Here is a 1118732-nt window from a genome sequence, read left to right on the forward strand (position 1 = left end):
GAACACAAGTTGAGAGGTGCAAAAAATGTAGGCAGAGAGGGAGAAGAAAAAGATAAAGGATGAAAAAGACTCTTACCCCAGGCACTGCATGTGATTTTTATGAAAAAAAAGCTCATCACATTCACAGATGGCTACACAATCCAAGGCAAATGTCAAAAGACTCACATGACAGCCAGAGCACCTGTGAAAAAGAGCACAGAGGATTTACAGATGGTGGAGATGATGGAGAACCCATCACAAAAGTCTCATTGCTTTAAGGCCAACAATCCCCACAAATGTGTTAATGAAATTTAAGCAGCAACCCTCATATTCTTACTGTTTCAGTAAAGGTCACTTTTAAGCAAATATTAATTAGCAACTATTTATTCTTCCATTTCCAGTCTATTTCACATTTTTCTCCCTCTGGAATATTTTAAATGACAAAGCCGTGCAGAGCTTTGAGGCAAAGCTAAAGGAATAAGAGTCCGCACAAAGCTGCATTCTCTCCCAGGCCTTTTCCCAACCAATACATATGCTAATAGTGTAAGTCACAGTAGGTGGAAGAATTTACAGTATGAATCGTTGGCAATTCACAAATGTCTGGATGGTATTGTTGGGCCGAATAGAATACATTTCCAACAAAGATGGGTTTTTTTGTGAATCAAACAGAGAAATAAAGTGAAAACCAAGGCACATTCTTATGTATTTTTCTTCTTGTGTGCCCATTTTTCCACCATATACGTATATACTGATGAAATGATGTGAGTTTTTTCTTTAAAAAATGATAGAAATGTTTTTCATTCGGGTAGCTTCAACCATATGGATATTTCCACACATCCTCAGAGAAACCTAGATGCAGTTCCTGCAGGATAGCTCCATGTAGAAAAAGGGTTCTGGCTGTGGTGGATGTACTTTTCAAAGCTCAGCAACTTTAGGGCTAGAGTTTGTGGGACTGACTGGTCAATCAAAGACACTGAGGCTGCAACTCAGGCACCATTTCAGTTTCAAAATTACAATGAGGGTTGGATATTTCCTGCTGTTTTATTATAATAAGTAAGGCTTTGCTTGAAATGAGATTGAGAATGAACGATAGGAAGTATTGGCTCCAGCTCCCTCTGCGACCCTCAAGGATAAGCCTTATAGATGGTCAGATGGATTTTTTTGGTTGTCTTTTTAAAGATGAAACAAATAGCCATCAAATACTCAACAGATTCCATCTCTGCATTACTGCTTCTGATTCATTCATCACCTCCAACTGAAAACAGTCCTGCCACAGTACAAATACAAAGATGCAACAGAATGACTGTGCTGTTTACTGTGAGAAATTAGTTTCAAACAAATTGTCAGTGCCAAAATTCACATCACAGTAATAGAACAATTCATTCAGTCATCAACATTACATTTACACTTGCTGCTCCAAGTGTCTTTTGTGCAGCTAAAATCTAGATGAGATTTAAGACACTGTCATTTACAGCATGCATCCACATGCATCTCTGTCGGCTGGACAGGCTATAGGCAAATCAGGATTGGCCCTCCTCCAGTCCAAAACAACGTGTTGAAGTACCTGAATGTGTTTAGTGACTGCCAAGCACTTCAGAACAACAACAACTGCAAAACATTGCAATGGACGATAACATTGTCGCAGGAGACAATCATATACATTTAGCAATTTTCAAACAAATGGTCAAAAACGATGCAGACCATTTTCCATTCCTTTCACAAGTCAAAGTCATGTCGTGTCACATGACCTGTATACTGAGAGTTTTTTTGGGCTTGGAAGGGGATCATGAAGACGATAGTATTTTCCATCTACTTCCTGTAGTCTCTGTATGTGTGATGCAGATCAGTAGCGTTCAGAGCCAGAAGCAGCTCAGGCTGAACTACTGAAAAGTGTGCCCTATTTGAAACTGAAATTCTCCCTCTGTACTTCATGTGTGCTTTAGCATTTTTGATGCAACAATAGAAATTTAGCTAACAACTATCCACAGCCCAACATGACAGCCAAAAGCTCCAGGGTCTTTGTGCCTTTAGCTCACACCTCATCCTCACCCACACAGAATAATGTTGTCACCCATCATCAGTGGTTGAAATAATCACGTAAGATGAATGCTACAGCAGATTGATGTGCAGAAATGCCTGCGGCCATGTTTCCTCATTGCTTTAATAAGACAGAGAACAATGGCTGATCTCAGTGTAATTTAAGTGTAACTTTACCTGCAGTAATCGAAAAGACAGAGGAGACAGACCATGGATGTATTAGAAAATCAGACACAGAGTGGTTATTTCCACACACTGATTATTGACATAATTACATCAGAGGAGCAGTCAGGTTTCAATCCATCTGGAATTATTCTTAGATGTATTACAGTTACAGTAGTAAAGCTTGAATTGACAGTAAACGGGCAAACAATAATCTAGATAACTGCAGTTTAATCTGTTTTTCATCCAATGATGCCACATCAAATGTCAACACACAAAGGAAATTGTGTGTGTGTGTGTGTGCATGCTTTAAAAATGGAGCAATAAAAATGAAGGATGTTCAGAGGGTGTCAGAGGTGATTTCTAATTCAAATCATTTATATATCTTAGAGATAACTCGCATATTTGATTTGATTACTCAATTCAGCAAACACCTTTTTGTGTAATGATGTCGATATGGTACCATAGGTTAACAAGCAGATAATATACAATTAGATCTCGGTCGATAGTGAAGTTCTAAGCATCAGATGTCAAAAAAATGCTTTGATGAATTTATGTTACTTCCTCTGTTTCTTCTTTACCATCTGTTTCCCCTCCTGCTACAGAAAAGGCATATTGTGTTTGCTACCATGTAGGTTATTCCACCCTGCTTACTTATATCACATTCACTTAATAATGTGCCTGTTACATTTGATGCGCAGACAGTGATTTAATTATGACTTAATATCTCGATATGTATCTTTAATATCTTATAAAACAACAGCATACCCCGAGGGTGTAACAATAATCTGGATCAAATAGAGGAGAGCGGAACTGCAGTGCAAGACGGGGCTGCATCAATTCAAACATATGGGAAAGGAAAAGGTGACAGATTGGAGTCTTAATTACACAAACATTTTATAGAGGCAGAGCCGCTCTGCAAGGAAAAAACAACATCATTGGTGCAATTACACCTCAGCAGACAGATCGAAGGAGCGTTTCAATTATTTATTCATAAGACGAGGCAGTGAGAGAAGAAAATAACGATTCAATACAGTTAGAGAATCTACAGTGCATTCAAAAATTTACACAGCATTCAATATAAATGTGGTTTACAGCATTTGGGCATTGTTGGGCCTGGGCGTCTGATGCTACAGTCCCAAATATACATTTGTACTTGTATTGACGATAATATAAGATTAGCATGTGATTGGAACTACAGTTTTTAAATCTTATGCGATGGAAGAGATAAACCAACAATATTTACTCACACAACAGAGAGAAAGAAGTTGAAGGAGCAACGACAGAGGAATGAATGAGGGTTAGGTCGTGCTATGTCAGTAAATAACTGCTGAATATTGGCTTGTAGCTGCATCCGATAGTGTTGCTGTGTTGTGTGACTGTCACCCCACATGGAACAATGAGCATTGATGACCATTTAAGCACCAATGGGAGAGAATAGTGTATCAATGGTTTGCAGCAGTGGCCCTGAGAGCTTAATGCACTGCAACTTAAGAAAACACATGCACATGGGCAACAAACATTTCCCAAAGAGTGTTCATCTCTTTTTAGTGTCTCCTGTAGACATTTCTGTTGTTATTGAGTATTTGGTTGTGTTTTGAGTATTTGATAGTACTGCCAGTGTTTTGTTGTGTTGTAAGTATTTGGTTGTGTTGCAAGTATGTGGTTGCGGTAAGAGTATTTTGTCATGTGGCTAGCATTTGATGTTGCTGTGAGTATTTGGTTGTTTTGGAAGTATTTGGTTGTGTTGTGAGTATTTGATTGTGTTGTAAGTTTTTGGTTGTGTTGTGAGCATTTGATTGTGTTGTAAGTTTTTGGTTGTGAATATTTGGTTGTGTTGTGAGTATTTGGTTGTGTTGTGAGTATTTGGTTGTGTTGTAAGTTTTTGGTTGTGTTGTGAGTATTTGATTGTGTTGTGAGTATTTGATTGTGTTGTAAGTTTTTGGTTGTGAGTATTTGGTTGTGTTGTAAGTGTTCGGTTGTGTTGTAAGTGTTCGGTTGTGAGTATTTGGTTGTGTTGTAAGTATTCAGTTGTGAGTATTTGGTTGTGTTGTAAGTATTCAGTTGTGAGTATTTGGTTGAGTTGTATTTGGTTGTGAATATTTGGTTTTAATAGTTTGATTGTTGTGAGTATTTGCAGCGTATGTGTTGTCAAATTTATGAAGCTATTTTCTCTATTCGCATGTGTTTAGTCAAATTTCTTTGTTGTGGTACACTGAGCCTTCAGGGCCACCATCGTTTGCATATACATTTGCAAAATAACTCTAAAGTCTAAATAAACATCTTGAGGATCCAATCATCACATCAGAAAATTGCAGCATTAGAGTTTTGATTTTGGTTGGCATATACTGACTGCATGTTTAATATGAGCAGGACACCAGAGAGCTGAAGAGAAGTGGAGGAGAGAGCAGAGCAGATGAGGAGCGACAGACGGATAAGACACCAAACGAGAGAGAAAGCTACTGGGGAGGTGAAGGAGAGTCAAGCATCAGACAAACAGAACAGACACAGAGTTAACACAGTTTGTCACAGTACAAAAGGAGATCCTGTTTGCAATGAAAGCAGAACCTAAGAGACCAGAGTTGGTCAATTTTCAAAGATGAACAGAACAGAACAAAAGCATTGGCAACACACAGTCTAGGATGTGACGGCTTCATCACTGTCAAAGCTCTGATTGTTCTGAGGGTGTTAGTCCTTGTTATGGCCCAGCTCGTAAGAGGGGTAAGGAATCATGGAATCAACCAGATGTCATTGGTTAAAGTTAGTTAATTATTATGGAGGTGAAAATAATTTAGTTCAAAATCATTTACTTAAGGCTGCATCGATACTACATTTTCTAATGAATGCAATATTCGATTTTCAGACTAAAACAAGCCTTTTGGCTCTGAGTCAGTTTTATTGCATAGCACGCCTTAAAATGCATATCACATGACTACTCACGAACACTATGCACGTGCCAAATGAAGCATTTGGTTTTTAGGTGCAGAAAGAGCAAGGTTAAAACGTGAAGCAGCAATGGCTAACATTAAAAGCAGAATTTTAAACGTTCAACAGTTGTACAGTCATGATTGTCATGATTTAACCATTTATTACACAAATGGGAAAAAGGTTACGCTTGACTGGGATGGCTCCATTCTTGGATGTTCTCACACAGCAGGCTGAGATGAGACAGGGGACACATGCAGTTTTAGCCTGAGTTCTCAGTTTCCTGTTTTATTTTGAAGTTTTTACACCATGTGTGTCTCTGGCTTAACTTCCTGTCTTTGTCCTGTGATTGCACATGTTCCTCATGTGTTTCACCTGTGCTCAATCAACCCTGCCTCCCCTGTGTATACACGTCTGTGTGTCCACTTGTCTTTGTCAGTTTGTTGTTGTCTTTCACCTGTCCTCGACGTGGTTTTCCTCTGTGTTGTTGCCAGTGTCTGCTTCATGTTTCCAGTGTCCTAGTGTTTTCAAATGTTTTTTTCAGTTTAGCCTTTTTTGCAGTCGTTTCTAGTTTCCAGTGCCTTTTTAGATTCCATTTCATTTAGCTGACGCTTTTATCCAAAGCAACTTTCAATAAGTGCATCAACCATGAGGGAACAAACCCAGAACAACAAGAATCAAGTAAGTACAATTTGCTTCAAAATAGCTAAACTAAGTGCTACATGTAAGTGCAACCAATTTATTTACTATTTATTTTTAGTTTTTTTGTCTTAGTACCTTAATGCCTTAATTAAAGGACACTTTTTGTTATTTTACTTTGCTTCTGTATTTTTGGGTCCACCCGCACCCCACAATTCTGACACTAGCAACTGTATTCCAACCGTAAACCTATCAGTGACTGAAATTCTACATTGGTAGCAGGGGCTGATGCTATTTTATTTTTTTCTTCCAGAGGGAGTCATGTGATAGGAACCCGATGGATCTGAGAAGGATGCATCTGGACCAATAAGACTCAATCAGCAGGCAGATGTAAGTGTCTTTATCATCGTGTCCAAATATCTTCTGCTTGTCCAGACTTAAACACAGCTCAGAAGTTTTCAAACTAAAAGAGCCAGCAGCATTTCCAAACTTCTATTTTCTAAAGCCCCCAGTGCTTTAAATATAATGCAAACAATCCCAGTGGTTTAAAGTGTGTTCATGATCTTAGAAAATGATTCAGGAGTTAATCTGGAGCTTTCATTCAATACTGCATGATCTTCATCAGCAGATGTTAGACTCTGATGGAGTTTAGAGGAATCCTCCAGTGATTTAATATTTACCCTCCATAAAGTTTGTTTATTTGCAGGGAGCGGGATTTGTGAAAATAATCAAAGTAGTTGAGGTCATGATGATATTCTGAATTTTACTTCCTGTAACCTGAGAGCAGAGTTAAATAACTCCATTTGTAAAATTGTGTCTCCAGGCCCAAGCTGAAATCACACGAAACACATAATACAAATGTTTTCAAAGAGTAACTACGAGTCAAGTGACCCTGTGTAAAATCCGTGGACTATTATCTACTTGACATCAGACAGTCGTGCTGCATGTGTTCAACAGATTTCATATGATCATTTGTCCAGCACTTTATTTTCCTGGTCACGTGTTTTAAAATGAAAGTGCTGTCATTGTCTTTTAGATCCTCTGTGATACCAGCAGCTCTAGACCTCCTCTGTAGATTAGCTGCACACTCACACAACTACACAGCTCTTCAACAGTCACTGTTTTTTCCCCTTTGAGCCACTTCACTTTGTTACTGCGGCTTTGTCATCTTCCTCTCCTCCAAAAATCAGACCTGATTTTGAGGGGTCTGTGATATCAGCGACATTAAGGCAGCCGTGCACGAGCTGTTTGCAGATGTGGCGCTGAACTGCACAGAGACGCCAGAGGGGGGAGCTGAGTGCAGATGGTATCACATTGGATCAAATAAAAAATGACAGCAGTTTTATTGAAGCACTTGATTGCTTGATTAAGTGCTTTCTGTGGCTAATCTCTCACCGACAATATAGATGTTAATCAGTGTAAACACCTGGAGAGTGCAATGTTACGTCATTTCCCATCTAGCACATGCAGAAAGTGTGGTTGCTAACTAGAAGGTTGGTAGCACGATCTCTTGCAGAAGTGTCCTTTGGCAAGAAACAATAATCTGCATTGAAGTGTGTGTGTGTGTGTGTGTGTGTGTGTGTGTGTGTCTGAATGATTAGTGATATGAAAAGTGGAGTATATACTAGTGCTGTGTGCATGTGGGGGTTTGAAGAAAATAAATAAATTCTTCCTTTGGAGAAATGTTGAGATTTATTCATCAAAAAATGTTTTTGATGTTTGTGAAAATGGAAACTCAGTTGACAGACAACAAAGCACAAGCACTTAGGCGGCATGTTTCTTGGTTAGCTTTAATTTCTCATCCAATTATTTCTCATCTCTTTCAGTTTGCCCTAAGTGAGTTGACTTGTCAGCACAGAGCTTACTTAAGACTCCGCCATTTAAACAGCTGTAAAATCCTGATTTCACAGCCACGTTAAGAAACTGTTTAACTTGGGGTTTTTTTAAGAGCTGGTACGAAGACAACCATATGAATCATAACATTGGTCGCTATCACCACAGATGTACAACGACAGAACCACTGAGTCTAACCGATTTAGCTGTTTCCAGACATGAACTCCACGGGGTCCAGGAATTTCCCAGACTGCGTCTTTCATATAGGACATTGTCCAAATCAGATGTGTTTCCAACAACGGGAAATTGTCTGTGGCATCGGTGAGGGGTGGCATTTAGGTTGAGCATGCAGGAGGCATAATGTATAAATTCCACTGCAGAAATCGCATGTCTTTGTTTGCAGCACATCATCTTTTACGGGTATGGCTCCTCTTTTTCATCCAGTGATATGTACTCTTTATTTTTTTTCCCTATTTATTATTTATTCATTGGGTGTTGGAAATGTGATCAAAAAGCCCATTCGCTCACTGGAGTCTCTGAACATCACCCTGCTGTATTCTCACATCGGTTCACTCGGACATTCTCCCGACATTTCACCAGGGGCCTGGCTGGAGGAACTCTGGAGAATGTCTGCAGCAATGGACTCAGACATTTTTCAAAAACAGCCCCTTTGAGGAATTTTCAGGAGAATATCTGGACTTCAGTGCACGTTTCAAAGCAGCCATTTGTTTCATAATGGACCATTATACTAACCAGTATTCAGATGCTGAGCAGATAACCTATACTTTCAGTGGGTAGGGTAGATTTATGGGATTGAATAAGGATGTGCTGTATTTCAGCAGAAATTTGAGTGGTTGCCATGGAGAGCGCTGATGGCCTTGGTTATTCCCACCTTAGCTCTGTCACAGTGGCTAGCTGAGGCCAGAGGAGGAAAGGGGTTATCTCCCTCGTTTTCAGCTTTATCTCCTCAACCATATTGTGCCTCCAATTCAATCCCCTGCCTTTTCAAGTCTGTGGCCTCACTTTTTCTTCCTTTTTATGACAGATAGAGAGAGATAGTACCCTCTGTTCTCCACCGGGGCGAATTCTGAAGAGGAGTCATCCCATTTTTTTTATCAGGTGATTCTGCATCTGCCTTACTTTTGCAAATTGAACACCAAGATCTGACATCAGACAATGAATTAAGGGAGAAGGGAATGTAAACATAATTAAACTTGCCCTGCGGACAACAAAGCCTCATGCGCACAAGCTTTGGGCATTAATGCTGCTTTATTCTTGGTTTGGACCCAAATTTATCACTTTATGTACAAACGTGTGGTATTACACCCTCCCCTGCAGGAGAGAGCTGTCACTGAAGGTCCACGTTGCATTCGCATCCAACTGCAGGCAAAAACTTCGAAACCAGGGCTGCTTTCAAAGGAAGAAGAGGAGGTGGAAGAAAAATGAAAGAGGAAGACAGTGGGGTTGTTAATAATTAATTCGACAGAGTTGTGGTCCTGGGAGGCTGGGAGAAAATATATTGATGTTTGAAAAATGCTAATTAAAGAGGAGCACACTTTGATTTGGAAGGCATCTATCTGCCCAGGCAGTTTGAAATCTCACTGCTGCCTGGGCTAATGGTGCTAGTAATGCCTTTGGGGAAACACGGCATGAAACAAAGAGGCGGGCGCTAATGAGTCTCGCGGACCTCTCTGGCTCACAGGATGAATGAGCAAGATGGAGAAGAAGATGCTAAAAGGGAAGAAGAAGCCACACTTGGTGGAGGGTGCCTCATAGTCTTCTTAAATTTCATGGCAAATGAAGGGAAGAGGAACTCCACAGTGGGTGAAACTGGATTCACGTACCATCCACAGATCCACCCACAGGCAGCCAGTGTTGAGTCAAACTGCAAACAGGATCAACATAGAACCGACAGTGAGCAACAAATGAATACTATTGTTTTCGCACGGCACCCAGGATGTGACTAAAACACAGCAACAGAGAAATAGTCTTCTCTGCACACAGGCTTTCTGCTGCTGTGTTTCAAAGAGTTTGCTCTAATTGAACCATATGATTTGCATGTTCCATAAGACTATCCTTTATCTCACACAAGCGAGAAAGACCGAGGCAGCAGAGTGAAAACAAGAGCCCACAGCCATCTTCCTCAGATCTGTGAGGCACTATATGAGTGCAATGATGCTAACATGACCATGACAACATGCTTTCAGGCGATATGCATGTAGGCATGCTAACGTTATGTTAATTAGCACTAAACACAAAGCAATACAAAGGTAAAGAATATCATTATTGTTCATAAACCAAATCACTGGACAAACTGGAAGTGTGATGAGATTGTGCCAAACAAAAGGTGAAGGGATCATAGTTCATCCTGAGGGGAATCATATTGGGAGCAGCTGTGGCCAGGAGCGTTTCAAGGGACTTTGGGGGCCCCAGGCAAACGGGATTCCCATGAAACCCATGATAAATGATAGACTTTCTAGTCTACAAACAAACTTCTAAAATCCCAAAGCTTTTGGCAGAAAGCAATTGGCATGGGGCCTTGTTAGTGCATCTCTATGATGTTGTTGCACTTTACTGTACATCTGCAAACATAGAATTTTAAGGGGGTTCTCACAAAATGATTGAGGATCAGCTGTTCACGTGGGTCCCCTGCCAGCTTGGGGCCCCAGGAAAGTGACTGCTTTAGCTAGTCTGTTGAAACACAAACATTTAGGGCAGCTGTGGCTCAGGAGGTAAAATGGGTTGTCCACTAACCAGATGGTAAGTGGTTTGATCCCCTGCTTTTCCAGTCCACATGCCAAAGTTTCCATGGGCAATGTCATGAACCCTAAATTACAAGGGGTTGATTAAAATGGAAAAGTGTTACATAATAAATTGGACTATTTCATGGCAGTTCATCCAGTAGTTGTAGAAATATTTCATTCAGCATTTTGAGTAATGTTAGAGGAAAAACTGGGACACTGGAGCCGTTTTCTGACATGAACTCAAGAAAATATTGGCACAATAAGGTCCAGACTCAAATTTTGTGGAGCCTTCAGCTGATGGGTAACTCTCGCAGATCTCCTGCTGTATTGGCTCAATTGGTCGTTTGCGTTTTCACATACAGCCCCTCCAGATTCAGGAGAGTAAAACATTTTAGGATTCATTCTCTGTGCACCATGAATTCCTTTTTAATCAATCTAATAACTTGATCACAGTTACACAGAAACGACGTCAACTCCCTGCCCGTTTGTCATAAGTTAAAAATCAAATCTCCAAATTAAACACTGCACCTTCCCCCCTGACAGAGGAATACCTAATGAATGACAGTCATTGAGTATTAATTTTCCAGACTCTTTGCATTAGCCTCCAGCCAATAAGGTGCAGTGAACAAGGTAAACCAATAAACCCTCTCTGTGGGTGTTTGTCCCCTATGTCCTATTTCATGTAGGCAACATGAATATAATTTATTCCTGAAGGTTGTTTACCCTGAGCTCCCCTGAGGAATGATATTCATTTGTTGCTTTGTTTAACCTATTGAAGTTGAGTGGATTTTGTTGCCCCGCAAATCATATAAAGTAGATTTACATCGATCTCATTAGAAAATCAAATGGTGAAAAAGATTATAATTGCTTATTGCCATAATAGCAGCCTTTCACATGCACAATATGAGCTGAACACAATCAAAGATTTGGGGGGTAGTGACATTTACACTGATGATTCTCATATTTAATGGGGAAATTAGTGTTTAATGTGTTTCAAGAGCGTCTTTTCTGCTGGAACAATCATTACTGCACGCTGCTTCGTTAGATGTCCCCCACAGCTTGATGAAAGTATCTCGTACAGTATTCTATTTCTGTCCCATACGAGATAGCATCTGAGGACGGAGGAGAGATACCGCCTTTGTAGTGGCAGATCTTCAAAAAAAGGAGATCCAATCTTTCTCTTTCTCTTTCCCTCTCTTTCTCAGCTGGGGACAGATAGGCCTGATATATTGCACATGCAAGGTCTCACCGAGCTCCTTTTCAGAATATGCGATGCACGTAGATGATAAAGTTGAAAGTGAGCATATCACAGCAGATATCTCATAACCAGCACATAACTCACATAACTTGTGACAAAGATTGGAGTCTGATTAGAGACAGAGATTGTTTTATTGATCTCCGTGCTCCCGTACGATCTGATAAGATCATTAATTCAGAGTGTCCCATTAAACAACGTAACCTTGGCGCCTAACTTGAAAACCTGCGTTAATGGTTCAGTACGTAACCACACGAGCACAGTCCATTAAACTAGACTACCTTTTGCAAATGTAACTAAGTGAATTAAATCCAGTGTTATCCTCAAGTAGCCTACAGTTCTACTTAGTTACAATTATTCTCTTCTTTTTTTTTTTAAATCTGTGACAAAGATAAGCACACCTTGTCCTCAATTGTTATTTCACTGATTTTAAAATTTAGCATCTAAAATTGATATCTACATAAACAAATTTAAAAACATTTCAGTTTTACTCTAATGCTTCCGACTAGATTTTGTTTACCAGTCGATCTTCTGAATTTTGTACAGTATCAGTGCTGTAAATAGTATGCATGAGACACACAATTTTCCTGTGTGTACACATGATGATGAGATGGCCTTTTTAGAGACTACACTCGACTGTACTTGTGGAGCCGCTGTATTAATGCGAAACTGAAAAGGCTTCAGGTGGCAGATAATGATGGACAAGTGCAAATCACATTTCTGTGGTTCTCAATGTCCCCACCTTTCATGCTCTGTATAGGAAATGTATGTGCCGATCAATTGACTCAAAAAATGTGATGATTAGGGCCTTAACTGAGACAACATTATGTCTTGTGTGTTGGTTCGCATGATTATGCAAAAACAACTGGACGGATTATAACAAAACTTGTTGGAAGGATGCAGTGTTGGTCGGGAAAGAACCCATTCAATTCAAGTGCGGATCCAAATTATTTTTTTCACTTTAACGTTTTTCAACATTTTCATTATTTTGACAGAGAATAGTCCAAAAGATCAGACATGTTTTAGAGGATTGATATTTATAAGTTTGTGCAGTTTAAAGTAAATATGTGGATCAAGTGAATTTGAAACTGGATTCATTAGGGATCTTTTGACGAAGGTACTCGCTCTACTGAGTGAAATTCAAGTTTATTGAATTTTTGCTGATATCTTGTTAGCGGCAACTTGCCTCGTGACGTATGCTCCAGTCTCTAACATACTGTTCAGCACACTATTTAAGTGACTAGCAATGTTTGAGATGCCACCAGCCTCTTTGTGTGTGGAACTGAAAAAAATGTGCTTGTACAGTAAAAATATTTTGACCTTCAAACTAAAATTCTTCTTCTTCCATGTTTAGCCTTAGTCTTTCATGCTTTAAATATACAGACACTCATCTGTGGAACCTTTTGTTACACCTCCCATTTAAATGAAAAACAAGCTGAAAGATGCATTTATGAAGGTTTTGGGACTCAAGTCTTTTGTAAACCCCCAACTACATAAACATCAGTGATAATATTCCTCAATACTACTTTATACTTGAAGTGTATTTTGCTATTTCTAGTCATAACTTGAGCAAGATTGTGAATGTGGGGCTTTCACTTGTAATGGGGCATTTTAGGATTGTTGCATTACTGCTTTTACTTGAGGTAAGGGTTTGGGTTCTTGTTCCATCCCTGGGTATTACGGGGGAAACTCTGGAGCGTGAAATGCTGTGTGATCATACACATCACACTTAAAGATCACTTCAAACTGGGGAGGCAGGGAGTTAATGTTCCCCGCAGCTCACCGAACAGTCAACGCCACAGGTCATTAGCATTCACAGCAACTCTTGCCCCCCCCCCCGCCATCAGTCCCACTTCATCAGTTAAACAGCGAGCTTCTAACCCTAGCTTTGTTTGGTGGGAGCGTCCATGTCTGATAAGGGCCCCCCTGATATGGCTGACACCATTAATCACCAGCACCGTGGGAGGACACGGTGGGCAGGTTGAGAGAGCAGCGAGCACCACTGGCTCTCCCTGCGGATCCTTTTTAAGGGTGCCATGCTCCTAATTAATCGAGCTGGCCCTCTCTCTTTGCAGATACACATCAAAAGTGCATGTTGGGAGACGAGTAAATAATGGTTTCAGATTACTGTTCCCTGTCAGAGACGTACACAAAGCAAGAGAGATGGAGTGAATCAGAGTGGAGGCTGTATGCTTATATATATATACTGTATGTGTGACAGAGAGGGAGGAGAGGATCAGCGGACAGAAAACTGATATCCCCTGAGTACTTGAAAGGTGTAACCACAAATGTCAGCTCTATTGATAACACCACCTTGTCTCTGACTATTTTTCCTCCTCAATGTATGCGCCTAGGAGGTCAGGGAGCTGGGTGCTCACACACCCCTCTGGAACAACTTTAATAGACACGATGGGTTAAAAAAAACATGGGGTATATATTTTACTGGGTTGGTTCTGTAGTAAAATACAAAAAAAAAACATACATCCAACTTTTTCAGAATATGTAACAATCTCACATGTCTGTAGTAGAATGTTGCATTAGATAGAAAACCAATCTAACAGGTCAATCAGGGTAACAACATGAATAATGTGCAAATTACAGCAATATTCAACTGTATTTAAAGCGAACAGCTTCCTCTGTGACTCCGACTTAGACCCTTAATTTAAACATAACCTTCACTCAAAGAGAAATACAACATTTAAGTGCAAAACCATCAGGGTTTAACAAAAGAATAAAAAAGCTTTTCACGGTTGTATACACCAAATAAGTGCAGCTCTGTAACTTTTAACTCTCACTTGATATACAACATTTACTTCAGCTGTTATATGTGCAGGAGCCCAAATAAAGCTCTGTGCAAAGTTAACAAACTTAAAACTTTAGTAAGCTCCCTGAGAGACAAAACAAGAATCTCAAACCTGTGAGTGCCAGCCCATCCCACAGTTTACTGCCAAGTAGGTCTACGCATACAAGGAAATTGCTGAGGTGTGTGTTATGCGCAAGCATAAATTTAAAAAATAGCCAACAATACAAAATATCAAAATATTATAAACACTAGACCAAGGATTGTGCAATAAATGAAATTTGCAAATGAAGTGTGAAGCCTAAACAGTGGCCACTTGTATTAAATCTTTGACAGAAATGCCCAAAGAGGGTGAGAAGGGAACGACTCCTCATCTGCAAAATACAGTTCAGCAGCAGCGAAGACAGTTTTACAGTTCGACATACAGGTCGTGGCTGAGGTGTGGGCGGAAGTTTCCCCCAGAGACCACACAGGTCTGACTGTTCCACCTGAGTGCTGCTACCGTGTTACTTCATAACTCATGAAAAATTGAATAATTCAGCAGTCACCTACATTTATAGATAGATAGATATATAGACTACTAAAAAGCTGTCGCGAGAATGCGCTGATGGGGATATTGAAGATACAGATATAAGATGAGTAAGTATAGACGATGGAAAATTTGAGATTAGAGAGGTAGAACACAGTAAAACATAACTGAGACTGAGTACTGGGAAATATTATATGGGGCCTGGAAATCAAAGAAAACTAGTGTCAGTTCATAAAGTTAAATTAACACACTTTTGGGGGCGGGGGTATACCACATATATCAATACAAAGGTTTGTCAGTCAACTGTTTGCTGTCTCAGTGACTCCAGAGACTAGCCTCCAAAAAAACCAATGTACAGTTGTAAAAATAGTGGTTATGTTTCAGGGTCTTTTTTTCCCCCCTGCTCTTCATTGCAATCGTAATTGGATTCTCTTTTCTTGGTTTGAATCTGTGTATTTGCATAGTGACAAAACACAGGAGAGGAGATAAAATACCCAAAAGATAAAGATGCAAATTGCTTGCGTGTGCAGGTTAGATCTAAAAAAAGGTTTTACACACAACTCGCCACAGAGCAGACACACAAGAAGCAGCCAGAACAAATTGTGACCATGAACGCAGGAGGCAGTTATGCTCTTGAGTGTTAAGGCTTCTTATCTCAATACTAATGTCCCTACTACACTCATGACCACTGCTGTCACTGCTCAAATTAAGGCCACTTAGTCATTACACCACACCTGAGGAAAAAAAAAAATATATAAAAAGCCTTTGTTCTAAAAAGATGTTCCAGACAGAACGAAGTGAACCTCCTCATTAATTACCTCAAGCTGCCGGGCCCCCGCAGAGACTCTGGGTGTAAGATAACTGTGTCCAGCTTCCTCTGTTTTGGCCTCTCCAACTCTCTGTTTCTCTAATCGTCAGCACTGTCGATGAACTCAATCCAACAATTGCTTTGTTTACTGAGGTTTTTTTTTTGTTTTAATTGTTGGTGTAACCAGGTCTTTGTAAAGTTTATTTTGTTGTTAAAATACACTTAAAGGCATTGCAGAATGTATCTTGTCAGTGTAGACATGTTTCTGCTTTAGGGTTCGTTAAATATTCTATAGATTTCTTATCAGCACATATGACGACATTTATTCCAACGCCAATACACCTGTGATGTGCCAATATTGGCCGAACAAACTATAGTTGGCCTTCACTAAAATTTAATTGTAGATTGAATATTTGCCATATCTACATTTAAAAAGATTTCATTTTCTTTTTTAAAGCATTTGGGGCAGTGCTGCTCAAAATGAGCAAAACTTAATTTTTATACTTTCTAACCCAACCCTACACACACAAAGCCTTTTTCTTTCTTTTTTTTTTTAAACTATTCCTAACTGCCTTAATTAGCTGCTGTGGAAAGTTCACCTTCCATCACCTCTCTCTTAAAAGGAACCTGCACTCCTGAGTGTTAGAAAAGAGGACTGCTGAGTGAAGTGGTCAACCCCTGTGTGTGTGTGTGCGTGTGTGTGTGTGTGAGATTAACGAGGACAGTGATGAAACGATTCCTTTCTGTTGGTAAGCACGCAGAGAGAAAACAGGCAGCAGGATGCTTGACACCCAAAACCCCTGCGCTGGGTCTCGCCATGGGAGGGCCCTGCGTCTAGGATGAGTAATTACATGTGTGAGCACTTTCCTTTGCCCTGTAGCTTCTAAGAACCCCCTCCATAATGATCTCTCCACACAAAGTCACACACATAGTCAGACACTTGCCAAAACCACATTCATATTGTTACAATCAGTCTCTCAGGCGCGCTAATTATGGTGAATCAGGAATCGATTTTCGTCTGTTGTAACGTCCATGTTGGTCGGTCTCATGTTTTAACAAACGGGATGAGTTTCTGTGGGTTTCATGGCGACGATAGTCACAATATACACAGTGACATTATTAGGTCATTAATCTTCTGTAATCCTGAATCTCACATACATAACGTTCTATTTCCGACTCATCTGCAAATGAGGACAGGATGTAGCGTGAGTCCCTTTCCTCTTATTGGCCGATAAGTGATCCCTGCTTATTCGATTACAGTACGAACACATTCCTGGTTAAAGCGTGCGCCTTGGTTACATTTAAAAACAATTTAAATGAACTATACCTCCTAATCCATAAAAGGATTCCTGGCAGTTTTACAGTTGATGCTCCATGGTGAACTTTAATGATGAGAGCACTTTTGCTTGGATTAAAGGAGAAGGGGAGGGGGAAAAAAATCTTTTGCCAAGTGAGGGGAAAGCAGTATCGATCCATATGCATTGTCTCGTTAATTTTGCTAGAGGTGTGGATTGCTCCTGATCAATACCCAGCGACTGCATCTTTATTCTTCAGTGTAACCTATTACTGTCGGTGAAATGCAAGCCTGCACCACAATTAGAGCTGTGGGGCAGGCAAGGCCAATCAATAGCATAGATGTATGATCTGTATAGCAGGAAGCAATAACTAGTCAAAGGTACAGGATGTATTCTTCCAAGGCTAAAGGCTAATCTGGATGAGTGACTCCACCTCAGTCAATGGCCACCATAGTCCCCAGCTTTAATAAGGAGAGCTGGCCTCAAGGCTTTTCATCGCACCCCTTCAGTCTCCAGGGTGATTTCCATCTATCTGCTGCTCTTATGAAAGCAATGATCTGCTTTGCCTTCGCAAGAGGCACTGTGCTACAGGAGATGTTGTGTAAACTGTGGAAATGAATACAGAGGCCTTGAAGGACAATTAAGGAAAACACTTCAAATATAGAAGGAGCAAAAAGAAGAGAAAATGTTAAGATGAAGTGGTAGAAACTGAAAGTATTGGTGCACAAGCATATTATTGTGTAGGCTAGTGCAGGTTAAAAGATCAGCTAGCCAAAAGATTGTATTAGGGTTAGCTTTATTCTCCTTAAAGCTATTTACAGACCAAAAATTATGAAAGGACTGATTATCGGGAAAATTAACATTTTTATTTTTTTTTAATTGATACACGTGTCACAGCAATCCAAAGCTGAGCTAATGTGTAGCCTCATTGTGATCTCAACAATTCATACATCACTGTGATGACCTTTGTCCTTAAAAGCTGCAATATTGATCAATATCTTAAAACTTACATTGACTGAAAACTGGTTCCACAAATATTGATAACTAGCAAATAATTGCATGAAAAACAAGGTCTTAAATGACAGATTGATAGATAGATAAATGTTTTTGTATTACAAGCTTTCGTATGTTTTTTATAACTGATGAATATATGATAAATAATAATTCACATACATTTCCAGAAAATAAATCTTCCACTTTGCTGATATACCAGTGTCAAATGTATTTTATGTGCTTATCTTGTCCTATCGACCACTTAAAGTGCTTTACACTACAGGCCATATACAGCACTTGTGCTATACATGCAGCAGTTCACAGACACTCACACATAATCACACAGCGGTGACACATCAGTGGCAATTTGGGATTCAACAGAGCAGCCAACATACTGAAGAACACATCCCATCACAGAGCTGTTCAGTCTGCAACTGTAACTATATGTGTTTAATGAATGTTTTCATTTAAACAAACTGTAAACCTGTAAATACAGTTAGAATCTTCCGTGCTGCTGACTGGACCAGACAAAAACACAACTGTTAATATATATTTTCATTTAATAGTTAAAACACCAACTGTAAACCTGTAAATGCAGTTAAGACTGTTAATGCATATTTGTATTTTATATGGTCAAACATCTTATTTTACAAAGGTAAAACTGTAAATATATAAATTTTATTGTATACAGTTAAAACCCTAACTGTAAATATTTGTTTGTTTTTTATACAGTGCATTTTGAATTATTTTCAAGAAAGAATCTGAATATTGAATAGCTAGTAGAGGATGTTTAATTGTCTGGCAAACCTTACTGGACTAGCATAGCTAATATAATTTTGCTATTATTTTAGCTACAATCACTGAGGTTTTCAACATCCCACCGTGGTCTTTGTGATTGAGACGCAACCCAGGACCTGAGTTGAATTAAGTTCCATTTATATTCTGTCTAATTGTGTATTATAACATCCAAGGAGGCTCATTATTTGCCTACATGTGTTTCTCATCTTTTCGACCGCATCTGCTAGTCAGTCTGTCATTCGTTATTCTTCTCTTGATATGAGGGTCAGTTCTGGTTGACTGCGTTTTTGTTAAATTCTTACTATCCTGTACTTTACTGTGCTCGGGTTCCTCTCAGATTGGACCTCTTCTGTGTAGGAATGGATGTATATTTGGTCAATTTTCCACAGGTCGTGTAAGTCCTGATGATGATGTTGGTATAAGTTTGAAAGAGCAAACTAATTAAACTTAAAAAAAAAAATGCTAATGGTGATATGAATGATGACATGAGAGGGGTGATTAAGTCAGTGGCATCATCATCACGGTTTTCTATGGGATGATGTAAATGTTTCCATGTAATCAGCGTCGTCAAGCTCATGGCTGATGACAGGGCCTGCAGCTGCAGGCTGAGATGACATCGCTGCAGAGCTCACAGCCTCCTCACCCAGCTGTATTTTCATATCAGCACTACTATGGCTGTTAGCATATTACGCTGTCCTTTTCTGCCAGTCCCTGCCGAGGCTTACAAGTAAATGCAATGACAATAAATCACGACTAAATCACGCAGCAGAACTAAGATTATGTTTAGAATAATGACTTAGCTATAAATCTTCCGTGCTGCTGACTGGACCAGACAAAAACACAAGTTTATTCTGGGGTTTGTAATATAATTTCCAATGGAGATTAGCCTGACATTGATGGATTGTATCATCATTCTGAAAATGCAAACTGACTGTTTTTTTTTTTTTTTGTTGACAGGCTGACAATGTCGCATTAGTTTATTGTGTGGGTGGGCTGCCCCGTCAATAGTTTGGGGAAAATACAAATCAAATCACATAGATTTGTTGAATTTAGAAGTTTTCTGCAACTTTGGGGGGAAGTTTGAGTGAACAAATGTTTGAGGCTTGTCATTTACAACATTAACATACTGTAAAGCCTCCCGTCACCTGTGTGTAGTAACAAAGAAGCAGATATTGGTGAATTGAGTGTCTAACAGCCCCCTGGCTTTCTTGGAGACTGCACAGGCACTTACCGGAGAGCGGTGATGGCTGCTGGTCATTTGTATATAGATTTCAATGCCACGTTTGAGAAGTGGCGGCTCTCAGGTATTCACTGCAGCATGAAAAGCAATAAATAGCAGAGCTATCTCACTGTTAAAGTCCACTTACCTCCTGAGAGCCCAGTGTTTTATATGTAAATGAGAGTGCCTTGTAACAAGTATGGACACACACACAGATATTCTCCATCTCACACACACATGCACGTACACTCACATTCGCCAAGTGATTCTTATGGTGTTCTGCCTTAGATGAAAACAAAATACTCAATGAAGTCCTTTCCTCCGGCAGGTTGGACATGAGGTGACTGCGTCCTCCACTGTTCAAATGTGATGCCTCTGTTTCCCTCTTATTTCCCTTTTCTTTTCCCTCCACTTCACACTGGCTCAGAAACAATTGAATCAGACAATGTTTGCCAAGCTGTTAATATCCTGAAAATCACTGGCTGGTGTTTGTGCGAGGCCTTTCTTTGTGTTCGAGTTCAGTGTGCTCTTTTCAAAGCACACTGAACTCGCAACATTCGGACCGCAAACGAAGGCCAGGACTTTGATTTGGGCCTCTCCTCTCTGTGAGCATAGCACTGACTGAAATTCTGAAAGTGAAGCCAGCTAATCACGCTCATCAGTGAAACTAAAGAGAAAGGCAGCTGCATGTCCTGTGCTCATTTGCATGGCGTCTTCATGACGAGAGGGTCGGACACGGAGCAGCGAGGAAAAACAAATATGAAGTGGGTTTTTAATTAACCATGACAACATAGTTCAGCGGAATGAGCATTTCTTCTCTGGCTTCATTCTGCCAGCTATTTTCCACAGCTTCTCACAGTTGCTCGGGGCAACCCGACATCTTCACCAGTTAGCCAGAGAAATGAGTGGGACGCTTGCCAACGCTTTGTAAACATACGACTATGAAACAGCTCTGCCAACCTCCTCCTGGTACACTGGGAATGAAGCTTTAATGAGGAATGTTTCATGCTAACTATTTTTTATAGGCCTTGGTTTGAATGACAATGTGCAGCTGCCCAACACATGTTCTGCTTAGATCTCCTTCTCATTCGGGCTAGGGCTCAGAAAATGCCTCACTTCTCCAAATAATGATGTCGTCCTCTGTTACGGGCTTGGAATGAATGGACTGGCGCTGCACATTGAATAGCAGGAGTTACCAGTGCACAACATGTTAATGACAATGTTCAGCAGCACGATTTACCAAATTTAGCTTTATTATGCATCACCCCCCCCCAGGGCTGTAGAGAGCTGCTGTAAATCTTCTCATAAGAAGTCACTTATCTTTTTTCATTTATCAGAAAAAAATACTATACTCTATAATACTTATCCTTTAAAGGTCACATGGGGCTGGAGCCAATCCCAGGGCAAGAGGTGGGTTACACCCTGGAAAGGTCCACAGCCCATCACAGGACCAGCTAAGAAAACAACCACATTCACACACATGGTCCATTCAACCCAACCCTGATCTGTAAGTCTTTAGATCCCCATCACACACACACACACACACACACACACACACACACACACACACACACAGATTGACCTGGCTAACCTATAATCTATCTGGGTCTGCTAAATGCTCATTTCTACTGTCTGATATTATCACTTAGCCCAACACTTCAGCCTAACTCCTTCCAGACCAACAGGCCTAACCCTAACCATTCCTATCTATTTCAATCCAAATACATTAGCAGCACCTTTTGGGGGGCACTTTGGGGTTCAGCATCTTGCCCAAGGACACTTTGGCATGTAGACAGGAAGATTGGGGATTGAACTGCTGACCTTCTGGTTGGAGGACGACCGCACTACCCCTCAGCCACAGCCGCCAAGTAACATGTCATACTTTCATAATCAACACTGTCCATGTTATTGTTTTATAACTCAGCTAATACCCAAGGCCAATTGAAATCACTCTGGCACAAAGAATACAGTAAATCTACAAACAGCAATGTAAGCTGTCAAAATGAAAGCCCACACTCTCGGTTAGAAACTCCATAGGGCAGCTGTTTGGCACCGACAATAATCAAGAATCAACAGCAATTATTTCATTACCATTTCCCTTTACAATTCTAACTTGCAAACATCTCCTCATATGTCCACAGCTATTAACATATCTTTAAATACTCTTAGTAAAAACTGCCCTTAGCACTACAGCAAGTGGCTCTGACTCACTCCGGTGCTAACTTATATCCCTTAGCTGTTAAATTACTTTTTCATGTTACAGTTGATGTACTCAGGGAAGTGGTCTGGTCGAGGCCCTTTTCATAAACTCAAATTCACTGCAGAGTAACTTTTAAGAAAGGGAGGAATTGAGCACATTGAGATTGAACCCAACTATCTCACACAGACAAAACAGGATTTCACCTTTTTGTCAAGACGAAAATGTGCAGAAATAGCTTCACATAAGAGGAATATCCAATATGACAGGCTTTAGTGTGGCTGAGCAATTTTAGAGCAAGCTAACCACCCCTGTCTGTCCGTCTGTCTGTCTGTCCCTGCACAGTACGGCTTCGCATGCAATTGTAGCCCCGCTCGATCATAAATGAAAGTGACTTTGAGAGCAAACAAACAAACAGAGCTTAAGTGAATCAGTTAGGCAGAAAGAGGCATGTGGCAGGCAGGCAGGTGATGGATGATGGCGCTTAAGAGCCGTGACTTTTGGGTAAGTGACAATGACACACATAAAGGCCACCATTACCCATTTTAAGATGCGGTTAAAATCCTTATCGACCCACCCGCCTCACTTGCCAATATGCCAGAGCATCACGCCAGCTGGAGCTAGATGGCAGGCAGGGAGTGATTTGCATTGACGAGAACCGCCTTGCCCCTCCATATAACACTCTCTCTCGCACACACATGCACACCCACACACACACTATCCACAGACAAGTTTCCCCTATGTGAGCAGGGTTTAAACCAAAAGGAGAAAAGCACCTATAGTAGCAGATCATTGATGGATTCCAAATGCTGCACTCTGCAATTCGTCACAAATGCACTTCAGAGTAAAGTGTGCTGCAGAGTCAAATTAAAACCTGACACCAATTTGGTCAAGGGCACTTTCTTCCACCTCTCCTAATGCTGCTGGAGACACTCACCTGTGCCGAATAATTGCATGAAATTACAGCTTCTTCCACACCTTTCGAATCTGCACCCCCACAAAAGTTCAAACTATCTTTTCTACGTTTATCTATTCACATAGGTTGCATCCATCAGACATTTAATGCTGGGAAGGGGCTATTATAACCAGTCAACAGGCACACCTATTCAATATGATGGAACAAACTCTGACTGTTTACTTCTGAGTAAAAGCATTATCAGGTAGAGGATGACTAATTCTGTCATTTCTAAAGTTTAAGAGATTCTGGAGGAAAATAACTGCAAAATGAACCTGGACTGCGTTTCCCCGTTCCTGCTTTATTATATGCTCTTTACACTTATGACCTAAAAACAGTTTGAATGAACTGTCTACCACCATGTAATATCTTGTTACTACTTTGACAACTGCTTGTTTTGAAGTGCTGCCGAGGTGAAGGATGAGTGATAAGTAGCTCAACAGAGAAAATATGACATTCACCCAGTGTTACAGATGTTCCTCTAGAGGATGATGTTTTTGATGTTACATTTCCTTAAGTTATTTCTTGGTCTAATACTTTAAAACCAAGTGCACATATCCTGAGTAGGTAGAGTTTTATTGCATTTTATTGCAACTTTTAGGAATATTTGATCTGCTTATTCAATGCCATCTCATTTTAAACCCCTTTACTTCAATAAATAGTTCAGTTTTCAACTTCTCTAAAGTTTGTAATGACTGTTTTAACTTAACCTATTTTTAGTCATTTTATGTGAACTCTTACTGAATAACATTAAATTTAAGTAAGTTCAATTTTCAGTTCTTTGTGGTTACATGAGCAACCCTAGTTCCAAAGCTCTTAGGCCAAGACTCAATGTTTTGATCTGTTATCCGTGCCCACAGTTTAATAACAGTGTGATAAAATAAGTTCATTCTGTATTTTTATACTTATCATACAGTGAAATAATTAGTATGTCAGTACTGCATCATCCTACCCAGCTGTCAGGCAGCTTTACAGCCGAAAAAATGTTTTAATCATCGTATTGATATAATATTTAAATTGATATTCGGAGTCAGTCGCACTTCACAGTAAATTAATGTAAAGTTACCTTTATAGAATCTAAACGTTTTGCATTTTTGCTGGGACTGTGTCAGAGATGTATTGATTTAGGTCTTTGGTAATTTCAGAGACTGAATTTTCAATAGTGTTGTATTGGATTGCATTACCTGCCCCCCACCATTATCACCTCTTGAATTCATTGTGTCCGCAAAGTCATGAACAAGTGCCTGCGTGCCCTGTCCCGATCTGACAGTCTTGCCTACTCATACTCAATCGCTCCTGTGTGAGTGGGACCCTTTCCAAAGGCCCTCGGTCAAGGCTGGTGGAGGTGAAATGGATAAAGACTATGAATAGAGATCCCATTTCCCCCTAGCAAAAGCATGACACACAGATACACGGTGCTGGGAGAAAATCCATAAATGCAAATAGTGTCTTGGATGTACTCTAGTGGCTGCAGGACACAGGGAACTTCATATTATAGCTCGACGAGCTCATTGGTTCGCCAGCAGCCGAGTGGGTGCCGCATTGATTTCTTGCAAATGCCTTGATGTTGATTTGCTTATTCTAGGGATTTTTTTCCCTTTTTTGTCATGTCTCTTTGCTGATGCAAATCCTCCTATTATTCTACACAATAACCTAGCAGGAGTTTATATTCTGCAGAGAAACAGACTTGAGTTGATAATCTGATCAAACATACAGCATAACAGTTACCGCCCACTTTTAGAACGTCTCTGGTTCCGGAAGTAAATTTCTCATTTATTTTCTGCATTGACGTTTCTCAAAATCCTTATAAAAAAAGTTTTAAGCCTGAAACCAGATCAACCAGCTACGAGATGAAACATGACCATCAAATATTTGATCCAGAGCAAAGAATTACATTGGAAAAAGTGAAGGTACAAGAATAATGATTTTATAAATAAAGAAACTGTGTGTCCTTGTTGTGAGTTTCACCTTCGGACTGTTTTCCTCATCTCTAAAAATCGCAGCATGTCAAAAAGAGTAGCCATGGTTCCATTGTCGTAGCCGACATGATTGTTTTGGTTGTGGCAATCATTTTCAGTGAGCTCCACTAATCAGAGATGAAGCTGTTACACCTAAGGATTGTGGGTAGTCTAGTTTTGCTCCTTGACATTGTAAATTAAACAGGTTTTTCTTAAAACACAGTTGATATCAAACAGACCTGTGGCTTCTACAGGAGCATATAACAATGTTTTACAATCTCCTCACTTAAAATACAGTATTATGGCTGATAATCAAAATCTCTATTTAGAAACTGAAATGGGTTAGGCCAACTTGCTGCATTTGAACCAGTAGGAAGAAAATACAGTATTACAAAGTTACACATTATCTTTCATAGTGTGAGGCTGGGGTTTTGAGCATCTACCTGCATCTAACATGATATATCATCTCGTGAAGATGTACAACAATGTTGTACATTTTTTATTATCAGCTCCTGTAAACCTAAATGTCTGTATATGGCTTCCAAAGTGTTTTATACTTTGATGGTGGAGAAACATTGAGACTATTTTTGGTTTCTTTGTTTCTAAGCCCAGTGAGAACACAACAGACTGTTACACAGTGGCAGGAGAAAATCTATGAATAATGCAAATAATGCTGTGTTTATTGTGCTAGCTAGTGGACAAGGGGATCTTCATATTGAAGTGCAATAAGCCAAGTGGTTGATCCATGGTCCGGTGGGTTTTATATTGATTTCTGAAAGATATCCTTGTAGATGTTCATGTTCCAGACAGTTGTTTATTGTCCTATTGCTTTCCTGACTTAAAGCAAAACCACTAATATTCTTCACAATACTTGACTTAAATATGTAAATATATCTGATAGGGGCACTTTTAGAGAACAGCTTTAAGAGAACTCAGGCCAAATAGATTCAATGCCTTACAAGTACACAGGACGGACTTTTTTTTCTGGCAATTTCCAGATCAGCAACAACTTTCAGAGACGCCATTGCTACACACTATCATGTCATGCTATATATTACATTTACATTGTTTCTATGACAATTGTAGCCTGCCCTCTAGAAAAACTATATAACCCTTTTGTTTTGTAATAATATGAACATGTAGTGAGAGCTTATTGGCTTTATTGGTTTTGTAAAAAAATATTGTCAACCAAACGGCCCAGTCTCAAGTTATTGTTGTTTTCACTACATTATTAGATAACATTAAGAGAGCTGACTCTTATTCTTTAATATCACAGGGGTGTACTACATACAAACTACAGGATGTGGAATGTTTTTTTACACTTTGGTATGTAGTTTAATTTTACTGGGAGAGTGAAGTCGAGTATTACACAACTCTATATACCAGAGAGTGGTTTTGTAACATGTGTTACTGCCTCGTTGGACCAGGTGATGAATGAAGGAGGGACATTTGACTCATAGCTGTCTGTGTATTAACTCATACACTCAGTCAAGTGGAGGCAGCTTGTATTGGCGTAAGCTTTGTACCATAAAAGAAACAAAAGAGAAATGTGCACCACCCTGGACGTGTGTATGTAACATAGCGCATCTAGAAGGGTGGATGACATGACAGCTCAATCGCCTCCTGGTGGCCAGCTGCAGTGTAGGTCATAAACCTTGCCTCCTCCATTTTAGTAGATGGGACACGTACAAAAGTAAAAAGTCAAATACACGTCACATACATTTTTCTCAGTTAACGTAGTTCTTGTTGGGTTTTAATACTCTTTTGATATAAAAACTTATACTAAAACTTTCCTTACTCTTGTTGAGTGTTAAGGACAGAGGATGTCACACCTTGTTAAGACATATGAGACAAATTGTTATTATATGAGCTGTACAAATAACACTTTCATTGTTTGATTGATTGACAACTGAGATTGAATTGTGATTAATACCTTAATACCACGGCTTAATACCACGGCTTAACCCCACTATCATGACGTCATCGATGCAAGATGGCAGCATTTGTATCTGGGATATTTTGGCTCTATTTTAGATAGTGGGAGGAAGTGGAAATGTGTCATCCATCTTTATATTCACTCTGAGTGTTTAGCTAGTACACTCAGTCAGGTGAAGGCAGCCATGATTTTATTAAGCATAATGGCATACCTGCAAGAAACTAGAAATGAAAAAGAGACAACTCAGGGTAAAGAGGCAGACAGAAATTGGACTGGTGTGGGTTTGAGGTGAACGCTAACACTCTCTTACCCCAACACCTCTCACATAACAGTATTGTTGGCAGCCTGTTAAGTGTTGTGTTTAAGTCCGTTATTTCAGAGTTTGTCTTGGGTGAGAATAAACAAGTTTGTCTGACTTGGCCGGCAGCCAACCTCCGTATCAATGTCTGTTGTCCTGAGGTCTCTGTTTGAGATACCTGCCTCACTCAATCACCGGTGATCCTGGATAACCAGAGTCATGAAGCTGCTGGCGATGGACGAGGCTGCTAACCGCTACATTACAAGCCACATAATCAGACCCATGGATGAAGTGCAGAGATGAAATCAAACGGTATTTAGTAGTGATAAAATATCAACATTTGGTATTCAGTTGCAGATGTGACTCCTATTATTATGGCAATGACTCGCATCCATACACAACGGAATGCATAAACTTCACCTCATCATCCCTATGCGCACGTACACACACACACACACACACACTCTCCTCTCTCATTCACTCCCAACATGCCTCCACACGAGAGTGAGAATTTCACCCTGATGATTTATTTTTTCATTTGCAAAAAGCTAACTTTAGGGAATAATACATTACAAAATATAAATATAATCAACATTAATTCACTGTACTTGTTATAGTATGTATACTATGTTTAGTTATATCTTGAGTTTTTTTTCTACACGTTATTAACTAATTGATAAATATTAGCACAGGTCCAATTTTGGCTGCTGTGCTGCCCATCGAGGCTTAAGGGTTTCTTTACTAATACACACTCCCTTGCTATACACTTGTATGTTTGACTACCATTTAATACCAGGATCGTTTAAGGGATAAATACAGAATAAAATCGATGCTCTTTCCGGCCCTGAGCAATATCTGCAGGCAATGTCTCCACTCTCCACAAAGCCCCAACAACCTCCAACAGCAAGGTGTAGTGGCTTGTTTTCAGCCTGTGGCAACACCCAGGGTGTAGGGAACTCACCGTGCCTCTCGTTCCTGGTGGTTAAGCTCAGCTAGTGTGGATTTAATACATGAGTAACCACTGGCAAATAAAAAGCACCACATTTGCATGATGTTGGTCCAAATATTATACTGACCTAAAATGTTCAAGCATAAAAAGTGGCACGTAGAAACATTTAGAAAAAAGAGAAAGTAATTTATTTACTCTCCCTAGGACGACTTTACCAACAGATGCAATTATCAGTGGACTCTGCAGCCTAAATGAAGTTTACAATTATGCATCAATTTTGCAAGCGCAGAGGAATAATGACTACATGTGTAGCATCTCTGCAATTAAAAAATGTTTTCAAAAAAACATTCACTGAAGACAATGATTAAAAGCAGATTGAGTTGCACTCTGTGATGTGTATGTGATGGAATTAGTGTGAAATGCAAACAGAAGTACTGATTGCTGGAAATGGGCTGATTCAGCAGCTGAACAGGTGCTGCTGGAATTATATCAGACAGAATCTGTTCATTTTAAGTATCATTGCTTTGCATTAGAGAAGCGGGGAAATATGGCTAATTATCATCCCGACTGCAGGAGAACACGAGAGCCAGATCTCATCTCTTGACCCTGATAAAACAGGTAACATTACCATCACAAACACAGGCTCACAACGCTCCTGAGGGAGAAAATGCAAATCACTTTTAACGTTAGTTTAAGATGGCATATTCAGGAATAAATTGCACTCCTATAAAGTCTCTGAAAAGTTGGTTTGAAAACCAAAATATTTTTCTGTTGAAGTCAAAATCAAAGAAAGGTGTTGGAGAGAAAACATCCTTTTTATTAAGATTAAAAAACAGTGTGGGTGTGGTTTGATCACATTTGACAGTCATCTGCCAATGTACAAAAAGCCCCATATACAGTACACTATAAGGTTGTGGGAGTAATAAAAGGTGCATTTAAAGAAAGGATGCTTCTTATTAGGAGGCTGCAGAGGCTTCAGTTTTCTTAACGTTTGGTCATAGACTGGGTCAAGCTTCAAAAACACTGGATCAAAGCATTACCCATAATTCAGTTCAATTGAACAGAGTACGTTTATTTATTCATGCACTCTGCCTTCACAGACTAACTCTAGAGAGCAGTATCAACAAACTATGGTCTTTCACTTTCTGATCTTTTCTCACAAGTGTGTTCAAGAAAATTAACTTAAGATCATTTGGTTACCATACAAATACCATATATTAATTTGAAATCATGTATATATAATAACAATAATAATATTCTTTTTACTTGTGTCCTTAGTGACACATTTAAAGCATCTCTGGGTTAGTTATTTTCATTTTACATTTATATATGCTTTAAAAGTAGCTTGCACTCATTTACATAAATTTCATTAGAAAAATAAAAAGAGGTGGCTGCTTCTTAGATATGCTAAGCTAACTAGAGCAATAACTATAGCCTGAGCAGCAATACAAAATGCAACGACTGCATTTATTGCTCAGTTAGAACGTCTGTTTTGTAGTATTTTTTTTCCTTTCATTAAAACAGATAAAGGTTATCTCTTAGTCCTGACCCAATATGTATGTAATTTGTACAAAGTAGAATTTTATGCTGCAGCTCAACACCCGGATCAGTAATTACACACAACATGAATAGGAGGGAAACAAGTTGACGAAAACAATCAAAGATTATAAGATATTATATATTGAATGAGTAATTAATATATTCATATTTGTAAAAATAAACAGAACCCAACTGTCGCCTTTTAAAAGCACATGTAAATTCATTACATTCATATTTATTTGAATCTGCACTAAATTGCACATACTCATAAAAACCAGTCATGAATTATTCTCTAAGATATTAACCTACGCCCTATCTAACAATGTCAAAGTGAGAAAACAAGATCTGCCCTCTGATTCTGATCAACACTAAAATGTGATGAGCTCTTCTCAAGGTCATGTCCCACCCCTCCACAACATGTGATGGAAACCGGTTCAGTAGTTTTGCATGAATGCTGCCGATAAGCCAACAAACAAACAGATGAAAACACAACCTCCTCCTGATGTTATTTTAAAGACTCATTCTGCTTGGTAAACACAATTCATAGTTATCACAAATATACCATCATAATAAAGAACTGTCATATGTTAGAAATAAAGCAGAAGTGACTTTTTGTTGCTACTTCACACATTGGAAGCAAATTATTTTACATCCATGGATATAATATGAAAGATTTGATGAAATCACAATTTTCAGACTGAAGAATCAGACACAGGTGTTACTGCAGATCAGTTGAAAAGGACTTGGTTTGCATATTTCTGGGTTATGTGGGAGAACATTGTGTGACTCCAAACTAAATTCTCATAAAATTGACCTTAAAATAAAAACATACTTTGAAAATAGCCGTTATTATCCTTTAAGAGCAGTTTCAAAGGGTTTGTTGAAGTTGGAGGACGAAAAACAGATTTTTGCCAAAACCTCAAACCAAAAAGAACCTTCATCAGATTCCTTCACACACCGAATGCCTGCAGGAAAACACATCCGAGCTGCAGCTTTGAACAAAGGTGGCAAAGTGAATGTTGTAGCTAGGCCATCAGGTGACCCATGTAGATGCTGCCCTTTATTTACAACCAGTGTACTGGGGGAGATGTTCGTTTTCTCCCACACATGCAGCTCGGAGCAGGGCCGCAGTCACCTGCGAACTCAATTCACCTGATGTCCCCGCTCGTGATTTATTGGGGCTCTCTGCAAGGTTAAAAAGTTATGGCTGACTTACCACTCGTCTTCCATATTAATTACATAAACAGAGCGCTGTGCGAGGCAGAGATGGGCACTGATATTCCCTCAAGTTGTGCAGATCAATCAATATTGATCAGCAATACCTTGATGTATGGCAACATCTCACGGCCGAGACCTTGGGCCGCTTGAGTGATGATGGCATCCAGAAATGGCACTGTCTCAAAGACAATTCCCCCCCAAAATAGATAGGAGGGAATTGAGATCTAAGGTGCACACACACGCACTCACACACACGCACTTGCTTTCTTTCTCTTTCTCTCATGAAAAGCCTAATTTGTCTCACTGCCACACAAAGACACGGTCTCGCGGATCCTTTTTCTCTGATGAATATGAAATTAAATCCATATGGTTCTGTCAATAACATAGCTGCCAACACAGCTCCACAACCATTATAAGTGGCTACACCTCGGGCAATACACAGGCTAATGAATAGTGCAAGCAACCAAAACGAAACATTACTTCATCGCTGCGTCATAAATGAATAAACATGAGTGAGAATGTGCAGGAATTAAATGTTTACTCATAAAAAAATCCTGTTTCACTTAAACACATTTTGGATTCGCACCCTGACACTTCAATTTAACAGGGTGGCTTTTATTTAGATCGAATCAGGAGAGAGGGAGGGGAAAGAAAAAATGGATGCTGGAGCGGTTGTGGGAGGGTAAACACACACACACACACACACACACAAACACCTATTTCTATACACTCTCACATGACCGCACACACATTCAAGGACAGAGGGGAATTAACAGCAGGCGGAGGCAGGTCTCTTTCCCTGGATGCTCCAGGCTATTTCAGGAGGCTATTTCAGGTCCTCTGACTTCTTCCTGTGTCTCCTCTCTCCAGATCTCCATCTGACTGCAGCTGAGCGAGGGCACGGGAGTATTTTTAACACTCTGTCTCAACACTGGTTGTTTTCCACTTTCTTTTTCTTTTTCAGATGTTTACTGCTTTCTGCGGAGCGAGAATAAACTTTTTGTTTAACATTTAGCTGTGAAGAGAACACAAACATTAAACCGGCGTTGACACAGATACTGGATCAGATGAGCTGTTTTCTTTGTCTCATGTCTGGTCATGACTGGCAGGGAGGTGTAACACGCGCTGCCACCAGCATTTATACTGAATTAAACAGTAGGCCTACAAACACCAGCTTTAATCAAAATAATCATTAATCATCAAAATCACTATTTATCAATAATAGTGATGGACTGACTCATTTAGGACCCCTTAACGTAATCACATGTTTTTCTGTAAGATAATTCGATTTTAGGACTCGGCTAGATTAATATGACAGCAGCACGTTGTGATTAGGACCAGGCTTCTAAAAGATTTGCTTTAGTTTAGAAAGTTGTAAAGGTTAAGCAATTCAAACACGTCTTCAAAGTTGGGGAAGGATCTAGGTTACACTACATAAGGCGAATATTAATTGCAGATCACAATCTGCTTTGGTACATATAGGGCTTAACTCTGCATTGGCACTGAAAGTAAATTGAAACATGAGGAAACATAATTCTTTGGGAATTAACGTAATTCTTTGGGAATCTTCCTCCTAAATCTCATTTCAGGTGAGAAGAAGAGAAAATGGGCATGAAATACTAATGAGCCGCTGATTGCTTATATGTGCTGAGAAAGTCAAATTGCATGCCAACACAATGCCAAATGCTAAAGGTGACCCGATTGCCAATAAAGACACGTCCACATGAAGTGAGTGTCTGATCTTGAGGGGGAGACGTGTGCATGTCCTGGGGCTTCATGAGTCTGCTTCATAAACATGCAGGGACGGGAGGAGAGACTCCAAGGAAATAACAAACTGAAACGAATTTAGAATTCAACGTGAGCTGAACACAAACGGAAATCTTAGCATGGAAAACTGTAGTACATAGTATACCGTAGGCATTGCATACCATAGTAATACCACGGTTCCTCACGATACGAGATCATCTACATGATGACAGTATGTCGCCATAGCCAACGTGTGTTCTCTGATTGTTTGGGGCCAATAAATAAGGTCTCAGTCAAATTTGTGCAAATAACAGACGTCAAAAATTCTCCTTTTTGTCTGAACACACTTTCACGGTGTAAATCAACAGTAGCTGCTCTAACAGACTGTACTTATTTACATATTTACCATGTTTAGCATCTTAGCAGAGTTTGTTAGTATGATAACATTCTGATATCCCCCCTCTAAAGAGAGACATAGCCAGAATAAAGTCGGAATGTTACAAAAATAAAATCCTAGTTTTCGATGACTTTATTCCCATAATATTCCGACTTATTCCTATAACATTATAATTTTATTTTCGTAATCTTAGTACTTTATTCTTGGAATATTACAACTTTATTTTCATAATTCTATTACTTTATTCTAGTAACATTGGGACTTTATTCTCGAAATCTCAAATTTTCATCCCTTTAAATGACCCTAATACACTGTTGTAATATATATCTATATAAAAGGATAAAATAGAACCAAGCCTGATGCTGAAGATGATGATATGCATGTTCTTAACACCACACTTGGATCCTTCACTGGTTTACAGGTCTTCAGTCACTGCTCCTCATGGGCAGTATCAGCTCGCACAAAAACAGATGTCGGGTAGTACTGCCTGGCAGCTGATGGGGCGGGGGGGGGTGCACAGCTACTTTTATGGAACTCTGCCATTTCTTCACATTTCCCCGCGGGCTCAGTGACAAGCTGACCAGAGAAGAGTAGAACAGGACGTATTGATCAGTGGCTAAGAGTAGAACAGAGCCACTCAGAGAATCAAACCCAGAGGGGGAGGACAGAAGAATTGGCACTCACCCCCGTGAGTGTGAAGGACTCCATTGGGGTCTTTTGTCTCGTCTCTGACAGGGCCCCTCGGTGCCTCATTACAGTCAGCCCTGTCTGTCCCCAAACTGACGTTTTTAGCTCAAGTTTTTCACTGAAAGCTTCTGTCTTTCCTGCAGCCCTTAAACCAAATATACTGCCTGAGCGAGAGATTTGGAGTGAGTAAATGTTAAACACTGAGGCACAACACAAAGCGGCTCTTTCTCTGTGTGTCTGTCTGTTGAATCTGCTTTATATTTCCCAGTGGATTAGGAAGAAAGGGAACCGCACCCACGTTTGAAAGGTAATCAACATTTCTGTATTGAATGTAACGAAGGAGGAGAAAACTCATTTCATTTCATTTTCAAAGCGGTGGCTCTACAGCACCTTGCTTCGGTAATTGTTACCCTCAGAGAGCTGCCAAGAGGTTTGATGGCAAGCCAGATTAGCTGTGTGTGGTTTGTCTCTCACTCGGGCCCGCCATGTACCCGGCCTCTCGCCCAGGCCTACGCTGGCATTGGCCCCTACCATCTGTCAGAAACTTCGGCTTTGAAACCCCCACACACGCTCCCAGAACAGATTACAGCTCAGAGAAACGCTAAGGTAACAGGTGATGAGGCCAAAGGAGACCACCAAGCTGACCACACACTCGTTTTGTTGACTTGGAAAATCAGAGAATTAATGGATCGCGACATCCAATTTTAAGATATAAACACCACTCAGACTGTTGTTGAGTGAAATACATCCAATCACATGGCTGTTGTTGTATCATAGCATCATCAACGGCATGTCAATAGTTTCTCAACTGTAGCAGTTGAGTGTTGCTGACCAAGGAAAAGAAGTTACGCAGATGCAAATGGAAGTGAAGTATCCCTTTGTCACCTTACATGTGTACATCTTCAATTTCTCTTAAAGATCCTATTTTTACACTTGAAGTCTTTTGTCTTAAGTTTCAATATATCTACTAAAATATATTTGTGGTTTTTAAGTAACAAAAACAGTAGTAGAGTGTTTGTTGAATGACACATGATCAGGCTAATCAGGGCTCACACAGATAAACTAATTCTACAAGGTAAGAGAGTGGGTCCGAGTGGGTTGTTACAGGAGCATTAATGGTCAATTTTGAAGTATTTTCTGAACGTCCCAGACCTGCTTTATGATCAAAATGTACATGGAGCTTTGATACTGCTTCCATTTTAATGTGCTTAGTTAATTATTGGTTACTATTATGTGTTTGGTGTTGTAGTTGACAGTATTATTTGAAAAGGTGTCTTAATATTTCATTCTCCTCACAAATTCCCAAACTGCAGATATAAACTCTGATCACTGAACATATTAGATAAATTGGTTCTTCTTGAGCATATTGCCTTTGACAAAATTTGAGTTTTAAGTTTGTTAAAGGAATTGATTTTCTACTTTATTTTTGTTGGTGAAGGTAGATGGAATTACCCAGTCTAAGGTTAGAAAGTAATGAAAAAAGAAAACAAATCACAGTTGCTGTGATTTATCAAGAGTAACTCCCTTGTTTCCAAAACTAATTTTCCAATGCAGTGAGCAGCACAAACAAAATTCTTCTCCCTTCCAAATTCAAAAACAGATCTTAAAGGTCCAGTGTGTAAGATTTAGGTGAAAGGGAACTATTGGCAGAAATTTAATGTAGAATAATCATCATGATGTTTTCACTAGTTCATTTCATCTAAATTGTATGAATTGTAGTTTTCTTTACCCCAGAAAAGGCCCTTTATATTTAAATACTTTATATTTACACTGAGGGGACCCTCTCTATGGAGGCCGCCATGTTTTTTACATTAGTCCAGACTGGACAAACTAAACACCTTTTAAGTTTTCATGACAATTAAAGGCTACCGCAGGTTCTTTTACATGTTTGGAAGGAGAGGGTGAGGGGTGTTCAGCTGCAACATGCAATTTCAACATTATCTAACACAAAATTCTACACACTGTACCTTTAAAACCTGGACAAGTAAAAGGTCGAGGTACTAGAAGTTGTTTTCTTGGTCAGATTAACCCTTCAAGAGCTGCTGTACCTTCATACAAAAATCTATTTTGTTTTGGAATTCAGCCCTTTAGCTCAGTGGTATAATCTTTAATCATTGATCTATGGTCAAGGTTACACACAAGCAATAATTAAAGTGACATGAAGAAATGTGTAGTTGGCAGCTTGTCATTTCTAATCACTCTGTACAGGAGGGTCAGAACATGTGACCTCACGAGCTGCAACTGGCAGACGCCAAACACACTTGAAAGACAACAGACAGTCTGGACCCAAAGCACCCCAGGGAAGGACAAACGAGGCAATAGTATACTCTTGTACACACACACACACACACACACACACACACACACACACACAAACACACACACAGTCATGTCCGCATGGCTTCAGAGGACATTGCATTGACTTATTTTCCAGGAGACTTGGTTTAACCTTAACCCTAACTACTGCTCGCCTCATCGAAACCTTTATCTTAACCATAAAGCATATCTTATCATTTATATTACCGGGACTTGGTTTCTGTCAGCATAATGAGAGTTGAAATACATTTAGGTCCCCACAACACAAGTAATACCTGGACCTCTCACACACACATAAACACACACATCTATAGACACTCTCCTCTCAACCTCTCATCCCCATCTCCCACATTACACCAAAAAGCACCTTTCAGAGGAGCCACACCTGCTTGTCAAAGGCATTGTTTGAAACCACCTGATCACTGGTGCAGATGGATGGTCATGAACAACCAGCAAGCCTCAGGAGAGAGAGAGATAGAGCAGGCAGAGGAGTGTCAGGAGAGGGGGGGCAGCAATGAGTAGGGAGTGTCACTGTGATGTACTCGCTGCGGCTCTGCCACTCAGAGGAACACGTAACACCTTCAATTTCACAGATAATGAGATCAAACAAGGTCTGGTGGATTTGCAAAGGCCTCATCAACACATTCTCACATCTGGACGCCTGGCCAGGGCCCCTTCGGCATCACTTTTTAACACGTCGGGTGCCCCTTTAGCATCTTTTTGCAACATTCAGGCTGCAGCACGAATGAAACGCTACATTTATTAACAGCAGCTGAGTTGCTAGGAGGTGGTTGGTGTGAACAGCGGGTGTACAAAGCTCACCACTGTCAAACCAGAGGCTGTAGTTTGCACCCAGTGTTCTTTCTGTGGTTAAGGCACAAAAACAAAAGCACTGTTTTTTTTTTTTTTTTTGCTTTTTGGTTAAATACAATTAAACCAGAGTGTTTTCCAAAGCTTAACCATGTGTTGTGACAGTCCAAGTATAACTATTAAAAACATTTAACCAATGAATACATTTTATTTATATAGTCCCAAAATGGATTACATAAAGACAAAGATGGTGGTGAGAGTGGTGAATGCCAAAAAGTATTTGCTTTTGATAGCTGCAAGCTATATGTCGTCTCCTGCAACAGCACAGTTGCTGCAACAGTTAATACTTTTCCAAGGACACATATCAACCAAGGGAGAACCAAAGATGTGACCACAATCAGAGGGAAAACCGACAGCTCTACTACTAGACTGCCCTGCACTTTGAGATGATGCCAATGGGGTACCCATTGCCAAAGGGCCCAGACCATTCATCTGTGATGACTTGGTAGTGAGAACGCGTTGATCTCGTTTGTCTTTTGTGCACGCTGTCAGCTGTGGCAGCTTGTAATTATACACATCCAAGAGCAGAGTATCATTTGTAACTCCAGCTCTTTCATTTTGCTATCTCAAAAACATACGCCCTCTTTTCTCTTTCCCCTGTGTGGAAGAGAGAGGATGCAAATACCATGGCATCCTCCCACTAGAGCCCTTTAAATAATAATTATAAAGTTGATGCATGCTTCAGAAAGGGCACCTGCTGAGGTTATACAACATTCTTCGATTGACCAGAAAGATCAACCCACTATTCGCTATCAAATATGGCAAACATTAACTGGTATATGAAGTTGGAATATACTACAGGATACCAACCCTGATGCCCGTCAACATATTGATGTTCTGACCCATGAGTCATTACCAACTCTGTATGGACGTAGCCTCTGTGGTGTCACCCATAGGTTTCTGAGGATTGTTTTTTAAGTGTTGCCATTTTGTCACTGCCCGTCTCCCCCTAGTTCCTGGCTAATCCAAAAACTGGACTGTGGGTGGAGCTGAGGTGGGCCGAATGAAGACTGGTTCCTGAACCACGCCCACATTGCTTGATGATACTTGGCTTTCTAAGCTAAGGAGATAGGCTAGATGCTATCCTGTATCGCTAACTGGCTAGTGCTGCAGTGGCAGTCAACACCGTCCTTCAACCATCAAGTTTCATGATTGGATCTTGCATCAAAGATTGGACAAAATGGTCAAAGCATCTCAATCGCCCCCTAGTGGCAGCTTATAATATAGGTCATAAAACCCACGCCCTCTATGTTTGTGGATGGTACTTTGCCAACTCTGGCTCCAAACATCATCACTAGTGGCATCCAGGATGTTTTGGCTTCGTTTCTGGATAGTGGGAGAAAGTGGAGAGGCGTCATCCATCTTTATTTACAGTCTATGGTTGTGACACTATCGTGATGGCACCTGCCAATCAACTGAAACCACCTTTGTAGCTCACACTGCAGTTGTTGTCTCCAGCATCACACTGAAAACATCTTTTGGCATGGTTTTGTTTTGATTATGAATAATGATAAAATACTAAATTGAATTACTGAGTTGGAATTTCTGTGTAACGGAAGTTAGTTCTCTGAGCCGAAACTATTTCTTATTTGTCTATTTGCCAAACATGAGCATCAGCCTTAAGTTTGAATGTGTCTCTGTTTTGCATTTTGTTGTGCATGGACAGTCTATTGACTCTTACTTGTTTTCTTTGGCATTTGAAAGATATTGACGTCCTGTGTATGTTCATGGCGGCTGAAACAACTACAGATCCAGATCCAGTTTTTTTGGCATGTTGTGTTTGTGTGTGTGTGTGAGAGGTGAGGGGGAAAAAAGACACACCCCACACACATAGATGAGCTGCGGGGTATTTGCTCTTCTCATCTTTTACCACCAGCTCATAAAATAAGTTTACTGGGAGTACTCCCTTCTGCTTTCATCAGCGTATCACTTTGAGCCCCTATTATGCAAATGAATTCACAGCTCTATAAACCATATGTAAATGGAAAAAACAAGCATGTCCAGATGAGATTACGCTCATAAATTTGATCACCAGCGCTTTAATAATCAGAACAGTAACTGAAGCTCTCCTGCTCTTGTTTGGTGAGATTCTTTCAATTCAGCAGAGTGAGACTTGTCAACATCTGCCTGAATTTGAAAGATATTTGTCTGGGAACTTGTTTGTAGCTTCAGTAATTGTAGTGCTGCATTTCCAAAAACCTTTTTAGTCCAATTATTTGGTGCAAATCAAAGAAGTGAATCACAAAATATCAACAAATAACCAATAAACTGCAATTAAGATAACATAACAGCAAATCAGTCAGCCCGACAGCAAATCACAAAATGCTTTGATTCGAATTTAAAAAAGAATATGGAATGGAAATCCCAACAGCAAATCACAAAATGCTTTGATTTCAATTTAAAATTTAAAAAAACATATGGAATGCAAATCACAACAACAAATCACATAAAACAACAAATCAAAAAACACACCAACAGATAAATTGCTGGGGTTTGTGATTCAGGGCCACTGTATTTTCAATAATCAATCCATAACACATGATTCATGTTTTCACTAATTCTTTATCGGTTCCATTTAATCTAAATGCGTTAATGCCAACTGGTCTCAATCTGTAAAGTTTAGTGCTGTTATCCTTAAATATTCTACATTCCGGAACGATCAACTTAGTTGCGTGTCAGGACAGATGAGCGTGGTCTCAATCTGTTCAATTATTTTTTTATTCGGATTAGTTTGTCACCTTTTCTAACAAAAGGAGAAAACATATAATACAATATAATATTAAATCCATCCTCCATGAAATGAACAACCAAACAAAGACAGCCTGAATATTAAGTTAAATGTTAACTTCACTCAAACATCAGCACAACTATTAAAAACAAGTCAAATCTTGTTTTTTTTTCACACAATCGACATGAACGATCGATCAGGTGTTTGCAAAATCTACTTCAGCTCACATTTAGCATATTCATACTTGGAAGAAAGCGGTGAGAGTTAAAAGGGGCCGACGCATCAAGCGGAGAACAGAGTGAGATGTGGAGTCAGATTTAAAGGCCATGTGAACTGAAAGGATCCCATGAATGTCTGATGCTCCAACAACATTAATAACTAAATACAGCCACACGCAGCCATAAGTAGGGTCCAAGCATGTGAAGCAAATGCTTTCACAGTGGGAATATGAAGCTGATTTATCATTTTGGGTTAATGCTGCAGAAAGTGGAACCGAGAAGCGACCTTACAAATCTCCATTTGAAAAATTATCAATTTTGGTGAAGCGACTGGGTGCAGCCAAATGTGCTCTTCCAGACTTTTTAAGGCTTTCTCATAATGATGAAGTTGTATTAAGCATTAATGAATTATGAATCATTTCCTGTTTTCTTTTCTGTGTTTTAAACCATTTCTTCAGCATCATTGTGAGGCGTTAACATTCTGTCAAACAAAGACGATGTAAACAGTTGAAATGACAATACAACAAGAATTTAAAATAATACCCACATCATAGCTCATACTCATGAGCTCATTTGACAGTGAAAACAGAAATTCTTTATTTTGACTAAATGTCACATTGTAAATATTGATACATGATGTTTAAACCTATTTATTTATTCATTTAAAACTCTATGAGGCAGCACAACCAGCCAAACAGAATAGCTTATAATAAATAACAGTAATATATTTTCAGTAAAATGTGTTGCCCCCCTGAAGAATCTCACTCAAATATTCTCTCTCCCTTTAGCTCTAACTCAATTTACACCTTCTATTGCAATTCATCTCATATCCAGATATGGTTTTAACCTGTTTACACTTACACCTGGAACTAATGTGTCTCCAGTGTCAACATTGAGATCAGATTGAGCTGTAAGTACTTCACTTTATGTTACCTGCCAGAGTTTTTAAAAAAACAACAAACAAAGAGAATGGAAGATTATAGCCATCTGTGAAACTGCTTTATTGTGTTTGCTTGCTTTTCCATTGGTCTGGTCTTCACTCTATCCTCGAGCGTCTTGAGAAATGTTATCACTGTGGACAGGACTACTTTTTGTGCATGGCTGCTCACTGCTGCTATATAACTGGCTGGGTTGGAACAGTCACTTGCAATCATTTTGATCATATGATAAAAAGGCATTTCAATGGCAGGTGTAAATGGGACTTCTGGTTTTGCCTCCACTGACACCTGAGTAAAATATATGGCTCTTAAGCTACAGCTATGACACCAGTTTAGTTTAAAAACTGCATTTTCATAGTAAAACAGCCTCTGTCCACATGGGCGTTTTGGCTCTGAGTCAGTTTTAATCCCTGTCATGGACTAACTCACCTAAATAAGGTATAACATGACCACTCATGCACACTGGGCATGATAATGCTGGTATAATCTGTAAGGTATGGTTGTGAGTGTCTACATCATTGTTTCCAAAGTTCTCTGTTCCTACCCGTCCAGACTAAAACAACACCCAGCAGTTAAAAACTAAAACAGGGCCAGTTGCATTTCCAAATTACAAAAATGTAGCAGTATGGATGTAGCCTGAGGCCACTTAAAGCCTTACTTTGATCACTAGCTAGTGGCTATCTGTGCCTGCCTACACGTTGGTGTTGGGCAGGTATATGGGACCATACTTGTTGCAGAGCTATTTACAGATATAAGTGGAGTCAATGTGTTAATGTAGGAGGTGGGGTTTATTAACCATAGTGCAGCTGGCCACCAGAGGGCAATTGAGACTCTTTGGCTCCATCTTTATACAGATTCTATGGCTTAGACCACAACCACACTCCTTTGCAGAACTAGGTAAAGCAACAAAAGTCATGAGTCAGTCCGCAGCCATTTAAGAGAAGTTGTAACTGATGAGTCATCTGTGTTTTCATCTCTTGTAGTAAATGACTTTTCATCTATTAATATCTACCAGGTTATAGAGCTGAACCCTATAGATGAATTAAAGTAAAGGATATGACTAAATCATGAGAAGCTTGGGAAGCTGTAACATCGGTTGTCTCCAGAGACGTTGCTGTTTTCTCCTTATACATTTAAAGTGGATGAAAAAAATGTAAAAACTTCAACACCACATTGAAAAGTTGACACATTACTTCTTTAAAGGGCTTGATGTCTCTAATCTAAAGTCAGTCTGTATCTTTTGTATTTAAGTGGGCCTCCGTTATTCTGTTGATGCTCTGACCCTGTCGTCCTGCGCAGACAGGACTACACTCAGCCTGCATCCTGAAAAGCAAACACACTAATGATGTAGACTGGAGATGTAATAAGTTCAGAGGTTCAGCGCTACATAGACGAAGCAAATCACCAGGCGGCCTGATGACAGCCACAGAGATATACGGAGAGTCATTAAATTTTAAAGACTTCAGCACAAAAAAACGGATTAATGCGGTTACAATGTAACTTATATCAAAGTGAATGTGATCAGTCCTCATCAGAGTTGAATTAAGTTAAATTATTTTATTATCCTACGGGGAAATAGCTTTGCGTTGCAGAAAGTTGGCAGACAAACGCAGTCGCATTAAAAGGGACTTTGATAAATTAATGGTAACAGTTATGATTAATTAAAAATTATGGTCAAAGATCTGAAAATCATTACCCTTTAAGTTTTTGTAGCATATCTTTTTATATCAACTATTTTCCCGTTTATTACTGTGATGGCCATTTCACTATTTCACACATATAAAACATCTTCATCCCTGCATTAATTAATATAAATCTGAAATCTGACACTGGCTACTTTCAAAGGGACACCAATATTCCATCTATTGCCTTTTTTTCTCATCCAAAATAAAAAAAAACATTTATTTATGGAAAGTAAAGGACAGTGCAGTAAAGCACTGGTTACGTGTCATATGTAGATGTTGTGGTTCTTCTACTGCTCAAAATTCTTAATACAAGATCCAGGTGAGGCTTTAGATAAAAAGAGTGAAATGTACCAGAATTCCATTCCATTAAAGAAAGTAATAAAATCACAGCTGCCAATGACAAATGTATTAAGGTTTCACAGATTTCGACAGACAAATGTAAAACCACAGAGGGAACATTGATAAGGGAGAAAGAAGTGCTTTTGTGTCTGCTGAGCTGGATCTGATCTTGTATTTGAATAATAATAGAATGAATACACAATAGAAAGCAAAATATGACAATGACATACTCTGCCCCCACTGTAGCTATCCAATAAAGACATAAATGCTAAATAGAATAATATATAATAACAATAATATAAGATTGCCAGCTAGAAGAGCATTCGGGGTGGGGTTGGTAATATTTTTTGAAACATATCTTTTTTGTCATAATCTTCTCCTCCTGCCTCCTGACAGCCATCAATAGAATAAAGGGAAAAAAGAAAAAGCGGTGTCTGTGGCCGTCACCAGGACTGAAAGTAGTGACTGGCATACCTGTCTGTCACTAACTAACCTGCCTGCTTGCCTGCGAGCCCCTGGCCCCTGCCCTCACTGCACACGACTGGATTCTTCAACCAGAGAGACTCACAAGAGTCGTCATTTAGCAGTGGTCAGTCAATGCACATTCATGTGTTTTGGAGGCGTAGCTTTGACGAGAGGGCTGATGGGAGGAGGTTGTATGTATCAGTTGCAAATTTTCAACGTGTAGCCTGCTGTTGCTTTTCCAGGATCCAGGGTCCACTCCACAGTTAAAGCATTACAATATTAAGCAGTTATTTACTGTGTTTGTGTAAAGATCTGAAAAATAGTAATTGTAGGCGTGAAGCCTTGACAATAAAATAAAATCCTACATTTTAAGTCATATACAAAAAGCATGGAGGAGCAGAAAGTGTCTCGTCTGAGGCAGAGAATTAGCCAGGAAATTTCCAACTGGTGTCCAGGCTCTCAGCTCGGCTCCTACTGTGTTAATGGGCTCTGGTCCATAAACAGACTACGACCTGCGCAGCACGATGTTGGTTATCTAAGCAATCGCACAGACCACGACCCGACGACCTTTACACCAGCTTCACAAGTGACCGACCACCGTGTTTGTTTGTTTCCCACACAAAAGATGAGACGCCTCTGTCTGTTCTCTGTAATGATGGTGGCCTGCTGCATGAGGTTTTATAATGTTTGCATTGGAAAAAAAGGTGCTCAGTTTGTACTGTGAACTTAAACTGTGCAAGAATTCTTTCATACATCCATTAATAATGATTTAACTGAGGAGTTATTGATGAATTCTTTAAGATCTTATTGTACCTTTGATTCCTTAAAATAGAAGAAAGAAATACAGCAAGTAAATAAACTATATATATCAAAATTAAATTAATTTATTCATTACTGATAATTCATTTCAAAACATATGACAAGATTGGGGAATATCCCTTACAGTTGAAGGTCTTTTGGAATAGTTTAATAAATTGCCAACCACCATTTTTGATAGATAATAAGTTAGTATTTAGTCATTTTCAACTTTAAAATTATAATAATGAAACCCCATCAAAGTACATGAATTTATCCATGTATACATTTATTTGAAATGTTTTGCTCTATGAATAGCTGCTGTGAAAATAAAGCTGTTTTATACTGTCTATTAAATTAACGCGCAAATGATCCCTGGGTACCATCTGGCAAACTTTGATGTAGATTGAGGTGTGTGTTCTATGAAGGGTGAAGCAAGGTTATCCTAGGGTGTTTATTTTATCTCGAGCTTTATCCTGGTTCCTTGCAGGAAATCTGCATTTTAAAAAACGATAAACAAAGTCAATGTTGAAAATAAAGAAAAGAAAACTGCTCTGCCAGAAGAGTTTCACCTACGAGTGGGCAGCTATTCAGCTATTTAATAAGGTCTTTGCATCCTATAACATTAGGAGCTCATTCACTCAAGGGAAAAACAGATGGAGATGAAATATAAGAAAAATGTTTCCCTTGGGCCACAAGCTGGCCATCGCTGTTATAATATCCAATAAATAGACTTTGCATGTAACTGTGTTCATAAAGCGCAGCAACACTTTATAGATGCATCAAAAGCAATTTTGTTCCACCCCTCTCGGTCTTTCTTCTGCTTTCTAAATTGACTTGTTGGCTCTGAGCAGCGAATGGGCCGATCTGAATCTTTGAACCTGATGTGTGAATGTGCTTGTGTCTGTAACCGGAGTGTGACCTAGTTGTGCCGAGGCAGCAGGAACATGGTCCTTCCACCTCTCTCGCAGACTGTCACCTTCAAGTAAGTGCTCGCACTGGCATTAACAATAACAGCATCGACCCCACACACACAGGTGAATTTAAACATGGGGGGAAATGCAACTGCCCACTCCTTGCACATCCCTTTAAAAATCACAGGCACACATGCCCACACACACATCTTAGGCCCTGACTAGCCTGAGGGGCTGATCAAAACCACGGTATGCATCCCAGAGCTCTCTCTCCATCTCTCTCCCTCCCCTGAGGCTCCTGAACCATCCTGCCCCTCAATCCTCCACATCTGCGGCAGCCCAGAGATGAGACAATAATTACCCACATATTGGTGTTACATGTCACATATCAAACAATATGGATTTGGCTGGTGGGCTTTGATCAGATATTGGCATCATAATAAAGCGCTCCTTTCTACATCGCGTCAAGTTGCTCAGCACAGAAAACAATTCCAATTACACGCAGTCCCATCACCATGGTGGAAAATTGAAGTTTTCAAGCTTAAATCACATTTTATCAAAACATATTTTTGCAAACATTTCATATTTTCTGTAATGCTACAACCCAGTACGGAATGCAGGCCCATTTTTTTTCATCATAAGGATTTTTGAAATTTCATCTAATCTTTTGCAAATGCAATCTCTGTTTGGAGGAAGTACATTTTATCATCAACCAGTAATGGAACTAAAAGCACAGTGGGCCCCCCCCCCCCCCCGGTCAAGGTTATTTTGCTGCCATCTTCGTGCAATTTCACCACATCAAAGTCTGTACATAGAGAAACATTTTGTGCTCTTTTTGGGTGGGAGGAACACACCACAAAATTTGAAATACTGAACACACCAGAAGTAAAGACGCGGAAGACAAATATGACTTTATGAGTGAACATAAAATCCAACGAGTGATTAAAGACAAATGTCAACAAGTTTCATCAGATTGACTGAAACCTACTCAGCAGGGAGTGAAAGTCAAAACCCATCTTGCATATTTCACTTTCACCATACAGTGCTTTGAAGCCTGACGTATTTATACTACAGACTTTTAAATGAATATTCATTTTCTTTTTCTTTCATTAAATAGCTGACCAATTTTGATCCATATTTTAAAGCCCAAACAAATACACATCATTAAACAGTGTCAGCCAATGTAGCTTTATCAAAGTATAAACTAAGAGTGGCAAATAGAAAACTGTTTGTACCGAGTATATTGTTTTAACATCAACATCTGTCATATCAGTGAATGTTAATATACATTTGCTAAAGATAAATATTGTCAGTTAATTTTATATTTAAATATGAGGCCAAAGTTGTGAGTTCATTTGTGGTTATTGCTCCCATTCTAAAATAAACTTTGAGACAACAGGCAAACATTGTGTTGATAAAAAGACATTGTAAACAGTTCTAATCTTTGATAGCACCACTGTTTAGCATCATGTGTTTTCACTGCATCTTTATAACACAGACAATATGCATGAGAATTAGGCAAAACATGCAGAACTGATTTAAGAATGTCATGCAAAACGCATATATAACATAGGTCTAGTAGTTTTTAGACATTTTAATAAAGAACTGGTCCAAATTATATCTTTTAAAATCGGTGCATATAAGATAGAAAAAGAAAGTGAGTATATATGCACACAAATGTGCCCAATCAGCCATAGTAGTGAATGCCCTTACCACAATATAAACTGAACATCGCCCTTGTATTTCATTCAAGCACGTGCAAATCCATTATGCATTAGCACACTGCTTCATAAGGTGTATTGGACATACCATAGGTCTATTTAAAAAGGATTAGATTTATGTTGAGAGGTAATTCTTGCAGACTGCACATTCCCCCTGCCAGTAAAAGTTTCAACCTCTTGTACCTTTTGTATAATGTCCAGTAAAAATAACCTCAGGTAAAAGCAGTCTGATTAGAGCTGACAGCCTTGAAATTGCTGGCAAAGTTCTGCATGTATTACTGAACGGTTGTGAACCATCTGTTCAAATTGTATTTGAAAGCAGCATTTGGCCCCAACTGAGATCAGACCCAACTTAAGTCGACATACGATCTCTTTTCACCCTCACAACCCGGCTGTAGTGTTTGCGCATGTTAACACCAGCTGCTGAAACTGTGTATTATGCCTCCAACATTTTTGGTGCACTGATAATTTAAGTGAAGTAGACACATCTGCGAATTTGGAGAGTGACAGCTGAGTTCTTTCATCCTCTGCAGTTTGGCATTCACAATTCAGATGTCCTGTGTTAACTGATACTTCATGTAGAAGGAACCTGTTCATAAATCATCAATTTACCCACAGATTTGTTCATAAATCCTTCACAGCCGTATTTACCTGGTGACATGAGGACTGAAATGTTTCTTGTGTTTTGAATTAAGTCCTGAGACCTTAAGTTGACCGCGAGTACAGACACTGGCCCCTAAAAGGTTGTGCTAACACACAGATCTGGGAAAGGGTTCAAAATGTCCTGCTGCGTTGAAGGCTCCCAAATGTCCTCAGTGGCCTCTATAATTCTTAGTTGCATGAAGTTTGGAATGACCAGGACTCCTCCTAGAGTTGGCTGACCTGCCAATGTGGGCTATCCGAGGAGACGGGCCTTGGTTAGAGAGGTGACCGAGAACCTAATGGTCACTGAGCTCTAGAGATCCTGTATGGAGATAGTAGAGACTTTCAGAAGACTCTCAGCAGCACTGGGCTTTATGGCAGAATGGCCAGATGGAAGCTTGTCCTCGCTGAAAGACGTGAACACACCTAAAGGACTCAGACTGTGAGAAACAAGACAACAATTCTTGTCTGATGAAACCAGGATTGAAGTGTTTGGCCTCAGTTCTAAGCATCATGTTTGGTTTAAATCATATATCACTCAACAAATGCCTGAAACCATTCCAGCAGTGAGGCACGGTGGTGGCAGCATCAGACACAGGGAGATGGGTCAGGGTTGAGAGAAAAACTGAACAGAGCAAAGCACAGAGACATCTTCAATAAGAATGACATCGATGGCAGTCAGGACCTCAAACCGGGCCAAAGGTTCAACTTCCAGCTGGACAATGACCCTGCCAAGGAAAAGCAAGAGTGGCTTAGGGAAAACTCTGTGAATGTCCCTGAGTGGCCCTGCCAGAACCCAGACTTAAAACCACATCGAACAAAATTGACCATCTTTAAAGAGAATCTGACTTTCCTCCAACCTGACAGAGCTTCAGTTGATGAGAAGAATGGCAGAAAATTGTTTCCTATTTAAATAAAAATTATCATCATCAGATACTATTATTTTTGGGGCAACAGCAGTACCATTATATCTTGTACAGTGAACTGTGCAATGATTGCAAGATAGGTGTGAATTGTCACATGGTCTCTTTCCTTACCTTCAGGGGACTCTGTAGGATTCTATTTATCTGAGTTAATAAATGTCCTAAATCTTTAGAAGAGGAATTTTTTAAAGGGCAAGATTCCAATTAATCTGCAGTGATGAAAAAAGTGATAACCACAGGGAAGAGAAAGTTTCAAACAATCAACTGGTCCGATTTGTTTTCTTGATGCTGTGGAAAAGTACATTTTACAAAAACCATGATAACGCTGATCCCATCTAGAACATTGTCAGAATACGATATAATCCCGCCAAGGCCACGGTGTGATGCCGAGATTGAAAAAGTTTTGTCTCCTCCTATGCTTTAAATTAGCTGTGACCAATTTTCAAATCTACTTCAACGACTATAACCACTATTTGTGCTTCCTTCTCTGTCATTCAGTAACCAATGGCAGATTTATTTGGAGCTTTAAAGCAACTTCTTCTGGCTTGTTTTTTCCCACCAGAACTGAGCAATACTGCTGATTTTCAGTTGCTTCCATTAACTTGTGTATATTGTCTACCATATTAATTCATGCTAATCAAGGTCCCATGAAATTTCCTGCCGTTTAATTTGGATTCATCAACAAACAGATCAACAGAAGACAAATCTACAAAATAAACAAAACAAATATTTGCTCTCTTGCATAAAGTATGACGACAAGATTGAAATCGCTCTCGTATCTGTACATCAATCTGAATGAAGCTGGAGCCAGGAGACCATTAGCTTGGATTAGCATACAGAGCTGAAGCAGAGGGAAACAGTTAGTCTGCCTGTGTCTGCAAGCAATACAATTTAAATACCAGCACAAATAAAGCTGGGCAACACGCAAAAATGTATCTACCACAGATAATGAATTGTTTCTTTATCTTTTCCGTCTTCAGAGCAACACTACAGCTGCTTTCAGACATGCAGCAAAATCCAAACCCGCAGAGAAGGATTTAAATAAGAGCGGGAATGTCCAAATCAGCTACTCCTTGCTGCAAGTTAGTGGGCGTGTTGATGATGTTTCAAACACGTGACTGACACAAGTATCTCAGCATAAGAAAAAAAGGAGTTTTCCTGGACAGTCTCCTGCTGTGTTTTTCATATGTGAAATGTCAGGAACCAATTTTCCAAACTTTTGTTTAAAATTGAAACTAATGTTCCTTTTGCTGAGTAACAGTGGTAATGAATTCTGAAGGGGTCCAAGACCAAGCAGTTGGGTTGTTTTCATGTCCAGTGGCTTGACTTGAGTTGTACAGAAGAATGGGATATATTCCTCATGATCCTGGAATATTATATGATGAAGATTTAAGATTTAAGGTTTAAGATGAAGGTTGTTGCATAATTTAGCTGAAGCTACTGTAAACTAAGCTAATGATCTCCAAAGCCACAAAATGGTTTGCAAATAAGTGTATTTCCTAAATAGTCTAACTTGTTTTTCTTTTTCCTTTTAGACAGGGACCCATTATCACAATTATCTTGTGTAAGTAAGGAAATAGTGTGAAATGTTCTGTATAGACAGGGGTATAAATAACAGCTCTTTCAGCTGAGATCCTAATGGTCAGACTCAGCGACTAAGTATGTTCCTCTGGCTGCTGTTCACATCAGCCTCTGACAGCAGTTCTTAGAGATAATCATAGCCCGTGAAGATCAGATGGTGAGGCATCAATGTTTGACTGTCCTGTTTGGTGTAAAAGTAATGAAATCTTGATGAGGCAGCAACAAACTAAGAACAAACCCCTGCTGGAAAGACAGAATCAGATAAGTGCATTTTGATGACTACACTACCAAAGCAGAAAATTTAAATATCACCACTTTGAAAATCAAACCCTGGTGTTTAATTTTGATTTTGTGGTGTCTTTATCTCAAGTTCTTTGGGTTGCTAAGGTCTGTGGCTGAAATATTGACCTCACAGCATTTCTAATTCAAAACCTCAGGATAGATTGATTGGGTTTTCCACGTGAGCCCCCACCCTTCCTACTACTCCACCCCTTCAATTTGCTTTGTTCTACTGAAGTGCACCTTCATGCTTGCCTTTGCAAATTGCAGTTTTTACTTAACACAACGCTTAATTGCAGGCACATGCTTGAGTGGTCACGATGCCCATCAGAGGCGAAATGAGTCACAACAGCACAGCGTAGATTATTCTGGAATCAGCAGCCGCGGTACCAGGCTCCCACTCTAAGCCCCCAAACCGGAGCCGAGTCCATCTCTTGGGCTCCGGCACCAGATGGCAGAGCCAGAGCTGGGAGAGGAAGAAAAAACACAGAGGAGGAATGAGGAATGGAGAGAGGAAATGAGAGAAAAGTCAGAGATTGGGGGGAAAAAAAGAGAGGATGGAAAACGCTTGGGTTTGGTCTGATCATTAGATTTCTAAACTCAGACGGCTGCGGGTGGATTTGCATAGCCTAGGGTTGGCAGTGGCCCACTTTCCCCTCGCTGTCTTTCTGAAAGACTGCCAGTGCATTCCATTATTTGTGTCAAGGCGGGTTCTGTGATGAGGAAAATAACAGTGCTGGCACACAGAGTTTAGGGTCTCTCCCCTCCCCTCCCCTCCTGGTGTTCACTGGGACTGGCTGGTTCCTCAATTCAACCCAGATATCTGCTGGCCACCACCGGAGAGAGGCAGAAAAAGCAGAAGGTAAAAGGGAAGCGTGAGGCGAGATGAAGGGGAGACAACGCGTTAAAGAATGAAAGAGATAGAGAAATCAGTGCGGTACACACATTTTCTGTAGGCAGAGCGCGAGACCTGGCTCTTTCTCTGAAGATTGAGAACCCAGCCAGAGACCAGCCCCCACTGTTCACATGCCTTTCAGACACCACTTTCCTATCCAGCTCTTGTGCTGAACACAACAGCAAGGACAACAAGACATGCACGCTGGCTGGGGTTGAATGATCTCGCGATTCCACTGAGCAATCAAAGAAACTGATTGTACTGTATATCATGCCACTAAACATGTGGACATATTCAAGACCTGGAATAAAAACATGACACGCAGTTATATTACCACACAAATCCAAACATTTCTGTACTGCATGGTCTGGTACAGACTGGTTCTGTATCAGCCCTGATGGCTGATGACCTGTCCAGGATGTAGCCCACTTCTCGCTCAATGTTTGCTGGGATTGGCTACCAGCTACCCTGCGACCCTCAAAAGATAAGCAGGGATGGATGTTTTAATATTGTGTGTTGAAAAGCAAAACAAATCTCCTTTTTTATCATTGTTTACTCTGTTTACTGTTATAGGATTTTACAGTTAGACTTGTAGTCCACTCATATGTTTTTCAATGTTGAGCACTCATTTTCATTTCATTTTGTGACACATTTTAAGCAAAAATAATATAATTAAAAACTAGCAATTATGAATGTGATCACTATAAAATAGCAGCATTGTGATTTATCCTTCAGTGCATCTTTGTTCTGCAGTAGGTTGACTCAAGAAAGCTTTGGAATACAAACCCCTCCGAGCACCTTTACACTAGTACAAGCTCAGATTCAAGTACACATAGAGGGTGCTATAGAATACTTGAAAACTAATCATCATGAGCATGAGTATAGTATCATTGTGACTTATTTTTCTTTGCACACAAAATACATCTGCAATAGAAAACTTTCACTGTTTTGAAAGTTGGTTGTCAGTATACTCCGTAATATAAACAGAACTAGTTTGATAGTGTTGGAATCTTATCTCTTTAGCCTGATATTGTATATGGACATTTTCTTATGTCTGTTTTAAATTGTATTCAATTTTAATTGTCCATAAATATTATCAGTATGTTTTTATGCCCTTTTTTAAAAAAGCATTTCCTCTATTTACCCTCTTTTTTATTATTATTATAATTTTAGATTTTAAGATCCATTTCGCTGAATTTCTTTGTTCTATTCTTGGCTCATCAGTAATCATTACACTCATCATTACATATCGACCATCAACAGTGAGTACTGTGGGTTTTTAAAGATAAATATTTAATGGATTACTATTACTTTAAAAGTATAATTTTTTTCTAAAAGTATGCATGTGTGTGAGCTGCATACACACATGACTGGCATGTAATGCTTTGTTCTTATGCCCATAATTTTATGTATGATCTCGTCTTACAGTAAATCAAAGCGCCCTCTCCGCAGCGTCTCCTATATTCTGTTTATCACAGTGGCTGAATTCCACACAGGACGCACTTGCAGCACGAGGCCATTGTTATTCATGGACAAGGTGTTTTCACTGTCTCTGCATATTTTGAGGGATTTGAATAACTATCCCCCTGTGGCTCAGAATCTGCTGACCTAATGAGCCAACCTGACTGATTGACACAGGAGACCATCGGAGCAGCCATTCATCATCTCCTGCAGTGAATAAACATTGGATCTTTCATCCTGCCAATGGATGCTTGATAATGCATCATTTTAATCCAGTCAGAAAAAAGAATTTAAAAATCAGCAACACATCCCTGAAAATGCTCCGATCACGATCCCTACGTCTCAAACCCACATGAGAAAGGTGTGCGGGCTGCCAGGAATTTCAAAAATATGAAGTAATGATTGCTTTTTAGGTTCATCAAAGAGCTCATTCTACTATAAAATTGCTTGTGGCAACACAAATTGAAGTAGGAAAATGTTTTTTGTAGAAAAAAAAAAAGGCAACTTCAGTTGACAAATTTGAGAAGGCGTCTTAAGGAGAGCGATGAATCGCAGAGCATCAATGACAGTGGTTTAAATGAAATGCACCAGATGCGTCTTTTTATCGTTTCTGTCACTGTCGTATTCCGAGGCTCACATCCAGCTGTCATTTCACAAGACTCGTGTTGGAAGTCACTGCTGTTCTGGTTCTGCCTTTAAGAACCAAAACTTCCTAAATCTGGCATCATCCTGTCAAAATGAAGATTAGTGGATAATGTGCATAAGCCTGGCGTGTTTCCTTTTAACATTTTTTGCAAGTGTTAAATGGGAAGAAAACCTGGAATTTATGGTTCTTAAAATAGAGGCAGTCTTTCAAACGTATGAGGGAAAATAGCAGCGCAATTATACAAGCAATTAATCAAATCCTTCCGTGCTGAAGCAGCTTTTTAGGATTCAAGGAGGCTGTTCAAATTGCTGCAAGGTCAAGCGACTCAACCCGCTTCAATTACACAAACGATTCCACTTGAGGATTCTGTTCTCGGTTCCTTCAGGCTGCTGTTACTTCAGGCTGCTGTTACTTCACTGTCACTTGAACAGAGACGAGAGGCTTCACGCTGTGTAGCTAATGCCAAAGTTTAAACAAAAATATGTCGGAGCCTCATAATGTATGGGTATGTTGTTGATGTTTAAAAGAGAAATGATTCGATTGAGGAGTCTGTCCAAATGTAATAAGATCTGTCTACCAGCACCTCTCAGGCTCAGTGATTGAATACTATGACTGTTTCCCCCCATTTCCAGTCTTTGAAAAGATGAGTTAACTAGCTGCTGGAACGGCTTCACAACACACACAGATATGTAAGTGGTATCATTCATTCTAACTCTTGGCAAGAAAGATAAGCACATTTTGAAAAATGTCAAACTATTCACATAAAGTAGAATTGTGTCTGTGTGTAACGCTGGATGTTCTGTTTCTACTATTTCATTAAATCTAAATATTATCATATTTTATATCACCACTGAAATGCCCGTTGTAAACATGTCAGATTGGAATGGGTTGTTTGCTTTGCCTGTGGTAATGCTTGTGGCTGACCTAAAAAGTCCAGCTGCAGGACTGCGTCCACAGAACCCTGAACTGAAGAATCACTTGTAGTGAATGTGCCTGTGGGCCTGAACACTCTGTATCAAGATCATCACTTACGTTGATAAGTCCTCCCCTCGCAAATCATGACAAATTCAAAAAACCACATGCCAAGTGTGACGCCCATTAGATAAACACTTCTCAAGATATGTCAGCCAGATATATGTATGTATATGAAATTGGTTGTGACTGCTGAACAAAGCTTAATGCTGGACAAAGCAGAGGAGACGCACACACATGAGTTGTAACTAAAAATAAGTCGACTTTACAGAGCTGGAAGGAAAATCAGCGAGTAAACAAACCAAATCCAACAAAACCAAATGGGTTGGGAGCCAGGGGAGAGAGATGCACTGGCTGACTGCCACCAGTGTATATAGTGCAGCCAGATCAATGTGAGCTGAATCTCCCTGATGACCGCAGCCCGTCCTCCAGTGCTCCTGCAGGGAGAGGCCTGCCCAGAGAGGGTCGTCCCAAAGGCATTTCTGATTTCCCTCAAGTGTTTAGCACACAGGCTGTGGATTTCATAATTTACATGTAATGGCTGCTTGATGAAGCGGAATCACAAATCCTCCTTCACATCCCTCTCATCATTTACACGTGTCATGTCATTCGCAGCGTTTATAGAGTCATTCTGGTTCTCAGGGAGGAGTGTCTGTCAGCTGTCAGCAGAGGGATTGTAGTTTGAATAGTTGCTGTCATCCATTCTGCACCACGGCCTGTTTGCTGTATCTATTTAGCAATCTTATGATGACCGTGTAGGGGTTTCTTGAAACATTTATGCACACCGTCAGTCGTCCTCATCTAAATGCTGAGTGTGAGCTGAGCACAGAGTTACTCTAGAAACTGCTTAGACTGGAAAACATACAGTAGGCTTGCCCTTTAAATCCTTTGCAGTTCAATCCTAAAATCCCTTAGGGAGGCGCACACCCATTTAAAGGGCGTCAAATGATGATTGATGAGGCATCCTCACAACAAGCCTGCCCCCTTCCACTACTTTGGAAACAATCTGTTATCCCCAAAACACCAAAAGCCAAGCCACAATGTTGTATTAGGCCCCCTAATTTCCTTGCATCGGGGGAATGGGAGCCATTAGCCATTTAAGTGACAGCAGAGTGCTCTGAAGGGCAAGTTGTCCAGAGATGGAAAGTCCTCACTCTAAGCGGAGGTCAAAGGGCCACTAGTTTGTTCTACCCCTCGAGGGGCCTCACACAGCTCCCTCACATGCTCCCTGTTAAAGATAGCTCTGTGTAACATATGGTCAGGGGAAAATAACAGGGAAAAGAAAACAGCATTCGAACAAGAAGGGCCATGTTGTTTACTTTGCAGTTCACTGAATCTATTAGAGAAAGTGTGTTCAACTATATTAAAAACCATTAGTCAGGATGTCTGCTTTTCTCTTTTGGTCCCTATAGCTTTTTCTTTGTTTTGGCCCTTTATATGTATACTGAATACTACATACTGAAGGTGTATTCGTGTTCCCATTCCCATTTAATCTCCCATTCCATTTCTATTGAAATTTGAATTTACCAACTTGTACACCCACTTTTATTGTTTAAATACTAGTTAAAATGGTTATTTGTTTCACTAATGCTAACTAGCAAACTTCTCTTGTGGTAACTACTGGTTAACATCACTGAATCCTGAGCTGGGCACCTTAATGCTGACATATTATCAAACTTTTATTTAAACTACTAATATAAATGGTCATGTTATGTTTTCAGGGAATCTAACAGTAAATTTGGACATTTTGACTTTATCATAATTGATATAAATGATGATTTATTGATTTATTCCATGGACAGTTACGTCCTAAGTCGGGCGCTGTGGATGCTGTGGGTTCAGCAGATGAGGAGGAGCGGGGCGATGTGGGAACCTTGGAGTTCTGCTGAGGCTGTAATATATTGTGTTCACAAACATCTTGAAATTTTGCTCATTTTTACAGGTTATAGTTCAGTGTTCAGAATATTACTACATTTAAATAGATATGCAGAAAACAATATTAGGAACATTTTGATGTTTAAATGTATCCAACTGGGAAAGTACCATCTCCTTACAGAAGGGGAAATGTGTGGATATCCCTGCACAGCCACACTTGGAGGCCTTGATGTGTCACTGGGGGAGGTTAGCTGGGGACAATGGGAGGGACATGGCATCAGATAGCAGGTTTAGGAACAGCGCAGAGGGTTAAGATGCTGGCTGTCGCAGCCCTGAGGGAAACTCTTTTTCTTTGGCTGTGGTGGGCAGCACAAGGCATTGTAAATAAAGTGACTGCTGGACCGGTGTCTTTGGCCCGACCCGACTGCCTGACTCCTGGCCAGAGTTTGGGCCTCAAGCCATTCAACACAATTGTCCACCTCCTCTTTTATCCTCAGACTCTTGAGCAGTCAGAAGTGGCTCTGCTGGTTGTCGTCCTGACACTGCAGGGGTTGCCAGTGATATTGATCTCGGCCAGGAGGTGAGCCAGGTCTGCTGTTATGCAGCCTGATGGTAGGAAGGGACAGATCTCCCGTAGTACCGGAGAAATCTGCCTTCAAAGGTCCCATATCCAGAGGCTACAGGATGTGCAGTGTGTGTGTGTGGTGGCAGCAAACTGTCCGAATATCTTCCTGCCTCTATGTTGCCTGTATTGGCAGGTAGCTCTCCATGACAAGCATCGACCCCACACCTGTGCAGCAGAATTCAGGAAGTTAACAACCCCCCTGTTCATAGGTCACCAAGCATCCTCCCAGAGAATGATCCCCTCCATGTTTCAGAGGCCACCTGGATCTGATTCATTGAACATAGGCTCCTCTGAGGTAGCAGTAAGCAGCCTGAAATACCCCTTGATGGCCCCCTTGAGGTAATCGTTGCATATGTTCTATATCTATCAAAGACGATGCAACCTTGAGACAGAAAATTGCTTGGCTTAGATTTGATTGTAAAGAGATACAAACACAGGGAACTACAGCTTTTCATTGAAACCGTAATGTTGCAAGCACACAGCGTGTTTCAGAGTGGAACATCTAGGATTTTTTTTAATCCAATCATATGTCCAACAACCATGCAAATCATTAAGGTGCACATTGAAATCATTCTTTGTTTACTATAGCTTTGATCCACACATTACATTATATAGATATATAAAATATTCAGAATATATTTTAGAAAATTGTTCCTTGTTCTTCTAAGTACATTATATACTTCAAAAAAGCTTTAAAAAATAAAACATTCTAGCAAGTTCTCCTATTTATTGTTGTTAAGTGACTAGTGGTTCTACAAATCCCTCCACGGCCAGGATTGCTGTGTTTAGAAAGTATCTACAACATGTTTCAAGGTTTAGTCTGTCTCTCTCCTCCTTTCAACCAATCTGAATTTAATGATGAACTTCTCATTTGGTCGTTAAATCTTTTGTTTTACTAATTAAGTGCAACAAAATAAATATAAATATCTTATCGCTAATTGCACAACTGTCTTCTAGTTTTTACAACATATTGCCTTTTGTAGAGTTTATTTTTCATTTATTTTTTGTTTTTTGCACCAAACACACCACAGCAACACCTTTAATCATAATTGGCAATTAACCCAGATTCTGACATATTAAAGGTTCAGTGTGTAAGATTTAGGTGAAAGGGATTTTTGGCAGAAATTGAATATAAAATAATCCTAGTGATGTTTTCACTAGTGTGTTTCATCTAAATTTTAGGAATTGTTCTTGTCTTTACCATAGAATGGGTGCTTTATATTTAAAAACTTTATATTTACATTGAGGGGGGGGGGGTCCTCTTTGTGGAGCCCGCCATGTTTTTTACTGTCGTCCAAACTGGACAAACTAAAACCTTTTGAGTTTTCATGACAACTAAATCTCACCACAGGTTCTCTTTAATGTTATGAGGAGTATTCAGCTGCAACATGACACTTCACCTCTAGATGTCACTAAATTCGGCACACTGAACCTTTAAACAAATATCTTATAAACACTTGTATTATTTGGTCATCCACCATGTGCATTGCTTCACTTGAGTCCATTTTAAAGCTGAAATATTCAACTGGGTTTTAAAGGTGAACAAAGATGAGATAGAAGGAATGTGACTCATTGATTGAGACAAGCCCAGACTGGCTGGTGAAGAACAACACCTGCAAATAGGAGATGAAATCAACAAGGGAGATAAATTGCGATTCGGGACACAGTTGAGAAGCTAAATGTTAATGTCATAATAAATTGTCCACTCCGGACTAGTATTGATGCGCCACAGCAAATGTATAGTATGCGAAAACAAGGGAGGAAATAGAAATAACCCAAACGAGACACAGACAGATAGAAAGATACAGAGGCAGAGAGAGGACGAAACTCCCAGGGAGGAAGAATTACCAAGAGAGAAACCAAGACAGATAGAAAAACAGAAAAAGAGAAAGTGAGAGAGATGAGACACTGCCTGCACCCAATGGAAAATCTGTATTGACTTCTGCAGTGTGAAAACTTAAACCCTTTAAATGATTTTTTTTCATCAATGCAACTAACACAAAATGGCTTGACTTATCAGACAAGAGCCCACTGAGGCCTTTGCCCTCTCATTACAGATTTCCTACTGAGAGCAAATGGGAAAATTCGATCCTTTGTTCTCTCTGGGCCTTCAAATCTTTTCCTGATCACGAGATGTTTGTGGGGATTCCACTATTTATTGGGATATTGTATTTCCCTTTACCAGAATTGCTGGATGCATTTGATCAAACAAAGACACAACAGAACACAAGTAGAGAGCTGGGAAATGATTCAACAAAGGAGCAAGACTAATAATGAAATTATCATTTACTATTCTTCTTAAAACTAAGGCTCATTGGATTGAACTAAATATTGAACAACTGGACCTGTCAAATTCAAGGCTGCAAAGTCAGCAGCTGCCCTGAGCTCCCTGGGTTTCACGTTTCAGTTTCTCTAGTAATCTGATTTATTAAATGCTAATTTGGTTTTTATTTGCAAAACATTATCAACTGAAATCTTTATTTTTCATGTTATTAAAAAAACTAATCCTGAGCAGTCTGTGTAAACACACTGATGGTGAAATAGTCAGGCATTTCAGTGCACTAGCTTACTTATTGGCACACAATATAATACTGTGTGAATCAGCCTGTCTGGTACCGACAGTCAAAGTCACAGAGATCACATTTTTTCCATTCTTCTAATGTTTTGTGAAAACTAACTGAAGCTCCTGATCTCCGCATGATGTTTTTTTGCAGTGCACTGCCGCCACATGATTGACTGATGGGATAATTGCATCAATAAGCTGGTGAGCAGGCATTCTTAAGCGTGTATTGAATGTACATTTACATCCTGAATTGTGATTTTTTTTTTTTTTAATTTAGGCAGGTGTATTCACAACTACACAGATTTTTTTAAGTCAGAAGTCTTTTTTTAATTGTTTGTTTATCTCATGTTTAAAATAAAGCTTTCGGACACAGTCACAGTCCAACAGAACCCTACCACAGGAAGTACATCTAAATGTAATCAGTTACAGAGAAAGAGAGATAGATAGATAGATAGATAGATAGATAGATAGATAGATAGATAGATAGATAGATAGATCCCAAGGGAAATTTAGGATTAATTGAAATAATCAAAACTTAGGCAAGTCAGTCATTCTAGATTTGGTGAGATATGGGGGCAGCAGATAGCTCATGTAGCTCCATATATTGAGGTTGCAGTCCTCTGCATTGGCAGCACGTTTGATTCTGACTTGTGTTCCTTTGCTGTGTGTCTACCCATATCTTTTAAAAGAGCGGGAGATCGCTCCTGAATCGTGCTAGATGGATGTTGAGAGAGGCTTCGCTCGCAAGCTCATGCTCAATTCAGCAGCCACCCACTCCTAGCTTCACTACTCTCTTGGCTTTCTCCCTCTGTTCTGTTGCCACCTCTACCCTTTTCCTGACCCCGTTCCCCATCTTCCACCTCACCTCCCACCTCCCTAGACTTCGCACATCCTGAAACGGCGGCCTTCATCCTCATGCAGCTCACATGAGGCTGTTTCTTACTGCCAGTCCGATTATGTTAGATTAGCAGCTCCTTGTCATTTGACTCTCTGTCTCTCACACTCTTTTTCCGTCTATTTGCTTTGTTAAGAGAGAGCAGATTGCACGGGAGAGAGGAATCAAGGGGATGAGGGGGGAGAAGAGTCAGCCCGTTGTGAAGGGCCGACATGACTGCCATTATTGTTGCATAATGGCCAATTATAGAATCTTTTTCACCATTTGTGTTGGTGCAGTAGACAGGATTTCAAAGTGTAAGAAAAGTGCTGCCTCTTTAAAGACAGTTTACAGTGAATCTCAATTTAGCTCAGCAGTTTTCAGCCACAGCCAGTCGGACACTACACGCCAGAAATGAGTTTCATTGTCTCTGTGGAGCTGCCTTAGTGACAGTTCAAAGTAAAAGTTAAAATGGAAGCAAAACTGGTGTGAAGTTGTTTGACATGACTTCAACAGTTTTTAGAGGATAAAGTAGAAATGTTTCTGCCCAAATTTTTTTTTAACAGTTTGCTGTTATTTTTAGGTGTAAATCACCATATACCACTGCTCAACCTGGGAGTGAATCACATCCCCCTGACGGATTCACATTAGAAACAGAACAACCTTTGTTCCATCTTTCAGGACTCAAGTTGAATAAGAGCACCTTCACTATGTCAGGTCAAAATATCCCAGAGCATCGTGACCCTGAATCTTTCCACAGGGATATCTTGACATTTAAATACAAAATGTAATCAGGGGATAAAATCCATGCAACCTTCTTCCGACAACCCACTTTTTCCTTTTTGCACTGCAACGTGCTCTGTTCTTCTCAGCTTGTCACTGGTGCCTGCTGACGCACCTAATAGTAGGTTCATATTCTGCCACTAAGGCATTGTGCAAAGACTGTTGGGGTGGAAAGTGGTTCTGAATCTTATATTTCATTTTCTTGAATGCAAGACCCACTAATAATGTTTTCATTGAATCCTCACCTCAACTTAAAAACAAACTGGAGCTTTCTATTTTATAATTATACAGTGATGGAGGACACAGCAGCACCAAAGCGTTTTTCTTGTAATGATCACGTCATGTTACCATGGTTGATGACAATGTTAATATGCTAATATTTAGGAAGTATAATCTTTACCATGTTCACCTAATTCACAATAAATAGAAAGTAAAGCTGAGATTATTTTTTCTTTTTGCAGGTATTTGGTTGTAGACGAAAGTGTTGCACATATTTTAATTTGTAATTGATGATATGTGATGCTGACGTCATGGTGGCCCCCCTAAAGTGAAGCCAAAGTTTCTGGATTGCCACCTGGTGGCTGGCTGCAGTATAGGTCATAAAGTTTACCTCCTCCATGTTAGTGGGACATGAACATGAGACATGAACCAAACTAAAAAGAGCATGTACACATCTATTAAATTGTTCCTGGAGATGGTTTCTATACATTTTGTTTGTTGTTCATGTTTCTGCTAAGTTAGAATTTTACAGTAAATAAGTAAAATCAAATCAGTAACTTGTTTGACGCAACAAGAACGAGATCAGAACATCTCAGCTGTGCCTGACTCACATATCATATCATATCACATATCATACTGAATGCTACTGTGTGCATTCTGGCCCTTACTGAGGTCATCGGAGCATGATGGCATTGTTCATATATCTGATATTTGTGTCAGAGAGGAGTGGAGATGTGTCCCCCATGTTGATATAAAGCCTATGATTGGTACAGATAACAGTCACCTGTTGTCTGTACCAATAGAGCACACTTGAACCATCTGTTGTTGCCATGTTTTTTAAATAAATCACATAAGGAGAGAAGAGGAAGAATAGAACAAAGTGGAAACTGGGTCAATAAAAAGTTCAAAGGCCCTCTCCTGCTCCCAAAAAGATTTTAGAGTACCCTCCTCTTAGCAAAACAGGAGGGTAATCATTTTCATAAAGTCCCAAACCTGCTGGTGATTAAGTGTTTGTGTTTGTGTGTGTGTGTGTGTGTGTGTGTGTGTGTGTGTGTGTGTGTGTGTGTGTGTGTGTGTGTGTGTGTGTGTGTGTGTGTGTGTGTGTGTGTGTGTGTGTGTGTGAGAGAGACACTGAAAATGCAAAACTTGAATCAGTGACAAATTTTCCTAAAAATGCAAAAAACCTTTTAGTTTCACAAACACCGAGCTTGCACCAAATCAGGTGGACTCTGCGTCTCATAATTGTGATTGCAAAAGTGTCATAATATAATATCAAATTGCCTTTTCTGATTAATTGCCCTCCAGATGCATACTGCATATAGCCCGGCACTCGACTCAAGGACAGCCACCTGGCGTCTGCAGTGTGCCGTGAAGAGAGCTGCCTGCTCATCACTGTTTGATCCTGCAAGCGCCAGCAAACTGGTGTTTTATCAGGACGGCTAATTATAGGCAGAGAAGGATGTGGAAACGGCATCCTGCCTCCAGAGGAACGCAGCGTGCCCACACATTCATTTGCACACACACACACACACACACGGGCTGACACAGGCGTCCGTGTTATTGAGAACTGCGCGCACATACACACATACACGTCCCGATTGCCTCTGAGGTTTACCACGATCCATCTATCACAGAGGGGGCAGGACAGGAAAATGACACGGCTAACTGCGCTGCTGTGGTTGGTCAGTGACAGAAGCGTTCCTCTGGCCCCAATTTGGGGCCCTTGAACTCTGCGGTCGTTATTTGTATCCTCCCATAACCCCAGGTTTCTCTATTGTAAGGAGATCTGTCAACGCTGGCTCTAGTTTGCAGAGGTAAACATCTCACTGGGCGTCAGGGGAAGTCGCTCTTGCATGTAGAGGTTACAAGAGTTCACTTGAGGTCTGTGTTGTTTTCTTACAGAAATCGTTCGATGGAAGTGCGGCTTTAGCTACGACACAGGGACAGTGATAAAGTTTTAGGGATATGAGTTACCAAACTTTTGGTGCAGTTAAGAGACAAATAAAATAATTTTCTAATTCATCAGTTATTAATAACAGCCTAATTATTCCACTCTATTATTATTATTTCACTCATTAGAGCAAACTGAAATAAATATGATAAAAAAACTAAAGATTTAAACCAATCAGAAGAGTTAAAAGGACATTTTTCTTTCAGCTTTAGGACTTAATGTCAGTGAAAGTGAGGCTGCACTCTAATCACAGTCCAACAAACAAATCCTTGGCATAATAACAGAAATATGGCAGCTGGTTTATCAGCTCCTGAATCAGAGCTCAGCATCAGTTCATCTAAACCGAAAAGTGTGTCGGCCTTCAAACCGTCATCCCGTCCGTCTTTTCAGGCCTCTTTTACTTGCCAATCATTCAGTGTACGATCATTAGTAATAAAGTCTGTGAAGAGTTTAAGTGAAAATAATCCTCAGATTTTGTGTGTGTATATATATATATATATATGTGTGTGTATGTGTGTATGTGTGTGTGTGTTTTGTGTTGTGTTTTACCTTCTTCCCAGACACACTCACAGCATTTCAAGGATGTCAGCAGACATCTCCCCCGCCCTTGGATGCCAACTTTGTGGCACGAGTCATAAAGCGGCTGCTTCTGCAGTAAAGCTGCTCTTCACCTGCTTTGAGTTTCCTTCTGCTTTTTCTCGTGTCCTTTCTGATGCCAAATTTCCAGCATGTTGCATATCATCCTCCTTTAAGCGAAGTCACGTCATATAAATTATTATAAGTAATTTTCATGGTCATGACAGAGCGGTGTGAGGGGATCTTGGCTCCTCTTTGCAGCAGAGGCCCGTCTGTAGGGCCCCGCAGTGAGCAGGAGATGGAAACATTGATGTGTGCCATTCATCTTAATGTCAGAGGTGTGTATGTCTGTGTTTGCGTTCATGTGTGAGTGTTGTGCTCCATGAACGCAAGTGTGTGTGTATGTGGTGTGTGTGTGATGTATTTTATTGATAGATGTTCTGACAGCGCAGTCGTCTCCCAGCCTGTCTGAGGAAGAAGAAGCAGCCTGTTCTGATTTGTGAGGAGCTCAGAAGCTGCACATGTCAGAAAACAGAACAATGAATAGTTTGTGAATCTCTCTGTCTCGTCTTTCTCTCCTCTCTGTTTTATGCATTAGCATGCAAACGCAGCACGGTAATGCAAAATGCAAATATTGTCACAGTGGGTAATTGAGGCAAATTTTGGATTTCCATACCCAAACAAATATCCTCTATAATATATATGCATATGAGAGAGCCTTAAAGTCACAAACAATGAAGCCCCAAAAAAGATTATATAAAGTAAACATAGTAAAGCTAAATGGTAAACTTGATGTTTTAATTGGCCACTTGAATGATAAACAGCTGGTTAGAGTGAAAGCATCTGGTTGGGATTTGTAATCCCAGATGGAGCAGTTCTTCGGGATGGTGAAAAATATATAAGTGATGGGGTAAATGAAATGTTGTTTCAAGACGAGGAAAAATATTTACTTTAAAAGGTTGAGTGTGTAAGATTTAGGTGAAAGGGATATATTGGCAGACACTGAATATAAAACAATCCTGCTGATGTTTTCACCACTGGGGTTTCATCTAAATCATAAGGAGTTGTTGTTTTCTTTATACTTTATATTTACATCAGGAGCACTTCCTCTCCATGGAGGCCATGTTTTTTACATTAGTCCAAACTGGAGTTTTTATGACAACTGAAGCTACCACAGGTTCTCTTTAATGTTTGGAAGGGGAGGGTGAGGTGAGGTGTGTTCAGCTGCAACATGCAACTTCACCACTAGATGTCATTAAATTCTACACACTGAACCTTTAATACATATCCACCCACCCTCCAGTGGGTTCCTGGTTTGGTCATCCTTGTGAGCAGCAGGACACTGATAGATCGATAGGTCTAGTCCTGCTTCAAGCAGCAACCTCACCCCACAGTGCTCCCAGCCCCGCCACCTGCTGCGGGCATTTCTGCTGAAGTAAACAGGATGGCAGCAGTTGAGCTAATCACCCTGCACACAAGACTTAAAATCTGAGTAAAAACAAAAAACATGAATTGTTAAAGGGATAGTTAACCGGGAAATATTCAATTCACTCTGGACCGAGAAATGACTATAAATACAAGCGATTTACTGTTTACCATTTACGATGTGCCCCAAGTGTTATACCACATTGATATTAAGCCGCCATCAGTGTCGACGATGTTTCCTCCTTTCTTGGCCTCTGTGTCCACGAATTTGATTTATATATTAGTGTGAATGTATTTTGTAGTTTGAGTGTGGAAGTCAACAAACTGAGACACAGCAAGGGTGTTCGACCATTGAAATTTCAAACATAGGTATGATTCAAATTGCACAGTAATGAGCGCCAGAAGTCACAAATAAGTTTTCCTGGATCACGGTACATGACTTTCTCTGCTTGGAGTGAATATTATTATATCTGTGCCCTTTTGCTCTGTTTATTCAGTTGTAATGAGCTGCTTTAATATGACCATACAAACACAGAGGCCCTAAGTTAACTGGATGTTTTGATGTCTGGACTCGGAATGCAAACATGGGAAAATGAATTTCTGTGATAGGCAGTTTGCTTTGGAGCATGAATTGATAACAGCAGATAAACACCTTCAGGAGTCAGGGGTGGTGATTAGGATACACAGAGGATGAGGCTCAGATTGTTTTTGTCTGCTTAAAACTCAGCCTTAATGAATACAAATACACATACACCTGCGCACGTGCACACTCGGCGAGGTGTGCTTAATGCGTCTGAAATAGGCTCTAGGTATAACACCACATACACATGCCCTGTGGTTGGCTGTTTATTTTCTTTGTATTATGATTTGTGTGCTATTAACAATTCAAATGCATCTGTTGTCACCAAACTGCAAAAGGCGTATAAACCTCTGATACTCTTGTGCCCTTTTCTAGCCTTTCATTCTGCTGTGGTTACACTGCTTGCAAAATCCACCCAAAAGCAGAGTAAGCAATGAAAGTCTTTTATCAGCACAGCTGGAGCCCAAATACCCCGTGAAATAGTATTTAATATTCGCTCCCTCTCTCGTGCTGAAGAGATGCCTCCTCATTCCCTTTGTGTTGCTGTAATACATAAAGTCAGGCCTGCCTGTGCTTACCATCAAGGTTCCTGCTGCTTGTCACATTCTGCTCTGGTGTGAGGTTTTAAAGCCTCATTCAATTCCTATGGGCAGCATGTTGAAGTGTCCGTTTTTTAAACCCCTGAGCTATGACTGTGCTCTTGTATCCAAGCATACAGTTTGATTGTTCCATGTAAGAGCAAGATGATGTAATAATAGAGATACTCTGCATTTAAAGAGTTTGGAGCTATATTGCACCTCAGGGCAAAATGTTTCCTGAACCTGTCCGTGCAAAAACTATCCGAGCTGTTCGTGTGTCCGAACTGGACAAAATGCAATTAATGTAAGGTACTCTGAATTTCCCTAGCCGTGACATGAATGCTTCTTGCTTGTTTTTCCGTATTACAGTGTAAAAAGTTCCATTTCCTAAATACAGGTAGCAGACTGCCATCTCTGTTTGGATTCACAATGAGAGATGCAATTGGTTGGAAACATGTTAGTGGATGAAACGTTGACCAAAATTTGGAGGATATTTTGGCTTCATTTTGGATGTGGGAGGAAGTTGAGCCATCGTTATATACAGTCCTTGGTTGAAAACATCTACATTGTGTAGTGAATTCAATATCAGTATCATCAATAATATCAATATGGTTAGAACTGGCGAAAGTAACTCAACAGTATAGATGACATGCAAAAAAACAGGTTAGTTATGTATGTATCCATCAAGGACAGATTTGAGACAAAATTAAACTAGTGAAAAATAAAACATCATCTCTGGCTGATGTTTAGTCAATTTATGGGGCTAATGCTAGTTTGATTAGCTAGCTAGCTGTAGCTGATCACATCTGCCCAAAAATGTTATAATTTCACCTGTAATCTCACCAGAATTTGGCTAAAAATGAGAAGCCTGCTCTTGTCTGTCTGAAGTAAAGGAGAAATGTTTTAAAAGTTAATTTAAAAGTTAATTAAATATTTAAATCAACTGTCAGTGTATACTGTGCAAGAATTTAAAAATAAAGCATGGCAAAAATTATCTTAAATTTAGATAGGGGCACCATTTTTGGACTGCCTCACTCTTGCACAAGTTTCAAGTGTGTCTTCTAACTTTTTATTTCAAAAGGCAGAGTTATCTGAAATATAACTCATGTGCCTGATTAGTGTTATATTCAGTGGGCGAGAGGAATTCAACTGTGTGATTACTAACCTTGAGGCAAAGCACAGAGACAGAGAGCACAATAACTGCTGGGCATGTACTGTGAGTGCTACGACATTTTGAAAGTGAAAGTGTGACTCTGTATGAGGGGTTGAGGCAAGATGAAGTAACTGATTCATACTGTGTCTGACTAATGTGACTTTCTTTAGTGACAGAAAGTGGAGGGTCAAAAGAGAGAAAGAAAAATGTATATTTCATTTTAAAGTTGGATGTATGCCTGCTGTGGTGGCTATATGAAAACTGGGTATTTATTACATGGGTAGGCAATTTTTAAGGGGATGAGGGCAGGGGGGTACCATCCCCTTTAAACTAAAATTAATAACCTGTCAAATCTGTCATCCCCTCTTAGCCATCCCCCCATCTCCTAAGAGAGAGAGGGCTGAGTGTGCAGGTAGAGAATATCTGTATGCAAGTGAACATCCTATTGTTAATGCTGAGCTCTTTGGCTCATTTTCCCTCTGTCTCCCACACAAACACACTGACTATCAGTTTCAGTCAGACTGACCTTCAGCAGCACCCGGAGAAATCCTACCCTGGTCTGTGGTCGGTGGCCCCCTGGCCATCCGTAAAAATTTAACTGTCTTCTGCAGGCAGGATTCAACACAAGCTCAGTATATACTGCTTTCTGTGTGCCCATTCAAGAGACAAGCATAGTTCTCTATAACTCCTTTTCTATTGGTCAATCCACTTACACCCACTGACATTTGGATTTTGTGTGCATTTGGCATTCATTGTCGGGTCAAATATGCTGCAGCTCTGATCGGCAGCAATGCAAACGTGACACCCAGGTGAACACGCTTATTTGGCAAGACAGCGATGAGAGAGGTTTTGATGCATTTGTGGAATCGAATATGACGCACCGGAGAAACAAAACAGAAGGCAAATCTCTCTACTGGCAATGGGAAAGCTTTTCAATAACCTGTGTTCAGCTGATAATTTTGCTGTAAAAAAGATGTATGTGTCGTCCCCCTCACCTTCGGCCAATCATGTTAATCAAGTAAATATTCACAACATGTTTGGTGACCATCCCCTCTGGTTAAAAATGAACAAATCACCCACTGCCTGGATGTAACCAGAACTGTTTGTATTTCTGTTGTTTTTGTTGATTCCCCTCTTCTCAAAATGCCTCTGTTTCTGTTCTCATGTTCTGCAGAGCAGTTAACAACACTCCTACAGTCTCAGTGAAAGCATGTTTGAGGCTATATAGACCTTTAACTATCTGGAAGCAATGGGCCAGTGAGAGGGATGAATCATGTCGACAGCAGAGCTCGTATCACCCATGGTGTAAAAGGGACATTGCTGGAAGGGAACGTATCATAATATGGATGCCATCATTAGAAGCAGGGAGAGTGTTCGGCTTCGTATGAAAAACAGACACACACATCGTGCAAAACCACACATGTATTCACCAAATACAGACACAAAGAGTGCACAGAACTCCATATCTCTCTTACACACACACACTTTTTATTGGGAATAAAAGCACCATGCAATCCTAATATCATCTACACTGTCTGAAAGTCTTTATATTATGACATATAAAACTTTTTATATTTTATTTGGTACAACTGAATTAAGTCTCCTCCTTGTTTTTGCCTCCCCTCAGCACTGAAGAATGCTCCAATCAAGTAAGATGTGCATGAAACAACAGCTCCCCGTCCAGAAACACAGGTGATTTCACATACTGTTATGTGAAGGAAGACACTCACAGCATAGCAGAATTTGTGGCCTAGATTTGACACACATGCCACCCATCCTACATCCAGTCCAAAAGGCTGCGTGGAATGATAGCACTTGGGCGGTCCGCTCCTTGTTTGCCAGATCTGGGCCACAAGTAAGCCATATCATTACCTTCTGTAAACTAGAAAAGATACCAAAGCCCAAATTAGTTTCATGCTATTCGAGCAGTATTCACCATTTACCACATGGGCTATTTAAGGTTCACATCCACATTTGCCAGAAGAGGCCCACATTTATCTTGAGATATTTGGGCCACATTTGCTGTTTTGCAAGTGGGCAACTTTAGGCTGAAATCCATTTTGTTCAGGCCACATGAAGGCCAGAAGTGCTGCATCATTGCCTGAAGTGGCCCACGTGTGTATGCTATCTGAGTTTGAGGTGAGGAGCCAATCAAAAAAATCCACTCTTACAAAAACCATTGTAAACTTGATTGACCAAATCTTTTTTTGGCTGCTAGAATTTTCCTACATCTATCAACGTCCCAAAGCATCACTTTGTAATTTAAAAGTTCATGTGAAATTAATAACAGCTTCCAGATATTAACTGTTAACATATCCTTCCTTTATTCAAATATCTTGGGGGGAAGGCTTCAAATCGGGTGTGAACAAGTTTATGATACAAGCATCCACTTATTCATATAATTCCTCTAATCTAGTTACAAAGTTTGGGACCTGCAGTTTCTCAAAGTTCAATGACTTGCAACATCATATAACAGTAACCTTTTTCAAAGAGACAACAGATACATCCCAGTGGTGGTGATTTTACCCTTTAGAGAAATCCATAATTTCTGGCAGCTCAAGATTAATAATGTTTTGTCTGATAAACAGCTGACCTGAGCAATCGTGTGACTGATTATAAATAGCCTGTTTAAATGTTGCTGTCACTCACTAATAGGAAACAAGACTAAGCGAAGGTAACACCGCAACACAATTTCTGATCTGAACTAATCCAAACAAGGTGAAGCTGTAAATCAGCTGAAAATCAGCACAAATGTAATATTCATAGAAATGGAAAATGTTGCTACGAGTAAGTATGAGGGATGAGATCTTCTGGAGCAGAGGATGCATATTTGACTCGTAACTAATAAACCCTTTAAAAAATTAAGCTGATTTCCTTATGCACCTCCAGCAAGCACTTGTGTGAAAGCCACAAAATGAGGCTGACATGCATTTTTCATGTGGAAACTCTAGCTTTTACATGTAATGACATCATAGGTCTGAGGGCTAGCGCTGTGGTTTTGTGACTTCCAGTAAATTCTTCCTGTTGAAGTTGTGTTGCAGCTCTCCGGGGTGAGAGGAGGTATCTAAACAGGGTGATTGAATGTGCAGATGTCCAGGTTCCTGCTGGTGATTTGTACAAATCAGACCCAAATAATTCACTGTCCATTCAGAGAAGTCAGCTGTCACCGTTGGATGGGCCTCTACTGACATCTAGTGGTGCTAAAAAGTAACTTTAGGTCTTGCCAAGTTGAGTCAAAGATGCTGGAGGGGGGAACGAAATTCAGCTTCTTTACTGTGGCAATACCTGAACTTAAAAGTGAAATTATAAGCGAATGTGTTGGAATCAAAACCTATATGAGTAATTTAGAAAATGTAGAAAATAAAAGAAACAAGTCAATTAAAAGTCATTGTCATGTGAGGTTATTGTCAAGTAGTTGTTGCCAAGTGAGACTTTCCAAAGTTTTTACAGATTGTAGGATTGTTGTCACTGGAGCATTAACACGTGAGCAGCATTTTTGTAGAAGATGGAGGTGATTTTACTTATTCTTAAAAAGTTTTAATCTGCAACAACCTGCTGGAGTCCCACAGCACCCTGTGTATTTTTGTTTACCTATTTGTGTATTTTTACCTTGTATTTTATTGTATTTTGATATACAAGGCTGCTGCTGTGACAATTTAATGTCCCTCTGGAGATCAATAATCTATCTATCCATCTATCTATCATCTATCTATCTATCTATCTATCTATCTATCTATCTATCCATCTATCCATCTATCCATCCATCTATCTATCTATCTATCTATCCATCTATCCATCTATCTATCCATCTATCCATCCATCTATCCCTCTATCCGTCTGTAGATCATTTAGTTTTTTATTGCAGTGTAGTGATAATATTTCAGCCTGTAATTCAAAAACGATTGTTTTTAAATGCTTTTCGAAGGTAGCGTCTGTATCTTCAAACAACAACACATTGATTGAAACTGTGACAGAAAACTCTCTTTTTCCTGAAAAGAACAAAACCTAAAGGACATAAGTCAGAAAAACCTAACAGAGCAGAAGTCGAGGTATAAAGTAGCATTAAATGGAATTTGTAAGTTAATAACAAGTACTTGAAAAAAGCACTTGAGTACAGTCGTCAGTGAACTTGGCCAGGTTTCACACAGTAAAGCTAAAACCATGACACCATATAAATGAATATCAGACCAGACTTCCTATCAGCAGATACTTGATATTCATGGATGGAGATTGAAACAGATCCAATGGGAATATCCCTACTTTTAACTGAGTTCTGAACTTCAGATAAGAAATGTTAATAGTATTCACTTCAAAAAAAGAGACAGACACTCTGGGGTCTCCTGAGCCACTGGCCCCCTGAGCCTGTTCTCAGAAAGCCCATTAAGTATTCCATCCACATCAGAAATCTTAATGTACATCCAGTTACTGTAAACCCTTTCTTAAGTATAAAGTTTCATAGCTTTGATCAGGTTTATCATGGTAGTTTACTGCCATACTTTATGCTTTTGTACAACATTAACTGAGATTAATCATTCGGAATAGACCTTAGCCTTTTTCACAGCCGGTATTTACACTTTTCAGAGAAGGAAATATACAGATTTTACAACTAATTATAACAAAGACTGTTTGATACCAGGAAACTAAAACTGAAGCAACTAAATGTGCTTCGTCTATCTTTTTAGACCTGCTCACAGCAGCCATTTTGACTTATCCTATTAGGTAACCCAGATTTTGCAACATATAATAATCATGACTCTGAATTCAGTGTAGTGTTTTTAACCATTTGACATGTAACCAAAGCACATCATCATGGGTCCCTCTCTGTGACATCTTTTCTGTGACACGTTCTTTCGGCGCAATTCAGTAAAATGGCTCCTTGAATGATGGTTATGCCATCTTGACAATCTACTGACATGATTCCCCAAATTTAATGATAGTATTTAGAACAATTTGTTTTATTTAAATTCATCAAATCAAATGTAAGATAATAACTAGTAATAAGGTGTTTTATTTTTTAAGCCAGTTTAATTATATGGTACAAATTTTTTTTGGTCCACCACATTGACATTTTTCCCATCATCACTTGAATATTCTCTCATAACTGGCTGAATCTAAACATTTAAACAAAATATTTTATTATTTTATTATAATAAAATTCATGTAGACGAAGTGAAATGATATAATAACACTGAAAAAACATAAAGCACTATGTGTAACTGTGACATTTATATTAACACCTCTTGTGTTTTATAGTCTCTATACTGTATATTGGGCTTCTAGTGTCTACCTTTTTGTTTTTTACCTTAAAAATGTGTGTGTGTGTGTGTGTGTGTGTGTGTGTGTGTGTGTGTGTATGTACAAACATTGCAGATATGTGCTAAACAAAGAAAATAACCAGCTTAAGTGATAGTTTAGTTAAATAAACAGTAATGTGGATAAATACAAATTAGTAAAAACAATTGCATACGTTATGTTAAAAAAAAAATAACATTAATATAAAGGAGAAATTATTTGTTGCAGAGTCTTAAAATATTCACATTTAAATTCACACCCTGTGATATTGGAGGTATTATTTACCTTAACCGTCAAATACCACATTAGGATTATCATTTATACAATATATAATCATGTGATCGAGTCTATACAATAACTGAATGGATACAATGATCAAAAAATGGACAGATATAGATTGGTTGGATACATATTGTGTAAAATTCCTTCTCCGCTGCGTCTCCAGTACGTAACGTACGTACGGAGCGATTCACGACACTTCCGGTCGCGTGCGGTGCGTGCGGTGACGTTGCTGAGGGCGCAGCCTCCACAGACGCGGAGCAGGACGGTGACAATGGCCGATATTTCTCTGTATCTCACTAACGTGAACGTGTCGATAGGACAGAACATGGCTGTGGAGCAGGTCAGTGCAAATATTCTCCTCATGTTGACTCACGTCACTGTTTGGTTTGCGGGGGCGGGGGGGGGTGATGTCAGAGCCTGCAGCCTGATGTCACTGTCACAGCTCTGCCTGGTGATGATATGACACTAGAAACGTTGTTTGTTTATTTGTATCCCACACCCTGCATCAGTGTTCCAATCCTACCTGACTGAGCCCCTTCATAGAAAAATAGTCCCATAATAATCCTAATATTTGCCTCCATCATTGTCTCCATCACAAAGAGCCCTAAGGACTTTGAGTGTGTGGAGCTGGGGGAGCAGGACAAGAGAGAGGAGCAGCAGCAGAGGGAGAAGGTTCCTCGCAGGATCATCCACTTCTCCAGCGGGGAGACCATGGAGGAGTACAGCACCGACGAGGAGGACGCAGAGGACGAGGAGCCCGAGAGGAAGGACCTGCTGTCCTCCCCGGTCGATGCGGTGAGGGTGAGGAACAGAGGAGGGCTGGGGAATTTGTGCGTGTGGGCAGAGGGAGATAATTGAGGACAAAGGGGATGATGGGGGGAAGGACTGTGTGTCAGAGTGTGTGTGAGAGGGACAAAGAATTAGTTTTGTGAGTAAATAATTCAAATGAGAAGCAGCATCAGTGACTTTATTTTGTTGTGTTGCAGTCCAAGATGACCTGGGGTCCATACTTCTGGTTCCACATGTGGAGAGCGGCCACATCCACTATCTCAGGTTTGTTCCTCCGGGTTGTATTATTTACAACACGGAGGCCGTACAGCGTCTCTACAGTGATGCAGGATTAGTGTGTTAGTCAGCTGTCTTTGGGCTGAACTCAGGGTTTCTGATGTCATGGTGCTGCCTTTTTATTCACATCTCCTCATGCTGCATGGTCAACCACATGGGTGTGTAATAATACATCCATGTGGTTAACCTGCTGGTTGATGTCACAGGTCAACATCGCTACATGAACCTGACAAATGATTGTGTTTACAGGAGAGTAACAAGTACGAAAAAGTAATGAACAGGTCATTTTGCTTACCAATAGAATTGTGTGAGAACAAGGAGCCAAAAGTTTAACTTGAACACAATCCATACATCACAATGCACGAGGCTGAGATACAGTGAGCTGTGGCCGTCACATGTGTGGCCAGCGATGACCACCCATTAGCAGTAAGAGAAACTTTCTTACTCTTTACTAAAGTGTTTATATATTCCTGTGCTCACGCCCACATATAGCAGCACCATGTCTGTTGACAACACATTCAAATGATCACTTCGCTTGTCTCCCTTGTGTAGAAAACCAGCAGATGTGTTTTTAACAAAGTTGACACAGCAATGTATTTGTTGGTAGTTTTGTGAGCTATGATGTTAGGGACCAAAGTACTTCCACACACTTTGGTGCTTCTTCCTCCATTTTTATTCATTCGTTTGATTCCACTGAGAGAAGGTCAGTGAAAAGGTCAAAGTGATAGTTATCTCACATAGTCAGATAGTCTCGACTTTGTTGTGTCAGTGCAGAGAAATTGTCTGGTCTCATTATCCTTCCTTTATGGGGTAAAAATGCTCTGGCTTCTTTGTATTTCTATAACCAATCTCGGTTGTTGTGGCAGCACTAAGCCGAGGATATAACTATGGTGCCGCTGCAAAATATTGTCAGGGGAAACTTGTTTTGAACGTCTTGAACGCTGCTGACATCAGGTAGCAGTATTTGTGCAGATAAAAGATAATAAGAAGAGGAGTATGTTTAACAAAGATGAAAAAGAACTATACTTTACTTGAACTGTACCAAAGTGGAATGAGTTTTTCCCAAAATGGGCACTGCATCATTTCGTTAGTGTGTTTGTATTATTTCCAATTTCCTACTATTATTATTTTCCAGCATGTGACTACCTTGGCGAGAGGATGGCCTCCCTCTTTGGCATAACCTCAGCCAAATATCAGTACGCCATCGACGAATACTACAGGATGAAGAAAGAGGTGTGTTACAGTTCTTGGAGCGCTTTAATGTGTTTTTGTATTTGTCAATCAGCTGATTTAATCTTGCGTCCCTACATTAGAGGGAAGAAGAGAAAGAGGAAAACCGCTTGTCAGAAGAAGCAGAACGAACCTTCAACCATCTACAATCTCAGGATGACGAGGACGAGCCCATCGCCGTGTCGGAGCGAGCTGGAGCGTCTGCCAATCAACTCGACGTGACCTATCGGATCGAGGATGAAATTCAGGTACCGCCAAGCACCATCAGAGTCCCAGCTCTTGTCACGGCGACCTAACCATCCCGGGAGAAAGGACGTTTGAGCTTTAATGTCTGTCTTTGTGTTAAAGAAGGACCACTGTCTTGTTTCACCGAGCACCGTTTGGTTTGTGTGTTGACGCAGCTTTAGATGGGCAGTGCTGCTGTATGGTGGTTGATTGGCAAGGACAGCAGAGGTGGTGAAAGTGTCCCTATGCAACAGCGTAGCAACTGATAAAGTAACTGGTGGGTAACTACCAAGAGGTGTGATATTAAAAACAAACAGTACGAGCCGGGAAATGTAACAACATGTTCCAGTTTATCTGCTCGAGCAAGCGTTTTCCATTTCGGCTCATCGCAACATTATTCAACACCTTATTAGTTGCAGCAACGTCCCAGATTTGAACGCTCGCTGTGGAGTGAAGGTTATACGTTGCTCCCCTGTGCCTCAGATGGACCGGACACTGTGCCTAAATCACCAATACAGCCAAGTCAGTGCCAGATCTAGACTAAACATATATTTTAAGATCATTTGAAGTGATTAAATATGTAAAATAGCCTTCGATTTAGCGCGTAGACTCAGATTTGGATAACGTTTTTCAAATATCTGAGGCTATTTTGTCCATATCTGTTCAAAACAGTGTGGTCTTGATCCACCTGGCTGCGCTAAAGAGCTGGCTACTTTAACACGCCCTCACCTGTTTGATTGTAGTCTGTATTAATGTTTATGAAGCTTTTATTGCACTCAATGCCTGTGGAAGCACTGAGCAGATTTAGCCTTGGTTACTACTGACATTTTGTTAAAAAACAATGAAAACAGGTTTAAATGTCCTGTTCTTTGTTGCTCCTACTGTCTGCCTCATCTGCTACACATACACAACATATGATAGCAGATGAGGTGTGAAGATCTTTGGACAGGGAGCATTATTAAACTGAGTCTGCATACAGACATGCAAAATTACATTTTTAACAGTTTTTAGTAAGATTTTTGATATTTATGTATTTATTTTACCAAACTGACAGCACTTAATTTATGCATTTTTTCTATTGTTTTAATAACACTGTAATGAGCTGTTAATAAAACCATTGTCTGACTTTTACACGTGTCTCTGTGTGGCAGGTTTTCATTTCAACATATCAAGTCAAAGAAGTGCAAGTGGAAAAATCTGTATAAATCTCCGAAGTCAGTGCCTGTGACTCTGTGCTGCAGTGTGAGTGATGTGACGGATGGTTGTCGGCGGTAACAAAGGAGCCTGTGTTGTTGTGTGTGCAGACCGCTCTGAGGTCAGAGACTCTGTCCACTCGCTGCACAATGTCCCCATTCTCAGGTCAGAGTGGGTTTCTGTGGTCCCGAACGACCTCCGCAGCAGCCACGCCCCCACCGCCAACTGTCAATATGACGCACTCAGCTTCACAAATCAACAACATGCTGAGTGAACGCTGGTGGGCTTGATGGTGGAGTGCGTACAAAGTGCTCTCAGATGTGCACTGAACTTCGGACATTTTCAGGAGATTTGACAGAGGGGCTGCATGTGAGAAAGCAAATGTCAGAGTCAGTTGTTTCAGACATTTTCTGAAACTTTCTGCCAGGAGTAAAATGTCTAGAAAATGTGGGTGTTGATGATTTCTAACATGACGTGGCGGTGGGAAACAAAAAAAAGAGAGAATACAAATATCTCAGGATGGTTTTGCAACACCAGCGTCTCAACAAAATCACAAGACACACACACTTCACGTCCTGCGTCCTGCATGTTCTGGACATTTTCCTGTTGTAACCTCCACCAAGAAGGTTGTGTTTTCATCTGCGTTGGTTTTTTTGTACCTTTAGCACGATTATGTCAAAAGTACCAGACAGATTATCACAATACTTTTTGTGTAAATCCAGTATTTTATTTTATTTTTTCACTTACTTTAACATTTTGAGGTCGTGCCTTTTTTCAATGTTTTCTTTGGGAATAATTGATGGGAAAAAAATCAGGCACATTCAGGAACCTGTAATCTATGAGTGTGTGAAATTTGAATTTAAGGAGACCGTTGGGCCTCCTGCTGTGTTTTTCATTTGTGAAAGGCAGAAGTTCAATGACTTTAGAGTCAATAAGAAACTGGCAGGGTCATGAACTATTGTTACAGAGTTGGATTAACAACAGTTGTGAACGTTTGTGAGTGTGGGTGTGTGTCGGCCGACATACAGAGCCAGCATTGCAATCATTTTGATGTCGTCATTCATCAACTGTTGGTTACACTGTAAAAACCTCTATCTCATCAAGTAATTTTGACAATAATCTAGTTTTCTCTCAGTGCAGTGAGTTTGTTTCAGTCAGTTTCCAAAACAAACCACTCTTCAAGAAATGAAAGAAGTAAAAGGAATAATTTGATATTGTGGAAGCATAATACTGGTACATTTCTCATTGGCTTTCTTACATTAAGTTAGATGAGAGGATCGATACCGCTCACATCTCTGTGCCATGAACCATGTGCGTTACCTTAAATTTCCAAAAATTCTCAGAATGTCTCAATCAGAAAGTAATTCAAAAATGGTTTTGCTCATTTTCATGACATTTCCCGAGAGGGGGAGTTTGAAACTGGGCGCGTCGCCAGTACTTAAAGACTTAATGAGAGACAAAACAACTTATGATGGAAATGTTTGGCAGTGGCCATGACAGGAAAACTAAGCTTTTCTTTCTGCATAATAGCTGTTTCGTGGAAAAACAGAAAAAAGCTGTGTTCTACTGGTCATTTAGACAGGATGTGAAATTACACATTCAGACATTTGGCGTCCTTCAAAGTGAGTCGACTCACAAACAAGATATAAAAGCAAAGCCTGTTGGTGGATGAATACATGTTGCACCACGTCATTATGTGGTGGTGCCGTGATGACACAGCTCATCTGTGAGAGTCACGTTGTGAAGTGGGTCCGTGCCACAGCCGGGCCTCACAGAAAACTGACAGACAATACCACCCACTGATAGCCCTGCACAGCCAAGTTCACAGAGTCATGTCACACTGCTGGCGGCTCGTTGTGCTGTTATACATCATTCAAAAACACAGTGACAGGGCAGGGTGTTTCTTAAATCATGTTTACGATCTGATAGAGATGTTTTTGTTAAGAGCGTAAATGGAAATGTGTGTCAAAGGCTGAGGCCAAGTTCCTCTTCTGCAACTGAATTAAACTCAAACTACTAAAAAACAGCTCCTGGCTGTTTTATCTTTATCATTTATTTATATGTTTTGGAGTCAGTTATGTACATACATTAAGATTTTTATTTCCCTTTGCACACACTGTGCAAAATGAGCCTTCAAGGGAATCTCACTAATTTAAAGGGCCAGTTTCCACATGCAAATGGGATTTAGTCCGGTCGATTCGAGGAGCAACAGTAATAATAATCACTCATTATTATTATCAAAAGTATAATAACAGATGAATATGTCACGATAGGTCCTGTCAGTCAAGGAGTGTAACAAGGACGACCAATGATTGGCTGGTGTACCTGTCTGTCACTAATTGACCAGCCTGACATTGCACACTGTGCCTGGAGTTAGTTGTGGAAAAGTCGACTTCCAGCAGTTTACAGGCAGTGCATGCTCATGTGTTTTGGGGGCAGTAGCTTTTATGGGAGTGGGTGGGATGTAACTGTTGCATTTTATTTTATTTTTACCAATCCAAGCTTTAACCTCACAGATAATTACAGCAGGCAACGTTAGAATGTGAACAATCACCAGCACCAGACTCCATTTGAGCAGCTCTTTTAGGTTAATATCAGCTGCGTGAGGTCCAAACTGATTTTCTGTTTCTGAGTTCAACCGATTGTTACATACATTAAATGGGATTAATCATTTACAAAGGTAGAAAGACTGAAACTAAGTTAAATACTATAATTTTAGAATTTAAAGGCCACTGCAGGCACTGCTCATGTGTGAACATTTCCGTATGATGCTGGTTTATTCATTTCTCTCATATTCCCCGTACACATTACTGCTTAGTCCATGAAGGCAGATATGTTTTTAGACTGTGTAGAACTGTATGAATGTATATATTAATATTTTTTTCCAGAAGTTACTCACTAGTGTCAGGTTGATCTGACTGGTTGAGGAAACAAAAGTATATATTTACTGTCTTTATAATGCATTTCCTATTCAGTCCACTAGGGGGTGGTACTGTCTTTAATAGAAGAGGATACCTGGGGTTACTGTGGTGCATAATAACAGTCATTGTTGAACTAATTTTAGAATTAACTTTTTTTTTTTAAGATGTGAGGAAATGTTTTGCATGAAAAAAGCGCATCATCCAGAAAAAATTGAAAATGAATGATGGATGTGAAACATTATCTAATGAAAGCTTCTTGTCTTTTTAAATTAGGACTCAAAGCAAGTTAGATAAAGCACCGTACCAGCATGTCCACCACAGGCAAGAGTCTGTGCGCTGGTGCAGCAGAGAGGAAACTGATCCATCTCAGTGTCTTCCTTCTAGAAGACGTGAGGCACGCATCAGTCATCGGGCACACAGTGATTAAGTGGGAAAATCCAGAGCTGAGAATTCACAATGCCATTCCTTGTGACTAAGTGTTTACTGGTGCAGCCATGAATGTGTGTGTGTACACTTGAGTTCCCCCCAAACGTTGTTTCAAATTTCTTGCGCCAATCCCCCACCTGTGTGTCCACGCGCCAGCCTCGAGTCGTCCGAAACTTGGGGCATACCTGACATTTTTGTGGCCTTTTAGTGGTGGGGGTGGGGGCTGGAGGTGTTTACTGCTCTGGGGAGACCAGTTCAGCGAGCTTTCTCACTTCCAACTTACTCAAAGCCGGTGTACACTAGTTTAACCACACATCCTAAAATAATGTATCAGACCACACCTGAGTGCCATATGAGAGACACCCAGACTGTGATTAATCAGCGTGCACATGCAGATTAATCACTCACAGAGCACTGTTAGAAATACTTAACAAAAGTGAGGTATGTGCATCACATCCAGTAGAGAGATCTGGTACTTGACACAAAACTACAGAGGTAGGTTTGTGGCTTGTTACTTTCCTCGAGATGCAGAAAAAAACTACTGCACCCCACCCCTAAAAGCCACATGTGTATTAATGGAAACAGAGGCAGAGGTGAGACAGACGCGGGGGGACAGGGAGACATATAGAAAGACAGAAGGAGGGAGGATGATGAGAACAGCAGCAGCCCCTTTGATGTGGGCCTCAGCTGGGCCCTGTGTGTGTGTATGTGTGTGTGTGTGTGTGTGTGTGTGTGTGTGTGTGTCTCTGAGTGTGTGTGTGTGTGTGTGTGAGTGCGCTTGTGTGTGTCTATTCGGCAAAGCAGGCCTGCTGAGGGAAGGGGATTTCCAGCGCCGCTTGGTCTCCTGTCTCACCCCCTTTAGCCTTTGCTTCCTCCGTGGGCTACAGCTTAAAAACACAGAGAGCCTGTCTCCTGTGAGACAGAGCCCCTGCAGCTAACTGACACTGGAACAGCAGGAATTGTCAGTTTAATGATGAGAAACTATTTTAAAACAACATCCATTCGAGGAGTAAAGAGGGGTAGAATATGCAAGGTGAAGGAGAGTGGGTTCTCTTGCTTTGGGATATCAAGTTCCTTCTCTTTAGGTTTGCATGCTACATGAAAACACTGCAATCTTCAGCTTTGCATCAAAGTGTTATACACGGTATCTCTTCATTAAAACATCACTTGTTAGAAAGATATTGCACCCAAAATATCAACATTTAGAAAATGAATAATTACCTCCCTGCACTTTTAATTTCTCTCAAACACACAAATGTCTATTTATTTTAGCATTGCATGCTCTGAAAACACCACTGTATGATAGTCATCTTCACCACATAAATGCAAAAGCTCTTCTGCATGTTTTCTGATTTCTGCACATTACACTTCTTTCACTCACTCACTGCCTGTCTGTACACAGCGCCCTTTACACACCCAAGCACACATGCACACACCCAAATGCAGAAACATGTGCTTGTCTAAAAAGCACTTCACACACTCATGTAGCACACGCACACAAGGTTGTGGAAAGTCCCTGGCACAAGCTGTCTTCTATCTCAATTCTAGTTGTTTGCTAGTACAGGTGGCTGCCTCAATGACAAGGGAAATACAATATGGCCTGTGATCATACATTGTACTTTACCAGCTGCTTGTGCATTCATTGACTTGTTTGCTTTGGGAAAAACTGCAAATAAGCTCAATAAAATACATGAAAAACAGATCCACGACTGCTGCCTGATAGATGTTCCTCGCAAGCTTCCAGTTCATGTGACAACTACATTTAACAAGGTTTTAAAGTGTGAATTCAATAATCCTTTAACCCAAATGTAGGGAAAAAGCAACTTTATCCCCACATTCAAGAACATTCACACCTGTTTCTGAACCCAAGTAACAGTGTTCAGAACCAGTGTCTGCACAAAGCACCATGCAGATAAATGAGGAAACAAACATAAAGAACAATTTAACTTTTTTTAAATCTATAAAAATACAGATGCAATTTACTACAACAGAAATAATTTATCAGTTCAAAATTATTCAAATCTGGTCTGAACTCAAAATTATGAGAGACAACACATTTAGAATGTGGTAACAATATTATTTCTATTTTTTATTCCATATGTGAACGTGTGAGATGCAATGATCCTGTGCAATGTGAAGTTGCACATTCTATTCTGGACTTATTAACTATGAAAAATATGTTCTTTAAAAAAACTGATTTAAGAATTGTTAAATGTGCCGTTCTAAATTTACATTGGGGAGCTTGACACAGTTAAACTTACTAAATAATAAATACTAATACTACACTAAACTACTATTACAATTGACTTTACTATTAAAACAGGCCAGCATCACTACAATTTACAGATTGATATATGCTTTAATTTATTATGCATTTCTTCGATATTCTTTCTTTATGTATGTATCTATCTATCTTTCTATTTATATGTGACTTAAAATCTGTTCTCTTATAAGAATTACATTTGGAAACATTTAACTTGTATCTATATTGTATGTAAAGCACCTTGAGCTGCATTTCTTGAAAGGTGCTATACAATAAAGTTTATCATTATATTATTATTTTTATTATTCAGAATCAAAACTTTTACCATGAACAGATTCTTTAAACAACCCTGGAAATTCTGTGCAACTACCGTCTGTATCCAATGTTTGTTTTCTGTCAAACGCTGAGTCTTTAATCCATTTATTACATGAAAACGTTTTTGTCAAACTTCCATTGCTCTCTGTTGTTTTGCAGTTATTTGCCTTTTTATTATTCTTTGGCCACACTGGGTGAGACAGCAGGAAACCGAGTCTGGGCCATAGCTTAAAATTACACTGTCTCCATGATAGATGAAACTGTGTATGGTCTTTTTGTAGTTTAATTGTATTGAATTTTTACCTGATATTTTAGAGTAAAAGTGCATCTATCTGCAGAAAAAGCACACGTCCAGAAGGACAGTGCATAGTATGAGTCAGTTCCTTGATCAGTAGATGCACATGACAGTATTTAGTCTTTATCATGATTTTCTCCATAATTGGCAAACACATTATGACTCAAGCTCCTGTTAACCATCAACCAGTGTACACAGTTCAGCTTTAATCACAATTTTATAACTTTCTCCTCATCTGGACATTAGTCACGACTGACGGATGTTTGCAGTTTGTAAAAAGTCCCAGTGTGAAATTGATTATTTGTTTAGATTTACTCATAAATGAGTGATATTCAAAACCAAGAGGATAGAGCATATATTGATTTTAAATTTTGGGTACTTCCCTCAGTCAAACCTGATCAAAATAGAATCAGCTTAAATCAGGGTTGGGACCAACAACAAAATTAAATATTATTACACCACAAAGTGATGCAAAACAAATACAAGCAGGCATAAAATGACAAAGAGACCAAAATGACAACAAAGAGATGCAAAACAACCAAAGAGACGTAAAAAGACTCACAAAACAACCACAAAGACAAACATGAAGAACTATCATGGGATGTAAAAAAAAGGATGACGCAAAATAAGAAATACTCAAGGACTATGACCATGTGAATGTGTTCTATCAGTGTGTGCCCCACCCAGCCCCAAAGTGTCTCAACCCGCTGTTTTTTAGATTTAAATAATTAAAACTGCATTTTAAAAGAATAGTATGTAATGTAGAGTCATGTAATGTAAATGACACTAAATGTTCAATGTCACAAACTCTTCATGTTCCAGTTGGAACAAGTAGCAATGAGTGTGATTATTTGGCTTTGACTTGGTTTGAGAAACACTGTCAGGTCAGTGGGTGTTTTGTTCTGCAGGGTGGAGGCCCGCTCCCTTTTTTCAGAATGACCTTATGTAACTGCTGGTCAGGGCAAAGTGGTAGTGAAACATCCTCTGCACAATAATGACCCTGCATGGGTGGAGTGTGTTGCTTGCAAAGGCCAATGAGGTCCAAATGTACAACTTTAGGTACTTTCCTCTGCCTCTGTCAGTCATGTTCTCACATCATGCCGACAGCATGAACTGTGGTTTGAAACCAGGAAGCAGTACATGTCAGCCCACCTATAAGCCAGTGACAAATAGCTTAGCCCGTAGTTTTCTGTGCCAGGAGTAAAAATAAGAACAGTGACACCAATTCTGAGAATTTTATTTTGTCATTCACAGACATTGAGGCCATAAAAGTGTATTTCTGTTGTCATTGACTACATTTGAACATGAGAACCAAGGTGAAGGTCCTTTAAATTTGGTTTAGTTGTTGCTTCTCCCCAGGCAAATCTGAAATCTTTGAAAGGCTGGATTGTAATGGAATTTTTAAAGAGTTATTTTAGGCCAGTCTGGAGTTGTACTGCGACTGGCAATTTAACATGAAAAAGAATGTAGATACCTGTGTGATGAACAGTGGCTTTAAGCAACTTTAGGCTTAGCTGTCAGGCATTGAAATAGAAAGTCAGGTGTTGTAAATGCAAGTACAGTTAAATCAGTCAGGTGGAGCTTTGCATCATACAAAATGAGTAAAACAAAGTTTTGTATTGTCTTGCTTTGGTATGGCAAGGTGTGTCTATGGATGTGCCTACGTGAGTAATGACTATAAATATGTATCTAATCTATAAATACAAACAAGTTACGCCCGGTATGCAATATACAGGACTATGACTGTGGTAAAGCAAACATGCGACATGTTGTTTTACTTTGTTAAGCTCAAGTCAAGAATAACAAGCCATTTAAAAGAGTAAGGCTAAAAATATCTGTCATTTATTTGTTGCACTTACTATAAGTAATTACACAGCTCCCTTTTAGTACACAACACATTTTCTTTCTTTTATGCTGTAGATGTAGCAGAACTATAATTATCTGTTTGTAGCTCTGTTTTGGACTCTACCAACTGCTGAAGGAAATATCTGGCTGTTTAGCCGTCCAGATGCGCCACTATGCTAGCTTCTACTTTTCTCTCTGCTGCTTGTGCTCTAGAGCATACAGATCTACTATTTGTATAAAAATATCACTTATTTCAGCTGAAAATACAACAATACAAAATAGTGCTGTTACCAGGACCAATTCATTTTACAATATAGCTCCGTGCAGACAAGAACACAAAAACGGCAAATGCCCAAACAGGCATACTAGGCCAGTAGGTGGCGATAAAGTCTACATCAACGGTCTATAAAATACCAGAGAACTCTTCGGGTAATGAAGTGCATAAATGTTAAATTTAACTGCAATCTTGTAATAAGACGTCGCAGTGCTAACCAAACATAGAGAAAGCAGCCATTGTTGTTATTGTTGCTGGCACATGCTCATTTCACAAAGCAACAGTGGGAATATGCATGAAGTAAAGTTGAACGTCATTGTTTGTTTTTCTTACTTTTTTGGTATTTGCTCTTTGGAAGGTGTGAGGAAAAATTTCTGTTATCCTGACTTAAAAAAATGCTGTTTGTCCGCAGTGTACAGCGTAAGTTACTGGACTGAGCTTCTACTAATGTACCAAGAAGTAGTAGTATAGCTGGACATTTAGATTCATCTTGAAAAGGGAAACACAAACCCTGTTATTTATTTTGTAACACTCTGTTTGTTATCTACATGTTAATCAAGGCATTACTTTGATTCACATCATCCGCTATACATTTGCAGTATTAAACACCTGGATGTGCCCGGTCACCTGCAAGATCCACAAGGAGTGAATGGCGAGCATGTGAATCTTCAGGGAGTGGTTATGTCATACAGTACAGCTTGAGGGACAATTGGAAGGTAATGGCCGCATAAACACACACACAGAAACAGACCTAGATTTCATCCCGTGCTTGTTACTTGGCGCTTCTGCGACTTCACAACCCAAAACTGCGCCAATCCCAAGAGAAACGGGGGAATGTGAAGAACGCTGTGTCCCTGCAGGAGGTCAAGCACTGAAGTGCATCTCAGCAAAGTTCAATTGTCAATCAGGACAGCTTGTCCCCAAATCTCGAAATCCTAACACACACAAGGAAATCTCCCAACATCCTTGAGGACAGGAAACTCCCTACTTTTGTTTTGCTGTGGCCAACCCACGCAGCAGCCAAACAATGGATATTTTTAGCCCTTTTGTTAAATTTATCCCACTTACCAGCGCAGTTAAGATGAAATTGCTATTTAGGTTGTTTGGCTTTTGAGGCAAGCAGAGGCCTGTCTCACGTTAGCTGCTTTGATAAAACACTTGTGGCTGAAATCTTTGCATTTTCCTTCATCATAGTCAGGACATGTGTGGTGAGGTGCATTCAAAGCCCACGGAAACCAAACGAAGGCTCACACTGCTTGTTATGTCTGTGCCTCATACACGGTACTGTATATTTAGGTGAAAGACTTGGCTCTTTTATCTTCCCTTTAAATTCACTCAACACAAAAGGATCCCACGCCTTCTGATGTAGCTACCAGACCAGCCTGTTTGTCTGTCTGTGGGGGGAAACAGCTCATGACACACGGAGGGAAATATGAGAGGAAGAACAACTCATTGTCCAGAGTTGAGGATTTAGCAGCGCAAAATACATGGAGACGCACAGTGAGAGAGGAATTCCCCCAGTAGGTTCAAACGATTGCAGATGTGTGCCTGGCCGACTGCTACTGCACACATCTGGGCCAGAAAGCTTTCCCGCACGCCTCCTCCTCCTCCATCCTCCGAGCCCTCCATGTCTCGTCTTCATAACACTGCCCTCTGCTCTACCCTGGAAAAGCAATTAGGTAGAACACATGGCCGGGTGTAAACTACCACTCACCAGGCTGCCAGTCCAGCGGCTGTGGCGGTCCACAGCAGCGTGTATCATGGGAGGCCTGAAAAGACCATTATCTTGGCAACTGGGAGGGAGAGATTTGGCGGAGGGAAAGTTTTGGGGGATTTCAGAAGGGAAAGATGTAGCATCTAAGTAACAGTGCTACTGGAGGTCAGCAGTAGTCCGCCACTCGTGCAAAACTGCACGTTAACAGTCAGACTGTTTTGTAAGATTTTCACGTTGTTAAAGTTTGATTGCAGAGCAGCCTATTACCATGTTTTATTTTGAAATGCAGAGTCCCATCTTGAAACTAACTCCAAGAATTTTAAAATAAGTGTAAATGAGTAACCATGCATGCATGACTAGATTAGAGTAGAGTACAGCATGTCCCTCTTTGCAAGGGACATTTCCTTGTACTATTAATAATCTATAATTGATATCAAGTAGGACGCACATGCTTATTGTTTACTTCCTTGTTCGAAAGGAGACATGCACCTGAGTCAGTCAAACTTGTTTATGTTCATTCAGAGACAAAAGGCTCCCTGCACAGGCTCACAGACACTGTTGCGCATGTGCAAACACATACTAGTGGGAAATTCCCAGCAAAAATTCCACTCCAGCAGTCCTCTGTGAGCACATTCCTGGGTTTTTCACAGCATCTTGCTGCTGAAATGAAAGTCAAATTATCGTTGCAGGGCAGATTTGAAGATTCAGCATAGCCTCAAGCTAGTAATAAATCTTTCTTGGCTGAGGATATTTTATGTAAGCTTATATCCCTGCTCGATTTCCTGGATGGAGATCTCTTTGGGAATGTGAGAGAGCGTGAAAGAACAAGCAGAGAACAGGGAAGGAGGAAGAGACTTTGAGAGAAAGGGATTTCTTAAGTGCTCAACGTGTAAAAACAGCAATTTGTTGTCTAATACTTTGTAAGAGCTCTACATATATACTTCATGTTTGGCCAGAACACAGAATTGCTCAATGCCATAAGTCATGTCATTGTATAATTTTGGAAATACACAAAAAAATGTCTCATTCCAAATTCCCCTAGAATTCCCTGCAATGATTTCAGAGGTGAATGTGGTTATTTATGTTTAATCCTCTTTAACTATCTATCATAACTAAATAAGATGGATGAGGGCATGTTTTCCATTTGCAGATAACGTGGACACCCAATTAATGAATGTATAAGTGTCTGAAAGGGGGATTTTTATAGGCGTACAATAATGTGCAAAAAATGAGTCATGCTAGTTGGTGATTTGGATGTTTTACTGTCTCCCGACACCACAATTGTATCTATTAGGCTGTGGGCTTGCTCCAGGATTGCTCAATATTTGGTAACACAACCGTATAATTGAATCAGTTTGATGTATCTCTTTCATCGTCATATATGTAATGGTCCAAAACACAGTTGGTTTGGGTGCTGCTGCATGGTACAGTTGGCATTGCTGCATCACAGTAGGGTGTTTCCTCTCTTCCTTAACCATCCGGAGATGACTTACTTCAGTCTGGAACCAATGTGTTTATGCACTATGCTACTGGCCGCTGAAATTAATCTGTAGATGGGATTTCCAGGTTTTATACCAGCCAACCATGGAAAATCCCCCTTCTCCAATTAAGAATACTTTAGTTTTATTTGATTGATGAGAAGTACCACATTTGTGCATTTTGCTTCTCAAAGCTACAGTATTTTTGTATTAGCAGTAGAAAAAAAAACAATACTTATGTGAATAATACACACTTGGGCCTCCATACTGTGCACACTATGCTATTGGGGACTAGCTGGTGGACAAAACAGAGCATTTATCAAAATGCGAAAGATCTTAATAATACCCTATGAAACCATAGAAGAGTGAATATCAGACTTTTATTTATTTGGTGGTCAGAGATACATCTGCAGTTAAAACTGCTAGCTTTTAATTGCATGTTTTGCTAACAAATCATTGATATTCCAACTTGTTCCACTGAAACCAAGGGGTCAAAAAGTCAGGTGCTCTAAACAGCAGTGTACAGTTAGATTAATGTGCTGAGAACTAAATGAAAAAATATGTCATTTATCAATGGAATAAATTAGTAGCAAATAAATTAAAAGTTTTAGCCTCATGGGAGTAGCTATGTTCTGGTTCTAGCTGAACAGAGTGAAAAATACAACTTCAGAGCCTGAGGGTAGCAATTGCTGTCATGTGATGAGTAAAAATGTCAGGTTTACCGCAGATGATGGGCATTAAAGGTAAATATAATAAGATAGCTCAGTATGAGGCAGAGGATCAAGGTATGAGGCACAGCAGACAAAGCTTACCAGCGGAACCTGATAGTTAAGGCTTGTCTGAATATGCCTGCTGGTGTGTACTGAGAAACACTGTGAGGTTCTCAAGACTCAAAATACAGAGAAATACTTAGAAAAAAGAAGAAGAGGTTTTGGGTTTCCTGTGGTACAGCAGAGTGAGGCATGTTTACAGTTGTTTTTGTTGTTTGGCAACTATTTGGATTTTATTTCTCAAGTCAGATTAGATTAAAAATCTATTTTATTTCTATGCACTAGGCCCAGTTCTGCTGTGGCAATGTGCGAACAGTTAGTTATAGACTCTATCTATCCTGCAGGTTAAATTCAGGGAGAAGAGGAAGCATGTGGGAGTCTAAAAAAGCTATTGAATTCACCCACCACTCTGACATCCAGCCATGTGGCTTCCTTTTTCGTACTTGTATTATTATATGATATTACAAGCTGCACACAGACAGGAAGGGCAACTTTTTTAAATCAAAAGCCCCCAGTCTCTGTGAATATCATTTGTTTTTATTAGTCTCTGTGATTTGATGCACAGGGTATTTCAGAATTTATTTCATGGGATACTTAGATACATAGATACACAGACCATGTTCTTATAGGGAAAAAAGGGGAGACAATTGTTTTCAATGGTCAATGTACTTACTTGGAATTATTGCTCATAATCAGCAGGTGGAACTTGGATAAGCCAGCTGGTTTATATGGTATTGCATCAAAATAGGCTGCAGTAGTTGAACTTCAAACTACATAACATACAGTTGAATATTACCAGGGCATCGCAACAAGTATACATATGAAGTCCAGTTTACTTCTGTAATAGTATTTTTCAATCTGTGAAAATATGTGCATATTTATATATTTTCAAAAGCCTTTGTCACAAACAGGAGGAGTTGAATATGTTTTAGGAGGCAGAAGGGTTCTTGTGAAAGATGTTACATAGTTACATTATGGGAAGTGTAGGTACAAGAGTTTAGTTTTACACTTGATTCAACACTTAACATTAGTCCTGTTTACGCCTTGGTAACATGTGTTCTGTTTAAGGATACCATCTATCCAAAGGCTTCGACGTTCATTCCTGGTTTCAATAAAACTTCTGCCGTGATCAGATCTCAATATGTAAGTTAATTAGGTGGGATGAACAGGCGTAATTTATTTTTAAACCACTTTTTGCAAGGTGACTATGTCTAGATGTGGTCTAGACGTCTAAATCGTGGCCTGGTCTCGCTGCGGTCTGCGTGCATTAACACTTTGCATTAATGTGGGGTTTCTTTTTTTCCATTTTCCAGAGAGGATATCCAGATGTGGGCTGATGTTAATACCAGGTTTAAATGGGGCCATGATACCCGCTGTAGACTCAAGTGTGGTATCAATTATCCGATTTAATTCATTTTCTTATTATTTCCTTCTTTTTCGCTCAATTTCTGTGTGATTTTTATTTTTGTTTTGCACATTTTGAGGCAGACACTGTAGCAGTTGTGCAAGAGCTGAACTGAGTTCTCTTCCTTTTGTGTCGGGCTTAATGCAATGTTTATCTGGAAGATCATCAGAGCAGCACTCAAGGGAATTGGGTCATGAAAGCAATGTCAGTACATAAGTGAAAGACAAACATTTGCCAAAAAATAAAGGCCAAGAGGAAGATCAATTAAATGAATCAATTAGATGAAGAGAAGACAGAGAAACAAATATTGTATGAAAAGAAATAACTGGCAGTGTTTTCCAGGTTGTGTGCCAACAGTTGTATTTGTTCACACCAATAATTTATGACATTATGATCATAATATTATTTATTAAGGAGTAAAACATCTCTAGACTTTCTACACTCTCTTCAAACCTCACTTATTGTATGCATGTACCTGGGTGGATTGGTTAAACTCCGGTGTCACTGCACCCTGTAGTTATTTGCAGTCTGCTGTCAAACTGTTATTTCAGTCCAAGACCACAAAACTCTGGATTATTCATTTCGAAATTCCATTGAAATAGATTTCTCTCTAATGCCTTGGGCAACAACACAAATTGCAACGCACCTTGAGGATACTGTGCAATCACTGGCATGTTTGCAACATGACAAAGCAGTGGATTACATCTAAGAAACAACAAACTAATTCTAAAGAAGATGTCAGAAGTAAGAGGAAGTGCGACTGCTGCATTTTTATCACACGCATGTTGTGTGGACTCACTTTTTGCACTGTTGCATTTTGTATTGTTTCACCACAGATAAGCTGTTCATAGAAGCTGCACACTGGATTCAGCTTCAGCTTTCTTTAATAAATATAATGAGTATGTTGTGTTTGATTACAGTATAATACCGCATCAAAGAAATTTATTTGGACATTTCTTAGTAGCAAATCAAAATGTTATCAGATATGAAATGAAAAGCTTTTAAAATATACTGTACACAATGAGTCAATGTCACATTTTCTGTTTTGAGGCTTTTCAGAGAAAGCAAGCTCTATAATGTTTCCCTTATTGCCTAACATCTAAACTTCTGGGCTTGGAAAACATTAGCAGCCTGTGGGTTTTCAAAGTTGAAAAAAATAGTATTTTCATAGATGGTGGAGATCCCCCCCCCCCCATAATCCAGAGAGCAGACTTGAGGGCGGGGGTCTTTCTGGTTTCAAATGTGAGCTGCACTATAGTATGAAAGAGCTGTGCTTTCATATAGCATAAGAGCCGGATGCTGGAGGAGAGAATGAGCAGAGAGATGTGGCGAAGGGGACAGGAAAGGGGGTGGAAAGTGAGAGGTGTAAGGATGGAGGGGCATCGTCGTGGGTGGGGGGTGGTTTGCATTGTTTTAAAATATCAAAGAAACGATGGTGCAGATGCTCTGGGGACATAACCAAGAAGAATTCTGAGGTTTGATTTAACTCAACCAGCAGTCCAATTAGGTCTTAAAAATACATTTGATAGATCATGGTTTCATAAAAACGGAATGTCGCCATTTACTGGTGTGTGGATTTCTAAAATAATCCTAAAGTGCACATTTTGAAGTTGCAAAACGCATTTTGGAAACTCCGTTAGTGTGGAGGAGTCTGGTTGTGCAGGAGCGGACAAGCTTTTTGATGATTAACGGCTGTTAAAGTACCTTGGCGCATAATTGGGTCATATGAGGTTGAGCAATTAAATACAAATACTCCCACATATGTCACCTACAATTATACACTATCACAGACTGTGCTGTTAAAACAGGATAAATAAAGTTTCTAAGATTACCCTTTGGTGGCATCGCACACTGAGGAGTGGACTTTCTGCTTATCTCTGATCATGATGAATGATCATGAGTAGCTGTGTACGTCATCATCTGAATATGTTGGTGACTTATAAAGAGGAAGCACACATCCTCTCTACAGCTGCATGAGCTACCTGGGGACGCAGGGAAAATCCCCACACGCCGTGTGCACATTTAAAGTTTTTTGTTGTCAGGAACAAGGAAATGGGAATTGAGTAAAAAAAATCTGTCACTGATTTTGTTCCACAAAGTGTTTTAGAAAAGCAGCGCTTGTTCCTTATAAAGGTGGCATTACTTTCACATGGCTTGTTATATGATGAGGAAAAGAAAATCTGATGGTTTCACCTCTGTTTTCACTTTGTCACAGTAATACAATTACAATTTTAGCTTGTAAATGCAGGTTAAGTAGAAATGTTGATGCCTAAACCAGGCAAAATGAAAGTAATATAATAGCTAATATATCAGTAAATGCAAATGAAAAATTAGGCACTCAGGGCTGACATGGACAAAAAAATATATGTTATTAAACAGATTTACATTTACACTGTGTAAATGATAGCATTTAATAAATCCACATTACACATATTCAAGAGCCTATACTTACTGTGAATAAGTGTTGCAATGCTGAATACTCCAATACAAGACTGTCCTGCCTTTGATAATGTTAATAAGTAGGTGAATATCACAAGTAATGATTACGAAAACATTATTGTCCCTGTCAGTGTGTTTTATCAAATATTGTGATATTGAATTACTGCTGTTTTTTACTACTTCAGTTTTTTTACTGTTTGTCGGTAACTTTAGCGATGTGTTTCAATATTTGCATAATGCCGAAGAGAAAAGGAAAATGTCAGCTCCGACAGGTTTATACATAATTCAAAACATATGCACGTTCAACAGGTGACAAAAGTTTACCATTTGACAAGTTCACATTAAAAGCCTCCATTAAGAGCTGTAAAATCATGTTAATTAGTTCATAAGAGATGACGTCAGGAACTCTGTGACCCATGTGATAGTAAGTTTTTCTGCTTATTCCAACACCACGTGAACACACTCATCTAATCGTCACTACGCTGAGGGACGGGAGGTGAAGTGTTTGAACGTTAATGTGACTCTGAAGAATGATAACAGACATTTAGACTAAAAACACGGTGTTGATGACGTTTTGAGTCGAATTTGACTGTCAGGACTTATGGACACAGCATGGAGGTAGTTCATGTTCGTTTTTTTCTGTTGTTTTATTACGTTTGAAGAATTGGTCACCAGGTACTTCAGTTGTTTCGTATTTGGCTGCAATTTTCATTTTTGGGTGAACTATCCCTGTTAGACTTTACAATGTATTTTTAAAGTAAGTAATTTCATATAAATGGAAAATATCAGTCTTATGAAATAGCAAATTATTGTTGTGTGACTGTCGAATAAAAATGTATCCGCTGGTGTCAAAAGTAAGACTTTTTCATTTTTTAAATTTAGTGGAAGTATTCAAATACTTTATATATTCCCCTTAAAACTGACTTGTAGTACTTTAGAGTACTTACATGACGTAAGTACTTCTGAAGACACAGTTGTAGTATTATATCACCATGGAAACAACGCAGGCCTCTCACACCGGATGAAGTTCTGGTCCCTTCAATTAAACTTCCGGGTGGAAACTGTGTGCATGAAGTAGAATCTGCCTGTAACATTCATCTGGACGAACTTTGTCGGCCACGCTAACCTGTGTAAAATGTCCCGAGGCTCGAGTGCGGGGTTCGACCGGCACATCACCATCTTCTCCCCCGAGGGAAGACTCTACCAAGTCGGTCAGTGCGCGGATGTGTCCAGACAAAAGCCGGCTCCGAGGCTCACCTGTTTGCTAGCTAGCTAAATGCTCTGTCATGGTTCGCTTAGCTTAGCGTGGCTTGGCTTCTAGCTGGTAAAGAGAAACGCCGCGCCGAAGCGAAAGAAGCGTCAGATGCGACCACTAAAGGCATATTAATGTCGTGCGAGTTGTCACTGAACGTCTAGTTCTCTGATAAAAGCTGGAAACGAGACGCGATCAAAACAGCTAGCTGGCTAGTAGGGTCGTTAGCACGGTTAGCATTGCAGACAAGCAAGCTGATTCATTGCTTTCAGTCACAACTTACTGTTTATGCAAATGTTGCGCGATGTAAATGTTAGTGATATTATTTTATTTTACAAAAGGTTCTTTATAATGATCACACATTGCCTCCATTACGTCATTTTTACGTAACCCTGAATACGAAACATACGCCGGGTCGATGTGCTGCAGGTCGGTTCTAGTTGATCCAGTCTGTTCTGAGCTGGACACAGAGTTTGGTTGATGACATCTTATCACCATCAGCTACTACACAGATCCTGAAGTTGCACCACAGGCTATTTACTGGAGTGAAGTGAACAATTGCACATAAACGGCCTCAAACTGAACATGCAACATCAGCTGATCCATGTTTCCTGCTGAGGGAGACACCAGTGTGTGTTTGTACATGTTCACCACACTGTGTGGGTTTTAGTATCACTTATAAAACGTCCATTATTGTTGTCTGATCAACTTACATGTGCACTCGTCTCGTGCTTGTTTGCAGAATATGCTTTCAAGGCCATAAACCAAGGTGGACTCACATCAGTAGCAGTCAGGGGGAAGGACTGTGCGGTTGTTGTAACACAGAAAAAAGTTCCGGTGAGTTTACATCATGTTGTTTTCATATGGTTCACGTCACTCACATCCTCCTGCAACCACAACAGCAGGTTCTTTCTCATTGTAGCGTCCATCGTGACAATGAATTTCAAATGTACAATACGTTTTCTTATGTTCATGGCAGCTTAAAGCTGGTCAGTCAACAGTGCGATTGACTGTACATCTTGTGTTCGTATTCGTCAGTTTCATTATATTCATCTTCCCTCTGTTAAACACTCATAATTCACAATTGAAAACTTTTTTGCATTAAGATTTTATGTTTTCAATGACATTAATAAGAGCGGAAATAGTTAAGGATGTACATCATATTTTAGAGCCTAAATTGGGTTTAAAATGTACAATGAGTATTTTATATTATATGAAAGTTATATTGGATAATATATTCTCGTTCCTTAAAATATCAGTCTTTAAACCAGCAAGTGTACAAAGTAAACAATTTATTTTGATCATGTTTATATTATATTATTTTGTATGTGAGTCAGCTTTTATTATATTTATACTCATGATCACTTCTATCTTTTAATGCTGTCAGAGGGGCAGTTTGATATTTACACATGTGGGGTGTATATTTAAAAAAATGATTTTCATAGGAATACCCATGCAAACATAGCAATGACGTCAAACAATGAAGCAACGTTCGCCTTCTCATGAACTTTTCTTGTTTTAAACAGGACAAGCTCCTGGATTCCAACACAATGACTCACCTTTTCAGAATAACAGATAATATTGGATGCGTAATGTCTGGAATGACAGGTAAGGAAAAGATGTTTCTACAACGAAGGAAATTAGTTATGGATCCTAAGGTTTCACTATTTTGTGTGGGGAAAATCCTGTAATTTTAAGGTTCAGTGTGTAGAATTTAATGATATATACATGTTGCAGCTAAACAAAAGGTGTTTAGTTTGTCCAGTTTGGAGGACCTGCTCCTGATTTAAATATAAAGGGCCCATTCTAGGGTAAAGAAAACAACCTTTCATTACACACTAGTGAAAGCATCACTAGGTTTATTCTATTTCCAATAGATCCCTTTCACCTTAATCTTACACACTGGACCTTTAATGTCATATAAAATGCACAAATTTAAAACAACCTGAAATACAAAAATGTGGGTCAAATTTTGACATTACTACAGTTTTCAGCAGAGACAATTACTTAGTTACTCACAGTTACTTGTGGCTTCTTTGCATTTTCTGCTTCTCTTTACTTTCTCTTATGAAACTGTTGTCTGAGAGTGGCTTATTTAGAAGAAACAGTAACATTTATATCACTCGGATTAAAAATCCAGATGAAATCCAATTCAAACCTATCTACGTAGTTCTTAAAATTTGGGATTTTAAATGATAAAAATTGAAAGTAATGAGCCCTACTCACCATTTGACATTTCTGTTACTCATCTAGGTTTTTAACCATGAGGTCTGACTTTCTATGAACATCATTGCTTGAAAGATTTAAAGCACCATAGTTACTGTATGACAGTTTAATGGACGCTCTAAAACAAATCAGCCTCTCTTCTCTCCCCCTCTTCAACGTGCTCTGACATCCAACAGCTGACAGCCGGTCCCAAGTGCAGCGAGCTCGCTATGAGGCGGCCAACTGGCAGTACAAGTACGGTTATGAGATTCCAGTGGACATGCTGTGTAAGAGAATTGCTGACATCTCACAAGTCTACACGCAGAATGCTGAAATGCGACCACTGGGCTGCTGTACGTATAGATGTGTTTTTATTTGCTATTGTTTATTTTCGGTGAACGCTTGTTAACAGCAGCTCTCCTCTTAAACACAGGTATGATCGTGATCGGCATAGACGAGGAGTACGGCCCCCAGGTGTACAAGTGCGACCCAGCAGGCTACTACTGCGGCTTCAAGGCCACCGCTGCTGGAGTCAAGCAGACAGAAGCCACCAGCTTCCTGGAGAAGAAAGTGAAAAAGAAACTGGACTGGACCTTTGAACAAACTATTGAGGTGTGTCAGGACAATGTTTCGCTGATTGCACAGGTTGATTAATGAGGAATGTGAATGTAACTTTAAAGGTGCTTTCCAGGTGTGTGGTGTCAATTAAAGCAATCAATTTTCACATCAAGTCATGCGATCTAATAAAAACATAATCCTGATCTTGTCTTCCTCCTAACATATCTATTCTTTCTCTTTCTCTGCTTTTAGACGGCAATTTCTTGTTTGTCAACTGTTCTTTCCATTGACTTCAAGCCCTCTGAGCTCGAGGTGGGCGTCATCACAACACAGGACCCCAAGTTCAGGTAAAAGACAGTCAATACATAATAATAATAATGTATATTTATACAGCAACTTTCGTACAAAAAATGCAGTTTAAAGTGCTTTAAAATCAAATCAAAGACATTTAACAGATATCCATGTGGTGGGGATCAGGTTTATTATAGTTAACGAAAACTAAGACTAAAACTAGCAATAAAAAAATACAAATGAAAACTAAATAAAAACTAGAATGATCAATGCAAAACTAACTAAAACTAAACTGAATTGCAGATAAATTCAGCTTCGTTTTCGTTTCGTTTTCTCCCTCGATTACTGAAATCGACTAAAACTAAATAAAAACTAGACTGAAAATAGTCGATTCCTCAAAAAAAAAAACTAAACTAAAACTTCAAAATCACTTGTTGAACTAACTAATACTAAACTGAAATAAAAAAGCAAACTGAAAAACTAAATGAAAAGTAAAACGAATGAAAATTTCAAAACTATAATAACCTCGGTAGGGATGAGTCTTTTCTAGTACCTTTTTTAAAGTTACTTTCCAAAGGGGTTCTAAGAATATAATTACTGTCAGTGGGTCATTTGTCACAAAAACACCCTGTTTTATTTATGTATAATGTTTTATCATATCTTGTTTTTACACTTCTCATCTGCAACATTTTCATTTTTGTATATATGCTCTAATGTTGTGTGATCTTCAAATTGCTTCTGTTTCCTATTGTAGCAGCTTCAAAATGTATTTCAACTAATCAACAACTAAAATAATCGACTACTTGTCACACCTTTAAAGTAAAAATAGATTTTGGACTTAAAATGTATGATTAAATAATTGTATTAATTTGTTGATCTTTTCCCTCCAGGATTCTGACAGAGACTGAAGTGGACACCCACCTGATGGCCCTGGCAGAGCGCGACTGAGCGAGCAGACAAGCGTCACCTGTTGGATTAAAGTTAGAGCATGATGGGATATGCAGTTCCCAGATGGAGGCCGGTGTTATCTTTGTTTGCTGTACATTTACCCCACTGTTTCATTCAACAATAAAAAAAAACAAGTTTTTGGAGTAAAAAAACGTTTTTCCTTGATATGTTTTTATTGTGGAACTTTTGCATCGTTAGTTTTTTTTCCTAACACACACACGCACACAGAACAGACGTTTGAACCCCTGGCCATGTAAACTAATTCCTTTGTTTCAGCAGCTGTGTTTTCATCGGTCGATTGAATTTAGCTGCAGAGGGAAATGGAACATGAGCGGGTGCAGAGCTTTACCTCTGAGTTTCCTGTTGTGGCACAAAGAAATCACATGACATACACTAAAGTTGTGTGGAGAGGTTATTCTAGTACACAAACCGCTATAGACGACATCTGACCTCATTTTCTCTCCATTTTTGTCTTTTCCACGCACCTTTATCATGTCAGAAATATGAATTCAGCTCAGAGGATATATTTCACAATAGTGACTTTCAACACAATTTGATCAGAAATTATTTTAACAGGTCGTCACTGAGTCATTCTTAGTTGCTTCCTACCAATCTCGTCACATCAGCACTTGTCCCCCTAACTTCTCAGAAGCGAATCCAGCTAAAATTGTAAAATGCTCTTAAAGTTCCGAATGCAATCATCATTTTCGGGACTTTTTACTAATGTTTACATTATTGTGTAATTTCCAATCTTCCTAAGTAGCTGGTCCTTGGTCCACAGAAAATCCCCCCACACAATTAAAAGTTTACAGCCCTGAGGATAATTACAGCTATTAAACCTTATCACTGAGTTAAATGTTACTTCAAGTCGAGCTTGTTCCTCCTGACTTGAAAAATTCCACTCCAAGTGTCACCTTGACACAGGGTTAAGAGTAATTTTGTGGCACACACTTCCTTCTTTGTAAATAATATTTCCTCCTTCCAAAATTTCCTTGGCATTTCTACCCGGTGCCTGTTCCCAGCTGCTATTCAGCAGTAGTTCCAGGGTGGGGCGGAATATTTAAGTACATTGTGCTTCTCTTGTTCTGCCCAGGGACTTTCAGCGCAGTGACTCAGAGACCTGGTGACCTCGCCCCAACAAGGAAATCCCAGACTGTTCCAAGTGGTCTGTCTGTCTTCACAAGTCTGGGTGACTCTCTTCTGCGTCACTTTGTGTAAGTGAGAAATGTTTCTTATTTTAAAGTGTGGAAAGGCCGACTGGTCACATGGAAGGAAATAATACTCATGCTGTCCAAGCTCTTTATATTCATAGACTTCTTTTTATTCTGAGCATTTTTGTTAATAGTGCTTAAATTCACACAACATATATAATGTACAGGTACAAAAATAATATCTCTGCATTTACAATATATTACACGTCTGGTATGTACACATCAATATATATTTTTACAGTATAGAGAAAGACTACATGGAGGTCATGGTCTTGCTGGTGTGTTCAGTCCTGTGACCCGGACTGGCTTGGCCCAGTCTGGAACGCCATCTTCATTCATGTTTGGGATCCCGGGCCGGCACCAGTGGACGTGGACCTGGACGGGGGGGACAGACACTGACTTGTCCCTCATCTTTGGGCCGCAGGCAACCCAGTAGCAGCTTCACTGTCGTTGATAACATCAGCGGAGAGATGGTTTTGTTTACTTTCCAAACTTTATGTCATCGTACAACTGTAGGAAAGAGATAAAAAAATGTCAGGGACCTGTATCCTACTAGCATGACTATATGTAACATTTGCTCATGAGATGCCTCATGGTTCTGTTGTTCCAAATCGGATGCTGACCTCGTCTTCCGACAGGTCCAGTTCCTCCATGTCGCTCTCATCCGATTCGCTCTCAGGCAGCTCCCTCAGCTCCTGTGCTGTCCTTTCAAACAGCTGGCAACGTATTTCTTCGTTCTGGCGCCCGTAGGTGAGGTGGTACGCCGTGAAGCCGCCATAGTTCATGCAGTTGACGTCAGCACCAAGGTCAAGGAGGCAGTGAACCAACGTGGGGTTCTGGAGATCCACGGCCAAGTGGAGGGCCGTTCGTCCAGAGCATTGTTCCTACAGGAAACAATTTAGAAAAAGTAACGTTAGCTTCTTGCTTTTTAATTCAGATTTTTGCAAACAATTACGCAGGTTTGTTTTCATTTAGGAGGTTGTGACGCCTACCTGTGTGTTGATGTCTGCACCCAGCCTAACAAGGTTTTCCACCAATGAAATGTAGCCGTTAATGGATGCCAAGTGGAGACAGTTGTGACCTGAGGGGGAAAAAATGAGGAAAGTTCAGTCAACAACCCAAGTCAATAAGCAGAAAGACGAAATCTGCATGTATGTAAAACGTCTATTTTTCAATATGTACCATTGTAGTTGGGGAAGGACACCATGGAGGTGAGGTGCTGCTGGCAGTTTTGTGTGATGAGGCCGAAGCAGGCGAGGGAGCCTCTCTTGCAGGCGATGTGGAGGGCCGTGTTGCCGCAGTTATCTGCCAACCTTGGGTCACAGCCGGCCTTCAGGAGCTTCTCCACCAACAGGGGCTGCTCTGTGATCACTGCTAGATGGAGGGCCGTCTGAGGGGGAGGGCATTCAAATGAAGATTTAATTATTATACAGATTTTTTTAATACCACTTTCTGTTTGAGCTGAAGAAGACAATTATTTGTGTTCGTTTAATCTTGATCTTTGATTATTACCTGTCTCTGGTGGTTCTGGATGTTGAGGAAGGGGTGATTGTGTGACAGCTTGATCATCTGGAGAGCATGTTCAGTAGCTTCGTGAATGATGGCCAAGTGGAGAGGCCTGTGGGGAAGGGGAAAGAGGAGGGGGAGTTTAGTTAAAATAGTGCTTTTCCCCCCATATAAAGAAAAAACATAGGCACTGAGGAAGTGGTTCCAGCCGAATAGGAAAGAACAAAGGCTGAGTAGCAGTGGAGCGTTTCGCAAGAATGGAGTTTTGTCGGGTTATTTCCACCAGTTGTGGCTTGACACATCTGATGCTTTATCAGTTACTGGCAGAAGGCCAGGGACTTTCCTGAACGCGCAACACGGAGTTAAGCACCGCCCCAGCTGCGCACTGAGCCAAAGTCCACACACTGCTGAGTACACACTGTGCTGCCCACATACACGCACGCGCGCGCACACACACTGTAAAATACCTCTCGTCTTCGTGCAACCTTCATGCGTAATGGTGCAAACCACTTCAATGCGCCCCAGTGCACAACTTTCACAGATTTTACGCACAACCATAACATTATGCATATGCACAGTTGCAGTATTAGTGATCCACTAAAGTCTCCACTTACGTGTCACCATCCTCAGTCACCGCACTCCTCCACGGCTCGCATTCCTGCGAGTGATCCCGCGAGTCCACTCTCATGTCCTCAAACTCGCTCACCAGCTCGTCCTCCTTCAGGGAGTCCAGGCCGCTGTCGAAGCGGTCGTCTTGGCACGGCAGCCCCTTCCCCTGCTTAGGGCCCATGTTGTCGAAGTTATAATCCATTTGACCGTGGTTAGACACTCTGTGTACGTCCATGTCTCAGTGGGAGCAGGCTGTGCGTGTGTGTGTGAGTCTCAATCCAGAAGTCAGGGTAGAATGGTGCAGCTGGAGGAGGCGCACTGGGTTTTGTGCCGTCGCTGGGCGGAGCCTTGGCGGGGATTTCCACTTGACTTATCTTAGAAAAAGCAGAGGGAAATCACACGGAGCTGTGCTTTTGTGACAAAAATCCCCCCTCACACAGACTCAGAACGAAAACTTGTAGTTTCCTATTCAACACTTATTTGACCTGTGATGTAGGTTAACTAAGACACTATTTATTTCAGTGAATGGGGCACGGTGTGCATGAATGAGAGAAAGAAGAATTCCCTTCTGCACTGGGGAAAAAGTTTTTTTTAAAGTGGCTAACCAAAGTAGGACTGCATATTTTCCATCTCATACCCCTGGCCCGATTTGGCCAAATTTAAATTTGTCAAAATAAATAAGAATCAGTGTTTTAAATATGGTTCAGTTCAAGGTTAGCCCACACCTACATAATTAACCACATTGTGTTATCATACATGAATCTCTTGGTCATCTTAATCAGACAAGAGATGCAAAGCTCATTCATACTTGTCTTGTTCTACATGTAAATACCACAAAATACAAGGAATCTGTTTTATTCCCCCCAAATAAACAGATTTTTATTTGATTGTACATGTTTTCTTATTTATGTTTATCTACCTATGATTTCCACAAATGTCTTGTCTGTCTGTATGTCGAATGCAAATCTCAAGAGAAGTTCTTCTAACTGGCAGTGTCAAATTTAGCATGATTTGAACATTGTGACATTAAGTATTATTAAGAATTAAATAAATGACCAGCTCTCTTTAGAAGTCTTCATTTCAGATAAACCAACTAGGAACTAGGTTTTCTAATTTCACTCTGCACCATAGACTGTTCATAAAAGATACAGTTTATCTTGTCTTATCTTACTTTAACAGCCTCATAAGATTCCTAAAACATAATCGGATGGGCAGGAATGCCAAATGTGTCCCTTTGCCCCAAAAGCATAAAATAAGGTCGTATTTAAATTAAATGCAGGTGACAACAGCTCATGTGGTGTAAAAACAACAAAATCTCCAGCTTGGTAATTCAGGGGACAGACAGACGAAGGTGGCAGGATTTCCACAATAGTTGCTGCACATTGTTACGCTACTGAGGGAGTTTGACAAAAGCAGAGGAAGAAGGGAAGATTCTGAAGTTTCCTCATGGAGACTCCCTGATGAAAACAGCCCTGCATGTTCCACAACACTATGCTCTGGACTTACCAGTACATGGTGTAACACACTTCTGGAGTAAAAGTCCTACATAAGTCAGCTCTAATCCAGGGAAACACTGTGTTGAGTCATGCACAAATGCACATTACTGTAACTATGTTATGTAATAACAATGCATATCACATGGCTTTTGACATTTGGCTGGAATTCTCAATATTTTATATTTTTCTTTTTCACATCCACTGTTGTGACTTTCCTTTTTATTGTCCTTTCAATCTCTTTGTTGCTTTGAGGTAAAATTCTTAAAAAGGAAACCCCTCTGTCTTTCACAACAAAGTGGTGGCAGAGTGCGTGACAGGACTTCCTGCGTGTGCTCCCCCAGCATTTAAGATAAAATTCCCAGGATCAAGTCTGTTTACACCTTGAATGGGAGGCTTGGTGAAAACATAGCAACAGTATCCAGGAGCAGTGAAGCTATCACACCTCTCTCGGGGTGATACTCAGTTGTGATTACACAATGAAAACCAGACACACAAACACACACATATACACACCCAGCAGGTCTGTGATGTCACCGTGTCTCACACAAACATTACGCGCAGGCTCATACCATCTCCTGCCTTGAATTCCACACATACTTTCACATCTGTCAAGTATCACAATGAGACATCTGGGGACAGACTGTTCTTGCAGCCCTGTGTTTTCTCTCCTTTTGCCAAGATGCTCGTGTCTATATATGGTCACATGAAAGGGAAATACTGGGACTTCCACTTTACATCCTTAAGATTTCCTTTTTTTGTAAAAGCCTGCATGTGCACTTGTCTACACTTGCCTTGTGTATTTATTTGTGGTCGCTATGGCAACCAACACAGAACACTGACGCCAGCTCGCAGTCAAGTGATGTACATTGCCCTCTGTCTGCGTGTGAGTAAACCACCACTGATAGAAGTCAGTGAGGTGCCTGATGGGGCGTTGCACAATGTCAGTGAAATGCTGAGGTCATGAAACTTAAAATTTTTTGACCAACCTCACCCTGGATTTCATATTATAACTTAGCTGCCGGTTTATTTGCTACTACAAATTAAAACTAATGCAATGAAGTTATGCCTTATACAACCGCCTTAAAATAAATTCTGCTCAGGTTATAATTTTCATTAGTACCATGAGCTACAGCCTGGCCTGAAGGTTAAATCGGGGTTTCAACAACGGATCCTTCCTCAAATTCAAAATTGATCAGGAAGGCAGGATTTACACCAGGGCTGTTGGAGTTTTAAGGGGAACCTCATAAAACTAACAACTGCAGATACAATATCTAGTGTGCAATATATTTCCAAAAAGCTCAAGGTTAGCAGGAGGTAAAATACTGTTGAAAAGTGAGGGGAAAAAGAGGGGGTGACGTCAAATAGACTACTAATTCTGAAATAACATCATGCATTCCTAATTTGTGAAAGTGAGACGTAAATGTAATTTCTGGACAGAATGTTTACACTTAAAGGAATAGTTTGACATTTTTGGAAACTGCTCTTTTTCAGTTTCATGCTGAGACATGGGGGCGGGGGGGAGCAGCTGACTAGCACTCTTAAAGCTTTGTAATAAAAAATGGTCATGTATTTTGTACAAAACTAAGATAGATGATTATTTTGGAGCTATAGAGGTGTAGGTACACATACTTTTTAATATTGGATGCAGTCAGGTTAGCTGTTTCTGCTCACTTCCTGTTTATGTTAAGTTACAGTAATAACCGTGTGACTGTGGTTCCATAACCAGGGCACATACCACATACATGATGACAAAAGTGAAGTGTTTCAAATGTTAAATCTTGTTTTTCCAGAGATACGCAAGATGGCAGCGTTTGTAGGAGGAAACGGAGAAGGTCGTCCATATTTATTTACACTCTATGATACAGGCATGTGTGTAACACATGCGTATTTGTTTGTGTACTAATTTATCAAAAGAAATGTTTCGTGTTTATACTGAAATTTTAAGGATTATAGGTAGAAATTTACTTTGCATGGAGCTAGACTGGTTGTTTCCACTAGCCTTTCATCTTCATGCTAAATAAGCAAATAGCCTCTGAGCTCTGGCTCCATACTTAACATACAAACATAATGCAATCATCGTCCTATCCACTTCCTGGTAGGTAATCAAATGTATTTCTCAGAATTTCCATAAATGCTGCATGTGACCAAGCACATATTAGGAAAAATAAATGATACATAAAATAGGGAATTTTGTTAAAACTTTCCATGAACTGTCACTGGCTGAGCATAGACCACAATTCAATGATGAACATCTCATGTATTTTCTGTACCTAGCTCAGCAGTCTAAAATTAACTTCAGCTTCCCAGATATGTGTATGTCACCTGTGACAGTTTCTTCCTGTTTCAGGAGGAAGCTGTCGCTCCATTATTACAGTAATCACTCAGTGGACCTTTACCCTGCTCGTCAACTCATCCATCTCCCGTGTGGGCCCAGTGACACAGCACTTCAAGGCCCACAGTTAACACAAACTACACCCACGGCATGTTTTCACAGTGCGTGGCTTTATATAAAGAGGAGTATTTGAGTATGACAACCTCACACATGGCTGTTCTCCACAGCTTGTATTGAATGATGGGTAGGCCTGTTTGCTCTTTAATGAGTCAGGCTGATTCTTTGTCAGAGACACCTCATCAAAACGGTGCTTCGTGAAAAACTCTTATGTAACCTTAATGTACTATGATGCGATTTTCATAGAGACATAACTGAAGATAGTCCAAGATTATTAATATCGAAAAACCGCTGGGGAACCAGGTTTTATGGTTTGAATGGTGGAAAAGCAGAGTTTCTACCTGTTTTAGTGAAAACATCAGAGACTCACTGATTGAAACTTTCAAACTGAGGTGAACATCTCCGAGATCCTCCCCTCTGTCGACTCGGTTTCGCGCTGAATGCGCAAATGCATATTTTTCGGGGAAGTGTGGGTGTATTTCGCAGAAGGGGTAATACCTTTATTTCCCTCCCCAGGGATTCCCACGGTGATATGCACACACACACACACACACACACACTCATAGACACAGACAAACACATACAAAGGAATTAATATGATCTTCTGTCCTACTGCCCTACTGCTAGCAGCCATCTCCCAAGACCTTAATGCCCCTATCAGGTTCAGAATTGTTCTTACAGCAGCATAATAACACATTAAAGGTTCAGTGGTGTCTATGCAGATATTTGCAAGTTTTATTAGATTTTTGATATTAGATTTATGTGAAATTTAGTTTAGGAGATGAAATCCACTCTTGTCTTGAGCCAGCAGCTGAGCTCAGTTCAGCATAAATGATAAATGGTCTGTATTTATATCGTGGGTTTTTTTCATCTTAATGACCACTCATGCCATTCACACACACTTAAGCTGCTTTCAGACATGCGCCTGTCAGAGTTTGCCCTGCCAGTCCCCTAGTAAAACACACACACACACACCTGAACACTGCAGAGATTTTGTTGTTGTGAACGCATCTGAGCAAAGAATCTCCTGAATCTCCTTTGCTGTTCAACTGTTTCTAGTCTTAAATTTCAAGCTAATTATTAGATCCATTGGCTCTATAGCTTTACATTTACTGTACAGACATGGGAGTGGAATCAGTCTTCCCACTTAACCTGCACTAAGAAGGCAAACAAGAGCATTCCTCAATCTGGAATTTCCTTTCAAGGTAACCTTAAAGCACTTATGAGCAACTGAGGACATCACTTTAAAGACGATTATGTATTGATGAGCCTTAAAAGCTGGGAGATGTCAGGCTGTGCATACCTGCATGTGAAATCAAGGGCTCTGTGGTGCAAAAGTGAAATCAGTTTAAACACGATCATGAAAGTTTCAGTGTGATTTTAGAGTGGTAAGCAGAATGCTAATGATGGGGATTTACAAAACGCTATGCTTGGTTCAAATTCAAATACTTGCTGCTGCATATTGAACAAGCAGAAGATGTAGGAGTGATTTTCTGAACTTCAAATGAAGAAAGATAAAAGTATTATAGAGACACACTTCAAGTTGTTGATTGATATTTATTTATATATGTGGACGACAAGCCTTAACCTGTATCTTCAAGTGTTATTGTAAAGTTTAGTCAGTAATCTGTCCATCAGGTTTCATAGGGAATGATAGATCATCTCAATTCTTAGAACTTTCAAACGTACTAACAAGATGAGCCTGAAAGCACAGGCCTGAAATCTTATCAGAGGGGAAAACGTTGGAGACTCAGCTTGTGTAAGCAAGTGTGGTTTGAGGTCATAGATTTACATTGATTACATGTCACAGCACTGACTGGCTTGCGAGTGTTCATGCAGTTAAAGTAAGGCAAATGATAATGCACAAAGAAGTGTATCCAGGCTGCAGAGACTTCAGCTACAAGTAATGAGAGAATGTGCAGCCATAACCATAAACTGTGGTTCTCTGTTTGGATTTCTTCTCATTCCTCAGTCTCTCCATCATTCTTTCGTGTGCAGCTTTATTGATTGTCCATTGTGTCAGCCTGTCTCCGCTCTGGACCGTTTGAGACAAAGAGAAAAAGTTCAGTATTATGAAATAAACCACAAAAAAAAAAAAAAAGCAGCTCAGATTTTCTGCTGTAGCTCAACGTACTGCACCCTGAACTGAAATTAGACTGGCAAAGTTTCCTGACATACTTACAGCAGCGTGCTACACACCACGGAAACAGTGAGCGTACAAGACAAACCACAAATCAACTGAGCACAATCTCTCAGTTTAATATCCTCATGTATAGTTTTGCATTTTTGTAAGGTTGGAGGGTCCCTCTGTTCTGTCAACTTACGTGTCACAAATAAGAATAAAAAAACGAGTTAATGCTTTATGCGCATCTTATCTTTTACAGATATGTAACTCAAATAGTGCAATATATTAATTTTTAAATTCATGCTCATTATTTATGTTCTTATCCTTTTTTAAATCATGTTCCTTTGATTACTAAAATCTCTATTTTATTTAATAATTACTTTTTTAAATTACGTTTGAGTCTCACCAATAAGATGATGTATTTTCAGTATTATTAGTTTATTTGACATCACCCCCTCCTTTTCCCCTCACTTCTAAATCAACAGTATTTTACCTCTTGCTAACCTTAAGCACCAAATGTAAGCATCCATTACTCTTCCATAAAATGTTTGTGGCAGTTATTGTTTCATTAAAATGAATTTTCTACTCTTCAATAGCAGCACAGTTCATACTCTTCAGGAATTTTTTACTTTTTCAGACATGGGGAGCTACTCTTTGCCCTCCCGTTAAATGTCTTTATCGCCATCCTGAGGTCAAAGCCTGAATTGCAGATCCTAGGATAGAAGGTCCCTCTCCTTGTCAGTGTGGGATATAATAAACTAGAGCATGTACACTGCTGCCAACCACAACACAATGATTTTGCACCATATCACGTTTTGTTTTTCAAAGTCAACACCACAGCTCTCACCTCCACCCACTGCTCAGTCTGTCCATCACTGTCACCCAGGTGAGTGAGAGATGAGCAGCGAGCTGTCACAGCTCTGGCCCCCCAGGGTGCTTGAATGATCTTCCAGTCAGGTATCAGAGGCCCTCCAGCACCTCTGTACCAGATCCCCTGCAGCTGTGCTTGGTAGACTCTCTCAGAGGGCCTCCTGTCTGCCTCCAAGTACCCTCACTGAGACTGATGATGGTGACACTGACAACATGCAATGAAAATGTTTGAGTCCCACAGGAATGACAGTTTCTCACAAACAATGGCTGTCAATATTAGATTATAGCAAACAACCAAGAGGGTGAAAAGCATGGAACATAACTAGACTGGCTGTGGACTGCATAATTCCCCGAAACATATTTGATTTTATTATCAAAATCCATAAATTATTCCCTGAGGAATTAATGAAAGTGTTGAGAAATGCCCAATCTCAGAAAATGGATTTGATCCGCTCCCTGATCCAGATTTGCAACAAAACTGAATGGAAATCAGTTGAGTAGTTTTTGCATAATCCTGCTAACCCATAAACAAACAAACACAGATGACAACAGAAACACCTTGGCCTACTTAATGATAAAATTTTTTTTACAATTAGGTCGATATTATTTAATCACAATCACAATTCACTTTTCACTTTGTTATTACTTACAATGACATGTATTTCTTTATTTATTGAGAGGGGGGGATCTTTTAACTGTATTTCAGTGGGTTTTGTTATTATTATTTAATACATTATTTATAATAATCATAATAATACATTATTTGATATATTGACTTAAAATGAAATGTATTAAAAATGTAATAAAAAACTTTTTCATTTTTTTCTGTGGGTTTATTTCAATTATTCAAATTAATTTCAGTGGGTTTATTATTATTGACAATAACAATTTCTTTTTTTTTTGGTTTTATTTAGAGTGAAATAAAAGTACATTATTATAATTATATAAATACCTGCTCATACAGTAGCTATCCGCTCTCGTGAAAAGTTTAACAAACTACAAATCCCTAAAACCCTGCAGGGACCCGTACCAACATCTGATTGGTCAGACTGAGTAAGGCCTCCTCTCATTGGTCGGCGGTGGCCATGTTTGCACTTCCAGCTGGTGTAGATGCAGGCTAGCTAACCGGTTAGCTGTCTGGGCCATATTTCTGCTTTTCACCGTGGGCTAACACAACTAACACCGGCTCTTCTGTCCGCCGCCATGCCGGTTCACTCCCGGGAGAAGAAAGAAAGTAACCACGAGGAGATGGAGGTGGACTACCCGGAGCAGGACGGCAGCAGCACGGACGAGGAGGACACAGTGAGCTCCTCCGTGTCTGAAGATGGAGACAGCTCCGGTAGGAAAACAATAACAACAGGCCTCAGTAAACACCAACACACAGTTCAGATGTCTCACTGGGTGTGCTGTTGAAAATGAGCTGACATGTTGCCCAGGGAGGTGCAGGGGGTTCAGTGTTGTTGACGGGGAGCTGTCATGTCGTCCTGTAAACAGAGATGGATGATGAGGACTGTGAGAGGAGGAGGATGGAGTGTCTGGATGAGATGACCACGCTGGAGAAGCAGTTCACTGACCTGAAGGAGCAGTAAGTTCCTCCACAGACATTCCTCCTCATGATGTTTCCATTAACACCTGAAGCTGCCCCAAACTAACAACATACCCAAACATGACTCCTGCTGTGGTTTGGACCAGACTCTGAGACGACCATCTTGTGTACGGTGGCAGAGAGAGATCCACACGCTTGCAGATAGACTAAACAGGTGGAAATGTTTCCAGGGGACCCAACAAAGTGATGAACCTGGCTGTAGTTCAATGCTTTGTGAAGTTATTGAAGTCTGCTTCTCGTCACTGGTGATGGAACTTCTCAAAGCATTGAACTTCAGCCAGGTTCATCACTTTTTTTGGGTCCCCTGGAAACACTTCCGTTCCAGATTCCGTATCTGCTCGTGTTGTGCCTTTTTGCGGCACGGGTTCTCAAATTGATGACGTTTTCTTAATTTGCAGTGCGTTCTGTTCCCTCTGCCACTGTACATCTGACCACTTTAGGTCCTCTCCCACAAGTATTCTTCACATCAATCCTCATCATCATTACGATGACTACAAAATCAAATATTTCTGTAACTTGGAAGTGATATCTGAAATAGAGTTTTGCTTTTAAAATGTCAAACTTGCCTGTTACTTGAGAACACTTGATGTCACAGTGTCCCGTTCCTCAGAAGTGAGGTAATCTCAATCTTTACTGAGGTATAAGTACAGATACTTGTCTTAAAAAGTATTGATTCAACCCTCTTTTCTCAAGGTAAAGTATAAAAGTACAGGCTCTGAAATGTACTTAAGTATGTATGTATAAAGCAAAGCAAAACTGAGACTCAATCTTCTAAAAACAAAGGTTTAAAGCAAAAAAAGATTTGTGAGCGTGAAACATTTTCCAGGAAGAAATGTGTACTTTATTTTGAAATGGATATTTTTCAGCTAAATAATGTGTTCTTGCTCGGCTTCTACTTCATCGTTGTCACCATCATCAATGATGTTATATTATATTATATATATATATATATATATATTCTTTACTTTCTTCTGTGTTGTTACTCTTTGTCATGGACATATGTGGCATGATTCCTCTTTTACACTCTAATGTATGTTGTGCTTGATAGATACACAACAGTCAAACATTTCTCTGTTATTGTTCATTTATGTTGAAATCTGTCTTGATTTTGGGAAGAGGACACAATGATGCAAAATAAAAATGAAAAACATTCCACCTTAAATCCACTTATTCAAAAGTAATGAGCCTGATTTGTAAATGTGAGGATTTGAAAGTACAGATATTTGTTAAACTGTTGGGGATAAAAGTAAAAATAAATACTCCAGTAAAATGCAGATACTTGGAAAAAGGTTTTTTTACTTGGTTACTTCTCACCTCTGGAAGCGAGGACATGATTTGGCTTCTCTGCTCAAACCAGTTAAAACGGAGTAATGTCATTTCTCCAAGCTTGGACAAACTGCTAGCTCCACACTCCTGCTGGACTCACAGTAATGTCACAATGATAACAATCAAGTTCAAGCTCCTGGATCGCTGTGTGTGTTGCAGTTGTGTTATTATTATAATTTATTTTGCTGCTTAGGTTGTACAAGGAGCGCCTGAGCCAGGTGGACATCAAGCTACAGGAGGTAATGGCTGGCTGTGCCCAAGAGTACCTGGAGCCTTTAGCCAACCTGCAGGAGAACATGCAGATCAGGACTAAAGTGGCTGGTGAGTCCAAACCCCTTCTCAGACATGAACTTAAGAAAATGTCTGGAAAATTAGGTCCAGACGTTGAAGAACGCAGGAGGACATTGTCCGGGTCAGACACGTTCACAACAACAGGAAAATGTCCAGAACATACAGGCAATGAATGGAGCAGGCAAGAGGCAAGACGTGACGTATAAAGTCCCCCTATGGAAAACACATGTATTTGTTTACTGCACATCAACGCTGGCGTAGACCCGATCACCAAAAGCTCTCCAATCTCATTGCCTTTGCAAGTGGACGTCTTCATCTGTGTCTTCTATGTGAATGACACCTTTTTTTAATGCTGAGATATTTGTATTCTTCCTGTTTCATGTCTGCCAAATGTTTGAAATGTCATCAACACGTCCCCTCGCTTGCTGCAAATTCTCCGGAAATTCTCACATGAGCTAACTTTACTCTGGCAGGAAAAGTTAACAAAAATATCTTGAGAAACCGACTGCACATTTGCCTGCTCACATACAGCCCCTCTGTAGAGATTTCTGGAAAATGTCTGGACCTAGGAAGCAAAACCTGATTTACCACCTAATTAAATGTCAGTGTTTGATTTAAATATTTAATTACGTTCGTCTTTGTGCAAATTAAAGACTATAGTTGCTTGAATTAAACCAAATTTTCGTTTTTCTTGTCGGTTGCCCCGGATGGATTTCCTCTCATTGTGTGTTGCAGGGATCTACAGGGAGCTGTGTTTGGATTCGGTGAAGAATAAGTACGAGTGTGAGATCCAGGCAGCCTGCCAACACTGGGAGGTGAGAGGCCAACATTAGAGCCAGTGAGGCACGGCTTTTAAAATAGATTTTATTCAACAGACGATTACCTGAACAAAGCAGGAAATCCATTGTAGTCTGGGATGTTTGGGTTTTTGCCTCATCTGGGGTCTGTACTATTGCAGTTATCAGGGTAAGGTTTCAGGTTTCCCTCGGGTTTTCAGTCGAAGCTCGTTCACTTCTTATTGGGGTAAATCACCATGGTAACCTGCTCCAGAGCAGGTTAAGTTGGAGATAAAAGATCAACCAGTATAAAATATCCACCCATTGACATATCAATTCCATTGTAACATGACCTGAGTGTTTGTAGAGGATCCTGTGGAGCTGGGTGTGGATTGTTAGTACAGGCCCCTGCACTGCTTGGATTAGATTCAACCCCGGTCCTGCTTCTGGAGTGATGCAATGACCTCTCTGTCTTTGCTGACTTTCTTTCTGTCTTCCAGAGTGAGAAGTTGCTGCTGTTTGACACTGTGCAAAGTGAACTGGAGGAAAAGATAAGAAGATTGGAAGAGGACAGACACAGTATTGATATTACCTCAGGTACCAGCCAACACAAACCATTGTTGTTTTGATCCATATAAGTCACTAACATGCCAAAATCTATCAGAAAGTGAGCTCACTTTCTGATAGATTTTGGCATGTTTTGGCAACCTCATAAATTCAATCAAAAAACATGTCAGATCATGAAACCATTATCTCCATTGCAAATTTAGTTTTAGCCTTTTACCCTTTGAAACCACAATTAAATCCGATAACGCTGGATTTTTATTTTTATAAAATCCTGAATGTGCTTGATTTATAAGTTTAAAAAAAATCAAGATCCATTAATTAGTAATTTCTTATCACGTGTTAAAGGAAGTTATAAAGAACTAGATCCAACCCAAAAGTTAATTGTGTTTTTCTTGGCCCATTTCTCATCCTTCCATCAAGTTTCATGGAAATCCTGCTGATAAGCAAACTGACAGGGGTGAAAACACAACCCCCGCAGGGGAGATAATTAAACAGAAGTAATGATGAGGAGTCAGTGAATAAACATTGTGAATTTGTTAAATGACAACAAGTGAAGTTTGCACTTAATATCAATAAAACTGATAAAAAAAAATATTGCAGCAAATAACCAGAGAGAGGAAGTGACACAGAGACATAATCTGCTCCCTTTGTTTTCCAGAGTTGTGGAACGATGGATTGCACTCACGGAAAAACAAGAAGAAAGACCCGTTCTGCCCTGTCAAGAAGAAGAAGCCTGTTGTAGTCTCTGATATCCTTTTCCAATTTGTCCTGTCCTTGTCTTATTCCTCTTACATTTTACTGCAGCAGTTCACTCTCACGCTTGTTAGAGACAGATGTTTTCTGCCACTCCTCCGAGTTTCCCTTAACCTCTCCTTTACGACCTTATATTGTTTACATGCTGCAAGATCTGGATATTCTTGAAGACTGGACTGCAATAAGAAAGGTACTGTTATGAAAATGGACACATTAGTCAGCTGGTGAATGCATCTGTGTTGATGTTAAGAGTTAGTGTCCTCCACCCGCAGGCGATGGCATCACTGGGGCCACACAGGGTGAAGGTGGATGGTAAGAGTTTCTCTTCTTCCTTGGTTACAGTCAATATGTGGCTGAGTGCAGCGATCGATGAGGAGATGAATTTTGCCTTGTCCCTCTCCTTGTCCTGTATTTCTTTTAACCTTAACCTTAGTCGCTTCTTCCCTGCCTTGTCTCATCCTCATCAAATTTTATCTGTCTCTTTTTCCTCCTTAAGTTCCTGCAGTCAAGCCTGACAGGCATCACCATGTAGCGCGCTCGGAGGACGGTCGACTTTTCTATGACAACCAGTGGTACTGCAGGGGACAGGCCATCTGTATCAACAGGAAGGACGAGTACCCGACAAGGTGTGTGTGTGTGAGGAGGGTTTATTTAGGAATAGATTGCTCTTTGTAAAACTGAGAGGGAGTGAGGATTTTGGTTACAGCATGAGAAAGTTATAAAGTAGAGTATCATCTGCAAAAACACTAATGCAGTTATTCTGCAAAACAAACTATTTCCTCTGCATTTCAGCCTCTCGTCCACACAAACAGCATTTTAAGTAGCAGGTTTCTTTTATAAACGGAGGGACAGATATTCATTTAAATCAATATATACAGTTGTTTTCAAAGGCCTGCGGAGCAGTTGTGGCCACATGGTGCATTTGTTTAGCAATGGAGATGATCATGGATGATTTAACCAAACGCCATGTGAGCGTTCACAGGAAGGATTGTGATTCCCCCCGCTGCTCTGTGCATCCTGTCCTGTGCGTAGTCAAGACAGGATGTACAGTGAATAGATGGGAAAGCATTGACGTCACATTTTTCACAGCACAACTCCGACATCCCTCCATACCACTGAGTGGCAGAACAAATGCAACAGGAGGCTGTTATGTGTCAGAGGTCTGAGAGTAAAACTCAAAACCCGACACATAAACATATACTGTATTCCTGAAACATACTGATTTGTGACAAGTACCTTAATAACCTTAATGAACCTTTCTGAACTCCTATGGGAGATTATAACTTGAACTCTTAGCATACATTAATTAATATGAGCTCAATGGTTCATATAAATGTACCAGTTAGTTGATGTTAAATAGAGAACAGACAAACGGACAACTTACTTGAATAGAAGGAATCTAACTGTACAGTGCACTAAAGCTGTTCTGCAGGCTCACCTCACTAAAACACTTTATGTGGTTTTCTACTTCGTCTTAGTTTTCATAAATGTCAGTCCCCTACACGTCTGATTTTGTTTTTTCATCAGGATCCATGAATGCTCTGAGAAATGAATGAAAATGTCTAAACTGCCCTTTCTCATAATGTTGATGAAAATTAGAAAAGAAATACCTGGATCCAGACTGGTAAAAATATAACATCCTGTAGATTTTGTTCTGTTTCATTTTGAAATCCATATGCTTCGTTAGGTCACTGCAGCAACAGTCTGCTTAAAAAAAAAAAAGGTGTTGAAACACTGTGAGAACCGGCCATCAACTTCTGCTTACAAAGACAGTCTCATGCAAACAGTTAGGGGTTGTGGTTTGGTTTGTCGCCCTAACGTTGTGCTGTTCTGTGTGTCACGCAGCGCCATCATCACCACAATCAACAATGACGAGGTGTGGTTCAAACGACTAGACGGCACCAAGTCAAAGCTGTACATCTCCCAGCTGCAGAAAGGCAAATACACTATCAAGCACTCATAAAACCACAGTGACACACACACACAGTACAAAGACCATCATCTCTGCCAAGTCTCCATGTTGTACCTTTCTACATGCTTGCCATATGTACAGTGCACACATACATCCCGAAACAGTTTTAACTCAAAGCCTGAAAAGTTCACACAGACCCATTCAAGAAAAAAAGAAACAAACCAATATCGACTGACCCTTTTCAGAAAGTGGTCTTCTCTGTAAATATGTATATGTATGTTGATATTATCGACAAGGCCACAAAGTGTCATTCTCTCTTGATCGGAGATCAATGCAAAGTGCTGCTAAAAAAATAAATTAAAAAAATACTGAAGGGAGGAGAAACCGGAGCAGTAGCGAACTGTGAAGCTCAGTCGCGTGCCTTTCTGAGACGAGACGATGCCTCGGTTGATTTAAAGAGAAAAAAGAAGAAGTCCTGAACTATCAATGCAGTGAAGCCTTACTCTGTAGTGTGTTAGCACCAGGGGGACTGAAGCGGGTCAATGACTGAGTGAGTGAGGGACCCTGATCCAAGTGTGGATGCTGTTAGACTTGAATTTCATGCGCCACAGAGCCTAATAAATCTGTATTAAGATCCCCAGGGATGACAGTGTGAGAAAATGTTTGATTTAGTAAAGGAAAGAAAATGTGTCCGTATGGAGATGGATTTACGGATTAATCAGTTTTGAGTAGATGATTATATTGTGAACATAATGAGATGAAACTATTCTTCAAGAACACCCTCTGGGGTTTGTTGAAACCCACTTGGGGAGCCTCTGTACTAAATGATCTCTTGATGTGTTGAGGATTCAGTGTAATTTTAACAGCACCACATTTTTTAAAATTTCAAATCAAGGTCAGCCGATGAACTAAGTAAAACCTGACAGTTTGAAAAGAAGCCTGAACATGCAGGAATGGGAAGTTCCCTGTATATAGAGACGACAGTATTTTATGTTTACTCTATTGACTATTTTCTTTCCATGTGTCTAATGGTGCCTAGAAAATAACATTTCAAAGACACTTTTTCATACTGGAAAATGCGGCTATTGTGGCTCCTATCAAAGGACAATGGCTACATTGATGGGAAATGTGACAGAATTTTCTCATATTCATGTTCATAATTTTAATTTGTGTTATTACTTGACATGCTCAAATGGTCAGAAAACAAATCGCCTCCCTCATAATTTCTGCAGCTCCTCTTATCAGCCTCTGTCTGAAGCACTTGGTTTTAGCACACGTCTCTGTAAGGACCCCTCCCAGTGTGCTCCGATTGGCCCGCTGGTCCACTCTGTTGTAACTGGTCCACCACTAATAGAGCATGTGGACCTCTGCTCTTACTTTACCTTGTTTCGTAAGGCGGCGTGCCAGACCAACAGCTCGCTGCGTATTATGCAAATTCTTCAGAAGTATCGGCCGGGCCACTGACAGGGTGTTAAAGAATTATCAGGAGCACTGTTTTCTGTGGTGGTACTGCAGACTTTGGGCCTTTTAACTTTCCAGATCCTTTACGTTCATGAAATCCACTAGAGGAAAGTAAAACTGAGCACGATATGGAGGACTAAAAAAGTTAAACTCAAAAGGCTTGGGTTGAATTTTTCTGGCCCAGAACATAATCAGATTTGTAATCATGGTACCATTATTCATATTCTTTGTCTTTACCTAGTCTGTTCGTTTCCTCTATGAATAAAACAGAGAGGATCTAGGATTTATTAAGCACTGCAGCGTAAATGTTACATCTGTAAAACATCGAAAAAAGTATTTCCTGTTCCCTGCCCTATCCTCTTGTCTTTGTTCCCTCCTCTGTTATCACTTCTCCTTCCCTATTCCCCTTTTTTCTTCCTTTGTGTTGTAAGTATAAATGTTCCTCAGCCCTGAAAGAAGGTGAAAGGATTTTATTTTTGTGCGTACAGTCCGTCCAATGTAAATTACATTGGGTTAAATGATGGGGATGTTGCGTTGTGTCCTCTATGTTGTGCTTTATACTTTCAGCATAGCATACAATACATAATTCAAAGTATTAGCTGGGAACAGTATTGTACAGAGGTGCTTGCAGTAAACTATAAACAAAGAAAAATATTTGTGAAAACGTAATGTGGAATCCACTCTGTAGACTTTTTGTTGTTTTATTTCTTCTTTGTTTTTATGCATCATGTTTCTTTTTCAACAGTAGAGGTAAAAAGAAAACTTTGACATTGTGCCAATGCATCTACAGCTGATTAAAGATTTTGTTTGTAATATATTTTTGAAGAGTCCTACCTGCACACAAACATTTCACAAGAGTTCATTTGAGTAGAGTTGTTATTCCACTGTTCTTTTAAGACTTCCTGTCTGCTTTTCCAGCAAGAAAAGAGACTGCATTTAGGTGATTACAGTATCAACCTGCACGGCTCAGCTTGAGTCACGCTAATATCCTTCTCTTAGACTTAAGAGCCTATTGGATTCGGCCTCGCATGCACAAAAAAGCCCAGATAAAATCTTATATAATACTCCAGTGTACAAAGGCAGAAAAGTCCCTGACAGTGCTCAACCCAAAGTCACCCCAGCGGTTTTGTGGACCCTGGCTACACTCCTCGGTGACGAAAAAAAGTGGCTTATTTGGGAGAAAAATGCTGAGCTTGTTCTATTTGATAATGGCTCTTTGGTCTGCTGCGCTGTTCAACTCTTGAGTCACTTATTTCTGCCAGAGGGCCACTCACTAGATTAACACCACACTCTAATATCGATCCAGGATCTGAGCTGATGTACCATTTTCTTGTCTCCCCAACTGTCCGCCTGCCCTCGGGCCTGTGCTGACGCCTCATGCAGAAAGATTGCGACCTTTGATTGATCTATTGGGAATTTTCAGAAGGAATCAATTGAAAGACTAATTAGTCACATTTCTCCTTTAGATAGAGCTTTGCTTTAACCAAACTGGTGTTTGAAATACATATAGTTTACTATAATATAACACATTGACACTAGGTCAAAACCTCGATGTTTATTAAAGTGTGAATCATAAACTCCACCAATATGAATGGCCCAACAAGCCCTCCCTTCACTTCCCTGCTGCACTACCTCTTTTCTGTCCACAAGGTGTCAGTGGAGCTCCACAGTGGAGCCTCTGCACTAGATGGGAGGAGGGGGGTGGTCTATGAATCTGGGGCACCCTGCTATTGAAGCCTTCCAGCTGATGAGAGCGAGAGAGAGAGGATGAAGGCACAGTTTGATCACAGCTTGCTGGCCACGTCTGCTACCGCAACAGAGAGGGAGAGAGAGGAGGAGGAAAATCCCCATCACCGCAAAGGCGACAGCAGTAGCGAGCTAGCAACAGGGCTGTCTCTGTACGTGCCATGCAGCATCCCTCCAGAGCTTTCCTTGATTTGGCTTCTTATGCTCCTGTGAGCGTGCACATGAATACATGTACGAACAGAAGTGGACATAACATGTAGATGCAGACTTATAGCAGCAAAGGGGGGGGGGGTTCCTTGTTTGTTTTCTCTCTGTCTGTATTTGCGATGATGCTGGTTGAATGTGGTGCTCACCCTGAGGTTCTAGAGGCTTCTGGGGAGCTGCTACTGCGACGAGTCAGGTCCTGATGGATGAGAGAAACTAGCCATCTTCAGCCCCATCTATACTTAATGAGTAACCAGAACTGGAGGGTCATTGGGACGTGTTTACTGCAACACTGGGGCTAATTAGACCGTGAAAGTGTCACACTGTGCTAAATTACTTATATCCCTGCCCCTCTGTGTGATGTACATGTGTGTACATTGCTGACATGCAGAGTGAGGCTGTGTGTAGATCTCTCTGTGCATGCGTGCATGTGCTGTGGGCCAGGGCTGTGCGTGGGTGTGCACCTCTGCTGATTGTGTAAGAGAATGTTAAATGTATAAATCCATAAGTTAACATCAAAGGGATGAGGCACGCTGCTCATCATCACGATCTATGAGAAGAGAGGGACGTACAGAGAGCGAGTTTGATTCAGATGGACAGTGCTGTCTGGTGACACCTCTCTAAGTGTGTCAGTGACGATGGCCTAGAATTCACCATCAGCACTCAGGGTATAGCTGCTTCCTCATCTTATCCTATCTACACTCTTCTTTCATCAAGTTTCTGCTTCTCTAAAGATAAGCTCAAATTGTCTTGCACCCTGGAAACTAGCCTGTTTCCAGGGTGCAAGACAAACTAAGCACTGGAAGTAAGTTTAGATTTGCTCTGTTTTATAAGTAACATTTTGAAAACCTTTTTAAATACCATTAGACTCATTTGAAAAGATGGATCTCTGATTAAATGGTTTCACATTGACCAAAGCAGTGGAAAAACAACCTCAACTAATAAAATGCTTACCAATAAAAAAAATTCCCCGCAAGATGACGAATGGCTTGTAATGGAAAATGGAAAATTCAAGTTGAATACAGCAATGCAATAACATATAATAATTAATAAAATGAATGAAACAATTATAGTGCATCTAAGTGAATAAGTGTTTTAATAAGATGGTTCTCATGCTTGAGAAAACAATCTAAATCAACTCCAGATTACCAAAAGGTCTGTCTTATCAGGCATTGTTATTTGTAAAATATACGATTTACAGTGGGTTTTTTATGATTTCCTTTCTTTAATGAAACACAGATTCAGTATTTATTAGAGGTCCAATAGATCTTATCTGATAATTATTAAACCTTTTTTCAGAAATGGCCAGTATTTGACGATTGAACTGGATTTGCAGTAGGAACATATTTGAGGACAGTTTTTAGTGTTCCCGGAGTTGTGTGCTCCTGTGGATGAATCAGACCTTTTCCTGGTTTTATTGCTCCCCTGTGAGTCTGTCACAGTACATAAAAATCATGGTATCCAACTGCAGCTTACTAGACTTAACACGAGTTAACTTGTGGACTGATGCCATGGCACAGCATGATGATGCATTGCCACTGGGTCTTGGCATCTGCGTCTTACTTCTGATCCCCGACCTGTGACATGATATAAAAAGCTACTTTCTGCAAGGTGATGAAGGACAAGAAGACGAAACAGCATCTGACAGTATCTTTTTTGTAATCAATTGATCCCTGGCAGATATCAACCTGGCATATTTGATCATTCTTGAAACAGAAGGGCAGATATTTGTCTCAGCCAAGAAACTGCTTGTTATTCGATAGAAGCTGGGTGAGATGAATGGCCTCAAAGAAAGGGGCTGCTACAAGCATGTCAGGTCTGGTGGGTCATGCTTCACTACAGCCGTGGAACAGTGAGGTCCTCATACATGTCCTTTCAATGACCAAAAGACCCTCACAGCCACGAAGATGGCTACTGTGGTCTCATTCCAAAGAACTCAGCATATCAGCAGTGACAGCCTTTATTGCCATTACCTTAAACACCCACTCCCTATCTATCCACTCTTTATCTGTCAGAGCATCAGAAAGACCTACCTGTCAACTTCTTAGAGTGCACCACAGTCTTCTGATATGCTGAGGTGTCCGCGCTAATGTGCGTTTAAATGCTCAACGCTTGTGTAAGCCTCTTAAGGATTGGATCTTCAGACAAAGAGGGTAGATCTCTTCATTTCTGTCTTAAATGCAGAATAACTGGGCTTCCAGCACGATGTTTGGAGATGGAGTTGACCCAGAGACCCATTCTGTTCTGTTCCCTATTTCCTGTCTACCACATTCTTCTGTCCAGGTGTACGCATCACTGATCTCCTCTTGTCATTTGGGATTTGGAGAGAGTCTATTTTTAACCACCCTCTGCTGAATTTGACTGAGTTCATTCTATGCTACACTCCTCTCCCCCTCAGTGAAAATTGCTAGTTTATACCCATTGGGCAGGCTCAGCTAAAGCTTTTATCCATAACGACATCATTGCTGCATACTCTGACAACAGCTGAAAGGGTGAATAAGCCATACAACCCAAACTACATGCTGAGCTGAGGGGACTTGAGAGATACAGTTTTTAGACAGAACCTTCTGCTTTAGCCAACGAATATTAAAAGTTTGTCACGGTGCAGGAGGCTCAGTTTCAGTGCTTTGTACCCTCAAGGGACAGAGACATGGGAAAAGTGCATCATCCGTGCCCTGTGTGAGTTTTGGCATGATATGCACTCTGCAGCATGTTTTCTACTCTGTGGACAGTGTTGTTGGTAAACCCCCTGAGGCTCAGCCATTGGTTGTGCAAGAGTATCTTTGAAGGATCCCCTTGGCTGTCTGTGCACACTCAAGAAGTAAGATGGCAGCTTTGCTAAGAGGAACATCTATTGATGTCTCCATGCAACGTTGAGGTCCTGCATATTTTAGTCATTAGCGTTTGTAATAAAACAGGCTAAGGATTGTGTTATGAAAACATGAAACTGCAAAGGGTTTGAGAAGTAGCTGCAAGCTGTTGCACTGCTATTGATGACAAATGTTGTCTCTTTTAACTCCAACCTTTTCCTTCATATAAAACTTTAAAAAAAAGACCTGCACCTACTTTGAGATGTTTTTCCTGTCCTGACAATTGATTTCAGGTGTTATAAATCTTTTTGACTTGATAGCTTGAAACTAAGCAGCTCCAACAGGCTGGCGGGCCTGTATCTGTCAGGTTTATTTAGCCGACCGCGGTGGTATCACCTTCCACCTCCACACCCACTGTCCCCAGACACCATACAGTGTCTCCTCATTATGTCAGGTCTGATATGCAAAGTAGTCCTAGGGATGACTGTTGCATTAGTAGAGAGACAGGGGCGATGTTTTTGTGTATGTGCATAAGAGGATGTGTGTTTGTGTCTGGATGGGTTCCCTAGCCAGTGGCAAGACAGTTGCTATGATTTGAGAGAGAGAATATCACGTTCAGCGTCATCTTCCCAAACAGATAAACACACACATCTTATCCGCCTCCTGCAGGCGCAGCCTCAGAGCAGGCCCAATATGGAAATGTAGTCAAATGGCCAACTGGCATCAGCAACAGGATAAGAGACTATAGACTTTGTTGTCAGGGTGATTCTCCTGCCTCAGGATTTAATCATAGGTTTCCTGTCTTTCAGGATGGATGTCTGTTTTTGTTTACTCTAAAAGCGTGTGTAACAAAAGCAGCCGTATTTACACATTTTACTTGGGCGTACACTGGAATGTGTGTGTGTGCGTGCGTGTGTGTTGGCTGGATGCAGAATCAGTGGACTGAGAAACAGAAAGCTCACCCAGCCATTTGGCTGCAGTCCTAATTGGCTGTGCGCTGTTGACAGGATGCTGACAGAGCACATCGCACAGACAGGTACTCTGTTTCTCTCTGTTTTCATCTTCTGGGTTTGTGAAATTATTTCCTCAGAGGAATTCCCTGCTCTACTCATTTTCAGGCACAAAAAAATGTGAGTGGTGCCCTCTGACAAGTTACAAAGCTTGTTGTTTTTCCAGTGTTTGGATAGAGAAAAAAAGGGAACGTGGAGTCTGGAGATACGCCAGCTTTAATGAGACTGCTCTGTGCTGCTTATCGGGCATTGGTGGTTCACTGTTCAGTGACCTGCCTGGCCTCAGAATGTGTGCCTGTGTGGACACATGCACTCGCACCTATAGCTATAAATGAGCATTCACACATACATGCTGGGATTCTTGTCATGTTTAAGCAAGTAAAGGTGTATGCATGCATTCATGCACCACTGCAAAACACTCTGCAGCTTTGCACTTAAAAAACGGAAAGAGTGCAGTTCATCATAATGGCAAACGTGACTCTGCAGGGGACACAAACAGGGCTTTTGATAGACAGCAGAAAGCAGTGGGGTGTAAATAAAAGAGGGGGAGGGGACGTTAGCAGCATTTGAAACGAACAATGTCTAAAGGAAAGGAAAGATTGCTGCCTCTGGGTGCTTTTACCCAACACTTTACTTTGATGGATCACAATGATATCACTTAATGCACTTCTTTCTCTCGCTGCCGCTCATTCACAAACACATTTACTCAATCTGGCGTCCCTTCAGGTGTCTTTTCACATTGTTTACACTTTGGGGAAGTTATGTCACAAACTGTATGCCTTCCAGAGGTGCAGCTCTGCTCTACTCAGTCAGCCATGTTGTCAAAGAATAACAGAATCATCCTGGCCATCAGTCTAGACTCAAGGATAAAGGAGATGTCATTTTTTAGCCATCAAGGCCCCTGGGTTATGAAAAACCTTGGCTGACAACTCTAAGTCAGCTTAATTTATGTATTTGTTGTATTTTGCCCACATTTCCTCTTCCTCCCTCCCTGTGTAATTTTTTTAGATTGTGAGATTTTGGGTAATACATTAATACACTCTCTGGTGGCAAGTTAGATTAGACGATTGACACCATACTCATGTCTGTCCATTTTGATATAAAGCTACAGGTACAATATCATTCTACAGCCAGTTAGTTTAGCAAAGCAATATCTCTGGAAACCAGAAATATTTCCACAAATGCTGTATCCACGCTGTCAGCAGAAAGGTAGTTCATGCATTATTCTAAGATGGTCACCCCTGCCAGCCTTATAGTTGGATCATTTCAATTAGCCTGAATTGGCTACTAACAAGTGACAGCAGATATGGACAAAGTATAAGCTCGTTTAAATGGACTCTATTTCTGACATTTTTTAATTCGGAGAACAACTAAGAGGCACCAAAGTGTCATTTTTCACTTTAGTTTTGTAATTTCGATGGCTTAACAATAGAAAATACTAAAATAATGGAAAATATGCAACACTCTAAACTAAGGTGGTCGTTACTTCATAAACTGTATCAACATGATGGCCCCCCCAAAAGTGAGGCCAAACTGTCTTGACAACCCCCTGGTGGCTGCGCTATAGGTCATAAACCCCACCTCCTCCTTGTTATTGGATTAGGCATGTACATGCCAAATAATATTTTCTCAAACATGGTTTCTGTCATTTTAGGTTCATATCTCACTGTACAAATTTTCAGCATCAAATTTTGAATTTAGTCAATTCAGTGCTATAAACACGGTATGAATGATATCGATTGATTGCTCAGACTGACTTGTGATTGGTCAAGCATGTGTATTGGTGGGACCTCAATACCACAGCTCCACTCCACAACCATGACTGCACAGACTCTGGCTCCAAATAATGTCTTCGGGGCAAGATGGCAGCGTTTGTTTATGGGATGTTTTGGCTTCATTGCTAGATAGTGGGAGGAGTGGAGGCACATTGTCCAACTTTATATACTGTGCATAGTTAGCATGCTGATGTTAGCACTTAGCTCAAAGCACTGCTGTGCCTAAGTACAGCTTCACAGAGCTGCTAGTATGGGTGTAGACATTTATTCATTAATAATTTATTTACAACAGGATCAATTAATAATTTAAAAAATATCTAATGGTTTATTAACGTAGCTTTTTATTTTGGCCCTTAAGACCAAGTTTATCATGCCTATTACCTGCAGTATATGTGTCCTTAAACCAAAGGGAGAGTTTAAAAGGTGATGATGGGCTGAGCGCAAAAAGACAAGAATCCAGTGAGTCTCGCTCTTTAATGTTGCCTCTCTTTCTCCATGATGTAGCATCTCTCTTTCTTTCATTCTTTAACTCTTAAATCATGATCTCTCTTTCTATTACATTTTTATGACTGAGAAATCAACAGCCATAATGAGGGGCAGCTCAATGATTAAGATATTTTCACTGTTTCTTTCTGTCTTTCTGAGACCTTGAGGGCACAGGGTCTCCCAAGTTAAATGTGCTCCAAGTGCTGAGAGTTCCCCTTATGTATTTTAAAATATTCAGCTGATGATCCAATTTTAATGAAGCTCTTCCACTGGAACTGTTAATAGCATCTGATCATGACGTCCACGATCCTTTGCTTATTCTTCTTTTTAAAGATGGTTGGTGTTTGAGTTTTTCACTGGTATGTGCAGCAACCTTCAGTGTGGCATCTGCCCTTTTTATCCATCCTTTGGGGGGTGTAATGGCATGAAAGAAAATATAAAGTAAAGCCAGTGACATTAAATGTGTGTTATTGTGCAAGTGCGTTGTTGTTGTCAGTCAGCAGGGTTTTATATTCCCTCCACACTGAAATCCCAGGAAAACATCTGGGGCTAAACAGCAGTTTGCTATGTAGGGCTCATTACAGTGAATTTCTTCCCTCTGAGAATTTATAATCCCCCCCGGCATATAAGACAGTGGGATGTAGGGATCAGTACGTCCGTTCCTGCTTCCATCGTTCATGCAATAATTGGTTTCAGTGGCAGAATCTTTCAATGAAACCTCACAATTTTGTTAATCAGGTAGTGAAATGTTGCCTTCTGAGATTTTGGGGTTGCCCGTCATTTCCTGGTAACGCTTGTTTTAGCAGTCGCCCATTTGGAATACAGTTGCTCATCCACTATCTTGCAAGTTTTCCATTGGTATTGACCACAGTCTGGTCACATCAGCTGCCTTAGATGTGACAATGCTTCTGTCTGAAGAATGCTCACCACTGTTTCCTGTTATAAAGGTGGGTGTTCTGCTTGACTTTACCTTCTGGTAAGAGGAAGGAAATGTGAGACACAGATGAGGAATATTTGGTGTTGTTGATTTAAAAATGATTTTGCAATTAATCTAATATCAAAGTAGATGACAATTATTTATAAATTGTCACCATGATCACCACTTTGGTCCAGACTGAATCGTCTCAAAAATGAATGAATAGATTGACACTAAACTTGGTAGAATGACAACTTTAAGAACTAGTGCCCCCATCAGCTTTTACATTTGTTATGAAAGATACCTGAAAATACAATGACTTTTGCATCAAGCTCATTAGCAACTGTTAGCAAGCGAAAGTACATCTTCACAAACTATCTTGCATGGCTCAGAATGAGTCTAAGCCAGGCCTGTTCAGACAATAACAAGTGGATAAGGTGAAGTTATTCCTTGTTCACCTGGCATTAAAATGTGTCCTGAGTGTGTCTCCTGTGACCTCTTGTCAGATGTTTCTTCCCCGCTCCGTATGCAAATAAACAAGTACATCATTTGTATTTGCAAAGACAAAACAATGTTGTTTTTAGCCAGTCTGAGTGTACAGATATGTCCAATGGTGCCAGTATTGATATTGTGGCTGTGGCCCCCAACAGATCAATGTATGGACACTGAGACATGTACAAGTGCTTTCAGTTCATACTAAAACTGTTGCAGATCAGAGGACGACAGATGAGTAGGCTCTACTTCATATGTGGCCCAGGACGTGTTTGTGCTTGAAATGAAACTTACCTAGTGCTCTAGGGAATTTCAAAGGTGATCGTTTGCTTGTGTCACACACATTCCACTCATAACACTGCATCAGTAGCTCAGCTGTGAGCTGAGCAACGCTGCCAGGGGATCATAGAGCACAGCAGTAATACCAGGGTACTTGTCAATGTCTGGGCCCATAGGCTTGGCCTCGTCACCGCTCTCCAAAGCTGACATCAGATTGGCTGTCACCTCCTTTTATTATCAAGAGTCCGCCTCTGTAGTGTCAAGCCACTGTAGCAACTCACAACTGGAGAGTTGAGAGGCAGGTGTTGCACACGTGGTGCGGAGCCATCTGAGGACAGGATGAGAGGCACTGACTCATAAACACAAGAGAGAACACGGTGTATAATTGCCCAAGTTCTGCCGTGCCTTCCCAAATCAATTCGGTAGGTTGTGCAGGGGTCAAGCTCATTACAGTTCTTGCATATGTGTGGTTGATTGGCTAATAGCGTGAAAAAGAAGCAGTTGTCAACATCATCCAGACTCACTGCCTGTGCTGAACATTTGCACATTTGAATAAGTTCTGAGGAGAGACGCTGAATTTGATGAAAAAATATTTGTTGGACCCTCATGAAGGGAAAGTGAAGATGTGGAACTCAATATCCTCCAGCCAGATCACGTTAACATGAAAGAGTGTAGTTTCAGCTTTAGGTTCATGTGTGTGTGTGTGTGCTCAACATTTGGATGTGCGTGGGATGGCCGGATGTCAGAGAAAGAATGAGAAATGGAGAGAGAGTTAGAGAGAGCAGCTCCGTCATGCATGTATACTGTACAGGACGAGTGTACTTGCGTGTTTTCGCACAATGGGAATTTCTCGGTGCTGAACTCAGCAAATTCTGTTGCGTCTCCAGCGGTGTTGCTAACATGAATATTCATGAGGTCCTCTCGTCTTCGGTAAAAGCCTCATGGCGTTCCACTGAGGCCGTTGGGGGGGCGCTTTGTGCACTTTGTGTGCACTGTTGAGGTGAATCAGTGTTTCATCGCAGCTGTGTTTTCCAAATTTCAAGTTTTAGACATAAGATATAATTAACATCTTACCTGGTATATCTCACGTACCTGCCTGTATGAGTCATTTTCATTGCTTTATATTAAACACACACACACACACACTGTGAATGTGGTGAAAAACAGCCCCTAAAGCTCTCTGTTTATGAATAAGTAAATAGAATTTCCTGTCCAGCAGTAGCTTTCCCCCCCCCTCAGCCCAGCCTATCCCTTCTAGCTATTTTTTCCCCTCACATGGTCCTTTCTAACAACCACAGATACTCAAACCTATCACCCCTTTGGCCTAACAGGCCTACTTTCACCTCCAGCTGCAACAGCGCCAGTACGCCTGCATCTTCCATTCTTATGTAACCCTCAGAAGGAGGGCGAGCAGTGGAGCAGGCTCGCTCTGTCTTTATGTTCTGGCTTCAATGAGCCTCAGTGATGCCCAGGGATGCGTGTTAAACCCCGCAGACTGCGCACTGGAACGTACATAAAGACACAGCGCCCCCAGCGCAGAAGCACAGCCCCTTCTACCTGACCCATCCATCCACATGCATGTTTAAAGCGGAAATGAATGGGCTGATTTGTCTGCGTCTCTTCATAAGGAAACATTCTGTTCCTTTTATCTGTCAGCGAACTAATGCAGTGGGCTGGGGGAAGGCTGGAGAAAAAGGGCTTTTATTGTGAAATGGATGCACCCTTTAATGGATTAGAAGGAGTGAGAGAGAGACGACATGTTGAGAAGAGAAAAGGGAGAGGACGCACTAATGGAATCCACCATCATCCAATCATTTTCAAGTCAAAATAATTCCCATAGGCTTTTTATAGTGACACATTATTTTCGCTTCTGAGGTGATTATAACTGTTCACAGTCTGATGCAACCATGCTTAATTGAGGTATGATAATAATGTGAGTGGGCGCTTCCAAAAAGGTTGAGAATCGGCTTTTCCAGTGATGTTATTAAGAGTACATCTGCCCTCATTAATGTTTCATTGGGTCAGAGCTAACAGTAGCGTCACCAGAAAAGTCTTACCCACCTAAATGAATACCTGCCACACTGCATTAGCTCTGTATTACAGGCACGCCCCATGGCACGAAGACACCTTGGCAATCCTGTGTCGAGCATGCTTGCATATAATTTGCATGTTCTTCCCTTGTGTTTCCTCTGGGCGTCACGTGTTCTTCCTTAACATACAGAGGAGCAGGTTTGGCTGAATTGGAAACTAATCTTCCAGTGAGTGTGAGTGTGAAGGTGTTCAGGTAGAGCTGAGATGAGGACTTTTAACAGAAAATATATATATTTAGTTTTTTTGCTTAATAATAACTTTAGTTGTCATTCATGGTCAAAAATGTGGTCTTGGACCCTGTATCTTAAGGGTCTGTGCAGAGACATGTACTGCATCTCTCTCTCTCATTTCCTGTCATTAAGGTTCACCAATACACATGCACCTATACAAAAACTACTAATACTTAATTGATTATTCTTTGAGCTGGGACATATCTGAAAGAAGCTTTTACCATTGTCTTCTCATTATTCTATTGGGTCTCATTATCGCTCTTCTGTGTCACTGACCCAGGTCGGGCTCTGTGCCCAGCTTGCCCAGGCTCTGTGCCCGCTGGCCTTTATTTGCCCCCTTCACTTGTTGCCCCTCTCACGAGGTTAATTGTGGGCCTGTGGCTGCTTCAGCCCCAAGCAGAGCTCTGGTGAGTTCATCTGCCCTCACCAGGCTACAGCCCCTGTATTATTTATCAGCTATCTCAGGTGACCTCTCATAAACACCCCATTATCATTTCGGATCCAATGTCTCATTAGTGGCCCATTCAGCTTCCTCAAATATTGCTTTTGTGACTCCAGTGGACTGCCATCCAGCTGCCCTCATCCGACCAATTGATCCTTGACTGTCTGTCATTCGCCAGCCGGTGAACGTGATTGTGATTGGCCCTCGACGGAGAGTTCAGGTGTTCCAGCGGAAACCGAAGATGTCTCGGCCTGTGTTGCTGTCACTGCCCTTGTCTCAGGTTTTCAACCATAAGGTCCCCCCCACAAGTCCTCCAAGTAACTGCAGGTGAAGTGCACTGCCCCCCCCCAGACTGACCCCCCACTCCCCTTGGCCCGTATGCCAGGCACTTTGTAGCATTCAACAAACAGAATGTGTGTGTGGGTGGGTGGGTGGGGGTTTATTTACAATGCAACTCTCCGTATCCCAGAGGAACATGGAATAAAAGGATATTTTTAGTTCAACAAGCAATGCCTCTGTGTATTTAGCCTTTGACCCTCCATTAACACTGGACTGCCTTCGCTGGGCCAGACCTTTGTCCGCTTAGATTGGGCTCTCGACACTCAAAATACTGCCGCTCCATTACTAGCCCGGTTGCCTTGAGCACTTACATAAAGTATGCTCTGTTGCTTTTGTATAGCCTGTGTGTATGTATCTGTGTGTGTGTGTGTGTGTGTGCGTGTGTGTGTGTTAAACCCATGCCGGGAATTGCTTTTTGAGGGTCAAGGCTTAGTTTTAGGGTTAGTCATTTAGCTGGTGTTTATATTAGATAGTAAACATAAAAGGGAGAGAGGTGAGGAAATGTGAGTAGTGTCAGGGTTATGTGAGTGAAATAGTGGAACAAGTTTGTTTGTGTGAGCGTTGTTTCCTGGTGTTTGTCACGTCATTAGGACCGTTTCTACGATAAACACAGACCTTGTCAGGACCAGTGTACCTCGTGGGGACCAAAGCCCAGTCCTGATGAGGCAACACGACTATGACTTTCTTATGGTTAGAGGTAAGAGGGTTAGGCATGAATTGAACATTTTTTGTTCCACCTCCAAGGCATCCCAAAAATTAACCAAAAATGACCCCAAAAAAAATCAATTATGATTTTGATGTTTTGATTAATTATTTAAAGACAGTTGAAAGCATTAACTTTGTCTCTTGTATTTAAGGTATTTCTTCGCAGAATGATTACTCCCTTTCTAGCCATGAAGATGTATTGTTCAGACAACAGAGAAAAAGGACGACACATACAAGAATGTATACACATAAACTGACCGCATGCACGCCCAATCCCCCCTGACTGTGCTCGTCAGCACAGCCTTTATTTGTCTCAGTGTCAGCCAGGGCTTAGCCTTTATTTGATGCTCCACTCTCTCACAGTGTTTTCAAAAAACAAACCAGAGAGGCTGCTAATTAAGGGCCAGGCTGCTGTTTGACTTTAACCAAAGAATCCTTATTAGTTTGCCAGGCAGTAATTAGAGAGAGGGAGAGAGAGAGGCTGCTTACTGTGCTGTACATCAGTGAGGATTTAATGACTCTTCAGCCAGTTGTATGGTGGTTAATGGTTTATATCAGTAGATTAAATACATTATTTCCCTCTGACAGAGAATGATGAAATAATCATCTCAGCTGATTAAAATAACAACAGGGCATATGTTAAATAATTCACTAATAAATAGAAAAGAATAAATCATCCTCCTGTACCAAGACCCTTTGAGGAGGTGGTTTAAGTTCGGTCCTATTCGCAAACTCTGGTGCAGTTTGTTTGTGGGAACACGATCTGTCCTCGATCCGACCCAGCTACCCGGAGCTAAGCCACTCCATGTGCTTTGCATTCTGGGAAGTAGCAGAGCACGCAAACTGTAACAGTTTGTGCACAAGCAGCAGCAGCAGTTAGCCAGAGAGTGAACACAACTGAAAGAAACAAGGTACCTTCTTCCTGTATTTACTTTCTTGCTCTCGCCGCAGACAAACATCTGAACAATAAATGAACGTTCTCATGTGGACTGTAGTGATGCACTTTGGTTTACATGGATTTTTCTCTGTTTGAAAGGAAACCGAACCAGGGTGTCATGTTCCCATCACTGTCAATCGGAGCCAGAGTCGATTAAAACCTGTCTACTTTAGTCATTTGACCTGGAAGTGAATGCCAATTTGATCTATTCCCATTGCAGACAAAAGCAAAAAGATAGTGGGTGTTTGTGTTTTTTGGAGGGTTTTGGAGTGTGCCCCCTGACAGGCCACCCAAGTCACAATAAGCCACTTACAGTTCTTTAAAATTCTCACCATCACCTTGAATCCTCAGCGAAGGCTCATCAAAGCAGGGTGATGATGATGGCCTCACTATTTATATCAAAGGTAATTCTGTGTTCTGAATCAGCTCGTGCTCGTCACTGCAGTTTGTGTGGGGAGATGAGGAGATGGAAATCATCTCTTGGCTGGGAAAAGCCAGCGGACCTCAGCTGGCCAATGAGAGTGGACTGCCAGTTGCCCACCTGGTGACTAGGCCTCTGTGTGGGCGGACACGGCGTAAAGGACACTGCTGCTCTCCAGCCCTGTCTCTGTGGTAGCATGCACAGATACATATTCACTTTCATATGCATGAGGCCACAGTTCTGTGCCATGTAAGGCAAATAAATGCACGGCTTCCTTTGTTTGACATATTTCCTCTGCAGAGCTATTTTAATAAAGCAATAAAAAGGTGTTTCATATAGATATGTTTTAATATATATATTTCAGTAACATAGTATCAACATTGTAACAACCATATGATTCTTTTATTTTGCAATCATAAAATCTGAGATCTTGGACACACTTTCTATGATATATTTTTATTTTGACGACAAAATCTCCTCTCCTGTACAAAAAGATATAATATCCAGAACCAAACACTTAAAGTCAATTAATTTGATGTGTGATTTGACTTTTTCATTTTGTTAATGTCCCATCCACAAACATGGAGGAGGTGGGGCCTATGACCTATGCTGCAATCAGCCACCAGGGGGCAGTCTAGATGTTGAACATTTTAATACAGTTTAGTGTGTTATCCCTCTAAATCGGGTAATTTTAGATTTTATGAATTAACTTAATAACTTCCCTGCTGTCATATATTATACATTCTTTTTTCTTTATTAGTCTTTATCTTCTTTGTGTGTAATAGCAGAGAGTGACCACTTAATTAGCCACACGTGCACATTCAAGGATTGGTTCATAATTCTCAAGTCTATCTTTTAGCACTAGTCAGGAGCCTGTACGAGCACTGACACAGATTTTTTTCTTTCCTGTCAAATAATTTATTTTAGTCGTTAAAACAAATCTCTTCCTAATAGTCTTTGAATTTGAAATATATGAAGATGGTGGTGTATGTGTATAAAGGAATTCAAAAGTTTATCTGAGGCTTATTTGAGATTTCTGCCGTCTGAGCTGATCAAATCAAGTGAGTGGCTTCCAAAGTCAATGTAGTAGTTTTAGTGTAAAACTCCATCCATTCATTTTCCATGTGGAGCTACAGCATAAGAATAGTGACAGGGAGAATGAATTTCAAACCAATAAAAACTGTGAATATGGCACGTGCTCATTTGATTTTGTGTTAGCATGCTGACACTGAAAAACATTATAAAGATAGGATTTAATGTTGTTTTACATTCTATTACAATGTACAGCTAATGGCTATAACTGAAAATACAGTTGAGTGCAAATACTAATCTTGAGGTCTTCTGAGCTTGTTTTTTGTCTGCGATTAGTTCCATATTATTTCTAACTTCATCTCTGGAATGAGTCTTGAGTATTGATTTACTGTTCGGGATCATTCGAGGTCTTGGCCCACCTCCCATCTCTGCTCCACGTGTTCATGTGGGCCGATGGCATTGTGCAGAAAAGCCTCGGAGTGGCGTTGAGAACAAGGCCTTTTCATTCGCTGACAGTTGGCCCTCTGTCAGTCAACACAACTCCGGATTAGCCAGTGCTGACGGGTTGGCCGACCGACCCATCCTGGGAACGAACACTGTGCCCTTCCCACACTGTCGCCTGTCAGCACCTTTCACATACAATATACAAATGCAGAGGCTCTCCATTCCCAGCTCCCTGCTGTCTCCTCCAACTACTACCCCTTGACAGCAGGATTTTTTTTTTTTTTACCCCCACAGCACAAAATGTGGCCCGCGGCCCGTCACAGCAGGACGGAAAAGGTCTGAGTCGGCTTGTTGCCTCAGCTTTCTTGGCACTCGAATGTACTGTCGATGCAGGATGAACTGACAGAAAGAGAGAGGGAGAGGAAGACAGAGAGGTGGTTGAGGCTGAGGGGGTCACACAGACGCAATGAACAAATAAAGGACCTAAGCATAAACCAGGCTGTCACAAGATGTCTGCCTAATTGAATTGTTCCTGGCAGTGCTGAGAGAGCGCAGACCATTTTAAGTTTAGCTTTATTGAATTATTAATCCAGAAAAGCAGGACGGTATAACATTTAAGGGGACATTCTCCAGACTTGCCCGCTGAGGGAGGAGGGAATGGTGCGACTGTCCAACTGTATGCAGTGTAACAAGACGTGAAACAAAATGACGTATTACTGAAAATTGTATGTCACAGAACTGCGTCAGTATAAATCGTCACGTCCGCAGCACCTAAACCCCGAGCCTATTTGCCGTAATTGCTCCTTTTGTGTCAAGGTACATTTGAGCCAATTGTATTTTGTTTAGGCGTTGTGTATATTGGCAATGAATAGTTAAATAGTCGGGCACGTGTGTAGATTGTTATGAGCATGTGTGCACGAGCTGTTGAGTGTGTGTGTGTGTGTGTTTAGACGAGGGAGGGGTAGAAGTTGGATTTGATGCTAACAAATCTGTCGTCTGGAGATGACAATCTCTGGCCAGTCTCACTTTCATGTGCAGCTTGTGTTGCACATTTCCATCACACACTAATATGTAATTCATAGAATACGTCCATCAAGGCCAAGGGTGCATTACAAGCATCAACCTCTCTGCTCATGGGGCCTCAGAGTAGCTGCTGACGTCCTTACCCCATCTCATCTGCAATGCCTCCCCCAGCACCACTGCATTATGTTGCATTTGCATCATCTTGCCTCTGCATTGCCTCTGCAAGACTGCCCCCCCCGCCCCCCCATTTCACTCCCTCTCCTATTCCCTCTCTCTTCTCTTGCCTTTTTTTTTTATATATATCTGCCCCCCACTCCTTCCTCATCAACCCACTCTCTAGTGTCACGCTGGTGCCAATCTACAGGGGCTTGGTAGTGAGCTGCTGTGTAGACAGGGCAGTACAGGGCAGGGCATGGCTCGGTCGATCTGCAGCAGCAGCAGCAGCAGCAGCATTCGTGTTTGAAATGAAGGTGGTGTGTAGTGTTCGTGTATTGGCAGGGAATATGCAATGAGCCCAGAAAAGATTACGTTGCGGTAAAAAAAAAAAAACAAGGGGGGGAAATGCATCAGAGGGAGGAAATCCCTAGCAGGAGGATCCCAGCTCAGGGCTTTCTCCCTGGCACCACCCTCCGCCTCCCTCTCCTCTTTCCATCTCTCTGCCTGGTTTTTCCCTCCCTTCCCCCTTTTTCCCTCATTCCCATCCCGTCTCTTTGAATTGGTCTCTGTGCATTGATCTTTCTTGCGATTTTTTTCTCTCTGTTTTTTCAATCCGAGGGGTTTTTATCCCTGTTGGAGGAGTGGGTGATGCAATCCACTGCCACTCCAGTCCCCTGCCTCCTCTGCACGTGTGTGCATACATGTGAGTGGGCGTATTTGCCTTTTGTATGTACATGCATTTGTTCTGCCTCTACATGTGTTGTGTGTGCATCATGAGGACGTGGATATCCACAGCAAAAGCTCTTCTGGCCCTTTGACTATCACTGTGTCTCTTAACCCTGCCTGAACACACTGTATCACAAAGGGAGGGTTTGCACAACAGGTGGATTTCCATGTTAGCGATTGTGCCAACGATGCTGATAATGGTGGCTTTTATGTAGATAAGCCTCTTGGTGCAAGTGGGCCCCATGTAGCTAACAGGTTAATGGGTGCTGGTGTCTTCACCCCGGGGGCCCAGCATTGACGTACAGGGTCTTTCTGCCCTTGGCCACAACAAGTGGACTGCGCTCCTGGAGCTCAATAGAAGGCAGGCTGTTCTGCCAGGCCTTTATTAAAGGGCTGTTTGTATTGCCTGCTGTTTTTTTCATTAGGTGGAATCTTATATCATCGCCTCTGAATATTGCATGAGGTTCAGCGAGGCTTGGTTGTCGTGACACCGCCGTAATATTTCACAACAATCAAAGATGGATGAGCCTATTCTTCTAGGTAAATAGAGAGAGGCCTGGCACAGCAGAGGAAAAGCCCAAAGATGGTGACGGCGACACTAAGGCACCGTAAAGGAGGCTGGAGGAGGAAGGGATGAAAAAAAGAAAAAGCCCAGAAGAGTGATTGGAGTCCATAAAAACAAAAACGCAGTGTCAGACAAATGGAGCAGGCAAGAGATGAGAGAGAAAGGTAAATGAGGGAGAAAGGAGAGGGAGAGGACAAGAGAGGGAGATGGAGTGGGAAATCTTAGACAGAGTGAGGAAGCTAAAAAAGAGAGAGATGGGGCTATTAGAGTGTAGGGAGGAAGAGAGAGACCCATGCTGCTCCTGGTAATTGAAAAGGCACCGGGACTGATTTAGAGAGGAGCTTAGTTGGGGTTTGTTGGGATGGGGAGGGGGGAGGGCGCTGCATTGCAGAGTGTAAGGACCCAGGAACCGCCAACCCCCTGCAGTTCTTTGCTCTACCACCTCTACAGTCGTCATTAGCTCAACACGGAGAAAATGACCCTCCAAGGCCCATAAGAAGCAGTGAGGCTGCAAAAACATTATGGCTCGATCCATATGAGACAATTACAGGTGTGTGTGCTTTTCTGCCATGAACAACACAGCAAGATAAAGAATTAGAGAGGAGAGGGCTTCACGGGGCGCAGATAGAATACAGGAATGAAGTGGGAGGAAAGTGTTGCCACAGGTGAGGTCATACGTGCAGGAAATGTTTAAGTATTCCAGTTCTGATGTTCTTTATTACAGCGCTTCTGATTCTCTACCTTTAGCTTCAACAAGGATCGTTCTATCCCTTTAATTTCAGTGTGTGTGAGAGAGAGAGAGAGAGAGAATGTTAGAAAGTGCCAGAAGCCTCCCCATATTGATGTTGTGCCTGGCTCACTTCACCTCATCCACTTCCTTAACTTGCTAATACAGCTGGACACTACACCAATAAACAGGGCTCCATGTCATCAAACAAATGCCTGGTCTGCACCATAGACTGTACGGTCTGCACCCGCCTACACACACACGTTCATACACACACACATACATGTATATAAATATATATATACATGCAGCCTACCGACCCTCTCATAGACACACACACTCCTGCTGTATGTCATGGGCTTGTCTCATAAGTGCCTGTTCTTTCCAGGGGCGCTGATACGTGATACCTCTGCCCGGTCAATCCTTCTCGCATTACTGCCTCCGCAGTGTGCTGCTTCATTTACACGTGAAATATTGATGTTCTTAATTTAACCCCCAGGGTGCTCAGGTGTCGTCCCCCCCCCTCCCCCCCCCCCTGAAAGGAGGGTAAGCCTTTTCTAGAGAACCGCGCAACAGCCCCAATGCAGAAACAGAAACCCTTTCCAGCTTGGGATTGGTTGACAGGATGAGTTTAGCTGAGCCTCATTGGCTGGCTGGCACATAGAGCGGTAGCACAAACCCACTAGCGGAGTCGTATCCCAGTGGGTTTGTCTTCTTTTTTTTTTATGTCCCACCTGTTCTGCGTATGTGCTTGTGTTTTGCAGGGTTGATACCTGTGTGCCTGTTTGCATTGAGACGCCATGCTTGTCAACTTTGACCCCTTTTTTTCCAACCATCGGTTGCAGCTATTGGTCCAGTTCAAGATAATTTGGTGTTTTCACTGGTTTTTGCAAGACAGTGTGGAACCCTTAACATATTAAATATGAAAAACATCAACAAAACAACATGAACTTTAATGAAGCAAAATCTATAAGTTTACAAATGAATTTTGAAATTATTCTATTGAAATGAATCAAAACTCAACTTTACGTTTTGATATTTTATTTCATTATCAACATTTTTATTTAAAAATGCTTCCTTTTTGAAAAGAGTAATGGTATAATTCACTGACAGTTCTAATTCATGATGCGTTTTCTGTCACCAGTTCTGTCACCAGTCCCCCCACCACCTTTAAGCCAATCACAGCTTTGAATAATGAGGCTCAACAACTACCTACTTTTAACTTGAGCAGCAACCGTACTGCTGTGATTAAACATTTTACCACTCAGTCATAGACTTTATATAAAGATGGATAACGCATCTCCACTCCCCACACCCCTCCCACTTAACAGAAATGAAGCCAAAGAAATCCTGAAATATGAAGGTTGCCATCTTGTGCCGATGACATCATTTGGAGTCAGAGCAGTAGCTATAGGGGATGAAGCCGTGGGCTCAGTATTGAACCTCAGCTTTTATGTGGTTTAACAAGGCTACATGCTTTCTACCTAGCCTGCCAGCTACAGTGAGGATGGGTTTAAAAAGGCAGCTTGTTGTCAGACTGAGGATCAGCTTTAAGTCAGGAGTCATTCTAAAGACAGAGGGTCCCAAATCTAGAAAACTGTCCAGGCTGTTCCACTGTGAGAAAAACATGTCTGTGAAAATACCAATAGTAAAAAAAAAAAAAAAAAAAAAAGGGAAAAAGATTTGAAATGGGAAATACATTTTTATAATAATAATAAGGTTTTACTTTTAGTAATTTATCAAATAATCTCATAATCTGTTACTTAATTTATGAAGTCCTCTTCATTCACTTTCATTTTTATACATATATTTAACATTGGACATTAAAAAGAGCTCTGTTACTTTCCTTGAAATGTAAATTTTATGGTTTGAGCACTGGACCAGTTGAGGTAACCAAGTGCAGCGGTGCTTCACTCCCAGCTGTCAATCATATGTAAGGCTCTTCTTACTGGCTGGTGGGGTGCTGCAGGGAGGGGCCTGTCAGGAGGGCTCTGTAACTAGTTTGTCTGGATTTCTTTCAGAATAAAACCCCAGAGCTATAATCAGGACAGGGTTCCTTCTGAGTCACTCTCTCCTCCTCAAATGATATGATTAATGCAGGACAGGCTCGATCCACAGCAGCTAAATGGCACCTAACATGAGAGAATGTGTGAGGAATGCAAAGAATGCAGTGTCCCTTATCTGTGTAAAAAGAATGAGGTGTGTGTATGCTTGCATGTAAGGGCAGGGCTCTCCATGATTTATCTTGCCTAGTTTATGTGTAGGCTGGTGGAGCTGTCTCAGTCTATATTTGCTCCTTTCCAAACATGGTCAAATTACACTCCAAATATAGTAAAACCATTTTGTTCTGACTTGCCCTTTTGAGCATTTGCCTCACCTCTAGCATCATGGAGGTGAGGAAGACACGTTCCTGCCTTCGGTACTCTGTGTGTGTGTCATTTAAAAAGTGCACACAGCAGTAGTGTGTGGCCTGGTTTGCCTTACTAGGACAAGCCAACATCGGCAGATGCAAGAGGGTTTATTCAAACTCCCACTTGCCTTTTCAAAAACCCCCAACATCCCAGTTACAGCATGCTGCTGTTGCCTAGCAACCAGCTGTGTCTTGAGAGAGAAGAGAGCCGTCATAGATGTGTATGTATATCCTCGGCTGAGCAAGAGCAAACACTCTGCTGCCTCTCTCTCCCCTGTGGGCAGCTCACTCACTCTCTCCACAACCTCACTGTCATTTAATGGGGGACAGTATGAATCCTGCCTCTGCTCAGCCTCACCCAGTGACAGTGCACATGAGCAGAACCGTGCTCGGTAAATGACCTAGAGATTTGTAATTCTGTCTTTGAAGAACATTTTCACGTTCAGGCTTATAAAAAATGACATTAGACGCGATAAAGTTCATGGTCTTTTATTTGAAAAAAAAAAATAAAGACTAGCATGTACAACTTGGAATGAATGTAAACTGAACTCAGATGAACAGCTGCGAAGACTGGTGCACTGACACTCCTAACAGCATGCGCTGCAAACACAGTACACCCCTCACTACGCTTTTGTCTGAGTCGAGAAACAGAAGAAGAAAAAAAGTGAAGGCCAGTGATTCTCTCTTGCAAGAAAAGAGGACAGACACTCCATCTCAGCAAAAAAATAAAAGAAAAAATAAAAGAAAGCTCACCGTAAGACTCTTTAAGTCCCCCTCCTTTTAAAAGGGCAGGACGCACAACTACTAAGATGGCCGTCCAAATAACATAACAAAAACAAAAGAACATGCCAAACATTTGAAAATGTATTTTTTGTACATTGTTTTTTTCTCTTTTTATCTAGCATACAATTAAGTCCCATTCCACTTTAACGCTTGAGTTAGAACCTGGTAAATTCTCTCATCTTAACAGTACAGGGTTCCTCTCCAAATACAAAAAAACTGTACCAAACCAACAAGAGGACAGCTTATAGTGGAATCAGCACGCTCTGGTAGCCCGGAGGAGGGATGGGGGGGCATGGGGGTTAGTGCTCCGGTCTCAAGCTGCATGCATGAAGAACAGAAAACAGAGAGAGAGAAAGAAGAGATGGCCAGCCCAGACATTTACCATTAGCAAATGGAACTGGAAGGAGTTCGCCAAATGCTTTAGCTTTAGTCTGAAGGTAGTAGATACAGGGTTTGTTGTTATTATTTTTACTTGTTAAGTACTGATGCTAAACTGATCTCCGGGGGGAGGGGACAGGATCACTAACCATCATTTTCATGCAGATATTTTTTGTATATTTTCTTTATATTTTTTCCTGTGTGGACAGAAGGATAGATTAATTCAACATTCAATTATTTTCTATACAGAAACAGTATGAATAAATGAACATTTTTCCAAGAGGTAAGTAAAACATTTTGACTTTTTTTTTTCTTGTTTTTTCCTTTTTTTCTTCTAAGAGGGGACAGGGCGGGGCGGGCAAGCTTCACTTTGCGGTCATCATCTGTACAAACTCTGCAGAGAGAGAGAGAGAGAGAGAGGGAGAGGAGAAGAGACAATGAGGTCATCAGGTTTAAGGCTTTGGTACAGCCTGTTGCCAGTGAGAGCAAATCACCTGCTAAACTGTTAAACGTTTTATTGTTTTTTTTTAATCAACTTGAGCAGGTTGAGAACATCTTAATTGGTGTCCCCTTTCCAAACGGCTTTCGTGTTCATCTCATTAAACCCATTTGATTAAAAAGCTTCTACGTTGTGCTTACAGTTTTGCAGACACACACACAAAAAATAACTAAATAAGAGGCTTTCATTGTCCGTAGAGTACACATTCTGTCTGTGGTATAATGAGAATGTGAAAGTAGGGCACTTTTCAGCCAAGACTTATGGACTTTTCATAATATATCAACAGCCTTCTAGAAAATGAGCGCAGTCTGTCGTGTAATGTTGCCGAGGGACTGAAGAGGGGGGGATGGGAGAAAGAGAGAAAGGCTCCTGGCACACTGATGATAATTCAGAGGGATAACTTTCACTCATCTCTGTTTCACCACGCTCCATGTATAGCCCCTATCTAATAACTAATATTACGTGTGACTGGCTTATCTTGCAGCCGCCCTCAGAGAAATACAAAGCTTGGAAAGTGAAGTGTTCTGGTCCCCCTGTTTAATAAAAGCTTACACCGTGGCCTAGAAACTAAAGCTATTTGTGCACTGTTACATTTTTGTTTTTAATTTATTTTTTACCTTCATAGTTGACCTGTCCGTCTCCGTCAATGTCTGCTTCTCTGATCATCTCGTCCACCTCCTCATCTGTTAGCTTCTCTCCCAGGTTCGTCATAACGTGACGGAGCTCTGCAGCGCTGATGTAGCCATTTCCGTCCTGGAAACATGCAGCATGGGAGCAAATGTGTAAAAAACATGTAAAACAATTCCCCACAGGTGGGGCAAAAGATTCCCAGCAGATCAATTAATGAGCTGAGAAGGTGGTGGGTGTTTAACAAGCAGCAAGTTAGACACCCATAACTCTCCACCATCAGAATAATCTTGCTTGCTTTATGTACTAAATAGCTGCAACCACATTTTCTTGGGCTCCACAGAAAAATTTGAATTAAATTTAACTCTGCTTACCAAGTGTACAAACAGTTATATACCCTCATTATGCGGTTTAAACTTTATTTACCTTGTCAAATACCCGGAAAGCCTCACGAATCTCCTCCTCGCTGTCTGTGTCCTTCATTTTTCTGGCCATCATGGTCAGGAACTCCGGAAAGTCGATGGTTCCATTACCTGGAATGTGTGATCAATGAAGCACATTTAATTAGCAAAAATTGCAATTACTTAAAAAGCAAACTCAGATAAGTAGAGATAATATAACCCAGCATTTAGCTGATGAAAATCACTCGGCTCGAAAATATTTGTGTAGTGCTCCTGTCCTCCTTTTTCCCCTCCTGTGTGTGACAGTGGCTCTTACATTAGTGTATGGGCCACAACCTCTTCTCTCCAGAGGTGACTGTGGCAGTGACATGAGTAATCGCAGTGAGGGCAGCCGCCCTCACATCATTTTAGTGAGCACCTCCCTTCCTGTGATAAACACGGCTACTGCTGTGTGTAATTCCCTTTACTTTCTTTAGGGAAGCCCTGGGAGGAGGTTACGTATGTTACATGGCACAGCGGCACTGCGGGGGGAGGGGCCATGGCTATTCATCCATAATGTAGGTGTAGCGTATACTGTGCAGCTTGGTCTTCGAGGAGCCTGGATAAATCAAAAGCTTATCTCTCCTGGTGCCCCCGTCAGAAACTGAAGCTGGAGGGGAAGTGAGAAGGACATGGAGTGGGGGGAAGGGGGGGCTTCAGTCCAGATGCTACATCCCTCTATCCCACTTTTATCCACTCTTTCTTTCTCCCTTTCTGGGCAGTGTTTGCATGTATTTTTTGGGTCGTCTCAAAGTGTGACCATTAGGACGGTTCTGTCAGTGTTGCTGGTGTTTTTGATTTTGCTAATTGGTGGTGGTGCATGAATGTGTGCAGTAGGATCAATATCCATGTTGCTGTTGTCAAGACAGGATTACTAGGGGATCAGACCCTCTTGACAGGGGAAGGATCTATGAGGAGCTCAGCGGTTCACAAACTGCAACCACAGACGACGGGAGGGTGGATGGTTTTTTCTGTACATGTTATAGATATATACGTATGCAGGAGTGTGGAGGTGAATTTACAGAACAATTAATACAAATAAAAAACAGAGAATTTTGTGGGGGAATAAAGTGAAGGGCAGGGACAGTGAAGGGAAAAGAACTGAGGAGGATTAGCCCAGGGGTGAGGGGGTTTACAGAGCATGCCTCAGAGAGCGAGATATAGAGAGAATGGATGTATGTGTGTTTGTGTGGAACAAAAAGGGATGCAGTAATATGATGGGGCAGATGGTGATCTCATGACCCGGGGTAACAATCTAAGGACCTGTTATCTAACACACAGAGACAGCCAAGAGCACCAAGGGAAAACATGCTGTCGCCCAAGGGTGGGTGACTAAAGAGGGGGGGTGTCCCAGTCTTCCAGAGGGGCAAGACTGGAAAACTATTATATAAAAGGCACAACGACTAGAGAAGAAGCAAGGTAGCCCTTGAGTGATATCTGCTCAACTGCACCTCGGGCCAGCTGCTGCAGTGGAAGGAGGGAGGGAGATAGGGAGGATGGCAGGCGGGAAGAGAGAAAATGGTGGGAGGGAAAGAGAGAGAGAGAAAAAAGAAGAGGGAGGGAGTGGGCGGTAGAGAGGGAGATGGAGATGAGGGAGATGTGAAGAGTAGAGAATATAAGGAGTGAACCGAGTGGGAGATGGTGCGATTACACATAAGAGGTGCTGACGCAAACTATAGAAGGCTGAGGCATCGCAGTGCACTGGTGTGTGTGGTCATTGTTTTCCTTGAATCACAAAGCCAAGTTCCATCCCTGAGATAAGAAAGAGGGGTGGGATTGAGTAATGACAATGAGTGATTTGCCGGCACTAATGCTAGTATTTTTGTCCTGCAGTTATTTAATCCTAAATTGAATTGGTTTATCTTGTCTCAAACGTCTCTATTACATATTTTACCTTAATGTGCGCATGCGACATATTCAGCATCCCTGCATCGTTTTAAGAAGGCATGGTTAGTTAGGCAGCAATGCCATTTCAAGCTGCAATCGTTTTTACAATCAAATAGCCAAGAGACTATTTCTTTTACCAGCTCTCCGTCTACATAAAGCCCTCCGTCCCTGCTTCCATTTACTGTCATTCTTTACCACAGCATCCTTGTTTGGTAAATAAGGCTGATTTTCAATGGGCCAGCTGACATCCCATGGCTGTCGATGTGGGTACGGGATGTGCAAAGCGCAGAGAGGCCTTATGCAACCACTTTTATTTTCCATTACTAGCTTCATTGCTGTCTGACCTAGATTGCATCAGCCAAGGGAGGCAGAGGCAGAACAAGGGGATGTTAGTGATGGTGTGTATGTTTGTGTGCTTGCTCTTTAGTGTAACTGAGGGGGAGGGTGCTGAGGAAGGTGGGAGGATGTTTCAATAAAGGGGCAGCCAAACTGCGGAGCAATTGATTTCTCCTGATCAATGCAGTCCCATTTACAAAATCCTATAAGCTGACAGAGCACCACTGGGGTGCAGGCCCCACTGACAGCTAACATCCTCGACTCTACCACCCAAGGACGGTCAGCTTGAAGGCGATGAGCCTAATTCTCAGACTCCTTTCCCCTCTCTCCTTTTCTGTCTCTCTTTGTATCACTCTCTTTCAATCACTGTGCCTCTGTGAGATGCTGCAGTGCAGGATAAAGAGGAGGTGAACAGAAGAATCTGTCTCAATTATGGCACTCAGCATGGGGCAGCAACACTGACAGTCTTTTGACACGTAGCCTGCTCTTCTCACCAGCTCTGTGAGCACCTCCTGCACATCCATATCTCAGACAGTGAGTGGCAGTGACTAAAGTGCTGACACAGAGGGACACGTCATCTGAAAATAAAGCTGGCCGGACAGTTGGCTTGGACAGTTGGTTGACAGTTGGCAGTAAAGGGAGGGAGGTGGGCAGCAACAGGACTGATGTGTTTTCAAAATGGGTAATGGATGCTCCATCTAATCCCTTATCCATTTGTAACAGAGGTTTTATCACTGCAGTCATGCAATGTAGTGATAATGGTTTTATTCTACCAGAAGAGCTGAAATGAATTGATAAATCTCTGTAGCTAGGACTGAGGTAAAATCAGGAGCTGTAAGAAATGATGCAGTTGTAATGTGTGTGTCTGCAGTTAGCAGTGACAGTTGCTTGATGTTTTGTTGATTTAAAAGTAAGTTCACAGTAAATAACTACTGTCTAACACTCAGAGTCCAGTGACATATGGAATCCTGGTTGAAACTTTTTCTATAAAATAGATGTATTTCGTGTTTTTTTATTTGTGATTCAAGACATTTATAGCATCCTATGTTGATTTAGTCCACTCTTCTGCTTATTATTTAGCAGAAATCAGCTGACTCGTAGCATTTTATCTGTGGCCTCAATTCAAGATTGAACACATTAGATAAAGATTATTGTGAAAAGCACCGTATAAACTGTTTCCATTACATAATGTGGGACCGATCAAATAGGTTATGTTGCTATATTTCCCTAATTTGGCATCTTATATGACCTATTTAACAGAGAGCTTAATTTATTCTTACATATCAGAAATTAGTCATTCTCACCTGTTCATGATATGGGTAAATTGAATACAAGTATACTGACCGTCAGCGTCCACTTCATTGATCATGTCCTGCAGTTCAGCCTCTGTGGGGTTCTGGCCCAGCGACCTCATGACAGTGCCGAGCTCTTTGGTGGTAATGGTGCCGTCACCATCCTTGTCGAATAAGGAGAAAGCCTCCTTGAACTCTGCAGGGGTGGAGGTAAAAGTGAGAGGTTACATTAGTGTTGTGGTGCAGTTACAAATCGTGGGTTATGTTAGGACGCTGAAATCAGGGCCAAAAGGTTGATTCTTGAGAGTGATAAGACTTGAGTTAACAGTTAATTCTTGTCTCTAAATTTGCCCACATGAGTGTGAACACAACTCAGGCTGGAAATGTGCTGAGTTCTGAAAACTCAAGAGATCTTATCTCATTCTGTGAAAAAAAAAAGAAAGCGAAGCAGAAGATTTCAGTGTGAGAAGTTCTCTGTTTTTTCTTTATACAAGCAGGCCTCTGAACTACTAGGCCATAGAAACCCGTCCAGGGAAGTGCAGGCGATAGTGAGCATTAGCACAAGCTAATTAACCACAGAGGCGGTTTGGCTGATAGGAAACTGTGCAGCCTCCAGTTTTAGTACAGAGCCCCTATCTTTTATTCATCAGGAATATCAAGGTGCCTGAGAAAGAGAAACTACTTATAAGGCTGGCCTGGAAAACTGTCTATTCACTGGAGCTTCGTGGCTTTCGATCCTGACTCATGACATGCTGTAAATACTTGTTCCTCTTACTTCTGTTCAATTTAAAAAGCTAATGATCTACCGAGGGAGGGTAGGTGCCTCATCATTCAATTTTCCATGTCATGACACATTCTCTGAAAGTGTGTTAGAAGCAAACAGAACAGCTAATGAGAACGAGGAGGAGGAACTTTATTGAATATATTTCAAAGGGTGGAATTGATCCGCCAGAAGCCAGTAAATATGTGAAGAAAGGACTTGGGTGAAAGAAGAGAAAATCTCTGTTCCTACCTGCAATCTGCTCCTCTGTTAGTTGGTCAGCCTGTGGGGGGGGGGGGAGAAGGAGAGAGAGAATAACAAACAAGTTATTCAACAAGGCAATTATTCCAAACCTCAAACTTTCGTCATTACATTCCTCATCTCCCCCACCCACCAACCACACAGCTTAACACTGTCCACAGTGTTCAGGGGTCTGATGGCCTCAGTGCAAAGAAATCCCCAGAGGCCGTAACTGGAATCTACTCATGGGGCTGCCAAGATTTAACAATAAAAATAACAATTGCCCCAATTAACCAAGAGCCACCGTTTGCAAACTTGTTTTAAAATCTGCAACTTAATATTTCATTTAAATGACAGAATTACAGTACCTACAGAGTTGGGCCCTTTAATGACTTAAAGCCAATTGTGGTCCATCTTGAATTCAGATAATTATGAACTCAGTTAGACATCTTTCCTTGATAGCGGATGCTGATCAGGTGTTAAAAGGTTATGTTTGTTTGACATTGTCTTATAACGCTAACATATTGCAAGCTTTACAAAAAGGTACTGCATGAGGTTAAACTTTGAGCTAATGTGTGGCTCCCTGGGATTGTAAAAAATAAAAAAGCAAGCAACGCCATGGTGGTCCTCCACAAAAAGGGACTGCTGGGAAACAAATTGTAATAAAATGGATGAAGTGCTGTCTCCAGACCAGCAGAAAATGTTTAGGCGGGGTTGTTTTAGGACATATCAGAATGGGAGTGTTTTCCATGGTCCTACCAACAGGAAAAAAAAGAGGCCTGCTGGGTTGGCACTGTTTGGTTCCCCTCCCAGCCTGTTCCCTGCACGAGCTGGGGATCTTTCATGGCTGATAGTGACTCACACATGCTGTAACTGGCTTGGAAGCGCGCATCCACTGCCGGGCCTTTTACATAGATGGATTCAGGCTTCTTTGTAAAGGCAGCCACTGATTTCAAACAAACACCCACAGCAATAAAAGTGTGAATACAGAGCTTGTGGTGCAAAACACTCCCACGTGTAGCCCCCCCATCAATGTCTCAGGAAAAAGGGGAGTTTGTTTTATTACTATTTAGTATCAACCCACTGACATCATTGTGCCTGGATACAAAGAAAGAACACACACAGACAAACATGAGTGCTCACAGATGTGCACATGCATTCACACACTAATGTTCATGCATGTTTACACATTGTCTCTTTTTGGTAGCTGCATTCATTTCCTTGAGACTTACTCTAACCATAACATAAACTCGCCTAACCTTCATCGCTGACCCAAAAAACTGTTTTTCTCCAACTGATTACACAACTTTGGTCCCAAATTGGACAAGCCACCCTCAATGTATTGGTTTTCAGACCAATATCTGTCCCCAACGATAGCCTATGCTAGAAACAAGCAAACACCTCTAAATGGAACTCTTCCACACCACCAATACTTTCCACCCCCATGTTTCCTGTGAATTAGTCAGAGTTGTCAGCTGTGCCTCAAAGCGAATTCCTCCAGCCCATCGGTGTGTTTATGTGTTTGTGCGAGGAATCCAGCTTTGGATACAGCCGAGCACACACACCAATAACAAAGTTGTCCTTCCTCACAGCCAACACAAACTTGTCACATTAAAAATGCCAGTGTGAGTAACAAAATGATTTAGTGGGACTCATGACCAGAACAGCAACACCTGTTTTTCCTGCAGTGACCTTCCAAAATGGCTGCCATGAAAGAAGCCTATCCCATGACCGAAAACCTAGACCTTATTAAGTCCGTGTTTGGAGGTTATGATATTTTATTTGAAAATCAAGCTAGCAAATTTAATTTGCTGCATTATGACTAGATTTGGTTAGAAGGGATGAGATTTAGCAGATCACCGCATGACACAGCGCAAGCTGACCTTTAACTGTTAAAAAAACAAAAAGGCCTCACTGCTCCTGGCCTGAGCAGCAGTGTCCAGGGGATTGGATCGATCTGGTCAGCGAGGGGTTCATGGATAACTTCAGCGCTGCTCATACAATTAGCTGACATGATTCAATAACCTGTTCCGCACACAACAGGCACTCGCCTGTCTTCTGCCCCCCGCACCCTCTTCCTGTCTCTATTTCCATCTGTGAGAAAAGGGAAATGTCAAGAGACACCACCAGCCTCGCCAGCACTAATATGCCACCCAGCTCGACCCACGTTTTCAGTCTCGTCTGTTTTATTCTTCGCCGCCATCTTCCACACTGTCCCTCTCACCTCGTACATTTTCTGCCTTTGTGTTAATTTCTCACTCTTTCTCTGTCAATGATGGTGGTGACGAGGCCTCCTTCCTTTTTTTCCTTAGTCACCCTCTTTGTCATGCTGCATCGCCACTGTTGTATGGTAGCTGTCTCTTTCTGTCCCCTGCTGTCTCCCTAAGTGTACTGGGTGTGGAGTTTGGTGACTCAGTGCTATGGATCCTCCCCTGGCTCAGACCCAAGCTGCTGGGGCCTCACAGTGCTGCTGTACTGCCCACTACCGGCCCATCCCTTCCTTTTCTCCATTTTCTTCCTTTTTCCCCCCAAGCACTTGGACTTGGGCCAATCCAAACTCCTCCTTCTGAAGACATTTCCCGTCTATGTGTATGTTGTCGCTTTCTTTACGTGACATAGGAAACTCCCTGTGAATCACCATCCATGGTGTCTTATGGAGATGGTAATTCACGGCCAGACTTGCAGAGGGTTGGGAGTGCATGTGTTTTTGGGGATGGGTGGTGCTCTGCTGGCAGTGGTCTGTTGGCATGAGGCGGTCAACCACTCCCACTGTTGCCTGGGCAGCCGGCCTCAGCATTGCGATCCAAACTGGGCTGTGGGAGGCAGAGGGCAGTTCACTGGCCAGCAAGGAATATCTTTTACTCCCACTTGATGCCATATCACCTTTGCATCCTTCTCTGTTCACTCTGTTTGACAGGGGGGATGCAAAATGGTGTAAGAGGACACTGATTATCATCTTCTTCATTAGCAGCCCTTTATCATCACTTTCCAGGTTTTTTGAGTTGCCAGTCTGTTACTGTGAGGTGCCAACAGTTCCTTAAGTATCTTCTCAATATTCACCCAGTGAAAGGTGAAAACACCAGCAGATGGGTGTGACACACACACACACACACACACACACACTCACACACTCTCATACACAGTTCCATTCATCATGATACAAGCACAAACACAAAGAGTCAGTGTGACACACACTCCCACTCTATCGAAGCACTGGGCTCCACTGAGCGGTGAACGCCTTGTCTCTTTGAGACTGGACAAAAGACAGTGAGGCCTCTGGGCCCTGGCTGTGTCAGGGGGGAAGGAGGGCGAGTGGATGGGGTGTAAACAACGGCAGCCTCCCAACATCCTGCAGACAAGGCCAGTCCACCATATGGCCTGGGTGGTGGTGGGTGGCTGGGTACTCCACCCCACCACAGACAGCACTGCATCGTTCCGAGACACAAGGGACATGGAACATGGCTAGGTGTTGCCGTCAAGCATATAAATTATTCACTGCAGCGGATCAGATGTCCTTCAAGTTACTAAACATGCATCAGCAAACAAGAGCGTAACAGGAATATGATAGGGCCTTAGCATGGTCCAACTACTTATTCGATACTTCCACCTCAATGGGGGAGGCTGTTTCCACTTCAGTGGGCGTATTGATGCAGACAAGGGGCTTACGCCTGTGGATTAAACTTTTCAGAGACGCTGATACGCAAGCTAACTCCATAACAATTACACTTTACACTCCAATTACTGCGGCGCATTGCAACGTGAAACTGCATCGCAGCTCGATACCATATATGGGATATTTGATCACAGCGGAGGGAGGGTGGGTTGTGTAGGGGGGTGGCCTACAGCTTCTCGACTCCCTCGGGCCATTAATGATCTATTAAGCTTGATAATCAATGGATTAGCCCGAAAGGCCTCTTTTCCACATCCACTCTTGATAACGTCTCCTTATGTGACGTTGCCGGTGGAGGGGCTCCATTTCATTAGCCGGCTGCATGTGACTGCAACATCTGGTTCTGCAGACATTAATTCGCTACAGAATACTACTTAACCGAGACACATATACGTGATAGATAATCCCGTGATTATATTTCACATTATGTGGTTGGAGGCTGGTTTGGCAATAGTCAAAGCTGTTGATGTTTTGCAGTGGCCAGGGGCAGAAAGAGCTTCTTGGACAACTCAGACTGGCAACACGTTTGCATAGCATCGAGAGAAAAAAAAATTTGCAAAGAGGCAACCAAATCAGCTGACATTAAACAGACGGATAACACAGCCCGAGATAAACCCTGACAGGCGGAGCTGCATCTCTCCCTTACGAACCAGGGGGGGTGCTGCACACGTTTAGCTACAACCTTGTCGTTGACAGAATATGGACAGTTTCCGTTGCGGAACACTGACGGGATACAGTTCTCCCTACATCATGACAGGGCACGGCTCGGCTCGGGCAGCAAAGATGGTGCAATCTAGAAAAGAAAGAAGGAACCGAAGCAAACGCAGCAGGCGGCTCCTTCTCAGAGGAGCGTGTTGAACAGGGGGATCAGATAAGAGGACACGGGCAGCTCTGTGACATGTGTAGCTGTGTGGTAAGACCCACACACGGGCTGTGCGCTGAATAAGAACATGGTAATAACAACGGTATTATCTTGCGGGTCATCCCCGCAGCAGTTAATCTCGAGCTGGGGCAGAATCGGAGCCGTGCACCATGACAGCAGCCGCGGAGCCGCTACGTGAGCCGACATGGCCCAATACTGCCGCGCGAGTTGCGCAGTTTTGAGGAAATAACGCTCCGGCTGCGAAGGTGTCCACCATTTTTTTTAGTGAAAAGGCAGAACGCGCACATCGGCCCCAGCTCGAGAGGACTTCGTGTGACTCCACACGCAAGCTAACACGTTGAAGTAATGCGGACTGCGGGCGTTTTCCGTCCACGCACACGCGCATGAATCAATGACCGAGCGGCGGATAGAAGAGAAAAGCGTGGAACAGACGCGGTTTACACGCGGAGACGAGTTCTTTACACGCATTTCCCGTGTTCGCAGAATGAATGGCGATACTCACCATGTCGATGGGTTGTGTGCTTGTTGGTCTGTGGAGGCAGAGTGTGCTCGTTCCTTAGATGGAGTTCCACTGGCGGGTTGGCACTGTGTATATTGGCCGTGGCCAGAATGGGGAGGGGGGAGGGGGGGTTGCCTTGTGTATCCCTCCGCCGCACTAGCACCCACTTCCTTATTTCAAACCAGGGCTGTTGCAGCAGAGGAGAAGCAGGCCTCCTCCTTCTCCTCCTCCTCCTCCTCCTCCTCCTCCAGCAGGAGACATGCCAATCACCGGGGCTCGAACTCCTGCAGTGCACGGAGAGCATCCTCACACTCACGTTCCACTGCACGATGAAGAGGATGCAGTGCACGTTCAGTTGATTATTAGGACCAGGGTTCATTTGTGAGATGCTGATGCACATGCAGATCTATGGAGCATCACTACATCAGTGGATGTAAATAAACACAGTGTGATACATGTGTCACATGTATGTTTCCAGATGAACCATTATTCCCTATTGGTGCTTTTTGGACGACATGTTCTGTTTTGATGTAGTTTATCGTGCGCAAAACATCGCAGGCCGACATAACTGGTTTGGTAGGTAGAGCTTTTAGGTCCAAAGTTAATGTATTATGGTTTGCATTTTCACTATAATTAACTTTAAGTGTGCAAAAACCCCTGAAATGATCATCAACTTTGTCATAACGTTTCTTGCCAAGAAGATAATCCCATGTGTCAATGACCAGGGTACTGTTTGTCTGGATTTGATCTTTTTTTATTATTTTAGAAATCAATCTGTACAACTGGAAATATTTAAAGTATTTTTTCCTCCATTTGTGCTATTATACTATAGTATATCAAGTTTTTATCATTATAATACAAGGATCAAATCTATTGTGGCAAATTTAATCAATAACTTACAAAGTTATCCGGGTTCACAATTGTGGACATTAGACAAATATTGTTATTACTAATATAAAGACAACATTAGGACATAGGTCCAAAATAAAGTTGCAATTTGTTGCCATATTAGTGAGTCTAACATTACACTCAGTCATTGTCATGTTACTGATTTATTTGTAATTATTTCGCTTTGTGAAGCAGTTTTGAGTGATCCAACTTACAGGCTTGAATGAAACTTATCTTCTAAAGGAGGCAGACGATTGTGTGAACTTCAGTAATATAAAGATTAGAAACATCTTCAGTCTCCAGTGGTGCATTCTGCAGCTGTCTCCTATCTGCCTGATTTATTATGAGTCCAGAGAGACAGTCAGCTTCTCCCAGTACAGAGAACTAGTTTTCGGCCGCGGAAGGATATCTCTAGTATAGGAAGCAGCCTGGTTGACACTGGAGAGTTTGCGGTGCCGGTGTGTGAGCTCGTCTCTGATTGGTCGCTGCAGACCTGCAATATTATCCTCCATGTGTCGGCCGCGCTGATTGGCTACACGGGACCTGCATTGCACCAGGCAGTGGCACTTGATGGGAATATAATAAATATAAATACGGTCATGTTCAAACCAGCGTCGCTTTAAACGCCGCGTGTTTTGTGCGGTGTGCGTGTTTGTGTTTATTTGCATGTGTTTGATGGAGACGGAGGGGAAAAGGCCACACGTTCTCATTGGTGCGGGGAAATGTTTGATAGGCTCTGCATGGGAAGTGCGCAGATTTACGATTGGCTGCTGTGAAGTGTGGTCGGCCTGCGTCAAATCAAGTGTGGAGCACAGCGGTGTTACTGTACGTTCATACAGACACACAGCTGCAGCCCTATATATGTTCTATATCACACCGTTATATGAATCTATACAACACTGAGCTGAGGGAGGGACAGTGACGACGCAGGAAATACATATATAAGTATATATATATATATTCATGTAGATATTAGAGATTAATTACATGCACAATATACTGTGTAGTAAATGTATATACACATATACATCAATACTAAATTGTATGTGTCCATATGAATATATATGTATCAGCTCCAAACAAAAAGTATTCATACATGTATATGTATACATACGTATATAGAAACGTGTGTGTGTGTGTGTGTGTGTGTGTGTATTATATGTATGTATGTCTATATGTATCTAAAACAGATATACATGCACATATATTTAACATATATATGTGCATGTATAATATAATGTATGTATGTATATAAGTATAGATATATAAATGTAAAAAAACATATATCCACATATATACATACATATATATATGCCTACTATATACTCTATATACACTACACTATTAACACAACTGTGTGTGTGTGTGTGTGTGTGTGTGTGTGTGTGTGTGTGTGTGTGTGTGTGTGTGTGAGATAAAGGCACCTCTCAGTGGACATAGTGTTGAAATCATGAAGAGTAGTTTACAGCAGGTGGAGTAAAAAGATGACACAGTAAAACTATGTACATGTTTCATATACAGTGAATCAAGACTATATATTTAAATCAGTGGTATGTGCTAGTGCTGTCTCTAGTTTGAGAAATATAGATGGTTTTTGTTAACGTATGAACAGAGTGAAGAAAGGCCTCACAAAGCGATAGTGTGTTATGTGCAGAGTGGAGTCTGTGAAATGTATCACTGTTCTCTAACAGTATATATAAGACTATACATGTGGCAATGGATATTAAAGTAAATATTCAATAACGCAAACCCAGTGCTTCAGTGAATCTGGTCTGTACAGCCACTGGATTCATTATCAACATGTATTGATTAGCCTGCTGATTACATTACATACTAATAGCAGACTGTTATTTTATTCACTTACCTGTTTTATTTATATACATTTACTGCATGTGCTGATATACCAATCCTGAATATACTCACTTTGTTTCAATTACATAACCACATGATCATAGTTTACTGGTGAACCCAATAGCACCTGGCTAGGGCCCGAACACAAAGAAAAACATGAATTGATCATTTTAATATTTTAACTCTTTAAAGATCTTCCTGATGTTTATTCAAGCACAATATGAAAAAAAAAAAAACACTTGCCGTTCATAGACCAGGCTGTTTGCCGTCCTCTCGTCAGGTCAACTAACTCTAACTCAAGCTGAGCTGTTTCATTTGTTAATCTACCGGAACTAATCGGAGCTTCTTCCTGAATTTGTTCGGTGCTTTTGCCCTGTTTAACAGGAGGAACAGCTCTTACATAAGCAGATATACGTTTCACTCGCTTTTCCTAAACCTCCTGCTGTCTTTAAGAAGGATGAGGGAAGTAGACGGAGGTATCTGATAAGCTCATAATGCAGGTACAGAATTGATCCGTTATCCATTCACGACAAGGCTTTTCATTTGCTTTTATTCAGAGCTACATCTATTAGAACACAACCCGTGCACTCACTGACTGACCGATAATGTGAATGTGGCATTTAAGAGAATGCCAGCACCGTGGTCAGCCTCGTCGTATCATCCTCCATCAGTGTCTGAGCGCTCATGGGGGCGTTTTAGAAATACCCAACCCAGAGTTTGCCTTAAGCTGACAGGGCAAATGCCTCATTAGAACGCACACTCCTCTTCTTCTAACCCTCCCAGCCTCTCTGGCCCAACACGCCACGCTTGATTTAAATGTTTTTTTTTTTTCTCTCTCTTTCATTTGCTGAATGCGCTGTGATGTATGAGCTGCATCTGAAATGCGTGACTGATTTAATAAGGAGTGTTTGTGAGGAGGGGGCTGCAGCACAGCAGCAGCAGCAGCTCAGTTCTCACTCGAGCCCAAAGACGGCCCTGCAAAGTGGTTGGATGCCTGCTGCATGGGGCCACTTTCTGCTGAGCACTGAGTTACACATGGCTCCACATCAAGAGGAATTAAATCAGCGCCGCTGTTCCCCACATGTCAGACTGCAGCAGAGGCAGCTTAGCTGGATTTACTTAACCAGGCTGTAATGACTTACAAGGCTGATTTGAATAGAAGACGGTGAAATCAAATCGCACTCGGCCCCTTTCTGCAGATGTGTATTTACATGTGCAGAAACACAAACATTCACTAAAACTCACTCTGATGTATCCGCACTGCTGAGGAACATTTCCCTTTACTCACATAAGAGTGAAACATTAGTGCATTGACATTATGCAACTCCTGGAGGAAATGTCAGAGTAAAATGCTACAGTCAGGGCGTTACATCTCATTGTGCAACCCTGAGATTTAATTATGTGTATCTGTGCTTTGTGTGGGAGTCATACGGATTATTACAGTAATCAGTGAATTTCTTTTAAAAGGAGGCAACTGGCGATTCCTTCAGGCCTTCATCTCGCCTGTGGCCTGAGACGACGACGAACATGACTTTGCATATTGATATGATTGATTTTGTTTGTGACACTGAGGGCGACAACACAGAGACCGAACTAATTGAATAATTCATGTGATTAATTATCTCAAGATATTACAGCGCGGAGATGAAGTCAATATACTAGAATCTAATATAGAGCTGCCGTCGACAGATGCTGCTTCTGAACAAACAAGGTTTTAGAGGGCGCTGCCAGCCAAGACGCTTGTGTAAATGAAAAAAGGGCAAAAGTGATGACAAACCTGCCATCGTCTGACACTTTCTTTTTCGCTTGTCATTTTATTTATTGTCTTAACAAATAACGGTAACAGGAGAGTGGGATAAAGCAGACACAACATGCACAAAATATATCAAAACTCTCTCTGGGGAAGACAAACAGCTCAACAGCCGTCTGCTCTCTTTCACACAGCGATAGAGGTGGGGTGAGGTGAGAGAAACATAAAAGTTTGAAAGTTAGAGGTAAAGCCCCTCTGGTGTTCCCTCCTGCTTCTTGTACAGGACGTTCTCCTTGGATTTCTTGAAGTCCTCGTTGGTGACTTTCATGCGGCGCTCTCGCAAAGCCATGAGGCCGGCTTCTGTGCAGATGGCCTTGGGGAAGCACAGAGGGGAGAGGACTAAGTGTCACGATCAAACAATAAGAAACAGCAATAGTAATGCTTCTGTTTGTGTCATTAAGTCTTCTAACTTTTTTTGCGAGCTAAACATAAAAAAAACTATAATTTGATTTGTAGGAACATTGATTTAATTAACAATGTTGTATTTGAACAGTGTAGAGTATACTCTTTATTTTCACTTAAATGTTTTAGACTTAATACTCCTACTTTTATTCTCTGTAGTTCATTATATTTGTGTTACTCTAATCTGAAGCAACCTGGCACAAGAATTTCCTTCAGGGTTAATCAAATCAGCCTGTGTGGTTTTCACTTTATTAATATAAGTGTAAGCTTTCAAGTTCTTTAACACTGAGAATCCTGCTCAAAGCCTTCATCATTTATGTTTAACAAACTACATCCGAGTTTCCATTTAAGCATCAGGAAACACTCAGAGCTCACTTAAAGTGTAGTTCTACAACATTCCACATGAGGGCGGCAGAGGTAAGTCAGTGAGAGGTGAAGATCTATTTTCCCTCTATGAATGGACACTTGAAGTTAAGAGTAGTCGCTCACTGAAAACACTTTAAACCCACTGTCACAGAAGCACAACAGAGGAAAAGTAAGGAAACAGAAAGCATCTCCAGCTAAAACACCGACCATACTGATTAATGCACTTTGATATAAAGACAATATACCTCATAGAACACTGGGAAAATACTCTGATTGGAAAATATCTTTCTTTTGGTCTAACTAGTATGTGTAGGCTCCTTTCTACTATTTCTGTGGTCAATAAGTGGGAGGGGCTTGTAGCTTTGGGATTATGGCTATGAAGAGTGGATGAAAAATCAATTTTTGCAGTTAAGAATCGGCATTCTTGTGCTCACCTTGATGTCTGCTCCTGATAGGTCATCCTTAGCCAGGATGAGGTCATCAAGGGTGACATCATCTGCGACTGTCATGCGGCTGGTGTGGATCTGGAAGATCCTCCTCTTGGTCTTCTCGTCCGGCAGTGGAAACTCGATCTTACGGTCGATTCTCCCTGAGGAGGAGGAGAGAGGGAACAACGATGTGACTTGACCCTGTGCAAACCGGTTCTATGAAGAGGTTTGGACAATTCTAATTTTTACTCTGGACATTTTCACCCATCAGTGGGAGTCGATGAATGAATTAATATTAATATGTAGTGAGGAGGGTTTTCAAATTGGCAAAATCAGAGAAAAAATGTGAATTCTTCAGGAATAATAAGGAAGACTTTTGCACTATTGTGTAAATTAATTTCTTGTATTGAAATAACCTCTCTACCCCAATACCATTTCTACTTCCTACCATGACTCAGCAATTCCAAAATGCCAGTCAGTGATACTGTAGATGCGTGAGCCGAAAGCCCTCAGGGACGAATAATAGGCAGAGTCAAGGGACGGTCACACATAATCGAATGCAGCAGAGGTGAACCTTCACCTCCTGTTCTCTTCCACTCGGTGCAAGCGAGGGGGCAAATAAAACATTCACGTCCTATGACAAAGCTAATCTTCAGAATGGCTTCACATGGAGTTAAAGTTTGGTGAGCTTTGACTTGTGATCATTTGCCTGCATTCGTTTATGTGTGACTGGGCCCACACAACCGATCAGTGTTCTACTGACCAGGTCTGATGAGTGCTGGATCCAGGGTCTCTATCCGGTTGGTGGCCATGATAACTTTCACGTCTCCACGCGAGTCGAAGCCGTCAAGCTGGTTGAGCAGCTCGAGCATGGTCCTCTGGATCTCCCGCTCGCCTCCAGAGTTGGAGTCGTACCTGCACAACACACAGTCATGCTTAAACATTCATGGAATCCACTGACTCGGCCTTGGTCTTCTGACTCCAAAGACATCGAGCTTGTCCGTCATGCGGTCTTGTTATCACAGACTCTCTTAACTGAGTCTACTCCATGTGAGCCACAAGCTCATTTATTATTTAAGTCAGTCAATATCCAACCAAAGACATGGACAGGCTCATTCATTTACACCAGCCAATATGCTGTCTAACAACGCTACTGTCTTACACTTCTGACAAAGAAAAACAGACAAATGAAGCTTTGAATTTGTAAACTGACACCATCTGTTCCAACAACTCATATTTTCCTATGAAAAAGTAGAAAATAGGTACAGCTTCTGTATAACATCACCTGCACCTGTAAAACAAACTGCCTGAATATTGATGTGCATATGGAAATTTGATGAATAATACCAGTAAACGGTGCAGTTTAATAAGCCTGCATCACTTCAAAATCAGAAAAAGAAAAACACAATTTCAGTTAGATGAGGAAGAAAAACCTGCGATGGTTAATCAACCATAACTATTACAGGTGCTCAAAAAATAACATTGTAATATTTCCTCAAACTGTCATGAGGCAGATATTAGAAAAAAACAGTCACGTTTTTCTACTGGAACAATGCAGTCTAGCTTATTTCTGGTGAAGGCTACTGGTTAGCATTGCTTTATTTAAAAGTCATGAAGTACCCAGACAGTCATGTTGGCTGTTTGTCTGATATTTTTTTAAGTCTGTGCTAGCACAGGTGTGTTGTTGTTGTCATGTTCTACTGTCTAGCATGAGTTAGCCACTTGTCTGCATCACAGAGAAGTAGCCCAGCCAGCTGCAGCTGTCATAGTACTGTGATGAAGCAGCTTGGCTAACATAAGCTTGTTTTTGCTGGTGGTTAGTGTCATGTTTTTGCAATTGCAAAGTTGCTGAAAATCATTAATAAATCCCCAGCCAGTGTCTGCGCTTTCTTATCTGACACAGGAAGTGCTCAGATGACAGCGGGAGAAGGGGTCTCAGTTTTTTTGTTGAAATTCCCATATTCTCTTACAACTGCAAATTTGTATTATATTCAGACAGCCAATTGTCACACTCCCTAATCCTGCATAGCACATCTCAGTTTTTTTAATAAGTATCCTTCTGTGTACCTCTTGGTGCCGATGGCGTCGATCTCGTCGATGAAGACGATGGAGGGGGCATGTTCCTCTGCCACCCTGAAGAGCTCTCGGACCAGCTTGGGTCCATCTCCCAGGTACTTCTGGATCAGCTCTGAGCCCACCACGCGCAGAAACGTGGCTGATGTCTGATTAGCCACGGCCTTGGCGAGCAGTGTTTTACCTAGCAGACACATGACAGAAGCAAACTCAGTCAACACATGTCCACATTTCTAAGTAGGAACACTTAATTCCCACAGACAACTTCCACATCCTTGACACTCTGCTGTTTATTATTCTATCAGTCTGATGCCTGTGTGAACGTCTATGATTTTTAGTAGGAAACCGTAACAATTCAGTGACTAGATTTAAGTTTTTTTTAAATGGAATCAATTTGTGACCAGAGAGATTTCAATAGGGACATCTTCAATTCAGGGCTACAGTGAAGAGCTGCTGAACAAAATGTAATTTCTTGAAACTTTTGAAAAGACAGACCTGTACTCTGGCTGTTTTCCATGATAATTTCTTTCATGCACAGTGGAATAACAGAAAGCACCCCCTTTGATTTATAGGGTCATAAAATGTGATCTGATCTTTATGTACGGACACAATGTGCTTGAGATAATAACACAAATGATTCTAATCTTTTATGTCTGAATTGACTCTCACTTGATGGAAACCTGAAATTTAATAACTGCTGAAATCACTCCCAAGTCTCTTTGGTGGCATTACTTTTTGTCTATAACTCTGATGTTAATAAGCTGCTTGGTTTTTGTTAATGTCAGGGATGCTCCCTGTGTGCAGAGTGGATGAAGTGTTTGAATTGGAAGTGGGTAGTGAGAGGGTACAAGGGTGGTTTGAGAAAGGCAACTTTGTCAACAGTCTAACTGACGTTAGCCGATATTTACTCCAGTAGTATCTGTTCTTCACTTTATTCCTGCACCAAGCCACTGGCTGCTCAGCACCAGGAAAGTTGCTCTTTTCATTAAATGTTGCATCTTTATTTTCTGTACACATCTTTGGTGGGTGTGGTCAGAGATCTCAGTTTGGACTTCATCTGTCCACAACACTTGTTTCCAAACATTCTCTGGGTTAAGCTACAGTTATGCTTGACCGATAGGTAACTAGGTAACTAAGTAACTTAGGCTTCATCCAGATGTTGCTTTCCAAACTGCTAATGTTGACTTTTGAGACAGGTCACTGGTACGATTTCCTTTTAATGACTCTTTCAGAAAGTCCCTCTTTGTGCACAACCCTCCCACAGCTTTGCATTGATGTGTTTGCTGCTTTGCTACAACTACCCACACAAGAATGACCATATTTATTTATTTTAACAATAGCTGAAATTATTTTCTATCATTTCAACTGCAAACAAAGACTGTGGAGCACTGAGAGGCTGCAGGAGGCTTGTGATAGTCTCTAACCTGTTGTGCTGGTGCCCTTTAAAAAGGTCCCTAATGGCCCGATTTCAGTGATGGCCATTGTGCGTAACAGCAGCCTGGATTGCACTTGAAATTATACCAATGTCACGGACTGAAAATTTAGTTAGGCAACATATGTACATTTGTATCAGTGTGGTACCATGTTGTTTGTAGCACAGTGCTTCATAGTAACAGGTGTAAAACTAGTATCTATGATGAGTTGATGTTTTTCAAATGAATTGTTGGAATTTGACTTAAAATGGCTTGAAACCATTATTTTGCTGGTGTACAAGATGGTGTAAGGCAGAGTTGGTGATGAAGGTTGGAAGGATATTAGCTTCTTACCTGTGCCAGGTGGTCCATATAGGATGACGCCTTTGGGAGGCTTAATGCCCATCTCTTCATAATACTCTGGATGTGTAAGAGGCAGCTCCACTGACTCCTATAAGAAACAACAGAAAACTACACAGTCAGCCTCAGCATTTAGTTATCATGTTCAACTAATATCAGCCAGCAATTATGTTAACTTGAATAGCTGTCCGTCCAGTCCACATGATTCAAACTTAATTTCGTAACCACGTTTATTAGATGTCACACTGTGGGCACGTAATAAATTTAAAAGGATGCTAAAAACTCACATTCCATAGGCTCCTTAAACTACAAACACAAACCATAGTTTTAAATCAAATTCTAAGTGGTCTGTTAATAACTTTATAAGTCATATATCAAATATATATTAAATAATTGAAAATACATTTGAAAAATATATGGTAGCGTTTTCTGGCTTCAAATCATCTACTCTTGGTTTCCTTGGTTTCATATCATATTGAACTGAAGTCATAAAGGCTCAAACTTGTAAGACCTATTAGTCTCTTTAAGCAAACTGAGGTCTATGTGTGATAAACTGTACCTTGATCTCCTGGATCTGATTGTCCAGTCCTCCAATGTCAGCATACGTTTCTTGTGGGGCCTTCTCCACCTTCATGACTGTTACCAGGGGATCGGTGTCGTCCATCAGCACCCCAATCACAGCATGAACCTAAACATATACAGGATACACAATGACAATCAAATAAAATTATTTTACATTAATTAGAAAGGTGCTGGTTAGTCTGATAGATTTTAAGTTTAAGTACAGCTGGTAGTTAAATGAAAAATACCAAATATCAAGAAGCCAGAAAAAGATTTATGCATAATATCTTGAATTATAAGTAGATAGAGTTGATCCCAAAAAAAGCATTACGATTGACTGACCTTGTGGTTGAGCAGGACAGAGCAGCCCGGCTCCAACAAATCTTTATCCACAAAAGACAGGATACTGACGTAATGCTCTGATCCTACTGAGGTGGAAACAATTGCGTGGTTGTCATCGATGATTTCCTCCAGGGTGCCGACAGACATGGGTGTCCCTCTCAGGTCATCCACCTTTGACCTCTCCTCCTGTAAGAAAAAAGAAAAAACGCAAGAAGTTAATAAATACTTTCCCTGTGTTTGACCCAAAATAGGTAGCACCAAATAATATGCAGTACTGAGGCCACAAAGGCTAACCTCCTGCTTCTCTTCCAGGGGTTTCATCTGCTCCTGGTTCCTGATGAACTCCTCCTCCATCAGTAGGTAGTCTTTGATACGCTCCTGTTTCAGCAGCTTCAGGCGGCATTGAGTGTGAGGGGTGACTAAAAGACAGCATATGTAAACCTTACATTAAGAAAATATTTCAACACCAATTTGATACTGCAACAACAACTTTGTTCTTTTTCGGCTTGAATTTGAGGGTTAATGTCATCAATTCTTCTTAGTTTCTCTGTCATGTAAGGAGTTTCCTCTGTTGTATCCACTATTCTTATAAATATTATATCATCACTGTTGACTGCAGATGTCTAAAGAACCATAGTGACAGTAAATAAAATAGCATGTTACAGATTTGTGATCCAGGGAAAACAAGTGTATGAGCAGTATAACTGAGAATTCAACACTTCCCATAAATGGACCAAAGAAAACAGACGCTAAACCAGAGACAGATAAAATATTTGTGTTTTCAGTTTCTTACCCAGTGGTAGTTTGCTGGCAGCATCTGGTCCCTTGGTCTTCTTCTTTCTCTTACCAACTCTGGTGGGAATTGGAGGCTCATACTTCTTTTTCTTATCCTTCAGTTGGCACACAGTGCAATGAAACATGTGAGAGTCAGTAACACGTCCACTAACATGTTTACACTTAACAAAAATTCAACAAAAAACGTAATTTAGAAAGTACTATGTTACCTTTACACAAACAACCACACAAGATCTCACATTTGCTTGCACATGCCACGGTCACCTTTGTTATGCTTTATGTATAGAGGCATAAAACATTGAAGAAATGATTTGGATAAATATGATGGATTTACTACGAGGTGCATCAAACAAGGCTGCTTCGTTGCTACATAAATGTATCTGAATTATAAGTGATACTTGATAATATCAGTGTTAGGCTAGCAGGTTCAGACATCAGCTAGCAGAAGCTATGTCATTCTCACCTTGTCATCCTTCTTGCCTCCTCCTGGACCGTGGCCTCCACTCTGGCTTTGACCCTAGGAGAGTTCCGGACATGTTATGAAAAGTGAGTAGATAAAGAACCGAGCAGATTATTTTAATCGGTACAGACTGTGGATTCGTGTCCGGCAACTCATTGGCTACGATGTTTACAACAGAGTTAGCTGACGTCGTCGTGCCTGCCGGCTCGTACTTCAACGCGTCATCTTGTTTGAATTGAAAGACTAATCGTAACAAACACACCGCCCTCCAGTTATATATGTTGTATATTAACAATAAGTGTGTAAGCCATATCTACACAATGAATGACTTCGCTATAAGCAGCCAGGTTAACGACTGCTGCTAACCGTGAAAAGCTAATGTCGTTAGCATTCAGCTAGTGGAAACTTTCTTTCTTTTAATTCAGTTTTTAAAACAGAAATAAAAAATGAGATCATCTGAAACGGCTCAGCAGCACTTGAGTTAACATGTAAAGCTCTGTGTAATGTTACCTTAGCGAATAATAGCGTTTTACTTTCATAAATAGGAACCGCAGGGAAAATTGCTTGCTCACTTACCATAGTGACTTGTCGTTCCTGTGTGACGTCAGAGGGTACGGCAACACTGGGGGACAAAATCTCTCAGACGCTGACTGTATAAGAAAGCGTTTCTGTCATTGGAACAATTCACCACTAGGACACGCCTGAAAGTGGTATTTTATACAATGCTGTGAAAAACAGTGCTCACAATCAAATACTTTAGTAAGCATATTTAAATTATCATTCTGTAATTCTGAGATTTTAATGCAAACATTAGACACTATCTTGAATTAAAATTTAAATAGTTGTATAGTTGTAATAAATGTAATATTTGGACCATACATTGTTGAAAGAAACAGTATAGACACAAACGTTTATGCTCATTAAAATAAAACTTAATCAAATTGCAATATTTCAAACAGAGCATCTCTATTCTCTTCTAAACTGTAATTTAGTGGATTGATGTATAATGTGATCATATCATACCTTCATGCCCTGATCTGCAGTTGATCTTCTACAGTTGTCTCTATATGTACAGACGTCACCGTATTTTGAGATGGTCAAAGTTTTCCTTCAAGTTTATTGAACACATTTCATTGAGCATCACATGTCGTGTGTTGTCATGGGTAACTGTGCTTTATTGCACAGTGATACAGGTCATCAGAGCAGGTAGAAAGACAGACTGTATTTTAAATAAGAGTTTATTGTCATAGACAGACAACAGAGGAGTTTTCTGAATGACACAAACGTAAGACAAAAGGTCAACTTTGACGGATGACTTTAAGGACAGCTTTCTCAGCACTGCAAAAGGTCGTGATGTGGGTGCGCAACAGTGAAAACGATGCAATAAAGCTGCAGACATGATACTGTTTTTCTTAATGCATTCATTGCTCTACATATGGTTGACTAGCACTACGTGCCATCTGGGTTTCACAGCCTTGGTGATCACACAGACTGTTTAATTGGCTCACTTGCTTATTTAACCTCGCTTGTCAAACTCTTGCATGTGATAAATCAATAATTATGCACACAACACTGACAACGCATTCCTCCCATGCTAATTAAGTCATTAAGGTAATTAGCTATTGTGATGGGGTGCCACAGTTTGTGTAGCTATTCCCTCTGGTGGAGCATGATGACATATGGAAGTAGTTTGACAACCACTGATCTTAACAGAATTAAAACATGCATAGTGTCTAATGTAAGTATAGTATTGCATTAATATTTGTAATTTAATGTATATAATATTAATAGAACATAAATCAATCCCACCCCCCCAATAAGGAAAAGAAATTCACTTTACTTTATTTTCAAGATCCCACACGATTGTTCCATTAGAGTAAATTTCAAATCATTTCCAGTCCAGTAGATACGACAGCGGCATCAATAATTGTCTGAGTCGTCGTGACTCACAACAAATCTTCTTTGTATTTGTGCATCCGTGCAAGTCTCACTTCTAAAACACACACGTACTGTATTTGTCCACACATGGAAATGCAAACAGATTGGAACACACAATCATTTGTTCAAAGCTATTATTATCTGTGTAGGCTCAACTTCTCTGACATGGTGTCTGATTCTCTATTTAGCTATCTTTTGTGTGTACACTTCAGTGTGTGTGTGTGTGTGTGTGTGTGTGTGTGTGTGTGTGTGTGTGTGCGTTTGTGTGTGTCTCTGTGTGTGTGTGTGCAGCATGCATTGGCAATGGCAAGACAACATGTCTCTAGTTTGTGTGTCATATAATGTGTGAGAGAGTGAGATTGTCTCCATAGCAAAGAGTGAAGGCTTTTGGATTCAATGTATTTCTGTCTCTGTCAATATTCTGTGTGTGATATTGGATATTGGTATTCAGGGATTTGTTCATGTCCACGTTTTCTTCTCCTTCTAAACTGTTAATGAGCCGACCTGCTGAAAATGTGGGTGGCTCCTCAGTGTTGTTATTGACTGATGAGAGTACCAAGAAGGTCAAATACATCAAGTCAAGTAAGCTCGCACATAAAATGTAATAAAATACATGATAAACTTAAAAGATTATTGCAAATACACACACTGCAGAGTTTTTTTTATTTGAAATTCAATTTTCTAATACACCAAAGCTGCTGAACTGATCACTCTCCCAGCCCTGCTCTCTTTAGTAATTTTGAGTACATATTTTTGTCAAGCTTTCTGTTCTTACCCTGCTCATTTACAGTTTTTTGATCATAATGGTTATTTGATTCCTCAAAATTCTTAGCCATTGTTGAAGTAATGGGTCCTTGACGTCCGACAAACAGGCTTCACATTTCTACCCGGTGAGCTTCTTTCTGATTAAAATCACTTTTGCCGGCAGATATTATATTTCATCAGTTGCAATAAACTGGCTAACTAAAGTCAAGTTCAGACTACACCACTTTCGAAGTTATGAGATCCCCATGCAGGTGACACTACACAACTCGCTGTTATGTGATCGGGAGTCTTGCAGTCGTTGTAAGTTCATACTACAAGAAGGATTGGCAACGGGGTTATAAACTGCACAGTCTTTCACCAGGAGAACCCCCTGACTTGTAAGTCTGGTCTCTAAACTAATTTTGCCAAATTTCTTGCAAGGATGCATGGACGTATTGGTGCTGAAGGGGCTGCAGCACCCCCTATTGGCAAAGGGCTACAACTGCAAGGAAAAAAGTCGACCAAACATATCAATTAAAAAAAACTGTCATGTCATTTTTTAGAGTAACATTTGGAGTAAAATAGCAGTAGGCCTACTTTTCTATATAAAATTTGATTTGATTTCAGAATATTCAGTGTAGACAATCTGATGCACAAATGTGATAACGTAAGGCACAAACTGAAAAGATTTCAGTGGTGGGAAAAGTGGGTCAGATTCTTAAAAACAAATTTCTTCATTTCTTTAATAGCTCTAGGGCCATATATTTGTTCTTTTATATATTGTCAAATGTTTTTAACTGGTATTAAAATATATCTCAACCATTTAAATTAATGCAAAAATCATAACTCAGTTGCATTGTATTCAATATAATGTTATTGTATAGATATTCTCTTGTAGCCCCCCCATCTTTGACTGACTGTCTGGTTTCAGCATCCCTGGTTTCTTGATTTCTCTTGAAGCATTGCTATCCATGCTCTCATGTTTGTTGATGTGTATTCCTCCTCCGGGTTTCCATTATACCACTGTCACCCCCATCCTGCTCTCTGATTGGCTGTCACTGTTTCATTCAGCCTGCTAGGAATCTTTAAATCAAGGCTTTAAATCATGTAATGTGATCAAGGGAGCATTTAACCTTAGATCCAATAGATTATTGAAAACACCACCTCCAGCTGACATTTTTACATTTCCAGCACAGAATTTCTTAAAGTGATGATTGATAATGATACTAAGCTACAAATCTGATGCTACTGCTGCATGCATGGCTTGGTTTGCTGGTGTTAAATCCCCCTAATGCATTAAAAGCAGGACTGCTACTGGTATCCTCTCTCTGACAGCATACAGGAAAGGGTCAGGCCTACTACAGGGTTCAGACTGTCACTTCTTTATTTTGAATAAATAAAATGCATTACTCATTAAACTGAAAAGAATGCAGATTTGTCCTGTGAGTACAGCCCCATGCAACACACTTCAACATGCAGAGAAATCCAAGGCTTGACCAGTTTGTCTTGCTAGTTACTGTTGCTACGATATGATTGGATAGCTGCTGTGTGTGTGTGTGTGTTGGGGGAGGGGGGGGGGCAATTATGACTTGTTTCTTATTTCTTGACTCAGCTTATATTTAATTAATGCTGCGTACCATCTGGATCTTCTTCTCATTTTCAGCTGTGAACTGATTTTGCAGCCGATAACTTACAGAAATCTTTTTTTCTGCTACTACAGAAATAGCTGCTTTGCCAAGTTGTAATTTTGTTGAGACGTCTCACAGAGAGACTCTGTAGCTCAGCTGATGACATGTGAGGAGGGACAACCTGGAGGATTCTCAGGCTGTAATTTCAGCAACCTCTCACATATGTTCACAAGGAGCTTGACTAGAACATCTCCTTAAATCAAGCATAGTGTAGTGTCTGCAAATCAAACCTTTTTATTGTTCTTGTGCGCACATGATAATAACTTGTTTGCATGCAATGAATCTTTGTGTTCAAACAATATCAACTTGTTCACACTCAATAAAAATCTTGTTCACAGTAAATAATTACCTTATAGGATAAAGTTCAGTCAATGATTCCTGCTACTGACAATCATTCGTCTCCATACAGGGGCTCCATATATCTGCTCGTAGCTGGGTACCGCTCAATTCACTAACTCCATAGGCTTTTTATTAACATTCATCTTTCTGTCTCTTGTCCTTTGTCTTTACTGTGTTTACTGTGGATCCAGACCATGTTAAATACATTCACCTTACAGTTCTGAGCTCAAATCAAATAAGGAGACCTGGAGCTATTTGTTTCACTGTATTAATATCAATACCAGCCACCTCAAGGCCTACACAGCATCAGGGCATTTTCCTTGCTTCCACAGCTGTGCTATGATGCAGCAAGTAAACAGCAGTCTCACATAATAGGTTTCAGATCATGCCGTTCATTCAGCTTCAGATAGGTCTGTATGGATTGTAAAGATATTCACTCTGGAGGTTTTGGTCTCTGCTTGTAGCGATAAGGAAAGCAGCGCCTAAGTCAGTGTCTATGGAGCGAGATATAATGTGGCTGGGAAGCATTTGTGTGAATCGCGAATGATGTGAATGAGTTTCTGAAATTAGCCATGAATTGTGTTTCTTCACACCGTGCTTATGTGTAACACTGTGGACACAGTACTGCAGATGACTGGAAGTTGTGGTTCTATGTGAAGTAGCATGTAGGGTCTTTGAAGCGTGGATACACAGGATCTGGACAGGTTTTTTTTTTTTATCACCATGGAAACTAAATTCCTCACAGGGGAACGTTCCGGCACTCTAAGCCTGATCCAGATGTGAGACTTCAGCAAACCTATCATGCATCATTCATAGAGTCATGTTCTTGAATGAGGGGGAGTGGGTCTGAGATGATTTCATACTAAGCTGGAGCTGCTGGGGGTCGGCCTACTCGACGGATATAATTTGTCGTAATAAATTCTGTCTTCAACTCAACTCTTTTTTTCTTCTTCAGGAAGGCAGTCCTTGGTGCGAATTTGTGCTTCCTTATTCCCCCAGCTTTTTGTATCTTATGAAAAGAAAAGATGAGTTCTGTTTCTTCTATCTGTCCACACTGGTCTCTGCCAGCCGGTTGTTCATGATGCCAAGGGCGCCCACCCCTCCTGAGAATCCATTCTGACGTGAACTGGAGCTGGACTGGCGGGGGTGCCCGATGGCCATCTCCGAGAGCTGCTTCTGCATAATGGCCAGGTTCACCTGCAGCGAGAGGGGGGGGAGGATCAACAGATGAGGAAATATTTGCTGTCTGTGCTTGTGATGCCTTTGTGAAACAGGACTGAAGACAATGTGTTGGTGGCTGGTACATCTGATTTTACAGGTGTGACATAAAGGCAGCAGATGGTGTTTTTTCTCTCCTCTTGCTGCGTCGCTTTTAATGAACAAAGACGAAACAAATACTGACACAAACCACATACTGGTTTACTCAGCAACCTTCCCTTTTCATTTTCACTCCTCATAGCAAAGAGACAGACCACCGCTTTGGTACATATGGTTTGTTTTCTATGAATAGAGGGATAGATCCTACGGACTTTGGTGATCCACTGTCTTTTACGCCCTGTGCACCCTAATGTGCAAAACAAACTTTTTCCTTAGTGTTTGAACCTAAACAGGGATTTTTACAAACCCCTTCCAAAGTGCAGACTTTTATCATGTACATGTAAAATGTTGCGTTTGGGTAATTATGCTCTCACAGCTTACATCATGCATGCCTACTGTTGCTGAGGATTATGAGGATGCACCAAACTACAGCAACAATGGCAGCTATATACTGGTTTCTCTATATTTGGTTAGCACCGTTCTCATCTCGGTGGAGATATTTTGTAAGATGGAAGTTGACTTCTGTCGACAGAGAATTTTTTTCCATGGCGTGGAATTGATTTGTTCAAATAAATATCTGTATTAATGTAGACTTTAGTCTGGCACCACCATGGAGTTGCCTTTGTTATTTTTGAGTGGAGGATCTCAACAATTACTAGATGAAATTAGGTTCAGTCCTTTAGTATGTTGCATAATATTTTTATATAACACTCTCACCAGCATGAGCAGTACTTTGTCTTTAAAGCCAATTAGCAAACGTTTGCAGTCCCCTCTACGGAGGCTGCCGTGTTTATTACCTTGTCCAGACTGGACGAACTAAACACTTATTGAGTTTTTATGACAACGGAAGCTTGTTCATGTTTGGAAGGAGAGGGTGAGGTGAGGGGTGTTCAGCTGTAACATGCAATTTCAACACTAGATATCACTAAATTCTACACACTGTCCCTTTAAGTCATCAGGTTGACAGTTAGTTTAGTTACTTATAAAAAGCAAGTCAAAGTCACACTGATATCAATGTGTCTTCGATGTTTTGGGTTTGTGAACTGTCTGTGTTAAGGGTTTGTCATCAGTTTTATCACATCCTTGCTATATGGCATCGCACCATTCAGTCTGTTCTCACTCAAAACTCTTAGGACCAGAATGGTCATCAGGTGTGAAAATACATCTCAAACCCTGTGTGAGCTCTCGACTCAACATAGGGGGAGCAGTTATGGAAATGTTCAGACATCTGACGCCTCAGAATGTCTATCAGGGCTGTTGAAGAGGAGGTAGCAACAGACTAAGGTTATTGGTATTCAGAGAAATTTACTCTATAGCTTTAGAATTCCAATGTAGATTTAATATCAGTTTAAATGATAATAATAGGCACAACGTATGTTCATGTTGTTATATGATATGTCACATGCATGTCATAACTCATGAGGAATCTGCCACAGAGAATAAAAAAATTAATTAAAGCGTATGATGACATGGATGAATAAGAGCGGGCTGAAAGTGGTGGTCATAATTGCAGTGGGTATGACTACAGGGAACAAGGTTATTGGACTAAATGATGTGTCAGCTACTCAATTTAAAATCAAATTACTCTTGGTATTTATCTGATTATCCTGCGTGTAATAACACGTGTGATTATATTAATCATGTGAAATATTCAGCCACATCCTTCTGTAGCCCTGCAGCTCTCACCTTGTTGGCTGCTAAGAAATCCCTCATGGAGATCATCTCCCCGGACATCCTGCGCCCAGTGTCAGTCTCACTTTCATTCATAGCGTCTGTCTCAATGGATGGGTCTCTGCGGGAGCGCAGGTGACCTGGGGCCACCACATTCCTTCTGGGGTGTCGGTGCGGGTGGTGACCCCTCCTGGGGAAGCAGCAGCGGCAGGGGGCTTCCAGTCTCCTCAGCAACCAGTTGAGGACCTGCTTGATGACGATGGAGATGACGTTAAAGAGAGAGTAGATGCAGCAGACGCCAGTCAGGATGAAGAAGAAGTTGCCCAGCCGATACGCCACTGTTGCATGGCCCTCGTAGACGACCCGCTGGCTGCTCACCATGTCTCCAAACCCGATGGTGCTGAAGGCCACAAAACAGAAGTATAGCGAGTCCAGGTAGCCCCAGCCCTCGGCTGCTGAGTACATGAAGGAAGCGCAGCAGGACACCAAGATGGCTGCCACTCCTAGAATGAGCATGACGCAGTAGACTGAAGGCTTCCAGCCAGCCAGATCCTCACCTTTTCCTCTTCCACCACCTGCGGTTCCGGCTGCCCTGTGTTCGTCCGAGACTTGCCGGCCGTTTTGCGGAAGTATAGCCTTGTTATGGCGTCGTTCGTGACAGGACTTCAGGACAACAGCAATGACAGTGATGACTCGTTCCAGAAAGAGGTTGAAGAAGAGGATGGTGGCGGCGCAGCCGAGCAGGCCGTAGAACATCAGGAAAACTTTTCCTCCAATGGTAGCAGGAGTGGTCATTCCAAACCCTGGGTGAACACAAAAAATATTCTCTGATAAGTGGAAAACTACAAGATAGAATGACAGTGAAAAGCAGCAAGAGTAAATGATGTCTCAGTAATGTGCTTCTGAATGAGAGGAGAGAATAAAATAATTCAGCTGTGGTTCAAGAGGTAGAGTTGGTTTTCCACTAACCAGAAGGTTGGTGGTTCGATCCCATTTCACATGCTGAAGTGTCCTTGGGCAAGATATTGAACCCTACATTGCCTCTGATGGCTGTGCTGGCAGAGTGATGTGAGATAGAAAAAGTGCTGCACATAGACGCATGTATGAATGTGTGTGAATGGTAAAACTCTACTGTAAAGTGCTTTGAGTGATCATCAAGACTAGAAAACACTATATAAATACAATCCATTTACCATTTTAAATAACAGTACATTATCTTCACTTTCTCTCTCCATGGCTTCAGGGGACATTATATTGACTTACGTTGATTTACCAGAGATTTATTCCTTAACCATAATCACCACTCTCCATAAAAGTCTCCATAATGTGTGAAAAGATTTGGTGTTACATGGGTAACACCCAGACCATACACACACACACACACACACAAAGGTTTGCACCGCTATCATTGTTAGAACACTGCTTGACTTCCATTCATAGTAGACAGCCCAACCAAAAACCTTATACCTAACCTTAAGTCATACCTAAGCCAAACCTTAATCAGATCCCAGTCCACTTCTTACACCTGACTTTAACCAGGATCTCATAAATTACATGTCCTCATTAGAACTGGACTTTAGTCCCCATGAGTCTTACTGGTCATTACAAGAAAACGAGTACACAGACACACTTCATGATGGATTCTTGTTATGGAGATGAGGTTGGTCATTTGCCTGCAGCTGCTTTAAGTCACCTTCAAAACAGACCTCACACAGCTCTGTCTTTAATGAAGATGGAGAATAGTGATCTGTTCTGCTTCTAATTGAAAAGTATATCCACAGAACAAGTTCAGTCCTCGGGTGTGGCCAATTCGTGATGCACTGTCCCTCTCTCCTCTCTGTCTTTCACTCACACTCCACACACTTTAAGAGCTGAGGTGTTTTCAGTCTGAGCACATCACTGCCTCAGTCCCAGTGTGTGGGTTACACTGTTATTTGGAAACTGAGAGACTCCCGTTGCATGTGTTGTCTATTTGATCATTTTATTTTATTTTTAAGAAATGTCTTAAACATTTAACTGTTTTTTAGACACTGTTGTTTGTGCATGAATTCTTTGTCTCATTAAAAAACAGACAGCTGAACGAAAAGGTCTTCATAGTGAGAAGTCTTTCTATTGATAGCGCCTTTCTCCTCTTCATCCCCCATTTAACAATTAAAGCTCAGTGAAGCTCCATCTGTCTGTCTGTCTCTCCCTATTCCATTTATTACATTATTAACAGTGTTGAAATCTTTTTTGGCCGGGGCTGACTAATTGATTATTTACAGGTATAGCAGCTGTAAACTCTTATGACATGAGAGCCCTTTTCTTTAGCAAAACAAAGACCAACATTTCTGTATCTCATGTCATCAAGAACATACTCCGCAGCCTGACTAATTGCCGCTGTGCCACATGTAGACGTCTTGCAGAGGGTATGATTACCTCCACATTCAGATCAGTTCTCAAGGTGCAAATTGAGCTGGAGTTTTCTCTAAGAAATGGCGATAAAGCCAAATGAGCAGGATTTTTATAGGTGTGTTTATCTCCCCTTCTTGTTTCAAGAGGCCGGTTGAATGCGATGATGATGAGTCATTAAAGCTATTTAATAAAATAAACAGTTCATGAAAGAAAGGAGAGGAAATAGTGTGCTGTGCCAGGATGACTGCGTGGAGCAAAGAACAAAGACTGCGAAGAAACAATAATTCTTTTTTTTCGTGACCCTGAAAGCAGCTTAACTTAAAGCAGTAAATGTCTCTTTTTGGAAGTATGCTTATTCACTTTCTTCTGGGGAGTTAGGTAAGAAGACTGATACCACTTCACACAGTATGACCGTGGATTTTTATTTAATGACCGATGCAATGATGGCTCCCAAAAGTGAAGCCAAAGTGACCTGATCGCCCCTTGGTGGCTGGCTGCAGTATAGGTCTATTCCATGTTAGCAGAGGGGACATGACGAAACGGTATCTGGATACCACAGCTCCATCCCCAAATCGCTTCTTTGCATACTCTTGCTCCAACCGACATCCTTGGTGCAAGATGGCAGGATTTATGTCTTAAATATTTAAGCTTGGTTTTGGATAGTGGGGGGAAGTGTAGAAATGTCATCCATCTTCATATGCAGTCTATGAGTTAGACCTGAAACTAGCGGCCTTTTAGCTCATCTTAGCACAAATATTTGAGACAGGTAAACAGCTAGCTTGGCTCTGTCTGAAAGGGAGATAATCCGCCTAACACCACATTTAAAGCCCATTCCAAGCACAACCTGTTATGGTTACTTAGTTGTGGTCAGTTTTTTTGTGTGGATGAAACAAACTGTATATACTGTGTTAAATGGTGGCTTTGTTATTTTTTACAGAGGCAGGCTGTTCCCCCATTTCCAGCCTTGGTTTTTATACTAAGCGATCTGCCGGCTGGCTGTAGCACTGTTTCAATGGAAAAATGTAACTGGGGGGCCCAACATTGAACCAAACCAGCCCTCAACCTCAGCTGGTAAGTCTGACCTGATCACCTCATGTGTTTCCAATCCATAGACTGAATATGAAGATGGACGATGCTTCTCTACTTCCTCCCACTATCCAGAGATTAAGCCAAAATATACCAGATACAAATCCTGCCACACATTTAAACCTTCTAGTCTTCAACCAAACCTTTAAAATGATGATGCTCTTCGAGAGAGAGGTTTCCAATCATGGCATCATTGCAGTCTCCTGTAGCCAATCATAGAATTACAAGGGGCCCCTCACAAAATTGTATTTGCTATGGACTAACGTAATCAGTCGTTCATGGGTCTAAGGTCAGAGCACCAGGAAATGTCTTGCTTTGCCTACCCTGTTTCAGTGAGCCTGTTCAGAAGTTTTCTTCTTCTGTTTTGTTTTCTAATTTCAGCTTTTTTCCTTTTACAGTATCCTCTGTGTTATATCACATAGAAACAGTGAACTCTCCAGAATAATGGAAAAACAGCATTATACCACAACCCACAGAGGAAAATTATTTCTCTGTTCCTGGGAAATCATGTTTTTTTCCAATACCAATGACACCACTGTTATAGAAGATGTAATTTAGAGGCAAACAATTTTGCCTTGAGAAAACCAAAACACATCACCATGGTTGCACAACTGACCCAAAATCTAAATGAAAGTTGATTTAATAAACAGCATATCGTTTTTTCAGTTTTCTCAGCACAACTGTCTTTTTCTTTCATCAGCCATGCACAGTGTAAGAAAGAGGAGCAATTTCAGGTTCTGTGATTGAATGTCTATCCCAAAATACAACCCCTGGAGACACAGCTACAATACCTTCCTCTCTGAAGTGTTTTAAGTGCAAATGCTTGTATTTTCGACTGTGGTTCAGTTTAATGAAAAAAACCTTTATCCTCCTGGACTGGTGATTCAATCGGGGCAATTACATGCCCTTCCAAGCAGCAGGAGTGTTCAGACTGTGAGTTCCCAACATACACTAGACTGCTGTGTCAATCTTACAAACCAATTTGACAGTAAACCAATTTATGCACAACACTGATATATCTTAATCAGGCCAGTTAGCTGAGCGGAGTGTTAACATAGCAATCGTATATAATGAAGCTTGTCTTTTATTGTTCCCTTACATCAGGGAAGTTCTAGACATGTGTCTGTGTTCTGACTGTGCACACACTTGTTGAGATACTTATCCAATCACTGGTTCACTCAGTTCTCTCCGATGGGGGGTGCAGTGATGGGTTTTTAAGGACACAAAAATGGAGAGATGAGTGTTGGATAAGACGGAGACAAAAAAGATGCCTGAAGAAGACTGCTTAAATTGATGACACTAAATAAATGATCAGAATCAGCTGAATTCATAATAGCAAGCTGGTATATTATACATTTTCTGTGCAGGAGGCTACATCAATGATGACTTCATCTAATGACGCTATGATGAATCTAGCTCTCATATGTAATATTCGCTGATGCAGTTATATATTTGTGGTGTTACGCGCCAAAGAATTCTGGGATCATTTGAATTAATAAGCAGACATATGATGCTTCTTATAAATGTGACAAAGTTTGAGTTTAGAAATCATTGATTCGAAGGATGAAGCTCATGTCAGTCATCCAATCAGAAGGCCAGGTAAATAAACTCAGTTATCAGAAAGGAATCCACTTCATTTAGGATAAATATATATTTTGGCTCATTAGAGTCATTGTTTAGAGTTTGCTCTGCATTTGTAATAGATGGAACATTATGAAGACTGTGACGCTGTGATTGGAGGAGAAACAAAGAAGCTGTGTGCACGCAACAGGCATAACATGCACACAACGATTGATCTTCAAAGATATAGAAGTCAAATCGATTTTAAAATGAAAATATTTTGTGGGACGATATCTGCCTGAGATGTTGTAGTTTTTGGGCAATTTTTAAAAGCCAAAGTCCTCATCTCACCGATGGTTGACACCACAGTCCCCACGAAGTAAAACGCGCCGGTGAAGTCCCATCGAGGTCTGATCGTGTCCACACGGATCCCGGCTACGTTCGCCTCCTCGTAGTTCCTGAGGAAGTTGTTGAGGTCCTTCTTGCTCAGGTTGTACTTCTGGCTGAAAAGCTCGAACCTCTGCACCCAACGCTCCTTCGCCTCTCGCTCCTTCGGCTGCTCCAGCGCGGAGAACACCGCGGCGCCACAGAAGAGATAGATGATGATGAATAACGCCAGCAGCAGGAACCTCGCGTTATCCTCGTTTATCGGACCCGAACCGCAGCAGCAGCCGTTCCGACATGCCATTATGTCGCTGTTGTCACCGCGGCGCAGTTGCAGCAAGGGACCTGTGGCATGGTGGTCTCGAATAAAACACAGTCCTCAGAAGAAACGTTGAGATGTGTATTTTTACGACAGAAAAGTCCTGTGCAATGCAATTAGAATTGGCCAGGATGTGTAAAGTGGACTCCTTAAAGGCTGTGGATTTGGCATTCTGCTCCTGAGCGTCTGCGCAATCCAAACCGCTCAGCAAAAGGCAGTTCTCAGTTCATCTCCACCTGGTGTCTACTCTTCAGTCTGGGCTGCCAAGATGCTCAGAGAGGTGCAGAGATCCGCGCAGCAACCTGTGGATGCAGGGAGTCGAGCTGTTGCGCTCTGTGCTGCTGCCTCTCCAAAGAAGTCTCCACCCCAGTGCGCGCATTTTACGCACCGTGGATTGACCACCCACAGAAGTGTGAATTCACACTCTCTGCCCATCCATCACCACTTGTTTGGTGTTTCTCGACTAATCTGCCAATTCCACACGTGGTTCACCTGTTGCAGATGGTAAAAAGGCATCACACCAGACTGTATCTAACGACGAGCCCCGAACTGACCTGGAAAATGTTCGACCTGACACTTTCAAAGGTTTGATTCCGACAACACAGCGAGTGTTTGCATTTTGAGATCAATAACACTTGACCTTTTCCGTGCTCTGATGAGGGATTCATTCTCCGGGCCCCGCACATACCCGGGGACGATGTGAGCAAATGTCACAACGCAGCGACTGCTCAGTATAAATTATTCAGGATCAGAGGGACAACAGAAAAGCTATTTCTGTAAAAGTTGGGATTCAACAAAACTCATGACGCATTCACGGACATTTCAGCACCATGGACAGAGCGTTGTCTCGGTCTTTACATACAGCATGTTAACATCATTTTAACATCTATCTGGTGAATATCACGTTTTAAGAGTTAATTCATAGTTTTCTTCTTTTTGAAAATAATACAGTTCTTAGTTTTCCCGAAACAACAACAAAAAAGCATTTTAATAGTAATTTTAATAATTATTCTTGTAAATAAAAACATACACACGCCATTGTTAATATGGAATTCATTGTTTCCACTGTCCAACGGAATTAAATACAAATAATGACAGATACAGTATCAATATGTCTAGTAATGTGATTACAGTGATTGATTGTGCCCTGGGTTTTTGCTAAATCAACAGTGTTGAAGACTTTAAAGACTCCAGGTTGATTCCTAAGTCGCACAACTGGGAATATTGTTGCCTAGCACAACTACCTTCCTTTGAATAGCAGCTTGGACTGTTCCCACTAATTGTTCCTCATTGTTTTGACATTCTAATACATATTGTGGATACAAGTTGTTATTATTGGAGTTATTAAAGTGATTAAAGAGGGAACAACTGATAAATGCAGAAAACATCAGAGAAGTCAACAGTATACATGTATAGTATGTGTGTTCATGACTCACAGCCTGATTGTAGCATTGTGTCTGATTCAATAGACCGGTCCAGAGCCATACCACACAACAAACTATTAATATTCACTGGCAATTATTTGGAGCTTAATGTTGACTCAGGGTCTCTAGAGGCTGTTTAAGGCCATCAACAAGTGATCTATGAACTGTAGAGTGCATGGCATTGAAACACTGGCTCAAACAACACTGATAATCTACTGAAACTGATTTCTACTTACAAGTAAGTCTGTAAATTATACTTATACATTGTAAGCATGCCATGGTTGTACTAAAGCCCTCAATACCATGCAATACTATGCTATATTATATGATGCTGTGCTACACAATGGTATGCAATGCTATACTGGGCTATGCTATACAATGGTATACTATACTATGCTATGCTATACTATTGACTAAAGTCAATGACTATGTAGTGTGTTTCGTTCAGATTTCTGGAGCTAGCCTTTGTCTGCTCTTCCTCACAGGCTCAAAGTGAAGGTGTATTGATTTTGTGTATCAAATGGTGACAGGTTCTATATACAGAACCGGACACTGGTGTCCATCTTTTCAAGGATCCATAGAAGTGAGAAGGGGAAAATAGAAGATTTATTATTATATAAATCACAGCAGACAGGAAGATATTGAGCTCCTCATTCGTTCTGTGTTCCCTGCAGGTATGGGGTCAGTTCATTTAAGTTCATGTAGTAGTCTCTGAACCCCACTTTTGTTCCGACTGGTTGAAGTGATTGTAGTCAGATAAACAAGCATAAACAATGTGGGGCTCTGCATACACACACTATACACATGCATGTTTATGCATATGTGGCCTTGATGTCATTAATTGTGACAGAGTCAGGACATTCACAAGCATGATCGTGCATACATGTTATTTTTTTATTTATGCGTAGACACAGACACAATTACACATCAGCCTCACCTGTATATGTGGCTGTGATGCTGTCGCCTACAGTAGATGTCTCTTACTTTGCAGAGCTTTCAATCTGTTGGCAAAGATTTTCAATTGCAATGGAAAATAACCATTTTCCAACCAACCATAATCCATTTTCTTTTCTTTTAACTGTGGGGTCTGCTCTCTACCTTTTGTAATAATGCTCATTCTATACTCACAGACTCACTGGATACTGTGTGGTAAGGAGGCTTTATTCTATATTCGGGGGATCGCATGTGGTTCAGTTTAATGAGTGAGTTTGTGCAGGCACTCTTCCAAAGTCTGCTGCGTTTTTAGGAAATATGCTTACTGAAGAATGACACCCCTCTCAGACAATCTGCTCATTTAACTCTGGAAGAAAGAAAATAAATCACCTTAAAGCAACACTGTGTAACTTTGACTGAGCAACAGCGCCCTCTGCAGCAGCATGTGGTGATTAATTATGTCAGGCTTCAATTAAGCTAAGAACTATTAATGTGTGGAACGGAGCTCTGACTTTGTAGTCGTATCACTGAACTGAAACTCAACTGAACAGTGGATATTACCCAAGATCCTTTGCTTCCTGAACCAGAAGAGCTGCCACTATAACAAATATGCCAAACTGTGTTTAGAATTCTTCATATTTTCACAGTTTAATCACTTAATATTGGAGATTAACGCTCGTTTTAAAGGACTTTTGAGTCTTTTAAACTGATCTACAGTTCAGCATTACACTTGAACATGCTGGACCAGATTCTGGGCATTTAAGCAGCAACTATAGTCAGAGCCACACTTTTCTCACAGGAGATTGTACCCACTCACCAAAGTGTCATAGAGAAAGAACAGACCTTCAGGGTGAGGAGTGATAATGAAAGCTGCACCATTCTTCTTATTCCAAGTCAGTGAACCATCAAACACATTTAAAGCTCCTATTTTAGGACGCAAAAAGTTCCATAGAGTTGCTTTAAAACCAATCTGTGCTACAATAGAACAAAAACCTCTGCCCTGTCCTGTAAGCTCTAATGCATGTCAAATTCTGTTTCAAGGTTTTGAGTTGTACCGAACCAATGTGTAGAAAGAATTTATAAAAACCCTTGGGGGCTGCAGTGAGAGATGCACAAAATATACTAGGTGTCAGTTGGGTCTCTATCATTCATGTTTGGCATGTCTCAGAAATTACATAATTTCAGCTGGTGTACGCATAATTTTGGCTGGTCGCGCATTCCCAACGTTTTTGGTGCTTGTGGATCGAGCTGAAGGCTGAGATAGTCTCTAGAGACTCACTATGACCCCTCGTTAATGTCATTAATTAATGAAGGAGCATTCCCAGATGGCTCCTGGAGGGAGTTTGCGGATACTGGTGACAAAGACAAAGAATTCTAAAGGATTCTATGTGCAAAGCTCAGTGAATGGTTTGCCAAGCCCAAGTATATAAGTAGTCATGATGACCTCACAGGTGGCGTTTAAAAAAAGAATAGAGCTCAGTCCTCTGGAACTCAATCTCCATGTCTGCTTGAGGCTACAGCAGAATCTCCAGTGGATGTGTTTTAAATTGTGGGTAGATGCCAAGCTTTGATAAGGAGTACGGCTTAATATGTGAAGTAGAAATAAAAGGGAAACATCCTCATTCATTTTCTCTTTGTCACATATCCTGTCTGATTATGTGACTCAATTTATACTAAATAATACTAAACACTAAAATGTTTATTTGAAGTTTTTCATAACTTTTCATAACTTGATTAATGAGGTAAATCAAACCAAGAACTAAATATATGAGTAATTTGTGGAATATATTAATATATATATAGGTATTAGATCTGTTTCCATGGTAATACATTGGGAATATTTAAATAGCCTGAGGTTTATTCATGAGCTGAGCATCATTATATTTGGTGAACACAAATACAGACTTGCAGTAACCTTATAACGATCCATCTCTTTTATTCGGAGTGAGTGTGCATATTAAAACCTGGATGTGCCTGATCTCTGCCTTGTCTGATGTCGTGATGCAGCTTCAACTACTGGGCGACTGTGACTCCACCGTGTAGTCTGCCAAGGTCACAGCCATTTGTCATCAGCCTCTACATCTGTTAAGTGGCCACTTCACCTCATTTAGTCCTGGGTTATAAAGCAGCATCATTAGAGCCAGCGCTGTAATCATTTAAACACAATGTGCACATACACATCATGCACAATTTTCCAAAGCTCTCTGCCACAACACAAGCTCTTGGGTTTACAAGCGTCCACAAGGCGGAATTGTCCCCAAGCAAGATGTCTGATCTCAGCAATATCTCCAGCAGCTCCGGGGTTGTTGTTCGGTGGCTGACCCTGATCTTTGACCGCCTTGTGGAGGGTGCAAGAAAAATGTTATTTGCTAATATAGTCATAGCAGCAGGCATATCCAGGTCCAGGCTTTTTTAATTAGGATACTGTTGCGCCTATCTATCTATCTATCTATCTATCTATCTATCTATCTATCTATCTATCTATCTATCTATCTATCTATCTATCTATCTATCTATCTATCTCTCTCTCTCTCTCTCTCTCTCTCTCTCTCTCTCTCTCTCTCTCTCTCTCTCTATCTATCTATATGAATGAATATAAATAATACACATATATAATAAATAAATATATCTACTCATCTCTCTATCTCTCGTATCACTCTCTTTCCATTTCCATTCTGTCTCTCCTTCTCTCTCTGGTTCATTATAACTGAATATCAACCACACTGTTAAAAAAACACACACACATAACAACAGCCATACTCTGAGATAAGAGGATGATGTGAAGGATCCTGTGTGATGAGGGTTAGTTGAGTTAAAGTTTTATTAGGACGTGATATTGAAAGTGACGCCATGTGATTTGGGCTGGGCTCACAGACTGACAAATCCAGTCTCAGTGTGGTAGAGTTCAGTGAAATATGTGTGAAAAACTGTGTATTACTGTTAAACCTACTTTTGTTTTTACATCACATTACATTCCATTTCATTTAACTGATGCTTTTATCTAAAGTGACTTAAAGTAAGTGCATTAACCATAAGGGAACAAACCCAGAACAACAAGAATCATGTAAGTACATTTTGCTTCAAAAAGCCAAACTACAAATTTCTACATTATAAGTGCAACAAAATATATATATATATATATATATATATATATAAATAGTTTTATGTGTATATACTGTTTGTCTACCTGCCACCCAGTGTTAGTCTGTTTATTTTATTGAAGATTTGTCCTTGCTGCTAAGTCCCTCATCTGCATTTGGGCCACACAAACATTTGTCTGACATCAGCAAAGTCAGTTTTCTGGGTCCAGAATAAATGCCATAATTCATGCCAATGCAGGATGACCAGAGAATTATTATTATTAACCAACGTGCAGTGTTTGGACATTTAATTAAGCTTCAGATTCTTGGATCTTACTTTATGTCTCACCAGAATTTAAAACTCTGCATTTTAATGCAGGGTTGTTTTTGGATATGTCCATTAATCAGTCTAAGTTATGTTGTTTGTGTTGATGGAAAGAATACTGCATATAGGATAGAGTGCTGTGGGAGCTGTGACATTGTTAGTTTTTCTGAAATCTTAACAGCTTGTTATTCATGAAGCCAATAAGAAACAGTTCTCTAGAAATGCGAGCCACACACTGTATCGCAGGACCAGCATTGCCAGATGAAAAATGTTGATGTATTGGACCAGAAGCTTGAAAAATCGTATTTGGAGGAAAATCATTGATCCTTTTCAAGGTACAAGGCTCTTATTTTTAAACATGAGTGCAGGAATGACTTGTGTTAAACTCACGAGATCACGTTCATCATCACAAGCATGATTGGACGATCGTTCAAATGCAATGATTGTCATACATCTGGCAACACTGCACACGAGCAACCGTATAAGGACAGACACACTCACCTTCACACCTACGGTCAATTCAGAGTTTGCATGTGTTTGGACTGTGGTAGACAGTAGTGAAAACCCACACACATGAAAATGCACAGTCCACACAGAAAGAGGCCGGACAAACTTGGATCTGAACCAAGAACCTACTGTAAGGCAACAGTGTCACCCCTTAGTATAGACATTCTATGACTTTGAGTTGTGTCAGTGTATCTGTGTGCTGGACAATAATGAAGCAAATGAAATCTTATTCCATCTGAACTAAATGATAAGATTCTTTACGTACACAGTGCATCTCTCTCTCTCTCTCTGGCAGGGAGAAGTTTATTTGCTGAGCATGGGGTAGCCATAGTAACAACAAGAGAACTAGGTTATAAAACACTGTATATAAACAACAGTAAAATGCACAAGAGCATACAGTACGGCATCTCAGACAGTCTGTCAAATATTGGATCAACAAGATTTTCTTTTGCCTGTCACGACATATGTGTTTTTGTGTGAGTGTTGCCTTTGTCACTGATGCTTTGTCTGTGTTTCTATGTTCCCCTGTACACAGTCTCAGATTCATTCCACAGGATTAACAGTCAGTCAAGACAAAAGGGCTTTGGCCATTATGTGATAACGTGTGAATAAGAAAGCACGCATTCCTGGCTCTGACCTGACTGACTGTAGAATCATTTCATGAAAGACCTCCACTGTTGCCCAAACCCCATTAAAACTAATCAGTGATTGACTCTATTGGGTGACATGTTCTTTTATAACCATGACGCCTAACTGCTGTAAATACTGTCATAAATAAGAGATATTAATCTGCATTGGAAAATGGTTCCCTTTAAACTATGATGAAAGTTACGCAGTCTGCCAGTGTGAAACTTTAAATCTGTGACACATTTTGGACTTGGACTGTATATAAAGATGGACAACATGACTTTTCCTCATAAGTGAAGCCAAACCATCTTAATCACCCTCTGTTGTCTGGCTGTACAGGTCTCCTCCTCCAAGCTTGTGGATGAGACTTAACATGATCAGGTCATTTTTGACTAAAATTAGTTGATGTTATATCGTGAAAAATGATTGACAGCAGACACTGTCTCGGGCATCTGTATTATTACAATTGTTTTTATTACATATAATTTAGCTGACACTTTTATCCAAAGCAACTCTCAATAAGTGCATTCAACCATGAGGCTACAAACCCAGAACAGCAACAATCATGTAAGTACACTAGCTTCAAAAAAGCAAAACTACAAAGTGCTACATGTAAGTGCATCGTGTAGTGTCTTGACTGGACATTGAAGTCAAAAGTGGAAGATGGCAGCATCCCCATCCAGAATATTTTAACTTTATTTACAGTCTATGATTTTTATTTATTTTTGTCAAATGGTGGACTTAAGGCACAAGGCTGTCAAGGGTTAAGCAGTGTCACAGATTGGAAATGTATTGTTATTTTGGTGTTTTAATAGGATTTGTTGACAATAAGAAAAACACAGAATAATAATTGTACTTATGTAATATGAATATATCTTGATGTTTGCTGTGGCTTCACGTGATGGCTTTAATTTTCTCTGAGACAAACTCTCCTTCGTTTTTTCACCTTTTGTCGTCTAAATATGTTCTGAGAAATGACTCAGACCTTGTTACCTCGTCCACTGAGTCGCACTGAAAGCAGCGAGCATCGTATCAGCAGACCCGCAGAGCTGTGATTACTTCTGAGCCAATTAGAAGCTTTAGGCACCATAGCAGCTTTGTATGTCTCTATGGGGGAATCCATATATACACGTGTTTTTCGGTGCATATCTTTACATATTTATGCGTGTTTGTGTACATGAGATATGTTCTTTGAAGGACTCTATGTACTGTATGTGTGTCACATACGAATCACAGCTTTTTCCTGTTCTATGTGGGGCTAGCAATAAGGCACTTTAGTGACTGCAGCATGACAATACCAATGTAATTGGTCAGGCAGGGATAATGAACTTGTTCCATTTGAGGAGTGATCAGCCGCAGAAACAGAAGAGTAATTCTGTTTCTGCTTCGTAACAAAGCTCAATTAAAGAAACCTGTTGTTTCATTCTACTGTCAACAAATTATTCTTAATCCCCGAGGATGATGATAGTTGATAAGTGTTCGATCAATTGTGCCGTAATTGCAAATACACATTAGACAAGATCATCATGTTTGTATTGTCAGTGTTAGCATGTTAATGTTAGCATTGAGTTCCAAAGCACAGCTGAAATACAGCGTGCTGACATGGCTGAAGACTCATGAACTGGATTGACACTTTTTCATTGATGGGTTACACCATAATGTATGACTGCTACCAGCGACCTGGCTCTATCCTAGCTGACTTTCCCCTGCTCCAAACAAAGCTATGACAGCAGTGGAGATTAGAGTAAAGCTGGTCCATCATTTTCTGTTCAAACCCATTTGAGCCCTGAAACTAACCAAGCCAGACCCTACATTACAGGCATGTTCAGTGTAAAAAACCAAGTAGATGGCCCAGCCAATGTGATCAATACAACAAAAAGGAAGGTGAAAAATGATACTCAATTGGGCCATAAACTATACAAAGAGGGACAACTCATCTTTATTTCCTCCCATTATCCAGAAATGAAGCCAAAACTGAGCCAGAGTCTGCACAGCAGCAATCGAGGAATGGAGCCGCGGTATAAAGGTCTTGCAAATAAACACACTCAATGTTTAACCTAGTTTTTATAGCATTGGACTAATAGACAGAACCAATTAAACTACTTTAACTTAAAATCAAACTGACTGGGAAGTGATAAGAACAACCTAAAATGACGTAAACCATCTTTTCGAAAAAATTATCTGATGTATAGTTTGACCTTTCAATTTGATCCATGTGTCATCCACTAATATGTAGGAAGCAGGAGTTATGACTAAAACTGCAGCCAGCCACCAGACTTCACTTCTGGGGCACCTGTCTTCCATCATATACCATCTGTGGCTAACACACACACCTCTATTAGTTATTGGTTATTATTAATTGATCATGAAGTCCTCCTTCGAGTTTCATCTACCCTCAGATCCTGTTTTGATACATGGATTAGTAAAGTAGCTCTGCCAAACTGACATTTGCTCCCTATAGCTGCAGTAAAGAGATTTCATCCAAGATTCTCATCCATGAACATGTCTAGAGCATTACCCTGACCACCTCTATTATGTTGCCTCCATCTCAGTGAAGTGATTGTGTACCAGAGTGCACAAAGTCTTCTTTACACAAACCTTTGCATCTTTGTTGCATTTCATTCTTTAGATACTTGAGCACGGCAGATGTTTGCAGACTCAAGGTGTATTTGATGGATTGCTCTAGTTTTAAGAAGGTTGTTCTCCTAGTATGTTCTTTTTGTCTGCTCAGTCATCAGGATCAGGACAAAGAAACTGCAAAATTCTGAGGAGCTATCTCAAATGTATTGATTCGTTTTGAGGACTGATTTGCTATCTTTCAAGTGTCATTGAAAGCACCAGAAAAAGCTATGTTGTTGTATTGCATTATTAACGTGCATTTTACATGAGATCAAACTATTGGAAAAAAATCTAAGGTCACGTGGTTTTTGTGCCCTCTGTGGTGATGTCACGGTGAGGCAGACTGGTTGCCATGGCTGTTTCCAGTGGCTGCCCCTTTGATGTGTCAGAGCAGATTTTCCCCCAGTCCACGTAAATACCACTCAGATCGGGGCAGTCAGTGATAAATGTAGCCAGGATCCCCCGCTCTGGAAAGCAGGTTATCAACATGGGTCAGGCAATTGCTTTTCAATCACTCTGTAAACACAATTTAGTTTGGTTGAGCAAAGTGAATGATGATGGCTGTGAGAACACCTCGGCTTTTTACCCCTTTGCGACTGGTCAAGCTTCTACAGACAAAAACACATTGAAGTAAATACATGTGGCTGTCGTTGGTTTTTGTTTGACAAGAGTCATAAACTCTTGATTGCTGATGATGTGTACACACCATGCTTTACTTCCACTGTTGACAGGTGGGCTGTGTGTGGACCTGGTTGTCAAAGTGCACCATGAGGCATGAGTGGCAGCAAGAGCTGTTGTAACATGATGTAAAGTGGAGATTAATGACCTGAGGTATGGATGAACGATAACCAGAGAGGTGGAGGGTAACTGGCCTTTAAAAGAAAGTGCAAAGCCTCAGTTTTGAATCCAGAAATACATTATCATCCGTTATGCTGAAGGCTATCTAACATCTGACAAAAGATCCCTATAATAAATACTATCACCATGGTTTCACAGTGAAGCTCATGCACAGTAGGAGGTGTTGAAAAGTTGTTGTTTTTTCAGGAGGAGTGTTAAAAACTTATGCTGTTTGTTTTCTTATCATTTAATGGTAGCAGATTGTTTCTTTTTTACAATAAGCATCACAATATGGACACTTTATAGGCAGCCACTAGTGTGTGTGAGTGTGTGCATGTGTGGGTCTCTATACATGTGTTTATAGGTGCGTGATATGTATCAATGAAACTTTATTTTTGTGTTTATTTTTCATGTATTTTCATGAGTGTGTGTTTATATGTATTAAAGGTAGTTGCTTGAATTGTCAGCTATAAAACAAATGTGTTAGCATTGCCATTGTGAGAATGTTATCATTTAGCATTTGGCTCAAGCACCACTGTAACCTATAAGTCCCAAAAATGACACGTCTCCACTTCCCCTCACAATCCAGAAATGAAGCCAAAATATCAACGCAGCCGTCTTGCACATTTAGAATCATAGTTAATGGTAAACTCAAAAATGTAAACAATTGATGGGAAAGTGAACATTACAGAATACAGGTAATTCTTTAAACACAGCGCCAGTTGTGCAGAAAGTACTGTATATCCATCACAGCTCTGAGAATCACTTTGAAGAGACACAAAACTATTTCTCTTTGTTCTCAAAGTGCAGCAATAAAAATGTTGGTGAGGCTTCCTCTGTTAGTTTTTCTGACAGTATCATTCTGTGAAAGGGAGGCTTGTGCAGCAATCTGGTTGGGTCAGCAACAAGACTTGCAGCTACCTCCGACAGATTGGATGAGGTGAAAGGAAGAGGACGAGTCCCCAAAGATCCCCTTTGATGTCATACACAAAAAGCTTGTTGTTGGAACGGAGGACTGGAAGGACAACTGAACAAGTGTTGTTTAGCAGGAATGTGCAAATGTTGAGTGGGTCATAAAGACACAATGTGATGTCTTTCAATAATGGCATGCAATATACCAGACACTGCACCACACCTTCGATCAACAGTATGTGGCATGTATAGAATGTGCAGCATGTCATAAGCCACATTGAAAACAATAGCACAGAAACATCAAATCTTCCTGTTTGAAAGAGAACATCTATGCATTTTAAATGACAGTTCGATTAGCTAAACAGCAGTTCCACAAAACAACCGTATCCTGAATGATAAACAACTAATTAAAACAAAGCCATTACAGCACGGACTTGTATTATTAATTGTACACATGCTAACTAACCAACCAAGCTTAATGATCACCACCAGCACCACGTTCAGCTGGAATGAAAGCAATTCATGTCCCCCTCCCAGCCTCAGTGATTGTGCTGTCACTGCAACAGCTGTAAATTAACATGGCTCTCATCCTCATCCGGCCTCTCAGCAGTTAGCCACCACACGCAGCTGTAATAAACCTTCCGAGGGACTAAGGGATTGAAAGCAATTTGACTAATAATGCAGAAGAGGACAGAGCTCTCGCTGTCTGTGTCATCTCTCTACTGCAGAATTGTGTTTGTGCAGCGGAATTGAACAGAGAGGTTTAAGAAATGTTTGTTGGTACAGCCCCCCCCCCCCCCCCCACACACACACACACACACACATATACACACATAAATGAGCATAAATGGGCCTCGGAACAGGAGACTCTGTTCAAAGTAAAAAAAAAAAATTGTCTTGAACTTTCTCTAAACACATTGTATCTTTGATTTACCCATCTACTGGACTGTTATGTAAAAAAAACCCAACCCAGTTTTGTTTTGAAGTTATTAGCTATAGCCATTGAGACTTCCTGGAGTCTGTAGTTTTGGAAGCCTGGTAACCAGCAGAGTCTTTGGTTTGTGTACTGATTAAACAAACAAGATATAATATAATAATTAGTGAGCCTCAGAAGTTCTGTTGAGCTTTGGACAGCGCCAGAGCAACTGTTTTCCTGTTTCCAGTCTTTATATTAAGATAAGCTCATTGCCTGCTGGGTTTAGCTTCATAGAAACCGACATGAGAGTGGTACTGATCTTCTCAGCTAGAAAGCATGAGCAGATTCCCCAGGGGAATTATTTCTTTAACAACTCTACCAAAGATTTTATAATCAAAATAATGTCTGACAATTATGAGCTTTCATGAATTGCATTTCACTCATTCAAGATGAGGGGAATTTCAAAAAGAGGGATGTGGATTGTGCTGTCTACTTTTTTAATCTTTTGGGTGTAGCTAAAAAAATTAAAAACCTGGTTACAAAATGCATCTGTGAAATTGCAGAGGATGTGCAACAGCAAACCATCACCCTGAATGAGTATTACTCCACTTGAACAGAATTCATGATTTCTACATTTTGAATGTCATTACTTACTGAAACTCCAGTAAATAACAGGCATCGACAATAGGGAACTAGCACTACTTGGTTGTGTCGTGATTCTGCCCTTTTATCGAAAGACTGTTTTGGACCTTTTCTTTAAAGGATTTTACAATTCTCCCTCGTGTATATGTTTTTTTTTTGTGGGGTTTTGGATTTTCAGGTTTTTTTGCCTCGTAGTGGCTGCACGTCTGTACATTTAATCAAACATTTGTCTTGCTGCGAAGTCCAGTGTCTGCATTTGGGTCCCACAATCTTTAAATCGGTTGGTTGATTGACAGTGGGGTACACAGGATGGTTTATGTGTAAGCTTTAAGGGTCCAGTGTGTAAGATTTGGGAAATTCTCATGATGTTTTCACTAGTTCATTTAATCTAAATTGTATGAATTGTAGTTTTCTTTACCCCAGAAAAGACCCTTTATTATCAAATACTTTATATTTACATCGAGGGGACTCTCTCTACGGAGGCCACCATGTCTTTTACATTAGTCCAGACTGGACAAACTAAACACCTTTTGAGTTTTTTTTGACAACTGAAGCTACCACAGGTTCTTTTTCATGTTTGGAAGGAGAGGGTGAGGTGAGGAGTGTTCAGCTGCAACATGAAACTTCAACACTAGCTATCACACAATTATACACACTGTACCTTTAACTGATGGGATCCATGTGCATTTTTTTTTTATTTAGTAGATATTTGCTTAAATCTAAATTGATCAGTGTGTTGGCCACTCAGGAGCAATAAAAATACTGCAAAACGAAATGACATATTATCTTTTGGTTAATAAGTCCAAACATTTCCCCATTTATTCATCCTTCAAACCTATAGCAGTGCTGGCATTTTTTTAGAGTTTTGTTTCTGTCCACCTGAATGTGAATTGACTATAGCCTGACCATTGAGCTCTGTTTTGATCACCACCAGCTATAGTCACAAACTGACTGTCTGCTATTTGATTAATGTGCAGCTGGTCTTGAGAACTTTTTAACTGAAAACTGCTTTTTCTACTCTTTGACAAAAACCAGCCCTGATGAGCAGTGAGACTGAAGCACGCCGGTAAAGTTGTGGGCTGAAAATCCAAAACACCTCAACGAAAGATGCAAGAATACTTGGCAGAGCTGAGCTGTACTACAGGTGGGTGAAAATCCTCTGTAGATTTATCACTATGAGCAACCATTTTCACTCAGTCATTGTAACCATATACAATCTTTATTACTGCAGCTTTAAATAAAATGTTCAACATCTTAAAAGATGGGAGCAGATTCATGTCAGTCATTATGTTTAGAGATCTTTTGTACCTGGTTTTCAAACTTAATAAAGGTGTTGTAGTGAACACATAAAAAGGAAAAGGTTGGCACAACAGTAATCTAATTTAAAACTTTATCTAAATGGCGTACAGTTTGTTTCTATTTCTTTGTACAATGCCAGTCCATTCTTGGGGACTGATCCTGTATCTCCATCACTGTTGGCGGTTTTAAATAGAAAGGGATACTTGGTTTCATAAAGCAAAAAAACTTTTGTTGATGAAAAAACATGAACCCAATGAATATACACTAAGTGACTCATTAGCTAGATTCTGAACCCCCCACACTGTATGAACATGTTCAAAGAACAATTCTATATTCTGCACCAGCTAAAAAAATGGCTACAAAGACATCAGTTCTTAAGGAGAAAGGTCTAAGCCTAATTGGGCTCACGCAGCGTCTGAGCGTCTCGCTGCCAATAGAGACTGTTAGAAGATTAAAAACAAAGGCAGACTAAATAGGCGAGTGCTAGAGACTCTACGTCTGCCCCCACCTCGCTCGTCCATCTCCATCCACCCCTCCACTTACCCAGCTGTCCGCCCCCTCCCAGTTTCAAGGAGTCACCGTAACCTAGCAACCCCGGGCGGGAAGTGTGTCAGGGATACGGGGCCGAAGGTGAGGATGGGCGAAGGTGGAGACGCATCTGTGTTAAGAAGAGGGGGAGGGGTGAGGAGCCTTGTCAAAGACCCCTAAAGATCAAATCAAGCTCTGATTGTTTTTTTCAAGATTGCCATGGTTACCCCCCAGCAACATTACGGTCAGCAGGTTTAAAGATGAGGCTCTGTCAGGAGAAATTGAATATTGAATTCACTCTACCACAATCATGACTCCTCAATCAAGTCAGGGCAGCAGTTCAATGAAAAGAGAACGACGGAGGATCCCTGCTCATGTGCAACACTTCTACTGTTTACCCGCACTGAAACATAAATTGGCAGTTTGGCAATCAATGTCGGTCGGCTGGTTACCGCAGGCCATGTGTAGGTCTAAGAGATGGCAGCGGAGAGGCGAGGAACTGAAAGTGGACGTCTAACAAAGAACTCGAGTGAAATGAAGCAGATGAGAGATGAGCAGAAGCTGCGCTGAACAAGATAAGAAGTGATTATGATGAGAAAGAACTCACAGGCAGACATAAATGACTCTTGAGCCAAAGAAACAAAGGACTAAAATTTGATATTATTGCTGAGAGAAGTGTGTGTGTGTGTGTGTGTGTGTGTGTGATTGCACGCTCTAACGCTGTTCACGTTCAAGCCTCTAGTGCTATTTTGATTCTCTAAAGCCTCTTTTACTGAAAAAGCCCAGATGTACAGTCGGTCCAATTCATTTTAGCTATACTGTTACCGTGTCACTGCTAGTACCCATCTCGGCTGCCCGCCTAATTAACATCTTATTGTGACATTGTGCGAGAAAACGAAGCTTGTGATTGGCTCACAGAGTCTGAAGTGTCTCAAAAGAGCTTTTGAGCTTCTCAAGTAACAGGCAGCAGGGACTGATTATATCCTGATTTAATCATTGTTACCTCTTTTTGTGTGACAGTTTTTAGATTAAATGAGACAAGCAGGTCGGCAGATTTAATCTCACACATAATTGTGACTAGATATGAAAAGTAAAATACAGACACAGCTGCACCTGCCGTCACGTTGCTAAGTCCTCCTCTCTGATTATTTAGCTGCGTGTGATTCAGTATGCGAGCCAAGAAAAAAGGGGACACAGGGAAAAATGTCAAAGGTTTGATTGGCTGCACAAGGGAATAACAAAGGGTCACCGAAAATGATAGGGATGAAAAAGAAAGAATAATTGATAAAGCAGTTTTGTGAGTGTGGAGAGAGGTGTTGTGTTATTTTATAATAGCTGGTAAATACATATAGAGTAGAAAAGGCTTTCTGGTACACTGGCATCAGACAAACTATACACTAAACACTAGGGGAGCGTGAGTTGAGGGGTATTCAGCTGCAGTATGCAACTTCACCACTAGATGTCGCTCAATTCTATACACTGAAACCTTTAATACAGAAAAGTGCTGAATACAAACTGATCATTGCTCTAGATCATTTGTACAGCACATTTAACAAAGTCAGTTCTAGGTGCTTTTTCATACTTTAGCAACTGCAGCACATAACATCATGAATGAAAATATATAAATGAATAAATTAAATATAGGTGAACGATGTTAAGTGTTAAGTTCAAATTTGGCTGTATTGGATTCCATCAAGGAGACAATAGAAAACAGTTAAAGACTTTTACTGGAGTTTAAAACTACTCAAGTTCTTTCCTCTTTCCAATTCTGCTTCTCCGTTCTCAATACTGACTCTCAATTCAAGTAAGGAATAACAAGTTAATAGAGCAGGTAGTTGCAGACTCATATGACTGATCACTTTATTGGTCATGATTTTAAACAGTTAAGACATAAAAGTTTTTAATAGTTTCACTCTAATAGTAGCTACAAGCCGTTGGTTAAGACCTGTGAGTCAGGGTAAGGTTTGCACCAATCAGAGAGCCAAAGTGCGTGGATCATGATGTCATCAACTCATCCTCGCTGAGGACCTGGGGACATCATGTGATCTTGAGGGACCCTCTTTAGAGACTGTTGTAATTACACATGCAGCCTGGATGTATTCAGATGAGTATCTGCGGAGATGGAGGGAAAGATAAGCTGCAGGCTTTTAGAGAGATTCCTCAACAAGCACTGATTTCAGGAGCATTAGAGGGTCAGTATCCTGACTGACTGTGATGACAATGACAGTGTCCACACTTATGAAATACCTCCACAACCATCTCAATGTCCTTCATGCAAGGACACACTGTGGATCAGCCTGTCTGTCCTTCAAATCTGATATTTTAGATACGGTTGCCCTTGTATGTATCAAAACGGTGTGTCCTAGACACTGTGCTCCAGGATTTAGCCATAAAATGTCACTGCATCCTTATTAAAGGTCAGAATTTCTATCTTTGAAAGGTGCTGTTTTGTACTATACCCTATACCCAGTGATGACAGTGCAATTTAATGTCAAAATTATAAAGTCAAATGTGACACCACTGTTCCAATTCTGATGAAATCTGACGAGATGATGTGTTTTGGCAAAGATCTACTTGAGAAATCTAGTCTGGTCGGGGTAACACTGGCAGAGAGGGTGGTGGCTATTGGTCCATGGGATCATTCGTGGTTAAGCTTGAATCACATGCCTACAACAGAAGCCAGCACCTGCTTTAATCTTGGTGTAAATTAATAATCACAGACAGCTATGACTGCTGATTGCCTTATCTGTCGGCCCTCCACCAGCAGCTTATTTTAAGTCCTTGAACTACAGGAACAATGTAGAGGGCCCATCCTGCCATGTAACTAGTAATCCTGTATTAGTCAGATAATGAGTCTGCTTCTGTGACAAAGACAAATGATGATAGCATCGAGCAGCTAAGTGGTACACACCACTCCAAATGATCATCAGCTACTTTGTTCTCAGTGTGGCAGGCCTGCTGAGTAGAGCCTTTACTAATGGCTGCTGATTTCACTCTGATGTTTTGTAGGCACGGACTGATTGGATGGTATTCCATTACTTAAATCTGTGGAGCGAGCCTCCAGGCACTGGGCACAGGGGAATGAATCCTCTTTGCCTTGAATTCTTATTGACACTCACAAAAATGTTGATCTACAGATTCAGGCTCCACAAAATACCAATTGACTCTTCTCTGGAAAGCTGCTGCAGCAAATTGTTTTATTATCTTGAAATAATCGCATATGATATATTGTGAAGGAAGTGGCTCGTACTGCAGCTCCCACGAGTTCTGAAGAACTAACTTTCAGTGTAGTGCAAAAAAAATAAAAGGTGCGAAAGGTGCCTTTGACCACAATCCTGATCAACAGACTAAAATGTAGTCTAACTAAAAGAGGTGATCTCAGTGAAGCATGGTTCGTTTTGTTTGCAGCGTAAAAAAAAACACTGCTTTAGATAGTTTGGCCTTTCGGACCAAGTGCAGGAGGTTTAGAGAGCATTAAACAGAAGTGTGCTTATCTTCTCCAATGCTACCACTTCTGACAATATAAAGTTTGAAAGAAAAGGACGAGGTGCATTCTAATGAGTGTTGACTACTGCGCCCGAAGTTTGATGCTGTTAGTAAACCATGATAATACAGTGAAAAGAGTTCAGTTATTGGCTCCATTCAAACAGAAAGATAAATAACTGCCTGTCATGACACCATGCCAACATAAGAAGTACACCTGTCTACATACCATTCAAGTATAGTCAGACACAGCCCAGATAAGTGACAATAGGAAGATGTGCTCCTTATATTGCATGTGGAACTCAAACTCATTGCACTAAACTTAAAACTTAAAACACAGATATTTCTGACTTCCACATATGTATATGGCTAACATATGTTAGATCTGCTTTGTGTCAACAATTAGTGTCTATTGCCATCAACTTGCAATCCCCCCCCACCGACACGTATGAGTGGTTTCATGATAATACAATTTTTAGACCAAGTTATTAAAGTATGAGACAGTGAGCAGAAGGTTTAGTGGCCTCACCTGTGTGGACCAACTGTAAAAGCACAGAGGCCACAGTTAGTGTGACAGAGTGTATGTTACTATTTCCATCTAGTGGATAACAGCACACAGTACACCCTCATTGATAATGGAAGTTTTTTTCTCTCTGCTTGAATGTCACTGTTAAATATGATCTCACTCTCAGAGCTTATCTCTGTATTATTGTTTATTATTATATCTACAGATATAGTGATCTCAATCACTATTGCATCAGAGTACCAATTCTGCCAATTCAACCCTAATTCAGAAATGATGAGCAAACCATTGCCAACGATTTAATTAAATACATACTAAATACTATACTGAGTAAATCTTAGGCATTATTTTGAAAAGGAATTGATTAGAAAGTGTATACAACAGATTCCCTAAAAAAAAACAGTTTTTTAAATGTTCTTTAACCAATGAAACTTTTAAAGTTTTCATATTTTTTGCTTACAAAACAGTTCATATTAACATAAATTACTCAAAAAAGTCTCCAAATATCAATCAATCAAATCAAATCAAATCAAATCAAATTTCATTTGATTAGCCCATATTCACAAATCACAATTTGTCTCCTATGGCTTAATAAGGTGCGACATCCTCTGTTCTTCACCCTCAACAAGAGTAACGACAAATACCAAAAAACTCTTTTAACTTGGGAAAAAGAAAGTAGAAACCTCAGGAAGAGCCACATATGAGGATCGCTCTCCCAGGATGGACAGAAGTGCAATAGATGTTTAACTGAGAAATCAGCCAAACAACAGTGTTTACAACATTTTAAAAGATTAGAAAGTCTTTAATTTGTTTTGGGAAAATTAGAAAGCAAATAATAAAACCAGGAAATCTGCATTGATGTAGAGTGAAAAGCTCTGGTTGTACAGTCTAACTTTAAATTATGTCAGGTAATGTAGAAACATTTACAGACAGAATCATTTCAAGCACAGTCCGAAGCTGTTTTATCAGAGTGTCAACATCAAAGTTTGACAGGAAAAGGACAGAGTCATCACACACACACACACACAGGCACACACACACACACACACATATGCCCTTGTCTGTCAGGTGAAATGACTCTGGTCGTCTCCTCTGTTGCCCCCTGCTGGGCTCTTGACCTATGGGTGGACGAGTCCCAGCCACTTTGCTGTGACAGTCCAAACGGATTGACTCGAGTGAACGACCTTGTCCGTCCCCTCTGGACATCTGTACGCTCACTCAGCGTGGACAATCAATCTAGTGTTTTAAGTGCAGGCCTTGTCCTCAGCCACCAAGAGAGGGCGCTGATACCCTTGAATATGTTGGAACAAACTAATGTTTGCTCCTGCTCTTGGATTTTGTCTGAGCTCGTCTCTTTTCTTGTTCTGTCTTTGTCTTTCTCTCCCTCCCTCAGTCCCTCTCATAAGTAAAACTTTCCCTGTATCTTTGTGTGAGTGTGTGTCCTTTGCATGCTTGCTTCAGTGTGTGTGTGTGTGTATATATATACTGTATGTGTGTCTGCACGTGCCTGTTCCGCTCTCTGTTGTGGAACAAATTACACAGCGGCTGGGGAGCCAAATGACTAATCAGTGGTACACAGATTAAAATCCAATTGCTGCAATTTGAAGCCACACAGGAGTAGTATGGCAAATTATCTACTACAGTGTCTGTGCTGCTGTCTGCACCGGGCATACCTGTTAGATGTTGATCTTTTAATTAGTGAGGCCCGTACACACTGTAGATCAAGAGTTTTAAAATCCAAGATTTTGCTTTCAGACTCGACGAGGGATGTTGAAAAAGACAAAGCTCACGAACGACACGCTGTGTGTTGCTGTCCACGTGCTTTGTGGATGTCTCCTCGTGCAGCACTTGATGCATCTCAAGAGTTAAATTGCAGATTGTCTGAGATGTAATCTGTGCATGAAAGACAATAAATATGGTGAACAAAGTGAGAGCGAACCACAGTCGGTGGTTAATTAGTTCATATTCACCAGGAGGGACGTTAGGAAGATGAAGTGTTGTGCTTACGATCGGGCTGGGAGGATGGGATGTTGTCTGTAGTCACTCATTCACCATCACTGTATCATCCCCTGCCCACAATAACCACCTATCAACCACAGGATAATGTGGCCAATGCCAGGGCTTCCCATCTCCGACTTAAATGGTTTGCAAATGCTGTGTGTGTGTGTGTGTGTGTGTGTGTGTGTGTGTGTGTGTGTGTGTGTGTGTTTTATTTTAATGCAGCCCAGCAGACAATTTATTTGTCCTCGCACAAAAAATATATATTCAGAGGGAGAATGAATGATAAGAATAATGAGCAAAGCGCTGGCCAAACCCTGTAGGTGAACCCCGACTCCCTGTCTTCTTATATTATCCTTCATTTGTTCTTGGATGTACAGAGGTGCAATATGCACTCGAGCAGGGCTTAGACACAACATGAATGCTTGCCTGGAATGCTCTGAATGGCAAAAAATAATCTCATTTTGTCTGGGAGTGTAGAAATCCTGTTTGCATGGCTGTGGCGTGTGTCTTTGTGCCCGAGTGTCTTATGGCAGGCTGGAGACACGAGCGCAGGCTGTCGCTGAAACCATAACAAATGGCTATGGAACACTTCATTGGGGAAGAATTGAAACTTGCCATGTTTACCTTTACTTTTCGTTTCCCCTCTACAGATGTGACATTTGATTTTTGCATCATGCACACAAAGGATGGCCCTGTTTTTGTAGATTTCTGAACCATGTCTAACGCCAAAATTGCACTTTTTACACAGTTTATTAACCAGCAATGGTTTGATGAAACACACCTGCTTGTTTTCAGCAGTGTCCTGCATATCCTCATTTAGTGGAGGAGCAGAGCTCACCTGGGAGCCATTACAGCCCCTGCGGACGTTGAGCAACTCCAGTGGAGCGGCTTCTTGCACAGATGCTTCGTTCAAGGGTTGTGTGGTGCAGGAGGAGAGAATGTGATTGGTTATTTTTCCAACCAGTCAACACCTGCACTTTATCTTCATAAGCCCACTTATTCAAAGTTTGGACTGCTGGAATGCAGCACCTGAAGTTCTCTAGCACTCACCCAGGACCTGCTTAAAGCAACATTATGCAACTTTTACTGAGTAACAGCGCCCTCTGCAGCCACAGGTGCTGATTGATTCGGATTTCTGTGTCTGAGCATTTAGTAATGTCATGTTGAGGAAAAACAAGTCAATCAATATGTCCAGAGCTGTGACTGTGTAGCCCACTTACTTGATGGAAAGACTGAAAGGTGGATATTACCCATGATCGTCATTTTCCTGATTCAGCGGAGCTGCTGCTGCAACAAATGAACCAAACTCTGTTCAGATTTTTTCATATTTCAAAAGTTTCCACGTTGAACACTGGATATAAACGTCGGTTTGTAGCTGTATATTTACTGGAGAGACAAGTATTACAGTAACCCTCTGCAAGAAACTAAATAAGTGTACTTCTGTGCTGTGATCTCGGTGAGTTACATTGTGAGTGTGATGGTGTCTGGTCACACTTTTTGCCCTTTATCAATCATGGTTTTGATGCTTCTAATGGACACTTCGAGCAGGATAAGGCTCCATGTTGCATCTCAAACTGGTCTCATGTACATGAGAGTTCAGTGAACTTGTGTCCTCACCAGTCATTCTGACTGATGTGATACAATCATGTCGTCATGGAGCAGAAAGGGGACGTTGGGAAACCATGTCACAAAGAACTGAAGCTGTATTAGTATGGTGTTCCTAATAAAGTGCTCAGTGAGTGCATGTGCATGACATAATGATTTCACAGTGGCATGATTATAAGCTTTTATTTTGTCGTATGGCCGTAAGGCATGCCACTGTCAATAAATCATTAAATCACTGTAGCTCGGGGCTCGGTCAAAGGACCGTCCAAAAGCCATTACTCCAGATGGTGCATTAGGATGAATATCATTATGATGATGTCATCCCCCGCAGGTCCGTTCTTTCTTCAGTCATATTCTTCCAGTCATATTTTAAGGCAAACCATAATGCCACCATTTCGCCATGTGGCATATAACTTATTACAGGTGTGACGACAGGGGACCCAGTGTTAAGGAAAATTGTGTATTTATTTTTTTGCTTCAGATTAAAACACTTTGAGCAGGTTGTTCCTTTTAAACTCCTTTTGATCGTATTAAGAAAAGCTCTTCTCTGTCCTCAACCAAAAAAAAGGAAGAGGATTCCTCAGGCTGAAACAATTTCCTCCCCTCTCGTCTCCTCTCTTTTGACTATATTTCTAAATTTACCCATCCATTAGCGAGAGACACAGAAGAAGACAGAGCTGCTGGAGCTTTTAACAAGGCTTCTCCTTCACTCCAGTGTCATGCTCTACTGGGCTTCAAAACACGCAGCCCTCTTTTGTGTCTTTATTATGGCGGGTGCTTTATAAGAGATGAGATTGAGGTTGTTGAGCTTCTGTGTGTGTGTTTGTGTGTGTGTGTGTGTGTGTGTGTGTGTGTGTGTGTGTGTAGCTGCGAGGGAACCTGACATCAATGAAATTTTAGGAAAGCTGCAGCACTCGGAGGTATTTGGCGTGGGAAAGAGGTGATGGTAGGTGTAGAGGTGTAGATGTGTGTGTGTGTGTGTGTGTGTGTGTGTGTGTGTGTGTGTGTGTGTGTGTCTACCAGTTATCTGCCACAGCTAATTGATGCGGACAAGCTCGACTGAAATCTCTGTGACATGCTCGCTGTTGATGGATGCCCATGTCAATCTTTCTGACCCTCCCTCCCTTCCTCCCTTCCTCCCTCCCTCCTTACTCCCCCGTCTTCTTCATTCATACACAGTGTTTCTCTCTCACACACACACACACACACACACACACACACAGACTATGAGTCCTTTTCAGCAGGGCACAAAAGGAGCAGTCTCCTGGCACGCCGTCACCAGCTGAGCTGTAACAGAGCGGTGCTCAGAGGGTGCAGAGGGGGGGAGGACTAAGGAAGGGGATAGGAGGGAGAGGTGGAGGATAGAAAATAATGGGTTGGAGGGGAGATCTGAGATGATATTACAGAGCAACAGGCGGGATTTGAGGAGGAGGACAGAGGAGTGACGAAGGAATGTATAAAGTTGGTGTGACGAGGAGGCGAGACAAGTGGAGACTGAGAGAGGAGGTGGCTGGCTCAAAGAGGAGGTGAAAAAAGACGGCGACTACAAGGAGAGAGGGTTTGTTAGCTGAGCTGAGCTGCTCTTGTGATGCTGAGGAGCTGCTTAGCATTCTTCCGTTCTTACACTCACTCCAACTTTAGAGCTGGCTCAGCAGAGAACACATAGAGTGGCGTGATTAATTTAGGATGCAGCGAGCTGTTTGAGCCAACACACACACACACTCTCACACACACACACACACACACACACACACACACACACACACACACACACACACACACACACACACACACACACACACCAGTGTTTCAACGGAGGTAGTGGTTGCAGATTAAGGCCTTTACACTGGATTTCATCCTTTTGCAACATCCTTCAGCTCTCAGCCAGCGTCATCATGACATAATGTAAACTTCAGATCAGGGCACAGGAGTGAGTGTAAGTAAAGATCCTATTTATACCCAAGTAGAACAAGCATAATCAGTTTAAAGGAACAGTTGAACACATTGGAAAAGAAGGTTGTTTTCTTTCTTACATGAGAAAAAAAACACTTTGAACTTATATTTGGTGTTGATAAAATGTCAGGGGATCATCATCCTCTGGGGCCCATGAATGTCTGCACCAAATGTCACAACAATCCATACAATAGCTGTGAGGCTATATAAAGATAAAACCTCATGGTGGCACGGAAAGTCCAGGGATCACCGGTGTCATTAGGATTGATCATCTCTGGATCATAATATCTGCAGTGAATTTCAACACATTGTCTCGTTATTTCATTCTGAACCATAAATGTCAACCTCATGGTGGAACTATTTAAAAGGTTTGGAAATTACCAGTAGTCACTAGTGCTGCGTTACCTCACTATGGGGGTTGGGCCACAGGGTCATTAGTGTTAACTGTTAGGGACCAAGCAGAAAAGTGAAGTGCCAAGGTGTGGAAAGTAATTGTACCTTTTTAATAAAATTGGAGTAATTCTTAAAACAATTAAATATCCATACAATTTACAAAAAATAGATAAAAACTACAAAATCAGGGCCCAAACTTAAAGCGGTCAACTAAGCAATAAAACACATACAGTTCCAACATAACTAACAAACCCCAAAATACATACATACACAAACGAATATGATTAACTTGAAACAAATGACAATAAAGTCAAACAGAAAAGTTTCAACCCATTCTAAATCTAATACCCCCCTCTTCAATCATGCTTTGGCCTCCTCCACTTCCTGTGGGCTGGGCTTAAATTGTCACTTCCTGCAGGCTTCAGGCCTTTTGCCAAAGGATCTCGGTGTAAACAAAGGGTAAGTGTTATTGCAAATTAAAGAGAAATACAGTACAACTGAAGAAGAAGACAAAGGACTATGTGTAATGTTTTTACTGAAATGAAATATAGAAAGTCACAATATTATACTAACACCGAGCTGAAGATGTGTTGTCTGGATGACAAGCACTACCTGAACAGTTTATGACCTGTTAGCTCAGATTAGTGCCAGGATCTGACTTCAAATTCGTTTCTATTTGTGTCTGCATTCATTTTGCATGAAATGTCGAACATTGTTATTGTAATTTATCCAATACTTTATATCATAGGCTGTATATAAAGATGGATGAAAAGTGTAGCCAAACCATCTTGATTTCCCTCTTCTGACTGGTTACGATGAACCTGCCTCCTCTATGTTAGCAGATGGGATATGAACTAAAAAACGAAGTTCACGTCAAATACAAATATTTCTCATAGACGGTTTCTGTCAGATTTTTTCAGTAAGCTTGGTTTCAAGTTGGATATTTAATACTATGAAATGAGGTGAAACGAAACGATTGACGACTAATACTGACTTGTGATTGGTCAAGTATATTTATTGGCAGGACCTTGATACCATGGCTCCACAAATCACTATTGTGCAGAGTGTGGTTTCACGTGATGGCAAAACCCACATCATGGATATTTAACTTCATTTTTGAACAGTGGGACGAAGTTCAGATTTCCGTTTCCTTTGGACAGAACCAGGCTCTTTGCTTCCCCTCTGTTTCCAGTCTTTGTGCTGAGCTGAGTCTTCCATTTTATTTTGGTTTTCTGAGCTGCTCTTTTTGTATTTATGAATCGTCTCGTGGGCTGAAGACGGCCCTGAGGCTGGAGGTTCACCAGCCCTGTGCCAAGCTGAGTCATATGCCCCCTAACCCCAGCTTCATATTTAATGGCATGGGAGTGGTATCAATCTTCTCATATAACTCTGGATAAGAGACATGTAACTCTGAACTCTGTAACTATTCCTTTAACATCCTGTCATCTCCTCTGATGAATATGTATCTCTGTGTGTCCTTATTATCTCCTTCCTAATGGCATCAGTGAAGACAGATTGGAGCTCAGCTGATTGGATAAACCCGAAGGGACAGATGAATTAAGCAGCACTCCAGACGCAGGTACCTGCTTTCATACATTACCGACTGAATCTTTGCTTTATGTCACTCTCTTGCTTTTTTCTACTCTGTGCTGCCTACCTGTCGCTGCCACACTGACCACTCCACAGGGAGCAAAACAAACACACATGCATTAACACCTCAGCCTGGAACAAGGGGCGCAGGAAGTGAAAACAAACACCTACTGGTATTTCCGGAAAGAAATCTAGTTGCCGGTGGAGTGGCGTGTGCGGCGGTGGCAGTAATGATGGTGGGCACTGAGATGAGAATTGGACCACTCTCCTGGCGTGGGTAGCTTTCATATTTTCGCTGCCACGAGTGCCCGCGGTGCTGTGCGGGGCTGGCTGGCAGGCTCGGGGAAAAAGACCCATCTGTTGTATGAGATTATTTCAAACCAGAAACAACACCGGATGTCACCTGTTTGGAGACGCTCAGGGGAGGTGGGATTATTGGGAGGAGGATATATATTTGTGTGTGTGTGGGAGAGAGGGGTATGAGGGTGAATTTCTCGAGACAACATGTGTCCTCTAGTCGTATAGTCACAGTTTTATGTTTTTCTTTATGTGTGCTAAATGTGGTTGTGTATGGTCCTCCATCATATAAACGTGTTTATAGTCAGCATGAAGAGACGCTCTAAGGAGAGAAGATGCAGCCTCCCATCATATTGTATCAGCTGCCATATATTTTTATTTCAGTACTTTCATATATTATCATATATAATCTGTATTTCTTCTATTTTTAAACAATACAATATCCTAAAAACAATATCTCTGCAGCAGCAACATCTCAATTCCCCAAACACATCATCAACTGTATACAGACAACAGTGCGGGGGGGGGGGACTCAAGATACTACAAGCAACTATGTACTGGTGACAGCTATGTATCAATCACGAACATGACATTAGGTTGTGTTTGAATAGTAATCTTCTGGAGAATCAGAGGCTCTATCACCATAGACATGTGTCGAGATCAGAGACATATACGTATCTTAGTACATGCATGATATGCGATTCCTCAAAGCTCAGAGCCAGAAGAGTAAAAGTGTATAATGTTTCAAGTTCTTACAGTCTGGGCTCTACTTAAAGCCCTTACAAGTAATTTTTCCTTTTGGTCATTTTCAAACGCCTCCTGTCTTGAAAACCTCTGTCTGGCTAGCATGTGCATTTGTTGAAGGAGGACCTGTGGTAGTCTTCAGTTGCCATGAGAACTCAGAGTGAGCCTTTTATATTTAAATACTTTATATTTACATCAGTTGTCCAAACTGGACAAACTAAAAAGCTTTTGAGCAACTGATGTAAATATAAAGTATTTAAATATAAAAGGCTCACTCTAAGGTAAAGAAAACAACAATTTGTACAATTTAGACGAAACACACTAGTGAAAACATCATAAGCATTATTTTATATTCAATTACTGCCAATAGATCCCTTACAACTAAATCTTACACACCGGACCTTTAAGTAACAACTTCAAGTTCAACTTTCAAAGTACAACACATGGAAAGGTGCATAATGATACACATAAAGTCACAATATCATCATTTTGATTTTCTTGTAAGGTGACAGTAGCCAGTGAAGTGGCAGTTTAAATGACTCATACTGACATCAGAAGTGAATGTGATCACAAGAGCTGTACAACTTCCTTACTACAACAAGTCATGTAAGTTGAATTATTGCCAATGCAAACAGAGGCTCTTGCTTGGGTAACCTCTAAACCCTTAGTTCCTGGCCATGTGCCCAGTAGGCCCAGGCACTAATACTCCCATTTGTTTGGATTATCTGGCTAATTTGCTAATTTCTTAATGACCTGTCTGATCATCTGACTGGTCTGTTTTGTTTGGCCTTAAGCTTCACTCTAGCAATGACTCAATGTTCAGATCTGAGTAATTAGCTTGGTGAGTTATCAGAAGTCTCTCTTTTACCTAAATGAAAGGTAACAACAGGTGAATGTCTGCAAAGATGGGGCACACGTTGCCACTTCACAACCTCAGACCCTCGGCCAAGGTTAGACTGAAGCACCACCTGCATCCTAATGGCTGTAAAGCAGAATCCCTGCCTGCAGGTGATGAATGAGTGTCATGTCAGGTGGGAAGGAGAACAGGAGGAGGAGGAGAAAGATAAAATTTGGCTCTAGAGATGTTGCCCACAGGATACTTGGGCACAGACCTCAGGAAGCCCTAACCCCTTCACTCTACCATCTGTGGCTAGGTGTGTGTGTGTGTGTGTATGTGTGTGTGTGTGTGTGTGTGTGTGTGTGTGTGTGTGTGTGTGTGTGTGTGTGTGTGTGTGTGTGTGTGTGTGTGTGTGTGTGTGTGTGTGTGTGGATATGAATGTATAAGGAACTGTGTGTGTATTATTATACGTTTTAAATGCACCTCTATCACCTCTTGCACCTCCATCAAGCAGAACAGATGGGAGAACAGGAGAGACGGTTCCCACGTCCGCTCCTCCTCCAAACTCAACCCGTCTCAGCCCAGCCTGCCTCGACCCTGCCAGTACGACCATGACTCAGCCAAAATACACACACACACACACACACACACACACACTTACAAACCTTTGCTGGAACCGATACTCTCCAAAAATATCATGCCAAACTCATATGCAAACAAACACAGTTAAATACACATTTATTCTCAAAGCCACAAATTCACATGCAAACACACACACACACACACACACACACACACACACACACACACACACACACACCAAGTACTTTGTCTGTCTGGTCACCCAGCGTGACACCAGTGAGCCAAATTATGATGAGGCAATCACACTGCAGTTAGTGGTGAACTATTTCCCATCTATCCTGTTAAGTTAAAACATTAAGTCAAGGACTGTGCTGATGAAATGCAGTTGTGAGCTACAGTGAGTCTGAAGACGTGGTCACAGCAGAGGAATGGTGAGAAAGAGAGATTGTTTTTTTGTTTTTTTCCATGTTTAACTAGGACTCTCTTGTCTCAGTTGTAACATTTGAAGACCTGCCAGTGTCTGTAGCACCTCTAACAGTAAACTGACCTGCTTTCATGTCACTGAACCTTCCTGAGATTTGTCAGGGAGGGCTTCAGAGGGGATGTAAATGTCTGAGAGGACATTTTCCAGATCTTTTCCTGATAGCCCCGTAGTAAAATGTGAGAAAACAACAGGAAAATGTAAAGTAATAAAAAGAATGCAAATACAAATAGCCATACATGTACAAGATGGTGGCGAATATGTCTACTTGGAAAGACGACAAGATTCAAGAGCTTTTGTCTGCAACGGAATATAACTGTCGTGTCCTGCATCCTCTACCCAGGTGCCACCTCTTTTCCCGTTGTTGCCAGTCCGACCCAAACTATCTCCTGCTACGTTGTTCATATGTGAAAGGCAACCTCCTGTGAAATGTCCCCGACCAATTTTCGAAATTCTTCCCCAATTTCTAGAGTTCATGTCTGAAAACAGCTCTGGTGAGATGCTGTGGTGACTTCTTGTTTAGTGATAAAACCACTGAAATTAGTATGTGTGTCATGCTGAGACATAGAGACTCTTGAGGGACATTTACAGGTAACATCAGACATGTGATTGATGGGGCTAGCAGTAGTGCTATCAAGCTTGTTCTTTTTCTAAGTAAAAGTAATGTTAGTCTTGTTAACAAAAAGTAGTAGTTGTCTGTATTTCATGCTATCCTCTTCATGCACATTGCGGTCTTCAATCAATTCCTCTGACTGAATGGGTGAAATCAAAGAGTTGATGGAATTTAGAGGGAAGGACGCCTCATTGCTTCAGGACGCTGATGTGCTTCACCTCAAATTTAACAGCCATCACTGGAAAACTGAACTATTTGAGCAGTGAGCTGAAAGGAAAAGGTAGAACTGTCTTTGACATGATCAGTGCTGTAACAATAGTAGTAGTGTAAAAAACAGGATGAACATCTTCACTGCATTAACAGCTCTGTTTCTGTCAGTGCTGAATGATGTTGCCTCTCCATCCAAGGTCTGGGACGGCTGCTCGTCACCAAGCAGCAGATGAATACATTAAGCAACTGCTGAATATATTCAAACATGTAGCAGCTAGAAGAGCCAGATATCCCTCATGGGCTGATGGAGACCAAAAACAGAGCTAAAAGACAGAGAACATTGGTTTCACATGTACCTGTTGGATAGAAACACTACTCCAAACAGACAACAGTGGTGCCCCATGACTGATGAGTGAACACATTTGCTTTTGCTGCTCTGAGGTGGAGAAAATAAGTTATTGCAGTTTTACTTGATTGCACGAAAGTATTTTCCTGCAAAATGGAGCTAAATTAATAAACCAATTGCAGTTCAGAAAAAGAAGCTTTTTACTGATGGATTTGGTCAAAGTGGGACTAATGTTAGCTGCTTCATATCCAGTTAGTATTTCATTTATAATAATGTATGGTAATTTGTATTGGTAATTGTTTTGTTGTATGTTAAATCTGCCACTGTAGCTGTAGTGGGATGAAGAGCATAGTTATAAAAGAGTATAAATACAAAGGAGTTGAAAATGCAGAAACATTTAGACTTGTTAAAGTGAAACTGATGCAGCACTCATCACAGTTACCAGTATTTTTCCTGTTGTGACTTCTCATTTTAACAGTTATATACTTTACTCTGTTCCTCCAGACTGAATAAAAAGAACTGAGCACATTGGACCTTCCTGGCTGTGAACCAATCACCTGCGCTTCACCCCATTTATTCACAGTTTTACATAAACACCAATGCAGCTCTGTAAAGACCAGATAATTCTCTTACTCTCTCTGCTGACAGAGAAAGAGATGGCATCAGCGTGTCACAAAATCAATGGCAGTTTCATGAGGAAATCATCACTCTTCTGCCTGAGCCTCCTCCAACTGCGTCTCTGCCGCCAGGCGAAGAGAGAGCGAGAGGGGCAGCGGGCGGAGGGACACAGATAGCAACAGATCGTGGTACAGGGCTAAAGCTTGGTAGTGATCGATACAGAGTTGGCAAAGGGCCGGGGCCAGATATAAACATTAGAGACTGCTCCGAGGGGCATGCACTGATGTGTGATTAAAGTTGGAGAATCCCCCAGCTGTCCGAAATTTGTGAGTGAGATCTGTGACGCCAGGGTAATTGGTCTTGGGAAAATCAATAGATTTGGCGAGTGAGCCAGTCACACCTGTCAAGGCTGCAGGACGGCACAGGGTAGGCATGGATAATCTCACCTGAGGCTGAACTTGACATTTATATTTTTTTTACTTGACACACTTGACATTACTTTACCTCATCCAACAGTTTGCAAAAACCTTGTAATAAAGTGTGAGCAGGGCTGTAGCTACCAACGTACACACTGAGGTCATGTCCTCGTGCTTTTCTGAGAAATCAAGAGGATTTGAGTTATACCCGTGTGTGTGTGTGTGTGTGTGTGTGTGTGTGTGTGTGTGTGTGTGTGTGTGTGTGTGTGTGTGTGTGTGTGTGTGTGTGTGTGTGTGTGTGTGTGTGTGTGTGTGTGTGTGTGTGAGCGATCCAGCTATTTCTCATGTTGTGGGAAGTCTGGGGACCTAGATCTATTTTCTCAGTCACATGATTGGGACTTGTCTTCCTCATGTGGACAAAAAATAACAGTAACAGAATTTTTCATGTGAAGACATGTTAGGTGAGGTAAGGTTTAGGTTGAGGTTAAGGTTAGTACAGGTTAGGGGTTAGCAGTTAGGGTTACTCTAACCTTAACTAACCTTAGAATGGAAATCAATGTGTGTGTGTGTGTGTGTGTGTGTGTGTGTGTGTGTGTGTGTGTGTGTGTGTGTGTGTATTTATTTTGGATTATGTTGGTATCCCACCTTATTTAAATTTGGTGTATTTTAATTTATAAATCGGTGTGATTTGCCCTCAGTTATTCTAACATCCTGACCTATCCGAACATGGTTATTGCAAAATTAGCATTATTACATTTTTATTTGCACATTAGCATTTTCTTCACAGCAGATACATTTGGATCAACATGACAAAGACCAAATTAACTGCATCCAGCACATGCTTCACTGGCCTCAACGTCATTGACAATGACCTTGGTGAGACAGATACAACATTCAGTGCTGATTGGATGGAGCAAGACATACCCCACCCTCCGGTAGGAAACCTCCAACATGAACGTTCAATAATGAAGAGAAAACAGAGAAAAAATACCCTCACCTTACATGTTACTGGCAATAAAATCATGGTAAAGTTAATATTTGTAATTATTGTGACTGTGTTGTGAGCGGTCGTTTTCCTTTGTGGTGTCTTTTAATAAAGAACCGATTTGTCGCGGAAAATAAATTGTGACATGTGAAATTAGATCGGTAACCTGATTTCTGTAACCCAACTGTCATCCCTCGCTGTGTTCAACATGACAGCTTCGCACAGCCCGGGCCTTCACTTTCAAAAAGGTCATTGATGAAGCAGGGGCACATCAGCATACATCTGATCCAGTGACAGCTGTGCCTGGGAGCCATCGCTCTCACAGCACAGACCAATTAGAGAGGGTCTTGTATCAATCAGAAATCAAATAACATCTCATCAAAACGTCCGTCTGTTTTTGATTCCCGCTCTCTCCCAAGAGAACCACCCATCTCCCCAGATCCCCTCTTCATCACCCTGCACCTCCTTTGGCTTCTCCTTTTATATATTTTATGTTTTTCAAACATCCAACCAAACCATACAAGTACATACACTTAACACGCGCTCACATGCACACACACAAGCACACACTGCCCACAGCAGTGAGGGGCAGTGCAGGTATAACCAACCCAATTAACACCTTAATGAGGCGGTCCCCAGTCTCAGCCTGACGTACTCTACATGCACAGCTGAACACAGCGCTCTCCTTCCTGGATACAGAGCGACGCTTTCAGATCCACTGATGGATCAGCTGTAGCTTCAGCTGTTTTAGAGAAAAATCACTCTTGGATATATTTGTCAGACAGGTAGTTTTAGTAGTAGTAAATGGAATGTGTATCAATAATGTACTACAGAGCTACCCACCTACTACCTGCACTGCCCACATTCAGCAAGCGATGATCATTCCTCTCAGTTGCCGATTATCATATCCCTGTATTTGCATCTGAGGTTAACGTTAGTCTGTATGCCATCATATAAAAGAAAAACTTTGCTTTTATCTCGTAGTAAATGTTGAATGAAGTGTTACTGTTTTCAAACAGAATAGACAGTTCTCTGAAGGACATGAATAATCCTCGAGCACATGACACATCACATCAATGTGTCATGGACTGAGCTGAAATGAGCCTTGAAATTATTCTCAAATATTAAGCAAAGATTAACCAGAGCATTTTGGAGCCGAGTCACACACAGTGCATGAAGCTTTGATTAAATTTGTGTTCAATTTATTTTCAGCCAGTTTAATAAACATTTCCGAGCACATGTTGCCATCAGATTAATAAATATAAAGACGGCGCTGTAATCACGGTGGTATCAGATGTGGTGGTGAAGAAGATGAAATTGACAGAAGATGGAGGGTGAACGTTGGACTTGGAAAGTTTTAGATGTTGGGGGAAACTTTGAATCCCTCGCTCGTGATCAAAGAGGCAGAATGACAACCTGAGCTTTTGTTTAGCCACTTGTTCTCTCCCCAGAGCTGGAATTCAAGTTTGCCCGGAATAATAACAGCACCTTGATGAGGCGCTGTGCCGCACACACACAGACAAATGCGGCCATGTAAGGGAAGGAAGTTTGATTCAGGGCTCTGACAAATTTCCTCTTGTTTACAATCACACATCTGTTGACGGTGAATCACTTGCTGTAATCAGTGCTCTGCCGCCATTTGATCATTTTATCAGTCACAGTTTTGTGTGACTGTTTGAATGTGTGCTCCAGTGCTTTGTAACACAACACAGCACAGGAGGATCTATAGTACAATGTATCCTGCAGACCTCCGTCATTTTCTACTGTGTGTGTGTGTTGGCATTAGATGAATAAAGCTATAATCAGGGCTCATGATGGTGGCAGTTTTCTCTCATCAAAACCGATAAACATCAATGAGCTGCTCAAACATCCTCCGCTGCCATTAATTGGAATGAACCAAATACCAAAGGGGGAATTTGTAAGAGCCCGAGCAAATAAAGCAGAAGTCTGACCCTGAAAATCAGAAAACCTGAGTGTTGGCACATTTGGTTTTGAAGCGAGAGCTCGTGCTGCTGCCACTCGTAACTCCAAACAATAATTCAAAGAGGATTCGTAGACATTTTTTCTAGGTCAAACATCACATCTTTGAACAGCTCCTTTTTTTGCCCTCCTTTTCTGGCTGTTATTATTTTGTTCTGGGATCTTTGCTTTACCAAATAGCAATTCTCTAAAAGGAAAGAGGGAGGGAGAGGAGGAGGCTGTACAGGTTACAAAGTGGAGCTGAAACTAACGATGCATAAAGCTCACATGAGTCGGCCGTCTTATTACCCCGAGAGGCTTGCTTCTTCTATGTCTATTGGTTTTTTGTGTTTGCCCACATAGATGTCTCACTCTAAATCTTGTCCTGCTCCCTGTAGAGTCACAAGACATAAACCAAAAGCAAAGTGAGGCTGTGGGATCAAATACAAGGGACCTTGATGCAGACAGGCTGAAACATCACAAGGCTGTGAGACTTGTTTCAAGTCTCCAACCACCATGTGTTGATGTGCTAATCTGTGAGTTGGTATTTTTTTATTTTGGCAGAAAGGGTTGGTGCACAAAAGATTTTCTCTGTGCTGGTTTTTCAGTTGTCCACCTTACTTTGACATTACTGGACCAGAAGCTGTGTCTCAATTTAGGGGCTCCATCCTTTGGAGGACTTGGTCTACCCGGTCGAGGAAATAGGTGGTCTTCATGGGCCGCTTAGACCACATAGACCAAACCAAAAAGAGATTGTCTGGTCTAGAGAGGCTGTTGCCCAGCAACAGATCTGAAGCTGGACATGATGAGAAAGTTTTAATGCCCCTTGTTTTTTTTAACATGTAATGTGAGCCAGTCAGCTGATTTGAAATGTGTTACTCAATCATTGGAAGTCTTGAAGGTGCCATTACCTCTTTGAAAAACGGTTTGTCACCAAAGCACAATGAATCCTGGGATACGTTGAGCCAGGAAAGATCCAGCTACTGGAGCCTTTGTTTCATAGGGATGAAACAATGCATTTGTCTGCCCCATTTGAAGGAGCCTTCGGAACAGTCTAGTCACTTCTGTCTTTAAATGCAGCCTCTGAAGGACGCAGATGCCAAATGGTTGGAACTGGTTTTTCGTGGGGTTTTGCCACATGTGCCCAGTTCTGCTGTTTACTGTACTCTAATCAAACCCCTCTTGTTGTATCCTGAGAAACATTAACTCCATTACTGCCTGTGTCAGGGGAATCTCCCTGCTTAACGCTGAAGAAATGGTAGCCTACTTATCAGCATTTACGACAGTAAATACTTGTACAAAAGAAGAGGTAAAAATGGCTTTTATTCATAAAAATTACATATTATTACATGTATTGTTGCTTTTATGCACGGCCAGGCTCACAGGCGATAAATTTATAGTAATAAATAAGTAGAAGTGAAGCACTGCCCTGGGAACCCTGCAGACGATCAGAACGATCCCCTGAGGTCTGTGTTTAGGCATGAGAGACCCCCGAGGTGGAGGAGGTTTGTTTTGTTCACAGTTAAACTACACTATGATGAAAGTGTGTCACGCAGCGTGGCACCCGCGGTGATAAAAGATCATAACTGACTATACACCGCTTCTGAAGAAAAACAGCACGCTGACAACACTGGCTGTAAAATACTATTAACAAACATAGAAATACGAGCGTTTGTAATTTCCCTTTAATGCCTTTGCCAGGTATTACAGACTATATGTTAATGAGCACGTTCTTGGCAAACAAATGCTTTGATCAACCCAAGTTCATCTCTGTTGAACCACCAAACACTTTGCAACGGTACAAATTTTCTGCAGTGAAACAAAACAGTTCTGGTACATTTTGGACATGTCACATAAACAGACAGACAACAAAACAGGCTTCACCATGCAAAACTGCTCATTGTCCTGTTCCTGCTCGGTGTCACGGTGGTTTACTGGTGAGCTGATGTCTTTCCAAGGTTAACTAACTACTACTTACTGTGGAGTGTAGGCTGAGAGGAGCCGCACACTCTCGCTACCACATGATGCTTTTTCACTTTCAATGTTCACTAAAAGCTTGAATCAATTATTGTTGTTATTATCCTACAAAATGACTAAATCATCATAGTTTTCTCTCTCATAGTGCTGCAACACTATAATATTGTAAATTCTCTTGTATGATTTTTTACTATTTTTACACACAGAACAACTCTGAGTTATTTATTGGGAGTTGTAGTTTTGAAGGTTATTTGAAAAAATAACTTTTCCAAGATGTTTAAAAGTGCAGTGTGTATTGCACGCATGATTTGTATATATTCTATGGCTTGGATGAATTTTATATAGAGTAGTTCATATAAGTTATTGCACTGGTTTCCTGTGTGTTGTCTCCTCCAGTCTGAATGCCGAAGTGTCCTTGGGCAACACACTGAACCCAAGATTGCTACTGAGAGTTGACGTGTGAATGTGACTTCTAGGATAAAAATGTCACAAAATATGAAAAGTATGATAGCAAATATGGATGAATGACATGAAAAGTCAACTCGAACTCGATCATAACCATGATTTGTCCACCACACACAAAGTCTTATCATCTCCATTGTATCAGGAAGACAGCACAAGACATACATGCAGACTAGAGTGAGATCTGAAGGTGTAAAGCCATTCTCAATGTAAGACACATTTTGATCTCTCTTTTTTTCTGTCTGTCTGTCACAGGAGAAGATTAATTGCTTTGCACATCATGAGCAGCAATGATGCATATGAACTTAATTTACATAGAAAACATCAGATGAGTGTCTTGACGTCATACATCCCTTGGTAAACTAACAGTGCTCGTCCCTGCTGACTCAATATTGTGTTGTTCCATTTCCTGTTGCCTCCACCTCCTCCTCCCATGGGTTGCATCCATCCTAACATTTATTGTCACTGTGTGAAACATCGGCAGCTGCTGTCTGTCTCCCAACTATCTGTGTTGGTAATTTTGACGTCTGTGGTATAGATCCGAAAATACAATCACACTCTGCTTCTCAGATGCTTCGATGATAATCTTATCACCATCAATCTGTGTCCCCCCAATTTTCATTTATTAGCTTAGTTTACTTTTAGGTCAGTATTGACTGTGGAAGGTCAATCTGATAAGGAATTTTAGAGGGTTTTCCGCTGAACCACAAATGACCTCAAACGGTCTCTTGCACTTACATGATAGACTGTAAAAATTGAAATTACACAAGTCATGACAGTTATATTTAAGTATATCAGTTCAAACAGAAGTTAGATTTTTTTAATAAAAGTGGCAGCCCTAAGGATGGATTGGATATTTCTGTATTAACATTTGCTGGCAGAGGGTTTAAAAACTAAAGAAAGAATCAGGCACAGCTTTACTTCCTGCACTTGCCCAGTCTGCTATTTTCTGCTTGTGTTGTACTGGCATGAAAACGAGCACCTCTTAGCTTGACAGCTCACAACAAACCCACTGTTGGGAAATGACGACAGTGGCAAAAGAACAGTGAAGCTGCGTGTTTTCGGTCGACGTGAGCCATTCAAACACAACATTTTCAGCATCTGTTGTGAGCTTCACCGACGCCGGACGCCTCAGCCCGAGGCTAGGTGCTGTACAAAGCTGACAGCTCGTCAAAATGAGTGACAGGTGTTTGGGTGTGAACTTGACCAATGGAGTAGGAAGAGGAGGGTGGCGCTGATGATACAATCTCTGTCTCGAGGCATGAAGTGTAATCATTTTCATTGAAGATGTTTTATTCCTCTGAGGGCTCAAAAGGGAAGTTTTCAGAATTATAACTATCTCATAAAACAATAGGCAGGATCGCTATAACTCCTAATTCTGTTGTGTTTCTTTTTAGTGGGTCTCCCATAAAGGCAGAGGACTTCATCCCAAGGGCAGTGCAGTATGGAAATGGTTCCACTCTTGTAATGAGGTAAAAATTACAAAGCGTCTTTGACCCTGTTCAGATGCCAAGGGCTTTGTGGCTTTATGTGCCTATTTATGACCACTTCCTGGGTGTAGCTGAGAGGAGGGGTGGCAAGCGCAGGGTGCCACTGTGGCTCTATCACTCTATTAACAAAGGGAGGACACACAGTGGAGCAGCACATTCATCATCTAGCCAGCAGCCGGCCCTGTGGAAAAGACAATGCACATTGCTCTGAGCTCACATTTGTTTGTGCGTGTGTGAGCGTGTGTGTGAGCGTGTGTGAGCGTGTGTGTGTGTGTGTGTGTGTGTGTGTGTGTGTGTGTGTGTGTGTGTGAGAGTGTGAGAGAGACGGCGTTAGATCCCTATGTAGTTGAGGTAAGTGATGGCGACGTCCCACAGATCCTCTTCAGACAGCTGGGAAAACTCTAATGAGCCTGTGAACCTGCTGAGAAATGTATGTGGATGTGCGAGGAAGTGTTGTGTGTGTGTGTGTGTGTGTGTGTGTGTGTGTGTGTGTGTGTGTGTGTGTGTGTGTGTGTGTGTGTGTGTGTGTGTGTGTGTGTGTGTGTGTGTGTGTGTGTGTGTGTGTGTGTGTGTGTGTGTGTGTGTGTTAATCTTGATATGTACACAGTCGTGTGCTTTCAAATCTGTGATTCTTATCCCATGACTCGATAAAAGTAGAGCACTTTCAGAGTGATACATCTCTCATGGTTAGAAAAAGCCGCTCATCTTACTGCAGAAATATAAACACAAAATTAAATCAACTTTGTCTGAACTTCAACAATACGTGTCTCCGTGGAAACGCAGGATCCCAACTGCATCCCAGCAAACCATAAAAACAAACAAAAAAACAGTTGATAAATAATATTCTGTGCTTTAAACAGATTGAATTTGTGTGAGTGTGTGTGTCATTCATGACAGCCGCCCAGCAGGAGGCGAACACACATTCCATCTTGTGACCTTCGCGGGTGCTAACATCGTTGCCATGGCAGCACGGCTTGATGCTTTCTGACAGGTCTGATTTGCCCTTGACAGAAATAAGGCTGCAGGCCCTGCATCTCCCGTTGTCCTTGTCTTATATACAGTACAGTGTCACATTAACACACACACACATGCTGTCTCAGATATCCATATGCACACACACATGCTCTCATGCAGTTAAATTACATTTTAACTGTATGAGCTCATGGCGGGCTTCCCGGCTGTGAGGCCCCCTGCTGGTCCGTTACAGCGCAAGACTAAAGTGAGATGAAGCCGTTTGAAGAACAGAGAGTTTGCGCTTTCACAGAGAGAGCGCAACACTCTGCAGCTATTCCCCCCTCCTTTTCTCTCTTCCCCTGACCTCCCCTGACCTCCCCTTGTGACTCTTTATCTTGGGCCGGTTCACAGGCTAAAGGTTCAATAAGGGTTGGATGGAAACACTGGATGGGGGGGGAGTGACTACACATCCTAGCTGCTCGTGTAGTGAGTCATGTGGAGATATTTCACTTTATAATAGATGGTGGTGTAGTGAGATAACCTGATATATCTGATGATGGTGCAAGCACACACGCATACGTAAACACACACACGCACGACTTCCACTATCCTCCCTGCTCTTAATCTCTGTCTGGGCTGCATGGGGACCTGAGTGCACCTCCCTGACATTGACAAAGCGCTATGGGTGTTTTTGGCAGTCGTCCTCCGCTCACCTCCCCCCTCAGCTACCTGCTCGCCACTTCATCAAAACCACGGGCACCAAAATGGCGAGGGATCCATCAACTTCCCACGCTGAGAGATGATGTCATCAGCGAGGGACGTCTCCTGGGGGATTGTTGCTGATGGCTGACATGGATCAGAACCACAGAGAAGGTATGTAGCCTGCGGTACTGCAGAGGAAAACAAGAATAACACTGCGTCAACTGCATGTGCTCCTTTAAACACTTAACTATATATCCTTGACTCATCCCTGTTAACTGGTGTAACTGAACAGCAGAAACATGCAACGATGTAAGAGAATGACAGTGGTGTGTTACCACTTTTACACATTTCTATGGTGGACGTGTGCACAAGTTTTCACGACCCAGGGAATAAGCCAAAGATTAACACAAATACAATAAGGGTGCAACAAGAGATACCACAGAAGTCTTACACTTGAAAAATGCAGGAAATCTGGTACAACTCTAATGCAAATAAAGAAGAAATTACCAAGTGGCACACAAAAGAACATTTTGTGCTTGGATGACATTAATAAATGCGTTTATTTAAAAATTGTAGTCAGCAGTCATGTAATAATACAACAACGTGCTTTGAGGTATGGTTTATTTGCAGTTTAGGGCACCTTACCTGAAATATGCAATCAATTATTCATTGCTAATTAGTCACCAGCAGAAGTAATTAGTCACATTACTTTCTGTTAAAGGCCCTGCACACCCTTTGTACACCCACACAGATGATTTCACTTGTTGTGAATGGTTAGAACAGCATGTGGGAGTGTGAAGACTGTTTGATTGACATCCCCCTCACTCTCCTGTTAGCTTTGTATTCCAGACTGTAAACTTTTATCACTCATATTTGGTGCATTGAAGTCTGATCTTCATTTCAAACGATCTTCAGGGAAAGGGTTTGCCGGTCTCTCAAGAATCTTGCCCTCGAAAAAGGCCATGTCATGATCTCCCCACCGAGCTCCAGATGCAATCGTCTCAGAATGATGAAGCCAAGAGCATTGATTGCTTGTATACACGCTGATCTGATTCCTCACACAGATCCAGTCCTGTAGTATACTGGCCTCAGCTCCTGTGTTGTCGTGCTGTCATGTTAGTGGCCGTCCATCATCATGTCCACTAGTTAGCTTCACTGAGTAATCAACTAACTAACTAGTTGGCTGGCTAACAAGGTCAGCATGTTCAAATCTTCAGGAGAAAAAACTGTGTAACTGTCCAAATACAGTCAGCAGAGCTTAGCTAGTTGACATCTGGACAAAAAGAAATTTCATTCCAAACTCAACTCAAGCCATGACAGCTCTGTTGTAGCTCTGCCCACCTTCAAGCTGTTGTGATCTGTCCCACTAAAGGACTTCAGAATAACTGGACTTTTCCAAACATTCTGCTTGTATTTGTTTTTGGATTTGCTTCCTGTTTTCTTATGTTACCTTATTTTACTTCCTGTCTTTGTCTGGTTTCAGACTTTAGTCTCCTTGCCATTAGGCCTAATTTCACCCGTACCCAATTACCCCTACGTCCCTTGTGTAGCCTATTTAGTCTTTGTGCTCCCTCTTCTTCTTTGTCAGAGTGTTCATTCAGTTTGCCTCACCTCATGTCAGTCCTCTTTTGTTCCTGCTTGTTTACTCGTGTTCCTGAGTTTTAGATTCCCTGAGTTTCTTCGGTCCTGTGTAACTGTTATTCTGCCTTTTTGAACTTCATTCCTGCACGAACCGCCTTGTCCAGGATCGGACATTTTATGTCATACGTCATATATTAAAAAACAAGGTCAGTTGAGGTCTTATCAGACATTGTTTAGCTACTAGCACATTTTCTTGGTCTTACAAGTGTTTCTACGCCCCCTATTTAGTATTTGTTTGGTGGTTTTTCTAGTATGTTTTCTACTGTACTTGGGATTTTATATTTTCAGTGTTTTCATATTTCCAAGGCCAGTGTTTGTGCTCTCACCCTTGTGTTTTGGTAAAAGCCAGTATGCAGCAAGTTTGTGGTTTTAGTCTTTTCTGTGTTTTCCTTAGGGACTACCATAATAACCATATCAGTCTTAGGAATCTTGCACTCCCAGTGATTACAGTAAACTTTGGTAAAGCCTACACTTCAGTTCAACATGACTATTTTTTTTTTCAACTTTTTCATCAGACGGACTGGGATATGTATTTCTACAAGAAATTTGGACTTGATGTTTCTCCTTGACCAAGACTCAGCACCCTCCTTGGTTGCTGCAGCATGTTTCAGTGAGTGTTTCACCAGTCATCAAGGCTGACTATCTGTAAAACACCTAACAAAGAGCGGTCGCACCGGACTACGACGTATAAGATTATAACTGTATACTCTATGTTTCTGTGTAATCTCTCAATATAGCTGCTCTAAATCCTATGTGATGTAATGTACAACACTCTTCCCTCAGACCTTTTGCCTGATACTCATCCTGAATTTGCATTTCGCACTTTTCCAGCTATATCTGTCTTTCTTTAAGCCGTTTTCAAGGAATGTTATCAACAATGATTGGACCTTGTTTGACCAATTAAAAACATCTTAACTCATTAGAGCTCAATAACAGAGAGTAAATCCTCTTTTTCAACATCACCTCCTGGTGTAATGGGTTTGTTTGTTTCCCGGAGTATGTGATATTACTTTCCCCTCTTTACAACATTTCCGCTCCTCACATCCATTCTTCAGCCCCTTAATTGACATAATTACAGGATTACAGTGTAAAGCTGCTACTCTGTCACTCCTGGGCTGCAACCAGCAAGGTGACAGTGCCGAAGCAGGATCCTCACACTGCCTCTCGGTTTGACACTAACATCCAGGAGGACAACAAAGATAAGGGCGGCTAGAGGGAAAGCCCTCGTTCTTACAAGAGCAAATTAACCTGCTGCGCTCAACAGAGAGCTGCCGTTTTCTCCTCCCTTAGCCCCATTCATACTCATGTCTCTCGTTTCCTTGTCTCCTCTGGGCCTCCCTTTGAAACGATGCTTTGTGTTTGCTGTCTGTTTTGAATCATTACAACTTCAAAAGCTGAAGTGTTTTCTTCAACTATGGTAACGCTGGGCCAAACTGAGCCACCAAATAGCTTCTACAGTGAGTTTGACATGATTTTATACTTATACGTATACTGCATCCAGGAAAAAGCCATGTATCTTTGACCTGCTCTCCTTAACTGTCAGCCATTTTAAATGAAGGATTACAACTTCAGACAGGGTTCAAATGTCACATCAGTGCCTTGTGAAAAAATTGAGCTTTTATAGTGCTATATATAAATACATATATACATACAGACCATTTATATGAAACATTTTGAGACAATTTACATGAAAATCACTGTTTTGTGCGATCAGACTGTAACATAAACTAAATGACTACAGACAAACTTTCCAGTAAAATCCTGATGATTGATGTTTATGCTTTCACCTGAGTGTCTTCCCACAATGCCTCTCCTCCATTTCCCTACAGCACCAACAGTGTGCAACACTTTCTAACATTAGCTTAGAAATGAAGTCCACTTACATCAACAAATGACTGACTCCCAGCACAATGCAGTTTCCAACACAAACTCCACATGAGAACAAAACTAGTGTCACCAGTGTTAGAACTGTTGATTCATGAAGGGACTTCACAAATGAGCGTTTCACAAAGCCAGACCAGAACGCAACACTTGGTTTTAACTCTGTTCCTGTACTGGTGAGCCAAATATATGATCTAATATCAAATATAGTTCAAATTCAAACTATAATTACTGCAACTTGTTTCCTGGCGGTGTTGTTTCGAAGCCTGTTTCCTCATTAGTGTGTTTCTCTTTTGTTAAACTGAACCTAAACTAACTCTAACCTTCAGAGGGTGGTTGCTCTAGAGGAAACTGTAACTCGGGTTTTCTGAATGTTACATATGGTACCTTTAAGCGGCACAGCTGTAGTGACTGACTGACATGTTCCCTCCCGGGGACTTTCCGAAACTGTATGAATTCACAACTGAGACGCTCCGTACTCCAAACCTCTACAAACTTTACTCAAGCAGCTGATGCTGAAACAATCTCTTGTACAGACTTGCTTTACTCGACACTTCCTGTACACGCTGAACTCAGCTCAGTTCAGCTTGTTAGCTGAAAAATACTGAAGGACCAGTTTGGAGCTGTGGAGCTCACTGGGCCTCCTCATATACCAGAGTCAACAGTGGACTTGGTGCTTGTTAGGTTGTGGGTATGATTCCTGCTGCTTACAGATGATAGATAGACTTGTTGCTGCACTTTGGTTAAATCTCACAACTTTTAGTGCCTGTCATCATTCTTGTTTTGCTATTAGTTTGCATTTTGATTGTATATCGTTGTGGTTATCTGTTTTTCTTGGTAGCAGCATAGTACAACATAAAAACAACTAGTTTATATCCTTTATCAGAATCAACACAAGCTAGTAGGTTCAGTTGATACATTCATTAATGTGATTAATTATCAGCTTCGAGTCTGCTGTTTAATGTTTCAGGAGGATCATGAACCATATTGTTTAATTTTCACATCATGTTAGTGTGCCCTGCTCTCTTGTGGCCTGAAAGGTGTGCAACACCCAGTACTTTAAAACTCGAAACTTTAAAAACATCCCAGCAGCATACTGTGGGTGTGCATCTTATATCCCTGTTTGTAAACTGTTATCATTGTACCTGTCAGAAATAATTTGAAATCTGCTCCTAATTGACTCTTCACTCTTGATTATTTCCATTCACCAAATTAGCCATTTAATTCCTGTGATCTTTAAAGATGTATCTAATTCCCCCACAAGATGACCAGTCACTCTTTTAAAGATTTGCTCGCTCTCCTTCCATCCATTTATCTCTCCCTCTCTCTGTCCTCTCTCATTATTGGCGTAGCGGCGCCGTAGCCTCAGGCCTCTCACCTGGTGTGGGTCGTTACTAATCATATCCTGGAGCTAAATTGACTAAAATGGCATCTTTATCAGGCCTTTGTTGTTCATAATACCTCTGCAGCACCCGGGGCACGGATTAAATCCATACATATCTAAAGTCATCTGCTGCTGCAAAAGAGTGTGTGTGTGTGCGTGATTGTGTGTGTGCGTGTATGTGTGCATGCGTGTGCGTGCATGCGTGTGCGTGCGTGGGTTTGTGTGGTCATATGCACCATGCACCTGGCAGGAAGTTATACTGAGCAGCAGGTTGGCAAAGAGAACCTATAGCTGCTGCATGCATGCGACGTATATAGGGATTGCCTATGTATGTGTGTTTGCTTGTTCATGTGCACAGGGAGGACCCACAGACTCACATCTAATTAGGAACAAAGGCCTTGGTAAATAGAGGAGCTTGCTGGTGTGTATGTTAACATGTTACACGACCCTCCTTACTATCTTAGCCCCTGACGACCTTGACTTTGCCCCCCTTGTGCTGGAGCTGGAGGTGACCTCTAATGTCAATACAAAGCCAGCCTGAGTGACATGTTGTTCATTTCCACCTCTGCAGCGTCTGTCCCCCCGTGTTGTCACTCTCTATAGCCAAAGCTTTCACTCATCTCCTGTTAATCACAAAGTCACACATTAGTTGCATGTGTCTGGCATACAGTGGACTATGCAGTTTACCCAGTATACACGTGGCACATGTACACAAGGCGTGCTCGCAGTAATTACAGACTGATGAAATTCAACAGGTGAAGTCTGGACAATAGTCAAACAAAGCCTTCGTGTTCCTGTTTAAATATGATGTTGGTGTTGGGCAAAAAATACAGTGCAGCTGTTTTAAATTGAGTCTGAATGCAGTTTGCAGAAAAAACCTTTACACCTATTTGGAATAAATATAACTATGGATATTAGGTGTTATTGTTAACCAGACTTAAATTGTTCAGGCCATTCAGTTCACAGTTTGTGCCATATTTATTCACCTTTTACCCTCTTTGTTGTCATCCATCTCCAGCCACCAGTAATCCCATCATGCTCCTCACAAGAGCTTCATTTAGCCAGGTTAAATCAGTACGATATTACTTCCAACATACTACCACTCACATCACTGAATGGATTAATATCACTTCCTCAAAAGATTCAATTTTTATAAAAATAATAATAAAAGGTGCAGCAAATATATATACTTTATATACACACATAGCAGACACTACAGACAAAACCTTGGATTACATTGTTGCCTCAAACGTCAAAAAATTACAGACAGTGACAGATTATCTCTTTTCCAGTGTTTTCAGGCTCTCGTGTATTCGGCCTGGGAAAGGGAGGCCAGTGTTCCCTCGATCCAGGGGGCTGCCAACCATCAGTCAGCTTTGTAATGATCCAAAAAGTGTCTTTTTGAATTTTTGTAGATGGAATGTTGACTTTTAATATTATTTAACAATTGGTAAAATCCAAATGAACTCTCTCTCTCTCTGATTGGTGGCCAGAAGTAAAGCTAACCTAACATTGCTGCCAGTCTTTATTTGGGACTTTCAAAACAAAGAGTGTGTTTCCCTTCAAGTCAAATCTTGATTTGAAATAGGTTCAACAAAGTATGTTATAAACAATGACACAAAAACTCTCATTTTCATTATGTCTTTAAATCGTGGATTGTTCAGTTTATCGAACTGGAAAGACTTTGTGTCCCTACTCTCGCCAACATCAGATCACTTAGTCATGATATACATTTTCTGACCATTTTAACCTGAATTATTATCCATTACTGTCACACTGAAGACGAGGACCTTTCTTTAAAATATATCAGATTCACTGACTGTTTGCCAAAACATTTTGGGATTAAATATGAATCTTTGGATTAATAATTGATTCTCTTGATCTAATATCTACATATCACAGTCTATCACTTCAGTCTCTTACTGAATATACCAGTGTCTGCAATTGCAGTACAGCTGCATCCATCAGGGTCAGCTCTTAATTAACCACTGGAGAACATATCACACAATTTTAAAAGTTTTAAAAACAAATTGAGGTTATGACATTATTAGCCAAGAGCTAATATCCAACAAAAAACATGCAGATTCGAGGTCACTGGCAACTTGACAAAAACAGGATGTGCAAATCCATTCCTCTCTATTTTTCTCTTTGCTGGTTTTGGACCAGCTCTTGTAACACACCCTGCAAATGTTTAAATAAAATGCCTTTGCATGAGCCACATACAACACGTATACTTAAGCGTGCTCAACAAGGAGGTCAAAATTGTCTTGACACAGCCTCTTTGGGCTCTTACATTTTCACAGTTTGTCAGCAAGAAATCTGCTGTTCTGAGAAACCTCATTCTGCCTCCTTTTAATACTCACTTTGTCCTTTAAATCGCTCACAGTTCTTTCTTTCTTTCGTTTTTGCTCTAATTTTTCATTCTCCATTTACACATTTCCTTCATCCCACTTTCTCTCTTGTCTTTTGCTCTTTTCATATTGACTCTAGATAGTCTGGATTCCACAGCCTACTATTACTGATCTGAATTTATTCATTACAATCCGACAGTCTGCTTATTTGACCTACATTTTCAATCGACTGACAGCTGTAAACCAAAGCTGGAGTTAATTAGACGTGTGTGTGTGTGTGTGTGTGTGTTTGCGTGTTTGTTTGTCACGTGTTAACATACATTTATCTTTACATTTGCAGCCAGGAATAGCATGCATATAACCTCGCTGCGCTCACGTGTGGAAGCTGCCATGACAAGTTAACACCACACTACATCATTCCAGTTTACTCAACATGGGCATCTCAGCTGTGAGGTGTTATAGATGGCCACTATTTCGGGGTGGAACCATCCAGTTGTGCCCTGTCTTTGTCTGTTCTTGTCTTTGCTTTTGTCCCGTTTAATCTAGTTTCTAGCAGACTTTCAACCCCCTGCTAAATGCTCATCATTATTCTTCCATTCTCTCTCGCTCTCCGTGTCCCCTGTCTGTGCGAGTCATCCCGACAGAAGGACGGCGAAGGTTCAAAGTGACGGAGCGCGCTGGAGGTCAGTGCACATTGTGTCAACGGTGACAAATGGTCATGTTTGATGATGAAAATAAAGTCAAACAAAAGCACGAGGGAGGCAGAGAGAGAGAGACAGGACAAAAAGAAGGCTGAAAGAATGAAAGAATTAAAAGAGACAGAAAGAGAGAGTGGGAGTGAAAGAGAGTGAGATAGTGAGTGACAGTCAAAGAAAGTGAAGCGGAGAGAAACGGGCAGATAGACATTATCAGGATGCATGCAGGGACTTGTTTTCTGCCTGGACGGAGGCTGGCTGTGTTAGTGAGTCCATCCTGCTACGAGAATGAAAGCATCTGTATCAGCCCACAGGCATCTGGTTGACATCACAAAAAGCAGCGAGACCACTTGGGACCTGTCTTAACAATGTCGGACTCTTTTCCTTGTTGTTCTCAATGGTAAGAACATGTTTTTGCACATTCCCCAAAGTATGGGAAAGAACATATTTTTGGTGTTCAGTATACAAGGTTCTTAAAGTTGCAAACATTTCATCTTTCCCAAAAGCCACATCACTTTAAAACATGTTTACAGCGGTCTAAACTGGCACAGTCATCTGCTGAATGCACCTCGCCAAACTGGACAATAATACGTTGAATCCAGAAGCCTGAAGAGGTCAGGCCTCAGCTGTAATTTATTTTCCTCACTGTATTGAATTAATGAGTAGATGGCCGAATGATTGTTTGATCTGTACACTCAAATTGCAACCAGTCGGAACAGTTTCTTGATTCTTCATCTTTTTTTTTTCGTTGCCAGGATACTCAAGCAGAATAAGAAAAAAAAAATGATGCATGACAAGTTGATGGATGGTGATAATAACAGGTTTGTAAAGGCCACTGCAGCATTCAAATGATCTCCAGCAGCCTACATACTAGCGTGCCATATAAATATATGTCTCAGCTTTGCTTTGTATGCGTAGTTCCACAGCCATACGGCTGCGCGTAGCATGATCCTGGTTGCTCACGTTTAGTGCTGAACAATAGAGGCCTTCAACCATATTGAAGCCAGTTGCTTGTTATTTATTCTTCTGATTATTCTTCTGATTTTTTTATGTTTTTCATTTACGTGGTTTTACATGTTTCCAGGCTTTAAAAAGTTAAGTTTTTTCACCAATAAACACCACTGAAACCAAATGTAATTTTAGATTCTGCAGATTGGCTTCACATGATGACCCTGTCATTAAGTATTTGAACCTGCTGCATAAGTCAGTTGCCTTTCTTCATGCACATTATTCTTAGGCATGTTTCTGTCCATACGCCTGCAGATACAGTCGTTCTATACATACCTATAAATGTTGAAAGCTGCACCTCTTAACCTAGTAACTTTATCGGATTCTACATATATGGTCCTGCTTTGAACTCTTACTTCACTGCAACATCTGTAGGAAAATAGACTCTTTAGAGCTCATTAGCATGGCCAGGATGTTTCCTCAATCAGCTGTATTGCTATATATATAACAATGACCCATATACAATGTTATTGACTTTTGGATTCATCACAGACATTGCCTTTTGTTCCTTGATGTACTTGTCATCTGATCTGTGTGCGTTTATTTTCTAAGACACTGTGATTTATTACAGTTCATTACATTACAGTTGCTGTATTCTCTTCACTCATGATGCATTTCTTTTCCGAGCCCTGGATCTTTTGGCTGCAAAAAGTAAAGAAATCTGTGCATGCAGGGAGTGCTGGTGAAGGCCATTGGAAAAGGGATAAGTGATTCAGCAGGCGGATCAATAGAGAAAGATCCATGCCTCCCAGCCGGCTCAATCAGACCCCCTAGGGGGCTGAGAGAAACATTAGGAGACGGAAAGATGGACAGAGGATGTGTGTGAGAGAGAGAGCGAGAGAGTATGCTTTCATTTAAGACCTGATTAGGCCATCAGAGAGACAGAGAAAGAGAAAATGTGGATCTTTTGTCTTGGTGCTTTGGCATTTCATTCCCAACTGCCATGCCAATAAACCACATTGTGCTGAAATGAATTACAATAAATTGCACTGAAGTGAAAGGAATTGGGAAATAGAGAGAAATGGAGATGGAGGCTTCTTCCATGACTTTATGAGAAATTAACATGTCTTTGACTTTTCAAGACACAAATATACATATAATACACTGCAATGTTTGTGAAATGACACCGTGTCCTTGACCCAATGCTGAACTCAAAAGCTGGCTTCCATTTAGGTTCATTGAAGCTTGTTCTTCCTCCATAAGATGATTCACTTGCCACAGCAGTCCATCCACTAACCATTTGATTTGTGATTGATTAGAGTGGAAGCTGATGCACCAGCGGGTAGGAAGCCTCGTCACACCACCGCACTGATGTTCACATCTCTGGCTGCTGGTGTGGATTTCAGCACTGACCTCTGCTGAGACGTGTAAGTCAACCCCATAGCACCCCTTTGTCCTTGTTTGACCGTCACAGTAATGCCCCCAAGACGGTTCAGTTAAGTCCTGACAAGCGAGCACACACAGCACAGCCCACCTCCCATCCGCCAGCACTCACTCTGAGATGTTTTCCTTACTTAAATAATGTATCAGTTTCTACAGAAATGGCAATGTTTGCATTTCTCTCTCCCTCGCTCTCTTCCGCTCTTTCTGGATGGTTCTCCCTTTTCAGTCTGAAAATAGAGTGCAGAAGAAGGCTGTTGCTATGGTGATACATCCACTGGCGTTGCCCGGGACATTTTTAGCCACGCGATGCGCGAGGGGATTTAGCTCGCCTGTAACTTTCTGTAATTTCCATTCTAATTATATCACTCCTGCCAGCGCTGTGTGTCACCGCATGGGGTAAAACAGCAGAGCACGGCTGGGTGAGGATCCTAGTCACTGCTCTCTCCGCTGCCCTCACACCACATTATACCACACTGTTGTATAATATCACCTTTCAAACACAGAAAAGGCAGGGACAGGGAATTTGTTCATGCATGCTTGTCGTACCAGTATGTGAATGAAAGAGAGATCTGCCAGAGCAAGGACAGTTATGCTGATGCTGTACATGACATAAATGGTGATGTTACAACGTGATATAAGTCTCAGTGTGCAAATCAAATGAGAGAAAAGCTGAGATTACTTGCGAGCGCTGTTGACGCTCACTGGACTTAACATTGTGGGCCAGCAGGGGGTCTCAGCTATCACTAATCACCAGGCCGATTAACTGTGCACATAATATTACGGTTTTCTAATAGATGATGCTGAGCACACCAGTGAGGGTTAAATAGAGATACAAAAAATTCATATTTAAACTATTCGTTTTCTATGTGCACTTAACCAATATCTTTCACCTTTCAAAAAACCTCTATGTGTAGAAATGTAAATTTAAACCAGCTTTAATGTCCTGATACAAATAAGACAGTTAAAGGAAACAAATAAAACAAATGACTGCAAATATCAGTGTGAAAAATTGTTTGTAGAGTAGCACTACACTTACAGACATAGGACAGTAATGGTGCAAACATATTTTATAGAACATTAAAGAAATTATATGAAATATGGTGAGCTACAAAAACACTAGAGGCTACAATCAAGATGAAAAAAGGGAAAACTAGAGTGGCACCCAGGAGAGCACAAACCTCCACCAAGTCCCAACCGTCCCCTTGAATTCCATCTAGCTGCTTCAAATCCACACACTCATGGATTTCAGTTCCCCAATTTAATCATTATTTAATCAATTTTATCATGAATATCCTATTCATACTTTCCTGGGAATATTAAAGAAAGTGATGGAAAATTACTGCATCCGCCCGCTGATTCTGATCCACGTCAAACTGTATTGGGTTCTTTCCTCACCGATGAGCCATCCTTCCACCAAGTTTCATGGTAATCCGTCCAGTAGTTTGTGGAATCGTGCAACAAATCCACATAAGCACCTTTGGCGGAAATAGCAAGTGTTCAACAATGCCGACATATGGTTGTCGCATGAAAACCTTCGATAAACATGGATGAACATCAATTTTCGATTGATATTGAAGAAAGAATTACAGCTTTGTTCAGAATTCAAGCTGTTGTCATATCTCAGTTCATTCATTTGTATTTTACATCACTGATCACACGGTTCGGGTGATATTAACAACATATGTTTCTGTGGCTGTGGTCCGCTGCATTAATACATTTTCACTCATGCAGAAATTGAATTACCATTCGGCTCAGGTAAAGCAACGTGTATAAAACACAATAGAATGTACACAATACATTTATATTTATAGTTGTGGGGTCAACTGACATCAGATAAAGATATTCATTCATTCATTGGTCATATCATTTATTCTGTGAGGGTCAGAGGGGGCTGGAGCCAATCCCAGCTGACATTGGGGGAGAGGAAGGTACGCCCACCTGTCCATCACAGGGCTGACAAATACTCACATACATATCTGGTTATATGATGGATGAAGATATCTCAATGAGAAAAGATCTGTACTGAATCTCAGTAATGTGAGTAAGCACTGAGTCAGACGCAGCGGAAGCAGACTCTTAGGTGTCAGTGGACTCCCCCACACTGTTCTGACAACAAAATTGGGGAAGGCTGCATCCAGTTTTTCTGTCTCTAACGAGTTATTTTTAAGTATACCTCTGTCTTAACCCTGCTCAGACCCAGCACAGCAGTCCACACCGTCTCATGTTCGATAAGGTCTTAACCACTCAACTTTTTTCCACTGCCTTTAAACTAGAAAAACTTCCTCCAGTCAGGCAGCGTCAAATTCAGCTTGTGTCGTTTTCTGTATCTGGTCTTCATATTTCCTAATGTTCCTCTTTCTTCAAGATAGAAATAAACACATTATCTGTTATCTAATAACAGCAAGAACCGACTGTGTTGTTCAGAGATGACACATTTATTTCCATTTGGAAATTAAAGGAGAAACCAACTCATAAGAGCATTTGAAGCACAGCATGAAGGGATCTTTATCTTTCCTGAGGAGGTTATATTTTCATCCCTGTCCTTTTGTTTGTTAGTTTGTTTATTATTTAGCAGGATTATGCAAAACCTATCGGATGGATTACCACAAAACTTGGTGGAAGGCTGCAGTATCAGTCATGAAAGAACACATGAAACTCTGGAGCGGATCTGTATCAGGGGGCGGATAAAGGAATTTCTTTTTATCACTTTCCTCGCAAAGGCATTTAAAACATTTTTATCATTTCCCAGGGAATCATTTATGAATGTTGATGAAAAAAATCACATGATATCTATGAATTTTCTGCAATTTGGTGCAGCTTGATTGAATTTAAGGAGACTATTGGGCCTTGACGGAGGTATGCACCCTACTAAGTGCTTTTGTCGTACCCTCTTAAAATCTTAGGCACTGTTTCCATCGGAAGAGAAGGAAGGAAGCCCCTAAAACGCATTAGTTCATTCTCTGTCTCTTGGAGAGCTATGAGGACACTGATAGAGTCCAGCTGGCCTTGTCCCCAATCACAGTTGCCATAGCAACCAAGGTCACGGCACAGACCCTACTCGTAGGAGATATGATAAACGGAGCTCCCTAGTTGAGGGAGTAAACAGTCATTACACCGATTCCCCCTCAGGTTCAAAAGGAGACACAGTCTTTCCACAGGGAATGAAAGTTTTCCAGGAACTATACAACGTGTTTTAAGATAACGTAGTTTAATGTTTATGATTTGGTTCCAGATCAGAATTTCCCATTTGTGTGGATAGGTGCTTCTATGGAAAATATCCTTATTAGGAAATGTTTTAAATTTAGTTTGAGTTTTGCATGGGTTTAACTGCCCTGCTATACGAAGAGGACCTACAGAATTTGGTAGCATTACACAGTGTGACCTTGAATTGAAATGTCTTTTCTCCTTGAGGCATCGAGCCTCAGTAAATGCTCACAAGAAAAGATTTGTTTTTATTTTGCCTTCCTATGTCTGTGTTTGACAGCATCATAGATCTGGTGAGGGTTAACCAACAGACCTCACGGCTTTGAGCTGGAGTACACAGGAAAGAGAGAGAGGTCAAGTGAGGTCTACCTTGTTGTATCTTTCTATTAAACAGCACGGGGGGGGGCTTTTTTATTCCAAGGGATAATTCAATACATTTTGAGGGACATACTTTATCAATGAACACATATATCACACTAACCTCTCTAATGTGATGGCAAAAACTGCTTGTATTTGTTGAGATGTCAGATGGTAGTGATGCTGATGCTTTGAAGAAACTGCTCACAGCAGTAATCATCCCAAACACTGGTGTAAATTCAGTCTTTCATCTAATGGCATATCAGTGATCGGCTCTGTGATGGCTCTTCATGACAGACTTACAAAAAAAATAATAATTTGTCTTCTTTTCTCGAGTCACCATGATGCTTGTCAGTAATGTCACATACTGTACATGTCACCTGCATGGCAGTGACCTAAACAGTTTGAAGGGACCAATCTGAAAGGCAAGTTATTCCACAATTTTTATGTTATGGGGCATTTTTTATCGCAGAAAAAAGTAATTGCTGTCATTAAAATTCGATTTTTTTGTTAATTTGTGAACAACCTCATCAACCAGAAACAACAATGTTGTGCATCAAGGTTAATGCTGAGTTTAGGTGTTGGTCAGTAGATTTGAGGTGGTGCTGACTGCTGTGGTGTAAATTTTTCACCTCAACACCACCACAGAGGGGTTTTTTTTAGATAATATATAACCCATGCTGAGATAAAACACATGGGAAGATGTTCTGTGATAGTTGAAGAGACAGAACATCCTGCAACCTTTTACTGGTTGAGAAAATGTGCAAGACACCAAGGGACTGATCTACTAAGATCCCAAATAAAAAGTGCTAAATTGCGCGATCTACCAAAAATAACAGCGTAAATGGTAACAGCTGCATGCGTGCATTACTGGTTTCCGCCATGGAGCATTACTGAGAGCAGAGTGACCACAAGTGCAAAGTGAAATTTAATGCCATGAAATTGGAGGTGTTAGTGGAAGAGGCAAACAAACATGTTGTAGAGCTACAGCAAAGAAATATTAATATAACTCAAAGAAACGCGATGAGGGAGAGTATGTGCGAGAAAGTAAATACTGTGGGTAAAACCAAAACCGATGAAATTAAAAGAAGATGGCAGGACATAAGAAGAAGAACAAAAGAGAAGATAGCTCATAATAAAAGCTGGGCAAATAAACAGGTGGGGGGGGGGCATTGGAAGATGTGTCTCTCACCAATTTTAAGCAGCAGGTGCAGTTCACTTGCAGCCAACTGTGTGCAAACGCTGTGCCAATTAGCACCTAACTTTCAAACGTAATAAATATAGACACATTTACAATCAACGCAAATATTATGATGCTCCGTAAATCACAATGCGTGTGTTAAATTAAAGTATTTGCATCTACTCCAAATATTTTCCACACTCGGGTAGAAACGCCTGATATTGCATATTCATTAAGGCAAACTTACTAAATGGACAGCGCGTGTTATTCTGCATGCAATCCTCAGCACAAACCGTTAGGAGATCAGCTCGCATGTTTTTTGTTGGTGAAATCAAGTTTGCACACGTTTTTACACGTGCAAACCTTTAGTAGATCAGGCCCCAAATGCCTTATTGATTTGTGTCTTCTGTTACTTTTGTCTCCCATCTGTCTCAGGTATCATCATCTCTCTAACCACTCAAATGAAAAAGACTTAGTGGGGCAGCACAGGGAAGTATTTACCAAAGTGAGGGATTATTCAAAAAAGTGTTGCCTTTAAATAATTCATGGACATCAAAGACCTTCCTCATTGAACCTCATGAATAAACCAAAGCCTCGGTCAAGCTCAGTGTTCCACAGCACAAGTTCACAACAGGGAAAACCTGGGGAAAAATATTTAAAGTTATTAAAATAAAAGAGGAGTAGACCGGGGGAGAAGAGTAAAGGGAGCACAATAAATAGGACATCTCAGATCTCAGCAGCTCTCACTGAAATAGAAGTTATGGGAACAGTTTAAGTCCAAAAAAGTTAAATGAAGCATGCTTGGATTGTATAATGTAGAAATATATACCCTGCCGCATCAATATGAATTTAGTTGTAGACTAAATAGACAGATATCCCCATTATTGAGTCATCTTTCTAAACTGTAAGAGAATGAAGGGCCTGACTGATGGAGCCGTTCGCTTGTTGACCCCGACATCTTGTATTTCCTAGTGTCATTTTACGCTCCATTAGGGCTGCTGATGTTCATTAAAGATGACTGCCCTTCAGCAGATGCGGCACCACAAAATAATTACAACTTTTAGCTGACAACTCTAATTCACTGTCATTTTTGCCCTGAAAGAGAAAAACAAAAAGTGGCCCAGGATAGCCTCTGGGATTATGTCACATGTGTAGAAATAGTCATAACACCTGCGTTCCAGTTAAAAGTGACTTCACCAAGCGACAACTGCAGGGAACATTTCACTTAAGCAATCGTCCTCAGTAATACTGCATCTTTTATTCCAGCGTATCATCCTGCAGGTAAAAGGTCTTTTTAATTATTCATTATTAATTGCATCAAAGTAGCTTTCCCGCTATAGCTAATCCATTATGTAATTTCCTGTATTATCTCAAAGCCTCTCATGGATTCTGACTGAACAATTATTGAAAGCCAAACTACTTATATTAGTATTTCTGTAAATTGTCCAGTCTTCTCATCATATTAATGCTTTTAGTTTTGTGACCGATACTGTAGTCAGCCATCAGGGGATAATCAAGATACAGTTGTGTCATCCGTCTTTACATACAGTCTATGTTTCAAGCAGTAAGATGAAGTGAGTCCAACAACACATACACAACATTGTCACAAGTAATCTGTTCCTCCTTCTGCTAAAAATAGTGGATTAATCCTGGAAGACTTTTAATATAGTGTTCTTTTTAGTGGGAATCTAACCAGCGATTGTCCGACCGATGAGTTACAGGTAAGCATATGGTCCAACTGAACAAAAAGGAGACTACAACCCTAATGATAATATGATTAATAACCATTTTATTGAGAAACACTGAATTGGATCAGTTTGCATATTATAACATGACTAAGAGTTTGCAGGCCTGTGAGGCTGTAGTGCATATAAAGATGGTTGATGCGTCTCCACTTCCTCCCACTATCCAGAAATTAAGCCAAAATATCCCAGGTATAAATGCTGCTTTTTTTAGTTTGGTCCATGTCCTATCAACTACCATGAAGGAGTCAGGCTTTATGACCTATACTGCAGCGAGCCACCAGGGGGCTTTAAAGACGCTTTGGCTTCACTTTTGGGAGCTGACATGCCGTCATCTTTATATACAGTCTATGGGCTGTAGTTAATCACGGCAATGCTTTAAGCTAAACGCTAACATCAGCATGCTAATAAGCTCTAAATTAAAATGCTAACAGGCTGATATTTAACAGGAATAAAGTTCACTACATTAACCATTATAGTTTAGCTGATGTTTTAATTAGCACAAAACAAAACGTACAGCTGAAGCCAGTGAAGGCACTGAACAAATTAAAATTTTGAGCTAAGCAAAGTCAGAGAGGACAGAGTGAAACATATGAATGTCCGCAACCAATTTCCATGCCAATCCATCCAAAAGTTATTTTAGCTTCACACAAAACCACAGACCTCATGGACGCGCTAGAGTCATCTGAGGACTTTGAATGTGTGTAACAAATATCATGTAAAACCATTAAAAAGTTGTTGAGTTATTTCAGGAACCAAAATCAAAAAACAGACAAAACTGATCATACAGTGGAAAATGGATGTTCCAACTGATTCTCATTATTCTGTTGTTGAAAACCAAACATCTGTTCCAGGAAACTTCAGCTGCTCACGTACCGTATCACTTATGACACACTGTGACCACACTCTAACTAACTCTCTGACAAAGAGGAAACAGTTGAACCCTCCTCCCTCTGTCTCTCTGCTGTTAGCCCTGTACACATTTGTTGTCCTATGTCTGACCCACTTTTTCCAGCCATCAAAAAAAATGGTTAACATGTGCAACAGCTTGTGCAAAGAAGTTCCTGTATCTTCAAATACTGTGTTCCCTTCGAGAATGAATATCATTGTTTGCTTTGGGTGAGGTTTGATTTCAAAGTTGCTTGTGACAAAAGTTCTGTAGTCATTAAATGAAATATCCTACTTCGGCTTAGTCATCTGGTTATTTGAGTTTAGGACTGGCTCGAGCCATTTCGTTACCTTTCATTAAAAGACTGGTTTTATGATGATTGATAAAATTATGTTGGTGGCATTCTTGCCCCCTCATCCTCTGAGCCCTTTACAAACACTTATGTTGCTTCTGCCACGAGCAGGCCCAGCTATCAGTGTTATATTTCTCTACTTTCTGCTTCCGCATTAATCTAATGCAGATTTTATTCTTGGATTTTTATTCTATTTGGGGTTTTGGCAAAGAGTCTTGAATCTTTCTGTGTGAGTTAACATTAGCAGTGATAAACAGGACAAGCCAAGCCAAGCCTTATTATTAGCATGACTAAAATAAGTGCTTGTGCAGGAGTGAAGTGATGCATTTTGATTGTTTTATCATCAAATAAAGTGTTTAGGACATTTGACCTAAATAGTCTCTGCCATATATAGCAAGGTGGGTATAATCATCAACTATTTCCAGTGGGCTCTGGTGATGATCAGCCTCACTCGGCTTCTGGCAGCGTTAAGCTGGATATGATAGATACAAATGTCCTTTATAAGAGGCTGCACACACTTGCATGTATAGAAAACTGCAGTATTTGGATTTTGAAATCAATAGGATTCTGGACCCCCCCCCCCCCCCCCCCCCCCCCCCACTCACCCTCCTGATTGGAAGCAAAGCGGGCAGGCCGGCTCAGTTCCATGGGAGGCCCTCTCCACAGCAGATAATGGTCCATTCCACTCATTTTGGCTTCCTTTTATTTGTTCACATCAACATCAAAGCCTGTCCGCTTCCTCCGTTGGGGAGCAGGGCTTTAAGTCTTTGACTGATCTGCCTCATTCACTCGTACCGCTGCCCTGGTGATGTCCATCCCTCATCGCATGTGAAGCAAAACACACGTGCCATACAAAGGCCTTCACACATACATACATACATACATGCACTCGACACAGGGGACACGGATCTGCATAGACGCCCATAGTGCATATACTGTGAACAAAGCCATATATTCCAAACCCTTATATGAGGTTAGGGCACAGATACAGCAGTGCTATCCAGACTTTTTGAAACCACAGCACTCTGTGATCATTTCTGAATTTTAACTGAAACAATATGCATGTTCTCTCTATCTAAAATGTATTTTTCAGGTCTTCAGGGACACCATTGATTATTTCTCTCTTTCATTTGTTGCTTAAAGGATACCAAAAATCTTTGCTGGCTATAAAAGGATGTTTTGTCTTGAACCATTTTTTATTTGGATTGTATTCCATATGATTATTTGGCTCCATTGCTGCCAGTTTTTCATGCAGATGAGACATTCAGTCCAGTGTGGGACAGCCAGCTTTTCCTGGCCACCAAATACTGCAAGATTAATGGTGTTAGTGTCCACTGTACAGTCTCATTTTAGCTCTAAAATATTTATATATACTATTTTCTGACTGATGTTCACATAGAAAATGTCATGCATTACTATTTTGTTCTGTAAGTAAATGTCCTGTTCATTTTCCCCATAGAATATGGGTTGAGAACATCTTACATCAGAGTTGTTACAGCCCGCCATACAATTTGAAAATATAGAAAAGGCAAAAAAAAGTTGAGAAAAAAGCATCTCATGAAAGCAATTGACTTTTTCTGCACATGTGTTGTTCCCTTCTGGCTGTATCCCTGCCAGGTTCTGGCTAAGAGCTCAAAAGGTGAAGCCTGAGTCAGAAGTTTGATTTGGGAAAGAGCCTTGTTGTCGCTGTGGAGCTGGAAGAACAAAAAAGTATGATTGTTCCAATCTGTTGCAGAACCGATTTCTTTGCACAAGATATCAGAAAAAACTGAAGAAAAAGTCAAGAAATGTTTTTGTTTTTCTCTCTTTCTCTATGTAGCATCAGACATGACAAACATCTCCCTGGTAATTGTTGTGTGTGGGATCACTGCCATGTTTCATACAAGGGAGGCATTATGTCTTTGCAGTTTATTCTTGGCATTACCAAACTTGAAGGTTTGTTTGGAAAATATGTTTTGGGCTTAAACCAGCTGTGAGAAGCATCATCCTCATCATTATCATCTGACAGCACATCTTGCCAAACAGAAGCAGATCCTGCCATTACACTGGTGAGGCTAGTGTTACGTGTTCAATAATTTAGTATGGCTTGCAAAGGATGTTTTAAAAACTGTAATGGCCCCTCAAGAAATAAGTTCCTGACCCCTGCCATAGAGTTGTTCTACTCAAAGTCAAGGGTACTTACCTGTGTGTGTGTGTGTGTGTGTGTGTGTGTGTGTCTGTGTGTCTGTGTGTGTGTGTGTGTGTGTGTGTGTGTGTGTGTGTGTGTGAGAGTGTGTGTGTAAGAAATAAACTGTGATCTCAAGAAACACCAAATAGCATCTAGTCTCTGAGCTGATGATGAAGTGCACATCACTTAATTTGAATTAACAGTTTTTGTAATCATAGAAATAAACAAAAATTTAAGCTAACAAAATCCCCTCTTGTGTTAATGTTCTGAATATGAAACAGCTGGATTTCCTGGAGACGGTGGCCATGGTAAAATAATTTGACTTAAAATTTCACAGAAAGCTTGATAAGCCTGAAAAGCAGATAAAGACATGTGCTCCGCTCATCATCATTATCCTTGTGGTTGTTGAGTTCCTGTCCGAGGGTTTAATGAGAGGTCCACTGTTGAACTGCAACACCTCCTCCACACACACACACACTTATAGATACAGAAGGTGCAACGGCACAAGATCAATTACTGATCAGAGGATGGGCGTTCTGTCTCCTGGCTTTCTTTAGAAGTTGGCCTCTTCAGTTCTCTCTTAATTGGCCCCTAATCCCTTCTTTCCTCAATTCTCTTTCTTCCTTTCTCTTACTCTGGCTGTATTCTGTCCATCTGGATATCTGTCCTCCCTCCGTCGTCCTTCCTCCCTCGACCTGTTTCTTTTTGCCTGTTGTCCAACCACCCCCACTCCTTCGCCTGCGTCTCTTGACACTGCTCCTAATTACAAAACACACAGGGGCCATTAGCGCCGACCTCTAGCCGATGCCTGTCCCTTTATCCATTCGCCCCCTCCCTTCTGTCACTATCTCTCCATCGCTGCCCTCCTTTTTTTTCTGTGCTTGGTCAAAAGTTGCTTTGTGTGGGATCCGTTAGGCGAACAAAGGCAGTGGGTTGCAGCGGTGCTCTGAAAGGTCACAGTGATGTACGGCCCTCGGCGGTGCCACCGGGGTCAGGCCTGTCTCAATGGGGAAGCACTTAACGCTCACACAGCCAAAAATATTACGGCATTTTGAAGTAAATGCATTTTGTCTCAGCTCTGCATACAGAGGAATACCACTGAAAGTAAGAGGTTTTCATTCAGTCAAGAAAACTTAATTGGTTGTCAAAAATCATGGACATTTTTCTTATCTATATATATTTATATATATTATATATACACAACTAATGTTCTACTAAATACACTTTGAAGGAATTGCTGACATCAATATGTTCACTGATAATGAATATTTCCTCGGACATCATAACTGACTGAACAGCAAATGATATTACTCGTCAGTGGTTTTTCAAACTATTACAACTGATCCTTGATACATGGATTTAAATGCAGTATGGATTTATTTTAGCCCCAAAAACTGCCTCGCTAATGTTAAGGAGTCTTTGGTGTCTTTATTTAAGGGAAAGAAATATTAATGGTGACTGACAGAATGCCCCCAGCACCCTCCCATGTTAAAGTTACGCACTTCTTTGACTCATCCATCCACCCTGACCTTACATGAGTGTCTGTGTCTTAAATGTGGTTGGAGAAGGATCTTGATTTTTAGATGGATATTGAAAAGCGAACACGTTCCATCCCATGTTTCTTTTATTTCTCTAATGACGTGCTTTGAGTTGCCTTAACAAAACATATATTCTTTTATCATTATATGTCAGCTTAAAAGGCCCCCCACACCAAATTTTAAGTTAACATTGAACTTTTGTTACATTTCTTTTTTAACGTAATGTCTCTTTTCATCCATTTTCTCTTCTTTTAAACGGCTGAAGCACTACATTTATTAACAGCAGCAGAGTTGCTAGGAGGTGGTTTGGGTGGAGAGCACACAAAGTGCAAGACTGTCACACCACAGACCAGAGTGCACATCCACCCTCGCGTCTGTGGTTAAGTTCATGCAACAAAAGCATGTCGGTTGAGGACAGGAAAAGATTGTGGTTTGGGTTAAATGTAAATAAACACCGACTTGAACTTTTCTGTATTAAACTAGATCACAATCTTCCCCAAACCAAGTCTAAACATTGTTGTTGTGCGGCCACTACAGGTGGATATCATACAGAAGATCAGATATTATGACATGCTGACATGCATCAGTATCAATGTTTTTGTAACTTGCCAAACAACTAATTGGAATCATAATCTGTTCACAATTACATTTCATTCAAAAACATATTTGCTGTTGCAAATTAGTTGTGTATAAACTGAATTTCTCGGAGACGTTGCCAAAATGGACACTGATGCATGACAGCGACTGTGGCTGTTTTACAAGGCCACATTCATCTGCTACTGGATGCCAGGACAAAAATCTGACTGTGAGCTTCTGTTGAGCCTCCTATGATCCCTATAATACTGGTTAGAAACTGATTAAATGCAAATTTATTTAGGATTATAGAGTGTAAACGTAGCATAAAATAGGTATTTTGACACAAAGCCCCTCTATAAGTCAGTGTTATAAGATTAGATAAGAATGCAGCAGTTGCATTATGGGCCTTTACGACTCAGTTTGACTTAATCAGTTCATCATATTATTGTCAGCTACAATGAGGTCAAAAGATATTAAGTTTATACAGTGAATTTCACAAATAATTTTAAAGTTTTTAGTTGTTTATCAGCCTGGGAAAAACTGGGAAATAAAGCAATGTATGTTTTAAGAAATGTTCGTGTTTATACAAGGAATATTTTGTATTTGTAAAAAAAAAAAAGTATGAGAGATAGTGTAAATGAAGTCTGAGATGAGTGGTGATGTTACACAAAGACACAGGAGAAAAAAAGAAATGATTATGATCCATTTAGGTTCATGTTGATGCAGAATATAATGAAACAAAACATTTACTCGCTTATTATGTCGACTGTGACTTTTTCCAAAACAGTTGCATGGTAAGACGACAAACAGCCTTAACTTGGTTTGTTTAATTTGTTTATTTCGTAGCAAGACAGCGTAACGTTATTGGCTGACTTAGGTCAAGCTGATGGTGAGCACACTCTGATGGCACAAAACAGAAGGTCTGATGACATTCTCGACTGTATTTTGAATTCGAACTGGTCATTACAGTTCATATATGAACTTTTCCATCCAGGTTTAAATAAATGTTTGAGTAAAAAGTGACAGACCTATTAATAAATTAAAGTACATCCAAAAATGTTTCCAAAGTCCTGACTTTCCCAGTGACACTGCTGGTGCTTTGTGTTTCTCTGGCAGCGTGTAGGAAGGCAAGCTCTTTAAAGTGCCCACATTCATTGTCCTTCGTCCTGTGAATGGCTCTCTGTGTACTCATGTTCGGCCGTACAGCTTATATCGGGGCTCTGGAGGACCAAGAAAATGAAATCCCATTAGTGTTCTTTTCAGCCTGTGTCTCTGGATGAGAATTCAGCGCTACCCGAGCTATGAGATGCACCGTGGCACGACTTGTACTCTGTACGCCTGTGCTTGAACAGCACGTCCAAGTAGCCAGGTGTGTTGAAGGGAGTTCAGTCAAACGATTGCACATTTTGTGCAAAGCGATGTGGTGCTGATACTGCAGCCTTGACCCCACGTTCGTTGTGTGAGTCGCACAACGGTCAGGATCCTGTTGGTGTCTATTTGTATTCGATTTATGCCGCTGCCTGATGTTTCATGGCTTTATGAAAGTGGGTCTCAATGGCTGGAAAGACAGAGAGAAGTGGGGAGTGAGAGAAGGAAAAAGAAGAAAATAAGAGAGAATAAAAGAGAGAGAGAGAGCAAATTCAACATCATGATGCCTCTTCGTTAAAGGCTTTCCATCGGTCACTAATGAAAATGGACAATTACTTTATGCAGCTAAATCGTTGTAAAACGGAAACATAAGCAAATGTTTAAAATTGGCATCAGGAATAGTTAGGGACTAAACCAGGATTGACCCCTCCCCACCCCCCTTCCACACACACACACACACACACACACACACACACACACACACACACACACACACACACACACACACACACACACACACAACCCCCACTCTGGCTTGGCTGGCTCGGCAGATGGAAGGCTTCATTACTGCTGCAGCTCTGAGAATGACACACACACAAACACACACACACACACTCAGATGTTTCTAAAAATAAATTTGAAAAAGAAATCAAATAAAACCTTTGGTCATTCCATGAACTGTGTTGCCACCATGTGTCATTACACACACCTGTGCAGTAGATGGAGAAATAAAAACTGTGAGTCATAAAGGGAGAGCACATACAGTCCTCCACCACACACACACACACACACACACACACACACACACATTTGTAACTCTTGCAAGACAGCCATCATGCCATGTCTCTGAAATACCATAAGCTTGTTGGTTTTGTTTATTGTTTGTCTCCGGGCACTAGAGGGCCTTTTTACACACACACAAACACACGCACACGCACTCACACTCACACACACACAGACGCAGGCGCTCCAAATTGTTCGATTAAGTGGGTCATCCTCTCCTACAGTCTCTTGAAAGAGAAAGAGCTTTTTTGTGCGCTTCTAGCCGAGAGGCAATCGCACCCTTCCATGGTTTTGGCTGCACCTTTTAAGAGTATTTATGGAAATGACAGTACAGCACTCTGGAGGGCTGCATGCTGCTTAGTTGCTTAATGTGTGTGAGTGTGTGTGTGTGTGTTGCAAGTGTATCCATGTGCCTACATATGCACAGGGAGGATGCTAAAACTGCTTTGAGTGAATATCTGCCGGTGTTTACGCGTCTATGCACAAGCACAACAAATGATATGTGTGTCAGTGTTTAGTTTGTCATAATGGGTGTTTTTTTTATTTTTATTATTATTTATTTATGTGTGATGAGCTGGGTCTGTGTCACATGCATTAGACTGAGCCGTGAGTCCACTGCACATTTGGTAAGACAGGGCACAGGCCGACCTTTCCCTGCGAAGAGAAGCTAAATATCTTAGAGCCAATCCACTTTGGTTGTCTGAGCGAGAGACACTAGGAAGGAAGAAAAAAAGAGAGAGAGCTGAAGTGCATACATCACATCTCTCTCTCTCCATCTGTCTGTCCGTCCATCCCTGAGGACGGCTCAGTGACAGGCCTGTCGCATCAGACTCCCTATATTATTGAGTATTTGCACTGATTTGCCTCCAGAAGCGACAGCAGCGGAGGACTCGTTGACGCTGTGTGAAATCATCAGACAGCATTCGAGGTTCTTAGTTAATGGTGTGCGTTAAATCTCTCATGTTTGGTGAGTAGCTGAGGCACCTGAGATAGTCTCGGTGTTCAGTGTATAGCCAATAGATTACCATAGCAACACAGCAGGCCGTGTTGAAGTGTGTTTCATTATCGTCTCCTAGAATAAACACTGGATAAAATAACATTATGACATCAATCTTCAATATGTTGTAATAACCATATGATATATTATATTATTTTCATATGTTATATTATCATGATTATATACTTTTGACTTTTCTCTATATCAGGGTTTGCTGAACGTCATCTCGAGGCCCCCCACACCAAGAATTGTACATTTGCAGGAATATATCACAACATTGAATTGAAGGCAGTATTTTGCTATTAAGATGTGGTGTAAATTCTTTCTGTCCTTAAAACAAATGAATAATTGATTATCATCATTTATCAAAATAACCAGGATTTTAATTTTGGCCATAATTGTGCAGCACTACTTTCTGTTCACAAATAAATTATATATTAGAATATTGGAAATCATACTTTAGTAGCTATGTTTTAATTATTTAATTATATATTTTTTTATCAGAACAAAGAATATATGATGGATGATGAATTCACTAAATGGATGAATTTTTTTTCAAGCCTAGAGACACATGGATATGTTGGATATTTGTTCTGCAACAGTCACAGAAGTTGATCTAGTTTTTACAGTGAGACACATGTTAACTGAAAAGTTCTGATTTTGCCCTTTTAAGCTTTTTTTTAAATAAATCACATAAACACATAACAACTTGTTGCATAACCATCAGGACGTAATATGCATATTAGCTGTGTTCAATTAGCTACTTCAAATGATGTGTTCTATTTTCAGTATTTTTTCCTTCATTAAAAATGTAATTAACTTAAACTGGGTTCTCTTCTGACATATTCTGCATGTAGATTGAGTCCATACGGCACCATTAATTAGACTCATTGTAAAAATGCACTCCTATCTTGTACGTATAACAATGATACATGTGAAGCATGAATCAAACCATTTAAAATGTGATAATGTCACAGAAAAATATCAACTTTATATTTTTGGTCTTTTGCTGCAAAGCTGTCCCATTCGCGTTTTTCAATTAAAATAAATAGCCCCTTCATTTCATTTATTTACATTTTGGAGCATTAGTGTCCTTCAACAACTCTGTTTTCATAGTGCACCTTATATGATCATTTTTCTTTTGTAAGGGTTCGACATACTCACACACTCGCTCACAGCCAGCCCACACATCATTACCATCAAATGTATTATAGTTCTAGCATGTGTTGTGGACCTTTGTTATTTTGAAAACATCAGTACTAATCCATCACTTGCCACAGTGACAGGACAGATAAATTTCATTTCGGCTAGTTTGTCAAAATTGAAAACAATACAGGTGGTAAAGTGACAGAGATGTATTGGCCATCTTGAGAAGACTGATGCATATTTTAGGTGTTTATTCCAGTGTATCCCCTACAGGTGTTAAAATCATTTCCCATTAGTCTTTCACGAAACATAACAAGTATATTAAGACTAAAAGAAAGCTTCTATTGGGTCTGGGACATTCGGTCATAAACCCAGCCTCCTCTATGTTAGCAGAGGAGACATGCTTCAAAATAAAAGTCAAAATACAGGTCAAATAAATTAGTTTCAAAGATGGTTTCTGTCACTTTAAATAGTTCTCGTCACACTGATGTCTGTTCATGTGTTCACTTTGACTTTAATTAATATGAAAACTGAAACATCATAATTGACAGCTGATACTGACTTGCAATTGGTCAAGCACGTGTATCGAGAGGACCTCGATACTACGGCTCCGTCCCCTTTCGCTCCTGCACAGACTCTGCATCCTCACTACACCTTTGGCACAAGATGACAGCGTTCACATCTAGAATCTTTTAGCTTTATATCTGGATAGAGGGAGGAAGTGGAGACACGTCATCCATCTTTATAAACAGCCTATGTTTAATCACTAATCATATAAGGAACAGCGTTTTGTTTTTAGGCCATGCATTGCGCACATGGACGCACAAGTATGATAAGAAAAATGGTGATGAGACATTTACTCCGAATACCATATACCATAAATCAACAGCCGGCAATGGAAATGTTCCAATAAAATATAGCAAAAGGAGGTTAACAGACTGTTAACAGAGGTTGCAAACACAGATGTTATAGGACAACATATATTTCATATTCATGGGCTTTGAAACAAGTGTAAATTGCCTCCAAACAAAGTAAGTGATATGGAAAGATGTCACACTATTTAACATATTGAAGGTGGAAAAGTGGAGCAGTGGAAAGTGGTAACAAAAGGCATTTCTACTGTGGTGTGTGTGTTTGTTGAGGATAGCCATTGTAAAATCCTTGTGGGTGACTATAGTGTTTTCTTGGAACAAAAGTAGGTGGTCACAATGTAGGTGGTTTCATCCTATCATCTGAGGAACATTCACACAAAGTCCAGTTTAACGCCACCAAAATACATGTATCTTTGAACAACAGACTGTTTTTCCCAACCACCAGCAGTATGTTTGTGGGGTAAGATGGTAATGTATATCATGGCATATGGAGATATCAGAGTAACTGTGTTTGCGTGTGTGCGTGCACGTGTGCGTGCATGCGTGCGTACCTTTGGAGCTTATGTCTGGACTCAAACAGCAAGGTTGACATGAAGCTGAAAAGGAGTGTGAAGGGCACTGCACCTCGGGAGGAATGACACAACACATGCACACACACAAACACACACACACACACACATGCTGATACAGTGCACACACAAATACACCTCCTCTCCTTTCTTTTCTTCTCTCTCTTCGATGACTCATCCCACCCAGGGACAGCGAGTGAGGGAGAGGGAGAGTGAGGGTGGAGAAAGACAGAGGAGAAAGATGGAGAATGTGAGAGGTGACACAAAAGTAAAGAGGCAGACGCGAGTTTATAGATTCACAGAGAAGACATACAGCACAAAGCATTTTCTTATTGACCTTTTATCTCAATGCTATGCTAATCCGATTGTGTGTATCATTTTCAAAGTTATCCACACGGCCATTTATTCCCAGCAAACCCGGCTGTACCTTGGCACCGTTGAAAGTGAGCGTTCTCCCTTAGTGCATCTTCCAAGGTTTTAAATAGATGAATGAAATAAATGAATTATGACTCTCTTCTCACAGAAGAGAAGGAGTGTCGCAGATGATTCCTCACTGCTCCCTTCTTGTTTTAAAATGTTTGTCCCTTTTCTTCATTGGGGCCACTCCACGACCAACCCTCCTGTCTGCCACTCGGCTGGGCTCATTTGATAGTATCTGTGAGAGAGATCCCAAACTCAACTATGCATTCCAAGCCTGTATCAGTGTGCATCACAGGCTGTAGACCCAATGCTTAGCTCTTCCCAAATCCCACAGTCTCTAATGTCTTTATCTTATGGTGCGAGGGTATTTGAGGAGCCAGGGATGTTGTCAGAAGAGGTGATTATGCTGTATAGACTATTGAGTCTGCTGTATTGCTGAGGAAATGTCTGTATTGCTGACTACTGCAAAGCCAAGAGATAGTTGAGTGGTCAGGTCCCATGTGACTGTAGATCAACATACAGCATATACCCCCACTGCACCATCATTCTATCCTTACTGAACTTTTTAAGGGTACTGGGGTTGTAATGTGGATAGATACATCATCAGACAATAAAAGGGTCCTTGGTTAGAATGACTGGGTTTAAAGTGACCTTGTATTTAAAAGTGGATATGGCTAGACAGTGTTATGTCGCTCATGCAATAACACAAGGTTTAAAATTAGCTTCAAACAATATCTAAAATGAACCTCAATTTAAACCCTGAACAGCATCAACATCATTCACTGTAAAAGAATTAACTGAATGGATTTCATGTTAGCAAAGATCAATTTTCTCATCAGTGTGTAGAGCATTATGTCATTTCATTCAGTGCAATTTTATGTTGAAAATGACAGATTTTCAACTTTATGCTCCGTCACCTGCTTTTGGTCATTTTTACTGCTCTCACTATGCCCCGCAGGAATGGCAGAAGGATCTGTGGTGCTTCTAGATTGCCTCAGATAATGCAATGCTCTCAGGCGAAGCACAGGTGTGCATGCGCGTGTGTGTGCGTATGGGTGTTTGTGTGTGTCTGTGTGTGCGTCCCTGTGCATGTGTGTGTGTGTGTGTGTGTGTGTGTGTGCATGGGCCTGCCTGGATCCTCTGAGAGGAACGTCTCTGCCCGGAGATCCAAACTGATCCCCAAAAAAGTCCAACAGCAAGCACAGACAAGCCCTCACAGCATGCAGCCAAATAAACCCTCAAGAGATTGGACCCCGTACAAATTATTCCCAGCAACCTTTCTGAAAATGTAAAAGCCCATTTGCAATGATTTCTGAAATTAAATATTTAAAAAAAGGTGTTAATTGGTAAAAGTGCCAAAGCAGCAACCTGGTCGAAAAACAAAGTTCTGAATTTTTCAATAACTTGTCACTGCTGTCACACCAGGAATTGCTGGAAGATGACTAACCCCTGGTGCTGGAAGTAAAAGTTCTATACATTTTTCCACAAACAACATCAGGTATTCACAGTTGAATAATCAGGCCAAGTATAGAAAATCATCAATCAGCAATTGGAATGTATACAATCAGCATTCACTTCCGGGTCAAATGACTCAGCAGTTAACATGAGTTTTTTATTGGTTTTAGCTCCAATCAGCAGTGATGGAAACATGATGCTTGTGTGAACACATTGCCGGACAGGAAGGTGAGAGAGCGCCTCCGTTTTCAGTGCATTTGTGACATTGAACGTGATTCCCATATGGAAAAAACATAGAAAATTTAACTCTGCAATGAAAGGGGGGTTACCTGCGTTAAATAACCTGTGTATAAAAAAAAATTTGGGTACAAAAGAAGCATCAGTAATCCCAATCCCTGAACTGGATATGAAGATAAACAATTTGACAGCAATACAAAATTGAATCCTGATCATCTTGATCTTCTCCTTGTGGCCAGTATAGGTCATATACCCCGCCTCCTCCATGTGAGCAGAAAGGACATAGTCTTAACTCAAAAGTCATAGTACACGTTATGATTGGTAGCTGAGATTGAATCACGATTAGATAAGAGCTTGTATCGGTAGGACCTTGATTTGGCGCCACCTCACAACCACAACTACTGCGCCGACTCCAAATGATGTCAGCAGTGTAAGATGGTGGTCCCCCACCAAGATATTCATGTTTGTACATACGGGAGGAAGTGGAAACCTGTTGTCCATCTTTATATACAGTCTATGGTCCAATCACAGAGCTTCATTCTGTTGTCTGCACCAGAAGCAACGGCAGCAGTGGCTCATGGGTTTGCAGTATTAAGAGCAGTCCACCATGGCAAACTTGTACAAGTCATGTCTGGTTTCCTGTTCCTGTCTTTTTTTGCTTACTTGCCTCTTGTGTTATTTCAGTTCCTGTCCTTGCACGTCCTCCACCCACTTACCTGCCCCTGCTGTTCCTGTCAGTTCAACCTGTTAGTAGTGCACCTGCTCCCCTTAGCCAGATTGTGTTGGTTACTCCCATAATGCCCAGCTCTCCAGAGTTCTTCCTCTAGAAGTAATTCATTTTGCCTCTCTATCTGGTTTTTGGAATTGTTTTCTGCTTCTCTCCTGCATTTGTTGGCACAGGGGCTGAGGTAAAATCTGCTCCCTCCTCAACTACATCTACAACTAATACCAGTCTCTAGTGAGTTTGTCTGTGTGAATCATAAAGTTGAACTTGGAGCAGGGGTTGAAGTTAAAGTTGGAGTTGGAGCTGGCATTGGCATTGTACTTGAAGCTGGTCCGTGCCACTTCTGAATTGGTGAATGATTCAAATTCCCATATGAAAGTTCATCAAACTTGAGCTTAACATGGAATTTTGGTGTTAATTCACTTTGACCCTCACAATCCAATGTAAATGTGATTCCACTGAACCAGTTTTTCTGAAAATGTGCTGCTTTATTCAATTTGGAGAAAAATCACAAACAGGTTTTGTTCTGTGTCTGAAAAATAATAAAATATGTTTTGCTTATACTGTTGAGGGAAAAAGTTCCTCTGTGATCGTTGAATTATAAATTCCTGGCAGGAGCAGACAGCCAGCGGCTTGGAGTCAGCATACAGAGAGCTCCAGCCTAGCCAGCTGCTGAGAGCTGCCATCCCCAGAAAAGGAGACCTTGGCAGGGGACAGTGTTGAGACACACTGGGTCCCCTCCTCCAGCCTCGAGCCCTGTGAGTTCTGCTCAGTGGAGGAGGGAAGCGAGCCCAGCCCAACAGGAGGCTTTGCTTGTCAGGCCCTGAGCATGATGAGTGTGTACTTGTCAGTTTGTGTGTCAGTTTGCCTGCACCAGTGCGTACAGTGTTGCGCTTATATGTGTGCAGGCTCAACACCTACTCCAGCTGCAGCGAGACTTATACTGTTGCATGCATGTGTGAGTGTGAATGTGGATTCTGTCACCCACTGGGCCTCACACACAATCTAAAAGAAACGATCGATCTGTGTGGAACACTCGTCTGCATTTGGAAAGAGAATCTGTAGGACTTCCTCCCCCCCCCCCCCCCTCGCTCTGTCTCTCTCTCTCTCTCTCTCAGCTCGACATGTCCTCTGAGGAAATGTTATGTGTCTGCCTGTCTGCAGAAAAAAGTGTAAGGGATGATCTGGAAACACAGTCCACTTTGGTGTTACAATGACAAACCACTGCTAGTTGTCTTCCGGACATGTGAGACAAAGACAGTGTGTGTACATGGGTGTGCAGAAGAGAGAAAGAGGGAGAGAGACTGAGTGGTAAAAAAAAAGGGAGACACGGAGACTCATGCTCTTATGCTCACTTATTTTCCGTCTCTGAAGTAAGTCTTGTCAGACATGAGGGAGAAAAAAAAAGACGAGACAGTGAAAAGTGGAGAAACACACGTGGAGAGACACAACGAAGAAGGGAAATAAAGAGGCTGCGTGATTGACAGCCAATACGCCTGCCTGTTTCCTGTCACACTCATGATTGCTTACCCACCCCTCTGCCCGACTGACGCCACGGGGTAGTCAGGCCAAGATGGCAGCCTCATTTGAAGAATGAGGGATCTTGAATGGATGGACGCCTCCCAGGCCGCTCACTGTCTGAGAGCTGCATGTGTGTCCCTGTGTGTGAGCGTGTGTTTGTGCTAAGTGCATATGCGAATGGCTGATTCAGAGTTTTAGCCCATCATCATTAGCCTCTGCAGTTTATTTGTTGAAGCATGTTATGACCAGCTGGGTCCTTCTGTCCTAACTGGAAGACGACATTTATGTCATTTTAATCAAGTAGTACTTTATTGGTTGGACAACAGTGTCATACATTCCGGGGCTTTGTCTCAAATCACTCACTAATCCATATATAGTGAATTTGACATTTTATACAACTTTCCGGATGTTTTGTTAAATTTTTATACCCTATATAGTGGCGTCATTGTATCCCTCAATTCAGACCTTTCCTATGAGTCTGTTGGACATTTTCACTGTGTGTTGCTGGGACAGCTCCCTATTAGCAGTTTAATCATAAACTCTGTATGACCTCATTATTGATTCCAGGTCATCACAACATGACTTATTTTGCATAGTTTTGTAAAATAAGTTGTTAAATCATAAGAAATAGTTGCAGGAATTTGGGAGCAACATAAGTGGTCAGAAGATGAGACAAGTTGTACGCAAGGGGACAATGGTGGCAGATTAAACTACTTTGACATAGAGCTTACAGCGAGGGAACCATAATGTAATAAATTCTTAATTACACAAGAAACCTGTGCACATAACAACTGCAAGTACAGTAGGTCAAAGCTGAATTAGCAGCCGGGCTTCCAGCTTCATGCAACACTTGTGATAAAGTGTCTCAAGTAAAACTGGGACGTGGAATCAGTGCATATCAGGCCAGAGCCACAAAGTCATTTAGATGGTTACCTGTGTAACCTGCTACAAATGAAGTTGAATCGTTGCTGTGATGTATGAATCATCGACTGTATTTAAAGATGGACGACAAGAGGGAAGCCAAAGTGTCTCAATTTCCCCCTGGTGGCTGGCTGCAGTATAGGTCATAAATATTGCTTCCTCCATGTCAGTGGATGGGGCATGTACCAAACTTAAAAGTCAAGGAACACGTCAGATAAGTTTTTCAAAGAATGTTTCTGTCATTTCAGGAAGTTCTTATCACATTGAGGTATGTTCAGGTGTTGTGTGTCGGATAATTTTTGTTTTAATTTGCTATTTGATGCTATAAAAATGGGGCAAAACATCGTAATTGACAGCTGAGACTATCCTGCGATTGGTAGCGTGCATGTATCAATGGATCGTCAATGCCGCTGCTCCATGCCCTGATTGCTACTGCGCAGCCCGGCTCCAGATTTTGTCATCAGTGCAACAGGCAGCATTAGGATACAGGGTATTTTGGCTTTTAGGAGGAGGAAGTGGAGATGCTTTATCCATTTTTATATACAGTCCATGGCATGAAGAAATGCTGGGATGTCAACAGTAATATGTGCAAATTACTTTAGTAAACCTATGGCAAGCCTGTTGTTGCCATAGGAACCTGCAGTGCACCCTTTCAAATTAAAGGTGAGGAGTATCAGTTTAGCGTCATCATCATCATCAGCAGCAGCAGCAGCAGCAGCAATAGCAGCAGCGTGTTAAAGGAGTAATATTAATGTGTAATTAATGTTTACAGTGGTTTTCATCTTTATCTATAACTACCTCAAACGCACTGGTTTATATACAGGATTTGTGATTATATTCACTATCATCAATGGGAATTAATTTCACAGTTAATGATTTCACACCATTTTCACACTCTAGGAATATCACATTTCCTTAAGAGGTCCCTTTCCCATAAATATGTGAATTGATTAACAGCTGTGCCTTTTTTAATTTGTTGACCGTAAAAATCAACATCATGCTAAGTGAACTCTGTCTTGCTCTTTGTTGCAACTATGTCCTCTTACTCAACTTTATTGATCTTCAATATATTACAAAAATATCACAGTGTAAATACAATAATAGGGGGATATAAATATCCTTGTCTCCTCTCTTTTCTCCTTGTCTCCCCCCCCACCCCCTCTCAGTTGTTACTCGGTCTCAGAGATAGGATCTCCCTCAATAGCAAACTTTGGAAGACATCTTAAAGATCCCCACTGTCACTTCAGCTTAATGCAGCCCTCTGGGCTCGCAATACACACACACACACACACACACACACAGTAATAACAGGGGCAGGGAGAAGCAGCCTGGATTCGAGGACTCGTAAACACACTTCATTCTCCCAACAAGTCTCTTTGATCTTTATCAAACAAAACAGTTTCCTTTGGTGTATTTTGTGCTTCGATCTCTCAACCCGAGCACACTGCACTGCACTTTTCCCGCTTCAGTTTCCCCACACATAAATAAAATCAGAGCACATTTGGATTTCCTGACTGTGGGCTTTCAGTGGGCCGATCACTGCCACGTCTGTCAGATTCATTAATTCAGAAGCTTGCAAGCAAGTTCTGCCAAACTGTTTCTCGAGGCTACATGTTTACATCTCAGCACAGTCCATACATATCTACTCAGATTTGGCTTATCTTTAATATCACTCATGTGTTTATGAAGGGCTTAAATGGATCAGCACTGCTTCCTGTTCAAAAACCTCAACCAGCATTCAGCAAGAAACGTCCTCGTGCAGAACCAGGCAGTGCTGCACAGGCTGTTTCACCAAGTTCAAGCTTTCCTGTTAAGGTCTCCCACTTCCTGTGTTCAAAGAAAAAAAATCCTGTCCTTCAGATTTTGGATCCCATGGTCCATAATGAACTGATCTCTGTCTCCCATAGGCAGGCCGTTGCTATGGCAACCTGATGACGCTCTGAGGGAGGACGGGAGGGGGGGAGGAGATGAGGAAGAAGGTAGCTGCACCAAAGATTGATTGTGTTCGGGAAGATGACTCACTCGCTTACTTTAAAAAAAAAGCTTGTTAAATTCTTTCACATTTTCCGGTTTTGCTAGTGTCTCCCTCTGTGACGTAGTCTAGGTATTTGACTTTGCAAGTGGATTTTTGGAGGGGGTGGGGGGGTGCTGTGGGTGTAGATATGGCAGGGACTAGTCTGAGAGGGATTTTCACACACATGATGATCACATGTAAAAGGAGGAAGAGGAGATCAGAGTCAGACTTCACCTCAAACAACATGAAATTGTGATTCACGGTCTGAACAAACAGGTCAGACAGAGCTCAGACTCATCATGTGCAGAGGACACGTACACTCCATCCTCCATCTATAATGATTTCTATACACCCTCTCAGCCTCCGCTTCTGCCCTGCTGTTGCCATAGCGACCACTGGGGTACAGACTCAAAACAACTTAGTGACTAGAAAAAAGAAAAGCCAGCACCTTTGGATGTTAAAGGCTCTAAATGATTCTCCTAAAGAGCAGCTGTCTTTGGTGCTGGGGACGAAATACAAATACACAGCAGATAGATTTGTTTGCACTGCAAATTTCTGAACTCTGCTACTAATTTATAATTTTCCAGCACTGAAAACTCACAAATTACATGTAAGGCTTACGTATTTTTTATGCTATTTTAAAAAATGGATTTCCTTTTTTGTGTGTGTGTGTATGTGTGTGCATACGACACATTGCTGAACACTTTGCTCGAGACAATAGGATATAATTTGTGATTAGACATTTTTATAGTGAATATTCCACTTTCCTAAATGCATTATTCAGTTTGATATATTATTATATTATATATGATGTATTATTTTTTATTGTCCATGGTGATAGACAAGACAGTCTTTATTTGTCCCACAATGAGGAGATGTGCTGTTGCACCAGCAAAGAGGACAGTCAAAAAATAGATATCACTTAAACACACACACACACAAACATACAAAAACATATATGTAGGTGTATTATTTTGTTTATGGTTAATTAGCACACATTTTGTCTATATATTTGTTTTGTTAATTGTTGTGTTTATAGTTTATAGTATTTTAACCGTAACCCTCAAACCAATATTTCAAATATGCAATATAAACACATGGAAATACAAACATATGAATTTATATATAAATAATATATAGGCTGTCCCTCTGTCAGCAGAATATATACAGTGTAAAAAGAATATATTTACAGTATAAACATAATAAATACAGTATAAACAGAATAAATAAAGTATAAACATAATAAATACAGTTTGAGCAGAATATATACAGTGTAAAAACAATATAGATACAGTATAAAGTAGAATGTACCCAGTGTAACAGGGTTGCACAAACAGAGATTGCAAAGTATTACACAGTGAGTTCAACCTGAGTGAGTTCATGGTGCAAGGCCAGAACTGGCGCGTGCGGTCAAACGTGCACGAAAGCAGAAGAGTGGAACCTGTCTGTGCCAACTGACGGAGTGAGTCATCCCGTCAGAAACCCCAGACGATCTTTGTCGGTACCTTCCGTACACAATAGCATTCTTTCAGTGAACGCGGCTCGCGCTAGGACCGGGGTCGTGCACCGGGGGAAGTCCTCTGCTGCTGGCGGAGAAACACACGCACACACACTCTCTCACACACACACACACACGCACACACTCTGAGTGCTTCTCCGACAGAGAGAGGGAGAGAGGGAGGGATAAACAGAGAGAGAGAGAGACACTATAGGAACGTAGCGGCTTGCGTGCGCGTGTGTGTGCGTGTAGGTGCGCTCGCTCGCTCGCTCGGTGCTACAAGCGACTGGCGGGGCGGATATGGAGGGGCTCGGGAAAAACGCTGGGAACTGACCGAGCACCGACACGAAGAGAGGGGGAGAGAGAGAGGAGACGGACGGACGGACAGCACGGAAGGAAGGAAGGAAGGACGGAAAGGAAAGGAGGAGAGGAGGAGAGAGAGAAGTCAGACAGAGGAGAGGAAGAGAGTGAGGAAGGGGCTCGCCTGGAACACAGAAGGACCCTAAGGTGACTTTATGGGGCTTTCATTGCTGTATGCAGGTGTGTGTGTGCGCGCGTGTGTGCATGCGTGCGTGTGTGTGTGTGTGTGTTGGGGGGGCTGTTGACATATGCTGCCTGGGCTCTGCACTTAAAGGGAAGTGTGTGTGTGTGTGTGTGTGTGTGTGAGAGAGAGAGAGAGAGAGAGGTGGGGGCACATGTGTGTGTGACTGTATCCTATATATACATTGGTGTGTGTGTGTGTGTGTGTGTGTGTGTGTGTGTGTAAGAGAGAGAGAGAGTTTTAAGGGTTGTTTTTCCACAAGCTAAAAAGGGGCCAAAGTGTGTAAGCGAGCTGAGCTGACCGCTGTAAACTGGAGTGAAGGGATCAAAAGGAGTGGATACTTTTTAGGGAACAGCGTGATCCCATTCCAACACACACACACACACTTAGACACACACAATCACAATCACACACTTATCCAGTAGGCTACTTTAAGTTGAGCTGGAGCAAAGGGAGGGTTAACAGTCCCTTTAAAGAAGGTAGAGTCAGGGAGAAGTGTGTGTGTGTGTGTGTGTGTGTGTGTGTGTGTTTAGGAGTTTTTAGTGCATCACACACACACACTCAGTCATTTGGTTTTGTGAAAGCAGCACTGAATGAATTTTCTGTTCTGTACCAGAGCTGCTCTGATACTGAATGAGGCTTGAGGAGTAGTAGCAGCTTCTATGTGCGTGTGCGTGTGCGTGTGTGTGTGTGTGTGTGTGTGTGTGTGCGCGCCATAGACGGCAAACAGGTTGAGGGAGGCAGATCTGATCAGACGCACAGCAACAGAGGAGAGAGCGTGGCACAGGCTGAGCAGCAGCACATTGGATTACACACAGATGAATGCACATACACACACACATATGCATACACATTCACACACACTCAGATACACACACGCATAGGCAAGTTCTGTGGCCAGGAGAACAGCTGGGAGAAGTGTGTGTGTGTGTGTCTGTGTGTCTGTGTGTCTGTGTGTGTGTCAGTGCCTGTGAGCATTTCACTTAATGCATGCGTCTGCCTTTGCACGTGCAGGGCTGGTTGCTTTAGTATTATCTTTTGCTACTGTGTGTGTGTGAGGCTGTGTAAATACATGTGTGTGCAGGGCAAGTGTGTTGTGTCGTCTCTTCAGAAAGGCGGCGTGTGCGTCTACCTCCATCTCCCCCTGGTCTGGAGACAGGAGGTGGAGGATGGATGGAGGAGGTGGGGTGGAGGGGGGCAAAGCGATCAGATGACCGAGACTAAGGCCGATGAGAAGATTAATCCGGTAGTGAGAGATAGATGAAACAGAGACAGGGAGGAAGGAAAAGGATGATGGAGTTTTGAGGACAAGAGGAGGAGGAGGAGGAGGAGAGATAGAAAGAAAGAAAGCAGAGGAGACAGAGTGAAGGAGACGGAGGCTGACATGCTCGCTCCAGGAGTGCACAGAGTGCTGCTCATTCATAATTCACCTCCATGGCAAACGTTCATTCACATATTGACCCCCCATGGCCGCGCTCAATGGAGTTCTCGCCCTTCTACCTCTGCCTGTCTCTCAATGGACACCCCTGTGGTGCGCCGCTGAGTCTACGTTCTCTCTGGAGACAGCTGAAGCTCTCGCAGAAAGCTTATACTGTTGTCGTCCGTTACGGCTCTTTTGACACCAGCACTTTTTCACTTGGAAGCTCTGATGTGAGATTGAACTGTGCAAATTGAATATTGAATTCAGGCTCCACCCCAGACACAGATAATTGGTATGGATGGCTCAGTGGGTTAGTGCTCTCTATACAACTGTTGTTAGTCTTATTCCCTCAACACAGCTCAAACAGCTCGTAATGGATCTATAATTCATGTGTGAATTAATTGAATAGTCTGGGTTTTGAATAAAAGCATTAGACAGATTTCTTCATGATTTATTCAGTGTAAATACTCAAAAATTGCCATTTTAATATTTCTGATTATATTAGCCGTGCCTGGAGCTACATTAAAACGCCCTCCTGTGCTGTGGTCAGCTGTGGACCATGAGCCATATGGCAGTGTCTAAAATGCACAGTCAGAAAAAAGTGCACTGCAGAGGTACCACAGAACAGTCAGTTCTAAACACTCCAGAAGTTCACCTTATCAGCAGAAACATCCCGACTTCTTTAATTCTATAGGTATAATGAATCTGTAGCGTGTTTACTCAGTGGAAAGAGGGAACGCAAACAACAGGGATGACACTGAATCCTGGTATGTCACTGTAAAAATGTCTGTGACCTTTACTGTGCTCTCTGAGTTGTGTTTTCCAGGGATGCAGTAATGTAAAGACATGGCCGATGTGTATTCATGGCAAGAGTGAGACACTCTCCACAGGAAATCGTGGCACTGCAACTTCCATTGTCAAGGGTTTGATTCCCACTAGATACAAGAAGACTAAAAATAGTTAAACTAATTAAAGTCATCGTTCACACCCACAAAAAAAAAGATTAAAGTACCCTCAGTCATTAACCGCTCATCTCTGGCTCAGTGAAAACCTGACTAAAAAATAACACACAGGAAATAACCTTGTGCTTTCATCACTGCCTTTCCTAAACTATCATTAACACAGAAACCTTCTTCAACAACACACAGAGACAATTCTTGGACTGCTAAGACCTTAAACGAATGCATTATTAGACTTCTTTTCATTAGTCTTTCCTTTCATTAGCCCTGATAACTTGCTGTAAGAAGGTGATCAGTGGAAAAGTGCAAAACTTTTACCTCTGTCAAACACAAGCAAAAAAACTTGTGGCCTGGCAAAAACTTTCTTTTACTCTGTTCAAAGTGATTGGCTGGAAAAATATCAGATCATGTTTGCGTTGGAAAACTGTCATAGACCCAGATGTCTAAATCAGAAGCATCTATTGTCGGTCGATTAATGATACTAGAGAAACCTTCAGTGCAGTTGAAGGAACAATGTTGAGAGGGATCCACTGGCAGAAATTTAATATAATATTCATAATGATCTTTTTTGTTGGTGTATAATCATCTGACACCTAGAGCGGTTGTTCCTGTAAGCTTAGAGTAAGCCCTTCATGTCTACATAGGTAGCAGGTCCTCATCCATGCAGTTGTTAGTCAGTTAGAGTTGTCTGCTCTGGGCTACGGACAATCAGTGAGAGCTTTTTGTGTTATAATGTTGAAGCAGTGTTTTCCATAGAATTAATTAATATATGGTGGTAATGGGGGTCCATGTGCACGCAAACAAAGGTCACTCTCATGTGCAACAGATTCTGGGTGACAGTTACTCAGACTAATGAGTGAAAGATCATTTCTTGTATGATAGAACTTGAAGAACTCCATTGCATGCAAAAACTGCAGCTGAAACTAAGAGGTCTGCATGGATTGTAAAAACATTACAGACCATAGCATGCAGTAGCCGGGTATATCAGTATATCAGGGTGTATGCCCAAACTAAACATGAACAACATTTGCATCTCATCACAGTCGCCCAAGTCACTTGCATAAGGAAGACTTTCTCATGAGAAGACAACCTTTCCCTGAGCTGAAGGACTCCTGTGTTATGACTAGACAGGACAGGAGGCTTGGCCTATGATATCTTAAGGAGTCTGTTCCAACCTTGGTTGCCATGATATTCAGTAAGTGTCCTCAAAGAAGTCTATGTTGTATTGCTTTTATGTTCTATGTGTAAGTGGCCCATGAAACATTGTCTAATCACCCAAAAGGCCAATAAAGGAAAATTATTTCACACAACTCAATTGGTAGTGGCACCTAAAACCTGTTACTACCAAAAATAATCAATTGTTCAATTTCTATAAATAAAAACTCAAGAAACAACATAGTTTGTTCCATAGCCAGTGTGGTTGATAACACCATCATCCACTCAACTCGACTTCGTATTCAGCTTAACAATTAAGAATTGTAAGAATGAAAGTGCTAGCTTGGCTGCTTTATGTGACCTGAACTTTTTTGGTTTCGTTGTCCTGTGTGAATCTTGACCACAAGGCTAGCAGGGCTGCTCCCAAATAGGATTTTCTAACCATTGATAAACAGCCATTGCAGCATAACCCAAGTGTTTTGTAGTTTACCAGTTTCACTACATGGTGCAAAAGTCTTATTCTTTACTCCTTACTGAGCAATGTTTTTTATTGAAGCCCAACTGCAACCTGAAACACTACAATGTTTCCCCAGTAAACTTTACGCAGTTTTAAACAGTGCTATGAACTTTGTTGACATTCCAAACATTGACACTGAGCTGACAGGACATTTTAGGATGATGCGATATAACAAATCAAGTGTATCATTTATACTGTTGCTCTACTATTAATTGTGATGGAAAGTGACATTTGATTCGCTCTAGAATAAAGTATCCCCAGTGAGGCAAGTTGTGACGGTGTTATGAATTGCTGGTATTTAGAAAAGAAAAAGGGTGGGTTAGGTTTACATACCTGTTATTTTTCAGTCACTCATTGAATTTCTGCAATGTTTGGTGGGTGAACTGTTAATTTCATGCACTGCCTCATGTGTTAAAACAACTAGAGAGTAAAAAGCAGTGTTTAAAAACTGCACTGGAACCACGGCTGGCCTAAGTGGACAAGATGGCTTAGAAGAATAATGCTCCTCTGTATCCCCCAGGTTATAATTGTCTTCAATAGGCCTCCTGCTGATTTGAAATGGACTCATTGTCCACAGTGCTGGGCACCTCAGCTCAATTAGGCTCCCTCTACTTAGCCGTGCTGAGCTATAGCTGGTCGCTTGCATCCTCACACAGGGGCACACAAGTGCATGCACACAAATGCAAGCTGATACATAACAGTGCAGTCACACACATGCACGCGCACTGTCACGCATTAGAGAGACGTCAGCGGGTGTAAAAATAGAGCTTATGGATGAGGGAAAAAGTTTTTTATCATTACAAGGGCTGATGTCATGTTTGGTTTAGATCCATAGCTGACGAACTGGAGGGCAGCTGCGGCGAGTATCAGCCTGCTCAGCCCTGACTCACTTCAGTGCTGTTTTTCTTTGTGCTGCTTTTGAAGGAGCGAAGTTTAAGGAGTTCCAGTTTGTATATGTGTGTCTCTGTCTTCATGTTTGTGTGTATGTGGTGTTTGCAGCGGCAGAGGCATGCACGCGGTGACGCTGATCTGGTTGCCAAGCAACACAGGAACGTGGGTGGAAGGATTTCCTGTCCTTAGGAAGCTTTGTTTATAAGAGGGGGTAGAGTGAGTGTGTATGTGTATATGCGCCTAAGTGTGTGTGTTTGTGTGTGTAGGTAGGTTTCAGTGTGCATTTCAGCAGCATGCTTGAGTGCTTGTGTGTTTTTAATGTATTCTTTGCCTCAATTTAGAAGTGCTACAGAAAAGTCACTTAAGACAAACACACATTGTGTACACACTGTACACAACCAGAGAAAAGGCCCAAAAAATCCCTTTCTAGTCTGTTGGGTTTGATTTGCGTTGCATAACTCCTCTTGCCGGGTCTGTTTGCAGTGAACTGTCTCCTCCTGTTCTACCCAAACACTCTCGCCATGTCACACTAAAACACCAGGCTGCCAACACTCATGCCAGGCCACCTCCCACTTATGATGTCATAAGCATGCCTCATTTTATGTCTCCTCTCTCACATGAGATTGCAATTATGTGTTCTTGCACTGCATGCGATCACAAAAAAATAAAACACACACACACACACACACACACACACACACACACACACACACACACAGCATGTCTGTCCTGCAGGCGTTGGACACCATGATTACGTAATTGACACTGAGTGAATAGGATGACGTCAGCTTGGCTCACTCTGACTCTCCTATCTTTCTGGCCAGCTACAGTGATGTCATGAGTGGATGCAGCCATACACTGTGTATGTGTGAATGTGTGTGTGTGTATTTGCATGCATAAACATGTGTGGAGACAAAAATTACCTCAGGAACAAAAAGATTTATATAATGTGTTTGCTCCTCCCGTATTTCCCCTTATTCCTTCCCCTTAAAGTGGAACAGCTAATAGATACTTTATTGTTCTGTACGTGTTGTTCCCGGCAACATGAGGTACTTAAAGATGCTGATGCAACACAGACACGCATTGTTGCAGCCCCCGAGAGTTGTTTCTATTTGAAATGGATACCCCAGTGTCTCGCAACTGGTAACTCCATCTCCTCGTTGCCCTCCGTCTGTGACTGTCTGACCTATTGTTGATGCTCATCCCAGAGAAGCTGCAGCAGTCACAGGCAGGCAGTGAATGAAAGGAGAGGAGCGATGACGCTGGGTTGTCTCCACAGATACTGTACGTGCCAGTTCTTATTTTTAGCAAAAGCAAACAGCGTCATTTTGGTGGTCGGGCTTGCTCAGCTCTCGACAAAAATATCTGTTTTTAGCTTGCTTTTTGAGCTATGGGGTTTTAAGCACGTAGGAAGAGTGCTCTATTTGTGTCTTGGGTTGAATAGGCCGCCTGTTGTGTTCTCCAAGCGTTGTGGTTGAGGCTCTGAACATCAGCCATCAGCCAGCTTTTGGATGGGAGAACTGGGAGCTTTTAACAGACATAAAGACACACACAAACACACTTTGTCTTTCTGCCGTCCTCTCCCACATTTTCTCTCTCAAACCTCAGACCTCAAACCGAAGGGAAATTACACCACACGGTGACTTAACAGTTTATGAACTTGGTCACAACACATGCAGTCGCACAAAAGGAGTTTAAGAATACGCATTATGCCTCTGCACCAACACAAAATATGCAGATTTTCCTTATAAACTGATTAGCATTAGCTCTGCTGCTCTAATGCCACAAACACTCTACTGTACTTTCCACAAACCACACAAGTACTTGACTCTAAACAGAATGATTTCATACCACAGAACACAAACATTCACACACAAGCATAAAAAAACACAAACATGAAACCTGCACACATAGCCTATAACATAGCAGCAAAAATAAGATCCCATCCGCAGTCCAAATGATGTCGTAACCTCACTTTATTAGCTTGAAAATGATACACAACTAGAGTAATTATACACACATGTATACACCAACCCCCCTGCCCCTCACCCCCCTTGACTTTTAGGGCCTTAGTCAGCGTCTGTGTGTCCATGCGTGGGCCTGTTCCCTGGCAGTGTGAGGGGGGAAAAATACCTTCCAATATGATGTAAACACTAAAGTCCCTGTCGGTGCATGTGTGTGTGTGCATGCTTGTCAGCTTGAGTGTGTGTTTGTGCTTGTATGTGTGTGTGTGTCCGTGTCCGAGACAGGCATCCTGATTTGCTCTCGCTGACAGTTTTCCAAATTATTCCACAACACAGTGCACTTTCTTTTTAAAGATAAGTTTCTTTGCCATCTTTGCTTTGTTCCACTGCACACAGTGGAAAGAGATGGGGGAGACGGTGGGGGCTGACATGTGACACAAAGTAGGGAGGTAAGAACAGGCTGCGGCTTTTAACTCAAATTTGACAAAAATCTTTTATTGATTTTATGATGGTTTTTGTGCATGGAGCACTTTATTTTAACTAATGCTGAACAAGTGAGCATCATCACTTTTACTGCTGTGTGAAAAGTATAATTATAGTCTTCTGGAGGCCCCTTATTTGTTTCTTTAATATGGTACCTGATTCACATATTAATTATGTGTGTGTCTATGATTGTGTGTTTGGCCTTATGAGAACATTTCAAACTGACTGCGATTACAATGTCACAGATAGAAATTCACTAAGCCAAAGTACAGTGTATCCCCTGAATAAAAAGTATTTAACTCATTACTACATGAACAGATATATATACTTAAATTACATTATTTTAGCTGTATGATCCTGGCAATTTGATGGCTTCATTTATATGGGTACTCCAGTGACTTAGTAGTGTACCTCCATAAAGTTTGAGAGAGACAGATTAAAAACAGGCAAAACCATTGAAGCAAAAAATATCATGACTTTCAATGTAAAGTACAGCTCAAGCTTCAAAAACTCTGGTTCCCCCGGCTCCCCATAATGCACCACAAATAGACTCTTCCTTTGAGCCTCTCTACCTGGAAAATGCTCATATGTTTCTACTGTCATGATACAAAAATTATAACATTGATATGATAGCTGTCTAAATGTCTCAATACTGATTCTGAAACATTAACTCAGCAAAAAACCGAAGATGTCAGTGTCAGGTTTTTTCGGCTCCTGTGTTTTGAATTCCAATGCTATTGTTTCCTTTATGCAGTTGACACAAATCTGGTGCAGGCCTAAAGAACTTCAGATATCCTCCCCAGCTCACAGTTTTATGTTTTGAAATACCACTGTGCACAAAGGGATAGAGGTAGAGAGGACAGCTGCCTTGTTCCTGTGATAACCTATAAAGAATTCAGTACACAGATGGGCTGAGCTACCTGCAGTCCTGATGAAACACATTTTGCTAAGTTGTTGTCAGTGTCATTCTCCTGTTAGTGCACTCTGTGTTTGTTAGTGCTGTCTGCAGCGGCTTGCCATACAGCAGTATGGCAAGCCTGGAGGGACAACAATAGAAATGAATGGCACTTGGTTAAGCACATACGTTCACCAAGGCCCAACAGTCCCATTGAAATTAATCAAGCTGCACCAAGCTGCACAAACTCAAAAATATCAGTTCCCTAAATGATGCATGTTTTTTCACCAAGATCCATAAATTGTTTCCTGGGAAGTTGGTGAAATGCTAAAAAACAAACACTCTTTCTCTCAATGTTAAAGTAAGTGAAAACTTTGTATCTGCATACAATTTTATGAGTTCTTTCCTGGCCCATGTCACACCCATCCACCAAGTTTCATGGAAATCTGTGAAGTAGTGTTGGTAATCTGTAATCTTGCTGACCAACAAATAAATAGACAGGAAACTATAACCTCCTTGGTGGAGTTAATATTACACTTAAGTTATAACCAAAATGTGAATCTTTAGTGAATGAATGTGACTTGGAATGAGTAAGGGTTAAGGGAACACAGAAGATCAAATATGTTCAAAGCTAAAACCCAAGTTTCCTCTTTAACCAGCTGCAAACTTACAAAGGGGGTTTTCTGCTAACTTTACTCATTGGTTTCACTGTGGTGGATGGGGCTAGATTTAATGAGGTCTGTTATGAAGCAGCAGCACATTCAACACACTTGCTCTCAAACATGAAGAGCCAGGTGCAAAGCAGCCACCCTCTGTCAACATATTCATCATACATACATTCAGATGTGGTCAGGGGCACACAGGAGATCACAGTGGAAATTATATGTGCCGTGTGGTTGTTGCTAGGCAACTTTGTCACAATACCCCTGTGACCTTCCGACCCTGCCAAAGTCTGGTGTTGCTGTCCCTGTCTCACACTCGTATGTGTGTGTGTGCGTATGTGTGTGTTATCTGAGACGATGGTGCGACTGCCGCATAGCAACTGAGGACAGCTGTGATTTTGCCGTATGCACACAGTTTTGTGTGTGTTTTTTGGTCGCGTGAAGCCGCCATCACTGTTCATCTGTGCACACACCCACAATAACATAATATGGCACACTGTCACTTCCACAGCGTGATAGCGGCATAGACTCAATCAGCCAAAAGCACACCCCCTCTCCTTCCCACACGCACACACGCACACATGCACACACACTCAAGTCTGTTGTCAAATCCCAGCCGAAAATACAGAGCAGAGGGAGCGGCGGAGCAGTCATTTCCCTGAAGATCCATTCATGTAAAATACTGTTATTCAAACCTCTCTCCCCCTTATTCAATAGTCTTATTCATCTCTCTGACTGCAAAACCAAACACGCCTTGTCTTCTACTTCCCGGCAAGAGGCTTTGTGTCCGTGGACACGCGAGCGAGTACTTGTGTGTGGGTTTTCTCCGCTCCTCTCCATAAGAGGAATGTCCTTGGCCTGTCCGACCTGCATGCTCCCACTGAGCCCTCCGTCAAACACCTGGGGCGGGCTCTCCCGTGCCGCTCCAGCCAGTCAGGAGCCCCGGCAGTTAATGACATCAGTTAGCGGAGGATCTTTAGGACCGGCCCCTTGAGGTGATTCGTTGGAAAGAGAGTGCTCTTATTGTTATGATGATTAAGTGTTATATGAAGGGCTATCAGAGGAGAGCCCCTTAATGAAAGTGGAGCACAGAGAGCAGAGGCAGCAGCGGCGGTGGAGCGGTAGAGATTGAGTTGGTAGGAGAGAACGACTGGAGGGAGAGAGAGGGAGAAATGAGGGTTTAGGGTGGGAGAGGACAGAGATGGTGAGAGAAAAGAGGGAACGCAGGGCTGAATATTCAGCAGCTGTGTCCAGACTTGCTGACTCTGGGTGTTCATGCTCTGAATCTACCATGAGAGGTAGACTGTGTGCACAGGAAATTGCTGTAAAAGAACAAAAGGGGAAGAGACGTATATGTAAACACATACAAATGCGAATGGTTTTGTCTCACACTCAGCTTTCATGTGTGTCTGTGTGGGAATGCAAGCTTGTGTGTGTGTGTATGTTCATTTGAGTGTGTGTGCATGCGCGCAAGTGTGAACATTGGAGTTTCCCTTGCTGTTTGGTGAAAGAGTGGAACGCCCTGCCTCAGAGGAAAATTCCATCCTCAGCTGCTCCTACACTGTTATAAATCATCAGGCTGCGATGTCCAACGCATGTTTTTGTGAATACGCTCTTGTCATTTGCCTTTCTTGTTGTTTCCACTTTCCCTCAGCCTCCCGTATCATCTTCACTTAGTGCTTTCCTACATTTCCCAGAATGCAATTTGACACCCCATCCTCATCCTCTCCCCCTGCACAAAGAATTAGATTTTCAGTTTCTGGTGTAATATATCCATGGATAAAGTTACAGCAGTAATATAACTGGATTTTTGTTTTCAATCAAGAAAAAGTGAGTTGCAGCCCTTGAAATGCAATTGGTCTTGTGACCAAGTTGCATTATGGTCTGCTGTCAGTGAAGATATTTTTTGATTAGAACTTCTCTTTATGTTACGCTTGCTGTCTGAAATCCATCCCCAAACAGCAAAGTGGCTCACGATTTTTTTTTCAGCTGTCCAAGAATTTAAGGGTGAATTTTTCATCCGAGGCAGCTTCTAGCAAACCTTAAATATATTTCATTAGTATGGGTTCCACTGGAGAGCTGTATTGTCTGATACGGTTTCACAGGGTAGCCTTACAAGAATACAATAATGGGAAAACACTAGAGAGCAAAGTTTTTATTTGACTGTCTAGCTGATGGTTTTTCTCCACGCTGTGATATTTCTCAGGAGCAATGGCTGAAATTAACTTTGTGGCTCACCTGCCAACAGTTGTTAAACTAAAGGTATGAACCCACCAGGAATCAATTTTACCAGCTGGACTACAAATATGAAGGCAACTGGTTCATAAGTAATATGCATTTTTTTAACCTACTTTAAACTTTCTAGTTGAGACAGTGGAAGAGGGCTGGATGAAACGGGGATAATATATAACTGAAGCATTTGAATGTTATCAGCTAGTGACCCTTAATGAGTAGATCTTATCTGATTCTTGCACATTATGGAATATGACTGCTTGGAGACACGTGCCCTTTAGAGACCGCTATGGATAGGGCAAACTAAAGGCTTTCCACTCATCAGCTGCACTCACCACTGACTCAGTGTTGAGTTCAGTTCGGCTCAAAGTTGATTCATCATAAATGCTCTTGCTTAAAAGAACGGTTACATTTATTTTCAAGAAAAAAAGACTAAACAAATTTACTTTAGATTGGACATGTTCGGACCAAATGTACTTGATCAGTCTGCGGGGATGCCAAAGCAGAGGGCTATGAGTTCAACCTGGTTCAACTTTTGCTGCAACACAACACAGTGTTATCTAACAATATTATGTAGTTGCCAAATAAATCTGTGTCATGTATTCTACCTTTCGGCTGTTGACGTTGCAAAAATCTTAACAAAAGATAGCTGCTTCTATAACCTCCCAGGGTTGTATCGTTTTCCTCAGCATATTGTAGACCTTTGTGCAGTGTTTTGGTGTCTGATGAGCCTTTACACTCATGGATTAATCTCATACTTAAGTTCCTGGATTGTTATTCTCACAGGTGCCTGTGCCAACATGTCCCACTACATCTGTCAGGTCTCCTTTAGTACAAAAATACTTTATGCTCAAGCTTCCTCAGTCAGCTGTTATCAGATTGTATATTTGACAGGTCAGTTATGACCAGGGTTGAAATTCTATCAAACTCATTTAAATGTTAAGTTGAATGAGGTGTAAAACCTTCTCTTGTTTTTTCTTCACTGAAACAATAGCTGAAATGTTGACTCGGAACACTTCTGCTTATGATGATGTGTAGAAGGGATTCTGCTATGTTCAGCTCAACTATATAAAGCACCTTCAGACATCCTTCAAATCCTTCTAATTTTACATTTTGCTGCAGCTTTGTGCCAGAATTGCACATCTTATGTTTCACCTTGATTGAAGTCCACCTGTGGTAAACTCAACTGACTGAACATGACTTGTTAAGATGCACACACAGCAAAGGTCAAAGTAGCGACAATGACCTTAAGTGCCGGGCTAAGACGATGCAGGAGCAGCTAAGGGACAATTCTGTGTGTCCTTGAGTGGCTCAGCTGGAGCCCTGTCTTGAACCCAATCTAATATCTCATGGCTGTCCACTGACAGTCCTCACCAGGCAGAGATCTGCAGAGTAGAATCTCCAAAATTCAGTTAGTGAAAATATTGATAAAGTGCAAATTAATTGCACGATAAAAAAACACACATGTAGTCTGCAAAGTCCTTAAGGCTGCAGCAACAGAAATGAAATACATGCCACATCACTTTTATGATAGATAAGTTTTCATTATTAGTGGCATGGTTCTACTCTTAAGATTAAAATCCTATAAAATGCTGCCTCAAAGTTTTGGCATCTGAAGAGCCATTAGCTTCATGGGACCACTGCTCCTCGATCATATCTTCTTTTCACAGCAGTACCTGTGGCAGCAAGCCGACAACCACTCAGCCCCTTGTGTTGATTTTAAGGCGTGCTTAAAGGTTCAGTGTATAAGATTAAGATGGAAGGGCTCTATTGGCAGAAATTGAATATAAAATAAACTTAGTGATGTTTTCACTGGTGTGTTTCATCTAAATTGTATGAATTGTTGTTTTGTTTACCATAGAATGGGCCCTTTATTAAAAACGTTATATTTACATGGAGGGAGGTCCTCTCTGTGGAGGTCGCCATGTTTTTTACTGTCGTCCAAACTGGACAAACTAAAACCTTTTGAGTTTTCATGATAACTAAAGTTCACCACAGGTTCTCTTTAATGTTTGGAAGGGGAGGGTGAGATGAGGAGCATTCAGCTGCAACATGAAACTTCACCTCTCATGTCACTAAATTCTACACACTGAACCTTTAAGGCTTATCCTGTCCTTGAGTTGGTGTTGGTTGTGTTTACTTTTAATGTAATAGCGAGTGAGTATGCAACAGATGGACCCTTCAACAAAGGCTACTATCATTGGTATTAATTTGGCACTGGGCTGATGGAATCTTCAGACTTCGCTCCACAGTTGATGTTAGAGATTTCAGGGAGGTACGAAAGAAGAAGCTGTAAGATGAACTGAAAGTTTGCAACAGGCGGTCTGAAGTTACCTCCTTGAGGTATGCAGAGAAAGGCACAGGGATAGACCATTGTTGCAAGGGCACTCAAGCAAAGCTAGATCATGTTATGCTGTAATAAAAGGCCAAAGAAATAGAAGAGGCAGACGAAGCATCATTTGCCCCCCACTTTCTTCTAGAAATCCTCAGACCCTCCCGTCTCTTCCCACACATCACCCCTGGCTAAAGGAATGTAGCGGAAAACGAGGGACTCGAGATAGAAGATCAGAGGCCCTTAATATGAACCACATTGTGTGTTGTTCTCCTGTTTCCCATCTCTTGTGTTCTCCGCATCAGGAGTGAAACAGCCTTTGATGAATATCTACAAAGAGATTTGAGATTTATAAAGCGTGGCAATTTATCCAGGTATGTTATCTTAAGCCTGGTAATTTGGGAATTCAATTCATTCGTAGGGGGAGCGAGGAGAGTGCATAGTGTTTATCAGGCTGACTTGCATCAGGTCTGCGCATTGAAATAGAGGGTCCCGGGCTATCTAATCAATGCTGCCCACATCTTAAGACTCAGGTTATCATATCTCTCATCCAATTCGCTATTCTTCATACTCCTTTTCTTTCTACACCCTGCTTGTGAGTGTGTGTGTATTGTAACCATGGATCAGACCCTGTCTTTCCCCTGAGTTACACATCTAATCACGGCAACATCATCTTTCATCCCTAATTCTGTTGGCAGTGCCTGTCAAACAGCATACGCTGAAAGAAAGGGTGACTTTGAAATGCTGCTAATGACCCTAGGATATAACTACCCTCTTTCTCTTACTCCCCCCACTCTTACTTTCTTGTCCACTCCTGTCAGTTGCAGTCGCGGTCATCCTCTTTCTTGTCCACTGCTATGCTCTGGATCTGCTGATTAGAAAATACAAGGGAGAGGGTGTGAAATACCAGTCATGTTTTTAAAGATGAATCAAAGTGGAAGTCTATAGATTTGGAAGTGAAGTCATTGAGGGTTAATGTTGAGATGTCAAAATGTCGTTCAACCGTTATTTAAACTGAGTAGCCCCACAGATTAAAAATCTCCTCCATCTAGGGAGACCGACCAAGTCACAGCATACACACAAGCAGAAAAGCCTGAAACAGAAAAACACAAAAAAGAAAATACAATCAAAGCCACATAGCCGAGAGACTACTTTATAAGTCCTCCAATAGGCAACACTTCAGCATCAAACCAGCAGGCTCATTGCCAAACCTATTTAAATCTCAACTAAACTAAGCAAAGACAGCTCCTTATTGAGTCTGCCACAAGAACCTTCATTAACCGTGTAAATTCACCGAGAGAGCTTTCAGCTTTAAATAATTTTGCAGCTAGTACCTTGTAAGAAAGGAGCAGAGGACATAAAGGCACTTTTACCTAATTCATCTCTGACCTCAGGGACAGATAACAAAAAACAAATCCTGGGACTGCAAACAGTAATTTTCTATCTACTTTATTTTTCTTAAAGAAATGTAAGAAAATTGTAAATTAGTGGACCCAGAATGGCCATATTCTGTGTTTTTATGGTAATCTGTTGTGGGGAATAAACGAGAGTGGAAGGTGAATTTAGAGAGAGCTGGAAGTACTGTCAGTGACACAGCTCAGTGCGACAGAGGCAAGGACAGAAAAGGGACGATGCATGTGACAACAACATAATCAAGTGCTAGCATGGCCACAGGTGCAAACAAAACCTTTACAGACACATCACAGCGACAATTTTAAAGAATGATCAAACATGTTACATATTTAAGAGTTAAAATCTAGATGATTTCGATTGTTACCAACCAATATATAAAAAAATGTAGGCTCTTGAAGCTAATGTTAGCTGGCGTACGGCTCTGGACAACAGCAGGTGAACTATTTAACCTCCACCCGTCGCTGAAGACAGACAACTTGCGCTGGTCTTGTCTCTTCAACCATTTTATCTTCCAGACTTGTGTTAATCGTACAGGCCGATACCAATAATAGGATGCAAAAAATTCAGATATCGATATATCGGCCAATACATTAAAAATGTCAATGGTCCATAAGATGTCATTATCAAACCCTTATGACAAAGTTATGTCATGATTATGTTACTATGTTATTAAGTTGTTATTGAAGCTTATTATTTGACATTTTAACCATAAACTTAAACACATGAATAACTATGAATAAAAACAAAACACTTATACGTTCAAATACTATATATAAACACTTGCAATAGGAGAAAAGACTGAATTACTTTGATGTTGACGCATTTCATTAAACTGTTGCACCACACTCCATTTTCTGCCTCCCCACGAGATCACGCAAGGTGAAGCATTGCTTTTGGATTGTTCCCTTTGGCTTGATAATTAATAATTTCCTTTAGTGTGTGATGTGCCATTATTTTCTGTCTATCTTGCGTTGCAGAGAAAAAAGCCCTTGAAACTCCCATATTAGTGTGATTCGTCATATCGTTTTTCCCTTTTTTTTAGCCCGTTTGTGAGTTTGTAAACAGCCTGAATTTTGTTTTGTCAGCATTCAGAACACTTTTCAGTTGACATAAGGTATCTTGAGCAGTGTTAAAAACAGCTTGTAGGAGTGGGAGGGAGGAGTGAAGGATGTAAGCAGAGTTGTATCATCAGCAGAAGCGGTGTAAGTATCGTCAGCAAAGGCAGGCCGGAGAGGAAAGTACAGGCTACTGACAAGCTGCTGCCTCTCTCCCTTGTCCTTGTCTTCTCACTTTTTATTTTCAAATTTCACTTTCTCATCTCAACCTGAACACATTGCCCCCCTCAGCCAAAGGTGACTTCCCAAACTATCCAGTATGAAACTGCTTTCTCAACCAAACAAGAGACTGTGCTGTTTCTTGATCGCGACCTTATATCACCAAATTTGAGGTCATCCGCTTATTGATTGCAGTTCTCTCATTTTGGCAAAATTTGCCAAAGACTCAAAGAGCAGAGGGAGTTAGAGAAGCCAGAGAGGGCGGACCTTTGGAACTGGACAGTCTCTTCCAGTGGTTGTTGCCATGGTTTTTTGTTGTCGGGACAAACTGTCGGCCAGTGGCTGAGAGCCTGAGCTGCTGTTTGTTAAAGATAAGTGGAAAAGCCAGAGGGGGGAAGAGAAAGAGGAAAGAGAAGGACAGACACAGTGAGGGAGCCCTGCTTAATTTTTCTTTGACTGCAGGACATCCAGCTGAAAAACACTCACTACCTCAAAGCTTCATCCACTGCACTCTCCGCTCAATGTAGGCATCCCGATAGATCATCCTCCCCTCTTTAAACAGTTCACCGAGCCTTTCTCCGAGCCTTTCTCTGACCTGGACCCCTCCCTGCCTGCTATCAAAGCTCTGCTGGCTGTGCACTGGCTGCTTTGATACTGTATAGTGTTTCTGGCAAGTCTTGCTCTCTTTCTTTTTCCGACTCTCTCTCTCTCTGTCTCTCTCTCTCTCTTTCCTTTTCCACAATATTGTAAAAGAGCAAAGAGTGCCAACAGGGACCTGCTCACTGTCAAAGAGAAAAGACAGGGAGGCCTTAGAGGGAGTGAGGGAGCGACTGGGTGAGGGAGGGAAGGGTTGAAGGAGGAGAGGAATAAAAGGTGGCAAAAGTGAGATAGGGAGACTTATCCATTTATCATTATTACTGTTATTCTTGGCATCCAGGTTTTAATAGTGTTTTCTTTTAATCAAAATCCAGTATGATAATTCTTTTAGGAACCACTTTTAATATTTATAAAACTTAGAAATAAAATAGTCTTCTCACTTTTGCACATGTATTGCTGGTCCCACTTCACACACCACATGTCTTTTTACCTGGCCCAAGCCCAAGTTTTTACCGGCCAGTCTAAGCTTAACAACAATTTTTAAGAATTGTGCATAACCCCACCTTTAATCAAGCTGCACCAAATTGAATAGATACTTAGATATCAGTCCCTTAAATATGCCTGATGTTTTTCATCAAGGTTCAATGAATTATTTCCTGGGAAATCTGTAAAAGTGTGTTGTCCAAAAGCCACACAAAAATTTAAGGGGCTCCCTCCTTACTTATGTACATATCCTTCAACTAAATTTTATGGAAATCCATTTAATAGTTTTTGCGTAATATTAAGATGATAATTTCATAATATAAGTCTCACCGCGGAGTACATTAAAGGAAAAGTGAATTTTAGGAAATGTGCTTTAATCACCCGCTTTCCAAGCGTTGGATAAAAAGATCGTTACCACACTCATGACTGTATGTAGAGCTATAGACTGGGGTGTGATTAGCATAGCTTAGCATCAAGACTGGATGAAGGGGAAGCCTGGCTCCCTACAGAGTTTAAAAGTGATCAACCACCTCTTTAAAACTCATTAAATATCATGTTGTTTTTTTAAATTATTGCTTAAAACATATTTTTTAAAGGAAAACTTTTGAATGTCTTCTTTTTTACTGGTTTTGTTCGCTTTTCCTTTTATGATATCGTTCTTCTTTTTGTTTTCTCTTCTTTTGATCTGTGTTGTTTTGTTCAAAACAATGAATGACAGAGTTGAAATATTCTTAAGCTTTTATTAGTTTAATCATGTCCTAGCTGCATAAAAAGTTAACTTAACTCAAAAGATTTACTCTCTAAGCTCATCCAATATGTTTTTTTTTAGTTTGGAACCTGATCCAATTAAAAGCCTGACCCTATTTGCATCTAGTAGTACATGCCAAGTTCTGTACCAGAAGAGTGCACTGGCATGAACTTGACTTGAAATGAATGAGAGAGAACAGAGTGGACGGAGCGAATGAGCAACCAAACATGCGACTGAACAAGTGAGTGTGTACAATCGTGTGATTGCATGGGGGCCCGTGGTGTGTCATGGACATTACCATGGAAGGCTGGAGCCCTGGGCCTGAACTTTTTTTAAGCTTGACCTGACTGCCACAGTGAGTCCACCACAAAAAAAAAACGCAGACACTCACACACCCTAACACATATACACACACATTCCAACCCCACACTCCACCAAGGGACCTCGAGGCTGCACACACACACACAAGTCACGTTCAAGCACAGACATTCACAACCTCAGTTCGCTCCTCTGTGTCTTTTTTTGTGTGAGTGCATTTCTGTGCATATGCTTCTGTGTGTTTATGAGTCTGATTGTTCGCCATCCTCGGAGAGCGAGGTAGAGCGTGACTTCATGATCACTGGCTTCTGATGAATCATACCAAACTTACTCTCTGTTTGCCGGATGCAAATGTCTGTTTGCTTTGTTGGTTAGCCTACTTTGGAGGACTGAGGCAGCGTGTGTCCGCGTGTGTGTGCCGTCTTGAATTATTCACTGGAAATGTTTGATTTTCTTGCACCATACATCACATGTGTCCTCTCTGAGCTTTTGCCTCTTAGTTACTGTACGTTTTCTCAGTAAAACAGTGTGGTGTAAGCAGTGGCCCCATTGATGTGTTATGTGCCATCATTTTTCAATTTGAAAGTTCTGGGGCTCAGCTCCTCTAAATATACTGTATATTATGTGCTTATTATCTGCTTAGTTGCTTGCCAATAGACAGAGGGGGTAATGTTTACTCCTCTGGCAGAACAGGCTCTGGATTTAAAGTTACAATATTGAGTTTGCACACAAATGGCCTTGACCTCTTTCACCATAAAACAAAATGGTGAAGTTTCTTACACCGTACATCATCATGCTGTGCCTGATTTTGTATCTTGGCCAGTTTCTAACAGCACTGCAACTAATGGCTCTTTTCATTAATATTTAATCTCACATTATTTCCAGTTTGATGCATGAATTACTTAGACTTTAAATTGTTAGAAAATAGAAGAAAAAAAAGTAATTTTTCCTGAGCCTTAGGGAATACCTTTTTCTAATCAACTGTCCAAAGGCTAAAGATTTTAAATTAAACTAGATAAAATAAGCCGCAAAGTTTCATATTTGAGAATCTGGAGCCATCAGTCTGATAGTTTGTCCACCACTTTGGTCCAGACTTACATTTTCTACAGACATTCATGTAATGGACATGTGTTAAGGTGACAAACGATAGATGGTACTTTCAGTTAAATGTAGATAAACACATAATTGTAAATACTGTACTTTAAAGGTTTAATCACACCGTCCAGGTTCTGATTCCACTGAGAGTTGCATACCCATTCCAGTCACATGTACATGCCCACGGTTCCATTCATACTAAAATGAGTCAGTGTCAGTCTGCCATTCCACACATGTGTACCTGATCCCACATTCCATCCCATTCACTTCCAATAGGTGGGTATATTGAACCTGGAGCTGACATTGGGCGCGAGGCAGCATACACCTTGGTCAGGTCGCCAGCGCATCAGAGGGCTCACATACAGAGACAATTCCCACTCAGATTCACACCTTCAGTAAATTTCCAAGTCTCCAGATAACCTAACCCCAAACTACATGTCTTTGGATTGTTGGAGGAATACTGAGAAAACCCACGCAAATTTGTATTTGAACGTCATTTCCAGGTGTGTGTGTGTGTGTGTGTGTGTGTGTGTGTGTGTGTGTGTGTGTGTGTGTGTGTGTGTGTGTGTGTGTGTGTGTGTGTTCGTGTGTGTGTTCGTGTGTTCGTGTGTGTGTGTTCGTGTGCAGACACGCTGTGCAGGTTGCCAGGCAGCAGAGAGCAGGAGCCAGGGGTCAGGAGCTGTCCACTGGGACACCCTGACCCCTGACCTCTATTCCATAACTCTGCTGCTGCGGATGACATAAAAGGAAGACACAGTCAGACCTTATAGGATGTGATTGGTCCTGCTCCACTTCCTTAAAGCCCTGTGGAACCCTAATATTTGTCGTCTGGGGACGAAATACAGAGGGTGGTGGGGGGTAACGATTTCATGGGCTGAAAGTGGAGAACATCACTAGGCTCCCTACAACCGCTGTTGACATATATGTAGCAGAAGTTATTATTTTCCAGCCTCTGAGAGAGTTCTCATTTTCTCCTTTTCTCTGTTGGTCCTCCTCTCCCCTTCAATCCATCCTGTGTATGTGTAGGAGGGATAAAGGTCGTCCTTTTGTCATCAAAACTCCAGATTAGTTTTGCCTCGGTGCATCTGACTCTCTGCTTTATCACTGTGGCCAGAGGAGCCACAAGGTTCAGCTCACCCCTCTGCAAAGTAATAACTCCTACCAGCTACTATTCCATTCTTCGCTGCTATCTCCTACACTACTATTACTACTCCATTCTGCGGTAGGGGGGATTATTTTCATGGCACTGGCTTTATTGGGCTGTATAGTAAAGACTGGCAGGAAACCGGGGAGCAGACGGATGTGACATGCAACACATGCCACGAGCTGCGATCAAACTGACAAAGTTGTAATTGTTGCTCCAGTCCGCCGAGGCCCAGAGCAGAGCATAAATGCGCTGCTGACAGCATGTCATAAGCCTATCTTGGTTTTATTTTAATATTTCTGCACTGATGTGGTTTTTGGGGTTCTGTAACTTGATGACTTGAGGATTCCGTTGAAAGTCAGTCTGGCTAATACTGCAGCAGACTCGAGGAAAAGGCAGGGAATTGAAGTGCATTATTGAAATGTTGCTGCTGGCGTCGGCACACAAAACGCCTGCGAGTCAGACAGAAAGAGCTGCCAACAGGGAACGGAGATCTTCTGAGGATTACGTAAATGTGGCATGTGATTTAGACAAGTATCAGCGAGAGCATGAATGCAGTGTAAGATGATTACGCTGTCAATTAGAGCACATGATTTAGCCTACACCCTCTCCACTATCGGAGGAGTTTGTTAACCTTTCTCCACTCTGTGTAAACACTGATGGCCTCTGCCTCCAGTTTCAAAGACTGCGGAAAGCTGGAGCTGGCCAGAGGTTGGGAGGTACTCACCAAGGTCTATGACATTCTTCAAAATGAACACACTTTTATTTTTTTAAATATTTTATAAATATATATATATTTTTATAACATATTTAAAACCAAAAAGTCAAAGTCCTCATCTCAGTTCATTGACAGTTAATTGTTAATTGCCAAATAAATATCTGTGAGAACTTCTTATCTGTGATTGAATCATTTTTGGGACAATTAGCTCTTAAAATCCAAAATACCTCTGAGCCCTGTCCCTTTGTATTTGCAGACATGACAACAACAGCGTATTGACTCTAAAAAATGTTTTTTGCACGACATTGTTAGCTGAGGTTTTGATGCGGCTGGAGTGGAGCAGAAGATTTATGACGTGGACCTTTGAGTTTGTCAATAATCCATTAGACATCTGTGACAACTTTGTCCTGGGAAAAGCATAAATTATCTGAATGGCAGTTTCTTCAGAGGGCTGGTGGTGAAAATCTGGTTTCATATTGGCCAAATTATAAGCTTGGTGCTTGTAACTAAAAGTTGAATATGCTGTTTTGCGTTCATGTTAAGAGGGATATGAGAAGATCACTACCACGCTCATGTCTGTGTGCTAAATATGAGGCGACCCCCAACAGCCAGTTAGCTTAGCTTAGTATAGAGCCTGGCTTTGTCCAGAGGTATTACAGTACAATCGGCACTCAAGCTCACACCAGTGGACGTGTTGTATTTTGCTTCTTTAATCCGCTGCAGTTTTATATAGGGTGATGTCCCAGACTGTTATGTACCAGTCTCTCCCCGGATGGATTGTGAGGTTGCCAGGCAACCAGCGGAGACTCCACTAGGCTAACTGGCTGCTGACGGTAACCTGATGCAGTATGTGCCATACACAGACACGAGAATGAGCATTTCCAAAAATGTTGAACCACCCCTAAGCCATCACTATGTGCAATGAATGAAATCATAAGAGCTCACATGTCAGCAGATTTGTCTCCGTGGCAACTCAGCAAACTCAATTTGCTCATAAAAACCATGTGATACGGTTGAAAGATTTAATAAGTGGACCTTGGATTCCCATGGACCAAACTTAGTTCTACAAAAAAATAAAATGACCAAAATACAATTTCACCATAATTGAAAAATAGGATTTACCTATTTTAACAATTTGTTTCAATAATTTTTTCTTGATAAATTTCTGTTTTCAATAAATCTAAAGATCAACTGTTAGTTACAATAACATCCCTGAATTGACGTTCGTGTCACTTGTGGAGTTTGTAGGAGTTTGAATGTCTAACACAGTTGCCACAGTCATTTTCTGCTTTTGTATGCTGTCAGAGACTTGTGACAGCTACATTCATGGGAGCGTAATCATAGGAATCATCTGACTTAAGTGTACCACCAATCACCCACTGCTCGAGACTGGCGTTTTGAATGGAAAAAGACATTTACTCCAATTGAACAGCATTATTCAAAATCCCCGTTATCGAGCTGCAGAGTGTTAATGGAACCAGTGTGGTTCAAGGGTTACAGTGAGGACAGAGACACAGAGACACACCTCATGGTATGCAGAGACATTTGGATGAAGAGTGTACTTAAAAGACAGATTGTCCGACTTTACTTGTACTCCGATGCACACTCACACCCAAATGCAAGGAAAAAAGAAACATGCACACGCTAAGCCAACTGTGGACATGCCAAACAGAGACGAACACAAATGAAAACAAAGCATGCAAACACAAAGAGATCCAGGGAATGAAGAAGACAGAGAGAATAGCACAGTCCCATCTGTCAAACAAATGTGAGGATGCTTCTCACACACACACACGCTGAAAACACATTCCCCACACACATTTACACACAGCAGCCGTCATTTAGTCTGAACTTGAGCGATATCTGCCTTTGTCCTTTAGCAGTTGGTCCTGAGGGGCCGCTGTAGTAGTTGCATGAAAGTTTGTTTAGAGCTGAGCAAGTGTGTTAAGCTTTATGAGAGCCCATGGGAGACATGGTGGCACACACAAAATCACACATAGACACAAACTCAAATTCATCCTCTCATACACACACCCAGGCACGAGGCTTGGGTGGCAGCTCGTGCTGGCCCCAACCAACAGTGAGGAGTTTGTTGTCATAGCAACAGTAAAATGAGATGACTTTACTGTCAGCCGTAATGTTTCATGGCCCCCTTGCCGCTATGGCAACATAACAAGGAGGAGGAAGAGGGAGATTGAGAGAAAGAGAGCATCAGAGCCATCGCTGCATTCCAGTAGACTCCTACCAGGAACAATGTCACTACGATGGCCTCACTTTCTTCCCAAGACAAACACACGCATCGTGACAAGCTTGTCAAATGCTTGCATAAATACACTCACACACACACACCTTGAAAAGCCTGTCAAATCCCCCTTTCCACCTCGCCCATCCCTTTGATTGTGCGTTCACTATTTTCAGCTGCAGCTCTATCGTCACTGGGACAATTTGAATTCATTACGCTCAATGTCAATACTGGTGCAACAATGCTGTTTCTCCAGACAGGTACAGCTTGTTGAATGAGCACGTGTGCTGTCAGGAAGTGTGAGGACCAGGATGAGAGAGGAGGGAAGAAGTGGAGAGGGTGATCAAAGAGATTCAGCTCCATCGAGCTTTTCCCTGCGCTGTGGAGAGAGTCGGATGGAGCAGCGGGGTGACTATAGGCTGGCCGACGATACGTGGAGCAACAGTGCAGCAGCTATACATCACAATCCTATATTTAGCTCAGTCCTTCCACTACAGCCTATCAACACTGTTAAGCATAGTTATCTGCGATGGTAGAAAAGTGAGGAAAAAAAGAGAGGAGACAGGGAGATAGGTGGAAGAGCGACAGACACAGAGGATTGAGGAAAAAAGATCGAGAAAGAAGCTGGGTTGTTATGCTCTGTTTCCATGGTGACATGGCGGCCGGATCTGTAGCGAACTGACAGTTGTCACGGCACAGCGGGTCGCCGCGGGTGACAGCTGTCAGTCAATCGCGCAGAGTGAGGGGACAGATCGGCCGATGATCACCTTGGATTAGAGAGCAATCGCACCACACAGGGACCAGACAGAATATATCTGGACTTAATTCAATGTTCTAATGTTGCATGTGTGCGTGTGCTGTGTCATATGTGTGTGTATTCATCCATGTTTGCATGTGTGTGTACATGCTTTTAGTCATGCAACCTTTTTTCGTATTTGTTTGGGGGGCTATCTGTGCTGTTCTGTGAGAATTTATGGTGTGTTTAAAGATATAGGTCCATACCTACATTTGCATGTGAGAGAGAGAGAGAGAGAGAAAAAGAAAAAGAGAGAGCACCTGTGCATCTGAGGTTGTGTATGTGTGTTCAAACTGTGAAAAATGTTCACAGGGTGTGTGGAGCAGATTACATTTTGCTGTGGGTTCTGCCTCGGTCCTTCTCACAGCTGTCTGTGCTAGAGGACAATCAAAGGCCTGGTTGTGAGGCTTCTGATTGTGGTGTGATACTCTCGGCCGTTCCCCTTCAATTACCACACTCTGCCTGTATCTAACGAGCACAGCAATGCTCTTATGTTAAAAAATAATGGTCTGATTAGACTGGGGCTGGATTTGAACTTGCACTCCCAATTTGTTTCGTTCTTTTCTTGGCAAAGCTCCCGATCACAATGATCTCTGGTCACACCTCTCCTGCTGTGGTGCCAAGTTTATTCAGTCAAGGCTTTAACCTTGACAATTCATTTTTTCTCCTGCTGTTGAAATGTTGAAGTGACAGAATCCCTTCTGTAACCCTGCAACTGTAAGACCTTTAACAGCATTCATACGTTTTGCTGGTACACTAGTAATTAGAGGGTTGTTGTACAAGGCAAGATTTCCTCAACCAATGAAGCAGTTAATTTGCAGTCCCAGTCAGAATTGGGAAGAAACCCCAAAGTGAAATGATGATGTATACTTTACGCCACTGATTTGATACAACATTATCCAGAATGTGGTCAAACTCTTGTTGCATGTCTCCCTTTGGCCTTTAACAAGGTAAAGAGCCAAATGAATTTCACACACTGACCTTCTTTCTTTTCTCTCTCCCTGCTCCTTCTTCAACCCTTTTCCCCTCTGCCTCTCTCTGGCATCCCCTTTCTCTTGTCTCTCCAGGAGTGAGCCCTGGGCTGGATGGGACCCACCATGCCCCCCAGTAAGAAGGCCCAGAGCCCCAGTAGTGGAGCCAGTGCCTCACAGGGCATGAGCCCACCGTACCGGCAGGGGGACGCTGCCACAGCAGCATCTGAGGCGGAGGCAGCCGACCTCTCCCTGTCCCTGTCCGCCTCTTTCTCCAAGGCTGAGGACGAGGAACTCACTAGCCTTTCCTGGCTCCATGAGAGCACAGACCTCCTCAACAGCTTCAGCCACTCAGGGCTGCGTAGCGTCTCCCCTCTACAGGACCCCGACGGTCAGCACCCCCGCTCACCTTCCTCATCTCCGTGCCCAGACGACGCCCTGCTCGGCGATGCACACTCAGCGTACGATTTGGCAGCGGGGGCAAACCGAAAACCACCGTATTCTTTTAGCTGCCTGATCTTCATGGCCATTGAGGATGCGCCAAACAAACGGCTGCCCGTTAAGGATATCTACGGCTGGATCCTGGAGCACTTCCCATACTTTGCAAACGCCCCCACAGGCTGGAAGAACTCGGTGCGCCACAATCTGTCACTGAACAAGTGCTTCAAGAAAGTGGATAAAGACCGGAGCCAGGTAAAGACGTCAGCAGTTGTTTTGAGAAATGCTGGATCATAATGAATTTCCTTTGATTGAAATGCTTCGTGTCAGACTGTCCTCAAACATAGTATCTAAAGTCGACATAATTATTTAGAGAAATTCTAGCATCACTGCTTTTGTTAAGTCAATGTGAAACAATGATGTATTTAGAGTTGGGGCTTGTTGAATGAAAAAAGGCACAAAAGATGTTTATTATGCTCAAATTAAGTCAATAGAAAAAAGCATCACTCAAGAATCAGCAGATCCAGAGCAACTGTCACTGCAGCCTCCCTTTGCCCAGTTGTCCCCATGAAACCGAAGGCATATGCTCAGTGATGGACTGTAATTAAAGGACATGCACATTGTGTTGTTTTCACATTATTACAAGAGATATCACATATTGTTCATTTGTAATAAGAAACCACATACCAATCAAGCACTAACCAACAGCTAATGCTAGCAGGCTGGAAACTACTGCTCAAATCTCTCTATCATACTTTTATACATGTCCATGAACTCTGGAACATTCAGGCCTGAACAGCTACTTGCTCTGTTGGTTCATTAAAGTAGTTAGCATTAATCAACATCAGCAGCCAAACTGTATCTAGCAATAACTATAGAATAGATATTAGGCTGTGTTAGGTGTTCCGATGATGAAGCTTTTATTTCATAGTATATGAGCTATAAATTGTATATAAAAATGCACGGCATGACAAGTGCAGCCAAAGCGCCTCGATCTGATATCACCTTTTTGTATTGTTTTACTTATACAAAAGAAAACTAATTTGTGTTCACAGAAGTGTTTTTATGTTATGTCCTGCAGCAGTTAGTCTCAAGAACTGGCCTGGGAGATAATCACCACCTCTGTTTGTAATTTCAAGTCTTTTACAATCATTGTCTGAATTCTTACTGGTAAAATTACACTTTCACCATGTGGTAAATACAGACCCATTATTCACTCAATCATGTGGGGCTATAACTTATTTCACAGCCAGACTGTTCTCAGCTGTTCTTAGGCATATCTAACTTGAAGTCAAACGTATTTCCGTATTTTGTCTACAGCTGTACCAGATTCGGCCTTATCAATAGTTGATGATCTCTGCTTTCATAGTTCTCTTTTGCTATGACGTTCTGTGCTCCCCCACTGGGAACAGCGTTTCGCTTTTGATTTAAGTCTTGATGCAGTCTTTTATACCGGCTTTCCCATCCAGATTTCACTCCATTAAAGACTCAGGGTAAACGGGGAATGAATCCCTCACTCAATTAGTGTTAAATTAATACTGGAGGATTTAATAACACAGATGCCAGCAGACTTTAGATTTCATCTTGCCTGAGGGCTGCAGGGGGTTGGGGGTTGGTGGGTGGGGGACAAACAGTGAGGACCAGTGCTCGCTTTGCGTGTTTAGCTGATTGAGATTGTACCAGAGGATATGGAAGCTCTTTATGCTTTCCTTGACCGGCATGTGAATCCTTTCCTTTCATGTGAGCTGTGTGTGTCTGTAAGAACAAAATGGATAAAGGATGAAGACGACGTGTGTGTGTGTGTGTGTGTGTGTGTGTGTGTGTGTGTGTGTGTGTGTGTGTGTGTGTGTGTGTGTGTGTGTGTGTGTGTGTGTGTGTGTGTGTGTGTGTGTGTGTCAGGCCCTCACGCTATGCTGTCATCTGGCCCTTGACTACAACAGCAGAGTTTCTCTTGTATACATATCTCCATAGTAACTAGGTTGCAGTTGACATAAAAGTATGCTGTTGCTGTAGCAACAGGAAAACTGATTTGGCTTTGCTGACTTTGGTGTGTGTGTGTGTGTGAGCACGCATGTATGTGTGTCCATGCGCATGCTTGTGTGCATGTATGTGTGTGTGCATGCATTTGTGTGTGTGTAGGTCTTGTATCATTGTGAGGACACTCATTTATACCCTTTACTGTAAATGTAATTTTTACGTTAAAACCCAGTCTTTACACTAAAACTGGTCCTCGCAAAGATAGAAGGACAAAGGCATGTGTGTATGAGTGTGTATGTGTGTGGAGCAGCATGTGTAGAGGTGATTTTGGCAAGGACAGCCTGTCTTGTCTTCCTGTCACTGCACACCGTTTAAGACAGCACGCTAATTAACCCTTCAAACCTATTCTCCCCTCTCGCACACACACACACACATCCCAACACACACAGTGCATGTCTGACACACAAACAAACAAGTGCACACACATAACGCTCACTCGCAAGCACGCATGAATGCTTAAAAAGGACTCACACACACACACACGAGAGCTGTGTCGGTGTAGAAATGAGGGCACATCTCTGCAGACTCCTACTCTACCTGCCAAGTGCCGCGCTTTATCTGAAGCTGCAATTACAGAATCTCTGTAATTTTAGTCCGACTCACATTCAAAGCTTTACACTGAGAATATCTGCATGTGAATGCTCCTTCATTCTCCCTGATTTGCTTTTTTCCCATACCTGTTTATGTCTTTTCGGATTGAGCGCACAATTACAGGGTCTCAGATATTTGTCTTTATGCTGCATTATGTAATACTCATTGTTCGCTGTGGTTGAGAGGAAAGATTGAGGACTTGGTTAAGGGGAGGTTAAGATATCGTTGTGAGGGAGAGACATAGGGACACAGAGAGAGAGAGAGAGAGGGGGAAGCGGGTAGACATGGCTTACTGTGAATGCACCAAATCATATTTCTATCAATTTACAGAGGTGGAGATTAATATGACAGTGGCCTATTTGTTCCAGTGACTGTATTTCTGGGTCATATCCAGGCAGATGACAAGATGGGGATTAGTTTAGAAAAAGCTTGGTGTTCCATCTATGTGTGTGTTGGCGCGTGTCAGTCTTGCATGTGGGAGTGCAAACTTGCGAGCGAGAGCGTGAGAGAGTGCGAGTCCCACGGTTGCCATGGCTTTGTTTACTAACAGGATTCTTGACTGTACTGAATGACATACCTTAATGACAAGTGTTGTAGCCCTCAGACTCCTGGATCAGTGCTGAACATCAGCGTCGTAAAAGCACACACACACACACACACACACTCGCAGTCATATATCTCTCAAAGCCTCTTATGAAATCACAGCAGAGAGAACAGGCAGTTTTGTAATCTAAGACTCACTATGAAGTCTCTCCATGTTGCACTTGAGCGTCACCTCTAACTTAACCTTTCCTTGTTCAGATGAGAGGCGTCTTACTCTTACGTTATAGCGCAGACCTTTATGAACCACAGCATCTGGGGGGAGCCTTTGGTCTGGTGATCTGTTGACGTTCATTCGTCAGCAGGTTGCTTCAGGCACAAAATCATCACGGCTGTATACAAAATCATGCATGTGATTTTTTTGCATTTTGACTTTTGTTAGGTGTTGGTCATTTATGCTCAAAATTACTTACATATATGGAAATAGAGCCTCCTGTCAGCGTCCTCCTTAAACTTTGTGCACGTCTTCTAAAAGCTTAAGAATACAGACGAAACATAGAAAATATTGAAATTCCCAGAGAAAAGAAACCTATGCAGAAAGAACCTTGACAAAAGCAGGAGTCAAACCAACAACCTTCTTGCTGTGAGGTGCTATCCACTGTACTACTGTGCTGCTAACAGTAAACCACCCTCTATCGTCCTCTCAGCACCTAACAAAAGTTAGCAACTAGTTGGTAAACTTTCTTAAGCATTTGGAAGCTAATGAGCCAGGTACTTCCCTCATGGCGATCAGACCACAATAGAGCTAAAAGGAGGGAAGCACAACTTTAATTGATGCTAATGTTGTTGCATGTCCGCTTGATTTGAAAACTGCTAGTAGTTTGCAGACATTTTAGAAAGGCAAACTCCTTTTGTCTCCCCCTGTAAGATCGATGCTGGGTCTTATTCGTGGAGAGTTTTAACAAATGTAAAAACGATATAATTGTGACGAAAGCCATAGAATCCAAGCTCAAATGGCCGCAACTCGTTGAGTTGGACGAGGATTTGACCCATTTTGTGCCTCTTACGTCTCAGGTACAATTGCAGACTTTTGCTTTCGAGTCTCAGATAGAAGTTGCCATTTGGTTGAAGGAATAGACTTGTTGACCTGCCAAGTCTTGAAAAGTTCACCTTGTATTAATCTAAGAGGAAAACTGAACCTTATCTGTGACTTGACTGTGGAAAAACCTGAAATGTAAAAGTGAATTCTATATTAGAAGCAAAAAAAAACTGGGGCAAGACTAAAATTAAAACCACATGGAAAACAGGTTTGTGGAAGAAAAGTCAATTCATAACACCTGTAGAAGAAATTTCCACATTTTATCCTGCTCACTTTATTTTCCTTTGCACCGACAAAAATGAGTTGTCAAAGCAGCGTGTCATTTTTACAGCCGACAGATCCTCTCTGTCCTTGAGACTCTTTCTTGTCAAATGGTCTTCGACAAGAATAAAAATAAAGTTCATCAGGAGAAATATCCCTCCTCTCCCCGTACGTCTGCCTCTCGCCTCTTCAAAAACTCTGCACTTGGCTCGCTGTTACAACATTTGCATCCTCTGCTGTAATTCATGTTTCTGTGTGTTAAAAGTTCTACTTCATTTTGAACGATGGTTATATTTCATCTTTACTTTACCGGGTATATGAAATGTCGATGTCATCAATCTGATCCGCACAGTACTAGACCCACATTATAATACGTGTGTAATCCTGTGTTTATCTGTATACAGTATGTAGCCTGCAGTAAGTGATGATGGATCCTGGCATTACAGTGGCTTAATCGGGCTTAAACACAGCTACACTAGATGCTGTTACTCTGAATGTAGGTGTCCATTATAAAACAGTGTGACATCACAGTAGTGTAGATTGGTCATACGGGATGTTACAATGTAGATTAGAATATATCTGCATAATCTCAGCTGTTATGAACAAGTGGTGCATTGAGCAGTTAAAGGATGATTAATTTCACGGGATAACAGTTTTTATCTTTTGGCTGGTCCACCACTTCAGTTCAGCTATCAACTATCAGATGGACTGCTGTAAACTTTGATACACGCTTTCATCGCTCCCAGAGGATGAACCAGACGGTCTCTCTGTGGTGATGCACTGATTTTTCATCTATCGCTACCATGAAGTTAAAAGCATCGCCAGAATATGTGGCAGGATGAACTATCTTGCACCATCAGGAAACAATAAGAAAAACATAGAATGATGCCATCCCTATTCTTTTTAAATTATATGAGTTAAATAAATTAAACTTATTCATGAAGGTTAACCCCCTTCAAGGGGGTCATCACATAGAAACAATACAAACAACTACAAAAAACTTAAGAAAAGACAAAAATAGCAATCAACATTTCAAAACACAAAGACTTCACACAAACATCACAAGCCTGCTCTATGGACAGGCTCGGAACAAATTCTTGCCCAGCAAAAATTTAATAACTACATAATAAATAATCTACCTACTAATTCAAATGTCTGCCTGTCTTTGTGAATGTGGAATGCATATCTTGTAAACTAATAAATGTTATCGGCCTCACACTATATGTGTATTCTTAGTGGTCATGGGAAGTGCGGTGTTGATTTTGGTGGAAAAAAGACTGATTAAAAAGGTAGCAGTCAGTGGGGGCAGGTCAGTGTGCCGTCAGTCTGTCTTCTCCTACATCCTCTGATAATCTACAGCCGTCGCTGCTGCCAGATTATTTTGACACTATGATTATTTTTGTTTCACCGAGTCGGACTGACACGCAGATTTACGGGTGTCACAGGTAATGATCTCCGTCATGGCAACAACATCTAATAGACTTGCTGCAGACGATCTCAGTGTTCCAGAGGGGGCAATAATTAAATACAAATGACCTCTTTGCTTTTCTGTCTATAAGTATAAGGATGGATGAGCAATAGTTATACTTAAAAAAGTAGATTGGTAAATATTATCAATCTAAACCCAAGCCTTCTAAGTACTTTTGTGTATAGTCCAGATTTTTTTAGTCATGAGATACTGCAGCCGTATGATGAGGGGTCACTGTATATGCTTTCTTTTAGTTGATGGTTAATGTATGTGTGAAAAGAAAACATTGCAGTCAGTTAGGCAGTAGCAGTAACATGGTGCTACTAGCAGGGTCAGTGGCAGCAGGACTTTTTAATATCTCCCATTTCCAAGGGAGACCAGCCCCCACAGCTTATATAACACAGGAAACAGATGTTGGCAACACACAATCATCTCTCCCTCCCTCTCTTTCTCCCTCTCTCTCTCTCCCTCTCTGCTTTTGTCCTCTTTCTTACCCCTTTTGTCCTTTACTCACCACGATATGTCCCTAAGCAAGTTACACTATATAGCTATATGTTTTCTCCATCACGACGACACCTGTACACTGCTCGCTGTTTGGTATCAGAGACTTTTAAAGAGACAGCCTGCGTTTTCCATCAAAATTACTACGGACTAGTGTAGTGACACAGATACATATAATTAAATCCAGTTCTTTTGAGCATGGTAAACCTGCAATTTAAAGTGTAATGCAGTACAGAGTCACTTTTAGTTTCACAGTGTACGAGATATTTCTTAAAGTAGGGGTTACTGTTTCCAGTTGTGGATTATTTGTTGTGTAATCTGTCTCTTCGGCTGCACACACCACAGTGATGATGTGATTCACTTTTCCAGTACATGAAACTGCAAACTTGTGTTTTTGAGCTGTAGAAGAAATCATACGACTGTTTTTTGATGAAATACATTATTGCTAGTTTTACATTCACATTTATTAACATATTAATACAAAAAATCTGCATGCATGGGTTGAACATCATAACGCCACCTAGTGTTTCAAACCATCTTGGACCTTGTAAGGCCAATGCCTGCGTCGAGTCAACCATTTTAAACGTCTCTACATCATGACATATATATATATATATATTTAAAAGGTTAACACCCTCTAATCAAAGGTGGGCACCCCCCCCCCGCCACCAGCGACCACTCCTGAGTGTGAATCTAGAAAGCCGTGCTCATTTTCAAATCTATATTGAAGCTAAATCCCTAAACCACCACACCGTCTACCATTCAGAGACGTCCCCCATCCTCTCCTGCCCCCCAGCTTTCTCTCACACACACCATTTGAAGTACTGGCTGAGAGAAGGATTCTCCAGAGGGGAGAAGCCTCTACTGCATTTAATGTTTCTGTTGCAAAAGTGTCTGGTTGCTACTGGAGTGGTTGATAATAGCTGAGCAACCTAAATAACTTGTTATGTTATATGTTCTTATGTGCGTAGGGGGGTAGGTTTGTCTAGGCTCCGCCTCCCAGCGTTGCTTTCCAGATTTCAGGCAAAGCTTTGGGGTGAAGTTAAAGTTTTAGTACATGGAGCACAAACGAGCACAGAAAACAGTGCTCATCTCAGAGGAGTGAGACCTAATGGGATCACACAATAATGAAAAATAATACCAAAGAAGATCACAAGCATGGTGTGAGGTTAACTCCTGGACTCTTCCTTGTGTTCCACCTGTTTTAAGATTCCCTCTTGTGTTAGTTTTAAAATCAGTATCAAACTTCAACACCTCAGAGAACTTAAAACACATCTCTGACCTCGAATCCTTTTTGTGCCAATCGATTTTCAGACATGCTGCCTTTTTCTCAACTTTGTGAATTTGTCAGAAAATGAAAAGTCCATTTCAGCTCCTCTTGCTTCTAAGCCCAGATGATGCCTGTTGCCTAGGCGACTGCTATAACCCAGGTGACAGACCCTTCCTGTGAGCAGCGCCCTGTGATTGGCCTATAGCTATGTGTATGCATGTGTGTGTGTGCATGTGTGTGTGCGTTTTGGGGGGTTGGGGGGTTGTCCACAGATTGAGTGTTTTGATTGGCTGGCTTGGTTGGCAGAGGCAGGGGCCCCAGCAGACAGAGATTCTGAACAGAGCATTGATTTAATCGGCTGGCAAGCAGGCAGACAGTGGGCGCACGCATGCACACACACACGCACACATTTATAGAAACTGGCTGGCGGGCTGGAGGTGCAAGGGGAAATTTGGCCCAGTGGGGGTCACCTCTGTGGGAGCGATTGTATGTGTGTGTAATATCATGCTCTCCAGGAGAGGCGTTGCTGGCAGTAATAGAAGCACTCCCAGGAGCAGACCACGCTGGGTAATATCACACTCCCTAGGGAACTCGCCACACCCCCCTCACACACACACACACACACACACACACACACTCATATGGCCTGTGTTCTTACTAAGATCCAGACAGGGGGGGCACAAATCAACTTCTTGCATGCTTATAAGGTCAGGTGATGGGCTGGAGCACTTCATGACTGGACATCCTGGACATCAGGGGACACACTTATAGTCCTATTCAGAGAGACTCTTAATGGTTATCTTCATGAGAAATTATACAAACTGAATTGTTATTTTTATACTAAGGAAACTATATACTGTAAATGAATTAAGTTCATTTAATCAGATTCTTGAAGCATTTAATAGTTTGTCTTGGAGCAGATCAGACGTCAATGCTATTTAATATTCCTTCTTTGACAGTTTATAAAACTTATTAAAATATATTCATCACTTTCTTCTAACCCTCTTGAATTCTGTGTCTCAATTTGGGTCAGTGTCTTAAATTGCAACAAAGACAATTTCAGCACACTGGTTCATATGAGCCACTGCTGCTGCTTTCTTGTAATGTAGTTTCAATGGTGTTTCTTTTGGTACTGCGGTTTAAATTCCTCAGGGTTCCCAGTAAGTCATCCCTATTTATTTACACTAACCATCAAACGTTCTAGAACACCGTCATTTCCATTTGTTACTGAAATTACATAATAAAATGTATCACTGTTTGCAAAATTGCAGCAGAGAACAAATCAATTATAGAGATTTCCTGAATTTAATCAAAAAAATGTTTTAATTCAGATGTAAAACATACTTTCCCACAAATGTGTTGCACTTTTAGTTTGCTTTGAGGCTATATGGTGGAGATTGAGCTGCTCTTCATAATGTGAAGAGACCTTTTTCTCATTTTTTCTCTTACTTGGCTTTTTCTTGGTGCTCTGATTACAATACACTACTTCCTGTCATGCAGTTCTGACTTAAAATCTCAGAGAGAGCAGCGACAGTTTGTCCCTGTCCTGTCTTTGTACAGAGGGTTTTTAAGTCATCAACAAAAGTTTCGATGCTCGTAGGAACAATTTTAAACATTTTAAAGGCTTAATTTGCTGCAGGTTAACCAATTAGTTCATCACTGGAAAAGGCCTGTTTATATCTAAAGTTTTGAGTGACATAAACCTTTTTTTGACCTGTTTTTGCTGCTGACCTTTGTATCATCTAAGTGGATTAACATGTATGATATGGATATTAGCTCATTATAGGCTTTTGTAGAAGAATTGATCAGATTTAGGATAAATCCCTGATTGGCTGTCTCCTCATAACACACACAATCAATCATGTGTTAACTTTCTTACTGTTGCACTGTGCTGTAAGTTGGATAAAGTTGCTTTTCATATCTTAATTTTCACTTTTTATGATGAGGTTGGCACTTTCACACACTCTTTACTGTTTTCAGGCATGCACTGAAGTCTGGACATTTTGCACGTGAGAACACAAATGTCTTAGTTTCCAGATATTTTGCAAAACTTTTTATTTGCCAGGCCCAGAAAAGAATACAAATATATCAGGATGAAAAAGAGGTGACATGCACATAGAACAAGGGCAGGGCTGATGCAAAAATTCCCAAATTATATGCAGGGACGGCAACAGTCAGATAATCTCCTGCTGTGTTCCTCGTATGTGAAAGGTAAAGTCTAGAAGATGTAATGATGAACAAGATAGGAAGGCAAAGAAACACATAGAAAAATGTTTTAGGTAGAAAGTTCCTTCAGAGAACACAGCACACAGTAAAGTCTGTTTTATGTTATTTTTAAAAACCTGTAGTTATATGTATTTTTGGGTGAAATGACCCTTTAAGCCAAAATATTGATAACACTGCAGCGTGCTTCTCTCACCCACTTTAACACGAAGGGCTCCTCAGGTTTGAGAATTTGTCTCCAATTAATGCTCACATTCACGTCACTGGCACATCTGACATTTCCCTCTTAATGGATTCCTTGCAGTATTTGCAGAAATCACACGCCTGCAGTCCTGACATCTCCCCACCCTGTAGTCTGTACCTGGAACGTATCACAGAGTACTACAAAGTGAGCTGAACACGAGGCAGAGCGGCTTTAATTTTATATTTACTTCTTTCTCTCTCTTTCCCCTCTCTCCCTGCCATTCTCCGCTCTCTGCCGTACGCAAACTCCACACATTTTACCACATTCAGATGACAAGGCAGATGAAAGAGTGGAGAGGGCTGTGAGAGATAGAGGCAATGAGTGTATTTTCGTGGCGGCCCGTCTGAGATCCCTCCCCTCTCTCTGTAATCTATACGCTGGTTTCGCTCAGATTGGGAGCCGACAGCTTCATTAGGTGAGGAGGAAGCTGCTTTGATCTAAAAATACACGCCGTCGACGCCTCTGGAGTGGAAAAAGTTAAAGAGTTTCCCTGTGTCTTAATCCAAAAAAAAGATGATTTTTTTCTGGGGAAAGGAGGAGGATTGGAAAATATTGAGTGAAGTGGCGTTGAGGATTGAAGATGCATTAATTCTCAGATTCTCGTTATCTTCCTAGGGAATAAATGTTTGTGTGGATGATGTTTTTATTTTTGGAGGAGGGTTGTTTTTCTTTTACTTGTGAAGGAGGCAGAAACCCATCAGTGCCCAAAATGTCATTTTTTCTTCAGGTCTTTATCTCAGTGGGAATGTGGCGTTGCTGTGTGTACAGGTGGTTTGGTAAATAAGAGTACGGCTCATGGTCTGTACTTTGAGCTCGTGTTCAGGGCTTTGGACTTGTTGGCTCAGGTCAGTGTGCTGTGCTGTGTTTGTGATGTGCTTTGAGCGGCCCGATAGCACTTTCAATAACATTTCTCTCATCTGTCTCGCTGTGCCCTCTTCACCCCCTCCCTTGCTTTCTACCTCCTTTCTTCCGTCCTTTCTTTCTTCCTTGCAGAGCATAGGCAAAGGCTCCCTGTGGTCCATAGATCCGGAGTATAGGCACAACCTGATCCAGGCGCTGAAGAAGACACCGTACCATCCCTACTCGCCCGGCCTGGCCACCCCCTCCACCTCTCCACCCACCCTGCCTCCTACATTTCACCACAGGTAAGAGGGATGATCCGATTGGTTGATTGATTGATGGGTTTATGCGACATATGTGACTAAGCTAATTTATTGCTTAATCACCTTTGCTTCAGTGGACTGGATAATTTAGCCTTGTTAATTAATAAACCCATTCACTGATAGAGACGCGGGGTAAAGATTTACTCCCACGACCATATACGCGAAGTTATGCGCTCTCCAAGTGTCGTAGTTGCATTCTGTTAAACTGACGTCTGAAAGCAGGGGATGAAGTTTCTTTAACTCTTATTTATTTTTTAAAACTAAACTTTCCCACAAGCTGAGCAGAACAGTGAACGTTATGTGGCAGTTTTAAGATATTGATTATGCTAATGGTCAAACCTCACAGTCACCCCCTGATGAACAGGTGACAGGTTGAAACGAGCAATTTCCAACAAGTTTTTGCAGTCGGGGGAGTTTGATGAATATATATATATATATATATATATTGTTTTATGTTGATGTGTTCAACGTAATCAAATCAAATTCATTCAGGACTTAACTTCCTGATTTCCCTGCCAATTAACCATTTCCTCATGTTTTGTACACAACAGTCAATCAAATACAAAGTACATATCAGTGTGTACATATTGGTTGCTTTTGGCTCTGAGGCAGGAATAAAACTTATACACGCCTCCGCCTCTCTCTCTCTCCACCCACCTGCCCACAGCGTTATGAAGCTGACCCGCCCCATCCTTCCCTCAAATCTTCTTTCTTTCATGCAACAACATACTCCCGTCCCTCCTCCTATCTTCCTCCCCCTCGGGCGCATCACATGTAAAAAGCGCTCGTTGCCTTTCTTCTTTTTTTTTCCTCCACATGTTCGCTCCCTCACCTTCTCCCCAGCCTATCTTGTCCACCCCCCTGTTTTGCCTTTCCTCCTGCTCCTCTCACTCTCTTGTCTCCTCTTTTAATATCTCACACACCCTCTCGCTCGTTCTCGGGCATACATTACAATTGGTGGTGCACCCACCTCTCCGTCATCTTTATTTACCCCCGCTGTGATTTATTCCCACTCTCTCTCTTTCTGCTCTCTTCTCACTCTCTCTCCACCACTTTATCATTCAATTAGATCCTCTTTTGTCTACGTTCTCTTCTTTCTCCGCTCTGCACTCACACATTCTCTCACACACACAAGCCCCTGCACACCACAGCAGCATCCACCTGTGTTGTTTCCCCCACACACTCCTCTCCTGACCTCTCCTCCACCCTGCAGCCTCTTCCTTTTTCTAACTTCTTGCTTTCCGACTCTTTTGCACATCCCTGTGGATAAGTTAGCGAGAGGTACCATTAGTCGTCTTTTTTTTCCTGCCCTTTCTTCTGCTCAGTCTCTTTCTCTCACGTGGGCCCTCTCTCTCTCTCTCCTCTCTCCATCTCTATGAATACCCCAAGACCACCACCTCCCCCTCCACCCTGTTCCCCAGTTGATCTGGGCAGGCTGGCTTGCAGAGCCAGCGGACTGTGTAAGACAGAATAATTGGTTCACCATAAAATGTAAAAGTGTCATTTTGAACAATGAGGTATGGGGAAGTGGAACAAATTGGGGGGATGTGGGGGGCGGCGGGGAGGCGGGGTGTGGTGAGGAGAGTGTGTGGTGGGTGAGGAGCGAGGGGGGTAGAAGAGGTTGTTCATTTGCATTGTGACACAGTGGGCAAACGAGAGAGTGGGTGAGGAATTCTTGGTGAGAGCGGAGCTGAGGGCCACCTGAAGAACGTGTCGGGGTGTTCTTACCTTCCCAGCAGCCATTCATTTCCCATATTAGAGTAACTAACAATTATTTTCTTTGTCAGCTGACCAATGATTTCTTTTTTGTTTTATCGATTAATTATTTGGTCGAGAAAAAAAGTGCATCAAAGTGTCCTGAGAGTCTCAGGGTGACATCTTCAAATTTCTTAAAAAAGGGAAAATCAGCAAAGCCTCACAGTGAAGAAGCTTCAGCCTGAGAATGGTGGCCATTATTTGTTTATCAGAATCAGGGCAGTTGGAATGGAAAATTTGATGTCAGATGTCAGGGCTCCCTTAAATCTTTGAAAGCTAAATCGTTCAGTAACAGCTTAATTTTTTCTACACATAAAAACACCGATGAGCGAATAGCAAGCATCTTTGATGTCTCAGCGGGTAGACCTTTTTATATCGTATTTAAATGAATGGAAACCAGTGGCTGCATGGAAGGGAGAAAATCAATGTAAGAATTTATGATGTGCTTCAGAAACTGGCCAGCATCGATGTAAAGCACATGCACTGCATTTACAGTATGCACAATTTGTTGCTAATGGGCTTGAACATGAAACCACTTGTATGGTCCTTGCTGCTGGATCCAGCTCCTAGACTTTCCAGAGATGTCAGATATGTTTGTTTATATCAGTAAAATTGGTTTAAGTTCATCCACAAAATATCTGTCATTCATTGACAACACCAGTGATAATACATTAATGCTGGAACAGGCTGGCACAGATCGTGATATGATCCTATTGAGAGAATGTGACTTCTAATCCCACATCCATACTGCTAAGTTTTTGTTTGAAAATTGTGCTGTCGCTGTTTTAGTTTGTAACTCTGGGTCAGCATTTTGGTCTGAACGGGCAGCTGATGAAGACAGGTTGAAAGGTTCAGGGATTATGTATTTGTTTCTTTCAATTATTTCTTTATTAATTTTCATTTTACATTTCAGACTGCATTTCAGTGGTCTGGGCAGGTGGTGGTTCATAAAAGGTTTTCCTCTGAAAAGCCTCCTTATTTTTTAGGGTGTACAGGTGCACTGTTCCAGTTGTAATTTTTGTTCAGGATTAGTTGGAATAGGTTGAATGTTGGGGGTCTTTGTTGGGTCCAGTTTCCTTTCAACGTGTCTTGAAACTCACTAAGTCCAATCAATACAGCACAATATCTCTTTCAAGAGCTCTCACTCTCAAGAATATTATGGTACCAAGTGTAATGACTGCAAATGGTTGCACAGTGTGTCTATTATGATAAGGTCAAGGACTGTCTCAAGCAGTTCTACACAACTGAGAAGTGGAGGATGAACAAAGAGAAGATACAGAGAGAGGAAGTGGCAGAATGAAGAGATGGGGAAAATAAGATGGAGAGAAAGGGAGGAGGGGTGCAGAGCAATGATGCTTCTTTGTCCTCTACTCTTTGTCGCTTACACCTCTTGGTTTTTCATGGACCATAATAACTCACGCCGCACCAGCCGACCCCCACCTGCAGCTCGCTCCAGTGTGTGCGTCCGTATGTGCGTCTTTATCTGCACGTGCAACTCAGCAGTTAACATGTTTCAATCCAACTCTGTGTGTGGATGTATGTGTCTTATGCATGGCAAGTGTGTGTGTGTGTTTGTGTGCGTGCATGCGTGCATGTTTCTGTGTGCGAGTGTGCCTGTGCGTGTGCCTGTGTAAGGGAGAGCGAGAGAGGGAGCACGCCTGGTAGGAGGTCAGCTCCATGGTGCATTCCTTCACACCCCATCAGCATCTGGATGGGAGGAGTAAGGGAGGGAAGAATGGATGGAAGGAGGAAAGGGTGTCTCAATGGGGTTTGGGAGAAGCTCTCTCACTCTCTATTCCTCTCTTTCTTTCTTTCTTTCTTTCCCTTTCACCCTCCCTCTCCTCTCCCTTGGAGAGAAAAAGATGAGTAGAGATGCTGAGGGGGGCGTCTGCCTCGGGTTTAGCCCCTCGCCCACTACATTAAATGTACAGGGTTGCCTTGGCAACGGGAACGCCGCCATGGCAACACATGTAGTATAAGGCAGGTGCTGTCGCACTGTGAAGCCATTTGTTGCAAGAGAGAGAGAGAGAGAGGGAGAGAGAGAGAGAGTGCAGAGATGGGTAGAGAGACAGAAAGAAAGAGTGAGGAAAGGGAGAGGGAGTGAGATGGGGGGAGTGAATGAGATGGGTGGGGGTGGGGTGGTAGGGAAAACAGACAGGCTGTTAGCGCAGGAAAAATATGTTATCGCCGTGGCAACGTAATGTGGCAACTCTCCATGGCAACAGCAGGTGGCTCAGGGCTGAAATTTGTGTTTTGCTTTTGCTTTTTCGTGCTGCAGCTGTGTGTGTGTGTGTGTGTGTGTGTGTGTGTGTGTGTGTGTGTGTGTGTGTGTGTGTGTGTGTGTGTGTGTGTGTGTGTGTGTGTGTGTGTCCATCTTCTTTCTGCATCTGGTGAGGTGAGAGCCACATCACAAGTGCACACGTCCAAATCCTCTCATTCAGCAGATTAGCAGAACATAAAACACGACTCACATTACAAAGGAAACTCTCCTGATGAGTGGAGACCGCTGGAAACGAATGGGTCGCTCTTTCAGAGTTCACACAGCGTAGCCAGGTGTTTTCTCTCCTGTGTGTGTTTGAGTATTTTTACATATGACCAAGATGCCCGTTGTCAGCTAACATGCTCCCTGTGTTTGAGAACAGCCTGTCTTAACACAGGGAGAAAAAGAAAGGAGCAGTCAGACGTGATGTCTAATGGGGAGCTAAAGACCACTCAACCTGGGAAAGCTCTTACATCCTCTCTCGCTCTCTCTCTCTCTCTCTCTCCATCCCCATCCTCATCCCTCCATCCCTCTCCCTTTGTCTTAAAATTATGGCTTCACCAGCAAAAGTGCGTCTCTTGTCTTCTTTTGTGTGTATGTGTGTGTGTGTGTGTGTGTATGTGTGAGTGAAAGTGTCTGTCTATGTGAGAAATGCCGTCATTACCTCCCTCATTAGTGGTGCAATGATCGCGTAAACTGAGTCCCTGGCTCTGGGCGCGTGCATGCGTGTGTGTGTGCAGCATGAGTGTGAGTGTGCACGTCTGTCTTAAACCTGCCCGGGTGAGATGAGCGTGTGTTAAATGTACGAGCGCTGATGATTTTTTTTTATGAATGTGTATGAATGGAACAGTGGCGGACAGTGGGAGGTTGTCATGAGAAATTACCCCCATGGACTACAGCAGCGAGGCTGTAATTCTCTGAGGTAATCACAGGGAATAATGGCAACAGTGGGACACCCGGGAATCTAATCACTATAATCAGAAGCACTGGCTTATGGGCTCAAATTCCTGCCTTTGCTATCTGCCTCGTGATGAAGCCCGCTGGGCCGGACGGCTGCTGCAACATGATCAAATGATTGACCAGTTTTCTGTCTCTCTTTCTCACCCCCCTCTCCTCCATCCCTTCTTCCCCCTTCTAGTCCTCCATTGTGGTCGGGGAGTCCCCTCTTCAGAAAGAACGGAGGAGTTCTCCTACAAGGTACAGTCTCACCTCTGAACATCTTTAACTGTGTGATTGTGTGTGTGTGCGTGTGTGTGTGTGTGTGATCTCCCACCTGTTTTCTCTATGTCTCTCCCCCTCTTGCTCACTGTCCCCCCATCCCACCACTTCCTCCCTCCCTCCCTCTATGGATGTGCCAACTCCAATCATCTCAATTCCAAATCCCTCTTTTTAGAAGCGCACCTTAAGAATACCAAGCACTGAGTTCTGACACTTGGCTCTGCGCCAGAGGAGGGATGCTTTTTCTATGGAGGCGTATTTGGAAGTTTAAAGAAAAAAAAAAGGAGTGATGGAGACATAGCAAGTGAGAGAGGAATAAAGAGGGGGAGAAAAATCCCAGTTTCAACTCAGACTCTTGAGGAGCAATCCCCTTGCCTCGATCCCCATTACACAACATACAGTTTCTCCCTTTTACTCTTATACACCTTCTCCCTGTATTTCCCATTGTTCCTCTCCTCCAGTCCTCCTCTTCTTCTCCCCCCGACCTCCTCCCTGGTGGCTGGACGGCAGTTTAAATGGACATTCAATCCCAATCAGGGAGCACTCCGGGAGCTCGCTGGGCTGCCGAGTCCTAAATGGAGGGGGAAATGGATACATTAGGCGTCTGCGGCGCGCCCTCCATTGCCACTGATAATGGAGTAGTAATGGTCAAGGAGCCGAGGTTGGAGAGAGTGTCTGAAAACCTGGTCTCCCTCTAGACGCACACAGTCTGAGAGTGATGCTTCTGAGAGGGTGGACAGATAGATGGACAGAGAGGGAGGCAGTCTGGAAGGCCAGCTTGGAGTGCACATGTGACAGGCCGAGATGGGAAAAGAGGAACTTTTTAAATGTGTAATGTGTTTGAAGGGAGAGAATGGCTGTGCGCGATATATTCGTCGGCAGTGGGGAGAAAGAAAGTTGTGGCAGACAGCCAGAGGCAAAGAGAAGACATAGAAGGGTGAGGGGGAGACTCCAGAGTGAGTGAGTTTGGGGCTGTTGGTGCCCTCTGTTATTACTTCCATCTCCCATTCCCTGAGCTTTCAGAGCTGCCCGCTCTGAGTTGATGTGGGCTGAAATCTGCCTCTCCCTGTGGCCCAGTACCAGCTCAGGACGAACGCAAGGCCAATGGCTGTTAGCCATTTCCTCATCCCAACCCATCACCGCACACCCACAACCCCCAAAGTTCATCATTCAGCGGCTCTAAATTATGGAGGATCTCTTCAGCCAAAGTGTTCCTGTTTTATTTAAGTTCATACCTGCCATCATATAAAGATGAACCTAATTTTAGTTGGATTAATTTAGAGCCAGTTGTACAACTTTATTAAGTCAGCAGCTGAGAAAGTGTATTCAAGCCAATTTCATTTCATTTTTTAAATTCATTATTGTACTGCTATGCTCTCCTTAATCAACCACTCTGTTATGATTGTGTCACTGCTCAAATAAAGCAAGCTTATTTTAAACCACTTCTCAAAAAGTTCAACCTTGGTCCAGCTCTGCTCCAAAAATTACTATCTCCAAGCTACCCTTTGTAACCAGACATTTAGGAAAACCCTCTCTGAATGGAGCCTCATTGTTTCTGTCGGCAGTTTCCTCATCTAAAACGCTTCTTTGTGACGCCCCAAGGTTCAGTCCTTGGTCCTATTCTGTTGGACTTGTACATGCTTGTGTGCACAGTTAATAGGGCACTTTAAAGGTATCTGCTATCACTGTTCGGTGGATGATATTCAATTATATGTCTCATTCAAACCTCAAAACACAGCCAAATTGTCAGTTTTAATTAACTGCAATAAAGACTGAATGGCAGCTAATTTCTTTCAGCTAAATGCTGAAAAAGACAGAGATCTCCTAATATCTGCCGCTCTTGGTGCTGTCACTAAAATAATGGATGGTCTCGGGTCCCTCAAACATAAGAAATCTAGGTGTTAATATGGATCAGTAAAGTCATAGAAAATGTGGCAAAATGTATGCAAACTCCATAAAAGAAGAGAAATTTCAGAATGTAATTTATATCCAACCACCAAGGAGAATAGAGCATAACAGCGACCATCCACTTTATGAAAAACATTTCTCATTCATTTCTCTCTCTCGAAAATCATTCTACAAAGAGTTTCAAACTGGAACCAGAAGGTAAATTAAGAGTGTACGTTATTATTTCAAGAGTGAAGAGACTATGCATCCCATAAACCATTGCAAATGATCACTTTTCCACAGCTTCTTGAATTTTAAATTGATGAAAATAAAGTCTCTGAAGTGTGTTCAGTGTGTGTTGTTACACTGAACGATCGGATTGTAGCTGATAGTAGCCGTCATGATTTTTACAATTGTGGTTGACATTTTTGTGGTAACGAGCTCCACCAGTCGGCGATGTCACTATTAGGGGATTGTGGGTAGTTTAGAACTTCTCCTTGATATCGTGCATTAAACACTTTTTTCTCAAAACATATCATGATTAATATACAGGCTTGTGGCTTCTATAGAAGCATTTAACATTGTTTCACAATCATTTGTGGGAAGTCTACATTGGATGGTTACATCATTATGGCTGATAATCAAAATCTCACGTCAGAAAATGAAATAGGATTTTTACTTCCAGAACGACGCTGTTGAGCTCAATAGCTGCTGGTGGGCATTTAGTCTGATAGGATCCATATAGCAATGTTTAGAAGTCTTATTTTGTTACAGTCTTTCGGTGTTGCTTTTATTTTGTGTTCTCCCTCCTGGAAGTCAGAGCACATGTCAGCCAGCCAACCACTTAAACACTCAGGCTAGAGTGTCAGATCGACAAGCCAGTTAGACGTCCAGTTCAACTGCCAGCAACTTCAGCCCACCAGCAATCCAGTCAGTCAGCCAGTCAGACAACATTAGCATGCGTCCTGCCCTCAGACTCTGTGCTCACTTTAAAACACGGCAGCACAAGCAGCCCGATAGACAGGAGGAGGAGAGGAGGGGGGGTGTTTTGTCAGAGCAAGAGGCCATTTTCAAACAGTTGCATTCTCAGGGTTTGCTGGAAGTGACCTTTGAACCCTAGGACTCCTCGTGCGAGTTCAGCGAGCATGTGCGTCTTTGTGTGCACTCGGTGTCTGTCTGCTCTGCTGCGGAGAGCGCAGCCTGCAGGGGCCATGTGGAACTCATTTAACGGGATGAGACAGAGGAGGCTGAGTGCGTCTACAGCGCAACGAGAGCGGGAGAAGGGAGGGAGGCTGAGGGCTGCACTCGCCCTGGAAAACAGGCAGGCAGGCGAAGAAGTAGGAAGCAGACAGAAAAGGCAGAGCAGCTGACCAGACGTAGGAAAAAAGACAAACTAGAGGATATTTTCTCTCCAGGAAAAAAGGCAGAGGTGCAGAAAGACACTTCTTTTTTGTTTTTACATTTGTCTTCCTCAGCACAACCTTCTGTCTGCCAACAAGCCAAGTGTGTTTGTGTTTTTTTTATATTTAGCTTTGAGCTTGTAAAATGTTTCTCTCAATCCATATCACAGTTTCGTCAGGACAGGCTCTGGGAGCGCTGCCTGCTCTTTCCCAGCTTAGTTCGTCACTTCGTCTCTCCAGCATATGTCGCTGCTTTTTACCTGCAGAGACAGCGTGCATGCTCAGCTGGAGATATGAGTCACCACTATACATAGAATGACAGTGAGATTGATAGAGAGGGAAAGAAATCAACAGGAGGGGACGGAATTAGAAAGACAAAGAGAGGCGTTTGCTGAGGATTTCAAACGGCAAAGCGAGGAGGTGAAGATACAGAACACACACACTAATGCGTGAGAAGAGAGTCGTCTGTGCTCGTGCTTGGGAGGTGTGTGTATGTGTGTATCTAGGGTAAACACTGGTGGTCAGGAGTGTGTGGTTGAGCTATGAGAGGCCATGTCAAACAGAGCTTGGTATTTCCTTTCCCCCCTTCTTTCTCTCTCTCCTTCTCTCTATCACTTTCTCTGCTGATGCATGATCTACCACTCTGTGGCATGTGGAAGGGGAGCCGTTGCTATGGCAACCCGAAGCCTGACTGGAGCGAGAGGTGGGGAAGGAGGGGTGGGTGCGTGTCAACCCGGGGAGACCTAATGCACTGCCCACACAGACACACACACACACACACAGACAGACACGCGCACACAACTACGCAACGAGTGATCAAGATTACAAAAGAGAGTCTGTGCGGCGACTTACTTATAAGGTTATGGAGAGCAGAGCTGGAGATATCAGGGGCAGAGCCACACTAACTGGAGTCAATAAGATTACACTGCTGGCCGCGGGAAAAAAAGAGAAACACACCAACAATGACGAACGATGAACACGACCTATCATAAGTCATTTCTGTGTGTTACTGCGAGAACCAAACATACATGTGGGATTGTTTTCTGGAGCATCTCGTCATGACAACATGTATGTTTTAATGAGCCTATGGTTCTTAGGGAGAATTGAATTTCTCCTCAAAGCATCGGTCATAGATTTATGACAATGGGGGGGGCTTGGTCTACATTATATTGATGCTGCGGCAAAGATTTTTAGCGTTTGCACCTTAACTAACAAACGCTCCTGCAGCAGACAAAGCAAACAGCAGGTCATCATTTGTGAAATGCAAACTGACCCTGGAGATGAAAATGACAGCTGTTTTAGTGAGCTGGGATGGCTGTGGTGAGCAGCCAGCCCTGAGTAATGAGAGCTGTGTTGGCTGACACACAGTACACACAGACTCTTCTTCTCTTTTCCTTCTCTTTTCTTCTCCTCTATTCTCTTCTCTTCTTCTCTCAGAGGCAGGAGTTTGACCTTGCTGAGTCTGAGGCTGCATAAGACAGATTTTTTTAGAGGTTTTGGATGTTTGTTTTCATTCTTAAGTATTTTTTCTTCTCAACCTGTTCAGAAAAAAAAATGTTTTTGGGAAATGTGCTTGTCCCCTTTCTTGTTGAGAAGTAGACATCTGTTCTGTAAAAGTCTGGGTGGCTGTGGCTAAGGAGTTTGAGAGGGTCGTCAATGGACCTGAAGGTCAGTGGTTCGAACAGTAGCACCTCCAGTCTGCAATCTGAAGTGTCCTTGGACAAGATACTAAACCTCAAATTACCACCTAGTGTGTGAGTGATGCCTGACAGAAAGAGTGCTGTATGAGGTGGGAAGTTAGTCACTGAGACCTGCTTTTAGGACCGTGCTGTAAAAGTTTGATTCTGCTGTAAAGTTGGACATTTTAACATATGCACCTATGGAGATTGACTCGTTTTGGGGTTAGGGATTTGGAGTCAGCTTCAAGTGGCCATTTAGTGAACTGCAGCTTTAGGCACTTAGGCGTCAGCTCCATCCCTTTCTTGCTGAAAACGAGGGAAACATTTACATCAGCAGCGTTTAGAAACTTCTCTGTTGCAGCGTCTCTAAAACTCCAGCTTCATATTTGGTATACATGTAAAAGGAGGGCAATCATTCTTATCATTATTGTATTTCTCAAGATGTATTGCAAATGTATTAATATTCAAAACCTGAATACCAGTACAGTTTATAGAACCTGCACTGACAGTGACAGCAGCTTTAAGCCTAGCGTCCAGCAGGGATCAGGGGCGTTTGTAACCTGTGATCTTTGGCTCTCCCCGCAGATTCTGAAATGTCCTCCAGTGCCAGCTTTAGGTGGTACACTCGAGGACGTTCAAGGATTTGTTGCAAAGCCAGTCTGTTATCCTGGTAGTGTGGTACAGGCCGTTGTGTTGACAGGAGGTAGATTTTTGCCTCCATTCTGTAGTGTTTTCTTCGAGGACTCTTCTTTTTGGCTCTGTTTGTATGACGGTGCCAACATCGTGCTGCAGTACGGTGACTCCAGGTGATAGCCTGGTAATAAGCAGCACCTGGTTCTTGCAAGTTGATTCGCCCGCATGGCTTTCAGGGCTGAGAATTCAATTTTTGTCTCGTTAGGTCGGAGAAAGCACTATTTGGTAAACTCCAGGTGGGCTGGCCATATGCTTGTTTATTCAGAGGAGTAAAATGGCACTTAGATGGAGTGCTGTAGAGACGGCTGTCCTTCTGGCAGGTTTTTAACTTTTTTCTTTTTTTTTTTTATTGAATGGCCATGTCCTCCTCCCTGAACTAGGTCTTTCCTGTCTGGTTTCTGTTGACCAAAGCCTCGGGTACTTCCAAAAACTTCTTCCACTTAATTTTTGACTCTGTGCTCTTGGAAACTTTGAATCTAACTAGTTTTCGCAAACCTATGTCTGCATCTACATCTCAGCACAGACCTCGACTGAGGTTCTGTTGAACTTTTTTCTTCACAACAAACTGGGGATGGAGGCAGATAACTATCTATAGTTCAGCTTGAACTCAAAGGGGCACTAAAAGGGAAATTATGCATCTAGGCAGAATTGAACAAATATAATTAATTGTCAGAAGCAAATTTCATAATTGATTAAAACATTGAGCAAAATGCCACAAGTTCTACAGTTCCAGCGATGGAAATATTTATATTCCTATGATGTGAATATTATAGATTTCTTAGTTCTCTATTAAACCAAATACTTTTGGAGACTCTTTGTTGAAGAAAAAAAACAAGAGGACCAATTTATAAGAGCGTTTGTAAATTGTGATGGGAAATTCTGAATGTTTTCTGTCACTTTATGGCCGAAGTGTCACCATCCGACATCCAGCAAATGGACTGCACTGCCTTTTAAGTTTATAAATATAAAAACCTTTCCAAAGCCTTATTTTCTCTGTGAATTTGAATTTATGTATCTGGATTGCCTTAAAAGTACCTTTAATTTGTATTTAACACGACAAATGTGTCACTGATGGTGAATCTAATAGTCTGTGTGGTGTCCACCTCTGAGCTCCAGCTGCCTGCTGCTCAGTCCACAGCATCAGAGACGTTGGATTTAGCCGAGCCCAGCGGTCGTTGGTAATTGAATGACTCGCAGCGGCCTTAACTCATTTATGACGCTTTGTTGCTCAATTTAACCTTGCCTTGCTCATCAATATTGCCCTGTTGGCCTCCTCAGACGGTCAGTGAATGCTCACCGAGCTGCTGCCGAGTCCCTTTCAGGTCCAAAAAGATTTAGGAGGTGCTCCCTCTGTACTTTTCCCTCAGTCCTTACGATAAACTTTGGATCAATCTGTTTTAATATTTCTCATAAGTAACTTTATCTTCTGCTCTCACTTATAGTTCCTCGTGGTGTGATCCAAAATGGCGCCCGCGTCAGGAGCCAGGCCCTCTTCCCTGTGATCAGACCCCTACCTTTAAGCCCTGTGGGGAGCAGAACCTCGGCCATAAGGTGGGTAAACATTGCTGCTGTTACCTTCAACCATGTAATTAATGTCAGTCAGGTCTTTCCCTGCTCAAACACATTCCCTTGCAGACACACACAGACACGCCCTCACACACATGCACAAATACAGTAGCCTCCAAACAAATACAACACCACCACACCTACAAAAACCAGACCTCGTGCTGAAATTTTCCACTGATAGTTTACATAATTACAACTTTATTGTGCTCAAACGTCAGAGACGTTCACTTACTCCCCGCTGGGCAGAACATTTCGTCCAGGTGTGTTTATATAACGGTCTCAGACACACACACACACAGGTTTATCAGTGGGAGAGGCCTTGCGATTCAAAAGACATTCGGGAACATGCATGGACATGCACATCCATCATAGGAGCATAAGAGTATGATGGTCTGCACCACAGAATTAATGAATTAAACATACCCAAAGGCTCACTAAAGGTATGCAGTGAATATTTGATCACTGTAAGGGGTGCATGTTTTTCTTATAAGATATTAATATGCTAACCCTCTCATTCTGTAGGGAGAAAATGTCCAGGGGACAGGGCACGCTGCTGAAGCTGCTTTTGATTTATTGGTTGTCTGAATACACCCCTGTCCTTTAATGCCGTACAGAGAGGGTGTCTCCTGAATCACAGAGCAAAATATGTGTTGCAACATAATGTATGAGGTGGACAGTGGTCCAATGGCTTTGCTGCAGGATCGTCACTCTGCGGTGATCTGACTTTAGAGCTTGCAAGGTCCTTTATTTGCTGAGCAAATTCCACAACCTCAGGGAGCAGGAGAGCTGTTCAAAATGCTCTGTATGGTTTGAAAAATGCAAAGGTGGCAACCTGAAAATGAGTCTGCTCGTTTCTAAAGGGAAGGCTGACTCTTTGTGGAGATACAAGGTTTTAATCTGACCTGAGAAATATGCACAGCACATTAGGCCCAAGGGTGCTATTTGAGGGTGATGGATTATCAGCAGATTTTTTTTCTTGCTTTGCAGAGCAAAGTGGGGCAGCGTCATTGGAGTGAGGAGTATACAGGCAGGCAGGCCACCTGCCTACAGTGTGACAGCAGGAGTAACAATATTCTCTCCCGCTCTGTCTCCTTGCTTCATACAGATCATCCCTTGGAGATTATCTAAGCCGAGGACAGGACAGCCCATCCTGCTACTCTCCTCCGCCCTGCAGTGAGGACCTCCAGGATGACCACACTTACAGCACCGCAAAATCCCCCAGCAGGCTGTGCTCCTCCCAGGTCGCGGACCCTTGCTGCCCTCTGGACGACGACGACATCATCGCCGTGGAGATCCAATCGGACGTCAAAACCGAGCCCCGGGAGATCCCACTGGATTCTCACGTCACCACTGCCGCCGCTGCCTACATTTCCCAGCAGCCCCTGCGCGGACAGAGACGTAGCTCGGGGTCGGGAGCTGGGACTCTGGCAGGGAGCAGTTTGCCCTGGACCAAAAACCGAGCGCGGGGCATTAGCGACACACTGCCGCTGAAAAAACGGCGCGCGGCGGCGGTGGAGAAGCCACCGGAGAGCGACGACGAGGAGATGAAGGAGGCGGCAGGGTCGCTGCTTCACCTGGCGGGGGTCAGAGCCTGCCTCAACAACATCACAAATCGCACCGCTAAGGGCCAGAAGGAGCAGAAAGAGGCCCTGAGAAACTAAGACACACACATAGAACAAATACATAGTCATGCAAACACACAGACGCTATACAGCTCAGAGCACGCACACACATTAACACACACACACACACACACATACAACAATAGGTCAACAGGTAAAGTTACTACAGCATTAGTCTCAATGGACACTTCTCATCTCCCTCTATCTATCTGCAGGGCATTAGGTGAATCCTACTTATTTGTGGCAATATCAAAAATCTATGTTTTCCTACATGTTCAGCAACACTAACATCGATGGGTATTTCTCATGTGTCTTTGTTGTTTTGTTGTTTAAAAAGGGGATGAAAGCCATAAAAAAAGCATGTGTTGTCACTAATTTGGAAAAGTCGAACCCGACTCAACTGAATCACATTGAGGGAGCGTACAAGCACGCGAGCGGAAGATGGCTGTTTGTCTTACCTGTTTGTTTCTATGTGAATCTGTAGCAATCTTGCAGTGATGCCGGCGAGGACGGCAGGGCCCACGAGACGAGCCTGTTTAAGGAGATGCGGAGCCCTCGCTCTCTCTGGGCGGCCCGCCGGCATCACTCTCCTACATCCACGAGCACAAATGTGAGACTGTGCCAAAGATAAGCGACCAGGTTGCTTCATGTAGCCGCTACGACAGCTGACAAAAAAAAAAGAAGAAGGCATAGTAGTAAATAAGAGCTAAAGAGAATGACCTTAAGTGTCAAAATAATTGTAAAACCCAATGTGATATATATTCATGCACTTAAGATTATTTTACGCCACTTATAATAAAAGCATCATGGGTTAAGACATGGTTTATTTCAAGAGCACTCATAGTATTTAAGAATAGATATATTAAAATAAAAAAATGGTCATGTTTATCACCATAGAGATGGATAGTGTGCCGGGTCTGAGGCAATATCTCCTTCATTTTGTTGTTGTTGTTGCATAATGTAAACGTCCCTGAAACCTCCCCAGTACTTCTGTCCATAGACGTAGACACCTGGTATAGATATCATAGCTACCAGTAGCTGCCACACCTTCCTCTTCATTTGACAATGTCAAAGAACTATATACATGAACTGTGGGTTATAGATTTCTGTTTGTGTCTGTTTACCCTCACTCTACCCTCATAAAGATATAAGCAATTTGTCCCGCGCGGACAACTCTGTAAAAAGGTTAGAAAATATTTTATTTTTTTCCTTTCTTAATTGAAGCAATTTGACCTGCAGGACTTTCTCAGTTATATTGCATGGGTGCTTGTAAATAAGATAAAAAGCAAATCTTTTTTATTCAAAGAACATGTAAGATAAACGATGTATTTAGCATGAAGCATGACTTATTTTCATATAAACCTTGATCCTAGAGGAAAGAAAAAAAGTTTTGCCGCCAATTCTTATACCCGTGGTTATATTGGAGTTTTTTTTGTTTGTTTTGTTTTTTTCTTTTTAATCGTTTGGGTTCTTTTTGTTTTTTCTGAGCAGGCTTTCAAAGACACATCTTCAGGGAGGGATGTGGGAGATCACCTTGCAATTAGAGGCCCATGGGTGCCACCTCTGGGCCTTGGGTTCAGGCTCTGTAGGCCAGCTGTATCACCTCTTATGGGTGGGCTTCCATCTTCTTCTGCCTGTACAGTGACTTTTTTTTTGTAGGTGTTCATTGTTAACCCCAGTGTTATTTCAGAACACGTCTGTAGAGTGTGTGAGTTTGTGTGCCCAGGAACACACACCCTTTAACATTGTGCCTGCCTGCCTGCCTGCCCTCAGTCCCGCGGTTGTCATATCTCGGACATGTTTTGACAGAACGTTACTTGTCTTTATTTATAACATTATTGTTGGGTTTATTTTCCCCTGTGTGTAAATGTACACGTGTCCTTCTTTCCCATCAGCTTTGTTCAGTGTAAATGTTTGGACCAGATGGGCAAAGGAAACTTTGTAGGTTTCCAGAAAGAACCATGTCTCCATAAAGGCTACCTGAGAGTAGAGAAGAAAAGGAAGAGGAATGTAGGAGAGGGCAGACACAGTTAAGGTTGTTTTATCATTTACCTACAGTATTTTTGACCCTTTGATTAAAGGTATTACTTGTGGATGTGAAGCTTGCAAACAGTCCATTGCATATTTACCTCCAGAGCCCAGTCTGGAGATTTGAGTTTTTCTTTTTAACATTTTTCCACTCTACAACCTGTGCAGTAGTGAGCTTTGACATCTGTTGCATCAGAAGTGTCGCTGCCATTGTTGGATGCTCTCTCCCTAAATCTGCAAAGCATTAAAGTATTAATCTTCCCTCACTTGCAGAGATGCATATAAAAAAAAGCAGCTTTGTCTGAGTTTGGAGTGTAGCAGCAGAGTCACACAAGGTTTCGTTTAAGCTGAACAGACGCTCAGAGATCGTCAGTGAGCCGAGCAGGCAAAGAAATGCATGTCCCATCCACTGGTACAGTCCTCCGCCACCTGTAGCATGCATCACTGGCTTTGTATTTTGTATGGTGTCCATGCCGGCATATAAAAAAATAGGCTAAAAGGAGACACTGTCAGTGTTCTTGTTGTGTGCCATCCGTCTCTCGTCTCATATCTGTCTGAGTGCTCCCGCGACCCAGGTCAAGCACTCTGCTATATTTGCAGTAATAATCCACTATTGTGGTGACTAATAACGTGTTCAGTTGGCAAGAGGCATGTCGAGGGGAGAATGTGTTGCTTTAGCAACAACATTTTTTTGCCCCTCTGACTCACTCTGTGACATGCAGGAAAGATGAACCCCTGACCTGCACGTCCCGGAAAAACAAGGCATGAAATAAACCTGAGACATTTTAAAGCAAAAGGAAATACACTTCACTGCCTGAAAAGCCCCGGAAACAAGTGTTTCTTTCAAACCTGCCAAACATATAGTGAGACACTCTCAAACACGGAGCTGCCATTTATTATTTGTTAATGTTTTATGCACATTCTCATGTTCTGTTGTGTTTCCTCTCTGACAAAATGATCTACAATACTGCCATTATTTTCTGTGACTGTCTGAGCTGAATATTGGAAAGCCATAGGTTAGGGATGTCAAAATGCAAAACTGTTATTGATCTGTGAGATGTGATGCAGAGTACGCCCAGGTGTTTTTTTTTTATTTTGTTTATTTTATTTTATCAGTAAATGTTCAATTCTCTCCTTATTGTGCAATCATATTGCCAAAGAATGATTTCAAGACCTATTTCATCACTACATGTAAATATCAACGTTGTCCAATACCGTGGCAAAAAATATATAAATGTTGTTTTATTTTGTTTTCCATTTTCTGAAAAACTACAATGATGTTTATGTGATGTATTGTCTTCCAGTTGGTTGCAATAATAAAAAAATACAAGTTGCAGAAGATTAGTTTGGCTGTTCTGTTCTGAAGATCAAAGAAAGATCAGAGGCAAACATTTTAAATCAAAAAAAGTATTTGATATGACCTCACAAATGCAGCATATTATTGTATTATACATTAAATACAGCAAAGCCCCCTCTGCCTTTGAGCACTTCATTGTGCAGCACTAACACACTAACTGCCAGCGTTGTGAGACTGGAGACTGTGATTTGCTCTCGAGACTGACCCCAATAATTAACCTCACACATTCCCATCAACATGGGTCTTATCATAACCATGCCTCTTCCGCCAGTTAATTATTCATTTACTTCCTCTAATCATTTAAGTTCAATACTTCTGATTAAAGTCAAACTCTGCACCCCTCCTTCTCCCCTTCAGGGAAAGAAGTAGAAGAGTTAAGTGCACCAAAGAGTTCCTCAATGTCTTATCAATCCGAGCTGTGCCATTTTGGAGCCGTGTGGCAGTGGAAGCCCATTCATAATTGAAGCTGAGACAGGCTTAATCTCGAGCCAGTGCCTCCCTGTGCAGCGCGCTCCCACCACCAACACAACTGGAGCCGTGGCAGCTCCTCTGTTGCTATGCAACTACAGCAAAGAAAGAAGGGGGGTGAGAAAAAAGTGTGCCTTCTCTAGATCTTTAGAGGGCATCACACTACTCAGTAACACAGAGACAGTCTCAAAGGTAAAAGGCAACATGCTGGGGATAACACTGCTGCACGTTTCATCTCATAGTTTGATAGACACAATCATCTTCTCCACTTTTTCACACAAATCGATTAAGGGGAAAAAAGAAAAGCATATTCCCATCAGTCTCAGGTACAGGCCTCTAACTTCAGCCCAGTGAAAAAAATCTATTGAAACCAATGGTTGTGACATTCCACTGTAAAGGAGCCGCACCAATGTGCTAAGTGGATTGATGCACACAGCGCTGTGTGTTCCCCGGTCTATATCATCCATATCCACAGAATGACCAGCGAGGCAAGTTTCCATGGAGACAGAAGTGGAGGTAACATCCTCTTGTCAGTTCTCATTTGTTGCAAAGCTTTATTGTTTTTTTGGAAACGTTTCCCCTGGTAGTCGGGGCTGGTGTGTTTCTGATGAGGCAGACAAGACCTATAGATACAGCTTGTCCAAAGATTCACTCCAATCCACCCCTATTGAATTACATGTGGAATAGTTGCACACTGCACAAAGTGAGTGGTGTGTGCATGTGCATGTGTGTGTGTGTGTGTGTGTGTGTGTGTGTGAGGTGTGAGCTCATGCCTGGAATGTAGTGTGATCACACTCTAGTGGCAGCATGATGGTGCTACATTAAACGTGCATTAAAAATCAAAGGTACCTGTTATATTGGAGAAATTTCATATAAATAAGAATAAAATTATTGTCATAAAAATCAATCGCTCCACCTTTGGATCCTGTTTGTAGCTCCAAGTTTCATCAAAATCAGACAACTCATCTGGTTGAAATGAAACTTTTTTTATAGCGAAAACTCCCATCAGGCCATTGATCCAATCAATACTTATCCTGTGAGGGCCGCAGGAGCCCAGCTGACATGACAAACAACGCTCACACACTCTGATCCTTTACCTTTCCACTCATACAATCACAGAGGTCCAAAGGTCCAGATTGAAGCATGAAGGAGATTAGGCCTGTGCTGTAGTTTGCCTCTTAACTGTGGAAAAGTCAAGTTAGAACTTGATTTAAAACTTTCGTGTTACCCCATTAGTATTCTCTGGAATATAAATCAGGTTGAGAGTTTTATTTGTGAGTTTTTCTTATTTTACTCTATTGTTCTTTGTGTTGCTGTCTTGGTTGTGTGTTATGTGTAATAATGTAATATTTGTATTTATCCCCCCCCCCCCTCATTTACAGCCCTGTCGTCAATACCTTGCTTTTAAAAATGCTTTATAAATGAACTGACTTTTTAATTTAATGTTTGATCAAGCTTACTTCAATCTGTGTGCCTTTGAACTGTAGCAGGAAGCTGGAGTAGCTGGAGCAATCCCACTCAGACATGGGGATAGATGCAAAGTCCACACAGAAAGACCCGGGCCGAACTGGGATTTGAAATCAAGAGCTGACACTGTGAACCACTGCTCCACTGTGCCACTGTGCTGATAGGGCCAATCAATGTAAAACAGATGTAAAACAAGTTGCTCGAAGCATTGTTCAAATCCATGGTGTATCGTGCAGCCCCATTGGGGAAATAATTGTTCAGACCCTAGATTTACTACATTGCTAGAAAGAATTCTGCATTCAAAGCTTGAATAAGGTAGAGAAATATCTGCTACTGACTACTGTCACTATTATATATCATATACTTGAATTATCAGTATTGATGCCTACATTTACACTCGCTGAGCACTTTATTAGGAGCAACATATTGGGTAGTTATTTTCCTGTGATTGATGCTTTGGACGCTAAATTCTGACCCAACCATCTGCAGCCTCAGCAGGAATCAAGACTCATCAGACCATGATACATATTTCCACTCTTTAGCTGTCCAGATTCGGTGAGTCTGTTCATGGCTGACAGGAAGGAAACTGGAAGTTGTCTTCTTTCCGCTATCTTCAACAAGGTGTTTCCATCCACAGAACATCCCGAGTAAACACCTATCAAGGGCATTTCCATTTTTGGGTCATACTAAGTTATTGAACCAGTGGCAGGGGCCATAAAAGGGCCACAATACAATATATATGTCCCACATCCTTGTCCTACACACAGAAAAAGTCTAGTTGGGTGGTATTTTGCTATGTCTGTTATTCCAATGCAGGCCAGATTTAAAACCTGGACATTTCGAGTGATTTTTCTTTTAGTGTGTTTTCAGTATCTTGTGTCATATTAGTAATCTGCTCTGCAATGGTAATTTAAAACAAAACTGACACTTTGGAAAGAATTTAAGCTTTTCTGGTTCAAGCAGCTCATCTCTGCCAACAAGGCTCCTTCACTTATTCTCCTTCTGAATTAGGTTTTAACTTCTTAGCCATTAGCTCGCTCGCCACAAAACATGCCTGCTTAACATTTCTCCGTCCGAATGTGGTGTAAAGAAAACTGCTTGTTGGGAACACACACTCTGTTGGAGAAAGTTTACTTTAATTATGACCTCTTGTCCTTGTAAGTCATCCAGTTAATACTAAGATTTCCAGCTGTGATGACGTCTGACATTGTTTGTGTGACACCTACCTAAGAACCATAGGTACGCTGGGTTGTCTTTAAAATTTTAAATTGTTTATCTGTTTCTCTTGCAATGACACGTGTTTGTACGCGATGACATATGAGCTACACGTGTTTTCTTCACCATGACTGTGACCACTCAGGAAGTCAGTCAGAAGGGACCACCCTGAAGGACTGTTATGTTTTCACTGTAGAAAAAAATAATGGCTTTCTTGGGATTGTTTTTGTATTTCAGTTTTGCTTTTTGGATTTATGAATTGTCTCCTGGGCTCTCATGCCCCTGTCACAGTCCCTGGGATCATATTTTTCTCATTTTGATGTTTGATGTTACCTGATGCTCCTGACCTGTGTTTACATGACACAACACGTGACTGGGTAACTGGATAACTGTATGAATATGATACACAGGGAAGGGCTGTACCATGTAATTACTATTTAAATATTGTACAGTTCAATTTAACAACTTATTAAACTGAGGTTCAATCTATAAAAATATAGCAAGTTTTTCTTGCACTGGTCAGGCCTCTGGAGTAACAATACCATTTCCTGATAATAGTAATACATTACTATTGTTATTCATTCATTCATTTCATTTATTTCAACACTTAACTTAAACTTAGTTTAATCTACATATTCAAAAGGGAGTGAGATGAAGTACAAACTGATTTAATCTGAGCCCTTCTCCATAAGACATGAATTAATAATTATCTTATACTTAACCAGCTTCCTATACATCTATAAATATGTTGCTTACCTGTGCTCTATATTGTATATAATGTACAAAAAATATATTTAATGATATAATATAAATAATAAGTTATATCTATCTATTTATACATATATAGAAACTCAATTATTATTATATTGCTATAATAGTAATACATAATAATAATACACATTATAATAGTATAAATAATTGCTTTTTGATTCTTTAATTACTTTTGTATAATACGTTAAAATATTAATAATGATAATAACAACACTAGGAATAATATGTTCTTGTTCATTTTAACAATTCATTACTAATAACCAACTCATTAATATCTGTGCACATCTATTTACGACGGATTTAGACGACATTTCCCAGCCTCCCCTGCGCTGATGAGTCACCGCTCTCCTCCAGAAGTCTCGCGGTACTTGCAGTGTGACCCTGCCCTATGTCTCGCGCACTCGCAGCTCCATCGCTCAGTATATAAAGCGGGACATCGACGGAAGGAGGACGGCTGGGGAGTCGCAGCCCGGGACTGTAAATAAGACCGAGAAAACTGTGTGTTATTTACAAAAGTGATGCCGGCTGTTTGAAAACTCCGCTCCCAGTTGTTTTAACCCGTTTTTGGTCATTTTTGGCTCTAAATCTCGCCAAGCTCCGTGTGGTCTTTACACTACGCGTATAATGGCGAGCTCGGCTAACTCGAACCCAGTGGTAAGGACCAATCTCTCAGGATTGTCAGCGGGGGGAAACGGGGTAAAGTTAACGGAGCAGCTGTCCACCGACTGCTGTTTATGTATAAAAACTGAGATCTGCTTTAACAAACACTTCACCGTGGCGCCAAATAAAACCAAAGACTTATCGTGCAGTCATTCGGCCATTTTAATCAGTTTTTAGAGACAGCTTTTTAGATTAAAACGAGCTAGTAGAGGCTAGTAACCTTAAAAAAGAGAGAAATAACGATTATGGTCTGTTAGATAGAACGCGAGGGAAATGGTGGATTAGTACAAGAAGTCATTTATTGTTTGAGTTGTACTATTTGGGCTGTTTTGTCAGGTTCGATCTCTCAGGAGTTGTTTGAATTAACTGTAAGAGTAAACATGGGGGTGTCCGTTCATTTATTGTTTGTGCTGTTACTTCACTCGATCCGTGCTCGTGTCGATGAGGAGCACGGATGGCGACGGGACGGCTTGTAGACGTGAGCTAAGCTGGTTAAACTGTGCATATTCTTTAAAATACAAAATGTACGCAAAGCACCATGTCATCATCCACCGCGAATGAATGAATGAATGAAGCTTGTGATTGGGAGACAAAAATTAAAAATGTCCTTTAGTCGAAAGTCGTCAGTTCATTGTCCACCATTCCACGGCTAGAAGGCAGAGGCTAGCCGCCCAGAACCTCCACTTTTACCCGTCTCATGCCAGAGATGATCCCGCTCCGGCCGACAGGGCCAAAAATGCTTTAACCCATGAGATAAAACACCCAGGATCAAGTCCTCATGACTCGGTCACAGAACGAGCGCGCTGCCTCGCCGCTCCGTAAAATGGCTTCCTCGTCTCCCCTTCTCTCCGGCTCTGGCCCTCCTCCTTTCCGCCGCCTGGTTTTTATACGGCCATCTTGGCTCTCTAATATAGACTGCCCGGGATGGGAAGGCGCTCCTCGACGCTACGTCACCGGCTTCCACATATAAACACCAGACCGTGCTTTAAATAGTGGAGAACAGCCGGGGCCGAGGGGGAGGGAGGGAGTCAGAGACCGAGGGGCCGTGCTGCGGACACCGGGGGACACGCACTGCGGTGCGGGGAACGCAGCCTGGTGGCCTGCCTTTAGCTTTTTGTGCTGGTGCTGAAATACGCCTGACGTGGGCCTTTACATGTGCTATATTTGTTGTTGAATGCTCCCTCGCATCTCCCTGTATCTCCACATTCACCTGGTTCATATGGATTACAACAGGAAAACATTTAATCTCGTGCTAAAGCTAAATCCCAGGGATTATATTACAGTGGACTGGTTTTACAGTTACACCCTTTTGTTACACAAAATATTGTTGTGAATGTAGTGACGCCTGTCATCTGCTGTCATACGTGTTTTTTTGTGTGAAATGTTTCTATGTAACATGTTTTTTAACATCATTATATGTTAAAAAAAACATGTTAAACATTGATCATGCATGCATTGATTGTGCAAAGTTTCCATTTTGCTGTAAATGTGGTAACGACAGTGTCTTCTCTCCTGTTCCTCTCAGCCTAAATTATACAAGTCTGTGATTGAGGATGTGATCAACGAGGTGCGAGAGCTGTTCCTGGACGAGGGAGTGGACGAGCAAGTGCTTCTGGAGCTGAAAACGGTAACTGCCCTCATCACGCATCGCTGTTTCTGCATATAAGCAATACAGAAGAAATGTGGCTTGTGCAGAGGTGTGTCAAAATCAGAGTGTGGTTTCCCGAATGCGTCCTGAGATCCAATCACTCAAACCACATTTGCGCGTGCACTGAGACGCATGTGGCCACATTCTCTTCACCGTGTGGAAGTACATCCGCCCTGGGCCACATATGAAGCACTGCTCACCCTGTGGACGTCCTCTGTCCCATTACAGCTTTATATTAAATCATACGGAATTGTATGCTTGTCAGTGACCATACGTTGATTTGTTTGTGGTCACCGCCACTATATCAACATTGATCACCACAGATGATTTATAATTTACTTAGATTGCTAAAATCTTACCTTTATTCATTCAGCCCCTCTTGATTCCTCATTTCTGGTTCACTCTCATCCACAGACACAATAACATCAGACACATCTGTGAACTCATACTGGATTAAGAACACATTTGGTCTTAGCAAACATAAATGATTTGCTCTATAGATTAAGTTATTAGGTATATTTAAGAGTAGCCTTGATGCTTTTTTGTTTTTATTTTTACTTGGCATCGCAAAGTTAGGGAAGATTGAGTTTGATGAATAATATTCAACCAGTTCAGAAAAATCAACAGCAACAACTTATTGATCCTTTTCCCAAAAATTCATTAAGTTGTTCTCACAACACTGAGTCAAAGACAGCTTCTTGACAAGTGACGACCTTCTGCTCCATGCTTCAGCTATGGGAGAACAAACTGTTGCAGTCCAAGGCAGTGGAGGGCTTCCATACCGAGGAGCAGGCAGCCTTACAGGCAGCGCAGCAGCAGCAACAGCAGCATCATCAGGTTCAGCAGGTCCAACAGGTGCAACAAGTCCAGCAGGTGGCACAGCCTGCACAGGCCCAGCAAGTCATCCTGCCGCCGCAGCAGCAGCAAGGTTGGTCCACACCACCACTCAAGTTTATATACAAACAACCTCTGCCAATGTCATTTCAGAATCAGAATCGCTTTTATTGCCAGGTATGTGAACACACACGAGGAATTTGACTCCGGTTTTTCTTTGTTCTCTTAGTACAACAGTTTAAAAAAACAACAAACAAACTGAGATGAACAAGGAAATCCCTTTGACAGAATTTGATACTCAATAAGTGAATTTATCATGTATACCATAGATTATTAGTTTTGGTTGTGTGTTATGGTTTAAGTCAAATCTGTTTGTCTTCACAGCTCCCCAGCAGCAAGTCATTGTTCAGGATCCCAAGATTCTGCAGCATATGAGTGCAACAGGGATGGTAAGTAGATAATGTGCATTTAAACTGAACATTAAATATCAGTTTTTAGCTTAACGCACACAAGATAAACTGTGGGAGTAATTACAGTTTGTCCTTCAAAACAGTGTGTCAGAGTAGTGTAAAAACAAGAAGTAAACCAAACACTGTAACTTATAAACAAACATACGACCTTGTTGACAGTTGTAGGTAGCTGTTTTTGATCAGCAGTCTTATGTTTTTGTCTCAAAAAACCTATAAATACCTATCTTTTGTTTTATATGGTTTCGTTTGAGAGAATTGTGAAATTCCTCAGTCAGTTAGTCAATAGCCTTCCAAAAAGAAGAAGGTAAAGCATCTCAATGCTTCTCTCCAGTTCTTTAAGAGCAGAATGACTGGTGGAGTAACAGAGAAGTCAAAACGAGAGGAAGGACTTTCAGAGAGTTGCTAAGTACCTGGGATTACAGTTAAGACAGTAATACATCCACTTACACGCTCCTGTTGTGTCTGAGACAAACACACCTTTATCACTTTGAATGCCTTCCCTCTGTGATGGTTAACAAATGGTTCAGCAAACCATCTGTTAAAGTCAAGACTTGCATCTGTGCTCTTAATTATTTGTTTTCTCTCGATCCTTAAAAAAAACAACACATTTTTTAAATTGATATGCATCATTTTAAACTTTCACTATCAAACAAAGAAAACGAATGAATATAAATATGTCATTGTTGCTTTTATCACATTAGACAAGGCAACATGAATAGTGGAATTGTGAAGTGGTTTTACTGTATTTAATTAATATTAAAACTTCTTCAGCGAAGCAATAAGGTAAAGACCTCTGTGTATTTTTAATAGATCTATAGAGCATTTACACCTTGACAACCATTAAACTTAAACAATCTTAATTGCCACAAACCTGTAAGCCATAGTTATGTATATTGTTTTGCCCAAGGACAAAATGCTGCATGTGTGTTCCTCACTGCCTCAATGTCAGCACTCCTGCATGCATATTCTCTTTTTCTCCACTAGAGTGCAGCAGCTACTGCAGCAACGCTTGCTTTGCCTACAGGGGTCACCCCATACCAACAGCTCATCACCAGCCAAGGTAACACTCTCACACTGGCATTTCTGCTCATCATGTTGTGTCTCAGGTTCTTCCCCTCTACCTACCCACTTCCTTCATCTCTTTCTGCCCACATACATGGTAAACAAACAAACACACACACACACACACCAATTAGCACCGATCGATCTGCAGGTACAGGCCACATTCTCCGCCAGTGTTTCAAATTGTCTGTGTCTGTGAGAGAGGGAGCTGAGGGACATGGGGGGGTGTCTCTGATTTTCAGATGATGTGGTGGTTTAGTTTCAATATAGATCTTAAATGAGCACCACTTTTCAGATCCCCACTCATAAGCAGTCCCCGGTGTCAGGGGCCACCCACCTTGTATTAAAGGGTGTTTTTCAAACATATGTAAATGTCATGATGTAGAGAAGCCCCATGGTTTGAAGGACTAGTTATGGGCTGTGGTCAATCCATCCATGTTTCGATGTCTCTTAGGTCAGATCCTGCAGGTGGTCCGCGCTCCCAATGGGGCTCAGTACCTCATCCAGCAACCCCAGCAGCAGATCCTCCTGCAGCAGCAGATGCAGCCTGGTGGTGTGCAGGCACCGGTCATACAACAGGTACGTCCTATCACACACAAAAGGACATCTAGCTCTAGTAAAAGGAGTTAAACCCTTAAAACTAAACTCAGATAGTAAAGTGTGCTTGAAGTGCCACACAACTGCGTGTACCATGTTTGTTTCAGGTTACTGTCAACTTAAAGTATACTCAGATCAGCCACAGCATTAGGAGTGACTGGTTTTGAAAGTTGTGGTGGATCCATGTATGTCTGTGGCCTGTTTTGAAAGCATTTATTCTGATGTGATTTTGTAGTCTCAGTCATTTTCCATGGCTTCATGGCTCAACTTAGTCCAAAAGAATACACCATCAGCCACAACATTAAAAGAAGTTACATGTTTTAATGCTGATCAGTGTATAATAATTGTCATTCTGCATCTAATCAGTCCATAACTCTGTCCATGACACATGAGGTTAGATGAAGCCAGCAGCAGCATAGCTGTGGCTCCTCTGGCAATCAAGCAGTAGGAGAAATGTGGAAATATGGTAAAAGAAATGCCAAGAAAATATGAAATAATTCTGGGAAATCAGTCGGCTCACATCTTTTCTCTGAAGTACCCTAGTGTACACTCCAGAAATGGCTAAATTAAGTTAAATACATCAATTACTACTGTGCTTTTCTACAACTAGTGCTACCAATTGGAATTAAGCGTTGCTTGTATTTTATTTATGAATGTTGATGTAAAAGCTTCTATAAAATGTGGACTCCTCTCATGAACTTTGTGTCCAGGTCCTGACTCCTCTGCAGGGAGGCCTGCCCCAGCAAACAGGAGTCATCATCCAGCCTCAGCAGATTGTGTTGGCTTCAAACAAAGTCCAAGGCAACACACAGGTCAGCACCTCTCCAGTTCCTTCATCACTTATATTGCTCTCATCTGGATTATTGGATCATTTATTTCTTTTCTCTAGTACACTTGGTATTGGCAAGGAGCTCACAATACATGGGTGACGATATATATACATTATTATTGTGATAATCATTTGTATCTATATATTTGCACAGCCCTGTAATACATTGTGCTGCTTTTTCACCAAGTTTTTCATCGTTATAAACTTTTAATCTTATGGATGGAATTATTGAAGTGTATTCTAATTCCAAAGTATGATGAAGCTTGTTAAACACTTACAGGAAACCTGCTGTAAATTTGAGTTTTTTTGTTTCCTTTCGCCATTCCCTCTTTCCCGTTAGGTGATGCAAGCGACAGCTATGGCACCGCAGCCCGGTCAGGCAGCAGCTCAGGTTCAGCAGGTCCAGGGTGCAGCTGCACCACAGGCCACACTACAGCCCCAGGCCCAGCAGCAGGCCCAGGCTCAACCCCAGGCACAGCCTCCCATGATGCTACAGGTGGACGGAGCCGGAGACACCTCCTCAGAGGAGGATGAAGATGAGGAGGAGGAGTATGATGAAGACGAGGAGGAGGAGAAGGACAAGGATGGAGGAGAGGACGGGCAGGTTGAAGAGGTGGGCCCAAGAGGAAATCTTTTTTTTTTTTTAAATGAAAAAAACACATTGATGCGTCTGTCATCAGCAGCACTGGAAGCTTTACCATACTTAGCAGGAAGGCAGAACTCTGCTTAACATTGGTAGATTGTTTGCTGTTAGGTTCAGTAGAGTCATGTTTTAATATGCAGTGGACCAGATTCCATTTAAAAGTTGTGTGATTCTCATGTTGAACCCAAAACATTGTTCATCTTGTTGGTTTTGTTTATTTGTCAGGAGCCGCTGAACAGTGAGGATGATGTCAGTGATGAGGAGGACCAGGAATTGTTTGATACAGAGAATGTAGTTGTGTGCCAATATGACAAGGTAAGAAATATAAAACCCCCATCAGCCTGTGTGTGTAAAGATTTACAGAGATGCATTGTTTCTAAATTCTTTCTCATGATATATCCTTGTATTGTGTCATAACAACCTGAGAACAGAATTTCTATATGTTTTATCATTTTCTACTTGATGACAGCTTTGGAAACAAACTTAATTAAATTAAGTCATGATCAGTGTAGGTTTACTACACAAAAAGACAGTTAAATCATGAATTTAAACTTAATAAAACATTGTCAGATATTGTTGCAAGAGAAGTTATGACGCTTTGCATACATTAGAAAATGTTTCCCAAGAGTCTCTTTTCTATCTTATTTTCTGTCCTGAGTCACAATCCATACGATTTAGGTAAAAGGGATCAATTGGAAGAAATTAAATATAAAATAATCCTAGTCATGTTTTCACCAGTGTGTAATAATCATCTGAATTTGTACGAATTGTTGTTTTCTTTACCCTAGAATGGGTCCTTTATATTTAAATACTTTATATTTATATCGAGAGCTTGCCTCTCTACAGAGGTAGCCATGTTTTTTATTACAGTAGTCTACACTGGACAAACTAAACGCCTTTTGAGTTTTTATGACAACTGAACGCTTCTACAGGTTCTCGTTCATGTTTGGAGGTGAGAGGGTGAGGGCTTTTCAGCTGCAACATGCAGCTCCACCACTAGATGTCACTACATTCTACACACTGAACCTTTATTTGAGTCAGTCTGCTGTTTGAAATGCGATCTTTTCTTTGCTCGCTGCACTTGTCACCCGCTGTGCGTTCTGTGCGCATGGGCTAAAGACATTAAAGCCTGTGTCCACTGTAAACTGAAACAGTGTCCATCTGTCCTCGACGCCCACGACATTAATGCCTTTAACCTCTGCTCCCCAGATTCACAGAAGTAAGAACAAATGGAAATTCCACCTGAAGGACGGGATCATGAATCTGAACGGGAGAGACTATGTCTTCTCCAAAGCCATTGGGGATGCTGAATGGTGAAGTAGAAAAACAAAGCTACAGGAGCAGGAACTCTGTAACTATCCAGTTAACAGACACTTCAGTATCCTTCCATATCCTGTGACTGGATTCATTTCAGGAAACTTTGTCTGAGTCTTTGAGAACTCTGACAAACCCAAAGGACTGTGAGGGTACTGTAAAAAAAGGGTGTAGTTCAAAAGCACCCGACAAGCTTCGCCGTATGAGAAACCTACAGGGGAAGGAAAAGCCTGTGAGCAGAGCGTTGTTTCTCCGTTTTTTTTTTCTTCCTCTTCCAGGCTTCTCTACCTTTTTGCTGAGAGAATTCACATAACTTTGGAAAGCAAGCATTTCACAGCGTACAGGTGTAGTGGACCAGGGTGATGTGACCTGCCCTGTCACAGAAGGTCAGAGGTCATTCATTATCACCCCGTAGATGAGAAACACCTTCATAATGCACTGTAGTCGGTTGACTGGATTGACTCGTGTCTACTTTTAAGTCCAAACTTAGTGCCACCAGTCAAGATCGCTGCCTTTAGAACGACCAGAATCAACCTTTTGGCTTCGAAAATCTTTTGTTCTTTCTATTCTGTCACAATTCATGTTTTTGAAAATGGTGCTCCAGAGTGTTTTTATGTAGTTTAACCACCTCTTATTGTTTTTAACATTTTTTTTTAAATATGTTCGATAAAGTGTTCAGACAATGAAAATACATTAATCCCCAAGTAACTAAATAATTGTGTGAAGGCATTTTTAAAAAATCTTAAGGAGTGCAGAATCCCCCAAAAGTTTTTTTTTGTTGTCTGCTTCTCTGGAGCTTCATTCCATCTTTATCTCAAAACAAAAAAAGACCAGGAGGAAGAACAGATCAGACACCAAGTTCATTTAAGAATTGTACAAAAAGTTTGTCCCGTTGGTGTATCTTCTTTGCTCTTATTTTAGTTTTCTGCAGCTGTCTGAAGATTTGCACTGTCGGTTTATCAATGTGTAGTGAAATCAGTCGAGTTAATCAATAACCACAGCGTGCTCTGTTCTGTCCAGTTGTCTGTGTGAGAGACGGTGAGCATCTTCACAGGCGTGTGTTGAGTGTTCATGTGTGTATGAAGATTCGTGTGCGTTGTCACTGCTTTTCTCTGGAATGGTGTTTTTTCTTGCACACCCCATAATCCCAATTCTTTTGCCTACCTGTTGTTTCTGGTGGGGCAGGGGGTGGTCCTGTTGTGTTTTTCTCTATTTATTCCTGAAAGTTCATGAAATGTTCTATTTTTTGAAAAAGGTTGGAAAGCCGCACCAAACTGTGCTCTTATAATCTAATAAGTGTTCCTTTTTTTTTTCTGTTACGCAACGCTGTGTTCCAAATTTCTTCGTCCACCATATGTTCTCCTGTGCTTTCATTTTATTCATGATTTTTAAAATGAGAATATTTTCTATCAAAGTAAGTTTAACGCGGGGCCTGTGTGTTTCTCTGCAGTTTGTTTTTAGTGCCCCTGTTGCAGCAATTTGAAATAAAGTATGTGTTTTTTGAATGTTGCGTGGATTTGGTCGTTGGATTTTAAAGAAACCACCTTGTCACTAAGGAAACACTAATGAGGTAAATGATGTAGAACCAAAACATTCATAATATTTTTGACAAACTGGGCTTAATTGGAACAGAATATTTATTTTATTTGTCTACTATTTTTCCTTAATTGCATCTATTTTCTTTGATGGACAAAAAAAGACTCTTAAACAGACGTTAATGGCCCATTACCATCTGCAAATAACAAATAAGAATGTTCCAGAGGTTTCCCACACATTTCAAGTAGAGTGCTGTTTGAAGAAACATCATCCCAAGAGATCCTGAGCTTTCAGAGCACAGCATCCAGCAGCTCTCCTCGCTTCTTAATTAAAAAAAACTCAGTAGCTTAATAATTATTCATTTCATGTTAATCGCTGTATTGTTGGATGTCGTGCCTACAGACTGAACTTTATTTCACTTCAGGTATTCATAAAAGATGAGTTTACGAAACGAATGTCTATTAAAAGTAAATCAGCTGCTGTGTTTTTTTTGGGGTGAGTTGTAATTAGTAAGGAAATGTATTGTTTAATTTTTTACATCTCAGATGGTTGTACTTTGAATGCATTAAGTTGTCTTTGGCAAAGTAAATGTCTCTCCTGTATATTTCAACCATGAGTTTAATCAGGTCAGTGAATCAGTGTTGGCCTCTCTTCTTCAAGGCTAAGGCTGTGACGTTGGTGAACTACAGTGCTTGTTTTTTAACAGCGGTGGACAGCGACTAAGTACATTTACTCAAGTACTGTGTAACTACTCATCTGAGGTAATTGTACTTTATATTGTATTGACATTTTTGCAACCATCTACTCTGTCCTCACTGCATTTGTCTGTCAGCTTTAGTTACTATTCAGACGACAGTATCTCCAGATGTGTTCATGTGGAATGTAATAGACTTAACGCGTTGATACAATTTTAAATCAGCCCTTTAAAAGCCCCTTGCATTAGCTGCAAAATGTATAATCACAAGTCTGAAAACAAAGAACGGTTGACTTTAAAGAGGACAAGAACATAGTTCTCACAGACAAGTGCTGATCTTATGATGCACCACTGTAGATTAAACTGCCCAACAATGTGTAAAGTAGTTTAAATGAGCTCAACCTTAAATATCTACACTAGTAAAATGCATCATACACTTAAAGATTCAGTGTTTGGGATTTACTGAAATCTAGTGGTTAGGTTGCACATTGCAGTTGAGTATCCCTCACCTTGTCCTCCCCTTTAAAGCACTTGGGACAATCTATGGCCCTGTACACCTGGTATTAACATACATCCTGGGATATCCGGTCACAAGTGGCCAGCGTGAGTTCACACCTGGCACTGAAATGCGTTGTGAACCTGAACGTGGCTCAGGGCAGGAGGATCACAGCAGACATTTAGGCTAAAAACTTGGTGGAAATGATGTAGTTTCAAGTGATATTTGAGTGTTGGAACTTGCAGACATTTGGATGTCACCACAGGAGCAGTATGGAGGCATTTCATGTTATTTTTCTGTCTTTTTTTTTTTTTTTTTTTTACATCTGAAGAAGTGGTTATCATTAACTGTGATTGAATTGGATTTGGCTGCAACACTGTTTGTCCCTGAAACTCCAGAAGGGTTTTGGTTACTCAAACACTTCACCCACCCACCATCAGCATAGAGGTGAGTAGATCATGAGTGAATTTCTTTTTTTGGTGAACTATCCCATTAAGGTATCACAAACACATTTAAAAGGCCACTATAGAAACATGGCAGGCTCAGTAGAAGATGGAAATATAAAAGGCTCGTTCTTAGGGAATGTAAACATAACACTTTGTAAATGCAGGTGATTATTCATTAATGAAAACATCTTGATAGGATTATTTCAGACTCCATTTCTGCTAATAGTAAAACATTTTACATTTTCTTCACACAATTAGCTTTTGTCACTGTTTTGCCTAAGTTTATATTTCTACCACTGTAAGGTCATTAATTACATTTATTTCTATTCATTTCACTTAATTTTAAACATTTCTGCTAAGAATTTCTTACATTATAAATCTTAAAAATCTTAAGCTTTTACAGCTTATTCTTTTTGTAATTTCCATTTACCAAACAATTTCAACTACTCTTTGCAACCGCTTTAATAACCAACCATTACATTTATCTATTTGAACCATTTCTGTATCTCCTGTGTTAACTATTCACTCCTCAGGGGTTTGCATTGTTCAATGTTTGCATGTTCTCGCTGAGTCTGTGGTTTTTCTCTGGGTACGTCAGCTTCCACTCAAAGTCCAAAGAAACGCGGTTGATTGGAGACTGCGTAGGTGTGAGTGTGATTGGTTGTTTGTCCCGGTATGCATGTCCCTGTGATATATACCGGTGTGAACCACATATCTCGCCCAATCTTAGTTGGGATTTGCTCCAGGCCCCCACCCATCATGTTCAGGTGTTACATGAGACTGGAATTGTTAATATCAAATCTTTATACCTATTTTTGTCTTATTAGTTGAGCTCATCACGTCCTAACATCATCTGACTTGACATGTGAGTGAAACCCAGAAATTCACCCCAGCCCCAGTCGTCAGCTCCACTTGCCTAGCTCCGTAATCCAGCGCCTGGATGGCGGTCGGTGTTTACACAGTATGGGCGTTTTCCCTGCCTTTTCCCTAATTCCTACCCAAACTGATACAATCCCTGTGTATTTCCTTGAGGGTAATTATGAGATAAAAGTTCTGTCTGGGATTAGAGCCGAATCAGTAAAATACATGGAGATTTCTGCCCTTGATTGTAAATGGATTTGAGGCAGGCTGTCACTTCAACAGTGTATCACACTTCACAAAGACTTATTCAGCCCTGAACAGACCTAGTGGAGAAAGAATGCATCCCTGGCTGCCTCTGATGAAGTGGGCCCTCATGCTTCTTTTGGGCACTCAGACATGAGAGTCTGAGCTGCTGGGGAATGAGACTTATAATGAGGCCCAAGAGATGTCGAGCTTAAACCCTCTAGCTTTCTCTGCTTTACCAGCTAACTGACGATGACTGCCAATCAGACGCATGGCGAAATAGAGTTTGTTGGCTTTAGTGCGATGTAGTAGCCGGCCCTGTGGGCCATGGCATGTTGAGTTTACTGCTGTCTCAGACAATCTGAAGCTCTCCGGGACAAAAAGCCTCTATCCATTTCTAATGGAGATTCCTCCTTTGCTGCTTTTTCTCCACTGCCTCACGTCTTTGACAGTGTCCCATAGTGAATCTAGTGTTTCCCAAAGCCAGAGCTGGGGTGGGACACGGTCCTTTTACAAGTCATAAATAAAATTCAAGTCTTGGCCCTGGAGTCTCTTATATACAGAGGTATTTATAAGACCTTTTGTTCCAGCTCCTGAAACATGACAAGACTTTGTCAGGAGAAGTATTTTGACAAAACGCAGTAGTAAAAGCATAGTTGTAAATAATGACACAATTATAACGATCGTGTTTTAATGTAAAAAATATCTGCTTTGAAAAAAAACAATATTTTTCTGATTAAATTATTTCCCTTGTCAAGAAAAATGAGGTTTAATGTTCGGACTCTAAATCGCCGTAGGTGTGAATGGTTCTTTGTCTCTGTACATTGGCCCTGTGACACACTGGCAACCTGTCCAGGGCGAACCCCGGCCCTCGCCCAATGTAAATTGGGATTGGCTGCATCCCCCCACGCACCCCTCAGAGGATGATAGGTTTAGATAATATATGGATGGATGGATTTGCTGTTCACTGTCTTATGAGACTGTCGTCTTTGGGTGATTTCAACTCACAGGTAAAAAAGTCCAAGTGATGCTGCATGTTGTATTAAAGTTGCATGTCTTGATTTTGTCAAACAAAGTTTAAAAGGCTCAGTATACTTCAGCCAAAACGCCAGTGAAACTGCATCTGAAACCTCCTTCCACTGCTTTTTCTCGCAGCATTGTCTCTGTCCAGTGAGCGACTGAGCTGGTGAGAAAGTAAGTAGGGCTTGAACTTTTAGCTCCTAGCAGTAACAGCAGTTTTCTTTTCAATCTCGTAGTTAAACGCTGCAAGTTCATCAAACTTCAACCCTTTATTCGCAGAGAGCTGTCTCCAGCAGTGGAAATCAACATGCATGGTAAGTCTTGCTTTGCTTCTATTTCGATCCCTATAATTTGTTTGCTAACCCAGAACAAAGTGGTCCATCGCGTCAGTTACCTGGGTGGCTGTGGCTGAGGGGTAGAGTGGTCGTCCTCCAACCAGAAGGTCAGTAGTTTGATCCCAGTCTTATCCATCTGCATGCCGAAGTGTCCTTGGGCAACATGCTTAACTGCCCCTCTTAGAAAAAATAAGTGCTCCTCGTACATGCACTTTATGAATGTCTGTGAATGGCAAACTACTGTAAAGCGCTTTGAGTGGTCATCAAGACATAGACAATGTGTTGTATAAATACAAATCATTTACCATCTTATTAGTGACTGTAGTACTGCCTGAAAGAAACAGTGATGGAAACGTGAAACCCGGATGAACTTGCTGCTCCGTCTTTATTTTGGCAGTCTAGACGCTGAGGCTGCACTTTTAACAATATGCAAAAACACTTTTTTCTTTGTGTCATGCAAGATAGCGTGGTGAAAGAGCTCCCCCCAAGTTTCCGGCACATTTGTGACATTGAGCATTAATCTCTGAGGAAAAACCCCAGATACTCCTCTCTTGGCAATGGGAAAGGATGCAAATAGCCTTTATTTAGTGGGTTTATCTGCTTATAAGACACCTGCATACACCCACTAATTTTTTAAAAGAGGTAAGTAATACATAAGCCGTAAAGTCTCAGGACTCCGAATAGCTCTGCTGATACGTCACAGGCTCTTCAGGAAAAAAGAAAGCTGGATGTGGATGTGACCAATCGTTTTTGACATCAGCAAAAAATTCAAATATTATGTTTCAAAGTGTGGGCTCTCGTCTTTTGGTATTTGAGAGTCTTCATTTGTGGTGAGGGAAACTGCTTGCAAAACAACACAGAGACAAATGTTTTCACTCACTCCAACTTCATGATTCACTTCAGTTGTCATTCAAGGGTTTTCTGTGAGAGACAGAGCAACTTGAGTCTACAAGTGGACGTCCATGTCTACTGGGCCACGGAATAACATGAGGAATGACATCATGAAAGCAGGGATTTGATGTTCCCAGGAACAAGAGCTAGATGGATATTTGAGGACTTTGACCCGGCCCGTGTGACTGAGGCCATTCTAAATTTCCTGACTGCAACCTCAGGTTCTCTGTCCACTTCTTCTCAGGACTCTGTTCCCACTGTATTTGAGTTTAGCAACCTAATCTGGTGTTAGTGAGGCGCATCGTCGGGCCCTGCCCTGCTCAGGAGAGAGATGAGTTTATTTGAAATACCGGGAGAGGAATGATCAGGCAGGCCTGAGAACCAGCTAGCAGAAGAATGTCAAAATAAATTCAGTCCATGTCTCGATCGCTTCGTTCGACCTTCTCTGTCTGCCGGTTGGGCTGTAAACCGACTCACAAATCTCTGTAAGAAAACACTTAATAACTGGTTGAAAGTGGATGTGCAGATTTGAAGAGTTCTACGGGTACACATCGCCCAGACACACACACACACGATTCCTGCAGCGACTTTGATTTTTATCAACCTTGACGAGCACACACAAAACAAGTATGAACTGTGAGTTAACGCTAACTGGCAGAGGAAGGGAGGAGGCCCTCACAAACTCAGCCAGGCACATGAAGCTTAGCGTTTGAAGAGTCCACACTGGATTGTTGTTAATGGGGGACTGGAAGAGATGGACACAGAGCTGTGGAAAACATTCATCTGAAAATGATGTCCTGTTAGTCCTGTAGGAATTTACAGCGTGAGTCGAGTCTGGAACACAGTCAGCAGATGCCACTCTTAATATTTTCAACTTAAAAAGTAGAAATCCTTCCAGTTTTGAGGTTGCGACTGATTCAAACTCACGGATGCTTTGAGAATACAGTAGGGTTGTATAGATTTGGTAGCGCTGTGCTATATTTTCCATACTGAAACAAACTGTCCAGCAGTCTGGTCAAATATCTTCAAGTCAACTTTGAAAGCAAACCTTAAAAAAAAAGTCTGAAATTATCCCTTTTTCCTGGAAACACCCCCCGTTCATCTGTATATTTCCTTTAAAAAATGTCACCCAGCAAATGAAATGCTAACCAGATGTTAAGCTGCCATTGTCAAAGGGTGTCCTTTAACTCATAATAGCTCAATATCGCACAAGTTACAGCGCCGCAGCTCACATATGTCTCAGCTGTATTTGCTTTAGGCTCTCCCGGCAAAGGCAAAGCTATCTCCACTGATTGTATAAGTCAGTTGTTTCCGCAGGAGGATGGAAAGATATCACGTTCATGCTAGAAAAACAACCAGGACATTCCAAAGGAGAGACACGGCTTTAACAGTATATATTTGTGATTATCATACCTCTGTGTAATTTGTAGAAAATGGCTAATAATTAAAATGGGTCTCGTGTTTACTTTTGTAATTGGATCACATGCTTTTGGGAGATGAAGAGGTACCTGTGCAAATAGTGGTTAGAGGAATGCGTGAACATAACAATATTTTATAACATGAAAAAATCATAACAACATAGAGAAAAACAGTAGGCAAATATTCATGAATCTCAAAATAGGGATATATCAATTTGATACAGGTATAAGCCACATTAAAGTACAAGTTAAGAGTCCACTTTCACTGTTAAAACACTCGTGTCTGCTGTCCAACATTACAGTCAAGCACAAGTCCTTTCAGTTTAAGGTAAACACCCTTCACAAATGCATAGAAATTACAGACACTGTCATATTTCATCCATAAATCACCAAAACCAGAATGTATTTAGATCATATACAGAGGCACAGGTATTGATGAGATGCTAATAAATGCAGTGTATTTGTATTTTCATCAACCATATGTACATTCCTCTGTGAATGGCTGAGTGTCCTTAGTATAAATATTACACCCGAGAATAGTTCTTCTTATCACTGGAAACTGAAATGCTTGAGACAACTTGACATATATACTTGTGCCTTAATGCCACTCTGCGAGCAGATAATGAACTTGAATTAAACTCAAGACAATAATAAAATGCTGGAAAAATAAAACATATGTTTGAGTTTTATATCTATTTTCCTTACAATAAACTCTGTTCTGTTCTATCCAGTCAGAATAGAAGGGACTATAAATGAGATGAAGTCGAGCTCATTTTTCACTGACACTTGATATTTTCCATCAACTGGAACCATAAAATCATCACAGCTGAAATTGTGAAAACAGCTGAACTTGGCCTGAAAGTTGAAGCAGATACAGAATACTGGAGCTTTCTGTTAAATATCCAAACAGATCTGTCGACAAACACTTCAAGGCCTCTCCTGTCCCACCTGAACCTGTCTTACTTCTCTTTTTACAACCTCAAGCAGTGTTTGGCTCACGTGTTCAGGCTCTGGCTCTCTTCAGGGCTTGCCTGCTGGCTGACTGCTTGATGGTATGTATGTCCAGAGCATTTCCTCAGGTGTATGGGCACCTCATCCTGCCCTCCACTTCCTCCTTTCCTGACCTTACACTTGTCTCTACGGACCTGAGATGTCCCACTGCTGCCTTTTGAGGACACCGTCTGGCCTCTGAACAGCTGTGCTTGCTGCTGACATAGCCCCACCTTACTGAGGAGGATGAACACATCCCCCCTGAATGCTTTAGTGAAGATGGCATAGAGGAACGGGTTGGCACAAGAATTGAGTGGGTAAAATAGCACCAATAAAATCTTGGAGTTTGAAACAGTGATGAGCGGCCGGTCCAGCACGGCGGACATGGCATAGAAGGAAATGGGCGCCATGCACAGGAAGTCAGTAAAAATGAGGACAGCCATTCGCTTGGCGATGTTTGTGTCCTTGGATCCAGAATGATAGTGAGGGTTGTGCACTGCGCAGTAGATCTTAAAGTAGCAAGCGCAGATGACAAGAAAGGCCAGAATGTTGAGGACCAGCACTGATAAGATGTAGACCTGAGCCACTGTGGACTGGGTGTCCATCGGGAGACAGATGCTGACCTTTTGATAACTGCTGACCCCAACGAGAGGAAGCAGCGCCAGGACAAGGCAGAAAAACCAGCCACCTAGCATCACAGCTGCTGCATGGTGCAGACGCAGCTTGCGATCCAGCCTCATGGCAAAGGTGATGGCGTACCATCTCTCCAGAGTGATCACTGTCAAGGTGTAGACAGACAGTTCACTGGCAAAGACCGTGAAAAACCCTGCAAGTCCACAACCAGGACCTGTCTGCCAGTCTATGGCATGGTTGAAGTACTCAGCCTGTGTGTGGAGGTCTACTGAGGCAATGAGCAGAAGATAAATCCCCATGCACAGATCTGCAAAGGCCAGGTGACACATGAGGAAGCGGGAGACAGAAAGCTTGTAATGGCTGGTGAGCAGCACCAGGAGCACTATCACGTTTCCCAGTATGGCCAGCAGACTTACAAACCACACAGACACTCGCAGGAAGCCAAAACCCATTATGTCCTCACAAGGATTGAACTCATCGGGTACTGGCGAACACGCCACCTCCTCTCCCTCCTCACACACCACATAATCATAACGACTGTCAAAATCTTGGCTGGTATCCTCTTGGGGGTTCTTTAGGGTCTCTCCAAAACCCACATCCTCATCTGGCTGGCCCCCAAAATAGGCGTGGTAGTGGAGGCTGCCATGGAAGTCACCTCTCCACCAGTCTTGCTGGGACTCTCTCTGACCTCCATCACTTGGCTCCAGGTCGGGGACTGTTTCGACCATGCTGTCCCCTTTGAGGGAAGGCATGCGGAGGGGCCCCACAGAGCGCTTGTGATGCTGGTCTTGAAGAACAGTCAGGTTACAGATGATGTACTCCAAAAAGCTGAAAAACACATGCACACAAATAGACATAAGACGAACACTTAACTCAGCCCTGGAAGGAATCCTTGCTAGCACTTACTGTACCATCAAATCATTTATATATCAAGTTGAAGAAAAGGGAATTCTGTTTTGAGAGTCATTATTGGTCTGGGTCAACCTTCTTCCTACAATAACAGTAATGAGTGACACTAATTATGGCAGCACTGTAAAAGTTATAGGTAAACACATCATAGAGTTGCTTCAGTCCCTGCCAAGATCCACACTATGCAAGTGCAGCTGCCTGACTCACTGTGGTAGGCCATTCAAATACAAGAAATGCACTACAAGAGTATTCCATTGGATACAGTTTGTCTTTTTCAGCTGTGGACACACTTCCTCCACTTCTGACTGTCATATTTAGTATGTGCGACGAATACAAAAATGAAGAATTAAGATGATAGTTCACCCTCGTTTCTTTTTGAGGTTTTTAAACCCGCAGCAGTGGCTGGGGTACGTGAGGTTGGCAATGGTGAGGTGCTTGAAGGTTTTGATAGGCGGAAGTTTCTTGAGGGCCCAGGCATTGCGCGCCTTCAGCTCTCTGAGCGAATCCATACCTGTGGTCGGCAGCGAGCTGATCCCTGTTAGGGACACATCTCTTTAAGACAGAAAGAGAATGAAAGATTATACATAATAAATACTTTTCAGTGGTGATGAGTTGGTCCCATACCCAAAACACCACAGAAACATTTTCCAACATTTTTATATGGTGTCATACTCTTCGTCAATCAAACATACATTACGTCCATGGTAATTAGATCCTAAAAAATGTTTGCCATAGAAATTGCTTCATTGGGAGACAGAAGACAAGAAGGGCCATGACACCATTGGAGTTACAACAAGCTGCTGAATAACAGTTTGAAAAAAGAATATTTTGAATTTTCCACAAAGGATTAAGTATGGAAAGCTATGTCACGGAATCATGGATTAACACACAAAGTGTTGAGGTCACTGATGCTAAGCTACGCCCTGATACAGATGATAATATAGAACTTTCTGCATACCCCAATTTTCTGCATATGCAAATCCCGTTGTATTGGATATTTCATGCCAATACATAACACTGAGAGCAATACTTTCATGTGGCAGTGAGAGTAAAATAAAAATCGCACAGTAACCACTCAGTACCTTTCAGCCATAGTATCAGCAGATCTACAGAGATATGAGACTGAAGCGTTCACAGATGGATTAAACAACATCCTCCATCTGTTTCCTTCACTGAGCTCCTCACTACTTCATCATCTTTAAGCAATTACATGTGGTATTGCTTGCGCTCGGTTGTCATGCCAAAGCCAGCTCAACTTCATCGCGACAAAGACATTCAGGGGATTGACAATCTCACCAACATCCTGTGTGATCCCATTATCAGGACATTCCGCTGTACAGCGCTGTCCGCCCCCCCCTACTAAGGGCCAAGTAGAGGCCAAGTTCTCTCTTGCTTTCTTTAGTTTCCTCACCCATTATACCACTAAGTCAATGAATAATTGCATTAAATAAAATAAACACAATCCCAGCAATTTCAAATCTGCAAAGAGCTCAATTGTTCTTTTTTAGTCCCATTTGCACTCCCCACTTCTCTGTCCTCTTCTCTCTTTTCCTCTCATGGGACACATTGTGTAACACTATACAAAAGAAAAAAAAAATCTGCACCGACCCAAAGAGTGTCATGTCTGATTTTGTCATTCCCAGATGTTTAGCTCATGACCTCAAGGAGGTGACCTCACTCAGGACATTTTCCTCAGTGGAACAGAGGAAGACCTGCGCACGAACCCCATTTACCTACTCAGACTCCTAATGGCAAGATCAGAACCACAACAGGAACTAGATAGCCGTGGTTAAGGGGTTTGGTATCAAACAGGGTCTCGGATTTAGAAAACATTAAAAATGGCAGAAAGACAACAGGATCAGACAGACAATGGACGTTTCTCACACTCTTGCATGCGCATCAAATTTCCTGGTCAAAAACACAGTCATGGAGCAAGGATCATTCACACTTTATCTGCACATTGTGATTGTTGAAAGTATTATTTATTGATAAATACACTTAAAAATGTCTTTTAATACTGTATGTGAATTTAAAATATACCACTGAAGTGGTACTTTACAGGGAACTAGATTAGGCGATCATGCCACTTTCAGGTCCATCAGAAAAACTTCACATAAATGGATGTAATTGACTCATCTTTCTGGATTGTGCGTAATTATAAGCAGTCAATAAGAGAGGCTCAGAGTTCTCAAGTAGTTCAGCTACTCACAGAAGCATTGGGCCGCTAATGGTGCCAGCAAAAGCCCTTTCATCCATCTTGGTCAAATACTTGTTCCTGTGCAGGTCGCTGAGACAGGAAAGCACAAATTTAAGTTTATAAAGAGAGAAGTAATCCTTCACATCTCAATCAGACCGACAGATGCGAGGCATGGCATAATATTTTCCCATGCCTCATCACTGAACATTTGTGTTTATTTTCGCTCACTTCAGGGGTGAAATATGACAGAAAGAAGGTCTCACTCACGATGTTGTGATGGCATACTCCTTAAACATACTGCACCCTCACTACACCTCCCTGACTCCTAAATCTAATAAGCATAATAGAGTTGTGAGGGATTTGTTTGTCTTGGTCAGGCTGCGCTGGGATCAGTTCTCCCCTCAGAGCGGATCACGAGCCAACACAAACATCCATGTGGTAAGACTCACCATAGTCACAGACCAATGGCTTAATTAGGCTCTTAGAAGGACCTCGACTTTGTGTAGGTGTAGTAAAAGGCGAAAGACTCTTTAAATTAATATCATTAATACCTCATATCCTGAATATGCAAGGTTCTGGACAAGGGGGTGAGAAGAAAAATTTGTTGAGACAAATGAGTAAAAAGGAAGCTATTCTTACTTATTCTCTTCTCACTGACTCATTATTTTTCCAAGTGTGAAATGATTCTCTACTAGTCACAAATCTTAGACTCCAGTGTCACCGAGCGTATGGGAGAGGGGGACTCTTAATGCAGACTTCCTGAACCCCACTTTTGGAAACATATTTTCCCATGAGAACTCCAGCTCGCTAATCAAGAGCTGGGCTTAAGCCCTTTTTCGGTACATATGAGAAGGCCCATAGAGACACAGCTGTGATCCTGCTGCTTTTGTAGTTTAATTCTGGGTAAGGAAATACACCTGCCAGATGTCAGCAATGGTTTAATCCAGGCAAAACACTGAGCCACCTAATTTTTTTTGAGAACTGCAAGGCTTCTTACTTGACATAGACAGAAAAATAGTGTCTCCAGAAATGTTGTATAAAAATGAAACTGTGAACGCTCAAGATGGAAGTAATAGAACACGCGTACAATTAATAAGATACACATGTTTAAGGAATAGAATCAGAAAAGTTGGGAGAATTTCAAGATTGATAACACTCATGTTGCAAATACAGCCAAAAAGTAATCTCAGAGCTGGTCGGCCAACTTCGAGGAATTGCCCTCTGAACTAAAACGGATTAGCCTCTAGGAGCAACAATCAATATTTAGAGGCTTCCAGTGTAGACAGCCCCAGACTCAGTCTTCCGTTAACCACACAGTGTTTACAGTCCAAGTGGTTTCTGTTAACGCACAAGTTGAGTGTTTCTCAACACATAACACAAACAACAATATGATTTGTTGGTGTTTTAGATCAAGACAACATTCTGGTGAATTGCTATCATGTGAATACATTTAAATTAAAAAGCCAATCAATTTCAGTCAATGTGTTCTGCCTCTTTTGCTCTCTATCTGGACTGTTTACCCATGTGATTGGTCAAACTAGAAACAGAAACCATAAAACTTCAAGCCCCCAAATCTTGTCTGTCGCCTACAGATTCATTCTAATCACATTCAGAATCCATTTATATGTGATTTGCCAAACAACAGCCATTTAGTTTAGCCCAGCAAAACTGGAAACAGGTGGAAAGAGCAAAGACATAGTTCTGAACAAACCCTTTACAAAGCAACCACCATAGTTTTTAACACTGCAGATTTTCTTTGGATTAAACAAACAAGCTATGACATGTTAGTGAGCTTTAGTTATGTTTGGACTGAACCACACTGGTTGTGTCCCAGTCTTCGCTCTTTAAGCGGGGCTAGCTAACCAGCTGCAGGCTGTATATTTATGAGTGGTATCAGTGTTCTCATCTGACTTGCTGAAAGAAAGCAGCATTTCCCAAAATGTAAAACTGTGAAAATAAGGTTTCACATAACAGAAATACCATTTAACCTACACTTGATCCAGCTTGGTCCCATTGAAGGCATGATGTTGAATTTCTCTGAAGCCATTTCCATACAGCATCCTGGAACAAAAAAAAAAAAGACAAGAAAATAGCACAGATTTGAATTTCCTTCTCGAGGTTAAACAAGTGCAGTGTGTGTTCTAGACCTGCCAGTGTGGAATGGGCTGTTCTCTTGGCCTTTGTTGATGCTCTGGAGCTACCGCAGAATTATTCCTTGTCATTAGTGACTCCTGAAACAGGCCTACAATATACTGTACTTTTTAATTGTTTGTGTGCTGGACATTATGTGCAGAAAGTGATTATGTGAATGCCCATGACAGAGGGCAGCACCCGCTACATCTGTGAATGTTTGTGTCAGTCCGATAAAAATAATAAAATGATCAAAATAAGACATGTTCAACTCGGTCCATAAACTGAGGGAACGCTGCAAAGCCCCCAACGACTGCTGCACAGCACTGGTCACCTGTGTATTATATTTGTATTAATATTAAACGTATGGCACCAAACTTTTACTGTTCTTAAGATATGCTTTCTAAAGTTAAATTACAGACACGTCTTATCCATTTGTATGCAGCAGTGACAGATACAGTATAAGTGAGACTTTCTAATTTCATATTCTATCATGAGGTTTTGTTTCTGTGCAGTTTTTTAGCACAACATTTTCTATAAGACACAGCACTGTGTATTAAAATTGGGCTCCTCCTTCACTCCCAAACTTAACCTCGTATGTGACTGCCTGTTCTCTGTGCATCTCTGTGTGTGCTTGCTTTTACTATCCAAGTGAGATTCAAGTTAGTTCAGAGTGAGAACATGTTTCCAAAGTGAGGTAATTTTGCCTGCGTCTCCTAGAAGCTACTTTGGGGATTTTGTTGGATTTAGGGATAAACAGTCACTATACTACAGTTAATCTACACTTTGCACTCACTTCAGGCATTTTGTATACAGCAGGAGAGCGTTTTCTATTGATGTGTAGTATATTTATGGTATTTGTCTTATCTTACACTGTCAGCACATCGCTGGTGATGCCATGGAATGAGTTGGCTGGGATCTCAGTGATGTAGGGATGATCAACAATTTCCCTGCAATCGAAGGCACAGATGAGACAGGAAATGAAGAGGTGTTGTGATTATATACTTTCATTGGAAAATGGCACGGAGAGAAAAGTATTGTTGATGAATGTATTCTCAAATATATATGTATCACTAGATATAGCATCTGTCGGAGAAGGTGATGACAGAGAGGTGACTACGGATGTACCTCATTTCATAGAAACATGCAGAAGCAGACATGGTGCGCACACACACACGCTTTTTGCTGCTGTAGCATTTTGTACAGTAATAACACCCTGGTTAATGGTAACCATTTCCCAAAATTGAGACCACACATCCCATAATCTGATGCGTTGTGTTCCAAACAAAATGTTGCTACTTGCCCGTCCTTCTTCCATGGAATACAAAGGAGAATGACGTGATTTTTCTTTCATTTGCTGTTCATTCCCTTTACTTAATCATGAACACTTAACCACTAAGTGGAGCAACACAATCATCTTCATCTTCCCTACAGTGAAGCACAGGAGAGGGCTGTTAACGGCTGATTATTTTCCTAAAACTGTCTTTTTTGATTGTTGTATCATTGACAGCAAACATTAAAAAGCAGGAAATACAAGTGTGAGCTAACATACAGGTTGAATCGTGTGCCTGATTTAACAACTATGAGGATGCAGTAACTTACAATATGAAGTTCATTTCATTAGAGTGGATGTTGTTCAAGTCAGGGAAGAAAGTGAGGCCAGTGTTGAAAATCCCCCTGAGAAGAACAGATATACAAACAGTCAGAAGATGCAACTAAGACACACAGGTATTAATCCTCTACAGAATTATATCACACAACAAGTGAAATGCAAAATGATTATGAGCACTGCTACTTGTGTAGAGTAAACTGCATCAATTAATATTAACCAGCCCAATCCATTTAAATTGAATAATCACTGTCAGTTTGTTTTGGCTTTGTTTTTTGAAATGCTAACATCACACTACGCTCTCACGCTACATCAATGAACTTTAGTCCTCTGGAAGGAAACTGAAACCTCTAATTGTCGGCCAGACTCAAAAATTCACATTTTAGCCAGTCGTCTCCAAGATTGACAAGTTTCTTTCTCATTCCAAGTGGTTTGATTCCATCTATTCTTAGTTTGTGCAGTAACGTTTCTAAACACAGCCTGTACCACTACATTAGATTCAAATGAAGCATGACTCAGTCTTGCCCACACTGACACACACAATCCTATGAATAGATCACAATGTCTAAATTATTGCCAGACTCAAGTATTTTAAATCTACACCGCTCATCTTTTTTGGGTTGCCACGATGTTGTTAGTGTTTGGTATCAAATGCAAAAGAAAGAGAAAACAAAAGAAGACAAACACTCACAGATATTTGAGGTTTGGGAGGTTCTTAAAGGCTTCTGGGTCAACATAGGTCAGACTCTTCGCATTTCGTATCTCTCTGGAAGAATAAACAGACAAGACAGAGATGTACTGAAAATGTTTTACACATAAATACAAACCAATTCAACAAAAGTGTTGTGGCCTCTAAAAAATTATTCACAAACATTGAGAAACCACGGCTGAGTATTAAGGCTATGTTGAAGAAATGACGTCGTAGTTTTACGAGACTAAAGTACCTAATAACTAAAGTAACAAGCTAAAGTAACTAAATGAGCAGCTCACCAGAATTTCACCCCCTCTGAATCCAAAATCTTGAACCGATCTCATTGTGAAACTTTGAAACCTCTTTGAATGCCACACAGATGAAACCAGCGATTACCTCACAGTCAACCGATACCACAACATGTCATCCCCCCCGCGAAGAGTCACTTTCCTGTCTGGTTCTTTCTTCAGATTAAAATTTTCTTATGCAATCTTTTGAAAGCCCTGATACTTATGATAATGTGGTGCTCTTGTGCCAAAATGCTTAGTATTATGTTTTATGTGAGAACTTTACTAAAGTATAACTTCACAAGACGCTCCACATTCCTATTTTTAATGGAGGCGACAAGCTGATCTTCTGATATTCCACCTCTAAAATGACACATAGCCTAAAATTACAACTCTATTCTCATATTATTACACATTTATTCTCGAAATCTCAGATTGTTCTTTTTCAACGTGGCCCTAATACACCATTGTAAGAAACACACACTGTGTAGTCTTGAAACTTGCTGACAGAACATAGCAAGGTGCACGCCAGTGTGCAGGAGACAGGAGGCTCAGTGCAGACAGCCATGGCCGGAAGTGGAGTCCAATTAGTGTTTCATTAGTGTGTTTATTCTGGTGCGCCCCGTGCTGGACTGAACACCTCTCTCTGCAGCCTGAAGCCATGTGGTGATCTTGAACATGTGTCCTGGCTCCTTCTTCACACACCAGGCAAACCACACTGATCTCAGCAGAAAGACGTGGTCAGGGCGGTGGAGGTCCCTGAGCGAGAGAGGTTCATCTTCCCAGTGCTGCTTTTTAAGAACTAGGGCTTAAACCAAAGGTCAATTATGTAGTATTAATGAGAATTTGATATTATTTTTACTTGGATTTTCTGTTGATAAAATGTTTTTAGTGTGTGTGGTCCTCTTTTCTTTGCCATGGTGACTTTGGCTGGTCATATAAACTAAACAATATGAAAAGGTTTGCATTGATGAATCCAACCTCAATAAAAGGTAGAATCGGGTTAGTGTGGCAAAGGAAATAGTATCGCTGACACGTAGGAAAATGGCCTATGTGATGATGATGATGATGATGATGATGATGATGATGTTGTTGTTGTTGTTGTTGATGACAAAAATGAGAGGCTGTTCTCGTGGAAAAAACATTTTTTTGGTTCATGGCTACTGTCTTTTTAACTCTGCTTTGGTCCCCTCCTACTTGCTGTATTGCTCCACTATGTTCACCAACCATTCGCTAAGTCCTTCTGCCTCTTGGTGCTGGGCAGGTGGCTGGAAATTGGGTTGATGAGAAGTTAAAAACCAAAACAGTGAGCTTAAAGACTCCAAAACAATGGGGAGCTATGGGGAATTGCATTGAGTTGGATGAAAGGCTACTTCTAGGTGGGTTTGTCACTCCTTATTTGATATAAATACATATTTATTAATGCAGCTTAAACCCAATTTATTTCCTCTATGTAATTCAAACAAACTGCCATTGCTGCTGTTATGAAGATAAAACACTTTCCCTTGTGCCAGAGTTTTTTCCCCCCCGACAAATTTCCAAGAATGTCGAGGTTTTCATGAGCTGTGTGTGTGTTGTGAGTTTAAATCATTGTTGCAATTTATTATTTGCCAACAGAGATTTATCTCCACCACACGATATTAAATATGTGTATTTTTAACTTCTGTATAAACCTAACAATTGGTTGAAATAGGTGGTTTCACTGATGGTGGCTCAACACAAACTTTACCCAGGCCCCTCTGAGTTTTCAGCCCCGACTGCACTCCTCCATCCACAGCTGCTGTCGGCCTCAAGCAGCCAACAGGAAGCAGAGCATTAATTTGTGTCTGACCCTGAAGGAAACCTGAGAGAGATGCCATTATCTGATTCATGGCACGACACCACACCAATCAGCGGCAAATAGGCCCCAGAGATCCAAAATACAACCCCAGAACACAGATTCAACCCTGAGCTAGTGGTTTGAATTATCGTTCTTGTCTGTATTTTGATACCTGGGATCAGGGAGCCAATGAGGGAAGACAAAAAGGGGGGATAATTAAGATGAAAATGACAGCCAAATATGCATCAAGCTGTGCCATTCGAGCCTGTCTGTAGCTGTTAATCATAGTTACTCTTTCAAACAGCCCACATTTTATACAGTAATTGAGGAGCGGGAACAAATTGCGCACACACAAACTGCTGTGTTACAAGATGCTATAACTTGGAACAAATCTTTCACGCGGGCAGGAAGTCTCGCAGTAATATATGAAGTGCTAGGAGGTGTTCTGCTGGAAAGTATGTGGTCCACCCAGAGACTCAGCAATAAATCTCTATCCTATAATTGAGAATGGAGTGCACCTTGCTAGACTTTTTTCCCCTGAGCTGCATCAACAGGAGCTGGAGCGTGATGAAGATGAAGTACTGGAAGCCACATACTGAATGCTGTTTAGCGTCTCTGCTCTAACGTGGCTATTAGGCACCAAATGAATCCAGATAATGGGTTCCTTCATTGAATTGAATAGATTCTTATCTAAACTGCATTTGGTAACCCCCATACAACAGGGTTATTTTTTCCAACCCCTGCAAAACTGCTCCGTACGTACCACCCTGATGAGGAGAAGTAAATGATGTGCAGGAGAGAGCTCATAATCAGTTTCCTCCACACTTCCATTTGCTGCCGGCAAGTTTCAAAGTTAAGCATTTTTCTCTCTGCAGAGCAAATGGAACAGCTTAATCAATGACGATCGATAAAGAGCGTGCCCTTTCCCTTAGTTACTCACATGTGGGTGATTTTCCTCAGGCTGTAGAATGAGTGCCTCTCCAGCCTCTGCAGCTTCACGTCCACTGATATATATCTGATGGGAATAAGCAAAGGTTACACCAAATCTAATGAGCAAATCATCTATGTAATGTCAAAATAATTTGTTTTCTTAACCGTCTGTCTGATTTTTAAGAATGAAGGTTCTGTGCAAGGCGAAATGTGAGACCTGCTTTCATAAAAGACTTTAAACGTGCGGTTCTAAAAATGATCCTGAAGCCTGTAACTCTTTCCTGGATTTATAAGCCCCCCAAGTCAGGAGCAATTTTAAAGGTATGCACTTCATATATACATTACCCAGTCATCAGTCATTCTGCTCTCATTTGTTATTACTTATTAACATGTTTGCTCTTGGAATAAACCATGAATCTTAGCACTGGATGAAAAATCACACACATTCTATTTAATTAGGCCTTAAAGGCATTTAATAAAACACAATGTAGTATCAACAAACTAAACATTTGCTTGAATTTGATAATCTTTTCACATTTTATTGGTTTTCTGTCATTTTTATCTAGAAAGTGAACATAGAGTTAATGGAAACACTGGCCAATCGTCTCTCTCACACCTCTGTCTCCCTTCATGCATGACTCGAACGCAGATGTTGAACTCGGCTGCTGAGGATCAAGGCTCGAGTGTATTTTACCTCCACACAGACTCCACCTCTACAAGGAGTCTACACACTCGCATCGCTCTGCTGGAATACCTATAGCCAGTGTTCAAGCCTAACTGCGGTCGAAGGACCAACATTCCTGATGAAGGAACGCATTAGCGTTTCCAGCTGCGATTAGGAGCCATGCAGCGGTGATACTAAACAGAGAGCATATCTGCTTGTGTGGCAGGCAGAAGGAAAAGGGAGAATAGTTTGGAACTGGGAAATAGTCCCACTTTTAGGGGAAATAAGTCGAGAGACAACAGGTGGATGAGAGTAACTTTAAAAGGTGTTGTACAAACCTTGAGTAGAATAATTCTACTAGATCGCCACTTACATCCATGAGATGTTGACCAAGTTGGAAAAGACATCTGCTGGTATGGATGACAGTTGGGTCTCGAAAAACCATCTGTTAAAAAATTAAACATTAGACATTTTAGTTGACTTATATATTCAACGTTATTTTTTTTTTAACATCCTCTGTTGGACAGGTCATTTTTTTATCAAAGTATTCTTGACATCTTTTGGAGCGATAGTTTGAAATTTAATAATATAACTCGATAGTACAACTAGGAACAAACCTAATTCCTAAAATTAGCTCGAAATCTTGCACTTGGATATATTGACTATAATTCCAGACAACAAGGGCACTAAAGTAAAAGAGATAGAGTGTGTGCAGCGTGCAGGATAGAGAAAAGAGATGGGGAATCACAGATAAAGGCAGGAACATGGGAAATAACAAAGTCTTGGAACTGAATGGAATTGACATGGCAGCCAAGTCAACCAACGTCTGTGTCTGTTTAGGACACTGTTTCAGAAAGTAAGGTTAAGACCTAAGTTAGTGATACACACCTCTATGTTGATCTTATAAATTAGTACCCAATGTTACTGTTGCACTGTGAAACCAAGGAATATTATGAGACATAAATACTTAGATTTATATTTCTGTAGTTTGCCAAATCAAACTATTAATCTTGCTGAAAGTTGTTGCATGAAAGGGGGGGTACAATGATTCACTTTCTTGCTGAGAGTTAAATGAGTACATCAATACCATGTCTTTAAATATAAATCTATGGCCATGATTAGCTTAGCATAGCAAAAAAGCTTGGAAGTAGACGGACAGCGGTGTCTGGCTCTGTTCAAGGGTAAAATAAAATAAACCAAACAGCAAATCTAAAGCTTGGAAAAGTAGATGTTATATCTCTTGTTTAATCCAAATAAAAACTAGAGTGTAAAAATTATATGTTGGAGTTTTACAAAGTTATTATGTGCCAAATATGTATTGGCAGGAGTCTCTTCTGGCTGCCTGGCAAGAATACATTTAAATATTTTCACTGCAGCTTTTGTACTACACACATGTGCTATAGGTGGAACTTGTTGCCTTTGGTCAGTACCTGGTCAGTTCTTTATGCCAATTAAGCTACCTGCTCCTATTGGACATTATAGACATGAGATTTTTTTCTTCTCATGTAACCTTTTACCCCAAAAACCAGGAAATTAACAATTTTTCCAGAATGTCAACAAGTGAAAATATGTAGTTTCCTCCCTGTGATCTTGCGGAGTATTTTGTTGTGGTGGATTTGTGAATCACAACATGACAATAGAAAAAAGAGATGAAGATGGTCTCCACATGTGTACTTGTCATGTTGTATTCCATGGCCCTCTCAGTAGTGAAGGATGCACTTTCAGATTTTGTTCCACCGCATCCTGTCTCAACTAACAACAGCGTACATGTGTCCATTTGGAAGCGGGTATAAAAAGTGACTCAGCCAAAGCCACCATCTTCGTGCACCTTTGCTCCATCAGAGGAACAATAGACTAATTCACAAGTTGCAGATCTGGCCCAGGAGCCTGAATCACGCTCACATGCATGGGGGGGAGGGGGTTGAGTCACTAAGTAGACTCCGGAGTGCAGCACCCTGAGCACACTCTGACAAACTCAAACAAACAGCGGGACACAGAGCAGACCCTGACACCAAACACCCCCGTCAGAACCATGCTGTTTTGCCGCCGCGCTCAGACCCAAATACCAACGTGCATTTTCCCTCAGGAGTTCGAGGAGAAGACCAATGAGGCCATCGCAGAGGCTTAAGGAGAAAATTACTCCCTCAATTTATAATTCTGGATAGGAACCCGAGAAAACAAACAGGCTGGGAATTGAGTTTGAAGTGGGGAGAAGCCACATAATTTATAATAGTGTCAACATTGGATTGACAACATGGCTGTGTTTACAGGCTCTGTCTCATATTGATGTGTAGTAGTCTGTGGTGACTATTGTGGTAGGGTTAGTCAACCTGCACTTTCTCTTGTGTGATTCAGTGTGAACGTAAAATGGTGTCGCTACAAAAATCCTTAATTTCTTCTGATGTACACTTAATGAGTTAAAGGAAGAAGTATATGTCGCCTAGTTAGGGCAGGTTCATTTTTCAACAATTTGTATTTTAAGTGATACGCAAAACTTCACTCCTGTTTGTTTTCTCATAAACACGGGGATATTATTGCCGAATGTGAAATACTAGTAACCATTTCCATTACATGACCCATCGGTACAAATTAATAGCTGCGAGGCTGTCAGTATTTCCAGTAATCGCAGCTATACGGCTCATCATGTTGAATGTCCCTGCACTTCTTATTTTACAATTAAGAGCCCAGAGCTCATCTGTAACCATTCAGGAAACAGCATTAGATTTTTATTCTCCAGTCAGTTTAGATGAGAGGTTTGAGGGACAATGAGTTATCACGTTTAAACTCCAATCCAAAAATGTCTGAGTAGAACTGCTGCGTTCCCCTTCTTTCCCTTGAAGTCTTTCCCCCCTCTTAATTATTCTCAAATGGAACTCTCTGGGTGTTTGAGAAATGTGCTGTAAAAAGTAAATATTGTATTTGAATGCATCGTCCAGACGCAGCCGGGAGTCACGCTACGCAGACTTTTTAAGCATGTCTGTGCTTTCCTTTCCACCTCTCTGACTCCCAGCGGCACATAGAGTAACTTCTACAAGTACAAACACACACACACACACAAAGGCTCCAAACAAAGCATCCACGCACACTCTCACACAGAAGTCTGCTTTGCATTCACCTTTTGTCTTCTGAAAAGAATTATTACACATGTTCCTCCACACCATAAATTTAAACCAAACGCCTACGTTAAAAACAGAATTAGTGCAGTCGCAAACTTCTTGCTCAAAATTGGACATATTCAAAATTATTGTAATGATGAAGAAGGGCAACTTAAGAGAACAACTCTCCATCAATGTTGAAAAAGAGAGTTTTCAGAAATACACCTATTTGATTTCTAATGGAGGTTAAGAGGAAAACAGTGATGCCACTCTCAAATCTTTAGGTTAAGCATAGTTTATGCTGACGGCAGCAGCCAACTCTAAACTATCATATCACACAGACTGCAAAGACGGTCTAAATAAAAAAGTTCACCTGGCTTTGGGGAAATGTAGTCTACTAGCACATCTAAAACTCACTTATTAATATCTTTAATTATTAATCTCCACAAAAACAAAAAGTGTAAAAACAAAACTGTGACCCCTTCCATACTCTGTGCGAGGCGACCCTGACGCTAGCTTCGGCCTAACTGAGATTCTAGATGCTATTTATCTAAAATGTTATTTGACATACAGAAAACTAGTGTAGTTGAATTCGAACAGTGCCGACACAAAGTATCTACCTTTGACAGCAAAGTGTCCCGAATAGATTTGTCCACTATCATCATGTAATGTGATCTCTCTATGGTCCAATTCATGGAACTTAACGAATGAAGAATTTGAAATTGTTTGCTGAAAGACAAACTAATTGATCAAGTCCTTGACAGAGCAAATAAGTTGCAAGTCTAAAGGCCATTAGGAAAAATAAACTGACGGGCTTGTCGGGCTTGTCCAGAATCAGTAGATCTGGTCCCCATTGGCCTGACCAGGGCAGCAGGGTCATTCATTCCTCAGTGTGTGTGCAACAAAATCAAAATTTCTTACGCCTCATCTGCTAGAACATCCCCTTCCACACACCGTCTATTTTGGGCTTATTTGGCAGATATTTTTTTCATCAGGGTGATGACAGGGCAGCGCTTGGTGGCATGCTTTCACGTCTTTCTATCCTCCTGGAGGTCTCTGGGTAAACTTTGGGCAGGAATGTGAGGAAATCGTGGGGGACATCTGTGCACTTGGACACGTGAATTGGAGCAGTGATTGGGAGATAATTTCTTGTGATGGCTGCGGTTGGAGTTGATGCAAAGCGGCGTTTGGGACTGAAGGACGGAGTGATGTTCCAATAAACTGTAGGACAGGAATGAGGATTATCACAACACACAGCAGAACCTTCTCCTTGAGTTAGTGAGCCCTACATCAGTGCTCCTGAGGAATTTTGTAAAGGGGTAACAAGTGTTACTTAAAAGGACAATAGTAATGTGCTGATCTGTTGCAGGAATAATGTTGATCCTGTTCACACAAAGTGCTACTGAGGCTGATGGGAACTTCATTATATTTGCAGGTATTTGGCCATACACCAATGTATTAACCAACAATCTGACTTGGCCTATGAGGGCCAAGACCCAGAAAAATCCAGTATTTCACCATTCTTCTGTGGTAAAACTACAAAACCTCTATTCATACAGCATATTTAAAATAACATTTGAAATATTAGGAAATGTATCAACTTGGTTACTTCCACAACATCATTACAGGTTGGATAATGCAATACTGTCTGAGAGCATTGCTCAAGAATGCTGATTTAAATGGAAATACCACTTCTCACTCTTCCATGTTTCCACATCTGCCATGGAGTCCCTCTGAAGGGCATGTGTTTCCATCACTCTGCGGAGCTGTGGCAAACTATAGTCGCTCTCTATTGCGTAATTTTTCGCCGTGCACTTAAGCAATTTAGGAAGTGTAAAAGCCCTGCCACATTTTTCAGAGGCGACCCTGACATATTACATCACGTCGGCTCACAGGATTCTTCACAGAGTCCTTGGGGTCCGATAACAAGACAACAGATGGAACGTAGATCATGTTGGCTAGGTTTTTTTTTAAGAAATCAAAAGTTTTAATTGCCCACTACTTACAGGAAATAGCCCTTTCTTTTCTCCACTGTGATTGTATTGACAATGCTTTGAATTCCTTTTGTTGGATTTTGAGTGGAAGAAGATTTGATGCCTTAAGTATAACTTTGCTTTTCTGCTTTTATCTCCTTTATGTCTAACTTTAAATGTAATATTTGGGGTACTTGGGGCATTTTGTCAGACAGTCTTAAGATATCACCCTGGGCTCTCTGAAATTTACATGAACACGTCACCTTTTTCTTGCCTTATATTAAACCAAACAATTATTTGAAAGGAATAGGCTAGTCAAGAGAAAATGACTAATAGAAAACAATCATTAGTTGCAGTAGCTGTAATTAGCTGAAAGTAATACTGTATAATTGTGTAGTCATATTGCTAATGGAAAAATACTTTGTTCTTTGGAAAAGGAGAAGTTGGTGTATTATTTGAGACCATCATCGAAATAGTTATCAGACGTACTTTCAGTGCTAATTAATTGCAAGCAGAGAATGTCAGTATTCAATGGTCATAGATGAAACTGAGCTCCTCTGTATGAGAAGGTTGTTGTGTTTCTATATTTTCCTTGATAAATTCCGAAGTAATAACATTTAGTAATGAAAAGTTTCCCCACTCACTAAACTGCAACTGACTCAAATGACAAACCATGTTGACAGGAGCAGTTTGAAGTGCTGTGGGATAGTGTTGTGAATTTGTCACTAGTCTGAGGAAAATGACAGCACATATTAAACAAATCATCCATAAATTCTGGTATTTATATATTTTCAGCTGCCCTGTCATATCAGTGCTTTGCAATATGATAATTTCAAGTTAATATTGGGGTTTAAATTAATCTTTTTATGACCATAAAATAAATACATTTCTTACAGTCATTGCACTCACTTTACCCCAACTAGTTGTAAGTTCATCTTCATGACAATTATTGTAAAAACTCTTCCCAGACATTTTAACATTGGACACACTTAAAACCGAATCAAGAATAAAAGTCAAACTTGAACATCGCTTGTTAGCGATCCTATAATAGGGAAAAAATACCTCAAAATGAAAGAGCTGCTTAACATCACAGACGGCCTCAAAGTCCCCGTGGGAACACTTTGGAGGAATATTCATGATATTATAATGATTTTTCCTCGGGGTTAAGAGCACTTTCAATTCTTAAGGCACGGGGGGACAGAGGGAAACAGCAGAATCACTTTTACAGATGCGTCTTGAACGCCTACTTACAGCGCCTCGGTGCTCGCTGGGAACCTGGGGAGAATATCAATGTCAACGCAGGAGATGGTGCGCGTCCCCCACTCGGAGCAGTCGCACTCTGCGGGGCAGGAGTCAGCAGCCTCCATCACGGTGCTCCCACACACAGCAGCCCCACACAGCAGCGTCAACACGGAGCATGTCACCACCTGCAGCCGGTCACACAGCATGTCTGTGTCGGTGTCCTGCAGGATGACCGCTGCCTGTCCTCCACCTGGAAGTCCCCCACAGAACAAATGGTGTGCAGCGGACTGTGGCGTGTGTTGCTGCTGCTGCAGGCTGAAGTAATCCTCAGATAAAGCTGTGGGGAGAAGTGCAGTTTTGCGTTCCAGGGCCACAGCAGCTTGTGTGAGGTGGAGAAGGTGGAGATGCTGCAGCTCAGTGCTGGGTTTGGAGGTGGTCTCCCAGCATGAGGGGTGGGAGGACTTCTGAGGCACTCTTGTGTTGGACTTGAGAAGTAATGTTTCTGGTAGCTGTGTCAATGCTATCTTGTAAAACAATAATTATGATACAACTGGGACCATTTTAATGCAACAACAAATATCAAGACAATCAAGTTAATCTTCAAGTTATATATTTTACTTTAATTATTCTTACTTATTGAATTTGCTGAAGGTATAGGTTAATGCTTGTTTGATGTATAAGGTTTTGCTTAGAGGTTACTTTAAGTGTTTTGGATACAGGGAATTGCTGCCTCAACGCAAAACACACACAATAAAAACATTAAATAGGGCACATGTGCAAAACATTAGCTTGTGCAAATACAAGTTGCCTGGTAATCCCTGAGAGCCTGCTCAATTCAGCTGCTGCAACCGTGTTTCTGTCTGTCCATATTCACATCGATGAGTTTAACTGGCAGAGGGATGAATGAGTGTTTTTACCGGTTGTGTTTGCACAGAGGGATTCTGCACCTCTATCTAAGTGTAAGGTTTTATGTTGACTTCCCTCCCTTTTAATAATTGTATTGAAAAAATGGCACTGGCAACAATACTAATACTAAAGAGGACTACTAAACCAGAAGTGTGAACACCTTTAATTGTGTGTTTTGTCTCTTTCTCTATTCTTGTATGTGTATATCTATCTGTATATATTATTTGCTGTGTATCAGTCTCACATTCTTTATCATTATCTTTTCTTTCTTACCTGCCTGGGGACAACAGATGTAAATGAGCATCTTTACTAACTCTGGCATATTTACATCTTCTACGTTTTACTAATGTTCACCAATATGCTTCGTCCCAATCAAATGAATAAAGATATTATTTTCTTTTCAACTCTTGAGCCATGTGTTTTATCCTAACCCTTTATTCTTCGTATTAAAATAAACTCTGTCATGTACATTGATTGTACGGTTCACTATATTTCATGAACGTATTTCTATATGATCACTATGATTTTCTTTACTCCTATATATTTATTTATTCTGTATTATCCTGGCCTGTAAAATGCACACTATTAGTAAACTATAAAGTGAATAGTCACAAGACTTATAATTGATATACTTGACTTTTCTTTTCTTTCTTTTTATTGTGACTTTTCTTTTCTTTCTTTTTAGTGTGACTTTTCTTTCCTTTCTTTTTAGTGTGACTTTTCTTTCCTTTCTTTTTAGTGTGACTTTTCTTTCCTTTCTTTTTAGTATGACTTTCCTTTCCTTTTTTCGAACAGAAGCGGCAGCAGTGGCGCAAACACACAACTTTGGACAATGTAGTTCGGAGGTAATCAATTCCTCCACTGCTCCACTGTGAGCGTCCTACAGTTCCCGGCATCCTTCGCGGTCCCCGGGCTGTGTTGTGTTCCTGCTCAGACGCGGCTAGTTCAAGTTGCCATAGCGCAGTGAAGCTGCTCTTCTGTTAGCTCACAGGCAACACGCGACAAAAACAAACGTCCTCTTTGGAAATTATCGATACGACAGCAAGTCTCTCCTCTGTTTCTTTGAGCTGTGGACACGAGCAGTGCTCTGTAGCTTCGCTGTTTGCTTTCCGAGCTAAATAAGTGAGCTAACGTGGGTTAGCTAGCTAGCGCTCCAGCAGTGGATGCCACTTGTTGCTAACCAGGAGGAGCATCAGTCACAACAATGGCTGGGATTGATTGGGAGGGGACCGTTGTGAGCTGCAGGGTTGTTTTAGTCACATAGTTTCATTCTTGTCTTCCTCTGGTTGTTCAATTGACGATGACTGAGCTACCGGGTCTGTTTGCTGTGATAAAGATTCATATCTTACAGAAAGTTCACAACCGTCCCACCGTGGTCGTTAATCTGATTAACGTCACTGTAAACAATTGGCGTTTTGCGCTGACGAAGCTAGTGGTAGATCACAAATAGACCCATTATCCCAGTCAGGCGTTTTTGTTTTGTCGCCACTCCTGCAAAATTGCCAAACCCAAACTATGGACACCTCCAGCAGTTCGGATTCGTACGACAGGACGCGGGGGCACAGGCCTCGGGGTCGTGACGCCCACCGCAGACCCGGCCGGGACAGGGGCAGTGCCAGTGGTGATCGGGCAACAGACATATGCGAGAAGATCGACACCCTGGCCAACACGTTACAGGTGCTGCATCTGCATGTCCACATTTCATTCTTCTAAATCTAACACAGAGCATGTGCGGATTTGTAATCTTACCACAAAGTCAAGTGGTTGTGCTCAAACTTTCAGTGGCAGTACAATAGCTTCCTCCTGCACATAACTCATTCATATGTTTATTTATCTGGCAGGGCACCAGTAGAAACCTGACCAAAGTTGACCGGATGCTGGGCCAGTACAGGGATCATACAGACGATCATGCTGAAGCCATGGCACTGGTGAGATACCTGTTATATTATCTATGTATTTATACGTGTTCTTTTATGTGTGTACTTACATATGTTCTATTATTTATGTATTTACACGTGTTCTTTTATGTGTGTATTTACATCCTAAAGGTGCAGTTTGTTTGATATTGGTTTTTCCACAGCACACATGGCCATTCTCCAATTTCATTTGCATGTTGCTGAACCAATAGAAGTCTTATATTAATACCAATTTAACATATTTTGAACAAAATGGAATAAGCTTAAGGAAACTTAAGTTAAAATGTCACTTTCTCCAGCAGAGGAGTCTGGCTGCAATGCTGGAAAACGGATAGATGTGTCAGTGTGATGTGTTTGGCAGTTTCATAAATCCACATCTTCAGTGCATTGCAATAACACTTCTGGGATATTCTATTCCAATCTGAATACCTAGTAGTAAGTCTTTTTCCTGGCTCAAAATGAGGCAGAGGTGGTAGCATCCTGATCATGTGTGTGCACGTGTATGTGCACCGTGCCTTCAACCGACTCAACACAATCAAATACAGTCAAACTAGGATATTTAAATATTCTGCCTCTTAATGTGTTGATAAAATCTTCAGTGACAGCGTTCAACCATATGTAACAGTCACATTTTACGGGTTTTCCAGTTTGTAAATGAAAGCAAAGGCTTTTATGTTATATTCATCTTCACCTACACTGCAAGAGGGTCCCTGTGAATAGTAAAACAGTTTAAAATAAGAAAACATTACATTTTATATGAATTGATTGAAAACAACTTTGTTATTAGCTAACTCTGTAAATTGGTACATTAGCCTTTATGATGTATTTTAATGTTGAACCTTTATTTCCAAAAAATAAATTATGCTGTTAAATAGTGGCATTATCATCACTCTAACATTGGCTTTGTGTTAATAAACTCTTTATGACTTGGTGACTTAAACCTCATCCTGTCTTGACCTTTGTAACCCTCTCCATCACCGGCAACCTCTACGTCTTGTGGTTGTGCACTACTTTATTCCTGATCAATTTCCAGCAACTCATCAACTTGCCTGTAGTAAATGCTTATTGTATGAGTAATTTCTGCAAAGTTGAAAGCATTTTAATTGTGGGATGCAGTGCCAATTTATACCCCCGAAAATATTAAGAAAGTATTTGAGAAACAACAATATTAAAATGTCACAAAATATCAGGGCAACTGACACATTCCTGCTGTTGTTAAAAAAACAGCTCTTGATACATCACCACCACATCAACATAATGCTGCAAGAAATTTACAAGTGGAAAATCCAAGGGCAACGCTTATAAGAAAATGATATTTTCCATGAAGGCACCCGTCAAAGGGTTTTGCCAAGAGCTGGAGGTGGCATGAAATTTGCTGGAGGTGGCAGCCTCATGATTCTTCGCAGGAAAAACCCTGCTTGTTATATTACTGAGATTATCTCTGTCAGTAATCAAATTTTATATTCAGTTCTCCGTATTCAGTTTTCATTTTCTCTCACTTTTTAATTTCTTTTACACGCTCTCCTCTACCTCTCCTCCTCCATTACCATCTGCAGGGCTGTGATTTTATTTAGGAGCTGTTCTCTCTGTCTTCTTGGTTTGTTAATGATGTGTCCCTGTTTTTCATGCAAAAGCTCAGGGAAAACCTGGAGGAGTCGATCAGTCAGCTGCAGACACAGAGGCTGAGTAGAACCAATGGTGCTCGGAGTGTTTCGGCTTCGGCCTCTACCCTGCATACCAGTGACCTGGAGGCTTGTTCAGGGTCAGGTATGGAGCAATGGAAAGGCTTTTGCTGACTTTTGTTTGTGGGGTTTTGTTTGGTTACCAATTTTTGAAATTGACTAGCCTGTGAAAGGTGTTACACCTGTTTTATCATATTGTTCCCCAAAATAAACACTTTATAATACCTGTATGTCTGTGATATCCTGCAAATATGTTTATTTTATTGTTATATTTTATTAGTTAAATGCACCTTTCAGTGGTAGCTGCTGTAATTTCGCCATGCTTCATTGTGTGATGACATTAAAGGCATTCTATTCTATTCTATATCAGAAGGCCAGCGTTTCTACCCTACCTCTCCACTGAGAGCCCACTACACAGGCCCTGCAGCAAGCAGGAAGAGGTCTCAGTCTGCCGGTGTTCGCTTCAAGGATGCCAGTCGGACAGGAGATGATGTAAGCAACGCCGACAGACCAACCACTAATCCCTGCTGCTTGTTACCTCACATCTTTTCAGAAAGTTGACACAAGAGGAAAAGCTGAAAATATTAGCTATACTAATCTTCACAAGGAAAAGGGAGCTTAATAACACCTCAAATCAGATGTTGTTTATTTTGTTATAAATGTGTATCTCTGTAAATGCAGTCATATCTGTCTCTGCTCTGCTTTACTCGTGTTTTGAGTTGTTTATACAATGTGTATGTGTCTGTCTCTCACACAGATTCATACTTTACACAAATCCCTGAGGGATCTACATAGTGACCAGCAGAGACTGTCTGATGACCTGGATAGAGAAATCCTCAGGAGGAACAGGTATCTGTGATGAAGGAGAAAGCCTGAACATTAAAAACTGTAGAATATATATTTTTTGTTTCCACACAGCAAAGTGGGTAATACACAAGTGAATTCGCCAGTTGTTTTTATTTTATCAGACTAGGTGGTTATGGCTGAATACAGCATCAAAAAAGTGGTTTCAAGTAGAATAAACAGTCTAGATGTTAGTCACAGGAAAAATAAATGTCCCAATATTTTTGCCAATTTGTCACAGTCATATTTAAAAAGCTTCATCGCAGACATCTAATGGAAATGCACTGTAAAAATGTTTTCTCTTGACTTTTTTTGTTTAATGTCTTCACAATGACATTTCAAAAGAGGCTCATTTTTACAGAGGAAACTGATAAATCAGTGTTCAAATGCTATGTATCTCTTAAAGTTTAGTTCCTCTCAGTGTAGTACTAAAACAAAACAATTCACTTATACATTTACACATTCCAACATTACCTGCCATTTTCATATAAATTACATAACATGAATACCGATGGCCATCCCTTTTTTGATTTTACAAATCAGTAGCCATCATCATCCAATAATATAACTCATTAGTTTTATACAGTTTCATTAGTTGTTCTTCATAAATGTTCTTAAATTCAATACCATTTGAGCCACATTTAGTATTATTGTTCTAAGTTTATAAAAATAAATAGTGCAACATCATTGTTCTACAGTCTTACGTTGACATTTAAGAATAAGACTTTACTCATTTAATTCATGCTGATTTTATTCTAACACACAAAGTGTCAGTGGACTGATACGCAGTCTCTTCTTTACACCTGCTCACAGATTTACCACAATATTTTCTTTGCTCACTCGTGGTTTTGCTTCCGTCTGCACTGTTGCAGGTCATTGATCTTATACTTTTCTTATTCACTGTACATGAATAGTTTTCACTTGAGATTTGAAAAGAAATACATTGACTTTGGTTCTTTGAAATCTCCTTCATGAGAAAATGATGAAAGGATTGTGGGAAACCTAAAGAGATACAACTGCAAAAGTCAAAGGCGGCAGATCTTTCTTTGAACATGTATTGAAATATATCAAAAACCCCTTTCCAGGGCATTTGACAAGACCAAATTGATCCACCGCTTTATTTCATCATCTGAAGCTGTATATTAACTTTTATTCACGGCACATGTTGATCAATGATGTTCTGGAATAGGATTTTTCAAAACGGCTGAGAACTCTCCTGTGTAAATATCTTCAGTCTCTTTATTGTTTGTTTATTGTATTTTTCCGAGGTCTGATATTGACACCAGGCGGGCGATGGAGAGCCTCACAGGGCACATGACAACATCCCAGAGACAAGACTCAGTGAGTTGTGGCTTTTTATTTCATTACCAGTACTTCAAGTTTGTCTTCCAGCTCTCACAAGAGAAGTGGATGCATCATGAATTTAAGGAGAGTTCATCACAGTTATTAATGGATGAAAGCTGCCATACAAAATGTGAAGTATGCATGTGTTTTTCCTTTTCTGAATACAAGACAGCTAAGGACAAATGGCTCTCTTTATTTAACTCTAACTTCATAAAATCTATCAGTATAATTTCCAGTCACATGGCTCCTTACTGCACCATCACTGCTGCGACAAATCAAATGACAGCCAGCATGTTTAATATGTTTTATCTTGTTGTGTATTTGGATGTGACAAGATAAAGTTATTAACTGTTATACAGGAAGATGTGATGCTTCCTGATTAGACAGCACATTTTTGCATGTCAAATAAAATACTTTGAGTCACTTCTAAAAGATATTTTTGTCACCCACCCTTTTAATTTCCTGTTCTCTCATTTTTCACATCATACTGCCATTCCCTGATGTTTCTGTGACCCGAGGCTTCCTCCATCTGACTGTCTACAGGTATCGTCTCGCGTGGAGCGGCGTCTGCAGGAACTGGAGAGAGAGATACACAGCGAGGAGAGGAGCGCGGAAAGTGAAAGGCGGCCCGAGCAGCGGGTGGGCATATCCGATGAGCTGCAGGAGGTGACACTCCACCTTCACTCATCTGCTGAGATCCCTCCATCCCTCACCTCCCTGTTGACACTCATGTTCTTTCGTATCGAAAAGTGAAGCCAAAAACAAAACAAAAAAAGAGAACTTGCAGACATCAAAAGACACAAAGAAGCATAAAGGACAAGTTTACAACAAATTAGGCTAAACATCACTAAGTAGTGCAAAGCTTTAGTTTGATAAGAACACACGAGTCATCCCTCCCACTGTCCAGAAATAAATCCAAAATATCCCAGATGCAAACTCTGCCATCTGGCGCCAAATAATTTGGAGTTAGAGTCTGCTAGGTAGCGAGCAGGGATGGAGGTTATCTATCTACATTTTCCCTTTTTAGTTTGGTCTATGTCCTATCATGGAGCAGGTGGGGTTTATTACTTATACTGCAGCCGGCCATGAGCAGGAGATCACAGAATTTTAGCTTTACTTGTGGGGAGCAGTCATGTTGTGCATCTTTATATACAGTCCATGGCATACACACATACCCTCATAAAAAGAGAAATACAACAGGCATGCTTGTCAAGCAAACATCCCACACCACATATGGAATTCAGTCTTTAATACACTTAAGAAAAGACAGAATAATTCAGTTATCATCTTGGAACTGTTGTCCATCCAAAAGCCACATCTCCAACTTTCTACAGAAAGTATGTTCGGTTGTTAGGTTTCTCAAATTAGTTGAAGAATTCAAGCCAAGTGATGCCTGCGAAGTATGATTTTACCAACTGCTCTGCTTGGAGTGTGGTTATCTTTAAAAGTTCAGTGAAAGTGGAAGCAGACTTTTGTTTAGGACCTTCAAAGCTGAACGCATTTTGTGTTTTAAGGGTCATTCCACAGGTCTGAGACGACCCGTCAAGAAATACGTAATATGAAGGAGAATCATTGCATTCATAAATAATCTTACTCTTAGTCGCTCATACTAAACACCTTCAATGAAATTGAAATTTAGCCTTCATATCAGCATTGTAAGGTTGTTGTTCTATTCATGGAGTTCCCCAGAGGCCGATTTTAGATGATCCTCCGATTTTTTTGTTTCATATCATCACAGTGTCAAAATACATTTTCTAATACTAATACTCATACTAATACTAATACGTCACTCTGTTGTCTTACATGGGAATTATGCTAGTTAAATGGTGAAAGCTCAAAATCAAAATCTGGCCATAGACACGATAGTAACAGTGAACTGCACCACTGGCTTCAGACCAGGTTTTTGTTGGTCAAAAGTACAGTCGCTATCCACTGCCTCGTCATAGCTTGGTGCCAACAGTGCACCTGACAACACTTACTTTTCAGCCACACATGCCCATCGAAGCTCAGATGCAAGCACACTTTCTCTTGAAGCAAAATGGACGCTCAACAGGAAAGTGACAACAGTGTGGATCTGACACTTAGGTCTTGCTCCTGCCACATTGTGTAAGATATGGGTCCTGAGTTGTTTTTCACCATGATGATAAATTAAACATACAGTAAAGGGAAAGAGAGTCACACAGTACTAATAAAATGAATAAATTCCTGTTGGTTGTTCTTGAGTAATAATACAGACCATTGACCTTTGCACAATTTATGAAACTTCAGTTGGCTGCCAAGTCAAGTAAAGAAGGGTTAAAATGCATGTTTGATGGTGCTAAAAAAATGATTACGTAACATTTCCAAGAGATCTCTGTTACTCTTCACTTCAGAGAAGATGCCGACTAAAACCGCTAACTTGTTGTGATTAATAATCTTCCACACAATTAAGAATCGTGCTACTTGTATTGTAGAAGTGTAATGCACTGTCTTACTGACGGGTTTCCTCTTAATGTACCTCCGTCTGCTGTTGTTTGTTCCCGCTGTGTCGCTGAGCCCTCCTGCTCCTATAAAACTCACCGAGGGAATCATTTTTAAGCAGTGCAATTGTAACTTCTCTGTATTTCATGTGAGTCGTGTTTTTTTTGTCACGTATTAGTCTAAAAGCAGTAATAGCTGAGAGAGCTCTGTCATTACGTGCACTTTAGTGGAGTAGACTCACAGCTAGGTGCACTCACTGGATGTGCACATTCAGTAAAGAACACATAGTCTTGTTTTTTATTTTCTTCTTTCTATTTCTCATATCATACATCATCAACGTGATGTTATTTCACTAAAATAATCAAACCATCCATATGTTGGTTACTGGTGTGGACAGTGTTTTTATAAAAACTAATCAATGTGTTGACATCACTCTTAATTTTTCATGTCTGCTGCAGTTCATTATTCGACCACAGAGGGGCACTGTGTAGCTTCATTCAGACTGATACTCTTGTTGAGCGAGACTTTTTTCACGCACGCGTACACACACACACACACACTGTGTAATGATAGTAGCTACCAATTCATTTGCATCCCTCTCCTCTGTAGTGCCCTAATGGGACACCAGCAGGGCCTGGGGCGATGGGAAATAATGCATTTGTCCAAAAATTAAGGGTAAATAAACAAGCATGAGGAAATGAAGAGGAAAATAATCTCTTTTACTACTAAAGAGCAGGAGAGGAGGGAGAGCAGAGGGCACATTTATTCCCCACCGATGGGCCCCGCTGTGATGTGAATCAAATAGATGATGAGTCACTTGGGTAGCGGTTATTGCTAGCAGCCGGCAATTCATCACCACAGCCTGCTCAGAAGAGTTGGATCGAGTGGGAGCTAAGCTCTTGTACACATCCACCATGATGCCAGTCTCTTGTTCCAAGAAGACGAGATACTATGATGCAACTGTACCTCTCACGTTGTTTTTACAGTACTCATACATGCTTTTATAATAACTCACTGTGCCCTGGTTGTGATGTGGCTTGTCTTTTGTAGACAATAGGAAGACGACAAGTTCAAGCCCACGAGAGAGACGAGGCCATGACAGCCAGGTTATTGAAAGCAGAGAAGGAAAAGGTGAATGAATGAATTTTGTCGTTAAGGAATGTTTGTATATGAAAGTAGAAATCCTCTGATTTATATTCAACTGAATGTATATAGAGACACCACACCTCCTGCTTACTCCCCATGAGTTAAACACCTGTTATTTGTGTATTGTTCTCACATGCTTGTTACCTCAGATGGAGCAGGATCTGGAGAGAGCTAGAAGACTATTAGAACAGTCCGAGGACAGCAGAGAGTCACTCGTTCAACAGGTTTGTTTGTTGATACTGTACCTATATGTAGATGTACAGTAAACCCCTGTAAGACAATTAAATTAGTCACAAAGACTTTTAAGACACTGTCTGTGTTGTGGTTCCAGTCAGGTGTGTTTTTCTGTGTGGTCTCCAGGTGGAGGACATGCGAGATGAGCTGCTGAGGATAAGTAAGGAGAAGACTGAGCTTCAGAGGGCGCGGCTGGATACTCCTCAGCCCACTGCTCAAACACATGGCAACCACACTGACAGGGAGGAGGGAAGAGGTGGACAGCGAGGGCCAGGTACTGAAATTATGTCTGAGCTCTGGAGTTTAGCAAAGGAGCATAAACAGGACAGCGTGGAATGGGATGTGTAGGTGAGATCGACAATTGGAAATATATATATGGCAACTCTGTATCCAATAGGATTTTTTTTTTTTTTATCAATTTCCCCTTCAAAAATGTACAGACAGTGCACACACATTGCCAAAAGCTGGATCAATATACCTCTCATAAGAGTGGATGAGTGACAGTCGGAAGGGAGAGACCTGAGATCAGAAACAGGGCCAGCAAAGGTACAGACAGTAGAAGGACATGTGGAGTGTTGGTAAGAGGACAGAAAATTGATTGAAATATGTCACAAAAAGATACGCGAAAAACAGTGTCAATCTTATGACCCTATTGGGGGAGAAAATTGAGATTGTTTTGATGTATTCAAGAAAAATTTGTTTTTATGTGTTTTTGCAATGATATGACCTAAGGGCATTAAATGACCTGAAAAGGAAGAAATGTAACTGAGGCTTGATATTTTATTTTACAGTTTAACTATAAACTTTATTATATTTAACTAAAAATGATAAGAAGACACAAATACAACCAAATATATAGACCTAAATCATTTTATTTCAAGTAGAATTAAAATATAAATGCACACTTTTCTGCAATGTCTATTGTGTAAAAAATATTTTAGCCTATTATATATTTATATAGCCTATGACAGACATATCTGCATTAATATTTGCAGATATGTCTGTCATAGGCTCATTTCAGCCGGATTTTATCGACAAACAGATAAATTGGTTGGGCTCTAATCACCATTTTTGCTTGTTATCGCTTCATTTATTTATTCTGTTTACATCTATCAACTCTTGGTCTGCCCTTGGTGAAGTGATCGTGCATATCAGTTAGTTAGATAATTCAGTGAAGTTAATAAATGGTTCAATTTTAAAATCCAAAATCTTTCTTACTCAAAAAATGGTGTTTTTACTTTATTTCTTTTGAAGAATACTATATATTTCATCCTCTTGCTCCCTTATCCATCACTTTCCTCCAGGTTGTTGTTCTATTGTGCTCTTTTCTCAACCTGCTGTAATCAGTTTGATTATGTATCTGGGTTTGTGTGTGTGTCTGTGTTGTTTACACGTATGTATGTGTTTCATTATTTAGACTTAGAAAAAGAAGTTGCAGAGTTGCGGGTTCAGCTGTGCAAGGCCTCTGTTCTCCGTGAGGTCGAGGAACTGAAGAGGGCTTTGGACCATAAGGAGAAGGAGAGGGTCCAACTCAGCTTACAAATTGAGGTGTGTGTTTTCGTTTGTGTCAGAGAAATTGTGTGGTAATCATAAAATGACAAGAGCTCGCAACACCAGTGGTTCAGAGAAGGCTTTGCATGTGTTTCCTCACTCATTCATTTCGCTGTTGTTCCACTGTACTCCAAAGAATAAAGGGAAACATTTAGGATCTCTCAGCTGGAGTGCGAATGAACACGACACGGAATGCGTTTGACTTTTGCCATGACGGTGGCCCCACCCTGAGCAGGGTTGTTTCAGTTTGTAGGTTGCCTCTCATCCGTGGTTGTATCCTCCGCCAACTCCATGCCACTTGATCCTCTTAAAATCGTCAGATGAAGTGACAGTTGGAATATGAGATCAGAAGTCAACCGACAGTCATTTATCCTCCTCAAACTGGTACAATGTGTCACTTCCATCACTGTAATGAGACAAAGAAAAAAAATCTAGAAAATCACGTCCCCTTGCTTAGCAGGGCTATTTGAGGCCATGGGGTATCGATAAAATGTTAGTGGGAATCGCTGCACTTTAAGCTCTGGCACATTCCTCTAATCTCTGATGTTTCTTCTCTGAAAATGTGTTTCAACTCCCACACTTCCCCTATTGCCGAGTAGGTGTTGAAAGATGAGGTGGGTGTTTGCGTGTATCACCTGGGGCATCTCTTATGGTTTTTATGTCGAGATCAAAATAGGTGTCGGAAATCTCTCATTTTAACGGTAAATGAGCAAAATTGAAGTATAATGAGGGGAATGGGCTAGAAGATTAAATTTCTCAGTGACTGAATTTATATACAGTTTAATAGGTCTATGACTAATCAGGCTATGACTAATTATTCCTAACAGACAGACCTGTTCAGTATAAGCACCTAAACGATACTGCGGTAACCTTATTTGCCCTCAACTGCAATCTAACTGGAAACTTCGAAGTGATTGTGACTTTCTTGTGGATATGACGGTAATCCAGTGCAGCTCTCGTCTCAGACTACTTTTCAGACCAGCATGGCAGATAATCCAATTGTAAGAATGTAAACACAGTCTCAACCTTCTTTTGCCCTCACCATCTTTTTTTTCCTGCTGTGCTCCTCTTCGCCTGCTACATCCACCTTTAACTGTTGCTTCCTTTCTTTCACATCAAATGCCTTTTTCTTAATTTTTCTAACTTCCTTTCCCTTAAACACACTCCTGCATTGTCTCCCTTTCTATTGCTTTTCTGTCTTTTTTTCTTCCATTAGCCGCAGCACAATTACAAGGACACGCACACATCCTTGACCTTCCTCTTTTCTCTATTCCAGGAACTGTCATCAGAACTGGCGCGGCGGGAGCAGCAGCAGCTACGAATGCTGGAACAGTTGAGGCAGATGCAGGTATTTTGTTTGGTTACTGTTTCACTTTGCAATTCATCTGCCGCTGGTAATTTTTATCTAGGACTCCAAACAAGTGGTGCTTTTTCTAATGGTAATTTAAATTCGAAGCATGCTGCGTTCAGTGGCTTACTTGGGTCACAACTTCACAAAATTACACATTAAAGAATCGAAAAACTAAAGTTGCAATTAATTAGATCCCGCAGAGTTAGGCCCATGAGACATTTTAGGATCCACCCCATGGTTAGAAACCCTGATTCAGATTATAAAGAGTGAATATACACTTTATTCAAAAATTCATCCCTTTCAGAGCCGAGAGCAGACAGAGAGGAGGGAGATGGAGGCATTACTCCAGGAGAGCACAAGGAGCAGAGATGAATTGAAGACCAGGGCCCAGGAGGCTGTGCGCCAGTGGAGGGCAAAGTGCAAGAGAATGCAGAAGGAGCTGGAGGAGGCAAAGGCCCAGGTGCAATTCCATACTGACAAGGCCTCGCAGGTTGGTTGTGAAGCATTCATTACCCACATTTTGACACCACAGCCTGCTGAAGCAGCTGTGACTGAGTACCTGCTGATCTTTATAATGTTAGCGGTCTGTCCACAGTGAAAATATCCATTCTGGGATAAATATACTGGTAACTTCTTGTGACCTACTCTGTTTCTCATCTGTTAATTTAGCTCCAGTTTGTGTAGGAAACAGAAAGCCTGCGTTATAGAGGTATGACGTTTGATAGCAGTCAGGGTGTTAGGAATATAATAAATTATGCTACTGAGTTGGAAAATGCAGGAGCCAGTGTTTTTTGAGCTTGACCCATACAAGACATGAAAATTCAGGATGTCTCAGTCACTGCTGCTGCTTCTTCTGTTTGACTCTTTCTTTGTCTAGTCTCCTTGATTTTTGTGCCTTTTTAAAGCATTTTTTAGCATCTATGAATGTCCCTCACATATTTATGTCTTCTTTTAAAACTAAATTCACTGCGACAGTGAGATGGACAAAGAAACTGACATTATTCTGGTTATAAGGCATCAATATTCATGATGTATGAGGAAGTTGATGGTGAAACCTCTAAACAGCCTGCATGAAAAATTTCCCAACACACCGGACATCACACAATAAAAAAACAATGCATATGATAACAGACATTCAGAACTGTGATTAGGATTGTACATTAGCTACAGTTGAACTATGTTTCCAGTACTTCCCATTTATTAACTAGACTGTGGCAGCCCTCCATTTTCTAATTTGTCCAGCCACAGTTTCATAATGAACCAAAACATTTTTAAACTTCTCAAAATGCCATGAGATATCTCAACTTGTTAAATAGCAATGGCATTTGCAGTGCTATTAGCAGTGCTGTTTGCCACCTGCTTATTCTACCATTTTGGCTGCAGTTGTGGCAACAATGCATTTTTTTCTCTCACACAAACTCATCTTTCACTCTTTAGTCTGTCTACCTGTCACTTAGATTCTGATGCACTGCAGTGTGTCCTTCATGCACTTGCCTGTGAACCCTTATTACTGCCATAGATTAAATACATTTCATCATAACCAATCTCTTAGCAGTCAGCTCTCTGTTTTACAAAATACAGCAAAATATATTGGGTTGACACTGTTGAGTTCCTGCAGCACAAATACGGGTCATCTCGTCTCATCAGCATCAGGCAGCTCTGTCTCAAACATTCCGGCTGCTGCTGCCGCTGGCTGGACCTGCAGCGAACCTTCTGGCTGCACAGCGAGCAACTACTGTGGCTCTGACTCCCTGTGTTGCATTTTCTTAGCAGCGGACTCTGGCCTATTCGTGCTTGACTGCTTTGACTTTGACAGCACGTTCTGAAAAGTGAGGTGATCGATATTGTCTGTACTGAAATGCATTTCTCATCTCCAGTACTGGACTGATGTCGAGTGCCACCTCGGGCAGTGAAGAGAAAGTAAAATTTATCTTAGCCAAACTCACCCTGTAGTTCTGTACCATACTAATGTCAGAATACATTGGTGGATGATGGAAGGTCACGACAACTATATAAGTGATGGACAGAATTTTGAGAAATTATAGACACTACACCACAGAAACCACTCTGTTGCTCAGCTGTCACATTTCAAACTCTTTTCGCAGCTCTGTGTTTCTAAGCTGTTGCTTTCCTTACAATATGGAGATACCATACAAGATTACTATGGCTCTCTAGTCAGTCATGATATAAATACATATCCTTTGCAGTCTATATTTAACGTCACATTCAGCTTTCTAACGATGAAGAGAAAGTAGCAGGTTTTTAAGGAAATAATGGCACTTAGAGCTACTGAACACTCTTTAATACCCGTTAAATAACACACTATGTATTAAAAATGTGAGCCACGTTATGGAGGTTTGTATTAAAGTTGTTATTCAACCTAAACAAAGCAAACAGGCTGGATATTTGTGCATGCCTTTCTCTGTTCATTTTAATTCAGACTTTGTTTTGTTTGTCTTTATAGCGCAGAGGGCTTTGTATCAAAGTCAGATTAAAACTCTTGAATAATGTATTTGTACAAACATGAAGTGGAGTAGTCAGAGTACCTTCGCCTGCTATGTTACAGCGGTTGTGCATGGTTGAATAATTAATAGCTGACTATTATTGTTAGCTTGAAAGTCACCTCCCAGTGATTTCCATCCCATTTGAACTGAGTGAGTCACCTCTAAACTTGTAGTCAGCAGCCTCACGCCTCGCAGACAGACAGACAGACAGAATCCCACCTGGCACACTCAACGTGACGTGAATTCATTACAAAATCATTTCTGCCCCCTTAATGAATTAGGGGAGAGAATCAAGTGCTCAATTAAATGATTAGGTTCTGAGCTACAGCAAAGTCTTTGCAAATTCCAGTCAAAGCCAGAGTATTAGAAGCAATCTGCTTTGAACAGACCTGACCATTGTCCCTTATCAGGGAGCTGAGTGCTAGCGTTTTCCTATCAGTGCAAGAGCTGGTTCTGCATATGTTTCTCTCCCTCTCTCTCCCTCTGTCACTCTTTCTCTTGCTCTCATCATTATTGTTAGAGCTCCTCTTTGTACACCATCTTCCTCCTCCTCTTCATTTGTCATTTTTCATTTCCCTTCTATCCCTCTCACACACCCCCTCTCCCCCGCTCTTGTACTCTCTCTTTTTCTCCCTCCAGGCAGCCAGGGAAAAGGAGAGCTCTCAGGCCCAGCTAAAGGCGCTGAGCCAGCATACTGAGGCAGCCCGCAGGGAGCTCGCTGAAATTCTAGGCCGCTTGGCTCAGCGAGAGGAAGAACTCCACCGCAAGGACGTGGAGCTGTCCGAGACCCGCCAGCGGCAGTTGTCACTGGAGCAGGAAATGCGGGAGGTGTGGGGTTGAATATCCAGAAATAGACATTTCTCTTGCAGATCACCAGGGACACAAAAAACTGCTTTATTTCACTCATAGGTTCATAGACAGTGTGTCAGGTTTTTACTGCATAATTTGTTTCTTCTTATTTTTACTTTTGAATCCATCAGAGCATCTGCAAGACCAGTATACCATTGAATCAAACGCAATCACTATAGTCAGCAAGCACTGAAGTTACATTTCGCCAAGATATATATTAACTTCACAATGCTTGTTTTATGGCTACAGTTACATTAGCATTCTTGTACAAATCCCTGTCTAAACAGTCTAAAACTGTTTGTAATCCTAGGTAAGGGAGGCCTCAGCTGCCCTGGAAGAAGAGACTCGGCGTCAGTCTGCCATCCAAACAAGACTAAAGGAAGAGAACCAGAGGCTGGAGGAACGAGCCGACACCCAAGCACGCCGCTTTCAAAGAGACCAGGACAAGCAGGAAGAGCTCCAGGCCGCCCTCAAGCACATGACCTCCGCTCATGCCCAGCAAGCTCAGCGGTTAGCTGAGGATGAGAGGACCAGGAAGGAACTCCAGAAGGGAGCATCAGAACTACAGGCTAAGCTGACAGCAATGCAGGAGGAGCGGGCGGCACTGGTGCAACAGCTGCAGCTCGAGAGAGAGGTGCATCAGAAGGAAGTGGACAACATGAAGGCAATGATGGAAGACGGCAGGATAAAGAAGCATCGTGAAATGCAGGCACACCTGAAGGAGGTTAAGGTCGGTGCCTTTAATCAATGAAATGTACAGTTGAAGAAGCAGTTTATTATTTCAATACAAGTCTCTTGCTCTGTACAGTAATGTGTAGCTGTAAGTAGGTATTGTTACATTGGACAAAGCCATTTAAGCATTTTCCCCGGATTCCAGTTTTTATGTTAAGCCAAGCTTACTGGCTTCAGACTACATTTTTAGCATACAGATTTAAGACTGCTATCAATCTTTAAATCAAAAAAATATAAAAGCGTATGTTCAAAAATATTGATCAATACTTTAAAACTTGTAAAAAGTCCTGCTGATCTTTGGATATTGTATCAGATGCATTATACATTCTTAGTTTTTCAAATCTCTGGAGATTTCAAGGTCATAAGCCAACCAGAGATTTATTTTCTTCACACCTTGGCATGGATCACAGAGTGTCACACTCTAATTGACATTTAGAGGATATCACCAGCACGTGCCTCAAATTCAGCACAGGGTTACATGCCTCAGCCACTAAACATCTGGCATATTTCCGACTCAGCGAGACAGACAAAATTCTCATTTAGAGCAATTTTCCTCATTGGCCAGGGCTCTGTCCTCTGAGTGCGGGTGAATCAAGGATAGCTGAGCTCTTAATAGTGTGTGGTGCCCCGTGGATCCTCGCGGCCGTTCCAAAGCTCCAAGCGTGAATATTAAAGAATCCCGATATCAGGCCTCAGAAGTCTCATCGAGGCAGCGCGGGAGATCAGGGAGTCCTCTTGATTTACTCCCACACCACCCTACCCCCATGATGAGTCCTCATGGGTACATTGTTTCTTAAGGGGCATGGTCTTCTCTGATATGGTTGAGTTTAGCCCATTAGCTGCGCTGAATGGCATTAATATCTGACATAGCTCAGAGTAATGGTTTCATATGCGAGTGCAGTGAGGACAAGGGCGTTTGCTAGAGTGTTTTTAAGTACTAGCCCACAGGTGCAGCAGATGTCTCTAAGAAGCCCGCCTGGTATTCATTGAGCACAGCCAGAAGCTTATATTACAATTTTGATACTGTCGACTGTCAGAAAAAGCTTAAAATAGTCTTATTTTGTCGTCCTTGTCTTCTCACTCTTGATTTCTCCTCCATTTTATCTTCCCTCTCTCTGTCTTAAGCCCTCTCTTACTTCCTCCTTTGAGTTCTAATTTTCCATTTTCCATTCGTTTTTCTTTCCCCACTCCAAACAGTTCTGATTTTACTTTTTTTTCTTTGTTTATGTCACTCCTGATACTCCTGATACTCTGTCATTATTGTTCATTCCAACCTTACTGTATTTTGAGTTGTGTAATAATGCACATAAAATAAAACTCTAATGTCTGAAGTGGGTTTGTCCTTGTAAGCTGGAGACATGCATTAAGGACAATGGCATTTAACCACCTTCTAATGCCATATACATGATGTTCTCTATTTGTGCAGCACAGGATGTTATGTGTCAGACGTGAATTAAGGTTAGAGCCTGCTGGGTAATTTATTGTATTTATGACTCACAGACCAGCACTAATGCCTTCTTTGAAAACTTCTTTGCACCATTTCCTCGCATTTTCTGTTTATTTCCGTGCCTGAAAATCACAAAGATACAAACTGCATTCTGCTTAAAGTTAAAAATTTTGGAGCAGATAGGCCACATTATTATCTAAAGTTATTGCCTGTGTATCGTGGCCTTTGACACATCTGCTCTCTATCTAGGCAGATGCAGCGTCAGACAAGGAGCTGTGTGGGGCGCTACGCATCAAGTTGGACAGGATGAAGGATGAGTGTGATAAGCTGGCAGCGCAACTTTACACAAAAGACGAGGCACACGTACTTCTCCTCAGAAAGTACCAACTACTCAAAGAGGAACTGGATGATAGAGTAAGGCCTGACTCCTTCACTGTGTTTTCAAACATAAAAGTAAAACTTGTATCATATCCATTGTTATGTCAGTGGAATATGTAGCCCATTAGGTTATGAAATATGTGTTCCATTTGTATTTGTGACACAAAGTCTTTGAAACAAAAGAAAGTTTTAATGTGTCATCAGCAGCTACATGTACAGGTTTCACATTTTAAGTGTTAAAGTCCTTGGAAATTCTTTAGAATGCTGTTCTGGGAAAAAAGCTAAGTTATCTTTGTTATCTAGCTACGAGCAGTGACTCCAGTTGCAGCACACACACATTTGTGACAGAAATGAGGTACGAAGTAAAGGGCTGCTCGCCTCCAGAGTTTCCTGACGGCATAGACCATAGTCGTCCCAAGCCGTTTGAACCGCTGGGACAGGCGGTTGTCTCAGCCAGTGCTTCAAAGAGTGTGTATGTGAGAGAGGCAGCCAAGGGGCGGGAGAGGATGGAGGAAGTCTCTAAAACATAGACAGTGCGGTGGCTCAGGGGTTTAGTGTCAGCATTTGAAAGTGAGCACGGCTTTCCAGATTCCTACTCAAGAGTAGACGCTGCGAGCCTGCCTTTTCAAATATATATAAATGTCATGAGGTAGAGACGTCCCGAATGGTTTACTTTATGTAAACTTTGGCCCTGCAAGTTCCAAGACAGTTTGATACATTAGGTGTAAGAGCTCTGTTTAACCCAAACATTTACAATTTACAACCAGCATATATGTATTTAATCACAGAACAGTCTTACAATTTAGTTTCCAGTTTATAAAAATCACTTATGCAGTATAATTTTTAACATAATGCATCTCGAAGGCAGACATTTATTTTCTTTCTTTTTTCTTTTTAAACAAATCACCAGAACAAAATGACTCTCTCATCCGTAATAGGAAGCAAACAAACATCACAAAGACATTGCTTCCCTTCCATTCTTACATCGACATCTTGGATATCTGTTTGGGACACGTGATCATATAAACCCAAGAATGACTCGAAAGGTTAAGTGGTGCCAAATCAGCACTATTTTTAAAGGGACTTCATCAATACTTCCCCAGGTGTTTTACACCAGCAGATGAAGTACCTCTCTGACAGGTCCCTGATAAGTCGTATGGGGCATTTGGAGGGTGATCAATGTATTGATTTGAAATTGGTTGAATGGAGCATAAGGGACTCTTATTAATGTAACGTGGGTGGTTTATTATCCCAGGGACAGGATAACGATCCACGGTCACTGGGCAGCACTGATCAGTTGCCTGTGCCTCCGACTTATCGATTGACTGTGTCCTGGTCGAGATCCTGAAACTATCGACAGTGCCGGCCAGAGGAAACTGAACTAGATATGTTTGTGTGAGAGGAAACTGAATTGACTCTCCAATGCCTGAAGTTGTCTGTCTGTCTTTCTGCATCTGTATTATTGAGTAAGCAGTAATAACTAGCAATGGATTTTGTAATTAGCAAACCTGGGTGTGCTTACTCTAGACACCCACAGGAAATCTACTGTAAATAAATGTTGTTATTCTGTCTAGTCATTCTGTCTAGTCATTCTAAAAGTCAAGTAATATAACTAAATATACTGGTTTAATTTGCATCCACTCAGCTCTCTGCCATCGTCCACAGGTCCGGTCAGGTGACCAGAGACAAGCTTCAGAACTGGAGGAGAAGTTGCTGCGGATGGAAGCGGAACAAGAAACAATCCTTACCTCAATGGGAGAGGAACTAGACACAGCCTGCCGCAGCCTAGCGAGGAATGGTGAAGACAAACTACAGGTATTTCATTTCATTACATACAATTTTATTCTATTTAATTTTGTGGTTGATGGTTTTTTTGGCCACTGTGGAGAAGAAGGCTGGAAAATAAGTTCACAGAAACCCAACACTGATACCATTGACTTGTTAATGAACTTATTCAAACTTCTTACACCTCCAGCAAATACACAGCAACATGAACATCCATCGGAGTTGTGAGATAGTGGTCTATTGTTGACTTGCTATTAAGCTGTAGTGTTCCATCAACTCAACAGAAATCTAGCTGCATCATTAACTAACTTAGTCCCAAATCAGACCTGTTGTTTTAACATCCAATGTGAGTGATCCGATCACAAGTGGTGAGCTTTAAGTACATGTCTGAACACCCAAATGTACTCTCAATACGACTTAAGATCAGATCTCTCAGACCACATTTAGAGTTTGTCTGGGACACGTGGTCACATTCTTTAAGATGTTTGGATGCAAATCTGTCCTGGGACACATATGAAGGACTGCCTACTCAGCTGATGTCCTCTGACCCACTACAGTTTTAGGGTTAGGACATTTTTACGAATCTCAGTGTCCATCCATCGTTTTGTTTGTTGCCAGTGCCACCGACAAAAAATCAGCGTAACGACTGTTATTTTTCCAGCTCGTGGTGACACACACACACACACACACACACACACACACACACACACACACACACACACACACACACAGGTCTGAACAGGGCCGTAGATGGTCACTTGTTTACTTGATAGTTCATTCTGGGCGAGTAGTGTGCACTTATACTTTTCAGCTGGAAAAAATGTGGATTCCTACGATTCCAGTATAGTAAGGGTTAATGAGAATATGTTTGGGCCAGAGAGCCAAAGCTAATAGCTGCATTAAGCTTCAGTTTGGTGTTAAATCTGAGTGGGTATTTAATTTTAATTTGTCATTTCCATAATTAAACTCTTAAGTGGGCAATCTTTTGAGACAGTGAAGTGAAGCCATAGTAGAGGAGAAGCAGCAGAAACTAACCGGGAACTACTTTGTCTGGTGTTGAGTGTCCAACATGTTAAGTGTCTGTAAGCCCCTCTGCTCACCCAGCCAGTCCTGGCCAAATAATATGCAAACATTCCTTCTATGTAGGCCTGGTCCGATAATCAATTAATCAATTAATCGCACGATAAATTAAAATGAACTCGATAATTTTGCCGGCCTCGATATATCGCCATGTGCATGCTTGTTTGTTTTCTTCGTCTCTCGCCTCCAAGCAGGCTGGATGACAAGAGGGTTCACTCTGTGCTCGGTCGCAGCACCTGGGGGCGTTGGTTGCGGAATGAACGGAGTGAACCCTCCTGTCAGTCATCCAGCCTGTTTGTCTCTTTGGGGGGAGGCGGGGCCGCTAGCATTAGCCACACATGCTACACACACAGAGTGCAGTGAGTGAGCGTCGTGCGGAGCAACGCGAGGAGAAAAGATGATTGCAAAGCCAAACGCCACAGCCCCGGTGTGGGAAGGTTTCGGCTCCAAACCGAATGAGCAAGGTGAGCCCGTCAACACGGTCGAGCCAGTTCAAAAGTGGTGGCAACAAAAAAAAAGGCAACACAACAAAGTTGCATGCCCACCTGAAGCATCACCAGCCGACCCAGTTTAACCAGCTGGGGAAACAAAGTGCAGCTCGATGCAGAGCCTTCGTCCCGACAGTCAACACTCACTGAGGCGTTTGGTCGACAAAGTCAATATAAACGGAACAGCGCAAAATGGTGTGCGCTCACAGAAAGTGAAGTTCGCTACATCGCTAAAGGTAAAAAACACAGAGAAATAAAAGTTTATTGTATTTGAAAGGGTGTGCATTATTATTATATATTATCATGTTGACAATAATATCGTTTATCGGAAATAATTCGTGTGACAATATATCGTCCAGCAAAATTAGTTCCATCATCCCAGGCCTACTTCTATGTAACACACACACATGCATGCACCCTCCTGAAGGAATACTTATCTCACACACTGTACTGTGTGTATGTGGTGGGATGAAGGCTGCATAATGGACACCTGTACTGACGATTGAAAATATTTTCATCTCAGTGGGAGAATATTGTTGGTTCTTTTTATGCGGTGAAGATGAAATTGCAGAACAAAAATCAGGATATGATTTTCCCAATCTGCAGAGACATGTTTCTGCAGGAAGATTAGTTTAAATAGATGTTTCTGTTTGCACAGTCGGACAGAATTAGAAGTGCTTTGTCCCCTGGTAGTAGAATGTTTTTGCTATTTTGTTTTGTTCCTGTAATTGCAAATCTTTGAGTATAGTACATTATAATGTAAAATCATGCTTCAGTTGACTTTAGGTAACTGTGCTGCTGTACATTCAAATAAATAATGTGTCCTTGTTTTGACCATGACTTTGAATCATGGCAAAACATCCCCTGGAATTACCTTTCTAATCTCAGTGTGCCCTGTTCTCCTCTTGTCCTCGCCTGGGGCTAATTAATGGGTCAAAGTTTACTATTCCAACGATTACTATTCTTATTTGTGTTGTTTTTGTATTCTGGGTATGTGGTTGTGTCGTTACGAATATTTCTTGTGTCTTTTGGATCATAGACCTGTGATTAAATAAGGTCTATGATAAAATACTTATTATGCACAGTAAAGTTTCTACACTTTATGCATGTTGCCTTCTGAAAATACCCACTTCTTTACACACTAATAAATGCACATTTACTCCCCCAACTTTGCTTGAAACTTGTTTTCCTCTGCTGCTCCAGGCTAATGAACCCAGGCAGCTCTTATCTGCTCTTATAGATTTCCCAATCTGGTCCAGCAGTGCAACAGCCAGACATGCGAGCCAACGCCTCGCCTGATCTGTAATCTGTCATGTTGAAAAGAAGTCAAACTTGCTAGCGATTGGCCTAATGGGTGGAATCATTAACAGTTAACGGGGGTATTAGGTTTCATTTACCTTGTGATGCTCTTCTTCCTTATTTCTCTTTAGAGGCATCAATGCAAGAAGTTGCAAAGCAGTGCAGCACCAGTTCAAAGTAAAAAATTATTAAGATCAGTGCTCTGTCATACGAGATATTAAGACAGGGAATTTACTGCATGTTGGTAAATCAGATTGAAAGACTTCTTTCCAGCAAGTCAAAGAAGATGAGTGCGGTTCCATAACGAATAGAATGGGCTGTTTACTTGGCCTGCGATAATGCTGGCTGTAGCCTTCTTTCGGAAAGTGTTGAAGTGACATGCAGTAATTATAAAAGTAAAGACCAGCTTCTAGACTTGCAGAACCCTGAACTTGCACCACCGCAGCTTTAGTCCAAGTTCAGTGAAGCTCGACTCAATATGCAGAAGCCCAAACTGGGGAATCAGTTGTCATTGCCATTGTTGTGAACACGCTTACAGCAACAACCACATACAGACAGACAGAGATTTCTAGAATTATTAGATAGATAATATACATCCATCTATCCACCCATACATAAATACATACACTCACACACTTATCCTTTGAGTTTTCGAAGGGGGACCGGGAGCCAATCCCAGCTGACATTGGGCAAGAGGTGCCATACACTCTGGACAGGTCACAAGTTTTATCACAGACTCCAATTAACAGAACCCCAAACCGCATGTCTTTGGACTGTGGGAGGAAGCCAGAGTAACCTGAAGAAAACTCAGGCGAACCCTGGGGGAACATGCAAACCCCACACAGAAAGACCCAGGCAGGTCTGGGTTTTCAAGAGTGCCCTCTGAAAGTGAGCAGAGGACTGCAAATAGTTAACCTAGATAGATAATACAAATGACTTTATTGAAGAAACAAATATTTTCTTTGACATGTATTTTTAATGTAAGTGCTTAGCCTTTTTGCACCTTCTCTTAGGATACCTTGCTGTACCCGTCTATCGTATCTCAGTTGTGACCTACTTCTGTTGCACAACTGTTTCTCCTGGGCATGGCTGGCTCTAACAAGTGCACACAATGTAATGGCAGAGATCTGTCTTTGAATCCAGCCTGGGACATTTGTCATTTTATATTGTTTCTCTTTGGATCGTTTCTGTCTCTGTTCTCTTTAAGCTGTTTGATGAAGTGAAATGCCTCAGTGAAAATATCTATCTCCTGTGTCCTCTCCACCTGCTGTTAGTTGTAACATCTCTGCTTTTTGCTTCTCTCTAAACTCTGCTATCTTCAACATTTTCACAGCGTGAGGTGAAGCAAACAAACTGTAACCAAAGACACACAGTCACAGATTTACTCTAATTCTGAAAGAGACACATGAACCACGCAGGCACACATTTAAATTAGCAGTGGCATTTCGGAAAATCGGATTTCTCGGCATTGCTGCTGAGAAAATAGTGGCATTTCCTTCACTTCAACCTCACAGACAACACTTTTAACTCGCAGCCTACTTGCTTTTTTTCAGCAGTTTCACCTCCTTTTTGTCTGCTACCACACCGAGCCACCTTTGAAGGCTCTGGAAAGAATAAAGGGAGAGTGAGCAAGAGGCATAGAGGCAGGTTTTATCCTCCCACACCGCTGCACACTCTGCCATGCGGTTGCACACTCCCAGACACGGGAACTTCAGCACAGCAGTACTCCATTGCTGCCGTACTTTGAGCTGCCTCTGCAACAACTTGGGAAATTTGTTTTTGCTTGGATCTGGATTTGAGTGACGGGTTTAAAATTTTGCTTGACACCAGAGCAGTGATGATGTTGTTTACCATGGCACAGGACAGAAAGGGTTGGTGGGGGGGGGGATCCTGCTGTCTGCTCTCAGTGTCGGCTGATCATGTATAAACACCTTGCCACAAAGGTGTACTTGAAAAACAGATGCACTTTTTCGTAAACTTTGTACATGGCTGTGTGCGAGTTTGTGCACATGGACTGTGTGCGTCTGATGATCCCTTGACTTTTCCTGTAGTGCCACCTGCAAGGCAGAATTATCACTTAGTCTGTGAAATACCTCAACATCTACCAGATGGATTGGTACAACATTTTTTCAGACATTTCCAGATGATGAGTCGTAAATAGTTTTGGTTGTCCCCTAACTTTTCCTCCCGTGCTGGTATGAGGCTCACATTTGTAATTTTGACTGAAATGTCTAGAATGATTGGATTGTTAGAACATTTGGTGCAGACGTTTATGTTTCCATCAGGATGAATTGGAATAATTGATGATCTGTTTATTTTAATTTCAAGTCACTATTAGGTCACCATTTATTGTCTGTCAATTTTAATACGTTTTATGATAGTAGGTTAAACTAAAATGAACAAGGTAAACATCTGCTTATCTTCAGTATGTTAACATTATCTTGATGTGAGTGCTAATGTGCCTTGACACTGTTTCCTAAACGAGATATATTGTGCTTTTCCCCTTTCTTTTAGTGTATTGTATAGATTATAACCTCCCAACAAAGGTTATGTTTTTATTGGTTTGTTTGTCACATGACATGTGACATCACCAGTATTTGCATATTGCACACCTAGCGGCTGGTTCTGGCCGCCCCCTGACAAAGACATTTCCTGAATGCGGTTAACCAGTCATAACAGAATGGACCAGCTGGCCAATCAAAGCAGATTGGGCTTAAAGGGATAGTTCAATGAAAAATGAAGTGTGAGTCCAAAAAACACTTTTGGAGTTTCAGGGGTAAAGAGCATTACAGCCAACTCGATGCAATTAAAGTAAATGGTGACAGATTCTTCAAATGTAAAAAAACAACAGAAAAGAAACCTGACATGCCTCTATAAAAAATATGTGTGCAAGTGCACAATTTGAGCATAAACAGAGAAAATCCAAGCACAAGCAGGGGCTATTTGATTGCGAGGGTTTTGATTTAAATCATTAAAAAAATCGGAATTTTAAATCCGTAAGTCCTGCTCTCAAACTGAAAGACAACGCTCTTGCATAATGATGGAGTAAATAACACCCTAATGGCCATAGAACAGTCAAGAGCACAGATATATGGCTACATGAAGTTATGATCATCAGTTAAAATACTATGAATATGCACGTGTTCACCTTCTTATTTAAAACAAGCAGGCATCATGTCTGGAAGAGATTATTAACCTTAGGTTAAAAATAATTCTTGTTTGTAGTTGGCACATCTTAACATTTTCGTCTTTGGCAGAGATGTGCTCCCAACTGAGTGACAACTAGTTGGGCGTCTGTTTATCTGTGTATCTGTCTTGTGTCTAAAGAGTGTGTTTTTTTAATATGTGGGTGTGTGTGTGAGTGTCAGCAGTCATTAGGAGTCAGCTTCTTTTGCTGATACTGACAAGCCAGTCTGGGAGGGATGGATCCTTCTCCCCAAGCTCATTTTTATGACACACATACGCTTGCACAAACACACACACACACACACACACACACACACACACACACACACAACCTCCAGTGTTTAGTGTCATAGGGTGTTTGACACATACGCACACCAATTTAAATTGGCAGAAGTCGTTCTTCACAAACGTTTGGGGTTTGACAGGAGGCTGTATTTCTGATTGTTATCCTGTTGTTTGTCCATCCGTTCTTTCCATTAATTTTTTTCCTACTTCCATAAAATCAGGACTTAAAAGTACAGGATTGTGCGAAGCTTACTAACAAAGGCAGATGAGCTCACATTTGCATTGATATATCTTTCCTGTATTTACAGGCAATCTCACAGAAACCTGGATTAGTGAAAGACCCCCATCACTGGCTTGCTGAGTCAAAGGTATGATCAGTACATGCAGCAATACTGAATTCTTCACACAGGATTTCTCTTAATAATAAGTGGTATAATGGAGAAAATAATTAGTTACACTATTACCATGGACACCATAGAGAATAATAATGAAAGACAAAAGCAGGAAATTTATTCGATCAAGGTTTTTGTCTTTGTAAACTTAAAATGTTCCTACTAACTACATATTATTGCATTTCTGCCTGTACAACATTGTAGTATGTGCTCTCAGAAAAAGATGATTTATTGTTGAGGAGACCTCTTTCACTTGCTGATTACGATGAAACTCTGATGTCCAGGGTTTAAAGAGTAAGGACGACTGTAACTTTACCCTAAGGTTCAGTCATACATTATTTCACAAGTTTTCCTCTGAGCCAACATCATAGTTAGCTGAGGCTCTTTGAATTGATGAAATTATGACATGTAGTTTTATTTCAATGCCTTCCTGTCACTGGCCTCTTTCCAGCAGAAACCAGGCCCCCTGTTGGCATTGCAATAATGCTGTGTACAAAAGAAACATGTAATTACGCCTGTGGCTGTGATGCACGATGCTGTGTTAAAATGTGTTTGCACAATTCATAGTGTTTATCACCATAATGTATATCTCCTGTCAGACGTTCTTTCATAAGACTGCACATTTACAAAACTAAAACAGCAGAGAACAAGAGAGATAATTAGTTCCCTGGGTCAGGAGTTTTTATGTTGGTCAAATCTAGGTATGATTTACAGGTTTACAGAGCACAGTTAGAATCCACATTTAAACACCTATTTTTCTCGGCTGTAGCAACTTGTTGAAAGAAACATTGGCACAGCATTAAAACAGATGAAAGCTGTGTTTTTCATCAGGTAAAAGCTCATTTATGGGTCAGAAGTTAAGGTTAGAGTGAGTTATTAAGTCTCCAGGACGTGAATGCAGGTTTATGTAATCTATGGTATGTCCCTAAAATTGAGCTATGACTGTGTGTATGTGCGTGTGTGTGTGTGTGTGTGTGTGTGTGTGTGTGTGTTTCTATACTTAAATAGAAAGACAATTAAAATGTGATTATTTTTTATGAAGCAGTTTAACTTTAAAGGGAAAACAGAATTCCCTCATGAATTTCTTCTATCTGACCTTTATGGGGCTAAATTAAGTTCCTATGTGAGGTCTTTTGCATTGATTAGTGTGCAGACTTCAACTTGACAAAAATAATGGGAGCTTTATATATAAAGAAAATCATTTTTATTATCAGATGGGCAAGGAATGTAGACTCTCAAGGTGGAACCTCTGGACTTAAATAATACTACTAATTAGTGACTTCTCATTTCCAGTGTCCTCAATCTCTTAACATGTTCAGCGAGCTCTTTGAATGTAACAACCCCTCCAAACTCTTTCTACTCCATCTTTTATTAAATATGATCTTTGCTGAGCGTGTATTTACTTTAACCAACCAGACAAAGCTACGCTGGCTATGTGAAGAGGTGCGGGAACGCGTCACAAGAGAACAACGCCTGAGGAAGCAGCATCAGCAGACCCAGGATCAGTTGAAGGCCCTCAGGCAGAGCCGGGACTCAGAGCACGATGCTCTCTTGCAGCGACTGGGCCAACAAGAGAAGCTGCTTTACTCCCTGTCCACTGAAAAGAAAGGTAAACAAATGGTATTTAATTCAAAAAATACCTTTACACTGATTTCATGCACTCTTAGCACCTGTTAACAGCTGGTATTATCTTTCATCCTGAGAGATCCGATCCCAAGTGGTCAGCACTATATTCATCTGTTCACACGTGTTATTAAAATGCATTTTAATGCATTCTCCTGTGACGTATTGTTATTGGATCTCACTTCCGCTCTATATATTCAAATAAACATGTACCTCAGTTGTGTTTGTGTAGATCATTTTGTCACTGTGTTGAAAGTGCTGATGATGAAGAGAGAAAGAATCCAAGACCACCTCTAAAGTGATCGGATCCTAGGACGCATTCAGAGACGCATTTGGGTGCATTCACACATGTACTTAGCGCAGACCAGTTGTGATCAGATTGCTCAGGACAGATGGTAATACCTGTTCTGACTCTGAACTGGGTCATAGCTAGAGAGGGAGAACACTGGGTGTGATTTGGGTGTGTGTATGTGCCAGGGGGCTTTTTTTCGTGGTACTATCGTCATCAGAGCATGTCAGTGAGTCACATTCCCACGCTAATCACAATCTGTCACACAGCAGCATCAGATGAGACTAATCAGGCACTGGCCTTAAATAGGCAGCTAATATCAAATACCGAATACCAAACAAAACTTTGGATAAGAAATCCTTTGGCTGTCACTGTCTGTTGAATGTATGATGGTTAAATATGATATGACTATTCACCATAGCAAGCTCCTAATGAAAATGTTGTTTCCTCACTATTTCCTAGGCCGATACACTTAATCCACAGTTAGGTTAGGACCTTGGTTTGTGTGTGTTTCCCACAGTCTCAACGTCCAGAGTTCAATCCGTATATATACAAAGTTTGTTTTGGTCTCCCCCACAAGCCCAACACAGTTCAGTTCAATCCAGTTCAAACAATGAAAAACAGATGCAACAAAATAATCTGTTCTGTTTTACTGTGTATCTTCTTTAACCAACATCTCAGTAAAGTGAACAGTAGGAGATACTGTGGAATGTACCTGTGCGTCGTCTGTTTACGATTACAAATGTGTGAGAAAGCATCTTATGTTTCATGTGCATGAACTTTAAAACTTCTTTGGGAAATGGGCTTGTTTTTCCTGTTCAGAGTCCAATTTCTGACTGAAACTCTTCTCATGGGCTGGAAGCTGTTTTTAGCACGTCGTCTGAACATTTTATAGAAATAGGCCTAATTTTTGCTCCATTAACAGAGAGAAAGAAAGTTACAAGTAACACAATAGAGGGAGTCATAGTCTGAGGGGAGACGAGAGAAGGAAGACCTCTGCAGCAAAACAAGCAGCTGCTCATTATTTCACTGTATGTGAGACATTGCAATGCAAGCAATCTAATGATACAGCCTCATCTCCAGACACTTTCTGGATACAACAGTTTACAGTTTGTCCGTGGAGCCAGTTTACCATTTGACAGAAGTTGCCTTGTCTGTCTTCAGTGCAGGCAGCACTGATATGGTTCGGTAATTAGACCTATGAGTAATCTGTGTGTCACAGCAGCTGCGAGATCTGGAGATCTGAATTAAAGGCGTGGGAATTAAGATTTTATCGCCGTTTTTAATATGGCTTCCCCGCAGTGTTGCTGCTCAGTGATTCTCTTGTTGTATTACTGCAGAGCAACACAAGACTTCCCAATCCCTGCCGTGCATGAATAGTTGCAGTATGAGGAGCAGTAATGACTCTATGCATTTGCAACAAGGCAGTGTGGCAAATTTACCCATCACAGCTGATTGGTTTGTTCTCAGTTCTACATTTTTTAATAATATTTGCATGGGAAGTGTTTCCTTATAAAATGTATAGAGCTCCAAAATAAATCCCATTCATTTAATGAAAAGAGATTTTCATTATCAGCCATAATATTGTAACGATCCATGTAGACTTACCACAAGCTATGAGATTGTTCTATGCTTTATGTAGAAGCCATGTCTGAATGAAACCAACGATGTATTGAGAAAAAGAAGCAGCACTTGATACAATAGAATTGTTGAACAATACTACACTAGGTTACTATACTACTCTTAAGATGAAAAGTTATTCATACATACAAGATACAAAGTACAATATATTGCCAAACTCTATTAACATCAAGCAGAATCTCTGTATGATCATTCATCATTGGGATGTGTAGTGTCTTCCCTCGTTATATAACCATGTAGTAGTAGACAGTCTTGTGCATTTACCTTTTTTCCACTTTCCAATATAATTTTTTGCCCTGAATCAAATGTTTTATGGTCAAGATTCGTCTTGTAGTTGGTCGGTCTGGCTCCAGGTTTAATATATTTTTGTAAGGATTTTCTGAAAGGTCAATGCAGTCTGCCGAGCCATTGTATGACCTACTGTAATTGGCTCACATTTAAGTATGTGTATTTTCCCCACAGACCTCTGACTTGTGTTCTTTTTAGCCCTTATTAAACAGCTCCACTCTGCAGGTGTATCTAACAGCAGTTTTTATTGTCATAGGACCAACTTCAGGTTTTTCAGTAGGCTAGTTCTGACTGGGTTTAAGTCTGAGGTTAGCACTTAAGCAGCACCTCTCTTCTGCTGACTTCAGGTTGTGTTTTCACAGCTACAAGCAACGGTTTGAGACACTGGAGGTTTTTTCAAGTGTTTCTATCAAGAAGGTTTGCCAGTATAGTGAGATGTATATGTGTTTACATGAACACATGCTTGATGAGGAGGAGATTCAGTCGTCCTCAGGTAATTGGATATTGAACTCGAGAATACATTACGAGACAGAGGGCGAGGCAGTCAGAAGTGCAATTCTAGCAATACCTTTGCTGGAGGTTTATAGACTGTTTGGCATTATGCTTTCAAATTAGATCATTTTATTGCTGTGTACAGGTATGTGTCAGTGGAGAGCTTCTTACATTATGATAGAGATATGTTTGATGTTCAGTTCTCAAGGCTGAGAACTGTTTGAAATCGTTATAAATGGTGCAGCAGTTTGTTGCAGTTTGCAATTATTTACAGTAGATATTGGTTACCAGAAGAGGTAAACTTCATGAATAGACTTCGCAAACCAGTAATTGTAAATAAAACATTTTGTTGCTGCAATCAACAAAAATCATCCTCTAGCAGAGGGGTATTCAATTAAAACTCAGAGAGGTCCAGTTCCTCAAGCAAAGGGCATGATAATGCCTAACATTATGATTCAGTGCAATATATATTGAAGTATTAGATGCATCAACAACTAACTGAGAAATCAAAGAAAGTATACTGCAGCAATATTTTACAATTCAGATTGTGTGTTTTCACATTGACCTAAGGGATTATAAGTAAGACATTTAATAAAGATAAAGAAGCTATTTTCATATCAATGACAAAATGAAATGCAAAAATAATTTTTTTTAATGCACATTTAAAAAAACATTTAATAAAAAGCGTGAGCTTTTTGTTCTTTTGTTTGCTAATTTTAACCAACAGTCTCAAGCAAATTTCTAACAATTTATGCTCGTCTTGACAGTTGAATCTCTTTATCACCTGCTTTTCTCTTCTCTTCCCTTTTTTATTCCACCCCCACTCTTCTTGTTCAGTGGGAGAAGTGAGCTCTAGCTTGTCTTGTCAAGACTCGCACTGGTGTAGCGTTGTATCACATTGCTGCTTTTAACAATCACATACGGCATCTTACAAATGAGACATAAATGGACTGTAGCTAGATAAAGCTTCTCCAGTCTTGTCGACGACTCAAAGGGCTTTAGAAGTCATAGTCAAAGGCATACATTAATACAGTTTTTCTATCACATACCATTAACACACTGCCAGCACAGCCGTCAGGGGCAATTTACTTGGTGTCTTGCTTGGAATGCAGCCTTTGATCAAACCACCTTATGGTTTAGTGGATGACCCTCCTTCCTCCTGAGTCACAGCCGCCCCCACTGATTTGATTGGCTGAGTGGCATCATGTGAGATGATTCACAATGCATGCAATTGGTCTGTGAGTTTCTGGGGCCGCTAAACCACTGCTGTAAAACAAGGCAGACCAGATCCGTCAAAATTGGACCATTCTTGATGATTTATAGTTTATAGGTCCAGATAGGACGGAGTCTTCACCCGGATCTGTGCCACAGTCTGCCTATTATTGACTTCTGCTCTATAATATCGAATCACTATGCCTCAAAGCCCAAGGTGAGGTGGATGAGGTGAAATAACTGTTTAAAGAACATCTGTAAGGTGTTCAATATGTGACTGACTGTTTGAATAGTTGTGCTGCTTTTGCATATGTTACATATTACACACATTTAAATATTAAAAGTATACATGACACCTGCCATAGATGGAACACATTCCCGAAAAGGTTAAATATAGCCAGCAGTGCATTCAGATCATTTAACATATGCATTTTTTTATTAACATATCACTTACCCTATTTTTAGATTGGAGAAGGAATTTTCTTGTGTTATCCCAAATCACTTCATCATCAGCAACCTCTTTTCTTACACAGTTACTCTCATTTCAGAGCTGTTGGAGAGGAGTCGCCGGAAGGAGGAAGAAATGAGGAGCCTTCAGGTCAGACTAATTTGTCTTAACTAATCCATTTGTCAGCATTTGTTAACCTTCACTTTAGGTCGTAGATTTTTATTATGTGGCCTAATTTCACTGGCACGACAGCTGGTACTCTTTTTGTTGATACACCATTTTGGCTCCAAATTCTTTTTCTTCTTTGCATATCCATTTAGTTTTTGTTTTTGAGTAAGTGCTGGCCTTCAGTCATCTGAGTTCTGTGATACGGTGTTACAAACAGCAGTACACAGCCGTGGGCCTGACAGACTCCCTGCAGCCTTGCTTGAACAAGTAGCTAATTACTGCAGACATGAGGCCTTGGAGTTTAAAAGCCACCAGAGGCCTCGTCTCTGTCTTTCAGAACTGCAGCATCTACGCTTGGCAGGCCACCAATTCACCTAGTCTGGAGCGGACTGGCCCCCAGCGTCTCACTGGCCCTTTACTCAACATTAAACAGCAAAACACATGCGCACACACACAGACACACACTGAAATGTCTGCTAAGCAATCGCAGTTTCCAATTGGGCTTCTCTGCCTGCTTGAGCGTGCACGTGTGTGTGTGTTGGTTTGCAGGGTCCCATCTGTGGCTGCACAATGGCACCTGCCAGAGCTTGTGTGTAATTAATCAGCCCTCTTAGACCCAGCCGAGCTTTTAATTATGAAGGATGAGGAGAGAGAGATGTAGCGAGGGAAGACAGATAGTGAGGGATGCAGACGAAAAAAGAACAGTTGGGGGGGTGGGCAGAAGAAAAGAAAGTACCCTCGTTACAAACCATCAACACATTACAGGCAGAGGAGGTTGAGGCAGCCGGTTGGGGGACGGAGCGCAGGTGTGTGTTTGAGTGGCAGATAAGAGGCATAGCATCACTTATGTATCGTTAGAGAGAGAACATCAGTCAGGAGCTGGAGGAGCGACGAGAGCAGTTTGTCTTTGTGTGTGCGTGTGTCAGTAATTGTGATAAGAAGCCTGTTGTGTGCTCCAGACTCTCACAAGCTCCTGCATTTTCCTTCCTTGTTACCCATTTGTTGGTACACTATTCCTCTCCTCTGTCACTTGTCTCCCACACACACATACGCTTGCTTTCTCTTTGCTAATCCACCATTTTGAGCAGTTACCTGGACTCATTGTCTTGCAACTACTACCAGCTCATTTTGTTAGCATTGCGTCTTTCTTTGTTTGTTTATGCATACAAAGTAATATCAATGTGTTTGTGCCTTTTTACAGGACCGCATTCTGGATGTAGAGATGGTAAGATTTGAAACTGCTGTATATTCCAGTTAATTTATGAGGTGACCTGAAATTCCACCTCTGGTGATAATCAAGTTTTAAAACATGGTTAAACATGTCTCCCTGTGTGCCTTCTCGTATGATAAAAGACATCATTTGAGGGAAATAATCAGTTAGCTTCGTGGCAGAGTATTTCCCCCTTAATCTTAATGAACAATTCCTGTCAGCTTGTGGGTGGAGCTCAGTAGCAGGTAAAGGCTCCTGAACTGCAGGTGAGCTGTGAGGGTGGAGAAACAAGGAGCAGGAGTGGGGCCATATTGGCATATTTATAGATCCCAGATCTCGGTTGGGGTGAACAGAGAAAAATCGGGAAGAGAGGAGAGATGGGTGGAAAACAAGTGTTATTGTTTTCATTATAACTAGGCATAGTTACAATGAAAACAATACCAGTCATAATTATGAACGTAAAGATGGTATTGATGTTCACAGCAACAATTCATATAATAATAATAGTTGTTGTCTGAATCATCAGATACAGAGTGACAGGTACACAGACTAAAGAGTGAAGGATAAGTTGGCTGGGAGAGAGAACTACATTGTATGCCACAAGTGGAGCTGACACTATGACGTTTGACCGTCTGCGTGGACGGTAAAAACAGATTCACAAAATATTAAGAGTTTTCTGCTCAGACTTGTTCACTTTAGTTTGAATGTTTACAAGCAAATAAATGTCTGTACAAGAAGCTTTTATCATACACGTGTGCGCCCACTTCACAAATCACTCTCTTTAACCGAACATTAATCTTAGGATGTCCAAACATCCTAAGATCCACAGTGTGCTCTGTGAAGTGCAGTACTAAAATAACATCTCTGATACACATAGAGCTGTCCACACCTGGGGATACAGTGTGGAACAGTTACTGAACTCTTTATCTCACTTTACCTGCATCTCCACCTGTGTTTTGACCAATTTACGCTAGCACAAGCATGCGGTTGTGCGACAGTGCAAGCAAGTGTGTGGCAAAAAAAACGCTGCATACACCAAGTTAGAGATCTCTCATGGTATTATGAGAAACGTAAGAATGCTTTTGGTTCATTATGAAGTGGGGTGGGCTGCCACAGTCTAGATAATCAATTGGAAATACTGGGGAGTGTCCTAAACTACTAAAGCGGGACTGAATAGTCTAAGTCATGTTGGCTATCATTCTGATTTAATGAAGCTGTTTTAGCAGGTTGACCTGAGGCTGTTTGTTAAGCAGCAAACACAGGACGATACACAGCACAGGGTTGGAAATGATTGCTTTAGTCAAGACCTCTGTTAATCATCATAACTCTTACTGACAGAGTTAAAAGGGAGCTGTACTGATAATACAGTATTGACCACACCATCCGAACAGTTAATGTCCACCACTAACATCCTTAATCAGCTATTACATGTCAGCCCAAAATCACTCAGCACTGCTGAAAGGTAATATTGATCCAGGTGCTTTTTATTCTCTTGAAAATAAATAAATAAATGAAGCTGTCTAACGCATGCTGTCTATCCATCACAATTATATGTTGCGCTTGACCACTTCAACCCTTAATTAGCCATTGTGAGAAAGAGGAGGAAATAGCTCAGACCGCCATCAAGTCAAATCATTTCTGCTTACCACAACAACACAGCGACAGGACGCATCGACCCATCCTCCACTCAGGCTGGGAGGTGGGGATCATCCAGTATGTATGTATGTCAGTGTGCCATTCAGTGCAGCAATCAGCATTACGCCTCGTAACAACTAGGTTCTTTGATGCTTATATGCTCTACCTGAATGAGATGTGTGGGCTTTTGAAACTTCATTGTTAATCAAACATCATGAATGTGTTTTAACAAGATAAACAAGGCACTATGACATCATGTCGGTTACTGAGAGGCCTTCAGCACACCACTGAGTAGCAGATGAGAATGAAAATTGAAACCTCTAATGGTTAAAGTGTGGCTGTCTCTGTCCTCAGTATAGCCTGACAGATTCAGCATTTTTTTGTATTTTATATTTCTTGTGCAGTTCCTGTTCTAAATTTGCCTGTTGTAATGAGCTGTTTACTTGTCCTGTGCAAATGTTGGTTGCAGTTTTCTCTCTGAAACTGTAAAAGTGACCTTCAGCGACTAAGCTGCGACAAGTAAAGACCTGCTGCTCTGCATTTGATTGTTCACGTTAACCTGCCTAGTAACATTTGGTACAAATTTTTTAAAAAAAATTTTATGTGCTTATTTTAACTTTAAAAAAAAAAAAATTCTAAATCACAGCATGCATCTTTTGCCACATTATAGTCTATCGATAAACAAAATTCTTTCCAAATATATATACGCCAATGCTAATGTACCCGTCATCAACGTACCAATATATCAGCCAGGCTCTCATTATCAGTTATCATTGCTCCATCAATTCTTCACTTCTATATTCCCTCATTACTTCTTGAATTTTCTTTCTTTTCTTTACTTTCATCTCAACTTTGAGGTGTTAAAGAAGAAAGAAAGGAACACAGAGAGATGTTTAAGGGAATTAAGAGAATGCTCCGGTATTTATCTATGTATCATCCTCCATTTACCCTTGTAGTGTCTCGTGCCTTCTGCTTCTTTTTTTTTTTTTTAAAGATAATTGAGGGCATTTATATATAAAAACATAACATTAAAACTGTGGCTTATGATCCACAATGTTATGCTTTAAATATGTTTTTTTTTCAAGAATAATTTCAATTGATTTCTCTGTTAGATATATTTACAGTTGCTCATGTTAGTATTTCTTTTTACAAATTTAAATGACTGGAGACAAACAAATCAAGACCTAATATTGTGTGAAATAACAGATTTTTTGTGGGTCGTTTCCAGAACACAAGAATAGCCCTCGACCACCTGGAGTCAATTCCTGAAAAACAATGTCTGATGGACAACTTCAAAGATTTAGAGGTGGGTTCACTGGTAACATCTATTATTGATTTTCTATGCTTTTACATCAACTCTATTTTTTTTCTGTTCAAATCACCAACCTCAGGTAGAATAAAACATGAAATCAGTGAGAGATCTAATAAACATGATGAAGAAAACCAGAGGAACAGACTTTAAATGCATTCTCTGCCACATATTCCTGTAATTTGTGTATTGTTCAGTTATGATGACACAGTCTCCATTTGTGCCTTCAGGAGTCACAGCGGCAGAGGGAGATGGTCGATCAGCGTTACACCAAATACAAAGAGATCGTCTGGGACCTGCAGCACCAGCTGGACGAGTCCAAACGCCAAATCCAAGAGTACAGAGTATGACACACACACACACACACACACACACACACACACACACACACACACACACACACACACACACACACCCATGCAGACAACAAGCTTTATATTGCCTTACAAGAGCTCTTACTCCCAAACAACAACCTACACCTTTTTCCATTTCAGTCACTAATTGCACAGCTTTTCTCGAACAGCAGCCATTTGAATGAGGACATCCTGGCATCGAGAGCCATTTGTTAGTCTAGCTCGCCCACACTGATGCCAATGTGTGTAGCGCACCTATTATACAACTATATGAATAAATGACTGACTTCACTCGCTGGCATCCTGGATGGACAGAGTGAGACAAGCCAGAGCAGTGACACAAACGTAGAGTCAAACAACAGATGAATTTCACCAGTCACTCTTAATTGCCACAGTCATCTTCTGTGCTATAGAGCAGTCAAGGGAGGCATCAAGACATCATTGCTGACAGCTGCCATTAGCAGTATGCAGCCTCCCCAAAACAGCCATACACTCACTTTTTAAATGGTTTTAATCTGCCAGATTACCCTGCTGGTTTGCCAAATGACTCCCGTATCGAATGGTAAGTGAAGATTGCATTAGCTTAATAGCTGTTGCCCACCCGGGGTTTGTTTAAGGAAAAACGATGGATGGAATGTCTTTACAAGACTTCCATCTTGATGAGACTAAGCAATGCAAACAACAACAAACAGCCCTGCACATACAATAATGGTTCTCTGTTTGAATTTCTAAAGCTCTATTCAAGCAGGGGTTTGTCTGTTTTTTGGTTGATGCTTTTACCGGAAATCACAGGACATCTGTAATGTTTAGGATCTAAATACACAAGATAAAAACATCTGTCACATGTGTCAAAACTTCAGCAGTGACTTGGCAAGGCTTGCAACAGATTCACAAAATATTTAGAGTTTTCTGCTCAGACTTGGACACTTTAGTCTGAATGTTTACAAGCAAATAAATGTCTGTACAAGAAGCGTTTATCATACACGTGTGCGCACACTTCACAAATCACTCTCTTTAACCGAACATTAATCTTAGGATGTCCAAACAGCCTTTTTGAGAACAACAAGATTTGCCTCACAACTCAGATTTTACAGTACATTAAATGTGTGAAGTGTGTGCTCTGGAAAGTGCAGTACTATAAAAACATCTCTGTCCACACCTGGGGATACAGTGTGAAACAGTTACTGAACTCCACCAAAGTGGTTGTTTATCTCGGTTTACCTGCATCTCCACCTGCTTGTGTTTTGACCAAGATATGTGTGTGTGCGTGTGTAAAGTAGCTGGGCTATCTGGACGCATTCATGCAAGCGCTGGTCAAAGCTTTATCTGGATATGCAGGAGGAAGCTGTCTTTGGACCTGAGGCCACAAACAGCTCATGTTTTTTGATTCTTGTGAATATCTAACAGGAGAAGCCAGTAAAGAGTATTGATCTGGTGTTGCCCCCCCGACATTAGAACTCCAACGCACAATCTAGAGAAACGCACATATAAACACCAGTGACAAATATACAATGGATATTTTACACTGTGAAATTAAGCCATCCAAAATGATTTTTTACTTTATGTACATGGACATGAATATTCAAACTATTGATAACTATAACTAACTATTATTTTGATTATGATGTTTCCAATAATAGAATATTTAATTCACATTTCTGTTTGCATGTTACAAAACATACAGCCCGATTATGACTCACGTCGTTATGTCCGATGTTATTCTACAAGTTTAAAGGTAACTGCTGTTTGTCGATTGATTGAGTGAGACTTTATTCAAGTGTCCATGTAAACATAGTCATTATCAGTCTTTTGTCACCAGCTCCCCAGTTATTGGATGGATTGTTCATAGATTTCCACAAAAACCTTTTGTTCATCATCACATCATGATGTGTAAGTAATCAGACAACTCAAAATGGCAACAGCCAGCAGGTATGCTGGTACTGGTACCATCCCCAGGCCACACCCGCGACTGGTAAAGATCTCAAACTAATAAGCATATCTGTGAGTACGGCCTGGTTTTATCAGAGAGCATCTCCAGATGATTAACATTTGGAGCTGATCAGTCAGTGAAGTTCAACAAAAAAATGATCCAACACACATCTCTGCAAATAATAGGGCTGAGGACACAATCTTATCATGTATCATGCGACACGGGATTTCATGAAGAAGTCAGAAAATTTGTAAAAAAATAAAAGTTCAGGTCATCTCTGCATCCTATAGGACTTCACAGATCACCTGAAACTTTTATAAATCAAAAGAATACTTTATACAATGACATGATAGGAATTATATCTATATATATATCAGGACGTAAACATGAAGTCAGACAATGGCATAATGAAGTGCAGTTCTGCATTTAGATTAACCAGTCATTTGTCATCATATGGTATAAATGTGATAGAAAGGTTAGTCCTGATTGAGGTATATATATACTGCACAAATGCAGGATACACATCCCTGCTCCGATATTTTATATTCAGCTGTTTTATTTCTGGTGTTTAATGTGCATCACAGCCTCGCTTTGCTATGGTGTGGCTGTCTGTTGTTGTTGTTAAGTCTTGTCACTGTGTCCCCTTGTCTCCCAGGACGAGAAGCTGGACGCCACGTCCAGGAGCCTGAGACTTGCTGCTCTTTCTTCCTCCATCAAAGGCCCCGGCACATTCCTCAGCAGCTCGCTGAAGTGTGACACACTGTGTGAGTACTTATGTATTGAAGCTGCTAAACCTGTGTTCTGACAGCTTGTCTACCAGGTGGTTTGATGGCAGTCATGAATTTGTGCATTGCTTGATCATGTGAAAATGAATTTTTATATGGTTTGTACTGGAGATGGTAATGAGCTGTGATCTGTACATAATAATACAAGATATATTTCACCATGGTATGCACAACTCAACGTATTACACTTTCCATTGTGTGTGTGCGTCTGTGTGTGTCTGTGTGTGTCTGTGTGTGTCTGTGTCACTGTCACAGACTTGTAGTTCTTCACTAAGCTGCTGACAGATATTTGAGCAGTGTTCTAACAGTCCACTGATGATTTTGTCCCAACATATTGATGACTGTTTGATACCAGTGTTAACAGACAATACAGTTATCATACATATTCATGACGACTGTAGCAGTAACATTTAGAGGTTCTGCTTAACATTGAGGCAAAGATTTATAACAAGGAATGTTTTATTTAAGTCTGAGACTGGGTGATTGACACACTGGGGATGTAACGTTTTTTTCGGTCTTTTCTTTCGGCTTCCCTCCACCGTCTCTCTCTGCCGCAGCACCTCAAAAACGCCTGAGCAGTTCGGACTTGGACGACTCTGTAGTCAACGGGGCCAAACCACTCACAGATTAGCTCAACCCCGATCTATATCCCTTCGAACATGGACACACAGCGACGCACACAGCTGATTGTACCTGCCCAGTGCTCATCCAGAAAAAAACTTGACTGTACTCGAAGGCCTCGCACTCAACACTAATCCTCCTCGACTACCTCAAGCAGGCAAACACTGAAGGTGCTCGAGAGCAGGGGAGTGATTTCAAACACACTTTAAAGGAGGTGATATGTTTGCACACTGTAAAAGAGGAACTACTATCAAGTGTTTTTATTTATAAGAGCCTGAAGGGAATTTATTTCAAGGGTTTCAACCAAAATCGTTTCACTGTTTTTTCCCATTTTAACAACATTTTAACTCAACAGCTATTTTAAATCTTGTAAACCAAACTGTGCTCCTCTTATTATGTGTTTATGCTAAATGATTTTGACACAGTTAAGGCCTTTGCACACATAACGCATATTTTTCTTAGGATTCATTTATTACTAATACTTTTTTACTTTTTTCGAAAGATTTCACATTTCAGTTTCTCTGAGGATTTGCTTCTCTCATTTAACCAATCAGAATCCATTTTGTTGATAGTGTCACACTTTGAAGCAACAACAACCTCCTCATTCTGAACATTTGTCGATTTCTTTAATATATTTGACTTGAGCCACTGCTTACAGTTATTTTTGTCTTTAAAAGGAGCTGTACAGTGGCCGTTCTAAACCTGCCTTTCTAGAATGCGCTGTTTGCTTGGTCTGTGGTGATGCTGGTTGCGGTTTTCTTAAGTAATTGAGTAATTGAGCTGCAGCGAGTAAAGACTGACTGCAGGACTCAGTCCACAGAACCCTGAAGTCACAGCTGCTGCACAAACAACTGTTCACCTGTTTATTCAAAGTTCAGTGAAGTTTGACTCAGAACCCTGAACTGGATAATCAGTTGTTTTGTTGACGTGAACGTGCTATTGTCATGATCAACAACACAGTTCCACCCAATGCTGCTACAGGTCATCTTTTTGTTCAAAGTCTATTAAAGTAGAATTTATCACGTGTGTCCAAATAGCACCATATTCGACACTGCCCTTTCTTTGGGCCTTAAGGACACACTTTCCAAGTGTAAAGGCGATGAGATGAACAGCCGCGAGATATGTGAGCCACAGACAGAGATTTCTGGAGTTAGACAGATATGAGGATGTAGCTGACTTGAAACCAAGATCAAGACACATGTGACCCAACTGGAAGAAAAAGAATGGACCAAACGTGCACAGCAGGGACAATTTACAAATAAACGTCCAATTAAAAAGAAAAAAACAAACAGCCCAGCATCAGCTTTTCTTCAAACTGTGCAATGGGCGTCCGATAATAATTCCAGCTGTGGTACAGTTTAAGCTCCTGATTCAGGTGAAATCAGCACCTGATCCTCATCGCTTGATATTGATCCCATCTGGGTTTTCCAGTGGTGAGTTTTTTCTCCATAATTCATTTTCTACATCACACCTCGCTGAATAATCTGAATAATTAGACACAATCTCAATATTATTTGCAGTTATTTGAGTCGCAGTTGATGTGCAAAGGCCTTAACTCTGCACAAACAGAAGTCTGGTGCCTTTTAAAGAATATGCAGTGTTTTTTAACGCTAAAATTCTGGGTTGTCTCTTACATGAAAATGTGACAAATCTTGTTTTTTTACCACATTTTTTAATGTATTGATGAGTTTTGTTACACGCAGTATATACACATGGATGTCTATTTTTTATGAAATGCAAAATAAGTATATGCACTATGAATAAATCCCCATGCAACTAACTGTCTGTTTATAAGCACACTTGATGTCCCCTCTATTTCAGACTGAAGTGTCTGCTTTGAAACAGCAGAGAAACTCCAGCTATTCCCACTGGTACATCTTTTGCATTTTTTCTAAAATCCCTCATCAGAGAAAACAACCTTAAGCCACACCAGAGAGAAACGTCCTCTTTTAATTTGCTGCCTGACTTCAGTGGCGTAAACACAGCACCTGCTCTGTAAACATTTCTTTAACTTGAACATAATCTTGAGCCAAATGTTTCCAGACTTTGTTCAGCTCTTCAGACAGGCTGCACATTGTTAAAGTGACAAATCAAAAATCTTAACATCACAGACAGAACGTACAACTGAAGTAAATAACATTTGATGCTGCTGCCGTCATGCTTCAAATTTCAGAGAATAGTTGTGGCGGCCTGCAGAGTTTGCAAGATCTCTGTGTGTTGTCGTCCTCAATCATTGATACAGATTTTAGTAAACTGTTATAAAACTACAAAAAACAGACAAACATGGAACTGATAACAGAATTGATGGCGTTTCACTATTTTACTTGGCTTGGTTGTGGGACAGACCATTCCTGTCTCTGTAGTCTGAGAGATAACGTGACATAAGGTCGTACCCCCCTCACCAAATAACGCAAGAGCCAATGAGTCGGAATGAAAGTGGCACAGTTCGCCCTTTTCCAAGTTAGTGTCTCATTTTGAAGCTGCTATAAAAAGTTGCACAATTGCTTTAATGCACTCATGCTTCTTATTGTACTTAAAATAAACATGTAACTTCCCAAACTAAAGAGGAAATATATTAAGCTGGAACTTTGATTGTCATGAGCAGCACAAATTCTCTTCTTTTTAAAAACATATTTTTTGTGTGTCTTTGTACAGCAGCCTGTAAAATTCAAAGAGAAGAAGGAGAAACAAGCTAGGTACTCTTCTTCCTTCATAAAATAAAAAATATCAAAATATCAAAAAATAAAAGCTTACGAGAGTTTTGGCGTTTTTGCTCGTACTTCAGCTCAGCGCTCATCCTCTGAAGAAACAGCACTGTTATCTTTCCAACGTCCCTTTCAAAAAGGAGACTCGTTTTAAAAGCAGACTTTTTTGTCAGACGCAGAAATTGTTGTCCAGGTGATTTGCTGTCCAGTCCGACAAAATGTGTCGGTGTTTTAATGAAACTGCAGCCGGAGGAAACAAAGCTCCACTAAGCTGAGCTGTGACAATGATTTAAGTCTTTGCTCACTCCCTGTTTCTCCTTTAAGAACTACATTAGTTCTAAGTTTGGTCGTCCGATGAGAATACTGAAGATCACAGATTGACTGTACTTCTTACGCATACTTAAGGTTTTATATGTATTCTTTACCTGTAGCCAACGTTACAGGAGACTGTAAATGGAACTCTTAGGGGTGTTTCAACTTGGTGTCTCTTATTTCATACGTCAGACGAGAGCTGAGCGAAATTCAGCAATAAGATTTGCTCAGACGTAAATTTTCAGATCATGTTCTGGCACAAAGTTTTTGCTATTCCCCGCTCTCATTCATCATAGTTTTCATATATTCTCATTTGTGTAAATAAATCACATTTGGCAGGCTCGGTGTCTCACACACACACACACACACACACACACAGAGGGGTAGAGACAACCCTGGATTCCTAATGCTCTTCTTTATCCTGTAACTACGTCCCTAGGAAAATGTCTGCTTATCTAAGCTATATTAGGTTGCAAAACACATGCAAACTCATAGATCAGTCCTGCTGCTCCCAGCAGACTAGTTCCCCCATTTACATTCTGCCCCATCATTTGTCCAGCTTTCCTCCACTTTGTCAGCCTGAGAGATGGTAATGAATAAATTCAGAGCTTTCCACCGCTGCGTGTTTGTTTTCTAGCAAAGGAAAATACAAGCCTCTGTGCGGAGAGAAAAAAAAGAGGGGGTTTGTAATCTGCATTTACACAAGCACGAGAAACCTGACACACATCTGTCTGAGCCTGTCAGGATGAATTGCAGCATGACAGTCAAAGTTGTTAAAAATGTGTCAGTGGAGCTCAGATCGATACTCGAGGACTCAGAGTGAAGCTCTGTCCGTGCGGATGCAGAGAGGCTGAGGTCATTAGGAGGGTGATGCACGCTCGGAGCTGACAATCAACACAGAACATATTCAGACACGCAAACACCCTTTCACATGACACAAATACAAGTGTTAATACATGACTGACGTAGAGTCCCTGCAAATGTGAATGTATCACCTGCCCTCAGCTCAGCTCCTCAGATCATCTCTGCACTGTGTCAGTACTGGTGTTTGACTAATCAGCTTCATGATCAGCATTTATACAGAACTTTTCTAATCCTATCCATCACTCAAAGCTTTAACCGTACAAGCTTCTATACACAACACTTCTTCCATCACACACCATTCACACTCGGTTATCAGGGGCAAGTTAAGGTTCAGTGTCTTGCTCAAGGACACTTCAGTTCAGAGTGTAGGAGCTGCTCTACCTCCTGAGGGACACAATAGAGAGTTGGTTGCGCGCGTCGTATTTCTGCCTCCATGTCACTGCAACGGAAGGTAGTGCAGCTAAGTCTGTGGTGTGTTCAATGGATTATTCATCATAACAACATGCTTGAAGGATGAGCTTGGCATAAAAGATGTTCAACAAAAGGTTGATGTCCTTCGTGTTTCTGAAGCTGTCGGCCACATCATCTTCAGCAGATGGTGTTTGCTTAGTTTTCATGGACTTGCTCCAGTTGTTATCCAGTGACCTAAGTATGAGAACAGGTAATTCACTGCTTTCAGAAAGTATTCAGGTGCCCTCACTTTTTTTTACATTTTTTTACGTTGCAACCTTGAGCAAAGAATTTTTTTTTCTTTATCAGAACTGATAAAGACTCTTTGTTATGACACTTCCCCTATTTCTCTAGTTCGTTTTTGCATCTGTATTCCTACACCTGAAGTCTACATGTGGTAAATTCAACTCATTGATGTGAATTGAAAAGTATTGTGTCTATTCACACATAGACCCAGAACTTGGTGGAGGGACCTCAAATCCCACCTGGCCTGGGAACGTCTCTGGATCCCCCAGGAAGAGCTGGAAAGCGTGGCTATAGAAAGAAGGATGGATGGGTGGGTGGATGGATGGGTGGATGGGTGGATGGGTGGATGGATGGATGGATGGATGGTCTATATTCATTCTCACAGTTGACAATATCTACTCCAGCACAAAAACCAAGTCATGAGGTGAAAGACAGCGTCTGCAGAATTAATATATAAATCATAAAGACAGATTGAAAGTTAGAAACCAAACATGGACTCTATCCCAGGCTTCTCATGCCGTGATTGTACCATATCACGGCATGAGATCTGAGGTTATGAAAGACATTTATTCTGTAACATTGCGGTGGGCCCATGTGTAAGGGTGAAAGTTATTCTTGTTTACCAAAGAACTGTACTTGTGATGAGAACCAGTTACAGTGTGTGCATGGCTGTCGTTGTGGCTGCTCTTTGGATATTCTTGATTTAAATTCTGATTCTGTGGTTAGCCTTTTTTTCCCCTGAACCAATATTAAAATGTGCACAGTTGTGTTGTTAAGCATATGGAATAACTGCACTTCTTTTTATTCTGCTCTTCGATGTGTGTGTTATGAAGTGTAGCTGCGTGGGCGCTGTCCAGTGCTGAAAGATGTTTATTAACATTTCCTTTTGGTTACTATAGCTTGTTGAATATTCAATATACATATCTGAATCTATATCAAATGTTCTGAGTGCAATATGTGCTTTCATAGGGAAAACTGGAACTTGGTTGACTCTTTTCTTAGCCCCTCCATGTGTTGGTCCAGCTGGCACCGGACACGGCTTTCATAATTCTTAAATGGAAGATTTGGAACGACAGGGACTCATCCTAGAACTAGACTCTGCTGAAATGGCCAAAGAGGAGAAGGGCCTTGGTAGAATCGGATGGTCACTGTGGCTGAGCTCTAGAGATCCTGGTGATTATGGCCAGATGGAAATTTCTACTCAGTGAAAGACTCATGAAAACACCTGAAGGATTCTGAGACTGTGAGAAACTTGATCCTCTGGTCTGATGAAACCAGATTCGATTCAGTTCTACGGGTCATGTTTGGATAAAACCAGGACTCTCTCTTCACCTGTCTTATAACAAAGCACAGTGACATCCTGATTGAAAAACCTCATCCAGGGCCCTCAGGACCTATACTGAGCTAAAGGTTCAATGACTCTAAGTACAGGACAAGGCTGAGTGATGCTCCCAGAGCCCCGACTCAAACCTAATCGAACATCTCTAAGGAGAAAATGGCTGTTCGCTGACCGTCCAACCTGACAGAGCTGGAGAGGATCTGCAGAGAGGGACGGCAGAAAATCCCTAAATCCAGGTATGTGAAGCTTGTCGTGTTTTACCCAAGAAGACTTGAGGGTTTTGTGGGGTATAAACTACCTCCACCAACAAGGTTGTGTGTGTGTTTACCCCTGTCCGTTTGTCTGGTGGTGATTTGTTTGTTTCTTTGTTTTTAAACAGGATTACACAATAACAACTGAGCGGATTTCCACCCAACTTAGAAGGATGCGACATGACCCAAGTAAGAACTCATTAAATAAGATCGGATGTTTTAAAGCATGTCCATTGATTTCTCAGAGAATAATTCAAAAACATATTTAGGGGACTGATATTTATGAATGTGTGATATCTGTGCAAAAATCTGGATCTAGTGAATTTAAATGTATTTTCACTAAAGGATGTTGGACCTTGGCAGAGGTTTCTAGTTGTAGATTGAATTGTGTGTATTAGTTTTAAGAATTTCAGTAGAAAGTTTCGTTTTATGTTGATTTAAGTCTGCAACATAACATGTGAGGGGGTCTGGATACTCTCTGAAACCACAGTAGATGGGAGCGGTTGTTACTCCTCTCTGTGTCTCTGTTGTATTCAGGTATATTCAGGTCAGTGTTTAGCTCGAGGGCACAATGGTAGAACTTCTAATTTTAAAAGCACTGTCACAGTGGAGACACTTGAGACTTTTATGACATAGTAAAAGCACCTGAACGGGCACAGTCGGTCACACACTGCACACACACACTCTCTCAGAAACACTGTGATTTCTAAAGATAAGGCTCATTGAATATTACCCCAGTAAAACGACTATTAGTAAACACAGCAACCCCTTAGTGTTGCTGGTGCTTCTCACAGCCAATCAAACAGGGATGGGGTGTTTGCCACCGCTGCTCGCTGCTGTTATACTGCTGCTGTAAGCCTCTGCAGCCGTCACGAGGCTGATTCCCATTAGAACAAACCTATTTGGCTTGCATTACAAACCCATTCAATCAAGCAACCGTGCTCTGCTTTTTCGTTTAAGCCCGCAGGCTGAGAGTGTATCCAGCTGCTGTGGTTCAATAAGTGAATGGGTTATTGCAGCGGAGTCTCCGTATCAACCTCATTTTCTCCTGGGATTAGAGTTAAGATAAAAAAATAGTTTTTTTGTGCGATTGTTGTGCAACAATTTGTATTTATAACCCACTTTACAACGCGATGAAGTGCAGCACACTGTTTTCTCATGGAATATGCAATAGTCACGGCTAAGCGGGGAGATTTCCATGTTTGATGGCAGACAGGTGTGGAGGAGCAGCCAGGATGACCTCTCCTGGCGCGGCGAGCGGGAGCCTCTTCACGTCCTTTATCCCACGCTCAAGTGTCATCTGCACTTGTGAGGCTCTGAGCTAAATCACACGCAGCAGCTCGAGCAGACGGGGACAGTTACAATGTGAACTGACCTGAGTGACGCGGCTGTCACAGCTTCGGTGCTGTTAGTTCATCACTTACCACTCGCTGCATCGTATGAATATGCGATCAGCCTGTAGAGCGGAATGTGGGCTCTGACTCAGGCCTCCAGGCCGAGTCTGCTCTAAATATCTCCTCTTAATTCTCCTGTGTACTTTTCTAATTAGCTTATAATACTTTTATTTCATACTGCACTGATTTTGAAACAGGGTTTTGGATGAAATCTACTAAAATAAATCAAAACGAATAAATCGAAACGAAACCTGCTCGGTGCAACCGTCTGTGACTGACTGCAGCAGTAGGAATAAAACGTGGTTAGCAGAGCTAGATTAGAAAAGCTATGGGGAAATAAATGATGGTAAAAACTGGTGCATTAAAAAGTTTTACAGTAAAACTTTAATTAGACTAGGTAAGAACATAATCATAGTCAATACATCCTGCTTGTTAGCCTCACAATGCTATTTGATAGTAAAGGTGTGAACAGATCTGGCTATTATACCATGAACTCACACAACCTTTCCTTAAAGTGCATCACAACATTCAAGTGAGTAAAATTTAATATTTCTTACTCGGATCAACATTTTTTTATATATATATATATATATATATATATATGTGTACACATATATACATGTATTAACTTTAATGTTTCTTTGCACAACTCACAACACTCAGAGCCAGTTGACATGTACATATTCACGTACATGTTTCAACCCAACCTGTTTTTGTTCACCTCACATGAATCCCAGAAATCCAAGACAAGCAAATGGATGTTTTTAAAGTTTTATATAACCTGGCAACTCAGGTTGTTGTTTGCTATGACTGGCTGGTGAGAGGCAGGAGGCCTCATGTGGAATTCAGCATTGGACTCGGAGTGTTTGTGTTATCAGGAGGAAAGTCACCTTTGCAAGCAACTGCTCAAGTCTTTTTTTTGACCATTTTGATGAAAATATCTCACTGATTAGGGGATTGTTTCCTTTGTTGCTGTCAATTATCATCATATTTCAAACCTGAGATGTGACTTCATGAATTCAAACAGCTCATGTGATTGAAGCTGCACGGAGCTCCCTCTACGCGGCCTCTACAATTATCTGCCTCCGTCACTTACCATCAAATCATATTTACTGCTGCTTCTGCCGCAGTCACCTTCACAGTAGTTGAAACATTTTGAAGTTCACTCGCCTGCTCCCATCTCGCCCACCTCACTTTCCATCTGGTCTAAATGGGTTGGGGCCGGGGGCCGGCCTGCGTCCGGGGGCCCCAGGGAGCGGAGCCGCCGCTGAGATGCTCAGTGCTTCATTGGGATTCTCTCTGGATCCAATCACACTGTCAAGCTCAGATTGGAGGCCTGTCTCCTTGGTAAGTGGATAAAGCACACACACACACACACACACTTTCTGACATACAGACGGAGACAGAACACATACAGTATAAATGTGCACCCACGTACTCGTGCACTTTCATAGATGCTCTGTCTTGATCCTCGCAGCCTTGTTGATGCTCTCGACTGCAGGGCATCAGTGAAGCAGCTCAGTCTCATCTGAAAAAACAAACCTGCTCTTCTTTTCTTGTTGTTGCACTCCAGTGATAAACTATTTCAAAGACATGGTCACACTGCCACTCTGCAGTCGGTCAGTAAACACCTTGTAGCATCTTAAATTGCCCAAAAATACCTGTAGATTTTAATGCATGTGGAGGTTTTCTACAAAAACACGACTCTCAATGCTCCGTCCATGCTCTGTGTGAAAGCCTGTTGAGCTGCCAGCCGTTGTCCCTAGATGGCACTGTGTCCTCTAGGCGAGCGAGCGGGCCTGCTGTTCATCATGCAGCCGTGACAGCCTGTAAAAGCTTTTGTCAGTGGAACTGAAGATTTAGAGCCCAGATTAGCACATTCATATTTTGGCAGTTAATTAGAGCTGAGGAGCTAACTGAAAGCTCTGGCTGCTGAGTGATGGAGCGGAGGAGAGAGGGGAGGTGTGCTCCTCATGCACAGAGACACAAAGTGAATTAAGTGCACATATATGCACTGCACCTGCTATTAGTGTGTCACTGAGACGACTGTGAAAGCTTAACCCACACAAGCACTGAACCATTTCCTATTTTTTCCCCCCTGTGAACTTTGAGGTCGCTTCAGCATGCCCAGTGCGTACACACGCCTGCACACACACACACGCTTCTTTTTGAGGTTTACACGTGTGCGTGTCTCTGTGTGTGTGTGTGTGTGTGTGTGTGTGTGTGTGTGTGTGTGTGTGTGTGTGTGTCCTTCATAAGGCCAGTGTGCTCATATTTTACCTGTCAGGACTGATCACCATCGCCTCCACAGCTGCTTCGCCTGCGTCCGCGGAGGATCTAACATCTCTCCTGAATCTTTACAGAGTGAAAAGCAAGATGTCTACAGGAGCCATTACATGCTGCAGCTGCACACAGTGATTTACAGCATCCTGCAGGAGAAAGGCAAGTAACCTGATTTCATGTGTAATCATTGACAGAGCTGATGCATTGTATTGCCACTGGGGAAAAAAAGAAGCCGTAAATGTGTTTAAGTGGAATTAACCAGTTCATTAGTTGAAGTAAAATTTCATGACAGGTCAACTGTCAGCGTTTAAATGCACGTAGGGGAGCCGGGCCAATCCCTCGTTGGTGTTTCAGGGGCCGTATACGTGGCGAAGGCAGAGCTAATGCTGTCAAACGCACACAGAAATCCATTTGGAGAAGCCATTAGCAAATGTAAATTGTTTTTCTGTCAATTAAGATATGAATTATCCGGCCGACATCGGCGGGATTGATGTAATCGAGTTCTGCTAATTTGACTAAAAGGAAAAGTGGTTGCTACACATAAAATCCAATCAATAAACTTTGTCAGCCAACAACTGTGTAGGCAAATGGGTTGTGAATATCAAATGGATATGTTTCCTCCGCTGGCACCCTGCTGGTGTAAATTTGAAAGTGACTAATAGCTGTGAATGCAGCAATACCTCAATGTTTCAGGGTTTGTGCCAGGAAGCTTTTTTTGCATTAACGGGTTCCTATTCACTGACCTGAATTCATTATGATTATGATATTAATTGCAAACAAATATTTATTTGCCGTTTGGAGAAATATTTGGCTCGACAGTAATGCTTCTTATATATTCTCTTTTTCTGTAGTGCTTTATGCTGCAATTACTTTCCCCTGTGCTTGTTTTTGTTTCTCTCTTCTCTTGATGTGATTGTCTCGCTAAGTGCCTCATAAAATGTGCCTTTTATTTAAATCTCTGCCCTCTGCACTGTGGAAAGAGCAATTTACTTTTTACCAGATTCTGCACAGAAGACAGTTCAGAATTTTTTTTTATTACCTGCCATCTAACCAGCTTTCTTTGTGTACAAGTACACAATAAGACTGCGATTCATATTGAGTGTTGTAAATGAGAGGAGTGTCTCTGACAGATGCTCCTGATCCTGAATCAGCTCTGATAGTCGAGGCATGAAGGTAGAGAAGTTGTGACCTGGTGCTCAGCGTCTGGCTCAGTTTACACAAGAACAAATAAATGTTGAGTGATTTCAAACAGGGCAGTTTGTTTAGGAAGGAACTAATCAGAGACAACAAACAGCTTCACGTTGTCTGTATAAACTCTAACAAACCTTCAAATGACAAAATGTCACATGAACGACAGCTCCACACTGCAGCTTCACAAAAAACACACAAATACACACAACACAGGAACATTATTAACATCAGTTTAACTATGCATTGTCTATTTGGTTGTATTGTGTGTATTTACAGTGCATGTGTTGTCTGGAGAGTTTTCTTAGTATTTCTGCCTCTGCAAGGAAATTAAGGCTTTGTGAGTTCGTAGTTTGCCTGGATATTAGCCACTGGAGGGCAGCATAAACGAGCTGTAATCAAAACACTGACCACTGCATCGCGTTAAAAAGATAGAGATAAAGATAGAAGACACGTCGGCTCCACAAAAGTGAAGCCAAAACATTTTGATTGCCACCTAGTGGCTGGCTACAGTATAGGTGATAAATCCTTCCTCCTACATATTATGTGGCATGTACCAAATGAGAAAGTACACGTTAAATACATATTTCTAGGTGTTTCTTATCTCACCGATGTTTGTCCAAGTCTTCACCTTTGATTTTAATTTGTTATCTGATGCTATCAAAACGAGATGAAATGTGAGACTGACCCCTGATTGGTTAATTGTTATAGTGCAGACTGGTGCAAAATGAGTGAGATCACAGCTTTGGTGTAATGGATATTGTAGCTTTATTTCCTGATAGTGGGATGAAGTGGAGACGCTTTATATACAGTCTATGGACTAAATGCACTATACTCGTCCACTAGTTGTCAGGCCTGTGTGCAGTTTGGTGCAGGTTAAGCAAATAACATTTTATTTCATTTTTTTTTTCCTAAACTGCAATAGGAGCAAGTTGAGTCCACAACAGTGAGCTGAAAGACGCACCACCACTCTGAGAACTACCAAGCTGGGTGATGTATTCTGTGTTTTTATATGAGAGACCCTTTCCAGTCATGATGTGAACCATTGTCATTCCACAAATACCAACTAAAGCCACTTCAAAGCCTTTTTGCTGAATTCCACTGCTCCTGAGGTTAATCTCTGCCGTTGTAGGGCACTGTGGCGGTTCGATGAAGTGTCATTGCTGAAAGGAATGTTGTTTTCTCGCACATTAACTTTTTATTTTGTTGACTTATGCAGAACAAATTTCCACACATTTTTCTGGAGTGAAGAAAATGTGGGTCTGTCTGGGAATGTGAAAAACAGTCCCTGAGTGGAACGAATCCCTGCTGGCCTCCATGTACCCGTTGCCTGTGGCAGGATGAATGGGTGAGTTAATATGTAGTCATTGTGCGCGCTGGATATACTCACACATGCTACTGTGATATCTTACATCAATGGGCTATTGCAAGTTAATGACCAGCTCTGTGAAGGCCCATTTGCACGAAATATGGACAATGTAAAAATGAGCTTGGAAAGCAGGTGCTGCTGCCATTGAGGAGCTCATAACCCACACATATGGTTGAGGAGAATCTCATTTAACTGAGCACTCTCACAAAGACCTGGCTCTAAAGAAACCTAAATCTATTCCGCCGCCGTGGTGAAGACTCTGGACCCCCCCGATAACCGTTTTCTCCCCTCGTTTCTTTTCTCTCTTGTTGCATCAACGATCAGTGAATGAATTTGCATAATCATCTATAGTTAAATGATAGCGTTGAGCTACTCAGCTCCGGACTTCATTTGAATAGAAATGATACCACTTTTTGGTTTAAAAGGAAATCACTGAAGTGATCGCGAATGGATGAAAAATTTTGGTTTCGGTGAATAACCTTCAGTATAGATGGTATCTACCTCCATCTCCTCGCAGCTTCACCACCTGATCACACACCACGACAATAGATTAGTGACAGCCAGCCGCACTCCAACATCCAAAACGTTTTTTGGGAACAACATTTTTTTTTATTTCGGGGAATCGTTTGGAGTCAAAGGAGCATAAGACAATAATAAATAACTGGTCAAAATGTCAAGTACCAACACAAAAACTCAAAGTGAACACTGACTGATTTTGCTTGAAGATAAATGAGAACAATTAACTTCAGCAAAAAATAATGAAATTTGAAAAGAACAAAAAACAACATATTGCCAGAGGGTCATAAAAATGAGACATAAAATTAAGCTACGTAATATCAGAAAAAAAAAATTAATGCAAAAAGACAAGTTGAGCAGACGAGAACATTGACACAGTTTAAAAAAAGGAAGAATAGAAACAAACATAAACACCTGTTAAGTCAGTAAGGTGCTAGCAACAGATCCAAATCCATCATAATCTGTCTTTATTTTCTTGTTCTGATGTTTTTAAATTTCCAATAAAAAAAGAAATAACATGATGAAAGTAACTGGAGAATAAGAGGAGTCCCTAATACAAGATCTGAGGGAGGTGTTTTCTGTTGGTCAAATATTCATGCGACTGAAGAGAAACACCATCCAGAGACTAGACTTCTAATCTAACAACATTTGCTCTGGCCTAAACAAATGTTGCTGTGCACATCATTTTTTTTATCCCCAGGTGTTCCTGGTGAAAGAATAAAAATCCTTTTTTGTCATGTTGCTACAGCAGAAAAATCAAATGGTCTGTCTGTACAAGAAGTGGGTTTTTAAAAAAACTGAACAGAATCTTGAATTTTCTGTACAATATTGACCTGCAAAGCACAACGGCTATGATGTAATAAAATATGTAAACATATTTGCTGTTTTTTGACACAGTCGTCTGTGACAACACATAGAATCACGCTTGTTCACACTGGAGTCTTTAGCCTGGACGTTTCTCTTTTGTAAGATTGTAAAAATTAAATCTCGGCCAGACAAATTATGAGAACGAATTTTGTCAGAAAACTGGACCCAAACAAATAAAATGAAAGCAAAGGGAGAATGCTATCAGAGATTCAAAATTCAGAGAAGTAACAATGTGCAATTTGCCTGGCGGTTCCACTTTTGCACGCTTGAACACCATCTAGTATTTGGATGCCATGCACAGCAGTCCAATCCTTAGCCGAGACGTGAGGGAGGGAGAGGAAAATATTGAGATACATGACTGTATCACATCCTGCTGAGCAGTCACTGAGCATTGCCTAGTCAACCCTGACTGCACGTCATCCTTCAAAACAATACAGACCTAAACTCAATAGCTAAATAAATTACTAAACAAATAAATAAAAAACAAACCAAAGAAATAAAAAGAAAAAAAGACAGCTTTAAGTACATATACTTTACCTCATATCGCATCCATGACAGCTACATTTAATGAAACCATTTGTAATGTGAAATCACGTTTTGACTTCCAACTTTCCCGACAATCATTGTTTCTTGAGGTCCCTCACTTACACAGATGCCAGCACCACGTCACATACACCTCACATGCATGCTCAGAATGGCTGAAATGACAGTGATCGTATTTTACAGGGTTACAATGGACAAGGTTGTCAGATCTCCAAGGGTCACACACCTCTTTGACAGTCACCTGGGGTCGTGTGGATGTTAAAGAGTGATACTTATTCACACTGCCAAATGTCTGCAGCAGGGACTCCTTGAAAGGTTTGTGTTGAATCCCAGTGAAGTTGTACTGCATTGTCTCTCCATAATGCTTACAATAGTAAGTGTGCTTCCAGAAGCCAAAGTTCTTTAGTAAATGTCTCAGTGACTCAGCAAGTCTTGAGTTCTCAGGAGATTTGATCCTTTTTAAATCACAGTTGCCAATATGGTACTGTCAAAATGTTTATAACTTTGTTCCAAACAGTTTGTACTTTTATGTGTTGGGAAATGATTTGATTTCTATACATAATATTCCTTGTCCTTGTCTTTCGGTCTCTTGCTACTGGCGCTGCCTTTGGCACTGCCGCTGGGTGCTTTATCCTTCACCACAGCGCCATTGGTTTGTGCCGAGTTGCTGATGTAGTTGCGCGTCTCGTCCACCTGGTAGGAACCCTCGTCCCTGTTCCTGTACTTGTACATGGCGTAGAGGAGGATGAGGATGCAGAGGGCAGCGGCTGAGACAATGCCCACCACCATGCCCGTGGTACTGCTGGATTCTCGGATCACCTCAGAGGCCCCCGGGGGCACCCGCCGCACCACGCCGGGCACTGTGGGCAAGGCTGCGGGCACTGTGCGCAGCATGGGCGAGGTGATGAAGGGACCCCGTGGCTTGGTGCCATCCCCATCAAAGGAGGTGGGCAGGGGCAGCAGGACTATGTCCGGCTGTGGGGGTTTTACCTCGCGGTTGTTCATTTTCCCAGCGGGCAGCTTGGGTGGCGTGTCCGAGGGGACTGCCGCCGGTGGTGTGCCCCGGAGGTCGGGTAGAGGCGAGGTGGGTATAGTCCTACCTGCCTCAGAGGCTTTGCTAGGCCTCAAGTCCTTGGCCTCCCACTTGGGCGCGAGGGCTTTGTAGCCACCTTCATAGGCCGATGTGGTCAAGATCTTATCTGTTACCAGGGAGAAGGTGGTGTAAAAATCTTCATCGTCAGTCGGGGGCAGGCTAGAGTCGAAAGCTTCGCCAGAGCCAAACCCCGAAATCACCATTCCATCATCATCATCATCATCATCATCATCATCACCATCATCACAATCATCGCTGCCTCGGTCCGACAAGCAAGGTACCCCCGCCTCAGTGGCCATGGCCAAGGATTCTTTGGTGGTCTCAATAATGGTGAGGACGGGGCGGAGGGTTGGGGGGAGGGGGATGAAGGGAGAACGGGTGGATACAGAAGGGATGTCTATGGGGTCCTCGACTAGCACGGGGATGACTAGCTCCCCTCCTGGAAAGTGAGAACAGAGAAACAAACATAAGTCAGGAGGTGGAAAGTCTTTGCTCGGCAAAGCAAGAAGCAAACACCAAAAGAAACGGTAACTGAAGAACGTAAAAAGCAAAGCTCAACATAGGGAAGAAAACAAAACTGAAGATAAACAAAGAAAGAAAGAACAGAAAATATTGTACCAGTGCAAAAACAAAGAAACTCAGAACCAAACAAGACCCAAACTGAAAGAAAACAACAGCCATAAATAAAGAATACATTGCATCAAAAGGCTTTGAGGGATGCACAAGGGTGAGCCACAATAAACTGACTCCTCACACATAGCCTACATCTGCTCACCTAACAGAGCTACATTAACACTGAACTTTCAACAACTTATATATTTTCTATGAGCTGCATGTAGATTGAGCGTTGCTCTGTGTATATGTCACAAAGTTTAATATTTAGTTCTATCTGCTAACGGCTGCTTAAATTATTTTAAGGCTCGTTTCATGTATCTTTAAGTGTAAATCCCCTTTTCAGTCCATTCAAACACTTAGAGCACCAAAAGATGTGCTCTGTGGACAAACAGAAGCAGAGGGCATTAGCATTTGTTTGCTACTCGAGTGCAAGCCAGTGGGCCTGAAAGGAAGTTAACTAAGTCTGAAATGAGAAAGTGTTTGTAAGGTGTTTTCATAAAGCTGCTCAGAGAGGCGCTTTTTAACCCCACTGACCTACATCAGCGAACAAACACCGACAGCTCCTGCATCATAAAGCTGAGAAATTATAGTAAACTAACACAGAAGAGGTGATGTTTATGGACTGGAGCTGCTCCACAGTCCCAAAAAAAAAGAAGACTGGTACTTTAATGCTCACACCGAATGCAAAGCGAGTTTTCACATTGCATTATTCACCAGAGTTTGGCTGCAGGATCATTTGTGTTGACCTGCAGTACTTGCGTTGTACCTGTTGTGGAAACGCAGGACAAGCCAGTGCCGACATGTTTGGGACCACATTTCCTAGGAGCTGTGCTTGGATGTCTGTCATTTCCAGCGCTACCTGAGGCTGAACAGTGGCCATTTCAATTTGCCTGCTTGCTTGGATCATTGCCAGGGCTCGTTTCCTGAGTTTCATTCTATAACTCTCTAGCGAGTGAAGCAGGGCAAGCGACATGAACTTTGCGGCCATTTGTGTCTATTCACAAATGTCCATTGAGTTTGCATGTAAACATCTTGCACGAAACACTCGCTTTGCGTTTGGTGTGAATAAATCATTAATCTAACCGAGGGCCCCTCGCTGATCTAAAACTCCACCATTAAAAAGTCACCACTAACCAGTCGGCTCCCCAACTTGCCCTAGCCTCGTGCCTTTTGACCCCTACAGTTACCACAATGGCACAAAGTCACCAGGCAGTTCAGTGACACCTGAATGTTTGCGGATTTATTTGATGGTAGAATCTCATTTGTCAGATGTTATAATACAAGATTATTCATCAGAGAGTCTAAGGAACCTAAAGTATGTCTACAATTAACCATTAATGACAAATCCATATTGGAACACTTGATACCAGCTCTGGCTAAAACTGTTGAAACATTCAGATGTCGACTGAAGCTGCGTCTCCTCTTGCCAAAGTGGCTTGTTTGTACATCGCAAAGGCTCACAAACAGGGCACTATAAAGAGATGCAAACCTTTTGGAACAGTAAAGACAAAAAGAACACAACAGAAAACGAAGGAAACCGAAAATCATAATTAAGGCATTGCAAAGGTTCAGAGTTAGAGCAAACATCGTAAAAACATTCACAAAGTAAAGCCACAGATAGAGCTATCCAGAAAGGGATTAGTAATAAGTAAGTAGAAAAAACAGGTAAAATCAAAGTCAGCTCGGAAAATCATAAAAGCCTACAAAAAGAAAAAAAAACAGTTTTCAAAGGAAGAAAGCATACCATCAGTTTTGTCAACTTACATCAACAAATTGCCCGCATGATTTTGGCAGGAAGAAAAAAAAATTTACAAAAGAAAGTTGTGTAAGAATGCCTTTGGACAAGTTAGGTTAGTTTCGTTTTTAACAGTTTCTGATTAAGTAGTATATATTTCTCTTTTGAGACAGGATGGTACAGGGAGGCAACAACACATACATCCACACATCATGACATGAAAAATAATCTTCACCATTCTGTTCAGGATATCTCTTTTTTGTTCTTTTGATAATCATTTAGCTTTATATAAAAAAGAAAACTGTATCTCTATAATTCTTGCTTTGATAGATAATTCTCTCCATAAATATCTACAGCCTGATCAGATTACTTTTTTTTCTTTTTTCTTTTATCTCTGTCGACTTTAACATGTTCATCGGTAATGAACAAACGGATGACTGTACATATCTTAGAATCTCTACGTAAAGGGTTCAGGAGCAGGGAGTGTGAAACGGGGTGGGACCTATGAACATACTAGGAAGGAAATGACATAGATGGGGGTGAACGTGTACATCAGTTGCCATGTCCATGTAAAGGCGGCACGAAGCGGTCGAGCGGCATTAGAGCTTTTGGCTGTAAGGAAGGGATGGGGATATACAAACAATGAGCATATACATGCCCATCTACAAAAGAGAACAGCACTCTCAACAATGACAGTTTTACAGACCCTAAGCTGCAACTTCTTTGCCATGCACAAAAATTAATCGACTTATTCATTGATTAAATCCAAATTCAATCAGAGGTAGAGCTATTCAATAACAGGAGAATATTAGAGAGCAGCATACAAACAGTTTTTCCACTTTGAAGGTAGCTTCTCTTTTTTCTCTATGAGGACATGAATTTGAACCTTCCAATGCTGCTGCGTCGTTTTGAAACCCAATCTCCAAAACCTTCTGTCGTTATTAATAAGAGAAATTCATTCATAGAGAAAAGAGGAAGCCTTATTCTGATTAGGGAAAAATAAATCATCAAAACATTAGAAAAATAGTGATTCTTAGCAAATTAGCAGATTAAAATTTGAACATTTTCAGAAAAGAAACATAGAATTAGACATATATGTGTATTAACATATATGTACAAACAAGACAAAAAAAATATAAACAGACTAGCAAGCAAGAAAGAAAGGCATTAAATTTCTCACACTATCAAAGATGAACAACCAGAAAGCACACACTGAGGCAGACAAAGAGAGGGGGACAGTTTAAAGGCAAAGTGTCACCACCTTCACTTAACTAATAATAAACTGCTTATTATTAGTTACTTCAATACATTTCTCTTGTTAGTATTTTTAAAACACGGGACAGGGCGTGCAATCTGGATGTACGTCAGAGAGAGAGAGGTATATCAGACAAGGTCTTATTTTGGATTTTAGTTTCACTATAAGAAGTTGGGTAATGCATGCTTAAGTAAGTTGCATTTAGGGAGAGTAATATACAATAACAATACAGCAAGCCAGGGGTCGGGGGGGGGGGGCTTTAGAGGGGGTCAAAGATCAGTGTAAGGTCACTGCCATCAAAGGGCTGTGGGATATTATCTCAGGCAAGGAAACCATTCATCAGCAGTTAACAGGGGGAGAAGGTGCACCATGGGTGATGTATAACCAATATTAAATGGTATTTAGCCGCACCACATTTGCTACTTAATCAAGAGGGGGAGTAAAGTGATAATTAATGAGCCACTTTTTTATGAAATGTTTAGATGCTTTGTGTTCTGTGCATAACCAACAGCCTTTGTTTGGCAGGTAAACACTGTGCTGGGAGCGAGTTCCACAAGAGGGCACAGGGGGGCGGGTTTTTATCTGTGCCTCTGGTGAGTTTAAGGAGAAGTGAAAGGCACATTTGTCTTCAGACGTCAGGTGTTTGGTTCCTCCTCTGCAGGCTGGTTTACAGAAAAAAACTCTTTCATTTAGCTTAAAATTGGCCCCTGAGTCAAGCTTTATTGGAAATATGGCATGTGTCAGGCTGTGTATTATCAACTGGCGTCTTTAATGTGAATCTTCCCGACTGTCCAACCATGCTCCAGAGAACAGAGTAATGTCTGACGCGATAACAGAGTGGCTTTTCACTGTAAGAACGTGGTGTTTCATCTTCGCTATGACTAACATCTAATGCTGGTGTTGCACGGCTGTGATAACATTCCAACTACAGAACTCTTTGCCTTGTTTAATGCACAAAGGCAGCACAGCATAAGCGATTTCGCCGAGGCTTTATTTATCCAACTCTGCCCTTGTTGTCTCGGCCTTGTTTGCAACCTTTCACTCCATTCTCGGCTAACAGCTTTCGGCGACTGTTAGCTTTGCGCTGTATCAACAAAACACTTGGATGTGAGGGAAACCACTGCAGTTAAGGGTCTCCATTAAAGTCAGTGCAGAGGACCTTGATGTTTTGGTAAACACTTTAATCCTACGTAAGCTCTTGCACAAGCATTGCACATCTTCCTGCATTTCTGAAGCAGACAAACACTGCGGTTTCTAATGGGTTTGCTTAACCAGATTGCATTTGTTTTTCCAACACTGTCAAGATGGAAAGGGATTTTATTCTAAGCCTCTGCCTCCATGGCAAATAATCCTACACTCTGCTAGACCCACAGCCAGCTACACCCTCTTTTTTAGGCAAGAGTGCTTTTTGTGCCTTCTAGTCTTTGCTTCAATAAGAAACTCATCTAGAAAGATGAGAGTATGAAAGAAACTGAATTTTACAGCCAATACTCTTTTCATCCCATGATGTAAGAAAGATATTATCTGCTTCATGTCCATGTTGGCTTTTAAAGAGGAATTGAAGAAAATACAGTTACTACTAAATGGCTGATTGGGCGACTACCTCAGCAACTTAGAGGCTACAAATGCAGAAGTCTCAGAACAGCACTTTCTCTTCACTTATCCTCCTCTCCCTCTGTCTTTTCTCTCTCTTCCCTTTCCTGGCCTGATCCCCATGTCCATCCAGCGTTTGCTGAGGCTTCCGAATGGAGATGAATCCCGACGGTGTGTCAGGGATTTGACGGCGCTACACCACAAAAGCGGAAAGCCTGTGCACCAGCACCAACCGTGGATGAACTGAGTCAATGAGATTTCAACGTTGCAAATTGTGGGTGAGTCAGTGGTTTGAGGCCCTGAAATCCTATTGTAGCAGCTTGCATTGTGCCAGGAGACCTGCTGTAGCAGATTCATTCACCTCTACCCACTACAGGTAGGGAGCTGATTACTAGAGAGCCAGCAGCACGCAGATTCTCACTGTGGACACAGTTAAAGGGACATGCCAGGGATTATATTGGTGCACTCCGCAAAGGCTGAGCATTCTAGAAACATGCACCTTAAAAAGCTGAGCACTTTACCTGGCACTTAAATTATCTTATCTTGCCTGTGCACACAACTGCCAACAGAGGAGAATTTCTCACTGATGGACAGTAGCATCCCGTCCCATTTTCAACTCCAGGGAGCAAAGAGGTCTTTCCTGTAAGGACACATAAACCACCTCTGGCTGGAAAAAGAGCCCTCTTCCGGGGTGTCCTGAAGCCACAGCACACTGCATATAGCTCTTAATCCGTCATCATGTGGCTGGGGGCAGTCTGGCGCATGAAATTGGCATCTCCGGCAGGCGTGGCGACTTGCCCCTGTCAGCTGGTCGATTTGCTGTACAGCCATTAGGCTGCACCTCTGCATCCAGCGGACATGTGTCAGCTGAATAACCTTTAAACTGATCTGAGGCCTTTGCTGAACTGACAGCTGGCCCAATGGGGCTTGACGGAAGCCATCGCTGATGCCACAAGGATCAGTGATCCATTCCAAAACTTGATTCTCCACCCTACACGTGGCTCTTCTTCTATACAGCAATGAAGAAGTTCAACAATATCACATCCCTGCTCCTCGCCTAAGATTATTTGAGCTTCTGACTCTCCTCTGTATCCACCAAGGCCAATAAGATGACAAGACAACTGTAAATATGTTTCAGATGTGTTCCACGTCACCAAAGGATGTTCAGGTAAGGACTTTTTTTTTTTTCTATATGCAATCATGCTACAATCTATGACCATGACAAGTGCAACAGTTACCCTGTTTGGTTTGTTTCCTCTACAACAATGACAGTGTTTGTTGTTTGTTCAAACCCACTGAAACATCCCACCTGTGTGTTTATGCTCAGTGGCAATACAGGAAGATGTCTGACGTTTTTTATCAAATGGCAAAAAGTACTGTGTCCCAACAGTCAGCGTTTATTCCCTTTATCGATGACTTCAACCTTCACTCATCTTTCAACCTGATACTGTGCAGTTTATAATGGAGCCACTGCAATAAACCTTTCCAAGTGTGAGTAATAACAGTTATGGCTCCATTCCATTTATGTGTTTTAAATCTTAGGGATTGTGCGAGTGCCTCTCTGACACAATTTACTGGCACCACAATAGTAAGTGGGACAAAGTCATCAATAATGTTATTAATAACTTCTGTGCTTTTCTTTGCCAACAGGTCAACATGTCTGCTGTGACAAAGCTCTATCACTCTGCATCTGTGCATTTTAAACGTTGGTTTGTCCTATTTTACGTTTGTACGCGTGCTTGAAATGAACTTGAAGCTAATTATTTTCATTTGGTCTAACTAATGTTGATGTCTTATGGGGATTTTAGTAATTCGTAGAAGCTGTATGTACAAATCAAACAGTCTCATTTGTACTTGTGGATTTATCAAAATCATTTGCATCAATTACAGCAACATAATTACAAATCAATCGCAAAATGTCTCTGATTACATGGTAATGACAAGCTGCATCACTGTTAATCACCATTAAATTAAATCAGAAATCGACTTGGTATTTGCCGTTCTCTCTAAATCTCTAATGTTTCATCACTCCCTTCCAGGTTGTAGTTTTTAGAAGCTGGTGCAATTTGGTGTATAGTTTGTTCTTATTCAGGGGCTTGAACAATGAGTCACTGCATGCTGTTTATTTGCTCTCTTGTGGAACTCACATGGGATAAAGGGAAAAGGTAAGGTTTAACAGTGTTATTAAACATACAGACAACACAAACACGAGACGACCACGCACAGCGGACAAGACAGGCAGACGCAGACGGAGCACAGACAGAGACAGCAGGCACGAGCACAAACACAAGACGCCTCTGAGAGAAGAGGAGCTGCTGCGCGGCTACTGCGGCGGTGCAGGCCCGCCGCAGTAGCCCCGTACACACACAGACATGTAGTAGAAGCCAGCTGGGGGTTAGCCTGACACTTATGGGTGGAGAAGATGCAGCACACAAAATGGATGCCAATCATATCCATGCAGAAGCAGGGGGGTGGGGGGAGAGGACACTTATAGTCTATAGCTACGGTACAGTCCAGTACAGTGTGCATGCCACAAATGCCTTCTACTTGGAGCAACAGATAGAATAGAAAAACAGATATACTTTGTGGCAATAAAAGTCTTTTTATGCCATCTGCATTCAAACAGACATGTATATGCAGAAAGGCTAAAAGAAAGAAGGTGGGTGAGTCAGGATGGAGGGAGGAGGGGAGGGGATTAACGCTTGGGAGGGGGAGACAGGGAGTCATTCTTTCACACACAACTTTCTTGAGACAGAATGGGGTTGCCTGCACAAGGCCAAAAAAAGGGTGATGGCAAGAAAAGATTTTGTTGCCGTTCATTTCCCTATGTTGTATCGAAAATGGGGGGAGGATGTTTCTTTAGAAGCCATAAGGCACGAAATAATAAAAATAAACACAAACTTAGATGAGGAGGAGAACTTTGAATTTTCCAACCACCAAAAGTTCATGCGGCACAAGATGAGGCAAAAAACGGGAGGAGCGGCTCTATCCTTGCTTGGAGGATGGACGACGGATGATGAGGAGGACGCCAAAGAAAAAAACGAAACAAAAAACAACCACAACAAAACTGGAAAATAAAATCACCCCCACTAAACCCCTCAACCCTCCCCAGCCCCAAAACGTAAAGCAAAATAAAATAAAAAGCTCAAATCGTAAGTGACCCAGCAGCTGGGTCCAAATCGATACAGAAGAGAGATGTTCACATGTGCATCACAGGAGAAAAAAAACAAACAAAATGCAACAGAAATGAAATCAACACCATGTCATGCAACTGTTCATACAAGTGGAAGCGGGGCAAGGAATGAGGATATGAATTTCTGTGTCAACATGGTGAAATGTACAGTATGTATGAGTGTGTATGACTACATATGTTGCCACTATATGAGGGGAGGGTACCATGTTCTCTCAGTAAAAAAACTTTTTGCATTACACCTTTACTTTTGAGAACACTTGGGTTTGAGCTTTCAACAGTCGGGACACGTAAAAACAAAACACATGAGCTGTAAGAAATTTGTCCATTTAATTTCAATAATCTCTGACTTAAAGAAGCAACTCGTGTTTACTAGATAAAGCACCTAAATACAGCACAAGGCCGCCGAGAAAATGGGTTTCTCCTCACATCAAAAAGCCATAAGCACGAGGGCCTGACTGTGTGGTCATGATTTCAAAGAAACAAATGCTATAACAGTATGCTAAGGACTCAAGGTAAATGAGTTCCTTTCACAGATTGTAGGAAAATTGTAAAATTACGAGCAGAGTATCTCAATTACACGGAAAGACCTCATTTCTGAGATAAATAAATAAGCGCTTGATTATCTGTTATGTTCCCTGAGCACACGTACCAAAGTGAAAGAGCAACGCATTGTTCTTACTTCTTATTAGTTTGGTCCAGCGCGGAGCCATATTTAGCCAGATTAACACAGCGTCAATTAGTCTGCTGTGATGGCATTTTGAAGGACAGTGGAGCAATCAAATAGCCTGAGCTGTTAATGATTTCCAGAGCGCCTTAGGGGAGACGCTTCTCACATACTGAGCCAGTGTCAGCGGAGCACACGCTCCTGGTTCCCTCCATTAGGATCCATGCCAACTCCTCCAGGGTAGAGGGGTGATTGACAGATGCTTGTTCGCAAGTCGTCCAAACCCAAGTTGCCTCAAAACATCCACTCGTTTTAAATCTGCGGCTTAATTTACAGCTCTGTTTTTATTTTCAAACTCCACTGAGTGGATGTCCTATCACTTTGATTTAAATCCAAAGTGATGTGTGTGTCTGTGTATGTGTGTGTGTGTGTAGAGGGAGGAGGGAAGAGAGACGATGCGCACAGAAATTCGAGGATATCTGTTCTCTATTAGAATGTTTCAGGTAAGGCAAGCCTCCGACGAAGGAAACAGAGGTACAAACAAGAGAAGAAGAAGAAGGGAGGAAGAGGCTCTGTTGCAGTTAGTCTGCTACATATCACAGTATCTATGCTGAAAGCATCTTTGTTCTCGAAAGAATCTCAAAATGTATCCTCTGTCAAGAGAGACGCACACACACGCACAGCAAGAGGAAATCAACCATGTACAGAGCAGATACATTTTGAAGCATCAGTTCGGGCGACATGCGGATTGATACTAATTTCGTACTTTGTTGAGGAAAGTTTTGCTCTCGACCGAATGCTGAGAGAACAAAATTAGTATCAATGCTGCGTCATGTCTGCAACCAGTGGCCCCATAGCTAAGTGTAACTTGATTTACAGATGAAAGGTGTTTGAAGCTTTTACAGTGGCTGACGATTAGATGTATGCATTTACTTATTTACAGCTAAAGTTGTGACTTCGGGTAGAGGGCATGCTGAGCATATAGACACTCAATTCTTAAAGAGTCCTTTAAGCTTTAGATTTACAGTGAGAACCCTTTGCACTAGTGAATATTACTCATTACTTGTGGGCTTTTTTTTTTGAAGTTACACTTGAAGCTCCCATGGGACATGATGCTAAGAGGAGACTCTCCTCGGTAGCAAATCAAAGAAAGATAAGGAGAAATAGACCAGGTTCAGAGCAAGCACAACACACCCATCCCACCTGCATGTCCGGAGTCACACTCCTCCAGGTCCTCGTCATCGCTGGAGCACTCCGCTGACGAAACAATGTCATCTGTCGTCTGCGGAGAAAGAGACACATCCACACATACACATCCACACATACACACACACACACACACACACACACACACAGGAAAATTGGGTTAGGTCCTGGGCAGTATAGTCAGTCCTCAACTTGCACACAGCCATTCCAGTCAAGGATATCTCTCCACACACAGACCTCTCCGCCTGTCCTTCGGCTTCCATATATCACTTGGAGTCAATCATATTTCACAGTGTTTATCATTCTTCACTTTATGTGCTTTCCACCTCCACAGATAATTGTTTTCCTTCACCCTCCGCACTCTGCCTCCGATTATTTATCGCCCGTCTCCTCCTCCGTCGTCCACAATCAATGGCCCCACCAAGCCCTCGCAGATCAACACCGTCCCGGCTTCTGATTTGTGCTAAAGGGTGCAGAGGGAGGGTGGGATGGGGTGGCAGACTTGCTAGCTACAGCCGAACCAGCGATGGATTATCTGCACCCTCCAGTTCCCACTGTTCTGATTTATCCGGCCCACCTCCCCCTTCCCCCCTTTTTTCGGGTCGACCCATGGAGGACAGAAGGTGGGGGGAGGTTGTATTTCAGCAGGGGTGCGCCGGGCAGCCGGCGTTTATTAGAATGAATCAGCGGGGCGATAAAATAAGCCCTGTCACCAAGCAGGGTTATGAAATCAGAGTGCTGATTGAGTTTTCCAGTCCTGGCCGAGGGTGTGGGGCTCTAAATATCATTGAGTTTGACAGACTAATGAAACGCGCCCCCATGCTTGTGGTGCTGTTCTCAACAGGGCCCAGAGAAAGCTGTCCACCAATACTGCTTGCACACACACACACACACACACACACAGAAACACACATGGGCTTGCTGATGTTCATTTCTACGAATCGTCACAGTGAAAGTTGATTTTCCAAAGCATCCTCTTAATGCATCCTATGACTATGCATAAGCTGTGCTACATTCTGCATCAGATCATCTGATGTGTTGATGTGTGATGTTGCTGGTGTCTGTAATGCACCACATTATGTACTGTACTTCAGCATGAGGAGGCAAAACCAGAGCAGGAGGGGAGGCTGTGAACTAAATTGCTGTAAAATACAGCCCCTTGGTGAAAATGACATTATTTATTGAAGCCACATTACGGGCGTAAAAGTCTTGGTTATTGCTGAAAGAGGGTTATTGCTTGTTACTATGATAGCGGCAAATGTGGGAGGCAGGGAAACAGAGAGAAAGAGAGAAATGAGAAGCCCAAAGCCACACGTCTGTTCCAGCAATTCCATCGTGACACCATCGTGCCATAACCCAGGACCAAACACCGCCTTTCTCTGCAGCTGATGCCGACTTCATCTCGACACAAAGGAAATGTTGTCACTGCGGCGGCTTCACGAAGCCTCACACACTGATCTACATGTGTATGTCTCTGATTATCTGCGTAGCCCGGTTTCTTTTCTTGACATTAAGGCTGCAACAACACGAGGTTACACCAAGTGTGAAGAGAGAGAGATATCAGACGGCGTCTTGTTCTATCATCTAAGGGGCACTGTGATGAATTTGCAATTTCATTTATTTTTTATGCATAAAAAGAAAATAAAATCCCTTCAATAAACCATGAAATGCTGTAATGAGTTGTGTTTATTTCATGGAGGAAATTTTGCTCATGTCGAATCAGACACTTAAAATTAGCTTCTTTTTTTTTTACACGTATTCCCTTTGCGGTGCCGTGTAAGAGGAGAAAACACTTTTCATCACCAGACTGTCAGTCTTACTAAATTTTCAGATGCTTGCAGCAGCACTGCAGCAATTTGCGATTATGAGAACTTTTATTGGGGTAGTTGTCACTAAGCTACACAGCCTCATCAAATGAGCTCAGATAATTCTACTACAACACCCATCGTATTTCCATGTGTGAATCTAGAGCTGTAAATGAATGCACCTGCTATTATATTGATTATAAAGGGAGTAGAAACGTGGCAGTGCAACGTGGCGGCCACCGTGGAAGTGGACTCACTTCATTACACTTAACTCACACATATGTGTTGCATTAGCACAGTATCGTGGATGTGTCCGACGCTTGGTGCCAGCCAATCGTCACAACAACGACAATCACAGTTTCATGCTTGGGACTCACAACGTAGCTGGTGTTCATACAAGTTCACAGGAAATACAATCCACGACCAGATGAACCCACATTAGGTTCACCTGCTGTCTCTTTCGTAATTGGATTGGCTAACGTCTGCATTTTTGGCCCAATTGGCTGGTGCTACCGTTGCTGAATGAAAAGTTATGCAATGCAACAGAACCACGATGCAGTTCAGCAATGCATGACGTCACCCCATTCAAAGTGAATGGGAAGCTTTTCGGTTGAAGCCTCTGACGAGTGCTTGTGAGACAGGATCATTCAAAGGTAATGGAAACACAATAGATACATTTGATTACACACTAATACAAACATAATTAAGAATATTATATTCCATTTTAGACAATCCATGACCCTAAAGTCTGAACACACAAATTCCAAGTTTTCAAATTACTTAATTACATGATTTTCTTTTCATGTACCCAATAAGACCTTGCAGAACTCCAAATTTTCCCATCTGAAAAATTGCTTTAATAGTTGTACGAGGATTGACATTACTGTAACTAGGCCATAGAAACTAATCAAACAACCTGGCATTTCTGCCATGAGATGAGCCTGAAATGTTTATCATCTCTGCGCTCTCTTGAATTGTATGTGCACCAAGGCCACAGCCGTGCGCGGCACTGCAGAGCTCTTGCAACAAGAGTCATCGAACATTTCATCTTGGAGTCTATCCACATTAAATGGGAATACTGACAGCCTCAGCTCGGGTATTGTAACGGTTGCATTTCAATGGTAAGAGGACCATCCTTTCAATATATTCACTTTATCATTTCATTGACAATCATCTACAGACAGTAAGAGACCCACTCTCATCTCAAGCAACTTTGATTCCACTCAGAGAAATTGAAGTGAGCTTTTTGAAGTGTGATGTTTGACATTTGTAGATTCACAAGACACACGCCTGATTCATTTTCATAAACACATGATGCATCTCTGCGCCCTCGCAATGCTTTAGACTGAAGTGCTTCTCACAAGGGGGCTTAGGGTGCCATTTTTCCGCATTCGGGCTAATGCAGAAGCAATGAAGTGACACGCACGGCTCACAGTCTTCTCTCAGTCGACCAGAGACGTCGATAATAACATATGGCATGAGGCTAGATGTTGTAAATGCAAAGGGAGCTCATGGAGCGGAAAAGGCATAGGCTGCATTTGTGCAGTGATGGGAGCCTGCAGCGGGGTATAGCATAATGATGCGGTTGGCCAGCGGGACTACAAAAACTGATTTCACAGCTGGGGAAATCCAATTCTCTGTCTAAATCTCCATAACATAGAGTGGGATATATTTTGGCAGCAAAGTGATTTCTTCTTTAGTGTAATTATTCTCAACAAACATTCCCATCCCATCATTTTAAGAGTCTGGGTGGTGGGATTTACAGGCCAGTTTGTTGTGTATGTGTGTTTCAGAACTTTTGATATGTGGTCATGCATTTTCCACTTTCTGTGTGTGAGGAATGTGCATCATACAGAATGATTTCATTCCATTAAAACTCACAGGCTATGTGCATCATGCCCGATTATCCTGATTACCCTGCGTTCAAGAGATGCTCAAATTCCTATCTCCACAAACAAACAGCACGACCAGATCAATAGCAAAGCTTCATTAAAACAGCATTTACTTCTGACCGCTTCAACTGAAAGGATCACACTGGCGATCGATAAGGATAGACAGCTTCCTTGAGAGACAAGTTTCAAAAACACACAGCTTTATTTCTGTGCCGCCACTGATGGCGTCAGCACAGAGAAAAACGTCTGAAGATGCCCGGCTGCCTCTGTCTCGACAAAGCTTCTGCTCTCTTGTATTAATCAGGGGATTGTGTGCTGACGACTGGGAATCAGCCAGCAGCGACACAGAGAGTGTTCACAGGCAAAGCTGCAATTATCTCAACACGTGAATGAATGCTACATCACTGCTCGGTCCTGACCTCAGAGAGAAGAAGCTGCAGGACTGATTAACAATAAACTGGACACAGCAGAAACAATATTTGTTTCATTTAAAAACTATTTCACCTGTCCACAGGAGATTTTTTATTTTGCTGATGCAGCAGCGTGGAATGAAAGCTTTGCCAATAAATGTGAGAGCTGAATTAAGTGTGTATTTCTATTTTAGACTTATAGTTTGTGTACTTTTCAGTACATGTAGTTTTACTTGAGTAAAGAAGTTCAGTCAGTACTTATACTTTTACTTGAGTCGTGTTTTAACACATGTATCTGTACTTCTGCTTGAGTAAAGAATGTGTGGACCTTTGCCACCTCTGTTCCTTAGCCAAGTCGGACTGAGACAAATCAAGTGTTTATCTCACAAAATTACAGTTTTTCAGTAGGAAAGTCTTTGTGTCATCCTCCCTTCACTACAACTCAGTAAGGAAACACTGTTTATCAGTTTATCAGCAGCAGCACAGGCTGCCACACTCTGCTGCATCAAGCAGATAAACACACCCGCATTTAGACAGATAACTTCCACAGCCAAATGGAATCCACTATTCAGAACAGCCGAACCACAGCACAGTCCACCTGACTCAACCAGGAAGTAGAACAAAAAATCCAGACATTTATAATTATTTTTACATGGCCTCGATTTGATAAGCAAGATTAGATAAAAAGTACTGGACGGATCAGCATGAAACTTGGCAGAAGGGTGGGTTATGGGTCATGAAAGAACCCATTAACTGTGGTGTGGATCTGGACGACAAATGTTTTTTTCACTCTCTTCGATATCGGGAATAATTCAGGCATATTTAAGAGAGCCCTGTGATACACTAGCTACCTGTCATGTACCCTGCCTCTTGCCCAATGTCAACTGGAATTGGTTGTAGCTCCCTATGGGCCCCTTAAAGAGGATTAGTGGTATAAATAATGACTGAATGGATGGATGATTAGAGGACTGATATTTATCTTTGCAATTTGGTCCAGATCCAAAGAAAAATCTGGATCTAGTAAATATAAATGTGGTTTCAAAAAAGGGAAAGTATGTGTTCTACTGCAATTCGAGTACTAATAATCTTAGTAACAACAATTATTAAAGAGGATCGTAATGTAATTGTGTGCTGATGGCCATCGTCTAAAGATCATACAGATGAAACAGTGAATGTTTCAACTCGGAGTAGCCCTCTTCAAATACATGGTTGATAACAGGAGCAGCTGCTACACTGACGGCTCTGGCTGCGGCTGAATATTCAGCCGAGCCTGACAGTGATTTGATCGGTCACATCAAAGCAACAGCTTGTGCTTGGCAGGCGAAAAGAAAAGACATAATGTACTCGACCACTGTCTACTTTTCCCCTGGGTCAGTGAGTAAAGGCTAAAACACAGACATGGACCCCCGGGTTAAAAACATGACATGAAATATGAGCACCAACAGTGCTGCGTCTTCCAGAGGCGAGGGGGGAATCACATGCTTAAGTACAGTACAGTGAGTCAAATCATCGGGGAGGGCACGGGAGGTTGGTCTGAACACACCACGGTCTTATCATAACAAATGACCTTCACATGTTTCTGTGCCCTGAGGGTGAAGGAAACACTGACGCCTGTTGAGAATAAGGGAAGAGACACGGCACTATAGATCCACATTAAAGCCCTGCTATCAAACCCAATTTGGTTTATTTATAACGTCAGAGTGCCCAATGCCTAAAGCTGCTTTTTCTCAAACTGATGGCAATAAACCCTTAACAAATCAATTTTCCTCAAGCGCCTCATCCTGGCACTCGGTTGCTATGGATATCCAACGTGACTGTATGTTCAGAGATCAAAGTGACGACGTGCGAGTAAGGGCAAATCAAAAAAACACAATTCAAAGCAAACTCTTCCTCCCCAAGGCGCTCCTTGGTCACCTTGGAAATGTTCTTACATGTTCAAACAGGGATACGTGTGGGAGACTATTTGTCAGGTTGAGGAAACGACAGATATCAGAGGTCAGATCGACTCCCACTCCCATTTCCTCTCTCTCGCTATCTAACTAGTTCCCACTCCTCCACTCCGACGGGCCCTCGTACCAAAATAAGATAGTCATCTCCAATGGCGGAAGCTTCAGATTTCTATTGAAAGCTGTCTGATGTGCGTGTTATCATGTCTGATCTGGGCTTTGACAGGCCGACAAGGGAGAGGCTTGTATTACAAGGGGAATCAATGGCGCTCGGCCATATCCCTATCAATACTCTGCCACAACTCTTTTCACTCATGCTCCGAGCTCTGTGAAAGATAAGTAGCTTCATCAGAAAAAGAAAATATAGGGGTGGGGGTTGGTGGCAGGGAGCTCATGTTAAAAATAAAACACACAGAGGTGAGTCTAATAAAACATTTGATCACAATGTTTAATTTCCAATGGTAATGACAGTGTTTAAAGCAAACATGAGCAGTGCAAAGAGGCTGTTAACCTTCCCCTTCAATAAAGTGGGTAATTTACAATGAAATGAGCACCAGAATCAACTTGTAGGGCCTAAGCCACACGCTAAATGATTTCCAAGATCAAATATTGATATTTCAAATGAGCACCCTCGGTGGGCCTTTCTTAGTGGCCTGCTGTAGTCAGCACTTTTTGTCCTTCTCAGGTTTATGGAGAAATTAGAAAAGGGCGGGAGAAGTGGGTGTGGAGAGTGAGAAGGAAAACAGCTGGAAAAGGGGAAAAAAAAAAAAAAAATGCATTCAATTTGTTCACCATCACCGCGTGTTGGTTTCAGCAGAATGGGTTGTGTGCCAGTATTTCTCTTTTTCTCAAGGACCTGCCTTTGCACAGAGAGCACTGAGGGTTGCTGGCTCACAGCAAACTCTAATTGCCCTGAGGCCATAGGCAGCCACTTTCAAACAGGGTCATTCATCTTCCCATGGAAAAGGAAATGGTCTTTGGCCCTGATCCTTAATCACCCCCCTGCCGCAGAGTACAAGGTCATCAGGGAAGCTCTGTGACAAACACACACACTCGTACTGTACACGTATGTACACACATAAAGACGGAATAGCCGAAAGATTGAGGGAGTTTATGGTGTGAGCAAATGGGGAGAGGCAGGAAAAGGGGGACATGCGAGGTGAGCGGACGAGAGAGGGAAGGAAATTTCTGCTCTCTATGCAAACCCATGACGTCCTCAGGTGAAATTGGAGCAGCGATTGCAGCTCTGAGTTATGGTTTGTGTTACCGTTTGCGGTTCTCCCTTCCAGAGGAAGTGAGGAATTTGTGTGGATGTGGTCGTGAGCATTGCTGAGAGCTGTGACCAAAGCGGATGCAGACAGAAGATGAAAGCACCAGGGGAGGCAGAGGAGGGTGGGAAGTCGGGACAGGACATGATTGGAAAGGGCTCCATTTTAGTGAGGATGACAAGACACTGGCTGAGACTTGTCCTCTACGTGAAAAAAAAAGGCATAGGTGTTGGTTTATGTTATTGCCAGTGGGAATACCCGACTCCTACACCAAAAATAAACCTTGTGCAAAAACCAGAGCCTACAAGAACGTATGATTTAGGATGTTAGAGGTTCAAAATGTTTTTATTTTATTTTAACCACAACCTAATCTGGATCCTCCAGAGTGACCCTAATGAGTAGTTAGACTTTGGAGCAGGTGGCTGAAAGAGAAAGATGCATCGTCGCTCCAGTTGATCTGATCTAACACTAACCACACCCAGTTTGATAGCAAATCAATGTACATTTAGCCCGGACTGTGTGCTGGTGCACATGAGTGCTTGAGCCCTGGAGCAGGATCGGGGTCTAAGAAATCAGGTAACTGTATTCATGCTAAACGTCCAGCATGAAGCAAAATTATTATACTGTGATTACTTGAGTAAATGAGGATTCTTTTTCTAAATTTACTTTTATAAACCAGGTGAGAATGGTTTCTGTCAGGCTAATTTTCAGCTAAGTGTCACAATGTACTTGCCAGACAACCTTTTAGTCTTTCATTTCTGTTCAGAACACTTTTAGCAGCGATCACAATGTGACTTATGATGGACTTATTGCATTTTAGATAGTAGATTCTTCTAAATTCTTCACTGTAAGCAAACTACTTAATTTTAAACCTATTTAATACTTAATACATCATGCATGTCTCTTCCTTACCTAAACCAGTTTTTCATTACCACTCCGATTAATCTGAAAATTAACATTTTGATTATTTATTTAACTGTTAAAAACGTCTTAATTTTTGATACAATTAAATACATTGTTTTATCCAACAAATTATCCAAACTTAGATATTCACTCTGCTGTCACAGGCAACTGAAAAGAAAATGCATAACAAAATATATACAAATGTATTCTTAGATGCCAGAACAAGTGCATTTTCTAATTATAAAACTAAATCCCGAAATTGTTGCCAATTAATTTTCTGGATTTTAGGTCCACATTTCTCTCACTGGGCCAACATCCAAGCTGTTATGATCACACAGAGAGCTCTGCACCGAGCTGAGTTATCAGAGCAGCAAGGAGTGACACATCTGGACCTGAATCTGATTCTCACCTTTTGATTTAATAAGGTGCTGCCACATGTTCTCTCTTTTTAAAATGAGTTTCTCAGAGTGTTTAATATATTCTGCTCTGTGGTGGAGAACCCCATCCGTCTTGTTTAACATCTCTGTCTTCATTGTGAATGTGAATCTGGATGTCATGTTATCTTGGTGTTAGAGTCATGATACATATTTTAACGAGGCTGAAGTTTTATTTGTTGAACGGTTAAAATCTGGATCTGTTTGTAAAACTCACCTAATCCAGGCTTTTCACAATAAAGTGCACTTTTCTTTGCCTCCAAACCAAAACCCAAATTAATTCAATAGCCTCATGCAAATGAAACAATGTTGTTCTAATTGTATCTTGTTATAACAAAGCATCATCCACAGTCTGAATGGAGGCTGATTCACTACATTTAAGAAGGCTTGTGTCTGTGCTGTTGTTTGTGACGTGCTTTTGAGACCATGGATTTTATAAATACACCTCAGTTGACCTCACTAATTGGGGCAATTAAATCAATAAGTAAGACGATATGTTCAATTGGAGAGTGATTGGCTTTATGTTGAGATTGTGTGAAGTCTGAAACAAGTAGCTGAAACTGGACCCTGTACCCATTCAATCCATTTCAACATTGCTGTAGTTCTCACAGTCAAAGGCTATTATGACTTCAAGGCTGTAATACCAAATCAATGTAGGCATTATGTAATGGCCGATGCTGGCAGCTTTACGTCTCCCAAATTAGACAGAGGTCCCGTTTGGGTTCCATTCCTTAATGAGCACAATCCAAATTAAGCATTCGATTTAGTCTCTTTCTAGAAGATGAAAGTTGAAACGTAATCACCAACCAACAGAGAAATTATTTAACATACACCATACGTCTGAGCCCTCCCACAGTACTGTGCGTGCATACACATGTAAGGATGACTACCTGTGGATGCACACAGACTCACGGCCCGTTGCAATTATTCCTCACTCGTTGCTATTAAGAGCAACAGGCTTCATTGTAGTTTGCACCAACTCTCTGTGGACACAAAGGAGAAACATCACTTGGCCTTGCTAACAGCTCAGCTGAGCAATGAAACAGAAGACATTATTGCTGTGGAACATCAAAGGCTGCGTCTGTGTGATTTATATTTAATTAAATCCTATTGACTCTGAAAGACACATGGTGAAATCTGTGCACACAGATACAGTAATGCACATATGGATCCACGAATATCCTCACACAGTCTCTCTCTGTTTCTCCTCCAAGCACAGACATAAATTCACACACTCAGACTGCATATCATAGGCTGGCAGCAAATATATTCACACTATAGCAGTGCATGGAGATACATTGCTGCCACTGTAGAATAAGTCACCAGCTGTGAGCCCAGCCTCAAATGTTTATTATCATAGACCACGCACAGCTTGGGGGGGTCTTGTTGGTGTGTCAGTGTGCAAATAGAGATTTGTTGTGTAGACAGTTGGATGAATATCAATGCTATGTCTGTGCTGGGTTCAATATCTCTGTGATGCAAGCTAGCATCTCTCAGAAGTAAATGGATAAAATAAAGTAAAAATAGAAATATATCTATCCCCATCTCAAAAAAAAGCGAATTCGCATGTTCTTAGCTATTGAGCGAGTGACCACCACATGCAATAATGAGATATCTTCAAGTCTTATTTATCAGATCAATTCCAATTTATACAAATTATTGATGGGTCATCTGTGTACACCAAAGTTAATCACTGGGTTCCTCTGGGTTCTGTGCTTGGCCTAATTCAATTTAACTTATATATGATTCTATAAGGAAACATTATCAGGAAACATTGTTAATCGCTTGATACCCAGTTATATATATGTAAATATATATATCTTCATAGAACCATGCAAAATAATCAGCTAACTAAACTTCAAGTGTGTTTTAGGAACATAAAACCTGGATGACCCACAATGTTCTAGTAGTTGGTCCTAAACACTTCAGAGGTACATTATCTAATGATATATCGACTCTGTATGTATTTGTGTTAGACACTGTCTTTTCTCATGAATCATTGATTTATCGATTGAACCTCTACAATGTTATTAGGACCATTATGCAAATGAAGTCTGCTTTATTAAATCACAGTGTCTATCAAACTATGTCTGTCTGACACAGAGGCAAAATTTTCATATTAATATTAATGTTCTCATGCAACCTTAATAAGAACATTCCCCAAAACGTTGGAATATTCATGTTAAAGCATAAGAAGTAAACCAACCGATGAACAAGAAGAAACAACTGCTGATCCAGAAGTAAAAAAAGGTTTTCAACAAGAAGAAGAGTAACTTTGAGTGTTAAAGAAAAAGAAATGCTGGTAATAGAAGTTTAACTTTGGTAATAGTTTTGTTCCCAGAACCGTTGTGCTGGAAAAAAAGTTAATTAAACACCATCAAGAGTGTGGGATCTCACAGCAGCCCTAAATTGGCTTGGCAAAGGATTAAATAGCGACTGTTCCACTTTGATAATCCATGTAAGTCTACTGGCATGTGCTGGGGGATAGATGACATCTGTACAGAGAGGGGGGGAATATGCATTTGATATGTAAGGCCTGGAATAACATTTGAGATGTTTTTTTTAATCCAAAATTGCTCTGTTAAACTCAACGATATGCTGTATAATTAGAGGGCATTTTAATTCTCTTTAAAGCGATCTGTGGAAGTTATTTGCATTTAATAGTTTGCTGGGCTCTGGCTTTTCTTGAACACTTTCAGAGTTTCAGAGCTGGTGGTGTCACTTTGTTGCTTTCCTTGTAAGCTTTAGATTTTAGTTGTGTATCGTCTTGTAACCAGTCAGCCATCTCTGGAGGCAGCGCAGCATGAGGTGAGTCTGTGGACCACCCAGAGCATGTACTGATGTCCTGCCGATCGGCTCAGACACAGACTGAGCTGTGCGTGTGTGTGTGTGAGACTGATGTGTACTGTTTGCTTGCCCCTTTTGTGTGTGAGTGCCCCGTCGTGACAGTGGCGGCTGACAAGACAGCTGGTTTACGCACATGCACACGCACACACACACAGACACACACGAACACTCATTCCCAGAGGATCTATATAAGCTGTGTTGCGAGGCATGGGGGACATCCATTACAAAAACCCCCATGGTCCAAAAGCCCTGTAGCTAGCTGCTGGTTCTCACACACTGAGAGACAAACTGCCCCTGAGCATTCACATACACACACACACACGATGACAATCACAAACATGTTCACACAGAGAAGTATAATGGAAATAGCTTTATGTACATATTCTCTTGCACATGAAGTGACATGAAAAATTCATAAATAGAGTCACAATGTTGCACACACACTCCGGCGACAGAGAAGACGGATAATGCATGACAGTGCTGTAATGAGTTTGTCATGTCAATAGAAGGGGGAACTCTTTGGCAACAGTCACAGAATACTGATATAGTTCCTCTGTTCTGTTCTGACAGCGTGAGTGGATGTGGCTGCACCAGGGTTGACTGGTTTTTGATTGTGCATTTAAGCATGTGTGTGTGCAAATATATGCACTTTACGGTGGCTTGAATTGGTTGTCCACGTATGCAGATGTGGGAGACAAAGATTAAGAGATCCTGCTACCAACTGTGTGCATGGAAATGTGTGTGTGTCTGTGTATCCTCCTAATGAGCTACGCACAACAGCAGAGTTCCCATCAGTCTTTCGTCTGCTAATTGGTCGTACTGAGCAACTCGCGCACCTCCAGCATTCATCTCCCACAATTCACCGGGAGCTTGGGTGCCTAGCAGGGCAGCCAGAAAAAACAGGTAGGAGGAGGTAGAGTGATGAAGAAAGAAGCAGAGGGAAAGAATGAATAAAGAAAACATCCCATGGAATACCTGTCTACTAGTTTGACCTTTACATAATTACTGCCAGGTCTGGGCGCTGGTTGTGAGGGAAGGTGATCACAGAGACTAACTAACTGAAAAGAAAGAAACGACTGACAGCAGGAGGAGAAGAGGACCACATCTGCCTCTACACACACACACACACACACACACACACACACACACACACACACCTGTGCGCTCATGAACACACTCATCAAACATCATCGAGCAGACTACCACGTGGAGACACGCAGTGTGCTGCACAGCACCTACCTCGCTACAAGAGAGAATAAATCAGTGATTATCATATTTCCCCAGGCGTTAAGCAACATCCCTGACATGCTTTAGACAGGAAAAAACGAAAAGACAAGGCGAGGAAACAGTGAGAGAGAAAAAGAAGAGTGGGCATCATGGTATCTTAGTGTGCAAATCAATGTGTAGCAACTGTGTGAGAGGATCCTGGTTTATGACAAGATGCTGCATGCTGCTACGTCTCTTTTCTTTCCTTTAAAAGTCCTTCTTTTTTGTCAGAAATTGTTGCACGTTTAAAAATAAATACAGCCTTACAGTGTCACGTTTACACACCGAGTTTTCGGAACACGTTCGAATTGCTGTGTTTTTTGCATCCGTCAAAGTAGAGCTGTTAGAGCAGAAAATGAAACTCTCTTTGTTACTGATGGCTTCTCAGGTTTGGATGGACCCAGTGTTTTCTTTTTCAGGAAGTAAAAGGACCACAAAGTCCTCCTCACTGCTTGACTCCACTTTATCTCCTACTACAAATTTTCCAAACAAATAGAATAATAAAACGCATTGCACGCAGTGTGCAAAGTTTCTGTGTGTGACGATTTTTATTGGATCACACACACAAACACCTTAACTCTCCACTTCATGAAAAAATCATCGGAAATCACACTTTGCCCAAGAAGAATCTCTGTCGATTCAATGTAATATTATTGTCATCATGGAAAGTGTATCCAAGTGCGTATAGATAGCCATAATTTCCCGCCTCTCAGCAGAAAAAAAGGCCAATTAAACTACAAACAATTTACCTCTCATTTTCTTGTCTCCTGAGCACCAGGCCAGTTGAAAATGATGGACGCGTGCAATTTCTTTAACACGGCAGCCATGCAAATCACTTTCAGTGTCTCTCCCCCAGCTGTTTTTCCCAACGGTACTCTAGATTGCAGCCTCCCGTCCTAATTGTTCCCAAACATCTCAGGCCAGCAGCGCAAGTTAATTGAGAACGAGAGACGCTGATCTCCCATGAGAGCCTTGCATAAATGAGCATTCCCAAAATGACACATCAAGCCAGCGAGCTTTAAAATATGTTCTTTGGTTCAACCATAACACTGCAGAGCTGACGGGCTCAGATAGCCACTTAACAAGAGATACCTGTTTTGGTTTATTGTGATTTATTTCTCCCTGTGTCTAAATGAAGTCTGTGCTGTTACCATGAGTTAAATCCTTCAGACCTTTCAGTTTCGTCTGAACTAAAACAACAGGTGGGAAAGGTGCCTCCGACCATGGTCAGGATCAACAGACCAAAATTTTGTCTTACCAAAAGAGGTGCTCAGTGCAAATCAAACTCTTCCATGCTTTAGTTTGTTTGCAGTGTGAAAACACTTTATGACCTATTGCAGGAAGTTGAGACAACATTAAACAATAGAAGAAGAAAAAAAAGCGGAAGCCTTACTTGTCACTTAGAATTGCTTTCAGTCTTTACCTTTGAGGATAAAACATTTGAACGACCAGGACGTTACTTTGGCTCATTGAAACTGGTGTTGAGTGCTATGCCTGAACCACAATGCTTTTACAGTGGCAATTAATTCAAATAAATGAACCGGTGCTCTAATTTTCTTAATTTAAATGGATAGACTACAACACGCTAAATTGACAATACGCCAGACACTCGCCCATCTAGAAACCAATCAATGTTAAGTATAGGTAGACTCAGCCCACACGTGTTGACAACAGCTTGTTAGAATGTCAAAACGCTCCCTAAACTGCAATGTGAAACAACATCTTACAAAAATGTTACAAAGAAATGAACCTTTGTTTGGACTTTCAGGTGGGAAAACACCCCTATATAAAAACCTTGACTTGTTTAAATCTGTGGTTCCGACACAGTGTGGGGGTGTTCGGAGCTTGAAGGAGTCAGGAGATAAATCATATGTGAGAGCTGAAACTGAAAAACATAAATCTGCTGTTTATTCTCCATTGATTGAGCACCACCCTACTTTAACATAGTCAAATTCACGACGGACGCTAAGTGTCAACATTGATGCAGCAGAGCTCAACACTGCACACATTCTTCCTCCTCCTGTCAAATCAGGTTTTGACAAGGTTATGACAGGCTGACACCAGCATTACCCAAAATGCAACTTGACAGCTGAGGGTTCTGTGGAGGATTCAGGTATGTTGTGCTCGGAGCCGTCTGAAGTCTAGAAACCTCTATTCTCTCCAGCTCAATACCCCCCCTTTTATCTTTTAAAATCTTAGACTTGTTATATTCAGACCCAATGGACACTGACTCAAGTGACATCATTTTATGCAATTTATCCAATATTCAGCTACCTCTGGAGCCACAAAATGATTTATATAAGTTGATTTTATAGCAGTACTCCATGCGACTTATAAGTAAACCTTGATGTGTAAAATCTGTGGAGTTCCCCCTTAATAAGGAATCATCTCTCATCCTCCTTACTGGCCTTTCATGCTGCAAGACTACTAGTAGAATTTTAATGGGGTGTTGCATAACTTCCAAAATAATTATTTATCCATTTAAATTTCAACACAAACCACTTAACCAAAAACTGCAGCTCAAACAGCCAGCAGAGATCTGGTGGGGGTCCGTATGAGACTAAATGCCTTGATAAGTAAAGTTTATAGAATAATATTTATTCCATTGCTTTTTTTTATATACTGTTTATTGAGTGTGACATTAGTTTTGTGTATTTATTTGCCTAAGGAACTATTTAATACAGTATTGATAATGATGGGTTCAAATAACGTAATAACTTGTAACTACTTTTGTTCTGTATGACATTTTCAGTTTAGCTTCTCATGATAAAGAAAGTATCAAAAACAATCAGGGGCAGATCCAGAGGTGGCTCCAGGGGGCATTGGCTCCAGTTAAAATCTGATCGGCTCATGAGTTGCCCCTGTTTTGTCCTTTTTTTTTTATAAATAAACACTTGCTCTCAATATCAAAAATAAATATGACAATCTGCCCTCAAAAAATGACTTAAATGTACACCTTCAGGGATGGTGCATCAATGTTGGACATATAAAGGCTCCTTTATGGTCCCTGATTTGAATAAATCCAAGAGCCAGCACTGCATACAATAGTATAATATAATAAATCTTGCCATTACATTAGCAGTTCAGTGTGTACTAATTATCATGGCTATATACAGTGCATGGAGAAGGATTGATGGCTGGCTACTTAGCATTCGTCACCCCCCTCTGTGACACATGATCAAAGAAACGTCCCTGCTGCTAACTGGATGAAACACAGACCTGTGACTCGGCGGTGGGTGTGATCTTCATAAGGAGGCAGCTTGTTGACATGTCTCACACCAGGTCTCAGACCATTTATAATATTCATAAAGAAAAGGATATGATGAGCCAACTCATTACAGCTGCTGTCACAGTGGGTTTGAAAATCACCAGCACTGTCAGACAGCAGCAGACTTCATTTAATGGAAAAAGCAGATGACAAAATGCTCTGTGTGGCTGATGAACCTTCTGTGACTGAAAACCTCTCAATACTTCCCGAGTAAACACCGACACATTCGACTGATTCTGTCTGAGCTGATATAGACAACCATCGTAATTACTTTTCATTGTTATGACTTTTCTCTTTAAGCAGAATTTTTTAAGATAAATAATCTAAAAACTTGGCTGAAGTATAATATTGACGAGAAAACAATGAAAGTTGAAAAACACATCTAGTTATCAGATATTAACAGTTTATCTACTAATTAACAATGCGTGGATGTAGCTCAGTTATGTCCTTACAAGGACCTGGACCTGTTTTAAAAAAAAACAAAAGCCAATTAACCTGTGTTTTTCAAAAGCCATAAAATAATCTAAAAGCTCATCAAAGTCTGGTTTAGGAACTTTCAGAAAAAATCTATCCAGATCTTTAAAAGGATTGATGCCGCACAAAGTTAAAAATTGTATTATTTTGTAATGCAAAAAGGAAACTTACAATACAGTGCTTTGAGTAAATACTAAATATACTCTATGTAGAGTCCTGAGTCAATTACTACTTAAAAAAACAAACAAACAATATTTTAACTAGTATATATAAATTTAGTTTAAGCTTGTTTTTTCACTTGGATATTTCTGTTACATGTGTTCAAATTAAATCAAGTCTCACAAGTTTTTAACATTTAAAATGTAAAAACATTAAATCCCAACTTATCTTCAATATAATCACCAAAAATATACACAAACATCATTAATTAGTCTGTGATCTGAGCCGAAATCTAATCTCGAAAACATTGAAACCCCTTTTTTCTTGTCAAGGCTAATCTTGATTCCCTCGGCTGACTGCATGACCCACAGACGTGCTAAGTAACACGGTGACGGAGAGCGAAAGGGAGAGTGAAAGAAAAGGAAACATGTCTATCGTGTTGGCTCGTCCCTGTGGAGCTATCATTAATTAAGCGTGAGATTGGTTCTCTCCACTTCCCAGCCCTGCCTCTCTTTCCGTTGATCCTGAGAGGGTGAGGGATTCACCACTTCTCACCTCGAAAAAAGAAACAGCTAGTGTTGCAAAAGTGGACGAAAAATAGATGTGTGAGAAGAGACCAAAACAGACACCGTTTTGGTCAACGCATCCACACATCCTACCCACCACAGAGCTGCACGTGTGCTCAAACCTAGCACCGTGTCAGATGCCTATAGCTCTCTTTCAGTGGTGCAATACATCACTAATGATAGCTCGACTCCCTTTACTCCCTTTACTCCCCTACCCAGAGGGGTGGAGAAATCTGACAAACCGGTACGGGCCCTCTCCTTACCTCTCACACCACAGCATTTGACAGCCAACCAGGGAACTGTAAAATTAAAGGCCTTGGCAAATGAAATTCTGTGACACCGCGGTGTGAATCAAGGCAGACGCTGCCATGGGAGCTTGTGGAAGAAGAATGAACAAGGCGTGCTCTCAGAAGGAACACAAAAGTAAAGTGAAAAGTTGAAAGCTAAAGTGACGGCAAGAAAAAAAAAAACCCTACATTTTATTGGTAAGTTAGGAAAGTGCACAATCTTGCATCTAACAGCCGCATCCTGGGTATTGACAAAAGAGGTATCACTTCATCATTTCACCTTGGAAAAAGGAGAGTGCTTCATATAAAAGCTCTTCATCGCACACAGAACTTTATTGACTTCCTTTGATATTAATAGCCTATGACACTAAATGCCATTTTCCCAGAGATGCTATGTTTTTTCTTATCTATTGTGACCTTGTTGATGGTGGCGGAGATGGCGGTGTAACGTATCCCAGCTCAGTCATCATTATCCCAGATTACTCATCTCTTAGCATAGACGGAGTGGATATGAAGCGCTTTACTTTAGCTCCAGACCTTCAAACCCCACATATGAAGGCTTGACACCAGGTCTTAAGTGGCTTTCTAACAGCTTCAACTCTGGCCTCCCCACATCTGCTCTTACAGTAAAGAGACATTTAAGTGTCAGCACTGACATGAGGGGCCATCATCACTGCATGCCAGGCAATATGTTGTTGGGGTGAAGAGGCTTATTTGAGTTCCCCCTTTGTTGTCCACTGACCAACCTCTCCTCCGCCCAGACTCACCCCTGAGGGAGAGTTACTGCTTTAATATGAACAACCAATGGTTCAATTTGTCCTCTGAGTGTCAAAGGACTGCTCGGCGTGATTACTTTCTTGGCACAGCAATGACATTCATTGGCTTGGACTCAGTACATATTAGAGGAAGGCCTCTGTTAGGCCAGATTGGGAGAGTGACAGATCAAGACAGACAGAGACAGAAACAGAGAGACGGACAATCAGAGAGAAAGCAAGAGAGAGAGCGAGAGAGAGAGAAGCAGCAAGGTCAGCTTTGTACACCTCAATGAACGGCAGCCGTTCAATCCTCAATAGAATGAGAAATACAGTATCCTGACCTTGAGTGAGTTAGTAGTGGAAAAAGCAGCGCAGCTCCAATCCGCCCACACTCAATCACAAAAACACATAAAAGACTGGCTTTTGTTTCCTTTTGACATTTCACTTTAAACCTGATTATCAAGGAAACGAAACATTCAGAGCACAGATAGCCATGCTTCACACAACTCCAAGGCTGCAGCTAGAGTATCCAAATCTCCTGCGAGGGAAAAATCACCTTAATGCCACACACTGTGGTGAACAGTGGATGTGACTGTGCATTCATGTGTTCATCGAAAGATCCCATCACCTGAGTTTTGAAGTTATTACAACTTTGGAAAAACATGGGCGCTGTTTATATTAAATAGGAGATATGATATGATATGATATGATATACGTTTCTTCCCTGTTTGAATGTTTTTTTTTAAGTATTGGAACACTGAAAGGGTCAAATACTTCAACTGTTAACTTCAGACTTTGAGTTGAATAACACAGCAATGAACAATACAAACACAAACACACTTGAACTTGTGCTCTTTGCGATTTGATATTTTCACCCATTACCCCTCTTCCAATCATACACAAACTTCCTTTGTATCCATTCACGTAAATTGCTGCTGTACCTGAATGGTGGGTGGTGAGCGCTGTTTCCTGGTGGTCGTGGTGGACAGGGTGGTGGTGGTCTCAATGAAGGTGGTGGACATCTCCGGCGGCACTGAGGTGGTGGTGCGAGCCGCGCCCCGGCTGGTCGGCACGTCGCCTACCAGCCGCACGCTGCCGTTCACCTTGATGTTGACGTGGCCCTCTGCAGCCATGTTGAGCACTTTGAGGCCATTGTAGTACAGGCCAGAGAGCTGACCCTGGTAGGGCCGCTTGCGGTCGTTTCCGCCGATAGAGATAGTGGCCTGGGTGTTGAAGATCGTCAGCTGCCGGCCTGATGTGGGACGGAGGAGAGAGTATTAATATGTGTATGAGGCAGGATGAAGGGATCATGTGATGTGAGAGATGAAGCTGCCACTATGTAACTTGTACCACTTTTATAAGGGACTACACTTTGCAATATTAATGCAGTATAAACATTAAACTATCAATTCCCACCAACCAAAAACTCTCTGTTCTTTTAAATGACTGCAGCTACTGTATATGCACTGTTATCTACAGCAGGAAGGCTTTTTCTCTTGATATACAAGGAAAAGCAGCACTGACAGAGACTACTAATGCTGAAAACAACAGCAGCATTATCAGAGGGGAGCGAACACATGCAGGTGTGAAAAAAACTATTTGAAAAATGAGCTGGAACATGTTGCGCAGAAACTCCTAATATTCTGTGGACAAAACAGTGGACGCATGCGGTAAAATGATTAACAAATATGTATCCAGGCTTTGGCATATTATGATAAAGTACGAGCAATACACACTCACTACCTGTCGTGATGAATTTCATTAGGAGAAGCCTAAATATTGTTGTCAGAACACACTGCTCATGCATTAATTATGAAATGAAAATACGGGAAACTTTCACAATACAGGAATCATAATTAAAAATCTCATTGTATAATTTACGGACATGTAGCTCTGCAACCCTGCTACATTGGCGGCTTCCGCACAATTATAATACATAATACATCAGGCATGGAATGACAGGGACAGGAAGCTCATATCACAGAAGTGAAAAATGAAATAGCATGTGTGGAGTCATGCATGCAGCAGTAATGGGATTCTTCAGACCTGTCTGTGTTTAAACGGTTGTTAAAGGGACTTTATAATCAGGTTAAGATGTTTATGTGCAATAAACTTTAAATGCAGTTTATAATGGTATTATGTTGAATAAGAAAATTTTAATACAAACAGAAAAAAAGACAGAAGAGGGAGAGCAGACTTTTAAAACCCCGCAAATGTTTTAAACACAAACGAGGTGCTGACTCGATAATCTCAGTGATGGAAACGCACATCTCTCTCAGGGCGCAGTGCACTCTGGCACGGCTCACTGTGACGCTTTGCCGTCAAAAAGGCTCCAATTAGCTCTCCATCAGCAAACAAGTGAGGGTTTTATAGAGTGTGATGTGTATAACTGCAGTCAGGTAAATTACAACAGGGAAAAGTACCTGCTGTTTGGAAAGTTTTCAGGGGGATATGCCCGCTGATTAGTTTGTTCTCAAACATTGCAGAGGATTTGAGCCAAGGGAGTTAATTCTCCTCTCAAAACATTTGGCCTACTGTTGCAGCATAGATAATGACTTCTCCTCGACAATTTTGCACAAAAGATTAGCAGCACTTGATACGTAAAAATCTCATTGCTGCGCTGTTTATAAAAATCTCTTCCCAGTCCCTTTAACTGGACACAATGAGTTAACAAAAAATAAAGAACCATGATGAAGACCAAAAGGGGGAAGAAGTAGAGAGAAAACAAAGGAAAGTACAAAAAGAAAAAAAGCGGTTTTCTGTTTTACTTGTTTTTTAAATGGTTTAAGGGATGGTTATTCATTCTCAGAGGTTGAAAAGGGAACAAGCCGATGAGATGACAGAAATTGAAAAAGAAAAACATTCTAGAAGTGCGATAAAGATTTACCTTTCTCCTGAAGCCAATCTTCTACTGGCCGGGTATATTTGAACGGGATTTTCTTATTTGCCATTTGATAGCGCTCAATGTCGCTGTTGCCTTTAAAGTTTGAGAATTTAACAAACAGCTTGAAACAGTTGGCAACAGCAACAGACATCACACATTTATACAGTAGGTTTATGATGAGTTTTATCTTTGTTTAGAAATATTTATAGAAGCTTTATGATGATTATTTTTTAGTTTAAATTGTTTAAAATTCACATTTATAAAGCACACTCCACACGAATATGTAAGAGAATATCTATGGATTAAAAGCACAGCACATTTCCATAGAAGTCAAGGAAACAACACACTGCATAAGTAACCTGCAACAATAGTTAAAAACACAGGAAATACATCAGAGTCTACACATATTACTGCTCATATTTCATTGTAAAGACAAGAGAAGGGCAATCAAGTGGTTAAAAAGTTAGACATGTATTAAGTGCCTTTCTCTGAAGCACATTGGAGGTAATTTATGTGTGCTAATTCTTCCCACTGGACACCACCCGCTTTTACATTTCAAGGGCCAAGGGATGATTTGGTTTAGTAGCTCATTTGGCGGAAAGGAGCCGTGCAGCCAGTTTGCAGGGAAAGGACGGCAATGTGAAAGGAGGAAGTGGTAATTTGAGGTACTGCGGACCTACTGGGAGAGGAGTCCCATAGTGACACAGATTTGAAGAAGACAATGCATACAAATGAGATCATTACTGACGTGGTGGGAGGCCTTTCGGGTAAAGAAGTGCTTAGCCCCAGACACTTTCCCTCTTCCGAGAATACAGCTAACGTATTCCAGGTATATTGGAATTAAAGATAATAGAGCAGCTTTTACAGGAAAAGGTTGTGTGTGTATCATTTCTAGCATGATAGAATTTTTCGTTGCATACGTGCCAGGATGACAATCACAGGAGCATTTCCTCTGAAAGCCACCGTATGTCTGTCAATGCTGAGAATTGAGAAGTGCAGCTGTGCCTTGAAACACTGAGGTACAACAAAAGAGTGAAGCCTGTATAGAATTATGAATGACACCATGATGTCGCTCAGTACCCTGGTGGGGAGACATTTGGAAGGAAAAAAGAAGGCATCGGTATGTCAACATTTATAACACAACTGAAAGGGCAAGGCTTCTTAATTGTGAGAAAGGGCCTCCTGGAAAAGTGTCTGTGCTTTGATATCACCAGCTCATTGCTACACCCAGAAGCATTGTATTCATGCCTGGTACCATTGCTCAGTTTTTTGCCAAGTTTTAAGTTCACAGTTTTTACCTGCTTATAAAAAAAAAACAATTTTATGAATCCATAAATTCAGCCACTTACGCTACAAAGTAATTAGACAAATCATAAGCTTGTCTCAATATCCTCCGCTTTTCGGATCCTGTTGTTCCTTTATACCTCGTCGTATTTAGGGAGAAACCAGCCAAGTGCTCAATTTGCATCCAGCTGAGAAGGAGCGTGGCTGAAGCTGCAAGGGAGCCCAAGGAGCTAAAGGACCTTGTCTGCAGTGGGCCAGCAGGTTAATCAGCAACTAGCAGGACTCCCTCCCCATTCCTCTGATCTCAAGCAGGTTTTAGGGGGATGCCAAATATACTCTGCTCTGGACAAGGGCCACAGAGGGAGGTGTGATGGTTGTATGTGAAACCAGAGAACAGACAGAAAGGTTAGGAGTTTGGCGAGAGTGGATCAAGGACTGGGGCGGGGATAAGAGAGGTGGGAGGACAAGCAGCATCTTCAAAACATCACAGGACAGTTTTCACTTTCTGACCAATTGCAGGAAGTTGAGACTGCATTAAACAATAGAAGGAGAAAAGGAACCTTAATGGTATGTCAAAATACTGCCCAGGTTCTCAGGATTTCCTATAGTCTTCGCCCCTGACAATATAATGTAATGTTTGAACTGGATGACAAGGACTTTTACTCAAAATGTTCTTTTTTTAAAATATTTATGTACTCTTTAAAAATACCCTTTGTTCACAAAAGTTAGCAAATACAATAGCCAAGCCAATCAGACAGCCACGCAGGTTTGTCTACAAACAAATCAATGCCAGGTATAAGTAGATGCAATCCACTGATGACAACAACAAGTATATGTATAATAAAATTCTTGAGTGCGCACCCTAAATTGCAATGTGATACCAAAACTAACTGCATCAAATATAAACAAATACTGTACATGACACTTGGTTTGAACTTACAGGTGTGAGAACGCCCTTTAATGTCCCAACTTTAGGTCTCAGGTTGTTATCTAGCTGGAGTGAAGTCATATCTGACACTGAGAGAAGGAGGTATAGTCTTGCTGGGCATTACTAATGGCGTGGTCTCAGGTATAGGTCTTACATTGTTCTGGGTGATTAATGAGGTGACAGTCCCCCTGTAATGAATACACCACAAGCTAATTGTTCAACTAATGAGAAAAATCTCTCTAGTTTGTCAATTTGATATTACATTTCTCCAGGTGACTTAGGAATGGATGACCTTGCCAATGAAAGCACTATTGTTTATTATGAAATCCCTCTGCCTTCAAGGTTTTTTTTTTTTAAAGCAGAGTGGACAAACGTTTTTTCAAAGATTTTTCATCAACCGTTCAGTTTACTGGAGAAAAGAGGAAAGGGTACTTTAGTGCCATTATGGGCTTGCTGTTTTGTCACCATCACAGAGCCCGTGTTACTGGAACTAAAACTCGTATTTCAGTTTTTATGCCTTGATTTCACTAGTGCACAAAATAGTTGGTGCTTTATATGTAAAAATTGGCTTTCTGTTTTACTTTTAACGTATGTCTATTTTTATTAATCACAGACAATCTAATTTCTCTTTTCTTAATATTTTGCCAAACAAAAATGTTCATTCATCAATTATCCACATACAAAAGTCTTAAACGTCCATGAAATGCTTTTTTAATTCACTTATAGCAATTAAATGGATTTTGAAACAACATTTGCTTCTTTAACGATAAAACAAACCATTGCTCATTCCAATACACCCAAGGCTTTGGCAGCCACAGACTTATTTGCTCTCTTGTGACCATAGGCCGCTTACAATAATGGATGACACGTCTGCACAACCTCCAACTATCCAGAAATGAAGCCAAAATATCCTGGATATGAACAATGTCATCCTACGCTTTTGGAGTCAGAGTCTGCGGAAATTTCCATTTTTGCCTGCAGTCTTTTCACTCGTCATGTAGCTTTGTCCAACAATCAGAATTCAGCAATATTTAAATGAAAATTTGTGTCAGAAAAATCTGATAAAACCTCACTGAAGCATGTCCTGATAAAGCTGGACTGGCTGAGTGTTTTCGTTTTGTAACAAACTTTATCGAATGTACAAATCTTTGCTGAACTCTACAATTAATCTTCTCTGAGAATTTTAGTCAAGTGATTTACTGCAAACCTGTTTAACACTTTAAAAAAAGGGCTGTATGTTTCTGACTGATGCAGCCTCTTTTTGACAGGTCTTTGTGTTTGTATACAATTTTCATTCTTTAAGCCCAAATGCATAGCTCCTCCATTTTTGTCCCACAGCCAAAACAACGTCTAAATGTGTCCCCTTTGGTGGCAGCCATTCAGACAACACACTGGCACGGCCACAGTCATCTGCTGGTTGGTCGCTTCATTTCATTTTAGTTTACTTGCCAGACTTATCTCACTGGGGCTCCATCACAGGGCCGGTGCTGAGAGTGCATCAAAACTGTGAAAATGGCCACCGTGACACACTCCTGGCATTCTCTCCATTTGGGGATAAGTATATTTCACATAACACGGGCCTGTCCAAAAATCATCATCCCACAGCCCAGCTCCATAGCTAGCAGTTGCATTCTCTGGTTATGAGTATCCTGCACCACCCACCTCCTCTCCAATCTACACCTGACTTTCATCCCTGACTCCCCTCTTCCCTGTCTCTCTCTGGCTTTTCTTCCCATCTCCTCAGGTTTCTCTCTCTTCTCCCTTTTTCTGAAGCCCACCATCCATCTAACTGCTCCGCTACTACATCTGCTGCAGGCTATTCTCTTTTTCTCTTGTCTCCCTCCAGTGCAATCAGCTCGCAACTCTTCTTGGTTAAATCAAGCTTCTTCAGCTACAATCACAATTCTGGTATGATTTATGTACTTCCCCATTCTCTTCTATCCCTTCCTCTGCTTTTACCCATCTGTCGGTTTATATGTCAGCTTTTTCTCCCTTTTGTCTACTTATTCCAGTCATCTACTCCATTAAATGCTTTTGTATTCCCTGGGTGGCTGCATTTCTATTCTATTCACCCATGTCCCTCTGTTTCTCCTCCGTACTTTTCCTCTATCCTACTTCTATTCTCCCTCAGACGTCAGACAAAGCCAGAGAGTAAATTCATCATTTATCAGGTCGCTCTGAAATTTATGGTGTTGAAAGAATGAATTAGACTCGCGGCTTCTACTCTCAGTTTAGTCTGAGTTCTGAGAGGGACACAGATTGTGTCTTAGATAGGGCTAATCATGTTTGGCCCCGGGGACGCGTGGGGATTTATCTCGCTCCCGAGGAATTGTTTTGTCTGTATTTCAAAACAAAGATTGGCAGATATTTCAGCACTCCCGTTTCAGGTTGTGGAAATCGTATATCAGTGTGCGCGTGGATGAAAGTCTTTGTATGTTTGAGAGCATGTGTGAGTCAGAAAATGAACACAGGCCCTTTCTCCTTATGACCAACCCTCTTTTATCCACCGCAAAGGATGGAACACGCACATAAACACATTTTCCCCGAGGCACAAGCAGAGTAGTTAGGCTAATGGTCATTCATCTGAGACAGCGCCTGAACCTCAGCCAGCTCTGGCAAAGTGTGATGCACAATTTCTGCCCGGCTCGGTCCAGTAATTCTTTAATTCAAAGATTCAAACTCACTCAAAAAGATCATGTAATCCAAAATCAAAGAGTACAGGGATTCGGGTGTTATATAAGGAAACTGGAACCCTCTCACTAAACAAAGACAAGCCCCTGCAGTAATGTGGGTTGTCACAAAAGTACACAGGATTGTAGAAGAGATGCACAGTCCTGATGAGCACTGACTGGAAAAGGATGAGAACCGCGGATGAAAAAGGAATTTGGGGACAAAAAAAGAATGGAGATCTGAGAGGGCAATGTTGGAGGAAGATAATAATTAGAGAGGGAAAGACAAAGCCGTGAACACACATACACACACTCAACACGTGTAAGCTGCAGGAGCCTGATGGAAACACTGCTTTATGGGATCAGTGTGGGTACATTGTTGTCTAGAAGAATGGGGCTGTGAGGCACAAAGATCCTCTACGGTCTTATTTCTCGATATTTCCAGCAAGAAAATGCACAATTTGTATTTTTGTTAAAAATCACTCTGAATAGTTAAATTACCAAACAATAAAAATACATAAACATTTAAAGTATTGTGGGCTGGTTGGCATCGTTGGTTCTTGGATCTTAATCACTTGTCATCCTTAGTTGTAAAAAAGATCATTTCGATGACCTAACAGTATTTTTTGTAGCTTTGGTATCATTTTGTCCGCTATGATTCTACAGTTTAGTGCAAACCAGTAGAGCTCTGTTCCACATATTCCACTACAGATGCATGTGTGTCCAGTTTTCGTTGATACTTTGACTGTGTGGTGGTGTTGTACTGCACTACATGATATCAAAATGTCTCCCTGATACCTTTCCCCTCCTCATGGTTGTAAATGAGGTGGCACATAAAACATAAAATCGTGGTATGATGCAAACTACAACCCCTTTTGATTTATGCCTGTATTGTTGTATTTTCTTGCATTAGATGTTACAGATGTACCTAATAAAGTGGCTGGTTGTATGGGTACAACAGGTGTACCTTTGCTGAAGTGCAATCTTTAAAAGTTTCTCAAAAGCCTGCTGCTGAGACATCCTGCACAACTCTGACCCAGAATGTGCAGGCTGCTCTGCACCAAGAAATGTGGCTCAAGGAGATGTTGCTCATTGTACAAACTGAAAGAAAACATCTGCTCAATCCCAACTCAAAGAATGGATTCTAAATAACATAGCAGGTTCTTTTCTTAGGCTCAGTGTGATGCACATTCTTAATGGCCAAACCCTTGCTGGCATTAGTGCCTGAGACCTGTCTGGCTAAGTGTCTGTGTTCTTCACAATGACCGACTTGCTCTTGTCACTTTCCTTTGTTCCTAACACGACAGCAGGTACTGTTAAATGACAAGTTAGTTTTCAGTTGTCTGCCAGCCCTTCTGTTAAGTTTAATTTCCTTTTCCCTTGTCTCAGATATATTTTATTTTGAAATTATTACATTAGAAACTGATATCATGTAAAATATGAAAGAAACAAGAAAGGGATTTAGTGAGATTATCTATTACATCATTTTAAACCCCTGAAATGTTGGTGATAATCTCTTAATGCAAAAAGAGGAAACGTTACACAACTAAGGCAAGTATATTACCTAGATAGTAGGTCTGTAAAATGCAATGATGCTTATATGGACAGTTTTAAAAATAGCTTTACTGATGACCTCTTCCTTATTATTGTGGTTTATTTTGAATATACAATATCATCTGACAGCTCATGTGTCTTCACTTTCTTGATATTTCTTCTGAACATAGATGTCAGCAAATTACCAGCAATCACATTGCTTTCATAATTGTTAATAGTGAAATAAATTAGATATGGCCCAAAGTTGTAATATTACAATTATCCTTTAAGAAGTCATTTATGGATATTCATCAATCCATTATCTATACTGCTTATCCTTTGAGAGGAAGCTGGAGCCAATCCTAGTAGTTAGCCTATCGCAGGGATGACATATAGAGACAAACCATTCACACTCACATTCATACCTACGGGCAATTTTGAGTTTTAAATTAAGCTAAGCTGCATGTCTTTGGACTGTGGGAAGAGTATCCAGAGAAACCCACACTGATATGGCGTGAACGTGCAAACGACACACAGAAAGACCCTTGCTGCTAAAGAATCTTCCCAAAAGTTGCTCAAAACCCTCCTGCTGCCTCTTAAAGCAGCTCCTCACCACACACATCTATCCATCGTGCGCCAACTTTGCAAACACTACAGTTAAGGCGTCCAATTTACACTCCACGGGCTATTTTGCAAGCAGCTCTGACTGACAAGCAATCCAGCAACACCTTTGTCTTCACCTATTCCCTTCCACAGAAAGGGGGCATGCCCAGATCCGGTAACTGTTTATTGAACGACCTGAGAGCTTTGTGGCAGCTGCTGCCTTCAAGTTAAAGCGTTAGGAGTGTGAGAAAGAAGTCAATGAGTCTGCACCCTGACATGTAATTACTCATGAGATGACAACGCCTTTACAAGGGAGGGAGGGCATAAAGAGAAAAAAAAAAATCAATCATCGTTGAATTACTATCACTGAGTGTCCTGCAAATTACCTGTGCAGAAGAGAAAAAGAAATTACCGCGCATTCGATCCCCTGACCTCAACTGCTTTCCAAGACAATGGCAGTCAGACAGAAAAGGGAAAAAACCTCAAAGGGATCACTTTGAAAGAATCCAAATAAAAAAAGCAGGAGCCCTCACTGTTGCGCATTGCTTAGACTGAGACGCAAACTGAATGGCCATTTAGCAATGATTTCTAAATGGACGCGGGCATTCGATTCTAGATATTTAGTGGCTTATTGATAGGAGGTTGAGAAAACAACCATTCAATGCTGATGGTAGAAGGTAATGACAGAGCAAAATTACCAGCCATTAAAGATGGAGAATACCTCAATTCTTGGCTGAGAGCTTGAGGAAGATGAAAAAAGTGTTTCTGTGACTGATCACAGTCACGGTTGTCTGAAGTGAGTTCAAATCTGTGCGTGACGGAGACGTCGCTCGCGTAAATGCGTGTGCCACATGTTATGAAGTTCCTCAGTATTTTCCAGCATTACCGTGGCAGAAACGCAGTTATGAAACCTGTCTGACTTTATCTGGTCAAAGAAAAGCGAAAGACCGCCAACGGCAAAAGAAAGCCAGAGACAGAAGAGATTAGCATCACCTGTGCTGGCACTGAACCAAACCAAGACAGCGTGCCAGGTCACGCCAGGAGAGGATGCTGTCCTGTCCTCATCGAAGGCATGCAACTAGGGGCTGTAGGGCTGCTGAGACATAGGGCTCAGAAGTGAAAGAGATCAAATCCTATTTGTTTGCTCCTTACCATTGGGCAGCATCAGCAGTTTTTCTTCTTTTTTTTAGCTAGAGATGCAGAGTTGTATTTCCAGACCTGACATGTTTCCGTTCACGTTAGCTCCACATCTGGTAACTTAACACTACTTAATCTTCAACACTGACTATTTGTTATACATGTGTTTCTGTCCAATTATGTCCTGCTGCTATGCTGCAATTGTACCTTGGAGATCAATGAAGTCTCATATTATCTTTTGTCACCCGAACTTCTCCTTGCCTCAACAGCCACTTTGTGCCAATGTTGCTTCCCTGTGCATCTGCTGTGTTAGACTAAGTGAAATTGAAAAGTAGTTAATAACAAACAAGGAAACAAAGGTGGTCTCTCCTCAGCTGCCTGACGAGGAGGCACAGATATCAAAGAGCAAGGACAGCCAACTCAATTTAATGGACTGTTAAATAAAGGTAGGGAAGATTTCTTTTTCCTTTTAAGTTCCTTCTCTCTCTTACTCTTTGTTCACTCTCTCACTCAGCTCGCTGAGTGGCACATCTCTGTTCCAAACAAGGCGACTGCCTGAGTCTCCAAATGGAGCAGGTTCTGTTTGATGACCCCATTTGTATTCTGCTGCTGTGCTGCTTCTGCTGACCTGGGGATGAGAGATACAGGCAGGCAGCAGCTTTATCTGGCCAACAGGCCACCCTTGGTTCCTGCCTCTGTCCTCCTCTTGCTCGCCCACTGACCGAATGCCTCTTGGTGCCTTTCAATCCCCTTTCTGCAACGAACTGGCCAGATGTTGCACAGTTAATGCCTCTTGCAAGACAAAAGATTCGTGCTTGGTGTGCTCCCACTCCTGTGGAGTCAGGTTTGAGGGCATGAGAGAACTGTTTTTGTGGAATAATTTGCAACGGGAGCATAGCGAACACATGCCTCTTAGAAAGGGAACGTTTTAGCAAGTTTGTCTTCTTGGACCTTGATTCAAGATAAAACCAGGTGGTGTCCAGTGTTTTTAAGACTGTGATTCTATTCAAACTATTGAATTTCAACAGACAAAGGATAGAGAAGGACAGTACCTGAGGGAAAGTGCTCATTGATGGGCCAGTTATCCACCTGCAAGGTGGCATTGCCCCCATTCCTGGTGAATCGCACCAAGTGATATTTGCCATCATTTACCGCCGTGGTTGTCTCCTTCACACTGATGTCCGACGTCCCGATGTTGAAAGTTACACTTACTTTGCCTTGCTCCTGGAAAAAAGACAAAAAGAAGAAGAGCAAATTAAATTTTATGACCTTTTACTATGCAAAAACTCCACCTTCATGTATTACTGTGCAGTAGTGAAATAATTACACTATTCTATCTGTAAAAACTTCAATAAAGCTGCTTGGATGAATGCCCTCTGCTTGTACTGATGGTGAACTACTCTGAGAACCTGAGGATGCTAGCATGCTACACTTCATTATACCACTGTAATGTGATGAAAATAGGCTGCCACAAGAGATTGTAATGATGAGTAATGCTCCCTGCTGCCTGTCACTGCAAAACTGGCAGGACGGATCCTGATTCCGCTGCGGTCCTTACCATCCATATGAACACCAGTTTTGTTTAGCTCCCGCAGCTAAACCAGTTATACCATGTCCATAAATTATGATGACTCCCCATCATTTCCTGACTCCTCTCCCATCGACCCCACTAATTTTCATGAGCTGCCAGCGTGTTTTATTGTGACTGTTTGCGTATTCATGGGCGTGTAGGCGTTAAAAGCAAGAGGTTTTAGAGCAGAGGCAGGGCTTGGGTGAGTGGCGAGCTGTGTTTTCTGTGTCATTTGTTTTAATCCCCCACAGGGAATCTCTCTGTGTAATTACCTACTTTAGAAGCTCGGAGGAGAGGGACGTTTCTCATAACAAAACCAAAATTAGGAAGTCTTGCACAGGGGGCAGAAACATATTGTTAATTGATCAGCTGAAACACTGGCCCTGTATGGCTGACTGTTTGAACGTAGACCTTGACAAAGTCAAGCTAAATTCAATGGTGCTCGCCGGCACAAAAGGCAAAGAAAGAGTGCAACACTCAAACCTGCTGACCTCTACTGAATGTTACAGCCTCTTAATACTGTGGAGGAGCACTTAATAAGGCCAACCTATACTTAACTCAGCCCCTCGTTCTTTTACAATCTCAAATGTACTCCAAGTTGAAGAATATAATATTATAGTATACCACTAGATTATTAAAGAAAGCTGCAGCCTACAGTAATAAATGAAATGTGTCATTTTACTTGTACCTGCATGTTCTTGCACTTTTAGTTTTGATCTGCAGCACCACATTTGCTGAGTAAGTTTATTCTGCATTTTTGCTGTATTCATAAAAGTAAAAAAAATCAAATCACATCAACGAGGGACAAATATTATCTTTTAAATCAGGTTTGTTCCTGCATTTTTACCTTTTAAGGAGGGCACCTAGAAAAGAAAAAGCACAGGTCTCTTTCCAGTCCTCTAAATAAGGAACCTTTTTTGTTTCTTAGCATTTCGAGCACTGCATTCCTCTCTTGATTTAAACAAGTGTGACCCCACCACAGGAAATATTTTTTGCAGTTTTTAAGGAAAGTAGAAAGTTGGCCAAAGAATGCTGTGGAACGACTTTGTGTGAAACATTTCAACGACTATGCATGCTGCAGTTACCTCAACAAATCCTTTTAACTGCCAATGCGATCAGAGAACTTGCACCGTATTCAACACCTGAGTCACGCTTTTAGTTAAAAACATCCCTTTGTCTCATAAAAACACATATAGGCACCGCATCCATCGCATTACAGTGTGCACACACTGTAATGTGATGGACGACAGAGTGCCTCTCCCTAATAATAAAAAAAGAAAAATGAAAATAGAGTGTCACCATAGACATGAGAAAGCCATCTCCTAAAAGCCCGAGGTAGAGCTTGGAGTGGGAGTCTGACGAGCAGAATATCTGTATGCACACTTACCATCCCTGTCTGAGATGCTGTAAATGGTCTCTTAATTTAAGTAGCTGTCATTAAAACTAAGAGCAACATACAAACACGTAAAAAAAGAGTGTGTGCACAAGCGAAGAGATGCACATACTGTTTATCTTGCAGCAAATACACATGATCCACACACCTAGTCAGGCTAAGGTAAGCGTACGTATGAATATGCTGATGATTTAATGTGACAAGGTGATGTTCAGTGTGTGTGTTGTACCGTGAAAAATACTACTAAAGCATCCTGGCCCTTCTGACTAATGACAGGACCTTTCCATGGTATGAAAAAAAAACATGTCTGAGGGGCCGAGCGCGTACAAAACACAGAGACACATCAGCTGTAGTACATCCACTGTGACCTTCAGAGGCTCTGGCAGCCCCGGCTCTCCAGTGTAGTCGCATCAAAGCCACATCACCGACCCACTAATACCTACAAACAAAGACAGATCATCACCCGCTGGCCCAGGTACAAAACAAACAGCAAAACACAACAATTGTACACCTCTGTAACCGTCGCCTCCGGGCAGTGTGCAGAGAGGAAACTGTGTGCAGTACCGCTCCGCAACGGCAAACCTCTCCCTCTCTCTCCCCTCCTTCCTCTGCACTACTCCTGTTGTCCAGCTACCCTCCTGCCTCCACCACCACCCGCACGTCCACACACCCCCCACCACGGCAATGTTTGATTGACAGATCCAATTACGTTTTTTATTGGCCTGTCGCTCGCGAGGCGGGAAGGCACTTCATTGTCTCCTGAGCAAAGGGGGAAAAATGGCTATTGTTCTCTTAGTGGAAAAGATGATGGCCACAATTCCGGGCGTAAACAAATGATGCGCGGAGAATCACTTCCAAGCTTACACACACTCGAGTACAAACAGACGTCGAAACACACACACACACGCAACAAAGTCACAGAGTGTAACCTTGCACTAAAGAACGTCTGTTTTAAAGTGTCACACGGCAAAAAACAAAACAACCAGTTGCTCAAAATAACTCTCAACAAACCAGAAAGAAAAACTATAGATCATAAAGCGTTAATTTGTTGATATGCTAAAGCCCTTTCATCATCTAGCATCCACCCACACTCTCTATTTAACGCCAATAACGAGCAGCCACTGCTTTACGGCTCCAGGAATAGAATGAGATTAGTTTGTTTGTGTGTCACTTAAGTGTACAGTATGTGTGGGCATGTTGTGTTCACGCTCTGTGCAACTAAGACTAATAAATGTAATTCCAGCAAGCAGCGCACACACACCCCTTCCCCCCGCCCTGCTGCGAGGTGGCCTGGGCTTGGCACGAGTTCCTCCGGCGGGCCCACGTGACTCAGCACACACTGACATCAGTAATCAGGCCCACCGCAATCCAATTCAGGGGCCGATCAATGCCTCCAACACACAGCGCACCCCAGGCAGAGTGAAAGAAAGAGAATCACTCAAAGCTGTGGTGGGCGATCCTGCAGACAGCCATCACAGCCCTTGGCAGGCAGCTGCTGTAAAGGGCATGAGCCGCTCACTATGGACCCCATCCCCAGCTCACTGAACGGTCATTCTGTTGAGCCACAGGCCCCAGACAGATATGTAAATTTGGGAGCCATTTTATGAAGGTGAAATGGGTAGAATTAGCACATTTAGCTCTGCTGGGGAGAAGAAAAAAAAGAGAACAGAAGAGGTATGGAGACAGAGAATAATGAACCGATGTATGTAGACATGTGCCAGATATCCTCTTTAAGAAGATGTGCATCAAAAGCACTTTAAGGTCAAAGAACGATATTAAAGTGGGAGTTTTTCCCCCTCAAAAGGTATTGCATTGCAATCAAACCTTGATTGAAATCTGGTCCGGGCAAAGAGCAGTTGTAGTGGGATGACTCCAGTGGGTCTATATTAAGTCTCAGTTGGGAGGGAGGAGGATCTGATATCAAGAATGTGAACATGTCCCAGGGTGGGAGTTTAGGTTACATATCCACCCTTTCATCTGTGCTCAAGTTAGCTGTTGCGGTCAGGGGGCATCAAAACTGGATCATGGAGGCAGTAGCAGTAGAATCAATACAGTGGAGAAGCTAGGACAATGTAAGACGCGCTGGATTGATGCACCTGGCCTTCACACTGCCAAAACCATTCATCGTCAGTAATTGACAGAGATAAGTCATAGACGACGCAGTGATTTGTAGCTGTCTGTTCTTGTGCGTATCAGACTCCAGAGTCAGAAATTTGCTAAAGGTTAGAAAGTGTTCAGGAGAGGTCTCTCTCTTTGTGTGTGTGTGTGTGTGTGTGTGTGTGTGTGTGTGTGTGTGTGTGTGTGTGCTGGCCCTAGTGAAAGTCATTTCTTCATGTATAGAATGTACTGACAACTCGACAGGCCCTGGGCATGGCAGGGACTTGACATATTTTTTTGTGGCCTTGAAATTGAAACTGAAAACATGATCGGTGATACTGAAGGCCTTAAAAACTGAGAGAATAAATTACTAAGTGATGGTAGTAGTACTTCAGCTTTTTCAGGAAATAACCTTTTCCAAAATATGAAACTACAAAGTTAAGACCGGTTTTAAAGAGGACTTTACCACAGGGCAGGTTGTTGTTTTCATGGGATTTGTTGACCATAAGAAGAACATACATCACAAGCAGCATCCTTTAATTTGTGGTCTTTCACTGAATTACGGACACTGTCAGGAAGTTTAGTTTTGTTAATAATTCTACTACTACTACTACAAATTAAAAATAACAATTGTTTGATTTTATAATTTATTCACAAACACAGGTTATTTGCCTGTTTTTATTGGATGTAATGTTTAGTAATGTTATGGTATGTATAATTTTCACATTGTTAATTATATAAGTTGACAGCAGATACATGTTAGCTTATATAGCTAACTCAGGCTCAGTATTTTGTCTGTTGATTAATGAGCAATGAAATAATGATAACAAATAAAAAAAATAAAAAATCATATATCTCATAACCTGGGCCAATAAATGAAAACCCTCTGTATGGTTGATATCACATCCTTGAATACACTGATTAAATTATGTGTACTGTATCTCATGGACTTTAAAAATTAAAGTCATTTAATTCTTTAAAAAAGGGGATTAAAGTCTTAAAAAGGAGGCTGCTATTTTAATGTCATGAATAAAGCACAATTTGATATACACGCAGCTGCTCGTCTGCAGTGCTGCTGACAGATCACAAAAAGAGTCTCATTATGTAAAGATATACTCTAGTGGGACTGAATAAAACACAGTTTTATGTTCTCATATTAGAAGCAGAGGTGGCAGAGTTCAGGGTTCTCGGCTTTGCACAGTGACAGCCTTAATGCACTATTAAAATAAACATTCGACTGAAAGCTGTGAAACTCCATCAATCATTAATTTGCTCAAACGTTCATTCAGACATTCATAATCGGCTGCGGAGATGTTGTGAGAGGTGATGTGGGAGGATACATGGCGCAGAGGCCTGGTGCCTCTGAAATATTGATCACACCTAAAAGAACCCAGAGGTCTAACTCATACTATACTTCACACCTGAGAGAGCCAGGAACAGCTTCATCGAGTCGACAGGAACAAAATGGCTTCCACCTTGCTCTACTTAGTGCTACTGTAGGTAATTGCCGTGTTAATACCATTGAGTCCATTAGCCAGTTGGTTAATGCCCAGGAGTGGTAGCTGGTGTTAGCACAGACAGAAGAGGAAGAGTCATTGCATTTTTAATATAAACACAAGCAGCAGCGTTTGCCGGGGAGGGTAATGGCTTTGACTCCTGCGCTCGGGCTCAATGTCAAACTCTGAGCCCCGCTCTTTGATCCTCTGCCGCAGAATATGAATCGCACAGGGTCGGCCTTATCAATTATTTACACCCACTCTTTCTCTATTTCCTGTTTGTCCGCTCTTGTGGCTGTAACTTGCTCTGACACTAATGGCGGACGGCCTGGTGAAAACATTTATCAATGTTACCGCAGAGTCCTCTCCAGTTCTGTATTATCACTTTCAACCTTTTGGAACTTGGAGTACTGACACTGCACTGATCCTAATCATCACTACTTTAGTACTTCGGTTACTTTACTGCATGTGTCTCGGCTGCACTGTCTCAGTAAAGTCACTGTCCCTGAAATTACCTTTGGCTGCTGCGCTGCTGTCAAACCTCTATCTAATTCTGAGCATTAAAGACAGTGATAAACATCTTTGTAACATTTTGCACGAAAATGTTTGAAAACGCTATCAGGTCATCAGGACGGTGAAGTCATCCTCTTTGAATTTGTTTGATGTATTATTTAATATATCGACAAAAATGAAAATCTATCAGGCCGATATAGTCTCAATCATTTAAATACTTAAAAAAACATTTTTTTACTTTCTTATTAATCGTAGATATTTTTAATATTTACATTTCTCTTTAGGCCTGTTTTTATATCTCACTCTCATAATTTCACTCTACTCTTCAAAAGTATGCACCCTCCCTGTTATCTCACATACATATTATATGAGCATGCAGCAAATAAAACCCTTGAATCTCAAATTTATTTACTTAGTTTTTTGCTCAGAGGGAATAATTGTGCATTTGAGTGCAGATGTTTAAGCTATTCATTCACATTACTGTAAAAAGTATGGCTGCTACTACAAGCAGTATCCATTTCTCACCTTCTATATAATTACGCCCCCTCCTTACATAAAAAAATATAAAACCACAGATCACTCTGTGATTTATATTCCCCCATAAAAAATACCATTTAGAGATAGTGTTGACCCATCTCTATTTGTGGTCAGAGTACAACACCACTGAAGTAATTATTATGTGCACTCCGTAACGACATGCTTGCTAAACCACAGTAGCGTGGTAAAAACGTCAGCCATGAATTTTCATCTGCCTGACCTGCTGTTCCACTCCTTCATCTGCACCCTCACAAAGGGTGCACTGGCCATGGAATCAGGCCGTATGCAAAAGTATCAGGCTTCAGTCGCCTGTACAGTCACAGTCACACCCACACACCCACCCACCCACACACCCACACACACACACACACACACACACACACACACGCTCTCAACATTGCCATGACCTTACTCATGCTCTGCCTGGACTGATGTTGTGCAACAGCTGTTAAGATGGTGCTGGGCATAAATCTTAAGTTTGACTTCATTTACTCGCTGCGGTTACAGATTTGATTCCATTAATTCAGTGTAGCTTCGCTCCAGCGTCCATTAAAGGAAAAGCAGGTTTTGTGTGACCTCACACTGCGCCGCGTGGCACCACATGGTCCTCACGTGCCAGGGGGCTCATTTGGGGGAAAAAAAGAGCCAATGAATGGGATTTGTGCTAGATGGAATAATATGCTGCGAAAGTCCATTAGGGACCAGGCTAATGAAATTGAAACAGCTTGGTGATCAAATTAGAATCTGTTCGGCAGATATTTAATTTAATGTGCTGCTGAATTTGATCACTTTCTATTTGGTAGCCCAAGAATGAAACAGCAGCCAATAAATCAAGTGGGGACACATTTCATCCTACAACCTCACCTTTCCAATGTCTGCATGGGCAATAAAAGGTCTATACCTATGTGCAACATTTCCAGAAACTCAACAGAATAAAACAAGAAAAGAGATATATGTCACAAAAAAAATCACAAAGAGACTTTATCTTTGACCTTTCAGTTTTGTCATAGAGAATACCTTCAGTCACAACCGCTCACATCACTGCAGCTGCTCGGTGAAGAGTCACGGGGTGAAATTATTTGAATAGACACAAAGAAGATTTCAGTTTGTTTGAAGAGCTGCCCTTTGTATTGTGCACGCTCCCCTTACTATGCCTGGGCTAATATGCAAAGCAAAACCACACTGGGAGACAGGGAACGAGAGAGGGTAAAAATACAGGAGAAAAAAAAAAGAGAGGTAGCTATCACAGGTAGCTGCACATCAAACCAATTAACAAAGCAGACAGTAAATATGCAGGTGATACAAATTCATCTAGGTGAGGAAAGCTGCACAGAGACTGGATAGACCTCGTTGTTTTCTTGTGCGTGGCAGCCAAAAACACGTCTCTGAATGCTGAGCAAAGCTCCAACCACAGTTCATTGAGTGAGGGGAAAAAAGGAGACAGACAAAGACGTGGAGGAAGAGAGAGAGACAGCTTCTCATCCATCTGTTTATATAAACATACTTTTCTGGGCAAGCACTTCCAGGCCCTACCAGACGGATGAATGTAAACACACAAATGTGCACATGCACACGCACAAGTAGACACAGGTTGTTGTTCTTTTTTTAAAATTCTGTCACAGTCCTAGTTTGTCCAATGTTGTATATGCACGCAGCATTAAAATTAGGAGGTCTAACTCCCACTTGCTCTGGAACAGGTGTTAAAATGCAAATGCTAATGGCTGGCGTCTACAAGAGACAGTGCTCTGACGCCTCTGCAGCTATGTCAGGTGTAGATTGCGGAGGGCGAGGCAAAGGGAAAGAGGGGGAGGGTGGCTTGTTCCCCCAGTCACAGGAGATGATGAGGCAGAAAAAAGGGCCTCCTCTGTTCTCCGTGACGGAGGCCAATAGTTGCCAATTTTGGTGCCAAAACTAGCATGACTGGCCCGAAACAAGTTGGCAGAAGAGAGGTGGGTGGTCTGTTGCCAAGGGTTACCTGCCTGGGATCAAGAGTCTCCTCTCCACCTTGCCAGCCGAGGTGTCAGGGATGAAGACAGAGGGGGAAGGAATAAGGGGAGAGAGACAAAAGATGCAGGAAGAATGGGAAAAAAACATGAAAAGAGAGCGAGAGAGGCTGTAAGGGGAGGAGGGGAGAGCTGCAGAAAAATAATTAACTGAGAATAGAGTGCATTAGGTGTCTCGCTCCCGACCGCTCTCCTTTTACCTTCTCTACGTTCCATGTCTCCTACTCTGATCGTCCACTGAAGAGGGGATTCATTTAGTCTCAAATCCACCAAGTCTCTATGATAATATCAATTCGAGGGTCACTCCCTCACACTAAGCAGCAAAGACTCTGCTTGCTGCTGTTTGAATTTGCACCATTTGCAGGGTAATTGCTTGAACTTGCTGGGGAGATTATGATTTGGTGAGAGGATAGCGTGGCTCCAGTTGCTATAAACACTGCTGCAATGGATTATTATTAGGGGAGCTTGAGGAATGTGCACAAAACAGTTCCTGCACTTTGGAAACCAAACAGATCATGTTGGCGTCACAACAATGAGTCACCTTCTAGCAAAGAATGGAAAGAAACTAAGTACGTTTACTCAAGTACTGTGCTTGAGTGGAATTTTGAGGTGTTCTTTTCTTTAGTGTATCCATTTTATGATACCGTAATAAGTACTGCTACTTATAAGATGATGAATTAGTCTTGACAATCTCATGTCCTACATAATTACATCTCTATAGGGACCTTTGTTACAGAGCCAGTACATTTTCATCATCATACTTACATACTATTTAATTTTTAATGCAGGACTTTTACTTGAAACAGTTTTTAAGGGGAAATATTTAACTAATGTACTAGTGCTTAACATTTCATTTTCAGTGGGATTCATATATATCTACCTAGAGGCCTCTTGTCGTGAACTGCAGCGTAACCTCAGACCAGTGGTGGAGGAAGTACCCAAATATTTGACATAAATCAAAAGTACAAATAAATGTAAAAGTACCTCATTAACATTACTAAATAGATAAAATGTAGTACAGTAGAAAGCACAGATATTTGCTGATATATGTAGTGGAGTAAAAGTGAGGAGTACCTGAAAATAAATCAACTTAAGCACAGTAAATAAGCACATGTACTTGCTACATCCGGATCTCATCTAATGTATGAATGAATACCTGAATGAACGTAATGCGGCAGCAGAGTGAAGACTCTCCCGCAGTGACGGCTCAGGAGCCACACTGGGCAGCATATGCCATCTCTGTGTGCATGGCTGTCATGTCAGCTTGATACTGGTCAACAGTCCAAGTCTCACTTTGCATTCATTCATTTCCAATTCATGGCCACATCCGGTGCATTAGAGCTGTGTTAAACCAACCAGAACCAAACCAAAGTCCACAGAATGCATAATGAGACGATTGATTAAAGATGTTTCTGAAGCCTTTGTTTGACCACTTGTCAGACTTTATCCTAGTTTATGGAGGGATATTGCATTGAAGGTGTCAGTGTGCGATAAATACAGTGATATATAAATGAGATAAGACTATTGTTTTGAGCCAAATCTAAAAATTGGGTTGATAAATCAAGCCATCACTCCCCTTGCTGCAAGGCATCGTGGGGTATCTTGGCACCAGCATCTGTCAGACCGTGTCAAAACCATTTAAAGTGGCCTTCATATAGTTTTGTGACTGAGAGGGGATGTGGAGAGAGGGAACAGGGAAGAAAGACAGACAAACAATAAACAAACAAAAGTAAAAAACATTCAGGAATAGAAAATGTGGAAACAAAAAAAGGAGAGCACTGAAATGGAGACATGAATAGCCAGTACCTAAAATGGTTGAATAAACAGGAGGAAATCTAGGCCGGTTTGTCTCTCCCACTTCACGGAACATTGAGGCAAGTGCCCTACTTCTTTAATGCTTTGGACACTTTCAGGGCAAGCTGTCGTCAAACTGAGGTATGAGTCTTCTCTGAAAAAGATCATGCAGTAGTATTAAGTAATAGTACATTTGCTTTCACGTCTCCTTACATTCTCCCCGCCTTTTTGTCCTTCCTTGTCAATTATTCTTCATAATTATTTTCTTTCCTTGCTATTTTGAAAAAAGGCATTATTTTTTCATGAAATTAATTGGCCCAAAAGTAATAAGGCACCCGTCATTTTAAAGGCAATTTTCTTTCCCATAATATGAAACTGTGGAAAGATAAGTGTGTATCAAAGGCGCAGTAGATAGCACTCATTGCTGCTCTCCTCTTTCACAATTAATGGCGCTGCCCGCAGAGAGGAGGCATAAAATCTAGGTGATTGGAATGCACGAAGATGCCAATGTAATTCTGAAAAATGCCATTAACGTTAATCAGGGGCTCCAAATGATTGATTATAGCGATGCCTTTTTGCATGTTGGGAGCCGCGCATGCATGCTGATGCGTGTCGCCTGTTGTACGCATGTCAGCCTGCGTGATCAAAGAAGCTGATGCGGTTATCTAAACGGAGATTATGGGATTCTAAACGCGTGGGTGTGAAAATTGTGATGGTTACTGATAAATGCAACAGCAGTGTGTGACTGTGTGCAAACATGATTGATGTGATACCAAATCCTGTGAGTGCTTGCGTGCATTTTCCCACGTACTAAAAGAATGAATGTGTCAGAGGGAGACATATAGACATAGATAGGTATGTTGGCACACATATATCTTTATCTTTTTCTGCTCAGAGATAACTGCATAGAGTTTCAAAGAGGGCAGGGAATGTTGAGCCAGAGGAAGTGACAAATATATTGTCTATCTTGGTGAGATGGTGGGAGGTTGTTTTTAAATGTCACAGCGACTCTCAAGGTCTGTCCCAGGTCGGCTCATGTCTCAGCTGCCAAACAGGACTGCACAAGACTCGCTGCTGCACCACACAGACAGAAAAGTACACGCACGCAGGCCACATGACACCTAGACTGCTCAGAAGTATTCACAACTTCCTAGGCTGAAAGAGGCACGCACAGTCTCATGTAAATTCTGAACCGTGTGAGAGAAGGTAAAGTCAAACAAAAGGACCAGTATGGCGTTTGTTTAGTCAAAAAATGTGTGCATGTAAAGACCACACCCAAGCATATATGATATGAGAGCATAGAGCATAGAAGTGCATAGTCACAAACATTTTCTGCAAATGTTCCGTGAGCACGTGTCTGAGGCGAGAACTAACTCTCCCTTCCCAGGGCCCTTACAATTTCTCAAGATCGCCCGACTCTATCACCTATCTCTTATCATGTGCACATTTTGAGGCTAAATAAATTGCCCCATATTGAAGTCTTCTTTTAAAATACAAACTCAACTTTTCCTCTGTGGCCGTCCCTTGAGCACTCTTCACAATTTGACCAATGTTTACTTTTTTTCTTACAGACTAAGCTGCAGAAAGAAAGAGAACAAGCGGTGCAGCCTGACAAAAACACATATAAATGCAGAGTCTTTCAAAGGCAATTTTCCCTTCGCTAATGTTGAGTGAGCATGCCATACTCCAAGGGAATTAGCGGAGATAGAAAGCTTGTTCGTGCATGGGCTCCGTTGTACATAATCTGTATCTCAAAAAACAAACTGAATCATATGGCTGGTCTCACCTTCTCTTTAAAGCTAAACACTCAAACAAATTGAAATAAGGAGAGACAAAGAGAAAGAGACAAAAAACAATAACACCTCCTGCTGCTTTCTTCCCAATCTGTCTTTGCCACAGTGGAGCAAACATTACTCACTCTCTTTTTTCACCTCCCTTGCCCCACTAGCAAAACCGCCCACCCGCCAAATCTCCTTCTTCCCCTTCTTCTTCTCCTTCTTCTTCAGCTCTATGAAAACTAGGTGCTGCCTCCCTCCCTGTGCCAGATGCTGTGCAGACGCTGGGCTGAATCGGGCTCAGTGGGTGTCTGTCACTTTGGGCTTGCTGTCGGGCGAGTTTATCTGTCATAGAAGGCGTCCTTACACCGTCGTCCCTGAAGGGAGATTAGACACACTGCACTGACTCTCTCTACCACTATCTGCTTTCCCTCTCTCTCCATATCTCTAGCCCTTGTCTGTTGCTCTCTCTCCCCATCAACATTCCCCCTCTCTAGCTGTCACTGTCTCTGTCCTCTATCTCCTTCTCTCTACCTCCTCCCGCCCCTCTCCCTCCTGCTATTTGTCAGCTTGTGCTCCACTGAGCCAGGACCGGAACAGGTTACAGTAGTCGAGAGGGAAGGTCCACCAGAATCAGCCATGCGAGGCACAGATGGGCCTCCTTGTCCATTCAGCAAGACTGTTGCCACAGGTTATAGCATAAAAATGCGTATGATGTTTTTCAATCCCTCCTTTCTGATGGAGCTGACAGCTAAGCTAGTGTAATAATGTCAGATAAAGCTTTGTATCATGTCAAAAATACATGGCTCCCGCTGTCAACATGCATCATTTTTCTCCTTCTTCACTTGCCAGTGAGCTGCGTGACAAATATCTACAAGACATTTGGAAACTTTCACCATTCAGAAATGTAAAACTTGACAACAAAAACTTATACTGCAGGGAGAGAAAATAATTGCACAAATGGTAGAAGCCCAAAGAATCCATACAGTAGCTATAGAGTCTGGGGGCACAAGAAGCTCAAATTAAATGAAGCCAAAACAAGGTTTAATCTCCTCCCTGCCAGCATTGCAGTAGACATTTTTCATAGTGAATTTTATAATTAGAGTGTTATCCAACTTGTGCCAACCCCCGAGTGGCAGCATTGGCACACAAGAGGAGAGGCCCCCTGGAGGCTTTACCGAGCAAAAGGCATATGTAATGAGTCACAAGGTCCCTCTTCGCTCCAAATGACATTAATTGCTGTCCAGGCAGAGGTCTGCTGGAAAACAGCCAATGCGTGTGCAGGTTGGGGCAAATCAGCACCAGGAACACTGAGAAACAGCCAAATCTAGCTTCTTCTAAAACTTATGCACAATTGCATCATGTGACGCCATATGTGAAGAACATACTTCTTATATCAGAGAGAGAGAGAGAACACATGGTGAATACTGTATTTTTAAGTGAATCTGCCAAGTGAATGAAAACAATCAAAGAAGTCAGGGCAAGCTTTTCTCTCCTTTCTCGTCTTTGGCCAAGCTGGCATGTTCCAGCAAGATGTGAATGAATTAAAGATAATGTGGGAAGAATGAATTAACTATGTGCTCTGCAGACTTCAAACAGGCTTAATCAAAGGGGTCTTGTGAAATACATGGAGCATGGTGGGGTTTCACCCATGTCCATTGTCTTGACATGCCATCTTTGTGCTGACTCATACTGTCATGGCCATAGTCTTAGATCTTCCAGAGGGAAGGACAGCGGGGGTTTATGAGACATGATCGATTCCACACACACTCACGTGTCTGAAATTTATACTGAATGTGCACATACTACATAAGACATTATACATTATCATAATTCATTAATAATCTCTGGTATGTTTAATTTTTTTTAAAAGGCTGATATATTGGTGCTTTTACTTATTGTATGGCTCACAAAGCTTTACTGGTGTAGATGAGTTCAAAATGAAACTGAGTTCAAGGTAAGGTCTGACCCATAAGTAATAATGTAGTAATACGTACTCGCTACTAATCCCATTGCAATAAACTGCCTTCCCTAAAAACCTGGATGACTGTAAAACTAGCAGAGATGCAATAAAACCAGGGTAGTACTCGTGTATTTGTTCATCCTCTACATTTGTTGCTGCCTGAAAATTGGAACTAAACACATGTTTAGCTGAGCTAAAATGTGTCCTGTCCAAACACTGGGTCCATTCACTCTATATGTCATTCTCTAAATACGCCTTGCCAACACACTCCTATGAATAATAATTATTTTCTAATTAAAATAAAGTATTACCTCTCTTTCATCAGTGTCGAATTAATTTAATTTCTTTTGCTTATATTTTACTGTGACATAATTCAAACGCAGGTACACTGGAGTTAAATAGCAGAACATTTTTAACGAACACATCATAAGAAAATAATTAGCAGAATGCAGAGAGAATCACGTATTGATTAAATGTGATAATTCAAAGCAGTGGGAAGGTTTTTTCCTTCATTTCCTTATGATTTAACCCCTGATCCTTAACCTTAAATAGAAACTATAAACCAGACAGAAGAACCTCGAACCAAATGACACATGCATACACATAGTATGTCAGAACGAAAAGGTCGTAACCTTATTGGTCGACTCGGGCGCCCAATCAGACTGGAACCTATTGGGGTCTGTGGCCTCTTTGGAGCCACCGTTGACCTGACAGGAAATGTGGTGCATCTGTGTGTGCGTGTGTTCCTGCTGGGCCATAAAAGAAGTGCTTTGCAGAACTGGAGCTCACACTAAAAATAGCTAATATGTTGTTTTTTTTTCCTTCTTCTCCACAATAGAGAGAGAGGAAATGGCTGAGGGCAGTGGAGGAGCAGAACAAGATATGTGGAGATGGAAGACCTGGCTGTCACGTCCTTGGCCATCTGCCCCGCTGCCTGCCCAGAACGTTTGAGGATCAATAAAAACTCAGAGATACTCTATAACCTTCAGTGATTCAGTGCTTATAATAATTCTATAAAAGAGCCATCCAGTAGGAAATATCTCTTATCCTTATAGATTGGTTTTGTGATGATCCCAGCTTCATAAAAAAGTGATATAGTCTTTTTTTGTCTCCTTGTCAATAGAGCTTTGTCAGGGTGAAAGTCAATAATGGGAGGATTAAATAAGTACAAACTGCACTCGGTAAAATGCACAGGTACTCATTTTCACATTTTCACTCCATCTGTGCTGGAGCCTCGCACTCAAATTTGATCCCCTTTTATCAGTGAGAGAGAGAGAGAGAGAGAGAGAAAAGAAACAACTTATTGCTGCTCTTTTTATTTATTTATTTATTTTTAACCAGCAGGCACTTAATCCGCCATGAATGCATTTGCAGTGTGCACATGTGCCTGTGCGTGTGTGTCTGTGAGCGAGCCGATCTGCCACACTGTCGAAGATACTGAAAGCAGAAGATTTTTTTCCTTGCCTCCTTTCCGCTAGATTTATTTTCTAATGTTGACGTTTATCACTTCAGCGGGCCAGCAATTCATCACCCCCCCCCCCCCCCCCCCCCCTGTCGATAATCCGAAAGGGAGTTAATTTGCTAAAATGTGAATTTCTTTCTTTTATTAGGTTTCACCCCCTGCTCCCTCTCTCTCCTCCTCTACACCTTGCTATCTTTCTCTCTGTCTCTCTCACCTGAGCCGCCCGAGGAGCAGAGAGTGGCTGTAGTGGGGTAACGTCGAGCCTTGCGGGAGGATTTAGGAGTGTCTTTGGAGCTGAGATGGCACCTAGCCCTCTGTGTGAGATACACCTCAATCGATTCCAAATCCCTCTGATCTTTCATTAAATGCTCGTCACAAGCTGTCCTGCTCATCACTCAAGCACACATAGCATAGGGCCGTCTGCAGCCAGGTAAAGAGAAGGAAAATATAAAACGGTGCGGCTGCTAACTGAAGTGAGGCGCTTTGATCTCACAGAGCATCTATCTCCATCCAAGAGAGTGCAGTTGAATTAAGGCAGGTGTATGTGGGCCAGTGTTGGCCAGATACTAAAGTGGATATTGTGAACATGTTAGAAAGCAGTCCAACATTTACTCATTTTGCTCTGTTTTTGGTCTCTACCAATTCCTGAGGGAAACACCTGATGTTTTAGCAGCTGGTCAACAAGTTGTTAGCTGTGCTGTCTGGTCCTGCGCAGGTAGTATCACTCAAAAACAATGACCTAAAGATAACACTCTGCATTGGTCAGAAAGAGTGGAAATATTTCTTATTTGAAACTCCAGCACAGAATTGGCCACATTTGGTCAACACCTCTGTGAGTATAACCTCAATGTCAACCTCAACCTGTAGCTTTGGCTTTAGGGTTAGAGTCAATTTTCGCACTGCAGCTGAATTCAGACCAACTGACTGACCAGCCATCGACCAATCTAATCCTTAGTTTGAGAACAATAGCACTGTGGCACTGTAGCAGAAGGAAGGGGGATAGAAATGAAAGAAGGGGGATATAAGAGGGAGAAAGAGGGTGGCGATTGAGGTGAGGGGTGGTGGTGTGTGCTGTTGATGTCAAAGTGAGACAGAAAGGCAACACATAATTTGGAATTCACAGCCAATGTGCTTGTGTGCTGAGACCTATCTGAGCCAAGTTTGTCTCTGATCCTGCTCTGAATTCTAAAATACACACATCTCTCCATCTCCCTCCTCAACTCCTTTCCTCCCACCTCCTCTACCTAGTCTTTTCCATTCAGCCTGTTGTATTTATTCTACTTTTGGATGTGCACGATGCTCTATACCCTGTCTCTTTCATCTTCTCCCTCTGTCTCTTCATCACTCTGAAAATGGGATCCATGTCCTATCACGAAGCTGTGAAAACATGAGCATCCCCTACGGGAGTGGCTGTCAGGGAGCAAAGTGAGAGAGGGAGGCAAACTGTTTGTTGTTTCTCATTGAATTTTTCATCTTAATCCATGAAATATACATGGCTGAGGCCAGGGCTAAGGCCATCAACCACATGGGTACATTGTAATAATGTAGCTCTGTTTGTCCAGCTTGAGCGGTTATTACTTTGCTGTTGCTCCTGCAATATGGGTGGGAGAATGTAAGAGGTGTGTGTGCGTGTGTGTGTGCTACAAACCACCCCCACCTCCCCCCTGGCGAGCGTTTGGTTGACATGACTGACTGACAGGCAGATTGTCCCAGAAGTATCATGTATATTGAAGAATCAGTGCCAATGTACAGTGGTGAGAATATGATGAAGTAGCCTGGGTGTGTGTGTGTGTGTGTGTGTATGTACAGGGTCATAGTGAGAGAATAAGTCAGAGCGAGTGTGTGGGTGTGAGGGTGTGTGAGAGCCACAGAGGGATGAATAAAGAGTGCTTGTGTTACATATGTTTGTGTGTATCCATGCATGTGCTGTGTTGAGAAAATACAAGGTGCAAAAAGGCTTTTGGTGTAATGTGCATTTAATGGTGTCTTCGCATCTTTTCCTGTGTTTTCAGTCAAACTGAAGGGGCATGCTGCAGTTTTGAATTATTAATAACAACAGGCACCAAACCTCTGCCTTGCTTATTCTGCGTCATCTCACGAATGCCAGTGACATTACTAAACCAGGGAGCAAATAAGTTTAAATCAACACTCCGATAACTTGTATTTGTTTCTGGAGCATTTCATACCCTTTGGGGTTTTATATATTTTTGAGAGCAAATATTTTACTGAGTTTATGATTAATAAGTGTAAAGATTATATTAAACAAAAAATTTACAGCACTGTCAAAATGAGTGAAAGGGTTGTAATTGATACATATAAAAAGATAAACTCATCTCCCGTTACAATTCATTAACATTCAACTGCACTCTCACTGGAGAAGCTCCACGTTTGCAAAATTAGAGAAGAGAAAGACAAGTTCTCATTTTAAAAAACAAGTAAAACTTAATTGCACGCTCCCAGGGGATCTTTAACTCCAATGTTCACTGCATGTCAGTTTGTGGTAAGTAATTAATTGCAAATTTCTTTTGCAATTTTGCTCCACTAAAGTAGAATATTAACGAAGACGGGCTCTGCATTATTAGCTTATCTTGCTGCCCTGTCTGCTTGAGGCCCACAGTCGGAATTTAGTTTTCTGATATTTCAGTTAATTCTGTGTAATAGATGGATGGAACTGAAAATGTTCACCCAACTACAGATAATCCTTTATTGGTCCCCACTGGGAAAATTCAGGAAAGTTAAGTAGATTTAGTAAATACATAAAACAGATCTGAATGACCAAGTCACTCTGTCAGTGTCATTAATAAATTCAGCCATCAGTTACAGTAATCCACTGATTCAAACCAGTGCTTTAGAGGTCTTAGTTTCATAGAAATTCCTGGGCACTTGTGCTCTCGCTAAACAGTCAAATTTTACATCCAACTTGCTGCAGTTCACATCCATATGTTCCGAATAATATATGTAGTGTGGACGTCAATAAAATACTACGTGTATTTTTTCAAAAAAGCATATCAATTCTTGAGTTATGGCCTAAATCATGGTGAGGACATTGTGACCTTGACTTCTGAACATCAAAATCAAATCAATTTTTCCTCAAAAACATTTCCTCTAGGCATTCTGGAGATTTCACATTCATGAGAGATGCATGGATAACCTGAAAACATAACGCCACCGGCTACAAATGAAACTAACATGAAGGCATGAAAACTCTTACAGAGACTCTTCTCCAAAGAAGAACAAAAGTATCAGTTATTTTAGGACATATGCCAAAATCCCATGTGCTTATATTCAGGTGCAAGAGCACTGAGGTGGTCGCTCACTGTATTTTTTACACCTGCGCTTCTCCCACTGCGATGCGTCAAACATCTACCATTAAAAAGACCTGTCGCAATTAGCTTTGCATATCTTACATTCAGGAAACAAATCCTGCTATTGGCTGATACCCTGAGAAAAGCTAATGAAGTCTGTACTGAGAGAGAAAAAGCTAGATTAATTATTATTAAAGCACTGTTTGGTTTTCTGCACGTGAATGAAGCTGCCAAGTATTGTCTACTGTGTGAACTGTAAATAATCCAAACGTGGAGGCGACAGGGTAAATAGAAAATGCACAGTTGTTGTGGGTTGGTTATGAGTTTCAAACTGCCTATTTTTTTTTTCCCTGAGGCCCCTAACACAATAATGCAGCCATGGCTGCACCAGCATCAGCAACACTTGCCGGTTGTCCAAATTAAAATGACATCTATTAACGGCTAAGCTCATTTTTGTATCATCTGACAAACCAAACACAACATTAACATCTTAATGATCATATAGTGTTCCCCAGCTTCTAATGAACGTAGCTACTGTAGCATGTAAAGGTTTACCTTCCGCACATATGTGCACTCACCATCTGGTGCCAGTTCGGCTCAGCCTGCTGTGAAAATCACCACCGGGGGAATCTGGTTAATATATATTGACCTCATAAGAGGCAATCTGTCCTAGTGCAAATTATTTTTCTTGCAATGATAACTTTTAGTTGTTTTTAAGTTTGAATAACAGTCTGTTGTTTTACCCGGAAGATAAAGAACAATAAAGAGGCGGAGATAAAAATGGCTCTGCTGCACAGCTTCAGAGAAATACTTATTTATCAACAAAGTTACAGTAATGCTGACTGCATGTACTGCATGCAACTAGTTGTGAAAACAGCTGCAGGCATATTTTCCCAGCTTTTTATTTCCGTGGGGGGAATCAAATGTGGGAGGTAAGGAAATACAAAGTCAAATAAGACGCTGTAATGTTATCAGAGGCCATGAGCCACAACCGCGATAATATCTATCTTTCCCTGCCGATGTAGGGTAACTTGATAGAGGCAATACTTTGCCGGCCATATATGCGCTCATGCACACAGGTACACATCAAGCATCTTATATTAGGTCTGTCAGGAGGAGAGGGAGTGAGAACAGGCGGGTAAATGGGGGAACAGATACTGGTGGAGAGAGGAAGGATGGAGAGAGGCAGAAGAGTGAAGAAGTGAATGAATAATGCATCTGTACTGCATCAATACATTAAAATATACAGGCATTAGTGTATGTATGAAGGTGACGTATGTGATGGAATAAATGGATACAGCATCGTCCATGTAATGCAACATTTACCATCCACAGCCACTCATTTCATTCCAATTCCCCGTCTGCGTTAATGTTTTCAATTATCCAACAGCTGCACCTTTTCACTCTGCGAATGAGCAAGACGAGGGGGGGGAACTGAAGTGGTTGATGGAAGTTCATGTGCAGTCGCTCTGTATGAAAACATGAGTCTGATTGGCCGTCAATATATGTTTTGGCGAGAGAGCTAGGATTTGAGATATCTCCGGGGATCGGAGATGAGAGTGTAAAAACGTGTTTTGTACATGTGCCGGGTGAGATAACACAAGACATAAGACATCTGGAGCATCTGTCCATCCAGCCGGAAGACGCTTTATGAAGACTGTTAACATTACAACCAAGAAGTGTGCTTTTATTTCCATATAAAACACGAGTGTGAACCATAAAAAATGTGAGTGCTAATGTGGTTTAGGAGTGAAATGTAATGCCTTTAAACAGCTTTCGACATAACTTTAAATTAAAATCAAACAATTCCAGTTACACTTGAAATGTTAAAAGCAACAAAGCAGCTTTATAGTTCAAACAACAGCAGCCCGGGTTTTTAAAGCTTTGATTCTTTTTTATTTAAGTCATATTTATCTCCTTTCTGAAAATTGGAGTTTTCATTTTTATGACGTTGTGTGGAAAGCAGCACATTTTCAAGTTACCTGTTGTAGAGAATGTGTTGCAATACTTGCAGTCTTTTTCATGTCAGGTTTCTCACTGTGATTTTTCTATCCTAAATGGAAGACAAGAAAAGAGCTGCCAGACACGAAACTCGACGAAACATTCGCGAATTTCTGCTTCACCTGACTCCAAGCGAGTTTGCCCGGACCCACAGGAGCCGTGAACTGAGCTCCCCTTCATTTACTCTCACTCTGTATTGTCGTGTTCAAACAATGTAGAGGAGAAAAGCTGAGGTCTGGTGGCTGAGGCATGCTGATGTGATTTGATCAAACAGAGCTCAGGACATCTTCCTTTCTTAGTCTCCAGTCTGACTTTCACCTCTTAGATAGTGGACTGTAGCACTGACTTGACTTTTCCCAGAGTCCTTGTGCTTTATCGTTGCAGATCCAGGAGTGTAGCTGCAGCTACATCTTGGATCGTGGCGATCAGTGAATGATGTGTGATGGATGAGATGTGTGATATGTCAGAGGCGGTTTGGGTTTCAATATCTTGGACACTTTGGCATGCTGAATGGGGGAAATCAGGGTCGAACAGCCAGCCTTCTTGTAACAGGGCATAAGTATTACTAACCATACCTCTATCATTACGATTATCCATGCTGCTCTGCCTTTCTTATTCTCTGTACATTTTCTTTTGTATAAATACTTTAAACATTAATAAACCTCTCCATTTAGCTGACTGTCTTTTCCCTTAAATGTTTTAAATATGTTTTATTTTTTTTTGTATGTGGTCTGTTTTACCCAACATCTACTGCACTACTGTCAACATCTACTGCACTACTGTCACAACTGTGATTTGTGAATACAGGCTATATAAATAAAATAAGATTGATTGAGTTTACACATTGGCTTATGCTGTGTATATACAGTATAGCTGTATCCACACTTTCTGTCTTGTTAACCTTCAGATTCTCTCAGCTACCAGTGACTTAAATTAATGATATCCCAGGCACAAGGTTGTATCTTCAAAGAAGTACACAATGCTGCTTCTTTTTTAATATCCAGACAACATTTTGACAGTTTTGAAACTTCAGCTTTTAACAAAAATTTACCACCAGCAGCTTATTTATCACCGTGATAAGATGTTGAAACAGTTGCTTTGTGTGTTTATCATTATTTGTCCTGTCCTTGTCTTTTTGTGGCAACTGATCTTGTTATTGTAATTGAGCAAAAAAAATCTACTTGAATGATGTAGTGAAGATAAAATTCGAAAGTATTTCTCTCTCCCCATGCCTGAGTGTGCGTGTGTGTGTGTGTGTGTGTGTGTGTGTGTGTGTCTGTGTGCATGTTAAATCTTTGGTAATCTTCACCTGCATTCAAATACAGTCCCTGGCGAGATACTGTGTGAGTCACGACCGGCACATCTAGCCCACGGCTTTTTTCTGTCATGGATTTGAGCTTACACACACATAAACACACACAAACACACACAAACACACTACTAATCCCTGCGGTACTGCCACGACCCCTTCCCTGTTTGACTCATCTTGCACTAAAACGTCACTTGTAATAGAAACGTCTTTGATATTTGTTAAAATGTCTTTGATATTTGTTTTCCATGCAGCTTTAGCTCCGTATCTTAGCATTGCAATTTTTTGCACCCATGCACCGGGAAGCTCATTGTCTGATTTTCAATCCGCATTCAGAAACCTAATGAACTCCTAAATGAAATGACAGCAACAGTGAAATGTCACACTTACCTCCGCAAATTACCTCAAATTGCCCCTCAGTTTTCAAACCAAGCATGCAGTTGTTCTTAGCAGTTAAAATGTAAACACCACAATCAGCATTTTAATTCATGATTGCCAAACAAGCCATAAGCTAGTCACACAGAGGAAGGAGAGCAGATAATGAAAAATGCAAAAGAGAGACTGAGGAGGGAGTTCAGCGATTAGGTCTGGGCTCTTTCTGTTTTTGTCTGTGTTCTTTACGCAACAAATAACTACTTGATTCTCAAGTAGTGACCTAATAATTCCAACGGCCAAGATAATGGCCCATTGCCCGATAAAACCTTTTGGTTGGTTGGACGTATGCCAATAATCGACAGGCATAACTCATTTAACCTTTTCCTCCAGATTCATCACTATATGCAAAATACAGACTGAAGCCAAGACCTGACATGTGGCATTAGGAGTTATTATGTGATGACATTTCAGTGAAGTCTGGAGTATCTGCTAATTTGCACACAGAAAACTAGTAGAGGCAACAAGCTGAAAATTAGATGAAACCTTTTTTCTACTACACAACCTGCACAAGAAGTATTCCCCAAACTGTAAAGCGGGTGAGTAAGAAAGTCTAATGTGGGGGAAAATGATGATATTTTATCCAGATAACGACAACAATATTTAAAAGTGAGGCTGAGCAGTGGTATATTTGCCTCAAGTTGGAACCAAATCCACTGCTCTCACAGCTGAATATTCACTCAAGGTCTTATTAATTATTTACTCTTTACCTGTGGCAAAAAGTCTGGCTTTTTTCATTTGGTTTCTAGTCAACAACAGTGTAATTGTGGGAGAAATAAACACAAACCTTGTAGTGCCATGACTTTTGCAGCATTTTATAGTTTAGGCCCTTGGCTGTCACTACACTATTAGAAATATTTACAGTGCAATGTTACCCATGCAGCATAAAATGAAGATTTAAAAAATACATACAAAAAAAAATCTCCAGTTGCTTTTTTCTATTAATAAATTCATTAGTGCCATGAGGCTGGAGGAATGAAGATGTTCGCCGCCCAACGAGTCGCAGTCAAATTATAAGAGATATCCTGCTTGGCTAGCTTTGCAGTGATATGTAAAAAGCAGAATAAAAAATGGATTTCTATTCCCCTCTCCTTAAGAGGATCCCACAATTACTCAGTCAGTTAGAAACATGCAGGGAAGCTTCTCCACATGCCGTGCTCACCACCGTACATCTTCATCCTTCCTCCACTCAGTTCTCTCACCTACACACACACATACACATATACTTCACTTCATCTCTCTTTAATGTAAAGGCAGCTCAAAAACTGCTTGCTGTTGGCCCTCATCTTTGCAGAGCAGATGGCTGAATTTCTGCACCACATGGCCCGCGCTCAGGAGATGAGGGGAGCTCTTTAAGAAGAAAAAGACTTTCAATCTGCTTTAGCAACTGTGGCTCCTCCTCCTCATCATCGCAGCTTTTTTTCGCATGGCGTCAGCAGCAACCAACCCGCACCACCACCCTCACTAACACCTCTACGTGCCTCCACCGCAGCGAATATAACGCCCTACATTCATCTGGTTGCTGCTGATGATAACGTTAATACTTAATGCTTATGTAAACAAGTCCAACACAAGGTCGCACGAGTGAAATTATTAAAGAAGCTGCTCGGATACACAGTCAACTGGTCGAGAATTCCAAATCCCGGCACCAATCCCACCTGCTTTCTCTCATGTGGGAATATGCTGCATATGTATGGAGAGCCACATTCAATTATTCATGCTGGGAGTCAGTTTGAACATGGTGGAGAAGTAGGGTTTGTCTGGAAGAGAACAGTCAGGGAGGCTAGTCTGGGGTTATCTTTTTTTTATTTTTTTATATATAGATCTGCACTATTTGTATAATTCAGTTTGAGCATGATGGGCAAGATTTTCCCAGAAGACTGCAATAAGTAAACCTTAAGGGTTGAGTCAGGTTTTTTTTTTGTTTGTGGTCATCATCTTGGCCAAGCTAGAAACATATGATTACTCATGGACAGCAGCAAACAAGCTCTGATTAATAGAATGCATAAACTATTGTAAAACAGATTGAACCAGATGTTAAGCCTCAGATTAATTGCATGAGTGACCTCATAATTGCAAGTGATATTAAACCGTTGAATATTAATTAAGAGTCACAACTTACAATGTGGAGCATGATGTAGTCGCCCAGACGCGGGGCACTGTCAATGCGCACGAGGATCCCGTCTTTGATGGTGGTGCTGAAGCCCACCGCCAGCCGGTCTGTCCGCGTGCTCGGCCGCTCATTGTTGGGCCACGTGTACGTGATCAGACCCCCTCCTTTACCGAAGATGTAGGTGGTACCAGCTGTGGAAACACAAGCATGAGAAAAAGGGAATAAATTTGATTTCTTGTAGGAAAAACATGAGCAGATACAAAGAGATAAGGTTAAATTCAATTTTGTGATATACAAAAACAGTCTAACTAGTCACCAGGGAGCAACAGTGTTGTCACAAGAAACCTTCCTGACAAAACTAAGTACAAGCTACCTTTATTAGGTGCAAGGTCTGCTGTCCCTTACAGCTACCTCTCCACTGCTCCAGTGTAATTGTGTTGAGTTCTATTTTAGGTTTTTAATGGTATTCAGCCGCTGCCACCTTTTGGGTAGAAGTCAGTGGCTCCCCTGATGCCATCTATGACTTATCCAGCTCTTAAATATAGCCCCTTCCCTGGGAATAACAGCCACTATGACCAGAACCGGATAAGTCTCCCAATCCTCATGTATTATATATGAGACCTGCAACCAAAGAACAAAGGCTGGCACAAGAAAGGAGAGAAGAGGGTGAAAAAAAAAATCGAAGAACTTTCGTCGGGGTTTAATTTGACAAATGCAGTGCAGGGGGAAAAAAGGGGCATCAGTACCGCCTGGGAAAGATTTTACCAGACTGAAAGTTTCTATTATTAATAAAGAAGCACTATGTAGATTTTTGTCAGATTAGAAGCTCTGATTGGATCAGGATTGGCCCTGGGCCACAGAATATGTTGAAGTTGTTTGTGGATTTCGTTTTTCATCATCACGTGGGGCAGAAAAATAAGAGAGAAAAGTTGTATTATTTGGTTTTAGGGTCAGATTCAATTCTAATGTCTAAATGTTCCCCAAGGTGCATCAGAATTAAAGCATAGAATCCTTGAGCTGCTTAGTCGTCTTGTCCACATTCAGGCAAAGATAATCAAGAGATCAAAAGCATTAGACCTACGGCAGATAGACTTGTGGGTGAATCAATATGGGAGACGAAACAGACTCCTGTGGCCTAAGAAGAGTGGAAGGAATTTGGCTGTTAATGAAGTCTCTGACTTCTTGCATCAATGTTTTCATTTATTTTTTTCTGCCTCCACCACCCATCCACATCCCTTTCTTGCACATTTTCCATTCACCTCCTCTCAGTCACCTGAACATCTGTTTGGCCTTGTGATAGGTGCCCAGCTGTCTCAGTGTTTCCCCTATGAAGTGGCCAACAATCTGCTCTGTGGTCCATAATACCCTGGGGACTGCAGGAACATATGGAAGAGAGGGAGGAAGATGGTGGGAGAGACTATCGACCAGTGTGTCTCTATTTGCCTTCAAGCAACACTGACGTCTGCATTTCACACTACTCAGGTGTTAGCTTTGCAAACAACCAAGGAAGGTCGTCTGTGTGGCATAAAAAATTATCTGCATCCAGAGCCTCAAAAAAAGGCTTCGCTTTTTACAACTATTAACCAAACATGGCTGGTTTATCACAGACACCTCCTCATATGTTTCTTTATTTCCTGTCTGGAAACAAAGAATAAAATATCTTTATTGCTCTCAATGACATTGCAACAACTAAAGATGTTGTTTGGATCACCTGCCTCAAATATCTTATTTCCTCCATGGCACTGCGTCTGTCTGAAAACCCTGATGCCATAGCAGCAGATAGCCTGCAGCCAGGTTGCACCGGATCTGGCCCCGGCTGTCTCATCGCCTCAACATTTCTTCTTGTCAAAAGAGTTCAGGCAGACTTGGGATCAGTTTCCCCAGCAAACGAGCAACCTTCGCCTATCTCATCTAACACACAAGCACACTTTTTTTTTCTTTCTGGAGGGGATGACGATGATGAGCCGCAAAGACACAACCACCCTGGGGAGCCAATTATCACATTGAGGAGATTTGCTTAGTATTTCAAGAAAGCAATGTTCGGAATGAAACACACAGGAAGCCACACACACACACACACACACACACACACACACACACACACACAGTGACACACATTGACAGACACACACACACACACACACACACACACACACACACACACAGATTGACAAGGCACAAATACACAATATATCATATTCAACTATATGAAAGTGTGCAAACACGTGTGCATACACAAAAACACTAAGAAGATGATGGCTTCTCACATACAATCACACAAGTGGGTGATTATCTGCACAAGTCGAGCACAGAGTAGAGAGAGAACCCGAGATGTAGCACATTTCCCTAACAACCTGCTGGGCCCAGACTGCACTGGCTATATTTGCACTCAGAGAGGAAGTCCACTGCATACCAACTCATACACTGTCTGGCATCATTTCTGATGCTCATCTGAAGATCTTATCTACATAACGCTTCCTCTTCTCCAGGTGACAAAGCTGTTTCACTCGAGTGTCCTTGTAAACAATTGAATTGCAGCCATTTCGCAAGGAGACAAATTACATGAAAGTGAGGGTAGAGCAATGGCATTTTTAAACACTCCTTGCATTATTTAGCATGCACATTCCCAATTACTTCAACTGACACCTCCTGGGACGATCAGCCAGCCCCAAAACTGTTAATGAACAATAAACTTCTCAAGGTTTTTTAACCACTATTAAAAATAAGCCACACTGAAAGTCCAATGCCAAAATGGGGAATAAAAAGTTTTCTACTTTATCAAAATTAAAGAAATCAACAGGTACTTGGTGCTGTCAGTGTGTTCCATCAATGTGTAGTCTACATTAGCACAAATAAATTTGTGCTTTAAAATATGCATCTAATTAAAAGTGCAGGAGTGCAACAAAAGAGGATGGCACTGTTTGCAAAGTAACTTGGTGCATTAATGGGACACCCTATTAAAAGGGATCTCTGTAACCACGGTGATGAGCTTGTACACCTTTTCTTTTGCCTTGATTTGCTTGGTAACAGAGCAATAAAGACTTTGATCCTGCAAAACACATTTAAGCACAAATGTAAAAAGCAGCACAATTGGTTCTTTGCTTGGAAAATGGCTGTGAACGTCCTCTTCAAAGTTTGCTCTGTTTTGTAACCATTCCCGTGTCCCTTTCTCTCTTCTCTTGTAATTACTGCAGACATTTCATCTGCTCCCATGGTCATTCTTGATGTTCGGGCGCTCACATTTTAGAAGCATTGTTGCTTACAAGGTTGAAGCCTATAACTCCAGTAAATGGGGGGAATAATCGGCTCAACGTACAAACAGCGTTTACAGCTATGAGGACCTGGTGAAAAGCCAACTGCAGGGGATATATCATCAAAGGAATCAAATCTACAAACAGATCACTGCACAAGATGTTATTTTGGTGGATCAGAGGGGACTTTCATCTCCATCTTTGAATAATGCAATCTTGCGATGGCCAGTGGGTATTGGAGAGAGGCCATTTGAAATCTAATTGTAGCATATGGGTGCTCCATTGATTTGTGAGTGAAGGGAGATTGGAAGCCCTCTGAAGAGAAGAATGACCATCACTGGTTTTCCTTTTATTATTCTTTGATAGTTCAAATTAAAAAATACAATTCTCTGAAATAAAAGGGATTGTACAGACACATTTTACCCCAGTGTTTTGATTCATTGCATCTGCAGTGGGCCTCCATTTAAAGACAAACTGTAGATGAGAGACTAGGTCAAAGCCTTGGCCTCTATTTCGCAGAGGTCCCCTGAGGCGTGGGAGAGCAGACAGAAGGTCAGGACACCTGTCTGCAGAACAGAACTATGTCCTGTCCTTCAGGCCCCCACGTGACATTACACAACTATTGAAAAGACAGGGAGGTAAAAAAGGAGGAGAAAACAGCTTTTTTACACACGGACAGAGGCGGTGGAAGGTCACTGTTTTCAATCCGCCTAACCAGCAGGGGAAAAACTGGGTGGATCGCATTTTGCCCATCAAGCCACTGTCTGTGAATTGAGATTAAAGAATGGAAAACCTTGTGCCTGTGCACACTCTCCTCCCTCTATATCCTCCGCTTACACATAACATACCATGCCAGGCAACAACGCTATCTATAAAGGAGCAAAAAAGAAGAGAGCAGCTGCCATGGCACACGTCTATCATAACTGGGTAATTGGTTGTATTCAGGCTTCACACCATGCTGTGATAAAACCCTATGTTTAGAGGCAGCTGGAAGAAGACCTACAGCAAAAGACTGGTCCTCTCTGTCCAAATGCAGAGGATGCAGGGAGGTGGTGGTCAAGATTTGTGTGTATGTTTGTATCCCAGCGACAAAGAAAAAAAAGGGACACTACCAGCTACCCACAACTGCAGCGGGGAAACTAAACTTTTATTCTCGATCACAATCATCTGCATAGACACAAATGAGACTGAACTTTTGTACATACTTCCACAAGCACACACCCTCACACTCCTTTCTCCTTGCTGTGTGTGCGCCTGTGTGTGTGTTGTTTATGTGCTTTTATGTCTTTCCCCTTGTTATCTCTTGGGCTTTCTGCAGCGCTGGCACCCCAGGGGTTGGAAAGAGAAGACAAACACAGTTTGATGTGGTCGATTTTCTGCCATTGGAGAATGAGCAAAAGAAAGAGGAGCATTAAAATAAAAACCTGAAAGTGAGATGCAAAATGTAATTGCCTCCTCAATCACGTTCAAAAGAACTCTATCATCACAGTGCTTTCCTTCGCCATGCTTCATACATGGGGGATTATTAGGCCTGCTGTCCTTCACACAACTACAATAAAGAATCATCGGCGGAGGAATCGAATTGTGAGATACTGAGCTGTGTAATCACCAGGATTTATCTCCATTTTACAACCTCTTATCATTTCATAATTCATATTTCCAACTGTTGCCTCTCCCCTCTGGGATAGAACGAGGGATGAGGCAGATGATTGAACGCTCCCTCTCTCAGCCTCTCTCTCTCCTTTTCTCTATCCTCAATCAGTTGACAGAAGCAAGTTTACAGCGACTGGCTAAAATACTCTAGATGTCTATATGTGTGTGCATGTGTGGACCTTTACTGTTTTTTTTCATTATGGCAAATAAACTCAGAATGCAGCATCTCCACACTGTCACCATACATGGTAGCCAAGTGTCCCATCTTTCATCAGCGACCCTGAACAAAATGCAGAATGGGATTTATGAAGGGCAGTGCGTGGTGAAGAATGGCTATGTAAAGAAAACGGCCAGCCTTGAATGACTTACACAGTCTCTTTCCATGCTATAATAAGTGGTAGCATTACTACAACACTGTATGGATTCGCACACCAAAAGCCCATGGTAATAGAGGTGGGAAAAAAATAGAAACAAGAAAGAAAATGGACTGACTGTATGTACTGATACGTGGGCGGCTGTTTTCAGACGGCAGATGGGCAGACACAGACTGCAAAATACATACATTATTGTGTTTGTTTATGGTTTCTCACCAAGATTTGTGCAAGACTGCTATTTAAAATAGTCATGTTTTCAGCCTAATTAAACATTGTATGTGTCAGGTATTCTTACGCAAGGGAACATTCACGTGAATGAAAGTGAAAGGGATGTTAGAAGTTGGCAGAAAAACTGCCGGGCAATAAAACGACGCAGTCTGCAATTATGGCTTAGGAAGTTATTTCCCACAGTGCATATGGAGGATTGTACAGATTACTCTACATTGTCTAACATTTTATCAGAGTCATATTCTAACTTCATGAGCCACAGCCCCCTTGCAAAGTGAGGCAGAAGCTCAGGCTGCTGTTGATGCTTCGGCTGAAAATCAGCACAGGTAGCCAGCAGGATCAAATGTGAGCTGCTGGGCAGCAGCTTGACTTGCCAGGATTGAGCAGTCAAACACTGCACGGGCTGCACATGTGCAACAATGCCAACAGAAACTAAGGCCCTCCTGCAGCAGTGAGATTCAGTGCTGACAGTGCAGTTTGAATCAGTTCTGTTGGTGCAAGTGTTCAGGAAGAGCAGGTGTTGTTGTGCCACCTGTAGTAGTCCCTGTAATGGGCTGATGGTCTTAATTTCTGACAGCTCCGTCGAAAACAGAAATATAATTAGAAAGGAAAATCCTGGTTTGGTTCCGAGTTTGGTCGGTTTGGAGTTTGCATGTTCTCCCAGTGTCTGTGTGGGTTTTCTTCATGTACTCTGGCTTCCTCCCACTGACCAAAGATTGCAGTTGGGCCTTGATTGGAGACTACATTGACATGTGAGTGTGAATGGTTGTTGTGTCTCTGTATGTGGGCCCTAATACACTGTTGACCTGTCCAGGGTGTGCTCCGCCTCGTGACCAATGTCAACTAGCATTGGTTCCAGGCCCCTGTGTTAAGTGGTGTAGATAATAAATGGATAATACAAGACAAAATCCTTGAATTTAAGAAGCTGGAGCCAGCAAATAACTATAGTAATTACTTGATTATCAAAATAGTTTCTAATTAAAATGTAGTTGAAGTTACAAAATGAATGTTATGTTTTAGCAAGTGATGTGTAATATTTTGTTCAGTTGCCCAAAGAGTATTAATATATAATACTCTCTCTCTATATATATATTGTATAACATTTTGAAGACCCTGTATACCCACACAGGTGCTTTAATTCATTGTGATTAATTAGACCTCTGCTCAGGTTGAAGTCTGTCGGGCTGCGCTGGGAGTTAGTTAGTGGATCATCAGACTCAGTGCGCTCTCGTTGGCTCATTGGGAGGGCAGATCTAACCACAAGATGCTGTTTTCCAGCCTTTTTCACTTTGAAATGAGCCATGGGACTAACCCGGCTAGCAGAATGAGCATGTTGATTGTCAGAGGATTATTGTAGTGTATGAACAACTTTGACTTCTTGCCTGTAAATTCAGATTAATGTGTAACCCATGTATTTGATTTGTGCTCATAAAGTCTTGAGGTGAAATGATTTGGCTCAGTCCAACGGTTCTCATCGTTCTCTTCATTCATAGGCATCGTACTCGACATATTTACATGAAGATCAGCTTTATTTAACCATCGGAATCATGCTGCAGAAGTGGGTAAATGTGGAAAGGGTAGAACAGGGGAGACTGGAGAAAGAGTCTTAAAGACAGTTTTAAGGAAAAAAGAGGGGAGACAGATGAGCTGCTTTCAAACATACACTAAACTCCAGATAATTTAAGGAGATCCGGGCTGTACATGAGAACAAAGTCAGATGCTGTGGACATTCTCTAGAGTTTCTCGTGCCCATTTAAAAATAAAAAACAGATTATCTAGCGAGTGGGCACATTGATGAGGGTTCTAACGTGACAGATTCAAAACTGGGGAGAAGACACCAACTTCAACTTCATCGGTGTTGATATGCTGTAACAAAAAACATGTGATCCTGCCCTCTGCATGCTGTGCCAGCCCTCGCCTTGACATGCCTGAGATTTCTTATTTGTTGTGAATGTGTCTAACTGCTCAGTCTCCAGCTGCGATGATCATGTATGAAAGGCAATCTCAAGAGAAAGTCCACAACCAATCGTATGGACATTCTTTGGCGTTCCTGTCTGAAGATGGCTATTGAGAGCCAAGCGGCACAGAGTTCGCACTGCCACCCTCCCCTTCTCAGAGCACCAGGAAAATACTTTGTAAAATTCTTTCCTTACTCACAGCTATGCCAGATCACCCAGCGATTGCTAGAGAGCAACAAAGATTGAATCACAGACACCCATTGATGAAACAGTCATGTAACGCTGCAAAGGCACAAGTGTGAGTGAGTACAAATTAGTACACTGACGTGGAAATAACAAGACACACACACACACACACACACACACACACACACACACACACACACACACAGACACAGACACACAGAGAAGGTGATCCATAACAACTCCCTCCTCATTACTGCAAAAGTCGGATAGCCAGTCTCACCCTCACGCCTTCTCTCCTCCCCCCTCCGCTATTCCTCCCCCCTTCCTGCTGCATTACTGGCACTCGTCTCTGTTGTAGCGGCGAGTGGACAGGGAGGAAGAGCTTTAAATGATTTTTTTTTTCGGTTCTCTGGAGATGTCAGCTCCTATTCTCTCTGGTTGGAAAAGGAAGAGGGTGAGGACTGAGGGGAGGGCGTCTGAAGAGAATTTCAGAGACTAGGGGGAGTAAGGGGGAGAGAGAGAGGTTGCAGCTGAGATCGACGCAGCACTCTAGGCTACAAAGAAGACCTGTCTGCTGACTTTAATGCTGCACGCTGCCACCAGCAGAATTTTTTGAAAGAGGAGAGAGACGTTGTGGAAAGATGAAAGAGAGTTGCGGTGAGGTGTTGGGTAAAAGAGACAGAGCATAGATGGGCAGCAAAGGTGGAACAACATCAGTTTGGGATGGTGTAAACACACAGGTGTTCAAATAATCACCTGCAGCACTGACACACTAAAGCTGTGAGGATCTTCCTATGGTGAAAATTAGCATTCTGTCAGCACTGGTGTTGATGTTCACTCTGCTCTCAACAAAATTAGGACATGAGTGTCTCCTACCCATCATTCATAATGCATGGCACAGTGTCTGTGAGGGATATCACTTCAGACGCAGGCCACACCAAACCCTGCTGAGGATTAGGTGAAGAAGATCTCCTAAAGAATAAGGGATTCCAAGATGGCTCAGAGTGGAAGCATCATTTATAATTGAATCTTCCCCAGAGGATAGTGCAGCCTGTCTGCCTTTGCCAAGTCTTCACGGAGAGCCCACAACTCCTCTCTCCCAGTCTGTCTCTGTCTGCCCCCTCCCCCTTCTCTCTGCAATAACTGAAAGGATCTCATACACAAATACAACACTGCAACCTCAGCCACTGATCTTATCCCAGGGCCTTTATGACTCAAACCCCAGTTGGACACGTTTACCCATTCTGAACTTTTTACAAACTTGCCTGTTATGGTACAAGGAGAAAAGGGAAAAAGTTTTTACAGACACTACATTAGGAAATTGCACGTGTATTGTCCGTCATGATCAACATGTGGATTAAGTGCAGAGTCACATGACCTTCAGATTCTTTCACAGTATAAGAAGTTTTAAAGAAAAATACCTGGTGGAGTTCATGCATGGTCACACATACATGAATGCAGCAGTGGTGAACCTTCGATCCCAAACAATTTGCCTGCATTCGTGTATGTGTGGACGTGCCTATGGATTGCACACACGTTTTGTTTTAAGAGAGCAAGGCCACACGAGACTGATTCCTGCTGCTGGTATCACACTATTCTGTTCATTGACATTAGACAGTTGCACTTTGTTAAGTCACCTGTGCCACATATTCAAAAATGTTTGCACATGTTTTAGTGGGAGGTTTGTGGTGTGTAAAAAATTCTCTGCAAGAAAACTCCATAGGGCACCTTGAATATTTTTGTAGAAGTGAAGTAAGATCCTCTTTTCAATTACAGTATCTTGTGACTGTGTGGAAGTTTATACTGTTTATGTAAGAGGTTTTTGTTTAACCTTTTTTAGATAGTGACAGTGAATGTAGACAGGAAATGTGGTAAAGGGGAATGCAGTAAATGGTCTGGCCAGGCGGGAGTCGAAGAATTAATTGATCACCCCATGTAACATTTTTTACTAAATCTGTAGTTTTATTCTGAAATGACTCTGCCTGTTCAGCCATGGTGTAGCGTACAGATGTTTTTTAGTGATAAAAGCACTGTGTGCACAACATGTTGAAGCTATTTTTCACATGATGTCAACAAACCACAGCAGCAAATGGATTTTGCTAGCTCTGTTTGTTTGCCTCTGACTAGCTGTGTACAGAAGGTAATAAGTCAGGACTGATTGACTATCTGTCAAGCTGGCTGCCACCTTTGCCACAGCGAGCAACCAGCTCCGTGTTTGCTGGATGGTCGGCAGCCGGTGTTAATTTTAAGCACATAACTCCTTCGCCTCCCTCCTTCTCAACTGGCTTCAGCATAAAATCTGGAAAGGTAGGAGATGACAAGAAATGTGGCCCCTCTGCATAATACATTGTCTCCCAGTACATACAATAATTGCAATTAGCTGAGGCAGACAATTGCAAACCAAGTGTTGTAACCTTGTCTCCGTCAGCCCTGTCAAATCCATTCAAATCCATTCTTCTGAAGTGCAGGCTGTGTATTTTAATCATACATCCTACATATAAAACAACTTGGGAAAATACTCAGATGCCCACCTGCCTTTGAAGAATATGGATTTGAGAGCTGAATGGACGGACGCTAAAAGGATTAAACTTCTCGTAAAGAGCAGGGCAAATCTTCCCTTTGATAAAGACAACATCAAATAGAAGTACTTGAACCTAAAATGAAACTGATGGCCCTTTTGCAGGGGAAAACAAACAATGTGAGCAAGCTGACAATTCAGATCTCTGTTTTTGAGACAAAAATCTAACTGTGAATAAAATTGCCCGATAACCTTTTTGTTGTTTGCTCGGCATCCCCCTTTTGTCTGATTTTGATGATTGCCCACTGAAACACAGCATCATTGTCTTTTCTAAAGCTAGACCAGCTGCACCTGCTGTTGGCATAGCAACCCCACATCCTAGCCGCCTCTGTCTGTGGCAAACCTGATATCGCCTCCAACCCTACCTACATCAAACACCTTTACATCTCACTGATTATCTCACAAGCAGTACTGCCACAGTAATGATGAACAGAAATACTTGAATGTGCAATGCAATGCACCTCCCACACCTTCTGTGCTTTCTCCATCGCACACACACAGGGACAAAAAAACAGACACAGAGTGTAAGATGGGAAAAAGGAAATTTGTACTTTTCAGAAGTTTCCTCAGACACCTCCCTCTGAGCCAAGGACTTCATTTCCACAGCAACATTTAATGTGACACTCACTGTGGCCATGCTTTTCCAGCAAAATTTAAGCTGAGAAATGCCATCAATGGCAACCTTGATGAAGTGATTGGTTTTGACAGGTAGCTCTTATTTCAGTCTGACAAAAGGTCCACAGCAAAGTCCACCAGTCTATTATGGTAGCAATCAGTACATGAAATTGATCATTCATAATGTAAATCTCTCTGTGGGGCCTCACATGTGTGCACACCCGAGGGTTTCACAAACCTTGATGGTGTTCTTGTGGTGTTATTTCATGCAACAAGAGGTGCCAGTTTCCATATAAAGGTCTGTGATAAGTTGCCAATGAGTACTTTGAGTTTTTATTGGGTGTTGGTAACAATAGGTAATCACTGAGGTGAAAGTTAACATTTGTGAAAGTCGGATAAATTCTTTAAAGATTTAGCTTAGGTTAGGTAATTTAGTAATTTAGTAGTAGTTTAGTATTATCAGTATAATAGACAGATTGGTGACGCATAAGATAAAAACAGTATAATGTGTGGAGAAACATAATGAATTCAAATGTGAGCCCAACTGCAGAACAATGGCAGGTTTTGGATTGAGGCATTCAACAGCGCTCCAAGTGATCATTCCGTATAGAATCTCTGCTATGCATGTGATGTTATATACAATTTAGTTTGTCAACCGTCTGTACATAAGAATACATTCTGTTTAGCACACATGCACAGTTATTTCGTTCTTTTACTTCTCTTGGCCTTTGCACACTCTACCTCAGACAGTCTTTATCACTGCTTCTGGGTTCCAATATTGGTATGGTACTCTGTAGTTGCTGATTTCCAATTCCCCCTGGAAGGTGGTTTGACTCCAGCCCTTTATTGAATGTGTCTACTTTATAATTAATGCCCTCCCCTTTCCCCAATTCACCTCCACTCTCTCCTCTACATTCTTGTGATTCCTTTTCCTCCACCATTGACCAGCTACCTTGACCATGTCTTGCCATTAGTTCTATCCCTGCTCCAAGGACATTGAGCCCGAGATAAAACAGCAGTGACTCAAGCCATGGAGAGGAAAATCTGGTGGTGGCAGAGACACAATCCATCTCCTTTCAGTGATTTAGCCACAAAACCATGAAGAGGTCGACCCTGCACCACCTCCTCTGATATCTGTTTCCAATCCTTTATCAAAAGGAAGAGAATGGGTTTCGAAGAGGAGGGAAGGGGTAGGGTGTAGATATATGCTTAAAAGGCCGCTGCCACACAGCCTATCTACACATAAACAAGAGGAGCTGCGATCGATGAGAAGGGGATGGAAGGGAAAGACATGGGGTAAAGGGTGCTTCTTGAAAGCTGTAATTAACAGAATCCTTAAAGAAATATGGATTGGTAATAGGCAGGAGGCTGCATGCCAGCTCCACTGAGGACAAGACAAAGACACAAGTAAGGATGTGTTTTAAGAGACTGCGCACATCGGCACGTGCATGTGAGCCTGAGAATATGAAGTGAGTTTGTGTGGAAGTGTGCACAGATGTGTATTCTGATCAGCAACTGAGGCTTAGCTGAATTTTCATGGGATTGAGGTTGAGAGGGCCCAGGGGAGTTTAGAGGCAGTGGGATGGAACACCCTGGCCTCTCAGTGTGTCTTAGTGTTGGCCTAATTAAAGGCCAGGCCAAAAGCTCTCCATGTTGTTATTACTGCTGTTGTGATGTGGTGTGTGCGTGCATGTGGAATGTGCTTGCAATTGAAAGTATGTGGAAGACCTGTGCATGCATTTTTGAGTGCTCCTAAATATCCTGACAAGTTTTCTCAACTTTCTTTGCCCTGTGACCCCAATTACATGTCATAAAACTCTTATGAAGCCATTCACAACAGTTATTAAGTTGTGATTTGAATCGTTGTCAAGAACAGCTTAAAGCTGATTAAATACATATCATGCCCTGAGGAAGAAGATAGTTGCCTAGAGCATGTTAACACAACAAAATGTATTGAGGGTTGTAAAGTTGAATGTCTTCCCACGCTTTCTGTAACCGAAATTTCATATTTCTACATATTACTTGTGATCATATACTGTAGGCCAACTAGGTGATCACGATTGAGGATATGACCCTAAAGCAGAGAAACTCCTTTATGTATGTGTGTGATGTCCGTCCATCCTTCCTTTCATCCATCCATCCCATGTGTATGCTTTTCATCATAAGTGCAGACTTAGATTGAAGTAAGTAGATGTATACATACAGCCAAGCCAAGTTAAGCTCAGTGTTTCTCTCTTCTTCTACACTCCTTCTTTCTTCCACTCTTCCTTCTGTCTTTCATTTATATACCTCAACCCCACCCAAACCAGTGGGCCCCCAGTTGCTTTCTTTGAAGATGTACTTAGTTGAACTGACGAGAAATTTAAAGCGAGTGACAGCGGCTTTCAACAGCTCATGAAAGGCAAAAGAAATCTGCCACTCTGTGTGAGTCAAATGGATGGGGGAATTGTTGCAGTGGCATGGGTAGCAGGGACGGGGACTGTAGGCAAAACCTCTGTACAAAGCTTTCTTCAATCCCTCAGCCCAGGCTTGTACACATCTTGGCTCATATGGCATGCATGAAAATGAGCAACTGCGCAGGAAAGACAAAGAAAGCCTCAGCCAGCAGAACCCCAGAGCTACCTTTGACAAAACAGGAACCAAAAACTGCATCATTCAAATATATTTTGGCATGTCTTCATTCAGCAGGTCCCCCCCCTTGCCCTGGGACAATACAATGGCACAAAGCATGGGCTCTCAAAAATGTTCCCTCCGATGCCAAGTTGAGAAATTTATTCCACTGCCCTGGGGAGTCAAGCTCATTAAAACATATTACTACTCCTGTCATATGGAGACTTACCTATAGGCACAAAATCAATTTCTGTTGAAGAGACAGAAACTGTCGATGCTCAGTAACCTATAGGCTTTAAATATGTTGAATAGAAAGGCAAGGTGACAGGGCCCATTCTATAGTCTAGACATGAGCTCTTGTTTCATTAAAGGGAAAACATTATGCTGTCCTATTGGCTGAGCCAACAGGTGCCACAGTCACACACAGCCTATCAGGTTTGGACTTCATTTTTACTGCGGCCTAAAATAGGAATACTGATAAGGATGTGTTTGACTGTGCCATGGGAGGCATAAATAGCACCACAAATGATGCAAGGGGAGCAGTTAATACCTTTAAACTTTCTCACTCCAGCTTTATGGATATGGCATATTTTGTATTCATTTTCAATGTAGGTGACTGAGGCATCTAAACAGGGGGCTCAAGATTACAGCAATAGTTTCCTGTCGGATGTTATAGGCATATGTTCTATACTACATACAGTAGTGGACTACTCACCTTGAAGTAACACAGCAGGCTGGTGAAGAATAATAATACAGACTACAAACTACACTGCAGCTCTTTCATGTCCATCATTTGTGCCTACTGGAAACAACAGTACTGCGAACACAGTATATGAAAAATGAAGCCCCATTTCTTTAAGGTATCTCACTACAGCTGTACCACCTGTATTCTGGTTCGCTTTTCAACATCACCAAAGCATGTCGTGCAAAACCTGGCTTTTGCCTGGTCCCATCTTTGCACTTGACTACAAGGTTTATCAAGGAGGCTCAGAGAAAGGTGATGGGTATGAAGGAGGAAGAGGCAGAAAAGCAGCCTGAGGTGTGTGACGTGTAGTTCAGATGTGTAATGTGGTCAAGTCAACAGTATAAAGGCCAAGGAGGTCACCAGGACAGCTATAGTAGTGTAATGGTAGTAAACTAGCTACGACATGCTTTTGTTAAATGTTTTTTTTCCCATAGAGGTAGTAATAAGGGACAGAATGAACTAATGAGGCACTGAGCAGATTTGCAAATATAGTCTAGATGCAGCATTTATTGTAACATAGATGTGATACAATGCAAAACACTCTAAACTCTTCTCATTATTTCAGTACATGGGATTACATACTCTGCTGAAAAAACCCAGGATATGACAATAATGGAATTTTAAATGAAAGAGATGTCAAGGAAGTGAAGCGGGATGAAAGACAAGACTGGAAGGCATCTTTCTGCCATAAGAGAGCATGTATACATCTGCTCAACAAGCAACCCTGACATCAAACATTGAAACAAAGTGAAAACTTCAAAGATGTCTTGGGGAGAACATTTTGCTCTGTCAAATTTCACATTACCTTGATCGATTTAAAATTTTATTTTGTTCCATCAAGTGCACCACAAGCACACTGCCAGCAACTGCAATAGAACTTCTTCAGACTGATGGCATTTCTATCGAGGCATAGTCATTGAAAATAGAAACTGGTGTTGAGATAGAGAAAGGAAAGGTTTGTGTGAGTGAGTGCCACTGCCTAAGCACTGTGTCACTATGTCTATGCACAGATATACATGCATGTACACAGGTGCATGTTTGCATTTGCAGCCCGCAAGTATCAATTTTATCTGGGGACTGTTACTTATTCACTTGGACGTGGATCCTTTAAAACAGCCCAGGGCAAATATTTACATGATATATGCCGAGTGCTTCGTTAATAGCTGAGTGTGGAGTGCTCTATTGTGGCGCGTGAAGCGAGATATGTGGCTCTAGCATGGTAACTAAGGACGGCAGGAGTGAGAGGCGAAACAAGGAGTGAGAGGGAAACAAACTGTCAATGTGTCTGGCTGACAGGGGGGGAAACACAGAAAAATGTATGAAACCTCACATCTCATTACCCACAGCAATATTCTCACACACAAATGTTCTCTACACGGGCCTCCCATGACTAACTGTCCTGATCATTCCGGCCAGCTGCATCTGTATGTAAAAATGGGCGAAAATAAACTATTACTCACACAGAGTAACTTGCGTCGGTATTACTGGTACAAAAAAAGTGTTTAGTTGAATGCTAAATATCCCCATTTTATCTCATCGAGACAGCGGTTGTTCGAGCCTCCTCAGAATCTAATAAAAGACGTAGACAAGAGGGAGAAATTAGATGAACAAACAAACTCCAAAGAAATTCTGCTCACTCTTTATTTCAGTTTGTTTTTCAGCATCTTTGCACAAAACATGATGGTAATCAGGCTTCATCGAAAATGAGGGACGCTGCAACGCTTCTAAATATTTCTCTTTCACTCCGAGACATGCTGATTGGGCTTTTAGGTTGCACAACAAGAGTGTGTGTCTGGTTTCTTTGTATTTGGAAGGAGGGTAGGACAGGCAGAGGTGGGTCAGTGGCAGGAACCATAGTTAGTAACTGGCCCAGGTTAGCACTAAGGGTCCTTTCTCATTATATGATATCTGCACTATCAGGTTTAGCTGCAAGGTATTTCACTTATCAGAGAGGAAACCCAACAGACTCTGGAGCTCTACTCTCACCAAACACTTTAATTGGATCTTTTAAGCACTAATCTGCTGCCCCCAAAACAGTGCCTTGGTTTTAATTTAACAAATGCCGTATTAGATTTCACTTAGGCTCCTTGAAATGCCACATTTAACTCATACTCAACAGCACACAGCTCCACATAAAGATGGCTATACCCAACCCCAAAATAATAATTTCATATTGCAAATGACATAGACAAATTCCTTTGCAGCAACGTAATCCTTTAGAGTTCATGTTTAGAGGTTACTTAGTGATGATTTTACTCTTTGCTGGGACTGCCCCAGTATGATGCATCAGGGCTTCTGTGCTAAGCTTTCATCCCAATCCCTGTACCAAAGTGCTTCAGTCGGACGGCACTTTTACTACAGACATCAAACAGCCCGATAGCCTCATCTTGACACTCCTTGGCTTCGATTAATACTAGGATTATTCAGTCAAAACGCATCAACAACACTCATATTTCTCTCTGAGATGGGGATAAATGGACCGTTCTCACAGTGCCAATAAATCAATAAAACATTACGCTGATGCAAAAAGAGTTCCCAAAAGAAATGTGACAAGCACAGAATGACTGTAAATTGTTTGCCTATTCGTCTTTTTCATCTCTCTCAGTCTCAACAGGAGAAGAAGCATCTGACAGAGGACGGGACAGAATGGAGACATGAAAGGAGGGGAGACGTTGTCAATTTTATCTTTGTTCAGTCTGTGTGATGGACGATTTCTCAACAAAAACATAAAATTGTTTGTTACACATCAGTGAATCATCCTAAGGACCAATTAAAACTCTCAGCAGTTGATCGAATGCTGCACAATGAATGAAGAGTTGTCAGACTTGGAGGAAAAAAAAGATCAGTATGTGACGCTGACGCTATTATCCAGACAACACCACACTGGGAAGAAGGAAGGACCCGCTAATGCACCTTTGTGCAAGCCTAAGAGAGCGATCTCCAAATGTCCTGGCCAATGAGAGTTTGACTATTTCCCTCACTTACAACCACTTACAGCAGTCACATTGAATAAATGCCTGTGGATAGTTTGATTGGGCCAACCTCCCCACCCCCCCTCAAAGCAAAGCCTGTCTCCCACTATATATTCTGAGCACACTCATTTCGTTTGCATTGCCTTCCACCCAACCACTCCTACTCTTCACTGCCCAAGGGTGCTTTTTACCTCTATTACAAGATTTTAATTCTCTTTGATGATAGGCATCTAACGCGGTGCCCTTAACCCTAATCTCAGTCTCTCTCAGCCTCCTCCTTTCCTCTTTGCTGCAGCATCGAGACGATCTTTATTATGCATGACATGATCATGAATTAGGTGGTGGGGGGCTGTAGTAGAGTGTCTTACTGTGAAAGCATATGAGTGTACTTGTAAGGGAGAGATATAAAGGTATGTCCATGTCCCTGAGGCTATGAAAGCCATTACACACACCTGCAACAGGAATGAATTGGTGGAAGTGGTAGTCATGGCTTTGGTTGCATAGCTCCTTGTCCAGCTTTGATTACTGCTAATTGTTAATTCAAGTGAGCCCCCGCTTATGCTATCAATGCCACCTACGCATTGCCAGAAGTGACACGTTTCTGCAAGTCTTTGATAAAAAAAGAATGTTTAACGTATAAAAAGAATATCTCCATAAGTGATGAATTACCCCCTTTTTGGAGTACTCTATGATTCTATCACAAAGTGTACGCACTCTGCATATTTGGGTTTCGCTTGGTGGTTATTGCACCATTTGAGAAGGGCATTGGTATTCTGTTGGAACCATAACTTTCTGGATGTCTGCAGCCACTCCAGGGAAGAGGAGGAGCAAGAGAGAAAAAAACAAAGGGAGGAGAGAGTCCACTGCATTAAAGTTTGGATTACGACAGCGAAATATTGCTTAAAGACGAACCTCAAAAATATCTGGGTATGAAAAGCAACAGAGAGTGCTGACGGAAGGGGGTGTGTGACAACAGCGACACAAAAAAAAAGAAAAAGGAATACCAAATGGCTTGCAGTCGGGATCTCCAGGTTTTACAGAGGAGTAAAAAACACGGGTGACATATAAAGAGCCAAACAATCTTTGTCAAGACTTTTACACATTTCTCTCCAGTGGTTCCAATTCCCTCAGTAGGCTCCAAGTCTCCCTCTAGCCACACGGGCCACTATCCCCTACCTCTATATATGTGTGTGTGTGTTGAACTGGCTCTCTGCCTAGCCAATTATGTCTTTGTGCTAGAGCCATCTCCCTGTCCCTGACCTTTACCGCCCAGCTCCCAACAGACCGCCCTCCACTCCACCACTTTGTCTGAATGTCTGTCCCACTATCGCTCTTCGCTGGCCCACTAAAAAGAAAGAGAGGGGAAATGTGCTTTCCTTTTTCCTCATTTCACATGGAAGCATTCAATCCATCCTCCTAAGACTCTCCCCTTTCTTTCCGGTCTTAGAGCGCTTGCAAAGTTTTAGAATTATGTTCTGTTTCTCTATGCAACTGTTCATACATGCTTTGTCTGTGCTACGGTCTGCCACTTGCCTGCTGTGATCAAAGCTATCAGTAGCTGTGAATATATTCCAGTTTTGCCGTCAAATTCCCATCTACGTCTGAGACCAAATGAAAATAAAATAATAATGCAACTAGATTTGCCCATTACTTCCTGATGGCATACCTCAGCAGGGCTCCACAATCCAATCAAATGGCAGATAATGAAAGCACGGAAGCAATTTAATCCTTGAGAGTCCTTCAAAAGCAAAAAGGCAGCGAATCAAGCAGATCAGCCAATATCATGGCGAATAATCTTTACACCTTGCACCTTTTCTATCCCTTGGTCCTAGCCTTTCTTTCTCCATCTCTCTTGCTGTACCTTGCTTTTTTTCTGCCTCCATTCTATCACTTTGTCTCCCATTGCAGGGCAGGATAATTAAAGTTCTTTGATGCTCTACCTCTCCAACTACTTCACAGGGACAGAGTTAATGGAAGTCACTGGCTTCTACCAGATCTTAGACTTTAAATTGAATGTCTCCACTCCATTTGAGAGCTGCAGCCAGATAAAAGAGCAAAGCTCTTTACTTCCCGGTCATAGAGCTCTAACTAGATGACTGGATGCTTTAATGGTCAATGCTGTGCATCATATACAGTACGAATGAAAACCTGTTAAATATGAGTGCCAGTATAATGGGGGATTTTCTGGTGTGCAGCAACATATGTGCACATTGATGTTTGGGCACCGGTACATGAAAAAGCACAGAGAATTAAATGGCTCCTTTGAGAATTGAGTCTGATGGTTTTGGCTGTAAGATCGTCTCACCATTTCCCTTCTTCTCTTCATTCTGGCATCCAAATATTTCTGAAGATGCTGGGCTGCCAACAAAAAAACACAACTGAAAACTAAGGAGATAGCGTTAAGGCAACAAATTGTCAGAAGCTTTGTTTTCGTCTACTACAGTACACTAAAAGCCCATTCCTATTAAGAAGCAGGCGTAAATATTGGGCACAATCAATTTGGGGGTATCTTTACTGTGAGTACTTTACATAAACTACCCTTTTATTTGTGCACTTCGAAAAGCTTGTTTGTGCCACAAATGGAAACCGAAGGGTCACCCCTGTGGTTAAGTGTGTGTGTGACTTTAATGTACCTTTCAGCTTGAGCTGAAAACACAGACACAAAGTGCGTTTACACACAAACACACAAATATACATCCATCTATTTATACACCCACACACTTTAGTTGTGAAGCCATCGTAGTATCAAAGCATCAGGCTGCTCGGCATTGATGCCACTTGACTGATTGATCTAAACCAGTGAATGCATGGAAGTTTAGTTACATGTGAAAAGTGTTGAATAAGTTGTGTAGTGTCAGAGAACGTGCATATAGACATGTCTGTGGGTGTAAAACACTCTCTGAAGGTGCATCCATACTGAGCCTGTGTGCGTCTGGGTGAATGTGCATGTGTTCAGGCTTTGAAGTCGATTCACACTAGGGCGCATTTCACATGGCAGGAGGCTGCCCCCGGCTATACCACGGTTACGCAGAACAGTGCAAACACGCAGGAAGCACACATACAGTATACATGTGGACACACACAGTTGGAGGCACTTCTAGACAGAGGAGCGACAGTATTCCATGAGACAGGAGAGGGGGCTGCGAAGCACCATACCTGCCAGCTCCTATCTAGTCGACAGCCTTCTAGAAACCAGACCTAACCAGATACACTGAGTTTGGTTGCTTAAAAAAGCATAGGACTTTAAATTCAGCACACATACACACATTTCTCCGGTCTGACTTCCTTCTAAATTTTGAAATATTATGGCCATCAGTACTGACATTATGGGTATGTTTCATCATCTGCAGCAAAGGTGCCACAGGAAATCAAGTGCTTTCAATTTGTAAGAAGCTGCTGCTGCAACAGCTACGTGTAAACATCTCCGAGTGTGTCATAAGATTTAAACAGGCCTTGCAAGAACAATAGTCATACAACAAAAAGTCCTAACGAGTGAGACATACATGCACACATAATTACAGAAAGGTCAATACAGTAATTCCAGGGCCACGATGTTAAGCCAAACCAACACCGAAGGTCTGAATGTCAGCAAAGCCCGCCGGACAACAGACTTAACCCCTCAATAAAAACCCATCAGCTCACTGAATCCTCCTCCTTGCACTCATCTCCCAATGAGCCTCTTCACTTCATCAACAACTGCCATAAGGATCAATACGGCACTTCAGTATCGATTCTGCATTCTGTGGTCAACGCCAACTCCAATAATCACCTGTGTTCACTCATCAATTACATCAGTTCCAGTGCTAAAGGTTAGATAAGATGTAGGATTTCCACTGAGAATCCCTGAACCTGAACCAGTAACAATAACTAAATGGATTTCTAGGAAGGAGAATAATGGAGTCAGACTATGTTGACATGCAGTTTTCAAAAAAAAATCCTTATCTGTGAGAGTGAACTTCTTAAATTGATGGATGGTAAGTTAAAGTTGAAGTTAAGTAAAATGTGAAAAAGGTGAAAATATTCTGTCTCTTTTAGGAGAGCGTTATACTGAGCCATACATCACAATCAGTAGTTGAGCTTGAAGGCAAGAAAGCTTATCCAGGGATTACGGAGGACATATTTTACCTTCTGTCTGTTGGTGAAGCAGAGCAGCCATCTGAACTGGGAACATTAAGGTCAGCTGAAATATAAATTCACTTAACTGTATAAGTTATTCGAGCCCTAAACACACACACACACACACTAACTTTTGACATTTGAAAACTGCGACTATGTTGCCTGGACTGCCACTGATATGTACACTATGGCATTGCAGTGGGGGTGAATATCCGCTCCTCTTTCCTAGTAGAGCCTGATAAGCTCTGCTCCAGCTTGGCCAGATAGATAGACAGAACGGGGGCTGTGCTTTTTTTTTTCTTCAATTTTTTTTCCTCTGCTGTGTGTCCTAGATGTCTGCACACAGTGGCAGCACTGCGTTAATTCGCTCAGACGCTGTCACGAATGCGGCTCAACGTAGCCTGAGCCTGCAACTTGGCATGAGGGCAAAAAGTGGAGGGAGGGGGATAGAGAGAGACAGAGGGAGAGAGGGGGGAGGCAGCTTGGACATAGGGGCCGGATAGAAAGAAAAGCAGCGATAAAACAGAATTATCCAAGAGATAAAGAAGAAAAGACAACACAATGGATAGAGATAAAAATGGAACATGCGCTTTTTATGAAAAGCTCGGGATGTTGGTTTGTGGAATTAACGCTGGTGACAAACCATGCGTGGGCATCGCAGTTGAATTCCATTCAGGCAGCACACGGCCGCACGCTCACACCTATGGATCTGAGCGAGTGATACTGTATCAGGATAAGCCTGTCGCTCTCTGCTGCATTCAAATAAGTAATCTGTACTGTATGCTGCCTGTTCTGAGGACAGGTCCTTTCAGTGGGGAGAAAGGAGCTGCAATGAACAGTGCTCGAAATACAGAACCACAGTGGTGGTTTTATCTGGCGGTAGCTGGTGAAATCCCTGGACATCCAGGCAGCAGATTGTGAGGTAGCTAAAAAGCTTGTTAGATACCACAAATTTTCAATCAGACTGTATTATTATCTCCTAACCTTTGAGTATTTGGACTTGGTTAGCATACATTCTGTGCCTGTGTGAATTTGAACCCAGCTCATATTAGAGCCAAGCCAGAATTTCAAAATTTACCCTCTTTGCTCTCTAAGTATATTTCATCAGATTATCGTAGAATATGGCTCAGTTTTCTGATAAGCTTCTGTTTTAGAATTCAATCATTTTAAATATTTAATAACACATTTGGTGCAATGTACATCACCACAGCCCTGATTAGTAAAAAAGCGGATAACAGTCACGCTATCCTCATCCTTCTGCTGCTGACTATAATTGGTCTAAGAGAATAATATTTTCCTCTCATAAATGTTCAAGTGTTTAGCATCGTATTTTCAATATCAAGTGCACCATTACTTCCATAATACTTACTCCTATTAACATTGTCATTACTTCTTTCTGTTTCCACTTTATTTGAAAAATTTTGATTATAATTTATATTTCTAGTTGGTACTTGTTCTGAATCTACTCCCTACAAATTTTTTTATATTCCTTTTTTTTTTACACGATACTCCATTATTGTATTCTATTGAACTCTTTTATATTGTGCTATGGTTTGTTAATATTAAAGCAAACTGGCACAAGAATTTCTACAGGATTAGTAAAGTCTATCTCATCTTATCTCATCTTATACATTTTTTAAATCATTTCCACTTTTGAAATCAGTTGATGAAACTTTTTTAATAAATATTTCCTGCAGAGATTTATTTTTATATAAAGTGCACAATCACTACCTCTCCAGGTGGCATTTCATGTTAAAGCAAGTATTTCTGTTAAATGCCACAACCTTGTTTTTGCACCCTGAAATTAGTGTTTAAATCTCGATAAATTTGCCACATTCTTTCACACAACATGCCTCTATTTTTGACATTTTAATTACATAATTTGTTTGTTTGTGCCACCAACTATTATTTGGGACCTGGGTATTATCTGAAGCTTAAGCTTTTAGCTGAGAAAAAAATGACTGCGGCAAGATAGACGGCAGAATAGCTTGATGGAGGAAGATAAATGGATTGATTTTGCAATGCTGTAAAAAAATAGAAAAGCGGCCTTTTGTTGGATAAATCTGCTTAGTTTACAGTCAGCACTGATAAGGGCAGGCAGAGGTAAGGGTGAAATAAGGATCAAATTTGGTGGCTAGAGGACAGCCATAGAGAGGAGAAAATCAATTAGAGGGAGAGAGGGAGTGAGACAGAGTGCGTACAGTCTTTGCATGTATGTGTGTATGTGTGTGTATCTGTGTGTGTAATAGTATCATCAGGTTCACAGCACAGAGCATCGAGTTGAGTGATTTTATGCGAGTGATGGACAAGAGAGGAGGAAGAGGGGTGACTCATATTCTAGTGCGGATACAGAAGAACCAGCAGCAGCGATGTGTTTGTTTGCATCAGATGGGGAGCCCTGACAAAAGACCTCTCTCTTCACAGGTGCACACACTTTAACCTGCCTCACATAAACAGATTACAAGCACAAATATATACTGTATTAGATTAAAAAGAAAAAAACTCTCTCCTCTGTCTACAATTTAATCTGCCTTTTCGTAAGAAAGCGGAACTAGCGTATTACAAACAAGAGAAAAGTCATCTAGACAGAGACGTACATAATCTCTGCTTCTCATAAACAGAGGCACAGTCTCTCTCACATACACACACTATACACAGTCAGTATCAAGCCGGAGTCAGCATCTTCAGATACAGCAATGTAGATAATAGCTTGGCATGCTATCATCGCCGTGATTAATCTTTCGGCCTGCTTTTGAGCACTTGATAAATCAAATCAAGGAAACGCCCACTCCCACCCACGCACACTGAAGGAGGTATGCATGGAGTAATGAGCCTCTAATCAATCTAACGCAGACGGAGCAGTTGCAGTTTCGTCCTGCGGGTGAGGCTGAATTGCTCCTTGCACTCTTCATTCTGACAAATATGGAACATATATTGTTTACATCTACAGTGCCCTGGGGGGCTTTTGGGATCCATATGAATTATCCATATCCACTAAGTGCCCTGTAAAACAGGATGAATCACAGGTTAACGCTCGCTAAGTCTCAGTCGGTTATGTAAGACTTGAGTAAAGAGGCTGCTGCTTTTTATCTATCTCGCTCTCAGCCTCTGGATTTCTTTTTAAGTAAATTTTGCCTGTTATTTTAAACTCAGGATTGTTGCAAAACAGAAACATGTACTGTTTACTATCTACATACAAAGCGTTATTTCTCTAATCTATTACGTATAGTTAGAGAGAGGCAGTTGCACTGAGGCAGTTCTCTGTACGATAAACAAGAGGTGTAGGAGTGTGGAGGAAAACACTTGTGCCCTTTGACCTTCTCTTAAACTTGTGACCGTCCCTGGCACAGTGTTGCCCTCAGAGGCTGCTAATGATTCCCGAGGGATGCGTGTGCAGTGTGGAGGAAGAGCAGCTGGGTGGCAAAGATTTGCAGCATGTGTCTGTGCATGTGCATGCCCTCCTAGAAGCTGTCAGTGTACGACTTTAGACACACGCTGGGTTTGTTTGCAAAATGTGCAACTTGTAAGAAAGATTTCCTGAATTTTGGCAGAATGAAATGTAAATCAGCATGCGATATGAACAATTAGGAGGATGTGACAAGATTACATAAATAATTAAGCCCTGGAAAGTGGTGTTTTTAATCAGCCAGTGTGGCGATTAAAGAGGGGGGACTTCCAACAAGGGTCCCCATCTGGACTCAAAACTGGTAGAGGCAGTGTTGTTTTTTTTAAATTCCTGCATTACCCATTTACAACAATTTGTAATACGTACAAACAGCTGAATGGAAACACTGAATGGTTTGGGCTTCACTGATGCCTATGTGGGCACAAACATAATTACTTCTGCCAGGGAGGTTATGTTTTCACCTCTGATATACAGAGTGACCACAAGTTAATATGATTCATGGAGGATGACGCTCTCATGCTTACCTCACTACAAATCTATTATTTATCAATTGCTTCCCCTATCATTGTTAATGATTTATATAGAATTATAGGTCTGGGGTTTTTATAATGTCTGCGGCTTCTGAAGGGAGCTACTATCTCTTTATTTAACATTGTGAGATAGGACCTTTATTGAAATATTCATAGATTTGATAGGAAATATAAGTATTGTCTTAATAAAAGAAACAAAACATAATTAGGGAACTGATAACTATGAGTGGGTGAAATGTGGTGCTTGTTTATTGAAATTAAGAGGACTGTTGGGCCTTGGTGGGACTATGTGCTTGAGTGCCATTCTAAAGGAACAGATTTGATGGAGGATGTCAGAAAAGGAAACAGCATGTTCCTCATTTTTGTTTCCTGTGTGATGTGCAGATGCATAAAAACTATAAATACTGTCTGTTGTGCAGCTTCGTTTCTCATTCTTCAGGTAAATGCTCAAGTACAAGCTATTACACAAGCTGTTCAAGTCAGGACACGACACATGCATGCTGGAACACCTGACCCATCAGCCAGCCCAATCAATTCTCCCTACGGGTGTTCCTTCATCGGCTCGGTCAAAATTGGGTTCACGCCGGCTCGCCATGCCTGCCTGCCCGTCTCTCCTCCTGGCTGGCGGTGTGTCCATATTAGCGGTGCTAGTAAGATGATATCATGTTTCGGGGTGGCCAGCAAGCCTCTTTGCCAACCCTGACTGTCTGTTTGCTGAGGGACTGCAGGAAGTCCCAATGCAATATCCACTCAGTGCGTCTGGGCAAGCCCATTAGCTACTTTAGCCTGGACTGGAGTGGGCTGGAGAGGCTACCCCCAATCTCTCTTTCACTGTGTGCCTCAGTGCTGCACCTCTTTTTCTTCCATGTGTACACTCTCTCCATCTTCCTCTCAATTTATCTGCCACCTCTCGGCCACCTCTCTCTTTCACTCCAAATAGTTCTATATCTCTCCATTGCTTATTCAATCCCTTCCGCCATGACAAACCACAATAAAAGAGAAATACTACATTGCAAACCTGGCAGGGCAAGAGTTATTTATCGGGTCCTTGCTGGGAAAGATGGAGGGGATTAAAAATATTATATTTACTCGGCTGTAAACATATTTATCAGGGCATGAATTATCCGTTGGTTGTGCATGTGTCTGTAAAAGCATGTTGGTCTAGATGCTCACTCTAAGCTCTGGTGTGTACAGCAATAGCAATAGCAATGATCACTTATGACATGGTGCTAATGTCTATATATCTGAGCCTGACAAAAAAAAGTTATCATATGATGCTTTACCAATGCAAATATAGGCTAATTAGGTAACCTAATATAGAAAGAAACACCTCCTTTCTACTATGGCAAATTACACCAATAATCTATTAAGACACCCCATTAACCCTAAGGAGGATATTCAATAGCAGACATTACGAATCATTGTCTATAACAGTGCTCTATCTTGCTGCCAATAACTCCAACATCCTTTTTCAAAAAATCCAAAATCAATCATTGAGGTGCTAATTACTGCCAAGAGACAGATCCTGGAGAGAGGTGCAAGAGTGAGGGAAGGGGAGGGGGTCTTTTCTATATAATCTATAGAAATCATTATACCCTCTCTGTGACACCTCAAGGTCACAATCTTCAGTGCAAAAGTCATGGACTGCTTTAATGCAAGTGGTTGCTTGCACCCCACTCTCTTTAATATTATCCTTTCCACAAGGCGAGTCAGCCCTCATGACTGACTCAATCAAATGGTGTCACAAGGCGAGCGGCGGATCTGACAGGGAGAATTGAGTATCTGAAAGGTGTTCTCACGTCCTGCTTGATGGAGACCATAATGAGCTCTGAGTGAAGTCACTAAAGGCTGCAAGGGCTGGCGAGCAACCTATTAGTTAACCATATGATGCCACTCTGGATCACATCTAACTTCATGACCTCTGCAGCAAATCTCCGTTTCTGTCTAATCTCCGGAGGTTTCTGTTACCGTTTCCATGGAGACTGACGTGACACGAGGGGCACAGCCATTTAAGTGAAGTCACTTTGGAACTGAAACTGGAACTATTCTAGAGAACTAGAGAAAGAAGTTAATTAAAAAAATGGCTGAATATTAAGAAATATAAAAAGGACTTAACTATTAAATATCCATAGGCTTGCTTCAATTTGCACTCATCTGATTATTCATTTGCATTAAGGATGGAGCTACAATCAGTAGGGGTTTGTTCAAATGAATAATCATTTGATGGATAATTATGAAATGTGTTCAGCTACTTCCTATCGGAGCCATAATTAGAAGAGCTAGAGAGCATAAATATAATGAATAATCCACGGCTGGAGTGACCGAGCGTGGGGGGGTAAAAGAGTGAGCACTGAGTTTCTGGAAGATGAGCTTGAGAGGACAGATTTTTCCTGGTTAATTTGCAGAGCAAGCACATTTAGGGAAAAAATAATGCAGTGAAGCAAAGAGTTTTGGAACGAGAGAGTATAAAAAAGGATGTGTATCTCTGTGTTGTGAAAGAAAAGAACTATCAGCAAAGACAGAGAGAACGTCGCAGAGAGAAAAGAGGGGAAGGTAAAGAGGGAGGCTGTGAGCTGAGGCGGCATAAAAGTGAGATAAAGGTCAGGATGAGAGGGAAATGCGGTGGGAGCCATGGCAATGTCACTGTCACCTCATTAATGTGTCCAACTTTGTTTTTCCATGTTTGTTTCATTCTACTCTCTCTGTTCTGCTTCCTCTCTCCATTCCTTTCTTTCGCCCTCTTCCCTCATCATCTTTCACTCCTCCTGTCTTGAAAAACAACACCGTCTTTGCCGAGATAAAATGCACAAGAGTGGAGGGCAATAAGAGGAGTAAAAAACAAAAGTAAACACATAATGAAACCCCTCGAACAGCTTTTCTTATTGATCTGTTGTCCCGAGCATAAACAGGCAGCAGGAGAAAAGAGGGAAAGAAGTTGAGTGAAGAGGAGCAGAAAGTGTAAGGAAGAAAGGCGATGGAGGAAATTCGAATGAGAAAGTGGCTCGTTGTGTCTTTCAGACATGAATCTTTACCTCTTCTCCTCCATCCTTTAACAATCCATACTCTCTTGTTCCTCACTGTTTCTTTCCATCTCATTGTGCTCCCATCATGAATAGCCAGAGGCCAATATCATTCAAGTCCATCAATGTGCTGCAGAACGGCTACAAGCGCACACACACACACACGCTGCATTCACCTAAACATGGCAAGACAGCAACAAAAAGGCATGCAATGCTCCCAGTTCATTGGAATCATTTTATACATGCTACATGTTATTATGCAACTACTGTACCTGGACCAAAAGATTTTACAGGAGACTGAGGGGTTAAATAAATGTTTCATAACCTCAGCTGTGACATCACAAACCGTTCTAGTGTGTTGCCATGCTATCTCCCAAAGCTACTGAGAAGGACTAATCCTCTGCAGTTATTTCTATGCCCTTGTTACATTATGAATTTGTTTTTCATCTGTTGCCATGTGTATACTTTGAGGTAATAACAGTGATAGTGACACAGGTCGCATTCATCGCTGGAAACATGTTTCAAAGATTGCCAGAGAGCTGTAGTGCAGCCACTTGTGGCTCAGGTTTACATTTATTCACTGCTGTCACTTCAGAGGTGGAATTAGGAGAAAGAAATACAAGGATATGAAACTAAAGCAGCTTTCTGACATGCAGAAAGCTGTATGTGAGAATGCAAATGTTAGAGTCATATTTTCTGCTCTCTCCTCTCTCTACCCCTCCCCTCTCTATTATCTTCCCTCTTTTCCACCCATATCTTCTCTTATCCCCATTTCTCTCCGCTCACCGTTGAGGCAGATGGCCGCCAAAAGTGTGTCTAGTTCTGCTACAGGTTTCTTCAAGTTAATAAGGGAGGTTTTTTCTCTCCACAAAGTGCTTGCTTGTGGTAAGAACTTTTGAGTTACTCTGCAATTTTTAAGGTCTTGACCTTACTCTGTAAAGTGCCTTGAGATAATGTATATTATGATTTGGCGATATGCAAATACAATTGGATTGAATTGAACATTTCTCTTGGGCAGCCCTCCAGATAAAATGTCCAAGTGAGCCCATGAGAGAATTAAGGGTCTGCGCCACTGTAACCACCTAATCATCCATAGAGCTGTGGTTCCTGATATTGATGTACTGCTCTGATTCTTCATCGGTCAATTGAAGTAAGCACACAATATATTTATAGAAATATTTATCACACCACAGTCTTGAATACACTTTGATCCAAAGTTTCAATAGAATCTTTTTTTTCCCCATTACAATTTGTTCACCTTCTATTCAATTATTCTTCCCGCGGCGAGGAGAAAACCATTTTTCAGTTAAGACTAAGTGCCGGTGCTGCCACTTTTCCTTAACAGTGTCAAGGGCCCGAGGAAGAAAAACAGCAGACTCAGACTAAAAATGTCAATCCTTTGATAATTTGTGAGAGAAAAGAAGAATTTGATGCAGCCTGTATTCAAATTACAGAGCTGAAGCTTAGCTCAGAGAGAGAGAGAGAGAAAAGATGAATCTCAGCCTTCTCAAGACTTTTAGTACGGCACAGGTCCAGTCTATGAGGAAGATTTTGTATCCAAATGATCCTGCATCAAACGACTGCTACACACACACAATCACACACAAGTCAACTGCACATACTCCCTCTCTCTTTTATTCTCTTTAAGTGCTGAGGGCAAAGCTTCAAAGCAGGTTAAACCACCCTCAGAGCTGTGACTCACTTACTTTTAAACAATATCTGCTCAATATACAGCAAAGCAGTGATGCTTTTACTACGGAGCAACCTATATCTTTATATCCAAAGCATGGTGAGACTTGAAGCATGATCTAGATTTGACTTTGCTCTGGTGGGTTTTACGTTTATTCATATACATTAACACTTCTAAGTTCTTTCCAATATATAATCTAATATGGAAATAGCATCTATAGAAATGAAGCATGTTTTCTTAGCATCTAACTCCTTTCTGCATCTTCTTGATGAAATACAACCCATTGAGAATGTGTTTTTTTCCAGTGGTGAAACATAAATAAAAAAACAGCAAAAATAATTTGTTATTGGATATTCATGCCGATGGGACCCTGAGCACATTCCCTTATTTATACATTTATACATTCCTCCCGCTCTGCCTTGCCCTCACAGAGGGGATCACTCTGAGTCACTGGCTCTAATTAAGAGTTTACATACGAAGAGGGCGCAAGTCCCTGGGGCGTGTTGTGTTTGTGTGTCTGTTAAATTGTGTGAATGTATACATAAAATATGTAGACATGTATCAGGCACCTTTGTGCTGAAGTGTGTGCGCAAACCAAAAAGTGAGAGTAGGCCACACATTTGCAAGTCATTAGCAAGTCTCAAGCTTTAACCTTTAAGCCCCAAGTTCAAGTCAAGTTGAGTTCTTGCTATAAGTCAAGAAATGCACAACTCAAGTGATTTGAAACTCTGATAATGAACCTCAGTGTCCACATTTGAATCAGTTGTCATGAAAAGTTGATGAACTGAACCTTGTACAGCCAAGTTTACACCATAGAAACATTTTGAGGCAGGCAAAAACAAGCCAATGTGTTGAAATGTCAATGTCAAATGGCTGCATGTGAAACTAGAGTGCAACCGACTAATTTTTAGTGTGTGCAACTCTTTTCGAGTTGTTTTTTACGGGTCTTTCTAAACCTAGTTAATCCCGCTGTATTCTTCATTACAGTGGCTGAACACAATTATCTGCAATACATTTAAACTTATAATAGTTCTATTAGATAACCACACAGTCTTCAGGTCTGCTGGTGAGTTAAACTGAGCAGGTTACATAGACTGTACATTACATAAAGATGGACGATATGGCTCCACTTCCTCCCTCTGTCCCGAATGATAGTCTGTCCCATCTTAGCTGTCAATCATGACAATTAACCCTGTATTACAGCAACTTACCAGAAAAATTTGCACTTGGACAAACAACAGTGTGATAAAAAAATGATTTGACATTTACTTTGACCCAACCGTCAAAATGTAGAGGGTAGGCTTTATGACCTGTACAGCATGTCGTTCATCGTTATATACAGTCTATGGCAAGTAGCGATGGCCTCTTACTCTTTTGCTATTTGTGTAACTACTCCCCCGGTTCCTTTAGCAATACAATTATAATAACATGAATTGGATGTCCAATTGCACAACATAGAAACCAAATTGTTAGCCTATCTACTTGAATAAGCAGATAACTGTAGCAAATAGAAATGCCCTGGGATAAATTTTGTTATTGTTAATTTGCTAAATCAGTCAATTATATTTGAATAACAGCATGTAACTTCTCAATATCTAAAAAATAAGATGCAAGTATTACATAAAATAAGTCAAAACCCAACTGAGTCATCAATTTCATTCACGCCAGTATCAAGTCGTCAAATATGCGACTCAAGTCGGACTCTGAGTCTTAGTCTGAGTTTCCCTCCTGCACTTACATTGCAGTATATGTACATAAAGAACTGAGCAATGGCATTTATCTGTTGTATCTGTATGTTTTCTTTCAAGGTCTCAGCTGAATCTTTAATTACAATCCCCCCAAAAGCAGGGTCAGTCTGTCGCTGCTGAATTGTAAGTAGGCAATTCACAAACAGGCGCTCACACACCCACACACACACACATGCACACACACACACACTCAGTCACGCACACATATGCACAGTAACAAGCTTCCTAATCTCCAGATTTTTTTCTCCTCTCTCTTATCTCGCTCTGTACTGAGTCACCACATTCTGCATGCAAATTTACACAGAAGTCAACCAGAACCAATACAGCTATAAAACTCTGTCTTCTGATGCAAACAGTAATGTGGCTAATAACAAGAGTTTCCATTGCTTATTGCATGTGGATACTATATAGTCTGGGAAGCAATTTTATCTCAAACCACAATTAATACGTTAATACAAAATATATCAAATGCTTCAAATATATATAAACATTGTTATTTGTGTGGGAAATGGAATGTACAGTTACTTCATCCATATGTAAATGAAATGAGAATGTGTCTGTCATAGCAAATGTGCACAATTAGAAGGATAAAGTGAAGACATTTCAAAGAGAACAAATCAATTAGTGTTTTCCTTCTGTTGCACAGGATCGGGAATTGCACCTATACGGCTTCTTAAATGGCTGCCACCCCAGTCCCTGCCCAGACCCTCGTACTTTGTATGGTTTGCACATTCCACATTAGTGATGCAGATCCTCTCTCTCCCTCCTTCTCACTGCCTGTCAGGCTCATCTGCTCCAATAGCCCTCAACATGCTAAAAAATGAGCCCTCAATGTGCTAAAAGGAGTCAAGCATAGACCTGGCTCGAATTTATTTTTCAAATAGATTTGATCCCCTCACAGGGAGAGGCAGACAGACTGGCACAGGCTGGATCGTCCCAAATGCTATGAATTCAGAATTTAAGCAAAGGCCCTTAGAATCTGGCCCTTTTGTTCAGGCTTTCTTTGTGTTATTACAAAAAAATATTCATATCTAAAACATCATAACCCAGCAGTGTTGCAACAGTACAACAAGCCAACTTCTTGAAATGTAACTATGCTTAATCCTGGTTTACATATACTTTTCTATTTATAATAATTTTTTTTTAATTATTTTTCGGTCACTTTTTATTTTAATAATTTCTAATCTCATGTTATTTGAACAAGGTAATAAAATCCAATATAAAATGGATATATAAATGTTTTTCATCAAAGTCAAAATAATTGACATTTCTTTTATTATTTAGATGCTTCAACACATAGAAACTGCCTAGTCTACATTACTGTGTAACTGTATTATATATACTAATTGCAGCAAAACACAGTAAAAGATAAAAGATAAATCAATCAAAAATTTGATAAAAATAACTGAGCCACCTAATGATACCACAGTAATAGAGTCAAACCGTAAAGGCATGTACTTTATACAGTTGGAGAAACTAAAGATTGCTAATGCTGCTAATAGATCACATTAAGTACCTATAAAACAAAAGTCAATAATGAAAAGGCATGTGAACAGCGGTGCTAATTCTCCCTCCTGGGTGAGCACAGAGAAGAAACCGATGCATGAAGTCCTACATGGACATTTTAATAAGAGGGTTCTTAATTTCTAAGTAAACTTCAAAATGCCAGATTTGATTTTGTCAAACAGAGACCTACATCTAAGAGGACAAATCCATAGACTAAAGAGGTGAGTAACAGCAGCACTGTTTCTTAAGATGAGGAAAACCATTGTCCAGTCCTTCAATCTATCAATCATCAGTTTCAAGGTGGGATTATGGTGATTCAGAGTTGCTGCTTGCTCCTCAGTTGATAGAGTCACCGTGGGTGTTGTGCTTGTCAGTGCCTTTCACTGACAATTAAACCTATAATCTCATAAACCAGATACAGATCCATGATGCAGAGCTGCTGTCAACTATCATTAGCTCCTTGTGCGGTGGTGGTAGGAAGAGTGAGAGGGTGAGTGAGACAGAAAGACAAAGACAGAGCGACAGAAGGGGGGGAGGAAGTGAGTGAGTCAGTTGTAGGAGAGAAAATGATAGAGAGGTTGCTACAGATGGCTCCGTTTGACTCTGATCGGTTATGATGATAAATTGACAGAAACAAGTGAAGCCAGAGAGAAGGGGGAGAAAGAAGACGGAGAGGAAGGGTAGGGACGGGACTCACCGTGGCCAGCTCGTAGCGAGGCCGGGGAGCGGTATATGGACACAGGTGGCTGGTGGTGCCGGGGCCCCTGAGGGCCCTGCGGATGATCAGGCCGGGGTAGGGCAGGGGGCAGGGGGGCTCCGGAGGTAGGGGACAGGAGATGGAGGTCTGAAGATGAGGAGGAAGAGGAGCCCCAGGCAGAGCCCAGCACCATCCATCCCGCTGCCAGAGGCAACATCCACAACAGCTTTCCTTTGGGGAGCATGGTTCACGCCCCCCCTCCCTTCTGGATATTTAAAATTGAGTAAAGCAGATGCACACCGATCTCAGAAAAAGTGACCTTCCTTTGGCCAGGATACAGCAGGAAACTCCATGACAGAGAGAAATCAACACAAGCTCCTTGTTGATGTAAGATCCAGCAGTTCCCTCCAAACAAAATGCAGCTCAGGCTTGTCTCTTGGACTCTTCTCTTTGGAAGGCAGCAGATCTCCTGCTGTTCTTCGTTTGCTTGCTGGCTCTTTGAACCAGAATCCAATATGTCTTTACTTTCTGCTCTTGGCAGGATCACCCTGTGGCTTTTCCTTTGATGACCATGTAGCCAAGCTTGCGTGTGCGCGCGTGTGTGTGCAAGCAACTAACGCAATTGTGCATGCACGCTTTTGCGGGCGACACCTGTGTCCCTGTGCGCCCTTCTTCACCTGCAGGCGCAGAGTGAGTGACAGCGGAGAGAACAACCTGCGCAGCAGCCTTCTGTCCGCTCGCTCTGCTTCGTTCTGCACAGCTCCGCTCTGTCAAGCCACAGATAATACACAGCCTCGGCTATGAGACCGAGGAGGAGGAAGGGATGGAGGGAGGGAACAAGAGAGACGAGGAGCTCCACACACTCCGGCACGGATGAACTGTCAGCTTTCTGTCTCTCTATCGTCTCGGTGGTAACACACTCCCCGCTCCCTCACAGTTCGGCTACAGAATATCAACGTGAGGTGAAGATCCCAGCTTGTGCTTTATCTCCGTCTTTAAGTTTGGATCCAATATTTGTCCGACTTTTTTCTCACCCCCACTTCTTTCTCCAGCTCCTTCTTCTTTCCTTTCTTTTAGTTTCCCTTGAGAAAAGAAGTGGTCTGGCTTGTTAACCCAGGGAGACCCAGACTGATAGCTCTTTGTATTACTCCACAGTGGAGAGAGACAGATTCGCAGACAGATAAAGAAAGAGAAAAGCCAGAGAGAAAGAATCGGACGAGAAAATGAGAAACTGCTGGGAGCGAGTGAGATGGAGAGGTGGTGGTGGCAGTGGGGGGTGTGAGTGAGCGAGCAAGCCAGGAGGGGAGGGTGGAAGAAAGAGAGGATGGAGGAGAGAGAGAGAAAGAGAGGATGAGGGCTCAGGTGAAACTAAGTGAAGATGATGGGGCAGAGGCAGGGAGAGGAGAGGAGGGGATGGGGGAGGGGAGGGAGCAGCAAGTGGGCCAGCCTATGTAAATCCTCCCTGAGCAGCGAGCAAATCAGGGAGGCAGGCAGCCACTGCAGAGGAGTGGGCTGCCTTTTAGTCACAGAGAGAATAAGGGATGTGAGGGAGGGAAGAGAGGAGAGAGTGAGGGAACGTGCAGCGGACGAGAGAAATTAGAGAGTGAGGGGGGAAAAGTGAAATGGATGTATAATAGTATTTGCGACCTGGTATTTCTGGCATTGAATTTTTCGAACTCAGCTCCGGGGTAACGTGGTGTCACTTTCCCTGCAACAGCATGTGACCTGCTCTCCCTGTGTTTTGATGATTCTGAAAGCCTATTGGAGCCAAGCCACTGAAGTAAAAAAAATAAAAATAGATCCATGCATTATGCACACTGCAACAGATTTAGTGAATTTCAAAGGGGTGGAATCTCTCTACGCTCAAACAAAAATGACAGAAAGAAAGTCCCTGTTCTGTCAATCTTGAGTTTCCGGTCGCATGGAACTGTCTCTAGGCATCGGGAGAGATACAAACTCAAAAGTCCAATCGCAGTTGAATCTCGCTGAATTTCAAAGAATAATTTGTTTTGACACGAGAGTTCAGTATTTTGCTCTTGACCTTCTGAATTACACAGAGATATTTCAAAAACCACAAAAGGGAAAGCATGTGCATGCAGTGGTGGCCATGACACTGACATGCTGCAAACTTTCCAAATGCACGACTGATTATTAGCTTTGAGGAGGCACTGTGTAACCCCCCCCTTCACAGCTTCAGCTGTACTCTTTGTATTTGTCGAGATGTCCCTTCATATTTTCTGTCCTTTTTTTTCATTTAAAAGGAGTCCTTATCTGAGACACCCGGGGGCGCAATTATTGCTCTGCTTGTTGTGAGCACAGAACACAGAGATAATGTTTCATGGGCAAATGCACAACAGAGGAGAGGGGACATTCTGACATCCATTGATCTGTGTCAAAGGGAGGGGGCAGCTGACATCAGAGGATTTCTACAGAGCAAATTCCTATGTGAAGGAATGAGAGGCAAATATGTCAGAAGTTATATTGCACATCAATGTTTTTGTGTGTACAAGTAATGTTTGATTTGAGTAGTTTCAGTATCTGCAAGCTACAGGCAAATTAAATTAAAAAAAATATTTTAATTTGAAAGATGCTTTGAATTTGTGGAGTAGTTTTAGTAGCAGCCCCTTTTTTTGGAGAGCATGCTTTTTCTAAATCCTCTAAATCTTTAATTTTTTTATTTGAAAATATTTCAAAAGAAAAAATGTTTTTTGTGAACATATTCATGTTTGTATTCTTGGAGATTTTAATTTTACAGTTCATATATATATATATATATATGCCCCTTAAAAATTATTTATCTATAACATATAATTATGACTTTAAGCAACAATAAAATTGTGACAAAATTGTGACAAAACCTCCTTAATTATTATGAATTGAGAGTTTAACATGCTAAAGCTCAGCCATTCTGTCTATCATTTAGAAACTGAAGCCTGATCTTATGAGCCTGGGGGTGTTGCCAAGATGATATTTGCCTATAAGGAAGCTTAGAAAAAAACAATCTTCAAATCTTGTGAAACAAAACCTGTTCTTCCTTTGGCAGAAAATGTAGCTTTCATGTACTGTGGCACATTATCACTCATAGTAAGAAGCTCACTAAGGTTCTGTTACGTTACGGTTGATGTTTGACATGGCAGATGAACTGCATACACAAACGTCTTTTACAAAAGACTATAGGATTTCATTTTTTCTTTCTGTTACCATCTTTACTTTTCACAGCTACATTTTTCCTGAGCAGGGCTCTGTTGTTTTTTTTCCATTTTAAATAATTGGTGACTCGGTAAAACCTGTGAATATGAACCAGTGGTTCAGAGCAGATTGGGATTCGAGAGCACAGCCTGGGCTAAATATATCATCACGATGAAATTTGAATCTGCATGTGATTTTGACTGAGATTCGTCATCTTGCTACTTTTTGGTGAGGAGACTCTGAAAAACGCTGCTCGGGTTAGCAGGCTGCTGTATTTCTGTTTGCATGTCTGCTCTCAGGGTAGCTGACTGTCCCTCTCATGCTGAGAGTCAGATCTATGAAGAAAGCATAACAGAAGCTGACATGCCAACAAAGAAATACGTCATCTCCGAAAATTGCATCCAAATCATCCATTCGTGTCAATCTTTTTTTAGACGTGTGACTGAAGATGGGAAAGTTCCACCATCTATTAAAGTTGAAATTATTATTTTCTTTGACATCATGCACACCATGTTTCTTACATGTTAATGAAAAAACTGATCATATTGTATGCATCCTCTCCCAGTTCCAATTAATATCTAAAACTGACTTGCTTCTCTAATGAAGTGATTCAGAATGACAGAAAAATAAACTGCTGATATAAAGATACAAATACAATTGCGACGAGTTTGACTGCAACTTGATCTAATGCATCTAACGTCTTTGCATGGTACATTCGGAAGACTCAGAAACCCCCTCAAGGCTTCATGCTGGGTTATGACTTGCATGTTTAACAGAATTGGATTTCTCACTTGGCTTAGAGAGCATTCCAAAATAGAAAATGACCAGTTGTGCCACAATAAATAAGCGAAAATAACCCTCAATCCTCTCAATTACATGGCAGGTTTAGGAATTCCAATACAACTGGCTGAGGACAACTTTTGGAAAAGTTCACATTTACCTTTTCTTTCTGCCCTTTAAAGACACGTGTGTTGTGAAGAAGAGAAGAAAGCAATATGTCACCTTGATCATTACCCTCCCTGCCCTGCAGCTAAAGTGGACCATCCAAAGAAACATTGTCTTTATAGCGCAGTACAAGAGAGCGAGCAGTTGATCCGCAATCTTGTTCAAACGACACATCAGGGTGCCCGGCCTTTCACCTGGGAATTCTTGGACGTTTGACGCTACAAATGGAGCCTCTCACTTCTTCTGCGTGCCAGCCACAACCGCGGCTCGGCAACTGGGCTCCTACATTTGCATGCATACTCTTGTGCATAAGCAAACAAGCCACCTGTAAGTGCATGCAATCAGAAGCAACTGCACAACCTGATATCTCAACTGCTGAGCAACACCCGGCGCTAGAGTGTAAAATGCTGCGTCTTCTACTCCGAACTAGTCAACCAATAAGAACCTTGGGAGCGTGGAGTCTCACGCTGGCTCAGTAATGAACCCTCGTCAGGATCAGGGCTAATTAGTGTTTTACATTCTGATTTCTCTGTGGTGTCTCTCTGTGACAGATGAAGTCTGTTCTGCCTGCCCTGCACACAGGCAAATGGAGCGCAAAACATCTGAATGTCACAGGAGAGCAGGGGAAACAGAGAGGAGGATGGAAATTTCTTTACTCTATTAACCTCAACCACTTATTCACAACTGAAAGTTACCAGTTCAAAACAGGACGCCGTAATGGAAACCTTAACTGACCCAAACATAACAGTGCAACCACTGAATGTGAAACTTAGTCATTAGCTGAGGTCATGTTTGGTGTTTGTAAAGGCTTATTATGTTCCCATGACTACATAAAGAGATATGTCCATTTCACATGATGAAACTGTCACTGCCCGCATTATTTCAAGCGTCCTTTACGTTGGAATTTTCGCTAAGCAATATATGGACAAGAGGGCAGTGGAGAGTCGAGAGTTTTGGACAACAACGAACATGGTGATGAGCTTGTGATAAAATCTTAAGGAAAAGGCAAAAAAAGGCCTTTTTGTCTATGGCTGTTGTTTGTTACCCTTTTTTTGCACAAAAACTACAGAACCAATTTCCATGAAATTTTGTGGAGGGGTAGGGAATGACACAAGAAAGAACCCATATCAATTCTGAGTACATATAGATTAGTCGGTGGATCCAGGGAATCTTTTATCACTTTCTTTAACATTATGACAAAGGGTGTTAGCCTTGGCAGATGTATGTGCTCGCCAAACACCCTTCTGGTTGTCATGATGAATGAATAAGTTGACTTTTAATTTAACCATTAATCAGTTTATAGTTATCAAATGTGAAAACGGATTAGAGAGCCCATGGTGTCGTGCTTAAAAAGAATGTTCTGTCGGCCCAACAGTCTAAAATCCAATGATATTAAATCTACAATGATAAAATAGAGAGTAAATCCTCGTATTTAAATGGCTATAGAGATTTGACTTTCTGTTTACAATATGATTAACCAGCTGGAAAATATTAAAATATGTATAATTAAGATGGAAACATCATTTTCAAATTACACTCAATAGCTTAACTCAAAAGCTAGTTATTTTGTTGTGCTACCTAAATTTTTATTGTTGTGACGAAGGCAAATCCATTGGGCTTCTTCCGAGATTAATACAATGTTCTCCAGGATTGTTCTTCTGTTTCCTAATATTTGATTGTGATGCTTCAACATTCATGCACATGCATGGAAGCTCCAAACTCCTGCCTGTTTGAAGTGAGTGGCTTTAAAAGAGGATTGGCAGAGGACGAAGAGCGTTGCTGGGTATATGGAGCTTCACAGCCCAGCACAGGAGACACATGACGCACTCCCATGTGAATGCCGGCAACAATATAGACAGCAATACAGTAAACAGTGTTTGAAGCCTTCTTTCAAGTCAGCTTCGCTTTTCCTCACCAAACTGTGCATGCATGCATTTGTGTGTGTGTGTGTGTGTTGGGGTGGGTGTATTTGGAGAGCAGTTGTTTTATCTGCTACTCAGCAGTTCATATGCATCGCTGAAGTTAATCCTTTGTACTTTAAGTCAGAGATATTGAGCTTCTTCATTTCTAACACAGGGACCAAATCTTTTTTACAGAACATGCCAAACATACAACCACATTTTTAAACTGACCATAGGTAAAAAAAACATTACACATCTAAAGCCCCACTGGAAAGCTCCTTGGAAATATAATTTGGAAAGCCTCATCCTAGTTATCTAATAAGATATCTGGAATGCAAAGTTGATCAAACTTAGAGAAGCTATAATCAATATATTTTGTAATAGCAATCTATCAAATGACAACAAGAACGGATATTGATGATGTGAAAGGCTGTGGTTGAGAGCTGTTTTCATCCAAACTAGATTAACAGCATTGTTGTTGTATGTAACTGCAAAGTATGTCATGGAAATATGATCACGATATCCCATTTAAAGACACTTCAGTCTCCAAAATAGGTGTCCAGATACAGAAACATTCAGCAGACAAATTTAAAGAATATATTTTGTGGCATAACCTGTACCATATGACTTATTATTTGTTTAATTGTCTTACATTTTGTCTCAATATTATTTGAATATAGTTATTAATTTCATTTGTTTGTTACCATGAGAGGATATCAGGGAAGATGGTTGTGGGTGGGGATTTGTTGTCTTGTGTACTTGTTACAATTAAAAGCATACATCCAAAAATGCATTTAAACACAGTTTTTTAAATATATACAAATGGTCAATATATGTTTTTGTTCAACTCCTGTGCTCTGACATGACTAACACACACACACACACACACACACACACACAGACTCATACCCCCGCCTATGGCTAAAGTCCAGTAATCCGTCCGTTGCACTGCACTGTAGGCTAACACACTTAATAATGAATGAATCATAAAATCAAAACTGACAAGTAGCAATTGAAACGTGGCCATTTGTTTGAGAGATTAAAAATGCAGTAACACCCATATAATTTATGAATGAAGCCTGAAACCTCGATTGGACGACAACAGCTCAGGTCGAGCTCAGCTAAAGTGAATGAAACCATGCCTACAAATACAAAGAATACACACACACTCAGGACTGGAACATTTATACAACATATTCACAGATCAAGTTGTCAACTCAACCAACATCCAATTGAAAGGGAAATGAAAAGGAAATGAATATATTTCACAAATGCTGGTAGGAGGTATTAAAAATGAATGACTACTGCACACATTTATTTTTGTTTTCATATGAAATGTGAATCAAGATAAGACCCAGATCACGCCATGTTCCCTTGGGTTTGGCACTGGGAACAATACAATCCCTGTGGACCTAATTTTTACAGAACAGCCAGTAATTCAGCACATTGAGAGTTCTGTCTCACTTTTTATTTGTCACAAATAAAGTTCTGTGTAAGGGATTAGGCTTTTATTGCAAATGAGCTCAATGCAGGAACATTCATTAGATACTGAAGTTACAGCATACATGTGCCTTTGGAGAGGCGATTCAGATTCAGTTTACTATGCCACCTGTAGTCTTGAAAAAGAAATAAAGGCAAGGATAAAATACTAACAAAAATACTATCTGAAGACAAAAAGCAGTTATATGAACAGAGCCATGTTTCCAGCCTTAACAGAGGTCTATGTAAATCCATCTAAAGTATGACTAAATTAGAGCAACCTGCTCTATTAAAGAGGCAGAACACAAGCCAAAAACAGAATTATTAAGAAAATATGTCCGCCTTGTAGTCGAAGCAATCATTCAACTGGATAACCTGGATTCAACTCGTGTTGGCAAGCACTATCACTGCTTAAGTGTCCCTGAGTAATTAAGACTGTGAATATATACCAGCTCTGGGAGAGCTTCCCTCACTGGATGGGAGAAAGTGAAAAGTACATTTCTCCACAGGGACCAATGAAGTTACCACACACACAAATAATCCTTTCTTTGACATTAGCTTTCATAATGGCTGCTTTTTGGGCCCAAGTTTCTACACAGTCAACTTGCACTAGAACGGAGGAACGGCATTGGATATATAAGTTCAGCTAAGGGACTTGCTTATAGACACTATATGTAAAATTGCCCTGGCAGAAAAAAGCAATAAAATACTCCAAAAGTGAAGCCATCTCCATTTTTATGCATCAAAGCTATTGAATAGAGGTACCCTTGTTAAAATAAAGCCCCCCAAAGATAAGGGCACCTCCAAAGATTTTACTTTGGAGCCACTGCTACAACACAATCTCTCACCCAGGACTCCACTGTAAATTTGTTTCCCTCATCTTTTACTGTAACATTTAATGAAACCGTATATAACAGTTTTTTATCGTGTACTGGGTTTAGAGCAGGCAAACTCCTCTTGATAAAAAAAGTATTCTTAGCATAAAATCCCACTGCTGGTTTTGTATCTATTTTACTGCCAAACTGAGACCTCAGATTGAAAATGGCTTTCCACCAATAGTCCCCACATGACCTGACAGAGCTCGAGAGGATCTGCAGAGAAAAACTGATGAAAATCTCCATTCTCATGTCAAGGTGGTGTTATAATTTTTCTCTTTTGATACATTTGCATTAGAAATCTCAAGGAGATCGGAATACCTTCTGAATGCACCATGCATGCCCTTTGAATATCATTTACTTACATTTTTTAATAGCTCTATTCTTCAGAATCAATAAAGTTTCATCTTGGTTAGACATTTTGAGAATGCACTTTTTCACTTTCTTCAGAAAGTACTATGGGAACATCGATACCACTCTCATGAGTAGTGCTTGCGCAAATGACTTTTTAATCGTTTCATACAAATGGACTTGACAATGGTACATACTGCCTCCAGGGAATAGCCATGTACACACTTGGAAGTCCAACACAGAAAAATCTGGTGTTTTTTCCTACAATTTAAAAATATTCAATTGACTTTGTCCATCTATTGAATTCAAATAAAAAAAAAGTGACCTTCACCGGCGAGAAATTGCTTTAGTCCCACATGCAAAGGTACACACAGATACAAACGGAGACACACAACAAAACCCCTCGCCCACATGTTCTTGTCTGTCTCCTGCTCCCTTGACATTAACCTTCTGCAGACATTGCAGGGATGGGTACACACATCCATTTTGTCTCCCGCATGGAATTGCCTGAGCGACTGTCCTCAAGGTGATCTAGGATCAGAGGATCAGCTCGTAGAAACACACAGGCGCACATATATACGCTCACACATACACCAACACACTGCTGAGTGCCTCCGTCTAAGGAGAAGGAGCGATAAACTTTGACACCGAGGGGTCAAACTAAGACATTCAGAAACTTCACATAGTAGTTCTGCATTTTAAAAATCCAGTAGAGCGCACAAACCCTGTTAGGCTCTCGTTATAAATGCTTACTGTACAGAGGATGTGCTAGCTGATGAAATACAGATGGAGGAGCAGGGCTTGTGGAATTGGCATTACTTTACAGCAGAATGGGAGTTTGATTGCTCTATTTCACGAAGCCCGATGATGCCTTTTCCCATTTCTCAACATTTAATCCCTGTCTTAATGCACTCTAGCAAAGTGGTTCCAATGAATACACACACTGGTTTGCCAGTATGATGATAAACTGGTGCAACACCCTAGATTGCTAAGAAACGGTGATAGAAAGCATTTCAACCTTGAAAACCGACACTAAAAATACCCATATACAGCATTTTACAGTTTGTGTGAAACGCTTGTTTGTATTCTGGGTACAGTAAGAGTCAGGCACAGAGCCAATCTGCCCCCTGCCACTTCCACGGCTTCGTCAAAACAGTTCTGGCCAAGCGATTTACAGGCAATATATGAAATATGGATCATACCTCGTTGAGGGAGAAAGTGCCCAGGGATTTTTTTTGCTGTGTGTGTGTGATACATGTGATGGCTGAGTGGGTGAGAGATGGAGATGATTGCTTATGGGATGGTGTAGGAATGAGAAACCATCACAAAAGTAATACGTCCATGTTGCCTGTGCTCATCTACACACTTACATGCTTGAGTATGGCTGTGCACATACTGATGCACATACTGATGCACATACTGATGCTTACACAGGCACATGTTCTCTTCCATGTGCATGAACAAGTGCATAGCTTTGATATTTTGAACTGGTTGACAAAAGAACTTCATCCAAAGAATGAAAAACTCCTCATTATCAAAATCAACTGCAAAAAACTCAGCTCTAATATCTTAAGTTGTGGCAACTTAAACTACTTGGAGATGGTTCAGGTGAAAGCTTCCATCTCAGTCTTCTAACAAGGCAACCCTGTCTCCTAGAAATTACATTAATAAACTGCTTTCCCAATTATGTTGTGGTGGCATTGTAATCGTGTTTGTAATTATGTTCAGATGCAATTTTCTAAAATAAGTTAAGCGCTACAGTTATTTATAACAGCAAAGCCACCAGTAGGTTTTTTGGCAGCATTACAAAATGCATGGCTATGAGACTAGAGACAGAAATTCTGATTCATAGACCAGCCAGTCCAACCACAAGACGGAGTCAAGAAAAGTTACATTCCCAAAGTCTACTAGATGCTGGGCAGCAGTTAATCTTCCCTGTAGCAGGAGTTAAAACTCTGAGGCTCAGAGCAGCAATAACGTTCTGTTGCATGCATATTATGAGGGAAGCAATAGAATTAGCAGCTAGCTACCACCTATAACTGTATTACTACTACTACTGAAACTGTGCTACAGCAAATATTGATCGAGTTTTTTGCTGAGGACAACTGTTTTGTGTTGAAGGCCTCTCAGTGAACCTGCTGCAGTGCCCTCAGTTTTTCGGCACACAACTGTTATTGGATGAAACGCAGCTTAATAGTTGATTTTGTGAGAGAAATATCCTTAAGAGGGAGTGAGAACAAAGAAACACTAATGGAAAAAGAACACTCGACAAGGAAGAGTCAGAGATTCAATTCAACACCTCCTCTAAATGCCATCAAGATGTTGTCCAAGATTCCACGTGCTCAACTCCACTTGTGAGCGAACAACAATAGAGACGAGTCTAGTTTGAAAACGGCATCATTGTGCGTTCAAGTGTGGTGCAGAGTGACTACTCAAAAGCAACCCCACGCCTCCTCTATCGTTCAAAACCTCAATTTTGCTTGTTTTGACAAAAGCAACATGGAGGAGCTACAGAGCTCTTGAATCGCTCGCACCTGCCACTCAGCCCACGTGTGTCACCCACAGGCCAGCTGGAGGTTGACTGGCAGCTAATTTGTAGAACAATAGACAATCACCTTTTACCCTCCACTCCTACATACTGTATACCCTACATAAACACACAAACACACTTGCGTGCACACACATCACACATACAGTACCTCAGCCCTGCCCCCTCTCTCTTTCAGCGCTTCCCCGCATCACCTAACTCCACTTCACAGGGACGTCGATGCTCAGCTGCCGTCGCGTCTCTGCGTTCAGTTAGTGTATAGATGCACGTGCTGGCATTGGTGCTTTTGCATCAAAACACATTTAATCGGGCCTGTATAACAGATGCTAGTGTGCAGCAGGTATGCAAAGCTCTCCGCCAGGTGTGCCTGCGCAACACTGCTTTCACTGCAAAATTGTCAGCGCCCTGGAACTCATGATGTGTAGAGATGTTTTGGGTCACATCCCAGGGGCAGTGAACAGGATGACATAATGCACAGAGGACTATACTGCACCTTCTTCTTCGGCTGGAATAAACCGGTGTTTGGTATCATAGCTCTGTCACAGATTTCGACCGTCTTACGATTGCCTGCTCTAAAACACAGCAGACCCATAATAACCTTGAATTGTAATGGATTCCAATAATGATATCATGCTTCACCAGCCGGGTGTAAATTAAATGGAAGACATTTTTAATTACCCCAGGGTTGCTGAATGTTGGCTATCCTGCCCTGCTGAGACTCTGTGCTAATACTGCGGTGGGGTGATAAAATTCAACCACAGGCCCCTTTGACCACAACCCAAGCTGGCTTCTATCTTCTCCTTCGCTTAGGCTACCTGTGCTTGTCCAATTAGTATTGGCTAAAGACAGCACAAAGCATGGTGGGAAACACTGACATTTCACACAGGGTGCTCTCTCATGAATATGGAGCAGGGTAATTATGGCTGTAAAGCAGTTTATCCTTTCCTCACATGTGGATGCACAGATTTTAGGTCACTTTGAGAAGAGGTGAATGAAATGACGCCAGGCAGCAGCGACAATGGGAGTGACTTATAATGGCTGGCCAGTTATTAATGGATAAACAATCAGCTAAATGTAGAAGTCAACACAGAAAATAGGCATCATCTTCCATATCTATGCTGGATTTCAAACCACTTTTAGTGTCAACAACACAATAGATCAACAATCTTATATTTCCAGGTGCTCAGCTGGCAAAAAAAAATCTGGTCAATTAAAAACCCCTCCGCCTGAAAGATTATAAATTCAATACAATAAAACAACATTTTACCAGCATTTTCTGTCATCATCCCAGCATACTCATGCCATTGTCCTCCCCACTTCCTTGGTTTAACATTTGCTGATTTACACTCACTTATTAATTTCAGATTAGATCGAGTGTTTGTCTTTCTCTCAGTTAGAGAACAGCTATTGTCACGCTCATCACTTTCTGCAGATATATTTTCCATTGAAAGCATATTAGGATCAGTGAGGATTATGCAGTTTTAATGCGGTTGCATAGATTTTTAACGTGTAGGGAGTGTAGCGTTTCATTAAAAGTAACCGCATTGATTCCCATTGATCGGAGAAACAGCTAAGTAGAAATGATTAGCAGGTGAGTTATCTAATTCAGTACATTATCCTACAGTTCTGAAAACAACACATAAACACATACAGCAGTTCTTTAACAGGAATCAGGCCATAAGTGTTGCGTGTATGATACAAATAGGATAACATTGTTCTCTCTGTCTGACAACTGCTGTGTAGCACATGATGAATTTCTGAAAGGACAAATAAATGTATCTATCAATCCATCTATTCATCTAAACCAGTGAGGATTACAAAAAAAGGCCTGGCTCTATACACATACAGTATATGTTTTATATAAAGGCCTAATAGAAAGAAAAGGTAAAAGGAAGCATGATTGCACAACAGTGGGTGTTTTTGCATGTAATACTATCAAGTGCTGTTAAATGTTGACATTTATCATTATTACATTGACCTTTAACCCTTAACCTTTACGACAAGTTAGCCTCCCAGAAGACAAGTGACTATCGGCATGCAATATGAGCAGATAAAAAGACGTGTCCCCTGGCTGGTTAAACACAATATGAGTTGTACACACGCACACGCACACACACGCACGCACACACACACACACACACACACACACACACACACACACATAAACAAACCTCAGGCAGAATCATCTGAGGTAGTTAAACTTCTAATGAAGTTCAAGCCACTTGTTTGTCCCTCTCAGGAGATCACAAGATAAACAGGCTCTAATTATCAGGGTAGCTTCTTCCCATATGCTGCTGCTTCATAAAACATATGTTTTCTGTTGATTTTCTTATCCTCATCAGAGAGCTGGTAATCCGCAGATTCTACATAATGATTTGTCAAGTTTGTTCAAACACCTTATCGAAGAAAAACAAGAAGTATGAGGATTATGGAACAACTCACATGAAGCAGGTGTGTTGATGGTGTTTTTGTTTTAATCCTCTGATATTTAAATATTAATACACAGAAAATACCACAACACAAGTTCAATCTTCCCAAACTACAGACTCTGTAATATATCTCTTTTTATTATGGCCATGCAGGGTGTGTATCTAATGGCTGAGTCTCGGCTGTGGCCTCTTGGCTGTGTTTTTTCACTAGTGATGCTGCTGTAAGTGAGCTTTACTCTCCTTGAAGGAGACGGGGTCTAATGTTACCTGCTCGCTCTGATTGGATCAGTGAACTAATCCCCCTTTGCTGTTGATTACTTTAAAAAATACAAAAGAATAATTTGAATGTAAAGTATGAAAAGGAAGAGTACCTGTCAGTACATATATGACAAATGTACTGAGGCAGAGCAACAAAGTTAATGTACTTTGTTGCATCCTACCACTGATAAAATATAAAAGATCAGCCAAACTATAATATTCAAGAAGTTAAACTCAGCGCAAACCTCAGAGAAGACAGCTGAAGAAATGAACATAAATATATTTTGGGAGAGGAGCATCGCAGCAGAAACTGTTTGCTCAAACAAGAATCAGGCAATGCTAGATGGGTGACTGAGAGCAGCTAGAAGAAAGACAAAAGCTCTTAACTAACACAGAAATCTAGTCCAACTGACTCCTGACCTTTGCTATGCAAGATACATGGAGGAAAGCAGTGAAAAGAGCGTGTGGCGTCAATATTTCAGCTGCACCTAATGGAGGAACTGAGCGTAGCTAAAATAACTCGGGACTCTGTGTCTTTTTTTGCCAGCTCGAGCTAGGCTAAGTGCAATCCCTGATGGGCCTCGGCAAAGGCAATCAAGCCTGAGCAGGAACATCTGCCTGAATGTCTCTGAACATTGTGCATGCTGACGACAGCTTTAGGCTTTTAAAAAAACACAGCCTTCCATATACTTGCATGTTACTGTGTCTCACGCCTAGTTTGCGCCGCGGCCTGCTGTTCTCTTTTGCCTTTCAGAGGAAAAAAGAAACAACCGCCTGCCTGCCTTTATGTCAGCATAGATACATTTTTTGGGTAAAACCTGTGAGGGGAACAAGCAAAGTCTCTCTGCTGTATCCGTGAACTGAAAAGTTTCAAAGGGTTTCTTTTAAATGGGGACTTTACCTTCTTTTTTATTTCATTAAAGGTTCCAAATTGTGAAGTTTAACTATAGCAAATTAGCACAGCTTGTACTTATCAGAACGCTGAGCATTTAATGAAACGTAACAAAAAGATCTAGTTAGTCGAAGACAAAACGACATGAATTATTTAAAATGAAACTAAGTCAATGAAAGAACACATTAAAAGATGTCCTGCATGAAAAGTAGTCTCACACCATGAAGTCCTTTCATTAACCTAAATTCTAAATTTGGCTGTGAAAAAGATGAAAAGTGTTCGGGTTCGTGTGGATGAATGTTCACAGAATGTTTATCTACGAAAATGGTATCACTTGATCTCATCTCATCTCTACCTTCATGCTTCTTTAGATCGCTAACTGGATTCTACTGGATGTTCAGACGCTACATTCACTATCTTCCTAATCTCCAATAATCCCTGATGGAACTGCAGCCTTGTACTAAAATAAGAGGGTTTATTTGGATTTCACACAAATTGTGGTTCCTCTGTATTATTTGCATTTTTTCCTCCACTGACTCCGAACTCCCTGACAACCATCTGCAAAAACGTCACTGATGTGTGATCAACTGTGAATTCTGACTATCGTCCATTCAAGACAAGCGTGCAGTAACATCTGGAACTCTTTACATGTGATGCTAGAATCAAGTGTTTTATCTGTTGATCTCGTTTGTTCAAAAGCAAAGAGAGATGGAAGCAGAGCTGATGATTACAGATGAAACTAAAGGGAAATGGACAAAAGCAGCACAAATCTGAATGATCGAGGTGAAGAAATAAGATGCCTCCACTAATCAGGAGATTTCCAGTCAAGGTAGCATCTATTTTACCCAACACCCCAACCCCCATTCACTTCTGTGTAAGAGAGCAATGAGACGAGCGCCGGTTTCCTACTTAATTATCTCTCTAATGGAGGAAGAGAATGGCATTTAATTACTCGGCCCCAGATTTAGACTCGTGGCATGCGAGAGGTAAATGGATTTAATGTTGCGAGGATAAATGGTGCTACGGCGATGATATGCAGATGTTTGCACATGTGCAGCAGGCGTAACAAACTACCACACAGCACTTGATGTGCTGTTAAAGCCTCTTGTCTAAATCTGCTCTGCACTATAACGGCCTTAAGGAGTGATCACATGGCATTCAAAGCCTGAACACACACGGTAAAGGATGATGCCTATGTGTATTATCTATTTGAAAGTCTGCTAAAAAAAATGCAGTATATCCAGAAGTAGTAGCAGAGAGTTCAGAATATTTAGAACATGGAGATGAACAGCTGCCAATCAAATTTCAAAGTCGCATGAGGGTGAGGGCACAAAATACAGCAAATGTTTTCCATGAAGTTACACACACTCCTCTGAGTCATGCCTCTCATTAACATGATTACAGCTCCAGTGGATATACTTTTAGATCAGAAAATACGTGTCAAAGCTTCATGATTGCAAATTGCAACACAACATCCTTCCAGTGTTTCCCTTCATTCAGACCATTCCGTGGGACAAATGAGCCTTTTTGTCCTCCGTTATATATAAAAAAAAGTAGTCACATCACTGTCATCTCTCAAAATAGTGAACTTTTCTTATTTTTGACAACTCCTCTCTGCTGCCAGAGGAATGCCATGGTTGGCTGTGTTATCTTGTGTTATCTACATAAATCCACCCTACTGGGCAGAACCGGAGGAGCCTGACAGACGAATAACAGCGCCGCTTTACGTGTCTATAATGGGCGCTCCCAGGCTCCACAACACGTGGCTCACATTGGGGTGCGAAATTGGAATAAATGAATTCAGAAGACCACCAGATTGAACGACAGTTGGATGCTAAGTCAGAAATGCCCCCAGTAATGGAAACCATCACTCTAAGTCTGACAAGTAAATCTGTGTGGGTAACAAAAATACACCAGATTACCATGAGATTTTTACTTATTGACACATTCATAACAAAAAAAAACTGCCGATACATTTATATCATCACCACCATCTAATGTTGGAGGCATTGATGGATCTAGGATTTTTCTAAATCAGGCGTTATATAGGGGCCACAATTGTCCAACATCCATATAAAGTTCCCGATTCAGTTCCTTGTTTACTGTTAGCTCTATAGCAAAGCCATGCATCATTGAACATATTTTAAAAATTGCCCTTAATGTTCATCAAAAAAGCTCATCAGGGGCCACTTAGATTTGAGCTAGGCAAGTGGCCCCCCTGGCCCTGCCCCTGGATCTGCCCCTGACATAATTTCTTATTTTATTTGTTTTAATATCTTTGCCTTTATAATACTATTGTTTATTTAACATGTATTGTGTCTTCCTACAGACTGTATACACACACGTTTATCGTATTTTAAATGATCTTATTTACTATTTTATATTTCCTTTTTGTATTTCAAATGCTAATATTTTAATGACTCATAATTCCATATAGCCTCTACAATAACAAAGTTACTACATCAAACCATTTTAGCTTGACCATATCCACATTGATTTCTAAGTCCGATATTAATTTATTTCAGATATCATCATTTAAATAGTGACATGTTCATTATAATCATTGTGACTTAACGTAAAGCCCCTTTACCTCAAGTGCATTTTGTCCTGTTTAAAGGGAATGGTTGTAGACTATGTTTTTCACTGCATAAATCCACAGTAATCTGTCTTCAAAGTGAGGCTGCAAAACTATGGGGAACACAGCTCTGTCAAAAAGAGTTAGCCACCTTGTCACCACTGCCAGTTCCTCTACTTAAATTATCTTCCAGTGTTCCCTCTCAAACTAAATGAGAGGTAAAGCTGTTTGTGCTTTAGCTCTGATGTCTTCTGGATTAGAATGAGCTGTTTATAATGTAGCTGCATACAGAACATGTACTGTATGTGCAGGCACACACATAGAGCATATGATTGTTGTTGCAGTAAGTGAAGACATCCACAAAGGCACATCTTCAATAGCAAGTGGTTAGTGCACATCAGCAGAAGGAGAGACCGAGCACCCCTAAATAGCCCACACTATACCTTCAAGCAGATGTAGCATCAGGCTACTGAAGTGTAATCAAAAGCGTCGCTCTGCCTCAAGGTCAATTCATCAGAGAAGTTATCACGCCTGAATTATACATGACAGCTTCTGTAAACCATAAATGTTGAATATGCAGTTTGCACACAAGAAATGACATTCAGAAACGATGGAAAATAAGAGAGGAGGAGAAACGGAGAGAGGGAGAGAGAGATGGAGAGAGATTACAAAGAAAAGTGGCAGAGCAGCCCGTCGCTTACAATAAAATGTCAGTGGGGTGAAACAGGGTGTACGCCATGGGAGATGGATTTGAGACAAATATAAATAAAAGCACAATTCATGCTCAAATGCACTGCAGGCATCCACATCCAGAGATAGAGCAAATTCACAGCAAACATAAATTATGTACAGTATCAACAGACAATCAGATCGAGGTATGGCAGTAACAAGTGTCTCTCCTACATGCTAACAGCTCCACAACATGTGAGGAGCTCTGTGTTCCTTTTCCTTTCTCGTTTTTTCTCGTTTCGGGGACATGACAGAGAAAATAAGGTGATTGGAGGTGATCTCATTCACATCTGCTCCTCAAGATGGAGCCTTCAGCTGTTAAGTTCCAATGTCAGACTCTGGCTGTGAACCCAAACGAGCAAATCAATAGCGTATCGAGTGAGGTCAGCCTCCTTGAACTCTCGCTCTCTGCTTCACTCGCTCGCCGTGTCTCTCTCGCCGCACATCTCTGCCTCTCGCCCGCTCACGAGCACTTTTAATCTCGCCAGAGAAAGACGGAAAAATGCGAGGGGATGAACTAGTTGAGCAAAGAGCACCCCAGGAATGTGTTGGAGGCTGTAAACACACACCACCTACTGTATGGTGATATATTAAGCACACTTTCCATTAATTATAGATGATGTTATTAACAGTGGCTGGGCTTTGATTATTAATCTGTCAGTGGATTATCATACTAAAATGTAATAGGTTCCGTTTACTCAAATTACAAAACAACACATTTTCTCACTTACCCTCAAATTAGTTTTTGCTCTATGTGTCCTGATTTTAAGAGGTTAAAGATTTTTAGAACTAAAATTATTATTAGATTAACTGAATGGTGAAAGAGCTCAAAATTAATCGACTATTCTAATAATCTATCAATTACAAAATACCCGACACGTGATGGTTCTTAAATCTGAGGACTTTAGGTGTATTTCCTTCAGCTTGACATCACTGCACATTCAATATATTATTTCACTTTATCTCTTTTGTCTTGGGTTCTGCCAAACTGTAATTTTCCTTATTTCATTTACATTTATTCAGCAAATAAGTATATACATAACAGGAAATAATAGTCAGGTCAATTGAGCTCATTAATAATAATTGTTAGCTCGTTGCTCAAGTTAATTCACAGACTTCTCTGGGAACAGTTTTTATCAGAACTAACTTGCGTAGAAGAAATCCCCATAACTGTGTGAAATGCACTTACGGCAAGTGACCTAAAGCCAGGAATTTACCCACAGCTGAGTCAGTAATATAAGTGCATGGAGGGTCCATCAAATACTCATTTAAGTGGGGGTGGGGTTGAGAAGCTGTGCAGAGCTAAGCGATGGCCAAGTGGACACTGGGCGTCAGCGAGCGAGGCTCAAATTAAAGATTTCCCGTCCTTGAAATGAAAAAAAGCCCAACAGAGCAAATAAATCAGCTCCTGTTGAGTGGAAACATGCAAACCTCACTCTATGTTGCATTCTTTAACTCCTCTTATGCGAGAGTAAATGCACAAACACTCAAATCCCTATCTACGCGCACACACCTCTGCATCTGTGCAGGGTATATCCTTGTGCGGTTGACAGGAGGAGTTATGGCACTCTGCACGTGGGGGAGGGTAATGCTGACAGTGATGACATTATCGAGGCCCCTCTTTTGTTAGGAAACCACAGCGTCTTGTCTCATAAATAAAGGCGAGGCTCCATTAAGACCAATGACTGTATCCATCCTCCTCTGTCTCTCATTAAAGGCCATCTGCATCCATCGACACTCGCATCCGTCCTGGCAAGGCCACTCAGGGCTCATCAGAAACAGGAGAGGCCGGCAACGCTTCACTGCCGGAGCCCACCGATAGCCTGTCTCACTTTGATGAGGTCGTAAAGATAGCAATAGCATGTGCGTCGAGATTCACAGGCTGATGGAGGCAGATAAGCACCTCTGGGATTCTTTAGTATTTTGTACTGGATAAACAGCTGAGGAGCATGCACGCACACACACACACACACACACACACACACACACACACACACACACACACACACACACACACACACACAAACCTTCTGTTTACCTGCTTTAGCCAGCTTTTCTCTGTCTCTCTGGTCAAAAAGTAAACCAGTGTCTCCTCAGCTGGAAAATGGCCTCTGTTTCGCCCACACACACACACACACAGAGAGCATCGCTGAGAATAAAACCAGCCTCTCCAGCCTGGCTCCCCCGCCTGTCAGCTCGCTGCTCGTCTTTCTGTTCGAGCCCGCGCTCAATCATTGATGAGGCCAGGTCCTCTGGTACGAATGAAAGGACTGGGCAAGGGAGTGCAATCACCATTAGACTGCAAAAGAAGCATTAGTGGGAACCACATATTAAAAACTCCCCTTCCCTCCGCCTCCATCCTCAGATAGAAGCTAATGGTGCAGAGAACACACACACACACACAAACAAACATACACACAGCAGGGGCACAAAAGAGACATCACGTGAAACACTGATAGAGGGGAGGTGACACGAGAGGCTTGTGCGGAGGGTTTGTGTTTGAAAGTTCAAGCCAGGAACATGTTTGTTCTGCAATTACAATCAGAGCGTTTGTGTGAGAGCCAACACACAGACACACAAGTGACATGGTTGTAGCTGAGCGTGTCACCGTCCCACCCTCCACAGCTCTGTCTGCTTCTCCTGTCTGCCATTACCACTTATTAATATTATCTTTCTGCACGATGTGTTCCCTCTTGCTTACTCTCAGTCTCCCTGTCTGTCTCCCCCCCGCCCCCGACAGCCGCCTGACAGTTTTCCGTGCAGTCAGATCGCTGACTATCCTGCATGTTCCTTCTCATTCACACTAGGCTCTGGGCACTTTGGGACAATGATGCCAAAGCACTGCCAGAGGCGACCAGAGACCGAGAGACAACGAGGGCTCATTTTTCCTCCATTTCAGCAAGAGTCTCTCTAACGGCTACATCACTGGCAAGAAAAATCTGTACAGGAGAACAACAGAGAAAGAAAAAGACATGAATATCTTTAGTTCTCCTGCTGATACGTTACGTTGGCTGCAGAGACTGTCTCGATGTGAAAACATTCAAAAAAGACTAGAGCCGCATAAATCTGCAAGGACGTAAGCGCACATCAAGTTATACTTAAAATGTCTGAACAAGTGCGACGAATTAACACCCAGCCACACTTCCAGCCCTCGTTCTTCTCCGCTGATTTCATGGCTCAACATTTTTCACCTTGGACGCTCAGAGTGACGGAGTAAACAGCATGCTGGACATCTTTATTAAAGATGTGTGTTTATGTGTGGCAGGGAGCGGGTGAGGTGACGGGGAGGAGAGCTTTGCACTGGGAGCTATGCTCAGCACTGTTGGTTGGTGAGCTCTCGGTAGGCCTGCCTGGGGATGACTCCCCGTATTACTGGATCAGAAGCAACTCTCAGCCCCGCCGGGTGAACTCTTCAACTCCGTGCTGAGTGAGCGTGTGAGCAGGGCAGGAAGGCGTAGCCCTCCTGAGCTCAAGCTGCAGCCCTGAGATAGCCCCTTCTTTTCTGTACATAAACACAGAAGGCCAATCTGGTACAGTGAGGTTGCTTTCTGCTGATAAAGTGCTGCCCTGAGCGAAACTCGAACCACTACATCTTCACACTCTTGTTTCTCGCTCTCTTTCTCCCACTTGTGCTCTCTTTAGCCTATTTGGCCCATTCTTCACCTCGTGGTTATTTGAAGTGCTAAGAGGTGGGTGCCGTGTATAGAGTTTAACAAAGTCGAGGTTTAGAAAGCACAGCCGGTAAGTGCACGTGTAAATGGGAATGGGAGGGGACAGACTCAAAACAACATTTTTCCACATCTCAACTGAAGCTTGTCGAGAGAAAATATATTTTTTTCTTTTCCAATCAACCATTTAGCAGCTCAAATTGATGTCAGCTCCCCCTCCAGTTAGCCTCAGTTTTTCCATTGTTATCATCTGCAGGTTGCATTTAAGCAGGGCTTTGTGGAGGCTCATTAGCCTGTGATGGAACAGACACATCTGGATGCAGGAGAATCACAACGTCATGAGAGCACCCAGATGGATTGAAATGCAATTATATGTGCAGGATTAATTATGAGCTCTCTCTCTGTTGTTATATTATTGCAGAGTAGGAACACAAGTGATAGGAGGAAAAAAAAAACACAAACACAAACACAGACAGAAACACACAATCACACATACACACAAAGTTTAAATGTAGAAACAGATGTCCCTGGCATATTGATAACAGTTATTTCACCACCAACGCTGGCTTGCTTTGAAGACTAAATAACAGGGCTCTGGCAGAAGGCTGTGGAGATACATGTTATTGGAGAGTGAGAAGGGACGGTGTGTAATAGTGCCACAGTAGGCAGAGATGTGAGACTTGCACTGCCCCAGAAATGACAAAACACCTTAGCATCAAAGGACAGTTTTTCTTTCCATTAATATGGAAATCATACGCCTATACCTTCAAAAAGATTAAGTGATAGCCAGTCACACTGTAGGAGCGATATCATGAAGTCGAATATCCAGACGCATGTTCTCCAGCCAGATCTCCAGAAAGAAATGAAGACCGAGTGAACGAGGCCCCTGTGGGCATGGTGCCTCTCAGGTGGCAGGGTGGAAAGCCTTTTCTTCTGGCCTGAAAGCAGCCAGGGGTTTTGAAGTGGAAACAGAAGGAAAAATGCAGGCTGGGCTGCAAGATCCAAATAAATTCAAAATCAGCCAAAACATCCACTTTAAACAAAGATGGACGATGGACCTAACCTATTGCTATCACCAAAACATATCAGATATTAATGCTGACAATATAAATAATTAAACAATGAAATATTCATCATCTGAAAATGTTTCCTCATGCTCAGTCTTGCCAATTGTAGTGTATACCATGACTCAGTCTAAAGCCATGTTAGCAGCTCCGTGAGGCTTAACCTTGGCACAGTAATGCTTTGAGCTAAATGCTAAAATCAACATGCAACCTCACTGACATGTACAATGCTAGCATGTCGATATTTCCAAGGTACTGTACGCTTACCACGAAGGACAATGCATTGTACTTTCTCCCACTATCCAGAGTGAGGATAAAATATTTCAACACTGACATCTTACGCATTTTCGGCACAGTAGTGATCCTGTTTTTCCCACTTTGCCTGTTTTTGGGAGCGGGCACGTTGTACATCTTGATGTACAGTTTGGTCAAAACGAAAAACATAATCATTTACATGAAGACTTAAAGGCATAAATTTACTGCTCCCTGATAGATGTTCTCAGGCAAATAGAGGTCAAATATGTCATGTCATTTTTTGTGGGTTTTTTTCTTTCTCAAGGCAGGTTTGTTCATGACAATATTCCCCGGGAGAGAAAAACAACATTTTGCTATTCTTATTTAACAGAAAAACAAGATAGGCGACTTGTGTTTCTCTCCAGGGAGTTGTCATTGACCAGCACCTCCTCCTATAGTGCAAATTACAAGCTCTATCTGCTGTGAATGTCATTAAATGAACAGATATCTTGCATACTGACATTTGCTTGCAGAGCAGTATATTAGACAGCAGTTCGACAGCCTTTGAGCGGATGCCAAATTTTGCTAGAGGGGCAACCCCATAAACAGCACATATTTATTTTTCTTGTGTGAATGTATGTTTCATGTTTTGATAAGTACAAAGATGTGCAGGATACTATTAGAAAAATTACAATATATACTGACTTCCAAAGACATTGACACAAAATACACCTTAGTCCTTAATCTGCAAATCGAGATCCCACCACAGGGCAATAAGGCAAACAAGACACACACAATAGCTCAGCCTAAAATAGTCGCAGCTCTTCAGCCATAATTTAAAAAAGCCTGAAAAGTAGAGATTCTGCCTCTCAAGCATTTTTCTTGCGGCAGGAAAAAGAACTTGTTTATTTTTGGAGAATTAAAAATGTTTATTTAGGGTAGGGGAGGGAGGAAGGACAACAGAGCGGAGTAGAGGAGACTTTGGAAATTGTTAAAGTTTGGCTGAAGCATGCATTGTAATCACAGCCCTCCTTTTTCAGCAAAATCAATCCCTGCGATTTTCTGTGCCCGGCAGACTTCTAACAAGAGCAGCCAGCTGGAAAATAGCTCCACCGTCACCCCACAACACCTGGCCGGCCCAGACACTGCTTGGGTGCTTCCTTTGGAAAGCCACATGTGCACACACACACACACACAAACACTAACACGCAGGCAAACACACATTTAAGCCAGAAAGGGCAGCGTTGGGGTTTTGTAATCTGAATGCCATTGATGTGGCGGCTGAAAGGCATGATTGTCACCGACAACACAAAGCAGACCGGGGCAGGTTTTGCTGTGACTGTGATCTCCATAGAAGTGGAGACAAATAAGACATACATATCAGCGTGTTGAATCTTTCAACATTTTCCCTTCGCTGTGACTTTGAGCAGAATTCCAATGTAATATTGCTGCCCGGTGAGAAGGAGGGTAATGTAACACCTTAAAGAATTTATAATCTGCATTTTATATGACATGTCAGTGATGAACACTCTTCAGGAACAGTGCAGGTCTGGGAGTAGCAGCATTGCAAGAAGAGTTTTAAGGATTTTTTTCCTCCTAAAAATATATCATTAATCATTAACTATAGGTCTGCAAACTCTTGTCGGGCATTGGGCGAAAATCTTGGGCTGCAAAATCATCCAATACAAAGATACTTTCCAGCAAACTGGGCTTGACTTGATAAATAAGAAGAAAGGGTCTTTGGTATATTCTTAATACATTAATAGACAGGAGTTTAAGGACTTCTTTACCGTGCTGGCCTGAAACATGCTTTGGTGATTTCAGAGCCAGGAGTATCGCTCTTGGATTCAATCACTGGATACGTCTTACTAATCGAACCTCTGTTGAGTGTAGCTCTTCCCTCTGATTGTGAGATGGGGGGCTGCATGTTTGATGAAGCACCCTCCTGATACACATGTATATCACTTTCTACTTTTGTTTACACTTTTGAATTCCAAGCTGTCAGCTGTCAATTTAGCATTGACAAATATAATTGGGTGATGCTGCTACTGCTCGAATGTTTCTAACAGCATTCCAAGGTCAAATGCATGTATTCATGAGTTCCTGAGTATTTGCCCAAGTGAGAGATAATTATTGGCTTAAGAAATACCAGTATCTCAAAACTCAACACATTTATCCCTTGATGTAGCACATACTGTACAAGTCCAGTTTCTAACTTCCAGCTATCTGCTCAATTTCATCCTGGATAAAACTGACAGTGTCACACTGTAGCACTTGGCTTTAACATTATTCAGCCATAGTGTGTCTACCACTGCGTCTCCTCTGTCACTTTCGCAGCACTTGTTAATCTAACCTCAAAAGGAGAAAATGTGTGCGCTCAGCTGACTACACTGTTCTTTGTGCATGTGACCTAAATATGCATGATGTGTTAAATTAACAAAAACAAACAGCGCTACCCTGCCACCACACTGGCTGGCTCTTGTCCATCCAAATGAAATTGTTAGTGCCAATGAAGGCAGACCTGCCATCCACACTGTGAGACGGCCGCAATGGCTCTTTGTAATGGAAACAAATGCCACTGATCAACCTCACGATCTACTTTAAAACGCGTCTAAGAGGCCGCCTTAGTCAAACAGCACATTAAATGACTGGTTATAGCACAGACTGATGTGTGCAAACACGTCTTTTCAACATCACAATGAGTGCTTGTGTTTGATTTTGCAGCTGTTTGTCTGCTGATGTCTTTTCTTTCACTCAGAATATATTTTTCGATGATGATAATGATGATTATTATGTTGTTTTTACACCACATGTGGAAGGTTAGATGGTTTCAGGGGTTTCAGTTTCAGGCACAATCACAACACAGCGGCTGATCCCTCAACTCTTTATCCCTGAGTAGGGTGCACAGGCAGTATTCATTTGCCCGTCCGACTGCAGCCAAAGGATGGGAATATCTGGCTCACGATGGAATGCATCACCAGTCCCATCAAAGCCCACAATGCAGAACGCTAACCATAACCCGAGCACCTGCCTCCCAGGATGGAGCCGTGTGAGGAGGGGAGAAGGGTAGAGGCAGACACAGAGAGGGAGCAGCAGGGAAGGAGAAACAAACAATTATAAATCATGAATCAAGTGCTCGTCATCCCCGCGTGCAGCTCGAGGTGATTTTAGCTTCAAATTGTTAAAGCGAGATAGATAACAAATGAAAGAATTTACCAAGAAACTGTGGAATCCTGCCTCTTCCGGGCACATCAAAGAGCACATTTCTCTTGAGCAGCAGGGGGGTGAAATCACAAGGCAGCCTCAGCTCTCTGGTTCCCTTTCATGAGTTCTCCCCTAACATTACAGATTTAATGAAATCAAATTACACTGGGGAATCCAAGAGAAGACTGTGAGTGACACGTCATTTATAAGCAAAATAATAGAAGCCAGTGATTGAGTGATATGTTTATCACTAATGGCCGTTATTCAATAGGAAAGCTCCAAATACCACATCACAAGATTACGATGATAGACCAAATACTACTTTTACTGCTTCTTCACGACTTTTTTTTACTCGTTTTTCAGAAATCAAGTCAAATAGTTTCACTATGAAGAATATTCAATATTCACTAAATGAAGATTTGTTCTAATTCTATCGATTTGAGTTAAAAGTATAGTTTGGCATGCTGCAAATTATTTGTTTTCTTGTTTCTCACGTGTGGTAAAGCCAGCAAATGGTTAACTTAGCGTAGCTCAAAGACCGGGGAAAGAGTTCAACTAGCTTTGCTTAAAGGTAAAAAAGAAATCTGTCTCTTCAACCTTGTCTTCAGACAACAAATAAGGTGAAATTAGCAGTGTGATTTCATACGAAGTCAATAGAAAGATGCGATTAGAATCCACTCAGGGCGATGAGACTGGCACAAATATGCATTAAATTTATAATATTTTGAATTTAAAGAAAATGTTGTATCTTATGCGAGAGACAAATAACAGAAACCATAAGATTCTGCTGAGTTCATTCACAGAAGCTGCCACACAAACACAAACGAAGGCAGACTCCCACACACACAGTCAGTACATCTGGTGCTAGCCAGCTGCAGTTAATGTCTGTATAATCTGTATTTTTGCTGTTTATGCTGGACTGTTTTCTTCCACACCAGTTGCTAGGTGATAACAGAGGCTCTAGTAGCAGGTTCCTGCCAAGAAATAGTCCCAAAATAGAAAATAGTCCCACGCATGCCCCCTCCTCAAAAAGAAAAAGAAATTTGTAGTTTTTAGACTTTTCGTATGGATTAAAGAAACTCTATACAATGTGTTACATGTAGAGCTTGAGAGGTGGTGGAGTTCATAACCTTTTGTTCAATCCAAGCTTCAAGTCTAAGTTAAAGGTCCAGTGTGTACTATTTAGGTGAAAGGGATCTTTGGGCAGAATTTGATTATAAAATAATCCTAGTGATGTTTTCACTAGTGCGTATTAATTATCGAAATTGCACAAATTGTTGTTTTCTTCACACTAGAATAAGCCACTTTATATCTGCAGCAGGTCTATGGAGGCCGCTGTGTTTTTTACAGTAGCCCAGACTGGACAAACTAAACACCTTTTGAGTTTTTAAGACAAAAGGCTGCCACAGGTTCTCTTTCATGTTTGGAAGGGAAGGGTGAGTTGAGCAACAGCTGCAACATGTAACTCCACCACTAAATATGACTACATTCTACAAACTGAACCTTCAAGATAAGTTACCATATCTGGCTGCTGGCTCCAGCTACATCTTTACAAAAACAGAAAGCTATATTCATTTTTTAGCTCTTAGCAAAGAAACTAAATGAGCATATTTCCCAAAATGCCAAACTCTTCCTTTAAAGTTGCATGAGAACAGTTATGTCTCTGTGTGGATTTACAGCAGTGTTTCCCATGAATTATCTAGACTGTGGCAACATGCCATATTCTAATTAGTCCCGCACAGTTTCATGATGAACCAAATTTTTGATGTGCTTTTTGTAATAGCATAGGATTTGTAGTGTGCAGTGTGCTGGTGCTCCCCCGAGACTTCATAGTTTCAGCTGCAGTTGTGGCCTGCAATGCAGTTCTGTCTCTCACATAAGAGAATATCTTTCACTATTTAGTCTGTGTAGCTGTCATTTAGAATCTGTCGCGCTTTACAGTGAACTTTGTGCGTGTACACCCCCCTTACCGCCATATTTCACTGGAAAAAGCTGTACAGTCATTGTTATAGCTTGTGGTTTTTTTCTCAACAAAAATGATTAATAATAAATTATCCATTTATTCAAATACATAATATTCCAGGCTGTGATGGGGAGCAATCTTTGAATAAAAGCACAGCATACCTATGCAAATTCAAGCCGACCCGTCAGGATATATGTTCTGACATCTCCAGGGAGCATGTGTAGCCTAGTTGGCGACACGGTGAGGTGACACATGGATGTGAGTGGGGAGGGAGAGCCATTGTGGCCTGTGGCATTGCTCACCCCCTCCTCCTCCCTCCCTCAGTCTCTCCCTCCGCTTCTGTCTCTCGTGATCTCTCTCAAGCTCCTTCGCTGCTCCCCCATCCCCTTTAACTTTTCTCCACCCTTCTCTCTGCCTCGACCACACCACCACCCCCCGTCATACCTCCTCCAACGAGAGAGCAGGGGACGCTGTGAGTCGCAAGGTCGATGACGAGCTGTTGATATGAACTGTTTGAGGCAATGATGAACCCTCATGAGGATAGAAGCAACTCCAGTTACTACAGTTATCTGCCATATGGTTTATTTTTCTAACAATTCATTCATTAATGCAGGGGACTGAGATTTTATGCTACAGTGAATTGAGAATCATATGATGTCTCCTTGTTGAACAACATGAGAAACATAATAAAACCACCAGTGACATATTGCTTTTGGCTACACAATTCTAGCACTTGCATGAAAAAGTGTCTTTAAATAAAACAAGCATAAAAAAATCATAATTACTGTCCATGACTTCCTCTCAGCCATTTGATGTAATTTACCACTTTTGATACGCTTTCAATTTGAGCTTTTTTCCCCACACGTTTTTAACATGGCCTCAAAACATGAACTTGAAATGAAAACAAAGCTGCCTCCTGCACAACCTACATTGCATCTCCCACCTCTTTTGCGGTTTTTATCCTGTTCCAAATATGGCTTGGAGAGGGCAGCATTCATCACTTGCCAGTGGCACATCCTAATGAAGCCATCGTTTGTCTGCCTAATGGCACCTGAGCTCCATCTGTCATTGGCAAGCCGATGCACAGACACACAGGATTCACCTTGCCAGCTCGCGTCAGCCGACAGAGAGGGGATCACGTTCGACCTTACACCGAGTGCGTGTGTCTGTTTTTGCATGCTGTGAAACCCCAGCGACAACGCTACTGTGCAACATGGCCCCTTGCACTCGGCCCGGCTGAGTGTATTCGGCCAAGAGAACGCGTGCCACTGCCTCCACGCCACAGCTCCCCAATGTGGCTCGGACAGGGAGTGTGACATATGTCTGTGTTATCGGCTATGTGGGGTGGGTGGGTGCGTCTTTGCAGCTCGACAGCTGGAGCTGTGCTCAGCAGCCTCTCTTACGGGAGCACTTCATGGCTCTTGCATCAACTACATTGCCATGGCCCGAAGGCTGGTTTGACAACATTTAACCTTGGAGTTATCTAGCCCACTGCCTCACTCCCAAGCACACACACACACACACACACACACACACACACACACACACACACACACACACACTCAAATACATACATACAAACAAGTGTATACAGAGCAGTATATAAACTGAAACGGCACACTTCAAAGCTCCACTGTAAGGTTTTCATACCTTCATTGGGAAACACACTTCAAAGGGTTACACTCCTCTATGTTATGCACGGATGTGTCATGCATACATGCACCACATACAAACACATATGAACTATTCTAACCACAGTGAAGGCTGCTAATCATCACTCCTGGTATTTATCAACTGACTCATCCAAAAAGTAAAAAAGTAATGCTACTTAGGTATTTTTAGAATAAAAATCCTCTCGCCTTTTCATTCTCACAGTTTGCCATCACTTAAGCTGGCCTTATTTGTGTGCCTTCACGCCGGAGGGTGGTGGGGAAATCCATTACATTACTTTATGATGCTACATCTGTTTAGCCACCCCTGCAAATTAAAGCACCTTGAAGCAGGCTCATCGCTCAGCACACTCAATTAAAATGACTCTGCCTTGTGCACAGATATGCTTTCTAGCCAACATTATTATTTTGTGCTTTTAGTAAGCTGCTGGGGTGCATCAGAGAAAGGCCTGAGATGAAGTAAAACAGATAAGTGTGGAGAAGAGGGCATTTATCATGGAAGTAAGTAAATAATTATCCTGGTTCTTTTTTGGTTTTTTTGCATGATCGCCTTGCATGTGCTAAAGCACTGAGAGTGCAGACGTGCAGCAGGCACCAGGCAGGCCAGTCTTACATATAATGTATATGCATCTCATGAATGCTGCACTCCTGAATGTATTACATATTTATGCATTGATGTATGCTAGTGGGTGTATTTGTGTATGCGCTCCTGTGTATGATCACCTTGGAATGACGCATTAAAGCACAGTTCTATTGCCCAGATAATGTGGTAAACCTGATGCTTCAGTATGCATGAAGCTCTACGCAGATGTTTCAATTGATTCCATTTTATTTGCTAAAAAGGGAAAATCAAGTAAGAATTTAGATGAGTTCTTAACAGTGGGCTTCTTGGAGCATCCTAATCCTGATATTTAGACTGTGCTGGCTTAATTAGTGCAGTAAACCTGAACTGGTTTAATTAGTTCCATAAATCTCTCACAGCATCGAGCCTCAGTGGTTATAACCACTGGACATATCACTGGGTCCCACGGTGGCCCAAGGATTTGCAGCTGAGAATCGGAAAAAAACACAGTGAGATATTTTTTAAGGAAGAGGAGTGTGTTTGAATGTTCAGGGCCTTAGAAAGAGCCGTGCTCCATAGCCTACATATCTCTGCCTCTCTGTCTCGCTTGTGCTCTCTTTCTTCTCCAGACCTCTGCCTTATTGAGGCTGACAATGGACAAGAGCGGCATGGCGAAAAGTAATTATGAGCAAAAACTGCATAGCTGCCCACGCAATCATCTGTGTCAGAGGCCACACAACGAAACACAGGGCTTGCTTAAATGAGCCTGACAAGCCCAGAGAATATTAATTTTCTCTCCCCTGATTTTATCTCCTTGCACATGTATTATTCAACCCTTTCTCATCAAGGCCACAATATGGAAATGATGAATGGCCGTCCAGATTGGCATTGTTGTTCCTAGAGGTGTGCGTGATACTGAAGGGGGGTTGAGCTAGAGGTCACACACACATACACAAGAAACAAATACAGTGAGAGCACAAAGTCATGCACACAACATAGACGCGCCTCCCTGGGTGGCCAACCCTGCGGGAGATGGCCTCAGCAGTCTGATTGGGGTGCTGACCAAAATGAGAGGGTAGACGCCCCTCATGCCCTAATGGTGAATGGTAGGGGACACAGTCTGTAACAACCACCACTTAGGTGCCCTCACACAAACACACAAATACACAGAATTGGCTGCACTGCGTTCTAAAAAAAGTCACAAGTTGGAATTACAGGTTTGCCCTCCTGATTGCAGACCCCTCGGTGTGTGCAGGCCCTGGCAGCTCTCTCAGGTGCACCCTGACTCGTTACACCACGTTCAGGCCCAATCAATACAAATCTGGGTTTGGAAAAGGATTACAGATAGGTGTACTATGTCTGCAGAGGCAAATAGATTCTTTGAAAGAGCCACTCACCTTGATTCTCTCCTTGAATAGAAAGCTGGAATATGATCCCCCACTCCAACATGAGCAGGTTTGTGTAGTTTTCTGCTCTGCGAAATGTTCTGTGGATTAACTCAACCATGTTGTCACAGAAAGTGCCAAATCCCGATGGGTAAGAAGTTTCAAACAGAGTTAAAATGCAAGGTTGTGAAAATCCATATTCGACTTTGTGCGGTTCAATTTTTTGGGGGTGGAAGGTTGCTTGTATCAATCTGAGAGTTTTTCCCCAGACAGCCTGATGTGCCACTCAGTGAGACGACACTCATATGATCGGGTAGTACATTTTTACACAACATAAATTATTATTGTGAAAATGTCAGAGAATGTCACGTCGTAGCCTACAGTTAGCCATTCAAGCAAACACTCAGCGACTAATATGATGGTACATCGTGTTAATGTCAGGATGATCCATATGAATTACGCAAAAAACTGCAGCTGCACTGTGTGACATCATAAAGTATTCTGCTGGCATCATTATGCAGGGAGATGGAGAGTGTAAATAATGTGCCTCCACGTTTCAATCTGTCACATCTCCATGTATTAAACATATCATTTCACTCCTTATGGCCTCACTCGTACTTGCATCACAGTGCGATTATGTATCTCAGCTGTCAATCCTCGCTGCTGGAGCTCACATGAACATCACTGGAATGTTGAACGCAACGTGCACAAGTATCCACACACACACAAATAAGCAGATATAGTTTCACCAGAAAATTACATGACGATAAGAGGGAAAATAGATAGAATTGTTTCTCTCATCTGATATCAGCACACAGCCCAGTGAGGGGGAATGTGCTGCAGTGGATGTGGGAAGGCTGAAAAGATAGGGCAGGAACATCATGTAGCTAAAATTAATACCAAGGCTGCCGTCTGAAAGGCTTCCTTGAGTTTCTCTTTGCTGAATCCATACTGACATCGCTATAGTAACTTCAGAGTTAACATTGAAAATTGATAAAAAATCCAGACTAATCAGTTATCCTTGACCCGATCAATCGTCAAAAAATGAAATTTTCCCCATCTGAAAATGGTATTTCTAACGTGCTGTGTGTTTTCCATGTTCAAGCAAAGACTTTATATAAAGATGGACCACATGTCTCCACTTCCTCCCATTATCCAGAAATGAAGCCAACATATCTTAGAAATCAAAGCTGCCATCTTGCACATTTGGAGCCAGAGTCCTTGCAGTTGCGATCGGGAGATAGAGCAGCAGTTGCGAGATCCTGCCAATACATGCATCAAATAACTTACCGAACCAAACCAAACCAAACAATACAATGACAGAAACAACCTGCAATCTATTTGATGTGTGCTGCAACGTTATTGCAATTCGTCCTGAGAAGAACATGAATGTGTGGACCAAATCTTACAGTAGTGCAGTAGCTGTGGATATATTTCACTTAAAAGTAAAAATGTGAAGTAAATGTTGTTGCCAGAAGGAAGAGTCAGCAGAGCCCCTAAGCCAGTAATATTTATCATTTGGGAACCAGGTATGTCTGCACCAATTTTTGTGCTTTTCCATCCAGCAGGTGTGGATGTGTTGTGCTGCCAAAGGGATCATTTTGACTTCTGTTGCTATACTAAATGTAAAGTACATCATTTCCCAGCAAACCCTTCAATACCTGGTCATGTATTTCAGATTGGACTTAAGTGGTGGACCAACCCAAAATAAACATCTTCAGGGCCACAGCCCTGGCATAAGCAAAGGTACTGCATGTAACATCTGTGACAGGTGTGTCAGGAGAGGATTTGAAGCCTGGATCTGTTATCTGCCACATGCTGCCTCCTTGACACCAGAAAATTAAGCTTGGTAAATAAGTGGGGGGGTCCCTGGATGTATTTCACTGCACTGAAAAAGCAGAGTCCTAACTGCATACATAAAAGTTGAGTAGACTTTGTGGCACTCCAAGATTATCTTGATTGTTTAGCTAAGACACTGACCATATTACGAAACGCAATAAAAGCATGCTTTGGAAAATTAAGGCAATCAGTGTCGTAAAATTGAAACCGTTATTTTTATGTGTCACAGTACATGTGGTAAACAATTAATTGTGTAATGTCGAAATGTTCCACACTATAAAACAGGCTCATCAGATTTTCATGTCCAAGTATGATTATGTATTTCTCACTACAAACACAAAGGAAATTGTGATACAGTGTAAAAGTGCATTTTTTAATTGTTATTATTTAAACACCCCATGTTCACACACTTAATGTGACGCATCACTCTCTATCACAGACTAATGTCTCCCCTGACCTCCCCACAGTCAATAAACCCCCCCACATGAGTCTCAGAACACTGGAGTAACTTATATCATATTTTAATTTCAGCAAGTTACAAGTGACTCATGATTGTGACTCATGACATGTTTTCAGCCAAAGGGAATATGAGCGATTCTATTTATGGTTTGTACAAATCTGGAAAACTAAGCAAACAGACATTTTAAAATGCACTTAGAAATTTAAATTATGATTATTACGGTAAAACATAATCCATTCAGCATTTTTATCTGCAGGAACAATATCATGAAAACTCTCTAGCTTTATTGCCAAGAAAGAAGAGCTGAACTTTTACACCCAAGCAGTTTGACTTGATCCATTTATATCATCCATGAAATCCCCACAAGGGGTTGCACCTTTCCACTTTTTAAAATTCTCTCCTAACAAAGCTGCACATCAGAATTTATTTCTGGGTAAAGAGGCTGGGACTGTTCACTAATACAAATTGAAGAATTCTTAAGTAGTAGAATAGACTTAACCTTTAGGTACTGAAACTCACAGCAAATATCACACACACACACACACACACACACACACACACACACACACACACACACACATCACGTGCAGAGCTATCGTATCCTCAGGATACAGTACATCCGCAGGATAGCGACACTGCTGAGCCTAAACAAAATCAGCCAGCCCATTAAATGAGGCGTGACTCAGGAGTCGTGTGTAATTTCTCTTGATGGTATCTCAACGTGTTTTAAAGTCATTTATATAACGACGCCGATGATTCACAGAGGGGTCGAGCAGAAATGGAGCAGAAAAAAGAGCATATTGACTGTGCTGAGTGTCCCATGAATTATGTCCCCAAATGTACAGTCAGGCAGTTAGCAGAAGGTCGCCATCATGATGTAAGCACTGGAGGTCAGCGCTGCAACACCAACAAAAAATAAATGTGTTGCTCTTCTATTCAATTAGCCATCAGCACACGTCTGTAAAAATGTAATTATAATATTTATCTCTGTGCTTCTGACCCTCACCACCAACATTCACGCTGCATGTTACAGACTAGAGCTTTTGAAAAACACCTTCTGTAAAATGTGGAAACGATGAATCATAAATTAAGGCGATATAATTCTCCAACAGTTGTGCACATGCTAGCAGGTGCATTCACAAATAAAGCAGACTCTTATCCTTGTGTGAATCCACCTTCCTGACTGTGAAGTGGGGCTCTCTGGTATCTATCGAAGTGGAACTAAAGAAGCGAAACCAACAGTGAAAGATGAAATGAAAGTGAAAGTTCTGACAATGAAAGACTCTACACGGCTTTACGCCACTTCTCAAGCAGCAGCTGAGCACGTGCCTGGAGAAGCCAGGTGGCTTTGCTCAAACCGTAGGATCACTGAGATGGAGATTAAGGAATCGCTGGAATGCTCCGACAGCTAGGGATGTCCTCTGTGATTAGAGAGGCTTTGGTGGCAGCAGTGCCACTGGAGACACCAAATCATCACTTTTTATGCTATTCACTGGGTGATTCCCTTATAAGTGACTTAAAGCACTGTGCAGGAATATGATTTCATTGCTGGTTGTCCAATCCGGAATCAAACTCCTTACTACAAAAATATTGGTGCCAGTCTCTGCATGGCACTATCCAGAAATCTGACAGATATTTGTGGATTTTCAGTCAGCAATTTAACACTGAATTATGTGAACATATTGAAAAAGTGTCAGATGAAATGAAGGTGAGGGATAGAGAAGATGAGAAATTCATTAATTTACATGGTAGAGGGCCAAAGTGCTTTAGCTGTGGAGGTTATTTTTACATGATTGCAGGGGTGTGTAATTGCGATGCCAATCTTCAGGATTTAGCAGGAACTTAAAACCAAATCTCTCAGCACTCTTGGAACTTTAAATGTAGTGCTTTACATAAATGTGATAGAGAGGTGCAGACGTGTGACCTGAGGTGGCATTGTTGGCAAAAATAACTTGCTTTAAAATATCCAACCGCCACCATACAAGGAGGAGATTTATCCATTGTGCCACATTAATCCATCTGGAGAGAGTTTAACTGCGCTCAGGCTGTGTGTACTGAAGCATATAGACCAAACAAAAATCAGAGACAATAGTGGTTCTCACAGAATCTGTGGCGTTAGCTCTGGGGAATGGGGCGTCAGGTTGATTATTGATTGCCTAGTGTAGAGGATGATAAAAACTTAATGGATGTTTTGACAGTCCTTCAGCCCACTGACGCGGCGGGATTTTTCCCAGTGCTGCTGATGGACAGTCCAACTCTGACAGAGAGAGAGCGGGAGAGAGCGCGAGAGAGAGAGCCAGAGAGAGAGAGAGAGAGAGAGAGAGAGAGAGCGAGAGAGAGAGCAACAGCTGGTCAAAGAACACTGCCTACAGCTCTACAATGAATCAACAGTGTAAAACACTGAATTACAGATCTTTCACAATAACATTACAAGTATAAAAAATGTGGGTCATTAGGAAACCTTGGCAGACAAATTAGACGATGATGGGCTGCCACAGTCCAGGTAATGAAAGCCAGGGTTGGTAATCCTGGCAAAACTAGCAGGCGCAGGCTATAATATGAAAAAAATTGCAATAATACAGCCCACCCCCTCCCACTGGCCGTCTCCTCGAGGCCAAAACACATGAACACTCACTGCCTGACAACTGCAACAAGCTTTTTCTGTGACTCGCTTTCTAACTTCTTCGTCTCTGCTTCAGTTTTGTATGTCTCTCTGGCTGACGACTCCTGTCATGTGCAGGAAGAGCACAGGCAGGGTGCGGCAGGCAGGCGGTTCAGATTGTGACAGACAGGTACGCCAACCAATCACCTTCATTTGGTCCGACTGAAATGATTGGTTGCGTTTACAGTCCTGCGAGGGCCTGTTTTATCTTATTTTTTCTGGCAAATGTATTTCAAAATGTAACGATGGCTAGCAGGACATGAAGAGGATTTCAACAAACAAGACAAAAAGTGTTTCACAACTTCAATGGGAAACTTTCAACATAGTAACTATAAAAATGATAAAGGAAGGATATATAACTCTAACATGTTTCTGTCACCAAAGATAATAAAATAAAACTAATAGGTCAATTATCAAAACTTTAATAGTCCATGTTTTATATATTTCACAGTTACACACACTGATGGTGAATTTTGTCATAACGTTGAATCTCAACATACCCTTTAAGCTGTAGTGGAATGTGCTAATTGGATACTGTACAGTCTGACTGAGTGCTAATTAGCTGTGATTTAACAAAAAAAAAAATCAAACACAATACCCAAACCACCCAACCAACCACCACCTCCTCAATTAGTCCTTTTCAGATTTGGAGGGCGGGTGTGGATGCAGCGAAAAGTGGGAGTTAAAAATACAAGCAAAACAAGCTGGAGGGATTGTATCTTTTCCAATGAAACAAGGAAAAAAAAAATTTGAGAAGTCTCCGGGGAAGCCAAATCACATCTCTGAAGAATTAGACCAAGTTAAACAGAGTAACACCAACATGGCAGCAGAAAGTGAGGCCTAGCCAGAGATATGATAATGGAGCGCTTACACCTCGAGGTCATTAAATAATTTTTAATGACCCCGAATCTTGTCGTAGGTTTAAGAGCTCATGTTTAAAATAGGACAATCCATCACTCTGGTCTACAGCTGCTCATATGGAGAGAACTATTGTCTTAAAATATGTACAATGTGGGATCTCTACGTGTGAACAAACACTATGATAGATGTATAATTCAGAAGTTGTTTGTGTCTGGGAATTTAAAAGTGGGCTTATCTATATGCTACTTTCAGCATGCGTGTCTTGAAAGATTACAGGGATTTACAGATATTATACAAACAATAATTTAAGATATTTAACTGATATCATTTTTTAAATGTGTAATCTATAGTTGATCTAAAACGTGTATTACTAATCCTCACCATGGATCCATAGGCCTTCAAGCCAGTAAGTGTCAACAAAACCCATCCTTCCAAAAGTTTGCTTGTCTCTGTAATCCCTAATAAGAGAGACCAAACAGAAAGAGCCATGGTTCCAATTTGTGCTGTGTGAAAAGTCTTCTCTTCCATCCTCTTCTTCATTTTCCGTCTCCTGTGCCCTTTCCTGTTTTTCCCTCTCACTGGGCTTTACTGGAACAAATCATTAGTAACACATACTGCTGTTTTTCTCTGGGTGAGCTGGGCTAATTTTGACACACTCATTATGTCTTCTCTCTCTGTCTCCCTGTCCCCTCTCTCTCTCTCTCACCCCTGACCTTCCTCCTTCCCCAGGCGCTGCACACTGGGCCGTGCAATACATTCCTGTAAAAGCTGCCCCTCTCTCTCGCTCAGGGTTGCCCGGGGGGAAGGGGTCAAACCAGGACAACAGTTTCCAAAGATGGCTAAATCTGTGCCTGATCTCTGCCTTCCCGGCAAGACCTGAAATTGGCAGATTGTACATGCTATGTTCCCACCCTACATGTTCTCAAATTTGTGTTCTCCTCACTGGATACCTTGTCTCCTTTTGTTTTCCTGTCTTTTCCACGCTCCAAGTCAGACCAGTGCAGGGCACACTTGGAGCCAACTGCAGCGCATGCCAGGAAGAGAAGAAGAGGGAGGGAGGGAAGCAGATGCTTGTGACAGTGTGGAGGCAGTAATGAGGGTCCGTCTGACGGAGAAACAATCAGTAAGGCCTGAACACACTGCTCACTCACACACACACAGAACAGCAAGGGAGTAATGGGCTGGCAAAGGCCCAGGGCCAGCCTCACTAGCACACGCTTTCACCACACACTACATGGTGAATAATGAAGAGGAAAACCACCACCATTGCTGTAGACCACTCACCGAGCAGAATAAAACCAGCCAAAAGTATATTATCCGTACCATTTTGGTAATATATTCATTTAGAGCAAACAAATACCCAGCCTGGCTCAGGTGAATCAACCCAGAATGCAGCTACAGTAAGGGGGGGGCCTCTCTCTGGCACTCTCGGTCGTTCTGTCTCATGCCAGGACGACACATATGACATCCCAGTATGTTCCCCAAGCCTGCCTCTAATATGCACGCAAAGCCTTTCAAAAGCATTACCCCACCAACGGGAGATACTTTTATTGTGGGAGACGTTTCAGTGAGAAGGGGGTTCGATTCACCAAAGCGAGGGCGTAGAGGAGGGAAGACACAACGGTACTTGCAGAGCACGGGGTTCACGTTGCCGCAGAGACATTTCAAGAAGTGGGGCAGGGGAGAGAGAAAGAGAGAGGGAGAGCGAGCACGCTGAAGTGAACAAGGTTTGAAAATAGCCTGGGATAAAACAGGGGCAGCACGGCTGCTAATGTGCGCACGCACAGAACGCTGCAAAAATGCAAACAGCAACGGAAAATAAAATGAGAAAAAGCAAACACGCATAAGCAGAAACGCATGCATAAATATACGCTCGACACGCTTGCTTGCCCAAACAGAATGCAATCTAGAGTCTAAATCAGCCGTTTGCTGGACAGTTTCAGCCGAGGAAGATAGATTACAATCGATTATGTCACCACAGGAAGTGGTAAGTCTTTATCTGTCTCCCCTTTTAAAGCCTACAGATCAATCCACGGAGCTTGATTTGGTTAAGATGGCTGCCAGGCCGAGGAGAAGACTTACAGCATGGGAGACGTTTATTAAATGATGTATACATAAAAGACCTCTGCCCTGTAAAGTCGTGATGCTCACTACACTGCATCACCCTGACCTTTGGCAACTGCTGATTATACTGACACAGTTTTTTTAAAGGATTAGCATTTAAACCAATAGTGCACATTTGTAGTTTGCGAGGTTCAGCTGACACCCAAATGCTCTTTAAGTTAGTAGCATGCTTCTTTTTCATTGTGGTAAACTGGAAGCAGGACAAGGATTTGAACCCTTGTATTTTTTCAAGGTGCCAACACGCTCACCGAGGCTGAACGGGCACACTGGCTCCACAGTCCCGCCTAAAGTCTGGGTATTTGTGTGTGCGTGAGTCAGCTCATAACTCGTACCAGGCCTCTCACGACTGACAGCAGTCACTTTGCATTACTCTTACAGTTACCGTGATGTATTTGACCCCGGTGTTTATCCTAGCCTCTCCCCTCGCAGATGTAAACAGACACTGACACAATTACAGTTCCATACGCAGACTCACAGCCACAGACTCACACACTCACCACTACACATTTTCCTGTTCCCCGTTTGACGCTCGGGAGGCAATTTGAAACGGTGGGTCCGTGGACAACTAGCCCTCCGCTGTAATTGGGTCCCTTGTCACCCAGCAAATTCATGTCAGCATTGGTCACATGGGATACTAATCTAAATGGCATCAGTGTCCTACTTAGTGTGTGTGTGAGACAGAGGTATGGTAAGCAGATTTAAAAAAAAAGGTGAGGAAACTTTGATAAGCAAAGTAAGAGGCTGCAGACCTGACTGCAACAGAGGTGTGAATATAACAAGTGGAGAGTCTGATTCAGTTCGTTTCCTCGAGTTTCTAAGAAGTAAATAGAGAGGAGCATCAATGGTCTGGACATTCACAAACAATTTCCCCGTATTGATTTTGTTCACTGTTTTCACACAGTTCAACAACTAGGCAACATTTGAAACTTCTAATCAATCAGGGTTTTTAAAAAATGGGAACTCTACCCAGCCAAGAAGGAAAACAGGCGACATTTTAATTCCAAATCAATGTGTGTGAGCAAGGACAGTTTAATGTAACGTGTGGTCGCCATGGACTGATGACAAGTCAAAGAGGAAAAGGAAAAGCGAACAGTCTTATTTTAAACTCAGTGTTAGTGATAAAATGTCAGAGTGCTGTAATGTGAAATGAATCAACAGCCCTTTTGCTAATCAGAATTACACATTCATCCAGGCCTTTGTATAATGAATATGAACGACCTTTTGAGAGTTGGCTATTTTCATTTCATGTTTCCTCAAGTGGACTGAGGGTGAACCACTTTGGCAGAAATACTACTGAAATATGTAAGTACTGAATTGTATTTTTACAAGGTCATGTGCATGTACATTGTAAGAAAGATAACGAAAGAGAGAAGTAAAGAGGCAGAAGCCTTAAAGCAACATCAAGCAATTTTTAACCTTATAGAGCAGCTTCAAAATGAGTTGGAATAGGGAGAAGGGTGCTGCGTTCACACTCACTCCTCACCCTCAACACCTGTTCTTGCTCTATGTATCTTTGGCAGGTGTCATTTCCTGCAAGAAGTGTGGAAATAACTGACAGTCACAGCATCAAGTAACAGAATCCGGTCCAGCACCTTTAAGAATAATGCTGAAAAGCAGATCAATTAAAATGACTAAATAGTCGTACATTTGAAGAAATGGTCGCCAGTTACTTCAATTGTACTTAATTTGGCTGCAATGCTGTTTCCACCTGGAAGTGATTTATGGACTCAAATACTTACTTTTTCTGTAAACTATCCCTTTCAAATATGAGGATTTTTGAGTTTGGTGTATTTGTTACAGCTGCATAGGCTCAGTTTTCTCTCCAGGAAAACCACTTAATCGCTCAGAGCCAAACAGAATAATGGACACATGTGGCTGCAGAGGGCGCTGTTGCTTAATAAAAGTTACAAAGTGTTGCTTTAAATGCACAGTGAAGGTCATACAAGACACTGCAACACTCATGTTTTCACTGTTAATTTGATATGATCAGCCTAATTTCATTCAATGTAAAGCCGACAATAAGGCATATATACAGGGTTTCAATTACACTGCACCACTGCCATCTACGGGTGCTAAGGAGTGAGAGTTTTGCTTTAAGGCAGCTAATAATCTACCAATTCTAAAAACATATATAAATAATATGTATAATCACATCTTCAGCACTAAAATTGTCATTTAGTGTAACCTCCCACCAACAGCCAAAACACATCAAGCAATCTGGATGGTTTATGATGGGTTGCACCTGTCTACACTTCAGGCAACACTCCGCTGATCAGAGATGTTGTTAGAGACGATGGCAGGAGGAGAGTCTGTGGGCTATGACTGCAAACTGAGAGCAGGTTACTACAATCTACTGCACAAGTCTGCCGGTACCATCTGTGGGGGATAAGTGATGTACCAGGAAGCAGCACACAAAAAGTTGCAGGCTGTAATGAGGCTAAGAGAAGGAGAATAAAAAAGGGATGGGAAAGAAAGAGCTTAAAACACCAGACAGACAGAGAAAGAGACCTTGAGTGAGAGGTTGATAATTATTAGGAGGTGACCACGAAGCACAGAGAATGGCCTCCTAACGCTGTACTTACACAGTGTTAAGTTCAGGTGACGTCATCCACGGCTTCTGTAAGTATTCCCGCTACTGAGACGGGAAATACACCCTCAGTAAAGTAAATAACTTCCTAACAAACACAGTGAGATGTAAGTGAAAATTTCCATTAATAAGCATTACTAGAAGTATTTTGTGACAGTATGATGCTGCTTGTCTGAGAACATCAAAGACTCAACGGAAGCTTGAAAAAGATATGATCAGCTCCTGTTTCCAAGGTCAATGAAGAACCTTCAAACTTGTTTTTAAGTGTTAAAAGATTTTGTGTTTGGAGGATATTTTGCATGTTGTTGAGCTAGCAGACACCACAGTCTTTGTGATGTCAGGGGTACAAAACAGAAGAAGGACCCTGAAATGGTCAGATGGATGGGACCAGACGTGCAACTCTGCCCACCTGAGATCAAATTGAGGTGCATGTCAGTGTAATGAGTGAGAGAGGCCAGTCTGTTCTTTTGGAAATATAAATGTCAGAGGTAATGGCCTTTAAAACGCCTTCACCTGATGAAAACCTTCAGTTTCATCTGACGGAGACTGAACGTCTTGTCTTGCCCCTCACAGGAGCTTATTCCCAATATGAGTGCCCTTCAGATGCACCCCAGGGTTCTTCTGCTGAGAGCCCTTTAATGGTTCAAATTAATGGCTGTAAGCTATCAAATGGCACAATTTAATTTTTTTCCCCCACATCTCTGAGGGCTGAGCTGCTTCCTCCCACAACCTTCCGATGACTGGACGCGCTGGCAACTGAACTGAATGACAGGTCTGCCCTGTGGGTAATCTTATACCTTCTAACTGTGAGACCAAATGCTGGCAATAAACCTGTCGGGGACAGTGTGACCCATGGAAAAGCTGGAGCTGGAACCAAATATGATATAAAACTATTCTGTTGGTTCATTGTGTAGATTCTTTCTTTTGTGTAAGGATTGTTAAAATATGTCTGTCAGTGCACATCAAAACATATAAACCATTTCAGCCTTTAATTTTGGAGAATGTCCAGAGCTTGCCTTTCACATATGAAGAACGCAGCAGGACCTTGTCTGGTCAGACGTGTACACAACAATGCAGAAATCTCCACAGCCTGTGAGGGCTGGCGCAGCATCCAAGACCTAACATTTCAATTCCGCTGTTGAGATTACTTTTTTTTGTTTACAGCACATTGACATAAGCATCAGCTCCTATCAAAGGTTCTCCAATGTTGTTGTCTTTCCAAGCTGGCATCTTCATTAGCGTCTTCTACATATATGGCACCTCTTTTTCTTTCTGAGGTATTTCCAATCTTTTGGGGGTTTTTTGTTTTCAGTTTTGCATCTGTCGTGTGTCTGAAACATCATAAACGCTCCCTCACACACGGTGAATACTCCAGATAATCTGCTGCTGTATTCTCACATTAGCTCACTATGACATTATCTGGAGATTTTTACAAAGAGACCTTAAGTAGACACTCGAACAAATGTCCACAGCAACTGACTCAAACATTTGTGTTCTCACATGCAGCTCCTCTTAATAATTTTAGCAGATTATCCAGTGGGGGTTTGGTGCATGTCTGAGGGCAGATATAGGAAGTGTGGGGTTTTAATCCAACAGTGAGGCCTAACCAAAGGCCTCTGATGTGAGATGAAAACATTGGCTACTACATCCAGTGCTCCTTTGATTCCCATGATGTACCCTCCTGTAAGTGTGGAGCAAACAACAGTTTTTTTCTTTGTAGTGTGCTACGTGTGATTCAGCTCCCTACAGGTGACAACCACCTATCAGCTTCACTGCTAAGAGACAGAGGATTGCAACAAGACCAACCCACCTTCCTTTTTTATACATGCACATATAAATTGGTCTTGTGAAGCTGCATTTGAGGAGGAAGGTAGGGGGGAGGGGGGGGGGGGGCAAACCGCACTGCAATTGAGTGCAGTGTGGGAGTGCTGTCTACCAATGACAAATTACTCATGTTTGTGTGGCCTTTCAAAACCATCTACCGCACTGCACAAGTACGGCAATTCAGAGTAGCCATGAGAGATGGTGGGAAGCTGCCTATTGATTCCACCCATTGTTTGGACCAGGTAAGCAAATACATCACAAAGTGCGATTCTGTTTGTGTGTGTTTGCGTCACATAGCTAAAATTCCCTGGCAATTTGTACATGAGTACACAGAACAGAGAAAAACACTTGAGAGCACAAGCAAAGCCAGCTTACCTTTAGATTCACAAATGCAACAAAGAGGAAAATAATGTATTCACTCCATCGGCACAAAGGTCAAACACACTAGAGCCTGAATAGTGAATACTGGAGCCAATTAAGAAAGGTAATAGCCATTTATGCAAGAACATTTCCTACAGGCTCTTTATGTTATGTGGAATTTAGATTGGAATCAAGCAAGCACTGTATGTTGCTGTAAAAATAAAGAAATAATAAAAGCATATTTTAATAAATACACATGTGTAACATGGAATAAATGACAACACAAATAAGTAAAGGTTTTCCCACTGATCAGTGATCCTGAAGTAGAAAGGGTTAAAAGGATAGATCACCTGATCTTTAGTAAAAAACACTGAGAGGTAAATAATATGATAAAACAGAGATGAAGTAAAGAAAAACAAATATCTTTGCTGCTAAAGAAAACACACGTGAGCTGCACTCACTCAAAGCATGGTTCTGCCCAAAACCCTCAAGTTCATGGCGAGGCGTTGGAAGTATTGATCTGGTGATTTGTATGTGGTGCCGGCGCTCCTGAGATGTGTCTGGGAACACATGTTGATGGATGTGTCTGCGGCCGCGGCTCTCTGCCTGCGAGGGCCAGAGTGGGTGCTGCGAAGGCTCCGACAGCCTCAAGGTTAGCCGGCTGACACCAAAACAGATGGATGCTCCTCATCGTAACTGTCTGTAATGTGTTCAACTCAATCACCCCACCCCCCTCCCCTTCCCCTCTCTTTCCATACAATATTGCTCTGCTTAGCGAGGATGCAGCTTGCTGCAGGTCTGAGAGGAGTTGTACTGTATGTGCTCAGAGACGGCAGCAGAAGTCATGATTTTATGCATCACACCTCTGCATCTTCTCCTGGGTGCAACAACTATGCTGGAAGGTTGTTAACTATGATGTGCTTGGTCTTCTTCTCCACTGTCTTAAAAGAATAACTCAACATCTGTGAGTCAGTCAGGATGTATCTGGCCTGGCTTAGTATAAATACTTGAGTAACAGGGAAAAAGACACTAGCATCGCTGCATTATGAGTGAAAAATGGACCTAATGCTCACTAAAAAAAATGTAATACAAAGGGAAATTTCTAGCAGTTGCAGTGAAGCTTAGCTGTCACAGTTTTCAGGTAATTTGCCCAACTCATTTGGCATATCTGGCACTCGACTTTTGGAGGGGGTCACCAGTTTTGGAAGTAATTCCAGACTGACATGGGGTCATGTGTCTTTGCCCCATGTAGTGCTGGTAACGCATCACTAAAAAATGTCCTAGTCTTAGAATAACTAATAATAGTATTTCAACATTCATGCACAATTCATAATGTTGGATTAGTATTATTGATTTCTTGGGTTATTTTGAATCTTTGTGGTAATGCATAATAACAATGATACAAAAAATATTTGAACTTGTAAACTCTTATTTGGATATTGACAACCATGGCAACAGCAAAGGCTTTGAAGCATTTAGCTCGGTCCTACTGCACTTTAGCTTTTTGCTTCACTATACAGCTGCAAATGCTGTCTCTGTGCTATTGTAGCAAACAATGAGGTTATAAGAGCTCTTTATTGAAAATCGCAACCCACTGCAGCTGGATAGAAAGTGGGAAAAGAGCTATGGAGTTTGTTACAACTAATAAAAGTGGGTCTCCATCATGTTTCTATTGTGCAGATGGGCACATATATATATATATATATATATATACACACATATACAGGGGGCGCCATTCAAAATTCTGCTGTTGGCAAGTAAAAGTAAAAACACGTAAAAAAAAAAACGCTATAAAACACTTTTATGATAAAGGAAGTGCACTTTATGTTTGATAAATCTCAGGGATGTACTCAGTGAATATTGATGAGTATTAACATTAACTTAAAACCAAAACAATGAGCTCAGACTGTGAAAAGGCAGAAGTGACCAAACGTGCAGTCAGGTGACGGTATGTACACCTTTCACATTACACTGCTGCAATAAGAGTAATGGCTCAGAAAGCAATATACTCACATAAGAAAATAAAAGTGAATGATCTGAAAATGTGGCGACACATCCATGTGTTGACACCACCCACCTTTCTCCTCCATCTTTTTTTCTACCCATTTTACAGTCTCTTTCTTCAGGCCCTTGGGCATTTAGGCTCCACAGGGGCGTGTATATACAATTATACCACTTCTCTGAGCACAGCAGTGACACATCGATTGACACAAGCGACAAGCGCTCTTATCACACTGACATGATGCAGTGCTAGGCGAGCATCATTAGACTGATCAGCCAATGGCAGCGGCTCGTTAGACACCCCCCCCTCCCCCCCGGGGGACTGGACATGCAGCTCTGGCTCTATTGCAGATATCATAAGAGGAGAGCAGTGATGAAGTGACGGAGAGCGGAAGAGAGATTATAAACCTTGGAGGGTTTATGTTATGTATTAGACTTTACGTTTGCATGCTCTCGTGTATGTACAGAATGTGTGTGTGTATGATGTTGGTCACGGTTCCTTCAGAGCAACAAAACTCCTTCATCCACGTCATGTTCACGTGGATTTTACTGCAGACGGTTGTCAAATCTGTAAGCGGCTGTTGAAGCGTTCAAGCTTCCAGATCATGTGATCCCTCAGTCATGTGGAAATTTTGACCGCCTCAAACAGCACAACAAAGAGAGTGAGATCATTTTCAAAGTCTGCGTTGGGGATAGGTTGTGCCCTGAGGACAAATCCTTCTCTGTGGGAATGATTTGGCCCATTTCTGATCTACCTGTGGTATTTATAGGCAAATGTTCTCATATTTCTATGCTCCACTTATAAGCCCTCAAAAAGGTACCTTCACACACGTATATGAAAAAAATGTATTAGCATAGGCAAGAAGAAAATTCAGATTTTCTTTTTCTCTATTTACTGCTCTTCTTTCCGGGATTAATTTGTATATTGATTACTGTCCCTGGCTGAATGAGCTGCCCATGTATCAGGGTAAAACACTGGCACATCTGTGTGTGTTTTAGAGCCAACTAACCTCACCTTCACACCTGTTCGCCAGCTCCAGCTACTTAATCCCATTTACAGAGACAACAGGTTAAATTATTCTCGGTTTAAATGAAAGCTCCTCCAGTTTCCATGAGGAGGTGTAGAGACACTGTTTCATAGATAAGGGCAGTGTGGGCATGTGTGTGCTTCTCGTTTACTTGTTTATTCTGAAACCCTGACTCATCACTGACAACACGTCAAAAGCCTTTTTGTCCTCTCACATGTTAAGCAGATGCATCAGTCAATAGAAAGAAAATGCTGTTATTAGCAGAACATCATGGACCAGATGAAACAGCCTGTGCCTCGACTCCCACCTCTTTTGTCCGTTGTCTTCTTTTACTTAATCCTCACTCCTCCCTCCAACGAGCAGAGTGACTTCTCAGATGACTTCGAGGCGGATGTCACGATTATTTTCTTTTAAATAGTGGAGCAAGCGATGCAGCTCGCTGTGTTGTCATTTGCGTAAGCAGTTAGCCAGATATGGTTACAGCCTTCTGAACACGCCTCGGAAAGTAAATTAAGAACATTGTGTTAAGCGCGAGCAGAGGGTTCGCCAAGATCATCGCACTGACAGAGAAATTCATCACTAAATCTATCTAAGCAATTACTGATGTCAGCATCAAACTGACGAACAGTTCTCTGCTGCCTGTCTCCAGCCTCGCTCTCCCCTTCAACCACTCTTCTCTCTATTTGTTTACCATGCTCCTGACTGTGGAACAATGCAGCGACCTTTGCAGAAATAATTCTATTACGTAAGTTGAGTAATTGCTCTGGATGTGGAAGAGGAGTGTCCACTGCTCCTCTTGCTTGGCCCACAGCTCCTATGTCCTTGGATTTAAAGGAAAGTCTGCAGTATTAATAGAACCTGACAAGGAGAGGCCCACTCAGAAAACAGAGGAGAGGAGAGGAGAAGGAGAAGGAGAGGAGGTGGAGAATGGAGGAGAGGAGAGAAGTAAAAAAGACCAAAACAAAAAGGGATAAGATGTGAGACGACAGCGAGATGGAGATGAGCATGACAAAAGCAGTGAGCCAGAACCAAGCAGGATGAAAATACTAAAAAAAGATTCCATCCTGATTTTTCTAAGTTGCACTGGGTATGACATGTACCTCCAGATTGTCCACGCGGGCATGACAATGGCCTGTGCGGCGCAAAGAGCTCGGCAAATTCCTTCTTTGTGTCTTGTTCCCATAAGTAATGGTGCACAGTCACAAGGTGCAGGCTGCAGGGGTGCACAAGAATAAATGGAAGGAGAGTAACTAGTTCTCGCCTGCTAAGGTTCTTTTTCTTTTTTTCCCCTTCTCTGCCACGTAGAGCCCTGTTGGCTACAATGGGGAAGTGCAGCGAGGTCACAGAGGCTTGACGCTAACAACTGGCTTTACAGGCAGAAATGTTCACTTTACTTTGTTCAAGTTTCTTCATTTGGACAATGGGTAGAGAGCGAGTCAGAGAGGGAAGACAATTACTGATATTTGCTGCCAGCTATCAGATAGAGGCCTCCCTCTATCTGATAGCTGGCAGCAAATATCAGTAATGGGGGGGTGCAGAGAGAAACAGAGGAAGAAGCTCCACTCTCACATTGTTAATTAGAATCTCTCTCTCAGCCCTGGGCTCAGTGAATAAGAGGCAGTCACAGAACACACGCAAGCACATGCAGGGCAGAACCAGTCTTCACCGATTTCATTTTGATCAAGCTACTCCAATCGAGGAATAAAACTGTTGGTAATGTGATTGTGCTGCACTACACTGGATTTTGCATCATTTAGGAGATCTCTCAGTATCGTCTCTGTGATCCATAAGTACAGAAATTGGCCTTTGTTTTTTTTTTTAAGGGGGGGGGGTAAAGATAAAGAAAGAGAGAGACATACAACAGGAAAGCTGATTTCTTGCTCAGGGGAATGCATCTCATTTTCTCCCAGCACGGAGGGACAGTGTGCGGTCTTGATTGTGGATTTACTGCCCCCTGGTGCTGTGAGACTGCACTGCTGAGCTCACCAAGCCCCCCCCCACAGGGCCACAGGCTGCCATCAGAGTCAACATCAGAAGATTGGGTCAATCCATGAGAAATTAACTATATTTCTAGTGCTGTGCACTTTCTGATGTGTAAACTCCAGTGAAGTTACCAAACTGCCTGTTTGCTTTGACTTTGCCTCTTTATCCTTTTTCCATTTCGCTTCCGTTATTTATTTTCCTGCTACTCGCACAGGAAATGAAAAGAAATTGCTTGAAAGTGCACAGAAAGAAAGAGAAAATAAAGTACAAAATTCCCATTTAGGGAAATACCGCTGCTATTATAAGCTGGGACAGTCCAGTCAATATTAATGAACATCTATCTCCAAAACAAGAAGAGCTAAGACTTAAATCCTCAGTGTCATGAAGATGTGAAATAAGTTACCGAGCTCTTGTGTTTCAAGAAGAAATATGTCTATGTCAATATGAAATCAATGAAACGTCACTCTAACTCATCCCATGCTGCAGCAGGAGGTGAATTAATGAGTGCTCCCAATCACTAATAAACATAAACACACAGCTCCCATCACTGATTGAGAACTGGAGTCGATCATTCGCTCTGCACAGAAACCACTGCGCCAGCTGATCTTTTGCAGAGAGAGAGAAATATAAGAGTGAGAAGGAAAAGCACCAAAAAAAAAAGGGACGTGAGAAAAAATAGAAAATTGGGTGAGATATGAAGTCGTACACAGCGGCCAGGTCTAATGTCAGAAAGGTCTGCGTGATTAGGGGATGCCAGCGCTCACAGAGAGCAGCTATTCTAACAGCCTCCACCACCTCATTAGTCTGGCCCAGCAGCAGCATGCCCCCGCTATTAACCGCTAAATGAAAGACCGCCAACCGTGATTACTGAGGGGAAGTCCCCCTGTCGTCATGGGGATAACAGATCTCTACACACACACACTCACACAAAGTCACTCTTCAACTTCTACAATAGCCATTTGAAGGGCGTTCATGAAGGGACGACTGAGGCAGAAGTAGATATTTTACACATCATCAGTCACAGTCGTTCACTGCAAAGCTCAAAATGTGAACGCTCAGAACATCAAGCAAACCTGTTAGCGACAATTGGCGGCATCTCTCAGTGGCTTCATTTAAAGATCACATGAAGCTTTCAGCACCACTTTCATGCAGCAAATCTGGCAAAGGCTTAACGGACACACGAGTCGAACGGGCGCGGAGTCCTTGAGTCAAGGATACGGGACTCAGTGTTGATGGGTAAATCCAATTTAGGTGGGCATGGATTTGAATTTGTATGTAAATGGGTGTGTGTGTCATTTTCATGCATATTATTTGAATGATATATATAGATGCACTTCTTTACGCAGGATATTGTTATGTAATGTGAGTGTAATGCAACTGTGTGTGTTGACGGATTGCACACGTTAAAGAAGCCAATTTTATACTGAATATTCATAAAGGGAACATTTGCAACAGAGGTCAAGATATCTTGTTTTGCCCCTCCTTTGGGCAAGCTGCAAAAACACATCCAACATTTCCCTTAATGCACCTCAGCTATTGTGAGCAACTTTCTCAGTTTTCCCAAAACTCCATCCAAAAATGGTGGATCTTAAGGTTCAGCAGTACTCACGGTCATTGCAGTGAGTCCCGGTGTAAGACGTCATGGAGCAGTCACAAGTGAAGTTCTCCCACTGCTGGATACACACACCCATGTTGGCGCACGAGTCCTCCTGGCAGGTCGTACTTGGGCCTGGGAAAAGGTGGGACGGAGAGAGAGACAGAGAGAGAGGGGAAAGGAAGGAAGAAAGAGATACCACAGGGAGCACAGTCAAGCAACAATAAGAGACACTTCTGAGCCTTAACAATGCAGGACCCATGCAGAAGATATGCACTGGAGGGATAGATATACAGCATGTGGGCCTAGAAGAAAGAACAAGGAGCAAACTGTGCCACCACAGGGAGCCTGACATGGAGTACAACACACTTCAAAACAGTCTGGGGAATCCTGTTTCATGCTGGGTAAAGCATGGCGCTTCCAAGACGAAGAGGAGGCACCAGGCTTTTGCAGGATCAACCGCACTCAAGCGGTGGGAACGTCGGCATGTGCCCTGAATTAATTACTGCGAAACTTCAGCGCAGGGATGGCAGCTGGCCTCTGATGTGCGTTTAAGATCACATCACTGCAGCTGAATTGGGCCCCAGCCTGGCTGATGTGATGACACCGTCAACATCCCTTCAGTTTGTTCTTTTTTGAGAGTGCGTGGAGGTGGACTCGCATGCAATATTTCATCATTCCAACATGTTTAAGATAAAGTTTTAACAGAGTAAAACTTAGAACGCTGCATTCCCTCTATGAACAAGCAAGACAAGACATAGAACATTTTAACAAATGACTCATGGATAAATAAAAACATCTTCAAAATAACCCTTTTTAAAAAAAAAGACGTTAAAGTGGCCTTGGCAATAATAAGCTTCCCAAACATTGACTTCACTGTGAAGACGGTAAACACTAGACACACTCGAAAGACAGAATTCATGAGCGGAGGTGAAGAGAAAAACAAAGAGCACTTGAGAACATGTAGTGCATATCCTAATGGGTAGGAGTGTATTCAAAGTCAAACTGGATGTGTGTTTGCTGTTCCTCGGCACCACACATAGCTCTTCCTTTTGAATACTTTTACCAAGAGGCAATGCAGAGAAGGACAAGTGCACAGCATAGATAACAAGATAAACATTCCCCCCGTCTAGACAGACATGAGGGTTGTCAACCCTCGACAGAAATCCTTCTGATCACCACGTAAGAAACAAACGAAATGAAAGAAGGTGAAATTAAATTAACAGTCCAAATAAATGGCAGACAAGTGCAAGTAAACTGTGTTTAAGAGCAATTGTCTTGTGCAAGACAACATGAAGGGGAGACACTAGAAGTTTGCCAGCTGAAAGTGCATTTACTGTGTAATGTATAGTAATGGTGGTCGACCAGGCACCCCCCCCATGAAGTGATCATACATGTTTCCCTATATGGTAAAGGTGTGAATCTCATGTCTGTATGCACACACATGGTCACTCGTTTTTTTATGCAGGCAACGGAGCATTTCACCGTATTTTTTAGTGTTGCAGCAGGAGGCAGCTCGCTCTCTGAAAAACCCTCATTTGTGAAGAGTAGCAAACATGATGGGTTGTTGAGAGAAGATGAAAAAAGAGAGAGAGACAGAGGTCTGACAGGGTTTGGATGTGCAGTGACAGCTTCTTTCTGTCACCTCGACTGACATTTTTATACAGAGAACACAGAACTCTTCTTGTCCGCCTCTGCTTTTAGATGATCTGCATGACTGCCACATATCTCTATGTGAATGTCACTTATCTGACCTGATCTGTTCACTGTCATTAATCATACTGTGTAAAAGTATTTGCAACTAGTGTGTAAGTATGGCCCATTGCCTAGGCTGGTAGTTAGACTTAGAACTTAAGGACAGAATTAAAATGTGTTGTAAATTCCATTAATGTAACCGGCTAACACATACAAATCAATGTTCTCTGTGTTAATGGTCATATCTATGTCAATGTATATATATGTCTGTATCTACATCTATGTATATGCATATGTTTTTGTCTATATCCATGTCTATGTCGACGTATACATTTATGACTTGGAATATGTCTATTTATGTGTGGGTGTGTGAGTGTGTCTATAAAAATACACTAACATCTCCTTTTGTTGCTTGATCACTTGTTATTCCTGCCTGTCCTCTCTGTCTCGCTCTCTTTTTGTTCTTCCCCGCATTCGTTTTTCTTTTCAGAGAGCAAGTCCCCTCTGCAGGCACCAGCGGGACAACATTTCCATGGCGACACCCACGATGCATTGCACACAGCAGACTTTCAGGCAGGCAGGCCTCCGAGAGAGGTGGAGTTAACCCTCTACCTTGCAGGTCGGCTTTGGTGAAACCAACTTTGTTAGCGCAGAAAGAAAAAAGTAACAAACAGAACAGAGCAGAGAGCGGAAAACGAGGAAAGGTTAGTGAGGGACCAGCATTGTTAGACGTCTGAACACCTACACAGAGTGTAATATAGGCTGCTGATTTGTTAGTGGGGGGTCAGCTGATGTGTCAGCTCATATATAGTGGCATCTTCTTCATATACAGATGTGTTTGGCTTTAAATATGAAGCGTGTTCTTCATGAAAGCTTCTTATCTTAATCTTCTACTGCCCCCTACAGGAGGGCATGCACCATACATAGGGACCATCATATTTTTGGAAACATAATTAACATTTAAATGGGCAAAATAATAATCTACTAAGCCCTAAATTGGTCCAAAGAGTTTTGGTGTGAGAATATAGCAGAATATCTAACATGGATGGAACCAACTTCAAGGTAAATGTGATGTGTCATTAAAAAACAATAATAAAGAGGCTAAATAAATGATATCGCTGCACAAATGCCACGTGAGCAAAGTTTTTATATTCTGATCTGGAAACTAGGTTGTTTGTCTTGAGAAGGTAATTTCAAAGTATGTAGAGGGGAAAACATCTCGAGGAGCAACCCAGCATCATTGAGAGGTTGAATAAAAAATATCATACATTTTTAAATAATGGTCTTAGGCCTGAACGTATATGTGTAAGTATTTTTAACACTTGTATTTGTTTTAATTTTTAGGTTTTAATAAATTCCGCTAATTGATAATATGTTTATGCAACATAAAAAGTTAACAAGCCCTTATTAGAGAAACTAAAGACAAATTTAAACCTATCCTGAGACAAATGGCCGGTGAAGAAAGAGAAAATAGGATTAGGATTAACAATGCCAGCGGATGGCTTTAAGGGCCACTGAAGAGAATCTAATTAGACTAATAAATCTCATGAGGCAGGTCATGATTCTTCTATGCTACAGGCCATCTGTACCTTCACAGCCACGCTCAATCTGCCCGCTGCGGAAAAGGGCGTCATTGATGAGGTCTGGCAGGCGGCCGTTCAGGTCGACTGAGGCCAAGCAGCCCTGGAAGCCCTCACGGGAAACCACCAGCTTCGGGAGGTTCTGGTACATGTTGGGTCCCAGACCTCCGATGAACAGGTCACCTGAAGGAAGACGAGGGGGGAGGGAGGGGGCACATTAGTGATAAAATGAAGATATCAGGCTTATTCAGAGAGGATCCTATGAAAGTCACTCAATGAAATACGACTATGAAATCTGATGAATTATGTCTAATGAACAATTTCTTTCAAACGGAGCACATTTGTTGATTTTGAAACAAACCTCAGTTCAAAGTAACTATTTAATCATAACTTCTTTTCTTAGAGAGCATCTGGGCCACGGTGAAGAAATTCTGATATTTGTGAGTCGTAAATTTAAAGGAATAAAGTTGGAATATTACCACAGTAAAGTTGTGGTAACTTTATAAAAACATTTTAGGCTAGACGTGTTACAGGGGAATATCAGATGATCAGTATTTTGCCTGTGTTCAAATATTCTTAAATATTACAAGTTTACCAACGTTTTTCTTGTAAACTTACAACTTTCTTTTCATAATAGTACTTCTGTCTTGAAATCAGACATTTATTTCTCATTTAATGGGCCCTAATACTTGTACACTGTACTGTTCCTCCATTTCTTCATTTACCTAAACTCCACCTCTAAATCATTGTACGATGACTGATAGTAGTACTATGGGAATCATATTGTGAGTACCATCTGAACTGTGACCTCATGTAATGTTCGAATGTGGCTTTTATTTAAATATGTATGTACCTCTAAAAGTATAAGAGATTATTTATTACAGTGCTTTTTGTAACATAGGATATGAGGGTATTTCATAACGGAAAATGTTAAAATCTCTGAAGCAAAACAAAACAAAGGGGTGAGCATGAAGTATTGTGTGTGTATGTCGAGATGCTGAGCGGGCTGCATGATATTTTTTCGCCTCAATCATGAAGATGGTGGTACCTTTGAGGTCGAGGTTCTTGGCTCCGTTGACATTCTGGGTAACTGACTTTGAGTCCACCTTCAGAGTGTGTGTGTTGGCGACATCGCGCGTGATGACAACGTTGTGCCACTGGTTGTCGTTCAGCGGGTTGTCACTGTTCCCCTTCAATAGACTCGGCCCATTCCCCAGGTCGAACACGTAGTGGATAAACCTGGCATGAACGAAGCAGGAGATGAACACATCAGGGTTTGTTTGTTTGTTCGTGTTTGTTTGTGTGTGTTCGTGTGTGTGTGTGTGTGTGTGTGTGTGTGTGTGTGTGCACTTGTAATTCATGTCTTATTTTATTCTCCCAGACTGACTGATTTCATCAGAAGACTCTCACATGGACACTTATAATAGCACCAAACAACAACAAACTACTGGTACTAGTAGCTAGTTACGATACTGTCGAGATTCTTCATTAATCCAAATCTTCAAAAATGAATTGTCAGATAACTGGAGAAAAGTGGGGAGATAAAAGCAAACCACTCACACTTTTCCTTCTTGCGACCCGTTTTACAAATCATTTTGGGCATTCAGTCAGTGAGTACTTTAATATGTTTGATGTATTTTTAATATGGGGAAAAAGTGAATCCTGAATATGTCATTATTGGAAAGCACCAGCAGATCTCAGGCAGAAATGAATCAGTGTCTATGTAGGATCTCAGCCCTGAAGCAAATAACTGGTTAAGAAACGGCAATGCAATTAATTTAGAAAACACAAGAAATCTGAGGAAAGTAGAGAAGAGTTAGAAATGAAGAGACAGAGTATATGTTGGTTTAAATGGAAGAGATAATCTAGGATAGAATCTGCAGAGAAGCAAAGAATCCTTTCATTCATTTCCTGGAGGCACAGTTACACATACACGAAGCAAAGAACGTTCAACAAAGTTAAACTCAGCACAAAGCCGCGCAGTGCTCACACACATTGGAAGATAACAGGAGGCACAGAGTCGCCACTGCTACATTTGTGTATGAGTGACTGTTAACCATAGTTGCTACTTAACTAACCCTACTCCTTACCATGACCTAAACTTAAACCATGTCTTCACCTTAAACTTTAATGATTCACTTTATTGAGGCTTTTTGTCCCCATGTGGAAAACAAGTTCCCTCAATGTGACTGTCCAAACAGATTTAAGTCCCCACAACATGAATACTACATGAATACTACTTGTAGGAGGAACAGGCATGAACTATGTATATACTGGTGCATACATGTGTGTAAAAGTACCATATGGACGATTAACTCTTTATCCTTTCTGTTTACATTCTTCTGATAATGTCACAGGATGTATGAAAAATCTAACAATCACTCTGAACTGAAAGAAAACAATCTTTACTTCAACAAGTTTTAATTTTTACAAGCTCACAAAAGGTGAAACACATTTTGGGATCAACAGTTGGCCAGGATTGATTACGCCTTTAGAAACCAACTATCGGAGCTGCTATATTAAATGCATCATAACATAATAGTCTCTGTACACAACCAAGGACTAAAACATCAACAAGTCACCTTCAGCGTCTCACTCACCCTTTGACCAATTCCACGGCGATGAAGTCATTCCCATCTCCGCTGTTAAAGACGATGAAACCGTCAGGTGACGTGGTTTTGAACTGAAAGAAGAGGTGCATTGTGGTATAGGCCTGCAGCGTAGCCAAGCCCAGGTAACTGCCCTTGGTCTTGAAGGTCACGGGGTCAGCGATGATGAAGCGCATGCCAAAACGGGCGTTGAGCTCGCAGAAGTCGATGTCCCCGTTCTTGCACATGTCGATGTACTGCATGCCGTTAAACTTCAGGCTCTGTGGGGAGAGTTGGTGACAGATGGTGTTAAAAAAACTGTGAAGCATAATTTACTTGATTAGACTTAATAGGATTTTGTGTTTTGAGTCGTATCCAATCATAGAATTCACACATAATGAACACAGAGTTAGATGATAATCTGTACCTTTAATGTTAAAATTAGATGCATCCTCACAAACATACACCTGTTGACACTTTAGCCGACATACAGTAACCATGCATCTGTTGCTTCATGAATATATTACACCTCATACCTGAAGATGCCCAATGAAGGAGGAGGGAGCAGATGAAACGAAGCGCCTCTCAGTCAAAATACCCGTCTCCACGTTGTTGAACTCCAGACGGGTGTGGTCGCCCGCCATCTGGCCTGAGGTGCAGGAGGGAAGAGAGAAAGAGAAGAAGCCAGGGGGTGAGGGGGATACAGAGGAGGGAGGAGAAGCAACCTGGCCTTCATCTAACATTATGCAATAACCCCACCCAAGCTTACAGTCAAGTAAAAAGTGACATACTGTGTAAAGACTCATTAGCTTATTATGAAATGGTGACATTATAGACCAGAACATGTATTGTTTCATCAGGCCAGTATTTCTATTCTCTCTAAAGGCCAGTGTGTAGGATTTAGAGGCATCTAGTGGTGAGGTTGCACACTGCAAACCAACTGAATATTCCCTCCCCCTTGTGTCTCCAAGTGAGTAGGAAAAGTGTAGACAAATTTAAACACACACAATCTCACACTACAGCTAGTGTTTGGTTTGTCTTCTCTGGGCTACTGTAGAAAGATGGAGGACTGTGAAAGAGGACCCAGTTCCTATGTAAATATTTACGGTTGTTTCTAAGGTAATGAAAAAACATGTTGATCCTTAGTTTTAGGTTATTATATACTATTTAGGACGTAATCACAGATATTATATTCCATTGCTGTTCATAGGTCAGGTTCTAAACAATGGACCTTTAATTATCTGTCAGCATGGAGACAGTTTACATTTTTATATCCACCAAAGTAGTTGTTTTCTTTGCTTCTTTGACACTATCAGGATCTATCAAAGAATAATGCAATGAACTTTATGAAAATAATCAGGCACATGTAGAGGACTATCATCTATGAATCAGTGTATCTCAACTTATGCATGTACATGCAATATGGTGATTAAGTGGCCAATCATCCTTTGTGTATGTATGTGCTCCATTAGTGCCCTTTTAGTTATGAGAAGGTTTTATGTAAAATTTACTTTACTGAATCACTGTCAAAAGAAGAGAAAAGAATCAAGCATGCATATCATGTATATAGTAAAACAGCCAGTGAGCAGTTCATGGGTAAAATACCTTCGGCCATGTCGTCATCCACAGTGAGTTTGAAGGTTTTACCGCGGCGGACTACTCGTACAGAGTGCCACTCATTGTCGTTGAGCTTTTGTCCAGCAAAAAGAACCTCAGGGCCTTTGCCTGAAGAGGAGGGTTAGTTAGTGAAGGGATGGGGAAGCACACACACACACAAACCAAATCCATGTTTTCACAGCAAAAAGGTAACTGATCAGAAAATACTTAACAATATGTGTCGTCCAAAAAATATTATCTCAAATTGAAATGTTCTTATTTGGATATAGTTGGATTAAACAAAAATTTGGTTTGGATCAGACAGCAGAGGAAAACAATACAAATCACAACTGACGGCAAAAATATAAATAGATATAAACACTTGCTGTGACTCATACAAGGACTCAACCAATGACTCAGCCCAAACAATCCAGAAAAAATCTGTAACATTTATGATAGCGTGTCTCTGCCTTGCTCGTTATTTTTGAATGATCCTTCCAAGTTAAACCTTTACTCCATTCCGACTGATTAAAATATATTTACAAATGATAGATTACCACAAAATGTAGTTTTATTGCAGCTTTTAATGCAGTTGATGGTGCTTGTAGAGATTGGTTAGAGTTGAGTAATTCAGACAACTAACCACTAGGGGGCAGTCTAGCCCCACCATGTTAACCAAAAGGCAAGAGTCCTGCATCTGCTTAATAATATTAAACCGAGGTTTTAAACTCAGAAAACATTGTTTAGTTACTGATTTTCTGACCAGAAATATGATTTTACTAAACTTATATTGAATAATTCTAGTGAACAGTGTGATCTTGAAAAAAGCAACATAAAGACAGCAATTCACATGTGTAGATTCTTTAAACAGATCAAATTGTTTTGTTTTTTGAGAATATAAAAAGCACTTTATAACCGTGTTTTACAGGTTGCAGTCGCTGCATTGTGACTTCAATCCAAATGTGCAAATTTGACTTAACTTGATGAATTAATCATTCACTGAAGAATGAGATTTAAGTGACAAAAAATTGATTTCCATTGACGCTATATAAATCAATTCAATCTTAGTTGAATTATCATTATCTCTATTTGAATTTTAACTTAATTACCTAATGACAACTATCAATATTAACAGGCCTCTACAGTTTCTATCTTCAGTGAATTAAATAAGATGGGGTGAACTGAAACCCCTTAACTCTTTTTACTCCCTTTTTCTTGAGATGGTAAAAAAGAACTGAGTCATTTTTCCTGAGTAAGAGCATGGCTGCTAACACCATCTGTTTATCACATTACGGGTCTCTATACTGCATTATGTGTTTAATCAAGGAAGGCAAGAACACAAAGCAAGTGAGACACACGGCAATATATTACAGTATAATTTGGAAAAACAATATAGCCAATGGAGTCGCTACAGGCGCACAGAGGGAAAGATTAAGAACTAGTTGCCTGAATTAATTTAAAAATTGGGCCATTTGATATATACATGAAGTCAGATTTGCATAACTTTGATCTCTGGCTATGACGTCTTATCTGAGAAATCCTCTTATCAGTCCCCTGCATTCACACACCCCTGCCCCTTACATCTAGCACACAGGCTACAATCAAACATTGACTGAAGGAAGAAGGCTGCAGAAGAAGAATGTTGACTTACTGGTGTTACAGTTTATCCTGACACAGTCTAGATGGGGAGGGGAGAATAAGTGACAGATGAAATCGCATCCTTCAAGGTTACAGCTGCAGACATCCAAGAGCAAGAAAAGCCACCTTCCGGGGACGGTCACATGATGCCGGCGGCCATTTTTAGCTTGGTTGGCGACTGATGGTCAATGTTACCATGATGATGTTGTGCCAATATTGGTCAATATCACTGTATAGATGTCCGGTTGAATTTGATCGGACATGCATGTCAATAGAGGTCTGGGTACTATTATTCTATAGTTTGCATGTTGAAATTAATTTCAAAAAGGTCTTTTGCAATTCAATGGTCACATCGATTTTGCTACCCAGCAACTGGAGCTGAAAATATTATACTGCATTAATGTGAAACTGAGACATTTTAAATCATACGTCATTAAAAACTGAGGTCTGTATAAAAATCTCCACTCATACCCTTACACGGAACCTGTGTTTGGCAGGTGCAGGTTGAAATGTGACCAGGCTGCTCATGTGCCGTCAACCGCAACAGAAAAGTGGGAGCAAACTGCCTCGAGCCACGCAGCACCAACACCGTACAGAGGCCTGAAGACCCCCCTCTGAGGGGTCCTGCGCAAGGAACATAAGGCTCCGAGAATTCAATCGATTATGTTAGAATTGGAAATTTATTTAGAATTTCAAGTGGAACTGTTTGAAAAAAAGACCACATTGCACATTAAGAAACATGAAATGTGGACTCGACTTGGTCCATGTTTTTATCAGCTTTGGGAGCCTGGTATAATGGTTTGATAATATGCAAATTACAGATGTTTTATGTGTACCCACAGACTTTGAAAAAAAGAGTATCTACTCTTGGCTCACTGGTATAAAGGCCTGCACTCTACTTAAATGCACCACCCATGTCACCATCTGCAGGCGCGCTGGGTGCTGTGGCATCGGGCTGTTTGCCAGATGGGCCGCAGGCTCGGGGCCTTTGAAGGGGTGAGTGCCATCTTTGAACACGGCATGGTAGATGCCAGCTAGACCAAGGGTTACTAATGTACGGAGAGAAACATGAACCTGCTACCATGAGAAAAACAATCAAATAATAAGAGCACAGGAACAGACCCATGTGAGAAGAATGCAAACACTGAAATGTACGATCGCTTCTTACCTGCAGTTCTGAGTAGATGGCTGAGTATAATTTGGAATGTTGCTATCTGAATTGAGGTATGTGTGAGGACTATGCAATCTATTAAACGCTGTGTCTTTAGAGAAATCTATTTCTACAAAATAATGGGCATTACTAAAATGATCAATGATTTGTTCAAAAGATGCACAGCAGAGCATGATAACTTTGTTAAGTGTTAGATCGATGGATGCAAAAATCTACAAAGACAATTAAGCATCAAGGCAGAAAATCCAGGCAAGTCAAAAACAGTGCATGCAACTACAAAGACAAACTAGAAAAAAAATAGATTTAGTATGTGTTAGGTCTGATATCAAGTCTGGACCTTAAATAAAAAAGAATGAAAGCACAAAAACATTCCTCTTAAATACGAGGTGAGGAAAAGCCGACGGGGACGGTTTATACGATACCTAGGTTGACAGTCAGTTTCACCCTCCCGCTGTCCAGCTCGAGCCTCAGCGTGTCAGCTGACTCGCGGGATGTGGCGGCCATGAGCAGGCCAAAAGCCCGCTGGGACATGAAACGCAGGGAGACGTCCTCGGCCTCGGTGTGCATGACATTCGGCATCACCACCTTCATGTACATGCTGCCGTCGTAAGACAGGATCGAAGACTCTGATGAGAAGAGACAGAGGAGTTTAACTAGTGATGGTGATTTAAACACAGATAATGGGCCTATTATGTGTGTGTGTGCGAATATGCGTGTGTGTGTGTGTGTATGCAAATATGTGTATGTGTGCATTTGTTTTTCTGTGTGTGAAAAATATCAGATACCATCATACCAGCATAAAGACAAAGCTCTTTAATGCATATGCTTCACCTCCTTCTGATTGTGTTAATGCTACCGAAGCCTCCAATAAGATAAGATAAAAGAGAGCATGTGCTATGGAAGCACACACACACACACACACACAGTGAACTGAATATAAAGTTGGAACCTGCTGCATGTGTGCATGTCACCTGTATATTTTATCAACACACACACACACACACACGTCCCACATGCCCAGTTGCAGCTGTATTCATCATCCATCGACTGACAGCCGAGTGTCTGGGAGCTCAAGCTGCTGTAGTGCACACACGCTGCTCAGTGTGCAGAAAATTAAATCATCATGCCACTTCCTCCCTTTCCACTCCCCCCTCTGAAGCTGTTGGTTGGTGTCTTTACTCTAATTGTTTTGGAAATGTCAAATCACTTTGGCTCTCACGCCATACACAAAGAATTGTCTTTACACACTAGAGCAAGACAAGCAGTTTTGCAGTTAGATAGAGACAATAAGAAAACGTGGATCGTGCAGGTTTCAAGGCTGCCGAGCTGGACTGGACTGGATCCTGCACCTTTCTTAGTGGAAAAGGGAGGAGGGAGCCGGAGCTCATGAGGGCAAAGAAAGAGAGTAGGGCTGTCAGCAGACTGGAAGCCTCATGGGGAGAGAGAGACAGATTAAAAGGGTATCCAACCATGAAATACCTGTTTTGACACATCAGCTTTTAAAGAAAAAATAGCCCTCCGGCCTCTGAAATGCACCACCATTTGGCTGCATCCAGGGAAATGCTGAGGCTGTAGGTGAGCGTGACCCCAGAGACGGGTTGTACCTGTAAACGATGCAATGTCACATGTCACGTACTGCTCGCTCCTGCCTCTGCCTCTTTACATGAGGTTTACTGAATAAAAACTTTTTTCAGGTTGTTTGCAAATCTCTCTACTTTGCAGTGTGCTGCAGAGCAGAAACTGATGCCTGTGGTGACAATCCCGTCAACAACCAAGTTTGCCGGAATGGAAGAAAGGAAGAAACCAAGGCAGAAAACCTACGAGGAATCTGACGAAAGTGCGCGATGCTCCAGATGATAAAGACACTTAGCGTAAAGAGGAAGGATTACAGTTGAAAACGGAAGAGGATCAACAGTGAGGACAAACATGGATTACCACTGGTGTGGAGAGCATCTGAAAGAAGAGAAGGGACTGGTTGGCATTTGTAAAATATTTGGTATGGGTGTAGCATTTCATTTATCTAATTAATAAGCTAGAGTGACACTGAGTGGAGTTCATATTCTCTGTCTTGCAAGGTTAAAGACTGTGAAAAAAGAAAATGTATATCCTGTATCTGCACCAAAATGTAAAGGCTTTTTCTTTGGGTCATGCCCCACCCGTCCACAAGATGTAATGGAAATCGGTTGAGTAGTTTTTGCGTAATCCTGCTTACTTACAAATAAATAAACGCAGACACAAACACATCCTCTGTGGTGGAGGTGATTATTGTTTAGGGGCTGTGGGAATTTCTCTGTATTTGACAATGTTATTACTCTCCCTGTCAGTAGGGGGAGACAAATGCTATACGTCGCTGGCTCAAATGTCAAATCCGTAATGTGAGATCACTGAACCATTCACCTCACCAAAACGTGCCCTGCTTAAAAAAAAGAAAATCCCTTATTTGTCTGTGTGGCTTTACAGGCTAAAATCCATTCTACGAACAAGCTGTCGACTGTAGCCTGGAGGAAAATGAAACCTTGGCTCACTATTGTTCTAGTCAATTTTAAATTGCGCTGGCTATGTCCCTCTTCATGTCTCCTTTGCTCTGTCTCTCACTCACACATAAAACAAACAAGAAAGAAAACATGGGCGGTTCACAGATGGATCCCCAAACTGTCAGAGGCATATATTGATTTGTGAGCCCGGTCAGGTCCCAGGCTCGCACTACAAGAAGAACGAAAACGTGGGGAGAGTCAATCTGCAGCTAAGAAAAACTCAGAGACAAGAGGAGGAGGCGAAAAGCATGCCGTGATACAAAGTGTAATTTCCACTCTGGAGTTTAAGAGGACTTGGCACACACTTGGAAGTAAGTGTGTGGGACCTGCCCCACAGGTTAGAATAATAAACATCTGGAGCCAACAAGTGGCAGAAATACACAACAATGTGAATCCTACTTAGCATGTTAGCATTTCATCCATTATCTATAGGCCTAAACTTTGAGGGTTGCATGGGCCAACCCCAGTGAGCACTGCTCATTGTACATGCTCATAGTTTTGGTGAGGGTGAACTCAACAGATTTCTTTGCAACCGGTGAATGTTTACTGGTAATGTAAACTGAAAGACTTAATTTCAAACTAAATATTACATTTTAAGAGTGACTATCCCCTATGAAATCATGCAGCTGTAGTCCAAAACATCTTGCAATCCATAGTGTGTTATCTGTTCCACATTATATGCTAATAAAGTGAGGCAGAGCAAAGTTAGAGAAGTTTTAGTAGGGACCTCTAGTAAACACCTTAGAGTTGTTTCCCAGAGTTATGGACTAAAACAAAACTTATCGTGTCAAAACATCAGAGGTAAGAAATAAACTCAAACTTGTCTTTGATGTGAAGTATAATCTTTATCTTATTCGGCTGCTTCGGTGAGTGTTGGTCGCAGAAAGATAAGAAAGATATTATTGGAATCTGTGGAGTCTGGGCTTGTGTTGTTTGCTTGAAGAAGCATGATTGTCGGTAGCGGCCCTGTGGACCGTGTGGCTCGGGAACCTTCTTTCTGTGAGTGCCAACTACTGCACCATTGCTCCGCCCTGAAATGTCATTCATCTCCCAAAAACAAATCAATCACATTAGGACTGATTTGCAGGTTTTATTGGTTTTAGCTGTTTAAGGTTATGAAAAAGCCTCAAGAATCGGTTTAATTTCATTGTTTGATGTTCCACCGTCAACACTGCTGTTGCTTTTCAAGTAAGCCACAGAATAGTAGCAGCCAGTTTCAGAGATCTGTTTTGGTGCACATCATCCTTTTGGGAGGCAAAGTGGTCCCCATCACGTCTGACTGTCATTGATCACTCTCAGCAGGGATCGGCTGTGTCATAGTCAAATGGATTTTTATTGTGTTAGAAAGGAGAGGGGCTTTTTGGGTTGACTTCAGTTCGATGTATTTGATTCGCACCGCATGACTCTCTCGGCTTTTCGTGGCTGTAAACCAAAACAGACAGAGGGCTTAGTTTATTCTGAAAACAGCCAACCACAGTCTATTTAGAACAACTGAGGGTTAGGGCAGATACTTCTCTAGAAATGTCACGATTGACGGGACAGAATCACTTCTCTGCTTCAAACACTTGTCGCTGTGTCAAATGTGCAGTATTTCTGCCCAAATAAATTAGACGAGTAGTCCATTAACAATAATAAAACTCTACAACAACAAGAATAGCAGACACAAGATGGAAATGTCAACATCTTGCTACCCAAACCAAAAATGTTAATTTACTGGTAGTGACTCAATCAAAAGTCTTAATGCAACAGTAAGATCAAAAAATCACATAAACTTAAGGGATTTTGTCAAAGGAGGCAAATCCAAAATCTCAATCTATTTCTTTAACCCAGTTTTATTTCTTCTCATCCAATATAGTCGGTTACTAGATCTCGCTAACTAACTTTGTATTTACAATGCTATTATTACCAACAGCAGTGATGGCAAAAACTACAAAATGTAGAATGGCACTCGGTAGATTATATATACCTCTGCCAAGGCCCAAAAGTCCCCTTAAAATGAATTAAGCCACATACGAATGTTACGCTGAATACACTCAAAGATATCAGTTCCCTAAATGTGCTTCTTTTTATCCCTGTTGAGTTCCATTAATTATTCCCTGGGAAATCTGGGATATGTCAAAAACATCCTGTATTACAATGTTAAAGAAAGTGAGGAAACAAATTCCTGGCTCTGCCACAATGTAATGGGTTCCTTCTTGGCCCATGTCCCATCCTTTCATCACTGAACATGGTTGTTGAGGTGAAGAGATTGTATAAACTTGTGTTGTATGACCTCTAAATTTCATTTTAGGTATCTCAGACCTAACAGTCATAGTCACAGTATTATGCAAAACTTCACTAGTCAGAGGTGTGAAGATGTAGAAGCAGCTGAGCGAGACATCACTTCATATTTCTGTAAAATTAAACATCAATCTCTGGAAATGGTGAAGGCTGCTGGTCTGATTATAGCGATTCATAGCTAATGAAAAGCTAATAATGAGCCTCAGCAAGATACTGCATGAGATTGCACTCCATGTAATCACAGTGTAAGTGCCTTCACAATTATATGGACGCAACATTACATCCATGAAACACACATATGGACACACACAGAGTGGCATGTACAGCAGCCGCTGCAACTTGATAATTCTTAAGTGAGAGATCAGCAGCAGTGAGGATGTCATTTCAGATGGTAATTACGCTGCTACTTGTCAGTCTATGCATGTGAGTGCATGCGTGTATTTGTGTGTTTTTCAGCAAGCGCCGCACTTTACATAATTAGTAGTCCAATTGAAGCAGAAGATGGAGGAGGAGGGAAGCTATTAAGGGAGAAGCTTCACAAATGTTTAGGGTATAAAAAGGGGGTGTAGACCAGTGAAAGCTCTGACTGTGGATGCACACACACACGCACACACAGGCACACACACTTTAGTCCTGTTCAAACTCGGTAATCTGTTTTCTCTCTCTCCATTTTTCCTCTCTCAGTGCTCCCATTATTTACTTGCCTTGGCTGTGCTGAGCAGGATTATCTAATCTCTTTCTCCCCCTAACAGAGTGACAAGTCTTTGTTTTGATAAACAAACCAACAAGGGCCTTGACTGTCATTGTGGTGTTTTGTGTGAATGCCTGTCAGCCACACACACGCACGCACATACACACTGCTGTCAGCCTTTAAAGTTCAAAAATCATATCCTCATCCTGACAGCAAGGATAAGGACATTGATAAAGACTTTTACAAGTTTTAGGTGTGTCTCTCTCTCTCCTTTTTTGTGTATATATATATATATGTATATATAGGTGTCTGAGCACACAAAAACAAACACCCAGCAGCAGTAGGAAATGCCTGCAATCAATGAGACTACTGGCTGTGTACATTATATGCAGTAATCATTAGCACAATACTCTCTGGAGACGCATGCACACACATCCACACACAAAAATATATATCAATGCTGCCATTTTGTGCAAAGCCAGAGACCAAGTCGTAATAATCGTGGTGATGGAGCAGTAGTGTCAACTTCCTGTTTATACATGCAATAGACCCATGAGTCAGTCTCAACTATCAATCATGACTTTGGTTGAGGTAATTAAAACTGATGTGTGATAAGACTGAACTAAAATGACAGAAATGATCTTTGAGAAAAACATGTAATTTGACTTTTGAGCTTGGTCAATGTCACGTCCACTAACATACAGGACACAGGGTTTGAGACTTAAATTACAGACAGCCACCAGGGGGCGAAAGAGACTTTTGCTATACTTTAGGGGAGCTGTCGCGTTTAGTCTACACAGAAGCATTAGTGGGCAGCTGTGGCTGAGGGGTAGAGCGGTCATCCTCCAAACAAAGGTCGGCAGTTTGATCTCAGTCTTCCCCATCTGCATGCCGAAGTGTCCTTGGGCAAAATGCTGACCCTGAATTGCCCCACATAGAACAAAAAGTGCTGCTAATAGATGCACTGTGTGAATGGATGAATGGCAAACTACTGTGAAGCTCTTTGAATGGTCATCAAGACTAGAATATAAATACAAACCATTTACTAGTATCCATAGACATGTGGTTTACTAACAAGGTCAAACACCAAATATTCTTAATCTCCTCTTCCAGATTTAAGAACTGGTGCTAAGCACTTTGAAGAATGACATCCCTTGCAGACAGTGAAACTCAAGAGGAGGTCAGTGTGTTCACAGGGATTACCAGATATTCTGCAGTGCTCAATAAGCGGGCTGAAATGAATTTATCAGGACATCAAAAATCACAAGGGGTGGTGCAGCGTCAGTATGAAACAGTAAGCGGTTTTGTGCATAAGACATATTGAATAGGCTTTACACACGGATAAGGTAAATCCCTAGAGCTTTATCAACATGTGACAGATACAATCGGTATCCGAAACAAGCCCCTGCACATTCAATTTGAGGATGATTTTGCAATGGACATCATACTATACTATCTACTTTTGGTGTATTCTAGGCCAGGAACAGCACAGTGACTGCATCATTCCCACGGTGTTGTTGGCTTAACCCCACCGACGGTAAAAGTCATAGAGCGGCATTCCTCGTCAGTCGCTCCACGAGCTTACGCTACCTTAAAATGGATTACTCGAAGCCAAGCGGCTGGATTTGACCCGACGGATGTTGAATTTATAATAAGTGACAGTTTGTGATGATTTATGGGTGTAATGCTCCTGCTTAGTGGGGAGCTACACACACGGGCACACATGGGTCACTGTGTGCAAAAATAAACACACACATACACAACAATTTGCAAACTATAAATACCCGCACATTAACCTTAACCAGTGGTGTGAACAGACTCAGAGGTGAAAAAATAAAAGGGTGACACCTCTGCAGTGCACAGTTACTTTTAGTGCTGGATTTATGTGAAGGTTTAGAGCACCCAGAGCAGCGCTTGAGACAAGTAGAAGGTCACATGTGTCAAACAAAAGGGCACTTTGGAGACACATGGCCGCCTGGCCAGAGACTCACTTAGGCCAGAAAGTATAATTCAGGGCACAGCCAGGTGGTGACTTGAGGGCAAAGGTGAAGAGTGTTTCCCATCAGAACAGTGGAGGGAACATTTTTCCTGTCAAGGGCCATTTACATGTTTCTAACATCATTCATTCTAAATTATTGCCTCTCTAATGTGATCAATGGAACTGTTTCTCGTTAGTCTGTCTGATGTCAGATGGTAGTGATGATAATGTTGATGATAATGCTGCTTTTTGCAGGTGGTTTATGCCAAAACATCCTGCTCAAATAAATCTTTCACTTTTGGTAGAGCCACAAGTGACCTGCAGGCAGTGATTCCTCCCTTAGATCAAACTTACGTCTGTTGATTCAGCTCATGCGAGAGCAAAAACCTTCAAATCTTGTAAGTAAAGTAAACTGAACTGTGACTGTTCTTCAAGATAAACTGTCACTTTGGAACAATGTTGCTTTGTCACATGCAAGCAGTTCTGCACCATCCAGCTTCTTAGCTATTGACTCATGCATCACAAAACTCAGTGAAAGCTACTTGTTGGGCACACAGAACTCCATCAAAGTGAATTCACTCCATCCAAGCCCCTTTGTGTTTGTAAATCATCCAACCCTGAGCAGCAATGACGAATGAGTTTTGCCTTTTTTGTCAATGTAACCACATTCCTTAAGGTATAGTAACACTGGGTTGCCTTTTACTTTACCAAATAAATAATCATACATCCGATTCTTTTGGAAATGCAACATTCCACATCTCCTTTTCTTTTCTTGACAGTCCCCCTAACCATGTGTCAACAATGAAATGTCACTGCTATTTACTGTATGTGTTGCACTCATCCTGACCATGAGATAACAGCCAGAAAGCCAGAAAAGAATAAAACTGACATGAGAATATTATTTGAGCCACTTCTTTTATGATTATAAACAGCCTCCAGGACTGGGACATAGGCTCAAAGGCCTTAGAAAATGGTGTAATACAGAACTTCAGGTAGGAGAGCAAAAAAACAGTGGGGTGGCTATTCCTTCAGACTTTTTTGTCTAGAGCCGATGACTCCAAACTTTGTGAAAATAAGCAGATGCTTTCAGCAACTTCTTTAACCCCTGGGATTTTCCAGTGGGAGAATGTGTTGATAAAGTAGATTTGATTTATGGTTTTGCCCTTGGTGAGTTTTTCACAACTTGACCGTGCATTCTGTTGTTGCATCTGCCAATGGCTGATAAGGATACATCAGTAAATACATTTAATGTTAGTGTTTAGTAATGTGTTTTTTTCAGAATAAGGAAAAAGAAGTACCACAATACAAACTCTGAGATTGTGGGCGGAGTGAGTATGTGTGGGGCCAGTACATTCACTACTGGCTGAATCTGTAAAACCAACAGTATCATTTGAGAGGTTTAGAAGTTACTGTATCTGGATTTTGAAACGGTGTTGGAGAAGAGCAGTCAGTTTCACTGCAGATTTAATTTTCATCCAGCTTTTCTAAATATCAGGGAACCTGTAACTTTGATCTGCCTCATGTGCAGCAATGTGTTCGACAAACGCTCAAACTGCTGTAAAACTCCTCCACATCTGGTATCCTGAGCCGTGCCTACTGCATCGTGTTTAAACCACAGAGTATGCAAATGAAATGTACAGCAGCTATAATTATAAGAGTCCATAGGGGGAAAGCTCTCCTGTTATTCCCTGATGGTCCATCTGAAACAATGTGTGTGCACCAGAATACGTTTCAGCCTTGCAAATATATTCTAACTAACTTTTTTTATAAAGCCAGCGTTATCCTGGACACATCACTACAAAGAAAAAACTCTGATACGCAAAGAAACACGCAGTGCGTGACATACAGCCAGTGAACCACAGCTCCATCAGGGGGCAGCAAAGTCACAGACAGGCAGCTGCTGTTCTCAACTGCACTTTCATTGAGTTGTTATGAGATGAATAGGGTGGAGATGAGATGGAAGCACGAGCAGGAAAGAGGGAGGAGGGCGACAAAATGAAATTGGAAAATAATCAGGAAAGACAAAAAGAGATGATTTGATTGAATACGAGAACTTAAAAGAAGGTGAATTTATGAAACTGCAACTTCAGATGGACTGATGAGAAAAGCAAAGAGAATCAAGCTGACTGACATGGCAGACATAGTCACAGATTATCATGTTGCAAAACAAATAAATCAAGTTACCAGAGTCAGGCAATCATGCAATCATGAATATATCTGTTAACCCCAGAGAGGGTGAGGTGCTATATGCAGTAAAGTCATATTGAGTCATTTTCCCCTTTTTTTTTTTAAATCATAAAAATCAGTTAGTCTCACTGGGAAACCTCCTTCTGCTGCCATGAGAGCTTTGGAGACTTGTCAATTTCTCAGATGGCCGAGCACTGAAGGCTTGATTTCCTCTGTGTGTGTTCACTCTCTCTCTTTATCTCTCTCTTGCTTGTGTGTATGTAATAGAGAGAGAGAGAGAGAGAGAGAGAGAGAGCGAGAGGGAGAAAACCACATAGAAGGAAGGGGACAGTGTGTGAGTGTGGGTTCGACAGAAAGAGTGGAAAAAGGACGAAGAATGAAATGAGACACAAGGCACAGAAAGCAGGGAAAGATGGATGCAGCACACTCCTATGCGTCTTCCCTATTCAGCTTAGTGTGCCACAATGAGAGTCATGGTTTACATAACCCAGCACAGCTCCTAAGCACGCATTTAATTACAAATGGGGATTAGGGAGCAACAGCATAATGTTCCAAGCAGCGAAAAAACGGAAACAAACAGATCGTTTTTAAAGTGCAGGAAGATCTGTTCCTCTCCTGCGTTAACATTGTCACACAAATCTCTCCACCAGTGCCCCTCTGGCATTTTCAACAATTCAGTCTGCACGTCTCTCTTGCCCGCCATTTCCATCCATCTACTACCCCAGACTTTTCTTGTTCCTTCCAATTCCACGATATGAATCAGAAGGTCAGAGTTACGTCAGGCACTACTGGCATAGTGTTCCAGCACAGGACGACTGTCAGCTCGCCACGAGTCTGTCTCGCTGCGTCAGAGGCAGGAAACACCATCTTTAATGGCAGGCAACTGAAATCTCCTTGGCAGGGGAGCAGAGGTCATTTCAACCTGTTTTTTTTATGCCATCCACGAGAATTAGAAATCAATCGACATGAACTCCGATCAATTAGGGTTAATCTTTCTGCAAAACCATCATCTCAGCAAATGGGAGGAGAAAATTGAAGTGAAACTAGTATGAATCCAATTCAGCGAGAGAAAAAACTTTCGTGCTCATGCTTGATTATGCAGAAGATACCAAATTCATTATTCTGCTCAATGGAATGATTGTTCTACACTAAGAGGAGCAAAGCTGAAGCTTCATTGATCTGACTGGGAAATATTAACGTTTTTTTAATGCAGGCCAGAGCATTTTCAACAGACAGCTTCAAATGGAGTAAGATTTATTAAGCATTATTCACACACATATGCAAGCAAACAAAGTCTCGACACTCAGGCTTTGATATGTGCCGCTGTGTATAATAAGATTGAGGGGGGAAAAAACACATTACAGTCATGTAGGAAAATATGTATTCACTAATATGTATGTATTCAGGGCTTCAATTTGAAAAAGAGCAATTTTCTATTCAAACATAAGGTAGAATCCATGGGAAGAATCTGTTTTATTGACAATAAATGCTTTGAATCTTGACATGACCATATTGTTTTCAATGCCTCAGTCTGCACCTTGATGCATTCACACCAAATTTAGTCAGGTTCTGGCATCACTGACACTTTTCACAAGGTAAGGATTTAAAAATATAAATCTGTTATTTTTACGCCCCAATAAGGAAACACACAACGTTTATCATTCAGCTTGATATAAATGGCGACATATCCTCGTGCATTCCTTTCTTTGAGGTGTATGCCTGTCAATCACGCTGCACGCTTGTTAGCTGCACCCCAGAGGAGAAACAAATATTTCCAGTGTTCAGGAAGAATAAGAGAGAATGAGTGATTTAAAATGTGGCATCTCAGACAGGTTGAATGAATAATATAACACTCTCTGGTCACTAACAGCACCAGACGGATCATCATCACTATAGAGCGAATGTGATATTGTAGCATTAGTTGTAATGAGGAGCTGCAGGTGTAGCTGCTGCTGATGCTTCAAATCTACCACCTGCAGTGCACCACAGAGGCATCATGTGCTAACTGATGCGAATCAGTTAGCACATCCAGCGCCAGTGAGCCTGTACTGTCAGACTCTATGTGTGTCAAAATCTCTGACTATGGATTAATTAAAGCAAAAAAATATTACAAATCAAAGAAAGTTTGACATGATCTATTAGAAAAAACAGTACAAGGGATGTGTCTAAATCCTGGATAAAACGATGCTTAAAACCGCCATCATGGCTTGGGTTGAAAATCTATACATCACACGTTTTGAAGTCCAACATCCAGCTTTTAAAAGCCTAATTGCTTCACTATTCTTCTCCAGCTAATTTGTTGCCGTCATCTGTCTCCAGCCGTCCCTTTCTATAACCGTCCTTCCTTTGTGTTTTCAACCTCATTCGCCTTTCTTCCATTTTCCTCGTCTTTGCTATCCTCCATTTTACACCCTTCCCCCATTTGTCCTGTGTATGTATGTGAGAGCCGGCCTGTTAGTCAGGGCAGACCTTGAAGTGTCATTTTCTCTGTACGCGGAGATAAATGTCCCGGCAAAGGTGCTTATTGCCCCGTTAACGCGGAGAAGTGGGGCTGGGGAAAAGGCGAGGGCAAGGGAAAGGCACTGGTTTAGAGAGGGAGTTACAGTAAAGTGGGCTGGGAGAGAAATGGAGGGAAGTTTATGCTATTAAATAATTTGGATGAAAAAATAAAGACAACCCAAAACGAGAGACACAAGACGAATCAGTTGTTTTCTACAAATCAACATGAAAGATTCACGAAACCGAGATTTGAACCAGGAACATACTTGACCCCGTGACAAGTGCTAAACACTGCACCAAAATGATTCTAAAGGCTTCTTCACCCCTCCTTCTCAGCCACATGATAAAAGTGTCTGGAAGGTTCCTGTTGTACATCTCATTCTATCACACTCAGCGATAATGGCTTTCTCCAAATGCCAACAGCTTGGAAAAAGAAATGGAAAAAGTGCTGAAAGGTGAGTGGCTGCACAGAGATCCTTCATCAGCATCCCTCTATTCAAAACCAAATCGTCAAGCATTAGAGGGAAGCTCACACCACACAAATGTATAATATCTGTTGAATGTCAGCTATTTCATTTCAGGTTAATTAAAGCAGATCCACAAAAAAAACCAAGGTAGACTACAAAGTGAAAAACTGTTGAAAACTGCTCAAAAACGTTGAAGGGCCATTTCGCTGATTGTTATTCATTTGGCTCAGTTTAGTTTAGTTCAGGGAGTGCGACTTGTAAAAACCAAATCATGTGGCATCTGAGGAGCTTACTTTATGTTTAATCCTTTTGTGGTTTAAACAAAACTTCAATGGCCAATCTGTATAAGTTAATGGTAATACAAGAGCTATTTAAAACAGATGGGAGAGAGCTATTTGGTTCCACAAATTTGTGTCTGATAAAAACACAAACCTGTGAGGGGAATTGTCAGTATTGATTGGCATTTACAGCAGCCAATAGCGCTGAATGTGCGTCTCGCCCCCTGTGGTAGAGTTGACAGCGACTAGTAGCATCCTCTCCCCTGAGAGCAGGATGAGTCATCAAAACAGTCATCAAACTGTTGAAACTGTGTCACAGGAAGAGAAAAAACAGGGATCTAAATGTAAAAATACTAAGATTTTGTCATTTCGGCTTATAGTTGATATATTGTTTGAGATAAATGTTGACACACGGACACAGGATGGTGTATTTTAACAATATGAAAGGTATCTTAGAAAAAACTAATAAAACCAGACAAAGCAGAACCAATGAAACAAGACAAACACCATGAGCACAGAAAAGTAAAAAACTATGAAACAGATTAGATCAAATAAATGGGAATAGTCAGTACAAGCAAACATTTCCAAGCTCTCAAAACAGAAACTAAAGGTCGAGTCCTTCTAAGTTCATTGCGCAGAGACTTCCAAAGTCTCGAATAGCAAAAGCCCGGTCACCCTTTGTCATGAGCTGTGACTTGAGAGTAACCAGCAGGGCTCCATCTGCGGATCGAGAGGGCACACACAGGTCAATAAATCTGAGATGTATTTAGGAGCGGGGCCATTTAGGGCTTAAAAGAGAGCAATAAAATTTGAAAATCAATATGAAATCTAACAAGGAGCCGGTGTCGGGAGGTGAGCACCGGGTGATGTAGTCATGCAATAAGACGAGCCGCAGCAGCGTAAATGGAGACGGTGCAGGGAGCCAGCCGAGAAGCCTAGAGGACATGGTAAGTATGTACAGCTAAGCATGTCAATCAGCGGCCGTTAACATTCTTGACTCGGTCGTCAAATACGAGGTTAGTGTCTAATATGACTCCTGGTGTTCTAGCAGTGTATTATTCAACAGAGCGAGGAGATTAGCAGCAACAGAGCAGGTGGAATTAGAAAAACCAAACAGCACGACCTCAGACAGATGACCTCCGTTAAATTTGTGACATCATGAAAACTGCTGATAATCTTGAGGAAACCAAACGTGGGGATAACAACAATACACAGCAAAGATAAAACATGGCAATTAAATACAAAAACATCCAACACAGAGGTGAGATTGAAGTAAATTAAAGGGTCACTATGTTTCATATTTTGACAGGTTGTTTATATGTTAAAATAAAATACAATATATGTTTGTATGTATGTGTAAACAGAATCTAATTAAATCTTTTTTAACAGTGGATTGACAGAGTGTTATTATGAAAATCTAATGGGTTTGCAATAGACGTGCACTGAATGAGACGTGGACAGAAAAAGAACATGTACACAGTCTAGTTTGACATGTGCTCAAAATCCTATATGGTGGTAATTGGTACCTGACCTTAAGACATTATTCACTCAAAGGCAGCCTGGCAATTATGCAAGGGCTATTAGAGGAATCGGGGATTAAGGGAGACTTTGAGAAAAATGAAGTTTCTGTTGTTTTTTTCCCCTCCACTCCCTCAGTCTGTGGGTGGGAAAGACATTTAGACAAGCATTTGAATCACGCCACTCTAACACAGTCGGAACTTAGCATATCTGAGCAACTGACCCCATGTGAACACAAATGGGTTTGGAAAAGGCTTTTAAAAAGGATCAAAAGGTTAAATCAGAGATTGCAATGGGAGAACCCAATATTTCTGCCCTTGTTTGGATGATGCCCCAATAACTTTCTGTTCATTTTAAGAACAGACTGATCGTTGAAGCCGACACACTCCTCAATTATCATGGCCCCCAAAAGAGTCAACTAGAAACATTTTATGTGAACAAAATATCGCAGCATACAAAGGGTTCCTGATCACCCTGTATTGAAATGCATCATCACCATGTGGTGAAGTTACGGGGTCGGCTCCATGGATAAATAAACCTTTATAGCCGTTCACATGAAGACATGAGGGAGAATATCCGCTCAGATGCGTTAACAGCAACACAGAAATCTCAAGAGCGTTAGGGTGAGGGGTGGTGCAGCAGACAGGGGCTGGACATAATGTAATAATTCTGCTGTGGGGATCCATTTCTGTTGTTGACGTTCCCCTCACCAAAAGCTCTCTTGACATCTTCATCTACGTGTGTGGCACTGCTTCTAAATCCAGAGATATTTGTATTTGGTTAGTTTCTTAAAGGTACAGTGTGTAGAATTTTGTGATATCTAGTGTTGTAGCTGAACACCCCTCACCTCACCCTCCCCTTCCAAATATGAAAAAGAACCTGTGGTAGCTTCAGTTGTCATAAAAACTCAAAGGTATTTAGTTTGTCCAGTCTGGACTAGTCTCCTCCGTAGAGAGGACCCCCTCGATGTAAATATAAAGTATTTCAATATAAAGGGCCTTTTCAGACTACAATTCATACAATTCAGATGAAACAATCTAGTGAAAACATCATGAGGATTATTCTACATTAAATTTCTGCCAATAGATCCCTTTCACCTAAATCTTACACACTGGAGCTTTACATTTTTTGTGTCTATTATGTTTTAGAAACGTCATCAATGTGCCAACTCGCTCTTGAATCCTGCAGTGCATCTCTGCTTGTCAGATTCAGCCCCTGTATTCAGTGCACGTCTGAAAGCAGCTAAAGTTCAACTGTATGACTCATCCCTCTCATCATCAGCAAATCTGCCACAAACGATAATTAGTAAGTCGTCTGCAAAATAAAGCATTAAATTAAAAAAGTAAACCCTCGCTCATTCTTTAAGCTAAATCTTTAAAGTACAGCAGTATAATGTTCTGCCCAAGACTCTTTGCAGGAAGGTGACAAGCATCAATGTCCCTCATTCTCTGTTCTGCAGTTGCTACCTATGATTAAACTGTAAAAGCCATGTGGCAGCCTATTATTTCACTGCCACTGTAAATGAGCATCAGGCAAAATGAGCAGGTAATTGCATGGTGAGTGTGCAGGGGAGTTCCTATCCTTACGAGAACCTATGTGACTGATGCGATTAAGACGTGTATGAATTTAAGCAGAAATGTAATGATATGCTAAGAAGTAGTCTAAATGCTAACAAGAGGAGCTTGACCAATTACAAATCCGAAATTCTCATAATTAATCAATCGTATCAATGTGACTTAAAATCAAATTGAATATAATAATTGAATGAATTAAACAATGTGTCAATGAGTGGTAGTTTCAACAGTGTACCGCCTCCGGCACAAACATTAAGGAAGAGGAAGCCCGCGTTATAATGAGTGATGTCACCACTGATCTGCATTGGACACACTTCCAGCCATCAGCTCAGGCTCGGAGCCATCACTGTTCCTCTCTACTGACAGTAGTGGAAACACAGGCACTTACTGTACGTGGGCGGTGGCATCTTGTCAGGGAAAATACAATATGCATTAGACACAATCCAATCTGTCTCCAGTGGATTTGGTGTGTTTGTGTGTGTGTGTGTGTGTGTGTGTCTGGCGTGCACGTGTAGATGCAGCGGACAGACAGAAAGAGGAGAGTCTCAGCGGGATTGCTTGGCGCTGGTTCTGGCACACCGTGAGACAAACACACTTCATTACAGGCCTATTTACCTGATTAACGGAGCTACTTTATCAACTGCACAGCGCTCTGCAACAAACGTCTGTCAGCGACGCCCCGGCTTCCAAAAAACTACCCTGTCACACCCACAAAAACAGACCGACACACACAAAGCTTCACCCGCCGTCTGGCTGTCTGAGTGACTGACGAGCTCGCTGAGTCCCTGGATGACATCAAATACACTCCTGTAGTCTTGAATTAATGTCACCTCTTACGAGTCCGACTCAAATACAACCTGAGTAATCTGCCTTACTTGAGTTTCCCTTGCAGGGGACTAACATTTGGGTAACCTTTGCTTGTAATGGAATGTCACAATCAAAAAAGGAACAGGGCCTCCAGCTGCCTCCCGAAGACAAGGGATAGAGGAGAAATCCCACCGAGATACATTATCGTTACAGCAGCGTAATGATTTCCTTTCTCTTTGCTTTCTGTGGATCTGACCGCCAGCTATTTGAGGAGAAAATCATTTCTCAGCATCAATTTTTAAAGTACTCCACTGAAGTGCAGCCGCTCGCCTGATTCATCCAAATTAGACACATGCAGATGAAGCAAGTAACAAAAAAGCATTTTCGCACTTTAGGAAATGGCATATAAGAAAACAACAAAAACAGGTTACAGGAATTCAATAGCTCTTCCACAAGCACCATTGTTCTAACAGCAACAGTGTGCGCAGTGTTGGATCTTGAACAAGCGGCTCCTCTTTTCTCCTCGCCATGTGTGCCTGTTGGTGCCGCACCGAGCCAAGCTGCCCGATTTGAATGCAGATCACAGACAGATGGGGTTTTGGCAGGGCCACGCTTCCAGTCACAACCCAGACGAGAGGGGTCTATCAGAGCCAGGGCCCCGGTATCACACTCCTGCATGGAGCGATGAAACTGTCTGGCTGGTACACACACACACACACACACACACTCACAAGCATTGGCGGCAGTAAAAAAGGCATTCCTAATCATGTGGATGGATGCAGACGTATACAGAGCACAGACGCAGACACATATGGTGCCACAGAAACAGCGAATTGTGATATGCATTGCTTTTTACACATCGTATTCAGTACGTTAAGATATTCATATCACACACACACGCAGACACACACACTGCCTGGCTCCCATGCTGACACTACATCTGTTTCTGTGATACCGCGGAAGACCTCTGATCACAGGTGCTGTCATGTCTCATGGGCTGGGTTAAAGAAGACAAGCCAAACAGAGTGAGCCCCAGTGTGTGTGTGTGTGAGTGTGTGTGAGTGTGTGTGAGTGTGTGTGTGTGTGTGTGTGTGTGTGTGTGTGTGTGTGTGTGTGTGTGTGTGTGTGTGTGTGTGTGTGTGTGTGTGTGTGGTGTGAAAGAGGAGGGGAGGGAGTAACAGGGAATCACAGACAGCAAAAGAGAGGGAAAGACTTGAAGACAGAGAATGAAAAAGAGATGCAGAGAAAAACAAAAAACAAGAGGTAATGGACAGAAATTATTAATATACTAAAACAGAGGACAGTCAGGAGCACTTCTGTGTCTCAGTTATCGCCTGGTGCAATCTCAGCGCTCCTCAAACAGACTAAAATATCTGTCACTTTACAATTTCCTTCAGGTAAATAGAGTATAAAATCTTGGAGCTTTTTAGTCCCCAGTGGAGGAGAAGAACTTACACAGAGCAATATGCTCTGTTTAATACAAATATGATGAGATTATCTTGACACTTTCATTTCTGGTGATCCCATTTTTTGGAGTTCCAAAAATATCAGAAGAGCAAAATGTGCTGAAATTACATTCACAAGTTTTCTATAGTGGTTTACTGGGAGAAGTTTTTGCACCAAGAACCAGATTTATAGGCTGTTAATTCATAAACTACAAACAAACAAAAGTAACTTGGATGCCTTTAAAATACACATAGAACAAATACATCCTTTTTATACTCAGTTGAGCAGATACTAAAATATTCCTCTTTACACAAAACTAATCTGGCCAATCTAGAACTATAGAAAAATGCTAAAGTCATGATTAAGTCTTCCCCATGCTGACATTTGACCTGACACCAAAATTTAAGTTGCTTTTTTTTTTGGAATAACCTAGGTGTTCCCACATTTTATTTATTTGTACATTTCCCATACTTTTTTCCCAAAGCACAGATCTAACTTTAGTTTCAAATTCCACAACAATAGTAACATTTCGAAATAGAAACTGTGAATCCCTATCTAATTTATTGTTATGTTACATGTTACTGACTTCACTCTAAAACTATTGTAAACACAGCAGGGGATCCTGTGGAGCGTCTCACTCGGACATTTACATTCACACGTGCACCTCCTCCAGAGAAAATACAGAGGGTCTGTGGAGTTCAGTGCATGTCTGAAAGCTGCTTAAGATACTAATATTTTATTTCAGAACACAAACTAGGGTGAGGTTGCTAAAACTCACTGGAACAACAATGCTAACTCTAATAAGAAGTTTTAAATCAAACTTTGAGAGCTCACCAGAGTTGCCCATCAGAGAACATTCCACATTATTTTCCATTTTCTCCAAATTACAGCCACAGTTAAGACATTTCTTTGGCACACAAACAGTGAAAAAAAACAAACAAAAACTTCAGAGCAAGAAATAAAACTTTCTCCTGGCTTCCCTCAAGGAGAAATGTGGTCAGGAGGAGCCAAGAAATTAAGTTTAATGGATTCAAATGAAGTCAGATTAAGTGATTTCTACTGTACTTGCATTCTGATTTTGCTGTAGTATTAGTTTTAGTTTTAGAAGCAGTTCATACCAGGAGTGTAGATGCACAAAAGAATAGTTGGTCAAACTTATTGAAAGAGAAACTTACATATATTTACCATATTGACTTTGGTTTTTGCTGATGTAAGAGGTCTTTGACTTCAGGAGTTTATAAATGAAAATACTAATACAGTGTGACAAATACTTCCTGTGCCTGCCTCAGAAATCCATTTGAATTAAATAATATCACAAAAAAGGTGTAGGCTGATCTCAGCAAACTGTTTTGAATGAAACAGACAAAAGGAGCGTATTTGCATTCCAGCAGAAAGTCACCAGCAGAGGCCAAATCATTGTAATGTAAATGTCTAACCTTTGTTAGACGCCACGGGAGAGCACTGATCTCATCATCATTTCAACACTTGTCTCATCATACAAGAGCAATTCTCTGTTGCAGCATATAGCGTGCTTGATATCAATAGCAAGCGCCATGTGTGAACACATCTCAGTGGCTGTTTGATTTAGTCACCAGGGAGCTTCAGGAGCTGGGAGGAGAAGGAAAATAAACTTGTCTACCAGCACGACTGATACAATTCCATTTCAAATCCAACATTTCAAATTTGAGTGGTTCTCAATATCGAGGGCTGATGTTTTCAGAAATATTCTACTGTAAACTGCAAAACACGCAGCGGCTGGAGAATGTAGAAGCTAATGAGATCAGACGTTTGCCAACATCCAGACATTTGGTCTATTTCCAGATGATGCTGTCTTCCCAGTTTCATCAGACAGCAAACTTTCATGTGCAGATATCAACTTAGGGTCAAACAGTCAGGATGAAGCCCAGAATCAGAGTGTGACAGCAGAAAGAAGCGTGGATTGCTCAGGAATAGGTGAACTCTTATTCACAAGAGAGAGTGAAGACAGTGGAAGCGACTGCTGGAACAAAGCAAGCTTTTTATTACGCCACAGGGGGAATGTTACCGTCTTCACTGTGGCCGGTGCCGAAGAGGGAGCTGCAAATCAAAGCTCTCAATTTATAGCTCAGTCTTCTTTCCAACTCCTTACCTGTGGTCACAGGCTTTGGGTAGTGACTGAAAAAGAAATAAGATCGCTGACACAAGCATCCCGAGATGAGATTCCTCCACAGGGCGGCCTGGCCTCGCTGTGCGTGAGAAAGTGAGCAGTTCAGCAAACTGAGAGGGCTTCGGTATCAAGCTGCTACTCTTTTGCACTGACAGGAGCTCTGGCTGTGGTGATTCGGGCGGGTCGGGCCTGACGACAGAGCGGACCCACAACACACCACTTCTGAGGGATGTCTGATCCCCCAGGAAGAGAAGTTAAAGAAGAGAAGAAAATCAAGGCTGCATTGTGCAAACACTGACCCTGACCTTCAGTAGTGTCTGGAAACGCAAGAGAACGACTGAAGGAAGGACGGAAGGATAAAAGATAAGCCACAAAGGATAACTCTCTGTTATGTCTCTATTATCCTCTGCAGTCAAAAATCTCCATGGTTAAATGTGTGGTTGATACAATATCACCATTTATGCTGGTATTTCTCCAAAACAGTATATTATGCCCCAACATATATTAATTAATTAATGTTTGACTTCATTTTTAATCTATGACTGTAAGAAATTCAACAATTCCTTTTTTTTAATTAAATATTTCTGCAGTGATATACTGGAGTATTTGATATATACAATTATCAGGCTGTAGTTGTTGATTCAATGCTTCACAGTGTATTCAAAATATACTTCATAAGTGGGGAGGGGGGACTCACAAGAGACAGATTATATAAAGAGGAATAAAGACAAAGATTTTGGCAGGAATGGAAGCAGCAGGGGCTGACATATCTATTATTATTTTAGTAGGGATAACTTAACATCAATAATTTATCAATGACGTAATTTGTTGCGATTGTCTCCAGCTGCCACTGAGACCCGAGAGTGCAGTAGACGGACGGGTGGATCAGTTGTTGCCAAGTGGGAACTAACTTATGTATTGTATTAAACTGTAAAGCCTTCTCACTCTGTGTACCACCAACTATTTGTTAAAAAACATATCATCGTCCAGGGCATTTCCGCTGACTCTGAAAAGCTCCTCCAGAGCCACAAGATGTTATTCACCTGTTTTCACTGGCTGCCTCGTAAAATGAACTTTAAGTGTAAAATTGACGCCACTACAATACGTTGTAATCCTGGTCCGTCTGTGTTGGGATGTTGGTCAGTTAGATTACGGAAACACTACAGGACAGATCACCACCAAACTAGGTGGAAGAATGTGGTATAGGTCATGAAAGAACCCATTCAATTTTGGAAGGGACCCGGAATCCAGAATCCAGATCCTCAGAGAGTAATCCAGGGATCTTGATGAAAAGAAAATCAGACATGTTTTTGGGGCTGATATGAGGTGTGCAATGGTGTGCAGATTCAAATAAAAATCTCCATCCAGTGAATTTTAATGTGGTTTCATAAAGGAACAGTTGGGCCCTAGCTGAGGTATGCACTCTATTTAGTGCCATTCTAGTTGACATTGATTATTGACTACACTGGAGTACTGGAACAAGATCTAACAATTACCAACTTTAGAAAATTCAACCACATCTCCTGTCTCATTGTGCGAAGTATATAATCAACTCAAGCTTTTTTCTAGAGCTCTAGAAGTGGAGGGCTGACCTACAGTCCCACAGGTTATCACCCAGCGGCAAAAGCACTCACTGAAAGCAGAGATACGACCATTCAGAGAGCGCTGTGTGGGAGGGAACGGAACAGGATGGAAGAAGAAGTGAGCAGGGACTGTATGAAGAGTGAGGGACATGTTACTTTATGTTTTCTTTCTGTGGGTGGAAGATCAGCAAGGCACACTGGCTCTGCGTTTGAGTGTTTCCTCGCCAATGCACTCCAGCCTTCACAGCTGCCTTTTTTCTTCTCTTTTGTGCGAATACAACATCATGGGATTGATACATAAATAGACACAACAGTCAGGCCAAGACGAGGTTAACTCCATCTGACAGCTCAGGCTCCCAACTTCAACTCTCAGTGGAAGTTTCACAGAAGAGAACGACATGCACTTTGCATTATTGCAGTATAACATTAACTTTTCTTTGTATTATTTACGACTGTATATTTTGAACATGAGTGCATATGTCCTACTTTCTGTCCTTTATTTTTATCTGCTTAAGAGAAAAGCTACCTCATGATGATTCCTTCCCAAACTTTTACTGGAGGTTGCTAAGTTACAGTATAAACAATGTAACGGGAACATGTTCACATACAATATCGACCTACGACCAACATTCGCAGGTATCACAGGCACTGACCTTCATTACGGTAGCAACATTCATTTAATCACTTCCTGTTTGGCACTTTGTCTACAAAGTAAAAGGTTCATTAAGATGCTGAAATGCTTCAAACTGAGCTGAATTACAGAGATCTTTTTGAACAGTTGTGAACTAGTGACCTGTGCAGTAGCCAGCATGCAATTTATTGAAAAACAACACCAGTTAAGTTAATCATTCAAACTTATATTCAAGACACACAAATGAACAGCAATAAAGAAAATTCTGTTTCATTTCATGAAATACATTGACTACAAGAACGTACCTGCAGATAACCCTGGTAGGACAAACGCAAGGTTTTCTAACTTCCCTCTGCACCATAGAGTTTATAAAAAGCTCTGCACACACTAAAAAATGACAGTATATTATAGAAGTGTTTAAGAAGGATTCACTAATGACAAGGAATAATTCTTAAGTAGCTCCGGAGCATTAACACACACAAGAGAACAGCCCATTCTAAACAGGCAGGTTTAGAACAGACACAACACTAGTTCCATAAAACAGGTTGTCTTCAGTACATGTTGATCCTTATTCTCATTTGGTTTTCTTTAATCATGAACAGCACATTATCATGTAGCCGCCCCCATATAGTCAGACATGCAGCAGCTTTCTCTCCTGACTCTCATTATTTCTTTACATACCTCAAGGTCTGAGAAAACAACTTAAAGCTCACTTGTGAACGCTGCAATTACAATAAAATAAGAGCCATGAACAATCTGAACAACAGTCAGATAATACACTGTCCCACAGCTCGGAGAGTCCCCATCTCTGCTGTCTCATGAAAACTTAATGCGTCCGAGCTCTTAAAACCCAGACAAGAAGAGCCCATTCCACCACCAGAGAAGTTCAATTTCACCCCAGGACCTTCGCGAGAGAAAAAAAGACGTCGCCTTTCCAAAGCCACTTGGCAGAAAAATCCCATTAAATCTTTTTAGCAAAGCTTTCATAAATATTGTGAGGCAAGTGTCCCAAGTCACACTTCTGCCTGTCAGCTGAAACAGAGCACTGTCCACTAGGCGGTGGCTACATCACTGCCACCTTTAGGAAACACAGCTTCCAATCCGAAGTAGTCTTAAAATCAGTTTTGTAATTTAAACAAACCCATTATACACATATATTCATATATAAAACTGAATTTTAACACGTAAAAAGGGTTCAGTTGCTGTAGCCTCCTTAAGAAGGCCTTCTGTAGAAAATGCTGTGTTTACATAACACTTTCTATTCTCGATGACCACTCAAAGTTCTTTACAGTTCAGTTTTACATTCATTCACACATTCATACAGTGGATCTGTGTGCAGCACTTTCTCTATGAGAAGGGGCAATTTGGGGTTCAGTATCTTGCCCGAGGACACTTGGCATGTGGACTATAGCACCCTGGCAGACGTGTCACTATGACAAAGAAGTAAACACGATCAGCACAAAGAGGAAAATGATGTAAAGGTGTCTTACCTCTCTCGCAGGTACTATCCCAGAAGCCACTCCCGGTGCAGTCACAGACGAAGCGGTTCCACCCTTCCTTACAAGCCCCGTTGTTCTTGCAGGGGTTGCTGTCGCACTGTTTCCCCGTCACCTTGTTACAGGAGGATTTGATGCCGGTCATATTCTGGGACTGAGCAATCTGCCTGATGTCCTTGCTGCGTCCGTCGATGAACAGATCCCGCACGCAGCCCACATAGCCGTAGTTGAGCATGGCGGTCCAGAGCTCGGTGGGGAGCACCAAGCCAGCCCGGTTGTCAGGGAGACCACCCAGATAAAGGTCCCCCTCCAGGTCCAAGATCTCGTTTTCCCCACTGGCTGTGAAAGGGGTCCGGCGGCTGTTTACTGAGATGATGCCTGAGGGGCAGAAAAACCCATTATTAAACACCATGAAAATGCTGCGTACATTTCATCAACTCCTGAGTTCAAAAAACAGCAGGAGTGAGATAATGACATTGGTTTCCTGTTGGAGTTTTAGAAATGAAGTGTCATGTTCTATTAGTGTAGGAGTATTTAGCTCACTGCCAGAAAATAGTTCCTCAAGCAGCAGGAACTCCATTGAAAACAAGTCACATTTACTTCTTTCAATTTATAGTATTTGGCAATTCCACAAAACTGACTATAAATTGTATTTTTAAACAAAATCTTTAATTCAAGGCCCCGTTTTTACTCATCATCGTGAAAACTATTGGTGGCAGCAAGAGTTTTAGTAATTTCTTTAACAAAACAGAGATCTACATATATGGAGCCGAAACGCCCCGGCAGCAAAGCTGTTAAAAGAGGCGTACAAAAATAGCTCAAGACTCCTGTGTGTGCGCTAAGATGAGGTCTGCGTAGGTGGAGGTTTAAAATGTTTGGCAGATAAAATTGCACCGATTACTGACTTTCTCAAGTCTCTCTTCAGGGGAACTCTATTTTAGTCTCAAAAGATCAGAATAGGTAGCAGAGAAAAAAAAAGTTTGCACCCAACAGAATATCCAGTCCACTGCCACAAGGTCGTGGTGAACACTTGACACCAGCACAAAGAGACAAATAAGCCAACAGAATATGTTTCCTGGGACAGATTTATATCTAGATATATATACGTAGAAACCACTTTTTCACAACAATGAATGTATTTGTAAAGCAAAGGTGCTGACTCCAAAAAAGGTACAAATACATCATAGAAAAATTATTTTGTTGAATCTCAACTGAACTCAATCAATATTTCTGCACTGTGCATTTTTTATTTCCCATATTTACATTCATCACTTTTCCCAAAGAGACTAAAAACTAGGATCCAAATTTAAACAAAGTAATTCCAAACCCTGTGAGTCCCAAGCTGGTCTTTGAGTAAGGTACTTTAAGTCTTTGTTAAAATCTATGAGCATAGTATGGAAACAGGTATAATCAAACGATGACAACTTAAACAAAAAAAGAAATATTTTCTTTTCAAATCCATTTGCACCTGGAATATAGCTGAGCTTTAAAATCTGAATAGATTATTAAAGAAATAAGAAAAAGAAAGCTTAACTTTTATTATCTCTCCTTGTAATACATCACCTCTCAATCAGACCTCACCTAGTTCAAGTATGACAACATCACTTTTTCCATCGCAAGCACCAATGACTGAATTCCCAAAGAGAGATCTCGGCTGTTTGCAGACAAGAAATTTAATTCACTCGCACCTCTTATTAACATTTCACTCAAGCCACAAGTGTGATTATGCTTGTTCTTAACCATCCCTCAGTCTGGTATCCATATATCTGTCTAGTTTCTCTTTTTCCCTGTGAAAATCCCACTTTCTCCTCCGCTATCGCACCAGGGGCTGCGCCGGTGATTAATCAAAGCAGCGAGCTCTGACACACGGCCAAATTGGCTGCTCTAACCTGATATATAACACGGGCTGTAGTGCCGACTAACACATCCGAGTCCTCTGGAGGATCCCACCTAATGCAGAGATTGCGTACGGTTTTGGAGCTCGGGGCAACACAAGTTTCTTACACTTTTTCTCTTATATAATCTTCTTCTAATGCTTTCTGTGTATCCGGCCATGCTTAGAGGTCATAGGACGTAAAAATGGAGGAAAGCGAGGGGAAGCAGACGCAGTAGTTATATCTAGAGAGAGGTAGGACTTTATCCAGGCAATAAATCATCGCTGGAATTAATATATTGAGGAGATTTACATCATTCTGCAGATGTGAAGCAGGAGAAAGGGAAGGAAATAAGCCGTGACATGATTACAACTTTGATTCTTTCTGCTGCTGCAGTTCTATTGTCGCAGCTACTGTGAGGAGTCTGCACTAGAGTAATTGCTGAAGTGTAATTTCCTTAAATCACTTGCATCGTGAATATCAATATGGTAGAATAACCTTAATAATAAAGAATATGGTCTTACATGCAAGTCACAGGGAATGATGAATTAAGATTATTTTTGTTCAATCTTTGACAACAATTAGTCAATTTATTAGTCAGTAATCTATCATCTATATTCATTGTTCTTATAATAAAAACAATTGCATATTGTTGTAATTAACTCCCAAAATGTAGATTTCCGATTTAAAAGGGATAACTGATAACACACAGTCCCCACAAGCTAAGTCCTGACAGAAATACTAAATTTCTCCAGACTTGATTGCTCTCTTCTCTTGCAGTTGGTTAGTCGCCTCGTCAACTCTCTGCCTATAAATTCATACTCGGCCAGAGGCAACATTTTTTTACCTGAGCCACGATTTCAGTTCTCAGGTTGAAGTCATTCACGGTTTGTTTGTGATTGTGTGGAAGAGAGTGAGAAATGAAAAACATCTACATAATGAGCCCCCAGTGCCAAAGTTTCCACAGTTCAGAGCTGATCACAGTACTTCAACAACTTAAACAGGCTGTGATCAGGGATGTTAAACACACATCATGTTTCTATTATTAGTCAACCATGGAGCTGTAATTGTGATTGCAAAACAAAGGTGAAGTTTCAGGTACAGCTAGTTCAAAATGGACTTAACTTTATAACTTATTTGCTTAAAACTGTGCCAGAGGGGGCCACAATTACCTGGGGCCCATTATATTTCTGACATTCATGCACAATTCCTGATTCAGTCACATCTAAGTTGTTCCTTGTTTGCTGTTCTACAGATTTGAGCAAATGGATTATATTTTGAAAAATTGTCCTTTTTCAAGCACATTGAGCTCTTAAAAAAAGCTTGGAAAGATTATTAAAAATGTCACATGTATTGTTAGTAAGTGACCTTTAGAGGCTAATCAGATTTCAGATGGACCCCCCGTGACTCCACCACTAGCTCCACCCCTGCTTACAATCATTTTGTCTCTTCCTTCCCTCTCCCCTCCATCCTTACCTGAGCGACCATCTCTCTGGATGTCCACATGATGCCAGACGCCGTCATTGACCTTAGCCTGTGTGGCCTTGACCTTGATGGTCCCAGAACCCATATCCAGCAGGAGGTACAGCCCTCCGTCCAGCAGCTCCACCGCGAAGAAGTCCACCTTGTTGTTCTTCTGGCCCTTGGCGTCCCGTCGGTCCTGAGCCTTACCGTGGGTGAAGAGTATCAGCCCGTTGGGCTCAGATGTGCGAAAGTCAAAAGAGATGGAGCCCACGCGTTTGGTGTTCCACTTGGGCAAGGCCAGGTAGGAGTCCGGGGTCTCGAAGTTGATGGGGTCGAGGGTGGGGACATTTTCGCACTTGAAGACGATGTCGCCTTGAAGCTTCATCTTGGGGTCCACGATGCGAGCGAGGCGGGACAGTTCCAAGCGGATATCATTGTTCTTATACACCACCTGAGGAAAAAATACACGAGTTAGGGGCTACTTGTAAATGCAACAAATACGTGACATGCAAGAGTAAAGAGTTTGAGAGTTTTTTTTTTTTTAAGGCTGCTCACAATATGTCCCTGTTTGGGATAATTTGCCCAAACAGTATGGATGAAAAATATTTATTTCTATGTGAATGAATTGTACTTCATTTCAAAACTGTCATACTATTATAGCATCATTCTCTGGTAATATTACACATTGCTGTTTCGAGGACGGCAGGATCAATAAAACTAATATCTTAAGGCGTGTGTGGCCCAATTTGTTTCTCAGTCATTTTCTATTTCAACTTCAATCAATCCACAGTGAAACGGAGACTGTACACAAATCCATGACTGTATTTTCATTTCGTTGAACACCTGCCGACTGGGTGAAGTGTGAGGAGCGATGGCGAGATTATTAGATAGCACCCCCCCCCCCCCCCCCCCCCCCCGCTTGCTGCTGGACCCCCACAGGAGTGTCTGTGACCCTGGAAGAATCTGTCCCAATATCATCCCTATTTACCCACAATAATTCAGCTCAACCACTCTAATCCATGTAGAAAGCAGTCCCACTTTACAGTCCAACACAGCAAAATACCACAGAAAAGGAGAGTAGAGTATTAGCAATTGGAATCCACTGAGGTGGAAAATTAATGTTTTTCTTTTTGTTTTTTTCCCCCCTTTCCTTCCTGGTGAGGAAGACGGGCCTCTTATGGTATATAGGGCAGTGTGTGTGCAGGAAAGGCAACACTGTGAGAGGGAGCACAGCTGTCAGCAAACAGATTTCGCTGCTGTGGGATTACTGATAATCCTGGAAGATTTGACAGTAAATCAACACAGGTGACCCGAACGCCGAGGAGGACTGACGGGAAGGGGGGGAAAAAAAAAAAAATATTGGGGAGAGAGCGACGAGCTGGTGGGAATCAGAGGAAGAGAGGAAAGAAAACTGCGTGAGAAAGAAAATATTTCAGGAGGCAAATAGAGCGAAAAAGAGGGAGAGATGTTGATTAAATGTGCCACTGGCTTTTATATGAAACTCGTGTGTTTGTTTGTGTGTGTGTGTGTGTGTGTACATCTGTGTACACTACAAACATAGCGATGAAGCCGTCAACGTGATTAACAAACACGCTTAATCTCCTGAACATGACACACATTAAATGCTTACCACACACCTTGTCGAGCACTTAATCTACTGGCAACACAACACACAATACTAATGAAATTATTGTTTCGGTTTTTTTAAATAAGATAAAGCAACATTAGCTACAACACATGAGTGTGTGAACAGAAAGCTACATGAGACAGTACATGCCGGGGGTTCCGACTACTGATCATTTCCATTATTGATAAATCTGTGTATTATTTTCTCGACTAATTGTCTCCTCCGACAGATGAAGGTGGTTTGTTTGAATTTGAATATTATTCAGTCTCAGAGCCCCTATCTAATGTTAATTATGAAACAGCCTTTGGATGAGAAATATTATTAATGTAGCACATTTGTTCGACCCAGTAATTATTATTAATTAATGATCATATGATTAAAATCCTAATTACGAGAAATGCATCATTTAATAAACCGCTGCGCTCTTCCAGGGCACTCGCATGAGACTTTCTCACAAACACATGTCCATGTCCTTTGCCAGCGCGCCGGTCAGAAAACAATTCGAAGCGTTACGAATAATTAGGGATTTATAAAAATAGAATTGATTTCATGGAGCAGAGGTTCAAGGCTTTTGTTTTCAGTTTTCTTCCACAGTTGAGAAAAGCTGATAGAAGCACAGACTGGAGGAGATGGTGAGCCACCGGCTAAAACTGGACTCAACTTAAGTAAAAAACAATTATTTATCTAAACACCTTTTTAATTACTTTGACTATATTTTTATCCTGTATAGGGGATCTAAAAAATCTGGTAGATGTAAAAGATGGGTATATATGTTGTCTGAGAGGGAATTCTTGCATAGCTGTGGCTTTAAAGATGGATGATTTTGACAAAACTGAAGGTACAGTGACGTTATTACCTTCAGGACGTGAAAAGAAAAAGAGAAGCTCAAATGTGTTTATGCTGCATAGCTAAAGAAGAACGTTCCCTTCACTGATCCCAACTAACAAAGAAAAAGTTTCTGTACAGTTTCAGGAAGTTCAGATAAAACAAGTGTTTCATTCCACAGGGGATCAAGTAAAACAGGATGCCGCTTCCTTGTCTTTTAGTGATTTATGTCCATAGATGCTTTAGGTTTTCAGTCTGTTAAGAAAACATCACATCACTATCACAACCTCCTCCCCCTTTTGACAATGTCATCATCCGCTGCAACGTTTCTCTATAGAAGTTGTCATAAATGCAAATTCTCAATACATCGCTCGACCCTGTGATCTGCACAAACCACTGTCAAAGTCAATGTATTTCTGAAATTTTACAGCTGCCCGTTAGCTCAAACTTCCTCCAGCTTTAACTCTGTCTAGTCTCTGTAACTGCAATGTTTTTATATTTTCTTCTGAAGCCAAATACCTTGCATTCCACTTGCAGCAAGCTTTAAGACTACTGGGCACGAGAACAAACTGAATATTACATAAAAAGAGACTTTAATGTTTTTGCTTTTGCATTTGCAATGCAGAGCTTTTTTAAATAGTGCTGTGATGACCACTGTGCACTTCTTAGATGTAAATTGCTTCAACTTGCCCAAGTTCCAAGACACTCAGTCTGTCTCTGTCTTTAAAACATATTTGATAAGACTTTTCTAGATATGGTCAGAATAATTATGCTCAGTGGTTTTCTTAAAACACAAGGTCTCCATCAGAGCTACAGCATGCTGTTCTCATACTCTGAAAACCACTAGTTTCTGTGCCTGACTTGAGAAAAGCTTTGGTCGCTCTCTATCTTACTTTTCTTGACAGTGGAAGGTCTTTACAAACTCTCCCAGGCACTGAATGTTATTGTCGGACGTACTAATCTTACAATCAACTACCTCCGATCTGTTTTGGGATTATGATTTTGTCTGCTCTGCTGCAGGCTGATCAATAAGGTAATCGAAATGATGTTATAAAAGAGGAACTGACTACTGCGGCTATGTGTACCTCATCTTTCCATTGTTATGGCTGTGCTTTGCCACGCCATCCCTCAGTCTATCAACGGCCTTATGGGGCCCATTCATAGTGCATGCACAAGGGACTGTAACGACTCCATAAAGCCAAAATCTTTCATCTCTGCTCCAGGATGGGGTATTGATCGAGCTGTGGTAAGGCTACATGGAGCGGGGCGGGGAAAGGGCAGGTGGGTAGATGTACAGAGTGTGCATGCACGCACACACACAAGCACAATCTCCTCCCTAATCTACTTCAGATCAGTGCTCATGTCCTCTTGGCCCCAGCTGCTGTCAGCTGCTGATTTAGCCCCAGTGTTAATGAAGAAGCAGGGTAATTCCACTGAAGTGGAGTGAACACACACACACACACACACACACACACACACACACACACACACACACACACAGCTCATGAAGCTTTGCAGAGGAGATTTCTGTTCAAACACACACATGCACAGAGAAATGCAAATACATTCAGACTGCACAGACAGAAAAATAGATACAATACATACAATATACAATACACACTTGACTTGCGGGCAGATCAATATTAAGTAAATATTATAACAATATCTGTCCACCATCGTCTGGATCAGCTGAATCGGAACTAAAATCGACTGGATTAACCTGCAGTGTGCAGCAGGCATATGTGACGTAAACACAAGCACGATTAAGACTTAACATTAGCATTACTTTCTACTTACTTTCTTCTCTAAGAGAGCTCTTTATGTTAATGTTGGCTATTTCCTATAGGTCTTAAACCTTGCACCCATTTCCTATTATCAAACACATGCATGTGCAGTTATCGTCAGTGTACCACAACACATCGTACGGTTACAACATCACCAACAACAACCGTCCTGAGCCATTGCTCAAACAAGAAATCCAAAACATAAAAGGCAGTGTCATAGTTTGCATCAAAACTTAAAAATCAATATGAATCTATTGTAGGTCCTGTCTAAAATGCAGTGGGCCAACAAGAAGGATTCTAAACTGATGAAGATGGCAAGGTTTTCAGTAGCAGCAAGACATGTCATTGATTTATTTTCATCACTTCTAGAGCATTCACAGGCAACTACTACTGTTTCCGTGCGCAGCTTTCATTTGGTTGGGTAGTCTTTTATCTTCCAACTGATTAAAACATAAGAGAAGAAACAGTGTTTGTTTGATCTTAGATCGTCAATTTTAAAAGAAGACCTTGAGAGATAATCCAGAGTGGGAACACTGCTCAGGTGTTAAAGTGCCTTGTAGACTTCAGGCTTTGTATGTTTTCTTTGTCTTATTATGTACTTTATGAGTATATTTTGAAATAGATTTGGTATCCATTAAAAACAAAACTAGTTTTCTATGATTAAAACTTTAATAGAAACTTTCAGAAGAGCTGAAAAGTGAGTATTATTATAAAAATATATATTTTGTCATCAGTAAAAACAAAATTAATCTCCAGGTACAGGTGTATTTGTGCTCCCTGGGATGGCGACTATAAAATTTTAAAATACCTTTAAGCAAATTTATTTTTGTACTGTCACATCATGCACAGTTTTGAATTTGGGATAGCAAAGTATGCATTGGGTGCAAAATCCTGTGTTTACCTGTGTCACAGTTTAGCCGAAGGGGTGAAAGGTGATGACCTTCCATTAAAAACTCAGGTTTAAAGTCATCCATCACTGTTCAGTCCTCTAAGGGGACATTAAAAAAACAGTAAGATAATTAAAAGGACAGGGTGACATTTGGGTTTGTATTGGAGGGGAAAACAAGCGCTGTCTGAATATACTGTGGTGACTAACACAAAATTGATGACGACAATGTTCCTCTCAAATGCCAGAGATGGGTCTCTTGTCCTCTCTCTGCATCTTCTCACTTACTCATCGTTCCCTTTATCTGCTTCTATATCAGTGTTTCTCTGTTTCTGTCCCTCACCCACTGACTCTCACTTCACCTGCACTCGTCTTCTCTGCTCCGTCACTCCCCACTTCACTCACACCTTCCATCCTCCCCTGCTTGCTTCCATGCTTGTTACTCATCATCATCTCCCCCATTCCTCCACCTCCTGCATGCAGCCCCTCCTCTCCCGGCAGAGATGACGGTGCGTGCCCCAGCCTCCCCCAAAGTCTGACACGAGTTGCCACAACACAGCTCCAGCGCTGCCACGAGTGCCCTGTGACGCTAGAAGGAGGAGCTGCGAGTCGTGAGACCCGGTGATGGAGGGGGCACTGGCTGCATGGCCCTGCAGAAATCAGGGCTGACCGGAGAGCGAGCCAGGCGGCTGCTGACTGGCTCATGCGGTTTTGTAACACACTCCAGTCCACATGGCTAAACACGAGCGTGGGCGGGACGTGTGTGTTGAGCATGGATGACATCCCATGTAGCCTAAAGGGGCAGAGAGTGCAGTGAAGACTGAATGAGAGAAGGGCCGTGATGGCAGCGCACTGCAACTCTTTTGTTGTCAAGAAAGGGAGGTATTCTCTCACTGTAGATAAATATCCATCAGCTTATTCAACTTTTTTTTTTTTTATCTCATACAAAACCAACATGCGTCAACGTTTCAGCTTCCGTAACGTTTGAAGCGCCTAAGCCAGACATAAACACACAGTCAAATAGAACTACTGACGCACTCTGATCCAAGCAATGGGCCAAGCTCAACTGAATCATTCCCTCATTACCTGGTGATATTGAATCCAAAGAGAGAGGTGGAGGGGGCATGAAAGAATAAATGTGTTGCAGGAGAGCAACCAATGTATATGTAGATTAGAGCTTGCAGGCACATACACAAGTGCACTCCATAGAAAGACACAATTTGCACTTAATGGATTGATCAAAGAGATATTATGATTGAAGAGGCCAGTGGTTTCCAAGGTACTGGGTAGCAGATGGCGTCACAGAGGACAGCACAATACTAGCACTACCCAAAGCACATGGTGAATCACCTCCAAGATTCTATCAAGCCAGTGCACTCTCACAAGGCCCAACTCATGCTGAGTCACGCTCATTTGGATAATAATGGAAACACAGAAATACGACAGCATCACGGCCCTTGATGAAAAATGCAGTCTGCATAGATGCACTTGCCTCTTTATAACTGGACTCTATATAATCAATAAATTAAATGTAAGATAGATACAACAGGAAAAAATAACCTTTAATGCTTAATCTTTAGTGTGAGGACTATGACAAGGTGTTAATGGAAGTCCTTATTTTTATATATTTAATTTTTCTTACTACTGTGCAACTGGAGCATGGAGGTTTGGTTTAGGTTATAAAGAACTGGCTCTATAGACGAGTTTAGCACGCTTTCATTAAACTTACAATATAGAACTTCAGCTATAGGGGTCTCTCAATCAAATTTGTTTGTTATATGGAATAGAAGATATATTTATGTTCAACACTTCACCCATAGCTTGGTATATTGACAAAGAAGGAGAATCAAGTATAAACAATTAGGCAAAACATATATAGTAAAGTAATTCTGCTTTCATAGATTAATTATTCAATATTAAAATAAATGATAATACCACTACTGGCTTGAGGGAAAAGCTTTTAACAACAGAAAAGTCTCCACCACACTTGGTGGATGCAGGAACGTTTCCCTGACAACCAGGGTTCAGGTGAAGTAACAATGGTGAGATGCCTTGCTACTCTGCTGCTGCAGCTGTGTTAGCAGTGTTTGAGTGCATATAAATCTATATACACTTGGCAGGGTGACGCACTGAACTGACCCAACTGCTCATTTATGTTTCATGCTTTGCCTTGGACTCACTACCACGGCTGTCAAGAAGTGCAAAACAACAAATCCTGCTGTATCCAAAAAGCACAATCCTAAATACACAAAAAGCATGAAATACAATACCAGGAAAAAGGACCATTTTTATCACAGAGAGTGTGCTATTATATATATATATCTATATATCTATATTTAGAGCCCTTTTGCTAAATGCCAGGAGGACTATTAATGCATTTGTTCAACCATAAGACTTTGATGATACATACAAGGTGTGGAGATGGTTCTTATTCTTCTTTCAAAAGGAGCATCTCCTTGTGTATTATTTGTGCTGAAGTGTAAACCACCTAAATGAGACAATATACCTAAAGCAGAACACAGGCTGTTAAATAGGCTGCATTCATACATCTCGTTTGTCTAGTTTTAACAACCACTATAAGCACTTTACACTACAAGCCCCATTCACCCCTTCACACACATGCAGACTGGAGGAACCACAGATGACCCTGCCCTACCTCCTGAGCCATGGCCCATAACAATCACATGTGAAATCACAGCTCACATTTACTCACAGATGTAAAAGCACTGGAATGACTGGGTCAGTGTTAAAAATGTACATCTCTATATAACAATTGAGTCTGTGTGTGTGAGAGAGACATAGTGTCGTTGAGGGTGGATGAAGGAGGAATGCATTAGCCAATGTGGTAATGATGGAGGAACAAGATCCTGAGCCACTCAGCCGAAACATAAAACAATGCAGACAAGGTGACTTTCTCCAAGCCATTGCCCAAATGTGCTCGACCACGTGTGTGTCTGTGTGTGTGTGTGTGTGTGTGTGTGTGTGTGTGTGTGTGTGTGTGTGTGTGTGTGTGTGTGTGTGTGTGTGAGCACAGCAGTCTGAAAACAGGATGAAGAAAGAGCATTTTGTAGTTTGATGGAAGCTAGCTTAGCTAAGTGGAGGGAGTGTTGCAAGGTGCTGGACTGAGGTTGGCAGCGTATCACTACACATTACTGGCTCTTGTCAAAAGTGAGAGGGTTGTGATGGAAGCTAAAAACACACAGGATGAGAGGGTGGAGTGTGGCCAGCCTTAGAAGAGATGGCACAGTTATGATGTACTCAAAATATTATGAGGCTTTAAAAGTAACACAAAAATAAAATATGAATTCCTTCACTGGGGTTGAAATAAACTTTCCTAGTATACAAACTTGTTTTGATTGTAGAATCATTTATATATGAATCTACCTTCAAGGCAGGGTGCAACGTCTGCACGCTTTGAAGATCTCATTTTTAAGACACGTTGATGAAACACATTGGAATTAGCTAAAAGTCAGCAGGGGAAGGTGAAATGCATTATTGGAAATGTATTTTGTATGTTTTTTTCATCAGTCTCAGCTCGCCGAAAACATTTTAACACACGGAAAACATGCTTTCAGTGAAGCAGTTTTCAGACATGAACTATAGGTAAAATCCAAAGAATTGACTATGGGTAAATGTTTACCCGTAGTCTGCCTCTCACACATGCACAACTCCGTAGCCAATTCTGCGGATTTAACCAGGAGGTCATGAAAACGGCTTATTTCTGATCTTCTAACCCTTCAGAGGATCCTAATGAACTTAACCAAACATATGATTCAAGCTAGAAACGTGTGTGAAAAACATGGAGGATCTTTCAATCATCAAAGCATCAAATTTGATCACTTTATATGATGTCTGTTGTTGAGTAAGGAGCTGCATGGACAGCAGTAGACAGATACAAGTTTTCACCTCTGTTTTAGATGCCGGTCTAAATTTAACTCGTACATTTCCCTGCTATAACTGTTGTGACAACATATCATGGCCGCTGTTAACTCCAATTCATATTTTCAGCTTGCAGAGCTGCAGCAGCCACTGCCAGGTCTGTTTGCCTGTGTTTGCTGGCTAGGGTTGCCAGGGCTGTTTATCCTGGCCCAATGTGAGATCCCTCTCTGTTAGAGCAGAAGAACTGCTTCGTCCTTTCACTAAAGATAACTGGATCTGCCACAACAGCAACCCATGGCACCAATTTTGCAGCGGCACTGCAATCGTCTAAGGTCGACTAGTCCTGTCATTTTATGGGAACAGACTTTCTTTTTTGTCTGAGCTGTCTAAGGGCAGGTGTAGCCAGATACATAGGATCAGATAAATTCCCAGATAATGTGAATCTATTGTAAAGTTTAAAATAAAAGCTGTGTTTCACACTGTAGTCTCTGTGCAACAACGTAATTTCTTAGACTGCTGCTTAACTAAAAACATTGATTCAGACTTGTATCTTTTTTACTGCTCTGAAGAGCCATGGCTCTTCCCTTTAGTATCATTACTTACTGCAGAATAAGTGATGGTTAGCAAAATGTAAATAACAGGGAACTTAATATATTTTTTGGGCTTTACTCACGAGCTCAAAGAGCCAGCTGATGCATTATAAACATCCCGAAACAACAGCGCTTTTTGCCATTTCATCACAGTCAAATATTTCTTTCAGATTACTGCCCATTGAGAGGCGTTATAGCGGCATTCTCCTGCTGAAGCTGCAAATTACATGTGACAGAAGCAATTTTGGGATCTTTTCTCACACAAACTGGAGTAAGTGTTACGAATTAAATCAAGCAAAGGAATATTGAAAGTCTGATACTTCCTCTGCCAGCTCAGCAGCTTTAATTAATGCAATTTTATTTTCTGCCCCCTTTCCCTCTCCTTCCTGGGGAAGGTGTGCTGATTATTATTTTTCACCTAATCTAAAAACAGCTGCTCTGGCTGAATAATTACTAATAAAGCAGTTGTGTGTATGACAACTAGTCCCACAACAGAAATTGAAACTTGATGCAAATTAAGATACAGTATTGGGAATGAACAACACACATTGTGGTGCGCCTGCTCTCTGTCTGTATTCATTTGTATTCAGTCCCTCCTACCTCTCTGAGGCAGCCCATGAAATTGTTGCTAACTGGAGATCCAGGCAGGTCCGCCGTGCTGGGGCTCCCACCCACGTAGAAGAAATCATCGGAGCCCAGCATGGTGTAGTCCTCCTGGGTGTAGCCAGTGGTGGTGAGGATTCCATCCACAGAGATAGTCACCTGTTGAGGGGTAACACATAGCCAAAGCCCAGCCATTACACTCTGGTATTAGATTGCATGCTGTGTATGAAACACACTTCCTTCCTTGGTCTGCATTTGAAACTTTTCTTTAGGCTCCACACTGTAGGTTGGTCTCTCATTTAACCTTTTTTTAAAGAATCTTTTAGAACCGTGAAGCGATTATTTTGGACCAGACAGTGTTTGGATTTTGTTAATGGAATTTTTGCCATAGGATTCACAGGACAGGTAAAGAAAATATGGCCCAGGCATATTTTCTTTATCTTTGATGGGGGTAAGAGAATGGATCCTGGGTTTGGTTCTGAAACTTCAGGTTGGGGGAGGGTTAGTACAATGCTCAAACCAAGGACAAATTGATTGCACTTGTCTTAGGTTTCGGGATTTATCTGGTAACTGCAGACACACACATATACAGTACACACATATGTGAACGCAAAACAAGCACACGGGCGTGTGTACGCACACGCCTCCACTCGCGCACACATTCGTTCTCACACCATCAGTCTCACACTCTCCCCTCTCTTTCACACGTCCACATCTATATATCCACACACATGCAAAACAAAGGGAGGCTTTTCACACCACATCAATGTGCAAACCAAGGTCACCACTGTTAGAAGGCAAATTAAACACACTTAACTGGACATGTAAGGGAATAAGTGGATCAATGGTGCCATACAAAGCTGGAGCAGGCCACACAGGGTTCAGAGGCTCATGCACAATCAAGACCCGAGCCCATATTCAAACACACTCTCAGAATAGCTCATGCTGATCTCTGATCAGGTTTAGCTCAGGTGTCATGGCTACATTCTCAATGTCACTGGAGAAACAGATAATCCTTGATCAGTTTGCTTATTCTTAGAAATGTTCTGCATATGGGCCCAGGTGTGAGGGTTGATCAAGGTGAGCCAACACATACACACACACACACCACTGTCACCAGCATGCTACAAAAACACACACAAGGGGGGCAGGGTGAGTGAGACAGTGACAGGTGGAAGGTGAGTGAATTAGAGTGTTAGTGGTTATTTTAGTTAACAGGGTGGAGGTTGTATGAGTTTGGGAGGTGAGAATTCAATGAGTGGTGGGCATGCCATGCGCCATAGTGAGTTGGAAACAACTGTCAGAGCTCCCGCAATGGTGGTCAAGGGTTGCCATTTTTTGGTAGTTCCTCTTTTCGGCTCGGTGTCGAGGTCACCATCTTTGGGATTGTGGTAAGCTTCTGTCAGTTCTGGATGACAGTCCTCACAAAAAATGGGGACTTTTTGTGCCAAAAAATTGAAATAAAAAGTAAGTCGCCCTGACAAAGGCAAAGAAGTCAATTTTCTTTTTACTTGTTGGCAATCTGCAGTAATGTGGAAGAAACAAAGAGAAAAAAGTAAAAGCCAAAGTGAAAAAAAAACAGGATGGGGGATTGTGGGGTAAAGAAGGAGGTTGTTGGCAGGTCAGGGAGGAAATTGAGAAGAAGCGAAGAAACAATTGCCTGGTAATACAAACCCATCTCCTCATTTTTTGATAAGAGTGTCTAGGATGGAACTCAAAAAGAACGAATAAAAGAAGAGAGGGGGAGGGGACACACGGCAAACCCAAAAAAAAGACAATAAGAATGATATCTACCAGACAATGTAGTTTGTTTACCATAGCGTGTCCAATGCCTGATTGCTTTCCAGAAAAAGGGGAAGAAAGGAAATCAAAAGAATAGTGAACAAAAAAGGTTGTTAATAAGGATGGACAGAAAACAAAAACCAAAAGCAATGATGAAGAAGTAGGATGTTAGTACATTAGTTGGTTAGATATAGGTTAGTAGTAAAAAATGACTTTTATCATGGATGAGTTAGTGTTGGGGTGAAGAAAAACACTACAGGATTTGTCAGAGATTTGCTGCAGTAAAAAATGCGCCTTCTTGCCATCCTAGACAAATATTCTACATCAGTCTGCTGCAAGAAAAACAAAAAAGAAGAAGACAAAGTACTGTAAGACGTGGCACTTTCTGATACAAATTTGTATAGGATGGCTTAAAAATCCCAACAAAACTTGTAGGGTTTTTTTCACCCCGAGTCTATCGAAGTTTGTCCTTCATATAGAGGAAAGAAAATGATAGTGAAAGAAAGACAGATCTGGAGAAGGAAAGAAAGAAAGGAGAGAGCCGACAAACCCTCGGCTCTTAGATTCTAACCCCCTAAACTGTGTTCATCCTGTTGGGATTTTCGGCTACAGCTGTTTACTAACCTGTGGGACAAAAGCTCACTGTCAGAGAAGGTCAGGAAAATCGACACTTACTTGTTGTGCAGCTCTGAAAGCAACACTAAAGTGCTGTCTCACCTTGAAGACAAACTAAAGGTCGATCCAGACAAAGAACAAGCCCTACCTCAACAAAGCACTGTGCGGCTTAGTCTCTCTTAACAGCCTAGATCACACTAGAATGGCTGTCACTTTTTATTTCATTCAAACATGACGAAATTCCATCATATTTAAATCTACTATCTGCTTGACCTATCGCATGTCCTCTTGACCGAGGACGCCAGTAATGTTAGGTTGTTTGTCTTTGAAAATGGAGAACACTAGCAAGCAAAGCTGTCCTGAGCAGACAATCACAACAACAGAGCATCTGATAAGTGACGTTGGGCAGAGATTTGGGTTCTACACCGTAGACGGCTGTTTATCAACTTTGTACCGTGAGATCTTTGGGTTCCAATGTTAGTGAGACACCAAAGGAGGCACCACAGTTGAGCTTGTTTGACTAATGCGGGCGGAGTAATCGAAAATACTTGAACGAACTGCGTGTCATGTCAAATTCCTTTGAACTTGATTTTTAGAAAAAGTGACAGCCCTATTACATAGAAGCTCTACCCAACAGCAACACAAGCTAATTTAAGTTACATTTAGAAAACAGTAAAAAAAAAAAGCATCTGTCCAATAACAAACTGCCTTTAAAAAGCATCACGATCGTCTGAGCTATAAATACCACATTAATACACAGCTCAAAGGCAAAAGCTCTCTGCCTGGCTTTAAATGTATTCTACACAAACATATAAAACTGTTTAAAAAACCAAGAAGCACCTGATAGATGTGTTACCTTAGGCAGGAGTGATAAAAGTAGCATCAAATAACCTTAATTTGAGGACACAGGGAACTCGAGTTCAATATGTGGAGAAACAGCAGAGAAGGATATACCTAACATAATGTACCTTTACTAGGCCATGCTAAAGGACTGCTATGCCCAGTTTTTCATATTTATTTAGAAGAACAAAAGTTAAACCATGAGATTAAATGAAACAGAATTCCATGTAAGAATAAAGACAACTGAAAAATCATGACATCTATTTCAATAATGTTTCTGAACTGTGGTGATGGAATGACAACCAATCAGAACATGACATTGTTGATGCCAGCTCTCTCTCCAAAGCTCTTGGAAGCAGCTAATCTAAAGCAAAAAAAAAAGGAAATAATAATCCACCTGTCTCCAAACTCCGTCCATCACTGCTACCCCCGATTACCTGTCTCAGGTTGCGTGTCACTTTGATGTCGTGCCAGGCGTTGTCATTGAATTTTCCATTGACTGGCTCGACAATGGCCTCGAAGGCCCCGGAGCCCAGATTGATGACGAGCGACACAGCCCCGTCTTTGAGCGCCAGGTTGACATAGTCGGCGGACTTCCCAGTGTGTAGGAGGAGGCCGTTGCGTTGCCAGGTTTTGAAGGACAGTGTGATCTCGTCGCTGCTGCTCTGGATGGGGTTCTGCGACAGGTCGTAGCAAAAGTACTCCGAGCCACGGAAGGTGGCCACGTTCTCCTCCCTCGCTGAAATGACAAAAGAGAAGACGAATCGTCACTTTATGGTGTAAATAAAGCTATTTTCAACATTTACATGCGGCACATTTAGAGAGTTGCCATTGCAGTGTTGCTCTAAATAGCTGCAATTTTCCAACTTCATCATGATGATTCTTATTCTTACTTTGAAATAGTTCAAACAAGCTGTATAGCCACGTTGGTGTCTGCATAAATCAGGAGGCAGCTTCGGTATATATGAGAACTGCTGTGTGTTGCAGAGAAGGTTACATCAAGCCAACACACACACACACACACACACACACACACACACACACACACACACACACACACACACACACACACACACACACACACACACACACACACACACACTCCACCGCCTGCCATAATTACGGCAATGATAATCCCATCATTCAGTTCAGATCATAAAATCCTATCTGTATGACTGTGGGTTCAGGTTTCCCATATAGCCTCTCGACAGACACACAGACGACTTATGATGGAACACTATTCCCTGCTAATGGTGCGCATAAATCAAACTTAGCCTGATTTTACAGGTTTACATCACTCCACTGCTGCAAAGTGACTTCCTGAGACCATTTTTTACAACAAAGCAGAGAAAGGTGAGACCAGACAGCTCGAGACAGGGAGTGAGAGCAGGGGAGGGGGGAGACTCAGACTCGTACAGACTCAGCCCTGAAACAAACAACATGCAACACAATGGGGAAAGTGTAATTTAAAATAAATCAAATTACAGGGATTAAAAGAAAACCTAATTTGTTAATATTGTTGAAATTAGTAAACGTGTGAAAGAAACCAGTGAAACAAGTGCAAAGGAGTAATAGGGCCATATTAAGAAAAAAAATTATACGATTTCAAGAATTATTGTTGTTATATTATAGAAATAAAGTCGCAATTTAATTAAAAATTATGAGATAATAGAGTTCCACTCCTTCTGGATAACAATAACCTCACAGTCGACCAATACAAAACATTTCCTCCTCCACAAAGAGGCCACTTCCTCCAACTCTCTGTGTTGTTCTTTCTTCGGAATAGAGACAGATTCTTACATAATCTTTTCAAAGTCCTGACTCTTATGATTATGTGGCGCTGATGTGACAAAACATGAAGTATTAGGTTATTTAATGAAACCTTTACTAAAGTCTAAATATAAAAGATGCTTCATATTCTAACAAGTTGTACTGATGTGCCCACTCTAAAATGACATGTAGCCTGAAATTATTACTATGAACGAAATATTACCACTTTCCTAATATTACATTAGTCTTGTTAAAACATTTCTTGTAATAATCTGATTTTATTCTTGCAGTATTTTGTCTTTATTCTGAAACAAATTTTAACTTTATTCTCAAAATCACCACTTTATTTTCCCCTTGAACTGGCCCAAATACTCATATGTCACACTAACATATACATCACACTAACATAACAACCTGGTAAGAAGACATATCTTGTCAGACAAAAAAGCCTATTTTTTGATTTGAAATAATTCATGTGATGCAGGGTTGAATGAAAGGGAAATTAAAATTGATGGGCTGAGGGAAATCAAAGACTCTACAAGAAAGAAGTGGATGAGAGGAGTTGTGTTTCCTTATGATCAGTGATGAAATAAATGACACTTTTCCTGCTCCTCTTAAAAGGTGATTTGACACTCTGGTTAGCTCGGCTCTGGGTGAATCCATTAGAGACGAGGTCAGACCCGCTGTCAATTATGTGTCAAGTTGGACTCGGCACCGCTGACTCAAGGTTGCGACTCGAAGATTCATCGCCGGAGAAAACACTGTTCAAGGCAGCGGCTTTTGGAAATTGCAACCTTCAGAAATAAAAAATAAAAAAGCGCTGTCGACATAGCGAACAAGCGAACCGCTGTAACAGTAACTATGTCATTACCTGCCAACAATACCATTTTCGCCATGTGTGCCATTTCATTTCCTCTGTATTCTTTTGTGGACTCACAGAGTAGCCAATGTGAGCCACGAGTGAAAGGAGGAAAAGAACAGTCGAGAAGACGGAAGCAAGAGAAAGAGAGGGAGAGAGAGAGTACAAGGGCTGCAGGCTGTAAAGCGTCAGACTGTTGTTTTGGATCAGGCTATATGTAAACATGAGGGAGCAGTGTTGTGGAGCTGGCGGAGAGCTGCAGGAGGAGGAAGAAATGAGAGAGAGACAAAGGGAAAGCTGAGTGGGGCTGTGGGATGATGGGGTGCTGATTCCGGTCATGGAGAAATTCTCCCCTCGGCATCAAACTCATGTCTTTGCGCAACACGAAGACAAGAGGAAATAGTATGGGAGGCAACAAAAGGCCCCATGAAAGCCCCTCATCCCTGTGCCAGGGGAATAAATAGAAACCCATTATTACCACTGAGACAGCACAACACAGAGAGAGGCAGCAGAATATACTTAGGAGAATCAAAAAAACACTTTCCATCTCCACTGATTTCATGCATCTAATCTAAGAAATGACACAGACATTCGCTGCACAGAGAATCCTGTAGATTGTATACCCATATAATATTGTCTCAGACATCAAGCACAAAATGATAGTTCTCCAAGTACTGGAGAAAAACAATAAGCGCCATGGCAGCTCCATCAATTGTGTCAATGTTTTTTTTTTTTTCATACAAAACTCTGAGATGATTAAATAAATATTGATTCATGTATCCACACTGGGTCGACATGGTGGTACAGTGGTTAGCACGGCTGCCTCACAGCAAGATCATTCCCAGTTGGACACCTGGGTCTTTCTGTGTGGAGTTCCATCTTCCTCCCCGTCCAGATGTATATTGGGGTTAGGTCAACTGAGACTCTAAATTGACAGTAGGTGTGAATGTGAGTATGAATGGTTCTTTGTCTCTGTATGTTGACCTTGCGATACACTGAAGACATGTCAAGGGTGAACCCCACCTCTCTCGCCCATGTCAGCTGGGATTGGCTTCAGCCCCATGTCGGCCCACAAAGGATAACCCTTCGTGGGTTTGGTTTTATTGTTCATCTGGACGAGTGTAGCTCCTGGAGCCAAAGACACTTCTTGAAGCAGTCGGCTCTGAACCATGTTCAGTAGAAATTGTAGATGCATTACAAACACTGGCTGTCACATTTTGCCTAGAGGCCCCTTGCAAATGCCTGATGGCAAATTACACAAGCAATGTGTAATGTGGGTAAAAAGATTCATGCTTTTGCAAAACTGATTTTCTTTGCCTATAAAAGTCATTTATAAAAGATTTTCCAAGCAAAGATTCACCTTGTAAAAAAAAATGTACTTGCTAATTATTAAGAACACCTAAGCAAATTTAATTATACAAACATATATATATATATATATATATATATATATACACAGTATATGATGATGTATCAGTTCTCTTTTTAGGCTTGGAGCAATCCTTCAGATCCACCTCAGACACCTGATCTTGTCTGCTCTCACCTGTCCCATAGCAGAAAGGCTATTGTCATGGCAACTCCCCCTCATCTCACCAACACATTCTAATTAGGTCAGAGGACCGCAGCTCAAATTGCGAGACGAGCTCACTGGATTCGATTCAAAGGGATTCCCGTTCGCATTATTATTCAAGGTGCAAAGAGCCAACATCCCTATAAGTGGCCATTTACTGTTAGTGCTGGGTGATGTGTGAAATAATAGAGTTAAAGAGCAGTGGCCAGAGTGATAGACATTTTGTTTGTGCAATATCCTAGAGTTTCTCTAGAACCACAGTTCTACAGATGACAACACATAGTCTACAATGAAATATCTCAACAGCTACTTGCTATGAAAACTATCTAGACAGATTCAGTGTTCCCAGAGGATGACTCATACTGGCGTTAGTCACATTGACTAATAAGCATTGCAGCTTCATAGCTGAAAACCATTTGGTCTTGTTGCAGATCAATAAATCCTTTTAATACCATATGTTGAGGAAAGTCGGTTTACCTCTTTCCTGCTTAATGTCCATTATTACCAGTTTTATATTTTACCTATACAAGTTTACCTGTCTGTGGTATGTTTGACTCTCCATATGTGTTTTAATTACAATAAGCTAATTATAAAAGTGCCGTGGAGCTGTAAAGACTATCAATATCACATTGTCGCTATGAATAATAGAGAGAGCAAATTGATATAATGTAATATTTCTGCACCTCAGCAATATTGAACCCGTGGTAAGTGTATACGGATCCATAAAAGCCAGGGGAAATGTACTGCCTGTTGAGACATGTTCTGCACAGATGTGTGGCTTTCATATCGATCATATAGGCGGGTCATTTTCCTTTATTTTCGCCATAGTCATCAATATTCCATTTGTGTGTTGCCTGGCCCATGCACTGGGGGCTCGGGTTCGATTTCAAAATCCACTGGAAGCAATTAGCTCCTTCATTACCATCTCCATTTCCCTTCCGTTCCCACTCCCACCTCGCCTCCACACACACAGGCACACACACATTAATACCAATGCTGCCTGGGATCACTCTCCAGGCTCACCCCATGGGAGCAAGGGTGTTGTCACTTCTAAGAGCCCCAGTCCTCAACATTAACCTCCCTGAGATCATGGCAGTTCATCAAACTGACCGCTAATCAGACTTAAAACATGTAACAGGAAATCAGTCTAATGATAAGATCAGAGACAGGAGGCCTCGTGACTATGGTGGAAAAAGACTGACGCCAGTTAGAGATGCTACAGCCGTAAGGCCGTGCAGCCGATAACGGTCACCGCACAACCGAGGCTGCAGTCCCAGTGAAACTTTTTGGTGACGTAAACTCAATCTGTGCTGACATCCAACACGTCAAATCCATGTTTGCACTCAGTTTGCAGAAAAACAAGCCCCAAGTTCCAGACCTAAACATAGAAAGTTCAGTTGTGCTTTTAGCGTTTGATGTTTGTGCGACACCCCTGGGAACCGGAGTCTTTGAAAGTTGTGTTGTCATCCCACACACAATGCGTTTAACAAAGACCATGCTTCATCACACCCTCAATCTATCACTTTCTGACTGTTCCATCTCCTCTCTTCCTGCAAGTGAGAAATCAGCATCACTCGCTAATAACAGACGCATCCATGCACATGAACAATGAGCTTAACTGCTTCCCCACATGTGGCAAATGCTAACGTGCTACTGCGTGGCTTAAAGCTCAATGGTGAGACATTACATGTCAAGCGAATGTGGAGCATCATGGGTGATGTCTCTCTTCAAAGGCAGGCTGCGCTGTCAGACAGGCTTATGTTTGAGGGAGATTTGGTAGAATGTGTTGCCAGGTAATATTTAACTGGCTCTTTCCTGTCAATGAGCTGTAGCCACAATTAAAAGTGCTCATAAGAGTAAGCAGTGAGAAAGATGTGTAAATATGGCTCCTCTGGGTTTTATTTTCCAGTCACTAAATATATACAAACTGCACTGAATTTGTCCTCTTCATGGCTACTTTCAAGATGTCACACGACACGGAGGTTGAAGCGAACTGTCACCCCTGACACTTCTTTTTCTCATCTAGTGTTTCGCGAAACCCCACGAGAAGCAACGACGGACGACCTGTCTCAGGCTGCCTTAGATGTCTGTGCGCACACAGAGTGAGGAGAGGAGAACGACAAAGACAAGAGCGAGAGAGAGAGAGAGAAAGAGAGAGTAGCATAAACAGAAGTGATACGCAGGAAGCAAAAGAGTCTGGAACAAAAGGAAGACAGAGATGGAAGTAGAGACAGCGAGTGGGGGAAAAAAAAGAGAAAGGGAAAAGCGACAGGCAAAAAGCCGAGAGAGTTTGGGAGACAGAGAGGCGGCGAGAGCCAGAGCTGGAGAGTGAGAGTGGCAGATGGAGGGAAAGAGAGACAGAGGCCTTTCCAGTGACTCTCCAGAGAAACAAAGTGACACTGTATGTTAAGACCAGCAGTGAAGAGCCGTCCCTGTCGCTTGTGGCATTAGCAAACCTTATTATTGCAATTGATAACACAGCACACCCACCAAATCACACTCCCAGCTACTCCCCTTCCCTCAAAGCACACAGCACTGCATACCCAACATCGTGTTTGCACATGATCAACATCATTTCTGCATCGTTAACTTCCCAGTGAAAGACTTTTTGAATTATGTGTCTAAGAATTGTGATTTCAAAGATTCTTGAAAGACCTCCTGCTGAAAAACACATCGCATCGAGATGTTCGTATTTTAACATTACTTAACGCACTGGCTCATTTTACTGCAATATTCACAAAGTGCATGAATAAAATAAACCCTTCTAAACTTCAAAATGTTTGAGCGGTAGAAGCTGCTGCAGGGAGAAATGAAGCAGACTTAGATGACTGCGACACATTAGAGTAGAATGGCTTGTAGTGTAAATGGAGGGGAAAGAGGGTGCTCAGCTTCTATAATATAAGAGATAATTAGTCTACTATATTTGATTGTCTTCAACGGATCGTGATTTAATTAATAGACCTGCACAGAGAGCTGGTCAGTGGTTGACAAGTCCTCTTACTGGCTGATGACGTGCAACAGCAAAACCGTGTGACCTTGCTGGAGGAGACTCAGGGACGAATGGTAATGTCCATGTTTTTAGCCACTAAGCTTGTTAAGGTATACATATATATGGTACTGCTCTCTGGAAGTCCAACACTTTGTTTTTCTTTAGATATTCATAGTCCTCAGAAGATGAAATGAAGGATTTTGAAGATTGCCTGAACTTGCCTTTAGCTGTTTCTTCTGACCAGAACATGTTAGACTAACCATTTTCACCAGTGCTTTTAAAATGTTCAAGCTGCAATATTCCACATTTTTATCAAACGAGTATGACTATGTTTCTGGTTGAGTATGCAATAATTACTCTGCGCTGTTCCTGTTATACTTAGCATTAATGGATTGTAATTTACAGTTTTGGTTCAGTCACCTCTCTCATCTACCTCTTTTGCAGCTGCAGAATCTGTTTATTCATTTATTCGCAAAAAATGACAAAAAGCAGCAATCGCACAATGTTAAAGAAAGATCCAGATTTGAAATGACATGTGAAGCCCGGTAGATGGAAAGGAGGTCATTTTCCTCTATTTGATTATTTCAATGTTAACAGTGAAGTTCTGGCTACAAGCGGCAGTGTGTCACCTTCATCTTCACTGTGTTTTTCAGCTTCTTTGCATGTATGTGTGTGTGTGTGTGTGTGTGTGTGTGTGTGTGCGTGTGTGTGTGCGTGTGCGTGCGTGCGTGTCACTGATGCTCGTTATTGGCTGCTGATGGTGGAGTCTCCATGGAGTGAGTGATGAGGTTTGGAGTGACAGTGTGGAGGGAGGTGGGGGTGAATGGTGGGAGTGAATGATGGAGGGATGGAGGGGGTCTGAAGAATGGGGGCAGGTGCCTGAGGGCCAATCCCATCAACTGAGGCAATTGTGCGGAGCGAATACTGGTGTGTGTGGAGGTGTAGGGGGGGTTGAGGATGAGTTTGCAAAAGGGAGAGACGGAGTAAGACAGAGATGTGGTGGCTGCACTCCCATTACTAATACTGGACAATTAAGTCGAGTGATGTTGAAAACACAGAGGGGAGCAGGAGGCTGATGCAGGACATCGCAGACTCGTCTCTTACTGAACCCCTCGGAGCTCTTGCTTTGAGGGACAGCCCTTAGAGACCTGAAACTGTCTTGAAATACTGTGTACATTAAAGGCCAAATTTGTCCATGAAAAACTTTCTATTGGCTCCCACAATCTGATAATTAGCATGTGAGTTACAGAAGCAGCAGACAATTATGCAATCAGAGACTGGAGCTGCAGTCTACACATATTCTGCGAGTGAAGGAGAGCTCAAAAGGTTCCTTGATGGGAAATGTGACAAGCGGCCCAGCCCGGAGAAGAACCAGAAGTGAAGTGATATCTAAAGAGGAAATGCTTAAGACATTCCAAAGCATGCAGTAAGGATACAGTTAAAATATTCACAAGATTTCAAAGATTCACTTGTTTACTTAGAACATGCTGAATCCGTTTGTGCAGTGAAATGCAGGGTGGCATAAAGCGGGAGTGCAACAAAGAATATTCAATTAAAAGAGGGAAAAGAAGTTAGAAATGCACTGTATGTAATATAGTATCAAACTGAGTGTCATGAAAACTCAGTATACTACAAATTTGGAATGTTGCAAATAGGAAAATAGTGAATCTAAAAGATTTTGAAACAAATGTAGGTGTAAATGATCTCCAGTGAATACAATCTCTGAACTGTATTCATTCTCCATTCATGTATTTCATTCACATTTTCTGCTCGCACATAAAGAACCTTGAGTGGAAGCAAAATCAATAAAGCATAAAGGTTGGTGCATTGATGATAGCAAAATGTGGCTAACACAAACATAGTTGTTACTCCATCAGCAGATAAGCACACTCTCAAATACACAAATGAAACACACATCAAATATACTATCTACATAGTTTTTTTTTTTACAATGTTTTTCATTGATGTCACCGTGTTACGCCCTCTTCTGCTGTGGTTTAATGAAACCCCACTGGACAGCTTAACAGTTTTTGTTGTGTATAATAAATAATACTAAAGTAATAATGTAGTGGATGGATCCTTTTGCAGAATCTCTCAATATTCCGTTTAAATTTGCACTGAATTTGAATGTTTAACTTGAAATTTGCAATTAAACCTTTGCAGCCTTTCCTGTTTAAATGCTTTTAGGTAAAAAAAATAGATATTGAGCGGAAATGTTTTGTTGACAGTAGCTGAAGAATGATAAGCAAAGCAAAGAAGAAATGAATGGAATTGAAATAGAAACTGTTAATTAACTACTGTTAAAGAAGAGACACTCAAAATAATGAGAATGATGAATAGAATATTAATCTGCTGTTATTAGTGATTTATATGATGATTTATTTGTGCTTTTCCATGAGAGTCTATGGAATAAAGAAACGATTGTTAAACTGTAGGTGCAAAACTGCAATGCAATTACTTACTGAGAGTGCAATTGAATTATTGAACTCTGTAAGCCTTCCCTGTTTAATTAGTACAAACATGTATTGTGCTAATTTATTGTTGTCTCATGCTCTGCTTTTTTTCTCTACTTTCGTTCTTTTCTGCAGCAGCAGCCATCCTGGTCTGCTGTCAACGAGAACACAAAACATTCTAGGTTAATCCTCCATCCTACCCAATAAACTAATGCAGCAGGTTTGTATCTGCTGTTTAGGTAGAAAACCTTTCACGCAAAAAATCGATCATTGCAAAATGTGGGAACCTGCGTAAAAACCAGCAGCTGGCTGCGGCTCGCTTAGGGTCGGCTTTCGCCTGCACTATCTTGAGATGGCAGAGTAGACAAGAGATAATGAAGGCCGTTTTCTTCATTCACTTTGCTTTGCAGCAGGGAGGAGACGGTCAAGCATAATAATTAAAATTTAAAACACTAGAAGAAAAAATGTGTTTCATAGATGTTTACGGGGGGAAGCCAAAGACGAGAGATCTGAGGCATGTCCATGGGCAAATGTGCGATATGCATTAAACATAAGAATGCTGCTCAGCTGGAGAAAACATCCGAGACGCAGCCTCAGATGTTAAGTCCTGATGACAGCGTTGCTTCTTTAGTTATGTGGTTTTTAGCTTTTAGTGCGTTTGTTCCGTCACATTCTGACTGAATGACTGTACACTGCAGGGACAGCAGTCATAAATCCTTGAGTGGGTTCCTTTCCAAAAAGGATGTACTGTAACTACGGATTACAATATCATGGAGTCATCCACGTTCTACATTACTTACATCAACAATCAAACCCTCTTTGACAGTGTGTCTCCTGGATGCTGGCTGTTGCATCAGCCTGTCAGCAGCCTTCCTGAGTCAAAATGGAAGCGACGGTGGTGAGCGCTGTATCAGTTTCACATCCACCTTTCAGCAGAGCGGTGTCTTGATAGACTTGCATCACTCAGCATCTGTGTGAGGTTTGTGACATTTGTTTTCATCCGTCTGTCAAGCACATGATACTTCATGAAACTATCTGCTGTTAGTTCGCCATATCATTTAATTGCTTTAAGCGACTGGATGTGTTTGTACATAGTACTGGACGTGCTAGGATTTGCTGCGAGCATTCAGTGAACAGTAAATCACCTGTCAGCGACGTGAATTGTTTGCATGCTCGCGTGTGCAAGCATCATAAATGAGCATTTTTGTGCATTTGTGTAAACAAGTCAGCTACAGTGTTTGTATTTGAGCTGAGGACTGATTCATGGGGGAAGAAGAGGCGAGCTCATTCCCAGGAGCCTGTCACTCAGAGTGGCTTTTTCTTATTGGCTACAACTACGTGTCCTGTCAGAAGCCTGGCCGAGCCTCCACCCCACCACATCACTCTCTGCAAGTTCACACCCGGTCTGCGGAGATATGAAGCTGGATGCTACTCTCATTATTACCCTTACTGTCTAAAATGTTCCCTCTTATTTTGTGACTGTAGCAAAAAGAAGATGTCAATTTGAGGAAAACTTAAGTTGAAGAATAATTCATGTTATTTTCAATTCCTGCTTTAGTGATGTGTCCAGAACTTTATCACCAACTAACTGTTGAGCTTCATGTAGCTTCAGGATGTTATTGTCACTCTCCACCCCCACATGCCAGAGGAGCTCCACATCCTTTTTGAGGAAAATCACTGCTGTTACAGATATGTATAGAATAATTTGCACTTTTCTATGTGATAGTGAAAACCAACATTTTTATCATTATGATTCATTCATATTCACTTTTTCTCAGTGAGATACATTTGCCTGAAACACATGTGTTATCATCACTATGAAGTTTATGTGAAGGGTTTTCACTTCCTATTTACATCTGATATGTAATTAAGTTAACGTGCAACAACATACGCAAGATTCGATTGATTTTATTAGATTTATTTGCATTATGTAAAAATATATGAATTAAATACTATAAGACCGTTGGTAAACTAAAGCTACATCAAACTCCACAGTGAGTTTGTACTGTTTTAAACCTTTTATTGTGATGACAGTAAAAATCTGTCAAATCTAAAAAACTGAAATAATATGTCTAAAATATATGTTGGGGTTAGAGATATGAGATGTTTTTCTCAACATGTTTGAAGAAAATACTTTTTCTATTCATAGATATAACCTTTAATCAAAATGACAAGCTGCAAAGGTCTCAGGCTGCATTTGGAAACAGATTCCAGCAGCTACATTTCGTGGGTTTCAGCCGACTCAGCTTCCACATGACAAGCTTCTCTCTCTTTTATCAACTTGTTATGATATTAACATTATACCATTAACATTATTTGACTGTCATTAAAATAAACCAACACAATCGCAGGCAGGACTCACAAACTAATGAGAGCAGGCGCAAAGGCAAAGTCCCTCTCCAGCAATTGAAACAGATTAGCACACATTCCAAGTCGAAGCTGAGGCCATCTAATATTTATCACCTCTATAACTTACTCTCCTGTGTACTGGCGGAACATTTAGCAGCGTGCAGGGAGGCAAGGGGTTAAAAGGGGAACAGCGGTGCCATAAAAGGGACAATGAAATAAACATGACTCACAGTGAAAGAGCCCTTAAAGCCAATATAATCTAGATGGCAGGGAGGGGGGGGGGCTGCCAAAGGCTGTAAAGGACAAGCAAGCAGCCCCCTCAGGTTTGAACTGTGACCTCATGTGAACAGCCAATCACATGGAGTGCTGTTTTAAGATGGAGGTGAACAGCCGTTTGGTTGCATTATCCTCTTCTTAGACACGGAGTAAATCAGTTCATGGGGGTGCAGCGAGAGACAGGGGATAAAAGATGACTAAGAAGACAGAGTGTCCCTTCTCTTACGCCAATGTATGCCGGAGCCGTGCACAATAATTATTTCTTGGATAGCACGAGAGAGTCGGGGATAAAGCTGCAGACGACTCAGGGAGACATTTTCAACACTGAGCTTAGCAAAATGAAAAAGAAAAAAAAACACACTGCTGTAGCTTTAAATCCAGCTAGAACCAGTTGTAGCCTGTAGCCAAAACAATATGTGACTCTGACTCTGTGCACGTGCGTGTGTGTGTGTGCAGGCATTTGCAATGATGTGCTCCTTCAAAAGATAAGAGCAAAGATGGATTACTCTCACCTTTCTCTCGCTTTCTCCTTTTAAGCTTTAACTGCGGGGCTGATTGCAAACTTTACGCATGCAAATAAACAAGGTACGATACTGTGATAATAAAGGGGTATCTGCACAGTGTGTGCCTCGCTGCGCAAACACATAAATAAGAGGATACGCGCAAACACAAACATCAGTGGGTGAACGGTAATCTTAGCTTATGCTGGTGACAAACAGCCACATTAATCACACAATTCAAACAGGCACACACTCACATGCACATCCTCCAGCACGTGGTACAAACGCTGATTCTAGAGGCCGGGCCAGCGAGTGCCTGAGTGCATTTAGTTTACTATTTTTTTTTATTTATTATTAAGGATTCTGCTCTCTTATTGTATTTCCTGCGCTACTAACGTTCTCTGAAAAGTAAAGTGTGCACAGCTTGAGGCAACAGGGAACATGTGTTTAAGCCTCCTTGCCTACCAAGTCTGGTTTGGTTAAACCAAACTCAGCAGCTCCAGCGTGCACCAGCCTCCTCGCAGCTGTCTAAAATTAGCTCAGAGGATCCACAGTCTCTCCAGGGAGAGGCAGCGACTCACTGACACGTCTGCAGCCTCATGGAATCATCTGAAACATCATGTGTCCTCGTGCCAGGGTTACATTTGTGGTACATGTGTTATCTGTGAATGCTTTTCTGAGCCACGATGTGCATCATGCAGGGATCATGCATGTGCACATTCAAAGTAAGTGAATGTGAATGTGTGGGTGGGTTATGAAAAACAAATGCCAGCTGCTTTTCCAAATCCTGTTTTCTGCAATCAAATCCACTGATCCTAACATGCTGAGGTAAATACAGAATTAATGTCATTGAGGAAAGTGGTGTTTACTATTTGTGGAGCAGGGTCGGCCCACAGTTCTTATAACTATGCTAATCCAAGCCTGGTAAAGCGGCACCACTGTTTGACCGTCTGGTGACTGGGAATCCCAGGGTTTTTCCTTGCAGCATGTATGTGCACACACCTAAAAGATAAATGGTCTGTATTTACAGAGCGCTTTTCTAGTCTCGATGACTACACAAAACACTTAACAATACAGCTCTGCCACTCACACACATTCATACAGTGCATCTAGGTGCAGCACTTTGTCAATCACACACTATCCGGCACAGACATCAGAGGCAATTTGGGTTTCGGTATGTTGCCCAAGGACACTTTGGCAAGCGGAGTGGATTGTTTGGGATCAAACCGCCGACGACCCGCTCTACCTCCTGAGGCACAGCTGCCCTGACACACAACTTATGGAAAGACAAATACCATGACTGTAAAACCTCCTGTCTTCAAACTTGAGAAATAAGTGACCTAATAAATAAGCAAATTAGACCTTCTACCTCCCTAACTGATTGAAGAGCATTGTTAAGTGTACATTGAATGTGGATGCACATAATGTGAGAATTGGAAAACTGAAAACCAGCATGTTACACAGGTTTATGGAAGGATTACTGTACATTCATGGGAAATAACACACACACAAAGCAGCAGGCTGGTGTCTCGCTTGGAAGTCAATAACATTATCCCCTCTCTATCTCTGCGACGCTTATTAGTCTGGAGAGCCAAACGGCTCTCTTCAATGACACTCTGGAGATGAAGGGATAAATCACCACTCTGAAAGGATGAGTATGTGTGGGAAAGTGAGAGCGAACAGGAATGAGAGAAAGGCTCACAAAGAGAGAGGAGGAAGTTAAAACATTCTCTCACACAGGCTCAGACCCACAGACAATTAAGTCAGGTTGGTATGACTTTTCATTTTATGGTAAAGTGCAGATAATGTGAGGACAGGTTTTTGTGAACCCAAGGATGTTCAGCCTCTCAAATCTCCCTCTTCCTCGTGAGGGCTGTGCTTCGGAGCCTCCCTCTTTCTCTCTGTTTGTCTCTCTCTTTTCTTATTCGCTCTGTTTCCATCTGTCTCATTTTGCTTCATCAAATAGAGAAAAGGTGCTTTATTAGGTCTGGTAGTCTAAAAGCATCCCCTTTGTGTGTATGTTCTCCCACAACGTCACCAACTACGCTCTCCATTTCACCCTGCTCTCCGTCCCTCGGGACACTTCAAAATACAAGGAGAGAGGAACAAACGCCATGAGGCTCCCTGCTCGTTGGATAACACACAAGTGAACACCTCACGGACTCGTGTGCCCTATTTTCCATTGTGCTGTGGGCACTGCGTCAACAAATTTAGGCTGGTTCCCGAAATTTGACTTAATTTGTGTCAGAATGTATTACAATCCATCGCTTTTGTAATTTGAATTACATCAAAGTTTTATGAATTATGACGTCAAAATTGGTTTAGGATGAAAGTAACTACAGTATGACTTAAATCAATGGTGATATATATATATTTTTTTTAATACAAAAAAAGAATCTGGTTTTTATTCATAATAAATCCTTAATTCATAAAACTGAGAACTGATAGAAAGGTGCTCACTATTTCTAGGCTCTCATCCCATTTCAGGGTTTTAGGGTTTTTCCATTAAAGTGATATTAATATGAAACATAACTAGCAGTTAAACAACTTGACAATTTACAATAAGCAATTAACTTTTTTCTGACTTTATTCGACTGAAAGTGTAATTCTGTGTCAAACATAACTGAATAAATATCTTCAATCAGCCACAAGTTGCAAAGTGTGTTCTGGAATAAAAAAAAGGATAGACTGTTTTTCTACTGTTACTGAGATATCTCTGGCAGCGAAGAACTCCCATCTGCCACGATACTATTACCGCCTCATCATTATCTACAGTGCCGTATATGGGCACAGGATTTCTGGCATGGAACAGACTATGGACTGAATCATTTTCTCTACCCGGCCATATTTCATATTTCTGTATTGCAGGACAGAGCAGTGAATGTGGGGAAGCTGCCAGCAACTAAGCAGGTGCTAAAATAAAACCAGTCTCTAAGTGGAAGCTAGTTAGCCTCTACCGACGCATGACACATGGAAGTATGTGGGCAGTGACGTTGACACTGAAATGGACAGATCTCTCTTGGTATGTAACAGAAACATAAATGACCTTTATTTTTTTTTAAATTGTTGATAACTAAATGTATTGAGGGTTGGAAGGGCTGAAATAAGCTACAACGAGAGGCTTGAAAGTAATTTGGAAAACAGAAAATCATGCACAATAGCTGCATTGTTGTTTCTATTTCCTTTCACATAATGTGAGAACTCAACCGTCTGACTCAAATTTAAAAGAAATATGCTCGCTCCTATTGTTCTAGTCAAAATCTAGCATAAAGGGAGGAAGCACATCAACCAGATGAAAAGGTAGAACTCATGCAGTCATCATATGCGGTGAGCATGGACCAGCCTAAGTAAATGCCGATTCCTGTGGGACAGCTGGCTGTATGGTCGAGTGGTCAGCTCCGCCCTGCAGGCTATCACTCCACATTTATTTCTGGAGCTCGTGTGTGTCTGTGCATATGTGTTTGACCAGCTAGAGCTGGTGAGAGTGTGACTGTTGCACTGCACCAGAGGCTGCTCCAGATGGATGAGGGGCTGAGGCCCAGGTGGGTTTGAGTACAACGGGTTAGGGGGTTGTGTGTGTCGTGCCTGAAAATGATGCTGAACAAAAAGTGAAGACTGTACTTAATCCTGTTTTTTAAAAGGTGTCATTGTATGAACTACTTTTGGTGCCATTTTTACCTAATGGTGAGTTTTGTTGCATTATTCCTGACTGCCTCGCCCACTTCACTGATTTTTTAAGTGGTTGTCGTGCTGCAAAGGCCATGAGGTGGGAGAACTGAGTATATAACCACACACACACCCTCCCCACACACACGCATCCATCATTTTATTATCTGGGTGAATGGATAATGATGGAGATGATGATGACGATGATTATGATGATGGTTTATTTAAGTGTTCAGGATACAGGCCAAGGAGGAGAAGGACAAAAATGCAAAGAGGAGGAACAAAGACACACAACTTAACTGCTGTTGCTAAACCTCAGAGGGAGGCATTTAGAGCTGTAGAATTTGTAGCTTTGGAAGACTGAGCTTAGTGACACATGTTTATTCCACAATTGCGTGTCTGTGTGTTCTTAGGTATTTAGGCAAACACTTTGTCCACAGTGTGCGACATCTGAAACATTAATGAGCAGTGGTGAGATGAGAAGAGGGGGAATTTGCTGAATTGCCCCGATGAACATGCTTGATTTGTAATTATTCATGGCGACACATTTAATCTGATGTGGTTGAGGAAATAGGAGGCTGTAGCTCCACAATGTAAGCTACTGTTATTCTAGTCAGGCTATCTCTCCTTCAGCTTTAATTTTCTCCAGAACTGCGCTGAGATAAACAATCTGCTAACTCACATTGCTGAAATATTGTACCATGATGAAATAATCAAATCCAAACGATAAAAACAATGAGGAAAAAAACAGAATGAAAAAGACGAGAGAGCCAAGTAGTGTGTGTTCAAACTTCATGCTCTCAACTATCTCCAGAGGTTTGGGTACCAAAAGGCTGAATGCGTCACTCAAACACACATTAGAACACACTAAAACACTCTCACAAACCACAGCAAGGATGACCTCACCAGCAGAAAGTGTAACTGGTATAAAGCAGTGGTCCATTAAGTAAAAACTCTAGAGGTTGACTCCTATTTTTGCACTTCACAGTGGAGGACATGCCGGGCAGAACACCACATAAACGCTCAAAAACTTATTAGACCGTAAATTTAGACCAGTAATTCATAAAAGATGACCTCAAACCAGGCGAAGGCTAGGCATAGCGAATGAGGAGTGTCGAGGTCGGAGGCTTCGGAAGAAATCTCTGTGTGAGCAGCGTGCATGTGTGTGTGTGTGTGTGTGTGTGTGTGTATTTACAAGCGCATGTGCATATGAATGGAGCTCCTTTATAGAACTTTCAGTTTCAATTTATGATCCATTAACTTGTAATAACTGCCATAGGTACCCTCTTGTCCTGAGAATCAACAGCGAGGGGAAGGAGAAGGAGAAGGGCGTTTAGAAGACGACCACACAGGCTACACAATGCGGAGGATTAGCTCGGGTTTTAGTCTATGATATGGCATTTAACAGAAGCCCTCATAGGTGTAGAGCAAGGGAGGTTCATCCAGCAGTCACAACATGTAGGATGCATGCACCCAAACAGAATGAGACTCTTCAAACTGGGGAGGGTTGAGATGTAGCATAAGGCGTTAAGAGACGCAGCTGCACGGAGGGTGGGGTTAACCCTGAGACACCCAAGGAGTGCAATGTTAGCAAACTGTGGGGGGTGAGCTATAAGACCTCCCCATAAGACAGACCTCTGGACACAGTAGCCCACAGCATGGACTCTATTTGCTACATTATTATGCACAGGGATACTCAATTCTGAACTCAAACCACAACGGGGTCCAATGTCCAAGTTCTAGGACAAGCCTGCAGTCAAACCTGAGCCTTGAGGCAAAGGGCTTTAAGGAAATCATCAAATAAACGTATTTAAGTCTTGTACATGGGGCACGAGCAGAGAGCTGGTAAGGATATTATACCCTGACCCCGTTTTTTTTGGCTACATTTACAGATTTATGAAGAGTCATGCCAGATCAACTATTAGTTATAACCTGTTTGCAGTTTAACCATGGATGTATCATGAACTATCACTGCACTGTGGCTGATATTAAGAAAACTCATGATTACGAGGAAAGATGCAAAGCATCTTGGACATACTGATATTCTTGTAAAGAGCAAGTCATCTGTACATCTATGTGTTCAGTGTCTGCGATATTTGATGTGACTTGCACCATTAAGGTTAAAGGGTTAATGTGCCTAGATCGGCAGAGGTGCTAAAGAACATTTGGGTTAACTGTCTTTTATATGCGTAGGCTTATCATGACCATGAGGTGATGAGAAGCTGAGCCAAAGAAAAACTGTTGGAGGGTTAAGTCTGTGTGAATATAAACTTGAACCTATTCTCCCCCCAGAGGAGAACTTTTTAAATGCACTTTTTTATTCTCCTTGAATTTGAGTGCAGGTAATGGTTGTGAGAGCAGCAAACCAAAGTAAAGCAGCCAACATGTAATGGATGTACATCAAGTTGAAATCCCAGAGCACATGAATATTTACAGTGCATCAGAATCAGATGATTTCTGCTTATCTCTCTGTTACAGTGGAATATTTCAGACACGAGAATTGTGGAGGGCATTGTCAGGATATGCATGCATATGGAGCAGAAGCACACAATCTGGAGATAGGATTACTGTATATGTTTAAAGATGTATGTGAACGTGTGTGTGTGTGTGTGTGTGTGTGTACTAGTCTTTTGTGTATCAGTCTCTGTCTTTTATTGCCATCATGCATCATTTTTGTATGTCACAGAAAAGAAAATCAACAGGTCGCTGCTCTTTCTCTCCATCTCAAAAAAAAAGCCTTTGTCTAATACTTTAACTCCAATAGGAAACAATTGCCTGGCAACAGCATGATTCAGAAGTAAAATGGCTGCTGCTGAAAATGTCAAAGACAAAAAAACTGTGTTATAATTTGCAGAGATACTTGCACAGGAATGAAAATTAAGATGAGGGTCATATTGGGGGCTAAAAAGGCAATCACAGCGTTTTCTTCTGCATATAAAATCAGTGCAACAACATCGGCAAACAAGGAAAAGCAAAGACGAAAAATCAAATACAGGCTAAATCAACAAACTTGAAACAAGTGGTTGCATGAATATTCCCGAATGTCCTGAGGGCAACGCCGCATTCTGCATGTGGTAAGTCTTTTTCTCTTGTACTCATCTTTTCTTTTCCACAGCTTGACTTCAAAGGCTAACTCTCTTGCGGAATCCGAGTCAGGTGGCTGGGGTGGGGGTGGTGGGGGATAAAGCACACAATATGCTGAGTGCACGCCATATCACACATCTCTCACTCTTTTATGTGTTAATCACCACCAGTCCAACAGTGGATGGGAGACGGATGAGAAAGTAATGAAGATTTAGTACGTGGGAAGTGACTGGCACACACCCACCACCCCTTCACCGCCACGAGCAACCCCCCACCACCCCTTCACCACCAACCATCACACTCCCTGACACTCTCTGACATCTGCTTGCTCCATAATTTGTATTAACATCTGTTACTGTTGCCGAGTGTTGTGGGCATATGCCACATGAAAAGAAAACATCCTGACCTTTCAAGTTCGATCATAAAATGTGACGACTGCGGCGAACTGCAGCACCTCCCCGCAAACTCAACGGGTGATTCTTTTAAACATCTAAGAGGAAGAGCTTAAGTTAGATAAGTGAGTTCATTAGCCCTCATGGACGTGACCCCATCTAAATCATAAAGCAAAGCAGTTACTATATAATTTTTGATGCCTATAAAGCTTCACCTGGGAGAAAGGAGGAAGATGGGGGGAAAGGAACTGAGGCAGCGCCTAGATTAGACATACAGCAGCAGGAAGGACCTTGCTCTTTTTAAAAAATAAATAAATAAAAGGAAGAAAAAGGCAGGCTTGAGTCTGGCAGGCAGAGAGCTCTATCAGGGCCAAGCCACACATCTATCAGGGAAAGGCACTACGGCTTTTGAGGATAAGGCATGGAAGCATGAGGAGAGACTATTTCCATGGGGAGTCCTTGGAGAGGCCAGGCCCAGCCTGCCAGTGAAGCCCCGCAATGAGAGGTCTCTCTGGGGGACTGCAGAGGATAAGAGGCCCCGGCGGAAGAACTCACACGTCAGCACTTCAGTCACGCCTAATCCCTGCTTAGTACACCCACTGCTATGGCACGGAGAGAAAGGGAGGGAACGGGGGAGCGGGAGGAGGGGGAGTGCTGAGAGTGAAAATTGTTAAGAAGGGAGACAGAGAGAGAGAGAGAGAGAAAGACAAAGAGAAACAGAGGTAAGATAAAAGCAAGAAGAAAGGGAAAGATTAAGAAAAGGAAAGAGATGAGAGACAAAGAGAGAAAATTGCCAAAGGAACCATCAGAGGTGATCAAGTGGAGGCAGTTTGTGAAAATGAGAGGGGATGCAAACTCCAGGATGTACAGAGAGAAGAAATAACTTCTGCCAACACATACATATTTTTCTCATTTCAAATCCTATCCGGGTCAGAAGAAATCAGAGCAAACAGAGGTAATGCATGGAAAATTAATTATGATGAATGTACATGTGTTTGTACAAATCTCCAGAGTGTTTGCAAAAATTACAACTTCAAAGAAGCATTTATAGAAACTGCCATTCAGCTAAAAGAAATCTTAATTGTGGAGCTGGATATGTGGAAATGTGGCACTCGCTTTATATATTCATTCACACATTAGCACGTCAAATTACAGCGAGACACTCTGGATCCTACTTAAGCAGGGTGAAAGAGGATATGCTCGGCTGTCTTATGGGAAGAAAAGAAGTCCCTGCTGCACCACTAGAATGTGACCAGAAAACCGTGCGTCCCACTTGTCAAACAAATTACATGTTGTCTCTGTACGGGTGTTCATCTGAGAAGCCAGATAACCCTGCTTGTGTTGTTTAGCAGGAGAAAGGGTTATTCTAAAAAAAGGTGAAGTGATACAAAAGGACAATGTTAAAAAACACAACTAAGGACACAGTCAATCTATTAAATACTAGCTCCTTGTTTTATTTCACAGAGGTGTGGAAATTTGGTCTGTTGACCTGCCATCATGTTCCAGAGGCACCACAGGACAGCTGAGAACATCAACCTAATCTGATGAATATTGTGCATATGTACAGTAGATGTGTATCTTTGTGCTCATATTTTTTCTATTGTGTGTGTGCGTGTGTGTGTGTCTGGATGGAGAGACAGAGGGGTGAGAGAGGGATGGAGATGGAGCAGATGGACGAGGGGAGATCAGCGAAAGAGGATTACGCCACGTCAAACCATCATCGTACTCATAGAATCAGTCCACCCACATTGCTTCGGAGCCAATGCAGAGCAGGGATGATTTAAGGCCCCACAATCTATCTCTTTCTCTCTCTCTCTCTCTCTCTCTTACTCCAGATAGTAAACTACTGCTGAGAGGGAATGGACAGAAGAGGCAGTTTAAATTAAGTGAGGGGGGATTCTACAAGAAAGGGTGATTGAGAGTATGTTCAGATAAATTGTAAAGGGTGATTGTGCAGGAAAGCTGTGAGGGGATTTCTAAGCAATAGGGCAAAAGCTGTGTATGTATTACTAAGTCGCAACAATGAGGACCAGGATGACATAAATGCGCTGTTCTTGCTGATGAGTGGGGGAGGGACGGTCTGGATGTGATAAAAATGTTTCATTAAACCTGGAAAAAGCAACCTAGACAGTGCTTTCAGCGCTTATCTGACATTTGATTTTCACCGAGGACTGCAGCACGATTGTTAGCCCCCCCAGGGAAGCTGTGACTCGCGTGTGTGGCTTTACATTAAAATCAAAAGAATAAAAGCCACTTTACAGTTTTTAGTTCATAATTTGTAACTTCTGTGTGGCTGCTTGCTGCTTGTGACAGAGGCTGACAACTCTTCCAAAGAGAATTCCCTGGGGTTAGCTTCCCTGTAGCAGCCACATAAGCAAATGCATCCTCTGAACTGCTCTGTGACTGAGAGAGAGAACAATGATGTGAAATAGGCCACTTTTAAACCAATATTTCAACATGCTCTCAGGAACATTTACTACAAAAAGTCCATAAGGAACACGGCCAACGCTAAATGTTTACAGAGCGACGTTGTTGACGAATCCTCTCTGCTATAGGTAAATAACAAAAGGCCTCTGGCAAAGCTTGCTCGCACAGTTGCACTTGTTATTCAATAAACATACTGAGCTTACTCTTAATTTCAGTTTATCTACTTTGTTAAATAAAACCATGTAGATTATTTTGTCTTGTGTGACTTTGGCTGTTTAAACTCATTTTCTTTAAATGACTGTTTAATGTATGACTTCAGCACCATGGACAGCACCAACTTACAGCAGTCAGCACTCTGTAAGAACTAAACATTTCAGCACCATGGACAAGGCCTCACTCAGCCTGTTTTTCTGTAGCTTCAAAAACCTTAAAAAGTCCAAATTGAAATAGATTAATTTAGTTTCATGCAATGTGTTGAAACGTCTGCACAGACAATGTGATGCATTCTGATGCAAATTGCAAAGCTGCTAGGCTAACACATCTGAGGTTAACATATTCGGCACAGGCTAAAATGCAGCCAGCGCCCAGGAAGTTGAACCGTCCATTGATGATGAAATGATAAATGAAGCCTTAATTATTTCATCGGCATCTTTGGTAAATTAGTTATCTGGTTGGATTAAAGATGTTGTTGAGATAAATGTGCTTTTGTCAATGTCTTATTTGATCTTAGCAATTTCTCCAGCACCAGCCACTGGCTGCAACAACATTCTGTTTGAACAGTATATGAGATGCTTGAATATTAAACTTTAGTCTGAAAGCAAGAGTCAAGAATTGACAGTGTAACATTACAATATGCATGGTGCACACACTTATAGTGACAACATCAGCAGCATAACAAAACCGGTACAGCCTATAGTACCAGCTTGGTTCAAATGTGAATGATACCCAACCCTACCTGTGTTCCCTAACCTTAACTGAGAGCTGCTCATCAGACTTTAATAGCTATGGGTATATTGTTATTCTCAAAATATAAGACATGCTTAGCTGAGACATGTAGTGATTCACCTACTGTAATTGAAGAGCATGCAAAAGAAACACAAAGGTCTGGAAACACATGTACTGCATGTGTGTATATAGGCCTACCTATGTCATATACACATAGCACAATAAAGACTAAGGCTTTCCCTGGCAGCCGACGTGGCCTTGAGGATTGAGGGCTGGCAGACTGGCTCTCCTCATAGAGAGCATGATAGAGACCGTCTCATCTTCTCTTTGAAGGCTTGCCAACAAGAAAGGCTCACCGGTCAGTTATGTAAACGCTCTCATCCCATCCCACTGCCCAACCTAGCAACTCCCCCTGGAGGGGAAATTACATCTTTAACAGGGCGGGCGGAGGAAGGACAAATCTGTTTTCTCTCGACCTCCTTAAGATGTGTCACGTGCATCTATGCAATTCCCATCATTGGTGCTGTCCCACGTGTCCACCCTCCACTCGTTCACTGATTTCCCATGTACCTACAGTTGCAGCACTACATCACTGATAATTAACGCCATCTGCAGTGGGCCGGTGCCATGCTATGATGATGAGATGCATTCCAGGTCCGTCTGTGCATGTACATATATGTGTACAATGGATATGTACTGTATGTACATAAAAATAAAACTGCAACAAATGACAGAACATGAAAAGAAAATCTGAGAGATGAGAAAAGAAACACCAAAGAGAATTGGACTCTCCCTTTTTTCAATAAACTCATGTCTCTGGCGCTTCTTCTCAGCAGCCACATTCTGCAGCATATCCAAAACAGCGAGAGAGCAGGTGGCTATTAATTAGCGCAGCGTGAGATCCTTCGAGTCCGTTTAAAGAGGCACAGTTTTTTTGCCCGGTTTTTGATGGGTTGTCATCAGGTCAGTGAAAATAAACACATTACGCAGCCTGTGAGAAGTCAAATTGCTTCACCAGAGCAGAAGAGAGTAAACACGAAGCGCTGGAGTACATGCCGCAGTTAATATGTCAAAGGGTTTCTTTTCAAATGCCATTATGGGTTTTGTGATGGTGACTCACTCAACTGATTTGAGTCACAAATACATGACCTTGAGGCAAACGTGTTGTCTTCAAAGATGCACGGTTCATCTCGGACAAATTAGCTAATGACCATCATGTATTACAAGCTTGGACAGAAAAGCAGGTAATACACGCAGAGGTGCTCACACCTCTTCTACTCCAGGCCATTATTTACGTGACGTCTTTATGCACATGGGTCAAAGTGTTGGAAGGTGTTTTACTTGAGTGGCATAACAGCTCCAATGCTGCCTGGCAAAGAGGAACAGGAGAATTGTGCTGCTTTCAGAAAAGCCATTTGTCACCATCCTCTTTCTTTTTTTTTCTTTTTTTGTTGGCCTACTCTGCTGCGTCTGTCAGTTTGTTTGTTTATTTATTTTTTCTCTCTCCTGTGCTAAAAGAAGATGAATCCATTTTGTGTTTTGGCGTGTGGGAAAAATTCCAACAACAATCATTTTATAGGCCCCCCACCACCACCACCACCACCTTTGTGGGAGCTAAGAGGAGCTCAGCTATTTTTGCTGCGGGGGAGACGAGGTGAGGTGAGGGAAGTGGAAGCGCATACTCTCTTGATGTTGGCTGCTGGTGGAGATGGGGTAGATGTGAAGATAAATTGCTTTGTTCTTCACACACTTGCGGCAGTACATGTTAATATTTACTTATGCCCTTAAAATACAAATCAGGGAAACAGTTTCCATTACAATATGCATGCCATATACGCATGTATGAATTAATACAGAAAAATGCTTTGATTATTTTCTGACATCCCCTCTCTAGACTTGACAAGAAGAAAGAGGAATGTTCATGGGAAAATAGTGCAAAGGGAAAGAGGGAAACGGGTAATGGAACTCATTTATAATCAAAATGACAAGCAGCTCCAGTGGAGACAGGGAGAGAGAAACGCTGGAAGACAGCTCGAGACGGGAGGACTGGGAGGTGAGTCTGAGATTGGAGAGGGACTGTGGGCTACTGGGAGGCTGCGGCTCCCCTCAGCATCTGGGTGAAGTTCATTAAGCAGCGGGTTTGCTGCAGAGGGACTTCGTTGCGAACCAGACCCAGAGTGAATAGAGACGACTGAGGCTGTCGCTCCAAGGTCACAGCTTGTCCCAGGAGTCAGCGACTTTAAAAGCAGGGAATTTTGTTGATGATAATGACAAAGCTGATGGTGACAATGATGATAGATGATGCAGATATTCTTTTTTCTGCCCCAAAACTGTGTTTCCCATTTTAACCAAATACCAAAACACGAGCGTGGGGGAGTCAATGACCCGCAACCAGAATGAAAATCAAGCGTTCACTGCGACAGGGAGCCTATATAGAAAGATGTTTCATATCTCATTACCCGCACACACTATTATTTAACACAGCACCCAGGTGTGACATTAAATCTCACTGTATTTATCATATATATTGTATTAGTGACAGGCGAGGGGTGGGAATAAGCCTGTGTGTCTGTGAACAACCTCTGACGCCCGGAAATTAGGTTTCTGCAAACACATAAGACTGAAACGTAAACCCTGAATGATTTTTTTTTTCAATAATGACAAAACTGTATGTTCTGTTCTTGTATTACATTTGCCCACTCAAACATTATATTGGCACACGACAAAGTAGTCCACTGCCTGCCTTCAGTCTGCACGCACAGCTTTTAAGAACTGGTTGGTCGGAAGCCATTGACTGCAACCATCTGCTTTCCATACATTTGTCTGAGGTGTTTTTAAGGAGATGAGTTGGATTAGACAACAGCTGCACTTCCTTCCCTCAGAGGAATAAAAGCAGGCTCAAGTGGCTTGTCTCCAAGTTGTCACTCCCACACTTCTACAGGAAATTAACTTATTCTCCACTTGTTCTCACTTCATCTGGTGACTTTCGAGACTCGGATTGCAGTTTGCGACATCAGGATTTTATTTGAATCTGTTGTGTTGCCCGTCAAAATGCTACTGAGTCTGTATGTGTTAACAGGGTGTTGACAAGCATATCTGCCATGTCACAAAAAGTTCACACTATACATATGTGTGAGCGCTTAGTTACGGTTATGGACAAGTGAAGGACTGTGGTCTTCGTCTGGACAAGTGAACACAAAAATGTTTTGGCTGAACTTTCAGAAACCAAATAAAAAAATTATATATCTATTGAACTCTAGAGGAAAAAGTGAGGAGCTCAATATCTTCAAAGGAGAGATTGTGCAGCCTGTTCTTGTAATTAAGACATTTAGTAATTCAGCACATTAGTCATCAAAGAGCAAATTCCTCCCGCGTTAAACATTTAAGATTATTGTGTAAAGTAAAATGCGATGCCACGTTCTCCAAGGATTCTTTGTGATCTAATAACGTGTGCTCTCATCAAATCTCTGCTTTCATTTGGTCCCTCAGTCCCATTTGCTCTCCATCAACTCCATTTTTCCCCTCCTGATCCTAATCTCTCCATGTGATCTATATGTGTCAAAGATGATTCTTACAATATTATAGAGATACAATGTTCCTCCAAATCATTAATCTTTGCTTTTTAATAACCTGTGACGTGCGGGGTGTGCAAGAGAGTTAGTGAGTATGATACAGTGTGGAGCGGGCTCTACATGAATGAGGGTATCCATAAAGGCCTGTCAGATTAGGTGTGCCAATTCCTCAGTCTGGATTTATCATTATTACTGGCTGTGGAATGCTGGTGAACACCGACTGCATGCAGATGAGGGGCCCCGACGCAGAGACGTCAGACCAGATCACACTCCATTAAGTTCCACCCCGGAGTGTGAGTGTGTGTCTCTGTGTGTGACTGAGTGTGTGGGGAAACGGTAATTTTATGTGTTCGTGTTATATGTGGAGCGTGGTGGGTGAGATGGGTAGACTGAAACATGCTACAGGGAGCGGTGGGCGGAAAAGTGCAGTGAGTGTGTCAGAAAAACAACTGTATCACAGATGTTTTACTCACAAAATGAAGAGAACTCTGAGACCCTTCAGTCTAGATAACTCCACATCAGTGTCTTTTACACAGAGGGACACATGGCAGGACAGCAACAATCATTTTCACTGAGATCCAAGTGGAAAGAATGAACTAAATCTTGTGTTTCTGTTCTCTCACTGTGTCACCCTTTCATACACTCTATTAGGATGCCTTTGAGCATCTCAATAGCAAACAAAGCCCAGGAGCTGCTAAAATGCAACTCATACCTTCTCTCAGGTTCCCCACTGCTGCTGCTTCCCATTATTATTTTTTTTTCCTGTGGTCGCTCCTCTCAATCTTGCTCTTCCTGCCTCGCTGTTTCTTTCCCTCTCTGCTGCTGTGTTTGTCCTTCTCACTTTCTTCCTCTACATCTCAATTCCTGTTTTATGTCGGTTTGGAGAGACGCCTGTGGTGACTGTCACCAGTTTGTTCTTTAAGTTTAAGTCCAGTGAATAAACTTGGACGGTACAAGCAGTTAACTGCCCTACGTCTGTGCTGCACTGGGTGCATGTGCATTGTGATCTGCTGCATCTCACCAGAGTCTGTTCACACAGGGAGCTCGGCTCCGCCTCTATTTCTTCAAATAAAAGTAGGGGTCAGGAGCTTTAGTGGAGCCTCTTCCATTTCTACACATATTTCACCATGAGAACCTTGTTTAAACCAATGAATAGATTCAATCAACAGAAATGCTAGAGTGCTTTTACTTTGAACCCAGTACAGGAAGTGTTATTTATGCTTCTAACATATTCAACAGAGACATTGACTTTCTGGTGAATGATTATTTTCACAGTCAACAGTATTTTGAAGAAATTAGACCCAGCCTCTCTAGAAGAACAGTAGCTCGCTCATGATAAAATGGTGTTGCTTTGCACATGCACTGCTCACCAATCCAGTGCAGCCAGGGCGTTATTACTGCTGAATGAATCAAAATATTTGATTAAATTTGGTCAAACAAGAAGATTTCCTATTGTAAAAAGCAATTTGTTTATCTCCATATTTTTTATGCATTGATTTGATGAACACTGAGACATTAAACTTATAAAAAAGCAGGAGAAATTGAGGTGTTCTGAAACATTTGACCGATGGTGTAAGAAAAAAGTTAAGCCACAGTCGTGTTTTTAAAAAACAGAAGAGACAGAGGGATGGACAGACAGATGGGAGGGGAAGGAAAGGGTGAAGACGGAAGAGGGGTGAAAGAAATATTGACTTTAACTGTTCAATGCTGAGTCAGTGTTTGAAGTTTGAAAGAAGTTTTGCCTTGAGAGCTGAGATGTTCAGTGGTATTGACTGCAGACTAAAACGGCTGAGGACTACAAATGAGGGATAGAATGGACATTGATGGACTCCTGCTTTAGTGTTTGAGTATGTGATATTTCAGATGAACACACTAAATGTAAAATGTCAATAGCTCGCTGTTGACAGAAAATGAGATGTTAATTGTTTGTCATTTATTGCTGTGTAACAGTCTGGTAATGGTTGGTATTTGCTCTAAACAATGATGACTGTATACAAAAGAATTAGATGCAGTATATTTGCAGCTGCTGTGGTTTTCTTGCACCTTATCTGCTGCCTCTGCTCAAGTATGTTAAAAAGGTATCTTAGCTTTGCAGTTAAAAATCTTGGATTTTGCTTTGACCGCAGCGTGCACACTCTCGCATCCAATATAAACAAAGCATCCAGCCAGACACGGAAAGCTTATATTGTGTGTGTTTACAGCTCAGACTGCAGTTTTCTGTCTGAACCTGTCCGAGCCGCGGAAATAACTAACCAAACCCAACAGGCACTCTGTTTTTTTGTAGGCTGCACTGTATTTGTGTTGCCCTTTTCTTGACAAGCAGTGGTCGTTTTGTTTGGGTTAATGTCTAAACCAAAGCTGAAACCCACAGAAAGCACAGCGCAAACTGCACTCTGAAATCTGAAAAGGCCTTGAGAGCCACAAGTTTGTTTGCAGAGTTGGTTAAAAGAACTGTGCATACCTATTAATACAAGCACTTCCCCATGTGAAGGCTTGTATCTCTACATAAACAGATGTCTTATATTTCCAGTGCAAGTAAACAACACCAAAACAAACAGATAGAAACTGACGTGTTGTCTGACAAAACAAGTCGATACAGTTGTTGATTTTAATCCATTTTTAAATGTTATGCAGAAATACTGGGAGCAGCTAGATCATTGTATAACTATGACAACCGATGCTACCTGAAGGGAAGGAAAGCTTCAGCGGCAGTAATGATTGAAGACCCACATATGAAAGTGTTAGTGTTGCCACCTGCAGGCAAAGAAAGTAACAGCTGCTGTCAGGTTTTAAAGCCACAAACAGCATGTTTTTCTCTTTTACTTGCTGCCACTTCATTTTGGAACTCACCTGCTTCTGGCTCAGGCTGAGCACACACGAAATAAGCACTAAGCCCTCTGTCGCAGCTAGTGTTTCAAACCAAATCAACTCCGACTGAACGTATGGCTGTCAACATCACTTGCTCTTGAAGTACAAACAATTTTAAGGGCAGCAGAGCTTATCGCTTAGGGATATTAGCATGCTGAGTCATGTTAACTGCAACACTCGATAGAACCCTGACCTCAAACGTCAACTCTCTCCAAGGTGTGGCAGAACCAATATGGCCACGTATATGTTGAGCCGAACAACAGACATGAATAAATAAAAGTAACACAACACAAAGACAAAGCAGAAAACACAGACTGGCAAAAAGAACTTTAACATCAAAACAAAAGGGAATAAAAAAAGGTGTCAACAACACAAGAGTCCGTATCCCATCTGGAAAAGGAAAGATGAATGATGGAAGTTAAATTAAATGCCACTCTGGGTAATGGGAAAGAGCCTGCATCGAGAAAGCAGGTCACTTGAATTGCAGGGGATGTTCTTGAGTGGCTTTGCCCTCAGGCCCTGTGCATTCAAGCCTCCTTCTCAAGAGTCAATAATATTAGCTCTAACACACACACACACACGCACGCACGCACGCACACACACACATGCGCACTTGCTTCGGGGTCACGGCAGACACACGATATAGACCTGGTATCCTGGTACTGAGCTGTATTACCCTGCCGCATGTTTTTCCTCCTCACTCTCCTGACCTGTGTTCACTTTACACGTTAATAATAAACACCATCACTAAAGTACCTACAGTACTTGAAGTTTATTTTGTGTTGGTTTGATTTTCGCACAAGAGTTTATGAGAAAAGTATTTAAACACATAGGAAACACGGACCACCCCGGCTGATAAGAAAAATTCTAGGCTGCTTATGTAAAAATCGGATCGCAGTTTTGTGCAGGTGACAAAAAACCACCAGCACAAATATAATATCATATCATATGAATATCCAATTTTTTCTCCTTTCTACTTTATTGAATATTTTAATTACAGAGCAAAGAGCAGAAAGTGGCAATATCCTTTATTATGGAGGTGATAACATTCTCTCCCTTCCCTGCGTTCTTGGCTCTTAATGCTTCAATCTCTGACCTCTTCTCTTTTTTTGTGCTCTGTCCTCATCCCCTTCCCCCTCTCCCTCCCTCTCCCGTCTCTATCCCTCTGACCTGGATTATAATTTTTTTTCATGCTCCCTGAGCTGAACAATACGTTCTGGAGTTATTAGCATGCAGCCCAGCCAAAAACCAGAAATCTGCTCAGACCCATCCTCTCTGCATGCATCCCCCTCTCTTCTTTCCTCACCGTGGCCTCGGCCCTCCATCTTACACTCTGCGAATCTCCATGTCTGCTTTCGGGTCATGCTCCATTTCTTCTGCTCTCTCTTTATCCACAAGGCCTCCATCTATCTCTGCACTAATTCCCTGTGTCCTCTCTCCCTTCTCTCTCCTCCCTCCTTTAACGTCTTGTGGTTTTGTTTAGCACCACCTCCCTCCATTTCTTTCCCCCCAGTGTCTCTACCCTTCCTTTCCTCATTCCCTCACCGCCGTCCACACTTCGCTACCCCGCTGCTCAAACGCTCGAGAGAGGGGGAGAAGTATGCCTCATTTAATGACAATAAGTAATTCTCCCTCTCCCAGTCGTAATGAGCCAAATCAGTCACGAGCCAGAAGAGAGGGAAGAGAGGAAAGCAAGGGAGGGAAAAGAAATGAAAGAGTGTAGGAAGGAGACAAGTGCCTCTCATCCTTAATGTCTGTAAATGCAGCTCTGACAGCCACCCGCGGCTGCGTTTCACTCACAAGCATCCCTCACTCACTTTCAACTGCCAGCTAACTTGTTCTCACCTGGCGATCAGTTATCACTCTCTGAAGCTGCCGCTGACTGATGACACTTCAGTGGAGATGATTTTGAACAGAGGGAGATTCTTGTTGTTTTACAGCGCCCACCTCTCACACTCTCAGGCCAACTATTTTTTAAAGGATATTTTCCCCTCCATTTAAAAAAAAAAATTAAAATCTCCAATGTCCAAACAAGAACACAAAAACGTCTACAAATGCTTAAACAAGCATCAGGGATCAGTGAAATACCAGAGAAGAACGCTGCGGTCCAAGTAATATTGGACGCCTGTGAATGAGGGTAATGTGGAGCAGTAATGCTAAATTTAGCTGCAAACGAGCGCGAGCCAAACAAAGAGAAACTGGTAGCTAGCCGCCATTATTGTTATTGTTTCTAATGCATGATCATTACACAAAGCAGCAGTAGGCATGCATGGAGTTTACTGCAACGTTTGACAAGCGGCACTTTGGAAGGCTTTGTGACTTAAGACCCCATTTGCATGTGGACGCAGAAGAAAGAAATATATATTTTGCTAAATATCCACATTAGTGTGGACAGGGTCTCAACCTGACTTTTGTTTTCAACTTGACGAGTCACCTCTGTCTCCTCTCAAGTTATTTAAAGCCAACATTTCAATGTTGGTGACAACACAACTACAGTTCAGTCCTCTATCATTCCCTTTTTATCTCCACTGCACACATTAACTGATTATGAGCTTTGGCCTCTTCCTATGCAGTAATTTATACAATGAGAGCATTTATTGTTTTGCATCCCTGGTTACTGCTCTGATGATAATGGACAATGTCATGGTAATTAGTATGCATATGCAACTGGAATTATACAGTAATTATTACCAAATGAGCTGTCTTTCTGCAGCCTCATCAGAAATTTATCAAAGCAGGCGCTGATTAATGTGTTTTCATCCCCTGCATCCTAAACACGAGATATCTCATCTCGACTGTACATCCACCAGTGAGCATGACCAAAAACAACCATTCATCATGTTTCCTCCCTTAATTAATTATTAATTATTTGGCCAAAGTTTCTATAGCGAGGGGCAGTGTGGTCTCTCCATGGTCCAAACCAGATTGTTTCAATGAGGATAATTTCATGCAGCTTTTAGTCAGAGATCACAACTCTGGTTGCAGGTCAGATCTGCAGACAAGCAGATTGAACACAAAGTGCAATTTTGTGCATACAAATGATGTAGCAGCCAGTTAATCATGAAGGCCAAGCTTTAAGCAAGCTACATTTGTGTTGATTACTCTCACTATTCAAAGGCATCTAACACTTAAAAAGAATGGGGTCAATTTAGCGTGACTTTGAAATAAAAACACAGAGGAGAGTCTTATTAAACTGGCTGTAAAACTTTAGTCAAAAAACATTTTTGAATAATGCTGTAATAGAAAAAGGTTTGGAGCACAAAACATTTAAGGCCCTCCAATAAAGTTTAAAATAGTAACTTTAAAGTGGCAACACTTATTGTCGCTGGTGCTAAGAGCATCATATTAAAAGGGAATTTTTTTTTTTACACCTTTAAATGTGGAGTGAACAAGAAGAGACAGAGAGAGAGGAAACAAGCAGAGGAGGAACAATGAGCTGCTGCATGGCTGCAAAGCTCTGGAAAGCTCTGTTTCTGTGGGTATGATACCTCAGACATTACCCAACGATGTGTGACCACGTCCGAGGATTTTCCCCCTTTTATTCAACATGTGTGGACTGTCGCAGTTGCCCCATGAGATTATATCGTATCGATGCTGCTGGTGGAGAAGATCTGCTGGAGCAACTCCAAAAGATTTTTTAGGTACCACTCATTTTAACACCCACATGTATATACAGAGGGTCCAGGTTGAAAAACACCTTAATGAACCTTTGGTACATGTCCCAGAATTCCATTCAAAAAGGTGTTTTGGGTCGAACAGCCACTGAAGCTAATCTTGTATGAACATAAATATGTTTCATCTTTAAAATGCTTGCGATCACCAAAGTCCAGCACAGGAATAGCAGACTCCACCACTGACAATGCAAACCACTTTACACAGAAATAATTAATGAGTGGAAACACATTTAATGGCTTCATAATAATTACCAGTCATAAATTGTGTCGAAAATTGGGTTCGAGAAAATGAAAATCTTCAGGATTGTAACTTTAATGTCTCCATAAACATCCTTAACAGACCATTACATAACATTTCACTACAATTATGTGTACAGTCTTTATGGGACCCAAAATGTTGTCTCTAGCTTCTGCTTTTGATTGACATTCCTTCTGTTTACACAGCCAGATTTCAAAGCTCCTTAAAATCCAATCTTTTACCTTTAAATTCGGAACAACCGTGTACCACCAGAAATATCACGGAGGAATAAGACAACGACAAACAACGGCAGCCATAACAAATCAACAGCACACATCATGTCTAGGAATAGAACGTCAATCACTGTCAGCAAGTTGTGATGCCAAATGCAAGACATTCGAGCGCAGAAGAGAATATTTAGGTAGGCTGCATTCTTCTTTTATGTAACATGTGCCAGAGCCAGATGTTTGGCATCTTTTCTTGGCTGTCAGTTCACTAAAGTTTGGGGTGAGGTTCTGTGCTGTGATAACCCTCAAGAATGAGTGAAGGTGTGCATCAAGGACTCCTGTGTGGGTTTTTGTTCATCTTCAACACAGAGAAAAGCGTGAGGGTGAACTTGATGGCACAGACAGGCACTGGGATCTCTGGAGCACTGGAAAAATAATGTACTAGAACCAAATACTCGCTCCGTGTGCATCTAGCCGGGTATTGCGCACCATGGCTCGGTCTATGGAGGTTTTTTTTCACAAAAAAAAGTGTGCGTCCTATTTACCGGTGGGTCAGTTAAGATAGAAATATGATATTTTATCGCAGGCTGGATATAATATATTGAAATTATGGCTGCACGATATATCAGAAATCTATTGCAATAGACGTATAGCAAAAGAGCAAAAAAACTGCGATAAACGGTGTTCCAATGAGCCACGCATTCACACTCTGCATGTCAATATATTTGGCCAATCAGATGTAGCCCTGCTGCCCTAGATGATATATTAAAGACATTCAGATCATGGATGGGTCGATGAATCATTGCCGGAAGAAGAGAGTAGGAAGAGAAAACAGAGAAAACAGAGAATTTGAAAACAGAGATCTCAGCTGATGTCTCTGACTCGCTACAGTTTCAAAGCTGATTTGCTTGAAATCACAATATCAACTCTGATCATCACATAATGATCGATACTTTTATTAATGAGTTATATCTTTCTTCAGAGCAGGGCGTTCATCAGCCGCTCGCTCGCTCATTTCCACACACAGTGTGTTGGACAAATGTATCAACTCAGTCTGGGTAGAAACAACTTTGTAAACTTAGTATATGTATGGAGCTGGAGGAGATGGTGGTGCTCCGTTTGGTTTGACACAGTTAGCACAGCGTACATTGCGAATGATAGATACACAGTGAAGAGCATTACAGAGCCGCTAAAAATGTAACAAAACTCCCACAGAATTGACACTGAGGATGGGAAACCCAAACTTACTTTATTAATGAGTTTAGACCTCTGTCTAAGTACGACACAATAAAAGAGAGCAAGATGCTGAGTAGCAGCTATAGTGCAGGTCAGAGATGGTAGCCAGCCCGTTCCAAATTCTAAGTTTTCTCATTGAAACTTTGCCGCCATGGTTTTCATGAGGCTAAATAAAGGTTAAATAGCAGTAAAATCAATGTAATTACCCCGTCTGTCCACCCAGCCTACAAGACACTTATGCTACAATTAATAGAGGGGATTGACAGAAGGATTAGTGCATTAAACAGACAGAGAGATTATTCCTCTGAGCAACTACACTCCAAGAAGAGGAGAGGAGAGAAAAGGGAGAGGAGAGGGGATCCAACTCCCAGCAGATCCCAATTTCCCCTCAGGCTGTTTTCGGGAGTGAAAGGCTGAGTAAAAACAGCACATAATCAGACAGAGTGAGCGCTCAGAGGGAGAGGGACACATAAGAAAGGAACCGCAGTATTACATCACTGCATTCATTGCTGTACCTCCTTGCCTCTTCGCTGACATTTCCTACTGTGAAGCGAGGTATCCAGGGTCAGGAATGATGTCTCACTGCCACAGCTGACCCATTACAACGCTTGAGAGGCAGTGATTATGTTGGCCAGCTAGCGAGACAAAAACACAGAGGCCCAAACAATAGCGGGAGGTCACCTTGATACAGCTGCCTGCCGGAGACAGCGCTTGTACGAGGAGAAAATGACTCAATTACAAGCAGGCGCACAGTGGCGGACTGGGAAAGGGGGCAGGGATACGAGCAGAGGGAATTGTGTAAATTAAGGGGGAAATAAAGGATGCAGCGTTTCTAAAGCTGCCACATTCGATTATATATGTACTGTGCGGCACAACTGAGAAAATCTGTAAACCAGATTCCTGAATTGGGCTCAGTTCGGTTTACTTGTTAAAAATGATTACATTCCAGTTCAATTCTAACCTGAATTTATCATCAATCATTCGGGAAATGAAGTGCAGGATACAAATTACATAGAGTATTTGTTGTCTGAACAATTATATTAAAATTATTTTCAATGTAATGGTCAAATCTAAATACCACCCACAATCCATTTGTTTGACCGTTAACTGTCCTTTGCCATTAACGGGACCACAGACAAAATGAAAAGTGTGGATGAGGTGTTTAGAGGGATGATGTGGGTATCCTGTGATAGTCTTTGTATGTGTATGACCTTGGAGTCTCTAAAGCTATGTAGTTTAATTTAGGAGATAATAAGTGGCGATAATGAGGGTGGAACCTCATCAGGCTCTTACAGTCTGTAGTTCACAGGAGTTATAAGCTACTTTTAGAAGTAATTCTCTGTGAAAAATGCTTTGTTAACAAAAGACTAACAACAGAAGCCATTCTCTATGCGACCAACACTGTTTTATTGCCAAGCGTGTTGTAGGAGCACCACCTCCTCCTCAAGCTCTAAATGGGTGACATCTGACAGGCGTCAAGCTGAACTGACAGCACTGTCCCATACATTGCCAGGGGCCTCCTATTTCTATCCACTGTGGAAAACATGGATTTCTCACAGAAACTCAGAGCCTGGTGTGACACCGCTCACACACCCCCACCAGAAAGTGCCCTGAGCCAGGAGCTTGTGAAAGATGCCAGTAATATTTGTCCAGAGGTTGAACAGATTTGTGACATCAGCGCTCAGCATTGCAGGAACATTTTGCTGCTGATTTTTTCTTGAAGTACAGCTGAATGTCTTGTTTTACCTTCATTTCAAATAGACTACTGTAATGAATTAATCACAGGCCTTCAGCTGATTCCTTTCCAAAGAAAAGTTAGAGACGCAGCTTTCGTCAAATACTCACTACGACCGAGCTGCCCAATTCAGACACATAATTACATTTTCCTTTTCTTGTGTGGCATTGGAAGTCAAATGGATGGAGCAGAAGAAGAGGAGGAATCAAGCAATCAAACTAAATTGCAAAGTGACAATGACTTCACAAGTTGAACGTTTTGAACACACGTGGTCTTCAATGCTGGATCAAACAACAGTTTTTACTAACGCAGTCTTGGAAGACCTCCAATATCCTGAAGGGATGCTTCAAAGCGAGATGTTCACAGAGGTCCCATCAGCACGCAAGGACTCAGAGAACTTTTTTTAAGCTACTGGAGCCCCTCAGACAGCAGACTACAGAACATTTGGTTAAGAAACATAATGCCAGAAGTCACTGAGGTCAGTCCTCACAAAGCAGACACCCAGCAACAGACTTTGCAAAAATCTGGCCACATTTAATGACGAATATCTAAAGGACTTTTGTATTATTATATAGAAGATGAATTAATTACGATGAATATTCCATTTTAAGTGGAGTTGTTTTTGCACATTAACAGTAAATACACTGGAATAATCTGGCAGAGTCTCCAGTACTACTTCATGGCATAATTAAATTCGATTAAACCTCTTTTTTAGGATCAAGACTCTATTATTATTATGTCATTTATTTGCCAAGGGCTTTATAATTACCTTTCATTCACTCATGTATTCAAATATAACACTGCACCATTAGGGTAGGAGACTTGTTAAGAAAAAATATTAATGGTTACTTTTAACTTGCGTAACTATAGGGTAGTTTTTGTTACAGGTTCTCCAGAGTGTTGCCGACTCAAATTATTTAACTTATTCATTTTGATTCCATTGCAACTCTATTGCACCTGTGTTGCAGTGCCGCTCATGAAAGGAGTTGCTCAGGAAGAGCAAGTCACATTTGATCTTTTTTCATGAGGAACATGTGATGCAAAGAGAGAAAAACCACCTGGAGAGGAGATTACACCTTTGACAAAGACTCAGAGCCTTTCTTTCTGCACATGTGAGGAACAACTGAGGCCTGATACAAAATAAGACAATTCAATATGACTACATAAAAGATAAAGGATTAATTTCAGTGGGAGGAGAGTGGGCATAAGGAAAGGAAAACAATAAAGATGATTGCATTTAAAAAAGAGAGAAGTCATACGGCGTATTCCCCAGTCACAGCTACAGCGTTTCTCTACAACTCTATCAGTCTCAGAAATTAGCTCCTGACAGGCTCCCTGAAGAGTCAGAGGCAGCATGTAGGCCAAAATATATATAAAGCTTTTCTTTTGCCTGGGGCTGTCCGAGTATTAGCAGCAAGCAGCCACGTCCTATGAGGCTGCATACAAATGCATTGATATGAACATGTACATAGATGTATGTACACACACATGCTCTCCACACACATGTTTGTCAGAGTGACAGATAAAGAAGACTGCTAGACTGAGATGCAAACATAGGACACTGGAGGCTGCACATATCATCCACATGTTTACATGAGTGGGGTGGGTGAGGCATGATGCCATCAGAGGTTCTTCAAACCTGCCCCCTCCTAAAACCACTAACATGATTCAATTGTAGTAATTGTAGAAGAAAAATAAATGTAAATCCTAGGCTCAGTAAATTAAAATCTATTAAAAACTTTCATTCTTCAGTCCTTTTTTCCAGAAGTGGTTTTTCAACACTGAGTGGTTTCTGCAGGTCAACCTCTTTGTTGCTGAGAGGCAGGGATCCTATATTTAACTTGGCTTGTTTCTGTCTGACCTTGAGAAGAGAGAATTTGTTTTTTGGGGGGTGAAAAGATAGCACATTTTTGTTTAAAATTCTAGATTTCTAATGTTCATTGAATTTAGCAAAAGCAATCATGTCTAAACTGATACTTGCATACATAGTGTTCCTCCAAAGTAGTTATCTACTTGTATCCAGATGAAACCCAAGTGCTGAGGATTTTCTATTTTTCCTCCCATTCCTCCCATGTCTTGTATCATGAGTTTCTCCCCCCAGGTTCTGCAGGCTTGTGTCCCTGACAAGATCTGATCTACAGTGGACTTCACACTTTCTCTAAGCCACGGCCCCATTCTGCCAGGAAAACCAATTACTTAGTGTTTCAAAGCCCTCTGAGTGCCCGAAAGGGGCCCATCATTTAACCATGAGACAGTCCAACTTCACTCACTCCCGGGCCTTTCAGCACTGGGTTATGCCGGCACGCAAATACACACACACACACACACACACACACACACACACACACACACAGAGATACCCAAAAGAAAATCACCTGAACACACACAGCATGAAAACATGAAAGGTTTAATTAGTGCAAGCAGAAAGAGACTATTCTTAATCATGTTTATCACTAAAAAAGGATATTTATACTTTGCTGGCATCTGAATTTTATACCTGAGCATAAGCGTGAGAAATTGTTTGTTGTTAAAAAACACAAACACAACAGTAATCTACCAAGGAAGGGAATGCAAGTCACATTCTCCCTAATATTTAGAAACACTTGCAAAAACATGCCAAGCTCTCAAAAAAACGTACACTCAAATGAATTTTTAACCAGTGTTGGACAGTGAGTCAGCGGCTAGCAGAGTGACCTCTCAGCTCCACAGGTGGGGTAAGCTTTCTACTGTTTGGTGTCTTCTTACCACCATCACTCACTCTCTCTAACACACACACACCAGCAGGTAAGCTCGTGCCCTCACTCACACACACACACTCCCCCGTACCCAGACACGCGTCAGGTCTGCTGGGCCAGACTTGGTGTCATTCATTACCCTTTATGGGAATTTAGCCCTAAGAAGAAGTTTATTCCCTGTGATGCATCTCTATCTGCAGCTCATCGAGTGTGTTGCGAGGTATGAACCTTGAACACAAATATTCATTAGACCGCTCCATTTGGCTTCAGTACACTCAATATGCTCATTCTTTGTCTGTCTTGCTCTATCTGTCTCTGCAGGATAAGTTAATGAGTCTAATGAGAATAAAGACTGAAGGGGGGAGAGAGGGGGGGAGACAGGGAGGGAAGGAGAAAGAGGGCGGCGGGGGGTGGGGGAGACAATCAGATGTGGCTCTGCCCAGCCTTTGGCAATGACAAAGTGGAGCAATTATGCATGAAGGCTGTGACATTGACTGTGGCATCTCTTCTGCTGATCTGTTAAAAAGCAAACATACTCTATAATTCAGCAAGGCACCCGCTCGGTCACACACACACATACACACACACACACAAACACATACGTCTCCCCTGCCAAACAAATTCAAGGACACAGATGATCATACTTTGACAAGTTAACAGTCGGCGCACACGGGGCTCATCATTAGCTGGTGTGAGCGTTTCACAGCAGGGGTCAGCAGAAGGTCAGAGCTCAGCCGGTGGGTGTGTTAGGATGGAGGAGGAGATGTTTTCCCATCACGAGTTCATCACCTACTTTTAGCCTTTCAACTCTGTCTCTCTCGACAAACACACACACACACACACAGCTTACTCCCTTAATAAAGTACATGCCCATGGCCCCCATTACACTTCTCCACTGCAGAACTTGATGCTCGAGCACTAGGAGATGGTCCTCGGACAAAATATTGATTACTTATAAGGACAAGCCTCCAGTGCCTCTGGCTCACACTCGCACATGAACTTCCCACTCAGTCAGTCACATTTAGGGAAGATGGAGCTCTGTGGCCCAGAGGAATAAGTTATAGCATGTTATTGGCTTCACAAGCGGTATTTGTTTGTTGGATCTATTCACTATCGGTTGGGGATTTAATGGGATTTGTTGATAATAAGAATATTCATAATCTCAACAGACAGTGTGTCGTGTGAAAGATGATACACCAGAAAGTGACTCACACCTGTCAAAATCGTCTGTTGGATCCAAACATTCCAGCAGCGGAGCCTGTTAACTCAGTATATCAGCTGATCAGCTGATCAGCCAATTACCAGACTAATTATTGCCTCTTGCAGATCTGTCAAACAGTGCAAGCGCAGCGTAGTGGAGATCAATAGGATGTGTTAATAGGAGCAACTCACACATACGTGCATGCACACCGCTGAAAGGGAGGAAGATGATCAAACACTATCAAATGCCTCTGCAAATCTCTCAGAGGACCCGGAGTCAGGCACCGAGGCAACAGGGGTTAATGGGTGTGCTGCAGTGCTTTGAGATTCCCCTACAAGAACATGCAAGATGAATCATTATCAGCTCAGCTACACTCAAATAAAAAAAGAGGAGATAAAAGCGTGAAATAATGTTTTGTTTACCTAAGCCTTCTGGCAGGGTCAGAGCTAGGACTAGTGGATTGAGAGCCAGCGGTGCAGAGGAGGAGGGGACAGAGGGAAAGGTGGAGGGTGGGGATGAGGAGTAAACGGCGCTGAACTTCAACTGAACTGGGAAAAATGGAAGTTAGAGTAAGGGATCAAGAAAGAGATGAAAAGGGGAGGGGTGGCTGATTTAATCTCGAAAGAAGAACAACTATTTCCACATTTTACAAAGCAGCGAATAATGTGAAACGGGGGTTGACGAAGAGATGAGGAGGTAGAAATGGAAAAGCAAACTGATGACCCTTTGATAGCCAAATTAGAGGAACGGGGGAGGTGGGTGTTTTGACTAATGGTTGAGGGGGAATGAGCAACAAGGGAATGAAGAGGAGAAAAGGTGTGGGTGAAAGAGAGGACGGTGAGGCGGAGATGGATATGATAGAGGGGACTTCAGGGAGCGCATAGTGGAAAAGGAGGGAACAAAATCTGGAGTGATAGCGACTAATAATAAAAAAGATAATCAAGAAAAAGACAAGGTGGGAATATAATACACAGGAGGAGCTGAAACATCTGCAACATCTGATGTGTGAAAAATAGATAAATACCAGTAGAGTCATCCTAAATCTGTTGTGACAGCACCCGGGACGAAGATACCACTGAGGATACAGGTCATGTCCTTCTTCCTTTTTTCTGGTGTGAAATTGAAGAGGGTTTTTTAAGTCTAGACTTAAAACCATATACATGATAAGTGGGTATTTCACAGTCTTTTTCAGTAGTAGCCATAAAGTTATATCTAACAGACTTTATACACTCTTTACTACATCTAAGCTACAGCGAGAACAAAAGCTGAGTATCAGTGTCTAGCATAGACTGTGTATATAAAGAAATGAAGCCAAAATATCCTGGAACCATGACACAAACTTTTTGATCTAATCTAAAATGGAATGGCACTTAGTTGAGTGCATACCCCTGCTGAGGCCGAACAATCCTCCACAGGTAGGTCTAGCTTTTGCAATAAAAAAAGACATCGAAATGATTAAGGGAAGTAGCTCGACCAAATTGTACAAACTCATGGATCTCAACACAATAGATCTACCTGATGTTTACATCAAGATCTATTACCATCAGAGAAATGTATTAAAATGCTGACAAATGCAAAGAGAGGGGAATTAAAAGAAACAAAGCTGGGTGTGGTCCTTAAGCCAGATCAGTTGTTGATGAATAATCAAACAAACAAACAGTGAAAATAATAACCTCCTTGGCAGAGGTAATAATCAGAGACCCACGTATATAGTAAGTGTGCTTCAAATCATATTTTCTCTCTTCCAAAGCCAATCAGCACAAGATTGTATACACATGGCAGGAGACGTTCAAAACACACACATACCCACCCACACATACACAGAGAGAGAGAGAGAGAGAGAGAGAGAGAGAGAGAGAGAGAGAGAGAGAGAGAGAGAGTGCAGTGTTGGGAGATGATCAGCGCTTGATTATCTTCCCTCAGTGCAGCGCACCCTAAGCAGAACCAAATCGGATGACTTCATTAGCATATCATCTGCATAATGGCTCCACCAGAGCAAGGGCACTCGCCTGCTACGTGGCTTCTACAAAGTCTTGCTCTGAAGAGGAGGGTTAGGGTTAGAGTCTCTTTAATTTGGGTTATAACTAAGCAAAAGCTGGGGCCTCTTTGAAGCCTTAGACATCTCAACTGACCAGTTAATTGAGGGTGCAGTAAAAAAAGGATAATATTCAACTGAAGATAATTTCTCTCCATTGTGCTGGAGTTTCCTGGCTGATATATCCAATTATAAGTCTTTCTGCTGCAAATTAAAGTATGAACATGTGGGCATGGATGTTTGTTCAGTGAATATTAAATGCATGATTTTCTATTTTAGTATTCTGAGCATTTCTCTTTTGCAAATGACCTGAAGGATTTTGGTTTAACATATAAAACTGTGAAATTATAATAATAAAATAAAAGACCTGATTATGAAATGATCAATTTAACATCTCCAATTCTATTTGAACAATAGACCACAGAGAAAAAACAGTCCTCTTGTCCACTTGTAATTTCCCCCTCAGTTCTCTTCGGGATAAAAGCTGCACAATATTATCAAGGCTCTTGGAATATTTTTTCTCTTCAAATGGTGTACAAGGAAAGGTTTCCACTCGTCTCACAAAAGTCTGCCCTTGGTTTCTGTTTGAAGAGCAACTCTTTATTTTCACTTATTTTTTAACATTTCATATTACTTACTATGCAACTCAAATGTTAATGTCACGGCCTTGTCTTCCATTATTTCTGCCTTCTTACTCTTAATAAGCCTTCATCATAGTTCATAGCAACTTAGATGATTTTTTCCTTTTCTTTAAAACGGGGCAGCACATTTCTGTAGAAACCAGTGTCAGAGCGGTCACAATAGCATGGACACTACGCTTTAGCATTGACATAGAGACTCTGTCTCTTGGTTTTAGCTTCTGTCTCTTTCAGCTCCCCTACTAAAAACAAAGCACAGTCGGGCGTGTGTAGGAAGTGTCGACATCCGCTCTCACTGTACCTGGCTTTGTTAGGGGGGGTGCCAGACTAATCGCTAGTCGTTTTTTATGCAAATGTGGGGCATACTGATGTCACATGGGACCAGACTCTTGACAAAGTGTTTCAGGAGTTTCAGAAGAAGTGTTTTCAGAACTTATACAAACACATAAAAGCAAGATAATATTTTTTTTATCGCTTTTTAGATATGTAATGTGAATTAAGGTTTAAATAATAAATGTGTTTCTATAGCTGACAAGCAAACATTTGCTGGTAAATAATAATGTGGCACTATTCACAGCTGTCTTTGTCCACTGGAAATCCAAACGTCCATTCAAAATTGTTTCTGAAATGGTTTAAGCACTTTCTCAGGTATCTAAAACTAAAAGACAAACAAGCAGGACTGCAAACATAGCATCCTTGGCCAAGGTAACAAACAGAGGATGAATTAAATAAAAGGAGAAATGGGGAGAGAGGAGGAGGACAGAAAGAGGCAGTGGTTTCTGCATTTCGTCCCATTCGGCTGCCATGTTTGTTTACTCTCTCCCTGGTGTGAACATCTATGCATGGCTGCAGCCATCACATCTACACATGTCACCCCTCCGCACAATCACACAAACGCTTTGCACGAACACACGCTCTTCCGCATATTCCTAAGCCTTTCTGCGCCTCTCACAATGCAGCCCTTCAAGCCACATCTTAACCTAGTTCTTCACATAAATCCTACTCATAAGGTCTCAGGCAGTTCACAAACAATAGCTACACAGCATTCTTCAGTTATCAGCCAAATGTGTTCACTCAGTGTCCCACTCCTCCTGCATGAAGAGCTTGCTGTCTAATTTGACTTATTTTTAACTTGAGATCAGGTTGTACTCGGCACATATATAGTAGGTCTTCTGACTAGTTAGCTGTGAAAACATTTTTGTGTGATCATTACAAATTAACATGACAAAGCAGTTGTATGTTTATCTAACGTGTAAGTAGATTTTCTTTTTGTTACTGTGCAACGTGCACATGGTAGTTCTAACATACCGTGCAAAACATGTTCAATATTTTGTTGAAAATGCGGCTTAACCAAGAGCAATATTATTTTGGTGATACGCTGCGACGCAAATAAAAACAGGCAAATATGTTGGTTACATATTCGCATGTTCTCTCCCTTCCCCTTTTCCCCTGCCTCTCTCGCTGTTGCGTAACCACTGACGCACTCATGATCCGTGAAAAAGTGGGAATCAGTCTTGCTCGGTTGATCCCAGAGGTCAGCGGCAGAGAGAGGGAGAGGAGTGAGGAGAGCACAAGGCCAAAAGAGAGTGAAAAAGAAAGTGAAGGAGGGGGAGAGACGAACCGATTGTTAAGCTGGCATCAGAGAGTTGGTGTCTTGGTAAGGATTTCGCAATGTAGCAGTAATGTTTTGGTGATCCTCTGCCCCTTGTCTGGGGAACCAGAGATGCAGGAAATGGCTCAGACAAAAGGGAACATGGAAAACAAGAAGAATGGAACAGAACTGAAGTAAATGATACAGCACAGAACAGAGATAATAGAAGAAAAATGAGGGAAAACATGTAAAGGAATCAGAAGATAAGAGACAGTTGATATCTCTCCCGTGTTTTAGTTTCAAATGTAACACAACCAGTGAAAAACTGACGTTATTCCTTAAAAATAAAGATTTAGAGACACAAACAGAATTTGCAAGTTTCCTTCAGTTTCCAGGCTGAATTCTAAACAATCTTTGTTTTTTATAAACTGAAAGGAAACCCACAGGTGTAGAGGAAGAGCTCAGCATTCACAGCTCATATTTTCTGACCACTAGTAGCAGCCTGTCAATGTTGAAATCAATTTGACCAGTGCCCTCCATTTTCAGCAGCTTTGAAATCCACCTGGAGGATTGTGGTGTAGTTTCAGGCTGAGCAACGTGAAGAGGCAAAGTTAAACTCAATTTCAGGGTGAGCGTCTGGCCATTAGTAGCCATTTATCAACGGCACGGCCAACGCGAGCCAAGGCCAATAAGTGCCAGCTGGTGCTCTGAAGCCCGGCGTCTGAGGCATAACATTGCTTCTGTGACACTGCACAGATGCAAACAAACCAAACCTCCGATGACACACAGTGAATAGTCACTGTGTGTCATCGGAGGTTTGGTTTATCTTGTGCATTACAAAGGACGTGCAGGAATAAATGCCTTTTTTCCAACACACAATTATGTGTCAGAAGGTTAAGGGCTGCATTTAGGGGAGAGATTTGCTGAGACAATTTTTCCATCATATTTTATTCTTTTTGAGCAGCACAACAGCAGCGAATCAGCTGCTTCTGTAGAAACAAAGGAGTTTGACTTCCCTTAACGTCGCCTCAAGAGAGGTTCCCCAACGAGTGCTGTTATGTGCAGTAATAACCCTCCCAGCTGTCAGCACCTCAGCTGTCTTAACAGATTGCTCAGTCGTTGACATTTAAATTAACTCAACAAGATGGCAAAGCAGAGTTGGTGCATTAAAGGTACCTTGTGCCACAAGTAGTGTGAGGAACAGCAGCTTTATTTGATGGGGACAGCGAAGACAGGAAATGTGTGGGACAGACATACAGTAAATGGTCCGGCCAGCCAGGGCATGAGCACCCATGTGGCTCAGCTAGCCTTTTACTTTTAGGAGGATCAAGATCAAAGCATCTGAATCAGGTTTTTCTAGACCATCGTTCATGCCATCATCTTAATAGAGCCTACATTACCCACAATGCAACTCACGAACTGCACATTGATTAGGGTAGATTATGCTAGTACGCTAAGGTAGCTTCAAGCAGAGATGAGGCGGAAGCAACAGATTTCAGATTCACTCTTCTACTTAACTCCCAGATCTTTTTATTTCTTCAGCCGCAACTGACACGGACTCAAGTTTGCACAGCTCACTCTGGGGCCACAGAGGCTGAATGAGTCATGGCAGCATGTGACAAATTTTATATAAAAAAATGTGTTATAATGACTTGTATTATATATTTCGAGTAATTTTCATTTTCAGTTTTTTGAAATGTAAAAGTGTTTTTGAGCATTGTTAAAAGCACTGTATAATTTAAATGTGCTATTTTTTTATTTCTATTATAATCATTATTATACCGACAGCATAACAACTGGTGTTCACTGGTGTAATTACATCATCATATATCAATAATGAACATTATTATATCAGCAGTTTAATCATATGCTGTCCCCAGAACAGCAAATCAAATAATGCAACACTATGTGATGCACTCAATGGAAAAAGCTGAATACACTGAAGTTTTTATGTCCCAACACTGATCAATATTTTGAAGGGGAGCTGTGTGTTGGTACTGTGCACTGTTAACTGCTAAAAATTCACTGTGATATCTCTGGTTTAGTCGTCAGAGTCCACTGAGCTAACAAAAAAGCTCTGAAGGGAATGGACAGTTGTACGTAAATAAATCCTACTGAAGTCCAGCAGCATCTGTGGACAGGCACTAAGCAACAGCACAGTACTCCCATCTTGAGCCTGACTGTGATGAGAGGCGCATGAATGTCCACAGTACTTTGAACTGGAGAAACAAACACAAAAAAACAGAAAGGAGGATTGAGAAAGTAAGAAAGGCCAACTAGAATACTGAAGCAGACAGAGATGAATAGGGTGGGACAAAGGCAGAGAGGGTGAGGGAGAGAGATGGAGTCAAAGTCAGAGGAGGGGTGACAGGCAGGGAGGGAATATATATATATATATATGCAGAGGGAGAGAGGGAGAGAGAGCAATAGAAACAGCGTATGACAGAGGCAGAAAGCAAATTCTTGTCTGTGTGAACTTAGCGGCGGGACTTTGAGGGGATAATTAGGGAGAGTGACTCCACAAGCACAGAATAAGTTCTCAGTCCTAAGCCTTCATGTGGCGGATTAGACTCGGGCTGAACTCCTCACTCCTTCTCTTCCTCCCTTCCTCGCTCTCACTGCTCACTAAAGTGGACTCCTCACTGGCAAGTCATGAAACAATTTCTCTGTCATCTATAGCACAGGTAGAGGGTTATTATAGAAGACACCGTGCACATCCCAGTTCTCCTCATTAGCCTGCACTAATGTCCAATATGTTATCATTATCATCAGGTTAAGTACAGGTTATCATGAGACTTACATTTGGATGAGACCACATCAATAAGGTTAAATTAACTCGAGGAGTATTTTTTGCAGGTATTATTTGCGTTCAGTGGAAAGTCATTAGGTAACACTGGCAGCGGGACCTGCGGGCCGTAGCTCAGGGTTTCATCTCTGACCTTGAGCCACACGGTCAAATTCTGATTTGAAAGTATATCATTGATGAGACACGGGGGAGGGGATTATGTCACAGGGCAAAGAGGGCAAAAGGTTTTCTTGGTTTCGAACAAAACTGTTGATCAAGGCTTTGCAAGCAGGTCCCAACTGCAGTAGATTTAAGTGGGCTGTGATATTTAGTCAAAAACCCATGTCAAGAATTGTGACATGGGTAAAATTATTTGTACCCCTTAAAAAAAAAAAAATATATATATATATACATATGTATGGAAATATACATATACATGAACAACTAGAATACCTCTGCCTTGGCGTAACAGCATGGTGGCCAAGACGTCTCACATAAGCACATAACCATAAAAGACGAATGCAAAAGCCACGACACAACTGCAACGACAAAATCAGTTTTGCTTGGTGCTTTACATTAATGGGCTTGTGTGAGACGTCTCATATCACACGCTCATCAGTCCCCTAAATATGCCAGATATTCTTAAATCAAGATTAATTAAAGTCTGTGAAAATATTGAAAATAGCCCTCTACTTGAAATATAAACAATTCCATTTCCGCCCTCTGATCCAGGTCTGCACCAAACTTTAATGAGTTCATCCCTGACCCATTCTGCCTCCCTCCAACAAATTCCATGAAAACGTTTTCAGTCGTTTTTGTATAATCTTCTTTCAAACCAACAAACTGACAGAGATGAAACCATGACCTCCCTGGCGAGGTGAAAATATCGGGACCCATATCCTAACATTTTGTAGCACAGACTTTTGATGCAATCTCTGCCATCAAGTACTTTTTTTAGGTCTTATTGAGATATCTACATTTTGTGCTAGAAGTTTGTGACACTCTTTGAGCAAACATGCTCCAGTTCTCTCAGCTTTGATGGGTGACTTCTCCCCACTGCATGTTTCACCTCTTTCTACAGATGCTCAGTTGGATCAAGATCAGGGCTCACAGCAGGCCATCTCAGAGCAGCTACTGTTTTCTTCTCATCCATTTTTGGCTGCTGTTAGATGCAGTGATTCAAGGCACCACGAGCCAGACACAGCAAAGAATTTCCATAACATAACTGAACCTCCTTCATATTTTACACAGTGAAAAACAGCTTCTGTGAACATCGAGCTCATCTGACTTACAATAACCCTCCATTGTTGTTTCCTCGGTCCATCGCGGCATTCTCCCAGACGCATTGTGATTTGTAAACATGCATTTTAGCAAACTCCAGTCAGACTTTTGATGTTTCTCTTTCAAAGGTGAGCTCTCCCTGGGTCTCCACTTTCATTCAGGACGCATCGTACAGCAACAACCAGACACTGGTGTACCTTGATCTTGTAGGTTGTCTTGTACCTGTTTTAAAGTCATTCTTGGATCTTTTTCCACCATTCGAACTTTGCTTCTGTTCAATCTGGGAGAAATTTTGTTTTGCAGCCAAAACCAGGGAGGTTGGCTCTGGTCCATGGACCTTAGACTTCTTAATAATGTTAGCAGCCACGGTTACATGGTCATCCATCTGCTTGGAGACGGTCCTGCAGCCTTTATCTAGATAATGGTTGGCCAATTATTTTCTCTCTTATCTCCTCTTTTTTTTGTCTTGCCCATGTTCAAGGTGGTGCACACAATAATATTAAACCGCTAACTAACAATATAATTGAAAAAAAACATGATACTAATTGAAGACAACAGTCTGCTCGAAATATTACAAAACTATCTACATATTCATCAACACTCTCTAGTGGTAGCCATAATTCTTTCTGGGTCATTTTGAGGCTTTTGTAGAATTATCCAGTATTCAGCTGTGTTAACAAATTCATTGTTTTAATCTAAATCAAAGAAATGAAGCTTTACATGTCACAAAAGCTTTTCCACAGGAAGAACACAGCATTGTTTCAATGAGGTGAAAGGGTACCAACACTTGGCAGGCTATGTCTCTAATCCCCGAATAGTGTAAATGCAAACTTTCGTGATGAGATTTCATTATCAAACACATTTAGATACGAACACATTCAGACTGTCAGGCTCACATGAGGACTGCCCTGTATTCTTTTGTATTATTCTTCCTCCGAGGCTCCAAAAGATTAAATTAAATCATGCCATTTGTAGATAGATGAACATAAGCTCCCACAAACACTCTGAACTGTAAATAGAGATATTATATGTGGAGTCTAATGTACTGTATATATCTGCAGGTTGATTTGCAGCATGTTGCTAACTGGAGCACAGTCCCTCTTCCACTGCCATAGTTTCTACAAAGTTTGTTATATCGTCAAAGCTATGCATCAAAAAAAGTTGCATCTCTGAGCCAAGAGGCCTCGCTGAGTGCAAGGGGTCGAAACTTTCTTGAAAGATGGCTTCAGCCCCAGATTTTACTAAAGGGCTGACAAGGTGCTCCATATTTTCAATTTGAAATATGTGCTCTCACATATCAGACATCCTCCCCTGGTCCCTCTATCTTTTTCTCTCATTCTTCACCGTCACTTCCTTCCCCAACTCGCTCTCCTCTCAGGTGTATACTCCCCAGCCTCCCACTTACTGTGCCTTATGCCCATTGTGCCATTCAAGCACATACACACAACTGCAGAGACATGAATATAATGGCACAGGGACCAGCTGTAAAGCACATCTTCATTTTACTCATTAGTATGTTACAAGAAAAAGTCATGAAACAAGTTACAGAACATGAATAATGCTGTGTCTGTGTGCTTTACAATTATCTCCATATATATCTCTACAATAAGACACCTTTGTTCTTTAAGTTTTTTCTTTCCACACAAAGCCTACCCAGGGATCATTGCAGGGGTAATATAGAGACAATCATTCACTTACACCCAGGGGTAATCTAATGTCCCTTGTCCCTCTGATGGATGTTGGTGGAAACTGGAACGCCCAGAGGAATTCCCTACACACAGTACACCACATAGCAAGGACCAGAGCCCTGCATCAAACCTGGGTCGTTCTGTTATGCAACAACCCAAACAACTAAACCACAGAGGGATCCTCTCACTCCACCTGATCGGACCACTGCTATAATATGCTGATGAGGTAAGACTTACCACAAACTAGAAGCCACAAGTCTGAATGATATCAATCACGTTGAGAGAAAATAGTGGGGTTTTGCGATGTAGTACTACACCTCCCACAATCCTCAGGTATAACCGTCACATTTCTGATTGGTGGATCTCGCTGTTGCCATGAAAATGTTTACCTGTGGGTAGTTCCTTCGGGCCTTAAAATGATTATGTACACAATTTTGTTCCTTTGCCTTTTTTTTCCCGTTTTCCAATTTTCTTTTGCTCCGAATAAAATGTTTTATGGTAACGATTCATCTCTGGTCAATCTGGTTCCAGGCTAAAAACTCTGATTTGCTGAAAGGTCAAACGTTGGTAGGTCACAGTCAACACACATCTTTCCTCAATCATGACCAAAATGTACTGTTTTGCTCTATTAAGCTAAAGGACGCATACACACACAAACAACACGCATGACTACACACAACTACACAGTGTATCACATTGCTTTCATAAATGAATAATGAGGATAGTCTCTGCACAACTGCAACACATAAAGGCCGCTGCTATGACCTCATTCAAATGAAGCCAAATGTCAGGTCATATTCACCAATCAGCTTCTTCTCAACAGACACAGAACTGACACATCCAGACAAACACACACAAGTACGCCTCATCCTCACACAAATAGTCCATTATGAATATTTATTGTTGGCAAAGACACTGAATAACCCATCGTAGAGCAAACTACGACTATCGTCAATTTAAATTTAGCTGTGATAATCAAGCGTAAAATCTCTCTCCATCTCCAGCACTGACACCATATTTATTTCCCTCTCTACTCATCTTGCAGCTCAATCGCTCATCCTTCATGCAACACTAAATACGTGCACTCATAAGCTGGAAAGCATGAGTCCCCTGATTTTCGCTTTCTCCCCCAAACACACAGTAAGCATGTGCAAACATTAATGAATACACTTAATAAATGATTAACCAGTGGCTGCACAGACACAAATTCAACACACACACACGCGCACACACACACACACAGCTCTTGAAGTGCATATAAGTGTACAGTAAGAAAATAGGGATTGCTGTACCTTTGCTTCTACCTACAGTTTTTGGAGGAGAGAAAGGATCCGTAGAAATAAAAGTGAAGAGTGTCATCCCACGCAGAGCCCCCAGAGAAAGACAGCAAAAAGTAGGGATAAACTTTTGTTAGTCTAACATATGCCTGTACACTGCCAACTGACACTTCCATGCAAAATGTTGACAATCATGCAAATGGTGAAGAAATGAGAGAAGCAAATGTGGGCAGCAGACAACTGACACTTTACCAACAATTTCACCATTCTGCATCCATTTTATCTTTTGGGGAATTGCTTCTCCACGCTAAGGTCAGTCTAAAATCTATTTGCACATCCTCTGGAAAAAAGTGGTACTGGAAGCTTTGTGTTGTCAGAGTTGTGCAGTGGCTGCCATTTGTTGTGGCCAGTTGTGTTTGAGGCAAAATGGAAATGAGGAGGAATGCTCTATTGACCTCCATTGCTATTCAGAGGTGGAAAAAGAAGGGGATGAAAATAAAGGGCTTACAGCACCGTTAATATAATCGCTTCCTCGATTTTGGGACCTCTCCAGTTATCTCCGTTACCTTAAAGGTCAACACTGTCAAGGCTGTTTGCAACCGGTTGGTGGGCAGAGTTGCATTATATGTGGAAGCACAATGAGAATTTACATTACATCTGTATGCAAATCCAGAGATCTATTAACTCCAATGAAGTGAGAAAATATTTCTGTACAAAATCCCGCTGCTCTAAATGCTGCTTTGACAGAACCACTGCACAAGCCAACACAGGCCTCCCCAGTGATTTCCACTATTCTTCTGTTCTGAATACTGAATGATGCTACAAATTTAAGATTTAATGCTCATGTTTTTATAATCAAGTGATATCCCTCAAAGTTCAGGAACATATGTCACACAATCCTTAAGTTTAGAATTAACTATCAACTACTGTTTCCAAGGTCATGAATTAACTGTGAATGTCAGATTCCTACTTAGGAAACTATCTCTAACAATAAATCTGCTTTCAGACATGCACTGACCTCCTGATAATCTACTGAAATTATCTGGAGGGGGGTGTGGGAACGCAAATATCCGAGTCAGTTATTCCAAAACAAGAAATAATACAAATATCTGAGGGTGATAAAAGAGGTCCCATATATAAAGATGCAGACAAAGATGTCGACTTGGAAAGACAGAGAGCCTTTGGACATGAGGGGTGATGCCAGTGTCGATGTGCTGTGAGAGCTCCGCAGTGGAATTTATATATTATGTCAGTGTCGACAAGTTCATATCTGAAAACAGCTTTATAAAGATGTGTTCCTGTTAAAAAGTAGTTTGTACCCTCAGGAACTACTTAAGCCTCCCTGAAGATAAGTTTATTTTGTTAAATACTGTTTTCATGTTTTCAAGGTCAATAATTATCTCAAAATGATTTATTCCTATAAATATTTGCTCAAGGTACTGATGGTAATTATGGTTAGGCAAAGGTTGTGGTTAAATACTGTTACACATTATCTTAACATCATCATCTTTTCCTCACTTTATCTCCCGTACTTGTGCTTGTTTTCTTCCTCTAAACTGTCTCCACAAATTCCGGTGATATCCTCATCCTCCCTTCTGCTCTACTCTTTCATCCTCCCTTCTCCCTGCACTACCCGGTCACTGCAGAGGTTGAGCAGGAACAGTAGAGCGTGTCACTGCACGTTAGCCGTGGAACTGAGAGCAGTCCACAATTATGTAATACACAGAAACCTGGGTGAAACAAGGGTGAGGAGATGCAGAAGCAAAGAGAGAGAGGTATGAGAGAGAGAGATAAAGAGGTTGGAGAGAGAGAGAGAGAGCAATGAAGGTGAGGAACATGCCATGACGCCATGCACCCTTCCCCACTAACACACCAACACACACACGCTCCCTCCCACTTCTCTGCAGCAACAACAGGAGCACTGCAACACACAAATGCACATGGACAGGTAGCGAAGGCCCACAGCGCAAAAATGACGCCCCAAAACCAAGCCAGGCGGTGAGTGAACAAAAAAACAAGAGATGCACAAAGAAAAAGAAGAGAGTACCTTGCTCTGCCTTCAGGTGTGCGAGGCCTTGAAGAGAAAAATCAAACAAGACAGGAACAGAGAGGAGATTTGAGGAACAACAGCACACCAATACTACACTTGTATTGTCATTATGCATGCTTTGCATGACGGCAAACCATGGCTATCACTCTAAAAGCAAAGCTTTCCTGAGTGCATTCGGAAGCTTTTGAAAACAGACAAATAGCTAATAAAGAGAGCAACACAGCATGTGAATATAAAGCAGCACGGCAAGTTGTTTACTGAATAAATGTCTGTTAGAAATGATGTGACAAGAGCACTGGTACATCTTTGCTTGTCGTTTAAAACTGAATGCATTAGTGTGCATTTTTAAAAGTACATTACATAACTTGATATGAAACTAGCTGCCGCAATTTTACTGAAAGTGTGATCTGTCCTTCTTTCGAGACTCACCTGGTTTTCTCTGGACTGCTGTGGAGATGTCAGAAGGAAGGAGAGAAAGCAGAGAGAAGTCCTGCATTAGTGACACACAACAGCCGCTTTTGCATGTGAGGCCTAACATGCAAAACATCCCACACTTCTAAGCATTGTGCTTCCCATGTAAGGAGCAAAGAGCTGCTCTTTGACATGCCTGATCACTACTTCAGTTTAAATCCCTGTGGAGAGAAAACACATAAAGCTTCATCTGTCCCCATCCTCGCAGGGAACCAGATTGACAGGACACCTTTAGGAAATCAACTCTTTCACATTTTTGAATATCGATACAATAACATCATATTCCACATCCTGGATCGCACAGATTTCCTCACACACTTGAAAAAAGAGGCATAAATCCACACTCCCCTGAGGATTTATGGTGTTGTGAGGTTTGTGGATTCCAGGACGCTCCTTCTCAGACCCATGTCTTTCTCCTCCACTTCCCCTTTTCCCCCTTCCCCCATCCCCCCATCCATGGATGTCTTCTTTACTGCAAACCGCAAAACCCACTCCTCGTGGTTTCTCAGGGGAACACTCACTGTTGGATTCCTGTAGTTCACAGTACGGCGTGGCAAAAGAAATAAGCTGCACGTTAAGCGCCATCCCTCGCGGCAAACATCCTCACCAGGATCACACCCGTAGACGACACCCTGTGGTTATCAAACATGCCAGACTGATTTAGGGCACATGAGAGATCACTGGGGGAAATTCACTTTCCGTTTTATATGTGGTTACATGTTGCACTCTGATCCAGGATTCAACCATTTAAACCTTGTTGCAAATTAATTTTGAAAAATGTCTGTACAGCCTCTAAAGAACAGAAATGACTGACACAGGATCAGATGTTAATTTGACTGCATTCGTCTCTACCCAGGCTGGACAGAGGCCTGGTGTGTTTCCCTCCACTTGATATAACTGGGGATTTTTTGTGTATCCTTGACAGAATAAAGTCTGTGTTCAATGCTAAATTTAACGATCTCAACACAACACAGACATATCATCTGAGGGGAGGCACTGGGAGACAATTTCTGTGGAGGCCGCTGGTGAAGGCGAGGTGAGATTTTCTCCTGTCTCCTTTAGGGGAGTCCAAAATGGCTGCTACTTCTCCTCCCACATGAGGAAGGATGACATTGGCGGAGGAAAAGGAAGGACGGAGCTTGGAAGCTGGGGGAAGGGAGACATTGGCCAGCTGATGGACAGCAGCACAGCTCCAACGCTCCAAAACTGGGCAACTTAGGAACCCTGAATGTATGTGCCTGAACGGGCACGCACACATTTTTTTTCTGACTGTGCAAATGCTCAGTAAGTGTTTGTGTGTGTGTGTGTGTGTGTGTGTGTGTGTGTGTGTGTGTGTGTGTGTTAAACACTCGTTTACCATGCAGATAAAACCCTTTCTCTTGATGCGACAGCATCCAGAACAAGCCAATGTGCTGTGGAGGACATGTGGTCCGAGCGTAATCCCCTGCTCTATTTTACCAGCAGCTTCGACACTCAAATCCAAACATAATTTTCAGCTTGGGCACTAGACACAAATGCCCTCTGCACTGGAATCAGGCAAGTCCCTGCACCATTTTTTCCTTTTTTTTCCTCCTGACCTACTTTTTATAGTAAGATTATTGTAACTGTCATTTTTTTTCCATGTCTGTTTATTAATCCCCAAAGCTAAGCCTGAAGGCACCATTTCAGCACTTGCTTAACAGTTTGCTTGCCCTTGCCTTCAATTACTAGCCTTCCATCAAGCCTGTGAATATTTTCTAAGCAAAAGAGGCGTTAAACTGTTCATTACAAAGGCAAGATGTAGGATTAGGAAATGAACGATCATTTTGCATATACAGTTCAGTTTTTAATAACCTTGACCTTATGCATAACTCGTAACTGAAAAAATCCCCAAGGTATTCAAGGGACTTCATAATGTCACCCTCATTAATTTCATTGAACAGAATGAGGGACAATATCCAGGTCATTACCATAGAAGACGCTGATATTTGCACAGCTAATAACTGGAGCGGAATCAAGTTAATATTAAAGATGACTCCGCAGAAAGAAACTGTTCAAAAGTTATCACCACATCGCAAGACAACAGTCTGAAGCTGCAGCAGCGGATATTCCTGCCAAAGTCCACACGTGTGGCGAGCAAGTTGTGAGTGGTGTCTAATTTCAGCTCATTGCCCTGACACAGTTAGTCTCGCTGATACATCCTGATCCACATGGGAGGAGAGACTGAACATGTGTTTTATGGCCAACTGTTTATAGTGCTAAGCTGCTAGCCGAGCTGGACAGTTTGGGACGAGCTGCAGGAGCTCAGGCAGCGACGGGACTGCCTCGTGTTTATCAGCGTTGTGATATAATAATGATCCTATGAGAGGCTAACCCAGCTGTCGAATGATTCAAAGAATGCACACCTAAAAAATGGGCGATGCATGTTGGCAAGTGGCACAAACAGGCCTTATGCCATTTTCTCATTTCTCATCTCCCATCTTAATTCTGCCTACTTCTCATATTGCCCCTCCTAGCCAGTGGGCTAGCAGGCTACCATTAGGAATACGACAGGCAAAATGCTTCCAAGACCCAGTCCATTCACTCAGTCAGCCATCTGCCTGCTTTAACAAGCAGCTCCGGGGCCTCGTTGCGCTGCATGTATGTGTGTTAATGTGCACGACTGTAAATGCAAATGTGTGTGAGTGCATGCATGCATGCAGGCCTGGGCCGTGCAGCCTGATAATGTAACGTATAAATATTCACATGTTTGACAGATTGCTTTCGTTAATGTACAGTGTGACCAACAAGAGGCCAACACAGACAGGTGTGTGAAGCAGTTGTTCACATCCAGCTGCAGACAAACATGTGATCGCCCCAAAAAATGTCCCATGCTCCAGGGTTCCTGGAAGGAGTCACTTGTGGACACATGGATTTAACAATTTAAAAAAAAAGAATTGTGTGAAGCTGCCAACAGACAGTTTGAATTGATGGCTGTGTTTGTGCAAGCATCTTCCGGGAAAATTGGCCATCTCTGTTCTCATTATCCTCCTAATTATGGTTCCCAGTCTCTGTGGCATAATCAACAATCAACCACATCAGTTAATGGGGAGGCAGAGAAGAGCAGCAGTCAGATCAGCTGGGGAGCAAACATGACTACCCTACCCCTGAGTGGCTCTCTCATTGCCTGAAAACTGAAGAAAAAGGAGAATGGGTGTGTGTGTTTGTAAGTGTATGTGTGTGTATGTGTGTGTATGTGTGTGTATGTGTGTGTATGTGTGTATATGTGTGTATATTTGTGTGTGTTTGTGTGTGTGTGTGTGCACTTGAAGTGTGCACTGAGAGGGAGGAAAGCAGGGGGTGGTTCGTGTCCTACAGCCGACCTCCTGGGACAAATTAGGGTACAACTGGCCTGTGGTGAGTTTACTCGTCATACTTGCTCTGCCCTGCAGCTGAGATGTGTCCATCTACTTCCCTGTTCAAGCTGTCTTGCTGAGTCTTGAAACCTTGGGTGTTTTAACACAAGGATGTCATAGTTCCCATGTCAGCTTTCAGACAAATAGACCTCCTCCTCCTACTGTTCCTCTTCCTCCTCCTCTTCCTCTTCTGCCTGTTTCTTCTCCATCGACTGCTCAACACAGGCGATGAGCAAATGGGATGAAGCGAAAAGGGGGCAAGTCCAGTCCGTCCGCTTGACTGCTCTGCAACCAGCACATCGCGTGCTGTCCTGAACAATGCCACAGGCTAGCACTCGGGATTTAAGCTCCGAACAGCTTCGCTTGAGCAGCAAATGATCGGACATATTATGAAACCAAATGCAACAAAACCGCTGCACGAGGCTCTGAATATGCACATTTTAAATGCATGCTATAATGGTGACAAATAGGAACGTCTCAACTGCATTAGACACAGCTTAGAATAGCTTGTAATCAGCCCTGTAGAATTCAGTGAGCATTCCCCTGTTTTTGTGTCTAGATGGAGTCATCCCTCAGCCATGTCAGTCTGATTTAGGCAGGCAGGAAGTGGGTCAGCAGTGGAGGAAATTTGACATGGGTCTGTTCACACAAAGTTATCCTTTAAAATCCATAAACATGAAAAAAGGAGTTAAGTAAGGTTACAGTGAAATTGTGTAGTCCCTGAATTACTGATCTAAACATGTAAAAAATACTTTTCTTTTATGTGGTGGAATATGAGAAAAAAGAAATTAGGCAAATTATTATTGGCATCGGTTGTCTCTGATCTCAAGGCTACATGCGGTGGTGTGTTTTGAAAGATGTAGGTTTGAACATTAAGCAGCCCTCGACCAGCCGGGCCACAAAAATGAAAGTAGTTGACTGTACAGAACGAGTAAAACTATTTTTCTTTGCATTTTGTTGAGTGGGAAGGAAGGCCTGGTGACAGCATTATAGAGCTCTCACCAGGCAATTTGAGTATTAGCTGAGAGAAAAAAAGCTTTGTAAGCCTGTATCTTTGTGGTGTGTTGATAGAATAGTGTAGAACATTGTCAAAGTGCTGCATCTCATTTCACTCCCTCAAAAAAGAGATGGCCTTGGCAAAGAAGCAGAGAAAAAGAAGATTAAGCTGTTTCTCATCCAAACATCGTGTGTACCTTCAGGTCCCTGCACCACCTCGCAAGAGCTGAATACATTTAATGGAGAAGAGAACTCAGTGTTGTAATTTTAGCCATATCAGCCAATATCCATCTTCGTCAAAAGTAATAGCTGTGAAGGGAGAGGAAACGCTGAGCACATCACCTCAAATTTAACTCCTACATGAAATACGAAGACTTTCTAAAAGAAGCTACAACCTACAAAGAAATGCTATACGTCCTCTGTGAATTGCATTAAATCTGTCACGCACATGGGAGTTTACCTGCCCAATGCGTCATATAAATTTCACTGTTGTGCTATCATCGCACATTTTTCAAGGCATTCCATAAATTAAGTTTGGGGTGGCACAAATCACATTAGGTGTACCGGGAATAGCAACACAATTATGGAAATTAAGTCTAATTTGAGCAGTCTGTATTGAGATTTATAGCAAAGGAAAATGCACTGAGTTTGAAGCCACATACCTTCATATCATTTTAACATTTCTGAAGCAGAAAGCAAACATGAATGGTTATTGCATTATTTTCTCTGTCAACCTGGAGGCGGGTAACAAACCTTCTTATAGGTTGGTTGCAAATTTGTATGGGATGAATTTTTTGAATCAATATTCAGTTCCTGAGACAGAAAGCTCTGGAGCCAGCCCTCTTACCTTCAGTGCAGTATCGACCTACATATCCAGTTTTGGAGCAGTCACAGTAGGGCTCTCCATCTGCCAGCAAGCACATCCCGCCATTCTCACAGGGGTTCTCCGTGCAGAGGCCCATCATCTCCAAGCGTACTTTCTGACTATTGATGAGTGTCGGCAGCTTACTCCCATAACTGAGGTCTGTAATAATTCCTTTGAATGGTGGTAGCTCACGGACAGAGGGCAGGGTGATGGCAGACGTGCGGATGTCCCCCGGGAGTCCTCCAAGGAAGAGGTCGCTGATTATCTTCATAAACTGACGCTGGGGCCGCACCTCTTCCGTCTTGGTATGGCCGTCCACCGCCAAGCCAGTCCGCAAGTTGTGCCTGTTGATGGCTGCAAAGTGCCAGCGGCTGTCGTTGACCATTCTATCGGAGGTGATGGTGGTCTCGGCGCAGTCGATGCTGACGCGAAGCTGCATCTTACCCTCAGATACAGCGAGGAGCAGGAAGTCGCAAAATCCGCCGTCGTCGAAGTAGAGCAGCAGGCCTTCTGGTTCTGACGTCTTGAACTGAAATGTCAGGTCACTTCTGGAGCTGGCGTCCCAGCGCAGGTAGCGAGCCCACTGACCCTCAGAGCCAGTAAACTGTAAGCCTACACTCAAGCCCAGCACAGTACTTAGCAGCAGGAGGACATGCCCAGGTAGGCTGTTGGGATTCATCGTAGAGAATAACACGGTGCACCAGCAGAGGTTAGAACTGGGGATAGATCCTCAAAGTGATAATAACATCTGATTATAGCTGTGTTCCAGGATTTATTTTCTCAATGTTATATTCCACATAGATAATTTTACAGTCAAGCAGAGACTGCAATATCCGTTTTGTTTTTTTTCTTTTACCTTTGAGGCAGATCTAATGTTGATAATGGACAGATTCTAATCTTCTCAGCCAAGTCTATGCAGAGATATATGGAAAAAATATCAAATATCCACACAGAGTGGACACGAGAAAGTGCTCAGATGAACGGTGTCCTTGTCAATGTGTTGCGTCAGTGACTCAGAGCTGCATCTTGGGATTTTTCTTTGAGGCGACTTATGGTTGGTCCAGTTCCGTCCCCCATGGCTTGATCTCCACCTGCGGACACACCTTTAAAAACACAAAAAAATTATAATTGACATAGTAAAGATCCATCTGTATGTCAAAACATAAACTTATAAGATACATTTTAATTAATATCATATTTAATCAATTTAATCAAATGCAATCAAATCCACTAATTCTGCAAAAACACACATCATTATTGAAGATTAAAATATGAAAAGTGTTAGTTTGACTGTGAGGGTTGCATCTTGTAGTGTTGTTATATTATATAAGCAAATACATTATTATAATTAAATTAGACCCAATTAAAAATGTTATCCAGAAGAAGCAGGATAGAAGAAAATCTGAGGCAACATTTCTATACAGAAATTTGTTTCAGATAAGAAAATCTTGCGAGCACCATTTAATGCAGATTTAACTCCCCACCTGGCCATTAAATGCCACTAAATAACGACTAATAACATCCATCAAAGGTTTATGAGCATTTTATGCAGGGTTTCATTCCTACCAATTACCCATTTTATTTAAAGATCAACTGAAATAATCACTCGGGGTTTTTAAAGCCTCATTTTGAGAGTTAAATTCCCAAACAGTGGTTGCACCACAGAGAAATATGGCGGGGTATAAAAAACCAGCAGACTGCTGTCGCTGATTCTGTGATGAGTGAAAATCCAATGAGGTGAGCCAGAACATGTGTTCAGCCACTTAAAAGTTAGCGTGCTACCAGTAAGGGCCCTGCTGGGATCCTGATAAATATGACTAATTATCTACCACCACTCTTTCTCTCATTTGCATGTCTTTGTGGGATTACACTCATAAACAGCTATTCGGAAAGATGTTATAGTGTTACCAGTGCATAGTTAAATCCCAAAACTATTATCGAGTTTAAATGTTTTTGCAGTGAATACATACACAAATTATTTCCAGATGATACTGGTAGGATGTAATATTAACTGGCTCACGAGCCCTCACTTAATAAGTACACCTGTACTTATTCAGCTCTGTTTGAGCTCGAAATGATTCACATCGAGAAACCTTATATGTGTGTGTACTCTTCCAGCCCTTTGCCCTTGCGATTGTTTTGGCAGTGTGCTGCCCACCAGACAAACGCACTGTCCAATCATGACAGCAGCACCGCACCATGCAACACAATAGGCCCTTTAACCACCTGCCCTGAATAGTTAATCTTGCTGCAGCAGGCAGGCTATTGAATTCTAGTAACCGATACCTATGCTAATGCACTGTGTTGTGCACGCATGTGTGTCTCTGTGCTCGAGTGAGCATGTGTGTGTGTGTGTCTGTCTCTGACAACACTGCCTGGTTCAATCATCGTCCTTGTCTTAAAAAGTGACTCTGTGAGACAGCGGAGGAAAAGGTGGAAGAATCCCCGAACGCCGCTGTGTCAATCCCACCCGCCAACAACCGAGACGCTCTGTGTGCCGTGTTAGTCCCTTCAATAAGCAAAGCTTTATGTAGCCATGAAACCTGAGACACCAGCCTCATATGAAAAGTGACCTTGGCCTTTATTCACTTAACATGACTTATTGTGTGTATTGCCTAACTGAGGCATCAGGTGTCCCTGTGAGTCACGTGGCAGTGGATGCTAACAATGCTAACGTGTTTCCTTTCAGTGAACAGATGATTTCCTCCTCCAGCGCAATAAACAATTTTATAACCTCACTCACATTCGACATCTATCAACCGGTTCCAGACGTCTCTGTCTGTCTGAATGCAAACCATTCATCTCACTGACTTCACACGTGGCATGTGTTCTGTACATTGACAAAGACAGTGCAGTGCTGACTTTGGTGCTGTTTAAATACACTGTACATTCAAAGCAAATAAAATAATAATGAAAACATGATCAGAAAGTGAATGAATGTCTGACCAGCTGAGTTTGAGTTCAACACGTCTTCTTCCTTTTCGTGCTCTGATAAACTGCAGCAGTGGATCAAACAAGCTGCAGCTGATCCTTCTCATGATTTGAATATTTTTATTTCACCACACCACACTGACTGTAATCACTTCCTGTTTTACAATTTGTCTTCAAAATAAAAGCACCGCATTCGTTTTGCATCCGCATTGCTTCATATTGTTACAAATGACAACTTCGCTCACATTTAAAATCATGACAATCCCGCTATTCCCTGTTCAAGCTTCTGACATTAATGTTAGCTGAAAAGCTAACGCCCATACCCTCCAATGTCTAATTTAATGTCAAAACGTGTCTACCTGCTAGCTAGCCCGTGAGCTAAGCTAAATGAGGCTAATGTGGTGACAATCACTTTTCACAGGGAATGTTTTAGTGACACTCGCAGCCTTCACAGGCCTGTTATGAAGAATGCCCTTAGGCTGCTTGTGTACTAAATGAAGACGCTATTTTGGTCTGTTTAAAAGTACGTGTTTAACTAGCGAGGCCGCATGTGTGGAAGTGTACAGGTGTAGTAGCTACCTGGACGTCCATGCTAACGTTAGCTAGCTCGTGTTCCTCAGAGACGCTGGAGTAATCTCATATTTTCCCACATGTGCACTGAATTATTAATCAGAGCAGGATATGAGATGACCCTCGCGGGCTGCCGTCGCTGACTGGCCGTAAATGATGCATCGACGCGTCCTGCAGAATTTATTGGCCTGTTTTTGTAACGTGGCCTGGACCCGGCATCACGCACCGGAGACCCCGCTGTGCCCCCCGGCCCCGCCGTGCTGAGCTGCCTGTCTGTCACAAGCCCCGGCCCCGGAGGAACGATTTGATCCGACATTAGTCACAGCAGACCCGGGTACAAGTGTGCGGTGGGAGGGGGCGTGGGGGAGCTGCCTGGGGTCCCCTGGCGGGGGAACAGGGACCACCAGGTGGGATTTAAGGTGGATCCGAGTAGTGAGCAGCATTTTGCATTGAAGTGTGTTGAAGTGGATAAAACTGATCTTTGCTGTCATAGAATGAATGGACACATTAAAACTGATCCGTCAGTCTGTCGCTGTAGTGAACATCTGTGCGAAACTCCAGATGTGCGTGAATTCAACCCTGATGACCACGATCTTTGGTTCATAGCACAACAACACAAGTGTGACATTCGATTCAGTTATTATTGTTATTATTAGTATGGGCGACCATCCCTATAGAGTGAAGGAGCCAAAGGTGGTCAGTCATAAGGCGAAGCACAGCGACACAAGTTAAAATATGTCTCCTGCAAACACAGGGATTTTGTCAACCACATAAAGAATAGTGTAAAGACCAGTGTTGTCAGATCGTGATCCGTCTACTGACTGTTTGAAATCGTCTGCTCAACCTTAAAACGCTTTAAACCAGATTAGAAACCAGAGCCCGCAGCCCTGCGCCAATGAATAAAGCAGCGGGCACCGTGTCTCTATTCCCCCGCAGCGCTCTGTCCCTCTGCCTCTCACACCGTGGCGCACTGGCTGTGGCTCCAGGGTTTTTACATGGCTTTGCTTTAAGAAACAAATTTACCAAGCGACATTTGATGAGAAGTGAGGAATATATATGCAAGAAAGCTTCAGTAATCGTCATCGTGCGCAGTTCTGGCACTTTGGGCTTTGCTCGATGAGCTGAAACTTTCCGTCTCGACGCGCATCGTCTTCTCTCATCCACCGCAGATGTATTAGCCACAAATTCTCCTTTGACGAGTAAAGGTGGTTAAGATTGTTTTTTTTTAAACCCACAAATCACCCTCGTCTCTTCTGCGGTTAACCCGCGGCTGGTGGAGTGCTTTAAAAGTAACCATCCAAACCATCCCGCTGCGCGTAAATCCTCCACATCCACACGCGTCAAATTCACAGAAAACAGAACAAATCATTCAGAATAACTTCACGATCCAAACATAAACACCTTGATAACGCATGCAGGACGGGGTATACAAAGACACCAACAGGAATAGCTCAGTTTGAATAGTCTCCTACCCTTTCTCACAGACGTTCCGCACGGATAAAGCCTATTTCTAAGTAGACTGTAGCAAATTATAATAATCCAAAGCAAAAAAAAAAAATCCTTCCAGAAACCGAAGTGTTTTTGTAATGACAGTGCGCCCGGGGCGGTGAGATGCTGATGCTGGTGATGGTGATGAGGAGGTTGTTATAAGTGAGGAAGCGGTGGAGGGAACGGCAGCCGGTCCTTCCTTCCTTCCTTCCCCCGGCTCAGAGAACGCGCATCTCTCCGCTCGGCTCGCTCAGCACGACTGACGATGGGCCCCTGGATTTGTCTCCCACACTGACGCTCTGACCCGCCTTCTTCACGGTGCTCTGAACAGTGGGGGGGGAGAAAAAAAAACTCCCTGGAGAGAAGATATGAGGAAAATAACCCCGCAGAACGAAACCATCAATAATGACAAATCGTTAACACTCTACATTCCTACACAGGCTATTGATGATGTTGGTGATATTAGTGTAAAGGCCCATTAGTGAAAGCAAACACTCAGTGAATGAGAGTCCTTTAATTGAATGTGTTTTATGATGTCACTGTTTTAACAGGGTTCAGCACCCTGGACAGCACCCCGGGATTCTGCACGTCCCAGCAGCCCTCCAGCCAGGAAGCTGTCCAGGGTCCTGAACTGTGATTAAGCAGAGTAAAGAGGGAAAACTGCAGAGACCTGCTCTTTCCTTATGTAAAATACCACTGCACTTAAAAATGCATTTCTTATAAAAGTCTTTTTTAATCTATGCTAACAACAACAGGTTTATGTTTATGTGCAGAGCATACTGGGTAAATCCTTCTTAAATTAAATTACCCATTCTACTAACTACACCTACTGCTACAGCTAGTTAGGATGATTAAGGTTTCACGACTCAAATCACTATGCAGTATAATGTACTGTTGATTTTTCTATGTAATATGCATGGCACCTACATGTGGCCACTACACTTATGATCCAGAGCTTAAATTATATGTTAAATGCACGTTTGAAATGCAAAGTAATAATTAGCAAAAGGGGAGAAAAGCTGTTCTTATTTTAACTGTACACAGCTGACTATCGGATAGAATTATGTTTTTCCTTCCACTTTTACTCAAGCCAGCCTTCTACGAGTTAACAAACCTGATGAAAAGAAAGATGCAATTAAAGTGACAAGGAAGGAATTACAAAAAAAAGAATATATTTGTCATATACACGAATATATCTGACAGCATGAAAACAGGGTTGGGAATCAGTAGGACTAAAAACAACTGCATCAAAGTGACATGTATGCACAAGATATTAATTTAGCATATCTCAATTCCACATGCAGCATGGGAGATGTGATCAAAGACCTTTAGTACTGGGTCTAGACTGAGGTTCAGTGGGTAAGGTCCTGCCTGAGGGTGTAGACCGGATCTCTGTCTCACACCGACCTAAAATGTCTTCCAACTCTGTACTTGGGCTTCAGAAGATGTTAAAACCTGTTAAGTACTTGCAGCCAATGGCAGGCTGATACACCCAGACTCTCTTCTTTTGGCACCAATTCAGATCCTAGCTGATGCATTGAGCAATAGCTCGAGGCATGAGGGTGACTTTTGACTGAGGCAGGTCTGGAGGGAGATGAGAAGAAAAGCATCAATGACCTTCTCTTGTTCTGTGAAGAATAAAAGAACTTGGGCATACCGCAGAGAAATTTAGATTTCTGAGGCAGTAAAGCCACATTAACAAAAAGTTTATTCACTTTATTGACATATTCACACATTTATAAAGACATAGAAAACATTCTTTATGAAAAGCAATTTCTAAAGGCCCTTTACAGCCAAATGTATGGAGGCCTAATTTCAGGAGCGTTAATAAGCCAGGCATGTTACTTGGACTCATCCATACTAACTAAAAACTTGACACAGTGATATTTTTTTAAAAGTGCAGACAAAGATTTATCAAACACGAGAATTTGATTATTGTAACAAATATATATACAAATACAATATAATGGTATTAGTTAAGAAAATATAATATTGTTACAGATGTACTGTAGGCTCTGAGTAAGACAATGAGAATCCAGAGATATTAACCTGCAGCTAGAGGAGGTAAATTACAACTACATGATGAACTCTGTTAAATGAGGCACTAAGGTCTAATAGGATGAAAATGAAACAATCTTCTGCATCTGCTGTAAAATGGAGACCATTTGTTACTTGAATAAAGGCTGCAAGGCTAAAGCAACATCTGGACTGCTGTGGTTGCCTTGTTGCCACTGCAACCCTGACCTGGATAAAGTGAAGGAAAATGAAAGGATAACTGGATTCATGGTTGAAGGAATGATGCTGTTGCTTGTTAAATGCATCATACAATTTCTCAGAAACTTACTTTTTGGAGCCTTAACTGTTGCAGTGAGGGCTTCCACATTTTAAAAAAAGTATGATAATGATGTTAATAAATTCAAATTACATTTTTTTAGTTTTGATAACCACTCAAATAGAATCATTTTGTCATTCACACACATTCAGTCCATCTATGTGCAGCACAATTTGGGGTTCAGTGTCTTGCCCCTTGGTTCTGACTGATGAACGTCAAACTAGATGCGGATAAATTTAGGAAGAGATTGTAAAATATGATCAAAATTTGAGGATTGATTGTTGTCAGCAGCGGACTGATCAAGTTTTTATATTTTTTACATGCGAAACACACCCGTGACAGCATGAAACAATGTTTTCTTCCTGGGTTTTATTTGCTTCATAAAGAAGTGTTTGAGGCTGACTATATTCCAGATTGCCACTGCATCACCTGGACCATCCGTGGGTTCAATACCGAGGCTAATCCAGTGACATTTTAACTAGGTCTTAAGGGCTAATTAAAAGGGAACAGTGATGAGCGCTCTCTCTAATGAGCAACATCAGGGAGAGACAGTGCAGAGAGAAAGAGCTCTCTGTCCCCCCCAAAAAAGTTGAGACATGTTAGAGGACACTCATTCACGAGCCAGTAAACACAGTCTGCACAACCTTCACCACCAAGATAAAAATAAACCCAAACATAATGACAATCAAAGGCATCCCTTGCACAAATATATCACTTAAATCAAAGACAATAACGCCTAAAGCACCCTGAGTTCCTCACACAAGGTTTTCTGCCCTCTTTTCCTCTGTACTAAAAGGCATAATAAATGAATTATAACCCTTTGATAATGTCTTCAAACTGAATTCAACACAAGATTACTTGAGTAACACCCCGGCTACTTGTTCTGTAATCATGAAATGAATTTCCAGCTGCCACAACAACTGCTGTAATATTTACAATGTATCACATGTGCTGTGATGCGGAACATGTATAAATCATGGATGAAACATATTCACGCAGCATGTAGAGAACAAGCTTAGTCATCACACGCAGGATCTCAATGAAGCACTTGTATAGTGAACGTGGGTGTGACATATGAGCACGTCTCCAAATCCACGTTGTGTCAGGTTGACCAGAAGGGATTTCTCACTGCTGGTGTTTACTCAAGTGATAACCCGTCGTGATGTCACCCGTTGGTTTGTGTCGGCTTGACAGTTCGTTCAGCGCCAACTAGAAGTAACCATATTTGAGAGAGCAAGAGGTGGAGCCTGAAAGAGCTTGAGGACACTACGCAGCCACCTTACATCTATGACTACAGCTGTCAATCACATGGTATCCATGCCCAATGCATATGGTGCATTGGGCATTAGAAGACTAATCAGAAATAAACTCCTTCACAATGTCTACTGATAATAATAATAATAAATCAGGTCAGTTTCTTTTCGCATTGGCTTCGCTTTCTGAGTCTGAATCCATTTTTACACATTCAGTCTAATGTTATGATACGTTGCATCGCTCAGTGGATTCCTTCTGGTATTTATGATTTTGAACTTACTCTCTGAGCATTTCACCATTAAACAAAATTCTCCTTAACAGCAGTGACAACCTATCAAGCCGTCTCCATGTGCTGAAGTGGTGTGTGGTGGTGGATGTTCTTTTTTACATTTTCAAAATTAATAAATAAATAATTGTAAGGATTCAATTTTAATTAAATTTTTTAATGTAAGCTGTGAAGCGAGTACCACTAGGTTGTCGCAGTAACCTATAGCATTACTTCTGTAGCAAAGAGTCATCATTAACTAATTACATTTGTTTATGTCATAGGATTGTAAAAAGAAAACAATCAGCATATCCAGCGTCCCCCCCGTCCTCAAGCCAATGCTAGCACAGATTGATACTTGGTGGCTTTGTTCTGCTCCTCATTGGATCTTGAGAAGTGTCTGATGTTTCTACTGAAAAAATAAACCAGCCGAAAATCTAAATAAAAAACAGACAGCATTGTCAACAAAATCACAGAGCTAATGTTGGCTAAGTTAACAAGGCACAGCTTCTTTTCAGCTGAATAAATCAACAGTCGTCCCTGAGAGATGATAACAACCTGTGTCTATAATCAAGAAGTCATTGCCAAGGATTTCAGGATGTTTATTAGCCCACGCTTGGTGAGACTTAGCAAAAGCTCCCTTCACTTTTTATTTATTTATAACTCTATTTTCACCTGGTTTATTAATATACGGGACGGAAATTTGGTCCTTCCTCCTAAAAAACACACACAAAGTCATCTCTTAAGAAACCGTGGTCAGCTCCAGGGTTTAACTGTGAAGTACTCTTTGGAAATCAGTGGCCCTGTGGCTCCACTATCTGCCCCGATATTGGGAGGTTTGGAGTGGAGTTTGATCTTTAACTGACTCCTCTCTGCATGATACCAACTGCAGTCCTGTACCACGGAGTGTGCCGAGGCTCCACTTTCGACAGATATAGCAGCTGAGCTACCAACATATTAGCCTTCAGTTTGCACAAGGCTTATAAAACCTCAGATAGATGACACCCCTGCCACCGTTGTTCGAGTGTGTGTGTGTGTGTGCTCAGTATATGCACACTGCAAATATTCATTATCTCCTCTGATTGTTTGCACTGTGTTATCACTCATTTAATTGCAGTGGAACTACATTTAGAGAGTATCATATTTCTCGGAGAGGTGATGCATAGGCCACCTGTGCAAATCTTTTATTGAGAAATACCTGGTCATTACATAGGTTGTAAAAATAAATAAAAGCATGTAATAAAAAATTTAAAACGTTCAGCAGACACACCCTGCAACAACTTACACTGAGAGGAAAACAAAACTGTCCACAGTTTATTATTTTTCTCTGTTTTAAATCTGCTGTACCTGAAAGAGCAGCAGATAATAATGTGGATGCTTATTGGAGTTTATCAGATATGTCTTTGTAAATAGAAAAACTCTTATCATGTTTAAAACTATAGCGAAGCAAATACCAAATCAAAATGACATGGTCTGGTCTGTGGAAGATTTCTGAGTTGCATTATCTGCTTGTCCCGCCCTTACCACTGTTGCCTAGTGACAAAGCTCAATAGGACACAACAAGAAACTTTAAATGCCCCTTGGTTTTTTAACATGTGCACTGTTTGCTGTTTGTTTGAGTTGAAGTGTGATACTTACATTTAAAAGCTTCTTTGAAATAGTTCATCACCAAAGCGCAAAGAATCCTGGGATAGGTTGGCTTGAGAAAGGATCCACCCATAGGGTCTTCATTGCTCGGGGATGAAAGGTTGCATTTGTCAAATGCAGCCTTTGAAGAATGCCGCCCCTGAATAAAAAAAAGGGAAGCCTTACGCTTAGCTTAAGCTCAATGGTACATGATATATTTAGCTATCATATTTTGCTGTAGCTTCATATTTGATATGAGATATGAGTGTTGTATTTATTCTCTCATCTTAGTCTCAGCAAGAAGTATTTCCCACAATGTCAAATAATTCCTTCAATTCTCCCTAAAACCTCTTTCTGCCTCCACATGCCCGTGTGCTAATAGCCTTTCTTACAGATTTGAACTCCAACACTATCCAAGTGTGTGTGTGTGTGTGTGTGTGTGTGTGTGTGTGTGTGTGTGTGTGTGTGTGTGTGTGTGTGTGTGTGGCTGTGTATCATTTTGTCTACTCTAAGCCCGAACACTACATTCTAACAAACCTGCTGCCAGCGGGCGCCACCTGCTATGACGTTATCAATAATCCATGAGGGCCCCAATAATGCTGTATCATGGTTTACCACTAAAGGTCACATGTGTTTTCTCTCTCACAGCGACACACACAAAAACCTCACACATACACACAGGATCTTGATTGATCCTAATTGTTCTTATTTTACCCCAAATCCCAGCTGCTTGAACGCCTGTCTGTCTGGCCGTTAGAGGCCGTTAGCAGGTCAAAGTGATTACGCTATCAAGGACATCTATTAGAGTCCAATTTGGCCAGGTTGGGTCCTCAAACAGGACCAGCTAACCTCCTTAATGAACATTAATCTATCTCCTGTTGTTTGGGAGCTGTTGCGTGTGAGGTCTGCAGCTCTGGCACTAAGCAGGATGGATGTGATATTTACATCAATAGGTCTGGCTTATAGGGAAAAATGTGATGGTATACTGATGATAAGAGGGTGATATTTCATTGTAAATGTCAGAGTAATGTAACCATCAATGCCCAAGGTGGGGGACTATGCATACACACTACATGTGGCTTTATACTGTACACACAGGAGCTTATAGAGCACGACACACAAAGCCACTTCCCCACACTCCCTCTCATACTGGTGAGAATCTATTTGAATAATGAGGAGAAGCACATGTCAGGTTTGGTTATCTTGACACACGGACTGTAGTCCTAACACCTACATACATCTGAAGGCAGGGAGGGAGAGACAAAGAGACGGAGAGCACATTCACTGCACTGCAGGGTACCTGCATGTTTTTTTAACCACATACCTCGGAGCTTGAATAGACAATCGCCAGAGAGGTGTCGCTGCCGTAATGCAGCATCAATCACCGGCCTCGCCATGAGAAACTGCTGCTCTGAGACGAGCTCCATCACTCTCACAAGACCGCAGATTTAAAATATGCCACTTGGAGAACACATACCACAGAGTACGTCCTATTTGGTGAGTGCTTTTCATCCTGACTCAACTTTATTTATAGAATCTTTGAATAGTAACATTTGAAGCATGGATGATCCCAAATGAAACTGTAACTATTGTGTCACAGTCCGCCCACTCGGCTCCATAGGTCTTTTCCACTTAGTATGTTTCTTCCCTCTGTCGCATACATTCTCTGAGCCCATCATCCCTGTTCCCCATCTGTGAAAGCACATGCAACCCCATTAACCTCAGACCAAATCCCACCAGACCATCCTCTGCCATTTTTCATCTAATAAACTGCAGTCTGCATAAGGACTAGGAAACTTTAACTGACACAGACGATGCAGACGGTAGAAATATATGTAACTTTGTCATGAGCTTTAAGTCTTTTCACAGTATAGAACAACAGTGAGTATCACACAATCAATTTTAAAAATAAAATTTACCCTTAACCCAAAAACATAATCCTGCTTGCCCACTGACAGGAAACCATTGTGTTAGACATCTAATATTTCATTATGTCCACCATAGAGTTCAGCAGCACTGATAGAAGTAAAGATGGATCAGTGTGTCCTGGTGACCCAGAGGTTTGAAACAAAGAGCAGTGGGCTGTCGATCACAACAACAGCACATTTATGACAACGTCAACTGATTCTCCAGTTCAGGGTTCTGTGGACTGAGTCCTGCAGCCAGTCACTTTTACAGTTTCTACTTTTGCAGAATTACAAAAATAACGTTTTACTTCAATGGAAGACTTTTCTCATTAGTTACTTATACTGATTGATGACAATATATACGCATGGTGCTCAACCTTGATATCAAGCATATTGTTACAGTGACGTATGATGTTGTGTTGTACGAAGTTTGGAATACGTGAGCATATTCATTTTACCTAAATGCTACACTGGGACAAACATGCACATCTTGCCAACTGTTCATTTCATCACGTCAAGGTTAATGCAGCACGAACCATAAACCTTGATAAAAAAGTGAAATATTACTTTAAGTGTCTGACGCCACACATCGAGATTAAGCAAAGGTTTTGGCAAGACACCCCCGCCACCTGGGTAACCGGACGCCTTGACACCTGGCAGAGCCGACTGTGTGATACCTAAGTGTTTCAGACTTTGGCCAGATGGTTGCATGATGAGGTATCACGCACGCAGACAAACGTGCACTCACAAACACATACAGTTTGGCATACAGTTTCCTCACACAAATAATTAATGTGAGCCAGATGCACTGCAGATCTGCAGTCTGAAACTCATGCATATAAACGGATACTGCTGATGTCCTGAGCATGTGTTCTTTTCACGGGAGGGTAAATGGCTTCGACACTTGATGCGCAATATTTTTGCATCACCACAAACGAATGCGCAGCCCCTATTGTGCAGGATCTGATAAGAGAATGTACTTTTTCCAAATTAATAACCTGCCATGAGAAATAGATTTCTCATTAAACTATTAATGTCATTGTCAATAAAACACAGTGGGAGTCTTAAATGACTTTACTATATATGGCCCCTTTTCCACTGGTCCAAAAACCCACAACATCTGGATTTTGTCTGCAGTGGGAATGGACACAATCAACATTTACTCCCTTTTTTATCAGCTCTGTTCTGCAGTGATGGAAACTAGACGCCCGGGTGCATTCGTGACGTCGAACATGACGCAATGGGGAAAAAAAGAGGCTAACTCCACTACTTACAATGACATTAAAAAAAGTAAATGTAAATGGTATACCTGTTAATAATGAGATATATGTGACATAAATCTATTGGCCAGAGAAAAGAAGTTGCAGCGCACGCGGACAACCCTGAAACGACTCCTCCAATCCGCCTCCTTGTCAACAAGACATGGAGGAAGAAGATTGTTTATCTTGCTCGCTCAAACTTTTTTGTGTGGGAACCGAGACAAAGGCCAGGCTCCAGATTTCCAATACAAAGAATGACAGAGAAAGAAAAGGAGAAACAAAGGCAGACGCAGAAAGATACAGTGAAGCCCTCTGCCCCGCAGAACTCCTTCAGAGGTAGAGAAGGGCGGAACAAAAGCTGGCGCAGAGGGACAAACAAAGTGATGAAAGCTCGGAGACTTTCGAGAAAAAGATGACACATTTCATTTGCGGCGAGAACGCCTGCTTATCAAAGCAGCGTACAATACAATGCCGAAGCAATACTTTCTTTTGTTCTTGATGCAATTGTGCTGAAAATCATATGGAACATAAATCATGTGGACATCTCTTAATTTTCCACTACAGATGCTGCCATACCGTGTGCTTTCAAGACGGAGACAATTTGCTTTTGAAGGGGGGAGGGGGGTCCTTGGAAAAGCTTTGAAGAAGAAAAAAAGAGAACAGGCATATTTCATTGAAGTTGCCCCTTTTGGAGGATAAAGCCAATGTGTATTAGAGAAGAGAGGACACCGTCTCGTATCCTCAGCATGACTCAGGTTTGTTGGAGGTGCAGGTGCATCAGAGAGGAGGAAATCCCACTGCTCCCAGTTTCAAACTAAGGTGTAGACACCAGTCACACCAGCACCACCCTCTCTCAAATCACGTCCTTCGTATTCCCTGCCTTTCATCTCCAGGGCAATCACTCATGTCTCAGTCGTAATGGAAGGTGCAGTAGTCACTTCAACCTAGCGAGAGAGAGCTCCTATTATTCCCTCATTGCGTTGACTGATGATTCCTGGATGCGATAGAAAGAGAAGGAGAGAGAGACCTAATGTAGAGAGGGAAAAGGAGATAGAATATAAGGGAGAAGGCTAATGTTCAGGCCACTAATGTTTGCTTTCAGATTTGAAATAAAGCTGCTGCGGGGAGGTGGGAGACAGATCAATCAATGCACAGAGAATGGGGTTAGCATTCTGGGTCTAAGCAGGTGATTTGTCTATGTGGTGAAATGGAGTTGGACATTCATACAGGAATAGTTATGAATATGGAGGCAGGCAGGGACTTTGAAAATGGAACAGTTCAGGATGAAGCGCTCCAGTAAGCCATGGAGACTGCAGTGATGTTGTCTGCGAGGCAGCCATTTTTCAAACTCCATGTAATTCCCCAACTGGGGGTTCAGGTTCACCTCCTTTGGTATTTCCCCCCACCCGTAACACTCACTGACCACTCTGCATCTAAATGAAGAGGACACAAAGACAGAAAGGAAGGAGGTCACAAGGTGGGCAAAGAATGTACTCGTATGCTTGTGTTTGAAAACCAATGTTTTCTTGTTTTCTGTTTTCACTTCTTTCATTTCTTAGTTTAAAGTGGCTGATTGTGTTGTGTAGATGAAACACTGTTCACTTCCGAAGCGGGGTTAGAGTTAGCATCATTCTGTGCAACAGTCAGTGATAATTGAAACTCACCCTCTTGGTGTTCAAGGCTCTGAGCCAAGGTGGCCGCATCAAAGTTTGTTGCTTGGACGCATCGGCAATAACACTTCAGATAGTCAGAGCCACCAAGTTACTTTTAGCTTAAGTTCACACTTATAAACCTTTGCATGCATCTTTGCAAAGAATGGAGACTGTTTTTATTCCATCCATTCATTAATTTGTAGTTCCTTCCCTAAGATATACTCTGCCAAACCAAATTAAGGGCTCAACAGTCACCTATTAAACACATGCAAATTCACTAGATCCAGATTTTATTTGGATCTGCAACAAATTGCAAAAACATGCCTGATTTTTTTAATCAAATCCCATGAATAATACTCTGAGAAATCAACTAAAATGTGGAAAATCACCAAATCTCACAGTATTAAAGAAAAATCCTGGATCTGAGATAAATAGACGGAGAAATTCGAATAACAGACACTTTACTTGAGGTCGTGGTCAATAGAACATGATCACAAAGATTGACAAATTGTCAAAAATATGACAACTAATACCACGTAAATATGAAGGTACAGCCAGTTAGCTTAGCTTAGCTGACTGAAAATAGAGGGAAACAAGTCTACGTCTGCTGGACTGTAAAGAAGCACATAGACAATGGGAGATGGACAACAGTCGTACAGACTGGCACAGGAGGGGACGTTCTAGGGGCATAAGCTGGGGAAGGAGGTGAACCAAATTGAGAAAGGATGAATTAAATGTCTTCTTAATGTATACGTATAGAGGATGATGTGTTATTACTTCTTCTTCCCATGACCGCAACAACATACAATGTGAACTAAATGTGTTAATGTGTGTGGCCTCATATGCAATAAGATGTTAAACCCTGAAGTTTGTAGGCATTAGTAAATGTCAAGTACGATTCCCTCTAAAGCTGAGGTACAATTTTAGTGCATCCAGTTTGCTGTTGAATCACGCCTATCCAGCCCTAAATCAAGCTGTGCCCTATGAATCAGCTGTGCCCTTGTGATTCATTGCAGCCGATTTGGATCTGAAATGTCCTTCCCTCCCACTTACGCTATCTGATTGGCTTCCCGATGCAGCTTCCTCCCATCTCCTTCCATTTGTCTAATGAAGAGATTATTGATTACTCATTCAGACAGATGGACGGACAGATGCAAGACAGGCGCGGTGGCAAAGAGCGGAATAAGCAAACAAACACAGAGGCTGACGCAGACACAGGCTGTGTTAGCCAAGGTTTATGTGGTGTGTGAGCGATCGCACCAAGATGGAGCATTTAAAGACAAAGCATTTTTACTCGTCTGAATCATTCCATGTTGAAATCATGACAGCACATGACAGACCCAACATTCAATTGAGACGCAGAAATTGCGATGCCTCTTAAATTACACATTTACTAATCACTTCTCATCAAGCTGTATAGTATGTATGAGTAGCTTTAGCTCTTCTCCTAGCTCTTGGGATTTTGTTGTGCAACAAGTCAGTCAAAATCCCCCAACCAATAGATGGTGTAGTCACAGGATTAAATGTTCCCAGTCAAATTAAGTGTGAGCGCTGGGTGTTGAGTGAGAGCATTACAAATTATCAACGTGAAATCAATCTGTTCTGCTCTAAAACTGAGACACCATGCTCTTGAATATGCGCTCGAACACGCACTCTTCACTTTTCGCCACTCGCTCTGCCCACTGCTTCAGTCCAGATTGAAAAATCCAAACAACTATTGGGTCACAATGAAGTTTGTTGCAAATATAAATGGTGCCCGGATAACATTTTGCACAGACATTCATGGTGCCTGTCTACATATGCTAACACTGGACACCTCCTCCACTGTCACCAGCTTCACATTTGTTGTTGTAGGTCAAATGTCTAAAATGTATTGAATGAATCATCGTGAAGACGTAAGATATTCCCATTAACCCCAGGTGAACTTTGTGTCCTACACTAAATGTCTTTGTCCACGTCTTTGAACTCAACACTCCACTAAATGAATATCTGCTCAAAGATGGTCTGAAGGTGAGACACTCGATGACTCAGCATTTGAAGCCTGGTCAATAACACTGTCTATGACTAAAACAATGAATTTGAAATGTTGCCATTAATAACCCAAGACACAGGTTCCACTATTTAACAGGGTAAGATTAAAACACTCCAGTTGATTCTTCCCCACTGTGACCAATGATACTCTAGCTGACGTAGCTCCAGCCTATGTTTAGATACGTTCATTCACATTATGTTACTGGACACATGGCTAGACTTGTGTTTTTCCTTCCTGCTTCATCCAGAGATGGGAAAAACCCCGGGTAAATCTGAGACTATGAAATAAGAACATCCTTTTACCTTGAATAAATATGGGTATTCATCTGGGTTTGAAGATTGTTGTAAATATTTAGGATAATCTAAGAGATAGTTGGTTTTTTATTTAGCCATTTTGTGAAGAATCATTACATATCATATCTTTAACTGTCTTTTGTGGATGTAAGGTTGATTACTGTGTTTTGTGTTGCAAATGGAGCCGTAGAAGACAAGACAGACATAACATGTGTCTGACAATATCTTATTATTAATCAATCAATTTGGATTTATGAATACAGCAAATAAAAAAACTGTTTAACATTGTCATTGTGGGCACTATGCATGCTAAAGACAGCATTTAGCTCAAGGATGAATATTTAAAAAGACAACCTTTGACCTCCACAGCCTTCCACAGCCTTCCACAGCCTTGCTGCCCCACCAATGAGTCAGTCGATACAGACGTCGACTGTGCTACCAAACTTTTTTCAAAACCAAAGAGAAACTTCTCATGGAGATGTCAAAGTTTCAAAGTTACCAAAGAGACAAAACTGAATTTGGGGGAAAAAATCTAGACATCTCGAATATTTCAGTTTGACGCAACAATATCCAGCCATAAAAAAAACATGGAATATCGGGTTTGAATGTTTCACTCTGACTAAATGTTATATAACTTCAACTGAGAACTGGAGCACGATGTTATAGAGAGAACTGTGTAAAGTTTCTGTGGCTCAAGGTTTATTTTCAAATTTTAAAGAAAATTAAATGGCTATTAAAGGTGGAAACTATTTGACCTCATGGATAAATAAAAAAAGGACAGATAGATAGATAGATAGATAGATAGATAGATAGATAGATAGATAGATAGATAGATAGATAGATAGATAGATAGACATATTTGATAAAACACTCTAAATAAAATGCAAAACATTTCAACTGCATTCATCCCATGTTCTCTGTATTGCCCTCTGAGTTACTTCTACCAGATGAGTATGCGCCTCACCCTGCTCACTCCTTCCTCTCTAGTCAAACCCCTCTAAGACAGGGCTGGAGGGGAGCTGATCTCCTTTGATTCTCTCAGATGAGGAGGAGACAGACAGAGAGAGAGGAGAGAGAGACAGAGGGAGAGAGAAAGGGAGAGTAAGAAACTGTGAGAAGGGGAGAAACGAAGGATTTGCTCTGCAACAGCCCTGGTCCTCTCATCCTGCCGCCCGAGGGACACTTGTTTCCCTCAGAACTTATGTATTCTTCCCAGGGCCAGAGTGATGCAGTGAATGAGGGGGAAAAGTGGGAGGGAGAGAAAGGTGTGAGGAGAGGCAAGAACGGTCTCTGCATACACACTGAGATTTATGGAGAAAGAGAAGGGCTCGCTGAGGGAAAACGGGTAAGAAGAGAGAGGGGAGAAAAGTCAAGGATCAGACGTAAGAAGAGATTTGCAGCCTGTGTTGAGTCTCTGCTATACCGTCAAAGCAATAGTTGAATGTTTCTTTTCATTGAATTAAATAGACCTTAGTTACACATGCTCCATGTGAATATAGGAGGAAAGTGGCTCCAATTACAAGCCGGTGACCACTCCTGCTATTTATAATGCACTTAAACACCTTTTGTTTTTGGCTGCACGCAGAGAGAGGAAATGAGGAAGCGATAGCAGTCGACTTTCCCTTCTTAGCCGCGGCTTCTAATTGATTCGGCTGCTTAATCCCTCTTGGATTGAGTTAGGGAGAGAGCGCGGGGTGATTGAGGCATTTGAATTCCCCCCAGTGAGACGCGGCAGCAGGATGGAGGTCGTTTAAATTGAATGTGGATCAGTCTGCTCCGGTGTTTACTCAGAGGATTTGGCATCCGCTGACAGCCAGGACTCTCAGTCTGTTAGGACGGATCATCAGTGAGGGCCATCGACTCGAGTCTGTTTGTTTGTGCACGCGTCAACTCTCTGGCGATGTGGGTTTTCTGTTGCGCGTGCTCGAGTGGACTGGAGTGTGTCACAGTGGGAGCTGGAAATAACTATCAAATGTCCATTCACACTCATGCTCCTCCACATATTACACACACACACACACACACACACACACACACATACATGTTATTTCCATAACTCTTCCCTTTGCACAAGGCTTTAGATGAGTGGAATAACTAACTTTGCTGGCAGCTGGAGAAAATATCCATGCCAGAAGTGACTATGGGTCTCTTGACATTATGAGGTTAAGCACAAAAGAAACACATATTGAGGCTTAGCTCTGGACTAATATTGGAATGTGACCATGAAAGACATTTCTAATCTGCTCAGCCAAAATCACATTAACTCCCCTAATGTATTTTCTCCACACTAACAGAGCCGGGTCTGGGAACATTTTTAATGGGAAACTTTCCTCTTTACACTGTGGCTGCTAAAGGAGAGAAGGGGGAAAAGTACGAGGAAATGCTTTTTCTGTAACTAATCTATGCTGATTTTTTGGGAAGCGGGGGTGAACATTTTCTGCGCACTTGAGCATGTGCGAGATGGATGGAAACAAAGTTCTGCAGATTTTTACCGCCCCTCGCCCCCTCTAATAAACACAGCGCAGATCTATCAGAGTCACTTTCCACAACATGTCAGGGCAAAGAAAAACTACCAGTCCATTCCAAACATGAAACAGCTCTCCGGGCAGGAATATAAGAAATGGAACCCTACTGAAATGTGAAGCCAAGCAGGACGCCACTCCGAGATCGATGATTGGCTGTCAGGATCTCTCTAAGACTCGCTGATCATCACACGGAGCACGCAGACTCTCCCCCGGGTCCCCTGGGGTATTGTGAGAGCTCAGTCTACAAAGCAAAGGGAAGGAGAGAGGAGCGGGAGAGAAGAGGAGGTCATTAAGAGCTGCTTTATTGAGCAGAGGGCTATTGAAACGAGGGCTGCACATATGGCCAACTGCAACACCCATCTACAAGACTATTCATAGATGTCCATATTACAACGCATGCCTTTTCTGTCCATTTGTCACATTAAAGCCCTGTCCCAATTCACCCCCAGTGCGGGGCAGAGGCTTCTATGGACAGGACTAATATTATATTGAAATAACAGGTGTAAACACAATAGATCAATCTGTCCCATCTGTTCTACAGTTGTCACATGTCTCACTGTTTTTAATGTTGGTCAAGAACGGTTGTTAGGTGATATTGTTTGTCACTGTAATAACATTGGTCGGTTGGTGACCTAATTCCTAGGGGAACATTTCTAGCCCTCTCCCATTTGGCTCCGTATGGAGGGGGACACTCCCAGTGAAGGGCACTCTGTAAGAAGGGGTTTAGGGCTAAGGAACTGGGACAGGGCCTTAGTGCCCTGGAGCACTGAAGTGTCAGGTTCACTTAAGTGTGTGTTAGGGATGTTATGATAATGAACTCTGAACAGATACATATATTTAAATGAATGCAGTCAGATTCATCATGGACCAACTTCACTTTCATTTAGGTCTCCTCTATCATATAGACAGAAAATAATGCAGAGGATTGAAATTTAAAATCTCTCATCTTTTTTTACTATTCATTTACAATCTCACAGCTTGTATTAAGTTTACACTTTACACTGTTTTTGAAGGTTGGATTGAAATCCAAAAATCATGTTTTACTATTTGATTTAGATAAATACTCCGAATTTGATATATTCTGACGGGACCTATATCATACATGTGAAGAGTTTAGATGAAAACACTTGAAAAAAGGGCAATTGATCCAAACACCTAAAACCCCTAAAAAGGCGAAAATCTCTTTTCCCACTGCGTCCTCTGTCATAAATTAAAAATTTGAGGAGCTCTCTCACTCTGCTGCATGGCCATATCAGCACGTTCACCTGGGTGTCAAGTTTCCATCACTGCTGATTGGAGCTGGAGCTGATTGAAGCGTGTGTGTGTTACACACACACACACAGATCAAACTTTGCTCATCTCACCAGTGAAATCCACAGATATCTTTGTGCTATCACAGGGCTAACACACGTTCACACCCACTGTATTGGCAAGTTCCATCCAGACTTTTACACATTGGAAAGAAAACAACTGTGTGAAAAAAACATGCATGGGTACTACAGACCTCTAGTCTGCACAGAAAGAAGAGAGGACAACTGATGAGTAAGCTTGGTGAACTACATGCAGGAGGGTTGAATGACTAATCAAACTAAATTACTGACTGCGCTTTAGGAGTGCATCTAGTGCACCTCCATGTTTATGTTTATTTCAGTGTCAGTTTTATATTCGTGTCTGTGTGTGACAGTTGTCTTTTGATACAATTAGTGAGTCTTTGTGTGCAGAGGGGGAGACAAGTGGTGAGTCATCTTTCCAATGACTTTACATTGAACACTACAACTATGAGACCACACAGTCAAGACTCATATTCTATCAGTAGTGGCTTTACATTAAAAGTACATATGCACTGGCCTGAGCCAGGGGAATGCATTCACCATACATACTGATTTGGAAAATTGGGTCGCTAAGGGGTTTGCAACGGTGGCTCCAGCAGAGGTGTATATTCATTCATCACATTTTTGGTCACTTCTCCTCCCATGGACTGTGACATACTGAAGTGCAAATGACAAGGGGGGGGGGGGCTGTTAGAATACAAATAATAAGAATCATTATTTCTTGCTAACTTGACTAAATTTGTTTAAATGGAATCACTATTCCTTGCAACAGCTGTAATTCTGCCATTTAGGCTTTGCAGACTAGATTCCAAACAAAGTAGCTCCACACTGAGCTGCTGAGGAAGTTTAACAGCAGTGGTATACGTGGTGATATCAGAGGTAGATATATCGTGGCTGTCATAATAACTGTCGGAGCAGCTGCAGTGGGCTTCCTGATAGTCTGCATCAGCTATTCCAAAATAGAACAAAAGCAGATAAGACTCTAATCTCAGTAATGGCTGAAATGGCTTTTCTGTCCCCATGGAAACGGATAAGGGTCAGTAAGCCATGATTGTCCCAGTGTGATCCCAAACAACAAAATGGCTGTGAGGCGGGAAATACAGTGTGGCTCTCCTCAGAGAATTCTTTTCCAGCAGTGGAGGTATTTGAAACTAGCTCTTGATTTCACTAGCATTGTACTTGAAATTGAATTGTACGCTTGAAAGCAGTATTTTTTTCCATCTTTCACTCCAGCTAATCCCTGCTCGCACAACTACCGCTGCTGTACACATACTCACTTTCCACTAACAAGACAAATGGAATTACCTGGCTCAACAGGGAAGGATTGTGCCAAAGATTTTGTCTCGCACTCAGTGGACTGGTGTTTACGCTGTTTCTCGACATACACATGAGGCGGGCCGCGGCTAATTGCGAATTACTATGACTGATAAATTTGACTGCAAATCTATATAACTGCCAGAGCGGGCGGTGAAACCACTTGGGATGCCAAGGCTTGTGATGTGATTTAGGCATTGTGGGATTTAAAAAGTGTGGATATGAAAGGGTTTTTTTTTTTTTCAGAATCCTACCGATTTAATGTGGAAATGCGGTGAGTCAGAGGGGAATGTTGTCACCATAAAGAATTCAAGGATCCAATTATGTTTTTCAGAGTCAGCTACCTCTATACCTCAATCATCCTGAGAACAGAAAGAAAGGGAGAGCAACTGGAAGAGGTGGATGGAAATAGACAGGAGAGTGTGTGGAAGAAGATTGAGAAGAGTAAGAGAATGGCATTTTTTTGGGGGGTGTGCACAAAGCATTGCTCATATTATTCTTTGACCTGGAATGAATCAACAAGAGATGCCATTTATCTTGATAGGCTGTAGTGTGTAGTATTGTTTCCACTGTTAGCTGGGGCCCACCACCACCTCAATTACTGCCTGTTTAATTCAGCAGCACCCACTTCATCAGTCCCCAGCTCTATTATTCACAGGAACATTTGATTTAGCGTGGCGTACGGCTTTAATAGGGTAAACATTGAAAGTCACAATTACAAACAGACTGCCACTGTGGATCCCCCCTTTGTTAAATTTCCTCTACAATAGGTTGCAGGGGTAAACTTCATCCTGCCACTCAGAGGACACACTATCTACACAATTAAGCCTGGATTCTACTCTCTCTAGATATTAGCTTGATACCCTTCATGTGTACACAAATGGATTTCAAGAAACTGTGTGCTTGTCGCAAATTAGAACGGCCTGAAGACAAGAAAACAATAAGCTGTAATATAAGCACTAATGTTTGATATGCTATCCACAGTAATGGGCACAGTGAGAGTAGATGGGAGCTGATGAACTGTTTTGATATTAATCCCCGGGCAAAATCATTGTATCACTATCTGCCCTCCCCTTTTTTTCTTCAATTTACCTGTGTTCTTTTCGAGGGCGAATGTTAGTTTTTTACTTATTAAACTGGAGACTGCTTTTGTTAAGTGGGCGGAAAAACGTCTGACAGCAGTGACTCAGTCGTTTGCAGGAACGACTCTCAAGGTATTCTCACTGCTTCAGGCCAAGTACGTTACAATGTAACTGTTCAGATAAGACACTATTCTGTGACACACAATTCATTCAACAAAGTAAAGACACAAACACATCTGTGGACAAATACTACGTCTTGCTAATTAGACCAGATATTACGTGTAACAGATTAGCCCAGATTCTTCTCCTTCAGAAAAACTTTAACATTAACATGGGCTTACTTAAACTCAGGTAATGTGTTTTATCTGACTGTCAATTTGCACCACAGTGTGTGAGGAGGGCTGAACAATGACAACTCCATTTACATGGCAAACTGAAAGCGAGTTCTGATGGGTGATTGTTCGTCCACCTGCTGAAGGCTCCTGATATGTTCATATCCATAAATCACTATCAGCTGACCTGCAGTGATGTGTGTGCCACACATCTAAACTATTGCACACAGTCTATATTTCCTGGTTCCATCTGATGTCAAAGTGACAGATTTAGGACTTGAGACTAGCTTGACTGACACTGACAAATGACTCCATTTAACTTCTCACTTGTTATTCATGACTTGAGACTCGACTTGAGATTTGAGGCCAATAATTAGAAACAATTTCACTTTTGTATCTTCTTGACTTTTGAATAGCAATTACATTTTGCAAACTCTTTTTTTTTTATCTCACACTGACGCTTGTTGACCTACAGAAACCCCATCAATCAATGAATTGACAGTGCCAAATGTACAGAGGTACTCCCTCATGTTTTCCTGTAGACATTCTCTGGTCGTCACAGGAGGAACTAAGTTACAAGCATCTCTCTTACTGACGTTCACTTATATACTGATAAAGTGCAGAGTTGGGGTCATAGAAAAAAATCTTCAGGCCTGTAGCCCTGAATGCCCATGCCGGGGGACGTCCACTGCTCCAAGTGAAAAATAAAGAACAGTTGAGCCACAAAGGAGAGATGAGTGATCAGAGTGGAGAAATGTCACTTTGACTCCTGCCTCCTTTTGCTTTGATTCGATACAGGCACAATTAGAAGTGACAGCTGAGCAGTCAAAGACAATCCCCCCACTCACCCATGGGCAGGACCGCAGACCACCCTCTTAGCATCAACTCTGTTTTACACATATTTATACACACACACACACACACACACACACACACACACACACACACACACAAACACACACACACACACACACATACACTCACTCACTCACTCACTCACTCACTCACTCACTCACTCACACCTCTTGGTGATAGTGGACTGAGGAGTATATATTCAGAGCGTGACCAAAAGGGTCGTGCAGCAGCAGCAGCAGCAGCAGCAGATGTTATGTAAGAGTGTTGTCCCGCCTGGTTCGCTCTCTCTCTCTCTCTCTCTCACACTCACTCATTGGCTCTCACCTCTCCAGAGTGGGAGTGAGGACTCAGCAAAAACAGCTAGAAAACACCCATGAAGATCACATGCACTCTCATCTCCTCATGCTGTCATCTGCTGTTGAGGCTCGAATCAACACCTTGGCCTGTTGGATGAATCCTGGAGTGAAAACTGTGGGCAACAACAAAGAAACACCAGTTAGGGCTCATTTCTGCTGCTCTGACGTGTGAAAAGAAATACATGATGATGTAAACAGTTCACATAGTTCCATGTGTCCTTTACGCTGGCATGAATCTTACACAATACATCCGTTAGAGGGCAGTGCAGAGTCGAACATTTCTGACAACAAACGTGACCTATAGCAACTTAAAAAAAAGGAGAAAAGCCCTGTTGTAAATGACGGTGGTCTTTGCGGCAATTAAATACGTGGGTGCATTCTTTGTTTCTCGCTAGATCTATTGGGAAAACTAACGTATCTAATGTTGAGCATGAATTAGCGTTTGGAAGGCCCAACAGATGTATAATGCGCAATTCGCAATGATATAATTTTGTCTAGCATGATTCCTATTTTAGATTCAAATTTGTTTAGTAATTTGATGCAGAAAATTGTTCCACCACCAGCTGAGACTGGGATGGATTTATTTTTGTGACAAATTCAGATAATTATTATTATTATTACCAGAAATAATAGAGAGGCTGCCAGAACAGCTCAAAATCTAAAACAATACGTGGATGATTCTGTGAAAGCCTAAATTCAAACTGTAACCTCAGCGAGTGAAAAGACAGAGGATAAAAATGAGAATACAACAAACAGAAGGAACAACTATAGCCTAAAATGAAGAAGGGACTATATCCCTGCAGAAAATAACTTAAACACAACTTGTCATCTTTTATACTTTACTTTTCCTACAGACAGGACAAACCATACCATGCTGTTAAGTGTGTTATGCTAAACTAATCAGCTGCTGGCCATAGCTCCAGATTCTAGACAGATACGAGGGTGGTATCAGGTTTTTTTTTTTTTTATTCAATCCAACACTAGGCAAGAAACTGAGTGTGTATTTCCCAAAAGGCTAAGTTGTTCAACCAGCTGAAAGGTTTGAAGATTCTCAGATATCTCAAAAAAGTACGTACTTTTCAAAGTCTCACAGAGTTTGAAAATTCTTATCTATAGATTTATTCAAATCCATTACCAGAGTGCGTGATCTTTAGTCCCCCTCTTGTTAACATAGTGAACGAGCTGAATTGGGATCAGTGCACCCTCTACTTACACAGGCTTATTGCATTACCACCATCCCAGCATGTGAAGTAGGACAGTACATTTATTTAGGGATCATCTGTCCGTGAGTCCACAATATATTAAGTATCCTGCACTGGGGAGGGGGGGTGGGTGGATGTGCAGGCATTGTGGAGGATGAGTAACAGTTGGAATAACTTTACAACATCTGCACGAGATAATACATTTACACGGGATAAGCTGAACGTCTGTAGATTTCCCTTGGTACCCCTTGCCTACCCAGGGACAGAAAACAGTATCAGATATTCTCCCATAAACGAATATACTGTTTTTGTTGTGATTGTGGTAGCTCCTCTCCTACACATCACACTATTTTTGGTCAAGTTGCATAGAAATGATATCATCGTATAATTACAAGAAGGAGTGGCATGAGTGTGTCGGTGTGTGTGGAGTCTACTGTACATCTGGGGTGCCCCCTGGGGTAGACAGTGGCTCTGTAAGCTCCTTTAGGAGGGAGATAACTCCATGAGTAGATTAGTTTGGGGTTTGAGGGCAGTTACACCCTCTGTCCTGTCTGTGTGCCCGACAGTCACTCACACTGTGGATCAAAACCACTAAATCCTTTCTAGATCCAGGCTGCACTGTCAAAGAGTGACATTCAGACCCCCACTCGCCCACCCCAGGACACACACACACACACACACACACACACACACACACACACACACACACACACACACACACACACATGAAATACTGTTCAAACATGTGCATACAAACACACACATCCTCATGCACCTGAGAAACAATCAGTCGATTATTCTGATTGGGAGCATGAGTCAGAAATGACTGTGGCAATAGATTTCTTTTAAACAGTAGCTTTTCAGGACATCAAATATTCGAGGAAATCCACTTTTCTCTGCACTTTCCAAATTAGTTTTTAGTCGAGCAGTGAGTGTGCACGGGTTGTTGGCTTTTTGTCTGACATGTTTTCCATCATTAAACTTAAGATTTGCTGTGATGTCTGTGCACTATGTTCTCTAACCTCAGCCGCGGTCTGAATGCGGGGTGTCTTGTACTGAGTATTCTTTTTCATCTCCTCGCCTGATGCATTTCCTTTGTGGCTGCCATGGTACAGTATGTGCAGTCAGGGTGCACATTGTACAGTACGTGCCTTTGTGAAGCATTAAAGTGGTTTAAACAGTGGAAAAACTATCTGGTAAATGTCAAGTCCTTAATAATGAAACTAATTTAAAGTCATTCTGAAACTAAATTAGGGAGGAACCGTGTGTCTCTAGGATTATTGTACAGTGTTTGGTAAGGGATGAAATTAGCATGCATTTAAGAAATTTCAATTTGGAATACTCCAACTGAAGAACTGCCTTGAAATGATGAGTCAAATGTTAGAGTAGCATACAAAAAAAGAACCATTAGTCTTTTCTGTCCATCCATCCATTATCTATATCATCTATCCTGTTAAGGGTTGTTGGGGGCTGGCGCCAGTCCCAGGTTGAGAAGAGATGAGGTTCCCCCTGGTCAGGTTGCTGGCGTATTACAAGGCTGACACAGTGATAAACAGCCATTCACACTCATTCACACTCACATTGACTGCTATAGTCATTTTAGAATCACCTATTAACCTATCCTCCAACTGCAATCTTTAGACAGGAGGATGAAGTCAGGGTACATAAAGAAAATCCTCATAGACATGAGGAGAACATGGAAACCCCCACAAAGAAAGGGCCTGGCCAAATCAGGATTAAAACCAGGCGACAGGGCTAAAACCAATGCACTGGTGCCGCCTCCATTCTATTTTAGCTGCTGAATCACTTTACAGTTTGTAGGTTCACTCCCTTATGAGGGTGGTGTCAGTTTTTTTCCCAAAAATACAACAGCAAAAGCATTGGATGATAACTCCACAGCAATTGAACTATAAAACAATATTACATATTAATGTATATTACAACACTGACAAACTCATTGGCATTGATTTATACTGAGAATATGATAAAACAAATGCTAAAATTTAATCAGGACAAAAAAAAAAACAGACCAGTGAATGTCAGCTCAGCTTAAAAGATCGTATTTGTCTAAATATATTATTTTTGATGGAAAGATACAAATCCTCATTGGGCAGTTTTCTATACCATAAGCTGCAAACATTACCTTGTCTGTAATGGTCACTACATATCCAAGGAGCATTAAACAACATTTTTAGGGATATGGGGTTGAGGTTAGGGGAATGGGTAATACATCGAATTGATTGGTTCGAGCTTTGTGGAAGTTTAGGCCAGAGTTAGTGATGCTGTCCTCCTCTTTATTGGATAAGAGGAACATTTTCAAAAACGTTTTTGGAACATCTGTTTAGAGGCAACATACACTAAGGACACATACTCCTTTGAAAAACCCATAAAAGTCTTTGAGTCTCAAACCATCGAATGACTCACTGCATTTACAGTTAATACAGGCTTACACAGAATAATAATTAACACTCCATATCTGGCAGAGCAAGCTTGGCACTTGAGACAAGAAGTAAAGAACATGTGACATTGGGAAAAATGACTCCAACATAATTTAATCATGTAAGACCCAGTGAAAGACCGATACGGCCCCAACACTTTTGTAATTTGTGTTAAGTACAAGTTGGAGCACGGTGTGAGAGCAAGGGGAGAGTCCGTGGGCCGGGGCTGGTGGCCTGTCATGATTGGGTAATGGAACTAATGTCCCATGCAGTGCTAATCCTGCCTCCCAGATGGATGATGATGAGGTAATGGGTGGGGGCAGAAACCAGGATTTTCCCCTGGGGCCTGAATGGAGGAAGAAAACACCGTGATGCAAAGATTGTCTAGAAGCATGGAGGGAGGGATGGAACAGGGGGGGGAGGGGAGACGCAGAAAGAGATGGAAATAAGGCTGTTGTGAAAAATGACAAAGCACTAAAACACTCCTTTTGGCAAATATAAAACCTGCTGTGCATGCACTAAAACTGGGAGAGTGATCCTAGGTTCGGTCCATTTTTTATTATGTCCTACATAGCTTTCTAATTTCTGGCTTTGAGAGAGAGTTGTTCATATTTCCAAATGATAATTGAACTGTCTTAGACCACAATGGTGCTTCAAATGTGCTTTAAAAAAAGAAGAATAATTCTCCAATCAGACCATAACCATAAATACACTGAGTCCCGGCCGAAAGTGGATATGAGTGATTGCTTGTGTAAACAGCCAAGACATTCAACAAGTACTTACAGGCACAGCATTAACAGCACTGGAGAGTTAGATGCCTTCTGTCGATTTGCTTCCTCATCCACAAGTGTGTGACGGAACGTTCACACAAATCTGTGTGAAGAGGGGCGGGGATGGTAGTAAAAGGGCAGGGGGCGGGAAAACAAAGATGCGCCAGTGCATCTGTGGCAGAACAGACTCGAAGAACTTTCTCAGACTAGTGCAGAAATCTGCCGACACAGGAAAGGTTAAGAGGAGGGAGGGAGAGTGAGCACAGAGAGAGAGATTGAGTCAAAGTCAGAGGAAAGATGAAAGAGGTTTTCTTCTATCCCTCCATCGACCCCAGGGCTGGATTGATAGCTGTCGCCTGCTGAGATAGGTCTCCTTCTCAGGGGCCACAGTTAAAGGTATGACTACTGACGAGCCCGAGAGTGTGTGAGAGTATAATCAAAGAAAACTGGATGAGTTGACTGGTTAAATCAATATTCCGCGACCTACAGCTCTTTTCTTTTCAAGGTCATCATCGGATTAATTGCTTTCAGAATAATAATAACATATGCGATTAAGCGACCAACAGGCGAGCGTTCCAAATATTAATGTGGCACTAAACACAGGGCGCCACTTTACAGGAGACAGTGATAGAAAGCTCCTCTCAGGAGCTCATGATGTTAGTATCTGCTAGCGTGAATGGAGAGGCTGCATTTATGCTTATGTGTGTGTGTAAGCATGATTGTGTATGTGCAAAAAATAACACAAAGCCACAGAATTAATGGTGCATCAATGTACCTGGAGGCTGTTACTTTCACAGCTGGGCAGAGGACAGCAGTGAGTCCTTATGTGTCTAATGAAAGTAGAAAATGAACTAACACACAAACCAACAGCACAGAGCATGTTAGCATACCTGCACACACACACACACACACACACACACACACACACACACACACACACACACACACACACACACACACATGAGTGTCTGTGTTGCTATCAGAAGTGTTTTGCCAGAAAAACATTCTCATGGTGAAAGTTAATTAGGTTGCCTAATTCACTGAATTGTCTCTGCTTCTTTGTAGTTAATTGCTGATTTTGTGAGATAACTGCATCCAAAGCGTTTGATGGAGGAAATTCTGTAAGTATCTCTCAACCCTCTCTAGCATTGCAATTTTGGGTAGAAGTGCAAAGTGCTAAAGTCTATTCTATGATTTATTCTTCAATTCAATAGCGTGTAGTGGCATCAAACATTGACTTTTCATTAGTGGTATATACAGGTTTCTATAGAGTTAATACAACTATTCGAAATTTATATCAGATCACTTATAACTCAAGAACTATCCTGCAGTTTTCTTAAACTTTCCAGAGGTCAAAATCTGGCCTACTGTACAAATTGTATTGTGTCAATTGTTGGCAGTGCCGTAAGCTGACATTTTGAGTTTTTCTGCCATTATTTATAGTATTGATATAATTCTTTCTCTTCTGGAAAGTGGAAAGAAAAAGTTTCAAATTGGTATCTCAAACTATATGTGTGTGCCACAAGTGTGTGTTTAGATTTTCAAGTGTACTGAGGATTGAGAATGTGTAAAAGAACTGTAAATGTACAAGCAATTCTTTTAATAAGAAGTGAGATTTGTAAATATGCAAACACATGTGTAAATGTGTACTGAGATGTGCAATAGAAACCATACATGTGCAAAACTACTGATACAAATAATAAATGTGCAAACAAGTCTGTAAATGTGTGATGGGATTAATAAATACAACAAGTGTAAACGTGTACTGAGATCTGTAAATCTGTATGTGTCAAGATTTGTGAAGCTTACAAGACACAAATCTGTAAATGCACACTGAGATTTCTAAATGCTTCAAATTAAATCCATATATTTACACGTGCAAACAAATCTGCAGGTCACCACCTACTTTAAATCAGAGAGCCATACACAGTAAGCAGCCAGCTGTACCAACACTGTTGAGGAATGTGGAGAAGATGTGTCTGTGTCTGAATCATCGTGCACTAGTCAAACAGACAGAGGATGAGTCAGACTCCCTGCTGCGCTGGAAGTTCCCTCAACGACACTCTCACGGGAAGTCATCTCGCTGTCTACCAGACAGGAAACGTGAGGTGAGAGAAACACTTGCTGATATTTTCATGTACCATTACACCGAATTCTGCTTTTATTCAATATTGATCTGTTCTCTCTATGTTTCCTTTAATCCCCCCACCCCACCCCTTCCATGCAGACTCCTACGCTACCGACCCCCCAACTCCTCCTGGCTGATCATCTAACCTTTTTGTGATGATGGTTAATGTCTGTCCTGATGCAGGAACAGTCTTCACGGTTCCTCCGAACAATCTCACACTAATGGAGATCTTAAATATTGCATGTTGAAACCCTCTGGCTGCTGTTGATGGCCTGTTTGATGAGATTGGTGTAAATGAGAGGTGGACACCTGCATCCGAGAGAGAGAGAGAGAGCCTGAAAAGGTGTGAATGAACAAAACTGACAATCATTTTACATGTAAACCCGAATTAGTAAATGATAAGAGGACATCATATGTGAGAGAAGGTTGAGAGGTTTCCAACAGCAGGATAAAAATGTCATGAATGGTTGGAAATGGGAAACAACAAAGTGCAAATGCAGGTCATGAAAGTCATTTGCATTTCAAATCCAAACAAAGAGCTGTTAAACATGTTGCAAAACAGGAATCAGAAGTTGCCACATCCATGTCAAGTGCAAGTTATTTAAAATTCTGGAAATTCACACACAAAAAAAGTGTTGATCGCAATTTTTCCCCTCATGAATATTTTGCAGCCTTTGCACAAACAGTCATATGGTATTCATCAAGTCATATTTAATTCATTGGCGTCTCAGTTTTTCAGCTGAAAACCGGAGCTTCGCATGAAAAGCCTTTAGCTCTGTGAATTTGGCCTTGGTTTTGCAGTCCACCCCCAGCAGGTGAAAGCAGCAGCCAGAGGGAATCCTGTTTACTCTCTCGCTCCATCTCTCCGCAAGTAGATGAGACTGGCTTATGCAAAGTGTCTTTTCACACACCTCTGAGCAAAGAAAGACAGGAATAGACATATCTGGTGTGAGAGGGCTTTATCTTTGTTTGTAGCTCTGGTAAAATAAAGAAGAAAATGGCTACCGTCCCTGTGCTATTTTGTTTCATGGACTTACGTTTGAAGTAACTATCTTTACTTGAAAATGTGGATGTCACAGGTGACTACAAATCTTCTCACTGTAACATTCTGGATGGGGAAAAAAAAAATCGGATTAAATGACCTTCGAACTCTAAGTTTGTGCTTACACAATAGTGACTGCCTTGGCCTGTCATCAAGCTGTGACAGCAGACCTTGATCATACAGCAAATCTGGTATTACATCCCCTCAGACACACACACACACACACACACACACACACAGCTCTGGCTCTTTTGCCTTAACTTATCCGCCTCTCTTGGCTCTCGTCCACCTCTTCCGGAATATCCCACATCTTTCCATTTACCCCCCCTGACAACCTCTGGCCTTATTATGGGAAAGCTTTAGCGTGCACAATGGTGCATGCTCACAAACTCTAGCGTAAGTGTGAGCATGAAACGGCAGCGTAATAGGTTGAGTCAAAAGAGGAGGGGAAAGAGAGAGAGAGTGAGTGAGTGAGTGAGAGGGAAAGAGAGGTAGGTCTGAAGCACTGGGGCTGCCTCTTTGCAACAAGCCCGAGGGACAGACCTATTTCCTCCCATTAAAGTCTATTTGCTGTGATCCAATATTTGAAAGGTACCACAGGAAAAACACATCTACTGTAATACAGCTCAGCTTTCTGGTAAAATGTTCGCCGCAGTATTTTAGACCAAAATACAACACGTTAAAGGCAATTTTACTGGGGAGCTTATATTTGAAGTAATAAGGGTTATGGGAGGTTGGTGACACATAGAGAACAGAGGCTATTTGGCTTTGAGAGGTAAAATTGCCTGTCCACAAAGTGGCTGTGAACAATGTGACTCAGGTACAGAGGTTACTAACTCTATTTAAAAAAATCCCACACAAGAGGCATTCAAGGGAGTCAGTTTGAAATGGCAACACTTCAGGTGCTTGAGTATTAGATGGACTAGAGAAGAACACCACATACAGTGGAGTCCCAAAGTCGAAGGCTACTCTTCCAAGGTTTTGCAAAATGGCCTCAGACTTAAAAGACTATGAAGGATCTCTAGCATGTCCATAATAAAAAAAGGTGGATATTATGATGTTTAGGATTCAAGGATCAAGAATATTTTGACGACAACTTAGAATTATTTCAGAGATTCAAAAGCAGAGAAAACCTGCAGTGTATGACCTTGGATATTCATAGAGGACAGTGACACAAGTTGGTGTACAGAGAATGTCTGAGCCTCTTGTTCAAAAAGGTAACTTTATAAGATCATGTCAATGAACAACTAAGTGTATTACCTTCTGCCAGTGTCTTACAGGGGAATAATGGTCAATCCTGGACCTGATTTCCTGTAAAAACATTTGATTTGAATATCTCATCAACATTTTTAGGGGCCTTCTGTGAAACTTACAATTCAAACAAACTTTAACCAATTTGGCACATAGACTTTTTGTAAAAGACCTGTGTATTAACATTTTTTTAATGATTATGTGTGAATGACTTTTAATATCATGAGTTTAGTGTCCATGCTCTGCTCCCTGTTCTATTTTGAATGCCCTGAGTCTACCTGCTTTATGAACATGGATAAGTTCAATGTCATGGGATGCTGATGGACATGTATACACTACGGGCTTGGGCTATTTGGTATGCATATACTGTATTTATATAGACTCAACTCTTGATAGAAGAAGCTGCTGCAAAGGATCATGGACACTGACCTTTTATAGCTGTGGATTATATGCAATCAGGGTCTGAATTATTTAAGCACTATGTCATTTTATGGTTGATAAGTTTTCAGATTGGTCCTTGTGACTCAAATATCGACCTTGTCTGTAAATCCATACAGGTGATAAATAAGTACTGGAATTAACTTTTTTCTCTTTTCACATTTTGCACACATTTTCATCCAGTAGTTGTTGAGATATTTCACTCCTGACACAGCCTCAACTTGTCCCTCTCATCCATCAGCCGACAATCAGAGGTAACCAACGGTTTCTCTAAAAGATAGTTAACCTTTAACATTTAGCACTTTTATGTCAATATGTTAAGAATTGTCACTGTTCTAATCATCTGGATGAAAAACGTACCCATGCAGTAAAAAAGATTTTGACCTGTTCATGTCGCAGCAACTCGTTTTGACCGAGGAAATAGGTCTATGGACAGATTGGAATATCTTTTAGTCTGGATAATTACAAGAGACTTCAGGGATTCTTGAAATCCATCAGTGGTAAGTGTTCTTAAAGATCCATCTGGGGTTTTCAAACATCAAAGATGAATTAATATATTTAAATGTATAATCATAGGCTACATGAGTGGCACCAACACCATCAACCCTTCTGCTTGACTGAAAACCTCCATATGTGATATAATAAGAAAATATAAGCAGAAGACTGTGCTTTAATAACATGTCACTAAAACTGTTTTTCACCTGACCTGTGAATATAAACATGAATTATCACACAGATATGCTGAACTAGGAATAACTGGCCAGTTATCTTGCATCAGCACTTCAGTCAGACTCACAGTAAGCAGCCTGGCAGACAGAAAGACACACGTGTAGTTTTTTTATGTTAATAATCATGTTTTTTCTTGGTTTCTCTCATCATTCGCTCACTGCAATTTTTAGAGTGCTTTACTTCTCCCTGTATAGACACAGAGACTTCACATAACCCCTGTCCAACACACAGTCTGCCCGGCCATCGAAACAGCCACAGAGGCACAAATGGCAAACATCCAGATAAGGAGCTGGCCTGCCAGTCATCCACACAGACAGCCAGACAGGCAGCCAGGCAGGTTTCCATTATGTTCTGGGCTGTGAGTGCTGATTGCTCGCCGCTGCTGCCTGTGTCAGGATTAGCCATTGTGGCCGGATGAGAGTGGATGGGCTCAAAGCCCGAGCTGATGCTGAAAAACCCTCCTCTGTAAGCATGGAGGGGTCGGAGTGTATTCACTGCGGACTGAGTAAACATTTACGAAAGATACGCAACAACGAACATGCCGGCTCGTAACCACACAGGCACTTGAAATCTCACGCGCTCAAACAAAAAATGGCAATCAACGCAGTATGTAGGTAAGTGTGTATGAGTGCACACATGCAGACGAGTGAGTGGCAACACAGGAAAACAAACAGGCTGGTCTGTCTGTTGCTTTCTCTCTGCGTTTATCCGCTTGCCCGTCCCTCCTTTTCCCAGAAAAATGACAGCCAGGCAGCAGGGCTGGACTCACGCCCCATCAGAGTGGTCTGCACAGGATTAGCTGAGGGAGAGAGAGCGTGACCACGAGCCTGTTTGCAGCTGTGCACTGTCATTATTGAAATACATTACACACTCCATATAGAGCCGCCGGACTGAAATTGCTGTTGACTTAATTACTCCAAGAGCACGGTGTGGCCATGGCACATTTTAATAATTTCTTCCCCTTCCCTCCACCCATTGGTTTGAGAAATCTGCAAAAATGTGGTGACCCTGCTGGAGTCTCTGTTTGCTCAATGTTTCAATTGTGTTGGTGATTGTGTGCATGTGTTGGAGGGTGTGTAAAATGCAGACAAAGAGAAAAACAACCTTAAACCAGAATAGATATAAAGTAACAAAAGTTGGACACTTTGAATGTACCTGACAGCCAAATCTGCCTCCACTTAGGAAACTTAGGGACCCACTAAAGATTCCTTAGACCAGCCATTTTTAAAAAGCACCTCTCATTTTAGGAACATTAAACTCAGAGCAATCCCGCTGCTTCTCAGCGCACCACACCACGATGCACTCTCAACTCACGTCAGGTTCAATTAGCTCCTAGATCAGATTTTACAACGAGCGAACTGTTGCACTGGCAGATGCACACAGACCTCCTCCTGGTTGGCTGCTTCTACACTTAACTTTCTCAGCAGCATCGCTCAAGGCCGTATGACTTGACTCTATGAATTATGTATACGCTCATATTCTGCTTCAGATTATAGGCTACAACTGTCACGAGCATCTATTGCCACCCGTGACCAATGAGGGCCTTGATTGGTTATCCAGCATGTCCAAGTCCCCAGGGGTGACAGGTCACAAAGGTTCAAGTCCAGGTAGATAATATTATCAATAGATGATAGCCACTGGTGTGATGCGAGTCCTCTGGGAGGAATGAGAAATAGGATATGCGGGTGAGTTGACAGCCCTGCAGGGAAGGGAAAATAAGGGAGGAATGAAGAAGTGTTCTGCAATGGGAGGGAAAATAGGAGGAGATGAAGACAGAGAAAATAAACTGTGATGAGGGAGTAACAGACAGAGTCCTTGGTATAGTCACGCAAGCATGCATTAAAATTCCAACTCTGTACAGGAGAAACACCAGGGGGAGAGCACACGGCAGAGCAGCATCACGGCTCTATCTGCACTGTTGAATCACACACGTGCACATGCAAACATGTATGCACAAGCGCACAGGTTGTGCATATCGCATTAGTGGCACAGGGCTTCATTTGCATCCTTTAGATGGACTAAATATATATATACAGTTATTAACCCCCTTGAGAACAGATACAGGAGTATAACTTTAACATGATGTGATGTTTTTCACACCACAACTCAGCAGTTTCAGTTCCCTCTCTCTTTGGTGTAAGAACACCAGAACTTTGAACTGGCATTTAAACATCAGCATGCAACACTCTCCCACTGAAATTGATGGATAAAACTTTGGCGTGTGAGTATTAAAAAGCAAAGGAAACAAAAACACGGAATTACCCCTCCCCCTTCTCTCCCCCATAAGGCGGCACACTGGGGCACATATGGTAAGGTAGGTTTATTTCATTCTCAGAAGTGCATTTATCTACTTTAGAAGTCTCTCTGGATGAGATAAATGATAGCACCTGTGGTCACCAGGGAAATTAAATAGATTATTTTCTTAGTGTGCCACGGTACAGATGGCACAGTAGCTATGACTTCCAATTGTGTATTCGTGTAATCAACACTCGAGTGGTGGATTACAAAATTGATTTTTATTTTTACCCTTTGCCACTGCTTGAGCAGTTCTTTCCAAATTCAGCAACTGTACATCGAGAGAAACCCTTGACTTTCCTGTAACACTCCAGCACTCCATTGTATTATTCATCTTCGTTGCTGTTCTCTTTTGGCAGTGGATAAAGGTGGAGTGACATCAAGAGGCTTAACAAGATCACAAGACCAAAAACAATGTGTGAAAAGCAGGTGAGTGGCAAGAGGCCTTGAGAGTGTGAGGTGCAAACTAGGCCCCGGGGACTGACTGACTGTGAAATCACACAAACAGACGAACTTGCATAGTTAGAATCAAGTACACACGTAAAAAGCAACGCAAACACATGACATAAGCGAGCATGAATCCTTAAGAGATGTGTGTACAAACCATAGTGAGGAGAAAGGAGAGGGGACAAAGAAACCAGTAAAAGTGAAGAATAAAAACACTCCAAAGGAATACATGTTTTATCATCTTTATCTGCCCGAGACCAATTTAAATGGTTTGGAGAGCACTAGGGAGGCCTGTGTGTGCATTGATTTCTTCATTCAGGGGAGGAAAGAACTGCTCGGAAACTCCGGACATCAGCAGGAAATAAGCAATGGATGAGGAGAGACCATTGCTACATATTCCATCAGACAAAGGCTGCAGTGCTTGTTCTTAGAGGGTCAAGTGATGAAGGTGTGCCAGACTGCACCGAAACAAGAACAATAAATGTCTGCTTGGCTGTAACAGGCAAATTATTCTGATGAAAACACAGTAAGTGAACTTTTCTAGAGGTCACTGTGCCAGCTGTATTTAAAACACAAGAGATAAAACTGTAGTGAGGCTGCTCCCACTTTTTCTAAACATTTAAAATAGGAATTTAAAGATTAAAAGCATGACTTGTATTAAATGTAGTAACATGATCTGCATGTTTTGCCTTGTATCAACTTGCCATCTAAGCACTGCAGTTAATTATCATTGCTGTAGTTAGTGGCTCATTACCTTTATGGTTTCACTCCCTCAGCAAGTGATGCATTTCCCCCAGTTATTGTAGTTACAGGCATTGTAGTTAGCACCTAAATAAGAGCACATTTCTGTTTGGCATGTGAATGCATCACTGTCGCTACATCCATGCTAATGCGTTTTCGTTTAAACCACCTCTGTCCACATGAGCGTTTTAGATCCGAATCAGTTATAATCCCTGTCCATACTAACACATCTGCAAACGCATATCACTTGACCATTCACGTACACTGGACATGCGTGTGGCAATTGTTACACCTGGCAGTCATATGCCTCCCCATCTATTGGGATCAGGCCACTATTGGGCTGATGGCACAGCCTGAATTTGGCACAAGATGTACTTAGTATGGTGGTACGGTGTAACAGTGATTACTAGTGTTGCCTTAAAAGCAAGAGAGTTTTGGGTTCAAACCTGATGGGCAACCGAGGCCTTCCTGTGTGGAGTTGAAATGCTCTCCCAATGTCTGCATGGATGAATATGGGAGTGAATGGTTGTTTGACTCTAAATGCCTGGCCTGTAAAATGCTGTCGAGCTGTCCAGGGTGTACCCCACCTCTTACCCAATGTGAGCTGGGATTAGCTCCAACCCCTGCATGACCCTTTAAGGATGATCGGTATAGATCATGGATACAATTACTTGGTATCACAAGAATCTGTGGCTGGCAAAATCTATGCCTGTTCAGAGGGGTCCAGTGGTTGGGTACCAGCCAGGTTATTTCATCCTCTAATACATATCAAACGCCTTTTCCCTTAACCTCATGTACACATTAGCTGCTATGGATACACAGACCTGATGGATGGGTTGAAAACAGTTTAAAAGAGGCTACGGATGCTATATCAAGTTAAACAAACAAACAGCAACCCATCTTTACTCATGTTCTTCCCCTGTGATTCAGTTCATACTTTGATTCTGGGGACTCTAAGGAATTTCACACGGCTGCCATCTAACCTTAATGACTTTTACCTGCGTAGCCTAGGGAGGTTTTCAATGGCTGGGATCACTCATCAGCCAGTAAAACTAATAAAGCCCCTTGAGAAAGAAGTGATACGTCTTCAATCTTCCAAGTGTAGTCCAGGAGATAGTTTAATTGAGCTGTTAACTCAACTACACATACATTTGGCCTGCAGGTTTTGGATTTCACCCTATTTTCTTGAGCTTTGTAAGTCAAAAGTGAAATTATGAATGTAGCATGGTTAATTTCAGGATATCTCCTCCTCAATCAACCATCATGTAGTTTATCTTATTAACTGTCGATGAAATGTTGTTCAGGAACAAAAGTATAAATGAGCCATACTATTACCTCTCTGTCAGTATATTCAGTATATTCCCTGCTCACAATGAACATGGCCAGCAAAGTTTATTTTTCTCAGCTTTGAATAAAATAGTAGTTCTTCATACTTCAAACACAAGTTCAGAGTCTATGAGGTTCAAGTAGAGGATAAATTCAACCGTTGGCTGGTCTTATCATGATCAGCAGTCTGTTTCTTTTGTGCAAAGACCCAAGAACATACGACCGTCCATCCATCTATCCATTGTATTTCACTTATCCCAGATCAGGTCGTGGAGGCAGCTGGCTATGTAGGGCATTTCAGACATCCCTCTCCCCAGCCACACTGTCCATGTCCATAAGGCATTCCCAGGCCAGGTGGGACATAAATAGTACCTAGAGCGGGTTGTTGTTCCAAGGTCTCCTACCAGTTGGTTGTGCCCAGTAAAAGTCAAATAGAAGGTGCCAAGGAGGCGTCCAAATTAGATGCCCAAACCTTAATTGTCAACTTGTAGGGATTCTACTTAAAACTCCTCACCCTATCTTGAAGGCTGGACACAGCCATCGGATGGAGTAAACTCATTTTGGCCACCCTGTATTCATAATGTTGTTCTTACAGTTACTACCCAGATAATGACACATAGGTGAGGGTCAGAAGATAGATTTGCTAGTGAATCGAAAAAACGTTGACTTGTACCTCAGTTGCCTCTTCACCATAATGGTCTAGTACAACACATGCATTAATAATGACACTACAACAATCTGCTTCATCTCGCACTCCATTGTCCTCTCAGTCATCAACATGACCCCAAGATACCTAAACTCATCCACAGCCCGGAGGGAGCAATCATCTATAATCCAAGAAAATCTGTATTTCATTTTCACAATTGATGCCTTTTTTGTTTGACTTTAGCCTGGCCACTATGTGTACCACATGTTTATGTGACTATGACCTCATGTGTTAAATTTAATGCTGATATAGTGCTTCGTACACATTGTGGATTTTATGGCAAATTAATTTTTGTATGTTTGCATGCATGTTTGCATCAGCGTCATAGTACGTTTGCTCCGTTGGGGCACTCTCCTCAGCTCACCACCTTCATCATTTAGTACCTATCGCTTCTTTGAAGTTCAGCCTCAAAGACCAGCTTCAAAGCTTCATCTCTTACACGAGAACATGTCTCTCCTGGTGTGAGGAAAATATCAATAAGACCCTGGCTCCACTATTATGATTTAATGGCTATGTTATTGAATGACTGGAGTTGAAGAATTTTTAATTAGTTTTGCTAGTGAAAATCATTACCATTTGATTAGCTCAACCCCAGCGTTTTAGTGCGGTACATACTTTGCATATTAATCAGTTGTATTTGTGAGCTTGTTTGTGCCTGTGTGTGGGTGGGTGGGTGTGTGTGTGTGAAGAAATTGGGAGATGGGGGGGGGGGGAGGAGGGGTTGATGTCCAGTTCCGTGACGACTGGCCAACAGTTGTTATTGGAGTGGTGTGTGTGTCTTGCAGTTGATCATGTACATTTTAATAATTGATCAAATGTGTGTGGCAACATGTATGTTTCTGTGAGCATGCAGTATAATGTACAAACAATGGAGATCAGTGTATTTTACATTGCCGCACCTTTCATAGCAAAATGATGCCAAGTGCCAATACCTCCCTACCCCCCTCTCTCTCACACACACGCACGCCCACACACACACGATTTCAGGCTGCCAGGATGTATCAGAAAAGCCACACATTGGGCTCAGCAATATATTGAATAAAAAATTAGTTTTAGAGGTTCAACAGTTATTTCAATGTGTATAAAATGGTTACTGTAAGCCAAAATGTAATTGATAGCTTAAATACCTGTCTTATGTCACAACCAATGTAAGCAAAAATGGACAAAGTGACAGCTGCAGTATGCCCATAAACCCCCACCTCCTCCATGTTAGTAAATGGGACATTAGCCAAAATACGTACATGTCAAAAATTAAAATTCCGAAAGATGAATTCTGTAGATTTAGGAAGTTCTTCTCACACTCATGTAGGTTTAAGTGTTTATGTTTAGCAAGCTTAGATTAAATTAGTTATTTGAAGCAAAAACACACAGCTGCATCAACCATACAGTCATTGCTCCTAACAATTCTTTTAGAAGTGATGTGAATAGCGAATAGTCTTGACCCCTCTGGTGTCATACTGTTAAGAAATGTCCCAGATTTCAAAGGCATGTTTGTCTTTAAAATTTCTTGACAGTGTGAATGTTCACTAATTAAACTGCCTCGTTGTTTTATCTCAGGCAAATGTGATGCCTTTATTTAATGTATTTAACGTTTTTACTCAATCTCTGGGTTGATGCAGCAGCACCTGTAATCTACGGGAGTCAATAAAGGAACCTTAACCTTATCTTAAAGACGAACAGACTGGTAATAGACGCTGATCTTTGCTGTCAATTTGAGTTTGTTGGTGCAGCATCAACTCTGGTTAAAAGAGATAAAGCCACTAGAGTCAACCGAAGCTAAATGTATTCCTACCTGCTAGATAATGAACATGAGCTAGTGTTGGCTATAGGCTGTTTGCTGATCGTAGGCAGATCAATTATTGTGCATAGTTCTCTGCTGTATCTGAGCTAAAAGTATTTTGAAAACGGATGTTGGATCTACTTAGCTGGAGAATCTAAGCTGTGTGAGGTAAAAGTTAAATACATATAATGAAGAGAGTATGTGTTGTATCAATGGATTTGGTTGTGAACAGAATAAAATACTGAGGGATTATCATATGAATGCACTTTAAACATGTAAAACCATGTGGCTGCTGGTGTGTGTCCTGTGCTATTCCAGCCTTACACAGTGAATCATCATTAATCCCATCCTGAGGGAGAAGCTCACCTGTCAGTTGGGCAGCGATGTGTCAAGACTGCTGGATTGTATAGAGGCAGCTTCTATAGCATGGCGTCCATTCACTCTTGTCAATCAGCATCCCGGCTGAAGTTGAGAGGGGGTTTGGTAATCGTCTGCTGGAGTGGGAATTAGCTCCGACAAGCAGTGAGACATTGGATAATTTAGCTAAAACAGAAAAACAGCAATACAAGAGTGTTGGGGCCAATTAGAATTAGTTACATTTCAATTATTAATGGTGTGGGAGTTCAACCAAAAAGGAAGTTAAGCCTGGAAGTTCATGAATTGCAACCCGACACTGAGTGCAAATGTCACAGGAGAGGAAATATGGAATTGATAGGTGCTCCTTCCACACTGTCTCTCCTGTTGTATGAGGCTGAACCACCACGCAGTGAGAGCTGTCACTTCCCTGACTGTCTCTCTCTGCCTGAGAAGATTAAAAACAAGCGGCCAGGCAGATGGATGTCACTGCGAGCATTCCTCTGAGAGCTCCAGTAGACCAGTTGGCAATAATAAATTGCTCAGTGGCGATCATACGCTGTTGGGTGCTAATTAATCTCAGATCACACTTGGATCAAAGTTGGAAAAGTTTCCTTGATGCAGACAAACGACCCTTTATTGTCTGTATCGTATGGTCGACATGCAAGTTAGTGGCACCATAACAATGCAGAATATACGTTTCATTGTCAATTATGACTTTTCTAGTTTAATGATGATTCTATGACTGTGTTATATGTGAACTAAGCATAAGTGGCAGAGTCATGTTAAGCTTTGCATTAGGTTCAAATTGTTATCGAATTAATACAAATACATACTTGTACGAAAGCTCTTCAGCGGTTTTCTGAGGTTCTTCGCTGTCCAATAGTGCGACTCTTAAAGGTAGAAAACACCCCTGTATTTTCAGCTGGTGGGTGGTGTGCTCTCTGTGTTTGCTCTTAGGCACATTCTCTCTTTCCCAATCACTGCAGGGCTGACCCTTATCTGATAGGTCAGTGAGGCATCTCACCAACCCCTGGGAATGAGACTTTAGACATTACCAATAATAAAACTCACTGCGGTATGGGTCCAGAGGTCACACTTACAGTGTTGGGGTGACATTACATTCACTGAAATACATATATAACCTCCATAAAGCTGAGTAGTGGAGACACTTACACTTCTCTAGAAGTGTTTGGAAGCAATTCAGGTGGACAGTATTGGCTTTGATACGGATGGATATTGCCATAGGGGGTTTACTCAATACACTTCCAGAGTCCATTCAAATAAAAAAAGACAGTTCAATAATTACATTTAATGTATAATGCTGAGATATGTACTTGTAGGCTGGCAGACATTTGCAGTTTGCTCTGCACTATTCTGCTCAACAAAGCCTCAGCAGGAACAATGCACCTGAGACGCAGGTGCAGTTACGTTTGCACATGTTTTTTTGCATTTTCAAATTAGCAGCAGAACACAAATATGTTTTAGCATGACAGAAAATGACACAAGATGAAATATGTAGTACAGAATGAAAAATTATAAAGGAGTTCAAGGAATATCACTATATATTATGTATAATGTATATTACACTTTATATCTGTACAGCATTGTGAGAGTTGGGCTCGCCTCATTCCACACATATACTCCCTTATTTCTCCAAGCAGTACACAAGGTCAGGTTATAGATAAAGGACCAACCAGCAGAACATTGTAGTGTCTACGCTCAGGAACTTTCATATCTAACTCAAATGCTCCAGACAGAGAGGCACCAACTTCAACTCTTTAAGTATTTCACCAGTGGCAAGACATAAGGACACAATGTGGTTTAGGAATGTATATTTAGACTTAAGTATCCAACAGGATGCGAACACCTACATGTAACATAGAGAGTGACAGCAATTCTTTCATGAATGTGCATTTAGAATGGGCGATGCAAGTAGAGGAGATATATGGGGATGCTGTGTGAGACATCTTCAGACTTGGGCGTGACAATGTCTCATGTTGCTCTGTTAGCGTTTGTATATTATTCCACCTTCTCCTCTCCTTGATGCATCAAGTCTACATTCAAATCTTCTGCATAAGACATCAGCTGCTGCCTGAGTTCTCCTTTCACCAGCTTCAAGAAAACTTTCAAAACAAGGACAAATAAAATCTTGGTTCAATAATATTCTCAGACAACAGAATTACTGCATATATTCTCAAATGTAGAAAAAAACAGTCCTGCTGTTTGAACAACAAAAGAAAACACAGGCAGGCAGAGGTCAGCAACAGGTATCAAAACAAAAGGGGCAACCAAAGGGGCACAATAGGAGCAGAGTCCAACAGGACAAGAAATGGTCAACTAGAAGACAGGCAGAGGGTAGAAAAAACTGTTCGAGGGCTGTATGGCTAAGATGGCTCAACAGACAACATTGGAAAAAGACGCTGATTTTGTTTATATATAGAAGGAGCAAAGAGATGATGGAAACTGGTGGGAACACATTGTTTAGATGGAGAATAAGGGAAAAAGAAATTAGGTAAAGAAAAATGTGTATATTTTAAAAATTTATTAATTTTATTTATTTTGATATAACTGTAAAGTCCATATGGTATTACTACTTGTATCAGCAACTTCAGGTGTAGTACTTTAACACTTTGACTGTGCCAAATGAACGTCCTTGGCAGTCAAACATTATTTGGTTAAAAGCAAAGACTGCAAGCTGTGTCTTCTTTTTCTATTGTTCCATGGTGTCTCAACTTCACACAATTGGTCCCAAGGTCCAAACTATCCACAAAAAAAAAATCACACTGCAAACAAACTAAAACATGGTTCAATTTGATCTGAATGACTGAAAAGTTTGGAACATGTTCATTCAGTCACAGACAAAGAAAGGACAACATGTAGAGCTCCTCAACTCAGGAAAAAAAAGGTCAGCGCAGAAGATAATTATTTTATGTATCTATTTGGTACAAGGGCAATTTCAGCTAGAGATGAAATGGATACTTGCTATAGGATACTATAGCTACTATAAATAAACCATATACTGCCATTGCTATATGTTAGAAAACAAAGTTGGTGGATAATATGTCAAAGCAGTGCGTCAATAAATAATAAGCCCTCAATTCATACCCACAGGAACCTGTGTGTAATGTCTACTGGGAGTTACTGTAGTTACATTAGATGCTATATAGCATGTCCCTGATGACATCTCAATTTTCCTGCAAAGCCAAACGGTCTATGTTGCCAAAAGCTGCAGTGAGATCTACAAAGGGGAGCTGCTGCTATTGGACGGGTCTAAAGGAAACAGTTTTGCACTATCAATGATCAATAACGATTTCCAAATAATCATTATTTTCACTTCAAATCATATGAACATGTAATTAGAGTAAAACAATAACTGGGAGGCGGGCTTTATTTTGTTTGAGGCAAGCGAACACGACAAGCTAGAGTTTTTTCAAATGGCAGGGTTTCTCCTCTTCAAAGGAAGAGTATCATCAAGAGCAGTCAAAGGGGCAATTAAAATGATCAAAACCCTCTTCAGTATTGACCACGAGCATGTGAGCAGCATCGGAATTGTTTGACAAAAGGAATTGTTAGAGCTTGAAAGAAGAGGCCATTTAAGTCGGAGCAGAGAAGGGCACTGAGGCTGGGAAAGAGCAAGGAGTCAGTTCACAACGATGGCTGCATGACTGCCGCTGTATGAAGTGAAGTGAAAACGAAATACTGATGCAGGTCCACTTAATGAGGATGATCTCAAACTCACCAAAACTATCTCCTTGTCAAATAATAGAAATAGAGCATCTGTCATTCAACAGACTCAACAGTGACTTTTTACAAAGCAGAAGGCTCTTAAGAAGTCCACTCCTGAAATATGGATTAGGTTTTAAAGTGATGGAGCAACATTTCAAACAGGATGCATGAAAAAGTAAATGCGATGCCCATGGCTAACTTCAGCCCTTTGGTGAAATGGTAGAGAAAGTCTGCTTTTGACTCTACCCAGCTTCCACCTGGAGGCAATGAGGCAAATTCATCCCAGGTGGTGAATTATTGTTTCCATCCACATGTAGAGCACATTTAAACACATTTCCTGTAAATTAGCAAAAGAAAATCCAAATCAGAAAAAAGCTTTAATGATGGCCGCAGGAAAATGGTTTGTCACAATTGTTCAAGAACTAAGAAGTAAGGAAGTTAATGAATAAAAAAGTAAAAAACTACACTGAAATAAGTAATAATAATAACAAATGCAAAGTAGGAGAAGGAAAAGAGTGAAGTAGGATCACAATATGGACAAAATGGAAATGTGCAAAGTAGACTGATTGTAATTTAACACAAAAGCTTAATATCCATAAGTAGACTACAACGTTTTCTCCATCATTCCATGCAGAGGGTCCAGCTCTGATGCCAGCAATAAGTTGCCTTTCTGTATGTTTGTTGAGCCTGTTGGTGTCAGCCACCCTCAGTTTTCTGCCACGTGTGAGAAATGTCAGATGCCAAAGTCAAGTCAAACCTCAAAAGATGGAAAACAATGCAAAAAAATTATGGAAATTTGACATTTGTGCATGTTTAATGTCATTTGAGGAATATAACAGTCTCCTCACTGCCTCACACAGATCTGATGTGTTTGTCCACCCAAATATTTAGTCTGTTGTCTGCTGGGTGGAAGTGAGTTATGTTGTTTCCGTTAAATTTGCTTAATTATCTCATGAAAAAACAAGTGAATCGACCTCATTGTACAGTGAGTTTGGTGTTGCATTGTAGGGAAAAATGAGCTCAGTACCCAGACACTAAATATCAATGCTGTTATGATTATAAATTCACAAATCAATTAGTTTGTATGAGTTGGCTGACTGAACGATGTTACATGCTTCTATTATAGGACAATATAGACCCAATCAATTGGTTGTTTAGTCTATAAAATGTTTATATAATGAATTTTGCTTGATATGTGGATTCACTGATTCTATGTGAGCAACTAATTGATGCATCAGTTAATCCTTTCTGCTCCAAAACACATATGTTGAGTAATAACAAAGAAAACTAATCACTACAGAATTAATACAGAATGGCTCGTACAAATGTGGTGACGGGATGCGATCATTGTGTTGTGTGGTGGGGGATCCTCTGTTTTTGTTTTTCCCTTGTGTTCTTTATCATTCTGTGCAGTGGGGGTGCCATTTACATCTGCACAATAGAAGCTGAATTGCGGTTGTTTCTTCATTGTCATTTGTGTCTACAGTATCTAAAAGGACCACCTGCTAGCTGGAGTGGTGGTGAAAAGCCTTCCAGGGTGCACCTCAAAATTACCACTGGGGGGGCCTGCTAAATAACAACATGTCATTTCACAGCCTCACAACACCAACAACATAATAAGCCACAGCGCTGTTTCCTCTTTTTATTAGAGAAGGTCAAAGCTAATTTAGGAGGTATGCTGAGCGAGTGAGGGGGTAAACGTGTGAGCAGAGAGGGTGTGTGGCGACAACATGGGAGGACGGAAGCATTTATCTGTGTTGCCATGGTGGTAGATCGTGTAGGATGGGGCGTAGAGCTGCTCTGACACTGATAAGACAAGTAAAACAAATACACACATAAGTGACAGCTCACTGTCACATACACACTCTCACATAAATAAAGCTTTTTGCCTCAAATAGAGATGTCCGTAACCCCAACCACAGCAACTCATCCCTGCTGTTTCCCGAACCACAAACCAATTCACACTCACAACTGACAAATGAGTGCAGTATTAGCAGCAGGAAGTGTGTGAGTGCATATTAGAGCCTTAAGATAAAAATCTACTCGGAATAAAATGAAAGTGCTGTTAAACATGGCGCTGGCAGCAAATGTGTGTGTGCTCACTGTAACTTGAGAAACATTTAGTTAATGACTGCACTCAAGCTGTGGGAGCTTAAAACTACAACTCTCCTATATAAATATATATATAATATATAAAATATATATAAAGTACATAAACATTGAAACCAAAACCAAGCAAACATTTCAAATACAACACTTAACTGGGAGGTTTATTGATTTTATGTTTATGTAAGGATTAGGCAAATATCGTCTGGAGAAATGTTTGGGAAAATATAGTTGTAGTTTTTATCTAAATGTTTTTAAAGGAGACATATTATGCTCATATTCAGTTTCCTAATTTTGATTTGGTTTATTTCTTGAGAAGGTTTGCATGCTCAAATGTTCAGCCCCCTCTACTATACACTTTGGGCTTTCTTAAATTCCAAAGAAATTTTACATAAACAAAAAACCTTTGTAACACACAAGAGGAAAGAAAAACTGAAAAAGAAGGTCTGCTTTAAAAACAAAATTGCTTGTGACCACCCAAGTTTCCTTTCTTAAATTTCATTAAAAAAAATACATAGAAAATAATCCATGCATGTTTCAACTACACTCGTGTTGTGCTACATGTCCTTATATACCACACAGACAACTATGTCCCACTTCACCTAAATCCCATTATGAATTACCTTGTTTCTCTTCTCCTGCTTTATCACTCATGCACAGGACTGTCATTACTAGAAACTGGACAAATCTGAGATACAGACAGGAGGCAATTACTTGTAAATTGGTTTCATTATTTATGGAAAAAACACAATGACAACAGGAGAGCTTGAGAATACATTTCTGTCTCAAGACGCAAAACAAGGAGGCTCTGATAGGAGGTAATTTAACATGAGCTTTAATATGTCCCATTAATGTGTTTGCAAGATGCCAAATCTGCTTTTATTTGGGATCATTTTTCCAATTTGCAATTACCTAAGAGTACCTCAGAGCTTCACCCAGAAAGACAGCTCCTCGTAGAGAGATAAACAGAAGGAAGCGTCCAACTGAGGTCGCAGATAAATGCCAGGACTGACTGCCAGCAGGCCCCCACTGTGTGGTCGCTCCTGGTGCAGGCTCCACTCTCATCAGGCTCATTTTAAAATACACCAAGTTGGCTCTTGTATAATCACTGTTATTTAGTGCTTCATTAAAAAAAACACTCACTGCAAAAAATACACAAACTATTCTGGTTTTGTTTCCACGATGCAACACAACAATAGTATATACTTATCTCTCTTCACTGTGCAGTGTTCACTCTGCTTTATTCATTCTGTCTGTGCAATACAATGGTTCATGTGCAATCCATTCCCTTCTTCCACTGCACATATTTTTCCTGTTTTCTACACTTTATATATTAGTCTTAATCCCATTCATATTTTTATTATCCTCACACTTAAGTAGTGCAATCTACTTTATTACTTACTGATGCCTATTTTGACAGTAATATTGCAAATGTCCCCACTGTGGGATTAATAAAGGATTATCTTATTTTATCTTATCTTAGTGTGCTACTTCTTGTACTCAGCCATTCATTATTGTCCATTTGGCATACACAATAGTACAAATACCCTCGGCAATCAATATTAATTTCAGAAAACTCCCTTATCTTCAGTGTTGTAAAACGCACAACCAAGAAAATATGTGCCATACCAAAGACTTCAGGGAAGTTGATTTCATCAATTGAATCTTTATTCATGGTCATCTGGTAGTATACAGGTAATGATTTTGCTCATTTTTTTACAAACCACATTGATTTCTATTTTTACGTGTCTAGCACATTATTTGGGAAATGCTTCTTGTCCTTAATAACAGTTAGAGCAGATGTTGACCACCAAATATAAGTCAGGCGCCAGTGCAAGTGAGCTAGACCTAGCCTTGAGATTGCGAGGCTAACTTAAGCTAGAGTGATGCTGGTTCTGTTGTCGTCATAATCAGGGTTGTAGCAGCTTTGGGAACTGTGCTACTGCTGGTGTTCCACCTCAGCTTCCCTAACTATTTTGTTGAACAATATTTGGACATTTAGTAAACTATAGTAGTTAATAGTATTAAAGTGGTCTGCACCCAGGCATTGCTCTATAGACAGACACAACAAGGCACTTTTACTGAGTGGTGAGGGTGCAAAACATTAAACTGCGTGAGTCCACTGCAGCCTTTTACAAACCCCTTAAGATCAGACCTGGGAACCATTGTTCTCCAGGCAAAGAGGCGGATGTTTTGTCACGATAAGAAAATTAACAGCAGGACGTGAAACCACTTTGTGACCTTTCGAGGTCACCCTGGCTGTGGATCTCACAGCAAAGGACAGATAAGGTGAAATCACTCGTGGAGCAGAGGCTAATGTTTTATTCAGCAAACTGAAATATATTTTACAACGGGAAGTCATCACTAATTAAACACATAATGATCTGCAAGACTCTCTCTCTCCCCCTCTCCCCCCTGTCTTACACACATACAACATCCCATGCTGTCTCTCAACCTAACACCCTGAGGCCTCAGATAAGAAAGAAGCCAGGCTCTTTTCATAAATTGTAGATGCAATCCTGCATTCTTACATAAACGGATATTCCTCATTGGTGAAGAACATAGCTGAATAAATATGAATATAGCTGACCAGCTCTTCAGTGATCCAGGTAATATCACACAGCACTGTTTTCTAAAACTGGTTTTATGTCTGTGGGATGTAAAATGGCCAAGGTATGAAATGCAAAATGTAATGCATTAGTTGCAGTGAGACCATATTGTGATCTAGAGACCATGGACACCATTTGATGTATTGTTGCTACACTATAGGTTGTAGAGGGAGATTTAAGTTGTAGAGATCAGCCCTTAGCTTTTCTACAATCGCTGTAAAGAACAGTCTTACTGAGCTTCTTGCTTTATTAGAAACTGTAAACTTTACTATAATACTAGTTACTGTAGTGCAACCACATTTTCCTGTTTATTTAACACATATCAAACATAACAATTAATCCATGAACCACTGAAAAAGACTTTAAAGAATAATGGAAAGGAAGGGACTATAATTTAGCAAGAGAAAGAAACTAGTTAGCCACATATACTGCACACACACATTAGACACTTCAGAGGTTGGCACAGAGTGAAAGCGAGGCAGAAAATGAATTTAAATGGAGGAGATAGAGATGTAAAACAGATGACAGCAGAAAGAGATGTAGATAGACTGGAGAAAGATGACCGGAAGAAAAATAGGTGGGAGAGCTATAGTTGGAAAGCTCCCCAGCTAAATACTGTTTGATTTTGTGCTATTGTGTAGTTCAGCCAGCTCGGCAATTTGATCCAGTGGGCTTTTGGCAAACAAACTGCAATGCGGAGAAGCTTTGTACAGCCGAGTTTTGGGATAATTACATGTAGATAAGTGTTGGCTGGAAGCAGATTCAGTTACAAATGCTGACATAGTATTCTCAGATTTGTAGTTATTGTTGTGGCCAACAGTTGTGGGTGGACAGGAAAACAGTTTTAAAACTACAAAATTGGATATTTTATCTCTTACCTTACTTTTTGTGGGAGTTTTTTTTTTTTTTAGAAATGTCTCAGCACGGGAGTAGACCGTTTCCAGCACACATATTCCAATCATACACTAAAAGACACATATTCAGTAAAGGAAGGCAAAACAGATGAATATTGATTTAGGCAGTCAGACACAGAAGTACACACACAAAGGCAAAGGGAGACAGACTCCTACACAATTGTTTATGATGTTCTGAAGCCCCTCTGAGTGTGTTTCCTGGCAGGAGAGGTGTTGAGCCCCCATACTGTTCAGCTCAGTTGGAACACACTGCATGATTCAAGGCCTGTACAGGCTGACCTGCTCTGGAGCAGTTGAAATTAAGAGATCAACCTCTATTAAGACTTTGCCCACTGATCAATCAATTCCTTTAAACCATGGCATCACCGTTCTTAGAGGATCCCGTGGAGCAAAACAAAAAAAAACCAGATTAAACAAAAGGACTCTTTCTGCGCCCCGCTAATTCCTCCCATCTAACAACACTAGAAACTATTCCAGATAGAGAACTACATTTCCCATGACCACTGTGGCATGTCTAGAAAAAAGGTCATGTCGATACCAAGGAGGCTTTTTGTATAGGGTATAGTAGTGTTGCACAGTCACACCACTTTCATGAGAGCTCTCACTTGTACTTGCACATTTAGTTCTGCAGCTCGGCCAAAATCCATTAAACACTCTGCGTACTTGATTGCTTGAGAGGCAGACCCTGTGCAGTGATATTGAACTTAATTGGACTCATTTGCATGTGTCGGGTTGCAGTGTCTGTTTGTCACCAGTCATGTGGAACATTGAGTTCTTGAACTCTAAATGTCTCCTGAACCTCACTGCGGCAACTTCAGACTTACAGTATCTATACACACAAAGTGCAGGACATTCTTAGTCTTGATTTCACACAATTATTTCTGGTGTCCAATTACTTTGACAGTTAAAATGACTCATCTAAATGTCGAATTTGATTATTTATAAAATCATGAATGTGTCTTTCCTCTTACGTAATCACAGATACTAATGTTGTTGATGGGAATAATCTGTAACCATGTTAGTCATAGTTAGCTAACCCTAACCTCTCACTAGACTTCTATTCAGTCCAAATCAGTTATATAGGTAGCTGAGTATTTGTGCTCACATTCTGCTACAGATTAAATCGTTTTCAACAAATCTTCAAATATCTTGGAATTGAAAGACATATCGTCTGTTGGGCTGAATGTGACAACGTATCCACCTGAAAATTCATCTTTTTAAAGAATGATGGTTAGAAATGCCTTCAACCTTGAATTCTGAGCACAATTGCTAACCTGATCAGAGAGCCAGCAGGGACCCGGAGGCAGGGTGTTTTACTGATGGATCACAGTGGGGAAGGATGAGAGACAGAGAGAGAGAGAGAGAGAGGGAGAGGGAGAGAGAGAGAGCCAGCCAAGGGCTGCGATACCGTCAACCCATCCTGATGGTCAGAAACAGCAGATCTGAGATCTGAGGGAATGATGTGGGCAGAGAAGACTGTGTGCCCTAATGGAAACCTACATCTTCTCTATCTTTGAGTCTTAATGTCCCTGCAGCGGTCCCGATAGCAACCGCTGGCCGATCAATAGCAGCCGAGGTCTCGCCCCGCTCACATTTGCTTTCTCCCTCCAGGCTGTCACAAACCACTACCCTGGTCCCACGGTAAGCAGTTGTAAAGTAGCTCCACAAGACAGTGTCAATACAATTCTTTACCAGTGTATCATGTCCCAAATGATCGCTGGGCTTCAGATTGCAAGTAGTTGAGTTGAAGTAAGCTGATAAAGAATAGGATTTATCTCAACATAATTATTGTACTGAATAATATTACTTAGTGTCTTAAACATTTTTAAAAAAGCTGGTAAAAATGGAGCAGATGATATAAAACTGAATTTGCTAATATTAGTTTAACAACAGTTTCCTTTAAACTACTTGAATTCTGGCAGAGCATTAGCATTGGACTCCACCTCATCCTCAGAACAAAGCTTAACGTGATGAAATATTCAGGGAATGTTAAATGAGAACTAGTGGGATTTTTAAATATGCAAAAGTGAAAATTTAGGTTGCAGGCTATATTACCACAAAGCATAACCAATCTACTTCAACGCTGGCACATCTCAGACATGGTTTCATGATGTCAGCCAAGAAACCTGATCCACTGTGTTGCGTGACTACAGGTGCATTAAAAAGTGCATCTGTTCAAAAATACATGACCTGGATGATCGGAGACACTTTCTCATATTGTACCTGCATCCAGCTTGTACTGTTGACTTCATCACTTATTTTCCATTTGAAGCTCAATTACCCAGAATGCATCATAATGGGTCTAACATGCAATGAATCGACAAATAAGGTCAAATACTGTTGTCCCATATCTTCTTCTTGTGTGTTCTAGAGTGAAGAAAATACAAAAACATCTTTGATTCAGTTGATCCAGTCTATCCGGACATGTGTACCCATTTCATACAGATGCCATTATCGGTCAAGAAAGGAAAATTAAGGTTGAAAAGGTACATGTGGTTGAAATATACACATGGTGAGTAAAAATTATTAAATACTAAGTCAATTAAATGTCATAGTAATTCAAAATCCGGACCTACTTATAAAGTAGTTGATAATCCTAATTTACAGGAACTATTTTATTTTTTATGGCACACTATTCTTCTATTTTTTCCTTATCCTGAATGTATTCTCTCATAATTTTGCTCCAGTAAACTGGCACCTGCATGCGAAGACCTCAAATGAGGCTTGACCGCCAGCTGTTTTGGTTCCTAGGGGAAAAATGGCCATTTTCTAAACAAAATAATTCACTGTCTGTGATCACTTAAAAATAAAAAGTAAAGATGTGCTTTTGTTTTTTATTGATATAAATGCATTTTAGGAATTTGGCAGTAATTGGCAAGAGGCTCTAGTTTTTGCCGTAACAATTTAGCAGCTCAAATTGCTAACTAGTTATTGTTTTTATTGATATCTCCTGCTGGTTATGTGGGAGTACCTTTCATCGCACCACAGCAGCTTTACTGTTGTTCTTTTGTCTTGTTAGCCAACTTCAATGGCCAATGAAACATGTTGGCTAGCTGGCGAATATTTGCACTAATTCGATCTATTAAAATAGTTTGAAAATGTTCTCTCATATCAGAATGGATCATTGAGATTTAACATTAGGACTGGACTCTTCAGGTGTAATGTATTTTAACAGTAACAGTGTTATGATTGTAGGCCTCTGACTTGATAAGCATCCATTCTGCTGGACTGTTGGATATGCTCATACATCATCAGCGACAGGAAGACGTCGCAGGTATAGTCCTGAAAAATGAACAATGCATCTCTGTCCTTGTCACCGTCAGCTCATTTTCTATAGTTACCTACGTATGTGTGTGTGTATCCAACAGTGATGAATCCATTTCGTATGCTGGAAACAGCACCCACCTTAGCCGTACAATATGGGCATCGTATTGCTGCTTATTACTGAAGCAATTACGCCTCTACAGAAGGGTGGGAAGAGATAAATACGAGCGAAGCGAGAGCAGCAGCCGTGCAGTCAGAGGAAGTGCATCATTGTCAGTCGTACGGAGCTGAGCTTCTGAGAGTCAGGATGTCAGTCAGAGGGCTAGGTTAGAGTTGGGCTGGTTTAATATTTAGTGAAGTATGCTTCATTGCTTTGCATGTATAATTTATTTACTGTCATGTAGCAGTCATGGGTTTATTCCAAATACATACATTGTATTATCCCTCAAGCAATGTCACAAATGTAGTCATTCCAACAGTATACTTATTTAATTATTTGCAAAAGGATTCTATTTTATTGAACAATATGCTTGAGATGCTGCGTCCTCTGTGTCTCACAACCAAATGATCCTGAGTGCTGTGATGACACATTGAGCTTTTTGACTGTTCATTGTAGTACTCTGGGGTGGGTTTGCATATTGTCGTTAGCCTACGATCCTTTTTGTCTTGTATTGATGATGACGCTGCCAAATGAGGGAGTCAGCTGCTTTTGCGACATTTTTCTGGGCTACATGTGCTAAACAAATAATCCACCTCTACCCTTTTCCCTGCTTTCTTGTTGTTGTTGTTGTTGTCTATGGTCCCATGCCATGAATGCTATTATTTTGCGTTACTGCCAGTTGAAGGTCTGCAGGTGCCCATGAGCTAAATTACAATAAAGAAGGAGGAAATACGTGAACAGAATCGACTTACTTACTGAGTAGTCGTATATGCGCATGCATTGAGACTAACATAAAAAGCGTGGGCTTTTATGAGTTCTATGAACTATAATCCTGCTAGCAACCCTTCCTCTCATTAAGTGGAAAGTTTGATTTTGTTTCTCAAAATGTTGTCTTGTTTTCTCAATTTTGATTTGGATAATAAAAGGTTTGACTTCCAATCACATCATTTTCATCCAGTTGTTTTTCTTGGCGTGAATGGGCTTCTGTAATTTTACTACACTACAATTATGGGAAGAACACTTCAGCTTCTCTCTAGATTTAATTAATCTTGGCAGGATTTGACATATACAGCTTGCTGAGCTGGTCTTCTATTTATTTAAAAGGCCTCTGTGGACCGTTTACTTCTTTCTTTTTGATCTTTGTTGAGCCCCTAATGAACACATGGACCCATCTTTTTTTAAAGTGCACAGTCGAGTATCCTCTCTTTATTTCTTCTAACTCTCACTATCTTACTTTCTCTTCCTTCCTCCCAAACTATAATGTCAGACAAGTAGATTGGATTTGCCACACTGCATTCGTATCTATGCCACTGGGACCATACCTTCCCGGGTCATCCATCCATGAGGCAGTGCTTCAAGACTATCCAAGCTCCCATTAAGTGACCCAAGTCCCTCATCAGAATAAACTATTACTGCAAGTTTGGAATAACGTGTATCCCCAAACTGTGATTCAAGTACAAAATTATATTTCTTCTGTCTGGCAAAAAAAGTCTGGGTTAGGGAACGGCTGGTAGATTTCCCTGCCGATACATGTACTGCACAAGGGTTGGGCGATTTGACAAATATATCAGAATATATAATTTGTCATTTTATTTTGCTAATACAATGCATCAGGTTTACAAGGTCCAGAGTTATAAAAGGGAGTTTTTGCACTGACATATGTGAAAATCTAAACTGAAGGAAAAATAAAGTGAGATGTTACTTTTCTTGATAAATGCCAAAAGCAGATTGATTGTATGGAGAAAATCTTTTCTCCTTATTTTTTCTAAAATATTTGCATCAAGAAGGTACAAAATGTCTGGAGTACAGCAAGTACATTATGTAGTGTATTCTGACCAGTTCTAGCTTGTGTGCACACTAGGAAGCTGCCAAAGATCAGGACGTGTCAGAACTGAGGGTAGTGTAGGAGTAAGTGGTGAGAAAAAACATATTCAGCACTGTGCTCTGCTCACATACTGGTTCTGTGCTTGTAGTGTTTGTCCCAGTGTCTGAGAAAAATGAATTTATTTTTCTGACCTAACTGGGTTTGGTTTCTGGGCCTGTCAGGGCATGAGGGCACTGGGGAGGCAAATTCGTTTGAATATTGGCTACTCCCCCCTCCTTACGATTTTAGTTGGCACTGCGTCATTTCGGTTGTTTTGCCTGACATGCACAAATTCAGACAAAAACAATGCTGAGTACGGACAAAGGCTCCGAACTAAGATTTACCATAAATAACCCTGAAGACTTCTTTTTGAACTTCAACTGCAACAAAGACACATTTATCATCAGCCATTTGGCTACAAGCAGCGGACACATGCACATACACATGAACATACCTATAACTTCATCCTCTCATAACTGAGACAGCTCAACTGCAGCAGACCGTCCTCCCTTACACACACACGTACACACGAGCAGAAGGTTAAACCCGGTGTCTAGAACTTCTTTGTGAAGTAGGAAGACATCTGCATGTACAAGACGGGGGGAAACAATATTATCAGTGCTGTGGCAAGAGAGGGCAGCTTAAAGCTAATGGCATGTGATGCCCAGCTGCTGGCTCAAATCTGTCGCGGCCATCTGCTTTGCTTTGCAACTTTAAAACATTCTCATTCAGGAACAAACACCTCAGAAGAAGCTGTGTGTGTGTGTGTGCATGTGTGAATTGCTTACATCAAGGTTTGTAGAGCCTCAAGGTAAGTCTCCTGAGACCCAACAGTTTACTTGGGTAAACAGCCGTCAGTAGAACTCACAGTGACTGAAGGGCAAAGAGCTAAGTGCATTTAAAATATTGTGACACGTCAGGCACGGCCAGATCAATGATCCAGTAAGGCCTAATCTAGGTTTGATAAATGCTGTTTTGCATTTTGAAAAGGTCGTCCATCAGTATTGCAAAATCCATCAGCTATGCATTGTGGGACTTTCTCGACCAAATGACATTAACCTGCATGATTGTGTTACATGTCAATCTTTTTACTTTCATTTCTCTTCATAACATAAGATACAGAGTTATATACGGACCAAATGGGACACTGTAAACTAACATGTTAATCGCTGTATTGCTGCATAATAAATTATTAATTTATCAAAGCTGATTAATAAATAATTTAAAATATATTCTATTATTATATTGTCTGTTATCTATATCTTCTTTTACATATGAAAGTTGTTCACACCTTGTTGCTTGGGAGCACACATCTGACATTATTTGAGCACCATCACATCTGATCAAACCAGACTGAAAAACAAGGCTTTAGCGGTCAAAACAAAACTAACAGCAGGATTATTAAATTCAAATTTTTTTGGGTGAGAAAGGTTTGACTGTTTAAAAGTCACAGTTTGTTTGAAGTCCTTTAGGTCGTTATTCCAGAAGGCTTTACAACTAAACTCAGAGAGTGAAGAACAAAACCAGAGCAGGAAGCATTAACAGGAGAAATGCTCTGCAAAAACATCCATATTCAGATAAAAGCCCCTCCAGCTATTATTTATATCAAAAACAAGGAGCATTCAGGGCAGCGTAACGTAAGTCAATTTACAGTAGCCACCAAGTGTTCCACATTGGGACTCCAGAATGGCCACTCACACAGGCATTGACACATACATAATTTCCACTCATAAGTTCAGAGCTGTTGACATTAACTGCTTTCATCCAACTTTTCTTGTAAATCTCAGCATGACGTAAAAAAAAAATTCCCTGAGGGACGGATTCTTTTTAACAGGGTCTCTGTTACAAGATTCAGGGTTTTAAAGATGCTTTTTGAACATCTGTGCAGCGCACAGGCAATTTGAGATAAGACTCGCACAGGGGAAGTTAATTAGCAATATGGATCAGGTCTAATGAATGTATGAAGGGTATCTTGAGATGTAAAAGCTCTGGGTGCCTCTATTAAATACAACTTTTATTTTAACGCCCCATCTTAAAACTCAGGCGTTTGCACTTTTACTTTATAATTACACACATTTCCCCGGATCTAATTTGTACACTACAAATCATCACCCCAGCCTTTGAGCATCCACGTTTCTGCCTCACAGACTGTAGTACCATGGCTCACTGAAAATGCACACTGATTTCTTTTAGTTTTATGTTTTTTTGTCCTGTGTGATGGGAAGTAATTTGCTGTAATGCGCGATCAGGGTGTTTTGAAAGAGCCATTTTATCTCGCTGCGCTGGTCCCTTTCTCTGTGAGGGCACCCGGCTGTTCCTGTTCCTCTATCAACACCAACCACTGAAGCTGAAAGATTCTGCTGCTGCTGCCGCTGCTGAAGCTAAATGAGACTTCACAGCCCTCTGCGTTCTCCTCCTCCTCGTCTTCCTCCCCTTTTCGTCCTCTCCTCGCTTTTGCTTTTTCTCATTCTAAAGCTGTCTCGTAGTCAACCTCTCTCAGTGGAAAAATAGAGCTAAGTGAGATGCAAAGTAAAAGACCCAGGTGTGACTAAATGTAAGAGGTGGTGATGAAAAAATAAAGAAATTCAGAGAAAAGTGCAACAAGTGAACTCATATGTTAAATGTCGTCATGACCATAATTAATCGCAGCAGGTGTTTGCAGCCTCAAAGCCAAGTTTAAAAAGAAAACAATGGTGTCAGCGATTGTGTGTAATTACGACTTCATTGCATGAATAAGCGATCAGTGTAGCCACCCACTCTCTGTCCACATTGTTTTAACAAGAGGTTTGATGCTGCACTATTTCAGGTCTCGAGCTCATTTTGCTGTTAACATGGTGATTGTACTCACCACCGTCTAAAAGACCACTAAGAATTGTGTTCTGTGAGATGGACATAAGTGTCAGTCTGTTGGTTTAAATGAACAAAAGGAAGACAACAATTTCCTGGGGTCGGATTTGAAAACAGCAGAGGAAAAGTTCTTAAAGTACATTTTTAAACTTGACACAATCAGATGGCAAACAAAACAAAAGCTGTTTTGCTCTGTTTTACTGGTGTGCAGTGATGTGTGAATCCTTATGTTTTATTGGTTGGCTATTTGCAAATATAACGATTTACGCTGTGTTGTTTTTTTTTTAATATGTCACAGACATTCTCTCACTGAACGGTGAGAAAAAATATACAACATCCCTAGAATTAATGTATTGCATTGGCAATGGGCTCATTAAAAAACATCAATATGGTGCTTTTATTTTGCAGTGTCCTTCTCTCATATACCTGCATTACACGTCTTAAGGTCGTATAAGAGGCTGCTGTCCCTGCTGTGCTAAAATGGCACTTATCCCTTCTGCTTTACACAGACTCACAACGAATGCCAGATGACTTGAAAGTGCTCTTTTATACATATAAAGTGGTTCATGTGTTACCACAGAACTGTTTTTGTTCCGCTCTGGCTGGGCAGCATCATCATCCTTTATGTCCCTCTTAGTCTTGCATTGCCAGACCTCCACAGCACTGTGTCAGCACTGGAAAATGATCTGACTGCAGCCATTATCATCCTGCTATAGGGGTATTTATCACAATTGTGACCACAATTGTCTTGGGCAGTGCAGAGATCAGAATAAAGCAACGGTGCCCCTGCCAAATGGTGATGGGGGCCCTGTTCAGAACTGGTTACCATCCGTCCTGAGAGATACAATCAAAAGTGGACAGTTAGGCTGCTCACACCTGCCATTAAAATGTGTCCTGAGTGTCTCCTGTGAAAACGTGTGAGTGGATCTCACTTCCCTTTTATATATATAAAAAAAACATATACATCATTTCTCTTCACATTGACCAAGTGAGGCCGCTGAGTCAGGGGGGGGGGGCTTAGTGAATCAATGAACTGCACACAGCTCTACAATGGAATAATATTTCACTCATTTATTTAAAAAAAATAAATAAAGTGTTGGTCAGTGTTGATTTGCTATCAACATATGGGCACTGAGATAAGTACAAATATTTTCAATTCAGCTGGGGGTCCTTCAAATGTGACCCTGGACACAATGACCTTCAGAAAGCAAAAAGACCGTGGCCACATGCGTCCCAGACTCCTCCGAATGTGGTGAGCGAACAAGATACATTGAGAGCGTTCACATGCTGCTGACTTCCTCACTCAAGAAGAATGTTAATACCAGGTCTGAGGGGGGACATGAAGGGGACAGGCAAATAGCATTCTAGGTGACTCACAATTTGCGTTTTAAGTAACTTGCCAAAATTGGACGCTGATGATGCCAATTTCTTTTCCTTGTTACCTTGAAGGAAACCACTTGAGGCTGGTTTTAAATGTACTTTTAGTTTGTTTGACGTGATCTGATTCCCACATCCCTTTTTTGTAGTTTGAGGCTTTTTGGTTCTTTATAATTCTACATTTGATTTCTAAGGCCAGACATTTTCTGAATTATTTTTGCAGTGAGATTGTGAATGCGATCACGAGATTTACTAGACTTCTTTTGATGTGAAAAAATTAAAAGGGAGAAAAAATCTTGAAAAGAGACAACCTTCATCAAACAAGGCTGAACCAACTGAACTCAGCTGCTTCTATGTGTGACGGCAAATAGTTCTTCTACCTTATGAGGACTTTGGATGATGCTGGGTCAAGATTAGTTACAGGGGTTTGGTTTAATAGCAAAATTAAAGGGCAATAAAGTCCTGTGTCTCAGGATGTGAACTAACTGCTTGTGCCGAGACATCAAGTAGAATAGGTGTGATTGAGATGAGAGGTGTCAGGCAGCTTTGCTCAGTCAAAGCTAAAGATTTGACTTTTGAAAGAGACGAAGGATACAGAATGACATTCAGAATAGCTCTTAAGATGCCTGGCCGATTGTCCTTGTCAAGGATATCAAATAATATGATGTGCCATTCCACAGCTGGTTTCAATCATACAAAACTTCATGGGTACACCGACTGTGACAAGGAGGCTTTACACCTCCAATATTGAGTTTGAGCCAAGAAATAACTGCAAAGATACCTTTTTCGTCTGCTGTGAATAATGTCCCAGAATGTGATGAAAGCATATTCCAGTGTAGAATATCTGAAAGTAAACAGGGAGCACACACATACACAGAGCTCCAAGAAAAAGTAACCGAATCTCAATTTCTCCTACATCTACAACCACGCAAACTTCAGTAACATCATGTCATTTATATACAGGAGAAGACAGGTGATTGATTTCCAAAGATACATATTTTCTTGATAATATCAGTTACATACAATAACAATTCAATCAAATGTAGGTTCTTTTATATATATATTTCGTGTTTCCATACTATTTGTAAGTAATTGAAGTTCAGCCTTAGTAGATTACTCCCCTGGTGGGTGGAGTTACAGACCCAAATGCAGTGGCTGGAGAGCCATGTTTGGCTGCATGATAGAGCTTGGCTATGGTGTAGTCCATTTGTGCTGTGTTAACATCTCTGCCAAGGAGGTTATGTTTTCAGTAATTTGTCTGTTAGGAGGAAAAACTACTGAGCCGACTGTAATGAAACTTGGCGAAAGGGTATGAATTGTTTGATAGGAAGCACTAGGGTGGAAAACTGTGTATCTGAAGTTTACTTTTACGAGATGCCAAGTATGTTGAGTTGTCTATGCAAAAGTTTTTATAGAAATCGCAAGTCTCCACCTCCAGCAGCTACAACAATACATGCTGTGCACCCTGGGGCTTCAGTATAAAGCATCCAGTGGTGTCGTGCACAGTTGTGTTGCTGATAATACTTGCACGACATTAACTTATGATGGATCATTGTTGCTGTATTGGATTGAATACTTCTTCCAGCGATCCCAGGATTGTCATCATCTTTGCGTCGTTGTAGTGAAAAAAGGTCTTTGAGTGATCCCACATAGTGATGGGTCTGTACTTAGGATGCACCACTGTCTGTTGTTTATGTCCAAAAGTTTCTAATGAAAGTGATTAAACTTATTTGTCGATTATTTTGAAGATCCCTTTTTCCCATTTTTTCAGATATGGCTTTAGGCAAAGGCAACTTGAGAATATAAAAAGCTTGATGTAGGCTTTGTCTGATATGGATGGATGGCAATTTCTTTCATATAATCTTGATTTCTTTTCATCTGCTTTGCATTTTAATTCATCCAGTTCTGAGCAATTTCTTCTTAACCGTACAAACTGTCCCTTGGGTATGTTTTGTTTGAAATGGCTTTGGTGGTTGCTTTATTAGAGGACAAAGAAAATGCTTTCAATTAACTTTTTGTAAATTGAGGCATGGATGCTTCAGTCCTGGTGTTTAGAGATAGGTTCAGAAATTGAATAGTGTTGAAGTTATATGCCAGGATTTATTCTATTTTCTCATTTGTATCAAGATAACCTATAAAAATGTGTTGTCTTTAATCTAAAATGGATTCACATTTGCACCCCACCCACACCACAAGGGATACATATGCCAGAGCATCATGCCCATGTAGCAGTCCTCGATTCTGAAATAAGCATTTTAAGTAACAGTTCAAGGGCTCTTGGTGTCTCATTGAGACTTGGGGATTTAGAGATAGCAGCTAAACCTTTATCATTCTGAACAAGAATGGCACTCAGCAGAGTGGCCTGGTCGATCAAGCCGCTCCAAATGGCACACCCTCATCGATATCAGTTCCAAAAATATGCCTGATTTTTCCGTTTTTACTTTTGTGTATTCAATACTGTAAAAAGAGTACAAAAAATACTTTCCTTTCAGTTCAGTTAGAGTAAATGGTCAAAATATGTATAAGAAAATAATCAACCGAATATAATGTACTTTTTTAATTTTTTTTTATTTCAAGACTGTCCAAGTGCGGGCAGGTATCATTTGCATATGAATATCATTTGACCCTGTGTTTACTTTCTTCACTGACAGAAGAAAAATGAGAAGACTCCATCAATCACAGCTCAGCTTTGTGAAGGGAAGAGATACAGGACAAGATGAGAGGACTGCGAGAAAAAGAGAGAGAGTGAGAGAGGGTGATGAATATGAGAGAGGGAGAGCAGAATAGGATTATCATAATATCCCTGTGCTGTTCATCACAAAAACTGACTGACCTGATCTTATTAAAACAACATAGGCCTAATTGGGAATGTGGGAATATAACTGAGCTTGCATTTATTTTTGTCTTGCACCACAAACACACACACACACACACACGCACACACACACACACACACACACACACACACACACACACACACACACACTACAACATCTGGGAGCTGCCCACTGAAAACACCAATCTTCTGCCATTAGCTGCTGAGCGGTTCCACTGGACCTATTTGGGGTTTCTTCCCAGCTCAAGAGCAACTCAGCAGCAGTTGCTGAGGGAGCAGTGGGGCCCTTTTCATTTATTTTCTCAACCCAAACTGGCAACCTTTCAGTCACCGCTCCATTCCCTAACCCGACCTGACTTCATCTTTTTCACTAACACTTCTAGCTCTCTGCAGCTGCAGAACAGCCACAACCTACTGCGGCCACTGAGCAGCTCCACTGAAGCAGTCAGGGGTTAATTGCCATTTTCAAGGACATCTTGATAAAAGTTGCACTTTAGTGTGCTGCTCTCCCTGTGACATAGTTACTAATAATAACCTTACATTAGCAGGACAGCCTGGCAGAGAGTGTGACAACAGATCTGACAGGAAAATAAGGCGAAACTCAGAATGGCTCAAATAAAAAATAAAAATTTCTGTATTTTCACTAAACCTAGAATGTCTTTTATCTATTTCTAACACTAACAATGAGGTCTATCTGCTGTTGCCCGGCTACTCTCTCACTTTTTGTCTGTAAAGTTAATAAGAAAAAAAAGAGAATAATAACAGCAAATAACTGGAGTGGGCGATGTGATGAGTTCATGTACAGTGTTTCCTTGTAAAATCCTGCCTACACACAGGAACCGCAGAAAGCTCGGCATTATGCTTCTTTTAGTCTCTCCATCTCTCCATCCGCAAACACACATACTTGCATACAAACATGCACACGGCTCTGATCTCCAATGATAAGTTATGGGCTATTCAGCACAATGATAGGAAGCTGCAAGCCGCATGGCCGAAAAATGACAAAGATGTTCCATCATTCATAACCGCGTCTCATTTCAGCCTGTAGGAAATCCATTATGTCCGGCCATTTCTTTCATTTACACAGAGAGATCAGGGGAGACAGATTCTGTAGATCATTATGCATGAAGCACAGGCAAGGTATATGTAGATATATGGTGCTACTAACCAGACAGTGGCATAACAATGACCTTACCTAACAAGCAATAAGGAGGAGCTGGATGAAATCTTCAGCTCTGTGTTGCTGTGACTGTGATGCCTCCTCATTATAGCAGAAACATTTTCTATTATATTAAGAGCTTTTCTTGTAACAACATGCTTTCATGTTACAATGACATATTTTCCTCTCATTATTGTGACACCCAGGCCCTTTTCACAGGAAACCTTTCTCATTATATTAAAATGTTGGCTTCCTTTTATTTTACACAACGTCTTTCCATACAACAAGATATGTTGTAAAAGGAAACATTGACAGTTCAATATATTGTGTGTGTATCCATATAAGACATGGAGAGATTCTGCCTTTACTAAACAAAGTTAATGCTGCTGAAATAATAAGAAACAGAACTCAGCTGGTTCAGATTCGGCTGGTTCAAAGTGCAGCTGTTTCGGTTAACTCTGACAAGATAATGCTAAACAGTCGTCATAGAGTATATAACAATTTAATGCACCATGGCTCAATAAAACCATTTACGGCTCAGTTAAGCATATTTACGATTTTCTTTATGAACAACAATTCACAGATCTTCTCAGTACTTCTATGGTCTTGGGCTATAATTTGGGTTGCCATGTATGGTTGGTGAGCTGTGGTTTTGGTATGGCTGTCTGGAAGATAAACATATATATATAGATGGACAACACACCATAGCATTTACGGGGATAGAGCCGGGACATTGAAGTCCCGCTGACGCACACGTTTGACTAATTGCGAGTCGTTCTCAATTGTCTATCATGGCGTTTTACCCCATTTTCATGGCAACTAATTAAAACCAAACTTACAACTTAAAATTATAAAACTTTTTTATTCAGTTTAGGTCACATTCGAAAACATAGAAAAGCCAGGTTTACGACTTTTACTACAGCCAGCCCCTAGAGGGCGATCAAGACAGCTTGGCTTCACTTTTTGGGGAGCTGTCATGTCGTCCATCTTTACAATCTATGGTCCCGACAGGCGTAATGACATCAAAGCCGGCAACTTCACTGTTTATCAAGAAAATTGTACACCACAAATTTAATCTAACACCACCATCATTTAATCTAAATAAATTACACAGAAACACAATATAAATAATATTTAAATAATAGATAAATTAATGACCTCGAGAGTTTTGTGCAGGCATCTTGTTTTTTCACCTTGGGCAGATCCAGGCTGGTTGTTTCCTCCTTCTTTTTTTTATACGGAGCAAGGCTAACAATGCCCTGACTCCAGATCTGTATTTAACTCACAGACATGAGACCGACAACAATCCTCTCCCTCTGGAGTAGAAAGTGAATCATTCTTTTAATAAATTGGAAGATTGTAAGTTAGAAACTGAGGTGGACGTGTGGTTGTGTTGTGTTTAGTCCCTCTGCACAGCTGCAGACATACGCTGTAGGTTTGTTACTGAGAATAACAACCTCAGCAACACAAAGGCCAACTTTTTTTACTTCTTATGAGTGACCCCCGGTGCACAACACTGTTAAAAAAAACTACCACTGTCAATTTTTCTTTGTTTCTCTGACTTTTATCCAGTGTGAAATAAACTCAGAGGAAGGGAAAAGGATTTGCTAAAAGATGCTATTGATCTCTTTATTCCTGAAATAATTTGTATGGCTTGGCAACTGCAGCATCATCCCTTATCAACGTCTGCCAAAAGCCAGACTGTGGTCTCCCGGGTGTAAAAGCTTCGGGGAAATAATGCTTCTCATCAGCAGCGAGAAGGGCAGAGGAGGAAAAATTAAAAGGAAGACAGGGGAGAGGTGGGACGGAGGGGACGGAGAGTGGGATGATGGAGGCGTGAGAAGGCTGGGAAGATCAGAAGTCAGAATGTTGAAATCGCAGACGAGAAGTGAAACCTGCACACAGTCAATGCTTGTGAGGGTGATGATGTAAACCAATGGGGAAGGTGTATCCACGTCTGCTGAGGTAAATGTGAAAACCTGTAGCAGGGATTGTTGCCATGACTGCTTCTGTGCTACCAACGCATTTCAGTAATGGTCCTGTGTGACCCTTCATGGGTTCGCTATCCTTGAATAATTTCAACTTCTTATACATTTTGTTCTCCTGTCATGCATTTTTGATGCCCTCTCTGTGGGATGAAAGCACATTTCATTACGCGATACCGTTTTCTGTGTTTGAACATGTGAATTGCTTTTTTTTTGTAATAATACAACTGGTATTTCGCAATGTGATTTTTTTCATCTTGTCCATACAATGGTACATGTTAGGAGGTATCATTCTACTGTGCTGTGCTTTTATTTTTTCATTTTGAAAGTATGGCAATTGGTGAAACTGGTAGATTTTAAGGACTGTAATCCTCTACATGCTGTTTATGAATATGCAGATCATTTTGTATAAAACTTCAGTTTTAATTAAATAAGCCCCACACTAATGGAAAATGCCACATTCACTCTTAATAATCAAAGTAATCAGTGTTTGAATAGCAAACAATGTCCATTATAATCACTTTCCAAGGCTCAATATTATATCAATAAAAAATGCTTCTATTACGTTTTATTCTCGTTTGAACTGCATCTTTATGCTAATGCTCATTATGTTTATCAGGATTCGAAAAGAGGACATAATACACATCACTGTGAAACTAACATGACGGAGAAGACTGAACATTTGGGGGCAGATGAAATGATACACAGCTCCTCAGTGCTGTACATCACAGGCAGCTGGGCCACCTTCAGCATTCCTGTCTCGCCGAGCACGAACATCCCCGCATCAGCATTCCTGAGGTGGTGAGTTGTGTGTGAATCAGCTCATCTTTGAAGTCTATTCTCCTGGTTCACAGTGGTTTAACTGCCTTAAGACCGTACGTCTCTCCTCAGGTAGATTCCAGTGGTTTCTTTTTCCCGCAGATGTTGAAAACGCAACCCGATATTTGCAATGAGAGCACGATGTGACCCGTTCTGATCTGCACATTAGCACATGGAATTCGATATGCACCAGTAACCATTGTTGGCAGTTCATGTAAGAGCGTGGCAGTAGTAATCACAGGGCCAGAAATAAGACAAAGGCAAGACTGAACTAAAATGCTACCCTTTTTTTTTTTTTTACTGGCACCCTGCAAGATAGTGATCCATGACAGCATTGCCTTAGAGCAAGTGATCCATCCTGCACCAGATGTCACAAGCCTCAATGAGATAGGGCATGAAATTTGGGCACCCACATTAAAGAAAGCTAAAGTGGAAACAGCTTTTTCTGATGGTAGCTTGCGTCTAAATTTTTTATCATCTGTGTTTGCAGCAGGATATTTTCCCTGAACATAATGTTGGGAAGGGACTGAAAAGAAACTGTAACAAAGGAGGACCAAAAAAGGAAGTGGTGTAGCAATCTGCTGTGAAATGATTTGTGCATTCAAAAGTTTTCGAAAGTTTCAAAATGAAACTTATTCCAAAAGAACTAAGTATAATGGGTTATGAAAAATAGATGAAAAAAAGAATTCACAGAGTGTATGTGAAGATTTGGCTACATGGTTAAATCCTATTTTTTCTTTTCAGTATAACAACAAAGGCGGCTATTTGCACTGCTGTTTACAGGTTAATATAATGTGTGTGTGTGTGTGTGTTGCACAAGTGGATGTTTTCAGTGTGTCACCAATGTGCTGCAGTTTATAGCTCATCATGAGGGCCTGTCTAAACACACTGACCTTTGTGTGTTCCTGTTAAATTGACTTTCGTTAAAGGGCAGTGCTCCTCAGCGAAATGTCAACGCTGGATTGTCCCTCTTGTCTGTCCCTTGTCGAGCATGAGCAGTCCGTCTATCTGCTAACTCTTCCATGCGGTTTGACAAAACATCCCTCTGGACAAATGCAGAGCGTCTCAGAGCTCGTCGACTCTGGCACAGGTGCAAGATCTCATGAAAGCGCTAAAATACATTTGCTGCTACATCTCATTCATGTCACGAATACATAGTGTATGTCTGCATATAAATATTTGCAAACACTGGTTTCTCACTCACTTGCCCCCTCACAAGACATACATGTACCACGGTCGACAGTATTATTGAAAGAATCATTAAAATTGTCAGAAGGCTGTCGTGCCCCTGTGCGACATTGTGATTTAATTCACAATAAATCTTTAAAACCTTTCTGCAGGTGGTGACATGTAAGAACAGACTGATGCAAATAGAGTGCGACGTTGATAGAACAGGAAAATTGAAAAGAAAGTCTTTAAAGAGAAGAAAGGGCACAGATAAAAAACATTGATGCTTGTGCAAAAGGAGATGGAAAGTAAGAAGACAGTGAATTTCGTCAACAGACAGACACTCACCATTTACACTATAATCTCAATAGATTTCATTTAATAATCTACACAGCAGATAATAGTAGCAGGTGCCACTGAGCTAGAGTTGCTGGCTGCTTTAAATCTGTGCAGAGGACCATCTGAGTGTTATTGAAACCAAAATGAGAGAAAGATATCCTGGACTATGTGACTATGATTCAAATCCATACTACCACACATTGGTTTGAAAACCCATCAACTCTATTACAAATATGCTCAAAATAAGCAATAAATTCAAAAACTCCAGGGCTGTGTTTTAGTTTGGACGAGCAGAAAAGCAGATGTTCAGAGGTGGTGATGTAGACATTTGCAACTGCTCACTGATTGGATCTTTTCAGTCATGATGTAGCTTTCTCTGATTCATCAGGGTCCTGTCACATGATCTTCTTCCAGCGGAAAACAACCAGGATTAGCCTCAGCTACCACTGTAGAACGCAACATGGATAATCAACTACAGGCGCTGCTGACCCTGTTGTCTTTGCTAACAGCTGCTGTGCAGTTAAATTCTACACTTTTCAAAGAAACAAATGCGTACATGTGTAGGACACAAGCTATTATTCAAGGATGTGTAGAAGGAAGGTAGCGTGATATGCGTTTTCTTGCATGTCAGTAAGGATGGTGATTAAAACTATATACAGAGCCGAAATGCTCCAATGGACAGAGATCCTTGTTTGAAATTGCAGTTTTCATTTGTAGTAGCATGGATGTAGGCTATGTGACCCTTGTAATTGAAGTGAAATAATATATACGAGCTGGAAGTTTTTGAAATATGGCCTGTTATTGTCTTGACTTTACAGAAATACAACTACATGATAGTAAAACCCTGCAGCACAAGCTGGGGTGTGAGTGTGACAGATGGGAGCGTGCCCTCTAACCCCTAACCTAATTCACAACCACTCTCTGGTTTCCTGAGAGCGATAAGTGAAATAAGGCTGAGTGTGATATAAGGTGAGAAAGCTAATGAAGTCAAGTTGGAATTATCAGACGAAATGGACAGCGGGAACCAAATGTGCTTAAAGCAGCAATAATTGATTTATTTGGCTACATGTGAGCAGCAGCACAATCTGTAAACACAGTCGTGTTTCCCATTAATTTCCTTGACTGAGGTGGCCTGCTTTAGTTTAATTTGTCCCGTCACAGTTTCATAATGATCCGAAAATTGTATTTGTGTTGCAGGGGACCCAAAGTAGGGGGGGGTTGTTGGATGAAGGGTTCTTGAGAAAGCTTCAAACATTGCTTTTACCTTGACATGAAGAAGAAAAGGTTGAAGAAGGAGGAAATAAACAAAACTATTTGTTTTTCACTGACAAGCCAAAGCTGCTTTCAAACACGCACGTGTGTCTGTTATGTGAGAACGCAATTGTCCAAGTCACTTACTCCGGACATGTCTCTAGCGCCCCAGTAAAATGTCCACGTGAGCTCATACGAGAATACAGCAGGAAAACTCACAGTGAAGTGGCAGCCATGTTGATGACATTTACAATACAAAATTCTCAGGGGAGCTCTTTCATTGATTTTGCAGATACGTCCAAATGCTTGCAGCATTGTTGTTATTTCACTCAGAAATAAACACTATGGCTGAGACAGTAGCTTCTTCTTCCACCATCTTCGATGTGGTGAAAACAAAAACACCAGGCTTTCTACAGACACAATTTTCAGGACAACTTCTGGAGTTCATGTCTGAAACACAATCATTTGAGGGCACAACTTAAAAAAATGATGGCACTGAGTATGAATCCGAAATCAAACCATAAACCATGTACATAGATTCGTTAATCCAGAGCCGTCACACTTACACATGGATCCCCCCACTCTACTGGCTCAGCACCTCTGTACACTCAGGTAATATTCTATGCTGACACTTGACCACTGCAGGACAAGCAATTTGTTTCTTCCTACAGGCACATTTTGAACAGGCAGTGCACTAATCTTACGAAAGACCTGAGCAGGAAGAGCCAATGGGCTGAGACAGACGACAGTCCAAGGCAAAGCGGAAATAATTCAGGGTTAAGTGTGGGCCACCCTCACTGAAATGCTGAGAGCTTCCGCTGAGCAGTTGAGAAGCAGCTCCTGCCATTAAGTGCGTCATCTCACGGCTAACACACAAACACACGCGCACAGTGCCATTAGCACTAGCTGGTCTATCCAACACAGCAAACACTCCCACTTTTAATATTTTATAGCGGCAAACACAGTCTTGCCGCGAGTGCCTGTAAATACAAACACACAAATTGGAGTAGGGAAACACGCACTAAGCCAACAACACTGGGCTATGTGAACAGCAAAGTGTATGATTCAAGGTGCTGTGAAATGGGGAAACAAACACACACTGTTCTGAAAAATGGTGCATGAAGTACAGGAGAAAAAACAGCTTGACAACTTCTTTCAATTGTGCTGTGCTTGCTTGAAAGGCTCTGACAGGCACACGCACACTTCTCATAAACTTGAACATGGTATGAGAAAAGCATTTATCCTCTTTGATGCTTTATTGATAATTGTGTGTGTCTGTGTGTGTATTTGTTCCCCAAGTGGCTGAAGGTTGGGCCTGATCCATTAGTGTTCGGGTCAGAGGGTATATTGTTTCTGTTGCGCCTCATCCATCTCTCCTCATACAGTCAAAGCATTCACCCATAGATATCAGATACACACACACATACACAACAGTGCAGTCCTGACTTATCAAGTGTGTCAGTGGAACTCCAGCGGTACCACCTCCATTCCCTCTCTCACCTCTGCCCGGATGCTGCACAGCCTCCGTTTCCCTGTTCAATCAATAATATGACAAATTGACAAAAACGGCAGTGATAAGGATGAATAGCCATCGGAGCCTCTTTTCTGTCCTCCATACAAGTGAACTTAAAGTGGATATTAAGGCCATATATATAGTGCTGTAATGCTCTGCAACCCTGTCCAGACACGTAATTGAAAATAAAACATCTGAAAAGTTGTTTGCCGTAGGGGTGTCAATCTGCCATAAACATTCTTCTTGATTAAATAAGTGTTTCTTCATCCGTCTTCCTTACTTTTGAGATAAACCCAACAAACAGAGAGCTTGGAAAGTAAATATTCTTCACAACAGTCTCATTTTTTTCTCTTTGATCTTATATATACCCAAAAACGTATATGCTCCTTATGTGTCTTTCTTGGAAGACATTCTTAAACAGCCCATACCCAAAATATTGATCTCTTCTATTTATGAAAACTTTGGTTTGCAGTGGCAAATGAATTTAGGATTTAAGATAGAAGAATAAGTCTGGATATGAGTTATAAAATAACACACACACTATCCTTTTTTAAAGCTTGCAGAGAGACACAATTTACTAAAAATACTACACAGACTTCATTGTACACCATTGTTGAGGCTCAGGCTCAGTCTGGGCTCCTCTAAATGCAATAAATGTAACTCAGAAACAGGCACTTACACACGTATGTTCTGGAAACGTACAAAGATCCAGGGATTCTGGAAGGAAGTGATAGATAAGGTGGTCAACCTGGTTCGATTTGATACCAAACATAAAGTGGATGGTGCAAGGAACAACCACAATGCTAAACTGATTGGAATACTCTAAGGACACTCCTACAATGGACGATTAGTAAAAGGAAGCACTGAGAATACTCCCTCTGGAAAAACTGGACATGATGGATGCTTCTGGACTGGACTTTACTCTGTGAACTCACTACAGCATATTCCAGTATATGGACTGTAAACTATGTTAATGTGGTGGTGAGAGTGTCTCTGTGCATTAAGGTTTTTGTCTGTTGTCTGGGTCTTTTCATTCATTTTTTATTTTCTTGTGTGTGTTCGTAAATTTGTAACTCCTGCTGTCTTTGTGTTATGTTAAAGCAGACCAAAATTACAGAACAAATTTGGTTCTGTATACTTGCAGAAAGTCTTTATAATTGTTGAGAAGCTTGATAAAAAAAAAACCACACCAACATTTCTGAATCAGGCAGCCACAAAAGCTCACAAACATTTCCAGTAAGGGATCAGAATCCGGTTAGAGTGCTAGCTGTGGTTTCCCCCCCACACATCCTATCTGTAGTGTCTGTCTTCTCCATTATGATCTGCTGCAAACCAATTTGTCCCATCGTTTGTCTTCTAAGCTCCTCTCTCTTTTCTCTTCTTCATTGTGCAATATTGGCTCTTACCTGCTTACGTGTAAGCCCTTAAAGAAGCTTTAATTTTCTGTGATAGAGTCTGGTTAATGTTTATAATCCTTAAGCTTTTCTTTGCCCAACTGTGCTGCCTCACTTGGCCTGGACCGATACTGGTATTAGGGAGTAAACATTTCACTAAACAAATCATCTCCTATATATGTTGAAAAAACAGTTAGCAATGATGATGTGTAACAATTGAATAAACTTTGAAATAAATATCTCTAAATAAAACAGAAGACAAATAAATACAACTTGATTCAAGACAATAAACACTTTTGTAACCCCTAACTCTAACATTTTTGCCTTGTTTATTTAAATTGATATACCAATATATATATATATATATATATAGTTATAGCTCTAACTAGATGCTCATGTTTGAAAGAAATGATTTACACATAAGGTAAATAAATAAATAGATTCTTAATTCTTATTGCTTCAACTTATTGTGTTAAAGCCAATCAATGTATTACCACTCATTAGTGTCCTCTCTACATGATTCAGATGGCATGCATATAAAGCCAGCACATGTGCACATTACATATTGCACATAGTTTGCAGGCACAGTTTAAATGGAAACATATTTGTGAGAGAATGTGTTTTTCAAGCAAATATCGGGGGCTTTAATTCTTCTCTAAGACTGTCTCCTCTTTATCACCAGTAACGGTGGTTGATTAAGTGATTCTTAATCAACCAGAATCAAACTGGAGGGATTGCATTGCTATAATAGGCATCAGAAGCAGCCTAACATTATAAACCACACTTTTGATATAACTGATCACTGGTAATTAACTCATCTTCGAGGTTTGACTACGAGAAGAAAGAGCATATGACAAAATGATTCCAGCGCCTTAAGAAATGATAATTATTTGAGGAACATATCAAAGGCCAGAAGAACAGCATGAACTATGTGTTTCACTTCTGCATAATAGACACAACAAATTGTGAAATAGATGCACTGAGTTGTCTGCACTGTGTGTGTGTGCACTCTCACTCTTGAAAACAGTTGTAATGACTTCCCTTCAAAACTGCTGAATATAAAACCTTGAGTCCAGGTATTGAGTCTGAACATGCTCTAGTAGCTACACACCAGCATCAACTGTGGTTAAATTGTGGATTAATCCAGTTGCTAAGTACCTTGTGCTACATTTACTGTGCTGGCCCACTGGATAATAGCTCTGGAAAGACTCTGACTGTACTCAAGTTAATGAAAATGAAGTCAATTGCAAAAACAAGAAATGCTCTCTGCTGATTTTGCATGTTTCCTGCTCTTACACCTCAAGAGAAAGTTTCTTTTTAGTGCTTTAAATTTCTCTGCAATTCTCAGTAAAGTAATGTTCTATGAAGAAGCTGCACCTGCAGCAGTGACAGCAGATTGTGGGTTTCATGGTTCTGTCATCCCAGATCAGGATAGAAGACTGTGGGCGTTTGTGTCATGTTACGCCCCTACAAAACACCAACATGTGGCCACTGCTGAATCGTCAGGATCAGCACATGCTCAACAGCTACCCCTGCAGATCGTCCATCGGAGCACGAGCTGCCCCCTGAAAACCAATTATTATACTCCCTTCTCAATCATCTCTGCCCACGTAGAAAGAGGGAGATTTTTCTTGGAGGGTAAATAAAAAGTTAGGCAGTGATTTCAAACTAAAATGAGTCTGCAAGATGGATAGATGAAGATGTAAAGGAGGAGGAGGAGAAAGTTTGGGTAGAGAGCAGCCCGTAGAGAAGGAGAGGGCAGGATCTGACAGGGGGAGTGGTGAGAGAGAGAGAGAGAGAGAGAGAGAGAGAGAGAGGAAGCTATGGTGTGACAGTGCCCACTTAAGGCAGCCTGACAGGAGAAATCATCCACACTGTCAGTCTGGGGGAGTCAGCTCAGGATAGGAAGAATGAAGGAAATTGAAAAGGTGTGTGTGTTTGTGTGTATTTGGTTCAGGTTGAGGTGTGACGACTGTATGAACGGGGGAGAGAGAGAGAGAGAGAGAGGGAGGGAGGGAGAGAGAGTCTACTTTTTGATTTAATACATTTCTTAGTGTTTTTCTCTGTCATCTGTGCCAAACCGCTTTTTTCATCGGTCGACTTATTTGGGCCGTGATTCAGCTTCTTTTTCAAACTGGAAAACTCTGCCACAATATCAGATACTTAATACCCAGCACAGCCTGGTTAATGCTTTCGCTGTGAGGATGTAGACAGGAAATGGTGCAGCTATGACTGAAGTGTCTGGTGTTCGATTACTTTTTGAGGAAGGTTTTAAATATTCTTTATGAGTCTATAAGGAGTTTTGTAAGACTTTGCTGATACAAGGTCTGTTTTATGTATATTGGGATGATACTGTGGTTAAATAAGGAAGTTTTTTTTGGCAATGCTGCTGTTCACTGACCATGCTAATAAACAAAAGTTTGAAATTAAATATTGGAGTGTTTGTCCCTGGTGTCCTCTCTGACTCCATCAGTGCTTGGTTTGATTCTACACGCTCTGTTTTAGTACTTTGCACTCGTTCTTTCGTTTGACAGATGCTTGGAAGCCTATTTGCATCTGAGAAGAGACAAAGTCAATTGAAGATTCTGCTGATGCGCTCTCGCCCTGTCTCTGCCCAAAGTCAATTTAATGGAGCTTTACAGGCATGACATTTTGAACAGAAAAGCATAATATCGAAGCGTAACTGTAATCAGAGCAAAGTGGATAATCAATAGACAGGGACAAAAACAACTAGTCGCTTATTATGTTGTAAGAAAAGTGACAAATGCATGGAATCTGAATAAAAGGAAGTTTGTATGGAACAATAGGAATGTCAATATTAAATTTTTTTTTTATATAAACACCTTAAAATCTGGCCTTTTCCCAGAACCCTGCTCGGAAAATTGCATGCCCAAAATGTAAGTATACCTCTGTAACTTCTAGGTCTTTATGAATAATCTTGGTATCTTTATAAAAGTTACACTTGTGAGATGAAATAATTTAGTTGTGGACATGTACGGTTTGGACATGGATATTTGTGTGTTTATTCGAAATGCTAATTAACTTGCTTGGTGTTTGAATTGTGTTTAGGTTAAAATGGTCTTCATGGACGTTTAGCCAAGCTTCTTTCTGTTCTAATGAGGTAAAGTCCTTGAATTTTTTTTAATTTTGTATATGTTGCCTTGTCAGTGTAAGCAATGTCAGCGATGTGGTGGGTTTAAAGAGTTTTAATTGACTTGTGTCCTAAATGTATCAATTACTAAAGTCTAAGAGTTATTATTTATGGTACTTTGTTGATGGTCAGATTTTCCTATGGGTCTCTTTAGTGATGTTTTACCCTGGTTTCTAGCCAAGGCTGCATGTCAACCTTGTATATAAGCAGCTCCTGAGAGTTAATTTCACCCTGTAGTGATTAAAGGATTTCATTTTAGCGTCGGCAGCAGTAGACGTCCATATTCCAGTTTATCGCAGTGTTAAATAAATGAAAAGAACACAGTCTCATTCTGCACGTAGAGGAAAGCCGCTCCACATGAATGACACGAGACAATGCTAACTGGGTAAAGAGACGGCTCTAATTCAATATTAAACCAATCCATCTGGCCCACGTCACTGAATGCAGATGACTATCAGCAACAGAAACAACCTTGATCCCAAAGACAGACACACTCTGACACTACTTAATCTCAACCTCTCTCTCTCTCTCTCTCACTGGTCTCTTTGGCTTTTACTTGCGTCTGGCCGTCTGCTCAATTTGTTTCCGCTCCCTTTTACTGCCTGATTCTCATTCTTTATGCACATTATTTGTGCTTATCAGTGACTGTCGTAATCTCTGCCATAAAAAAAATAATTAGTAATTCCAATTTCATAGCTTTTCATTAGAGAACATTTAATATAATGCTGGTACAGAAACAAATACTAATTTCTTGCTTTTTTTCACAAGTGTTCCTGCTCACGCCACATAATTAGGTGTCACTGCTTAAATGATAATTGTATGAAACGTTTCTCCTCTCCACGATTTTAAAATGCTCCAGTTGCAAAGGCTGTATAGATCAGCAGCACAGAGGGGAGCACAGAGTCCGACGCAGTGCAAATGGAATTGAATTCAATGTAAATGCAGTATTGACTCTAGAAGGCAAATCCATGTCTTGACTTTGTGATTGTGTTATACACTGCAGCTGCAGAGCTTGCTGACTGGATGATTTCCTATAAAAGCCAGAACAGTAACCTGTGGGAAAAAAAAGTTTATTTGACTAAACAAAAATAGAACCTAGCGAAGGTTTTGATTCTTCATTCTCTCACGCTGTTTGTTTTCCTTTTTTCCCATCACTTCTTCTCTGCAAGTCTGTTTCTTCTTCTTTTCTCTGCTCTGTCATCAGCCGTCTCTAGATCATATTCCTACCTACCACTTAGCATCCCTCTCTCTCCCTTTTCTCTCGGCTTTTTCCGTCCTCGTTGTTTTTCATCTCTCCTTCCCCCTTGTTGTCACAGCGTCCCCCTTCCCTTGTTTCCTTCCCTCCCTCCCTCTGTAATCAGAGCTGTAACTGAACAATGTTTTCAGGGTCTTCCCGGGGACCTGCCAGTGTGGCACATTCACTTTTCAGCTACTCTCCTTCGCCCTCGCTCTCCATCCTCTCTTCCTTGCTTTGGTCAGATTACAGAGGAAGCGACAGACAACATCCCCCCACTACTACCAACCTCTACACCTCCACCCGCAAACTCTCCAACCCCATCTGCGCTCCCCGAGCGGAGGCAGACCGGAGGCCGTCTTATCTTTCTGCTTGAATAGAGTCTGGTCACTGCAGGCATCTTTGTTGCATGGCGGGGCTCGATTGGACCGTCAGACTGGAACACGACCATTTAACAGCGCAGGCCTGCTGCAAGTTAAACTGTTTAAAGTTTATTCAAAGTTATTCAACAAACCACATGAACCTGGTGACTAAAGTTACTGGTGGGTGTATGTATTGTTTTTGGAAATTAAAATATCTCTATGGGACAAGCACATAGTTTTAGCTAAATGACTTACAGTCTCCACGGTGATAAATCTTCATTGATTTTCCCTCACAGCTACAGACACAAAACTGGAGCGTTACTGACATGATTATTTGTGTGTGCATCAGATGAGCTGATTGGCACTGGAACTGACTGATTGCTCTTGAAGCAAGGTGGTAATTTCTCCGTCACATTGTGACTGATTATAGCTCTGAAATATGTCACTGCTCCAACTCCATCAGAAGTTTTTGACAGGGGCTTTGATGTGTGTTCACACAGGCAGGCAGACAGAAAGACAGCTATCTCACACCAACTCCATGGGAAGTAACACAACAGCTTTTCACTCCGCTCTGCAGATGCCTGTATGTTGTAAATTGTCACAAAATAGCAAACGGATGAATAACGAGTTTGACAGTTTCAAGCAGAGAAGTCTGATCCGTCACTTTTCAAACTGTTTTATACAGCATGTGTTGTGGGGGGAGATTGAAGACTGGACAGAAAATATGTCACTGTTAAATCTAAGGTTGAAAAAGCAGAAACCAGCAAACCTATGACCAGCACTCAGTAGAGAGCAAAGCTCTGCCAATGCCCAATAGTTCCCTTACATTCCAAATATTGCATCAAGTTGTACACTTATAGATATTAGTTCCTTAAATATGCTTATTGTTTTCATGAAGCACCAAAATAAAAATGTACTCTAAAATGTCACCGTTGCTAAAGAGCTGCCAGAAATGCCAACTTTTATAAAAACATATTTCTCAGCCTTTCAAGCAGATAGAAACATTACATGAAATAAATATTTGATATCTTCAACACAATAAAATTCAATGGGTTCTTCCCTGACCTTACTGCATCCTTCCACCACAGGTTGTGTTGTTATCCGTCCAATAGTTTTCGTGTAATGCTGCTAGCCATCGGACAAACAAAAGTAAAAGGTAAAAGTACACACATTCTTTACTCAAGCAGAAGTTTAGAAACTTGTGTTACTAACAACTAAAGTAAAAGTAAAAGTACACAAGGAATCATCTTTTCTGTGTTATTGTTCCATGCAAGTTAAAATGTGTTGATGGAAAAACGTCTCTCGATGACGCAAAATACTCAAATTATGAATAATTCCCCTCCAAAGCATTTTAAAAAATGTAACAAGCCTGTTTTGAAAATGTAAGTTGTCAAAAGTACAGATATTTGTTTTAAAATTAAGAGAGTAAAAGTTAAAAAATTGACAGAAAAATAAATGCTCAAGCAAAGTACAGATATCTGTAAAATGAGTACTCTGACAATTTATTTGTACTTTATTGTCTCCCACCTCTGGGCGGAGGAAACAACAGATTATGTAGGTCATTCCTGATTATCAGCCTGATTTAAGAATCCATTTACGAGGACGATGTGCGGTTTTACATGAGGAAAACAATGAAATGTCTGAGCAGAGTGTCGCTACAGTTTTTTGCTGGAGGCCACCAGAACGGCCAAACGGTAGATATTTTATGGAGGAGCACTTTATAAACCAACGATCCACTGGGGACATGTAACATGAAACTGAGTCACATCCTTTGCTTGTGGGCACAATATTTCATTGTCATTTTCCTCAGTTGCCACACTAATAAATTCAGTTCATAGGAAATGAAGCCCACATTGCAGGTGTATTAAATATAGATTTAGAGTCACCAAGTTTTTTTTCCCTCAGAATTCTGCAGCATGTACATTTGGAGCCTCGTGGATCAAATATTTTGCTCTCGTAGTATTAAGATTTGATACTGCAGTAGTTTTAAAGCTATTAATTTCAAATCAAATAGGTCATTTTCCTTGTGGGCCTCCACTGGATCAAGCAGTTTTAATGGCTGTGGGTATTGGCTCATTTTTGGCATCCAGGCCAGAAGAAATTCAATCCCATCATCGCACTGAATTTGAATAAGGATATAAGGGTCAGAGTGAAGCATGGCTATTATCATACTGCTCTTTAGCATTACCTTGGTTCACTCGGTTCATGTTTCCTGGCCTTATGCTCCAGCAGAAAGAGAGAGAAGAGTGGGGAAAAGCACAGAGAAGGATGAGGGATATGGGGGGAGTGGTGTAGCGTGCTCAAATTAATTTCCAGTAGAATTCTGAGCTTTTAAAGTGATTCCAAGGTTTTTAGTTTTAAATCTACTTTTTTAAGACTGTAAAATAAATCAGTATGGAAAATGTGTGCTTTTCAAAAATCCAAATAATCACTTTGACCCAAATTCGCTTCCAGTGCTGAAGGTGACAGGTGACTGGGAGGATTTGTAACTGACTGTGATGTATTGTGTGTGGGGGGGAAAAAACATATTTACTGGAACATCATCCGCTTGTCAACAGTAGTTTGACATGAGACAAATTCAACAAAGTAGAAGGATGTGACCTCGTCCACCAGGATTCCTCCATGGTGCACAGTTTCTCTCCGCCTGTGCGTCTAACACCAGTCCTTGCGGAGTATGGCATTAATACTCTCTTGTATGTCAGGAGACAGCGATCAATGGCGCTCTCCTTCCTCGAACGGAAGCACTCCATATTCAGCGGTTGATTTCACGGTTGGATATCCGACTCACCGCTTAATGGATGCGTGTGTGTCTGTGTGGTTCAGTGTACAGTTGCAGCATTGCGATTTAAAGTAATTAATCAACTTACAGTGGGTTTATTGAATTCAACGAGAGCAGCCGAGTGTTTCTGCACTCAGATGAGTGTTTTTACAGATGTTAGGGTAATGAGAGCACTACAACAACACAGTTCATTGTTAATACTCATGCTCTACACAACAGTACTAAGTCAAATACTGTTTCTTCTGTGTTAAATGTCAGTAAGTACTATAAATAAAAGATGAGTCAAAAAAAGCAATTTGCGACCTAAATAATTAATAGCAATAAATACAAGAAAACTTTATATCTATATTTACGATAAAAACTCACTTATTTTACCTCCTCGTGATATATTTTTATTGTTATGGCACAAATTTAATCATTTACCTATTTTCTATATGGGATGCTTCTTTTTCCACATCTTCATTCTATATTGAGATATTTTGTTACATCCATAATGTACAGCACACTAGCATCACAGTATAATCTCTTTTTAAAGCATTGCCTTACACCTAACAGATTTACAGACATGCTTCTATCTCTATAATAGTATCTTATATACCAAGGAAATGCCAGTGATAAGGCCATTTGTATAAAGACATGTGCATGAGGTATAAATGACATGCGTGCCATGGAAGTGGCAACCCACCATGATGACACCAGGGGTGCACGCCAGCATCGACAAATGCAAGAGTGGAAGAGCTGGGACCACTTGTGGTAGGATTTCACTTCACAGCTTTGTGTGCGAAGAAGCATGACATTTTTTTAAATTAGAGTTCACACGTGTCTGACAACACTGTGTGTGTGTGTGTGTGTGTGTGTGTGTGTGTGTGTGTGTGTGTGTGTGTGTGTGTGTGTGCCTGTCAGTGCAAGAGAGAGAGAGAAAGAGGAAGAGAGCAAGCAGAGTCAGGAGGGCCTAAAATGCAGGTATGAAGAAAGGTGTCTATATATAATCTAATATAATATATCATAAAGTGCCATACGTATCTAGGTTGATTTATACAGCTGAATGAATTCTCGGAGGCAGTTAAATAAAATGACAAATCGATGATGGACTCAATCGCTGATAAAAAATATATTTGTCCAATCGCCCAACCCTGGGTGCCAGAGTCTGATACTAAATAGAGAGATTTAGACCCTGAGGAACTTATCAGCACTGTGTGAAGACATTTGTTATTTATATGTGAAGATCCCACACTCCACCTTTAACTACATTTAATCTGATTCATGACTCCATATGTAAATCTTGTTTTTTTCTAGATTAACAAATCAGGGATCGGAGTTTCTAAAAATATGAAATGTGAGTGAATCCGACTTTTGACTCGTAATAAAAGTGAATACATGATATGTGTGTATTGATTTTAGTGTTCCTGCACTTGCCTGCAGGGGTAAATAATAAAAAATTCTGTTTCTCATTTATACTCAGTGCTTTTCTTCACATGTTGAAAGATCAGCTAGAATCAGGTAAGAATCCATACCCAGTTAGCATCACAGCTGGGAACCACAAGGTTCTTTCTAGCATTCAGTACGTGGTGTGGGGTTCAGGCTATTTTCGTTGCCATGTAAGACATTGTGGAAACATTGAGGCTCAGGACCTGGTGAAATATCTGGAAATCTTCCATCATGGCCTGGTGGGAGAATACTTCCAGGTAAAAGCATGAAAAAGATTGCATCATGCCAACATACCATATATGAACTACCCACACTCTATCTCTCTCTCTCTCTCTCTCTCACGCACACACACACAGCAATGGTTTGTGCATGTAAATCATGCCCTTAACGGCCCGTGGAACAGGCTGAGGCGAGAAGCCTCGGTCTCGACTCTATGAATAGCAAAGCAGATCCAGCTGCGACTGCCAGTCGTCAACATAAATAACAGATTAACATCTTTTCTTTTACAGATTAAATATTATCTTCCCCTGCACACAGAATGAATCGCTGCAGTTCAGGTGGCATTCATTTAGGATGAGTCCTGGGGAGAACACGGTGGCTGCAGGAGTCTAGTTATGCGTGCTGGTGAAAGCTCATAAAGGCAGAATTGCCGAGCCAATACACATTCTTGGAGTAGTTTCCCTCCACACTTCCGATGACTATTGCTCTGTGAAACAAATTGAATCATAGACTAAGGGGCTTGCAGGTATTATGGCCCTAAATTGGTAGTTACCTCAAATGAAGTTATACGATACGTTGTTTACATTGCCTTACTCTAACGGCGAGTCTGCAAGATTTGTCTGCCAAGAGGTTTTGAGAAGCCATTCACCCAAAGTAGCTCCAACGTCTTCCGGTACACCCAGAAAAACAAGGTGTACCTTTGGGTCAGCCGGCTTAATAACTGTGCCGCCTCTGGTGTTACAAACGGTAGTGATTACTTTGTTTCTCAACCTTCGGAGTAGAATTGGTTTCTACGAGGCGGAGTGTAAGTGAAGCCAATGATGGCTGATGGCACACAGATCAGTGTTACTCACTGGAGCGGACCTCCACAGCTGAGGGAGCCATTCGGCCCCAGTGCTGTCTGTCATCCCTGTGATATACGCACAGAGAGCGAGGTTGCGCGGGATACGAGGGGAGGTAGGATTTGATGGGTACATGCTGCTTAAACAATGAATGGCCGCCGGGCTTGTGTGTGTGTGTGAGTCAATGTGTGTGGGACTGTTCACAGAGAGCGAAAGCGTGTAGCCTTTCAGGGATTGACTTTTATTTGTGGCACAATGTCACATTTTTCCAGCGTCACACCGGCAGTTCTTTGTGGGCGCCCGAGGTTTTCTAGCCCACTTTTCTCTAAAATGCAAATGGTCCTCTCTGCTTTTTTGTCCAATAAAGCGAGGGATCAAGATAGGGGGGGAGGCATTGTTTGTTTGTCATCACACACTGACATTTCTGCTCATCGCTGGGCCTGCAGCTATGTAGCAATTTAAATGTTAACATGGAGCCTGTGACACTCGCAGGATACAAAAGTAGACGTGGCTTCTCTAAGACAGAAACACCCAGTCTTCCGATGGGCTTTATACTGGACTCCTATTGTCTGTCAAGCAGGAGTTACCGCCCACATTAATGAATAAAAATGTGGACATTTTTCTATCAAGGATAATTGTTTGAGTAATTACAATAAAAATCACAAGATATATAAATATATGAATTATTATTTTTATTTACTCGTGCATTGACTCTGATGCTGATTAGGGCGTTCAGTTCTTCCATAAATCAAGTACAAAAGAATTTGACATGAGACTCAATTGAAACACCCCACCCATAGTCAGGGTTGAACAATTGATGTTGCACCACTTGTCTGTTGTGCCTCATCCGCTGCTGCCGACAGGAAAGCCCACAGATTTGTTATAAGGCAGTTGCAACATACTAAGTCCACAAATGACTGAATATTTGGAATAAATGCTGGTCATTACAAGTGGAACATGAACTCTTCCCCCTTCATTCAATTCAATGAATGTTTAAATCTTTAATAAAAAATGATAGCTTTAAGGCTGATCGATTCCACTCGGCCAAAATGGCCTGGGCTTATAATATAAGAGACGACCCCCAATCCTCTGGCTCACATGAAAATCATTTTTGTTTTTTAGACATTGTGGTTTTTTTACCTTTAATAATCAAGATTTAAGGGGAAAAAAATGACAAAATCTTTTTTAATAACACAGGGCAGCACTCTGTTGTTTACGTCAAAAATTCAGAAAGATGGCCCCACCACTGGAAATGGAAGCTGAATCAAATTGTACTGTCTTTGAATCCCAGTGCATTGCTTTTAACATGAGCTTTTTTTTTCCATAATTCATTTTTTGCCAATGATTCCCGTAAGTTTCTGTGTCTGTTTCTTTGCCTATATATATGTTCTATTGAATTGCTGCCCATTATGACCAGGACTCAAGAGATATTGTATCTCATTGGGATGTTCCTGATTAAATAAAGGATGAATACAAATAAAATAACATTTAAACATGTCTACATGAGTGTGTCTAAATAAATATGGAATAGCCTGAGAGAGAGCTATACACACAGCTGACCAGAAACAGGAATATGATGGTGCAATATTTTCTCTCATAGTGAAGGAAATGGTTTTGGTGCTTCTATTATATTCCTAATTCCTGCATCTCATCGTCTCAAGTTTCAAGTTTGCTCATAATGACAAACCACTCACAGAGAATTGCTCAATTTTGGCTGATGAGTTGATACTGAGTAAACGTGCTGGGAAAAAAATATTTACTCAAATAAAAATCAGCACGACGGGATTCTGCAACACAGATCTTTTTTTCATGTTGAAAATGTTTCTCTGCAAGATTAACTGAGTGACAACTATAACAACTTTATTTTGGACAGGTAGCGCCAAAGAAGTTTGTTATAATGTCAAATTAAAAATGCACACCACTCAGAGCAGACGTGACTTCTCCCTAATTAACTGATGTCATGGCGCTTGTACAGTCCATGAATGTAAAACTAGTCATTTGTGACCACAAAGTGAAATTTGTGACTCTTGCAGATTCAAGCGGAACTAGTTGGTGACTAGAATTTGTAATAGACGAATATCCAAGATAATATTATAAAACTGACCTGATAAGTAAAGTAAGTCAGTAATGTTACAATGTTTTGAAAATGAACGAGCAAGAAAATGCATCATGAGCTGAGAGTCACGACAGCAAAGCATCGCAGTTACAGGTGTGTGAATGTGTTGCTACAAGTTTGCAACTCTCTAAAACATTTTTCTCTGCGACTTCAGATTTGCACAACTACAAATTCCATTGTCTGCGATGTTCAGTTGTTTTGCACCAAAAATATCACTATATTCAAACATTTTCCCAGACATTCATCACCATATGAGATGTCTTAATTTTTGCAGGCCACAAAGCACATTTGCAGCAAGTCATTCCCATCTATCACTCTATCATTGGAGCAGCTATTTTAAGGAACCTCTAGTTTGCACCTTCAGCACATCTTCAACTGCTCTAATTCACTCCCTGCTCCTGAGCTTTCATCTGTAAACGCCCTGTGATGAAAAATGTTCTTGCCTTTTCATTTAAACTGCGAAGTGATTTAAATTGTCTCAGATCTGTGCATCTGTCTTGAAGTGATGATCCACTATTCACCTTCCCAACTTATAAGAGGAAACAACGAAAGCTGTTGACAGACATGGAAAGTGGCGCTGCTTTAACAACTCTAATTTCTGCGCTACAGTGCCCTCCAGATGGCAAATCAGAGACCCCATAATAAAACATCAACTTTAACAACACCACCGCAAGCAGCTGAGAGCTATTGCACGACACCAGTTGGTACATTAATGGCAGTGAATCAAGTGGAGCAGCGTTGGTCTCCGAGTGGTCTTCAAACAGAGCGTTGCTTTAATGGGATCCTAGGGGCGCTAGATATCAGGGCTGGGGTCGTACAGGGAAAACGCCTGTTTCTCTGTGAAATAATGAGGTCATTCTGTGTATAATGAGGCAACTGATGTGGCTGGGGGGGTGAGGGGCAGCAAGACACGAGGAATTTCAAGCTCTACTCAACACCAATTTGTCAAAATAGGTTTTGGATTGCAATTTTTTTCCCTGTGTTTTGTCCCTCCTGTTCCTTTCTTCCTCCTCCTCCTCCTCCTCCTCATTTTGCTGTCTTTAACACGCTGTAATTTTGTCACGTCATCAGTACCAGCAGGGTGTGACAACCCGCTGCTTTTAATCATTCTCAATCAGGAGGGACTGTCTCTCTCCTTCTCCCTCTCTCTCCCCGTCCCTCCATCACTTTCACCCATCGCTCGGCCCCTTTCCCCTCTCTGCAGGAGACAGACAAAATGGAGAAGAATGAAACGTGCGTAACCTTTTCAAGGACGGCGGCGAGGATGGGCCGTCCGGCTGGAAAGCACTTTAGGAAAAGAAAACCACTGGTGCGGTTAATACAGAAAAGAAGAGAGGGAAAATAGATGAGGGGGCCTGAAAGCCGGCTATGATGACTTCTATATATAGCTGCTGCAGCGCGTGTTGAAGGCCTGCGCTGCTAAGACGGCATGCTCTTCCAGCTAAAGGGATTTCACAGAAAGAATATGCGTGTGTGTGTGTGTGTGTGTGTGTGTGTGTGTGTGTGTGTGTGTGTGTGTGTGTACGCATGTATCTGCATGTGAGCATGTGTTTATTAGGGCCAGAGATTACGCTGAGCACTGCTGCCAACAAGAGGAAAGGAAGAAGAGCGGAGGAGGAAAGAGCTGTGTAGTGTCCTTAATTACAAAGCAAACAACCGCAGGCCCTCTCCTTTGCAGGATAAATGCTTATGTATTTCTCTGAAGGGATATTATTACAAAACTTCTCCACTCAGCAATTTCTAATAATTAAATGTTACAAGCACCCATTTTTCTTGCTGTGATGGTATGGATTTATTTTAGACTGAGTGTAAATCAGCAGAGAAGAGTGTTTTTTTTTTATTCCTCTGGGGCTGGTTTGAGGAAAGAAAGCTGCAAATTATCCACATGACTAATATGAGGTGTGACACATGTAGACCAGACTGAGCAGTGAGTAATGCTGTTCTTCTGGAACTATGAAAAGCGTTTGGATATGTCAGGAGGTTAATATTCACTGACAGTCAGTGCGAGACATGTTTTATTTAGATTTTATTTTTCAAGTGATGCACTAATCTATCTATCTCTGAAAAACTTCCACCACATCCAAATACCCATTTCTACTTGTCTCATATGTTCACTTTATTCTTGTTAAAACACATGCTACATGTATGCAGCAGGTTCAACTCCCATCGGACCATTTACTGTATCCTCTCCCCCATTTTACAGTCTCTCCTTCACTGTGTCTATCATAAAAATAAAGACAAAATACCAAACATATACTATTTCATTCTGGTGGCTTTAACATACATACACAATGATATATGATTAAAACGTTTTTCCACATCTCTCACTCATTAATTATTCTTTCCAGCGGAAGCTCTAAAAACCAGAACAATACTGTTATTGTGAAATAGAAATGCATATTTTGAAATTGTCACAGTTAAAGATTAGTACAAGCGTATGGGACGCACTTTAGGGAACATTTTATTTTCCACTTTCTGGATTTTCAAAATAAAATGTTCCACCAAGCTGGCACCAGACATGGGAAGTATATGAGAAGGAAAGCATAGACCGCACCAGTATCCACAAGGATGAACACAGTTCTTTAAATATATGCCATGAGACCAACTTGAAATAAGCTGTAATGGTTCCATATATAATGAAGCGAAGCAATAATCATAACTATGCCAAAGAAGCAGCCAACACCTTAAGAGTGTCAACATAAATCACAGAGTTCCACAATTAGCACCGCTGTCAACACTTCTCAAAATAACATACGCGATCTCTTATTGTAGGTGTTCTAACTGCATTTGTTTATGTGTGACTGGCCTCTAAATCACTCGGAATCTGAGGGAGCAACGTGTGCCCCCTCTGCTGCCATATATTGAATGAATTATGCAGGAAACACTGTATTAAATGAAGTAGATTTACTTCATTAAGTAAGAAAAAAAGAGTTAACATAGCAAGTAAAGAAAATAGCACTTCTCAGACTGTCCCTGGTCTGCAAGCAATTGTGAGTGTGTGAGTGCATGCGTGTGTGTGTGTGTGTGTGCGTGTGTGTGTGTGTCCATTTGTGAGAAAGTGATCATTTAGTGGAGGCCACAGCAATAACGACAATAACAGCAGTTACTGAAGGCAATTACCCAGCTTACAAAGAGTTTCTCCAGCTTCCATCCAACTTTTCATTAAGTGAAAGTTTGAATTAATAGTTTTTACACACATTTAACAACAGAAATGAATTTCCACCACGGTGGAAAATGGCTGCTATTATTTATTATGCAACCAACGCAGGATATGTTATTTTCATATGCTTGCCAATGGGCACAAAACTTGGGGAACTGGAGTACTTGGCTCCTGGGAAGCTCAAACTACCCTTGTCTCATTTTAATAGAAAACTTCTCCATTAGCTGTGTGTGGCGATGGAGGTAAATAAAAGACTGATTGTGAAATAATGAGTGTGCCAGTTGCTGCCTGGCAGCCGGGTGCTGCTGTCAGCAGGTTTTCGAATCACTGTGAAAAGCAGTGAAACGGGGGAATAATGGGAGCTATTAAAATTGCTATAAAGATTGCCAACATGCCCACCTACCGCACACTGCGCTTGATGAAAGGAGATTGGCAGATAGGGGAGACATCCGCTTGACACATTAGTTCATTATGCTCAGAGATGATATCATTAGAGTATTAACGAGGTTGTGTTCTCTGGGCTCACATCCACAGAGGTGCGTGGCAGGGAGAGCGCCACAGAGTTTAAGTAAAGAAGTGGATTTGTCTTCATTTACATGCAAAACAACTTGTCAAAAGTTTGTATGATTTCAATTAGGCAGTGAGGGGGAAGACTACTGATGTGGAGTTGTTGTTACAGTGGAAAAAAACACACTGACACACACTCTCTCAAATCAATAACAATCTCCCTGATGACCTGGGTTTATTGGGTTGCCATCAATATAACTTATTTACATTTTTATAGTTCAAGCAGCTTTCCCACCACAACTAACTGTATAATGCATGACCAGTGAGAGGTCTAGAAAGCTTCAACAGGACACACGATATCAGCGCCGACACCACAAGACTACCTCAACCTCTCAACATTTCCTTGTACCGTCCGCTGAGGAACGATTCAGCTGTCTATCATAAATGTATAAGATAAATCAGTTGCTTTACAGCAGGGGTGGGTTGTGCCTTTTTCATATCAAGGCCATTTAAATTTTTATACCATCCTTCGAGGATCATACTGAATTATTGAACACGTATATCACACTAACCTCTCTGATGCAATGGCTGGAAGTCCTTCTCTTTGGCCAGGTGTCCGACGTAGACGGTGATGATGTTGGCAATGCTACTCACAGGTGGTTTTCCAGGTTTTAATCTTTGCAAGATTCAGTTTCACAAAGAAGTGCTCACAGGTTGTCCTAAAAAGACACGTCAAAAGGACAAACATACAGATTAAAGGCTGTGTCTCCATTCAGGGACTGCATCGTTTGGACACAACACATATGTCCAGTAGATTTTTTGTACTTTTCATGTCCTGAATGAGAAAGAGAGAGACCTCATGAGTATATTCTGTTGCCACCAATAATCTTCAAACCATGACATGGTTTAAAACCCAGATTCTCCAGTTTAGTCTTACGGCTCCTTTTGCCATCGGAATCCAAACGCACACTTGTTGGTGTTGGTGGCAGCTGATCGTGGACTATGACTACAACAAGACTGCTGGACATACAATATGTCTCCTCAGATACTCGACCATTACTGACAATAATTCCTCGATTCATTTACCTTCCATCATGCTACAAACCATTTACTCTAACGCTGTAATTACTCATCTATCATAGTTCCAGAAGAACAGGTTTTTCATTTTTCATTTTTCCCTGTTAAAAGGGTTTTTGATAGTTTTTCCTCACAGGGCAGAGGATGTCACAGCTTGTTAAAGCCCTATGACACAAACTGTGATTTGTGAATATGGGCTATACAAATACAATTTGATTGATTGATTGATTGTTGGCTGTAAACTTAAAAAATATCAAAATATGACCCAAGGATGTTTTATCCTTTTGTTGCTGCTTAAATTGTTAGTAATTCCCTTGTTATGCAGTTCTTCCTCTCATGTTTCCTGTTGGTCCCCGGTTTGTCCTTGTCTGTGTTTGTGTGTGTTTTTAACACGTTATAACCCTTTGAAAATCTAATTTGAAACATATTTGGCAAGATAAATGATTATAAAGGTCGAGTGTGTAAGATTTATTTAAAATAATCCTCATGATGTTTTCACTAATGTGCTTCATCAAATTGTAGGAGTTGTTGTTTTCTTTAGAATAGAATAGAATAGAAACTTTATTGTCATTGTACAACATACAACAAAATTAAGGTGCAGCTCCAGAAAGTGTTTCAAGGGATAGTTGACCCGCCACCAAAAAAGCCCGAAAGTAATATTTACAGTCACATTAGTGCAGTGCACAACACACACACACACACACACACACCAATAAATAAACGGCCAGCTAAGATATGCAGGAAGGAAATGTAAACAGGCCCTACAGTGCAACTGAGTAAAACATATGAATGAAGAAGAATGAATAGACAGCAGCTTAAAAACAGAACGTGCAAATATGAGTCCCTTCACCCTTTATATTTAAATACTTTATATTTACATCAAGGGGGTCGTCTCTACGGAGGCCGCCATGTTTTTAACAGTAGTCCAGACTGGACAAACTTAACACCTTTTCAGTTTTTATTACAACTGAACTCTTATATGTTTGGAAGGGGAGGGTGACGTGAGGGGTATTCAGCTGCAATCTGCAGCTCACCACTAGATGTCACTAGACACACTGTGACTTTAAAGAAAGCTTGACTTTGATGTGGAAATCCGAATATAAACAGTTACTTTATCACATGACCTCAGTTGAACATAATTCATGAACTGTGAACAACACTTGTTCCTGAAGAAGTTTCAGCAACGACATTTTTGTGGAAAACATTGATTTCTTTCGATTAAACTACGATCAGATACAATGTCGTCAGCAGACGGACAAGGTAAGAATACTGCAAACACACACACACACGAACAGTGTGTTGGACATTTAGTAAGTGAGTAAATGTACTTTCTTACTGTACTGTATGTGATTGTAAATTGAAATGTAGTGGATTAAGTATAGAGAAGCATAAATTGTAGCCACATAGAGCATATCATATATTAAGAAAACCAAACATTGTCTCTCAAACATCAATACATTGTGATGCAGTCAATTCAAACTTAGATGTTGATTACTCAGTAATTAGGGATGTCAAACTATATTTATCTAAATCTAAACTATATATACTGATATCTAACTGTGGTGTCCTGACTGTGGTGACGTTAATTGTGTGCGCCGCGCGGCAGTAGCTCTCGCGGGTCATGTAACTTGTGTGCGCCAGCCGTTGAAACATTCTTTGTGAAGGAGGAAGTGATTTAATGGATTTATTTCCACCAGCGCTGGACAAATAACTCCATCGGAGAAGTTCACAGTGAGAGGACGGAAACTTGTTTACTTCCGATTTCTGACCAGTTTGCGGCTAACACACACACGCACGCGCACAGACGCACGCACACACACACAACCATTTTAAATGTAGCCGAGAGCTGAGTTCACCTGGACTGGAGGCAGCGGGTGAAGAAGGACATGAAGGACATGAAGGACATGAAGGACATGAAGAATGTGGTTTGAACGAGGACACTTCACTTGTTTACTTTTCACAAGTGGTCACCTAGCTACCAAAACAGAACTGCTTCCGTCGGTGAGACTTCACAATAAAAGTCCCATACAGATACGCTGCTTATCATGACAGGAAACACAAATTCACTGACCAGCCTTCCACAATAAGGCAACTAAATAAAATACCTTACATAAATGACTTCTAAATATCCAAACGTTACACTTTAAAACCTGGATATTGTTGATGATACTAATCAATATTTTAGTTCATTAGCTATATTATTAGCTACATATTGTTTGTTCTGTGTCTTTTCCTTCTATAGTATCAATAATCGTGAAACTGACATTTCCTCTGACAATAATCGTGGCACCAACATTTCATATCGTGACGTCCCTAGTGACACTAATGCTTTAGTATAATATACAATAATATAACACTGATATCCTGCCTCCACAATGACTACTTTGATGCTGTATGTACCTGAAACAATTATCAATGCAAGATTTGTGCATGAAATTAAGTGTTTTTACTTTTTATTTTTGCACTTTAAAAAACTGTGTGCTACTTGTGAAGAGTCTGAAAACTGAAGTCTGTTTTAGCTTTCCATGAGATTTTTCTCTTGTTCAGAGGACGTCACTCTTCTTAATCTCTTGTAATATCACTCATTGAAATAGTCATGAACTTTAGTCAGTAACTGGGATTCATGTGGTCATAGAACAGAATCATTTATCGACATTAACATAATTGATGCTTCAGCTGCATGTTTGCATCATGTATTGACCCACCTACTCGCATGTTGTGATATTCACACGTTCTGCTCCTTTCTCACAGAACAAAAGAAGGCGTTTCAAAACAATAGCCTGCTGATTAGCGGGAAGAGTCACTACAAGCTCCTGAACATAATTGGTGAAGGAACTTTCGGCAGTGTTGCCAGGGGAGTGAATCTGTGCACAAAGCAGAATGTTGCGGTCAAGATTTTGTCTGACAAAGAAGTATTCAAAAATGAGGTAAGTCTTTTAGTGCCACTTCAAAGGTTTGGTGACATTTAGGCTCATTGAATAAATGAACTGCTGATTCAGTGCCGTTCCTTATCTATGTTCCCTCTCACAGATCAACATGATGGAAGTCGTGAGTGTTCTGGACCCAGTTAAATCCAACGTGGTGCACTTCTATGAGAAGGTCGAGCAAGTTGGATTTACCTGCCTAGTGTTTGAAAGGCTGGACAGGAATCTGTGCGAGCTTCTCGAGGACAGAGAGGGCAAACCGCTGTTTGTCAGTGAGATACGGCCGATAGCGCAACAGGTAAACTCTATGGCCTTACACAAAAAGTGTATAATATCTAAGTATTGGCAGTATACCGAGGATTTAGCTATTAAAAAGTCTTAAATCATGTTCCTTGTTGCACGCTGGTCAACAGTGTGTTTAATCTACATTTGTCTGTCCCTGCAGTTGCTGACGGCCTTAGAAGCCCTGAGGAGACTCGGCATCATCCACAGTGACTTGAAGCCAGATAATGTCATGCTGGTTAATCACTACAAGGAGCCATTCCGCGTCAAACTCATAGACTTTGGCGTGTCGTTCAGAACCTCTGAAGTGACAGACGGCATGGTTATTCAGCCTGTGGGTTTCAGGTAGGTTCAATCTGCAAAGCTCATCTTTGCAGTTCAGTGTTTCAGCTGATGTCAGTTTTCAATAAACATGTTGACTCTTGAGTACTTAGGAGCTCTTTTTGTTCTTGTCCTCTACAAACAGGGCACCTGAAGTCTCCCTGGGTCTCCCCATCTCCCAAGCAATCGACCTGTGGGGTCTTGGGTGTATCCTCGCATACTTGTACCTCGGTGAGGAACTGTTTAATACAGAATGCGAGTATCAGATGGTGAGTAACGTAGTACAGTATATCTAGGTTGGATTTCACAGCTTCTGACTGAGTCTTGCTGTAGGATGTGGGCTAATGTGGTTCCTTATATTCTCTCTCCAGATGAGGAGCATGATCACTGTCCTGGGCAAACCAGATGACTACCTCCTGAATGCAGCAACACAAACCCATTGGTTCTTCACGAAGAACCCACACTGGAAAACCCCTAAATGGTCGCTGAAGGTAATTTTAACTATTTAATTTTGTTTTGCTCATACCTGAGCTGTTGATATTATTTGAATCTCCTAACCAGAGAAAAGTTTGCAATGGTTGACACATTTGGGGAGAAGTATCTAAAATATCTTCTGTTGTTGCAGAGCCCAATGCAATTCATGTTCGAAACTAGGATTGAGCCTACACAGGGCTGGCCAGTTCAGTTCAGGTCCCTGGATCAGCTTGAAACAGTAAGTGGTCCTTTTCATAAAATTATTAAATGGTCTGTATTTCCTATTTTCCCCCATTCACACTCACTCAGGCATGTATGTGCAGCACTTTCTCTATCTCACATCACTCACATGCTGCCTGAGGACAGAGCACAGAGAATGGGATCAAACCGCCAACCCTCTTGTTAAAGGTTTCCTGCCGAGTTCTGTTACCAAGAGACAGGAAGCAGATAAACTGAACAATCATCTTTGTTTCAAATCCAGATTTACCAAGAGGGTCAGGAGCCAATTAATATGATCGATAACAAAGCCTTCATCAACCTGCTGAAGCATCTTCTGCACATGGACTCTGAGCTGAGGATCACTTCTGCTGAGGCTCTGCGGCACCCATTTATATCCATGGAACTCATGGAGGAGCAGGACGCCAGCCTTTAGTAAGTGACTGTGTGTTGGTATCTGCAGAGTTGGACAGATGCACGATTGGATGAATTGACAAGTTTATTTACTGATTGATTAAGTTAATATTTTTTTGTCGTGTTTTTCTCAGTGTGTGCAACGCATTTAAGAAGATGATCGTCTGCAAGTTGGAAGACTCGAAGGATGACTCCATCCACAAAGTCTCTGCTTCTCCTCTCTGCGGTGATGACGTCACTAACGAGCCTGCCACACTTGGAGAAATCCTGTGGATAAAGACGGACAACTCTCTGGAGGAAACGTCTGATGATAAGACTGAGGAGGAAGTTCAGGGCGTGTCTTCAACGTCTCCTTGTGCCGATGAATGCAGCACAAATCTGCCTGAAGGAGCAGCTGCTGCTGGAGCTGAGGGTGCTGAAGCTGTCAATCACGATATCACTTGTGATCTGACTGAGGAGAAGACGGTGCCTGATGGTTCACCTGATGTCAAAAGGAGGAAGAGCCTGTTCAAAAGGATTCGCTCATTCTTCAGCAGAGAGTTTAGAGCCTTGTTCAGCAGGAGAAGATCTTAGATGAAAATTGTGCAAACCATTCATTTGCACTTATTGCACTGATGATAGACATGAATGTGCACAGACTCAGTTTTACCTTTGTTCCAGAGGGATTTTTTAAACTTTTTATTGTGATGTCTTACACGCTAGATAAACATATCATAAGGGATAAAATATAGCAAGCCTGATGTTATAAATAATGTATTAATATATAAATAAGGGGTGCACCGATTGCAATTTTCGATCACCGATTTTTAAAAAGCCTGACCTGCTGATTCCGATTTTGGCCGATACGGATATTTTTATAACTGACAGCATACACCTTCAATCTTTGAATCTTATTTTATTGAAAAACAAACAATACCTGTCAAACAATACAATAAAAACTTGTTGCACGAGGTAGTTCTCTCAAATATAACTGAAAACAATACAGCATTGCTGTCCAACCTAAATTACAACAATTCCTTTCAACCTGGTCCTTATTTCCAGCATATGGTATGTAGATCTACTCACCCATAAAGGTTTGGAGTAACTTGGAGTCCTTCGGACGCTTTTAGATCCACACGCGATCGGCGTATATCCATACAACGCAAGTGACTGGGGCATCCACAATACAGCCTCTAAATAACGCATCATCTGCCGCAAAACTCTTTATTTACTATGAATCACCAGCACTAGTCCCCTGTGAGTCCAAGTTGCTTTGTTTACATCCTGGGCTTTCACTGGGGTGACGTCACCGAGGTGCGCAGGCGCTGGACAGCTGACAATCAGCTGTGTTTGTTTACACGGAGTTTGCTGCTGCTAGTTTTGCGCAACATGGCATAATACTTATCAGGTGCAAATGTAGGTGTAGGTTTATATAAGGTATTACACTTATTTTTTAAGAGGTGATGCAGAGAATTGTGGGATGTGCATTGAACTGGGATGCTCCAGGTTCACCCTGCCTGCCCACCTCTATCTTGCCAAAACCCCGACCTAGACCCGGGTAAACTCCCTGCTCACCTGTGTGTCCCACTCTGCTCTGATCCAAGCCTGAAGCCATTCTTTGTAAATTCCACCATTTCGTTATACGGCTCAACTGTCTCAGTGTCTACCGACAAAAAGCTTAAAATGTAGCATATTTAGTCGTGAATGTTTAATGGTAAAGAAAAATACTTAGTCAAGGTCAAAATATTTGAGTATCTGTTTTATTTTTAATGAAAATCTGAATATTAATTCATTGATGTTAGAATGAGGTCAGCATCAGCAGTTAAACCTTTGGCTTGCTGTCAAGTGGAGAGGGTTGAAATGATCCCAGGGGTTAATGAATATCTGGTCTGCAAAATTTTCCACATGTGTAGTATTTGTAGCGCGTGCTTACATTTGAGAGTAAGCTACAACTCAAGGCTTTCATCTAGAACATGCACTTGTGTGTGTGTCAGGTCTGCGCTGTGAGTTAATGGGTGCCAGACCAGAGATACTGAGAGTGGTTAATGAGAGAGTTGGCAGAGTTATTAGCCGATCGCTGTAAGTCACTGATCTGTGTGAGCGAGGATTAGGTTCCACACGTCTCGCACAGCCTCGGTGGAGCCAGGAGCCAAGTCTCGGAGAAGCTCATTAGATTTAAATATGGCTGCATAGAGCAAATAGCAGACGAGATGGATGTAAACTGCTGTCAAGATGGTGGTGCAATACAGAAGGTCAAGGATGGATGTGTGTGTCCTGAGCTCTGGTGCGTGGCTCTGCGTGTGCCGCCGTGCATTAAGATGAAAGATGTAGATATTTGTGCACTAGTCGCACCCTCACATTCAAATTTGATCTGTTGCTACAAGATGTTTTTCACAGAGAGATAAACACAAGGTGTCAGGAGACTCATTTTGGCTGTTCAGTTCATTTCCATTCACTCTGCTGAATGAGAAATCTTCCACTTGCATCACAGGAATGTTAAAATGTGTTTTAGCCAGGACAGTGGATGTGTGAGGATGTGAGGAGTGGGGAAGAACATCTATTAATTTAGGTGTTGTAATATATTTTTTATGATTCTTGAATCCATTTTTTTCCTCCCTGGATCAATATAATTCAAATTCAAAAATTCTATGTCACTAAATTTACTTAATGCTTTGAGGTGGTGGAACGAAGTTTTGAGCAAGCAGATAGCAGAGTGTAGCTGCTTCCAAACACTGAAGTACGAAGGTTTTCCTGAAAACTGTCTCCACAATCATCTATTATACACACCCACCTTATTAGGCGGCCTATTTAAGCAGAGAGAAATTTCCCATCAACCCCTTTGCTCGCGCTGCTGCTGCAGTACCAGTACCATCGCTACCAGTTGCTTCACCCCCTCCACTACCCCAGCAGCCACATGTAGCCTCCGCAAGGGGGGGGGTTACAAGTATTTACTTGTCACTCCCATCATATCTGTGTAATCATATTGGTGGAGAGATTAAATTGGAGCCTGGACGCTGAACACAAACTATGTTCTACTGCTGCAATAAACGGTTGAACGTGAGTTGTCTGACTGAAATAACATGATAATACAAATAGTGTGTCATTCAACTATTTCCAATTGGCAAAGTGATAAAAAAACAAATCTTAATAAATCGTAACATCAAATTGCAATATATATCAGACCAGCATGTATGGTGAGGATATCGAATTAGAGATTAGCGTATTGTCCAAGCCGATGAAAAACTGTTGGTGAGGAACTGGATTTGCAGATGGAAGATGGAGGCTGGAATGTTCAACCTCTTTGAGAACATTGCAAGGATGGATGTTTTATGACCCGGAGCCAGACGTCGAGTGTGACTGTTCTTGTTGTGCTCTCACACTGAGGTTGGCAGCTACAATGGTCCACTGAGAGGGACATTTCATGCAGTGTGTGGTTATTATATAAAAAGCAAGGCCTTCTGCCTGGCATTATGTAACACAGCGCTGAATCAGGAAGATGACAAACACACAATACATGGGGACATTGGACATTACTATTAGCTGCCTCTCTTGTCCTCTTTGTTACTCTTCCTCTCTCGCTCCTTCTTGCCCTCACTTGCTCTTTCTCCTGCACAACTTCCCCATGTCTTGATTCTTTCTTATTTTGTCTGCATTACCAGGCATCTATACTGCTTCATTCTAAACATGCGTATTTTCTGGTTAATTTGATCAGGTGCTATTTCATTATGTGTGGTGTCACCATCAGCAGGAGGATGTTTTTCAAATGCAGCTCTGCTCCTGACAGTGCAGAGCTGCATTTGAAAAACATTGTGCAACGAATCCTTGTCACATTTGTACTATAAAAATAGATAAATAAAGAAATAGAGCATATTAATTAAATTCGTCTTTTGGGCCATTACTTGTATGGTCACAGTGACGATGCAAGGGAAGCACTTACTCACGCTGTGTGTGATATTTCGACAGACAGACAAAGCAAGAACTAAGTACTTAAGAAATATGAAGGCAAAAGTGCTGTTGTGCAAATAGTCAACAAATTGTAATAAATAAAAGAATACTACTAGTGGGAAAAGAAGTTAAATCAAAACCAAATGCATGATCAGAGAGACAGCCTTCTGCCCAAAAGTCCATTTCACCCCCTATCTCTGTGTGTGTGTGTGTGTGTGTGTGTGTGTGTGTGTGTGTGTGTGTGTGTGTGTGAGAGAGAGAGAGATGGACATGTGACCTTCAATCAAGGACTGGCAAAGATGAGGAAAAGAGAAGGAGGGAGTAAGACTGCTGGCCTGAGTTTGATAAATATAAGTAATATCTCCATCTATCTTTTCATAAGTATATATATATATATACTTATACATCAAATATGTATATTGAAAGCAATGACCCGCGTAGTTGGCAGTGTGAGCCACAGCACTCCTTGACAGTCATTTTACTCTGTGTACCGTGTGTAAAGTGTGTCATTACTCCCCCTCCCCAATACCCCCCCATCACTCCATCCAAGTGAGCCAATCAAGGCAGAGTAGGATTAATGGATTACATAACTACAAGTTCTGTGTAATCATCTCCCCGTCTGCCTCCGGGCCCCCGTACGGGTACAATTAGAAAAGAGAGAGAGAGAGAAAGAGAGATAGAACGGGATGGGAGAAGGGAGCACATTAGCTGGCGATGGAGAAGAGAGGGAGGGTGGGGTACTGAGGGTGAGGAGATGGAGCCAACAGCAAAAGCGAGAGAAAATTAGAAAATGAGACATTTGACATTTAAAATGTCTTTATTGAGTCATGTGAAGTTCACAAGGCACGGCAGAGCATCTCGACTAAAAAAAAGTGGAGCGGAGAGTATCTCACAGCAGCAGACTATAAAACAACATGGTGTCAGTGTGTCTTTGCTTGTACGTGAAGCTCCTGGAACCTGCAGTTGTTGTGATGGGTTTTAGTCAAAAGGTCACCAACACCTGCTCAGCCTTGCGTGTGGTATGGATCGCCACTTTTGCTGGAACTAGGAGGAAATTGCTCCCTTCCCAGATAGTATACGGATGTGGACCACCTCGGGTAATGATGCAACACTTTCGGCCTGAACAAAATGGAAAGTAAAGTAGCTAATGAGGCTCAAACATCCCAAATCAAATGTGGGTCTTTTTTGGCAAACATGCAGTGTCTATGGACCAAATGGCACAAAAATATTCAGGCACCTTTGGTTGATATAACTCACTTGTGGCCCAGATCAGGAGCGGACCACCAAAGTGCCATCATTCCACGAGGCATGTGGCTTGGATGTAGAATATTAAAAATAAAGACCACAGCCAATTGGTTGGATCCGCACATCTTTTCTTGGGCACAGCGGACTTTATATAAGAGCCTTCAAACGGCATATCCATCCCTGGGAAGCTTGAGGTGACTCTGCCACTTGATCTCAAAGTCTTGGCTGGCTGAGTTAACACTGACTGGTTTGACACAGAGGTCACACAGAGATTTCCTCCCAATTTTTAGGAAAAATTGTGTTGTTTAAGCCCTTGAAAGAAAAAAATATGAGATGCTCTCCCTGACTCTCTGAACTATAATCTGTGTAGACAGCGAGGTCAGGTAAGGTCAGCTCCAGTAGTTTGTCGTTGTTGTGCAGCTGTCTGGACAGGTCCAGACGTTATTTATATAGCACCTTTTGTTCAAAGTTGCAAGACAAGGTGCTTAAACGTACAGTCAAAATATAACAATAGATTAAATGCAACAATACAGCAATAAAATAAAGCAGGTAGATTTAAATAAAATGTGTTAAAAGAATACTGCGCTGAAAAGGTTTATTTTAACTGCAGTGCCCTGAGCTCCTCTGTTGCAGAGGCTGGGCCTATAGACACTAATGCACTGTCCACACTAATGTGGATCATTTGCAAAATGACATTTTTCTTGCATCTCTTGTCCAAACGCAAACAGGGTTTAAAGTCACTAAAATGGAGAATTTTACAAATGCAATTTGAAATGTACTACATTTTGGTACAGATCCAAATCTGGGGGCAAGAAAGTTTCTTTTTCACTTTTTTTTAACACGACCTTTTCTCAGGAAATAATTCATGGATCTTGATGAAATAAACCAGGCACATTTAGGAGACTGATATCTATGAGTGTGTGAAATTTGATGAAGCTTGATTTAATTGAAGGGGACTGTGCCATTTTAGACACTGCAGAGTAAACAACAGAAATACAGCATAACCTTCAACTGACGGGCCCAACAAGTTCTTTAATTTAATGCCAGAAAAAGTGGAATCTTTTGTCAAAATGAACCAGACACTCAAAAGAAGCAAACTAATACAACTTCCTGACGATATCCTGTTTTGTTTTTTTGTCTCAGAAGAGTTGCTGTATTTATCACATCATGAACGACACATCTAACTGTGCTGGCTGACTGAGGCTATGCTCCATGATGTGATCTAGAGTTGGTATTACAAAAAAAGAAAAGGAAAGGAACTGATTGTTGTCGTAAAAGGAAGAGGAAATGTGAACGTAGAACATCATCTGAGAGGTGCAGGCTGGGTAAAGTACGGGACGCTTAAAGACGAAGATGAAGTGAGATGGAGACACATGGAGGCGTGCAATAGCGGCATCAGTCCACAGTCAGCGGAGTGTGGACAGGTTCAATAAAAGCTGTGGATCCCAGCAGAGGCTCAGGGCTGGATGGAGGAGCTGGATGGGCGCTGACACCAACTCTATAAGCCTGTGTGAAGGTGTCTGTGATATTGTCTCGGCTCTGACGGCAAACGCAAGAGGAGATACTCAGAATGATTAGCTGCTTGGCGTACAGTTTTATGTGGTGTGAAATTGGGTTTTTTCAGGTGTTATTCCTCCCTGCATTCACTATAATTAACTCAAGGACTTGTCACACAGTGCAAAGCAGCTGCCACTCTCATAAATGGGAAAATCCAGCAGAGGATGGCGTAATGTACTGGAGTGTATATACTGTATGATTTTTTTTCTTTTCTCCCCACTGCAGCAACTCAACCAGTTAGTCAGGCATGTATGACACAGACCACAGATGCCATCCAATTTCCTTTTTTCGAGGGGGAAAAAGGCACCTCGCTATGAAACATATCTGTGAGCCTGTCAAAACAGATTGCTCTGACACAAGCAAGGGCATCCTGCAGCCTCAGAGAGAGGTTTGGAAGAAGATACAGAGACACCGAGATAGACAGCGCTCATAAAACCTCCGTTCACAGACAAAACCGGTGCACCGTAGGAGAGGATGTTGACAAATTGACACCTGAGTGAACTGTATCTGTTGGTATTCCTCGTTTTCTGATGCAATAACCCTCATACGCTGCAATACTGCAGAGATGACACTATGCTTTTGACACATGTGGCCTTTCGTGATGGGTATAAGTCCGTTAGCAGGACGCACTTGCACACAAACGCACACACACAGGGAGACTTCCTCACACACACACACACACACACAGGGAGACTTCCTCACACACACACACACACACACACAGGGAGACTTCCTCACACACACACACACACAGGGAGACATCCTCACACACATGCCACATTTTGCTGATGTCATCAAATGTGCTGTTAAATTTGCACTCGGAGCAGGAATACACTCTACCTGTCACCATGGCAGCTGCGTGGGATGATTGCAATCACACAATCAGCAGAGGCTCATGGGAAATAAGTCTGCAAGAATGAGCTCTCCTGAGAAACAAAAAGAGAGTCGGAGAAAGAGGGAGAGGGAGAGAAAGAGGGATGAGGATGAAGGGAGGGAGAGAGAAGAGAGCTGGAAAGAGACGATGGAGGGAGAATCATGGTAATACTTTCCATCTGCTGTGTCGTCAATAAACTAAGTGCCTTTAAATAAATATATTACAAGGTCATAACATTATTGTATTTTATTCTATTTAATTTGTTTTTTTAAACATTAGATAGACACATTATCTTTCTTAGTTGTATTATTTTACTCCTCTTTTATACACATGTATACATATTTTATCCTTTTTATTTCTTTTACTGATTTTGATCACGTCTTTTTTAGCTTAAAAATAGTTTTAAACTGTGATTTCTGATTTGAAATTGATTTTGTTTCATTGTGTCTCTGTGTTTTTTAAAGTCCCTGGACTGCATCTACCTCTGTGTATGAAATGTGCTTCATAAATAAAACTACCTTGTCTTGAAATCTCTTGAAATCTCCTTCCTTATTAATTATAGAATTCCAACCCCAGGGAGCAGTGTTGTAATGTAAGTACAAATACATACAAGTGTAAGTATTTGTTTGGTAACCTATACTTACAATGCTATTCTGTAATAGTATTTCTGTATTGTGCACCTCTATACTTCTCCTGCATCAGGGTGAAATATCAGCCTTGAAACAAACCAATATGTCCTATGGTGTAGTTTTTTAAATGATCTGATATTGTTTTTGTTTCTACCGTTTGTTGTTTTTGCAGCATTTAATGAACATCTTCTCCTGTAAGCCCTGGACAATTGCAGGTTAAAGGCTGTGGCCTGATAAAAAAGGGGGATCGATGGTGCTGCAAGAAGCTCAGACGTGTAATACCAACAGTTTGCAGGCAGCAGAGATTACAAAAAAGAGTTTGAAAAATAAAAGATGAAGATGGTGTTTGGGAAGTTTGTGGATGAACAAAAATAATGCAGTTATACCACAGATATCTAAATGATGACAGACTTTATCCCACACTCTTTACCAATCAGCCACAGGGGTGAAGCTATAGAAACCAAATATTGGCTGTGATGAGGGACCAGATCTCCAGGATATGGAAATAAAACATGTGGATTGATTTTCTTTTAGATTAATTTCAGTTTAGTTGTTTGTGGTGTGGTGTGAGGAGAGATCACACGCGCAATCAGATAATGGTCAGAAACTTTGGTGAGCTATCTTCTGGTCCTTGCAAAGATGAAGTATATTCACGAGTTGATTGCATCTGCACGATACTGCAAAACACAACTGTAGGAAATGTAGTTTATGGCTGGAGGCAACTGCACAGCAAGAGAAAGGGAGAAAAATGAGTTATGGTGTGTAGCTGGTGATCAATTCAAAATATGGTGGCCTGAAACATTGTTTGCTTTCTTTCTGCAAAATAGTTAAACCAAAACGCCCACGTCTTCGAAGCCACTTGCTTTGGCCTCACATCTCAGGTGATTAACTCTTACAGTCTGAGGTAGAAACATCACGGCCACGTCAGATGTGCTCTCTCAACAGTCAACAATATTTCTGCAGAATGAGAACTTTTGCTTTTTTTACTTTAAGTCCCTTTGGCCGATAATATCTCTGTCCCTGCACCAAAAGCAGCAATAAATGTCAGAGGGCTCCGCAGCAGTGAGCAGTGAAATGTCATGTTAAATGTGCAGCCGCCCTCAGCTTTACAGAGCTTTGAACTGAGTGTGTAACTGACCAGCCCACAACTTTCCTTTTAGTTCACTCTCACCACTTCGACTGTGTCACCTTTGGACGCAGCAGACAGGTGCTTTTGGTGTATATGCTCTCAATGCCCACTGTGCAGCATCTGCTCAGCACCTGCTCAGCTGAATTTAGCAACTAAAGAGGTAGATATTTAACTCGGGAGTTGATAGAGACCAAAAGCACAGCTAAAAGAGAATGAATATCAGACGTACATCCACCAGGTGGATAGAAACATGACTCTAAATCCCTTTTCAGACATGAGCTTCAGAAAAACAGTGTCTCCGTGCAGAACGTCATGTATGAATTCCTCTGTGGATGTAAGGTGTTATTGTTTGCAGCATATCGGCACTGGCGATGGTTCTTACCACCAAAAGCTCTTTAATCTCTTTGACTTCCCAAGTTTACGATTTCATTGGCATCTACTTTGTGTATGGCATTTCTTTTTCGAGTCTGGATTTTTTTCACTTATGAATCTGCCGTGTGTTGGAAATGTCATCAACACACCCACTTACATGTGTTGAATCCCCTGGATAATATCCTGCTGTACTCTCGCAGCAACTGACACAGACACTGTATGTCTGACATACTCCACTCTGGATTATTTCAGGAGATTATCCAGACTTCAGTGCATGTCTGAAAGCAGCCTCAATGAATGACTTGACTTGTTTCTGCTGCCCTCCAGTGGGTGTTTGAGAGGGTTTGGAATTCTTTCGCGTGAATTTTTGGATGTTTTATTTGCACTTTTACTCAAAGATCGGAAAAAAACTTCTCCCAGCACAAATAAACCAGTCAACCACACAAAAAGAGAGAAAAAATTCACAGCATTCCCAAGAAGTGGCAGGCTACGCACTAATGAACGTAAAAATGCTCGACTAATAAAAGAAAAGCTCTGGAGGCATGTTTTTTTAAAGCACAAGACAGCAGCAGAATGCCCTGAGGGGAGGAGCTTCGTCCTGGGGGCTCGGAGGTGCAGACTTTCGCTTGACCTGTAGTTAATGATAATGAGCTCTCTGAGTTATCGGACGGAATGTTTTTGTAGACTGTAAAAGGTTTAAAACTCAGTCCTGGAGGAGACAAACTCCCACCTGACCCAATCTTTTAAAAATCCATGATATAACACTCCTACTTCTGCCCTGGGCTTACATCTGTCTTCTTACCTCCCTCTTTTTCATCTCTCTCTCTCCTCTCTCTCTCTCTCTCTCTCTCTCTCTCTCTCTCTTTCTATCCCACCCACTCTGTCCCACCCTGCCTTTCTCGTGCACGAGTCCTGGGAATAAACTGAGTGAACCTGACTGTTTAAGTGAGTCTACTGTTCAGCTCGCTCTACTATTGCCTCATTGCAGTTCCTCTTCTCTTGCTTCCCCTCAGGGTGCAGAATTAGCCTTTACCCCCTTGAGTTGCTGCGAAATAAGACAACACAATTCATACCCCTTATTCCCCATGAGCCCCGCAAGGTCCTGCGTCACCTTTTGGAACCCTGCCCTCCACCTCTCCGTCCCGCTCTCTCTCGTCCCCGGCAACTAAAAAATCAAAAGGCTCTGTTGGGCCATGCCATCGCTGTGTGTTAGTGGGTGAAGTTTCACGCTGGGGCCCGGGGTGCGCTTTCTCCCGGCTCCGTGGCTCAAACCGACCAGATGCTCCATAGGGGGATGAAAGAGCGAGCGTAGCAGTTTCGCAGCGCTGCTATTGCTTCACGCTTCACGAGAGGAGTATGCAGAGGGGGGAGGAAGCAGAGTTCATGGCTTTAAAAGAAATGGAAACGACAACAATGCTGGAGATCAGCAGGGCCCGAATGCAGGGGAACAGACCAACGGTACGCCTCAATGTGGTCATATGTCTTTATGCATCTCTCCTTCTTAAAGGTTCAGTGTCTAAGATTTAGGTGAAAGGGATCTATTGGCAGAAACTGAATATAAAATAATCCAAGTGATGTTTTCACTAGTGTGTGATGATCTAGATTGTACGAATTTTAGTTTTCTTTACCCTAGAATGGACCCTTTATATTTAAATACTCTATATTTACATCTGGAGTGGGTCCTCTCTACGGAGGCCGCCATGTTTTTTAAGGTAGTCCAAACTGGACAATCTAGACAACTTTTATGTTTTTATGACAACTGAAGGCTACAACAGGTTCTCTTTCATGTTTGGAATGGGAGGGTGAGGTGAGGGGTGTTCAGCTGCAACGTGAAATTTCACCACTAAATTCTACACACGGAACCTTTAAAGCATCCTGGAGATCTGTAGTTGTTTTATCCCATAATGTTTGAGACAGGGGTTTGATTTTCCAGAGGTCGAGTCTCTCTGTCTCTCGCTCCCTGGGAGCAACACAGGGTCATGCCTCTCTGTGCCTGACTGTCAGACAGGTGCTGTCAGCCATAGCGCCGTCAATACAAGTGCAAGCAGAGTGGAAATATTATTTCTCCAGGCATGCGTTTCCTAGCCCTGCAGTACACCCAGATTATCGAGACCCAACACAAAAACCATAAAGATAATCACTGTGAATACTGGGAAAAAACATTGAGGCAAAAAAATACAAAAAAAGAGCCAATTCCGGAGAGTTAATTAGGGTTGGGATGACTGGCTGCAGAGGGTGTGGATGAGCAATGTGCTGCTCCCAGATAAAGACGATTGGCTGTGTTTATTTTTGTTTCCTCAGCCTTTTTTTTCTCCCACCCACCCCAAAAAAACCTTGCTCTCAGGCTTGGGTGGTTAATGATTGCTGATTGTTTCATTAATCCGATTACTGACCGTCCATCTGTTATCTCTGTTTGGATGTAGGACATTACAGGAAGAGATGCTTGTTATCTTGCAGGGGCAATGGTAATTATACAGTAAATGTGTTGGGAATTTGTTTTCAAACTACAGAATTGTATGAATAATAAAAAGAACTAGATAATTAGAATATTGTAACAAGGGTAATTCTTTGGGGAACTTTGTAGAATAAACTTAAACACAATCAGAGGGTGCAGTGGTGGAGATGCTGCTTACTTTTCTAATACCATCATTTATTTTTGAGCAACAGGTGCTAAACAAAGTCAAGGTACAAAAAAAAACAGAACAAATTCTGTGGTTTCCCCTTTCTTAGCCTATGTTCCATCATTCAACCAAGTTTTGTAGAGAGAAGGTCAGTAGTTTTTGCATAATCCTGCTGTTTAAAAAATAAACAAACAAATGGACAGACAAATGTGCTTGCCATATAAATGCATTCCTCCAGTTGCACTTGCAAATTAAATATATTAAAATACCTGTGGTCACTCCCTATTTAAGGGTCCAGTGGGTAAGATTTAGGTGAAATTGATCTATTGGCACAAATTGATTCATCTAAATTGTATGAATTGTTGATTTCTTCACCCTAGTAAAGGCCCTTTATATTTAAATACTTTATATTTACATCGAGGGGGCCCTCTCTACGGAGGCCGCCATGTTTCCAGACTGGAAAAACTTTTGAGTTTTTGAGTTTTTATGACAACTGAAGGCTACCACAGGTTCTTTTCATGTTTGGAAGGACAGGGTGAGGTGAGGGGTGTTCAGCTGCAACATGAAACTTCAACACTAGATATCACACAATTCTATACACTGTACCTTTAAGATGGTTTCTCAATGCCACAAAATGTTTGCCTGATGATAATTTTCTTATTGCAAGTTAGACAGTGTGCTCTTTTACATGAATACACACTTTGACACCTGTAAGTGTCTAGAATATTAGAATACCAATAACCAAATTACAAAAGGATGTGTATCTCAGTAAGATCAAATAAACAATGTTTGTATTGCTCTAGCATAAGGCCCAGAACAAACTGTGTATAAAGCTGCAGTCAACTCCCCCTCACATCACACTTGTTCTTGACATTTAAATCCCCCTGCGGCTGAGAGAGGGGGTCTGCAGGTCTTTGTCATTGCAAGTGATGTTTCTATCGACTCTCCATTCATACTGCGACTGGCCCTCTGAGCTCTAATCAATGGACGCTAATGCCTCTATTATAATCCATGGGCTCAAATTAAGGTTGCATTGATCAACAGGCCTTGAGTTGCTACAGTGTGGAGCTGTGTGACGGACTAGAGGGAAATTTCCGTGTAAAGCTTGAAGGAACTCAGACAGGCAGCAGGAGAGGTGACGTGAGAGTAATACAGGAGCCGAGTCTGTGATTGTGTGTGTGTGTTTGTGTTCCTTTTCCAAACTATCCTTAATTTGTAGCCTTTCCCCGAGGTCTTTAAGTATGCATTGTTGCGACTGGTTTAGAGGGGCAGAGAAAATGCATCATGCGTGTCGATCAAAGGTGTGCTGGATTTTAAATACGGCTGAGCTTTGGGGGGCTCTGCTGAGAAATTGCTCCAGGTGTTTTGTCGAACAAAACAATATTGCATCAGTAAGCCAACATGCACCGTAGTTTTTCTTCAGGGTGAGATGTGGACGTACGGGGGTTACAGATCAACACGGCTGCTCTGACCTGCGGAGGTGCACTTTGCTTTCTATACGTCTCTGCCCTTTAGCAAAAGTGGCATGTGATCGCTTCATTATATTTCATTCCCTCTGCCAGGAAGGTTTTCACCCCCGTTTGTTGGTTTGTTTGTCAGTAGGATTACGCAAAAAATATAGAATGAAACACAAAACGTGGTGGAAGGATGGGACATGGGTGAAGGAAAAATCCACTAAAGGGCAGATCAAGACAAAGGGTCGGATGTGGATTTTTAAATCTTTTTATATCACTTTCTCAATTTTCTTTTAAATGTTTTGAAAATGTCAGAGACAAGGCGTTTTTGACATTTTCACCAGGTTGTCCACTAACATGAATGGATTTCTAGACAAAGTGGTGGAAGGATGGAACATGGGCCAATGGGGCAGATCTAGAGGAAGGGGTGGATCTAGCTATATTTTCAATCACTTTCTTTAGCATTGAAATTTTTGAAAAATAATTCATTGATATTAATGAAAAATTTGGCATATTTAGGGGATGGATGGACCTATCCATGAGTGTGTGCGATAAGGTTTAGCTTGAATTAAAGGGGACTGTTGGGCCTTGAAGCAGGTATGCACTTTTCTGAGTGTCATTTTAGTTACTAATAGAATTGTGAAGTGATAAAAATCAAAATAAAACTTACAGATTTAGAGCAATTTGTGTTATCGAACTAGTTTGTGCTGAAGTTCAATAGTAGACCATTAGGACATTTGCCATTTCTTTCAGTTTCCACATTCAAAGAATCAACTAAGAATCAACAAACAAGAGAGTATGTGCTTCAGGACATAGAGCGAATCGTCCACTTGCCAGGGGGTTGATATATATATAGATATATATATATATAAATATATACCATTCACCATATCTATTATTGTACATATATAAAGCAGAAAACACAGCAGGTTTTTTTTACAGTAGAAAGTCTCATTTGTTAGACAGAGCAGTAACTCCCACGTGTCGATATTCATCATTGGAGTTCCAGGTACCAGATAAACACATGATCCTGTTCATTATTTCTTATCATGCTCTGTCAGACAGCTTGTGGCTGCTCCCCGTCTCTCGCTTTCTCTCTCTCTCTCTCTTTCTCTCTGTCTATACTCCCAGTTCTCTCGTTCCCACTCTTTCACCGGGAGCCCTGTAATTTATACAGCCACTCTACTTCCTCTGCATTACCGAGGCTGACCAGAGCAAAGACACAGAGAAAATGAGAGCAAAAAACATGATGGAGCAGACAGAAATACGCAGCGAGATACACAGGGTGATGTCAGGAATACATTTGTGAATATTTCACTAGCAGAGAATAGAAGTTGCTGCTTCTGATGTCTGTAACTGTGTAGCCTCCTGATCTTCTTAATGCTGCGCAACTGTGTATCTTAGGTGTAATGCAATGTATAAGGCAATGAAATATAATGGGATCATATGATACTTAACCATCATAGGACATCAAATAGCATAATTAAACCTTGAATATTACGCTTTATATCCACTGACTTACATTACCATTACTTAATCAAATAAACGTTGTGTAATAATCTATCTTTTAAAGTTTTTTTAATAGAAAACATGACAAAGCCTCATTATATGTATTTCAGATGCACTGTGATGCACTCAGGCATGGACTTTAAAAAAAAGGACAGTGTGTCTCCATATCCACCCACTATCCAATTATGAAGCCAAAATATTCTGGATACAAACATCACCATCTTGTGCCTTTGGAACCAGAATCTCTGCAGTAGCGATCGGGGGATGGAGCTGCACAATCAGTGGGATACGAACAACATTAAATCACAGAAACAAAAAAATATTTCTTTCTTTGACATTTTAGTTCGAGAATTAATTGAATATGACCTATACCACAGGCGGCCATCAGGTGGCGATCGAGGCGCTGGGCTTCACTTTCGGGGATCCATCAAGAGCCCTCTGTCCTACTCTGCATTAATTTCGTCTTCTGAAAGCTGGTGGACAAAACAGGAAATCATGGGGGTGCGATGATTTCCAATAGTTCTAGCGAGACAACCATAGGACACAAGGAAGAGATGTCAACAATGGCGGAACTTTTTAAGGAGAGACTTTAAGAGTTGGTGAGAAGCTACTGGTGTCTATGTGATGTTGTTTCACCCAGACACAGGGACAAACAGGATGTTTTTACCTCTTATGAGGATATAATCACAAGAAACTGTCAGAAACTCTCAACCCTGGGCTGCCCTCTAGTGGATGTGTTGTTTTACAACCATCCCTACGTAAAGGTCGCATGGAAGTATGTGGGCAGTTACGGTTACATCATTTTTGCACATAAAAGCTGCGTATCGGAGCCTGTTGTGCTGTGGCTGTAGTAACAGTGTTTCAACATCTTTTTTTACAGCAGACATTTTGGCTCGTCTCAGTAGGAAGAGAGGAGCGCAGGTGGAAATAATAAAATGAATAATGGTCCATTTAGTGACTGCAGTTTCTTTTCATGCTGGCTCAGTCTCACTGTGTCGTGGCTACTGGGACTCTTATAGCTTAATAAAACAGAGCCATCTTTAATGTTATCAGTTACAGCTGCTCTCTGACGGCTACGACAAGTCAGAAGACCGTCTCCTGTGTAAAAGGCCAGTTAACACAAGGAACTGCCACAGTAAGAAATTGTACACAGAAGACAATTGAAAACTTAAAGGCCCCTCAGAGGCTTTGTACTTTCCTTTAAAGGTGTTCTCACATATTGTGCTTGGTTAAAGCTCTTCTGTGGAATATGTGGGTACATACAGACCCGTCCCTCCGGGATCTCCCTGGCTTTTGTTTGGGATTGTTGCTGCTTAAAATGACATCTGATGAGCTGTGATGGATGCACAGTAAAAGGTTTCAGCTATTTTTTTGTATAAAGCGTTCACACCATATTTAAGAGTTTTATTTGAGACCTTTTTCCTAAACAAATATCTCACGTACACCCACAGAGTGGAAAGCCACTAAAAGAGGAAAGCATGCCGGCCATTTGAGAGCGGTCAAAATGATACCCTCTCCACACTAATGCGGATGTTTTGCAAAGGGTCTTTTTTGAGATTTTTACTTTTCCAAAGTGCAGATTTGTGCATATAAAACTGAGCATTTGGCAAACAACAGCCTACTTTGCACTCGCCCTTTGTTACTTTGTGTAATGAACTTGCTCAAGAACAAACAAGAATGGCGGCTATTTACCAGTTTTCTATGTTTGGTTAGCACTGCTTACATTGCTATAACAAATTTATAAAGGATAATAAATATCATTCCGGTTAGGTTCTGATGTGCTGGTTATAGTTGTGTGTGTTGAGATGTGACACAGTAATGTATAGTCTGAAAGCTGCAGCCTCGACCCTTCAAACCAGTCCCACTATCATTTGCCTCAGACATTTGAAGTCCAAACCATGCATGACCCTCACCCTACCTTAACCATCTTTGGACTTTCAGCTACCTCTGTGTTTGCCACAGCTAATTTGGATATCTTTGCTGAAACTACCTCAAATTATAGTAATTTTCTCTTTAGCTACTTTAGTGTGCCTCAAAAAAAAACAGCCCCAATTCTTGTATTACCTCTATTATCTCACGGTCAAGGCACTTAGTCCAACCCTAAATTACATCTTCCTCTCAGGCTTGCCAGCCACTCTTTCCCACCAGTGTCTTTCAATTCTTTTTCTCCTTTCTGCCTCTATCTTACTCTTGCACGCTGCCTTTTCTTTACGACATTAATTACCATGAGGAGATGGCACTCATTGCTTCGGCATTACAGCAGACATATTCAACAAATGCGCGGCCTGATGAAGTGTCCGCATCGCGCTGCACCGTGATTTATCACTTATTTCTGCCACAGTGCTCGGGCCGATAACTCTTTTTCTACACCATTAGCTGCCACGACGTAGGTCCCACACACAGACAGGGGACATGTCATTTGTATTGATGCAGGCTCAGTGTGTGTGGAGTGACCTCAAATGTGTTGTGAGGACCTGAGCTCAGAGAAAGCTTATACAACCATTTCAATGGTGAAATATTATATAGTCTGGTTATATGGGAAGCTACATTAAATGCACATGAGTGGGTGCTGTATGTGCATGTGCCAGTGGGCAATAAGCATGTGCATGTCCAGCTGAGTCGCTCCTTAAGTTATACACCAATGCTTTTCTCATACTTCCACCTACACCGGCTCAAGGGTTTAATGCCAGTGGATCCCTTCATACAGAGCCAGAGTCATGACATGGTCTCATCTGCACATGACATTTAATTACAGGAGTAGTCAAGCGAACATCCTTTATAGAGTGAGCATAAAATCTGAAACAAGATATAACAGATATCTGAGTCACTGTTGTTTTTCCAGAGGCATTGAAGGAAAAGATGATGGAGGAAAACAAGACAGCTGAAATCTAAAATAGAAGCAGACAGACAACAGAAAAGAAATAGGTGAGACATATACCTGGGCTAGGATTGAGTTACATGACTCTCTAGTTAACTATGTCCTCTCTAGAACACTGAGATCATCTGCAGCAAGTCTGTTAGAGGTTCCCAACAACAGCTGGAAGAAGGGGGATAGAGCTTTTCTGAATGTCGCTCTTAAGTTGTGGAACAGAGTGTCAGAGAGCTAATTCAATGAATGCAATTAGAAGAAAACTGAAAACATTTGTCTTTGCTTCAGCCTTTAACTAGATCTTGCACTCAACCGCACTCCTGCGCAGTTCTTTCTGCTGATGTTCTTTCTTTTCTGTTTTGATGCATTTTTAATACATTTAATACATTTTAATTGTATTTCTTTTTCTTTTAAATGCGATTTAAACATGTTCTTATTTTAATTTAAAATGTATGTAAAGCACTTTGGGCTGCATTTCTTGTATGAAAGGTGCTATACAAATACATCTTATTATTATAATTTTTATTATGATGAGCATTATTAGTATTATTATTATTATTATTATATACCTGTTTTACACAGACGTTAGCAGGATTTGGCAGGTTTTTTAAATGCAGGTAAATCAGTTAAAAAAAGGTGATTAACTCCTTTCCTTTCTGTGTTTCTGTTTTTCTGTCATGTTTAATGCACAAAAGCACCAGAAACTGTGAAGTTTCCATCAGAGCTTGACATGGGTATGAATTACAATTGTATCCATTCCCACTGCACACAAATCCAGATGTTAGTGGGTTTCTTCACCAGTAAGGGACTATAGATTTGTGTGAAATGAAGCAAAAGTGTGTATCATGCACAAACAGATCGAGAATGAGATTAAAAAAAGATAATAAATGTGTCCTTTATCGGTTTAAATTAGTCTGAAGTCAGAGATGGCAGGAGTCTCTAATCCTCTCTCCCTCAGGCCCTGAATCACCTGCCATCCACAAAGTCACCGTCCATCCCACAGGAAAACACTCATTACAGGCTGCCACTACGTTTGACTGCATCTCTCTCCATAACCTTGAAACACTGTTCACTCAGCCAAAAACACTTCAATCCAGCAGGAGAGCCGGGTCAATTGAGTCAATGTCGAATGACTCCTTTCTCCCAAAGGCACTGAAATTGACATTTTTTTTCTTTTTTGGAGAATGTTCAAGGACGAATGTAAGTAGATCACATGGAAACATAAAGCAGTGAAGGTGCAAGTATGTGTGCCTTGATCCCAGGGAAGCGAGCAGAGGGAATAAAACCTCAAACAAAAGCAATGCCCAGAGAAACATCCCGCTGAGTTTGTGTCCTTGAAGACTTGCGTAAAGATGTCCTGGATACATGGATTGTACAATGTGAGTAGCTGTCACAACCAAAGATGTCAGTGCTCCAAGTCACGAAAGTCTGCTGTTTCATCCTGTCTTTCCTGTTATGTTCAAAGACATTTCACTCATATTATTGAGTTTGAAATAGTCGTTTGAATAAGGACTTTTCAAGGCATCATTGCACCATTTTCCAAATATAATCAATTTAATACATGAAACAGCCTTGTCTTTAAATTATTAATAAAAAAAAACAACCTCTTGGCTACTCATAAATCTAAATATATTCACCACATGTAGCCTCGCTAACTTTTTCAGATTTGAACTAGATTTTGTGAAGACTTCCGCTAAACAGCCGTTAGAACAAGGATTTGTAAACAGAGGCAAATAAACAAACTTTTTACGATAGTTTTTGTTAAATTAGCTGACATACTTTTTCAAACCTGCGACAAACAGATCTTGTTAGTAAGTACTGCACCCTTCGTGGATAGATGTCCGTTTGAAAACTACAAGAAAAGATCGCTGAAGTCTCTCAGTATATTCACAGAGGTAAAGTACGGTGGAAGTTGGGGTGCTGGGGGACTGCAGCATTCCCCCACTGGCAAGAAGGTGTAACTGCAAGGTTAAAAACAAAACCACTATTTAAATATTTGGTTTCATTTTAAACAATCAACATTTTTGGTGTAGGCAAATGTGGACTGTGTAGGTGTGACTTGTGATAAAGAATGAAGCTTGATTTTATATGTGAATAGTTCATAGCTGAATATGGTCCTATGATGCTTTTTTATATCCTTTCTGTTGTTGTAAAAATTGCTGGTGTTAAATTTTGTTGCCCATTCAAATGAATACTAAAACCATTACTGTTGCACTGCTGCTCAGCGTTTTATATATCATGATTATACAGCTCCGACCGACTTTGAGCGTCTATGAAAATATGCGAGCTAATTTGAAATGCATCACACACTACTTGTTTTAATCCCATGCATTGGATGTGACTTTCACACTACTCCGCAGTGCTGACCCTTAATAATAAATCTGATCTGCATTTTTCTGCTGGTTCATTTGTAATGGAAAGTATAGCAAAAAAAACCACAGCACAGAGAAAATTATGTCTAGGGACACAACTCACAGAGGAGGGGAGCTGTAGCTAATTTCATGCCTTGTATTTTTCTGTCATGCATGGCTAATTCACGGTTCAGGCGGGCGCGATGAAGCACAGGCCCTGTGGTCTTCCACAGCCAAACCCCCCCCCCCCCTATTCGCCAAGGGCCTGGAGTGGTGGAGCCTGAGCTATCTTTATGTGAGGGGGTTGGGGGGGCATTTGCAGTTTGCTTTTATACAGCACTAATTCGGAGAGAGGCCGATAAAACCAAGGGTGAGACAGTGGTGGCAGTTCCATTTGGGTTCGCTACCCTTGACTGGCTCTGAGATGTAAATGACTATCCACCCCCACCGTCCAGTGTGCTTGCTCCGGTTGTTCACCATTTGTTATTTAATACCATTTGACAGAGTACACTTTTTGGCTGGAAAAATATTTACGAAAAATCCACTTTATCATGCTCTAAAATGAGTTGTCTATTTTAAGGAAATTGTTTATTTATTTATATGTAATATAGGAAACACTTTAATTGTTTTTGCATGGATAAAACACAATTTATCATAATATGTAGAAGTGCTACACAATTTTCTGTAATCGTTCTTCACAGATTACTAACTATAAAAATACACTACATTACCTTTGTAAACACTCTCCAGCAAATGTAATTATAGCTAACAACAAACTAGGGGGACATTTTTTAAAGGAGAAGTCAAACTACTATTTACTATTTATACCTCACATCCCATCCATGCAGCTGAGCTATTCACACACCATCTAACTCTGATGTTAATCTGAACACAGGTTGCTCATACAAATTTGAACTCAGTAGAGCTCATATCTCCGCCAAGGCCCAACAGTCCCCTCATGAAATAGCATTTCAAATGGCTTCTTCCCAGACCCAAACCACATACTTCCACCAGGTTTCTTGGTATTCTGTCCGGTCGTCTTTCTGTCTCACTAAGACCCTTCCTGGGTCCAGGTCCGCAGCAGCCTGTACCTGTTCTAGATCTTCAAGAATCAGACAGGGCGGATTTACTTTATGTAGGAATGGAATAGCACTCTCTCTGCAGCTATACTTCTGGAGATATTTCAATCCACTCACTGACGTAAAAAAATATGAATGCTTGACTTTGACTGATCTCTGAATCTTAACCTTTTAAACAAATACAGAAAGACTAGTGTCATATCAAATCCTGTTGAAACAACAGGCAGGCAGACCCCATAATGTCAAAGTAATACTATTACTTCGATTAGTGATGGTAATGCTGACTAATTACTGAAATTGTATTTGCGTTGTTCAGAGCCCAGCTAGCTTTCCCACTTATTCAAGCCTTCATGTGGAGATACTAAGGTGACCAGCTGCTGCATGGCAATAGCTTATTTACTAGAAATACAGTGATGGAAATGTTCAAGTGAACCGATAATTTTTGCTATTTGTAATTCTCTTAATAAAGTATCAGTTTTGGACTGATAGGATATTCCTAAGGGTTTTAGTTGCCTAGACAAACAGTATCATTAAAAACCAACTCTACAAGGTGGAACAAAGCCTGTATGTCGCAGCTGTGTCCTCTCTACCTCGGGAGACGTTGCCAGCTGATCTGCTACCAGGTACGTGTAGAGCACAGCTGCACATCCTACCTCCCGTCTTCTTCACCTGTCGAAAGCAGTTAGGGCGGAGTGGCCCAGTCGCACCGCACGCCAACATGGAAACATGTTGTCTGGTTGCTGCGGAGAGTGTGGCTGTCTCTAGGTGAACCTCTGGGGCACTTATTATGATAATGAGGCCCATTTTAGAACACAGGCAGCCTGTGGTGGGGTAGTTAAGGCAAGAGTTGAGGGAGCAAGGGTGGAGAGGGTGAATGGAAGAAGTGGAGATGGAGGGGAAGTACGGAAAATTGGAGGGGTGGACCACCTCAGGGGACCTCCATGCATAAAGATGGAGGCACACAGGCCAAAGTTGCCCCAACAAATCAATCAGACAGTGGTTGGAGGGCGCAGCTGGCCAGGCAGTTCCCCAACTGTGACAGGAATATGTCCCTTATACAGCCGTGTGCCTGTGTGTGTGCCTGTGTGTGTGTATGTGTGTGTGTGTGTGTGAGACCATAATATCCACAAACAAATCATCCACCCTCAACGTACACACTTAAGCCGCACTCTAGATTCTCAAGATGCCTCTAAAACTGTAGATAGTGAGTTTTACAATCAGAAACTTAATTATATGATTGTTTGGTTGATCAAAAACCAAAAATATTTACACCGATACTTAATATAATGAAAATGTGACATGATGAGACTGTTTATATGTCTAAAAAAAACGGTTCAGTGAGAAACATTTTCTTTGGAGTAAATTGCATAATTCTCTATAGGCTACAAGCTGTTTTTGAGGACGCTGAAACTCAATAAATGTAGAAGTTGATAATCATTTAACAATTAAGATAAATATACTCGCTACATTTGAAGAAAATGGTTCAGAGATATCACTTTAAAACCAAAGTTACAAACATATATTTAAATCAAGCACACTTATGGCACTGAATCTTACGTTACAGCAAACTTATCGAGGGGTCAAAGGTTTTAAATTTTACGGCTGAGAGCGGGAGTTCTTCCTCTGATGTAGGAATGTTCTAGTGCACTGATGATGACTGAATGGTTAAGTTCGCTATATCGAGATGGTTTATTCGTATAATTTTATTTTTGATGGTGCTACCCTGGTTTCTGGATTCTTTCTTTTTATACCTTTTATCTTTCTAAATAATGGGGTCTGGTAAACCTGTTTTAGGCTGAGCACATGTGCACACAATAATGACAATCAATCGATCAATCAATCAATCTGCAGCTATTATTTCTGCTCCAAGAGACTCAGTATCTATAAAAGCTTCTACAAGTTCTCTATGAGTTCAATTTAGAATATCATCTGATTTTCAGCTCTTCATTCTGGAGCTGAATTACCTTTGCTGAACGTTAACCGGAGCAGGAAATGAGGCTGAACTGCAGATGCTCGTACTTGCCTTTCAAATCCTTTAAGGGATCTGTCTCAAATCTGGAGCGATACATATCTACACCACTGGAGACACTGCCGTTACTCACTATCAGCACCCTTCATCGAGCGACATGCTCCGGAGATTAGCCCCGTGTGCTGCGGTTCCCACCAGCGCCGTCTGTATCTTGCCTTCCCCCTCTCAAGGTCAGATCGGCATAGAGGCACCAGAGCAACCAGCGACGGGTTGATCACAGAGCGACTCTGCACATTTGTTTATTTGAACACGTGCGGCAGTGTGACTAATCGTGTACAAAAGAGCTGAGAGCATTTTAATTAGCTGCGATTCACCCTCTCACAAACAAGGTCTTTGCAAGTGACAAAGCAAGTTTGCCTCGATTAGGAAATTTGTTGACTTCCTCTCCATATTGGGAGGCCAATGATGGGACTGCTGGTGCTGATGGGAGTTCACCTCCCTCCAAGCACCCTGAATGAGATGTGTGCACATTGCAAGTTGGAGAAAGTCCAAATACAGAAGGGAGAGAGGAGGGTGCAGTATCTCAGACAGCCTGCCTGCTGATGTAAAGAGGCCCTGACTGGCCGATGCTGACTCTCTCTCCCTCTCACTCTCTGGTAATGCTTTCTCTGGCACTCACGCAGAACTGCGCACAAGCACACACTGGGAAAAAAACAGTAGAGAGATACAGCATCATCTCTCCTTTTCAACGTCTGCCTCTTTCTCATGCAAAACAGATGAAGTGTAGTAGAGCTCCGAGTCGTCGAAACACCTGCAGGCGTCTCTGTTGTCACTTGTGAAAGTGTGTGTGTGTGTGTGTGTGTGTGTGTGTGTCTGAGGCTGAAACCCAGGTTTAAGTGGTGCTGCCATCTAGTGGTGAATATATAAACTGAAGCACACTCATAACATGGCTCAACATGTTAGAATATATCACATGCTCCTTGCTTATGAAACAGGGGAACATGCTATTATGTAATTAGGAGAAACTTGATTCATTACAGGCTGCTGGGAACTCATTTACATTTTATGTATGTATAAACGATGATAAAAAATCATTCCATTACATGTTGGTGACAAATTGTGTTGAGCATGTGATTCACAACCTCAGGCAGGTGACAGTATTTCATGTGTAAATGTGTTTATGGCGTGTGTATCACTAAATGCAAACACACTGGATCATCCATTCTGCTGCAGATTAAATCATCCAAGTGTGACCTCAGAAGGAAAATAGCTGTAACGTTGCTGTTATGCTTCATATTGAGCTGAATTACAGAGCTTTTCTTGTTTAATTTGTTAACTTGTGTTTGAAGATTGTGACAACTGCTTAACAGACCTCTGAAATAGCCGACGTGCAATGTATGAGAACTTACTGTTCAGTAGAAAATTCAAATTTATAAACCCCCCCCCCCCCATTCTACTAAAAACAATAAATATAAAATCTATAGCAGTTAAAACCAGGTAGGGTGAACACTCAGTTTTCTAACTTCACTCTGCACCATAAACTGTTCATTAAAGCTCTGCACACAATGTCCAGCACACAAACAAAAAGTGACAGTGTGTTGTAGAACTGTTTGAGGAATCACTAATGACAGGGAATCATTCTGAAGTCAATTGCAAACAGGAATGTTAAGAACAGGCACTGCACTAGTATTTTCAATGACACTGATTAATGAAATAAATTCAGACAAAAGAAATATTGGGAACAATGACAAGTAAAATTTGTGAAAAAAGTTTGTCATGCAAATCCGCTCCTCTTCCCCCTCAGTGCTCCCCTCCCTGTAGATTCCAGGCTCCCCTGGCAGTGCCTGCAGTTTGTTTAGCCCTCATAAGCTGTGTGAGCCCTCCACTGACCTTGTTTGGCCCCATCGTTCTCTGGACTCCATGCCGGTGCCAGAGAAGAGCGACTCCAATCTGGGAGGGCCACATATAGCGCTGCCCGCAGCTTCAACGTCACTGGGTTGAGGTCACTCTGAAAGGTTAAGGAGAATTTAGCAGCCATTAAAACATCTTGCATTTTGTTTCACTCTGCAACAGCTTCGTTTATCCATTCTGTAATGTGTTTTTGATTGTGTTCACTCTTTCTCCACTTTCACCTCCTCTCATGCAGAGGTCTTTTCAAATATACTCAAAAATAATGAGGAAAATTGAAGGATTGTAGAGAAAGACAGTCTGTGAACAATATGCATTAACCAGTGTGCACAGCAGCTCTCCATATCTTTCTCCAAGCATTATCAGGTGATGATTTGCCTGAAATACAGGAACACACGTCCATGAAATCCAAAGTGATCCCTTCATCAGAGCAGCTGCAGAGGGTAAGAGTATAACAAAATTCACTGTGTAACAACGTTTGACAGTTGAATGAAAATAGATGTCTCCCTGCCATCTGTGATCCAGGTTGACACACAGTAAAGATGCTATATGAAATTCAGGTGGAAGACTGCCGTGTAACAATGAATAAGCAAAGTGCCACGATCGCACTGCTTCACTTTGTCAAATGTGCTGCGGCTCTAGCACCAGACGTCCTCTCGAGTAGCCCAGTTTGTTTGTGCAGGCACGCATATTAGGCATGCAGTGTGTGTGTGTGTGTGTGTGTGTGTGTGGTCCAGGTATTACTCATGTTGTGGGGACCTAAATACCTTTACATAGTCACATGAAGGGGACTTGTCTTCCTTATGGGGACAAAAAAAAAACATAATGTAAATAATTACATTAAGGTGAATACATGTTTTACGTTTATCAGGGTTGGATAAGGTTAAGGTAAGGCTTAGGGCTATAGGCAAGTCGTATTTATGCTGAAGGGCAATGTGAGAAATGAATGCAAGTCAATATTTTGTCCTCTGAAATGAGGAAGACACTACCTTGCCTGTATGTGTGTGTGTGTGTGTGTGTGTGTCTGTTACTCATGTTGTGGGGACCTAAATCACTTTACACAATCATATTAAGTGGACTTGTCTGATATATTATGTCTTCTTCAGTCAGGGAACAATGGTGTTTGTCTCTGTGTGTGTGTGTGTGTGTGTGTGTGTGTGTGTGTGTGTGTGTGTGTGTGTGTGTGTGTGTGTGTGTGTGTACGCTCACTAGACTGGTAACTGGCAGGCTGCTGACCCACTTTGAGCTGTTTTCATTTTTCATTCACATCCCGTGAGGAGCCACGAGGTTTTTGCTTTCTCTTCACTTCTCTCTCGTCTTCCTCTTCCCGTTCTCCACCCAGTATTTACCTGATGATAATTGTGACATGAATCATTTCCGACAGGGTGGAGCTCAGCTTTGAGAACAAGCTCCTTCTACAGAAGCCCGGGAGAGGAAGGGAAACTTTCTTTTGATTCCTGCCGCTCAGGAAACTGATGAATTTCCCAGTGCTCCCTGTATCTCTTTGTTTATCTTTTGAATGGGAGCATGAGATGTTGCATGTGGGGAGAAGACACTCAATTCTTTATTTACATTGTTTTATTTTCTTTTATAAAGATTGGCACACAAAGATGTAGTTTCAGAATCAGAATCAGAATCAGGATTAAAAGTACTTCAAAAATTCAAACGTTGCAGAGCCCCTGAGAAAGAGGTGAAAGAGCAAAAGCAGGTATAAACATAGATATATAAAAATCAAGTAAGGCTAAAAGAAATAAAAGATATTCATATGCAGAAGTAAAGACCGGGTATATATAGATTTACATTTGTGCATGAGTGAAGTTATGTTAAAGTATACACAGTATACATTATTAATCTTTATAATTTACAGGTTGTCATTGTACAATTTGACAGCCACAGGAAGGAATGATTTCCTGTGGCGTTCTGTCAAGCAGCGTGGGTGGATGAGTCTGCCACTGAACGAGCTGCAGAGGCTAATCAAGACATTATGGAGAGGGTGTGGCGGAAAGTCCAATATTGTCCTTACTTTGGACAAAGTTCTCCTCTCCATCACCACTGTGACACTGTCCTGCCCCCTCCCCAACAACATGGCTGACTTTCCTAATTAGCTTATTGAGTCTATTAATGTCCTTCTTCTTCAAGCTGCTGCCCCAGCAGACAACAGCAAACATGATGGCACTGGACACAACAGACTCATAAAACATCCGCAGCATCGTCCTGTCTATGTTGAAGGACCTGAGCCGTCTCAGAAAAGAGAGACGGCTCTGGCCTCTTTTGTAAATCATATCCACAACAGTTAACAGTCTAACTAAACCATTTACAAACCCAGGTGCAACTTGGGGTTCAGTATCATGCCCAAGGACACTTCTGCTTGCAGACTGGAGGAGCTGTGGATCGAACCACAGACCTCCCGAGTTAATGGATAACCCCCCACCCCACCTACTGAGCCACAGCCATTTAGAGACCTGCACTATATTATCCCGATGACCAATATACAGCACATTAATGTGATGCTCTCTGTCTCTCTCGATGTGTCTTTCAGCTCCTCTATCTCTGAAGCTATGCAGTAATTTCACTGCTGAAAGAAGATCAAGTCTTTTAAAGACATTATCCTTCTTTAGTGGCCAAGATTTTCCATTGCTCCAGCCGACACACTGAAGGCACCGGACTCATTCTTTTCAAAAGGGGTCGAACTTTTCATGATCCTCAGCTCACTGCTTTTTTTCCCCACTGCATTATGTATCTATTGCTCGGGCTCGCTTTCAATTTTACCTCCATTTGCCCTGCTCCCTCTGTGCCCTGCAGTGACACTGGACTCAGACCATGTTGCGGTATCACACAGCATGTGCTGCTTCCCTGGGCCTCATGCCCTGCTACTGCTGAGAGCACTGACATAGCCTCGAGCATCATGGCTCTCTGCCACAACACCATCTCAAGCAACCCTGCTTGCAGCACGTGGATGCCCCCTCCTGAAAGCCTCATGACAGAGACAATGTAAACCATTTTCATAGTGGACATTTATTGCACTAAATGCTGCTTCTTAGAGAGAACAGAGGTAGAACACATGTTATATATTTCATTCAATTTAGCGGAGAAACAATGGTCGCCCCATCATCCTGCAGCAGGACCAGGGAGGGGCAGCCACAATGGTCCAGAGCTCCTCAATCCCGAACGCCTGACATAAATTAACAGAGAGGCAACCAGATGATTAGGGTTATTAAAAGATTTCTTGTCCCGTGCCACAGCCTGGTGATTGATCGCCTTTGACGTGTCCTTTTACCCTGTGTCACATCAATAAACCACGTCTCTGCTGAGAGACTGACAGACTGCCTCCACGTCGGAGAAACGGAAAGGATAGGAAGAGAGCAGAGACAGAGGAGATGGAGGGATGGAAATGATGCTGACAACCAGACAAAAACATTAGCACTAGAAGGAAGGAGGAAAGGAAGGAAGGAAGGAAGAGAGAGAGAGAAAGAAAGAAGTTGAAATTCCGAGCAGGGCTGCGACTTTTATTGCTGATCATTACAGCAGGAGAGCCTGAGTGGAGATATTTATCACATTCATCACAACAGAAGGGTCTGTTACATAACTCTCCTTCTCCACAAGCCGTTCTGTGAGCTTTTATGTTCCTCCTCTGTTCAGTGGTCTCTGAAACCTTAATGGTGACTGACACAAGAACAGCTTGAGGGTTTCTTCATCTATTTTACAAAGAATAATGTCAGCTACCTTTCCTGCTCACACGTGCTGCTAACAACAACAACAACAAACCCAAAATTGAAGAATTTGTGCAAAATTCACACTGCAGGAGTCGTTCTGGTGAGGAGTTTCAATAACCAAACGCTTGCATGACCTTGTCTGCAGTGCCAAAAGCCATCAATAGGCAGCATGGGTTGAAAGCATTGGTAGGATAAAAGTAGATAAGCTTGGGTGTAAATAATAAACTTCTTCTACCTCTTGGTTCGGTTTATTGGCAGTTGGCAACCAATGTTAAGGTGCATTACTGCCATCCACTGTGTCTTCTTCCCATTCTACGATTCTCCCCTCACTGCCTGGTATCTTAGCCTTATAATAAAATTGTCCATGGCTGGATTCAATTTAACCACGTTGCCTGCCTGAACCACTTCACTTTCAGGGTCCTGGTGTGAACGCTGGATCCCTGCCACAGTCAGGTGTATTGGGGCACTTGAACAGAACAGAACCATTGTTGATGTTGTTTGTAACACCTCTGCTTTCCCTTCTGTGACAAAAGAAAGAAACCAGCTTGTGAAACTAAATTAAACTAAAGCGCTTTATACGTCTCTTCTTCCAGTGTTGATATGACATACCGAACCACTAACTTATTCTTTTTTCTTTCTGTATCGAACCTGTGGTAGCCTTCAGTCGTCATTGAAACTCAAAAGGTCTTTAGTTTGTCCAGTTTGGACGACTTTAAAAACATGGTGGCCTCTGTGGAAAGGGGACGTGCTCCCGATGTAAATATAAATGGATCCCTTTCACCTAAATCTTACACACTGAGCCTTTAAATAAAACTATAATTGTACCTCTGGGTCAGTGAACACAGATGAACACTATTCATCTCTAATCTATCACACTGAAACACCCAAGTGTTGGTGTACGACATTGTTTGATATGATATGGTGCATTGTAATTGTTTGATACCGTTATGATACTAATAGCACTTCATTAAAAATCAAAGTAGATGATGTTGGCTGGTCAATACACACCATAAACACTGTGATCGTGCAGAAATAAACTAACAGAAAAAAAGCGAAGCAGATTCTATCTCATGCATTAATGGTCCGTGCTGACTCCACGCATGCGCAGTTCTCCACTAAGGAAGAAAGGAAAATGTCTCTGGCGAGGTAGGTCCTGCGTCGAGGCTTTGTGTGTTTTTATTGAAGCAAATTGCGGTTGTATATCGTTTCCGGTCGTGCTAAATGGTGTATATATTGTGCTTAGTGATTGGAATTGATGGTATTCGTCTGCTGGTCCGTTTTCTGTTCTTAATCGAAGTCAATACAATCAGCTAACGCTAGCTAGCTAAAATCAGATGTCTGAAGCTAAGCGTATAGCATTAGCCAGCTAGCTTAACAGCGCGTGGATATTCCCAAGTGTACTCATTGTATATTAGTGATGTGCTGACTGTTTGCTTTGGTTTGACTGAACGGGGGTTTATCGGTGTGTAGTGACGGCGGTTAGTGAGCTAACACCTCTGAATACAGCAAACAAACTACCGTGTGATACTCGGCTAATGCTAGCTAGGCCTCACTGCGACTACATGGAAAAACAAAGTGACTGATACACGTGTTATTGTGTGTGCAGCTTCTTACCGGTGCCGACCCAGCTGTCCCAGGACCAGCTGGAGGCAGAAGACAGGCTCCAGGCCCAGAAGTCCTTCTCCACTGCCCTGGTTTCGTCCCTCAGAGAGCCCCCTACATACGGACACAGGCAAAGCTGGGTGCCGCGTTCACTCGAGGTAAAAAGAAAAAGTTCATCACGAGCTACACATTTAGGTTTAACGTGAGGAAATCGTTTAAGAGTGGAGGTGGTTGTGTTTTTTTTTTATGATGTCATGACACTGAATGTAGGAATGGCTGTTAACTGTAATAACCACCAAGTCTCACCTTGGCTGTAAAAACTGTGTTTCTGCAGGACTTTGGAGATGGAGGCGCTTTCCCAGAGATCCATGTGGCCCAGTTTCCTCAGGAGATGGGCCGGAAGAAGAAGACGTCCAATGCCTTGGCGGTGCAAGTGGATGCAGAGGGAAAGGTCAAATATGATGCCATCGCCAGACAAGGACAGGGCAAGGATAAGGTAGACAACCAGTTACTGCTTCAACTGTGCACATACAGAATTTATCCATGCCTCACTCGACTTTTGATATTATAGGACGGATCAAACTTGGTCTGAAGATGTTAGCACACCAACATTAAATGTAGAGACACTTGTCTTTCTATGAAGTTTGTATAAGTGACTTAACGTAATACATGCCTGTCATTTACAGAATACACATTTCATTATGATGCACACTGTCAAAACAATCCATGGTTATGGTCCATATCATGTGTTGATTTGATTAAGAAACAATGATTTATCTTTCCTTGTTGCAGGTGATCTTCAGTAAGTACACAGACCTTCTTCCAAAGGAAGTACTAAATGATGACACTCCAGAGCTACAGAAGCCCGACGAGGAGGCTGTGAAAGAAGTAAGACATATTGGAATTTGTGTGTATGGGAAAAACTGTGACACGGGCTGGTTACTTACAGAACCAGTTGATCATGAGGTTGTAGATTTCACTGCTCAAAGATCATTAACCCAGGCATACTCATGTTATCTGTTGTTTACTGGAAAATTCCAGCTAATGATGGTGTTTGGTGAAATCTGTAATCTCCTCTGTAGAATTGAGTAAATTATGTACATTTAAAAGTGGAATCACGATCAGAAGCATAATGCTTTTGGTAGTGTTTTATTCATTCTTACTTGATCAATTATTTATTTATTATGAGGTTAATGTGAAAATGTGTTAACATGGTCATTGTTGTGTGTCCGTTGTAGCTTACAGATAAGACTCGTGCTGCCTTGGAGAAGCAGGTGTCACAGAAGATTGCTGCAGCTATGCCTGTAAGAGCTGCAGACAAACAGGCTCCTGCACAGTACATCAGGTATGTAGTAGAAGAATGAATCATCATAATAATAATCCATTTACGTATGTGGCACTTTTATTAATGCTCAAAGACAATTAACATGGAAAGCAAGTAAAGGCAAATATGTCGAATACACAATATAATCACTTATTAGAATATACAATACACATCATAATCACATATTGAAACATAAAATAAATTTCATATAATCACACATTTAAATATGTTATATATGTAACAGCAAACATTAGAATATAAAAAAAGTAATTCTAACAATTCCATTGAAAACACAGGTTTAAATGGGACAGTTAGATTGTTTTACAACTGCGTTCATATTTTAATGTAGGATTGATGCTGTGATGACAAATGTTCTCAGTTATGACATCAAGTACTATGAAACACATGGGCACGATTAATTCATTCAAATGATTCTAGTAATCATTTGTGTATGTGGGTGAAAATAAAAGTTTTATGAATGTTGACCCAATTCTTCTGCTTTGATCTCTCTTCAAGATACACCCCATCCCAGCAGGGGGTAGCTTTTAACTCTGGGGCCAAACAGAGGGTGATCCGCATGGTGGAAATGCAGAAAGACCCAATGGAACCTCCACGTTTTAAGTAAGTCAACAACCTGTCTCGAACAGTATGAAGTCATGTGTGAAGACTGGCTCGATAGATTATTACATTTAATTAGAATAATAACTCATAAATAACGCATAATAAGAGCAACTTTGGACACAGTTTATTATATCGCATATTGCTTGTTTTCCTAATATCGTGCAGCCCTAGCAGTAATTACACACTTAAATATGTAATAATGGTCAAATCTTAGTTTAAAGAAAATAATTAAGTTGTATTATTGTGTGCTTCAGGATCAACAAGAAGATTCCCAGAGGACCCCCCTCTCCTCCTGCCCCTGTCATGCATTCTCCGAGCAGAAAGGTACAGTTAGACATTTGAGAAAAAAAATTGGCCCTGTAACATATTCTGACAATCTGATTCTACACTGATGCATAAAAAATAAAGTTACTTCCATTGTCTGAAAGATAAGATCTTTGACCTCAATTTCCTCCTCTTTCTTTAGATGACAGTGAAGGAGCAGCAGGAGTGGAAGATTCCTCCATGCATCTCCAACTGGAAGAACGCTAAGGTAACGTGGCACCACAAATATTTGGAACTCTTTCTTGTATTTTTATATTACTTAAAATTACCTTGTTGCCTCTTCTCTACTAATGTCTTTCTCCGTATTTCTCTCAGGGCTACACTATTCCTCTCGACAAACGTCTGGCTGCTGATGGTAGGGGGCTGCAAACAGTTCACATCAATGAAAACTTTGCCAAGTTGGCTGAGGCGCTCTACATCGCTGACAGAAAGGTACTGCACCATCGTTCTGATTGATCAGATCAACAGTTTAGGATAATGGCATTGCCTAAAATGTGCACCCTTTTTACCCACATTGATATAACAGTGAAATTCTGTGTGTGTCTCAAGGCCAGAGAGGCAGTGGAGATGAGAGCCCAGGTGGAGAAGAAGATGGCCCAGAAGGAGAAGGAGAAAAAGGAGGAGAAACTGAGGGAGCTGGCCCAAATGGCTCGAGACCGCAGGGCTGGGATCAAAAGTCACGGAGACAAAGGTGAGTCAAAGACCAAGAAGTAGAAAAGTTGACTGTAAAGGACAAACTTGTGTGTGTGGATCTCTGGGCATGTGGAAACTCTGGTGTCAACACCAGCCATGATCCAAATCTGCAATACGAGTGACCAACAAGCTGTTAAGTGACGTATTTGATTCCCTACTGATAATTCACATATATTTTCATTCATGTCTTATTTTTGCTACAGTGACTCTCATCCCAAAATCTAAATTGACTTTATTTGGATCTATTCTAACAATACTGTATGTCAGCTGGGATTGTGTCTACATGTTCACTAGAGATGGACAATTTCTTTGTCTTCCCACTCCTGCTTCGCATTTCCCTTTTCTCAATCCCCATGTTGCTTTTCATCTCCCATTTCTGCTGTAACATTCAGCATCATATGTCCTCATGTGGTTTCCTTTCTTTCTTCAAAATGTCCTTGTTTTGCTTAACTTGGCAGGTGGGGAGGACAGCGAGGCCAGGGAACGTGACGAGATCCGCCATGACAGACGGAAAGAGAGACAACAGGACAGGAACATTTTGAGGGCAGCTCCTGATAAGAGGTGCTGGACACGCACTATAAAACACACCGCATGTGAACTCACCCACCCCTCTTTTCAATACACGCAGATACAGATGTACTGCTGAATCATTCATGCATCTGGCAGTAATATTGAACTCAAAATCTGTCATCGGTGTGAGTTAACTCTGTGTGCGCAGTGTCAGGTTGTCGATTCATTGAATTGTGGTTGCCTGGTTGAGTGGATGAAGTAAAATTCAAATGAGAGCTTATTACAGACACAATTCAAGCTGTCTGACGGCACAGACCTTTTTTTCTTAAAATTCTCTTAACTTTGAGATGGCTGCTTACTGAAAGACAGTCAAGATGTTCAAGTCACCAGTAATTTAATGCAAAACTCGCAAATGTTTTTTATCATAAATTGACGCTCAAATGACATAATCTTAAATAGACCTCTATAAATAGAAATAGATTATTACTTCTGCCAAGTAGGGTTTATTTTCACCCCTGTCTGTTTGTAAGCAAGATGACACAAAAACAACATTTCTGCAAAAATTGGTGGAAGGATACAGTCAGGGAAGAACTCATTAACTTTGAATGTGGATCCAGAGCAACAGGTGGATCCAGGAATTTTCACTGTTTTAATAGGGAACAATCCATGGATCTTGATGGGGGGAAATCAGGCACATTTAGTAAACTGATCTTTTCTGTGCGTAACATTTGGTGCAGCTTGATTTAATTTGATCGGGACTGTTGGGCCTTGGTGGAGGTATGCATTCTACTGAGTGACAATCCAGTTAAAACACTAACTACTTTTTAGTGAATTACTACATTATAGTTATATTTTCTCTTGTGTGTCAATTGCTTTTGTTGTGAATCGTTGCTTCATCTCAGACTCTGTTCCTTGTACTAGGTCTAAGCTGCAGAGAGACCAGGAGAGGGACGTCAGTGAGCTCATCGCTCTGGGGATGCCCAACCCTCGCTCCTCCACCGAAGCTCAGTACGACCAGAGACTCTTCAATCAGAGCAAGGTTAGAACGTTTCTTACCTACTGTAATGAACGTTATGTATATATGTTGATTGAAGAGAATGTATACAGAAGCCATTTCATTGTTGTTCACTGTTCTGTCTCTTAAGTGGCATTCTTTTTCCTCTGTCTTTTCAGGGTATGGACAGTGGCTTCGCTGGCGGTGAGGACGAGACGTACAACGTCTATGACCAGCCGTTCCGCAGCGGCAGAGACATGGCTTCAAACATCTACAGGCCCAGCAAAAATATTGACAAGGACGCCTACACAGATGACCTCGACTCACTCATGCAAAACAAGTACTTATATTCTTATGTTTTTTTATGACCACTTAATATAGTTATTTGGCTTTGTATTCATATATTAATATTATAATTCAATATTGATTTTTAATCAATAAACACAGCTAATATTAGGGACCAAATGAAGGAAATTAAGCTTCAAGGTTTGTTTCTTGAAAGTGGTTAGTTCCAAGGCCAGTTTGAAGAGTTAATCTTTAATTTGATTATGATTCATTTGATTTGACTACTAACAGAACAGCCTGCGTTTTAACCTTCTGTAATTTAGTTAGAAAATAACAAAAGCCTGAATCATTTCGAGGTCATTCCAGCTTTATTTAGAGGCAGGAGCACATGATGTCTCAGCAGGAGACATTGTCCTTGGGGCAGCAGTGTCCCACTCTACTAGCTGAGCGTACTTTGTCCCATATGTTTAGTCACCAGCTTGTCATTGTCGTTTTAGGATGTTTGGCAGATTACAGTGTGATACACCATCGAGCAAAATATGCTCAAAGGAAATGTTTATTTGCTGAACAAAAAAAAGCAGCCATTCTATGGGCTTTCTCTTTTCTTTATTCAATAGTGTGGTCTTTCAGTTTGAGATCAGGACTTAATAAGTTCACGTTCCGATTTTTATAATGCTCGCACTCAAATATTCCCTGCATGTGCTTAGATTTCCTGTGCTTCAGCTCTTCTCCTTACACTGTTATGTTGACAAATCAAATTGTCCCACCCTCATTGAGATAACTTTTTCTGTTGGTGCAGCTCCGATGAAATACATTTGGGGGAGAAACAGAACGTCTGGTTTTTTTTTGTAGTTGTTGCCAACAGTGTTCCCATAACCCCAAAAACTTGAGATCCCTGATTTTGCTCACTGAACGTGGAGGGCAGGGGTACATGAACCTGGTTAAAGAGTGTATGGTACGCTAAAAACGTAAAGTTACCACCCACAACGAGGGCAGGACAATTTCACCAGTCAACATTACATATGGCTTGTTGACTTAAACACAGGCAGGGTATATTTTAGTTTGTGCAAGGGGTTTTGATTGAGATTATTATGAAATAACTTGTACAAAGATTGTCCTCGAGTGCAGTGAAATTATCTCTTAGTTGTGAGAGAAAACCTGCATTTCTGCAGCATATTCTAATATGTTTCATTTCTTTCCTCCAGCCGGTTTGCTCCTGGAAAAGAATTCTCAGGCACCGACCATGCACAGAGGCGAGACGGACCAGTCCAGTTTGAAGAGGATCCCTTCGGTTTGGACAAGTTCTTGGAGGAGGCCAAGCAGCACGGCGGCTCCAAGCGGCCCTCAACCAGCAGCCGCTCGAAGGACGACTACCACGATAAGAAGCGTAGGAAGGAGTAATAGTCTGTTCAGGACAGCTGTAAGAGTCAAGTTAGAGGATGAGGTTCCCGTTCCTTTTTATTTTTGTTTTTATTTGTTGCTTATTCAGCTACATTCAGAACATGTTGAACATCCTAACTTAACAGAACATGAATAAATACTTAGCTGAAGCGATAGATACAGATATGTAACAGCTCTGCCTCTGTGTCTGACAGTGTCTATGCATAGGTGATATTTGGACCAGGATGTGTGTAGATTTTAGTGGTCTGTTTTTTTTAAATACATCTATACAGAACCAACATCAGGAAGAGTTTATATTTTCCTTTGTCTCATTGAACCCCACATTTCCCCCTTTTTGAAATATCCAATTACGTATTTGTGAGCAGTTACAGCCCATATTTGATGTACAGAGATATAAAGTAAATCTGTAAGGTGTAAAGCAAACCAGCTGTATAATTCTTGTACATTACCACCAATGAAATAAATTTCCTATTGTGTGTAATCTCTCTCTGTATTATTATGAAGTAGAGTGTTTTGTTAGGCGTCCATAAAATTAGTCACTACTTTAGAGCAGCTTAATTCAAACTTTTACTACATAGTGGGAAGTCCATTGGTTATATAATTGATATAGTTTACTCATGAGTTTTTCCCTATTTTAATTATTTCACTCGTGATGCAACTTACTAATGTCTATGATGTAAACCCAAAATGTATTCAGAGAAACCATCAATTTCGAAGTGAATAGAAATGGGCTCTATGATATTAGATGATTAGAGCAAAATTAGTTCCATTACTTACAATTAATCATGGTTTATGCGGTCTGACAGTTTTATTTTCCCGGGGTTCGGAAAATAATCAATGTGGCATTACACAGCCCAGCAGACTCACAAATCTCTGCATGGTGCCATCTTTCACTCGTACATGAATAGGGGTCAGACAGTTGTTATATGCACATGATTAATGCTTATTTCAAAGGGCCTGGTTTGTAGTTATGGCTTCCTCTATTAGTGCAGTGCACCAGACTTTTATTGCTGGTCTTTTAGAGCCCATCAGAAATAAAAATTATAGCCATAGAACTGTGAAATAACACTGAGTGTATTTCTCACAATATCATTGTGAGAGGCAGTGGCGGATTCAGGATTTTTCTAGATCGGTGTAATAAAGGGGCATTGATTTACACAGAGGGGACAGTTATGTGCAACATCCATTCACAATTCATGATAAGGTGCAGATCTACGTCACTCCGTGGTTCCGTTTCTGCATCAGTGAATATATGTTGTTCCTTGTTCAAGCTCAGTGCACTTTAAATAATGAGAAGAAAATAAACATTATCAAATCATCATATGTATTGTTAGTGAGAGGACAGGGGCACTTCCATGGCCAATCAGATTTCAGCTGGGCCGGTGACCCCTGCCCATCGATGCTGCACCTGATGAGATGGGGTGTTTTGGGAAATTTCTGTGAATGCAGAGATCCTGATGAAGGCCTATATCTATAGGTGTGTGCAATTTGGTGCAGCCTTCATTTTGGAGACTGTTGGGCCTTAGTGAAGGTAGTGGCTGTACTGAGAGACAAGTATATATATATATTTATACCGAATAGATAACTCTCAGACATAAGTATTGTTATAAACTTGGTTTAAAACAAATGTAGCTTTAAATGTGTGATTCTCATGGTATTTGGTCGACACGGCTCTCACCACCTACTGGGCAGGAGGAGGAACACTGTGAAGCTTCTCCCGGCCTCTCTCCTATGTTCAAGCGATGAATGTGGCCAAAACCCCATAAATCCCTCAGTGAATTACAGCAAAGTGGCTCAGATGTGATTTAACACTGAGGAGCTGATGTGTTCAGAATTCGTTCAATTCCTCACGACCTTAGGGGGAAAAGGCGGCGACGGTTTGTCCCTGTCTCCCCTCCCACCTGAGCAAACAGGTTGAACGACACAGAAGCAGGAGAGGGGCTCTGATGTAATTCAACACTGACCTTTATCATGTTCAGTGGTGTATCTGTGTTTCACTCACACCCAGAGCTCCCCCCTCCCACTGTCCTGTTGGGATTGTTCTATTATCTCTGCACTCCTTACTCTTGATCATTCCCATACTGTACCTCTACAGTGTTTGATTTACTTTATCTGCTCTGGAACATGCTCCTGCCGTGTTTATCCTGACCCAGTGTGTGAATAAATAATGTGGTGAATGGATGGATGGAGGAGTCGCCCGGGCTGCAGCCTGTGTGAGGTGATTTTAGGACAGCGGGAGGTTTATTGTGAGGGTATGAGTGTATGAGAGTGGAAATCAATCTGACATGTACCAGCTTAGGGTAACTGAATCACTGGTGGCTCGATTGTTGCAGGGTTTTGGAATTGCTGAGGAAAAAGCCCTTCCAACAGACAGAATGAGGAAAAAAAAAAGTTTTGCAGAGTCTGAATCCAGCAGGACCTCTGTCTCCAAACAACAGCAGAGAGACGTGTGCTCCCTTCAGCCTGCATTTGTGCACGGACCATTGTTGAAGTGTTACAGACAGCTCGATAATGGGTCTCCACTCGCCTCTTGTCTGCCTTTATGAATGCGCACAGAGGAAGATGAATGAGATTCTTATTCATGAAGGTAAGAGGAAATTGGTTCCTTGGCATTGCCTTTGTGTGCTGTTGTGAGTAAATGGTGAGCATATTGTGTGGGGCCATAATGGAATCCTCAGGCTGCAGACAGCAGCCATGATGGATACCTCCTTATCTGTGCACCGCAACGAAAAGCAACGCAGAAATAATAAACAATATTGAGTTGTTGCACTGCATCTTTGCCACTCCTCTGACCTGAAGGAGGACAGCTCGGGTTGGGTTTTTTTTTTTTTGTGATGCCTTTTTGTGATATTTCTCACCCCGTTCGGTGACAGCGAAGCAATAAGTTTTATGATGAATGCACCCCCGCCCACTGCTGCCGTTGACCTGTCGATGTAGACGTCTTATCTCACACTGTGAGATTTGTTCTTCTCTTCCAGTGCTGAAAGCTGCAGCTGTAACAAAGGCTGTCTTTTTATTGCTGTGTTGAAGAAACACACCCACAACCATGGATAACAATGGTGCTGTTTCCTGTCACTCTTCTTCTTCCACGTGGAGAAATGAGTCATTTTACTTAAGGATAAAACAGCTGAAGTGTTGGAGACCACAGCCTAAATAGCGATGTCACTGCTGCTGTTTGACAAAAACTGTCTCTACGACGTCTTACTCCCTACTTTGGCCATGTCTCATCTTTCCAACAAGTTTCATGGAAATCCGGGGAGCATGTTCTCCTGTTGTTTTGGTGTTACAGTTTGCATATTTATTGATTTTTCTCAGACTCATCACTATGGATTCCTGCAGTGGCAAAAAAAATCAGGTAAACCCGCTGAAAGCTATTAGGCAACAAACCACTTCAGTGTTTGATTCTTAAAGCAGCCAGAAACACAACTCCGAGTAGATTAATATGTCTGCAAGGTGTTTGCAGCTGTTTACTGCCCTTTTAGCCATAAAACATAAAATGTGAAAATATGTCAATGCCGTGTTTCTCCAGCACACAAGATGTTAATGCTGCTGTAACACGCATTCGTAGATAATATTCATGTAATATTTATTGCCCTAAAAAATAATGTACATGCTGAAATTATGGCCTCCATTGTGCTCCAGCTTCAAATCAAAGTAGATTCCTCGAGGGCCTGCTTGTATTTACGCAGTTCGTCCTATGTGCTCTGTCACTCTAATTCATAGTGCAGCTCTGTATTCTGAATACTGTGTACAAAGTCCATAAATTTCATTTGTCAAACTGACATTCACCTCCAGCAGCACACACCTGAGCAACCTGACTCTCTTATCATTAGTTCCTCATCTGTGCATATTTAGGCTGGGATTCACTCATCATTATACCCGTCTAGTCTAGAGTCGGACAGAGTCTACTGCTCTGCTGGAAAATGGCCCGCCTGTCAATCCGTCTGTCCGTCCCGGCTGCCTCACCTGAATCCTGGAGTCCTCTCCTCTGTGACTCACTCTGGGGATAATCTATAATGGAGGGAGGGTTTAGACAGGCGTAACAATCTCTAATGGTTGTGTCAGTCAGAGAGCGGTCTGCCCGCTGCACTGGGCAGGGCCCGCCCGATCGTGGTGGGAGTGCACGTGGACCGCTCCGGGATTTGCTATGACAGGAAGTGACTGACACTTCGGCTAATGTCTTCATCTGAAGAAAGAGCTGAGCCAGGCGATGGTACAGTGGGGATATGTTGCTCATATGTCGATGATGCACTTGTGTAATCATTCTTGTTTCCGTTATTCCCACTTTAAAATGGCCACTCATTATATTTTCAAACGCTAATTGCAGGAATTATCCAGCACCAGTAGAATGGACTGAGATGTGACTTGCACTCGCTCTATTTGTGCATGAGCACAATTCCATGCAATGAGCACACTCATTTATTACTTGTGTACTACTGTGATTTCATCATTTGTTATCTACCACCTTTAGACGCCACTGAAGTATGAAAACAGGCCGCACGCCTCGACTTCCTCTCTGGCAGCGCTGGCTCTTAATAGGCTGCAGAGGGAAGAGGATGAGAGAGTGATTCTCCTGATGATTTCATTAGATGACATCAAAGCAGGGAAATTGCCACAGAGAGTGGGAACACGTCTTCGGTGAATAGGAAATCATCTGTCATTTAAATGGATCTGTATGAAAATCAGCAGTGACGTAACCTTGTCAGTGGAAACACAGTATTTATGATACTGGATATTATGTTGGGGCGTCATATTTGGTAAAATAGCCAGAATTATAGATATTCAATATTTAGTTTATGATGAAATTAGTTTTATCGTAGATCTTCACAATGGAAGAAATTATTATATGTATATAAAATAGGAGGATCATTTTTACAGCTGTGTAAATATATAGATCATATGAAGGACCATATTAAGATGCTGAGGCAGACACAGCACTAGGAGGGGCTACAGCCACATCACAAATTTGCTTAGCCCCCTCAAGCATTTTCTATTTCAGTACTTTTTATTTTCTAATTAATTAATAAAAAAATCTTTTCTGTTCCTAATCTGGTCTCTGACTGTGTGTGTGTGCTGCCACAGCACATGTTCCTGTAATGCTCTGTGTGTGTGTGTGTGTGTGTCATGCATCACCTTGTTGTGAAGTGTTTCAGCTTTGTCATTGCCTTGTATTAACTTGCATGCTTATGGTTTTATTGTTGAATGTTCTCTTGCTCAAATCAATTCAAATACATTTACAGACATTCGCATCCCCACATATTGGTCTAGTACTGACTCCACACATTCAATTTTACACAGCGGCACAAGGAACATCTAGTTACAAAATGTTCAATTACTTTCAAACCCTTGTAACTTGGGCACTATGTGTTTAAAGGGATGTCAATCTGTCAAGACTGGCTCAACACAACAGGACTCCAAAGTAAGACTCAGACGAGGAAAGTTCTAAAGGCAAAGTCTTTTGATAAAAACAAGGTCGGTACACAAAAACTGTTCAAACACAGGCAACGGTATCAGATGAGTAAACTTAAGGCTTACCGGGTATCAAAAGACAGGTTGGACACTCTGAAGACTAAAACGTGAAGTAGAAACGAGTGTAAGCTACGTTCTGGCTTCAGCTGAGAGGAGCACAAAGACTAAATACATACGAAGGCAAGGAAGACAATTCCACACAGGTTCATTAGAGTGGGACAGGTTATCACACAGGAAGGAAACTTGACGGGACATGGGAGACAAGACAAAGTCACCAAAATAGAGCAGGACAGCACAGAATGAATAATAAAGTGTTCTATAAACATAACTTAAGGAGCAAAGAGAGATGTGACAATATCTCCCAAACTGTTATTTCTGCATTGATGTAAAAATGTCCTCTACACTGTATCTATACTAAGCTCATTAGTTATTTACATCATGTTATTTACATAGATATCACATGTAGAACTGTCATTTTATAATTATATATAATTATAAATACATTTTGTCAGTGTGTTTTTACTGTGTCCTCAAAGGTCCTTGCAAAACCTGTATCAATAAGAACAGATCCACTTTCTTTTTAACCCTGCCTCTGATCCTATTAAAGCTGGATACTTATCACCACTATCAGGTTTGGAATGGACGGGAGCTTAACTGCCTTTGTGCGCATTGGCAAGAACGGACCATGTCATTATTCTGCGCTCAAGGTTACAACCTTGAGAGAAAACAAACGGGAAAAAAACCTGATTAGGGAATCAAATCATCAGATGTTATCACCGGTGTCTTAATCAAAGATGTCCCACCTCAGAAACAATGGGCAGTACCTCGATGCCACCACACTGAACTGTAACCTGGAGCAACATCAGCATAACCTCAGATTGTAGGTCTGCAGGACTCAACCTTTGTGTGGCCCAACACTGCCATCTAGGAGGGTGAGAGCAGGAGTGGGTTTACTGAACCTTTAAGAGTCTGCACTGCAGTTAGATTATCTCAGCATTGAAATAATCCTTCAGCACATAAGGAAATACATTTTAACGGTGACGAAATGAGTTGTATGGTTATACATTTTGATTACACTTTACCTGAGACACATGCAAACATAGCAGGGCCTTCACTGACAGGCACGTTTCGTCAGGACATACTTATCCAACAGGAAGAGGACAGGATGTACAAACCTGGAGGTCTGGCGTCAAATACAGACTCTTTCTGAAAACACTTTTATTGTTGCTGTAAGAGGTTGTTTTCTTCTTCTTCTGTCTTTTCGAGTCTTGATGACCACTCGAGGCACTTTACAGTACAGTTTTGCCACTCACACATTCATACAGAGCACTTTCTGTGTCACCCATCACACAAACACTCCCAGTACAGCCTTCAAGGGCAATTCGGGTTTCAGTATCTTGCCCAAGGACACTTCTGGAATGGGGGGAGCTGGGATTAAACCATATATTCATACAATATAATAAACTTTATTTCAATAGCACAAGTTAAGTAGTTGCCAGAACAGTGAGATACTGTGTGTGTGTCATTGTGTGTGTGTGTAATGAATTCAAATCATTTATGATGCAGGCTTCTCTCTCTTGTATCAGTTAGAGGTTTGAGCACCTCTTATCTGCCATGAGACAGAAGACGGAGTTGTTTACGCAGCCTGATGTGGGTCAGATAAAATATCTTGGGTCACGCATTACCATTTCCCAACACTATAGGATCATCACTGACATTTTGTGTTTATTGTTTAAAGTTATAATAGCCACAAAGTCCTCTGCAATACTCCCCAAAACCTCACAGACCATCTGAAATAGTACAAATCAGCTGAGTGATTGTTTAGTCTTGGCACAGCCCACTGCCCTACCTTGTTTCCCTTGTGGGAATCATCTTGAAATTAACCTTGACCCTTGTTCAGGATCCTCTCAGCCCAGGCGAGAAACCACGTCACAGGAGAGAAATACAGCTGACGCCCACAGCAAGCAAAGGTTGTGATGAGTTATTTCCACAGGTTGGGTTTAGGAGGTCCCACACTGGAGAGAGGGACGCCCAGCAGAGAGGGTGGAAAGAAGAAGATCTCACACTGCTCCTATATTATCATGCCACAAAAACAGCTCCTGTGGACTCGTCATGTTGTTGTTGAATGCAAAGAAAATAATACTTTCTTTATTTAAACATGACAATTGCTCATATTTGGTGTTTATATGAATACAAAGCCCCGATACATGATCAGCTTTTAGAAAATAGATAATGATGATGTCAGGCAGCAGAAAAACAGGCAAATTAAATATACATGCACTAGAATATGTGGGTATAGTGTTTAGTAGTTGAAAATAATACAAGGTAATTAACCCAGGTATCCCTAATGCACCATTAGCCAACTAAGAAAAGATTGACCTGTCACCAAAAAGAGAAACTGAATAGTTCGAATTTCTCAAGAAAATGTTCACCTGTCTCAAAAAGAAAAAAGTTTGTTGTTGTTTAGATCTACCAAATTTCACCCCCCCCCCCAAAAAAAAAAATTACCTGTCACCTAAAAGAAAAATAAATGTGTTTATTATTATTATTATTATTATATTTAATCACACAGACTCCACAAATATAATGTCTGCACATTAAATCATGCTGTGGATTAATAATCAAATGGTTTGCAACTGCTGGCAACTTAGTATGATGGAGAATTATTGAATCAGTTTTGACTCTATTGCCATTGTTGTCGGATATAAACACATGGAGTGTTTTAAATTCTCTTTAAGTGGATAACATGAATAAATGAACAAGCAGTGTAAAGTACAACTGGGTGAAGATGTTATCAACAATCTTGGGTGGAGTTGTGAGTCTTCTTACACATAGAAGATCTTTGTTTGGTAGTGACGTTCCGGCCAATGACAAACGCGGAGGGGCGGGTGTTTCCGGCAGGAGGCTCGTGCTTCTCGCTGCTCGGAGTGGGCGTCGCAGCATCTCCCTCCTGCGGCGCGTCCCCGAGTCCACCGTGAACGACGCCCGCTTCAGTCGTGAAATTTTCCACGTTCGAACATGACGGAAGGCTCCGCTAGCAAGACGTTCAACGGGGACGCCTGTCACCGGACGTCGAACGGCAAAACACCCGGGAAAAATGGCTACGCGAAGAGCCACTGCTTGTTCCGACAGCCGCAGAAGTATCGCCGCCCCAGGGAGAAGGTAAAGAGGCCCGGCGGTCCCCGCTGCGGAGGAGGGGGGGCTGTAAACAAGCGGCGCTGTGTGGGACTCGGTGCTAAACTAGTTTGACTGAGGGGACGAGAGTTAGCTCAGATGCTATCGTTAATTCCTACTGCAGATATTAACGTGTGACTCTTATTAGCAGGAAGAGGACGAGTGGACGCTGTGACGATAGCATGTAAACCTTAACGCCACTAGTTAGCCTCGTTTAGCTTATTTATGTATTTAGCCTGTGTCCTAGCATCGGTGGTTTGTCTCTAGGCTAAGTGTTTCAGGCTAGCTGTTGCCAACAGCAACACGGAATTTCATCTTGAACGCTTTAGTTTCTCATCACGTGGTTTCTGAAACACTTCCTGTTTCAGGCTTGAGAGCCGCTTCTTGTTTAGTGCCACCTGATCAGGGAGGGCTGTAGTGACTTTTGTAGTAACCTGACACCCTGTTGTCTCTGCACCTCCTGTGTGTGTCCTGTATGTGTGTGTCCTGTATGAAGAGGAGCAGGCCCCTGTTGTGTGGTTACAAGAGAGGCTCTGTCTGTGTGTGTGTGTGTGTGTGTTGTGAGAGGAGAGCAGACCTGCTTCCACATGACCCTTTAGCAGGAGAGGAATGTCTTGAGGCTGTGAAGGGTGTGGTCCCTCCTGTCGTTGACTGAGAAGCACACACACACACACACACACACTAAATAAGAGTGTGTACTGTTTGTAGTGGTGGCTGGTGGGGGTTAACACAAACGCCTTTGTTTAAGATCAACACTTAGAAGCAGTCTTATAAAACAAACTCCACACACTTAGTGTTTCGCTCAAAATGACACAAAGCACAAGCTCTCGTGTTTGACACCATCACATTCCTGTTGATTTCAACACTTGCTGGATTCATACAATTACCTCCAGATCCTGTGGCTGTCATAGTAATTCGATTCTTGTGCATATTTGCTCTTACTTCTCATCCTGCAAGAACTTTATATATCTGCTGGTAATGCCATCGTCCTAATTGGGAATAGAAAGGTACTAAAGTATTTGAAACCACAACATGACATAACACATTAAAATTTTGTTCATTTTTGCCCTTGACAATTTGGATATCTCTCAGGTGAACTACACTAGTACGTTGGTAGTTTCTATTCCTCGATTTTAAACAGTGTTATTGGCCTAACATGTAGGATGTAATGCACAGTATTCATCAATATGTAAATACTGTATAAGGAATGCTACTATTGTCAAGAAGTGGCCCCATGTCATTCTGTTGTGACATTTGAGCAGTGTGGAATAAAGGATCTCACTAACTTCTGTAATCTGTGATGATAGTGTCAATAAATGTTTAGTGAGAACGAGTCATGTGTTGAATCGACAGTTTTCAGATGTGAGAGGACTCACTCCCGTATTTACTCAGTTTGAGGCCTAATGTGAAACCTCCACCATGTGCAAACCCTTATTGTTGTGTATGCAGTGTAATATGATCATCAGCTCTTTTGCTAAAGAGCAAGCATGTGAATAGAGCAGGGATCTCAGAGGACTGTGTTGGTTCGATTCTCCTCTGGGTTAATGGCTTTGCTCTCCAGCAATAAAGGAATGGCACAGGCCTCTCTGTTTATACACAGGCATAAAATATTAAGCAAACATGACGTCAGGAACATTGGATTTGGCTGCTGTGGTTGGCATCAGAGGACAACAGACTGTGAGTGGTGTGCTTCGATATGGTGTGTGTGCTTTTTCTATAGAGGCAATTCACAAACCATAGTTACTAGACTTAAAGACTTATTGAACTCGTGAGAGGGACCTGTTGGACTGGCTTCAAAAGCACACACACACACACTTCAGTGCACTCCTGTTCCCTGGCTGAGTTATTTCTTGGAGAAGCATGACTGGTCACATGGGGTATGGTTGCTAAGCTGCGGGGTAGAGTCTGTAATGAGTGACCGCCCTCATTTGTTTAGTGTTGGTTTTGTAGACAGCCTGACCACAGTCAGACATGAAAATTATGCTAAAATTTCTTTTTTTTAATTTAATGTGGCACTTCTTCAGCATGTGACAATGTTCGCACAGACCCATTATTCAGGATCAATATTGCTATTCATAAAAATTAATGAATTAGAACTCTGGCTTGATGTTCATTTTACTGCTCACTGGTCTATGGGGGCCTGGGCGTGGTAAAGCCTCCATTTATAAATGTGCTTATGGAGTCATTATTTGGCTTCTAAATCTCTTTCCAAGAAAAACACAATTTGAACAAATCAGCCCTGCTGTCATGTAGTGCGTGCCCAGCCTTTGCTGAATTACCCTGGTCTGCTTTTTGTCAAAGTTTATTGGGCTGCCTAGTGTGGCAGATTTAATGAGTTAACAAACTTTAAGCATAGATAAACAATTACCTTTTAAAGGAGGAGCTACTAGCTGGTGCAATGGCCTGTTTGAACAAGAAGTGTTCTGAGTTAGGTAACATTTATTTTATACTCCTTACAGCATTAATCAGTTCCTGAATTCCTTAGTCTCTGATTTGTTTGTAAAAACGTGGTCTTGCTCTGATAAAAGCTGTGCTAAATTCCTAAAAAACAAATTTTAATCATAACTTGAAATGTAAACAAAGCCTCTCCTACTTTATTTTCCCACAGAACCGAAATATCCCTCATAACTCCAGCCTGTACAAGACGCCCTTCATGGAGTCGTTTGAGGAGACGCCTCTAATGGTGGCCGTGCTCACCTACATGGGCTACGGCATCCTCACTATCTTCGGCTACCTCAGAGACTTCCTCCGCCATTGGAACATTGAGAAGTGCCACGTGGCCCGGGAGAGAGAGGAGCAGAAGGTGGATAAATATTTACATTGAAATCCTTCTGCATACAGAGGATGATTTAAAAACCAAATGAATTTTAAGCAGTTCCTGACTAATTTATTGACAGAAACATTAAAGTCATCGCGACCTCTGGGAATCTGATGTTCAGTTGTGTCTGGCCTCGATCACTGTCAGTCTTTCATGCTCATTTTCACACCTATACACACCAGCAGTGACTGTTTTCTTTGATTCCCACACATTGAAAAATAACCATGACATTAGGAATGAGGACTCATTACCATTTTAATATGTTTTTACTGCTCTTATTCTACAATCTAGTGTCTCTAATTATTACCTGGTTGAGAGTCTTTTACCCACACAGACACACACAAACACACAACTCGTGTCGGATTTCTATCATCTATCTACCTCTGTTTCTGTCATCTCTCCTCTGCAGGATTTTGTCCCACTCTATCAGGACTTTGAGAACTTTTACACCAGGAACTTATACATGAGGATCCGAGACAACTGGAACCGACCCATCTGTAGCGTCCCGGGTGCCAAGATGGACCTGGTGGAGAGGGTTTCCCACGACTACAATTGGACCTTTGAGTAAGTTGCTGCCTTGTGGTTTTGAGTATGTGTAGTTGAGTTTGAGTGTGTACATGTGCAAGGCGTTGTCTGTGGAGGTTGTTTCACAGGTGTGGGCTTTTGACTCATCGTATTTATGATATCTTGAGGGATATAAGTGATATAGGTGGTTGTGTTGAAAGCACTAATTTCTGTCACGTGGCTCTGAACTGAAACACTACCCACTACCATAAATCAGGGTGGAACTTGCAGCCCTCTACAAATGTTAGTAGTATGATTTAGTATCAATACAATTGTGTTCAGTGTTTGTTACTTAGCAGCATTACGCAAAAAACACTCAACTCAATTCCCATTATATTGTGTGGATGACCAAAAAAAGAACCTATTAAATTTCGGAGATGATCCAGGATTTTTTTCACTTTCTTAAAGATGGCAAAATAGGTTATTCTGTCTTGTAAGTGAATGTGCTCGTGTTATACCTTTCATAGTTATCTCATTTGTATAATATGCACAGCTTTTGATCCATGCTTGACTTTGTCCCTGGGACAATAAAATATAGTATGTTATCACGGTGCATGATAACAGCGGCAGTTAAAGGACAACACTGAGCTGGAAATTATTATCAAGCAAACAGCATAGACAAGGTCACAGTGTTGAACTTTTAAAGTAAAGTCATGGTACCTGTTCTCTGTCTAACTCTCTGTCTCCTTCAGGCACACGGGCAAAGTGGTGAAAGACGTCATCAACATGGGCTCATACAATTACCTCGGCTTCGCTGAAAACACTGGTGCTTGCGCCGATGCTGCTATTGAAGCCACACAAAAGTATGGAGTTGGAGTGGGCAGTACTCGCTGTGAAATGGGTAAGGGTCAAAATCAAATCTTTTGAAAGGCACAAGATTTGGTTTCTAGGCGGATATGTCATTGTATGTCCTCATCTGAGGCTGCTTTCATTTAAAAAAATGAAACTCTTAAGCCATGAGGAATCAAGTGGACTTCCTTAAAAAAGCTCAGGTGGTTCAACACCCACTTCCACTGATTATGTTCAGTATTATCTTTAGCAAAAGGAAAGCTGGGGTTAATATTGTATTTCAGTTAAAAGAAAGTAGACTGACTTCACAGGTATATCTTTGACAGGTATAAGAAAACAATTGTCATTTAAATGTAGTGTTGGCAAGTTGTTTCTGAATTTGTTTAAATCTTATTCGTTGAAATCCTCTTCACATCCCAACAGCCTCACATGACTCTAATAAGCACACCACTCATTTCATAAATCAACCTGCACGTCTGCATCTTACTCTTGCTGCAGATGACGAAGTCTTCACAAGGCAGGGAGACGGAGAGACATACTGTACCACACTGAAGCAGAGACGATAGCCAGAAGTTAGGGATGGGTTGGGGGGTAGGATGTATCAGTAGCAGATTTTCAACATGCAGCCTTCTCTTGCTAGCTTTTCCAGTGGTACAAACTCTAGCTTTAAACATAGGCACTCAACTCTGTGAGTTGCAGTACACTACTTTGGACTTGTTAAACTGAGTTCATGTTGTTTCCAGGGAACCTGGACATTCATGAGGAGCTGGAGCAGTTGGTTGCCAGGTTCCTGGGTGTTGAGTCGTCCATGGCGTTTGGTATGGGCTTTGCGACCAACTCCATGAACATTCCTGCTCTCACTGGAAAGGTACGGAATTTCATCCCCTTTTTGTTCTGCCGAGAACATGATACTCCTCTTGATTTGATTTAAACATTTTCTTTGCGTCTTTTCAGTCACCATAACCCTTATACCTGTACAGGAACTGTAAGGAAGTGACTTTATCAGTTTTACTGTTCAGGAAAAATCCAGTTTCCTGCGTAAAGTGAAAACAAGCTACATTTTCAGATGTACTGCCAAACTTGAAGGGTCAGACTGTTCCACAACACACTTGTTTCCGCCCAAAGTTTTCAAAACACTCAGAGTACAGGAGGTCGGAGTCTGCTACTTGGCCCATCCCAGTCGCTGTTGTTCTAACCCCCGCAAATCACATGTGCCTGTCCTTACTTGCGTCTTAACATGTGCCTCTCTTCCACGTCCAGTGTTGCTTGAACAGGAAGTAGAAAGCCAAGCTGACAGGCATGTGTACCTTGTGAGTCAAACAACACATTTCCTGACACCAACATGAGTGGAATACAAAAAAGAAATGTCAGTGGAAAGAGGGAGACTTTCAGTGCAACAGTAAACGTCTCATGCACAGTTCATTAATTCAGAACTGTGCCTGTCGCTTTCCTGCTAACTCACATCCTTATGTCAAGGCATATTTGTGTGTTGTGTAACAAGCTCATTTATTCATTGACCAGAGGAAGGGACCTGTGTAAGTGTGTGGGTGTGTTGGCTTATTTATGATGCACTGAAAAAAAATCTCATCCTGTTATTATATTTTCTTGCTTTTGAATAAAGCATGTGGATATGCATCAGAATCCTGTGTTTATGGGAAGCTTTAAAAAGAATCCTGTTTGTTTTTATTGTTATTAACATATCTTATTCTGTTACCATTTAGTAAAGTTCTTATTAGTTAAAATCCTACCCGCGGCATAGGTCATGCATAAAGATTTTCTTTGGCATCAAGACAAGATGCAGCATAAACTCGAGAAACCGCTTTTACTGTGCAAGTTCACACAAGAAGCAGACAGTTTCGATTGGGAGTCGTTTCCCACGCCCGTCCTAACTGATGGAGACACACCCAAGTAATATTCACACCAAAGTTCAGTTAAAAAAAAAAATCCCTGCATTTTTGAGTTATTTTGCAAGCACACTTACATAGACAGAGCTGAAAACAATACTCTGCGTGCAAGGTAATAGGGTCGGAATGAGAATCAACAATTCTCCTATTATAAGAATCGGTCTATACACAGCAGTAATCTACAGGCATCCCATAATAATGACAAAATATGAGTCATTGCTCAACACTAAAAAGTATGTGAGCTCCTGGTGTGCATTACAATTTTGCAATTTGTGGTTTGATTGTAACTGTTGCATTGGAATTCCATCACCAGTTTAAAAAAACTTCAAAACATTCCACACACTGAACCTTTTTTGTCTTGTTTTAGGGTTGTCTCATCCTGAGTGACGAGCTGAATCACGCGTCACTGGTGCTGGGAGCCCGTCTGTCTGGCTCTACAATTCGGGTCTTCAAACACAACAGTGAGTGATCTCCGATATTAAGCATCTTTCATGAGATCAGCTAGAGAGAACCGTGACTTGGGGCACACCCATAGCTTGCAGTAACGCAGATGTATAGGATTAAAGTGTCTACAATGGATTTTCCGACAGTTAGACAGTAATTAGCTTAATCTGCTTTACTCAGCTGGAAAGTAAATAGGTGTGTGCATCTTTCAGCAAGTTGTCTCACTCAATGCTCATTTGTTTTTACTGCAGTTGTTCACTTATTTAACTCCTCTACTTCTGCAATTCTACATTAATTCACCACAACACACACACACACACACACACACACACACACACACACACACACACACACACACACACACACACACACACACACACACACACACACACACACACACACACACAAACACACATCCTGACATATCCAAACTAACTGTCAGTAACCAGGAACCAGGCTTCTCAGGAAGCAGACGATGCTTCAAAGGGTTGCAATCATAAAATATTGACTCTCATCTATTAGTTAACAAAAGATCTCGTGTTACCTTAGAGGAATTAAATCTATCCTTAGCTGACAACTTACTCTCTAGTCTTTCATGAGTAACTTAAAACCTGTGTGAAAACGTCTTTTATTCAGACACGTCTCTGTATTGCAGACATGCAAAGCCTGGAGAAGCTGCTGAGAGACGCCATCGCACACGGGCAGCCGAGAACCCACCGACCCTGGAAGAAAATCCTCATTGTGGTGGAGGGAATATACAGGTATAAATCATTTTTGTCCGGCAGCTCACACTTCTCTATAGTACTCAGCCGCACTCTTACTCACAATAACAGTCAGTCTTAAATTGCCCAAGCTGGATAATTTACTACCATAAAATCTACTCTAACTCAGCTAATTAAGTTTTATTTCTGCTTTATTTCACTGTGAATATCATTATGTCACATCTGTGTCACACTACACTTGTGTTTACTGCCAGTCACTTGACACCCACAGCTTTCAGGGTGAAGACTCATTTATCTTTATTTAGTTTGACTGGTTCATTTACTCAACAGTAGTGTATAGTATTCACCCATGATGCATACAAAAAGCAGAATTGTGACTTATTTAACACCACAGTACAAATCACCCATACATTCAAAGGCTTCTATTTATGACGAGAACTTGACTCCGTCTTCACTTCTGCAGCAGTAAAACACTGGAGGACGTTTTTAAGTGAAGAATTCTTTCAGCAGTTTAGTGTAAGAACAAATGTCTACATTGATTGTTGTTGATGTTACACTGAAGCATGTCTAAAAACATATTATACAAAGACATTTTTACAAAATATGAATAGTACCAATGCTGTTTTCAGACAGAAAATTGGCTCTGGACATTTTTCTGCAGTTTCCTTTCACATATGAAGAATGCAGTAAGAGATTGTCAACAGGAAAATGTCCAGAGTATTCAAGTCAAGTGTTTTTGTTCACAGCACATTGACAATGGTATCGGCCCTTATCACAAAGGACCTCAAATCTCATTGTCTTTCCAATTTTACATCTCTCTCTACACCTCTTTTTTTTATTCTAATATTTTTGAATTCATCCAGTTTTGGTCTGTTGCATGGTAGAAATGTCATCAACATGCCCACTCACTTAGGTTTCCAGACATGGTCCTGCTTGGGGGCTGGAAGGAAAGTTTCAAGAAAATGACAAAAGCCACTTACAATACATCTGTGTTCTGGCAGCGTGTTAGCTCTCCTTTTTACGATAATATATTCCTTGTTCTTTGAAGAGTACTTACTATAAAGGCAATCAATCGTGTTGATCAATACAGTTCTCAGCTAGGCTGCCTGACATAATCAATGCCCTTTAGTAATGCTTTGTTAATGGAGTTTCATTTCCACTGGGATTTTCTAACCAATTGGTACAACTGCGAAAATAGACAGTGCTGGCACACACATTGACAGCCACACATGCACAGCCAAGTAATTGTCTACAGGGTCAGATGCTGGCATGCTCCCTCTGTTACACTGCAGCTGTGTGGTGTTTGGAGTAGATTGTAGATATCAGTCTCAGATTAGTGTATTGTAGAGGGAAAGGTTATTCAAAAACCTTTTTTAACAGTGGCTTCAAAAAGTATTCAGGTCTAATAAATATGTCTTTTTTTAAGAAAGTCATGCTATTTTTATTTAAAATATACGCAATTTGTCGAACCAAGGGGATTGAATACTGTACCTTAAAGCGCCTTTGGAGCTTTTTATAATGGGTTAATAATTATCTTTCGTGTTTTTATCCTAAAGTATGGAGGGGTCCATAGTGCGTCTGCCAGAGGTCATTGCTCTGAAGAAGCGCTACAAGGCCTATCTGTACCTGGATGAGGCCCACAGCATTGGGGCCCTAGGACCTAACGGCAGGGGAGTGGTGGACTACTTTGGCCTGGATCCCAAAGATGTGGACATCATGATGGGAACATTCACTAAGAGCTTTGGTGCTGCCGGTGGATACATCGGAGGCAAAAAGGTGAGTGAACACATGAGACTTCAAAGCCTATCAGTTGAACATGAAGCCTCCTCTGTCGTAAGGGAAGATATAATAGCTGGAGCAAATAGTCATCCTGTTTTGTGACGTGAGCAAATTCCCAGACTGATGAAACCCAACACATGGTGTGTCATTCAGTATTGGTGTTGGTCAATTGTTTACCAGCAATGGGACATTTAACTTCCTGATTCTCTGAAAAGAATTGGGCTCAGTGTGAACTCTCAGAGTGAAACTGCAAACACATCTGAAACCATGTGCTGCTTCAGTTGAGTTTAAAATAATATCACCACAAAGCAAAAATACACTAGATTGAACTCCACCTTATGCAACACAAAAACAGATAGTGCTCACTGTGACACATTAGTACACATTCTTACAGGACCAGGGATATTCACCATCTTGTCCTATATTCTAAAATTTCTCTAAACCACAGAAAAAACATTTAACAACATAGTTCTATTTACCATCACAAACAAGTAGCCTTAATGACTTTACATTACTTCATACCTGGTGACATTATGTCTTTAAGAAGCAATTTAGTATTGATATATTATAAATAATGTTTTACGTACCTGTACTAATGATTTAAAGCCTTATGTAAAGACATTATCGTTTTTAAAATTCTTAGATCACACTGTTGTATCCATCAGAATTGTATTATAATGATACCTACTAGTTTTATACATCAGTGTGGTAGACCAGTGATCTCCTCACTTCCTTTTTTTGGGTCCTGTATCATGTCGCTGTTGTCACTTGCCAACAATGTCATTATTCTCTGATAGGAGCTTATCGACTACCTGCGGGGCTATTCTCACAGCGCCCTGTATGCCACCTCCATGTCCTCCCCCGTGGTCCAGCAAATAATCACTTCTATGAAGATCATCATGGGAGAGGATGGGACCACACTAGGTATGTCTGGAACAGTTCATCTATTCATATGAGTACATTTTAAATCATTGATTAAGACCCACATCTCAATGGTTTTAAAATTTGAGACCTTGATTTTATCTATTAAGTTTTATTGCGGTTGTATTATTAGTTTTTTTCTCTTCTTCTTTGTAATTCTTTTATTTTAATTTTTTTACTCCTGTAGGTCAGTGTTAGTTATTTTAAAGTTGCCATGTAAATACACTTTGACTTGACTAGGTCCTAGAAAATGACACTAAACATATCATTTGCATGTGGTTTCCCAAGAGCTTTAGTTTGTCATTCTATGCTGAACGTACCACAGATTTGTAAATCTAATGTTTGGTCAAGCACCTGATGCCAAATCAAAGTTCATACTGTGTTGTGATTACTACATGTTGGACTGCTGAACTTCTTCTTTGTGAGGTTTCTTCCTTCCATTTTCTCCTGCAGTCGCAGCAGCAACTAAATGTTTCAGAGTCACTAGAGTTTGGGATTTAACTGTGTTTATAGACATGACCACAAGATGGCAGTATAGATCTGTCAGACATTTATTACTGTTGTAATCTTTCTTTCAACTCCCATCAACTTCAGCAGTGTTTGTACTTTGACTCCTTCATGCTGAGTACTTATTAACCTTTAATATGTTTTATTTCCATGTGTGATAAAGGCCACTATCAGTGGCAAACTGGCAATTATTCACCAGTAAATAAAGCTTTGATACACAGCCGTATCAAACTCACTGCTACAGGGTTGAGCATGTAGAGTGCGATGCAAAGTTCATCTCTCATCACTTCCTGTTTTGTCACATGATCTTATTTTTCAAGATGGCTGCAGTGACAGTTGGTATTTTCTCAATGTTACTGTTTTAATTAGGAAAAATATTGCTTATTATATATTGTGGTTTTTAGGATCAGTAAAATACAGTATTAGTTTAATATAGTTTAATTTCTAGCGCATGGTTTTGCATATTAGGATGTCTCTCTTCCAGCAACTCCTGTCTTATCCATTTAGGATGTGAAGCTTTTAGAAGCTGATAAGTGGTCGGCAGGGATGCTGGAAGTCTGTGAGATTTGGGAGGTGCTGAGAGAAAGTAAGTTTTAAAAGTAATAATTAAATGCAGTGCAGCAGCACAATAATAAATATATTAAATAATGTTAAATATTACACAGTAAACACCAACTTGCTGTAGGTAAAAGCAGCATTGGACCATATTCAGCTGTAGAAAGCTCACACATGGAAAGCAGATTTATTATTCTTTAGAAGCTGCGCATTCTGTCCTACATTTTGTTCAACATACACTGACTGGAGTAAATGTTTTCCCCCTTGTAGTTAAAACCCTTTGCCAGTAGGTTGCAGCATACTTGGTTCCTAGCTTCTTTCTGATTCAGGCCAGTCTGATGAAAGGTCTTGAACTGGCTGCACGCTGACTCCTCTACCATTTCCCTTTATGGCTTTCAGATGTGCTTTTCTCAGTTTCTCTGTGCTTCTATACGTTCATGCTGGGGATAAAGCAGCATGGTCCTCAGGGTACAGAACAAACGCTGTAGACTCATGTCCTACACACACAAGCAGATCACCAGGGCTTGTTTTTCTTGCAGGGCGGCACCTCTTTTAGAGGGCTTGATTGATTCCCTTAACATGCTAATATGAGATCAGATTACATAGCTCTCCCAGTCATTCAGCCATAAGGAACAGGAATACACCTGGAAGGTTCTTTTTAGTTACAGCCTTCCCACAGCAACATCAGCTCTCTCTCCAGACTGGCTGACCTTGCAGCGTATCCCAGCTTGACATGTTTTCCTTGTAGAAGACTAACAATGGTAGTGTGATTGGTTGCAGCCCCGTCACTGTTTGAAATTCAAGCCTTTTGAAGACGCAGACACTGACATGAAGTCAAAGTGACAGCTGAGCAACGGTTTGTTGCTGCATTCGAGCTGCCGCTCGTGGTTCCTGGCACCGGCCTACATTAAAATGGACATTTTGTTTTTGAAGCTCAAATCAATCAGATATGGGGAAGGGGCATGAGGGTACATGACTGGATAAGTTTTTCATAACAACAAGAATGCTAATACATTTTGATATAAAAATGTCTGAATATCCGACTCTCCAGGTTTTGGCCAACTGATCACTCTGTACTGAGAAATAGTTTGGGATTCTTTGTCTGTGAACAGAAAAATGTCTGGATAAATATAATGTCAGACTTTGTTGTGTCTCGCCCGCTCTTTGAAGCTGTGATGGTTCTGCTCTGTTATTCAGCACAGCCAGGCAGATGTGTGTTGCTGTTGGCGCTTCGTGCGCTATGGTTATTTGTTGGGTTAAGAAGCTGTCTGTGGAGGCTTGGCCTGAGGGATTCAGTGAGTGAATCCACAATATTCTGTCAGACCGACCCGTGATGATTGATACCTGTGTAGTTTCAGCCCCTTGACCTCAGACTTTAAGAATCCTGGTTGTTTTAAAAGGCGAATTATGTCGTGCTTTCTCCAAATATACATATAACATAACAGAGTGTCCTGTAGTTTCCTGCACTTTATTTTCTGACATGGTTTTGTTACTGGAGCGGGACGTGGCTCATTCACACTGACTTTTGACTCTACCTCCGCTCAGTGTATAACTAACTTTGGCTCGTGCTGTCGGATGTTCATTTTCTGCAGTTAAAGAGCAAACTAAATAGAGGAATCCAGAAAACAGAGATGACGGAAAAGTCATTGAGAGAGAGAGAGAGAGAGATGTTATTTCCTTCACTTGGCCTCTGAACAAGAGCTGATGATTGAATTTTATGAAGCTTGAAAGTAGAAGAATAGTTGCTGCTGTTTAATGGATCTGCCCACATGTGTTTGTGACAAAATGTTGATGACGATGAGATGAAATCGAGCCCATTAAGTGAAAACGTATGTGAGAGGTCACTGTGGTTTTGTACATGCAGCAGAAAATTGGGGGAAAAATTAAATAAATAGATGTAAAATAAATGTTTTAGGTTTATGATTGAACCAGAAGAGTCTTAAGTCTTCATACATGATGTACATTGAAGCACTGTCCACACTAATGTGGATATTTTGCAAAACGAACCTTTCAAAAGCAAAATTTGATTTAAGTCACTAAAACAGATTTTTACAATCACCTCCCATCGTGCAGAGTTTTAAAAACTTCACTTTCTGTGTATCCTTGTGTACATGTAGAACAGAGCGCTTGGGAAACAATGAGGTCACAGCTTACTTTGTGCATTCCCTCTGTTGCTTAGTGAAATGAGAATGCACCAGAACAACAACAATTGGCGCCTGTTTGCTGGTTTTCTTTACGTTTGGTTAGCACTGCTGGATCTAATTACACGTTTGCAGATAAATTTAGCATCACTGCACCACATCAGCAGCATTAACAGGCATCTACCTTGCCCAATATTATTATTTCGACAACAGCGTTCGTTCTTCTCTGGTATTTGACGGATCATAGATGTAAACTTTATTACCATCTACTGGCGCGGCATGTTTGTTTTACTTTTGATTCGGGGGGAAAGATATCTGCAGTAGCGTAGACAAAGCCTGACAGTACAGTAAAACCTTAATCCTGATAAACTCAGTAATTAATAACTGTATAATTTCCGCTAACTGCCCAGCAGGCTGGCTCTGAGTAACAGTAACTTTTCGAACAAGCTCATGCCTGTGTTGTTAAATCCAGTTCCAAAATTCAACTTTCTGTGTGTTTCTGTCTTTTCCAGGTGCTGATCGCCTCAGGCAGCTCTCACAGAACACCACCTACTTCCGCAGGAAACTGCGTGACATAGGCTTCATCATCTACGGAAACGATGACTCGCCCGTCGTACCTATGATGCTATACATGCCTGCCAAAATCGGGTAGGCTGCCTTTCACCTCATGTTATTTGATCTATACTCATCATTTGACTTCACAATTTCAGTTTTTCACTTAGTGATAGATAAGAGTTCATTTTGGACTATGTTGCCCTGTGTCTAATGTCGCTATTGCTTTGCAGGGCATTTGGTCGGGAGATGTTGAAGAGGAACATCGGCACAGTGGTGGTCGGATTCCCAGCAACACCCATCATCGAGTCGAGGGCACGCTTCTGCGTTTCAGCTGCTCATACCAGAGAGATGCTCGACACAGTAAGTCCTCCAATAAATCACTGTCTGAAACACTTAATAAATCGAAAATATGAGCATGTCCATATTTATTTTAAGTGTTGCATAAAAATCAATAACCTTGATGGTATTCTCTTGCCATTTTGCCTTTGATTTTCTGCTATCAGAGGCTTTTCTTAGATGTTTTTAGATGGCAAGAAGGACCCTGTTTACTCTAAACTGGTGTGAATACTTTCCAGTAGCAGGAGAAACACAACAGATTTTATAGATGTGGAAACATTGGCTTAAAAACCTAATTTAACATGTTAGTTACCTTCTTGAATGAACGTTTTCTTTATATTAGAACATGCTCCAAAACTGTAAATACGATTTCCTTGACAATCCGGGACAAAAGCTATTACATTTTTTGTTGAACGCTGTCAAACTGCAAAGAGAAAGATCCATCTGTTGTTGGTCCTCACCACTGGATCTAGTTTATTGCTGAAGACTTCATTTTATCCTCAGTATGATATAGGAGTTTGTTTGGACCTGTGGGTGTTTGTGGATCCAAGCATGCAGTAGGCTTTTCTTAGCTTTTAATCAACCAGATCTTCCTGTGTGGCTGCTGACTGTCAGTGTGTGTCTGTGTGTCTGTTTGTGTGTGTTGAATATTAAAGGCCCCCAATATGTCCTTTATTAAGAGGGAACTTGGAAGGCCAAGCTGTCTCTAAGTATTACAGCGTGGCTCAGTCAGAGACTTTAATTCGAGCTGTTCTGTCTCTCCAAAGACACTTCATTCATCTTACTGCAGAGTATGTCAACACTGTTTGTAATAGTCCATTTAAAGGGCATCAGCCTGTCTTTGTAGAGCGCTGCGAGGAGCCGCTTTTTCCCTCTCGTCTTTGGAAAAGCCAGCCCTCGCTATTTCTCAAACCACGGAATCAGAAAAAAGGTCAGGAAGGTAAATTGTTTCCAGGTGTCCTGCAGTGCTGCAACACTGATACAGTCTCTTGTGGAAAGAAGTGGAGGAGTTTGTGCTTAGTTGTGGTTCACACAGGGAGCCTTCTGTTCACCTTTGCTTTTCGAAGCCCCCTCTCCTTCGCCTCTCTGACAGGTTGAATGATTTAAAATCAAGTGTGATTAAGGTTTATTACTTTTTACTAAGAAATCCCCTCTAAAGATGTATGGTTCTTTATTATCTGCTGTATATCTGGCTATCTCTACTAATTTAATAGATGTAAATGACGTCTCTTTTGATTCGGATTAATAATCTTCTTCTTCCTGTCCCAGGCGTTGGAGGCCATCAGTGAAGTGGGTGACCTGCTGCAGATCAAGTACTCCAGGCGAGAGCAGCTGCTTCCCTCTCTGGGGTGGATGTCTGAGGAGAGCCTTCTGCAGGATTGAGTCCCATCATGCCCTCCAGCCCTCCTTCCCAAATTCTCCCCCTTTCCCTTACTTTACCTTTTCCTGTCCGATATTGTCCTCTAAACCACGCTCTCCACCACACGTCTCTACATTTCTTCTGACTCTCGAGGACTCACCAGAACCAAAGTCTCCACTCTGCTGCAGCCAGTTTTCAAACCTGCACATAGGCACCCCTGGTGTACCTGCCCTGCTTCCTCACCCTTAACAGAGGACAACCAATATCACCCGTATCTTTCTGTGTCCGTTGTCACAAAGTTAGTTCTAACTTATTGCGACTGCAGCGGTCTAACACCAGTCTTATTCCTCTGTGCACATTGAATGTGTATCTTATTTGTGCAATAATCACCACAACCTTGAGCCAAATCACCATGAAGTCATATCTGTGCACTCTGAGGAAAGTTAATCTGATCATAGCCATTTCTATGATGCAAAAAAAATATATATGTAAATATTATTTATCCCAAAGTTGGTAGAGCTTGCTTCAGGGTAGCTTCCCAAGCCTCAAAGAGAGATACATCATTTTACAGGATTCTTTTTATGTATTTATCTGATGGCTTTTTCCTAATCACTTTTACTTGAATGGAGAGTAGAGGATATTGGGTTCTTTCCCTCACCAAAGGATAGATATTGATATATATGTATGTATGTGTATATACATATATATGTATATATATGTATGTATATGTACGTATGTCTATAGGTATGTATGTATAGATATATTTTCTACCTTTTCTCTTAAAATGCAAAGCAGATGTTCCAAAAGAAAAAAGACTAGGGAAAGAATCCCATGGAGCAAGACTAAAAAATATTTTTATTGCTTATTTTCTTAAAATTCTTTAAGGCCTTATTTACTGTTTACACCTGCACTCAGAAAAACTTGAGCCCAGTGTCTTTAACATTTCTATGAGCTAATGAGCTACTCATGTGATTGTTTTATTTTTTTTGTTGAATCATCCTCACTCAAGTGCATTCATGCGTTTCAGCGTCGACACCCATGACCATGACACGCTGTAACTAGGATCTGTATGTATGAAGATGCTATGCCCAAATGTATCTGATATGCAGACAGCTTTATTTATTTTTTACTTTTGTGTTAATGTATCTTAAAGGCAGCTCCAAATGTGTCCCGGTGAAAGGTGCGTATTTTAACTGACTACTTACACGTCGTCTTCAGTGCAGCACTACTGACAGGCATCAAAAATGCAAAGATGACGTAGTCCCTGAGATTTGTTAAGCTTCACACACTGTTGTCGGGTTTTCTCATAATTCATGTGTGATCATTCCATATCAACCTGCTTTTACTGTGCACTGTTTGTTTTTTAGTGTATTGTCTGACTTCTCTGTGTGAGGTCACCCCCCCCCCCCCAAACATCCTGCTCATGTGTGTTAATGCTCTGTTACTTTATTGAGGTGATTCAGGGCATCAGTGTTCCTGGTTTGAAAGCTGAATGTGACCATTCCTACACATGTTCAGCAAAGTGATAACAACTCAACTCAAGCTCAGAGATGCTTTTGTTGATGTTTGTGGCATTTGAGCAACTCAGCACAGTGAGCTCACTGAGGTTTTGGGGTCTTTTACTGTACATCCCTATTGTGTGATTCATTCCAATATTGTTGTTTCTTTTCCATTGAAAATGGCTTGAATAACAGCTCCATTATACATTTCCTTTAAATAAGTAGAATATAATATAAAAGGTGGAACACGTGACTATGATGTGGATTTGCACTCTCCAGCAATGTGCTCTGACATGAAGACTTTCTTCTTGTCAAAGTTTCCTCTCAATCCTCAATTCCTCTCTTTTCTGTCTATGGAGGCAAAAAAAAAAAAATGTAATTACAAACAGCAACGTGACTGTTCCTCTCAGCCAGGTTTCCCCCGACTGAAACTGAGGAATTTAAGTCCTGGGAGAAATTTTCCAGCTTACCTACCACAACTACCTGCAGACTGACCTGCAGTCACCACTGGAAACGTACTTATCAGTTGCTTTTGCCCTTGGTAGTTGTGTTTGGGTTGAAGATAAACCACTAGGAGGAGTTTGCAAAGCCATGATGTTTGTTGACCATGCTGTTGGAAACTGCTGCAAAGATTAAATTACTTTCTTAGTATGAAGACCTGGAATGGGTTTGTGTTTATTTACAACACACAGACTGTACACACTACTTAGAAGCTGCCATTGCACTTTGTAACATTGTTGAGAAAAGGGCGATATAAATACAGTTCATTATTTTAAGTCACTGACATCTTGTTACCCTGCAGTCCATAGTGGCCAGTCATTCATTACTGTTCTAAAATATATATTTTTTATATTCTTATTTAGTAGACGGATTAGATAACAATCTATTTTAACAGTAAAGACAAATAATAGTATTCAACTATTGTGTTACCCGTGTCAACAATGTTTTGAAGTGCTTTACAAGATTCAATCAGAATAAAACAATTAAACAGACATATAGTAGAACAATAAAATAGTTCGAATTTTACCATTAAATCAATAGGATTAGTGGAATCATAAAGTGTAGTGGAATCTTGTAATGTAGTTCTTATGGTTTTAAGAAGGGATTTAAAAGAAGCCTATGAATTGGTCCGTCTTAAAGGGCAAAACAAGTTTATAGAGAAAGGCTTGGTTTAAGAGACAGTAGAAACAAATTATAATACATTTATTTCTATGGCACTTTTTAAAATAGGCAACAAGCATAACAATGCAATCACATTTAAAATCAAAAGCAGCAAATTATATAAAACTAAATCTTAACTCAAGGACAACCAATCAAATAAATCAACACCATTTAAAATTGTTGTCAAAGGAAAATGATAAAAGAAACAAAAATAATAGCTAAAGACAATTAAGTCAAAGAAAGTTTTGAGAGATGATTTAAATGTCACAAATAAAACGATGATATTAAGATTGGTTTAGATTATTGCAGGTTATGAGTAAATCTAACCTTGAACATTATCAATAAACCCAGTAGCCCAGTTCCCCCCCCCCCCCCCCCCCCCCCCCCCCCCCCCCCCCCCCCCCCCTCTCACAGCTGTGAGCATCCAGCCCCCAACTCCTGCAGCACAATGCGTGCGTAAAAGCCAAGTTTACCGAACCCGGTTGGCTGGAGCCACACACACACACACACACACACACACACACACACACACACAATACGCACACACACACGCAGTGGAACCGGTGGATGAACCTCAGCAGGATAATGGATTAGCGCATCGCGGCTAAGAAAAAGGCGCAGCGTGCGATGAACTCCAGATGTCAACGCATCGGAAGAAAACATCCACCCACCCACAACGGGATGACTCACGGTTTGTAAAGCGGTCGAATAAGCGAGCGCCGGTGCGGACGGGGAGATCGTGCGTGGGGTGATCAGACTCGTTTGTGGTACTTAAGGCTCCGTGGTTTGTTTATGGGGGAGAGAAGAAGAAGGAGAAGACGAAGAAGAAGAGGCAGCAGCGGGACTCGAGCCGACACACGGACTGACAGTTGCTGCAGGAGGCGCCGGTGCCAGACATGGACAGCGCGCGGGCCACCTCTCCACGCTGGTGCGCATCTTCATAAAGTCCCACACCTCCCGACGCCAGGTCTGTCCCGAGTCTGAGCTGCTGACGAGGAGGTGGAGGGACGCACCGCCGCTTCCTCCAAAACAACAACTCGTCCACAGAGAAGAAGTGGAGACAAGAGAACTTTTGTCTTTTTTTTCTTTTCTTCAAACGTCCACGAAGAGGAGAACATGCGTCAGGAGGTCGCGAGGAGACTCCAGCTGCTGCTCCTGCTCTGGTCGGTGCTTCTGCTCACTTTGAGCTCGGGCTTCCCCACCAGACACAAGAGTGTCGCCCACAAGGTACGTCTGATCCTCAACTTTCAACTTCACGTCTTCTTTTTCTTCACCTCTCTTCATAGTTGAGCAAGTTTCAAGCAGCTGCGACTCTTACAAGCTCACCTGTCACTGGCAAGAGCTAACGAGTTTCTAACGGCTGGACCGTTTCATTTGTATTTATTAGCACAGAAACCTTTAAAAAAACAGTCTAACATTATTATTAGTTATTGGTATAACTGTCGATTTAACATTGAAGTTCCTGTGCAGCTTTTATTACACATGAAACTGATTTAATCATTATGTTTATTTAACTTTAGTTATATAAATAAGCAATAGTGTGCCATATACAACACATGCTATCATTTTAAATGTAAGTTCATTGAAAGAACAGTGGCAATATCATGCAAACATCACAGAAAAACTTGAATGTACGTTTTCAAAAGTTCCTGCATTACTTATATTAACCATAAACTGTTTATTTAACTTTAACCATGTAAGCTAGGGTAGTAAGTAATTGTGTGCCATAAACAACACATGCTATCATTAAGTTAGTTGAAATAACAGTGGCAAAATCATGCAAACAACACACACAAACTTTAGAGTTTTAAAAAGTTCCTACAAATGTCATATTATTGTAGCATAACTTGTATTAAGTATAAAACACACTACATTATATTTAGCCTTATAAGCTAGGCCAGTAACTGTGTCATTTACTTTCATTGTCTACTTAAGAAAAATAACAGGGACAATATCACTGAAACATCATTTTCACTTAAAGTTTAGAAAAGTTCCTGCTTTTACTGCACATAAAAATGTCAAAATATCTTATAACTATTATTAAAGACAAAACCCACTGCACCTTTAACCTTATCACTGTTTATTTAATTCTTATTAAAACATACATCAAGTAATTGAATCGATGCAGCGAGTAGAGGTGGTGTTGCTCTATTTTGTTCCATTCTTCTCTCCATGTATAGTAAACCTTCCCATCCCTCTGCATACATCCTGCTATAATAAATCTAAACTCTCTCTCTCTCTCTCTCTCTCTCTCTCTCTCTACACACACACACACTGGGTACTGTGTTGTGCCTGTGTGTGTCTACGGGAATGTTTGTGTTACACACGGACGTATTTGGATATCAAAGTCTGTTTGTGTGTGTTTGTGTCAGGGTTGAGTTTTTGCCTTTGAAACCGGCTCCTTCTTGTGTGGCCTCCCATGGATGCCCTATTGGGACATTCTCTCTCTCATCATCTGACTGATTGATGTCAAAGCAAAGGGAAAGACACAGAGAGAGGGAAAGGGGAGGGCGAGGGAGGGAGGGAGGGATGGAGGGAAGAAGGGAGGGGAATGATTACTGAGGAAAAAAAAAATCTCTCTGCGGCTTGTTGAGATTGTTCTATTCATTCACCAAAAAGGGCTGCAGTTGGTGACTCCGTACCTCCGCCTGTGACCTGCTGGATGCGTGTCTGTAAGTGGTGGATGGAGAGGGGAGATTAGAGGAAAGGAGAAGGAGGAGGGGAGGCTCAGTAAAGCGGGTGCCCGGTAACGAGTTGCTTATGTAACCAGAATAAGTCGAACCCTCGGCATCCCTCGCACTGGGGCTGGGGGGTCAAGTGTCATCCATCTGATTGTTTACATTGGTTCTTTATTGTGTTAATGTGGAATTTCCTGTTTTTTGGTTTTACCCCCCATCTCTTGGCAAAGGAGAAGCAAGAGTTTGTTTTGAAGTGGCCTCTTTCCCAAATATCGTTAGTCCTGATCACCCAAACCACCCCCCCCCCACTCCCAACCTCCCAGCTTAACCTCCACAACCTCACCCTGATTCAACCAGGCATGCATTTGTTGTCCCGTTTCCATTTGCAAGAGGCGGCGATCAAAGAGCGCCCATAGTTTATTGTTCTTCTGTAATGGTTTGGAAACAGCCAAGTGCAGAGGCCTTTGATATCTGCGGGCACATAAATCAGGGCTGCCACACCGTCTGCCTCCCCAGAATCCACCAGATCCCACTCACGCCCCTCACCTCAGCCCCATCCCGTCCTCCTCTCCCTAACCTGAATGTGTGTCACCATCAGCAGCAGCGACAACAGTAGCTCAAAATGGATCCATTCTTCTCAGTCACTTGAAAAGAGGACAACAGCGCTTTGCCAAAGGGGTGGATCTGTCATTGATGTCTCTCTGTGGAGAGAAGCCAGTCTCCACGCCAGTCTGAGGTCCCCTGCTGCATCCATACAGTTCCCCAGTTAAAGACGCCGCACGCCATCAGCCATCGGGCCTTTGATCAGAACAGCTCCACTACCGAGAGGAAGAGAGCAGGATCAGAGAGAACGAGGGGGAGGGAGGAAGGAGGAGAGAGTGATATACAGGGCGAAAGAATACAGGATCCAGATGTGTAACAGGACGAGATGAGGAGGGTGTGAAAGTATGTGGCCTCTCATGACTCTGAGTCTTTCTCGTGAACTTGTCTAAGTCCTTGGGTGTTAGAGGATGTGAGAGAGGTGTACACGGACACTGCTCAGTGCACTGAAGCTAATAACAGGCCAGGAACACAGTAATCATGCTAGCTGTCTGATCAGACAGAAAGAAATCAGGTGAAATATGAGAGAAGCTGGATCTTTATTATTTGTTATAATGACATAGAAGATAATTTGTTTAATTAGTTTGCTTTAGACTCTTTTTTTAAGAGTTTCCAAGGTGATATCGTCAAATTAATTGTTTGTTTCAGTTTAAAATCATAGAAAACAATGAAGAGCAGCAAATTTGAATAATTTTGAGGCTTTAACTGGAATGTTTTTGTCGTTTTTGCTTGAAAATTCATTTGAACGATTAAATTATAATAATAGTTAACAGCTAATGGATTACTGTTTCAGCTCTACACTTTGCATATTGTCTTAAAATATTTTAAGATGTACATGAGCATTCTTGCAATATTTAGCATTTAGTATTGGAATGTGTTTAAAATGTCTGTTGTAAATGGCCAATTTTGATTTATTTCAATATGACCAATTGCTTCAGACAGTGGATGAAATTACAGCGAGAAAGGCTAACCATCCCAAAAAGGTTATCTACTTGTCTCCACCAGTTTACAGATATCTGGGGAGGGGGCCAACTCTTCATCCATCATTTATCATGCTTGACAGGCTTCTCCTCTAAACAGGCATTCTGTGTCCACATGCTTGGATTTGTCCGACCACATAGCTTCTTTATGGGACAATCACAAGCAGTCAGTGAAAAGTACTCCCTGTTCCAAGGCCATAACTATAAATCATCAACCGACCGGTCATTAATTCAGACATTTCTTCTCCTCTTTAGCCCCTCTAACCGCCGCTGGTTTGCTCCGAGTAGACCACAAACTGGCTCAGGTCCAAACTCAAGGTCCTGTCCAATCATAAGTTCATGCCACTTAAGTGTGTTCGGGATATTAATGAGTGAATAGCAGACCGCAGGGTTCATTAGAGTTTGGTATGGTTTGGTTTTTGGTTTTGACCAGAACCAGGAATGGAATAGATATATGTCCTATTAGAGCTGAAACAGAGACGTGCACCCTGGAGGATCAGACCAAGCAAAAATCCACTTTTAGTGACTATATTCCAGCTACAGTCCAGCTCCCCTCCATTATAATGTTACCATTAATCTCAACATTTCCCTGCTGGTCCTCCATCTCAGTCACAACCTGGAAGGTCACATGAAGCGGTGGCCATAGTGGCGGCAGCACAGCAGGTTCAGATACACTTGCACCAGCCCAGGGGTCCCACGCCTCCCAGGCCCTCTCATTAAAGCTAAAAGAGGATCCCTCTGGCACAGGCCCCTCTTTGTCCGCTGCCTGGATGCCATGACTGTTGTGGGAAAAAAAGAAGAGAATGAAATGAACGAAGGCTGGTTGGTCACTTGGCTGTTTAGTTGGATGCCTCAGGGGTTTTTGGAATTGCTGACCAAGCCGTGAGATGGTAGATGGTTTCAAGGATTCTTCTTGGAAACAGAGCATTAATTGTTGTACACACCTCAGTGAGCAAGAATAAATGACAGATTTTTTTTCTCAATAGCATTAAAATAGCACCTGGCCTTTGCATGTGTATCAGTGACTACCTTATGCTGTCTCAGTTGCCCATGTTCTTTGGATATTTGAAGGTGATCTCTGCACATCATCAGCCTAGATGAAAACTTGAATTCAATCTTTTAAAATCCTTCCAGATTATAGTTTCTAATAAAGTTAAACCCCAAATAACCAATCCTATGTCCTGATTTTTGCTTTCTATCAGGGTCACGGCCACCCTGTTCACAATGGTGGGGTCCAGTATGTCCCTGAGACTTTGGAGCAACAGAACCAGGTGCAGAGTCTGCTGCCCGAACCACACAGCCACCAGAGGAGGTGGTCGCACCCGCAGCACCGCTCTGTTGGGGTTCTCCCACAGCCAGAGCCTGAGGAGGAGACCAAACCCTTCATCCTGGATCTCCAGAACTTTCCAGACCTGGCCAACGCCGACATCAACTCACAGAACCCCAACATACAGGTGAGTGGAGAGTGACAGGTGTCACACATTTCTGTGTCTGGGCACATGCAGCAGTTAAGACATCCTTCAAGATATCTACAGGGTCAGGAATACTGTATATTTCTGTACAATATAACAAAGCCAATCCAAGTATAGTCTGTGTGCTTCACTCGTACAATAATCAATAATTGTTGAATTATGGGTTCAATTTAAACCCTTTATTCTAGGAGGATCGGGTAGTTTTGTCTTGTATCATCTAAAATGATATTTTCCTTAATGTGAAATAAATTAGCAATCTCAAAAGACTGTTTTTTATTACTAACATAAAAATATAAGCAAGAGCGATCTGTGCTTATAAATCCTCATCATCTGCTCTTAAATTGACAAGTTCAAAAAGTTTTTCTGTTTAACTTACCTCATGGCAGTTATCCTCTTTTGCTCTCTGGTCAACATAATCAGGATGTTGTTCGAGGGACTTAATGATGCAGGCCTACGTCTACATCAAGTACAGAGACAGATGAAATGTCCTTTAATGCAGCATATTGACCAGATGTGCTCTTCTTGACACTAACAATATACTCAACGGAGACAATTTAAACCAAATCATATTTTCATATTTCCTTCCTAACTGTGACACTGAGATCAAAAGAGTTATGAAAAGATTTCCCCTGTAGTCCTCCTGTTCCCTGGTCTTCACATCAGTCGAAGCAGGCCGTTGGAAGCACTGCAGCATCTAGGATGAGTCATGTTGAGGTAATGAGAGGTAGTTATCCAGAATAAATGCTCAAATTCTCTCCCTGCGACGACTGTTTAGTTGGCTGAATGCTCATGATTACGTCTGCCTGGCTGACTTAGATCAGGGGAGAGAGTGTTCGCCTGCTAAAATACTCCTCCGCAGATTTGAGATGGTTGATTTCTTAAAGAGCTTGTAAGTCAAGCACTAAAGCTGCCTGAAGGTACTCGTGGTACTGAAGTTTTAATGACAGAGGGACACAATTTAAACTGATTCCCTCTTCTCTTTATTCCTACACAGGTGACCATTGAGGTTGTGGACGACCCTCAGATGGAGGTAGAGATGGACCTGGCCAACGACAAAGACTGGCTGCCCTCGTCTTCCTCCTCCCCCTCTTCCACAGTAGATTGGCTTGGCGGCAAAAAGCTTTTCTGGCCTCTTTTCTGGAGTTACACCGACGCCGATTCTGGCGAGGACAGCAACAGCCGATCGGGGATGGAGGAAACTGGTGAGGAAGAGGAGGAGGAAGACTATTCGCTGGATTATGGCAGCGAGGAACCCTTACCCAGCGGAGTGGGTGGAGACTGGGACACTCGTTGGAACGAAGGCTGGGATCCAATGCAGAGTTACTATGGTTAGTTATGCCAAGTGGTACACTCACTCACACAACTCGTGAAGGCACCATATGATGCCAAAACAGAAATCACAATCCTGCAGGTTGAACCAAAGGAAAAAAAATGTGATTCAATTATTAATTTTTTTTGTATCATAGAAGAGATGATGTGAATGTCTGGGAGGAGAGACAGAAAGTGAGAGAGGATAGTGGAGAGGGAGAGAGAGAACAACAGGGCGGCTCAGGGAAGCTGCATGATAACTGTCTTCACAGTCAGAGAGAACTAAATGATGCCAGCATGCGAGGCAGCAAGAGCACTCGACCATCAGGACATTGTGGGTTATGGGCACTTTGAAGTCGACACTGGTCGTGCTGGTCGCGGAGGCCTGCCTTTTGAAGATGGGTCAGATGCGCTTGCTAATGGCAGCGTGAGGCCGGCAATGTTCCCTGGGACAAAACAGCCCTCTGCTTGTGGACAATTAGAGGGCAGATTGGGAACTCAGAATGACAGGAGCCGTTCGGCCGGCTCTTTCATCCTTCCCCGGGACCCCATGGGCCCCCCCCCCAGACCCTGGCGGCCCTCACTGCCCTCGGCGGCTCTGCCTTTTGAGCCTGTTCAAGAATTTCGGGGGGCTTTCAGGGCCCTACATAACTTTTACTGCTCTTTCCCCCTCTTAATTCTGCCTTCTTCTGATGGGAAAAAAGTTTTGCCACCAATTCACTGGTAAAAATAGTAAATAATGAGAGTTAGAGAGAGAGAGAGAGAGTACAGTAGGTACATGCTGAAAGAAGAGAGATGGAAAAAGAGTAAAGTTTGATGAGCTGGACAGTGGGTAGGCCAATGTGTGTGAGTCCGACTGTAAATTAGTGCACGATCTACCAGAGTCAAAGACATTTCCCATAAATACAAATGTGTGCATGGTTGACTGCCTTTTTAAGGTTGTTGTGGTTGTACAAACTTTGTAACTTAACCTCAAAACTCTGTAGCAAGTGTCTGAAAACCTGCATATTTTTCCTCTATATCCTTTCCCTTTTCCATCTGCCAATATAAAGACTCTCTCTGTTTAAATGTTGCACACGCAGACGAGCCAGCAATGGGCAACAATGCCTATTAAGTGGTCACATCTAAAGACTCTGAGAACATAAATCAAGGATGTCTGCCTTCGCTTCTTCTGTAATTAAGAATCTCCTGAGACCTTATTCTCGTATGGCCACATGGCGAGCTGGCAGCGCCCACAGAGTAAAATTGGGTGCTCGCTACACCCAGGCTGGTATTTCTGCACCCACCTCGCCTTTAATCAAGAATGACTTGTTTTCAGTATTATTAACACCACAAGGAAACATGGTGCGGAGGCAGACAGCCACAGCACAGCTTCTCTCTCTCTAATTTTACTGAAGCCGTTTTAAAAAGAATATGGGTTTGCATGGGAAAGGTTAGAGCAGCAGAAAACTACCATTTAAATTGATGGAGTCTGAAACCAAGAAAACACATTGTGGATTAGACACGCAGAGTTCACTTCAGTACAAAACTGTAAGGTGCTTTTCTTTTTGTGTGTGTTTATAATCTCACACGACACCTTCAAGCTGCTTCCTATGAGCTTGTGAAATGAAGTCACCTTTTTACAATAATGAAATGCTTTAATTGAAATCTCTCCATGTCAAATGGAGCGTGAAAGTGTCAGTCACTGAATTTTCTCTCCCACAGAGAAGGAGACGGATGAGTGGACCTCCTGGTCTCCCTGTTCGGTGACGTGTGGATACGGTGAGAGGAAAAGGACGAAGTCTTGTGGTTACTCCTGCACTCTGACAGAAGCCTCTAGGTGTGACCTGGAGCCCTGCCCCGGTGAGATTATACTTCCATCTTGGAGAAATACAAATACCAAACCAATTTGGTTTTATAATTTCTATGTTCTGGCTGGTTTTTAATCTACATCTTACATATCCCCCTTCTTCTGTAGGTGATGTCAACACTGTGGTAGAACCTTTTCCTTTCGAGATGGAGAATGGCACGGAGCCATTTGGAACAGGTGAGTTCATCTAATGAAGAATCCCCCATAACATCTTTCATTTGTTTACAGGGTCATATTTTACACTCTTTACTCTTTTGCACAACTTTACAAACCATCCTCTGTCATCTATATTATCTGATAGAACCCGCTAACCCAACATGCCATTGATAGAGATAAACTCCAGAGAGTGTCTGCACAATTGTGTCCAGACTTTCTGCAGAGTTTGCCTTTCACATTTGAAGAAACGCAGGAGGAGAGTCTCCACTCAGACACGTTAACAACACAAATATCTCTGGAGCATTCAGGAGGGGGGGGGCACTGCAGGTAGAGGCAGGACGTAACGCTGCCAAAATCCCATTTTGACACAGGCCCTCATCACCATAAGCTCACAAATCTTGTTGTCATTCCAAGTTGACATATTGGTCTGTGTCTTCTATGCGATGAATCCTCTGTAAAATGTCTGGAGCCTCTCACTCTGTAATTTGCGCTCTCACATGCAGCCCCTCCAATTAAATTTCAGGGGATGGAGTTCAGTGCGTGTCTGAAAGCAGCTATAGATGTTTATGCTTCCAGTAGTTCTACCATGAACAACCGTGACATTATGTGGTATTGTCGTTCTCTTTCCAACAGATGTGGACAGCTGTGAGAAGTGGCTCAACTGTAAGAGTGAGTTCCTACAGAGGTACCTCCACCAGGTTCTGTCTGAGCTGCCCAGCTGTCCCTGCTCCTACCCCTCTGAAGTGGCGTACACTGTTGTCAGTGTCTATGACGAGACTCATGGCCGGCAGTTCCGCTGGCGTGATGCCAGTGGCTCTAAGGAGCGCCTGGACATCTACAAGCCGTCAGCACGCAGCTGCATCCGCTCAGCACTTTCTGGTGACTTGTCTACTCTCGCAGCACAGCACTGTTGTTATGACGAGCGTGGGCGGTTGATCACGCGGGGTAAAGGCGCAGGCACGCCTAACCTGATCAGCACTGAGTTCTCACCTGAGCTACACTTCAAAGTGGACGTGCTGCCGTGGATCCTGTGCAAGGGAGATTGGAGTCGCTTCCATGCGGTGCGTCCGCCCAACAATGGGCTGAGCTGCCCAGCAAACCCCCACGAAGACGTGTTCATGAATGAACTAGAAGAGGCCAGGGAGTACTGAGGGACCACAGCCAAAAGTACAACTTCACTCAGAGAGTCAGAGGGCCCAATCCTAATTTGAACGGAGGCTGTCTACCTTAAAAGTCACGAAATATTACATCTAAACCATGCATCGGCCATTAATCATGCATTGATGACTCAGAGGAAATGCACGTTTGTGATTGGCAGATGTGTGGGGTTTAGAAAAGATGAAGTGAAGTGTGGCTGTCTCAAGTTAGGATTTGGCACCGTGTCCTGACAACAGGCTCAACTGAACTGAACTGAATTACATGAATGGAAAAAAATGCAGTGTTCTCCCATTGCTTGCCAACCATTTACACATCTGGCATGACATCAAGCTCTGTCTCTTTTTATTCACTACACTCTCCTGGGTGTGTGTGAGCATGATGTCTACCTACTGGCTTTTTTGACGGTGTCCTGGAGCGCTTGTGATTGACCATAGCAACATATGGTTAACATCCTGATCATGCTTCGTGGAGGTTTTACCTTAGGAAATGTATGACTCCATTCACACCTGGCAGTAAGAGTCTCACGACCAGATTCAATCTAGATACCATTTGAATGTGATGACATTTACACCTGGTATTAATGTGTGACTCCAGTCACCGATGCTACATTCACACCACTACCCTTTTGTTTGAAGATGCATCGACTCAGCTGTGTTTGAGTTTGGACGAGTGAAACAAAGTTGTTCAGAAAGAAACACGCAACATGGATAATCAATTACAAGCGTTGCTGACCCTGTTGTCTTTGCTAACAGCTGTTGTGCAGTTAAAATCTGAGACAAGCTACTTTTTGAGTAATCTGCATCAATCCCTGTGTCCAGTGGGACACACAGACACGTATAAAAACATAGTAGTATGGATGTGGCCTGAGATCTGATTGAGCTTTAATGACTCCATCCAACTCACATTACATCCACTACACATTTTCCCAAAAAACAATAAGCAAAAACAGAGGAGAAGATGATGGTAGTCATTCCTGAAGCTGCGTTATTGTTTGTTTCCTTTTCGAAGCGGGGGGGAAGCCATCTTGAACTGATCTCTTATTTACTCCATTCACAAGTGTGTTGAATGAAGTCCATTGCTAAGGACTGAGGAGAGGAAGGACTGATTCATGTGTTTAATGGCTAATAGCTTGGAGCTGCCTAGCTGCTACCTCGCTGTTCTGGAACTGTCACATGCGATTATGTATTTCCATCCACGTTGTTGTGAGTTGAGGACAGACTTGCATTACGTTCACCCAAACACATTTTAACACCAGGTGTAAATGAAAACATGAACGTGGGCTGTGTTAATGCAACAAACACAAGCATAGCCCAACAGATTCTTCAAGTTTGGAAAGAATGAAGGGTGTCGGACATAAGAAGACCCAAAACTGCCACATGGATTCACATTAATGTACATTTTTGATGAAATGATGAAAGAATTTGAGATGTGAACCTGAGAGATAAATGATTAATTCATCATTTGAAGTTTTCAATTGCTTTATTGAGCTTGTTTGTGAGAATTGTGAGAAGAGCCTTTAGTAAAACACAGCACATTTGATTTCAAATGTTTTGTCACATAGATTGAAGTTGTGCATTTCCTCACATTTTTAACAGCCTGGGAAAATATATATCATCTGGGTGCCAAAGAGTTAAAAAATCAGACTGTTGGTGCCTGTGTAAAATCCAACATCCTATTTCTCTTCAGTGCAAATGTGGGAGAAAGAAAGAATCAGCCATACAGTGAGTAGATTGTGCTCATAGATATATCTCTACAATGTTCTCAGGGTGACTATCTGACCATGATAAACACATTTGTTCATTTACCTCTACAATGGAGCACTATCAGACTATGTACAAAGTGTATTGGGGTGAAGAGTAGTCAGGGTTATCGGTGTGTAATCCAGAAAGTGGTGAGAGATAATACTTTTGTGCAGTTTATAAAAGCAAATAGATCCCTTATATCTGAATTATTGTTGTCAGTGCGGCAGAAAGGTGTCATTGCAGTTTAAGATGTTGGCTTAGGGTCCTTTAGGTTAATGCACAGAACTTGATTGGATAGAAAGGACGTTCATATTCAAATGGACACTCCCAACATGCACCAACATCGTTAGGTATAGCACAATGAAAAGAAAAGGCTGATGTGTAACCATAGTAGAAATTGAGAATTTTTTAGCATTGTAGCAGTAGTTGTGTTATGATTTTACACCTTCCCCAATAAACAGCCAGTGACAATCATTTTAAACCTACTAAGAAATATCCTTTAACTCCAGGAATGGCCCTTTCTATCCCATCTGATTCCATGGATGTTCACTCCAAACCTTTTTTTTGTCAGGAACCCTGCTTCCGGATGTGCATTTACATTTTGGAATCCCCAATTTTGAAGGAAGGCACTTTATATACAGATTGGTGACAAATTGAAGGAAAGAAATGAGTATATGAACAGAGCAACCTAACAAATGTTAAAGAGTATGAGGGCGGATAAAAGCATTGAGTATGACCATGATGTGAATCATATGCTATGGCCTTCGCAGTCACCAGAGCTCAGCTGAACACCCCTGGGAGATGTTGGATGGGCGTGTTACACGTTATTCTCTATTATTCATCACTTGACACCAAATGAGGGAAACCTTTAGAAGAATGGTGTAAACCCTCCTGTTGAGCTCATGACGCTTATAGAAGCTGTTCTGGAGGCTTGTGGTGGCCCGAGACACTTTATATTGGGTTTCCTTCTCATTTGTCACCCAATTGTGTGTGTGCACGTGTATATATTTGAATCCACGCTCACACACACATGCAAATGATATCTCAAAATGTACTCATGTTTGCCATTTGTTTAGATGGTAGTGTTATTGTGAAGGGTAACTCACCAGAGATGCTGCATTGTTCTATGAGAGTGCATATATCAAGTTTCTGTTGAGAGGAGCATGATCTTTTTGTGATTTCTGAATCTAGTATTACATATATGGTGTTGTACAGTATTTATTTGTCTGCTCTCTTTTTGTTTTTTAACTTTGTCGAAGCTTTGAAATGACTCTATACTCAACATGGTGCACTAATCCGACTGAAAAACGAAGGCACCCGTATCAAAAGGGAAACCACATGCCTCATATTGCTTCGTGCAGCAACATCAAGTGTGTGTTTCATTTTACGTTGTACTGCAGTGCTATATAAATAAAAATGTTGTTGCAATTATGCTGACGATATATATATAAAGACCTTGCATTCATCTGACGTTTTTAGTGTGTCGTTTCTTTTTCCACACTCCAGATCCTGTGAAGGGGAGCCAAGCAAAGCACAGCACTGTAGAGAAAAAATCCCTTATCCAACCAAGTAGTTATGCTATTTATTGACTTACCAAGCTTTTCCATACCTTTCCTCTCCAACAGGTACAGTGCAGCAAGCATTCGGTTAGTACAAACATGCCACAGCCGGCGGGACAGACCAGCTTTCTCTGTCACAAATGTTTGAAACTTCCAGAGAAGAGTGTTATGTTGAAGCAGTAGTTTCTCTTTATTAATGTCCTTAACATGGATTTGATTAAATAAATATGAGGCTCCAGCTTAACTCACAGACAAAACGAGGAAACCAATTTTGTATTTAAGATGGACTACGTGTCTTCCACCATCCAGAAATGAAGCCAAAATATTACTGACACAAACGCTGCCATCTTGCTATTTTGGAGCCAGAGTCTGTGCGGTAGTGATCAGGAGACAGAGCCGTGGCAGCGAGGTCCGACCCAATAAATACACTCGACCAACTGTGAGTCCGTCTCAGCTGTCAATCATGTCTCACACAATTAAAACCAAACAAACAAAATAGCCCCAGGACTAACAGTGTGATGAGAATACCTCGAATGACCTGAAATATCATTAAGAAATGTAATTTATGAGTGCTTCTAGTTTTTAATCAGCCACTAACATGGACGAGCCAGGGTTTAAGACCTATACTGCAGCCAGCTACCAGGGGAGCAGTCACGCCATTCATCTTTATATACAGTGTATGGTTCAGAGCAAGAGGATTGGCATCGGCTATAAAGATTCCAGGAAAAAGCAGGTTGGACATCAACATGATGTAGATGTGATTCCACTTGACCCGGCAGACAAAATAGCCCTTCTGTCCCATACATTTAACCTTTTAAGCTCCCGCCTGCCTTATCTAACCACCACCATCACCGTCATCCAGCTCCACTGAGGTTTCTGGGTTGATCTACAGTATTTCTATCGTGTTGTCCGAACCTATAGCTTTTCTAGAGGATTAAATGAGATTGAGATTTAAAGGTCAAAGGTCAGGGTAATCTAAATCCATAGGCTTAGGGAATCCAAATACTCCTCTCGGATACTCTAAATCCAGTGGGCCATGGTTTCTATCCTTCACTTCTGCCGTCACTGAGGAAGAAAAAAAACACAGCTACGCCTTCACATGAGAACATTAGGTCAAAAGTGGGACGCAATTAATGGAGGATGAACTAAAGTAAAGGAGATATTTAGAAGTCCATCCCTCTGTTATGTATCCACTGTGTTGTAAACGATAAGGAGCTTGGTACGGTTTACTACGGTCCTCCGGTGATTTCCTAAGTTGACTACAGATGAGTGCCGCGTGGAGCCGAGCCAGACACATGTTGACCACATTGCTGCCGCGGAATAACAGATAAATAACCGCAGATGTGAGGAGAACGCAGAGGGAGACTGAGGCAGGGGGAAACAGAAGAGGGAAGAAAAGGGGGACATGAAAGAGAGGATTGAAAACCCAAGAGATGTTATCAGAAATATAGAATGCAGAGTTACCAGGAGGGTGCGTTGCTTGTAAACCAGGGTGAAGGCACTTCACAGGTGGCATGTGTCGGAGAGGGGGAAGTACGCTGCGGTTAAACAGGCGTTCAAGCTCGCCGACGTTATTGTGTTTCAATTTAGCGTGGAATATTTCACATGCAAAACGTGGAAAGATTGGATTGCCATCACCAGAGCATGTTGTGTGTGTGTGTGTGTGTGTGTGTGTGTGTGTGTGTGTGTGTGTGTGAGTGTGTGTGGTGTGAGTCATTCCTTTGGTTATAGTGCCGGTGGCCCAGGCCCTATGCCAGCACTCAGTGGTTTCAGATCTGTTTACTTTTGTAAGCTGGCAGGAACATGAGATTTCCTCTGGGTGCACTGCGGCTGGTCAACCTGCAAACAGCACGACCCCTTAAAGTCACCGCTCCCCTGTTAATGAGGGTAATGACCCCCCGCCCCACGGAAACGCAGGGGGGGGGTCACAGAAGTCATGAACCACATACTGTGTTATTGCCAAGAAACCTGTGCACACAAACTCATGCACACACTTCAGCTGCTCCACCAACAGGACTTATATGGATGCCAGTGGATCTTAGGATCCTATGGATTATCTGGACTCACCTCATTCCTTGACACAGAGGAAGGCCTTGTTCTGAGACCAGCAACAGGAGCCACCTCGAAATGGAGCCTCCACCCATGAGAGAGAATTTAAGAAGAAAGAATAACATTTAACAGGGAGTGATGTGCATATGATTTTTATATTTCTTCCTCAACAGGTGACACAAGTGGTTCACTGGTGATGAAATAGCAAGAATGACAAAAATCCAATGACGGAAAACACGAAAGGAAAATGTTGCGTTTTCTTTGTCTCATGAGAAATAAATGAGCGGCCTATTTGTGGATGATTGAATTCAACCACTGGTATCCTTGGTAAGTGGTTTGTACATTTCCAAGAAAGAGACATGGAAGCAATATCTTAAGTTTATATTTTTTTACTTTCCCCCGATGAACATGAAGTCAAAAAAGGAATCAATAAAATCATCCTAACTGGGAGATCATTGGCTTCTCTGAGTTTTCTTTTGACTAAAATTAAATTTCAGATAGTTTACATAAGCCAATCAAGTTTTCTTTTGGTTCTTAATTACATCTCAAGAAATCTATTTTTTTGAGACGACTAAAGAAAAGTTCTTAAATATGGATCAGGTTTATTTCTCGGGAGCTAAATTGAAGAAGTATGAGAAAATGGTTCAAATCTCATTGATCTTAAATTGAGCTCAGATGCGTTAAGGAGAAATAAGCAAAACAATGAAGAGATCATAATTTGAATTTTCTTTTCAATGTTTTGAATTGTAACTAATTTATTAAAAACCAAAGAACATGGCAAGTCTCAAGTTTGACCTGATGAGGACACTCTATAGGAGAAAAAAAAGGGATACTGAAAGTTGCGTCAATGTATCCTAGGGAGGGCGTTAACGTCTCAGTTAAACTTCACTCAAAATCATGGCTGTCAACTTCATAATTATTAATAAGACATCTAGATCTTCTTTCCTCTTTAAAGTGTTCTGTGCTTTGTAATATCCCAAACCAAGGACCAGCAAAAGTTTTTTTTTTATCAAGCCCCAACAATATTCAGCTCGAACATCCCGACACTGGACATGAATATCCTCAGAGGGGTTCTGAATAACTCACATTCTTTGGATTAACCAGACTCGACAAACTTTTGTTATACATGTCCAGTGGGAGTCGTAATTCTCTCCCCCCCTCCACCTCTCTGTTGATAATATAATCAAAAGAGCGGCCAACCCAATACCTTCTGGACGTGAGGGCCCTGCAGATGCAGTCTTACTCGGGCGGCACAGGGCCAGCCATAACAACATCAAACGGCCCCTAGCCTCCAGCGTTTACACAGAGCAGAGACCCTGGACCAAAACTATGAGTGCACAATCTTTTTGAGATAAGAATGCAGACAAGCTCGGAGGTCACAGCAAACAATATGCACAGGTATGAGGTCGCCATGGTGACAGAGGCGGCTGGATTGTAGTAAACAAGCAGGGAGAAAGTGGATTTTGTTTTTGTGAGATCTTGTCTTGCAAGAATGATCGAAACCCAAACAGACGAGTCCTCATTTGACCGTGCATGTTCTGACACCGGGAAACAAAGCAATCAGAGTTGTGGTCATTTACTTTCATCGATTTTTCATTTCATGTCCCCCCCCCCCCCAATCCATCAACACCGGCCCCACAAGCAAATATACTCTCCTCCTGCAAATACTGTAACTGCAGCATTCTCATGTAACTGCTCTGATGTCCTGTGATTCACTTTGAGTCCTTCTCCTCAAACTGCACAATCTAAGAGTGAAATTAATAAATGACAAATTTAAGGCCACGCTCTTGAATAAAAAACTGAGGGAGAAACACAATCTGTCTTTTTTGTCCCCTGGCGAGCCTCCACAGAAAACGCTGAGACAGGAAAGTACTGACATAGAGCACCCCCTGCTGGTCTTCATGAGTAAACACACGGGACTCAATGTGGACGTCAGGCCAATTTGATATACAGTATGCATTGATCAGCCATTTATTTTGATTATTGAAGAATAACTTCATCGTTGATAGTCGACTGTCTCCCAATCAAAATCAAGAAACATTACAACTTGTTGGGATCTGCACTTCTCCATCATTTCCCCATCCCCCTGTGTGTGTCTCTCCCCCCGTCTGTGAGTGTGTGTGTGTCAGTCCAATCTGGTGCTGTCTCCGAGACGTCTTATCCTGCATTGTTTTTTGGCCTTTCGATGATATGAAGGCTGCTCATTTTTTGTGTCTCAGCTCCGCTCCCTGTGTGAGTCTGGTTTCTGTCCTGATTCATCACCTGCCTGTCCACTCTCGCCCCAGTTTAGTGCTTGAGTCCAGTTCTTGTGTTTAAACGTAACAAATGTCCCAAATGGAAACAGAAAAATAGATCTAATAGTCATATTTTAGAGGATGAGAGAGATAATTAAGCAATTTTTTGTTTACACTTCATGAAATTAATAATAGTTGCCAATTAATGTTTCTTTGTTTGACTAAATGATAAATATTACTTAATATTTTTGCTTATATTTAACTGCAAAATAAGAATTTAGTTTTTCATTTTGACCTTAAAAATTCAGTGTCTAGTTCAATGCTCTAACGATGCTCTACGTGCACAGACTGGAATGTAGACTTGTTTTTGTCTTTTGCGTACGTTGTCCCCATCGAGTGTCTATTAACAGCTTTGTTTAACCATGTAAGAATAATCCTTTTGTGCGATGGTGCTCAGATTAGTGTTGTGTTCACTGCTTCCAGTTTCATGTCAGCCTCCAGAATGATTACCAGGTGAGTGTGTGGGCTTTTTTTGGTCGATCTGATAAAATGACAGCAGTGGCTAAATTAGCTAAAAATTAAAAAACAGATATTGATGAATATTTTTTCACAGAACTTTTTGCTATAAAGCTGCACAGTCTGCTTCATCTGGGGATCACTGACAGCAGCAGATTTTGTGCCCACACACTGACTTTGTCGCAGCCTTTTTAGCCCCTTTTAGCACCGCAGAGTGAGTGTGATGATCAGCCAATATTTTTACACATCTGATTCACAATGTCCATCTGCATCATGTAGCCTCTCACTTGTGTGTGCGAGGTTCTGAAATCCTGTGCTCCAGGAGATGAGTGCAATTGAATAAACTGAGAGAGGGCTTTTTTTAAGCTTCAGCAGCTGAGGTGAAAACAGGCGGGATCTGATGTGTGTGAAGCACATCAAGCTACGTACTTCCACGCTCCGCTTGGCGATATGGATCCTATTTTCAGTCATGGAGGTATTCCCTCGCCTCTCCTAGCTGAAAGTGATCGTTTGAGGGATGAACTCGGAGGTGGGAGGAAGCGCAGTTTGGTTCAAACTTTTAAAGCTGGGGGAAACTGTCACTCACGTCTGTGTCATGTTTCTGGTGAACCAGAGATTGAAGGTGCAGTGGGTGCATGACACATATCCACATCTTGTTCAGCCTCATTAAAACAGGCTCAACAACCAACATGAATCTGACTGCTGAGAAAGTTCTTGCCAAACTGTCTGTGTCATCATTGAATGACGCTCTAGATACAACAGATACGTGTAAAGATCTTTAGATAAGAGTGACATGGCCCCATTCTCACGATGTGTCAGTAAAAAAGTTCAAACTTGTTTGTAGGAGAACCTCCTGATGATTAGAATTCAGGAGTAAGAATCTGGAGTGGAGGTGACCGGGCCTCAGACCTCAGGGCGCCAAACTCAACATCTTCACTTCTATCAGATGAGCAATCTTTAACTCTTTTTTCAATTTCACGGTTTCATATTATTTCATACGGTTCTAATTTGTGAGTGGTAAAATGTTGTTGTCTTAGAGCGGTGTGCAGCTGTGGTTTTGGAAAGAGATATTCAAACAGAGTTATTATCTCAGTGGAAACAGGAAAAACAAACACATGAAAAAGAAAAAAGGAATTCACCACACGAGGCCCCAGCGAGGATCGAACTCGCGACCCCTGGTTTACAAGACCAGTGCTCTAACCACTGAGCTATGGAGCCCGTTGAGTTGCATGGGAAACGGCTGAAATTTTTATATGAACACATAACACGTACATACTTCATGCTTGGCACACCCACGACCGACAGACCGAGATCTACACCTGACTGATCCCCGCCTCACCTCCGGGCTGCCTGGGCAGTAAGATGGCCTTCTCCTCCGTCCTGTTGGGCTGGTTGGCTCCGGCCCTGGTGTTTCTGCTCGTTCTGCTTCTCATCGCGTTTCTCTCTTTCTGCGTGTCGGTCAAATACTCTCACATGAAGTACGATCACATACCCGGGCCCCCCAGAGACAAGTAAGTCGAGTGGCTCGGTCACTGTTCGTGTTGATGTCGAGCTTCAGCTAACATTAGTGACACTTTGTTTTCACCCTCGCAGTTTTTTCTTCGGGCATTCACCGACGATTCTGAGGATCATGAACAATGACGGGATAATTCACGACAAGTTCCTGGAGTGGTGAGCGATTTCTTTTCAGTGTGTGTGTTACTACCCTCACACGTGTATTCTCCCACTTGTAACTACGTCTTCAGCTCATCTGGATGTAAATTTACATTTGAGATGATCAAGTCCAACTCATCCGTAAGTTGTCTTCCACAGGGCAGAGAGGTACGGGCCTGTTTATAGGATAAATATCCTTCATTACGTTACACTGTGTGTCTACTGTCCAGAGGCTACCAAGGTAAACACTGCACCTTTCACTGACCTCTGTTGCATAAGCATGAATCAGCACAATTCACTGTCTTTCTGTGGCCCCCTCTTTTGTTTTTCAGGAAATCCTGATGTCCCCCAAGTACCCCAAAGACAAGTTTGTCTACAAGAAACTCTTCTACCTGTTTGGTCAAAGGTAGTAAATAAGTGGTGCTCATGTATACACAGAAACCATGTTGTCAAACTGGCCAAGCAACATTTCAGTTCTGACACAACTGAGCGTCCTACATTTTAATTAGAGGCCCACCAATGCAAAGTTGGCCAATATAAGTGCTGAGTATATTATTTCAGAGAAAAACAATGCAGAGAAGATTTGCATGTAAGTTAAAATATCTTAATTTGAGTTCTATATTTTTCGTTCAATAACGACATCTTAAGAAACACTACCATTTTTTAAATAAACATCAGCTGTATGTATCAGAAATGTTTTTACAACCTAATATCAGTATTGGCATCAGCCCCAAACATTCCACATCAGCCCAGCACTGACTGTAATGTCCAGTCAAGTAATCTGTCAATGTTTGTGTGATGTTGCTGGATCACTGTTTTGTTATGTGAAATCATGTACAACCTTATTTTACTATTTTGAAAGAATTGTGTTCAATCCCTCTCTTCAAGGTTCTTTGGCGACGGCCTCTTAACAGCACGGGACCATGAGCAGTGGTATAAACAGCGCCGCATCATGGACCCTGCGTTCAGCAGCTTGTGAGTTTATTATGATTTATTCTTCACCGAGGGACAGAATGGTGAAGCCTTAACCTTGAGCGTTTACCGTCATTGCAGAGCCTCTTCGGAAAGTGGGCAACTCTTTTTAAGTCTTCACTTTGCTATTCTGCTGTCTATTACTGCGACTCCTTGCAGGTATCTGCGAGGTCTGATGGGCGCTTTCAACGAGAGGGCAGAGATACTGATGAATAGCTTAACGGATGCTGCGGACAGTAACACTGAGGCCAACATGCTTGCCCTCTTCAACTGTGTTACTCTTGACGTTATTGCTAAGGTATTGTGTTTATCTGTTTTACAGTTTCTTCTGCAGCTGCTCTAACCTGAATTTTTTTTTTCTCATGCAAAGACTCGTCCAACTGTTGCTACTATGTCAATATATATGTTTGTTTCCCTGTTGACTCTCAGATTGCTTTTGGTGTGGATTTAGACCTGCTGCAGAATACGTCACCCTTCCCTAAAGCCATCGAGACATGTCTAAAAGGGATGGTGCACTTTATCCGAGACGCCTTTTTTGAGGTATGTCTTCACTACCAGTTTGTTTGGAGTTAATATGATTAAAAGCTCATAAACTGTTAAACGTCCTTCATTTCCAGTTAAATCCAAAGAACAGATCATTCATTAAAGAAGTGAGGGAGGCGTGCCGCCTCCTGCGTGCAACCGGAGCTCAGTGGATCAATGAAAGAAAGAACGCCATGCAAAAGGGCGATGACGTCCCCAAGGACATCCTCACGCAGATCATCAAAGCTGCTGGCAAAGGTTACAGTCCCTAAAGTTCACCTTCACTCATACTGGATAAGAATTATGTTTAAATGCTCCTGTGTTATAACAGGGTCATGGCAGCTGCAAACAATAGGATCGAGATAAGAACATCGAACATTTTCATTTCAATATACACACCCTCACTTCTCCACATCAATAGCAACATAAATGGATAGATTAGAAACGTAGATAGATACGTAGACGTTAGTACAGAAAAATGCACATTAATCCTAGATGGACACCTGTGATTATAAGTAATATAGAGATAAGTCAATATTACTTGACTTGTTGATTCCATTTCCTGATGATTCCAGAGGGGAGCATGACTAAAGAAGATGAGGAGTCTATGTTGGACAATTTTGTGACGTTCTTCATCGCAGGTGAGTCTCTGTTGTTTTTAAGAATTTCCTTTTTCTGTAGCACAAACTAAGACTGACCACATAAGAGGGACATTAAACCCAAAATGTCAGTAAAATGTGTCTATCCATCTGTTTCAGTATGAATTCTGAAAGTATATTTATAGTCCAGCACTGTGTGTGTGTGAGTTTACTCTGTACATTTTCAGGCCAAGAAACAACAGCTAATCAACTCGCTTTTTGCGTCATGGAACTGGCAAGACATCCGGATATACTGGAGAAGTAAGAACGGCATTACTCATTGTAAATAATGGAACTTCTGAATGATGGTTATTTGAATTGTGTTTCATTTCTCAGAGTGAAGAAGGAGGTGGATGATGTCATTGGGGTGAGACAGGAGATAAGCTATGACAACCTGGGGAACCTGACCTACCTCTCACAGGTATATGCCAGGAAATCATCTAGAGATCATGACAAACCGGTATCATTTCCTGAACTGACCCACACGGTGACCTCACCTCAGGTGCTGAAGGAGACTCTGAGGATCTATCCGACGGCTCCGGGCACATCTCGTGATATACTTGAAGACATGGTCATCGACGGCATCCACATTCCTGGAGGAGTCAACTGTATGGTGAGTCATTCGCGTTTGAATGTTTTTATACTTCCACCTCTTTGTCCCAGTTTAGTGCTTGGCTCCAGTTCTTGTGTTTAAACGTAACAAATTTCCCAAACGGAAACAGAAAAATATATCTGATAGTCATATTTTAGACAAGAGAGATCATTTAGCATTTTCTTGTTTGCAAAACTGTATGAAATTATGAGTAATAAAAAATAGTTCCTTTGTTGACTAAATGATACATATGACTAAATGTTTTGGCTTAAATTTGACTGCAAAATAAGTATATTGATAACACTTAAAAATGTCTTATAGTGTGTTTCTGTTTCATGTTCAATGAATTGCTCTGAAATGTAGCTCAGCACCTATGTGACTGGGAGAATGGACAGATTCTTCAAGGACCCACTGAAATTTGATCCAGACAGATTTCACCCAAATGCCCCCAAGTGAGTTGCATACAAAGGCATGTTTTATTTTATTCTTGCTGTGTCAGAGCGCTGCTCCACGAAAAAGTCAGAAGTACATTTAATGAGGTTGTGTCTTATCTGTTTTACAAGGCCTTATTACTGCTACTACCCTTTTGCCCTCGGTCCACGCTCATGCCTTGGCCAGAACTTTGCTCAGGTGGGTGGTGACAAAATATACATGTGACACATACTTGGTATCGACATGTCTCTTGGGTGAACTGATTTACAAGTGGCTCTAAGTTCCGGTGTGAATGCACCAGAGATGCATGGAGGACACATCTGTGATACCGTCACTCATCAGTCCACATTCGGAGGTGGTCTGTTTTCACTGTGTGAACCCAAATGTCCTGGGCCACACTGAAGGACCACCCACTCAGCTGATATCCTCTGATGTGCTACAGTCAGAACCGACAACTCCCTTTTTTTCTTATTTAAATAGTTTTTTACTAAAATTGATTTTAAATGTTTTACTTTTTCAAATGAGTAATTACTTATTTCATTACATAGCTGAGCACATTGTACTGATTTGCTCAACTTCCCCTTGACCCACTGTCTCTCTCTCTCTCACACACGAATAGAAAAACACAAACACATTATTTGCAATGATGTACGTTTTTATTTACTGATGATTTTTGAAATGCAAGTGGCCAACAGACTGGGGCAGGACGAGCAGAGCAGATATTTTACTGAGGGCACTGCAGGGTGAGGCAACCAGAGACTGAGAACAGGCAGAGTAACCAAAGGTGGAAGTGCAGGATAGAGGAGACAGCTGTAGAATTTCTACCACAGACGATGTATGATGATCTAGTGGATTCTTGTAAGATGGACCTTCACACACTGAGACCAATAAGTTGATTGTGGAATTCAGCTCAGGCGTGCAGATGAAATGGCGAGAGAACAGAAACCAGGAAGACACACCCCAGCCAGCCACACACTAAAACAGGAAACACAGACAAAACAACGGCAAAAAGCACACAGCTGAGTCACTGGAGACACATTAGGAGACACTTTCTAGCAAAACTTTGAGCTTTGAACTTATGACGGTGTCACCCTACATGCATGTTGATACCATGTCTGAACAGCCATGTAAACACCCTGAATGTGTTTTCAGATGGAGGCTAAAGTGGTGATGGCCAAGCTGCTCCAGAGGTTTGATTTCACCCTTGTCCCTGGAGAGACCTTTGACATGGTGGACACTGGCACACTTAGACCAAGGAGCGGAGTGGTGTGCTCTATCAGACACAGGAATAATAACAAAGAGATGACCACACAGTAACATAAGAGAGCAATGTAACAGTCTGTTTGCAGATATTAGGTTGCCGGGTTGCTCACTTGATATTTTTTAACTTTTGAATGCCTTTTGTTTTATTACTTTCTCTGTCTGTGCTCAGTTTGAAGTGCTTTAACATCTCAGTTCATATGTTGTTGTCCTGGTTTTTCATGGTCTTAAATAGATCCTGACCGATATATTGGTTGACTGATAATATTGGCCAATAGGAGCCTTTCATAGACATATCTATCAGTGTTTATGTCTGCGGACATGAAAAACCTTTATTTTACAGAATAAGTAATTCAGATTAAACAATGTGGAAAAGGTGTTCATACATATTTATGTTTTATCTACATTTTATGTAAACATGTTTATTATCTTAATTCGAGTTATATATATTTGGAAGAATTTAAGGTTTTCCTTTTATTTCAAAATATTTTTGATAAACTTTAGGGTTAAAGGGTTTAATAACAACATCAATATATTAATATGAGAAATCTTAATAGAATCCATATCGGTCGGGCTCTATTTTGTAAAGGCTGTGTGGTGAGCATGCAGAGTACAGGTGCTCTGGCCATGTGTCTCGAGCCTGTCTGCTGAGCTCTCAAAGCACAGTCAATTCCTACTCACCTGCTGCTTTAAGAGCAGTGCTTACAAAGTGTGTACCATTGTCACTGCTGAGTGGTATTTTTTTATGGTATGTAGATTAAAAATGAGAAACATGAAAACTTTTGATGAACCATTATCTGTTTTCTTCTACTAACATCCCTCCCTTTGAGATGTGTGTCATTGAAGCACAGAGAGGAAACATATGCAGACAGGGTTTGTTGTTAGGTCCAAATGTTTGAAATGTACCTGCTCTTTCATCCAGTTCTTCTCCTCTTCTGTCGTTTTACTCTGCAGCTCTTGCAGATCAGCTGTGGGTGTTGTGTGTGCCAGGAAGTGAAACAAGCTGAATGGTTAGGGGCTATTAAGCTGCAGCATTTACAGCTGCCTCCACGTTGGCGTTTCCTTCTAAAACAACATCTGTGTTGTGATTGTGAACTTACATGTACAAATAACTTGTTGTGGGGAGCAGCACGGCTTCCAGCAGCTGTTGGTAACGCACAAGAGCACTAGCTGTATGAAAGCGCATTTATTATTGAAAGATTCAGAGATTGGCCTTTTTCATCACTTTGTCCACATCCCAGCAAACTGGACAGTGTGACAGTGGCTAAACTTGACCTCAGTGAACCGTGGTTTGTTTGGACCAAATATAAAAATCTGGGTGCGACATATTTCAATATCTATTCTCCCATGAGATTATGGCAACATAGACCTATGTTTGATAATTCATAAATTGTTAGTAACAGATCATTTAATGGATTCATCCAAATAATCTATTGGGTATCCATCCATTATCTATACTGCTTAAACCTTGAGGGTGGGGGGAGCCGATCTGAGCTAACATTAGGTGAAAGGCAGGGTACACCCTGGACAGGTGTACCACAGGGTTAACAAACAAACACTTATATTTATTCGTAGGGTCCAATCAACCTGCATTTGTTTGGATGTACTAACATGGATGAACATACACACTCCACACGAGTCGACATTTAGACACAACCAATCAGATTCGCACGCAACCTAAAAGTAGATGATCAACCTTACTGTCATGAAACTTGAACTCTGTGGACGTGAGGTGCAGCTCTGGCTGCCGTGTCCTAAATGACCTGTCACTCCTCAGAGAGTTCTTTGGAAAACAGCCCAGCTACCCAATGTGTAACTTGCAGGAATAACTGTGGGCCCAAAGAATGAAAGGAACTTGAGTCAACAGAGAGGTGTTTGGCACCACCTGCACTCTCCTGTGTTCATGAAGTTTGACGTCTTCTGAATGATCTCTTATCACTTATTGTGGAAAACGCTGGTGTTTCCTACCACCAGTGGTTTCTTTGACATAGCAAGGACCCAAACCCTCACATCAGACATGGATCAAACATGAAGACCTGAGCCTGTATTTCTGCAACCTGTGTGTGGTAATTGTACATCTGCTGTGCACCTCTTATCCTCCCTGGAATGCCAATTGCCCTTTCCCCATCATATTAATCCCTTACAGTTACTTCTCCAAAGGAGAAAGAGAGGGAAAAGGAGGGTATTACTCAGCTTAATGCCCAATAACAACAACAATAATAATATAATGTAATTAAATAATGACGACAAGAGAGAAAAGGATATTAAAAAAGGTAAAGGGGAGTTAAATAATTGGAATCATAAGCGAATAACGTAGGCAATTTTTTTTTTTAAATTTCTGTACAGTATTAGTTTTCTGCGTCCTCTCCCACCTCTCATCAACCTCACTCGGGTCTATACCACTGTGCGTCATACTGTTAATCTGGTCTTAGTGAACCACGGACCGTGTGGCTTCCTCTGTTCTTGCTGCAGCGCATCTCTATTTATAGGTATCGGCCATGTGTCTGTGAGCTGCCACTCATATAAATACAATAATCAATCTGCCTCACATCATCTCTATCCCTGCTCCACTGGCGACTGAAGTGACAGCCAGTATGTCACTGCCAAACAAATGTTTCTGGACAACACGAGGGCAGAAGCAAAGTGTTTTGTTTAACTTCATATTTCACCCACATAACACAATAATTATCTACGCACCATAGCTGTTGTTCCTCAGCGTACGTTCAGAAAGGCTGGATGCAGCCCTCCATAGAAAACCAGAAATGTTTGAAGCCGCAACTGATTTGTATCCTTCCAGTTAGTTCTAATCCATCATTTAGTTGTCATGCATCCAGCTATTAAAAACGTGTTTGTTGAGTTTGGACCAAGTTCCTTCAGCACTGTAATTCAAAAGGCACAATGCAGGAACACAATGAGAAGTTTATAGCCAATAATCATACCCAGGGATTGTATAACAATTTCCCACAACATTTTAACTTTGGTGCAGGCCCATACAATGTGGTTAAAATAACCTTTCTCCTGCTTGCAAAACCAACAAAGATCTGAATCTGATAAACCCATCCTGTACAAACAGGGGGAAAATATGTCCTGTGCACAATAATACAATTGATTATTTTGTTCTTCGCTGATTTGGATGCTTTGTGAGCGGTTTTCCAGACATGGCTCCAAGGTGAAAGAGTCAGTCTGCGACATTCAGTAGAAACAAATAACTCTGTATCCCTCACGTTCCTGTTTCTGCTCACGTGTCTCAGGCTCAGTTTGAGGTTTGGAATCAGCTCTTTCTCCATAATAACCGCTTCTGTCACTCTGACAAGAAATACAGTTGACTGCCCTATGACTGACTGATCTTTTACAGCATTGTGTGACAGCATTTGACAATGAGCCTGTCCTGACTGCTCTCTACGTTGTTTTAAATTAACCGTAGCTTTTTTCAATAGACATATCTGCTGCAGTGGTGTGTATATGTGAGTTTCTGTCCTGGATCCTGACTCATACCTGGCTCAGGGGTCAGTCAGTCACACTTGACTTGTTTTGGACAGTCATTAGCCCAATGTCATTTGCCCTGCAGTTGAAACACCCACTGCTCGTCCCTGACCCTCCTCTGCCTCTGCCGCTCCCTCAGACTATTCCCCCGTCATGCGCTTGTCCAAAATGTTGTCATTGAGCCATTTGATGTCCATCTGCACTTTTCTCGTTCTTTCTTTGGTGTCTTTCCAGAATTGACCTCTCTGCATGGATTTCATGACGTTCCACGTTTTGCAGTGCCACAGCGGACATGGTGCTCCCTGTGTAATCTGAGTGAATCTGTCTGAGAAGTGATTTCCCATGGAGATATGTTAATCTGTCCATGTCCTTTTACTCTGGACTGGCCACAGTGGATGTCATGTACTTGTCTGCCGAAAGTCTTTCTCAAATCCAGTTGTGTCATGAAATTTGCTCTGATTCAGAATTAAATCTTCATCTCAGACTCTGAAGGCTCCCCATCTTACCAGGGAAGGATCCAAACATAAATACAAACAATACTGACAATAAATATGACAATTTATCAGGAAGTTTTAAGCTTTTTTGAAGAACACATTGTGCTTAAACAAGGAATTCTTTTCAAAATATATTCAATGATATGTGGCTTTGCTCAGGGCTATAGAGCTAGCAGTAAAGAAGTAATGACTTAAATGTACACCTTACTATATCAGGGATTGTTCATGAATCTTGGACATATGATTGGCTCCTCTGTAGAGTGAGCCCCTTTATGGCCACTGATTTAGCAATCCTAGATGTATAACTTAGGTATCTCCCTCGCATTCGAGTCTATATCCACCCCAACACAAAGGGTGGTGATGTCAGTGGAAGTGTTGGGAAGCCTGGAGGAGCAGTAGGTGTTAGGTGTGGTGCAGGAGGTCTGTTCTGGAGGATCCGTCTGCAGCTGCACTCTGACACATAGAGCACAGTCATGCTCCAAAACAGCCTCATATACCTACTGATTAAATACACTCTAGTAATATACTTAACATTTATACTCTAACTGTCTTTCCAGTACAGTGAAATCACATTCAAATGCAACATGGAGGCTAAAGTGGTATTGGCCATTGTGGACACTAGCACACCTCCTAAATCAGAAAGAGGAGTGGAGCCTCCTGTCGTTGTGGGGCCTTACTGACAGTGTACACAGGAGGGCGCTGTAACCCTGCAAAGAAATCTCAAAAGCGCTTGTTAAACTGAAACTGAAAGATTGTTACTTTAAGCTGGTTCAGGTTTCGAGTTGAATCTAGTAACTGGAACAATAACTTACACAGGCCTTTAATAAAGAGGGATTTAAATGTAATCCGTGTCTTGTGCTTTATGTAAGTCATAAACACACACATACACACAGATATACAACTTCACAAATAACACACATATATATAAGACAAATAAGTATAATCAAAAATAAAAGTTTAATGATATTTATTTGTAAAGTTGTACACTTGTGTACACACAGATTTGCATAGATATGGTTATTAGGACATTGCAGTTGGTGTGTGTGAGTGTATTTATATGATTTTCTACACATAGTGTCCTAAGCCACAGTTTTGATTGATTTAATAGATCAACATAATTTCCTGTGTTGAACTTGTGTGACTGTTGCTTTAAGAAGGCTGAGCCTCACAGTGATGAGGCTTCACTTCTCTTCTCCTCCACCTGCTGCCCCCTCCTATACCTCCTCCTACACCTCCTCCTGATTGGCTGCTCAGGCCCAAATCCTCTTGAATGATTTCAAACCGAACCCAAGTGTGTGGACATCCAGGAGGAGGAGGAGGAGGAGGAGAAGTAGGAGGGAAAGGAGGGGAGGTGTTCCTCTGCTAATTGTGAGCTGACTGGAAAACCCAGAGTGCCTCCACCACACAGCACCTTCACTAAAGAGGCTTATCCAGGACCGAGAGGCGCGCTGAGAGCAGCCGGTGAATAAAACAAACAGGCTGTTCGCTCGACCCTTCGCCATTTTCTCGTTAAATCACGACCGAGGTCTCAGTTTGTTGCGCCTCACGCTTCCATCGGTGGGGGGGACGGAGCGATGTCCAGCGGCGGACATTGCGCTGGAACGCGGTGTGTTGCGCGGACGGGATTCTTCATCGGGGACCAGCGGCTGACTGGAAATCACTGGTAATCAATATCAAATGAAACCATCACGTGTTTGTGTTATTGACGGAATGTGAGCACCGAGCTCCGGCCAGGTTTCTCCTCTCAAAGATCAGTGAGGGCATTCACTTCATGCTCGGTTGGTCGTAGCATCGCATCGATATTTGTATGATCGGCCTGTTGAGGAGGACGCACAGATACTTTCTGGACCATGTTTTCCTTCTTTAACGCGCTTCATCTGAGGGTTGGTTCTGATCGTTAACCCCGAGCCTCCGTTTGAACGACCTGAGACCGAGCCGACACAGTCATGGCTAAAAACCCATCCGAGGGACCGAGGGATGACCTGAGCCAGATGACGGACGAGGAGCTGCAGCGGTGCAGCAAAGAGGAGCTGCTCCGGAGACTGAGGAAGGTGGACGGGGAGAAAATGAACTTGATGATCGAGCACGGGAACATGATGAAAGACATCAACCGGAGGCTGCAGGTGCACCTGCACGAGATCCGGAGCCTGAAGGAGATCAACCAGAAGCTGCAGGACGACAACCACGAGCTCCGGGAGCTCTGCTGCTTCCTGGACGACGACCGACAGAAGGGCAAGAAGCTGTCCCGGGAGTGGCAGCGCTTCGGCCGCTTCACTGCCAGTGCCATGTGGAAGGAGGTGGGCACCTACATGATGAAGCTGAAGGAGCTGGAGGCCAACCAAGACACCGTGCTGAGGGAGAACACTGAGCTGAAGGAGATCATCTTCATGCTGGACGAGGAGAGGAACGGAGCCGGGTCCAGGAGCTCCATAGACAGCCAGTCCAGTCTGACCAACCTGAACGGGGGCACCGGCACGGTCAGGGATGTTGGGGACGGGAGTAGCACGTCCAGCACAGGTAGTGCAGGAAGCCCTGATCACCACAACCACATACACAAGCCATCAGAGAACAGTAAGCTGGGCCCCACCATGAGGAGGTCCATGGATGACCTGTCAGCACCACACCATCACAGGAGCATCCCCAATGGACTTCATGGTGAGTACACACAAGGCCTCCAACTTGTTGAACAAACACCCGGCTTCCACAAACTGCCCCCCAACCATGATATGAGTTTCAAAAGCATAGCTCATTTACCCATTTTTCTTTTAAATGTCCCTTTTGATTTCATTTTTTTATATTTGGGTCTAAAAGTCAATCTTCTCTCAAAGTCTCAAATGTGTGACTGATTTTAAAACCCCTCCATAAAATGCTTCTCGATTTCTTGCTTTTTTGATTCCACTCAAGTTACACATTGTTACTCTATTTTCTATTTAGTGTGAACTCAGTAGTCTTATTATATCTGTTCTCCTCTCCCTAGTTTCATTCCTAGTTGATAAAACAGTCACCATATGCGTGTGATGGCACTGACAACATATGCTGATCAAAATTGCTGTGAAGGATTATCATGTGGGGGGTCTTGGCTTAACCTCACTGTAAAGTCTTGATTGGGGTGATTATCACTCACACACACCCACACACACACACACACTGACCACACTGCATCCTTAAGTGGCCTTTTCAGTCCCATGCTACTGTCGTTTGAATCTGCACTGATTTAGGTCACTGCACTTAGGGTCCTCAAGGAAGAGGACTTATCTTAATAGCTTTTGGAGGGGACTCAAGCAAATAGATTTTTTTTCAGGGTCGTTCCCTGATTATCATTGTTGTCCTTGGTCACAGAGGAGCACTTGTGCCTGCTTAGGGCCCATTTGAAATGCATGGCATCGCACCAGAAATCAATGTCCCTGTTTTAAGACCTAAATACACAGCTGAAAGCTGCAAGCTGGGATGAAAATGCCATGATGGAACAAGAGGACACTAAGCCTCGTTCAGCTACATGGGCTGATAACTTGCCATGATCTGTTTGGCGAGGGGAATAAACACATTCATGGGCCAAAAAAAAAACCCATTTATGTTTTTATTTTACCATGATGTGCAAGGACAGGGCGGATGTATGTATGAGCCCAGGGGAAGCAGGTTCAAATTAGATTACAGGAGTCGTATTTCATCTATCAGATGGTCCTGGAATTGTGGGCCGTAAAAACTGTGACATTAAGTGATATCAACATATAGAAGCATGCACAGGGAAGAGCTGAGAGAGACCTTAATTCAGAAACACTCACGCTGACACACATTTGTTTGGCAGTGTTTGGCCGTCATTATGTAACTTCAATATTGTGTCTGCAGTAGCCCAGCACCTCTCTAAGCCGCTGTTGCGTTAGATATGTGACATTGGGTGCCCCTGAGGCTCTGGCTCGGTGTGTTTATCATCGACAGTGATGTACAGATACTCTATAACACGCCCGCCCATTTCACTCGGGAGGTTTATTATTCCATTGTTCAAAGCAATGCATCGGTAATGAGATCGATGTTATCTGGTCTTAAATAAAGCTGAGCATCACAAATCTCTCTGGCTTCTACATAATTGCAAACAACTCCATGCATAGAGGAACACAACTTCTATTAACATTAACTAAGATGTTAGTCGATTCAAAAACAACAGCAAAGCACCGGATCCCAATCTACTACTACTACTACTCAAGTCGGATGACTGCACCCAGAGGCAGCAAGATCAAACAAGTGCTTCATCACTTCTATCAATAAATAATCCTCAAGACCCCAGATGTAAAACATAATTGCCTGCAGGTTGAAGCTTAACTTCTGCAGAAAACTCTTCTCCAGCACACACTTTTCACAATTGACTGCTTGAAACCTGAGTGAAGCGACCATGTTGCGAGGTCAGATCTGGTCGTGGTGTGAGGTCTGCAGGGTGGCTTTATTTAATGCTGTCCAAATGCCAGTGGCTCCCTTGGGCATTTAGGAGACGAGCTCGAGGACCGCCGCTCAAGTGCTAAACGAACAGCATCTGTCCGGATGCCAGACACACACACAGATGGGAAGAAGGGAGGGAGAAGTTAGTTTGGAGTCCAATGATTAAAACCAACTTGTCTGAGCTGGAGGCTTCTGATTTATTCCATTATAGTCACATTTTATAATTTTGTCTAATGCGTCCGTTTTAAGATTTTAATTTCTTTAGAGGCAAATGGGGCACTGTGAGAGGAATGCGTGTAAGGGAGCCCAGCAAAGGGCCCTCAATGGGTCTTGGTGGCGTTGTGGGAGTGGCTGAATGGCTGTAAGGGGTTGGCTGGGAAGCTCGAGGGTGGAGGGGCGGGGGACTGTTGGAGGGCATATTGAGCACAAAGGAGGCTGGGTTTCAGAGGTATCCTGCTGTCTACTTAATTGAATTTCTTGTGCGTTGACACGGCTGAAAACCCCTGCTCCCCCACACCTCTTCCTTCGGGCATGGCTGTGTATATGCATGTTTACTTGGACAGGGTGAGTGTTGTTATGTGTGAGGGGAGCAAAGATTTTCTGCTCTGAAGAAATGAAAGACAAAGCAGCAGGGGCTATATTAAGTACCGCCGTGCTTCATAGCATATAAAAGTGACTTCTATTTCCAGGCTTCTCAACGTCTGCACTCACTTCTGGTGGTCTGGGACCCAGTTCCAGTCGCAGACCGTGTGAAATATGATGCTGTCACAGAGAGCTTGCATTAGGCTCCCCTATAGTGCCACAGACTGAGTAAAGCCTTATGAGATTAAGACAAAGTGGCCGAGCGAGACAGTAAAGTGGTGCTTTGACATTGTCCAGATGAACTGATAAAGAACCTCTCTGCAATAATGCTTGTTGACCTTTAGCAGACCCTCACACATTCCCATGGCCTTTTAGCTGCCAAAAAGCTTTAAAGGAAAATTGTTTCTAATAACCACAGAGAGTAACTGAGGCTTCTCGGACTCTCAAACACATTGTGCTACTCTTACCACTTTGCAATCCCTCAGCATCAAGACTGGGTGTGGACAGCATCTGATCAGCTCTTATTGTGCAGCAGGATTTCATTTCCCTAGAATTATGTCTGCGCTGTAGAAAGTTGTCTCTGTGTAAACCCTTTTATGAAGTCACCAGTTTCAGTAAATTCAAGTTGATTTAATGGAGTGAGCTTGACTAATGCCACATTACCTCAGTTTCTTTAAAAGTTACTTAGCCTTGGTCGATGACTCAGTTCATTGCATGCTTGGACTGATTAGAAGCAAGCTCGCAAGGAAATGAAACTTGGTAAAATAAATATTGATTTATTTAATGAGTTTCACCACAAGTTTCTCAAAGTGTGGTATGTGTGTGTTTGCTTTTCAAAGGCTGGTGAGATGTTGAATCAGGCAGTTGACAGCTGGACATTTGCACCCTCAAACAGTGGACCGTCATAGGTGATACAAAGGCTGGGTCAAACCAAAATTTTTAAACGGCAAAATGGTGCACTTTGTTTTTAAGGTGAAATACATTTGCCCATTTAAAAAAAAAAAAGAAAAAAGAAAAAAAAAAGAGAAGTTTTGAAATCGGGTCAAGTGTAAATCTACCTTGACAGCGCTGACGTTTGAAAGAACAGAAAGCAAGAGAATACAAATGGCAAACGCTAACACAGATCATTAGCTGTGTAACATCCACTTCTGATTTCCTCAGGCATATTCGACTGCATACAAATAGGTTTTTTGAATAAGCTATAACCAACACCAGCTAGCTTATCAGGGAGTCACCTTTGCACAGAGACACTTTTCAGATCTAATCACCAGAGTCTGCCCGTCCATTCCACTGCCTGTGGCTCTCAGAAACCAGTTCGATAGGTTTAGTGATTCATCGGAGATTGAGACACAAAAGAGCTTCAGCTCAATCCATGAATGTGAATCTGATTTACATGTTGTATCACATTCCCTGTGTGTGCGTGGGTTTGCTCTGTCATCATCCCACAGCCCAAAGACATTGGGCTAAGGTTAATGGGTGACCAAAGTGTAGGTGGGGATGGTTGTATGTCTCTATGTGTCAGCGCTGCAATGCGCTGGCGACCTTTCCAGAGGGGACCCCGCCTCCCGCCCAAGCAGCTGGGATTGGCTCCAGCCTCCTGCGACTCTTGAGGGATAAGATAACGGATGGATAATGGATGGATGGGTGAATGTTGTTTGACATTACAGGAGACTGCTTGAACTGTTACTACTTGTGTAAACTGTGCTGTTCCTGCGACACCATGCCTTCCTGTGTTCAGACACTCTCCTGAGTCACCCAGTAAATCTCCCCTCTTACGCTCAAATTAGGTTCAAATTAGTCCTAATTGACTCACTGACAAGTCATAAAATTGCATCTTAAAACTGGGGTCTTTAGCGCCCGGCCCTCGCGTGTGTTTAATATATGAGCTGCGACCGTGAGTGTGATACTCTTTCGCTTTCTCATTTACAGGCTTTTCTCTCTATCTGTCTTGCTCTCTGTCTCTTCAGTTTCCTTTTCTTTTACCCTTGGGCAGTGACGTGACCTTAAAGCATTACATTGAAACTGTAAAACCAGCCCTCCCAGTTGGCCACCAGTGTGTGCAAATTAGTCAGTGTCTTGATAGTCACATTCATGTGTGACAGAAGTGGTTTTCTCTCTGAGGTTAGTCGTCAATCCGCTTTAAAAGTGCAGACAAAGCATTGTAGTCTCTCTTGAGAATACAGTCTTCAATTGTCAGGGTCAGTTTTTATGAGAAAGAATCAAAGTTCTTGTTACTTTGTTTACATGACTGTAAAATCTGTATCTTTTATCGTTTCTTCAAATAACGAGGTCGGGCTTTCAGTGTCTCTTTTGGTTTTTCTTAATCAAACATCAATCAGGGAATCACAGCCTGCTAGTCAAAGTCAGCCTTGGCAATTCACTGAGTGCGTGAGCTCCGTTCTCATTTCAAAGGAAACCAGTGTATCAACAACACAATGGTGTTTTCCTCTCGGCTGTGGTTTCATGTCATTGTGTGGCATGTCTGCGAGGCAAAAAAAAGGGCGTCTGAGCAGGAATAGGATGTTTTTGTCACTAATATCCTGTTTGTCCACACTTGGATTCATGTTTCTGTGTTCCGAGATGCTGACTTCAGCTCTTGCAACCTTACCCCTAGTTACATCTGTACTTTTCTCATAAAGGGCAGTTTCATTGTGTGTACTCAAAACTTAAATAAAGGAACAACCCCTCTTGCTGACATAACTGAAATTGCAGTTGTGATATAATTGCGAAAATTATTGGGATCACATCGGGTCATGTGAAAAGAATTAGTAGAAGTTGTTGTCCTTTTTAAAATGTACTGTTCCAAGAATTTCTTTCAATGTTTAGTTTTGAAGTTTGCAAATTTCTCCCAAATTCACAGAGGAAGGCACTAAAATTCTCTTTTATGAACTCCCTCTGGTGTTGACATTTAAATATATATTTTTTAAGTAATCTTCCTCAGTGACCGAGTAGCGTCAGGTACTGTTGGAGGGTACTGTTTGTTTGGCTTGTGTTTCCCAGCACCCTGTCGGTGTGAGGCCGGGTCGGCTGATAACGCTGATAATGGAGTAGAAACACACACACACACACTTAAGAGAGACTGAGAGAAAGAGAAAGAGCCATGGGGGAAAACTCTCAGCTGTGAATGAAAAGCCAGCCTGTCAGGATGTCCCACATTCCTGGATAAACAAAAGAGGAAGTGGGTCTCTCTTTTCTTAGTGACACAGCAGGAATGAGACTATAGCATGGAAAGAGGAGCAGGACGATGGAAAATGATAAAGACACGTGTGTCTCTAGGTCACTTTTTGAACTTTTACCTCCGCCTCGTCTTCTGTTACCTGACAGAGTCGGCTTCTGCTGTCTTCCCCTCACATTCCGTCTGCATCCATCTCTCTCCCGGTTCCTGTGAACCCGTCTGATCCGCTGCCCGTTCATTCCCATCATCACAGCACTCAGCCGACAGAATGAGGTTATTGAGCCAGCGTGAGTCTTGCACACAGGGACACACTCACTCTAAGGACTAATGCAGTGTCTTTGACAAAACAATATGTTTTTCAGCAAATGTGTGTCTGTGTGGCCACCACTGTCTGAGTGTGTGACAGCGCAGATGTTTTCTGGTGTCACTTACATCAAAACAATCTATGTGCTCACAAATATTTGGGCATTTTTTTAGGTCCTGTGTCGCTCTCTGTGTCTGTACTGAGCTAAGTGGATGTCCGTCTTTTCTGTTCATTGGGCAGCGGGCTGCTAGAGGGGATGGGTCGCTCGGTTGCCTAGGCAACAGCGATGATCAGTGGGGCGATGGTGGACGGGGCCCATGCCTAGCCTCAGAGTCACTGAAGCAGAGGCAAGTAAAGGATAGGGGGGATGGGGATAGGTTTCGGCATGGTCGGCCTTTATGCTGGTTGACCCGTGCAGAATGATGCCAGCAAGAGTAAGGTCAGCTGTGTGTGTGTGTGTGTTTGTGTGTCTGCTGCTTCAAAACAACTCACACATAAGTCACAAAGAGGGCGTGGTCAGAGTTATGCTCATTTTAAATTGGAATTAGCTGAAGTTGTTAACCCCTGTTTATCCCTGTTTGTGGTCTCTACCAACTCCTAGAAAAATATCTGGCACTTTAATCGTGAAACATTTTTAACAGGAAGTAGCAGAATGTTGCGAGGGAATCAAACTTTAAAGTTGTGAACCATTAAACCAAAACAATGACTAGTAAACATCTATATCTGAAATGAGACCGAAGAGTCAGGTTAATGTATGAAAAAATATATCTAATATAGCAGGTTTAAAATATTTCTTGGTTGATATGGTGTTTACTGGTTCTTCATCATCTAGTATAGACTAACTAATTCGTAATTTGTTTGTGATGCTGCTTCTGCTCAGTCTAAAAATACACTCATATAAAAACATAATGTGGTTAACTCTAAACACAGTTGACTAAATAGAGAGATAACCTCACTTGCTCCAATTACTATAAAAGTAAAAGCACTTTAACTTTGTGTAGTAGTAGTGTTTCTCATAGTAGTGATGAATGCAAAATATTACTTAGGAATATTTCCTGACTAGACGTTATTTTGACTCAGTTTAAACAAGGCCTGAAATAGTGCCTACTGTACTGGAGCTTGGCTTTATAATTATATAATCCTTAACTGAATAAAGTTCATTTTATTGATGGACTCTGCACCGCTGGCAAGACCCTTTTATTGATCTGTGTCCTATATCAGATCCAAACTGCTGATTAAGATGTAAAGGACATACACTGGAGGGAATTCAATAGAGTAACTGGGTTCATTGTCAAAAACCCATCTGGGGCTGCTCCATAAACTCACTATCAGCAGTTCAGTTTTGTCTATGCATCATGCCCCGTGACCTTCAGCAGTGGAATGGTCCCAGGTTGCCAAAAGTCAGCAACTTCTAGACAGAGCACCTCTTCATCAGCTCCTTTCGGGGGCCTGGGAGGAACAAGGTGTTCATCTGGATTTTCTGGCCTGTCAGCTGTTCACATTTGGTCACCGTGACATTGGAGGCTGGAGTCAGCAGATGTTTTCACCTTTTTTGCATTTTAGTAGTGCTGTCACCTCACTCGGACTTGTAGTTTAACAGTTACAGATTGTTTTCTTCCGTGCTTGAGTGCCTGTAATCTCTCCATGGGGCAACGTTTGCTTGGTCGCATATGGAATGGCTCACTAGTTTTCAAGTTGAGGGGCCATTTCGCTTCATTCGGAATCTGTGCAAATGTTTTAGCTGCTAGCTGTTGTGATAACAGATATTGGAACACTTGATTTGATGCTTAGATAATAACAACCTCACAGTTTTCACATAGTTGCACATAGCTTTGGCATAACTGGAGCCCCAGAAAAATGTGAATCTGGCTTCTGCCCCTCAAGATGGATGAGATAATGCGAAGCTTTGACGGTCAACCGAAGCATCTGGAATCAATTGTACTGTCTCAGTGCTGTTGCTCCATCCTCAGGAAGATTTTTTTTTAAGAATGGTTTCAGGTAACTGCTCTGCTATCCTGGATGCTAATTTCCTCTTGCGGGCTGGTTTTATCTTCCAGAACTGGTGTAACCTGGGAAAACATGTCTTTATTGTTTTGGGATGGGCCTTCGAGACAGACATTTCTCCTGATTCTTCCTTTTTATTTGGAGCCTTTAAAAAAGCAGTAGTTGCATGACAAACAGGGATTATGTGAGGAATTAATCTTGTTGGCGAAGTATGTTAAGAATTAAATAATTGGGGAACATATGACTTGTGTTTTTAAGTCTTCTGTTTTGGCAGAGGAGTTTGAGGGATTGTAGGCCTCCTCCTCCTTTTCTATTAATGCCCCACATTAATGCCGCTGTGGCCATCTGTCAGTGTGGCCTATTGTTGGTGTTACAAAGATGGTGGGAAAAAGTAGTTTCCTCTCTGTCTCATGCAAACAGAGCAGAGTAGCTCTGCCTTGGAATGAGCTGCAAGATGTTTTAAACTTGGAATTGTTTCCCTCTCTTGGCATTTTTAAAAATCCTTGAAAGTTAGTTTTCATGGAACAATGTCATTGCTCTTAATTTTTCTTTCCTCTGCTTAGTTAGTAGGATTACAGAAAAAATGCTGAGTGGATTATGAAACTTGGTGGAGGAATGTGAAATGCGGCAGGAAAGATACCAGTGTAGAACATTTTTTCACTTTCTGTTACATTGTTGATTTCTCTGATCTCGTGAAAGAAATCAGGCATGTTTAAATGACTGATATTTATAGGTGTGTGCAATTTGATGCAGATCCAAATAAAAATCTGGTTGTAATTAATTTGAATGTGGTTTCATAAGGGGACTGATTGGGGTTGGCAGAGGTATCTGCTTTTTTGTTTTAATCTGTTTGTTGTGTTTTATGATTTTTGTGTTAATGGTCCCTGTTTGTATTCATATACGACACAGAATAGGGAAAGAATAAGTATCATACATTAGATAAATAGCAGCCCATTAATAGATAAAGGATGTGTAGTATAGTATAAAATAAGATAAAATGTAAAACTGATTTTTCTCTCCACTTGATAGGAATTGAGTTTCACAGAATCATACGATATTTGACCTCACACAAGAGTTCAGCCTTCAGCACTACATAGAAAAAAAATGAAATATCTTAATATATAATGAATTTGTTGAATCCATGTCAAGATAGATAATGAAGCAAGACATTGGAGCAGCCACGTTAGTAACATTAATAATTCAAATATATTCAGAAATGTTATAACCTTCGGTCCATTCATGTTGCTCATTGGGTCCGAAACCTGTCTGCCTTATGCTTTCTTTGATAAAATATTTAAAAAATAAATTTGACAGATAAAAAGTAGGTTAGTCACCTGGGGAAGGTCAGAGGTCAGTTTTGAACTCTCACTGCTATGAATACATCATCAATGTTCCCTCCACATGAAATATTTATTCCAAAAATTATTAATCTCTCTTTCCCCTTGTGTCCCAGTTGTGCTGCTCATGATAAGTACTCGTCGACAATATTATCTCTGTTGAAATTTCATCAAAAATGTATTAAGACCACCGCACTTAACAAGGCTCCATCTCGGATTATGAAGGCTGATCAGAGTCATTATTCATCTGAACTGCCAAGTCGCGGAGAGTTCGATTCCAGCGGTATGACTGTGACAATCATAAAGCGCTTAGGTGGAAGCTGATAATCATATGAAAATGCAAGCGCATGGAAAAGGACTGGCCGCCTGGATAGATGAGAGGCAGAGAGGTATAAGTACAAATGCTTCTTTATCTTTTCATCTTATTGCATGTGTTTGATATTCATGGAATTGGAGGATATGTGTGGTGGTATTAATGTTGGTGGAACAATCAACAGGGACGTCCACGATTATCTAAAACTCTGGAGATGTTCCTGGGTCTTCCTCCGATCCTCTTTAACTCCATCTGCTTTAGCTCTGGGTTCAGCAGATGCACAGATAATGTCAGATTACATGTGGGCTGCGTGGCTCTGGTTGGCCGCATTGATAGACCCTAAAAAGAGGACTGCTGGAGGTTGATCTATGGAAAGTGGACTGGAAGTAGAGATGGAGAGAGTTTAGTTTTAGAGAGCTTTGATGGAGGTTACACAGGGCTCACACGTATGCCACACGAATTGTTGTTGTTGTCCATTACGAAGAGCAATAGCATGAGCGAAGTAAGCTGTGACATCATCATCTCCCAAACGCTCCATGAACTTTTGCATGCGTTTGTAAAAATCTCCATTTTAGTGACATAAAACATACTCAACTTGGATGAGCAGCGTTTTGGGTGAAGCCAAAAAGTACATGTGAGTCCAGTATTGGAAGAAGAGGTGGTACCCTCTCTTGTTCCTGTCTTCCCTCAGGATGGACGTCATGGCTTTGTTTTGCACTGGTTTGGTGTCAGATTGGGCAAATGAAGCCACTTATTCATCTTCAGAGGGTCATCCCAAAACATATTTCTCACTCACGCACTGAGAGGAGAGGACATTTCTGACAGCTAGTTATAGCCGGCCCGTTTCTCTTCTCTTTCTCTCAGCGCTGTGGCCTCTTTAGTTCTGATCTCGCATTGTTCTGCTCCTCTGCTGCTGTTGTTTTTTTGGAGGAGTTCAGAATCAGCACATTTTGAATCGGGCATCAGCAGGAAGGCAGTAAGGGTTGGTGTACACTTGACTCTGTGTGTTTCTCATCAGGCACCTAGATGCCTTATTTTCTCCTCTCCAATCCTGGAGCTCAAAACAATGATATGCTGCCCTTAAAACTTAAATGGAACCTTCTCACAACTCCATCTGTGAGCTGTGTATCAGTCAATCAAGACAACTAATCCACTGAAACTAATATGAAGCGAAGATCAAGAGCAGTGAGAGGACACAGGCCTCTCTGTTTGTGGTGTTTATTATATCAGTGAGTTATTAACCAAGCATCAACTTAAAACCTTGTTGTTGATTAGCTTTTGCTGAGTAAATATGTTAACTTTTATTTGATCCAGCTTCTTAAAACATAAGCACTTTTTTAATAATTAAAATTGTGACTTTTTGTGATTTGAATCACAGAAAAAGTCTTTCGGATTTTTTTGTCACTGTCACATAATACTAGTTTTAAGGCTTGCAGGACTAATAGGGCTGGACAACAAATCTAATTTGTCATTCAGACCCAGATTTACTTATATCCCTCAGTATTATTACCTGTGTAAATCTCAAGGTAAAGTGAGGATAGTTAAGCATTTCTAGTAATAGTTAATTGGTGACTGGGGTTCTCATTTAGACTTAGTAGAGCACACATGTCGTCCACCAAGGCCAAACAGTTCCCTGAAATCCAATCAAGATAGATGTCAGTCCTCTTAATATGCCTAATTTGTTTTCATCAGGATCCATGAGCAAGTCCTTGGAAAATTGGTGAAAATGTAAAAAAAGTCTATGTGATCTTGCGATGTAAAAAATGTTTATCCTGGACTGCCTTTGTCCACAAGAAAACTGAATGGATTCTTTCTTGGTCTATGTAGTTTTTTGTGTAATCCTGCTGAAAAACAAAAAAAACCAACCAACCAAAAACAACAATAAGGCCGAAAACATCAAGTGGAGATCATATAGCAGGAAAAAAATTGCCAAAACTCAAGTAAGAACATCTTAAAAATACTCAGGGTGAGAATTCTAGCATTATATAATGTGCCTCTGATACTTGTTATTGATGCACATGCTCCAGACGCCGTGCCGCTCCTAATAATGTCTGATTGGATGAGGGCTCTTGAGTGAACTCAGTGAACCTGCACATTTGTTTTCTTATATATGCACACTCAAGCACAGTAAAAAATAATTCTCTACAATCTCCACCATTTCTTTAATGATTCCCTCTTTGGCCTTTGGCTGCCTCCGTAGCTATACCCATCACGATTTTCAGTGATCTCAATCTGCAATTGATTAATCGAGCAGCAAAACCAGCCAAGGGGGATTTCAGGAGATGTTTTACACTGTTATCTCCCTTATATCCTCTGTGTCTTACCCGCTCAACTCTCAGTCAACAAAAGATGTAAGGTAAGGGATTAAACCATTGATGTTTCAGCTCTGTCGTGGCTCTCCGAAACATGGCAGAGAGTTTGGGGGAGAGGGCTTCTCTGTTAAAAGGATTTGAGGATCCAGTGCTGCCCACCACTCTTTTAAATACTTGGCACGTAGCCTTGCATATGATGTGCACTGTATTAACCGAGGCACTCTCTTAAACCCTCTAGAAGACATAATGGTGTTAAACGGCATTTGCACTTAATGAACGTGCCCTCGTTGGGGCGCAACAAGGTGCCCTAACAGGAAGTATATGGATAAAAGATGGGGGGGCAACATGAGTGTCTTCAAGAGGGCTGCTGAGGAAAACCTCTAAGAGAAACATGCAAGGATGAAGATCCAGGAGCAACAGAGGACACTGCAGAGCAAGCGGCTTCTGCCTTTCTGCTTGTTGCTAGGATACCATGCCCTTTTCTTCAGTATTATGGGGTGTGCTTTCTCTATAGACTGGCACCTCCTTTAGCTCTGTGCCTCTCCACAATAAATCTCTCTTCTTCACTTCACATGACAATTTTCATAGATTTCCTTCTTTTTGGTCAGAGAACTTAGTTAAATCTTGTTTCGGAGGTATGCGCGTACAGCCAGTGTTTCTTTGTTGCCACCGGTGATGTGGTCCCTCAAGGAGGAATGTGTACTGTATACCTTCAGGGCCTCCTTGTACTTGGCACATGCACAACAAACAAAAGCAGTGGGCATGAAGTGGAAAAGGATGAGGAGGAAGGCTGAGCCATGTGCAACCAGTTAGCGATTCTTCTGATCCGGGCTCCGTATGGTGCAGTATTTATACAGTATGGAACAAGATGAAAGGTTCAACATAGTTTCCATGCAGAGGTTAATAATTGACCGTTTGGAAAATGCTGGATGAGATAATAGTATCATAATAAGCATGCCAAGTCGAATGAAAGTAGAGGCAAGCAATCAATACCCATTGTGTTTATGTTGTATTTACCACAGTCATGACAGCGCGGTTCACCAAATGGGTGGAAAGGCTGACGGAGAAGGTTTTTTTGAGGAGAGCCCACATTAGTGGCCACGAGCGGCTGATGGGGGTTGCAGAGGAAGGGGGAATCTGGAAGAAATGATGAGAGTTTAAAAAAATGCGAAAGAGGGGAGAGGTGGGATTAGGAAAACTATACGAAGGTTGAGGGTTATTGATAGTTAGGGCCGGAGACACGAGGAGGGAAGTAGAGAGAAGAAACAGGAGAACACCAAAGTTTAAATAAAGGTGAAATGAGCAGCGATGAGGTGAAAAGAGATGGATGAGGTGAAAGAGAAAAAAAGGACATGAAAAAAAGAGTACAAAAGAGAAAATGTCCCTGCTGGGGGGCACAGTTGGAAATTGGCCAGCTCTGAAACCTCAGCTGCTGCCACTGAGAGGGTGAGGGTAGTAGAATAAAAAAAACAAAAAACCTGAAAGGCTTGAAATATCACTGCACGACAACTTCCCCCACGTTTCATACTTTTATTTTCAGAGGAAATGGGAGATAGGAATGTTTTGTCATGCAAACCTTTAATTTTTCATATTCTGAAATTAAGAAAGTTCAAACTAACTAAAGTACTGCTGTACATTATACAGGCATGGTGCTTAATCCAACAAATATGACACTTTGCAAACCTCTATTATAGCTGTGCTTTTATAGACTGGCATATGACCCTGAGTGAGTTTCATAACTAATCCAACTTGGAGCCTTATAGGCGCTAAATGTTTTGCCACCATCAAGGATGTCAGTTAGGACTGGAGTTCACTAATTTACAGTTTTGAAATGAGTTACAAGTTTCACTCTGAGACTGTAAAATTGTGTTTATTGCAACGCTGCACGTTAATAGCTCATGGGTGGGACTGGCCTTTAAATTTCCAGGGAATGTCTCTAAGAAGAGCACTCTGACAGGAACTTGGATGCAAGAAAAAGCGAGAACAGCATTTTGTCATTGTTTCATAATAAAAACAGTGAATTGGTTACATAAATCAGGCGTCGGTGTCTGTGAACATTCCCTGTTGTTGCCTCTTGGGATTCACCGTGCGGAAAGAAAAATGTGAGAGAAGGGTCGAATGAGAGTTCATATTCCACAAGTTGTAGAGGGAGAGATATGCTTTCAATTATTTACACAGTTCGGTCTTACACTGCAGTACTGAAAAGTGGAGTGTGTGTGATCTAAAAATGTAAATAAAACTAATCAGGAAGCTAGTGAAGTCAGTGTATGCTGTCTTTTGCCATCTGAGGACTGCTGACCATCGTGGGAATGTGCACTAATAAAGACCAGTTCTGCTGAAGTCTGCTGAGGACAGTGGAAAGTGTATTAGTGGTGCAGTTTAGCTAAAAACTGAGCATTTTGTGATGAGCAGCATTACATTTTGTACACTTCTAACCAAAAGTATTAAAACAGAATTTACAATACAACACAACTTTATTAATCCTGACGGCAATTGCTTTATAATGCACATTTGTCATAGTTATCTGCCCCACTATATAGATTTTTGGACTGTCCACAGGAACACAGACGTGACAGGATTTCTGTCTCCTGATGGTCAGTCCCACTGTGAGGGTGAGAGAGCAGAGCATGATGGGAGACTGAGCGAATCTATGCACATAGCTCTTCAATGAAGCAATGATTCAAAACGCTGTGATAGAGATCTTTGATGCTATGTGAAGTGAAACAGTTTCATAATGAAACTGTGGCGGGACATATTAGACTATGGCATGCAGCCACAGTCTGAGTAATTAATGGGAAACACTGGGAGCAGATAAATATGCTGACATCAGTCTTTAGCCTGCAGCATGTAGTTTAAGTTTTAATAAGCCACTATTGCACAATTAAAAAGTCAGGCTTGCAACATTGTTTTTGCACACGGTACTGGCCCCACACATATGCGACAAAGTCAATAATACATGCCTTTGTTTCTATGCCTAATTTTATCCTGTGTAGGGTTGTGGGAAACATATCCCAACACTCACTGGATAAAATGTGAACTAATTCCTCAGGGTCTCCTCCAGCGGAAAACACTGGATTCATTGCAATTTTAAAACCGCGATAGAGAAGCAGTTTGTCCTGGCCAAAGCTAGCATATGTTCCTGTTTGCTAATCTGGAGCTTTTACAGTAAGATGATTAGAGGTTTGATAACCCTCCATATATAAAAAAGGCATAAAACGGATAAAGGCTTGTTTAGAGCGAGTTAGCGCTCATTTAGCCTTAGTCAAAATCACTTATTTAAAATCTGCTAAGACAGAACATGACCGACCTTGTCCTCATCTCACAGTCTCTTCTACCAGTTTCTGCCAGTGATCTGCTTTTGACCTCCCTCTGTTTGTAAGATGCACTGAGTCAGAGGGACCACCTGGTCACTGTCTCAGTGGACAGCTGCCACAGACAGCAGAGGCCGAGCAGCGTCTGACCCGTCTGTGCTGTGCAAGGTGACATTAGTTCAGCTTTTGTCGTTGATGCATCCCTGCAGCCTTTTGTTTTTCAGTTTGTAAAGGTGACTGAGGTAACGGAGGTGTTGCAGGTAACGCTGGTAAAACTTTTGTAGACGGTGAAACAGCTTTAAAGCAAATGAGGGAATAGTTGCAAAAATAAACAGCCAAATTGCATTTTAGCACTGAGCAATACATGATTATTATTCATCCAGGGTGTTGACACATTTAGATTGTGATTGTATCACACATCATTAAATGTCTATGGCCCTGTAAGAACCTGGTATCTTGCACAAGATCCAGACTGTGTTGATGCAGCTGGCTGCAATTCACTTGAAATAAATACACATCTGAAAAATACTGTCTGACAGTTTTTTTTAACCTTCTGAATGCTGGTGTGTTGTTTTTGGGAATCCTTTCCCGTTGCAAGTTTTCCCCCCGGTGAGACATGTTCAACGTCACAAACACGCTGAAAACTGAAGCGCTCTCTCACCTTGCTGTTTCGCCAAATTAGCACATTCACCTGGGTGTCATTCCTGGGAGAGAACACCAATTGTATCCATTCCCAGACAAAAGCCAGATGTTCGTGGGTGTTGGTGTGGGTTTTTTGACCAGTGGGTATGGTTCATTGTAAAAACAGTACCTAAGAGCTAATGGTTTCTATGTGTAAGATTCAATCTAAAGATATCAGTGTGAAACTACCCAAGCAAGCTGGATAGGGAGAGATTCATTACATAAAATCTCCCCTGTCTTTTAAACCATTACTCAGCAGCCTAAGTATTTTTTTCAACCACATCCCACAGTTCAGTGGCTTTGGAATCCAGTGGCAGCACATCAGCTTCAGCCACAGTTATAATTTTCCAGTCAGAAGCAGTTTTGTTTTATAGTTCGGCATCACATTCTGCTGCTTTGCATTTCATTTATGGGACCCAGACACCAAAAAAGAAATCTTCAAAGGCAGTGGCTGTTAGATTGATGAGGATGACTTATGACTCTGCCATCAGAGGACATATCAAACCAAACTGCCTCTGTAACCACCCTGCTGTGTAAATGATAGCCATGCATCATAAAGTGAGAAAGCGTGACTTGACGACCAGATGATGGGGTGTCAGGAAGGTCTTGTATAATAAAATTACCGGTTGATGAGTTCCCATTAGGTTTTATTAGGTATTTATATGTGTGTGTGTGTGTGTGTGTGTGTGTGTGTGTATATAGTATATGTGCATGTGAGATGGGGTCGTCATCAGATTGAATCGGGGCAGGTTAACCATCTGGCTATAAAACCTCTAGTCTCACTCGCTAATGGAATTTGTTCCTGTGATCCCCCCCCGTTGGTGTGTGTGTGTGTGTCCTTGCCCCCTGTACAAGCTACACTAATAAACCTAATGGCTACATAGTGAGAGGTGTGGCTTCGGCCTATTAAAAGGATGGAACCCTTCAGTGCTGCAGTGGCAGTTATGGCATAGGGACTGTTATGATATACCACAGCACAGTATGAAATGACATTTAAATCCCTGCCTGCACACTGGAATACAGGACATATATATAATGTTATAATGTACTCCATCATCCAATCAAATGCAATGGCCCAAACCTGTTTTACAAACGCTGCAACACTGGTTGTAAATGTCATTATCGCCTTAAGGGTGGAAATGAGGTTGGTGTTTGTAGCAGCTCTGCTTAATGAAGTCATTCATTAGCTGCGATTACTGTAGATATTCACTGGAGGGACAAATGGCTGTCGTGTGATTGGAGCTGGGTTTGGTTGACTTGCTGCTTGTTTTATTGATTGTATACTTTGTGGAGTTATTACACACACACACACACACACACACACACAATCGTACTTAATGCTGTTGTGATGCAGTTTTCTTTCTTAAACTGTAAAAGTAACCTGCAGTAATTCAGCCACAGCAAGTAAAGACCTGCAGCAGGTCTCAGTTCCACAGAACTGTGACGCTGCCCCACCACTGTTGTTCACCTGATTCAGTGACGCTCAAGTTGAACTGGAAAATCAGTTGTTGTTGCTGTTGTCCTGAAAGCGCTGTCATCGCAACTCTGCTACAGAGCGTTGGTCAACTGTTCTGACAGTCAGACAGAGTTTTTTGGAATTAGAAGATAGATACTGCTCGTGTATTTGCTATACATAGAAGAATAATACTACACCAGATTATACACAGTTTACCACGTGTATTCAGATGTTAGTCAATCATTGACTTTATAATTTCACTAAAATTCTTGAATGTAAAATAACTGTAGACCTGTCTCCCTTCAGAAATCCAGCTGTTTGATCCAACTTTTCATTGGAAACATTCGTTATATAATTTCTCATTAATTGTCAGTTGAAGCTGTTGATAATTTCCCTTATTAGTTGTGTCATGTTTTTTGTTTCAACATGTTGCTCCTTCATGGGTCACATTATGCTTCTTAGGCATTCCAAGATGACTGACAGAATAACAGGGCAGAGAAAACCTAATATGTTGCCCTTACTGCTTTTCTAAGTTTTTCCTGTGAAGAACTCAAATGCTACCTTTTAAAAAAAAAAAAAAAAAAAAAAAAAAAAAAGTGCAACCTGTGATTATGGCACTCAAGTAGTCTCGTCCAAATGTTTCTGAACTGCTTAAAGTTTGAGTCTAAAAAGGTTAGAGTGACTGATGACAGAGCAAAGCTGCAAATTGTCACGTTGTCAACAAATCCTTTCAGGTAAAGTCAGCCTGGGGATCAGGCCAGAGTTTGTGCGGATGCTGACCTGCGAAGAGACAAAACCGTCAATTTTGGAGGTTACACTCTGCTTCAGGTCCATTTAAATTGGAGGCAATTAGATAAGATCAGACACCTTGGGAATGCTTGGCAGCTTTCACACCTTTGAGTTCATCTTTCACACACACACGCATATTCACATTCACACGCCTGTACATACGTACACAGACACGCACATGTGATTTCTTTCTGTCTTTTTACTTGCCAATGGCACAGGAAAGCTTGTGTGTGTTTCTGAATATGTGCGTCTGTGTGTGCTGACACTTGGTAGATTAAAATGTTATTTTTCTGCTGCTGCTGCTTCTTACAAGGAGGTAACATGTACTGGGTTTAAAAATAGCCAGTTACTGTGGATGACTGTTTTTTTTTTTTAGCTCAGTGTCCCCGTTTGATTGCGTTTCACACCATTCTGTCCTTCAGAGGAGGATGACGGTGTCTCGGAGTTGGGCACATAGGTCACTTCTCGCCGGGAGGTCGGAGGGATTTTGTGCTGAAAAATAAGCCAGAAAAACACAGAAGGGACGAATGCAGCAACATAGATAATGAGTCCAGGCTTTTCTTCTGTAGCGAGAGACTAGGATGGAGCCAGCGCTAACCATTCATAATGGGATGTAATAGAATTCCCTTGGTTATTATGCCTGTTTCTGTCCTGTCTGCACAGTATCTGTTGTCTCCCTACTGTACGTCTCGCTCTCATGCTCCTGTTTCCTTTCTAATGGCCTGTTTTCCTGACAACTGCGGAGTATAAGCGCTGTCGCCTTCACTTAGTTTCACCGCATCTCAAAATGTTGCTGTCGGGTGGAGTCAAAGGCTCTGGAACTCCACTCCAACATCAATCCAATTTTAGTGGTGGTTACTATGAGATAACTGTCTATCTGGACAGCTCTTACGTAAAGCCTCTTTCTCTTTGTGGCAATTACTGTGCTAATGGCCCTTCAGAGATCCCTTTTATCCACCAGTGCTTGGTTAATAGTTGGTAATCACCCAGATGACACCAGTTAATAAAGGGGCTTTTGTTTCTCCAGGTTATTTTGTGAGAGCTATGTCTTTGTGCCGTTATGAAATCCTCTGAAGCTCCACAGTCCATTACCATATAGTTTAAACCACTTTTAGATTGGCTCTGGTTCAGCCTTTAGATTCGAAGCAAAAACAAATATTGAAAAAATTGGAAAAAATGGTCAAAGTACAAGAGTACATAATTTATTTATTTTAATGTAGTTCCTTTTGCCTAGTGTTTGGAGCTGGTTGAACTTGCAAACCTTGAAGAACCAGTTTCCTTTTCCATTGGCTAGATCCCCCTCGGAGCCTCGTCAACACTGTCTACGTCTCTAGGCCTCAACTGTATAAATGAATCCACAAACTGTCGCTTATTATATTTTATATTAAATCATATATGTATTCATTTATTGATTGATTCAGTCTAACCTGAAACCACTCTGTCTCTCTCGCTCTAGCTCTCTCTGACACACACCCCCTGAATTCTGATCCACTACAGTTTAAATGTTGTTTGTAACCACCACCACATTTTCAACACTGATCACCACAAAAATTTATTTTATTCAGTTTGTGTGTCTTTGTCAGCACAAGAGAGACAAGAACAAGTGGAGGCAGATCGTAGAGACATAATATATCGTCATATCGCACACCCTGATCTGGAACCACACTGTTGAGCTCGATTAGATTGTTATTCTTACAAGTTTTCTTTTGCAGAGCACATTTTTAGGGGATTTGTTGTCACAGGTAATTCTTTGTGTTAAGATAATCATCAACCAAAGCACCGATTAAGCACCAAAGCAAGATAAAGTTTGTCAACATTTTGATTATAGAGCAGAGCCTATCCACAAGTTGAATCTTGCCTGCTGTCCTTTCCTTTCTGATTTACATCTGCATGAAATCCAACATAGCTATTATTGGTGTAAACGGCAATGAAAACATGAGGTGATGTCATCGGAAAGAAAACGTTTTTTTCCCCAGATTGTTGAAATGTATGAAGATTGCATCAGAGCCCACATGGCAGATGGGATTTTCAGAGGGACATAATAAAAGGGTTTAAGGGTGATAGTTATTGATGGGACGTCCTCTGTATTTACCATCTAACTGCTAGCTGTTATACTTTGCTTGCATAAGCACGGCCTCTGCCAGCTCAGCAGTCAGTCAGACAGGCTTTTAAAGCAATGGGGAGGTATGCAGATTTATGCAAATGGAGTTGCCATTGGGTTTGTGGTGGTGAAACCGTGGTAACAGGAGAGGAATGAGGTTAAAGAGGGCCATGGGCTCTGGGAGGATGCTCCTTACCCACAATGCCCTCTGGTGTTTGTTTACACACTGCGGTGGGTTGTGCGAGGTAGAGCCAGCCATCTCCTAAGCCTCTTGTGCAAAGCCTTCCACAGGCACTGTGGGGTATCATGTTGATGACATGCAGACGTTCTGAGACAGTGCGTCTGTTATCACATGGCCTTAGTTAAACTGCTGTTTTGATTACATTTTCTAAAAGTTTTGTTGAATGAGGTTTGTTTTAACGTCAACTTAATTGACATGTAAATATTCAAAAACTCCTTCTAGTACAACACAGATGATTCCCACAACAAATCATCCCATCTAACTACGTATGATACTGAAGTGCATGCAAACAGAAGGTATTGTGCAGTTTTGTAAATTGCTATTTAAAATAAATAAGGGGAAACACTCATTCACACAGTAATCCCACCATGTTCTTGTATGCAAGAAGAAAATCCTAACTGGGTGACTGAGCCAGAGGAATCCAGGGTCCCATCCATGAATTGGCCAGGAGTTACGACCCTTGACCTTCAGTGTCAAGGGCTGAAAGTGTCACTGAGTGTGAGACAGAGGGAAGATTTTAAGGTCTTTTTGGATTAGAAAACATACTGAACAGATCATGCTTTCCAAGAGAATCCATTCAATAATTGATGGTTTTCAGTTTTGGTTTACCCAGAAACCCAGTTGGGGAAGGTATGACACATTACCCCCATGCTTCGTGTGGGCCCTGACCTTGTTCACGTGTTTGACCCAGAGGTGACAGATGGATAAGAAAAGTCATCTTGAACATAACACACACGCATGAATGCGTTCATGAGTCGCAATACAGCATCCTGTAGCCCACACGACCAATCAATCTCCAAACGTCGCTAATCTTTTCTGTTTTGTCGCGCACTGAATTAGCCAACAGATGCACACATGGACAGTAGTTAAAGCTGTGGACCGCATCTATGAGATTAAATCTAACTGGCTGCCAGGTTGCCATTCTTCTAGCCTAATCAAAAGATTAAGGTCATAGGGCACTAGCCTTGAAAGTGCCTCGATCGTCCACTGTAAACAAATAAGCTGTGACACCGCTGTTACATTGTTATGGACATTTTTCTGCCTTCACACTCAAAAATCTAAATTACTCCTTACAAATAAGGTTTGCATTCACGTCAAGGACTTATTATTTATAGATCAATCACATTGACTCATATGTAGACACATCTTCATCCAGCCATGCACAGCTTCAGGCTTGTGAAGGCGTTCACGGGGCCCTGCTAGGGTGGTGACGACGATCGAAGGAGACAGGGGAGGAGCGCATCACTATGTCGGACGGGATGTGTTATAGCAACAAGACACACGTCTTTGTTAGTCTGCTGGAGCGACTATAAATAATTGTTTCTCTCCCCCACTAAGGATGTTGACAGACCGATCAATACCTAGATAGAGGAGATTTATAGAGGTCTTCACTTTCCACTCAATACACATTAACAGCACTTGTTACATTAAAGAGTCCCAACTGACCTCTGAACAACTTCAAATGACAGTGTGTATAATTATACACAACATGATGTGGTTATTTGTGGTGAGTTAAAGTCAATAATGTTCCCATGTCAGCTTTTCTCTGTCAGATTGATTTATGTTGGGAAGTACGAGAGGAATTGAGGCTGGATGCACGAAGCAGGAAATGAGTGAAGACCGATAACATGTTTAACATGTTTACGCTGAACACTTCTCACTAAATTGATGATAGAATACAACATAACCAGAGGATCCATACTGTGACATATCTGTTCTACATCCTATCTGATCCGATATTAGCTGTCCAGTCCAGGAATCTCATTTGAAAGGTTTTTCTTCTGCTGCAACTATCACAGTGGACCAAAAACCTTTTGAGGAGCTTAGGAATACTAATCGATCACTAATCGACTAAAAAAGTAATTTTATCTTATTTCTCTTTTTTATCCATTTTCTGTTCAATCCATGGTTATTTTTCTTTAGCTTTTCCTCAGAGTGAATCAGAAAACATGTTGTTAGCAGAAAATAAGATTTATTTCTATGAAAAGTGCTATACAAATAACATATTATAATTTTATATATTATGACGTGGCAAATGATTAAAAACCTGTTTTCACCTGGTAAACCTTAGGGATAGGCCGCCCGTTTGAATCCCAATCCCTTTTGACACTCAAACTTTCACATGAGTCACTCAGCATGGGCCGTCTCTCTTCAAGCATTAAGCAACGCAGTGCTGTTATCACACACAGAGATGCGCACGCACGTAAGAAACATTCACATGCTCATGAAAAAACATGTCTTGCTTTCTGCAGAACACACCACACACACACCCACATACATGGGTACATACAACAGAGTGTGTGTGAGGAGGTGAGGCACTCTCTCTCCCTCAGAACGGGTGCCATGTCTTGTCAGATGGGGTTAGCTCCCTGCCAGCTGATGCACCAGTCGAGCCTTTGAAGCCCTCCCAGGGGCCTGTGGTTTACATGCTTGGGTTGCCAGGTTCTGCCACCCCCCTCATTAATGCAGCATGGGTGCCCACTTAACTTGTTCCTCTCTGTTCCTGTGGTCAGTTTGCCCTGGCTTCGACTGAGCGCTGGGCAACCAGGCAAAGGAAGCATGCACACACTGGCCCTGCACATGCATGAAATTACACACACACAATAGAGCGCATACAGACATAGTAAAAATGAGAGTCAGGTTGCAGGTACAGATGCAAGATCCATACATACTATGATTATAACACTAAACAATCTAAAAATATCCACACGTCATTCCTCTTCTGTGGAGTGTGTGGGCTGTGCAAATATGGTACATGGAGCTGAAACAGTTATTCAGATAATCAGTTCGTTAATTGTACTTTTTCCAATCGTTTCCCCTGAATGGCGATCGATCAGTCAGATCTTACAAAGTATAACCAGGCATTATAGTGCTATCAAGCACTGGATTTCCCCACATGCCTGGTATCTATAGGTGAATTTATAGTTTCTCTGTCCAGCAGTCTGCTAGGGTCCGCTATGTTTCCTCATCCACTCTTGCACATGGATCATTTAGTTGAATGTCCGTGTGGAGTCCAAAATTTGTTACTGCACTGACTGTACACATCGATTATGCATCTCCAGATACTATATACATAGAATGGGTTTTAACATGGTATCATGTACGTATGTGTAGAACGCCAGACTGACAGATCCTCATTTTAGTATGAAGTAGTGTGAAACAATGTAAGGGTATAGTGGTTATGAAACTGTAGCGGGTCAGACGATGTCAGCTGAGTAGGTGGTCCTACGTATGAGGCAGCTAAAATAATGTCTCAGACCAACTCTCGATGTGGTCTGAATTATCAGATGTCATCTTGGGGCACGTTCACACCTGAACTTGGAGCTGACCGCTTGTGATCGGATCACTCAAGGACGCATGTTACAACCAGGTCTGAGCGGAGTCTGTCGGATCGGGCTTTAGAGGCAGTAGGGCCTCTCTCCTTCCATGTTTCTTTTTCCCTTCTTTTTTTCTGTTTTCAAAGCTGGGCCCCATTCAGATCCCTCTTATGGATTCAATATGTCCTCTCTGGAGTTTTGAAAGTTGCCTGTTAATGGGAACGTTATTGTTTGATAAATTGAACGTTCTGTAGCCACTGAGGTCATGTTTCAGGGAATTCAGCTGTACTTTTATTTGGGTGTTGATGCAGAGAAACAAGAGGGAGGCTATGTATAGTGTTTCTGCTCTTTCTTCAACATCTTGAGGTAATTGACCCCGCCTCCTGCCTTAAACACACATACTATCACACACGCATACCAACACACACACACAAAATCCCCTCTTTTGTACAAACACTTGCTCTCCCTCCCTCCCACATGCACACACACTCAGCTTAGACACCCATGCAACCCACAGGCACTCCCTATTGTACAAATGCTGCACATAAGCGCTCGCTCATACTCGGCACACACATTACACACTCGTCGCTGAGAGAATATCCATGTCTCTGTGCTAAAACACTGCGATACAGCTGTGAATGGGAGATGAAAGCCAGAGCCGAGCCAGGAATAATAAAAGCAGAGTGATTCTGTGCACTGCAGGCTTCTAAACAGCCGAGGGATCCGACTCGAAAACATGAGGGGATTCCAAAGCCGAGTTCTTTTTAACTATACTATTTTACCAAAGCTGTTTTGATGTATGAAAGACCTTAGAGTCAATAGTGCGGAGGCTGGTTTCGCTGTAATATACATTCCTGCCAATATCAGCTAAATGCCAAGTATATATTGCGCAGCCTAGTAGCTAACCCTGCTAATACTTGCAACATCCCTCTGCCTGTATGTGCTCCATAAAGAGTGGCCTGCCCTAACCTCCAATAAACCCACTCCCACCCTCTGCCCCATACTGGGAGTTGAGACCTGTATAGGAAGGGCGTGACAAAGAGAACAGATGGAGGGCTGGAGGGAATAGAAATGTAAGGAGGAGAATTGTATTGCTCACACCTCAAAAGAGTTTAAAATGCTAAAGTACATTATCAGGATTTAGACCTGATCGCACATACTTCAAAACACTACTATGAAACTTGTTGGAAGGGTAAAGTATGGGTCATGGAGAAACCCATTGCATTTTGGAGAACACCCAGAATCATGGATCTGGGAATTGTTTTCCCTGATTTCCCAGGAATAATGGATCTTAATGAAAAAAAAACAGGCACATTTATGGGAGTGGTATCTATCAGTTTTTGCCTTTAGGTGCAGCTTTAATTGAAATATTACTCTTGGGCTATTGGGCCTTGCCAGAGGAATGTGCTCTACTGAGAGTCATTCTATTTTCTTCATATATTAATTCTAAGGCTGGCAGCATTCTGGATTTCCATTATTATCAGCAAATCCCTTCAACTGACCAAAAATGTCTCTCAATGATTTCCCCAGTCTGCTCTTTTCAGCCACAAGCTCAGTGTCATTGCTAAGATAAAAAAAATATTCTTGTCTGACAAACACTCATACTAATCAATGTTGTTGCTTAATGAATAATATGAAATAGCTTTTACTTATTTCATGGGTTATAAAGAAAAACAAAACAAAATGCAGTATTTCAAACACTGCATGTTGATTATCACAGCAGTGGTCAAAGCTTTGCAGCTTTGAAGTATTTGGGTCAGCCCGAGTCGTACATAGACCTTGACTACGGACTGTTTTCCAAGATTAACAAATGAAATTTCCTGCTCATACAGCAGGTCTTTAAACACACCGTGGTTTCTGTTTTCCTCCAACATGTCAACCCTCTCACACTGTTTTAACACTGCAGTGGTCTCCATTATCATTTTGGATGGAGAATTTTGCCTCAAATATCTGAGAAAAAAAACAGATGATGCGTTGCAGGGTACGAGTTGCATTGTGCATGAGAGGCTGTGATGAGGACAGATGGGTGAAGGAGGTTTGGAGCACAGTAGAAAACAAAGAGGCGCCAGTGGAGGTCATGACCTAAGAATGATCACACCCAACTTTTTGGGGAGCTTCTGTTTGACATAGAAACACAGATGACAACCTCACCAACCAGCAAAGTTCAGGAATGGGTCAGTGTCTTGAAAGCGTGTTTTGAGGAAAGAAAAGAAAAGACAATGGACGGAGCAGTTAACAGTGGAAGGATGTAATGGAACGGAGGGAAGGGAGTGGGGCAGAGTTAAGGAGGGAGTGGCAACTAGAAGTGGGTCACAGTGGCACTGATTTGATGTAAAGTGACGCATGACGAGGGGGACGGACTCGCGCCACTTTCTGCGTCACCTTTTGTCCTGTGTGAGCACACACACACACACACACGCTCTCACATGAACATACATCAGCTCAATTAATTTGGGTAAACAACACTTAAGAAGATAGAAATAGCTCACTTGTACTTGAGCGGTTTTCCCTCTCTCTCCTCACTTCTCTCTAGACTCTCATCAAATGTATGCATGTATTTATATTCTTTGATGCTTAGTTGGGTATTTTTTACTTGTCTACTTCCTCGCTGTGCATTGTAAGCTCTTAAGATTGCATTCAGATTATGCATTAGTAATAATAGCATCTCTCCCTCAGTCAGTGTTCATTGTGTATAAAAAAAAGAGGGTAATACATTTTGGCTCGGCTATACCATCCCTGTGTGATCTGCTAGCTTTTCCTCCAGCTTCACGGAGGAGAGGTGAGGAGAGGATGTGAAGCCTGAGGGGTGGATGGGTATAATAAAAAAGGAGATGTAACAGTGGTGTGGTTCAATAACCTGACCCCCTCTCCCACCGGGATGGCTCTCTGGAGTCAGTTGTTAAAGAGAGGGTGACAGGCTGGCTTCACCCCTGCAGATCCCTGCGGCTCTTTGTGTGTGTGTGTGTGTGTGTGTGTGTGTGTGTGTGTGTGTGTGTGTGTGTGTGTGTGTGTGTGTGTGTGTGTGTGTGTGTGTGTGTGTGTGTGTGTGTGTGTGTGTGTGTGTGTGTGTGTGTGTGTGTGCAGGAGGTGTTGAGGCATTCCGTTCATGTTGTCTGTTCCTGCGAATGTTCCCACGGCAGATCTGCACATATTTAAGCATCACTACTTAATGATGTCATGTGTGATGCTGACATGATGCGCTCCGAGATTTAACATAACCCCCAATAACACATCAAAGGCTTATAGATTGGCAGTGGAGGGGAGGGATGGTGCTCTGTGTGGTATTTCGCTTATAGCAGTGGAATTCCTAATTTCAGGCTAATTCTAGGTTGCTATATGTCTGAGCTATATATTAATACATACATTTGAGTGCTTAAATTGATTTTTATCTGATTCATTTAGGAGATAAAAAAATGAGCCTGACAGACTTGGATAACTTTTGAGTTTATTGGACTACTGACAGAGAGATCTCCTTCTGTATGTAATCTAAACACCAAAGCGATCAACATTAATTTTCCGTCCCCCGTCCTTCATTCTTTCCAAGGCTTCTCCCTTTGTTGTTTGAGTGTGCTGGTGTTGACTGAAGGCTGAGGAACCGTCATCCTAATCGGCTTGAGATCTTGGCTGCAGGTCAGGGCAGCAGATGAATCCAGATTAGAGTGTCACAGGGCAGGAAGAGAGGATTAGCAGCTCTGGTCACTGCGGCCTCCGTCCACCCGTCAGCTAACCAGCAACCTGACAGCACTGTCTGCACTGGCTCGCCTAAGAGTCAAAGGGCTGGACATAAATAGGCCTGCAGGCTGTGTTGGGGCTGCTGTCATTCATTCATGTCTGCTCTCTGATACATATATTCCTAGCACCATCATAAACCAGGTTAGGGAAGCAAGGGGAAAACAGAAGACATGTTTAACTGCATTCCCTGATCTTGGAAATCTGTAAAAGTTTTGTTTACATGCAGGAAGTCAGTAATCGGATTTCTCCTCCTCCATTACCATAATATTTTACTTATTTAGCTGGCATGTTTCAAGTGTCTAAGTTATACAGAGCATCTGGAGTGAGAGGACAGGCTGTGTACTGAGAGAACACACAGTGTTTGTGTCTGAATTTCACAAATAATCTACTATTTAGCAATGAAAACCAGTAGAAATCTTATATTGCCATTACTTTAACATAATCTTTAGTTTAACACAAACTTCAGATCTGTTATTTTGGAGGATGGAAATCTTACATTTATATGCACTAAACCAGCATCTGTTATCATTCACACAGTCTATGAAAACTGGATTATATTTGATTTATTTAGAAATAAAGTTACTGAATAAAACTGCATTTACTGCAAAAACTAAAGTAAATTAAGTAAAATAAACACACACTTAAACATGCACCTACTGTGGGGTGTAACAGTCTAAGACCAGTTTCCTTAATGACTTTTAGTCCTCACTGCATTTGCAACTTGTGAAACAAGGTTGTCGTTGTTATTTGTGACCAAGAGTGTGTCACTGTAAATCTTCACAATCCAGGCTGCACTTAGGTGTTTGATAGTTGTTTCTGCAGAATAGTGCCCCCTGGTTGCACAGAGCTCATCAACTAGGTTATAAAAAAACTTGGTTGGGTAAAACACCAAGTGTGTGTGTGTGTGTGTGCGTGCCCTACAGCAGCAGCTTCTCATCGGCATCTTACTCAACCCGTCATTTTCATCAGCAACCTCCCCATCGGCTTTGTTGCATCTCCTCTGTCTCCTCTCTCAGTCTCTCTGTACTTCATCTCTGGAAACAAAACAAAATCAATCTGTGTGCACAGTGTTGTGCTCCTCACTCGCTGCTGTTGGCGTGCACTTCCTGCGCACAGCCCGGCTTTGATCTCACTGTAAATTAAACATGGCTTTTCAGATAACAAGCTGTGTGGCACCTACTAAAGTCAAACTGCACCTCCACTCTTCACACAGTGGCTGTCCCTGGTTTGAACTCTCTGAGTTGTGTTAACGCACAGTGCTGCGGTATCTGGATCAGCTATGCTCGTGTGTGTCTGTGGTGAATTTAGGCCACAGTTTGTCAGATGTCTGCAGAAAGAAACAGACACTTTTGTGACATATTTAAAAACACAGTGATGTCAGATGTTTCACGCTGAATGAATGAGAGGCACAGAGAAAGTGTGGGAGACCACAGTTGAGCATGAGGTCAAAAGTTAGGTCAAGCACTGCTAATCTGGGTGGGAATGCTCAGCGCTTGACCCCTTGACATTAGGGTGCCACAGCTCCACTCTGCTTGACGTCACCAAGATGGCAGCACCCGTAAAACAACGTTCAGATTATTTGATGATGAAAGTAATTTTATTTGCGTATTACTTAAATACTTAAGTAGATTTATTCATTTACTTCTCATGTGGCTGCTGAGGCTATTTTAAGTCATGTGGTTGAGTATGTTCATTCATAGTAAACAGTTTGAAGTGTGTGTGTGTGTGTGTGTGTGTGTGAGTATGCTAAATAATTATGTTAATTCAAGGAGTTTCAAAATAAGAGCTCATGTCAATAAGAAGACAAAGTGTTGCACATATTACGACTTCAGACCACGACCTATAAAACCTCATCTGGAGAATGCCTTTTTGCCTCTCAAAGTGCATAACAATATTTCCGAGCTCTATGGGGTCTGTTCGCTCCACTGGTCTGGCCCTGCCTGTTGTCAGATCGAGGTCTTTTAAATGCTAATCACCTCTTCTCCCCTCCCTTTCTTCTTCCTCTCTCCTCCAGATCCCTCCTCCAACTACATCCGGCAGCTGGAGACGAAAGTGCGGATCCTGGAGGACGATAACAATAAGCTTCTCACACAGGTGAGGTTCACATATACCGTGCAGATGTGCATCAGTCTCAGTGGAGAGACTCACTCAGGAGTTGCACTATTAGCCCAGTCACTGAACTCTTGTGCAACTTTCTAACTCGGCCAGCAGCATGTGATCGGCAGCAGTTTGAGATGAAGTGGCTGCCTGCTGCCTCCTCTGAAGCCACCCCCTCACAACACCCTGCCTGTTAGTTGGAGAATATGTTTACCCATGTTTAATTCATGGGGAGTCAGTAAGCCTCGGCAGCGAGCAGCGATGTTAGCCCCCGGAGGGGAACTGTGGGAGCAGAGGAGAGATGAGAGGAGAAAAAAGGAGGTGGAGGGGAGGGAGAGAGAGAGGCTTTAAGTGACAGTGACAGAGTAAAGCATTTCTCAGAAAGTTGACCTTGCTCTGACTTCTCTCAAATTTGGAGGATGGAGGGCTGAGTGACTGGAGGTGGGAGTGTGTGAAAGGGGAGGGTGGGGGGTTGAAATATTTGGTCTGGTTCACCAGGAGGTCATGTCAGTCTGCAGACGTGTGTGTGTGCTTCATCCACACAAACACAAATTCATAACTGAATTTGCATAAAGGCATAAATGTACATCGTGGTCTTTTATATACCATTTGTTATCTCTGCTACATCCTTAGGGTGTCTGTTTATTTGAATGCACGTCAGGCTGCAGACAGGTGAGTTGGAATTTCATAGTTCAAAAGGCATTTTGATTCAAAGCCTTTATTCTTTTTTTTTAAAGCAATTTCTCTTCCCCCAATTATCTCCCAGCAGATTCATATGTAGGCAGAGAGTGTAGGCTGGAATCCCTATAGTCCTCCATTGCTACAGTGAGGTGCTACGCATTGTTTCACAGCAGTTGAGACACATATAATGAACCGACTTCCTAAAGTCGACTGTTGGTCTTGGTGTTTCTTTCTTTTTGTTATCATTTTTTAACTGTATGTTTGTCTCTGAGCCAAAGAAGAGTACAATAACAACTTTCCCCTCCCAGAAATCAAATAATGAACCAATACGTCATCATGTTTTTCTCTCTCCCTAGGCTTATAGCCGGTATAGCTTATCACAGATACAGACGAAAAAGGTAATTCTCTGAAACACCACCGTTCGTTGGCTCCTCGGTTTGTCAACCTGTTGAGCCTCTCTTGCTTTTTTCCGTCTATCATTTGTTCGGTGGTGGGACTTTTTTTTTTACAGCTTTTAGCTTGGTGCTTTTTTATACAGGGTGGACATATATAATAATGAAATGTTCACTTTATGCTGAATTTCAAATAGCTGCTGAATCAACTCTCGGATAATGTTTATAGGGACTGAAATGTACTTATTCTCTTTCTTGCTGGGAGTTAGATAACAAGATTGAATCCACTCTCATATATTATATTCATTAAATAGTATCAATCATTACCACAGACCTGAATCATCTCTGAAACAGAGTACATTTCACTAAGGAATTACTCTGCATTAGCTCATAAAGGTTCTGCCTCAGTGTCCACTCCTGTTCTTTGGTCCCTGTGTGCTCTGCTCGCATGCTGTGCTAATGAATGAACACAGGTTGCCCTGTAACTAGGCAAGAAAGCCTTTTTCTGCGCTTGGAGCTGGTCCGCGCCGCTCAGTCGGTGTCTGGTACGGGGCACCCCAGGTGAACGAATGCTACATCGTGCTTTGGTGCATGAATGACACACGCTTGTCCCGGCTTGTCGGGACGTCTGCTGGGCTGAATAATTCAAGCTGCAAAGGCAACTCAGGTAGAACCAGGCATCCATAATGCATGGCTGACAACTGGTACGAGAGTGAGGAATGATGAAACGTCTGTCTGAAGTTATGAAACATCTCAATGGTTGTGTCTCTAATAAACTTTGATTTCTTTTGCTCCGGTAAATATCGACAGTTTACTATTTAACCTGACTCTTATGCAACAGTTATACTGATGTGTGTGAATGCTCTCAGGTGGGGTTGTTACAATGGATTAGTTGCCTCAGTGGACAAATTGCCTAACTTCCTGTGTTACGAAACAGGTCCAGTGAAACTTGTGTTAAGCCTGAAGGAAACAATAGCCTCTTATCGTAGGAATGTTGCCCCTCCAAACAAGCTGAAGGATTTTACTGTACTGAAGGGGGGACAAGAGACAGAGAGAGAGTTAATAACATGGTCCCACGGCAGAAGGGAACTGCACAGGTGTAATCACGGTGACAAACAGGGTGTGTGTTTGCCTGTGCAGGACCACAAGCATGTTTGTTCACGTACATGTACGAGATTCTTTCAAACTTTTCTCCCGCTCAGATCCCCCATGTCCTTTAACCTTTACTTGTCTCTGTTAAGTCACTGAAGTGTGAGGCACTCTGGTTTTCTCTACAAGCTCACTGCCACTTTATCCTGAGCAACTAAGTGCTCTGCAGCGTGACTTTGAGAATTAAATGATTTATATGTCAGACTCAGATGATACTCCAGTCCACTAACTGCAGGGTAATTGAAGTCATCTTGTGGACATTGGACCGCAGTAGGAATCAGTGGACCTGAAGGATGACAGGGGTTAATGAATTATGCTTTATTCATTGACTGATTTATTGACTCAGATCGGCTTAAAAAACATGGAGCGGAACGTGTTTTACTAACTGTTGCTATGTCAGCAGGAGCAAACTAACCACTCTGAATTATTAAGAGTTTGTGAAACAGTGGGCTTTTAAAGTTGTGTAGGATTTAGTAGGATGCTTTACCATCCATCCATCCATCTGTCCGTCCGCCTGTGCGTCCATCCATCCATCCATCCTCTTGTCTTCTGAGGGTCAAAGTGGGAAAGGAGCTGACACAGAGACAACCATTCTCACCTAAGGGCAATTTAGTATCTCCAGTTAATCTAAGCTGAGCTGGAGTACTAAGAGAAAACCCACAGACATGGAAGGAACCACAGTCTTTGTTCAGATGAAGGACATGCTCCCCAAAAGTGAAGCCAAAGCCTCTCGGAAGCCTCACCTGGTGTCTGACTGCAATATAAGTTATAAATCCTGCTGATAGGACAGGGACCCATCTGAAAGGTCAAAGTACTTGTCGTATAAATTGCTCTCAAAGATTGTTTCTGTCATTGAAGGAAGTTGTTTAAACTGATTTATGGTCAAGTGCTAATTTTTTGGTAAGTTTGGTTTGAATTAGTTATTTAATGCAGCCTAATGATTGATATATATATATATGTGTTTTCATTAGTGTGTAATCAGCACAGAAGCTTAAGACGCATGTCTGAGGGAAAACATTGTTGATTGTAAAGCTAGTTAGGAAACCAATATTTCAGACTCCTCAGCGGAATACCCAGCAGAGTACCCAGCGGAGTACCCAGCGGAGTACCCAGTGTCTAGCGTGAGTTACTCGAATTAAACTGTCGGCGGCATTACTACTGCCCCTCATAACTCACGTAGGAAATGATGCATGTCATCCACAGCCTCTCCCTGTCACCTCCAAGAACATTGTGATGGATGGATAGACGGAGGGGCCCGAGCTTTAACCAAGAAGATACTCGTTTCCAGCTGTCTGGCAAACAAATAGCTTTGTTAGTCTCAGTGGCCAAGGTCAATTCAGGGAAGGAAGGAAAGTTGGAGACATGTTGGTTTGTTTATAAAGCTAGACCAAGCACGAAATATTCATTAGCCAGAAAACTCCTTCAGATCAAAGCAGGTCTTCTTCCTACCTACGGCAAAGAGGTTATGTTTTCATAATTCATGGATCTGAATGACAATCAGTGGATTGATCTATGGGAGTGTGCAATTTGGTGCAAATCCAAATAAAAATCCGGATCTTAATGTGGTTTCATATTGGGCCTTGGCAGAGAAATGTGCTATACCACTTGAGATTGTGTCTATGTCATTCTTTCAGAAATAACATACACAAGACACAAAGCCGAGAGACAGAAATGGCAAAAAAAAGCTAGAAAAGGCCCAGAATTGAGAGCATGAATCTGAAAACCCAAGGGGGTAGATGAAGAAGTGCCATGAGGGACTGGGAAAGGTTAGAGTAACACTGAGAGGATACTGAGCTGAAAGACCAGAGGGGACGGGGACATGGAAGGGCAGAGAAGACGAGGTGAATGCTGACAATAAGCAAAACATATGTGTGAGCGTGCACCTGAGTGCATGTGGCACCGAGAGAATACAACGGCAGACAGCACAGCACAATGTCCACACACTCATAGATGCACGCCCACAGCTCATTGTGTTATTTATAGCCCGAGTGCTCCCCGGGCATCACGTGTGTTTACACACCGCGCCTCGCATAGAGACATTTCTCATGTCACGCATGAGAAATGGGTGACATGAGAAATGTCATAAGGAACAGTGGAACAGTGGTGTTGCCGTGTTCCTGCCCACAGAGAGAAGCGAGGCTGGTTACTGCCTCCAGGAACCAGTGGTCTTTTGCTGCTAATGAGGACAAATCTTGGGAGCACTGTCCCTGCGTAATGGCCCTTGATGATGCACAATGTGATACGGCCCCGGTGCTCTGAAGGGCCTTTTATGTAGACAGCCACAACAAATAAAAATCAACTCTGCAAATGAAGTGCTTGGAGCGATGGCGTCCGACTGACAATGAGAGTGCAGGCAGGTGCCAGGGTAGTGGGGGTGGGGGGTGGGGGGTGCGGAACCACAGCCTGTAATGAACCATCACTGAGGATGTTAATATGCACTATGGAGCCAGACAAACACTGGCAGCAATAAATGTTTTACTGGCAGCATTTTTATGCATTTGTTTTAGTACAAGATTTTATAGTTTTATTTAATGTGGTTTTAAATGTAAGTAGTCAAAATGATTTAATGTTCAATGTTTGCTTTTCAAATTAAGTTGTTATCTCAAACCTCCAGTCATGTTAATCCCTGATGATAAAATATAAAATATCTTCACTTGATAATAACCCGGCAGGCGTTACTGGCTGACTAGATATCAAACGTATGTCATGCTTTTATAGTATTGGTGTATATACTGTATATATCTCAATTATCGGTATCGGCCTCAGAATTTCACATTCAGTTGGGTTCTACATACATGAATATAAAAATAATTATACATCAGTCAATATATATTGCAATCTGAAGGTTTATCTGAGAGCACATGCCTTTGCCTTTGCTAAAGCCCACTCTCACCATGTCAATGCAGTGTTTCACCTCTATTATTTAGACTGTGGTGTCCCGCCCTGTTCTTATCTGTCCTGCCACAGTTAACAATAAACCAAATCACTTTTTTACACTTTTTTCTCGCAGACAGTCCGACCTCATAGTCTCAGCTGCGTTTGTGCATGTTCCCATTCAATGCTGTTCTCTCTCTCAGGCCAGAACTCTGTTAGTCTCTGCACCTGCCCCCTCCGAATCTGTTGCACGTTAGAACGACGATCATGCATGTGCACCTGAACCCCCGCTGCTGCCATAGATTTAATCAGTTCTGTGGGAAACGCTGCAGAGCAAGTGAAACAAAATTCTTGGTCTGTAACAAAAGTTTTGCTGACCCATAATTCATTTTTGCGTAATCCTGCTAACTAACTCACAGACGGATAAACAAAGTGAAAGCATAACCCCCTTGCTGGAGGTAACTAGATTTTAAGTATAGCCATGAGTTTGTTTTTTTAACGATATGTTTGTTTCTGTGCCCAGCAGTGTAACCCAGGTGACCTCCGTGCCCTGAGGAAGGGAATGACCCTCTACCACTCCGAGTCTCAGCTGTCCTCCCTGCCCCAGCGCCAGGAAGCCATGCACATGGTCAGTACACACAAATTCACAAGGACCCATGCATACAAGCAGGGTACACACATATAAAGACTTACATTGACGCACATGGGGCGCCCACTCATATCTATCCTCTCCAGCAGTCAGAGATCAACTCTATGACTCTGCTTATAACAAATGTGGTATAGAGACTGGGTTTAATTGCACACAGGCCCACACAGACATAATTGCAGGGAGGACTGTACTTGTGCCTCCACAGCGGAATCAAGTCAAGTCAGCTCTAAATTACTTTACTGCTAACTCTCCAATTATACCTAGACATACAACATTGCTCTCGATGACACGACACCATGTCAAACACAAACAGGAAGAAAGAAAGAGAGGGTGGGAGGAAAGAAATGAATAAGATGGATTGGGAAAAGATAATAGGAAGAAGAGCGAGTAAGATAGCCTTTCAGTTCCATCCTCCCCCCGCCCCCAGGAGACAGTTTGAACCGAATCCCGCTATGAAAGTAATAATTCTCGACAATCCACCGCCCACCCCTGACCCTGCCAGTGTCTGGGGAGGAGAGGCTGGATAATTGTTTTCTGACTGCTTAAGCAAGGTCAGAGTCAGGCTACGGCACTACCCACAGGACTAAATCTTCCCCGTGTAAAAAATCAATATTATGTTTTAATCACCGGCTCAGTGTGAGGCGCAGGCCAGCTCGCACCTTTTTAAGCTTGTGGGTCACGCCCGTCTCCTCCTCGCTCAATGACGTCCGTGAACCTTGACCCGACGAAAGGTCTCTCCCAGCAGGAGGAAGGATAAACTGCAAATTATGTGGATGGTCGTCCCTGCCAACGTTTAATTTCACTCATAAAACAAGGTCATGATGTTGACTTGAGGTGTGAATTTTGGCTCCTTGACATTTGGCGTAATTTCACATTGTCAGTCATATTTAAACCCCTGAGGCTGTATATTACCTATTTCCTGGAAATTATAATGACATGGAAGAAAATAGTTAGTATCACCCAAATATACTAATATATATATAAATACATATCCTAATAACATATTGAATTCCTTTAAATCTTTTAGTCCTGTATGTCCTTCTTCATGGATTAAGTTCATGTTGTGTTTTCATAATTTTATGTTATCAACATAAATATTCTTCTTTTGCATTAATTGTTATTAATACCAGAAAATGACACCCTGAAGCCATCAGGTTGGGAACCCATAGGTTTGTCCATATTTCTTTGTGTTGCATGTGTTATTATTGAAATATTAAAAAAAAAACGTAATTGGTAACAGAAGTTATTCCTTAAAAAAAAAAGTACATTTCCCACAATTCATGGGAGAGTGCTCCTGCTGCCTGCACAGAACATGTCGTCACTTTAAGCACAAATATTTTCCATAATTGTTAATATTAGGGTGGAGCCTGTTTTATGTTACAATATTATATTATATTGTACTAAATTACATACTCCCCTTTAACTGGAAGAAACCAGGCTCAATCTGCGTCGGCTGTTTTGAGTGAACAGAGAAAATATTGAGAGAAGAAAGGTGGATGGAAAAGAGGGGAGAGATGGGGGGGCAGTTGTGTCCTGGAGTCTTCAGCAAGCTTATGATACAATCCTGGCAAATCAGTTGTATGCAGCACGATTCACATCTTCTTCTTCCAATGGCTTTGTTGTCGTGACAACTCTGTGAAGTGTTAAGTGGCTCAAGTTCAACAGAGACCTTGGATGGTGACAATGAAACAGGGAGAGAAAGATGAGCGATGTGGCAGCTACAGCAGCAGAACTTCAGTGAACTGGACTGTTGTTGTTTGAACCCATCCTGATCTATCAGCTCATCTTTTATATTTAGTCCTGCGTCTCTCACTCAGGCCCAGTTTCAGGTCAGAGGGGCGGGTGTGTGCGTGATAGTGTCGGAAAGAAAACAAGCGAGAAAGATGGAAAAGAGAAAAGAAGCGGCCAGATTCTGTGTGCTCAAACTACAAACCATTGATTCTGACAGCGCTCGCTTCCCCCCCGCCCTCATCCTGAATCAGGCGTGTTTATGCAGGCGAGCCGTAACCAACTGTACGTCCATATGAACAGTAAACATTGCTCTGAGCTGCCTGCGCGCTGCTGTCCAAATCCTTTCCTGTGCTGCGCGGCTGCAGCGTAGAGTAAACAGAAGACTTCAACAAGGCTGTGATACTGGAAGTGTTCTCGTACAGCTTTAACCAAGAGGAAAGAAAGATGAGGCTGTGAGAACTTGTCATTTTGACCTTTACCAAGAAGATATACACACAGTGGGGAATGTGTTTAACAAGGGGATTTATTCTGTAAATCATTTTCTTCAAGTGTTTGATGAAGCCCTTGAATAATGAGGGTTGTCATATGAAGCTGCAACCCCAGACATTACGCAAATCGTTATGTCGTCATCTATTGTTATCCATTCATTTCAACATGATCTAAAATCTAATTCTTTTGACTGCAACTGAAATGTGTCCGTAGCACATAGAGTATTTGTATTTTAAAGCTCACAAAAACGTATAAGGAAGAAGAACTCCCAAACAGGTCAGTAATATCATCCATCATACGTCAGGGGTAATGTCTATATTTGGTATTCAGAATGGAGTAGCCGGGGATTGGACCACACACCTCTTGATTAGTGGACAACCCGTTCTACCTACTGAGCCACAGCCACCCAAAACAGAGAATGCACACTCTGCCCTGACTAACCTTTGCATTATATTCACAAATGTTCTTATATCAATGCTCTTGAAAACCTGTGGAATAAACCCACATGTACCCTTTTTCCCTCTCTCAAGAATATAAGAACTCCCACCTCCGAAAATAAATGCTGATAATAAAAGCACATGTGAGACGAACAGTGGTTTTCTGTGGTCGTCAGGTAAGCATGTGTCAGGTCATCACCCTCAGGACCAGTGAAACATCAACTTTTCATGCGGCTGATGTGATGTGAACGGACAGTTTCCACACATCACCCCTCTTGGCCTCAGCAACAATTATTATTATTTTATCTGTTTCTGTCGGGTTTTGTGGCCTCACTCTGGCACCCAAAGGGGGGGGGGGGGGGTTGGCGAATGTATTGGTAGTGAGTGGAGAATTGAACCCTGGCTAACGGAGCCACGGAGCTGTGTCTAATCAGGCTACTGCCCCGATGCCAGGTTGCTGTGAATGTTGCCATTGTGTGTCCCAGAGATCTCTGTGTCCCTCTCTAACAGTGAGCCACTGTCTGGAACTAACCAGGGGGTGGGATGAGTCAAGCGCGACTCCCCTGCTCCTCTTTCTGGCCGGCCGCTCCCATCAAACCAGATTAAATCACAGTGTGCAGGTAGCAGACCTGGCTGGCTGCTGCAAACATGGTGGATGCAAAAAAATAAGGGGGGGAAGGAAAACACAAGCAGGCGAGAGGTGATCTGAGCCGGGATGAAGGGGTTGGTATTTTCAGCACGATAACAAATCTCTCCTGATAAATCAAACACACACTGATATGGAGAGCGTGTTGTTTTATTTATTTAGGCTTTTATAACCGAGCAAAGTTTCTTGGTTGTGGGTCAAACGAAGAGCTCGGTGAGAGTCGGTGCTTGTGTGAAGCCGGGGGGTAAACCGTGTGTGACAGCAGATGTGACATGTCCTCCAGATGTTGTGGGTTCAGACATGGCTCTTAACCTTTGTCGCAGGTCACATCCTCTCGCACCCGTGCACAAAATAAATCTTTTTCTTTTTCTTTATCTCTTCTCAGGGTACGGGTCGTCTGCCGACCAGCGAGTCCTCCCCTGCCACAGGCTACTTGTCCTGTGTCCAGAAGCCAGAGGCTGTGGTGCACGCCATGAAGGTACCACAGTCATGTCATTTAAAGGAAACCTCGGTTCATGTTGACACTGTGATCACCGAATCTGATTCCTTGATCGAAGAGGAGGATCATTTATATTATTTCACTTGAAAAGCAGCATCAATCTCACCTGTGCTTATTACATGTTTCTGTTCTTATAGTAAATGAAGCGAGCTATGTAGGAATATGACATCCTCATTTTTAATCATGCCTGCTCTGATTGGTCAAATGTTTCTCTCACCAGAAGAAACAGCCGTCAGTGAACACAAAACCAAACCAGTTTCACAGTCAGAAGTCCTGACTGTATGTATGATGTAAAATCTCTTAAATGCAAAACTGACACTCCATTCAAAAGTTTTTGGAAAGTCCTGAATGAGCTTTTATTAGAAAATCAGAGACTTTGAAATTAAAGTCATAAGACCGAAAAGTGTGATTATAGAGGGGGGATATCAGAAAATCCACGTGTCACCTCCATAAAAAAAGAGATGTGGAGCATCTTGTTAAATCATAAGTAAGAATTTTACAAATTACATCAGCACCACATTATCGTTTAAGTATCAGGACTAAATTTATTGTGTAAGAAACGGAGTCTTTTTCGAAGAATAAACCGCACAGACCTGGAGGAAGTTGTCTGTTTTGTGGAGGAGGAAAAGTTTGGTAATGGTTGACTTTATCGTTGGTCACATCTGCATGATATTCAGAAGTTTCTCAAGAAGCAATAAGATTGGTTTGAGGTTTTGGATCCAGAAGGACAGGAACGTTGGCAAGCAAGGGTTTTCCATGCTGCTTATTTTCTATTAAGAAAACCACAACTTTATTCTCATAATATGTCAACATTATTCTCGAAATCCTATATTATACAACTTCACCAAAAATGATGCTTAAACCACATGACCACATGAAATTAATTTATTAATGTAACGGATCCATTCAGAGGACACACACACACACACACACACACACACACACACACACGCAAAAACACACTCTCATCTCCGTGTCTGCCCTCAGGTGCTGGAGGTCCATGAGAACCTGGACAAGCAGGTTCCTGAGGACTATGAGGACGATCTCAGTGAGAAAGAGAAGGCCATCGTGCGAGAGATGTGCAACGTAAGAGCAACACGTGAATATTCCTCTCCTGCTGACCCCTCTGCTGTAAACACGAGAAACTCACATCCATCCTGTTTTCTCTGTGTCAGTGTTTTTAGCTCTTTTCTACTGGGTGCAAATTAGGTCGGGTTTCTGAGCTGCTCTCGCTAATGAACCAGGCCTCATTCACACTCACTTGGTTTGGAATGACACTTGCAGAAGTGTCCCGGGCACGTCTCTCCCTCTCTCCTCCGCCTCTCTCTCTTCTCTCTACCTCTCCCAGTGCCTCGCTTGCCAGCTCCCCCATCCCCACACCCACCTCACTTGCTCCGAAGCCAACTCTTAACTGGAAGCTCTGAGTAAGAAGAGGCTCGTAGTTGAGCTGTCAGAGCAATTAGACTGGAGCAGCAAGGGGGAAAGAACACCCCCACCCCAGCCTGGGTCTCACCCCCTCCATTCTTCCTCTCCCCCCTCGTCTCCCTCTATCTTTCTCTGTTGGTGCTGAAAGGCCTGATCTGGGATAAAAAGGTTCGCTGATTAGAGTGAAAAAGAGAGATGGAGAGAAAATGAGAGCCAGGGCTATCTGGGCCCGGCAGAGGTATGTTACAGGCCAGGAATCTGGGGAGCATTACAATGGTACCTCTGTAATATCACTGGGGTCCCCGGGGGCCCCTTTCTCTCACTCACTCTCACTCAGCAGCAGAGAGAACTCTCGCATAGACAGAGGATGGATACAGAGATAGCTCCACTGTGTGTGTGTGCGTGTGCGTGTGCGTGCGTGTGCGTGCATGCCGTCTTTGCGGCTCAAAGTCCAACTGCGAGCATTTGAAGTTGTCACTCTTGAAGAGGAAAATCTTTTTTTCATGCCGAGCCTCTGCCTGTCTCCCTTTCTTTCCACACGTCTCCCTCCTCCTTCTTCCTCTTCCCCCTCTCACCTCCTCTCTCTCTCTCTCTCTCGGCTTGTGTTTCGCAGGTGGTGTGGAGAAAGCTCGGTGATGCGGCGGGATCAAAGCTGTCCGTCAGACAGCACCTCTCTGGGAACCAGTTCAAAGGGCCGCTGTAGCACGGCAGCCGGCGAGAGATGGAGGGGGAAAGAGAAAGAGAGAGATGGGGATCTACAGTACCTGCACTCACCTGAAAACACCTCTTACTACCAGGACCCATAATGCCGTGCTCCCCACTGCCTACAGCGCTCCTTCAACAAGACGGGCCAAGATAGACACATAAACGGACCTGTTAGTCACATGTTATTCACATGTACTTTACATGTTTTTAATCTCTCAGAGCTTACGTTAACAACTGGCAGCTAGTTTCACTGATTCGCCACTTTTCTTTGTCGCTTTCCGAGGCTTCCCAGCTGCACGACGGTCACTCCTGTAAAACCGCTCCAGACTCACACACACCACTTGTAGTCCTTCACAGCAAAAGCTACGCTACATAAAGCTAGCGTCTTGACACGGTTTCAAGCACAGGACTCATTCGGCCGCGGGGGGGGGGGGCGGAGTGTTCTCCTCACACGTTCGGGTGTGAAGGCAGCGTCGTGGCGGTATCTTCGGATAAGTTGTTATAGTACTGTACCTCCCATAGAGACCCTAGCTCCTGTCACATGTATCGCCCTCCCCCTAGTGGTCAACGAGTGTAACTAGCATTAGCATTCTAAAGTGTTAACCAAGTGAAACCCACTGTGACCTAGCGCCTTTTTGCTCATGAGACTATGGATAATGAAGTCTAGAGATCACTGTTAACTTGTGTATATTATGTATAAAACCATGGCACTACTTCATTGTTATTGTTGATTTTACTTTCATCTGTTTTGTATTGTAGCGCAGCCATGTGATCAATAATCTAGTTTGAGAAAGCACACACAACCGGACCTTATACAGGGTTTGGGTTATTAACTTCAATTTTTTTATTATTAATATTCTCTTCCAGGTGAATCGCTATTATTCCTCCTTCTGTGTAACGTCCGAAAATGTATCAAGGCCATTTTGAATCAAACCATCCGTGAGTTTATTGGATCAAACACTTTCTTACTTTGTGAAATTAACTAAAATTGTATGCTGTGTGCATGCTCGACAATCATTTTCTCAGGTTGGGAGGGCTACAGCTTTACCTTTGCCCATCTGTAACTGTGAGAGTGTGTGTTTGTGTGTGTGTTTGAGAGAGAGAGAGAGAGAGTGTGTGTGCGTGCGTGTGCGTGTGTGTGTGTGTGTGTTAAAGGAGAATGAAAGCTTCTCTTGCAGCTGTAGCATCTGCCTGTGAATCCTCTCTTCTATTTTTTGAACCCTGGTTACAGCACGGTTGAAGAAAGCTGAAGACATTTGCTGAATCCATACTAAAAGCCTCGTCCCATTAATGCTGATAAAAATTTCAAGACCAAATACTAAAAACCCCCAGGTTCCGGGCTTTTTGGGATCGCTCTGAGTTCTTTGGTTTTCTATCGTCAGTAGATGAAAAGATCTGTTTATTATTTTTATCTTCTTCTACTCTGACCTTTTCTGTAGTCATGGATTCAGCAGGTGTGTTTACGCAGCGCATGTTTCTTAAAGTTTTTTTTTCTCTTAGAATTCGAGAGATAAGTCTTCCCTTAGATGTCTTTTTTGAAAACACTAACATTTAAAAATGAGTATTTCTTGATGTCAGAATGAACAAAACGCTGTTCGTTACAGTATTTATTGCCAGGTGTCAGATAGAGATGGGAGCGCTGTCTGTAACTGCTGAGTCTTGTTGAATTGATCAGATGACCGTTATCTGGTTCATTTAATGGCCGACAGCTCGGGCTCTCCCACCTCTAGTGTTATTTGTTCCAAATTAGAACATTACTGAGGCTGCCCACCATGCACCTCTGCTCTCTCAAATAATGGTTCAAAATAATAATAATAATAAATCAAAGTATGGTTTTTAAAAGTGTCCTTTTTTCTAGGAACTGATTTAAAGCCATGATACAATTTTGAATACTTTCTATATATAAATATATATATATATATGGCATTTGATTTGAGATGTGCCACGTTTTTCTGCATGGTGTTTTGATTTGGTCTTTTTTAACAAACATCTATAGTGTTTCTTTTCTTTCTGCCTATATGCTAAGAATCCTAGAGTCTACAGCGTCAATAAATGTCAATTCCTGCAATAACTCCCATGAGTGGAACTTCTTTTTTTTATCACTTTCAGTCATAGCATGGTCCACTTTTAGAACAAAAAAGCTTCCTGCTGTAAGGAACAAGTGTCTTTTATTTGCTGGAGCCAATAACATGTTTTCAATAGTAGATGAGTGTAGGCTGCCCCCTGTTGGTGCAGGACTGGAAATAAAATCAAGACTGTTGAACAGGTGAGTAGAAAACTCAACTAAAAATAAGAGTGAATTCATTTAAAAAGTATATTTCTATCTATTTCTGTTACAGATGAAGTTAAACAGATTTACAAAATAAAGGTAAAGTAAATTCAGCATTTAAGTCACCAGTAAGCTGCCCAGTAAACTTGAAACACAATCCTATGAAACGCTTTTTCTTCAGAGGTTTAAACCCTCTGACCCCACAATTTCCTATCAATCATTAACAACAATGGGGGGAAATAATTAAAATTGGGTGGGTTGTAGTGAGGTGAGAGTCAACCTGACAGCATTATCAAACGTTTTCCTGCCGAAGTCATTTTATTTAATTCAAATATTTGCTTCCTAGTTTGAGAACCACTGCTTTAACCATATTGCAAGTTAGTACATGTAAAATAAAAAGCAAGTGAGCAGAGTAGTTATAATAAAATATAATTACCTTAAAGTGATAATTTTGATATGCTATCTAATAGTGAATACATGTACAGTATAGAAACATTTTGTCATTATCCTCCAAAGTTATTCATACACTTTGTAATCCTGTACTGAGCACATGTTAGTAATGAAGCTTATCTGCCGGGGCTGTGAGGGTATTTCAGGCAAAAACAGATTGGGAGCCACTGCTGTACAATCCACATTTTAACCTTATATAGACTGAAAACATCCAAGTCAGTTTAAAGTAGGAAAAGCAAGTTTTTATTGTCCTAAGTGCCACTCAGACACAAAACCAAAGCTGCGTGCAGGATACAGAAAAAGAGGGAGGCCTGACTAAGGCACATATGGATAGAAACTAAAAAAAAATCTGTCCGGAATAAAAGATTATGTACAAATAAACCTTAGAATGTCCAGTGTTAGATGTTAGCTTTGACAACAAAAATGAACAAAGGCATATACATATACAGCATGTACATTCAAGGACATGTTTGAATACACAGCACATCTCCTTCAGTCTAACTGATGTTTTTATATCCAAACGATGCGTGCTTATTCATCAAACCAAGATTTTACTTCACTGTTTATCTAGGCAACACTGAGGTGGATTGGAGATTCAGGAAAAACAAGATGGAGGGTGATAGAAAAACAGAAGGAAATATAAGTCGACCTTTCATCCATTTAAAGGTAAAGTAAAAATAGTACATTTCATCTCCCCACATTAAGTGAAGGAGCAAGCCTGACAAAACTAAAAAGCAAAAGAGAAAAAAATCAGGGTGTCACTATTTCCTGGTACATTCCCAGAACTCAAACAATGAGTAGACAGTGTTTGTTACAAGATCCTGGAATCGGGAACACCAAGTTCCATCCTGTGCATGACTTAGTTGCTTACTTCAACATTCTTACTACGGTCTTTCAGCACCACTTTGGGTTCTCATAACAAAACTGTCCACACACACCTCACTTTTCTTCTTAAGACCTTTAATCACAACCCCAGAAACTGTTTATCAGGAGTCGTAGTGGAGGTGGAGGTGAAACCGCTTCTTTTCCTTTCTACCAGAATAACACCAGTTCCTGGGTGTTCTCAGAGAGCGCTTCCTCTCCAGTCTCAGTTCATAAATGTATAACACTCTCATCTCATCCACCCACCCCGGTTCAGGGGCATGCCGGGTGGAGGGGGCAGGGGGACCTGTGACTGTCCTGGAGGCACAGGAGGCGGAGGGGGGTACCCTGTAGGTGGAAGGCCTATTCCTGGAGGTACGTGCCCTGGTGGCATGCGTGGAGGAGGTGGCGGCGGGTAGCTATTGTAACCTGGAGGCGGATAGGTCGGTGGCAAGCTGGGTGGCGGGTAGGTGGAGGGAGGAGGTGGAGGGCCTGGAGGTGGTGCTGCAGGTGGTGGATACACGTGGGGGTGGTATGGCGGTATTGGGGGAGCATAGCTGGGCGGCATGGGGGCGTAGGAGGGGCCCTCAGTCTTCATCATTGACTGTAGGTTCTGATAGCCCTCCCCGGACATGTAGGAGCTGGTGGTGGACATGATGTAGTTGGAGGGTGGCGGCGGAGGAGGACGGTGGGGCAGCGGAGGGGGCTGGTGTGGAGGCGGTGCGTGCGGGGGTGGAGGAGCAGCCTCACTTCCTGGTTCGGCTTCGGTGGGAGGTGCTGGAGCTGAAACTTTTCGGTCTAGTGAGCGACGGGAAAAAGCGAAGAGAAAACATCTCATTAAAAAAAATTGCAAATTATTGTTCCCATAAATATCACAAGGCTGCTTAGTCCAACATGAGCTCAAGTAACCTTTCTGTTCCCAGACGACCAGCGCACAGCCGGGACCACAACTACCAGGCGTCAGCCACATAGGAGGTCTCATTATCTGGCTCAAGCACTAATCAGATTGGTCTGGGAGACGTTGAGGAGTACGTGAGCATGTGTGTGTTGGGAAACATTATGTCCAGACGAGTTGGTGATTATGTAAGTAGACTGAGAGGACTAAAGACTTTGGGTTGCTTTCCAAGCTTGAGTCTCTGGCAGGGGTCCTGCCTGCTCATTATTGGCCAATTTGGCAACAGGCAAATGGACAACGGGGGGTTGAGGGAGGACACCAGCACACACCTATGCTCTACCCCAATCTAAAGCTACATCCATACTACGACGATCTCTGTTCATACAAGTGTTATAGCTCAGCATCAGTTCAATCCCCTTCCATACTAACATGTCAAAATACACATATCACGTAGCCTCTGGACACCAAGTTTATTCGAAGCACAGTTGATGCCTTTTCAAATGAAAACATAGCAGTAGGGATGTAACCTAAATCTAAAGCATAGCAACATCTCTGCAATTGGCTGATGATGGTAGATGACAGTTACCTGAGGGGGGCTGCGATGTTGGCAGAGGGGGCATTGGGCTCTCCAGTCTAGGAATCTTTGACCCAACTTGTTCTGCAAAATAACAAACCAGTTAATACGATGCAATTTTTTTTTTTTTTTAAATAAGGAGCAATTTACTGTAGGCATGAATATTCATAAACTACAAAAAAAAATCTCATGCTAATTATCAAACTTTTCACGGATGTACTTCAACATTTTTAAGATCTCAACTACTTATAAACCTAAATGAAATTAATTTTGCCTGTATGGATTTTAATAGGAATATTACCTGGAGCCTTTGGTTCATCTTTAGGGGACATCTGAAACAAAGAAACATGAATGAGTCACTTTGATGTAGGCTTAGTGTTGATATATGAATCATTTTAAATACATGCACTGTCAGATGAAATAAATTTGTTAGCAACGTAATTTAAGTGTATACTCACATGTGAGCGTTTGAGTAGACGTGCAGGGCTGCCACCCTGAGGGGATGTCTTCTTTGGGGGTGGAGGAGGAGGGTTGGCGGCTGGGGGTGGTCCTAGTGGGGCAGGAGGAGCAGGGATTGGAGGAATAGGCGGCCGCTCCTTCTCCTGCATCTGCTGAGGGATGGGCTTGTTGCCCTGCGAGTACAGGTCCAGGATCTGGTGGCAAATGTCTGGAAACAGACAGAGAGGTTGTTTGTTAAGAGAAGTCAGGAAAGAGGTTGGTCAAATATTAAAGGAAAGGCACGAAGCACAGATTTGTGAGAAGCACCTTCAAGCAGCCCAACTGGGACGTCCTGGACAAACTGCTCCCACCAGCTGCGCGATGACTGCTTGGCGGTCCACTCCTGGATGTCAAACTTGCAGAGCCGTCCAGCCAGGTACATAACGGCAACTGCGATAATCTCTGGCTCCCACTGCAGAGACAGCATGGTGCACAAGCTGGGGGGGGGACACAGGCAAAAATAGTCGAGTTAGAGTTTTAGACATTAAGTGAATCAAACGCATGACACCACACCAGAGAGAGAGAGTCACCATGACACATAGTGACATTGAAAGAAAGCCCGGCTGCTCACCTGTCATTGACAAACGTCCATGCCATTTGCAGCACCTTGCACACTTTATTCTTTTCCCCTATAACAAGAAGGACAAATAAAATGTTTTACTTATTTGTTGCATAATAATGGAAAAGAATCTTTGTGGATCTGATGCAATACTTATTCTAGCTCACCTTTGAGCTGCTTGACATAACGCAGCAGGAACATGTAGGGGTGCTCCACCTGCAGGTCAAATTTGATAGTCTGGAGCAAGATTCTCTCCAAAACCATCACCTCTTCCTGTTGAGGAAAATACACATATGTTCATGACTTTAAACGTCATGAGTGGAGACAGAATTCTACAACATAAGATGATCGTATGGTTGCTTGTTCAAGCAGATTAACAGCAAAGTTTAGGCATGTTTACTTTTCTCTTTCTAGGTCTTCATGATATTATGGCAGGGATCTATAATGCTGTTTAAGACTATTAACGTCTTTTCTGAACTCCATGACCAGAACAAATTCCCTGACTCAATTAGAAAGGTACAGTGCAACATCCTTTTGCACTTATAGGGTTACCCAGTGCTTACAGGGACAGAGTCTCAAGAGAACAAAGTGAAAGTAAAAGAAGCTGCACCTTCGGGTCGTCTCCAAACTGAGCAAACTGCACATCATTCAGTAAACTGCGAGCTGTTTTAATGATGTCTTTGCACTTCTTTGGGGTCTCCTCCACCTTACCCGCCAGGAAAAGACAGCAACCACCAGTCACCTGTTGAGATGCAAAAGGCAACATTAATCCTGCACAATTATTCATACTTCCAGGAATGTGAAAAATAGCAAGTTAAACATTTATTGAACTTACATATCTAGGGAACTGCTTGAAAGAGTGAAACATGTAGAAGCGGTGGAAATATATGATCCCAGTTGCCAGTGTGTCATAGTGTCTGGTAAAAGTCAAGGACATATCAGAGGCCATTGACAGTTATTTGCACATTGTTAGATAACAAAAATCTGAATATGGTATAAAAAGGTGTTTCTTTATGATTGTGCTGCGAAGATCACTACATAATAACTCAGCTGTACTTCCTGTTTACTGTTCATATGCAAGTGTTTTAGATATATTCAGGTGAATGTAAATAACTCCTGTAACAGAACAATGTAAACGTTACGAGATACTGTATATTGGTTGTATAATTTCTTTATAATTTGAATAGTTATGTTTCCATTTACTGTATTTTGATCAGGAATAAACCAAATCATATAGCCCTAACATCAATCAAGGATACAGGCCAAGTCGTGTTCCCACGTCAAATATGAAGCGGGCTCCTTCTCGCCGATATCGAGCTTCCGTGGCAGAGTCCAGGCCCTCGGACTGAGATGGGGTGTGGGCCAAATCCTTCTTGTCCCAGTACCAGCATGGCTTGATGTGGTCCAGAATCCCTTGGCCAGTCATTGAAAAGTTCTCCTTCGATTCCTTCATGGGCTGAGGAGAGGCAACGTTGGATGGTCCTGCTGCACTGGACTGCTAAGAAGATGATAAAAAACAGGCCATTATTACCCAGAAGCATGTGTAGCAAGTGTAGCTGTTAATGCTTTCCTGTTTGCTGTTGTGTGCTGGGGCAGCAGGTTGAGGGACGCCGCCAATAGACTCAGTGCGTGTGTGAATGGCACTAACTCTACTTTAGATAGCTTTGAGTCTTAATCAATACTATTTTATACTCTTGCTAATATTGTGTATTTGTAATTATTGTTATTGTCTTGGTATATATTTCTGTTTTTGGCTGGATTAATGTAACAAAGCCCAAATTTCCACTCAAGGAAATATTTCTGATTCTAAGTAACAGTGATGTTCAACTGTAGTTGCTCCTATCAACTCTGTGAAACATCAGAGGATTTATTTTCATAGTTTACTTTTAATGAATCTACAGAGGTATATTAGGACTATGATTTCATAATTTCATTTTACTTTTTAACAATTCAAGCCAGTTTAATTCATTTTTCTCACAGTCAACATATATTGCAGGATGTAGTTACACTCCTCTAATCCACACAGTGTGACATAAGGAAGACAGAGATCAGTCTGGATTGTCTGCAGGTTCCTCATGTGCAGTTCCTGTTATCAATGGGCTAACAGGTCACAGGTAAGAAGCCATCAACCAGGAGAGCAGCACAGAGGAAGCTTCTCTCCATTCATTCGCGGGTAAACTACACCTGACATTAACCCTGTAGCTGTGAAAACAACACGACACGACTCATAAAACAAACATACGACATTAACGTGAATGACGATAAGGCCTCTCCTCACACTCAGCCCAACGGAAAAGTTAGCTTCGTTATGCTAAGTGCGAGGAAACATTAGTGGGTATTAGCTTCTCGCTAACAGTCGCTAACATTAGCTTCCTGGGGCTTAATAACCAAACGTAGGTGGAACCAAACATGTAAGCTTCCCCAGGCAATGCTGCTTGAACACGCCAGCATCTTAAAACAAATGGAACATCCCACGTACAGACGGTCGGAGTGTGTACAGTGTGTTCTCAGCTAGCAGCTAAGCTAACCTCGGCTAGCTAAACTCGACGTGCCATCACCGCTGAGGCTCGGCGCTCCGCAACCTGTCAAAAGAAGTTCGATTTCAGCCCGAGAGTGGTCCGCCCGCCCGCAGCCGAACACGACTCTTACCTTTAACATGTAGCCTTCGTGGTAAATCACCCTGAACACACAAACGAACGAGTAGATCCGCAGTTATTCACGATAAGTCGGGAAACGAGTGATCCACAACAGTCCCCATTGTAACAAGGGCATCGCCATTGTGCGGTGCGTCAGAGGATGACGCCATGACGCAAGATATCTGGTACGCGTGTGCTGCGGGTAGATTTTACTTTTTCTTTTCCTGTGCTGAATTAATTTAGCTCGTGCTTTGATTACTGTTTATTACTATTTAAATATCTGGCCTGGTGAAATCTCAACAGAAGGAATAATAAGAATACATTTTATTTCTAACATGAGGACATATGTTGGTTCCAATATTAGCCACTAAGGGGAGACAAATAATTACTAGTGGACTTGCACAGGCAGGACTGGGTTTTACGGTTTATGATTTGACCACATACTTGAAAAAGGATGCTTCACTTGCAAAACAAGGACAAGAGGTTTCAAAGAGGTTTTAAAATGCAAATGAAAAGAAAGCAATCAAACACTTATAATATTTAAACACAGGATCGACTGTAAACAACTTTTCCATCAGATACTTCTAATTGGTATCCTGAAGTGGAAAGAGCTAATTTAACAGATGTGATTTAGACTGAAATAATATCATGCTTTTGAGTTGTTGTTTTTTGTCTACAAAAATCCTGTGTGAGTAAAAGGGGAATCCCACAAAACCCGGATCAATAAATCACAATCAATAAATCTTTCTTGTTTATTTTTATTTGTATAGCTGGCAGCCTGTATTCACAAATCACAATGTGTGGCTAAGGGCTTGATAAGGTACACCCTGTGTTTTAACGCTCAACACGAGTGAGGAAAAACTGTGTGTGTGTGTGTGGGGGGGGGGGGGGGGGGGTTCGAAACCCATATACACAGGGAAAAGACATAGAAACCTCCGTGAGAGCCACACGTGAAGGACCTCCCAGGATGGACAGAAGTGCAATAGAATCTGCCTTTAACAGAGCACATCAACAGTATATTTTTTACAGCATTAATGAGAAAAGTCTTTGTCTAATATAAATGGAGAGGTATATCAATGTTTAAAGTATTTGTAAAAAAAGAAAATGATGAAGGGAGCAGCAATGACAATTGTAATGAAAATTATATTGCCAATAGTGGTAGTTTATGTTAGCATATTGTGTATCTAAGTAGAGTTGTAATCATAATCCACAAAAAGCTGCTAACACGATCCACAAAAACTTGTTTTGCTCTATAGCCAACAGGTGGCATGTTACAGCTATCTGTGACCAATAACATTTTACAATGGCTGCATGGAAATAATTAGAGGTTTTTCACCACTCATCAACTCTAAACCATTGTTTTTATTTACATACCTGAAGGCTTGAGCTGTAAAAAGTAGAACATCTACTGCAGAAGCCGTTTTTGCAGAGTAATACAACAAAAGAAAGAAAGTGAGATTTAATGATTGGTGATTTTAAGGTAAATAACACATTTTTCTTTTTCTTTGACCTTTGAAGTTGAAATGACCAAAAACACATGATAAACACCATCGTCTTTGAGTGCTTTAAATGTTGCAGTGTAAGTGCAGACTACATTTAACATCTTGTGCCTTCTCTGTTCCCCCCACCGGCCTCACTTCAGAGAAAAACCGGCATTGAATCATTTACTTGGTCCAAATTAAAATTTGGCATCTGCATGTATTATACATTCAGCCGTGCTCGGACAAATCCTCTTAACTGTGGGAGAAATTGTCGGGATGTGTCCTGTAGAAAAGTAAGAGCCTTGTCTGGTTGTATTGCCCGTAGCAAGGGAGCATCTCAATCTGTCACTCAAGTCCACGCACACACACACACACACACACACACACACACAGCCTCAGTAAATCAGCTTATGAATAATATATACTTGTACTTTCTTTATTAATATTAAACATTGCATAATGAAGCACCGACTATAAGCAAATCCCAGAGCAATATTCATATTACCATGAGCTGTCCTAGAGTGGACCTTTCATTGTTTATGTCAGTCCTGTCTCATTGTGGTTAAACACATCAGAGATGTCTGCTCTGACCCATTCGTACAGTTGACCCCCGAGTACACTTTCAATTCTCTTTAAGCTCTTAAAAATTGTATTATGTGCAGTTGTCGTTCATATATGTCAGGCTATTTTAAGATATTAATGTTATTTTGGTATTCTCCAGAGAGTAAACAGATGGGAGAGACATGAAAAATGGAAGATAAAAGGATGTGATGAAGGTTGTGACCCAGAATCTAAGCCAGTTAAGTTGCTTGTACTATTGTCCACTGATGTGCAAGAGTTGAACCTGGTCCTTGGGCTAATTTCGGTGTTTTAACATAAATTATGAGTGCCTGGAATCTCATTAAAATCCAGGGTCATTTTTGGTAAAAGAGCTGAACTGTAAACACAATGTCCCTTGTTACTTGGACAAAGCTTTCAATTCCACGTATCCCCCTCTCTGGTGTAGGCAATGCCCTGCGGTGTGTTCAGGTATTTGGCATTCAGCGGTGGCACTTACCACGCAAGATGCATGTCTCCTCAGAGGCAACACTTTGGACTTAAAACCTTTCCTGTGTCCACAAGCAGGGTATTTGTGGTATGTTGGCCCTGTGCAACCCAGCTTAAACTGCCTTTGCCCAGAGCCAGCAGATACAAGCTATAATGGAGACATTGATGTATTATTGAGAAACCCATGGGTAAGGATCAAGGAGCTGCTTGCAGCCAGAAGGGATGGCAAGAGAGAGAGAGTGTGTGTGTGTGTGTGTGTGTGTGTGTGTGTGTGAACTCGGAATACTGTTTTCCTTCAGCATCCAATGTGTCCAAGACTGCTGTTGCTCTCTTGGCCTGATGCGAAGAAGAAGACATTTCATGTAATATCACATACCAAATTTATGCGCTCCAGTCAAAGCAATATGCTTGACAACACGCGCGGCCTATCTGTGAAAGATAGCTGTTGTGCTGTAGTGTTTCCATGTGGAGTCTGCTGAGGTTATGTCTACTTGAGCCAGAGCTGAGATGACATTTCATTTATATAAATAATTACTGTCCTGAAAGTCCCCTAGGCCTGCCCTGAAGCAATCAAACTCTTCTAATGCTCTTAAAATTGCCCACCATGATTTATTAATGGCCGACTATAAAATGTATTGCTATAACTGCACACTTCTCCGCCGATCCACCAGGAAATAGTGTCAAATTTAAATGATGGTATTAGGCGTTTGTTTTTATTCAACAATGCATTTCAGCCAAAATTACAGCTCGGCCCACTTTTGAATTGTACGTTACTGTTAAAAAAAGAACCTTGAGCACGTTCTTAGCCGAGCTGCAGCCCCGCACAAAACCCTTATCTGTGCGTACGCTGATCTAAATGAATACAGTGCATCATGTGCAGAATGATTGCCCATTAGTGCCATTAATTGCCACTGAGTGAACCTGATCTGCTCTTTAAGGACCCTCTCAGATACTGAACAGAGGCTTGGCTCTAAAAATAAGAGTGAAGTAGCAACGCTGTGTTAAGGCATTGCCCCCTGAACAGGTTTGTAATGTCTCCAGACTGTGCCAACAGAGGGTACTGTTGCCTCACAACATGTGTAAATTATCCAAACAACAAAGATGCAGCATGCTGGTTTTCCCCCTCTGATCCAATGTGGAAAAAAAGAGGTGTGTTTTGCATTTATATCATTCATGTGCTGTAGTGTTTAGTTGTGTTCTTTGGTCATTTACAAAGCAGAGAATGCCACAGTAACATGAACTGTCTGAATTCAACTGTTTATTTGGTCTGATCTCGGTGTGAGTGGTTGGGATGTGTCATTTTAAAACGATTTCCTAATGATATGGCCACAAAATTACAGCTGGCATTGTATGAAAAGAGGAAAGTTGTAAACCGATCAAAGCAAGTGGGACAAAAATGTAACGTGCTAAAGGGAAATACTGCTAATTTGACATCATGCACTTTTGGGTAGAATGGCCATTCCAGCTCAGGTGGAGATAATATTTATTTTGTTTGCTATAACTTAACACTGCTTCAAAGGGCAGACAGACACCTTGATCAGGTCTTTTTTTGCTGTTTGTGTGGCCCACACACGAGCCAACTTCCCCTCTTCCCTGGTGTCCGTGCGCTGCTGTCCTGCGTCCTCACATGTCTGTGGTGGGTGACGCGCACTTGAACTTGGATCACATCCCCTCTCCACTGGAGACAACCCCCGATATCTCTCTCTCTCTCTCACAGACACAGACACACACACACACACACACACACACACACACACACACACACACACACACACACACACACACACACACACACACACACACACACACACACACACACACACACACACAGGCTGCATATAGTTTCCTCCCAAACAGCGCCTCTCTCGTTGTGCGAGTCAACAAGAAGTAGCCTCGACACTGTTGTGAGCTGGGAAACATTGGACCTCTGCTTGTTGGTCGAGAAAGAGGAGGAGGTGTCTTGTCTGCCCGCGTGCTCCCTCTCTCTCTCTTTCTTTCTCTCTCTCCCTCCCTCCCTCTTTCAATCAGCGAGGCTACTGCCACCAGAGCCAAGAGTTGCCGCTCCGCGCACTGATGCCAAAACGCGCAGGAGGAGTCAGTGCCAAAGGGTCATTTTAGCGCACCACTGCTGAAATCGAAGGACTGTAGGGAACCCTAGAATAATCAGCAGCCGCTTGACCCCAGATGATATAATCATATTATTAGAATTAAGAAAAAAGGGGACAGGAAACAAATAAGAGCCAATACCTATCGCGGGTGGAGTGCGCCGTACTTCATCTGTCACCACGGTCGCTGCAGAGGTGGGCAGTCCAGGATTTTTCTCTTTTTTTATCTGAAACAAAAAAAAGCTCATTGCAAAATATTACCTACCTGCGCACATATCAGCTCATCGGCCACTTAAAGCCGACTGCTTCCTAAAACACTTGCACTTTGGCTTCCTCAATCCAGGTGTTGCGTCCCGCGAAGACGCTGTCGGACATTTGTGGACAAACTCGTCTTCCATCTATAAATTGCGCTCCGCTCCGACCCCTTCACCTCCCGCAGGGCGCATCAGAAGCTGCGGCTCGAAGACTGTGAATAGCGGAGGGATTTAGGCAAAGGAGGGGAAAGTTGGTATCCTGCGATCCGGAGCAGACCGACACCACGGTCCAAGCCGACTCCAAGTGCCGTTCACCGGGCGATGCCAGAGTAAATGCCGGGGCAATGTCCCGCCGCAAGCAGGTGAACCCGCAGCACTTATCGTTGACGCACAGGGAGACAGTACAAGGTGAGTTTAGCTCTCTCTTCTCCATCGTCTCTCTTTGACTTTACTGAGTGAAATTATTTAAAACATTTATTTAGTTAATAAAAGTATTTTTTAGTGGAAAAGATCTCAATCGTGCACATGCATTAAGATTTAAAAATGAGCCAAACAAACAAGATGATTACGCACAATTGATCTCATTTGTAGAAATTAATTCACAATGTGATAAAGTGAAAAACACAACAGCATACTGCTGTTTTTAACACACTTCTAGACTGGATTAGAGTAATTACGTGGATTAATAATGGTTTTAAACTTTACATTTTTATTTAGGATATAAGGATTCAGGAGGTCAGTATTTCAAATGTGCCCTTTGCAGCTTCACATGACTTTTACTACGAGAGATGATCTGATGACAGATACACTGGGACTGTCTGACAAAGTGTGTGTGAGTGTGTGATTGCGTGTGCACGCACTATTGCGTTGCCCGTGTATGAGTTTGTAATCCACCACAACACAATTATAGATTTTTTTCCAGCATATTGCAACATGTGGCACTGTGTTTATTTTGTGTTCACTTTGTTTTTTCAGATAAGGCCACGGTTGTTTTGCACAAACTTGTGCCTTCATTTTTTTATTGTATTTTTATTTTTAAGACACACACACACGCACATGCACACACACACAAAACCACACACTGATTACACACACACGCATCTGTTCTTTAACAACATTATAAAAACGCAACAAAATCCAAGATATGTAAAGAAAATAAGTCCAAAACACACAAGCTTACAACAGTCTGAACTTTTAAAAAAATATATTATTATTGATGCAATAGTTTTTAAAACGCAGGGGTCAGAACTCCGTTTGATGCTTTCAGAGCTGCGACTCAAAATGTGATTAAATTGCACGGATTAAATCACAGGATTATTTTATTTTTATTTTTTTTGGAGCATGTGATTAAAAAGTCACACAATCCAATTTCTAATCAATTATATCAATCTAACCTTCATCTCCCAGCACTCTGCTTTGCCTAAATCCAATTTCATAGAGGCCTAATCTGGGTAATTCATTGCAGAAGTTCATGATGCAATCTTTGGACAGTCTGGTTTTGTGCTGAAAAAGGGTTATAGACGCATTCCGTCCCACCCGACACGTTTAGACTATAATCATTGATCATTGGAATAATCATTTCAGTATGAAATTATAAATGAACAGTGTTTTTGTTTTGTGCTGCTGAGGAAGTGTATGATGCACCCTCAGCAGATTTTAGGCTGATGACAAATATCGATCCAGCCTGACTATTGATCTGCCTCTGTATTATTTCTCACAGTCGCTGTCTGTCTGTTAATTAAGATGGAGATCGAGCCGGTGTACATTTTCAACTAAGCAAAAAAACTCGAGCATCACTGTACAGTTTTACCTCAGGCTTTTGCCTGTGTGTGTGTGTGTGTGTGTGTGTGTGTGTGTGTGTGTGTGTGTGTGTGTGTGCGTGTGTGTGGTTAACATTTACCTGCATGATTTATGAGACAATAATTGCAATGTATTTCATTTTGCATTTGTCTTTGGAGAAGTTGTACAAATTTGGACTAACAGTCAAATATTTGCCGCCCATCCTTCCAGCCATGGGTCATTTTGTTTAACATCTTCTTTGCATATGTTCCACAAAAACCTTTAAGCACCTGAAGTACTGTCAGCTGCTTTACAAAACTGTTGGAACTTGTTGTGCTGCAGGTAGATAAGATATAGTTAGAAGTTGTCACTGATTATCTTTAATACATTTCTTTATTTCCCTCTTTGAACTGGGGTTGCATTCACATGCCTCCAAGATGCATTTGTTCTCCCCTGATTCTCTTAATGACTGGTTTCTTGAGCTCCCTTTTAATCACCGCTGACTTCTCTGTGGACAACATGAAAGTGTCTAACCTCTAACTGAAGTTGGGATATGCCTGTTTGCAAAATGCTTTCAAACTCTTGACGTTCAGCTCGGTGGTGCACAGGTTAAAGTTGTGCTTAAGTGGCTATTGGAGCATGTACAGTAGGGTGCTGCAAAAGCTGGGTCATCTGGAGGCCTGAATCTTGTCATACCTGTTCTTTCACGTGATACATGCTGCTTTTTAAACTGTGGCCTCGAGCTGAGACATTGACTTGAGACTCACAAGTGCAAGATTAAGACAGTGTTGGCCAGGTATTTTTTTCTCCCCTCTCCCTTCTTGTAAAGCCTCCAAGGATGCAACGCCAAAACTGGACTTTGTGAACACACACATTATTATTTGATCCTAGTTGTTTGAGAACAATGTCCGTCTGTGAGCATTTGTCTGCAGAGATGTGTTTGCACAGAGCAGCACCGAAGCTGTGTTTACCGTATGTAAAGGATATCTTAATAGTGACACCAGGTTTCTAAGCCTGCGATGGGTGGGAAGCTTATAATGTACCTATCATCCGATGTCTGGAGGCTGCACATCGCTCCGGGCTGTTTCCTTCAGCTGGGTGGGTCTAGAAAGGACCAGGATCACATCTCCGGCTGGAGGATCTGAGGACCGCTGGGGGAAAACCAAACTGTAATTTGATTGAGTCAAGAGCTATGCATAGTGTACAAACAGCGAGAGAATGGTTTCACAAACTTATTAAAAAAGGGGATGTAGTCTATTTTTTATATTTTCAGTATCACATCACGGGGTGACTTTGCTCTGAAAAGTTTTAAGTATGAGCTGTCAAGACCAATCACAAGGTATCTCCTTACGCAGGTAATATGAAGTTTCTGCCTGTTGCCAACATATATCAGCTCCATGTCAGATCAGGGGTTATTCGGTGTAAATGAACGCAGCAGCCTTCTGCCCTGCAGCTATGGACCTATAGGTCATGCTCTACTTGGGAACACAGAGAACCTGAATATCAACATATTTCTGGACAGGCTTTTAGTGGTAGACTATGTACTGGAAATCTACCTGCCAGGCCAGACATCAAGAGGGACATACGGAAATGAGAGCAACTGCCATGAATGTACGCAAAGCGAGCGCCAAGGAAAGCACACACACACGCACACACGCACACACAGGCTGTAAAAGTGCACAGACAGCACACTCAAAATGCACATAAACAGCTTATGTTCACACTTTAACAAATGCACGTAACAAGCCATTCTGTCCAAGTCGAATTTGACCTTCAGTTTACACCTCATCCTTTGTTGAATTAAGGTATTGCAGGATAATAAAAAAACAGCAAACATCCCTTCTAGGCTTTTGGGGGCTCTTCCAGTCTGTGACTCAGCTCGGAGTCACATTCATGACAAAAAGAGACCTATCACAGGAATATCCGTATCCTATATTACTCACACATTAACATGGGCCGGCTGCAGCATCACAGGCCTACCATCATTTTTTTTGCATTTCAGTATTAGCGATATTCCAGAGGACTGTTTCCCTGGATCCAGCCATGGAAACGCCTTGTGATAACTGTTTACGCTCAGAGCTGGCATGCTACTTGTGAAACAGTTAATGTTTTCTTCTTTATTTGCACCATATGGCTGTCAAACGCTAGAGAGAAACCCGCCGTACGCACAGCAACGCTACAGTAAATATTCACACACACACACACACAATGTGGTAAACGAATGATAATCTCACAGGAGATGATTGGTGAGCGATTTATGATTTATGACGAAGCACTGCAGTCTGCTCTCTTGATTTTCGTTCTATATTTCAATATTATCGAACACATTTAATCAATTTTGCACCGCTATAAAGTGTCTTTTTTGCTATTATTGTACCTCTAAAATCGTTTGGCAAATTTGATTTATACCGACGAGTGTCATGCTTCGCAGCTTACAAGTCATTTATAGCGATTTAGTGACAAGTCACAGTCAGCTGCAGAGCCGTATTTTGCTCACTTTCAGGCCGATCATCTAAGATTTACGATAAGAAATGAGCCTGCTATAGATTAAATGGTGATAAGATAATGAAACACACACAGGCCTGGCCTTACACAACGCGCACTGTTGCAGCTTTCCTTGGCAGCCGCAGCCGAGAAAAAGGGATAGGCTAAGCGAGGCCGCTTGTTGTTTGAATTTTTGATTGCAACCATCTGCAACGTTGCTGGTGTCATTTATTTTCAATGACAGCGTGAATCTTACCCGACTTTCCCTGTGGGGTTTAGACATGTGCTTGTGTGTGTGTACGCAAGTGTGTGTTTTCAGCTCAGCAAATGGAAGGGGAAGACAAAGAAGGAGAGACAGGTCTGAACCCATACAGTACGGTCGACTGTCATACGAGTGCCCCTGGCCTTACTCTGCCTTCACCAGCAGAACAGAGTGTGCAGCTGGTATTAAACTGTTGTGTAAGGTCAGAACCTCAATGGAAAATAGTTTCACGGCTCTCTGTCATACCCGTTAGAAGAATCCCTTCATATCTTAACATATCATTAAATAAAAACAAATGTTTCACTTCCAGCTGAACGACAGTTTTTCTGGTTCTATCCAACTTACTGTAGGGCAGAGCCGAACTTGTCAAACGCTGTTGTAATTTTTCCTCCTTAGCCTTCACCTTCACCTCAGGCACGATGAAACAACACAGAAGCATCATTGAGCCATAAGGGTACATAAGGATAGAAACAATGAAAAGGTATTATCGGAGCAATTAAGTGTTGAAGACATGACAGGAACTCGCAGTGCTAATACCTGCACTTAGACATGTTTTACCTACAGAGCTTGTTTTACCTGGCCACCAGTGGGAAGAGCACACACACTGACTGTGTCATATAACAATTTGGACTAAAATTACAACGCAGACTGTCACCAGACTGCACAGCACACATTTTGCAATTAAAAAATATTTCAGCTATAAATGAGACAATTCCTCAAAGCCTTTGACAACATTGTTTCATCATTAAATACTTTTTTGGCCGGGCGTTTGAATATTTTTCAGCCTTTCACACAAATGGAAATATTGGTGAAAGAAGCCCATTGTCTTCAGCTGTGTCTCCCATCTGGTACATATTGTGCAGCGGCAGCAGCAGCGGCAGCAGCAGCAGCAGCAGCAGCGGTGGAGTGACTAACTGACTCTCTCCTCATCAAACTGATAGGGGGTGCTCTAAGGCTGCCTGACTTTACTCACACTTGATAAGGGAGAGGAGCAGGACTGTCACTGCATGGGTGAATGTGGCTGTGCATATGTGTGAGTGAGAGAGTGAGTGAGTGAGGGTGTGTGTGTGTGTGTGTGTGTGTGTGTGTGTGTGTGTGTGTGTGTGTGTGTGTGTGTGTGTGTGTGTGTGAGAGAGAGTGTGTAGAAGACCAAGAGTTTAAAGTATGTGTGGTATCGTGTTAGACAGCTGGGTTTCATTGCTATCATCACGCTTTTTCAACGATGGCATGTTTGACAGTGCGTCTGCTCTGCTCCCTTACCTATCAAGCATGTTCCTCTCACATAGGAGTTTATACAGAGGAATTAGACACTGTCTGTCACCATGATAGGCAACATTAGAGTGTTTTTCTTTCTTGTGTCTGTGTGCTTCCATTTCAGTGTGTTTGTGTCCACACATTTTTTTTTCTTTTTGCCGCAAGCATTCCATGCTCTGGCTCCTTATTGCACATGTGTTTTTCTCACACAGGTGAGCCTCGGGAAAGATGAGTGAGCGGGTTTCAGGGACGGGTGTGGTTTTTAGAAGCTGTCCGACTGATATTCCAGTAGTGCAGCGACAGTGCCAACACCTGCTTAATTTACTGTTTTCTGCCCCCAGGCCACGTTACTCATCCATAGGTTAACAAACAGGCCCTACTCTGCTCGTCTCCGTCTCTGACGGGGGGGAAGTCGAGTTCAAGTGCCCAGGTGTCTGTCAGCTCTTTGACTTGATCTCGTCTTTTACTCATTTGCTGCGATGATGATCTTGGCCTCACGACACCTGTCTTGCTTTCAGAGTGAGAAATGAGAGCGCGCCATGTTGTCAGTGGGTACATCTCCTGCTCTTGCACAGTCCTACTTAGATGCAATGCACATATGCACACATGCATGTGTGGAGCACAGACGCGCGGCCTGTGTGAGCACTCTGGAACATTGCTTTATGTGATTTACAGCCACAAGCTGTGAACTGTAGGTAAATATGTGTTTGTGTTCCTTCTTCGCCTTCAAAGATTATGAGATGGAAATTATCTGGCAGGCGTCCAGGAGCCCATCGCCATTTAGAGAAAAGATATTTGGCATCAGATCATTACTCCGGGGCGAAGTGAGTGGACTTGAACGTGTGTGTGAGTGTATGTGGGTGGGGGAGGTCGGGTAGGAGGGGTGATTCACAGCCAAACAGAAATCTTTGACAATTGACAATTCAGTAAAAATTAGTTTACCGGTCATGATCGGGGAGTTTGAGGAGGGGCAACGGCTCTCTGACAGTTTGAGATGGGGGATAAGAGAGTTTAGGATCTCTCCACTGATATCTTGCACCGAGAAACACAAACCAGCTTCTTTTTCTAATCTTTGCAGTTATTAGGGGTGTCATGTTTGGAGAAAAAGAGATGAGAGGCAAAGAGTGAGGGGACGAGGAGGGGGAGATGCAGGTGCTAGAAGTGGAGGAGCTGCAGGGACAGGCAGGCGCTGCTCTGCTCCTCTCCCAGGCATCAACATCTCTCTCCTGGGTACCTTTCGCGCGCACGGCCCCTTTAGTCTCTGGAGCTTCCGGTTTCCTCCAGGCTTTGTAGAAGAGGACACATTTTCATACTGGTGCATCGGGGTAGTGTTTAAAAAAAAACGGAGGTCGTCCATGAGGGATTTACGTTAAGCTGAGGGAGTCTGTGTGTGCCATAGGGGAGGAGGGAGGGAAGAATGTGTAATGGTTATTAATGGCTGTGTCAGATCTGTGAAGAATGAGATTTACTCTCTTAACAGGACCCTGGGTTTGGCTTTATAGATTTTCTGTCTGTGGAGAATACAGTGTTCGAACTCACCTGTGTGCTGCTCTATTCATATACACACACTTAGACATCTTACTCCCACCCCCCCCACTCTCATTTTTCTTTTCTGTCTTTTTCTGTGATACACACAAACATAAGAACGCACAGACACACACATACACACATTCTGGTGGATGTGGCCTCTGCTGTGCTACACTTTGTTCTGCACACGCTGGGGCTCCCACGTGGTGAAGGCAGCCGTCTAGCTATGACAGCTTAGTGCAGCGAGGGCCCTCACCGGAAACCCAGCCTGCACTGTGAGATGAATAGCTTCCTGGCCACACACCAACACACACACACACACTCACACACACACATATATACATAGAGTGTATATGCTGGGTCCCACCCACGCAGATCTCTCATAGATAAGCTGTGCAGGTGTTTGTCTAGGCGAAGCAGGTTTACAGAGGATTTGTCTTATGCCATGAAAGTGAGACAGTTGTGAACGTAATGATCATCTGGTGTGGTAGGGAGGGTTGGTGTGTATCAGGTAATGTCATCAGGAATTATAAACCTGCTTGTGTATTGTGTCTCAGCCTGTCTCACCACAATTTGACATCTTCTTCCCTTTCTGCAGCAGAGGCCAATCATGACTCAGGAGCGGGATCTCCTTCCCCAGAGCCGTCCACTCCGAGCCCTCGGCGGGTGGGCCCAGGGGAGCACGATCTGCTGACCTGCGGCCAGTGCCAGACCAACTTCCCTCTGGGCGACATCCTGGTCTTCATCGAGCACAAGCGCCGTCTGTGTCGGGGCCCCAGGAGTGGACCAGGGTCTTTCTCCAAGCCAGGGGAGAGCGGTGGGGTCACAGGCATTGTCATTTCTCCCAGGGCCAGGTCACTAGAGCTGTGCAGAGGGTCCATTCCAGTGGAGGTGGGCATCCAGGTGACCCCTGGAGGAGAGGTGGATGTGGAAAGGAGGCTGACGCCGGCCAAGGGAATCTGCCCCAAACAGGAGAGAGGAGGTACAGAGACTGGAACACAAGAACCAATAAATAGATGCACATGTCGTAAACACAAATAGATGCAAAAGCCATGTACACACACATACACACACACATCTCTCACCTGTCCGAGAAAGATAGCTCTCTTTAAAGAATCCCAGCTGCTTGTTATTTTGACAGTGGCCTTCAGGAGGGATTAATGTAGCCTGGGATGATTTCATTAGAGTGAGTGAGAGCTGCACTGTGTGTCTATTCTGCTCCGTTCTAAGTGAAACATCACACACACACACGCACACACATAAATGCACAAAATCACCCAAACACACACCCCAAACAAACACACACTGGCAGGCCTGAAGGACTTCTTCAGCTGAAACCAATTTTGAAAGGCAAGGAAGAAGGTGATAGAGGAGCCGCCCCAGTGTGTGTGTGTGTGTGTGTGTGTTTGTATGTGCATATTTTCTCTCTCTTTTTTTGTTGCTCATGTGTGAGTGCATATCACGTGTCGGAGCGTTTTGTAAAGAAATCCTGCAGCGCATAAAAAAAAGAGGTTAAGAAGGCTGATTAAAATTCATCTGTGTTCGTGGTGAGGAGAAGAGGATTAATAAAGTAGCAAGGCCGTTCATCTGACTGGGGGTGGGTGGCAGCAGCGGCGGCGGCGGTGATGTGTGTGTTGCAGACTGCCAGCGCTGCAGGGAAACCAGTTCAAAGTTATCAGGGGAGACAGTCACCATCACACCCAAGAGCTGGGGAGGCTATCCAGGATTACACAGACTCCAGCAGAGGAAGAGGGGCTCAGCTGGAGAAGGGAGACAACCTGGTTGAAAAAGTTACCAGATGGAAATCAGATATAAACTCAGAGACTGGACACTACTTAGTGTTGAACTACCATAAAGAGTCTAACGTATATTATAACGTTTTTTTCCAATATACTAGGGTTTTAGAATACAGATCCGCCCTTCAAAATAAAAGACGAGATTCAGGTTACAGTGTCACAGACGTGGAGAAATGAGTGAAGCTTTATTCTCACAGGTCCAAATCAGTATAAAAATAAAATAAAACAAATCAATTAAAATGTGCAGCGCAAAAATACAGAATGCAAATATCACACTTTATAAGTAGACAGGGATTAAAAACACATATATACTTTTGTTCCAGCACCTTGTATTTTAACGTTTAGTGTCATTTCGGTTACGGCCCTTATGATAATGTTTTTTGTTTGCGTTAATTGAAACATAAATTTGTGCATAAATTCCTTAGCAGTATGAAAGACTTGAGAGACATGGCTATAGCCACATGTTGCTTGCAATTGTCCATTTTGGAATCTTGAGCAAAATTCTGAATAACATCCTGGAGTGCCACCTGAAGCTTTTTCAGTTTTTTATTCATACGTCAGAGTGATCCCAGTTTTAATGATAATTTAATTCTTAAAAAACATCTTACACGACTACCAGTGCACAGCGATATAAACTGAGAGGTTATACAAGCCACGGTAGACAGGTATGTGGGAAAGGTGAGAGTGCAGATTTAATGTAGATGCCATGACAACAGGCTCTTGGTTCTTTGGGTTCACAGCAGGTGCACGTGGTTTGTGATCCATTATATTTGAGAGGTGAAAATCTCTATAGTGAGCAATAATGTTTTTTTAACTTCAGAATCAATCAATATCTAAATGAAAAACACTGAAAAGGAGTTTTTCTTTGTACTAGTGAATTCATCTCACACGTCACACACTCCCTCATTTCTCTCTGCAGAATATTTTAAGATGTAGCTGGACTGTACGATATTGCAAGACATTTTGTAAAAAGAAAATAATAAGCCCAGGGACACAGCTCTACATTTGCATATTTTGTCCGTTTCAGAATCAAAGCTGGTGCAGACATTTTTTTGTCATCGCTGCACAGATCAACACATGTTCCTGTGTGTGGCCAGCAGCTGTGTGTGGTCACCAACTTTTGCAATGGGAAAAAAATTTGTTGAAGGAAGATCACAAACAATATGTGACAGCACAGTTTTGGATGCCACTACTAATTTCAGATTTATTTTTTTTAACGTGTGGACCTTACTTTGTTGAGCACAGACATTTTTCCCCCCTGGAAAGAAAACATATTGATTGCAAAAATAAGCTGGAATATTCAATCAGTTTGACAGTTTCTCCCAAACATTCCAGCAGTTGAGACGGTAACGTGGCTTTTATCGGCGATCTAAATTCTCAGCTACACTATGGAAGTTTAATGAGCTGTAAGCGGCCTGTAGCCGCATCGCACCTAGACGCCCAGCTGCAGCAGAGACATAAAAAAACATGGAACTCATTTGGAAGCTGGGGCAATGAAAATGACTCAAAACGTTTTACTTTCTGTGTGGTAGGTGGTCAGAGTAGAAACATTTGTGCAGAGCTACAGACCAACACACGCACAGTCAGACAGACAGACAGTCTTATCACTAAGAGAACAGGACATGAAAGCACTCAAAGCCCCGAATGAAAGCGAGGAGGAGAGCTTTGTTCAACACATTAGATTGCCACTCAAGGCAGTCTCAAGTTTCAACTAAATTAGATTACATTATTAGGTCTAATTAAGTCCAGTGTGTTAGTTACACACACACATATCACACACATTAGACACACACACACACACACACATACTTGCCTGCATGTGGTATTGAGAACACACAAATATTTGCAGCACAAGTGATAAAAAATAGACACGAGGAATGCATGTCAAATGCACACAATCAAAAGCGCATACAATGCACAGCGTGCATGAAATGCTTGTGCTATATACATAACCCAAAACCCCCCTCCCCTGGATTGTTTTTGTTTTTTTCACCTGATCTGTTTTATAACATCCTGTCTGGCCTCTTTGTCTGTCAGCCCGCTTGCTTAAAATGCAAACATGCTGCAAGGCTAGCAGATTCAACCCCAAAAGGTGCAAACACAAACACACACACAAACACACACACACACACACATGCAAGCACAAGCTTTCGTACACATGGCGTAGATGAAAAATGGCCCTTCTGCTCCCAGTTTTTTTTATCCCTGAGTTTCTCTTGCTGATGCATGCACTCTGTGTGTGTGTATGTGTGGGCTATTTTAATATGTGTGCGCTTTATATGAATTTTTGTATGAGCATGTGCATGTGTGTATGTGTGGTGTCTGTGAAGAATGATGCGTGTCATCAGGCAAGCAAGAGGTTGTCGCTAGGGGAGTGTTACCATGCTAAGACGACCCTGGCCCTGCTTTGAACTCCTCCCAGGACGGCTGGCGGCGGGCCCCCTCGGAGCACTTTACGACAACCAGCACATAAGGGCGAAGTCACATCATGACAACCTCTCCCTCTCTCTGTCTATCTCTGTCTCTCTTTCACACACAAACACTGTGTTGAGATTGCACAGTAAATATTTCATGAGACTTTGTGAACGACAGCGACATCCTCAAACGTCTCTCTGTTCTTCCACTGCGTCCACCTCGGATTTCTGTGACGCCATGTTTGTGGGCAACACAGTCATATCACTTTATTAGGCTGAAGATCTTGCAGGAGTTTGATTTTTTTTCTTACGAGCTTAATGTGTTACCGATACTGAAACATGGAGGGCTTTGAAGGAGATACCTGCTACTTTGAAACTGTCACACCTACATGTTCCAAATTATTGGGGTTGTGAAAGGGTGTTAAAGTGCACTGATCAAATCTGCATTTTCGTTCTTGAGCTAATGGGCAACAGGGGATTTTTTTCTCACCTTATATGAGTAATGGTGGTTTCTTGATGATAACCTGTGATGCATGTGTGAGATGTAACAAAGACCTTTGTGTCCAAAGAAGTCAAATCTGCAATGACTGACACTTGTTTGTCACCACACCTCTCTACTGGTGTGGATTTGAAGGTGTCTCTCTCCTTCTCTTCTTCTGTCTCTCTGTTTCTTCCACCATCCTTTTTTTTTTTTTTGCCCCACCACCCAATGCTCCTTTAATCACCTGGCTTGCTCTCATTTCCATATTAAATAGGCTTTAATCATGAAAAGCAATCAGGCTTTTGCATATTCATACCTTCCCCTGTACGCCGGCTTCCCTGTCTCGCTCCAGTGCCAAGCAGCCAGTAATCAGTAGGCAGGCGGCGTAATGCCATAGCCCCGGCCCATCGCATGAAAACACACACACTGCGTGAGTTAGAAATAACTTCACATGCTACTTACGTATTATCTCTACTCCAAGAGAGGGAGCGATAGAGGGAGAGGGGTAGGAGATAAAAAAAGAAAGATGGCGAGACTGATCCCTGATTTGAGCTGTGAATATTTGTACAGAGGCTCAAGGAAAAGTCGATTTGCATAATGACTTTGTAGTTTTGCATTAATCACATTTGCATATGAAAATGCGTTAATTACTCCTGATGATTTTTTTAAAAAACTTGCTTCATTTGATGTCCAAGCTCTGGGGTTGTGATTAGGGGTTACATGGTGGCACTTGTGTAGGTGGTGTGTGTGTGTGTGTGTGTGTGTGTGTGTGTGTGTGTGTGTGCGTGCACTCATGCGTGGTGTGTGTGCATTGGGGGGGAGTGCATGTGCGCGCTTGCAAGTGTGTCTCATGCGTGTTCATGCATTTCTGGTGCAGTCTGTGTGTGTTTATGTGTTCTCACTCAAGCGTTTTGAACGCTTGCCAGGGAAATTTATTTGTGTGTGCTGTTAGGCATGTGTTCCTATTTTCATTTTGGCATTTTATGTGTGTGTGTGTGTGTGTGTGTGTGTGTGTGTGTGTGTTTGTGTGTTTCCTGCCTTTTTGAGTGGTAAATATTTCCTTATTGCTCTGTGAGAGAAAAAGAGAGGAGAACACCAGTTCCTCCACTGACTAACATCAGCATACACTCATGCATGATACTGTATCTGCTTTTGTTATTTATGTTCCTTTATTACACTTTTAAGTTTCAATAGAGGGAAAGAAAAAGAGACAGTGAGAAAAAAATACGTGGTGAAACAAGTATTGAGCAGAGGTGATTCAAAGGCCTTGAGTATGTTCCAAACACTCATACATAGACCTCATAGACTTTACCATTGCTTGGAAATCGAGTAGAGGACGCTTCTTTAGAAATTTAAATTTGAGTGTTTTTTCCCGTATGCAAGGAAGAAAAAGCCTGCCTGGATTTTAATTTTGAAAATAATTCATGCAATCTTAAAAAAAGGTTTTAAATATAACAACCAAAGATATATCAAATAAAATTAGTTTTTGTGCATTTGTATGTATATTTATGACTCACCCTTTCTATTTGTCTAACTCCCGCTCAGACACTTGTAGGCATAATTTAAAAAGTGAATATTTTACTGCACTGTATTGTGTTTTTTAGGCCAATGCATTTATAAACTTAGATATTTAATGTCTTACAAATTAACAAGAGCATAAGCAACACGTTTGCTGTCTTTCTTTAGATTTTAACTTTTACGATTTTGCAAAATAAAACTTTTGTCTTAAAATATAAAATAATTAAAATAATTACTATTTGCAGTGATTAATTCTCTATTGATGTGCCTCAGTATGAGAGTTCAGGTTCACATGCGTGTGTGTGTGTGTGTGTGTGTGTGCAATTACAGTATACATATTTGTGCCTGTGTATGGGGCCCCAGTGTTGTTAGTCCCTAACACTGCACCTCAGACAGGACCACCCCAGGGGCCGTCTGACTCTGCTTGTGTCTGTCTGTCTGCTTTGTACAGCAGGGTCAAATAGGTCTATAAGGGAGCTGCTAAAATGCCACAGCTGCACGCACACACACCGCCGCAGCCACCTGACACACACACGCACACACGGCTAGAAATGGGCATTTACACATTTAGTCAGAAAATGGAAACATGCATGCAGTACATGCACAGATATGAGCCGCACACACACACACACACAAAACACATGTGCATGCAGGAATGCATACAATGACTCCCATCTCACATTAAGGCCTGCATCTCCCACCAAACACACACGTACACACACACACACACACACACACGTACACACACACACACACACACACACACACACACGTACATAGACACACAGCTTAAAGGCTCCCACATGAAGGCATCAAACGCTCCACAGCCAGCTTTATGGCGCTCATATGGCAGCAGATTTGATATTTTCCTACCACAGCGGGGGAATAAAACTCGCCACTAATTTGGACTGCGAGCGCCACCGCTAACTTTCAGCATGTGCCGACTGACTGTGTCTTCCAGATGTGTGGACTCCGTGCTCCTTAACAGCCTTACTTAAGAGGCATTAGAAACCTCACACCCCGTCTCTGCTACGCATGGAGAGTGATGATGGCGCTTTGGTATTCAACACAAACACGCTGCTTTGTGCAGAGCTGTGAGTGAAGTGCTGATGTGAACTTCATGGTGTCGTTGCCATGGACCACTTGTGTCAGTGAGAATCTGTGCATGTGTTAATGTTCCTCGCATAAATCATTATCGTCAAGGTAATTTGACTGTGCTGTGGTTATTGTAGCTTCCTCTCACTGTTGGTGACATGTGATAAAAAATTTGCCTAAATCGGTGCAGAGTAAAATCGATTAATTTAGTTGATTAACAACTTTAACCTGTACTTTTACATGCAAGATTATAGAAAGCAGAGGCTGGAGATAAAATCCTCATGTGTCTGCCCGTGTGCAGCCTTTGTGCGGTCTGCCACACATTAGTGCATAACACATAATGCTCTCCTTCAAGGGGTAAATGGAGAGATTTTCTGACCAGGGTCTTCACTAGAGTGAAAGGTAGCGTGTATTTGTCTTCGGTAGCAAAAGGAGCCACCATTAGTTGTTGTAAATTGTGTCAAGGAAAAGAAATGGCACTTGTTAGAAAGTCAGACGAGGGTAATCCAACTTGCTACACTGTTGTTGTTCCTTTCCCTCCTCATCTTATTATCCTCCTGCACTGATTGGGTAGGATTGTGGCGGAAGAAAATGAGGAGACAGCGTTTATGGCTGTATTTTTTCCTTTTACAGGCTGCCTCACCGCAAGAGATATTGAAAGCCTTTCATGGTACTCTTACGATTCCCCTTATTTCATCCACTTATTTGTCTTGAGCAATTACACCGAGAGGGAACACTAGACGCAGACAAGCACATGACAAACATGAGCTTCTTTTATGTTGGTTTGTCATTTAAGGATAAAGTGGTGTAACTGGAACAAGGTCTAGTTTGCAAACAGCATCAACAATCTTCATGCATACTATGCGACTTTTACATCCAACAGGAGCTCTTAGTAAAAGTTGTACGACGATTGAGAAGATGCTAAAAATACAGAAACTTTGAATTTATTCTATTTTTAATGTTCAAAGTTCAGTTCAAAAATAATGAGGGGGAAACACATTTGCTCACTCAGATAGATTTGGTTGACTTTGCCCAGATTTTGAGATATCTGCCTCAGAGCTTTCTACACCAACGTAAGAGCGATAACATTCAAGGAGTTTCACTTGTGGTGCTCACACTTAAAAATATGACATTTAACATTTTTAAAATCTTTCTTTCCAGAAACAGTGTTGCTTTTTATTATTCACAGAACAGCTAAAACTCTTTACAGTGAGATCTGTGGATTCTGAAAATTTTATCTGGAAACACACAGAGCAATTTCAGACATATTTGCTATACACCCCGCACAAGAGTGGACAAGTGCAGACAAGTAAACCTGAGCAAATAAAAACCAAAACTACTCGGCCACATTTTTGGGTGGACGTAGCCTTCAAGGGGCGAGAGAGAGATGGTGCAAACAATTTCCCACATAAATATGTTTTTTTTATTAACTTCTATTATTACTATTTACTTTCACCTTAAAACCTGATCTGCCTCTCCAAGTTAAAGGAAGAAACATCCCCTCTTCTGTGTCTCGGACGAGAAAGGACTTGCGCCGTCATGTCCAGAGATGGCATTACAGACAGTAGAGTTAGCTGCTCAAGGTTAAGGGGCTACACACTCACTGTGTACTGGCGTAATTCATACTTTTTGTTGTTCCAGAAAGCCCTCTTCTCTGTGTCTGTCTTTCCCAGAGCAGAACAGAGCAAGCCAAAATGAAATAAAGCCTAAGATGTTATCAGGGTGATTGGTGCCAGCGGAGCTTGTCTGGGCCTGTGGTCTGGCGGGGCAGCGCTGGCCTGTACCACTGCTTGTATATGTGTGGGTGTGAGTGTGTGTTTGTGTAGTGTGTGTGTGTGTGTGTGTGTGTCCTAACGGCAATGATAGATGAAAGCTTTCTTTAACCATAAGCTATGCAGGAGCCGTGCCAGGAGCAGGAAATGTATCAGCGTGATAACAGCCAGAAAGACTGAGAGAAAACGAGAAAGAGAGAGAGAGAGAGAGAGAGAGAGAGACGGAGGGAGAGGCCACAGCACAGAACCCACAGGGGGAGGCCTGGGGCAAAATTTAGCCCCATCACACGCATCTCACCCCTTAAATATGCGCTGGGTGTGTTTGTTGAGAGATGAATCTATGTACGTTACATGTGTATATTTTTACGTGTGAACAGGTTTGCGGAGAGCATCTGAGGTTAGATGTTTGGAGGCGGTTTGACACACCTGAGCAGGTTTTTAGGACCCGTGAGAGAGCGAGAGAGAACAGAATTCACCTGGAGACATGACCGGAGCAATGCTAATAATGTGCCACCGGCCTTCACATTATCATAAGACCTTAAAAGACATGAGAGACAGCTCAAAGGATAAGGAACAAAAAGAACAAAGAAGCTAAAATGGATTTTAGTTTTGTACATTCAATTTAAGGTTTGTGATGAATTTTGATTTTATTAGTTTCGTTTTCCTTTATTCGTCCCACATTTAGCCGTGCAATACATTATATCGGTGGTTCTCAAATGGGGGTCACTACCAGGGGGTCCGTGAAAAGTTTCCAGATTCATCATTTAAAATTGTCTGGATATATGTGCGTTATCTTTTGACATGATGAGAATTCTTTTTAATGCATGTCTAATATCTTTAAGACAATTCTTTAAGTGGAAGTGCTTTAAAAAAGGTCATGTCAACTTATTCCATGGCACACGGGGAGGGTCCATAGATTATTTTATTACTATCTTGTTGGGGGTCCTTGACTGATAAAAACACAGAACTGTCTACATTACATTAAGGTAAAAATTGACCCATATCTTACTCACGTGTGATTAAACGTTTGACCATTTGTGAAAAATGCTTCTTGCCAAGAGTTTGATGAGAAGATCATGTCTGTACTTTTATTATGATGTTAGCTTAGCTGAGACTGGAAATAAAGGGAAACAACTGGCATGACTCTTTTCCGAATGTGACAATATCAGAACCTCCAAAGCTCACCATATTAACTGGCTATGAATCTTGTTTGTTTAAAAAGTGAATGTCGACTCCAGGAAGTCGCTTTTCTGTGGAAAGAAAGAGTCTGGTTCATAAAATAATTCTTATATTTAGTTTTTTCTCTCCTTGAAATAGGAGTTAGAGAGCTGAGCATCTCTGGCCTATATTTGTATTTTTAACACTCTCCCCCTTTTGTTGCATCAGTTTTGTAAGCTAAAGCTAATTAGGTTGAAAAACGGTCTCAAATGATGCAGCACTCCTCATGTTCTCTCTCTCTCTCCAGCCTCACAGCCTCTGCTTTGTGTTCGGAAGAGAGAACAAAGCACTGCATCCTCTCTCAACCTTAAATAGCGGGAATTAAATATTAAATGAGGGAAATTGTAGCGATACAGTGAAATAGCTCATGCATGTTCAGGCTCACTGGAATGGACTCCATGCCATTTCTCAGGCATGTGAGGGGCAAGTTTTATAGCGGGCTGATTGGTTTGGATGGACTTGGTGTGCTGCGTTCAGGGCCACGGTGGTATTTTCCTGTGGGCGGCTAGTTAACGCTGCTTGGCTCCAATGGGCAGGATCCAGCTGGGGAACATTACTACTGCTGAGAGAATATAGCACCATGTCACAGAGTGGTAGACGGAGATACACACTGAGGATGTAAACGCATGCTACAGAGACACAAAAGCTCTGTTTGTTCCTATTATTCTTTTTTTATACTCTGTGTTACACAAAACACACACACACACACACACACACACACACACACACACACACACACACACACACACACACACACACACACACACACACACACACACAGTGATTTCTCCATGACTTCACAGGACTCACATTTCCTGGAGACTCTAACCTTAACCATAGCTACTACTTTTATAATTTTAAACCTAAACCTAAATTTAAAAACTAAACCTCAACCAAACCTTAACACATGTCCTCACCTTGAACTTTTTTCGGTCACATGCTTTTTGTCCCCACAAGGAAGACTTAATGTGACCCTGGAGACAGATTTAGGTCCCAATAAATGAGTCATACACACACGGTAAACCAAAGGTGTATACATGTATGTGTGTAAAAAGCCTTGGAGGAGTTTGCAAAGGAACACGTGCTCATCACAGGTTGAGATAAGCCTTTGTAAGCCTGTGTGTGTGAGACCCAACAGGGTGTTTTGTTTCATTTGCATCATCAATAAAGACCAAAATGATGCCACCTTCACAATATTTTTCATACTGTTTGTATAAAATGATTGATTCGATGAAAAATTTAATAAACCCCACAAAACAGAAATCGCATGTCACTCATATGTCAAAGTCAATTTCCTATTCGGTGCCAGTGAATAGGAAATTGACTTTCTGGACAAAGTGAGAGTCCCCGAGGGATGTGACTGGAGCTCATTTGGATGTAAAACCTCAAACAAACACTGTGGGAGTCCACAAAGTCAGTTTCCATTTCATTGTCAGAGCAGAGTTTTTTGTCTTTGATGCCATCACCTATCCAAACATTTTGCGTTTTTTTGCTCAAGTGTCGCATCACTGGGGGCATTTTATCTAAAACATTTAACCTGATATCCATTCTGTTTATCAGCGGTAGATTTTCATTCCTTTAATTCAGCTTACACTGCTGTTGCATCCTTTTTACATTTTTATGTTGTTTGTTTTCTCTGTTGTGTCATGGTAAAACGCGTAGGTGATGGAATGAGAGATTAAAGTGCTTCTACTTCTTATTTAATATGTAAATGCAGGTGATAAAGTAAACAACGGCTCACTTTTTCTTCTGCTCCCTGCAATTTTCTTTTTTCCCTCTTTCACTCTTTCCTTCTTTTCTCCCTCCCCCTTTTTTCTCCTCCTTTCATGATCTTCTCCATCTTGCTCCTCTCTCTTACATCTTCTCGCAACCACAAGCACGATTGAGTGTCATCCATTTGTCAGCATCACATGACAGACAGCAGACCCCACAAGAATGCGCACACACACCCCGAAAACACTCACACACTTGCGCGCGCACACACACACTCACGTGCACACACACGTACAGGCACTGGGACCAGTTAGGAGCTGATGGCGATGAGTCAGGCTTAGAGAAATGCCACAGAGAGCTTAGCTAATGCACTTTATGGAGCTCCCTTTTTCTTTTCATTCCCTCCCTGTCTTTTTTTTGTGTCTATATCGCTCCCTTTCTCTCCCTCCCTCTTTCTCCCTCTTTGTCCTAGAAGCCGAGCCAAGAGTCATAGCTCTTAACTGACAGAGAGGTCTTTCCAGTTATTTTTCACAGCAGCGTCCCCTGTGCCCTGGCTGGGATAGTTTGCCTCATGGCGGTAACATGCTCCCTCGGTCGCGCTACATGAGAGCCTCTTCCACTCGTGCGTTGTCGCACAGCTGGTCTGGCTCCGTGTATAGTGTGCGTGTCTGTGATCAAGTTGTAGGAGATACCTGATCCCTTTTATTGTTCATTTGACCCGCATCCCAGGAGGCATGAGGGTCAGGGTGGAGTACGCAGACACCTAGTACAGGTGCTGTGTATACATGCATGGGAGAAAGAGAGGACTGAAGAGAGGGATAGTGAGAGAGAGAGAGAGAAGAGTGAAGAGATAAAAATCTTTAGGCAATGAAAGGGAAAATGTGTCGAGCGTTAAGTCACAAACACTTTTCAGTGAGCACACGAAGGAGCACTGTGTCTTTAAATCCTCTTTTGGGCTGTCAGGCATTTCAGCTGGTCATATTGGCTGCAGACACACACACACACACACACACACACACACACATACACACACACACACACACACACACACACACACACACACATACACACACACACACACACACACACACACACACACACACACACACACATGTATATGGTTAGCAGGCCAAAGCTGGTTTGAGTTAACATGGAGCCAGTCACACTGTGTGAGAGCCTTACCCCCTGCCTGCTACTGCCACCCTCCACAGTCCCTCTCCGTCTTTCTGTCTCTCCATCTCCCTCTTTCTTTTACCGCATTTGTGTGACAGTCAGCTGCTGCACGTTGGGGCCCTAGTTTAATGTGGAAGGTCCCTTTTTCCCTGTGAGACACACACACACACACACGGTTGATCTGCGTGGCCCCCGTGTCTCCTGATTAGCCCCCCTCATGACAAACAAGCCATCAGAGCAGAGGGGAGTGGGGCACGGAAAAAGAAGAAGACGAAGGAGGAGGTGGAGGAGGAGCGGGAGGGACGGATGGGAGATGTGAGGAGGAGGAGAGGAGCAGAGGTGTAGGGAGGGGACAGGGGGTGAGGAGAGGAGGCTGGGACCCCTGGGGACCCCTAGATCACAGCCATGCTAATGAGGAGATGCTTTGCCAGCAGCAGAGGTGTCAGCTAACCCCTGACAGGTGCACACACGCGTACTCCCCAGAAGGCTTGTGCTGGCTCGTGCACGTGAGAGTGTGTTTGCGAGAGTGTGTGTGCGTGCACAGAGAGGGTAGAGGAGAGGAGGGGCTGCAGGGGCAGGTTTCAGTCCCAGTGGCCTAGCCTGCGGGCGGCTTTGTTCTGAATGCAAATCTGTCGCTGTGGCGTTCTGTCGCCCTTGATGGAATGTTGGAGCAGTACAGCGGACCTGAACTCCAGGAATGCTGCAGTGCACACACACACACACACACACACACACACACACACACACACACACACACACACGTGGCACCAACTGTAACATATCACCTGCTTCCTGACTCACCTCCTTGTTAACAACCACAACCTGCACCGTCTTCTGTTTATACACATTACAAACTTTGCTCCCTGAATATTTTTCACCCTTGCTTCACCCTTCATGTGGTACAGTGGAGAGGTTGGTGCGGGCCAGCATTCAAATTCTACTTATTTTCAATTATGATGTTTTTCCCTGAGCTTTGTGAGGGGAAATTTGGCATCAGTGAACATTCATTACCATCCACTCACTGCTCACTGTCAGCAGCGACGCTCCGCTTTGCCCATCTTGTTCGAAGGCTGAGCTTGTGGATTTTTGTTATTCTTCTGTGGTTTTATTATAAGTCCCTATGGATTAGAGCATCTGATAAAGGCCCCAAAATGTAAGTGCTATATAAATCAGAGTCATGCTGTGGAGATGGCATTTGTGAATTCCCCAAATTAAACACAAAATCCACATGTCTGCACCATACGCCTGGTCTCTACTTCAGCCCCGCCAAGCTCACACCAACTTTTCTACTCTGGCCATATGCGAACAGTCAATACCATGGCTCCCCTTCATCCACTGGCATTTTGTTTGTACTTTTAAGGAAAATAATGGCTATAAAAGGCAATCTGGAAAGAATAAAATCTGATGTAAAGCTCAGATCTCAGTCCCTGAAGACTGGGTTAATTGGCCCGGTGGTTTAGTAAAAAAACCAACCCAGGAGAGAAGGAGAGCATTATTACTGGCCCACCTCAGCTCCATGCATGTGCCAATGTTTAATAACTTCCTCCAGGCCTCCTGGCCCTTAGCCCTGGTTTTGTTGCACAGGGCAAAGAGCTGGTCTCCACGCCACTCTCAGGTTTGTGTGGCGTTTCTGTGTTTCGTGGGAAAAGTCTGCCTGAGTGGACACCTGGGCACACACTGGGATTTCTTTTTTCATTTTTTTTGGTAAGGTGAATCCAATATACTGCAGAAGTAGTTGTGAGGTTAGCAAAATGACAAAAGCAGAGTGTAGTGTAGCAGCATATCACCAGAATCTTGCTGTGACTGCATTTCATCGCAACCTCTCATCTCAGTCATAGCCACTAAGCAGTGTGTGGGTGTGTGTGTGTGTGTGTGTGTTTGTGTGCGTGCATATGGTGTGTGTAAATTGGACGATTAGCATCAGCATCAGCGGCTGAGTGGAGATGAGAATTTAACTATTGTAACTGGTCGTTGACCTTGGTGGTCAGCGGCGTCAGGGTCTCTGTCTGCATGTCAGGCAGGAGACGATAATTGCTAGAAACTGAAGCATGACACGGCTCATTCTTTAATGATATCGTCACACTCCTCCAGCATGCGTGCAAGTGTGTGTGCGTGTGTGTGTTTGTCTGTGTGTGAGAAAGAGAGAGAGGACAGAATGGAATTAGGATGTCTGCGGCCTATGTCTTGGTGCATTTCTGTGCAATTGTAGTGAGAAACATGGAGGGATCTATCTATTTATCTATCTATCTATCTGTCTGTCTGTCTGTCTGTCTGTCTGTCTATCCATCCGTCTCTATCTCTGATTCTTTTCGTGGAGACATACAGCTTGCTGTTTCTCTTCTCTCTCTCTGTTTTCCTCCCCTCCCCCTGCTCGCTCCCTTGCTTGTTTGTGAAGTTGATAACATTTGTCTTGGGTCGTCATTAGGCGGTAGCCATCAGCTGCCACTCTATTAGTCGCCACGCTTCCTTTAGCAGCATATGGCTCGGTCGTGTAAGATATGACAAGATGCAAATGTGTTGCTGTGGCGGCGATGGGGGTGTGTGAGGTTGGGGGTGGGTATGATTGGGTAGCTTGTAGTATTGATGAGGCCATGTGTACAGACCAAAATAGAGATAAAATAAATTTAAAAACACACAATTTGGTAAATTAAGCAAGATCATCAGTCCCTCTCCCAATTTCACTTCATATTGATCCTTGTGTGTTGATGGGATTATACAGCTCCCAAGTCTATAGACCCCTCTCGCTCCCTCAGGGTATGTAAATAGCCTTTTGTGTGTGTGTGTGTAAGTGTGTGTGTGTGAGTGTGTCTATGCAGTCAAGCATGTCTGGTCCTTAATGTCCCTCCACCTCTCTTCTTACCTTCTCTCCTCCTCCTCTCTCCTTCCCTCTCTCACTCTCTTCTCCCCGTCCAAAGCTGTTAAGCTGTCCAGCTCATTGCTGCCAAGCGGCCGTGTGAAGCCTCGCCAAACTAAACACGGGCAGGCGGCCCACTACTTGCCCCACACACATACACACATACACACATACACACACACACATATACACATGCATGCTTAGAAGTTACGCTTGCGTCCACATGCACATACACACACACACACACACACACACACACACCCATTCACGCACGTTAGTGGGAGTCAGGTCATGTCCCACCCCACACAAACAGAGAGAGTGACGGCTGCACTAGAGCCCCCACTAATAGCAGAGAAAAACAGACAGAATCAGTAAATGAGCCCCTCATTAACTTTTTCTGACCCCGTCTCCCCCAGGGAAAGCCAAACCAATCACACCGCCAAATCAGCTTCCTGGACTCAACACTGATCCAACATCAGCTTCCGCTCATGTGCTCCACACGGCACAAGTGTGTGTGTGAATCTGTGAGCGAGGTGTGCTGTGAGAAACAGAGAGAGAGGCAGAGGAGGAAAGTAAATATATAATATTGCTGCGCGATGTATCAGTGTCTGTGAGTGTGTTTTACATTCCATGACAACGGGCGGCTCAGAGACAGACAGCCATCTTAAAGGCTCTCCTCTTGAGCACATAAGATTTTGGGCAAGAGTAACCTCTCCATCTTTGTTTTCCCCCTCCTGGCTCGGGGGCTTCGGTACCACCACACCGTCTACGACGCCGCTTGCGGTAGCTGCTGATCATAAAGTAGATGCAGATGACTCGGGAGTGAACATGAGACTGTGGAAATGCCTCTTCAGTGCTGTAGCCTGTGTTGAATTAGATGGATCCCAACCCCTGCTCTCTTTTTTTATGAGTCACAAGCAGGCTGACAGTGCCATGCTACAGTGACTGATAGATTCATTTAGCATTATTAAGTCACGCCATTTAAAGGGGCAATTTGTCAGTGAGTGACGTACAGTCCCCTTCTCTCTCTCTTTGTGTGTGTGTGTGTGCAACCACAACAGATCGCTTTACTGTACCAGTTATTACACCAGTGACGTAGAGCTTTATTTAATGTGGATGCTGTGTTAAGACCGGAGGGGTCTTTACAGTTTACACGTTGTCTCCATCACCTCTCTCCCCTTTGTGTGTCTCTCCTTCTCTCTAATGCCACATCCCACCCCCTCCCTCCCTCCATCCCTCCTAGTCTCCCATATTTCCTTTTTTCCCCCATTGGTGTTTTTTTTTTTCGTGGTTGTCTCCCGTGTCTCCATATGGAAATGACACAGTAGACGAGATGGATCTGTGTATTAAAGCCTAGCTGACATTAGAATTAGCATAATGTGTCATGGCCTTAGGGCAGTACCTGCCATCTGCATTAGCCTGTAGACACACACACGCATTCAAAATGTTATATGCACGCAGACAAAGCCCACAGAAGACCCCCATACACAGATACACAAAGCTAATACAACTGTACTATTAATTTTCCTAAACATAACTCTTCACAGGTTGTTAATAAATGTGCAGGCAGTGGAAAGTAACACGCTGGTTTGAAATGTTGAGTAAAATGTTTTTCTTTGCATATTTGATTTGTACATTAATGATTTATTTCTCTTGGCCCACAGTGAAAGATGAACCATCCAGCTACATCTGCACAACCTGCAAGCAGACCTTCACCAGCGCCTGGTTCCTGCTCCAGCACGCCCAGCACACTCATGGCATCCGCATCTACCTGGACAACCACCCAGTCAACTGCTCCCTCACTCCCCGCATGGCTCTGCCTCCGCCCCCCGGAATGGACGCCCTGCCCCGCTCTCCTCTCCCCACTTTCCTCGGCGACACCAACAACCCATTCCACCTCCTCCGTATGGCTGCGCCCCTGCTCAGGGAACACCCCCCTCCCCCGGGGTACATGGAGACTCGACTGCCTGCGACGCCACCCTTTATCAGCCCTCCACCTCCCCCAAGACCCCCTCTAGAGCGGCTAGGCCCAGAGGAGATGGGGCTGCTGTCCCAGCACCCCAGTGCCTTTGAGAGGGTGATGCGGATGACCCCCATGGAGCCTCCTTCCATGGACTTCTCCCGACGTCTGAGGGAACTGGCAGGCAACACAACCAATAATGGGGGGCCTACACCCCCTCTCTCACCCAACCGTGTGCCACACATGCACCGCCTGCTAAGTCCTACACTTTTCCAGCCTGGCTCCAAGCCTCCAGCATTTCTCACCTATGCTCCACAGCCACCCACTCCCCAGGGGGCACATGGCTCCACCAGCCCTCCTGACACCCAGGGTCCAAACCAAGCCCCAGGAAAATCAAAATCCTGTGAGTTCTGTGGCAAGATTTTCAAGTTCCAGAGCAACCTGATTGTCCACAGGCGCAGTCACACAGGAGAGAGGCCGTACAAGTGTCATCTATGTGACCACGCATGTTCCCAGGCAAGCAAGCTTAAAAGGCACATGAAGACACATATGCACAACAAGTCTGGGTCTATGAGTGGCTCCCCAGAACAGGGAAATAGAGGAGAGGGAGGAGAGGGTGAGGAGAAGAGTCGGGAGGGAGATTCAAGAGTGATGGGAATGGACAATGAGGAGGAGGAGGAGGAAGAGGAAGAGGAGGAAGAGGAAGAAGAAGAAGAAGAGGAGGAGCTGAGGAATGGAAGTCGGCCAGATTCCAACTTAAGTGAGGACTCGCAGGAGTTCAACCAGAACAGGGAGAATGGTCCAAGACAATCTCCTGAGGAGAAGAACATGAGCAGGGACAGAGTATGTGACAGTGGCGGCGTGAGCATCATGCACCCGTATAACCATCTGGACAATCACCTTAGACTTAACCCTAATAAGAGAAGCCTGGAGAGACAACCTAATGGAGATGGTGGAGACAGGGGTGAAGCAGAAAGAGCAAGAGAGAATGAGAGAGAGCAGGAGCGAAAGCGAGATGAGCAGGAGGACCAGAGGCCTGTGATGAACGGCAGAATTAGTGTATCTGAAATAGATTCCTTCCCTGGGCTGTTCCAGCGTCGGCCCACCCCCATCACCAGCCCAAGCCCCTCCAACAACAAGAGGATCAAGATTGAGAAGGAACAGCTGGAGCTTCCCCCAACCATACCCCTTATCTCCCCTGAGAATGTCTACTCTCAGCTCCTGGCTGGTTACGCAGCTTCACGCCACTTCATCAGAGAACCTTTCTTGGGGTTCACTGATTCCCGTCAGTCACCGTTCGCCACCTCCTCTGAGCACTCCTCTTCGGAGACAGGGAGCCTGCGCTTCTCCACTCCGCCTGGTGAGCTAATGGAAGGAGGGAGCGCCTCGGGCCGCAGCGGCAGCAGCACTCCTCACCTGCTGCGGGGTCCGGGACCGGGGAGGCCCCCGAGCTCCAAGGACAGGAGGAATGACACGTGCGAGTACTGCGGCAAGGTGTTCAAGAACTGCAGCAACCTGACAGTGCACCGACGCAGCCACACGGGGGAACGGCCCTACAAGTGTGACCTGTGCAGCTACGCCTGCGCCCAGAGCTCCAAGCTGACGCGCCACATGAAGACCCATGGGCAGTTTGGTAAGGAGGTGTACCGCTGCGACATCTGCCACATGCCCTTCAGTGTCTACAGCACACTGGAGAAACACATGAAGAAGTGGCATGGCGAACATTTGATGGCCAGTGAGGTTAAACTGGAGCAGGCGGACAGAGGTATAGCCAGCGACCATTAGTTATACAGTCTTCAGTGTACACAGGAAAACACACACACACATACACACACACACACACAAATGAAATCCTTATTAACCACTTCTTCAGCTATGGGGCTTGGCTGGATGATCGCTCTTAAAAAAATTGAGACTGATTGATGTTCATCTTTTTTTCTTGTCACAGAAACTGCCACCTGAGAATATAAATAGAGGGAAACTTTAATGAGAACTTGTCTGGAATGCCCAACTTGGTGTTTCCTGGCAAACTGTCTGAGGATTTTATCAGTTAGGAATCCGTGGAGCCTTTCTACTGTGCAATAATTTCTGTATTTATTGGATTTTTGTAATGATATTTGGCATGTGCAGGTACATCTTTGTGGGATTTCATATGGAGTTAGTTTTGAAAAGTGCTAAAAAAATAAACTTTTTTTTCTAAAATGCGATAACTGGAAAAAAAGTCACCCTTAATACAAAACATCCTTTTTTTTTCCTTTAAGGAAGCTTATTATCGCGTGAGAGCAAAGTTATATGAAGCCGTTAGCTTTTAAAAGTAAAAAGAATTGTTTTCTATATAAACTGCAGCAGCGGACTACAATCCATTCCCTCATACAGGCACAAAGCACTGAATGTCAGCCTGACAATAAAACATCATGCTGGATTTTAAAAATCCAACATCGTCTTATAGATCTGATGAGTTGCTTTTAATTTATTCAGGGAATTTGTCCTTTTTTGAAATAAATAAAATACTGGCATGTAAATTATTTCAAAAATGTAGTTACTGTATTGCTGTCCTCGCTTCAGACAGGACATAAATAAAGGTTGCACTTAATGGAGGTACCCTTAACTGATGCTCAGAACATTCCCAACGTAGGATTAAACCGACATATCTAATATGTTGAGACTACTTGTGATTAATGTGAGAAGGAGAAAAGTCCTGTTTATGGTTTGTAAATATATTCTTTTTTTTATATATATATGTTAAAGTAGCCCTGACTTTACGTGAAACATGGCCTAAAATTAAACAATCAGAAGACCAGCTGCTTGCATCATCCACAGTATATGCTATAAGTGTAACTACCATACATTATTGCTTTATCAGACTCACTCGATTACCTCCCCCACTCCCCCACCGTACATGTGCTTACTCAAAGGTGGTTTGTTAACTGAAAGCTACTTCAACAATTGCAACACTTTCTGCCATCTCTCTCTCTCCCTCTCTCTCTGACCCAGGCCGACTTGCCCCTGTCCCCTTAGGACGCACAAAACGGTTTCAAATGAAATTCATATCAATACGTGTTGCGTGTGTTCTTCTCTCGGCAGCGTGCTCTAAGCCTCTCTCCGTCGGCGTCTTTTCACAGTTCACTAGCTCAGATTCATGCATTAGAGCGGCTTTGCAAAAAAAAAAGGAAGCCGGTTCATTCGCTTCACAAAGTGATACGGGTTTAACTCCCAGTAACAGATTTTGAGACAGTGTGCGTGTTCGTGACTTTTGGGGGGATTACAGTTTTTATTTTCTGCATCATTCACTTTCAAATGAATCGGGTGCATAAAAAAAAAAAAAAAGTCTATATATGAGTTATGATAATTTTAAGCACGGCTGCTCTTGGGGGTGGCCGGGCAACCTATTCTTCTGTTAAAAATTAAAGATTGGAACTGAGAAATGTGGAAGTGTGAGGAAAAAATGGAGGGGGAGAGAGGAAGGCCTTGACCAGGGAGAAAAAGAGTCATTCAAATGAAATTGAAAGCATATGAAAAGTGTGTTGTTCTATTTTTTTCTTTTTTCCAAACGCACATCTAGTGGCCACATCTTATAACGGACCATCAGTGTAGAGACAGAGTGAGCGTGAGAGGGAGGGAGACAGCGAAAGCCACATCAAAGGGGAACGAGACAACATCATTCATCATACTACTGCAACTCTCAGTCATCAAAATCATCTTCACTGGAAGGTTTGACCTGCCTCTCTGGCCTATTGTCAGGTTTTATGTGTGCCGTTTTGCTATCATAGAGAAAAAAAAGGAACATAGTGTACCTTCAATGCATATTCCTGACGTTAAGGTCACAGCAGCCCTCCATAAGCCATTCAGTCACCAAGTATTTCAATATATTTTCAGTGAATTAACACGATCGGCTGAAGGGCTGCATTCAGCTTGCTTACAGATGTTGATGCATGAGTGCAAAAATCAAAGTCCTCTTGTAAAGTGCACAGTGTATTCATTCCGGGAGTAAATTCAGCCCAGAGTTCGGCCAAAAATGAGCCATACAGCTATGAAATATGAAATATATCAGATTGAAACCATGAACGGTGGAAGCCTGACCATGATCCAGACCACACACACATACACATACACACACACACATACACACACACACACACACACACACACACACCCACACACCCACACGGACATTCAATCTTACAATATGTTTACAGTGTTGAAGTATGCCATTAATGAAATACTCTGTGTAAGTGTTTAAAAATGATAATAAAGTATTGTTTTCTCCAATGTTCTTTAAAAATGTTTTTGAATGCCATAGCAGTTTTGTATGATTATCCTGGTGGAGGGATTTTATCTTCATGACTATGTTTCTGTATGATTACTTGTTCACTGTATGGGGAGATGATTTTTTTAAATGTAATATTGCAGAATCATGCCAGATTATTATTTTTTTTTCTAACAAGAGTGGTCCCATCATTGACTTATGGTCTCTCCTTTGTTGTTGGTTTGGTGAAGCCATCCCTCAAGGATGTAAAACAAAATGATTTTCTAAAAAAAAAAAAAAAAAAAGGAGAAGAAAGAAGCTGAACCTTCCGCAGGGGGAATATTATGGTTTGTGAGGGAATACTTTTCCAAATTCTACAAGACATTCATGGACATTATGTTTTTTATGCTGTTTTTTTTTTTTTTCTCGTGGTTGGCTGAAGGTCTTGTGATGGCACTTACAGCTGTAATTTGAAATGCATTTTCATATTTCACTTTTCACTTACACTCTTTGTACAAAACAGTTTCCTTGTTCTTTTTTGGGGGGAGTGCATCATTGTGAAAAAAGTAAGTGATTTCAGAACAGTACACATCTGCTGTTTTGAACATATATGTATTTTTGTAATGTGTTGAAAAATCAATACAAAAAAGCCAACACTTCAATAAATGTTGCAATTGCTCTATGACTGAATATATTTTTCACTCTGATTATTTCATCCCCACATCACACCGGCACTAATAAAACACATGTTGCAACTGCTGATGGGACCACAAGTGCAGTTATAATGTAACTCTATACCAAGCTACATAGCACACGTCTTATAATGTGGAACATCTGTATGAAAAAAAAATATTTTCACAATATCTGTAATAGATTAAATATAAATGTCAATATTATTTGAACCGTTGGGCAATGAAAACTGAGAACTGGGTACCACATAAGTGTATCATCAAAGCACCATAAACTACTGATAATAATGTTGTATGACTTTAAAATGGCAGCTGACCAACATTGGTTGTTATCTTAAAGATACAACATTTTTATGTTGTATGATGTGGATTAGAAAAGTATCCAAAGATTTATCATAAAAAGATACTTGAACATATAACTTATAGTAGCCTACAAACAGCTATAAAATCTGAACTACTAGATTTACACCGCTGCTGTCATGCGTTAGGTCACCTCGGTGCATCATTGAGGCATCGAACATGTTTTTGCTCAGCAGAAATTCCCAATCCACATTCTTCGGTCCAACCTCAAGTCCAAATATGTTGACTTGACATATGTCGGCATTACATATGTTGTAGATAAATGTCACGTACAAACCTTAATGCTGCTTCAGTGAGCAGCTACAAGCTCACATTGTCAAACACTCAAATGTTCATAGAGTGTGTGTCAGATAACATGAGGCCAGTAATAAATAGTAAAACCTATAATCAAGGTTGTCTCCTTTCATTTATATATATATATATATATTTTTGGTGAATACAAACAGTAGTCAATGTTTTGATAAATTTTGATGAATGTCGGCCTGATTGTCACTGAGGAACTTGTGGTTGTTCGGCATCATGTGAGGTTTGATTTCTGAGGGTAATGGTTGACATGCTCATACTTCATAAATGAGTTCTGGCATGAGTGTGGGGACCCATCAGGTATTTCTTGACATCAAGCCAATGGCAGTCAAGCTTGTCCTTGCTTGAGCCTCCAGTGCCTGTGGATAGCACAACAGTGAATGTTCGCTGTGTGTGTGTGTGTGTTTGTGTGTGTGAACGAGAAGAAAGAAAAGAGACATAACAATAGAGTGCAGATAGAGGAATAAAGAAAGGAAAGGAGACTTGTGTGGGGATGGTTTGTGTGTGAGAGACAAATCAGAAGGAATTCTCAGTGCTTGCCAGCTCTTGCCACACACACACACACACACACACACACACACACACACACAACTGAAGTGTCTCTGTGTCTCAAAATTATCCATGATCCACCGTAAAAACATAATTATCATGTCAAAATATTCTGAAAATAATCAAACAAGCAGCAACAAATTGCTTGCGCAGATTATGTTTGGAGGATTTGTTGTTTGTTGGTGGGATCTGATTGTGACTTTCCCAACCCTGCGTATGTGTGTGTGTGTGCCTGGAGGCTGACATCTGGGTGCCATGTTGATGATTCTGGTCTTCTGGTCAGCAGAAATGTGCATGTTGAGAAGATGTCACATTCCCACAGTTCTTATCCTCACAAAGGCGAAACTATTGACTTAACATTTGGAATAGCATGACTCTGCCGACGATTAGTGGCTGCAGATGTTTTTAATGGTTCTGAAAAAAGGTAAAAACTGGATTAAAATTCACAGTGTCAAATGACCCTAGGTGCTTTGTTTATTTCTCTCAGGTATATTTTCAAAATACATGGTATTACTCATATTTTCCTTATCAAATTGACATAGTGGAGAACACAGTTGTGTATTTGTTTTGTAAAATTGTAAAACATTCTGTAACATCGTATTATTTAACCTATTTTAGGGGAACCTATATATTCCGGACACTTCTCTTTCACCAGCCCATCTTACGCAGTTCACATGTGACATGAGGTTCAAAAGCGCTCTTTTAAGACTGTTTGGGAAAAGTCCTCCTCTTGTGTGCCCAGCTCCGTGGGAGAAAAGTGGCCTCAAGTGCGAGTGGCGAGGAGGTGCTGTATCTTCTTCACCAGAAAGCCCTGGGCAGTGGCCCTATAGATATAGACGGAGAGTTGGGAGAGATGGGAAATCATGATTTGGAGTAAAACCACCTCCTTGGGGAACAGGGTGTCAGCAAGGATTGCGGTTCAAGCCCTGGCCCACACAGAACCACAAGGCCACCACAGAGACCCTTCTTTCTACTGGATCACAGGCCTCAGGCCCCACTGGCCTCTCTGTAGATATCCAGTTACTAATCTACCAGCCCTGACCAATACCCAGTCAAATGACTCTTGCCGCCCAACGAGCTGCCGGGGCTGTGCCCTGCGACACAGCGACCAGAGAAGATTCAGCCCATCTGGAGGCTCTTGGGAACGGGAGGGAAAAAAGCGCTGGAAAAAGGCAGGGAAGTAGGGGAAGGGTTGGATGGATGGATGGAGAGCAGGAAGAGCAAGTTAGAGGGGTGGTCAGGAGACAGAGAGCAGTGTGGTTGAGCGTGGTCACTCAACAGCTGGGATTTAGGAATATTCTCCTCCGGGAGAATCTGACCCAGAGGAACAAAGGCTTTGTGGTCATGTCGAGCTGTGCACTAAAGGACAGGAAAGACAGACTTTTCCTGAGAGGAAAAACACTGAAGCCACTCAGTGGGAGGTTTTGGTCGTTTATGGCACAACCATGTTGTTAAGAATCAAAATGGCACTCATCTCAAAACAGAGAGGACAACTGTGGGCTGCTATAACTGCCTCAGTTATAGTCAGACAATTGCTTAACTGCAGAAAAACTAGAGTCTATTGTTTGACAATTCCTCTTTAGCCACTTTCAGACGTGAACTCCGGAGAATGTCCATAGAAATGGCTCCAGACTTTTCTCTGGAGTTTGCATTTCACACATGAACAACACAGCAAGAGATTCTCCGCTCAGACGTGTTCACAACAACAGAGCGTTCAGATGAGGGGCAGCGCAGCAGGCAGGAGGCAGGACCTAATACATTTTGCTGCAGAGATTAGTTATGTTGTTGTTTGGGTCCGACATGTGTCAGAAACGTCATCGACAAGACCACTTGCTCAAGCACTGAACTCTGCAGATTCTCTGTATTTTCTCCGGTGGAGGTGCATGTGTGAAAGCAAAAGTCCAAGTTAGAGCCTCCAGATTATCTGCAAAGAATTTGATGAACGCGAATCGATCGCCTGCTGGATTTACTGTTGACAAATACAAAAATGAAAAAAAAAAAACTAAAAGAAAACAAATATCTCCAGGTGATTTGTTGCTGTTGTGAACTGCTGCTTGTCCCTCTCTTCTTTCCTCTCGCTCTCCTCACTTTCACTCACCCACTTCTCTTGTATCTATTTTCCTCTCTCAGCTTTTTGTTTCCCCTCCCTCACCTGCTTCTAATAGATAGATTCTTCTCAGATGAACTTTCTCTCCGCATGACTCCATCCCCCTCCCTCTTGCCCCCCTCTCCCTCCGCCTTCCCTCCTTCTATTTCAGAGACAAACTCTTTTCTCTCTCTCTGCTACCCTCTGTCCCACTGTCAGTGTAATTCCATTGGTGTCAGACCTCCCAGGTGGGCCCAGACACAGGTAGATAGCTCCCGTGGTGGGGAGGCTTCTCTGCTGTCGGCTTCCTGACGCCTGACCTGCCCCCCCCCCATCCCCCACACACGCACGCACTCACACACACACACACACCTTGCCTCAGGGGGGTCAGTGTCATTGTTGACATTGGACACATGGTTGTCGTGGTGCAATATTAAATCTTCTCATTTGATTTGGACTGTAATTATGTCGTAAAAACAAACTGGCTGTGAAGCCGTGGCCCGCCAGTGTGATCTACTTTCATCAAGTGCAGACTGGCTTAATTATAGAGTGCGGCGTACACCCATCTTTCACTGGGCAGCTTTTCCTGCTGCTTCTTTAAGCCATCACATTCTTTTATTGTGCGTTAATCACAAGGCAATTGGGCCGTTCGCGATGGCTGGGGGTAGATTTTTAACACTGGTCTGTGCATACCCTGCATTTATGGAGGAAAAAAAAGTTATACATGGCAATGGAATTCACTATATCTGTGGTGCACTTAATGATATGGTTTTCATAACACAAAGGTATTCAAATGCAAAAAAAATTTGCACAAAAAAAGAATAAAGGAAATTTCAAATGGAGCGTGAGCAGCTTAGATGAATAATCAGGTACATTGGACAAGAAATGACCAAATTTCATCAAAAGAAATCACACATGTGAATGACTGTAAATAAAACTTTTTTTACCCATGGGATTTTATTCCTGTTTCATTATTTTAAGAGAGCACCGTAAAGCACTTGAAGGAATAACACTCAAGTATGAAGATCTATGAATTTTATGAGCAAATTATTTCCTCATCTGGCCATGCATTTTACAGCCACACATCTGAAATACATGTTTGTTTAGGCCAACGTTTGCCACACTTGCCGCCTGGCTAAGTCAAACCAGATTCCACCTTCACATCAAGTCGCACAGGAGGATGCCAGATGCCAAATCGCAGCATGTGGCAATATATAACAACTTTTTTTTTTTTGCTTTTATGCTTCACATAATATGTTTTAATAGCCCTGCCTCACATTACTCAAACAATTTGGAAGTAGCTTATTCTATTTGTTCCAAAAATTGATGGAACAGTGAGGATGACATTCTAATCGTCACTTCTTGAAAAGGAAAACATTGGGTTCACTGAATCTGGAAAAGCCATCAAGAATTTAATGTTTTCATCAAGGAGCTGCAAAATCATCCTGATCACTTCCAAGGCTACTTGCACTTGCACATCACATGTTTTATCTTAAAATGTTCTTCTGTTTATAAGATCTCATTATTAAAAGAGAAAACTGTTCATAAGGACAATCATTATAAATATGAAAACCTCAAAGTCACAATGCAAACAGACAAAATCCAAATTGTGGAAGGAGGTGTTCTCTGAGAATAAAAACCAGGATACAATGATAATGTTGATGTCGAGGAGGCTCAGTGGCTACCGGTAGGGGAGCATGAGCCGAGATGAGTGTGAGAGCGAGGGATAAAGGAAGGAGCCGTCTGGGGACTGACCCCTTTATGTCTTAATAGTCGAGCAGGAAAAGAGGGGAGACTATGAAAGCTGAAGGGTCACCGAGGGAGACCCCCTGCATTTTTTTCCCTCTCCACTGGTCTTTTATGATGGGTTCATCTGTGTTGTGACAGGTGTGCGAAGAGGCCACCTCACTAGAGGTAATTGCCATTTCTCTCCTGCGGGTCATTGTTTGTCCCGATGCATGAAAAGACCATTTAGAGAAATGAGAGGATTTTTTAGTCGCAGATGAAGACTCTGTATTTGAACTCTTCTCTTGGGCCCAAACTGGATAAAAAGTCACAATTGTAAAATATTCTGGAAAATCTTGGTGGATCCATTAATGGTGCGGTGCTTTGTACATAAACACAGACAGCAAACACATCCTGCTGATGCTGCCCTGGCTTCACTGCAGAAACTATTATGGTGCCACTGAGGAGAGTCATAAAGGTGATTAACAGCAGCTTCTAATTAAAGATCAATGGAGAGTCTTTCAGAGGTGATTTGTTATATGAATTAGGATGCCCACTGTCCATTAATGACATCAGCAAATGTCACTGTAACAGATTGGATATTGATTCATCCTTGTTTGAGCCACAGCTCAAACCAAACTATACATCAAGCCTGCCCAATACGATGGGGTTTGTTTATGAACGCCTCTTAATTCTCAGCATAGGAAAAAGTGCCTTTAAAAGCTTCTACCCCTCAACTCCCCAGATGTTTAGAGAATGTAGAGCTTTTGTTAACGTTTAAATGGCATCAGATGAAACTGTGACACACATCTGATGCTGGAGCTGGATTTGAAAACCTGAAGTGATAATTCATTAATAAGACATAGGATTAGTAATGCATGACAGCAGGTGGAAGAGCAAAGTGTGACTTGAGACGTTTAATGTCTTTGCACACACGTTCGTATTTGTCGAATGAGTTTTAAAATTAGTCTTCCAATAAAAATAGACAAACTTTACACACTGCATCCGAGGAGTTGTACTAATTCTATGCGGTCCAAAAATTAAAGACAAAACTATCCTATCAGTTTACCAGTGACTTGGAGTAAACCATAGCAGTAAAACAACCAGTGCAACTGATCTTTAAGATCATTTATTGAATCCAGATCGATCTACATGTCTTCACCCTTAACCATGCTTGGGCTGTGTCATCCTGCTGAACCCAACTCTTCTATAGGGCTGGTTTTGTCCATTCACTGCACCGCTCTGACCATAGCCAGCACTCCCAGCAGACTGCTTCACAGGTTGGCTGGGCCACTTCATGCTCTGAGGCACTGCAGAGTCAGTGGGGATGGTCTCAGCCTGCAGAGTACTGGGGTTAGCAGGATAGTAGTATCTTATGTTGTGGGTGTCATGCCAGGAGTCCCTCCCCTTCTCAAAGCTTTTGCGAGAGTGAGAGAGTGTGCCTGGAGGATACCGGCCCGTCAGGAACATGTAGCCAATCGGATAAGGATACACAACCCATCCTCCACCAGGGACTGATGTAAGTTCACCATTAGTCACTGGTCCATCCGCAACAGCGACACCTGCAGGTGGTGGTGGTGGGATGCCTTGCTCTTCAGTCTCAGATTCGTAGTCGCCATTCTCGTAGCTGGTCTCTGCATGAGATAATTCACCTGCCTGGAACTGAGGAGGAGCAGGTGGACCCACGTAGCTTGAGCCAAGTGCTTCAGGTTTACTGGAGACAAAGCGGCGAGCACTGGGTCTTTCCTCAGGAGAAAAAGGACTGGGAGGTGCAACTAGCCAGTTGATCTCTAGGGGCAGATGTTATAAGCATTTAGCCAACTAATTCAAAATATGAAAAAACACTCAATGACCATTACACCATCCAGAGAGTGAATACAGCCAAGTCATGTAAGCACCAGTCACCTTGTGCAGAGGCTTGTTGCTGCGCTGGGCCTGCAGAGGATCTGCTGGGATACCCTGCACGGTCAGACGCAGGATAAGTGTCAACGGCTGCTACCGGTGCGTTCTGAACACCGGGCTGAGAGTACTTTGGCATTTTGCGTGAAGCAGTTTGCAGACGAGCAGGATTCGAGGCAGTTTTAGCAGCAGCAGCCCTCGCACCAGAATCTGTAAATTCAGAGGAAGGCCGTTCCCAGCTTGAGCCAGCCACCACCAGGTTTGCACTGTTACTGCTGCCATAGGCGGAGCTCGCATCAAAACCTGTAGGGAGAAAGAGAAATGGATACCAACTCATAAAAGCAGCAGGAAAATTTGGAGGAAAGGGATTTTACCTTTATTCGCAGGGTAGCTGTAACTTGCACCAGTCAACAGAACAAGAAGCAAAGCCCTACCGAAAAAAAAGAGACAAAGCATAAGTACTACAACTCATCAGATATCAGTCAAAGCATCACAGATACAGTGACTTACCCTGAGCAGGCCCAAACCACCATCATGGTGAACAAGCAGAACCCTGTCAAAGGTTTACAAATGTAGCAGTGACCTGCTCTGACCAATGAGAACATGTTGTGTTGATGACACACAGCTGCCATCAATCGTGAGGACGGTAGATCCCTGAAGCCAAAACTTCAACAGTGAGCGGGTGCGTTTGAATTGTCCATTTTGCGTAGAAACCTTAACTGAGGGAAATGATCCGGAACATTGTCAGCGGCCGCCATAATAAGAGCTTTTTGAATATTTGATCTCCTTTAACATAGGAAATACTGCACCATCCTTTAGGAAAGGAACGGAGAAAATGTCGTCCCACAATTCATTGCAGCAGCAACATTTAAAGCGACTTAACATTGTAGTTGCACCTGGACGGTCACACATGAATATAAAAAAAACAGAGCAGCTGTTTTATTCTCATGACACGATCCGGAACGGATGTAAATCCTCACATGATGCTCTGAGCCGCTGATTTCTACTCTGTCACATCTGCCTAGTGAACAACCAGCGAATTAAACTTATTGTTCACAATATCATCATCAGAACTAAATACTAATGTAAAAGTTATTTTAATTGCTTGATTGCAAAAAACGTATAACCCTCACGTTATTATTAGGGCTGTCGAAATTAACGCGTAAACGCGGAGTGATTCATTTATGGAATTAACGCATTAACGCATGCGCAGAACGACGCGCTCCATATACTCACACCCCACTCGCTCAGCGCGACACACAGTGAGATCAGCAGAGGATCGTGCACGTGAAGCAGGTAAGTGATTTTGTTGAAGAGCAGTGGAAACAAACAGAGTTTCTCTCTGGTCACAGCTGATCAGTGATCAGCTGCTTCATGATCAGAGCAGAAGCTGAGCTGGGGTTTCTGTGTCCTCCTCCACTCTGACCTGCTCTCACTTGAACTCATAAACACTCCTCAGTAGTAACCAGGACCTGATCAGTACATGAAGTAACTTAGTGTTTGTTTGATTCGCTCCAGAGTTCATGAGGCTGCATCAGGAAAAATAACTCGTCAACATTTTGGGCTCGGAACAACACGAGACGAGACGTGAACAGCAGGAGTCAGTGTTAAAGTGACCGGAGCGACACAGATTCATGATCCGACACCATCGATTAATAACTAAAGACATGATCGTAAGTTTTTCTAAATCATCCCAATTAAAAACAAAGAAAAGAACGTGAACAAGTTCATTTTCATCTGCATGAACTGAACTTTGAACTCGTTCTTTTCAAGTGAGAAATAGCACAACACTGCTGCTCATTCAGGAGCCCATGCCAAGGTTTGCTTGTTTGATTTAAAAAAGAAAAGTGTTATTCAACCATCCTATATTTAATTAAAAAAAGAACAGAGGCTAACATGCCCCAATTGTTTAGGATAAAGGTTATCTTTAGTTTGATTAAAAAAAAAACATTATCCTATATTTGCTCAGAGGCATAGCAAAGAGACAGACAAATTGAATTATGGTGTGTTATGTTTTACTTTGAATTTATTTTTCAATCTTAATAACGCCATCATTTGGACTTGTCATCAATTAAAAAACAAATGTTAAATGTACATATCCACCTTCTGTCATTTATCTTTCCATTCCCACAACAATATACAGATAAAATGGGGATTTTTCATAATTAATCCACAGCTACCTAGTTATTATATCATATTATTTCATCATTCCTTTTTCCTGTTTGTATTTATTATTAATACAATGTATTTTGTTACTTTCTGTGAGTAACTGATGGTTTAATGTTTTCCCTGAACTGAAACATCTTTTCTCAGAATGTGTGCACAGCTGAAAAAAAAAAGAAGCTGAACGTAAAATAGAGTTGGATTTCACATCATTCCTTGACCTTTGTAATGTTTTCCATTGAGGTCAGTGAACAGTGATAAGGAAAGGAGATTATTTAGACTCTCCAACCACAGCCGGTGAATCAAAGCTGACTCAGTTGCCTCATTGTTGTCTGCCCATTGATGGTGCGGCTATATTACATTACGCAATTTTATTTTCATCCTAACCAAATCCTCCTTTCTCTGTGTTTTTGTTGCTCTGAACTATATCCCACTCTAATTTACCATACCTAAGCTAGATCCACATACAAGCACTTCATTGTTCTTCTGAATGATCTACTGTTTGTCAAATACTGTGACCTGCCCAGTTCTGTAATGTAGATGATGCAGATCATTTTTGCTCATCTTTAATTTAATTGTTCAACAGTTTTTTCATAAGGAAGAAAAAAAAATCTGCAACAGAGAGATTTAATGTGCTGGCACGGACAATAAGCCAAAAGAGGTCTGACATGTGGCTCCCCTGGGAGAGTAAACATTAGATCTCGGAAACATTTTAACTACAAACAAATGTAATGAAATCATCTCTGTAAACCTAAAACTACAAGTCCACAGTTTCTTGTCTCATTAGAAAATACTGATCGAACCCAAAACCTGAAGAGCATATCCTGAAAAACATTGTATGAGAGATGTGAATGTGTCTGATAGTGGCACATCCCTTCATTAAAACCGTACTCCTCTATAAACGCAGCTTGAGACGGTGCCAAATGTGCCGTGGCCCTGCATTGTGACGGTTTCCGGCACTTCACATGTGTATTTCCTGGCTTTCTAATCAGAATGCTATTTTGTATCTCAAAAGGGGCTCCATTCAGCCCAACATTAACAGCCCCTCGTCTGTGATAATGTGGATGCTTCAGGCCATAGGCCACCAGCTGCATCCACTTGTCAGTCTTTGGTACAGATGCCCTGTCTGTCTGCGGTGGCGAATGAAACTCGCGGACTAAATAGGCACTTATTGTGCGGGATGATTTTATGTACGCATTTTAATGTGCCTCATCCAATTCCTTAACATGGTTTAATTTTATCTGCTGACAGCCATCTCAACATTTAAAATGGTTTTAAACAGAAAGCTCCTGTCTCCTATGAGTGGCCACTGAAACCGAGTGGAAAGGCTGTATCAAACTTTGTATCAAACCCGAATACTCTGAGGCAATTTATCCAAATCTGCTGGATTTTCCGTGCACTGTATTAGTTCCTCATACAAATCAAATGAAGAGAACTCAATTATAATGGATCAATAATTCAACGTTCTCAATTATGCTTTAATTGTAAGAAGCAATATCATCCAATCTTATTGTGTGGATAGGTGTTTGTTGTTCTGCGGAGCTTTAGCTGATTGTTTATATGAGATTAGAGCTGTGTATCAGGGAAAAGATCAGGCAATGTCACAGAGCCTCGGATCGCCAGCAAGTGACACGTGCAGCGACACACTCCCGCACACACACACTCTTAATGACACAAACACATAACATAAAGCCAAATGCTGCCACTAAAATTTGCATGGTGCTCAGTAATGCATTAGTGAACATCACTTGGCAATCTGTTCATACGGGCTTAATTGGATTTTAATACCGCCTCTGATCTTGTTTTCTAATTAACGGCGGTGGCTGGCAACCAAGCAGAACCATGCACCCAGCAACACCTTTGATCCCGGCCATATGGAGTTCCTCCAAGCACGCCGGGGATGTAAAAATCCCTCACCTAGACGCGGTGCACAACAGGCCCCCCGAATCAAAATGGATGGGGTGAGGAGAAAGGAGGAGGGTGGAGAATGGAGGAGTGTGGCAAGGAGTGCTGAAGAAGGAGGAGGAGGAGGAGGAGGAGGTGGCGGCAGCACAAGGTGGCGGGTGGGGGTGGGCAGTGGCATGTGTCATCCACACATCCCAGCGGCATTGTTATTGATTAATTTCTCTCACGATCAGTTGTGATCACAGATACATAAAACATGAGAGGGGGTACTGAATGCCTGTACACCTTATCATCCCCGCTGCTTCTCGACACCCCATTCCTTGCTATGGGGAAATGTCAATAGCTCTTCTAATCTCTTTACGTCTCCCCTTGTGGCCACTGCTTTATGCTTTTGATGAAGGGCTGCCAAAAAATCTGTCCCTTTTCCACCCTTGCTTTCCCTGTTTTGGCAGGAGTGTGGGTATTAAACTTAACATCGGCATAATCGCCCTGGCTCTCTTGCTGTTAGGATGTTTCTTAAGACCCAGTTTTTAAAACTTAAAAAAGATTATTTAGTATTAAGTCAGTTGGGGGGCTTGTTTCTGTAAGCGCAGCCAATTTCTAGAGGCTTGACTGACCCATCCTGCAACATCAGCAGCACAGATTTTTTTGGCAACATATTATTATTATTATTATTATTAGACTCTATATATGTTATAGGTTGAAGCAGCTAATTAATTAATCGTGAAATCGATGCCAATAAAAATTCTTACAGGAAAAAAACATATAATATTGAATATTGAGTATTTAATAACATCATATCAAATTAAATATGTTTTATCCTTTGTATTTCTTCCTCCTGCATGAATAAGTCAGAGCAGGGAGAACAAAAAGGAACGTGTGGCCTTTTTAACAGTCTTATCAATACTTCACTATTTCATTAAATGACTAGTTCAACATTACATTTATTCACTATCTTGCTGAGTCAGAGGAGAAGTTCTTTACCATAACTAAATTGCCCTCAGTAAGTGCATATCTCTGCCAAAGCCTACAGTCAATGAAACAAGGCTTACAGCTAAGGCCACATTATGTTACTCAGCTTCACATCCGTGGTAGTTACAGGCTTCTAGACCTATTTGTTACCACACAGCAGCTGAAGAAAGCCGACAGCCCAATGAAGCCACATTTAAATCCACTAAATCTATATTTTTTATTTGGATCTGCACAAAATTGCCCACACTTATCAATGCCAACCCCCCTAAATATGAAATATGTATTTCTCTGAGAAATCAAGCAAGATGCTGAAAATCTTGCAATGTTTAAGAAAGAGAAAAAAAAATCCTGGATCTGTCCCCTGATCCTGATCCATCCCAGAATTTAATGGTTCTTCCTTTGCATATACCGTATCCTTCCACCAAGTTTCCATGGGAACCCTGCAGACCAACAAACAAACAAACGCAGGCAAAAACATAACATCCTTGTCGGAGGTAATCAGGTTACTGACAGCAGCCACAAATATAGGAAATGGAAAAACTGCTGGTTTGGCTACCAGCAAATCTAAATCTTAAGCTCAACAGTTAAAAAAATGTTTTAACAATATAAAATGTCAAGTGTAGAAACAGCATGTAGTGCATTGGCCATGCATGATGATTTTGGTTATATCCACTGCACGCTGCTAAGGCCCACTGAGTTACAGATTGCAGGTAAAAATCCTTGAGGACCACACATGACGTAAATACTGTACTGTAAATGAGTTAATGTGTCTGGGGAGGTTATGTCATGTCAAGCAGCTGGACATAGTGAGTACGTCCTAACAAGTCATCTCAGCAGCCTCAGTAGTTCCCCTGACAGCTGGGGAGGTCACTGGTGTATATCCTCCATGGATGGATAGAAGTTTGAAAGTGAGAGTAATGATGATACACAAAACAATATGTCAGTCATCCATGCATGGTGATTTTGGTTATTGCAGCAAGCTGCCATTTTACCGCTGTCTGGCGTAAAACTGCTCATTAACTATGCATATTAATTAAAAAAGCAGAGCGAATGGGACAAATTTCATATCTGCAGTCGTTTGATTGACAACCGGGGGGATGGTGTTTTGCGAAGGGTGTCAGATTCCTACAAAACTGACGGTAACATTGTTTCGTGTTAAGTTTACATCCGCACGCTCAGTATGAAACAGTATCATTAGACCAGAGACCGTGATTCCTATAGCAACGTGTCTTCAACTGATGATCACTGCCGTAGCAGATCTGAGTGTTTAAGTCTGCACAGGCGCTCTCACGCTGCTGTTTGGCAAATCTCCGTCTTTAATTCACACTTGTGCAAAGAGGCACTTTGACATCAGATGGCCTTCTACAACAATGGCAAAGAAGAAGGCCTGAAAGTCCCTGCGAGTGATTGCGCCTGAATAATGATGCCTTTTTACATCCATGTTTGTCCTTCACAGGGCAATTATTTGGACAATGTGTATGTACTCTTTTGAAGAGGATTGTGACATATTGTGCCCTGGCTAATGACTAGAAATGCATTAAGACCAAAGTGGGGTTTCTAATAAAGATGGTTGACAACGACCGAAGGCCTTCTCTTTGTTTTATGTGGAGTGTTTCATTTAATGAAAAGAGAAATCCTTGCTCTCCCTTAATTATCAGTTGTCCTTCGACCTTAGCATGTCACAGACTTTCTCATCTTCCAACAAAGACACTTTCAAGCACATTGAACGACGTGTTTGCGAGCGTATGATTTTGGTGTCCTTTCTTTTAAAACTTAATGGATGAGGGAAATGGAGAGTGGCCTCAGATGATGTTTGAAACATTAAAATGCTGATGACTGACTCAAAGCCTGTAATGCTAACATATTTGTAAGGATTGCACATATATACACGAAAGCCAAAAAAACACTAGTAGCAAGTTTCACTGGAAAGAAAGAGATAGAGTTTTCCAGTCTTCAGTTTAACATATTTTAGCATCATATACATTCATGTAATGTATTTTTTTTTATCTTAACAGCTTTTTTATTCTTTTAATCTCTTTATTTTCATACTCATATTTATTGTAGTTTTGTTCTTATATTTTTACACCATATATAGTATGTTATGTGCCCGATACCTTGCTGCTTAACACAAGAATTTTCTATCTTAGTTTTTCTACCTATACATTTTCCTACCTATACGTACCTACCTACCTTCTTCCCTCCCTCCCTACGTACCTAACTCCCTCACTCTATATCTACCTTCCTCCCTCCTTACGTACCTTCCTCCCTCTATACCTATTTACCTACCTACTTCCCTCCCTACCTACCAATCGACCTCCCTCTCTCCCTACCTACCTCCCTCTATCACTACCAACCTTCATTCTTATCTACCTACCTACATCCCTACCTCCCTACCTACCTACAACTACCTACCTCTCGTAGATTAGGATAAACAGTAACTAAGATTGATCTCAGAGTATTTTTAGGAGATCATTATATGACTGTTTGAAAGTACGGCCCTCTCGTGCAGTTTTACAGCACGGTGTGTGAATCCTTTCTCATGTCAACATGCCAGTGTCACAAAAGCTGCTCCACCAGTTTGTGTGGCAGTGACACACACTCACAGGCCTGTTTGTCAAACTGTTATCAAAGAAGCCTTGAATGACATCAGCAGCATCTACACAAAGTTATTCTAATTACGAAGGATTTTGGAAGTTTATAGTCTCACAGAAGCTGCTGGTCATCAGCATGCTGCTGAAACCACAAAATGAATGGTGGAGCAAAGAAAGTGTGTATTTTCTCCATGTTAAAATATGTATGTTTTTTATCAAACGAGACAAGCTGTTATGATAAATAACCCCAAGTAGTTAAGTGATGACAACTTATTTTCTTCATGATTAGAGTCGCACGATATTTGATTGAAGTTTGTAAAAGGGATTGAAGATGAGGTCTGGATAAAGGAGAGTTGTTATCTCAGGGGATCAACATTTTACCCTTAAAATGCTGGGGGCTGCTCTTTACAATTAATGGAATAAAAGCTGCAACTTTGAGTCGACTTGGTCCCTCAAAGGTGAGGATCTGTTTGTAAATCAAGATAATAATTTGACCATAACATGATAAGTGAGATGAAACAGAGTCGATTTAAATTGATCCTGAGCTTAATCACAGAGAGTGAGGGAGAGATGAAAACACCCACAAGGGATCATGTTAAAATTTTGGCTGAAAGTAAATGTAGTGTACATGTTTTATGTGTACAGTATCTATGCATAAGGAAAATATGTGCTTGGCTGGGAGTCTAATTTGAGGTCTAATTATGGGTTCGAAAGAATAGACAAAAAAATTCCGTCTCCTTTTTTCTCACACACGTACAAATGTATGCATCGTACTCGCTGCAATGTCCACAGCAGGATACACGCCCAGTGTACTTCGCCCAGGGTGATTCTGGCACCAATACAAAAACCAAAAGACAAGTTATATCAGTGATGCATAGCGTCCCTCAGGTCAAAAGCGATCAACATCAGGGGAGTTTGCAAGTTTTAGATGGAGGAGCAGTTTTGTTGAGGCACTGGAATGAGCCACCTTGCTCAATCAATGTTATGAAACAGTGGGTGATAAACATTCATTTGAATCTAAGTTTGATTTATAGTGTCTTCTTAATATCAGTGTGAATCAAACTGGTATTTCACGTTGTGTCCCTATCTGTCCTCCCATGTTTAGATTCACGCTGTCAAGCGTATAATATATCTCTGAAAGTTAGTTTCAGTCAGTCGGTTGCATGGAAATCATAAACATGTGAGAGCCCAAAAATAGGGCAGTGGGCGTGATGTCTTGTGGTTATGCTAGAGGACAGGAATACAGGTTGTCTCTCATAGCAGAGGACGGACGTTCAAAAGAACATGGTCAAGTCAGAACCCTTTTGTTGCTTCTTTTCTGCCTGCCGTCAAAGAGGAGATTAAGTTGTCAAAATGTGGGACCTTGGTCCAGACTGGTCTTTTGAGTGGATATTCACTAGTCTGATCTTCGCCACTGCTAATAGACAGAGCTCAAAGGGGAGCAGGGAGAACAGAGGAGGGAGAGGGGTAAGAAGGCTTTAGGATCACTTTACCTGGATTCGGCAGTGTGGCGCTGGTGGATTAGTGCCCCGGGCCTCATGGCACGCTAGTCTGCAAACACCCCCATAACATTCTTCTGCAGGTACAAACACACATGTGCACACTTGCTCATTTATGGCACAGTAGCCAGTAAACACACAACAACAGTTAAGGCTCATTTTGCACATCCACATGTGGTTTGACCTCTGCCCCATACGTTGAATGCATTCTCGTGTACGTGCAAACACACAAGCACATCTCCATACGCTAAAACACACAAACAAATGCCCAGTGATCTCTGTGTTTTCACAGCATCTCAGGTCTGTGCAGCAGCAGCGCTAACCCAGATAAAGTAGCATCCGATATAACAACTACTCTTAATTCTTGGGGCTTATAAAACTTCTGCACTGATTTCCTGGCTCACGTACAGTTGGGATGCCTCACACAAACTTTCTTCGACATCCTAGAACCTTTCAGAAGTCTGTTCCTGGTCTGATACTACTCAGTAAGGTCACTCACTCATCCAGAACTGCAAAACCATAACCCATAAAGGAGAAAATACAGGTTGTTCTTGGCAGGAAGGAGAGAAACCCAACACAGCTCCATCCCTCTCTGCTGCCTCTGCCTGCACCCCCCTCCCCTCAGTCACTACCTGATGACTTCTCCATCCGTTTTAATTGGTAATTATTTTGCGGGGTTTAATGCCTTTATTCAGACTGTCAGTGTGGAGTCAGGAGAGGAGGATTAGGTGCCCCAGGGGGACGAGACACTGGCACGGCCAGGACAGCTCATTTTTACACGGGCAGGGGAGGAGGACAGCTCATCTTTGATCCGGTTGGGGCTTCGCAGGCCAGAGGGGTGACAGCTGCACTTTCTTTAGCCCACATTTGAATTTGAATTCTATCTTAGGATGCAGCGCGCCACGGACTTGGCAGGGCAGTGGGGTAATCTGCTCGGCACAAACGCCCGGGCCTTTTCTTCCTGTGTGCCCTCGCAGAGATTGGAGTAATTAAAGTTAAATGGAATGCATTAAAAACTCACTTGTGCCGAGGCTGTGGCGGCCGTGCCAACAGTGAATGGGCTGGGGCTGTCCTTTTACGCTACTCTAATCCTGCGGAATATATGTGTGCCCTGTGACTTTGATGCTACGCTACCAAAGCGTCGGAAACGGCTACCAGTGGCGCTACAACTGACTGCTGGCTTTCACCTCAGAAGAACATCTTGGAGAGCAAATTCAGCTGGATTCTGACATTGGCAGGAGGTTGGATGGAATCAGCTCGGGGAAGGCTATTAGCACTTTCCAGACTCACATGTCACTCTCAAATTGCCACGCTTTGATGTACAGCCTATTTAAATGCCCACACACCGCCTTTCCTCTGACCTGTGGTAATATTTAGATTGAATGCCAACAAGCTGTCCACAGCAACAACGAACACATAAAGAATCTGAAGGAGTTGTAGCCTACACATGTTCATAGGTACAACTCCGGAAGACACCTGGATGACAGAGAATCTTCACAGACAATTCATAAAGAACTTGTGCTGTCAGTCATTCTACAAAAGGCTGGCCTATGCATGAAAAACAGCTTACCATGCCAATAAATGTTAGCAAATGCAGCTTTGCAGAAGAAAATGGCCACTCCTAGTTTGTTAGCCATCTTGATGTGGACAATAATAGATGCAAAGCACAAACCTGCGTCAACATAGCCATAGGCTGGGAACAAGACCTGCTCTTCAAGGTGGATGTCAAAAGACTTCAGGCATCAGACACCAAGATAATTGTTGCCATCTTTAATTTTAGAGGAATGTGGACAGAGACAAAGAAGGGCATGCAACAAAACTATCATCATAATGTCTTGGTGGCTTTGTGTGAGATCCTCGAGGAGATAGGACAGGGAGAAACACAGGGGTGTGGGACAGTGAGAAAAGTGTTTAGTGAAACAGAAAATACAAAAGAAAGCAAGTGGTAAAGACCAAGATGTAAATCAGGGAGAGGAATATTCTGGCACGCCCACTTGGAATAAGTGGTAACTATCTGAAATATCTTAATATCTATATCTCTAATTATGAAACAAATACATGTATCATTCAGTATCCAATCAGCAGACCTCACAAACAACTCCTTATCCAGAACAAGCAAAAGGAATAGGTCGAGATAGCAAACAGTCATTACAGACGTTTCCTGGGTTTCAGAGAAAATGCCTACAGCCAAGAGCATGCACAAATTTGTCTGACAGCACTACATGATACACCAAATATTTCCCTTTAGGCCCATGAGGGACCAGGTGTATAAACATGTCGGCCACCTAGTTTGACACTTCCATCTGACATTTGACATTGCATCATTACTTTTTCATACCAGACAATATTTTTTTGTCCAAAACAAAACACCAAAGAAGACATGGCAAATATCTCAGAAAGCAAAATTTGGTGTGAGGGGCATTCTTGACAGAGCACACAAAGTCTAAATGACTCTGACCTCTGCAGTTTTCAAGATCTTCGAATGGCCTTTCCCTCACCACAAGCTTCCTGGTTACAGTAAACGCCTGCCAGTTCTTTCACTGCTGTTTTGCTGTGACGGAAGTTAAATTCCAAGGTATTCCTTTATTATAAAGATCGAATCTTGGCATGTTATTTAACCAGGGTGCCCTTTATGTAGGTGGGAGGTAAGTCTGTGGAGGTCAGGGTGAGGGACAAGAGCCAGAGTTTACCTCCTGTAACTGAAAAGTTTCATAGATTCCAAAATATATTCTTATGCATATTAATATCGCTTCCAAAAACCCTGAAGCATACCCTGTATTCATACTGAGAGTGTTAACTGTTTGATGTGTAAAAATCACTCCTTCATTCTCCCTTTAGTTTCTACATGATCTGCTCAATTCATTCACTTAGAAGAAGGTAGAAGACAGAATATTAAGACTAATGGTTTGCTAACTTGTTGCAGTAATCAATTGTGACACATAGTGTAACTCGTTGAGGATTTTCAACATGAGTCTGTCTCACTTCTTGTTGCCTGGAATATTTTGTATCAAGCAGCTAAATTGGATTTTGAAGACAGCTGATCTGACAGAGTCTTCAGGCAGATTAGATGAAAGACCAGTAAAGAATGGCAAGACAGACAGACTGAACCCACAAACCAGATGGAGAGGTAATGGGCAGACAGGCTGAGAGAGAAAGACAGATGAACAGAGCAGGCAGACAGGCGGCTGTCCCTGCCATTTGTTGTCCCAGGCAGATAGGTACACTTGTGCATCTGGACATTTCACCTGCGGGTCATGATTCAAGTGTATCTGCGACGCGTACATCCTTTCTTTATCTGCAAAATGGGGGAAGAGTGCCATGATTACAATCATACTTCTATTGTTTGTAATAAACAGAAGAGCTGGTGCTTCTGTGGAGGAGGGATTCAAGTACTCATACACTTAAAAGTGAGAGGAATGCATGAATAACTCATTTAAAAGCATATGAATACCAGTATACAACCTTGGTTTATACTTTTGTGGATTTGATTAGTGGTGATTTGTCTATTCGCTGACAGACGTGAGATCTCGGTGAGATAAGGGGGGGGGGGGGGGGGGGAATCCAAAGCTTTTGGCCTGGAAGCCCTTTTATTCATGGGCAGCAGTTGAGTGTGTATTTCCATTAGATGTCTGAAGGCCCTTTAAGGTCTAAGAATGCACTTTAATAGATACCTGTCAAATGTAATTAACTATGTTTTTCCTATATCATACGCTTTCCCATCGCCTCCAGCCAGTGGCTCCACAGTGCGTTTGTATATGAGTACACATGCATACTGTATGTGTGTCTGTGTGTGAGAGACAAGAGTCTGTCTCAGCGCCTTTTGCCACCCAGCGATTGGAGACAGTTTTAATTGCAGCATGACAACCACAAGAAAGGACCAGAAGCCCCATAAAAGCCAAAGCAAGCTGGCAGCTGTCCCACAGTGGAAAGCTAGCCATGCCATAATTACAGGTAAAAAGACCTCTAGCACTGTAGCTCAGCACCATGTTTATTTGACACCAATCATGCAACTATGCAGGTATCCCAACAATAACGTGCTCTGTCCCGACAGGACTGCGGTGCCTCTCAGAAAGACTTGGACATCACCGGCAATCAAGGAATGCCTTGTGGCTCGGAGACTGAAGCCTCGTCAGAACATGAAAGTGAGCACCGAGACCTTGATTTTAAAGAGCCCAGATGAATTCGCCAGTGCACGTTACATTGTTCCCCCGTCAGAGAGGGGGGCAGAGCACGGCATCAATAATTCATTTTACAAGACTCACTCTTGCCTCCAGTGAGCAGGTCGACTTAAACGTTTTGATATCCACATCCAAGGGTGTAACAGGCCACATTAAAGACACATTAGCAAAGTAAGTGACACCTCATGCTGTGGAGGGAATTTAGTCTTTTCTCAGCTAAAGCAGAGCCAATCACCTGTGTTCATTCTACCAGCAGGTCTGGGCTGCACTGACGTCTTTTCTTTGCAGTTATGGAGTATTTAGTTTTGTATGAGCACAGGAGTGTTTAATGACTGTATGCATGATGGCACACACATTTAGCCAGGCCTTTGGGAGGAGCAAGGTTGCCTCTCAAAATGACAATGGGGGTAGAAACAGGACTCCTGGGTGATGAGTGCTGCGTGTTTTTTAAAGAAATGTGTTGCTGTGAGCTGGGGATCCCTGCTTCAGCAAACAGCTCATTCGAATCAGACCTCATCTACTAATTTTAAGCAATCACATTGGTATTCATGCCAATACATTTGCAACATAAATCACAAACATTGTAGAGACAGCATTGGTCTCTATTTGGAAATCCAGACCCAGGCACATAAATCTCACCTCTGTAAGTGCTTTACGAGAGCACAATGTGTGTTTTATGTGTTTTTTATGAGTGTGGAAAGGCCACATCTTGAATGACACTCTCTGCCACAGCCATTGGGGAGAAAGAAAATACAAAAAAAAAAGAAACGCTTTACGGGCTCATTTTCTATAACATATGCTCACTTTCCACTTAGAATGAGTTTGTGTAAAATACAGGGTTTCCTGTCGCGGCTGCTCACCTCTTTAGTGGAGTTATTCATTCACCGGCTCCGTTATTTACTTGTATCCTAGCTGTGGTGATTTACTAGTTAGGTAATGACTGTTGAGGCAATTGGCTGCTAAAGTGGTGAACCGGGGCTCAAGTGAAGGGCAGTGTTTATCATGGTATTGACTTTCTGACGAGCGTGCACCAGACTCTTTTGTCACAGATAATGCTGGGCCACTCGATTAGCTGGCCGAGGGATGTCACATGACCCAAAATCCCATACTATCCCCATTATTTTACTGTGCATTCACATGCTCTCCGGAAGGTCTCATCTCTCAAGTTGTGAAGTCGTTTTTCCAACTTTGTGTATGTGTTAATGTGCTTTGTGGAAAAAATATGGTAAAGAAAGTGTGTTGTATTTATTTGGAGCATGTAAACACCTTCTTCAATTAATTGCATGATAAGAAAAAGCAAAAATAAAGGATCAGGTGTGACAGGCCTATAAATATTTTAAAACTTATGTACCTGGATCATAAACTTTTGTCATTTGCAAACTCCAAATGACAAGTTCACATAAAAAGCTTCTATATAAATTGTGTTAACTGATTTATGATGTGATGATGTCAGCAACTCAACAACTTCTGTACCAAAGACTCCTCTTACTTTCCAAGGTGTTGTTTTGACTTGAAATGGAATCCCAGGAAAAAAAAGTATCCAAACACCAATTATTCTTAAGGTGTGTTCTTAATTGTTTGACTTTTTGTAGTATTTGATTGTGTTGCACTGTTTGAAGTGACCATGACACTGCAAAGACCTCCAGTGGCCTAGAGCAGTGGTTTTCAAACTATTTCTGCCCAAGGCACACCCGAGGGCAGCCAAAACCTCAAGCCACACCTGTATTCCTATTTATGCAAAATAGTCTCCATAAACCTTGTTATCATTCATATCAATTTATAAATGTTAATTCTTATTTAAAAATTGCCAAATACATTTTGTTATACAATTATATTAATCATTAAAGTTTCATTAACAAATAAATAATTTTAAACTTCTTTAAATTACTCAAAAGCAGCAAGAAGTAATTTAAAGCAGCAAAATAAAAAAAAAAGGGTAATTTGATTAAAAAGGAGGGACTGTGTGTGTGTGTGTGTGTGTGTGTGTGTGTGTGTGTGTGTGTGTTGTGTGTGTGTTGTGTGTGTGTTGTGTGTGTGTTGTGTGTGTGTTGTGTGTGTGTGTGTGTGTGTGTGTGTGTGCGTGTGTGCGTGAGAGGAGCACATCTGGCCTGACTTAACCACCCTTTACAGACCAAGCTAAGAGGAGAGATTTGACACTTGAGTTGATGAACTTTATTCTATCACAGTCTAGAAAAAAGAATTGCATTGCCATTGAGTGACATTTTTAACCTGCATGCAAACAGTTAATAGAACCACAGTATCAAGTTGTCAACATTCTGTTGCTGAAAATAACATTTTGTTGGAAATTGTAAATGTTACTTACATTTGTGATTGTAAATGTCATGGCCTACTTACAAGCTAGTGTGACACGTGCTTGCATATTTTTTTAATCCTGGTGGTACTGAAGAGACTGCCACTCACAGTCCTGCTCAACAGAGAGACGTGACCTCCTGTTGTTCTTCATGTAAACCACAGTGGAGAAAGCCAATTCACACAAGTAGGTAGTGGGGTAAAGAAGACGTTGCTCAATAGCGTGGTGGGAGATGGTTGGGTTGCAGAAGCCAACCAGAACTGATCCAGTGGGAGCTCACAAAATTTGGTTCTCATTGTGCAGTCCATACGGAGCTCTGTGTATTCTCCTCTCTCTCTCAAAGTCAGTTTTTCTGTTGAGGAGTTCAGATTAAAAGGATTGCCAATCCAGTCATAGTCCTCAATGTCAGCCACATGTGGAAAATATCGCTCAAACCTCTCTTTTAAAGTCTGAATGTGCTCGGCAAATACAGCAAGCTCCCAGGCCACCTGTGGTGCAGCTAATGCCAGTGGAATCATGTCCATGGAGCCCTGTTTCAAAGCCTCGTGCCATAGCATTAGCTTGCCCATAAACCCCCGAATCTTGTCTGTGGATGACAGGATGTTGTCATTCCTGCCCTGTAGCTTAGTGTTTAAATCATTGAGATGCCCAAATATGTCTGCAAGGTAACCCGACATAACTCACCACCTGTCATCCACAAGCTTGTCCGTATGTGGGACAGCGTGTTCATTAGAAAACTCCACAAGCTCTTCCCGAAGCTCATGAAGACGGAACAGGACTTTCCCCCTGTGACAATCAACGTACCTCTATGTGGAGAATAAGGTGGTCTTTGGTGGTCAGCTCCGAACTCAGTGCACAGTTGGGATAAGAGGCGAGACTTAACGGGCCATGATATAGTTTACCATCTGTACAGCCTGATCCAGCACCTCAGGCAACTCTTGGGGCAAACTAATGCCTCTCTGTGGAAAATACTGTGGTTCGTCACAATATTCGGGTTTTGTAGCATCACCCTGGCAGTATATCTTCTCACTCTTGTCATGCACGCTGCTCCATCTGTTCAAAGACTGAGGCACATATACCAGGTCAGGCTTTTCTCTTTTAAATAGATATCAGTAACCCTGAATATTTCTTCTTATGTTGTATGGCTGTCCATTTCTTCACCATCAACATACCTCACATTTTCTAGAAGTTGTTAAATATAGAGCCAGGGTGTGATTAGCTTGACTTAACGTAAACCTTGAAAGTTGTGGTAAACAGCTAGCATGGGTCTCTTCAAATTTCTTAAACATGGCAACCCAGCCCCTGGTTCCCACCTCAAACTGACAGCATGGCTAAAAGATGCATGGGCGTAGCAGCTTTTCTCAAAAAAAATATTCAGGGCACCCTAATATCCTGTGAATCAATAGCGTCATCAGTTTAACATTTTTCTTTTACACATACTGAATAAACAAGATTCAACATGTACATTTACAGGTGTTGGCAGGTATATTTAAAGAACTTAAGATTGAACTAGACTAGCGGTTGCCCTTGTTTTTAGTCTTTACACTAAGCTAGGTTAATTATCCTCTCCCACTAGATCTATATTTAGCAGATGGATATAAGAGTGGAGTTAATCTTCTCATTTAACTTTTGGCAAGAAAGCAGACAAGTGTATCTCCCAAAATAAACAATTCCTTGAACAGGCCAAATTCAGGATCTATGAGTCAGAGTCATAACGTACTATCATTGCTAAACAACAGGTCATTCTAGGTGATTTAATCAAGGTGATCAGTGGCTGTGTGGGATGGTGAAGGCAGCTGATGATTTCAGGTAGCAATGCTTCGGCTGCTCAATCAAACAATAAAGTCGATATAGATATATATATATATATATGAGGCCATATTTAACAGATAAATATTCAACTTGATGGGGATTCTATGTAGCTAAATTCAGCTCTACTTATTGTGTTGGCTGCCTTGACAGCACCAAAGAAATTAATTGGTCAGCAGGTACCAGCACATAAGATTTATGGTGGAAGGTAGTTACAGTGTTTGCAGGATGTTGTGAATATTCAGCTTTTTATTGCCAGTAAAGTTAAGAGTAAAAAGACTTTGACAGCAGGAAGAGGGTGAAAACTGTTACAGCTTTGTGAGTCTGCTTCCCACATGAGCGTCATTTATTGTATTTGAACTGAAAACACAAGTTTTACGATCTAACTCCTGGTATACAGTACTGTATGTATGTTATGTTACACCCCAACTTAATGCATTGCGTGCGCTGTGTGACATACATGCACTTGGTGGTATGTAGAAACAGTTCAGAGTTAAAAGAATCTGCCACGTGGGGGACTGACCACCTTGAGACCACTGACTGCAGCCACCAGCAGCGGTGTCTGTGTCCCGTAGCGCTGGTGAACTCTACACTGAGATTCAAAAAGAGAGGCTGAGTGAAGCAGGGGGAGACCACACACCATGAGAGGGAGGGGTGTCTCTGATGTGTCGACAGAGAAGATGAACTAGGGGGAATTTCATACCTGGAGTTATATTATGTCACCTGGGTCATATCATTGAAGGTGGAGGAGCATTACGTTACTGACAATATGAAAGAAATATATAGCTGCCGTCGTCTTTTTGTGATGAACTCCAGGAGTTAGGAATCAGTTACTTGTAATCAGTGGCTTGAATGGTACATTTGGTTAGCACGCTGTACTAGTACGCTTGTACTAGTATTCATCACTCATTTGTCAGACCCAGTGTAGTGCTGACCATTAAGGCTGTCAGTGGTGACACTGCTGGAGTCTCATGTGATGTGTGAAGGAGTGAGCCAGATTGACAGATGAAGTAATTGTTACTGTGGCTTGTGGTACATTATATCTCTTAATCTGTAGCTTACAAACTGTTTTAAAATCTCCATGCCCCTCAGTGGAACTATGTTGTTTTTATACTAAATAAATGAGATAAAATGTGTTAATTGGTGAAGTGCTGCTAGAGGAAGATCTTTGGGCAGTGTCAGAAAAGCTGTTACTCTTTGTTTCCACTCGTCCAGCAAACCACCTGCTAATAATAGCTTCCTATGTCAATATGCTCGTCCTTTTCTTGCCAAGAAAGCAAACAATTCCAGTTCTTTTCCGTTTTTATGGAAAGCTAAACTTAAACAGTCTCTGTAGACTGTAGAGAACTGTAGATTTATGATGATTGCACAAATATGGGAAGGGCATTGATCCTTTATTTTAAGTTAATTTCCAAAAATGTCTAGTTGACTTTATTTCTTACTTGACATTTCTATTTACTGACTATACGTCTCTGTTAAAAGTCACAGAGTGCGGTACACAGACTACAAAACACAGTTACATGCCATCTCAACAGAAACAACTGTATCTGTATGGGACATACTGTACCTACATGGCATCTACATAAACATACACAAAGACACACCTGCACACATACAGTACAACCCAGAGAACAGACTGTGCTGCTGTGAGTTCCTTAAATGCTTGTACTTTGCTGCTACTACAAGATATACAGCCATGCATCTCTCCCTCTCTCTCTCTCTCTCTCTCTCTCTCCGTCTTTTTTTTCCCAGCACACATGCCTGCACACACACACACACGCATACACACACACATACACACACACACACACTCCTGCTTTCTCCCGTGAATGTAAATTTGCATATCTAGAAAGTATTTCCTGGTAAGTAGAGCAATGGCAGCTCTCAGGAGAGACACAGACACAGATAAAAATTTGTATTAAAAAGAAGTAACATCTAAGCAAAAAAAGAACAAAACCACAGTACACCATTACTTTAATGATCTATCATGTTCAAAGGAAACAAATTCACAATCCTGCTGCAATAAACAGGGGAATGAAACACTGGTGTAAAGTGCTTTTCATTTGGTGCTCGCATGCAGCAGATGTTTGCTCTCTACTCCTCCTTTGGAATCGTTTTTTACCACGTTGTCATGTCATATAGCCTCTGCACGTTATACCATTAAATATCTGTTAAACTGATGGCAGTAAATGTCCCAGTAACAGCACTGGGTCAAAGGTCAGACTCCCCATGTATCTCCTCTTCAACAAAGGCATGAGGCTGTAGCTTCTCGGGTGAACCCCCCCCCCCCGGAGGCCATTTCACTTGTGGTTCAGGGTTCAAAGGTTATGAGTCCCTGGGGGTGTCAGCCTCATTACCCGGGAGTGCATCAGCCCAACCCACAGGTCTTTCTCAGTATTTATGTAACCCCTGACCTTTCTCTCTACCTGGGAAGCTCCCTCTTTCTGTCGTTCAAACCGTCTTTCACTCTCCAGCTCGCTGCCTTCTTCCAGGAGTTTCAGGGTTCAAGTTCAGTGTCAGTGAAGCCCAGACATGTTGAGGCTATTCAGTCTCCGTCTGAAGAAAAACCATGTGCCTTTGTCTGTGTGTACTGTCTATGTATATGTTGTGAAACCCTTGGAAATGGTGACAATTTAAATGTTTTCTTCTTAAATTATCTTTTTACCAGTTTGGACAGCCTTACTGGTGTGTGTGTGGGGTGTGTTTGTGTGTTTGTATTTGTATAGATGTGAGGACCAGAACCTATAGAGTGTATTTGTGCCGGTTCTCACTTTCTGACATATGTCCGTTTTTTTGCTCCTGTTTTGATTTGAATCCCAACGTTTTGTACATGCAGCTGATTCAGTCTCAATTTTATCATAAAAAAACAAACAAACAAACAAGAAATTATTTTATATGGTCTTGGTGAAAATCAACTTTTCACATGATCTTCATCAGCAACAAATATATTGTTTGTTTTCTCTGCAGTTAATCAACATCTACATCAAATGTCGGCGAGTTAACCGTAATGCACACATATCTTCACAAAAATTGCCTCAAGTGACTCAAACAATGTCACGCTAAGAAGAGCAGCCAAACAGGATCGGCTGGACTGATATAAGGAACAGAGAATCCCAGTCCAGGATCCTCCCTTCCCTCTCCGCCCTTTTTTCTTTTGAATGCCTGATTGCTTAAGTGATAAGTGACGATGATGGATGAGCTGGGCTTTGTGTAATTATTGTCCTGGTTATCACTGTCACCGCTGATAGCATACATCACCGTGTCCCTGCCCATTTTGTATGTGATAAATAACAGTAGCCGGCAAAAATGCATTCGAATCATTTGTGAACAGACACCTGGAGTGTCAACACATGGGCAGGCTAATGGAGGGTCCTGGTAAGTACGAGAAGAAGAGCTGAAGGTGTGAAATCCTGACTATGATGCCGTGGCGTGATTGTGATGTTTTTACCATGTCTCTGTAACCAATGCCAAATGTTCAGCGCTGTGGACAACACACAAGCACGCACGCACACACACACACACACACACACACAAACTAGCTCTCTACCACCGCAGCGGCCTCCCAACACGTCCTTTTTCCTCATCCACTCCGTGTTCCAACCCATCCTAACAAAGCTTCTGGAGTCATTCAGTCATTTCAGATTCTTTGTCAGAGGTGATTAACTGATTCTAATGCTTTATCACACATCAATGATACTTGACAGCCCCGAGGTGATGTAATCTCCTCGGATGATTTATGGATTATGGCAATTAGAGCTCAGATAAAGGCTATTATAAGAGTTCATTTACCTTTTTACAGATGACTGTGTGCACTGTAATGTCTCGTTAAAGGAATATTTACAGAGTACCTATGTGAAGACAGAATCTAATTCAAGATAAAGCAGTGACTTGAGGAAGTCGGCGTTTCATCTACAGACCATCTCGACACTGTGACGTGTGAGATATCATCTGCCATTTTGCCTGTATAGAGTGTTATTTATATTAAAAATAATGGAACCTCCTGTTATCTTTTGTCTAGGCCTCTGAAATAGTCTATTTCTACTCCCTTTTTCTTCCTGCACCGTGTCTGCCTCTGTCTCCGTCACTCTCAGCCTACAGCGAACATGACCTCTGACCCCGAGTTCCGTGGCTGACTGAGCATTATGAGACGCTAATTGGCCATGTAACAATATATCAAACCGTGATATACTGCCATGTAAAATGGTGATAAACACATTGTGGACTAATTAGTTTTTCCAATTGTTACTCCTCTGGTGATCTCACCTCATATTTGGCAGATCATTACCTTGACAAAATCATTTTGCGATCCTCCAAAGATTTCAAACAAGGTTTTTTGCTTCCAACCCTGCTTCGTAACCACTATTTTATGAGTCTTGTATTTATTGCTTGTGTATCTTAGGTTTGTGTCTTTTGTCAGATTTTAAACTTTTTAAAATTTGTACTTTTTTTAGAAGTAGCTCCTCAAATTCTGTTGTACTGCTTTATCCTGTACAATAACAGTAATAGTGTTCCATTCTATTCTATTGTATTATTTTCTATTCTAAAGAACATTATTGTTTAACATGACATTACTGTCATTTCCGCCCACATTGTTTACTTCTATTTCAACCCACATTGTTTACTTCTATTCCATTAACAGTATCATATTAGTTACTGGTTATTAAATCAGCAACTTTAAGTGTAAGATATGTCACTCGTGAGCCAGTATGTATACATGCATTACGACTTTACGTTTTTTTCTTTGCTCAAACAATGAACTATATGAAAAACAAGGTGTTCTGCTGCATGAGGCTTTACAGTTTGCCCTCAGCTAAAGAGCAGCAGCCCTTATAGTAATCTTGTCATTAAACTTGATGTCTGCTCAGCCCTGTAAAGGAATCCTCCCTCCCCCTTTCACCAGTTTAAGATGTCATCTGATCCCATCAATTACAATCAGCTCTACAGACAAACTCCGTCTCACACCTTAACGGACGTTCAAAGAGATTAGATGTCTTGACAATCGACTGAGAAGCTAAACGAGGAGAGAGGACATCCAGGGTCATTCAAAGCAAATTGTGACATAACAGCGACAAGTGACACCTAACCCCTTTGAGGAGTTTCTGCTTGTTCATGTTGTGTAATGTGGGATGAGTAATCGCACAGTAAACAGGATCTCAACAGGCCACGACCGAATTAGTTTCCTCGGATGCAACATAAATGCATAAATCTGCATTTTCTCTTTTTTCCAGCTTGACATGTAGCTGTGTGTAAGCCGATACAGTGGCTTGAATACATGGTTGTGTTCCCATGTTAAGATTTTATATGAAGATCAAGTTTCAGTATAGGAATTGCAGAGTTGTGTCCGCTGTCAGCAGAGGCGACAAGAAGCGGTTTGAAGGCCCTAAAGGCAGATCAATCAACGCTGGTGTGTGGAAGATGAACTGTTGGAAAGGTCAGACAGGTCAGGGAGCACCGAGAGTTCACCACTGGCTGCCAGGGGGCCGTCTCCTTGTCACGCTGAACAATAGACGTATGTCATGGTAAGGTAGAGTCAAGTATCCCGGCCAATTTGGTGCAAAAATCAAAGCCAGTTATTTGGACGATTGGAAAATTGCAATATGTTGTATTATATTGTTGTATCTTTTGAGGGAGAATCAGGTGTGTACAGCTGCATGCAGCACAATGGATGACCTGAAATGACAGCAGCGTGGATACATGAGCCACTAAGTACCCCATAAAGCACCTTCACGCCTCTCCTTCTCTCTCTTTCCTTCTTTCTGTCTCACTTTCTAACCCCCCCCCCCCCATCTGTCCCTTTCTAGCACTGTCTTACTCTCTCTCACACTCTCTCACCCCCCCGCTCTTCTTCTCCTTTTTTTCCTTCTTCATAGACAGATGATACGCTGTCCTCCTTCCAACACCCTCACAGTAGCATATTTCTCTCCCTGGAGCGAGTAACTCTGTCTCCTGCCTGTGTCCACACTCCTGTCCCCTCCACCCCCCGACAACACAACCCGGGACGAGCATGGCCTGCAGCTTCGATGGCCCTCTGCGGAACAAAAACACACGCTGCCTCTCAAAAGCCTCCTTTATCCGCAGCAAACAAAAAGACGGCTTCACCTCCGCACTGTTCCCACCATTAGGGCCCTGGCCTGGGCCCTTTCTTTCCTCGTCCCCTCCTCTCGCTCTCCCTCCTGCTCACACCCTCAGTGGGTCCTTTCAGCATGGGGCCATGGGGGTGTGAGGTACGCCCTTTATGTTCACATGTGTCCATGCTGGTTTACTCTGTCAGACGTGCCCCCCGCACAATAGACGTGCAAAGAGATTGACCAGCAGCTTTTGACGCGGCCACCCCCATTCAGATATGAATGAGCATGGGTGGAAAAACACACCTGCACCTTTATCCTTTATGTGTGTGGGGAACGCCAGAGGGGTATGTCTGCTCCGGGTGACGGCGAGGTCGGGAACTGAACCTGAAATCGACTCCGAAATTAGGCTGAAATGAGACAAATCCGTTCTCGTGAGGTGAACTTGACCAGGTAGTCTCAGCTAGATTCGTGGCAGCAGTTTTTTTTCCATCGCTACGTGTCATAATATTTTGTTATCATGAGTAAATTATATGTTCTCTTGTTCAACATATGGGAGCACCACTCAATCAACGAGATCTAACGACGCAGCGGCAAATTTGCATTGCGTGAATACAAAGTGGGTCATTTGGAAGCGTTGTTGGCATGTAGACCCTGTCATAAAACCAAATGCGTTTACATATTCAGTAAATGCCCCTGTACAATGTAATGTTCACCCTTACATTTACTCCTCCTTTCAAAAAAAAAAAAACATACGAGATGCCCGGGCCATTTGACTCTGACTGGGTCCATGAAGAAATCATTATCCCCATGACCTGCAGCTATTAATTTCATCTCTCACTCCTCCCTCTGTCTCTCATTTCTCTCATTCTCTAGACAAATTCATTTACATGAAAGACCTCTCACAGTGGCACAGGCCTGCAGGTAAATGACAATCTAACCAACAATTTCATGCAATATTACCATTTCTCAGCTGTGCACAACGTCCACGGGGCTGTGGTGAGTGTATCATTAATAAATCTGCCCCTTTCCCATGACTGAAGGGATCAACATGTTTTAATTATCCTGCCGCGATTTGAACTTGATCAGCGTAGCGTTCAGTTACACAAGCATTTCGCCAGCGAATGAGATAAACACTCTGCCTCCGCACTCTGCATACTGAAAACAGTGCGGGGACAAGGTAAGACACACTCACAGGGGTTTTTCTTTTTTTTTTTCCATTTGTCTGTCTGTCTGGGTTTTGCCGGAGCATTATGGTTTGTTCAGTGCAGCAGACAAGTCAGAGTATCCCGACAAGTCTGGACCTGGTGGTGTCTGATCAGCCACAGCAGTGCAGACAATAAAAACAAGAGGGGGGGAAATCTATACATCTCAATATGTTTGAAATATTGAAACAATAATAATAAGTAAACAGCACTAAGAAAACAGCTGAATGCTTTGTTTCTATTGAATTATAGTTGAATTAACACTGGATCCCAAAAGGGCTGGTGAGGTGCATAAATCTCTCTATATATCTATATAGATATATAGAGATATGTAGATATATAAATATATGTGTGTGTATCATTGTTATTTTACCTAAAGGGCTGTACTTAATTAACTTGCTCAACAGTCTCAAAAAATAATGCAATCGTTTTTTAGAGCAGCATAAATACTTGGAGTGAGACCTCAGCATTTCGCAGGAACAGGCTTGGGCAGTAAGTCAGTCAGCCAGTGCCTGTGTGTGTGTGTGTGTGTGTGTGTGTGTGTGTGTGTGTGTGTGTGTGTGTGTGTGTGTGTGTGTGTGTGTGTGTCTGTGTGTGTGTGTGTGTGTGTGTGTTGTCCCATCTCCTCATCAGGAAAAACTGCAGCCTTTTTTGACGCTTTGGTGTTTAAGTCCCGTAGGGCAATGGGCAGCTTATGTAGTTCCCACAAACACACACACACAGCAGACATGTACACACACACCCACACCCACACACACACACACACATACACTGGAAACATACTCAAGAAGGAACCTGTTATCAAAAGCTTGTCCCACTGGCTGGCTGCCAAAAGAAACGTGCTGAGGCGAACACTAATCCACTTTAAATTACAACGGTACTGAAAGCCTGTGACCACAGCCAAATATTGATATGGGGTCATTAGTCAGTTATGGCGGGGACTCTTGCTGAGTGATCTGACGGGAGGAGCCGGGCCAGAGGTGGCCGAGCAGGAGGTGTCAGGAGTGGTCAAAGAGGAGGAGGTCACCGTGCGGGGGATTATGGTATTAGAAGGCGGAGGATGAAACTTCCCGCCAAAGTTAGTCGAGATAGAGCTGTAACGATGAGGCGGGTTGAGATGCGAGCACGTTCTCCTGCTCTTTCTTTGTTATGCCTTCTCCCTCCCTGCCTTTGAAACACAGCCACCTTCTCTCTCTCTTGTGGGAAAGCATCTGTGAGCGTGTGTGTGAATGAGAACATTTGAATGTACAGCATTTTCACTGCACACCAGCCCATGTGCTCGCTCGGCTCAAAAAGCATCACCACCCCCCCTAGTGGCACATCAGGATTTAGTCCTGCATCACTGTGCTTCCTCCAAAATGTATTACAAGTCATTAAAAGAAAATACATTTAAAAACATAAAATTCTGCCTGTCTTCAGGACACTCCCCCTCCAATAACAGCCAATTACAATTATGAATTAATTAAATGTGATTCATCAATTCAATGTCTTCTTTTTTCTGTCATTTTTACCTGGATTTATTTGTTAAAATTGATACGGAAGGCACTTGGTTTTCCCTTTTATATTGTAATTAGTATAAAGATGGATAGAAAATCTAGAGGAATCTAATCATTCAATTAGAACCCCAGTGTTTCAGGCTAAGTGAAACTACATCAATGCCTTGACGCAGATGATACCATTAATTTCCTTTGGGTTAGTAATTTGATAAGGCATCAAATTGGAGAGATTGCATTGCAAAGGGCATCATCACAGCCAAGCCAATTTAGACACTGCGTGGGGCAAGTGCTGCAGATAGAAGATGAAAGAGTGATTGATAAAAAAAGATGAGTTGTGTTTATTTGAATAGTTTTCTTTCTGAAAATAGGGTTTAAGTCATTAATTAATCTTTATTCTATTGTTCAAATTGTAATGTTTTTGTCCTAATCTGGTATTTAAAGCAAACACACACGCCCACCCACACACACACATGTTAATATCAGGAGCTCATATTGTCCAGTACCTTCTCACACACAAACAATGAAACTGCTGGATCTCCGAATGGTGCAAATAAGAAAAAAAAGTGGGAGAAAAAAGGCTGGTAACAGACCACCAGTAAAGTTGAGACCACCTATAAATGCGTTCCATTGGTGGGTTCACAGAAGCACTTCAGCTGTAATACTTTAATTGCTCAGGGACTCAAAGTCTAATAAGGTTTCTAAATCGAGCTGCTTTATTTGTTTTCCTTTGACTCGCGGCTAGAGCAAAAATGCAGCCACTCTAATTGCAGTGCCGTCATTAAGAGCTGTGGGTATTAAAAGTTTCTTCCTCCAAAAAATGAGCATGTTGCAATGTTTCTTCCCTTGCTCTTTCTCATTCTCTCTCTTTCTCACTCTCTCTCTCGCTCTCTCTCGCTCCCCAGAAGTGAATTATGGGGCCCTTTCTGTCAAGGCCAGGTTCATGCAGGAAGTAATCGAGTTTAATAGAAGAAATTAAAAAAAAAACTCTCAGCCTGAACAAATGTTTAAAATACAGAAGGATAGAGTTCATTTGCAGTTTTCTTTTACTAGTTGTGTGTGATGTTGTTTCATAACAATTATCTGGTCGCTATTAAACCAACCTCAGCTCTGTGCAGCTGAGAGAGGGTGAGCGTCTGCTCGCGTGTCTTTAATTCTGTCGTTCATTTATCTGTCGTTAACTGGCTGATTTGGTTAAACTGTCACGTAGAGGCAGTCGGGTTTTCTTTACCTAAAAACAAGACGCCCTTCTCCAAAACTAAAAGAATCAGGCTTCATTAAAAACCACGTTGTCTCCAGACTATTAGCTGTCTGCGCTGATACAGAAATTTGAGCTACGTGCATTCATTTGAGTGAATCTCACACCATTGTGGAGACGGAGCTGTAAAAATATGTATTCTTAAATCTGTGTTTTTATTCACGTTTTAATCAAACTCGTCTCCTTCCTCTTTGAGCTGCTTACTTTTAATTGAGTTTGTATTACAGTAATTATCAAGTGAGACGGAAACGGAGTATCTGTCAGCTCGACGTGTCACAGGTACACTCTCACATTGACACTGGAAGGATAGAGGGGGGTCTCCTGCATCCCCCGATGAGGCACACAATGGCAATCACACCTCAATTAACACTTTCTATATATACAACTGTGCATGCACAGAAACGCACACACAAGCACACACACAAACAGCAGGGAGAGGAGTGAAAAGGCTGTTTTTCCAAGCCGTTCTATTGATCCTGTGACTTTGTCAGCTCTACCTGTTGTAGGACCTGTGAAATAAGACAGGAAAGGGAAAGAGACAGACTATTAAGACTCGAGTTGGTTGATGCTAATTAGTTAACTGTTTTGTCATCTTGTATTACATCTTTAGATAGACAGAAAAGGAGCTCAAGTTTAATTTAATTTAAGAGAGAACATTTTCTGTGTATTGATTACACATGCCAAGGTCAAACACAAGTTTAAATGTTATATTTGGATTTAAAGACAACAATGAATATGAAAACATCAGATCATTCTCACAGGGAATTCTCAATTTTTTCATGCTCCACTCATTTTCAGCATTACTGTACAGGTGTAACCTGTATAAATTCTGCTCTGTCTGGCTGCTATTTCATTTCTAAATTTCCTACATGGCTTCACAGTTAGCCAATCTTCCTTTATGCCACACCTGATCTACTTTTACTGCGGCCAGTCACAAAAATCCCCCTCAAGTTATTTCTACTATTTCGCCCTTCCACACCCCACATGCCTTTCTTCTTTATTTTTTCCCCCCTCCCTCTCTCTCTCTTCTCCTCTGTTCCCTACCTCCTTCTCTTTTTCTGTCTAAACTTGCTTTCCTTGATGAGTCCTAGCAGGGAATCACAGGCTCGGAAAAAAGGTAGGGGCCTGACAGAGATTGATGTCTGAGCGCTCCCCCTGATTCGCTGATTAAACCCATCAATCAATATGCAGAGGAGGTGTCCAATGCAAATGGATCCAATCAGGCGGAACGGAGTGGTATTGTCTGTGCGTTGTGGCGAGTGTTAAAGTTAGAGGTGGAGGACGGGCACTTCAGCCCGCTTTGTCTCACCAGGACAGGGACTGAAAATGGATGCGGGCGTCAGAGGAGGACAACGATTTCAGATTGTAGAGATTGACACCGGATGGTTGTTAATTGTATTCCAGTGGAGAAACAATGGCGCAGAGATGGTGGCAGACGTTCATTCAAAAGAATTACACAGCGCGTGATCAGTGACTCTCCTGCTCCCTGATATCACAAACACGTGAGCGCTCCCTCTCCTCTTGTGTAAACAGGAGAAAAATGGGCTCATATGACTACAGCTGCTAATTTCACATCACACAAACACACAGTAACTCACGATCCGTCTCTCGGCTGCACATAAACCGTGCACGGGATCGCGTGAATAAATCACGACAGCGGCATTCTCCTTGCTTCGTCCCCATCAGCTCGTACACTATCATATTTTCCATGTCTCCATCTTCATCCAATCTTACTGTAATGGTACAGCAGGGACTGTGGCTGGATCTCCCCTCTGGGCCCGGCTGCTCCCTGAAGTATCTGCCTTGCTCTCACTTCAACCCTCATTTTAATACAAGTAGCATCCTTGGTCATTATAGTGAGAGTGTGTGTCCTGCTCGCTTGTCATTGAGATTGGTGTGTGTGTGTGAGAGTCGAGATGGTCGTGAAAGTGACACAGCCAGGATGGATACCATTGTACCCAGGGGTCACGTTGGCCTCTGAGAGCTGCTTGGCATGCAGTTGCTCCGACTTGTCGAAAAATATAGCGGCTGTCGCAATCACCCTAACCAGCTTTTATTTCTGTCCAGTTCAAGTTCATTATTCATGATTGTTCCATCAGTGTTCTATCTCTATCATTCAGCAGTCTCACCCTCCTCATTCAAACCCCACAGAAAGAGAAGGCTGGTCATTTGTTTCAGTAAATGACACAGATGCCTCTCACTCTCCTTATAGACTTATTCCTCCCCTTTTTTGGGTAAAGGGTGGGGGTGAGGCGGTGGTGCATGTGAGGGAATGATACCGTGACTCGTTCTTCCCTCCCTTTTCCTCCTCCTTCATCCCCTCCTTCTCTCTCTCTCTCCCCCGTCCACCTCTCTATCCACACCCCTCATCCTCCTCCCCTCCTCCCCAGCAGGAGACAACGAGCCCCCAAAATGGCTGCCTTGGTGCCAGGGGGACCACAGGCTGCTCTCCCATCTCCCATAATCACCGGGGCGATGCTCGGATGCCTCCCCCATTTGCATAATGCCATCCTGACACTTTCACTTCCGCCATCCATCACCGGCGGCGTGAGTCCCGCGGCCTGCTCCGTCGCTCCGTCTCCCCCTGATTGCGTCCTGTGTTTATCTGCCCAAGCACAAAAGATTGATTCCCCGCTGTCTCTCGGCCTTATGTTCAGCAGATAGGGATTTTCGCCGAATGATGAAGCACCCAGTCAGCTAATGATAAACAGAAAACACATATTCAAAAGGACGGTCTCCCCCCTCTCTCCGGCTTTAGTGTGGCTGCCGCTCGCCTCAGCTTCTCCTCTGCCATGTGTGGGGAAGGGAGGGATGTCAGGTTAAGGAAGTGAACACACTCTGCAGGGAGTTCAATTTGAAACGCAATTGTTTTCCTGTCAGTCCTTTTACATTTTTTCTGTTGATTTGCTCCAGGGGTAAGGGAAAATGAAGGACCGGGAGGAAAGGGAGATAGCAATTAAAATAAAACTGTCGTCTTGATGGCTGCTCTTGTTCTTCTACACACCACAGTGCAGGCGGATCTGACAGACCATGCTTTAAGAACATATCCTGGCTGAGAGATAAAAGCATACATGAGTGCAGCCCAGTAGCTTTTAAGAGGATGGAATTGGTACAAGAGGATTCCCATACAGCTGCTCGAATAGGTACAAACCAAACCCAGTAAGTACATTATTCATTTAATTACCAAGCATCTAACATGATGTTGCATTTAACCTCTGTTTCAGCACTTACATCCACTGAATGCATGTTGTAACAAAAGCATGACATTATTACATCCATTAAATCAACAAATTAAACGTTTTGACACCGTGCTCCACTTTAATGAAGTGGGCTGCATATCTTTAAATGTACTTCTGCACAGTTTACAATGCGATAAATATCCCTCACTGCTATATGTAGGCAGGCGGTGTTACTGTATGCGGGTGCAGAATGCCAATGCAAAGCATTTCAGCAAGTGCACTAAGTCTGCAAAGTTTCACTCCACGATAACAAAATACTATTAGCTGCTGTCACGTACAGGAGAAGAGAGATTATTTTATTTATTGAAATGAGATTGAAATGATAAATCTCTCTCCCCATGATAAAACACTGGGACTCATAAGCCTAGTGTGGGGGATAGGGATTAGAAAAAGATGGAGGCGAGAGAGAGAGAGAGAGAGAGAGAGAGAGACAAGGAGAGAGAGAGGGAGGAGTGAGAGGGGAAGAAATTCATAATGCATAATAAAACAAAAGGTGTCGTGGGAAACATCACTGATATTAAAATCAGAGGCAGACAGATCTATATGAAAAATGCAGATTTGAAAATGTAAATAACCATGGCCCTAGGGGGGGAGGGGGAGTGATTCAAAGATAGGATGACAACATGAAGAGAAAGGCATTTATATGGGGGCTTTGATGTTCCTCACATCCAAATTTATGCTACTGACGACCAAAATAATGCCACTGAAGGGGATTTTACACAGTGCACTGCTGGCCCTGTTTCATACCATGATGATATAAAATACATTATGCTTCACATTATCTCAGTGTGAGAATGCCTGGTAATGAGATGATTCACATTCAAGGGGGATACTTAAGATTGCATTTTTTAACATTTCCAAACAACAACATGTTATCTTCACATTAAAGTCCCGTTCAGAAACAAAAGGCGCCGGATCAGTCCTTAAAACGCCTGTAACTTCCATGGGAAATCCACACAGTGTGCCTAACCTTAGCCTTTGACGATGACCCCTCTCACTTTAATCCAAATGGATCCCAGACTGCTTTGATTTTCTTCCGGAGTTGAGCTGTCAATCAAAATCAGGAGGAGAACAGACCCCCCCCCCGTGTTTGGATGAAATATCCCTTTTAATAAAGCTGACCGTCCTCGTCGCTCAAAGGGCAAGAGAAGATCAGTCGGAAAATGTGCCCCCGTCTCTGCCGCCGTGCCACATGACAGTGTAGTTAAGTGAAATGTGAACGGGGGCTATAGTGTTTCTGAACGTATAATTTTGTTGTGTTCAGGTCCAGCGGCTCCACAAATTTAGATCCTCTGTTGTGCGTCTCGCTCCCATGATATTGTTGCATGTGACAGAAGGTTTGTAGGAGTGTGAGAAAACTATACGAGGACGCTGCCTGTTGCACATGTTTTATGTGTAACCCCCCCCCCGCGACTTTTTTTCCTTACAGGAAAAGAGTGGGAGTCGCTGGCTATTTCCCCGTGTAAAATCCACTGCACAAGTTAAGCCTTGTCGCCGTGCTTTATATTACTCCTGAAGATTACCATTAGGAAGGTGCTCCCAGCCATTATTTTGAATTTATCATAGTTCTGGCAGCACTATCCATTTTTCATCATCTAAATTTTTTTCTCTTTTTTCTGTTTTGAATAGAAGCTTCAGCGTGAAGCATGAAGTCACTTGACACGGCATCCAGATTCATTTGCTCTTCAGGTTCAACATATGCTCTCCAGTGCTGGTCCACATCTCGTTCAGTCTTGAGAAAGATCTCTCTCATCATAATGCTGCCATTTGCTCAGAATATCAAGGAATACAATGCTGCAGTGGCAGATCTATAGGAGTCGGGGGTAATGAAGGGGCCACAATTTACAAAGAGGGGCCAATTATATGTCCAACAATTTATGATTCAGTAAGGTGAACATTTAAGGCACACATCATTGAATATAGTTTAAGTGTTCCTTGTTCAAGCACATTGTGTTCATCAAAAAAACCAAGAAAATGAAATGTTTCAACAAACTTTATATTTTTTTATTAGAATTGTTAGTAAGTTACTTGTTTACTTAAGTTCTTTTATCATTATTATAAATTTTTATACATATTTTAAACTGCTGACAGAACAGGAGCCAAACAGCTTTCAGTTGGGGCCAGTGCCCCCCTTCCCCTATTCATGTGATCCACCCCTGTAATGCTGAAAGATATATCACAATCTGTTTATAATTCTGGCTATTATTGGTATCACTAATAACAACATTAAATTGACTATATTAGTTGTCAATGTGACAAAGAAGTTCAATAGCTCAAAACCATGATTTTATTTGGGAGGATACAATTTATTCATAGCAAACCATTTCTAAAGGGATTTAATTAATAGCTTTATCTGAGGTTGATAGATAATTTTCAGAACTGTATGCACATCACTGAGTACAACATTTGGATTGCCAGATTGTTAAAATTTGTGACTGATTGGATTGTATTAGATCACACGATCAAAATCCACTAGACTAGATTCATTAATTTTACTGACACTGCAAAACACTGGCCAAGCAGATTTCCAGAATCCTGTTATCAAAAATGTTTTCGTAGTTTTGGCTTTTGTCTAAACTGTAAACCATCTGTCAAGTGAATAATACATGTATATTAACACTGACAAAGCCAATGCAATATTTAAACATTTTATTAAGGAATTAGAAAGTGGTTTGATTTGGAGATAAAAGGAAGTGAAAGCCTTCGGGTGAACTTACTTTTGGTTTTGCCTCCAAATACAGTGGTTTTGAGAATCTGGATCAATTTAGCTTCCAACTTATCTGACTGTCTGTAAGCTCTTGACTTTCTGTGCCGGACGACATTTTAGCAATGAGCTCATGGTCACTGATATTTTACTGTGGTGACTACAAGTTGTCATAGAAACATTAGCCAAAGTTAAAAGAAAAAGTAAGACCCAGGTTGTAATAAACCAGTATGGTCCTTTAAATGAGAAACACAGTAGGCACTAAAGTGATTAAGACTGGAGCTGTCTGCCAAGTTCACTAACATGGACGTCTTAGCACTTCCATGTGTAGCTCTGCTGAGGTCAGTCTTTCTCAGCCCTTTAAGAGCACACAGGGCCTTCACCCCCGCCGGTTCCACAGCTGCTTTTAGTCAGGGCCCGAGGTCCCTCCATCCTCTCCCTCCCCTCCCCTTCCCAATCTCCTTCCATCCTCTCATCCCTTCTGCCCCTCAGCTTTCTGTTCTTCTGCCAGGACTGTAATCAAGCCTTCAGCTTGTGGCCAGGGCCTATACCCCCGTCCCAGCCTAAAAAGCCACCAACAGACTAAACTATGAGAGAAATGAAGGGCAGAGACAGAAGGAGTAGAGCGGGGTGTGAGAGATAGTCATTAAAACCGTGCCCTGGATGCCCAGAGAGAACAAGCATAATGTTTTAAATACAGGCATCGCTGCAGTTTGTTTGGGAAAAACATTATTGTCGAAAAGTTTTGGCATCATTAAAGATGGCAGTGCAGCAACAGTACACAAGTGAGCGCTAATCAAAAACATGTGCACCTCAAATTCCACTCATAGCATTGTCTGATTAAGGCCTTTGTCAGGGCATTTGTTGGCGGTGAAGGGGTGAGAGTTGCGATTTATGAACATTGTCAACATCTTGCAGAGGAATTAAGCTTTGGCTGCGTTGAAGATACATTCTCAGGGGCCAACAATACCTGCTTTTGTGTGCTTTCTCCCTTTTCCAGTTTCATCTTCCATGGCCAGAGGGGATGGTGAATCCACAATGGTCATGTCCAAACAAACCCCCGTCCTATTCCTTGCTGCTGCACCTGAACATGACGCCCTCTCAGATGACACAATCTGCAACAGCAGCCCATTATTCTGGACAGCCTTTTAGTTCGCTCAAGGATGTGTTGTTGTCAGTGCTGTTGTCAGTGCTGCCTTTCAAGGCTGGGTCCATGTACAGTCTGTCAAGGCCACTGAAAAGCAATGCTGATCATAACAGAGATATGCACAGCCATAATCCACCTTTTTTTTGTGCAAAATTTGGGCACTACCGAGCGACATGTGTCATAGGATGGTGACAAACAGGTGGCTTCGAATTTGATGGAAAAGAAAGTTCATCTTCCACAAAAAAAAAAAAGATTAGTGGAAAAGTAAATGCCAATATGGGCAAAGGAAAAAAGATTCAAATAAAGTTCGGTCCCTACTTCAGAAGATCCCTCTTCAATATATTTAGCATCTAAATATTTGTTTGCCTTCTTAAACCGAATTTAAATAAAATAGGTTCACTTTATTTTCTAAAGACATTTGTAAAGGAAAATCCATGGCAGGAAATCCGCCCAAATCCTTGGAAAATCCAATAATATTTGCATAGAGCTTAAAACATGCAAAGTCCCTGCGTACGAATTAAGCTGGAAAGGAAAGCCCTGCTGGTTATGCATTAAAATGGATTGGAAGCAGGGTTTGACTCCTACAGGTAAAAGCCCCGGAGTGACGACTGATTCTGCACTTTGAGGAGACAAAAACCAGAGATGTCCCTTCACCGCTGTCCAACTCCTCACCGTGCTGCTGGATAATCTGTTTGGCAACGCTGCACGCTTCTCTGTGACCCTCTCCAGCTTTCACACCTACCCAGCGAATAGAAAAGATGAGCACAAAGAAATCTCCTTACTGTACACATAGCACAAGGCCATTGACGTACAGTGCAGATGTAATGGATAGATTCTATTGTGACAGAAAAAAAGGGGAGAGACAAACTTGTGGACAATAGCCCATGAGAACATGAAGTTGAAGAGAGTGGAACAAAGAGGGGTTTTTCTTTAGCTGAAGTTCTACCAAGGCCAGAGCTGATTACAGGACAAGGCCTGACACAGTGTGCCTGTGTGCTGTCAACTCGGGGAAAACAAACATGGAATTTATAGCACATTAAGAATTCAACAGGCAATCTATTCAAGCAATTAATGGCATATGAAAATAAGCTCTGTTGGCGTTGAAAGCACTCCAACACGAATGTAGGCCACGACTGTTGTGTGCTTTTGTTTTCCGCTGATTCGCCCTTGAGGATCACAGTTCCACAGCTCACACACTTCACAAAGCTTCCCTGCAAGTTGCTGTGCCCCGCTTTCATATTCCTGTGTTAAAAACGTACAGCACAACTACAATTACAATACCTCCTCTGTTTACCCACAAAGCGCAGTCAAGGTGATTCTGATTATACTAAACCATGTTTGACATTGACAAGATATTCAGGACTCGACGTCTTTTGTCATCTCAGAACTGAGAAATTACAAGACTTTGAGTAAGCCGTCATGTGACAGTTGAAACTGGGCCCGTGGGGTGAAAAAAATATGCCATCCAGATATTCTTGTATGAAAACAAGCAATATAAAGTACTGGACATACAGTCTTAGCCAATTTCCCTGTTTGCTTTAGTGTGTTTATCATTCGTATTAGATTACTGGTTTGGCAGAAATGCTGATCCTGTAGCTGGCTGATGAGTTGTAACCACAAAAATCCACACACACATTTGTGCAGCTATCCTAATTAGGACTTTGCATTGACTTCATTCATTGTGGAAACAAACCAAAACCTTATTCCTAACATTAACCATTTTTTATTTCTGTATCTTCTGTTCTATTCCTTTGTGATCTTCTACTTGCTTTTAATGTTTTCCTAGTGTTTGCTTTTTAACAGCTTCCTATAGCTATAACTTCCTAATATTTAATTTTCAACTTGCATAGCACCTTGTAAATGTTTTTGAAAGGTGCTATACAATTATTATATTAATATTTATGATTATCATTATGATATAATATAATGTAATTCACATCTTACCACTAACCTAAGCCAGGACTTTAGAAATGGGCCAGGCTTTCGTCCCCCTGAGGACCACCAGCCCAGACAAGGTCAGTGTTTGTGGTGGAAAACGTCCTTAATAGGTAATAAAAATAAGTTCATTCACACGCACACACACACACACACACACACACACACACACACACAGAGAGAGAGAGGGAGAGAGGGGCACAAACATACTTTAGGCCTTTGGGCATGCAGGTACAATAAAAGTGACCTCTGACCTCACTGTGTTTTCTTTGCAGTGTTCTTTTGTCACTCAGATACACATTCCTGCCATATTTGTACGGTAAAGCCATAAGTATCTGTGGAGCGAATTTAAACATCCCATTTGCAACTTTTACATTTTATACACTATATTCACTGTAAATCTTTTTCGTGGGTAATTTATGTGAAGTACATTGGTAATAACTCCCAAATTAAATTCTTCCAAACCCCAACAGAAATATGCAAAATCATCATGTTAAAAAAGTCATTTTTTATTTGACAGGATTATTGCCTATATATTAATTAGCAAACTTGCCTATATGTTTTTTACAGCCAAAGAGAAGCTAAGTAAGAAAACAGTGGAAAGCCTTACAGTAAACTGGGTTCTGACACTGTGTCCTGACCCGTGAGAGAGATTATGGTGAGGCTTTGACAGTTCAGGAGTTCCACAACAAGCACTTAGGCCCAAAAGCCTGAGGGAAAATATGTGTGTGTGTATTTGTGTGTTTTGGATCCTTTTTGCCCTGAGGTGTGTCTTATGAGGGTCAGGTAAAAGAAAAACAGCCGTGAGTGACATTGATTTTGAAGGAGTGCAGCTCCTTAACTACACCTCAGTGGGTAATTTCCAAGTAAAGGTTAAGGTTTTACGCACAGTTTGCAGGCAGCCTCCTATACATCTATAGAGATTACAGTATGTATAAAAGTATGGAGACAATGAATGTGTAGCTAAAATCGCCTCATTGTATGGGTGGCCCATTAAAGACAGCATGTACTCTCATTCAAGATGACAGTTCCAGCAATTTACACATGATAATTCCAAAGATCCACACATGAATGACATGAAGCGATCGTTTCAGCTCTTCACACATGCACAACATTAGTTTCACATGTTGTAACCTCATGAAATGACTCTCAAGGAGAGCCTGGTACAGATTAACACAGTATACATTATAGACCACTGATGCCTCCCTGACATGTGACCAAAATTAATCAGATTTAGATTCAAGTGATCAAACTGTAATTAATCATGTGAAGAGGGAAATGATCCTTGACGCGGCTCCAGCTGCGAGATGCCTCTGTTTGGTCCCGCGTGCCCCTCTTACAGGGGGTCCACCGGGGCTACATTAAGAGGCTTTGTGCCAATGTCACCTAAATTACAGTCACTTAACACAACAGATGTACTGAATGTCGAGCAAATGATGTGCTCGGGTTGGGGCGGCACATTCGCATGCATGGAATAAATTTTACCCGATGTATCAAATGTTATTGTTGCATCCTCTCCCCCTCTCAGTGAATTTGCATTTTGCTATACGCATTGCATGCTCCACTAACCCACACTGTCTTGTGTCTCAATCTCCAAACAACTCCATCGATGGCTCCTTTATTTGCCGGCCTTTACGCTCTCCAATGCGGCTTGTGCGTAGGTAAATTAAACGTATTTATTTCAGTGCATCAGTTTGAGGAGATTTTCTCTGCTCTTAAAGACTCAGCAGTGGATGCGCCAGACAAGCTTAGTTCTGAAGATTATTTTTCTCTTTGTGTGTCAGACTCCTCAGCGGAGGCACAGGCAGATACAGGTATTCAGATGGGAGCCAACACGGACCGGGCCTTTGTGCTCTCCTGCGCGCAGGAACAGAACGTTCTGGCATTGCAGGTATAGAGGGGGACAATAACCCAGGGTTGCAGGCACAAATTACATTCATCAAGTTTATCAATAGCAAGTTGGGATTAAAGCCAACAAGCTCACCCTACCAACACCATCTCCCCCTCCTCTGTAAGTCTGGCTTTCATTGCACAAGTTAATTCTGCATACACTGAGAGGAATGATCTGCTCACAATTATACCCCCTTGGATGGATATTTTATGAAACCAACACAGCTACACACCACTCTGGCTACAACTCCTGAGCAAACATCTCTCATCTCTGTGTATAAATACTAAAAGTAATGCACCGATGCTATAGCCCCTCTCTTCATGTGATAGAGGGAGGGAGTGAGACATTACAGGCAGTTTAAAAAATGACACCCTTCAACAGTCTGTAATTGTACTTTACTGGAGGAAAAGAATAAAATAAGGGAAGATATATTCTGAAAAATCATAAGCCATTATGCTCCAGAACGGGTTTGTGGGGCGGGGCGTGTATCCACATAAAGCGCTGCTAAGAACCTCCAGCAAATTACCCCGCAGGCCTGTGAGGAGGGGGAAATATCACTAATTGCCCTCCATTCTGTCAGGTCAATTGACTCTAATTGGAAAAATAATAAAAAGCATACTACCCCGGGAGCAGCAAGCTCTGAAAACGACAGGGTCCTTTTTGGAAAGAGAGTGAATAAGGGGGGGAGAAAAAGCTGAAATTCCTCAGTGCAAATATGCCATCTGAAATCTATCTTTTCCATTTCCATTCCTCCCTCAAAAACAATTACAGCATGCCTTCCTCTTGCCACTCTGTGGCTGTAATTACAGGAAAATGGGGCATGGGTTACATACCAAGTGAATATAATAAAATGACATCTGATTAGGCATTAATGTGCATAATGTGGCAGTTTTTACACCTTGGTGTGAGATCTTCGACGGCACTGAGAGACAGTGAGTGTCTGCGGACTTGTGAGGGCCTGTGAAGGGGGTAGAGTGGGATGGGGGTCCGCTGGTCAGCTGCCGTAGAATTGTCTCCCCGGAGAGCTCTGTAATTTGGAGTCAATGATCGTAGTGGTGAGGCCAGGCCACCTACAACACTTAGAATACAGTAGGAGAACAAGGAGGTATTGAATATGAGTTATGCCCCAGGTGTTGGCAGACGAGGGGGAATAGAGCTAATCTACTATCTACATTACCAAATTATTGGAGATGAATGGCTCTGCTAATATAATCTCCCACCCCGAGGGATGATCCTAAGATTAAGGGTCTGACTCTGTATTCATTGCAGTATTCAGCCCTTTGAGTCACTCAAAAGTTATAATTTTGTTTAAGCCCAGCACTTACCACAAACCAGTCGAGAGTTCCCCAACTTGTCCATCCTCATTTGGCGAAAATATAAACAGTCAGTGAAGGAAGTATCATTTTCCTCTCTCTCATAACTGAGTATTTGATAGGCGATTGATATCACAGTGATCAATTACATATCAACATTTCTTAGAATTTAAGGTATTTGGCACAGTTTCTGTATCTGTTCTGAGGTTCCATGTGTGCTGTGTTTAATCTCAGTGAGTTGTCAGAGGTCATTTTTTTCTTCCTTTGAATTGCTCTTCATTTGTTGATCAGGAGCTGACCTGACCTGAACTGAAAGTAAGTTTTATTGTCAATAACTGAGTGATTAATCACAGTCGATAATAACATACTGTACATAAAGAATTCTCTGAGAAACAATGTTTTCAGGTTCATTTGGATCCAGTGCGATTGCAGGTCGTGCTTTGCTTGTGATTAATTCATTGGCATGTAAGGCTTCCGGATGACAAAGACATTCTCCTGTGAGACTCACAAGGCACATCCCCCGCCAGCGACGTCTTGCCCCTAGAGACAAACTTAGGATAAAACAATGACAGGAGCCCAGCAGCACACAAACCGGTGCCAAACAGCACACCCACCTGCTTATGATCAATGAAACCTCACCGTATACTATCTCGGCATACCACGCCAGCCACTGATGAAAGGCCTCATCGTTAGTGACCGTCTTTGATCGGCTCATCGCCTGTTTTGAAATGTAAATTGACGGGAAGAGGAAAGGGCTCCGCGAAGGAGTGGCATGCAAAGGAGAAAAAGGGGACCCCACCCTCTGGGGAGATTAACGCCACCTCAGTCAGACATGTGTCAAGTGGGGCTTGATGAGTCCTGGGAAAATGAAAAAAAGGAGACAGAGGAAAGAAAGCCCTTTCTCTTCCCTTCTTGCCTTCTTGTGCACATCCGTGCCTCTCAGATCATCATCTCCCGCCCTTATTCTGTCAACGCCCTTCTTGATGGTTACTGTCAGAGGTGCGCATCTCTTTTGTAGTGTGGTGTTTTGCTGCTGCCACAGTGGAGATGCATCCTTCCTCTGCATATGCACAAGTAGGCAGGGGTAGGATGGGGGTTGAGGAGAGGGTGGATAGATGGTGGTGGTGGGGGGGGGTGAAAAGGCACGGATGCCTGTGGTATCTGCAGATCCTGACACACCTTTGGGAATCAGAAACCAAAGGACAGAGAGAACGCATCTCGGGAAATAGTGGGAGCATGATATTTGGAGTAGAGGGAGTTGGGTGGTGGTGGTGGTGGGGGGAGAGACACACATCTGTGCCATTGTGGATAAGACAGAGATGACAGCAAACCAATGTGCTGAAAAACTTTAAAGGTAAAGGTCAAAGACACCCAGTGGTTTGGTTGTTTAAATCTATATTTAGTCAGTGGGGTGAAGGAAAGACAAAAACATGGAGGGATGCGATTGTGTGTTTTCCACACACCCATCGGTCATCCTGTGAAAAGGAATGTCCCTCAGAGGTGTCACCTTCCCGTTTCACTCCTGCGTCTGTCTGCCTGCGCCTGAAAAGACCATTGCATCATTTGAAGTGACGATGAAATAGAATAGCTAAATAATGTCCCAGCAGGAGGCCGTTTGCAGAGATGATACAATGCACAAGGCCTGCAAACTAATGGCCAGCTGTCTTATAATGAGCTGCGGCGATCTAGGCCCACTGATTACCCCATCGCCCCATTGCTGTCCCCACTGTGGGACATTACAGGCACTAAGGGGAGAAGGCAGAGGGGGAGTACAAGTGCAGAGGTGGAAGATGAGGGTGGGACCGTCCCTCTCCCTCACAACTCACACCCCCCAAGCCCTCCATCACCACTAGTGAACGCCGAAACCCTCCCAGTTAACGAACCGAGAGCCGTCTAATTAGAGCTCAAAAATTCATGAGGGTCCTCATTAATATTGAATATCTGTTGTGGGCCACGACTTCAAAATAAGCACTTGCATATGCAGATGGAAGGTGAGAGAGAAGGAGGGTGGGAAGGAGGGAAAAGAGGGAAGGAGTGCATTGTGTGCTGCCAAAGTAAAGGTAGTGAGGTAAAGGTGGAGGGAAGGAAGTAGCGAGGATCTGAGGGGGTAGGGAATATGAAGTACATGAAAAGAAGGGCGACGGATCGGGAGACAGACAAGGAGAGGAGATGGAGGGAAAGAAGAGAAAAGGAAGGGGAGGAGAGAGATAGGGATGAGAAAAAGTGAGGGGCCCCAGAGAGCTGTACCTGTGGAGAAGAGTTGTAATGTTGAAGGATTCTCCTGGGAGAATATGCATGGTCTTTAATGAGGAGGGTGGAGCGCAATGGCGAGGAATAACAAAAAAAAGAAAGAAAAAACATTCTGTGCTTAATCCCTCGCTGAGAGGGAAAAACTCTTTCAAGCAGGTACGCAGAGGTATCACTTTTCAAGTCCCTCACTCCTTCTGTTTTACCCTGGAAAAGGTACACAGATGAAAGATACAGTCATTTGAAGATTGTCTGCTACCAACAACCATCATTTGCCTTTGAGATAATTCTGGGTATTCCACTTCAGATTTAGAGGCATATGGGTAAAGTAAGGGATGGGGGATACACTACATTAACTATATGTCAGCCACTGTGGAAGACATCAAGAAAGTCATTTTATGGTGAAGAAGAAAAAAGCTTACACAAATAAACAATTCCTCCTGACACTGGATGGTTGAGTCTTATCTTTGTATCTCTGCAATGATATTCTATCAGAAACTGAGGCGAGGGGTGTGCATGTCTGCCCTCAGGCCTCAGGCAGGGCATCAGGACTCAGGACAATAGGTCCCATTTATACTTTTAAAGTTTTGCATTGCCAGATAACATCCAGATTATATTTAATACACCTGTGTTTGCTCTTAACCATATAAATGCCTCTTCATCAGCCACATCATAAACCACTTCTGATTGCAATATATCTTTAATGTCCTGGTAAACATGCAGCCTGTGCAGGCTTCTCTATTCCAAAGGATGGTGGAGGTACCTAGATTGTTGTTACATAAATATGAATAACTTGTGCACTTAAAGTTAGGGTTGGTAATCCTGGAAAAGATAGCAAGAGCAGACTACACTTATAATATGCAGCAGATTCATCTCACCTCCTCCTCTCGATCCTCTTGCCAAAGCTACACCCCCAAAGCACATGCACGTGCAGTGACTGACAACTGCTGGAAGATGACTTTTCCATGACTCCCTTGTAGGCGACAGGCAGGGCCACAGACGGCAGCTTTTTGTCTTTTTTCGTTTCAGATGTCTTAACTTATTAAGGGATTTCTGAAAGTCAAGAGGATTTTTAACACATAAAGTTTTTCAGAAACAAATTACCAACCCTAATATTGAGCTTGGCTACAAAAAAATCACCATTGAGCTTGGTAGCAAATGGTGGGCCATAACCTACAATGGATGCTTTTAGCCCTCTTCATCACCTGGCTAAAATCAGGTGGGTGCTTTAACACTAGAATCTAATTTGAGTAACTGTTTCAATTGTGTCAAAAATAAATTTCCACTGATGTTAGCTGTGGCTGTAGCTGTGGTAAGAACTAATAATGTATGTGTACATGCAGAAGATGCCAACAAATATGTAACTCAGAACGACAACAACATTGAGCACCAGTGTCGATGTGCTGTACACAAAAAGATGTGATTACGCAGTGGAGTGTTCATGTCCGGCCTCCTGTATGATCTATTCAGGCTCCACCCCTAGCCTGAATGTTCTGGACATTTTCCTGTTGTTGTCGTCTGACACGAGCAATCTCCTGCTGCCTTCTTCATTTGTTCTGAAAGCAGCTAGAGTGTGAATTTTCCCTTCACTTTCAAACATCTTCACCGAGCATTAATGGAAATTTGCCAAATTTCACGAGGTTAGCAAAAAGACATGATTCTGTCCAATGAAATCAAAATCTGCAAGGTTACACCTCTAAAGCTCAATAATTACAACACCATATCTTGTTTAAATACCAAAATGCAGATGTTTTCATTGGGCGATATGTTCTGTACTTTTCCTGAGTTAAAGACAGACCTCTTAAATTTGAGTTGTCACCATGGTTGTTAAGCAGCTATCAATCTTCCCATAACTCACAGCAACAAAAAAATGAATGTCAAACTTTTCCTTCAAGGGAAAAAGGAGAGTGAGTCACCCTGTGCATTTAGTTTTAAGCTCTGTGTGCCTGTATACCCGCAATATGTGCATGTCTGCAAACATAAACATTCATGCACGTACATGAATGCACGTCTTCACACATATATCTGCGTGAGGGCGAGTCTGATTGCGTCAGCCCATGCCGGCAGTTTGTCCGTGTGTGCTCAGCACTTTGCTTGTGTCCATGTGTGCATGTGTTTGTGTTTGTGTTTGTGGGCGAGGTGACTGTGGCTGGGGCCAACCTGAGCCCTCCTCCTTAGTGTGTCTGGGAGGTCCAGGGGAGTCGAGGGCTTTGGAGGGCGTGGATGTGTCTGCACTGAGAGATTTACGGGCTTCAGCCAGGATCACTCTCTTTTTCTGGTGCCAAGTTAAGCAGTAGCATAATTAAAACCTCGAAGGAATCTTTTTGAAGTCAACAATGGGCTCTTAGGCAAACCTTAATGCAAACACACATACTGTACACAGACACACACTCAAAGTCATGCACCCACTTGTGCGCCTGTCTTTGCTCTCACACGTACAGAAACACACATGCGACCACACACATATACTGTTTGTCCATGTATCTTCACACACTGTGGAAAGATGCAGGACAGATTAGATTAGAGCTCTATTTGTTGTCAGGGAGGAAATTCATTTCCACAGCCAGCCAGTTACAGGTACATTCATACAAGACAGTTATTACTCCAGCATATGATTTGACACAGAACAACACACAATCACAGAGGGAATGCACTCATATCGAGAAGTCATAAGTGTAGTAAAAAAAAAAGGAAGAAGCAGTCCGGGGTGCTGTTAAAGGTAGTGAAAGCATATGGGGCAAAATTATGCTTCAATAGTAAATGTGATATTTATCCAGTGTGTGAACGTACGGAAAAAAAAGACGTTTTCCTTAATGCTCTCCCTCAGTGTACGTTAACATTGCCCTTCCATACGCACACACACACTTACTGTACAGGACAATTACTCACATTAAACACCAACAGATGCCATCTTGATTAAATTTGACCGCACAAACACAAATGGAGGCGAGCGGGTCTGCGTCAGGGGTTCCCAGAGCATATGCTGCACAGGTCGTCAGGAGCCCTGGAAAAAGGGAAGGATCTGAGACCGCCTGCTGTTGTTGGCGTGCTGACAAGACACCGTGGAAAATACCCTCTGAGCCCAGAGCCGGTGCAGGATCGTGACCTACCATCCGGTCCTGCTCCGAGACTTGGCCCAAAACACAGAGATGTAAACACGGGAGGAGAGACTACAGTGGATATTGGTAATTCACAGTGCGTACATAGGTTCTGACCTTGTTAAGCGCACAATAGTATTACTGTGGGGACACGATGAAAGTGTAAATTGGACAATCGGGGCTTTTTCTATAATGAGCTATTTCTGTGTATAGTTTTTTTTTCACAGCTCTTGGCGCCACATCAAAGTGAGAAATGGTGTAGCTTGTGTATCCCAAGGTTGCAAAGTCAAGTTAGATTCATGCCCTGGACCCATAACGGCACAGATCAAAAGTATTGGGCCTTGTAATATGATCACAGTGGGAGTTCACAATGTGAGCTAACTCGCTCTTTAGAAGGAGGAAATGAAAAAAAAAGTGTGATCCTTATCTGCCATCGCCCATAACCCATGCCGGCGTGGTGGTAGTGGTATGCATCGATAAACTCATAAACAAACTGTAATTACTAGCCCATTAGAGTAAGAAGACCCTCACAAACACAAGCTCATAATCCCTACACAGGAGGGATGGAGGCTTGTCACACATTTTCACATAACCCACTGAACTGAAAAAACGTGGAGCAAAATACTTAATGATTTGTGACTGGGGGACAAACAAACCATTTTGATATAAGAAGCTTACGCGCTCTCAAAAGAGATGTAGCGATGTTGACGCTCGCGCTCGCCATTGTACACATCGTCTGTGTTTGAGTTGGAGCCCAGCTTAATTTATAGGGGAGGTGATCAGAAAATTGAAGGCAAATTGGTGTTTTATTTGAGGTGGATAAACATGTATTCCTCTGCCGGGAGTAATCAGGAAAATAATCACTGCGGCCTTGACAACAAATCTACTTGAGAGAGTTTCTTGATGATAGGCTCGTTGTTTGAGCTGGACCCTGTGGAGCACAGATTGTTTTCCTCGTGCGTCTTGGCAGAAAGTCTCGACGGTCCTAGCGATGCACAAATCTGTGCCCAGAGAGATTGAAAGCAGGAACCCTGAGTCCATTCATTATACAAGTTCTCGCTGGCTCCGGATGTCGCTCTCTAACCAGGCCTGTTGTGTTTGAATGATACCGTGGCTTTTTTATGACATTTTGGACATTAATATTGCAGGGATTCCTTATATCCCCTGTCGATACCTTTATGTATTCTCATGGACTTCAAAGGTGCTGGTCAGGTCCTCTCACCTGGGATATGTGGGGCTCCATGTCCTTCCCTTGCCTCCTAGTTGGACAGCAGGGATATCCTATGATCCACTGCAGCGTTTGTGAGTCTATATGTGTGTATACAGTGTGTGTGTGTGTGTGTGTGTGTGTGTGTGTGTGTGTGTGTCTCCCTAAATCAGCCTCACTCCTAACCTTCAGTGGACGCGGTATGACTGAGTGATCAAGCAGATCAGGGCTGCGTCTACCTCAGCTCCTCTCTACGGTGACATTTCTCCAAACCCCAGGCAATCCAGGCCACCCTGATCCTCCGCAGCACATCTGGAGGCAGGAGGTCTCGTTGAGCCCTGAGACTTAAGACCAAAGAAAAAGGGACATGGATAATATTATTAATAGCACGTGTAGCGTCAGGGGGGAAATTGGTGTAAAAAGCATTATATAAATATACAGTATTCTCTAATGGGTAAGTAAAATTGCAGATGTGCAATTTTTTATTTTGCTTTTGTCTTTAAAAAGCACCCCCACTATTTTAGTGTTCCTCAAAGGAGATAATCATGGTTTATTCATTATAATTTCATAAAATGCTTTTTTCATACAATCACTCTCTTTAGAAAGTGATGATCAGGGCTACAGCAATAGTTCTTTACTGTTAGTACACTCTTTTTTTGCATTATTGATTAATACAATAATCATTGATCATGAAAACTTTTAGTTTCAGCTCCTTAAAAGTGAGGATTTGCTGCTATTTGCTTTTTTTGTTATTTGAATTTGAATATCTTTGTGGTTTGGGAGTGTTTGTCAAACATTACAATCAATTTGAAGAGGCTATTTTCTCTGGAGAAAAGTGATTTTTTTTAATGTTAATAATCTGAAAAATTGTTTCAGGACACATTTTTTTCTACTCTATTCTGTAAATGTCAACCATCATTTCAAACAAAAAAAAAGCTTTTTGTCAATCTGACATTTTCACACTAAGAGGAAGCACATTAACACTTAAAATAATATTTCACTGGTGCAATAACGTCCTGAACTAGAAAAGTCTAGCAGTTACTTTAGGTCACATGTGGTAAATAATAACTGGTGATGCCTTTGTGGGTAGTGAGGTATATTAATTATAGTACGTGGTGATGTGTTCAAGTGAATGGTATTAGCCTTTGGTTGCTAATGTGGTTGGTGTTTGACCGGCACTGAGCTCGCTAATATGTCTGTGGGGACACAGGAGGTTCTAATTAATCCTGAGCTGACGGCCGGGCCAGGACGTCCCCCGGGAGGCATCATGGGAAAGCAAAGCGTATCGGCACACTTATCCACAGATTAGACTCAACACCCTCACTGGGATGCTGAAATGGGATGCCGGGCTAAAGGTTTGCAATTGTTCTCTCTACCTGGATAAGTGAAACCAGAAAATGCTTTTTTTATGTTTTTCATCAAATCTCGTGTTGTGAGAAAAACTGAAAATGATCATTTTTTATATTCTACAACTTATCTGTCAGTCAAATGAGAGCATCAGTGGAGTGAAGCAATAATAATAGTGGGAAGGAAAAAAAAAGGAGAATATTCATGTCCTGTCTGACTCGCTCAAAGTTTCCTGCGCTGAAAAGGTTGTCTGACAGAGGATGAATCTCATGCATGTTTGTCAATATAATTTTCCCTCCCCTTCACCCCAGAGGAGCATGCCAGTCCCTTAAGGTTTCTGACTCAAATGCCAACATCTGTCGGAGCCAGAATGAGACAGACTAGGACACCTTCATCAGAGGTATTCTCCGGTTGACAGAAGCCACAAGGTGCAATTTCAGAGATGAAATAATGGGAGGGCTGAAAGAGGCTTGAGTATGCAAATCCACCCCCACCCCACCCCCACTCCCTCCACTCCATGTTAAACAATCCATCTTGATTAATATTTCATGCAATGAAAATGTATTAATCAGAAAAAAAAGTTGAAACTTTGCAGCTTTCCCAGAGGAAGCCATGCCTCTTGTTTGTGCCTTTTTCTGATACTTGTATAGCGTGATGTCATTTTTCTGGGCGACCATCTTGGAAAAAGCAGAGACAAAACATCTTGTAGTAATGGCCCACAAAGAAGCGGCTTCTCTCTTCTGTCTGGAGCTCATGATAGTTTGAGCAAACCAGGCCAAACGTGCTGAAAGTCCAAAAGCATTGGGATCCACAAACAATTTGGCACGGCTGTGCATACTTATCCCCCCATTCACAAACCTTCTTTTATGTATGTTTTACTTGGCACCATCCATCACCCCACCCCCCCAAGCCTACTCCACTGATAGACAGAGCGGGTGAGAGTAGCACATCACGGTACCACATTGCTCTCTACCTCACCGCTTTCATTATATTGTCATTTTGAATTATCAGCTGCGATGGACTGGCAAGGATGACTGACACATTCCTGCGAGCGGAGCAGCTACAGCCTGGCTCTCCAGCATGTCCTGGCAAGCCCCGTTGTGCACCGTGCCAGACGTGAGAGGGCCGGCCAAGTGTCTGGCCAAGGGGCTGCACTAATACCGCATAAATGGGGGGAATCCCCTGCCCCCATGTTGGCTGAAGACAATACATCTGTGTTGAAATGGAAGGCGATATACCTGGGAAGACATGTGCTCATCCTATGATTATATGTAATTGAGTAGGAAAGTCACATAAAAAGGCAGCAATGCAGATATGGTAGGGTGAGTACATTTTAATATCAGCACTGTATCCATTACCAAATGTCAATTTCAAGTCAAGTGATATAATTGAATAAAACAGATGCTCTCTTGCCAGAAATATGAGGCACTATAACTAATGTGTCAGTGAAATCTAACTGAAACGAGCGAGGGTGACAGAAAAGATATGACTATAAAATGTGGTTTTAGCAGCAAATTAGATCGTGGAGCAACGGATTTCACCATAATTTGCATTTTGCATGTAAGCAGTGTCGAGCCAAAAATACTTGGCGCAACACCACAGCGGTGGTCTCCGTGGGTTTAACAACACCGACGGTAGACAAGAGGGACGATGGGCGACAAAGACAATGAAAATTAAGAAGGGGTGCAATAAAATAAGAAAGGAGAGAAAAAAACAGAAAGGACATGCTAATAAAAAACGAGTCCCCGGTGCGGCAGGGTGATCGCCAGGATGAGGTCTTGTGGGACGTTACATTTCACAAGACGCTGGGATCCACATCAACCAGTTAGCAGTGGTTTTACAGCTATGACTCTGTGGTGAAAACCACTTTGTTGCCTTGGATGTAAATTACGTGTTCATACAGAATCATGGGCTCTGACACTGGAAGGATCCAAAACACTGATTCTGTGTATTTCCTACACCAGGCAGTACTTCAAATCTGTATCACAAAACCTAGCAGGGTGGATGGACGTCTCAAATGTAGAAGTCTGGGTGTTATTAGGGTTTATTATGTGGAATCAGGATAAGAGACGAAGTGAACATGAAGGAAATTCACCCCTCTCTACTTGCTGTGCTACTTTTCTAAGTAGAAACACAAGGTTACTCACTGAATGACTGTAGTTCTTTTAATGTCCTCAGGACTCCAACTCTTAAAAAGACAAAAGACAGCTCATCTGATCCCCTGCAGTTCACATAAAAATAGTTGTTAGTGAAATTCTGAGCAGCCATGTTTTTGCTGATTAGTCAAACAGACACAGCAATTTGTTAGCTCGACAGCTAAGGCCATGAGGTTAGGACAATTTGTTTGAATAATTTTCCTAAAAACTAATTTGTCATCTGGAAAAAGCAAAAGAGACGTAAATGACAAAAGCAGACGTTATAGGTGAACTAAATCAACCACCTCTCCTCTTTTTTTACCTGATCTCACTCTGATATTCCATGACATTCGGGCTTGTGTCGCCTGAACATATTTGAAATAAATGATCAGTTTCCAACAGTGTGCAAAAGCAAAACAAGCCCTCTGTGCAAAACACGTTCATGTCGGTTTCCCCACACCCTTCACTCTGAATATTGTGAAATCCTTTACTAATTTGTATCAGTGCAAGGCTAGAGGAGGATTTGTTTCACCTCATTCGATCCACATTATCTTTTTGCATATCTTAGCAGACTTTTACAACCACAGACACACACACACACACACACACACATGGTCCAATGTAAGAGCCTGTGCACACACCCCCCCTCTTGTGAAACCACAGCGTCTCTTGCATATCAAACTTGCTGTCTGAAGCTCAACGGGGCTCTGCCATCTCTCTGGCCACAAGAGCAGAGGTGGGCCCCGGGGCACACACACACAAACTTTCCGCACTGGCACGTCTGTGAACGCTTGGTCTTTTTCCAGTTAAAATCTCGTCCTCAGGGTTTTCGTGTGCAATGTCAGCCCCCCAGTCCGTCCTCACCTCTCTGTGATTCTTGGACGTGTCTCAAGACGGGTGTCAAACTTCTTGGAAGCAGACTGAGGCAGATAGGACGGTATTGTCAGGCATTTAATCCCATTCTGGTGCACATGTACATGTATAAGTGGGCGTTCAGAGGAAAGAATGCCTTCGAGGACCTGTTGACTTCTCACACTGCAGGAATTACTGTTGCCGCAGTTCGAGAGAGTCAAAACTGTCTTTTGACTTTGGTGTGAAAAGATATTTCCTTCTTATACAAAAGACGTCTGAAGGCTGAAAATGAGCACTCGTTTTTCCCCCCATCTCTCTACATAATTTCGGTATTAAAGAGAATGAGTGTTTAAGGCCACAGCTGAAGTGACTGAGGACCAGTCGCTTAAACTAACTCTGCCCATAAACATCCTGACGCCAGTTAATTGTTGGTTTGAAGATCACCCCCACCCCTCCTTCCCCTCAACCTTTCTTTCTCTCACTCTCCCTCCCTGTGAATTCTCCCCATTCTCAAACAATGAACGTAATTTTTTTTATAGAAAACGTGAGGTAAAATGGGTGAGGCAAGGAGGCAGAAAGCAAGAAAGGGAGAGCGCTGGAGAGATCGCAGGCATTGGTGGTGTGAGAAGGGGCGTATGGCACCCATTATCTTGTTTATTAAAAGCAAGTTTCTTTCCCTCTGCTCCCTCCTCTCCATGCAGCTGACCGCAGATATTTCCAAGGGCCTCGCTCTGCTGCTCTGTGCCTACTTCACAGGCTGCTGGAAGGGTCACAGAAGTTGAAACCAGAGTGTGACAATCGCCTGTTTCGCTTTGTGACCCAATGGATGCAAAAAATTAAAAAAGAGTGTGCATATGTTACAGCTGTGCCTGTTTGCTTGCATGTGCATGTGCATTGCTGTGCATAGTAGATGTGTGCATATGTATTTATGGATGAAATCAGAGTAAAAGAAACTGCAATGAAAAGAAAGTCAGATTTGTTCCAATTATATAATTTAATCAATAATCAGTCTCAAATCATGAAAGCCGAATGAATTACTGATTCAGTGGTGCTGCATTCTCTACAAGCTGGTTCAACACTATGAGATTTATAAAGAAACATCTACTGGGAAGGGAATATTTGCAAAGATGATAATTCAGAGAATATGCAAAATGGAATAAATGAACCATATGGATTCATAGCAAAGAAATTGAAAAGTGATAATTTGGTGGTAGATGATATGTGTGAGTGTGAAAACAGCAATGGCAGAAAATCTATGAGTGAAAGCATGAATCTATGAATGTAAATGTAGAGGTTATAATTATGGTAATGACATCAACCCAGTTATTAATAAGGGAACTGAATAACTGGACTGAGCCATGGATGAGTGCTGCTGTGCTGTGGACTTCACTGGCTGGAGCTTAGACCGTGGTACAGTGACTGACCTCACGTCAGGCTCAGGTCGTCTGTCCCACAGGCTGCATGGTTGTCCAGCAACAGAGTTCTGCCAGCTGATCAGGGTGAGGCTTTGATCCTCTGCAGGCTCTCAGAATGAGGCGGTCGTGCAGGCATGCAGTCTGCGTATTTCTGGCAGCTTTGTGTAGGAACCGGCTGATTAATTAAGTTCCATACTCAACTTTGTGATTCAAACTTTGATTTTGCAGTATTCTTTCAAACAGCTGGCTGTTGATTTGGCTTAAAGATAATAAGATATTGATCAGGGAATTTCCTAAAACACAGATATGATAAAGGAACTCAATAGGCATGCTGAAAAAGTGAGAAACTTTAATCACATCGTGTCAGACATATATCTACTTTGTCAGATTAAAAGTAGTTTGTTTTGAATCCTGTCTGAGATGGAAGTTTTATGGGACAAAGATTGGCTGGAGGTCGAGCTGCAGGTCACATGGTGTACATCCTGCTTCAGTGATGTCTGAAGACTGGCCAGGAATCTCTGATACGTTGAATATGTACAGTGGTAAGAGAGGGGAAACTGCAGAGGCTGCAGCACAGCGGAGGGGAGGCCTTTATTGTAGAAGTATAGATACAAGTATACATACAGGTGTTTATTCAAGAAATATATAAGGGCTACTAACTTCACCGCAATTATTCATTTAGAATAATCAGCAATAACTGTTACTGCTGATTACTGTTAAGGCCTGTCAAACTGCATTCATGCAGATTTACCACTCAATGTTCAGATAATTTTAAACTGTTCCTTCCCTCCAGGTACAAAAGATCCCTAAATTTGCACACCTAAGCACTACTGTATGCACCAAGGCGTTTCCATCAGGATGAGGGGAATTGTTTAAGAGCTTACCAGACCTACCAAGAGCACTTTTTCATACCGTTGCTTACCATGAAGCATAATATCTCCTGAAACTCAAAAAACTGATAACTGACAGCAAACTGACATTTTCTATAGGAGCGGGCCACCAGTGTCATAGCCTGTTACGCCTGCCTGTGGCTCATTTAGGGTGGCAACAGCATCGGTAGCAACGCATTGATTGACTGACATACATTCAGACCAATCAGTGACAAATTCAGATGCACGCTGCAGTGCTCAATACAACAATAATAATATTATTCTTTGTTTATACAGCACTTTTCTAAGCAATGTCAAAAAGTGAAACAAACCAATTAAAAACCAGACAAGGTAGTTCACCATTAGAACATTGGCCACCAAAAAAAAACTAAAGCAGTTAAAATGATTCAAAAAATAAAATAAAATCAATATAAATAAAAATAATTACAAATCAAACATGGTGTGCCAAAGTGAGAACCCCTCCTTATTCAACATCGTTTGATCACATTCCACATTTCACTCATTAGTTTTTAAACATTACACAACATAGCGTGACTCACAACCCCGGGTTTGTTAGTTTGTGTTGGCAGTGTGTTACAGTTCACATCAAGGTATATGAGTGGGTTAGAGTAAACACACATTCATCAGTTAGTTTAGTTACTGTTTTATTGTGATGCAGGTTAAAACATTGTTTAAGTGTTAGTTCATTTTGTTATACTTTCCATGTGTTGCTTTGCTCTGGCCGACCATGCCAGGTGAAGTTTGAAAGCATTTCCAGTTTTTTTTATAGTCTTAATGATGTCATGGATGACATCACAGGAACAAACCAAGTGGAGGGAGTTTACTTTTCTTCAGGAGAGTTTGTTTTGTGATTCCATAGTTGTTTGTCATCTGTTTGTTATGTTTCATTTTCTTTCCTTGCCAAGTAAAAGCCATTTATCAAAAGTGAGCTTTTATAGTGGGGAAAACAGATGGGAAGGTCGCGTTTGCAGGAAGTACACTGCAACTAGTTACCTGCTCTTGATGGTTCAGACTGAAGGTGGGAATTGCACACCCTATTTAAAGAGCTGATTGGCCACTCCAGGGGGAGAAGGAGAGGAAGCAGTGTTGCCACCAGCATGGGCCTTTGCTGAGACTGTTCACTAACATGTTTTTCCTTTTTTCCCCAATTTTCTTGGTACTTTCATTTTGGACAACACTGTAAGTAAACAAATCACCTTGAAACCAACTAAAAGTGTGCTTCAGTCTGCCTACCATATTTTATTTTACCCTTGAGCTAAACTACTGTACACATCTCCAAAAGCTTTCAGAAAGAGAGAGATTCAAGACAAGTTTTAAAGAGAAGCTACAGAGGTAGTGTGTCTGAGCTCAGTGTCCAAGAGCAAAAGCTTGATTTCCTTTTCTCAAAAACTGTGACCTCTGTGGTGGTAATGACAATTTAGTCATTAATAATGATTTCAGTGATTTGCAGAGATTTGTTGCCTTTGGGACCGCCCCACGTGAAATCAGAGCTATCCCTAACACACAGGGACATCTAGACAGCAAGTGGCAGGGGCAAAAAAGGGCCCACAATTTGCACAGAGGGGACATGTACATATGTCCAACATCTATGCAACACTTGAGTCAATAAGGTGCACACTTAAGTCCCTCCTTGTTAACTGTTAGCTCAATATCATTGAATATATTTAGAAAATGTTTCCATGTTCAAGCAAATAGTTTTCTTCAAAAAAAGCTAAGACAATAAACATTGTTAGCAAATTGTCATATTTATTGTTAAATAAACAATGTAGTGTCGTTACTCCAATTGCTGATATCTTGTAAAAAGGTCAAATAATATAATGATTTTACCTGATATGATAAGAAGAAATTTAACATATAGCCTTGGCTGCTTATCCTCCACACTCCAACACTGAGGTTAGATTTATGCTTTATTGATGTAATACAAGTTATATCTACTTAACTACTGTTTCAATGTACAGTTGTGTAATGATATGCTCCTTGGCCTAATGATATGCTCCTTGGCCTTGGCTGTATCCCTGCTAGCGGGTAATTTAACATTAGCCCCTCACATTTGATTTGATCTTATCTTGTGCTTTTTGTTTTTTAAAGCCTCAAAATACTGACACCACTCTCCATCTACTCTCTGTAGGATACTGAGTGTTCTTCTCACGGTAGCCGCAAGCCTGCAGCTACAACATGTGGAGAAGTCCGAAGCTTGAGAGACCTGACATGTCGAGTTACGGTTACAAGGCTGATTGGACAAACGCTGCTCGAGGGAGGAAACACTTTAATGGTCAGTTTATAAATGTGTCACTTCCTCTGGTCAGTTCACAACGTTAGGTTAACAACTCTGAAGACCTCTGGAGGCCCCCAAAGCTCCAGGCTGCCTGAAAGTCAACTTGTTTGTGGTAGTATATTGAAAAATTTACAGTTTGCACCACTGAATAACAATAATAGTATCACCAGACATGACCAGGGCCCTAAGGAGGCTCCCATACTATTACCTGAAAACGAGTATCCTTCTTAAAGAGGGGATATGTGTTTTTTCCACAGTTGTGTGCTTATATGCTGCATAAATGAATCTTAAATCAAATGAATATACAGAAAATCTTAAACTCACTCCTATTATGGCAAAAAAAAGAAAACAACACAGAAACAAATAGGGGTCCCACGGCTAATTTATGCCCCAGGGGCTCTTAACAGGTTAATCTGACCCTGTATGATATCAGCTCAAACTGTCTCCAATCAAACATTAGCACAGGATATTAACTTCATTAACATCATTGGAATATTCCCTCTGGTAACACTGAGGAAATCCAAGATGATGGTGCAATTTGAAATCATTTAACAGCAATTACCCTAATAAATTATAACACACTTATCAATTTAAATCAGCAAGGACAACATGCAGGAACTGTGTCCGTGTTCAAACTCAATGTAAAAAATGAATGTATGAATTTCTCATCCCAGGGCAGCTTTTTTGTGCAGCTAATGAGTAACACCCCTCATGCTGCCTGTGGTCTTGCTTTATATGTTTTCCATACTGTATCAAGATGCCCGCATGTTACCCAGCAGACACTGAGTTGTACTACTGTATATGAAGTGAAGCAATTTGACTGCTGCTAAAACAGCCTGTAAAACATCTGAAGAGTTTCTGTATCTCCTCCATCTTCTGTTGATTCAGACAAAGTGAAAATCCACCCCTGACACAAAACTACGTTCATATGTTTTTCATTGGCAGCGATCGTCCCACAATATGAATCGCGCACATGACTGACTTAATAATCCCGGAGCTGCAAATAAAGCAAGAGGCACTTGTGACGCCACTTGTATATTTTGTGTAGATGAAGTGTTGACACTGGGTAGACATTCTCAGGGTGACTTTTTTGTGGTGCGGATATTTTTTTGGTGGAGAACTGTTAACACAATACAGATTTAAAACATGAGTGATTTAAAAAAAAAAAGAAAAACATAGTCTTGCCCGTCGCAGTTGTAGCAGCTCCAGATCATTGTCATAAACATCACAAATTAACATTTTGGTATGTGTGGTTTACAGTTTTGGGGCGAGACTGAGACATGTTTGCACACACAGACCCAAGTGTCATCAGGAGACTGTTTTTAAGGCAGAGTTTTGTCTTAGTTCTTTTAAGTTTTATGACCTTGACGTTTCCCAATTTAATGTAAGTTGCCTAAAAGAATGATTTTAAACTGATGTGTGCTCCAGAAACTGAAACTTCTGTCTGAGGTCCCATCTGTAAAATATGACTAAATACTATGGATCCTTTTTTACACACTTTAGAAACTGTGTAATAGGAATTTCACAACATTTTATTTAAAGGTAGTATAACATCAACTTTGACCTCTCTAAGGTCTGATTGACCTGAACTTTAGCTAAGGATTTACACAACATTTAATCTAATATCATAACACGTGTTGTTCTTTATACGCATGTCATGGTCTGTGAATGACTTTTTGGAAAACAAAAGGATTGTATATTTCATTGTGTATAACCACAAACATGTGAGGAGCTAAATGTTTCCTTACTGGGTGCTATTACTTTTAATGCTTATTTAATGTACACATTTTCCAGTAGTGGAGGGAGTACTAAAACATTTAACTTCAGTAAATGTACAGATAAATACATAACCACATTGACTCCTTTACCTGAGTAAAAGTAAGTATTTGCTTTTTAAAAGTATTAAAAGTAAAAGTCCTTGCCAAGTGCAGCCTATTCCGTAATGCATCTCTCAGCTATATCGTCATGGCGGAGTTTTGGCCTCTTCAGGTGTCAGGTGTTTCTTCTTCACCAATAATGCTACTGCAGCATGAGGTGGGCTTAAAGCAAGAAATGATTTATTAGCATGAAAATTGTTTAGGGGGAAATGTGTGCAATGTATTGAAATTAATATTCTTTATTTAAATAAGGCAGAATAGGGAATGTTGTGTTGCTCTGCTTCAACGTGAACGTTATCTGTGATGTTGGCTGATTCTTCACATTCTTCCTTGTTGTCACTTCTTGTCACGAATATATGCACCACACCTCTTCTCCGCTGTTGAGTTTCTTGGATCTTTTACGCTGTGTTACATCTGTTGTGTGTAATATGCACTGATAAATATATAGAAATATATAGACAACAAGGAATCATCTTTTCTGTGATTTTATACATTTAGGTTTTAATCTGTCTTTATGTTGGGAAGGTGGTGCTCCATGAAGACACTAAAACAACAGTGAAAAACTTGTTCTGAAGATGTAAGGAAAGTGCAGATATTTGTGTTAAAATGTTGCAAGAAAAAGTGAAAAGTCACAAAGTAAAGTACAGACGCCTGAAAAATCTGCTTAAGTACACTAACAGATTGGGAACTTTGTTACTTCCCACCTCTGGTTTGAGGCAAAGGTGAGGGTGACCACTTCAGCAAGTTTTAACAACGTCAGAAGGAAAGAAAAAACTATTTTGAAATAATTGGTTGATTCTGGAAGTAAAGCAAAAGTCACTAAAACATAGAGGGCTGTGTGTGTTAGGGGTGTATGTGTGTGTGCGCCCATGTGTTAGTGTGTGTGTGTGTTCAGGTCATTGTGCGGTATCATTATCTGGCACATCTACAGCAGGAAAACAACTGTTATTCAATTTGCACCAAACAAATCTCTGAGGCTGTTCAATTCATCAGGGCCAATTACTGATACAAAGTGCTGGAGGTTATCTTCCCTCGCCACATACTGCACTCATTCAGACATCGACCATCGGCTCTGTTATGAATCAGAGTGCTGCCTGCCCGGCTTCACAATAGCCTTACAGTGCCGCTAGACACTGGGTGGTCCGACTGTCTGACACCGCCTGGCGACTGCTGGACTGGGATGATTTCTCTCAAGGACACTGATCTCAGATGTCAGGTGAAATCCACCTTTAAAAACTGATTGTGAAAACAGATCGGCAGTGGTGGGAACAATGCGATGGTGAAGTTAGCAGCAGTCAGAGCGGGCCACGTCCACGCAGCTCCTCCAGGTCTGTTGGGTTCTGTTTGCCTGTCCTGCTTCGTGATCCCTTCTAATTGGCCGTCATTACACCCCACATTACCCTATCAGGGCATGGCTAGAGGGGAAACAGACCATGGTGGTGGATGGTATGCTTTGGTAAGTCTGAATTACACAACTCTGGGGCCATGACTAATATTGGCGCAGTCGATAACTGCTAATGTAAGCAATGTAACAGATGCCCACGATGGAATAACAACAAATATAGTCCGGTTAACCTTCTCGCAAGGCTGCGTTCGACCAGTCAGAGAGGCACTGGCTCAGTCAAGCGCACATGATGGCTCTCATTCTGCTGTGATTGTGTTTCACTCTGTTGTGTTAAGTATTTATTAGTTTTAGTTGTTTGTTTTTGTGTCTCGTTTCGCAAGCGTAGATGCACGTTCGTATTTCTCTGCGTCTCTTTTTCTGTGTAGTCGATTGCGATGGGATTTAATTACGGCCGGTGTTTATGAAACCCACCGGCACGACGTTTAAAGCGGGAAAGCAATCCTTTATGGTAATGATTGGTCCTCAGCCGAACAAACAAAGGTGTGTTTGTACAAGTAAATGCACGAACGAGGAATCACACGAGACACAGCAAAAAGTGCGATAAAGACGAAACAACAAAGATTACTTCCATATTTTTTTTTCTCTTTTTTTTGTGACTCATGAGTTTAATTGTTTGTTTTTGTTTGGAGAGTCTGCTTATGTTAATTACGCTCTCCTCTGTTTCAGAAAAATAAGAGTCAAAAATATTTTTCAGCACAAACACAAACACTTTGACAGAATGCAAACATGAGAAGCCCCCTCCCCTTCGACAAACCCACACCTTTCAGCCCCGTAGTCGTACACTGAAGGAAATTAAACATCTGTCTTTTCTCTCCCTCACTCCTGCAAAACTTGGCATCTTTGAGTAATTTTTCTTTCTTCTGGTTGTTCTTTTTTTTTCATGGTCAGGTCTGGGATTCCCTTTGCCGCAGCCGAATTCAATTTACTGCACTTTTTTTCCCTTTCTTCTGCGGGAGCCCAATTCTTTAGGATACTTGGGGATAACAACAACAGGGACCGAGACCTCAGCCCAAACCACTACAGGACGGGCCTTGGTCGCCTTTTGACGCGATAGATGACACCCTGGGCCTTGACCCATGTGCTGAGCTGTTGGGTCGCTTGATTGAAGTGCACCACACTTGAGAACATCAGCGCCTTGCATCCATTGAAATAATAAGCTGACCCAGAGAGCTGCTCGCCTTTGAGCTGCAGCCAAGCCATCTGAATCCACTCTGCCCAAATGAGGGCTTATTTTTCAAAGCGTCTCTCTCATGTGCGCTGGCCGACCCTGCACCCATGTTCTGTGTGCGCTGCTTTACTGTATGTGCGTACGTTTGTGAGTGAAAGGAGCGGCCGATGGCTGTGCTGGAAAGGAGCATGATCACGTCTGTGGCTAAACTGTTTGTTTGGTGAGTCACATGTTCCTGGAGAGTTGTCTTTTCTCAGTTTGGCAAAGTCAGAGTTTTTCTTTCCAGCTGGTTCCCCCCAAAAGTTCGGTTTGGTGTTTGTTCATAACCTTTAAGTCAATGTTTCTCTGAAGTCTCCTCTAATGTCGCGCATGGAAAGTCCAGCTGAAACAGGATGAGACACAATGAAGTTAAAAAAGTAAAAACAGCCTTATGATGGTCTAGTTTTATAACATTCAGGAACCATGTACAAAAAGCCCAAATTCAAAATGCAATAATATTTTTGTTCCAGATAATCCAGGGAGTGAAAATCCATGAAATTATAATTAATAATTTCAAAATTATGATCGGCTACAACAACTGCAGCCATGCTGGACTAGACACCAGAGGCATCAATTCCCAAAGTGTTTTATAGATATAAAGATATTGTGCACAGATTTTAAGAACATTTTAACTTCAAATTTAAGTTTTTCAATATTTTGTAGACAAAACTGATATATATCGAGGACATAATCTGCAGATCCACTAAAATAATTTCTTCCTTGTACTTCCTTGTCCTCAGAATATAATACAAATTACAAATACAAATAATTTCTATTTCTATATATATATACTAGAGGTGCCCTCAATATCTTTAAACTCAAATAGAAAAGTTTTTCCCAACTAAAAGTCACATGGTAACCTGATGAGTTTGGAGACTTTAATTCACAGTCATTGTTTGGGTCAGAGAGGGTCAAGAAAAGTGAATCTCACCTTTATTATTGTTTAAGTCTCTCATTGTAAACACATGGAGGTGCTGAGGGATTTGTTCTATTAGATATTGGACTGAAGAGCTTCTCAACATGGTTTCCATTTTCAGTAATTTCACACGACTCAGTGAGACGTCCCAAGCTCAGGTTTCGCTAATAGCACTCGCTAACCAGCGTGTCCCGGCGCTTCGTTTCCCCTGCCCCTGTTTTTTTTCCTCCCCAATTTGACAAGTCTTTACAACATCTGACATGCGTTTGATTTCAAAAGGCCGACTGGAGACTCCTCTTTTTCCATGCTCGTCTACTCTTTTTATCTTTTTCTGCATCTTGTTTTTGATTAGAACTGTCGGTGGGCCATCGTCACTCCGCGGCCCATAATCTGCCCCACCCACGCAGGCTACGGTAGCCAGTCAGCAGAAAAACATGAATGGGAATTAATCTGCCGTGGACATGTTGCAGGGGCCAGTGAAGTTTTTTTTTCTTTTTTATTTGTAGTGGTTGCAGAGAAAGAGTTCGATGTGTGGAAAAAAGACGAAATATGTCAGTCGGTGGTGAATTCCAACACCTCATGAGAGGGGAGGGAAAAGAGAAAAGGAGAGTGCACGAAGAAGAGAAAGAGCGGCGAGAGGAGAGAAAGACGTCACCGTGCAATCTGCTCCCTCAGCACAGCTCCTCAGATGTGGTCTGGCACCTAGTTCACAAAGCCAACCAGATCCACACATTGACTTCATATATCTCTGGAAAGGGGTGAGTGGAGGGTGTGTGAGGGGAGGGAAGAGAAAGTGGGAGCGGTGGGGAGGAGGGGGGGGGTTGTGATGAAGAAAGGGGAAGAGCGAGTCTTTTGTGTTTACTCACACCGAGTCTCTGCCAGAAACTTTAGACCACATGAACGATTCGCTTTTGTCATCTTTGCTGACCCGGTCCCATGTGAAAGATTGATGAGGGAGATGATGAACTAAAATAAACCAATCTCGCAGTCACTCACACAGACAGGCAGCCGGGGAGGAGGACGAGCAGACAGGCAGGCCCTCGTCACTGAGCGAAACCAGGCCCCTGATCCTCCCTGGCCAAGTTCCCCCTCTATTCTCTCTCTCTCTCACACCCACACACACACAAACACACACACGGGAATCTGGCTGGTCATTCAGTAGCAGCCTGCTGCCCTCTTTTGTCAATATTATGGCTGCGCTGAATGGATATCATGTTGATCACAGTAGAATAAGTGCAAATAGGACATAGGGGCCAACAGATTTGTGATCCCTCTGTGAATAAATTAAGCTTGTTCTGTTTTTTTCACTTTTAAACGCAGCAAATAAAAATGCCGTAACATATTACTCAAACTGACACTCCTGCTTTTAACATATACACTCTTACAAGAATAATAATGTAGTGTTATGTAAATAACATGTAACAGAATATATGGGGCGACTACCACAATTTTCCCTCCATTGCAACAATCAGAACTGCAGCTTTTATGAATCCATAAAATGATGTCTTGTTTTAACGAGAAAAGAAATTCATTGCTACCGTAATTGGTAAGTGCCCAAATCATTAAGCCCTAATGTGGGGCATTTTCTTTGGAGGTAGTTTCCATTTAAGAGACAAGTGTCTAATTGGTGAGTTGTTGAAAAGCACCACTACCTCCCCAGAGATCGCTTCTGAAATCATATAGAGGATAATTCCCTTTCAATTAAAAGCTACAGTATTCCAGGTTTTGATTTAATTGAATGCGCTTATTCAAATTGCGAGGGGAGGAAGGGGTGGCGGCACCGTGATTCCATTAGGGGTGCTGTAATATCATGAGGCGGGTGTGAAGATTTCACTGTGTCTAAAGGAAAATAGAGCAATATCAGAAATAAATTGCTGGAAAAACAGAGCACTCCAAAGAAGACGGCGGCCGGCCCGGGTGCAGATTGAATAAACAATGTTCAGCGCAGAAAGCATAATGCTGAATAAAGATGACCTGCTGCTGCCGCTGCTGCCACTGTATTTGAATATTATTGGAATTAATTTGTCAGCCGATACCGAACACTGAGTATTTGTCAGGAGCGTGAATGGATCTCCTGCGGTTTTCAAAGTAGTGGAATACAGCCAGGGGAAAATGTTTCTGTGTGCGTGGAGCTGCAGCTGGGATAAATCATGGTCAGGGCGACATGGGTGGCAACCAGAGCAATGGTCGGATTGCAGAATGTCACCCAAAACAAATTCAGCTTCATCTTTCTGAGACTGAAAGAGTTGGTGTTTCATCAAAGCTCAAGCGTAGACTCTTAAAAAGTGAGAGGTGAAGAGTTATCTCATTCTTCTCATCTCTCAGTTGGTTCTGTTGTTCCTGCTCCCTCTCTCTTTCTCTCCCCAGCTCTCTCCCTCCCTTCCTCCCCCTGGCAGGTGTCTCACCCACACTGTGGCCTCTGGGCTGCAGTAGCAGTGCAGCGCACAGAGATAAGGCCTGTACGGAGACAAGCGCACATCCTGTATGAGGTTAGGCCCCCACCAGCACATACATGTTTGTGTGTGTGCAACCGCAGCTCCTTCCCGTCTCCACGCCAATGAGGACAGGGCCTGCGGTTGCAAGGTGCAGGTGTGTGTGTGTGTGTGTGTGTGTGTCGACAAAGACAGACCTGAGAAACTCTGCCATGTTCTGATCTCATGGTCGTTTTGATAAGCCTGCGCGTGAACAAGGTCAGAGAGGGTGAGGCGACCCTGCCGTTAAGCCGGCAGTCTACAGATGTCGTGGTCTCACTGGCTTTCAACTCCACTCTGTGAGGCTCGTCTGCGGTTTTACATTGTTTGACAATATGTATTGTTTACATTGTCTCTATTTCACAGTCATATATCCTCACTGGTCTTTTTACATCCTGTTTGAGACGGACCGTGCAAAAGTTGTTGGTGGCCGAGGACTGAGATTCAAATCAGAGTCAGAATCAGAGTTATTTGTCCAAGACGGCGAGTGTATGAGTTGAACTTTGACGGCAAAAAAAAACAAGTTTCTTCACACTTTCTTCACACATCTGGGACTGCAATGCCCTCTCATGGCTGCAGGAGTACACACCACGTGTAAATGGAGAGGAGAAGTAAAAGCAAACCTCCCACAACGCAGGAGTGAGATATTGTGACGTGTTGAAGAAGAAATGCATCATATGTTGTCAATATGGAAAGGATGTGGAGCTTCCTGTACTGCACTGTAAATTGCCTTCACACGAGCCGTGCTGTGAGGAAGGAGCCTCCTAATGTGTGCATCATAGCTGCTGATGACGTGTGCATTAAGAAAGAAATTGTTTACAAGCTTTGTGTGAACTTATGAATTTATGTATGTGCGCATGTGATAACAAATTTTCCAACATTCTTAAAGCTGTGATATTGCTTGAAAGTACTGAAGTTAATGCATGCTCGCTGGCTCGCGTGGACACACACACACACACATCTACAGGCCATCTCACAGGCCATCCCATCAAAGCAGGGACTATTTCTCCCACTCCCTGCCCGGCTTTTTCTCTCTAAATCTGACACCCCTCTCATAATAAGCAGCCTTGCATATCAGCTCCTTGGAAAGAGATGCAACTGCTCAACTGAAGGGAGGGGGGGGGTCGGGGGGTTGCAGGGAAAGGAAGAAGAGAGAGGGAGGGAGGGAGGAAGATGGTGTGTGTGTGTGGGGGGGGGGGGGGGGGGTGATAGAAATCGCGAAGACTTCTGTCACTTCATGAAAAATAGCTTCCCCTTTGGACGGAACTTCACAGGCCACAATCAAGCGGTGCCAAGACGCTGCAATCGTGGCAAATCAAGTCAGCATCTATTAATAATATTTCTGGGGCTGCTGCGGTGAGTGCGTGGCGTGTCCTCCCGCTGTCACAGCCCCGTGATGGAGCGCTGCCTTTATCTCAGCCCTGGCACGCTTCTGTCACCGTGATAAACAATTCACACACAAATATGAATAAGGATCCTCCCAGTAGGCCCCTGCACACCCTGCCTTTTCCCCTCATTTTGTAGATGGGGGGAATGTAATCTTCGGGCTTGGTCTTTCTTTCTTTTTCCTCTCTTTCTCACTCTATCCATCACTCTCTTTCTCTCCATCTATCTCCCTTTTCCCCCCACCTCTCTATCTTTCCACTCTCTTCCTCCACACCTCTGTTCCCTCCTTTCTCTTTCTTTTCAATCTGTCTTTCAAAGATATGTAAATGACCCTGAGATGGGACCCCAGTGCGTAGGTGGTGTAGCGTGAATGTCAAAGCCCGGGCCTGTGAACTCTGCACACACACGTGCACGCTCGCACGTGTATGGAGACACACGCGCACCTGCACTGTAGAGATGTCTGCTTTGCATGCTTATTCACAATCAAATGTAAGAGTTGCCTGTGTGTATGTCATGCATGCACACACACACACACACACATCTGAAGGACACTGGTTTCCTGATTGTCAGAAATCGAAAGGACCTTGTCATCCACCGTTCAGTTTCACAATGCAGCTTCATCACCACCATTGTGAAAATGTAAATATAATCTATCAATTATATTTTCTTGAAATGACTGAGTGAAAAATGATAATTAATGAATAAACCTGGGTTTCATTTCACTGCCTACACCAGCTGTGCTGAGTGTCACCACCAGTAACGTTAGATTATTCAAAAATTATTCCTCCTTCACACATGTTTTATTGAACAAATGGATTTACTATATGATGGAATTATAGGGAGAGTAATTGCAAGAGAATATGTGATGTATAGGAGAAAAAGAACACGTTGAGTTACCTGTAATCACCACACACATAAACACACACACACACACACACACACACTCCCACACACTACAGGGAAATAAAGACAAAAGAGTAATATCACTTCACTTATTGAAGATTAATGTTGTGACTGTAGATAATGGCTGAGCGCCTGTCAGATCATGTAAAACTCTCTCCTATTGCAAATACCTTACTCCTCCAAGGTGCATGGTATTGATAAACTCAATATGCTTCTGTTTAACTGCAGGTGCCTCCAACTTCCACTGCACAAGAATGAGTGTTTACGCTGTAGGTGAGGTGCTGTCAATTCTGAGATATCAAAACCTATTACAGCATTATGAGGTCAGGTTGTGTGTGTTTATCACACAGTGCACTTTCCAGATGAGTAGTTTACTAATTTAGCAGATTAGTCCTTTGACTTCTCATTTCTCACTTGTTGTGATGCTCATACTGACTTTGCAGTTCAACTCAAATATTGTGCAAAATCATAAAAAAAAGTCACGATATATGAGATTTTACACGTTAGTCTTTCTTTCGCATGTTACAGATTGTGGGCTGCATGTTCCTGAGGTAAATGTCAGAAAAATTAAGTTTACACTCCAGTTAGCTGTGCTGTAAAGTAATTATTATGTAAATTGGGGACATTTGAATGAATAAGCAGTGTTAGAAAATCACACTCAAGTGGTGTATGTAAGTAGTTTTAAGGTGCTTATATTGAATATTTTCACTCCATGTTACTTTAAACTACTTCCATGACATTTCAGAGGAAAATATTTTAGTCTTACGGCCGCATGTATTTGATAACTACAGATGCTTTTCACTTTGCATTTTTATTAAACACTAAATACTGTGACTAGAATTAATAAACTAAACTAAAGTAAACTGAAATACCCAACTATATATAATTATAATAATAATTATAATAATAATTATCATCATAATTCTTACTTTACTGCTGTACATTTATATGATTGAAACAAACTAATACAGGACTTTTGTTATGGACTATTTTTATGTTGCACTGTTTCTGCTTTAACTTTAGATACTTGAAGATATTGGAATTTACTGAACATTCTACCCCTGTCAATAAGTACTAGAAATCTGTCCATATACAGATAGATATAGATGGATGGATGGATAGATGGAGAGATGGATAGATAGATAGATAGATAGATAGATAGATAGATAGATAGATAGATAGATGGATAGATGGATAGATAGATGGATAGATGGATAGATGGATAGATGGATAGATAGATAGTGTTAAATTGACTAAAAGTCTAAGAGGTTTCTTCCCTCTTCCCCCTCTTCTTCTTCTGTGGTGTGCCGCAGCACAGTTCACACCTGGTCTGTTTGGTGTCTAATTGTTAGTGGCTGCTCCCTGCCAGGCCTGGTCCCTCCATGTCCGTGATGTAATTGCGTATTTCCGCAGTGAAACATCCAAAGAGGCCTAAATGAGATTTCACTCAGCAGGACGGAGCCTGCGGTGGGGTGCTGATGATGAATGTATTGTAAGATTGATTAGCAGCAGTAAGAAGTGTGGCGGATATGGCCACCAGAGGTTTGCGCTTGTGTGTGTGTGTGTGTGTGTGTGTGTGTGTGTGTGTGTGTGTGTGTGTGTGTGTCTGTGTGTGTGTGTCTGTGTGTGTGTGTCTGTGTGTCTGTGTGTGTGTGTCTGTGTGTGTGTTGGGATGGACTGCGGAGTGTCATTCAGGTGAGAAATTACACATGGTGAAGAACAGAGGTGGAAGAAAAACAGGATTTCTCACTTGTGAGTTCAGTACGTAGAGACACACAAACTATAAAGTAACATCGACCACAAAACACATAACTTCATTTCATTTTCATTCATAAAATAAAAGATCAGTCAATGGATTGCTTCTATTTTTACCAGCTTTTAATAATTGGGGGTCACTGCTCATGCTCTGTATACTGGAGTGATGTTTCTTATTGAACCTATAGTTTCATGATGAAAGTCTTTGTTGATGAACGAATTATGTGGAGGCGAAAGTACGAGTATATTCACTCGTCAGAATTGACCAGATTTGATTCCAGCACAGAATATGAAAGCAAAGAGACATATATGTCTGTGTACCATGTATCAGCACTAATCCCATAAACATAAAGGGTAAACACTGCAGTACAAGGTACTATTTTAAATGTCATAATAATCAAATCATAATAATGTCCTCTGATTGTTAATGTTACTAAATGCATCCTAAACTTTTCATAGTACTTTACCACATGTGTACTGAGTTGTACTGTATCGCATGAATAGTTTTTCAGCTGACTCTGGTTTAGCCACTACACTGCCAGGTCTTTTTTGTAACAATAGATAATTCACTGTAATTAAATTAAATATAATGGCCTTTGTGTTTTTTGCAATGTGTTTCCTGCAAATTGTAATGTTGTAGTTTTTTACTACATTTTAACAAAAACAAACAAAGAACAATTCTAAGGGATAAATAATTAAGAAATATATAATCTTTGCGGCAAATACAAATTAATAATTATTCATAAAAGTGGTTATAGTTGTAATATCAACTGTTACAATATTAGTGACAGTTATAATAACACTGGCAATAGTAGCAGAAGTTATGGAAATAGTGTAGCGGCGGCGGCTGTAGTAACAGCACTGGTGATAATAATACGGTGAAAGAACAATATTAATTTAATAAGAAAGAAAAGATACTTTACCAAACCAGAAGCTGTAAAAAAAAATTCAAAACTCTGCTCAGCTGAAATCAATTCTGTCAGAGGCTTTGGTAAATCTGTGATAAGCCAAAGGACAACAAAAAAACCTGACTGTCCAGATAAATCATTTGATAGCCAAACAATTCATAGGTCCCCTCACATTAAGTCAGATTTAACACAAAATACATGGTGTATGTTCACATACTCATTTACTTGTTTGATTGTTATATGGCACTAACGATTCAGTGCAGAGGGAGAAAAAAGGATGTGCTCTGAATTCATACCCTCAGTGGTTTTAGATTGCACTGCACCATTTTCCACAAAACACCTGCACCTATAAAGATACTACTCCAAGTCCATATCAACAGTTCTCAAGTTAGTGCAAGATTCTGCATAAGCAAATAATATCTGGAGACGTTTATTTGATATTCCATATGCTCTGGTGATGATAGTCTGGACAAAAATGATAAATTCTGCAGAACATTAAGTCTTTACAGACCTGATGCACATGTTTTGGTGGTTTTTTCTGAAAGAAAACGATCCCTCAGATTCCATTTAAGCATGGCAGTGGCATGGCAGGACACAGGCCTCTGGGCTTTGGCAAGGGATCACTGTACCTCTTTCATAAGAGGCAAATGTCTGTGCATCCCTCTGTACTGGAACCCAGCCACAGAACACAAAGCCAGAAATGCCACACGGACAATTCCCCCCACTCTGGTTTTTAATGGTAGTACACAGAGGCAATAATCATAAAAAGCCAGGATCTCTTTCTGAATGGTAACTGACATTTGTCTCCTACAGTAACCGCAGCACCAGCACTGGGCAATTTCCCCTCAACATGCAAAACTGTGGGGACAAAATGTGGGACCTGCCATTCTCCATGCATATTAAAGACACTTGTCATCAAGACGTCACCCAGGAGCTATGAGAACAAGAGGTACAGTTCCTCTGAGACAGACTCACTCACCATCAAAACCATGAAATTAGACCCAGGAAAATATCCTTGTGATGGGAAAAATGCTACACTTTAGTGCATTTTGCATATAAAAAAAACTGAAACGGATGCATGTAAATTGCCCGTGCCACAAAGACAAATTGGTAATTCAGGTTTGGAATGAAAATGACACTAAAGTGCAAAAAGGAAATGGTGCAGCGTGAAAGGAATAAGGGTTGTTAAAATGTCACATTTGAGATTCTGTGCCTTTAGGAATCGAGATGTATTGTTAGAGGAAATGTGATAAACACAAGCCAAATGTACGGAGAGCAAATAGAGCCCCATGTACACCGCATTGTCTCAGTCAACGTTCACACAGCGACGCCCACAGAGCAGAGTCTGATGAATGTACAATTTGTAGTTATATACCTTCTCACACCTTAGTCGTAGGAACTCATACGTTTTCTCTACAATGACAAAGAAAAAACAGGGAACATGTACCCACACAATGACATTCAAAGCGTAATTCTGAGTAAATGATAACGGAATGCTAATGTGTTCAAAGTGTTTACAGATCTGAGAAACACATGCTTATGTACTTACACTGAGAGGTGGAATGCGGCCATTTTCAAACGGTTGATATCCGCGGCGAAAAATAAATAGTTTTCATTTGTTGCAACGTGTTAATTCCACGTTCAAGGTGGCTGATAATTTTTCAGCCACTCAAACCACTTTGCACACAGTTAACATTTGAACCTGCAGTCTCGGTGAACAAAACAATAGACTTTACTTTGTTTGTTGCTTTTCTTCAGTATGTATTACCCCCCCACACACACACATATACACTATGGGTGCTGGTGACACAGACCCCCCTCGGTTTGTCCCTGGGCTCCTTGGGGCTCAAGACCAGTGCCCTCCAGGATGACAAATGGCCTTAATGAAATTGGACAACTCAGCATACATGCATAAGAGGATGTTAAATATTGATAGTCAAGATCAACGTAGCAGTGCATATTCCACTCTTTAATATTTTAAGTGTCAGACAGGCCTATTGTCTATCTATTGGGGGGGTAAATCACTGTCTGTGTCCCCCCCCAGTTCTCTTCTGAGACACATATGATGATGGCCGGGGCAGCGCTCACTCAGCTACGGATGAGAGCACCCAGGCCTGCACTTTGCATATATGCTCAACAAAAGCGGGTAAGGTGGGGTGGGGGGGTCATCTTTTCATAAATTTGAATTGCATTTGAAAAACCTCACATCCAAGAAAACCATATATTCCTTTAAAGATTAGGCAGCGACGATGAAAAGTCCAGCCTGACTTTTCCACATTAAAAAAAATCTAAGGAGGCTCTCAGATCTGGCTGAACTGAAGATAAACATGAACATGATTTTGATATATAGAGTTAAAGGATGAGTCTCAAGTTACAAGTTAATCACAGTTAAGGCTTTATTTTCTCCATTGGATGAACATGTGTATGTTATATTGTTTATATTGTTATATCATTTTTTAAGTTCACTCAATTCTATAGGTGTAGCCATGAAATTCTCTGTTTAGAAATGAGCTTGATTTTTTGAAAAGTCATTTTGTTGCTATAAGTTTGTTGTCCCTTATGACACCGTGCTACACTGCTAACAGTCACAATAAACCCAGGTGCAGTATTCTGCCCTAAGACTCAAGTGTGCCACACAATACTAGTGCAGAAAGTGTGTGGCCTGCCAGGTGGTTCCTGGACCTGGTTCAGGTGTCGTTGGTGGAGCCATGGCCAATCACAGACTCAGGGTACCATTCACACACAATCACACACACATACACACACCCTCTTGGCTGCCTCCTGGTCCTCCACTTGTACCTTTGTACAGTTGTTCCACAGAGACATGTCCGCTGGCGTCTCATTCGGTCCTGGGGGCACCATCTGAGGGGGATTGACAGTGTTGAGCAGTGTTGTCACCTGGTGTTGTAGGCATGTGTGTTGGCAGGTGGTGCCAAGCTGTGGGACTATGGTCATTTTTAGTTTTTTTTTCTCTAGCCCACACAGTTGCTTGGGCTTAAGGCTGGGGTCCAGCCAGGAGCACATAACTTTGCCTTCTGTGTTAACCAATAGCGAAGCACATTAGAGGGCAGGACACATACAAAATAGTAGTTATTAGATATATCTCATGTTCTACGATTGCACTGGGGTTTTATAGGAGACTGCAGTTGCAACACCCTGATTGGGCAATGAGTGTTACCATCTGTGTGAGAGTGACGAGGCGGAGACTTGAATGGGGTTAACCAATCAAAGCCCAATAGAGTGTTACGTATGCACTCATAGAGTTGGGGTAACATCCTGTGACTACATTTTTTTTTACCCTAAAATACAAATAATTTAGGTTTCAAATATGTGCACATGCCGACAGTAGCATATAGTACAGTGTACTTATCACAGTGGCGGCGCTACACCTCAAGGGCGTGTTGTTGCGCAGCACAGTAGCAACAGCAAAGATCACATGAATAACCATTATTCAAATCGATTCAAATTACAGGGGCATTCAAAGTAATCGGCTAATATCCTACAAAAAATCAATTCCACTCCCATTTGGACACAATTGAATGCGTCTGAAGAGGGCAATTATTAAACACACAGATCAGATCCATAATTGGCAGGGGGGGGGCATACATTGTCATGAGGACTAATGCACTTCCACTGAGCCAAGAGCCACAGCAGGCACTTAGCGCAGCCTAGGTTGCATAGAGGGGGCTGAGCTGGCAGCAGATAGGCTAAGGGGCTGCCAGGACTTTATGAGGAAGGGGTGAAGAGTGGTGGGGTAGGGAGGGCAACTGGGGACTTTGCTTAGCGGGTCCAATTCCCCCAGCAACCTCCCCCTTAGCTCACACCCCAGCCCTCCAGCCACCCACCACCCACCCCCACCCATCTTCTTCTACATCCCCTGGAGGCTTGCTTCACTATGGGTCCCTGACACACCGGAGGGATGACCCTGGGAATCTCATTATGCATACAACCAAAGTGTGCCCCCCCACCGCCACTACCACCAGAACCACTGCTGCCGCCACCCTCAACCTTACCGCCAGCCGCCCCCCACTAATGCATTTGCATACAGAAGACAGACCAAATAAGGTAATAAATCAGCGGCCTATATTCAAATGGTTTGCAGGGAGATTGAAACCCCCGCATACACTACCTCAAGTAAATTCACCCACATGCCGTGGAGCAGATACCCATTCTCATCAGTGGACACAGGCACTGCGTCCACCGGACACCCTAGATATAAATATATATCCTGCTCCACTGCATTGCCAAAGGATGAACTACCTCAATATATCAATATACATATGCTTATATCTCATATGCCTTAGGCAAACTAACTGCCTTGGTTATAAGGCTTGGCTTTCATGGCACCCGAAGGTCACAGCTCATACTGAGAGAGGGGGACAATTTGAATATTGCACTTAATGTAGGTCTTTGGACACCACCTCTACCAATTCACTTTGCCTCATCAATAATGAAATTGCCATGAACATGGAAATCAAAGTAATTTCCTTAAGGTGGAATTATAGACGGTTTCCATTTTCTTACAGCGGGCCCACATGTAATCTAGTTGCGTTTTTGTGTGGGCAACAAAGTGATACTTTGCCTTAAACTGATATGATTCACATACGACACGAGGGAAGTGTGTTACAGCATGGCACACGCTTGATATGGCTGATTATAAAAGTCTCGGAATAAATAAATAGGAATGTCTGGGCTGTTGTGCATGCTTGAATAGGACACAGTGAGATGGAATAATAAAATCAAACCCTAAACAGAGTGAGATGTATTTGTGTGTGTGCATGTGCTGACTGGCACAATAAAGCCAGCCCACTATGATTGCATTATGATCTGGTGGAAAATGAATTCTGCTTAACAAGCCGACCCCACACCCCCCACCCCGCACACACAGGCAGCCCCACTACACGCACTTACTTCCATTCCTTTATTTTTCAATAAAAATGGGGAGAAAAAAAAGATGCATTTTAAGATACATGCAAATAGCTATCCATCAATCAATTTGTTGGTCCCAAAACCACCATCAAAGGGGCAGAGGCTGTGAAGTATGCAATTCCCCATCAACAAATGGAGGATTGAATCTGAATCCTTCAAGCTTAATTAATGGGAAGTCTGCCACTATTACTTGGTTTGTTTAACGCGCCTCACACAGAGGGCAAGTTGTCCTTTTTTGAATCACTGCACCGAATTCCACTTGTTCAACATCACTGAACTGCTTTTCATGCAAAAAAAACAATCCATCTCATTTTTAATCCTTTCCTCTCATGGGTCGACATGTCATTATTTTGATCCCTCTGTACAATGGCTTCACACATTCATATCGCATCACTCGGAGAGTGTGTGGCAGTAATTATCACGAGGCGGAGATTTCTATTTGTAGAAAAGCTACCTACAGTTAGGCAGAGGCAGTGAGGCAGTAATTCCTGTTCCATCCCAAAGTTCAACCCCACACCAAATACCTTTCTGCACTAGATAGCCAATTACATCTCGGTAAACACTGAGTGGAAATCCTATTTTTACTGACGCATCATCGCAAATCTATAATAAAAGCTAATAAGAAAAAATACAGAAGTTTGTTCAAAAATGTCAAGCTTGAACTTTCTGTAGGGAACCAAAATGGAAACGAGTCAATGTAAATAATGGTTTAATAAAAACCCCTCCCGTGTACAGCCAATGTGAAATTCACCAAAATATGGGAAAACTTTTCACCCTCTTGAGCTAATAACAAGTGACAGGAAGAGGGCTTAAACAAAAGATCAGTCAAGCTGATCTTCATTTGAATATTCAAATCCTTTTTAATAAAACTCAGCTTGATTCATTTCCCATAGATTTGCCAAAAACCCTCATTTTGCATTGGAGAGAACATCATTTGAATTTTAGTGGAAATGAGAGACAGAGAATGAGACAATTTCAGCTGTTTTCCAGTCGTTGTCCCAAAGTACGAAGAACAACTACTTTCCCAAATATTTAAGAAACTTGTCTTCTGAACACAAACATGAAACCAAGTTTGCAAATAAGCTCCTTCAGTAAGAACCTTTTAAACCATCCGTAATCATCTGGCATGCTTTTCAATGGCAAGTAACAGTTTTATCATTATTTAAGGAAATTTTTCATGACCAGGTGTCAAAGAAACATTTCGTATATAGAAGATAAAAAACAGAAGTTAACCCAAAGTGCTTTACAATCACAGCAAATGAAAAAGCAATGCAATTGTCGATAAAAAGATTAAGTAGTGTGATGATAGAATCCAAATAAATTTGAGATGTCAAAGGTTTAAGAGAAAGTCGACAGAATAAAATTAAGGAAATGATAGATTAATTATGACTAGTGTGATGGGACCAAATGTGGGACACGAGCTTGGGGACGGCAACGGAGAAAGACTGATCCCCTTTAGTTTTAAGATTAGAGTGGAGGACTGGAAGAAGTTGTTGTGAGGATGTCATAAGTAACCTGGGAGCAGAATCAGGAGATCTGAATCAGGAGATCACTAATATATCGTGAGGCAAGAACATTAAAACCCTTATAAACAAATAATGGAATTATAAAGTGTGAGTGATTCTGAACAGCAGTGATGCAGTTATGTGCTGTCTTTTTTAGTACCAGGTTATTCACACTTTAATAGGCTTTGGTCACAATAATATATTTTTGTTTTAAAGTCAACCATTTTAGCTTAATAGCTCAGTATTAGAGATATTCTCTATTCTCACTAATATGTCTGATCATTCACATACATTGCTGACTTGGCAGTGAAAACAGGAAACAGATCAGCTACCCAGCAGTTAATTTATATAGTTGCAGAAAATACTTCAAACGTGGAGGTGAAAAGTAAAACTTGCGTATTCTTTGCTTGGACTGACTGTGGTGGGTGTTTGTGTACATTTTTCCGATATCTGCCATAAATCTCAAAAGGCAGGGGTCTGTGTTCTTCTACATTGTGTTGGAAGAAAGAATCACTCAGCGCTTTTACTCCTGGCTATACACTTTAAATTTAAAGATAGAGTTTGTTTTGTGCTTGTGCAATAGTAGTAGTCATTATCCAGTCTCCCAGAATTTGGGTTTAAAGACCAGTTTGCTTGTAACTTTCACCTGTTGTACTTCACGTAACTGTGAGCGCACAATTATTTTTTCTGTGAGACGATTTAAGCTTTCTTGTTGTGATGTTTCTGTTATTCCCAGGCCTCAGTGATGACAATATACATAACTACATTAGTATCACAACAGATAGACAATTCATTAAAATGCAAAAAAATCTGACCATGCTGGATCAAACCAGAATTTTCATTGTTGTCTCAATGTGTCCACTTCAACAGCTTTGTAGCAACATTTTCTGTTGATTTTTTTTTTGTGCCTTTTACATGGTGTGAATAAGTCTCCTTTCTGACTCCCCTGTTCTCAAGGCCTCAGCACTCATAAACAAAGTGATTTATTCAAACTTTCCATATCAGAATTCTGCTATCTAATTACTTCAGGGGGACAGCATATTCCACTCGCCTATGAGTTATGGAGAACCTTCTTTATGAGTGAAGTTGATGGAGGATCAGGCGAAGAGCTCATCATAAATCCTCAATAATGCAAACGTTTGAGGAATATCTCAAAATAAAAATGCAAATGTGATTAAGAATGGGTTAGCCTGTGCTGATATGGCAGCTTGTATCATCTAAAGAGATGCAGAGCTCCTACAGGGGGAAAAGTGCCACATACTTAGGTGGCACTCAGATAAATAAATAACACTTGCATAGATGCTGTATGGTAATATCTCTCCTTTAAAGCACGCACATGTGTCCTGCACATGTAGACACATGCACACACACTTGCAGCCTCACACACAGGAATGCACGCACTCCTGCAGTCAGTACACTTGTGAAAATGAAAGTGTGCCCAACATTTTAATCTCACACCTACGTGGCCCTAACGAGAAGGCATAAACTTTTAGGGGGCAGGATGAAGTGGAGGTTTGCAAATGCAAATGGGGCACGCGGAAAATGGCGGAGGTACAATGCAGAAGCTTGTTAGTGACTGAGAGGCGAACAGTGAGGACGATCGCGACACCTCGTCACTCGCCTTTTATCTCTCGTCACTGGCAGATGAAAAATCACTGTGAATCTGCCACATCCGTCTGCATTAACATAACAAAGCCTCTGAGGAGCGAGCAAGAGAGAGGTAGAAAGAGAGAGAGAGAGGCCATAGCGACTGTCCTTCTCAAATCTACCCAACGTCCGAACCGATGTGCAGGATTGACAAAGTCTCTGTGCTTTTTAGGCCATTATTATTTATCCTTTCTTTTCCTCTCACTGGCTTTCACACACACACTCACACACACACACAATCACACAGGATGCAGACAGTGAGAACAGATGTCGAGCTGCCACCTAAAGAAGATCCTCCCCAATCTTAGCATCATCTCACCACTCAGCCAGTCTTGTCAGCACAATAGACAGGACGGAATTACACACAGGTCTCACTCTTTCTTTCTTTTCTTCAAAAAAAGGAGGCAAAAAATGGGAGTCTTCACCTCTTTCTTTTTTCTATCTCGCCATTCCACCCCCCACCCCCCCAACAACCCCATGCATCCCTTCATACAAAGCTCATTGGGTGGAAAGAGAGAGAAAGAGGAATGGGAAGGAGGTGGGGGTTGAAAGACATTATGCATATGAAAATGTCCTGAAAGAGGTGTGATTTATGTATGCATTAGATGCAGATTCCATTACGGGCCAGTGGCTCAAGTGAGATCTTTCCAGGAACACCGAGGCGACCTGATCAAACTCAGTCTCATTACCGGCCATACGGGCAGCAGGGGAAACGACTGACGGATGAGAGAGGGGGTGCAACAGAGTGAGAAAAGGAAAAAAAAAAGGGAGATAGAGGAGGGATATTTACAACCTGGACACACACACCTCACCCACAGGGAGAGAGTAAATTGCAATCTGCCCTCCAAGACTGAGGCGGATCACAGACAGGCGTTCACCTGAAAGAGAAGCAGAAATAGATGACAAGAAAAGCGTGAATATACAGTATGTCTGAATAACTGTGGTCAACTGTGAACATCACTGGCTTGTGTTCATGTGTGTGTCTCTCAGTTCACCATCCTGCTGCATTATTTTCACCCAAAATGGCCTCACGCCCGCTGTGTACTGTATGTGTTGCAATCCATATGCATTCTTAAAAAATATATATGCAAGTGCACGCCTGTAGGGAGCCCGGGGGGTGGTGGAGGAGGGTTGTTTGGCTTGATAATCACGTGGCTGCTCGAGATAAGGAAAAAGTGTTTTGTGAAAAGAAAACATGGGCGGCAGTCCTCCATTCCGGCTGACCCCGCCGCTGTAGCCCCTGTGATTGGGGTCACCGTGGAGATTCCTCTCTGGCCAGCTAATGTGATTGCATCGGAGCAATCCCCTTAAACGCCATCAGCTCTGATCTGCATAGTAATTGGCTTGACTCTCCTTGGACATGACCTTGGGGAGGGGCGCTGTCACTCCCGCCGCCCGCTCCTGTACCGGCAATCATACACACACATACACCTAAAAACACACACACACACATAGAGGTGGCATGGCCATGGATGCAGGCATGGACACGAAAGGTGAGGAGACGACGCCCTGCACTGTTTGCTGGGAAGTGGCTTTGCAAAGTGAGGAAAGAATTCAGTTGACAGGTGTTAATAAACTACCAGGAAGTGGGTGATATCTCGCAATCAGCGTGTACTACAAGATAATGACAAACAAAGTGCTGCAAACAGATGTCTGTCACTGCGGTGCAGAGGAGCCGTGTGGAAACACAACATTTTAGGTGAGTTAGCACAGGTACACAGTTAAGTTATTCGTTTTCTAAGCTGAGAGGAAGTAAGGAAAACAGAGCTGAAATGCCCTCACGTCTGCTTTTAACTATAAACAAATCCCTTTCCACGATTAACAGTAATTCATGAAGAAAGTACAGTGAGATACGGGGTTAAGTCATGCTGCTGCAATTCCGTTTTTTCAAACACCCGGTAACCTTCTCTCTTTTTGTCCTTCTTGCATCAGCACTATTTGTTGAAGATCTTAACGAAAGACAAAGAAGCAAATGTATATTTTATGAATGTGCGCCTCTGGTTTATCTTCCTTTGTGGGGCTTGTGTATACAATCGAAACCAGCTCTCCGAGAGAAAAGCGCTTTTTCTTCTCCTGTCCCCCGATGTCAACGACAAGGTAAGTTGTGGCTTTGGCTGGCTTTTTGATATGCATTTCAAACGGGGGGAAAAACTTCACAACCATTGAGGCTAATTTGCAATGGAGATTTTTTTTTTATTATTATTATCATCCTCTGCTTCGGAAAGCAAAACAGTCAAGGGTGTCAAGCGAGTGACAAGTTTGTTTTCCTGTGATGATTTCCGCAAACTTGAGGTCTGTTCTGTTTTGTTCCTTAGACAGTTTGACCTAGTTGGAGTGCGAGCACGTCCCCTCTCTCTTTCCCTCACTCATGCATTGTTAAAGCCGTGGGCCCGTATTAGACACTCCCAAGTCATCACATGTCAGAAGACGCTAATACAAACTGTGTGTGTATATGGGGAGGGGAGAAATGTGTTTGCATTAAGGAAAAAAATGAGCTTTTCCTATAAGGTCAAAGAGAATCTAATGAAGAATCAAGATTTTTTTTAGGAAATGACTCTGAAGCAGCCCAAGCAAACTGTCACCACTGTGCGGCTCACTACAATGAATTAAGTGACACTCCCTCAGCTCTAAGTTTGACATTAAACCGCCATCTATCCTCGCTCCCTGAGTAACCCTCCGCATGGCCGCAGAAGTGCTGGATAATTCATTTGAAACATCAGCAGTGAAACAGGCCCAATGTCTGCGAGAAAAAGTTTCTGAGGCATCCTCAAATGGTTGGGGGGGAAAGACTGGGACCCAGAGGATTTGACTGGAGCGCACCCAGCAATACTCAAGGAAGAAAAAAAAAAGGAGTGCTTTGTTAGAAGAGCGAGAGGCATCCCTTGGGCTGTCTCTTTGAATAAGCTAGGAGTAAAGCATCCACCAGCACCACCAACCCCGCCACACACCCCTCCACTTCTCCTCTCACTCACTCACTCTGGCTCCGTACCCACCGTCTCCTCCCCCACTACCTCTCCCTCCCTCCCCTCCTCTCTCCCTTCAGAGCGACAGAGGTATAATTGTGCCACAGGGTTTTAGGTGGTGTGACATATCTGTCACCTGCTGTATCGTGCTCTCCAGAGGAGCCTTGCCTTCCTGTTGGGTATCGTGGGGGAGAGAAAGAGAGAGAGGGAGAAAGAGGGAGAGTAGAGATGGCGGCGGGCTGTTTGTTGACTTTTGTCACCGCATTGAGGATTTGTAAACTTTCCGCCGCCCGAAAGTTTTGTTGCCGCGCTCGGGTGCACGAGGTGGAGCGGCCACATTCTGCGCTCGGTGGCTCTGGCTCTTTTTGAGTGTCATTAAATCTAATACATAGCCACTGGGAGCACACAACAGCCCTGTACCCTTTCATAAACTCAGAGAACACCAGGTATTATTGCCGACACGTCATGCTTCTCAACATATGCTAGACAATATGGCCCTGACTGTTGTCCCTCCTGAGGGGATCATCTGACTTTAAATGAAAAGTCACCATTTTACATAAATTATGAAATTATACTTGGTCCTGAGCCGTCTCTCTCCAACAGGCCTCCGCTCTCTTTCTTTCGCCCTCTCACTTCACAGCCAAATCAAGAATTCTGTTGGCAGTGAAATATATTGAATTTGACAACTCCAAGAAAGACTTTCTGAAGGATAGCGTTTTATTTTGGGTGACCTAATTGTACGCTCCCCATGGCTGCTCCTTGTGCGGTATCTCACTCACTCCTGAAACAGCTTCATTTCTACATTCAAATTATTCATCATCGCCTGGATTTATTTCCTCCTTTCTTCACTTTTCATACCTTTGGTGTTCTCTGCGGGGATTTGAGATGAGGAGGGAGTGAAAAAAAAAAGTGATTCTTTGTTTTTTTTGTTTTTTTTCCCTTTTCGTGAGCTATTGTTGAAACACCTTAAGTCTCTGGTGTACGGCAGAAACTGAAGTGATAGACAGGGCTGCCCTATTTACAGCCAGATTAAAAAGAATCACACAGGAAGACAGTGTTAAATGATGATTGTCTATGACATTTAACAATTGATTAAAGAAAGATAAGTTTTAATAGGTGGTGGTGGATGGGTGGGTGGGTGTTGGGGGAAGGGGAGGAGGGAGGTGTTCTTCTCGGCAGCAGTGTTTCTTTATGCATGCCATGCGCTGCTGCCTGTAACAATGAAATGATAAATTTAACATAAAACATCTAAGTGTATCAAAAGGAGAGTCGAGCTACTAAAGCAAATGAGGATTTAAAAAAGAAACTTGTACAAACAGAGTGGGACTTTTCTCTCACACACTGCAACACAAAAGAGCATAGCACACATTTTTATTGGAAAAGTAATTCAGATTTGTTGGAAATGTCCTCTCTGTTTTGGTCCAAGTTGATTCCATCATAAGTCATTTTGTTTCTGGGTCTGCAACATTTTTAGATTTAAATTTTGACCTTTAAAAGCTACAAATAAGACATTACCTGCCTTATAATTTAGGTTGATCTTTGTTAATGTAATATGGAAGAGAATGTTTAGCCTTACTTTCTAAAAGGGACAGGTATGAAAGAGGTACGTTTGGAACATGCTCCAATTTTGTTTTAAATCTCTTGTCAAGCAACATTTTTCTCTGGAAACAATTGTCTTAGTCAGACGTGGATTGACTCATGAACTATTTTTACACGTCGCTGTGCTATAACTACAGCCGAACATTTTTCAAGAACCATAATCTAGTCGAGTGTGTACATCAGTCACTGTCACACATCATGTCAGTCCGTGTCACAGCATTCTAATTACATGTGCATTGGCCCCAATGTAAAGAATAAGAGCACCTGACACGACCACCGCTAGAAAACACACACCAGAAAAAAAAAATGAGTAAAAGACGTGCGCTGACAAAGAGGCAGACACACTGACAGACAGACAGAGGTGGTGGGGAAGTTACTCAACTATGTGAAACAGTTTCCAAGACTAAAGGACAAAAGTGACAGATAGCGTGGGATATTCGTGTTTTTAGAAATAGAGTCGCTGGCGGCAAACGTCTGGGTCAGCGGTTATCAAAGTCTGACTCCGAGCTGCAAAGTAAAGATTTGAATGGTCTAGGTACGTAATTTATTTTTAGAATTTCTATCAGAAAAATCTAACTATTTGACAAACTTCTTTGTGTTTTAGACTGAATAATACACTCAGACTATATGCAGGTGTCTAACATGATGAAAGTTTGATATGTGCCCACCAATTTACGCTGCAAGAACAGATGTTAAAATTGTGTACAGGAAGGCCTGGAAACAAAACAGTGTTTTTTTAAAGACTACACAGTCATTGAATGTTCAAAAAGTTTTAATACTGACTGAAAGTATGTTACACATGATCCAAATTTATGGGTTTTTTTCCTGCCTGCCGGCTGAGTGTGTATGCTCTGAAATATTTCCATCCAAAACGTTAAAACACAAAAGCACAGATGTAGAAATTTCACAGGAGTAAATCGTGTTTTCCACTTCCAGCCAACACTGACAAATACAACTTCATCTGAGAGTTTAATGAGTTGAATTCTATAGTGCTGTAAATAGTTTCTCTCCGTAGGGCACTGCGTTGGCCTGCGGACGGTTCCTGGCATGTCTGTGAAGTGTGGCGGTGCCCTGTGGGGATGGGAACACACACACATACACACACACGCAGCAACCCCACCAGCATCCCCCCTCGCAACAGCTGCCGTGCTGCAGGAGGCAGCCGTACCCCTCGCTGATCAAATCTTGTCCGTCACATTTCCCCTAATTAACGGGCATCTGCTTCCCCCATTTTCCCTACATGGCTACACACTTTCCCTCTGTAGTTCCAATCATCTGATCGTTATGACCTTTAACCTCAGCAAGCTCGTCTGGCTCGGAGCGCGCCTGCGTTTGCACCGCCTGCCCACCCTCCTCCCTGCTTATACCTGTCCGCCACACACCAGCTGGGGAAGACGCAAGGGCACGCAAACAAACCGGTGTTCGTCTGGAAGACAGACGTCACACTTCTGTCTTTTCCAGTGGTTATTATTCCTGCCAAAGTTGTAGTAGAATGTAGTCTTTTCAGAAATAAAAGTAAAAACTGAAACTTAACTGAAATATAGCCTGTAAAATGTCCCTATTTTTAAAAACATTTTATGACAAGACAAATCTGAAAAAGCAAACAAGCGAGGAAAAAGCAGCACATCACAGCACAAACTGCAGCAAACAAGTGTATTCCTACATTAAAACATAGTCACTCAACCTGCTTTTTACCTCAAAGTATTAATACTAAGTGTAAAATAAACATTGAAAATCTAAAATGGGATTTTTTTTTTCTTTTTCGCCGAGCTCACTATATAGTCCTCTACGTAGAAGTCCCTACATAGTGACGGGTTAGTGGGTGATTTTGGACACAACAGAGTAATGAGATGTGGAGACAAACTTTCAGAGTCCTTTTCAAGCCAGAAATGCTCCAAAACAAACCAAGAACTGAAGTCATCCTCAAATCCTATATTTTCCTAAAAGTCTTACAGCAGTTTATTTGTGTTATAGAGTTTAGTACAGAGGAAGACAATGATGATGATGATGATAATGTGTGTGTGTGTGTGTGTGTGTGTGTGTGTGTGTGTGTGTGTGTGTGTGTGTGTGTGTGTGTGTGTGTGTGTGTGTTGTGTGTGTGTGTGTGCGTGTGCGTGTGCGCGCGCATTCCGTCATTCACAAGACAGAAGCACCTGAGCAGGCACCAGCTGGCAATGTGAGAGGTGCGCTCTAATTTAAAATGCATCTCATTAGAAGCAGCAACCCATAGCCCGTCACTACTCTTCCTCTGTAAAAAGACGCAGTGTGGAAGAAGAAAAAAAAATCTGCTAATATATTTCTCTGAATAAATATTTTACACAGCAAAGAATTGCAGCCAATAGCTCTTTTTTTCATTTTTAAATATATATTTGTTTTGACCAATTGGAGTTTTGATTTTTCTGTTGAAGTTTGACCTTGAATTAGCCTATGTGCATTTCTATTGAGTCGAGATTGAAGGCTTTTGTTTGTTTGTTGCTATTGTTTAAAACCCATTTCCCATTTGCAGGGAGAAATATACTTAAGAGAAGTGTTTATTCATTTGTAGAGATGGCTCCACTGCCAAGGAGAGGAGACTTGATGGAAGCTCAGATTCATTAAAACTTAATTAATATGCATCATTATGTAAATGAGGGTGCAGTTAATGAGTTTTTAAAAGAAGCATTCCTTAATTAGTTCACTTTTAATGGCATCATCATTTATCTTTTTCTTCTTTGAAGCAGAATGATGCACTAGATGCGGGCAGTTCTCAAATGCTAATCTACGTTTTATCATCTTATTTTTCTGATTTCCATGTGATAGCGTCGACATCTCAAATCTTGTCACTAATGAGGGACGTTTACACATTTTAATGTCAGTTATTTCAATTGAAGACACTGTAAAAAAAAATCTGAGAAAGGGAGGAAGGACTCCAAACAATCACAGAATGCTTATCACACATCCTGAGAAAAAGGAAAAACATGTATAATTAAAAATGTATCGACCAGGAGAAGTTAAATCCAGACCCATAGGCTACTCATAAATGTGGTCTCTTTTTTTTCCTACCTCAGCTCATTTTAGAGAAGAAAACATCTTTAACAGTTCCATTTCCCAGAGAACAACACTGGCAGGGTGTCAGAAGACTTGACAAAAACTGGAGACTTCTGACAGTGTCACACTTCTGGATAATTGGTACCTGGCACTTCCTGTAAAAAGTGAGCAAACTTCCTCCTTTGCAGAGGTCCCAAAAAAACTTTCTTGACAGTGTTTGCACCTTAACCAACACCACAATTTCTTATCCGCTGCCGTGCATGCCACAGTGTTGTTGAAACTAAAACTGCACATGCAGGAAGTGTTTTTTTGGGTTTTTTCAGTCATTATCAAATCCTGTTTGAGAGTTTGAGAGTTTTAAACACCTGATTTAAAAGGAAAATACTGTGTGTGTGTAGTGTACGTATCTAATCTCAGCGGTGCACATTTGAAAACTCGCACATAAAAATAAATAAAATGTGAGCTGTCATTTAATGTTTTGAAGCTTTTCATGAGGTGTTTTACAATGTGAAAAAAACGTTATGTGAAGTGTATGACCTGAGTCTAGTTCATCCACGCACACACACACACTTCCCCGCCCTTTCACATCTTCTCCTCTGATGAACATTTTGATTGTTCCGCCTCAGAAGGAATCAGTTGCATCATTTCTCTTAGGGCATCGGCACTGGGCGGTACAAGCCTTTTGCATTAACAATAAATTTATCATGCATGAGTATGGTCCTCTCCTGTGAATTGATAAGTGGATGTGAATAGGAAAATGCAGTATATTGGCTGACACACCACGCCTCGCAGCCCTAATGTGGACACCGATTTTATGTCCAAATTCACATGAGATGTTCGGGTTTTTTTTTTTTTTTTAAGGAAGTGGCAACGTCGGTTTTATATAATTTCTTCAAAACAATGTGAGAGTACAGGACTTAACCACAGTTTTACAGGAAGTTTAACTTATTCATTTGTAGCTGAAGCAAATAAAATAAATTGCTATTATTATCATTATCATTATGATCATTGTTATTATTATTGCTGCTTGTGTTGTTGAAATGCCTTTGTTTTGCTATTATTATCTCTCTGCTTCCTCTTATAGATGAAATGCAGCGGTTTCTCTCATTATTTAGATGTGCATTCCCGTGGAATCAATTCTCATAGACACATATAAATTATTGTTTAACGAGAAGCTGTATCCTATAAATTATTCAAAGCACCTGGGATTACAATACGAGATCAAATGATAGGAAAGAAAGAGCACTCTGCTGGAGGCAGCCCGCACACGAGCCATCACATCCCCAGTTTGATGTTCCACACAATCTGCTTATGCAGGAATAATTGGAGAGTAACAGACACCATGTGTACAGATACACTGGCCCTGCGTTTGTACACCATATTTGGAAAGAGGTAATTGGGCCGCTGGACATGGTCAGCAATGTCACCCCAACTCGTGTACCAACACGTCCATGCTCCGCGAAGGCAAAGTTACAGAGTAAGCTTGTGAATAACAAGAAGGGGAAAAAAAATCATCTTGTTTATTTTCTCCTGCAGGAATCCTTACAAAACTTACAAAGAGTAGAAAAAAGAGAATGAAAGTTAGGGAGGAGCTACTTGTTTACTACTGTCACACAGACATACAGGGGAGCAAACTGTAAAAAGACAAATTTCACGGCCCCGTTCCCTGTCTGGATGAATTTAAACAGCAGGTTTCAGTAGGTAAGAATACAGAAACAGTAGAATTTATTGGTGTGTTACGGTGCCCTGATGTGTTGTAAAAAGGACACTCCAGTAGATAAGGAGAAAGCCATTGTGTGGCGTGTGACTGATGGAGAAAGGGGATTTAAATTGAGTCTTCAGTCATAAAATAAATAACGTGTGTGTCACCAAAGTGGGGAGGAGGAAGAGAGAGAAAGGAGAAAGATGACAATGATCCGCTCTTACAGGAACCCAGGGCGTTGTAGGCCGCAGCAGTTGGAGGGGATTGTGGGACTGTTAGAAACGTGAGGGATGCAGGTGCACTGAGGGACGAATGTGGTTTTCTCAGTGTGTGTGTGGCTGCGAGGTGGGCACGAAGTTGCTCCCCTGGATAGGTGAAGCATAAGGAGGCAAAAAGCGGTTTCAGAGCGAGTGTGTGCAATGGTTGCACTGGTTACTATAGGTGCGTGTAGTTTGCTTTGCAGAAACTTCAAGCAAATGCATCCAGGTTAGTGAAATATTAAAACTTCAGCAAGCAAAAAAAAAAAAGTTGAGGCCAGGACAAGATGTATGTGTCTATGTGTTTAAAACAAGCAGCTGGTATAAAAGATGTGAAATACTCTTTCTACAAAGTGCAGTAAGTTTAACAGGTGCTGCAATACCCACAACAGGACTTCTTCTTTCCTCATGAAGCTGAAACTTACCTCTCAAAATAAAAAAAGGAAATGAAAAGACACAGAGACTAGAAAACTCAAGGAGGAAGAGGGATTAAGATGAAGAAAGGACGGGCCGTGGGGAAGGAGAAAGTGAGGAAAAAAAAGGATAGAGGGAGCGAGAGTGGGAGGAAAACAGGAAGAGGGAGATCATAGCAAGGGAAAAGACGAAGACCGAAAGATCATAAGAGATGCATATGCATTTGCACACGAGAGAGAGAGAAAGAAAAGAGGGGGAGAGGGAGCAGGAGACCGTAGGGGACTGTCCCCATTCCTGCACCCCACGCTGAGCGCTCCTCTCCTCGACCGTGCCACTTCCGATCAGCCACGCAGACGAGCCTCAGCCTCCACGACGGAGCTACTGGGACTCGGCGGTGCCAGCTAAAGGCTGGATCCCCTCTGAATATACTGACGAGAGAGCAAGAAGTTTGGGCTCTCAGTAGGCATGTTCCTCCCTCTCTTATTCATTTCAATTACAAGGGGCTTGTATTCCTGCAGGGCAAGGCCGTGTCGTGTGATCCGCTGTAATTCAGCGAGGGCGACATGGAGAAGACACGCTGATGCACCATTATCTGCATATTATATGGAGCTGGGTGCATTAGCGGCTGCAGTGTGAGGTGAAGCGGGCTCCTGTAAGGTGACAGAAGTTAAAGTGATATAAACACACAAGAACCAGATACAAAAATATGAATTTGTTATATACATCTTAAACACGGAAAAAGAAATGCCTCATTTACGTTTTGATGCAGTTGATCCACCTGCTTCTGGTTTCAAGTGCTGCTCAGTCCGCTCTCTTGAAACATTTGAAAGCATTTTGTTGAATCGTCTCATGGCTGCAAATACTAGAGATGCAAATGCTTTGCGAAAGTTCCTCCTTATATGAATTCTGTACCGCTGAACACACACATGCATTAACTTGAACGCACACACTGCCATCAGAGTGAGGCATTGTTGCGCTTCCATTGTTCGAGCGTAAAAGATAAACACAGAATCTACGTCTTTTACGAATCATATATTATACTGACTAATCACCCACTGTAAGACGTGCCACGCTGGAGAAAAATATATTTAGAGAGCCCTCTACCTGAAGTCTTTCAATTTCAGACGAATCTGGGGGTTTTGTAATACGACTTCCTTTTCAGCGAGGCCTCTCTTTGTGCAGGCAGAGAATGTGTTTTATTTGTATTTATGCATATGAATAGCATACGCTGAATGCCAATGATTAGATGGCTTAAGTTCCCCTTCAGAGTTCATATCCTCTATAAAACTGTCCAATTATCTGTTCATAAGCTGAGAGGAGGATATGTATGCATGCGTCTGAAAGCATGCCCAACAGTGCCACCTAGCCCCTGAGAGCAGGGGGGGACTGCTTTTAACATCTTCCTCTGTTTCTGCATTTAATCTTTATGATCCAATGCTGTAAAGCCAGCTTTATATTTGTGTTGCCCAAATTTCATGTCTTACAATTGGTAGTTGTTTTGTAAAATATGTTGCGTGCAATTGAATGTCATTAAAAAAATTTTTTGTCTTTTTAAAATGATTGAGGCGATAGTAATAATTTTCTTTCCGTACAAAACAGGAATCCACAACACCCTATTGTTAAAATTCTAGCGAAATTCCAACACAGCATATAATATGCATACCTTGTCAGTGGTGCAATATTATACCTCACTGTGAGCGAGTGAGTAATTTTTCGCTGTGTGAGTCTGAGTCTGAGCAGGGGAGTTATTCTCTGCCTGATAACTGCCAAAATAACAGCAGATAATTAGGCCCTTTAGAGCGCTGGGTGTCTCTTAACAAAGGCACCTGCGTTTCCTGTGGTGATTGCCGTGCACCCCGAGTGATTGTCATTTTTAATCTAGCACTCCTGCTGAGACTTCTTCGGCAGCAGCCTACTCTGTAGGGTGCCAGAGGTACCTGCATGGGAAGCGTGCGGGCGTTGGCGTGCATGTGCGCGCTGCATGCATGTGTGCAAGTGTATCCGGTTAGCCAAGCATGTGTCGTGCATGCACATGAAAGAAGACATGTAAAAAAACTCCTCTCTGTAAGATACCTTTGTGGATGCACAGTGTTCTTTTGTGCATGTTTGCATGTGTACAAAAGGATTTATATATGCAATGTAAATAATGGCACACCCTTCATAAGCAGTGCCATTATCGCCACAAGCTGAAGTGGTTGACATTAAAATTGACATCACACCAGGGGTGAATGTTATCATTCAGCCTCTGCAGAGGAAATTAGTTTCCCCACACTCAGGTTTGTGTATTCATAAATGTGGCTTATACTGCTGGCAACCAGCAAATGTTTGCAAATGTACAGGAATGATTTTCAGTCCATTTGAATGAAATAATTTGTTCTGAACATCCTCCCTCATCTGACTGCACTGACAAGAAACAGACACCCTCCTCCTCTCCTCCCTCTCTCTCTCTCTCTTTCTCTCTCTCTCTCTCCCTCTCCCTATCTCCCTCTCTCTCTCTCTCCTCCCAATAAAGAAACAAACAGAGAGCCAAATAAACCCGTTGCAATTCCTCTCCAGTGCAGCCATCCACATCCTGGACTGTGCCAGGTTGGGGAAATCATTGGAATTGTTTACCCGCTCCACACCCAACCACCCCACCACCACCGCCACCACCACAAACATGCACGCCTCCCATCTTCATCTCACTCTCCTCCTCATCCTCCCCCTAGCACCACCACCCCACCCCCCCCCTCCTCCTCCTCCTCCTCCTCCTCCTCCTTCTTCTTCTCCTCTACAAAATGAGATGCCCGCGTCTGATCGCCTGAGCCAATTTGCAGACCCATGTGGCACCCTTCCCTTCAGACCTGGGCATTGTGCCTCTCGCTCCCTGGCAAAGAGGCGAGGAATTATTTTTATCCCCCAAACACGCGGATATGCACCGATGATTTCAAATGCCTGCCTCGCACATTGTCAGGGATGATTTTGGCCAGGTGCCAAACCTATTATATTGATCTCTCTTTCTCTGTATTTCAATGGCCACAGACAATGCAGATTTACTGCAGAACATATTAGGGAAATAAAAATCAGTCTCAGGCACTAAACTCGCTGAAACCGACGGTGTGCATATGAGCGTTGTGTGTGTATCTGTGCATGATTGTGCTAAGGGATTGTAATTTCTGTTAAACATAACATTATTCTCAGATATTTCTCCATGGTAGCATATTGTCCAGTGTTTTGACTACTTAACCAAATATGTAACTCCCTCCAATCAAATGTCTAATAATATTTTGACATATTCTCACTATGTCATTAGATATCAAAACATTTGAGACATTATTTTTTTTCTACCTCAGCTTATTGCTTTGGCATCTAGATCTTTCTCCTTGGAGTGTGTTGCTGGCAATGTCGACTCTAGCTTTGGTTGGAAACGTTGAGACCTGCGATGTTTGCCGTGGTACACACGGGAATATTCAAATGTTGAAACTGGCAGGGAACGGTGCTGTCAGCTAATGAGCGTGTCTATGAGAAAATGATTTGGTTGTTTCCTGAGAGGGAAATCACAGAGAATGGCTAAATGGGAGCTCTCCGAAGAGACTCTACAGAGGCTCTGCGTACGGCGATGAGACCGTGTTGGGAGGCCGGCGGATTGGATGAACACTGTCTGTCTGCCTCCGTGCCAATGTCATTAGTGCTGAGGACTGAGAACGACCACAATGTCCCCTTTGATTGCCATTAGTGCCTGGAGCCAAACAAAGAAGCAAACAAAAGGCCCTGAATAGACTTGAAGTGGAGGTCATGCCAGCCACCAAGAGACTCTAACAGCAGAGAGTTTGGTGTCTTTTAGACCAGCAATTTTCAGCTTGTTTGGCACCAAACACACTTAAACAAGTCCAAACATACTGTATCTGTTGTGCAGAGTAAATGGATTGATCTCACACACCTTTCAAACTCTCATGTAAAACCCTTCTGGCTGATCATATAAAGAGAGAATATCAAATCTAAAGAGCTCTTTTTATGTTGAGATACAATGTGTGATCATGACATAATTTGCTCCAACAGATGTAATATTTTCACTGACACCGCTTTAATCCTGGAGCAACATTTCCATTACCATGTTAAAGGTACCCTGCAGAGATTTTGACCACTGGAGGCACTGTAGAGCAGTGTTGTGATTAGCCATTCCTATCTCGTTTGTATCTAATGCACATGGAAGTGTAGCAATTGAGATTAAAAGGGTGAGGAAATATGTAACTATACTTAAAATATTAGTGATTATACAAAAAATGGAAACCAAACTCTTCAAGGTACAGGTACAGACTCTGACAACATATTTTTTTCCATCAGCTTTACATTAGACCAACAAGACTTGAAATGATCACTTAACTATGGAAATGTATCATTGCCACAGTAGAAAAGAGGAAAAATGGATCAGTTTCACATTATAATATTAAACATTTCCCATAAAATGCAGAACCTTTCAGGTTATGACATTAAGTTATCAAATTAAACTGTATAACTTGTTTATAGGAAAAACTTTTCATCTAATAACATTAATAATAATTAACTTTTCAAGTTATAATGTAAACATCTCATTGTTAAAATATAAATAATTTTTTTACATTAAAACATAAACCTTAATGACATTGTCCATTAGCGATCATGCCCCTAATATAAGTCAGATAATAATATCTCAGTGTGTTCCTTAACTTTAACTTTGACAGATTATTGTGTTGTGGTTGTTTGCACACACTAGAAATGCCACAATGGCATTAAAATCCAAATCAGGAGCCATCATACAGCGACTCTGTGAGTGTCCCACTGACCTGACACACTTACCATGCATGGTCAGCCATGACGTTAATCCAATGTCTACATTGTTCCCATTGCTTTCACTGAATTTGCACTGTAAATTTCCTGCTACTGTGAAATGAATCACAAAAATACAACCAGCAACAAGTTGAAATCTTCATCAAACTCCTATTGAATGGGAATGATTCAAATTCAAGTCAAAAATATATAATTCATAATGGAGATGAAACCAGTGAAAACACACTAATACACTCAGAATATATGTAATTCTTTTTTCTTGTCACTGTGCTTTGATTTTTTAGATTCTTTATATTGAATTTTTCTTTCTTTTTCTCTCCTTTTGAATTGCGCTTTTGTTTGTGTGTGATTTATTGTGCCGCCTCTCTCAGTGTGACGCAGCATTTCAATGTGTATCTGATCCCAGCCACAGTCAGATTAGCGGGGTCGTCCTCACCTCGTTGAAGCTATGTTTTAAATGGAAAACGAATTTACAGCCTGGAATAAAGAAACAGTTGATGAGCGCTTTCTCTGACCTCTGAGCATCTTTGACACGAGTAACACCTCATTGTTTGGCCTTGAGTTTTCACTCGCTTGTTTAGACAGGCATCCTTTTGTAATTGGGGTCATAATGTCTCTGATTTTGTGTTGATGCCTCCCTCGCTCTTAAAAGATGAGCAGGTGCAATGGTAACGCTTTAGAGTGGTAATGTAATCTACGAGAGGGTATCTTTGCTCATGCCGTGGTCCTGCTCAGGCGTTTGTTCATAAAAAGTGGCTGCTGTGAAATGCTGCACGGTTCATGCAGCATCTAACAAGAGCAAAAACCTTTCACAGATAACTCAATGACAGAAATAAGACGGACGAAAGATTTATTGGCATTTCATTTCATCCTAAACACCATACCCAGAAAGGTCATGGTGACTGTACTGTCTCCACATACTCTCAATACTGAGCTCCTTCACATTCACAGATACAGACAATCAATTGAACAAATCTACTATTCGACACAGTACATTTTTTGATATTTACATTTTTGCTAAATATTTGTGTTTGTGCTTGATTCCTTGCATCTGTGCTCGTGCGGATCCCATAAGACTCCTCTGGCTGGTGTCCCATCACAACGCGTCTTGAACGAGAGACGTCTCGATGGTGCTCAGATGGAGAGCGTATTGTCAGAGGAGCGGCATGTGACTAATCAGCATCAGGCTTGGCTCCCTGCTTCCCAAACCATATTCTGCTGATTCAAAAGATCACTGAGACTCTGTGGTGATGGAAAGCATGATGGGGGCCCTGCAGAGCTGTGGGGTTCATTATATGATAGATAAACAATCGACTGATCTACTCTGGTGTCAATGATCACCAAAGTTATGGATCAAACATACAGTTGACTCATATCTAACCAGCAGTGTGTTTTACTGTTGTTTGTCCCTCCTGCCACATGCCACCCATCTACCTTTCTCCTTATTTCTCCAACTCCCTTTTTATCTCTTCCTTTTTCTCCCTCTCTGGTCATTCGCTGCCTTCCTATACGTGCCTTCACACACATAAAATGGAGGGCAGAGCTGAGGTTTCAATTCAGAACAAATTTGTGGCGCTGCCGGCCCCCTACCCGCTCAGCAGTTGCCGAGGGGACCCAGGGGAGCCCTATCACAGCTCTATATGCAAATGTCCTTGCACCTGGGCAACAGCGTGGGCATGCTGGGACTGGGAGCTTATTTATGCAAATCTCAGGGAGACAGTCACAGCACATCACAGAGCCGGCCATAGACACTGGTGGCCATATCTCCCCGCCAGCACAACAACTAGTTTGAAAGAAAAAAAAAATGTGGAAAACATGAAAAATGTGGACTGAGTGGCAAAAGAGGAGGAGAGGAGTGACAGAGTCAAGGAGATTGGGGAAATGTGGAGTTTATGGTAAATAAAATGCATGGCTGCTGCAGATGATGCAATAGTGCCCTGTTGTTCAAGGACATCCAGGATTACAAGTGATGAGAGAATTCATAGTGTAGGAGTGAACATACAGGTATATGCAAGGTAATAATTAATGAGTGAGATAATTAATGATGAAATGCTTGATTTCCATGTGTGTTTGTCTGTTTGCATAATGCATAGAAGACAGCGCAGACACACACACACACACACAAAAGCGTGTGCATGCACAACCCACAAAGGTGTTTGTTTACCATCACAACACCACTGACAAGAGGCAATAACGCTGAATGTGTTAAAACGCACCGCGGCGAAAGGAGAACAAAACCAATCTTTGTGTCTCAGCTGGCCCTGCCTCCCGACTGGGCCGCAGCACCGCGCGAGACATCACACAGGAAAATGCTACCTCTTCGCACACAACAGGCCACATTAATGTGCAAATGTATGCAAGAAATTTTCAGAAAAGCCGAAATTACTGAGCCAAATGAGGTAGCTGCACTCAAATTGTTGGGATTATGAATAATTACAGCACTTTTTTTTCCTGGAACTTTCCTCAGTTTCCTGGGAAACAATGACTTGAGTGGTTTAATTGAGGAAAATCCAAATTTGGGATGAAGTTATTGGTTTCCAGCTACCAATACTTATAATGATCACAGTTAGTTACTAATCCTTGTTCTGGACATAGAGGAAGGGCGTCTCGTAGCATTGTATTTCACCCAGGGAATGATGCACCAGCCCGGGGTCTGACTGGCAGCTCTGACGCTCTGATCACCAGAATGCCGCCTCTCACCATTTAATTCAAAACCAGGAGAGTTGAGGAAAAAAAGACGAGAGACAAAGTAGTTAAGAATGATGGCTTATGAGTCTTTGTGGTTTGATTGAGAGCAGCAACAAACTTGGATATGACGTAAAGTGCTATGAAAAATGTAGATGAGTCCATCATGGAAAGCAGATGAAAGGAGTCTTTGGTGATGTGGACCAAGAAAGAAAAATGTCGGTGAAGAAAATGACTTAAAGAAAGAGGTAGAAAAGGGAGGGGAGGGGATGAAGGCAGGCTAGGACGGCTGTTGTTATTGTGTTTGATGTAGTGCTTGACAAGAGAGAGAGTTTAGAAATCCTTGTGTAGTACGAGGCAGAGGAAGAGAGAGTTCATTTAAATGCATGCTCACTCAGGGCCCATACGGAGTGGGTGTCTGCTGAGAATTCATCATGGCCTCGCTGATAAAGCCTCAGCCTCTTAGCGAGGGGAAAGGAGAGACAGATCACTCTCTTGAGGTGAGATTGCCTCGTGGATGGACACTTGTTATGTAGAAATACACAACACTGACGGATATTACTATAGCACTTTCGGACCGGTTAGTCATCCTGCCATCCTCCATCCATCCATTCCACCATTTCCCCAGGTTGAAAATGAAGTGCTCTTCGGGGACAGCGAGCTGCAGACTGCATCAGTGATTAAAGCTTCTCAACAATTAGGAGGAAAGTTTTCAGAGAAATGAATCCATCGTTTCTTTGCAAAGCAAGAAGTAGGGATTCATTAAATTTACCAAGGATCTGTTTCATTCTTATTAGACAAGTTGAAATCAACACCTCAATCAATTATTTAAGATTAGAAGCTAGTAAAAACCTGTGCAAGTGCCACAAAGCATTTTAACATAAAGGTTTACTTCACACTTTCATTTGTAGATATACTGATCTATACTTTAAATTCCATTGACTGAAAACATTTTCAATTTGGGGGCAGCACAACAAACAGTTAACAAAACATTGACATACTGTATAATTCCTAATTTCTTATGGGTTAAATGCGATCAAAACTGGTCACAAGCAGTTGTTTTGATACATTTATCAGACACACTGTAACATTAGCATGGGGTCTGCAGTTGAGTCATAGTCACCAGACAAATATATCCAATATTCACTGTTCTTTTACATCTGATTTGGTCTCCACCTCCTGAGGGAAATATCTGTCTTTTTAGCCACTAAATGCTCCACTAGCTTCAACACCTCTGTCGATATCTTTGTCTTTCTGGTGATTGGTGCTGGATATAATGTGTATAGTAAATTTATAGAGAGTTTTTTGGGTAGAAACAGCCTTTGCAAAGAGGACTGATTAATTTTGAATATGGACCAAAACAGTATTGTAGTCTATTAAAAAACAATAAGCTAAAAGATGCTAACATGTCCCCTAAAATGGAAGAGTGGGATGAAAACTCTTTGTGGGTTTATCACTGTAACTGCGACTAAATTTTGCATAGGGATTTGATCCATTTTTAATACGATTAAAAGTTAGAGAAGATTTAAACAAACTATTAGCAAGAAGACTGGCATAATCAATCGGTCTTAATTGGCACAATGTTTTACAGTGTGTGCCAACAGCTTTTGTGGGAAATCTACTTTATTACTTTAATGCTCAAAAGGAGATTGGTTTATGGCACAAAACAGATGTTTGCCAGCTCAGCTGGGGCCACGCGTTTAGAGCTTCTGGCAATATCAGATGAGAAATGCCAGAGCCAAGGAATCATGACAGAAAAATTACACTTTCTGAACCTTTTGATAATAATCACACCAAGGTATTGCAGTTTATTTGATAATTATGGTGACTGGCATATTTTAAGTTCTTTAGTTATTCCGTATTTTGTCCAGAATGATGAACATACTGTACATAACATTTGTACATTAATATACACAGACAGAATGAATTGTTCTGAATTTTGCCAAAGCAGCCTTAATGTGGACTAACGTAATTGAATGACCATCATTCAGCTTTGAGCAGCAATTAGCACAGATCTGCAAACAAAGACAGGAGAACAATGGCCATAGGTGGCAAGTGCACTCTGTGTGTGTGTGTGTGTGTGTGTGTGTGTGTGTGTGTGTGTGTGTGTGTGTGTGTGTGTGTGTGTGTGAGATGGTTTTTTATGTCCTTGTTCCAAAAGGACTGTATAGTGGTTAAACAATTACTTGAAATTCCAGTTTTAATTTACTGTTTAAACAGTAACATCCCTTCAACATTTTAACATACAGTGTGTCATGCGATCAAATGAATATCAGTATCTTAATGTACCTCCCTGGTGTTGTTTGTCACGACACCCATTAATTTTTCAATTCTATTCTTTATATACATATATATACATACCAAACATGTATTATATATATTGAACACAGTGGTTACATAATATAACACAGGTGCAGGTAAGGTTGTCTTAAGCTGAATCAGCACTCTGCTTTTTGTTCTTGTTTGCTTGTTGGTAATTATCCTTTGAACCTGCATCATGTCCTTGGACAGAGCAGTCCTACCTACAAATGTCTGCCCCTCTGCAGAAGACTCCTTCTGAATATCCACAACCAAAACATTTCTCTGCATATCCTCTGTTTTTCTCTCCCTCCACACAATCTTCCATCTGCTCCCACACCAATCTCCTGAAAGTTACAGATCTTTATACTAAATCCTCATCTCAAATGTGACAGACGGGAAAACTTTTTCGAAGTGCAGTGGGTTTTGGGGGCTGGCATGGCTGCGGCGTCGGTGGTGGTGAAGTAGGCAGCAATTAGCGTGGCGCTAATGAACTCCCTCTCATTATCAGTGAATCAACAGGCCTGTGCTAATTACGGTTAGCAGGACAGACTCCTCTCTCCCACTGCGACGAGCTTCAAGGTCCCTCTGGAGCTGCAACACACGGGATGGTCTGCCAGCAGCCACAGGTGCAAACCACTCACTGCCAATGTTAAAAACAGAACATAACACATGAATACACACACACACACACACATAAACATGGGGCTCAACAGAGATTATTCTCTCTACCATGTTGTGGTCATCTTATGCAGATGGCCCCACCACACTGCCTTTTTGACATTTTGATAGAAAGGAAATGTTTTTCTACATGTATCATTCTTTCAATGCTGAAATACAGTGCAGTTTATATTTATGGTTCTGGTCATCATTCATCATTCCAGTGTTAATATTAGCATTTTATTCATCAGATGTTTCCAGCCCCCAGACAGTTGTTGTGAGCAAAGCCATTTCATAAACTCTGGAAAATGTCCACACAACTGGGTCCTGATTTTCTGTTTCACATATAAAATAATGCAGCAGGAGATTCTCCGCTCTGACGTGTTCACAACAACACAGAAATCTGTCCAGGTGATGGGTGGTGCAGGAGAGGCAGGAAATAATGTATTAATTCTGCTGCAGAGATCACATGTTTTCATTTAAAGATTGACGCTGCATGTTTGAAAGCAGCTCAAGAAAAGCTCACATAAGCCGAATGTATGCTACTCATCCAGCACCACTCAGCAGACAGAGTCAGTGAAGACTTGGCGAACATAGTGGAGCAATAAAGTGGCTGAAGACCCACATATGTTCTTCAGGAGATAGTGGAGACCAAAACAGAGCTTGAGGAAGACTGAAAAAGTGACTTATTTATGTTACAACTCAAAACTAAGTGAATTATTTTTTCAGTGTTGCCCTCACAGCAACCAAAAACCAGTTAAGCTATTGACTTCACACGCTACCTGCTCAACAAGCATCTCTAGTTGCATCTCAGCAAATACATTTTTATTTGCGCAAGTAATTATAACTTAAAACTATGTCAAAAATACAAAACAGTCTTTATACTGTACAGTTCTTGCTCCGAGTCATTTACCTTTTAACTGGCATATTACTACACAAGCTGTCACCTATTTCACAACAACCTCCCAACATTCCCCAGCTCTGCAAACAAGTGTTTTCCAATAGACACAGCAAGATCCTTTAATCAAACCCCACTTGTTAAGAAGCAGTGGCCCTCGCCTATCAAACACTTTAAATACTTATTGAAAAGCACAAGTTCCAGCTCCATTGATAAAGGGACTAAAGGCTTTTCAGTGAGTCACTGAGGCGAGCAAACACCAAAAAGATTCTCCATGTCAGCCCACAGCATGAGCCATAAGATGGGACCTGGGCATGTAAAATAGACCCCCTCCTCTTCCTTTCCATCCATAACTTAAGTAGAGATCAGTGGCTAACATTCTTAATCCCAAGGGGGTGCTTTCTGAGCTGTAATTTAAAAATAGCGTTTTAATAACACACCACTGCTACAGTACATTAATCTCAGAATTAATTATCTACCCCACCCCCAGCCTATTTGCTTGAAAGAGGCTCCTTGCTGCATTTCTTGTGTTTTAGTTCTATTTATTCCACGAGTGAGCGGATAAAGAGATGCATGTGGAGTGTCTTGTGTGGAGTGCAGTAATTATGCAGTCGCTTGTACATTACCAGTATGTATGTGAAAACCAGCAAATGAATTAGAGCTGCGGGGTGTCATCGGCATAAGTGGTCAGTAAGGTGAGATATTCTTAAATGGTGTGCACAATTTAACACAGACTGAACAGTATAAACAATCAACAATTCAATTAAGGAGTGCATTAAATAAAAATACGAGCATAAACTAAAGATATTGTAGCACACAGCTGCATTATATGGAGAATAACTTCCTGTTCGTTTACATTTTTATGCAAGAAAATGTTTTTAATCAAACGTCACTCCCAGCGATAGAGAATCAATTCCGAAGAGAAATTAAAGAGCACTACGTGACTGAGAGCCGGGCCTAAAGGCACCGCAAATATTCAAAAACAATATTAAACTGTGATAAATAAAATATGAACCTTCTTTGGTAATATAGCATTCAAGCGTCAGGGGACGTGGGCACTTAATGCAAGTTAATGAAACACAAGAATCATGTTTAAAGGCATGGCAATCACTGAGCATTTGTCGAGAGGTGGTGATGGTGTTGCCGAGCCCTCTGGCAGAAGTTGCAGGCTGACAAGAGATCAAGTTGCACACTGACAGTGATTATTAGTATATAAGCTGGGCATGTTAATAATAAAAAAAGAGAAAGACAAATTCTTCATGTTCTCTTTCCCGCTCGCTTCATCTCTCCTTGATTGACTGACTGACTGACCTCTATTGTCATAGCTCCACAGCTGACAGTGATATCCACGCATACATCATTTTGTATGTTCCCGGCTGAGCAGCAGCAAACGTGCGTGAACTCTGCATGAGGCAGGTGCCCCCGGGTCTGTGTATCGCAGATAACCTTTACAAGGAGCTGTAGTTCACGCCTCCCGGCCCCCGCACCTTCCCGCTATCACATCAAAGGATCTGGATGTGGTTAAATTCAGGCTGGGGAGACAGTCGGGGCTTGGCATGCATGACTGATGTCGAGTTTGTAACATTAGGTATCATAAGGTGTAATGTAGGAGATAGCGTGAAGTGTAAGATTGCATTTGAGCGTGTTGAAGGAAATAGGAAACAGTTTGACAGCTCTTGGTGTTTTATGGTTTTCCAGTTGGTCCTTTTCTGCTCTGGATATCTGACCGTAGCTATAAAAACAAAGACCTGCCATTAATTTGTGTTATGCAATGTGTTAACTCAGCCCTCCTCTGTGTTTCTGCCTTCCTTTCTGCGTGTTTTGTCTCTCACACACAGAGAATCCCTCGCTGACTTTTATGTTTCAATTGAGGTTTGATTGAGTTATGAAATATACAAGTCTTGGAACCAAACCATGACAAAATGACATTCATTTTTGTTGTTTGCGAGACGACTCTACTCAGATTTCCGTGTCTCCTACATGACATCCTATTAATTTTGTTTATATCAAGGCAGGTGGTTGTCAGTAAAAGTCATTTCGTCAATCAATTTTTTTTTCGGACTGACTATTTTTCAGATGAAAAAAGAAGTTGCTAATTTTGTCAGTGCTCTTTCTAGACACTGCAGGTTTAATTGCTAATTGTTAACTGGGAATGAATGCATTTGCATATTAATTAGTTAGCCCATTTGCATTTTTAATTTGCTGCCTTCAAAGGGGGTGAGATAAAAGGTCGCACAATTCTGAATAATTTAAATAATTTATGCTCCATTGGTGAAAAGAAGCTGAACAGAAGTGTTCTGCGGATATTAACCCCTGAGAGCTTTTACCGAATAAAGCACTCCAAAAATTGTTTTAACAAATCTAATTAAACGGAAAAAGGTCTGAACACACAACCACCCAGAGCACTAGGAGCTAGAGTGTGTCCTCGGGAACAAAAAACGCTCAGGAGAGAGTGATGGAGGGTGTGTGGATATGGAGGACGAGACTTCCAGCCCTCCATCCGGATATGAAGGCCTCTCGTAGTCTTTTCATCATTCAGATTGATCAAATACCCCTACAGGAATGCTGATGGAGTCAGTGCTTGGTAATAGTAATTCTCTCTGAAGTTAAGCTGCTCTTTGCAATGTGTCCTACTCCATAAGCAATCAAAGAGATGTATGTACTGTGGTGGATCCTTGAAAGTTAGCTGAGACCAATTTCAACTATGCCTCCAAGTTGTCATTTTAATGAATGGATATTTGTAGCACAAGTAAATTAATCAGATCATCACAGGGAAGTAACGACAAATGGAAACTATTTGTGGACATGTGTTCCTAATCTATTCAAGTGTCCATATATAAAAAAAATGTTTTTTAAAACAATTTTTTTTAAAAACTTTCCATTTTTGGATGCATCGAGCTGATATTTTCGCTCCCTCTTCTTCATCCAGGTCCCAACTGCATTGTGTGACTGTCTCCTCTCCTTTGTCCCAGTGATCTTAATTACAGGCTCTGGGCCCTGAGCAGAGAAGCCCATTTAAATCAGAACACATCCAGCTTCCATTATGGGCTTGGCATTTGGTCTTTGTGCCCATGCTCTTAAATTACATGCTGCCAATCCTAGTGGGCACGGGCAAGACGAGGAGTGGAGAATGGGTGAGAGATGAGGTGAAAGCAGGGATGAGAGAAGGGGCCGAAAGTAAGGGGGGGGGGGGGGGGGACAGGCTGCACTTGCGGATGGAAGTCCCCCCACCTCCCTCTCTTCTTCTGCCCTCTTTATCACCAGATAACTTATGTAAAGTAGCAGATGAAACCCATTCCCATTCACGTCAGCCTGATTGTCAGAATAAGCTTGCATTCCTTTGAAAAGTGATTGACCGCCTGAAAGGGTACAAATTAGGGGCCTGTTCATCTTTTCTTCTCCGGTCGTGGGGTTTATTTGCGGCATATTCACCCAGGCCCAAAATTAAGTGAACTCAGGCAGGGATGAATGGGAGAGCTCTGATTGAATAATTGATTTCCTTTGTGCGGCCTGTGTTTAAGAGGGATAACTAGACATCCTTTGGAGTGTAATGATTGTAATTACTGCGATGACTGGTCATGTCAAATATGACACGGAAAAGGACTGTTATTAACCTTTATTCTCCACATAGGAAAAAAAACCAACCCAATATCCTCTTGTCTTTCCCGTCTGCAATTGGGTTTCACCTCTGGTGGAAGCATGGCTGCCATAAGTTGAATGCATGGATGAACTCATTCCCTGTCTTCTTCTCCTGGTCCATGAAAGGTAGATGGGTAATTGACTGTGCAGTCGGACTCACTGGTGTGCCAATGACTCACACGGTTAGTGAGCCTTGGGGTAACTCTCAAAGTACAATGCATTATGGCTGCAGAATTGAAGTGTAAAAGATAGGAGTTATAGCCGTGTTCATGATATCTGTCAGATTCCCTTATGCCTTGACCTCTCAAGCAGCGCAGCCCTGAAATAGGCTCTAATGCTCTTGACGCATTGAGGGCCTCAGTGAAACAGACATTTATCACAGAGTGATCAAGCACAGCCTGCTGAAGTTACTGGACACTTGCTTCATGTGAATCACAGATCCACTGATCTATTGACTTGTCCAAACAGTGAGGTCTAAAGCTGCATGTACAAACGTCACTGTTGGTTAAGAGATAACATAACCTCTGACCCATACACTCTCAGGGTATTTGTCCTATATACAATTTTATATTGTACGTAGTGGCTGTTTTCAAACCTCATTTTGTTTTGACTGAGCATTTGACCATTAAAACGTACAATATGTAACTTCAGCCACCAGGGGTCTCAAAACAATAACAAAAGACTGTAGATTGATGACATGACACAGCATGGGATCATGGGAGTTGCTGTTTTCAACACCATTGCCAATGAACTGACTCATGTTCACCCATAAGGTAATGTATCAGAGTTTAACCCATGTTACACGGCAAACAGAAATGAATAACTGTGATTCATTCCGAGTGACCAATACAAACAGTGGATGAAAAAAATAAACAGCTGACTGGCAATGAGATGTGCTGGCGGTGTGTTTTTCCCTGTGTCATATGTATTTTCTCCCAGTTGTTCCCAGCAGAGAAGGACAAAGCCACAAGTAAAGCAGATGTAATGCAATTAAAAGGGGTCCAAAATGAAATGTCCTGTTTCTCTGGGTTTGAACATTGTTGATAACGAATACACAGATCAACAATATATAAGATAGGCTATTTTAGTCATTTCAATGGAAAACTGTTGCATATCATGTTTTAAAAGCTGTTGTTTTTTTACTTACAGAGAGAGGAGCAACCTATACACACAAAAATGAGTTCAACTTAAATTTAGATTGAGTCCGACGTGTTGGCAAACTGTTAAAGTATTTCCATGTGAGGAGGGAACAAAAAACATTTAACTCTAGCTCCAAAATGCTCAACTACACAAGTGGCCAACTTTGTCAGCCTGCCATTTGGTGCTGAGCAGTTTGCACACAGTAGGGTAATCTGTGTTTTATTGCTAAGGAAACTGCTGCCCCAATGAGAGACTGATCCAAAATCAAAACAGTAGGCTGAAAGACACTATAAAGCTTCACAGAGCGGAGGACGACTGCAGAGCTGAGCAAAAATACTCTGGAAGGAATCACCATTACAAGAGACCCCTTCCACATCTTAATTTGATCCATTTTTAATATAATATTGATTAATGCAGCATTGAATAGAGTTGTTCCACTGGAGGAGTGGAGATTTAAAGGAAACCCCCGTTTATATAATATAAATTACATGCACTATCTCAATATTAGAGACCAGCTCGGGTTTAATTTTTAAATATAAACACAAAATAAACACTGCTGAACTGCAAAGAGTGAAGGTTTGAGTGATGATGTCACACTGAGGCCAATCCCGGAGCTGCTCCATAGACGGTGAATAATTGAACAACTGCAAGGCCACTGTGACAGCCCCCATGGTGATTTCACAGGGATATGTAGACATTTTATGATTCACGGCTGTAAGGCCTACAGTCAAATAAAACTAATTTGGATGTAAAATCTTGAACATTCTATAAATCCACAGAGTCAGTCCCTAATACGGCGTCAGTGGACCAACCCCTAGAAGTGTCAGGCAGTTATCAATTCAAGACTTGATGCTGTGATTTCCAATAGTTTTGTTTCCCTCTTTCTTCTTCGTTTCCATGCAGCAACAATCTACAGCTATTTGTCCGCTGCACCGTATACCATTAACAGACCTCCACAGCTCCAGGCAGATATTTTAGAGACATTAGAATCTCTATGTAACCTGTCACTGTAAAGCTCAGGCCTAGTTGCCCTTCAGTTGAACCTCTGGAGTCTGTGCTGTAAACCTTGCCAGCTGTGGAGACGACTGAAAAACTTAATTTGCAACTCCATTTGAAGGCTTTAATTAGGTACCACTAGCTCTTGTAGAGGGGGAGTATGACGAGTGAGCACCAGACAGATGGCACCAGGGAAAATGTACTACATTTTCCACATGACCCAAAGACAGGCATGTCATACCAATATCTCTTCACGTTAAAGAACTGAAAGCATAGTTTTATTTAAGGATGGCAATGTAAGTCTGTCTGTCTCTCACTTTGGTCCAGAGCAGAGGTTTTCAAACCACAAGGCAGGACATGGAGGTAGAAACATGAGGCAGATCCTGTGTGAGATGAAAAGAGCATGCATGCTGTTAACAGAAAACAGTTGGAAGTGTGCTGATTTTGCAGCAACAGCATCAGTGTGTGTGACACCCAGCTCATGGAGGCAATTAAAGTGCTTTTAGTAGCAAAATAAACTGGGTTTTTTTTTTACAAAACACAGCACATCTTCAAACAGCGAAACCAAAATGTCAGAAACATGACAAAGTGTTTATCAGTTGGACCAGAGGGAACACTACGTCTCACTGTGGCCTCAGTGTGTGATTTTTTTATGGATGTGCAGGGTGATGATAACATATGACCTGCATTTCAAGGGGAGAGAGCAAGGTGTACCTGGGGGGTCAAAGGCCTCATGCTGACATGCACTGTTCTTTGTAAAGGCTGGAAAGACCCATACCCTCCCAATAACCTTCACATAGATATTCATAAGGTAAGGTTTAAGATATATAGTGTGTGTATAGACAACTACTGGATTGATGGTGATGATATTTAGTTCTGTCACTCCCCAAGAGGAAATAACAATCACTCTTCCCACGACTTTTCAGGTGGTGCTATCACCAGTTCAAGATTTCAATGTCAGCTGTCATTAATGTTAGCCTCAGCTGAACTCTGTGTTTAGAGCTAATAAGCAAAACTGTGAATCAAAGATGGTGAACAATGCACAGATTACACTTGCTGACCACCAGCATTGTCATTGTAAGCGTGATGGTAATAACATTAGCAATTAGATAAAAGCATGTAAAGCTCCACAGAGCTGCTAGTATGGATGGAGTCTTTTCACATATGTCAAGCTGAAACTTTCTCTATGTCTTCTAGTTATTTGCAAACCAGTGGAAACAGCAGGAGAATTATACTTAAACGCATCTTGTTGTAATCAACGTGAATCCAAGGTGACTTATTAATGAACAAACAAGACACTAAATTACCAAGTTTAATTTTATATCATTATTTGCATTCAGGAGAATAATCTCAAAGGTGAGTTTTAATGAAAGAACACACTAATTCAAAGAGACAATTTAAATTAGACATGTAAATATGATCAATAATGACTTTTTTAAAAAGTGAGTTTTTTCCCATGAGTCTATAAATGAAGACACACATTTAGTGTGGAGTTGGTCGCGACTGTGCCATCCTGCTATTTGTGTTCCTTAATGACTTTCTAATTCCTCATCAGTGGGTAGCTAGCCTCCACAGCAGGCAGACAGAGAGCAGTGGCAGGGTGCCATCCACGAACAGGTGCTCCTCCATGTTGTGCTTATGGTGTCTGTAGGCCTCAATTACATCCTGTGGGTTGCTCTTAAATTGAGAGTTTTTCTGTGGGCTCAGTGTTTCACTTCAACTGCACGTACATTTGTGGCGGCTGCTAACTTAGCTGGGTTTGTTTGTAATGTGGTGGTAAAGGTGGCTGGTTGCACCAACAGCAAAGAGACTACATTCAGACTGCTACATAGACCAGTCGATGCAGACGTCACAAAAATGTGACGTCTGCATCAAAGAATTTTGACTTTGATGAATATCAGACTTGAGTTGTAATCCACTAGATTTTCCAGTTATTTCTTCTTTTTGACTTGTGATTGAAAACAGTTACAGGTGACAGCATCACCTCATGTCAGCGGGTGTTTTACTGTGTGAGCTGTAAAAACATGTAGACCAGGATGTTAGGTAGGTTATTACAGGCCGACATGATGGTGATAAACTTAGTCGAAACTTCATGAGTTTGTTTTGTGTCAAGATTTTTCTCCATGTGGGTGGACGCAATATGAGATCATTGTAAGCACAAATACAACAACAAACTGTGACAGTGATTGACACCTGTCAATCAAAAGTATTGCCAAGCTCTTCAGGAACATTTATATATGAATATGTTTCAACACTGTTACAATGGAGTGGAACTATGCAGTAAAGCACTTTAACCTTAGAAATTATTAAGTAATCATTAGAATATATTTGATTGGATGTTTGCAGCAGACCACACATGCAGTTCAGTAACATCACAAGGTAATTGTTTCACTAGTGGTTTATTAATCATTTATTTAGAAAATGTGCTGATACAGACATCACACAAACAACTTTAAATAGAGTTGCAATTATTTTTTTAATGATTTATATTATCATAATAGCATTTGTGACACAAGCTGGGTGATCTTTGCCATTTGGATACAAAATCACTTTGTTATCTCTGTTTAAGACTGTTACCACCACCCTCTGTATATTATCCATCTCCATGACAGCAACAATCTGTGACTGAAATCAGTCACTAATGTTCACAATCACTAATCTAATATTTTTGTCTTTTATAATGATTAACTAAGATTGAAAAAGGCAAAATTTTGAACCCACTTGAAAAAATACTTTAATTGGTAACGCAAAAATAAATTGCATTCGAATTGACCAGAAACTTTTTTTTCTCATTTTTTGTTTCAATTTGTTGTCCTTCACTTTTCTTTGAGGCTTCACATTCATCCTTATTGACAAATGTTTTTTTAATTATCTCCTGAACTACTTTGCATGCTTGGCAGACTCACTATTAGAGAACCACCTTTCTCCCCTGCAGTGTAATAGGTGCTGCTTATTCACAAGGGAAACACTATGATTAGAACCAGTATCACAGGTAACGTACTAATCATGTTTGCATAGAAGATTAGCTTAAGAGAAAACACATTGATCACATGTTGCCAAAGCAGCTTTAGGAGAAAATACAAAAAGACTCTGAACCTCTTCACTTTTTTCTTTTGTATTTTTTTATTGTTTCTGTTTCTTTGTTGTCATGAAGGTTCCAGAGACTACTGAGTGAATATCAAGTGCAATATTGCTGTGACATTGAAAGTGGAATTGTTTTGTTGAATGACACCAAATTAAGCCGACTGAAAATATTTACAATTTTATAACACAAAAACACAAGAACAGAATATTCTAAATATTGAACAATACAATAAGTAAGTCACAAACAAAAATAAAATTACTAAATAATACCTGGTGATGAGGATGGAGGTTTCAGGCTTAACAGCCCATCAGTGTGGCTCAATGAATTACAGCTACTGTAAGAGGAACATGGATGGAAGAGCAATAAGTTCATGGAAAAGCTTGTGACACCACTTCCCTCATCAAAACTGCAAGAAGAAGAGGATCAGCAACCACAGTCATTTCCAATGTAATGGATGAAGTCTTTTATGTGCACAAACGACCCACTCTGATTATGTACACATACAAGCAGAGACAACAGAAAACAAAAATAAGCTTTCACCAAATGGATTATACCAAATTCCTGCTAGAAACACCTGACACACACACACACACACACACACACACACACCACACTCTCTCACTCAACCCAGTTAAGTCTGTCCGCCATGACACTTCTCCACCACCCCACTGGTCAGACCACTCAGAGCAGCATAACAGCACACATCTACCGGGCCTCCTCTGATCTCACCCAGGAAGGAGACAACACTTTCATATCAATAGCCTGTCATCTCACAATGTGGCATCTTCCTCCTTTGAAGGTACAGTAGCATTGTTGCAGTTGCTCAGATGTGAAACTCCAGCTTTTATCATCCTGTTTTGGCGAGTAGGAGAGGAGTGGGAGATGAAGGCAGCGATTTCTTTTTGACTTGGACCCACCAAAGTGGAAAGAAGCCGCGTGTTGACAGGTGTGTGAAAGGAGCACTGCTGGGGCAACTGGGGAACATCAGAGACCAGTTTAGAAGGCTTTATAAAGTCTCTGTGAAGAGAAGGTGCAGCAAATCAACTTGTACCAATCACAAATTAGCAGTGAAGGTTCTATGGTTTCATGCACAAGCTTTTAACATTGATTATTGTGCTTTAAGTTTAAAACATATGTGTTAAAGCTCGCTAACGTGCCAATTCTTAGCCAAAGAGTCTGAAACCAAAGAGATTTGCTCCTTGTCCTGAAATACCAGGCAGCTGTAAACTACAAGTCCCATTCCACAGCAGGAGGATCACTCCTCCCATTAGCCTTGGCAAAGTGCCTACGACAAATGTGAGATCAGTGGTCGTAGGGAGGCCCAGTTGGGACGAGACCCTCTGTCACTCACTGCGACACATGTCATAAACTCATTGTCTTGCAATCAATCTGGGGACCTAACCACCTCAACAGCAGATGGAGGCCCAGCAGGAAGACAGGGGGCCATGCCCCGAGTCTTTGGCCCACACAGAGTGCACACGGAGCGTGTAAAAGGGGCCACAACTATAGGGGAGCCCCACACCCTAGACTGGACCTCCTGTGGATACACCTCTGGATGAAGTCCTAATGTTGTCCATGATTAATTAGAGATAAATGTAAGTACCCCCATCACTGCTGTGTAAGAAAATAGGCTTGCTTTTGATTTGGACATTTATCCCATAAGATAATTATTTAAAAGTTTCAATTCACAGATCCACAGCCTTTCCTAATTGTAAGCAATTACTTTCACCTCACAACTGCACAACTGCATCACTCAGTAAATATACAGTATTAAGGCCCAAAACCACAGTGAGCATCGACATTCCTCCCAAATTTAGCCGTGAAAATAACGATAAACATGGTCTGCAAGGGAAAGAGACGTACTGCCACCCTTGAATGGGGAAATGTAATGATATTCATAAAGAGACCACCTATTGGGGGCACATGAAAAACTGTTTCTTAGCAACAACATATACGCTATTACAAGCTACATCTTGGGAAATTTTTGACCAGACTGGGATTCAGAAACAGAAAACCTTTAACTAGGCCATGTTGCAATTGTTGTGTTCCCTGTGGCTGAGTATCTGGGTGTCTCGTATAATGATAATAATAAGAACTTTATTTGTATAAATAGACTTTCAATACAAGTAACAAAGTGCTTTACAGCAAACAGTTGGAAAGTCACAAATAATACAAATAAAGATACAGATAATGAAAATCATAGACATTATACAATAACAGCTTTTTTTATAGAGATGTGTCTTAAAAGAGATTAAACAGGTAACCAATTCTGCTAGGCTAATCTCTCTGGCAGATTGTTCCAAAGTGTAGGGGCCCTCACAGCAAAGGCTCTATCTCCTTTGGTTGTCTGACTAGATTTTGGAATGGCTAGCAACACCTTCCCAGAGGATCTTAGACTGCATCCTGGCTCATAGGGAGGTAAATGATCTGAAATATAAAGCCTGACTTCAAAAGTAATTAAAAGAGTTTTAAAATCAATCCTAAAATAAACTGGTGCAAGGATGCTTAAACAGGGTTGATATGGTTACGTTTTTTGGGATTGTGTTAAAGCAGACAGTGGATTGATTTCTGAGTAAGACCACTATTAGAGTTACAGGGGTCGAGGCAAGAGGAAATGAGATTTCTAGCTGAGGACTTAGTAAGTGGTGCTAGTTCACCAAGGTTTTGCAGTGATATCATCCGTGCTGAGGGTGGGACCAAAGACAATTACATCCGATTTGGAGAGGTTTAGTTGGAGTTGTTTGCCATCCAGTGTTTTATTTCAGCAAGGCACTTGTGGAGAGTTGCAATGTTTGACTGGTCCCTCCGACTAATGCTATATTCTGCACATCAACAAAACACAATGAAGAGAATACAGGTAAGTTTGGGGTAGCTGGTAAAACAAATCTCGAATTTAGTGACATCAGAAACCAGAAACCATTTCACAGCGTCAGTTGCCAAGAAAACTCTGATAGCTCTGGAGCATTGAAAAGGTCTTATGTCTGTTCAGTGTAATTAAAGATGGAGTCCTGTTCATGACTGTACCGTGGGATTACCTGATGTCAGCAGTGTTGTGAAGAAAAGGAGGTGTAGTGTACTGATGCACTTTCCTCTCAGGATGTTATCTGCATCTGTCACGGGGGACTGTGATTCAAACACTTTAATGCATGAGGTCCATCTTTCTGTCAGCATCATAGTGTGTGCAGTTACTTCATCTAGTGTTTGAGGGGGATTTCAGTTGTGCTCAAATCTTGAGAATACTTGTTATTATCCTCTTCATTCAAAAAGGTCATTTATTACAGTTAATCAAGGCAAGTTGTGGAAAATTATTATAACACAAAAAAATGTTTTGAAAGTGCACAATGATCTATAATCCTGAAAAATACATCATGAAATTATTCATCAGAAGCTTTCGACTACTATCTGGTCTCCACATCAACACATTAAGGTGAAAAATGCAAGCGTTCAAAATCCTTATTTTATTTCCCTTGAAGACGGAGACATTTGTAGAGATTAGTGCAGGTAAAGATAACTCTAATCTGCAGCAGGGTACGCTGTCACCAACTGACTGGTCCGTGAACAGTGTGTGTGCAACCATGCCTCTGCGGCGGCTGAGGAGGCTGAGGAAGAGGCCAGTGGAAAGGCTTCACTGCCCTCTTGTGTTGAAAAGATATGACATTCATCCAGCTCGACCGGTCGACCTTGCAGCAGGCCTTCTATGGATCACAGCATGTGTGTTGAATGGGCCCAGTGTGTCACATGGAGGGCATGACAAGGGAGAAGAGAAGGAGAGGTTTCTATTTGCTGGATTTAAGTTTGATGGTTTCACAACACTACCAGGCTTTGAGGGTCTGGCAGGTCAGACATCTCAACAGTGAATTGATCCTCATTCTGCTTTGAATTTTACTGACATTTTCCTGCTGTTTTCTCACATGGGCTCACACATTCATTTTCTGGACAATTACTGGGAGGCTAGAAGGAAAAGTTTCTGAAATAATGTTTGAATGCTTGAGAACAAGGATTCTTTTTTTTCCCCGACATTCTCAGCAAATACTGATTAAATACTTAAAAAATGTACTAATATCTTATCACAGTTGTGAGACATATTCAAGGATTTTGACCAAGAGTTATATAAAATATTAATTCATTGCATCTGTTGGTTTAATATGAAGCTACAGCCAACAGCTGGTTAACCTAGACTTGCATAAAGACAGTAAATGGTTGAAGGAATGTCATATCACTAAACCTGGAATATGCATCAGAACCCTGTGTGTGTGTGTGTGTGTGTGTGTGTGTGTGTGTGTGTGTGTGTGTGTGTGTGTGTGTGTGTGTGGTTTCTTCAGTCATTGACGCACAAGGAAACATCACATTGACAGTAGTGGATCTGCTATCAATCAGGCAGCTGATGAGCACACATCTTGCAGACACACATCTTGCACACATCTCCGTGTGCAGATGATGTTACCTCTGTGATGACCAGGAGCAACAAACTGAAATCATTTTCTAGAATGTGGATCATCAATTAACACAAAAGGAAGTTAAAGTGAGTACAAAGCCTTTTGTACACAGACATAGTAACTTCCTGCAGTCCTCTTGTGCTGTTTCCAGGCATATAGTGAAGTCTGAAGCCAAGAAACAGTCTAGCTCATAACCCAGTGTAAAACCATAGCTTGTCATTTTCACACTATGGCTTTTGTCCAGATTAAACAAATGGGATATCATTTACAAAAAAAGCTTACCAGCTGCTGGCTGGGGCTTTAGATGTAAGAATCCTAGAACTTTTCTCATTCAGCACTCAACAAGAAAACAAATATTTTTTTGTCAACGCAGCACTGAATAGTTTGGCTAACCTTGTCATCTTATGTTGTCATATTCAGGCCAGCCTTTTCTTGTTGTTCCTGGTTGTGCTGACAGGTACTCTGGGAGTAGATGGCATTGTGGAAGAGTGTTGGTGTCTCACTGCAGACTTTGGTTCTGGACTGAAAACCCTTTTATTTTTGTCATTAAAGGTCCAGTGTGAAAGATTTAGATGAAAGGGAACTATTGGCAGAGATTTAATGTAGAATAATCCTTGTGATGTTTTCACTAGTTCATTTCATCTAAATTGTATGAATTGTAATTTTTTTTACCCAAGAAAAGGCCATTTATATTTAAATATTTTATATTTAGATCAAGGGGTTCCTCTCTACGGGGGCCGCCATGTTTTTTACATTAGTCCAGACTGGACAAACCAAACAACTTTTGAGTTTCCATGTTATCACAGACTCTTTTTCATGTTTGGAAGGGGAGGGTGAGGTGAGGGGTATTCAGCTGCAACATGCAATTTCAACACTAGATATCACAAAATTCTACACACTGTACCTTTAAGCAAAAGATTTACCTCGTTGATGCATGTGGCTGAAATTGTCGTCCACTTTATATATTTTTCAGTTCTCTGCCAGGCAGTAGAATTCAAAAGCTGAAATCAAAAATCCATCCATCCAATCAGCCACATAGTGCTCACTTCAGACCCATGAGTTGACAAGATGCAACATGTATAAATAAAAAGAAAGCTTCTATTATTTTTTACTACAGCAGGGTAAAAGCAGAGAGTAAGATTACAACATAAGAACAATGAGAAGATGAGTACTTTTTTATTGTCCTCCATGAGTCCATGGGGCTGTGTACTCACACAAGTCAGGGAAATGTGAATATTTCACTCCAGATTTCCCATCAAGAGTCTGAGTTTAGACTTCAATTCTGATGGAGTGAACAGGACATATATTTCAGAAAGAGGGACGAACTGGAGTTGCTGGAAATAAAATATTAAAACAGTTTTCTCTCTCAAAGAGAAGCACAGACATGAAGAAGAAGCATTTTCATCTAAATATATAAGACTGCTTTCGAAAATGTTCTCCTGCAACAGAAGTTGCTAACAGCACAATGTAACAGGGTTAGTGACACATAAGAGATGGATCAATGGTGACATATGTCATGCCATTGTGTTACATAGGCTGGGATCTTATTACATGAATGGTCATTTCTATTTTACCAACAAAGATAGTTGTGAATTAATTTCTGATTAGGAACTCATACAGGATCGATGATGTTTTTAGTTCTAGACTTGACAACATTTAACAAATTAATATATTTTAAATGATGAAACCTGTGTCGTTACCCTGACTGTTTGTTTGTTTGTAACCAAGATTATTAAAAGCTGAACACAACTACTAACTTTGTCAATCAGTACAGCAATGTAGTCCATCTGTACCATTTCTGATATCAAGGACATGACTTGTTCTGAACTTCCAATCATCAAATAACTGTGCAATCTAAGAGGAAGCAATAATGAAGAGTTAAAGTTGAGATGCATCAAAGCAAAAATACAGGGGGTTAGGATAGTGTTGCGTGGTAGCAAATGTAGACGAACCAAACAAAATATCCATGGCAGCAAGAGACACCAAGAGAACAATGACTGTCCACAATCAGTTCCTTCATCACCTTTTTACAATTCACTGCATCATCAACATACAGTGTTTAACTTCATATGAAGAATAAAGTGAGAGTGAAGTTATCATTGTGCATCACTGAATAGGAAATGATTTTGGATACAGTCAGTGAATCGTGAATATAATATCAGAATAATGATTTATGGTCGTAAAGGTAAATATGGAAATAGACAACATCCTTATTTTACATTCCTCTGGACTTTAAAGCAACAGTACGTCCAATTAAAACTATGTGCTCTTGACACAACAATGCATTTCTCATGAAATTTCTAGTTTAACCAAACCTACTTTAAATGGCTGCTATGCATAAAAAGAAACAAATGGACTCAGCAGCATTTCTCATGACACATCAACAAAACTTGGCATGTCAAAATAAACGCGTGACCAACCAGAAAAGGTAGATAGAATCAGCATTTTCTTGTATTCATATTTGTAATTCTGACTGAATGCATGGTGTCTCCCACAGATAACTAGAGGAAGTAGAAAGACCACTGTTTTTTTTTTACACAGTACATTTCCTTGTAGTTTTGAAATAAACATGAACTATTTTTTCCATGTTTTTCGTTTTTCCACAAGAATAGTCATAGAAATTGTGCGACCCTAACACCCAGACCCTCTGGATACACATCTAATTTGTTAATAAAAATAATTCTATACATCTGTGGCATCTGATTTCGAAATTACTTTGCCCTACGCCATCAAAACATGCAACTATTATATGAGATCAAATAGACATTTTTTAAATATAATTTCTACCACATGTGTTTTCAAAGAATGTCTTGAAATCTGTTCATTTACAAAAGTTTATTTTAATTCTAAAGTCTGCAGGAGGCAATGTGCAGGAAAACACTGCAGATCCGACTTCTCAGGTTTTTAGTTCATTGTCTCAGACGTAATGTGATTTTGTCTCCAGGGTCAGAAGTTAGGCTTCATAAAAGATGTCTATTATTGTTGTTGAATTTTCTTTCTTTTTTTAATTGTATTTCTATTTTCTTTTTATTCTTTTCATCCAAGACCTGAGCCAAAGCGAGTGAGAGACAGTGCAACGACACAGTGTGTCACTGCGCGAGAGGAGGGCATCTCCAGGCAGCCTTCACTTCTCCAGAGGAACGTGAACGCAGCGCGCAGAGCGGTGAATCCAGGGTTGAACAGGACGCTGAAAACAAAAATGGACACCGATGGAAAATAACCCAGTGAGGCTGGTAAATAACCGTGTAAACGCATTCGTGCAGCTGAACACGTTGACATGGTTTCGACTGAGAAAAAAACGTGCGTTTGTGGCAAAGACTCGTTTCGAGCTGCGGCTGCTAGTTCGGTAGCCGTTAGCCTCAGTAGCTTAGAGACGGGTGCTAACGTCATTAGCTCTGTCTAAACTAAATGGAAGGATAATGGACACTGAGGGTGACATAGTGCTAAACATTAGCTTGCGTGTTGTTATTTAAATAGTGTTAATCGAGTGTATCGCCTTGTAGCCTCCACTTCCCTCCCCGTTGACTTGATATGTCGGTCAGCTGCTGTTACTGGAATCAGACAGCAGCCATTATTTTCTCCTTCAGGATGTCACAGGTGCAGTCATGCTCTCATACGTGTTCAGCAGCCATGCATCTCTTCCTCCATGAAAGTGGCTCGTGGGATATATGTGTCTTATAAACAGTGTGGCGTCAATGGGAACGATAATGTTTAGTTTGACAATGCGTGTAGTTCCGTCAACGGCCTCGGGGGCTCGCTGTTGTGTGTTGACTTGGCAACGAAGGAAGTCAAAGAAGTGTTTTGTGTCTTCTACGTCCACATGACATGTATTTATCTCTGATCACACTGGTTAGACTGAAGTTACCTCGGCTTGGTGCCTCTACTGTAATCTGTAGTTCAGAGTTGACTGCCTATAATTTGAATTCAAGATATCTACATTGTTGTTAGTCATTGTCTCAGTTTATTGATATATTAATTATGAAAGGAAGAGTTTATTTATATGGATCTGTTGTTAAAGAATAAAGAATTGAAGGCAAACGATACTAAACAACATTACATTCACTGTCTACCTCACCTTGATTTCCTTATGGACTTCTCATCTGTGACCTCCACTTCTCTCAGACCAAAGCCTGACGTGTTGATCAGAAGGAGCCGCGTGCTGGTGACGTCAATACAGGTAACTCCTGGTGGATCTTTTAATAAATGTCTCTCCACAGATCTGTGAGCAGTCAGTCGTCCCCCGATACATCTCTTTGGAGGCCCAGTCCATGATGGCGCTGTTCATGCGGTACTGAACTGTCAACACACGCACCACTGAGTCCCCATACATCTGGATGAGTCCTCCCTTCCCATGTCTTTTGAAAAGGGATTTGAAAGAGTCAATAATAAAATCTGAAAAGATGAATTTTATGTAATTCCCTCACAGGTATTAAGAAAAACAAAGATATCACAACAAAAAGTAAGATGTAAAACAAATGCAATTTTTGAGTGTGTTTTAATTGGCTTATCTGTGTGGGAGTGGAGTATATTAGATGTGACATACTACCAGTCACTTGGCCCTTTAAGCGATGCACCGTCATCAGTCACATAATATCTTCTTCATGGCAACAAGCAATGTTCATGCTAGGGGCGGCTGTGACTCAGAGAGGGTAGTTTGCTTTCTAGAAGGTCGGTGGTTTGATCCCTAACACCTCCAGTCATCTTTGAAGGTCCTGGGGCAAGATACTGAACCCCAAATTTCCCTGACGGCTTTGGTTACAGGGAAAGAATGTTGTGTGATAGAAAAAGATCAGTGTATAGAGGGGCTGCATGAATGTGTGTGTGGGGGTGGGTGAATGCGACTTGTATTGTAAAGCACTGAGTGGTTGATAAGACTGGAAAAGCTCTATATAAATACCATCACATTAACCAAACTGTTTGAGTGTCACAAAAAGTAAAAATAAATAGATTATATAAAGACATCAATTTTGGAGAGCAGTCACAAACAGGAGATTTGTTGTTTGAGGTCACTTGTTTCAAAGAATATACGAACACTCTACACTTATCACAGTGTAAATTTATATTTATTTTTCTGATTCCTTGACAGGCTGTCTGTGTCAGGCCTGTGACCGGCACATCACTGGCACAAGAACCCGAGGGAAGAAAAAAAGAAAAAGGCTGAAGGGTCAGAGTCATGGAGACTCGCTGTGGTAATATCGTGTTCAGCTCCAAGTTTGACTCAGGAAATCTGGCACGTGTGGAGAAGGTGGAGAAGGGCAGCTCCAGCCCTTCCTCTGACACAGCTTCCAGTGGGAGTACAACTTCAGGATCAACAGTTTCCCCTGATTATGAATTCAATGTGTGGACGCAGCCAGACTGCGCTGGCACAGAACATGAGAATGGAAACAGGTAACAAAACTTCTGCTTTTGTAGCACCTTTTTCTACACACAACCATTATACTGTATTAAATGAAATCAGGGATGAAATGGTACACTATGGTTACATTTCCATTGGCTAGTTGATTATTTTGAGGATTTTGGTAATACTGTCCAGCATCTCCACTTCTCCACTCAATATAGACTGTGAATGAGCAAATTAGGCAATATTATACCAAGACTTTTGAAAAACAATAAACACAACTTTGCACATTTGATTTACTGCATTACAGGAAGTTTTCATTGTAAAAAAAAAGCTTCTTAAAAAATGATAGCCTTCTTCCTTTAATGTTGATATTGTACAGTAGATGTGATGGTGTTGGCTATACTAGTATTTTTATTAATGATAAATATACTATATACATAGTGCAATGTGTTTGTGTTTCAGATCATGGTTCTACTTTAGCGTGCGTGGCACAGCACCTGGGAAGATACTGAAGATCAATGTAATGAACATGAACAACCAGAGGAAGCTCTACAGCCAGGGCATGGCTCCTCTTGTACGCACTTTACCTGGCAAGAATCGTTGGGAAAGGATCAGAGACAGACCCACATCAGAGGTACACACACACACACACACACACACACACACACACACACACACACACACACACACACACACACACACACACACACACACACACACACACACAAATGCACTCAGAGGCAGGAGGCATGTGGGCACCAGGAGCCAATTAGGCAGTCTCGTCAGTCTGACTCTCTGACAGCTATAATTATCTTTCTAATAATATCTCTCTTCTTCCTTTCTTCTGTCACTTTCCAGATTAAAGATAACCAGTTCGTCCTCTCATTCACTCACCGGCTATCAGAGGTGCGAGGGGCGACCACCTACTTCTCCTTCTGCTTTCCATTCTCTTACACTGAGTGTCAGGAGATGCTGCAGCAGTTGGACGAGAGCTACCCTAATGCTGTTCAGCTCAATCCAAACAGGTACAATGATTACAACTCACCCCATAATACAAGCAGTACCTGACATTTGATACTGTTTTTTGTGCCTGTCTCTTTTCAACCATTGTTCACTCCCTGCAATCTCTCACCTTGCCTGTTCCTTCTGCCAGTGCCCCGGGCAGTGTGTATTATCACCGGGAGTTGCTGTGCCAGTCTTTAGATGGCAACAGGGTGGACCTGCTCACTGTGACCAACTGCAGCGGGATGCAGGAGGAGCGAGAACCCCGTCTGTCTAAACTATTTCCCGACACCAACACTCCAAGACCACATCGCTTCCCCAACAAAAGGGTATCACTCATTTATACATACAAACTGTATTCTCTGCTGTAATATTACACCTTTTATGGCTTTAATGGTTTTTATGCTGAAGGCTAAGGCTACATCAACCCTACTACATTATAGTTTTAAAGCATCACAGTTGCTATGTTTACGCCTGCCATCCACATTACTCCAGAGTTTTCAAGTGCCTAAAATGGAGAAGTTTGGAAAAGCTGTGGGCCCTGTTTTAGTTTGAAAACTCTGGGGCTGCATTTGTAGTGTAGACAGGCAAAAACTGAAACATTTTGAAACAATAAAAGTCACCCACATTCGCTTGTTGTCAGTCCAAGAAAAGAAGTACCTGCTCTTATTTTTCACCATTGCTTTTTCTTGTTCGTAGTATTTTTTGCAACTAAGCAACCAGCGGCAGAGAAGACAATCTGCTTCCTGTTTACATTGCTCACAGTGTGCGTGAATAGTCGTCAAGTTGTATGCATTTTCAGGTGTGTTACTGTGGATGGGGATTACTATTGTCATGGAGCTAAAACACTCATGTGACTGGAGATATTTTAAAATGCTGTTTTAAAAACAAAAATGTATTAGTATCAATGTAGCCTGAGGCAGATGTGGAATCACCCAATAACGTCAAAGTGATGTAGTTGATCCTTGGCCTTTTTGTGTCTGCAGGTGTTTTTTCTCAGCAGTCGGGTGCACCCAGGGGAGACTCCCTCATCCTTTGTGTTTAACGGTTTCTTGAACTTTATCCTAAGAAGAGATGACCCACGTGCTCATGCACTTCGGAGCATGTTCGTGTTCAAGCTCATTCCCATGCTCAACCCAGACGGGGTTGTCCGTGGACACTACAGGTAAGAATGTTGACTCTGTAAAATAAGCATTTAAACTATTTGTTTTGTGATAACATGATTTACATTTAACTCATGATCCACTTTTTGTTTCTTGTAAAGTTTGTGTAGCTTGTAGCAGGGTGGCTTGGTGACACTCAGACTTCATCATTTTCTCATATAAATGATATTTAAGAATCTGTAACCCGGTTCCTAAATGTGTATGTAAATGCCCTGTTGGTCATGAGGATTTCAAAAGAGCCAGGACAGATACGTTTATCATTTCAGCAGATGCAGGTTATCAGGTTTTAGATATGAAGGTATTCTGCTTCGTCTTTTGATCATCAAACCCTTGGAATGATGTGTATCTAAAAATAGCACCTGTACCATCTGCTCTTCAAACAAACACCAGCATGTTATAAGTATACCAGAATAGCTCAGCACTAACGGATGCTGACTTACAGAGGAAAAAACCTGTAGAAGGGCTTCTGCTGTGTTAAGTCATCAATGTTAGAAAGGCCTGTTTTTTAATGAAAAACAATCCATCTCTTTTGTGCAGGACTGATTCCAGAGGAGTGAACTTGAACAGACAATACCTGAACCCCAGCCCTGAGCTGCATCCATCCATCTATGCAGCCAAAACACTGTTGCTCCACCACCACACACACAACCGCTTGCACAAAACGCAGTGTAGCACGCACAACAACTCTACAAACACACACACCACTCCCCTCAACATCAAACCCTCCAATCAACACCAAGTCCCTCCCCCCACCGCTCTTGAAATCAGCTTGATTCAACGAGTTGCTGAGAAAGATGCAAATCCTGCTCAACCTGAAGTTCCTATGGTGACGGAGGAAAACGTCTGGGTGAACACAGAGAAGGAGAAAGAAGAGCTAAAAAGCTCATCAAGCTCCTTAGACACTGTTGCGTCTGTTACTGTAGAAGAAACAGTCCCACTGGTGGAGGAGCAGGAATCGGTTCCACCCCAGGAGGGAGGTGTGGCGTATTATGTGGACTTACATGGCCACGCCTCCAAACGCGGATGTTTCATGTATGGAAACAGCCTTCCAGATGAGAGCCAGCAGGTTAAAGATGATTTGTTTAATCATTTCAATCATTCTCTTATAATATTATATGATATTAAATTATTGTTGTCATACTTTAGTTTTTCAACATCTTAACCTTACTGCACTCTCTTCTTTCTGTCTGCAGGTAGAGAACATGCTGTACCCGAGGCTGATTGCTGTGAACTCTGCTCACTTTGATTTCCTTGGTTGTAACTTCTCGGAGAAAAACATGTACGCTCGGGACAAGAGAGATGGGCAGTCTAAAGAAGGCAGCGGGCGGGTGGCCATGCACAAGGCCATAGGGCTGCTTCACAGGTAAGACTTTAATAGATACACACCACTTAAACATGTTCGGTGTAGTCATTTGTTCACAGTTTACATGGCTCAGGCTTAAATTAAATAATTGCAGAAAACAACAGCTGTATAGTTCATGTTTCTGTTGTCGGCTTGTCAACAGCTACACTTTGGAGTGCAACTATAACACAGGAAAAACCATGAACACCATCCCACCTGCCTGCCATGACAACGGACGGGCAACTCCGCCCCCACCTCCATCATTTCCCCCAAAATACACTCCAGAAATATTTGAACAGGTAAAGACTCAGAGACGAGAGTAGTTTGTTTACCTCATTGTATTCAGACAGGATTCTAGTTTTTTAGAGGGTACAAGTATGAACAACTTTTTAATGCAATGTATCCTAAACTACTATTCCCTGTCACCTAGTTCTTGTTGCACACATGTTTATTTCAGTGTGGTTTCAATGTTTGTGATATTTGAAAACTACAAAAAATCTGCAAACAAAACTTATTATAAGAGAAGGCAATTCTGAAGTAAACTCAAGTGATGTTCTGCACCAGGTGGGGCGTGCCGTAGCTATCTCAGCCCTGGATATGGTTGAGTCTAACCCTTGGCCACGGCTTGTTCTGTCAGAGCACAGCTGCCTGACAAATCTCCGAGCCTGGATCCTCAAGCACGTCCGCAACACCAAAGGCCTGAACACACACATCCACCCTCCAACAAGAATACACCCCAATGGCAGCAAGGCTTCACCGCCAAAGAGTTTCAACAAGTGAGTTTCAGTTCTTCTTCATGTAAAACAAGTAAAACATTTGATTGACTTTTGGTTTGTTTTTTATTTCCCCGGCAGCTGTTTGTCTGGCTCAGCATCGGAGAACACCCTCAGCCGCGTTCGCTGCAACAGCCAGAGTAGCAGCAGCCAGACGCCCTCCCCCAAGATGCACAACTCCCCGAGCTTTACTTTTGGCTGCCCTCCACCCCGAACTAACTCGCAGCACAACAGCACGCACACAAGTGGACGTGGAGGCAACAAGACACTCGGGCCGGTCAGAGGTTAGCTGATCTCTCAACTCTCTTAGTGGTTGCCATTTTATATCACCTTGTCCTGGGTGTTACTCCCCTCATCTCTTTTATTCTCTCAGCATCATATATTCATATATAATCTCTCTTTACTATTATTGATGTAAATAACTGTTGGTGGTTGGTATTGTGGTTCTTTTAGGATGCCACATTGATGGGGTTGACAATAAAAGTGATACATTTGCTAGACACATTTTTAATTTCCAAAAAGTGTAATAATGGATCCCTGTTGTGTAACTTACACCCCTGTGTTTCTGGCCTGTAATATCAGCATGACCCCTGCATGACCTGAGCATGACCCCACCTGCTGCTGCTTGTGCATGTATGTTGTTACTTCCACTTGTCAGTTTTAATGAGCCCTGGTCTTTGTCACCAACACCAAATTGAGTGTGTGGTTGGAGAAACTCAAAAAAATTGCTGGCATTGTTCATACACATGTATTCAAACTATATTCTGTGCGTTTTCATATCTGCTGTGCCTCAGTACAGGGCTCTTGTTACGTTTGTGTGCCACTCTATCCTTGCATGTCTTAGAGCCTGTGTACGTTATGTATCTCCCTCTCTGTAGACACTAAGCCTCAGGAGAAGAGACGTCCCCCACACCACCGCTCCATCCTACGGTCTCCCAGCAACAGCCACGCACCCTTACGCCCCCCACTCTCACCCCCTTCCTCATCCTCCTCCTCATCTTCCTCAGTGTGTGCTGCCGGCTCCTGTCCCCTCCCAGCCTCCGTCAGTATGACAGGTCTGTACTCCCTCCAGCCCCCCAGCCTCTCCACCCTGTTCCCCTCCCTGCAGGCTCTGCCCCGCCCAGGGCTGCTCTCCAAACTGAGCCCCCTGCTTCTTCAGAGCCTGCCGCCAGCCAGCAACCCTCCAAATGGGCCAACCCAGGACTAAATGTAACCTAACCCTTTGGGTGCCTGCGCCTGTGTGTGTTTGAATGCGTTTGTGTAAACCTGAGTGAGTGTAAGCTCTTAAAATTGTTTTGAGCAACAGATAAGAGGTTGAGTTAATTTATATCTTTCCAGAAACCTGCACCTGCCTGGTGCTCATTGGAGGCTAAATAAGTGCAAATCATTGTTGTGTGTGAGTGTGTCTGTATGTTTGTGTTATTGTGTGACTGAAATATCATTGGTGCTAGCTCTTCTCACTTTTTCCTGGTAGTTTTTTTCTCCTTCTGCACATTTCTGAATCATTACACATATCTGCATTATTAGCACCTTAGGATAAATAAGACAATGGAGAATGCAAGTTTTGCTCAAATCAAAATTATGACTGAAATGTTTTTTCCTTTCATTACCGACCTTGAATCAAGCATTACGTAACACACCCCTGTGACATAGTTCTGTGGAGTTAGTGGTTTCAGACTTGTCAGTGTGATGTTTAGCAAAGAGAGGCAGTTGCTTTGGCTCATGTTTTCAGTTGTGCCCTTGCACACAGAATATACAGCAGATATTATCGGTACATTATACATTAATTATAAATGTTACATAACACTGAGTTAGTCTCCTTTTCAGTCTCTTAACAACTAATAAGCTAAGAGGAATTACCACATTACTGTGATGACATTTGGGAAATAGCCAGGGCTGTTTTTAAATATTCACTTTTTAAGTTACTCAATTTCAGCTACAACATGAATTACTTTCACCATGTTGCACTTTATTATAATTTATTGGATTTACTTAATTTTAAGAAAGAGGTTTTGCAGAACATTGTGTGGCGTCTGTCTCTGTAAAATAGTTTTAAACACCTTCTGTTTCCTTTCTCAGTGTCTTTTTGTTTCCCTCTGTGGTGATTATATGTGAAAAAAAAGAGCAAGTCGCAGGCCGATCAAACCGTCAAGTCATAGACACTGTTCAGACCTGGTATTAACATCTGTATGGCGTGATCCAAACACAAGTGGTCAGATCTGAATGCAAGCAAATGCATTCTGAATTTGTCCTGAAATCCGGTCACCCAGACCACAGTCAGGTGGTCTGGGATGCATGTGGCCACATGTGAGTGCAAATGCGTCCTGGTCCACATGACCCTCTACACTATCCTTACATTGAATTGTTTGGGGCCACAATATCAACACTGACCACCACATAATGATTGATACTTTACTTAAATTGGTAAAATCTCCCTAGCAGAGCCGCCAATCATTCATTAAGTCTGACCTGACCCTGCTCGCTCTCTCGCTTTCTGGCACATGCCAAAACACAACAGACACATCTGCAAATTCAGATTGTGTAAAAACAACAGAGTTTGACAAACACAAATGACATCCATGTTTATTTGCATTCAGGATGCATTTTAAAGGGATGGTTCAGCCCAAAATGTATTTGTACTCATTATCTACTCACCTCTGTGCCGATGGAGGGGTGGGTGAAGTGTTTGTGTTCACAAAACATTTAAAGGAGTCTCAGGGGTAAACAGTTACTTCAATTGTATTGGATTTGGCTGCTAACGCTGTTAACCCCTGACACACTTTGTGGATCCAAACACTTCACCCACCCCTCCACCCACATAGTGGTGAGTACAGTGAGTGAATTTTCATTTTTCAGTGAACTATCCCTTTAAAGCCATGTTTCAATACCAGGTCTGACCAAAGCCGTAGTTACACTGTGATTGAGTTTCCAGTTGAACTTAACATTCTGTAGTCAATATTTAATTTTTGTTTAAAGGCCTCTTGTTTCATGTTTGTGTGCAAATTAGAGCCTAATTTCTGTGATGAAATCTTATGAACCTGTATCATTCCAGTGTCGGTCCAGTCTTGGTCCTGGCATCATGATATTCACAGAGTAGCCTACAGCCAGAATCCTCATGTGGACCATCGCTGGCTTAAAATCCTCATGGATGGTGGAACCATGGTGTAATAAAATAGAAGGGTTGGATTTGCCATGCAGCTGCCGACAAGCAATATCATTTAATACTATTTGTTTGTTCTAACAGTGTGGCTCAGTCAAAGCTGGAAAGTGTTATTCATTTTCTAATAAGATTCCAATATTGGTTTCGGTGTAAATAAAGAGTAGAATTTTAAATTTTATTACATGTTTCATAGAGAAAAAAAAAACATTGATCATTATTTATTCAAACGCATCTGTGTGTTTTCTTTGTGTAAATTGAATTTGACAGGTGTGTAGTGAGCTGTCGATGGTCAAAGTTAATATATTTTGTGGTTAGCAGAGGTGAGAAATAATCTTGTTGTCTCGGTCGATATGTAAGACCCAAAAGAAAAATCTTGGAATTATGGTAATTTGTCTGTAATCCAGTTTTGTGTACTGTTATCCAACTACTTGATGACGGTCTGTGTTGTTACGAACAGCCATTCTGGGTGCACTGAAGATGCAGGGCTGGGATGTCTGTGATGTTGAGAGGTTTCACAAGCAGCTGAGAAACCAGACCATTGATTGATCAGATCAAAATAGTTTTCTGATTATCTGGCCTCGCCTCGCTGTAGCTATTGTCTCTTCCAGTGCTGTGTGGCATTGTTGTCATGGTGTGCCTTGTTCTGTTGTAAACAGTAGATTTAGAAGGCTGCGCTCATCTTTTTTTACCAGAAAACCTGCAACGAGAAAGAAAAAAATTGATAAAATATTATTATTAAATAAAATACAACTACAATTAATCATTGGATATTAAGTTAAAGGGGCATATTTAAGACTACTTGAGCTTATCATAATGAAACATTTGAGCAGATATCAAACAAACAATGATGCCAGTTACTTTCTTGCAGCACTATACTCACTTTCGTAATCAGTTTTCAGACATGAGCTCCAGAAAATGTCCAGAAAATTGGATCAGAATATCCGCTTCACTTGAAAGATACAGCAGGAGATTGTGCAGGTCAGATGCATTCACAACAGCAAGAAAACACTGTGCTGCCCCTTAAAGCTCTCATATCTCATCGTCTTTCCAAGTGTTCGTTGGCGTCTTCTATGTATATTTTTTATCCAGAGATATTTGTATTCTTCCAGTTTTGCGTCCATCCGTATTAGCAATATCATAAACATGCTAACTAATTTCCTGTCGTATTCTCACATGGTCTCACTTAGACATTTTGCAGCCATTTGACTGAGGGACTGGAAGGAAAAGTTCCGGAAAATGTCCTTAGCAACTGATTAGGACATCAGCATTCTCACATACAGTCCCTCTGGAATTTTTCAGCAAAATGTCCAGACTTGGGTGCAGGTTTGAAAGCAGCTATAGATGCAAAGTGTTGAAAGAGAAGCCACTCTGAGAACATGTTAGAAGTGAAAACAACCCTCTGAAAATGCGATTGTCATTTTGTGCTCTGGCGACATAAATGTCTTACTCCTTTTGAAATCACTTCGATGATGACTTTCCTGTAGCCTATGCCCACTCCATTCAGCAGTGGGAGCTATGTACAAGGAGCTCTCAGTTCAGACGAGTGCCCTGCAACATGAATGCACTGTAGTTTTATTCTGCTTTCTCACTGTGAACTCTGTTGTCCTGTTTCCCACTGGTTTCATCATATAAAACTTAAATATCTTCACCCAGAATAACAAAATGGAGAGAACACACTGTATTCATCATCACGTTCTCATCAGGTCTTTCTGCTTTACACTCCTCAATGAGAATGTTGTTGTTTCCTTCAATGTGGTGCTAACCTTCTATACCAGACTTGAGTGTTTGTCTGTGTAACATCTTTAAAGAATATCACTTTCTTGAATGTGCTGCTGTCCTTTACCGCCTTTCTGTTTAACCTCTGGAATAAAAACTATCCTTTTGTGAAGCAACATTTGTGTGAGTCCTCTGCTCTCAGTTCGCTCTGTTGTGTGTAATCTTTATTAATTAGCTAGAGTTGCACTTGGCAACTAACAGTTTTTTTGTGATGACGCAACAAATATTATGTGTAACATTTGTACTTAATTCAAAATACTTGAAGTCCCTCCTTGTTTTTGTCCTGAAATAATGTTGGTCTTTGAATGTGGTGTTACTCAGTTGCCACCCACTGTTTTTCCTTCCCCCTGGTTTTTTTCCTTTCATTCATGTTCCCTTCATCTGGTTAACAGGCCTCAGCTGTCCAGACTATCAGGCTGGTGGACCCAGTTCAGAGGGTTTGTCCAGAATGCCTCTCCCCACGCGTCCTGGCCGTGTGGGGAGAGGTTGCCGAACTCTAACGATCACTCGTCATTCCACAGAGGCCCATAAAGAGGTTAGCTGACTTCGCTGGCTCACTCACACAGAGCAAATTCCCCTCACTGTCTCATATTACATGTTTGTCTATAACATCATATATACAACATACAGGTTTATCTCCATCTGTCACAGGCTGTTAAAGAATCTGGACCTGATCACATCCTTTCCTCTATCAAATTCAGCAAGTGAGTGCATCTGTGATAATGAGATTACACATCTGCATGGAATATACAGTACCCTCTTCCTGTAATGATTTGTTTTATATGAGTGGTGAGAATGTTCACCTCTTTGTTGCCCGCCCAGGTGTGAGCTGCAGCCTCACGTGAGCCGCCTCACCATTCGGAGGATGGGGTCGACTGACGTCCCTTCCACCCGCGAGAATAAAACAACCCCAGTTAAAAATAATGCATCCTCACCTGGACAAAAAGATGAGTCGGCCACCATGAAAGTCTGGAAGCTGCTCAGACCAGGCCTCCACCGACACCTGTCACTCTCAGGCATGTATGAAACTAAGAAAAGATGGATTTCACTTGACTTAACTGGATCAAATGGATGGAAATCATGAACCTAAAAAACATATTAGTTCAAGCTGCAATTCCTTTAAGTCCTGTGTTGTCTTTTAGCTCATTGTTTTAGTTTCATGCCTTGCAACTTTACTTTTGTGTTTTCTAAACTTTTGAGCCCATTTTTATACTTTAACCACTTAGGCTGGATTAACAGATGACTCCCAATACAAGTCTCAGTTCGCATTGTTCATAATATAACATCATTTTCAAATGCTGCATGGAATCATGTGGTCTCTGCAGGTTTCAACAAGCAAAATAAGACTTTTTAAGACTTTTTTTAATCCAAGTATGACCAATATGAAGGAACATCAGAGTCCCACCTCCCCACAACTGAAGATAAGGTGAAGTAGCCTAGTAGAGAATAACCCTTGAATAACCATGTTAACTTGCAAACTAGAAGCAGGGACTGCAGGTAACTGTAATCTTTCCCACAGCCAAGGCAAGTAACGTTCACTGTGTATATGTGAAGATTACACACTGGAAAGAGAGATGTCAAAACATTTTCGAAGAACAATTAAGCAGAAGTAGCAATGTTAACCTAAAATACCTAGTATGTAATATTTTAACATATTTATTTAAACCCACAATCCAGATTATTTAATTTTAGACATTTTAAGACCCCAAATTACTGTTTTGACCTCCCTCTTTCTTTAACGTAACTGTTTGATTTCACTCTGCAGGTGTATCAGGGAAAGACGGTGCCATACAACTGGCCTCGAAAGCACTAATGAAGAAGAGCACCGACAGGAGTTTACACTATACAGGCGGTGCTATCATAGAAACTGCACAAGAGGTGGACGAAACACTGAAACAGGTACAAATATATATGCACATTTTATGTCAACTACAACTAAAAGGAACATTCTAGTGAGACAAATAAATGACTTAACCATGCATGCTGTCTTTGAAGGTTGAGGAACCTCCAGTGATGGCTCTGCCTGAGCCTGTGAACAGGTGTGACACAGTGACCCTGTGTGGAGAAGCCTAGGAACTGCACAGTAGAGAAGAGGCGCTTGAACTTGTGTGAACTGGACCAAACTGTGATCAAAACCATTAAGAACTTCAAAACGAGAGGACATTTTAATATGGAGCATCTTAATGTGCAATTCATTGTTTTTGTCTGAATATATTCAGTATCCTAAGCATGCATCAATGCTCTTCAACATAATCGTACCTTGGAGCTGCTCAGTACAACTCAAATGCAGGTGAGAAGCTGAAGTGCCTTGCTGAATGACACCACATCAGTGAGTTGTTGAAAGGCACACGCTTTCCCTATCTCTGCTTTCAAACTGACAAAGTTCCATAGACTTGAAATATATTTAAAACATTTCAGTTACTATTACTGTACCTCACATTTTGTGTTGTCTTTATGCTCCTCACCCAAAAAGTAAGAAAACGCACTCTGACCAATATAACTATGCACTGATGAATAATGTAACATGTCAGCCACTTGTACTATTAAATCAACGGTATATTTTTATTAATTGTAAAAATGCACCATGGCACCTTTACAAACTCTTTAATTTCCTTTGTGTATTTAGAGGCAAATGTGTGAGTGAGGTGTGTGTTATTGTAATGATTCCAAAATTTGTTTGTGGTTTAAAAACAATGCCAATAAAAGGTATTAGTTCACCTTGTTTTACTCTCATTTGTTATACCACATTGGTCGACAGAGAAGGAACTGAAATGTCAAATTATTATTAATTATCAACATGTAGAGAAAAGAAAAGTTTAAGTTGTAGAGCTGTATGTAGCTAATCCTTTATGAAAAATACACACGTACTGTATCTGGAAGGTCCAGGAGAAATAAAAAGAGATGTGGGACAGCTGCACAACTTATATAAGACCACCCACAGCATCTATGTGAAAAGGACATTAATGGGAGAGGCCACCAAAACATATGGAGCCTTGTGGGGGAAGTGTCATGTGGTGAGAAAGTTTCTCTGCAGCAGGACCTGAGAGACTTGTGGGGCTGGAGGGTCAAATGAAAGCAACAGACTACAGAGAGGTCCCAGAGGAAATGTCGACTACAAGAGAACTGCAACATGAGGCCCTTCCCCCCCCAAATATACATAAAGTAACACAAAGTAACACGAGAGGCTTGGGTCAGAAGTTGATACATGAAAGATTCCAAAGATGGGTTTATACGTTTATGGGAATTGTATAAGATATATATATATTGATGACAAATTTCAAATATATAAGGCAACCTGATGTAGATTATACTATGTTAAAAACTTGAAGCATTAATATTCTTGAAATAAACCTCACATGCTTTCAATTTAGCACTATTCAATAACGATGTATATTATGTACCGTGCTTTCTCCAAGAATCCAGGCACCTTTATTTTTTTACATATTTTGTTATGTTGAAGTCGTGTTTAAATCTTCACTCTACTCCATATTGGCAAAAGGAAAACATTTTATTTAAGCATTTGTACCATTTCTGGAAAATATGTTTAAAAAAATTAGCATAAGGCTGGAGCATAAATGGTGAAGATGCCTGTACATGTAGGACAACTCAAAGTAATTTAGTGAAAAAACAAGGCAAATGTTCTTACCACATTTTTATTATACAAAAAAAGACAAATGTGCAACCATAACAACATAGAAATTCATCTCTTGGAAAGAGGGTGGTGGGATAATGGGGAATGTTGTTTCCAGGGTGGCGGCTTTGATGCCCATCTCATCTGTGGAGACAAAAATACATTAAACGGGTTCACATGGGTTTTACCACATTTATACTAATGTTCAGTGACTACATATCAAATAATTGACAATGTAGTGAATTGTAACTACACCAATTCTGGGACATGTTAACATTTAATTCTATGTTTCACACCAAACTTCGCTGCTTTCAATCATTAGTATACTGAATACACCTTTTACCACAGAAGGGACTATCAAACTAATTCAAAAACCTGACTTGTACATTTGTTCACAGTGAAGCATGACTGACAGTGGTAGCAACAAAGAAAGTGGTGAAATGAGCCATCTTGGACCCACACAGATTGCACTCACATCTCCGATCATGTTGGCAGACCCTACTCCTGTTTCTTGGGGTTATTGACAGCGACGTAGTGATACAACACAACCAGTAGGAATAATGACACGCCAAGCATGTTGGCAAATATGGCCAGCTGCACGTCCGTCACCATTCTGCAGAGGATAGAGACACAGTGTAAACAAGTGCAAGGCTGCTCATTCTGGGGAAGGGGGAAGATATATTGCAAGATTTCAAGTCCATTTATTAAGTGGTGTTTAGTTTTTGATCATATCTTTATTCCCTCTGCCAAGGAGGTTGTGTTTGTTAATTTGCTAGCAAGATTACACAAGGAAACCAGACCAGATTATCACGACACTTTGGCTCAGGGATGAACTTTGTAGGGCAGATCGAGGACATTTTTACGCCTGTAACATTGTGAGATAGGGTGTCTTTCAACATTTTGGGTAATTTCTCAGAGAATACATGGATCATGCTGAAAAAATCTGACATGACTGTTCATATTAATGTAATGATAGTGTAAAATGAACTAGCAGAGATGTTTATTTCAGATATTCAGAGTGTCCTAACTGAGTTCAGAATAGTCGTTGGCATGATGATCAATGCAGGTAACTAGAAAAGGTAGGAAAATGCATTTCAACTATTCAAAATAAAAGGGGCTTGTATGTTTGATCAAACAACATCTAGAACAGCGAAAATGACTTTCTGACCACATGACGCCAAAAACTTAGTGAATACGTGACTTTTGCATATTAGTTTGTAGAAAACAACTCTGAGAAATCACGACCAGTTCTTACGAATGTACAATCAATATGTGTGCTGTTAGCCTAGCTAACCAGCTAGCTACCACACTAGTGCACCCGACACTGGTGAAACTAGACAATATGGGGGACGCTACATATAAAGCGTCAACGTTACTATAAAGAAAAGCTCCCTGCAGTGTAAATGTAATTACTGTAACTACTTACGTTAACTCTGATCGCAGGTTTAACTCTCGGTTCAAGAGATTCTTCAGCTGCTCTGCATCAGACAAGCAAACCGGTCTTACTTCCGGTTTGAGGGGAAAGACACGTCAAGTCTAACAGCGCCATAGAACTAGAGCTAATAGATCCCATCTCAGTGATCGATTAATGCAAATGAAACACTCCAAAGACCATTAGTCGTTCAGTTTTCTCAAGTGACGCCACATTGGAACACAACTGGTTTAGTTTGGGGCCAAATAAACACAACGCAATTCTGTTATTCTGCAATATTTGATCATGGTCATCCAAACCAGGGGTGGCGGTAGAGAGCCGCAGTCAGTACAGCGCGCACCCTCCGCAGGAGGGGCTGAGATGTTTCGACATCACCGCACCCGGCGTGAACGACAGCGGCTAAAGCTACATGGTGCTCGGACTCGGCAGCTAACGTTGGGGATTTGATATTCACTCATCTCACCGTTGAGTCACACTGCGCCACCATGGCTCTTTACGAGTATGTCACCCAGGAGCAGCTGGCGGGCTTCGACAAATACAAGGTAAGATTCCCACACTGTAGTAGCATGTTAGCAGCTAGCATTGAGCCGTGTGTGTGTGTGTGTGTGTGTGTGTGTGTGTGTGTGTGTGTGTGTGTGTGTGTGTGTGTGTGTGTGTGTGTGTGTGTGTGTGTGTGTCACGATCTGTAGGCGCTTGCTAGGCAAACAACTGTATGTGAAGTTAGCTAAAATCGAACCGGATGCAAGTAACAATTTTCCTTAAAACCCAGTGTTGAGATTGTGTCACTAAAGCTAGTCTCAGGTTTACGTCCTGTTATTGTCATATCATTTATAATCTGGGTGTTTTTTAGCCCTTGAATTATAACAATTGATTGATTAGTGCTCAGACATGGGGCCAGCTATGAAAAAGCACCATCGGAGTGTGATGATGCGATGCTTGAACCTCATCTCTTAACCATCATACACACATTTAAGTCGGAAGAATAAAGCGAATCAAACAATCGAACGTTTCAAATCGATCGATTTCTCTCTGAGATGGTTTATTCTGAAAGTGGTGACCGGAAGTTTCATTGTCTACCGTGTCGTGCTTGACTTTGGCGCAATGTGCTAATAGTTAGCTAACCCATCCTTCTCCCTGCCAGGGTCTGGATATGAAAATAAGGCTTTAACCAAGTGTAAACACGTTTCACCCCCGCACCGACTGTGCCCTTTATAAACTGAGGACCAGGCCTTCAGGGTGCTGTTGTTCTGCTGTTATTACAGAGAAAGTAAAACAGCTCGAGGCAGTAGACTGATGGGAAACACCTACAGCAGACAGGCACTGACATCTGAAACCCCCTTACAGACTCTACAGTGACTACAGACACGTGTTGTTAAAGTACTACCTCTCCCACACAGTGCCGCACACATGGACCTCAGTGTTGAAATACATTATGGCAATGGATGACAGAAAAAAAGGAGTGGCAGGTATTGCATTGGAAGTCAAAAGGCAATTCAGTATTTTACAATGATATACTTAAGTATGTACACATACACAGTGTACACGTTTGTGTTTATCTGTACAAATTGTGTCCCTGAAGTTTACAGTGTGTGTAGTTCTGATGTAAGGCTGTTCTTCATACGTGATGTGTATACATTCATTTGGTGTCCTGCCCATGTTCTCTGTCCCTGGATGATGGAAGCTGAGATCACTGAGGCTTTCACTCTAACACAACCTCTTTTGATTAGAGTCGAAAACTACTTCCCTGAGGTGATCAGCATGTGAGACCGTTTTCCCAATTATAGCTTTTCATAAATCGTGGCTTTAATGCCTCCAGCATAAGTCACTGAGGAGAGCAGAGGGGGACTAAATGACAGTGAATGAAAGGATTATATTTTTTTTGATAAGGGCACTTGTTTTCTCAAAAGGTGCACAAATGTACGTGTTAAGCACATGATCAGATTTAAAGATTGTTCTGCTGATGTTCTCGCTGTATTTTTCATGCTGCCACACATCTCTGTGCTGCTCACAACCTTTGCAACACTTAACACACAGTGCCGCAACGCCAATTCTCTTGGTAGTAGAATAACTTGTCTCAGTGTTGCTGTCAAGGAATGCATGTGGATTGTATTTGTGTAGGCATGTTTGTACCAGATGAGGGTGGAAATTGCTGTTGCGGTGTTTGTTACCGCTGCTGTTTATCTGTCTGCATGATTATGCAAAAAAAAAAAAAAAACCATCTGAAACAATTTTCTTGAAACTTGATTGAAGGGTGGGGTATGGGCTAAGGAAGAAGTCGTTCATTTTTGGAGCATATTTGATTTAAGGGGCAGATCCAGGATTTGTTTTTCACTTACCTTCACATTGCATGATAGGGCGAATTTCATTATCTTTGTGAATTGAAATCTTGATTAAAAAAAAGCAGGCATGGTAAGGAGACTGACATTTATAAGTGTGTGAATTTGGATTGGCTTGATTGACTGTTTGGCCCTTGGCAGAGTTCTGCACTCTACTGTATGTCGTTATAGTTGTGTGATGACCAACCTGTTTGATATTTCATAACATGACGAGAATATTGATTCACAGTGAACATTCAAAATGAAGTCCAAAGTCAAACTTTGTTGTAGATAAGATGTCTCACCTTAATGATCAGGCATGTTCAGGTTCCTTTATTCAATTTTTCTTGAATAACCATCAAAATTTCCTGTGATTAACTGTGAAAATCAAATTTCTCAGAATATATTAGAAGATTAATAGTGCATGCTCAAAAAATTGTGCTGTGCTGTAGTGCTAATCTGTGCCCTGCAGGTTAAACTGCTATATTGTGTCCATTGTAAGCACATTTAATTCAAACTTAACTCAAAACACACACCTTGTATGAACTCCAGTGAGGTTGTACTGTAGCACTCATACTTGTCCGTCACGTCTGGATAAAGTTACAAAGACTGGAGTCAGGTTTGTTTTGATCTGCATGATGACAGGCCACCAAAATATCCAGTACAGAAGTTCCTCGTGAGGCCATATTATAACTCCTGGTTTACTTTCTGACACTTACCATCATGAGTCAAACAGAATCAAGTAGATGAACTCTTGGTGTTCGATAATCACATCCTGACTAATTACATTATTAATGTGTTTGTTTGCAGTACAGCGCAGTGGACTCAAATCCCCTGTCCGTCTATGTCATGCACCCTTTCTGGAACTTTGTGGTGAAGGTGAGAAAGACCTGTTAAACTTGATCTGTGTTTTAGGCTTCTGGGCGAGCTGCATCATTAATGAGGTTTCCAAGCTGTGATACAGTAACAACACACACACACATACGCTCTCACACACTCTCCTTTGTCTCAGTGTCAGAACACATCCGTCTCTGATGGTTAATGTCTGATCTGGACTATGGAGGGTGTTGGTGGGTTGTTTTGAAGCATATACACAATGAATGTTTCCATTTTCCTCGTAAACAGCTTGATCAAGCACTGATGCATTAATTTACTTATCTGTATCAAACCATTGTGTTTACATTGATCACAGCTTGACGGAAACCTGACATTACTTGTTAGAAATGTATGTTCCCTTTCCTAAAATCATCTCTGCCCAGAATATGTGACACAAATAATCACTGTCTTATTATGTAATTATTATAATTATACTGTTATTATTACAACAAGAAGACTGACAGTGGTATTGTTATTGTTTTTTAATATCTCTTTGTCTTTTCCCACCTCCTCCTCAACAGTTTCTACCGACATCGTTGGCTCCAAACCTAATTACATTCACAGGCTTTATGTTTCTTGTGTTGAACTTCCTCATGTTGTCCTTCTACGACTTTGACTTCACTGCCTCTGGTAGGTCTTCCGCACTACTGATCTTCCCCCTGGTACACAGACACAGACTTGAGTTTTGCACTGACCTCTACAGATATGCTGGTAAAAATGACCCCACAAATGATACACACCCATTACTGATTCACCTCGAAATATGTGAAGAACATGATAAGATGCTGATTAATATTGAGAGCCCATTCTTCAGTCAGATTAAATCCTACTACATTTGTTTGGACAATATTTGTAATCGTTGTCTCTGTGTGGTATGATGTGTATTCACATTATTTGTGTCTCAGCTGCAGGACATGAACACGTGCCTAGTTTGGTCTGGGTTGCTGCAGGGATCTTCAACTTCTTGGCGTATACACTCGGTGAGTCCTAACCCCTGTCGCCCCCGTGTGTTATTATATCTCTCTCTCTGACTGTGTGAGAGGCTCAGGGGAATTCTTCCTGTACAGTGACCCCCATGGCTGATCTCACAACATTAAGCAATCAGACTACAAAAATAACTGTAAAGGGTTATTGGAGACCTATATATATATTTAATTGTCTATAGTGATATTTTTTTCTCAGATAAATTACTGAGTGGTGTCTGTTGAAATGTGATTGTGTTGATGAGAAAGCCATGTAGCTCTTTCATCAGGTAAAAGCAGATACCAATGTCAACAGGATGCCACATTGATCAATCAGCAGAATCGTCATTTGAAGATACGGTTGTGCATGAAGCGTTCGTTGTCAAGATCCTGAAATGGAAAAAATGGATGTGCAATTTAAATGTGAATTTATCTGAATGTGGAATATGATCATGCTGCAGCATTCATACTTTATCATCCTGAAACACCTTCACTTTCCTGTCAACAACACAAAATGAGAACTATCAGTATTTAAAGGATTGTGTAATTTTCAAGAGGCTGATGTATTCGCATCACTCTCCACTCTCTTAGGACGAATGTTAAAACCAGGACTGAACACAGTATAATATATACAGATTTATTTTACCATCAAACTCCTTCTCTGTGAACGACAGTAACTTTAAATCTTGCTGACCATTTTGGGATCTATTAAAATTAGACAAATTGCCACATGCTCTCTTATGAGGGTGTGTTTGCAGAATAGTTCTGCATGTGGATGAAATGAGAGCAGCTGAGATCAGAGGTTGTGACAGTAAATTCAGTGGTGAGAAGCAGGAATGTGGCTTAAATACATATTTTCATATAAATATGTTGTGTGTTTAATGTGCCTTTTCCTTGTGTTTAGATGGTGTCGATGGTAAACAGGCGCGACGCACCAACTCCTCCACACCACTAGGGGAGCTTTTTGATCACGGCCTGGACAGCTGGGCCTGCATCTACTTTGTGGCCACTGTATACTCCATATTTGGGCGTGGTGAGAGCGGTGTGGGTGTGGCAACGCTGTATTACATCCTGTGGGTGGTGCTGTTCTCCTTCATCCTGTCTCACTGGGAGAAATACAACACAGGCATCTTGTTTCTGCCCTGGGGATACGACATCAGCCAAGTGGTAAAGACACAAACATCAACAATTATTCAAATTAACACTCCAGCCGTCTGATGACCTGATGTCTCGTCTTCTTCCAGACGATCTCCCTCGTTTACTTGGTCACCGCTGTGGTTGGTGTGGAAACATGGTACCAGCCAATCCTGTTCCATTTCCTCTATAGAGACCTTTTCACCTTCATGATCATTGGTGAGCTGTGACCAGTCAAACTAAATCCACACATTCACTCTGTCAAAGCAGCTACACTAATCAATGTTTGTTGACTTCCAGCTTGTTCCTTCACCGTGACCTTACCCATGAGCCTCTACAATGTCCTGAAGTAAGTTCAGTTTCCATCAGCGTTTCATTAACTTGTAGAATCATCTTCACTCAGCGCTCTGAACTTTTTTCTCCCCGTGGTGTTTCAGGGCTTATCGCAGTAACACTCTGAAGCACAGCAGCCTGTACGAAGCCTTCCTGCCCTTCCTCTCGCCTGTCCTCCTCTTCATCTTGTCCACCATTTGGGTGGTGTTTTCTCCATCCAACATCCTTGAGCTGCAGCCCAGGACCTTCTACCTCATGGTGGGAACAGCATTCGCCAATGTCACGGTGAGAGTCTGCAGACTTTTCACACACTGAAGCTGCTTTCAGACGTGCACTGAAGTCCAGACATTTTCCAGTGTAGAACGCAAATATCTGAATCAGTCGCTTCATGCATTTTCCGGAAGTCTTCCCGCCAACCCTACTTTAAAAATGTCAAGAAAATTCATAGCGAGCGAGTGGACACGTTGATGTCAGCGGTAGAATTTATATGTTGACCCCTCGCCTGAATGTTCCAGAATATTTCCTGTTGTTGTGAAGTGTGTGACACAGACAATCTCCTGCTGCGTCCTTCTTATGTGAAAGGCAGATTTCAGTTCATGTCTGAATAGAGCTACACACACACAGATACATGTTTTGTGGTTCTGATAACATGAAAGTGTTCATGTGTGTGTTTATCTTGCAGTGTAAGCTGATTGTGTGTCAGATGAGTAACACACGTTGCCAGGCGCTAAGTTGGCTGTTGCTGCCCATGTCGTTGGTGGTAGCGTTAGCGGTCAGTGGAGTGGTCGCCAGCGAGACGCTACTGTTGTATCTGTGGACAGCGGCTGTCATACTTGCACACATACACTACGGTGTATCCGTGGTAAGAGCACACATAAAGATACTTTTCTATTTCCCTTTATCACACCAAGACAGTTTCCTCTGGTTTGCAGGTGAATTTATCAACTCACTTGAAGTTAAAGTGAATGGAGTTTACTCAATGACTTCAGAATGACAGACAGAATTTCTTGTTATAGTCTTGAGTTGATAATTTGTTTGAAATCACACACTTGGAATTGAATGAGATACAAATAAAGTTTGTGGTGTTTCTTGTTGTATTCAATTTGTTAGGTTCAACAGCTCAGCGACCACTTCAACATCTTCGCCTTCTCCCTGAAGAAGCCGAACAGTGACTGACAGGAGGAGGAACGAATTGGCTTGAAAGGAGCGGAGGTTTAAACTCCTCCCCTCCTCTACTCTACTGACACTTCACTCTCATCACCACGGAAACCACATCCCCTCCCCTCCATCCATGAGGACGCCGCAAGTGGAACGGACTATGGCCCTATTTTCCACTGTCTCCAAACACACATTCCTGGCCAACCAACCAAACCCTGTCTCTGCGATGGGGCGGGCCCAGGGGCTCTGGCTTCCGTCATTGGTGATTGGCTAACTTGGTTGAGCCAATGAGGTGCAATTGTTTCCTACGGAAATGTGCTTCAGTCATGAGGACAAGAGCCCTGACGAGCCATGCAAACACACACACACACAAACAAACAAAAGTTATTCTGCTTTCATGCAGATCATTTTTATCTTGTGGCAGGTATTCCCATACAAACACACACACATAGTTATACACTCACATAGTATTATGAATGTATAATATGCCTTGGGAAAACGTCATTTCAGTTTTTAGCATTAACAGAAAGTAGTGCTATTTCAAAACTGACCAAACCTCTGAACTCTGACCACATGCGGCTCTCGCGTTCACAGCTGCATCCAAAGTTTAAAGGTTCAGTCACCAGTTTTTCATGGGATGATTTTAAGTTGGAAATCTCTGTGATATATGTTAATAACTATATGTATATATATATATATATATACACACACATATATATATACACACATATATATATATACATATATATATATACTGTATGTGCGATGGGTTCGGGGCATTTTAATTTCAATAATTGGTCCTATAAAACAAAGAATTAACGTCAAATTAATTCCACTTTCTATTGAACAACCAGGGTTAAGACTCTACTAATCTTTGACCTCTGTCTGAGCACTGGCCTCCTCGCTCCCCCTACCTTCTGAGGTGTCACGGTTTCATGCTAATTCGTTCGGTTTCTTTTTTCTTAACATACATTTATGGTATGGTATTATTTGTTAGTCTGTTGCCATGGCAGTGGTGTGTGGTTTAGTGGCGCAGCGTTTGAATGAAGAGTGTGTCCAAAAACCAGAAACGGAGCGGACTCACTCTGAGGGAACAAACCGTTGCACAGGACACCGCAAACACCACACAACACTGCCTGGTGTCACACTCTACTACTCACACACTGTTACCACACCTTTTATACTGTCTGTCAGGTAACTTGTGTGTTTCTTTCAGTCTGTTAAACACTGTTCCTCTGTGTGACTGTCTCCATGGTGAAGATGGATATTCAGTAGCTGCAGACTGGACATTGCTTCTCATCCAGCTGGGTTTCACTTTTTTACAACATAGACAGTTTGTCAGTGTGACTGTAGTTTGGATGAAATAATTTATTTTGTGTTATCTGACACATCCCTTTTAGCATTGTTTCAAAGTCAGCACTCAATCTGTCTGTTAAAAAAGTTAAACAGAAAAGCTACACTCAAGGGTACAGTTCAAGCTTGGCCCGATCGAAGCCTAAGTGATCGAGGCCCAAGGCTAAGGAATTCTATGAGTCTTATTATTTTCAAACCTTTACTCTCAACCAGAAGGGGAAAAGACTGGTGGAGCTCTGGTTCACATATCACACCTCAATTTCACCCGACGAAAACCAGGTGGAACTGATGTGCGACAGTTTGTATGAAGGAAACTGTTGTGAAAGCCTTACAAGGCAAGTCCAATCTGGAGCTCTGTGTCAGTCTGACTGAACATGAAGCCTGAATGTGAATGTTCAGTCGAGGTAATTATGGGCTTGCTTACCGATTAAATGGTGCATAGGAAATATCACTTGGGCAAAATGTAAAAATATACTTGTAACTTGGACTTGGACTTGGACTGATTAGATTTGCTTATGCTTTTCTTTTACTTGTTTTAGTGCATAAACTGTGAGCAACAGTGAACATGGAGGAGGCCCACCCTGTAGTGTCACTGCAGTCTTGTCAGGGAGCAAAAACATCCAACTCTACTGCCATAACACCCGGCGAAGCAGCCATGTTAGTTTCCCGTAGCTCTGCCCTGTGGCTGTATGCAGTCAAGCACATTGTAATAGTTGACATTTTGATTTCACAAGTCCTTTTTAATAAAGCCCCACGTCTGTGACTGTAGTGACTTGAGAACAACTGATTGTGAGATGCACTGTCTGGGTATGTGCTGATCCAAGTATGTATGGGTGTGTACTCTGTATGTGTGAATATCTGTGTAAATACATTATTTCTTCATTTTCATATTTTATTTTTTGAAACTGGATTGTTGCTCAGATGGTTGAATTTTTTTTCTTTCTGGTTCAGCTCTTGATGGGTGAGATGGTCGACCAGTAGAGGACAACCAATCAGCAGTGATCTTGAAAGATGCAAAGTTTCATGCTGTCAAGGAAGCAGTTCCTACATCTGACAAAAGTTTTACGAACAATTTTCCTCTCTGCTGCTCCACTCTCTGATTGGATCGTCCTTGAGGTCACAACTCTGGGATAGTTTGGAGGCGGCAAAGACCACAAATAATGCTAAATGCTAATAAGCTTTTCAAATCTTAATTAGCAAAACAATCTGCCAGCAGAGTGAGACACACATGAAGAGACAGAGTCCCACTCTTGGTAGATAAACTCATTTTCTTTATCAAACCTCCATTTTCACAGCTACTTTCTGTGAGCATCTTTTTGTAGTGTGCTCTTCAGCTTCTCTCACCACATTCTAGGACAAACTGCCCCTCCTCCTGGATTAATGACTCAAACCTTTCAAGTTATGATGAAGTTGTTGTAAAATATAGCTCTGGAAAAAAACTCCAGGGCTCCTGGGTGGCTACTTGTGACGTTGTATTTAACCAGTGAAAGAAAAGACTGTCCAGAATCAAATAAAAGTGAAAGTTTCTTTAACCAGCTCACTGTGTCTGAGGCACAAATGTTTGTGATAGTTTTTTTTAAATTTTAGTAAAGCTGAAGTTTCTTTGTTGTCCACTAGGGACCAGCATAGAGCCTTTTGTACTCAGCACTCAAGTCACTGTTGAAAACAATTACAGAGGTTATATACAGATCATGGGCTGCTGTTCACAGATAAGTAAATTAATATTGATTGTTTCACAATATCTAATTCCATTGCTTATACACATTTAATTTCTCCTCTTTGGTCCCTTTCTCCTCTCCTATGTTTTCTTTCATCCCCTCCCTTACTTCCTCTGTCCTGTCTCCTCACCTTCCTTCCGTCCTTTTTGTTTTTGTTTCGTGTCACATTTAAAAAATCTTCCCTCTCAGCACCATGAAGAAAATATGCCTCATCCCCCCCAAACAATCAGCTATAAAACTGTAGATATTTTTCACTTTCAGTGACTTCGATCTTTTTTCCCTGAGTTTTTCTCTCTTCCTCTTCCTTCCATCCATCCTCTTCCTCTGTCTCCTCATCGTAATAGTAATCATAATCCTCATAACAGTTGTGTGGCTGCTACTGACTTTATCTCTTAGACTTTATGAGGCATGATGTTTCCCAGTTTGCTCAACAGTGCTCATTTCCCACATCTGTCAACACGCAGATATTTCCATTTTGGTGGTTCCAAGTTAGGAAATCACTTCCTTCATCTCCCACTCCTCTCCCTCTGTGTGTGTGTGTGTGTGTGTTTGATTCTGTGTTATTCTCTCTCCATGTGTTCTTAGGATCCAAACATGGGTCTGCAGCTTCTGCCTCATAATTCATAAGCTGTTCAAACATTGAGGCAAACGTCTTTGTCTGTCTGTGTGTCTAAATTTCCGTACTCTGCTGTAAATATAGAAATATTGTATTAAAACCTTTACACTGTAAATATGGAAACATTTTATAAATCCTATTACTGTGTTCTAAATATGAAAACACTGCATAAATGTCATAATTGTGAGATAAATAAAACTAAATATTATGAATATTCTGTTGCATTATTTTAGCAGGTCAGAGGTTGATTTTAGGAGAGACTTTATAATCTGTCCTCTTTTAAATAAAGCTTCAATAATCCGCCTGCTTTGAACGAGCGCTGGCAGATTTAAAGCAGATTTGATGGTAGCTGGGTTGCAACAGTTGTTTTAAAGTGTCATTCAGTGATACACTGGTACTTTCAATGCCACAGAAATATTGTCCATGATGTTCAGTCAAAAACCTCTGGAAACATCATGACGACAAAGCAACTGAAACTTAGGAACATACAAAAAAGGTGACGAGGTATAGAGGCTTTACTTTTTTGGCCTGAAGCTTCTTCTCTGCAGCATGTTTGCTGTGGACCTGGCCAGGACTGGTAACCATGGTAACAGCGGAGGACCACACGAGGAGAAGATCTGACAATCAACAAAACATAGTAAAGGGTGTAGAAGTTTTCTTCCATCACTTCATGTAAAACAATGCACACAGATGGGAGGTTGTGCTAGTGGAACATGCTGCACTACACAGAGCCTCCAGCAGATGGCACTGTAGGTCCACACATGTTGTAGCCTCCAGAGATGTTGGACCCACAGCTGAGGATCAGAGGGACAGAGTCAAGACACGTTTCTGTGCACGTCTCACACATTTCTCTCTGACATGACTTTCCCAGGTTCATTTTATCGTCTTCACAGTTTGAACATGAGCTGAACTGAACACCTCGGACTCATGGGACTCCCTGTTACAGACTTCATTAGTAATTGATTGTCTGGTAGAAAACAAGAGCAAGAGAGAGAGAGAGAGAGAGAGAGTCTGTGTACAAAACATCTTTGCTGAGCTCCTGGTTAAGGTTGGTGCTCAGGTGTGAGTTGTGGTTACATTAAGGATTAGATATGAATTGGTCACAGTTAAGGTTTGTTTCATTTGTCCACAATGAAAGGAAGTCAATGCATAGTGCAAATCTGTGTGTGTGTTTTTAAGGCCGTGTGGGGATCAAGACGAAGGGGATGGAGTGTTTACTCAGAGTCAACTAAACTCTTCCATCAGAGAATATTAAAAACATTTCATATTGAATAATCCTGAGGAGAAAGTGCCAGAAATCCTCAAAGCAGCAGAATTGTTTGACGAGTTTGATGAAGACTTCTCTGTCAGAGTCGGTTTGTTTGAACCTGGAGGCCCAGCATGTCTGGGTTGGATCGGCCGTCTGTTGTGAAAGTGGAGGTGCTGAGTTGTGCCTGTCAAAACAGCTGGCAGCACATAGTGACGCTCACTTATCAGAAACATGACTCTCATCCAGCAGTGATTCATTCAAACCATGAGCTGGACCGTCCACTCATTTTCTGATCCACCTCTTTGCACGTTACAGTTTCACTTATTCCACTTGACCTTTTCCTTTATTTTACACTCTAATCATATAGTTTTATGTTCCTCGAAGGAATACACCATCAAAAGTTTCAAATGGGAAAGTTTAACTGCAGAAGAAAAGGAAAGAGGGTCTGCAGAGTCTCAAGATAATCCTTCAGCTTGCAGAACTTTTCCATCGTCCCAAACATTTTATTTATTTATTTTTGTTAAAATATAGTTGGGCTCAGCTGCAGGGGACCAAACTACAACCCTTTCAAAACCACAGTTTGAAGCCAAATGTTCCCTTTATAAAGATTTATAAATCATACTCAAATCATTTACTAAAGCTGCAGGGATCACTAATAAGTCACTGATAGATTCAAGTTGTTATCCTCCTCCAGCAGGACTGTTTTTTATCTGCAGGGCATCTACACCAGTTTTTTATAAATTTATTAATGACATGAATATCGATGACTCACCAGCTCGAGATATTTTACACAACCTGGAAACCCACTCGCCACAGATGGCTCAAGACTGATCTGTAAAGACAGAGTGATTAATGGAGCTATTACAACTTTTATAAAAGGGTTCTCATGAAGAAGAATAAACGTGGTGCTTAAAGCAACACTATGACATGGACATGTTAGACTTATTAAAATCTCAGCTGCTTTAACATCTGCACTGAAGTCCAGACATCAGCCTCATCTCCTCCGCCTCCAGAAAACTACTTCAGTCCTTCACCTTGCAAGATTCCCCTCACACTGACCATCTTTGTTTTCCTCAAAACGTCATGAACCCTGACAGGAACTCTGGCCTCCACTATAAAAAGACTCTCCTCTATTTTCTGACATCACTGTGCGCGTGAAGGTCGAGTGCTGAGGTGACGCACTGTCCCTCTGATCACTGCGTCTTTGAGTGAATTAGCTGGTGTGGATCTTGAACTGACAGTTAATCAGAGGTGGCATCAATTAAACAGTGCTTGGCTCAGGTTGCTGTGATGCTGGGCATTTTGTGTGCCGCTGACCCCCGTGACACACACACAAACACACAGTAATGGCGGGCAGCCGCAGACTAGTTAACCACCGCGCCACCCTGGGCCGCTCTCCCTGCGAGGTGACACTCAATTATGGATGACCATCATTAGAAACCAGACCCGCCGGAACACAGGCCTGCCCAGACTGACACACACACACACACACACACACACACACACACACACACACACACACACACACACACACACACACACACACACACACACACATCTACACAGAGATGGCCACAGCGATTATTCTCAGAGACACCAAAGACTATTGAAGTGCTAATGGGGTAACACCATCCATTCCAATACATAACCAGTGCTCTGTTACCTCTGTGGCCTCCAGGTGACACAAGGATCCATTTTCCACATCACTGGCATAATTAGTAAATTAAAATCAGTGTGAAATTATCATGGAAATCCAAAACTTTTTGTTTCGTTCATTTCGTTCTGGTCCATCACACGGTGATGCTGCTCCTACACTGTCTACTGCATGTGGAGGTTGACTTTCCTTTGTCCTGGTTCTTAATCCTGCATTTGTTCCATGAAGAAGCAGAAACAAAGGACACGTCCCTCATCAATCATCTGTGTGGGGATTAAGCTGCTGTACATTGAAATGATGACACAGACGAGTCATGCATCCTCAATGTGCACATACACACATCAAAGTTTCCATTTTCAGAGCGAACTCTGGCTATGTCTCTTTGTCTGCAGCCTGAGAATACAAACACACAAACACGTCACATTAACACACTGAACAAACTGGTACACGATGTCTAGATTTATATTCAACTGGACTGAATGTGGAGTTACAACCTCACAGGGCCTGGTTCAATCTTCTTAGTTTGGATAAAACAGCAAATACTTCTCTAATAATTAACCAAAGCTCAACAACAATAGATAAAACATCAGCCAAACAAGACCAGGCATGACCACATGACCAATTGCCTGTGACCACAACAGTCCGTCTCCATAGCATCTCACCTGATGGGGCATGACGATGACCCAAACTTTAACACAACCTAACCTACATTCTGCCGTTTTAGCAACTGAGAGCTGAAAGTCAGAGAGAGGATGTGAGGGGCGCTCAAACATGAGGGGGACCCTACATTGATAAAAACAAACCCCCCTGACAAACACATGATACCAAACCACATCTTTAGCAGGATTACTCAACAATTACTTAACCAATTCCCATGAAACTTGGTGGAAGGATGTATTATGGGTTGAGGAGGAACCTATTACATAATGGAGGGGATCTGGGTCAGTGGCCGGATCCAGGACTTTTTTTACTTTGTTTAACATAACACACTTCAACACAAAGGCCTGTCAGCATTGGTCCTCAGCCGGGACTGTGTAATGGCGAGTAGGGCCTTCGCTGAGGACCTCGGGTTACGACCAGACACACATGGTGTCTTTAGCGAGGAGTCTGGCTGTTGCATTTTGGACGAGCTGTAATTTATGTCGACTCTGTTGGCTCAGGCAGGTGAAAAGAGAATTGCAATAATCCAAACAAGAGGAAATGACGGCATGGACGACAATCTCCAAGTTTCTTGTGGATAAAAACACACTGATCTTTGAGTTTCCTGAGCTGCAACTGTGGCTTCATAAGGGAACTGTTGGGCCTTGGCAGAGGTTTGCACGCCACTGAGTGACAGTCTAGTTCCAATCACCAGAGATTATTTTAGTATCAAAGTGTGTAAATTTCTCCCTAAACAAAGTGCATAAACTTAAATAATAGTAAAGTAGTAAAGCTTAGGTTCGAACCTTACCACCATCCCAGTCTCCTCACACACACACACAAATTAAAAAATCTAAGATTACGAAACTTTTGGCAGAAAGTTAGTGACATGGGGCTTCATTAGCGGCCGTTGCGGTCTCCTTTAGCCGATCATAGAATTTAAGGGGGTTCTTACAAGATTATTGTTACTGTAAACCAATGCAATCAGCCGCTCTCAGGGGCCCCTCTGAGCTCAGGGCCCCTGCGTGTCCTACCCTGTTGCGACACACAAGTTCTTTAAGTTTGATCCTGAGGTCCTGAGTGAATATCTCCTGGAGTAAGATAAAGGCTCACACAGCTCCGTCCAAAGACTTGAAAGAAAAACATCTCAAGTCTCAGGAGTCAGGTCCTCCTCTTTGTGACTTGGGTCTCAAACCTTCACCTCTGTATGAACTCCTCTCTACTGTAACCCTGCTAGAAGGGGAAGAAATGACGCCACTATCGCAGCACCTGTATCCTGAGTTATTTTTGCTTTTTTTGTACTGAAGCTTTGTATTTTGTAAACAGTCTATGGTCAAGACACTGAGTGTCAGCTCAGCAGTGATCACATGGAAACATCACTGTTTGATGTCCTCGTTACAGGGACATGCCCTTCAGACAGAACACTGTAGGATGCACGTAAACACAACGGTCCACTCGCCATGAATACAGCCTTATGTGCAGCGTGCATTATTAATCTGTTTTCCATACCTTGTTTGTGAGATTGTTATGTAAGTGCACCATTCAGGTTCAGTCCTGTCAAGGTCAGCTCTCAAAGGGAGGAGGGTGCTGGATGTTTGTTCAGAGCAGAAAACACGTCTGGCATCAGAAGCAAGCCTTCTAATTTCATTGATAGGTCCTCTGCATGAGCATGAATGATATGTGTTTATGGAAATTATATCAAACATTTACTTGAATAGTTTCTGGGTTGCTTGTTTAAAGTAAAGCGCTCTTGTATTTCTTTGAGCTTACTCAACTGTCTGTGCTACTCGCGTTTAGTGTATCGCTATTGTGCAGTGTGATTGTCTGTGTTTGTCTGATACAGTATCAGAGCTTACTGGTTCATATCACTAAGTTAAGTAGCTAGAAAGGTAACTGGAGTGGGGGATGTATCCACTTCAGTGGGTTCAATCTGTCTTCATTGGGCACACACAGAAAATGCATGTCACCAATATACCCACACACACGCACACATACACACACAAAAACTTGAAAGTATCAGATAACAGGACCTGAATAATTGAGCAGCCCAGAAGAGCGCCATCAGGCAGCAACCAGATTCTTCCACATCTTTGCAGCGCACCAGAATATTAATGATCCAGAGACGGTGGCAAAGAGAGAGTGTGTGAGGGACGAGACACTCGTCAGAGATTTGAGAGCAAGATTGTGGACCCTTTTGGCATCAATTAGCTTTGCACTTGTACGTCAATTCCTTTAGTAAACACATCTGACACCCTACTAATGGTCTTGTTAAATCCTGGCTGTGTTCTTATTGAAATATATGAAAAATGCTCAATGTAAACTTCATTCTAAAAGTTTGTTTTTTTTAAAATAAAGTTTAGATTGTTGCAATGTTTTGATGAATTGGCCGTTTTGTTGATTTTCCATAATATAACACTACAAATCATAACTGAAGAAGAGGCAACTCCTCAGTTCACTCAACAAATTGTTTTAGGAGCTCTGATAAATCCTGAGTAGTTAACATTGAAAATGACAAGTAAAGTCTCCTGTGTAGTTAAACTGCAGCCTAATGTAGAAAAGCATGCCATTGCTACTTTATTCTCTTTAGCACGTGTTTGATGGTAATAGTAAATAGACGGTATTCACAAGGAGCCTTTCCAGTCTAATCAACCACAGAAAGCACTTTAGAGTAAATCACATTCACCAGTTCACACACACAATCATACAGTGCATATACACACCAGTCATACAATGAGGCACAGCCATCAGGGGCAATTTGGGGTTTAGTATCTTGCCCAAGGACAAGAAGCCGTGATTGAACCATCAACCTTCGGGTTCAAAGTCCCATAACAAGAAGTTGGGAGTAAGAATTGAGACCTTTTGTTTTTACTTTCACTTTCAATGTTGGTACAAAAATGTGGTTAAGAACGGTGAATACAAACAGAACCATGAGTCATGGTGCATCTTGCACTTCACATTGTGCTGGGAGGAACATACCATGTTGAAAAAAAAAAGTCTTGAAGGCCATCTTTGAATTGAGGAGCTTAGTCTGAGTTTACATTTTTGGCACTGCAGCATATAAACTGTACATACTGTGTTGTTTGGGAGGGAGCCTTGTGGATGAGTGATGCATGACTGGAACAGTAGAAGTGGTGGATATTAGCATAGCTATCTTTTTGTAGCTGCAGTTTGCACATTTTTCAGGTCTCTGCACAGTCTGAATATCTTAGTACTCCATACGTTGCAGCTTTAACTACTGTCACTACATTTCATAAGTAGCCTCCTCTGTCGGCCATGTTTACAAGCTGGTATTTCTGATTTACTTACGACCTGTCCTTGTCAAACAATGCTGCTCTCTCATGTCGTCCTATCTGTGTGTCAGTAGTTCATACTGTGTAGCTGGCTCTTCTTGTCACTTTTCCCCTGCAGGGCAGCAGGTAACAGCGGCAGGTTCAGGTCTGCCACCCGACGCTGGAGAGACGGCCGTAACTGAACCGAGTTCCTCTTTGCTCCACTCATCACTCCTCCTGCTGTCCCTCTCTCTCCTCCTGCTCCTGCTGCCAACAAGTCTCTCCTCTTCCCCCTCTCCTGTCTCAGGCTCTTGATGACAAGAGTGTGCTGTCTCTGCGAGGGGAAGGTGGGGGGTTTAGAACCATTGACCAGGAGTCCTGGGGGTCCAGGTCGCGTCAACCCCACCCACGTCATCTTCCTGCCTCTTCCGTCTTTTAGCCCCACATTGCGCAATCGTGGCAGGAGGGCGGAGGGGGACATCTGGGTAGTTTCCATGGAGCCCAGGTGGACTCTGTCTGAGGAGTGTGTGGCGTGTGTGTCGGCCTCCAGAAGCATCCTGGGAGAGATGCCATTCTTCTCCGACGAATAGAACGTCTGCAGCTTCTCCAGTCGCTCGTTGATGCTCAGGTGATGAGAGTGGTCATCCTGGTGGCGTTTGTCATGGAAACAATCTGACACAGGGTCTGTCGCCCCGTCCGACCGAGTTGTCCTGAGCAGGTGTGTGTGTCGGACTGGTCTCACCGGGCTGTTGTCTCGAATTGGCTCAACTGGGAGGGGGACTTGGCAAGGGGCAGAGTCGCAGAGTTGAGAGGCAGAGCTTTTAGGGGGAGAGAGATGGACGAGTTCCCGTTCTCTAAACACAGACACTGGAACATAAAAGTATACAGATAAAATATGTCACACACTGTGCATGTGTGCAGAATCATTTCTGTACAATGAATCCTTACCCTCAGGAAACAGTGTCTCTCTTGTGTCTATGGAAATGGCGATCTCCTCATCAGTCGCCCCATCTCCAACAGACACAGGGGCAGAAGAGGGTGAGGGAAGGCAAGGGGGTATTGAGGGTGAGGCAGAGCGTGGTAGCTGGGGCAGAGAGGGAGAAGGAGGGCGGTTCTCATCATCGCCTCTGTTGTTCTTACGGTGAAGGTCCTCAGTCTTTCTCCTGTTGCTCTGACATCCAGTTGCCTGTTGGGCCCTCAGAGGTCTGCTGGAGTGCTTTGAGCCTTTTTCACTGCTTGGTTCATTCTAAAAAAGCAATGACACTAATGTGACAGTTGTCATCTAAGGGACCTTTGTGGTATGTTGGTTGATTCGTTCTAATACAGCCACAACATTCCCTCTGCTTGGATCATAAAGATGGATTATGTGTTCCCACGTCCTCCCACATATCCAGAAATGAAGCTAAAATATCCTGGATACAAACGCAGCCATGATGACGAGCAGTAAACAGTAGTGATCATGGTACAGTATCAAGGTCCCACCGATTCACAAGCTCAACCACTCATGAGTCAGTGTCAAGCCAGTCAAGGTACAAGTTTCATTGAGCAATGCAGCTTTTGATTGTATTTGATAAAATAAAAAAAGTTTTCTATATTTGTCTCCAGAGTTTGAATGTAAAAGTTCACATACATAGAAAATTTAAAAGATTTACCTTGAAATTACAAAGAAAAAAATTTAATTGTTAGCATGGACACAAGTCTTTAAACTATGAGCAACATTATTTTGACAATTATTGTTATTTTAAATGAATTTGAATGTAATTTATGGAAGCAGAACAGATACTATAAAATAGCACAGCCATTTTCTTGTTTAAAAATGAAAAATAAATTTTATTTGTATTTACTGGAATAACACTTAAAATAACAGGAAACTACCATAAGAATGTAAGTTTTACAATCTGCAGTAACAGTGTAACAGTGCCAGGTGTCCGGCTAATATTTAATTAAAAATATATATTTTTTACCCAAACTGAGACCCAGACTAAACACCTTGATGGTTTACTCGTGTACATCAGACTTAATATAATAAAGGAATAGTACTTTAAAATCCCTTAGTGAAACCATATCAATGTTTACTGACAATGTCAGTGTTACCTGTTGGTGAGTCTTTGATTCTGTGTTATTCTTCTCTCTCCATGTGTTCTTACTGGGAAGACTCCAGTCATTGGTCTGCAGCTTCTGCCAAATCAATCATTAGTTGTTCAGATGTAGAGGCAAACATCTTTCTTTGTGTGCGTGTGTGTGTGTGTGTGTATATGTGTGAGTTGTGAACCTTGCTGGCCTTGGCTCCTTTCTGGTTCCTGTTGAGCTTGTTGAGCAGCAGATGATATGAGGCCATGATGGCGGATGGCCGGTTGGTGGTGAGCGTGTGAATGATTTCAGAGTGGGAGTTGCCCAGCGTCTCTGTCATGTATGCCAACACGGACGAGTTGAGATCCTCTGCACACAGGCTGGGAAATAAAAACAGAGAAGGAGGGGGAAACTTTTACAAAGAAATAGGGTGAAAAGTGAATCGGAGAGAAATGGAATGTGTCCTTCAGGATCTGTTGTTAATGAATAAGTGACAACTAAAGGATTATGGTTGAGAGCAGTCTGGGGCTGGAACGGTTATTCTCTTTATGTGGATTTCAGAAGACACATTATTGCCAGGAGGAGCCATATATGATTACATTTCCACTCTGCGTAAAGTGATAAAAGCCTTTCAGGCATGCTCTAATATACAAAACTGTTACCCTACTGACCACAAAAAATTTCATTTTGTTAAAAACCCGCAGTGATTTCCTTCTTTGTTCTTGTTCCCACATTGTAATGTTGCTGCAGAACTTCCCGAGGCGTCTTTGTGTCTCACAGTATACTACTTTTACTTAGGTTACAAAGGGTCAATACATAGAAGAGGATTTACATATTAATGCAGTAAATGCCATTCTTTATAAGAATATTATGGCTAAACATTACATATCTTTCAAATTTTAGATGAAGATATACTTAGAAAATATGTGATAGAACTTTATTTTCAGTAAATATTCTACCAAATAAGTTTTTAAAAATATGTAATTTCACTACAACGTATCTGTTGTCTCCTGGTGAGTTTGTAGACACTATACGTAAAAGTTCAGTCATACATTAGATGTCGACCTGTTTTTATGAGAGAGTGTGTGCAGTGGTCTCTTGGCATATCCCTCGTTGATCCATCTCTCCTCCATCGCAGCTCTGACACTGGGTCTCTTGGCTGGATCTGGCTCCAGCAGAGACAACGCGAATGACACGGCACCTGCAGCAGGAGAACAGATGCATCAGAGTATTCACAGGACGTCAGTGGATGAAGTGATGTAACGTTTGTTTTTATCAGAATTTTTGATTCAGTGATTTCTGCATTTGTTTTGGTGTAATGCCTTATGATTGATGAGGAGCACTTTTAACGCTAATTCAAAATAACATTTTTATAATACCCATATAGAATTATTGGACTCTGCTACTTGAAGTTTTTGTATTTTTTCCTCACCCTGTAAGCTATCTCGACTTGCACTGTATTGTTGTTGTCTCTGAAAGTTGGCATGGATGTATCAGATGTCCATCTGTGGCAGTGATACAGCTGCTAATCTGATCTTGTCACAGTTTCACAGCATCAGAGCTGAGCTGGTTTTCCTCGCAGTAACAGGAGCTCTGTTTGTTTGTGTGGGAGGTGAAAGGTGGAGCTACCTTTGCTGACGTCACTGGGGATGCTGCTGATGTCTCCGTTCACCATCTTCTGGTGAAGCTGCTTGATGTTGAACGGCTCAACAGCAAAGGGCAAAGTTCCCGTCAGCATGGCAAACATGCTCACACCTCTGCACACAAACACACGGAGAATGTGCACCAACACATTTATATTATCCATACACAGCATCATAACAAGAAAACAGCCTTTTCAAATATCAACTCCAAGCCGCGCAGACTTTATGACTTACACGGACCAGACGTCCACTTTGGGTCCGTACTTCCTGTGAGCGAGCAGCTCGGGGGCTGCGTAGGCGGGACTTCCACACTGGGTGTTGAGGAGCTCCAGAGACAGCGACTCTGCCTTCAGAGTGTTACTCAGGCCAAAGTCTGTGTGAGACAGCATCATTTCTCCAATGGGCTTCTGTTTACTGCACATTTACAGACGCCCAACATGGCTACAATTCTACAATACCCTGAACAGTCACTGTCGGTCAAACGCCAGTGTAGAAAGATTTCAACATACCCACAATCTTTATGTTGTTATGTTCGTCCAGCAAGAAGTTTTCAATCTTCAAATCTCTGCAGAGGAAAAGAAGAGAGACAACAGCTGGTTGCAAAGTGTGGTTCATTGCAGAATTTGAGTTTAATCCTACACAAACTTTTGAAGTTATTTTTCCCCTAGAGGTTCGTGTGTTGGAGCAATTTTCTTGGATGTCCCAGGTGGTTGTTAAATTTAAGCTTTGCTAAGCTTTTCTGTGTATTCATAGGAGATGGGACCAGACCGGACCCACAGCAGAACAGGAAACCCCAAGCTAAATTCAGGTGTGGGTAGAGCTCAAGCATTAAAAACATTGTTGAAAAATACTTTACCCTTGGTTATTTTGTGGTTATTTTGGAAATTAGTTTGCTTTTGACTCTTAAATTCTCGGTACAAATGAAGTCAAAGTGCTGTTCTCCACTTCCTTGCTGTTCTCGTTATCTTGTTCACCTGGAAAAGTTGCCTCCTCAAGAATTGCTACTGACCCTGCTGCCTGCTTTAAAACCACCAAGCTAAATGAAAATCTGCAGTTAGGAGAGAGAAAGAGAAAGAGAAAGAGATCCTCTATAAAATACAGCTTGGAAATCAACCATGCCTTCATCTAACCAACAGACACTTCAGGTCCCAACAATCCAGAGAACTTCGCTCACACGACCCGAAGGAAAGTTCAAAGAATGAAAAAGAGCGATAGCAGACGTTGTAATAAAGGAGAAAATTTATGCGGTAAACCTACTGCATGTGGGTGGCAGGAGGTGGGTTCAAGTGCAAATTTTCCATTTATTTCCAGTTTAATCATCTCTGTGTGGGACTTTGTTGGAGAGTTGTGTATGAGGACGTGGGTGTGTGTTCAAGACAGAGAGAGGTGCTACTGAAGGGCTGAGAGCGACATCGTTGAGGGACTTCATTAGAGAGGAAGTCCATGATGTTGTGATGATGTGTGAATCATGGCGCCGGCGCAAGATGATGAGGTCATTGCCTGGTAATCACATTCCCACCTTCAGAGGAGCCAAGGTCTTAAACCCAAGCCCCGAGCTGCGCGTGTTGTGTGTGGTTACAGCTTAAGTGTGCGTGTGTGTGAGACTGTTGGGTCTCTAACACCTACACATACTAAAACGAATAAAATGCCACTAAAATAACAGCGACTCCCACACTGCTCTGTGCCAGACATTGACTTTCTTGCAGTTTCCTCGTCTGTAAAACTATTAATGCCCTGTAAACTACTGAGTGCCCTGTTCTAACAAGTGTGTTTATATGTTTTTGAATCTATACGGTCTAACCGTAACATCCACCATGCAACAAACAGCTACTGTTCAGAGGTAGGTCAACAGTTGAAGGCCTCACTTTTTGGACTCTTTGGTTTGTATTCTCCACCTTGGCCAATAATCATAAAAATAATATTCTGTATTTATATAGAGCTTTTCTAAGTCTTGATGACCACACAAAGTACGTTACATTACAGTTTTACCATTCACCCACTCACATGCACATTCATACAGAGCATCTATGTGGGGCTGGGGATTGAGCCCCAGATAAACATGATGAAATCAAGACAAACCCTGCATTACAGTTTCCCGATCTGCTTATCACTACTATCACTACCTGCTGGTCCAGTGAGCACATCCACTCCTTCTTCATCGTTATAAAATGCACAAAATTATCCAGAGAAATATACAAATACAATTTTACAGTTTCAAAGTTAAAGACTAAGATGCCAAATGTCGTCATCAGTGCTTAACTCAAAAGTCCAATGTGTGCTGGAGGATTAAACTCTCAATATCCCTCTTGTGTGAATTACGTATTGGACCAGGACTTGCTTCCAAACTAGTTGCGTTAGAAAGAATCCTGTTGAAAAGTTCAAATTTAAGCTGAAACCTTTTTCCTTTCCAGCAGGTCAATGTGAAAACAGCTTTTTATAGTTAAACTCAACACAAACAGTCCATTATTTTTGCACAGTGATGCTCAATCATCCAAATGCGGTAACTATCAACAAAAACTATGGATGGGGTCTTATTATTAAAAGACTTAATGTCTAAAACACTTAACAATTTTATAGCAGATTTATTTTAATATCTAGATGCATTTACAGCTGCAAATCAACATATCACTTCCTACTTACTAGATACTTCTACAAATACTGTAGAAGTTTAGTTCCACTAAAGTATTTTATAAGTAAGGTCTGTTTACAAGGATATGAACAATAGGGGAAAAACAAGCTCACTTGAGAGGTTTTAAAGAGCCGTTGTTTTTTAAATTATTATATTTGTTGAAGGTCTTCTTGATAATTACAGCATAAAACAGGGCTGCAAAAGTGTAGAATGCAATAAATAAGTATAAATATGAATGAGACCAGACCTTTAATTAATTTTCAAGTCTAAGCAAATGACTAAAAGCGTTGTGGACAAAGTGGAAATAAGTTGAAATGAATCTCATACCAATCATAACAGAGACTAATGAAGTAAAGTCATTAGAAGATGCCTCTTTTAAGGGGTTTTCTTTAATTGAGTAATAAATAGGAGAACTGAACATTGTGTCCATGCTCTGTGTGTGTGTGTGTGTGTGCAGTCTCACCTGTGTACGATGCCATGTTTGTGCAGGTGCTCCACTGCAGAGAGGATCTGTCGGGTGTAGCGTCGCACCTCCCTCTCCTCCAGCCTCTTCCTCTCACAGATCCTGTCCATCAGGTCTCCTCCTGCACACAGCTCCATGGCCATGTAGTAGCTGTTCTCTGTCTCCAGAGTCTGACACAGACAGTTGTGTTTAACTAACTGGACTAAATTAATCAACAGTAATTAAAATCTACATTTAACACACAAAATTAATTAGACTTATTTATTAATCCACTTTACCTCCAGCAGGACTACAATGTTAGGATGTCGGACCATCTGATGAATACGAGGTTCCCTCTTCATGTTCTTCAGCACATACGAGTCCTGCCGGGCTTTTTTCTTATCAATCACCTTAATGGCCACCTAAACACACGCACGCGCACACACACACATACACACAGTAATTAAATGTCATTTTTACCTTAATGTAATCAAAAGAAAGATTCAAGAGGTACTTTCAGGAGGTTATATTTAAATGTTCTCAGTGCTGGAGTCTAAATCTTTGGTGACTGACAACAATTTCCTCACAAGATAATGATGATGTGATTTTTATTGAAAATCCTTCACTTTTTTCAGATGACTGTAGTTTGTCTGAGATAATGCATCAGGTAAACACTTGGGCATGATGGTGAATAATTGGCAGACTCGAATGGACTCAGCTTCGGTCACCATTTTATTATTAATTAATATTGTATTTGTGGAAATGTGTCAAATAAATATGTGGTGTTCTGTAATTTTAAAATGAAAAGATCTCAATGCATATAACACATATAGTGCGTGTGTGTTTGCGTATATGCAGACTTCACCTCCACCTGCAGAGGGAAACAAGGATTAAGAGCAAACACCCCTGGAGATGAGTTTGGTCACTGCTATGGCAACCAGGTCAAATACACATGAGCCACGGTCAGGGACTCAGTGACCGATTAAAAGAAAGCTAAATATAAATGCGCTCGTACGCACACAAATCACAACTGGAACTTCGATTATTTGATCAATATTGTTTTAAATCCGCTCAACAAAAATGTTTGTTCTTGTAAAAGTCTCTTTCAGTCATGGAAATGTTGTATGAAGTATCATATAAATATATGTTGTTCTGACAAAGACTTTGTAAACATGACAAGAATAATAACAGGCTGCTGTTTTCTGCAAACTCAAATGAGTATAATTATCAGTTACAAGTTGTAACCATGTAATTGTGTGGTGTGTGTGTGTGTGAGATGTCTTCCTTTGCAAGTGTCCCTCCCCTGAGCTGAGTCATTTCATGTCTCTTCATGATCACGATCAAATCATGCACTGACCTTTTCTCCTGTGCCGATGTGCAGCCCCTCCATGACTTTGGCAAATGAGCCCTTGTTGATCATTTTGCCCACCAAGTAGGATCCCACCCGTTTGGAGTGTGGGAAGCTCCGCAGCAGCTCCCTGGGGACCTTCAGAGAGGGTAGAGACAGCCTCTCCCGCTCCAGCGGTGAGGCTTCCCACTGGGACACTCCTTCGCCTCCCCCCTCTGCCACCATGTCCTCCGGACTAGGCTTCACTGTGGCGGCTGGCATCCCAGAAAGGGTCCGGGCCCCATGTGGCTGCCTCTTACACTCACAACCAAATCCAAAAACAGTTCTGACCTTGTTCAACACACATACTAACACACTCAGACGTACACAAACACACACACCCAATGGTTTGTTTGACTTAATATGCTGCTAAAAATAAAGATGTGATCCAAGTCCCTCTTCAGGAGCAGGTGTGTGTCCTTGGCAACAGATTTCTGTATCCTTCCACTATAAGATATAAGATAAGTAATTCCATTACTCCAGGCCGTTTGATAGATGACTCCTCTTTTCTTCTTTGTTTGTTTCACCTTTAAACAAGTACAGGTGCCTTAAAAGTGTCTCTATCTCCATCCAACTGGCGTCTCTCTCCTTTTCTCACTCCGTCTCTCTCTGCTGGGTAGTGGATGATTAACCGTTGTGTTCTTAGGTCAGCTCCAGTGATGAGGAGGACATTCTACACCATAATTACCCCCCCGCTGCACACACTAAGGTACACACAGATACTCCCGGTTACACAGTAACCATTGAAACTTCCTTACTTTACTTCCTGGGTTATCTAAATTCTGTTTAATATTTCTGTCAGTTTCAGTTTATAACTGACATGATCAAGTTTCTTTATTGTGAGAACAAATCTTTTGACACAAAGACGTGGACAGGTAGGTAGATGAGAACAACGGTGCTGGTATTCTTGCAGTATTCTTACTAGAGGACTCCAGTAGAGGGCACACCACAGAGATACAGAAATCAGACTAAAGATTATAGAGCGCTCACTAATCTTTCTGCCACTTCTGGATTCAGGAAGCACAAAGCAGCCATTTTGCGTGCACATACACATACGGCAACAACAGCAAGTATATTGTTATCCTATATGGGGTCACAACCTGAAGAAGTTTAAATCCTACAAACTTTTAATCACCATCATCATCTGTGACCAAACACCTTCACCTGGTGATTCTGCTTGTACACTCATTATCTACAGTCGCCTTCAGGAAGTATTCACACCCAGTTTCCAAAACTCCATTAATGCCATATTATAATGCTAAAAATTTCCCTGGTGCCAGTACCATTACAACTACTAACATCACTGTTGACCTCTGCAAGGTAATTATCTTTTGTTAGGCCAAGACAGGTCAGAGGTCAGAGTCAACAACAGATCAGCCCCCCTGCAGCCGGTGAGGATTCAGTATCTACACATGGGATTTAGTATCTCTGTCAACAACCCTTCAGCGAGGCAGAGTTCTGCTGGTCTCTGACCATGAGAGCCAATTATGGTTTTCTTTTTTTTATTCAAACGGCGTGTTTACATTGTAACACTCATCATTTTGAAGTAGAAACCAAAGTGGAGATGGAGTGTTATTGACTCAGTGATATAATGCTGGCAGGAGGTATTGGAGCCACAGCATTATGACAGTGATGACCAATGGAAAGCAGCGTGAGGTTTTGCGTTGATGAACGATGGCTCGCAATGAAGTGTGTCTGCTTTTCTGCTACTGTCTGTATTAAAGTGCGTGTGTGTGCTCGTCAGGGTCAGATTGCAGTGTGTTGGTGCTCAATTCTTCCTCACTCAGCTGATGAAAGGAGGGATAGAGCCTTATATCCATCATGTAATCCAATACACTCACACTTGAAAAAACACATGCACACATGCACACATGTACACACACACACACACACACACACACACAAACCTTACACAACCTTTAACTGAGTGACTGCAGTGACGCTTCTGATGTTACCTAATTTCGTTTTAAACATGTTGCTACTTAGCATTTAGAGAAAACACACATTTGTGTCAGCCATGACAGTGAACTTGCTTTTCTTACGCATTCAGCCTCCGTTTAACTTAGTGAATTCAATGAAACCACTTTTTCAACTGTTTTGAAAACTTGTTATGAGCTGATCTCAGCAACATTGACCACCTCAAGTCCAAACTGCCTAAGCTATAATGAAACAAGACCCACAGGACATAGAAAACATCCATTCTGTACACTGGTGTGTCAACTGATTTTCCAGAATATTCTGAAATGAGCAGCAGAGCACAGAAAAAGTCAACTATTGGTGGTTTCACATCATTAGAATCCAAACTACTGTGAAAACATCCCCTAAAAACTGTAAGAAAATCATTAATTTTCCTACATAAGTCAAATATCACATTTTAATCTGTCTCCTCTTGTTTGTGTTCATATGCCAGGAGGCCTACACTTCATACATGGGTCTAAAGGCCTATGTGTGCGTGCATGTCTGTGTGTGTGTGTGTGTGTGTGTGTGTGTGTGTGTGTGAGAGGAGGTGTCACCCTCCCTAATGCCAGCCAATGGTTTCAAGCTGTATCTGATGCACTGGAAAGACACAGAAGGAAGAAAACAGGAGAAGAAAACAGAGGAGTGAGTGAAAAACAAACAACAATAGAGGATGAATGAGAGGGAGAGAACCAGAGCTTCACAGCTGGAACAACTTCATAATGTGAAATAAACACACCTTGGGAGGTTTTTATATATCCTCAGTCATGCCTTGTTTAAATGTTTTGCGAAGGCTTTTCTGTGTGTGTGTTTGTGTGTGTGTGTGTGTGTGTGTGTGTGTGTGTGTGTGTGCGCATGCGTTCGTTGATGTGAGTGTTTCCATGGTTGAGAGAAGGTCATTAACCACATTTGTATGTGTGATGGGTGTATATGTGTAAGAAAGTACAAGTGTGTGTGTGTGTGTGTGTGTGTGCATGTTGTGGAGACCTAAATCTGTTTACACAGTCACATTATGGGAACAAAAGCAAGTCTCTATAACGTAAATCATTAAATGTTAAAGTGAAGACAGGTTTTTAAGGTTAGGTTGAGGTTTAATTTAGGTTTAGGTTAGGCAAGCAGTAACTCTGGTAAGAGTAAGTCTCCAGGAAATCAACGTAAGTCAATGTAATGTCTTCTGAAGTCATAGAGAATGTGTGTGTGTGTATGTGTTTGTATGTGTGTGTGTGTGTGTGTGTGTACATAAAAGCACACATTTGCAAGCCGTTTCTCAAAGGATTGTGAACATGCTTTTGCAGATACAATATGTATTTGCATCTACACATGGACATACATAAGCCTCATTTGCTTATTGTGTAATTGTTATTATGCTTGTGTGTGTGAGTGAGTGAGAGAGTGAGTGTGTGTTGCGTTGCGTTGGTGCAGTGGAATGCTGGCTTGCCTGTAGGACTTGGCGAGCTTCTTGGCGGTCACATTAAATGAGAAGAGAAACCCCCTTCTGCTTCCTGCCTGTAATAAATGGATCCCCAGCAACCATTAAGGCATATTTTAACACCAAATAACTCCCCGAAACCACACTAGAGCAGACAGAGCTGACCCCCACCCTCTCACCATCTCTCACTCCGTCTCCTTCTCTTTTCATTTCTCAAATCCACTCTGTTGCTTTTACACAAGAAAAGAGCAAGAAGCTAAAAGTTAAAATAATCTTTTGGTGCCAGAGCGTGATGTATCTAACAGTTATACCTTGCAGGCTGTTGAGTGTTTAATAGAAGTTATGACTCTTTGACAGTTTCAGTAAATGAGCAGCAGTGGCTCACTAAAGTTACATTCAACCTGTTGCATTCAAGTGAAACGACCGTCTCCTCTGTCATGACTGTCACAACTAGGCAGTAAAGAACTGAGGCTTTGTATGAATGTGTGAAAAGAAGAACTGCCTGACAGAAATAAAAGATTCTTGGGTAAAGTGAACCTCTCATTTAAATCATTCTTAGACTGCATATTACACATAGGCAATATGACATATTGAGACTGGAGGGGAATATGTAGGGGACATTTATGACAAAATACTGAGTGATCTTCTTGTAGGAAGAAGGTTCCTGGTTCGATCCACCAGAGACTGTCACAGGGTCCTTGAGCAAGACACTGATCTGCTCATGCTACGTCATCAGCCTATGAATGAGAGTGTGAATGAGACATTCATTGTGAAGCACTTGCACTGGTTGATTGAAAAGAAAAGTGCTCAATAAATGCAGACCATCTAACACCCTACTAATTAAATGGTTATAATTATGATTTGAATATTATAATATGAATAGGTTCAAAGTTGCAGTTCATAATTATCACAATTATTTGAATACCGTTATACTGACTTCACTGTAAGTCTCGTGTTTGTTTTTCTGATCTCTTGATCAAGTCTTAGGAGTTATGAATGAGTTGGAAAACATGGCTCAGCTAAAGAAGATAACTCAAACACTGGTGTCTTTCACTAACATGTAACAGTCCTGGAACTGCTTAAAAAAGCAGGGAGCTGGTTTAGTCTTGTAAAAATGTGATATATTCCCACTATGCCTGTGATGGAAACAACAAATTGGAGTATTATAGGTTGGCATAATATATTTGATATTGTCCTCCTCTCTTAAGTTTTCCAGAGCTGCTGTTCCTGTCTGCCCTCTAGTGGAAACAACAGATTGACGCAAGGACACTGCTCTTAAATCCAACAGCTTGACTGAAGGAAAACATTTGATCAGTAGATGAACAGAAAATGAGCCATTTCTCCCTGTGTTGCTCCTCTCTGCCTCACTGTGTATCTGAAGGAAACTAATTTGCATATGAATTTCCAGGTGAAGCACCAGTAAAGCCATATCCTGAATGATCAATTATCAAATTAAGACTTGTGGAGTATTGGGATCTTGTATCCAAGTGCTAACAAAAAAAAGACATGTATATGTCTTGATTGCATTATAATGTCCAACTGGAGTTTTCACAACATTTTGCGACATTTACATAAGACAGAAAATTGGAAAATTAGAGAGGAAACCCCCAAATTGTTACATAGTACCATCGTACATTAAATTATTTCAGGTTGGAGTTTTCATACTGGAGAAATAATGTTGAATGTAATGGCATAGTGCAGGGGTTCTAAAAGTGGGGCCCGGGGACCTGTAAGGGTCCTTGGTGGTTTCTAGGGGGTCCCTGGCAGAAGGTGGGGTATTATTCATTTTCACTATAATTTCATCCATATATCATACATTTGTAACACACTGATGAAATGTGTGAATTCCATACAAGTCCTGTAATAAAACATCTAAGACCCCAAATCTTGTCAAATGGGAGTCTGTTGTCTAATTGGTCAGATAAAGGGTCCTTGAGGTGTACACTGGTGGAGGTGGACGTAATGATGTGTGTATGCTCTTATCAACAGGAATATGAATGGAATATTCAATTAACAACTCATGTAAACAATGTAATCAACATAATGTCTCATTCTGCATAACGGTAATTGACAGAATATCAGTCCCACATCAGGAAAGCTGTTCTTCTCTGGAAAGAAAATCACACAGAGAAATAACTTATACATGAGTTAGCAATATCAACTCATCCATTGACCGTCACCCTCACCACCTGCACACACATCCCACAGCTGACTGAAACCAGTGTGTCATGTTAGCACTCATTGCGTCCGGGTTGTTGTCAGAAAGGATTTGGTAAAAGTAGGGAATAATTAGTCCACAATGCAGCTGTAGACATAGTGAGTCACTTAATCACAGAATGACTCCTGCAGAGGAGTAAAGAGCCCAGACTGATGTTGTGTAACAGCAGGAGAGGATGCATGGATGGCCTCGGACTCAGAGTAACGAAGACGAGGAAAACAATACATACGGACAAGGTTCAGAGCAGAAATGGAGAAATGTGCTCAATCACATTTGTTTGATAAACTAATAATAAAAGATAATTTATCTTTCCTGGATCTTGTGATGATGTCATTGTCAGCTCCTGTACTATCACTTGTCTAGTTTAATCACCAATAAGGAGGGGGCGGCTTCTTGAAAATCACTGATGACTTCATCCGTGGCCACAGCCTCCTCGATGTGTCATCATCTGTCAGTGAAACCCACCATCGCTTCGCCATGTCATCATCAGTCAGCGCTGTGTAGCATGCTTAGCGTGTCATCAGTCAGCGCCTGCATGATGCTGTGGTGGAAACCACTGGTGTTCTGCGGTCTGAGCTGCAGTGACACTGATTAGACACGGCTCTCCCTGGTTTCTAAACAGACAAACAACAAGCTCAGACTTGAAGCCGCTTGTCTTCCACATCATATGGTGTGAAAGCAGACTAAAGACCAGACTATTGCTGCCCACAGAAACGATTCTATGAGATCAAGTTGCTCTTGCACTCAGTGTAACCAGAAATGGGGCTGAATTACCGCTCTGAACAGGCAGGGGAAGTGTATTTTGCAAAAAGTGTGGATGCCAAGAAAAACTGAAATGGAGAAAGGGCAAAAAAATTAAATAACACTGCTGGTGTGCTTTGATTTCTTAACTCAATTTTACACAAAGAGAATGTGCACATTTTTAAATGTTGAAGCATCAGATAAACTCATCTGCAACATTTCAAATGCAAAAGAGCTATGGTTGAAACATGTCGTCCAAAAGAATGATACATTTTGTATTTCTGTTTAGACACATATATTATGAGACTGTTAATTCACAGCAGGAGTAATACTGAGACCGGAAACTCATGACAAACTTATCTCACCATCTTATCTAATGCTGTCTGTCAATTTGTTGACTTCCTATTAAGTCCCTTTTAAGCTCACTATTTGTAGAACACACACACACACACACAAATATATAAAATTCATATCCATAAAAAATGCATCTTTCCCAGAGCCTCAGTCCATCATACTATTCCCACACAATCCTAACCAAGCCTGAAGTGGGAGTTTGTGTCATGGGTGGTTTAGAGGTTTTCTTTTGTCAACAAAGAAGTGGTTGGAGAGAGACAAAGAGAAAGTAAGAGAGAGAGAGGAGAAAAATGCAGAAACAAAGGGATGAAAAAGAGTCCACCCCTTTGAGCCAAGAGGCCGAAAACTGAGCATTACAGCAGCAAAAAGTGCACTCCCACTGTCACTAATGTGGACCGTGTGTGTCTGAGCGCATGTGTGCAGATGTGCACTTACGTTCGGATGTGCACTCCTGCTGCGCGTGTGTGTGCGTCTGTGCATGCATACGTGCAAATGTGTATTTGTGTGTGTGCTAGAGCTGCCTGCTGCGCCGCTGCCAAATTGAAATGTGAAAGAAACGTGTTGGAAGGTGATGACAAGAGTGAAGTGAACCAGTCGTTTCCTGAAGGCTGAGGCCAGATGTGTGGCACACAGAGCCTCAGAAATCTGCAGCACATTTCTCTTTAATAACCAGGATCTTTAACCAGGGGAGGCGGGAATACAGGGGTGCAGGAACTGAGGGGGTGTCAGGATTTGTGCACGTGTGTCTACCTGTGTGCACAAATGTGTGTGTGTGTGTTGAATATATATGTTTGATCGTGAAATGTATACAAGTGTGTATGTGTGTGTGTGTATTTTATTACTTTGAGCTTTTGAGAGTGCAGCATAGAGGAAAGTGAAGGAAGGAGAGGAGGAGCGAGACAACAGGGAGAAAGAAGCTTGACAGACTGATGGCCACACCTCCCATCACCACTCAGGACACACACACACACACACACACACACACACACACACACACACACACACACACACACACACACACACACACACACACACAGAGTCTTTTCCATACTGTACTCAACGACTGACCACAATGCCTGCCACTTCCTCCAGGAGCAAACCCTGGCGCCTAGAATAACAAAGAAAATATTCAGCTCTATACCGTCTGATGTCTTAATATTTCCAACCCCTCGGTTCTCATATACACATGATTCATGGATTGTAACTTAAAATACAATCAGATCCTGTCCCACTGATTCCTCTGCCAGTTAAATGGAGCATTTTGAGAAGTAAGTGCATCAGGAAATAACGGGAGGTGTTGCAGATTTCGGTAGCACACTGGTCCTGTTATGTGCGGTGACAGTGAACCAAAGCTATCTATGCTGCTTTTAGACATGCACTGCAGATAACTCCGGATAATTTCTTGACACTCTCCAGAGTTTGTCCCGCCAGACCTAAAAATTCTGGGTAATGAAATGAGCCGATGTGAGAATACGGCAGGAGCTCCTCCATAGGATTCACAGAGAGCGAGTGGGCATGTTCATGGCGTTTCTAAAACGAGACAGACGCAAACATGAAAAAAAGTAAACCTCAGGATGAAAAAAGCGGTGCCATACAGTTCTGCTAACCTGAGCCAATTTTCCAAGGTTCCACACCCAGAATATCTGACTGTGGCAGCTACGTGTGCTGACGCTCAACTACAACAAGACCAACACAACTGTGTGAGGTAATCAGTACCACAATCAGCTGAAGTAGGAGAGTGTGAATAGCCATAGTGTGCATGCTGGAGAAGAAGAGGTGCACTTTGTTTGGGCAGGAGGAAGCTGCTATTTACACAAAAGGTGTTGGACCCACACACACTTAATTGCTTTGGCTTGTGTGTGTCTGTGTGAGTGTGTAATGAGGGAGCATTTAGCTGTGTGAGCCTGTGTGTGTGTGTGTATGTGTGTGTGAACATAAACGCCCATGATATACAACATTTTGGCCATTTCTTGTTTTAAGAACAGCCATTAATGCAGCTTGTAAAATATTCCCAACACCAAGCCAAACACTCACTTCAGTTTCACCTCCCTCTTTCTCTCTCGCTCTCTACCTCCCTCCACCTCTCTCTTTCCCTCACCTCATTTGTGGGGGAATTTATTTAACTCGTTAAAAACAATTCTCTGAATATTCCCAGCTGAGTGACCAGGCTTCCGTTTTTTTTCTTCTCCTCCCTCCCTCATTCCTCCTCCCTGTTCCCTCTATTCTGGCTTTGTTTTTTCCTCTCTTCTCTTAAACTAACCTGTATAATGTTGTCAGAAGTGCTTGAGAATGAAGTGCTAAGTGTTGGTTTTTATGGGGAGGAAACAGACTGGAACAGCGGGTGTGTGTTTTCTGATGCCTACTAGACACACACACACACACACACACATACTGTACATACACATACACCTACACACACTTAGAAGACTTTAGAGTGAATATGTTCTGAATTACAACCTGTTCACTGATGAGATAGCCCTGAAGCTTTTGCTTAGCAGATCATTAGCAGTTGTGAGTGTGTCACATTTTGGTGTGTGGTGTGAAGCACGAGTTGTGTGTTTGCGTGTATTTTTAAGGTTGACATGTCATTAAGGCACCTTGGTGAAAATCTGTTCTCAATTGTTGTGGTGATTTCTGCTGCTTTAATTTGGACAGTAAAGGAGCTGCCAACTCTCCCTGCCGCGATGCCGTGACCACTTTGCAATGTTAACACAATTCCCATGTACTCAAATCCAAAACTCAAACAACACACACAAACACATTTGTTATGTATCATATCTATAAAAACACCGCTCATAATTTAATTTGCAAAACTGGGATGTGTCATGAGTAAGAAGTCTTTGTTTAAAAGATGTGAATAATGACCCTAACCCACTACAAAGGAAAACCTGTTGCCCTACTGATTCCCAGTCACACTCACGCGCGCACACACACTTGATTCTTTAATTATTTTATTTTAATATATTTTCTTTCTTATATTTTGACTAATTTTGATTGATGATTGCTTGATACTAAAAGTTTTTTTAATTGCTTTTCTCATTCTCACTTTTGAGAAAAGTACAATACAACTCACATTAAACGTATTGTTGTGATTATGTACTCTCATTAAATGTGGCACCATTGAATGGTGTACTTTTGGGCATTCAATAAATGTGGCTATCAGAGAAATATTAATAAGTATTAATATTTAAAATATTAATATTAAATAATAATTGAATTGATCAAAGATAAATCAGGGCACCACCTTTCAAAGGAAGGGAAAAGATAGCCAATTTCCTGAATAAGTCTCATGAAATTACTGACTACAAATTTGGAACTGTGATTAATAATTAAATAAATAACAATAACCAAAATTACCACATCAATAGCTAGCAAAGTTGAAGGATATGGAGTTCTTGACAGTGTAGAGGTTGGCCAAATTCACCCTTAAGCAACATTAATAAAGATGTGTTTTAAAGAAAAACATTTATTATGAAAATAATAAAAGTATAAACACACAAACTAACAAAAGGTGTACTTACTATATACAGATGTGTATGCAAGTATGCATGTGTGTGTGTGTGACTGAGATCCAAAATGGCGGCTGGCCACTGAAGACAAAAGGCCCCCTGGAGTGGTGGGAACATGTGGCTGAGTTCACACGTGTGTGTTAAGTTTGTGGAGATGAGTGTGTGAGGTGTTGGTGCCAGGTTAAAGAAAGTAGTTAGATGCATGCAGAGAAAGTGAACAGCATAACAAAACTAACATTAGCTTCCAAATAACATATTACCAAATATCACAACAACACGAGTCAAACTTATAAACATCATGAAATAGAAATAGAATTAAACAGTCCTTTGTTTAGCCTAGCATAATAATAAAGCCCAGTTGTATTACCCGTCCATGAAAAAGGATGTGCTGTTCAAAGTCCAATGAAGTGGTCTTGTTGGTTTGTGGCTCCTGTTGTGCATCTGCTGGTCAGACCTTGTGTCGTGGCCAGTCGTGCTGAGGTTCTTAGGCAGACTCTTGTTGAAGTTGAAGAGCTTGTGTAGGGAGGAGGTCTCCCTGGCTGGGAGAGCAGGAGCAGAACCTACTTCTCCGGGAGCGGTCAGTAGGGAAGAGGCAGAAGAGAGAAGAGATAGAGGAGAGGGGAAACTCGCTTGACACATTAGTTCATTATGCTCAGAGATGATATCATTAGAGTATTAACGAGGTTGTGTTCTCTTGGCTCACATCCACAGAGGTGCGTGGCAGGGAGAGCGCCACAGAGTTTAAGTAAAGAAGTGGATTTGTCTTCATTTACATACAAAACAACTTGTCAAAAGTTTGTATGATTTCACTTAGGCAGTGAGGGGGAAGACTACTGATGTGTGTCTCAAATCAATAACAATCTCCCTGATGACCTGGGTTTATTGGGTTGCCATCAATATAACTTATTTACATTTTTATAGTTCAAGCAGCTTTCCCACCACAACTAACTGTATAATGCATGACCAGTGAGAGGTCTAGAAAGCTTCAACAGGACACACGATATCAGCGCCGACACCACAAGACTACCTCAACCTCTCAACATTTCCTTGTACCGTCCGGTGAGGAACGATTCAGCTGTCTATCATAAATGTATAAGATAAATCAGTTGCTTTACAGCAGGGGTGGGTTGTGCCTTTTTCATATCAAGGCCATTTAAATTTTTATATCATCCTTCGAGGACCATACTGAATTATTGAACACGTATATCACACTAACCTCTCTGATGCAATGGCTGGAAGTCCTTCTCTTTGGCCAGGGGTCCGATGTAGACGGTGATGATGTTGGCAATGCTACTCACAGATGGTTTTCCAGGTTTTAATCTTTGCAAGATTCAGTTTCACAAAGAAGTGCTCACAGGTTGTCCTAAAAAGACACGTCAAAAGGACAAACATACAGATTAAAGGCTGTGTCTCCATTCAGGGACTGCATCCTTTGGACACAACACATATATCCAGTTGATTTTTTGTACTTTTCATGTCCTGAATGAGAAAGAGAGAGACCTCATCAGTATATTCTGTTGCCACCAATAATCTTCAAACCATGACATGGTTTAAAACCCAGATTCTCCAGTTTAGTCTTACGGCTCCTTTTGCCATCGGAATCCAAACGCACACTTGTTGGTGTTGGTGGCAGCTGATCGTGGACTATGACTACAACAAGACTGCTGGACATACAATATGTCTCCTCAGATACTCGACCATTACTGACAATAATTCCTCGATTCATTTACCTTCCATCATGCTACAAACCATTTACTCTAACGCTGTAATTACTCATCTATTTCTGTGACGTTCTCCATTACACATGGCATCTATTGCTCTTCTGTCCATCCTGGGAGAGGGATCCCTCACATGTGGCTCTATCTGAGGTTTTTCATTTTTCCCTGTTAAAAGGGTTTTTTGGTAGTTTTTCCTTACAGGGCAGAGGGTGTCACAGCTTGTTAAAGCCCTACGAGACAAATTGTTATTTGTGAATATGGGCTATTCAAATACAATTTGATTGATTGATTGATTGATTGTTGGCTGTAAACTTCAAAAATATCCAAATATGACCCAAGGACATTTTATCCTTTTGTTGCTGCTTAAATTGTTAGTAATTCCCTTGTTATGCAGTTCTTCCTCTCCTTATGTTTCCTGTTTGTCCCCGGTTTGTCCTTGTCTGTGTTTGTTTGTGTGTTTAATACTAATGTTATGTGTTATTTAATATTTATTTGATAGCCAAATGTACTGAATGCCCAAAAGCACACCATTTAATGGTGCCATGTTGAGTGAGAGTACATAATCACAACAGCATCATATATATTTACACAAAATAAAAATCACCTCTTAAATAAATAAGAACTACTAATTGTCATACAATTATTAGTTGTTGTTTTTTTATAAATTGCACACAAAGTGGTAGTTTTTATTTGTAATGGTTTTGTATAAAAACTGGGTAAAGAAGGAATGCTTTTACTTTTTACAAAAAGCAGAGATGCTTATTTAGAATATTTAATTTTTGTCAGGTGCAAGTTCTCAACCTATAAATTCATCCAATCAGTGGAGGTTTTTTATGTTTGTGGATTCATGTGTTTCTTTTTCCTGCATCATCTGCACACATCATCTATTTTGGTGATTGGAATCACATGTTCACATTAACTCTAATTTGTGGAGACTTGAATTCGACACTCTCTCCATCCTCCCTCCAGGCCGTCTGCTGTCCCAGCTGACAGCTGGCTACAAGCACCTCTGACTCTGCCTGAGGATGAGATAAGCTAAAACATGATTGGATGGAACTAAAACAATTCCTGCAGTGAAAATGAGTGGTTGCATCAGAAAAAGAAATAGAAAGGCCAGAATTATCAGAATTCAAATAATAGAAGAAACAGAGATTAATTAAACCCAGTTATTATTAAATGTATTAAAGCTGAAACAAGTTTTTACCATCAATAAACTGCAGACAGACGACTCATATTTGCCGGCTGTGGGTTAAGAACGCAGGATGTTTCTTTTCCTTTTGCGTTCCTTTTAAATTGATTTCCATGGTCTGAGAAGCTGCTCATGCATCATGTTGGAATATTAGCGGGGTGTAATGGCAGTAATGGTATAGTGCTGCTGGTGCTGGTGGAGCAGTGAGGGGTCCGGGGACTGAAACAGAAACCAGATGGATGCTCGGATGGCACCGAGTTCCTTCACCTCAACCAACAGGAAATGGAATTCTGGGCAATTATTCACAGCGCTCCCAGCTCCAAGTCTTAGCTCACATGTCTATGATATCTTTGTTTTGAAAGAAAATGTGCATGTGTTTCTCCGTGTGCATGTACGTGATTAGGTATGTGGGGTGTTGTCCATTAAAGAGAGCTTATAAAGTCTGTTCCCTTTCATTAGGGTGTGTATAAACAGCCTGGCAATGTGAGTGTGTGTGTTTAGGTGTAGGTGAGTTTGACTGTGTCTGTGTTAACTGGGTAATAGTTTGTGTGGTGAGACGGCATACACTTGCCTGTGTGTGTGTCTGTGTGTATTCATTAAGCATGTGTTATGTTGTTAATAGCACACCTCGTTGGCCAGGCAAAATGAGGTCATTAAACTGGTGTACAACTGTGCGTGTGTACGCTGATTTGATAAAGACAAACCTCTATTTGTGAGTTTCAGATTGTGTGTGTGTGTGTGTGTGTGTATTGCTTCACCTCCAGACAGCTGTGATAGCATGTGTTCAGCTAACATGACATACTGACAGCTCATTGAAAGAGAAGCTATATCATTTTGTCCTTGTCATTGCTAAACCAGCCCATAACTTAAAGTAACCATGATTTTCAAATTTTGATTTGATTAATTAAACTGCAAAAAACATGTATGGTCTACTTTGTAATGAATCCACAGGTCAACATAAAAATAATTGTTCATGAATATGATCCTGCACTGTTTGATCTGCCTTCCCAAAAAGCCAGTAGAGGGCAGCGTGGAGAGCTATAAATAACAAAATCAGGCACGTTATCACCTATTT

The 1118732-nt window shown here is 41.6% G+C and overlaps 25 protein-coding genes, 6 long non-coding RNA genes and 1 other non-coding gene across 89 annotated transcripts; 19 read left to right on the plus strand and 13 right to left on the minus strand.

The window, feature by feature from the left end:
• Positions 1-5483: 5483 nt before the first annotated feature.
• Positions 5484-32185, plus strand: LOC109632285 (uncharacterized). 2 transcript variants are annotated; one of them, XR_011239456.1, is made up of 4 exons: positions 5484-5784; positions 6056-6132; positions 21392-21523; positions 31937-32185. It is a non-coding gene; the product is annotated as an uncharacterized lncRNA (long non-coding RNA). The 2 variants fall into 2 exon arrangements; XR_002202906.2 differs by lacking the exon at positions 21392-21523 and having other exon boundaries at positions 5489-5784.
• Positions 32186-73239: 41054 nt separating this feature from the next.
• Positions 73240-76711, plus strand: LOC109632284 (protein FAM177A1-like). Of its 2 annotated transcripts, none has more exons than XM_020091493.2 (5): positions 73240-73400; positions 73661-73861; positions 74047-74113; positions 75261-75358; positions 75439-76711. In XM_020091493.2, exons 1-5 carry the CDS (start codon positions 73332-73334, stop codon positions 75649-75651), a joined length of 648 nt encoding a protein of 215 aa, XP_019947052.1. In that variant the 5' UTR covers positions 73240-73331; the 3' UTR covers positions 75652-76711. The 2 variants fall into 2 exon arrangements, with proteins under 2 accessions (XP_019947052.1, XP_019947053.1); XM_020091494.2 differs by having other exon boundaries at positions 73661-73855.
• A 17168-nt stretch (positions 76712-93879) lies between these two features.
• On the plus strand, positions 93880-98325 carry LOC109632278 (proteasome subunit alpha type-6). Its single transcript, XM_020091482.2, has 7 exons — positions 93880-94130; positions 94914-95008; positions 95698-95779; positions 96574-96729; positions 96810-96988; positions 97187-97281; positions 98116-98325. The coding sequence occupies exons 1-7, from the start codon at positions 94055-94057 to the stop codon at positions 98171-98173; spliced, it is 741 nt and encodes a 246-aa protein (XP_019947041.1). The 5' UTR covers positions 93880-94054; the 3' UTR covers positions 98174-98325.
• A 1147-nt stretch (positions 98326-99472) lies between these two features.
• On the minus strand, positions 99473-101885 carry LOC109632273 (NF-kappa-B inhibitor alpha-like). The gene is made up of 6 exons (XM_020091475.2): positions 101505-101885; positions 100897-101002; positions 100567-100774; positions 100377-100465; positions 100008-100268; positions 99473-99894 (listed from the first exon to the last, which is right to left on the minus strand). Exons 1-6 carry the CDS (start codon positions 101732-101734, stop codon positions 99865-99867), a joined length of 924 nt encoding a protein of 307 aa, XP_019947034.1. The 5' UTR covers positions 101735-101885; the 3' UTR covers positions 99473-99864.
• Positions 101886-109408: 7523 nt separating this feature from the next.
• brms1lb (BRMS1 like transcriptional repressor b) lies at positions 109409-117944 on the plus strand. The gene is made up of 10 exons (XM_020092026.2): positions 109409-109778; positions 109934-110024; positions 111565-111692; positions 112398-112477; positions 112939-113035; positions 113664-113753; positions 113884-113948; positions 114031-114070; positions 114255-114384; positions 115604-117944. Exons 1-10 carry the CDS (start codon positions 109643-109645, stop codon positions 115719-115721), a joined length of 975 nt encoding a protein of 324 aa, XP_019947585.1. The 5' UTR covers positions 109409-109642; the 3' UTR covers positions 115722-117944.
• A 21626-nt stretch (positions 117945-139570) lies between these two features.
• On the minus strand, positions 139571-151570 carry calm1b (calmodulin 1b). Its single transcript, XM_020091800.2, has 6 exons — positions 151395-151570; positions 146352-146382; positions 145392-145535; positions 141811-141917; positions 141375-141510; positions 139571-140652 (listed from the first exon to the last, which is right to left on the minus strand). Exons 1-6 carry the CDS (start codon positions 151395-151397, stop codon positions 140624-140626), a joined length of 450 nt encoding a protein of 149 aa, XP_019947359.1. The 5' UTR covers positions 151398-151570; the 3' UTR covers positions 139571-140623.
• Positions 151571-155924: 4354 nt separating this feature from the next.
• Positions 155925-163815, minus strand: psmc1b (proteasome 26S subunit, ATPase 1b). Of its 3 annotated transcripts, XM_020091951.2 has the most exons (11): positions 163716-163815; positions 163143-163196; positions 162678-162774; positions 162179-162303; positions 161885-162070; positions 161541-161669; positions 160976-161072; positions 159204-159393; positions 157900-158051; positions 157143-157297; positions 155925-156253 (listed from the first exon to the last, which is right to left on the minus strand). In XM_020091951.2, exons 1-11 carry the CDS (start codon positions 163716-163718, stop codon positions 156119-156121), a joined length of 1323 nt encoding a protein of 440 aa, XP_019947510.1. In that variant the 5' UTR covers positions 163719-163815; the 3' UTR covers positions 155925-156118. The 3 variants fall into 3 exon arrangements, with proteins under 3 accessions (XP_019947510.1, XP_069370948.1, XP_069370946.1); XM_069514847.1 differs by lacking the exon at positions 163716-163815 and having other exon boundaries at positions 162678-162826; positions 163078-163196; XM_069514845.1 differs by lacking the exon at positions 163716-163815 and having other exon boundaries at positions 162678-162826; positions 163050-163196.
• Positions 157225-308455, plus strand: ches1 (checkpoint suppressor 1). Of its 6 annotated transcripts, none has more exons than XM_069514841.1 (10): positions 157225-157362; positions 174168-174301; positions 190437-190545; positions 202692-202765; positions 214702-214776; positions 279270-279866; positions 290839-290990; positions 296162-296220; positions 303343-303451; positions 304572-308455. In XM_069514841.1, the coding sequence occupies exons 6-10, from the start codon at positions 279288-279290 to the stop codon at positions 305125-305127; spliced, it is 1455 nt and encodes a 484-aa protein (XP_069370942.1). In that variant the 5' UTR covers positions 157225-157362; positions 174168-174301; positions 190437-190545; positions 202692-202765; positions 214702-214776; positions 279270-279287; the 3' UTR covers positions 305128-308455. The 6 variants fall into 6 exon arrangements, with proteins under 6 accessions (XP_069370942.1, XP_069370945.1, XP_069370943.1 ...); XM_069514842.1 differs by lacking the exon at positions 157225-157362 and adding an exon at positions 163144-163225; XM_069514844.1 differs by lacking the exon at positions 202692-202765.
• kcnk13b (potassium channel, subfamily K, member 13b) lies at positions 168754-176709 on the minus strand. The gene is made up of 3 exons (XM_020091698.2): positions 176228-176709; positions 170852-171639; positions 168754-169045 (listed from the first exon to the last, which is right to left on the minus strand). The coding sequence occupies exons 1-3, from the start codon at positions 176562-176564 to the stop codon at positions 168890-168892; spliced, it is 1281 nt and encodes a 426-aa protein (XP_019947257.1). The 5' UTR covers positions 176565-176709; the 3' UTR covers positions 168754-168889.
• Positions 308456-312791: 4336 nt separating the features above from the next.
• Positions 312792-321956, plus strand: gtf2a1 (general transcription factor IIA, 1). Its single transcript, XM_020091905.2, has 10 exons — positions 312792-313048; positions 314580-314681; positions 315435-315630; positions 315921-315985; positions 316991-317066; positions 317523-317647; positions 318376-318477; positions 318835-319107; positions 319363-319452; positions 320347-321956. The coding sequence occupies exons 1-10, from the start codon at positions 313019-313021 to the stop codon at positions 320452-320454; spliced, it is 1167 nt and encodes a 388-aa protein (XP_019947464.1). The 5' UTR covers positions 312792-313018; the 3' UTR covers positions 320455-321956.
• Positions 321957-328505: 6549 nt separating this feature from the next.
• tshr (thyroid stimulating hormone receptor) lies at positions 328506-348011 on the minus strand. The gene is made up of 10 exons (XM_020091642.2): positions 347570-348011; positions 341624-341695; positions 340597-340671; positions 337551-337625; positions 336853-336927; positions 336123-336200; positions 335113-335181; positions 333133-333210; positions 331287-331475; positions 328506-330842 (listed from the first exon to the last, which is right to left on the minus strand). Exons 1-10 carry the CDS (start codon positions 347764-347766, stop codon positions 329387-329389), a joined length of 2364 nt encoding a protein of 787 aa, XP_019947201.1. The 5' UTR covers positions 347767-348011; the 3' UTR covers positions 328506-329386.
• Positions 348012-349363: 1352 nt separating this feature from the next.
• Positions 349364-412026, plus strand: LOC109632577 (centrosomal protein of 128 kDa). 16 transcript variants are annotated; one of them, XR_011239255.1, is made up of 33 exons: positions 349365-350143; positions 350308-350394; positions 352017-352149; positions 352435-352556; positions 352822-352913; positions 354176-354248; positions 354795-354917; positions 357762-357842; positions 358007-358081; positions 358218-358365; positions 359509-359639; positions 360919-360990; positions 361298-361483; positions 364137-364325; positions 364657-365076; positions 366775-366939; positions 368569-368718; positions 375335-375394; positions 376835-377027; positions 381512-381561; positions 382781-382804; positions 385653-385730; positions 385964-386077; positions 388672-388780; positions 394969-395574; positions 395718-398330; positions 399347-399425; positions 401380-401802; positions 403933-404064; positions 410174-410318; positions 411179-411208; positions 411368-411531; positions 411691-412026. XR_011239255.1 is itself a non-coding variant. In XM_020091938.2 (25 exons), exons 1-25 carry the CDS (start codon positions 349982-349984, stop codon positions 389430-389432), a joined length of 3111 nt encoding a protein of 1036 aa, XP_019947497.2. In that variant the 5' UTR covers positions 349366-349981; the 3' UTR covers positions 389433-391202. The 16 variants fall into 16 exon arrangements, 2 of the variants coding, with proteins under 2 accessions (XP_069370609.1, XP_019947497.2); XR_011239253.1 differs by having other exon boundaries at positions 411141-411208; positions 411368-412026; XR_011239254.1 differs by having other exon boundaries at positions 411368-412026.
• nrxn3b (neurexin 3b) lies at positions 402410-671569 on the minus strand. 17 transcript variants are annotated; one of them, XR_011239243.1, is made up of 26 exons: positions 671254-671569; positions 666263-667383; positions 661004-661021; positions 660572-660598; positions 658540-658551; positions 606901-607202; positions 605021-605065; positions 603224-603385; positions 593045-593483; positions 589689-590072; positions 566002-566205; positions 564422-564448; positions 562780-562899; positions 561711-561823; positions 561187-561455; positions 559635-559825; positions 558596-558769; positions 557619-557645; positions 555327-555446; positions 470194-470375; positions 445474-445645; positions 436271-436360; positions 434325-434635; positions 415101-415179; positions 407222-407804; positions 405142-405281 (listed from the first exon to the last, which is right to left on the minus strand). XR_011239243.1 is itself a non-coding variant. In XM_069514506.1 (25 exons), exons 2-25 carry the CDS (start codon positions 666957-666959, stop codon positions 404302-404304), a joined length of 4812 nt encoding a protein of 1603 aa, XP_069370607.1. In that variant the 5' UTR covers positions 666960-667383; positions 671254-671566; the 3' UTR covers positions 402410-404301. The 17 variants fall into 17 exon arrangements, 15 of the variants coding, with proteins under 15 accessions (XP_069370607.1, XP_069370596.1, XP_069370599.1 ...); XM_069514506.1 differs by lacking the exons at positions 405142-405281; positions 407222-407804 and adding an exon at positions 402410-404948 and having other exon boundaries at positions 671254-671566; XM_069514495.1 differs by lacking the exon at positions 407222-407804 and having other exon boundaries at positions 402410-405281; positions 661004-661018; positions 671254-671565.
• A 1295-nt stretch (positions 671570-672864) lies between these two features.
• On the minus strand, positions 672865-759765 carry LOC138405500 (uncharacterized). Of its 2 annotated transcripts, none has more exons than XR_011239260.1 (6): positions 759396-759765; positions 757035-757181; positions 691653-691797; positions 686522-686655; positions 676759-676906; positions 672865-673513 (listed from the first exon to the last, which is right to left on the minus strand). It is a non-coding gene; the product is annotated as an uncharacterized lncRNA (long non-coding RNA). The 2 variants fall into 2 exon arrangements; XR_011239259.1 differs by having other exon boundaries at positions 672865-675557.
• On the plus strand, positions 696175-699342 carry LOC138405584 (uncharacterized). 2 transcript variants are annotated; one of them, XR_011239372.1, is made up of 4 exons: positions 696175-696490; positions 697160-697215; positions 697989-698197; positions 698322-699342. It is a non-coding gene; the product is annotated as an uncharacterized lncRNA (long non-coding RNA). The 2 variants fall into 2 exon arrangements; XR_011239371.1 differs by having other exon boundaries at positions 696177-696490; positions 697989-698202.
• LOC109632599 (homeodomain-interacting protein kinase 1-like) lies at positions 758156-763120 on the plus strand. Of its 2 annotated transcripts, none has more exons than XM_069514509.1 (9): positions 758156-758799; positions 760291-760466; positions 760570-760761; positions 760909-761090; positions 761212-761335; positions 761438-761557; positions 761692-761778; positions 762022-762191; positions 762305-763120. In XM_069514509.1, exons 1-9 carry the CDS (start codon positions 758778-758780, stop codon positions 762741-762743), a joined length of 1512 nt encoding a protein of 503 aa, XP_069370610.1. In that variant the 5' UTR covers positions 758156-758777; the 3' UTR covers positions 762744-763120. The 2 variants fall into 2 exon arrangements, with proteins under 2 accessions (XP_069370610.1, XP_019947547.2); XM_020091988.2 differs by lacking the exon at positions 758156-758799 and adding an exon at positions 758834-759270.
• Positions 763121-792425: 29305 nt separating this feature from the next.
• snw1 (SNW domain containing 1) lies at positions 792426-799608 on the plus strand. The gene is made up of 14 exons (XM_020091991.2): positions 792426-792519; positions 792980-793133; positions 793310-793471; positions 793768-793863; positions 794214-794320; positions 794816-794920; positions 795175-795244; positions 795387-795452; positions 795560-795676; positions 795794-795935; positions 796396-796498; positions 797369-797486; positions 797621-797781; positions 798932-799608. The coding sequence occupies exons 1-14, from the start codon at positions 792452-792454 to the stop codon at positions 799125-799127; spliced, it is 1665 nt and encodes a 554-aa protein (XP_019947550.1). The 5' UTR covers positions 792426-792451; the 3' UTR covers positions 799128-799608.
• Positions 799609-807487: 7879 nt separating this feature from the next.
• On the plus strand, positions 807488-825319 carry sptlc2b (serine palmitoyltransferase, long chain base subunit 2b). The gene is made up of 12 exons (XM_020091883.2): positions 807488-807758; positions 810379-810573; positions 810998-811152; positions 811845-811993; positions 812685-812809; positions 814213-814306; positions 814945-815050; positions 816568-816787; positions 817588-817714; positions 821427-821562; positions 821700-821829; positions 823075-825319. Exons 1-12 carry the CDS (start codon positions 807615-807617, stop codon positions 823186-823188), a joined length of 1695 nt encoding a protein of 564 aa, XP_019947442.1. The 5' UTR covers positions 807488-807614; the 3' UTR covers positions 823189-825319.
• A 1032-nt stretch (positions 825320-826351) lies between these two features.
• Positions 826352-839238, plus strand: ism2b (isthmin 2b). The gene is made up of 6 exons (XM_020091544.2): positions 826352-827052; positions 831286-831537; positions 832550-832883; positions 834568-834705; positions 834821-834889; positions 835502-839238. Exons 1-6 carry the CDS (start codon positions 826942-826944, stop codon positions 836017-836019), a joined length of 1422 nt encoding a protein of 473 aa, XP_019947103.1. The 5' UTR covers positions 826352-826941; the 3' UTR covers positions 836020-839238.
• A 6033-nt stretch (positions 839239-845271) lies between these two features.
• On the minus strand, positions 845272-845344 carry trnat-ugu (transfer RNA threonine (anticodon UGU)). Its single transcript has one exon. It is a non-coding gene; the product is annotated as a tRNA-Thr (tRNA).
• Positions 845345-845394: 50 nt separating this feature from the next.
• LOC109632307 (cholesterol 24-hydroxylase) lies at positions 845395-850978 on the plus strand. Its single transcript, XM_020091528.2, has 15 exons — positions 845395-845637; positions 845720-845797; positions 845939-846020; positions 846112-846185; positions 846668-846754; positions 846911-847049; positions 847181-847291; positions 847369-847531; positions 847849-847914; positions 848100-848172; positions 848248-848332; positions 848414-848524; positions 848867-848955; positions 849067-849133; positions 850088-850978. The coding sequence occupies exons 1-15, from the start codon at positions 845489-845491 to the stop codon at positions 850250-850252; spliced, it is 1539 nt and encodes a 512-aa protein (XP_019947087.2). The 5' UTR covers positions 845395-845488; the 3' UTR covers positions 850253-850978.
• LOC138405499 (uncharacterized) lies at positions 849570-850208 on the minus strand. The gene is made up of 2 exons (XR_011239242.1): positions 850032-850208; positions 849570-849910 (listed from the first exon to the last, which is right to left on the minus strand). It is a non-coding gene; the product is annotated as an uncharacterized lncRNA (long non-coding RNA).
• Positions 850979-855536: 4558 nt separating the features above from the next.
• Positions 855537-900103, plus strand: ccdc85cb (coiled-coil domain containing 85C, b). Of its 4 annotated transcripts, none has more exons than XM_069514487.1 (7): positions 855552-856827; positions 886273-886352; positions 887393-887434; positions 891978-892079; positions 895789-895881; positions 896890-896988; positions 897941-900103. In XM_069514487.1, the coding sequence occupies exons 1-7, from the start codon at positions 856119-856121 to the stop codon at positions 898028-898030; spliced, it is 1215 nt and encodes a 404-aa protein (XP_069370588.1). In that variant the 5' UTR covers positions 855552-856118; the 3' UTR covers positions 898031-900103. The 4 variants fall into 4 exon arrangements, with proteins under 4 accessions (XP_019947411.1, XP_019947413.1, XP_069370588.1 ...); XM_020091851.2 differs by having other exon boundaries at positions 855981-856827; positions 891975-892079; XM_020091852.2 differs by lacking the exon at positions 887393-887434 and having other exon boundaries at positions 855537-856827; positions 891975-892079.
• Positions 900104-900971: 868 nt separating this feature from the next.
• ccnk (cyclin K) lies at positions 900972-906954 on the minus strand. 2 transcript variants are annotated; one of them, XM_020091810.2, is made up of 11 exons: positions 906788-906954; positions 905398-905636; positions 904974-905055; positions 904749-904880; positions 904306-904411; positions 904151-904208; positions 903847-904016; positions 903540-903748; positions 903383-903413; positions 903094-903165; positions 900972-902410 (listed from the first exon to the last, which is right to left on the minus strand). In XM_020091810.2, exons 1-11 carry the CDS (start codon positions 906794-906796, stop codon positions 901863-901865), a joined length of 1656 nt encoding a protein of 551 aa, XP_019947369.2. In that variant the 5' UTR covers positions 906797-906954; the 3' UTR covers positions 900972-901862. The 2 variants fall into 2 exon arrangements, with proteins under 2 accessions (XP_019947369.2, XP_019947370.2); XM_020091811.2 differs by having other exon boundaries at positions 905398-905633; positions 906788-906933.
• A 4034-nt stretch (positions 906955-910988) lies between these two features.
• On the plus strand, positions 910989-941897 carry bcl11bb (BCL11 transcription factor B b). 5 transcript variants are annotated; one of them, XM_069514492.1, is made up of 5 exons: positions 911060-911602; positions 911751-912069; positions 919566-919949; positions 936666-938594; positions 940524-941897. In XM_069514492.1, the coding sequence occupies exons 2-5, from the start codon at positions 912006-912008 to the stop codon at positions 940553-940555; spliced, it is 2409 nt and encodes an 802-aa protein (XP_069370593.1). In that variant the 5' UTR covers positions 911060-911602; positions 911751-912005; the 3' UTR covers positions 940556-941897. The 5 variants fall into 5 exon arrangements, with proteins under 5 accessions (XP_069370589.1, XP_069370593.1, XP_069370590.1 ...); XM_069514489.1 differs by lacking the exon at positions 940524-941897 and having other exon boundaries at positions 936666-940354; XM_069514491.1 differs by having other exon boundaries at positions 911166-912069.
• A 6135-nt stretch (positions 941898-948032) lies between these two features.
• LOC109632318 (uncharacterized) lies at positions 948033-949459 on the minus strand. The gene is made up of 4 exons (XM_020091542.2): positions 949329-949459; positions 949193-949248; positions 948825-949121; positions 948033-948709 (listed from the first exon to the last, which is right to left on the minus strand). Exons 1-4 carry the CDS (start codon positions 949448-949450, stop codon positions 948084-948086), a joined length of 1101 nt encoding a protein of 366 aa, XP_019947101.2. The 5' UTR covers positions 949451-949459; the 3' UTR covers positions 948033-948083.
• Positions 949460-949599: 140 nt separating this feature from the next.
• On the plus strand, positions 949600-963995 carry LOC138405633 (uncharacterized). 2 transcript variants are annotated; one of them, XR_011239430.1, is made up of 3 exons: positions 949600-950114; positions 950337-950491; positions 961678-963995. It is a non-coding gene; the product is annotated as an uncharacterized lncRNA (long non-coding RNA). The 2 variants fall into 2 exon arrangements; XR_011239429.1 differs by lacking the exon at positions 961678-963995 and adding an exon at positions 952820-955439.
• Positions 963996-1029770: 65775 nt separating this feature from the next.
• LOC138405665 (uncharacterized) lies at positions 1029771-1032934 on the plus strand. Its single transcript, XR_011239466.1, has 2 exons — positions 1029771-1029968; positions 1030449-1032934. It is a non-coding gene; the product is annotated as an uncharacterized lncRNA (long non-coding RNA).
• A 29587-nt stretch (positions 1032935-1062521) lies between these two features.
• On the plus strand, positions 1062522-1076750 carry agbl5 (AGBL carboxypeptidase 5). Of its 5 annotated transcripts, none has more exons than XM_020091933.2 (18): positions 1062522-1062709; positions 1063599-1063653; positions 1064563-1064864; positions 1065280-1065451; positions 1065676-1065842; positions 1065971-1066148; positions 1066806-1066984; positions 1067520-1068048; positions 1068176-1068345; positions 1068488-1068623; positions 1068889-1069100; positions 1069179-1069381; positions 1069976-1070152; positions 1074426-1074568; positions 1074664-1074737; positions 1074856-1075049; positions 1075799-1075932; positions 1076029-1076750. In XM_020091933.2, exons 3-18 carry the CDS (start codon positions 1064650-1064652, stop codon positions 1076104-1076106), a joined length of 2961 nt encoding a protein of 986 aa, XP_019947492.2. In that variant the 5' UTR covers positions 1062522-1062709; positions 1063599-1063653; positions 1064563-1064649; the 3' UTR covers positions 1076107-1076750. The 5 variants fall into 5 exon arrangements, with proteins under 5 accessions (XP_019947492.2, XP_019947496.2, XP_069371730.1 ...); XM_020091937.2 differs by having other exon boundaries at positions 1074685-1074737; XM_020091935.2 differs by having other exon boundaries at positions 1062600-1062700.
• Positions 1076751-1077672: 922 nt separating this feature from the next.
• Positions 1077673-1079186, minus strand: ost4 (oligosaccharyltransferase complex subunit 4 (non-catalytic)). Its single transcript, XM_020091820.2, has 3 exons — positions 1079091-1079186; positions 1078140-1078277; positions 1077673-1077808 (listed from the first exon to the last, which is right to left on the minus strand). The coding sequence occupies exon 2, from the start codon at positions 1078274-1078276 to the stop codon at positions 1078163-1078165; it is 114 nt and encodes a 37-aa protein (XP_019947379.1). The 5' UTR covers position 1078277; positions 1079091-1079186; the 3' UTR covers positions 1077673-1077808; positions 1078140-1078162.
• A 237-nt stretch (positions 1079187-1079423) lies between these two features.
• On the plus strand, positions 1079424-1088764 carry selenoi (selenoprotein I). 2 transcript variants are annotated; one of them, XM_020091819.2, is made up of 10 exons: positions 1079424-1079638; positions 1082222-1082290; positions 1082809-1082917; positions 1083193-1083267; positions 1084154-1084416; positions 1084494-1084602; positions 1084684-1084732; positions 1084821-1085001; positions 1085399-1085578; positions 1085827-1088764. In XM_020091819.2, the coding sequence occupies exons 1-10, from the start codon at positions 1079582-1079584 to the stop codon at positions 1085932-1085934; spliced, it is 1200 nt and encodes a 399-aa protein (XP_019947378.1). In that variant the 5' UTR covers positions 1079424-1079581; the 3' UTR covers positions 1085935-1088764. The 2 variants fall into 2 exon arrangements, with proteins under 2 accessions (XP_019947378.1, XP_069371732.1); XM_069515631.1 differs by having other exon boundaries at positions 1079443-1079638; positions 1085827-1085985.
• Positions 1088765-1095952: 7188 nt separating this feature from the next.
• LOC109632428 (hormonally up-regulated neu tumor-associated kinase homolog) lies at positions 1095953-1107307 on the minus strand. Its single transcript, XM_020091693.2, has 11 exons — positions 1104514-1107307; positions 1103456-1103578; positions 1103178-1103347; positions 1100595-1100650; positions 1100320-1100458; positions 1100072-1100199; positions 1099508-1099643; positions 1098645-1098822; positions 1098467-1098550; positions 1097321-1097618; positions 1095953-1097239 (listed from the first exon to the last, which is right to left on the minus strand). The coding sequence occupies exons 1-11, from the start codon at positions 1104763-1104765 to the stop codon at positions 1096461-1096463; spliced, it is 2343 nt and encodes a 780-aa protein (XP_019947252.2). The 5' UTR covers positions 1104766-1107307; the 3' UTR covers positions 1095953-1096460.
• Between the last annotated feature and the right edge of the window lie 11425 nt (positions 1107308-1118732).

This window comes from Paralichthys olivaceus, chromosome 19, assembly GCF_024713975.1.
Source record: "Paralichthys olivaceus isolate ysfri-2021 chromosome 19, ASM2471397v2, whole genome shotgun sequence".
NCBI classification, from domain to species: Eukaryota; Metazoa; Chordata; class Actinopteri; order Pleuronectiformes; family Paralichthyidae; genus Paralichthys; species Paralichthys olivaceus.

What these genes read in the sequence shown, in the direction of transcription:
- LOC109632284 (XM_020091493.2), top strand. Translation starts at nt 73,332, where the DNA reads ATGGCCGATATTTCTCTGTATCTCACTAACGTGAACGTGTCGATAGGA. An exon ending in AGAACATGGCTGTGGAGCAG is followed by an intron (nt 73,401 to 73,660) that starts GTCAGTGCAAAT and finishes TCCATCACAAAG; the next exon opens with AGCCCTAAGGACTTTGAGTG. An exon ending in GGCCACATCCACTATCTCAG is followed by an intron (nt 74,114 to 75,260) that starts GTTTGTTCCTCC and finishes ATTATTTTCCAG; the next exon opens with CATGTGACTACCTTGGCGAG.
- LOC109632278 (XM_020091482.2), top strand. Translation starts at nt 94,055, where the DNA reads ATGTCCCGAGGCTCGAGTGCGGGGTTCGACCGGCACATCACCATCTTC. An exon ending in GGGAAGACTCTACCAAGTCG is followed by an intron (nt 94,131 to 94,913) that starts GTCAGTGCGCGG and finishes GCTTGTTTGCAG; the next exon opens with AATATGCTTTCAAGGCCATA. An exon ending in AATGCGACCACTGGGCTGCT is followed by an intron (nt 96,730 to 96,809) that starts GTACGTATAGAT and finishes TCTTAAACACAG; the next exon opens with GTATGATCGTGATCGGCATA.
- LOC109632273 (XM_020091475.2), bottom strand. Translation starts at nt 101,734, where the DNA reads ATGGACGTACACAGAGTGTCTAACCACGGTCAAATGGATTATAACTTC. An exon ending in GTGACTGAGGATGGTGACAC is followed by an intron (nt 101,003 to 101,504) that starts GTAAGTGGAGAC and finishes CCTTCCCCACAG; the next exon opens with GCCTCTCCACTTGGCCATCA. An exon ending in TGGACCTGTCGGAAGACGAG is followed by an intron (nt 99,895 to 100,007) that starts GTCAGCATCCGA and finishes TCTTTCCTACAG; the next exon opens with TTGTACGATGACATAAAGTT.
- brms1lb (XM_020092026.2), top strand. Translation starts at nt 109,643, where the DNA reads ATGCCGGTTCACTCCCGGGAGAAGAAAGAAAGTAACCACGAGGAGATG. An exon ending in CAGCCTGCCAACACTGGGAG is followed by an intron (nt 112,478 to 112,938) that starts GTGAGAGGCCAA and finishes TCTGTCTTCCAG; the next exon opens with AGTGAGAAGTTGCTGCTGTT. An exon ending in CAGTATTGATATTACCTCAG is followed by an intron (nt 113,036 to 113,663) that starts GTACCAGCCAAC and finishes TTTGTTTTCCAG; the next exon opens with AGTTGTGGAACGATGGATTG.
- calm1b (XM_020091800.2), bottom strand. An exon ending in CTTTCCGGGTATTTGACAAG is followed by an intron (nt 141,511 to 141,810) that starts GTAAATAAAGTT and finishes GCATGTTTCCAG; the next exon opens with GACGGAAATGGCTACATCAG. An exon ending in CGGACAGGTCAACTATGAAG is followed by an intron (nt 140,653 to 141,374) that starts GTAAAAAATAAA and finishes CTCTCTCTGCAG; the next exon opens with AGTTTGTACAGATGATGACC.
- psmc1b (XM_069514845.1), bottom strand. Translation starts at nt 163,114, where the DNA reads ATGTCTGAACCTGCTAGCCTAACACTGATATTATCAAGTATCACTTAT. An exon ending in CCCTGGAAGAGAAGCAGGAG is followed by an intron (nt 162,071 to 162,178) that starts GTTAGCCTTTGT and finishes TTTTTCTTACAG; the next exon opens with GAGGAGAGGTCAAAGGTGGA. An exon ending in ATCAGATCCAGGAGATCAAG is followed by an intron (nt 161,073 to 161,540) that starts GTACAGTTTATC and finishes TGTTTCTTATAG; the next exon opens with GAGTCAGTGGAGCTGCCTCT.
- kcnk13b (XM_020091698.2), bottom strand. Translation starts at nt 176,564, where the DNA reads ATGGCATGTCGGAACGGCTGCTGCTGCGGTTCGGGTCCGATAAACGAG. An exon ending in GACTGTGGTGTCAACCATCG is followed by an intron (nt 171,640 to 176,227) that starts GTGAGATGAGGA and finishes GTGTTCACCCAG; the next exon opens with GGTTTGGAATGACCACTCCT. An exon ending in ATTTCTTAGCAGCCAACAAG is followed by an intron (nt 169,046 to 170,851) that starts GTGAGAGCTGCA and finishes CTCTCGCTGCAG; the next exon opens with GTGAACCTGGCCATTATGCA.
- ches1 (XM_069514841.1), top strand. Translation starts at nt 279,288, where the DNA reads ATGGGACCCACCATGCCCCCCAGTAAGAAGGCCCAGAGCCCCAGTAGT. An exon ending in TGGATAAAGACCGGAGCCAG is followed by an intron (nt 279,867 to 290,838) that starts GTAAAGACGTCA and finishes TCTTCCTTGCAG; the next exon opens with AGCATAGGCAAAGGCTCCCT. An exon ending in CGGAGGAGTTCTCCTACAAG is followed by an intron (nt 296,221 to 303,342) that starts GTACAGTCTCAC and finishes TCTCACTTATAG; the next exon opens with TTCCTCGTGGTGTGATCCAA.
- gtf2a1 (XM_020091905.2), top strand. Translation starts at nt 313,019, where the DNA reads ATGGCGAGCTCGGCTAACTCGAACCCAGTG. An exon ending in ATATGAGTGCAACAGGGATG is followed by an intron (nt 315,986 to 316,990) that starts GTAAGTAGATAA and finishes TTTCTCCACTAG; the next exon opens with AGTGCAGCAGCTACTGCAGC. An exon ending in AGGCACCGGTCATACAACAG is followed by an intron (nt 317,648 to 318,375) that starts GTACGTCCTATC and finishes CTTTGTGTCCAG; the next exon opens with GTCCTGACTCCTCTGCAGGG.
- tshr (XM_020091642.2), bottom strand. Translation starts at nt 347,766, where the DNA reads ATGCTGTGTGACCGGCTGCAGGTGGTGACATGCTCCGTGTTGACGCTG. An exon ending in CTCCCAAACCTCAAATATCT is followed by an intron (nt 336,928 to 337,550) that starts GTGAGTGTTTGT and finishes TGTTCTTCTCAG; the next exon opens with GGGGATTTTCAACACTGGCC. An exon ending in ACCAGCGATGTGCTGACAGT is followed by an intron (nt 335,182 to 336,122) that starts GTAAGATAAGAC and finishes TTTTTGTTCCAG; the next exon opens with GATGCTGTATGGAAATGGCT.
- LOC109632577 (XM_020091938.2), top strand. Translation starts at nt 349,982, where the DNA reads ATGGACACCTCCAGCAGTTCGGATTCGTACGACAGGACGCGGGGGCAC. An exon ending in ATACTGACAAGGCCTCGCAG is followed by an intron (nt 361,484 to 364,136) that starts GTTGGTTGTGAA and finishes TTCTCCCTCCAG; the next exon opens with GCAGCCAGGGAAAAGGAGAG. An exon ending in CCTGTCCACTGAAAAGAAAG is followed by an intron (nt 377,028 to 381,511) that starts GTAAACAAATGG and finishes CTCTCATTTCAG; the next exon opens with AGCTGTTGGAGAGGAGTCGC.
- nrxn3b (XM_069514493.1), bottom strand. Translation starts at nt 666,959, where the DNA reads ATGAATCCCAACAGCCTACCTGGGCATGTCCTCCTGCTGCTAAGTACT. An exon ending in TCATGGGCTGCCTCAGAGAG is followed by an intron (nt 593,484 to 603,223) that starts GTAGGAGGGACT and finishes TTTTTTCCTCAG; the next exon opens with GTGGTGTATAAGAACAATGA. An exon ending in GGATAGTACCTGCGAGAGAG is followed by an intron (nt 566,206 to 589,688) that starts GTAAGACACCTT and finishes TCTTCTCATCAG; the next exon opens with AGTCTTCGATCCTGTCTTAC.
- LOC109632599 (XM_069514509.1), top strand. Translation starts at nt 758,778, where the DNA reads ATGTCGTCAGCAGACGGACAAG. An exon ending in GTCGTCAGCAGACGGACAAG is followed by an intron (nt 758,800 to 760,290) that starts GTAAGAATACTG and finishes CCTTTCTCACAG; the next exon opens with AACAAAAGAAGGCGTTTCAA. An exon ending in GAGCAGGACGCCAGCCTTTA is followed by an intron (nt 762,192 to 762,304) that starts GTAAGTGACTGT and finishes TGTTTTTCTCAG; the next exon opens with TGTGTGCAACGCATTTAAGA.
- snw1 (XM_020091991.2), top strand. Translation starts at nt 792,452, where the DNA reads ATGGTCCGTGCTGACTCCACGCATGCGCAGTTCTCCACTAAGGAAGAA. An exon ending in TGCATTCTCCGAGCAGAAAG is followed by an intron (nt 795,245 to 795,386) that starts GTACAGTTAGAC and finishes CTCTTTCTTTAG; the next exon opens with ATGACAGTGAAGGAGCAGCA. An exon ending in CAAAAGTCACGGAGACAAAG is followed by an intron (nt 795,936 to 796,395) that starts GTGAGTCAAAGA and finishes TTAACTTGGCAG; the next exon opens with GTGGGGAGGACAGCGAGGCC.
- sptlc2b (XM_020091883.2), top strand. Translation starts at nt 807,615, where the DNA reads ATGACGGAAGGCTCCGCTAGCAAGACGTTCAACGGGGACGCCTGTCAC. An exon ending in GACTACAATTGGACCTTTGA is followed by an intron (nt 811,153 to 811,844) that starts GTAAGTTGCTGC and finishes TGTCTCCTTCAG; the next exon opens with GCACACGGGCAAAGTGGTGA. An exon ending in TACATGCCTGCCAAAATCGG is followed by an intron (nt 821,563 to 821,699) that starts GTAGGCTGCCTT and finishes ATTGCTTTGCAG; the next exon opens with GGCATTTGGTCGGGAGATGT.
- ism2b (XM_020091544.2), top strand. Translation starts at nt 826,942, where the DNA reads ATGCGTCAGGAGGTCGCGAGGAGACTCCAGCTGCTGCTCCTGCTCTGG. An exon ending in CACAGAACCCCAACATACAG is followed by an intron (nt 831,538 to 832,549) that starts GTGAGTGGAGAG and finishes ATTCCTACACAG; the next exon opens with GTGACCATTGAGGTTGTGGA. An exon ending in TCCAATGCAGAGTTACTATG is followed by an intron (nt 832,884 to 834,567) that starts GTTAGTTATGCC and finishes TCTCTCCCACAG; the next exon opens with AGAAGGAGACGGATGAGTGG.
- LOC109632307 (XM_020091528.2), top strand. Translation starts at nt 845,489, where the DNA reads ATGGCCTTCTCCTCCGTCCTGTTGGGCTGGTTGGCTCCGGCCCTGGTG. An exon ending in TCCGAGACGCCTTTTTTGAG is followed by an intron (nt 847,292 to 847,368) that starts GTATGTCTTCAC and finishes CTTCATTTCCAG; the next exon opens with TTAAATCCAAAGAACAGATC. An exon ending in TGTGACGTTCTTCATCGCAG is followed by an intron (nt 847,915 to 848,099) that starts GTGAGTCTCTGT and finishes GTACATTTTCAG; the next exon opens with GCCAAGAAACAACAGCTAAT.
- ccdc85cb (XM_020091851.2), top strand. Translation starts at nt 856,119, where the DNA reads ATGGCTAAAAACCCATCCGAGGGACCGAGGGATGACCTGAGCCAGATG. An exon ending in CATCCCCAATGGACTTCATG is followed by an intron (nt 856,828 to 886,272) that starts GTGAGTACACAC and finishes TCTCTCCTCCAG; the next exon opens with ATCCCTCCTCCAACTACATC. An exon ending in CACAGATACAGACGAAAAAG is followed by an intron (nt 887,435 to 891,974) that starts GTAATTCTCTGA and finishes TTCTGTGCCCAG; the next exon opens with CAGTGTAACCCAGGTGACCT.
- ccnk (XM_020091810.2), bottom strand. An exon ending in TCAAGCAGTTCCCTAGATAT is followed by an intron (nt 904,881 to 904,973) that starts GTAAGTTCAATA and finishes GCATCTCAACAG; the next exon opens with GTGACTGGTGGTTGCTGTCT. An exon ending in AGATGAACCAAAGGCTCCAG is followed by an intron (nt 903,166 to 903,382) that starts GTAATATTCCTA and finishes GTTATTTTGCAG; the next exon opens with AACAAGTTGGGTCAAAGATT.
- bcl11bb (XM_069514488.1), top strand. Translation starts at nt 912,006, where the DNA reads ATGTCCCGCCGCAAGCAGGTGAACCCGCAGCACTTATCGTTGACGCAC. An exon ending in GCACAGGGAGACAGTACAAG is followed by an intron (nt 912,070 to 919,565) that starts GTGAGTTTAGCT and finishes CCCTTTCTGCAG; the next exon opens with CAGAGGCCAATCATGACTCA. An exon ending in CCCCAAACAGGAGAGAGGAG is followed by an intron (nt 919,950 to 936,665) that starts GTACAGAGACTG and finishes CTTGGCCCACAG; the next exon opens with TGAAAGATGAACCATCCAGC.
- LOC109632318 (XM_020091542.2), bottom strand. Translation starts at nt 949,450, where the DNA reads ATGGCAGCTGTGTGTCATCAACACAACATGTTCTCATTGGTCAGAGCA. An exon ending in GTGGTTTGGGCCTGCTCAGG is followed by an intron (nt 949,249 to 949,328) that starts GTAAGTCACTGT and finishes TTTTTTCGGTAG; the next exon opens with GGCTTTGCTTCTTGTTCTGT. An exon ending in CAGCTACCCTGCGAATAAAG is followed by an intron (nt 949,122 to 949,192) that starts GTAAAATCCCTT and finishes TTCTCCCTACAG; the next exon opens with GTTTTGATGCGAGCTCCGCC.
- agbl5 (XM_020091933.2), top strand. Translation starts at nt 1,064,650, where the DNA reads ATGGAGACTCGCTGTGGTAATATCGTGTTCAGCTCCAAGTTTGACTCA. An exon ending in GTTCAGCTCAATCCAAACAG is followed by an intron (nt 1,065,843 to 1,065,970) that starts GTACAATGATTA and finishes TCCTTCTGCCAG; the next exon opens with TGCCCCGGGCAGTGTGTATT. An exon ending in CCACAGAGGCCCATAAAGAG is followed by an intron (nt 1,074,569 to 1,074,663) that starts GTTAGCTGACTT and finishes TACAACATACAG; the next exon opens with GTTTATCTCCATCTGTCACA.
- ost4 (XM_020091820.2), bottom strand. Translation starts at nt 1,078,276, where the DNA reads ATGGTGACGGACGTGCAGCTGGCCATATTTGCCAACATGCTTGGCGTG.
- selenoi (XM_069515631.1), top strand. Translation starts at nt 1,079,582, where the DNA reads ATGGCTCTTTACGAGTATGTCACCCAGGAGCAGCTGGCGGGCTTCGAC. An exon ending in CGGGCTTCGACAAATACAAG is followed by an intron (nt 1,079,639 to 1,082,221) that starts GTAAGATTCCCA and finishes GTTTGTTTGCAG; the next exon opens with TACAGCGCAGTGGACTCAAA. An exon ending in CTTTGACTTCACTGCCTCTG is followed by an intron (nt 1,082,918 to 1,083,192) that starts GTAGGTCTTCCG and finishes TTTGTGTCTCAG; the next exon opens with CTGCAGGACATGAACACGTG.
- LOC109632428 (XM_020091693.2), bottom strand. Translation starts at nt 1,104,765, where the DNA reads ATGCCAGCCGCCACAGTGAAGCCTAGTCCGGAGGACATGGTGGCAGAG. An exon ending in TAACAACATAAAGATTGTGG is followed by an intron (nt 1,100,459 to 1,100,594) that starts GTATGTTGAAAT and finishes TGTCTCACACAG; the next exon opens with ACTTTGGCCTGAGTAACACT. An exon ending in CCCCAGTGACGTCAGCAAAG is followed by an intron (nt 1,099,644 to 1,100,071) that starts GTAGCTCCACCT and finishes CTCCTGCTGCAG; the next exon opens with GTGCCGTGTCATTCGCGTTG.